Source organism: Anabrus simplex, chromosome 2 (genome assembly GCF_040414725.1).
Source record: "Anabrus simplex isolate iqAnaSimp1 chromosome 2, ASM4041472v1, whole genome shotgun sequence".
Lineage (NCBI taxonomy): Eukaryota > Metazoa > Arthropoda > Insecta > Orthoptera > Tettigoniidae > Anabrus > Anabrus simplex.
This window is the reverse complement of record NC_090266.1, coordinates 669801668-670684605: the sequence shown is the minus strand read 5'-3', so window position 1 is coordinate 670684605 and position 882938 is coordinate 669801668. Positions and strand designations below refer to the sequence as shown.

Below are 882938 nucleotides of genomic sequence, written 5' to 3'. Positions count from 1 at the left end.
TTTGAAAACAATTACCTAATGGGTATGCCTCTTGAAAACTGTATGGTCACCAGCACAATAGGTTGAGTAGCTCAAATGGCAGATCGCCAGCCTTTTGATAACTGCATGGTTATCAGCCCAGTAGGTTGAGTAGCTCAGGCGGTAGAGCACTAGCCGTTTGATAACTGCATGGTCATCAGCCCAGTAGGTTGAGTAGCTCAAGCGGCAGATCGCTAGCCTTTTGATAACTGCGTGGCCCTCAGTCCAGTAAGTTGAGGAGCTCAGGCGGTAGAGCGCTAGCCTTTTAAAATGCACAGTTATCAGCCCAATAGGCTGAGTATCACAGGCGGTAGAGCGCTAGCCTTTTGATAACTGCATGGTCATCAGCCCAGTAAGCTGAGTATCTCAGGCGGTAGAGCGCTAGCCTTTTGATAACTGCATAGTCATCAGCCCAATAGGCTGAGTATCTCAGGTGGTAGAGCGGTAGCCTTTTAAAATGCACAGTTATCAGCCCAGTAGGCTGAGTATCTCAGGCGGTAGAACGCTAGCCTTTTAAAATGCACAGTTATCAGCCCAGTAAGCTGAGTAGCTCAGGCGGTAGAGCGCTAGCCTTTTAAAATGCACAGTTATCAGCCCAGTAGGCTGAGTATCTCAGGCGGTAGAGCGCTAGCCTTTTAAAATGCACAGTTATCAGCCTAGTAGGCTGAGTATCTCAGATGGTAGAGCGCTAGCCTTTTGATAACTGCATGGTCATCAGCCCAGTAAGCTGAGTAGCTCAGGCGGTAGAGCGCTAGCCTTTTAAAATGCACAGTTATCAGCCTAGTAGGCTGAGTATCTCAGGTGGTAGAGCGGTAGCCTTTTGATAACTGCATGGCCATCAGTCCAGTAAGTTGAGTAGCTCAGGCGGTAGAGCGCTAGCCTTTTAAAATGCACAGTTATCAGCCCAGTAGGCTGAGTAGCTCAGGCGGTAGAGCGCTAGCCTTTTAAAATGCACAGTTATCAGCCCAGTAGGCTGAGTATCTCAGGCGGTAGAACGCTAGCCTTTTAAAATGCACAGTTATCAGCCCAATAGGCTGAGTATCTCGGGCGGTAGAGCGCTAGCCTTTTGATAACTGCATGGTCATCAGCCCAGTAAGCTGAGTAGCTCAGGCGGTAGAGCGGTAGCCTTTTGATAACTGCATGGCCATCAGTCCAGTAAGTTGAGTAGCTCAGGCGGTAGAGCGCTAGCCTTTTAAAATGCACAGTTATCAGCCCAGTAGGCTGAGTAGCTCAGGCGGTAGAGCGCTAGCCTTTTAAAATGCACGGTTATCAGCCCAGTAGGCGGAGTATCTCAGGCGGTAGAACGCTAGCCTTTTAAAATGCACAGTTATCAGCCCAATAGGCTGAGCGCTAGCCTTTTGATAACTGCATGGTCATCAGCCCAATAGGCTGAGTATCTCAGGTGGTAGAGCGGTAGCCTTTTGATAACTGCATGGCCATCAGTCCAGTAAGTTGAGTAGCTCAGGCGGTAGAGCGCTAGCCTTTTAAAATGCACAGTTATCAGCCCAGTAGGCTGAGTATCTCAGGCGGTAGAACGCTAGCCTTTTAAAATGCACAGTTATCAGCCCAGTAGGCTGAGTAGCTCAGGCGGTAGAGCGCTAGCCTTTTGATAACTGCATGGTCATCAGCCCAGTAAGCTGAGTATCTCAGGCGGTAGAGCGCTAGCCTTTTAAAATGCACAGTTATCAGCCCAGTAGGCTGAGTAGCTCAGGCGGTAGAGCGCTAGCCTTTTGATAACTGCATGGCCATCAGCCCAATAAGCTGAGTAGCTCATACGGTAGAGTGCTAGCCTTTTAAAATGCACAATCATCAGCCCAATAGTCTGAGTAGCTCAGGTGGTACAGTGCCAGCCAATTGAGTCTTGAAAACTGCATAGTCATCAGCCCAATAGGCTGAGTATCTCAGGCGGCAGAGCGGTAGCCTTTTGATAACTGCATGGCCATCAGTCCAGTAAGTTGAGTAGATCAGACGGTAGAGCACTAGCCTTTTAAAATGCACAGTTATCAGCCCAGTAGGCTGAGAAGCTCAGGCGGTAGAGCGCTAGCCTTTTAAAATGCACAGTTATCAGCCCAGTAGGCTGAGTAGCTCAGGCGGTAGAGCGCTAGCCTTTTAAAATGCACAGTTATCAGCCCAGTAGGCTGAGAAGTTCAGGCGGTAGAGCGCTAGCCTTTTAAAATGCACAGTTATCAGCCCAGTAGGCTGAGTAGCTCAGGCGGTAGAGCGCTAGCCTTTTGATAACTGCGTGGCCATCAGTCCAGTAAGCTGAGTAGCTCAGGCGGTAGAGCGCTAGCCTTTTAAAATGCACAGTTATCAGCCCAGTAGGCTGAGTAGCTCAGGCGGTAGAGCGCTAGCCTTTTGATAACTGCATGGCCATCAGCCCAGTAAGCTGAGTAGGTCATACGGTAGAGTGCTAGGCTTTGAAAATGCACAGTCATCAGCCCAATAGTCTGAGTAGCTCAGGTGGTACAGTGCCAGCCAATTGAGTCTTGAAAACTGCATAGTCATCAGCCCAATAGGCTGAGTATCTCAGGCGGCAGATCGCTAGCCTTTTGATAACTGCATGGTCATCAGCCCAGTAGGTTGAGTAGCTCAAGCGGCAGATCGCTAGCCTTTTGATAACTCCATGGTCATCATCCCAGTAGGCTGAGTAGCTCAGGCGGCAGATCGCTAGCCCTTTGACAACTGCATGGTCATCAGCCCAGTAGGCTGAGTAGCTCAGGCGGCAGATCGTTAGCCTTTTGATAACTGCATGGTCATCAGCCCAATAGGCTGAGTAGTAGAGATGGGAGTTACATATGGTAACATGATACTGTATCCTATTCCATCAGAGTAAGCTGTTCCAGAAACATTGTGTTCCATCGGAGACCCTAATACAAATGTAACTGTCTGAGCGAAACCAAGAGGAGGGTAGGAATTTCTGATTGAGCTAACGGATATTAGGAATCATAGCAGCTTGCTGTACGAGCGCGTTCCTGCGCAGGCGCGAGTGATAATTTTGTAACAGCTGAAAGCCTGTAACTTTTTGGCCGGTTAAAGATATTCTTTACTTATTCGAAGTTTTCTGGATTAGGCTTACAGGTGGTGCTACGTACAGAAGTGTAGTTCTCGAAGCTGTTACGCGTGGTCTTCCCACTTTGCATCTCGCGTTTTCCGCCATGTTGTGGACAAGGAGCAAAAGACCCGATACGATTTCTGTGGACAAAAACTCAGTTACAGGGAAACGGTTTCTTAGTAACGCATTTTAAGAAGGTACAAAATAATAATAATAATAATAATAATAATAATAATAATAATAATAATAATAATAATAATAATAATAATAATAATAATAATAATAATAATAATAATAATACTGTAATAGACCCACAGAATGTAGATGACTTCTGGGAATTACTAGAAAAAACTGCAGCCCAAATTCCAAAACATCATGTCAAAATTCTGCTGGGGGACTTCAATGCACAAATTGGCAAGGAGAAGAAATTTAGGGTACCACTGTAGGACTTTACCCTGCTCACAAAAGAACCAATAAAAATGGAGAACGTTTAATTGGCTTCTGCGAGAATTTCGATCTAAAATTGATGTCAACCCATTTCCTGGCGCTTCCACAAAAGAAAATGACATGGAGATCCCCGAACATGCATTTAGGAGAATTTCAACTAGACCATATGGCTATTTCCAAGAAAAACCAAAAAGAAATTATGAACGTTAAAGTCAAAAAGGGAATTATTAACTCCGACCACCACCTATCTCTTGTTAAAGTAAAGTTTCAACCCAACAGGAAGAAAACCAAAACAATCCGAAACCCAAGAATCGACCCTGAATTTCTGGGACAGAACTCAAACAATTTCCTTGCGAATATCTCCAACGATGCTCCTTCAAACTGGCTAAAACTCAAGGACACACTCTTGAAAGCTTCACAAAACATCAGCAACCCCCCAAGGAAACGCAAATACAGGTGGTGGAATGACACGTGTGACAAGGCCATAGAAGTCAGAATTAGGTCCTGGCTAAACTGGAGCTCCCATAAAACTGATCAAAATCGTGATGAATTCTTCAAAACACAGAAACAAACCTCAAGAATCATCAGATCTGAAAAACGAAAATATGATCAAAACAGACTGGCAGAAATCGAAGAATATTCCAAGAAAAACAATACACGGAACTTCTACAGAACATTCAGAGAAGAATTATCCAATTACCAGGCAGCTAGTTTCTGTTTCAAACGTACAGATGGGACTTTGGAAACAAGTAATAAGGGAAATTGTTAACTCCTAGCAAACCATTTCATGGACCTTTTAAACTGTTAATCTCCGAAAGAACAATTCACATATGAAAAACCAACACCTAATCCAGATTCAGAACCCCCCCCCCCCACATTACAAGAAGTCAAACAAATAATCAGAGATTTAAAAGACAACAAAGCACCAGGAGAAGATGGAATAATCGCTGAAATGTTGAAAATTGGTGGTGACAAACTGGCCCAGAGTATTCAAAAAATCTTACAGGACATCTGGTTTTCTGAAGAAATTCCGGAGGGTTGGAAATGTGCATTGATTCACCCACTTCACAAGAAAGGAGACAAATCAGATATTAATAACTACAGAGAAATTTCTCTCCTCTCACTCGTATATAAAATCTTCTCTAAAGCTCTTAATAGATTAGAGAAACAAACAGACCACCTGATCGGAGATTATCAGGCTGGATTCCGGAAAGGGAGATCCTGCGCAGAACAAATCCTAAACCTAAAAACCATACTACAGATTCGCAAAACCAAACAAACAGTAATCACCTTTGTTGACTTCAAAAAGGCGTATGATTCCATAGATCGGCAGACCCTGTTCAAACATACTAGAGGAATTTCAAGTCGACAGGAAAACGAGGGAATTGATTAAACAAAATCTGACCAACACAACATCAAAAATTAAGTTCTTGGGAGAAATTTCTGAACCGTTCGAAATCAGAATTGGTGTCCGACAGGGAGATGGACTATCCCCCACTACTATTCAATTTAGTTTTGGAAAAAGTTATTCGTGAATGGAGAAAAGAAACTAAAGGTATAAACATTGGCAGACTTCTTAAAGACAAAATTCACCTTGATAGCTTAGCTTTCACAGATGACCTTGCGATCCTTTCGAACAACAGACAAGAAGCAATCCACTCCATAGAAAAATTGCATAAAATAGCCGCAAAAACCGGACTTCAAATTTCATTTGAAAAGACGCAGTTTATGGAAGGAACTAAAACAAGATTCGACAATCAACCATTAATCACCAAATGTGGAATAATTTCCCAAGTAGACAAATTCAAGTATCTAGGTGAAATTATTCAGCCAGCAGGGTTAAATCAGGAAGCTAACAAAGAAAGAACTGCTAAACTGCAAAGGGCTTACAAAATCACATGGAACAGATACAACAAAAGATGTATAACAAAAAATGCAAAATTACGACAGTACAATACTGTCATCAAACCAGAGGCACTTTATGCATCTGAAACACTGATCATTGGCGGCAGGTCACAAATGAAAAGCATTGAGAAACAAGAGAGGAAAATTCTCAGAAAAATCCTAGGACCAAAGTTCGAAAATGGAATTTGAATGAAAAAAACCACACGAAATTTTTCAATTCACAGAAAAAATCACAGATACCATCAGAAAGAGACGACTAAAATTCTACGGACACCTACACAGAATGGATAACAACAGGCTGACAAAGAAAATTCTAAATCTAGCTCTAACCCTGGAAATCCGCAACAACTGGTTAGCAGAAATTCATGAAGATCTACAAGAAATGGGTATTGAGGACGAAACCATTCAAGATAGAATGAAATTTAGAAGCTTAGTAAACAAACATAAATTTGCAGAGAAACCAACAAGAAAAGAATACAGGCTGGACAGAAACACGCAGAAAGGAACACAGTGAAAAATGAAGAAATATTTGGAAGAAAAGAAGAAGAAACATTGTGCAAAATAAGTTCAAACGCGCTCCACGGTTGGGCACAACGAATCAAAATAATAATAATAATAATAATAATAATAATAATAATAATAATAATAATAATAATAATAATAATAATAATAATAAACGAGCCTCCGTGGCTCAGACGGCAGCACGTCGGCCACTCATCGCTGGATACCGTGGTTCAAATCCCGGTCATTCCATGTGCTGGACAAAGTGGAGACGGGACAGGTTTTTCTCCGGGTACTCCGGTTTTCCCTGTCATCTTTCATTCCAGCAGCACTCTCCATTATCATTTCATAGCATGTATCAGTTCTTAATAATCTCCTTGAGAGTGGCGACAACATTGTAATAATAGCCTATATATGTTTCATTCATTACATCCCTGACCCGGTCAAAGACTGGATGGAGGTTGTAGGTTTTCATTTTCAGTAATAATAACAACATAATATTTTACTATACTGGGCCCGAGTGTCTATTTAAATACAGACCCTTGGACATCTAGGAATACACGGCGATTTTTATAAGTAAAAGTTTCGAAGTATTAGTTCTCCGACTGTATATGGGTCACTGCAAACATTTTCTAGGAATAGTAAATAATGTGAGTGACGAGTTTGCGAAAGAGAGAGTGGGAGAGAAGAAAGCGAGATGAAGATATAATATTGCTATTTATTAGTATTTACCAAGGTGTGCTTAGGCGCTGCAAGAGGCAGCAGGTATAGTGGATGTTCCTCCCAAAGTTGACCTGCAACTTGTATTATGTTACTTTTATATCCTAATACTCCAACCTAATACTAGAGTGTAACGGTTACACAGGAACATGATACAGGAATGCAACCATTTGTCCCATCCCTACTGAGTAGCTCAAGCGGCAGATCACTAGCCTTTTGATAACTGCATGGTCATCAGCCCAGTCGGCTGAGAAGCTCAGGCTGCAGATCGCTAGCTCACGCTAGCTCACGCGTCGAAGTGTTATCGTTTTTAGTTTTGAAAACTGCATAGTCATCAGCCCAAAGGGTTGATCTAAGAATGGCAGACAGAGGCGATGTTGAAACATAGTTATCATGTCTATGTAGACTAACCTAGGCTGAGTAGCTCAGGCAGCAGCACACTTGCGTTTTGAGTCTTGAAAACTGTACGGCCATCAGCGCAAAATTTAGACTTTTACAGATTTGTGAGAAAATGATTGAACAGACTATAATAAAACGCGGAATAGAATATAAATGTTAGGAATAAAAAGCAATCACGCAGCCTGAAAATATTTTTTTTCATGTTAGTCAAAAGGTACTTTAGGAGTAAGCCTAAAATTGTATTCTCGTATAAATGCGTAATCAACGTTTCTATCGAAAAAGAATACATAACTAAAGTTGTACAATATAACTTTTATAATCATTTTTGTCTAGCATGATTTTCGTACATGCTATAATAACAGAGATAATCGTGAATTTAAACTTTAGCTCAGTTGCGAAAAAACGGTTCAACGGAGCGTAATAAAACTCGGAGTGTAAAGGATAGGAATTGTACTGAGAGGTACACCTCAACGCCGCGATTCAAAGCTAGCGCCTAAACGAACTCCTCTATTGGTGAAACAGTGAAACTGAAACTACACCAACTTGGAACTTTAATCAGAAGATGTCACCAACTAAATATTGAGTAATTTTGTTATTGTGCAGTTTCCTAACCTGAGGGAATTTCTACTTGTTTTGTTTGACATTCATCAAGAAGTTTGGACATTCTTCCACAGATGACACCACTAAAAACTATGATCATGCACCCTGGTGCGAAGTGAAAGAAACTATAATTTAAAGAAGTTTTGTATTTCAAGGTTTTTTAAACTAATTGATGTTCATTTATTTTTGGGTTGGCAATATTTACTTTTTCTTTCCGCCAGTTTTGTATCCAACCAATCACTAATTTCTGTAATTACTTTCCCAGCGATCACAGGCTTCTTCTCCGATTCTGAGTGTTACTTTTGAAACCTACCAATAAAATTCAGAGGGTGTGTCTTGATTAATCGTGAATGATCTCGAACCTTCCCTGAGGGTTTATAAACTGCGGCTTTTTTCGTTTCCTGGCCAATTGATCAACGTCCATCTGAGTGTGTGTGCGCTTAGCAGGTGGCGGGCGGCCTCTTTCGTCGGCAGCTAGTATATCTACAAGGTAATGGCCACATAACATCTTTCTTTCTTGCTAACCCCGCAGTTTAACCCGAAGGAAAGGTCCGAATCGTTAGCTATGTAACCTACTTTTCTAAAAATGTAACTTTCTGCAGGCTAATGTAAAAACATAAAATATTTAACTGTAAATCGGGGATAGAGAGTGAATTATTCTCTCGAGCTCCCCTTCATCTTGATTTGAGGTGACTACGTTTTGTAACTGTTTTGCTTCCTTTTCGTAATGAATTAATTTAACCTTATACGAGTCACCTCAGTAGTGTGGGAATAGTCCCCGTTTCATCGGCCTAGAGCCCTTTAGGTTCTTTTTTAGGTGTTCCTTATCTCGGAGCGCAGTTCGCCTCCATTCAGTTTGTGTTTCGGGCCGTTTACTTAACCTGTTCTTTTCCGCAAAGGCCCTACAGGTTGGGTACGAGATACCCCTGTTTCAAATTGTAAGTTGGGCCATGGAAGGCCAGAGAGCGTAAGATTTTTGGGAGTGCCTCGAGGAGGCTGAAAGAAACGGAGAGCCTGTTAGCTCTTTCGCAAGTTTTGTAACTGTAAAGTGTGCCTCTAGGAGGCTAGATATTGTGATTTAGGGAGCAAGTGCTCTTGAATTAGGGGACTTCTGCCCCTCATTAAATAATACCTCTTCCTCTTGTAAAATTGTAAAACTAGGCGCTCAAAGCCCGAAGTGTTAAGCTTCTGAATCGTGGAATTTTCCCAATCTCGTTTAATGATTGCTATTTGTACTTGTAATATTGTTATGAAAAATTGTTAAGTTTGAAGTTCCAAAAAAAAATATATATATAACCTTTGTTAAAGTTTTAAATCTATTCTTGACATCGTAGTTAGACCCATTCACCCCAGCACCTTTTATGTACTCTAGGGCAGGGGCGAAGCCAAAGGGAGTGGGATTTACTGGGTGTTAGACCGCCCCCCCCCCCTCCCATGGAAGTTTTACAAAATAAATGTTTTGTCTCTTTCGAACATTCACAGAGACATAATTGTAAAAACAACAGATTTCTTGAGTCTATTTTCTAAGAAGCCTCGGACGTTGGATTTTAGTTTGTAATATGAACACACTATTCACTGTAAGTCTGTTGACTTAGATCATATGTTCGTGTTCTGTATTTTAATGTAAGATTTTGTAGTGTACTGCAATCTGAATATCAACATAATTTACTTGTATCAGTGTCCTTATAAAGGCACTAATTCATCCGCACACCGCACACTTACAAGCACCTTAATTATGTCCTATCGGGCGAGTTGACCTTGCGGTTATTGGCGCGAAGCTGTGAGCTTGCATCCGGGAGATGGTGGGTTCGAACCCCACTGTCGGCAGCCCTGAAGATGGCCGCTTCCTTCCAACTTCTAGGCCTTTCCCATCCCATCGTCGCCCTATCTGTATTGGCGCGACTTAAGCAAATAGCAACCAGAAAAAGTTCCACAATCATTTTGTAACTATAACCTTCCCCATCGGTCGATCCTGGGTACGCTACTGCTCTACGGACTGGAATTCTTCTCACTTGAGACCAGTAGCCAAAATACTGGGTATCTCATATCCCCTCTCCAGTTAAAATAATAATAATAATAATAATAATAATAATAATAATAATAATAATAATAATAATAAATAAATAATGGTTTTAACATACCACAACTACCTTTACGGTTTTTCGAGACGCCGATATGCCGGAATTTTGTCCCACATGAATTCTTTTAAGTGCCAGTAAATCGCCCGATTTATTATTGTATTAGCACCTTCAAATACCGCCGGATTGAGCCAGAATCGAACCTACCAAGTTAGGCTCAGAAGGCCAGCGTTCTACCGTCCGAGCCAAAGACGTAAATATTACAGTATCACAAAGCGCGCTGATGCTATGCGAAATATTGAACACTTTCGCGCATCGCCATGTTGTGGGTGCTTCAACTTCGAATATTATCTGCGCACTTTTTAGCAATAGATTTACACTCTAGTGCTGAATCGGTCGACTTCTGTTATCTTCGAGGTTCGTATTGGCAACCTTTGAAACACAAACTAAGAATCGCTTATCATCGCTGTGCGCCATCTGGCGTACACTTTAAGTACTGGTACTGTTGTTTACACAGCAAAGCCAAACTATAGAATTCATGCTAGGAACAAGTTTCTCATCGAGAAATGTTTTATAGTACTACACATTGTGTGTGTGACACTGACAATCCTTGTGAAGTGCGTGAAATTCCTCTTCAAGGTGAAAAAATTAGTGTTTTGTGTGGCATTAGTGTATGCAGAATAATTGGCCCTATTTTCTTTTATGATACATTTAACTTGGAACATTATTTTCAGAACATGCTCCAACCATTTTGAGATGCTGACTGAGGAAGCAAAGCAGTATGCCTACATCCAGCAGGATAATGCCACTGCCCACGCACCTCATCGGTCAATGCATGCATTAGAACAGCGAATTACTAGCCGTGAACTTTGACCCCCCGTTGCCCTGATATAAGTGTGTGTGGGTTTGTAGGGGTCCGGTCCTATGGCCTTTAGTCCAAGCGGTCCCATGTTCGATTCCCAGTCGGTTTGGGGATTTTAACCTTCAATAGTTAGTTCTCCTGTGCCATCTTCAGCATTGTAATTCATCTTAGGTAGGGTCACATCAACACAGAGATGCACAGGACACCTGTAGGGCACCTGCATCAGGCTTCTCTGGAGGCAAAACATCATTATTAATCATTATTATTTGCGGGGAAATTTAAAAGAGAAAGTGTGCAAGACCAATCCATGTACTCTCGACATCGTAAAGAATGATGCGTAAAATTTCAGAGGCGGAAATTCACCGAGCATTTTGGAAATTTTTACGCCGTTGCAATGTTTGTATCATTTTCAATGGCTGCTTTAATAAAAGGAAAGGTCTACATTAGCTCTCACCTTCATTTATTACCAACCTGCCGCAATAAAACTGAATACCCGACCGCACTACTACAGCTTACTGGTAAGGATAACAATGGATTGCGGACAATCTGTTCCCCCGGCGTCCCCTCCGTAATGCGGCAAATTTTCGCTGCCTCTCCCTGTAGCTCAATAGCTCAAATGCAGTACCGTATGCATGATCAAGGTATGCTGTTACATAAGATGATGATGATGATGATTCTGCGGTACTATACACCCGCCATGCATTAACTGTTAGCGATCTATAGACTATAACACCTGTCATACAGCGAGGAACAATCATAGTTTGTCAGAGAGAGAGAGACACTAGTTTTTGCTTTAAAATATCAAAACCTAACTTAGCTCAGTTTATTTCCTTGTCATAGGCAGTGTTGCCAACTTAGCGGATTTCCGCTAAATTTGGCGGAATTAGAAGACTGTCGGCGGAGCAATACCGGTATATCATTTAGCAGACAGCGGATTTTTTTTGGCGGAATTCTAGATTTATTATAGCGGAATTTAATGTTTTGTCCATCTTACGTTTTTTAAAAAAAATTGTACCACTCCAGTCTGTCTCCGAGCTATTCCGTATTTCTTGTCAGGAGCTAGCAGTCACATGAGGAAAACATGTTACTGTATTTGAATTTGATGTTATGAGATCATGGTATCATAAATTTGTAATGCGTGGAGAAAGGTTACTTATCTCTTAGTTAACGAATGACGACAGCTAATGAAACTGTGAGAGAGTAGCATTTATATTTATGCTATGAAGGAAGACCGTTTAATGAACTGGCTTGTTCTGTGTGTGGCTCTTGAGGTAGGGAATTTACCTAGTTTGCACCAGGCCCCGATTTACAAATGGGTGGACTGGGCATTTGCCCAGGGCGCCAGTTTTTGAGGGGCGGCGGCTGGCGAATCGAGTAATTGTGGCCTGTGTGAATTACCTCTTAAATTCATTACACTCAAATTAATTTTACATACCACAAATTATTCCAATTATATTATTAGCCTATATAAAACACTTTGAACTATTCTAACTTTAAAACCGGGCCGATGACCTTCGATGTTAGGCCCCTTTAAACAACAAGCATCATCATCATAACTTTAAAACCTGAATTTAATCTATATATTTAAATTTTATAAAGGAAATGTGTCTTCTTTCTAAAATTATTTACTTACATACAAACCAACGGGTTTTTAAAGAAAACAAAACAGCCTGATTCTTATTTGGCTTGATAAGTTTAATTATGAGAATTAACTTCTTTGCATAATGTGCTGTTTTAAAACTCATAATCTTGAAAACTGTAATATTTAATTTGTAAACAATTATTTTTTTAGAGGAACAGGAAAATGAGCAAGGGGTGGGGGGCGGCTAAATATTCTTTGCCCAGGGCGCTAACTACTTGAAATCGAGGCCTGGTTTGCACCCGGCAGTAACATGCCTACAAGTTTTAGCTCGCCGGCTCGCAGATGAAACTCGCAGATCAGGTGAGTGCAGACATTTACTTTTATTATTATTTATTATTATAGCTCATTTTTATTGCTCATTATTTGAGATCGGATTTCTTGGCGGAATTTTAGTGGATTTTTAGTAGTATTTAGCGAATCTTGAAAATATAAGTTGGCAACACTGGTCATAGGAGTAGTCAGAATTTTTCATTAAGGTGTGCTCAAGTTTAATCGATCAGGATTGGAAGAATTAACATCTGATCTCATTGCCACAGTTATAATGGGAGGCTTCGCTCAAAATTAACCATGCACTTCAATTTGTCGATCACATCATTGAAATCAACTGAACCTGTAAAGTCTTTCTGAACACTAAGTAAAATTAACGACTCCAGTCTCTCATTATTAGACTCGCCAATTTTTGGAGTGAAGAATCTGTAATCAGGGCAACTGCAGAATAAACGAAACACCGACACAGTTACCTCAAATTTTCACTTTTAAAATATACCAAACCTGCAAGAAATATTCATGTTTAGTTAGTCTGGTGTACATATTGTGTTGTAGTATGCTTCACTTCTCGAAACTGATTATCAATGAATCTTTCTTGAAACATACAGCACCATCTGGTGCCATCGTAAGTTTCCCAATGAGCGATGACATTGTATTTGTACTGAATGAGGACACGAATTCAGTTTTATTGTTCTTACAATGATAAATATTCTTTCTGTTTGTGCATTACTATTTGGCACTGATAAAAGAGCATACGCCTACATAACCTTATTTGACCACTTTCATTCTTTAAATGTGCTACTTTACCCCAAGCAACAGCAGTCTAATTTCAATGTAATATATCATCAGTAGCGGCGACTAAAGGGGGCGAAGGGGGGGGCGGTCGCCCCCCCCCACTTTGTAGAGAAAACTTTTGTCTTTTTATTCCATTTTAGCCTGCTGAAACCAGGAATTATAGGAATTATAAGAAACAATTTGTGCAAATTTTTAATTATTAACACAATTATTATCGAAAATACGCACAAAATGTCGTTCGTCGTGGCTAACCGATTTGTATAGCGCCACAGCAACTACTGTTGAGAAAAGTGCTTATAATGTAACGTTAACACAATTTAACACAAATGCTCCAATTTATTTACATAAAACAAGTTCACAATTCACTGCACTGACCAAGAGATACATTGTACGCCATGATCTACACCACAACCAAAGATTACACAAACAAGATAAACAGTGTTGTGTCACTTGTAATGTTCATAGATATGCCAGTAAGATATGACACGGCAGTCCATGGAATAAATGTGGTTCCGTAACATCCTCCCACCTTGCAATTGTTATTTTCAATTGCAAAATACTCCGTACCACAACTGAAACACAAACACATAACACAATAAATAAATGAACACAAAAGCAAGGTCACATCAAGAGTATTCACAAATCAAGTCTTGATGGCACTTTAATTTTCCGCCCCCCTTTTGACAATTTGAATTCTTCATGTGGAGGCTTTGTCTCAGGCGAAGTGATAGTCACAGTTTCAGGCTGCTTCCACTCCTCTGGAGTTGTGTGCACCTCCAATGGATAGAGACGCTGGAGTGGTCTGATCAGCTCTCCCTCAGATGTCTTCAGTTTGGCTACTCTTGCTACTTCATCCTTCCCTGGATACACTTCCACGACGACCGCGAGAGGCCAGTTGATACGTTTTGTGGAATCTGCTCCTATCAATACCACATCTCCCACCTTGATGCTGTTGGTCTTCCTCTGGCCGTGGTGAACTAGGAGCGCCAAGTATTCATTCCTGAATCTTTGTCGTAGGTCCTCACGTAGTTTCTGGAGGTACCTACATCGTTTAATATAGTCAACCTTGTCAACTGCATCCAAATCTGGAGTCTCATTTGTAGCAATACCCTGCAGAAATGTTGCTGGTGTCAAAGGCTTTAGTTCAGACGAATGGTCCGCAATGTAAGTGGTCTAGAGTTGATCGTCGCCTCGCAATCACATAACACAGTATATAACTCTTCATAGTACACAGAGGCTCGTCCCAAGATTCGACGCAGTAGTTCTTTCACTGTTCTGATTAGTCTCTCCCACCATCCTCCCCACCCGGCTGCTGTAGGTGGGATAAATTTCCAAGTAATCTTTCTCACAGCCGAGTGGGTGACAATCTCATCCCAATCCAACGCTTTCAGGGCATTATTAAGTCCTATGAAATTGGTCCCGTTGTCTGAGTACAGCACAGAAATTCTTCCACGCCGGGCAATGAATCTTCTTAACGCCAGAATGAAAGCATCAGTTGTCAAAGACTGCACCAGCTCCAGATGTATCGCACGATACACCGCACAAGTAAATAATACAACCCACGCCTTTTCTCCAGACTTTAGGTACAGCGGTCCAGCATAATCCACTCCCGAGACCTCGAAAGCTGCTGTTGAGCCCACTCTATCCTTGGGCAAAGGAGCAAAAGCTGGTGCTGTAGGACTAGCCTTGTACCTTTTACATTTGACACATCTTGCAATAACTCTTTTTACAACTTTCCTAACTCCAAGAATCCAGAATCTTTCCCTGAGTCTAGCTAACAGCGTCAGTAGCCCTGCATGCTGTGACCGATGATGTTCGTCCCAAACCAATCTGGTCACGATGGCATGGTTTGACGGCAACAAGATGGGTTTCGTGAATGCTTCACTTTCTTCCCCAAAAGTAAGTTTTGTTTCAACCCTCAGAACTCCCATTTCGTCTTTGAATACCCTGACTTTCTTCTCAAGTTCCTGCTCGTGATCTCGAAAGCATTCCTGCTGCACAACTCTCAACAAGGTGTTCTCGGCTTGTTGCATTTCTTCACCAGTGAGTTCACCTCTTCTTGCTTGTTTTGCCTTAGTAAGGTTGCGGAAAAATCTGATGATCCAACCAATCATTCTGACTATCTTGACATAACTTGAGAAATACAAGAGACGCGAGCAAAAGTCAGGTGAGCTACACGCCACACTCGATATAACTGTCTTCCGTTTCTCAACATTGACTTCGTCTTCAGGTGCGGCAATTTCATAAAAAGGCCACTGCTCTGGATTATCCTTTAGCCACCGTGGTCCTTCCCACCATTTGCTCTCAAAGAGTGCCTTTGGACTGCATCCCCTTGATGGAAGATCTGCTGCGTTCAGAGTCCCCGGTAGGTGGCGCCAATCCTCAGTATTGGTGTACTGTCGTATTTCATGACAACGGTTACCCACGAATGTACTCCAGTTGTCCGCCCGCTTTATCCAAGTCAAGGCTACTGACGAGTCGCTCCAAAAGAATGTTCTGCACCGTTGTAGTCCCAATGCCTCTTTCACTTGGGTAGAAATTCTGGTACCAATGACTGCTGCCAACAGTTCCAAACGTGGTATAGTGACATGTTTGACAGGAGCAATCCTCGCCTTAGCCTGGACCAACTGGACCGATACCTCTGCGCCTCTCCTTGCCCTTAAGAATACACAAGCTGCATAAGCAAGGTTGCTCGCATCACAAAATACATGAAGATTGATATCTTCCGCTCCCCAGTCCACTTGTACCATTCTCCTTGGAAGGCGACATCTAGCTAACCATTGCATCTGCTCCACCCAGTTCTTGAATTTACTTGTAATGCTATCCGGAAGCTCTTCATCCCATCGAAATTTGTGTTTCCATGTTTCTTGCAGCATCAGCTTTGGTAGTAAGGTAGATGGACATGTGAAGCCAATTGGGTCGAAAACACGCTGAGCCACAGACAACAGATTCCTCTTGGTAACTCGACAAGTGGTCATCGCAATGGTTTTGACATCACAGAGAAGCTCATCTGTAGTAACATCCCATAAGAGACTCAGGACTGGAACAACTCCATCTTGCATCGTAGCTCTGTCTTCTTGATGAACGGGGCTGCTGATCCATCCGCGAAGATCAAATTGTGCTGTAGACATCAGTGCAGTAGCTTCCCTCACACATTACTGCAACTGTTCTTCATTGGCTACACTGGAAACACAGTTGTCCACGTAGAAAGAGTCTCTGAGTCGCTCTGCAGTAGGCTACTATTCAGTTCCTCAGGCGCATGTCTCAAGTGATGTGATATAGTCGCACCCAGTAGAAATGGACTAGACGACACTCCAAAGACAACTCTGCAGTGCCTGAGGATTGCCACCTCTTTGTTACGACAGTCCTTCCACCAAAGAAATCTTAAAAAATCCTTGTCACCTTGGGCTAGCTTGATTTGTAAAAATGCCTTTCTGATATCAGCTGTCACTCCAATAGCATGTTTTCTGAATTGTATCAACAGCTTGGGTATTAATTCCACCAAATTGGGCCCTTTTTCCAGACAGCTGTTAAGTGAGTTGCCTCTTTTATCTTGGGCTGAGGCATCGAACAAAGGCCTAATTTTGGTGGTCATACTAGATTCCTTTATTACTGGCTGGTGAGGGAGGTAGTGACCATCATTCTTGCTGGCAGAGGGTATCATTTCCACTATGCCCTCCCGCAGCCATTCACGAAAGATTTCATCATACTCTTCCAACTTGCCAATGGTTTCTAGTCTTTTGCTTACACTCAACAATCTCTTCTCCGCTAGATCGTAGTTTTCCCTCAGCTGCAGGTGCCCCTCTTTCCAGGGAAGGCAAACCTCGTATCTTCCTTCTTGGTCAACTTTCACTGTCTTCTAGAAGAATTCAAGTGTCTCTGCTTCTAGAACTTCTTTGGTTTTGACATCTGCCGGGTCGCTAATGCCTATGGCTTCCAGACGCCACAAATCAGCTACATTAAAACCTGCCATACAAAAGAGGTCAGTTACTGTATTGCAGTTGCTGAATATTCTACGCTGCCCCATCACCGTCCAGCCCAGCTTAGTTTCGAGAGCAACCATCGTGTCATCTAAAACGAATCTGCAGCCTGTTAGCAGTTGCCCCATTACGTCTGCCCCAAGTAATATCTTTACCTCAGGAACATTATAGCCTACATCTGATAAGATTATGTTGTGGTTTCGAAGCACTGGGTAATACCGCTGTGTCTCAAGCCGGGGTACAAAATCACAAATTTTCTGTTGGTCCAACATAGGAATGGTGCACTCAAATTTGTCATCTAAACTTCTAAGAGTAACTTCATAAATACCATGCACTTCTCGCCCTGTCTCTACTCCACCAAACAGATTATGTATTAACGTCTCTTCCCCTATCTTCTTCAGCCCAAGCTTGTGAACACTGTCCTTCGTGATGTATGATCTTTGAGATCCCGAGTCTAGTAACACTCTTGCCAACTTAACAACCTTGTCCACCGACACTTTAACTACCAAAGTTTGCAACAATGTCCGACCCTTTTGATGAGAAGGTAAGTTCTCTGTTCTACCTGGTTCGTTTCCTTTCTCAACTGAACTTTTCTTGCTGCTATCGACTGGAATTATATCCTTTAAACCCTTGCACATAATAGTGTGATGCCCCTTGCAACAAATCAAGCACTTGAGTACAACTTTGCACATTTTTGCACTATGGCCCACCTTGAGGCAATGAAAACATGCTTTCTTTTTCAAAACTTCTTGTTTTTTCTCTGTGGCGAGACCTCTAGCTTTAAAACAGTCCTGAGACATGTGGTTCCCTTTATCGCACCAAATACATGCCCTATCACCCCTTTTCTCTTCACTCGAGAAAATTACTGCTGCTGTCGGTAGCTTTTCTTTGTTGTTTTGCGATGCACTCCCACAGCCACCTAGGAAATTAGAACAAGCCAGAAGGAGACGTTCTTCACTTTCTACCTCTTGTCTCAAAAATCTCAAAAGTGTCTTGAGATAATTAGATTGGTCACCCTTCTTACATGCCTGCGACATACGAGACCGCTCCCATGCTTCCAAAATGTCATCTGTTAGTGCTGATTCTACAAGCGGGTAGAGCATTGCCGCATATTTATCGCTAGTAACCCCTAGTGACTCTAGTGCCCTTAACTGGGTCTCCAGTTTATCAAAAAGACTCCGTAGACTTATATCATTTAGCATGCTACTCTTTTGAAGTACTAATTGCAAGAGTTCACGAACGTAAATCTCAATCAGAAGTTCATCTCTTGCAAACCTCGATTTTAATTGCTCTATAGCTTTCTGATAATTTGAAGCTGAGGGTGGGAAACTTTCCACGAGTTCTCTAGCTGACGTCCCGGGTACAGTAGCCTGGCAAAGGTATTGGAATTTATCCTCTTCCTCGATTTCGTCATCCTCATGTATCTTTCTGAACTGCCCCCAGAAGGCTATCCAGTTACGCACATCTCCATCGAACTGTTTAAGTTCTAATTTAGGCAATCTTAAATTTCTTTTACTCCTGGATTTACTAGAACTAGTACTAGCAATACTATTTGCCCCATTGTCACTGAGCGTGTCATCATGCAAAAAAATTCTCATACCTGGTCTTTAAGGTTAACCATCTTTCGCGGTATCCCTCCATGATTTCGTATTCGGCAGCGATCTCTTCTTCTTCTTCGTGCTCTCCGGCGTACCAAACATCACGAATTTTTTCATCGAGCACGAATAATCGTTCAGCTTTGTCCTCGAAAATCTTGAATCCTGCGGAGACCTCTTCTCTTGTGGGTTGTTCTGCATTTAAATTCTGTTCAAAGTCATTGCCAGCACGTGTAAACAATCGGCGCAATTGTGTTCGTTCACTTTTCAATTTCGTAATTTCTGCCATATTTACGCGGAAACTAGTCCTGTCACGGTCGCCAGATGTTGAGAAAAGTGCTTATAATGTAACGTTAACACAATTTAACACAAATGCTCCAATTTATTTACATAAAACAAGTTTACAATTCACTGCACTGACCAAGAGATACATTGTACGCCATGATCTACACCACAACCAAAGATTACACAAACAAGATAAACAGTGTTGTGTCACTTGTAATGTTAATAGATATGCCAGTAAGACATGACACGGCAGTCCATGGAATAAATGTGGTTCCGTAACAACTACTGAAGACTTCGCAAATGCTATGATGAAGGGTAACTACAGGGGTATATTTTTTTGCCAAGGTTGTGGACACTGAGGTATGATTCACCTGCTTACCGCGTGCATTCGTCAGTCTGGCAGTCTCTTTAATATTGTCTGTTAGTTTCTTACAATGTAGTCAAATACTAATTTTTTAAAATTTTATAATCACGCCGTACTTTTAATTGTAGTACGTGTGTAATATAGTTCCTTTTGTGAAAGTTTTATTGCATAGTATTGAATCAAAATCTCGAAAAGCTATTGTTGGCGCACTTAAGTTAGTAAAGTGTTAACCTTTACCTCTCTGTCGAAATTCTCTCAAAGAGCATAAAGAACTTACCATTTTGTAGCTTCTTTGTTCAGTTTTGATTTATATACCCCCCGCCCGCTATATCCCCCAACACGGCTACTTTCTGTTGTCTGTATATTCCCCCCCCCCCCACTTCTAACTCCCAATCGCCGGTACTGTATATCATCATATAAAATTTCACACTGCTTAAGATGCACATTTTGATTCAAGTTTATCATGTATTGAATCTGCTATAATTTTGGGAAATATTCTTAACGAATAGTCTATAGCCTAGATGAAAATGGAACAGCCTCAGATTTAAATAAGCAACTTCGTCATGTTTCAAAATTCCATCACCAAGAGGAAATTTTGTCACAATGTAATCACAAGTTGCAATGTAACACTCTCTAATAGAGGAATAAAATTCTTGCTTAATTCTTCTTCTTTCAAATAAGCCCCTTCACTAGCACCACACACGAAGTCATCTTCTTTTCGGTGCTTTCTTTTATTTTTAAATTCCACCTCAGGAATTGAAGCAACTCCTACATATACACAAGATGGTTTAATAAACATTATCTGCAAGTCTATTAAAAGACCATTAAGTTTGCTTCTTAACAAGTGTACAGTTGGAGCATCTTGTTGTAAAAACAAATTTAAGTTATTAAAAATGGGCAATACACTGTGAAGATAGTAACAGTATAACTTTATCCTGGAATCAAGAAAGAAATCCATGACTGTTTCAGATTGGTTTGTGAACTTTTCTCTTTAAAAAAAAAAATCCTCTGCGAAACATTACTGTTAGGGCCTTCCACTGATCCAGAATCTTTGTAATACATTCAGGAAGAGAAAACCAACGTACACTTACATATTTACTAATGATATTATTGCTTTTACGTCCCAATAACTACTTTTTGATGGTTTTCGGAGACACAGAGTTGCCGGAATTTTGTCCCGCAGGAGTTCTTTTGCGTGCCAGTAAATCTACCAACATGAGGCTGACATATTCCACCAGACTGAGCCAGGGTCAAACCTGCCAAGTTGGTGTCAAAAGGTCAGTGCTTCAACCGTCTGAGCCATTCAGCCCGGCACTTACATATCTGAAAATCTTGTTAGATTTAGCACCACATATCTCTTAATAATAATAATAATAATAATAATAATAATAATAATAATAATAATAATAATAGGCCCTAATACTTTATTAATGGTAACACCATTTTACACACAATAGAGAAAACTAAACAAAACAAAACACAGTAAAAAAGAAAGGTCAGGGGCATATAAGAAGAAAAAGATGTACAAATATATACACAGGTTATAAGTTAGTGCAAGTAAGCACAGGAAAGTAATAGTCACTTCTGGAGATTGTGTAACCGATTTCTAAATTTTGACAATGAGCAGTTAAATATATCAATATCCACTTTGTTTAGAAATGTTGACATTCGTTCAATTGGCCCACTGAATGCATTGTTAGTTCTATGCCAATTTGTAGCCAATGTATGCTTTAACCTCATGCATCTGCCTGGTATGTGTAAGTTAATTTTTTCAAGGAGTTGTGGGCAATTCACCAAGGAGTGGAGCAATTTAAAAATGAAAAGTGTATCCAGGAATTCATGGTGTTGAGACAGACTATGCAGGTATAAAGACTGTTGTAGGATTGTATAATCAAAATTTTCATACGGGAATCCTGCTCTAAACGAATACAAACAAAGAAATTAATATACTGAATCTAATCTATGGATAGAGGTCTGATGAGAGGGGATCCATACAGGTGTACAGTTTTCAAGTAACTTATAGGACTTACCATATATATATATATATATATATATATATAAGAACTTGTCCTGACTGATTGACTCATCATCGCCGAGCCAAAACTACTGGATACAAAGAAATGAAATGTTGGGGATACATTCATATTAATATGTAGGTGCTCGCTAAGGGAGGATTTTTGGATATTCCGTCGCTAAGGGGGTGAAAAGGGGGGTGAATTTTAAAAATGAGGATATCTATATCTCAAAAACTGAAAAGTTTACAAATGTAAAAAAATTGGCATTTGGAATCTTCTTTGAAAATAAAGAAACGCGTATTCTTTTGTTTTCGGAAAATCCCATTAAGAGGGGCGAAAAATTGGGGAAAAGAGGTTGAACACCTTTTATGGGGAGACTTATGTCTCAAAAACTGAAGATGTTACACACGTAAAAATTGAAATTTAAATCTCCTTTGAAAATAAAGAAACACGTATTTTTGTGTTTTTGGATAATCCGATGAATAGGGGGTGAAGAGTAGTGACAATGGGGGTGAATTTTTCAAAATACCATATCTCCAAATTATCTAAGACAAGTAACATATTATAGATTTTAAAACTGGTATTTGGAATTTTCTGTAAAAGTAAAGCAACAATTTTTTTTTTGGAAAATCCACTTAAGGGGAACTGAAAAACGGGGCGAATTTTTAAAATTAGCGTATCTACAGTATATCTCAAAACTTAACATGTTGCAGACGTGAAAATTGGTATTTGGAATCTCCTTTAAAAATAAGGAAACACGTATTCTTTGGTTTTCGGAAAAGACTCTTAACGGGGGAGGGGGGTTAAAGGATTGAAAAATTAGTTGAATTATTTGTATGAGAATGTATACATACCAAAAAAATTAAAGATTTTGAAAACGTGAAAACTGGTATTTGGAATCTGCTTTAAAAGTAAGGAAACGCGCAAACACGCATTGGGGGGGGGGGATAAACTTGGTAGAGGGGGGATGAAAACGGAGATGAATTCCTTTTACGAGGATACATATATCTCAAAAACTGAAGATGTTACAGACATGAAAATTTGCGTTTGGAATTTTATTTCAAACTAAAGAAACACGTAATCTTTTGTCTTTGGAAAATTCACTTAAGGGGGGGGGGGAATTAATTGAAAAATTAGTTGAATACTTTATATGAGGATACTTATATCTCAAAAGCAAAAGATGTTACACACGTGAAAATTAGTATTTGGAATCTCCTTTAAAAATAAAGAAACACGCATATTGCGGGGGGTGGAATCAACTTGGGGGCGGGGGCGATGATAAAGGAGTTTAATTCTTTTTTATGAGGTTATATATACCTCAAAACTGAATATGTTACATTCGTGATAATTGGCATTGGGAAGCTCCTTTATAAACAAGGAAACAAGTTTTTTTGGTTTTCGGAAAATTTACTTAAGGGGCAGGGTGAAAGAAAGTGAAAAATTTAATTCCTTTTATGGGGAAACTTATGTCTCAAAAACTTAAGGTTGCACACGTGAACATTTTTTACTTGGAATCACCTTAAAAATAAAGTAACACGCAATTTGGAGGGGGGGGGGGCGAGGAATCAACTTAACGGGCTGGGGTGAAAAAGGAGTTGAATTATTTTTATGAAGATACTTATATCTCAAAACCTGAATATGTTAGAGGCATGAACATTTATATTTGGAATCTTCTTTCAAAGTAAAGAAACACGTGTTCTTTTGTCTATGGAAAATCTACTTAAAGGGGTGAATGAATTGAAAAATTAGTTGATTTTTTGTGTGAGGATACTTATATCTCAAAAAATTAAAAATGTTGTCTGGCTCTATGGCTAAATGGTTAGCGTGCTGGCCTTTGGTCACAGGGGCCACGGGTTCGATTCCCGGCAGGATCGGGAATTTTAACCATCATTGGTTAATTTCCCTGGCACGGGGGCTTGGTGAATGTGTTGTCTTCATCATCATTTCATCCTCATCACGACGCGCAGGTCGCCCACGGGAGTCAAATCAAAAGACCTGGACCTGGCGAGCCGAAACCGTCCTAGGATCTCCCGGCACTAAAAGCCATACGCCATTTCATTTCAACTAAAAGTGTTCGTATTTGGAATCTCATCTACATATATAAAATAACGTATCCTGACTGACTGACTGACTGACTGCCTGACTGACTGATTCATCATCGCCGAGCCAAAACTATTGAACATAAAGAAATGAAATTTTGTGGATACATTCATATTAAGATGTAGGTGCTCGCTAAGAGAGGATTTTTGGATATTCCGTCGCTAAGGGGGTGAAAAGGGGGTTGAAATTTTGAAAAGAGTGTATCTATATCTCAAAACATTAAAAGTTTACAGATGTAAAAATTGGTATTTAGGATCTTCTTTAAAAATAAGGAAACACGCATTTTTTTGTTTTCAGAAAATCCCAATAGGAGCGGTGAAAAACGTTGAGAAGGGGGTTGAATGCCTTTAATCAGGATACCGGTACTTATATCTCAGAAACTTAAGATATTACAGACCTGAAAATTGGTACACTTGATCTCTTTTAAAAATAAAGAAACACGTATTTTTTGTTTTTGGAAAATCCCAATAGGAGGGGTAAAAAGGGGTGAAAAATGGGTTGAATACCTTTAATGACGATACTTATATCTCAGAAACTGAAAATATTACAGACCTAAAAATTGGTGTTTGGGATCTCCATTAAAAATTAAGAAACACGTATTCTTTTGTTTTTGGAAAATCCAATTAATGGGGGGGGGGGTGAAAAGGGGGAGAATTTTGAAAATGAGTGTATCTATATCTCAAAACTTTTAAAGTTTATAGATGTAAAAATTAGTATTTAGAATCTCCTTTAAAAAGTAAGGAAACACGTAATTGTTTGTTTTCGGAAAATCCCAATAGGAAGGTTGGAAAAGGGTGAAAATGGGTTGAATGCCTTTAATGAGGCTACTTATATTTCAGAACCTGAAGATATTACAGACCTAAAAATTGGTATTTGGGATCCACTTTAAAAATAAAGATAGAGGTATTTTGTCGTTTTTGGAAAATCCAAATAATGGGGGGTGAAAAAGGGGGTGAATTTTTAAAATGAGTGTATCTATATCTCAAAACTTTCAAAGTTTACAGATGTAAAAATTGGAATTTAGAATCTACTTTCAAGATAAAGAAACACGTTTTTTTTGTTTTCTATCCCAATAGGAGAGTGAAAAGGGGTGAAAAATAGTTTACTGCTTTTAATAAGGATCCTTATTTCTCAGAAACTGAAGATGTTACAGACCTGCAAATCGGTATTTGGGATCTCCTTTATAAATAAACATGTATTTTTTTAGAAAATCCAAATAGCGGGGGGGGGGGGTGAAGGGGGGGTGTATTTTAAAAATGAGTGTATCCATACCTCAAAACTTCAAAAGTTTGCAGATGTAAAAATTGATATTTACATGTAGAATCTCCTTTAAAAATAAAAGAACGCGTATTTTTTGTTTTCGGAAAATCCCAATAGGAGGGGTGAGAAGTGTGAATAAGGGGTTGAATGTCTTTATTGAGGATACTTATATCTCAGAAACTGAAGATATTACAGACCAGACAGTTAGTAGATGGAATCCCCTATAAAAAATGCAGAAACTTTTTTTTTTTTTGGAAAATCTAATTAATGGGGGTTAAACAGGAGTGAAAAACTGGGGTGAATTTATAGAAAGACTATATCTACAGTATATCTCAGAAACGTAAAATGTTGCAGACGTAAACATTGGTATTTGGTATCTCCTGTTAAAGTAAAGAAACAGGTATTCTCGGAAAATCCAATGAAGGTTGGGGGGGGGGGGGGAATTGAAAAATGTATTGAATTAATTGTAAGAGGATAGCCTACTTATATCTAATAAAAACTAAAGTTTTTACAGACGTGAAAATTGGTATTTAGATCTTCTTTAAAAATAAAACGACGCGTTTGGGGGGGGGGCGGAGATTAATTTTTGGGGACGAGTGTGAAAAGGAGTTGAATTCGTTTCATGAGGACACATATCTCAAAAACTAGAGATAATCGGTATTTAGGAGATCCTTTACTATTAAAGAAACAAGTATTTTTTGCCGGAAAATTCACTTAAGGGAGGCGGGGAGTGTGAAAGTAAGTGAAAAAGTGAATTATTTTTATGGGAATACGTATATCTCAAAACTGAAGGTAACACACGTGAACATTGGTATTTGGAATCTCCTTTAAACATAAAGGAACACGTTTTCTTTTTTTTTGGGGGGGGGGGGGGAGGTAAATCAACCGCGGTGGGGTGAAAACGGAGGTGAGACCAATTGATTTTACTGTTCCTAATGTACTTATAAGGAGCCTCCGTGGCTCAGGCGGCAGCGCGCTAGCTTCTCACCGCTGGGTTTCGTAGTTCAAATCCCGGTCACTCCATGTGAGATTTGTGCTGGACAAAGCGGAGGCGGGACAGGTTTTTCTCTGGGTACTCTCGTTTTCCCCGTCATCATTCATTCCAACAATACTCTCCAATATCATTTCATTTCATTTGTCATTCATTTAATCATTGCCCCAGTGGAGTGCGACAGGCTTCGGCAGGGCTTATTCATTCCATTCCTGACCCGGTTGAATGACTGGAAACAGGCTGTGGATTTTCAATGTACTTATTCTGATCATAAACCGATCATTTTAATCTCTCCTGGGTTCGTTTTCAAGAGCCATCTTTTCCTTTGGAGAACCTTTTTAGATTACAGTAGATTCTTCTGGCATATAAACAAAAATTTAAACATATTTGAAATAAACGATAGATATACGATTGACCGTGCAATTGTTCACCTCTGTAATAAGGTCAATAATGCACGGAAGTATGTCATTCGTATCGCCAGAAGTCCTGCGCACTTGCCTACGGGCGACAATGGTGCTGGTCATACTGACATCAATGACAACGGCAGCAGATGTAATTTACCGCAAAGTAGAGGTTCAGTACCGCCAAGGCACCCAAGACGACACCACGCCGGATCTCCTCAAGGATTTGATCCACATTAAAAATGCTTATAGGAAAAGATGGCAAAGATTCAGGGACCCAACTGACCGGGTGGAATACCTGGACCTATCCCGGGAAGTACAAAATTGATTGCTGGAGAATAGATTGAAAAATGGAAGGAACGTTGCCGTAATCTCTCAGAAAACGAGTAGCGAATATCGGTGGGTTATATAAAAAACGATAAGCATTCAATTATAAATTTCAGTATAATACCGTAGCGAAGCACGGGTATCTTGCTAGTTTGAAAATAAAGAGAGAGGCACTTCTGGGGAGGGGGAATCAACTTAACGGGTAGGAAGGGGGGTGAAAAAGGAGTTGATTTACTTTCATGAGTATAATATTATATATAAAAACCTGAAGATGTTACAGACGTGAAAATTAGTACTTGGAATCTCCTTTAAAAATAAAGAAACACGCATTTGTTTTCTTAAATCGGAAAATCGACGTAAGGGGTGTGGGGTTGAAAATAAGTAAATAAAGAGTTGAAATACGTTTATGAGGTTACTTTATCTTAAAAACTGAAGCTGTTACAGACGTGAAAGTTGGTATTTTGAATTTCCTTTCAAATTAAAGAAACACGTATTTTTTGTTTTCGGAAAGTCCAGTTAAGGCGGGAGACGGGTGGAAAGAATTAAGGAAGAAGAAGCTGAATAATTCTCATGAGTATACATTTATCTAAAAAACTGACGGTGTACAGGCATGAAAACTGGAATTTGAATATCCTTTAAAAATAATGAAACACGCATTTTTTTCATTTTGCTTTCGTTAAATCCAATTCAGGGGCTGAAAAGAATTGGAAAAGCGGGTGAATTTTTAAAATGAGTACCGGTATATCTACATTATATATCGTCCGACTCCATGACTAAATGTTTAGCGTGGTGGCCTTTGGTCACAGGGGTCCCGGGTTCGATTCCCGTCAGGGTCGGGAATTTTATCCATTATTGGTTAAATTCCCTGGCACGGGGGCTGGGTGTATGTGTTGTCTTCATAATCATTTCAGCCTCATCACGATGCGCAGGTCGCCTACGGGAGCCAAATCAAAAGACCTGCACCTAGCGAGCCGAACCCGTCCTGGGATCTCCATGCACTAAAACCCATACGCCATTTCATTTTACATTATATGTCAAAAACTTAACTTGCTAGGGACAAGAAACTTGGTATTTGGAAAGTCCTTTAAAAATACAGGAAGCTGTACCTTTTTGTTTTCGGAGAGGGCACTTAACAGGGGGTGAGAAGTAGTGAAAAATAGTTGAATTATTTTTACGAGGTTACTCATATCTTAAAGACTGAAAATGTTACAGACTGGAAAAATGATATTTGGAAACTCCTTTAAAAATAAGAAAACATGTATTTTTGTTTTCGGAAAATACACTTAGATGGGGGGTAGGGGAAGGACTGATCAAGGGGTTGAATTCTTTTTATGGAAATACTTATGTAGGCCTATATCTCAAAAACTGAATTGTTACAGATGTGGGAATAGGTATTTGGAATCTCCTTCAAAAATATGGAAACATGTATTTATTTTTTGACTTCAGAGGAGACTGTTTCTCGCATGTACAGTTCTATGTCGCATGGTCGTCTTAGCCCGAAAAGGTAATACCAAAAACATGGTTTACAAATAATTTCTTGGATAAATGAGACTAAATTTTTGGGCGAGTTTTTACACTTTAGGAATTTTCAGATAGTCTCTTAGTACAATGCCGAAGAACGATTACTCTGATCAAATTACGAAATCCACGCGAGCGAAGCCGCGGGTAATTGCTAGTAGATACATAAAGCAATCGATAGGTAGCAGAGTTTGAAAATTCTCTGGAATATCTAGTAATGCAACCCAGTCTTTGTAATGCTTTCTTACAAATATTTTCAATATGTTCATTATAACTTGTTATACTTTCAAAGTGTTAAGTCTTTTGGAACTTTTATCAAGATACCGGTAATACAAAAGTTTAATGGGAAAATGCTCACTGTTGACTGGCAAATAAGCATAAACTTTTCGAGCAGCTAAATGGATTTAATGGCATGGACATCTGTGTACTAAAACAGAAGACTGTTCATTCTGACATATTTGACACAGCCTTTATTATCGAGTTGGCATTGTGAGAAGAAACAGCTATACAATTTTCCAAGGAATATTTAGAGTAGGAAACTCATTGTTAACAAGCAAAAGTAACCTGCACCTGTATTATTAGCATTCTCTAATGATAGAAGTGTCCGCCTCTGTAGCGCAACGGTTAGTATTATTAGCTGCCGTCCTCGGGGGCCCGGGTTCGATTCCCGGTACAGCCAGAAATTTAAGAATGGCAGGAGTGCTGCTATGTGGTTCAAATGGTACATGCAGCACACCGCCATTTTGGGGTGTGCCTGAAAAGAACTGCACCACCCCGGGATGAGGACACGAGTTTACTTAATGATAAAAGTAAGTGCACACCTCACCCTGTCCTAGATTATAAAACGAAACAACCAAGCATCAATAGCTCAGGAAAAAGGCATGCTTTGCACATATCGATCTATGTCTTGTTTTGTGTCATTAGCCATAAAATTTACTAGTGCAGAAGCTTTTGTTCTGCTACAACCATACTTTTGTACAGTTTGTGCTTTTGTAAACACTGCTTTGAGCAAGTTTCCTGCACGATCAGAAGCTGCAATTCGAACATTATGTTCTACAAGGAACGATGTAAAAAGCATCTGCATTTGTAACACTTTTTCCCCACAACTGACTAAATTTGTTATTGGTTTATTATTTGCATTATTTCTTGCTATTTGCTTTACGTCGCACCAACACAGGTGTTATGGCGACAATGGGACAGGAAAGGCCTAGGAATGGGAAGGAAGCAGCCGTGGCCTTAATTAAGGTACCGGTACAGCCCCAGCATTTGCCTGGTGTGAAAATGGGAAACCACAGAAAACCATCTTTAGGAGTGCCGACAGTGGAGTTCGAATCCACTATCTCCCGGATGCGAGCTCACAGCTGCGCGCTCCTAACCGCACGGCCAGCTCGCCCGGTGCATTATTTCTCCCATCTGATTTGTGTTTCATAGATTCAATGCACCTTCGTCAATCATCTCTACCACCATGGACCACAGAAATTTTTTTAAAAACATGAAACAGAACATGTGGTTAACACTAGTTTACAAAGATATTAAACATGGCAATTCTTCTGTGTATTTATCACGATACATTTGGAGAACAGTACTTTTACTTGCTACCCTATTGCTGGAAGCATATGCACGCTTCATTTCTGCAACACAAACACATTTTTTAACCACAAAATATGATGATGATGATGATGCTTGTTGTTTAAAGGTGCCTAACATCTAGGTCATCGGCCCCTAATGGTACGAAATGAAATGACAAATTAAAAGTTAAGAAACATCCACTGACCACTATTCAAAACATGAGTACGAAGAATGAAATGGATGGATGGATATGAATTTAAAATGATCAGTAGAACCGACCCGCAGTGCCTCACATGCACAGAAGCTGGCGTAGAACAATAGTATTACTGACCAAGGGACTGCTTCTATAGCACAATACTGAATCGATGGTACTTGTAGTCGAAAGGGGTCCAAAATCAAAGTCGGTGGCCCCTCACAATGGTACTTATCGCTAGGAAAGTAGAACCATGGTATCTGTCATGTTGCGGTACTAATCAAGAGTAGCGTAGACTTGCGGTGTTCCACACATTATGGTACTACTAACAGGTAATGAAATTCGCACATGTATTACAGACCTACGCTGTTTCGCACATTGCAGCGCCATTTACAGGCAACGCAAACCTATGGTGTTCCTCATATAGTGGGTACTAATCATAGGCAAGCCAGAGCCATGGGTTCCCTCATCCCATAGTGTCGCTCATATAGTGCTACTAATCACAGGTACTGTAAAAGCCATCGCGTTCTGTTTGCTACTAATCACAAACCTATTTGGTATCCAACATAATGGTACTACGCGCAAGTAAAAGCGACCTATGGTGTTCCCCGCTTGGTGGTACTAATCACAAGTAATTTCATGCTTCTAATTTGATCATCCCTTAGTTGCCTCTTACGACAGGCAGGGCATACTGTAGGTGAATTCTTCGTCTGCGTCCCCACCCACAGAGGTTGTGTGTTTAGTCCGCGAGAGGTATTTTATTTCCCTCAAATCCGTCGGCAAGCCGGTTAGGACCCCCCTATCCGCCACCTGGGATGCACCACGTGGGAGTATCACCTCTCCCCCTGCTACGTCAGCGCAGTAGGTTCGTGGAACCACAAAATAATCAGAATAAGAAAGACAGGACAAGAACCTATCATGATTAGACTGAGTGAATATGGCGCCATATTGCAAAGCCCCAAAAGGCAAAAGCAAAGACCAATCAGATGACCCGAGCGAGCCATGATGGGAATGCGAGTATGATTTTTGTGCAGTGTGATGTCACAAAATCACCTAGCACTTCATTTAAGATTAAACTTTTGTTACCGAGTGAGTTGACCATGCGGTTAGAGTCGTGCAGCTGTGAGCTTGCATCCGGGAGATAGTGGGTTCGAATCCCAATGTCGGCAGCCCTGAAGATGGTTTTCTGTGGTTTCCCATTTTCACATCAGGAAAATGCTGGGGCTGTACCTTAAATTAAGGCTACGGCCACTTCCTTCCCACTCCTAGCCCTTTCCTATCCCATCATCGCCATAAGACATATCTGTGTCGGTGCGACGTAAAGCAAATAGCAGAAACTTTTGTTTTCGTCAGGAAAGTAAAAACAAACCCATTGATTTTTGTAATAAATTTGCTTTTAACCATATTACCATAATATTAGCAAAAACTCCATAGAAATGATGAATAATCTGCAATTGTTGACAGGTCCGCATTATTGTCTCATTAAACCAATGTGGCTTTGTTAAAGGCCGCAGAACAACAGACGCTATCCATGCTGTCCAGTTTCTGGCAGAGAGGCACAGAGAGAAGAGAAGAACAGTCCATGTGGACTTTCTAGATGTAGAAAAGGCATTTGACCGGATCCCCCATGAACTCATCTGTTATTCGCTCCGTACCCATGGAAATATACCCAGTTAAATATGTCTGTTGGGTACAGCTCCTCTTCCATAACACTACAAGCTCTGACCGCTGTGCAAGTAGGCGTCACAGCACCATTCGACATTCGAGTGGGAGTTCATCGAGGATCCACCCTGTCACCACTCCTGTTCATCCTGTGCGTGGACACAGTAACTGCGGACCTACAAACACCCCGTCCATCGACCTTTCTCTATGCAAAGGACATTATGCCTGCTAGCGACTCATAAAACAGGATTAATGAATTGGTTACTCTGGGGGAAACAAGATTGGAAACATTTAGATTAAGGATAAATGTCGCAAAAACAGAATACCTGGAGTGTACACCCAGATAAATGGGACAATATTGGTCTACAACATTCCACTACCAAAGACATCTGCATTTCGTTACCTTTGCTCCCGCGTGACAGCTGACATGTGTAGACGTTTGAGCACAAGTTAATGCTGCCTGGTTAAGGTGGCACCAGGTCATAGGCACCGTCCTTTGTGACTGCAGGATCACCTTATGTCTCAAATTGAAGATCTATCGTATAGTCGTTTGCCCAGTGATACTATATGGGGTGGAGTGTTTGCCAGTGTTTTTATTACATATTTCACATTGGAAATACTGTTATTTTGCAGAACTGCATCTACCAATTCAGTTCTATTTTCATGTGAATGACATTAGCATTATAGTCTACACATTATAAACTTCTTTACTCAGAAAATAAAGCAATGTTCCACCAGTTCATTAAAGAATACCCTATCACATTCCATACAATCCCTTCCTTCACCATACGTGTAAGTTAGCACTGTACAGATATGCATTTTTAGGTAACCAAAATGCTCATCAACACACCCCAAGTTTAAATACTGTATAAAAACCTTATGGACTTTCTTTCTTCCCTTTTAGGAATCAAGCTGTTTCATTCAAAAATCAGCCAATGGTAGTGATCAGCTCAGGGTGGAGCGTGGCAGATTATGCTGGGGTGAGTCAGTCTGTAACTTCTCAAATTGCTCAGTCGCTAAAAGGAGAAATGAGCGCATGGTATTTTATAAATTCCTTACGTATGCACTTTTCTCAGGAACAACTGATAGAATGTTTCTTGTGGGCATCCATAAGGTTTGTATCTAGATGGGTGGTGAATTACATTTTGATAATCAATAAGATGAAGTCTGATAAAATATTAAATGTGAGGAACATACTGTAGGTACCATGCACACATTCATTTTTAAGCGACTATCATTAGGGAGTGTTCCTTTTTTTTAAATGTTTGTATTCTATTCTAGCTGAAGCAGAAAATACAGTCACAAATACAATCCTTCCCTCACCCATAGGCTAATATGTGGTGGAATTTATGCTGCTGACACAGTGGTGGTGGTGAACATAATCCAGCATAAAGTATAATATACCTGTTTAAATACGTAATTTACCATCAACAGTTACAGCAACCATGTGCGTGAGGCCCATGCTATTACATTCGAGACAGAAACCCAGGAATTTTTATGGGAATCTGAATTTTGTAAGTGGTAACAAACAATTTAGGATAAGGACAGTGCAACTTTTACAGAACTCCTGCAGGACAAGATTCCAGCACCTTGGCTTCTCCAAAAACTATTAAAAGTAGACAGTGGAGCAGATATCTATTTGATTGCGGGTATGCATATCTCCAAAACAGTATGAAGTATAAAAATTACATAAACCAGCACCTCAGGTAATAGAGTATGCTTGCCAGAGACCCACCAACCTGCTCATTGAAGAATTAAAACCAAGACTATGCATTTGCAGCCATTTTTTGTGTTTGCTATTGTCTTATTTTAGGGCTGTCGCATTCTATGAAAATAAAAGCATCTCGTCACTCGGCAAAACCTAACCTCGGTAGACCTGAGGATATTAGTAGCCTTTAGGCCGCTTCACAATACTAACCTTAAGCACCCAGACCCACTTTGCTTGTTGTGCAGCAAATGGTCTTGTCACTGTCTTATGGGTGCTTACTCCCACCTTTGCTTGCTGGTGTGAGAATATTCTATGGTCATCCCTAAGAATTACTTACAAGTACTAGAGGGTTATCATCATCATTCTCCAGTTCCAGTTTTCCAAGTGCTGAGTTAGAGCCTTTGCAGCCACCTCCTCCTGTACAATAACATATTCTTATTGATCTTCCAGTTCAACCTTCTCTTTATTTGTTCCATTCAACTCATTCAATGTCTTCCAACACATCTCCTTTCTGTTATTATGTTTTTTAAGTATTCAGCTGCTTTCCTTCCCTTCTTCATCCTTCTAACTTGTCCATACCATCTTAGGCATGACCTGTGGATAGGAAGATCCCACCATCGTGTTTACATAAGCTTCAGCTCGATTTACTTCATTCGTCATTTTATCTCTCTTTGTCCTTTGAAGCATGGGTGCATGTAAACTTCATTTCATAAGCTTCAATTCTACTGCTGTCTCCTCTGGAGAAAGTTCATGTATTGTGTGCATTTGTCAGTATGGGAACATAATAACTTTTAAACAGAGTACTCCGACAGTGCACGCATACTCTGTTTAATAATGTTATTGGCTTTATGTCCCACTAACTACTTTTGCCTTTTCAAAAAGATTTTGTTGTCCATGACAGATTCCCAATTCCATCCTCTTCTCTCCACGTCTTTCCTCAGTTGGTCCATCCATCTTCTTCTTGATCTTCCAGCTGGTCTTCTACCTGTTATTCTCTTTTCCAAATAAGCACATGGTAACATTGTGCTATTCATTTAACATGCCCAAACCATTTAAGTCTAGATGACCTAAGTCTTTCCTCCATCGATTCATTTAGACCTAGGTTAGATCGGATCTCATCATTTTTCACGTGATCAAGTCGTGTCTTTTGGAGGGCAGTTCTAAGAAATTTCATTTCACAGACTTGAATCCTACTACAATCCTTTGATGTTAGTGTGCAGGTTTCCAGAGAATATGTAAGGATGGGAATGAAATATGACTTGTACAGGGTCATTTTTGTTCTTTGTGGAACCTTCTCATCCCATAGTAGGTGTCTGATGAAACTGTAAGAGTTAGAGCCTTTGGTTACTCTGTTTGTTATTTCTATCTCAGCTCTATTATTACTAGCCATTACACTTCCTAAATATCTGAATTGGTGTACGGTGTACTACATCAACTTGGTGGTCCTGTATTTTTATGTTGCATTCTGTATTATGCCTGCTGATTTTCAATGCTACTGTTTTTGATGGGTTCAATTTCATTCCATAATCATCAAACTTCTTACACCATGCATTCAGATTATTTTGCACTCCCTCCTCTGCTTCATCCCATATTGCCACATTGTCTGCAAACACCAGAGCATGAAGATCTTTATTACCTTTTCCTTTTAGTTCCTTTAAAATGGTACCCATAACTGGTATGAATAGAAAAGGTGATAAGGCACTTCCCTGCTGTACTCCTTTGGTTGTATTGAAACATTCAGAGTGACCATCTCCAATACTGACATAGCCTGTCCTAATAAGGTACTCCGGTACACCAAGTTTTCTGAGACTTTTCCAAATAGTTGATCTAGGAACATTATCATATTCCTTTTCAAGGTCCATAAACATAATACTTACCGAGCTTGATAGCTGCAGTCGCTTAAGTGCGGCCAGTATCCAGTAATCAGGAGATAGTGGGTTTGAATCCTACTGTCGGCAGCCCTGAAGATGGTTTTCCGTGGTTTCCCATTTTCACACCAGGCAAATGCTGGGGCTGTACCTTAAGGCCATGGCTGCTTCCTTCCCATTCTTAGGTCTTGCCTATCCCATCGTCGCCATAAGACCTATCTGTGTCGGTGCGACGTAAAGCAAATAGCAAAAACACAAAACATAATAATTAGGTCTTTCCTCTTTCCCAGTGTTTCTCTGACAACATCCTCAAAGCAAATATCAGATCTGTTGTGCTTCTTCCAGCCCTAAAGCCCTGTTGTTCCTCTTCTAAGATAGGCTCTAGTATATCCCTTACTCTGGCTTCAATGATCATCTCCATAATTTTAAGGCCATGTGATAAGAGGGTAATGCCTCTGTAATTTTCACTTTTCCTTCTACTCCCTTTCTTATAGGAACTATCACCCCTTTTGTCCAATCTTCAGGTATTTCGTTATCTTTCCATGTTATTCTGAGAACTCTATACAGCCACTGTATTTCTGGCGGACCAGCAGCTTTAATCATGTCAGCTGTAACTTCATCAGCTCCTGCTGACTTACAGCTTCTCATCCTATGGAGAGCTCCTCAACAGAAATCTCATTAGGGCCATTTAGGAGCTTGTCAAAATACCGTCCCATTGTATCCGTGATATCTTTCATATTGCAAACTATATTCCCATCTGCTGTCTCCAGAGCTGTAATTGCTTCTTTATCTGATCTTTCACTTTTTACTATTCCATATATCATTTTCATATTCCCTTTACTGTCTTCTTCCAGTTTAGTTGTAAATTCTTTCCAACTTTTCTCTTTTCTTCCCGTACAATTCTCTTGACTTCCAACTTCCTGTATCTATATTTTTTTGCCATCTCTTCCAATTTATTGTTGTCTATTCGGTCGCTGTTGATTCTTCTATCAGACTTAGCCACATCAAGAACTTTTTTGGCTTTATTCCTTTTCATTATGGCTTCTTTCACTTTATCATTCCACCAAAATGTTCTTTTCTCTCTAACTCTTCTGCTTGTTCTTCCACATATTTTATTTTATTTGTACGAGGGCAGATCAGAATATAAGTTGCACTTCCCAGTTATGGCCATTTATTACACCACCTATACAACAGCAACACGACTATAACGACATACACTGTAACGTCACTTTTCCACATAGTTTCCAAGAGACTCCATACATTTCTGCAAATGCACAACCAACTTGTCGATGCCGGATGCATAGAAATTTCCTCCAGCGTTCTGCAACCACTCGGAGACAGCGGCCTTTACCTCCTCATCGGTCTGGAAATGTCGACCACTGAGCTCCGTTTTGAGCTTACCGAACAGATGAAAGTCACATGGCACTAGGTCGGGACTGTGGGGTGGATGTTGCCAGACCACCCACTTGAAACACTGCAGTAGTTCTCTTGTTTGACGGGCCTTGTGAGGTGTTGCGTTATCGTGCAACAAAATCACACTGGCACTCAATTTCCCCCGGCGCTTCTCTTTAATCGCTTTATGCAACTGGTGCAATGTTTGACAATACGCCGCCGCGTTGATCGTCGTTCCTTTCGGCATGAATTCCTCGTGCAGCAAACCCTCCATGTCAAAGAACACTGTTGCCATAACCTTACTGGCTGAAGGTTGAACATTGGCCTTCTTACGTTGTGGTGATGAGGGGTGCACCCATTCCATTGATGTTCGCTTCGTTTTGGGGGTGAAGTGGTGGACCCACATTTCGTCGCCTGTGATGATTCGCTGCAGAAACCCGTTGCCGTCTGCGGCATAGCGTTGCAAAAATGCCAGGCAGGATTGGAAACGTTGTCCCTTGTGCTCATCGGTGAGAAGACGTGGGACCCATCTTTGACACAGCTTACGATATCCAAGGTCCTCCTGAACAATGTCGAACACACTGCCATACGACATGTTCAGCTGCGTCGCGATTTCTCTCAGTTTAATGCACTGGTTCTGTCTAATGATCGCATTCACACTGTTGACCTGTGCACGGGTCCTGGACGTTGCGGGCCTGCCTTTGCGATGGTTGTCCGTGATATCCGTGCGTCTGGGTTCGAATTGCTGACACCACTTTACAATACCTTGCCAGGAAATGGCCCGCTCCCCATACACAGCACTAATTTCACGATGAATGCCTGTGCAATTCTTCCTTTTGGCCCCTAGGAATCAGATTGTCTCACACACCTCACATTTGGAGTGAACGTCCAGTTGACACGCCATTGCATTTGTCCGCTATTCACACAATACTAGACGAGACACCACAGCGACCTGCCTAACAGACATGTGGGCAGTGTCTGTCCCTTTCTCCGCTGTGCCCACGTTTGCGACACACAGCGCGCTGCTGCGGCGCATTAGTGCAACTAACCTTTTGATCCACCTATGTACATAACATCACAAATTCATAATCAATGACTAGTTTATGCATCGTAAACAATATTGTAGATATATGTGCCTGATTTAAAGTGATTTGATAGAATCTGGGGGAGTTGTTGTAGAACGAAAAATGCCATTCTTTATTTAATAGTGAGTATTCTTTTACAGATACAGTGTGTTACAGTATTTTACTGTATATGTTTTTACTTGTGTTTTCAACAGACTGAAAAGCTTTTGAGTTACAATAACTAAATCGATACTGAAAGTATGGCTTCCTTCTTAACAACTTGCATGAAAAGTTGCTCTCCATCTGTTTTCTTTTTTTGCTAGTTGCTTTACGTCGCACGGACACAGATAGGTCTTATAGCGACGATGGGACAGGGAAGGGCTAGGAGTGGGAAGGAAGCAGCCGTGACCTTAATTAAGGTACAGCCCCAGCATTTACCTGGTGTGAAAATGGGAAACCACGGAAAACCATTTCCATCTGTTTTCAATACATATGTATATAGTATATATATATCTTTCCTTCATTTTAGGGTCATTTTTAGAATATTTGTGGTCAACAAAATCCAGGTTATGCAATGAACTTCAAAATGCTTTATTAAAACCTGAAATTGTTGTTTCAAGTGAAGAAATAATGCTTTTCTTTCTTAAAACATATGCTCACTGTTGGTCTTGAAAGCAGAACATTAAGAAAGAGTTGGTTTATGCTATATGATATCATAGGATGTGTATGCTATATTACGTATTATTGAAATGTTATTACAATCAAGTTAGCATTAATAAGTTTGCCGAGTCCTGGCCAATGGGAACTCTATTTTGCGTCACACCACAACATTTAATGCGCAAGTGCACCAACTAACGTAAGTGATGGGATGAGTGCTATACTGTTGTCCTTATGGACAAACTTTACATCCATCATTAACAGAGAGAGAGAGTGTAACTTCCTCCAATGTCGATTGGGTGAATCTATTCACATCTGACATCTCACTGATAGCTAGCATAATATTCTGGAGAATATCAAGCACAAAAGGAAATCTGGCGTTGTATGAGTATCTTATAACCACTTCCATCAGATCAACGACACTTTCAAATTGGAAGCCTTTTTTAAAGATACCTTCTGCACCTTAATGAGCATTATAATGCCTGGAGTTGTATACCTCAAACAATTTTTAAAGAGAAAAATCAGTGCCTGGCTCAAGAGGCTCAGATGGTAGAGCGCTGGCTTTCTTAACCCAAGTTCGCGGGTTCAATCCCGGCTCAGTCCAGTGGTATTAGAAAATGCTCAAATATGTCAGTCTTGAGTTGGTAGATTTACCAGAACATAAAAGAACTCCTTCAGGACAAAATTCCAACACTTCGGCATTTCCCAAACCAATAAACGTAGCTAGTGGGATGTACAACCTATATTGTCAACATCTAAACCAATGTTCTTACATTGCCCTGAACGACCGTATCACTGGGTTTATCTACATAAAAAATGAATGGCATATAGTTATATGTGCAACAGTTAGACTTTAAACCAGCAAAAATGAATGATGGATACCTTGTTAGTTTCTTTTCCTCAGCTTAATAGTATTGTTAAATTTTGTGATTATTCTCACCTCTCTGTCTGTCAAGTCAGTCATGAGCCCAAAGGCTGGTTGGATCCTCAAATAGCACCACCAAAGGATATGCAGTTCTGGAGGAAACGCCAAGAACTGAAGATGTTGCCAAAATGAAGCATACCAGGCAAAATGAGGAGTGAGATAGTTTGCCGACACTTTTCACACTGGGCCAGAAAATGCTATTGCAGCATTTTCATAACACTCAGATGTACTGGTTATGCTCAGAATGTCATTACTCAGCACCAACCATACCACAGCAGCTTCCATACGGTCGCAGCCATGGACTGGGACTTGGGTGGAAGCTACACTTTGCTCTGGCCTGTGCTGAGAGACAGATGCGAAAGTACTGCACCCATCAAGGAATTGCAACGGGCAGATTCTCATCGGTTCACCATCATAAACTGAGGCACGTATCACAAGGAGCTCAACTGAAAACTTGTACGATGAACTGGTGAGCATGCACACACACCAGAGAACATGGATGCCCCTCCCCATATCTTACTCTCATCACAATTGAACCAGCTCCATTGGGATGCCATAATTTTGCCCTGGAAATAATTCTTTATTATGTCAGTAAATCTACAGACACCTTGTATTTAAACAATTCTGAATGTCATCCAACTGTGTTAGAATTCAATTTTGTTCCTTTGGGTACACAAGGATGTCATACCGAGTTGGCCGTAATCAAATGGCAATAACCTTCAAAATTAATAATTTCCTCTTAGAGTCTGGCAGCTTGTACATGATTACAGAGCCTCAGCTGAGTTCAGTATTGCTTCCATTTACTTACACCAGGCCCAATTCTGTCTAGCCTCTCTTGGTTGTTGCAGATTTGCGAGTCAAGACAGTCAGTTTTCCCACATTTATGGCCCTGCCCCCGTTTTTTTTTTTTAGCAGGCATTTCTTCCTCCCTCACTTAATGCTACAAAGGAGAAAGTTATGGAGTCCAGATGTGGCCATATCCATCACTTTCTTTTTTTTACTCTTTGCTTTACGGCACACCAACACATAGGTCTTACGGCGACGACAAGATAGGAAAGGCCTAGGAGTGGAAAGCTGCCTTTGTGGATCAGTGGTAGAGTGTCGGCCTCCAGATCCCAAGATAGCGGGTTCAAATCTGGCAGAGGTAGTCGGATTTTTGAAGGGCAGAAAAAAGTCCATTCGACACTCCATGTCGTACGATGTCGGCATGTAAAAAATCTCTGGTGACACATTTGGTGTTTACCCGACAAAATTCATTAAATCTCAGCCATAGACGCCCAAGAGAGTTTCGGTTTACTCGGTCTGCCATCTAGTGGGCCTAGAGTGAAACGGAACGTCGAAATTGACGAGCAGACAGCCAGATGGCATCAACTTGAAATGTCTGCACACGGTAGCCGAGGCCATACGATTATTATTATTATTATTATTATTATTATTATTATTATTATTATTATATTAGGAGTGGAAAGGAAGCGGCCATGGCCTTAACTACGGTACAGCCCCATTTGCCTTGTGTGAAAATGGAAAACCACAGAAACCACATTCAGGGCTACCAACAGTGGGGTTCGACCCACTATCTCCCGGATGCAAGCCCACAGCTGCGCGACCCTAACTGTACAGCCAACTCACCCGGTATATCCATCACTGAAAACTTACATGACCTACAACTTTAACAATGAAATAAGATATTTCTACAGTAATGAAAACATTCTACAAAAACTGAAACCACAATTTGGTTCTTTTCCTGATGTTCTGTATGAGTATATGAAGTTTTACTTCAGTATTTTCTGTCCTAGTCAGTTACTGAACCTAACTGATTCTTTTTAAAACAGAAAATAACTGCACAACAGCTGACAGAGAAGTACGACTGTATTAAGGTTCATATTACTAGATCTAAATTAAGAGAGATTACACACAGTTGCAAGTATCTGTCGGTTTCTTTCAAAACAAAATCAGTCTTCTCCAGCCTAAAACCCAACAAACTGCTCTCAGAAATTTTCCATTAATTAAAGAGAACAACAAGATAAGAGTAACAACAAATCAAGCTTTATTTTAAGTTTACACAAATTTTACACACATATGGATGTTTCCTTGGGTTCAATCACATTAAAGGAAAACAAGCAAAGAGCTACAGATTGATGTGTACAAGATAAATAAATTAACTCTTAAAGTTAACGGGAAAATCCTGCAATGATTTAAGAGATTATCCACCAGTCACAAATTATTTCAATATATCCTCAGTCTATGTTGGCGAGTACACAAAAGTATCTAGCTGTTGCAAATGTTATAGTGAGAACTGTTATTAAATATAAACATTGAAATCACACAAAGTAATCAAAGAATTATCTTATAATTATTACTGATTAAAGTTACTTTGATGAAAATGTCACCATTTATTAAACTGCTATGGTTGTAAGTGATTAAATAAGAAGTGAAATATTTCTAAACTTGCTTTTATTACCCCATTGAATTAAATGTGCTACTGAAGTAGTCAAAATCACATTCAAGCAAGCTTGCTTCTGAACTAGATGAATAATATATCTTAAAAATTACATTATGGTGTCATAAAGTGCACAGGTCAGCGCCCATATTAAGACCAAGAACAGAATGTGGAGAGGTCTGAAGAAAGTCAATTCATTTCTCTCAGGGGCCCTCAGATGTCATCAATCTTTGGGCCTGGTTTCACCAAGTTGTTTAAGTTTAACATAACATAACATATACTACCATGATATATCAAATGGAATTGTCTTCATATTGAGTTCATGGAGTATAAGATGTTTATAAATTACAGAAATGCAAATGGATTCCCAGGGAATTGCCCTAAGCCATTCACTAGAATGGACATTTCCCTGATTCCGATTTTCTGAATTACCTTTCCCCGAAAACCATTTCCTCCGAACGACAAATTCTATAAAACTAATAACCCTTGAAGTTTTCTAAAAAGTATGGAATGCAAAGAAAAATATGCAAGTAATGCTTTATTGTACAGTAATAAACAGCCATACAAATGTATTGATAATTTTCTCAACTTTCCACATTTCAATTAGATGGTGGTATCAATGTGGTGTTGAATATTCAAGTTCGAGTGTAAAGTAGTAGTCTATGTGGCGAATGTAGTCCAGTTTACTGTAGCTTTCTTTGTGGTGGTCATATTCCAATACTAGTCACCTCATCCTTTCTTGGAGTAACAATTTCTTTTGGGTGCTGCATATACTTTCCACCCTAACTTCAGTTCTTCAACGAAGACTTTTTTTTTTTTGCTATTTGCTTTACATCGCACTGACACAGATAGGTCTTATGGCAACGGTCAACCAAGCACCATGCATCTGCCTGCTCTTTCTGCAGTTCCATCAGTGCAGCATAAAAATTAGGATAATGTTTCCGTACAAGAATTTTAAAATGGTTGTGCCACCCCTTACTTACATTGTTGGTACAGTGATTACTTTCCATTGGACAAAACTCTACTTTTAACAATCATAGCCATGAAGTAGGAGTTTTACTCCTCTGCTCTCTGGACTAATAAACTGAGCATCCATGTTCCTAAAGTGTGAGAGTGGTTGTGTAGCAATGGAATCAATTGTTAGTTCGGGTTTTTGTATTACTCAGGATTTGAGGTTCTTCAGGGCTTTCTACCCTGCAGTTTTGGTGGGAGACTGTCCGTTAAAACATTTATACATTTTGAGGAATGGGCGGGAATATGCATATGAAGTAAAATTACTCTCTCATTCATGTTTCCTTCTATTTATCACCATTTATATAGAACATGAGTGTTTCCTAAGAACTTTATCCAACATTCAGTCACAACTTAGTCAGTCAATCAATCAATCAATCAATCAATCAATCAATCAATCAATCAATCAATCAATCAATCAATCAATCAATCAATCAATCAATCAATCAATCAATCAATCAATCCATCCTGATCTGCACTTAGGGCAGTCACCCAGGTGGCAGATTCCTTATCTGTTGTTTTCCTAGCCTTTTCTTAAATGATTGCAAAGAAATTGGAAATTTATTAAACATCTCTCTTGGTAAGTTATTCCAATCCCTAACTCCCCTACCTATAAACGAATATTTTACCCCAATTTGTCCTCTTCAATTCCTACTTTATCTACATATTGTGATCTTTCCTACTTTTAAAGACACCACTCAAACTTATTCGTCTATTTGTCTTACTTGGCTATGCAAATGTTATCTGAGTAAAGTAAGAAAATGGCATTGAAGATCTAAGTAAGACTGTGCATAAAGACAAGTTTATTTGAAGGATCTTACAAATTTCAAGTAAGCAAATATGTTGCATATAAGGGACTAGTTGTGTTCCTAACTAGTATTAAATGGCAATTATCAACAATCAAAAGCTATTCACAGTACATACATACATTATCATTACAGACTGTTATGCCTTTCAGCATTCAGTCTGCAAGCCTCTGTGAATTTAATAAATGTCGCCACAATACTCTATTTGTAACTAGTGCAGAACATTGCACCTTAAAATACCACGTGGCTAAAATATGATATTTTAAAAGGATTTGTGCAGATTATTTCACTTTAAAGCAGGGTCTCTCATGGTGCATGCACCAGTGCATTGCACTGTGCATGGTGCAAAAGACGACTTCGCTTGGTCGACCAGAGTCCAGACCCCCACTCCTCGATTTGGAGCAATAGCGCTGTCTCTCTCTCTTTCCCCACACCTGTCACGCTCGCTCTGCCTGTCTCTCTCTTCCTCACTTGCTCTGTAGCGCTCCAAATTTCAGCCGACTTCAGCCGCGTAGCCCAGAGACGACATGCTGGTCCGAGCCGAGCTGAGTGGGACAGATGCACTGTGCACAGGAACTCTGTGCCTCAGTTTGAACATGTGAGATTTTGGTCGTTTGAGAGGCCCTGTTTTAAAGCATTAAACTAGAAGACAGTGATGAAGACAGAGTAAAGTTATCACATAACCACCAGAGATGTGGTATTCTGCAGTGTATGCATTAGTCTTCTCAAGAATAATTGGCCCCTTCAATGGACAGTTGAGTACATTCTAGAGGTTTAACATCAATGTATTCAGTTCACAGTTTCAAAATTAATACTACCACCACCATCTGTCAGTCATCATCAATAGCCTACGAACTTCAAAGGCTGTTCACCGTTCTTAATGCTAAGAGAGAGAACCTCTAACAGATTTTAATAATACTTCACTGAGCAGTAAGAATAAATTTCATTCATAGTTACCATAAAAACAGTAAAACAACAACCACCACCACCACTTCTGCAATTCAGACAACAGCATAACCACCAAATCTTCACCATAATATATGTACTGTATATATCTCAAAGACATTCTATAGTGCTATTATGATCACCACCCACTAATACAACACATCAGATCACTTTCCTAAAAAATTAAAATAAAACAGAAAAAAACAACAAAATGTTCTGTTGTAATAATCATCTAGGGGCTGCCTGGCCGGGGCGGTAAAGGTGTGCTCGGTTCACTCGGAAGAACGTGGGTTCGAATCCCTGCCAGGAAGTCGTAAAATTTAAGAAATGAGATTTCCACTTCCGGAGGTGCATATGGCCCTGAGGTTCACTCAGCCTACACCAAAAATGAGTACCAGGTTAATTCCTGGGGGCAAAGGCAGCCGGGCGTAGAGTTAACCACTCTACCCCATCAAGTGGCGAGGTTACGGATAGTGGAAGCCTTTACCTTCCACCCCTCCAAGTGCCTTCATGGCCTGCATGGAGAAGACTTTACTTTGCTTTTGTAATAATCTTCTCTAAGCTGAATGTCCTAATATCTCTAGTCCTTCCACACCTTGATGCACTTAGAGAATTAATCCTGTCTAATATAGCCATTTTCCACAAGCTATACAGGGCGAACCCAAACTCCGTCGAAGAACTTTTGGAGGTTGTTCAGGGGTACCTTCAGAGTATATTGTTGTAAGGGACTTGTGCTCTCCGGTGGCTTATTACAGAGCAGTAATGTAATTATGATTTATTCAGTTTGTTATCCCAATCATCCTTGTTTCTCTAAAAATACCGTCATAAAAGTGAAAAAGCCTGTAATATGCAATAACCAAAACATACAGCACAAAACACAGAGTAATGCCACATCCCTCAGACAAAACATGTACACACTTTTATCACAGTGTGTTCAGTCTATTCTGCACAGTATGTAACAAATGCAGAACTGTTCCCTTACAGGTATTGTTCAGTGCAATTATACTGTAATGAGCCATTGGAGACCACGGGACTCGGAAGCTATCCCAGAACAGCCTCCAAAAGTTTGTTGATGGACAAACTACCTGAAAAAGAATGGAGAGAGAACTACCTGAAAAAGAATGGAGAGAGGTGAGGACTTCATTATGATAAGTTCCAAATTTCAAGTTTTTAAGGATTTAAACTGAAATAAATGTATATGTTTATACATTTTGAAATATTTTGAGTCTGGTTTGATAAACTGTGATGATGTTCTTTCAAGAAATAAACATGTCATTCTATTTTAAATAAGTTGTTTCTTTTTCAGGTACAATTCGGTTACCATATGTTTTCTTTTCCAGGTAGTTTATAAATTTATTGTCCGCCTCCACAGCGTAACTGTTAGTGTTATTAGCTGCCGTCCTTAGGGACCCGGGTTCGATTCCCGGTACTGCCAGAAATGTAAGAATGGCAGGAGGACTGGCATGTGGTTGAAATGGCACATGCAGCTCACCTCCATTGGGGGGGAGGGTCTGAAAATAACTGCACCATCTCGGGATGAGGACACAAGTTTACTACTTTTTACTATAAATTTATTAGTTTCAGCAGACTGAAGAACCTAGTAGTTATAAATTAACAAGAGTTCACTTCAGATACAAAAAAACCTAATTAGCTTGCTAACTTCAAAAAAACATTATATGCACATAGTTAGTAGTTTCCATACAAATGCTGTCCTCACAATCATTATGGATTCAGGTTTTATTTCCAATCAAGGATACAGTACAGCTTGGACTAGTGCAGCCACATTCATTTTATTCCAATTTGAGAATAATGTCATGTTTCAGTGTTAATAATGTCTTCAGGGGAACTTCTACTGGAACCTAACAACAGAACTGATATATTGTTAACAACAAAAGGACGCTTGTTCATGGCAAACATGCGAGTGCCTAAAGTCCAAGTTAACTCCATCCATTCCTGTTATGCCTATTCATCCCTCAAGTTCAGTGTTGCTATCACTCCCTCTTAACAAATATCATTAAGTTTACTTACATGTTGCCTTAATGTTGCGCATCATTTCACAGTAGAACTCGACTACAAACGGTTTCATGGATATCCACAAACAGCAGAGAACTTTCTACAGTTATTCTCCTGAAACTTTACCATCTGAGTGGTGAAACCAGGCCTTTACAAGATAGTTCAGAGAGGGGAAAAGGTGGCCAGAGGGAAACAATGAGTTCTTGTAACTCATTGGACACAGTTCTTATCAGGGGAATTTTCACTACGCTGCAAAGTTGTCCACAGATAAGTGTGAACATTTGAGAAGAGGGAAGAAAGGTGTAGAAGTCCTCACAGTGTATAGCAAGAATGTGAAACGAACAGGAATTATTCTATAACAGAAACTTGAATGTTTCAGGTATGGAATTTTAAGGATTTCAGAGAGTGAAAGTATTACGGCATGTCAGAACAATACTTTAGGATTGATTGACTCTTTATGACAGTCAAAAACTGCTCTGATGTTGGACTGACTGATACAGGTCCTACCAAAAGTTTAAGGACACCTGCATATTTCATGAACATGATTCCTATCCTTAAACTTTTAGTCTCAGGCATACAATTGTTTACAGGGAACTAGAACACATTTAGAGGAACATTTGCTGAAATTTTCATTAAAATATCATTCTTTGTTCTGAAGTCACTATGTTTTTAATGTATTAATGGTTGGAAAGAAGTTCTTGTTTATAATAATTGGGAAGAAAATAGCTATTTTTTAATACTTGAGGAGCTCTGGACAGTACAATATGGGGATTACATTAATTACATTAATTAATTACATTAGATTACATTAATAATCTTTGTTATGGAGAAACACAGATACCTGTTGCAAGTTATGAATCTAATTCCGTATTGACGGAAGTATTTATATTTGTAAAGTGAAAAACAGATACCTGAACAATATTTATAATTGTAATAGAACAATTGAATATGTTTCCATTTAAAAATATCCTCCATTTAATAGCTCACAAAAGAACCACAAAAAGTGGTAAAAGAACAAACATTCCTTGACTTTGGTTGGACAGGAGGCCCCTAAAGCCACAGAGATTGTTTCTGTGTTATGTTGTACTGTAGATATTCCGCTACAACATAACAGACAAATGATCTTGGTAGCTTGAGGGGTCTCCTGTCCATCCAAGGTCAAGGAATGTTTTTTTAAATCACTTTCTGTGGTTCTGTTGTGAGCTATAAAATGGAGGATATTCTTAAATGGAAATGTATTCTGTTTATTACAATTATAAATATTCTATAGATATCTGTGTTTCTCCACAACAAAAATTATTACTGTAATCGCCATATTGTACTGTCCAGATTCCTAGAGCTATTAAAAAATAGCTATTTTCTTTCCAATTATTATAAACAATGACTTCAATAACTTTGAAACAAAGAACAATATTTTAATGAAAATTTCAGCAAATGTTCCTCTAAATATGTTCTAGTTCCCTGTAAACAATTGTATGTCTGAGACTAAAAGGTTAAGGACAGGAATCATGTTCACGAAATATGCAGGTGTCAAACTTTTGGTAGGACCTGCAGTATAAAGTAAATCAAGAAAATTCTGAGGGCCACAATTTAGAAAAACATCATGCAATAAAATGCTCTGATGATATATAAAGGAGACTGAACTCTTCTACTGTGGGCTCCAGACAATTACTGTACACAGACTGGGTTACTACGGATTATATTTACATGAATCAAGGTTTCATACTTCAGCATTCAGAAAATATTCATACATCAACAGTCCCTGTACAAAATTTCAATTCCATTCACAGCAGTTTCTCTTGGAAAGAAAAACAAAAACAAAACACAACACAACATTGAATTACTGCTTAAGAAAATGAATGAAACATTAAAATTAACTTGAATGCAATGATCCCACATGAACGGGAACTTTGCAATAGATGAAAATAACTCTTAAAATAAATATACTGCAATAGTTTAAATTTCAATAAATAACTACTAACCTCTCTTAGAGCAGCAGAGGAACTGACACAGAGCCACATTTAACTTTGTAACTAGATTTCATACAAAATTACTATTAAAAGATTGTTACATTTACTTGTACTCACATCAAAGCCGAACACCATTTTGTTGCATTATACTTGAGACGGTATTGAAAGAAAGAGTCAATATGGTGGATGTTTCTCTTTACAACCTTATTAAAATGAAAATTTTCTAAACAAATAAGGAAAATGTGCTAGGATTTTATATTTCATGTACAATGTCATTTTTTCTATCACAAAATTCATACATCTATATGTTACATCAATCTTTCACATTTCATAATACAAAATATATTGTGGAAAATACAGTATACTCTTAAATAAGAATTCTTTTATGTACAAATGAAAACATAGCAAGCCATTCAATAAAACTACCTTTGTATTATGTCTTTCATTATGTCTGAATTAGCAACCCGAAGGTTTAGTAGAAATTGTTAAAAGAATAGAACTAAAATCATATAGATCACTCAATTTCATTAAGGTAGAGTAGCTCGATAAAAATCATTTCATGGATCCTTCTGGTCCAGAATTATTACTAATTACAAACCATAAATTAATAAATAATAACAAACTATTATACAATCAAACAATCACAGAAAAGCGGTGCTAGATGTAGATGTCATTATTTAGTATTATAATAAAGGAACACAAATCTTTTAACAGAAACAAAAAAATCTAGCAAATGCCATATTAAAAATTCCTAGATATAACCAGTAGGAATACATAAATATTGAACAACAAGCAAATACTGCATCTGAAGAAGACTACAAAAACAATACTTTGGAAAAAACTGAATAAAATTAACGATATCAAATTTTACTATTTAAGGGAGATACTGAGGAACCGATAAATCATATACCACACCATGATATAGTTTCAGATATTTTAAAAGAGAAAACAAAATTAAATTCACAAATGAAACAAATCCCTGTGACTGTTAACCTGAATTCTTTTTTAATACTTTCCCCAGACACCTCTTCTTCCACTATACAATAGGATGGACATGTTCCAATGCATCAGTATGCACAGAAAATTTGATCTCGTGATCAGTTAAAATTATTTTGCTACATTCTTTCCATGTCCATCAACTTGTCAATTCACAGTTCTCGCACATATACATTCATAAGTTTCGGACTCTGCTGTACGTTCTGCCTTAGGACTGGAAGGTCCAACAGAACTCTCAGGACTACAAGAAATAGTAAGAGGAGATCCTAAACTATACGAACATTGCGATTGCTGAGGGGTCTCTTTAGGTTGAGATCCATATACAAATCTCATTCCTGCTTGCAGCAGAGGAGTAGCAGCAGGTTGAAAATAATATCCAGTAGGTACTATGTTAGGATCAGTTTGTGGCCTAGGTCCATGGGCCAACTGCAAAAGACTTCCCGATGTTGAATGGACCCTCCGGAATCCTGGAAGCCCAGCAATGCCCAGAGTACTGCTACCAGTTAAATTTCCTCCAGTAAGCCAATGGCTCCCACTGGACTCCGGTAATTCAGATGATGTCCCAGCTGGAACTCCGGTACCCATCTTTGGCGCAGGAAAATATGAGGCATCTGTAAATGGAGTTGCATATACACCGTTTGGTGAATGAAACTGCGCTGGTGCACTTGTATTCATGGCACGAGACGAGCAATCTTCAGTGCCTTCTCTGAAAGCATTTTCTCGAGATGACACTAAAATTGGAGTGGCATTCACTACAGTCAAAGATTTTGTAGACTGAGATGGACTGAGTTCCTGGCTATGAGAGCAAGATGGGATTTTGAACTTCCCCTCTGGAGTAGACGTGCACATATGTCCTGTCCATGGATGAAAATGGACTTTGGACAGTTTTGCTGATTGGGATTGATGCTCGGCAACACTTTCTTGATTTAAAGTGTCTGAATTGGTAGGAGATTGTGGAGCAGTACTGTACAGCAGATGGTCTTCTATACTGGTTGACGATGTTCCTGTAAGAAACAGAGTATCACACCTTATAATAGAAATATTCAGTTCTGTTTTCATTTATGCAAATTTTGATTTATTATGAGAAATTTTTCATTATAAAAGGACTGGGATTATTGATGTGTAGCATTCATTAGAGGGTTAGAATTTCAGTATTTTATTACATAAGTGAAAATTAGGTTTCAGTCATGCAAAGTAGTTATTCAAATATTAAATTATGATGATGATGATGATGATGATGATGATGATGCCTGGATACTGTCAAGCTGGAGATTATACATCCAGAAACTTTAGCCAATATACAGCACATGAAGCATGATATACAGTAATTATAGACCCATCAGATATTTCCAACCACTAGTCATAATATAATAGAGTTCAAGGGATGTTCCACCATTCAACACATTGTAAAATATATCAAATTTATTAAGCGAAGACTGGTTTTGACTCCCTTGGAGTCATCATCAGTTCTTGTTGAATATCAAATCAAAGGGGAATCTGATAACAACCATCATTAGAGTTGCCTACATACATCTCAATTGATTGACATAAGACATCATAATAAAATTATACACATAATGGTGATTGCCTAAAAACACATCAATGGGTTGCATATAATAATAATAATAATAATAATAATAATAATAATAATAATAATAATAATAATAATAATAAAAAGGTTCAATAATACTGTCCTGTGGGGCCCTGCCTCTTAATCATTATGGGATCAGATAACGCTTTACCTACTCTAATTCTCTGACATATTTTCTAGAAATGTAGCCACCCACTCATCCACTCTTTTGTCTAGGCCAATAGCCCTCATTTTTATCACTAATCAGTGGCGGCTCGTGACAAAATTTTTAGGGTGTTCACAACAACATTTTTGTTCATGTCTCAAATCAGCAAAAAATTAACATAGGTACAAAAATTATTTCACTAACAGTTCCTTGTACGGTTCCTTCTTCACAAATAATTTGGTAGAACCCCTGTAACCGTGGATAAATTTTATACGAGACTTTGTTAGTGTAGAACTAAAGTAAAATGCACAATAACTTTATTACACTGTGAATATTGAAGGATGCAAGCACTATTCTTGGTTTTTAAATAGCACGAACTTCACCTGGGTGTTAGTGTAGAACCAAACAAAACCCCATGGTCTACCAGCTTTTTTGACCGCCATCTCGCCGTCAGATAGCTCCTCAATTGTAGCGGACCTCGAACCAGCCCTCAGATCCAGGTTAAAATCCCTGACCTGGCTGGGAATCGAACCCGGGGCCTCCGGGTAAGAGGCAGGCACGCTACCCCTACACCACGGGGCCGGCAGAGTTCTACTGTGTCATATGTTAATTATTCTCGTCTTGGAAATTATAGACAATACTACCGTAGGGAATTCAATACTGGCGTTTTTGTGTGCATGAGAATTTTCATGTTTATTTATTTTTGCACTCAAATGAGCAAGGTCTGTGCACCCAGCTGAATTCCATTCACTTCTTTCTTTGTTGAACAATAAACAGGGCAAACAAAAAAGCGCGTTCCTAGATCTACATCCACAGAGCCACTTGCGTGTTTCGTACACTTCTCTCTTAAACTTACGCCTATACTCGCGTTTGTCAGTTTTTGTAAATTTTTCGATAATCAAATCTGGTCTGTTCGGTCCAAGCCTTTTAAATTCTAATTTATCCTGATAGGTTAATATTTCACTGGTTAAAATTACCTGAACCGAATTCATTTCCTCTTACACAAAGAATACCATGGTCACAAACCATACAAACACAGAAGCAGAACAGAACACTTAAATTAATTTCACTTGAAAAGATTTTCCAGTCACAAGGTAAAGCAAACTCCTTCCCGCGATTACAAACACCTGTTCACAACGAGCTAGAAAATGCCTATTCAGAATTAGGGTACTAGCGAAATCTGCTGGTAATGTAATGCAATAGTAGTTCCTGGGAGGCTGTGGCTAACCGTAATAGGGGAGGTGGTGGACCCTTGTGGTCAACTGTCATACTGCCACTGGATTGAGGGTGGCTCTAGACGAGAAGGCACGTACCTTGCCGTGCTCTTCGCTAATGGGAATATCAGTGCAGAAAACCATGACGTCATCAGCTTTGCGCATGCGTATAGTCTTCAGCACAATAGTGCATTATCCAGTGTGCTCGCCGCACTATCAGTCAAAACGAACAACTGTCGGTGTAACGGAGCTTCGATATAAGTCAAGTGTTTTCGATCGATTGTCGAAATCAGGTCGAAAGAAAGGAAAGTTTTAAATTATCCATGAATGCGTAAATATGTATTAAAACTGGGTGTTCACGTGCTCCTGTGCTCCTGAGAGCCCACCGCCACTGTCACTAATATCCCATCATCTACCTTATCAAAAGCCTTGGATAGGACAATAGCTAGACAGTCTATTGGTGTCCTAAATCTAAATATCTGTTATATCTTGCTGGAATCCTACAAGTTTAGCCTCAGTGGAATAACCTTTCCTAAACCTGTACTGCCTTCTATGAAAACAGTAATTTTGCAAACGTGTCTAATAAAGTGGGAAAGAATACTTTTCCAGAGCTTACAAAGAACACATTAAGCCGACTGGACTTTAATTATCATAGTCTATCAGCTTCATTTCCGTATTGACTGGTACTCTGATATAAAGAAAATCTAAAATCTCCACCTTATCAATACATTAGTTTATTTACTCTAAATTAGTAAATTGGTCAATACCGGTTTCAATCCCTCGGGGATCATCTCGTTATATTACCACGGTTTAGGGAGAGTGGCCGACGTATTTCAGAATTGCAGTAACCGCGACGGGATGTATAAAAACTAAATCGCAAGGGGCTGGTGAAAAACGCTGTATATTCTCAGAAAAATTATCAATCCCAGCTGCTTTTGTACCTTTCAACTTTTGTATCTTTTTGTAAATGTCTTTATTATCATAGCTAAATCTCAGTAATTTTTTAGTATTAGTTGCCTCCTCTATCTGGACATTATCCTTCTATCCAACTGTCTTTACATACTGCTGAATAAATACTTCTGCCTCCTGTATGTCCCCACATGTACACTCCTCATGTTCATTAATGATCTCTGGAATGTCCTTCCTAGAACCTCTTTCTGCCTTAAAGTATCTATACAACTCCTTCCATTGCTCTCTAAAATTCATATGGCTGCCAACTGAAGACATGGGTGGACTAACGACTTAAGTCAGAAAGTATTTACTTTAACTCGAAACACTATTTATCTAGTGCATATGTTTAATCACAAAAGGCATGTCTTAATTCCATGAACATATTTCAAACTTAAGTTTCCGAGTTAATGAGTGTTTGCTCTAAATCTTTACAAAATTAATTTCTGCACTAGGCCATTCATGAAAAATCAATATTTACATATTTTTTTCAGTGCATAAAAAAACAAATCACTAAAATTGATTTTTAAGCATTATAGAGAAATATGTTGTTAAATAATATATCTATCATACAGATGCAGTGTTCATTACAAATTTGATTCATTTTCTCCACTGTCACATATTCTTCTAAGTCATTACAGTCATCGGAAGGCACATCATCTACAACATTCCTCAACCACTCTAAATTTTCTGGAGTAAAACTTGAGCAGGGAGCAAATGATGTTCTTTTTTACCAACTTCAGTCCAGGAGGCAAAATTTTAAGTTTAAATCCTCTTTACATTCAACAAGAGTTCTATTCTTTGAGAAAACATTAAACGGCTCTGATAATAAGCCACTGTAAGTTTCACTTGCGGGCAATGTTGTTGCGTTGTAGGACAGCCTTACATATTTCTGTATTCTGAAAATACAGTTTTTGCTACTTGGTTTAGCTAAGAAAAAGGACTCCAACCCCTCCGACCGATCTTCACTAAAGCTGTCTGCTTCAATAACCTCAAATGGACAAGGATGTTTTCTGATTTGTTTCATGAGCTGAAAGTACTGATCAACATTTTCAACAGTTTCCACTTGTTTTATTAGAGTTCCATCAAGTGCAAAGTTACAATCACATTAATTGTATGAGTGGCCACGCACAGGGAACAAATGTGTAATGTGTACACTGTAGGCTTTTGACAGCCAAGTACAAAACCGAACTACAATTATGTTTTAGTTTTGCCCACTGCAAGAATCAGACAATAACACTACCTTCAACTTTTTCATTGTGTCGAGTTTCTTTTGAATAAAGTGGAACAGAAAAAGAGCAAACAGAGTTTGCATTCTTCTTAGCACTGCTCTCCAGAAAACAATAAAAAGAACTTGAATCGTCATTATGACAGTGAATGTTTAACACATACAACCATACAAGTCTCCTATAGAATTGAGAAGTCACTGACAATTTAGGGATTGAAAGATTTTGGCCATAATCGAACTCCAACAGTAGCATGTCACCTTCAGAAGTATCTTTAACGTTCACGATGTATTCATCCTTGAGGCTCTTGTATCTCACTACTTTCTTGAGGTGAAGAGTTGTTTTTAGATTGTCTAGGGCGTTAACTTTTAGTATCGCCTCATTTTCTCTACAAAAGTCGCAAACATCTGTTCTAGGTTGGTAGAAAGCAAATGGGTTATTTTCTCGAAAGAACCGATGGCATGTACTGTATTTCATAGTCATCACTTTTCCAGTTCTCTCGAATGATACTGCCCAAAAACCCTGTACACTTCTAGTACATTGAGGCTTACGCCCTGACTTACGCAGGCCATAGTAAGACTGCTTAGAAGGAAATAGTGCCCAGTGCTCCTTAACTATATGCCACAATGTATATGGTAATTTTGAAGGTCTTTTGGCATGCTTGCCTTGATTTTTATTAAGAACAACATTTCCATTAGACACCGCTTCTAGTACAGTTTTCAATCTTCTTTCAGTTAACTGTAATGACTTCATGAAAAAACCTTTGCATACCTCAATCTTCTCTCCGTTAATTTTCACACTGTACGCATAAACATTTTGGCGATTTTTAGTTTTTACATGCTCCTTATGACAAGCAATAGGCATTTTGTCAATTAAGCCTACAAGTAACATGTCCTGTTTTTGTTTCTCCCCTACCCCCCGGAAACTTTCAAATACGTCCTTTTGATTTACTCCATGAACTCTTTCGTGGCATTTCAGACTGTGACACTTAGCTACACGAATAAAACATTTAGCTGGAATGTCCTCCTCACCTCTCGAAACATAACCTAAACCACTGTTTCATCTTCTTTTTGCTACTTCTTTCTTCCACGTACTACTGACCTTTTCACGTTTAGCTCCTTGAATGGAATATTCACTCTCTTCAGAAGAAGAACTGGCAATAAATTCACTGTCATTTCCCATTTTGGATTGCGATTACATTTACAATATAAGTTATAAATCTCATTATAAAACCGTATTGGATTTCAGAATAAGAAGTTATTATATTAATAAAACCACCTTTCCAATACACAATAGTCCTTTATATTTAGGATAAAAGCATTTAATTACAAGTAGGACATGTTCCGCTCAATCTTAGCGAGCATCATCAGCTATAGATAACATAATCCATGGTGGGTCAGGGCCCTGGTCCTGGTGTATATAACGTAAAAACATCTAATATACATTGATAAAATACAAATTTTAACAATTTAAAAATAATCAATAAGATTATATTATGTCTATTAAAACAAATATTGATCATTAAAATTGCTTAAAATGTAAGTGGAATGAATGACATGAAATGTTACTATAGTATGTAGTGATTAAATGTTTGTATAAATCAATGACCACCGAGCTCGATAGCTGCAGTCGTTTAAGTGCGGCCAGTATCCAGTATTCGGGAGATAGTAGGTTCGAACTCCACTGTCGGCAGCCCTGAAAATGGTTTTCCGTGGTTTCCCATTTTCACACCAGGCAAATGCTGGGGCTGTACCTTAATTAAGGCCACGGCCGCTTCCTTCCCACTTCTAGCCTTTCCCTGTCCCGTCGTCGCCATAAGACCTATCTGTGTCGGTGCGACGTAAAGCAACTAGCAAAAAAAAAATCAATGACCATAATAATCTTCGCTCAATTGCATTAGACTGTTTATGATTAAAAACAGTTATTCACATAAGGGTGAGCTCTTGTAATGAACTATGATGTTGTTTTTTAAAATAAACATGATGAGGATTGCTAAAATCACATATATTGGTTGAAAAATGAACTGCACTGATGATAAAATGTCGTCTGGATCGGCGTAAATAACCTTATGGGACTTCCTCGCGTTGTGTTTCAGACATTATTATATCTTGTGTAGTAGTGTGTTAATATTGGGCTTCAAATGGAGAACTACTGATCTCGTAGGTGAAATAATATAAATCGGGTGTATCCTGTAAAAAAGAAGATAAAAGAAGAATAGTATGTGTGTCAGTTGCTGGAATTTAAAGGCTGCACTACTGTAAGGAAATAATAACAGAAGGCACTTACCCGTGAGTTAATTGAGGGGAGATTAGTTCCTTGGTTGTTTACTGAGGTTTGATGGTCACTGACTTGCTGCTACGTGTGTTGTACGAATGCGATCGTAGAGACGGGGAAGATAGTGGGAAGGGAAAGGGAGGCGGGACGTTACACGAGTTGTCGGCCAATGGAGGGGATGCAGTGCTAGGAGGCATTGTAGGTGTGGCTACTGCTGCTGCTGTTACTACAGGAGGATTAAAAGCATGTTTATAATGGAAAATCTTCATGAAATTTTTAGCATTGATTCCAAAGTTAGCAATTAGATTGGGGATTTGCTCAATTATGGGGCTATTAATGTCCGAGATGTCATTTAAATTACTATTTTAAAGTACTGGTCCAAGGAAATGTAATTAAATGGTTTTATCCTAAATATAAAGGACTATTGTGTATTGGAAAGATGGTTTTATTAATATAATAACTTCTTAAACATTTGCAATGACAAATGTAATAGTTTCCCAACTTACAGATTCATAATTAACAGCTGAATGTCGCCTGCAACGAGACATCATGGTTGGCCATGACAAAGAGCTTTGATACCACACGCCATGTTCTCTGGACTAACAACTTAAACACCATATTGAAATACTTGCCTCTAGTTCCATCTAGGATCGTCAGAGACAAACTGTTTTCTTTTTTATGGATATTAAAACAGACATTGGGGATTCAGAATTCATAATTATGATTAACCATTCCTCAATTATGTCTGCCAATGTGTTATCTTTGGCCGACTTCTTTGCCAAATTCAATTTACTAGCAAGTTCCTTCAATCTCTCCCTTGCTCCCATAACCATTCCTAACTCGTATTTCTTTCTAATCTGCACCTCATTCTTAATCTCTTTATTTTCCTGTTATAATATAATGTACGTATGTGTAACCCTTAGTGCTGTTTCTTCATACAGGGTCGGGGATGAGGTGATATGAATTTATATGGCATGTTTTAATGGTCGGATGCCCTCCCTGATGCCAACTCAGTTGAGGTGCTAATGAAAATGAAATGAATTATGGTGAATAAAAATGGGAAAGGAGGTGGAAGGAATCAGCTATGGTCTATGAATAGAAACTGTTCCAGTATTTGCAGGACAGCCACCGGAGGCGTTCCAACCCACACATTTCCTGAATGTAGAACTCTGCTCCATAATCATAGCGTGTTAACATGTGCGAGCGTACTACTCAGTATAAATAAATTCAAAAAGCTCCACGCATTATTCTCTTTACTTTCATGAATAGCAGAGGAATGTGGCTCACCTACTATCCTCATTTCTTTTTTCGGTTCTGCTATATGGGAAAGGATTTCTCAGCAAGTACAAACAAGTTTACTGCCACAGAGAGGCAAAGCAGACTTTAAAAAGAAAAGCAATGATGAAATTTGTTGTTTGTTAAACTTTAGAGTGCTTCAAATGATGTAACTGAATTGTAATGTTTTCATGGAAGGTTCATTAAAAGATAAGTGAAAGTAAAATTAAAATAATGTGGGTACTTTCAAATGACAAAATCAATTTTTTTACTGCCTGGAATGCACGTACATATATTTTGTGAATAAGCATGTCCATATCAGTTTACATGTTTGTTAATGTCACTATTTCACTTGAATTTCAGATATTTCTTTAGTTATTTTCTTGAATTTGAACTGGGAAATCATAAAAATCCAGCAGCTTATACATTACCATTTTATTTGACATCAAATTCTTTATATGAAAGTATCACTTCCATTGTCAAACTCTACAAAATGCTAAACGCTAACATTAATAATGCTACAAAATAAAAAATTAAATTTTTTGAACACTAAATTCTTAATTTTAAAATGCCAAAAATCTACTTTTCTCTGATGTGTCATCTTAATATTATTAAGTACCTTTTCTATATCACAAACAATCTTCAAAATTCCCTGCAGACTGTATGCACTGTACTGATAGAAAACATTCATGTTTACTAGTCAGCAATGCCTTATTGTTTCAGGTCGATACAATTCTCACTCCCACCCCATTTGAATGTCTGGGAAGATAACGGGGAGGAGGCAGGATGCCATCAATTGTTCTGACATCTTGCCACTTAGGCTACATTCATATACCATGATTGGTGATATGCTTTATCCACCAGGAAACAGATAAACATGTATTTTTCAAGACGTGCAAACATAAAGAGAAATATTTAGAGAGTGAATAAATGTTATGAAAGAGATAGCTTGCTCTATAACTTGAGTTGTCCTTCTTTAGTCTGTGAGATCACACAGTTCGTCTGGTCTGCACTGAACACTGTCAACCCCTGTATAGCACTCGTACTACTCTCAACAACAACTGAAAATAATAGGCTTTGTACTGATATAGGTATGTCAAACAAGAGAGTTTAATTTTTTTTCCCCTCAAGATGAAATTCAACAACAACTCTTGAATAAACAACTGGTTTGGACATTGCCTAGATTCATGCCATTCTGCCACATACTCTCACCACAGTCCGGAGTGTACTTTCTACTTGTAACTGTAACAGTAACATGCTCACAGGCAACCCACAGTATTATTTCACTGCCCCTTTTTCTCCTTGCTTTTGTTTTTTGTTGTGAACTTCTAATATGTATTTGTTAACAAGTTGATGAATCTTGTGATTGCTCCAACAAAGCTGGATTACAATAGAGGCTAGATTATCTAATGGTTTTCCATTTTTTTAAGCAATCGATTATCCCATCTAAAATGAAATGTGCCCGCTAGAATAAAATAGAGATAAGCAAATTGTCCAGAAGAGACCCCATAGGAGGCTATAACTGACATTCACAACAAGTGTTATTCTCATCTGTAGAGTGAGTGGGAATCTTATTAGCAGCAAAGACCAACCTACCGAACGCCACCGATCATTCACAAAAGTTCTAAACAATCAATCACAAGGTTGCATCTCATCAACCACAGTTCAGTTTCATTTTAACATGTATGTAGTATTTGTATCTTAGACTTAAAGATTGTAAAGTATTGGAATGGTGGTTTTTAAATAAATTTGTTTGAAACATTTACATACAGTTTTGGTTTTACGTTGTACCGACACAGATAGGTTTTATGGCAACAATGGGACAGGAAAGGGCTAGGAGTGGGAAGAAATTGACAATGGCATTGATTAAGGTACAACCCCAGTATTTGCCTGGTGTTAAAATTGGAAACCATGGAAAACCATCTTCAGGGCTGGTGATAGTGGGGTTTAAACCCACTATCTCCTGAATATTTAAAGGTTTTTGGCAACACAATGTCTTTAAAACAAGTTAATAAGAGAAAATGCAAGGTGTTGGATATTGAAAGAAAAGTCAGAATAATTGAAAATATAAAAAATGGCAAATTAACAGCTGTGGACAGTGACAACAATGGTGAGGAAGAAGAAACTGTACCTCTATCCTCTACAAACTGCATCTAAATAAGCAGAAACTCTCATGCAGTTTATGGAGCAATATGATGAGATATCATTCTCTGTCATTATTTTAATCTAGAGAATTAGAATGAATATCAGGAGAAAAAATTGCTGCAAGTAAAGTTCAGAAGAAAGTTACAGACATCTTTAAAACAACATAAAAATAAAAACAAGCTGTACAGATTATATGTCTTTTCTGATAATGCTTTCTTACCCTCCCCATCTTTATGATGGACAATCAAGGTTCAACTGTACTGGCATTTGAACTGCAAACAGAAAACTGTGCTGAAGTCTTCAATGGTGACTATTATATGCACAGCAAAAATTATAATCAGAAGTATTACTCTACTGTTTTAGCTTGGTACTTGTGGTAATACAACTGGAAAGGAATAAAGTTCATGATTATGAATGGAGGCATGAATTTTGTTCAATACTAGTATAAGAAGCGTCCATGGCTCAGACGGCAGCACGTCGGCCTCTCACCGCTGGATACCGTGGTTCAAATCCCGGTCACTCAATGCGAGATTTGTGCTGGACAAAGCGGAGGCGGGACAGGTTTTTCTCCGGGTACTCCGGTTTTCCCTGTCATCTTTCATTCCAGCAACACTCTCCATTCTCATTTCATAGCATCTATCAGACATTAATAAATCACTTTGGGAGTGGCGACCCCATCGTACTAATAGCGCACATACGCTTCATTCATTACATCCCTGACCCGGTCAAAGACTGGAACACAGGTTGTAGGTTTTCAATAGTACAAGAAAAGTAAGAAGCCTCCATGGCTCAGGCGGCAGCACGCCAGCCTCTCACCGCTGGGTTCCGCGGTTCAAATCCCGGTCACTCCATGTTAGATTTGTACTGGACAAAGCGGAGGCGGGACAAGTTTTTTCTCCGGGCACTCCGGTTTTCCCTGTCATCTTTAATTCCAGCAACACTCTCCAATCTCATTTCATTTCATTAATCATTGCCCCAGAGGAGTGCGACAGGCCTCGGCAGCCGGCACAATTCCCATCCTCACCGCTAGAAGGGGGCTTCATTCATTCATTCCATTCCTGACCCGGTCAAATGACTGGAAACAGGTTGTGGATTTTCATAAGAAAAGTACAGATTAATACTGTAATTACTTATTTTGACTAAAATATAACACATATACAGTAGAGCCTCGATTATCCGACCTAAACGGGACCTGGAGTACGTCGGATCACCGAAAATGTCGGATAATACGGAATAACTTTGAAAATGAACGGAAACAAACAGGAAGGCTATACTCTAGTACTAAAACAATGACATGTTTTACGGTGCTCTGTTTATTGAATTATCAATTCAATTGTACAGTACATGCAGTATTGAACGAAAACATTCCAGATGTCTTACGAAAAGAAACTTTTCTCCACAGGTATTAAGCTGCCTAATGCCGTATCGTTTCTTCCACCAATCAAGCCACCCAGCACTGGCAGGAAAATTAGGGTCCCCTTCATTAAACTCCTTCTGGAAATACACAGCCTTTTCCTGCAGAATGGGGCCAGATATTGGCAGCTCCTTCTCCCGGTGTTGAGATAACCAAAGAAATAGTGCTTCACTTACTTTTTCGTACTCACATTTTTCATTTTTTCTCTGCTCTGGTAGAGCAGCACTTTTAAATTTCTTCCCTCTGTTTTTTTCCAGTCTCCCACTGTAACACATCCAACGTCCATAATCTGAAGCCACATTTTGAAGAATTTCCCCTTTGTCCAGTCTCTTTAATGCACTCAACTTGTCTTCCATAGAAACAATCACTTTCTTCCATTTACTCGCTATACTCACAGAGGATATGAAAACTATAACATCCGCACCCAACCAATACTACAATGAACAATGACTGAAGACTCACTGCACCTGTCCTTGAGAAAAAAAAAAACCTGCCCTACCGCCAGCGGTCAGGCCAGTGCTTGTCCCAAGGTCGCACCCTCCACAGCGGGTGTGCCTGAATTTAGTCTCCACCAAAAGTTCAAATTAAGTCTACCAGTGTCGGATAACACGGAATGTCGGATAAGCGAAGGTCGGATGAGCGAGACTCTACTGTATATATATATATAAAATAACTTGTCCTGACTGACTGACTGGACGGATTCATCAACGCCGAGCCAAAACTACTGGACATAAAGAAATGAAATTTTTGGCATAGATTCATATTAAGATGTAGGTGCTCGCTAAGAGAGGATTTTTGGATATTCCTTTGCTAAGGGGGTGAAAAGGGGGTTGAAATTTTAAAATGAGTGTATCTATATCTCAAAACTTTGAAAGTTTACAGTTGTAAAAATTGGTATTTAGAATCTCCTTTAAAAATAAGGAAACGCGTATTTTTTTGTTTTCAGAAAATCCCAATAGAAGGGGTGAAAAACGGTGAAAAATGGGTTGAATGCCTTTAATCAGAATACTGGTACTTATATCTCAGAAACTGAAGATATTACAGACCTGAAAATTTGTACTTTTGATCTCTTTTAAAAATAAAGAAACACGTTTTTTCTGTTTTTGGAAAATCCAATTAATGGGAGGGTGAAAGGGGGTGAAAAATGGATTGAATGCCTTTAATGAGGATACTTATATCTCAGAAACTGATGATATTACAGACCTGAAAACTGGTGTTTGGAATCTCCTTTAAAAATAAAGCAGCATGTATTTTTTGTTTTTGGAAAATCCAATTAATGGGGGGTGAAAAGAGGGTGAATTTTTAAAATGAGTATATCTATATCTCATAACTTTTAAAGTTTATAGATGTAAACATTGGTATTTAGAATCTCCTTAAAAAAATAAACAACACATATTTTCTTGTTTTCGGAAAATCCAATTAATGGGGGGGGGATTTGTGAAAAAGGGATGAATTTTTAAAATGAGTGTATATATATCTCAAAACTTTTAAGGTTTGTTGATGTAAAAATTGGTATTTAGAATCTCCTTTAAAAATAAAGAAACACGTATTTTTTTTGTTTTCGGAAAATCCCAACGGGAAGGGTGGAAAAGGGGGAAAAAGGGGTTGAATGCCTTTAATGAAGCTACTTATATTTCAGAACCTGTAGATATTACAAATCTGAAAATTGGTATTTGGGATCTACTTTAAAAATAAAGAAGCAGGTATTTTTTTGTTTTTGGAAAATCCAAATAATGGGGGTAGAAAAGGGGGGTGAATTTTTAAAATGAGTGTGTATACATATTAAAACTTTAAAAGTTTAAACATGTAAAAATTGGTATTTAGAATCTCCTTTAAAAATAAAGGAACACTTATTTTTTGTTTTCTGTAAATCCCAATAGGAGGGGTGTAAAAGGGTTGAATCCCTTTATGATGATACATATATCTCAGAAACTGAAGATATTACAGAACTGAAAATTTGTATATGGGATCTCCTTTAAAAATAAAGAAACGCATATTTTTTGTTTTTTGAAAATCCAATTAATGGCGGTTAAACTGGAGTGACAAATTTGGATGAAATTTTTGAAAGACTATATCTACAGAATATCTGAGAAAGGTAAAATGTTACAGACGTAAAAAGTGGGTATTTGTAATTTCCTGTAAATGTAAAGAAACATGGGTGATCTAATTTCGGAAACTCCCCTTAAGGGGAAATAAAAAGGGGTGAAATTTTAAGATGAGAATTTCTACAGTATATCTCAAAAAACTTTATTTCTATTAATAACAAAGAAACGTGTATTTTTAGTTTTCGGAAATACCACTTGGGTGGAAGGGCGGGGGTGTGTAAAAGTGATTGAAAATGGTGTCGATTTCTTTTAATTTGGCTACTGATATATCAAAAATGAAGATGTTACAGACGTGAAATTTGATATTTGGAATCTGCTTTAAAAGTAAAGAAACACGTATTCTCGGAAAATCCAATATTGGGGGGGGGGGGGGGGGGTGAAAGAATTGAAAAATTAATTGACTTAATTGTATGAGAATACATACATCTAATAAAAACTAAAGTTGTTACAGACGTGGAAATTGGTATTTGGATCTCCTTGAAAAACAAGGAAAAACCCGTTTTGGGGGGTGAGAATCATCTTGGGGGGCGGGAGTGAAAAGGAGTTGAATTCCTTTCATGAGGACACATACATCAAAAACTGAAGAAGTTAGTTTAGAGTCGTGATAATTGGTATTTAGAAGATCGTTTACTATTAAAGAAACAAGTATATTTTGCCAGAAAATTCACTTGGGGGGGGGGGGGGAGTGTGAAAGGATGTGAGAAAAAGTGAATTATTTTTATGGGGATACTTATATCTCAAAACTGAAGGTAATAGACGTGAACGTTGGTGTTTGGAATCTCCTTTAAACATAAAGAAACATGCCTTCTTTTAATTTTTTTTGGGGGGGAGAGGGTAAATAAACTTAACGGCAGTGGGGTGTAAAAGGTGGTGAGACCAATTGATTTTACTGTTCATAATGTACTTATAAGGAGCCTCTGTTGCTCAGGGGGCAGCACGAAGGCCTCTCACAGTTGGGTTCCGTGGTTCAAATCCCTGTCACTCCGTGTGACATTCGTGCTGGACGAAACGGAGACGGGACAGGTTTTTCTCCGGATACTCCGGTTTTCTCTGTCATCATTCTTTCTAGCAACACTGTCCAATATTTCATTTCATTGTCATTCATCAATCATTGCCCCAGAGGAGTGCTTCGGCAGCCGGCACAATTCCTATTGTTGCCGCTAGATGGGGCTTTATTCATTCCATTCCTGACCCTGTCGAATGTCTGGAAACAGGCTGTAGATTTTCAATGTACTTATTCTGATCACAAACCAATCATTTTTAATCTTTCCTGGGTTCGTTTTCAACAGCCATCTTTTCCTTTGGAGAACGTTCTTAGATTACAGTAGATTCTCCTGGCATATAAATAAAAATGTAAACACATTTGAAATAAACGATAGGGATCAGATTGCCCATCAAATTTTTCACCTCTATAATAAGGTCAATAATGCACGGAAGTATGTCATTCGCATCGCTAGAATTCCCGCACACTTGCCTATGCGTGACAATGGTGTTTGTCACATTGTCAATGACAATAGCAGCAGATGTAATTTACCGCCAAGTAGTGGTCTTGCATCTCGCTGTGGAGTCCAGAACATCTATACTAATAATAATAATAATAATAATAATAATAATAATAATAATAATAATAATGTTCTGTACCGTCGTCAAATGTGCGGACCGCGCTGGAAACAGGTCCTGGACGGGTAATGACTAAGAATTCAGTCCGGCCGAGGGGTCAGTACCACCAAGGCACACAAGACGACACCACGCCGTATCTCCTGAAGGATTTGATCCATATTAAAAAGGCTTATAGGAAAAGATGGCAAAGATTTAGGGACCCAACTGACTGGGTGGACTACCTGGACCTAGCCCGGGAAGTACAAAATTGATTGCTGGAAAGAAAGATTGAAAAATGGGAGGAAACTTGCCGTAATCTATTAGAAAACGAGTCAGATCGCGAATTTCGGCGTATTATATATCTAAAACAATAAGCATTCAATTATAAATTTCAGTATAATACCGTAGCGAAGCACGGGTATCTTGCTAGTATGAGAATATGTATATTACTTTTTAAAACTCTTTGGCTGAACGGTCAACGTACTGGCCTTCTGTTCAGAGGGTCCCAGGTTCGATTCTCGGCCGGGATGAGGATTTTAACCTTAATTGGTTAATTCCAATGGCTCGGGGGCTGGGTGTGTGTGGCGTATTCAGCATTAGAAATCATCCTACGTAGGGCCCTCATCTTCACAGACATGCAGGTCGCCTAATAGGCCGTCTACGAGAAAAAGCCCACACCAGGCCTCTCCGGAGGCCATACTCCATTATTATTATTATTATTATATTATTATCATTATTATTATTATTATTATTATTATTATTATTATTATTATTATTATTATTATTATTATTATTATTATTATTATTATTACTTTTTAAAAAGTAGAAGTTGCGGGCAAATATTGACTGTCCCTACATAAACTATAGAAACTGTAAGTTGTAACTGAAGTTGTTGATGAAGTTGCTGTAGTTGACCGTGAAGCGCATGCCTCAAATTCTGCAAGCAATGCTAGAGCTGTGTCACGTGAATTGCCTCTCCCCTGGTTAGCATTCTGCAAGATTTTATGGTGCATTTTATACTGGTATTCCCATAAGGTTCATACTGTGCACCAATTGAAACCCCTAGATATTACACAGTACTGTGAGTTTGCCCTTCAGTTTTTAGCAAGCATGGAAGTGGACAACATGTGTCTCAAGAATATTCTGTGGACTGATTAGATGCATTTTACTCTGGCTGGTACACTGAATACACAGAACTGTCACATATGGGGTTTGATTCATCGACATGTTGTATCAATCAATCAATCAATCAATCAATCAATCAATCAATCAATCAATCAATCAATCAATCAATCAATCAATCAATCAATCAATCAATCAATCAATCAATCACTACAGATCTGCATTTAGGGCAGTCGCCCAAGTGGCAGATTCCCTATCTGTTGTTTTCCTAGCCTTTTCTTAAATGATTGCAAAGAAATTGATTGTGCAGGAACAACCATTCCAATCAGCTTATGTGACTGTTTAGTGTGGTTTCACAAGCTGATTCATACTTGGTCTGTTTTTTTTTTTTTTGAGAAGATGACACTTTGTGGGCCTGTTATGTGTACAGCAACATCTGCACGTTATAGGAAACATTGCAACAACACAACTGTGACCACACCATTACTCTCATGCAAGATAGGACAACACCACATGTTGTTTGTCAGGTGAAAGATTTATTGCAAGAAACTTTCAGTAACGACCGCATCATCTCTAGGCAATTTCCACACGTGTAGCCTTCAAGGTTGCCCGACCTAAATCCATGAGACTTCTGGTTATGGGGAAATTTGAAAGATTATGTCTATCAGGGACATATCCAGTCTCTGCCTGATCTAAATGCTAACATACTATGCCATGTTGCTCTGATTTCATCAGATCTGCTACAGCAACTGTCAACCATACTTCGTTATGAATGCAACAAGTTGCTCAGCTGGGAGGCCATACTGAACAGTTGTTATAACAATAGTAGTTGTAATCACAGTTCCTAATAAATGTGCCATAACCTCTGTTATCATGTGTCTGATCTCTTCTGCCTTTTTTCCTGTGCCCATACCACATTCTGACTGCTTGCAGCCATTGGGAGGAATTGGAACTAATTATTTGTTTTGCACAATTTGGTAGTGCACTGCTTGATTAGCACATCTACGAAGTTTCAGATTCCTACGATCACCACAGTCTGTGCTGCACCACTCTACCCACCATCAGTTTAATTATAAACATGCAGTATTAATACTTAATTAGTTTCATGAATAACAATACCACAAATGGTAAAAACCTAATTATGCATTTCCCTTGACTGCTTTCAGGAATAGGTTCTGCTTTCTGTGTCTGAAATTCTAGTCACCCTACCCTATACTGTTAATTCTAAATGACATGTTTTTTGTTAACAGTACACACATTACAGTATTGAATTGAATCCAAAGAATTTCTGAAATGGATGGAAAAAGATGATTGTTTAATTTCATTAAGAAACACTAATAACTCACGAGGTACTTGGAAGCCAGAATTTTCTCCTCAAAATCTTCACCATGGCATCACGAGTAGGTCATATTTATGCATCCTTAAAGGATGACTGATGATTGTGACAAAAATGAATTCTAAAACTTTTAGCAGGCAACCACAAGAACAGTTGATTAATGCAGTCAGCTAAACATGGATCAATGATGAATTAAGTTTGTCTTCCAATAATCAATTTGATGTTTTTTGCTATTAAAAAACCACATCTTTAATTAAAGCTGATGTTATCTTTATTCTTAAGGGAGCTACAATTTGGGTATTCTGAAAACTAAGCATATTTAATCAATTAAAATCAATCAATCAATCAATCAATTGATCAAGGAAATGTGAGGAACTTCAGGAATAGGAAACCTGCGAAAAATGTGTATAATACATACCTGGAAGACGAGTTTCAGCAGTGGTTTGATGTTTCTGTTGTCTCTCTAGTTTACAAAGTTTCATCTGCAGTGTCAGAAGCTCAGCATGATGACGCGTCTGGAGTAACTCTAGTTCCCTTTTTTGCCTAAGGCAGAGAATAAAAAGAACTTTTATTTATTTTTTTACTATTTGCTTTACATTGTGCCGACACAGAGAAGTCTTATGGCGACGATGGGACAGGAAAGGCCTAGGAGTGGGAAGGAAGCGGCCGTGGCCTTAATTAAGGTGCAGCCTCAGCATTTGCCTGGTGTGAAAATGGGAAGCCACAGAAAACTATTTTCAGGGCTGTTGACAGTGGAGTTTGAACCCACTATCTCCTGGATGCAAGCTCACAGCTGTGTGACCTTAACCACATGGCCAACTCGCCCGGTAAGAAGTACCAGGAGATATGAACCATTTACAGAATAAACATTTTCAGGTTCAACAATAGCAGCTGCCTCAGGGCCTGATGTATGATATATGACCCCAGTATTTCCCTGGTGGATAAGACCCAGTGAATTAACTCAACATCTCCACAATCCTCTGCTTGTAACTAGCTCTGTGGCCTCGCCTACAGTAGTTCCATACCTCTTTATCTCAAAATCATCAGAAACCGAGTCTAACCAATGTCACCTTGGACTTCCCCTAATTCTCCAATCCTCCGTGACTGAGTCCATTATTCTCCTAGGTATCCTATCCTCCTCCATTTGCCTCAAATGGTCCCACCATCAATGCTAGTTTATGCATACAACTTCATCCATCGAGTTCATTCCTAACTTAGCCTTTATCTCCCCCATTGTGAGCACCCTCCTTCCATTGTTCCCACCTCTTCACCAGCAATCATTCTTGCTGCTTTCATGTCTGTTACTTCTAACTTATGCATAGGATATCCTGAATCCACCCAGCTTTCACTCCCATACAGCAAAATCAGTCTGAACACAAGACTAGTATACATAGTTTCATCTGGGAGCCAACTTTTATCCTACAGAATATTGCTCATCGCAACTGCGAGCTCACTGCATTAGCTTTGCTTCATCTTGATACAATGTCACTTACTATCCTACCAATCTGGGAGAACCCACATGCTAAATACAGTGATCTACCTGTTCCAGTTTTGTAGTACTGACCTGACATTAGATTACCTTGGGTCTTTTTCCTTCTGACTTCACTTCAGTCTTGGAAATGCTAATTTTCACATCGTACTCACTGCACCTATTTTCAAGTTCCAGGATATCAGCTTGCAAGCATTCAGAACAGTCCTGCTGTTAAGACCAAGTCATCAGCAAAAATTTGTTTTTGTTGATGTGCCTTCTACGAGGTGTAAAGGTGTAAATGCATATGGTAAAGAGACTAAGGTCCAGAAGACTGACATAGGAAGAAGCAAAACAACTGCTGGAAAGTGGGTTTGACTGAAAAGGTGGAATGGGCACAAGATTGGCTGGAAGGAAAACCATGAACTAATTAGCAATCCACCTACTGAAGTGCCTCATTTCCATCAACCAAGACAGATATGGGTTCAGGTAACATTTTACCATACTGCAAATGTCAAAAGCACAAGGGCCGGGCTGAGTAGCTCAGACGATTTAGGTGCTGGCCTTCTGACTCCAACTTGGCAGATTCGATCATGGCTCAGACTGGTGGTATTTGAAGGTGCTCAAATATGTCAGCCTCATGTAGGTAGATTTACTGGCATGTAAAAGAACTCCTGCAGGACTAAATTCTGGCATCTTGGAGTCTCCGAAAACCATAAAAGTAGTTAGTGGGAAGTAAGCCAATAATATTATTATTATCAATAGCACAAGGGGACACTGGTACAGTCCAGACATAGTAGAAGAATGCCCCTAACGGAGATACACTGGTGTTACATAGAACAGAAGAGGGGCTCATTGCATAGTTCAAGTCCTGCAACTTGATCGTCTGATTGTAGAACACTTTTCTGTTTGTACATTCGGTGTATATATATATCTGTAGTCTTATTTTGTAATTGTATGATGATAATGGTGACGATGATGATGATCATCATCATCATAATCGGCACCCAAACTGCTTACTACATTGCCAGCTGCCACTTTATACTTTTCAATAAATGATGTACATAAACTATAAACAACAAAGGTGAAAGGTTACGGCCTTGTCTAACCCCTGTAAGTACCATGAACTACCTCCTCCTCCTCCTCCTCCTCCTCCTCCTCCTCCTCCTCCTCCTCCTCCTCCTCCTCCTCCGCTGCCTTCTGCCTCAGGCCTTCCAACCATCTTCAGTACTTTAATTTGGGTTTTTTCCTCTGTACTTTGCAATTTCACGGACCACATAACCCCAATCCATTCACGGATGTCCCTTTCTTCTCCTTCTGTCACATCTGGCCACGAACACTTGCTTAGATTTCCTTTCACCATCCATATGGACCAGGTGATCTATATCATCCACTACAGATGACACCCTAAGCTCTTCTCTAACAGCTTTGTTCCTTATTCTTATTCTTGTTGACAACACAATATAAGTCTTTAATTTCTGAGCTTGTTGCTCTGCTGTTGTGCTTCTTCGTTCTAGTCTATGTCTCTGAGCCATACAGTAAAGTGGGCAGGAACAAAGTATTCTGAGACATTTCTTTCTTGCTGACTAAGCTCAGACTCAGCTGGTAATAGACAACATTGGCTTTTTGCACTCTGTTATTGATTTAATGTTGGATCTAGCATCTTCAGAAATTACTGTGCCCAGATAGTTGTAAGAACTTACTTGCTCTAGTTGTTCCCCTTTCCAGTTGATACTGATATCTTCTTCCTTGCCTCTGCTTGTCAACAGTTTGTTCTTTTACAGATATTACCTGCATACCTCAATCTTACAGTATACTTTCCCACTCTATAACTACCTCCAGTAGATCTTGGAGATTGTTGTTAATAAAGACAATGTCATCTGCACAGGCCAAGATCTGCAGGTATGCAGGGCATAACTGATAGTTGCCCACTTTTAACTGTTTTGTTGTTCTTTCACATTGCTTTATCACTTGGTCCATGAAAATTATGAACAACAGAGGATTCAGACTGGCTACTTGTTCCATGCCTTTTTCCATCATGAAGTTCTTACTTTTCTGTCCAATAATCCTGACCATTCCAAAAACATCCGTATAGATGCTATGAATTACTCTAAAAATCTTCTCTGGAGCTTAAAGTTTCTGAAGGGCCTTCCATACTGCTTCCTTAGGCTAAGAATCAAATGCTGCAGCTAAGAATGCTGAGTATACTTCCTTTCCTTGATTATTCATTTATCAATCAATCACTACTGATCTGCATTTAGGGCAGTCGCCCAGGTGACAGATTCCCTACCTGTTGTTTCCCTAGCCTTTTCTTAAATTAGTCAATATTCGAATGATATATCATATTGAGTTTCTCACCCAGTTCTACAAGCAGCTTGTTCTTCCACCAGCTCTTATTCAACATACTGTTGTAGATATTTTTCAATAATCCCCATACACAATTTAAATATTACATACTAGAGGCATATGGAGCGATAGTTTTGACATTTAGTTGTGCTTCCCTTCTTGTGCATGGGGACAATGATATTATGCTCCGATTCATTTGGCATTTCCTCCAGTTTCCAGGCTAACTGAACGGAATCCTCAGTTAATTCAAGGTCTTCATTCCACTATATATAATCATCTCTGGAGTTATATCAACAGGACCTGGTGCTTTCTCTATTCTCATACAATGTACAGTGCCTTCTTCTTCAGCTTCAATAATATTACCTTAATGGTAAAGACCAACTACATTATAACAGAGAAATTAAAGAGGTGCAGATTAGAGAGAAAGAGAGTTAGAAATGGATATGAAAGTAACAAGAGATTGAAGGAAATTACAAGGAAATTGAATTTTGAAAGAAAAATAAAGTCAGCTAAGGATAACATGATGGCAGTCAATATGAATTTCAGGGAAAAATGGAAGGGTATGCACAGATATGTACAAGAACATTCCAGGGACCATTAATGAACAAGGGGTCTGTATATTTGAGGACTTACAGAAGGCAGAGGTAGTCAATCAATAGTATGTAAAGACAGATGGATATAAGGATCATGTCCAGGCAGAGAAGGCAACTACTGTAATATTGGTGAAGTACTCAAATTTACATATGATAATAAAGACATTTACAAAAAGATATAAAAATTGAAAGCTACAGAAGCATCTGGGATTGATAGGATTTCAAGGGATATACTAAAGGCAATGGGCTGGGATATAGTGTCATATCTGAAATATTTGACTTCTGTTAGCATGAAGGAGCTATACTGAATGAATGGAGAGTTGCTATAGTAGTCATAGTGTAAAAAAGAAAAGGTAATAGACTAAAGAAAGTGGATAATAACAGGCCAGTAAGCTTGACATGTGTTGCTTGTAAGCTCTGCGAAAGCATTCTTCCTGATTAGACGCATTTGTAGAATTGCTGACTGGTTAGACAGAACACAGTTTGGATCTCGGAAAAGTTATTCCACTCAAGCTCAACATTGAGGATTGCAGCAATATACAGCACATATTGTAGATTCAGGAGGTCAAATGGACTGTATCGCTATTAACCTATCCAAAGCTTTTGATAGTGTAGATCAGTGGTGGCCAAACGCTGCATAGTTCACAGTGTACATTTACCACACACTGATTTTGCACGCGTGAAGAGCTTGGGAGGTGTGTCCGCTCTCGTGGAGAGAGAGATAGAGAGACATAATGGGGTGGGGAGAAATGACCTTAGAGTTAGCCAGGTGTACTGTATGAGTTTGACGACTAGGGAACATAGCCTACACGGTTCAGGATGGCGGTTCATTGGAAGTGCTGTTGCAAATGCATTGCATTATGGAAAGCACATCAAAAAAGAGAAGAATAGGCAAATATTTACAATCCTTTAAAACAGACTGGGAAATGCAGTTCTTTTTTTTTTTTTTTTTTTTTTTTTTTTCATGCCCAACAGAAACAATTCTAAATGCTTATTATGCCATTGGACTATTGGCGGACACCGGAAATTTACTGTCGAGCGTCACTATAATGCTGTCCACAAAGAAGATGACACGTTAATAGGCGAAGAACGCAAAGCAAATCTTAGGGATCTGAAAACACGTAATCGCAGTCAGCAGGCTGATTCCAACATAAGTTAAACATTTGAAAACATATTTTAAGATCCAATCTTCTGTGGCTCACAACCGCAGTATGTTCAATAGTGTTGTTCTCTCCTACTTTCAGGAAGATGATCTCGACACGTCGGCATTAAGAGCTCGTTACAACATAGCGCTGAAAATAGCAAGATTGGGAAAGCCATTTGCGGATGGCAAAATGGTGAATGAGTGCTTGGTTGACACAGGAAAACTTCTCTGCCCCACAGAAGCCAGCAAGTTTGAAAATGTCCATCTTTCCCGCCGAACAGTGACACGTCACATCAGTGCCATGGCTAGTGATGTACGTTGACAATTAATTAATGTGCTCAAGGATTTAGTCGCCTTTTCAATCGCCTTGGACGAGTCCACATATATAATGGATACTGCACAGTTATTTATTTCAGTAAATTCCACATTACAGAGGACCTTTCAGATATGGTGTCCATTAACACCACCACCACCACCACCACCACCACAAGTATAGACATCCTTAGCGTGTAGAAGACGTCATCGATGCAGTCGGTTTGGATTGGAATAAATTGGTACCAGTTATGACGGATGGTGCACTGGCAATGCGAGGCAACAAAAAAAAAAAAAAGGATTCATTGCCTTGTTATGAAATAAACTTGGGTGCAATGAGACCACGTTGACCAGCGGTCATTGCATTTTGCACCAACAAGCACTTTGTCAGCCAAGTTAGGAGATGTCATGGAAGTTGTTGCACGCACTGTAAACTACCTCAGGTCCCACGGTTTGATGCATCGGCAGTTTAGGAAATACCTCAGAGAAGAAAGTGAAGAGCATGATGACCACAGTGACGTCCATTGGCTTAGCCACGGTAAGGTTTTAAGCAGGTTTCTTGAGTCGAGACTCGCGATAGTTAACTTCTTAAATGAGAAAATTAAACACGAGTCAAAATTAGAAGATCCTTAATGGATAGCACACCTTGTGTTCCTAGCTGATATTACCAATCACATGAATGCTCTCAACATTGCTATGCAAGGTGAAAACAACATATTATCCGATATGGTCGAGAACGTGGAAGCGTTCAATAGAAAACTTGTACTTTGGGAAAGCCAGCTCAAGTGCGGGAACACAACGCATTTTCCAACGTTTAACTCCGTTTGTGAATGTGCTGCATTTGAAGAGTATGTTTCAGTAATCGCAGACATCAAGAAACAATTTGCAGAACATTTCCAAGATATTAATATTCTATCTCCTCTTCTACAAACATTTGCGAGACCATTCACTGTTTCAGTCGATGATGCTCTTGTTCACTTGCAGATGGAACTTATCGATCTCCAGTTAACTGCATGCCTTCGAGATAAATTACTCTTGGTCAAAAGTACGAAAACAATTTACGAACATTTCCTGCGAGTAGACTTTCCACACCCCCATTACGAGGCTGCTAAAGCTCTCTCAATATTTGGTTCAACATATGTTTGCGAGAGGTTTTTCTCCATAATGAAACTTTACAAGCCGCTGTTGTGTCCGAAATTATCTGATGAAAGCTTGCGAAACAGCTTGCTCTTGTCTGTGTGGCGTATGTTTGTGCTGGACATTAGTTTCTTTTCATCATTACTTTGACAAAGCATTGATAAGATACAATAGTATTTCATATGTGATATTTTGTTAAATAGAATGTATTGTCACAGGTTTACTCAAAGAAGGACATATCGTATGGATTTGTATTTGTTTATTGTATATATTAGTATAAACCACAATAAAATAATATTATATAATAATAAAATAATGTGCGGTGTGAAATTTTTGGATTCAGAAGAAACACACTAGTTCCATAACTATTTCTTTACTTTATCTTATCTAAATAGAACTTACAAGGCAAAAAAAAAAGAACAACATGAGTATTCATAAGAAACAAATGAAAATAATATTTCTTCATTAATCCATGATGTAGGTAATGTTATTGACTTACACCTTACCACTTTCATAAAATATAGACCTGAAACAATTACAAAATGATATTCAATAACATAAACACAAAGAAATATGTTAATCGACACATATCACAAATTTAACTTTTTTGGCTTGTGAATCAATCGTCCTAGATGAGTTATTTTCACTGCCTGCTTTGAAACTTGAGGACCATCTTCAGGAGGAGTAGAAGAGTCACATGCTCCGGCCTCGTGATTATCCTTTATATTTTCTTCACTTGGAACAAAGTCTTTCCTTAGGTGGTTTGGGATTTCCTGGGTATCCTCAGGTGGTTGAAACTCGAGTTCTAGTGGGTGTATTCTTTGAACTGGCCTTATAAGCTCGCCTGAAGCAGTGACGACACGAACTACTCTAACATTGCCATCCTTTCCCTTAACAAGCTCAACAACTCATCCCAATGGCCAATCCATTCTTCTAGTGTCATTGCCAACCAAAACAATTTATCCCAGTTTGAGATCATGTTGCTTATCCTTGCTGGCAAATAACTTCAACTGACCTAAATACTCAGTACGAAATCTTTCTCCAAGATTCTTTTTTCACCTGCTGGCGATACTGCAGCCTTTTCTGAAGATCAGTTGCTTCGAACAGGTCATACTCAGTTACTCCTACTTCTTCTATGTCGTGTAGAAACATGTTTGGAGTTAGAGCAGCCAGATCTGATGGGTTGTCAGACAAATAGGTTAATGGCCGAGAATTTATGACGGTTTTGCAGTCACAGAGGATTGTCTGCATCACTTCGTAATTGACAGATGATCGACCAAGTACCCGACGGAGAAGAGTTTTGACCATTCCGACTAGTCATTCCCACCAACCTCCCCACCATGGCGAAGCTGGAGAATTAAAACGCCAATCTATCTTCCGCGCTGAACTGTACTGTGAGATTGCATTCCAGTCCAGTTTGTGATAGGAGTTCTTAAACCTAACAAAATTTGTTCCCTGGTCACTGTAGACAATGACAGGTTTTACTTGTTTGCTGCAGAAACATCTGAAAGCTTGTAGAAAACTGTCTGTGGATAACGAAGACACCAGTTCCAGTCGAACTGCACGGTAAACTCCGCAAGTGAATAAGCAAACCCATGACTTCTTCGAGGTTCCATCATTGGCTTTGATGTAGAGAGGACCAGCAAAATCAATTCCAGTAACTTCAAAAATTCTTGCGTCACGCACTCTACTCTCAGGTAATGGTGAAGGATGATCTGCCAACCTCTCTGAACTGTGACATTTACAAATCATGCAGGAGTTAATAACAGCTCTAATTGTTTGTCTACCTCCTAGAATCCAATACTGTTGCCTCAGAACTGACAAAAGCATCTGCGTACCAGCATGACAGTTGCTAAGATGGGCGTCCATAATCAGTTGCTGAACGACTGGGTGATCAGCTTTTGGGAGCACAATGGGATGACAAAAGTCCCTGACATCATCCCGGTTAGATATCTTGGTCATCAAACGAATCAATCCCTGTGCGTCAATAAATGGAAGTAACCTCTTTAGTTTGCAATTGAAAACATCTATGAACACTTCCTCCTGCACCCACCATAAAATCTTCCTTTCTGCCATGACAAATTCCTCACTTGTCAGGTCACGATGTATGCATTGCGCTTTGCTGATGCGACAGTTGGTCAGAAGGCGCAACATCCAGCCTACCATCCTTACAATTTTCTTGTACTGAGAAAAGTGTCGGTAATACCAATCTTTACTGATGTCTTCTGAATTACTTGATATCAATGAAACGACATTCTTCCTTCTCTCCAAATTTATCTCTTCCTCATTATAAGAAAAGTCAGTATGTGGCCAGCAGTCTAGATTTTCTCTCAACCAACCAGGGCCCTTCCACCAACGGCATTGTATCAACTTCTTCACAGAACATCCACGTGATGGAAGATCTGATGGGTTTTCTTTTCAAGGAACATGTCGCCATTCACAACCAACTGACAGTTCTCGTATCTCTTTAATCCGGTTCATGACAAAAGCATCCCATGCTTCACTTCGCTGAATCCAAGCGAGAACAGTTGAAGCATCTGTCCAAAAAATTGCCTTAATATCAGGAATACAATAATCTTTTACAATTGATGCTTCTATCACCCCTTCCCTCAGCCAATCATTTAGTACTTCCTGATAAGCATCATAGTAAACTTCAGTCTTCAATCTCTTAACAGTAGACATCAGTCTCTTCAGTGATAATTGGTAATTATCAGGCAGTGGAGGATGGTCCTCAACCCATGGGAGCTGAACTTCAAAACGCTCTTCTTTATTGACTGATACTGTATCAAGGAAATGTTGCTGTGTAGCACACTCAATCTCAGATGGATCACTAATCCCTAAAGTATCTAGAGTCCACAAATCTGTGATGGGTGGCTTCTTTGGTTAACATGCTAGATACCACCATGGCTAGATTCTCATTACTCGGTGTGATGTCAGGAATTTTCCCTGTCAATGTCCAGCCAAAAATTGTCTCCATTGCTACTAGTCCTGAACTCAATTGTACCCGTCCACCAGTCCAAAGTTTGCCAGCAAAATCAGCTCCGACTAAAATCTCAATATCTGCTGAAGAGCCAACATCACTTAACTCTATATTTTGCAAAGCAAGTTCCTGTATCCAAGGGCCATCTGAAACAGGAGCAATTCATCCGCAGATCCTCCGTTGTCCAAGCACGTCAAAATGGCAATGGTATGATTTGTCCAATTTAGAAAGGTAAAGTGTGAAAACATTGTGTTGCACGACTTCCGTGGTAGCTCCTCCAAACAGTGAATGCTGAATTAATTCCTAAGAGCATGGAACATACCCCCATTTCAGCAGCAGTGCTGGCCAATATATATGAGCGATTAGATGCCGAGTCGATCAAAAGTCTCGCCTTACGCATTCGATCATTACCGGTACTTCTGACATAAACTACAAGTGTTTGCATTAGAACATTGCAATGATTTGCTACAGCTACGAGGGCCTCGTCTTTAATAATATTATTATTATTATTTATTATTATTATTTTGGATCACTGGCCGAGCAACTTCCTCCCCTTTGCCACATTGCTCTTTCTGAATCTGTCCATACATTAATGCAAAATGCCCCTTTCCACAAATGACATATTTGGGACGATTTTTACATCTCTTAGCTAGGTGCCCAACTCACAGACAGCAGAAACATGCCTTATTTTTATCCACTACTTGTCGTCTTTCTAATAAAGACAAGTCCTGAGCTTTAATACAATCTTGAGACCTGTGACCAGAAGAACAAAATAGGCATTTCCTCTCCTCTTTAGAAGCGGTGAGCAGCCCTGCAGCAGTGGGAATATCATTTGAAACAAATGTGGATTGCCTCACTGCACCTTTTGCTGCAGGCTTTGTGACTTTTGCTCTAGATTCATCCGCATCCCTGAGACCAAAACCAGCCATTGCCATAGAAATTCTCTGTTCACTTTCGACCTCAGATCTTAAAAAGACCACGAGTTGTTTCAGCCGAGCCTTTCCGGGGTCCTCACCCTGTGTATTAGCCTCTCGCTGATGTGAAGCTAGAGATTGTTGCCATGCTTGTAGAAGTTCTTCAGGCAAACAAGACTCCATGAGAGGAAAAAGCATTGCTTCATACCTATCCGTGGTAACCTTTAAAGTTTCCAGAGCCCTTAAGTAACTTTCAAGCCGGTTATATAACAAGCATAAGGTCATGCCAGAGGATGGGTTACTAGCTTGCAATACTAGCCTAAGCAACTCTCTAACATATACTTCAACTAGTACATCGTCTCCCCCAAAACGGAACTTTAATGCTTCCACAGCCTTAGGGTAGTTCTCAGAAGTAGCAGGATAACTACTGACCACTTCTCTGGCATGAGAGCCTTCAGTAGTGGCTTGAATAAGATACTGGAACTTATCCAAGAGATCTAAACTGGTAACTTCATCAATTTTTCCAAACTGGGCCCAAAACTGTAACCAGTCCTTCGGTTCACCACTGAATTTTTTAAGTTCTAGAAGTGGAAGCCTATATTTTCTTTGAGTAAATGAGTCAACACTTGGGGCACTTTCACTGATAGTATTCTGCTGTTCTCTCTCTTTTAACATAGCAGCTACCTTAATCTGCAGGTTATTAAATTTACAAATTATATCATCAGTGGCACTAACCTCTTTCTCTAGGTCATCCTCATCCATATCTTGCTCCAACATCAAATCGAATATCTGCTGGCCCAGTGTCCGTAGTTCTTGATGTTTCTCCTGCAGTAAATTAAAGTCCGCTTCAATGACAACAGGATCTGTTTCTTCACTCTCTAAGTTGTTGACTATCTTATTGTAAATTTGCGTATATGCACGTCGATGAACCGCACGAACTTTCGTTACCTTATCCATTGCAATTTTAAGCCTCGTCCTGTCACGCTCGCCAAAATGTGGGGAAAAACTACCTTTATTCTCGCTACTAAACACTCTTTAATACTTACAATAACAATATGTATTTATTTTGATTTGGCAGCGTACAACGATTCGTAGTCTTTCTTTGTAAAACAACAAAAGATCCCAATCTACTCTCTTGAAGTGTGTTTCTTTGCTTATTTCAAAGCCCTCGAAAACAAATCTAAGGAGTAACAAGAATCAAAGAGGTTACACTAACTGATCTCACACAACAGCCTTGGTGGGTGATGTTAAGGGTATCAGACAGAAATTTGCCTGGAATTTGGATGGTTGTGCCATAGAATAACTCTGCAGGTAAACATCCCAAGTCGTCTTTGTCTGTGGTACGGATACCTAAGAGGACTAGAGAAAGTGACTCCACCCAAGAATGTGATTTAAGCAGGTGGCATTTAAGTGCTGCTTTCAATGCCCAGTGCTGATGTTCTATTAGTCCATTAGCCTGAGGGTGGTAGGTGGTAGTGGTTTTGTTCTGAGAACCTAAATACTTAGCAGTGGTCTTGAGGAGCTTGCTCTCAAATTGCTGACCTTGATCTGTTGTGATGCGGACTGATACCAAATCTTGAAAACCAACATGAAATTAAGGTTCTGGTTACAGTTCCTGCTGTTTGGTCTTCCAAACATGCTGCTTCCAACCAGCAGGAAAACCTACCTACAACTCTTAATACATATCAGAATCCTCTGCAAGGTGGTTAGGGGTCAACGATGTCCACATTGATGTGTGTGAATTGTTCATTAGGTACAGGAAAATCTGCTAGAGTTGATTGTGTGTGCTTTTTGACCTTACATTCCAAACATACTCGAGCCCAAGTCATGCAATCTTTCCTTATGTTCAGCCAAATGAATCTTTCAGTGACCATTTTCTTTGTCGTTCGGATTCCAGGGTGTGATAAGCTGTGGATTGTTGAAAATACCATCTTGTGGAAGTATGGGGGTATGTAAGGATGAATGCAACCAGTTGATATGTCGCAGTAGATAAGTTATCTTAAGCAGTTCTAAATCAATCATCTTCCTGTTTATCTGCAATGACATCGTAGTCAAGGATTATAGGTGAATCGATGGTGCTTATGCGCAACAGTGCATCTGCAATCACGTTTTCAATTTCAGAGATGTGCCAGATGTCTGTGATGAACTCTGCAATATACTGCAATTGTTGGCCTCACCTGGGAGGTGCCTTGTTTAAGACTTGCTGGAATGCATAGACAAATGGTTTGTGATTTCTAAAGATTGTGAAATTCTGCCCTTCTAATAAATATCAGATGTGTTTGATTAAGCTGTATATGGCGTGAAATTCACGGTCATAGGCATTGTATTTCATTTGTGTCTTGGTTAAGCTTCTGGAGAAGAAATGTAAGGGTTGTTTTCACGCCATTTACTTCTTGCTGGAGTACTGGACTCCATGGACCAAAGGCCAGCACGCTAGCCATTTAGCCATGGAGCCAGACAACACTATAATGAAGTTTGGGAAAGTTCATGATGGCTTCTACCTTTGATGAAAGCGGTTTCAGACCAAGAACTGCATTTTTCTACACCAAAGTTGCATTTCGCAACAGTAACAAAGAGACCATACTCATCACGTCTCTCTAAAACAATATGAAGATAGTGCTTAAGTGTCTCTTTGTCAGGTAAAGCAATGAGTATGTCATGCAGATAACAGAAAACAAAGCCAAGTCCCATCGACATAATGTTCATAAACCTTTGAAAGGTTCGATCAGCATTTTTCAATCCAAATGTCATAATGGGAATTCAAATAGCCCAAATGGAGTGGTGATTGGTGTTTTAGGGATGTCAACCTCGTGAACGGGTATTTGTTGGTAAGAACGGGTTAAGTCAATAGATGAAAAGATCTTGGCTCCTGACAACAGATGGCTGCAATCAGTGGGGAAGGGTAGACGATATCTATCAGGAATTGTAATGTTGCTGAGGGCTCTGTAATCACCACAAGGTCTCCAGTCACTAAACTTCAGTTTTGTCAGATGTATGGTACTTGACCAGCTACTTCTGGAAGGTCTGCATAAGCCCTGTTTGAGCATATATTCAAATTCTTGTCGAGCTGCTTTCATCCTCTCTGTTGTAGGTCTCCTAGGCTTAGCAAATACAGGGGGACCTTCAGTCTTGATGTGATGCTCTATGTTGTGGTTTTTTATTTTCCTGTTTACTATACTGGGACGTGTCAGGTCTGGAAATTCATTTAAAATGGACTTGTATGGGTATCCAGGTTCTGTAGCTCTGACCTCTTCTACACTGTTTTGGTAAGTTATGCAATCAGTAATCAATGAAGTATTACCATCGACTAACTGTTGGCGTTGGCTGTCTACCAGCAGATTATAATGTGAAAAAAGGTCCATTCCAATGATGGGTCTGCTTACATCAGCTATGATGAAAGGCCACTGTAATTCCTAGCATAACCCAAGATCGAGCTTTAATACCTTCTGACCAAGTTTTAATTTTAATGTTATTAGATGTGAAGAGTTAGAGTTTACTTACAGTGTGCTTTTAATTGGTTGAAGGTGGAAAATCTGAAATATCTACTCCAGTATCTATCAGAAAGAGGCCTTATATACTGTATATGAGACTTAGCTGGGGCCCCTGAATCTCTCTCACCATGGAGAGACGGGCAGTTAGTTTTTACGACTACCTGGCTAGGCTTGAAGTACTGCACTCATACTGAATGGCTGCAAACACATATAAGCACATTCACCGAACTGTGAGTGGTGTTAAGAGAGATTTGGAGTTGCTCGGGAATTATGGCTGTTGGACCTCCTGCTCGAATTTGATCCGTACTGTTGACGGAAGCGAGACTGGAGTCATCTGCTTAATTCTGACACTTGAATGGAAAGTTCAGATACCTGCTTCTTTAACTCATCTCTGTCATCTCGGTGGGGCTTGACAACATTTATAGGCACTATTTGGAAGGATGGGTTGATTTCAGTTCCCAAATTTGATCTGCCATGGTGGCAAGCCTCGCCAGATTGTCACTGCTCACTGATAATATAGTATGCATGTCGCAAAGTAGGCATTGTAAGGGTGAAGTTTTAAGAAACTGTTCACTAACCTTGTCATTAGCTAAATTCCTCATTTCATACAGCAGTTGGGAGGGTTTGCGGTCACAAAGTTTCAGTTCCGTTAATAGTTTGGGTTCTTTGCGTCTCACTGTCCGCAAAAACTGCTATAAATTGTTCTTTAATAGCAACATATTTTTTTCGGAGTCAGGCGGTTTAATGAGGATATCAGTGACCTGGGTTAATATTTCCACGTCGATTGTATTCACCACTGTGTCGTATTTTGTCTGATCACAAGTTATGTTGTTCATACAGAACTGAGTTTCAAGTTGTATAAACCATATTCTATGATCTGGCTTCCAGAATGGTGGGACTCTTAACACTACTACGTTTTCTTGAGACATCACATCGGGGTCACCAATATGTGGGTAAAAATAATAAAATATCCACAAGAAAGATACTAGTCCCATAACTATTTGTTTATTTTATCTATACAGAACTTACAGGGCCAAAAAAAAACAGCACTAGTATTCATAAAATACTAATGAAAATTGTATTTTTTTCATTATTCCATGACACAGGTAATATTATTCTATGCATCTTAGAGATTCACTTCGACTACACTTTTAAAGATAGAAAAGATCAAAATATGTGACCCATTGCACGGGAAGGGACCCAAAGTCAGTAAAGGAAATTTCACAGCAGAGCTAAACAAATGTGTCTTGATATAATCATAGGATATAAATTTCAATACAATTGCAATATAATTATTAAATTAATGTAATTTAGAATTAATGTAATTAATGTAATTTAGAATATTGCATATTATAGTATTGATAGGTGAACCATTACAACATTCATTTAATGATTATATTGTAAACTAGCAAGATACCCGTGCTTCGCTACGGTATTATACTGAAATTTATAATTGAATGCTTATTGTTTTATATATAATCCGCCAAAATTTGCGATCTGACTGGTTTTCTGAAAGAATCCACCAAAATTCGCGATCTGACTCGTTTTCGAATAGATTATGGCAAGTTTCCTCCCATTTTTCAACCTTTCTATCCAGCAATCGATTTCGTACTTCCCGGGCTAGGTCCAGGTATTCCACCCGGTCAGTTGGGTCCCTAAATCTTTCCCATCTTTTCCGATAAGCATTTTTAATATGGATCAAATGCTTTAGGAGATCTGGCGTGGTGTCGTCTTGGGTGCCTTGGCGGTACTGAACCTGCGACCGGACTGCATTCTTAGTCATTACCCGTCCAGGAACCGTTTCCAATGCGGTCCGCACATATAACGACGGTCCAGAACATTATTATTATTATTATGATTATTATTATTAGGGTGGGTGATATTAGTTGGATTTAGGTTATTATCATTATTATTATTATTATTATTATTATTATTATTATTATTATGATAGATGTTCTGCACCCCATAGCAAGATGCAAGACCGCTACTTGGTGGTAAATTACATCTGCTGCCATTGTCATTGTTGACAATGTGACCAGCACCATTGTTGCGCTTAGGCAAGTGTGCGGGATTCTGGCGATACTTCCGTGCATTTTTTACCTTATCATAGAGGTGAACAATTGGACAGTCAATCTCATTCCTATCGTTTATTTCAAAAGTGTTTAAATTTTTATTTATATGCCAGGAGAATCTACTGTAATCTAAGAACGTTCTCTGACGAAAAAGATGGCTCTTAAAAACGAACCCAGGAAAGATTAAAAATGATCGGTTTATGATCAGAATAAGTACATCGAAAATCTACAGCCTGTTTCCAGTCATTCGACAGGGTCAGGAATGGAATGAATTAGGCCCCCATCTAGCGGCGACAATAGGAATTGTGCCGGCTGCCGAAGCCTGTCGCACTCCCCTGGGGCAATGGATAATGAATGACAAATGAAATGAAATGATATTGGACAGTGTTTCTGGAATGAATGATGACAGGGAAAACCGGAGTATCCGGAGAAAAACCTGCCGCTACTCCATTTTGTCCAGCATGAATGTCACATGGAGTGACCGGGATTTGAACCACGGAACCCAGCTGTGAGAGGCCGGCGCGCTGCCGCCTGAGCAACGGAGGCTCCTTGTAAGTACATTATGAACAGTAAAATCAATTGGTCTCATCTCCATTTACACCCCACCGCCGTGAAGTTTATTTACCCTCGCCCCCCACAAAAATAAAATTAAAAGAAGGCATGTTTCTTTATGTTTAAAGGAGATTCCAAACACCAACGTTCACGTTTATTACCTTCAGTTTTGAGATATAAGTATCCCCATAAAAATAATTCACTTTTTTCCACTTCCTTTCACCCCCCCCCCCCCAAGTGAATTTTCCGGCAAAAAACTTGTTGCTTTAATAGTAAAGGATCTTCTAAATCTTCTAAATACCAATTATCACTACTCTAACTTCTTCAGTTTTTGATGTATGTGTCCTCATGAAAGGAATTCAACTCGTTTTAACTCGTGCCCCCCCAAGATTATTTCCCACACCCCCACCCAAGAAACGTGTTTTTCTTTGTTTTTAAAGGAGATCCAAATACCAATTTTCACGTCTGTAACAACTTTAGTTTTTATTAAATGTAAGTATTCTCATACAATTAAGACAATTTTTCAATTCTTACACCCCCCCCCCCCCCCCCCGCTTTCATTGGATTTTCCGAGAATATGTGCTTCTTTACTTTTAAAGCAGATTCCAAATACCACTTTTTACGTCTGTAACATTTTACGTTTCTTAAGTATTCTGTAGATATAGTCCTTCAAAAAATTCACCCCAATTTGTCACTCCTGTTTAACAGCCATTAATTGGATTTTCCAAAAACAAAAAAATATGTGTTTCTTTATTTTTAAAGGAGATCCCATATACAAATTTTCAGTTCTGTAATATCTTCAGTTTCTGAGATATATGTATCCTCATTAAAGGCATTCAACCCATTATTCACCCTTTTACACACCTCCTATTGGGATTTACAGAAAACAAAAAAGTACGTGTTCCTTTATTTTTAAAGGAGACTCTAAATATCAATGTTTACATGTGCAAACTTTTAAAGTTTTGAGATATAGATACAGTCATTTTAAATATCCACCCCCTGTTCACACCCCACTATTTGGATTTACCAAAAGCCAAAAAAAATGTTTATTTTTAAAAAAGAAAGAGTGTTTCTTTATGTTTTAAGGAAATTCCAAATACCAATGTTCACGTCTGTTACCTTCAGTTCTGAGATATAAGTATCCTCATAAAAAGAAATCACTTTTCTTTCACTTCCTTTCACACTCCACCCCCCCTTAAGTGAATTTTCCAGCAGAAAATACTTGTTTCTTTAATAGTAAAGGATCTTCTAAATACCAATTATCACGACTCTAACATCTTTAGTTTTTGAGATATGTGTCCTCATAAAAGCAATTCAACTCCTTTTCACCCCCGCCCCCAAGATGATTTCCCCCTAAAAACGCTTCTCTCTTTGTTTTTAAAAGAGATCCAAATACAAATTTTCATGTCTGTAACAACTTTATGTTTTTAGATGTAAATATCCTCATATGATTAATTCAATTTTTTCAAATGTTTCACCTCCCCCCCTTTATTAGACTTTTCGAGAATACGCGTTCCTTTAATTTTAAAGCAGATTCCAAATACCAATTTTCACGTCTGCAAAATCTTTCTTTTTTGAGATAATAGTATCCTCATACAAAAAATTCAACTAATTTTTCAATTTCCCCCCACTCCCAACTTTAGGTGGATATCCGAAAACAATAAATACGTAATTCTTTATTTTCAAAGGCGATCCCAAATACCAATTTTCAGGTGTGTAATATCTTCTGTTTCTAAAATGTAAATATCCTCATTTAAGGCATTGAACACCTTTTTCACCACTCCTATTGGGATTTTCCAAAAACAAAAAAATACGTGTTTCTTTATTTTTAAAGGGGATTCTAAATGCCACTTTTTACATCTGTAAACTTTAAAAGTTTTGAGGCATAGATACACTCATTTTAAAAATTCACCCCCTTTTCATCCCCCCATTATTTGGATTTTCCCAAAACAAAAAGTACGTGTTTCTTTATTGTTAAAGGAGATCCCAATCTTCAGATCTGTAATATCTTCAGTTTCTGAGATATAAGTATCCTCATAAAAGGCATTCAACCCCTTTTTCACCCTTTCTCACCCTTCCTATTGGGATTTTCCGAAAACAAAAAAATACGTGTTTCCTTATTTTTAAAGGAGATTTCTAAATACCAATTTTTACATCTGTAAGTTTTGAGATATAGATACACTCATTTTAAAATTTCACCCCCCTTTTCACCCCTTCAGCAATGGAATATCCAAAAATCCTCCCTTTGCGAGCACCTACATTGTACTATGAATGTATCCTCAAAATTTCATTTCATTATGTCCAGTAGTTTTGGCTCGGTGATGATGCATCAGTCAGTCAGTCAGGACATGTTCTTTTATATATATAGATGTGGCTGGGGTGTAAAAAGTGCATGTCTATGTTCTGACTTCTTGTGCTACCTATGCGTCTTCTTAAGAAAATAACTTACACAGCAGTTCCAAATCTTTGCCACTCAATGTCATGAAAACTTTGTACAATTGGTAAGAAAATCAGTGGAAGCTGTAATTGAGTTTTTCTCACGATACAGTTTTCTTAATAGCAACAGTCAATAATTAATATCTTCTGAAGTATTGCAACTAAAAGCATGATCTTTCTAAAAATGTTCAGTATCTTTTGCCAATTTTAGCACCACAAAAATATCAGAAATGAAAACTCCAATTTAAGGTCCCTTTCTGCGCAATGGGTCACATGAGGATAAAGGTGGGGTAAACGGGCGAGCTGGCCATGCGGTAAGGAGCGAGGAGCTGCGAGCTCACATCTGGGAGATAGTGGGTTCGAATTCCACTGCCGGCAGCCCTGAAGATGGTTTTCCGTGGTTTCCCATTTTCACACCAGGCAAATGCTGGGGCTGTACCTTAATTAAGGCCACGGCCACTTCCTTCCAACTCCTAGGCCTTTCCTATCCCATCATCGCCACTAGACCTATCTGTGTCGGTGCGACGTAAAGCCAATAGCAAAGTCACCTCCGTACAGGCCATGAAGACCCTTGGAGGAGTGGAAGGTAAAGGCTTCCACCATTGTTAACCTCGGCACGTGATGGGGTAGAGTGGTTAGCTCTACACCTGGCCGCCTTTGCCCCCAGGAATTAACCTGGTACTAATTTTTGGTGTAGGCTGAGTGAACCTCAGGGCCATATGCACCTCCAGAAGTGGAAATCTCGTTTCTTAAATTTGACGACTTTCTGACGGGGATTCAAACCCACGTCCTTCCGGGCGAACCGAGCACGCCTTTACCGCCTCGCCAGGCAGCCCCTCGTAAAGCCAATAGCACAAAATAAATAAAAATCTGGCAGTATGAATTCTCGCCCTCCTGAATTTCCTATCCTGTTTCTATGATAAATACTCCAATTCTGTGAGAAAATGTTCACATCCTTAACATCATTTCCCAGCCATGATTCAACTAATATTACAATATTTGGTAAATATATATTTGTTCAGGGTGATTTAAGAGTAGTGTTATAAAAGTTGTGGTTCGCCATCTTCCATATCTGAACAACTTGATTCATCTTCAGGCTGAGGTGCAGTTTCATCCTTATCAGGCAAATTGGCTTCATCCAAGTTTGTAGGTGGGTCGGGCACAGGAACGTCTGGACCATGGGGAATGGGACGAATAGCAGAAGCAAGATTGGGATATATGATGGTGCACTTCCACTTTGAATTGTACCCCTTCACATTACAGGAACAGAAATAACAATCATCACTATGATTCTTTTGGTCGTGCCACATCACAGGATTTCTAAATCGAAACGCTTTTATCTTGCCTTTTGACCAATTATGAAAATCTTCCACACACCACTTACATACAGTACTTTATGAGGAGCCCAAACTTTATCTTGGTCAACAAGTCTTAATTAAAAATAAACAAAATAAACTATCTTAACAAAATCCGTAATATTCAACTGCTGCTTTTGCACCATGAATTCTCCACATATGAAACAGAAACTGTCAGGTGAATTTACACACTTCCTTGGAGGCATTGCACTTATTTGAACCACACAGACACTAGCTGGATGACGACTGAAATGAAGCAAGCGCTCAAGAATGGTTTTCTTTTGAGAAAGAGAGGGAAACTGAAACAGAATCATCTGTTCTAGTATGCTATTCAATTCACACTGTTGCTGCCAAAACTCAATAACTGGTCATTAGTGACTTTCCCAAACAAAGAAATTTATTCACTGAAGTGAAATTTGGCAATTTCCAGTTACCTGGTTGACCAAGTTACATTTTGACTGTGAAAAAACCTGATGTCCCAGGAAGAAACGGTGGTCATTTTCAAATTTGGTGCATCCAAAAACATAAGAATCATATAAAATTATGAAAACAGCTTTTTGGTTGCAGACCTGTGATATCAGAGAGGAGAATGAGATGAAAGGTAGAAGGAGAGTTGCAAGAGGAACAGTATGGCTTTAGAAGTAGAAGATCTCTGTGGACCCAATCTTCAGCATGAGGCAATTTGGAATATGGAAAGGATCTGGTCATAATATCCATAGATCTAATAAAAGCATGCAATAGTGTTCCCAGGGAGAAGGTTTGGGAAACCATGGTCAAAACGAGACTGAGTACACGAACTGTAGAAATGGTGGAAGCAATGTACAACAACTTTATCAGCAGCGTCCAGACTCCAGTTGGTAAGACAGAAATTTTTAGAAATTCAACTAGACTAATAAGGGAACTGTCCATACTGTCAAATAAAAATCGACAATGGAATTTCGCAGAGACCATGACGAGACCCATAAAATAGCGATGTACAAAAATTTAGCTGCCATTTCGAACTGGAAGGTTTCAAAATCTTGATACAAAATCCATGTGACAATGCAGCTTACTGGACAACCCTTGCTTTTTGCTGGCTCGTGCGGTCACAGCGGAGTGGAGTTGCCTAGGTCACTTTATTGTTATGAAACGAATGTTAAATATAAATGAGGTGTGTTATTCGCATGATAAAAACACAAATATTTTTGGCACCATGCACAACAAATATACATTTTAAGGCCACATTGTCCTTCAGAGTTTTCTTTACTTGTTTGAAGGCAATATTTTGCAGGCACTTCAGACTGGGGAGGTCTCTCCGTTGTATAATTGGTTGCGAACCATGAATATTACATCATGTAGTTGAACCGTGGGGAAGAAAATTGAAAATGAATGAAGGACTGCATTTTCAGTATGCTGTTTCTCTGATAAACATCAAACTGAAAGTTTTCACAAGTCGGCATAATGTCTGTTACGTGGCGATACAAAGCCTTCCACTGCCGGAAGAAAAACTTGTCCAAGGGCTGTATTTTCCCTGTAGTGCAGGGAGAAATCTGGAGAATTTCTATACTGTTGCCTAGAGGAATGTCTTCAAGACATCTGTTATCACTATAAGTAGGCCGGGAATCTAGCAGTAGCAAACACTTCTCTTCCGCAAATGAGAAGAAGGATTCTTTAAACCAATACTTTAATTCGTTTTTCCCCATTTTCCCTGATTTTGTGGCTGTTACAACTATATTTCTGGCATGAAACATTTCTTTGAAACTCTTGGAGCGAAAGTTCCAGTTGCCTTCTGTAGTACAATGAATAATTCCGGGAAAAGAGTACTGGCCATACTAATTGTAGGCATAATTGTGTACGAATGGGTGAGTGCACTAACTGACTGAGCAACCGTTTCTGTATGTTTCTCACCAACAAATGAGTCTTTTTTGCTTTCATTTTGTGCACAAAACCACTCTGATCAGTATTGTATATTGAAGAAGGGGTGTAGTCTAAAATTTGCTCCGTAGCTGCTTCCACAAATTTCTTTGCGACTATCTTTTTCGTCTTCTTCTTGCAGATACTTACAAGATACAAATTTCATAACTTTTCTACTTTTTATTCTGTACTTTTTCTTAAAATGACTCAACCAACTAGCACACGTGCTGAAATTAGTTCTTTACTTACTTTTACATATCCGGCACTACAGCCCTGTGTGAGCCTTGGCCTCTTTTACGATAGTCCGCCATCTACTTCGATCCTGAGCAGCTGGTCTGCATGTACGGATGTTCATTGCCCTCCGGTCGGCTTCAACTTCATCGCTCCATCTATGACGGGGCCTTCCTTGTCACCGTCTTTTTCTTATTCACGATTAAACTACTTTTCTTGGCATTTGATCTTCTTCCATTCTTTCCACATGGCCAAGCCATCGCAGTCTCCGTGCCTTAATAAATCTAACTATATTCTCTTGCTCTAATATGCTCTGTATTTCAGCATTCGTCCTTATCCTCCAACCATTCTGGTCTTGAATTGGGCCATATATTCATCTAATAATCTTTCTTTTAAATATTCTTAATTTATTTGCATCATCAACTAAAATGCTCCAGGCTTCTGAGCCATATGTCACTACAAGTCTAACAAGAGTCTTATATATTTTGAGTTTTGTAGGTTTAGACAATAGAAGAGATTTAAATAATAGGCCCTGTTTCCCACTATTATTCTATGATGTAGCTCTTACTTATTCTATTATTGTTTGTCAACATGGTTCCCAAATACTCAAAAAACTTTGTACATTCTCAAAACTATGCCCATTTATTGTCAAATTATTTTGACTTCTTCTTCCCTCTATAACAGTCTCATGCATATACTTGGATTTACTGTCATTCACCTCCAATCCCATCTGTTTTCCTGCTTCCTCCATTTCAAGAAACATTTCCTTCAAATATCTATCACTCCTGGCCATTAACACTACATCATATGCATATGTACAAATTTGTTTAGATTTATATACAATATTTCTGGTATCCATAATTTTTTCAAGGACTTGGTTAATTGCCAGATTAAACAAAGTAGCTGAGCGTGCATCACCTTGTCTGATTCCTGTATTAAGAGCAAACTCATTTCTAATTCTTCCATTCACCATCACCTTTGCCCTTACTTCTCCCAAAGTGATTCTGAACATCCTAATCAGTTTCTGTGGTATTCCTATTGTCTCCATATATTCATATAGCTTATTCTTATATATACTGTCAAATGCTTGTCTAAAATCTACAAACAACATACGTAGATCTATATTATGCTCATAGCATTTTTCCATCGTTTGATGTACAACGAATATTTGATCTACTATGCTCCTATTTTGCCTGAAGCCACATTGTGCTTCATCCAATCTCTCTTTAGCATATGGAGTCAGATATTGCAATAGGATATTTGAAAATACTTTATATATGATATTCAGTAGTGTAATTCCCCTATAATTAGTGCATTCATATTTATTTCCCTTCTTATATATTGGGAAAATTAGTTTTTCCCAATTTTCTCTCAAATCTTAATAATCAGTTCATGTATCTCTTGCAGCATTTCTTTGCTACAATTTTTAATCAGTTCACTTGTTATTCCATCTTCTCCTGCTGCTTTATGGTTATTTAATTTTGCAATAGCATTTTCTACATCTTTCAATGTGGGGACATTTATCCATTGTTCTGGCCCACTCTGCTCCATATGCCTTTCACTTTCTTCCACCTCTTCTCTTTCCTTGTTAAGGAACTCTCGGAAGTATTCGGTTTATCTTTCACTTATTTCCTCTTCATTCTGTAGTAGCTTACCTTCTTTATTCTTACAGCCATTCAATCTTGGCTTATACTCCTTCCTGAAATAAGTCATTCCATTATAGAATTCCTTTGTCCTCTTCTGTAACCTTTGTGTCTCTATACTCTCTAGTTTCTTCTTAAGCATCTCTCTTTTCTTCTTCTTACAGATGTTATTAGCTTCAAGTCTACATTTCTCATACTTTACCCTATTTGACCTTGTGTCTCTCTGTAACATTTTTGCCCTTGCTGCATTCTTCCTTCCAAATGCTTCATCACACTCCATATCAAACCAAATATTTCTTTTCTTTTTAGCTATACCCAGTGTTTCTCGGGCGCATTTTGTATGCACCTTTGAACTTTTGCCCACGTTTCCTCTATTCCAGATACTTGTCCAATCGTCTGTAAAGTATTGCTCATTTTTGACTGGAATTCTTGTTTTCCTTCTGGTTGTTGTAGTTTTTTCCAAATTCCATTTCCTTCTTTCCGTAGGGTGTCTCCTCTGTCCTATTGCCAATTTTTGTCTCACTATTGCTTTTACTAAATAATTATAAGAATCACAGTTTGACCCTCTGCATGTCCGTATGTCAATAACGGATGCTGCATGCCTCGTAGTCACTAGTACATGATCTATTTGATTTACCACTGTGCTTCCTGGCATCTTCCACGTTCCTTTATGTATTTTCTTATGATCAAAGTAGGTGTTTTTAATTATAAGACCACTCGTAGTTGCAAACTGTCCCAAATGAAAACCATTCTCATTTGATTTTTCATGTAGTGTATATTTCCCTGCTATTGGTCTCATACACTCTTCCTTTCCCACTTCGGCATTAAAATCACCTAAAATATTAATCATGTCATATCTTAGTCCCTCATCAACGGTTTGTACTAACTCATCATAAAATTGTTCCTTCCTTTCCTTATCCGCATCTTCAATTTGGTGCATGTGCTGATATAACAGTTATGTTCCTAAACTTCCCCTTAATCCGAAGCTTACATATTCTATCTAAGATAGGTTCAAATCCTATTACACTCTTCTTCAATTTCCCATGTACTATAAATCCCATACAGAACTGTCCTGTTCTTTCTTCCGGCCCACTGCAATAGAGGTTATAATCTTTCTGTTCAATACATCCTTGCTCTTTCCATCTTATTTTCTGAATCGCTACTAAGTTGTATCCAAATCTTTTTGTTTCATTTACTATTTCTTGCATTTTTCCCGGTTTCAACATTGTTCTTACATTCCACATCGCCATGTTTATATCCGCTTTCCTTACTCGTATCCTTTTCCTATGCTTTTGTCGTCTTTGATTTCAGTCCAGTTTTCTCGTAGAAGTCTTCTGAACAATGTTTTTTTTTTTACAAGGTGAGGCCGTTAACCCCATGCTCAACCCTATCCACTGGCTGGGGGCATTGATTTTGGAGCATCCTACTCCTAGACAGGTTGTCTTCACCACGACAAAGGAGTCCCGTCTACCCCATCTTATGACCTCAACTAATTAACCCCAGTGAGGATGGGTTGCCTCATCCGCCTTTTCCACCATTCCGAAGGTCTCGTTCTCTGCTGCATCTGCCGTTAAAGTCTTCACCCATAACCCTGGGCATGGGTTCCACATTATACCCCGTGGGACTGGGTCCCCACCTGAACTTAGCCATCCTTTTACACCGGCCTACTAGAGTAGAGGATGCCCACCACCACAACGTGGATGTGCCGGGCAGGAGTTACTCAAGTCGAGAATAGGGATGGTAGCCTTATCTCCCTTGAGTCGGATTAATGGTTGTGTATGGTACCACAACCAAAGGCCTGAAATTAGTTTGCTCCATTGAAATCTCTCTTGAAATTTCCAAGGCCCACAGTCGCAGGTCTTCATCGCATACATTTCACTTCAGTCTTCTTGCTTCTGTAAAGTGAGAAAATAATTTTGTATGCATCAATTTCCAGTGTTCAATGGGGCTCACTGATGTAGATTCTAATTGATTCTTCCACCTGTACAGTTGCTGCAGTGATGTCATCTTACGACAACTTTTGCAAACAGTGGTTAATGAAAGCTGCTTCTTACCCCCCTTATTTAACCATAACCTTACAGTCTTTCTCTTGTATGCAAGATCTACAGCTTGTTTCACTTTCTTCGGTACACTGGAAGGATAGCTTGAACTAGTAGATTTTCTAGGTGACTGCAGTGTCCTTTCACTGGATTAACAGGAATCAGACTCGGGGCTCAAAATTGGATCTGTAATACATCTTGTCCTTGACAATGGTGTGCTGCCTTCTCTTTCATATAATGCAGATGAGGAGTCACTGCTTCCACTATCACTTTCACTGTCACTGTTTCTCTCCAGACACGACTCCAAGACAATACTGGCACCCATGGGATGATTTTCAATTAGTTCGATCACACGTCGACACATCTCCCTTTCTTCCGAAATTATTTCACAGGAAGAGGAGAAACCGTTTTCACGGGAATAACGTAAAGCATACTGTAGAACATTAGCCGGATTTATGGATGGTCTTTCAAAGGAACATGTGTCAACTGGCTAGCACAGAAAGCTCAAGGTAATCCGGTCGCTTCAGCTGGTCACCAGGGCTGTCCACGTTGAGCTATATGCTAACGCGTGCAATTCTATTAGACATTTCCATATTGATTTCAGGACCTTACAGATTTAAATGGCAGCTGAATTTTTGTACATTGCTTTCTTAACCCTTTGGGGTCCAATGTCGGACTCAGTCCGACATCGTTAATTTTCAGTTCCGGTCCTATGTCGGACCTAGTCCGACACAACTTTAAGGTTATATATTTCGTATGCTGGAGCAGAAATGGCGCCGAGCTTTATGCAGTATACAGCCTTGGCATTTCTCTCTTGCCTTATGCTATCTGCTGTTCATTCCTTTAAGCTGAATTGTGATTTCTTTGGAGATAGTTCCTCACTGTCACAGCTGTGTTTACTTTCGTTATCAACATGGCGTCCACCAGCCGCGGCATGGAGCCTGATGATATTTACGAACAGTTATGTGACAGTGGTGATATTGATGATGATTTGTTGATGCATTCTGATGGTGACATTAGTATTCCTGAATCTGAGTATGATATTTCGAGTGAGGAGGAAAATGACATGGAAGATTGTGGCAAAAGCGCTGATGTAGTGGGTGACGAATGGAAAGTTTATGAAGAAGGTGACCGTGTTTTTTCCAAGTATTCTCACAACAGTGCTATGAGATACATACCTCCTACTACAGGAAAGAAACCGGTAACTCCTTTGGATTTCTTTTTGTTGCTGTTCCTGGTTTCACTGTTCTCTGAAATATGTAAGGAAACTAACAGGTATGTAAGAGAATGTATTACCAAACGTATGCCGTTGCAGCAACATTCCATATGATGGAACTGGGTCGATGTTACCATCGATGAAATGATGGTATTCTTCTGAATATGGCACGTACAAAAAGGAAAATTCTAAAAGAACATTTTTCAGACTTGTGGCTCTATTCATCCACCTTCTGTAAGGACATTTTTTCTCGGAAATGATTTCTTCAGATATTCTGGGGCTTTCATGTTTCACCCCCTCCACAATCAAGTGCATCAACAATGGTAATAAGAACGAGTAAAGTTAGAAGTGTCTTAGACTGTGTAGGGAAGTTCTTGGAATTTTATAGGCCAAGTCAGTATCTGTCAGCTGACAAACTGACTGTAGGCTTCAAGGGGTGTGTACTTTTCAAAATGTATAATCCACAAAAACCAACAAGGTGGGGGATTAGGAAATATGTTATTGCTGATGCATTGAATGGGTGTTTTGTCCATGATTCCTTACTTTGGCTCGTTTACTACGCTAAATTTACTTTCCCCTGGTTTGACATATTGCAGTAGAATAGTTTTACAGCTGGTGACAGACGTACTTCAAGTTACTCAAGGTGTAGGTTATCATTTGTTTACTGATCGATTTTACACTAGTATGGAACTGGCAAGAGAACTGTTGAAAAGGAAAATTCACCTAACTGGGACTGTGCTATTGAATCGGAAGGGACTACCACCTCAGCTGAAAGATAACGAGACTAAATCTGAAGAAGCATGAAATTCGTGCTCTGCGGAAGGAAGAAAAGTTCATGGTATTTTCGAGGAAAGACAAGCGCACTGTGTCAGTTCTTAGTACATGGCACAACCCATCAATGGTGGAGGTAGTCAGACACATCCATAATGGGCCATGAGATGAAACAATTTTAAAGCCTGTTGCCATTATAGATTACACAGGCAAAATGGGAGGGGTCGATTGTGCTGATCACTACTGCTCATCTTATGGTTTTGTAGTGAAAAGTCTGAAGTGGTGGAGGAAATTGTACTTCTGGGTGTTGGAGGTAGCTTTGGTGAACAGTTTTCACCTATATAACTTACAACAAATGGCAGAAAATAAGCACGAGGTGAATCACAAGACTTTCAGGGACCGAGTTATTATGGGGCTTGTTTGGGACGTTAGGAACCAAAATGCCCGTAAGCATGGCCGACAGAGCAGCTGTGCTGAAGAACTTCGACTGAACAGGAAGCTACACATCATAGATGCTCGTCAGGACAAAAAAACCAAGGACTGTGCCGTGTGTTCCGACAGGAAAGTGAAGGGGGGCAGAGAGGAGACATCATTTTTTTGTGAGACCTGTCCAGGGAACCCAGGACTACACCCGAACAAATACTTCCAGAAGTACCATACTTTGAAAAAATATCGCTGATAATGTGGTTAACTTGACTGATAATAAATAAATTTGCAGTTCGTATTATTAATGTAAAAATTCAGCTTTTTACTTATGTGAGTACTTCCTTCCCATATTTGCCTAATGTCAAATTGGACCTGCGCAGGATGCAGGTGGAAAATCAATTGGACCCCAAAGGGTTAAGGACCCCTCATCCTCTCTACCAGATTTCATTGTCAATTTCAAAATGACAGTATGGACAGTTCTCTTGTAAGTCAGGGGAGTGTGCTGTCACCTCTTTTGTTTCCAATGATTATGGATGAAATTGTAAAGGAGACAAAGGAAGCAAATGAGGAATAGGAAGATGAAGTTATTACTATCTGCAGATATATTGTTGTCTGGGGAATAAATAGCAAAGAAGTTCCACAACAACTTGATGCAATGAACAAGAAAATTGGAAAGTATGGAATGAAAATCAGTGGAGAGAAAAGTAAGACCATGGTGATACCAAGAGCAGAAATACAAGGGAAAGGCATTGTGAAAATTGGTGGTCAAAGCCTTGAAATTGCAGACAGTTTCATATACCTAAGGAGTGAATTAATGCAGAATACAAGACTGGACATGCAGATTAACAAGAGGGTGCAACAGGGCAATTCATTCTACCAGAGTGTAAGAAACCTTGTCTGGAATAAGGAAGTACCAAGGAAGTGTAAAGAGATAATGTACACACCCATAGTGACTTATGCGCCTGAGACCAGGATAACAACAAGTAGGAAGGTGACTAGAATTCAAGCCAGCAAAATGAAACACCTAAGAAGTATGACAGGAAAGACAAGGAAAGACAGATTGAGAAATGAAGATGTGAGAAAGGAAGTCTGAATGGAAAACCTAAATGAGAAAATTGATAGGAGTAAACCAAGATGGTTTGGACATGGAAAGAGGATGGAGGAGAAAAGAATATTGAGACAGATAATGGAGATTAAGTTTCAAGGAAACAGAGCAAGAGGAAGACCTAGAACAACGTGGAAGATTCAGTAAAGAGGGATGCAAGAACAAGAAACCTTGACTGGGACAAAAATATGGAAGATGAATGGTGGAAGGAGAGAGGAAGGTGGAGAAGTGCCATAAATGCCCCCACCCGGCAGGAGCTGGATAAGGGTAAGGTAGGAGGAGGAGGATGAGGAGGAGGATGATCTGTTAAATACAAATACTTAATCCATGTGGTAAATGCACTTAGCAGTGAGGTGTAGTGGAGGTTAGCCTAGCAGCACCTATGATCACAGCCCAGCTTCAAGCTAAGAGTTGGCGATGGTCCTAGCCAATATCTCTGGTCAGACACTAGGTCGTCTTTTTTTGTTTTAAAACATTTGATTTACCTACGTCGCACCAACACAGATAAGTCTTACTGTGACAATGGGATAGGAAATGGCTAGGAGGGGGAAGGAAATGACCACAGCTTTAATTAAGATACAGCCCCAGCATTTGCCTTGTGTGAAAATGGGAAACCATTGAAAATCATCTCCAGGGCTGTCGAGAATGAGGTTCGAACCTACTATCTCCCAAATGCATCATGATAACTTACGTGACCAAAACCGTGAGGCTACTTGCTTGATGACAATAACTCTGAGCTGCTCCCCAGCTGCTATGCTGTCCACTATGGTCACTCATGCAATTTATCAGTAATGGATTAACAGCCTAGGAGGTATAAGATAGATTCAGCTATCCCTCCTTTGAATGGGATAATCCAGATAAGGAGCTATGAACTAAGGTCAGCAATTCTCCTCAAGGACAACTTCTCATCTCTCAACAGTTTTTAAGAGACAAAATCATAGGTTAGATAAAGCCAAAACGTACAATTTAAATTGGAGCTTTTACATGCTCCTGATGGATTCGGTTATCTGAAACATAAAGAACTGAGAGCACTGAAAAATTTGAAATCCACAACAAATCTCAATCATTCAATCAGATTTAGAGCCGAAAAGGAAGAAAATAAATAGTGAAGAATGACCTGAAGAACAAAACAAAACAAATCAAACAAAAATCCTTCCTCTCTAATGATTTTCTTATCATGTCATTCTTCTTTTTGATATTTGTGCTCCATAAGACCTATCTGTGTCAGTGCGACATAAAGCCACTAGCAAAAAAAAAAAAAGTGTATTTAGTATCTCTGTCAAAGTAAACTGCTCTTCCCTTCTATTCTTCCTTTGCCAGCTTGAGCATGCTGTCAGCATTTGGTCTTTGCTTGATGGTGAATCAGATCCAAAAGTTAACTGTCTGAACCATAATTCATCAAATTCCTCCTTTTTTTTCTATACTGGATATTCATGATTTTTATTTCTCTTTTTCTTCTTCCTTTTTCTTTCTTTGCATAGGACACAAATAAAAATGTAGAAAATAAAAGAAATGGTCATACTCAAATAAATAGTAAGTTACAATGCAAGGCAGAAATTTTTATGATAATATGGCCATGGTACAAAGGTATAATTTAAATAAAGAATTCTGATCTGATGGTCAATGGGAGAAGTAACCAGCAAAATTACCATGAGAGATTTAGATACCACCATACCATAACCATCATTCATTCCATAGGAAAATACTATTTTTGGAGAGAAAGTGGTATTCGCCTGGGAGTTAGAAAGACAAAGAGAACATCTTTGATGCTACAGATAAATTTTGATATTTTTTCTTTTCTTTTTTACAATCTGCTTTATATGACACCGACACAGATAGGTCTTACAGTGACGATTGAATAGGAGGGGGCTAGGAATGGGAAGGAAGTGACTGTGACATTAATTAAGTTACAGCCCCACAGAAACCAGGAAAAACCATCTTCACGACTGCCAACAGAGGGGTTTGAACCCACTATCTCCCAAATTATTTCTTGCTGATATTCAAGTACATAATATTACAAGAATTTTCAACTAAACAGAAAGGAGGAATTCTAAAGTACATTACCTTTCAAGTACTGCTCTCACTTCCAGTGCTGCAGTTGGGCTTAAAGTAATGCCTCCTAGTGAAGAAACCTGTGTCACCTTGAAACAGGGAAAGAAGAAATATATTAGACAAATCAGTTATTTTAAAAATCTTTCTCCAAATATTTCTGCCAGTTTACTTGTTTCTGCAGATCTAATCCTAGAGAAACAGTGGTCAAGACATGCACCCTGCAAGTGCCAGCACACCCCAGGAACACAACCACCTCTGGCTAGCACTCTGGTTATCCCCACCACTGTTGTATTCAGTGAAAGTGTGCAAGAAATATGGCAGTCAAGGCAGAAGGTAAACGGAAGATATGTGTGTGGTGAAATCTAATAAATGAAGTAAAATCTGCGTTCACTGCCTCCATAAACAAACATAATATGGCGACGAAAGACAATGTCCTGTGTTTTATGACAACAGTTTGCATACAAGCACATGTTTATACTCTTTACAATAAAATAGAGAAAACTGTAACCAAAGATGGAATGTGTGTTAGTTCATTTACATTTGGACCATACGTGTTCTATGTCTGGAACAACAGTTCACAATACAGTCAAGAGCATGGAGTTGCACAGGTTAAGTAAAGTCCGTTAGACCTGCACATTGCTGGAACCGAAAATTGAAAGAGTTTTAGCAGCTTGCCTGTGCAGTCCAGGATGTTGCTGTTGAGGAAATATTTTATAAAAATTGTGCACATTTCGGGATTGCAGAAATATGTTCTTGAGCCAAGTACTGTGCTGCAGATTTATCAGCACAAGCTTCAAGGTAGAGTCCATTATTCTTATAGGTAGCCTATTCTTCTCTGTCTGTTTAACATAACCCCATCACTGAATACAGAAAACTATCTTCAGGGCCCCACTATCTCCTGAATGCAAGTTCACAGCTGCATAACCCAAACCACTCGAACTGTCCACGAGAAAGGCTTCCTAAACAATGTACCCGTTTCTTGAGGACAGTCCAGATATCTTCTAAGGACGCAGGGCACAGTTCCCTGCAAAACGTAAAGAATTTCACCTTATTTTCTTGACACGGCATAAGTCCAAAAGCCTATACAGCATCATGTCTGAATTAAATTCTCAAGAAATTTTCATTTAATTACCTGTATGGGAAAATTCATTTTTTAAAATACTGTTAATAGCAATGCAGAAGAATGCCACACCCTCCTTTCGTAACATGACCTTACTTTTTACATTATACTGTGCTGTATAGTCAGTTCAATAGTCTTGACATTATCCATGCCTTGAAACTACTTTGTCTTTGAATTAATTCTGCTAACTACCACCAGATTGCAGCAGCTAGACATTTGTTTGCACACATGCAATTATTAACTAATAGCTTTCACACATGGCTATGCCTGAATCAAACAGGTATAGCAAATCCAAGTGATTATGTCCAGCTTTAGACATCACATTTTTTCTTCATTAATTGCTAAGTGTAATATAAGAACTCTTATCACAAGCTACTTTTTAAAGATATGTATGTGGTCTCAAAAACGTTTACCCATAACTTTTTATACTTTATATTTCTTGCACACAGTTTGGGGATATCTTTAACACTTTAGACAGTGTTGTGGCGAGCCTCTGGAATGCCCTTCCCATGTCTAGAACAGGATTTCTACCGTTAACTAACGAGCTGCTGGCATGGGAAAGGTTATAAATAATAAAAATTACATTTTACAGGAAAGGTAAAAAATAGTTTGAAGAACACCAGAAGGAACTTGACAAAAACATATTGTTTAGAGTTATCTACATACATACATACATACATACATACATACATACATACATCATTATAGACCGTTATGCTTTTCAATGTTCAGTCTGCAAGCTGCTGTCAATTTACTAAATCGCTGCCCCAATCCTCTGTATGTAACTACTTACATGGCCTCGTTCAGTTCTATACCTCTTATCTTTAAATCGTTCGAAAATGAGTCTAACCATCATCGTCTTGGTCTTCCTCTACCCCTCTTACCCTCCATAACCGAGTCCATTATTCTCCTAGATAACCTATCCTCCTCCATTTGCCTCACATGACCCCAGCACCAAAGCCTGTTTATGTGTACAGCTTCATCCATCGAGTTTATTACTAACTTAGCTTTAATCTCCTCGTTCCCAGTACCCTCCTGCCACTGTTCCCACCTACTCGTACCAGCAATCATTCTCGCTACTTTTATGTCTGTTACTTCAAGATTATGAATAAGATATCCTGAGTCACAGAGCTTTCACTCCCGTAAAGCAAAGGTGGTCTGAAAACAGACTGATGTAAAGATAATTTCGTCTGAGAGCTGACCTCTTCCTTACAGAATACTGTTTATCGCAACTGCAAGCTCATTGCATTAGCTTTGCTGCACCTTGAATCAATCTCACTTACTATACTACCATACTGGGAGAACACACATCCTAAATACTTGAAATTATTTACCTGTTCCAGCTTTGTATCACCAACCTGACATTCAGTTCTCTTGGATTTCTTACCTACTGACATCATTTAGTCTTCGAAAGGCTAATTTTCATACCATACTCATTGCACCTATTTTCAAGTTCCAAGATATTCGACTGCAGGCTTTCAACACAATCTGCCCTTAAGATCAAATCATCAGCACAGGCCAGACTGCTTACTACATTTCCACCTAACTGAATACCTCCCTGCCACTTTATACCTTTCAGCAGATGATCCTTGTAAACTATGAACAACAAAGGTGAAAGATTACAGCCTTTTCTAACCCCTGTAAGTACCCTGAACCAAGAACTCATTCTACCATTAATTCTCACTGCAGCCCAATTGTCAATATAAATGCCTTTGATTGATTTTAATAACCTACCCTTAATCCCATAGTCCCCCAGTATGGCAAACATCTTTTCCCTCTGTATCCTGTCATATGCTTTCTCTAGATCTACAAAAATAAAACATAACTGTCTATTCCTCTCATAGCATTTTTCAATTACCTGGCACATACTGAAAATCTGATCCTGACAGCCCCTCTGTTGTCTCAAATCACACTGGTTTTCATCCAACTTCCTTTCAACCACTGATCGCACCCCCCCCCCCCCCCCATTTTGAAAAGTGGATAAATGTTGTAGTAAAGGTTAATTTTAATTTTAGTCTACCTAAAAGCAAAGCAAAGTCATCTCCGTACAGGCCATGAAGGCCCTTGGAGGTGTGGAAGGTAAAGGCTTCCACTATCCGTAACCTCTGCACTCGATGGGGTAGAGTGGTTAGCTCTACGCCCGGCCGCCTTGCCCCCAGGAATTAACGTCGTACTCATTTTTGGTGTAGGCTGAGTGAACCTCAGGGCCATATGCACCTCTGAAAGTGGAAATCTTGTTTCTTAAATTTTACGACTTCCTGACGGGGATTCGAACCCACGTCCTTCCGGGTGAACCAAGTACACCTTTACCGCCTCGGCCAGGCAGCCCCTTTTGGTCTACCTAGTGTTAATAAATGGTGTATGAAGAATTAGAATGGTATTTCATTATTTCTGTGATGCTGTGAACAAGGGGTGCTCTTACATCTTATGTGTGTTTCAGGTGTTTTGAAAGAAGATCAGAAGAATTCCTTTAGATCATTTTGGGAGACTGGGACATGTTACTTTGGGATGCAGCTTTGCTGGGTTACATGAAAAAGAAATAAAAGATTTTTTGAAAGTAAAAACCAAAACAAAGGTAATATTATATGGCGTTACAGCATAAAAGAAAAACATGATGAGAAGCCTGTTTGTGGACAATTTCTGCTCTCTGTATTCCATATATCAGAAATTCAACTAAGGACTGTGCAACAATCCTTGAGAACAGGTAGGTGTAATATGGTATGTACAAAAGGTGCATGTGTAGATGTGCATATCAGTTATTTTACTGAGGGCTGACTAATATTTGACTTTTATAGGTGCTGCCCCGGAAGATCATAGAAGCAAACAACCGTCAGAATGAAATTGCAAATAATGTCTGGCAGCTTGTGGAAGAACACTGGGGATGGATTCCTCATCAGGAAGCTCACAAAAGCAGGGCAAACTGGTACTTTGAGAGCCCTGAATTAAACACTGAGAAATTATATACAGCTTTCAAGTAATATTATTATGACAAGGTGAGTTTAACCTCTCAGAGTAGGATACATGATGATGATGATGATGATGATGCTTGTTGTTTTAAGTGGCCTAACATCTAGGTCATCGGCCCCTGATGGTATGAAATGAGGCGAGATGCAATGACAAAATAAAATCCAAAATCCTCCACTGACCAGAATTAAAAGCGTGAGGACGAAAAATGAACAGATGGATATGAATTTAAAACAATCAGTGGAGCCGACCCGCAATGCCTCAGTCTCAGAAACAGAGGAAAACCATAGTAATACTGACCAAGGGACTGCTTCTATAGCTCAATACTGAATCGATGATGCTTGCAAGTTAAAGGGGTCCAAAATATAGGTTATCGGCCTCTCATAATGGTACTTATCACTTAGAAAGTAGAACCATGGTATCTGTCATGGTGCGGTACTAATCAAAAGTATCTTAGACTCGCGGTATTCCACACATTATAGTACTACTCGCAGGTAATGGAATTTGCACATGTAATACAGACCTATGGTATTTCGCACATAGCGGTGCCATTTACAGGCGACGCAAACCTATGGTTTTCATCACATAAGTGTACTAACCACAGGGACTCGTACTATCCTGTGGTGTTCCTTATATAGTGAGTACTAATCATAGGCAAGCCAGAACCCTGGTGTCGCTCATATAGTGCTACTAATCACAGGTACTGTAAAAGCCTGACCGCTCGGTGCTCCTGCATGCTACTAATTACAAACCTATTTTGTACCTAACATAGTGGTACTACGCGCAAGTAATAGCGACCCATGGTGTTCCCCGCGTGGTGGCACTAATCACAAGTAGTTTCATGGTTCTAATCCAATTATTCCTTGGTCGCCCCTTTTAGTCGCCTCTTATGACAGGCAGGAGATACCGTGGGTGTATTCTTCGTCTGCATCCCCCACCCACAGGGGGTAGAGTAGGATACAGTGCATATCACAAATACTGCAGAGAAAATAGTGAATATTGCTTCCAACTATCAAAGACAGAAAAGTGTGATTACTGTGCAGAATGTAAGGCATCTCGCAAAGCAAACCCTGATCATGACTGAAAAAAAAAAAAACAGTACCTCTACCACAAAAAGCAAGATGAAGCATACAATGAATTAAAAAGAGAGTTACTGAACAGTGCAAAAAAATGGGGACAGTCACCTTCCACATCTCACACCCATTCGACTCAAAGATACTCAATTTTGTATTCACCCTCAGTTTTTAAGATTTCTACACTGGTTGAAGATGGACAAAGGCCCCTGTGGCCTTGTTGACTCTATTTTGGATATCTTCATTTACCCCTCCATTTCTAGAAATAATGCTTCCTAAATAACAGAAGTGGTCAGCTTGCTCCATCTCATTTACTAGTACTAGTGAGTTTTTTGGCATTTACCCTTGGCCTTAGCAACATTTATTCTGAGTACCATCTTATGTGCTTGCATTTATTTATAAATAAATAAATAAATAAATAAATAAATAAATAAATAAATAAATAAATAAATAAATAAATAAATAAATAAATAAATAAATAAATAAATCAATCAATCAATCAATCAAATCACATCTGATCTGAAATTAGGGCTGTTACATAGGTAGCAAATTCCCTATTAGATGTTTACCTAGTCTTACCTTAAATGATTTTGAAGACAGTGGATATTAATCAAATATTTCCCTTGGTAAATTATTACAATCCCTAATTCCTCTTCCTATAAATGAATGCTTGCCCCAATTTGTCTTCTTTAATTCCAAATTTATCTTCATATTATGATCTTTTCTACTTTTAATAACTCCATTCAAGCTTATTCATCTGCTAATGTCATTCCATGCCATTCCTCTGCTGATAGCTCGGAACACACTATTTAGTTGAGCTGTTTGCCTCCTTCCTCTCGAAGTCTTCCCAGCTGAAAGTGACACTACTTTTTTTTTTGCAGAAGTAACCCTTCTTTCTTTTGGATTTTTTCCAGTTCTTGAATAAAGCTATCCTGTTGTGAGTCCCATACACTAATCGGGGTCTTAACAGGCACTGGTGTGCCCTCTCTTTAACCCTCTTCTGCATGAATTATTTTTTGTTTGCATGTCGTATGAAAATTTTAAGCTTTAAAGTTAAATTTGTATTCAGTGTTCTTAACTGGAGCTAATACCTTAACACACTCATATGTGATGTGGTTTTCCATAATGGAATGTATATTATATATATGATTTTTTGTGATTATTATGCTAAGCTTTTACATTCAAAGACCGATCATTACTGCCTACTGGCCACGGGTAGATGTTGCGACCATCGGTTGGTAATGTCTTTGAGGTTGAGCGAGAAGTACTTGGCCTATGGCAACAGGATGGGGAGGGCCCATGTAAAATAAACAGTGGTTGATGCACGGGAATATTGACGGGGTGGAAGGAGTATCTTTGGTCGCAGTGCTGTTTTGTCGTCTGTTATATAAAAAATGTAACTACCTAAATGAAGATCTTTCTTTATATCACCACCTAGGTATCCCCAAAGGATACTTTCATCCCATCAACACAGTATTAAAAGCAAGGAGGACTTTGCTTCTTGGTAAAACATACAACTTGGCTTTTCACCCCGTTTTCCATCACACCATTGTCTGTTATCCATCTCACAATATTGTCAAGATCTTGTTGTGGTCGCTCACAATCCTGTAACGTGTTCATTACTACGGTAAAACATCTCCAAAAAGCCTAATCTGCGATTCCACTTCTTTACTCATATCATTGCAGATCATTACAGGATCAGTTCATCGACACTAATTTCAGAATTCTATTTTCTAGAAATTTAGCTACCCATTCAATCACACTTTTGTCTAGTCCAATTTTCGTCTTTAGTCTCCCACGGTCTACCCTATCAAAACCCTTGGATAGCTGGATAGCGATACAGTCCATTTGACCTGAATATAAACATCTGCTATATCTTGCTGGAATCCTGTAAGTCGAGCCTCACTGGAATAATATTTCCTACACTCGAAGGGCCTTCTATCAAATCGGTTAGTAATTTCACGAATGTGTTTAATATGATCAAAGAGAAGGCTTTCCCAGAGATTATATGCACACATACTGACTGAATGGTAATTATCTGCTTTATGTTTATCACCCTTTCATCTGCATACTGGGAATAATACAGCTACTCCCCACTCATTTGGTATAGCTCATTCATGCCAACAGTAATCAGGCAAGTACTTCAGATATTGTACTGTATCTCAACCCAATACCTTTAGTATATTCTCAAAAACTTATGAATTCCAGCTGCTTTTCTAGTTTTCAAATTTTGTATCTTTTAGTAAATATCTTTATTATCAGAGGTACTTTGTTAGTATTTGTCATCTCCAGTACTCTGAAATTATCCTTATATCCAACAATCATTAAATATTCCTGATAAATCCTCACATATGCACTTGGCTTGCTCGTTAATGGTTCCTAAAATTTCCTTCCCGGAACTTTTTTCTGCCGTAAAATAACTATATATATCATTCCATTTTTCACAAAAATTTGTAGGTATGATTGACAATTATGCTTACCATCATGTAATCCTTAGATGACTTCTTTGGTAAATTAAAATATCCTGGTAAGTTCCCTCAATTTCTCCGTACTTTTGAAATCCATTCCAAACTATTTCTTCTAACCTGCACCTCCTTTTTCAATTCCTTTGTTTCTCAGTTATAATCTAGTGGGTCTTCACTATTCCTTGCCACCTTTAAAGGTACATACATGGTGAAACAATAACCCTCTGTCACATTGAATACTGGATGCGCTGATGTATCCCTGGATTACTGCGTATGCACGTATCAATGCTAACGGAGGACATTTTGAACATTTCATGTAAGAAAGAGTTTCATGTGGTATTTTGGTACATTCTCTTCCTGTGTTTCCCATTATTAATGTACTATGTAGAGTTGCAGAAAATAAGTTCTAACATGGAAATAAAGAGTTTCAGGACCCATGTCCATATAACGTATTTTCTTGTTCTGTGTGTGAGAAATGTGTCCTGAAAGTTTGGCCTACCATATTGTTACTCCCTGTATTTGTTTTCACAATTCTTAACATTTGCTCTAAACTCATCCCATAAGCTGTTTTACACTTTCATTCACCATTTTCCACTGATGATAATTACTTTTTTTTTTTTAATTCCCTTATGTGTGTCATCATCATCATCATTTTCATTTCCCATTGTCCAGCTCCTGCCAGGTCTGCTGTTGATGGCACTTGTCCACCGTTGCCTCTCCTTTCACCACTCCTCTTTAGTAATTGTATTCCAGTCCAGTCTTCTGCGAGTCATATTGACCATTATGGTACTGACAAATAATACTACTTTTACAGCCTTCTGTTCTATCACATTTCCTTTTAACTATGACCAAAGAAGTTTCCTGATCATTTATACCACCTATCACTAGTTTCTCTATAGAGCTCAACTGGTTTCATCAACACGTCTAGAATATTCTTCCCTCTCGTTGGTTTCATCACTTTCCAATTCAGCTATCCTACCCAGATTAAGTTATTTACAATTTGTTGGTCATACTTTCTGTCACTTGCATTACTTTCCCAGTTACATGGGATAAATTGAGATCATCTGCTACAATAACATTCCTTTCTGTGTAGTTTCCCATGTAGCTGATTATCTTATCAAATAATTCTGCAACAGTGTCACCCCTTCCAGATCTGTACATCCCATAAACATCAAGTTGCCTATTATCTTTAGAAATGTGCCTCACACCAAGAATTTCATGTTTCTCATCCTTAAAGTTTTCATAGCTTACAAATTCTCAGTACTGCAGCAACAGCTGACTCACATTGGCATGTCTGACCATTCCTACCATTCTCGGACAAAACCAATATGATCACGAAATTTTAATCAACAACATATTATATGGATATTTTAGATACTTTAGAAATGTGTTTGAAAAAATAAATGTAAATATTAAATATTTTACTGATGATGGAATTTCAATTCCAAAAACCTTCAACAAATCGAATTGATTTGTGCTGATATAGACTGTGTTTTTATTGTCTGACTCATTGGCTGAATGGTCAGCATTGAGGGCTTTGGTTCAGAGGGTCCCGGGTTCGATTCCTGGCCGGGCAGGGATTTTAATCACATCTGATTAATTCTTCTGACCTGGAGACTGGGTGTTTGTCCCAGCACTTTCCTCTTCATATTCAGACAACGCACTATACTACCGAGCACCACAGAAACACGCAATAGTGATTACATCCCACCATGGTTGGCATCAGGAAGGGCATCTGGCTGTAAAATAGGCCGACATCCACTTGTGCGACACAGCTCACATCCGCGACCCCACGTCGGAAAAGTAGAAGAAGAAGAAGAAAACTATGTTTTTATTCTTTTACAGTAATTATAAATTCTTTGAGCAGAATGAATACTCCCCTGCCTATCTCATCTATCCTGTCTCTCCATAAACCTCCAGTTCAAGGAAAAAATTTCTGCATCCATAATACCATTCCTTAGCCTGTTACAATATCTGGTACGTATATATGCATTCAATTACTTAATTTTATTCCTTTCTCTACAATACTTCTACAGTTCAACACTAAGAACTGATTTGACTTCCAGCTTCCTATAGCCCTTCTAAACAAACCTCATACCTTATACGTACCACAGCGGTACATGTGAAGGCCATCTGAGTGCAGATCCCAAGCATCACTCTGCCGACTTCTTGACATTGTACTCTGTGTTGTTTGAGTCATCAGCCCATAGACTGGTTTGATGCAGCTCCCCATGCCACCCTATCCTGTGCTAACCTTTTCATTTCTACGTAACTATTGCATCCTACATCTGCTCTAATCTGCTTGTCATATTCATACCTTGGTCTACCCCTACCGTTCTTACCACCTACACTTCCTTCCAAAACCAACTGAACAAGTCCTGGGTGTCTTAAGATGTGTCCTATCATTCTATCTCTTCTTCTCGTCAAATTTAGCCAAATCGATCTCCTCTCACCAATTCGATTCAGATCTCTTCATTCGTGATTCGATATATCCATCTCACCTTCAGCATTCTTCTGTAACACCACATTTCAAAAGCTTCTATTCTCCTTCTTTCTGAGCTAGTTATCGCCCATGTTTCACTTCCATACAATGCCACGCTCCACACGAAAGTCTTCAAAAACATCTTTCTAATTCCGATATCAATGTTTGAAGTGAGGAAATTTCTTTTCTTAAGAAAGCTCTTCCTTGCTTGTGCTAGTCTGCATTTTATGTCCTCCTTACTTCTGCCATCGTTAGTTATTTTACTCCCCAAGTAACAATATTCATCTGCTTCCTTTAAGACTTCATTTCCTAATCTAATATTTCCTACATCACCTGCCTTCGTTCGAATGCACTCCATTACTTTTGTTTTGGACTTATTTATTTTCATCTTGTACTCCTTACCCAAGACTTCATTCATACCATTCAGAACTTCTCGAGATCTTCTGCAGTCTCAGATAAAATAAAAATATCATTGGCAAATCTCAAGGTTTTGATTTCCGCTCCTTGGACTGTGATTCCCTTTCCAAATTTCTCTTTGATTTCCTTTACTGCCTGTTCTATGTAAACATTGAAAAAGAGAGGGGACAAACTGCAGCCTTGCCTCACTCCTTTCTGGATTGCTGCTTCTTTTTCAAAGCCCTCGATTCTTATCACTGCAGATTGATTTTTATACAGATTGTAGATAATTCTTCATTCTCGGTATCTGATCCCTATCATCTTCAGAATCATAAATAGCTTGGTACAATCAACATTATCGAATGCCTTTTCTAGATCTACGAATGCCATGTACATGGGCTTGTCCCTCTTGATTCGATCCTCTAACATCAGACATAAAGTCAGGATTGCTTCTCGTGTTCCTACATTTCTTCTGAAGCCAAACTGATCTTCTCCCAACTCAGCTTCAACTTGTTTTTCCATTCTTCTGTAAATAATACGTGTTAAAATTTTGCAGGCATGAGATACTAAACTGATGGTGCGGTAGTTTTCACACCTGTCAGCATCGGCTTTCTTGGGAATAGGTATAACAACATTCTTCCGAAAATCGGATGGGACTTCTCCTGTCTCATACATCTTGCACACTAAATGAAATAACCTTGCCATGCTGGTTTCTCCTAAGGCAGTCAGTAATTCAGAGGGAATGTCATCAATTCCAGGTGCCTTGTTCCTACTGAGGTCACTCACAGCTCTGTCAAACTCTGACCTCAAAATTGGGTCTCCCATTTCATCAGCATTAACAGCCTCTTCATGTTCCAGAACCAAATTATCTACATCTTTACCTTGATACAACTGTTGGATATGCTCCTGCCATCTTTCTGCTTTGTCTTCTTTCCCTAGAAGTGGCTTTCCATCTGAGCTCTTAATATTCATACACCTGGATTTTCTTTCTCCAAAGGTTTCCTTGATTTTCCTGTATGCAGCATCTACCTTTCCCAGGATCATACAGCCTTCGACATCCTTGCACTTCTCCTTCAGCCATTCTTCCTTAGCTACCTTGCACTTTCTATCCACTTGATTCTTTAATCGCCTGTATTCTTTTCTGGCCTCTTCATTTCTAGCATTCTTGTATTTTTGTCGTTCATCAATCAGGTCTAGTATCTCCTGAGTTATCCACTGATTCTTAGTTGATCTTTTCTTCCTTCCTAACATTTCTTCAGCAGCCCTACTGACTTCATTTTTCATGACTCTCCACTCTCCCTCTATAGTGTTTCCTTCAGCCTTTTCATTTAGTCCTTGTGCAACATGTTCCTTGAAACAATCCCTAACACTCTTTTCTTTCAACTTGTCTAGATCCCATCTTTTTTGCATTCTTTCCTTTCTTCAATTTCTTCAACTTCAGATGACATTTCATGACCAACAAGTTGTGGTCAGAGTCCACGTCTGCTCCTGGGAAAGTTTTGCAATCCAACATCTGGTTTCTGAATCTCTGCCTAATCATAATGAAGTCAATTTGATACCTTCCAGTGTCTCCAGGTCTCGTCCACTTATACAGCCATCGTTTGTGGTGTTTGAACCAAGTATTGGCAAGGACTAAATTATGATCAGCGCAGAATTCAACCAGCCGACTTCCTCTTTCATTCCTTTGTCCCAATCCAAATTCTCCTACTGTACTACCGTCTCTTCCTTGGCCTACCACTGCATTCCAGTCTCCCATCACAATTAGATTCTCGTCACCTTTTACATATTGTATTAAATCTTCTATCTCCTCGTATATTCTTTTGATTTCTTCATCATCCGCTGAACTAGTAGGCATATAAACCTGCACTATTGTGGTGGGCATTGGTTTGGTGTCTATCTTGACGACAATAATTCTTTCACTATGCTGGTCGTAGTAGCTTACCCGCTGCCCTATTTTCTTATTCATTATTAAACCAACTCCTGCATTTCCCCTGTTTGATTTTGTGTTGATAAGTTGGTAGTCGCCTGACCAAAAATCTTGTTCTTCCTGCCAACGTACTTCACTTATACCAACTACATCTAACTTTAGCCTATCCTTCTCCCTTTTCAGATTCTCTAACCTACCACAACGATTCAAACTTCTAACATTCCACGCTCCGACTCGCAGAATGTCAGTATCCATCTTCTTGATGATTGCCCCCTCTCGTGTAGTCCCCACCCGGAGATCCGAATGGGGGACTAGTTTACCTCCAGAATATTTTACCCGGGAGGAAGCCATCATCAGTACATCATTCATACAGAGAGAGCTGCATGTCCTCGGGAGTTAGTTATGGCTGTAGTTTCCCGTTGCTTTCAGCCGTGTAGCAGTATCAACACAGCTAAGCCATGTTGAGTATTATTACAAGGCCGTATCAGTCAATCATCTACACTGCCGCCCTTGCAACTACCGAAAGGCTGCTACCCCCCTTTCGTTGAACCATTCGTTAGTCTGGTCTCTCAACAGATACCCATCCGATATGGTTGCACCTGCGGCTCATTGGGACACGCAAGCCTCCCCACCGCGGCAAGGTCACATGGTTCGCAGAGGAGGCTTTTTTGAAGTCAACAAATCCCAAGTACTGTTGAGATTGATATTCCATGGACTACTCTACTATGATTCGTGTGTGTGTGTGTGTGTGTGTGTGTGTGTGTGTGTGTGTGTGTGGTTTTTTTTTTTTTTTTTTCAAACAATGGTAACAGCATTTCAGCAGTAATCTTGTAGTCTGGAAGGCACTACAATCTAGGCTAGAACTTTTTTATTCAAACTAGGTGAAATGGTAGTTATGGGGAAGGTCTAAAAATGGATTCTCAAATATCTCCGTTGTTAGTGCCTTTGTGTAGTACACATTGACCTACGATGAAAAGTAATGGAAATATTTATGATTTTATATGTTGTTAATGTTAATCCTTTGTAACAAAGAGAGGAGGAACAGTTAATTTTGATTTTCCATGCCGCATACATTCTTGTCCCAGTAAAAAGGTTACAGGTACCGATACCTGAATGTTACCGATACATGAAGGTACCATCTGTCCCAGAGTGAGCCGTGAGCAATTGTCTGCATGATATGCAATCCAGGGAAATTACCTTGCCACGTGGAACAGCTTGTCTAAATGTTGATGGGGAGGAGCTGGGGAGTTTGTTAACTTTCTTTTTTTTATCTTGCCACTCCTCTGGATTATACATATTCTAATGACTATTCGTACTTGACACACTGGTTTCTATTAAGGGAGCCAAAACAGGAAATGTGAAATACCTCCATTAATATTAGTGGGTTTGAAAAGCTGTAAATAATTTTCCAATGTTTTATATTTCATGCGTTTGAACCATACAAGGAATGATAACTGAGATAGAGATTATTATGTTTTTCACAAATTTACAAATATCTCCAGAAATATAAGTTCTATCTAAATAGTGAAAATAACAAAAATTATTGAATATCCAATTGTCACTCTGTTATATCTGATAATTTTTACTGCAAGAGCTATAACAATGTAGATATTCACTAATTTAAGTTTTATTGTCAAGCCTATCAGTGGCGAGCAATAGTGGAAATATTTTTCAGTTTTTATAAGCTATAAAACTGCACTTTTCGATCAGGAAGAAATAATGATGACTAGTGAAAAGAGAAGACAAATGTGAAAGAACAATTGCTTGGAAAATAAGGGAAAAGGGAAATCAGAAAGGGTGGGGATCTGAAGTGTAGGCCTCAAATGCCATAATACAGCACAGATGTGTCAAGTCGACTCTCAGTAACTAGAAATTCCATAAAACTTGACATCTGCAGACGTTACCTTCTTTTTCATAACAGATAAAGAATGAAATTAGTAGCCTAATTTCATTTCCGTACTTGCAATGGACAAAGAAACTGGTTCACTGTAGAAGCAGGTCTTCGACAAGGAAGTGTATTATCCCCTCTGCTCTTCATCACAGTCATAGATGAAATCAAGAAGAGTATACAACAAAAAATGGGAAGCAAAGGGAAAAACGTCTTACTTTTCACAGACAACATAGTACTATGTTGAAATTGAAGAAATTGATGAAATTGAAGTACTGTACAATGACAAGTTACTGTATGGAATCGGGAGATAGAGGTATATGGTATGAAAATAAGTGTGGAGAAGTGTAAGACAGATGTGTTGATGAGAGATAACAGAGAAGGGAGAACATGGAAGACCATTAGAAGTTGTAAAAAGCTTCAAATATTTGGGGAGTATACTTACAGAAGTTGGGAAAATAAACAAATAAAATGGAAAGAGAATCCAACAAGTCAATAGGTTTTACCAATGTGCAAGAGGTATAGTGTGGAACTGGGATGTCCCAGAGAAATGTAAGAAAATTCTGTACTCAAATACACACCAATTTTGATATATATGGCGGGTACATGGATAGCAACAAAACGAAAGCAGAATCCAAGCAGCCGAGATGAAATTCCTTAGAGGAATAATTGGGAAGACACGAAGGGATAAAATTAGACACACAGGAATCAGAGAGAGAAATGGATTCACCAAAACACAAGACAAGATAGAGACCTGTAAGATGAAATGGTATGGACACATGATGAGAATGGAAGAGGATACAGTTCCAAAGCGAGTATTTACGGAGAAAATAGTAGGAGGAACACAACAGGGAAGGTCCAGAAAGATGTGGTTAGATATGGTGAAGGAGAGTATAGAGAAGATAGGAGTAAAAGTAGAAGAAAATGGACAGTATCTGGTTTTAAAAAACAAACTAACACATAAATGAGTAACAAATAAATAAAAAACTAACAGACTGCCATGCTGAGTGGTTCAGACAGTAGAGCACTGGTCTTCCGAGTGCAAACTGGCAGGATTGATTCCAGCTCAGTCTTGTGTATTTGAGGGGCACAGATACACCATCGTTGTTTTGGTAGATGTACTGGCATGCAAAAGAACTCCAGCAAATCAAAATTTCAGCACCTCGGTGTCTCCAAAAACTATAAACGTAGTTGGTGGGCCATAAAACCAATTACTCCCCCCATTTGCTCCTCTGAACAAGTTCTGTGTGTTTCTAGCATCAACCTAAACAAAAATTTACAATACAGTTGCACAGATTTGTGCACATAAAAGATAACAAAAACTATTGCATTCTAGATGTTCATATACAGAACTCTGTTGTCTACTCCCTGCAATGGTTGGCAATGTGGAATAATATCTTAGACCTAATGTAAGCAGTATCTGTAACAGTAGCACCAATGGAAAAACATATTATGAATAAATCAGTAATCACTCCTGAAGGCAAATATGATAAACTGATAATTTAAAGAAATAAGAAATATTTTATGAATCTAGCATCCTCAAAACTTAAAACCAAAAGCATGCTTACATTAACTACAGGAATGATGTAAGTAATCTTACCCTTGAAGATTGTTGAGAGTTTCCTTCAGTTGCCGATTGCTGGGTTCCAGTTGAATAACCAAAATGAAAATCTGCGGCCATAGAATTTACAGAGGGTTCTTGCAATTGTGAAGCTTCTGGGAATTCCAACAGTAGTTTCTGGACTTTACCACCTTCATTCTTATAATTATGCTTGTTAAAGTCATCCAAAGTACCGCACTGCGATGTGTGACCATTTAATATTGAAACAATAGATTCATGGTCAGTTGGTGGCGGTGTTGCTGTAATAACACGATTATAGGATATATCAGCATCGTCGTTACAACCATCATCACTACTCTCAAACTCCAAGTTTGTATCTTCATATTCTTCATCAGAGACATGTTCATTGTTAAATACAAATGGGCTTGCTGGAAGAGGCTCGCCTGCATGAATAGTGTGATATGGACCATGTAAAACTCTTGGCACACAAGGACATTTTCTGCCAGTGGTTTGCATTCTCAAACCACACTCAGCATTTCTTTCTGAGTCATCTATACTGAGTGGAATATTGCACAGACTTCTAGCATGCTTTATAGGAGGTGAGAATGTGTGTGGAGTGGTCTCCAGGGACAGAAGTGATTTGTATCTTCCAGCATAGGTATCCTTTCCACTATCTAGGTCATAAAGATCTCCAGGATTTTCATCTGGCAATGGTCTACTTTTCTGCTTAAACAAAGTCTTCCTGGAATCCCTTTCTCTAGTAAACAGAGCGTACTCTCCAGGTGGAACTGGCAATTTTCTCCTAACAGAAGGTTTGGCTATGTGCTGTGATTGACTGACAGTTGCAGATGCCACAGAAAGATTACTCTGGCTGTAGAAAACCTTTCGATTTATGTTGGACAAGTTATAATAATCACATACCGTATTAAATTTTTGGTTTTGAGCCTGCTGTGAAATAGGAGGGAAATTGGGAAAAGTTACTGATGTTTCATTATCTGCCATACACCCAATGTAATCTAAGCCAGGCATGGACCCAGTGCTACTTTGCCTCTGAAGCCCTCCCAGTCTTTGGTAATGCAGAGTATCTTTAAATGATGTAGCCGAAGAATGCATCTTCTTTCTAATAAAGTCTGAGTGATATAACGGATTTATGGAGCCAACGCCTATCTTGTCAGCTTCATATTTCTTCCTCATGAGATATGGCCTATTTTCTTCTTGAGATGGATTAATTCTTAGGTCCACAAGAGATGAATGATGATCACGAGCCATGTAGTCAGTACTTTTATTCTGGAGGCCAGAATAAATTCTACCCAATTTGTTCGGTTCATACCTGTCCTGAAAGTGGGGACCAAAATTAAGACTATGTGCACGTCTCAACAAGGCCTGTTCACTTGGCGAACACTTACGGCACTGCCAAGCATTATTCGAAGTCCTGTCTGCATGCAGGTGTGGAACAGTATGCGACCAAACCATATGTGTACCTTGCAATAATTCAGAGTCCACTGGATGCTCCCGATTATTACCGGATCCAAGAGTATTTTGCTTGCCACTGTTTCCTTGCACAAAGCTCAGAGTTTCAGCATCTTTCCTGAGCTCCGTCAGAAACTGGATTCCACCATCAAGAGGACGATCTAAATGAGGACAATTTGACAAAGTGGTACCGACACCAAAGGAGGTTGGAAATTTCTGATTTATACTTCTAGCTACATTATCTCCGGGATGGTAATTTTCAGACATCGGTGATGAACATCTTAAATGAAAATTAGCCTCCTTATTCAAACGTGAATCTTGCTGGGGTAAATGCATCTCACTTTTCTTCAATAACATTTCTTCACCTGATGCCAGTGGAAAAATCTTATGGCAAGCAAACTCTGTCCCAGATGCAAGAAGCAGATCACCTAGGTGCTCCTAAATATGATAAGAGGATTCAGGGTGGAAGGAGGGAAAAAATAAACAAAAAATAATTAAAATAAACCAAAATATATTTCACTACTTCAAAACAAATGAAACACACACAACTTAAAAACAAAAGAAAATATCGGCAACCACAACTCAACGTACAGCACTGCAGAGTACAGCAAATGACAAGGTAATGAGCAAAATACAGTAGAGCTGTACGGAAATAATGCCTTTGTTACTGTAAATTACTACATGCTTCACTGAATGGTCAGGTCACTGAAGTACTCAACAGACAAATTATTCTCTGATAGTATACAGGAAAATGCAGGCAGACGACAAGGTAGTACTTTGTATGAAACCTCATACATACAAATACTGCAAAAGAAGTATTTGGGAAAGATCCAAGGAGGGAAGGGGATTTTGTTCAGTAGTCCTCTTGATGCCAAAGTTAACAGGTTGTGTTATGCTATAGTGCACCAGGTGAACCGAACATGTCTTTGGACACTCCTGGCACTAAAAGTCATATGCTGAATATAAATACTTAGAAGTTTATTCTTTAAAATAAAATTAGAGTAACATGTTTCGTCCCCCTTGCACACACATTCAGCCTTATAATGTACGAAAGTTAAAAGGTAACGATACAAGCATATCAAAAATATTAGAATATATGTTCTCAATAAAAATTACAATCTAAGATAATATATTTAAATGCTTTTTCTGTTTGTTTTATTGAGTCACATTTGGCAACATGTAATCAAAATTCTTCACTTATAAGCTTGTCGTTGACTGAACTGTGATGAAATGTCATGTTTTCTAGAACTGATGAGTTATTAGTAAAATGGTGAAAGACTAATTGATGTACAGACTTAGTTTTGTTTCTACTGCTTATAGTAAGTACATTAATTAATTAATTAATTAATTAATTTATTAATTCATTCTTCTTCTTCTTTTATGACCACATACGATCACGTTAGTCAGTCCGTCGTTCAGGTCTCTTTGAAGGGATTGTTCAGGCTTTGCGGTCCTCCCAGTACTTCTTCAGACGCTCCGATCTTTGTGCCCTTTCCTCGGTTGAAAATATGCGTGTTGTTGGTTTATTTTGTGTAAGGGTAAAGCAGAGATTTGTACTCTTGAGTTTTGTATTCAATTTTATCTTATCTGTGGTGCCTTCTGTTGTAAGGCCTATTTCCTTCAGGTCGTCTCTTACTTCTCTGATCCATTTACATCCTGTAGCGGTATTTTTTGAGATGAGATTGTGTTGTACTAGTTGTTTCAGAAGTCTCGAATCCTGCATCCTCATGATATGTCCAAAGAATCCCAGTCTCCTCTTACGCATAGTATCTGTAATGGGTTCTAGCTCTTTGTACATGACTTTGTTAGGTATTAACCGCCACTGTCCATCTTTCTGGTATTTTTTGTTGATGCAGGTTCTTCCAATCCTCCTTTCAATTTTCTGAAGTCTGTCAGTCTTTGATTGTTTATTCAGGTAAAAAAGTGTTTCTGCTGCATATGTAGCTTCCGCTTTTATAATTGTGTTGTAGTGTTTAATTTTTGTATTTATTGATAGACATTTCTTTCTGTAGATATCCCATGTTAATTTTTGTGCTTTAGCTAATCTATTTGTTCTTGTTTGGATTGAGATTTTTTCATTTAGGTTATGTGTTATTACTTCTCCAAGATATTTAAATTGAGTTGCTATTTTGATTTTATTGCCATTTATGGTAACTTCTTTTAGTTGTGTTGGTTTTTGGGGCATAATTTCTGTTTTTTTTCAAATTATATTTTGAGGCCAATTTTATTTGCAATGTTTTGAAGTTCTGATATCTGGGTTTTTGCTTCTTTTATGTCCACTGATAGTAATGTTAAATTATTCTATTAAATTCTATTCTATTCTATTGATAAATAAACCAATTGTATAAACTTGAAGATCTTGTGTGTAGTATTAGACTTTTTTACACAGGGGGAACTTTTCTCATATGAGAACCACCTGGGCAAAATCTGAGGAGGGAAAAAATTTCAGCAGTCCTCTTGATCGTAATTTATGAGCTTCATATCCGTATTGATGATTCACACAAATGCAAACAGGAGAAGAACTCCACCTAATCAATACTTGTTTATTATTGTTATTAAAAATACAGGACCGGTTTTGACCCTAGCGGGTCATCCTCAGCTGGACATACATGTAACACATCGTACAACTGCAAACATTACCATATATTAATGTACGATGTGTTATATTCATTTGTCATTTGTAAAGAGAAACATTTTATTCCCATAATCATTCGTGAGGCGATAGAAATTGCTAAACGCCCGAATAATTTCAACAAAGGTGACGGCCATATACTGAGTAGATCATGGCTACCCTCCATAGTTAAACTCGTCAACATCTTTCTCGGTGACTCTGGAGGCCCTGGAATGAACTATATTTCTAACAGGGTCTATCTATCTTGAGTCTGGTTGCTATGGAGTGACAGTTGCTATTTTGCTTTGTTGTTGCTCTGAAGACAATTCTGGTCACAGGATCGAAACGCGTCAGCTGGTTATTTAATATTACACGACCTAATATCCCCAAACAATTATCATAATGTCATTTAGTGGTCATGAAAGTCTACGTATTAAATTGTTTTTAATATTGTGTTTTACCTATGTTACTTGTGTTTTTGTGTATATTTTAACTATCATTCAAGATCATGGCTGAAGATGTTTTCCATGTAAAACGAAACATGTAACAACAAAAATTTAAAAAAAAAAAAAATTAATGTTATTGTAATTGTAAATGTAAGATTTTAAAGTGGTGGAAAGGTGAAACTTCCCAAAAGTACAAGTTGGAATCTGTTATATATTCCAATACTTAAGATTATATCTAAAATTATATATACAAGAATTCATGAATGACTTCACCAGGAACTGGGAGGATATCAGGGAGGATTTCGACCAGGACAAAGCTGTCCTGTTCAAATCATCAGTCTTAAATGGATCATGAAACACCATAGAGTTCAGAATAAGATATTAATCATCACTTATGTTGATTTAAAAAAAGCTTATGACAGTATTCATCGAGAGTTACTACTGAAAGTCCTTAATGAATTTGGTTTACACCAAAAACTCATCAATCTTATTGGAATCACTCTTAATAATACTAACTCGAAAATCAACTTTAGAGGTGAATTGTCCGAGCCATTTGAAATCCACACTGGACTTCGACAGCGAGATGGACTCTCGCTATTATTGTTTAACTGTGCCCTGGAGAAAGTCATGCGAGAATGGGTAAAGAAATGTCATTCAAACATCAAGATAGGCAGACATATTACACTTAATTGCCTAGCATTCGCAGAAGATTTTGCATTAGTAGCAAGAAGTGTGGAAGAAGCCAAATTTCAAATTGAAGAACTTGACAAAATTGCTGCAAAAATCGGACTGCAAATCTCGCTTGCAAACACTGAAATGATGCCGACCTTCAGAAATGAAACACCAGCCATTCACCTCGAAAATGGCAAACAAATTAAGATCGTGAATAAGTTCAAATATCTTGGGGAAATTATAACCTGGAACACAAAAGAGAAAACATCGATCGACAGCAGAACATTTAAACTGAAAACTGCACAGCCAACTTATTAAAAAAAAATCTCTCTCCATGAATGCTAAATTTTGACTTTTCAATACAGTTGTAAAACCTAAAGCAACTAATGCTAGTGAAACACTCCTCAAGTTGAACACTAAATCAACAATCAATAAACTGCAGAAAGTAGCTATAAGAATCATCAGGACAGTCATCAATAAGAAACACCAAGTTGATGGCCAGTGGAGATTATTACCTAATGAAGTGGTATATCATGAAAGCGAATCAATAATAGATACAATGCGGAAAAGGAGAATTGCCTTTTCTTTGCCATATATTCAGACTGCCAGAAACTTGACTAGTTATTTAGTTACTTCTGGAAGAACAAAACAAAGAACACTTGGTTCACAGAGATCATAAATGATTTAGAAGAATTAAATTTATCAATGCTCCAAATTGAAGGAAAGAAGATAATTCCAAGGAATAAACACTTGCTATTCAAACTCATAACATTTGTTGAACAAAGGAAGTACACCATTACTGACAACCAAAGGGCAGCCAGGTCTGAAAGAATGACGAAGTTTTGGGAGCAGAAGAAGAAGCTGAAAAGCTGACTCTGTTTAATACTATCAGACTTTAATGTATATGACTGATTAAATTTATGTAAAAAAAAAAAAAAAAAGTTATACGAATAGTCAACAGATGACATAAGTTGCACTACTTCCAAAACTTTTAAAGCTGGATGGTGGTGTTACAATTATATTAGGCACATTTCTTTGCGAGTTATCAGCTGAGTTCATTGACCGTGCACGATTGCAGAATATTGTGGTTCACATTTTCTGTTTTTATCCTGCTTTTTTTTTGGCAAAACAGTTCAAAGAAAACTAATCATAAGTGCTGAGTTAGTCAATGAAAGTGGCAGCGAAGTATCAGAATGGTCATTTAGAGAGAGTGAAGGTCAATCTCCCAAGATTTCTTCCGACAGTGGTAGTGAATGCAAGAGCGGCAGAAGCGGCTGTGCAGGCGATAGTGTATAAATGTACCTGGACTTCCCTGGATAGACGTGCATAATTTTGATCCTGGCCCATCAACTACGAATTCAATATGTAATATTCAGCAGGGGCCTATATTAGCATCACATTTTGATAAAGATACTGATCCACTAGAGAATTTTTTTCTTTGGTGATGAGATTTTTTTAGATAATTAAGAATTAAACTTGTATTCAGAGAAACACAAATAAGAAGAAAGCAACACCCCAGACTAAAAGGGCAAGAGTGGCATGAATGTCTACACCAAGTGTTTCAGGCAAGATAGCACTTATTGGTGTGGTGGTGGTGGTGGTTCTTCTTCTTCTTCTTCTTCTTCTTCTTCATATTATTATTATTATTATTATTATTATTATGCTGCCTCTTTCATACGGTCTTCTTTCAGTGAACAATTATTATGGTGATAACAAAATTGAGAACTGTACATAGCTTATTTTCAGGATTATTATTATTATTATTATTATTATTATTATTATTATTATTATTATTATTATTATTATTATTTCTTCTCTCTTTTGTTGTATTTAGTCAGTGATCTGTGATTATAGCTAAAAAAAAACTTAAATAACAATTTCACAAACTACATTATACTTTTGCAAAATAATGAAACTTCATTCCTAGAGTAGATCAGTGCTGAAATTCAGCAAAATTCGAAATATATTTTGTGTTTATACATGAATGCAGAACTGATAATGATGTTTGTTGTTTAAAGGGGCCTAACAGCTATGTCATCGACCCCTAATGGTATAAGGTGAACAAAATTAAAATTATAATTTCAAAATTTATCCACCAAAAGAATCTGAAACAAATAATGATGAAAAAATGATCGTGAAACAAAAATATAAGATTCACAATGCCTTAATTACTGGGATGATACTTATTATCTAAAGGGGTCCAAAATCCAGGTCACTGGCCCCTCATAATGGTACTAATCACTGGTAAACAGAACCATTGTGTTCCTTCTAAAGTGGTACTAATCACAGGTAACGTAGACTCACGGTGTTTCTCGCATGGTAGTACTAATCACAGGTAATGTAATGAATTTTGTTATCACCGTAATAATTGTTCCACCGGACGAGTTGGCCATGTGGTTAGGGGCGCGGGGCTGTGAGCTTGCATCCGGGAGATAGAGGGTTCGAATCCCACTGTTGGCAGTCCTGAAGATGGTTTTCCGTGGTTTCCCATTTTCACACCTTAATTAAGGCTACGGCCACTTCCTTCCAACTCCTAGGCCTTCCCTGTCCCATCGTCGCCATAAGACCTATCTGTGTCAGTGCGACATAAAGCCACTAGCAAAAAAAAAAAAAATGTTCCTGAATAAATACCACTTGAGAGACAGCACAGTAATAATAATAATAATAATAATAATAATAATAATAATCATCATCATCATCATTTTACAGTTCCAGTTTCCCAGGTACTGTTGGCGAGCCTCTTCCATTCTGTCTTATTGAGGTACGTTCTGTTGTTTATGACGTCCTCCAGTGTCCTTCCCCATTCTGCAATGTCCATTTTTATGATGTCCATGCAGTGAGTTCTTGCTCTTCCCACCATCCATTTCCCTACCACATGTCTCTCCAAGTTAACATATGCTGTCCTTGTTGGCTCCATCCTCAATACATGCCAAAACCACCTCAGTCTGGACATGCTGACCCGATCTAACAATGATGTAACAATCCCAGCGTCCTTACTAAGCATTCCTTAACTTGTCCAGTCTGGTTTTTTGAATTGTGGACCTAAGGAACTTCATCTCAGATGCCTGCAACCTTGATGAGTTTTTCTTAGTGAGAGTGCAGGTTACAATGCCATAGGTTCAGATTGGTAAGAAGTACTGATTGAACATCACCAGCTTTGATTTTGTTGGTACTTTGGGATCCCAGAGGAGTGTTCGTACTTGCTGGTAAAAGTGAGAGCTCTTCTGCACTCTATTTGCCACCTCCTTTGTGGCTAGTGTATCTCGAGATATTACACTGCTGAGGTATGTAAGGCTTTCCACACTTTCTAGAGGATGGTTTCCAGCATGATGTTCGCTGCTCATTCCTCTCTGTTTATTGCCATTACTACTGTTTCGAGTTCGCTTATCTTCAGATTGAACTCCTGGAACTTAACCTTCCATTCATTGAGTCTCGACTGTACTCGTTCCTCAGTTTCTCCCCAGATCATGGCATAATCAGCGAAGGCCATTGCATTTAGTTCACCAGAGGTTTTCTTGTTGTTCTTCATTATGTCATCCATGATGGTGATAAGCAATAATGGAAATAGTGCACTGCCTTGCTGGACTCCACTTTCGGTCTTGAACCAGGATGAATGTCCGTCACCCAATCGCACACAGTTGGTACAGTTCTCATACAGCATCTGAATTTTCCTCACCAGTCCCTCTGGCACATTTATTTTTCTCAGGCATTCCCATATCTTCTCTCTTGCAGTGCTGTCATGTGCCTTCTCAATGTCAAGGAAAACCATAAACAGATCTTTGTCTTTTCCTCAATATTTTTCCATTAACATACGGACACTGAAGATTAGGTCTGTTGTGGACCTGTTAGGCCTGAAGCCATACTGTTCCTCTTCAAACTAGCGCTCTAGGATGACATGCAATCTGCTCTCTAAGATTTTTCTTCTGTCCTGCAGTCTTACAACTTGAGCCTGCTTGCGGATTTCCTCAGTACGGACTCTGTCCCTCTGTGTTCTACCAATCATGCTACGGACAAATTTCATTTCTGCTGCCTGGATTCTACTAACATCTCTATTTCTTATGGTCCATGTTTTGCAACCATAGGTCAGGATTGGTATGTAACCGGTTTCATATATGACTCTCTTACATTTTGTTGATATTTTCTTGTTCCATATTATGTCTATTTTATATAAGTTGCTACCTGCCTGAATTCTGTGAGAAATTTCCTTGTCTATAGAACCAGTATCAGAGATAATACTTCCAAGATATTTGAATTGATGGTTCATCTGTAGCTGTTTCCCCTCCATTTCAATGTGTCCCTCTGGTTGTCTGTATCTTTTCATGACCATAACTTCACTTTTCTCTTTGCTGAAGAGTCCATATTCTTTAGCAGCTTCTGTCCAGGAGTTCATTTGTTCTTGAAGGTCTTCAGAGTTTCCCCACAAACATATATCGTCAGCGAACAAGATAACTTTCATTTTCTTACTTCCAATGGTTTGGTGAACTTTTCTCTGAATCTCGTTCATCACAGTGATGAAAAGAAGAGACAAAACACCACCCTGTCTTAACCAGATTTTATATCAAGGGTTTCAGTCATTCCTACAGGTGTTTTGACTTTACATTGGGTATCTTCATACAAATTCTTGATCATGTGTATCATGCCATCCTGTATTCCAATTTTCTTGAGTGTTTCCCACACCTTCTCTCTGTTCACAGCATAAAATGCTTTCTTGATATCCAGAAAGGCTAACCACAAATCTTGGTTGTGTTCATAGTATATTTCTATTAACTGACCGACAGTAAAGATTAAATCAGTTGTCTCCCCTTCCTGAATCCATACTGTTCTTCAAAGAGGTTCTCTTCAATAAGGGGTCTGATTTTACACTCTATGATTCTTTCATAAAGTTTACCAACTTGAGAAGTTAAAGTGATGCCTCTATAGTTGAAACATTTCTTTCTATCTCCTTTCTTGAAAATTGGAATTATGATGCCTGTTTTCCAATCAACTCCTACAAGTTGATCTTTCATCCGTCTTTGCTAGTACTGTTTTGATGTTTTCTTGGAACTCTATTATTCTATCATTGTCCTTCAGCTTCCAAGTCTCGAGTTTCTTTACCTAGTGGTTCTTACTTCTTTTAACTTACCCCTTCTTTCCAGATCTTATGAAAGAGTCTGTAGATCCAATGTTTTCCAGAAATGCCCATAGTCTTGATCATTTCTCCATTAATTTCATCAGCACCAACTGATTTTCCGGTTTTGATGTATTTCCAGGCATATTCTACATCACTCCATGTTAAGTCTAACCCGTTGTCAGGGTCAGACTTGTATGAGATAGTACTGTTTTTTTGTGTATGCTGCATGCATTCACATTTGGCAATTCATCAAAGTAAGTCCTCCAAGTCTCTTTGATCTTATCTTTAGTGATCAGATTTTCATTATCACCTCTTAGGTATTTGGAGTGTTATCTCTTTTTCTACTTTTCATCGTCCCATATAACATTTTCTTATTACCATTAACATCCTCTTTCAATTCATCACTCCACTTGTTCAACCACTTCTCTCGTTCTTCTGTAACAACTTGTCTTGCTTGTGTTTTAGCAACCCTGTATAGTTCCTTATTATAGTCAGTCCAGTCCTTGAAATATTATCTAAACATGTTGTTCTTGTCCAGGACAGCAGTTCTTGTTCTGTCATTCCACCATGGAGTTTCCTTCCATCTTCTTGTGCCACTAGTTCGTCCACATACCTTCTCAGTTATCGTTACTAGATTTTCTTTCAGATCCTTCCATTCCTCCTCAACTGTTCTTTCAACTGTCTTTGGTAGTACTGTTTTGTCCGGCTCGCTGGCTGAATGGTCAGCATACTGGCCTTCGGTTCAGAGGATCCTGGGTTCGATTCCTGGCAGGGTCGGAGATTTTAACCTTAATTAGTTAATTCCAATGTCTCGGGGACTGGGTGTGTGTGGTGTTTTCAGCATTAGAAATCATCCTAGATAGGGCCCTCATCTTCACAGACATGCAGGTTGCCTAATAGGCCGTCTACGAGAAAAAGACCCGCACCAGGAGGTCTCTCCGGAGGCCATACGCCATTATTATTATTATTATTAGTACTATTTTGATGTTTTCTTGCAACTCTATTATTCTACCATTGTCCTTCAGCTTCCAAGTCTTGAGTTCCTTTACCTGTGTAATTCTTAATTCATTTAACTTGTTAAACTTGAAGTATCCAATGAGGAGTCTATGATCACTTTCCAGGAAGACACTAGGAATCACTTTTATGTCTAACAGTCTATTTTGTAATTGTTTCTTGATCAAAAAGTAGTCTATACGAGATTCACCTTTTCCATCCCATTCATATCTTGTGACCTAAAAGTGGTAGCGCCCTACCCTAGGCACTCCAGTATATAACACACAACTTCATGAAGAAATACATATTAATTGTACCTTAAAATCCTTTTAGAAGAAAGATGTGTTTATTACCAATGCCAGGGACCCACCAACCCGCCCAAAAATATATGTTTACTTCTATAACAGAACAAAAGTTTTCATGCGCCATCGACCAATAGCTGGCGAGCTACGAGCAAGGCCACTGGCCGACATGACGTCATTCCCATAATTCATAACTCGCTGGTTCCATTACCAACTCCCGCAGAATAAAAACGCAGCAAGAAACACACAAAGAAAAATATGTAATTTAGTAGCTGTAACATATCTTTCCAAATCCAAGCCAAGCTCTGTCATGAGAACAGTGGCTCCCTTTGGGGGCCACACTCCCTTAAAGAGGCTCTTAACTATCACCGTGGCGCATACTGCCCGCACAGCAGGAAAAAATAGTAATTTAGTAGCTGTAACCTATCATTGCAAATCCAGGCCAAGCTCTGTCATGAGAACACTCCCTTCAAGAGGCTCTTAACTATCACCGCGGCGCACACTGCCCGCACGGCAAGAAAAAAGTAATTTGGTGGTTGTAACCTAAAACAAATTTCGCAACAGTCCGCTGGATATTTCCTTAACAGTTGGCAACAATTCGGAGATCGCTGGCTTATCGTAAAGGACGCTTCTATCGGCAATCCCGTGAACTAAAAATAAAAGAGCATCACCGGCCGCAGAGCTTCCGTGTACAGCAAGCAGAGTGAGTGGAGTGCCTACACTAGGGATATGCCCCTAATGGCTTTTTTGTTTTTGATACCATGAATTCCCAATTTAAGGTTGTTCCTCAGACCGAGATAAAGGAGTCTAGTTCCTTCGGCATTTTGTTGACCCCATCCATGTGCTCCTAGAATACTTTCATATCCATTTCTCACAGTCCCTATTTGAGCATTCATATCCCCTAAGATAATCGTTCCATCTCCTCTTATTCTTTCCTCTATGTATTCTTCAAAATGTTCTTTTTTCTTCATCTTCACAACCAGTCTGTGGTGCATAGCAATGAATGATGTTGATGTTCGGGGAAGAATCCAATTTTAGCATTATGTGAAGAATCCAATCAGAAACATATTTTACTTCTACTACACGATCTTTCATTTGATGATCCATAACAACACCAACTCCATTTTTTGTTTGATCTCCATCTGACCAGAACAGATGATATCCCTCTCTGAGTTCCTTTGATCCTTTTCTCTTCCATGTGGTTTCACTGAGTCCCAGTATGTTTATGTTCCTCGTTTTCATTAAGTCTACACATTCCTCTATTTTGCCAGTTAGTGTCAGAATGTTAAGCGTGGCAATTTTTATTACAGTCTCATATCGAGTTTTGTGTGTTCTCCTCTTTGGTTGTGATGGAGCATAGGGTATTGAACCGTCATTAATATCATTACCAAGAAGGGAACTAGAGTCATTATTCTGGTGATTACAATATTTCCATTCAAGGCCTTGTTTAGTTTTGAAAGCAATTCCAAATTATTCAGAAGTTGACTAGCTGGGCCTATCACTTCTGAAGATTTTTCTGTCAGGGTCATCTCCCTTAGCCTTTAATAGTCCCCTATCAACCTGCAAGGCAGCAGGCCCTGACCCAGTTCTCAGGGATCAGATATTGTCTCTTCCACCAGATCCACCGTACCAGTGATTTTTCACTTCCGTCTTCACTTCATACTTGAAGCAGTCATCAAAATATGCTTAACTTGAACTGGAGCCAATCAAATTTTGCACATTTTTTCTACCATGGGGACTGTCTAAACTTGCTAGGTTGTTAAAGTATGTAACTTTGATACGAGTAGTATATTTTGTAGAACAAAATCACCTGATGCAATAAGTTCCAGACTAATGCATTACAGTGAAATGCAGGTTTTTATAATTCAATTGGTTTCACTTCAAGGGTGAAAGGAAAAATGTGGAAAAATGCTTTCTTCACCACTTTAAACAACAGGTTTAAGAAGAAATAGGATATGACAGCTCAATATACTGAAATATATCGCTCACAACAATTGGGAGATCTAGAGGAAGAATAGTACAAACAATATTACAAATAATGATAACACTGAACTTTCTGCGAAGAAATCTCATATACCGTCATCGTCATCATCATCATCATCATCATCATCATCATCATCATCATCATCATCATCATCATCATCATCCATTTCCCTCATCCAACTCCCTCTGGGCTGGGATGTTTATGGCACCTTTCCATCTTCCTATATTCATCCACCATTGTTCCTTCTTAACTGTATTCCAATCCAGGTTTCTTCTAATTATATTATTCTTGATAATTTTCAAATACCTTAGTCTGGGTCTCCCTCTTGCTTTCCTTCCATCTATCTGGATCTCCATCATCTGGTTCGGCATCCTTCCCTCCTCCATCTTCTCAATATGTCCAAAGCATCTAAGTTTATCCCTCTCCATTCTGTTGAAAAGCTTTTCCACTCTGTTTTCCTTCCCGACATCCTCGCTTCTTACTCTGTCCTTTCTTGTCTTTCCTATCATACTTCTTAAATATTTAATTTCACTGGCCTGGTTTTACTCTCCTGTCTTTTTGCCATTATCCAGGCCTCTGCATATGTCAGTACTGTTCTCCATGTCCAGCCCTGCATCCTGAATCAGTTTGCTTCCCAAGTACTTAAAGCTTTCCACAATTTCAAGGTTTAGTCCCATTATTTTTATAATTCCTTTCCCATCCCTTCCTCCTCTAGTCAATACTAATGTCTCACTGTTTTTCATACTGATTTTCATTCCATAATTATCAATAATCTCACTGAATATGTCAAGTTGTCCTTGTACTTCATCTATGTTTGCTCCATGCATGATGCAAACTAACTGATCAAAAGTATTTAGACACCAATTCAAAATTGTCCTCGTTTGAACCCCACTGTTGGAAGCCCTGAAGATGATTTTCTGTGGTTTTCCATTTTCACACCAGGCAAATACTGGGGCTGTACCTTAATTAAGGCCACGGCTGCTTCCTTACCACTCCAAGCCTTTTCCTGTCCCATCATTGCCATAAGACCCATCTGTGTCGGTGCGACGTAAAGCAACTTGCAAAAAATATCCTCGAAGTGTTCCTCGGCTATACTGCCCAGTACAGGACATTAATACAGCTTTAACTTTGTTGGGGAAGGGACATTCTACCTGGTGCTGGAACATCTCTGAGGGAATGGTAGGCTATTCTTCCTGCTGCACCGTAGAAACGATAGTTAGTCACGTGCACTGGGGTTTGGAGTGAATCTGCCATTCTAGTGCATTCCAGAGGGATCAATAGGATTGAGAACAGGGCTCATTTCTGGAACCTTACTGTCCACAAACCATTCACAAACAGACCCCACTTTAAAGCAGGGAGTATTATCATCCTGAAACACACAGTGATCTGGTAATTGTCAACAACAGGCAGCTGGTCAAAATTACCTCATAACCTTCTGCTTTTAATGTGCTCTATAATAACATGAGAGGACAAAGTCATTTCCATGAACAACACCCTCATACTGTTACCATACCTCTATCAAATTTGACAGTCGGCACTGTACAGGTTGGCATGAATCCATCGCCTGGCATTCACCGCACTAAATCCTCCAGTCTGACTCCTATGTGGTATAGCATTGTTCATCACTCCAAACCATGGTCTAAAGATCAGTGGCGACATTCTTGGTCTAAAGATCAGTGGCGACATTCTTTACACCACCAAATGTGGCACTAGGTGTTCGCTGGCAAAATGTGTGGTTTATGGGCAGGTACCAGAAACTTGAACTCCAGTCCTTGTATCTCCCAGTACAGTCATGGCGCTAGCCACACAATTAGTGGCACTGAGGGATTAACAGGTAATGGTATGACACGATGTCATGTGATTTTCTCCCACCACTTTCTTCAATATTCAATGGTCCCTGTATGTCAAAACATGTCACTTACTCAGCTGTGGTTTTGTCTGTTTGTATCTTCCCATTTCAACTTCACGGTCATGACAATGAGTCAACTTGGGCAACATGAGAAGGACAGAAATGTTTGACTGATTGCTTACTGAAGCATTAACCAATAACCATTCCACATGCAAAGTCACCAAGCTTCCTCACTCCACCCATTCTGTAGGTATCTCATAGCACTGAACAAAATCAAGCCCTCGGCTGCTTTTCACAGTAGCAGCAGCGATTGCAATGATATCTAGGCTCTTGTTAAATGTACAGAGGGATAACCGAGCATATGTACATGTAAAGAAACCCTTTCAATATTTCAGCATTTAACTGAATGGCAGTTTTCATTTCTATTAGAATATAGCAGGGTAAGTAGTAATAATAATAATAATAATAATAATAATAATAATAATAATAATAATAATAATAAGAAGAAGAAGAAGAAGAAGAAGTCTATGCATTTAGCTTTGGTTTGTAATCCTTCAGTAGTTCTTACAAATTTCAAATTTAACTGCAATTTTCATTTCTGTTTGTACGTTGTAATAATGTATTTTAATTAGGATACGTCTGAATACAGTTTAAAATTATTGCAGTGCAGTTATTTTATTAGAAGTTTGTTGTTGCTAGGGGCTTTACATCGCACCGACACAGATAGGTCTTATGGCGACGATGGGATAGGAAAGGCCTAGGAGTTGGAAGGAAGCGGCCGTGGCCTTAATTAAGGTACAGCCCCAGCATTTGCCTGGTGTGAAAATGGGAAACCACGGAAAACCATTTTCAGGGCTGCCGATAGTGGGATTCGAACCTACTATCTCCCGGATGCAAGCTCACAGCCGCGCGCCTCTACGCGCACGGCCAACTCACCCGGTTTATTAGAAGTTAGCGTGCATATTTTATTATTGCAAAATATTTGTATAATAGGAGAAATATCCCTCTAGAAACTTAGCTCTTACTAGAATTCTGTTGTTGTAATTAAGAGAGACTTAATTGCAGTTCAGATATGTGTAATTCTTGTATATTCCTTTTGATATTCAGTAATTAATGGCAGTTTTGATTCTGTTAGGGAGTTGTAGGAAAAAAATATGATAATATAATACGACTAAATAGTATTGTAGTGTATTAATTGCCTTATTGTCGTGTGATCTTTGTGTACTATCCTAGACAATATTTCTTTCCTTTGAATTGTTTGCACAGATTAAGTTATTTTATCTTTGCTTTCCTCATTATTCCATAAAGAAGATTAAAGGTGGCTAAGGAATGCAGGTGTAGGAACTGTGAATGTGGCCAGGCATTAAGGAGTATGAGGGAGGAGTCTTGAGAGTTTTTCTCTTGGAGGACAGGAAGGAAGATGGGCCTTCCTCAAACAATGTACGGGATGCAGTAGGTGTACAAGAGGAATACAAGGGAGAAAAGGGAGGAAGTAGTAGTTTCTGCAGCCATCAGGAAAGATTTGGGAGACCAGGAGGGGAGGGGACCAAATGAGGTTGATAGTGTTGAGGCTCTGGTCATGGATGATGACACTGTTAGACATGTGGGGAAAGTGTGTGGAGGAAAGGGAAGCAGGATGGAGTGTTATCCAGGAATTAAGTTAAGGCAGATGTTCAGAAAAGTAGAATAGAAAGAGGAAAGAAAGGAGAAGGTGGTGGTTTTTCACATTGGTGCCAACAACGTAAGGCAAGCAGGTGTAAGTACCAATATATTTGGAGATGAATGGGATCTGCTAAATGCAGCACAGAAGAAGTTTAAGGAAGCAGAGATTGTTATCAGTGGAATACTGTGTAGGAGGGATACTGACTGGAAGTTGATCAGGTATTTAAATGGACCTATGGAGTGGGTATGTGGGGGAACTGGGAGTGAGATTTCTAAATCCTTTTTTTTTTTTTTTTGTTGGTAAAATTTGCTTTACGTTGCACCAACACAGATAAGTCTTACAGTGACAAAGGGATAGGAAAGGGCTAGGAGTGGGAGGGAAGCAACCGTGGCCTTAACGTACAGCCCCAGCATTTGCCTGGTGTGAAAATGAGAAACCATGGAAAACCAACTTCATTGGGGTTCGAACCCACTATCTACTGAATTTTCTAGATCTTAATGGGTGGGCAGGTGATAGGGATCTGTGCTTAGATGGCCTTCACTTGAACTGTAGTGCTACGTATAAGATAGGAAGTTTGTTTAGAAGGGTTACAGGAAGGTACATTCAGGGATGCAGGATGGACAAGAGAGCAGTAATAAGGGTACAGAGAGCTGGAAGTCAAGTAGGGATGACATAAAAATGTTAGTCTTGAACTGTAGAAGTATTGTAACGAAAGAAATAGAATTAAGTAATTCAATAGATATAAATACTGTTATAAGGAGTCAAATCATGGATGAGAAATGGTATAATGGATACAGACATTTTTTCATGGAACCTGAGTGTTTATTGTAGAGACAGGATAGGATTGGTAGGAGGGGTAGTTTTCATACTGGTGAAAGAAGAATTGGTATGCTACGAAAAAGTTACGGAAGACAAACGTGAAATTCTAAGTGTAAGGTTCACCCCTAAAGATAATATGCAACTTGATGTTTTCGGAGTGTACATACCAGCAAAGGGTGGTGCAGACACTGATTTGGAGTTATTTGATAAGATAATCAGCTATGAGGCGAAATGATACAAAAAGGAACACGATTATAGCAGGTTAATTCAATTCACTAACTGTCAATTGGGAAAGTAATGCAAACGACAGGAATCATGACCAACAAATGGCAAATAAGTTAATGTAGGAAGGACAGCTGAATCAGAAAGTGATGGAACCAACTAGAGGTAAGAATATTCTGGACATGGTGCTGGTAAAATCAGATTAGTTCTATAGAGAAACTGAAGTAATAGATGGTATTAGTGATCACAAAAGTGTTTCTGTCATAGTTGAAAATAAATACGATAGAAAGGAAGGTTGTAAAAGTAGGACTGTTAGGCATTACCATATGGCTGATAAGACAGGTATGAGGGAGTTTAAAAAAAGTAATTATGATCAGATGAAAATATAAATAAAAATTTAAACAGACTGTGGGACGTGTTTCAAGCAACTGTTGAGGAATATGAATACAGGTATATACCTTTAAAGGTGATAAGGAATGGTAAAGACCTGCTATATTACAACAGAAAAGTTAAGAGACTAAGAAGAAGGTGCAGGTTGGAGAGAAATAGTTAGAAATGGTTGTGGAAGTAAGGAGAAATTGAAGGAACATACTAGGAAATTGAATCTAGCAAAGAAGTCAGCTAAGGATAACTTTATGGCAAGCATAATTGGCAGTCATACAAATTTTAGTGAAAACTGGAAGGGTATTTATAGGAACTTTAAGGCAAAAAAATGGTTCCAAGGATGACATTTCAGGAATCATTAATGAACAAGGGGAGTGTGTATGTGAGGATCTACAGAAGGCAGAAGTATTCACTCAGCAGTGTGTAAAGATTGTTGGTTGCAAGGATAATGTCCAGATATATTAACAAAGTCTTGAAATTTACCTATGATAACAAAGACATTTACAGTAAGATCCAAAAGTTGAAAACCAGAAAAGCAGCTGAAATTGATAATATTTCTGGGGACATAATAAAGACAATGTGTTGGGATATAGTACCATTATATGAAGTACTTATTCAGTTACTATTTGCATGAAGGAGCTATACCAAATGAATGGAGCTTTGCTATAGTAGTCCCTGTGTATAAAGAAAAGGGCAATGAACATAAAGCCAAAATTTACAGGCCAGTTAGTTTGACATGAATTGCATGTCAGCTTTTGGAAAGCATTATTTCTGATCATATTAGACATGTTTGCGAAATTAATAGCTGGTTCGATAGAAGGCAGTTTGGGTTAGGAAAGGTTATTCCATGGAAGCTCAACTGATAGAATTCCAGCAAGAAATAGCAAGATATATAACGTTCAGGAGGTCAAATGGACTATCACGAACGACTTATCTAAGGCATTTGGTACGGTAGATAGTTGGAGACTACTGGCAAAAATGAGTGCAACTGGTCGAGACTAAAGAGTGACTGAATGGGTGGCTATATTTCTAGAAAATATAACTCACAGAAATAAAGTAAGTGAAGCATTATCTGATCCTGTAATCATTACGAGGGGAATTCCTCAAAGCAGTATTATTGAGTCTTTATGTTTTCTTGTATGATGAAAAAACAGGGTTAAAATTCAGGTTGTAAGTTTTGCTATTAATAGGAAAAGACTCTCAGTTTCAATTACTGTGTCCTTATGGGAATCTTTTGTAAGTACCTAAGTATTAATATAAGGAAAGATCTTCATTTGGGTAAACACATAAACAGGATTTTAAATACAGGGTACAGATCTCTGCAGATGGTTATGAGTGTATTTAGTAAGGATGTAAAGTAGAGGGTGTATAAGTCTCAGGTAAGAATCCAACTAGAGTATGGTTCCTGTGTGTGGGATCCTCACCAGGGTTACTTGATTCAAGAACTGAAAAAAATTCAATGAAAAGCAGCTCAATTTGTTCTGGGTGATTTCTGACAAAAGAGTAGAGTAACAAAAATGTTGCAAAGTTTGGGCTGGGAAGACTTGGGAGAAAGGAGATGAGCTGCTTGATTATGTAGTATGTTCTGAGCTATCAGTGAAGAGATGGCATGGAATGATGTAAGTAGATGAATAAGTTTGGGTGGTGTTTTTAAAAGTAGGAAAGATCACAATATGAAGATAAAGTTGGAATTCAAGAGGACAAATCGGGTCAAATATTTGTTTACAGGAGGAGGAGTTATGGATTGGAATAATTTATCACGGGAGATGTCCAATAAATTTCCAAATTCTTTGCAATTATTTAAGAAAAGGCTAGGTAAACAACAGATAGGGAACCTGCCACCTGGATGACTGCTCTAAATGTGCTCTAAATGCAAATCAGTGGTGACTGATTGTTTGACTGAACAATAATAGATCAAATCCAGAAGAAAGAAAATCTCAAAATCTCAGAGATTTACTATTGGAAACTCAAAACTATATATGGTACTTCATTTCAGTACAGTGAAATACCTCGTTTATGTAGAGAAGTTAAAACAGGACAGACAGGCTGAGCATTAAAAGTTTGCCAAGGAGAATATCACAAATGTGGTAAGCTAGTGTTCATATATTTATGGCAACCTCATGGCTGTTGTGACCTTATAAGTTGGATATCCTCTGATTATTGTATTTTTTTTTATTTTTTATGTCCAGTGTATATACTGTATATTTTTTGGTAGATTACTACATTATGTAGAAGAGTTGTTACTCCCTGAATGTTCCATCAAAATTAAGGACGTTGATTTGATGCACATGTAACAAATAGAAAGCACTACGCTGAGTGTAGAAAAGTTTGTGCACAGATTCACCTTATATTCATCAATACTGATTCTGTATCTGCATATGAATCCTAAATAACTGTTGAACACAATACTTAGGCCTACAATAAGCCATAGATTTATTAGCACACTACTGTATAGTGTATGTGCAATTTCAGCAGCTGTTTAGCTCACACTAATAATGCACTGATAACCACAGAAAACCAATTTTAGGGCAGCCGATAGCAGGATTTAAACACACCATCTCCCGAATGCAAGGTCAAAGCTATGCGACACTAACTGTAAAGCCAACTCTCTCAGTCCGATAACAACTGAAGAGCTGTTAGGCATGTAGCATGTATAAAGACACATTTGTTTGACTGTATGATCCATGCTCCCCTCATATGGAACTGTGGCCGACTGTCGCAAGTGATTTTGAGTTCTGGAAGCTAAACATACAATGCAGTAAAACAATCATGCCTCCACGTATATGGCAGGTCAATCCAACTTGAAATGGCCTACAGCAGGGATGTACATAAAAGCAGCTGTCCCTGTGTTCTCAGAGCCACAGCAAGGTATTGAGTTGCCTTATCTGCAATACTAGATGCTGGCCAAGGCCACTGTAATACAGTGGGCCATGGCAGTACGTGGCATTTGGAAAGAACAGGTGTGGTGCTCATGTACGAAAACAATGCAAAAGTTATAATATTTGTATGCTCAAGTTTTTTTACATGATATCGCATGCTCAATTGTAGATACATTTTGATGTTAAAAAGAAGAAAGAAGTTTGACAAATACCACTGCTTGAAGGCATATGGTAATAGCCACCTCTTATCGGCCAACAAACACATTAATGCAAAATAATACTGTACTGTACAGAGTTACCACTAAAGAAATGAAATGAAGGAACAGCAGAGCGACAAGTGAAGGGATGATGAATGGACAGCTACAAGCAGAGTGAGCAATGTGGGTGCAAGCTCAGAGCAACAGGAAAGAACCTCAATATATGGTCTTGTGCATATCTGACCTATAGTATCAGATACTTCAAAATTGCTACCATGGTCTCCATAAGATGCCTACTCCACTACAACAGCACTGTATTTCAGTTCATCATACACAATAGGTGTCACAATACTTGCATCAAAATTCTTTAGCAATTATTTCTGAATAACATACTTTTGAACAACAACCATTGCAGAAATAAATAAAACTGAGAACATACAAAATAATAAAATTAAATACTGACAGTCACATGGTACTGAACACCACCTTTGAGACAAGAATAGGAACACTGACGAGAAATTTTTTGAAGATATATATATTTGCTATTTGCTTTACGTCACACCGACACAGATAGGTCTTATGGCGACGATGGGACAGGAAAGGCCTAGGAATGGGAAGGAAGCAGCCGTGGCCTTAATAAAGGTACAGCCCCAGCATTTGCCTGGTGTGAAAATGGGAAACCACGGAAAACCATCTTCAGGGCTGCCGACAGTGGGATTCGAACCCACTATCTCCTGGATGCGAGCTCACAGCTGCGCGCTTCAAACCGCACGGCCACTCGCCTGGTAAGATATTTATTTAGGTCATGGACTACAGTAAAACCTCGTTAATTCGAAGTTGTAAGGACGCAAAAATTGGACTTCAAATTACGTGATTTTGAATTAACTGCCTACTTGTAGTTCAGAAATACCAACCCTTGCTGCATCAGAAAATATTCTTAAGACCTGTCATTGCATGCAATTAACCTTGAGACACAGTTTAAACCTTTCAAATGCCATGGAAAAAACTATTTCCAAAATGTATCCAACAAGGTGCAATTACAGTATTCAAATAATGCAGTTGGATAACTCACTGACAAACATAACCTCATGCAACGAAAGAAAAAAAGTATGATTCAAAGACGAGGAGAAATCTATGCTGGCTTGCTGGCTCCCCTGTGCAAGTCCTTTATTCACTGGAATCCTGTACTGTATGCATTTTAGATGTCCTGTACTTGCACAGAAAGTACCCGATGCTCTTAAAACATCATGGCTTATTGAACTTTCCTGTGATGAGGGGAGAAAGTCTCTCGCTTCTGCCTGCATTACAAGTTTACAACACAGTACAATGACTCTATCCTTGTACGATTTCCCGCTATGGTACTTCTCTCGTCATTCTTCTCGTAATTACCACGCCACAAAGTATTCTAAGATCCATTAATGCATGCAATCACCTTGATTCACAGTTTAAATCTTTCAAAGCTATTTCTGAAAAGTACCCAACAAGGTGCATTTACATTATTCAAATAATGCACTTGGATATATCACTGGCAAACATAACCTTACGCAACAAAAGAAAAACGCATACAATTCAAAGACGAAGACAAATTATGCTGGCTCCATTGTGGAAATTCTTTATTTTTGGTTTACAGTACTGTTTGCATTTTTTAAATGCCTTGTACTTGGACGGAAAGTGCCCGACACCCTTAAAAAATCGTAGCTTATTGAACTTTCCTATGATGAGGAAAGGAAGTCTCTCGCTTCTGTATGCATTGCAACACAGTACAATGACCCCCACCCTTGTACGATTTCCCGACTGGCACTTCTCTCCTTTAAAATCGTAAGTTTGTTTGGGTTCGGCATTTAAAAAAATGCAGTTTCATTGGCACTGACATTATTGTTCAGTGTGTACGAAATGATTATATGCACACTCTTTTGCCAACTGTTGGCATCGCCAGAGTTCGCGGATTCTACCTCTCCGTACACTGCCTGCTACGTGATATTGTGGCATTCCTTAAAACAATGAATACGAAAGAATTACGATTTCACTCGAACGTGGCAAATATGAAGCACACTGTAGACGCACCGAAGTGAATGAAAGTACGGAAAACTACCCCAGCAGGTTTTGGAAGATGCATTCTATCATGACGTGGATAAATTTTGAATTTAAATTACTCTGAAAAATACTAACTTTTTTTAAATGTAAAGGCAATTTTGAATTTAAAGTCTGAATTTTGGTAATGGGGACCGATATTGTTCTTCAAATGATGAATTATCCATATTTTGAATTAAATAATTTAAATAGCATGCAAAACCATACCTCATGTTTCCGGGAACGAGAGTTTCTTCGAATTAGGCGAGATTTTGAAGTAACCAATTTCGAATTATTGAGGTTCTACTGTAGTTGAAATTAATCAAATCTTAACTGAGAGTATTGTTTACAGAACGAAACGCTACAGTAAAGAACAAAAAGAAAAATTCTAGGTCCTAAAGATAGTGATTACATACTAGAGGACCAGTTACTCTCACAATGCTAATTTTTTTATTTTATTTTATATTTTCCATAGCCTCAGCTGACTATTAGTTAGGTATTCCATGTATATAATGCATTACACATCAAACAGGAAAGTGAAGTACCATGTAGTTCATGCAAGTTTCTTCAATGTACTGAGTTTGAAACTTCATGCAAAATATGATCTAGGCTAAAGAACTAGGACAACACTGTAAAATTAAAATCAATCAACTGATCAATCATTACCTGAGGTTGTTGAGCTCCTTGTAAAGAGCATGTTGTTTTCTCTGACGTGCTTGATAACTCGGGAGCAGATTCGACACTTTTTATGACTGAAAGAATAAACCAAAAGCTATTGATTAATGGAACAATTGATTTTTCAGAAACTCATGAGAGAAGCACATCATTAAAATATTCTGGTGGTGTAACAGCACTGTCTGGAAGCCTAAGAAAAACAACCCACAGGCACTCAAAAAACATTAAATTTTAATTTGGAACAAAAAATGTAGTTTTAACCATGATACCTCTGTGTGGAAACCTCAGAAAGTGGTGAATAAAATGATTCATTATAGGTGGAAAAATTCTTAAAGTTTGGTAAAAAAAAAAAAAAAAAACTGAGCAGTAATTAAATAAACTTATTTTATTACATCAGAAAGTAATTATCATAAGCTCACGTAGGCCTAATAGCAATAACAATACTAATAACGGTAATGGATTTCTTAGCACTAACAGGTTAGAATGCAAGTAGCAAGTGTCTTCTAACCTGCACAAGAGTTCTGTAATGAGATATGTATAAATATTAGGGATGCAGCCCATTCGAACCCCCTAAAAATTTACACAACCCATCTACCTAACTGTAGAGTGGACTGGACGCCGTTTGCTACATGCTTAAATAAGTTTCCATTCTAATCTACTGTATTAGTTCTTAGACATCGGGGCTCTAGTAATGAGTGTGCTCAAGAATTCTAGAAAATTCACTTAGCTGCACTAATGATTAATTCTTCTCAGAAATTAACCCTCTTAGCATAAAGCATTTATATGTTGAGATCTCAGCCAGAGGCTGGTTGGAACCTCAACAGATCCACCATCAGCTGTCATAAGTAGCCTACATGTCGCTGAAGGAAATAAGTTACGTAGTTTCCTGTTGCTTTCCTCACTGGGCCAGAATGTGCTGTTATATATCAGTCTACCAAGCCCACTAAATGCATTCACCAACCAACCCTATGAAAAACATGTTCACACCCTTCATCATAGGGACTGGCTGCATAAGGAATGGCACTACTAACATACCTCAGTCACTTTCACATCATCAAAGCCAAGGAAGAGACTGAGACAGACAGAAAAATTAAAGTAATAACTTGATCTAGCCCATACCAGGAAACACGGTACACTCTACACACTATCATTTAGAAATAAACAAAATGTTGCTATTGATGCTTTCATGGCCCGTACCGTACTTATAGACATGATACTGTATTGGCTTTTGGGCTTATGCCATGTCAAGAAAATAAGGTGAAATTCTTTACGTTTCGCAGAGAACTGTGTTCGTCATAGAAAGAAAGAGATCCACCTTATCAATACAAAATTTAATATTGTTATTTAAAACAGGACCGGTTTCGACTTATTAAAAGTCATCTTCAGCTGTCATTTACATTCACATTAGAATACATGTTCAAACAGGTGTATCTTACAAATAAACATGTCGTGTTTGATAGACATTAGATAGTATGTCTAGAAGTGAAATTCTGCTTCTTATATCTAAGTTTAAAGGATCAAAAATATTAAAAAGATATCTATCTTTAACACATTAAAAAATTACAACACATGATAAAATTTGTTGTTTACACCTGACCTTGAATATAGCATTATCTTTCAAGTTTTACTAACAATAGTTCTTAAAAGGACTTTTTATATTGCATTGTTTTTAGTCGACTAAAAATGCTTAAATGTAGCCGCATGTGCTTATACAGATATTTCTTATTAGGCTTAGACTTCGTCAAAATGAGTAATGTGAATTTAAAGTTGAAATTACAATAACAAAGTGAAGTGCGTTTGAATTAATATTGAATGACCTCTTCAAATATATACTGTGTAAAATACATTAAAATCAACATAAAACATTGGTACATTTCAATATAAGTTAAAAAGTAAGAGGCAGTCCTGCAAATTTGTAAAACTTCATATGAAGTACTGTTCTTCATGTGTACATGCCAAGTTCAAATGGGGCACTATTGGCCACTATTTGCTTAAAGTCCAATCACTATAAATTTATATTGTCTGGTTGAATATACAGATTGAAGATGAATGTGCTGCTGGGGTTATAAAAGCTGTTGTTGTAGGTGGTTCTTTTTCGGTCTATGATACTTGCTAACTATTGTCGTGAGATGATTGGGAAGTGTATCGCTTGGCAGCCAAGCTGCCGAAAAAGAACCACCTACAACAACAGCTTTTATAACCCCAGCAGCACATTCATCTTCAATCTGTATATTCAACCAGACAATATAAATTTATAGTGATTGGACTTTAAGCAAATAGTGGCCAATAGTGCCCCATTTGAACTTGGCATGTACACATGAAGAACAGTACTTCATATGAAGTTTTACAAATTTGCAGGACTGCCTCTTACTTTTTAACTTATATTGAAATGTACCAATGTTTTATGTTGATTTTAATGTATTTTACACAGTATATATTTGAAGAGGTCATTCAATATTAATTCAAACGCACTTCACTTTGTTATTGTAATTTCAACTTTGAATTCACATTACTCATTTTGACGAAGTCTAAGCCTAATAAGAAATATCTGTATAAGCACATGCGGCTACATTTAAGCATTTTTAGTCGACTAAAAACAATGCAATATAAAAAGTCCTTTTAAGAACTATTGTTAGTAAAACTTGAAAGATAATGCTATATTCAAGGTCAGGTGTAAACAACAAATTTTATCATGTGTTGTAATTTTTTAATGTGTTAAAGATAGATATCTTTTTAATATTTTTGATCCTTTAAACTTAGATATAAGAAGCAGAATTTCACTTCTAGACATACTATCTAATGTCTATCAAACACGACATGTTTATTTGTAAGATACACCTGTTTGAACATGTATTCTAATGTGAATGTAAATGACAGCTGAAGATGACTTGTAATAAGTCGAAACCGGTCCTGTTTTAAATAACAATATTAAATTTTGTATTGATAAGGTGGATCTCTTTCTTTCTATGACATACTATAGATATCAATACGGAACATCATGAAATTTATTAATCAAGAGAACTGTGTTCTGCGTCCTCAGAAGAAATCTCGACTGACCACGAGAAAGGCTTCTAGCACAGTTCTCTGCGAAATGTAAAGAATTTCACCTTATTTTCTTGACACGGCATAAGCCCAAAAGCCAAAAATGTCAATATACAAAATGCCTAAATAGTTTGGATTATAAATACTACATGCAATAAGGAAAACTCTTTCATTAAAAATATTTATGCACGATACATATTGAAAAGATACAAAACATTTGAACGCAGTACCAGTATTCTGAAGATCAAATGATAATACCAAATATTTAAATACAGTAAAGCCTTGGATTATGAACATAATTTATTCTGTAATCCAAAGCACTCATATATCAAAGCGAATTTTCCCAATAAAAAAAATTGAAATGGAGAGGATTTGTTCCACTACTTATAAATATGTATTGGTAAAAACATCAATTTAAAATATAAAGTAAAAAGGCATAGAGTAAAACAAATCAAACTGCACTTTACATGATAAAGAGTCTTGACTGGCGCAGGAGAGAAAGAGACATGAGATAAGGAGAAACGTTACTTGTAGCATGACTGACTATAACAGAATCCCTGCTAAATGTTGACTCCCTAGAATTTTTCTTCTTCTTTTTTTTTTGCAACTTTAACGGTTGCAAAAGCAATGACGGTTGCTTTTGCCTCTTTTTGAGGATTTCTCTGAATGTGACATTGCACTGTTATTAAATACATTCACTGCCCAGACTACTATAGCGTTTTTGGCGTGATATTTTTCTATAGAATTTTGCACTGTTTCCTACATATTACACATCTTCCTACTCTCATGTCAAGTGAGAGATTCCTCTGTCTTTTTCTCTTCCTCATCCTCATCCTCATCCTCAGATTTCATTTCCTCCATAACCTCTGGTGTTCCTCGTGATGTACAGTAGACCCATCAGTTCGGCAGTGGTCAGCTCCCGGTCATGTTCTTCCAACAGCTCTTGAATATCTACTTCTCTTAACTCCTGGTCCAGGGTCTTCCCCAAGGACATAATTTCATCAACACCTGACAGCTCCTGTTCATCAGCAAACCCATTAAAATCATGCCCCAGAACATAATTAGACTACAGTACATATACACCCGTATGGATGCTGACTATGCTCATTCTAGATATGATGCTTAATCATAAAGTGATGGAACCAACTAGAGGGAAAAAATACTCTAGATGAGGTGCTGATAAAACCACATGAGTTCTAAAGAAAAACTGAACTGATGGATGGATGGTGTAAGTGATCACTCAACTATTTTTGTCATAGTGAAAAGTAAAGGCTACGGGAAAGAAGGTTATAAAAGTAGGACTATTGGGCAATACCATATCAATGATAAGAGATGCAGTGAGGAGTTTAAAAAAAGTAATTATGGTCAGTGGCAAAATATAAACAGCCTGGGGATGAATTTAAAGCAACTGCTGAGGAGTGTGAAAACAGATGGTATGAAATGGTAAAGACCCAGTATATTATAACAGAGAAATAAAGAGATTACAAAGGAGGTGCAGGTTGGAAAGAAATAGAGTTAGGAATGGTTGTGGAAATAAGGAGAGATCAGATGAATTTGCTAGGAAATTCAATCTAGCAAAGAGTCAGGTAAGGATAACACGTTGGCAAACATAACTGGTAGTCACATGAATTTTAGGGGAAAATGGAATGATGTGAAAAGGTACTTTAAGGCAGAAAATGTTTCCAGGAAGGACATTCCATGGATCATCAATGAATGAGGAAAGTGTACCATATGTGAGGACTTCTAGAAGGGAGAAGTATTCAGACACCAGTATGTGAATATAGTTGGATATGAGGACAATCTCTGGGTAGTGATGACTGATACCGGTGAAGTACTAAAATTTACCTATGATAATAAAGACATGTACAAAAAGGTACAAAAGCTTTCTTTTAAATTTGCTTTACGTGGCACTGACACAGGCAGATCTTGTGGCAATTATGGAATAGGAAAGGGCTAGGAGTGGGAAGGAAGCAACCATGGCCTTTATTACGGTATAGTCATGTAAAAATGGGAAACCATGGAAAACCATCTTCAGGGCTGCCAACAGTGGGGTTTGAACCCAGTATCTCCCGAATGCAGCTGATAACTATGTGACCCAAACTGTGTCGCCACTTGCTCAGTGATACAAAAACTGAAAGCTAGAAAAGCAGCTGGGATTGATAAGATTTCTGGAGATATACTAAAGGCATTGGGTTAGGATTTAAAGTATAGTAGTGCCATACTTGAATATTTATTTGATTACTGTTTGCATAACGGAGCTATACCAAATAAATGGGAACTTGTTACAGCAGCCCCGGTGTACAAAGGAAATGGTGATAAAAACAAACGGATAACAACAGGCAAGTCAGTTTGACGTGCTGCATATAAGTTCTGGGAAAACAGTCTTTCTGATTATATTAGGCACATTTGCAAAATTACCAACTGGTTTGATAGAAAACAATTAGGGTTTAGAAAAGGTTATTCCAACAAGGCTGAACTTGCAGGATTCCAGCAAAATATTTAGGTTCAAGAGGTCAAATGGACTATCCCTATTGACCAATCCAAGGCGTTTGATAGATAGATGGTGAGAGACTATTAATGAAAATGAGGGCTTTTGGACAAGACGAAAGAGTGGTGGAACAGGTGGCTAAATTTCTAGAAAATAAACCCAAAGAATTGGAGTAGGTGAAGCATTATCTGATTTTATAATGATTAAGAGCGGGATCCTGAAAGGCAATATTATTGGACCTTTAGGTTTTCTTATGCATGTAATTGATATGAGCAAAGAACTAGAATCATAGATAAGGATTTTTGTGGATGAATTTATACTGTGTGGAATAGTAAATACGTTGTGAGCAACTACAAAAAGACCTCAACAATTTTGTGAGATAAATATTAGTATACGAATGGTAAACAGGATGAAACGCCAGGTTGTTTCACCAAGAGAAAAATTCCTCTCAGTTTTAATTACTGTGTTGATGGGGGTGATAGTACTTCTTGGGGATCACTGTAAGTACTTACGTGTTAATATAAGGAAAGATCTCAATTGGGGTAATCACACTTACGAGGTTGTAAATAAAGCTTACAGATTTCTTCATGTGGTTATGAGATATTTAGGAGTTGTAGAAAAGATGTAAAGAAGAGGGTGCTTTAGTCTGTAGTAAGACTCCAATTAGGGTATGGTTCCCATGTATATCCACACCAGGATTACTTGATATAAAAACTGGAAAAGATCCAAAGGGAAGCAGCACAATTTGTTCTGAGGGATTTCCAATAAAAGAGTAGTGTTACAAAATGTTGCAAACTTTCGGCTGGAAAGACATAGGAGCAAGAAGACAAGCTGCTTGACTAAGAGGTATGTTCCGAGCTGTCAGTGGAGAAATGGTATGGAATGTCATTAATAGACGAATAAGACTGAGTGGAGCTTTTAAAGATAGGAAAGATTATAATATGAAGACAAAGTTGAAATTCAAGCAGACAAATTGGGGCAAATATTCATTTACAGTGAGAGGTATTAGAGATTGGAATAACGTTCGATAAATTTCCAAGTTCTTTGAAATCATTTAAGAAAAGCTAGGTTAACAACGGATAGGGAATCTGCCACCAGTCATTCTAATCACATGCTACTACTTAAACCAACACAGTGTGAATGACGTGATACATATGTGACTTGCTTTTTGCTTGGAGTGAGGACAGTGTTGTGAAAGAGTGGGCAGAAAAATACCAATGCCACGATTTCTGTATGCCAGGAACACTGCACCAACCTTGACACAAACAATAACCATACCCCAAATGTTTGCCATGATATTTTGAAGAAAATATTCAGGGAATTTTTAAGTATATACAGTATCTCCATGATGGTCTTGATTTCTTCAAATTTTCAATAGTGTGTGAACATTACAAACATCAATATCTGTTAACCCATTGTCTGGTGCAATGTACCCAAGAGATACATTTCCAGTGTTTTCCAATGTACTGATGTAACCGTTCATTCAAATTGGCTTCAACACATAGCATTTCTTGGTTGTTTATTTGACTGCTGCCTGTAACTTTTGTTTCATTATCAAGCAAAAGTGTCCAAGATACAATCCACTCACTCACATACATCACTGTTTTTGTAGCCTTCTTTGCTGTAGGTTGAGTTTTTGTGAACGTAATGTCAAAGAAACGAGAAGTGCTCTCTATCTATATAAACTTACTGGCTTCCAGAAAGCCCTGAGAACAAAGTGGGATGAAAATTAAGACAACAATGAAGGTGATCTTGATGATTGAAGTTGACACAGATTGTGAAGCTATGGCAGAAGCCCATCATCTCAAAATGACACAGATGAGGACCTAGACAACAATGACAATACACTGGTAAATATAGGGGGTCACTAAATGGAAGAAAATGATACCTCTAACAGAGAAGAGCTATATCATAAAATTTACTTACTCATTTGTAAGAATATTGGAGCTGTCTTATTACAGATGATTGGCAAGAGATAACCATGACATACACCAATCAGTACACTGAGTCTATTAAAAACAAATTCAGCCATGAATGGGATGCTAATATGACAACAAAGGACAAGATGAAAGAATTTGTATGTCATCTTTATTTGGCAGGAGTTCTACATGTCAGTAAAACTTAAGAAGAGCTAATGGGTACAGATGGACATGGCAAAGGGCTATCTTGGTTAGTAATCAACTCCAAGCATTTCAAGTTTCTTCTCGTCTTAGGTATGATAACAGGTCTTCCCATGACGAGAGAAAGAAATCGGATCGTCTTGAAGTACTGAGGGACATTTTCACAGCATTCATCTGCAACTGCCAGAAATGCTATTCACCGAGAGAAAATGTTTGTGATGAGGAAGGTAATAGGAAACAATCTCCTTATAATGGCAGCGATTTGTCTTCCAGTAATACAAATCACAGATATTGGGCATGGAATTCAGAGACCAGGATCTGGCAAGAGAAGTACCAGTGCTTCTCAGGTTACCATGAAATGAAATCCTCACCAAAAAGCACCAAAACCAAAGTAGTATTCAACCCTCCATCAGGCACAATACCTATTTTTTCACGATCAGGCACAACATATCTGAGGGATACCCCATGTACACTTATGGCTCTGTGCTGTCTGAGAACCTTCCAATGTGTGATTTTTTTATATTTTAGTAAAGTAGACTCTTGATTATCTGTGGCACTTGTGGGGGGAGGGTAGAGAAACTGTGGATGATTCGCATACGAGGTGAAATAGATATTCCTGAAACAATCTGCTGTAATAAAATACTATACAGTTAAATAGAGCTAAATTACTGTAATATAAAGTATCTAATGATTGTTTCAATCTTGTTAGAAACCAATCCCCAAGACTTAAAAAATTGGGCCTGTTTGGCACATATTATGCCAGTTACTTTATGCTTGTTTCTGTTCAAACCATTCCAACATGGCTTTCTTCAGTTCTGCAAAGGTAGACATTTTCACTGTTTTCTCTCATCACTGTTGCAGTTGCACCTTAGTTATCTGATCTTGAGACTTTCTCACAATACTTGTGTTTGGCTTCAAGTCAGTATTGACCTGCCTGCTTCCAAGGAAAGAGACTATTTTTGTTTTCTCAGACTAGATCCATATGTGCTGCATCAGCAGGTTGATCTTGAGAAGGATGTGGTTCATCACCAAACAAGGATGGTTTTCAATGTAGCACCCTTGGTGACAAAGATCTTCCAAGTCTCATTACATCCCTCCGGTTGATGCAGACCGATGTTGAGTCAACCCTGAGCAAAGTTTTTACTTATAATGAATAAGTAATGTATGTTAACTTCAATGACGTCCGTATTTAAGGTATGCATAGTTTATCAGTTTGTTTTATATACAATGTACATAACTGCATAACGATTAACTATACATATGAAACACAAAACAAGTGAATTGAAGACAACATTACTTCATACATCACTGTACCGAACTCCTTACTAACTGAGTTATGCGGGTAAACAAATATGCTGCAATAACATTTTCAGAGTTATATATTAAAAGCTTTCACAAGGAGTGCAAGATTAAGTGTATCTTAAAATGGGCTCCCAAAAATCATGTATTAAATACAAAATCAAACAAATAAAAACTTACTTAAGCACTGGGTAAAAAAAAAAAAAAAAAAAAAAAGTGGATCTCAATATCCAGGCATATTCTCCATGTCACTGGCTCACTAGCAACATCAATACAGGCAAACAAGGACAACTACTTACCTTCAGAATGAGAGCTGACAAGCAAGGATGGATCCTCTGGACGAGTTACAACACTGAAACGTCCTCGTCTAATCATTCTTATCTGCTCTGCTCCTGGATCATCTACAGGGCCAGATAAAGAGCAAGGATAAACTACCATGGGCACAGAAGTTCATATCTAATTAAACTATTTGGATTTCAAATGAGGCTAAAAGTATCAGATAACACAGGGCCTGAAGAACATTTTACATTCCTGCTTGAAATAAATGTTGCAGTTAACAATACCTACTACTATTGATCTGTTTTAGGAGTTTGAGGCATTTTTGCAATGAGCCCCTGTTTCTGTTTTAATGTGGGGTCAGTAGTGATGTACATGACAATAATTTACGTAGAGGATTGGATTAAGTAATTTGGAAATTGAAGTTGGTACTATCCCAGACTTTTGTTAAGCCATCTTTTTCCTAACCTAACCTTTTCTCCTATTTACTAGCATTGGCACTTCACATGGAATTGGCCCAGTTTTATGGTCAGATGCCCTTCCTGACAGAAACTAAATGTAGAAGGATATATTCAATATTGCATATTTTGGTACTGATTGGTAGTGTGATATGTTGTATGTAACTGAAGATGTGTATCAAGATGAACACAACTACCTAGTTCCCAAGCCAGAGGAATTAATCATACACAAATGTAGCATAAAAACTTTCCAGTCTGTCAAACACAAAAATTCCAGTATAAATTATAACACTATAAACATACCTGTAAAAATACACAATATTATACAAAGAATCACATGTTTCATTCTACAACATCTTCAATCAAATCACTTAAATCATGCGTAAATATGTACAGTATTGTTTACGTTGTGTAAACTTATCAATGATAGGGAGTTAGGTGAAAATATGAACAAGTATTAACAAATATAAGTATTCAACCATCACCGCATTACCATAATGAAAAACTTCTGTACTTATCTAGCCTGCCGAAGCTTAGTCCATTGTTACCAAAACTATTTCAGGACTGTGGTCACGGAGAGGTTACTGGAAAGCTTTGGGTATACCATACTGTTCCGCGGAGAGGGAGGGGAAGCAGGGGAGGAGCGAGTGGAACGTTGTGGATCCTTCCTATTAGATAACGGAGAGCAGGATAATTCCTTCTCCATGTTATAATCTAGCAGACTGCACTGTGGAGAGGGGATGGGGAAGTAGGGGCAGAGCGACGGGAGCATTTTGGAACCTTCCTTCATCTACTGGAGAGGGTGTTAATTACTATAAAATGGTTTAAGATACCAGTACATACTTTCAGTAAACTGATGAATTTATAGCATTATTACAAATGCATGAGCTGTAACGATTACATTATAAATTTGGTCATCATCAATTAGATATCCTGGTTGTCCAAGCTCTGCCTGGATTAACAAGCTAAGGGATTAAATGAATTAATAGTGCCATAAACTCATCATCAGATGACTGATAATATGTACTGGTCTCTTAAACCATTTTATAGTAATTAACACCTACTTCTGATGAAGAAATTTAGTTAATGTGGAAGAATGTATTTTATGTATTATAGATAAATGCAAGTTAATGATTTTGGGGTAAATAAAGTATGGAATTGAAATAGAGTATCTATTAGATAGATACAGGATCTACGGACTCTTTTGTAAGATGTGGAAAGAAGGGGACATACCAGTCGATTGGAAAACAGGCATCATAATTCCAATCTTCAAGAAAGGAGACAGAAAGAAATGTTCCAACTATAGAGGCATCACTTTAACATCTCAAGTTGGTAAACTTTATGAAAGAATTATAGAGCGTAAAATCAGACCCCTTATTGAAGAGAACCTCTTCGAAGAACAGTATGGATTCAGGAAGGGGAGATCAACAACTGATTTAATCTTTACAGTCCGTCAGTTAATGGAAAAATACTATGAACACAACCGAGATTTGTGGTTAGCCTTTCTGGATATCAAGAAAGCATTTGATGCAATGAATAGAGAGAAGGTGTGGGAAACACTGAAGAAAACTGGAATACAGGATGACATGATACACCGGATCAAGAATTTGTATGAAGATACCCGAAGTAAAGTCAAAACACCTGTAGGAATGACTGAAACCTTTGATATAAAATCTGGGTTAAGACAAGGTGGTGTTCTGTCTCCTCTTCTTTTCATCACTGTGATGAATGAGATTCAGAGAAAAGTTCACCAAACCATTGGAGGTAAGAAAATGAAAGTTATATTGTTCGCGGATGATATATGCTTGTGGGGAGACTCTAAAGAAGATCTTCAAGGACAAATAAACTCCTGGGCAGAATCTGCTAAAGAATATGGACTCATCTTCAGCCAAGAGAAAAGTGAGGTTATGGTCATGAAGAGATACGGGCAACCAATGGGACACATTGAAATGGAGGGGAAACAGCTACAGATGAACCATCAATTCAAATATGTTGGAAGTGTTATCTCTGATACTGCTTCTATAGATAAGGAAATTTCCCACAGAATTCTGGCAGGTAGTAACTTGTACAAAATAGTTAAAGACATAATATGGAACAAGAAAATACCAACAAAATGTAAGAGAGTCATATATGAAACTTATTACGTACCAATCCTGACCTATGGTTGCGAAACATGGACCATGAGAAACAAAGATGTTAGTAGAATCCAGGCAGCAGAAATGAAATTTGTCCGTAGCATGATCGGCAAAACACGGAGGGACAGAGTCCGTAATGAGGAAATCTGCAAGCAGGCTCAAGTTGTAAGACTGCAGGACAAAATAACAGTGCAGCGACTGAGATGGTATGGACATATGCGACGCATGGGTGATAACAGATTACCAAAAAAAATGTACGATCTAAAACTTGAAGACAAAAGACCAAGAGGGCGACCAAGACTCAGGTACAAGGACATGGTGAAGATTGACATTCAACAGAGAGGACATACTTTGGAAAGCATTGAAGAAGGAGAGAAGTTCAGGGACCGCAACTGGTGGAGAAGCCTCGTTTGCTGACCCATCGCTTAAGATGGAACGACGTGGTATATGTACGTATGTAGTATCTATTAGACATTATTTTATGATAAACCATACTCTAAAGGATGTTAAGTGCTAATTTGAACAGTAAGTGTTAACCAGATGTTATGTAAGTAGAGCGAAGAGGGGGGTTTTAAAATGTGTATGGTCATTTGGGTTGGTTTTGTTAGCTATTTTTTCTTTTCAATGTAAATTTTGATTGCTTCCTTAATATTCAATGATTTACTTTTATTTTTGATGTGTAAAATTTTAGATCTGTGTTGATGTCTGTGAAATGGTGTGAACTGTCATGTGTGTGCTCTCCAAAAGCTGAATGCCGATTATATCTGATCGCGTCTTTGTGTTCTTTGTATCTTGTGTCGAAATTATGCTTTTTTTGCAATTACTTGAGTTCATAGACTACTGACTTGCACAGTTGTAATCGAGCTAGCGAAGCGAGAGGTTGTATTGTGCAGTGAGTGCTGAGTGAGAAGTATGAATATTGCTTTAGAGCAATATCGCGCGGCCATAGGTCGATGGCACGGGCGAGTGAAGTGTGTGTGTACGCCAAGTGATAAAGTGCATTTAAGAAAATCTGGGCTTGAGGGAACTATGATGGTAGCAGCAGTGGTGGCAATTCTTCTGATAATAGGAGGCATAGAAATGAACCCTGGACCAACGGGTTCATTGAGCTGGGAGGACATAGATAAGATTAGGGAAATAGTCAGAGATGCTTGCCAGTTTGAGCAAACGAGGGAGTTAATTCGCGAGCTGAGAAATGACATGACAGAAATGAAAGACTGCATAAAAGAAGAGAGAAGAATTATGACAGAAAAGGTGGTGGAAAACTCTAGGGAAATAGAATTATTGAAGTCGAATATGAAGGAGATTGAAGGAGAAACTGATAAATTAAAGTGGCAACTGAAAATGACTATCCAGGACGCAAAGAGGAAAAATATTTTCATTTTCATATACGACTACTGACTTGGAGAAGAGGTCTTTTTTAAAAACATTTAAGCTCTTTAGGCTTTTTCAATCGTGAAATTACCAGCACTTCGCCCCACTGCAGTGGGTTCATCAGTTGGATTGCTACACCTTTCCAAGACGCTGGCGGCTAGTGCACCGTTGAGACACCAGTGCAAGCCTCTTATGTAGGACGGTGCACTAGGGGAAGACATTATTCCTGGTAGACATGGTAGCCAAAGATCTTAGAAGTCGACGCTAATTAGGAACGAATATTTAGAGGCCCCATGAAGGAGAAGAAGAAGGGGAAGAGGAATGCGAAAACAGGTTTGTACCATTAAGGGTGGTAAGGAATGGTAAAGACCCACCTTATTATAATAGAGAAATAAAGAGACTAAGAAGGAGGTGCAGACTGGAAAGAAATAGAGTTAGAAATGGCTGTGGAAGTAAGGAGAAATTGAAGGAACTTACTAGAAAATTGAATCTAGCAAAGAAGGCAGCTAAGGATAACATGATGGCAAGCATAATTGGCAGTCAGACGAATTTTAGTGAAAAATGGAAGGGTATGTATAGGTATTTTAAGGCAGAAACAGGTTCCAAGAAGGACATTCCAGGAATAATTAATGAACAAGGGGAGTGTGTATGTGATGATCTTCAAAAGGCAGAAGTATTCAGTCAGCAGTATGTAAAGATTGTTGGTTACAAGGATGATGTCGAGTTAGAGGAGGAGACTAAGGCCAAAGAAGTAATAAAATTTACGTATGATAACAATGACATTTACAGTAAGATACAAAAGTTGAAAACTAGAAAAGCGGCTGGAATTGATCAGATTTCTGGGGATATACTAAAGACAATGGGTTGGGATATAGTACCATATCTGAAGTACTTATTTGATTATTGTTTGGTCGGAGGAGCTATACCAGATGAATGGAGAGTTGCTATTGTAGCCCCGGTGTATAAAGGAAAGGGTGATAGACATAAAGCTGAAAATTACAGGTCAGTAAGTTTGACATGCGTTGTATGTAAGCTTTGGGAAGGCATTCTTTCTGATTATATTAGACATGTTTGTGAAATTAATAACTGGTTCGATAGAAGGCAATTCGGTTTTAGGAAGGGTTATTCCACTGAAGCTCAACTTGTAGGATTCCAGCAAGATATAGCAGATATCTTGGATTCTGGAGGTCAAATGGACTGTATCGCGATTGACCTGTCTAAAGCATTTGATAGGGTGGATCATGGGAGACTACTGGCAAAAATGAGTGCAATTGGACTAGACAAAAGAGTGACTGAATGGATTGCTATATTTCTAGAAAATAGATCTCAGAGAATTAGAGTAGGCAAAGCTTTATCTGACCCTGTAATAATTAAGAGGGGAATTCCTCAAGGCAGTATTACTGGACCTTTATGTTTTCTTATATATATAAATGATATGAGTAAAGGAGTGAAATCGGAGGTAAGGCTTTTTGCGGATGATGTTATCCTCTATAGAGTGATAAATAACTTACAAGATTGTGAGCAACTGCAACGTGACCTCGAAAATGTTGTGAGATGGACAGCAGGCAATGGTATGATGATAAACGGGGTTAAAAGTCAGGTTGTGAGTTTCACAAATAGGAAAAGTCCTCTGTTTTAATTACTGCGTTGATGGGGTGAAAGTTCCTTTTGGGGATCACTGTAAGTACTTACGTGTTAATATAAGGAAAGATCTCAATTGGGGTAATCACACTTACGAGGTTGTAAATAAAGCTTACAGATTTCTTCATGTGGTTATGAGATATTTAGGAGTTGTAGAAAAGATGTAAAGAAGAGGGTGCTTTAGTCTGTAGTAAGACTCCAATTAGGGTATGGTTCCCATGTATATCCACACCAGGATTACTTGATATAAAAACTGGAAAAGATCCAAAGGGAAGCAGCACAATTTGTTCTGAGGGATTTCCAATAAAAGAGTAGTGTTACAAAATGTTGCAAACTTTCGGCTGGAAAGACATAGGAGCAAGAAGACAAGCTGCTTGACTAAGAGGTATGTTCCGAGCTGTCAGTGGATATTATAAATTTTCCAGCTAACTCATTCTTGGTTGCCTGCATTTCGCCCTCGTGTGCTAAGCTAGGCTCGTCAGTTGGGTGGTGTGCTAAGTCCCAACTGACAAGCCTAGCTTAGCACACGAGGGCGAAACGCAGGCAACCAAGAATGAGTTAGCTGGAAAATTTATAATGTCCAATAACGGACCATTATATTGGTATTATAAATTTACTCATTCAGGACAAATATTTTAGGTTCCCTATGGGAATCAACATCTACATCATTAAGTGGTATGTTCCGAGCTGTCAGCGGAGAGATGGTGTGGAATGACATTAGTAGACGAATAAATTTGAATGGCGTTTATAAAAGTAGAAAAGATCACAATATGAAGATAAAGTTGGAATTCAAGAGGACAAACTGGGGCAAATATTCATTTATAGGAAGGGGAGTTAGGGATTGGAATAACTTACCAAGGGAGATGTTCAATAAATTTCCAATTTCTTTGAAATCATTTAGGAAAAGGCTAGGAAAGCAACAGATAGGGAATCTGCCACCTGGGCGACTGCCCTAAATGCAGATCAGTATTGATTGATTGATTGATTGATTGATTGATGTGTCTCCACTTGTGTAAATACCTACCTCTCACCTTTATATCTTTAGGTTAAAGAGCTTAAATGTTTTTAACATTTGCAATCGATGGAATTAAATTATGGTTTCTTCTGGGAATCTTATTTTTTATACAAAGGGTTTTTTTGTTTATGTTGCACTTGCCAACTCTATGATGCAAATCAGCAGATGTCCTAGCTAGCAGACTTCTTCTGTACCATAAGATGCACTTGGTCAACTAAAATGTCCAAATAATCCTTGGCCGTAATTTATTTTGAGAGTAAGAATAGGATCAGTCATACCATGAAATGGTGGCCCACACGTTACCAAACCACTTCTATGTTTAATGGTATAAAATAGGCAGTCTGATGCATCTGGGCATTCGCCATATATAAACCCTCTGTTGTTGGAAATGAGATGAAGGATGACTCATCAGATCATAATACTCTCACCCAATCATCTTTGTTCCATGCTGCTTGGTCTCAGCACCAGTTGCACTGTGCTAACACATTCCCGATGGTGATCAGAGGTTTGGAGACTGTCACCCATGTAATGCTATTCGTCTGTGGGGTGAGCCACAACAATTAAGTGGGAGTAATAGATTGTTGATGTTAATTTTTCTGTTTATGAATGTAGGACAGCATCGTACTTGCACACACACAGATAGCTAGCGGGTCCAACCAAAAAAATGCATTCAGACAAGTAAGAACGGACTAAGCGCAGTGAGGGGGGATGGAGGGAGAGGCAAACAGGCCAGATTCAGAGCCAGGTTAGAACAGCAAACAATTCAATAATTTACATTATATTGGATTTGGAAGAACGAAGAAGTTAACACACAAACAACAATTCAACATGTTTATAATAGTAATTACATACAACAAGAGAAATGACCAGTGTGATAAATAAACCTGTAGTTCAATGCCATAAAGAGACCACTATAAAACAAAAGTGGGGGACTTAACTTTCAAGAAAATGGCGCTAAGCACCAGACTAGAATAATTAAATCTAGTTACATCAACAATTTTACTGAATTTTAGGAAGGGAAGGAACTCATTAACATGAAGAAGCGAGGTAAACATGAAACCTAGAACTAATAATTACAAAATCTTTGATGACTGCATTTTAATCACATTCAGCGGCACTAGGGCCAGTTAATTCACAACCTCTATTCATCGACAATAAAATGTGCTGCAAGTTTAAGCATTTTCATGGCTCATTTCAGAATTCTTAGAAAATCACTACTAGTGACTAAGTTGAACAATTTGATCCGAAAATCAGAGTGCGTACAGCAGTGTCCAGATAAGCCAAAGAATACACGTTCAGCTTAACTTTCCTAACAAAAGAAGATCAACTCTCAAGTCTTTGAGAAGTCAGGAAGAACATCAGAACTCTCACACTAATCTCGAAGACATATGTCAACACTGCACTAGTGTCCCAAAGGATCAGAATTCATGGCTTGAGTTGTGAAAATCCCACAAAAGTTTGAAAAGTATGGACTAGCTGTATAGACATGACACATTACAAAGTTTCGTTGATCTTAACACATGTGTACATAAACAATATGAGGCCTTCCCTTTGTTGTAGCTTCAGTGTCCATTAATTAAGTCAAACTGAATGTACTTGAATGCTTTCCACGATGACTTGGCCTAAATTACCAGCTCATGGGTAAGCAGACAGATGGTGTAGGTTCCTATGCAGAGAGTACAAAGCAGTGTACAATTTTTCGATGAGAGAATCCCTCTTTTTATAGTGATATAGGATAATTATGTCCACCAATTACTACACACCGATGGTTCCAGATAACATGATGCCTGTGATGTCAAAGTCACCTGATGAGAGTTCTTCTGTACGAGGTGAGCAGATAGGCAGGAAGTTTGCATGGTCACAGTATAGTAAGAGCTTTTGTGTTGTGCAGGGCCGAGTGAGAACACATTGGTGGTGAGGCGAAGGTCCATTCCAGGCAAACCCAGTAACTGCTCATTACACATGGCTGCAACTGCTCAGTCTGTGCAGCTCATGTTGGGTGACTGTAGAAATGGGTTGTTCAAGAATATCATTCGTGTCACGTTAACTCTACAGTTCTTTGTGACAATCTGGGGATTGGTTTTCATCCACTACTACTCTTCACTGACGTCGTCTTGCCACAAGTTATGTATGCCGCCATCACCTTGAGCGATGTTGCTCTTGATACACCTAACAAACAGGCTGTCTTTGATGATGTACTTGTTCCAACGAAATGTGCTCCAACAATCCACCCTCGCTGAAAGTCTGAGAGGTCTCCCAGTCTGCCACACACACATCTGGCTGATTGCACACAGGAATACGTACTACAGACAAACATCCTTCACTGGAATACCAAACAGCAGTCACAGCGCACAAGTGTTCGGTGTTACCATCTCACAAAAATGTTGTGTTCCCAAACAAAGGTATTCCCATTACAGTGAAGCCATGGATTGTGAGGATAATTTGTTCTGTAAACATACTTATAATCCAAAACACTTGTAAATCACAGCAAAGTTTGCCATAAAGAATAACTGAAATGCACGATTCATTCCCCAATCCAAAAATATGTATTGATATAAAATGATCCACATGAGAAGCAACTCTTATACATCTTCTAGAACATGTGACCATTGCTTTGATATTCTCACGACTCCTTTTGCTGCTGCCAAGCCCTTTAGTTCTCTCTTCTTTAATATTGTGCAAATAGTTGATGTAGACTTTGTGTAAAATCTCATATCGAGCACACCCATGCCCTGTTCTTACTTATCAATGATTTCTTTCATAACTTTCACTGTAATCATCCTGTTATTCTTAATCCGTTCCTCTTGAACATTTTTTCTTCTTCATGGGGCCCACTGCTGTAGTAAAATTACTAAACAACAGTAACTACACTTTGGACACAAAGTAGAAAATGCTTTATGCACACATGTGATTGCAATGCTGTAATATAGAGTTCAGTATGTATGGATGTTGAATACATGAATGAGGCACACCGACTCACCGACTGAACTCGAGCATGGGAGAATAATACCCACGATCCAAAGGCATGAGGGAAAACAGAGGGGGAAAAGACTGACTCAGTTGAGGTTATGTGGCACTCAGCAGACAGATCAGTACTATTCAAAGTGCAAAATTTTGCTTGTTTTTTCAAGGTAGAATTCATTTAAAATTCTTACTCATCTTGTAAAACACTTTCACACCAAGCTGTTCACAACCCGAAGTTTTATTGGAAGAATGTATGTATGTATGTATGTATGTATGTATGTATGTATGTACGTACATACGCATGCAACAGACTGGAAAAATTATTATTTTTATTTAACATCCCTTCAATTATTACATGATTTTAAAGAGAGACTGGGGTGTTGCATTTCAACACACTCAAATGCCACAAACCTCAGCCAAGATTGAACCAACTAACTTGGGAACAGAATAGTAGTGACTAATCAACTGCACCAATGAGATCACCTGGGCCAGAACAGAATGCTACTGAGTCACGGCAGCCTTACTCATTCAATGAACTATACTACTTCATAATACAAAAAGTAACTAGTGTGCTGATTTGAAATGTCAGGTTCCAAAATAAGAAGGTGTCTAGCTGACATCTATTTACCGAAACACTCAGAACTGCATATTGAATATGATTCCAGTCAACAGGTAAACACAACTACACTTAAAACTACAATCTAGACATCTGAAAAACTTAACTAGTTTCAATGAATCATGTGAAACAGATGGTTAAATAAGCACACATTTTTTTTGTTACAGTAGAAGTCCGGTAGTCCGGCACGTTCGGGACCGGCCCGGTGCCGGATTATCGAAAATGCCGGACTATCGGGTGGTACTTCTTACTACGATATAGGTTAAGGCGTACACCAAAAACAGCTGTAACACGGCGGTTTGGAGTAAAATGTTGATCAGCAGAATTATTAGTTTAATAAATTTAGCTCAAAATTTAGGGCAGCACCAAATTTTCATTCAACACATTCAGTTTACATACATGTACTGTACAATATTTTAGTGGGACTTAAAAAAATCTTGAATATCTTTTTTAAAATATCGTTTTTGCTTGGCATAGAAGTTATTTCTGATGCTATGTAAATCAATAAGTTCGGTGGCATTATAATTAGTATTACACTCAGCAAAAGTGATGAATTTATTTAGGGACTCTGCGACTTCTGCCCAGCTGATTCTCTCCTTTTCTTCGGTTTGCTCATCTGAGTCACTCTCTTCAAGATTGTGTATAGGTTGAGGGTTTAATACACTTTGGATAATGTCCTCATCGGTTAGCTCCTGCTAACTAGCTTGAGCACTTGAGGTGGAGTGGTCGACATAGGACGGGCAAGGAGGTTCCTATTGTCAACACACAATCAGGTTCAACTTGCATCATCAGTATAACTCCACCTCCTAATCAAGAAAGCTATTTTAATGTCGCATCACCACAACACTGTTTTATGTACAATATGCACATAATTTTATTCGCACAGCCATTTACGGTGTTTTATAATTGACAATTTGTTGTTTTGAACAACAATTTTAACATATGATTTTAATTGGACTTCATACTTCATATCATGTTCACGCCGCACCATTTTAACATTGAAGATTGACAAGACGCCATCACGCCGCGTCACAGGATACAAAGACTTTTTATTTACTTATTTCAACGTGTCCTTGCCTTATTTTTAATGTTTTGTATTTGTATTTGTGACTGAAGATGTCCCATACGAGGACGAAACATGTTTCACGAGTGTAATGTAATGTAGTCTTTTTAATAAAGACAATTACAGTATTGTAAAGGTGGAATTATAAAATCCAAAGTTTCACAAGTTGATACTTTGACAATACAGGCTCTAATATGAAGTTTATAACGTGTAAAGTTCCTCTTCAGATACATTATCGAAAGGATTGTTGTTGGTTACACTTCTTACAACATCCAAAACTTCAGACACTGATTCGGCATGTTGTTCCTCCTCAACAGTCTGTGGTGTTGAATCAAATGTAGGATCCGCAGTTCTCCAAAGTTTTCCCCAGCACTATTGTAAAGTAACATTTTTTTTTTTTTTTACTTGAGCCCAGGGCAGTGCGACAGCATGGACGGCATCTTATACATTAAACTTTTTTTAAAATTCAAGTTACATCACACTCAGCTTTTATCAGGCTGCGAACGAAAGAACTCCTATAAAAACATTTAAAGTTCTGGATTACCCCTTGATCCATTGGCTGAATCAGTGACATAACATTAAGCGGCAAAAGTGTAGCAAATATATTTCCAAAAAACTAACTCGGCTACTGGTGGATGTGCTTTACAGTTGTCCAAAAGAAGGATGGCTTTGGTGTCTTCTGGTAGACCAAGGTTTTTGAAGCTTTCTTTGACTTGGCACAAAATGATGAAAGAACCAGTCTTTGAATAGGGTGGCGATCACCCACGCATTTGATTTAGCATTATAATGAACAGGCAGGTTCGTAACATTTTTAAATGCCCGAGGTTTTCTAGATTTACCAGTTACAAAAGGAGTTATTCAGCGGCTTCCAGATGCATTAGCACATTGCAAAACTGCCAATCTGTCTTTGTTTTTTTTAACCTTTTAGCCACCTTTTCACCTCTCACAGCTAGAGGAGATGTTGGTAAACACCGTCATAGTAGGCCTGTTTCATCAGCATTGTAAATCTGATCAGCTGTTAGATTATTAACTGCGATTATTTCTTCAAACTCGCCTTTGTATTTTTCTGCTGAATCTTGGTTTGCTGAAAGTGTAACTCCGGCTACATCAAGTCTTCGAATTCCATGCCGAAACTGAGCCAACCATCAGAAAAATTGCATTCACTTTTTGCAACACCTAAGTCTTGTCCAAATTTCTTTGCCTTTTCAATAACCACTGGTCTCGTTACCGGCTTTCCTTCGGAGCGTACTGCACTGAACCATTTGTACAATAAGGTATCTAATTGTTCCAGTTTTTTTTTAAATGTTTGTCTGGAAACCAATTTTTCAGTTGTTACCGATTGAGAAGCAAATTTCATTAGTTCATCTTTTTGTTTTTTATGTCGTAAATGCTTGACGAGCCAATATTAAATTCATTTAACAAAATATTTATGTTCTCACCTTTCTCCAGGCGTTCGATGATTTCCAGTTTCTGGTTGATGGTCAGAGTTACGTGGTTGCATTTCTCTCCTGATTTGGAACTTGAAGAAGGTTTTGGTTTTGAGAACGTTATCACTGCTTAAATACCAAGAAAACTTCCACAGGGCACTTTGATATGTACGTTCACTACACTACTGCACTACTGTAATATGGATCCTAGATCGCAAGAAAAATTACTGTAGCGAAAAGTGCTTGCAATGAAAACAGTGATCTGAACCTGTGTGTGGTGACAGCCAACAATGCCGATTGTGTCTAACAACAGCAGATGTGTAGTGGACACTTCCGAGTAGTTTCGAACTGCGCCGTGCGCTTTAACTGTCACAAACATTAAACAAAAAAAATATCCTGGAATGGTGCCGGACCATCGGCTGTTCCGGACTGTTGGATGCCGGACTAATGGAATTCTACTGTAATAAAAAAATTCAGATGAGTGAATTGTGTACAGGTATTAATTAAGCGAAAGTATATAGTGCTGTGCAGGCTGCGTGTATTCCTTTATGATCCTTAGGTCTCTCCAACTACAATCTTCCTCCAGCCCATTCTACAAGGTAATACCACACCTCACATAAGCAGGACAACTTTATCTTTTTTCATCTATTAAAATGCTGGATTTGTCAGTCTTAATAGAAACTGTATTTGGTGTGGTCAAATGGCCTACAACTGCAATTATATATCATAAAATGCTGATGAACTTTGGATATAATTAATGACACCTAGATGCCTATTCCACAAGATACACATTTTTGTTTCATTTTCTGTGAGCATAAGAGGTTTGTAAGTTAGAAGTCAGCAAAGTACAAACTCATACTTGAATGAAAGTAATTCTCCACTCACGGTAGCATGACTGTATAATAGACCAATATATTTAACTTACAAACCTATATACATACCTTTTGATGGTGAAGAAACTTGCAGATTGGTACAGCTGGAACCACCTTCCACTTGCAAGCTACCACCATGACTTTCCTTAGATACTTCAACTTTCTGTGCATTCTTTGAGTCAGGAGTAGATAAGTCATCTGGTGTAGTATTGACGCTGATATTCAGTGCGTTAGCCACAGGAATCAACGAAGGGTGAGTTAATGGTGATGGTGAGGTTGGAGAAGTTGCTACACGAGGTGGTGTTGATGTTTCACATACGGCAAACTCCTTCATTGTTGTAAGAAGTGACATTTGTGAAGTCACCTGTAACAGTTACAAATTCATATATGAAAGGAAAGTGGATATGTACCTAAAATGGAGTGGGGGGAAAAATTGCCAGTTATACTATAATGAGTGATGGATGAAAGACAGTTCTCCTTTCTACTCCACATTATACTGGGTTTAAAAATTATGCAATACTGCAACCAATTGAAATACAGACTTCAGGCTAATGAGAGAGTTCATACAATTTTGAAAGACAAATTGCTTGACTTCCGTGATTAATCAACTTTTAATTTTCTTCTCTACTAGCAATTTCTAAAATTCATGAACAAAACACTGCCTCCACAATCTTCATATGACTTTCTCTATTTCCTTATCTTTATTACACTTTATTACACTTTTCTTTCACAAACTGAATGAAAAAAATCAATATAAAGAATGTAGTAAAACTACTTTAAAAAAATATATTTTGCACGACTGATATAATAATTTTGTGTGGATATTTCTAGCCTGGTGCAGACCTTGTAAGGCCTGATGAGGGTGGGCAGCATCTGCCATGCATAGGAAACTGTGTGTTATTGTAATGAACGATAACGTTGTGTGTGGTGGGTGAGTTGCAGGGATGCTGGGGACAGTACAAACACCAAGTCCTTGACCCAGGGGATTAACCATTTAAGGTTAAAATCTCCAATCTGGCCAGGAATTGAACCTGGTGCCCTTTGAACCAAAGAGCACTATGCTGACCATTCAGCCTAGGAGCCGGACTGTGATTGATGTACAAGCATAATACAGTGCACTTAAAATGAGCTTTCTAGAAATAGTTCTGATCATCTCTCTTGAGAACGTTTGCATAAATGAGAATGTATGATGATGATGATGAAGAAGAAGAAGAAGAAGAAGAAGAAGAAGAAGAAGAAGAAGAAGAAGAAGAAGAAGAAGAAGAAATGATGATGATGATGACGATGATGATGATGATGATGATGATGATTGCTGTTCAAAGACAATTGGCCTAACTGATTAACAGAAGGCCCCTTTTTAGAGTTGGCAGTAAGCAAAGCCTGTGCTGTTCACTACTTTTTGTCACCTCTGCCTACACTAGCTTGTTAATGTGTATATCCTGCGGTATGTTCCTATCCCTTTACAAGTTTACTGACAGTCTATTTGTATACTTGATTGTAATTTCTTATTCTATAAATTTATTAATATATTTTAAGTGTAAGTTCATCAAAACAAGCAGAGGAGGAGGAATTCTCTAGCAGTTGAAGAGGAATAATCACTCTGATTCTACGAAGGGCGATCAAATATAAATGGGATTTGTGTTCTTGAACATCAACAGTTGGTAGGACTGGCCCCGTGCTTCTGCTATGCTTAGGCGGGACAGTTAGGAGTGGGGAGAGCATGCTGTTAGATATTTCACACCGTCTTGTCAGTTACACTCACGATGTCAGAGCAACAGGTGCACCCCTCCAATGTGCAGTGTATAATTAAAAAAATTTCTTGCTCATGAAGGAGTTAAAGCGGCAGAAATTTGCCAGAGATTGACTGCACAGTTTGGTGATCAAACATTCTCAAGGACGTGTGTATTTGCCTGGTATAAAAAGTTCAAGGAAGGACGAGAATGTGTGGAAAATCAGCAACACTATAGCCGTCCTCGGACCAGCATTACAGACAAAAACATTTGTGTGGTTAAAGACATTATTGACGACAATCGATGGGCAACAGTATAAGAAATTGCAGAACAAGTCTGAATCAGTTATGGGAGCTGTCAAGCAATCATCACGAGTGACCTACAGTTCCATGTTCCAGATGGGTCCCTCGCCTTTTGACTGAAAATCTGAAGTTGAGATGTTTGGAGGTCTGTCAGAGGCTTATAGCAAGGTTTGCAGAAGAAGGTGATGCATTTTTGAGTCAGAACATCACCTGCGACAAACATAGGTCCACCACTACACTCTCTAATCCAAACAAGCCAGTAAGGAAGGCGGAGGAAAGGTGAGGCAGCACCAGTGAAAGCCAAGACTCGACTGTCAGCTGGCAAGGTTCTTGCAACAGTTTTTTTTCAATCGGCGAGGCATTTTGTCCTGCAATTTACTTTTGTTTGGACCGTTTAAAAAAGCTCTGGGACGGCAACAATTTGAAGATGACGACAGTGTGGAAGACTTTGTGCGCAACTGGCTGGTGACACGACCCTGTTACTTTTACGATGAGGGCATAAAAAAGCTGCCCATACGCTGGGACAAATGCATTTCCAAAGTAGGAAACTATGTGGAAAAATTAATTGTAATTGCCTTGTGCTTTTCAATAAATGAATTTAAATAAAAAATAAAATCCCATTTATATTTGATCCGTCCTCATATCTAGGAGAATTCCAAAAAGCAAAATAAGGTCAACAAGTTTACATTTCTGTAATGGTCACCTAAGGCTGAATATTAACTTTGTATAGATATATTTACCTTGCTTTCATAACTTGTTCAGATGTCAGTTATATTCTGTATCACAATTACTGCAAGCTATTAATCTACCTTTCTAATATAGAATTTCCATCCTCTCTTTTGTTATTCCAGAGTATACAGTAACTACTGGGAGAGGCTCTGAAAAGTTATCACACTGGACATCGGGGGAAAAGATTGCCCGCAATCCATTGCTGGACTCACTAGTAAGCTGTAGCAGTATGGGAGGCATTGACTTTCATTATGGTAGGCCTAAATTATTAGTTAAGAGTTAATAATGAATGAAGTTGAAAGCTAATGTAGATTGAAAATGTAGCTATTGAAAATTATGTCCATTGTTCTCGATACTAATGTTGCATCGGTGTAAAAAATTCTGAAACAGTCGTATCCCTGCTTCTGAAATTTCATGTATCAGTCATCGCATTTCATTCTCTAGGGCTTCAAGAGTACATGGATTGTTCTTGCACACTTTCAGCTTTTAAAGTACCCCACAAATAAAAATCACAGATACTTAAATCAGGGGAACAAGAGGGCCAAAGTCCAAGAATAATGTTACTCGCTCACTGAACACCTGTTCTAGTGCATGCATTGACTGATGAGCTGTATGGGTAGTGGCATTATCCTGGTGGAAGTAGGCATACTACTTTTCTTCCTCAATCAACATTTCAAAAAATGTAGGAATGCAACACTACTAATGCTAATAATAATGTGTGCTCAACAAGAACTCCACTCATAAAATAAACATTCATCCCAATGTGCTTACCGCTAACCAGGCTCACTGTGCTGCCTGACCACTCATTCTATCTCTGTCACTAAGGAACAAAAGCAAGCATTTCCCCAGTCCACCTGTGTGGCAGCACTGAGAGGTGCCAGTAACTTTTCCCTGCCTCTCCTTGTATCATTTAAAATTTCCAAAAATATGGATTAAGCACTAGCCTCTCTCTAATCATGTTGAAAAGTAATACACATCTGGTCAGAGGCAAGTGTGATGTTCACTTCAATTATAAATTGAAAGATAAAAGCCAATACTGTATACTTTTCATTCAATTTAAGCCTATGCTATCCAGTCAACATCTGACTAGCACTTTTCTTGTTACTCAACTACTTTAACCTTATCATGACAGTGTTAAATTGTTGATCACATGGTGCAGGGCGACTGCTTACTGAAAATTGGTTGAAACATATCAAACAGTACTGGATTCGGTATAAACTTTTCCACACTACCCAACTCCACCCTACTCCCACATTACTTGCTGTTCTACCACTACCAAATGAAGTTATCAGACCTCCCGACAATAAATGTCACAAAATGTTCAGGGTGGACAAGCACACAAACAAAGCTACAGGTGTGAACTGCAATACCTTACGATCAAACCCAGCCCCTAGAACTCTTTCTGTAATGCGTGTACCCATTAACTGCCAAACATGATGTACCCGCGATATATGAATCTATATTGTGGCAGGTTATCAGGGTTCTTAAAAACTTAAATCACTACACAAAGAAGAAGCATGTTTTTATTGAACTACTATTTACAGATTACATGTTTACTCATGTTTGAATTTTCCACATGACACAGTTTTTACCCACGATCATGGCTGAACACACTGAACGCCCATGCACTGAACTCTTATGGCTTCCCACAGTGCAGTCTCTCTCCAGAAGAGTTCATAACTAGGAAGGTATTTAATGAAGGTGCATAAGTTTCATCTGGTAAAAAAAAATATGGGAAAACGGTTAGTCTTAGTACAAAATAAAGTCCAGCATGTATAAGTATTTGAATAATGTTTCCTACAACAAAAGAAAAGGCATACACATTCTTTGGAACTCAAATGGTTCTCCAGGAAATTACACTTTTACGTGCTAATGGAAGTGTTCCAGAGCGCCCACCCGCCGAGTACTGTTCAGCAGGGTGTTTGGCCGGTTCATGGTAGGTGCTGGTAAGTCAAAGACTGGACACAAGATTGTTCAGGTGTTGCAGTAGCTAGAAGCCAATTCATTATTATTATTATCAACACGTCCCAGGGGTAAACACTCTGGATAACAGGCTTCGATTTTACAACCGGCTGCTTTTCCCAATGCCAGCTCTACATGGCTATGTCAAGAAGTGACCTCTCTGTTCTTGTTCCGGATGGATTGACCACTGATGTAGAGTACAAGGAGACCTTTGGAAACTAATTCACAGGATTGTTAACTGAACCCATTTCATTACCAGCAACTTAAAAATGACAGCTTACATGTCCATGAGGGATACAAACAGAAATCAATGACAATGCTAACTATCAGCCCATCAGCGACAGGTACGTTCTTCTAGTTCACACCATGAAACAGTATATGCCTCACTGGTAGCCTGCACTGTGTATGGTGGTGGTGGTTCCAGTAAAGCAACAGAGAGAACTGGTGGTTAGACAGCAGCAGTAATCCAAAAGTAGCCTACACGGTACCACTTCAGAACATTTTCAACCCAATAGCTGAAGCACCATCATCATTATTTCCCCTTTTCCACCCTGCACTGAGTGGGGACAAGTAAGGTCCCTTTCCACAACTTCATATCCAACACTGCACTCCAGTCCAGGTTCATTGTCTTATACCATTCTTCATCAAGTTCATCCACCATAATCTCATAATTCTTCGTCCTCTCTTCCCTATTACCTGGCTTCCAATGCCTGTTTTAGCATCCATTATATATTCATCCTCTTGATACGTCCAAACCATTCAGTCTGTTTTGCTCCAATTTTGCATTTAAGTTGCACTTGTAGTTCTTTTCATGTCTTTGTTTCTTACTCTGCCTCCCATAAGGCGAACCCCTCGTCCACGTCGTGAAAGGTGGGTAACGGCATGAAGTAGGGGATTGCCTGTACGGGTGATGTACAGTGGGGACTGTGTGTGCCCCATAACCACTACGGTAGCTGTGAAGGCCCTACAGGAACCCTGAAAAGTGACAGCTAACAGGGCTCTGGTGAAGACCTCAACAGCATCAACGGCAGAGGAGTAGTCCTTTGGTACGGTGAAGCTGGCGGAGGAGGCAGCCCTTCTTGGGGATAAACAAAGAAGAAACCACTGGCTTGTGGTAAAGAGGGATCTTTAAAGGCTAAGGGAGATAACCCCTACAGAAAAATCCTGCGGTCTAGCGCAGACAGGAGGCAGCCCCTCCACTGGACTTAGGGTGCTGTAGGCTAATAACTCGCACACCTGAATTAAACTTATTACAGAAATCAGACGAAATTTATGCTGGCCGGATTCTATGGAGATGACTTATGCAATGAAATACAGGACACGAATCGGATTCTGGAATGTGAAAACCATTTATGAAACTGGCAGACTGAGAGAAGTAATGGCAGAAATGAAAAGGTATAAACTGGGGATACTTGGGTTGAGTTATCTCAAACAAGGACCTTTGGGAGGCCACAAGTCTAAGTACCATACAGGAACAGATAATGAGAAGAAAATGGAGATGGATTGGTCACAAGGGAGGTAAAAGCATTGGCGGCAGATAGAACAAGCTGGAGAAATTGCGTCGAGGCCCTATGTTCCACTTGGAATTAAAGGAAATAAGTCAAGTTTCTTACTCTATCCCTCCTTATCTTCTGTACCATACTCTTAAACAACTTCATTTCAGCTGCCTGTAATCTACTCTTATCTCTGCCCTTCACTATACAACTGAACACAGGATAATTTTCTAACTTCTACTGGAATGTGAATTATAAGAATAAAAGGGCTAACTAGTCTATTCAGCAACCTCACTGCTAACTGGCAAGCAAAACTGAACTTTACTGGGGCTAACAAGCTCGCTCTCTGAAGTTGCAATTTACCCCGTGAAGTTCGGAAATTTAAGGCCTTTTCCTGTTATTGCGCAACTTTCTCTGACCTGTCTCCTGTAACGAGAGCTCTTATTAATGCTGGAATCATATTCCACACACAAGGGATAAAAAAAAAAAAAAAAACATTTTTAGGACTAAGAAAAAATTTGATTGCACTAAGAGGCAATAGCGACAATTTGTGATGTGGTAAGAAATGTATTTTTATATAAATTTAACAGGGTGTGAATTGGGACTTTGAATTTAAAACGGGGTAATAAAGAAAATATCTTAATTAGGAACGTACAAATGGGGTTTCACTGTATATGAAACAAAACACAAGTCACTGAGCACTCACTGATTTTGAAGAGTCAACATTAATGTTCAACTTTCAATTCCTTAAGATGAAATTACAGTCAACAATTTTCTTGAATTCATTTAACATATATAAATACTTACTTGCTGGGGAGTGGGCACCTGGGAAGCGCCAGATGAAGGCGGAACTGCAGAAAAGTAGCTAAGAAGATCTCTTCGAGGACCAACATGGAGTTTTGCCAGTTCCTGAGAAAGGGTGCCAAAAATATCGAAGTAATTAACAATGAGAAAAAACCTTCATATACAGATTTTTCTTTTTTTTTTTTTCTTTTGCTAGTTGCTTTACGTCACACCGACACAGATAGGTCTTATGGCGACGATGGGATAGGAAAGGCCTAGGAGTTGGACGGAAGCAGCTGTGGCCTTAATTAAGGTACAGCCCCAGCATTTGCCTGGTGTGAAAATGGGAAACCATGGAAAACCATCTTCAGGGCTGCCGACAGTGGGATTCGAACCCACTATCTCCCGGATGCAAGCATATATGCAGATTTATAACAGATACTGGTGGTCTTAGAATTGTGGAAATGAAAATATAGTACATACATACATCATAATTATAGACCGTTATGCCTTTCAGCGTTCAGTCTGCAAGCGTCTGTGAATTTAATAAATGTTGCCACAATCCTCTATTTGCAACTAGTGCTGTGGCTTCATTTATATCTATACCTCTTATTTTTCTTTTTGCTAATGGCTTTACGTCGCACCAACACAGATAGGTCTTATGGCGACGATGCGATAGGAAAGGGCTAGGAGTGGAAGGAAGCAGCCATGGCCTTAAATAGGTACAGCTCCTGCATTTGCCTGGTGTGAAAATGGGAAACCATCTTCAGGGCTGCCGACAGTGGGATTCAAACCCACTATCTCCAGGATGCAAGCTCACAGCCGCGCGCCTCTAACCGCATGACCAACTCGCCTGGTCCTCTTATCTTTAAATCATTAGAAACTGAGTCTAACCATTGTCGTCTTGGTCTCCCTCTACTTCTTCTACCCTCCATAAGACAGTCCAATATTCTCCTACGTAACCTATCCTCCTCCATTCGCCTCACATGACCCCACCACCGAAGCCGGTTTATGCGTACAGCTTCAACCATCGAGTTCATTCCTAACTTAGCATTTATCTCCTCATTCTGAGAACCCTCCTGCCATTGTTCCCACTTGTTTGTACCAGCAATCACTCTCGCTACTTTAATAGCTGTTACATTTAACTTATGAATAAGATATTCTGAGTCCAACCAGCTTTCGTTCCCGTAAACCAAAGTTGGTCTGAAAACAGACCGATGTAAAGATAGTTTCGTTCGAGAGATGACCTCCTCCTTACAGAATACTGTTGATCGGAACTGCGAGCTCACTGGATTAGCTTTGCTGCACCTTGAATCAATCTCACTTATTATACTACCATCCTGGGAGAACACACATCCTAAATACTTGAAATTACCTACCTGTTCCAGCTTCGTATCACCAACCTGACATTCAGTTCTCTTGGATTTCTTACCTACTGATATCACTTTAGTCTTCGAAAGGCTAATTTTCATACCATACTCATTGCACGTATTTTCAAGTTCCCAGATATTAGACTGCAGGCTTTCGGCACAATCTGCCATTAAGACCAAATCGTCAGCGTAGGCCAGACTGCTTACTACATTTCCACCTGCCTGAATCCCTCCCTGCCACTTTATACCTTTCAGCAGATGAGCCATGTAAACTACGAACAACACAGGTAAAAGATTACAGCTTTGTCTAACCCCTGTAAGTACTCTGAACCAAGAACTCATTCTACCATCAATTCTCACTGCAGCCCAATTGTCAACATAAATGCCTTTGATTGATTTTAATAATTTACCCAGTATGGTGAACATCTTTTCCCTCAGTACCCTGTCATTTGCTTTCTCTAGATCTATGAAACATAAGCATACCTGTCTATTCCCCTTGTAGCATTTTTCAATTGCCTGGCCCATACTGAAAATCTGATCCTGACAGAACCTCTTGTGATCTGAAACCATACTGGTTTTCATCGAACTTCCTTTCAACTAATGATCGCATCTTCCCTTCCAAGAGGCCAGTGAATACTTTGCCTGGTATACTAATCAGTGAGATACCTCGATAGTTGTTGCAATCCTTCCTGTTCCCTTGCTTATAGATAGGTGCAATTACTGCTTTTGTCCAATCTGAAGGGACAATACAACATGCTTATTACTCTATGAAGCCATTCCATCCCTGCCTTCCCAATATATTAGTATATAATAAAATTTTACATAAAGGCATACCAATCAAAATTCAATGAGCAATTATCAATGATGAATTCCATTCATGAAATCTGCATAGCTGACTCCTAAGTCTTGTTAAAAGTAATGACAAAGTATTAAGCTGGGAAGCAAAAACAAGCTCACCAGAGACTGAGAAGAGAGGGATGTATAACAACTGGGATGGAAGATTGAGAGCAAATCTATTTGAAGACAGCAGAATGATGAATGTCCTTGTTCTTTCGTACTGTATTTTCATTTTTATCCCTGTCTCGCCTTTCTGATGCTCCCTCTTCTTACACCGATCTTTCACTGTGTTTAACCTAATTTGCGTTCCTTTTCATGTTGCTATCTTTCTGTATACCATTATACTTGATCTGTCAAGCGTTTGTTCCTTTCCATTTCTTATATTTGCCAATAAATGGGTGTACTCCTATTCTTGTACAACATGTTAAATAAATAAAAATTACTACGAATTGCTCTAAATTCTGCTTGTCACTTTTCAAACAAAACAGAGCTACACTAGTTCATAGGCAAAGTATGTGTTGGACAAATGTACACTAAATGAGCAAATGTCATGGGATAGCGGAGCACTGATGCGCAGGTGTGTTGTCTGCGCACCACACGCCCCCTGTGCCAGCGGCAGTTGTATAGGAGACCTTGTGAGCAGTGGCTGTGCATGTGACAGGTGTAACATGGAATGTCGTCGTGAACTGACACCATTCGAACGGGGTATGGTGGTCGGTGACCGACGGATGGGAAGTGCGATTTCGGAAGTGGTGCGGGAATTCGGCTTCACAGGATCAACCGTGTCCAGGGTGTATCGTGAATGGTTGAATGCGGATGACACCGTCCACAACAGATGAACGACCGGCCGTCCAGCCACCCTTGATGACTGTGACCGGCGACATCTGAGACGGATAGTCAATAGTGACAGACGGGCAACCGTGCAACAAATCACGGCTCAGTTCAACACAGGCCGTGCTAGACACGTCTCCCAGTGGACAATCCGTAGGAACATGGGTTCTATGGGGTATGGGAGCCGGCGCCGCACACGGTTGCCACTGTTAACCCAACGTCATCAGGCACAATGACTCGCATTTGTCGCCAGTCACCAGGGATGGACACTGGATCAATGGCGTAACGTGATATGGTCGGACGAATCACGATTTCAACTGCACCATGTCGATGGGCGATACTGTGTATGGTGCAGACAACATGAAGTGATGGATCCCACCTGCCTCGAAGGTGTGGTCCAGGGTGCTCGTGTCTCTGTTATGGTCTGGGGTGCATTTTCCTGGTATGGAATGGGCCCCCTAGTTGTTCTGGAAGAGACTTTGAACGGTACGCGGTATGTTGAGCTGCTCGGAGACCATCTCCGCCCATTTTTGACCTTCCAGCGCCTAGACGGTTCTGCGGTGTTTCAAGATGATAACGCGCCTCCACATCGCTCCCTTGCAAGCTGATAGACTATAACATCGCTCCCTTGTTGCCCGGGAATGGTTCCAGGAACATGCAGTGGTGGTCCAACAACTGCCATGGCCACCCAGGAGCCCCGATATGAATCCTATAGATCATATCTGGGATGTCCTGGAACGCAGGCTCCGTGCAATGGATCCTCCCCCCATGAACAGACCAGCATTGGCGGCAGCTCTGCAAACGATTTGGTGTCAGCTGCGTCCAGAGGACTACCAGGGACTTGTCGACTCACTTCCACGGCGTCTCACTGCAATTCGCAGGGCCAGAGGAGGCCCTACACGCTATTAGGTGACAATTCCATGACATTTGCTAAATCAGTGTACATTAAAGTGTAAGACAGTAAATGTTTTATTACAAAAGACAAGTATGCAAAGTTTGCAGAAGAGTTCACTGAAGTTTTTGGGCCAAGAGTGGTTTTTTTTTTTTTTTTTCCCCCAGCAACAACCAATATTGAACATTAAAAGGTAACATAGTACACCTCAACACACCCTGTAATCAATTTTTTTGCCTCAATTTGTATTCTATAACCTGCCATTAAATGTTAGGAGTACACAGTTTTTTAATTAGCAAAGCAAACAATATTGATACAGATCTTGGATGAAGTCCTTCTCCTAAATTTCCACATTTATACTATGAGTTTTTAATACTAGGGTTCTTATATTTTCTCTACTTATTTAGTGTACTGATATTAGTAAAATTAATAGAAGATTTAACTTTTGTCTTATGTTTTCAAAATATACTTTTTCATAAGCTTAATAACTAATTTACAAGATTGTCTCAAACGTAGAGTGTAACGGGGTTGAAGATGGAGTATAGGAAGTAAAGGACAGGACACAATACAATGACATTGTTGACATTTGTGTTCATAGTGTTTACTTTCTGGACGAAGTGAAAATAGCTTGAAATCCATTTTATTTTAAAGCATTTCAGATGAATAAAATTCATGAGTATTGGGGTTTATACTGTGATGATTCCAGATTGATCTTTTCACTCAAACTATGGTTTATTAGGAGGTCTTCAGGCTGTAGCACAGATGATTTCTTGTGAGATAAGATCAGTCCTGATTCTGTTGAAATTTATTTTTTTGGTTGATAGATATTGTCTTATGAGATTTATGAGTTCTCAAGGTTATATGTGATTTATGTTTTTGACCTTTCTGCTTATATTAGAGTGGTTTTCTTTTCATTTAGCTGAAACAAGTTAGACCCTCTTTGATTCTGCAGAGGGAGAGTCCAAATTGGTTTTTGGGGTTTAACATAGAAGACAGAACAGGTAGACTTGCTTTAATTTTTCTTGCTGAGTATACTAGAATTTTATTTATGAGAATATTGTTTTATATTTAAAAAATGGGAGGGGATGTACTGATGATTGTTTTTTAAAAGTTGACTTTACTGGCTTTCATGTTTATTTGGTTTCGTGGGACTTTAAAGTGATTTTGCTAAGGGCTTATTTGCCATTGTCATTACATTTCTTACTGTTTTTTCTTCTCTCTCTAGGATCCAGGGTTCTTATATTTTCTCTACTTATTTAGTGTAATGATATTAGTAAAATTAATAGAAGATTTAACTTTTGTCTTATGTTTTCAAAATATACTTTTTCATAAGCTTAATAACTAATTTACAAGATTGTCTCAAACGTAGAGTGTAACGGGGTTGAAGATGGAGTATAGGAAGTAAAGGACAGAGAGAATTTGACCGGTGATGATGTATGGGTCTTCCATTGGTTGTGCACTAATTCATGTTAGAAGTACAACAATGGACACTATCAACCAGAATAGAATTTGGTTGATAGGATGAAACTGGATCCCTCGGAATATATTATTAGCCGTTAATGAGAGAATAAGGAGAATGGCGACTGATACAACCAGGGAAATTACACCTTCTGGTTTATTAGTGATTGATTGTAAGATGGCATAGTCAAAAAGGAAATATTCTGTTTAAATGTCACAGGTGTAACAAGAGAATTTGCAGAGGTGCAATAGGGTTCTACTAAGGTTAATAATAATAAAATACATACTATGATGATAAATCTGAAGATGTCCCTAAAGGAGATGTAGGGGTGGAAAGGGATTTTATCTGAGTTGCTCTTTAAACCTAAGGGGTTATTTGATCCTGTTTGATGGAGAAATAAGAGGTGAATTATTACTATCACGGTTACAATAAATGGTAAGACGAAGTGAAAGGCAAAAAATAAGGTAAGTGTAGTGTTGTCAACAGCATATCCCCCCCACACCCATTGGACTAGGTTGACACCAAGGTAGGGAACAGCTGATAGAAGATGTTACTTGTCCCAAAGGCAGAACATATCTTATTAAGGCTGTTCCGATTACTAGGAACAGAATTACTACTCCAGTAGATCAAGTATGATCAAGTACAGGAACTGTAGTATATACCTCCTCCTACATGTAAATAAAGACAAATTAAGAAGAAGGAAGCCCCATTCCTGTGTATGGTTCGTAAGAGTCACCCATAATTTACGTCACGGCGGATGGGAGCTATACCAGAGAAGGCTAAAAATACATTTGCAGTATAGTGCATAGCTACAGAAAGACCAATTGTGATTTGAATTATTGAGCAAAATCCAAGACGTGACCCCAAGTTTCATCCGGTGGAAATGTTAGTAGGGGCAGATAGGTAAACTAGGGCTGCAATACTTAACAAGGGATGGGACACATGTATAGGTTTAGCCATAGATCTTTGGAAGTTATTTGTGATTTTTACGTTAACAATTAGGGTAAGGAGCAAGTAATTTACTAGTATTAAGATAATTAAGCCCTTGGGTTTACTGTAGAGTTTAATTAGGTGAGGGGTAGCTACTGTATTTAGGTGGTATAGATATTAGGTCTAGGTTTTTTGTAAGTAATTTTCAAAAATATGGATTTGTAATGGAAGTGTTGGTTAGAATGATGGTAACAGATAGGAGGAAAATTAAAAGGTCTTTGATAGAAGCATAAAATAGTTCATTAGAAGGTAAACTTTTGATGCAGATGAAAGGCACTAGTATTCCCCCTAGAAATACTAGAATTAAAATGTAGGAGAATCAGACTGATTGACTGACTGATTGATGCTTGTTGTTTAAAGGGGCCTAACATCTAGGTCATCAGCCCCTAATGGTACAAAATGAGACAAAATGAAATGACAAATTAAAAACCCCAAATCCTCCAATGACCACAATTCAAAACGTGAGGACGAAGAATGAATGGATGGATGGATATGAATTTAAAATGCTCAGTGGAACTGACCCACAGTGCCTTACATGCATAGAAGCTGGCATAAAACAATAGAATTACTGACCAAAGGACTGCTTCCATAGGACGATACTGAATCGATGATGCTTGTAGTTGAAAGGAGTCCAAAATTAAAGTCATCGGCCCGTCATAATGGTACTTAAAAACATATCAGGGTACTTAAAAACATATCAGATGTAAGGCTTTTCAGGCGTTTGCTCTATTAACCAGCGTTTCGTCTTAGGTCTGACACTAGACTCGTCAGAGTGGGATGTGTCAGACCCTACCCACTGACGCTGGGTGTATGCAGGTGAGCTTATCAGAAGCCTATATATGAGGCACAGTCTGATAACTGCATACGGGAGATAAATCTCCACAATGGAATTATTGCCCGTCTAGCAATTCCGAATGGAAAATTCTAAATTCCCATGGAGGGAATTAGATATTTTTCACCAATAGAGCATGTCAAAAACATATCAGATGTAAGGCTTTTGAGGCGTTTTCTAAGACGAAATGCTGGTTAATAGAGCAAACGCCTGAAAAGCCTTACATCTGATATGTTTTTGACATTCTCTATTGGTGAAAAATATTTAATTCCCTCCATGGGAATTTAGAATTTTCCATAATGGTACTTATCGCTAGAAAAGTAGAACCATCCTATTTGTCATGTTGTGATACTAATCAAGAGTAGCGTAGACTCATGGTATTCCACACATTTTGGTACTACTCACAGGTAATGAAATTCGCACATGTATTACAGACCTATTGTGTTTCGCACATTGCGGCACCATTGACAGGCAACGCAAACCTATGGTGTTTATCACCTAAGTGTACTAACCACAGGAACTCGTACTATCCCATGGTGTTCCTCATGATGATAAATTAATTCCATCCCCTGGTCTAAGGAGTTTGGACAGCCAAAGTAGGGGACTGCCTGTAGGGGTGAAGTACAGTGGGGACTTCGAGGGCCCTGTGACCGCTACGGTAGCTGTGAAGGCCCTTCAGGAACTCTGAAAAGTGGTGGCAAAAGGGGCTCTGGTTAAGACACAGCAGGTCGTTATGCTACAGAACGGGTAAAAAAAAAAGTAAATAAATAAATGCAATGTAAATATTAATCTTATACCAGTTATATAGTATCATTTGAAGTAATTCCACATACTGTATATCAGTTGACTATATTTGTAAGTAGTACAGGAGATATTATAAGTAGAATTTTGTAAACAATATAAATTTATTAAGGATGAGCTGTGTGTTTAACAGAAAACATTGTTGGCGTAAATTGTATAATATTGTATTATAGGAAAATTTTCTTCTCTTGTTAATTTAATATTTAGTGCTTGACAATAATGTATTTTAGTGTACTATTTGCCACCGAGGTAGACACCTCATTTGCAAATAAAGAGATTTTGATTTGATTTGATTTGATTTATATAGTGGGTACTAATCATAGGCAAGCCAGAACTATGGGTTCCGTCATCCCATGGTGTCGCTCATCTAGTGCTACTAATCACAAACCTATGTGGTACCTAACATAGTGGTACTACGCGCAAGGAAAAGCGACCCATGGTGTTCCCCGCATGGTGGTACTAATCACAAGGAGTTTCATGGTTCTAATATAATCATCCCTTGGTCACCCCTTTTAGTTGCCTCTTACAACAGGAAGGGGATACCGTGGGTGTATTCTTCATCTGCGTCCCCCACCCACAGGGGGTAGGTGAATCAGAAAGAGCATGATGATATTCCTACCGTCATTGAGACAACACAGGTTTGAACATTAATAATTAGTGTTATCACTAAGGGGTGAATAGCTTGGGCAAAGACAAGGCTACTGAGAAAGTTAAAAGTGAGAATTCTTAAGTTTATAATTCAGAGGGTAGTTTAGTGTAAAATATTAATTTTGGGGGTTAATGAGAACAGTATTCTTTCCTCTGAGTTTTAGAAGAGAGATCTTCATGTTGGTTTACATGACCAGTGTTTTGAATAAACTACTAAAACAATGATAATACATATAAGTTGGGTTATTTTGATCTTAGTATTTTTTGGAGGTGTGTGGGTATTTTGTTGTAAGAGCAAACACTTGTTGTCGATGTTGTTACGTTTGAAGTTTGTTGTGTTGAGTCTGTTTATTACTTTTTATATATTAATTTTTTTTAAATTATGAGTTGTATTTCAGCATGTTTTTTTGAAGTTTTCAGTTTGTGGAGGGTAGTTGGAGTTATATGTACTAGTTTCTATGCCCCCTCCCATGTAGTCTCCACTTGGAGATCCAAAAGGGGTACTATCTTACCTCTGGAATATTCTACCTGGGAAGAAGCCATCGTCAGTACATAATTCATTCATACAAAGAGATCTTCACGTCCTCGGGAGATAGTTACGACTGAAGTTTGAAGCTGCATTCAGCCGTGTAGCAATATCAACACAGCTAAGTCATAATAAATATTATTACAAGCCATATCAGTCAATCATCCAGACTGCTGCCCTTGCAACTTCTGAAAGGTTGCAACCCCCATTTCGATGAAAAATTCTTCAGTCTGGTCTCTCGACTCGTACGCGCCCAATAGGGTTGCTTCTACGGCTCGACTATCCGCTTCATTGGGATGCGCAAGCCTCCCCACCGTGGCAAGGTCACATGGTGCACAAAATATTCCATCAAAAAATGAAGGAAGAACTATAGGTCAGTTGAATGAACACTCGGTTCATGTTGTTGCGCAGTTCTGTTTACTGATGCACGCTCATGTGTTCACTGTAGCAAAGCTGTTAGACTGCCAAAACAAGTCAGCTGCCTCTATCAGAATGTGGAGGGAGGGAAAGAAGTGATGATGATTGTTACTGTTTAAAGGGGCCTAACAGCTAAGTCATTGGCCCTTGTATGAGAAGTGATTTAACTTGGGAGCACAGCTTTTTCCTTTTGTTTTTTAAGAATTTCAAATAACATCTCAAAAAGCAAATTGGTTCGCTCTGATATTTCAATGAGATTGAAATTAGGGTTATATCTAAATTGCCCTTCTCTGCTCTGTGCAAAATTATTAAACCTTTATCGATCTATCTGATCAGACATGTGTTTCACCATAGCCAAAAGCCTGTTATGCATTTTAGCATTTCTTTTTCAAGTCGTTTTATGTCACACTGACACAGAAAGATCTTATAGGTAGATCTTATGGCGACGAAGGGATAGGAAAGGGCTAGGAGTGAGAAGGAAGTAGCCATGGCCTTAATTAAGGTGCAGCCCCAGCATTTGAATGGTGTGAAAATGGGTTTAAATCCACTATCTCTTAAATGCAAGCTCACAGCTGTGCACCCAAACCGCATGGCCAAATCGCTCGGTGTGTTTAGCATTAACATGCTCTTGATATCTTATTTGAAAATTCCTCCCTGTTTGACCAATATAACTTGAATCAATTGTTGCAATAGCAATGTTATAAATATTGTTAATTTCTTGTTTGGAATCATTCTTTAGATGAGGGGGATAATGATAGCTCTGTGAATTAAGCTATAAAAATGACCTTTTTTTTCTGAATTCCAGGGTGTAACAAGTCTTGTCATATTATATTGGCTGTTTGTGTCAGCTTTCTATAAATTTCTTAGACGAACGACCTACCTTTTCTAGTAACTTTAAAACCTAAATAATTTTTAATGAGTTATTAACCTCTGATTCAAACGTGAATTTAATTTATGGATCTATTGAATTTAGATTTTGGAGTAATGCTTCCTTGTTAGTGTATCAATGATCAATTATGGTAAAAATATTGTCCACATACCTAGCCCAGAAAACAATTCCTTGATGTTTATTAATAATTTTAGTACTCTCTAGATTGACCAAGTATATGTTAGCCAGAATATCAGAAACAGGAGAACCTGTAGGTAGTCTACCTTGTTATAAATAGTGTTAGTGAAAGAAAAGTAATTATTATCTAGAACAAATTTGAGAATATTCACGAAATTGTTAATTTCTATTTTATTTAATTTGCTGTAAGTGTTTAGATTATTTTCAATGATGTGGATAGTCTCTGTTAGCGGTATATTTGAATACATACTCGTTACATCATACGAGTGCCGGCCCCATGGTGTAGGGGTAGCGTGCCTGACTCTTACCCGCAGGCCCCGGGTTCGATTCCCGGCCAGGTCAGGAATTTTTACCTGGATCTGAAGGCTGGTTCAAGGTCCACTCAAGCCTGTGTGATTAGAATTGTGGAGCTATCTGATGGTGAGATAGCGGCCCCGGTCTAGAAAGCCAAGAATAACGGCGAAGAGGATTTGTTGGGTTGATCACATGACACCTCGTAATCTGCAGGCCTTCGGGCTGAGCAGCGGTAGCTTGGTAGCCAAGGCCCTTCAAGGGCTGTAGTGCCATGGGGGGGGGGGGGGGGTTGGTACATCATACAAGTGGAGAAAATCTTTTCTAATTCAGTATTCTTTGTTCTGGTACAGAAATCAGTTGAATTTTTCACAGAAGTATTTGCTACATAAAAATGTTTACTTAACTTTTTAATAAACTGCGATACTTCATGAATTAGATTATTTGTAAAATTCATAATTGGTCTAATCAGTATGTCTGTTTTATGAACTTTAGGAAGGACCCTACCTGCAGGTATTTTAGGATTCATTCTGATCAGACTAGAAACTTCACGATCATCTAATAAAAACTGCAAACGTTTCACAATTTGTTTTTCTCTTGTACCGAAACAATGGGATCTCACTTTGCAATTGTAAATTTATCATATGTGGATATTTTCTGTATTTGTATATATATTCAGTTTTATCCACCATAACAACAGTAGCATTACCCTTTATCAGCTTTTGCAATAATTAAATTGCTATCTTTTGATTTTTGTTTTAAATTAAATCACACTTTATTAATTCTTATGTTCTCACTATTGTCTTTATGATTACAAACATTACAGAATTTGTTCTTAATGACACATCTAAATTCCTCCTGCTGGTCTAATCATTTCCTTTCAAGGTCATTGTATGATATTGGTGTCAATACGGAACAATGAATGCAAAATTTATAAACTGCAGTTCACTTGACTTGATATTTTTACATCGCAAAGAATTGACTAATGATTCTCAACTAGCATGATGATCTGACTTTATACTATTACCTCGTACAATGATGGTTTTTTAAATTTTCATCTTTTACGGTGACGGTGGTTCTTATTCAGTGTACATATGTGGTTGAAATGGGATGGTGATCTCATACTCGCTACACTGTCAATCATAGGCTTCACTGTCTGAAATCTGTATATATGTCCATGAAATTGGTTCAGTGATTCCTGGCTGGTGATGTCTTGGAGCTATGTAGGAACAACAAACCAACTTCTATAGATGGTTGTAGCAATAGGGGAGGCCCAGGACTCAAGACTGAAGAAGAAGTACATGTTAGATTAGGGATACACTTGGTAAATAAGTGGCTTCCAGTTGTAAAGCTGGTTGTGGTACCTTGTTCTTGCTAGTTAGAATGCAGAGTGAAAGTTGTGTGTTTCTGAATCTGTTGTAAGGGATTTTACCACATGAGGTATATACAGTGTACGTCTTTAAAGTGAAGGGTACAGATATATTGCGTTGTTTGTGAAATGAGGGAGAAGGAAATGTTTGTGTATTGTGAGTGCTCATAGAATATTTTAATGATGGTTAATTCAGTAAATTTAATGGTTAAACTTATGATAACTGTTATTTGATGGAGTGAAAACCTGGCATGCAACCCAGATTCATTTTCTGGATCTAAATAGGGTAAGGTAAGGTTATATGCAAATTTGGAGACTCGTCACCACATGATCGTCGCCCTGGGAGAAGAGCAGTACTCATGCTAGGCAAAATTCAACTATTCATTTAATTCTGTATTAACATATTACAATGGCACACAATATTATTTCAAGTTTTGGTGATATGTTTGTCGAACTTAATCGTAAAAGGAAGAATTATTTTTAGTTGCACCCTGCCAAATAGTTATAGGTTTAATTTTCTTATATTTAATGCCCTTCAGGTAGAGAGATTTTAATAGTTGTGTTAAGTGAGTTACAAAGAGCTAATAGACTTTAATATCTTATTTGTGGTGTAGTTACAAATGGCATGTCAATGTGTGGCTTGAATGATGTCCAAATTTGCTTATAATCTAGGTATGCACAAGGGAATTGTGTGAATTTGTGTTGAAAGTATTTAAAGGTTAATGGAAGGAGTTGTAGTGAACCTAATATTTTGGAATTAAGAAGTAAAAATATACAGCGAAGAGTAATGTCAAACAAGGACAAGGTATCAACCAGTGAAGGTAGTACACAGCGCCAGGAAATGTTCTCCGCAGCGCCTACGTGTTGTTGCAAGAGGTGGCATCAGCAGTTAAGTTGGCAGCATGGCTGCTGCCGCTTGTATCAAAACAAACAAAAAAAAAAAAAAACAAACAAACAAACAAACAAACAAACAACAAAGAGTAAACTTTGTACTCACCATATCAATTCATAACAGATGCTGGAGGTGTTGTCCTTGTGTTCGAAGACAGACTTCAACACGTCTACACATATTGTCAAAGACTTTCACTAAAGTGGCTTGCGTAATGAACTGCACATAATTTTTTCGTCTGTTGAAACCGTAGGCCTGTCTGGTCCAGGTACATCGTGAACCGAGACGGTCACATGAAATTTACTTATCAAATTCCGAACGGTATCCCGGTTTGGACACTTTGAATTAGGAAAGTGCGCCTGAAATTTAAGTTTAACATTTTCTGTAAACCGGTCACCTTCGCGAAAAGCATATTCCACCAAAAAAGCTCTCTCTTCAGTAGTAAACATTACTGCTTGTATCCTGTTGCACTATTCCAATAATCTATATAAATGCTCGCTTAATGCAATACACACTGACGATTTTGACAGCCCACAGTCACACATGTGGCCTTCCCTGTACTGCTATCCTGTTTACCTTGGCCTCTCAGCGAGCGAAGGTGACAGATATGACACCGTGCTGCCAACTAAACTGCTGATGCTCCCTCATGCAGCAGCAGGTAGACATTGTGGAGAACATTTCCTAGCACCCGTTATTAGTGATAGCTTAAACGCAAGTGTACAAAGTGAACAGGGAGAAGTACTTAAGGAAGCTGTTTCTGAATCTGCAGCGACGGAGGGTGGAAAGGGAAACAGTAGTCTGTCTGAAAATTTGACTCCCAAAACAGTATATGGGATTGTACTGGAGGAAGAAAAAGAAAAGAGTAGTGATGAAGATCAAAACAGTATGTGGGGTAGAGATTTGATGAAGTTGTTACTAGATGAGTTGGCTCAATTGGTGATAAAATTAGGAGTCAGGGGGAGGATTTAAATTAGTAGTATCGGTATTCAAAGTGAGGATTTAAGTGGGAAAATTAGTAGTATGAGTAGTCAAACTGAGGATTTAAAAAAAGGAAATTAGTAATCAAAGGAATAATCAGCAGCAAGAGTTGCATAATTTGGGAGAATTGCTAACTGGGAAAATATCGGAAAGATTTTCTTGTCTAAGTCAGGAGTTAAAGAACCACAAGGCTAACACTGAAGGGAGGTTAGGTGACATAGAGCAAATGCTAGAGAAAGTAGGTGAAATAAGAGTGAGAACAGAAGTCTTAGACAAGAAAGTAGAATTCCAGAAATTCAGATGAGTGATCATTGTATACTGTAAAGAAATGATAAAGTTGGGTTAATGAATGTAATTGAAGAGAAAGTAGAGTGTGTTCAATCCAGTACAGATAACAAAACACAAGAAGGGGTTAAAAACTTATGTTGACCAGGATATTAGGGAAATTATGGAAAGAGTTAAATAAGCTTGAGGGCGAGCTGCAAATATTTGGAAAAGGTTGGCAAAAGTTTCTACTAAGCAGTCATTGGTGGAGGCCAGGATATCTAACACTGTAACGGGTGAGGCCAAGCTACTGCATGATGTTTACAGGAAGAATATGAGTTGTTTAGGGGAATTTGAGGAAGGTTTGCAAGTTAATTTTGAGAGATACACAGCCCAAGGAGGTGTCAAGATGACAATATTTTCTGTAGTATGTGGTGTTGACACAGAATTTAAATTTGAACTTGTCAGAGAAAAAGGAAAGATGTTATATAAATATCCCAAATTACAATGGGAAAGAAGATAAGGTAATAGAGTTAAAGGAGATTGTAGAGATGACTGGTCTGGAGAGTGACCTAAAGGAGAAGTTACATGAAGATTTAATGAAATATATTCTCTGATAAACCTAGTATGACCAATTTGTATACACACAGTTTCAACGTTACAGATAGACAGTGTTTTACTAGTTATTGTTATCCGATAACAAAGGGACATGCAAAAGCTCTGGAGGATTTAGTCCTAGAAATGCTGGCTGACGGCATCATTGAGAAGGCAGAACCATGAGTTAAGCAACATAAGAGATATAGAATGCACATGTGGGACCAACGTGTAATATGGTGATGGCAATAAATTGAACTTCTTATACAAATTTATGATTTCATCATATAAGATATTTTAGGTTAGGAAATTTTTGTAAAATAATTTGCAATATTTGTATTTAGCTGTTTTTACCAGAAACAAATTTTATTGACCGTGAACAGAAGAAACTTTTACTACAATATTATTGTTATACATCGTATAAAACTGTTCATTGTCAGACTTATTCAGACTTCATCACACCACATCGAGCGACTCTCTCATCTATTTTATATCTCACAGTATCTCACATGAATGTAAATTTTACTCATGTTTTCTAATTTTCAATGCATTAATTTTAAGCCAATGTTCTTTGTAGACAGCTAAAGATGGTCTTATGAGGCCAAAACATGTACTGTTATTTTAATATGATGTGTTTACAATTTTAAAGTGTGAATAAATTTTGAATGTACTGACTAGGTGGGGCAATTATACTAGTTTTTTTCAACTTATATAACATAATCGTCAATATGGATCCAAAATGAAATTTATTTCATGTGCATTCTGTGTCATCTTGCACCAGTGATCGTAAACTAGCAGCAGCCAGACTAGTGAATTACCGTCCCATGCGTAGGCTGCCGTTAACATCACAACACAAACAGCTGTGTTTGGAGTGGTACCGTAACTGGGTAGCATGGACTGCTGATGAATGGCATCGCATTGTGTTCAGCGATGAATCACGGATACCCCCAGATGACAATTATCTGCGAGTGTAGTGGCAACCTGGGGAGAGGCCCTATTCTTCCAACGTTTTGGAGAGGCACAGTCGTGTTACTCCTGGTATCATGGTATGGGAAGCCATCGGGTATGAATTCAGGTCACGGCTGGTAGTGATTAAGGGAACTCTGACGGCAAAACGGTACGTTATGGACATTCTGCGTTGTAACCGTTAGGATAGGGAATTTACGTAAAATAATTTGTAATATAAAGTAGTGAATATCATGCGAGTTTGTTAAATTAAGATGTAAGAACATAATATTGTAACAAGAATTTGTAGGTAGGGAATATTGAACATTTATATCATTATATTAGCATAATTTTTATTTTGTTAAGAATCTGTACATATGGCATAGCAGTAAAGATTGTTCAAGACTGTGCAACATGAGAAATAATGACTATATCAGGAAAGCCTGTTGCAGTCAGTTGACAGTGTTGCAACAAGTGGCTTGGAAACCGGGAAGTCAGGAAGTATAGGCAGAAGATTGTAAATAATTAATCAATATGGAGGAAAACAAGAGAGCACTAATTTTCCATCAGCTGCTCTGTAACCAATCCGAAAACTCTGATTTTGAACGAAGTTGCATTGACTGAGAGTCACTTGAAAATGTGTCATGGAGAGCTTTGCTACCAGTGAACGTTTGGAGACTTTACAGCCACATGGAGCAAGACTATATATCCACGTGTGTGCGCGTTCGGCAAGATTCATTACAAAAGCATTACGAAAACATTATGAATTTATTACGAGATCATTATCAGTTCATTTTCTGTGCATTCTGTGGAAGACACTACAAAGTTTCATTTGCTCATCCATTCTCTGGGAGAATGTACAATGCGTGAAGGTTTATATGTGTAATCTGGAGCTAATGTGTTATTTTGCACAGAACTGATTATTGGTAAATGAAATAGTAGGCTAAGTGTTCATTGCCTGGTCATTCTTTGATTGATTCAACATGGCATTCGCCACTCATTGATTCTACATTGTGAAGTTGTTTGGATAGATTCACATAGTATAGTGAGGTGGTTAAGAAAGGGACAGCAATCTCGTTCATATGAAATCATCACTTTGAAGCCTGGCCTTCAAAACTATGTACATACATCTGTCGACCAAGGACGCAATTCATGTATATTAATGTCTAGGTGCAAAGTGAGGAGCCAGACCAACCTTTGGAAATAGTTGTTGGAAGCTGGGAGGACTCAAGGCATCAGTGAAGAGGAAGTATGTAATAAAGGGTAGAGATGACCTTCGTAAAGAAGGGCATCGAAGTGTAAGGCAGGTTGCTGCACCTAATCCTTATTAAGTGAAGTGAAATTTTAGTAGCATCAGGCAGTGCCTATTGGCCTATTATCTTGAGGAAGTCATCGACATAAGACCTATATGCGTCGGTGCGACGTAAAGCAACTAGCAAAATATATATATCTTGAGGTATGTAATAAGTGTAAAAATATGTACATGAGGACTGAGTGTACCTAAATTGCGGGTATGTTGCACAACTATGTTTTGTCAATTTTGATCATTTATAAATTTTTATAAGTGGTAAAGTGAGTTCGTCTCATCAAGTGATGATTTTTGTTGTTGTTTTGTTTCTGGAGTAAATTCAAACAGTGAAACTTATGGTAAATTTTTCTTATTGGTGGAGTAAAGAAGAACCTGGCATGTTGAACTGATTCAATTTCAGGGTTAAATAGTAACAGGTAAGGTAATGAAGCAAGTTTGGACTCTCGTCAGCATTATGACCATCGCCTTGGGAGTAGTAGTTCTTTCGTGCTTAACCAAGTTATTTATTTCTGCAAGTATTTTGCAGATTGCACCCATTTTTGTTATTAATTTCATTATTTATATTCCATTCATGTTAGAGTGTCCCCATTGTGTTACCTCTCATGCGACAGTATCGCGGTGCAATTTTTCAACAGAATAATGCTCGTCCACACAGGACATTGCCTATATGAACTATCTGCATGATACTGAGGTACTTCTGTTGCCAGAAAGATCTCTAGATCTGTACCCGATAGAACATGTGTGGGGACCAACTCGGACGTCAAGTCTGTCTCGGTGCATGCATCCAGGCCAGACGGGGTACGCCATACTGATAAGTGGGTTTGTACCGCCAAGTTCTTAGTAAATTTGACTATTTTGTAATCACTGAAATAACATCACATACCCTCTCAACACATGATGTTTCATTTCGTTTCCTCCTCCCCTTCTGGGTGCTTCAAATTTTTGTCAAGCAGTTGTATATAAAATAAGAGTTTGGTCTGTAAACTGCTCAGAATTTAAAAAAGAATTATTTCTATATCATTCCTGTCAACAGTAGGAAGGAAATGTAATTTTTAATTTTCTGTCATCTCTCTCTGTATGTACACTATGTGATCAAAAGTATCCGGACACCTGGCTGAACATGACGTACAAGTTCGTGGTGCCCTCCATCTGTAATGCTGGAACTCAATATGGTGTTGGCCCACCTTTAGCCTTGATGGCAGCTTCCACTCTCGCAGGCATACGTTCAATCAGGTGCTGGAAGGTTACTTGGGGAATGGCAGCCCATTCTTCATGCAGCGCTGCACTGAGGAGAGGTAGCAATGTCGGTCGGTGAGGCCTGGCACGAAGTCAGCGTTCCAAAACATCCCAAAGGTGTTCTATAGGATTCAGGTCAGGACTCTATGCAGGCCAGTCCATGACAGGGATGTTACTGTCGTGTAACCACTCCGCCACAGGCCGTGCATTATGAACAGGTGCTCGATCGTGTTGAAAGATGCAGTCGCCATCCCCGAAATGCTCTTCAACAGTGGGAAGCAAGAAGGTGCTTAAAACATCAATGTAGGCCTGTGCTGTGATAGTGCCACGCAAAACAACAAGAGGTGCAAGCCCCCTCCATGAAAAGCACGACCACACCATAACACCACCACCTCCGAATTTTACTGTTGGCACTACACACGCTGGCAGATGACGTTCACCGTGCATTCGCCATACCCACACCCTGCCATCGGATCGCCAAATTGTGTACCATGATTCTTCACGCCACACAACATTTTTCCACTGTTCAATCGTCCAATGTTTACGCTCCTTACACCAAGCGAAGCGTCGTTTGGCATTGGCCTTCGTGATGTGTGGCTTATGAGCAGCCGCTCGACCATGAAATCCAAATTTTCTCACTTCCCGCCGAACAGCCATAGTACTTGGAGTGGATCCTGATGCAGTTTGGAATTCCTGTGTGATGGTCTGGATAAATGCCTGCCTGTTACACTTTACGACCCTCTTCAACTGTCGGAGGTCTCTGTCAGTCAACAGATGAGGTCGGCCTGTACGCTTTCGTGCTGTACGTGTCCCTTCATGTTTCCACTTCACCATTACATCAGAAACAGTGGACCTAGGGATGTTTAGGAGTGTGGAAATCTCGCGTACAGACTTCTGACACAAGTGACACCCAATCACTTGACCACGTTCGAAGTCTGCGAGTTCTGCAGAGCGCCCCATTCTGCTCTCTCATGATGTCTAATGATTACTGAGGTCGCTGCTATGGAGTACCTGGCAGTAGGTGGCAGCACAATGCACCTAAGATGAAAAACGTATGTTTTTGTGGGTGTCTGGATACTTTTGAACATATACTGTATGTATGTATGTATGTATGTATGTATGTATGTAGGTAAATATGTTAAATATTAACAGGTAAGGTAATGAAGCAAGTTTGGACCCTCATCAGCATTATGACCATCGCCTTGGGAGGAGTAGTTCTTTCATGCTTAACCGAGTCATGTATGCATGCATGTTTGAACAGAATTTAATGAAAATTGGTATGCAAAGTTGGGGAATAAAGCAGTATAATCTTCACTATAAATAGTTTTATTCATGCTGGATGAAATGGTAGTTTAGGGGAAAGCCTAAAATTTAATTCTCAAATATCTGTTATTATCGGTCCTATTGATAAACACTACGTAACAAAAATTATAGTAGTACAATTTACAATCATGTAGGTCTTATACAGTTTTAACATACCACCTATGATAATAGATATTAATGAATTTAGATTTTTGTTGCATAGTCCATATCAATGCCGAGCCACAAGAACATAGCTGAACAGAATTTAATGAAAATTGGCATATAAAGTCAGGGAATAAGGCAGTACAGTCTAGGCTATAAGTAATTTTATTCACGCTGGATGAAAAGGTAGTTTAGGGGAAGGCCTAAAATTTAATTTTCAAATATCAATGTTATTAGTGGCCAAAACCAATCCAAATCCCATGGCGTAAAAACTCCAAAGTGCCATGGCCTACCAAGCGACTGCTGCTCAGCCTGAAGGCCTGTAGATTATGAGGTGTCATGTTGTCAGCACGACAAAATCTCTTTGGCCGTTATTCTTGGCTTTCAAGATTGAGACTGCCGTCTCACCGTCAAATAATTCCTCAATTGTAATCACTAGGCTGAGTGGACCTTGAAACAGCCCTCAGATCCAGGTAAACTGTAACAACCTGAGTTGTATAGTGTTCAGTTTAATATTTGTCTGTCTGTCTGTGTCTGTCAAGGCACCGTGGGAAAATGGATGAGTGGATTTAAATGAAACTTGGTATTTCAGTTTAGAATAAGGTTGAGGCTGATCTTAGATATAAGTTGTTCAAAAAATTTCAGGAGGGGTGGTTCAGAAGGGGTCTAAAACATAAAAATGTATAACTCTTACAGTTGGTTTTACAAGAAAATAGCTCATAGCAGTTTTTGTTTGTTTTATACATACCTTTTCCTAATACAGCCACAAATAAGGAAGTCGTGTGAAAGGTTAAGTTCAAGAGCCGGTAACTAACTCTATAGACTGTAAGGAGAGTTGCTATGGAGATCATTCCAGCAACATTTTAAAGGTTTTGTATATCTGTCAGTTTTTTTTTTTTTAAATTAACCTGATACATGGCTCTCTTTTATACTGGAAGGAAGAGATCAGATCAAGATCAGCAGTAATAAAAAACAGCAATAATACAAAACAATATGAACTGCAAAGGGCCACAGACAACTAAGGAAGCGACATGAGGGGTGGACAAAAAATATAATTATGCACATGATAAGTAATAGTCCTGTCAACGATGACTACATTTGTTAGTAAAATGAAATTAAAAACCCTACAGGCTTCTTTTGTTATTATTTTTATTTACAGCTGATCTGCATTTAGGGCTGTCTCCTCGGTGACAGATTCCCGATTAATTATTGTTTACATTGTCTTTTCTTAAATAATCTCAAAGAAGTTGGAAATTAATACAACATCTCCCTTGGTATATTATTCCATCCCTAATTCTTCTTCCAATAACAAATACTTGTTCCACTTTGTCCTCTTGAATTCCACCTTTCATATTATGACCTTTGCTACTAAGAAAAAAGCAATGCATATATTTGCATGAATTTAGCAACCTGTGAAACAAGGAATGTAATATAATATTTTTCAAGCAAAAATTCTATTGCCAGAAGGTAACTTACAACATTATCCTAAGCAGCCATTCAATTGTTGTACATTGCTTGCACATATTCAGTAATTTGTTTCCTAAATCCTTTCAGTTTCATGACTTCCATACTTACAGTATCTGTAATGAGGACTTAAATACTTCCTATATCATTAGGAGTAAGAAACACGTTCTCATCAAGCTGAAGAAATAATACACTCTACTCTTAGCAGCTTACCTGGTCTAGGTCATGAAGGTCAATCGCTGCTGGTCGAGGTCTCTGTTGGCGAAGGAGTTCGTCACGAGTGACGGCTTGACTCGGAGACATTACGCCACTGCTGTTTGTTCCACTACTATCTACTTGTGATACAGAGGCCTATAACACAAGAATTATTACACATTACTATTTACTAGGCCATGTACGAAATACAAGGGCAAATCAAATGGAAATGAGCCAGGAGGCTTTTTGATTTTGAATCATAATATTACTATAAAGTGTGGATCAAGTCATAATTGATGTTAACATTTGTGACCACAGGGGCTGATCAAGAATAATCAAGGCATCGTACTTCGAAATACTGTTTAGCATTATTTGTCCCCATTTTGGGTCGTCTCTAGAAGTATTTGCTCCGTAGCTTCATCATTTTGAATGAAATACAATGCATGAAAACGAAAACCGAGGACGTGCACATCCACACTGAGAGAGACTCTTAGCCAACAATCTACCCCCTGCCTATGCACTCTAATATAGGTTTGCATTTAAAGAAATACAAATAAGATTCTTCATTAACTCGTTTCAATACACTACCTTCATTATAGACCTGACTCATATCAAAGTCAGTGAGCTGAACCGGGACTGGATGGGTCACTTTCAGCTTCTTCCTACATCATGATTTTTAAGCAAACAAGATGAAGTCTGAGAATAGCATAAGTAGGTGGAAAGCATGGTCAAGGATATTTAAATCCCTAGTTCTGAAGGTCACCCTCTTCATTCCATTCCATCTAGTCTACCTAAATTGCCATGATACAGACTAAAACCACACAAGATTATTCAAGAAAGCTACACTGAGTCAAATGTTTACACAAATAGTTACTATAACAGATAGAGAAAAAATAATGCTAATTATGGTGAATAGGATCTCTTACAGAAATATCTACTTCCCCTAAGGCCGACAGGTTCAGGGAAATTTCAATAATTCTCTGCTGTTACCTTCCCAAGGAATATTTTGTACAACTCATTTTTATCCACATCAAGGAGGTCAGGTTAATGTTTAAATATAATGCAGCTGAACCTCAGTCAATCTATATCAAAGGTATAGGTTTGCAATTAACCAGCAGAAATCCCTACTCATTAATCAGATATCCCAGACCGACCTATCATTACGTTTATCCAATTATGCCCATTTGTCTTTCTATATTCCTTGTTTGATCCTTTCCAATACTACCATTATATTCTGATATATACTCTCATGGCTCAAAATACCAAATATGGTAGTCTTTTGAGGTTATGTCCTGCATGAAATGTGACGAACTGCTTAGAAAACATGATGGTTTGCAGAAACACATGATTTGTAAAAGAGGTTTCTTCTACTTCACACTGCAAAGACGGTGGTGGTGGTGGTGGTGGTAAAATCCTTCAATAAAACATCAACTACGAATTTACAGATTCTCATAATATTATCTAATTTTCCTCTCTATTAACCTTGACTGGTGATGTGACTTTTTGCCGATGTATCTGGTGAGGTGGGGTTTCTTAAACCCTGATGGAAACCAGAGTTAATGGGGAAAATGTTAGTAATAAAATGTTAGAAAGTTAGAAACCAACATTTATTGTAAATATGCTGGGCTGAGAGGCTTCTCAACTCAAGTTAGCAGGTTCAGTCCTGTCTCAGACCAGTGGTATTTGAAGGTGCTCAAATACAGAGTGGACAAAATAAAAATGACCCAGAAAATAGTTACAACAGGACAGATGCAGAATTGACCATTATTATGAACATCACAGAAGATGCTGGAAATGGCCACCGTTGAAGTCAATGCAGCACTGTGCTCGATATATCAAACATGAGATAAGAGCAATAGCATTTTCAATGTTCTATTGTAGCTCTTCCAGTGTGTGAAGATTGTTGGCGAACACCTGACACCTCAATTTGCCCAACAGGTAAAAATCACAAGCAGAGAGATCAGGTGATCAAGGTGGCCATTTGATTGCACTGCCTCTGCAATCAATCAATCAATCAATCAATCAATCAATCAATCAATCAATCAATCAATCAATCAATCAATCGTCCGACTCGTTGGCTGAATGGTCAGCGTACTGACCTTCGGTTCAGAGGGTCCAGGGTTCGATTCCCGGCCGAGTCGGGGATTTTAACCTTCATTGGTTAATTCCAATGGCCCGGGGGCTGGGTGTTTGTGCTGTCCCCAACATCCCTGCAACTCGCACACCACACATAACACTATCCTCCACCACAATTACACGCAGTTACCTCACATGGCAGATGCCGCCCACCCTCATCGGAGGGTCTGCCTTACAAGGGCTGCACTCGGCTAGAAATAGCCACACGAAATTAAATTAAATCAATCAATCAATACTGATCTACATTTAGGGCAGTTGCCCAGGTGGCAGATTCCCTATCTGTTGTTTCCTAGCCTTTTCTTAAATGATTTCAAAGAAACTGGAAATTTATTGAACATCTCCCTTGGTAAGTTATTTCAATCCCTAACTCCCCTTCCTGTAAAATAATATTTGCCCCAATTTGTCCTCTTGAATTCCAACTTTATCTCCATACTGTGACCTTTCCTACTTTTAAAGACACCACTAAAACTTATTCGTCTACTAATGTCATTCCACGCCATCTCCCCGCTGACAGCTCGGAACATACCACTTACAAACAGTTATTCTCATCACTGTTCCATATTGAAATCAACAGGTATTGTATTGAATAGGCGGTGTAATAAAATACTCCTTGTGTAAACTTAGTGATTCATACCAATTGTCAAGCAGCTCGTCTTCTTTCTCCCAAGTCTTCCCAGCCCAAACCTTGCAACATTCTTGTAACACTACTCTTTTGTCGGAAATTACCCGGAACTAATCAAGCTGCTTTTCTTTGGATTTTTTCCAGTTCATGAAACAAGTAATCCTGGTGAGGGTCCCATACACTGGAACCATACTCTAGTTGGGGTCATACCAGACTCTTATATGCCCTCTCTCTTACATCCTTACTACAACCCCTAAACACCCTCATAACAATGCGCAGAGATCTGTACCCTTTATTATTTACAATCCAATTTATGTGATTACCCCAATGAAGATCTTTCCTTATACTAACACCTAGATACTTATAATGATCCCCAAAAGGAACTTTCACCCCATCAATGCAGTAATTAAAACAGAGAGGATTTTTCCTATTTGTGAAACTCACAACCTGACTTTTAACCCCATTTATCATTATTGCCTGCTCTCCATCTCACAACATTATCGAGGTCATTTTGCAGTTGCTTACTATTTATATCTCTATACAGAATAAAATCATCTGTAAAAAGCCTTATCACTGATTCCACTTTTTACTCATATCATTTATATATATAAGAAAACATAAAGGTCCAATAATACTGCCTTGAGGAATTCCCCTCTTAATTATTACAGGGTCAGATAAAGTCTTGCGTACTCTAATTCTCTGAGATCTATTTTCTTGAAATAAAGCAACCCATTCAATCACTCTTTTGTCTAGTCCAATTGCACTCATTTTTGCCAGTAGTCTCCCATGATCCACCCTATCAAATGCTTTAGACAGGTCAATCGTGATACAATCCATTTGACCTCCTGAATCCAATATACCTGATATATCTTGCTGGAATCTTACAAGTTGAGCTTCAGTGGAATAACCTTTCCTAAAACCGAATTGCCTTCTATCGAACCAGTTATTAATTTAGCAAACATGTCTAATACAATCAGAAAGAATGTCTTCCCAAAGCTTACATGCAATGGATGTCAAACTTACTGACCTGTAATTTTCAGCTTTATGTCTATCATCCTTTCCTTTATACACAGGGGCTACTACAGCAACTCTCTATTCATTTGGTATAGCTCCTTCATGCAAATAATAATCCAATAAGTACTTCAGATATGGTACTATATCCCAACCCATTGTCTTTAGTATATCCCCAGAAATCTTATAAATTCCAGCCAATTTCCTAGTTTTCAACTTTTGTATCTTACTGTAAACTAGCAAGATACCCGTGCTTCGCTACGGTTTTATACTGAAATTTATAATTGAATGCTTATTATTTTAAATATATAATCCGCCGAAATTCACGATCTGACTCGTTTTCTGCGAGAATCCACCAAAATTCCCGATCTGACTGGTTTTCTATGATTTTACGGCACGTTTCCTCCCATTTTAAAATCTTCCTTTCCAGCAATCGATTTCGTACTTCCCGGGCTAGGCTCAGGTATTGCTCCCGGTCAGTTGGGTTCATAAATCTTTGCCATCTTTTCCTATAATATTTTTAATATGGATAAAATCCTTCAGGAGATCCGGAGTGGTGTCATACTGGGTGCCTTGGTGGCACTGAACCCGCGGCCAGACTGCATTCTTAGTCATTACCCGTCCAGGAGCCGTTTCCAGCGCGGTCCGCGCATTAGACGACGGTCCGGAATATTATTATTATTATTATTATTATTATTATTATTATTATTATTATTATTATTATTATTATGTGTTGCTGGAATGGCTGATGACAGGGAAAACCGGAGTATCCGGAGAAAAACCTGTCCCGCCTCCATTTTGTCCAGCACGAATGCCACATGGAGTGACCGGGATTTGAACCACGGAACCCAGCTGTGAGAGGCCGGCGCGCTGCCGCCTGAGCAACGGAGGATCCTTATAAGTACATTAATAACAGTAAAATCAATTGGTCTCACCTCCTTCTACACCCCACCGCCGTTAAGTTTATTTACCGCCACCCCCCCCCTCCACCAAAAAAATTAAAAGAATGCTTGTTTCTTTATGTTTAAGGGAGATTCCAAACACCAATGTTCACGTCTATTACCTTCGGTTTTGAGATGTAAATATCCCCATAAAAATAATTCACTTTCTTACACTTCCTTTCACACTCCTTCCCCCCCTCCCCTAAGTGAATTTTCCCGCAAAAAATACTTGTTTCTTTAATAGTAAAGGATCTTCTAAATACCAATTATCACGACTCTAACTTCTTCAGTTTTTGATTTATGTGTCCTCATGAAAGGAATTCAACTCCTTTACACTCCCGCCCTCCAAGATGGTTTCCCCACCAAAACGCGTTCTTCTTTGTTTTTTAAGGAGGTCCAAATACGAATTTTCACGTCTGTAACAACTTTAGTTTTTATTAGATGTATGTATTCTCATACAATTAAGTCAATTAATTTTTCAATTCTTTCAACCCCCCCCCCCCCCCCTTCATTGGATTTTCCGAGAATACGTGTTTCTTTATTTTTAAAGCAGATTGCAAATATCAAATTTCACGTCTGTAACATCTTCATTTTTGAGATATCAGTAGCCTAATTAAAAGAATTCATCACCATTTTCAGTCACGTTTACCCCCCCCCCCTCCCACCAACCAAGTGGTATTTTCGAAAACTAAAAGTACACGTTTCTTTATGTTTAATAGAGATAAAAAATACCATTTTTCACTTCTGTAACATGTTAAGTTTTTTTAGATATACTGTAAAAATTCTCATTTTAAAATTTCACCCCTTTTGAGTTCCCCTTAAGTGGAGTTTCCAAAAACAAATCACCTATATTTCTTTATATTTAGAGGAGATTTACACCCACTCTTTACATCTAACATTTTACGTTTCCAAGATATTCTGTAGATATAGCCTTTCAAAAAGTTCACCCCAATTTGTCATTCCTGTTTAACCGCCATTAATTGGCTTTTCCAAAAACTAAAACATACGTGTTTCTTTATTCTTAAAGGAGATCCCATATGCAAATTTTCAGTTCTGTAATATCTTTCGTTTATGAGATATGTGTATCCTCATTAAAGGCATTCAACCCATTTTTCACCCTTTTAGGATTCATCCTATTAGGATTTACAGGAAACAAAAAAAAATACGTGTTCCTTTATTTTTAGAGGAGATTCTAACTACCAATTTTTACATCTGTAAATTTTAAAGTTTTAAGATGTAGACACACTCATTTTAAAAAATTCACCCCCTCTTTTCACCCCCAATATTTGGATTTTCCAAAAACGAAAAAATGCGTGTTTCTTTACTTTTAAAGTAGATCCAAAATACCAATTTTCAGGTCTGTAATATCTTCAGGTTCTGAAATATAAGTAGCCTCATGAAAGGCATTCAACCCATTATTCACCCTTTTAAACCCTTCCTCTTGGGATTTTCCGAAAACAAAAGAATACGTGTTTTTTATTTTTAAAGGAGATTCTAAACACCAATTTTTACATCTATAAACTTAAAAAGTTTTGAGATATAGACACACTCATTTTAAAAAATCACCCCCTTTTCAAACCCCCCCCCCCCCATTAATTAGATTTTCCACAAACAAAAATACGTGTTTCTTTATTTTAAAAGGAGATCCCAAACACCAATTTTCAGGTCTGTAATATCTTCAGGTTGTGAAATATAAGTAGACTCATGAAATGCATTCGACCCCTTTTTCAACCTTTACCACCCTTCCTATTACGATTTTCCGAAAACAAAATATATGTGTTTCTTTATTTTTAAAGGAGATTCTAAATACCAATTTTTACATCTATAACTTTTAAAAGTTTTGAGATATAGATACAATCATTTTAAAATATTACCCCCTTTTCACCATCCCCCCCTTAATTGGGTTTTCCAGAAACAAAAAAATACGTGTTTCTTTATTTTTAAAGGAGATCCCAAACACCAATTTTCAGGTCTATAATATCTTCAGTTTCTGAAATATAAGTAGCCACATTAAAGGCATTCAACCCCTTTTTCACCCCTTTTCACTCCTCCTATTGCGATTTTCCGAAAACAAAAAAATACGTGTTTCTTTATTTTTAATGAAGATTCTAAATACCAATTTTTACGTCTGCAAACTTTAAAAGTTTGGAGATATAGATTCACTCATTTTAAAAATTCACCCCCTTTTCATCCTCCCATTAATTGGATTTTACAAAAACAAAAAAATACGTGCCTCTTTATTTTTAAAAGAGATCAAAAGTACCAATTTTCAGGTCTGTAATATCTTCAGTTTCTGAGATATAAGTACCGGTATCCTGATTAAAGGCATTCAACCCATTTTCCCTCATTTTCACCCTTTTTCATCCCTCCTATTGGGATATTCTGAAAACAGAAAAATACGTATTTCTTTATTTTTAAAGAAGATTCTAAATACCAATTTTTACATCTGTAAACTTTTAAAGTTTTGAGATATAGATACACTCATTTTAAAATTTCACCCCCCTTTTCACCCCCTTAGCGACGGAATATCCAAAAATCCTCTCTTAGCGAGCACCTACATCTTAATATGAATATATCCCCCAAATTTCATTTCTTTATGTCCAGTAGTTTTGGCTCGGCGATGATGAATCAGTCAGTCAGTCAGTCAGTCAGTCAGTCAGTCAGTCAGTCAGTCAGTCAGGACAAGTTATTTTATATATATAGATGTCATTGTTAACATATGTAAATTTTAATATTTCTTTAGCATTAGTCACCTCCTATATCTGGACATTATCCTTGTAACCAACAATCTTTGTCCTCTCCTCACCGAACATGTCATGCACTCATGACACGGTTGCCAAGGTGGTGTGTGATGTTGCTCCATCCACACAGTTGTTCATCTTCTGCGAGTTGATCCACATATGGATTAAACAGTGTCTGGACAAACCGATTAGCATTGACAGTTTGGTGAAAGAATTGTGATATCATGCACACACCAGACATTGCGTACCATGCACCAATCTTGAGATTATGCAACAGCTTTTCAAAATACTGATGGGGATTTTCTGATGTATAATGGCACATGTTCTCATACCCTGACAGGCTGAACCCAGCCTATCTGAAGAAATGAAAAACTGAGGATCCAAAAGTCCTGACTCCACTTCACTCAGTAACCACCGGCTGAACTCAACACGCAAAGATTTTTCTGGACGATTTAATGCAGGCACAACAGTAAATTTGAAAGCGTACAGATCCAGGTCCTTCTTGATAATGTTTCAACACAGCAATCTCTTAATTCCCCATTTGCTTGGATAAACGGCATTCAGATTTAGTCGGGCTTCGTTCCAGGCTTTGCTTCACTTGAGCAATGTATTCTCGTGTTTGAATTCTTTTTGGATAGTTACATATTTTATTTGCTACCGAGCCTCTTTCATGCTATTTTGCCACTAAGTTTTGCATTGCAGACTTTGCTGGAAACACTTCCTGTCTTAAACTCTTGCACAGACCGTTCCGCACTGGTTTTCCATGAATCGTGCTTCGCATAACACTCTACAATGATCACGCGCCATTTTATCGTGAGCACAATTTTGTGCGCATTCAACTGGTTACTAAACATGTCTGTTCCTCTCACTCGCTCAATGACACGTAATGAAATAGTGATGTACTCGGGACAGCATGCGGGAGATGCGCACGTGCAGACATGTGATAGCAACCAATTGGTGCATTGAAATCAAGGTTCCCCAGCATTTCCTGTTATGGGCAGTTCTCCTGTTCATTAACAAGGGTCAGTTCTGCATCAGTCTTCTAAATATTTATCAGGCCAGTTTTATTTAGCTCACCCGGTACATCAGTCTCATGTCGGTAGATTTACTGGCACACTGAAGAACTGCTGCAGGACAAAATTCCGGCACATTGCTATCTCCAAAAACTGTAAACGTAGTTAGTGGGACGTAAAACCAATAACATAATAATAGCGCATCTAAACTTTTGTCCTTTTTCCTCATATGAGGTTAGGAATGGAGTGGGATATTATATGGCATGTTTTTTTTTTTTTTTTTTTTTTTTTTTGCTAGGGGCTTTACGTCGCACCGACACAGATAGGTCTTATGGCGACGATGGGATAGGAAAGGCCTAGGAGTTGGAAGGAAGCGGCCGTGGCCTTAATTAAGGTACAGCCCCGGCATTTGCCTGGTGTGAAAATGGGAAACCACGGAAAACCATTTTCAGGGCTGCCGATAGTGGGATTCGAACCTACTATCTCCCGGATATGGCATGTTTTATGGCTGGATGCCCTTCATAATGTCAACCTCATTGAGGAGCTAATGAAGATGAAATTAATGATGGTGAATGAAATTGGGTAAGGCAATGGAAAGAATCATTGGTGGACCAAGAATGGGCCATTCTTTATTTTAAATAATCATGATGAAATCTGAAGAAAAGGTCTGTGGAAGAGTATCTGGAAAGAGTAAAGATCAAGAAACATCCTGGTAGAATGACAGTGTAAAAGTGATAGTCCAATCAAAGAAAGTATGGAAAACGTGGCTGACAAAGATAGTCCAGACACTCGCATGAGATCCGGCATGTGCAAATAGTATATATGGGAGCAGTCAGGTGGTGCTGTTGTCCATGTGTACTGTGCATTGGACGGGCACCCAGTTGGGAGTGTTGTTATTGTGTGGCACTGAAGTGAAGAGTGTCAATTTCACTGCTCTAAAGCATGTTTTCAAAAGGTGAACAGCGTCTGTGGATTAAAATCGAGGTTGCCTGTGGCAAAAATGCATCGGATGTTATCGAGGATTACGTGAAGCATGTGGTGAGAATGCATTACTGTATAGGATGGTTGCACGATGGGTCAAGGAGTTTCGTGCAGGTCGGAATGAGACTGCGGATTTGCACCGCACCAGGTTGGCTGTCCATTTCAAGATCAAGATCAATGGAATCTCTGGAAATTATACATAGAGGTTGGTCTCTGTCATCAAACGGTGTGGCACATACTGACGAACTATCTTAACTTGAGGAAAATTGTGTCCCGTTGTATTCCACATCAATTCACCGATATACAGAAATGGCACTGGTATGCACTGGCTGCATCCACCTGAACAGACACTGCAACGAAGGAGACGCATTTCTGCAGCGTATTGTCGCCATTGACAAGACGTGGAAACAAGCCTACAAGCCTGAATTAAAGCACCAATTGAATGAATTGTGTCACCGAGGTTCGCCACGTCCACAGAAATTTTGACAGGAACCAAGTCGGGTGAAGCTTATGCCGATTGTGGCATACGACTATGACAGTGTTAGTTTTACACATGCTGTGCCTGAGGGACAAACTGCCAACAGTGTTTACTATTCGGGGAGCAGCATCTGCATCCAGCTATGAGGCCCAAACGTCCACGTCCAATGCGGGATGATCACCTGATCGTGTTCCATGACATTGTCACAAACAATGTCAAGCTCTTATTGCAATGGCGGCATTGGGAGGTCTTGGAAAACCGTCCATACTCACCAGACACGAGTCCCTGTGACTTCAACCTGTTTCCGAAGTTGAAAGAACAGCACCGAGGCTGCTGATTTCCTGACATGGCATCTGTACTCCGCGCAGTAGGGCGTTCCATCGTTGTCATCAACAGAGAAAGCCTTGCCAATGGTCCCCAATGGCTTCCCAACATTTGGCAAAAGGTGACTACATTGAAGGAATGGAATGCAACTGTACTCGTTAGTCCATTAAATATTGTGTTCTATCAATATTGCCATTACTTTATTTAGAGTCCTCATATATTGCAGAGATGGGAAAGATACTTCAAGCAGTTTTACAATATATGAATCACCCCTGTACAAGAGGGAAAAGTCCAAGTATCAGTTTCACTGAAAACAGAAGGTAAATGAAATGAGATGTCCATGGCAGGGACTAAGTGGGCCACTAGAAGGGATGAGACAAGGCAGAGCAGCTGGAATTGATGAGATTGTTACAGAGATGAGCAGGAGCGATTGGTCTACAGTTGTTGTACAGATTCTTCTGAGTGATGTGGAGAGAAAAGACTGTTCCAAAGCAGTACACAAAAGGGGATCACTATACCAACCTTTAAGAAAGGAGACAGAAAATGGTGTGAAAACTACAGAGGAATGAGACTGATCTCTCATTCAGCTAAGATCCTCAAAATAATCTTGGACAAACAAATATGAGACAGATTAGAGAGAAAACTTGCAGAACACCAGTATGGATTCAGAAGAGACAGGTCTACATTTGACCAAATATTTACATAACGTCAAATGATGAAAAAGTATTGGGAATATGAAAAGGAGATTGTAATGGTTGTTCTGGATTTAGAAAAGGCCTATGGCAGTGTCCCAAGACATTTGGTATGGAAAACATTGACCAGGGTAGAGAATGGGGATGAAACAATGCAGATGGTAATAGCATTATATCAAAACTGTGAAAGCTGAGTCAAAACCTAAGCAGGTCAAACTGAATGGTTCAGAGATGAGACAAGCTTACTCTTCACTATCATTATGGATAGAATTCTACGTCATAACAGTGAGAAGATGATGGCAGAGCAGGTAAAATCTATGCTATTTGCTAACAACATTGTAATTTGGGGAGATAATAGTTTAATAGCTCGGTAAATAGCTTGCTCTAGCTGTCTCTCAGCAAATGCCATCCTTCTGGAACTGTAATTCAGAGCTAAATCATCTACATACAGTGATGGAATGACTGCAGGCCTTGCAGTGGCAACTATGCCCTTAATGGCGATTGCAAACAGCATGACACTGTGTACAGTTCCCTGTGGTACTCTATTTTTGTGAACGTAATATTGAGAAAAAGCATTCCCTATTCAGATTCAAAAGAGCCAGAGGGACATGAAGTTCTCAATAAACGTAGTAAAATTAGCCTGAAATTGCCACTGGTGTAGTGTGGAAATTATCCCATACCGCCAGGCAGTGTCGTAAACTTTTCCCAGATCAATAAGCACAGCAACTGTGTGTTCCTTCCGGAGAAAGGCGTCCTCAATGGTGCTCTCCAGTTTGACCAGATGATAGAAAACCACACTGGTAGTTAGTCAAGAGACCCTTCCCTTGCATGACCCACACAAGTTGCAGGTTCACCGTCCTCTCAAATAGCTCACAGAGGCCATTCGTGAAGCATTTTGACCTATAACCATCCACAAGCTTTGGATCTTTACCTAGCTTGGGAATTGGTCTTTGAGATGGCAAAACTCCCTCACTCCATATTCTCTATAATAGGGGCGAGGATATCCTTGAGACATCGGTCACTCAAATGTTTTGAGCATTTGATTGTGGATTTTGTCCAGTCCAGAAGTGTCCCTGCATAGTGCGAGTGCATTCTGCAACTCCCGCTCTGTAAAAGGCATGTTGTAAACAATAGAGGCAAATGACAGGTGATAAGCCTCTGCCTCATGCTCGATAGGCAGAAATGCAGGGTCTTATCTCCTACAGCTAGACGTATCAACGTATTGTCCTCCACTTTAACAAGCAGGGCCTAGCCTGTGTACATAATTTACACATTAGTCAGTAAAAGATAGAGATACCATGGGCTCCATATTACTGGGAGTCAGACATTATATTACAATAAGTTGAAAATGACCTCGCTATCAACATTAGTCACTACTGACTGGGATCCATAATCAAAATCACATTCACAACAATATTTTTACCTGCTTTACATGACCTACTAACTAGATCCCTAAACACTATGTATGGTTCAAGATATTCTGATATTGACTGTTCTCATATGATGGGAATTTGGTTTATTATATGAGACACTTCATTTTCTAAATCACCTTTCATTATGCTTCTTGGACTAAAGAGTTATTCCACATAATTTTGCAATTCTGCTTAAAGAAAAATAGTTTCACATTTTCAGCCAAATTTGTGAACTTTGGAAAAATTTCAAATCTGCAAAAAACAGATGCCTCTAGTAATAAAGATGATGATGCCATGAGCAGAATAGAACCTGTAATTAGGCCTTTCGTTCCAGGTACGTGCTTGTAATGATACATAGCAATGAACAAGTGTAACCAATGTAGTTCAGAACATTTCATTTATTGGTTTAAAAGAAAAAGTATCTTCATTCATACTAGTGAGCATGAGATTCAACTACAGTATAAATTTATATTTTTTGCATTAGATATTTTCATTTCCATAGTTTCATCAACATTTCCCTCTTTTGTTTCTGGCCTTGTTCTGTTTACATGCAGGGTAATGTAAACACACACAGTTTCTTAAAATACTCTATGAGTATTGTCATGTTCAAATTTTATTCTGTAAAAGCTATAAGTACTTAGCCCACCAAGCACAAGCTATTGTATTTCTGCTTGTAGATTGGCTACCCCTGCAAGTACCGGTACCTCTGATATTTCATGTTCTATGAATAGCTGAGGAAGCACAATTATCAAATAAGCAATGTAACTTTAAATCATTTCAGTCTGTCAAAAAAGCTTTAAAGTTACATTAACTAAGTCAACATTGAAAAGTATGGCCTCCTTCTTAACATATTTAATAAGCAGGATGGGTTATCTAGAGTTGAATACTCCAAATGAAAATATATTTCAGACTGTGAAAATTAGAAAATCTTATGTTAAAAATATAAATTTATATTGCCTGCGTGAAGTCTCATGAGTATAAAATAAATTCTAATTATTTACCTAAAAGAAAGTCATGTTACTACTAAGTGAAAAACATTTGGCTAATTTCTCAAAGTATTTCAGGAATACAATCGGCACATACTTTGTAAATCAAAAATAGTTAAAAATCAATGACTTCAGAGGTTTGGTTTCCACAAGGGTAATAATGGTTTACAGTCATGTATACAACACAAAGTACTGTACACTAATCACAACAATTTCAAATCAAGAATAGACAGATATGAGGTGTGGCTATTAATAAACTGGACTGCTCTTCTGCCTTCTACAGGTGTTGTGGGAAAGGGAATTGAGAGAGGAAGCTGTTGACCTTGAAGCTACAGGAATGCAGTGCAGTTGGTTTTTTTTTTTTTTTTTTTTTTTTTTTTTTTTTTTTTGCTAGGGGCTTTACGTCGCACCAACACAGATAGGTCTTATGGCAACGATGGGATAGGAAAGGCCTAGGAGTTGGAAGGAAGTGGCCATGGCCTTAATTAAGGTACAGCCCCAGCATTTGCCTGGTGTGAAAATGGGAAACCACGGAAAACCATCTTCAGGGCTGCCGATAGTGGGATTCGAACCTACTATCTCCCGGATGCAAGCTCACAGCCGCGCGCCTCTACGCGCACGGCCAACTCGCCCGGTACAGTTGGTTTCATCCAGCTGTCTTTGTACATCTGATTTTGAGCTCAGTTTGAAGTGAATGCTCTCTCGCCCACTTGCCATAAATCAGGCCTAATTTAAAGATCAAGCAGCGTGTGAATTTGAAATTCCTTGTGAAATTTTTAAAAAAGCTCTGGAAGAGATGGAAGATGATAAGCATCTGGGTCATCCAATCACATAAAAAACTGTCAGAAAATTAGTGAAACTGTGTATGTAGATTGACAACTGAGTATCAAGATAATAGCAGATATGGTGAACACTTGATAGAAACGGCAACATAAATTTGGTTGACAAATTGAACAAGAGAAAAGTGTGTTCGAAGCTGGTCCCCTGAAATCCCACCTGAAAAAAAAAAAAAAAAAACGGACAACAGGAAAGCAATTAACTGCTTTAACATAAGGCAACACATCTGATTGTAGCCAGACATTCAGGAAAAAATTATAACATGTGATGAAACATGGATCTTCTAATATGATCCTGAAATAAAGAGGCAATCCATGCACTGGAAGAGTCCTGGCTCGCCAAGAACGAAAAAAGCAAGTATTGTTATGATTGAAAGAGTGCCTTAGGTTCAAACCATTAACCAACACTATTAGACTGAAGCTTTTCTCTTCCCCAAGGTGAAGTGAGTTGAAGGGAACTCATTTTCAGTCTGTGAGGAAGTTAAAACCATAAACAGCAAACTGCATGGGTTGACAGTTAACAACTTTTGGCATTATGAATAGTGGAAAAATTATATGCAGTGGTGTATATACAGAGAAGAATACCATGAGTATGGTTATGTGAAGTTGTAAGATTCTTGCAATAAATCGTATTTATGATACCAGTTCCGTTTATCAATAACTGCACCTTATATATCCTTTCAGGAATACACTTACATTTTGATTTCCTGGTAGGGAGGTTGCAACAGGCTGAAGAGGTGGTAATATTTCTCCTGTACACTGCAATAATGGTTCAGATGCAGCCGAAATTGAAACAACAGTGGGCATTGTTCCATGAATAGTACTCTGAGGAGATAGCGGGCCCTATAAAATAAACAACAAATTTATTTTAAACATTTTTACACATTCATAATTTCATGTAACAATTGTTAACCAATTACAATTAATGCTATGCATTTAACATCACTATAACTGCCTATAGGGGCTGCTTGGCCAAGGCGGTAAAGGTGTGCTCAGTTTGCCCGGAAGGACGTGGGTTGGAATCCCCATCAGGAAGTCGTAAAAATTTTAAGAAACAAGATTTCCACTTCTGGAGGTGCGCATGGCCCTGAGGTTCACTCAACCTACACCAAAAATGAGTACCAGGTTAATTCCTGGGGACAAAGGCGGCCGGGCGTAGAGCTAACCACTCTACTGCATCAAGTTCCGAGGTTACAGATAGTGGAAGCCTTTACCTTCCACCCCTCCAAGGACCTTCATGGCCTGTACGGAGATTAATTTTCTTTGCTTTTGCTTTGCTATAACTGCCTATAGTCTTGGACTCACTGAATGGTAGAAATTTTACCCTGAAAATTGTCTTCAGTATGCCAGAAAAATTACTCTCAATATTTAAATATTAACAATGAATGATACAGACTTCACTACTGTATTTGATGGTAGACAAATTACCTTGTTGGACTGCTTTCAACCAAATTACCACAAGGAGTAGGCCAGTAAACTCTTCAAATAAATTTAATTGGCAATAACACAAATATTTTCAGTAGGCTTGCTCAGCTGGATGCGACAATATGCAATGAACTCGAAGAACTGAACAACTCTGGCAGGAAGTCGGGCAGAAAGGAAGCCATGTTTAGCAAAACTGCTTCTCCACCTCCTTCCCAGCATGTTCTTTTTTTTCTTATTTCCTTCTTTCTTTCTTTCTTTCTTTCTTTCTTTCTTTCTTTCTTTCTTTCTTTCAGAGTTTTTCACAACAATGGGAATAGAAAGGGCTATGATTGGGATGGAAGCAGCAGTGCCTTAATTAAAGCTGCAACTTTTAGTTCTGTAGATACTTGAAGGCTCTTCCTAGACTCAAGGACTCCGCACAGGATGTTCATGTCCATTTAGCAGACAAGTACATTTACGTTCAACTTTAGTCCTCTCCTTGTTTGCTGCCACTTCTCTTCTAGCACAGTCTGATGCTATTCCTGTGAGATGTTAAACACCTTTCGAGTGAGTCAACTTTAAGCAACTAAATATTTCCCCCCCCTCTCTCTTGTTAGTTGCTTTACGTCGCACCGACACAGATAGGTCTTATGGCGATGAAGCAACTAAAGAAAGATAATGGGAAATGATGTTTACTACAGACTTAATGATATGCATTATTTCTATTACACTAATATTAAGGGAGATATTATCAAGTTATTTGGTTTCTTTATTTTTTTTAATTCAGGCCTTCCTTTCAACCCTTTTAATAAGAACTGCTGAAGGAGTAGCCAAGATTCTAATTGCTCTTACCCTTAACTATACACTGAGCCATTTTTTCTGTAATGGTGCAACGGACACACACAAATTAAACAGAATCCAACACTGACAATTTTTTTGTCCTCTGAGATATAGAAACCAAGTACCTATCAAAGTAAATATAAAAAAAGTACAAACAGAGACTGTTTTGTATACTGAGATACTATTTGAAGAAAGCAGTGATATTTATGATTCTCTAAAAAGAAAATCCACCATCCAGTAAAATATGTGATACTGCTGCTTTCTTTTTTCTTTTTTTCTTCTTTTTTTTTTTTTGCAAGGCATACATTCACAAAATATCTTTTCCACTGGCTATCATTCAAGAGACATAAAAACTTTTACATCTTAAGCATAGTCCTACTTACCAAAACTTGGCCTCCAGGCATTGAAATTGAAGCTAACTTCTGTTGTAATGTCTGCATGTATGCATCATAGCTATGCTGCAACTGAGGAGTTGCAGGATGAGATGGAGGAGTTCCGATTGTCAGCTCAGATGGCTGAGAAGTTAACTGAGCCAATTTCTGTTGAAGATCAGCAATCGTCTGAGGACCACTGGAGAAAAGAGTAAATAAATTATGGGTATATCTGAAAACGTAACACTTCCATGGATTTCATCAAGTGCTTCATTAGGAACTAAACCAGTTATTCAACAACGAAATAAAATAAAATAATACCCAAAGTGCATAAACTCTTAAAACAGACATTTTACTGAATTAAATCATGTCATGTTTTAGAAACCATCAGGTAAATCAATTACTACTCTTAAACATTGATTGAACCACTGGAACTTGTGTCACAAAGAATGTTTTATCCAGGACCTGAATTTTCATAAGTTATGAAAATGCATTATGTACAATATATAATTAACCACTTTAACCCTTTGGAATATGTGATATGCTGATTTCAAAGATGCCAATGGTACAGACTTATGTAACTGGATGTACGATTATCGTTTTTTAAAGATACCTAACGTCTAGGTCATCGGCCCTTTACATAAGAATTGTCACGTTCTCTATTATAGCCAACTGTGGTAATAAAACAAATAAAACACAAATAACTTCAGGAAACACTACCTACTTTATGCATGAATTATTTGTGCAAAACTAACTACTTTTCTGCTTTCATACCCGTGTACTCTTTAGCATGTCAAAATTTAAAGTTTTGAATAAGACTGTGGTCTTATCAATGAGCATTTATGAAATAGGGTAGTAAATCTAGCAACAGTGATGAAGAAAAGAGCCCACTGATATACCGTATGTGTGTGTGTGTGTGTGTGTGTGTGTGTGTGTGTGTGTGTAACCAGAGCCTCACAGTCAAAATAATACACCCCCTAAGTTTATATGGTGAAAAGCCCACAAATAATGTGTAATTACCTGATATTCAAGACACTTTATATATGTTGTTATAACCTTTTACCTTAAATATACATACTTAATGCAGAAAGAGGACACCGTAAACATAAACATGATTGTACAGGTATTGATCTACTGTATGTTCATCACATTCACCTGTGCACCTATGATGTGGTTGTGGCCAACGAAACCAAGCCATAGTATTAGTGTGTCCACGAAGCTACTAGAAGAGAGTTGGATTTCCTGCAAGCTTGCAATGGGTAAACACACTACAGTAAACGAACTAGAACTGGTACTAGCCATTTCAAAGCAGGAAAATCATTGAGGGAAACTGCAAAAATAGTGAATAGAAGTCATTCTACTATTAAACATATTGTAGAAAGATATAAAAAAAGACAATACAGTCTTAAGGAAAATAAAAGAGCACAAAACGGCATATTTACACAAAGAGAAGAAATGTGGATAGTGAAGCAAATTTAAAAAAAAAAAAAAAAAAAAAAAAAAAAAAAAAAGAATCCAAAAGTAAGTGCAGCAGAACTGACAACAGAAGTTGAGAAGTGTTGTCACAAGTCAGTTAATATGAAAACAGTACGAAGGGTTCTCAGGAAAAATAAATATAATGGGAGAATGGCCAGACGAAAGCCCCTCATTGTAGAGAGGAACGAGAAGAAACATTGGGAGTTTTTGCATCAGCATATACTGATGCGGCCGTGGCCTTAATTAAGGTACAGCCCCAGCATTTGCCTGGTGTGAAAATGGGAAACCACAGAAAACCACCTTCAGGGCTGCTGACAGTGGGGTTCGAACCCACTATCTCCCTGATGCAAGCTCACAGCTGCGCGCCCCTAACCGCATGGCCATCTTGCCTGATAATTCAGGTTTCACTGTACTTCCACTGCTAACAATAATTCATTAACAGTCTTCGTATAGCTCCAAATCTGATGGTGATACTGATTACAATTATGAAGAAGGCAGAAAAATGGTTATTAATACCAGCTAATACTGAGGACTTCAATTCCAAAATTTTTTTTTTTTTCTTTTCTATAATCGATTGACTGTTATGTGTTCACAATTTCAAGAATTAAAGGAAGGTCCAACTATTCAGTACAAATTATTATCTGATGTAAGTTACATTAAATACATCACAGGACTGGTTTTGACCCTTTAAGGGTCATCCTCAGACATTGACAATTTGTATACAATAGTAGGAACACTTTAAAAACTATGGTATATATAATAAATTTACAGAACAACAATGTGATTTACTCAGTAATAACCACTAGAATTTGTTGATTCTAAAGTTCACTTGTTAATCTTGCGTGAAGTTTGACATAACTATTTTTGCTATAAACAAATAATCTAAGATTATTCAGTCCTATGGTAAACAACACATACAAATCTGATGGCGATACTGATTACAATTGTGAAGATGGTGGAAAAATTATTATTAATTCCAGCTAGTATTGTTTTTTAAACAAGACAGGCCTTCCTTTAATTCTTATAATTGCAAATATTTGTCAATACAGATCATAATGAAGTTCATATCTTACAAAGTTAAGTGTTCTACTATTGTTGTTATTTAAATATGTGCTGTAACTCATGGACTACTGAGTAGTCTACTAGGTTAATGATATTTAAAAGTGTAGGGTAGCTCAGCTTTAAAAAAAAAAACTGCCACTGGTTGCTTTTGGTCTCTATCACAAGACTGTGCCAATAGCTCTTTGTGCTCAGAGCTCAAAGGTCAGTCCTCTTGCTACACCAGTTGTAAGACAGCTCTGAGTCGATGTGGACACTGTGAATAATGGCTGCTTGGTTATTATTAATAATAAACATCAATTCCCCTTTTCCAGCTGACACTGGCTGGAGCAAATATGGTTCCTCTCCACTTCCTCCTGTCTCTCCACCATTCCTCATCCAATACTGTGTTCCAGTCCAGGTTCCATTGTCCTATGCTGTTCTTTACAGAGTCCATCCATTGTAATCTTGGTCTCCCTCGTCCTCTCTTCCCCGTTATCTGACTTCCCAGTGCTTGTCTTGGCAGTCTTTCTTCTTCCATCCACTTGACATGTCCAAACCACCTTGATCTGTTCTGTTTCAGTTTGTTATTTAGTTATTGAACATTTAACACTTTTTGTATTTCTTCATTTCTCATTCTATCCCTCCTTGTCTTCTGTACCATACTCCTCAAGAATTTCATTTCAGCTGCCTGTACTCTACTCTCAACTCTCTGAGTCGTCGTCAAGATTTCTGCTGTATATTTAATTATAGGTAAATACTGTAATATCCCTCGTTCATTATTTCTTTAGCTGCCATTACCGGTAGTACATCTTTCTTCCATATTAATTTCTGCATCTGGTAGTAAAAGGCACTCCCCAGTTGTATCCTTCTACTAATTTCCATATCTGTTGTTGTTTGAGTCATCAGTCCATAGACTAGTTTGATGCAGCTCTCCGTGCCAACCTATCCTGTGCTAAACTTTTCATTTCTACGTAACTATTGCATCCTACATCTGATCTAATCTGCTTGTCATATTCATACCTTGGTCTACCCCTACTGTTCTTACCACCTACACTTCCTTCCAAAACCAACTGAACAAGTCCTGGGTGTCTTAAGACGTGTCCTATCATTCTATCTCTTCATTCGTGATTCGATCTATCCATCTCACCTTCAGCATTCTTCTGTAACACCACATTTCAAAAGCTTCTAGTCATTTTCTTTCTGAGCTAGTTATCATCCACGTTTCACTTCCATACAATGCCACGCTCCACACGAAAGTCTTCAAAAACATCTTTCTAATTCCTATATCAATGTTTGAAGTGAGCATATTTCTTTTCTTAAGAAAGCTCTTCCTTGCTTGTGCTAGTCTGCATTTTATGTCCTTCTTACTTCTGCCATCGTTAGTTATTTTACTACCCAAGTAATCATATTCATCTACTTCCTTTAGGATTTCATTTCCTAATCTAATATTTCCTGCATCACCTGCCTTCGTTCGACTGCACTCCATTACTTTTGTTTTGGTCTTATTTATTTTCATCTTGTACTCCTTACCCAAGACTTCATCCATACCATTCAGCATCTTCTCAAGACCTTCTGCAGTCTCAGATAAAATTACAATATCATTGGCAAATCTCGAGGTTTTGATTTCCTCTCCTTGGATTGTGATTCCCTTTCCAGAATCCTCTTTGATTTCCTTTACTGCCTGTTCTATGTATACATTGAAAAGGAGGGGGGACAAACTGCAGCCTTGCCTCACTCCTTTCTGGATTGCTGCTGCTTTTTCAAAGCCCTCGATTCTTATCACTGCAGACTGATTTTTATACAGATTGTAGGTAATTCTTCGTTCTCGGTATCTGATCCCTATCATCTTCAGAATCATCTTCTTGGTCCAATCAACATTATCAAATGCCTTTTCTAGATCTACGAATGCCATGTAAGTGGGCTTGTCCTTCTTGATTCGATCCTCTAAGATCAGACATAAAGTTAGGATTGCTTCACATGTTTCTACATTTCTTCTGAAGCCAAATTGGTCTTCTCCCAACTCAGCTTCAACTTGTTTTTCCATTCTTCTGTAAATAATACATGTTAAAATTTTGCAGGCATGAGATACTAAACTAATGGTGCGGTAGTTTTCACACCTGTCAGCACCAGCTTTCTTGAGAATTCTGCCGGAAATTGGATGGGACTTCTCCTGTCTTATACATCTTACATACTAAATGGAATAACCTTGCCATGCTGGTTTCTCCTAAGGCAGGCAGTAATTCAGAGGGAATGTCATCCATACCAGGTGCCTTGTTCCTATTTAGGTCACTCACAGCTCTGTCAAACTCTGACCTCAAAATTGGGTCTCCCATTTCATCAGCATCAACAGCCTCTTCATGTTCCAGAACCAAATTATCTACATCTTTACCTTGATACAGCTGTTGGATATGTTCCTGCCATCTTTCTGCTTTGTCTTCTTTCCCCAGAAGTGGCTTTCCATCCGAGCTCTTAATATTCACACACCTAGATTTCCTTTCTTCAAAGGTTTCCTTGATTTTCCTGTATGTAACATCTACCTTTCCCAGGACCATACAACCTTCGACATCCTTGCACTTCTCCTTCAGCCATTCTTCCTTAGCTACCTTGCACTTTCTATCCACTTGATTCTTTAATCGCCTGTATTCTTTTCTGCCCTCTTCATTTCTAGCATTCTTGTATTTTCGTCGTTCATCAATCAGGTCTAGTATCTCCTCAGTTATCCACTGATTCTTAGTTGATCATTTCTTCCTTCCTAACATTTCTTCACCAGCCCTACTGACTTCATTTTTCATGACTATCCACTCTTCCTCTATTGTGTTTCCTTCAACCTTTTCATTTAGCCCTTTTGCAACATGTTCCTTGAAACAATCCCTCACACTCTTTTCTTTCAACTTGTCTAGATCCCATCTTTTTGCATTCTTTCCTTTCTTCAATTTCTTCAACTTCAGATGGCATTTCATGACCAACAACTTGTGGTCAGAGGCCACGTCTGCTCCTGGGAAAGTTTTGCAATCCAACACCTGGTTTCTGAATCTCCGCCTAATCATAATGAAGTCTATTTGATACCCTCCAGTGTCTCCAGGTCTCATCCACGTATACAGCCGTCGATTGTGGTGTTTGAACCAGGTATTGGCGGGGACTAAGTTATGATCAGTGCAGAATTCAACCAGCCGACTTCCTCTTTCTTTCCTTTGTCCCAATCCGAATTCTCCTACTGTATTACCTTCTCTTCCCTGGCGTACCACTGCATTCCAGTCTTCAGTCAATCATCTAGACTGACGCCCTTGCAACTTCCGAAAGGCTGCTACTGCCATTTCGATGAACCATTCCTTAGTCTGGTCTCTCAACAGATACCCATCCGATATGGTTGCACCTGCGGCTCGGCTATCTGCTTCATTGGGATACGCAAGCCTCCCCACCGCGGCAAGGTCAAATGATTCACATATCTAGTCTTCCATTTTCTGTCAGTTCACTTCCCAAGTATTTGAAGTGTTCTACTATTTCCAGTTTCTTGTCTCTAATTTCAATAGTTCCTTTTGCTTCTTTACTTCCTCTGCACACCACCATTGCCTTGCTCTTCTTCAAGTTGATCCTCAATCCCCATTGCTCAGTCCTTCTATTGAGTACATTCAGCTGCTGTACCTCCCCCTCATCTTCTCCCCAGATCACATAATCATCCACAAACATCATTACATTAATTATTTCCCCTCTATAATCCTCCTTTGCAGACTTTACAATGTCATCCATCACCATTATGAACAACAAATTTGACAATAACCTTCCTTGTTTTAGCCCATTGTCAATTTCAAACCATTCTGTTCTACCTAGTGTTTCATCAATCATCACACAGCTGTAACAGTTATCGTACATTGCTTTTATCATTGTTATAAGTTCCATGCCAATGCCCTGTGTGTCGGGCTTTCCCAGACTTTTGATCTGGGGATGCTGCTGTATGTCTTTTTTAAGTCTATAAAAGTCATTACTATATCCTTCCCATATTCCCAGCTCTTTTCCACGATCTGTCTCAGAATGAAAATGGCTTCCACTGTTGACCTTCCACTGCTGAATCCAAATTGTTCCTCATGGAACTAACTTTCCACCTTTTCTCTAATTCTTCTTTCCAATATCTTGACAAAATGAAAGAGGATGGTGATTCTTTGGTAGTTACTGCACATCATCTCATCTCCTTTTATGAATATTGGTATTCAAAATCCTTGGAGAGAGAGAGAGAGAGAGAGAGAGAGAGAGAGAGAGAGAGAGAGAGAGTTTCTCTCTCTCTCACCCATACACCTTTAGTATTCTATTAGTCCAGTGGAGTCCCACTGGTCCTGTAGCCTTGATCATTTGTATGGTTTCTTCATCTCCATACTTACTTCATAACAACAACCTACAAATGAGTGCAAATATTATCATCATCATCATTATTATTATTTTTAATTATTACTACATATAAATAATTATGCAGAAGTGACCAATAAGTATTTTTGCATTTTGGTTCCATGCACTAAGGAGAATGTACTTTGTATTATTATTATTATTATTATTATTATTATTATTATTATTATTATTATTATTATTATTATCATCATTATTAAGCATGACGTCATGGCCAAAGGCATGTCCAATATATTTCATGCTACTCACTTAAAATACATTTACCTACATAAGAGCTGCTCTTATTATAATTATAGTAATAGCTATTATTATTATTATTATTATTATTATTATTATTATTATTATTAAAATAACATTTGCTTCAATATATCAACCAGTAGCTTTTCTCCTTGACTTTATTATTCTAGGATTGCATTTCTTGAATAAAAGCATTAGGAAGAGAGTTAAGTTTTACATTTGGACATACTGCAGTTATATAATTGCCAATATCAGCTGTGCCAGCTACACTGCTATGCTTTGTCTCTATCCTCTGAACTACTACTTCTTGTTGTCGTTGTTGTGCAACATCTACTCTGAACGTTCGCACCTGTCCTGTGGTGGCCTTTGAGCTTGCCATAACTGGTGTAACTGATGGTCTATTGATGTCCTACTTAGTTAATGTTGTTGTTTAAATGTGTGGCTAAACCAGTGTACTGCATGGTTTAGTGTGTCAGTTCAGTATATATTTTAGATACTAATGCTTTTTTGAGAAAAGGCTCAACTCCTGGAGGATTTTAAAAGCTGAGATAACCCCTCTCCAGGGGTTAAAATATGGTGGGTTCGAGTTCAGGGTTATAAGTGAAGACCTTGATGGTTTACTCACTGAAGGAAGACTTTGGTACTTCGAGTGATGCAAGAGGCAAAACACATTTCTATGTAGTGTAGTATTCCGGTGGAGAGGGTAAAAGAGGAGTCTGTGTTCAACAAAAATGGTGCAGATGACATCACAGATCACAGAAGAATGGTCAACGGCATTTAATGGAAGGATAAAAAGGCAAAATCGTCAAGTTTTCCTTCTTTTTGGATAACACAGAATGTCATCCCAACATTGAACTTCCAACGTACAACTTTCTTGGTTCCCTCCAAACTCTGCAAGTGTTACTCAACCAATGGACCGGAGCATCATTCAGTCATCTCACATCCGAGACATCTTCAGCTCATAAATGCATGCAAAAAATGACAATGAAAATGCATTGAAGCAGTTTGAGATCCTTGAAAGATGTTAGACACTGATAAAATGTTTCTTTACATGTCAAAATAAGGTAGGCCTATGTACACCATTCTATTTTTCTCAGTATGTCCATTATATCCATGTTCGTGGTTTAATTATTTTAGCATAGGCCTACCTTCGTTAACTGGATAACTATCTTTAAAGGAAAAATCTGCGAGTCCCATTCAATTCTGCTGAAGACTGATTTTACTGTATTACATTTACAACCTCACAACAGTGCATATTACAAGGAAAGGAAGAGAGCGAGGAAGGAAGCCAAAATAGCGGCTGGAACTTGGACGGATCTCCCATTATCATGATCCCAACTCCAACAATATGAGTTTCCAGTTCATTGAGGAAATCTTCTTTTTCCTCCACGCTACATCCTGTCTGTGGAGCATACACCTATACTATCTTCAGTAGTTCCTTGTTTACATGTATGTGCATTATTATAATTCTTTCATTTACATACTCAACTTCAGCCATTGGTTCAACATCCAGAAGATCATTGATGAAAATTTTTCAAAATTTATATTTGAAACTGCTCTTTTATCGAATAGCTGCACCCTATATTGCCCATTACATTCACAAATTAATATAATGCTGGGATACCCATAAAAGATTTCTTAGATTTGAGTAATTGTTCAAAATTGATGTTATGCTTTACAAGAAAGTTCAGAGCTATTTTGACCCAATTTACAGAAGATCTAGCTTAAAATGTATGTACTGTTACCACTTTCTTGACCCGATATTTCATGAAACTTAGAAAATTACGTGTGTGTCTTTTGTTCTTCTTAAGAGGTTGCCCAAAAGGCCAAGGTCGGAGGATAGTACGCCATTAAGTTCAGCTACAAAACCGCCCACCAAAAAACAGAAAGAAGGTCATGTCCTTTTCGGAAAGACTAACTTCAATCAAGGTAGCAATAATGCCTAAAACCTTTCCAGATGGGAAAATGAATGAGGAAGACGTGAAGGAACTTTCATCTGCTCTGATAGCGCAAATGAAACCGCTGTCGGACAGATGCCTTCTAGGCTTCCCCAAGTCACCAAGGCTGGAAAGTGGAGCAATGGTACTGATCTGTGCAAATCCAGAAACTAAAAGCTGGCTGGAACAGACAGTGGCCAATTGCAGCCCTTGGAAAGGGGAGAATTTGGAGATGGCAGAAGCCAAGAAGATGCTGAATACTACAAAGGTCATCACCAAGTTTCCTCCTCCATTTGACAAGATGAAGGTTGATGATGTGCTTGTCAGGATACATCAGCACGACACCAAACTTCCGACGAAAGAGTCGAGAGTGTTGAATGTAACGACTACTGATGACACAGCAAGGGCAATTGTTTTGTCCCTTAATGAGAGAGATTTTTAAGAGTACAAGAAGAGAGGCTTAAGGCCAAGCTTGGACTTGAGCAGATCAAATTTCAAGTAATTAAGGGAAAAACAAAACCTAGCGTTGGCAAGGATGATACTGAAAGTTCTACACGCCAACCTACAATATAAAAAATTCAGCTGTTGCCAATTTCGTCAGGAAGTTTAAGTCCGAGGCTATCGATGTGGCTCTTATACAAGAGCCACAGGTAGTTAAGGGCAGAATAGCAAGACTGGCGGAATCTGGAGGTAAGCTAATGTATGATACTACATCGAATATGCCTACAACATTTACTTGTGAGCAGAAAACTAAAATGCCTTCTGTTGCAGGAACATTGTTCAAATGACTTAGTGGTGGCCAAGATAAAACTTGGAAATTGGGAAGGTCCCAGAGAAATAACCATAGGCTCTGCATACTTCCCATATGACTCAACTAATCTTCCCCCATCAGAAGAAGTTGAGAACCTAAATTGCAACCCAAAGAGGAAAGGCGAACACCTAGTCCTTGGAGCAGATGCAAATTCACACCACACGGCATGGGGCAGCACGAACTGCAATGCAAGAGGCAAGTCTTTACTAGAGTTTATTATTGGAACTGAGTTGACGATACTAAACCTAGGAAACAAGCCTACATTTATAAATAAAAATTGTAGGGAGGTAATAGACATTACACTAAGCACTACGCGTATTGCAAACTTTATTAAAGACTGGAAGGTGCTGGAGGAACCACCATTGGCAGACCACCAGCACATCCAATTTGCAATAGATGCGAGACTATGTGGGACTGAGATGTACAGAGACACAAAAAGAACTAACTGGGATAGATACAAAAAGTTCTAGGGAAGAATGTACAAAGAATTTCATATAACTTGAGAGGACAGAAAGAATTGGATGAGACAGTGGAACTATTAGAAGAGGCCATTATAGACTCATTCCATGACAACTGTCCTCTCAATGAAAAGCGGCAGCCCTGAAGATGGTTTTTCGTGGTTTCCCATTTTCACACCAGGCAAATACTGGGGCTGTACCTTAATTAAGGCCACAGCCACTTCCTTCCCACTCCTAGCCCTTTCCTGTCCCATCGTTGCCATAAGTCCTATCTGTGTCAGTGCAACGTAAAGCAACTAGCAAAAAAAAACAAAAAACAAAGGTGGAGGAACAACAAACTAGCCAAAAGGAAAAACGTGGTTATGATATTGTACAGAATATCATCTAGAAATGGCATGTGGGACGTATATCATAGGAAACTCACTGAGTATAACCTAGAGATACGGAAAGCAAAAAGAAAATCTTGGAGACTGTTCTGTGAGAAAGTGGAATCACACACTGAAACAGCAAGGCTCCAGAAGGTTCTGAAAGCAACCCACATAAATCAGGTGGGGACACTGAAGAAACCAGATGGGTCGTTTACTCAGGCGGGGAAGGACACACTGGAGATGCTAATGGCGTGTTACTTTCCTGAGGCTGAGGAGATGACAGAAGAAGAAACGGTTGAAACAGAGACCGGAGCTCGAAGAGCAGACTGGAACTTTGCCAACAGTATAACCATGTAAAATGGGCAATCGACACATTTCACCCTATAAAGGCTCCGGGGCCAGATGAGATACTTCCTATACTCCTACAGGAAGGACGGGAGATACTCGTCAATGCTCTGATGGACCTCTTCAGAACTATTCTAGCTTTAGGGTACATGCCGAAATCATGGTCTGAAGCTAAAGCAGTATTCATACCTAAGCCTGGAAGGGCAAATTATGCCCAAGCCAAAGCATACAGACCATTATGTTTAACCTCCTTCATGCTGAAAGCAATGGAAAAAATTCTGGATAAATATATCAGAAGAACAGTGCAACTGAACTCAACGTAACATGAAAATCAGTTTGCATATAGACCTGACAGATCCACTGAACCTGCACTCCACCAGTTGGCTTGTAAACTAGAGGAAAGTCTAAACTATAAAGAAATTGCACTGGCGGCATTTCTAGATATAGAAGAAGCCTTCAGCAGTACAACCTATGACTCTATGATCAAAGCATTGGAAAAGAGCAAGGTGAGTAAAACCGGCATCAAATGGATTAAATCCATGTCAGACGGAAGGAAGATAAAAGCAACCCTGTTTGAAGAAACGCTGACGGTTAGGGCCACCCAAGATTGTGCTCAGGGAGGAGTACTTTCGCCTCTGCTGTGGAACCTCGTGGTGAACAAAATCATAGCTATGCTCAATGAACAGGGTTTCTATACACAAGGATACACAGATGACCTAGTGATTGTGGTACGAGGTAAGGTGATGAGTGTTATCCAGGACCTCATGCAAAGATCACTCAACCTTGTGTAGAAGAACAACTATCAGTCAAACCAAGCAAGATAACTGTGATCCCTTTTACAAGAAGGAGAATATTAGAGGGAAAGAGATCACTGAAGTTCTTTGGGCAAGATATATATATATGGAAGAACAGGCACTGCACCTAAGTGTAGTGTTAGATTAAAATCTAACCTGGAATCCACTTATAGAAAGGAACATACCCGGGCCAAGAACTTGCTGTATGCATGTAAAAGAGCTGTTGGGAAGACATGGGGCCTAAGACCATCAATGGTAATGTGGATATACACAATGATCATTAGACCGTTGATGGCCTATGCTGCAATCACCTGGTGGCAGAAAGTAAGTCAAGGAAAAGTCGGCAGTAGATTGGATAGCCTACAGAGAATGGCATGCATAGCCATAACTGGGGCTATGAGATCTACGCCGACTGAAGCCTTGAATACTTTACTAGACCTCCCATCACTATGCAATTTCATAAAAGGACAGGCTAGAATGAGTTCATATAGACTGGCACCATCAGAGTGCTGGAATGCACAAAGACCCAATCTAGGACACTGTAAAATTAACAGAGTAATAACAGAGGAAGTTCTACACATGCCTTCTCCTGAAGCTCTCAAGTACAACATTGTCAAAATAATATGGGTACCAGGGCATGCAGGTATAGAAGAAAATGAAACGGCAGATAAACTGGCCAGGAAAGGGGCAGAAACACATTTTGTAGGCCCATAAAACCTGTATGCGGGATTTCCTATGGACAAGCCCGACACTACATAGGAAAATGGGTACAAAAGAAACAAATGGAAAAATACTCCAGGATGCAGGCTTGCAAAGGAACTGATAAAAGGACCAAACAAGAAGCATACTAAAGAACTGTTGAAACTCAGCAGAGAAAATATAAGATGGGTAGTAGGACTGTTGACAGGACACTGCCATCTGAAAAAACACCTACATAGAATTGGAGTAATAAGAGACAATACATGTAGGAAATGCAATGAAGCAGAGGAATCGGCTGAACACATACTTTTCGAATGTGAGGCGCTGGGTAGAATCAGACTGTCCACTCTAGGACTATCAGGTGAAGAGAGAGGAAAAATCCAAGAAGACCCAATAAGAGTAACCTGCAGCTTTGTAAAGGGAGCAGGTATATCTAGGTGGGAATGAAGCAAAAACATGGTAGCAAATGATCTTAGAACTCAACGCTAATTAGGAACTAATATTTAGAGGCCCCATGAAGAAAAGAAGAAAAACATACGGACTAGAAACACTGGTAACTAGTAAGAGACAAGATAGCAAGATCCAAGCAGTAGAAATGAAATTTTTAAGAACATCGGTTAAAAAGACAAGAAGAGATAGAATACAAAACATTAAAATCACAGAAGAGCTAAATATAGAACCATTAATACAGAACATACAGAAAGCAAGACAGATGGTTCGGACATGTAAAAAGAATTGGAAAGGAACGGGTAGCAAGAAGGGAATTATAAAGAGAAGTTAAGGAAAAGAGATCAGTTGGAAGACCGAGAAGAAGGTGGATGGATCAGATTTGGAAGGACATTAGAGAAGCTGGATTGGATGTAGCAGAAGTAATGGAGCAGCAAAAGTGGAAGGAGAGAAAGGAGTGGAGGAGGCTTGTTAACCACACCCGGGCGACTGGAGTGGGACGATGATGATGATGATGATGATCTTCAGACCATTCAAAATTACTTCTAAAATGACTTTGAATTTCTCTACGGGGTTCGTATCAACTCCAGTAATTCTGGAAAATGCCTCACAGCCAAAAAGAAATCTGTGAGAGGTAATCATGTCCTTTGAGTTTCATAAATCAGCTTTTGGAATGTTGATTCTCGATTCCCTCTCTGAAATATTTCTGTATTATTTTTCTTTCTTCTACCAACTTTTTCATCAAATAATGTTATTGTTTTTACGTCCCACTAACTACTTTAATGGTTTTCAGAGAGGCCGAAGTGCCGAAACTTAGCCCTGCAGGAGTTCTTTAACATGGGAGTAAATCTACAGACATAAGGCTAATGTATTGGAGCACCTTCAAATACCACCAGACTGAGACAGGATTGAACCTGCCAAGTTAGGGTCAGAAGGCCAGCGCCACAACCGTCTGAGCCACTCAGCCCGGCACATTTTTCATCAGCAATCAGTGTTTGTCATTTGTTCCCAAGAGTATCTTACATGACTAATATAGCTAGATAGACATGATAATCTTACGAGATTTTGTCGTGTCAAAGAAAACAAAACTAAATTCTTTAGGTTTTGAGAAGATTTTGCTTTGCTGACAAAAGTTTTTCCTCTTCTGAAGACTTGGAGCAAAGTCTCTGCAAAACACATTCTCTTTGTTTTCCCTGACACAGCAAAATCCCAAAAGATTATCATGTCCATCAATATGGGCTGTGAAAGCATCAAACTAAATATACTAGGTAGTACGAATTCGGGAAGTCTTATTTCTGCATAAAGGATATCAATCCAAAATATAATTTACTGGGATCCATTTCCTTCTTCATTGTTAAGCTCTTCAAGTCCTTGGAGGTACTACTACACAAGTAAAACCTCATGGTAGGCTATGTTTCAGCATTGCATACCTTTGCATCTAATATAGTAGGAAAAAAAAAAGGGCTGGACATACATAATTCCACTGGTTGTTGTAACTGACATTTCCTTCAGGTTCTTTATTTGATTTTCTGTGAAATGATTTTTCCTCTTTGACATCATTAAGTTTGTAGATAAATCACATTCTTATAGATCAGCAAAACCTAGTCAATAAACTATTTTAAGAGGCTAGTTTCCAAAAAAACAAATTATTTCTCTCATAATTTGTACAATTTCTTCCTTCAAATAGTTTTTATTAATAAAATGAAGGTTTTTATTTCTAAAATATTTTTTTAACACTCTGAAAGAAGTATATATACAGTAGAGCATCAATTATCCAAAACAACTGCAGACTGGGGGGTGTTCAGATAAAAGATTTTTCAGATAACCGATCATTTACAAAAAAAAATTGATGTTAAACACTAAACTGGGTATACTTTGTTTCATGTGACAAATAACTTAACATACAATAATACACTGAAGTATGCCTACAGTCTAGGAAAAGAAGTAAAAGAAATTCCTTTTGTTTCAGAGCTGAGACTAGATTCTTTTGCCACTAAGTCTCACAAATGTTTTAAAGACAGCAGCAATTGGACAGCATCACATTCTTCTTATTGTTCTAACCACTTCATTACTGTCTCAAGGCATTAAACAGCTTCCTCACTGGTCCGCCAGCATGGCCGTCATTGCTAGGCTCTTCCTCGTCATTGCAAGGGACTTTATCATCAATGACACTGGAAATGATATCATTCATCGTCCATCAATAGCCAGGGTCATTGACATCACACTCGTGTCAGTCTTGAACGTTTTCCTGGTTGCATTCTTCACATCCTGAAAACTCTTTAATCAGCCCAGCCAATTCTGATACAAATTGGTTCTTTGGTGGCTCATCAAGTATAGTGATAGACTCGTCTGATTGAAGGAGCTTATTCCAAGATTTTGCTAATGTAGTGTCCTTGACAGTAGCCCAAGCTTCTGCTGCCATGTACACAGCATTCATCAAATGAATTTCTGTGTACAGCTGCTGAATACTTTTATCACATTCTTCCCTGATTAAAACCATACACAGCAATGCTTTTCTGTAATAATGTTAGAAGCTTTCAATGACCCCTGGTCCATTGATTGGAGGACTTAACACCAGGAGGCAAGGGGAAGAACCTTACTTTCTGGTCTCTCTTTCCAGTAAAAGGTTTAAAAAATGAGTGTTATCAATCAACAACAAAACACTTCCAGAATTCCCTGTTGCAAGCTGATAAATACAATGTCATACCATTCTATAAAAATGCTAGTATCCAGCCACAAATTCTTTTGGTTCTTGTAGGTGACTGGCAATTTTTGTTATTATGTTAAATCACTGCAAAATTTTGAACTTCTCTATCATTACCAAAGGTAGCCTGTGCGGTCCAGTAACATTTCCGTGTACCATACAGTGGAGCTTGATTTGCTTGCCTTAAAACCAGATGCTGACATTTCATTCTTAGAAACTAGGGATTTTTTTAGCATTTACTTCCAGTATAAACTAGTTTTGTCTGCATTGTAAACATTGTTTTTCTTTAGGCCTCCTTATCAATTATGGTTTAAAAAGACACTTTCAAATGTTCAGCTGCTTCAGTATCAGCCAACAGCCTTGAAAGACCAATTACCTAATTCCATACCTAGATCAGAAATGCGAAAGCCAGCTGGTAATCGCTTTAAAATCAGCATTATCCCTTATTTCTTGTTCATTTCAAGAACATTTTCAAAAATCAAAGGGCCACTTATTGGTTGTCCTTGGTTATGAACCTGCAACCATGTGTGAACCGCAATGTCTAACTCCAGCTTTTCTACAATTTTCATTATTTTTCTGTGTAAGCTTCCATCCTCACTGTCAAGTACACATGCAAATTTTGTAATGGCATCACTGTTCTTTTTACTGCCCAATACTGTTGCACTTCCAACTCCATATTTCCAGTGGCGAAACTACTTGGAGTAATTTGAGGCAATGCCGACCCTAAGAAATACGATTAAACATAAATATCGTAACAAATTTATCTGCTGCTGTTATTGTGTTAAATCAACAATGATCTCTCTTTGATATGTACTACATGATGACAGCAGATGATGTGCTTCGCTAACCGCACCGCTAGATGGCGTCAACAGACTACTTGTTCTTACAGGGAGGCAGTCTGCAACTTGTCTCACGCAGGACATTTTATTTTGTTTCCCTTCAGTCAGCTTGTCGACTGGTGCGGGGTGGTGTAGGAAAGATAGGGTTTCCGCCCGCACTCCTCTCTCCGCAAGGTCTAGACCACAAAATAGGCTTGTTTTTTAGAAACTTGTTGGCATTATGTTTTTTCTTGGGAAACAGGAGCTTGGATTTCGAGGACATTTTGAAAGGGATGACTCGATCAATCAATCAATCAATCAATCAATCAATCAATCAATCAATCAATCAATCAACAAATCAATCAATCAATCAAGCAACCAACCAATCACTGCCGATCTGCATTTAGGGCAGTCGCCCAGGTGGCAGATTCCCTATCTGTTGTTTTCCTAGCCTTTTCTTAAATTATCGCAAAGAAATTGGAAAATTATTGAACATTTCCCTTGGTAACTTATTCCAATCACTAACCCCCCTTCCTATAAACGAATATTTGCCCCAATTTGTCCTCTTGAATTCCAACTTTATCTTCATATTGTGATCTTTCCTACTTTTAAAGACGCCACTCAAACTTATTTGTCTACTAATGCCATTCCACGCCATCTCTACGCTGACAGCTTGGAACATACCACTTAGTCGGGCAGCTCGTCTTCTTTCTCTTAGTTCTTCCCAGCCTAAACTTTGCAACATTTTTGTAACGCTACTCTTTTGTCGGAAATCACCCAGAACAAATCGAGCTGCTTTTCTTAGAATTTTTTGTAATCTTGGTGAGGGTCCCATATACTGGAACCATACCCTAGTTGGGGGTCTTACCAGAGACTTAAATGCCCTCTCCTTTACATCCTTACTAAAACACCTAAACACTCTCATAACCACGTGCAGAGATCTGTACCCTTTATTTACAATCCCATTTATGTGACTACCCCAACGAAGATCCCTCGTTATATTAACACCTAAGTACTTACAGTGATCCACAAAAGGAACTTTCACCCCATCAATGCAGTAATTAAAACTGAGAGGACTTTTCCTATTTGTGAAACTCACAACCTGACTTTTACCCCCATTTATCAACATACCATTGCCTGCTATCCATCTCACAACATTATCGAGGTAATTTTGCAGTTGCTCACAATCTTGTAACATATTTATTACTCTGTACAGAATAACAACCACCACAAAAAGCCTTACCTCTGATTCCACCTGTTTACTCATATCATTTATATATATATAAGAATATATAAAGGTCCAATAATACTGCCTTGAGGAATTCCCCTCTCAATTATTACAGAGTCAGATAAAGCTTTGCCTACTCTAATTCTCTGAGATCTATTTTCTAGAAATATAGCAACCCATTCAGTCACTATTTTTCTGGTACAACTGCACTCATTTTTGCCAGTAGTCTCCCATGATTCACCCTATCAAATGCTTTAGAAAGGTCAATTGTGATACAGTCCATTTGACCTCCAGAATCCAAGATATCTGCTATATCTTGCTGAAATCCTAGAAGTTGAGCTTCAGTGGAATAACCTTTCCTAAAACCAAACTGCCTTCTATCGTACCAGTTATTAATTTCGCAAACATGTCTAATATAATCAGAAATAATGCCTTCCCAAAGCTTACATGCAACACATGTCAAACTTACTGGCCTGTAAGTTTCGGCTTTATGTCTATCACCCTTTCCTTTATACACAGGGGCTAATATAGCAATTCTCCGTTCATTTGGTATAGCTCCATCAACCAAACAATAATCAAATAAGTACTTCAGATATGGTACTATATCCCAACCCATTGTCTTTAGTATATCCCCAGAAATCTTATCAATTCCAGGCGCTTTTCGAGTTTTCAACTTTTGTATCTTGTTGTAAATGTCATTGTTATCATATGTAAATTTTAATACTTCTTTAGCATTAGTCTCCTCCTTTTCTGGACATTATCCTTGTAACCAACAATTGTTATATACTGCTGACAATACTTCTGCCTTTTGAAGATCCTCACATACACACTCCCCTTGTTCATTAATTATTTCTGGAATGTCCTTCTTGGAACCTGTTTCTGCCTTAAAATACCTATGCATACCCTTCCATTTTTTACTAATATTTGTATGACTCCCAATTATGCTTGCCATCATGTTATCCTTAGCTGCCTTCTTTGCTAGATTCAATTTTCTAGTAAGTTCCTTCAATTTCTCCTTACTTCCACAGCCATTTCTAACTCTATTTCTTTCCAATCTGCACCTCCTTCTTAGTCTCTGTATTTGTCCATTATAATAAGGTGGGTCTTTACCATTCCTTACCACATTTAAAGATACAAACCTGTTTTCACATTCCACAACAATTGCTTTAAACCCATCCCAGAGTCTGTTTACATTTTTATTTACTGTTTTCCACCGATCATAGTTACTTTTTAGAAACTGCCTCATGCCTGCTTTATCAGCCATATGGTACTGCCTAATAGTCCTACTTTTAAGACCTTCCTTTCTAACCACATTTGTTTTTAACTACGACAAGAACAGCCTCATGATCACTAATGCCATCTATTACTTCGGTTTCTCTATAGAGCTCATCTGGTTTTACCAGCACCACATCCAGGATATTTTTCCCTCTAGTTGGTTCCATCACTTTCTGAATCAGCTGTCCTTCCCATATTAGCTTATTTGCCATTTGTTGGTCTTGCTTCCTGTCATTCGTATTTCCTTCCCAATTGACATTTGGTAAATTCAGATCTCCCACTACAGTCACATTTCTTTCCATGTCGTTTCCCACATAGCTGATTATCTTATCAAATAATTCTGAATCCAGTCTGTACACTCCAAAGACATGAAGTTGCCTATTATCTTTAGAAATGAGTCTTACACCTAGAATTTCATGTTTCTCATCTTTAAATTTTTCGTAGCTTACAAATTCTTCTTTCACCAGAATGAATACTCCCCCCACCACCACCATTCCTATCCTATTTCTATGATACACTCGCCAGTTCCATGAGAAAATTTCTGCATCCATTATATCATTTCTCAGCCATGATTAAACGCCTATTACAGTATCTGGTAATTACTTAATTCTATTCCTTTCTTTACAATACTTCTACAGTTCAACACTAACATTTTTATGTCATCCCTACTTGACTTCCAGATCTCTGCACCCTTATCACCGCTCCCTAGACAACCCCGTTTCCCTGAATGTACCTCCCTATTAGTTGTTAGATCTTCTTTCAAAACAGGAACAGTACATTCAAGATCATCTTCAGTCCACATCGGGCTTTAAAGGCACATAAAGCGAAATACAGAATAAACTGAGTCTGTAACTGCCGTAATTCAGGAGACAATCTAAGCAGAGTTATATTTTTGTGATTTCATTAGTATTCAGGCAGATGAAACTTTAGTTGTATCAAACAGATCTCAAGTTAGTGTAATATTCCGATTCTGCTCTCAAAACAGGGTCCCACAGAAAGATTCATAGACTTTTATGATGTTTCGATTGATAAGACTGCATCAGGCTTATCAGAATTAATTGTTGATATTCTGCAAAAGTGGAGAGAACTGCATCAGGCTTATCAGAATTAATTGTTGATATTCTGCAAAAGTGGGGAGTGATTGATAAAGTCAATGTCAAACATATGATGGGTGCTCCACAATGGCAGGAAGGCATGGGAGTGTCCAGCATTACGTTAAGAAAGTTTGCCGTATGGCAATATTTCTACACTGTTATGCCCACAAGTTAAACCTCATTCTTCCTCATTGCTGCAAAACTTTCAAATCAGTCAGGCTCTTCATTCATAATCTGACAGCATTTCATTCATTTTTTAGTAGATCCTCAAAAAGAGCTCTTCTGGAATCCAAAGGATTCAGACTTCCACAAGCATGCGCTACCTATCTGAGCTTTCATTCGAGAGCAGTCCACACAATATTTTCACACTATGATGATCTAAGGCAGGTTTTTGAAGACATTGCAGAGAATGATGAGGGTTGGGACCATCAGTCGTACAATTCAGCTGTTGGGTTGCTTGCCATACTCAAGAAGGCCCAATTCATTTATTTGCTCTGTCTCTATAGAGAAATTTTTATTTATACAGACTATATCTTTGCTCTACCGCAAAATAAAAGCACATCTGGTGTAATTCTGTGCAATACTGAAATTAGAAAAACTACTGGTATCCTCAAGGGCATGCGATCAGGAAATTCAGTGTCCTCTAGCATTGTAAAATGTCGCAAAATAAATAACGAGATAAATGTAGATGACAGGACATTGCAAATGCTCAAAATGTTAACATATGAAGTTCTTGACACCTTAATTATGAAATGGAAACAGGGTTTGGCGATTTTGAAAACATCCAGTTTGTTGAGTTGTTGGATCCAACTCAGTTCATAGTTTACAAAGAGAACTTTCCTGCTATTAAACTGAACAGACTTATGAACATTTACCCCTTTTTTAATAGGGAAAGATTGGAAAATGAATTGATTAACATTTATTCCGATATAGAAAAACATTTCTCCCCTCAAAAACTTTTGCATTATATTGTCCTCAATAACCTCGAACAAGTGTATGTGGAAGTGTCAAAATTGATTCATTTAATATTAACATTTCCTGTGACAACGGCTTCCTCTGAAACGAGTATGAACACTCTGAAGAGGATAAAAATATACTTGCGTAATTCAATGAACAATGAAAGTCTCAGCAGTCTTAGTACCATTTATATCGAGAAAATGCTTGTGAAGGAATTGATGAGTGATCAAGTACTGAAGAACCATGTGATTGACCATTTTGCAACCAAGAAAACTCTGCATTTGGAACTACTCTACAAAAAACTTTAAGGTGAGATTTCCTGCCTACCCATTAACTAATAGCTTCATCACTGCATATTTCCAAACTAAGCTTGATTCACTAGCACAGTTCTTCAACTGCTCTATTATTTTAACTTTATCAGAAACATTGAACAACACATTTATGTTTAGTTGCCATTGCGAACAGCACAACTACAGCACTATCTGTCACAAGCAAAGTTTCACATGCCACTGATGCCTTGAGGTTGGTCCGAAGGCCGGTTGGTAGGGAGGGGGGAAAGCGCTGCACACCAGGTAGCTGCTTAGCAGAACTTCTATATGGCATGCAAATTTGAATTTACCGACTGCAATGCTTTCAGTCCACTGATGTTTTGGTTGATCAGGATTAGGATAATCGACGCTCTATTTTATTTTAAAAAGTAAGTACACATATTTGCAGGAGATTTTCCTATTTGATACGAACTGTAAAAGAGATAAAGGATAATACATTACAGGAATTTTTGTACTGACAGCCGGACACTGCAACGAAAATTCTAAAATTTTAAAAAGCGCAAAAATATCTGTAGATGTTACACAAGACAGAGAAAACATACATTTTTCTTTTTTTACAATTTACTTTATGTTGCATCGATGCAGATATGTCTTATGGTGACAAAAGGATAGGAAAAGGGCTAGGAAATGAAAGAAACTATCGTAACCTTGAGTAATATATAGCCCCAGTATTTGCCTGGTGTGAAAAATGGAAAACCACAGAAAATAAAATTCAGAGCTGCCGATAGTGGGATTCAACCAACTATCTCCCGATGCAAGCCGACAGCTATGCAACCCAAACCATGCATATACATTTATTATAATTGTAAACTGTTAAAATATTTGTTTTAATGTACAGCATACCAGATAATTTAAGTCCATCACAAGTTATTTCCCTTTAAACCTGACCAATCACACGGTCGCTAATGATAGGACATTATAATGTGCAAATGCACATTTGACAGCAACAATGCCTACATTCTGACTGCTGTGCTTGAGTGTGCATGCCCATGAAAGTCAATGAACCTGTTATCATAGCCTTCCCTAACTATCCGACTTCAGTAAAACTGAGTTACAGTACGAGTATATGAAAAATACTGTTTATTTTTCAACTTTTTGCTTGATTTTTGCTTCAAATACTCCACTGTGGTATGGATCAACAAAGATCCATGGGTTTTGAGCAATGACATCAAAGGTGCAGTATGCAAGAAGAAATATTCTTGACAACATTCTTGACAAATATTCTTGACAATGCCTACAAATCAGCCCATAGGGAGGAAAAAGTTAGTGCAGCTACAAAAGCCATTTGGTAAGTAAAACTTTACGGGAAACATGATGTGTGAAGGAGAATATGATAACTACAGACTCTTCACATTAAGGCATCACAAAACTGAAGACCTCTACATTTCTACAGTATGAACAATGAATCAGGCAAATTACTGGTAAATTGGAAAGAAGCAATAGGAAGCTGGTGAAGTTACTTTGAAAAGATCCTGTCTGAGAAATTTCTCCACCCACTAATGCCAAATTTAGTGCCATGGAAGGATCCACTGAGCAAATCTAAGTTGTGAAAATCAAGACTGCCTTGAAGCAAATGAAACAAGGTAAAGCCACTGGCCCAGACAACCTTCTGCCAGAGCTGTGGTGCTCTCAAAAATGAGATGCAACAAGCTGGTTAACACTGCTGTTCAACTAAGAAGGATGAACACTGACTGAGTGACAACAGAACATCACTGTACCTATCTACAACAAAACAAGGGAAGTATCACTCAGTGTGCTATCTACCATCTGATCAGACTTCTAAGCCATACATTGAAGATGTTTGAACGTATTCAGGACAATAACACTTGTAAGATCATCAAAATAACCAACATCAATGTTGTAGTTGTGAAGAGCAATCGATGTAATATATGCTGAATTGCTCCTAGTCCAGAAACACAATGAGAAGAACAAATTGCTCTATCTTGCTTTCCTGGACCTCAAGAAAGGATTTGATTGCATGTCACATGTCCTGATTCAGCTATCATTGCAACAACAAGGTGTCCAAAAGCCATGGTGTCTGTCAGGTGCAGCTGGTTTATGCAATGTTACAAATTTTGACATTAATGTTGTCATCCATCAGGACTTGGCATTATGGCAAATACTGTTCATTCTTATAATGAACTCTGTTAAGGCGAAGTTACACAAACTGACACTCAAAACCATCCTCTATGCTGGCATCATACTAGCCACTGAAAACAAACTTGATCTCGAAAGTCAAATCCAAGAATGAGACAATCGATTGGCACAACATTGAAAACCAAATGGATGAAGTCAGATCCACAAGAAATCGGAACAACAACAGAAGTTGATTACGAGGTCCTGTTGTGAGTAATGTAATTTAAATATCTTAGATCCACAATTGCTAACAATAGCCAACAAATCGAAGAGGTGAATTCAGGATTATTGGAGCTTGGATGACGTGGCAAATGACAACATGCATCAACTGTGATTACTGGATGAAAGGCTACCTAAATTTAAAGATTTATTGCATTACTGCCAGTCCTGTTGCACTCCACAGTACCAAATGTACTCCAACTACAAAAGAGAGACTGTCTACTTAGTAACACGGAAACAAAGATTCCGAGATGGTCAACCGGCATCACTACGTGGATTATACTTTCCAACGCAGATATAAGTAAATTATTTGATGATGTATCTATCCAGAAGAAAATATGTGAAAGTCAACTAGGATGGTTTGGACATATAAGTTACTGCGAGCAGCAAGAGATTCAGTTGCAAAGATGGGCTAAATGCTTTAAGTCATCAGAAAATAAGGACAACCTAAAAAACTATGGGCTGATACACTACATGACAGTATAAAGAGAGTAAATTAACACCACAACATGGCCCACAAGTGAACAAAATGGAGACCACACAGCAACATTGCAGTCCTTGCTACTAGGTGAGAATCTCTGAAGAACACGATTTCTTTCTTTTTCCTTCACCTCATATAAGCATAATGCTGTTACTACAATAAAACATGTAATTACATGCGTTCCAAAATTATTCACTTCCTCCCTTATTACAGACGAATACACAGGAGCACTGGTTATAGTGTAACTTTGCTAGTGTTACATGGTGCCGATGACATCATTTCAGATGATTGATAACCTCAGAGTTTTGTCATTTAAAACATACACCACCACCACTGAATTGTATAACCTTCAAACATAAATATGAGCAGCAACAGCAATGATAGTAAGGATATATTGCAACACTAAACTTCATGCATCCCAAACAAAAATGATAATGTAAACCAGGTTATAGCATTAAATGATCTAGACAAGGTTGTCCAGCTTTGAGAAGCTAAGTGGCAACCTCATGTCAGATGGAATAGCAGGAATGAACAAGCGACACTATTATGTGAAAACTCTAGCCTTGATCATTGCCCTAAGCAGCCTACACCAAATTCCCAATACTAGTTATGATTAGGGAAGTGACTGACTACTTCTGTTATGCCTTTAAGCACTCGCTCAGCAAACAGAATGCCTCAGCGAACCTCTATTTGCCTACTACTGTAACCTTCCCTTTCATCAATTCCTTGTACCTTGAAATAGGTTGATACGGCATCTATTACATCTAGGCATCCTTCTTTATTACTTTTATAACAGGGGCCTCCACTATTCTAAAGCCACCTATCTTTTCCTTAAGTACAACAGTACTTCTTTCCATCAAAATATAGGCATTACTCGGAACTTATTGCATTAGATCTCATTTAATCCTTAATTAGCCAAGCACGGACTTTTTAGAGCATGTGTGTTATATTTTACTTCTCAGGACCTTTGCGGGCAACAGAGATAACTGCCATGTTTTGTACCTTTTCCCACATTCATTGTTGATAACTTGGGCAAGTTACTTTCAATTAGGGAATGTCTCAGGAAGCAAAGATGTGTGTATATTATACTATGGTACCAATATGGTAAGAAGTTCTGTGTGTAACTAGTTGCAGCTGCCAAATTTTCTGCTGTTATCTTTGCAATTACCAAGTGTGATTCAGGTTTTTTTTTTCTCTTCACGTTTTTATGTTTCTTCCCCAACATCTTGGCGTAAGTATTAGATCTTACAGTCTGTATGTTTCCTTCTTACTGTTTAACATTCAAATTCCAGAGCTTCAGATGAAAACCTCCCATGGCTATTGAAAGTGCAAGTCCAGCAGCTTGCTGGCATTCCTGTCAGGCAAAAATCAGAGCTACAGATGCACCTGGTAGATGCAGTTTTTGTACCTAATGACAGAATAGAAAGATGAGTGCTATGTGTACAATCTGTCAAAAGTGTATTTGTAAGGAACATAAAACAACGTACGGTAAAGAGTACACTTCTGACAATGTTAATGTAACAGGAGTATGACAGCAAGTGAAGAATTAACAGAACTCAATAAACAGTGCAGTGTATCCCTTTTATATTTCAAAACAAACAAGGAATATGATCGAAACTAAACCCCATGGTGCAACTGCCCTAATGGGCCTAGGCCTACTAAGCGACCACTGTTCTATCCAAAAGCCTGCAGATTACGAGGTGATGTGTGATCAGCGTGACAAATACTCTTGGCCGTTTTTCTTTGCTTTCTAGACCAGGGCCACCATCTCACCATCAGATAGCTCCTGAATTTTAAGCACATAGGCTGAGTGGACCTTGAACCAGTCTTCAGATCCTGGTAAAACTTTATGTCCTGGCCAGGAATCAAACTCGGGGCCTCCTGGTGTGAGGCAAGTACGTTATCTTAGACCAGGTATGGCAAACCGTTACCGACTAGTGTGTCAATTAAGGTCTTGTTTACTACTTTTTACTCTCTAGTGTGCCATCGGTTATTTTCCGTTGAAATGAAGAAACGCATCCTCTGACTTCATTTAGGTATTATATTGCATTACATGTAAGTCCATTCAACTGAATGTTTCATGATTTTATTTTGTAAACATCTGTAATAAATATCTGTAATAAATATGGCCATAGAATTAATTAAGACATTTTTATTAAAGCATAATATTAAAATATGCTATGTTGCTAGATTTTCAACCTATCAACCTATTTATTACATGTTGAAAACTTTCATATACGTTAGGATGTCGTCTGACATGCCACAAAGGTCATGTTCAGTGGTACGCGTGCCATAGGTCCCCGTTTGCCATACCTACCCTAGACGGTGGGACTAGCCAAAGGAATATGATACTTACGTGAAGATAGGATCCAACCATAGGAACCAGATATGGACAATGGAATATGTAAGCTAGGTCAAGAAAAAGTACGCACATGCGTACAAGCACGCACGAGTGCACACAAGCACAAAGTCAAAGTGTGTTTAGTAATTTCTATCGATTGTATTCATCATGTATGATGATTTTTAAATTTTTAATAAAGTATTTTTTGAGAAGAAGTTGTATATTTTGTATCTGGTCTTTAAGACAGAGTGAGACTAAATCCGTTAAAAAAAAGTGAGCGACTAATTAACCTTCCGATAAGCGCGCAAATGCAGCAGATATGATGAATATTTGTCATAATCTGCCCCCCCCCCCCCCGAAACCTAAGGCAGTGGAAGTTTCCACACTCGGCTATTCTACCCTTGACTCTGGAAGAGCTGACTTTCAAACTTTCGAGTCCGTAGTCAACACACTGTTGGCACTAGAAGGTCTACCGTATGTGGCAGATACGAGCGACCATTCTAGTAAGTTTTTCAAACTTTTCCTTTAAATTCTGATGTAGCATAATATATATTGCTTGTATAACAAATGTTTTGTGGTATATTTGGTTTATAATGATTTTTATAAAAACAACTTTGAAAACGGGTATTGTACATATGTATCATATATACGGGATACGCGTGACCATTGGTGTGACTTATTGTTCCTTTTTCAGGTAATATGTCAAATTATCAGGGAACTTTTAATCTCAGCAATTCTTTGGACATGGAAACCATAAGGGAAGCATTCCTTACTGAAGAAAGTGATTATGAAGATATTATAGATGACAGTGAAACGGATGAAGAGGAACATATATCAGAATGAGAAGGTAATTCCAAGTCAGAACGAAGTGTTGAATCTAGTGATGACAACAGGGATAAAAGACTGGAACTGAATGTAATACGGCTGTTCAAAAGAAAAATAATAAAGTTATAAACTCATGGAACTGGCTGAAACTCCACTGTACCAAGTAAGGCATGCAAGCCATAATATTTTGCTCCAAGGAGTATTAGGACCAGCCAAGAAATTTACAAATATTCCTGGAATATGGACTTGCCTTTACTCTATAGGTGTTATTGAATAAAGTGGTATGTGTATGATCCAACAGATCTAGACTACACGAATGAATATGCGTGCTCCATTTGCAGCAATTACGTTCAGTCGCAAGACGCACAGGAAACAGATGTCATCGAGATGAAGGCACTTTCGGGCCTGCTTTATTTAGCTGGAGTTATCTGCTTCTTGTACTAATAATGACTTTCCCCCTTGAAAATATTAATATGTAGCACTTTTAAAACATTAAATGCATTGTTGTGCATAAATACGTATTCCGACGTCCTAGACCTCCCATTTTTATGGCCGACAGCGAGATAAATCTAGGCGAGTATATCTCGCATATGCATGACCATTTGTGAACTTTTAGAGGGCATGCCTATCTCTCTAGTTATGTTTGTATCCTGAGAACACACAGAACAAGTATTCCAAATACTCCATTCACACAATTTTGGTACATCCCTCCTGATATTCACTCTCTTTACATCACTTTTGTCTTCAAGTATTGGTTTTCATAAAATATTCCTTGCATTCATATCAGTACAGCTTCTTGGCTGAATGTTCAGCATTGCAGCCTTCAGTTTATTCTATTAATGCATCTGGTTAATTTTTCTGGCTCAGAGACTGGGTGTTTGTGCAAGTTTTAATCCAAACCTCTTCATTCATACACAACATATCATTCTAGTATCAAACACAACAGAAATACGCATTAATGACTACATCCCACTATATATGGTAGGTGTCGGGAAAGGCACCTGCCATGCAAAACTGGGTTTAACCCAGAAAGGACAAAGTTTATATTTTTCTCTTACCTGGTTAATTTTATCAAATTTGAAGATATTTATTGAAGGGAAGCCAAGAAAAGCTGTTTCCATGTAAATTTGCTCTATGGATTGCCAAGAATAGCCTGGTACCATACAGTACCACAGTTCCTTTTCAGAGCAAATTTTGCTAAGATTTATCTAATGTAAGTGTATTACCATTATTGAATGCAACCCTATGTGGTCTATTATTTGGATAAAAAATGACCTGAAAATGTACAGGGTGTTTACAAATGAATATCAGAGTTTTAACGCCTTATAATATTGCATACGTTAAACTTACAGTTATACATTATATGTCAAATGAAAGAGCAACTCAAACAGTTTTGTTTGTTGGCACCAGTGCGCATGTACGTGCAATGGTTTCGCCGCAATCCGCTAGACAGCGGTAGTAGCAAAGATGGCGACTAGTGAACATAAAGCTTTTTGTGTTTTGCAGTTTGCAAGGACAGAATCTGTAGTTACTGTGCAACGTGCGTTCCGCATTAAGTTCGGTTGTGATCCTCCAAGTGATAATAACATTCGCAGATGGTATCATACGTTTGAAGACACCGGTTGCCTTTGTAAAGGGAAGAGCAAGGGACGACCAAGATTAAGTGAAGAGACTGTTGAGCGAGTGAGAGAGTCATTCACTCGTAGCCCAAAGAAATCAGTCCGGAAGGCTAGTCGTGAATTACAACTTCCTGCGTCGACCGTTTGGAAAGTTGTAAGAAAACGCTTATAGCTACGTCCTTACCGTTTACAGTTATTACAGGCTCTAAAGCCGGCAGACCACAGATTACGTGCCAACTTCGCAAACGACATGTTGTTACATGATTATGAGTTTATGAATCGTGTTGTATTCAGCGATGAATCGGTCTTTCATCTTAGTGGACATGTAAACACTCATAATGTGCGCATCTGGGGCTCAGAAAATCCTCACGAGTTGGTACAAATGCAACGAGATTCCCCTAAAGTGAATGTTTTTTGTGCCGTATCCCGGCGAAAGGTTTATGGGCCTTTCTTTTATGGTGAACGTACTGTAATTGGTACTTCTTACCTTGATACACTAGAGCAATGGCTCTTCCCTCAGTTGGAAGAAAATGAGCCAGAGAACTTCATTTTCCATCAAGATGGTGCGCCACCTCACTGGCATAACGACGTACGCGATTGGTTGAACGTCACTGTACCCGAGCGCTGGATAGGCCGCAAGGGCCCTAATGACAGGACTTGCTTGGCATGGCCTCCACGTTCTCCCGACCTAACGCCGTGCGATTTTTTCCTTTGGGGCTTCGTCAAGGATCGTGTGTACGTGCCTCCGCTACCAGCTGACCTTCCTGAATTAAGAAACCGGATTGAAGCAGCTGTTGCTGAGATTACTAAAGACACACTTAAAAACGTTTGGGAAGAACTCGACTATAGACTTGATGTATGCCGTGCAACAAATGGTAGTCACATTGAACATTTGTAAAGTTCGTAATAAAACAGTTTGAGTTGCTCTTTCATTTGACATTTAATTTATAACTGTAAGTTTAATGTATTCAATATTATAAGGCGTTAAAACTCCGATATTCATTGGTAAACACCCTGTATTTAAAGAAAAATATAGGCACAAAAAATTAAAAAGGAACTATATATTTTTTTATTATTTTTTTTATCTTTTGCTAGTTGCTTTACGTCGCACCGACACAGATAGGTCTTACGGCGATGATGGGACAGGAAAGGGCTAGGAGTTGGAAGGAAGCGGCCGTGGCCTTAATTAAGGTACAGCCCCAGCATTTGCCTGGTGTGAAAATGGTAAACCATGGAAAACCATTTTCAGGGCTGCCGACAGTGGGGTTCGAACCTACTATCTCCCGAATACCGGATACTGGTCGCACTTAAGCGACTGCAGCTATTGAGCTCGGTGAACTATATTTGTAGACTATTTTTTACAGTTGTTCATAAAACTGGGCTGCATTTAGTTTACTGTTACGAGGAAACAAGCGGGAGATTTTTAATATAGATTACACAGGTCTGTTCTGTGGAGTAAACTTCAATAACTGACCTATTGTTCTGTTCATGGGATTTTTTTTTTTTTTTTTTTTTTTTTTTTGCTAGGGGCTTTACGTCGCACCGACACAGATAGGTCTTATGGCGACGATGGGATAGGAAAGGCCTAGGAGTTGGAAGGAAGCGGCCGTGGCCTTAATTAAGGTACAGCCCCAGCATTTGCCTGGTGTGAAAATGGGAAACCACGGAAAACCATCTTCAGGGCTGCCGATAGTGGGGCTCGAACCTACTATCTCCCGGATGCAAGCTCACAGCCGCGCGCCTCTACGCGCACGGCCAACTCGCCCGGTCATGGGATTTTACTCCTCATCAAAGCAGCATTCATATATCTCAGTGACTGACTTATCCCAGAGTGAGGAATAGTTCAGATTGGGAAATGGCAAGAATTCAGTCTGGAGATCATCCTGGGTCCATGCTGAGAGGACTAAAGGCATTTTTTAGGCATTTTACTTAGCAGGAAATCCTCTTCAAGGGGCCAGAAACTATTGTGGTTAGTGCACGTGCAACTGCCATCCTGTAAGATTGTCTGCTAAACCCCTTTCATCCACCCCTCCAGAGTCCTCACCAAAATGTACAGCTTCATCCAGTGAAGCTGTATGAAATTGTCCCTTACATCTCTCTCATCATCTTCCGATATATGCAATACTTCCTCCAAGGTGAGGCCACTGGAGGGGGAACTAATTACAAAGTTACTATGGTTGAATTTCTGAAAACACTGTAGCTTTTAAAATTCATAATAAAAATCTATACAGGTCGTACTCATATTTTTATGGAACCTAACTTTTATAATAATTCACTTTGTAGTATAAGAATAAAGAAATATCAGAACATGAAATTATACTGTGAAGGATGTGCAGTACAGTATGGATTCAGCATATTTCTTCCCCTCAGACCAAACTAATGGGAAGGTATAGCATAAATGGGTATATATGATATTCCTTTCATCTATTATGAACACATTTCATGCATTCAAAAGTTCATGTAACTTCTTATTTAGTAAAAAATGCTACTTACCTCAGATGAGCAGTCAATGTTGTTTCAGATAAAGATCACGCCAATTCGGAGCACGGTTGATTAAATGTAGCACACAACAGAGACCTACTAACTATACTGAATGATACTTAAAATGTCTATTTTTTATTCACTGGGGAATACTGCCATCGTTATGGTACCCTTTTCAATGACTAGGATAAAATTGATAATAATATGCGCTGGTACCATACGGTACTGAAAATCCTTCCCAGGTTAATCCATACATAGTGCCAACCCCAAGCAACTGGTAAAAGGCCAGGAAGAAAAAAATATCTGTAAAGGTCCAACACATTAATTGGTTCACTTTTTTTTTTTTTGCTGAATATGTAGTTAGAACCAGATCATCAGTATAGTCTTACTACTAACAGAATTTCAGAGTAATGAGAATATTATCAGAAATAAATTAACAGTTCACACTATCAGAGAATCTACTTCTGAATATTTTATAAAGTAACCAAACATCGACTTACATATTAAAAGAAGGAAGAAAAAAGATCGTTCTCTCTCCCTCTACTTAGAGCATTAACATTCTCAATAAGCAGACTATTCACATCACTAGAGTCCTGCACGGATGTACAAAATAATATCCGCATCCGCACCCGCATCCGCAAATGGTTATCCGTATCCGGGAATTGTTATCTGCAGATATTGTAAATATTTAACTACAGTATATTACACCCCAGGTATTGAAACTGATAGATTTAAGATAATACAATAGGCCTGACACCTGGCACCAGAACCCCTACAGTCACAGGTTTCTAAGAGATTTTCTCTTGCGACAACTACCAACGTATTGACCTTTGTTCCTTCCTTCCATTAATTGCGGGCAGGAGTCATGTAGGCTCAGGTCAGATGTAAGTCTTTATGGTCTCAAGGCTCTTCATATATCACCATTCTTCCATACCACTGTCAAGTGTCACCTGATCACAAGCAAAAATAAAAGTGTACCTGGCTGAAAATCAATAAATGACATTACGTAGAAATTATCAGCAAAATTATCTGCACTACCATACAGTTTGTACCTGCCAAGACACTAACTTCTGTGCAGGGCTCTACATATAACAGCTATACAACCATGTCTTACAAAAATGCCTTTCTTATAATACGGGTAACAGAAAAACAACATCAAGTGTTCCTGTTCCAAGAGTTTACAAATATATCTACTGAAGGAAGGGAGATATATATTTTTTTTATATCATCATAATAAAGTGGAAAGTATATTTTATAAAGAAAATTTAATTTGAATAATGTTTTATTTTACCCACAAAAGGTGTACCTTCCCCTTGAAAGGAACAGTAACTCTTCAATGTCAGTGGTCTGAATAGTGTGATGTCCAGATGTCTATACTAACCAGAAATAAATGTCAATGTATTTTACTTACTACATCCCACTCTGTTATGAGTCTGTTGCTCGTTTTCTACAACTCTCATTTTTACATATGGTTTTCATCATAATTCAAAATTCATTGAAGACATTTTCATGAAATTTTGCATGGTACTACTGGTATGAACAATGCTTTAGGCTCGTTTCATAGACACGAGTAATTTCAATTTTAGAAAAAATTAACTGTGCACAAATTTGAAAAACTTATATGAAAGGTAATGATCATGAAAAATTACTTTTCCGAAGGAATATCCTAGAAATTCTGGAGTATGTTATTGCCATAAGTCCTTAAATTGCTTCAGCAAAATAATCACCTAAATAGCATTTGTAGTGGATGAGCTATAAAAAATTCAATTTTAGTTAATTTCACTCTAGTGAAAGGGTACACTCCTCACCATCTAAATCACAAGTTTTAATGCTGTATGTTTATTAATTTCTCTATTTATCAGGTCATAGATTTAATTTTTTAATTTTATGAGTAAGTTATCTCTGCCCCACTAATAAAACTATTCTGCCCCCTCCCCTTAAGTATGGGAACCACTGGAGTAGATCAATAGAGAACTTAAAATTACAAATTTGTATTAATTCAGTAATATTCACTAAATGGTGTGGGATCTATCACAACTAAGTGAAATATTAAGATCATGCATAATTCTACATTAACATGGCCAAGAGAATGATAATCTGAAAGTTACATTTTGAGTTTTCTTAAAATTAAAAAGACCTCTAGCTTGATGTCTGAATTGTAATGTCTACAGAGTGTTCACCACAGCTGCTGGTATGTTTTAAGATTTATTCAAAGGTGAGTTTCTTATCATTTTATGAGAGTGATTCGTGTTATGTGGATGGCACTGCTTTTGCAGAACTATGAATCTGATGAAGAAACAAGAGAACACTGCCAGGTATGTTTGATAGAAAGATAGATTTTGCAGCATTTGTTGACACCAGAAAAAACCTACAACCTGTTTTCCAGTCTTTGACCGGGTCAGGGATGTAATGAATGGAATCATATATAGGCTGTTATTATGATGGGGTCGCCACTCCCAAAGTGATTTGTATTAATGAGTGATAGATGCTATGAAATGAGAATGGAGAGTGTTGCTGAAATGAAAGATGACAGGGAAAACCGGAGTACCCGGAGAAAAACCTGTCCCGCCTCCGCTTTGTCCAGCACAAATCTCACATGGAGTGACCGGGATTTGAACCACGGAACCCAGCGGTGAGAGGCCGACGCACTGCCGTCTGAGCCACGGAGGCTCTTGTTGACACCAGAATGGAGTATAAAATATACACGAAAATGGAATTGTTGTTCTGAATAGTATTTCCATAGGAATGTGGTGTAATTTTTAATTTGTTCTAAATACCCAGCCACTGAAAATGAAATTATGCTAATCTCTGTAAATGCCAACTGGTACAGTTCCAAAAGAAACTATACGGTGACTTTACAAGGGGAAGGCAATATATGGGTACATGGCCTCAGCCTTGCAATTGCCAGAGAAAGGTTTTGATTGATACATCACTTCTGACACTTCTGTGACATGAAAAACAAAGTACTGCCAATGTTCAGTCAATCCTTTACCTTTCATATAAAAAGTAACAATAAACAACTATTATCTTCTGAAAAGGCAACTCATCTTTTAGGCAGTTCCTCTCACTTCAGTCTTCCCAATTTGGAACAGACTTCAAAACTGTATGTTCTTAAGGCTACTTATAGCACTCTATAATTTACATGGGTAAAGACTGAAACTCAGTTCAAACATTCATATTACCTGACATGATAAAAGTTGTACAAGAAGCAGTAACAATACTTAGTGCAACTATTTCTTGAAGAAAGAAAGAAAAAAAAGTTATTGCCTCAGCACATGAAAACATCTTTTGAAAAACCACAGAACAAGCTGTATGGGAATACATGGACACCCAGACTGGGAAGAAAAAAAGTTTCAAGTGACCTAACATCATGATCAGTGGCCTTGTATACAAATATAGAGATGTTTCTTCACTAGTCATGTGGGAACAAAGCAAAGCATTAAAGAACATTTAAAATGCATAAGAACAACAGAAAGGATGACACAGTATATTGTTGTGAGGAGTGAGATGTACGATAGTGTTTGAAGGACTGCTTTGGGGTCTGGCACAACTAAGTGAAATATTAAGATTATTTTAACTTACATTAACATGGCCAAGAGAATGATAATTTAGAAGTTATATTGTAAGTTTTCTTAAAGTTAAAAGAAACCTCTAACTTGAATTTTGAATTTTAATGTGGTGGCTATTTAAAATTCCTGAATCCTGGTAAGAATTCCCAATCAAATTTCTTTTATAAGAAAAAAGGCAAGCAAAGCAAAATCATCTCCATACAGGCCATGCCCTTGGAGGAGTGGAAAGTAAAGGTTTCTACTATTCGTAATCTTGGCAGTGAGTGGGATAGAGTGGTTAGCCCTATGCGAGACTGCCTTTATCCCCGGGAATTAACTAGTTTCTTTTTTGGTGTAGACTGAGTGAACCTCCAGAAGTGGAAATTTTGTTTCTTAAATTTTTCGACTTCCTGACAGGGAACTGAATCCACGTCCTTCCACATGAACTGAGCACGCCTTTACCACCTCAGCTAGGCAGCCCCTCTTTTTAGAAAAAGCTATCTATCTTAGTCATCTTTTAACTAGAGTTCCTCAAGCCTACTCAGATGAAAGTTATATTACAACTCAATTTCCCAAGTCTACTCAGAATATGATACATCTAAATGAACTCTCTAAACAGAACTCATATTGTTGCTCCTTGTACATTCATTCTAATCACTTCAGAAATATTTAACCCCATTAATACTTTCTGCTGGATGGAAAGAACATTCTTCACTGCCAGATAATCTCTGAAAATTATACATAATGTTCTTACCCAGACTCCTGTAAACTCCTTTCCAGAGAACTCTGCAGCAGAAAACTTGCACTACTGTTTGGATCAACAGAGGATAATGAACTTTGGTCAAGAAACTCTGGAGTATCCAGTTGGGAGAGCGAATTGCTAGACACATTCACTGACGTAGAGTGACTTAAGTGCTTTATGTCTGGCTGAAACTCAGAATCATCGAGTTTGTTAATTACTGCATCAAAACTCTCTTCACTAAGCTGGCTGCACACAATGTCATCAATAGGAACACTGAATACATCACGAGATATTAAGTCATCACTTTGGCCGTCTTTCGGCTCAGGAGGCAAGAAAGTCTCAAATGCAGAAGACTGCAACTTGATTATTTCTCCCATTCTATGTTCTATATCATGGTTAGGCTGCAAATGACAAGCATTAAGTGCTCCCAACAATAGAGATGAGATACTGCAAGTATGGTTTAGTATCTTATCATTAACTTTAGATGGACTAGACCGACATGGCTGCACAGATGGTGCATTTTCTTCCTTAAGATTGGGTGGCATGCCACCAATATGAGGCTCATCTTCCATATCCTTGTGTGATTCAAATGAAGCTCTTGAAATTGTTGCATCACTCTTCTCATCAATCAACTTTACAGGGGATGACGACTCCAATATGATAGGAGAACCTGGGACTGGTGAATTACGAGTTTCAGTGTCTATGCTCTCAGTAGATGAGTACATCTCAGTTTCACCACATATTCTGTTAGATAAGTTAAGAGCCCCGGTATGGATTTCTGAGGATGGAGATGAAGACATTGTATATGCCATCCCCAAATTCCCAGTCACAGTTGATGGAAAGACAATTGATTTGGTTTCAGCCACTGGAGTAACAGAAAACCGTGACACCTGTCGAACCTATAAATGAGAAAATTATATAAATAACCACATCCAGTAATTTCACATAAACATGCAAAAGAATTGCTTTCTATTTCAAATTATAATAACAAAATACCACTGGCAATGAAGGTTGTGTGAACACTGCCAGAGGATGCTGTTGGAGTAAGTGCAGCGGGCTACTCGGTCCAGATTGGGACACTCTGTCTTGCTCTACAGGGTCAAACAATTTTCCCGAAGTGGCAGTCTCATCTCGCTAAAAAGAAAAAGAAAATCCAGTTATAAAAATTAAAGCTCTAACTAAACACTAATATAGTATAAGCCATTCAATAAACAACTGAAATATGCAGCAGATAAAAGTATACACAACCACATAAATATCCATTCACACAAGATCAGAGAGAGAGAAAAGGAGTACTAACACTCCTTTTTAAAATATTAATAAAATTAATACAGTATATATCGCCCCTGGAAAGGCAAAGTATCGTAAACGACAAAATATGAATTTTACAGGAGATTATAAAAGTGATTAGCGAGTCGAATACTTATGGTTGAGATAGTTTCGCTTTTTATTCTACTCCAGAAATGAATTTTTCACCTTATTGTCATATATTAGGTTATGTATTTATTCAATTGTAGCGAACAGGAACTTATTTTAAATTCATGAATGTCGCTTACAATTGTTTGCCGGTTGTTGTCGAGTGCTCTGTTTAACAAAGTGGTCCTCTTAAGATAGCTTTTGTAGCCCTCACGATATTTTGGAGAGATTGGTTTGAAGGACTATAAGATATTTTCTTTAAATGATTGTACTGAAATGAAATGAAATGAAAAAAAATGAAATGAAATGAAATGGCGTATGGCTTTTAGTGCCAGAAGTGTCCGAGGACATGTTCGGCTCGCCAGGTGCAGGTCTTTTGATTTGACACCAGTACGCGACCTGCGGATTGTGATGAAGATGAAATGATGATGAAGACGACACATACACTCAGCCCCTGTGCCAGCAAAATTAACCAATGATGATTAAAATTCCCGACCCTACCGGGAATCGAACCCGGGACCCCTGTGGCCAAAGGCCAGCACGCTAACCATTTAGCCATGGAGTCGGACAATGATTGTACTAAGAAATGTAGATAAAAACATTAGGAAAATTGATGTACTACACTGCAAAAAGAGAATGAAAGTGAAAATTACACTGATTACAGTACAATATTTAGAAAAGAACGTTTTTATCAGTCCCACTCATCTGTTTGTGGTAACAGATCACTGTGTTTGGAGTTGTAAGTGAGGTTTAGATACTAGTCTTGTGTCGCCTGTTAATCTCCTTGTTGGACAACACCCATCATAGGTTATGATGGCTGTTATTAGATACTGATTAAGTTGTTTTCTGAAGAATGTAAAATTCATGGATTGGGCATCGAAATCTCAAAAATCCGTTACACGCTGTTTCCCTTTCATATTTTTCCGGGTGTACCAAATTAAGTTTCTTCAGTCTCGTGCTGTCTGTTCTACTATTTTTTTTTTTTTTTTATTTTTTTTTTTTTACTACTTGTTTAACGTCACACTAACACGTTGAAGGATTTTGGCAACGGAGAGATGGGAAAGGGCTAGGATTGGGAAGATAGCAGCTGTGGCCTTAAATAAAGTACAGCCCCAAATGCAAGCTCACTGCTGCGCGACTATAACCGCATGACCAACTTGCTCGGTTAAAATTTTCTTGACCGTCCCCTACAACACTTTAGTTGCATCTGCTTTTTTTTTTTGTTGTACTTTCAACAACTTCCTTCTATACTGTTCTTGTGTTTTATTCTTTCTGTACTCAGCTTCTTTATTCATAAAACTATGAACACTGAACAATCTCTCGCATTTCTCCTCGTTGCAAACTTCAGTTTAGTATTTTCAGAGGTATAATTTACTTCAGCCACAAACGGTAGGAATATGTACTGACAATGAACCAATTTGTTTAGCTACTGACCGTACTTGCTCAGTCAAGTCTGTCACAAGAAGCAGCCCCTTCTCCTCCCTTCCCACCCATATTCTTCATTCCCCTAGTATACTAGCTGTCAATCAACATGCGATTGGTCTGCCAATAGGCTTTGCCTTATGTTTCATGTGCCAAATTATATACTACAGAAATAATCTACAACAGTCACGAACAATGAAACTGAGGCATCTCACATTCCCTCCAGAATTAAAACTTGTCGCGTACGATAATCTGTACGCAGATTACAAGTTTCTAACTCAGGTGCTTAAGATGTAATGACTGGCGCTTACGATAACCTGGTGTTCTGTATATTACTGATGGCGGTAAAAATAATTTCATTTTTACATTGTTTTTACCCTCTAGATTCATTTGATGCTTACGATAATTTGTCAGCATGTGTACCGGGGTTCAAATGATGCATAATCATCATAATCTCAATTCTGACAAAAATGTTGTTTATGATATTTTGCCTTTCCAGGGACGATATTATCATTAACTACACCATCATGCGATAAGTTTAGTTCCACCAATTATATGAATCTTAAACTGTTGGTAATAACACAAAATACTGTAAAAATTTCATGAATACTACAGTAATGAAATATTTGGTACTGCCAACTGTATAATTATAATCTAAAACAGAAAATATATTGTGAGTAATATCATGGAAGATAAGATGGAACTTATATTTCAAAGTTTGAAACATTATGCTCTTTAGTTTCATGCAGTTTTCAAATAATCTGTTATGCTGAAGTGCATTTTCATTTCCAATTTTCTCATGGTATTTGAGGCCAGTTTCTAGACTAAAATTATTTTAAAATCTACAGAACACAAGCTAGAATCACCTTATTTTATATAAATGAAACTGGTTTATATGTAACCTACGTGTACGTATTTCTGAGTTAAGCACAGGTCTAGCAAAACAACGTTGTACAATATTTTTCTGGGTTAAACGTAACCAATTCAAACTTAATTCTTATTTATGCACGACATATTTTCAATTTCAAGCTTGAGTTGTAAACATCATTATTCCATTCTTGCTCAAGGAATACAACCAAGTGTGATATCTTATGCAAATGGAACTAGCTCAGAGAGAAGACAGAAGTATGCTATCAGAGCTGGTATACAAAGATGAGAGGTGACTAGTAGTCCTTATATACATGGAATAGTAGTTTATGCATTTTCACATCAATACAGATAATTGATCAGTATGTCTAGTTGTTGCTATTTGTTTTATGCCGCACCGATACAGACAGGTCTTACGGCAACGATGAGACAGGAAAGGCCTAGGAATGGGAAGGAAGCGGCCATGGCCTTAATTAAGGCACAGCCCCAGCATTTGCCTGGTGTGAAATGGGAAACCACAGAAAACCAGGGCTGCCGACAGTGGGATTCGAACCCACTATCTCCTGGATGCAAGCTGTGCGCTCCTAACCACACGGCCAACTCCCCCGGTGATCAGTATGTCTAGAGGAGCAGCGAGGCACAAAAAACAAAAATGTATCTCTTTGGAAGAAAAAGTAAAATTTATTCAAGAAGTAGAGGATAACCCACAAAAAACAAAAGCATATACTACAACTGGTCTTGCTTCATTGTGCACTTACTTTTGTGACCATTCACAAGTAGAATTTTCATACATTTGTTTTTAATTAAGTACCATTTATTTTTGTATTTTTTTATATTTATTTATTTATTTAATTGCCAGTAGAAAAGTATCAAGGCGGAAAAAGTGCATTCTACCGAGCTCGATAGCTGCAGTCGCTTAAGTGCGGACAGTATCCAGTAATCGGGAGATAGTGGGTTCGAGCCCCACTGTCGGCAACCCTGAAGATGATTTTCCGTGGTTTCCCATTTTCACACAAGGCAAATGCCGGGGCTGTACCTTAATTAAGGCCACGGCCGCTTCCTTCCACTTCCTAGGCCTGTCCTATCCCATCATCGCCGTAAGACATATCTGTGTCAGTGCGACGTAAAGCAAAATAGCAAAAAAGTGCATTCTAGTGCCAAGGCCATGAACGTATATTTAAATCTTCATTAAAGCACTTTTTTTTTTTGGTAAAATTTATTTTTCACTAAGAAGAGTTTTAAAAACAACTTAATTATTGATAGTTCTGAGTTATAATTAGTATAAACCATTCTCCTTGAATAACATATAAATCAGTTTCTACTTTAATGTGACAACTTATTTAAAGACAAATTAAAATCATAAGCATAAGATAGCAAATTTTTCAACTTGAGCATCTCATTTCATCAGTTTAAAATGAAAAATGTGGGATTAGGAGAACATGAAACTTTATGTAAACACTACGAAAAGCACATGGAGGAGAATAAATGACTGAGCCATTTCAATCAAATGCACTTAACCTGGTCATATTGCGTAGCTTCTCATTTCTACTTTCTTTCCTTTATTGTTAACTCGCAACACTGCAGGCTATGTATGGTGCTTAAAATGTCGCCCACTGATCATCCAGGGCAGTTCGAAAGCCTATAATATTTCCCTGTCCTTCAGATATTTCACAACCAGAAATCCCAAGGGTTTAGATCAGGTAGCTTGAGTGGCCAATCATTGAGGAATGATCTATTAATGCTGTAGTTATCACCAAATGTGTTATTGTGAAACTCAATAAATTGCAGATGCAGTGGAACTGTATCTTAAGATGAAAAAGTTGTATGCAATGCACCATTCTCTTGCAGAGCTAAAAAACCAGACTCCAGCGATCTTGGATAGCCACACTGTACGGTATGTTCTTCAACACTTATTTCTTTAAACAATAATGGACTGATGATGAAACTTCCCATGAAGAAGCATCGAACACTGGCTCATTCACTACAAATCTCACTGAGACATGGCAACGTGGGATAGGAAAGGGCTAGGAGTGGAAAAGAAGCGTCCATGGTCTTAAGGTACAGCTTCAGCATTTGCCTGGTGTGAAAATGGGAAACCATGGAAAACCATCTTCAGGGCTGCCGACACAGGGATTTGAACTCGCTATCTCCCAAATGCAAGCAGATAGCTACATGACCCAAACTGCGTGGCCACTTGCTCGATGGCCAAAAAAGTGCTTTAAGAGTCCAAATGATAGTCCAAGGCCAGTATTCATCAACCCCTATCCTTACAGGGAAATGAAGAGTTACGCTGACCCATTGCTGTGCATCATGTGGAGCAAGTTGTCGAGTGCTAAGCAACGTGTAGAGATATCCTTTCACACTGATTAAACCCCTTATGAACTGTGGGCTCACCAGTATTGAAAAAACAATCATATGTACATATCCCTTTTTACTACTTCGGATGTATCTGCCTTTTGTAGCATTGACCAACAATGGATTTTCAATCAATCAATCAATCAATCAATCAATCAATCAATCAATCAATCAATCAATCAATACTGATCTGCATTTAGGGCTGTCGCCCAGGTGGCATATTCCCTATCTGTTTTATCCTAGCCTTTTCTTAAATGATTTCAAAGAAATCGGAAAATTATTGAACATTTTCCTTGGTAAGTTATTCCAATCCCTAACTCCCTTTCCTATATATGAATATTTGCCCCAATTTGTCCTCTTGAATTCCAACTTTATCTTCATATTGTGATCTTTCCTACTTTTAAAGACGCCACTCAAAATTATTATTCTACTAATGTCATTCCACGCCATCTTTCTGCTGACAGCTCGGAACATACCACTTATTACAAGTTATCTCATTTTACAACCGTATTGGAGTTCAGAGTAATAAATTATTATATTTAAAAAACCACCTTTCCAATACACAAAATCCTTATAATTAGGATAAAACCATTTTAATTACAAATTGGACATGTTTCGCTCAATCTTAGTGAGCATCATCAGCAATAGGTAACATAAATCATTGGTGGGTCAGGGCCCTGATCCTGTTGTATATCACAAAAGAATGTCTAATATACATTGGTAAAAATATATGAATTTAACACTTTAAAAATAATCAATAAGATTATTTGTGTCTATTAAAACAAAAATTGATCATTAAAACTGCTTGAAATGTAAAAATGGAATGGATGGCTTGAAATGTTAAAAATAATATATAGTAATTAGATGTTCTTAAAAATCGTTGTCCAGTATATCTATGCTCGATTGTATTAGACTGTTTATGATAAAATCAGTTTTTCATATCAGGGTGAGCTCTTATTATAAACTATGTTGCTGTTTTTTAAGAATAAACATGATGATAAACGTTAAAAATCACATATGATGGTTGAAAAACAAAGTCCACTGGTGATAAAACATCGTCTAGATCGACACAAATGATAACTGAAACACAACGCAAGGAATCCCATAAAGGCTAATTTACGCCGATCTAGACAATGTTTTATCACCAGTGAACTTCGTTTTTCAACCATCATATGTGATTTTTAACGTTTATCATCATGTTTTGTTTATTCTTAAAAAGCAGCAACATAGTTTATAATAAGAGCTCACCCTGATATGAAAAACTGATTTTATCATAAACAGTCTAATACAATCAAGCATAGATATACTGGACAACGATTTTTAAGAACATCTAATTACTATATATTATTTTTAACATTTCAAGCCATCCATTCCATTTTTACATTTCAAGCAGTTTTAATGATCAATTTTTGTTTTAATAGACATAAATAATCTTACTGATTATTTTAAAGTGTTAAATTCATATATTTTTATCAATGTATATTACACATTCTTTTGTGATATACGACAGGATCAGGGCCCTGACCCACCAATGATTTATGTTACCTATTGCTGATGATGCTCACTAAGATTGAGCGAAACATGTCCAATTTGTAATTAAAATGGTTTCATCCTAATTATAAGGATTGTGTGTATTGGAAAGGTGGTTTTTTTAATATAATAATTTATTACATACCACTTAGTCGAGCACCTCGTCTTCTTTCTCCCAATCCTTTCCAGCCCAAACGTCGCAACATTTTTGTAACGCTATTCTTTTGTCGGAAATCACCCAGAACAAATCGAGCTGCTTTTCTTTGGATTTTTTCTAGTTGTTGAATCAGGTAATCCTGGTGAGGGTCCCATACACTGGAACCATACTCTAGTTAGGGTCTTACCAGAGATTTATATGCCCTCTCCTTTTAGGTATCTCCCAACTGATTAAAGCAATTAATTCCTTGGGCAAATTTAATGTAATATTATAATAGTGCTTACTGTTATGCAACATATTTTTAGAGTGTATTTTGTTCACCAATGATTCAGCATATTTCATATAATATGCAGTTACCTACGCATGGCAGATGCCGCCCACCCTCATCGAAGGGTGTGCCTTACAAGGGCTGCACTCGGCTAGAAATAGCCACACGATTAAAAGCATATTTAATTATAACCCTGTTCAAGTTGAAGGTAATCTACAAAGTTTTCTATGGAGCATTTTGCGGCATTCAACATTGGTTAGTCTTAGCCTTTCTAGAAACCAAATTCAGATTTTCTTTCAAATATCTGTATACCATAGTCGTGATGATCGAGTTTCTAAGAGTATTTGGAGAGCATCAGGAAACTTCCATTAATCTCTACAGTCCTGTATGCTAAATTTCACACTATATATGAACTTGGAATCCGAAGTCCAGTGGTTTCTAATCTAAGCCATGGTTACCATTTTCAGCCTTCCCGAGGGGTAGATTTTCCTGCTCACTCTCCGAATAAATAATAATTTCCAGACAGGGTCACCGTGTCCGCAGTCAGCTCCATGTCAGTTGCTTATAAATCAAAGTTCCAATCTCGGTCAATTCACCTAGGTATAGTGTGCTTGGTGGTGGTGGTGGTGGTGGTGGTGGTGGTGGTGTCACTACAGATTAGCCAGATTCAACTTTTACTCCCACTTTATTCACTGTTAACCCTGTCATCTGTATGTTATCATACAAATGCATATTTATTCTCTTTGTAATATTCATGTTTAGGACTCACCCTTCCCTGCAAAACTGTGTGAGCAAGTCCCAAAGTCCCAAAGTCAAGACTTGTCCTATCAACCAGTTTCTTTATCTAGACAAATTTTATTAATCAAACAGTTCCCCTCTCGCAGCCTGAACAGCATCTGTCAATTAGTGATTTAACTGACACAACTTGTCCTCATTCTTCTGTAGCTCTTCTGTTGCGTTCATGTTTCATTTTACAATGTTCCATTCCTCTTGCATGTCTTCAGAATTGTCTTCCTTGTATATGTATCTTAAGGATGGTTATAATTAAATATGTACTCTAATCTGTTTGTAATATCCTTGTCTAAACCTCACCCTTCCCACCAAAAGTGTGGATGACTCAACCAACTCTATGCCATAGACATACTGAACGTTTGGATTTGACTGTTTTGCACAGTGCCATGACTTACCACCATAGCAGATTTGATGGATACAGTAACAATATAAATGTGCAAATAATGATGCATTTTTCCAGTCCAACAGTATAATGGTTATAAGCATTACAAAATATTGAGCTATCATAATCTCAGCAATAAATGGGCATAAGGAATGTATGAGAAAAAAATGGGAAGGTACTCATTTTCAGAATTCAAAGGGGATTTTGAATTCAATATTACAGAAATATATATGAATTCTGCATGCAATAATGAGGGCAAGACAAAAAGCCAGTTCCCCTGTTATAGCACTCAGATACAAAGGAAAAGAGCTCGCTCCAATTTAGGTATTGGATAGTTTGTACTCTCACCAACAGATCGCACAAAGGTGCCCAAGACAGAAAACCAGAATCTCAGCAAAACAACACTTGCAAAATGTACAAAGTTACTGAATGAGTCATCACAGGAAGGGGTTTGCAAAGTGTTCCATGTATTTTGCAGGCAAAAACATAGAACCTGTTGACATTCACAGGAGGATTCTTTCCAATGAGTGTGGAAGTGGAGCCATGAATTTGCAGATGCTCTTAAGACAGTGAAAGACGAAGGGCAGAGTGGCTGTCCACCAACATTACATGCATTTGTTTATGCCATAGATGAAATAGCATGGAAGAACAGACATGTACTGGTGAATTGGAAGTGTTAAAGAACACTACAGCACTTTCTATCATTAAGGAAAGAAGATAATTTTATGCTATGTCAAATACTTGAATAAACTTTGCTAATTATAATATAACTGAGGTTCTTCAGTCTGTCAAAACTAAGCCAACTGAAAAGAAATGATTTCCACTATAACATATTATTCAGCCAACCAGACAAACAAAGAAGCCAAAAAGACTTAAAATCAATATCATCAAAACTAACAAATCATTTGTGTTTAATAAGAACCAGATTTATTGCAGATGGAAGATAAGGAAAATGAGGTGTCCATGGCAGAGATTGAGTGGGTCACTAAAAGGATGAAGCGAGGCAAGACAGCTGGAATTGACAAGGTCACTTTAGAAATGATAATAGCAGCAGAAGCAATTGGTCTACAATGGTTGTATAGACTCTTGAGTGATATGGAGAGAAAAGACTGTTCCAAAAGAGTAGACAAAAGAGGTCATTATACCAATTTTCAAGAAAGGAGACAGGAAGAAATGTGAAAATTAAGAAGTGACACTGATCCCTCATACAGCTAAGATCCTTGAAAGATTCTTGGATAAACGAATAAGAGACAGAGTAGAGGGAAAATTGGCAGAACACCAGTATGGATTCAGAAGAGGCAGGTCCACATTTGACCCAATATTTACATTGCGTCAATGATGGAAAGATATTGGGAATAAGGAAAGGACGTGGTAGTAACATTTCTGGATATTGAAATGGCATATGACAGTGTCCCAAGGAATTTGGTATGGAAAACATTGACAGAGGCAGAGATTGGGAATGAAACAATGTAGATGGTAATAGCATTGTATCAAAATTGCAAAGGCTGTGTTAGAACCAAAGTGGGTCAAACTGAATGGTTCAGAGTTGAGACAGGCTTAAGACAGGTAGTGTATCGTCTCCTTTACTCTTCATTATCATCATGGATAGAATTCTACATAATGTCAAGGGGAAGATGGGCGAGCAAGTAAAGTCTATGCTCTTTGCTGATGACATTGTACTTTGGGGGGATAATGAAGAGGAAGTACAGACACAAGTTGATTTATGGGATGAGGAGATAAGGAATTTAATTTTTTAATATTTGGGCAGCATGATGTCACAAGATGGAAATTTGGATGCAGAAACTGATTTAAGAATACAGCAGTCTGCAAGTTTCTACCAGTGTGTGAGAGACATTGTATGGAACAAAGATGTGCCAATGAAGTGCAAGAAGGTTTTATACTCATCTTATTTTAAAACCTATACTGACCTATGCTTCAACAGCCTGGACGTTGACTAAGCGGAACCAAAGTAAGATACAAGCAGCTGAAATGAGGTTCTTGAGGAGCATACAGGGAAGGACAAGGCAAGATAGAATACGAAATGAGGAAATAAGGAGAAGTGTGGGAGTGTATAACCTTCAAGAAAAGATTGATATAGCAAAGCTGAAATGGTCTGGACACTTGGAGAATGCCAGGAGATAGAATACACAAAGAGAACATTCATGGATACAGAGACTGCAAAGAGGCCTATGGGATGGCCTAGAATGAGATGGAGGAGCTCTATTGTGGACTGTATTGCAAATAGAGGAGTCAATAGCAATAAAGTACTAGCAGAGGAGTGGTGGAAAGATCGAGTAAGGTGGAGGGCTTTGGTACACTACCCTACCCAAAGAGAATCTGGAAAAGGGAATGGATGAAGACGAAGTAGAAGAAAAATAAAAGTTTAAAGCTAAATATCATCTCCCAAATGCATCCCAATAAAAACAAATCCCAACACATTATCCAGTAAAATCTGACCATTTCAATCACAAAATGAATAGATAGAAAAGCACAACATCATTTGTATTTATTTACAAAAAGAAGAAATTAAAATACAAATGTTACACCTATGCTTAAACTTAATTTTTGGCATCCTGCTCAATGGGCATCTACACATATTATTTGTATAACTATACAAAAAATGAAGCAATGAAAAACAAGTGGTAACTGATTACAAAATTAGTAATCTGATCAATAAACAATACTAAGATTGTTAATCTGGGAAATGAAAACCTACAACCTGTTTTCCAGTCATTGACCTCGTCAGGGATGTAATGAATGAAGCAGATATAGGCTGTTAGTACGATGGGGTCACCACTCCCAAAGTGATTATTAATGAGTGATAGATGCTATGAAATGATAATGGAGAGTGTTGCTGGAATGAAAGATGACAGGGAAAACCAGAGTACCCGGAGAAAAACCCGTCCCACCTCTGCTTTGTCCAGCACAAATCTCACATGGAGTGACCGGGATTTGAACCACGGTATCCTGCGGTGAGAGGCTGACGTGCTGCCGTCTGAGCCACGGAGGCTTGTTAATCTGGGAATGATAGCCAAATCAGATGCTGATAAAACCAGAAGAGTTCTATAGAGAAACTAAAGTGCTAGATCAGTGGTTTCCAACCTGGGAGCGATTTGGGTTATCAGGGGGCCAATAAATAAGTGGGGGGCGATGCGAGGGCGATGAGTATTCAAAGGTGGAAAATTAAAATAGTACTGTACAGTAGAATTTGCCGGGTGTCCGACTCGTTGGTTGAATGGTCAGCATACTGGCCTTCGGTTCAGTTATATGGACTTGGTGCGCAGCTTATTGCGCCTGCCATTCGACAGCGAAATACAAATATGAGGGAATGTGTGAGTTCTGAAGAAAGGTAAGAAAGGTAAGAAAAGTGATTTTTTTTTTTTTTTTTTTTTTTTGCTATTTGCTTTACGTCGCACCGACACAGATAGGTCTTATGGCGACTATGGAACAGGGAAGGGTTAGAAGTGGGAGGGAAGCGTCCGTGGCCTTAAGGTACAGCCCCAGCATTTGCCTGGTGTGAAAATGGGAAACCGGAAAACCATTTTCAGGGCTGCCGACAGTGGGGTTCGAACCTACTGTCTCCCGAATACTGGATACCGGCCGCACTTAAGCGATTGCAGCTATCGAGCTCGAAAAGTGATCTTTACTTTTACAAAACAATTAAAAAGCTTAGAAAATAATTCCATTCTTTCTCCGTAATGTCCTTTCTTGCGTGATCCTTCAGCGTACAATTGTACGGGGTGTTTTTTAATTTCTCCCACTAACTTTATGTTGAAAACTAGTTCGCTCGCCATCGTAAAAAGGCACTTGTTCACTGGGAACTTAGAAACTAAACTCGCTGGTGACTGGCTCCGCGAGACACCTGGAACTGATTACAGGAAGTGGCACTCAAGTAATCGGCCGGAAACTTCAGTTACCAATCAATTAATAATGAGTAGCTCTGTGTGTAGATGGCCTTACAGTACATTCGTCTTCAGTCTTAACTAGCCTTTGTGTGCTTCACCATAAGTTTTTGTGCGTGGCTTTTCTGTTTTAGTGCATTTGTTTTGAAGTGTAGAAGTTCATGTACAATGGATTCGAAGAAGAAGAAGAAGAAGAAGAAGAAGAAGAAGAAGAAGAAGAAGAAGAAGAAGAAGGTGTCGTCAGTACTCAGCTGAGTATTTAAAATTTGGCTTTATTGCGTCACCGCAAAATGTGCAGTTTCCACATTGTCTTTTGTGCGATAAAACATTTAATAGTAATGAAGCCATGAAGCCTTCACGAATGAAAGATCATTTATCAAGAGTGCACAGTGATAAAGTGAGTACAGAACTTAGTTATTTTCAACACCTCAAAGCTAAAACTGACAAACGGCCTAATGTGAGTGAATTGTTTAAAAAATGAGCAACCGATCTTGACAAAGGTCTTCTTGCTTCTTACGAGGTGTCTTTATTGATCGCTAAATGTGGTAAACCTCACACAATTGGCGAAACTCTTGTTTTACCGGCTACCAAAAAAATTGTTGAAATCATGCTAGGCGAGGGCCCTAGTAATAAGATAAGTCAATCGGTTCCTTTGAGCAACAATACTGTTTCCAGGCGAATTGACGAAATGGCCACAGACGTTGAATCCAAACTCACCAGTTTGTTGAAAAAAAGTAAATTTGCCTTGCGGATTGATGAATCAACTGTGATTGATAACAAAGCAATTTTATTAGCTTATGTGAGGTTTATCAATGAACAAAAGGAAATTACCGAGGAAATGTTGTTTGCTAGAACTTTGATCACTGATATGAAGGGATCGTCAATTTTTAAAGTGGTGCAAGATTATTTTGAGGAAAAAGAGATTCCCCTAACAAACGTGAGCGCGTGTGCAACAGACGATGCTTCTGCCATGTCAGGTTGTTATGCTGGGTTTCTAGCCCACCTTAAGAAAGAAGTGCCAGAGGTCATCACTATTCACTGTGTCATTCATCGTCAACATTTAGCTGCGAAAAAGTTGAGTGGTGTCCTGCATGAAACCCTACAACTGGTTATTACTGGTGACAACAATATCAAAGCTAATTCCCTCAATGACCGTCTGTTCCGACAACTTCGACATGAAAATGATGAGGAATTTGAACGCTTGCTTCTATATATGGCCGTGAGGTGGCTCTCCAAAGGAAACTGTTTGCGCCGTTTCTTCGAATTATTTGATATGGTTACTGAGTTTCTCGACACGTCTGATCCTGTCTTAAGTGAGAATTTGAAGCAACGCAAGTTGGAACTTGCGTACCTTACAGATGTTTTTGAAAAAATGAACGAAGTCAATATAAGGCTTCAAGGAAACAAGATGAACCTTATCAAGGCCAAAGGAATTATTTCATCATTCATCGCCAAGTTTGATATTCACAAGGTAAATATTGGCCGTAAAGAGCTTATTCAGTTTCCGACCCTTAAAAAGTGTTTGGTGTCAGATAACGAGACACCTGAACTTCCAGAAGACAAAATCCTAATTTTTACTGATCACCTTGACCAGTTAAAAACTGACATAGAATCAAGATTTGAAGATTTGACCAAGTTACAAATTCCGGATTGGATTCTAGATCCATTCTCGTTTGAAGCTGTGGATAAACTTGATAACTCTTTGCAGACGGAGTTTCTAGATCTGAAGTATGACTGTGAGGCAAAAATCATTTTCAAGCAGAGCGGTTACGAGTTAGCCTGGGTGAAGCTTATGGATACTTATCCACAACTGTGGGGAAAAACTGAACCACTTCTTATCTCGTTCCCGTCAACATATTTAGTTGAAAAAGGATTTAGTTCAGTTGTCCAGCTCCTCACCAAACAAAGAAATAAGTTGGACATTTGCCTCAAAGGAGACTTGCGCCTGAACTTGATGAACATAAAGCCGGATATTCAAGCTTTAACTGCAATCCACCAAGCACAAGGCAGCCACTCAAATGGTAAAATAAAACAATAACAAAGTTTTCAAATTTTCATTTATTTTTTCAAATTTTAACTGTCAACTTTTTCAACTTTTCCAGATTCCAATTTAAAAATGAAAACATGTACTCCTGTTTTTTTAATGTTCGTCAATGATCTTAGATACCGTAATAATTATTTCACTTCTTTGTTCTTAAAAGATCTGTAAAAAATGTACATTTTAATATTTTCTATTTCATTTAAGAGTGACCGGATGAAACAGCTGTGGTTGTTTTTATATACAGTAATAAAATTGTTTAAAATAATAAAACTGCTTTATTATTTACACTTTAGTTCAAATTAAAATTAGGCATACAATGAAAATGAAAAGGGGGCGATAGGTATTAGCCAACCTCCAAAAAGGGGCAATGGGCCACAAAAGGTTGGGAACCACTGTGCTAGATGGTATAAATGATCACAAAGCTGTTTTTCCCATATTTGAAAACAAATGAAATAGAAAGGAAGGTTGTAAAGGTACGACTATCAGGCAATAACATATGGTTGATAAGAAGGGCACCGGGGAGTTTTTAAAAAGTAATTATGATCAGTACAAAATGGTACATAAAAATGTACACAGCTCATGGAATGGATTAACAGCAACTGTTTAGGAGTGTGAAAACAGGTATGTACCTTCATAAGTGGTAAGGAATGGGAAAGACTAAATATATTATTACAGAGAAATGAGACATTAAGAAGGTGATGATGATGATGATGATGCTTGTCGTTTAAAGGGGCCTAACATCTAGGTCATCAGCCCCACATTAAGAAGGAAGTGCAGTTTAGAAATAAACAGAGTGAGCAAGTGGCTGTGTGGTTTGGGTCACGTAGTTTGCAACTTGGATTCGGGAGATAGTGGGTTCAAACTCCACTGTTGGTAGCCCAGAAGATTGTTTTCCAGCGGTTTCCCATTTATGCACCAGACAAATGCCGGGGCTGTACCTTAATTAAGACCACAGTCACTTCCTTCCCAATCCTAGCTATTTCCTATCCCACTGTCGCCATAAGACCCACCTGTGTTGGTGCAACGTGAAGCAACTTTAAAAAGAAGAAACAGAGTTAGGAATGGCAGTGGAAATAAGGAGAGATTGAAGGAATTTACTGGGAAAGTGAATTTGGCAACAAAAAAAAAAAAAAAAACACAATGGCAAACATAATTTGCAGCTGTATGAATTTTAAAGAAAAATTGAAGTGTATTTACACTGCCAGAAAAAATCGTGCAATATCCTCAAGGACAAGGTAATTTTATTCACAAGCAATGTGGCATGTAGTTCATCATTACAGGAGTACATGATTACAAATTCCGACCAAATGAAACACACGTAAAGGGTGCCCAAAAAGTCGCATCAGTTCACAGAGTACCCCACTCTGGCAGCAATGTAGGCATGTATTTGTGCATACAAACGATCACATAGGTGCCTAATGGCATCCTGAAATTGATTGTCCCAAGCATCTTTCACCTTTTGATGCAATTCGGCAATGGTTCTTGCAGGCTCTGGAGAACATGAACATTCCCGCTTCATCATGTCCCACAAGTGTTCAATTGGCGAGAGATCCAGTGATTTTGCTGGCCAGGGCAGTTGTTGTACACCATGTAGAGCATGTTACATCACAGCCAGGTCTACACCATATGTGTATGCATCCATCATTTGCATACAGATGGAACCTACTCTCATTACTGAAAACAACAGAGTGCCATTCCCTTCTCCAGTCGACTCTTTCATGACACCAGAGTAGCCATGCTTAGCAGTGTCATGGTGTCAGTGGTAGCCTGGCTAGAGGCACACGTGATCATAATCACGCTGCAAGTAGATTGTTCCCAATGGTCCTTGGTGACACAGTAGGTGCAACATGTGACCAGATTTTGTTCCTGGATGATGTTAAATTTGTCATCGCTGCTCTCACGATGTGTTGATCTTGACATGCGTCTGTACTACACGGACGTCCGGAGGCTGGTCTCCAGGTGTGAGAATGTTCCACAGACAACTGCTGAACGGAGTACCACACCACCAATACACTGTGCCCAACATGTGCAGCAATCCGTTGATATGTCCATCCATGAGCTAGCTGTTGACATACAGAATTGCCCACAATGCGATCCCATTCAAATGGCTGCAGTTGCTCAACAGGAGCACATACTTGTGAGCAGGGCATGGTTGTACCCTAGAATGAATGCTGCAAACACTGATTACCTCTAACCTTAGCACAGTTACTACCTGCAGAGTCAAAACAGAGTGCGCACAGGCAGTCCTCCTGAGCGCCATCTCATTGCCGATGTCCGTGACAAATGAATCAATATCAAAACAACCCCTCAGTATGCACATATTATATCCTGGTGCCACTGAACACAATCCTTGAGGATGTTGCAGGTTCCCCCCCACCTCCTCCCCGGCAGGGTATACGTACTTTAAAAAGGCGCAGAGAGGTTCCAGGAAAGACATTCCAGGGATCATAATTGAACAAGGGGGTATATGTGTGACGACTAACAGAAGACAGAAGTATTCAGTCAGCAGTATGTAGAAATAGCTGGATATAAGGATAATGTCCAAGTAGAGGAGGCTACAAATAGTGGTGAAGTACTGAAGTTTACCTATGATAATAAAAATGTTTAAGAGAAGATACAAAAGTTGAAAGTTGGAACAGCACCTAGGATTGATGGAAATTTCTGGGAATATATTAAAGGTGGGTTGGGATATCGTACCATATCTGTAATATTTATTTGATTATTGTTTATGTCAAGGAGCTAATGAATGGAGAGTAGCTCTAGTAGCCCCAATGCACAAGGGAAAGGGAGATAAATATAAAGCAGATAATCACAGGTTAATCAGCTTGACTTATCTTATAGGTAAGCTCTGAAGAAGCAATCTTTCTGATTATGCAGGGTGTAACAATATGGTATGGCTGAACTTTCAGGACATTTTCCTCACACGTAGAAGGAAAAATATGTTAAATGGACATGGGTCCAGAAATACTTTCTTTTCATGTTAGAACTCATATTCTACAACTCTACATAGTAAATCAATCAATCAATCAATCAATCAATCACTGCTGATATGCATTTAGGGCAGTCGCCCAGGTGGCAGATTCCCTATCTGTTGTTTTCCTAGACTTTTCTTAAATGATCGCAAAGAAATTGGAAAATTATTGAACATTTCCCTTGGTAAGTTACTCCAATCCCTAACCCCCTTTCTTATAAACTAATATTTACCCCAATTTGTCCCCTTGAATTCCAACTTTATCTTCATATTGTGATCTTTCCTACTTTTAAAGACACCACTCAAACTTATTCATCTACTGATGTCCTCCCACGCCATCTCTCCACTGACAGCTCGGAACATACCACTTAATCGAGCAGCTCGTCTCCTTTCTCCCAAGTCTTCCCAGCCCATACTTTGCAACATTTTTGTAACGCTACTCTTTTGTCGGAAATCACTCAGAACAAATCGAGCTGCTTTTCTTTGGATTTTTTCCAGTTCTTGAATCAAGTAATCCTGGTGAGGGTCCCATACACTGGAACCATACTCTACTTAGGGTCTTAACAGAGACTTATATGCCCTCTCCTTTACATCCTTACTACAACCCCTAAATACCCTCATAACCATGTACAGAGATCTGTACCCTTTATTAACAATCATATTTATGTGATTACCCTAATGAAGGTCTGTTCTTATATTAACACCTAGGTACTTACAATGATCCCCAAAAGGAACTTTCACCACATCGATGCAGTAATTAAAACTGAGAGGACTTTTCCTATTTGTGAAACTTACAACCTGACTTTTAACCCCGTTTATCATCATACCATTGCCCACCGTCCATCTCACAACACTATCGAGGTCACCCTGCAGCCACTCACAATCTTATAACTTATTTATTACGCTGTACAAAAGAACATCATCTGCAAACAGCCTTATCTCTCATTCCACTTCTTTACACATATCATTGATATATATATAAGAAAAAATAAAGGTCCATTAATACTGCCTTGAAGAATTCCCCTCATAATTATACAGGGTCAGATAAAGCTTCGCCTACTCTAATTCTCCGAGTTCTATTTTCTATAAATATAGCCACCCATTCAGTCACTCTTTTTCCTAGTCCAATAGCACTTATTTTTACCAGTAGTCTTCCATGATCTACCCTATCAAATGCCTTAGACAGGTCAATCATAATACAGTCCATTTGGCCTCCTGAATCCAGGATATCTGCTATATCTTGCTGAAATCCTACAAGCTGAGCTTCACTGGAATAAACTTTCCTAAACACAAACTGCCTTCTGTCAAATCAGTTATTAATTTCACAAACATGTCTAATATAATCAGAAAGAATGCTTTCCCAAAGCTTACATGCAATGCATGTCATGTCATTAATCATGGTAAACACACAGGAACAGAAAGTGACAGCCTACCACACGAAATGATTTCTTTCATGAAATGTTCAAAATGCCCCCCCCTTAGCATTGATAAGTGCATCAATCCGCCATTGCATTGAATCCCAGATGCACTGATTTAATATACAGGGTTATTCATCAGCTAAGTTGTCCACCTCAAATAACTCGTGAACGGTTCAAGATATCAACATTCTATTTTTTTCACTTTCAGTAATGGCATCAATGGGCTCATAATGCGACTTACAGTACTTTTTCATGGCATCATTATCTTCTGAGATAATGGTAGTTTTGTTTTATTTAAATGGAACTGCACTGCTTTCTACATATAGCTTTAAACCTAAGAATATCACATTTTCAGCACCACGACTATTTTGTTAAGAAGGAAGCCATACTTTCTAGTGTCAATTCAGTTAAATGTAACTTTTCACTCTGTCGAACACTTAAGTTCAATATAAATATTACACTATAACATACCTGTAAATAAAACACACACTATTAATCAAGGAATAAAAACACACACTATAGCATGTATACACACAAGTATGTTATAGTGAAATATTTATATTGAACTTGTGTGCTCGACAGACTGAAAAGCTTTTAAGTTACATTCCATGATTATTTTAAAAAATCAGACAATTTCAAGAAAATGTGATGTATTCAAATGTGCTTCATTTGCCAGCTGGAGACTGCCCTGTTGGACTCGCGCTAGGTACAAAACATGAGCTAGCTGTTAACACACATAACTGCTTCACCTTCTTCTGACAGATACGTATTCTCTCTACTGCACTCATAAATACACTGACGAAATATATGATTCAACACCTTCAATATCACCGTAGGTAAAAGGTAAATGAAAAACGGATATCCAACATGTTCCATAAGATTATTCTGGCAGACATTACACCATACAGGACCGAACGAACTAGCTGCGCGTTGTTGGCCACTCAGTTGTTAGCTTGAGTTTGGGAGATGGTAGGTTCAAACCCTGGCTATCGGCAGTCCTGAAGATGGTTCTCAGTGGTTAGTCATTTTCACTCCATTTTCACTTTAATAAAGCCCATGATCACTGGCTTCCTGGTACTAGTCTTTCCTAACCAATCGTCACCAAAAACCCACCTGAGTTACAGTGCTAACACTAGGAAAACAGAAAACCTTAAATGATTGAAATCAGGATGAACAACTCCCTGTAAAACTGGGCCAAATCAACATGCATGACAGCAACACATCTCCACCAAGTTGTGGCCTAGCCTGAATGTTTTAAAGTGATGGAGCTAGTGGGAGCGAGTTATTTAAAGAAGTACAACTAGTACAGCTTGGCATACACCCCCTCTTAATACTAATCAGAAGGGGAAAAAGAAGTGGTTTGATTCTTCGAAGAATGAACAAAAGGATGAAAGGGCCACAAAAGCCGTAAAAATGGAAGACTCCCTAGGCTTCGCAAACCTAATACAGTTGGGATTAGAAAAGAACAAGGGTTGATTAAGGGAAGTGAGATAGGAAAGGAAACCCACTGCATATCTGCGTTTCCTATATCTGTTGCCTACAGCAATATTACAGATGTTACATCATACATTTTGTCATAGTGTACTGTATTTATGTGTACAGTAGAGAGAATACCTATCTGTCAGGTGAAAGAGAAGGAACTCTGTATGACAACAACTAGCCCATGTTTCATACTTAGTGCAAATTGAATAGGGCAGTCCCCAGCTGGTAAATGAAGCACGTTTGAATACATTACATTACATTATCCTGAGAAGTACTAGTCCGATTTTCAAAATAATCACAGTGCTTAAATTGTACTGTCTATAGGTTTAAGGCTATGTAGAAAAGTGTGTAGTTCCATTTTAAAAAAAGTACCATTATCTCAGAAAATACTGATGCCACTATAAGGTAATTTTAGTGATTATGAGCCCTTTGGACTATTACTAAAAGTGAGAACAGAATGTTGATATCTTGAATGGTTCACAAGTTATTTGAGGTAGACAACTTAGCTGAATAACCTTGGATATAGCTTCAAATCCTGACTTTGTATTCAAACCTTTTTTCCTAAAAGAATTTATAACGCACTCTAATTGTGAATTTTTGTTGCACATTTCTGGTGCTACAGTAGAACTCTGTTTAAACGTTCCCGCTTTTAAGGAAATCCCGCACTTAACAAAGATTTTCATAAGGCCCAGCCAAATCGCTATACGCACAATGTTATTCAAACCCCTTTCTAACGAACCCCGATATAAGGAACGGTCCGCTTCTAAGGAATGTATTTCACATAAATTACGATCACACATCCAGTTGTAATGAAGATTTGCGATAAGATACCTTTCTCTAAATTTGTTTTAAATGTTAATTAACTACAGTTTTCACCTAATCTCAGTCTGAAGTTATCACGCTAAATGAAAGCGCTCCATGACTAACATACGCGTGAATGCCACCGAACACAAGTAACTTCACGAAATATAAACATTTAGGCAGAAGGTCTCTTGCAAATTTCATGTGATTTACGGCGAAAGATATATTTCAGAAGATTAAAAGCAACTAGAAACTGAAAATGGCTATGGATACTGAACAAAATGAAAATGTATTTAAGAAAAAACTACAGAATAAGTAGAAAGTTGTGCCTTCCAAGGCTTATGCTGCCTGAACCATCACTGATAGACCACAAGTGTAAGTGTACAAAATGTAGAGCTGTTCAAGCTCTACAAAAATGTCCATGAGGGCATATACCTACCTCCAACTGTTTGTCCTTTAGAGCAATTTTAGTTCATAGTCCTGTATCAGTGCGATGTAAAGCAACTAAACAAAATAAAGTTTCTAGTTGGCAGTAAAAAATAACACTTTTCAAATAAATAAATAAATAAATAAATAAATAAATAAATAAATAAATAAATAAAAAATAAATAGAGATTTTTCCCAAATTTTAAATCCATATGAAGTGTTTAGCCTTCTCTAGGACATTAAGGATTAAAAGAACTTGCATGAACGGTTCGGGAGTTAGGACCATTTTAGTCGGGGTGGGTAGCTAGTTAACCTTTAAATATCAATTAAAAATGATTAATTTCATATCATAGATCAAGCCTGCAAGATTTCTACTGTGATATTTTACAACATCCATCATGACGGATAATAATAATAATAATAATAATAATAATAATAATAATAATAATAATAATAATAATAATAAATTTAAAAGTGTATAAATAATCCCATAATGAAATGAAATATCCTACGTTCAGTCATTGTCTGAAAAAGTAGAATCTTCACTAACTATAGATGGTTATGTCTCCAGTGAGGTCAGCTGCCTTAACCTATAGTCGCAACGCTGTTACACAGCTAGGCATTTCCGCCTTGCGACTCCAATCGCTGATTAGGAATCACCCATTGGGCGCATACTGAAGAATATCTCCAGCCTCGTTCACTGCTTTTGTTCCTGTGTGCAAGTTGTGCTACGAGTTACATTTGTGTCTGTGATAAGAGATGTACTGCGAGTTACAGCAGACTACGTTCATTATGGCTGCTAAAATTAAGAAGCTGATTCTTCAACAAAAGATTGACATCATTAGTGATGTTGAAATGGACAGCCAATTGATGGGAGATACTTAAACAAAAAGCTCGAGGAATCACACTTTAAGCTGGGTTTGGTCGATTTCCATGCTTCTAATGGCTGGTTTGATCATTCTAAAAACACAGCACAATCTTTCGTTCCAAAATGTGTACAGCGAGAGTGCGGAAGTTAATGACGATACAGTTGTGTACTGGAAAATGAATATGTTGACTAGACTTCTTGAAGGATATGATGCTAAGTATATTTTTAATGCTGATGATACTGGAGTGTTTTTTTATAATTTGCTCTTGTCCAAGACATATGCCGTTTGCGGAGAAAAATGCCATGGAAGCAAAAATATTAAAGAAAGACTGACAGCGCTGTTATACGTTAACAGCGATGGGAGTGAAAACTTACCCCCACTGAAATGAAATGGCATATGGCTTTTAGTACCAGGAGTGACCAGGGACATGTTCAGCTAGCCAGGTGCAGGTCTTTTGATTTGACACCCGTAGGCAACCTGCGCGTCGTGATGAGGATGAAATGATGAAGACAACACATACACCCAACCCCTGTGCCAGGGAAATTAACCAGAGATGGTTAAAATTCCTGACTCTGCCTGGAATCGAACCCGGGATCCCTGTGACCAAAGGCCAGCAAGCTAAACATTTACCCATGGAGCTAGATGCCCCCACTAATAATTGGAAAATTTAAGAATCCAAGATGTTTCAAGAACACTCATACACTTCCGTGTAAATATGATTTTAACAAAAGTGCATGGATGACATCGGAGATATTTCTAAAATGTTTATGATATCTGGATGCTAAGATGGGATTGGCAGGAAGGAAGATACTGCTGGTGATAGACAGATGTCCAGCTCATCCTTCAGATACATCTTTCCTGCGGAATATCAGAGTGGTTTTCTTTCCTCCTAACTGCACCAGTCACCTGCAGCCTCTGGACCTTGGCATTATTCTGTGAAAGTGAAGTACAGGAAGGCCCTGGTTCAAAGAGGTATTTCTTTCCTTGAAAGAAATGAGGAAATGAAATTGAATATACTCCAAGCCATGCATATGTTTGTAGCAGCATGGCAACTAGTCACAATGGACACTATTCAAAACTGCCTTGCCCATGCAGGTTTTGGTGCCATTTCAGAAGTTTTAATGAAGAAGACACTACTGATGACAGTGGAGAAGATTGGGGGGTTGTATCAAAGGACTCGAGTGCTACAACATTCACAGAATTTGTTGCTTGTGATGATGATATCCTAACCTCAGCATCACAGATGAATGCTGGAGACCTTTGTGAAGATGCAAAAAGACGAAGTACTGAAGAGGAAGAAGGAGAGGATCCAGCAGCACTAACTTTTTGGGCAGCAGTGGAGGGATGAGATATTGTCCGCCAGTACTTCTCCTTCAATGTTGATGAAGACCTCATCAACAGTCTCAACCAAATTAAGAGAAAACTTCTTTCCGTGAGACATCTGGGCAAGAGGTAGCAAACTACTGTACTGGACTATTTCAGGAAGTGAAGATTAATATGGTTATTCTTATGCTTCTCGTGGTCTATTTTTCACAAGTCTCTTTAAAATCATGTTAGGCCTTTGTTCCTTCAAGTTGAAATTGCAAGCCAGTAGTACCTATTTCTCCTTTCCATGCTGCAGGTTGTGCTCCCAATGGTCCACTAAGGAATTTTTCACGTCTGCTGTTTGTAAATATTTTCTGTTATTCTTGTGTTAATTTGACATTTTAGTATTTCTTAATATGTTCATTTATTATTTCTTGACATTACATTAGTTAAAGACATAAATGTATTATTATTTCTTGTGATGTATAGGTTTTCTTTGAACCCTTTTTTAAGGAAGGCATATCAAATCCCCTTGAAATTCATTAAAAAGGGGTTCTACTGTATATGCAGAATAAAACAGGGTGTATCTGAAATATTTTTCACGAATATCTGGATGGTCTTCTTTGAAGGAATAGAAGACAGACTGTATAGGCAGCATGTCTGGGAATTACTTCCTTTCGAAGAAATACATGGTTGTAAAAGTGTTACGAATGTTCTAAAACAGGCAGCAAGAATGACTGTGCATGTGACCTTAATCAGCATGAATGCCAGTATGTCACCAGTAGTGGAAACAAAGTGGGCAGCGGTGCACAATGCGTCCACTAATTGAAATAAAACATTACACATGAAACAAATTGTGGATTTGTCCATCAGTCGAGGAGCCATTGGCAGAATCCTCCTTTTTGTGGATGGTCTTCCAGTTGGAGACCCTGTACCCCTACAAATGATATGGGTATTGTCCTTCCTCGTTCAACTTTCTCCCTACAGTCACGAGGGACACTTGAAGTTCTGCTGCTATTCCGATCGTACTGTTACCCGGATTGTCTTCAATCATCATCATCTTCATTTCCCGTTTCTAGCTTCCCAGGTCAGGTTGTGAATCGAAGACCTCCATCACTGCCTGTCTCTCCACCACTCTTCTCCTTTTTTAAGTACATCTTCTGCTTTTCCTCCCCTCTTCTCTATGTACTCCCACACTGAATCTGTCCACCTCCTTCGGGGTCTTCCTCGTGGTCTCTTTCCTGTTAACTTCTCTGAAAAAGCTTTTTTCTTGGTACTCACTCTTCTCCCATTCTCATCATATGCCCATACCACTTTAGCTTTGTTGTTTCTATCTTGTCTTGACGTTTTAAGATTCATGTTATTTTCCTTATGTCTTCATTTCTTATTCTATCCTTTTCGGTCTTGCCCTCGATACCTCTTAGGAATTCCATCTCCGCTGCCTGTATTCTACTCTCTTTTGTTGTAGTCCACGATCCAGCTGCATAGCTTAGTATGGGTTCATAATAGGTTGAATATAATACTTTCTTACATTTCTTCGGGACATCTTGGTTCCACAAAATACCCCTTATACTCTGGTAGAAGCTGTTTGCTTGTTGTATTCTTTTTCCAATTTCCTCGGTAATCTTTCCATCTTCTGTGATCACCCTTCCCAAATTTTTCTATCTAGATTCCATACATCTACTTGTTTTTGCACTTCCGTTTCATCATCACCCCATATCACGATACCATCTGCAAACAACATGGCTTTTGTTGCCTGTCTTCCCAATCTCTGTTTAATGTTCTTATGAATTTCATCCATGACTACGATGAATAGTATGGGGGATAGTACACTTCCCTGTCGGAGACCAGTTTCAACTTTAAACCATTTTGTTTTTCCTTACTAGTCTTCCCACTACTAACACAACTTTTGTACATAGCTTTTATCATTTGCACTTCCAGTCTGTTAACTTGTTTTTTCCTTAACGTATCCCATACCAACTGTCTGGCACACTGTCTTAAGCTTTCTCAATGTCAATAAATGCCATCATTCCAAACTCTCATCTTTCCTCCATCATATGTCTTAATGTAAAGATCAGGTCAAACGTTGATCTGTCTTCCCTAAAACCATACTGTTCTTCCATTTCTCCTTCTAGCTTCTTCCTCATTCTTCCTTCCAACACACTCTCAAATATCTTAGCTACACAGGCAATAAGGGTGATCCCTCTGTAGTTATTGCATTCCTTTTTATCACCTTTTTTTAAATATTGGGATAATTAAACCCTTTCCCCACTCTTCTGGGATCTCTTTCTTCCTCCAGATTATTCTAAATAATCTGTACAGCCACTGTAGCCCTACTGGTCCTGTTGCTTTTATCATTTCCGTAGTTACCTCATCCACTCCTGCTGCTTTACCACTCTTCATATTTTGTACGGCTTCCTATATTTCTAACATCGATATCTCCTTTTCTTGTTCTCCTTCTTTCCCCATTGTTTCTTCTTGCTCCTTCTCATCTACCCGTTCACTGCATTTTATATTTAGCAATTCTGAGAAGTATTCTTCCCATCTTTCCCTATTTCGTAAACTATTCTTCACCAAACGCTACAAAACCTTTTTACTTCCCTTTATATCTTCCTTGTAAAGTTTCTAAACTTCCCCAGCTCTTCTGTTTCTCTTCTTGTACTATTTTCTTACATACCTTTTTGGCTTCTTTATATTTCTGCCAATTCTCTGTATTATTGCTGCCTATCCACTTCCTCCAAGCCATTTGTTTCTCTTAACTGCTTCCTTTACCCTGCTGTTCTACCAAGGAGTCTCCTTTTCCTTTCTCCTCCCTGAGTCTTCCACACATGTTTACTACACACTTTACAAATCCATTTCTGAAACATGTCCATTCCTCTTCCACACTGTTCAAGTCATCTTTGGGAATTTCTTTCTTCAGATCCTCTTGAAACTTTTCCCTTATTTCTTTCTCTTTTAACTTCCATCCCTTTATTTTTCTTTTCCTTTCTTCTATTAACTTTGTTATTTTACCAAGTCTTAATTTGGCTACCACCACTTTATGGTCTCCTTCAAAATCTGTTCTTGGCACTGCTGTCACATCTTTCAGTTGTCTACGTTTCTCGTTCTCCACCAAAATAAGATCAATCATTGTCTTTGTCTTTCTATCTCCCCAACCATATCTAGTTATTTTTTGTGAGTTCTTTATTCTAAACCACGTATTACCAACAATGATTGTCTTCAAACCAGATCAAAATGCATTCCTCGTCATCAGGTGTTCAGGTAATTATTTCTTGATCCCTTTTGAATGTTCAAATGAACTGTCACCCCATTTCCCTCAGCCGTTGTCCAATATCTGCAAATGTTGGCAACTTGGAAGGTGACAATGTGGGAATGCATCATGATAGAAACCCCTAGCCACTACATTACTTCAATCTGTATGACCATATACACTGACTGACAGAGCAAATGCAACACCAAGAAGGAGTGGTTCGAAAGGGATGAAAGTTGGGGAAAAAACAGAGACGGCACAGACGAATAATTGATGTTTATTTCAAACCGATATGCAGGTTACACAATGCGCACGGCATCGACTCAGTAGGATGTAGGACCACCGCGAGCGGCGATGCAGGGATGGTTCTCCATTCTCTGTCAACCATTTGCCACAGTTGGTCGTCCGTACGAGGCTGGGGCAGAGTTTGCAAACGGCGTCCAATGAGATCCCACACGTGTTCGATTGGTGAGAGATCCAGAGAGTACGCTGGCCACGGAAGCATCTGTACACCTCGTAGAGCCTGTTGGGAGATGCGAGCAGTGTGTGGGCGGGCATTATCCTGCTGAAACAGAGCATTGGGCAGCCCCTGAAGGTACGGGAGTGCCACCGGCCGCAGCACATGCTGCACGTAGCGGTGGGCATTTAACGTGCCTTGAATACGCACTAGAGGTGACGTGGAATCATACGCAATAGCGCCCCAAACCATGATGCCGCGTTGTCTAGCGGTAGGGCGCTCCACAGTTACTGCCGGATTTGACCTTTCTCCACGCCGACGCCACACTCGTCTGCGGTGACTATCACTGACAGAACAGAAGCGTGACTCATCGGAGAACACGACGTTCCGCCATTCCCTCATCCAAGTCGCTCTAGCCCGGCACCATGCCAGGCGTGCACGTCTATGCTGTGGAGTCAATGGTAGTCTTCTGAGCGGACGCCGGGAGTGCAGGCCTCCTTCAACCAATCGACGGCAAATTGTTCTGGTCGATATTGGAACAGCCAGGGTGTCTTGCACATGCTGAAGAATGGCGGTTGACGTGGCGTGCGGGGCTGCCACCGCTTGGCGGCGGATGCGCCGATCCTCGCGTGCTGACGTCACTCGCACGTGCCACATGTCCCTGCGCCAACCATCTTCGCCACAGGCGCTGCACCGTGGACACATCCCTATGGGTATCGGCTGCGATTTGACGAAGCGACCAACCTGCCCTTCTCAGCCCGATCACCATACCCCTTGTAAAGTCGTCTGTCTGCTGGAAATGCCTCCGTTGATGGCGGCCTGGCATTCTTAGCTATACACGTGTCCTGTGGCACATGACAACACGTTCTACAATGACTGTCGGCTGAGAAATCACGGTACGAAGTGGGCCATTCGCCAACGCCGTGTCCCATTTATCATTCGCTACGTGCGCAGCACAGTGGCGCATTTCACATCATGAGCATACCTCAGTGACGTCAGTCTACCCTGCAATTGGCATAAAGTTCTGACCACTCCTTCTTGGTGTTGCATTTGCTCTGTCAGTCAGTGTATTTACAACATATCTACCACATCACTTATACTGTACGTTTCCATGGTCCTACTTTTAGGGTGGTGTTACACGTTACCAATCTGTTGTTATCACAACATATGCTGTTTGCTTCACAGGCAGAATACCTCAGAGCAAAACATATATGCCTTACCGCAGCCTACAGTTACACTGGTTTGCTTACAGCAGTTTATAACTTCTGGTTCATTCCTTCCACGCAGATGACATGCAGAGAACCAGTTACATCAGGTGCTGACACAGTATGATCCTCTCAATACTTTCATGATTTACAACCCCTTGATAGAATTTAAAAACTATGCTATCATCAAAGCAAGTGTGTTTACTGCATACGTGTAATACAGAATTTTGTGTTCATATTCATTCATAACAACACACCTCTTCAATTTTGAAGCATGCTCAAAGGAAATGGATCTGATGATCTGAGGCCTTGTTTTCTTAACAATGAGATGACTCTGTCAACTGGTACTTTTATTTTCCAAAACAACGCAAAAAATTCAATCAAATTTATGTCGCCTAGAAGGTCCTAAAGAAATGGAGAGAACATCTGTATAAGAATACCTTTCAGTCAAACTAGTAAAATACAACCCTGCACACAGGGCTACTGCACAGTCATGTGTGACAGAAGGAATGATTGATTCCATGAATTAACAATAAATACTGTAAATACCTTCATAAAAGGGATATTGAGAAAGAGAACAGTTTAGCTACTCTCACCTAATCATCAATAATAATGTAACAAATACAATCAATCTGCACATGCTAATTCAGCCAATCCTTCTTCAATACACTACATCAAATCTTAAGTCATTCATTTGTCCAGTCATTTCCAAGGAGCGCCTGACATGTCAACTGAAACAGTATTCTATCAAATCTGCAGTTTCAAAGGTTGCTCATAAGGATGATGGTATGCTACGGAAATAGTACCACCTAGCAGTCAGGTTTCTAGCCTTATTTACACAGGATTCTGTTCAGTCCTACTTCAATGTTTTAGGGTTAACACAAGTATAAAGAAAATATATTGGAATATCAACTTCTATTTACAGGGCGATGCAGTACACAACTGGGAAATGATAAAACCCACACCACATACCAAATATATAAACTGAAATATTCTTACTCATAAATAGTCTAAAGAGAGAGAGAGAGAGAGATATAATAATGGACGATTCACAACACAAATAAAAACACGAGAGAAAACATAACAAGATATTGAAAGGTAGGTATAAATAAAGCAGTACATAAATGGAGATACAGACAAGTAATATAAACATTTCAATGCAAGCATTTAAAGTTCCAAAGAATGAGAAGAAAAAGAGAAAAGCAACACTTACCGAACGGTGGCGGCGATGACCTTTATATGAAGCTCGGCGGGAATTCTGACGAGTTAGTGAAGAATGGCGCACCTAGAGGGTGCAAGGTATCAACATGGAGAAAAAAGGAATTGTGCTTATCGGAGAGGAAATATAATGCATGGATCATAAGGTACAGATTATTTCATAAAATAAAAGATGTATATAACAAAAGAATGGCAAAATGGAGAGTAAAGATGGTGACAAAAATATAGAAATATAAATAAAGAAAGAATCAAGATGTGTTAGTGGTGAGGAGGAAAAAAGGTGAGAAAAGAAGAGAAAAGAGAATCAGAAATACATTGAAAATACCAATAAGATTTCCTTTATGATAACATATAATAGGCTTCTCACCAAAATTTACTTTCTATTCCTTTCAATTAATTTACAAATGGTATCATAAACAAGATCAGAAATATACATATGCTACTGAACAAGAGTTGGAGAACCTAAGAAACAGACAGACAGACCGACCAACCAACCAACCAACCAACCAACCAACCAACCAACCAACCAACCAACCAACCAACCAACCAACCAAATAAATAAATATATCTAAATATATAAAATACGTTTTGTCTGCACATTGCTCAGAATTTAAGAAGAATGATATTTCTGTATCGATCGTGTCCACAGTAACAAGGATACACTTTTTATTTTTCATACACGTCTGTCTGTATGCACACAATGAAAAAATTGCTGAAGAGAATTTAATGAAAACTGGTATCTAAAGTTGGGGAATGAGGGACTACAATCTAGGCTATAAATAATTGTATTCATGCTGAGTGAAACTGTAATTAATGGGAAGGCCTAAACTTCTCAAGTATCTATGTTATTAGTGGTCCTACCAATAAATACTACATACTGTAACTAAAGTTAAATAGAATTAAATTTCCAATCATTTATGTTTTGAGCATTTTTACCATACCGGCTGTGATAACAGAGAAATTAATGAATTTCAATTTTTATTGCTAAGTCCATATCAACTCCGAATCACGAGAAAATGGGTGAACAGAATTTAATTAAAATTAGTATGTATAGTCAGAGAATAAGGCACTAAAGTCTAGGTTATAAATAATTTTATTCATGCTGGATAAAATGATAGTTTAGGGGAAGGCACCTAAAACTGAATTTTTACATACTTAGGTTATGATCCTGTCGAAAAGTACTACGTTTCAAAAGTTATAGCCTCTACAGACCCAAGGTATAAAGGAATGCCATTTCTGAAATAAAAATTAGATATATTGGTGATTGGGCATCACATATCACAAATACAATCAAAAACTATTAATTTTAGAAAAACATTTTTGAAAAACTGCATGTGTTGTATGCGACACACTGGTACTGTAACTTACTAAGTGGCACTTCATAGTCTTGAATGAGTTACTGGGTTCTTGGCACAAATTTACAAAATCTGCCACACAAAACACTATTGTATGTTCACTACTGCAAGCTAACCATCTTTGTCTATGTTCTGAGTACAGTTAAGGACATTGGACCTGAAATTGTGATGATGAAAGTGTCCCCGGTCATTGGCAGTATATCAGCAATTCCTACTGTTGCTCACTTCCTCTGGTGGTACCCTTTGAAACAGTTTCGTCCAGAAACTAGACACAGATGTACTCCACTTACTATGCAGAAAACTCAAGCTTGCACACTTTTTGCAGCCTGGCATTCTGGATCGGTGTGTTTTGCCATCGTCCACCATTTCTGGCATGTGTTTGGATGTGGTGATGAAGACTTTCTTTTTTTCACCTGGCAGGCTGTGTCTTCTGTTGCTTCATTTTCTTCTGCTTCTTCTTCGTCCCTGCTGTTTGGTTTTTCTAAACTCATGAGCCGTTCAGCTACTTCAGTTTTAAAGTCCAGGTAGTCCATGTTGTCCTTCTTTGCTTTCTTCAGTATCTTGCAATCTCCTCGGTACTCTAACAATCCTGCTGCTCATGCAAAATCAATGAAGTGTAGAATGAGCCATACAGTCCATTTTCTGTTTCTTATGTTGCCTATAGTATGATAGCACTCTGTCGAGAAAATCCACTCCTCCCATAAATTTGTTGTAATTCTCAACAGTGAGAGGCCGCTTCACTTTCTAGTAGATTTTGTCTTTTTTTGCACCAACGGCGCCATTCCCTAATGGATTTGTGCCTTCTACAGAAAAAGCAAGAGTAACTGGCTTATTATCAAACCATTTTGTTATGCACACTTGCCCATCGCCATGAACAACTCGGTCAACTGAGCCCCTGCCTTCCATCTTCATTTCTGCATCACTTCTCAGTCTTGCTTCAGAAGGAATAGGGAAAGTTGTATTGTTCCCATTCCTTGGCATGAAGCATCAGAATACAAGTAATCCAACAAGGTTTCAGGCGTAAAATACCTGTCCATGTATACTACCGTCCCTAGTGGTAAAGTTCGTGACAGCCTCATCACAACTTTCCCCCAATGTCCAGGACATCATACCCATTTACAATTGTGCCTTCTTTCACTTCATACATGAAGAAATCTAGTAGTAGACCACCAGAAGCACAACATACAAAACTTTTCAGTCCACAGGGTTCTGGTTTTCCCCTGATACACGGTCACATTGCAGTATGACCCCCAAATGGCACTATCTGTTCATCAATACACACCTGCATTGATCTCTCATTTTTCAAGTATCCATCACGTACTCTCTCTAATACAGGCCTCACCTTCCAGAACTTATCATTGCAGCATTCAGTTGGTACATCATCATCAACTACAAGTTTTAAATTCTGTCTAATGGCAAAGAAACGATTTTGGGACATCTTTGAAGTTATGTGTTATACTTTAGTGGAACTCACCCAGTACATCTTCAGCCTTGGGTATCCCAAGTATGACAGTCATTGAAATGCCAAAAAACCTTTTGATTTCTTTGGCAGTAGTATTGAGAGATTTTCCCAAATGTGATACATTTGTACATCGAGATACAATGCTGTAAATACCTTTCAACACATATTTCAAAAAATATTGAAAGGGTTGCAACTCCTCAAAATTCCGTGGGACCTCACGTAAAGCTGGAGCAGGTGGAGAAGGTTCAAATATATCAGTATGTTTCCATGGTGGAATAAGATGATTAATTGGAATCTCTAATTCTAATTCTCCAGTAGGATCCTCAGGACTGTCGGAAGGAACATCTTCATAAATGGCTTTATCAGGTGTTAAAAAGTCACCACTTTCAGAGTCCACACCTTCGAGATCGGAGCAGTTGCCATCAATTTAGAGTTCTGATATAATTTCCTTCATGGACACTGTAATGCAACAGACCATTCAAAATTAAATGCCAGAATGCATTTGAATTACGCCAAATTCGCACTGTTTTTTCAAGTTTAAAAACTTCATGTTAATTCAGTATTGAACCGAGAATCTAATGGGAACAAGAAAGGTCCACCTATTCAATACCATACAATGTTTAAAATAATTTATAATTTAAAATTTATAACATTTTATTATTCTTAGAAATAATTTATAACATTTTATTATTCTTAGTATAATAAAATAAAAAAATTAATAAAATATTATAAATTATTTTATAACATTGTATGGTATTGAATAGGTAGACCTTTCTTGTTCCCATTAAATTCACACTGCTTACAAGAATGTCTCAGTCTTGCAAGTAGACAAACTTTTTTTAACTACCTATACCTGTTAATTCAAACCTATTGTCACTATGTATTACTATTTTTGCTATTATTGTCGAGAAATTTGTGTATCGGAAAAACACTGGTACTCTAATTTCTTTGAAGGTCATGAGAAAATTCCATACCAAATAAGTATTAGAATTCAGGTTAAGTTCCAATGTGTTGTATGGGACATACGGTTTCAAAACACTTCACACAGTCAAGATAATCCAAAAAAATTTAAATTATGCTATATTAACAGATTCTTTAATGCACTGCAATTGCAAATGAATTGAAGCAAATCAGGTACATGCAAATAAAAACAGTGAAAATTATTTACAGACAGAACGCGCCATTTTCAGTTCACTTTCCGAGGACACAATCTCAAACAATGACATCCCAGTCACGCAGTTTGCGCTCTTTGGGCTCACAACTACTTGCAGTCGTTAACTGCACTCTACAGTTTGCCATGAGAACTAAAGCAGATGTGTCGCACGCAATATACTGGTTCCCTAGCCTTCAGAACATTGCTAATTTTATGTGTTGTATAGGACACACAGGGTCCATAGAGGAAGATTACAATTTCCAATAATGTATGTCATACAGTTTTACTGTACCGACTGTAATAATAGACTTCATGAATTTAGACTTTTGTTGCTTAGTCCATACAGTAGCTTAGCCAGGCTTGATAGAGGGGGTTATGGTTACAAAATGATGACAGGATATAATGAAGGTGCTTGTGTATGTGTGGTGCATGCATGAGTGTCATTATAAGGACACTGATACAAGTGAATTATGTTGATATTCAGATTGCAGTACCTACACACTACAAAATCTTACAGTAAAGTACAGAAAAGGATAATATGATCAAGGTCAACAGTTTTACAGTGAATGGTATGTTCAAATTACAATCTAAAATCCAACTTTCGAGGCTCCTTAGAATTTAGATGCAAGAGATCTGTTGGTTTTACAATGAATCTCTGTGAATGTTTAAAAGAGCCAACCCACTGAGTCTACTTTCACTTGTTTATTGCCAGTTTCTGTCATTTTCTTTTGTAAACATTCTGTGGGGTGGGCTTGTTATAACCCCCAGTAACACCCCCCCCCCTGGCCACGCCCCCGAGTCCTAATCCCCCACCAAAGTCCTAATCAACACAGATCATTGGTAACATTGAAATGTTGTGCAATTGTGTTAACCTAATCAGCGAGATTGACACGTATGTGGCCATTACATTTCTAGGGTAATAATTTTGCTCTGAATTGGTCTAAAATCACACAAGCTGCACGAGCATGTAAATTGGGTGTGTAATCCCTAAAAAAAAATTACAATTTGCTTTACATCGCAACAACATAGATAGGTCTTATGGTGATGATGGGATAGGAAAGGGCTAGGAGTGGGAAGGAAGCAGCTGTGACCTTAATGAAGGTACAGACCCAGCATTTGCCTGATGTGAAAATGGGAAACCACTGAAAACCATCTTCAGGGCTGCCGACAGTAGGGTTCAAACCTACCATCTCCCGGATGCAAGTTCACAGCTGCATGCCCCTAAATGCACAGCCAACTCGCCCGGTCCCCTAAATTTAAAATGTCTATGATAAACTGTTAATTTTTCTTATTTCTTACCACATGAAAATTCCTCAAGAAAATAAAGACAAAAATATCATTCGTCCCTGAAGAGATTAACTGGCGATGGTTTTTGTCATGATTGTCTTAAGGTGTGAAACTGTGTGATCATTGGTCCATATTGACAAGGAAAATTGTGAAGATGATAATGAAAAATTGTAAAGGAACGATCGCTTGAAGAATAGGACAAGAGGGAGTCATTGGGTGCTCTAATATCACAGAATCCGAAAAAAAACTAAACGTGAAGGCCTACAATATCGAAAGCTCATAGAACTGATCAACAATAATATTACAATGACCATTGCTTTGATGTGATTTGTCTCTTTTGCTGCCACTCATCTCCAATAGATGGGATTACCGCTGCATCCCGAGTAAACAGCATGCCTGAATACTGGTGGAAAGTGCTGGGGATTTGGATAACTTTACACATGCTACATGATTGTCTCATCAACAACGGAAAATAAACGAAATAAATAAATAAATAAATAAATAAATAAATAAATAAATAAATAAATAAATAAATAAACCTCTATACAATATATTTCATCTTCATCATCTGTATCTACCAATATTAACAATGTAATTATGAAGCTTGAAGTTAATAAACCAAACTCAGAAAATGGAAGCCATCCAGTCCAGAAAATCTCTGTAACACCAGGAAAAAGTTAAATACCTTATGGGATCAATACAGCAACAAGCCACACTTCTGACCCAAGAGAAAGGTAATAACAGAAGCTAGTACTTCCAGGCATGCAAAGTACACACTGAGTACAACACCCCGCCCGGTACCTAAGTCGTCTACAGACGATTCCGAGTCCCGACATCGAACAGAGGTATACCCATGATCGACCACTAGGAGCAGGCGGACGGAAGGGATAAATCCTGACACGACTGTCAAATTTGCTCCATTCGGCAAAGTCACAGGGCCTGTACAGCGCGCCCCACCGACGAGACGTGCCCAGTCAAGTCACATTGTTTGGAGCCTTTCGACTCACGGGACTCCCGAGAGATATCGTTGCCAACATTGGCTAGAAGGGATTCGGCCTTAGAGGCGTTCAGGCTTAATCCCACGGATGGTAGCTTCGCACCACCGGCCGCTCGACCGAGTGCGTGAACCAAATGTCCGAACCTGCGGTTCCTCTCGTACTGAGCAGGATTACTATCGCAACGACCAGTCATCAGTAGGGTAAAACTAACGTGTCTCACGATGGTCTAAACCCAGCTCACGTTCCCTATTAGTGGGTGAACAATCCAACGCTTGGAAGAGCCGACATCGAAGGATCAAAAAGCGTTGTCGCTATGAATGCTTGGCCGCCACAAGCCAGTTATCCCGGTGGTAACTTTTCTGACACCTTTTGCTGGAAACTCTCCAAGCCAAAAGGATCGATAGGCCGTGCTTTCGCAGTCCCTATGCGTACTGAACATCGGGATCAAGCCAGCTTTTGCCTTTTGCTCCACGCGAGGTTTCTGTCCTCGCTGAGCTGGCCTTAGGACACCTGCGTTATTCTTTGTCAGATGTACCACCCTTTTAAAGTAGTGAAGATCTTTCTTGATAAAAGGAATATATTTACTCAGATCTAAAACATAATGCCACAAAAACAAAGAGACTGTTTGTACATTCTCCTGGCAATTGAGTGAGTGATTGTGAAAGAAGCATTAGGCAGAAAGAGAGAACTTTTGAACAAACTAAACCCATGGCACATAATTAAGGATCTTCAGCTTGCCAAGATGACTGCAGCCCAGCCATATGCCTTCAGATACTTGTATGGCAGATGGTCAAAGCAGTAACTTCGTCAGCTGCACTGCTAATCTTTCTTGATCAGGTTCACTGGGTTTTTTTCTTTTTTTGCTTTATGTCGCACCGACACAGATAGGTCTTATGGTGACAATGTGTGTCTCATATTAGACAGTTACTCAGCTGACCTTACAAGCCTGTGAAAATCCTGTTCCAACCCTCAGGTCAGGACAAAAAATCCATGGATGAGCCAAGAATGAAATTAGAGGAAGAGACTAACACTAAACCATAAGGTGGGCACCTTGAAGACATTACACTTAACATTATGAGACTGAACATGTGAAGAAATGGGAGACACACAATTCATTAATACTGCTGCCAAAATGTAAGGAACATGAATGCTAATAAGGGAACCTCCAGAAAATGCAACTTGCTGTGTAAAATGTAACCTATTGGATTTTAAAAAAATTGCTTTATGTTGCACTGCACAGATAGGTCTTATGGTGAAAATGGGACAGGAAAGGGTTAGGAGTGGTGGGAAGGAATTGACCACTTCCTTCCAACTCCTAGGCCTTTCCTATCCCATCGTCGCCGTAAGACCTATCTGTGTCGGTGCGACGTAAGGCCGCTAGCGAAAAAAAGAAAAGACTTGGTGTTAAAACTAGATGAAAAGTGTCGCAAAGATAAATGGAAGATTACTCTCTTTATTGGCAACTGTACTGCTCACAACAGTATTCCACCTCTGGGAAACATGAAGGCGATTTATTTCCCCCCTAATATGACATCTTGTTCAGCCCATGGATCAGGGTATAATAAAAAATCTGAAACAATTCTACAGGTGATTGCTGGTGGAGAATAATCTCATAGAGGACTGTAACGCTCTTAAAATTAAGCTTGACATTCTCCAAACCTCAAGAATGTGTAAGCAAGCATGGTATCAGGTGACAGCCAAAATAATCATGAACTGTTTCAAGAAAGCTGGTTTCTTGATAGAAGATAATGACAGTGCCAACGAGACTGTGGATGAAGCCGTGCCTTCGGACGATGGTTGGGAGGACATCGTGTCTGTTCCTATCTCCTATGAAGAATTCATCAATGTTGATGAAAATGTCACTGTGTGTGGCGAGGTCACTGATGCGTGCATAATAGCTGAGGTAATCAACAACTCCCACCAAGCTGCAGACGGCACGTATGGATGACGATGTTGATTCTTTAGAAGACCAGGAAGACTGATGCCAAGTGTGGCTGGGGCATCCAATTACATTCATCAACTCAGATTGTTCTGGTTCTCAAAAAATAACCTAAGTGATTCCATTTTTTAGTCACTAAATCATATAGATTCATGCATCATGGGCAAGGGAATTAAATCAAGAAAGCAAACTATGATCTCTGGCTTTTTTTTTAACAAAGAGCAAATGTGATTTCTAATGGCATTCAGACTAACACGTATGATATTTACGGCACCTACCTAATGTCTAAAGACTAAATACTGTAATGTATTTATGAACAAATAAAGTAGATTGTAAGATATGTATGTATATGCCAATAATGTCTAAGATGAAGTTTCCTTAGTAAAATCTAATGCTGGAGTTATTTTTGTAACTTTTTTTGTTTAATTTGAGTTTGTGGATAATTCGAATTTTTTAATGATCCCTTGAGGTTAGAATTATCCAAGTTCCACTGTGTACATGAGCTGCCTGGCAGCTGTACTGGCAGTTTGTGTTTAAATAATGTGCAGCGACAACCATGTTACATAATCTCGTGAAATTATTACTCCATAGGTCAGTGGTCATGGCACAGGCCTTACGTTCAGCTGAGAAGACGTCCCGACGGATAATCTTCACTCTTCGGCAGCTAGCTATTTTTTTTTGTTGTTGTTGTTGTTGTTAAGAAAGAAGCCATTTTTTCTGGTGTCAAAAAAGTTGATAGAAATTATAAGCTTTTCAGTCTGTCAAGACACGAAACATCCACTTAGAACACTATAATATACCTGTAAAATATAGGACAACTGTAGTGGAATGACATGTTTCGTTCTACAATTTCAAAATTTTGCTTTATGTCATACAGACATGGGTAGGTCTTATGGAGACAGTGGCATACGAAAGGGCTAGGAATGGCAAGGAAATGATTGTGGCCTCAATTAAGGTACAGCCCCAACATTTTCCTGGTGTGAAAATGGGAAACCAAGGAAAACCATTTTCAGGGCTACCGACAGTGAGGTTCAAACCCATGATCTCCCGAATGCAAGCTGTCAATTACGTGACATTCATTTAACAATACGTTTGTTTCCTTTCTTTCTTTCCTTACTTCCTTCCTTCCTTCCTTCCTTCCTGCTTAGAGCATCCATAAGCAGAAGACAGCTGGCTACAGCAAGCTTACCCACCAGTTAGCATCTTGAAAATGCTCAGCATGGCTCTAATAACGATTCAAGAATATGAAATCTCTCATAATGTAATCTTATTACATTGTACATCAGCACCACAACTCTGAGGATCAGCAACTCTCAACCATGCTCAAAATTCAGACAGAGTTCACTACTACTATGTAAAAGAAACAGACTCATTTCACGTTTTACCTTTCTCAGTCAACACATTAGGTCTTACATATAATGATACGCCATTTATTTCTTTACCTATGTAAGGAGCTATTCTTTTCCATCTTTCTTTTTCTAACTTGACTATGTTTGCTGTATTATGGAACACAATTTTCTAAAACTGAACTTCTATATATTTACTTCATACCTCATGAAAATAAATGAATAATGTTAATAATGAATGAATGATAGTGAAAAACAAAATATCAGTGTTCTGATTCTGGGGACTTTTCTCCAATCTTAAATGTCAGTAAGGCAACTCAAAGCTCACTCAACACATGGTAACGTTCACATACAGGAATATCTCATATGAGAGCATTTCTAATGCATAATACTTTACTTCAAACAAGCAACTTATGCGCAGTATATAGGACATATAAGGATTGGCTAGTTGTCCAACATGTCAAAGTATGTAACTTCTAGAGCTAATCAGTCTGCCAAACACTAATTACAGCACCTATAGCATAACTGCATTAAAAAAATAAGAACACAACTATTAAGCAAAGAATGATGACATGTATTGTTCTTGAAAGAATATCATCAGATTGTATCGAATCACACGTCTTTCTTAAACTGATGAAAATTGTTTAAAAATGGAGAAACATTTATTTAATTTCTGTTTATACCGTTTAATACTTGGAAGTTAGAACTTACCTTAACCCTTAACTAAGGACGTGCGGTCAACATGACCACGGTGGAAAAGTAAACACGTGCCACGCCTCGCTTATCGCCCTGCCAGTATATTTGCTTGCAGTACCTTTCTATTTTAAGATGACCTCTCCACTGTATTTATCTTATCTGTCATAAATAACCGTGCAGCTGCGATAAGAAGCTGATAAGTTTTGTAGCGGCCTGGGTGACCGCACGTCCATGGTTTGAAGCAGTCTTCAGTTGATAGTGCTGTGTGTAGCAATTAGTCAGCGTGCAGGTACTTCGGCGAGTGTCCGAACATGTGATGCAAATTACGAAGGAACAATTACCGAGTGGTTTGAAGAAGACATGAGTGATGTGGACGATGGTGATAGTGAAATACAGAGTGATCACAATACCGGTACTGAGACTGAAGGAGAGGGAGAAGAAGATGAAAGTTCCACGCTACTGCCTGATGATTCACGTTCTAAGTGTTTTTATGGTAGAAATAGGTACAAATGGTCGTCTGCGGAACCTCCACAGAATGTGCGTACACCTCGTCACAATATCGTGATTCACCTTCCCGGTTTGTGCCCTTCAACTCGAGTTGGAAACAGTGTGGATCCTGTTACGGCATGGACACTAATATTTAGTGAAGAAATGGTGAACTTACTAGTGCGATGGACAAATGTGAAACTCAGTGCAATGAGAAGTAATTACCGAAAGTCTACCCGACCAGAATTACAAAATGTTGACGCAGTTGAAATGAAAGCTTTTCTAGGCCTTCTTATTTATTCAGCGGTTTTCAAATCTAACAAAAAGGACATCGCTTCAGTCTTCGCAGCTGACGGTACGGGCCGTGAAATATTTCGTGTTTTGATGTCAGGTACAAGGTTTTCCATTCTCCTGTGCAGCCTGCGTTTTGACAATCCTGAAGACAGAACGCAGCGGAGAGAGACAGATCCTATTGCACCCATATCTGAGCTTCTGAATATGTTGATTCAGAACTCTCAAAGGTGTTACTCCATTGGCACAAATGCAACAGTAGATGAGATGCTAATTGGTTTCAGAGGTCGGTGTAAGTTCAGAATGTATATTCCGAACAAGCCTGAGAAATATGGAGTGAAATTGATGTGCCTAACCGATTCGAAAAGTAGTTATTTGTATGATGCATATATTTATGCAGGGAAGGACACTGAGGGAATAGGTCTTTCAAGGGAAGACAGAAAATTTTCAAAGCCAACTCAGGCAGTTCTTCGTTTATCGGAACCAATACAGGGTGCAAAATAGAAATATAACAGCTGACAATTGGTTCACCTCAGTGGAGCTTGTTCAGGAGCTGAGGAAAAGGGGACTCCCTTATGTTGGGACAGTAAGAAAGAACAAGAAGGAAATTCCAACTAACTTCTTGCCTTCCAAGCAGAGAAAGGTCGGTTCCTCTGTGTATGGCTTCACGAAAGACATAACTCTTCTCTCACACATTCCGAAAAGAAACAAAGCTGTTTTGTTAGTATCCTCTATGCACCATGGGAAAGCAACTGATGCGGACACGGGGAAGGAAGAGATGATTCAGTTTTATAATTCTACGAAGTCTGGAGTAGATACTTTGGATCAGATGTCAGCCAACTACTGCACAAGTAGAAGAACAAGAAGGTGGCCGATGGCAGTCTTCTTCCGTATCGTCGATATTGCAGCTGTGAATGCGAATATCGTGCATCAGTCCTATCGCGAGAGCCCCCAAATGACCAGGCAACATTTTCTGAAAGAACTTGCTGCTCAACTCACTAGGCCACACATGATAAGAAGATTATCAAATCCCAGGATCCCAAGAGATATTCGAGGCGCTATCTCTTGAATTTTGAGCATCCCTGCGGAGCGTATCAACATTTCCGAGGAGAAGCTTGAAAAACGGATAACTTGTCGTCTGTGCCGACCAGCAAAGAAGAGAAAAACATATTATAAGTGCTACAGATGTGAAAAACCAGTATGCTTGGAGTGTACAAGGAAGATCTGCTTCGAATGTGTTAAATGAGAGTAACATTGAGGGCCAAGTTCAGTGCTTGCAATTTCCACCCCAACAAGAGATCAGTCTAATGTGTCGTTAATTTTCAGTGCAGTGGTTATCAAACATCTTTAATACCCAAGTTAGGGTCAATTTTTGTTGATAGTGTAAAGGATATGCGTGTGTTTAAATGGAACACTGTATTCTGAATAACGAAAATTGCTGCGACTGCAATCTGAAGGTATGAGGGTTATACAAATTAACAAATGGAAAATATTTTTGTGGTTTTGGGTTCAATAAAGTGTAATTACTCAAATAAAAGCAGCTAGCAATTTCTCATTAACCGTCCCTTCCGTAGTCAAATTAATTTTCATGCAGTCTCAGTGACCTCACGTCCATGTTGATGTCACTGAAAATGTACGTCAATAGTTAAGGGTTAATGATGTGCTCCAGTAGTACGTCTTCTCTACTTGCTAGGCCAACAAAGTGTGCAGTGTGGTGTAATGGTCTGTCACTGGCGTGTGGTCAGCTGGCTAGTTTATCAATAATTTTCCATTATGTAATGCTCCGGTGATGTCAACGGCTACTTTGAATTTTACATTTAGCTTTTTTTATTAATGTTGTTTATCATCATCATCCTCCTCCTTTGTAATAATACTTTGATGATGCTTGTTGTTTAAAGGGGCCTAACATCTAGGTCGTCAGCCCATAATACTTTAAATGTTTGGAAAATTATATAGGGGTTGCTTAACTCGTTTGATTCGGAATTAGACTTTTGGCGACTTTCTTCCCTATAGCATTTGCTGCGGTAATCAACTTTTTTCGACTTGGTACTTCCCCACTACAGTTTTGACGTGCTTCTTTAATAATAGGACATTAAATAATACAAACACCTTTAGTCATATATTGACTCTGTACTAAGCATTGTTTGATAACGTTACCTCCAGTACTGAGCGAATTGTTTGTTATCTTTCGCCCGCCAACATTCCTGTCAGCTGCTTCGCCAGTAGCAGGCTTTGGTCAGCAGGTATGAGCACATGGAACAATATAAGTAATGACAGTGAAGAAATCCTCAATCTTTTAGTGGCCAACTCTGATTCAGACTGTTTAATAAATTTGGACCATGAAAGAAGTGTACACAGTAATGATGTGCATAGTGATTGTAGTGATTGTTCAGAAGACGGTGGCTATGAGGAAGATCATTTTGTATTGGACTGGTGGGATATTAGTGATGACATAAGAATTATTTTTTTTAAACAAGTTGATTTATGTCGCACCGACACAGATAGGTCTTATGGCGACAATGGGGCAGGAAAGGCTAGGAGTGGGAAAAAAGCGGTCATGGCCTTAATTAAGGTACAGCCCCAGTATTTTGCCTGGTGTGAAAATGGGAAACTACGGAAATACACCTTCAAGGCTGCCGACAGTGGGATTCAAACTCACTATCTCCCAAATGCAAGCTCACAGCTGCGCGCCCCTAACTGCACGGCCAACTTGTGATGGGGCTAATTTTGAAATAACAGTGAAAAGTGAGGTTTCAAATTCTGATGATCCATACAAGGCATTTTTTCAGTTTATGCCACGTTCAGTGTTTGAGCATACAGTAATGGAAACAGACAGATATGCTGAACAATGTTTAGATAAAACATTTGATTTTCCTCTGCGTTCAAGGTATAATCAATGGACTGAATGCACAATGGGAGATATTCAGGCAATGGTAGCCTTTGATATTGGGATGGGATTGTGCCGTAAATCAACATTACATACTTTTCCAAACAATACTGGCTTACTGCTATGCCTAATTTTGGTAAAGTGATGTTGAGAGACAAGTACTGCCTTCTTCGAAGCCTCATAGATTTCAATAACAATGAAAACCATTCTCCTAAGGGGTTGCCACGTTATGATCCCTTATTCAAGACAAGACCTGATATTTTTATTATAGAAAATACATACCTGGAGCATGTTTCACCAGGAAATGCTTATCAGTTGATAAGTCTATGCTGAAGTTTACAGGAAGACTGTGGTGTAAGCAGTACCTTCCTTTAAAGCCATCAACAAAATGGGTCATAAAATTATGGTCACTGCGCAAAAGTAAAAGTGGTTTCTATTGCGGTTTCTATTGCAAGTTTCAGACATATGTAGGAAAAGACAGTAGTGTGTCAGTCCCTGGGGGAACTTTGGGAGAGACAGTAGTAAGAAGCCTGACAGAGGGTTTTGAGAATACTGGCAGAATTGTGTATGTGGACAGTTTTTTCAAGCCCAGTGCTTTCCACCCATCTTTCTGAGAAGAACATAGGTGCCTACAGGATAGTGAAATGTAACCGCAAAGGACTACCTCAAGAGAGAAAACCCTGAAAATGAAGAAAGAGCAAAAACCTAAATTCTGGTATGTTTCATCCAAAGAAATGCTAGCATGTGCATGGTAAGATACTGCCTGGGTAAACATGCTATCGACAGTTCACACATCAGAAGAGGTAAAAAAAATAGTGAAAGTGGCTATGTAACTGTTGAAAAACCCGAGTTAATTGTAAATTACAATCATGAAATGAATGGAGTTGATAAATTTGATCAACTGAAAACTAAATATGCATTTGTTCACAAGAAACTCACGCGGAATCAGGTCTTGTGTTATTGTCTCATTAAAACTGCACTAATAAATGGAAGAATATTGTACAATAAGCTTCAAAAATGGACAATTAGTGCTCCTAACTTCAGAAATTCTGTCATAATGGGACTTCTACGAGAGTATCAGTGCAGTCTTCTGGCAAAATGAGGAAGACCTTCTGATTACATACCTCAAGCGCGTCTGATGGAGAGGCACTTTCTTGGGGAGCAGCAGAACAAGAGTCACAAACCTCATTGTGTTGTTTGTACCATTTTACCAGATAAATGCTCAAAGAAAGAAAAGGGACTGTACAAGAGGAAATGGAGAGTGTATTTTTATGTTTTTTGTAAGAATTGCCCAGGACAGCTTGCAATGTGCCCAGTTCCATGTTTCGAAGTGTATCACAGTAATGTGTATTTCAAGGCCAAATGTCACTGCTAGACTGCGAAGAGTGAGTTAAAAATAGGTGCAATGGTGCTGAATGTCACTAACCTTTGCAAAAATAAAGTTTTAGTTCATTTGAAAAAAAAAAACAAAAAAAAACCCGACATTTTACTGTAAGTGTTATGTTTAAAAATTGTGCAGCAAAAGAGTTCATTCACATTTAATGGACTGGCTAGTTTATTGGTAATTTTCTGTTACGTCATTTTCCGATGTTGTCAACACCTGTTGAAGTGTATTTGTAGTTTCATTATTATTACTATTATTAAGTTACCATAGTTGTACCATTGAATGGCACTGATAACACCAGAAAATGCAACAAAAAATGACAAAGGAAAATTACCAGTAAATTAGCCAGCCCATTAAATGCTCATTAAACAACACCACCCATATAATAATAATAATAATAATAATAATAATAATAATAATAATAATAATAATAATAATAATAATAATAATAAACCTAAAAGTACAATTCAAAGTAGCTGTTAACTTCGCAGAGCATGATGTAATGGAAAGTTACTGAAAAAACTAGCCAGCTGGCCTCAAGCCAATGACAGAGCATTACACCACATTGCACTCTTTGTTGGACTAGCAAGGAGAGAGGACATACTACTACTGGAGCACATCATTAAGATAAATTCTAACTTTCAAGTATTAAAGGGAATAAACAGAATTTAAACTTTTTTCCCTATATTTCTAAGTAATTTTCATCAATTTAAAAAAGTGTGATTTGATAGAAGAATATGATTTTTTTAAAGAACAAAACATGTCATTCTATGTTTAATAGTGTGTTCTTTACCAGTATGTTTGTTATAGGTGTTGTATTTAGTGTTCAAGAGAGCAAAGAGCTTTAAAGTTACATTAATGGAGTCGACACCAAAAATTATGGCTTCCTTCTTTAAAAAATGTAAAATGTCAAAGATTTTGATTTTTTCTCTTTTTAATTTTAACATCTGTCTGAATGAGTCCTACAGTACATTGAGAGTTTCAGAGGAAGCACGAAAATATAAAACAAATACCGGGTGGACAAAATAAAACTGGCTCGGAAGATACTTACAATAGGACTAACGCGCGACTAACCCTCGTTAATGAACATCACAGAAGATGGTAGAAATGGCCACCATAGAATTCAATGCAGTGCTGTGCTTGATTTGTTAAACTGTGAGATGTGCGTAGCAGCTCTGCCTGAGGGATAGTAGCTATAGAGTTTTCAATGTTCTCTGTAGCTCTTCCAATGTGTGAGGATTATTGGAGTACGCCAGACCCTTCAATTTGACCTGCAGGTAAAAATCACAGGGATAGAGATCAGACTATCAAGATGGTCACTTGGTTGCACTGCCTCTGGTGATTGTCCTCTCCTCTCTGAACACCTCATGCACTCATGACAAAGTTGTCAAGGCAGTGTGTACGGATGCTCAGTCTTGCTGAAAATATCCATTCATCTTATGCGAGTTGATCCACATACGGATTAAACAGTGTCTGGACATACCAGTTAGCATTAAAAGTTTGGTGAAAGAATCATGTTATGATGCGGACACCGACCACTGTCCACCACAGACCAACCTTGAGATCATGCAACAGCTTTTTGACCTATAGATGGAGATTTTCTGATGCATAATGGCACGTGTTCTTCGCGTTCACATACCCGGACAGGCTGAATCCAGCCTAATGTGAAGAAATGAAAAACGGAGGATCCAAAAGTCCTGACTCAATTTCACTCAGAAACCACCGGCAAAAATCAACAAGTGAAGTTTTGTTTGGATGCTTTAATGCATGCACAACAGTAATTTTAAAGGATACAGACACAGGTCCTTTTTGATAAATTTCAACATGATGATCTCATAATTCCCACTTGCTTAGATAAATGGCATTGAGATTTTGTTGTACTTCGTTCCAGGCTTTCCTTCACTCGAGCAATGTTTTCTGGTGCTCGAACGCTTTTCAGATAGTTATAGTTTTTATCTGCTACAGAGCCCATTTTGCGCCACTTTGCCATTAAGTTCTGCATTGCAGACTTTGCTGGAGGTTTTGCCAAAACACTTCCAGTCTTAAACTCTTGTGCAAACAGATCTCCACAGTTTTTCCATGAATTGTGCTTCACGTAACACTTGGCAATGGACCCGTGCAGTTTTATCGTGAGCACCATTTTGTGTTGCATTCAACTGGTCACTAAATACGTCTGCTCCTCTCAGTCACGCGTAATGGCACAGTGACGTACTCGGGACAGAGCATGTAGGAGATGTGCATACACAGACATGTGAAAGCAACCAATTGGGGCATCAAAATCACGGTTTCCAGCATTTTCTGTGATAGGTAGTTCTCCTGTTCATTAACAAAGGTCAATTCAACTTCAGTATTTTCCAGGTAGTTTTATTTTGTCCACCTTGTACAACAACATTTACAGCATTAGACATCTGAAATTAAACACCCCCATTCCACAATAGATCAACTAAAACAGGTTCTAAGACCAATGCATCATAAAGGAAGTCAAAGTGATGTGCAATGGAACTACACAGTTGTGTTACAGTATTATGACCTCCTCCAACTTTTAACCTAGTCTATGAAATGCGTCGTGTGTGGTGAGCTGGCGTGTGCACATATACCACTCGTTGCTGTCAGGGATAAAAGTGGAGAGTTTACTCAAGTTGCACTCATCATCATCATCTTCTTCTTCTTCTTCTTCTTCTTCTTCTTCTTCTTCTTCTTCTTCTTCTTCTTCTTCCGCTTTTCCCCCACACCTGTGGACCATTTATATTGGTGTGAACTGTGTCGTGCATGTGGATCGGCCCTGTTTTATGGCCTGATGCCCTTCCTGACACCAACCCTAGGTGAAGGGATGTGATCACTACTGTGTGTTTCTGTGGTGGTTGGTAGTGTGGTGTGGTGTGCTGTCTGAATATAAAGAGGAGAGGGTTGGGGCGAACACAAACACCCAGTCCCCAAGCCAGATGAATTAATCACATGCGATAAAAATTCCCAACCCGGGTGGGAATTGAACCCAATACCCTTTGAACTGAAGATCTTAATGCTGACCATTCAGCCAAGGAGTCAGACTTACTCAAGCTGCAATAAGGGATGATTATCAGCTTTCAGGCCAAGGGTGCCAGTATCTCTAAAATGTGAAATGTTCACTTGCTGCTGCAGTTAAAATATGCCATTAGTAGACAAATGACACCAATGCACATTACCTGACATGCAAAATGTGGAGCACCACGTGCCAAAGACGTGACAGGTGAATACTGGCTATGAAGGTGTGAGAGGGCCAAATGACATGCTACATGGAGTAGCTCGCAGTCAGAATTAAATATGCAGATCTCAGACATGACTAAAACAATAGTTCGGCAAACTCTGCTGTGTATGTGGTTCAAAAACAAACAGAGGGTCACTACACTTGTGCCAATGTAGGTAAATCAGAAGGAAAGGTTTGAATTTGGACACCAGTTTTGGAATTTCACTTCTACTGACTGAAAAAAAAAGTTGTCTTCTCCAATGAGTCTAATTTTCTGCTTCATCAGCAAAGAACAGACATCCTGCAATAATTATTGGAAGAATGCAAGCTGGTGGCAGCAGCTGGGGGAATGTTTTCGTGGCATTCCTTGGGATCACCCATCCATATGGAAGGCACTCCCAAGTGATGTGGTTATGAATCCATCCTTGCAGATCACAAACACCTATACATATTGACTGTCGTCCCTGGGACAGACAGCATCTTCCGGCAAGACTATAAGACATATCACATAACTAGAAATACCCGACAATGTTTGAAGACTTCAAACTACTTCCCTGGTCTCCTAATTTCCCAGATCTTAACCAAACTAAGCATCTCTGGGACCATCTTGAATACCATTTTGCTCTACAAATCCCCCACTGCACTCTCCTGCAGCTGTTTCCGATACTTGTGATAATCTATCAGTAACTTACCAAGTCATTCCCAGCATTGCTTACTGCTGCCTGTGTTGCACATGACTCTGGATATTAATAGGTGATCATAATTATATGACTCAACTCTTATTTATTTAATAAACATAGCACCTACTAGAGAGAATGAATCAATGGCATATTATGAAATGGCATATATTTCTTCCAGGATAAGGTATACAAATTTTTGATCGCATCTACCATTTTTAAATGCATGCATCGGCTTATTTTGTGTACATACAAACAGCAAGAACACTGGACGTTGACCATTATTGCCTAATGAAGTTATATATATATCTTATGTAAATGTTATAAGTGTTATATTGTTCTTACCCTCATCTGCGACTCTGAAGCTTCCCGATCTTTTCGCGCTTTCCGACTGGAGGAGTCTGTTGAATTGTACTCCAACACAGGAAGACAGTCAGGATTTTCTTTGAGCTGTTTCACTGCTTGAGTTATAAGTTCAACCAAGTTTTCAGATAGATGTTCAGGAAGTAAGTTTTCACCAACCTGCACAATAAAAAAACAGACTTTTTAATTAAGTCATTCTAGACACGAATACAAATCTGAAGGAAGACAGTTTTAAGGATAAAGGTTTTTCTTATGCCTTTACTTATCTGTATTTAAGTATTTTAAAATATGTCCATTATACTTCCAGTAGATAGATGATTTACATTTGATGGATGAATAAACATTCTCCCTCTAACCTTAACCAATAGTTTCCAATCAACAATCATACTTTACCGATATGTAATAGCTCATAACGTGTGTTTAATTTTAGTCCTTTTCAATTGTGAAGTCATTATTTACTGTAGTCGTCAGTACTGTTGAAACTGTACTTTGTGTTTGGTAATGTAAAATGCATGTATTATTGAAATATACACGTCTACCATTTCTAAATATACATATCACCTTGTTTTATGTACATACAAAAAAATTATGTCTGAAAATATCTTTCTTAGGTAATGCAACTACAAAACACTTGTCTAGTATTAATATTTGGTCATTCTCTAGTACACAGGATGGTTTTCTATTTACTCCTGAATTCTCAGGAGTTTAAGAATACTTCATTTTTTTTAACACACCAAAAGTACTTTTTAAACTTCTGTAGGCCGACCACAACATACATAAAACAAAACTAAAATTTGTACTGCTCAAAAGATGCCAATTTCTTAGCAATGAGTCCGAGTTCATGTTCCTGCACATGTTTTCTGCAACCCCGGAGATATAAGACAACATGAACTATGGTTTAAATGTCCATCAGTAAGTTATAAAGCACATTTGAGCCAAACATTCATCTTCACTCTGACCATACACTATTCATTTTCCACCAAACATAAATAAAATAAAAAATCCCTTATGGTATCATTAATTGTAATAACTCCACAGAAGCTATATGAATTATGAAAATATGTGGTAGTTCTAAAGTCTTTTATGGAATCATAATAGCTTTGGGATCAGCAGATGACAGTATGATAATAACCAGAAATGAATGTGAGAAATACCTATTGCAGTATTTAACAAAATTACTTCAGATATGAAGTGTGGTGAGTGTGATAAGTAGAGTGGGTTAACTGCTGGTTTTTCATGCAGATTGATCGAGGTTCAAATTAGGAAGGGCATCTTACTTTAAAATCTGGCCAAAATTCAAACTAAGCCAGGGTGTTCCATTGATTCCAGAAATAACTGGGCTAAACTGAAGGCCTTACTTTTCATTATCAAGAAGTACAAGTGCTTGCCTGTTCATAATTTATCAAACTAGTGTTTGGCCAGTGTTGGTAACACCTGAAATACAATACTGTACCTAGATAATGTGGTGGATTATCAGGGTTCTAAAGACTAAAATCAACACTCAAGAGAGGTAGTTTTTTCACTATCTACTAAATGTATTAAATTACTGTTAAAAGTCATTCACAATTTCACTAGCATTCGAGTTTTCCAACTGACACAGTCTTTACTGACACTAGTGGTCAAACACACTGCACACTGGCATGTTAAAGTCCTGTTCTCCAACACAGCTTCAGACAGTGGAGCGTTGTTTCAGAACAGTTCCCCGCACAACATATTGCACACCGCATAATCAAGAGAGTCATGACCTTCCACAGTACTCGCTGACAAACTGGACTTGTGACCATCCTGTGACCAACTAACTTGTGATTCAGTAACAGTGCCTTACTCGATGCCGACTCTGCTCCCTCGTACCGAGCTCTTTATACAGGCGCACAGAACATTCACTCATTAATAATATTATAGTGAAACTGAATTCCTTACTTCAGAAGGAATTTACCCTACACAGCTCACAAACTGTAAAACATGGGTTGCATAGACTGCAACTCTGAAATACTGTAGGCCTACATCATACCGGTTTTTTTTTCTTCTCTGGCTCCCCTCGAGATAATGGTGAGGTATGTGTGTTTATCAAAAAGGCACGAGTCAAGCAGGAGAACTACGCGACATCAAGGCGAGTGGCGCATCTTTCTGTCTAATGGCTACACATTTGAAACCCTTTAATATCTCCAAAACTACTAGTCAGCTTTGCCTAATAAGTACACCGCTGAATTTGTTGTTCGATTCTTAATTGTTCTAATGCACGAAATTAATATACTTCCATTTAAAAATAGAAAGTTGCTACTGGTTTCTCGGTAATTACGTATGTGATTGAGAGGAATAGGATAGTATTTTATGAGCCCCTTACTACAAATTTTGAATCTGAAAACAGAATGTCTATATCTTTAACAGATCAGAAGTTATTTGAGGTAGACAACTTAGCTGAATCACTCTGTATAAGACAATGGGGTCAGTGTGACTGCTTCCTTGGCAGCCCTGTCAGTCAACTCATTTCCTGCTATGCCCATGTGCCTTGGAAGTGACACAAATGTAATCTGGTGCTTACTTTTCAAGAATCCAGCTGGCAGATTGTAGATGAAGTCTAAATTGATAAGACTGCAACAAGCCTAAAACAGTTAGTGAACACAAGGTGATGATGGCATTCATTAGACTGTGCATACCACAGAGCCTCTAAGGTACCACAGGGTGCTCTGCTGTGCACATGCTGCTAGTTTCAGGTAGAGGAAGGAGAAAGCTATTATCATTCACAATGAGCAAACATTTCACCTTCCTTTCTGCCCTTGAGCCATCCATGAACAGCATAAATGAACAGCCTCCGCTATCCGCCACCTGGGACACGCCATGTGGGAGTATCATCTCTCTCCCTGCTATGCCAGCGCAGTAGATTCGTGGAGAAACAATAGTATGGATGACAAAATTTTCCCCACGAACTGCACTGTTTATTGTAAACACTCACTCACTCAGTAGGCTTCTGAGGGATGTGAAGTTCATGTGCCGACCTCACAATCCTCTTCCGTCCTTTTTGATCTTGAGCCTGCTCTTCCCAGTCACCAATTTGGAGGGTCCGGTATACCTTGTTGATCTCCTTCTTCCAGGTGCTTTGGGGTCTTCCTGAAGGCCTTTTCCCATTAAGAGATCCCTTGTATAGATCTACTAGTGCTCTGTTATCCTGCACCCTCAGTACATGTCCAGCCCAGCGCAGTCTGTTGGATTCTATCATACCCATTATAGTGTGTTGTTGAGAGAGGGTATAAATCTCATCATTAGATCTTTTCTGCCAGCTTTGAGAGATAGGATCAAACTGTGGGCCAAATATTTTTCTATAAACTTTCTTCTCAAAGACTTGCAACTGCTGCTGCTCTTTCTTGGTTATACTCCATGTCTTAGAACCATACAGAAGTACTGGTCGAATGATTATATTGTAGATAATAATTTTTGCATTCCTTGTTAAAAACATGGAGCCTAATATAGGGCTCATAGAGTAAAATGCCTTTAATTCTAGCTTGGTGTTCCTGTTGCCTTCGGTTTTGCTCATCGATTAATACACCAAGGAATTTAAACCTCTCTAATCTCTTAAATATATATTTCCCAATCCTCAAAGGCAATCTGTCAACCTCCTCATGATTTTGTCTCTATACAACCATGTAATGTGTTTTTTATCATTTACACGTAAGCCAATTTTTGCTGCCATTTCCTCTAGTTCCATAATTAATTGCCTAATTTCTAATTCATTGCGGCCAATAAGAACAACGTCATCCGCATATGCAAGGACTTTTTGTTGTCTCCCAAATATGATGCCAGCAAGTACAAGAGCTAATTTCCTGATAATCTTCTCCAGTGCAATGTTGAATAGAAGAGATAGTGAATCCCCTTGTCTCAGACCAGTTTTATTCTGGAAGGAACTTGATGTTTTGCCCTTGAGCAAAACACAGCTAACATTATCATCCATACACAGTTTGGACATGTTAAGTAATTTTATGGGAAAGCCAAACTCCATCATGATGTACCACAGCCCTTCTCTATGGATTGAATCATATGCCTTGAAGAAATCTATAAAGAAATAATGAACCGACTCCTTGTGTTCCCATACCTTATCATTAATAGTCTTAATTGCAAATATGTTGTCTGTAGTGGATGGGTTTTTTTTTTACACAAGTTGCTTTACTTCGCAGCGACACAGATAGGTCTTATGGCGACGACGGGACAGGAAAAGGCTAGGAGTGGGAAGGAAGCAACCGTGGCATTAAGGTACAGCCCCAGCATTTGCTTGGTGTGAAATGGGAAACCACAGAAAACCATCTTCAGGGCTGCTGACAAGGGGTTCGAACCCACCATCTCCCGAATACTGGATACTGGCTGCACTTAAGTGACTGCGGCTATGTAGTGGATCTGTTACTATGAAAACCATTCTGATAGTGTTTATTGTAAAGACAGGATAAATTCAGTGGGAGGGGTATTCATTTTGGTGACAGAAATATTTGTAAACTATGAATGTTAAGGACGAGAAAACTGAAATTTTAGATGTAAGGCTCATCTCTATAGACAAAAGGCAACTTTATGTTTCACAGACCATGAAGAGGTGATGCCGATGTGGAATTACATCAAAATAATTTGCATTACCTTGGAAAAGAAATGAAAGAGAAATACAGTAATACCATATCAGCATTATTTATTGCCCAACAAAATAAAAATGAGAGCCTCTACAACAATAAAGCTTTGCTTTCTTAATTTGAGTTGTTGAACAGCACACACCAGTACCTTTATCATCAGTAAGATGTCCCCTTGCATTCATGTATGCCTGAATTAGTCTTGATATGCTGTCCACTAGTTCATCAAGGTAATGATGGTCTAAACTGTCCCACTCCTCAATGATGATTCAGCGTAGATCTCACAAAATGGTTGGCGGGTTGTGATGTTCATAAAAAGCCTTCTTAAATTCATTGTAGGCATGTTCGATAGCGTTCATGTCCGGTTAATATGGCAGCTTCTTTAGTCAAGGGATATTGTATTCATGCAGAAAGTCATTAAAAAGAACTGCACTATGAATGAGCACATTACCGTCAATTAAGATAAGTTCTCCTCCAAAATGCTTGCGATATGGAGTCACATGGGTTGAAGGACGTCATTCCTGTATCATACAGCAGTGATACCGCCCTGCATGACTAGGAGTGGCGTACGGTGGCCTGACATAACGCCACCCCAAAACATCAGTGAACCACCACCTTGCTGCACGTGCTGGACAGAGTGTTTGAGATGTGAAGTCTGAACAGTCTGCGTCCAAACACATTGTCGACCATCATCAGGAACAAGGCATATGTGACACTCATCGGCGAAAAGGACTTTATGCTAATTCTGAAGAGACCATTCAGCATAATAGTGGGCCCAACTGTACTGCACTCCATATCTAGGTTCGAGAGCTGGCCCACATCATGGGCATTGAGAGTGAAGTTGTGCCTCTTGCAACCTGTTTCCCACAGTTTGAGTTGAAACGCCATGACCTGTGGCTGCCTGAAGACCATAATTAAGCATGGTGGCATTGTACTCAGGGTTCCCCCGAGCTAAATTTTGAAGGCAACATTTATGGACTGCAATCATAGCCCCTACACAACCTGTCCCACTGTACCGCTTCCATGTTCGAACAACATCGCTTCAATACAGCCTGCATGTCAAGCAACTGCCCTCATTGACCATCTTTCTTGACACAATGTGATTGTGTGTACACATTCACATGTCGACATTGCACATCGTGCAATTCTTGATGCCCACTAAACTGCTTACAAAACACCACTAATGCTTCCAGCACAAGTAACACAACTGCAATACTGCCTCCTACCTTGAGAGTGGCATTCTACCACTGGGTTGGGGTTTGTGCAGTTAGGATGTTTATAAATATACTAACAAGGTTTATCTTTCCGGTCTGCATACGACAGGCCAAAATATCAACAAAGTTAAATAATACAGTGGTGATAAAAAACCATTTTGTTGTGCATATCTGATAATATACTGAGCTATCTGGGGAACAACAAAGAGAGGAATGCGATTGTAGTACGTTATATCAATTGACCAATTGTAAACTGGGAAGGTAATGTGAATGACAGAAAGCATGACCAACAAACGGTAAATAAGTTAAACTGGGAAGGGGCAGCTGAATCAGAAAGTAAAAAAACCAAGTAGAGGCAAGAAAATTGTAAATGTGGTGCTGATAAAACAGATAAGCTCAATAGAGAAACTGAAGTAATAGATGGTATAAGTGATTATGAAGTTGTTTCATTCATACTTAAAAATAAATATGATAGAAAGGAATGTTGTAACAGCAGTGTAACACCATCATATGAATGATAAAACAGGCATGAGAGAGTTAAGAAGAAAACAGTAATTATGATCAGCGGAAAATGGTAAATAAAGATGAAAACGGCCTATGTGATGGGTTTAAGGCAATTGTTAATGAGAGTGAAGAAAAGCTGATGGCTGCTTTAAATACATACATTACATTACATTACATTACATTACATTAATAAATAAATAAATAAATAAATAAATAAATAAATAAATAAATAAATAAATAAATAAATAAATAAATAAATAAATAAATGTGCACATGGTACAGTGCAAGTTCTTTGCAGGTACACTTTTCTCAGAAACAACTGAACCTGCAGATGTAAGGTTTGTTGTGGGTATTCATAGGTTTTGTATCTACATGGAAAATGAATCATATTTTGACAATAATTAAAATTAATTTTGATGAAAAATTAAATGTGAGGAACAGACAATACCATGCATTCTATTTTTTTTTTTTTCCTTTTTTTGGTTTTGAGTGACTATACCTTTCAAGGTGATAAGGATTGTTAAAGATCCACTATTCAAAGAAATTGATTAAGAATGATGTGCAGATAAGAAAGAAATAGAGTTAAGAATGGTTGTGGAAATAAGGAGATATTGAAGGAACCTACTAGGAAAATGAATTTCGCAAAAACGTCAGCTAAGGACCACATGATGACAAGCATAATTGGCAGTCATATGAGTTTTAGTGAAAAATGGTAGAGTATGTGCGAGTATTTTATGACAGAACATGGCTCCAGGAAGAACATTCCAGGAATCACTAATGAACAAGGGGAGTGTATATGTGATTTACAGAAGGTGAAACTATTTAGTCAGCAGTACAATATGTAAAGATAGTTGGATATAAGGATAATGTCCAGGTAGAGGAGATGATTAATGCTAGTGAAGTACTGAAATTTACCTAGGACAACAAAAATATTTGCAAAAGATACAAAACTAGAAAGCTAAAAACACAGCTCGAAATGATACGATTTCTGGGCATATACAGGGAGTTCTGCTTGTTGCCATTTCTTGATGGATGCAGTACTTTTGTATCTGTCTCTTGGCACAGGCCAGAGCAAAGTGTAGCTTCCACTGAAGTCCCAGTCTCATCCATGGCTGTGACAATATGGAAGTTGCTGGAGTATGGGTGGTGCTGAGTAATGGCATTCGGAGCACAAATAGTGTGTGTGTTATGAAACGTGTTGCTCATAGGATCAGTCGTGCTGCAGTGGCACATTCTGGCCCAGTGAGGAAAGCAATGACAATCTACCTCACTCCTCATCTTGCCTAGTACGCCTCATTTGGGCTCTGCCATTGGTTTTTGCAGGTTCCCTATAACTGCATAGCCTTTGGTGGTGCTGTTTGAGGATCCAACCAGTCTCTGGGCTGATGACCTAACAGACAGACATACAGGGAGTATAGTTGCTCACATGCTGCAGGAATCCCCAAGCGAGTGCCATATGGCTTGTGCCAAGCATGGCGCGATAAGAAGTGCTGATAGCTGAGGCAGCAGATTCTTAGCTCTGTCGCTCAGTTCACTAGTAGCGATTGGAATTTTAAGGTATGTTGTAAGGTTATTATCGTGATGGTTAAGTACACTACAACACAGAGAATATTTTTGATCGAGTGTTATTTGCACAAGAAGAAGAAACCAGTTATAGGGTGCCTTCGAAAATTCTGTAGATAGTTTCCTGGTTCTACAGTACCATCATAACGTTACGTGCATCAACTCGTTCACAAGTGGCGTAATACTGGTTCCGTAACTAATAAGGAAAAACAGAGAAGGAGAACACCACTCACACAGGAAAGGTTAGAAAATATACAGCCAAGATTGCAAGTCAGTCCACGTAAGTCACTTTGGAGAGTAGCTCAGGAAACTGGTATTTCACATTCATCAGCACGTAATGCAACAAAATTATTACCGCCTTGGTACTCCACTATGAAGTCTTTAAATATACTCCCTGTACTAAATTCAATGGCCTGGGATATTGTACCATATCTGAAGTACGTATCTGATTACTGTTTGCATGAAGGAGCTATACCGAATGAATGGAGAGTTGCTATAGTAGGAATGTGCAATAAATTTAAAGCGGATAATTACACATCAGTGTGTTGCATGTAAGCTCTGGGAAGCATTCTTCTTATTATATTAAAAATGTTTGCAAGATTAGTAACTGGTTTGATAAAAGGCAGTTCAGGTTTAGGAAAGGTTATTCCAGTGCAAAAAGACCTCAACAAAGTTGCGAGATGGACTTCAGACAATGATACGATTGTAAACAGGGTGAAAAGTCAGGTTGTAAGTTTCACCTAGAGGAAATGTTCTCTCAGTTTTGATTACTGTGTTGATGGTACAAATGAACCCCATGGGGATCACTGCAAGTACCTAGGTGTTAATATAAGGAAAGATCTTCTTTTGCAATAATAATAATAATAATAATAATAATAATAATAATAATAATAATAATAATGTTCTAAATAAAGGTTATGTATGGTAATGAGGGTATTTATGGGTTGTAGTATGGTTGCAAAATGTAGGGTACATAAGTCACCGGTAAGACTGCAATTAATGTATGGCTCCAGTGTATGGGACTCTCACCAGGATTACTTGATTCGAGAACTGGAAAATAGTTAAAGGAAAGCAGCATGATTTGTCGTGGGTGATTTCTGGCAAAATAATAGTGTTATAAAATGTTGCTAACTTTAGGCTGGGAAGATTTAGGAGTAAGGAGACAAGCTACTAGACTAAGTGCTATGTTTTGAGATGTCGGTGGTCAGATGGCATAGAATGACATTTCTAGAGTAATAAACTTGAATTAAGATAAATGAGGAATTCAAGAAGAAAAATTCGGTAAATTGTTTACAAAAAGAGAAATTAGGGATTGGAATAATATACCAAGGGAGTTGAGATATTCATTAAATTTCCGACTTCTTTGAAATCCCTTAAGAAAATGAATAGGGAACCGGCCATCTGGGCGACAACCCTAAATGTAGGGAAGATCACAATATGAAGATAAAGTTGGAATTCAAGAGGACAAATTGGGGCAAATATTCATTTATAGGACGGGGAGTTAGGGATTGGAATAACTTACCAAGGGAGATGTTCAATAAATTTCCAATTTCTTTGAAATCATTTAAGAAAAGGCTAGGAAAACAACAGATAGGGAATCTGCCACCTGGGTGACTGCCCTAAATGCAGATCAGTATTGATTGGTTGATTGAAATGCATAATAGTAGTGACTGATTGAACTCTTTTCAGTTGTGAGCATTACTCTTCTATAAACAGTCACTCGCGTAAGTATTCGTCCCTGCAAGTCATGTGAGACATGGATGTCACCAGTTCTTCTGTCACTTCCGGGCCTATTTTGTGCCATTTTTCCATGAAATATTGCTTCAGACCTTCTTTATTTGTAATGTGCTGCTTGTTCAGTTTACATTTTAATTCCACACATAAATGCTCTATGGGGTTTAAGTCTGGGGAGTGGGGTGGTGTCTGGAGCACGAGGTGTACTGTAGAGTAGCCATTCCCTAACAACCCGAGCAGTGTGCTTAGGGTCAGTACCCACTATTAAGACCTAATTTTGTTACGCTGGGTGTTAAGTGTTGCTTTAATATATTCAAATACAGCATCTTATCCATCCGTTCAGGTATTATATGGCAGTTACCTACCCCAGCTGCTGACATACACCCCCATATCATTATGGAATCTCCTCCATATTTTATGGTTGAATGCAGATTTTGACTTCAGAGCTCAGCGTTCTTCTTTCTCCATACACGTCGCTTACCAGAGCAATCAAATAAACAGAATTTATATGCTTCAGTAAATAACACGCACTTCCAAAATGCCGGTGGCTTCTTAACATACTCTTTGGCTAATGCCAATAAGATACAAAAGTTGAAAACTAGAAAAGCGGCTGGAATTGATCAGATTTCTGGGGATATACTAAAGACAATGAGTTGGAATATAGTACCATATCTGAAGTACTTATTTGATTATTGTTTGGTCGAAGGAGCTATACCAGATGAATGGAGAGTTGCTATAGTAGCCCCTGTGTATAAAGGAAAGGGTGATAGACATAAAGCTGAAAATTACAGGCCAGTAAGTTTAACATGCATTGTATGTAAGCTTTGGGAAGGCATTCTTTCTGATTATATTAGACATGTTTGTGAAATTAATAACTGGTTCGATAGAAGGCAATTCGGTTTTAGGAAAGGTTATTCCACTGAAGCTCAACTTGTAGGATTCCAGCAAGATATAGCAGATATCTTGGATTCTGGAGGTCAAATGGACTGTATCGCGATTGACATGTCTAAAGCATTTGATAGGGTGGATCATGGGAGACTACTGGCAAAAATGAGTGCAATTGGACTAGACAAAAGAGTGACTGAATGGGTTGCTATATTTCTAGAAAATAGATCTCAGAGAGTTAGAGTAGGTGAAGCTTTGTCTGACCCTGTAATAGTTGAGAGGGGAGTTCCTCAGGGCAGTGTTATCGGACCTTTATGTTTTCTTATATATATAAATGATATGAGTAAAGGAGTGGAATCAGAGGTAAGGCTTTTTGCGGATGATGTTATTCTCTATAGAGTGATAAATAAGTTACAAGATTGTGAGCAACTGCAACGTGACCTCGAAAATGTTGTGAGATGGACAGCAGACAATGGTATGTTGATAAACGGAGCTAAAAGTCAGGTTGTGAGTTTCACAAATAGGAAAAGTCCTCTCAGTTTTAATTACTGCATTGATGGGGTGAAAGTTCCTTTTGGGGATCATTGTAAGTATCTAGGTGTTAATATAAGGAAAGATCTTCACTGGGGTAATCACATAAATGGGATTGTAAACAAAGGGTACCGATCTCTGCACATGGTTATGAGGGTGTTCAGGGGTTGTAGTAAGGATGTAAAGGAGAGTGCATATAAGTCTCTGGTAAGACCCCAACTAGAGTATGGTTCCAGTGTATGGGACCCTCACCAGGATTACCTGATTCAAGAACTGGAAAAAATCCAAAGAAAAGCAGCTCGATTTGTTCTGGGTGATTTCCGACAAAAGAGTAGCGTTACAAAAATGTTGCAATGTTTGGGTTGGGAAGAATTGAGAGAAAGAAGAAGAGCTGCTCGACTAAGTGGTATGTTCCGAGCTGTCAGCGGAGAGATGGCGTGGAATGACATTAGTAGACGAATAGGTTTGAATGGCGTTTATAAAAGTAGGAAAGATCACAATATGAAGATAAAGTTGGAATTCAAGAGGACAAACTGGGGCAAATATTCATTTATATGAAGGGGAGTTAGGGATTGGAATAACTTACCAAGGGAGATGTTCAATAAATTTCCAATTTCTTTGAAATCATTTCGGAAAGGGCTAGGAAAGCAACAGATAGGGAATCTGCCACCTGGGCGACTGCCCTAAATGCAGATCAGTATTGATTGATTGATTGATTGATTCTTACAGTTTGCTCACTTATCTATGGCTTCTTCTGGCTTGTGAGTCTCTGTAAATCAGCTCTGTGTAACACACGTTGCACAGTGTATATGCTGATGTTCTTCCCAGTGGAGGTTTGTACATTTGTTCGAAGCACAGGTCCAGACATGGGAATTTTGCTGGATGGTGCACATAGTGCTTCGGTCTTCTCATGCTGTCAGCTTTTTTGGCCGCCCAGTTCTTGTTCTGTTGAGTACAGCTGCACTGGTCTTGTATCGCTAATTGATACTTGCAACTGTAGTTCACAGTATTCCTGTTTTCTCAGCAATTACTCTTTGAGAATAACCTACTTGGTAGAGTTGAATAACTCGTTCACGTTCAACAGCAGTTCATTCCCCTATCTTACCCACTGTACTCTGAGCATGCACTAGATGTTGACTCACCGGCACTGTCCGTATAATTGATTGACTGAGCTTGGTGATGTGTCCGACTTCCTCAATGCTGTGATCTTTATACAACAAGACAGTGCACAAGGCAGACAAATACTTCTGTGTTGCCATTTCCTAGCCCAACCACACTCATTTTTATTAAAGAGTACTGACATACAACAGGGTATATTCTGCCGTTATTATTCAAGTATATATTGCATATCCACTGAGTATTTGTTTCTGAACCTATCTTAAGCTTCATAATGCATGTTTGGTGTTCAATATATGAAAAGGACAGATGGACGAATACTTACGCGAGTGTCTGTATAACCAGATTCGGTTGAAATTCTTACAAAATACCCTAGATGTCTCAATATCCGATTAGGGATGTTATCTGGTCTGGAAGCTGTGTCCTTGCAAAGGGCCAAGGCACTCTGCACATTATAATTCTCCAAAAGCACAAGTAGTAAAATATACACGTTGGCATTCTGCATCACTGTTGAAAGCAATAATTCTGGATGGCAATTTCTGCAGACACATCTGTGAAGTGATTTCATAAATGATTAGCAACCAAGAGCAGATCAGTGACATTAGAGCCCATAATTGAAATTCCTAGTTCTAGTGCACCCAAAATGGGTCCAAGTTTAGTCCACACTTGAAATGACGGTATATGTGCTGTCATGAATGATGCATACTTTTCCTGTGATGCTTTCTGACTGTCAAATAAGACTGCAGGGGATACCATAGGTGTGTTCTATTCTTCCACTCACACAGTTCCTCTAGCCACCACTTTCATCCTTTTGTTCTCGGGAATTACTAGCTGGCAACCTTGTTCTTGCCATCGGCCGACTCCCATATATGTATCAACCGACTGTTGTTTACCTCTAGGGACTTCCACAGAGTCCAGTATGCCTTGTATGTTGGGTTACACTTGGCGATATTCTTCCATGGCAAGTCACGGCGCTGACTCGACCTCCTGCAGGATCTGTCCAACGTCGTCATCTGCAAGCTGCTCCCTCCTCAGCGCAGTGCAATCCCAACGTTTTGCAGCCACACCTCTTACGGCTTGGATGTCCACTATACCTGCCTGCCTCTCAATCTCCTGTTTCCTGGACAGGGCATCAGCATTGCAGTGTTTCCTTTGCTGTCAGTCTTCAGCAATAAAGTCACATTCTAGTAGCCATTGCACCCAATGAGCATTCTCCAGATTTTAAAAAATTTAGAAGCCATGTCAAGGAAGAATAGTCGATGTATAAGTGTAACTACTGACAGTAAAGGAATTTGTGGAGGGGCCCCAGGGTCCTCACAATGGCCAATAGTTCACAGCAGGTCAAAGAGTAGTTCCTCTCGGCCTTTGATAATGTCTAGCTGTAGGATGTTGACATGTTTTCCTGTCCACCCTTGATCTGTTAGAGCATTCTACTGATACCTACATAGCTACCATCAGTGTTGACGAATTTCTCCCCATGCTTGGGATAATCAAAGATAGGTGCTGAGCACAGGGACTCTGTGAATGACTAAACTGCGAACATTACCTACGGCGACTATCAGAACGTCGTTCTCGTCTGTGCGAACAGCTCTGAAATGTTGGCAAAGCTGGCATTGAACCTCCAGCAGCAGCTACAAGGGCCGAGAAAACTCTTGAAGTCCGGATTGTCTTTCATCACAGGCCAGTTTTTAATGGCTTCTAGCTTTTCTAGGTTGGTGGCTACTCTCTCGGGCAACACAACGTGGCCTGAGTTACATACCTCCTGCTAAAATAGTAGGCACTTCCCAGGGTGTGAGCACCTTGCAGCCACTGGAACACTTTTCAAATGTTTTCCAAGTGCTCCTGGAACGTGTATCCCACCACGATGATGTTATCAAGGTAGACCAGGCAGTCATCATGTGCGAGATCTTTCAACATAGACTCAGTCACTTGAAAGTCGCAGGTGCATTATGAAATCCCAAGGGCATAATAGTAAACTGCCACAATCCCTGGCCAATCCAGAACGCCATCTTCCCCTTGTCTTTCAAGTGCAGCACCACTTCCCAAAAAAAACCAACTTTAGGTTCAGGGTTGAGAACCACTGGGCTTCGGATAGTGTCCAAGCTGTCATCTATATGAGCTAACAAAAACGTAGAAGCAGATCATCATCATCATCATCATCATCATATTCTTCTTCTTCTTCTTCTTCTTCTTCTTCTTCTTCTTCTTCTTCTTCTTCTTCTTCTTCTTCTTCTTCTTCTTCTTCTTCTTCTTCTTCAGCACAATGGGATGGCCATGGATGGCATAATTCTTCAATCATCCCATGATGCTCCATGTACATCATCTGGTCAAACTTAGTCTTCTTAGCCAGAGGTGTGGTTGATGAATAGGGATCATATTGCCAGTGTCAAGGCAGTGCAACACCCTGTCTGTCCTACTGTAGTCTCCTCCAATTATTGTGAAGATGTTCTGGAACTCCATGATCAGCCTCTGTCTGCCTTTAGGTGCCTTACGACGTCAGACTTCACCCTTTGGAGCTTATCGTCCGCCTCCCTAGTATCAGACACTTATGCATCATCTGCCGGTATGACAAAATTGACTGGTTCACGTATCCTGAGTTTGGTCCTACTGGATATCTGGATACCACCTTCAGCAAGGGGTGGTGTCTCCTGAAGCCATCCACAGCATATCAGGGTGGTTCGGCTACCTCTCTATCTGTCCTTTGATGATACCCGGCCTAGCGATGGTCAGTGCTACCCCATGTTTATGATGATGTGGCAGAGCCTGTCTCCAAGCCTGCTGTCTGCAATAAAGCTGCTGTTGTGCCTCTTGGCAACTAAGTTCAGTGTCAAGTGAGGGGATGGTAGTGACTGTGCTGTCCAACTCGTTGGCTGAATGGTCAGAGTACTGGCCTTCGGTTCAGAGGGTCCCGGGTTCGATTCCCGGCCAGGCCGGGGATTTTAACCTTCATTGGTTAATTCCAATGGCCTGGGGGCTAGGTATTTGTACTGCCCCCAACATCCCTGCAACTCACACACCACATATAACACTATCCTCGACCACAATTACACACCCTCATTGGAGGATCTACCATCCATCAATCAATCAATCAATCAATCAATCAATCAATCAATCAATCAATCAATCAATCAATCAATCAATCAATCAATCAATCAATACTGATCTGCATTTAGGGCAGTCACCCAGGTGGCAGATTCCCTATCTGTTGTTTTCCTAGCCTTTTCCTAAATTATTTCAAAGAAATTGGAAATTTATTGAACGTCTCCCTTGGAAAGTTATTCCAATCCTTAACTCCCCTTCCTATAAATGAATATTTGCCCCAATTTGTCCTCTTGAATTCCAACTTTATCTTCATATCGTGATCTTTCCTACTTTTATAAACGCCACTCAAACTTATTCGTCTACTAATGTCATTCCACGCCATCTCTCCGCTGACAGCTCGGAACATACCACTTAGTCTTTCTTTTTTTTTGCTTTACGTCGCACCGACACAGATAGGTCTTATGGCGACGATGGGACAGGGAAGGGCTAGGAGTTGGAAGAAAGCGGCCGTGGCCTTAATTAAGGTACAGCCCCAGCATTTGCCTGGTGTGAAAATGGGAAACCACGGAAAACCATTTTCAGGGCTGCCGACAGTGGGGTTCGAACCTACTATCTCCCGAATACTGGATACTGGCCGCACTTAAGCTACTGCAGCTATTGAGCTCGGTACCACTTAGTCTAGCAGCTCTTCTTCTTTCTCTCAATTCCTCCCAACCCAAACATTGCAACATTTTTGTAACGCTACTCTTTTGTCGGGAATCACCCAGAACAAATCAAGCTGTTTCTCTTTGGATTTTTTCCAGTTGTTGAATCAGGTAATCCTGATGAGGGTCCCATATACTGGAACCATACTCTAGTTGGGGTCTTACCAGAGACTTATATGCCCTCTCCCTTACATCCTTACTACAACCCCAAACACCCTCATAACCATGTGCAGAGATCTGTACCCTTTATTTACAATCCCATTTATGTGATTACCCCAATGAAGATCTTTCCTTATATTAACACCTAGATACTTACAATGATCCCCAAAAGGAACTTTCACCCCATCAATGCAGTAATTAAAACTGAGAGGACTTTTCCTATTTGTGAAACTCACAACCTGACTTTTAACCCCATTTATAAATATACCATTGCCTGCTGTCCATCTCACAACATTTTCGAGGTCACGCTGCAGTTGTTCACAATCTTGTAACTTATTTATTACTCCATAGAGAATAACATCATCCGCAAAAAGCCTTACCTCCGATTCCACTCCTTTACTCATATAATTTATATATATAAGAAAAAGGTCCGATAACACTACCTTGAGGAACTCCTCTCTTAATTATTACAGCGTCACCTACTATAATTCTCTGAGATCTATTTTCTAGAAATACAGCAACTCATTCAGTCACTCTTTTGTCTAGTCCAATTGCACTCATTTTTGCCAGTAGTCACCCATGATCCACCCTATCAAATGCTTTAGACAGGTCAATCGCGATACAGTCCATTTGACCTCTAGAATCCAAGATATCTGCTATATCTTGCTGGAATCCTACAGCTTCAGTGGAACAAAACTTTCCTAAAACCGAACTGCCTTCTATCGAACCAGTTATTAATTTCACAAACTTGTCCAATGTTCCAAAGCTTACATACAATGCACGACAAACTTACTGGCCTGTAATTCTCAGCTTTATGTCTATCACCCTTTCCTTTATACACAGGACTTACTATGGCAACTCTCCATTCATCTGGTATAGCTCCTCTGACCAAACAATAATCAAATAAGTACTTCAGATATGGTACTATATCCCAACCCATTGTCTTTAGTACATCCCCAGAAATCTGATCAATTCCAGCCGCTTTTCTAGTTTTCAACTTTTGTATCTTATTGTAAATGTCATTGTTATCATATGTAAATGTTAATACTTCTTTGGCCTTAGTCTCCTGCTCTATCCGGACATTATCCTTTTAACCAATAATCTTTACATACTGCTGACTGAATACTTCTGCCTTTTGAAGATCCTCACATACACACTCTCCTTGTTCATTAATTATTCCTGGAATGTCCTCCTTGGAACATGTTTCTGCCTTAAAATACCTATACATACCCTTCCATTTTTCACTAAAATTTGTATGACTGCCAATTATGCTTGCCATCATGTTATCCTTAGCTGCCTTCTTTGCTAGATTCAATTTCCTAGTAAGTTCCTTCAATTTCTCCTTACTTCCACAGCCATTTCTAACTCTATTTCTTTCCAATCTGCACCTCCTTCTTAGTCTCTGTATTTCTCTATTATAATAAGGTGGGTCTTTACCATTCCTTACCACCCTTAAAGATACAAACCTGTTTTCACATTTCTCAACAATTACTTTATACCCATCCCAGAGTCTGTTTACATTTTTATTACCGTTTTCCACCGATCATTGTTACTTTTTAGAAACTGCCTCATGCCTGCTTTATCAGCCATATGGTACTGCCTAATAGTCCTACTTTTAAGACCTTCCTTCCTATCACTTTTTTTTTTTGCTAGGGGCTTCACGTCGCACCGACACAGATTGGTCTTATGGCGACGATGGGATAGGATAGGCCTAGGAGTTGGAAGGAATCGGCCATGGCCTAAATTAAGGTACAGCCCCAGCATTTGCCTGGTGTGAAAATGGGAAACCACGGAAAACCATCTTCAGGGCTGCCGACAGTGGGATTCGAAGCTACTATCTCCCGGATGCAAGCTCACAGCTGCGCGCCTCTACGCGCACGGCCAAGTTGCCCGGTCACATTTATTTTTAACTACAACAAAAACAGCTTCATGATCACTAATACCATCTATTACTTCAGTTTCCCTATAGAGCTCATCTGGTTTTATCAGCACCACATCCAGGATATTTTTCCCTCTAGTTGGTTTCATCTCTTTCTGAATCAGCTGTCCTTCCCATATTAACTTATTTGCCATTTGTTGGTCATGCTTCCTGTCGTTCCCATTTCCTTCCCAATTGACATCTGGCAAATTCAGATCTCCTGCTACAATCACATTTCTTTCCACGTCGTTTCCCACATAGCCGACTATCCTATCAAATAATTCCGAATCCGCGTCAGTGCTACCCTTTCCCGGTCTGTACACTCCAAATATATCAAGTTGCCTATTATCTTTAGAAATGAGCCTTACACCTAGAATTTCATGTGTCTCATCTTTAACTTTTTCGTAGCTTACAAATTCTTCTTTCACCAGAATGAATGCTCCCGCTCCCACCATTCCTATCCTATCTCTACGATACACACTTCATGTTATTATTTCAAACACACTCCAGTGCCGTGAGAAAATTTCTGCATCCATTATATAATTTCTCAGACATGATTCAACTCCTATTACAATATCTGGTAAATATATATCTATTAAATTACTTAATTCTATTCCTTTCTTTACAATACTTCTACAGTTCAACACTAACAATTTTATTTCTTCCCTACTTGATTTCCAGTTCCCTGTTCCCTTATCACCACTCCCTAGGCCACCCTGTTTCCCTGAATGTACCTCCCTATTACCCTTCCAAACAAATTTCCTGACTTATATGTACCACTGCGGTTTAAGTGAAGGCCATCTGAGCCCAGATCCCTATCTCCTACCCACCCATTAGGATCTAGAAATTTCACTCCCAGTTTCCCACATACCCACTCCATAGTCTCTTAATTCCCCAATCACCCTCCAGTCAGTATTCCTCCTACACAGTATTCCACTAATAACAATCTCCGCTTTCTTAAACTTCATCCATGCTGCATTTACCAGATCCCACACATCTCCAACTATGTTGGTACTTATATCAGCTTGCCTTACATTGTTGGTACCAACGTGAAACACTACCACCTTCTCCTTCCCCTCCTCCCTCTCTTCTACTTTCCTCAACATCTGCCTCAACCTAATTCCTGGATAACATTCTACCCTGGTTCCCTTTCCTACACACACTTTCCCCACGTGTCTAACGATGGAATCCCCCATGACCAGAGCCTCAACCCCACCCACCTCATTTGATCCCCTCCCCTCCTGGTCAGCCCTATCTTTCCTGATAGCTGCAGAAGTTACTTCCTTCTCTCTTTTCCCTTTCCCATGACCCTGTTCCACCTGTCTTTTCCTATCCTCTACTCTACATTTCCCTTTCCTACATTTTCCCTTCCTCCTACTTCCACACATCTCAGGAACAGTTCCCTGTCCCTCCTCTTCCCTCTGTTGTTCTACCTGGAGTGACTCGTACCGATTTCGTACAGACACCTGTCCTGAATTCTGATCCTGAACAGAGCCCTTAGCCTGCCATCTCCTTCCCCTTAGAACATTGGACCACCTGTCTTCTACAACTCCCCCCTTTCCTTCCCCTCCCTCTTGTATACCTACTGTAACCTGTACATTGTTTGAGGGAGTTCTATCTTCCTTCCTGTCTTCTGTGAGAATCCTAATTATATCCCTCAAACTCTCCAACTCCTCCCTCATACCCCTCAATGCCTCACCACACCCACAGTTCATACACTCGTGCTCCTTAGCCTTCTTTACGGAAAAAATGAAAATAAAAATAAAATAACATATTTGCAAAAAATAAATGAACGGAGGGATATATTGTCTGGGATAGTACTCAAAGATCACACTACAATAAGGTAATTAATATACGACTACACTACAATACTACTTAGTTGTACACTATTTTTTATCCTACAACCCCTAACAGAATAAAAACTGCTGTTAATTACCGAATATCGAAAGTAATACACAAGAACTACACAATTCCAAACTGCAATTAAGCCTATCCTAATTACAACAGATTTTTAGTAAGAGTTTCTACGGATACCTCTACTACACCAGTACTACACAAATATTTTACAATAATAAAATAAGCACACTCAATTCTAATAGGATATTACTCGTATACTACTGTACAGTACACTACAGTAATTTTTAAACTACTTTCAGACAAATCCCAATTACAATACCGGTACCTTATGTCGCTACTAAGCACAAACAGAAATGAAATTTGGAAGAACTACTGTACTCAAAGATTACCAACAAAGCTAAATGCTTAGAAAAATTATTATTGATACTACGTTCTAATAGATACACATGTAAGATAACACACGAATATAGCAGGCAAGATGCGGCACTATCTAAATGTACTGTATCTATACTACAATGTATGTACACTACAATTTTCAGCTGAAGTGTGGTTATATGAACTTTCACCACTGGTGGATTAGTATTATTTTCCCTACTACACGGGACGGAGAATAAAAGTGTACTTAAATGCTGAGAATAAGAGGTTGTCTACTATAATTTCTGTCAAAACCACGCTGGGGGTGTGAAGTGCAATATTATTGGGATATAGGAATTTGATTATTAACTTTTACTCGATGAATAAACGAAGGTAGAAAGTACAGAGTATGCAAGGAACTAAGACTACAAATTATCGGAATAATGAATCAGGTGACTTTGTATTTATTTACACTACTATCATGTGCACGTAGCAACAATCGTCAACAATCCAAAAAACTGTTAAGTACCGTAATTATCCAGTGAAATTACCGTGAATTCTCTTTAAATCAATGTTTGCAGGCTTATTGTGTTGTTTAATGTAATAAATTATTACCTTCGTGATAGTTTGAACGGATATCTGTACGAAATATCGGAAAAGTAGCGGCGGAAATTACACTCTGCTAGAAATAGCCATATGGAAAAAAAAAGTGACTGTACTGATGATCCCTTATTCTTGTTTCCCTGGGTGGGGTGCTACCCACTGGAAGCATTTGATCCTCAAATCTATGCACTCTCCACATTACCAGCGGACAATTCCTCCGGAAACTTTGCGTCCCAGTGTTCTCTTCCTCCCTCATGGCTTGTAACTGCTGCTAGCAGTCCTTCCTCAGAAGAACATGCTCACTGCATTTCCAACACATAATTCTTCTGAATCCTTGGTGTTCCAGCAGTGACAAGATTCACTTTGGTGGTGGTGAGCAGATCTTGAGACTGTCCTTGCCCCTGATGGCTTGAACCCTCAATGATTATGTTGAAATTGCCATTGTCTTCACTGCTTCCATCCTAAGGGAGATAGTGAAGGCCTCACTGAAGCAATGGTCCCCAGCAAGCATCAGGTGTTGGCAGATCTTTGCATCGCCAAGCCAGTCTACGATGGTGTAGGCAGCTTCTTGCTATACATGTTCTAGTGGGCCAGTTGTTCTACTGCCGCGGAAAATTCCTGCAGTGATTCACTCATTTGCTGTGTCCTCTTCACTCCAGTTGGATTCAGTAGGCGACTGCCAGCTGTTGGCCAGCATAGCATCCCTCGAATGCCCTCACAATCTTGTCATACACAGTGCCTGGCCAGAGGCTGAATAGCTCCCCCTGTTATGGTTGGTCATAGTCTCAAACTAGGTCCAGAAGGTCATCCAAGAATCCTGTCGAATCATGGGAGTTTCACCTTCGCTACGCTGGTACTGCTTACCCCACTGATAGGGCTCGTTCTGTTTTCTAGGACCAACATCCTTCCCTGTGGATCAATAATCTCCTGCTTCAAGTCTCAAATATCAGATTCAATCTCAGCTATTGCCTGGAAATATTTGTTGGCCACTTTTTCACCCATGACTCAAATCTTCAACATTGGACTCAACCAATTTGAGTTATTGCCTCAAACTGTTTTTCTCCCATTTCACTTACATAACAGTGCCTACAGCAAGAGCATGCACCTCCTCCTCTAACATACCTGCCAACTTTTAGAAAGGCATAATAGGAAGATTTGTTAATTCTTTGATTTCATCACATATATTCCACCACGGTCTAGGTGAAAAAAGGCATACATATCTACCTACAGTTACAATGCGAATTGACCATTAAATTTAAAATCTTAAACAAAACATAAAAATGGTGACTAGAAAATGTACCTAATCATTCTCATTTGTGACACTTAAGCGAATAATAATATTCATGTCACACCGACACATGCAACAAAATGCATAATACCATATTTTCTCGCGTAATTAACACTTTTTTTTTGACGAAAAATACAGGCGAAAACTTTGGATGCATAAAATATTCAAGGAATTCAGATATTTACAATTCATTTACATTTAAAAGATACATCAAATATAATATAAACACAATTGGTTCTACTCGTTTGAGGTTATCGTCATTTGGTATAAAATTCCGGCGCGAGATTTTTTCTGAAAAGTCAAATAGGGTACCGGTACATCAGGTAAGTTAGACACGTGGGATTGAAGTACCAACACTGGAAAATATTCCTCCCATTACGAGCTGACAATACAACCTGAAGCGAAATAATCATGAACTAATAAAAGTACAATTCATGTAATATCATAACAATGACATATCGGCAACAAAAAAAAAAAAAACTGTCCAACACAAGAAGGGCCGGGCATCGAAGGAGGGAACCTGCTACATTACCCCAAACCATTTGTATCCAATCTTGTACGAGTGACGTGTGCATCCAACCCTTCTTCTTGAATACGAACGTGGATCACTCGCGGAAATTTTGCTTTAGGCATTGTTTTCCGTTTTAGAACAATGTAAGGTGCAAGCTTTCTGCCATCAGCTGTTACAGCAAGCATTGCAGTACATCGTTGTTTTTTGCTTCTGGTAGCGCGTATGATAACACTGTATGTTCCTTTCTTATCGATTGTTCAACTTTGTGGCATATGGAAACTGATTGGCGTCTGACCTGCAGTTCCTATAAGGGAGATCAAATATTCCTTCACTTTACGCTTCTCAATCACAAAGCGATGAAAATAGTTTAAATCATTCATAATTTTTTGGCATGATGATGATCATAGAAGAGGAAGTCCATTTCTCTTCATAAAATTAATCAAGCCTCGGCTAACCTTCAAATCCGAGACACTGATTCCATGTGAAGTGGCTATTTCTCATTTTTTAAATACTGCATTTTGTGAGAAATGGCTTATCCAATGTTGCGTAACAAAATCATATATTTAAGCAGATCCTCCTCTACTTGCGGAAACTTGCCCCTTTTTGGTCCGCGAAATGCTGTGTGAAACTTGTTGGCCGCTTGAAGTGCACTTCTGTTACGGCAGTAGCGCAAGTTTCATTTGGGCTTTGAATACTTGCTGCCCGCTGCCCTATTCCCGTATGTTTCGGCATAACTGATTACCGCGAGTTTATATGATGAAGTATTACTCGAATATTGTGGACACAAATAATTTTGAGATCCCAGAATGTCCGTTACCCGAAACACTCGTAAAACTAGTGCAGTGGGATTTCCTGCCGGCTAATGACAGCACGTTGCCCTGTATTTGGAATGTCCACTTTCGCAATAGGAAGCCTGTTACTTAAGTAGTTGACATCTTTATTTCGAAATGCATCCGGAGCTGCGTGATGGATGTTCGAAGTTGTGGGTGCGTCAAATACATGAACATTTCTTTTTCTTCACTTTGGACCCAAAAATATTGGGATGCGTAAATTACGCGAGAAAATATGGTAGTTTCTTTATCAGACGGTAAAATGAATGGAAATTAGAGGTATCTCTGAACACTTGGCGATAACATTTGGCCATAACGAGAAAATAAAGTACCTGAAACTGTCACCGACACAACACCCTTAAAAACATTCAACTCATTAAAATTATGCACTTAAATATGCGAAACCACCACATACAAAACAATTCAATATGTCCCATACATTATTATCATATGACTTTGACAGAGGGGGAGAAAGCATAGAAATGCAAGAAAAAACACGTGGCCTACAACTCCGACGAAACTACACACAGAAACTATGTTAACAGCATGCGAACAACATAATAAAACACTCATTCTTTCGTCCCGCCAGCCTGTCTTGCTTGCAGGACGATTCCCCCCCCCCCCCGAATCCCCAGCTGTATATAGCACGCACGCTGCTGTGGTGAGCGGGAAACACGATACACAAAGGCACTGGACGAAACACTCACGAAATAAAGCATCAAATAAATACGCTTGAAAATGAGGTTTCGTAAATTACACAAGCACATAAGAATTTATCCTAGTGGAAGAGTATTGGCTGTACTAGAAGTTATATTGTTCTAAAATAGGAAGAAGTAAAAATACATCGGAAAATCTGAAGACGAGTTAAAAACCAGAAAGTTTCCGGGTCAATCGGACGGGTAGGCAGGTATGCTCTAACTTGTTCTGTTCCCCTTAAGTTCGTTCAAAAGTTGTGTTTTAAGTTTATTCTGACTGGATTGAAGTTGTGACTGAAGTTGATCCCAGTTATCTTCAATCTCTACTTTAAGTTTGCACTGGCTAGCTTTAAACTCTACCTTAAGTTCATTCTGTCTAGCTGTAAGTTCACATAGCTTATCTAAGATGGTGTGGAAGCCTGACTCCATCTTGTCAATTATTCTAGAATACCACTTGTACTAAACATGCTACCAATTAAATCTTGCTTCTGACATCAGTTGTGGAGGGTTATCAGGGTTCCTAAACTTAAATTCATACTTGGAGAGGTAGCGTGTTTTATTATCCACTAAATTTATCAAACTATTTTTTTTTTAAATTATTCGCAAGTTCACTCATGTCCGAGTTCTCCACTCAACACCATTTTTACTCACGATTGTGGTTAATCATCACACTCCACACCAGCATGTCAAACTTTTGTCCACCAACATGACTTCCAACAGTGCAGTGTTTTTTTCTTTTTCTTTTTTTCTCGGGGCTTTACGTCGCACCGACACAGATATGTCTTATGGCGACGATGGGATAGGAAAGGCCTAGGAGTTGGAAGGAAGCGGCCGTGGCCTTAATTAAGGTACAGCCCCAGCATTTGCCTGGTGTGAAAATGGGAAAACACGGAAAACCATCTTCAGGGCTGCCGATAGTGAGATTCGAACCTACTATCTCCCAGATGCAAGCTCACAGCCGCGCGCCTCTACGCGCACGGCCAACTCGCCCGGACAGTGCAGTGTTGTTCCAGAATAGTTAACCTCACAGCTAGTCGCATGCCATGTAATCAAGACTGTCATGATTCAAAACAGTAGTTGTTGACGCACAAGATTCGGTACCATCTTTTAACTCACTCACGATCGATGCAACACTGGCTCACTAAAGACAGACTTTCTCCTCCCTCGCATGGTGCTCTTTGTATACGTCTGTGGAATATTTCTTTAGTTTCCACTTCCAGATAATTCTGGGTGCATTCATCATTGTTAATTAGCTTCCAGCTTCTTCTAGAAGCTCCCATGTCCTGAGCCTCAACAATTTGCCAGTGCTATTGTTTTACTCCCCGCTAAGCCAGCATTGTAACGACTCTGCACACCCTGCTCTGCACTCTCTACCTTCATTGTTTTAATAATATAAATGTATTTGATGAAATAAAAACTATATAACATTTGATAAATTTATGATAATACCTCCCCTACAAGCTCAATAGCTCATACATCTCACCTACAAAGTTCAGAAAATTTATTTTGATAGAATATCTGCAAAATATCACTAGAACAACTTTGAAAGAGGTCCTAGAGGTTTTGTTTCATGTAGACAGGAAGTGTATACAGCAAAGATCCAGAGCCAGCTTGGAAGCATTCTCAGGCAGTATTAGTACCTACAAAATTTAGTTGTCAACTTCTTTCAGGACGATGTGAAGAAATACAACAGTATATGGATAAATTGTGCTTGACCAACAATGAAGATCAATATGTCAGCTTTCAGATGAACATCAAGAGAAAGAATTTCAAGATTGATGAGCCTTATTTAAAAAAGATAAAAGAGCTATTCTTTACAATTTGTTTGTTCCTAACAAGAGGATGCAGAGGACTTATGATTTAACCTGCAACAACTGGAGAATCATACCAAAATGACAGCAAATATATCCACTGTGTTCCATGTCAGGAAGTTCTTTAGATGGACAACACTGTAGCCATTGCCTTTGTAACACTAACTACTGTCCTTTTAGTGAGAACACCACAAGCTGCAGGTGCCATGTAGAGGCAGCTGGCAACATCAAGGTACAGGATCTTTGAAGCTGACAATACACACTTCACAAGGTTTTGGTGTTGTTCTGTTAGATGCCTCTAACAGTATTGTGAAACTCAGGTCCTCAGCATAAGTCAAACTGCCTATGTGAAATCCTGTTCTAGCAGACAATGACTCAATTATTCATCCAGGAACAAAATTAACAGTAACCACTGAAGAGTCCAGCCTAATCAAATTACAGCAACTACTTGGAACAGAAAAAAGGAAAAAATCTACCAATGACTCACTGTACAGCAAATCTGGCCTGATTCTAATTTTTTTTTTAAAATGTTCATCTAACCTCAAACTCATTTTTGTTATCCTCATCACTTGAAAAATGCCTGGTATACCGAATATATAGGAACTGTGAAGCAGAATTCAGTTGCAAGCTAGCTGAAATACAAGATATATTACACTGAAGGATTTCTATTTATATTCTGCTAATCATCACCAAAATTGATAAAGCATCTTTATGTGAATTATTGATGTAAGGCAGGGAACCACCATCATTATCATCATCATCATCACTGTCATCATTTTTGGATCCTGAATTTTAGTTTTAAGAGTTATGGATTAGCTGAGTCGAAAAAAATAAATAAAAGAAATGACTTACACTGGAAAAAAAAAAAAAAAAAAAAAAAAGCGCAGCCAGAATCAGTGGGAAAACAAAGAAAGTGGAGCACGTGGAGCACGTGCTCGTTACTGTTCAAAACGAGTTTTAGTATTCTATCCAGCAAGGGTCAGTGGTCCCTACCAGCAGCAGTGTAACAGTATTGCAGTCATTCACATTTAACATAAGAAATATGGAATATTTCTAGCATGTGACAATGTATTTGTTAAGAAAATTAGAATGAAGATGATTTAACATGATATAAGAAAACCAAGCCCAAGCTAGGATGCCATATGTGGCAGTAAATAAGGAAGCACAAGCAATACTCTGGCACAGTTTTGAATGAGTAAAAATTTTCCACTGGCCTGGATTTTACTCTCCTGTCTTCTAGTCTCCTCTCTCCTACTATTTGATTTAATAGTGCAAATATGATTGAATGGCTCAGGAGATAAAATAGAACAAGGTATACATGGAAGTAGCAAAAATATACCATAGAGCAATAGTATGTAAAGATGGAAGAATGTAGTCAAGATAGCGTCAAAAATGTAAAGAAAGGATTCCAAGTGTAGATCTTGATGAATAATCTTTCAATTATGTGTTTTAAATTACTGGATAAATGTACTAGAGAAATTAAGATTTTTTTAAAAATTTGCTTCATGCCGCACCGGCACAGATAGGTCTTATGGCAGCGATGGGATAGGAAAGGCCTATGAGTGGGAAGGAAATCGGCCGTTGCCTTAATTAAGGTTCAGCCCCAGCATTTTGCCTGGCATGAAAGTGGGAAACCACGGAAAAAGATCTTCAGGGCTGCCGACAGTGGGGTTTGAACCCACTATCTCCCGGATGCAAGCACAGAGCTGTGCGCCCCTAACCCCATGGCCAACTCGCCTGGTAAATTAAGAATAAATGGAGGAAATGATATTAAATAAATTATATAGATATTTCTTGAACACACAAAATCCGTTCCAAATACCTGCTTGTTAGACCAAATTTATTAAAAAAAGAAAAAACACACACACAGATTTTTACTGAGAATGAGACTTACCAAATTTTTAGCTATGTCTTGTGGTTTTATATCAGAGATATTGCACATAAAAGTAACAGTCTTGTATTTGCGTGTTTCCAACTGAAATTCCACCTCATTACCATGGCTCTTCACAGATAAAACAGACAATTTTAGACAACGTTCCAAAGATGACTTTGATCTTCTCTTTGTGCCTCCACGTTTTATGCGATCACCTTTACTACTGTTAGCATCTGAATCTGGAACACTAAAAGGAACAACAAACATGGTCCAAAGTTTTCACAGAGATTCTTATTCCAGGAAGATACTTTCACAGTCTCGAAAATAAGAACAACTCACCTTGACTGAGGGTCAGATACGCTGGCAAGATCTGATTCTCCAGATAACTGTCGCTCAAGTTTCAGGGAAGTCAACTGTGGAAACTATAGAGAATAAATATAATTAGTGAAAGACAGTGTAAAAATAAACAGTAGAAGGAAATGTGCAATGGAACCCTCACAAACACAGCAAATCAAATTCATAAAAAGACTGAGTAGGAGGTAGGAAAATTGGAGGGAGGTCTAAAGGCTATATTCATAGCTCTCTCCTACAGCACATGAAAGTTTATCTTTCAGTCATCTCTACCCCTTATATGAAAGAACTGAACTACACCATTTATAATGATGCACTTAATGCTCTCTACAATCCTTGCATGCCATTAAAACCCCTGTAAATAGGGATAGGCTGGACTTCTCAAAATAACCCTAAAGCTGACAGTAGAAGAAGTTCCACAACTAGTTTCACCATATTCTATTTTTTACATTAATCTTTACAGAAAATGTGAGCTTGTTATCACAAATTTTTAGAAATACATTCAAGAGAAAGAATGGTGGTGAACTGTTGAAAACTAAACACTGCAGCAACGTGAGGCAGAGGGAATAGGAGAGAGAGAATGGGAAAAAGAAGTGGTTATCTGATGTGCACCACCTGGTATCCAACTTCACAGGGTGGGCAGGACGAAGTTCACATGAGTAGTAGGGTGGGCCGATAAAACTCAAATTCTTTTTTCCAAGTCGTAATACAACAGAAAAGTTGCAAATTGGGGAGAAGAAAACGGGGTAAAAAAAGAAACAAAATAGGTTCATTTCTTCCGGATGCACATGTGCTCTGAAGTCTGCCGAAATTCGGAAAAACGTATATTTTTACGATAATTTTTACTTTGCTTAACTTGTCAATATTTAAATGTAATAGCTTTAATTGACTCTTACTCAAACCAATAATGAGTTAGAAAAAAGAATGGTTCAAATCCGTTAACGTCTTTCGCTTGCGCAACAGCCGTCAAATTTAACAAATTCTCACGCTTGTCATAACTTGCTCGGGTCAAAGACCCTGACGCTCCGCCCACCTATCACTCTCGCCACCACGCCGCGCCAATGTTGTGTCAGTCTGCACTTAACCCTCGTGTTTGATGTGTTTCATTCGCTCTTCTAGTTACTATTGTGGCATTTGCATCTACAGTATTTCGATGTTTGTTTTGTGTTATGACATTTTTGTGTAACTTTGTGACTTAACGGTGGTATATTATGGCTGTACCTAAGAAAATCATCACAGGACAGGTATTTGACTGCCCTCTATTTGGTGCACCTAAAGACTTTTCATCAAACAAGCTTCCTACCTGTAAGGACGTGATTCGGTGTTGTTCACAGGAGAGATACTACTTGGCGCTTAAAGTTAATAATAAGAGCGTCAGTTTTTCACACACTGCCAATACTGTAGCTAACAAAATAATTGGTTTGTATCAAAAAGCATCCATCCGAACGGTTACAGATAAGAGAATTGTGCAACTTATAACAGACGAGATTCAGATTCAACATCCAGAGTTAAATGGCTGTCACGTGATCTCCTTTCCAATGATTGAATACGTTTCTTTGTTTCAGACATGTCCAACCCTCCAATTTTTCCTATTCCATGTGCTCGTAACAAGTAAATAAATCTTAGCTCAATAGCAGGTATTTTGTTTGATTTTGCACAAACACAGTTGACAGTTATATCACATTTACATAAATCAGAGGTTCGGTTACAAATGCAATTAACAACAATGGGGCATTTGCAAGCTGCTAAGTCAAAAAGCAATGAGCATTTTTGCTTAAACTTGTCAATTTTCTGCTTAAACGAATTTTTATTCTTATCCGGAGTATATGATTTTCGAATGCTGTAATATTTATCATGCAACACTTTTATAAGTTGCACAATTCTCTTATCTGTAATCGTTCGGATGGATGCTTTCTGATACAAACCAATTATTTTGTTAGCTACTGTACTGCCAATGTGTGAAAAACTGACGCTCTTATTATTAACTATAAGTGCAAAGTGGTATCTCCCCAGTGAACAACACCGAATCAATCCTCACAAGTAGGAAGCTTGTTTGATGAAAAGTCTTTAGGTGCACCAAATAGAGGGCAATCAAATACCTGTCTTGTGATGAGTAGAGACGAGAATTATAGGCACTAAAAACAGTTAAAATAGGCAGGCATATAGACTCCTTTATTAGCCAAAATAGGTATGTAAATAGGCACTAACATGTAAAATAGGCAACAAAATAGGCATGAAAAATACTTATAACGCACTCAATTACTATAAAAGGAATTTACAACAAGCAACATTTCAATGCATTTTGGGTAACAATCTTGTTCTCCTGTTGGGCAGAATGTTTTGTACTGAGAGAAAGATCTCTCCACATCACAGGAAGTGAATGGACAAAACTTCAATGAAGCCACTTTATCTGGTTTTAGGTCATCTGCTTCAACTACCTCACCTCGTAGCACGCTGTCTACTTTTATCATCACTTTCCATCGTGGACTCTGCTGCAGGACTCTTATGGGACTTTTTGTTGACAGCGGCTACCTTCCCGGAGGTTCGGTTAAAACTTTCCCTGACTTCTTCCACAACACTAAACATTCCACCAGGGGAAAGCCACTCTCCTCCAACTTGGTGATTGCTCCCGGCATCTTGTTGAAGTTTGAAAATGCTCCAGTTTATGCAGGGGGATATTAGCTCCCACCATTACAGTGCACAGGTCTATACAAAATTGTTGTCGATCGTTGCTCACAGTGGACTGGTAGAAAAGCTGTGTTGACACAGCTTTCTGTACTCGTGTCAAATGCACTGCAGTATTTCTATGTTGATCTATATGGTATCTTTTCACATTTAATCTGAAAAATAATGAAATTGACTTAAATTACAATGTTCCAATATCTTAAATTTCTACGATTGGGCTAATTTGTAATAATGCTAAGTATAAACATGCATTTGTTTGATAAAGAAAAAGACTATTAGAGGTGATGTTTCAAGAAGTTCTAAACTTTAAACTTGAATTCGTAGTTTACATGGACATATGTCCTCAAAAATGTTCAGTTATAATCTGGCAGTTTCCTGTTGAGTTAACCGGGTGAAAAAATAATAAAAATGACGTGAAACGATACCTGAGTAGCGTAGAGGAAGGATCCTTCTTATATGCTTGCCAGGGACTCACCAAGCTGCCCTTAGCAGTAATCTAACTTATACAGTAGAATGAAAATGGAGGCACTATAAATATCAGAATTGTGAACATTTTATATGTTGCTATTCGTCGGCTTTGGTCAGCTGTCATGAAGACTAGTTTCTGTTACCTGCAATAGATCCTGCATCATGTGTGCCCACAAAGCTGCCACCCTCATTGAAATTTAGAAAACCGCATGACTTGAAATTGTCGTGGCATGTGCTCATAACCTTACTTTTTGTCACAATTTAGCAAGAATCTAGATGGGATGCTAGAACATACACCCCCCAGTCTGTCTTTGCTTGCCCCCCCTCCAGCACAATGGTTACCAATCAGACCCCACCATTCCGGACCAACGGTCTCTTCACTGTACTGGTCTTGTAAATATAGTCTTTGCAGCCTTGTAAAACACGCTGTGACATCGTCCAAGCCCTGCCACCTGGTATGCCTAGCCTCTGTGAAATCATCCTTGCTGCACCACATTGGATCTTCAACCTATGTTTCGTGAATGCGTAGCGGAAGCGTAATAAGAGTTCACTAGAGCCTAAACATAGCGCTGGTGAAAGTTACTCACGATATTTTACATTACATTTCAGTTGTAGTCCGCTTCTTTGGTGTAGTAGTTAGTGTGATTAGCCGCCATCCACGGAGGACAGGGTTCGATTCCCGGCTCTGCCACGAAATTTGAAAAGTGGCACGAGGGCTGGAACTGGGTCCACTGAGTCTTGGGAGGTCAGCTGAGTAGAGGTAAGTTCAATCCCCACCTCAGCCATCCTCAAAGTGGTTTTCCGTGGTTTCCCACTTCTCAAGGAAAATGCCGGGATGGTACCTAACTTAAGGACGCGGCCACATCCTTCCCTCTTCTTCTTCTGTCCCTTCCAATCTTCCCATGCTTTCACGAAGCCCCTGTTCAGCATAGAAGGTGAGGCTGTCTAGGCGAGGTACTAGTCCTCCTCTCCAGTTTTGTATACCGACCCAAAGTCTCATGCTCTAGAACACTGCCCTTGAGACGGTAGAGGTGGGATCCTTCGCCGAGCCTGAGGGAAAATCTACCCTGGAGGGTAAAGAGATTAAGGAAGAAAGAAATAAAGAAGTAAAGAAAGAAAGAAAGAAAATATTTCAGTTGTAAAACTCTATTTTCACAGGAAATGAATCAGAGTTCAAAATACCGATTTTTAATTTTCATCCATCTCTGACAAGAGACCACCGGCGTCCTAACTCCTCCTTCAGTAATTAAATGATTATTTACATTTTAGCAATATAAACTATTGCAAGTTCATGACTAATACAGCATTACAACAAATCAGCTTTCCACAATACCTAAATTAATAGGCCTATAAATGCTACAATGAAATGCGATTGTAGTTCAGTCACAAAAATGGATAAAAGGAACAAACGATCTTACCTCCTTACAGCAAGCTTGGCAGAAGACTACCCTTCCATCCAGAGTGAAACTGGGATCCCCTGTGATCCACCGCTTCAGCCAGTAAGACTTCAACGATTTTTCTTTGCAATTACAATTTTTTACATCATGCTGACACAGATAGGTCTTCTGGAGACGATGGGATGGGAAGGGCCAAGGAGTGGGAAGGAAGCAGCCGTGGCCTTAATTAAGTTACAGCCCCCAGCATTTGCCTGGTGTGAAAATTGGAAGCCACGGAAAACCATCTTCAGGGCTGCCGACAGTGGGGCTCGAACCCACTATCTCCCGGATGCAAGCTCACAGCTGCGTGCCCGTAAGCGCACAGCCAAATCGCCTGGTGGTTCTTCTTTGGGCATTGCCACAGACACACTACTTCTTTACAATAAATCACAACACGTTCTGAAGGTAAAGCGTACGCGTACAACAGTTCACATCGAGAAGGAGGTATAAGAGATATGGGTTGTGCAATGTAGTTCGATGTTGATTTGTCCTCGCATATGTGTTAGAATGTTGGAGGGGTTGAAGGCTTCGAGGTCAAACTGTTCCTTATTTCTCCTGACGGCAATTTCCCAAGAACTACTCATATTTGGTGACTTCTGAAAATTCCTATTTTTGTTCGTGGGGTAAACAGATCTTGAGAAATGAGAAGATAATCCTGCCGAGCATATCATTTGCAATATAATGCACTCTGAGAAAATCGTCTTCTTTAAAATTGATCAAAAAGACTTCAAATAGGCAATTATACTCCAAATAGGCACACAGCCCTGAAATAGGCATTTATAGGTACAATAAAACCAACAAAATCTAGTTTAAAGGACCCTAAAATGGCTTTATATCTCAAAAGCCTACATTTCTAAGCACAGGAATAATATAGGCAAATAGGCAAATTCCCGTCTCTAGTGATGAGTTTCTTAAGTGCAGCCATAGTATACCACCGTTAAGTCACAAAGTTACACAAAAATGTCATAACACAAAACAGACATCGAAATACAGTAGATGCAAATGCCACAATAGTAACTGGAAGAGCAAATGAAACACACATCAAACATGAGGGATAAGTGCAGATTGACACAACATTGGCGCGGCGTGGTGGCGAGAGTGGTAGGTGGGCGGAGCGTCAGGGTCTTTGACCCGAGCGAGTTACGACGAGTGCGAGAATTTGTTAGATTTGACGGCTGTTGCGCAAGCGAAAGTCCTTAACCGATTTGAACCATTCTTTTTTCCTAACTCATTACTGGTTTGAGTAAGAGTCGATTAAAGCTATTACATTTAAATATTGACAAGTTAAGCAAGGTAGAAAATTATCAAAAAAATATACATTTTTCCAAATTTCGGCAAACTTTAGAGCACGTGCGCAACTGGAAGAAATGAACCTGTTTTGTTTCTTTTTTACCCCATTTTCTTCTCCCCAATTCGCAACTTTTCTGCGGTATTACGATTGGAAAAAAGAATTCGATTTTTTTCGGCCCACTCAAATCTTGAATACTGTGAAATTCAAAATATACCAAGTGACAGCTGTGCAACAGCTAAAGGTGCCCAATAATGACAAATGTGTAAATTTCTGCAGCTGGTTGTTGTATATGGTTATAGATGATATTTTATCATGATTGATGAGACTTAGTTTCACCTACTGGGATATGTAAACGCCCAAAATAGCAGGTACTGGGTGATGGAAAATCCTAACCGAGGCCATGAGCAACCCCTAAACGAACAAAGGATCAATGTGTGGTGTAATATGACTATGAAACACATATTGGTTCAATATTTTTTGACTCCACAGTCAACAGGGAAGTCTATCCATGTCTAAGAGGTCACACACAGTGTTCATGCAATGTTTACTGCTGAGGATACTCTGAGCATAGCCTAGTGGCCACTGTGGTCACCAGATCTGTCAACATGTGATTTTTATTTATGGGAATATTTGAAGGGAAAAGTGTATACACATAATTCTCATACCACTAAGGCACTCAAGGAACATCAGGAATAGCATCCACAGTATCACCACTGAGGAACTGACATGTATATAAGGATTTGTTAAGATGTGCATAGAAGTGTTTGGATGCTGCTGAAGTTCATTTCCAGCATTTATTATGAAGGTTTGTACAGATACTTACATTTTTTGCAATTGGCTTTACGTCCCATTAACTACTTTTATGGTTTTTGGAGATTCAGAGGTGCTGGGATTTAATCCCGCAGGAGTTCTTTTACATACCCGTAAATCTACTCCATAAGGCTGATGTATTTAAGCACAGACACTTTCATTACTCACTTTCTCACATTACTTTTGGAGAAGGTTTGATTTCACATCAAGTGAGAAGAGATATTCATTCTCAACTCTGTACTTCTGTGGCCCTACTGGATACCATTCTGTCATTTGTTCCCACTTAATGAGAGCAAGGATTTTTTTTTTTTCTTTTTCCAAGTTGCTTTGTGTCGCAATGACACAGATAGGTCTCATGGAAATGAAAGGATTTATTTCTTATGCGTACAATTCCCTTTCTTCATCAGTTCTTTCACTACATGATCTGCCTCGTTGAAAATAATCTGGAATAACATAATATATCTAGTCTTGAATTCAAAGTCAGTTGTGATGTAGTTTATTATGGAACTGGTGCCCTTACCCTCCCATGTGCATAGCCTTGCCATGTAAGCTTATACACTAAGGGTACAACCTTACTCTTTCTCCCCTGTTAAAACTGAAGGTAGTGATTTATAGCTATATTCTAACTGTTGGGTTCGATTCAGTGTCGCTAACCATACAGTTTCAGGACTCTAATTGATGATATGATGTCTTACAGTTACTGTTAATCTTGCAGATAGGCACTACGTAGTCATGATTTCTTCATTACTTGCAAGCCATGATTTTCTTGGGAGGTATAAAACTTTCTTTGTGCTCCAGTAATCATTAAGTTTAGGTTTTGTATTCCATGACATCATTATGAGGGCAAAATAAGTCTTTATTACATGTTTGGACACATCCTTACATGCATTACAACAATCCCCATCAGCTACTTATTAGTAATAATAATAATAATAATAATAATAATAATAATATAACTGCGTACTCATTTGAACTTTTATTGATCAGGAGGAACATCGTTCAATATTATATTTATACAAACCATCAATATGGAGCATGAAACTCATAAGTTACTAAGCTACTTATTAGTTTCATTTACGATCTCTCTCCACAAATGATTGCCCAAGAATTGATAAAATACGTTTAACTCTGTTCCAGACTCAAGCAACTGTCAATCAATCAATGGATTGATTCTGCATTTACCATGAAAATGGAATTTTCTGGATTATTCGGCTTGTGAGTCCAGGTCCAATCACTCGTGCACACTCCACTTTTGTTTACAGACCGCTTTTGTTTACACACTCCTCATCATCCTCGCTACTTTCACTTGAATGGTCATCAAAATTACCTTCACTGAATTCATCGTTATTTATTTCACAGTCACTTTCATTTAGAATTTCATTCACCCACTCAGAAAATTCATCAGATTCGATAGAGATTTAATTATGTCAAGGCCTTGGCGTTGCCATAATCACAATGTAAACAAACCACACGCGTGCTTGGAAAAGATATCCACCAAAGATAAAATAAGTGAAATAATAATCGATAGAGATCAAGGAACTTCCAAACACTTCAATACACTGGCACTAATCTGTATTTATGAATAAGAAATTCAAGATTAAAATGGAGGATGGGCAGTGCCCATCTTTCATCATTACGGCAATTAGGACCCAAGAATGGGCAGTGCCCATCTTTCATCTCCAATCGGTAAGAGGGAAGTTAACAGCACAGACAAGATGGATAACATGAGTTGATCTAAAAGAACATGGTAGGTGTATTTAACAACAAATGGCATAGAATTCCACCCTCACAAACCACCCATAGCAATGGCACCCCCATTTAAGTGGCACAGACGTAATTACATGAAAGATATATTTTGAAGAAAATAAATACTGGAAGTAAAAATTGATAATGAATTGCACAAAATACTTAAAAGTGATTCACAGGAGGAACTGCTTACTTTGTAGAAATAAAATACGTTTAAATTATAAAATGAATATGAAATGCCTACTGAAAAGGAATGTACCAAAATCATTAATTAACAAGATAAAATTGTTGTATCATGAGAGTAAAAGCAGTGAACAAGTGGGGAGTGGTGACTCTGAAACATTTTATACAAGAAAAGGTCTCAAGCAAGGAAGTGCACTGTCGCCATTATTGTTTATTATATTGATGGACGAAATCATAAAATGTGTAAAACAGAGTATCACTAGTGATGAAGTGAATAGCAGATGATGTGATGATTTGGAGAAAGGGAGAAAGGAAGTACAAAGGAGACTGGACATTTGGAATGAAAATCTGAAGGATTCTGGAATGGTAATTAGTAAAAAGAAAACTGTAATCATGCACTGTGAAAAAGAGAAGCCAAGTGAACATAGACGGAGAACGGTCAGAGAATGTAGAACAATTTACGTATCTTGGTAGCATTAGTAATGGAAGTAATGATATCAACTCTGAAATTAATAACAGATTAAGTAAAGGTACAACATTTTATCATCAAATCACAGAGCTTTTATGGGATGACAAAGTACCCAAGAGAACAAAATTAACATTATACCATAAACAGTATTTCATACCCATTGTAACACACGACTAGAAACGCTGGTAACTAATAAGAGACAAGATAGTAAGATCCAAGCAGTAGAAATGAAATTTTTAAGAACATCAGTTTAAAAGACAAGAAGAGATAGAATTCAAAACATTGAAATCAGAGAAGAGCTAAATATAGAACCGTTAATACCGAACATACAGAAAGCAAGACTGAGATGGTTCGGACATGTGAAAAGAATGGGAAAGGAATGGGTAGCAAGAAGGGAATTGGAAAGAGTTTAAGGGAAAGAGACCAGTTGGAAGACTGAGAAGAAGGTGGATGGATGAGATATGGAAGGACATTAGAGAAGCTGGATTTGATGTGGCGGAAGTAATGGAGCAGGAAAAGTGGAAGGACAGAAAGGAGTGGGGGGAGGCTTGCTAACCACACTCGGGCGACTGGAGTGGGACATTGATGATGATGATGATGATTTAATATGAAATATGTCATTTTCTTAAGGACTTGGGCCTTTATTATCCTCAATTCAATGTAGCAATAGAGATAAGACATATAAGAAGACTAACAAACAACAGAAATTTTATAGACTTACCTGTTGTGTTCTCATGGAATCTGGAATACAAACATTTGCATCTGTTTGCAGGTGAGCAGAAGGTATAGGTGGTAGCTTCTCTATAGGCAAGTTTGTCTGCACTGCTGGTACTGATGTTAAATTTGGTACTGTTAAAGTTTCCAGTTGTAATTGCTTGATCTTCCCCTTTTCTTCTTCAATGATGTAACTTTTTGTTTCAACTTCATGCTCTTTTGGTACCACTTCCTCTCCAGAAATTAAATCTCCTTGTTGAGGAGGAGATGAATATTGCTGGCTATCACCAGATTCTTCTAATTTCTGCATATTATGGAACTGGAAAGCCTCGCTGACCTCCGAGTCAATTATTTTCTGTGTTGACAACTGCAGCAAATCACTTTTCTCAGCATGAAGAGGTATTACATCTTCAGTTTGCTGTTGCAGAAGTTGTTCCTCAGTGTACAGCGGCTGTGGGGGTGGTGTTTGCTTTTGCTGTTGTGTTGGTGGTGGTATAGGTGCAAGCAGTGTTTCACACTGCTCTAGTACATTTGTTTGTTGCCGACTTTGTTTTGCAGTTAGAGTGAATTGCTGATTTGGTTCTACCACAACTTGTTCTGGCTGCTCTGAAAAAAATGGATTTGTCTCTTTCTGCTGTAAAGAAGGCTGTAAATCATTTTGCAAGTTTCCTGAACCATTCTGGGTTTGCTTGGTATCTTCTGTAATATGCTGGTGATGTTGAATCAGAATCTCTAGTCCGATCGGAGTTTGTTGAGCTTGATGAGACTCGTCTGGTGACTGCTGTGGTTGAAATCGAGAACAATTTTCCAGTAATGGTTGAGAATTTTGCTGATACTCAGGACCTTCCAATATTCCATGAGATTGTCCAGACTTTTCCTGAAGTGAATAAACTTGCTGATCTGTTACGTACTGCTCCTGAAAATGCGTCTCAGGCAAGTTATCATCCTGCTGTGGAGGTTCTGTTTGCAATACTTGTTCACGACACGGTTCATTCTGCCCTTGCTCACAAACAGAGTTTGGAAGCTGAAGTTGCTGTACTGAGATCTGGTGTACTCTTTGTGTTTCATCCTCGGGCTGATACAGTTCATTAGACTGTTCTTGTTTCTGCAATGGAAATGTTTGATTGTTTGAGTATTGTTCAACAGGCTGCTGTAATGATTCATGCAAATCATTTTGTTTCTCTGTAAACTGCAATTCTTCACAAGGTGGTTGTAGTTTTTGTACACTTTGTTGAGTATAATGCTGGGTCTGTGTAGAACCTTCCTGCTGTTGCTTAAGATTTTGTACTGTCACCTGAGCCACATTCTGTGGCTGTAGCTGTTGTAACAACTGCTGCTGTGGAATATCTTGTAGAATTCCTGGCGGTGGTTGCTGCTGTTGCTGTTGCTGCTGCTGCTGCTGCTGCTTCAGAAATGGGCCAGAAATCTCTTGTTGAAAATGTTCATGCAAAACAGATCTCTGAGAATCAAACTGATCTTGAAACTCCTGTGACTGAAGACCATATTCTTCTTGCCTTTGGTTACTAAATTGCTGTAATGGGTTAATCTCTTGCTGCACATAGGGAAGACTTTGGGGAACTCTTACTTCACCTTGAGGAAGCTCAGCAGTCTGTGGTACACTATCCTCTCCAGGATGCTGTTCTCCATTCTGAAGAGGCTCCCAAGAAGGTTGCTGTCCATAAAGAGGAGCAGACAGCTGATGAGGTGGATGCATAACTTGATGTGAAAGCTCGTGGCTTAATTCTGAGGTTGCAAGAGCCTCTTGCAGAGGTTGTAGATTTATTTGGTCCTGTTGCATTTGCTTTTCATCACTACTCTCTCCTTCAAGATTATGCAGAGGTGGTTGAATGATGTCACTTTGAAGTCTTTCTGATGCCTGATTCTGGGAAATATTTGCTGTCATTTGCTGAGTTGTCTGAAGATGAGACTGGTGTAATTGTTGATCAGACTGGTAATGCAAAGCATGTTCTTGGGTATTAAGGGACTGCTCAGTCAGCTGAGTCACCAACGTAGCTTGTTCAGTTTTACGTACACCTTCTGCCAAATTAATGTGCTGGATGTTGTTCTGCATAGTTTCATCAATATTCTGTTCAGCAGATGGTTCAAATTGCTGATGACTTGGTTGCTGCTGTAACTGATGTTCAGTATGTTCAACACCACCCTGCAGCCAAACTGTATCAACCAGTGTATGCTGAGGTTGATCAGGCTGTTGACCATCAGTAAGTACTGGATTTTGAACATACTGCTGGACTGAATCAGCAATGATTTCATGTTGGGATTGTTCAGGAGCCTGATTCTGAAACTGATCATTAGCCTGTTGTTGTGATGGCTGAATAACTGTAGCTTGAGATGGCTGAACAGTATTAACATGTGGTAACTGAACACCATGATGTTGGAATTCTTGAGGGGTTTGTTGTGAGGACTGTTCAACAATTTGTTGCTGAGAGGACTGAGCAGGCTGTGCCTGGTTAGATGGTTGGATTAGCTGCTGTAAATGATGTTGCAATTGTGGTTGTGGCAAATGCTCACTGCCACTTATCAAAGAGGAGACCGCCCCACTTTGCTGAATTGGTGCTGTATGTGAAGGCTGTTGGTAAGTTCCGTGAAGATTTGCAGGAGTCTGAAAAGAAATGAAATTAAAAATTATTAACATATCATCACAGTTGTAAGCACACCACCACCTGTCATGGATGCCAATACCTTTCATGGAATAAAATTGAAAATGCCCTTCATACAACATTATTTTAGTATGATAAATTTATTTAAAGAGCTATGTAGGTGTTCCCAGAGTCCCCATGCAACCTACACCAGTCAGCATGGAAAGAAGGAGCAACAGAAATAAAAGACAAAGACAAACATGGAAACACAAAAGGACAAAGACAATCTCCACATCTTCATACACTGCCGTCTTTGAACCCAGTTCTTCTCAGCCACTGACGGCTCATTTTTTCTTCCTAGCTTCATCAGGAGGGCAGGTATCAACACTCATTTAGGGCCATCTTGACAGATCTTTAGTCTTTATATGAGAAGTGTAAGAAAAGAAGAAAACCAGATCAGTACAGGAAAAAGGAAGAAAGGTGGTAAAAAGATTAAGAACACAGGACAAATCCTATTTTGTGTTCCTTATCTCTATTTATGACTTGATTTGATACCTGTTTATTCCTTTTCCTCTTTTATGTTCCACTTCCACATAATGGTACAAAATGAGACGAAATGGTATGACAACTTAAAAATCGAAAATCCTCCACTGACTGAAATTCGAAAACTTGAGGACAAAGAATGGATGGATGGATATGAAGTTAAACAATCAGTGGATCCGACCCGCAATGCCCCACATTCCCAGAAACTTAGCGTTAAACTGTAGTATTGCTGACCAAGAGACAGCTTTGAAAGCATAATACTGACTCGATGATGCTTGTAGTCAAAACAGGTCCAAAATCCAGGTCATTGGCACCTCATTATGGTACTTATTGCTAGGAAAATAGAACCATGCTACGTGCCATGTTGCGGCACTAATCAAAAGTAGCGTAGACTCGAGGGTATTCCACACAGTATGGTACTATACATAGGTAATGAAATTCACACATGTAACACAGACCTATGTTGTTTCGCACATTGCGGTGCTACTTACAGGCAACACAAACCTATACAGGTAACGCAAACCTATGGCGTTCCTCACATGAGTGGACTAAACACAGGGACCCACACTATCCCGTGGTGTTCCTCACAGAGTGGGTACTAAGCACAGGCAAGGCAGAACCATGGTGTCGCTAATCCCAAGGTGTTACTCAAATAGGAGTATGAATCACAGGTACTGTAAAAGCCACCAACACACACTACTGCTACTGATCACAAACCTATTGTGTACCTACCATAGTGGTACCATGCGCAAGTATAAGTGACCCGTGGTGTTCCCCGCGTGGTGGTACTAATTACAAGTAGTATCATGGTTCTAATTTTATCATCCCTCGGTCGCCCCTTTTAGCCGCCTCTTACGACAGGCAGGGTATACTGTGGGTGTATTCTTTGTCTGCGTCCCCCACCCACAGGGGGTACATAACATCTGGACAACAATTATTAATTAAAACAGCTTTTATAATAATAACATTTAATAGTTAGTCTCTATTTCAATTCCTTACTTTATTCACCTAAAACCATTAACTTGCATTCATCTATATTACATAAAAGTACAATACATTACATTTTAACATGAAGTAGGTTAATACCCTTCTATCCCCTCTCCAGTGTTGATAGAAGGTTCCACAACGCTCTACTCACTCCGCCCTACTTCCCCTCCCCTCTCCACAGTACAGTATACTCGATTTTAACATCCAATAGGAGAGATCCACTAAACTCCATGCTTCCCCTCCCCTCTCCATGAGCAGTGTGCTTTACCCAAAACTTTCCATGACCACAGTCCTGAAATAGTATTTGGTGACAACGGACTTAGCAACAGCAGTCTAGATAAGTACGCAAGTTTTTATTATATTAATACTTGTAAATTAATGTTTTGTCATTACTGGTTCATGTTATAACTAAAATCTCTATCATTGACAAGTTTACGCAACATAAACAATACTGTACATATACAGTCTAAGCATGTTTGAAGTGATTTGATAGAACCTGAGGATGTTCATGTAGATCGAAACATGTTATTCTTTGCATAATAGTGTGTATTTTTACAGGTATGTTTATAGTGTTATAGTGTTATAATTTATATTGCAGTGTGTTTGACAAACTGAAAAGTTTTTGTTACATTTAAGGTAAAGGTAACAGACAAGTAAGTAGTGAGAATGATTGCTGGAACAAACAGGTGCTACAGTGAAAAACTGGCACTTGAAATGAAAAGAGAGGAATGAACTTCATGAATGAAGCTGTAGTTATAAACAACATTCAGTGGTGGGGTCAAAGGAGGTGAGTGAATGGAGGATATATGGGGAAATTACGGGCTCAACCATGAGGGGCAGAAGAAGTACAGAATAACCTACAAAACAATGGTTAGATTCAGTTTTAATAAGAAGTATAGAAGATTTTTTCTAGTCGTTTAACGTCACACTAACACACAAAATGTTTTTGGCGATGGAGGGGTGGGAAGGAGCTATGATTGGGAAGTTAGTGGCCATGGTCTTAATTAATGTACAGCCCCAGCATTTGCCTGATGTGAAAATGGCAAAGTACAGAAAAACATCTTCAGAGCTAACAATGGTGAGATTCAAATCCAACAGTCCCTGAATACAGGCTCACAGCTATGGAACTCAAAGAGTATGGCCAAATCTCTCAGTAAGAAGAGGTCACAGTAAAGGCTGCAGAGGTGCTGGTACATCTACAGAGGTTTGTAAACTCAATGCTTACAGCACAACAATCTATAACTATGTATGTATGTATGTATGTATGTATGTATGTATGTATGTATGTATGTATGTATGTATGTATGTATTGTACCTTACTGGTACCAAAGCACAGACATAAAAAACAAGCACATAAGGGAATCAGAACGGATCTGCCAGGCATCGAACACTCAAGTCTCTGGCTGAGGCGGGCTCATTTTTCCAACCACTGCAAGTGAGTCAACACGCCATGCCAGGGAGTCAGTCGGCCAACTTTGCGTCATAAAACCTGAGCAACCTGAGAGCCAGGAAAAGCCCACCAACCCATGTGAATGGCCTAAGTATTCTGATTTCTCACCAGGGGAAGGAATGTTACATGAATATAACTTCAAATATGTAAATATAGTATTTTTGATATAGATAGTACTTAATTTGGCCTTAAATATAAGACTTGCAAATATATGGAGACAGTTGAAGTCACTGATGAAGACTAAAATCCCCTGAGAACAAGGGGTAGAGATGGACGACTAAAATCCTCTATCCAGCTTCTGGGATTCCCAATGACTATCTATTATTAGGTGATCTCTCACGAGTCTATAATCGGATTGGATACACAGATAGGTCAAAATTTCTCTCAGCTTGAAGAATTATTTCAGCAAGGTTGCCGATTCTTTAGTAGCCTTGACAACAGAGCTCACCCTTTGAATGTGTCTCACACCTGAAACATTTCAGTTCTTCCCATATAGGCTAGCCACCGACAATGAAGGGGGAGATTGTTTGTTTGAAGCCTGCACTGATTTTATTATTATTATTATTATTATTATTATTATATATAATTCGCTGGGGCCATCAAGGACCACGTTAAGTCTTGTTGCATTTGGCACTGAACTTGGCCTTCTTTAGAGCCTAAATTTCCCTCATTCTTTGTGAGTGGGCCTGCTTACGCTCCTCTCTCCAAGGGGCACCATGTCTTCTCTTTGGTTGCTCATCTCGGTTTAGCCCGTTCGTCAATATTTTCTTGCGGAAGAGATCTCTGTTAAAGGCGTCTTCAGCTGAGATATGTAGCATTTGCAGGTCTTCTTTGGTATTTCTAAACCAGGGAATTGTGGTTTTGGGGTTTGAATCAAAAAAGTGAAAGATTTCTTTAGTTAACTTTCTTCTGTCCAATCTTTTCAGATGACCGTAAAATCGTGCCCGTCTTTTTCTGATTGTGTCGGTAATTTTCTCTATTTTGCTGTAGACTTCCTTGTTGGATCTCTTTTGATGGATTCCATTTCTGTACTTTGATCCCAAGATTCCTCTCACAATTTTGCGTTCTCTTTCCTCCAGTTCTTCAAGGAGTCCTTTGTTGGCATTTAGAGACAGGGTTTCGGCTGCATGTAGAACTACTGGCTTCAGAACTGTTTTCATAGTGACGTATGTTGGTGTTTTGGGAAAGGCATTTTTTGTTGTAGATTGTGCGGGATGTTTGGTAGGCTATTTCCAGTTTGCGTACTCGCTCCTGAAGTGCTTCTTTGTCCAGTCCATTTTTCATGATGATCTCACCCAGGTATTTGAATTTGTCTACTCGAGTGATGTCCCCGTATTTTGTATGGAGTTTTAGTGGAGCCTCTTTGATGTTAGTCATCACTTCTGTTTTCTCAAACGATATCTGCAAACCAGTTTGTTCGGCAATTTCCTTTAAAATTTCAACTTGAGCTCTAGCGGTTTCTATGTCGGTTGAGAGAACAGCAATATCATTGGCAAATGTTAAGCAGTCTGTTGCGATCCCCTTGGATTTGGTTCCTATTCTCAATGGACTGTAGTTGGTTTCCTGTAATCTCACCCGCCAGGTTCTGATGATCTTTTCAAGAACACAGTTGAAGAGTATCGGGGATAGCCCATCACCTTGTCGGACTCCTGTTTTGATGTCAAAGGAATGCGAGAGACATCCGTGGAACTTCACCTTGGATTTTGTATCGGTCAGGGTGGCTCTAATTAATGCCAGCAGTTTCAAATCAACTCCAAATTCATTTAAGATGTTTAGCAGGACTTCCCGGTAAATGGAGTCGTACGCTTTCTTAAAGTCCACAAAGACAGACACATACTGCTTGGACCTTAGTGTACAATATCTGATGATCGTTTTGAGATTTTGGATCTGTTCAGCTGTTGAGCGACCTTTTCTGAACCCTCCTTGGTATTCACCTATTTGATGTTCGACTTGTGCTTCCAAACGCTCCAGGATGGCAAGTGATAGAATTTTGTAAGTCACGGGTAGCAAAGATATTCCTCTGTAGTTGTTGATGTTCTTCATGCTGCCTTTTTTGTGTAATGGATGGATCAAAGCTATTTTCCAATCTTCGGGTAGGGTCTCCTTGTTCCAAATTTCTTCTATTTGCTTTTGCAAGATATCAAGTGATTCTTCTGGGGCATATTTCCATAGTTCTGCTACTACTGAGTCTTCCCCCGGCGCTTTGTTATTTTTGAGACGGGCAATGTGGAACTTGATTTCATCTCTGTCGGGTGGTCTGGAATCTGGGTACCTGAGTAAGGGTTCCTTGGTCTCAATGGCGCTTTACGGTTTAGAGCAATTAAGTAAATTCTTGAAGTAATCTGCCAGAATGCTGCAATTTTCTTCATTTGACGTCGCCAGTGTGCCGTCCGTTCGCTCAAAGCATAGAGATGGTGGTTTATAGCCAGTGAGTTTGCGTTTGAAGGCTCTGTAGTACTCTCTGCTTTCATTCTTCCTAAAGTTTTGTTCTATCTTTTCAATGAGAGATTTTTCGTATTTACGTTTCTCAGTTCTGAACACCTGCTTGGGCACGTTGGGTTTTGTAGGTTTCCCAATCATTTTCTGATTTCGTAGAGTTGTACTGTTTCCACGCATTGAGTCTTTCTTGGAGGACTGATTCGCAGGTACTATTCCACCCGGCATGCTTTTTGCTTCTCTTGATTTCTGCAACGTCTTTGGCGGCCTCAACAAGGAGACTTTTGGAGTTGTTAAAGTCACAGTCATTTGGTCTAGCCTTCTCCTGGAACTCCTCGACCCTTTGTCGAAGTTTATCATTGTCGAAGCGTGTGATCTGTTTGGTTGTCTTCCTTGTGTTTGCGGGAATTGGTTTGAATTTGATAAGAGACATATAATGATCTGAGGCCACATTGATGCCTTTCTTTACCTTGACATTCATAATCTCAGGGCTGTTTCTCCTGGAGATCGCAACATGATCAATTTGGAACTCTCCGAGAGCTTGGACGGGAGAACGCCAAGTCATTTGCTTTCTGGGTAGATGGCGAAAGTGGGTCGACATGACCTGCAGGTTGTGATTTTCGCAAATGGTCACCAGTCTTTTGCCGTTGGGATTGGTTCTTTTGTGAGCAGGGTAATTTCCTATAACTTTCTTGTACATCTGTTCACGACCTAGTTGGGCATTGAAGTCACCCAAAAGAAGCTTGACATGGTGTTTGGGGATTTTGTTCAATTTTTCATCCAGTAGGTCCCAGAAATTATCAACTTCGTCTGGATCAGACTTGTTCTTATCGTTCGTAGGAGCATGTGCGTTAACTAGGGCATAGGTTTTGTTCGCGCATTTAATTGTGAGTATAGACAATCTGTCATTCACAGGTTCGAAATTTGCAACCGATTTAAGGATCTTGGTTCTATTAGCAAACGCGGTTCCAAGCATCACAGCTCCATTGAGGATTCCTCTTTGCGCTTCGCTCTTGAAAAATCGGTAGCCTTCAGATTCAAAAATCTCTTCATCTGGGTACCTTGTTTCCTGTAGGGCCACTATGGATATCTGATTTTCGTGAAGAGCTTTGGTGAGGGTTTTCAGCTTGCCAGTTTGTGTAAGTGAATTGATGTTGAAAGTTGCTAGAAAGGTTTTAGATTTTGGCCTGAGTTTTTGACTCTTCGGGGTACACCGAGATGCTCCGACTAGTCTCTTGCATGATGTCGAGTCTCCCCCAGACTCCGAACGAGACTCGTGCGCCGTGGCGTTCACGACGAGGGATTTATCCGAAGATTTACCCCCTGGGGTATGTTTCTTGAAATGTTGTGCCATCATGCTTTTTGACTTGACTTCGCTTTGGACGGGTACCCATTCTTTTACAACTAGGATTGTTAGCCCTAGAGGTTGCCTCAAGATGTTTTCTGGCTTCTGGTCATTTACCAGTCTTCGCCGTAACCCTGGCAAGGGACCATTTTTTTTTTTCACGGTGGTATTTTATTTCCCTACTACCCTCTGACTCTGCTGGCGGCAGAGCCAGCGAGCTTCCCCAATTCCAATGGGACGTGCCTGATGGAGGTAACCGGTAAATCCCCACACGGGTATTATTATTATTATTATTATTATTATTATTATTATTGTTATACTTGCCCCAAACTTTCATAATCAAAACAGTATTGCAACTGCCGGTAGTTCTCTCAAAAACACTAGCTTTGGGCACTAGTTATGTACAAACTTTTGGTGCAGGGTTTTTGGAACTGTAATTGTGCATTGAGCCAGTAAATGAGTTATTGCCTTGTTTTCAGCCGACTGTATCAACATCACAGGTGGAGAAGACATTGATAGAGTGTGGAACTTCTGTCACTGGAGTGTGGTTTCTTCTGAGGACTCCAACAACGTGGAAATGATGTGCTAAATTTCCAGTGGAGCCTAAATGGATCCAGAGCTACCACAAAAAGGATGTTTCTAAATAACTTTTCCACCATGTAGAATAGATACTGCAATAATGTAAACAATAAATGAGCTAGAATATTGTAATGTGTGTGTATTCAGTTTGGACGGGGAAATTGGAAGAAACCAGTTACGTTAATAGCATGTGTGTTTATTTAATTGGATGAAAGGTGTCTTATAAGGGGTAAACCACCAAGTTAGTGTCATACAGGCATCACAAGGAGTTGAGCATAGGTTTTTCTTTCATACTGAAGTATATTTGTTTATGATCATCAGAGTGTGTGCAGCCATGCAGGCTCGTTTCATATCGGACCAGGGATTTATTGTGCATAGAGAGACAATCAGTAAATTAGATTAAATGATGCATGAGGATTTTAATGCATCATAGTATTTCAGGTGAGAAGAGAACAGATGTCAACCAAAAGAGAGCCCACCTTGCCCACTCAATTGGACCCATGAGTTTAACTAGGACCTTGATTAGTATGTGTTTGTGAGTTCTATGTATGAATTACAGATCTATGCTCATCGATGGACAGGGAATTGAACCCAGGTATATTGGGATAGGTGGCTGATATTTAGGGAATGGTTATGATATTTTTTTTTTGAGAGATAAGAATAATTATGAGATACTACAGGCGTGAGATATATTTGTTGACTGTCTAATGTATTATTTGATAATTCAAGACAAGGGTCACTTGTGAATGAATGAGATTTTAGAAATGCAAATGGCCCATGTTGGTTAAACAGAGAAAGTGGGCAAGCCATTGTGCATCACCTGATAGCTGCAATATGGCAAGAGATTCATGGTGGTCAAGTTTTAGTATGCCACAGAAAGAGTTGGCACCCATGTGGGCTGTCTGGACATTTTTAAAAGGCCCTAGGTAAACAAAGTAAAATGATGATAATCTTCAACATTAATTCTTAATTAATGCGGTCCAATTTAGTGGCAACATTTTTAGAAGGCACCTTATAAGATGAAACGAGATCTTTGAGTAAGTAAGTTAGGCTTAGCGAGGGTGTTCAGGTCCTTACTTCGAATGGAGCACTTATCAGACACAGGATCAATAGACCATCTCCAGTGGAGAGCCATGTGATTTGTTATATATTTCTGCGCTGTTCTTCATATTTGTTGCCATGCGTTGCACATATCTTTTCTTGTTACCATTGTAATAATTGTTTCTCATGTGTTTTTGATGGCGGGGTTTCATCCCCATTTGTTCAATGTGTCCGTTGAACGGCAAGGTCGCCGGTTCTGTTTGGTCAGGTTTTGTGTGACATGATCACACCTTAGTGTCTTGTGTCATTTTGGGGGAGTGAATTTGTGTTTAGTCTCACTTGATATTGTTTTGTGTTACTTCTTGTTTATACTCGTTCCCAGAATAACAGTGTGTTATTAGTTGTGTGTGGTATTATTTTACTACAGTGTTAATTATTAAATCATAAGGTCCCCAGATCAACATTTAGAACAGATATTCATTTGGATCTCCCACAGTAAAAGACTGCAAAAACCAAATAATAGCAGCTAAGGCTGTCAAAGTGGGTTTTAATCCTTTGAATTTTTATTGGACTTTGTTAATGTTATGCTTTCTATTCACCATGTTTTAGAGTAATAAATTTAGCTAACACTATTTACAGATTTAGGGGCTGCCTGGCTGAGGCGGTAAAAGCGGTCTCGGTTCACCCGGAAGGACGTGGGTTCGAATCCCCATGAGGAAGTCGTAAAATTTAAGAAATGAGATTTCCAATTCCAGAGGTGCATATGGCCCTGAGGTTCACTCAGCCTACACCAAAAGTGAGTACCAGGTTAATTCCTGGGGGCAAGGGCAGCCGGGCGTAGAGCTAACCACTCCACCCCATCACGTGCCGAGGTTAACAATGGTGGAAGCCTTTACCTTCCACTCCTTCAAGGCCTTCATGGTCTGTACGGAGGTGACTTTGCTTTGCTATTTACTGATTTATCTCTCATAGTAGTTATTAGGGAATGGATTTTTATGTGCTAAAAAGTCTTGAAAATATTACATTTTTATGTAGTAAATAAATTTAAAATATTTATAAACCTTTAAAATTATGTATAAAGTTTCAAAATTATTTTGTTTCAATACTGCAATCCTGTAAACACTTAAGTTAAAGTAAGCACTCACCAATCATGTTGAGGCAATGGTGGACTAAAAGAGCTCACTATTGCAATGAAGTATGAAAACTTTTTCCAAGTTTTCCATCACAAACCGATGTCAGCTGTCTTGGAACAATGCACGATACCAGGAAGAGGACCATTCAACATCACAAGGAGACAGTCTTGCGTATTTCATCAAAGGAATGTCACTGGCATTCAAACTTTCAAATTCACAGCCTTCTTGCCCTTCCAAAACTTCGGCAATCTTATACATAGTATGGAATCCATCATTTTTTTCAAACACACTTTCAAATTTCTGTTTAATAGCTTCCACTTTAGGACCTCTGAGTGAATTAATTTTTTCCTCAGTGTCATGCACCACATTAATTGTGAGAAATAACATTGATGCTTTCACGGCCCGTACCTTTAGACATGATATGGGCTTTTGTGCTTAAGCCGTCTAAAGAAAACCAGGTGAAATGCTTTACGCTTTGCAGAGAACTTTGCTCCGTGTCTTCAGAAGAAAATCTTGACTTTCCCGAGGAAGTCTTCTACAATAATGAGGGTTTGAATTTTAAAATATTTTACCATTGGAGAACTGTAGTGGTACGCTCGTTCGTCACCAGGTGGCTTGCTGTATGCTAGCACAACGCTCCAAGCAGGAGCTGACGACAACATTAAGTTCCGATATGACATTAGGAATTTCGTACATTCATCATCAGCAGTTGGTTCATTCCATTAACTGTGTTCATTCTTTTATGCAGGAAGACAAAAAAACTCAAATTTGCAGATATATACTGTAAGATAATTCATGTTTTAATGTACTGTCTATAAGTCCTGAAGAATTTTGATTGATGAAGCATCATCCTTATTTGGTTCTTCTATCATAATTTGAAGTTTTCAAAATTGCTTGCATAATACGCTACCGCTTCTAATCATGTCCCCCAACAAGAAATAATAGGCCTAGTTGGAAATGCAAGATTAGGATTTGTTTCTCTGGACAAATTTTTGTCAGTGCTTCCAAAAAACTTCTTTTTTCTCTCTCTCTTTAAAATCAATTTGTCGACTTTAGGGTACAATATACCTATCTGCTGACATACTCTGTGTAAGCTATGCACTACACAAGTTACGTGTCATGTTGCGGAAGCTCACAGAGAGGCCATCTGCTGCCTTCTTCATATACGGAGCTGCATCCGTAATTAAGAGTAAAACATTATCTAATTTCACCCCATTCGGCTGTAACAACTGCAGAGATTCAATGAATAAGCGAGCCAATGTTACACGATTAGATGCTGATATTTCTCTACATGTTAACAGAACACACCTCTTGGAAACTGTTTCATTATTTTCTAGCACACCTAACACAACATTTCCCACTTTTCAACTGCTAGAGTCTGGTGATTCATCCATGGTTACCCATATTTTTTAAATATCACATTCTGTTCTGATCTTTCCAGGCATTTCCGCGTAACACGCAGGGACATACAGTTTTCTTAATGTTGATTCATTCGGTGTTCAAAATTTGTATACTTTGTAAGAACATTTCTAAGCTGTGGCCTTGTTAATTTATATAAATGAATTTCACAAGAGAGAAAAGCATTGCATAAATCTGCATTATATTCAGAACTTTTTCAAACTGGGGTATGTGAAAAGGAAGCTGCTTCACCTGAAAAAAACTTGTCTCGAGGTAGTACAGGAAGTGGCCATTTTATGTTTATTTCCTGCTAAATGCTGTAAGAAGTGTGATCACTGTTCCACACTTACAGGTTTCTCATTTTTGGCAGAGCAGAATTTTGCAGTTACTTCAAAAATTCCCCTAAATTCAGCAACATCTGCCTGCATACAAGAACATATACTTGACTTTCCTTTCAGCATTATATCACCTATCACAATCACTTTAAACTTCAATTAATATACCAGTGCTAACTAAATGGTGTGGTTCAAACTTGCCAAGGGCACTGACTGACTGACTGACTGAACTGAAATGAAGAATACTGCATCACGTCGTGCGCATCACATTGCATCCAACCTCATGAGGAATTCCCCTTTGACAAAGGAAGCCAGCACGTGCAGTCAAGGTTAGTCACTCTCTATGCAACAAATTTGTGAAATTAATTCACATTGCGTTTTCATTCATATGAAAAATATATGAAATACGAGGTTTTTAAATTTTAAAATTAGAACAAAACACAATTTATGTTTTAGGACAACGAAAACATGATAATTTATGTGGTTTTATTCAAAATATTAGAATATTTATTTTCATAAAATTCAAAAATATTTTATTTTTACAATTTGCTTTATGTTACACTGACACAGATAGGTCTTATGGTGATGATGGGATAGGAAAGGGCTATGAATGGGAAGAAAGCAACTGTGGCCTTAGTTAAGGTACAGCCTCAGCATTTTCCTGGTGTGATAACGGGGAAACCACGTAAACCATCTTCAGGACTGCCAACAGTGGGGTTCAATCTCACTATCTCCCGAATGCATATTTATTTTTATGTGAAGTAAAATTTCATATACAGATTACAGTGTACGCGTTTCGAATTCCTGTCATAGGTACAGTCTTTTATCTATAAGCAAACAAAATATTTATTTGCATAAAAATCTGTTCCCTAGTAGTTATGTATCTTCCCACTACCTTATTTTGGTTAAGACGGATTTGATTTCCTCACAAACGGGTCTGCCCTGAAGAGCAGCCATGGCATAAGTGGGTAGCGAGAGGCTTCAGTAAGTATGTATGTATGTATGTATATATGTATGTATATATATATGTATGTATGTATGTATGTATGTATGTATGTATGTATGTATGTATGTGTGTATGAAAAGCAAGAACAGTATGTAATCTACACCATCTCAAAATTTACAACAATGTAGACAATAATATACAGAAACATCAAGAGTTTGCTCTATTAAGCAATGTATCCAATGGTCATAGATTCCAACGAGGAAGAACAATATTACAATTTTCAGTCTGTAGTCCAAATCAATGCTACTGGATAGTTTTGAGACCATTCAGTCTTTAATAAGTAATAAGAAGAGCAAATTCACTATAATTAAAAACACCTCTTAATATACAAAAAGCCTTTTATTTGTAATGTAAGGCATATTGCAATTACATCTTACCTGTGACGGCTGAGCAAAATTCTGGTTCTGACTGCCATCACCAGCTTGTGCACCAAAGAACCCAGAATCAGGGGAACCTTCTGGAAAAAATGTTTAAAAATAAAACTAGTAACTATAATGAATAACAACACCACTTCGTTAAAAAAAAAAAAAAAAAAGAAGCACAAGGCTCAGTCTATTGTCTATTATGGATTGACTGAGGACGTAAACAAAAAGTGTCCAAAGATTTTGCAACAGCAAGTACTGAAAAAATAATGTAACACAATAACCATATTTACTCCCAAAACATCAGAATAACAGTGAATGTACTGGATGACTCCACATGATATGCAGGTTTCTTTAAGCGCTTGTCAAAAATTCCGTTAGTTTCTCAACTTTTTCAGAGAAGGAAATGACCGAATCAAGCCTGGTCCATGCAAAGAAATTCATTCAGTTATTCTTATACAGAAAGTTGTATACTACAGGTATTCAAAGTATATTCAAGTTTAAAATTGTGAAATGAACCAATCTGGTAATACAAAAATAATATTAAAGTGATAACTAACTTACATGTTCCGTAGTACCGGTAGTTTACCTTCTGTTCTAATATTGGAATATTTGTAGGAGTTTCTTAATGCGCTGCAAGTCAACAACATACAGTGGCTCTATTTGAACACACTCAAATTACACTAAACTGAGTTCGGACCAGACATGTTCTCCTTACACGCAATTAAAATATTGCAACAGTGAAGGCTAAGAGTCTGGCCATAAAACAGGGCCAAATCCATATCAAACGATAAATTGCGAGAATGGCGAGGAAGAAGATGAAAGCAAAGAGTTCATGGGCTAGTGGGAAGCAGAACAATAGACCCAGCTAATTGTTGAGGAATGCAATGGGGATGTTGGCCCAAGTCCTTTGAGGAGTTTAGAAGCAATTAACAATGGAGAGGTGCCAGGATGATCTCAAAGTGGAGTCTAGGAAATGCTTTTTCCACAATCCTCCGTTGGCCTATTTAACTCTTTCCACTCTGATGATCTGAAAGTGGAGACCGGGAGATGCTTTTTCCACAACCCTCAGCTGGCCTATTTAACTCTTTCCACTCTAATACATACACACTGACAACAGGTGACGTGTTGCTGCAGTTCCAATGTTTACAATAAGATAACACCATATGTTTCTGTTTGCTACTGTATGATGACCATTTTGTGAATCTTTATTCATGAAAGAACGGCTGAGTTACGATGTCCAAACAGCTGTACGAGAGAATGTTCTCGTCTCTACTGCTCTGTGTGAGGAAGACAGCATGAGAGGGGCAAGGTCGAGTGACGTCAGCACCACATGCATCTCACCTCCCCGTAGAAACTTCTCAAAATAATTTTTATACTTCTCAACGACTTGAGCGATAAATATGAGACTAACACCAACTTGTAGCTCACATTTTAAATATATGACATTGGAAATTTGAGATTAATCCGCCTAGTGGTTTAAAAGATATGACGAATTGAAGTTTGGAATGTATAATCACCCCTCTGTCGCCTGACTTGGAGAGCTGGCTTCCAGTCGGACATAAATAGGTCGACGATCCGAGGGTATAGCCAGTGTACGTGTCTTCAACTCTACGACTCGATCATGACTAGATGTCATTATGCTCTGTCGTGCTTCGCGAGAGATATAAAAGTTATATTCTAGAACTTTGAATTTGTGCGAGGTCGTAGTAAGTGAAGTTTCAACCGCGTCGTGACGTGTGAAATGTTGTAAAGTTTTCTCAAACTGAGTTTTCATCGTATAAGGTTTACGAGTGTCTTAACTAAGTGATTTTACGATAGAGACTGTGCATTGAAGTATAATTGAGAATACCAATGTTTAATTTACCATTCAACGGTATTGTGGACTTCGTTAACCTCTTATACTTTTGAACTTTGTCGTGATCATTGACAGTGACAGCATACTAGGAAATTGTGCACGATAAACTGAACTTTCAATTTATAACAACTTCATTAATTTTAAGACACATTTCTCGTATACAATTACGATTGTGAACTGTTTGAAATACCATTCCACTCGAATATTCAATAATTAATAGGACTAAATGTGACTATTTTTCACGTATTTTCTCGAACTTTCGATTATTACCATAAGAAACAAACTGAATGTTAAGGACATTTTAAGGCAATATTAGGTCATATGAACTCGTGTCATGCAAACTCATTCATAAAAACCTCTTAAGCTGTGAACATTAGTATTCAAGAGACTGTTACAGGAGTGATATTAATTGCATTTTCTCGAGTGTTTCACGGACCGTGATAGTTATTCTACGATTGAATTTAAGACATAATCAGTGATTATTATGAACTGTGATAGTGTTCAATTCATGTTTTATAAACTGTGAGTGAAAGACTGTGCTTTCCATTTTGAAAACGACCTCGGGTGATGACTGCATTAACTTGACTTATGGTTCAAACTGTAGCATAGATTGTGATATTCTGAGTCGTATATTTAATATCGTAGAACAAAAGTACGAATACAAACTGTACATCAAGACTTATGTCAGTGTAAAATACAATTCATTAATGATAATTAAGAGTCCTACAGCTTGTTGTATTGTGCTAATTGAACTTTCCGTGTTTCAACATTTCTCTTTAAAAGAACATCGGAAATCTTGGAGAAGTGTCATCATATTACACTACGAAGAACGTCATCTCCAGTGTGGGATTAATCATGGTTTCTTCGTGGGATATTCGTGGTATCCAGTGAGGGATTGATCGTGGTTTCTACGAGGGATGATAACGTGGTGTCTTCATGTGATGGAACATGTTACGTTGCTGGTGCCAAGTTCAAGTTCGGGCTGCATGCTGCAGAAAGTTCCAGTCACCAAGCCGCAGGACAGTACTTCATCTATCCTTATGAGCAGATTACAGGTGATATACTGTAAGTGTATTTCATATATTATTGAGTGAGTAATTACACTAGACACTAAGTGACTTTTTAATAAAGCACTCAATCATTCACAGTGCTACATTCGTCAAAGGAAAAGTGCTTCGTGTGGATTCTAATCCTACTATTTATAATAATTGCAGGAGGTTATTCAAGAAGACTTCAGGTCTTATTTTGAGCTGTAGGTTTCTCTTCAAAGCTTGTGTAAATTGAAGTCATTTCACTTAGATGAACTATAGGGCTTGCCATAAAACAAGTGCACTATTTTACCGTCTCATATAATGGGTTTAGATGAACTGTAGGAGTTTTCAGCAAGTGATTGAAAATATTTATTTGAACTTTCAGATTGTTAAAGGAAGTGTGAGTTAATGTTATGTTTAATAACATTAGAAAAACTTTCGGTTCGCATCACAAATGATGGACTTAATTTCTATGCAATCTAGAAATTTGGTAAAATGAAGTTCTATGTATAAAGTATTATTTTGAATTTGAATCTATATAAGAGATCCTAGATGAACTGTAGGGTGTTTGAGATCTCAGAAAATTGGTATTCATTTTGGACATTATTAACATCAAATGGATGTCTCAGAATATAACAGCGCATATACTTCATTTTTGCATTCTGAAAAGATAGATTGAAAATTTAATTTCTATAAATCAACAGCAGGGCGATTTACTTGAGAATATCAATAAATATTGTCAAAAATTTTAGTTACCATCTATTATTCGCCCTGCGAAATTATCCTTCTCTGTACCTGCTCCAATAGTAACCGCACACAACCCGAGATCCTTCCCATGCTTTGGCCCCATAATCATTTCCCGGTACAATACCCTGGTACAACTTGACGATCATCGCTGTTATTTCCCACAGAACTGTCACAACATCACCACTTTTATCACAGTCCATATTTATGGGCAATTATGAACCCAAATCTACCACCAAAACATTACCAACATCATTCTGTATGCTCATTACTACAGCTGTACTGCAGAAAGGAATGTTGACAGGTGGATGGGCGATAACAGATAAATAAAGGCCTAATAGTCGTGGTTTTGATGAAAACAAAATTCTTAGTAAATGCCCAAGATATGCATATATAAGTATGCATTCATTATAAACTGTCGCTTTGTTAACAACAATGATGTGAGCAGTAGCAGGAAAACGTGAATTCAACCAAAGTCAAATGCCAAAGCGAAGGAATTAAGTACTCAGTCTTTCCTATCATATTAGACAACAACATGAGCACAAAAATACATCCTTGATTATTTATTGCAAATAGCCTCTTCAGTCCCGAACCTGTTTTTGCATTCGATGGGTTATATTTTGCTCAAATAACTTAAAAAATTTCACCAAAGAAAATTAGAATGTTTCACTAAGTTGTTTTATGACGTGTAGCATATACGCTACATCAGGACTCAGAGTTGACTTTCCTACCACTATTATTTTTTCTTTAAATTGTTTTGTATTATTGTAAGTAAACAAAAACACATGTAGAGCATATGCTACATACAGACTGAGGAGGGTAAATGCTACTACAGACTTAGACAAATTGAAACTGTGATATATTAGCACCAGTATGACATGTATGGTTTAAAAAATATTAATAATAATAATGTTATTTGCTTTACACCCCACTAACTACTTTTACGGTCTTTGAAGATGCCGAGGTGCCGGAATTTAGTCCCGCAGGAGTTGTTTTACGTGCCAGTAAATCTACCGACACGAGTCTGTCATATTTGAGCACCTTCAAATATCACCGGACTGAGCCAGGATCGAACCTGCCAAGTTGGGGTTAGAAGGCCAGTGGCTCAACCGTCTGAGCCACTCAGCCCGGCTTAAAAAATATTAAGTGGGTGATGGACGTGATTACTGTCTTAAGGGCAAGTACTGCTGGTTGATGGGATCTTTAGCCAAGTGGAAAAGTAAACAGCTGGTAACAAGCATGCCGCACCATGTTTGTACTATGATGAGAGCGTGGTATTGCTCAAACAGAAATAAGCAACACACCGTACACTTAATCATACTCTAACCTCTAACAAGATGACTTCGGTTTGAACATGGTCATGCTAAAACAAACTGGTGGACTGCCTCTCTCTCCCTGCAGGGGATGGCATAAGCCCCTGCCCCTCCCTGCCTCAAGCATAGCTACAAAATGCAGCAACTCTGATTGTAGAACTAGGGAACCATCCCCATAATATATAAATATGACTAGTATTGCTATATGGGTTCGAGACTAGGACCGCTGGAATTACTGAAAGGAACAAACTAGCCATATTCCACTAAGATGGTTGGGTGATGTGGAGAAGGATGTCAGAGGATCAGCAGGCACTGGATAGAGATACATGGAAGAACATTGAGGCAGTGAAGACTGGAATCAGGCTGAAGAAGTAAAGTTCAACAAAAATTCAACATACCTGCTATTTGTTCGAGTTCCTTATCATGCTGTTTGCGCTCTTCCCGTTCCCTGGTTAGAGATGAAATCTGAGCCTTTAAAGTCTTGGCCACATATTTTGCATCATCTTCCAGAATGAGGCCACTTTTTGCCTGAAGAATAAAAGAAATAAAAATGTTTATCCAACTTGGTAAATTTGTATACACTTACTTTAAAAAATATAGATATTACACACTTAGGAGCAGCTACTGGAATTGCATGAAACTTAATATGGGTGACTGTAATGCTGATGTAAATAAGTGATTACAATATCAGAGCGTAAAGATAATTTATTGCATAAAAGTGAACAGTTGAAGCGAGACACTAGTAGTCTGCGGATTTGCCTCTACATTGCATACAAGAAGTGACAGGACCAGGCAAGGGGACACATAGGTTTTGTATAGTATCCTGGAGCATATCTGTCCATATTTGCTGCAATTGATTCTCTAGATCGCTGCTGAAGTTGGCACTCCAGATGGTCCCAGACATGTGAGATGGAGGAATAAATCTGGCAAATGGGCAGGCCACGGAAGTGCAGCAGTAATTGCAGCGGTATTTCTGTGAAACTACTTGCTCTGTGCGGCAGAGCATTATCCTGCTGGAAAATGCCTCTTGGAAGCCCTGGCATGAAAAGCATCACACGTGGTTGCAATATTTCCTGCACATAACGTTGTGCTGTAAATGTCTCTCACAGCACTGCTAGGGGTGACCGACTGTCGTATGTGATGGTTGCTCAGATCAGATCATCAGTGGTGTGGGTGGTGTCTCAATAATAATAATAATAATAATAATAATAATAATAATAATAATAATAATGTTATTTGCTTTACGTCCCACTAACTACTCTTTTACGGTTTTTGGAGACGCCAAGGTGCCGGAATTTAGTCCCGCAGGAGTTCTTTTACGTGCCAGTAAATCTACCGACACGAGGCTGACGTATCTGAGCACCTTCAAATACCACCCGACTGAGCCAGGATCGAACCTGCCAAGTTGGGGTCAGAAGGCCAGCGCCTGAACCATCTGAACCACTCTGCCCGGCAGGTGGTGTCTCATGCTACAGCAAATGAATGACTGAGGTGTTTGTCATGAAGACTCAAGACACAGACACAACCACCATCAGTGCTATAAAGAGAACCTGGAATCGTCACTAAAGACGACCCAGTTCCAGTCCGTACCAGTCCAAGTTTGTAGCTCATGACACAAACTGTAAATAAAGATGGACGAGAGTTGGTGTTAATGGCAGAACACGTATTGGACACCACGAGACTAAATTTCCTTCAACTAAGTGCCTGGAAATATTTCAGGCAGACACAGGGGCCTGTAACAATGGTGCTACATGCACCTGGATGGCAAACCACATAAACAGTTGTTACGAGCTCCCTAATCATTCCACTACGTTGATGTTCGATCTTACCTTCTGCCTACTTCGCCGGCTTGCTGCTGTCTGTACTGCAACTCAACTAATCTTGCTCCGTCTGCTCACTCGGCCCACCTGCGACTGTTTGTTGACTCTACCTCCCGGCCTGCATTCTACTATGTTACCATGTTCTCGTATGTTCTCGGCTCCGCTTCTCTTGCGCTATATACGAGGTGCAGCAATTAAATAACGAGACTGCACCCCTCCTACTCCGTGGTCACATGGTGGGAGGTTGTCATTGGAATGTAGTTGACCTTGATCCTTCCTGAGCAAGCACACTTTGTTTCGTCGTTCTACCTGCTTTAGTTTGCTTTTGAGACCTGGTTGTGGCGGATGATGTTGTGTAGTCGTGCCGCGATCATGGTGAAATTCCTAGTGAAATTAAAGAAATCACCCACGGAATGTTTTCAAATGTTAAAGGAGGCATTTGGTGACAATGCTATGTCATGTGCACAAGTGTTTGAGTGGCACAAACGCGGGAAGAGGTTGAAGATGATGAATGTCCCAAATGACCCGCGACTGTCAGAAGTGAAGGAAACGTCCAGAAAGTCAATGAAATTGTGCGGAAAGACCGACACCAATACTATAAAGAAGTCCTAATCAAGCTAAGGGAAAGAGTAAGGAAGAAAAGACCAGATGCATGGAAGAATGGCTCATGGATTCTTCACCAAGACAACGCACCAGCCCACAACGCCCTGTCTGTGAAGCAGTTTTTAGCTGACAAGTGCATTCCTGTGCTAGAACATCCTCCGTATTCACTTGATCTTGCTCCTTGTGAATTATCTCTTCCCAAAAGTGAAAAGTGTATTGAAGGGAACACATTTTCAGTCTGTAGAACACGTAAAATTAAAAATGGCAGAGTTGTTGCGCAGGGTGACAAAGGATGACCTACAGCATTGCTTTGAACAGTGGAAGGCACGTATGCAACGGTGTACAGATAGGGGAGGGGAGTATGTTGAAGGGGATAAAAGTGTATTGTAACTTTGTTTGCAATAAATCACATTTTTCACATCAGTCTCGTTATTTAATTGCCGCGCCTCGTAAGTCGCCGCTGCCCTGTTTCAGGCACTCAGGCATTCTGTGTTTACTCGAGTGGTGGGAGCAGAAACTGTTACGTGTGGCTGGTCCGTTGCGATTTTAAAATTTTTCCATCTTCTACATGACTTGGTGTTATCATAACTATGCTGGGTGAGCAGAGTTTTATTGTGTTATTCTGACACTTTGGACTACTCTTCTCTAACTTTGCCCCTCAGGCCTTAATATATATTTCGAACTCTGGCCCATTCAGGGCACTTCTTGCTATTTATTTGATGAACTTCAAATCATCAAAACTTAGTTATAAATCTTGCACAAAGGACTCATAGCTTGGGTGAACGTTTCAAAATTAAATCAAGTGAAAGACTAACTGATATGGAACTTTTATAAACAACCTGTGTGCGTGTGTTAGAATATCTTTGAATTATAGCAGCCTGATTTTTACCATCTCTCACCCTTGCCATTCCTATGTTTCTTTCCTTTCTTGTCACTGTTAACATTGCTTTTCTTATTCCCTATCTTTTCCTTTCCTGTCCCTCTAATCTTTCTTTTTTTTCATAATTTTCGTGATTCTAAATTTGTAATAGTGGCCTTCGTGTTTTATTAACTATGAATGTTGGTGTGTAACTATTGTACTTATTCTTCTAAGGTGTAAAAATAACTATTTTGATCCCTCCTTAATGGTCAATAAATATATTCTATCTTCAAAGGAGTCTAGTCACGATCACATAAGCATTTTCTTATAGGGACATGTTATTTGTATTTGCGTAATTGTACATAGGTCTAGTCATGGTCTAATGATCATTTTCTTTTCTTAAATTATTCTTTGTATTGCCAAAGCAATATTGTGAAACTCTAAGTCACGATCTTAATCAAAGGTTTTCCTTCAATGAGCTCCATAAAACTTTTCAAATTCTATTTCGTGGTTGAAAGTAAGGCTGTCACAATAATTTAGTCCTGGTATTTGTGGAAATCTTTGACTGTAAAATGCTTTCTTCTGTTGGTGTTATCAATACATTTTGTAATTTGAACTTCGTTGTTTGAGCTACCTTAGCTATCCCTACTTCCCCTCTTTCCCTGCTTGTTATGTGCTTACCACGTCATACCTTCTGGAAAATAGCCCAGCAAACCCTGCGCTCCTTCTGCTGATATGTTGAGGTTTTGGTTTCTGATTTATGCTTCATTCTTTTTTCCCTGAATGGTCTGGCACTGGAGCTTGACAATACTTTATGTTTGCCAGGTAACGACTTGGCTGGTGGTATCTATTGCACGCGTCTTTTGGCCCAGTGTTTTATTTTTTTTGGTTCTACGCACAGACAGATTTATACTGCATGTAGCATTCGTACACCATTACTCATATTATTAGTCATCACTGACTTCACCAAGTTTGTTTAACACACTTAATGTGGATCTACTAAATGTATCCCCCCCGTACAAGAATACGTAAGACAGTTGATCTGCTCATGGTTTTATTAATTTGATTTTTATTGTCTCTTTTGGGATGTATTAACTTTTACAATTAATCTTATTAGACTGAAAATCAGGAGTTTAACCTCTCAGTTTGGAGAGGTGAGCAGTGCTTGTCATGCAGTGAGCAAAGCGCGTGATGGAGTGACGAACACTGCTCGCACGGTACATGTGTTCTTTATACTGCAATCTAGCAGCTATGATTGAAGCTGTTTGAATTTTAACTAATTTCTCCTTGAAGTGGAAGGTTTGAGCTTTGGAATGATATACCTGATCCCTATTTCAATAGTTTTTTGTGGATTGAAATTAGAGTGATATTCCAAGGAATATTTATCTTTGCTACCAGGGATAACTACTGCATTTGTTTGCTATCTGGCGACTACTAATCACACTTCTTGCATTATACCTTTCTTTCCTCTTGGGGAAGAACCAAACTGTCAATAAATCATAAATTTGGTCTATTCAGGGCTCTTTTGTAACAGTTTCTTGCAACCTTCTCTTCTTATCGCCCGCTGTCTTGCATTCCATTTGTCATGAGTGGAAATGGCTTCTACAAGGAAGTGCGGGTTACCGAGAATGGAAATAGAGGATGTTTTAGAACAATTGAGTGAAAGTGACAAAAGTTTGTTAGATTCAGATGGTGATCTGAGTTATGTGGATGACATCGCTGTACGCAAAGTACTTGGTTTGGAATCGGATAGTGATAGTGAGGAAAATGGCAATGTGCAAGCCACGGCTAATATGTTTCGATGGAAAAACATGTCTAATTTTCTACAAAAATAGTCTTTTAAACATGCATGTAAAACTATTATTGAAATCCGTGAAATAGTACCATGGTTATGTTGTTCTGAACAAAGTCTTGCACAAACCTGAGAAAATGTAAATACCACACTCAGAACTCCTCCCACAACACAGAGACAAAGAGACATTTAAATTCACTGCACTGAGGGGTTAATAAGAGTCTGCCTTATCAATACTATACACTCTTACACAAAACAATTTTTTTATAATTCCCTAAAAACATGGATGACTTCATTAAAATCACACATTACACTATAATATTATTATTATTATTATTATTATTATTATTATTATTATTATATTATTATTATAGAAACTGAACCGGCCCTATTACAGGATTACAGATAAAGCATGAGCTGCTACATATAAATAAGAATTGTTGTCCAATTTTACAATTAAATTGTTCTTAGAAAACCGTATATTCCTTATTACTAATGAAGTATCTTGTGTATTCTATACAACTCCTATCAGTCCGTCCCATCGATTTTCTAGTTCCCTCACATTAGCTCGATTCAACGTTTTACAAGCAATCATAAAGAGAGCCCCATAAGTGCCATGATTTCTTCCCTATTTGTCAATGTGAAGTCCCTATCATGCCCATCGACTTTCCTCTGTTCTTGCCACTGCTGGTGTCTGTTTTAGTGAATCTTTGTTATAGAAATATTTGTGTATTTCAAAGTTCATCTATCATTTGGATACTTATGATATGTAGAAATGCATCTAGAGGGTTTTTGGCATCTCGTGCAGCTCCTTTCGGCCCAGGCAAAATTCAAATAATATTTTTAGTTCTTGTTTTTCCTCAAGTACTGGTCGTATGTTTCGAATCATTTACCCATAATGTTTCCTGGTCCCTAACAAGATAAAAACATAATCCAGAAAGATCATCATCCTCAAGCGGCATTTCTTCATCCAATCTGTCATCTTCCTCCCCTTCTTGTAACGACTGTTCAGAATCTGAGCAAGTATCCTCTTGTTCTATATTCTCGGGTTCATAATCAACATCACTTCCTTCACTCTTGATATATCCTTCTTCCTCAGCTTCACCCTCAGATAGTTCTCGTAAACGAAACAATAGAAGTGAAAATATGATAAAACTGGGAATGGAGAATGTTATTTCAGGATAATTTTCAATCAACAGCCTTCCCCATTCCCTCCATACCACCATCCCAGGTACCCTACGATAGGAAATGTGAAATCACACTAGAACACACACACACACACACACACACACACACACACACACACAAAAAACCATAATTAGATAGTACTTACATGACCGCGTGCACACGTCAATTTCTACAAGTTTAATATCTGTGTAGTGGCAAGCTGGCCACAGGTCTGCCCACTGTTATCTCTCGCATTGAAATGATACCACATCGGTCAAAGCAGAAGGCCGACGGTGGTGCCTACATACGCCGAATAGAGTAACATTAGCATACCTGACAGCTTTTACCACCACGATTTGATCCAAATACTTTTCTTCAGAAAAAGAAACTGAATTTGCGGCAGTTTTTCCGCACCTGCAGGTTCCAGAGAGTTAACAAACAATCTAAACTAATTACGAAAGCATAGTTAGATAGTTACCTAACTAAATTAACTATTCTGAACGATTATAAAATGAATAATTAAATATAAAAACAGTCCAGGGTTGGTATTATACCTATTTGCAGTAACAGATTTGACCTAATTTAAAAATCTACTTCAAATTGAACTTAAAGAACATAATTTTATTCACTTTTTTCACTTGAGAAATATAGTTTCTGTTATAGTATGATCATCCTTTGAGAACAATAATGTCCTTTTTCTGTGTAAAATGAAGACATTACATTGCAGAGTACATTGTTCTTTTAGTAACTGACTGGCGGTTCGGAATATGAAGCACCTATTAACGAGTGTCAGCTCATCTTCAGGGCAATATCATGCGGAGTGTTTCTATTGAGGCGAGAGGATAATCAAAGCACCGTCACACTTTCAAAGCTTTGCTGTTTTGAAGCATCGATGTAGCTGACATGTACAAAACTACTGGGGCTTCTGTTCTTCATGCAACACGACACACGAAGCAATCTCGCTGCTTCAAAACAGTGAAGCGTTGTTTTGTCGAGACATCGATACAGCTGATTTTGCTGGCTCAGTGTTTCGATGCATACACACACCAGCCAACTCTACATGAGATCAGATTATCGTCACCTTTCACACACAGTATTGTTTAAATCTTGTATCTCTACATATATTCTTTCAATTTTTTCATCATCCACTGAACTAGTAGGCATATAGACCTGCACTATTGTGGTGAGCATTGGCTTAGTGTATCTTGAGAACAATAATCCTTTCATTATGCTGGTTGTAGTACCTTACCTGCTGCCCTGTTTTCTTATTCATTATTAAACCAACTCCTGCATTTCCCCCCTATTTGATTTTGTGTTGATAATTTGGTAGTCGTCTGACCAAAAATCCTGCTCTTTCTGCTAACATACTTCTCTTCACTTAACAGTTTTAATACCACATTACGAGGAATTGTACAGAGTACAAAAGATACTTCATTGATAATAAGGAAGAGAACATTTTTTTAAAAACAATTTAATTGTAAAATTGGACAACAGTTTTTATTTATATACATCCGCTCAAATTTTATTTGTAATTCCATAGAGGGACTGAGACAGTTTTATTAGAAGAAGAAGAATTAGTCATAACAGTCTTATTTGAACGTTTTTAATTATAGTATAATGTGCGACGTTAATCAAGTCAATGTTTTTAGGGAATTATTTTGCTGACGAAGAGAATGGTCTATTTTTTCCAAAATATATATGAGTATATGAAAGTAATAAACAAAATGTTCTATTTAAGAGTGTACAGTATTGACAAGGCAGACTCTTATCAAACTCCTGATATCAGTGTAATGAGAGTAACTGCTCACGCTTGTTGGAGATTCTGATTATCCTCACTCCTGGTGATCAGTCAAGGGTGTCCTGAACCTGGCAGCTGTGTGTACATGCTGTCATGCATTCACTGATCCCAATATACTTTAATGTTAGATCAGAATGGTCTAGGGAACAGGCGATTCATTGATACGATCATCCAGTCTCACGCATTCAGGTAATGTGCATCTTTCAAACTTTGATAACTGGGCCAAATCTCTTTGATTGTGTCACAGAGGCATGTTATGTGGTCAGTGAGCTTTCCACCACAGGAAGCAGTGTTCTACTACGTACAAGTAGCCTCTGCAAGCTTTTGTATAGGTCATGGGTGACAGCATGTTCATGGCCTCTGGTGGCTAGACTGTTCAACTAATCAAGTTGCTATGTCAATCATTTGGCTAACTGCTTCAGATTTAACTGCATGCTAAGTTTTACAACTATATGGCAAATCCTTCATGGTGTGCTTTTTTTTTTTTTCTTTCCAAATGTGTGTACTGTACGTAATATTTTTTGTAATTTTCATTAGTATACAAAACTATAAAAGGTCATCAAAGACAAAGGATTAGATTTTAAGTTTGAACCCTCATTTCATAAAAGGATACATGGGCTTGGATCACTATTTTTCTTTATAAACTCAATGGCACAAAAAATGCAACATTTCACTTCCTTAAAAACAAACATTTTAAATTACAGTAACTTTTTTTATGACACTAATATACTATTTTATGAGCAAAGATGTGGTGCAGACTCCTTTAGGTGTCTGACAATGAATAAGAAAGATTTCTTATAAACAATTTGATCAAATTAAGCCAGATACAGAAGAAATACTAAAGAATTAACACTTCAAGCAAATTTTGAGGAAGCCTATGAAGTTAATTCACCTTTGTTTTGGTTTCCTACACTCCATAGACTTTTTTTTCTCATCCTGAGAAGCATATGTGTTTGGGATCCTCACCAAGAATACCTAATAAAAGAACTAGATGGTGTGCAGAGGAAAGCAGCAAGGTTTGTAACAGAGGATTTCAGGAGAAAGAGTAATGTATCAGAAATGTTAAAGGAACTTGGGTGGGAAACTCTAAGTAAGAGAAGGGAGAAAACTAGACTTATAGGATTATATAGAGCCTATACAGGAGAAGAAGCATGGAGAGATATCCGTGAGAGGCTTCAGTTGGAAAATAATTATATTGGTAGAACTGACCACAAGTACAAAAATAGAAGGAATTTTAGCAGAAGCGATTGGGGTAAATTTTCTTTCATTGGGAAGGGCGTGAAGGAGTGGAACAGTTTACCAGGGGTAGTGTTTGATCCTTTTCCAAAATCTGTACAGATATTCAAGAAGATAATAAACAACAACAGAGATAATAAATTAAATGTTAGAGGGCATTCGACCAGTGCAGGATATTGTAAATAAAAAATGTGTGTGATTAAATTAATTCCATCCCCTGGTCTAAGGAGTTTGGACAGCCCAAGTAGGGGACTGCCTGTAGGGGTGAAGTACAGTGGGGACTTCGAGGGCCCTGGGACCGCTACGGTAGCTGAAAAGTGGTGGCAAAAGGGGCTCTGGTAAAGACGCAGCAGGTCATTATGCTACTTAGGTTCCAAAATGGGTTAAATATAAATATGTAAATAAATTCAATGTTAATTTTAATCTTATACCAGTTGTATAGTATTATTAGAAGTAATTTCACATACCGTACTGTATATGAGTTGACTATGTTTGTGAGATATTATAAGTAGAATTTTGTAAACAATATAAATTTATTAAGGATGATGTGTGTGTTTAATAGAAAAAATTATTAGCGTAAATTGTATAATATTGTATTCTAGGAAAATTTTCGTTGTCTCTGGTTAATTTAAAATTTACTGCTTGACAATAATGTATTTTAGTGTACCATTTGCCACCGAGGTAGACACCTCATTTGCAAATAAAGAGATTTTGATTTGATTTGATTTTATTTGATTTGATTTGATTTGATATATTACCATCTCTTGCATCAATCATGGCATCCAACAATTCAGGCATGCTCCTGATTAATGCGGCATTGTCCTCTTGAGGAATTATATCCCTTTCTTCCAGGAGGGCCTCCCATAGGTCCTGGAAGGGTGTCTAGATATTGCTGATGGACCCTTTTCCCCAGCTGGTCTCGTGCATGTTCAATAGGATTCAAATCAGGGCATCGAACAGGCCAAACCATAACATGAATCTGAACTTCGACCAAGAACTGTTGCTCACACCTCGCATCCACTGTCCTGTATTAGTGTGAAACCATCACCAATAAATAATGAAGTGAAAGGTACGACATGCTCCAGAAGGATTTCCTTCATATACTGATGTGCTATAAGGTTCGCATGCTCCACAAGTCATATTGATTCCTGAACAAACCACCAGAGAACCACCTTGAAAATGTATCCTGGGTGACAATGTGGAAGGCAAATACCTTTTCCCAGGCCTTCAGACCCTTTCTCTTCCATCAGGTGATTGCAGGCCAAATCATGACTAATCAGTCAACAGCACTTGCTTCCATTGTTGTACTGTCCAGCTGCAATGTTATCATGCGAAACACAGTTGAACTGCACGATGTTATTTGGCGAGCATTTAATAGGTTTTCTGGATTGAAGATCGATTTCTTCCAGTCTTCCTCCGACAGTTTTCTCACTAGTGCTGATGTCTGAAACTTGGTGGAGTCTATTTCATGCTTCAACAGTGGTGGTGTGACAGTTGCAGAGAATTTGAATATTCTTTTTTCAATTTGTTTTACATCACACCGACACAGATAAGTCTTAAGGCGACAATGGAATAGGAAATGCATAAGAGTGGGAAGGAAATGGCTGTGGTGGCCTTAATTAAGGTACAGCCCCCAGCATTTGCCTGGTGTGAAAACTGGAAACCACAGAAAACCATCTTCAAGGCTGCTGACAGCGAGGTTCGAACCACTATCTCCTGGATGTAAGCACCCCTAACTGCATGGCCAACTCGCTCTGGACTTGAAGATGGGGCTGTACCTTAATTAACGCCATGGCAACTTCCCTAATCCTAGCCTTTTCCCATCCTTACATTGTTGAAAACCTTCCATATATTAGTGCGACATTAAACCACTAGGAAAAAAAAAAAGAAAGAACTTTCTAATGGTTCTGGAAATGATGAAAGGTGTAGTTCTCAACACTTCTGCAATGTAATGCATGCTGCAACCATCTTCCACCAAAACAACAGTTTTTGCAGCATCTTCAAGACTTAACAGTATATTTACTCCAGAAAACTGACTACAATAAAGACAAACATCTTAGAAGCACATGTGACAAAGGGGTACATAAGATATGAGAACAATAAGATGTGTTTTCCAGGTTGCGCGAGAAAAAAGTTCAGACTAGTGCAATGAACAATCCACACTTCATTGTTTGCTCGCAAAACAGCCAAAAACCTCCCCCATCTAAAAATATAGAATAAAGTGCTGAAATTTGATGAAATAGATCATTATACCTCAGTTCTTCGGCAGGTAACTGCAATGGCTACTGAAGCAATTACAGAATAGTTCGCCATCAACCACAACATTTTTGATGTGTTATTTAGTTTAAAATGTAGATATGTTATTCAGACTTCATCAATGGTTTAAATTAAGACTATAAATTGTGTCGATGTGTTATTTAGTTTAAAATGTAGATATGTTATTCAGACTTCATCAATGGTTTAAATTAAGACTATAAATTGTGTCATATCAGTGTTTATATCATTATTGGTTATATGCATTCTTATGTCTTCTAATTGGAGCATGGCTGAAGATGACCCAATATATATGGGCTCGAAACTAGTCCCAGTTTTATAAGACGATATACAAACTAAGAGTACTGAATAGGTGGACCCTTCCTACCATTTGATAGTGGTGAGCGATTTGTTCAAATAGGGTGGCCTGCAGCTGGGATATGAATATTTTGGAAACCATTGCATTTCCTAAAAAACTACTCATAAGTAATGAAACTACTCATCGGATTTTGAAAATATTCACAACAATGTCCATGACTCTAATGATAGGTGTAAGAAAACTGTGTAGTTCCATACAAAATATCGAGTCAGTACTGTTATCTAGGCAGATATCGACACCGTGGAAATGTACAGCAAGTTTGATTATGAACCCCTTGGTGATATCGCCAAAAGGGTAATCAGATACCCTTAATGGTTTGTGCATAATTTGACATGAATATCTTAGCTCACACACACACTCTCTCTCTCTCTCTCTCTCTCTCTCTCTCTCTCTCTCGTTTTCAATAAGAGACATCTGACTGCACTTTCAGCCACAACAATACAAATATCAGTTTCTATAAAATAAAATATCCTACAATAATAATAGGCTACTAAAATGTAGGATTAAGCACTTTAAAATTTATAAACAGAAAAAATAACATGGGCAAATGATTACAGATAATCAAAATCATAATGGACAGAATGCTGTATGTCCATTAGAGAAAATCTCACCTCCTTGATGAATGAGGTGTTAAGAGAGGATTCTCTACCTCCAAACAGATGTTTGCCGAAATAGGTGAAGCATCATGGAGTGCGTTAAATAAGTTCAGCAAGAATGCATTTAAAATCGCATAAAATGTACAAGTCACTAAACATGGAATCATCACTGCTATCACCGTCATCACCTGCTCTGACACAGGAACTCGAAATTCCTGGATCCAGTACCTCTTAACTTGTAATGTGTTTTTGTTAACTTCTTTAATTTGCTGACACACTGAACTCCAATCGACTTCACCTATTTCCAAAAAGCCACCACACATCTGCTTCACAACACCATAAATAATTCTGACACTATTCAGGTCTAGATAATATGCTGATAGGCAAAGTACAGTGCAAAAATGCTCACTTAAAATTCAGTCTAACATGTGCTTCTTCCCCGTTTCTTTCATTAGTCCATAAAAAGTACAGTTTTATATATTTCATTCATAAACACATTCTTTTGGTCAATCAATCAATCAATCAATCAATCAATCAATCAATCAATCAATCAATCAATCAATCAATCAATACCACTTTTTATGAGTTAATGTCCTATTAATTTCTACATTGTGATTACCACCTACATTACATTGCCATTAATGACCAGACACCTGTAGGTACTGGCTTATATGGAGCTGCTATGGTGTCAGTATACTATAGGTCTGTCCTTCACTGCTATCACAGCCTCTACCCTTCTAAGAAGATTTTGCACAAAGTTTTGGTAGATCATACTCCTCCTTTTGCCTTATCCAGCCACTCCCAGGTCGGGATATTTATGGCACTTCTCCACCTTCTTTTCTCCTTCCACCATTGGTAAATATCTGCATATCATTTTTTCCATTCCTCCGGCAACATGGCAATCAGATTCTGTAGCCATTCCAGAGAAACCCGGTCTGGCTGTCAACCAGTGCTGAAACCCATCCCAGAGATGCTCAGCTGGGTTTAGATCAGGGCTTTGGTCTGGCCATTCTATTTCATTCACTTTCATTTCAACCCAGAAGAGACTTGCTTTGCACCACTGTAATTGGCTACAAGCTTTTAGTTTTGTGATCTTTGGTTTAAGTGCCACAGCTTGCTCATGAAATCCAAGTGCAAACACATTCCAACAAATAGTATGAGTATTGACATCACTTCCAGAAGTCAATCGAAAGTCTGGGGCCATGGTTTATAATGAAGCTAATCAGTTTGACTTCGTGCATAAAACAACTTCTAGTTTTTCAGCCTGTTAAAAAAAAAAACAAGAAATTTGGCCCGATGACCTAGCTGTTCGGCCCCTTTAAACAACAAACATCATCATCAAAACAGGAAATTTAACACTTTAAAATACCTGTAAAAAATGGACAATTATAAGTAAAATGGCATGTTTCATTTTAACAGAACATACTCAACATTCTATCAAATCACTTTTAACCATACAACCATGCATATATATTATGAACAATATTGTTTACACAACAACCCGACCCAGGAAGCTGGAAACGGGAAATGAAGATGATGATGATGAATATTGTTTACGTTATGCACACTTGTCAGTGATTGTGAATTGGTGATATTATGAACAAGCAAGATAAATTATGAATGCAGAAGTCCTTTGTTGGTACTTTAGCAAATATGAGAAAGATTTCTGTACTTGTCTTAAACCAGCTTCTGTAGCGACAACTGCTGAAGTGAGTCCAAGTCATTTGCCTCTGTTACACTGGGTTTGTTCTTTTTTCAATTTTGCTTTATGTCACACTGACACAGATAGGTCTTATGGCGATGATGGGATAAGAAAGGGCTAGGAGTGGGAAGGAAGTAGCCGTGGCCATAATTAAGGTACAGCTCCAGCATTTGCCTGATATGAAAATGAGAAACTACAGAAAACCATCTTCAGGGCTGCCAACAGTGGGGCTCAAACCCACTATTTCCCGAATGATGTGAGCTCACAGCTGTGCAACACTAACCGCACAGCTACCTCGGTCGGTTATTGTAGTTTGCCAACTTCTCTTTGGAGGGTGAGGGGAGGCAGGAGGGTAATCCCTTTGTTCAGCAGAGATAGTAGAGCGAGTGCTAATTGGCTGTGGTTCACTTGTCTTGAGATGTATTGGAATGAAAGTATGGTAATTACTTAGGAAGGAAATAAATGTATAATTAAGAATTAAAATGTATAATGAAGAATTAAATTGTACAATTAAGAATTAAACAGTACCTTGTATGATTATTTTTAGCAATAAAATAACTTACATGATGCTCTTGAATGAGGAGCTGCTGCCTAAATTCTAGAATTTAGCATAGATAATTATAACCTGATCCACATTCCAAGTTTATTTTGCATCAGATTTTTATTTTATTTTTAGAATTTGATTTATGTTGCACCGACACAGATAGGTCTTATGGTGACAATGGGAGAGGAAAGCCCTAGGAGTAAGAATGAAGTGGCTGTGGCCTTAATTAAGGTATAGCTCCAGCATTTGCCTGTTGTGAAAATGGGAAACCATGGAAAACCATTTCAGGGCTGCTAACCGTGGGATTCGAACCCACTGTCTTCCAGATGCAAACCCACAGCTGTGCGCCCCTAACCACATAGCCAACTCACCCGGTTTGCATCAGAGTAACCTTCTGTGAGATTCATTATGAGCTAAGGAAATAGTGTGAAATGTTGCTTTATTGAAATTTGAATTAATTTAGTAGCGCAAAGAAGATGTGTGTGATCGTCGAGTTCTTTTCTTCAGCAGCGATAGCGGAATTGTTATTTGGTAGTGGTTTATTTGTCTGATGTGTATTGGAATGAATGCATGATAATGACTTTGGAAGAAACAAATGTGTAGTTAGGAATTAAAGAGTACATTGTACAATTTTATTTTTAGTGATAAATTAATAACCAACGTAACAATCTCGAACGGCAAGCCATTGCTTAAATTCTAGAAATTGGCACAGATAATTAAAACCTGACCCACATTCCAGGTGTAATTTGCATCAGATTAACCTCCTGTGGGATTCACAAAGAGCTAATGAGAAATAGTGTGAAATTTTGTTTTATTAAAATTTGAATTAATTTAGTAGCGCGAAGAGGGGGAACTTTTTCACATGTGTGTGCGATCGTTGAGGTTGGTTTGGATGACACTTTTGGCAATGCATATTTCTATGGCTTGCTTTTATTTTCAATGTGTAAACGTTTTAGATCTGTGTTGATGTTTGTGAAGTGGAGTGAGCTGTCACATACGTGTTCTCCGAATGCTGAATGCCGATTGTATCCAACAGTGTTTTTTTGTGCTCTTTGTACTTGGTGTGGAAATTGCATTTTGTTTGGCCTATGTATATCTGGCATTGCAGGTTTTTGTTTTGCTTTACGTCTCACTGACACAGATAGGTATTATGGCGACGATGCAGTTTAGTTCTTGACATGAAGTCCTGATTTGGAGAAAAGGTCCTTTTTTTTTAGGTAGCATATGCTGACACCTTTGTATCATGTTGTTAACTCTGAAGATTATTTTTAGACTTTGTTCTATGAAAATGTTAGTTATTTTGTATGTGTTTTTGTTCACGTAATTGAGGACTATGTATTTGTTGTTTTCAGGTGTGGATTTTTTAAATTTCCTTATAATTGATCTGCTGTGTCAGATCAATGGTTGTTTTCCTTCATAAATATTTTATTGTATTTTATTTTTTAAATTGTTTGCACTTATTTTTATGGATCATTGTATTAAATCTGCTCATTTGTGCTTATTCGGGTGGTTGTATTCATTGCCTATTGTATGTGATCTAAGTGGGTTTCCTGTATATTTTGTATGACAGACTGTTAGTATTTCTACTGATTGTGATGTCTAAAATACTGATCCTATGGTTAGTTCCTTATTCCACTATTAATCTGATTGACCTGTGTAAGGAATTCAGTGTTTAAGTGCTGCGAGTTCACGACATCGTTGACATATACGGTATGCATATTAAGTCATCTATGTATCTGCTCTAGCGTAAAATCCCTTGAGATAGCTGTTTGGTTAAGAAATTGTTTTCAGGGTTATTTAAGAATATGTTGGCTATTATACCAGATAATGGTGAGCCCATGGTTAATCCCTCTCTTTGACAATAGATTTTGTCGCTGCATGCAAACTTTTTTGGTTTAAGGTCACTCTTAGAAGTTAAATTATTTTCGTTAATCTCTCGATGTCCCTCTTATCAACCATATGGTATTACCTAATAGTCCTACTTTCTATCACATTCATTTTTAACTTGTATAAAGATACTGGATGTATGGATAATATCCAGGTAGACGAGGTGACTAATACTGGCGAGTACTGAAATTTCTCCATAACAATAGTCATTTATAAAAAAATACAAATTTTAAAGAGAGAAAAGCAGCTGGGATTGATAAGATTTATGGGGCTAACTACAGGCAATGGGTTGGAAAATAGTGCCATATCTGACATAATTATTTGATGAATAATTTGATGCCATAGTAGCTCCAGGGTACAAAAGAAAGGGTGATAAACACAAAGTGGATAATTACAGGACAGTAAGCTTGACATGTGTTGCATGTTAGCTCTGGCAAAGCATTCTTTCTGACTATATTGGAGGCATTTGCGATATTACTGACTGATTTGATACAACGCAGTTCAGTTTAGGAAAGGATTCCAGCAAGATATAACAGATATTTTAGATTCAGGTCAAATGGACTGTATCACTATTGATCTATCCAAGGCTTTTGATGGAATAGGTCATCAGAGACCGCTGATGAAAATGAAAGCTATGGGACTAGATGAAAGAGTGGTTGAATGGCTGGCTACATTTTTGGAAAATACAACTCAGAGTATTAGAGTATGTAAAGCACTATCTGACCCTGTAAACATTGGTGGCTGGTCCTACAAGGCAATGAGATTGGACCTTTATGTTCTCTTATCAGTGATGGAAAAAGTAGAAGAAAAACATAACTGGGCCAAATTCCATAGTTTAAATTCATAATTGGCTTTATGTCGCACCGACACACATAGGTCTTATGGCGATGATGGGATAGGAAAGGGCTAGGAATGGAAAGGAAGTGGCCATGGCCTTAATTAAAGTACAGCCCCAGCATTTGCCTGGTGTGAAAATGGGAAACCACAGAAAACCATCTTCAGGGCTGCTGACAGTGAGGTTCAAACCAATTATTTCTTAAATGCAAGCCCACACCTGTGCGATCCTTAATGCTTGTCTTGACATGCTCGGTGGCTGAATTACAGTTAGCCAAGAATTACAATTACAAATTATCAAAAATTTCGTGGAAAAGTGTGGCGATCTGATGAGCTCACTGTCACACTGGGGCGAAATGCTGGTAATGTCATGATTGAAAAGGGCCTAGAGATCTTGAGTACTTTAATTACAAAATACTTCCTTAACAGTTAATCAGTACAATTAAAGTAACCTCACAGAATGCCAGTTTTAAGGAAATTATTTTCTATTTTCATGGGGCTGGAATGATATCAAAGTGTGCAAAGAAAAGTATATTACTTTATTTTGTGGTTTTTTTTAAATAGAGACATGTGGTGGCTACCATCACTGAGTGAGACTGTTCATGATACCATAGTAATTTCAAAATGACTTTTCCCATAATTTGTATTTTAGTTAGCAGCTTTTAGCATTTCAAGTAATTTGCAATTTACTACTAAATGCAGTAACTGGTTCTTAAAATTCTATCAATAAACCTCGATCTCTTGAAAGAAAGTCATCTCTACATCTGCTGAAAAGATGTTCTACAGGGATACTAGAAGGAATATTGGTGTTCAATTTTAAGAACACTCCCAGCAGTAACAGACATTGCAGGATAATTCTAATGTCACTGGAAGTACTGGAGAGGAAAGGAAGTATCTCATTAAGCATTGCTGAAGCTATTGGTTCTGTTGTAGAACAACTGAAAAATTAATCTTCATCATCATTTAATACTTTTTTTCTGCCTCTGCTTACATGTGATGTATATTGAATATTGAAATATAAAAATTACTAGACTGTAACAATTAAAATTTTATTTCAAGAAGTAAATAACAAGTAAAAATTACATTTTGTATGAAGTAACAATACCTACATGTAAAAGTTACAAAAAAATTATTCATTGGAAGTAATTTGATTACTATTGGACTGATTGAGGTGAAATTTGTTAAGGATATAGCATGAAATTCCGGATCACATAAGAGATACTTTTTATTTTGATTTATTTCACAGTTTCGAACTACAGTAGTGGGGGATTTTGCAGGGGTTTGTCCCAAATTTGGCCAATCTTTACCCTATAACTAAAATAATGGGTAAACGGTTGGCCCTACTGAAAAATGGAGTGTGCCATGTGGCCTTGAAATTAAATTTTCTACAAGAAATGTCACATGGATTTTCCTCATAACTAACGGTTTTTGAGAAATTAAGTTTGCATGTGTTTTTTTTTGTCGTCTATGGCAAAATTCTGCACTACAGATTCATTCACTCACTCACTCACTGTAAGTAAAATAACAGGTAAATAGTTTGCCATTTCAGAGAATGAAATGCACCTTCTGGCTTTGAAAAATTCAGTTCTCTTGTGTGTTTGGTCCATTGCAAAATACCATACTACAGACTCATTCACTCACTGTATCTCTGAAAACCCTTCAGGTAGGAAGATCAAAATTTCACATCATCATCATCATCATCATCATCATCATCATCATCATCATCATCAATCAATCAATCAATACTGATCTGTATTTAGGGCAGTCGCGCAGGTGGCAGATTCCCTATCTGTTGTTTTCCTAGCCTTTTCTTAAATGATCGCAAAGAAATTGGAAAATTATTGAACATTTCCCTTGGTAAGTTATTCCAATCCCTAACTCCCCTTCCTATAAACGAATATTTGCCACAATTTGTCCTCTTGAATTCCAACTTTATCTTCATATTGTGATCTTTCCTACTTTTAACAACACCACTCAAACTTATTCGTCTACTTATGTCCTCCCACGCCATCTCTCCACTGACAGCTTGGAACATACCACTTAATAGAGCAGCTCGTCTCCTTTCTCCCAAGTCTTCCCAGCCCAAACTTTGCAACATTTTTGTAACGCTACTCTTTTGTCGGAAATCACCCAGAACAAATCGAGCTGCTTTTCTTTGGATTTTTTCCAGTTCTTGAATCAGGTAATCCTGGTGAGGGTCCCATACACTGGAACCATACTCTCGTTGGGGTCTTACCAGAGACTTATATGAACTCTCCTTTACATACTTACTACAACCCCTAAATACCCTCATAACCATGTGCAGAGAACTGTACCCTTTATTAACAATCATATTTATGTGATTACCCCAACGAAGGTCTTTTTTTTTTATTTTTTATATTAACACCTAGGTACTTACAATGATCCCCAAAAGGAACTTTCACCCCATCAACACAGTAATTAAAACTGAGAGGACTTTTCCTATTTGTGAAACTCACAACCTGACTTTTAACCCCGTTTATCATCATACCATTGCCTACTGTCCATCTCACAACATTATCGAGTTCATTTTGCAGTTGCTCACAATCTTGTAACTTATTGATTACTCTGTACAGAATAACATCATCTGCAAGAAGCCTTATCTCTGATTCCACTTCTTTACACATATCAATGATTTATATAAGAAAGCATAAAGGTCCAATAATACTGTTTTGAGGAATTCCCCTCTTAATTATTACAGGGTCAGATAAAGCTTCGCCCACTCTAATTCTCTGAGTTCTATTTTCTAGAAATATAGCCACCCATTCAGTCACACTTTTTTCTAGTCCAATAGCACTCATTTTTGCCAGTAGTCTTCCATGATCTACCCTATCAAATGCCTTTGATAGGTCAATCGCAATACAGTCCATTTGGCCTCCTGAATCCAGGATATCTGCTATATCTTGCTGAAATCCTACAAGCTGAGCTTCAGTGGAATAACCTTTCCTAAACCCAAACTGCCTTCTGTCAAACCAGTTATTAGTTTCGCAAACATGTCTAATATAATCAGAATGAATGCTTTCCCAAAGCTTACATGCAATGCATGTCAAACTGACTGGCCTGTAATTTTCAGCTTTATGTCTATCACCCTTTCCTTTATACACAAGGGCTACTATAGCATCTCTCCATTCATTTGGTATAGCTCCTTCAACCAAACAATAATCAAATAAGTACTTCGGATATGATACTATATCCCAACCCATACTATATCCCCAGAAATCTTATCAATTCCAGCTGCTTTTCTAGTTTTCAACTTTTGTATCGTACTGTAAATGTCATTGTTATAATAGGTAAATTTTAATATTTCTTTAGTATTACTCACATCCCCTATCTGGACATTATCCTTGTAACCAACAATCTTTACATACTGCTGACTGAATACTTCTGCCTTTTGAAGATCCTCACATACACTCTGCCCTTGTTCATTAATGATTTCTGGAATGTCCTTCTTTGAACCTGTTTCTGCCTTAAAGTACCTATACATACCCTTCCATTTTCCACTAAAATTTGCATGACCACTAATTATGCTTGCCATCATGTTATCCTTAACTGACTTCTTTGCTAGATCATCATCATCATCATCATCATCATAGAGCCTCAGTGAGGCTTACAAAAAGAACCCAGCCTTCACTAAAGAATAGGCTACTCATTTCACACGTAAGTAGGGCACTCATGAAGCCATGTTAATCATCATTCGTGTTAAGTCGTCCATTTCTTAACGGGTGAGCTAAAAGAATGCGCCTGCCATTCTGCGGAAAATATTTGGAGGTTACAATTTTATTGCCGAAGGCACTAAGCATGCTTATCCATGTTTGAGAACAGCTGTGGGCTGTGGTTAATTTATACAGCCATTTTCATGATTATTCCTATCGTATTATATATATCCTGTGGTGATGCAAATGCCAATAACTCGGGCCAGGTTATTAACTTGCCACCGAAATTTACTGGTAGCCCATGGTATACACGAGCATGCTCAGGGTGCATTACCATACGGCAGACATTATGGGCAGCCAGACTTGTTTATAACAATGCCATGCAATCCCAAGTGGGAAGAAATTTTGTCAGAATTGCTTGCAGGCCAAAACCCAGCTGATCAACACATCATAGCCTGAGTGTTCTGCCAGAAAGTAAATTTACAGCTGTTTTGATAAAGGGAGAAATTTCTGGTAACATCCATTGCTGGATGTTCACAGTGGAATGGCAAAATTGCAGTCTCCTGTCTATACATGCCTTATTTTGGCTTTCAGTTAAAATTCACCCCAAACATACTGATGGCATTGTAAGTGCCAAAATACCAAAGCAAAACACTGACCGTGTCCTGAATGAGATCATCCTGAAAAACATGGTTCACTGCCCTTGCAGTATTTACAACTCCAAGTCACCTTGAATGAAGAAGGGTAATTGCAGTAAAGGATACCCCAAACCTCTCACCAAAGAGACTCAGACAAGTGAGAACGGCTACCCTTTGTCAGATAAAGATGCCTGGCACATGGTGGCTGCATGGTTCAGATCAATACGGTGACAACCGACAACAGACTTGTCGACAATGACAATTCCTAGACAATCCCGTACAGCCCAGTTCTGGGTAAAATGTTCAACACCCATACAAAAGTAGAATTTTTCAGCTCTGTCAAATGTGGTATGTACATATGCAAGTATACCAACAAGAGCAGTGAATAGGCTGCATTCTGTCTTCATGGACAAGGTGGTCAAGATAACCAGTGAGACGAAGTTTAAACGTACCAGTCTGGATGAGACATTAGTAGCAATAATGGTTTCTGTTGAAGGATCCTGGAATCCCCCGTGTATGAAACACAACCCACAGTCACACACTTGAGCGTGCTCCTGAAGAATGCCCAACACATCTATTTTAATGAGGGAATCTTACAGGAACAGATCCTAAACCCTCCTAACACAACACTCGGAGCAGTTTTTAACTTGTGTCAGAATAAACCTTTCGCCAGGATGCATCTGTTCTGTGAGATACCATACTACTACACCTGGAACAATTCTAAAACATAGTTCAAACTCTGTATTCTCGGAGCATCAATGGATGACAACTCAGACATCAAATTCAGCGATGGACTGGGCTGAGTGTACACCATCATCCCAATAGCACAGAGTGCTTTCATCTGCAAATTAGCAAATTCAAGTCCAGCTTTGTGGCTAAATGGATAGAATGCTTACCTTTGATCTGATGGGTCCAATTCAATTCTTGGAATCAACCTCCTCGTACTCTTAATACCCCTGGCTTGGGGACTGGGTATTTATGACATTTTTCCCATTCATTTCATTAAACGTATGAAGAGACTGGTTCTGAGGGAGATGCGGAGTAGGCTTATAATTTTTAACTACCAGCAATTTAACTTCATACTTTAGCTGAGCCACTCAGCCCGGAAGTTACTGGATAAATCATTCTCGCAACTTTAGTAATAATCCTCTTCTTAGTATAAAGATAAATAATAGAATAACATGAAATGCTACTGTAAAATACGTGCGGTGCTGTACAGTACTAGTATGTTTCTTCTACTCCCAGTTCAAGCTAATGGGAAGTTATTGTATTCAATAGTATTTCTGACATTCCTTTCATCTTTTATGAATGCATTTAATGCACTGAAATGCTCGTGTTCACTTTCTTGTATAATCAATTATGCTACTTACCTTAGACAAGCAGCTGTAGTCGCTTCATATAAAGAATGCACTACTGATTCAACGTGGCACATAACACACACATGCTAACTGTACTGAATGATTCTTAAAAGGTCTGTCTTTCACTCGATGTGCAATGCTGCCCTAACTATGGCAAACTTTTCAAAAATTAGGATAAAATTGTTAGCAGTACATGCTGGTACCGTATGGTATCGCATGTCTTTTCAGGGTTGAGCACACATATATTGCATGTAAATTAACATATGCTCATACAGACACAAAGAAAAATTTGTTTTTTGTGAATGTGAAAACATCTTTGATAACCTTTGTGTACACTTTAACTGTTCTCGAGCCATGATTTCAAACAACATTAAAAGAAACTCGCTTAATAAACCACTCTAAAATGAAAGTAGTAGAATGAAGTTTCAACCTGCAACTAAGCAAAGAAATTTAAATATAGTGGGGTAGGACATGGAAGTAAACACTTCTTCACAAAACATCACATAATCAACACTATCAAGATTTCCATGCAGGAACTGTGAGCACTTGGACTTGCAAAACCGACATGACTGTGCATCTCATCCACATCAGTTCTCGTGAAATAAAAATTTTTTTCCTAGTTGTTTTACGTCGCACGTGTGAAAATGGGAAACCACGGAAAACCATTTTCAGGGCTGCCGACAGTGGGGTTCGAACCTACTATCTCCCGAATACTGCATACTGGCCGCACGTAAGCGACTGCAACTATCGAGCTCGGTAATCAAAATTTTAATATTCCTTCTTATTCCAAAGAGTTTTATTCTTGAACTTACCATTTCACTAGCTACCTCTTCTGCATTATCTCCTTGAATATCAAAATCAAACTGAATAGCTTCATTCTCCTTATGTTTATTGCTGCGCTTTTTAGGATCCAACACTCTCAACCTAAATTCGACTTTAGTTACTTGTGTTGATATAGCCTCTTCTCTGGAAACCATTTCCAGTCTCAAACCTTGGTCTTCAGCAAAGAATTCATGTGTAACTAGATCCTTTACTTGGGGCCTGAAATCAAAGCACATTAAAAAGAAAACAATGAGACTTCCATTATTCATGAAATGTCAGTTACAGTACAAGAAATTTCAGGGAGCAGAATTCTCTCTTGATCACATCAGTAATATATTTCTCAAAAAGCAAAACATGTAAATAATAAGAAAACATGCTTAATCTCCTTGGGTCACTTTGGTAACACAATTCAAGTAGATGTTTTGTATCTGTAGTTTATTTTTCCTGCCAAGTAGAGTCGAACTTGGTTGATTCAAATTTTTAAAATTCAAAATCATGAATAATTCACACTTTCTGAGCATTCTGTTGACATTCGTAAAACAAACTTCCATAATTCAATATATATATATTTTTTGTTTTTTTTTGATAGTGTGAAGTAATACCCAACAAGACTGGATTATGAAATTATGAAGTTCAGTCCACTATATTGATATTCTGAGAGGCCGAGTGCAACAATTAGAAAGATTAAGGGAGGAGTGAAGGTTGGTTTGTTTATTAAATTCCAGGAAATAGTCCCACCAATACCTCTCCCTTCCCACTCCAGGCCTAAGTTTTTATTATGCACTCTACTTCATTCTATCTGTGGTCACAGATGAAATTATTGTAGCAGATTGTCTTTTCTTTTTTTGTACAGTTCTGTAGGAAATTACAGTGTGTACAGTACATCACAGCCATCAGTGTTTGTTTACTACTGAAATGTGTCAATATCTGTCCAAACTGAATCATGAATAGTGAAAGGGTTTTAAGGTCCAATACCTTTCCAAAAATATAGCTATATTCATACAAATAGGAATTTGGGGATATGAAATGAAGCAAAAAAAAAAAAAAAACACCACAATTTGTTGCACTTTTTTTTTTTTTTTGCTAGTTGCTTTACATCGCACCGACACATATAGGTCTTATTGCGACGATGGGACGGGAAGGGGCCCAGTTCAGCACATTTTCCTCCAACTATTATCCACATTTTTATTATTTTTTAATTTTTCCCTTCTTGAACAAATGGTTACAGTTTTGTTTGAACAGGAGTCAACAATAGTCAATAAAGCTGTAATTTAGGACTGTGTGAAAGAAGAAATCTCTCTCTCTTTTTAATATTATTATTATTACTAAAATATCAGTAACTTTGTTAATAAAATATTGGTGCAGGTGATTGACAGGGTATTTCAAGTAGCAGTTCAGCTGTTCCACCTATCACAAAGGTACTAACTTCTTTAAATAACGCAATACTGTTATAAATTTTGTTTAAAGAAAGGACCTCAACAGAGTATACAGTATTTCACTGGCAAAATGGTTAAGTCTTTGTATTGTTATTGATTATTGTCGCTCTTCGTATTCAAATATTGCACTGTTGGCTACAGTCGTGAACAAAGGGTGTAGTGTATCAAGAAAATATAAATAAAAATCAGCTGATTCTTGTATTCTGATCATTTATGGTTCTGAGTAGGCAGTTAAAGTATTTATTTATTTATTTATTTATTTATTTATTCACAAAGCACAAGATACAGCTACACTGAGCAAATTTCACTTGCACTGCCAACAGACTATTTAACCAACGTAAACTTTCATAATAAAATATAACAAACATAACAAAATATAACAAGATCAGGTACACAGCCTACTAATAACAACTGTCCAAATCGAAAACCATAAGAATGTCCATATTCATAGCCAAGTCGTCGTGGGTCAAGATGGCGGTATAATCCCTTCACATCAACTTATCTTTAAGAGGCTATTTACACACCTCTCGAATACACTTTTATTTGATGTTATATCGAGTTCTTGTCTCCTGTTAATATTGTTAAAGAGTGTCGGGAGGCGGATTAGGAAAGATCGTTGAAGTATTGAGTGCTGAGTGTGGGGAATGTGGAGAAGGTCTTTGGTTCGGGTGGAGCGGGAAGGAACGCGGAGAGAGAAGAGTGAGACAAGATGTTCCGAGCGGTAATGCCCATTTAAGATCCCGTGGAGGAAACTCAGGTCAGATACCTGTCGCCTGATGTGCAGCGGTGACATATTAATTGCCATTAATACCTGCTGCGTAGACAGATTTCTGAGCTTGGGGTTTCTGTTCCTTACAATTGCAGCAAAGAAGGACACTGCTCTGTCTAACTGCTTAGTATTGGAGGGGGAGGCTGTTGTCCAAATAGGAGAGCAGTAGTTTAAGAGAGGTTGAATGATCGTGAGGAAGAAGTGACGAAGAGCAATGGGGTCAGAAATTTCTGTGAAGCGATAGAGAATGCCTAGTAATTTCATGGCCTTGGTTGTATATGTTTCTATGTGGGTCTTAAATTGTAATTTTGTATCAAATATTACACCTAGGTCACGCTGTTGCGTAACTACGGTGATGGGCTTGTCGAGTAGGTAATATGATGTCGGTAGAGGAGATTTACGTAATGTTATGGTCATGTGGCTGCATTTTTGTGGATTAGGGATAAGTTTCCAAGTACGGCACCAGTTTTTCAGTATTTATGAGTGGTTAACTAATAATAAAGTTCCTGTATCCCAATAATTGCAATTCAAGTCCCTGGCGTAGTTTGACAGAAGTATTTTTTAGTAATTACTGTAAACAACCTCATACTTTTCAGCATTTAAGGACACTTTTATTCTCCATCTTGTGGAGTAGGGAAAATAATAGTAATACACCATCTGTAATAATCACATAACTGCATTCAGTTGAGAATTCTAGTATAGATATTGTATACCAGATAGTGTCTTGCCTGTTATATTTGTGTGTATCTTTGTGTATGGTAACCCTTTTGATACTCTAGCATTTAACCAAATGGCAGGTTTTATTTCTATTAGAGCATAGTCGGATAAAGTAGTACTAATATTAATCTGACTACGCATTTAACTTTGTTGGTAATCCTTGAATAGTTCTTGTGAATTTCTAAATTTAGGCCTAATTGGAATTTTCAATTCTATTTGTGCTTAGCAATAACCTGTTGTAATTAGGATACGTCTGAATGTAGTTTTAAATTATTGTAGTGTAATTTAGTAACTTGTTAGAAATTAGAGTGGTTATTCTATTCTATATTTAATTATATATTTAATTATATAAATAGTTCACTTGTAAAGTGATGTGTATTGATTAGGTGGACCAAAACCTAACACTGTTCCTTAGTTTAAATTGTACCAATACGGATCTACACGATGAAGTTCGTAAATTGTACTGGAGTGTGTATCGAAGAGATAGGATAGGAATGGTAGGAGGGGGAGTATTCATTTTGGTGAAAGAAGAATTTGTAAGCTACAAAAAAGTTAAAGATGACAAACATTAAATTTTAGGTGTAAGGCTCATCTCTAAAGATGATAATTTGATGTCTTTGGAGTGTACAGACCGGGAAAGGGTAGCACTGATGCTGATTACAAATTATTTGATAAGGTAATCAGCTGTGTGGGAAACGATAAGGAAAGAAATGTGATTGTAGCGGGTGATCTCAATTTACCAAATGTCAATTGGGAAGGTAATGTGAACGACAGAAAGCATGACCAACAAATGGCAAATAAATTAATATGGGAAGGGCATCTGATTCAGAAAGTGATGGAACCAACTAGAGCGAAGAATATTCAGGATGTGGTGCTGGTAAAACCAGATGAGCTCTACAGAGAAACTGAAGTAACAGATGGTATAAGTGATCACGAAGAAGTCTTTTGTGGTAGATAAAAATTAATGTGAACGAAGGGAAGGTATTAAAATTAGGACCACTTGGCAGTACCATATGGCTGATAAAACAGGCATGAGGAAGTTTTTAAAAAGTCACTATGATCAGTGGAAAACAGTAAATAAAAATGTAAACAGACTCTGGGATGGGTTTAAAGCAATTGTTGAGGAATGTGAAAATAGGTTTGTACCTTTAAAAGTGGTAAGGAACGGTAAAGATCCACAATATAACAGAGAAGTAAAGAGACTAAGGAGGTACAGGGTGGAAAGAAATAGAGTCGAGAAATTGAAGGAACATACTAGGAAATTGAATCTAGCAAAGAAGGCAGCGAAGGATAACATGATGGCAAGCATAAATGGCAGTCATACAAATCTGAGTGAAAAATGGAAGGGTATGTACAGGTACTTTAAGGCAGAAACAGGTTCAAAGTAGGATATTCCAGGAATCATTAATGAACAAGGGGAGTGTGTATGTGAGGATCTTCAAAAGGCAGAAGTATTCAGTCAACAGTATGTAAAGATTGTTGGTTACAAGGATAATGTCCAGATAGAGGAGGTGACTAATACTGAAGAAGTATTAAAATTTACACATGACAACAATGTCATTTACAGTAAGATACATAAGTTGAGAACTAGATAAGCAGCTGGAAATGGTAAGGTTTTGGGGGATATACTACAGACAATGGGTTGGGATGTAGTACCATATCTGAGTCCAGCTCCATGGCTAAATGGTTAGCATGCTGGCCTTTGGTCACAGGGGTCCCGGGTTTGTTTCCCGGCAGGGTCAGGAATTTTAACCATCATTGGTTAATTTCGCTGGCAAGGGGGCTGGGTGTATGTGTCGTCTTCATCATCATTTCATCCTCATCACGGCGTGCAGGTCACCTACGGATGTCAAATAAAAAGACCTGCACCTGGCGAGCCCAACATGTCCTCGGACACCATTTCATTTTTTACCATATCTGAAGTACTTATCTGGTTATTGCTTTCATGAAGGAGCTATACCAAATGAATGAAGAGTTGCTATAGTAACCCCTGTGTATAAAGGAAAGGGTGATAAACATAAAGCTGAAAATTACAGACCAGTCAGTTTGATATGCATCGATGACCTATATAAGGCATTTGATAGGGTAGATTATGAGAGACTACTGTCAAAAATTAGTGCAATTGGACTTGACAAAAGAGTGACTGAATGGGTGGCAATGTTTCTAGAAAACAGAACTCAGAGAATTAGAGTAGGTGAAGCTTTATCTGTCCCTGTAAAATTTAAGAGGGGAATTCCTCAAGGCAGTATTATTAGACTTTTATGCTTTCTTACATAAATCATTGATATGTGTAAAGAAGTGGAATCAGAGATAACGCTTCTTGCAGATGATGTTATTCTGTACAGAGTAATCAATAAGTTACAAGATCGTGAGCAACTGCAAAATGAACTCAATGTTGTGAGATGGACAGTAGGCAATGGTCTGATGATAAACGGGGTTAAAAGTCAGGTTGTGAGTTTCATAAATAGGAAAAGTTCTCTCAGTTTTAATTACTGCATTGATAGGGTGGAAGTTCCTTTTGGGGATCATTGTAAGTACCTAGGTGTTAATATACGGAAAGATCTTCATTGGGGTAATCACATAAACATGATTGTAAATAAAGGGTATGGATCTTTCCACATGGTTATGTGGGTATTTAGGGGTTGTAGTAAGGAGGTAAAGGAGAGGGCATATAAGTCTCTTGTAAGACCCCAACTAGAGTATGGTTCCAGTGTATGGGACCCTCACCAGGATTACTTGATTCGAGAACTGAAAAATATCCAAAGAAAAGCAGTTCGATTTGTTCTGGGCGATTTCCGACAAAAGATTAGAGTTACAAAAATGTTGCAAAGTTTGGGCTGCGAAGACTTGGGAGAAAGGAGACGAGCTGCTCGACTATGTGGTATGTAATACCAATATAAATGGTCCGTTATTGGACATTACAAATTTTCCAGCTAACTCATACCTGGTTGCCAGCGTTTCCCCCCGATGTGCTAAGTTGGACTCATCAGTTGGTAAAGTAGCTCCAATTAGCCTACGTAGTGGCCTCCACGGTATGCACTAGCCATGCATCTTGGTGGGTGTGTTATTTACCAACAGATGAGCCCAATTTAGCACACTGGGGTGAAACGCTGGCAATCAGAAATGAGTTAGCTGGAAAATTTATTATGTCCAATAACGGACCATTTATATTCTTATTATAAATTTATTCATTCGGGAGAAAATTTTCAGGTTCCCTATGGGAATCAACATCTGTATCATATGTGGTATGTTCCAAGCTGTCAGTGGAGAGATGGCGTGGAGTGACATCAGTAGACGAGTAAGTCCGAGTGGTGTCTTTAAAAGTAGGAAAGATCAAAATATGAAGATAAAGTTGGAATTCAAGACGACAAATTGGGGCAAATATTCATTTATAGGAAGGGGAATAACTTACCAAGGGAGATATTCAATAAATTTCCAATTTCTTTGCAATCATTTAAGAAAAGTCTAGAAAAACAACAGATAGGGAATCTGCCACCTGAGAGACTGCCCTAAATGCAGATCAGTATTGATTGATTGATTGATTGATTGATTGATTGATTGATTGATGAAATACATATTAATATATAATTTATGAAAACCACGAGGAGGAGGAGGAGGAGGAGGAGGAGGAGGAGGAGGAGGAGGAGGAGGTGGTGGTGGTCACTCACCAGGGTTGCTTGCCCACCAAAAATACCTAGCCAACTGATAAGTCTTTACCAGAAGTTAGACTATAAGTTATGAATATGGTATTGAATAGGTGGACCCTTCCTTTGATACTGATAGAACTTAGACTGGAAAATATGTCCAACCTTCAAATGATGATTATCACATAAGTATCGAGTACTTAATTATGATAACAATCTTAGAAATAAAACACTTTTGTAATTGAATATATGCCTAACACTACTCACCTATCTTCTCGTCTTGGACGAATACAGCATTCAATAATATCCCTGATCTCGGAGTTCTCCAATTTGTCAAAACTTTGAGGTTTGATGCCCTGGAACAAAAATCAATACAAAATAAATCATATGTACACTAGTGTGAAATTTTCGAAGAGCACAAGCAACCACTGTTAAATTTACAAATATAGTAAGTAACCTTGTAAGTTACTACAGCAAGCAACTATACACCAAACTGCAACAGAAATACCATGCTCTCCTTTCATTACCAATGAGTAGAAATAAAATAAATGTTTTTTCCCCCTAATATTTCACACTTGGATATTATCTAGATATTGTGATGTAGAAGGCTTCTGCATTTGTGATGTTGTAATAAGTCCTGGGTGAAGAATGTCAGTTTGGCTCCAATGGCGGGCAAATTGCAGAGTTGCATCCCCCACCCTCTCGCTACTACGGAAAATCAGTCGGAGATATGGGTGGGTGGGTGGGTGTGGGTGTGTGTGTGTGTGTGTGTGTGTGTGTGTGTGTGTGTGTGTGTGTGTGTGTGTGTGTGTGTGTGTGTGTGTGTGTGTGCAGGGAGGAAGGGAGTGTAGAAACAACTAGAATATGAACCTAGGGACTTCCATCACCAGAGATAGTTTTCCAAGGACTTCTCCTCGTCTGAAGGATCAGTTCCCTATAAAAAGGCAGATGGACAAGTGCAAGCAGTTCAGTGTGTGGACTCTATATGAGTAAGCGGCCGAAAGCAAGTGGTTTGGTTTGAGTCCAGTTCTGTCAGTGTCTACGGAACAGTGAATAACAAGAGAAAGAGAGAGAGAGAGAGAGAGAGAGAGAGAGAGAGCGCACACGTGCGTGCACTAACTAGGTTAATTGTGTGTTTTGTGTAAGTAATAGTTCATAAATCCTTAAGTAGAAGCCACCAGCACTGTATATATTTATATACTACCATGCCATCGTGTTACAACCGGTGTCAGAATCATGATCGGCTGGTGGTATATTTCATAGCTTGTACACATCACTAAGAATAGTAAAAGGATACTGAACAGCTCCAAACTTTTCTCAGTAAGATCACAAGTGAACTGAAGAATGAACTTAAATCCAGTCAAGACTAAATTAAGAGTGAACTGAAATCAATCTTACAGGAACTTGAAAGTAAACTTACAGCCAACCAGGGCTAACACTTTAAAGAACATAAAGCTGAATTTAAGAGCAAAATTAAATACAGCCTGGACCAACTTAGAAGTGACTTTATGTGCGAATCAAAATCAGAGTCAAGTGCAGTGAAAGATGGACAGTTAGAGCTAGATAGGAAGTACTCTCTCTCAAAGTAAAGCTAGAAAGTTACATTATGTACGACGTTAAATATTTGGTAGAGATGCAGTCTTCAGTTCAGTAGGGTTCGATACCCAGCCAGGTTGGAGATTTTAACCTTAAATGGTTAATTCCCTTAGCTCGGGGCCTGGATATTCATGCTGTCCCCAACATTACTGCAACTCCCACACCACATAGAACACCATCCTCCGCTACAATAACACGCACTATCCTATACACAGCAGATGCCACCCACCTTCATCGGAGGGTCCACCTTACAAGTGTTGCACCCAACTAGATAGAGCAACAAAAATAATTTATTATAGAGAAGCAGTTCAAGGAAGTTGTTGAGTCCGGAGTTCGAGACCTGAGAGAAGAAGTGAGTGCACTGCAGGGAAGAGTGACATTCATAGAGACTTGTACCAAGCCCACCAGCTGCCATAGCAGCTCCAAAGTTGCAATGATGAAATGCCGGGGCCACTTCTTGAAGGACCTTCCGGACCCACTTCGAGACCGTCTGTGGGCACAGCTGTTGCACATTTGAGAAGAGAGCCATACACCTGATTGCCGGGCCACATGGGCAAGTAGTCAAAGTGTTACGCAGCCTCCAACTGGGTGCCACCAATGAGGAGAATATGGAAGTGCTCGATGGATGCTACGGTGATCAGAAACTGGCAGCTGCCTACCGAGTCCAGCTGAGGACGAGGACCCAACTCACCAACAAGATCTTGCAGAAATTCGCCAAAGAGGTCAAGCAGCTAGCCCACAAGGCTCTACATGATCTGCCAAGGAAGACATCCAGCGGGAGGCAACTTATACTTTTACCGATGGGCTCCACAATACTGAAGTTTGTTAAATGCTGATGCTCAGAGGGGAATGTAATCTCAGGGGTCCCTGATGATAGCGCTGAGAATGTAAGCAGTGAAAGGAACAGCGGCATCGTCACCAAGGATGGGAGCCGTAAAGAGTGAGGACGCACCAGAGACCCGCCCTGTAACAGGATAACGATACACGCCACCACCAAGACACCGAAGCTCCCCACAAAATCACCTGATGGAGCTACGGCGAGTGTGGCCACATGCAAAGGAAATGCCACGTGCAGGCGATCCCTGATCAGGGAAACTATAATAAATAATAATAATAATAATGTTATTGGCTTTACGTCCCACTAACTACATTTACAGTTTTCAGAGATGCCGAGGTACCGGCATTTAGTCCCACAGGATTTCTTTTGTGTGTCAGTAAATCTACCAAAATGAGGCTGATGTATTTGAGCACCTTAAAATACTACCAAACTGAGCCAGGATTGAACGTGCCAAGTTGTGGTACAAAAGCCAGCACCTCAACCATCTGAGCCACTCAGCACTGCACTAGAGAAACGAATAAAGGCCAACAAGGAGACAAGCTTGTCGGCGCCCTCACTACCATCCTCTAGCTTCTCATAATTCATGAATTTCATTATGGTCCGTATTGACAACTGATCACTATCAAAGGGTAGAGAAAGGTCCACCTATTCAATATCAATTAGATTCATGTTTTTACCTTTTATTAATATTGGTACTAGTTTCTACCTTAATATAATAAGGTCATTTTAGCCATGATCAAAATTTGAAATAGCATGCATATTGTGTCCTAAAACGAATTAGGGATATAGGTGAGCATGAAATCTCGGGTTGATACAGGTCAGTATGAAACAATGAGTGCAAAGGAAGCCTAGACTCATAAAGAGAAGGTTGTAGTTAAATGAGGGGGGGGGGGGGGGGGGGAGAAATATCCAAGAATATATGTATATTACAAAAAACAAAATTTAGAAAATAACATTACATCACAAATCCAGCGTGATACCAAACATAACAGATTTGAGAAAATAATAGAGTATACTCATAAAAACAATAATAATGATTATGGTAATAATTGGGGAGATCTAAATTTGCCTGAAGTTGAATGGAATGGAGCTGCAAGTGAAGCCCATGAACAGAAACTGGCAAGTAAGTTAATGTGGGAGGGAGGATTTACACAAGTAGTACAAGAACCGACTCGTCTCAATAACTTACTAGATGTATTCTTGGTTAAACCATGGGAAATTGTTGATAAAACTGAGGTAATTGAAGGAACAGGAGACCATAAGGCTGTAATAATGGATGTAGGACTCGTACCAAAAAAGCTTAATAAGAGGGTTACACAAGACAAGAAATTGTACAGAAAAAGTAAAGTGGATGAATTTGGGACTTAGCTTAAATCACAATTCAGTTGTTGGATAAGTGAAGGGAGTAATGTGGATACACTTTCCGTTAAATTTAAAGGAATAATTTGGGAAGGAGAGAAGAGAAGAAGAAGAGAAGAAGGGTAAAATGACCTCAGACCCTGTTTATTATACAAGGGAAATAAGAAAATTAAAAAGAAAATGTAGAATAGTAAACAAGAAAATCAAAGAGGGTGGGGAGAGTAGAGAAACTAGAAAACAGCTAATGAGGAAACTGAATAGAGTGAAAAAGGAAGCAAAAGAGAATTATATGAATGGCATACTTCAAGAGGGTAATGACCACACAGGGAAATGGAAAAAGCTGTATTCATATATCAGGAATCAAAAAGGAAAAGGAATCCAAATTCCTACAATGGTGGGAGAAGGGGGTGAACACTATTTAACAGATACTGAAAAACCAAACCTATTTAGTAGGGAATTCAGAGATTCAGTAGATGATTGTCAGGAGTTGGAAACCAAAACAGAAGATAGAGAGGGAGAGACACAGAGGGAAACAAGAAGCTTCTCATTCACAAATGAAGATATTTTCAGAGAAATCCAACTGCTTCAGCAAGGAAAAGCAGCAGGAAGTGATCAAATTACTGGGGAGGTGATAAAGACAATGGGGTGGTATATAGTGCCTTATTTAAGATTTCTCTTTGACTATGTCATAAATAATAGTGTAATACCAAAGGAATGGAAGGAATCTATAATAATACCAATTTATAAAGGAAAGGGTGATAAAAGGAAACCAGAGAACTACAGACCAATCAGCCTGACCAGTATAGTTTGTAAAATACTGGAGAGTTTAATATCAAAGTACATCAGAGGGATATGCGATGTTAAAAATTGGTTCATGAGGAGCCAGTATGGATTTAGAAAGAAATTTTCTTGTGAGGCACAACTGGTGGGATTTCAGCAGGACATATCAGATCAATTGGATTCAGGAAGTCAGTTAGATTGCATAGCCATAGATCTTTCCAAAACCTTTGATAGAGTGGAACATGGAATATTATTAAAGAAATTGGAGGGAATAGGATTGGACGTAAGGGTTACACGTTGGATAAAAACATTTCTAAATTCAAAGGTTCAGAAAGTCAAAGTAGGAAATAATGTATCGCAGGAAGAGAAAGTTTGGAAGGGAATTGCACAGGATAGTATAATCGGTCCGTTACTTTTCTTAATATACGTAAATGATTTAGGGAACAATATAACATCAAAAATAAGATTGTATGCAGATGACATAATTGTTTATAGGGAAATAAATAACATTGAGGATTGTTCAGAATTACAAAGGGACCTTGAAAGTATCCAACAATGGCTACACTTTGCTCTGGCCTGTGCCAAGAGATGGATACTCATAAGAAAAAAGGGCATCCCTGTCATCATGTAAATCAAATGTTATGCTGGAATTGCAGCAATTTATGTGACGTGATTTCACTTAAGGGAAAACAATACTTAGGATTTCTTTTTTAAATTTGCATTAGATCTTCTGCTATGACCACATGGTGGTCTCCACAATTTGTATCTCATTGCTGTCCCTTTCGGAAGTTCTTTACGACATGTGTTACCCTTCAGCTCCCCTCCATAATTTAAGCTTCTATCTTGGGATTGAGAAGGGTTGCTGGTTGGTTGGTCGTCATCAAACTCCTATAAATGCCGAATCCAGTTGAACAGAGATGTGGACTTCGTCGTGAAATCTTGCAGGTCATAATAATGCCTTAACCCTGATGAACTCCTGCCATGATGAAATGAACTTATAGAATTGCATTCCACTTTTGAGAAGTGATCACCTCGAACGTGTTCGATATCTAACACCATGAGTAACATAAGGTGATTGTATCTTTGTACTTTAACACAAGATAATCTCTTCATTGAGATAATTATGTATATCTGCTTTCCACTCTGCATTAAAAACTATTCATGTTTAAACACACTCAAGTTCAACATGATATTCATCTATGCAGGTGTTACAGTGTGTTTTAAAGTTGTTTGAGTTTGCCTGATTTGACTCATTGGCTGATGATGGCACGAGTTAAGTGCTGAAACTAGTACCTCATATGAATGGCATATGATCAGTTCATCTTAATAAATGTCTTTGTATTAAATAGGGGGACCCCTAATAATTTCAATTATTGTACCAGTCTACAGTGTGTTCGTAACGGAGGCAGGGGGCCGCCTTATCCACTTTCGGGAGGTCCACCAGCTCAAGGTAATGGCAGATCAAGTTTAAAATGTGGTAGTTTTTCATAGCTAGCTCGAGGGGAAGGTTTCAAGTCTTTAGTAATGTAACTTTATTTTCTAAAATGTAAATTTCAAACTCTAAATGTAAATTTCAAACAAAGCCAAAAGAACTTAACCAAAATCAGGGAATAGAGAGTGAGGTACCCTCTCATATTCCCTCTCAACTTGATTTCGAGGTGACTATGATTTTTTAAACCTATTCTATCTTGTAATTTCTGTAATTTTTTTTCTCCATCTAGTCACCTCTATACTATAGACTTAGCCTCTGTAATGTCGGGCCATAAGCCCAAATAGGTTTTTATGAATTTATGTAAATTTTAAGGAGCGCAAGTGTTCGCCTCCTCACCATTTTGGTTTTTGGGCCATAACTATAACCTTTTGTTTTTACCAGAGGCCTTGTGGAATAGGTACTTGTTACCCCTGTTAAACTATATTTCATTGTTTTTATGTTAATGATATCAGACCGTTAAGCATTTAAGACAGTGAAATTTTGTTAAACGTAGGTTGTGCCTTTGATAAGCCTGGAAAATGTGAATTTTGGGAAATAGATTCCTAAGTGTAAATTTGTAGAACAAAGATGCTCTTACTAGTGGTGTAAAAGAAATTGGGAGATCTGTCTCCTTGACTATTGTTTGAAAGGAGTGGTAGTGGTCAGGTAAAAATTGTAATTGCGAGCTTCAAGCTCAGCCTGTAAAATTTTTTGCTAGCTGCTTTACGTCGCACCGACACAGATAGGTCTTATGGCGACGATGGGACAGGAAAGGCCTAGGAGTGGGAAGGAAGTGGCCGTGGCCTTAATTAATGTACAGCCCCACCATTTGCCTGGTGTGAAAATGGGAAACCATGGAAAACTGTCTTCAGGGCTGCCCACAATGGGGTTCGAACCCACTATCTCTCGGATGCAAGTACACACCGCACGGCCAACTCGCACAATAAGACATTTTAAATCCTGATTTAAATTTTGAAAGAAAAAATTGGGGATTGTTTTGCATTCATGGTGGTCTTAGATTCAAAGAAATATGGTACTATCTCTTATCTAAAGCTTTACCATAGTAAGAAAAGCAATGTATCATTCTCATTGAATGAATGAATGAATCTCTTTCAGAATGCACAGAAATATTGTGTGTGCATTTGTAGTAGTTCCTCTACAAGCCTTACCAGAACAGCAACATGACATTCTGTCACACTGAACGAGTGCTCATGCTTAAGACAAAAGACTTAAAACAGAATGTACAAGAATAATGTAAAATCAAAGTATGTACTCTGATGAGTGCTTCTAAAAGCCTACCAGAGCAGTGTCAACATGGTGGTGATTTTATAGAATGAATGTATGGGTGGAGGGGGAGTATTCATTCTGGTGAAAGAAGAATTTGTAAGCTACAAAAAAGTTAAAGATAAGAAACATGAAATTCTAGGTATAAGGCTTATTTCTAAAGATAATGGGCAACTTTATATATTTGGAGTGTACAGACCGGGAAAGGGTAGCGCTGACACAGACCCAGAATTATTTGATAAGATAATCTACTATGTGGGAAACGACATGGAAAGGAATGTGATTGTAGCTGGAAATCTGAATTTACCACATGTCAATTGGGAAGGAAATGCGAACGACAGGAAGCATGACCAACAAATGGCAAATAAGTTAATATGGGAAGGGCAGCTGATTCAGAAAGTGATGGAACCAATGAGAGGGAAAAATATCCTGGATGTGGTGCTGGTAAAACCAGATGAGCTCAATAGAGAAACTGAAGTAACAGATGGTATTAGTGATCATGAAGCTGTTTTTGTTGTAGTTAAAAATAAATGTGACAGAAAGGAAGGTCTTAAAAGTACGACTATTAGGCAGTACCATATTACTGATAAAGTAGGCATGAGGCAGTTTCTAAAAAGTAACTACGATCGGTGGAAAACGGTAAATAAAAATGTAAACAGACTCTGGGATGCGTTTAAAGCAACTGTCGAGGAATGTGAAAACAGGTTTGTACCTTTAAGGGTGGTAAGGAATGGCAAAGATCCACCTTATTATAATAGAGAAATAAAGAGACTAAGAAGGAGGTGCAGACTGGAAAGAAATAAGAGTTAGAAATGGCTGTGGAAGTACGGAGAAATTGTAGGAACTTACTAGGAAAATGAATCTAGCAAAGAAGGCAGCTAAGGATAACATGATGGCAAGCAATACTGGCAGCCATACAAATTTTAGTGAAAAATGGAGGGGTATGTATAGGTATTTTGAGACAGAAACAGGTTCCAAGAAGGACATCCCAGGAGTAATTAATGAACAAGGGGAGTGTGTATGTGAGGATCTTCAAAAGGCAGAAGTATTCAGTCGGCAGTATGAAAAGATTGTTGGTTACAAGGATGTCTATATAGAGGAGGAGACAAATTGTCAAGAAGTATTAAAGTTTACATATAATAACAATGACATTTGAAAATAAGATACAAAAGTTGCAAACTAGAAAAGCAGCTGGAATTGATAAGATTTTTGGGGATATACTAAAGATAATGGGTTGGGATATAGTACCATATTGGAAGTAATTATTTGATTATTGTTTAGTCGAAGGAGCTATACCAGATGAATGGAGAGTTGCTGTAGTAGCCCCTGTGTATAAAGGAAAGGGTGATAGACATAAAGCTGAAACTAACAAGCCAGTAAGTTTGACATGCATTGTGTGTAAGCTTTGGGAAGCCATTCTTTCTGCTTATATTAGACATGTTTGTGAAATGAATAACTGGTTCGATAGAAGGCAGTTCGGTTTTAGGAAAGGTTATTCCACTGAAGCTCAACTGTAGGATTGCAGCAAGATATAGTGGATATCTTGGATTCAGGGGGTCAAATGGACTGTATCGTGATTGACCTGTCTAAAGCATTTGACATGGTGGATCATGGGAAAACTACTGGCAAAAATGAGTGCAATTGGACTACACAAAAGAGTGACTGAATGGGTTGCTATATTTCTAGAAAACAGATCTCAGAAAATTAGAGTAGGCAAAGCTTTATCTGACCCTGTAATAATTAAGAGGGGACTTCCTCAAGGCAGTATTATTGGATCTTTATGTTTTCTTATATATATAAATGATATGAGTAAAGAAGTGGAATCAGAGGTAAGGCTTTTTGCGGATGATGTTATTCTGTATAGAGTAATAAATAAGTTACAAGATTGTGAGCAACTGCAACGTGACCTTGATAATGTTGCGAGATGGACAGCAGGCAATGGTATGTTGATAAACGGGGTTAAAAGTCAGGTTGTGAGTTTCACATATAGGAAAAGTCCTCTCAGTTTTAATTACTGCGTTGATGGGGTGAAAGTTCCTTTTGGGGATCATTGTAAGTATCCAGGTGTTAATATAAGGAAAGATCTTCATTGGGGTAATCACATAAATGGGATTGTAAATAAAGGGTACAGATCTCTGCACATGGTTATGAGGGTGTTTAGGGGTTGTGGTAAGGATGTAAAGGAGAGGGCATATAAATCTCCAGTAAGACCCCAACTAGAGTATGGTTCCAATGTATGGGACCCTCACCAGGATTACCTGATTCAACAACTGGAAAAAATCCAAAGAAATACAGCTCGATTTGTTCTGGATGATTTCCGACAAAAGAGTAGCGTTACAAAAATGTTGCAAAGTTTGGGCTGGGAAGAATTGGGAGAAAGAAGACGAGCTGCTCGACTAAGTGGTATGTAAAGGAGAAACAATAAAACTTTTGTATCCACTTATTCAATACATTAAGAGCAATTATAAAATGAGGATCTCATCCTTATTTTATTGCTTAAATATTAAAATATAGGTCATGTTTCGTTCATATTTTGAACATCTTCAACCATAAAAATTCTTACAAGGTTAAATGATAACATTTTTTAGAACTTACACTTTTGATTTGCCTTTAAAAAACTTATCCTTAATGAGCTTTGAAAAACCTCTTAAATATTAAAACGTTTGTATATTACGTCATCTTATTAAGGGTAAGTTTGTCAAAGGCAAACCATAAGTGCAAGTTCTAAAACAATGTTATCATTGAACCTTGTAAGCATATTTATGGCTGAAGACGTTCAAAATATGAACAAAACATGTCCTATGTTTTAATATTTAAGCAATAAAATAAGGATGAAATTCTCATTTTATAATTGCTTTTAATGTATTGAATAGATGGATACAAAAGTTTTATTGTTTCTCCTTTAAATAGTCTTTCAATACGGAAAAATGAGGATAGTCTCTTGCAATAAGTGGTATGTTCCGAGCTGTCAGCGGAAGGATGACTAATTAGCAAAATAGTGGACCCTATGCAAAGATATCACAGGAACAAAAGGGATGAATCCTTTTTATTGAACGAGTGATGTCGCTGGAAATAAGCGACATACTTCAGAAGCCACATGAACACCTTTAAACTTTATGTGTATACTCATGGTCATCATGTAAATGGCCTTACCACAGTAGTGAAAGCGATACATCACTTTCATTGAATGAACGAACGAGTGTATATGTATGATGTAATAAGTATTAGTCATTACCAGTGTTAGTTTAAAACCATATAAACAAGAAAACTGTAATCTAACATTCCTCATGATTTGCTCACGCAAGGAGTTGAACCAAGCATTGCCCCTGCATATAAGAGGTTATAGCCCTTAAGAGATTGAAAGATAAAGATTATTATTATTATTATTATTATTATTATTATTATTATTATTATTATTATTATTATTATTATTATTATTATTCCTTACCTTACAATACTTCTGGAGTTTAACAGCAACAACTTTATGTAATCCTTACTTGACTTCCAGCTCCCAATACTCTCATCACCACTCCCTAGTCCATCCCATTTCCCTGAATGTACCTCCCCATAAACCTAAACAAATCCACTAACTTTTATGTACCCTTGGGGTTCAAGTAAAAGCCATCTGAGTGCAGATCCCTACCTACCCACCTACCCACCCACCCACCCACCCACCCACCCATTAGGATCTACAAATCTCACTCCCAGTTTCATACATACCTGCTCCATAGTTCCATTTAAATTCCTGATCACCTTCCAGTCAGCATCGCTACTATACAGTACCCCACTAATAACCATCTCCGCTCCATTAAACTTCTCCCTCACTGTTGTAACCAGATCCCACCTTGCCAACTATGTTTTTATCGATTCCTGATTGCCATATGTTGTTTGTGCCAAAATGAAAAACAACTGCTTTCTCCTTACCCTCCTCGTTCCCTTCTACTTTCCTCAACATTTGCCTTAACCTAATTCTTGGTTACCAAACTTCCCTGAAGCACTTTTCTTCACACCCTTTCCCCATATGCCTAATAATGGATTCACCCATGACCACAGGCTCAACCCCACCCAACTCTTTAAGATCCCTCTCAAGCTCTGCCTGATGGCTCTAGAACTTATCTCCTCCTTCCCTTTCTCCCTCTCATGACACTGTCCCACCTCCCTCATCTTGTACTCTACTGTACTCTAGTCTGCATTTCTCTTTCCTATCTTTCATTTTCCTCGTATCTCTTCCCTCATCTGTAATTCTACAACACTTCTGTGCCTCATCTTCCTCCTCCTGCTCTCCCTGCAGTGATTCATCCTGATTCCTCACCAATACCTCTACTCTTTTTTGCTAGTTGCTTTACGTCGCACCGACACAGATAGATCTTATGGCGACGATGGGAGAGGAAAGGCCTAGGAATGGGAAGGAATCGGCCGTGGCCTTAATTAAGGTACAGCCCCAGCATTTGCCTGGTGTGAAAATGGGAAACCACCGAAAACCATTTTCAGGGCTGCCGACAGTGGGGTTCGAACCCACTATCTCCTGGATGCGAGCTCACAGCTGCGCGCTCCTAACTGCACGGCCAACTCGCCCAGTAATAACAATACCTCTACTGAACTCTCCCCCAAACCCCCTCCCGACTGGTCCCTTGGCTTTCAATTCCCTTCCCTTTAAAACATTAGCTCACCTTTCTCCCACAGCTTCTTCCTGTCCTTCTCTTCTTCTTTTTATACTTATCATGTCTTGTACATTGTTTGAGGAGGATCTACCTTCATTCCTATCCTCCGGTAGAATCATAATTATCTCCATCAAACTCATTACTTCTTCCCTCATATTCCGTAACACCTGCTCACATCCACAGTCCCTACGCCTGCTTTCCCTAAGCCATTCTTTAGTATCCTTCAAGGAAATATGTCATTTTATGAAAAATCAATAAAAAATTAAAGTATTCTGTGAATAAACTTAAAATCAAAAGGAAAGGAATACTTTATACTACACAATGATAAAGCAAGCAATATACCAATTAATAAAATAAATAGAAGTGTATCCTAATTACAAAATAATAGGATAACAAACTAAATAAATGTAGTTTAAACTATTTTTTTTGCTATTGGCTTTGCGTCGCACCGACACAGGTAGGTCTTATGGCGACAATGGGACAGGTAAGGGCTAGGACTGGAAGGGAAGCGGCCGTGGCCTTAATTAAGGTACAGCCTCAGCATTTGCCTGGTGTGAAAATGGGAAACCATGGAAAACTATCTTCAGGGCTGCCGACAGTGGGATTCGAACCCACTATCTCCCGAATACTGGATACTGCCCGCAGTTAAGCGACTGCAGCTATCGAGCTCAGTAGTTTGAACTATTTACATAAACATATTATTATTATTATTATTATTATTATTATTATTATATTCCACTATGCTCTAACAGAAATAAAAAAGTTGTTAAATGCTGAAATATCTAAAGGATTTCACAAGGATTCCACAAAAATCATACAATATTCTTAACAGCATTTAGGTGTAGCCTAATTATAACAAGTTAGCTGAAACAACAGAATTGTAGTTGAAACTAAATACTTAAGACAGATTAAGATTTTCTACTATGCACTAACAGAAGTTAAAACTGCCTTTAATTGCTGAAATAATGATTCATAGGCTGGAGTGGGATCTTCCCATACTATTACCATTATTGTCTAACATATGACATAGACTGTCAATACTACACATATATTTAAAACATACTCACACTAACAACTTTTTTATATATCTGCGCCGGTCCACTGCACTCAGAATATGGATATTCTGAAGTTGCCATTTCTAGCATGCACATTCCAAAGGCATATACATCCACGCTCTCATCATAATGTTCCTCATACATCTCGGGAGCCATGAACTCAGGAGTGCCTGCACAGAGAAATTACATCAAAGACAGTGTATCACACCAAACCAATTCACCATCTATAACAACATTACTAAGAGAGAAAGTTTGCAAGTTATTTTGTATGGGGAGGCTAATCTCAGGACTTCAGTAATTCCTTTACCATCAGAAAAGTTATTTCTTCCAATTGATGATAGGTTATACAATTATGCTAGCTTATCACGGGAGCAGGTACTTAAAACAAAAGAAGTAGAGTACATTGGAAAACTTGAGCATCTTGAGACCCTTAAAAGTGAACATGCTCCCTGAAGTTTACTTATATTTCAGTTTTCTACAACAACAAAAATGTTAAGCATTTTATTCCTAACTCTAACAGTTTTCCAGAAAGAAGTGTTTTTCCATCTCTTTTGATGCAAGCTTTAACCGATAAAACCCAAACAACGGGTAATCTGTAAATTGCATAAAAAATAGAGTATTCATGCAGAGTTTTAGAATTAAATTTTGTACAAAAATAGCCATATTCATTTTCTTTGTAATTCTTAACAATCTGCCAAATAATTACTTTTATATGTTAAAGAAATATTTCAAGCCCACGGCCCAGAGGGCTCACGCATCAAGCGTGGAACAGCAGGAGAAGATCGTTATTGGTATCCAATATCCGTTAGTGGACCAAGTCCAACGACTGTTATACTTTTCCACTCTGCGAGAGAAACTTTGGTAAGGTGGAAGGCAGTGTACGATGAAAAAAAATGTGAAACAAGCCAAAGGAAATGTAAGTCAGAGACCCTTAAAAGAAAATACACTGCCTAAACTGTTAGAAGTATATTTTTGCTATTTGCTTTATGTTGCACCGACACAGATAGGTCTTGTGGTGGTGATGGGACAGGAAAGGCCTAGGAATGGGAAGGAAGCGGCCGTGGCCTTAATTAAGGTACAGCCCCAGCATTTCCATGGTGTGAAAATCGGAAACCAGGAAAAACCATCTTCAGGGTTGCCGACAAACTATCTTCCAGATGCGAGCTCACAGCAGCGCGCTCCTAACCGCACGACCAACTCTCCCAGTTTTAGAAGTATAAGTAGTGTTCCCTGGCTACAGAAATTGACACACTAATTGATAAAGAGGCTGAGGAAACAGATGAAACATGAGAAAGAAGTTGATCAGAGGTTAAGTCATTGGACATTCACTACTGTGACAACTGAGCAAGTGGCTGTGCGGTTTGGGTCACGTAGCTATGAGATTGCATACGGGAGATAGTGGGTTTGAGCCCCACTGTCGGCAGCCCTGAAGATGGTCTTCCGTGGTTTCCCATTTTCACACCACGCAAATGGGGCTGTAAGTTAATTATGGCTATGGATGCTTCCTTCCCACTCCTAGCCCTTGCCTACACCAATGTCACCATAAGACTTATTTGTGTTGGCACAATGTAAAGCAGATCGCAAAATAAAAACCAGTGTGACAAGTAGTGCTCAAATCAAATTTTTGAAAGTTACTTCAATGCTGGTAGAGCTGGGGAATTGTTAGTATGATATAATACTACAGTTTAACCAAACAATACTGAAATGAGGCAGTAGTATAATCTAAAACTCCTTCTGTACCTCTCAACAGTATAATGAAACAAAAGCTACAACCCTTATTTTACACTCAATCAAGAAAGCGAACACTGTTCAATATCTTGTTGTATATTTACCTCAATTAGATGTGAAGGCTCTAACTACTGGGAAAAGGAACAAAAACTGTCACAGCAGTTGAATGGAAAGATTTACAAAGATGGTGACAATATAATAAAAAATAATTTTATCATAAATATATCTTCATTACAGACTGTTATGCCTTTGAATATACAGTCTACAAGTCTGTGAATGAACTAGACATCTCAAAAAACTTTTATTTCCAACTAGCACAATTCATTCCATCAGATCTATTAAAATCATTAAAAGCTGAGTCTATTCTTCAACTTCAAGGTCCTCTCTTAATATCCATGGCCGAGCCCATTAATCTCCTAGGTAGCCTTCTTCTTTCAACCACAATCTAACTTGAGTCTTCCAAATATGTGCCCTCCAGCCATTGTTCCATCACATTGTGCTACAACTATCACTACTACAGCGACCACCAAACAAGAGTTTATAGCAAACTCAAATTAAGTGTGTATAGCAAACTGAAGGGAAGGACAGGGTCTACTCCCCCCATAAAGGGGCGAGCAAGAGATAATAGCTTGTTTGCCGCACCCTCTGTTCTGTAAGGCTCAGTTGTTAGTAGAGCTGTGTACCTGTGCTAGTGAGACAAGATTTCTACTTGACATGCTCAGCAATTGTGACTGTGATTATAACATGCATAGTAACAATTATCCTCATGGCTAAATATGTACATCAATTAGCAACAAGTGCTTACCATTGAAACCAATGACCTATATTATACTACACAGACTGTCTGGATGAGCCCTTTTTACAATCTGTTTTATGCCGCACCGACATAGATAGGTCTTATGACGACGATGGAATAGGAAAGGACTAGGAGTGGAAAGGAAGCGGCCGTGGCCTTAATTAAGGTACCACCCCAGCATTTATCTGGTGCAAAAATGGGAAACCATGGAAAACCATCTTCAGGGCTGCCGACAGTGGGATTCGAACCCACTATTTCCTGAATACTGGATGCTGGTAGCACTTAAGCGACTGCAGCTATCAAGATTGGTGGGATGAGCCCTTAGAGCACTCCTGGCTCTGAGGAAAGTTTCAATAAGTCTGCCATGTTTTCTTTTTTTTTTTTTACTTTTTTTTTACGTTGCACCAACTATGGTATAGGACTATGGGATAGGAAAGGCCTAGGAGTGGGAAGGAAGGGGTCGTGGCCTTAATTAATGTACAGCCCCAGCGCCATGTTTTCTAAAGAAACTCGAGCTGTTAGTTGTAAATAAGCAAAGAGGACTACCTCGTGTTCTGCAAGAATAGCATAGAATGGACAAAACAAGAAATACATCATGTTATAAGTGAATAGAATTATAATTGACTGTATACTTTTCTGCCATCTTAATTTTTTGCTTTCTTGTTCTTTTGTCGTTCCTCAATCATGTCGAGTATCTCCTGAGTTATCCATTGATTCTTATTTGATCTTTCCTTTCTTCCTAATCTTTCTTTAGCAGCACTTCTTATCTCATTCTTAATGACTGACCATTCTTCCTCTATTGTGTTTCCTTCAGCCTTTTTCACTTAATCCTTGGGCAACAATGTTCTCTGAAACAATCTCTCACACTCTTTTCTTTCAACTTGCCTAGGTCTCATCTTCTTGCATTCCTTTCTTTCTTCAATTTCTTCAACTTCAGATGGCATTTCGTGACCAACAAGTTGTGGTCGGAGTTTATGTCTGCTGCTGGGAAAGTATTGGAATTCAACACCTGGTTTCTGAATCTCTGCCTAATTATAATGATGTCTATTTGATCCCTCCCAGCGTCTCCAGGTCTCGCCCACTTATACTGCCATCGTTTGTAGTGTTTGAACCAAGTATTAGCAAGGACTAAATTATGATCGGTGCAGAACTCAACTCTCCTACTGTATTACCTCCTCCTCCTTGGCCTGCCACTGCATTCCAGTCTCCCAACACATTAGATTCTAGTCACCTTTAACAGACAATACTGTATTAAATCTTCTATCTCTTCATATATTCTTTCGATTTCATCATCATCTGCTGAACTAGTAGGCATATAGACCTGCAATATTGTGGTGGGCATTGGTTTGATGTCTATCCTGACAACAATAATCCTTTCACTATGCTGGTCATAGTAGCTTAACTGCTGCAATATTTTCTTATTCATTATTAAACCAATTATTAATGTATTTCCCCCTTTTGATTTTGTGTTTATAATTTTGTAGTTACCTGACCAAAAATCCTGGTCTACCTGCCAACATACTTCACTTAAACGAACCATATCTAACTTTAGTCCATCCATCTGTCTTTTCAGATTCTCTAACCTACCACAACAATTCAAACTTTAACATTCCACGCTCTGACTCGCAGAATGTCAGTATCCATCTTCCAGATGATCACTCCCTCTTGTATAGTCCCCACATGGAGATCTGAATTGGGGACTATTTTACCACCTGAATATGTTACTCGACAGGAAGCCATCATCAGTACATCATTCATACAGAGAGAGAGCTGCATGTCCTCGGGAGGTAGTTACAGCTGTAGTTTCCTGTTGCTCGCAACTGTATAGCAGTAACAACACAGCTAAGCCATGTTAAGCATTATTACATGCCCATATCAGTCAATCATCTAGACTGCCATCCTCATAATTCCGAAAGGCTGCTACCTTCCTTTTGATGAACCTAGTTGGTCTGGCCTTTTGACAGATACCCATCCGATGTGGTTGCACCTGCGGCTTGAGTATATGCTTCACTGGGACGCACAAGCCTCCCCACCATGGCAAGATCACATGGTTTGCAGGGGAGGCTAAACATATTAATAAACAGCAGTTTTATGTATGTCTACCCTCAGTCCTGTTTTCTTGATATGGTGTCAAGGATGAGGTGAGATACATTTACATATATGGCATGTTTTTTCAGCTGCCATACCCTTCCTGATGCCAACCTCAGTTGAGGAGCCAATGAAGATGAAATGAATGATGGTGAATGAAATTGGGTAACGAGGTGGAAGGAATCTGCTGTGGCCTGAATGTCCCAGCATTTTTCTGGAAGTGGAAACGGGAAACCACAAAGAGCCATTCTCAGGACAGCGGACAGTGGGGTTCAAATCCACTTGCGCTGAGATTGGCTCCATAGCAGAAGTGCAATTAAATGCCTCAACACTCCCCTCGGTATTACAACCAGCAGTTATTTAGGAATAAAACTTTCTTGTGCAGAAGGCATAGTCTTCTGAACAAGAACATTTAGAAGCTGATTTTAAATACGATACGGTAGATGTAAATTACTGTATTATCTCTTGTTGCTATGCTGTCATTGAGAGTTATTACTGAGCATGATGGATAAGCTCAGTTCCTCTTCATCACGCGTCACAGCTTTGCAGCCCGAGGTGAGTCTCATTCAGTCAAAGCCCAAGCTCTCTCTTTTTCTTCACTATTTCAACTTTTAAAAATATCTCCTGTTTACACTGCAGGTCCCGCATTGAACTGCGAACATCGTAGAAACCTCGGCTCAAAAACTTGGTCTCCACCTTACACGTTACGTTCCAACATAAAAACAATAGACTGCAGACAACAGCACAGCCATGATGTAAAACTAACTTCAAAGCTCTCACAAGAACATCTTATGCAAACTGAATATTGTATTTCTGTCAAAAGCTCAAAGAAAATATTCCCTACACTCTTAGTTAATAAGTGACATCATTTAATGCAATAAGTGACTACAAATTCAAATCTTTGACTACCAAGTTCATCTCGGACTCAAGCAAAGTTTTACAGTGTTATATTTATTTTTTTAAAGATTACATTTGTTGAGTCCTAACTCATGTTTGTACAATTAGATTACTATTTTAATTCACCCTCCACGGGTTGTTTTGATAATCACTGCCAAGTTATGAACTTGTGATTGAATATCTATTCACTATTTTATTCCCCTTTTTACTCTTATTTAATCATGTTATAATATTTTGTGTAATGTATATGTTTGTATGTATGTACCTATGCTTATTTCTCACATTTTGGCTGAAGATGATGCTAAACAGCATTGAAACTAGTTCCAAGTAAACATGTTGTAACTTAACCATTATAACATTTATTTGTATCGAAAAGGTGGACCCCTTAATTTACCTCTCTTATGTTCTCAGTTCAACATGGATATAAGATGAAATACTTCAATTTAAATTGCATCCACATGTGGCGTAAGATCGTAGTCTGCACCTTTCTAGTCTGTAGACATCATTGCTTTGGTCAAGTAGAATTCCAGCCATATCTCTATTTCCATGTTCTGCAGTTCTTCTAAGAGTTCCTGATATGCCTTTGTGGATGGTAGGGGCATTTTCTGTCTTAATTTTTTAATGAAGAAAGGTTCTCTGATGAACTCGTATGTTAGTCTGGAGGGAGTGAATTTTGATACACATAGTAATCTCTTAAGATATGTTGCTTTGATCTGCTCAATGTATGGGCATTATCTTTGTGTTGAAAATCTTTATGGCAATGGGTACAGAGAGTCCGTGCAGGAGCTGGATGTCACTGATGGCCGTTATGGCTGTCATTGCTCTATTTCTGATGTGCTTAGTGTAGGTCGTTCCAGAGGTTTGTAGTGTCATTCCAAGATGGTTAAATTCCTTTACTATTTTGATTGGTTCCTGGTTTGAAGTGAAGAACAGTTGCTCTTTGACCGTTATTTTCCCTCCCTTCCTAAATATCTTGTGGACTGTCTTCTGCTCATTGATCTCTACCTTATTCTTCTCTGCCCATAAAGTTAGGCGATACACACATTCCTGTAGTACCTCGAGGTTTGATGAGCCTACTGCCATGTCATCTGTGTACGCGTAGAATGTGACCTGTTCCTTTAGATTTCCTAAGCACTCGATAACTTCTAATGTTGCATGATTGAACAGAAGGGGGCTCGCTGGATCACCATGCAGAATTCCATTAGTTTGTGGTATCGGGGTCGAAGTTTGAATGTTGTATTTGATGATGAGCTCATTTAGTTGCGATATGTTGTCCATGATGATCATCAGATAGTTGTCTTGTCCGATCATACGTTTCAGCTTGTCGATGATTATCTGGCAGTCAAGTACGTCGAAGACCTTCTTATAGTCGATGAATATGACGTGGAGTTTCCCTCTGTGATGCCTAAGTGCATCCTTTATGTCATCCATTAGGTTACTTATTGCATGAAGTGTCGATCTGCCTCTCCTAATCCCAAATTGTTGATCTGGTATTTGTCCAATTGTTTTCTTTTCTAATCTTGCAGATAGGATTCTGGTGAATACCTTGAACAGTGCGTTCTCCAATGCAATTCCTCTGTAGGAGTCCGGGAGGTCGGGGCTCCCTTTACCGGTGTACAAAAGTTTGAGTGTTGCAGTCCTCCAGTTGTTTGGTACTTTGGCTATCTCTAGGCACTTGTTGAATAAGGCTGTCCATAATTTCACAAGGTGTGGTAAGGCTTCCTTCAGATGCTCATTAAAGATTTTGTCTGGTCCAGCAACTTTACGGCCTTTCAGATCCATGACCACATTTGTTACTTCCTCTGTTGTGATGCGTGGGAAGTCTGAAATCGGAGTTGCGTGTATTGTTCTTGGGGTTGATTGCCTGTTATAGATCTGTTGAAAGTGTGAGTTCCATGTTTCCATTGTCATAGCTTGGGAGAACTTTGGTGTCCTAGATTTCAATGCCGCAAAGTGGTTTTCTGAAGCCTTCTCTAATAATCTTCCCTTCTTCCTCTACCCAGGTCGCTCTCTTTTCCTTGAGTAGGTTTTTGTAGGTGAGTCTCTGAGTGCTGTAGGTCTGTAAGTCAATTTCAGTTATGGTGGTTCTTGCAGTATGTAGGAAGTCCACTATCTGTTTTCTTTTATCATAACAGGTCACGTCGAACCATGGCTGTGGCTTCCGTTTGCTCCCTGAACCCCACATTTGAGCGTCCTTGATATGGTTGTCTAGTTTCAATGCTGCGGAGTATACCTCTCCCTGTTTTATTTCGTCTAGAATGTGTAATAATGATATTACTGGCTTTACGTCCCACTAACTAAGTTTTTATGGTTTTCGGAGACACCGAGGTGCCAGAATTTTGTCCCGCAGGGGTTCTTTCACATGCCAGTAAATCTACCAACACGAGGCTGACGTATTTGAGGACCTTCAAATACCACCGGACTGAGCCAAGATCGAACCTGCCAAGTTGGGGTCAGAAGGCCAGCGCCTCAACCGTCTGAGCCACTCAGCCCGGCGTCTAGAATGTGATCTGCCAATGATGACTGTATTCCGGCTAGGATGCTGGGATTCAGGGTTCTCTTTATTGTTACTCTCTCCTGATCTCTGATGTTTGGTAGAGGCTCATCTCTTGCGATCTGGGCATATACAAGTATATGTTTCCTTAGGGGAGCCACGTCTGAGTTTCCAAGTGTCTTGAAGTCGGTGCTTCTGAAGTAGGTGTTGACAAATATCAAGTCATTAAAGTACTAATGCCATTGCGGCATATGTAGGTCATTATGTGTGGGTTGTTCGCTAGGATAAAACCCTCCACTTCTAGGAATTCTAGGACTGTTTTGCTTTTCGTATCTTCTTTGTGCATGCGACAGTTAAAATCGCCTGCTTGTGTGTATTATTACAGCGTGCTTTTGCTTCGGTCTAACACGTAATAGCAAATTTCATGAATGAAACTAAATTATTTACACCATGCAAACACCAAAGAATATGGTAATAACAATGTGCATATTGAAATAAAGGCAGGAATATATAACATTAAATTGAGTGGGTGTGAGAGAGTGTATTTATTTCCTTCATTCCTCATTGAGCTTGAAAGCAGACTTAATTATGAATATCTTTAGTTTGATCATTTACTTGGGTACGGGAACCTCTATTATCAATACTTACATTGAGGTTAGTTTGTTGAAGGTTGTCTTGTGATTTCAATATGTAACTAGTCTAATTGACAGCAGTGATGAGCCATTAAAATAAGAGAATAGGGTAGAGATATTTGTTTTTTGTGAATAGCCTTATGCGGCGAGTAATATAGAAGAAGGGAAAGGGAGAGCAGTTGTTATCTGAGGGCAAGACCAGACGTTTTCCAGAATCCAAACACTAGTTAATGTCCGAATCTCAAGAACTCCTCATAGCAAGGGGTTAACACTAGCATTACCAAACATTGTTTCTACCTACTTTTACCGAAGCAGTCATTTTGACCGATAGTGACGTATTCATATCTTGAGTATAATGGAGCCAGAAAAAGGTTTGAATTGAGTACAGAAACATCACAGAAAAAAAAAAAAAATAAATAAATAAATAAATAAATAAATAAATAAATAATAAAGGCTGAATGATGTTCTTGCACACTTCAGTTTACATTATATACATATCTGCATGAATGGCACTTTCTGCTTTTGAACTTGTTTGCCGCACTATTCACACACACTTTGCTTTGTCACCTTTGAAATGAACTTAACCACAGACCAGTTTTCTACAGATTGCACACATTTCAATTGTCTTGTTCCCTTTACACACTGCAACTTGACGCTATCTGCGATGAGAACTTCTTCAGAGATTAGGGCCTCATTGTTGCAGCCTACTAATCCGAGAAAACGCGTAAGGATTCGCTAGAGGTTGCCAGTTGTCTCAGGAATGCCCTTCTTGGTATTTGCTTGCCGACTGTTGCCTTATGCATTGTTTAAGCATGTATACCAGCGAGATCTAGTACGGTGAAGAAAACGTGCACTGGTCATCGCCGACTCATCGATTTTACCGTATACTTACGGCCCATTTGATCTACTATGTCGACAACAAATTTGGTAGAATTATAGAAAGAGACTGTTTCAGGTTTTTTCCTTCGGATGTTGTTCGTTGATGCTTACATCAGTATGTACTCTACTGAGAATGTAGACATTCTTGTTTGTTTTACCGTGGTAGGACTGGAGAGCTGCATCCTCATTTTTGTACACTACTGTGCTATAGAGTCGGTCACTGCTGGTCTCCACAGGAGGAACTTCTCTCCTGCAACGGTTCAGTGTGCCTATGATACTTTTGTTCATTTTCTTTGATTTTGCTAGTTTCAGTGCAGTGAAGAAGTAATTTCTTCCCTGGTTGATGAAGGGCTCAGCAAGACGCAATATTACATGTTCACTTAGAGTCCGATCGGTGGGTCCCATTTCATCTTTTCCAATATAGGGAAAACCGTTTACAACATACTTAGCTTCCATATCGACAGGCAACCAAAATTGGCCATATACTGCATAAATGGGCATCTAGCTTTCGATGGAAAGAGCTGTTCATTCACGGTAATGTTCTCACTTGGTCTGTAGCAAATAGTAAAATCAGACGTAAATTTGTCCCACACAACAGATACAAGCACAAATCTATCAATTTTCAGGTGATCCCTGCTGGTAGATTTTTCATCGAATCAAAGAAACCTCACGATTTCTAGCTAACGGTTTTGTGACACAGTTTGGGAGAAAACTCCAGGACCCCACTTCTGTGACCACAGATCAAGAGCGTTTGTATCAGCTCCATAAGCTCCGCGTGCATATAAAATACCAATGAGCGCCCAATTCTTCAAAAGTAAGTGTCCGTTCAGGATTGTTCAGAACTTCGCGGGTTCTAACCTCAGTATATCGTTCGATGTGGCGCAGCCTGGATTTGTCAATAAAAAGACAACAACCTGTAGCGGCACAAGTTCCTTCAATGTGGCCCTTTGCATGTCCTGTGAGACCTGGGATTTCCTTCAGTATATTTTACTGTCTTCGACAGCCTGGCAGGCTTTGTAGATCAACAAGTGTCCACACTGTTCCATCCAAAGCAGCTTCTTCCTCGCCGATCGCCACGTGCTGACTATGCCCGCCCGTATGTTGAATTACTACAGCGTACGCTCGGCCTTCTGCAGTTTATATCGTGCTCCTTGCTAGTAATTTCATTATCTTCCTTGGTGTTTCCTACACCCGCAAAATATAAAACCAAACTTACTTACACTGTGCACAGAATTACGTAAATACAAAATGACTAACGTCAAACATGCTTACCTTTGTCATCAGCTGCGCCGCCATTTGGCGGGTAATACCCTAACCCTTGAGGTCGAAGGCTGTTGTGTGATTTCATGTTCACATGGAAATTCTACAGGTTCGGCACAACTAGAATCATTTGTCAAGCTAAACACGTCTTTGCAATTATCGAGGTCCAAATCAGTCCCAGCTTTATCGCTTGATTGCGATGGGGGAAATGTTAAGCTTATGGTTCAGAATTTCGGCATCCGTCAGCAGAGTAAGCGAGAACATGTTTCTTCGGGGTTATTACAAACAATCGGGAAATCTAGTTTGAACGTTTGTAACGAGTGAACACGGCAACTGACTGCTCGTTATGATTGCACACCTTTCATTACTGAACAAATACTATATTTTCCTGACAGTGTACTTGTATCATTGTTTGAAATGAGCCAACAGCTGCCCCATTGTAGCACAACAATACGTTCTATTCGATACTACAGTAATAAAGTATACTGTAACAGCTTGTTAGAATGATATCCTGCTCTAAATGAATGCCATAAAAGTCTGATGGGGTAGCTACTGCAGTACTGGTCAAAATGACTGTCCGGTAAAAGTAGGTATATGACCTCATAGGGCTAACTAGAAAGGTGTTACGGGTTTTCAAAGCTAAATGCTGAAAAGAACTCTTAAAATCAATAAAAGCCACCAAAGGGTTTGTATGTCCTAACCGTATAACAAGAGTGATAGAGAAAACAAATCTGAAAGTGGTCATTTTGACCGCTGCGGTAAACCTAGTGTTAAAGGGTAGATGGGCACACATTTAGCAACTAACATCAAAGAAAATTGGAAAAATCTCTATTAGGATTTCTTTCATAAATATTCTATCGTGCCCTTCCTATCCAACATTTGTACTATGTCACACACATTATTAAAAACTAAAATTCATGGTGGCTGCAATTAACAATGGACCATTTTTAGCTTCAACAGTCAAACAACAATGGGCAAGGACATTACTTTTTGTTTTGTTTTGATCAATCACTACCGATCTGCAGTTAGGAGAGTCGCCCAGGTGGCAGATTCCCTATCACTTGTTTTCCTAGCCTTTTCTTAAATGACTGCAAAGAAATGGGAAATTTATTGAACATCTCCCTTGGTAAGTTATTCCAGTCCCTAACTCCCCTTCCACTGAACAAATATTTGCCCCAATTTGTCCTCCTGAATTCCAATTTTATCTCAATATTGTGATCTTTCCTACTTTTAAAGACACCACTCAAACTTATTCGTCTCCTAACGTCATTCCACGCCATCTCTCTGCTGACAGCTCAGAACATACCACTTATTAAGTTAAAACAAATCAGGTTTATTATATGGTCAACCTTTTCAATACATTACATTCATAAGAATGCTTAAGATTTATACATTACAATTAACTGGGACATGTTTCGCCCTTATTGTGGGCATCCTCAGCCAAATCCTTTTCCCCAAAATCACAGATCGTCGGGATCCCGATATTCTCATAATAATTTATCTTAACACATACATTTTAGTCAAAACTATACTAACAGTCAAAGCAAATTATTAAAATTAAGTGATGCTCCTGAAACATTCTTAAAATTGTTCACTGAAAGTCTTTTGACACTATTTAAAATTTTCTTACAATTAGGTACTGTTCTGTCTTTTTAAGACAATGTTCTTAAATAAGAAAAACTATACACTTGGATACACAAAAAAACATGTAAGGGCACATATGTATAATCATAGGAAAATGCAGAATTTAGATAGAAATTAATCAGGTGTTATCTAAAATACTAGTTGTCTGACAACATCTAATCAATAGTATGAGAAGTGTGGGTTTGGATAAACCCCTTCAAAATATCTTAACTTATGGCAGAATTTGTTTTCTAGGAATATGTCCTATTTGTAGTAAAAACATTAATACCTTGCATATTTAAAAAAAAAAAATTGAGCTGTATACATTCATACACTGAATTCATATTCAAATAGGCCTCAATATTAACCCTCCCGTTACAAAAATATATCACGTACAGTATACTGTACATTTGGTCTCAAGTGTTGCTGAATCCTAAACTTTTACCCTGGGATGGCAACCTTCTTAGGACAGGATTTGGAGGTATACAATGTTTCTACTGTACTAAATAGTAAGCCATACATTCCTATAGAACTGAAATTATCTATTTTTGAGATATTTTCATTGTTTACAGATAATTACAAATATTCATATTTTGTTCACATGTTACCGACAAAGAAATGCTTCATAACAATTCACATTCATTTCATTGCTTATGAAATGCTGCAAAGCAGTTCCTGTTCCTATTTATACAAAGATGTACTCCACATTTTCTGCAGATAATGTGTGATCGCTGGGTGCAATTAATTTTCTTGCATCGAGTAGGTTCTTTATTGCCATCATGCTCTGGTAAGTGATCAACACTATCCTGCACTTCCCTCTATGGTCTCCTCTCAGTTGTTTGTTTTTTATAGTTGAAGGTGATGGTACAGGGCTTGTAGATAGCCTTCCTCTTTTGATACCTTTGAATTGGTTATCAAACCTTCACAAAAGCTTCAGCTACCCTAAGCCTGAAATCTAACAAATCCATTTTCTCCTTCTGTGCCAACCCAGCATTTCTAGCATTTTGACTGTACTCCATCACTCAGAGAAAACAAATATTTATGCACTTCAGAAAGGCGTGACATACAAGCCAATCAAACCCGAGGAAAGTAATTAAAGTGTTGTTTGGTTTGCACATTGTCATGGGAGCAGAATATCAGGCTTCTGTGTCAGGAAAATATCTTCAACAGAAAGTTCAGCATCTCCAGAAGTACAAATAGTATATCCATTGCCACTTGCCTCGGTTGGGCTGCTTACAGATATCATCTCAACATCAGCTCCTGAAATATATCGCAAAATAAAGCTGTATTTTAATAATTATTAGCTAAAAATTTGGCCAACTCAGTTTGGCATAAGAGTACTGGAGTTTCATAATGTGTAATAATACTGAATGTGATAACGTAACAATGCGCTGTATTTGTGGCTGGTTTGTGGTTCATCTTCATCATCACTGGCTAGTTCCTCCACATCAGACACATCTCCATTCTCCAACAACTTCAAAATCATATCAACCTCGCTTGGGTTCATTTTCACTCTTGATGTGCCTGAATTTCAACAAAAATTTATTTTTAGGGAACTCAGAACAAAAACAAAGTTTCTTTTTACATTTCTAAGAGACAATCTAGTGTATGCAACACTTAATCTTCTTCTGTATTACTAGAAACTACCAGGTATATAAATAAAACTTTGTGAAAGATAATGAACTCAGTCACACTATTTGCAACACTTGAGACCCCATGTACAGTATACTGTACATGCTAATATACAAGGATATTATGAGTCAAGGGATATGAAAGACTAACTATAATTAGTATGCATATTCTATTCAAACCTTTATCTTTAACCCCCAAACAGAACTTTACCCTAAACAGAATAAAATGTTAAAAATAAAGAATAAAATTTTCCCACTTACCTCCACTAACAGCATGCTTGTTTGCCATGTTTGTTGTTTATCTTCATAATTCACTAATGTGTTGGTAGATGTCACTTCAACCAATTGAGAAACAAAGACAAAGCATAGAAGTCTCTAGCAAGATAGAGAACTCCTCTATTCACTAATAATTCTTGGTGCTATAAGCTAATGAATTTGATGTACAGTATACTGTACACCTGGACTGAAAGGGTTAAGCAAAGAACACTAGAAGATAAACTCTCACGGTTAAGAACTTCTAACCAAAATAAAAATGATCAGAATAACAAAATTAAAACTATAACCATTTAACTAATAATACCCAGCTTACCATCAATTTGACTAATACACAGTTTTTGGAAGACGAAATCAATATTCTCAACAAAGGGCCTAAATTTAATTGGCCTAGTATACACAAGGAGAAGGATATTACTGATACAGTAGATGAAATTGAATCAAACATAGTCAAACTTCCTTCAGAACAGTATTATGACATAAGATATGAGATTGAAAAGAAATTACCCGTCTTAACCAGAGAAAATTAAAAAAACTCTGATTACACTAACCAAAAGTGAAATCAAGAAATAAAAACAAAGATAGAAACTAATAATATAACCTGAAGATTTATTTGCAGATAAGTCATACACATTTATCAACAAAGATCCGGTAATTAGAACACAACAGAGTTTGAAAACTTTATTAAAAAGTTCAACCTTCCTACTAAATGAAATAGAACAGAAACTAATCAACATGAACCCTAAGTTACCCACAGCTAGGGCCTTTCCAAAAATTCACAAGAAAGAAGTTCTCATACAACCAATAATAAACAGTAGAAATAGCCAGACTCACAAAATCTCAAGATATCTATATAGATTTCTTAGAAAACATTATAAATTTCATAATTCCAAACCCTTGAAAAATTCAATAGACTTTTGTAATACGTTAAATAAGTTTAACTACAACGCAGTCACATAATGTGTTCGTACGACATAACAAATATGTATCCCAACATCCCAGTAAATGAAACTGTCAAAATTATAAACAGTAATCTAGACAAATACAGCCACCTAAGTAAGTGTGAAATTGAATAGTTCAATAAGTTACTGAACTTTGTATTAACAAACAGTTATTTTACCTTTAATGACAAAGTATACCACCAGAAAGGCTTGGCAAAGGGGGACCCCATTTCAGGCATATTAGCGGACATATATATGGACTTCTTAGAAAAGAATAAAATACTGACAGAGGTAGAAGGAATTAAATTATGGTTATGTTATGTGGATGACACTTTTGTAGTAATAGACAATGAAATAAACAATAGTGATAAGATCTTGGAGTTCCTCAATACCACAGACAATAATATTAAGTTCACAAAAAGACGAGATTAACTGTTCATTTCATTTCTTAGACGTGACTACAACATGCTCAAAAAATTGTTTTAACTTTCAAATATACAGGAAGCCTACATATTCCCCTATAACAATTAAAAATGATTCACTACACCAGTCGTCTCAAAAACAGGCCGCATTCTACAGCTTAGTCTATACAGCGTTTAAGATTCCCTTGTCACATGAAAGTCGAAAGAATGAGTTAAAATATATTAGGAATCTGGCTGTATTTAAGGGGTACAATGCAGAAATGATTAATAAGATCATCAATAAAGTGCAATTAAAATTAATGACTAATCTCACTCCAGACAAGCCAGTTAAATCCAATTACACTACTTTTACATACAATAAACCCACTCATTCAACAAATTTGGAATCCCCTTAAAAAACATCATGTTAAAATAGCGTACAAAACCCAGAACAGTAACCAAAATAAAATTTTTAATCATAATGTTCTAAACCCTAAATACAATCCTTTTGCAAGCTCGGGAATTTATAGATTGACATGCACACAATGTTTTTATTCTTATATAGGTCAGACAGCCCATAACTTCCACACTAGATACCAAGTGCATTATAACATGATTAAACATAAGTTTTCCGCAATGAGCATCCACATGAAAGATACAGGCCATAAATACACCAAGATCTTACGATTCTCAAAAAATTGAACAAAAGGATGGCTAATGAACAAATGCGAGAATATATACATTTATTTGGATCAACATTTTAATAAAGACCGTAATTTAAACGACATTTCAGATATTAAGAAGCCCACATACGAAACTTTTCCCAAATGATTACATTCAATAAATTCAAAGGGTTGCACATTTAACAACATTTTTAGACTTCCCCCATTTAAGACCCCCACAGTTACTAGCAACACAAATTCCTTTCAGTTACCCCCTACCAATGCACCCCTACAGACTAACCAATTACGTAAAGCTCCACCCATTCCTTCTATCCCTGCTACCCCACTCACTTAAGACGTCGCACTGCTACAACACTCTGAGTACAAGAGCAGTAGCAGTCAATAAGGCGGGTGACATGGAAGATACTATCTTGCCAAGCAAGACAAGAGGAGGTAAGCTTAGAGTTCCATAATGGTGTTCTTCTTGCGTCTATTATTATAGGTCTTTTCTAAGTCACTTTTCAATTTGTTACAGACATACTCAATGCTTATTTCCTACGAAGAAACTTTAATTCTTCCATCTTTAAGGAACTTTTCTTTGAGTCTCCCATTCGACCACCATCAGCACTGTGGCAGGATTAATTTCAAGTGCATCTTGGAATTTGATCTCATTCTACATACTTATCAAGAGTACCAAAGCTCCCTAAACAACAAAAATCAACATTATCATTTAGAACGTAATACTTTGAACTAACATTATATTAACATACTAACACTTCCTAATACGAACTTAAAGATCAAGATTTCAGGACCATTGTACATATATTGTACATAGCTTGTATCTTTGTAATTCAGCGTTATGCTGTTGCTGATCCTGAATGAATAAATAAATAAATAAATTAGCTTACATGCATAAATTATGTCACAAGAAAACTAAATATACTATTATTATTGAAGCCTATTTGAATATGAATCCAGTGTAGGAATGTATAAAGCTCAATTTTTTTTCAGCCCAAACTTTGCAACATTTTTGTAATGCTACTCTTTTGTCAGAAATCACCCAGAACGAATCAAGCTGCTTTTCTTTGCATTTTTTCAAGTTCTTGAATCAAGTAATCCTGGTGAGGGTCGCATAAACAGGAACCATACTCTAGTTGGAGTCTTACCAGAGACTTTTATGCCCTCTCCTTTACATCCTTACTACAACCCCTAAACACCTTCATAACCATATGCAGAGATTTGGACCCTTTATTTACAATACCATTTATGTTTTTACTACAAATAGGACATATTCCCAGAAAACAAATTGTGCCACGAGTTAAGATATTTTAAAGGGGTTTATCCAAACCCACACTTCTCATACTATTGATTAGATGTTGTCAGACAACTAGTATTTTAGATAACACCTGATTAAATTCTATCTAAATTCTGCATTTTCCTATGATTATACATAAGTGCCCTTACGTGTTAGTTTGTGTATCCAAGTGTATTGTTTTTCTTATTTAAGAACATTGTCTTAAAAAGACAGAACAGTACCTAACTATAAGAAAATTTTAAATAGTGTCAAAAGACATTCAATGAACAATTTTAAGAATGTTTCAGGAGCATCACTTAATTTTAATAATTTGCTTGACTGTTAGTATAGTTCTGACTAAAATGTATTTGTTAACATATAATATTCTTACAATCAAGTGTTAAGACAATTTATTATGAGAATATTGGAATCCCAACGATCTGTGATTTTGGGGAAAAGGATTTGGCTGAGGATGCCCACAATAAGGGCGAAACATGTCCCAATTGATTGTAATGAATAAATCCTAAGCATTCTTATGAATGTAATGTAATGAAAAGGTTGACCATATAATAAACTTGATTTGTTTTAGCCTCTACGCGCGGCTGTGAGCTTTCATCCGGGAGATAGTGGGTTTGATTCCCATTGTCGCCAGCCCTGAAGATGGTTTTCCGTGGTTTCCCATTTTCACACCAGGCAAATGCTGAAGCTGTACCTTAATTAATATACCACAGTTCCGGTTTTGTAACTGTGTACTTACGACATAGGTGACCATAACCACCTTTGAATGAACACAACTGTACAAAGCTTCAACCTAATGTTTCATCCATACAGTTGGAGAAGTTCCAATTTACACTGTGGTCAATTTCTAGTCAATGTGAACACATTTGTATAAACTTTCACCCATACAGTAGGAGAAGTTCCAATTTACGTTTTGGACAATTTCTAGTAATTGCAAGATAATTTAATTGTTTCCTTGCCATATATTCTGGGTTTAAATTAATGTATACATTGTAAACTATGTAAATATCACCAAAAGCGCAACTTTTTGTAAATTTTTTTAGCATAAGACCATTGTATTTAGTTTTAAGTTCTATTGTTTAATGGGTTTAAAGACTTGACCTTAAGATTATTATTAGGCTGAAGATGTTGAACCGGGCGAGTTGGCCGTGTGTGTAGAGGCGTGCGGCTGTGAGCTTGCATGCGGGAGATAGTGGGTTCGAATCCCACTGTCGGCAGCCCTGAAAATGGTTTTCCTTTGTTCCCCATTTTCACACCAGCAAATGCTGGGGCTGTACCTTAATTAAGGCCATGGCTGCTTCCTTCCAACTCCTAGGCCTTTCCTATCCCATCGTCGCCGTAAGACCTATCTGTGTCGGTGTGACGTAAAGACCCTAGAAGAAAAAAAAAAAATAGGGCAAAACATGTTCCTAATTAGTGTTTGTACTTCACGTAGGATTTAATCACTACAGAATATGATTGTATTGAATAGGTGGACACAGTAAATTTTATTCTTGAAAGAATTTTACTTATTGTTATCCTCAATACGAAAAAAAACTATATTAGTTACTTGTAACATACCACTTAGTCACGTAGCTTGTCTCCTTTCTCCCGTCTTCCCAGCCCAAATTTTGCAACATTTTTGTAACGCTATTCTTTTGTCGGAAATCACCCAGAACAAATTGAGCTGCTTTTCTTTGGATTTTTTCCAGTTCATGAATCGAGTAATCCTAGTGAGGGTTCCATACACTTGAACCATACTCTAGTTGGGGTCTTATCAGAGACTTATATGCCCTCTCCTTTACATCCTTATTACAACCACTAAACATCCTCATAAACATATGCAGAGATCTGTACCCATTGTTTACAATCCCATTTATGCAATCACCCCAATGAAGATCTTGTACAATGAAGATGTACAATGATCCCCAAAAGGAACTTTCGCCCCATCAACACAGTAATTAAAACTGAGAGGACTTTTCCTATTTGTGAAACTCACAACCTGACTTTTGACCCCTTTTATCATCATACCATCACATGCTGTCTATCTCACAACATTATTGAGGTCATTTTGCAGTTGCTCACAATCTTGTAACTTATTACTCTATAGAAAATAACATCATCCGAAAAAAACCTTATCTCTGATTTCACTTCTTTAGTCATATCATTTACATATATATATAAGAAAATATAAAAGTCCAATAATACTGCCTTTAGGAATTCCCCTCTGAATTATTACAGTGTCAGATAAAGCTTGGCTTATTGTAATTCTCTGAGTTCTATTTTCTAGAAAAGTAGCCAATCATTCAGTCACTCTTTTATCTAGTCCAATAGCACTCATTTTTGTCAGTAGTCTCCCATGATCCACCGTATTAAATGCCTTATACAGGTCAAATGCAACACAGTCTATTTGACCTCCTGAATCCAAGATATCTGCTATATCTTGCTAGAATCCTACAAGTTGAGCTTCAGTGGAATAACTTTTCCTAAACCCAAACTGCCTTCTATTGAACCAGTTATTAATTTTGCAAACATGTCTAATATAATCAAAAAGAATGCTTTCCCAAAGCTACATGCAATTTTTCTTTATCCAATCCACTTCTAGTAGAAGGACTCCTGTCAGCACCCTTTCCCATGCTGAGAACTGCTTATCACATAGCGAAGTACTGTATACTATAGCCATGGAAAAACTAGGACAATATAACATTATCCTGTGACCAGTACACCCAGGATGCTCCCTTTCCAAAATTCTCCAATCTTTATACATGCCTCTATCAGTAACATACAGAAAATGTATAAAACAGTAAGTTCAACAGGTACTCGCAACAGCACTACAAATCATCCTCATCATCATTACCCATTATCCAGCTGTAACAGGGTAGGGGAAAATATGGTTCCTCTCCACTTTCTTTGGTCTTTCCACCACTCCTCCTCCAACACTTGTGTCCCAGTCCAGGTTTCTTTCTCTAATACTGCATTGGACTGTGTTTTTCCATCTCAGTTGTGGTCGTCTGAGGCCTCTCCTTCCTTGCATTTCCATCACCTTTTTTGGCATTCGTTCATCACTCATTATGTGCCCAAACCGTCTTAGTCGGCTCTTCTCTATTCTATCATTCATTTTCTCCACTCCAATTTCTTCCCGGATTTTCTCATTCCTTATTTTGTCTCTTCTACTCTTCTGTATCATACTCCTCAAGAACTTCATTTTGGCTGCCTGTATTCGACTCTCATCCTTCTTTGTCACTGTCCAAGTTTCTGCTCCGTAAGTTATTATGTGTACGTAATACATCTTGTACATGGTTTCCTTTGCTTCCATTGGCACATCCTTGTCCCATAACATGTTTCTTACACTATGATAGAAACCGCTTCAAGCTTGAATCTCTTACTAATTTCAGCATCCAGTCGAGCATTTTGCATAATTCACTCCCCAGGTATTTGAATGTCTCCACTACTTCCAGGGGCTTGTCTGCAAGTCTAATCTGACCTTTCCCTTCTTTCTCCCCTCTAGTCATAACAAGGGTTTTAATCTTTGCTACACTTATTTTCAATCCACATTCTTTGATCACCGGGCGAGCTGGCCGTGCGGTTACGGGCGCGCAGCTGTGAGCTTGCATCTGGGAGATAGTGGGATCGAATCCCACTGTCGGCAGCACTGAAGATGGTTTTCTGTGGTCTCCCATGTTCACACAAGGCACCTTAATTAAGGCCACGGCTGCTTCCTTCCCATTCCTACACCTTTCCTGTCCCATCGTCGACATAAGACCTATGTGTGTCGGTGCGACGTAAAGAAGGAAAAAAAAAAAAGCATTCTTTGATCTTCCCATTCATCACATCGAACTGTTCTTGAACCTTCATGTCCTCTTCTCCCCACATCACAATATCATCTGCAAATAACATGATGTTCATTTCTCTTTCTCCATATGTTGCTTTTGCCGTTCTCATGATATCATCCATCATTATTGTAAACAGGACTGGTGACAGAACACTTCCCTGCCTCAGACCACTACTGATTTTGAACCAACTTGTCCTGCCAACTTGTGTTTACATGCAACTACAACATTCCTTGTACACTGCCATGATCATTTTTATTAATCCCTGTCCAATTCGTTTTTGCACCAGGCTGTCTCAAACTTTAGTCCTGGGGGCACTGTCATATGCCTTTTTAATGTCAGTTAATGTCATCACCATATCATTCCCTTACTCCTATTGCTTTTCCATTAGTTGTCTCATAATGAAAATGAGAATCTATTGTTGACCTTCCACTTCTGAAACCAAACTGATTTTCCTGTACCTGATTTTCAACCCTCAACCATCCCAATTTTCAAGAAAGGCAATAAGGAAGTATTGAAGAACTACAGAGGAATTACTCTGATATACCATGTTGCTAAGATAATGGAGAGGATACTGCAAAGTAAGCACTACAAGTATTAAATTGAAATTCAAGATAATGGTTAGAATATATTTCTTTCTCTACCTAATTGGAAATAAGCATGTTTAATGATAGGCTATTGTACACATGTTCTTATGATTACAACCATTATGATTAACAACAGACATATCACAATCTCTCTTTACTCACCATGTAGAGAATTCCTACTGAAACAATTTAACAAGCAGACATTGTCAAAAATTAATTAATTAAAAACTAACTACCACATACACTCATTACTCTTGCAAACAAAAATCAAACACAGAAATTCAGAGCATACATCAATATGCAGAAGTCTGAGTGTCACTGCTTCTATTTACCTATAACAGACTTTGCAAACGATCTGTTTTTTAGGGTTGCCAATCCAAGGTCTCCTATTTTTACACTCCCTGTTGTTCCAGTAATAAAGATATTGTCACATTTTAAGTCTCTATGAATTATAGGTGGACTTCGGGAATGCAGGAAATTTAGTCCCTTCAGGATCTGGCGACACCACGACTTGAGCACTTTGGGGTTGATCTTCTTGAATCTCCGCAAGTAACTGCACATAACAAACAGAACACTGAGACTACCACTGCACATATTCTCACATACACAAGTATATATTAAGGATATTGGAACCTTACTCACACCACATTTATTGTTGTCCACACTAACCTTGCTTTCATAGCTCAAGCCACACAAAGTTAATGTTGTGTAGGGTGAGACAGAGAGCAGAATAAGTATGGCCCAATATTGTTAACTTTGAAAAGGGAAAGACATTAGAGATAAAGTAAAAAATACTATATAGTAGTGCAGAATGGACTGTAAAACTTTCCTTATAACACCATATTTATGACATGAAAGAGAACCCATGGGACATTCTGATGCTTTTAGTCAATTATTCCACCTTGTCTGTTGAAAAATGGACAGTTCTTTTTTGAATTTCACTCCATGATCATTTCAAATATGAGGCTTTTGGTTCCTCTTTGAGGTATTTCACTTATGAACAAAATCCCATTTTAATTTTGTAATTATTTCAGCTAATGAACAGCCCATATGCAAGAATCATGGCTTACAATTGCTCATTACATTCAGAAAAAGATTTCCTTTTAACCCTTTCAGTGACATGCGGCCATTGCATTGACTGTGATATTCTGTATTAAAAAAAAAAAAAAAAAAGCAAATTCAATCATTACCCTCTAAAAATTGGTATATGCATTAAGATGCTAGGTATTGTTTGGCTATTGTCAAAAGAGTGTATAGTCTATGTGTACTTGGTATCCATGAGCCAGGCACAATGAGCATCCTTTGAATAAGGACACTTTAAAGTTACTCCTCTGGTATACGGAGGGGCTCAAATACATTACAATATGTCCCACTGGATTTAACAAAGCATTACAATATCATGATCATGACAAAGTGTTCCTTTGGAAACCAGTAGACCCACCAGGTTTTTATAGAGAGCACGCATGTGCCAACATCACCGGAAGCAGACTGTCAGTTGGAAAGGTACTGGAGTATAAGGAGGTAAATGCCTTAATAATCTAAACATTAAGGCTCACATTAATAGAATTATATACATTCCCCCAAATATGGCAAGAGAAGACATAATTGACATCCCTTTTAGGATGACAGGTCATGCAGCAAGCCAAAAAAAAAAAAAAAAAACACGTAATATTAGTGGGTGATATCAACTGCAGAATGGACAAGGCAAGCACAGGGACCGACTGATTTGGCATTGGAACCTGAAGAAGAAGAAAAAATAAGGAGGAGGAGGGTACGTAAACACTTTCAAAACTTACTTCGCTCATAACAAAGTAAGTGCTATTGACCATGTGTTCCATAGAGGAAAAGCCATACGCATACTGAAACAGGAGGTCTACGGTCTTCACGTGCAGCACCAATCAGGAAACACATCCCCATATCTACAATAATAGAAATAGTTCCCCAGACATTAATAGTGAAAGTAGCCAGACCAAAGACCTTCAAGGAAACTAGGCTCATCAAAACAACAGGACATGAAAAGCATAGATAAAGCCAGAATACTTGTAACATCAGCTAGATGAAGCTATGCACATTGTTAGCAGTTTGATTGGCAAGGCTTTCATCCCTAAGAAGAATAAGACATGCCCAAAGGTGGTTTGATAACCAGTGCTACAGCACACAGAAAGACACCTGGAGAGTGCTACACAGAGCAAAGTACACGAGGCAAAAGACATGAAAAACTATGTCACGGAGAAGGAAAGAGTACAAACTACTACTGAAAACAAAAAGAAAAGAGTATGTAGAGGAAGCAGCCAGGAAAACTGCAGAAGCAGCCAGTTCAGATCCCTCCTTTGCAGTAAGAAGAAAACATTCTCCTAAGGCAAAAGAGATAATGATTAAGACCTGGGAGAAACATTTCACTAAAATCCTTGTGGCCGTTGGTGAGCAGAAATCAGTGAAGCAACAGAAGTCCTTATTATGTAAGATTATGTAAATTTTTGTCTTGTCATCATTTTAGGTAAACAAAAATATTTAAAAAACTGAAGAATTTTTGCAAAGCAAATTATTGTATGAAGCTTTCTTATTTAAAAATTATTACATATTTAGGCATATGAAGAAATGGACTATGAAGAAGATTTATATTCTGTTACATTTCCTGATTTAAATTATATTATTTTGTTAACTATGGAAAGGGATGTGGAAATTTTATACATGACTTGTGAGGCAGGGTGTGCCACATGTAAGTGGCCCTTCCTGTCGTTTTGTAATATCCGCGAAGATGCAAATTCTGCAAAAAGCATAATTCTAAAATATCATTGTCACTGGTCAAAAGTACAAGTGTTTTTATTGGCCAGTATATTATAATTTTTAATAGGTGAATGTGGCAAACTGGAGTGTTGCTATCGGTCATTTGTAATCGCTCTATTTCCTGTTTGTGGCTCCTCGCGTGTGCGAGTCACTTTGTCCGCGTCTTTGAATTTGGATCACTACAGCGGGCGGGCATGTTTAGCGCCCGTCCCGCAATGGGTCATCAGCCGCCAAAGGTAAGCGCTTTGCTTTGCCTTATGTTATTTAAAAGCATTATCGTGTTTCGGACTATTCCCACTTAACGTAAGTTCAGTAATTATGTAGAAGTTCATCTCGTGTGCCGGAGTTTCCTCTAGTTTTCCACATTTTCCAAAATAGAGCATTTATATGACTTAGCATTTATGCTAGTCTGCAATGTTGTTTTATGAGGCAGACCTTCTTTTCTAACTCTAGTTGTAATTGTAGTAACTGTAACACTTTCTTGAATTGTGTAATTAATTTTGTTTCGTTTGAGGTTGCCTCCTTTCATTCTGTAAATTCTGAAACTCTATGTCAAAGTTTGTTCGTGACTGAAGAGCTTAATAGTTTCCCTTATGCACCTTTCGTTTTGTATCTCAAGTATCAGTTAATCTGCAGTTCTTTTATTTGTTCATTTATAATTGCATGTTCATTTTCTCAATAATTATTTGTCTGTTGGGTGTATTATTGTAAGATTTTTCTCCCCCATAACGTCATACATTCCATGGACCTCATAAGGGCTTCCCGCACGTTCCACTCTCCTGTTTTAGTTGTCATTTTTAGGCCTGAAAGTTTGCATATTGTAAGATACTTGTCACGTTTCCATGTTTTAATGCGATTCACCCCCACTGAGTCAATTTTCTGTCTCCTTATTCATATTATTAAGTATTATATTATTTACTACTGGTATTACTTTCTTATTATTATTATTATTATTATTATTATTATTATTATTATTATTATTATTATTATTATTATTATTATTATTATGTGTAACCGTAATTGTCCCGATACCCGGTAACAATCCTCAATAAAAAATGGTGCTGGAATAGCCTATCAGGCAACAGTCAAAGACAGCACAGAAGCAGCATTCACCCATATAATTTCAGAAGTCCAGCACAGCATCATCATCATCAACGGCGGAAGAAGGGAAAAACCGCATGACTGGGTTAACATATTCACAGAACACATAAGAGAGACTGAAGAACTTCTACTCTCAGTATGGCATCATCATAGGCATTTATTCATCAACTAATGTATAGCAAATTAATACAATGTCACTTGGACGTATTAACTGTGTCATCTCAGATGGCTGAACAGTCCGATTCTGGATGCACAGATTTTATTGCAGTGACAGCACACACTAGTTGCTGCAGCAGATGGTTGTGCAAGAACACCATCCCTCACATTCGCTCATTCTTTCCTGCGGTTCCTCATCTCAGCTTCTAATCTATCTTGTTCTAGACGTTCAACTCCATTGTATATAATTCCATGCCATTTGGGCCTATCCTCAGCTGTAGTTTCCCCAGTTGACTGTTTCAATTTTCTTTGAGAGGTGTGTATCTGGCATGCAAATGATATGGCCAGCCCAGCATAGCTGATACCTAACTATCTTTGCCTCCATCCTCGTAGTGTTGGTTTCCTCGAGGATACTAGTGTTCGTTCAAAGATCTTGCCATTTAACTTTCAGTATTCTCTGCAAGCATCGCTGATGGTATTTTTCCAGCACTTTAGGTTTCTCCTGTAAGTTGTCCAGGTCTCACAACCATAGATAAGAGAAGGGATTACAACAGCATTGTAAACGTAGAGTTTGGTTCTCACACCGATGTAATTGTCAAACACTTTTTAGGAGACGACCGAAAGCCTCACTAGCACATCTTAAACGATATTGGATTTCTGCACCAATGTTTGCACATGTTATGTTCTCCAGAGATTGACCACTGATTGGAATAGCCAGGGGTCTCTCATTGGAATTTGGTGCCGGCTGGTAAAGGATCTTAGTCTTATTAATATTAATTTCCAGTCCGATACTTTCATATGCTTGATTAAAAGTATTTAGGCTTACTTGGAGATCTTCCTCTGTGTTGGCTAAAATAACATTGTCATCTGTGTACTGAAGCTCTATAACTGACACTGATGACACCTTGGTCTTACCTTGCAGTCTTGTTAATATTAAACAGATTTCCATCAGTTCTATACATAAGTTCTACAGCTGATTGCAGTTTATCATCCACAACGTGTAGTATAGTTACAAAAAATACTGAGAACAATGTTGGAGCAATTACACAACCTCTCTTGACTCCACTAGAAATACGGAAAGGGTCTCCTGTCTTGTATTGGAACGAATAGTAGCAAACATGCCGTCGTGCAGTAGTCTAAGTATCTGTACGTATTTATTTGGACATCCAATCAGAGTTAGAATTATCCATACAGCTTCTCGGTTAACAGAATCAAATGCCTTGACAAGATTTATAAAAGCCATATAAGGGTTGGTTTTTCTCTCTAGGTTTCTTCCTGCAATTGTCTTGCACTGAAAATCATATCAATTATACTTCTGTTTGGCCTGAAACCACACTGAGTTTCTAGAAGACACATTTCAGTCAATTGCAGTAGACGATTTTATGATACTCTAGCAAGAATTTTTCCCGCAACAGAGAGCAATGATATTCCTCGATAATTCTTACACAGAGTCTTGTCCCCTTTCTTGAAGATAGTAATGGTGGAAGCATCCAGTATCAGTAGGGATTGTTCTCGTGTTCCACATTTTCACAATCAGCATGTGTGTATGCTGAATTAGCAAAGGACCACCCTCCTTGAAGAGCTGGGCTGGAATTCCATCTTGTCCAAGTGCCTTTTTATTCTTCAGCTGTTGAATGGGCTTCTCGATTTCTTGAAGAGCAGAGTCTTCACTTAAGTGATCTTGAATTGGCCATCGTGGAATATCAGCAAACACATCTTCCTCGACATGCAAGTTTCTGTTCAGGAGGTCTTGAAAATATTTCCAACAGAAAACTATCGAGTCAGGGTCTTTAAGAACTTCAATACCATCTTTGGATTTTAGACAATTAAGACCTTTGGTGGAAGGACCATAAATAGCTTTGGTAGCACTGAAGAAGGCACTAGTGTTGTTGGAGGCAATTAAATTTTCTATGTCCATTGATTTGTCTATCCACCATTTATTCTTGATCATCCTGCATCTTTTCTGGAATTCCGTTTTGATTTGTTGATATCTCTGTTTCTTGGGAAGTGAATTTGGGTCATTATGCCAAGCATTATAGGTTTTCCGTTTTTCATCAATTAGGTCACATATTTCTTTGTCATTCTCATCAAACAAGCCCTGATGTTTCCTTTTATTAAAACCAACTGCTTCTTTGCCAGCTGCTATAACAGCTGATTTTAATAACTACCAGTGCTGCTCAATATCTTCTGGGTATTCAATTGGAAGTTTATCAGCCAATAGTACCTGATAGGCAGATTTGGTACTGTAGTTCCTAAGTTGTTCAGTATTTAGTTTATGTTTTATCGCCTTCCCCCTGAATCCGTCATTTTGGAAGAACCGGTATAGCATCACAGATCGAACTAAGTGGTGGTCAGTCCAGCAATCGTCAGCACCGGTCATAACTTTGGTTACATGAACATCACGCCGATTTCTGGCATGGACAATGATGTAGTCGATTAAGTGCCAATGCCTTGATTTGGGATGTTGCCATGTTGTTTTAAATCCATCCTTCTGGCAGAAGAGTGTATTTGTAATGACAAGATCATATTCAGAACATTCTGTGGGTAGGAGGTTTTCATTGGCATTGACTTTGCCTACACCCTCTTTACCAATAGTTCCAGGACGCAGCGACTATTCTCTGCCCACCTGAGCATTAAAGTCTCCTAGCAGTATGGACAGATCTGTTTAACCAATGTATGACAAGAAGCACAATTCTGGACATCTGGTGAATGGCCCAAATGAAAATACTGTACAAGGGGTATGGATTCACTGAAGACCCTAACCCACAGTTTATAAATTTCATTGTAAACTTCCATATTGGCATTAAATTCAAATTTGATTTTTAGAGATAACTTTCACCTTCCAATACTTTTTAATTGCTATTCTATAATTACATAAGCTTAATTTAATGTCTATTTTAGACTTAGCTTAATGTCCAATTAGTACATGTTTCATCTTAATCTGCGAGACATCTTCAGCTAAAAAAAGTGTGCATGCAAAAACTGACAAAGACAATAAACATTACGCAAATTAAAATTGTTTAAAGTGGGTTCAACACTGATAAAATGTTTGGTGACACTTAAAAGAGCATGGTAACATTTCAATCTTTGAAGTATAACATCCACTGGTGAAAGGTTTAGCTATGTGTTGTCTTCCTTTCTTCCTCTTCTGGGAACAACTTGTTATCCTTAACACTGTGTTGTAATTTGAAGATCTGCAGATGATTGTACATTTATATGTGATGATGATGATGATGCTTGTTGTTTAAATGGGCCTAACATCGAAGGTCATCGGCCCCACATTTATATGTAAAATTGGTGCAGTTTATTTAAGTTTCTAATTGGACAGCGGGAAACTCCTCCAAACCATAGCTGAAGTTGATAGGAACGTAGTGATTTCGATAATGAAGTGCTGTTAGGAGTCTGAAATGAGAAGAGAAAAAGTTTTAGAAATGAAGAAAACCTTGTTTGAGGTGTTGGGAATGTAAGAAAGTGTCAAATTACTCACCTCCCCACTGGTCCCATTAGGCTTGCTTTGCGTGAGCTGTTTGCTGACTGAGTGTTCATGCCAAGCAGCTGATCAGTGAGAGGGACAAGAGGGGAAAGTAAGTGTAGTATTGAGATGAACAGAACTCGTGATAAGTGGGGAGTTTGCATGTTTTGTTTGGTGTCCTTTTTAGTAACTTTCCTTCTTGAATCCAAATTTGAAATCTTGTCTAGGAGTACGTTCGTGCTTTCTGTAATCTTTCGATCTATTTCAATATAAATGAGCTTGAAGATGTTCATCAGACTACCTTTATTTAAAGTATATAGAACTGTAAATCTTTCCCTACTGTAGTAAATTTATGGTTTGAATCTATCATGCGTAAGTTCGTGGCTGAGTATTGTGTCTTTCTGCTTTGATATGTTCCTGATATCTTATTGCAAAGTTCCACCAGTGCGCATTATCCTTCAAAGATTGAAATGTTGCCATGCTCTTTAAACATCACCAAACATTTTGCCAGTGTTGAACACATTTTAAACAATTTTAATTTGCTTAATATTTATTGTCTGTGTCAGTTCTTTCATGCGCACTTTTTTTAGCTGAAGATGTCTCACAGATTGAGATGAAACGTGTACTAATTAGCTGATAAGCCAAGTCTAAAATAGACGTTACGCTAAGCTTACGTAATTATAGAATAGCCATTAAAAAGTACTGGAAGATGGAAATTATCTCTAAAAACCAAAGTTGAGCCTAACTCATACAGTGGTATAGCTTTAGAGGAATATGATATTCAAGATTTTCTCCAAAATCTTAACGAGAAGACTCACTAAGGAAGTAGATGCGCACATCCTGGACTGTTAATTTGGCTTCGGAGAAAGAAGGAGCATCCTACAAGCCATGAAACTACTACAAATGTTGAACAGGTGCTAAGGCATCAAAGAGGGAAATACCACGTGGTCTTTATAGACTACAGAAAGGCATCATCTTTAATTATTAGAAACATCCTGGTATAGAAGCTTATAGGTATGCTTTGAGACTATCATTACATAGCCAGAATAGTTGAGACAATCCTGGCATACAAGTAATTCATTATCAATGAAGATGTAGTCCTGTCAGAGAAGGTCAAACGAATAAACAGGGTACTACAGGGTGATCACGTAAGTTGCCAACTGTTTAACATCTCATTACAAGCATCCTCAAGGACCTGCAAGCAGTGAAACTAATCACGTACATGGATGACATGACATTAGGATTGTAATGTAAAAGAGATCTGCAAACAGCACTCCAGAAGCTAGAAACATTGGCCAGCATGAACAGCTTCAAAATAAATAAGGACAAAACAGTGCACATGGTGTTCAAAAAAGGAGGGAAATTGGCAAAAGATGGCATCGTAACCCTGCAAGGTGAACCACTGGAAACCGTGTATAGTTTGTAATACTTGGGAGTTTTCCTACAAATGATTATGTCCTCATACAGGATCCATATTCAAGAGAGAGCATCAGCAGCTACTAAAGCTATGCAGAACACCAAAATGCTCCTTGATCACAGCAATGATTATATTTGAGAATTTGTTTCACGTCGCACCGACACAGACAGGTCTTATGACGATGGGATAGGAAAGGCCTAGGGGTGGGAAGGAAGCAGCCATGGTATTAATTAAGGTACAACCCCAGCATTTGCCTGGTGAGAAAATGGGAAACCACGGAAAACCATTTTCAGGACTGCCGACAGTAGGGTTCGAACCCACTATCTCCCGGATGCAAGCTCACAGCCGCACGCCCGTAACAGTACCGCCAACTTGCCCGGTATGATTATATTCAATGCAGTCATCATGCCAATAGTGTCTTACAGATTCAATGAGGATACAACATCAAAGTCTGGATGTTGGATACAAAATGAGATGAGGAAACGATCTTATGACGCATGGTGTAAACTCCCTCATAAAGCAAAAGGAGTTGAAGTTTATGGGCAACATCTCATGGCTAATTTATGTGTGAACAGTAGGAAAAGGTTATCATGTACCCAATGAGCTAATTTTATCAAGATATCCTATAATATCCCAGTAGTAAGAGTGGTACTTGGAAGGAACCAACACACAACATTGTGCAGACACCAAGGATGTGGAGAACCGGAGACGCTGGGTGATGTACTGGGGAAGTGTTGTAAAGGTGAATTGTTGAGAAACTCTCGTCATCATTGAGCGTGCACTTCAAATGCAACATCACTACGAAAAATTGCAGTGGGAAGTTTATGAGGAGGTGCATAGTGCTTCAGAGGACGGCAGTAATAGTCGAGCTGACATAATTTGTATTAACAGGAAAGAGAAACGAGGACTGATTTTAGACCCAATGGTACAAATGGAACAGGACAACCAGCAAGCAGTTTGCAGTGAAAAGGAGAAAAATGCCTATCAACCAACCATGCATACCTCACTTCAATATAACTTGAATGCAAAGGCATGAGTGGTAAAGGGTCTTCTGTCCGGAGCTTATGGAACAGCATTCAAGCAAGTGGTAGCTCCTGAAAGAACTCGGCATCACTGAAAACAAGATCGATGATATCTATACCAATATTTTGAATATCTCACCAAATATTTTGTACTACCATTTGTATGGCACCTTTTAAAATATTTTATCATTAGATTAAATGGGGAATGTTATTATAGGTATTTGCATGTATTTGTATTTGTGCCACTTTCTTCTGGACCCTTGTGGTCATCCGGAATGCTGGACAGACGTGTGTGTATGGGAAAATTTGTCAGTGAGCTCACAAGATTAGAAAGAGTGAAAGAAGCTATCTGAAGAAAGTACTAGAAGTTGGGATATATGCACCCTCCAGGATTATATACAAACTATCAAAGGAATATTTCTTCATAGAGGACTTACGGCTGAAATTAATGCTACAATCCACTAGCCCACACCAAACACTGCTCAAAACAAGACAGGAAAAACGGGACAAAATTAACACTGAATTCTATGGCACTAGCGCTATAATTGACCAGAAATGCACTGAAGCATGACAGGACAAAGTGCATGTTGTGATTAGACTCACAATCCATGGTTTTTATCACAAGATTTGCAGAACTAAAAGGTTCCACCAACTAAATGTGTTTGCTGTGTGATAGGAAATGTGATTGATATCACCTGATAACATGTCCTGGGAGAACAAAATCCATAAGAGATTATAGTGAAAGCAAAATCACTTCATTTACTTAATGCTCTTTTGAGCACACCTTACTTGTTATACCCATGAGCAACCTTTAATTCAATATGGCAGCTTCCTTCTTTATTTGCGTCCGAGCCGAGCGTGTTGATTTATTTCTGTCAATTTTATGTAAAAGCTGGTACATACAAGTTACTAATTGCATTATGCTGAGTTTATTCTTATTCTTAGTGTAGTTATAGATCATTTTAGAACTAGTTACTGTAGATAGTCTGTGTAGTTGCCATGTTTTTCTTTATGTTTAGTTCACAAACCATTTGAAAATTGCTATATACTGTATGATACTAGAGAACTACTACAAGTAATTACCTTCTACAGAAAAATAGTCGCAGGGATATTATTTGAGGTAAAAAAATACTAATCAACAGAGCCCTGCATGGATGCAGATATCCGTGAAGTTAGTGTCTTGACATAGGCAAATTGTATGGGAGTAAGAATAATTTAGCTGATAATTTCTAAAAAATTAAGTATTATTTTCACTCAGGTATAATCTTATTTTTGCTTGTGGCGAGGTGACCCTTGACAATGGTATGGGAGAATGGTGATATACAAAGAACCTTTATATCATAAAGCTGTAAATCTGACCTCTAAGCCTACCTGGCTCCTGCCAGCAATTAATGGAAGGAACAAATGTTCCAAAAAAGAACCACTCAGTATGTTGGTAGTTGTCACAAGAGGAAATCAGTCAAAAACCTGTGACTGTAGGGGTCTGGTGCTAGGTATCAGGCCTATTGTACACTCATGTTCATAAAAACTGGAACACCTTGAAAGACTAGAGATAGCATGTTCATATTCACAGGACATGTGCATTAGTATATTCTGAAGAAATGATTAGCATTTGAACCATGTCGGCCCTCAGGTTCAAGATCCATATCGATATCTTGGCGCACCACCACCAACTAGTAAAATGTGCCTGAGGCTCTCGTTGTCACTATAAACCGAAGGTGATAGATCAGTGTGACTTGAGCAGATATGCAGGATGCCTCGCAGATGTATGTAAGAACCGTACCGTCAAATGAGTGAGCTTGAAAGAGGGCACATTATTGGCATGAGAGAATGTTATGCATCCATCCGGGAAATTGCTGCTCATGTAGAACAAAGTGTGTCAGCAGTGCAACGGGTTTGTACAGAATGGTTCACAGAAGACCATAGAACATGACGAGATGGATCTGGTTGCATCACCTAAACCACCCCCCGAGAAGATCAATACCACATCCGAATGGCATTGCAGGACAGATCTGCGTCCTCTCAGCTCTGGTGCAACAGTATAACACATTGCACACTATCAGGAGTTACAAGATATTAGGAGCGACAGTCCCTCGCTGTTTATTACAGTCAGGGTTACCGGCACGTCATCCACTTCTCCATCTACCTTTGACTAATGTGCATAAATATGCTAGACTGCAGTGGTGAATGGAACGACGTCACTGGGGACAGGAATGGCAGCAGCTTGTATTTTTGGATGAATCCAGGTTCTGTTTGTTTGAAAATGATGTCCGCATTTTGGTTCGCTGCAGACAGGGGGAGAGGCATCACACTGACTGCATTCGCACAAGACGTATAGTGCCAACTCAAGGCCTTATGGTGTGGGGTGCTATTATGTACAACCACAAATCACAGTTGGTGCATGTCCAGGGCACTGTGACCAGTTTGACCTACGTGAATGACACCTTGCGACCTGTAGCCATACCCTTTCTGCACGACACCCCAGACACTATATTTCAGCAGGACAACATGCGACCACACGTTGTTGCACAAACACGTGCCTTTTTCTTGTCGCAGGATGTCAGATGATTGCCCTGGCCAGCCCGATCACCGGACTTGTCGGCAATAGAAAATTTGTGGGATATGGTGAAACAATGGGTGTGGCGTTGTGACCCAATGCCAACCACCAAAGATGAACTATAGAACCAGGTGAATGTAGCATGGATGGCTATACCCCAGGACACCATTTGTGCCTTATACGCGTCGATACCATCATGCATGGAAAAAGTTATCAGTGCCCATGGATAAACCAGTCCCTACTAGGCAACAAGGCACATGCTGAACCTAGGTGACTGAAATGCTAATCGTTTATGCAGAATATACTAATGAACATGTCCTGTGAATATGAATTTCCTATCTCTAGTCTTTCAAGGTGTTCCGTTTTTTATGAATACGAGCGTATTATGTTAACAGATATTTCCGATTAAATACCCTGGGTGTAACAGTTAAATAGTTGCAATATCCACGGATAACCATTTGCGGATGCAGAGGAAGGAAGTGCGGATGGAGATAATACTTTATGAATATCCATGCAGGGCTCTACTAATCAACTCAAAGATATGCAAACAAATTCTTGTCCAGTGATTCACCCCACCTGAAACTGTACACGGTAATAATTGGCACACAATTTCAGAAAGAATATTTCAATTGAATAAATGAATAAATCTTACCAATTCATGGTAATAAAAAAAAAAAAATAAAGAAAATGCAATGTCTCAAAGCAAACGGGTCAGGTCAATATAAGAAATCACTTGAATGCTCCACATACAGTAATACTAATGGCACTATTATAGCAGCAGCAGCAACAATAAAACAGCAGTCACCATCGTGTGATGGCTGAAAAATTTGTATCTTCATGAACACAAATGGTCATAACAAGGGAAATTTTCTTAATTAAATTAGAGTACAAGGATGATACTTACGTTTTGAGAGTTCCAGAAGTCATAAGCTCTGTGACTAGTACAATGTATTTTCTTTTAGTGAGTGTTACTTCCCAGTAGTCATAAAATCGCACAATATTTGGATGCTGTAGACCTTTCAACATTTCTGCTTCTTCACGAAAACGGAGTCTTTCGCTTTTATTAAGTTTCCTTTCCTGAAAAAAAAAAAAAGGGGGGGAGGAATATCAACCAATAATAAATCGGTAATAAAAATATTCTGAAGTAAAAACTAAGATGAGGCAAGAAAAGAGGCAACTAAAATAATTCCACAGCAGATATTTCTATTCATAGTCTCTCAGCACTATAACTTTCATTCTAATGTTGGTTTACAAAAAAACTTTACAAGCATTTTTTTGCTAGTTGCTTTACGTCGCACCAACGCAGATAGGTCTTATGGCGACGATGGGACAGGGAAGGGCTAGGAGTGGAAAAGAAGCAGCCGTGGCCTTAATTAAGGTACAGCCCCAGTATTTGCCTGGTGTGAAAATGGGAAACTATGGAAAACCATCTTCAGGGTTGCCGACAGTGGGGTTCGAACCTACTATCTCCCGAATACTGGATACTGGCCGCACTTAAGCGACTAGAGCTATCGATACCAGCAATTTAGCATTAATGATCGTAACATGTACTGTGTTTAAATCACTTTTCTTTTTTTAATAGTACTTGCTCTTTAGAGCTATAATTGAAATTGATTCTACAAAATGTCAATGAGTATAATCAACGAGGTGTCGTATATTTAAGCACCACCCTTAAATGTCAATTGACTGTGTAGAGCATGAGCACTAAAGTGTGTTCATAAACATTAACTTCTAGAAACCACACTAAGCCTAACCACAATTTTTAAGTGAGTGAGGGTAGTGGTGATTATTAGTTTAAGAGGAAATATATGAAGTGGGTGAACAATACTCCCACAAAATGCCATTTCAAATGTTAGGAATATATGGCAAAAGTCAGGCCAATAAAAATCTACATAATTAAGCCAAATACTTCTTACAAACTAATAGGCAAGAAACCTCAATAGCAACCAACCATCAGCAGTCCATATGACATGAAAAGCATATCTTTCACATAGGGATCAATAAACATTTAGTCACAACAATCGTGATCAACGTAACAGAAGGAAGCACTTTCAAATAAGAATAATACACAATTTCTTTTTGCTAGTGGCTTTACGCTGCACGGACACAGATAAGTCTTATGGCGACGATGGGATAGGAAAGGCCTAGGAATGGGAAGGAAGCAGCCGTGGTCTTAATTAAGGTACAGCCCAAGCATTTGCCTGGTGTAAAATTGGGAAACCACGGAAAACCATCTTCAGAGCTGCTGACAGTAGGGTTCGAACCCACTATCTCCCGATGACTGGATACTGGCCGCACTTATGCGACAGCAGCTATCGAGCTCGGTCATTATACATTAAACACGCATATAACATAATTAACTGCCATCACAACAAAACACCATATTAATAAACCACCATTCTTAACAACTGCTTATCACTCAACAAAAGTTCACAAGTATACTCCTGTTAAACCATGACTCCAACTAAGCAATAACTCGTCTCTACCATCAAGACCACCTCCTTATTTATGTGCCTAGCCAGGCTTCTAGAAAGATATGTTACAAAATACCTTCTAGTAAGTTCTCAAGTGCCCAACAACATAGTTATAATGCAAAGAATATTCTACAATCATCTTACCTAGTGCCTTTCTGGATATTACAACGTATTACACAATACTGTAGTGGATTACAAATCATATATACAGGTAAAAATAAATTATATACTATTAATTACAGGTTCTTACATTAACTAAACTTATATATATGAACAGCACGTTTCATGACATAACCTCACAAATAATCCGATCGTATGTACATATGACGTAAATAATAATACTATTACTAAATGGATGTAGACACTTCATAGCCATACATTACAAGTAGTAGTAATAATAATAATAATAATAATAATAATAATAATAACAATAATAATTTTAATATAAAATAATTTGAGCTTGATACTTGCATTATTAACCCATGGGTGAGAACATTGTTTTCAAGTTATATCAGTTTATCATACTTGCATCAATTACAACTGGGGAGAGCTTTTAAAAACTACCAAGAAAACAAAACGTGATTGACTTTAGAATCTTCTGTACCGCTAGCTGCTAAAGCTGTTGTTGGTAGGTTAGTTTTTATACAAATGCAGCAGTTTTGTCATCTAGCGAAGATGAGTGGTAGTTGAAATGACAGAGCACACCTCAATTAACAACAGTCTGTGTAATGTTATTGTCCAGCTCGTGCTGGCTGAATGGTCAGCATAGTATCCTTTGGTTCAGAGGGCCCCAGGTTTAATTTCCAGCCAGGTCTAGGATTTCAACTATGTTTGGTTAATTCCTCCAGTTCAGGGACCGGGTGTTCATGATAGTCTTATTCATTAGGCATATTCATTATATTATCATGTATTGTAGTTTTGCATCGAATAAAAACAATCATGACAATAACCACCACAATCACCATTTAAATCATTACCATGACTAAACAATATTTCCATGTCAGTGATATTCAGCATCGATAGACTTGGCACTGAAAATCTAAATTTATGAATATCTCTGTGATCACAGCCCATGCAGTAAAAATGTACAAGAAAGAGGACTGGAAATTGCAGATCCTGTAACTTTTATTATGTACAGGTTTTAGATCCAGCAAACTCTTGATTTAATGGACTATTAGGGTAAGGGTTGTCTGTAAAATAAAAACTCTGCAAAAACATGAATCTCAGCAGTATTGAAAATACACTTTCAGGTGTATTAATATACTTTAATGGGAACAATTTTATTTACATGCCATTTTACAATATATTTGGCTTAAAAAAGCATAAGTTTCAGGTTCATATACAGTCAGTGTTGCCAGGTCTACAAATGAAAAAATTGGTAGACTGTACATAAAAACATAGGAAGTTTTAATGAAAATTTCGGTAGTTTCTCAAACACCGAAATGTTATAATGCAACTAAATTAAAGAATGCAATAGTCATTTGAAGCTGTTATGATAAGAATAAACAATTTCACTCTCCCGTACTCTCTGGCCACTTTTTTCTTCTTCTTCTTCTTCTTCTTCTTCTTCTTCTTCTTCTTCTTCTTCTTCTTCTTCTTCTTCTTCTTCTTCCTCCCAATCTTCCTGTAGATGTAGTTACTCATAAGGCATAGAAATTTTATGCCAATTTTGAAATTGTAGCAGGATGCAGATTTAGTATTCTGTATGCGGGTCTGTGATTTCGCTTTGAATGATGCCGTCAGGAGAGAGTTTTGATTTCAATAAGAGGGGAGAGATTATGTAATTCGAGTCTAAATTAATGCGAGGAAGTACCTAACTAGTGATGTTATCGATAAAACGTCAGGCAGCGAGACGAGGAAAGAGGTTTTCAGCATAAATATATTATGCACCATTAATCATTGTTATTCATTTTCCTTAAATTTAAATTAGAAGAAATAATTTAGTAGATTTTTTCCTGGTGTGTTGTAAAAAACTGGGAGATCTCCTGAAATTTCGGGAGAGCTGGCAACACTGTATACAGTTTCCTGACGATTCATTAAAATTGCTGAAACTGTTTGTAATGACCAATCAATCACATCTGGATCTGATGAGGTACCTAAAAATGAGATGTCATCCAAAGGTGTGTTCTGCATCATCATCATCATCATCATCATCATCATCTCACACCCAGATGCACAGGTCGCCCTTGGGAGTCAAATAGAAAGACCTGCTCCAGGTGGGCCGAATGTGTCCTTGGACTCCCAGCACTAAAATCCATATGTTAAATAAATAAAAATTAAAAAGTAGAGAAATAATCATAATTTTCTCTGCCATTGTCAGCTTTCTGACTGCCCCGTACAAGTTGTTCAGAAATCTTCTAGCTTTGAATTTGGTAGCCTAGGTCATCTTTGTTAATGTCCAGCCACTGTTCTCCCAGTAATTACCACCAGTCTGCTTAAAAGTTTCACATAAGTCTGAGGTTTCAGAACCTTTCAAATCATATTCTGGTTCATTTCAGCTCAATATTTTATACAAAATAAATTATATCTTTATTTATTTGTCAAATTATATCCGTTAAATTTGAAGTTCGTTGAATTGAGGGTTAACTATAGATAGAGATATTTGGTATGGTGTGAAAATGAAATGATCACATACATCTCCATTATTATTATTATTATTATTATTATTATTATTATTGTTGTTGTTGCCATTAATGCTTTCACAGCCCGTACTTATAGACATGATATTGTATAGGCTTTTGGGCTTGTGCCGTGTTAAGAAATTAAGGTGAAATTCTTAACGTTTCGCAGAAAACTGTGCTCTGCATCCTCAGAAGAATTCTCGACTGTCCACGAGAAAGGCTTCTTAAACAATGACACGTTTGAATTTGGAACGTTATAATAAAAGTAGAAATGGAAATGGTACGTTCATTCACCACCAGATGGTCCCCAGGACGTGGCACAACGCTAGCGTTCGAAGCGGAAGCTGACCGAACTATCACAATCAGACTAAGCGGTTCATGTAATGTGTTTGCGTAACATATGACAGGTGTAAGTCACAGACATAAGCCTGGACTGAAACATCTGGCGATGAGGAACGTACGAATTTGGAAAAAACACCAAGACGAAATAACAATCGTCAGAGCCTGTCTACAGACTGCGCTCATGTGACCCCACCACTCGTATGTCCAACACCACCGCAAAGCTCTTAAGGCAATCGTCAATTTCAAAAGAGGAGGCTAAACATCTGTCCCCGAGGGATGCAGTGCCACCTAGATTATATGGACTGCGTAAGATCCATAAGAAAGACGTTCCCCTCAGACCTATTGTTAGTGCGATAGGTTCTCCTACGTATGCTCTGGCTAAATACCTAAGCAAATTGCTTCAGCCACACATAGGACGTACTGAATCACACGTCAGGGACTCTTGGTATTTCGTCAACATGCTGTTAACCATAACCCTTGAACCTAATGCACTTTTGGTGAGTTTCGATGTGGAGTCCTTGTTCACTAAAGTGCCGATTAACTTGGTCATGTCTCTCATTGTACACCTGTTCCCCGAGGACATTACTAAGCTATTTCACCACTGCATGACATCCAGCTATTTCTTGTGGGGTGGGAATTTTTACGAACAGACGGACGGAGTGGCTATGGGAAATCCACTTTCGCCCGTAGTGGCTAATTCCTTTATGGAGCATTTTGAGGATAAGGCTATTGCTTCAGCGCCTGTCAAGCCTATGATATGGTAGAGGTATGTTGATGATTTATTTGTGATCTGGACAGAAGGTCCTGAGAAACTTCATCTATTTCTAGACCACCTAAATCAGCAACATCCGTCAATAAAATTCACTATGGAGATGGAGTAGGACGGATGCCTTCCTTTCTTGGATGTTCTAGTAAGAAATAAACCGGACGACTCCTTAGGACATACCGTCTATCGTAAGCCTACCCACACAAATCGCTATCTTCATGCAGATTCTCACCACCATCCAGCACAAAAACAAGGCATCCTCACGACACTCGCCAAGAGGGCGAGACGAATTTGTGAGCCATCACATATCCAGATGGAGATGGACACGCTCAAAGTCGCGTTTAAGGGTAATGGTTACAGCGATTTGCAAATTCATAGAGCCCTGCATCCCAGAGAAACGACCAAGCAAATCTCACAGGAGGAAGAAGTGAAGGGAACTACCTACTTGCCTTACATTCACAACACCACAAATCGAATTGCCAAGGTCCTCTGCAAACACAATATAAAAACTGTGTTTAGCACCGCCACTAAAATTGCTCACAGTCTGAGTAAAACCAAGGACAAATTGTGCCCATTTTTACATCCTGGGGTACACAAAATTCCCTGTACATGCGGCAAAGTATACACCAGCCAAACATGCCGGTCCAATGGTACCCGTATCAAAGAACATGAACGTAATATTCGTCTCAACCAACCTGACAAATCGGCAATAGCTGAGCACGCTCTATCGTCGGATCATGATGTCATGTTCCAAGATACTCGAGCTCTTACCCACACTAAACACTACAGGTCCAGGATTATACGGGAAGCTGTGGAAATACGTAGAAATGCTAACAATTTCAACAGGGACACCAGCTATCAATTACGTAATACCTGGTTGCCAGCCATTAAGAATTTACGTAGGTAGTTCCCTTCCCTGCCCCTTCACTATTGTTATTTCGTCTCTGTGTTTTTTTCAAAATTCGTACGTTCCTCGTCGCCAGATGTTTCATTCCAGGCTTACGTCTATGTCTTACACCTGTCATATGTTACGCAAACACGTTATGTGAACCACTTAGTCTGATTGTGATAGTTAGGTCAGCTTCCGCTTCGAACACTAGCATTGTGCCACATCCTGGGGACCATCTGGTGGTGAATGAACGTACCATTTCCATTTCTACTTCTATTATTATGTTCCAAATTCAAATGTGTCATTGTTTAAGAAGCCTTTCTCGTGGACAGTCAGGAATTCTTCTGAGGACGCAGAGCACAGTTTTCTGCAAAACGTTAAGAATTTCACCTTATTTTCTTGACACGGCACAAGCTCAAAAGCCTACGCACTATCATGTCTTATTATTATTATTATTATTATTATTATTATTATTATTATTATTATTAGTATTATTATTAGTATTATTATTATTATTATTATTATTATTAAACAGTTAAAAGTGCGTAACACAAAAAAAGCAAAAATTATACTTAACACAACTTTTATAAAGTACACTTTTGTAATAAAGAAAACATTAGGGTATATTAGACAGTTCCTGTTTTAGTCCCCTTCATATTACTAAGCCACTGTACACTAATCAAATGTGTTTGGCCCAGTACACTCTGGAAATCCCTGAATTTAAATACAGGGTTCCAAGAAATTCTGTTAAGTCATTTTCCCTTGATGTTAAGGTAAACATCCGAACAGACAAAAATTGAACAACCTATTTTAGAATTTTGTATACCTAAACCCAGGTAAAAACTAAGTAGGAAGAAAGAATCAGTAGTGTACAAACAGACTTTTAAATTTATTTATGTAGATAAGGAGAGATAATTGAGCCTCGGTGGTTCAGGTGGCAGTGTACCAGCCTCTCACCGCTGGGTTCTGTGGTTCAAATCCCAGTCACTACATGCGAGAACTGTGCTGGACAAAGTGGAGGCGGGACAGGTTTTTCCCTACGTACACGTGTTTTCACTGTCATCTTTCATACCAGCAATACTCTCCATCATCATTTCATCTGTCGGTCATTAATCATTGCCATAAACGAGTGCGACGGACTTCGGCAGTGGGAACTTTTTCTATCCTTGCCACTAAATGGGTTTCATTCATTCCACTCCTGACCAGGTCGAATGACTGGAAACTGGCTGAGGATTTCTCTTATAAGGAGAGGTAATTGTCACATTTCTGTCACTGTAACTTTAAAAAATTAACACCGAAATCTATAACATTCTTCAAAACTTATCTACGAAAACATCTTGCAGTTTAATTATACCTCTCAGATAATTATACTTATTTTGTCAATATCTGCACATGGCTCAACAATCAGAAGGCATTTCCCTCTCCAAAACCTACTTCATCTGCACTTTACTATATCCTGCAGTCTTGGAACACATCTTCATTGAATTTTCTTGCATCTTCTCGACACCTTTCACAATATTGTAGCAGATTATTTATGCCTTGACTTTTTATTTTACTTTTTCCTCAACTGGAGTAGCAAGCTTATCCATACCCCCCACTACTGTGGTTCTTCTAGCAGGATTGTTGTTGTTGTCGTTGTTGTTGTTGTTGTTGTTCAAAATTATCAAATAGAAAGACTCCACTTCTCTATAATGCAGTGAAGAAGTTTTGTGAAGATTCTAAAACTGTAGATAACAAATATGGATAACATTTGCCTACTTGTTCAGAAGTAGATAACAACTTTAGAAAAATCTGATCAAACCAACAGGTGCCAAAAACAATACAAACTATGTTTATCTTAAATTTGTTCTGATATATATATATCTGAATGGATAATGAGAAAACCTGAGGCACAGACAAAATATTAGTATGTTTGGTCAGAGGGAATGAATCTAGAATCATTATTTGGCAAGACCTTTATCTATCACAATCAGTGTGTGTTTAAGCTCATTTGTTACTTATACTTCCTTGTCATCTTTCTCCCATAAGCTAGTAGACTAAAATTACTGTGCCTTCCAACAAAACAGTAATAATGTCTTATTGCAAGTTACCTGAAGTTTATTTGTATGGGCCGTGGCCATTACCGCCCAACTTCTCCTTCTCTCTTTACCTCTCTTTAATTAATGAAACATTCTTACATTTGCAATAAAACTGGAAACGTGATTTGAAAACGGAAAGAACAACAAAGACATTAAAATTATGGTCCGTAAAATGTTATTAAAATTTAAAGAAAGGTTTAGTAAAATATTAACCAATTTAAAGGATTCAACAGAGTTTGCCGAAGTGTGAAGAAACCAGCGTTAATGAAGAATGGAAGGCCTTCAAAAACACCTTTGTGGGAGAAGCCAAAAACCTATGTGGAGTTACAAGTTCTATCAAAAGAAAAAAGGAGACACCTTGGTGGAATGATTGAGTGAAAACAGCGGTGAAAGAAAGAAACCAAATAAAGAAGGCACTGGACAAGGAAAAACAAAAACAGGAACAAGAACGAAATGAACAAGAAATACAAAGACTTCAAGGAGTATACAGGAACAAGAAACTTGCTGTAAAGAACATTGTAAGGGAAGAAAAAGAGAAGAAATGGAATGAGTTTGCAGACAAACTGGAAGACGACAGTAGAGGAAATATGAAATTGCTATACAGAGTAGTGAAAAACAAGCGAAGGGATCAAGAGACCATAAAAGCAATAGAACGTGATGATGGAACTCTGGCACAAGAAGAGGGAGAAATTAAACAAGAACTCAAGATCTATTTCAAAAAGCTGCTGAATGGAGATACAGAAAACATAACAACGGATAGAGGAGAGCCAAGTCGAGGAACCACAACTGAACCACCAATTACATGGCTTGAGGTTGAAAATGCGCTCAAGAGCATGAAGAAAGGAAAGGCAGTGGGCATAGATGAACTAAGTGCAGATATGCTGAAAGCAGCGGGAGTTCCAGGAATCCAATGGCTCTATAGACTACTCAACAAGATGAAAATGAAAACCTACAACCTGTTTTCCAGTCATTGACCGGGTCAGGGATGTAATGAATGAAGCAGATATAGGCTGTTAGTACGATGGGATCGCCACTCCCAAAGTGATTTATTAATGAATGATAGATGCTATGAAATGAGAATGGAGAGTGTTGCTGGAATGAAAGATGACAGGGAAAACTGGAGTACCCGGAGAAAAACCTGTCCCGCCTCCGCTTTGTCCAGCACAAATCTCACAGGGAGTGACCGGGATTTGAACCACGGTATCCAGCGGTGAGAGGCCGACGCGCTGCCGTCTGAGCCACGGAGGCTCAGTACTCAACAAGATATGGGAGGCAAATACTATTCCTGAGGACTGGAAGATGGGCATCATTGTACCTCTGTTCAAGAAAGGAAGCCGACGAAAATGTACTAATTACCGTGGTATCACACTACTGTCTCATGTCCTGAAAATATTGGAAAAAAATAATAGAGACCAGAATCAGAGATATTGTTGAACCAATTTTGGAAGAAGAGCAGTATGGTTTCAGACCAGGAAGGTCAACTACAGACCTTATATTTGCAATTAGGATGCTAATGGAAAAATACTGGGAGAAGAACAAGCCTTTATTTCTAATATTTTTGGACACTGAGAAAGCATACGACAGTGTACCAAGGGAAAGAATTTGGCAATGCATGAAAGAACTTCAAGTGCGAGACAGCCTCATAGACAAAGTGAAAATATTGTATAGTGGGAACAGAAGCTGTATTCAAGTAGGATGAGGTTTGTCGGACTGATTTGAAACAAAGAGAGAAGTGCAGCAGGGCAGCTCATTGTCACCACTTCTATTTATTATTGTAATGGATGTAGTAATGAAATCTATTAAAATGAAAGAACATGGAGATATCAAAGCCTTCACATTTGCAGATGATGTTGCGATCTGGAGTGACTCAGAAGAGGAATTGGGAGAGAGAATACAAAGCTGGAATGAGGAGTTTAAGAAATATGATTTAAACATCAGCAAGACCAAGACGGTAGTGATGAAAGTGTATGGGGAAGGAGTAGAACCAATAGTCATGTTAAATGAAGCTCAACTGGACAGCGTTCCAGTTTTCAAATACTTGGGTAGTGTTATATCAAATGACAACCTAGCAAAACATGAGGTGACAATCGAATCAATAAGGCAGGTAAGACACCTGCTGTGGGATGAGCAAATACCCATGAAAACAAAAATGACATTGTACAAGTCCTATTATACACCAATTCTTACATACAGTCTCGAAACCACAACACTGACCAATAGAGATAATTCCAAACTTCAGGCAGCTGAAATGAAATTCCTACGCACTATGATCCAGAAAACCAGGAAAGACAAGATTAGGAATGAGAAAATTAGAGAAGTAGGAATAGATGGTTCTCTCGTCAATAAGATTCAGATATCAAGACTGAAGTGGTTTTGCCACATGAAGAGGATGCCAGTAAACAGAACTGCGAGGAAGGAATTTGACAGAAAGGTAGAAGGAAGACGACCCGTGGGAAGGCCACGAAGGAAATGGATAGATTTAGTTAAGAGCGATGTACTGCTGAGAGGTCATGATTGGGACAAGTTGGTGGAGAAAGAATGGTACAAGGACAGGATGAGATGGAGGAGGCTCATATACCACACCCGGGAAACTGGAGATGGTTTAGGATGATGATGATGATGATGATTAACCAATTTAAAATATATTACTTCAATAGACCAATATTACCAGTAAGTACCATGAACATGCATTATGAATACAATCATTTTTATGTAGGGAGTCGTATGGCTTTTAGTGCCGGGATATCCCAGGACGGGTTCGGCTCGCCAGGTTTTCTATTTGACTCCCGTAGGCGACCTGCGCGTCGTGATGAGGATGAAATGATGATGAAGACAACACATACACCCAGCCCCCGTGCCATTGGAATTAACCAATTAAGGTTAAAATCCTCAACCCGGCCGGGAATCGAACCCAGGACCCTCTGAACCGAAGGACAGTACGCTGACCGTTCAGCCAACGAGTCGGACATGTAGGGGGTGAAGAACAAAATTACACCATTCAGGTCGAACAAACTATTATCACATTAGGTGCTTTGCCTAAATCTGGAATTGAGGATGTTTTTACAACTCCTATATACAATTTATTAATTCAGGAAAAACATAGTTCATGTTTCTGGCACCCATTGGTTTGATCAGATTTTTCTAAAGTCGTTACCTACTGCTGAACAAGTAAGCAAATTGTATCCATATTTGTTACCTACAGTTTTAGAATCTTCACAAAACTTCTCCACTGCAATATAGAGTATAGAGAAGTGGAGTTTTTCTATTTAATAATAATTAATAATAATAATAATAATAATAATAATAATAATAATAATAATAATAATAGACCCTACTAAAACGACCACGGTAGTGGGGGTACAGAAGGAGAGATAGTGGTACACAATTTCTAATCACTAGATTGTGTGCCAAAAGCCTGGACTCAATTCCAAACCTCTCAACACTGTTCATACGGAGTGAGAGCGTATGACGCTGTTGGTGGTGATTCATTCATCACATCGCAGACACCTTTGATTCAGTTAATCAATTGTAATTAGGATACCTCTAAATGAGGTTTAGAATTATACTAGTGTAGTTAATTTAAAATAAATTATTGTGTGTGCTTTATTATTGGATAATATTTGTGTAATAGGAGGAAAATCTCTAGAAATTTAGTTCTTACTAGAATTCTATTGTTCCAGGTAACTTTTCAAAATTAGAATAGGTTTATTTGCAGTTTACAACTGTAGCATAGCTATTATTATTAGACAGTATCTTACTTGATTTTTCTGTTTAGTAGTAGTATGCGTTCTCGTCCTTCCTTGAACTTTTTATCCCAGGTAAACACACGCGTCCTTAACAATGTTTGATCACCGAACTGTGCAGTCAATCTCTGGCAAATTTCTGCCACTGTAACTCCTTCACGAGCAAGAAATTTTATAATTATGCATTGCGCAGTGGAGATGTGCACTTGTTGCACCGATATTGTGAGCGTTACTGACAAAATGGCGGGAAATATCTAACAGTATGCTCTACCCACTCCTAACGGTCACGCCTTAGCATATCAGAAGCGCCGGGCCCGTCCTACCAACTGTTGATGTTCAGGAACAAAAATTCTGTTTATATTTTATCAACCTTTGTATGTGGGGAATGCAGAGAAAGGAACGTTATTGTGGCGGGTGATCTGAATTTACCAAATGTTAACTGGGAAGCGAATGCAAATGACAGAAAACATGACCAAAATTGGTGAATAAGTTAATCTGGGAAGGAAGCTGAATCAGAAAGTGATGTAACCAATTAGAAGGAAAAATATACTAGATGTGGTGTTGATAAAATGAGATACGATACTAAGGTATGTTGATATATACAGGGTGAGCAAAATAAAACTCGCCCGGAAAATATTTACAATAGAACGAATGCGGAATTGACTCTTGTTAATAGACATCACAGAACATGCTGGAAATTGGCAACCATTGACGTTGATGCAGGGCTGTGTTCGATTTATGAAAGTGTGAGACACGTGTAGCAGTTCTGCCAACAGATAGCGGTAAAGGCGTTTTCAGTGTTCTCTGTAGCTCTTCCAGTGTATGAGGATTTATGGAGTACACCTGCCCCTTTAAATTGCTCCACAGGAAAAAATCACAGGGAGAGAGATGAAGCGATCGATGTGGCCAGTTGATTACACTGCCTCTGCTGATTTTCCTCTCCTCACTGAACACCTAAAGCACTTGTGACAAGGTTGACAGTGTTGTGTGTGCTGTTGCTCCAGCTTGCTGAACATATCCACACAGTTGTTCATCATCTGTGAGTTGATCCACATATGGATTAAATAGTATCTCGACATACCGGTTAGCAAAAACAGTTTGGTGAAAGAATTGTGTTACGATTGGAACACCAGACATTGCGCACCACACAGCAATCTCGAGATTATGCAATGGCTTTTCGACGTACTGATAAGAGATTTTCTGATGCACAATGGTACGTGTTCTGCCAGTTCACATACCCTGACTGGCTGAACCAGGCCTCATCTGAAGAAATGAAAAACTAATAAAACAATGTTACTTGCCTTACATCCCACTAACTACTTTTAAGGTTTACGGAGATGCCAAGCTGCCAGAATTTAGTCCCGCAGGAGTTCTTTTAAGTGCCAGTAAATCTACCAACATGAAACGGATGTATTTGAGCACCTTCAAATACCACCGAACTGAGCCAGGATCGAACCTGCCAAGTTGGGGTCAGAAGGCCAGTGTATGAACCGTCTGAGCCACTCAGCCCAGCAAACAAAAAACTGAGGATCCAAAAGTATTGACTCCACTTCACTCAGAAACCACTGGCAGAAATCAACAAGTGAAGGTTCGTCTGGACAATTTAACGCATGCACAACAGTAAATTTGTAAGGATATAGATGCAGGTTCTTTTTATAATGTTCCGATATGACAATCTCTTAATTCCCACATGCACAGATAAACAGTGTTGAGATTTCACTGGACTTCATTCAAGACTTTCCTTCACTTGAGAAATGTAAGGGCAAGACAGTATTATTTAATCTAATTGGGGTGTATGTCTAGTTTTTAACAAGTTAAAGTTTTTGCTGGTACCAAATATCATAGTCTGATCTGCTATCCCATCTCTCGGCACCACTTGCTAGGCCACTCAGCCGTTGCCCATGATTCATGAACTAGAACGTGACTACAGTAACCCATACCATGAACCATATAATAAAAATAATCATCATCATCATCATCATCGTTTGGCTTCAGCTACAGTGTGCAAGTATTTTAATAACGCCATCTGGCTGCCTGCTTGTCAATTTTGTAGTTCTGTTTCACCCTAGGGTTATTAGAAGGCAATAACAGACCTGAGAGAAGAACAGCACTTGTCATCCATGAGCTTGGATGAATGAACATTGATATTGCCTTAAGTGAAACCACACTGTCCAGCGAAGGTAAACTTACGGAGTTCAGCTCAGGTTACACAATCTTCTGGAAGGGGAAAAATGAGAGAGAACACCGCATTCATGGTGTTGGATTCGCTGTGAAGACCATATTGGTGAATAATTATTAGCTAACTCCAACCGCTATCAGCGAAAGAATTGTCTCTCTCTCTGAATCCCACTCTCTGTAGCTAAATCTATGACACTTCTCTCTGCATATACTCCCACCTTGGATGCTGATGAAGCTAAAGCTACAACCAGCTGAGCACTACCATTTTCAAAGTGCCACCAAGAAATAAGCTCTTACTACTTGGCAATTTCAATGCCAGAGTTGGCAATGATCACCAACTGTGGGGCAATGTGATGGGAAAACACGCAATTGGCAACTGTAATGCTAGTGGTCTACTGCTCCTTGATCTATGTGCTGAACATGAACTCTATTTATTAATACTCAGTTCCACCTGCCTAATCGCTACAAGACCACTTGGATGCAACCTCACTCAAAGCAATGGCACATCCTTGACTATATCATCACCAGGCATTGTGATAAAAAAGATGTCCTTGTTACAAGGACCGCAAGAAACATCGATGACTGCCGGACAGATCATAAGCTCCTTTTTCTCAGGTTGAGAACTTCAATCTGTCGCAAACCAAAAAGATCTACCCACAACCTGCCCAAAGATAAATTTGATACTTCTAAACTTCAAACTGAATCAATTGCTACTGATTACAGAAACACAATCTCAAACAAACTGGCCTGTCATTCAGTCAGCAGTGATAGTACAAGTCAGGAGTGGGTCACGCTTCAGAAGGTCATCACTGAGTCAGCTGAGGAAACGATTGGTTTTGTGAGGGAAAAAGGACAAGACTGGTTTGATGAAAATAATGAAAAAATTTAGTGTCTGATCAATAACAAACAGCAAGCCAATCTATCTTTCCTTCAAGACCTGTCTTCCAATCTGAAGAAATCACATTTCTTGGAACCTAAAAGGAAAATGTCAAGCACAAATTAGGGAAATCAAGAATAACTGGTGGCAACAAAAATCTGAAGAACTGCAAAGACTATCTGACGCCCATGACCTGCAAAGCTTCTATGCTGGCATAAAGGAGAGAGATGGTCCAATTCGATCTTCATCGGAGACACTGAAGACTGTTGACAACTCCATCATTTTAACTGATAATAGAGAAATTTTAGAGCGTTGGAAGGAACATTTCTCTGCGCTTCTAAGTCATGCCTCCAATGTCGCTGAGGACTTTCTTCGTAATGTCCCTCAGCAGGCCCAACAACCATGGAAGGCAGTTCCACCCACATACAGAGACTTCACCAAAGCATTCAATCAACTGAAACCAAGAAAAGCTCCTGGTCCTGATAACATCCCTCTGGAACTTATACAACATAGAGGTATACCCTTGAAGACTAGACTTTTCACACTCATCCTCTTGATTTGGGAAACTTGAGAAGTACCTGATGACTTGAAGAATGCTAGCACCACCACTATCTTCAAGAAAGGTGATTGTAGTGTATGTGGGAACTATCATGGTATATCGCTTTTGTCAATTGCAGGTAAAATTCTCGCAAGAATTCTGTTAAATCGGCTCTAAGTTATCTCAGAGAGGATTCAAGCTCTTCATGATGGCATGTCTGGACAGGTTCTTCATGGTAATTCAGTATCAGATTCATTCCAAATCACTTGTGGATTGAAACAAGGCTGTGTGCTTGCTCCTACACTCTTTGCAATATACTGTACATGGCTACCATGCTGCAAAAATCATCTGCAAACAACATAGGCATGGAGATTAAGTTTCTTTTTGATGGAGGCCTATTCAATTTGGCAAGACTTTGCTCACAATGACGCACTCTGGTTACCAGGGCGACAGAAGTGCAGAATGCCGATGACACCGCTTCTCTTGTTGTAACACCCGCAGAACTACGTCAGTCAACTGCTTTAAAACTGCATGTTATCGCTTTGGTCTTGCCATTTATGCAAAAAATAAAAAATAATTTAAAAAATAAAAATAAAAATGAAGGTACCTGCACAATCTGCCCCAGGATTGACTCTTCCAGAGTTCAATACCTCCATCTTAGACAACACTGAAGCAGGTTGATCACTTTTAATATCTAGGTAGCATCTTGTCTAAACGGTGTACCTGCGAACAAGATGTTGATAAAAGAATTGGGGCTGCTTATGCAGCATTCGGACAGTTAATGCACAGAGTCTTCATGAATAACGACCTAAAACTGCATACCAAACTCATGGTGTACAAAGCTGTTGTCATTTCCATGCTACTGGATGGCTGTGAAACTTGGACACTCTACTGCCGTGATATCAGAAAACTTGAGTGCTTCCACCAACAAGAAATTAGACATGTTGAATATTACATGGGAGGACTATGTGACCAACATGACAGTTCTTGACAAAGTGCAGCTAAATAGCACTGAGGCAACAATCATCGCTCATCAACTGAGATGGTTAGGCCATGTTTACCACATGAGTGATACCAGGTTTCCGCGCTAAATTCTTTATGGTGAACTTTGCTCCGGCAATAGACCTCATGGAGCCCCTCTTAAGTGTTTTAAGGACTAGCTGGAACACATCATGAAGACAACTGATATAAATATACAGACATAGGAAGAATGTGCTGTGGACCGTTCAGTGTGGCGTAACACTACATCCACTGTTGTCAACTTGTTCAAAAGAGAGCAACGCAGACATCAAGAGGCCAAGCGACTAGCAAGAAAGTGATGTATCCATAAAGATGCACACAAAATGCTGTCAGTTGGTACACTTATTTATTTAGAACTATTTATCTACACATTAAACATGCAAATAACCTAATTAACTGCAATCACAACAAAACACCATATAAACAAACCACCATTTTTAACAGCTGCCTATCACTAAGCACATGGAGATTGCAACCTTGAAACAGTTGACAACTGAATGCCACAGCATGTCAGCACAAACAATACAACACATGGTCACAAGTACAACTCCTGTTAAACCATAACTCCAACTAAACAGTAACTCGTCACCACCATCAAGACCACCTCCTGATATATGTGACTGGCCAGGCTTCTAGAAAGATATGTTACAAAATACCTTCTAGTAAGTTCTCGAGTGCCTAACAACATAGTTATAATGTAAAGAATATTCTACAATCATCTGGTCTAACCTAGTGCCATTCTCGATATTACAACGTGGTACACAATACTGTAGCGGATTACACATCATATATACAGGTAATAATAAATTGTATACTATTAATTAAAGGTTCTTACATTAACCAAACTCATGTAATTGTCTATATACAGCACATGCTTCATGACATAACCTCACAAACAATGCAAGCATTCGACTATGTAAATAATAATAATAATAATAATAATAATAATAATAATAATAATAATAATAATAATAATAATAATAATAATAATAATTTACCCATGGGTGAGAGAATATTGTTTTCAAGTTATATAAGTTTGTCACAATTGCAACAAAAGCTCCATTTAAAACCCTGCCTTCCTGCATCCATTCCGTGTGATTTGTGCGGGCATATGCTTTATGCCAAGATTGGTCTGTTTAGTCATCACAAACACATCCATAAACTGAGTTGTTCTGCTCAACATATGCAGGAAGAAGTTGTATATACTCGGATCGAGTTACAGCCACTGCTGCCGACGATTAGATGACAGAGAAGACCGAACCACTCTAGGGCATCTATGGCTGAGTTTTAATTATGTTTGTCAAGTGAACACCAGATGTGTCACTAAAGTTCTGTTACATGTGAAATCGTATGACAAGGAGTGTTAAATGGATTTTTCTTAATTTTATAACAGAATTAAGGCTATGAAAAGAACATTTTAAAAACTGGTCTTTACTTTTTTATCTAATGCCAAGTGGCTACTCTATGCTATAAATGTTTCTGAAGTTACTGCATCTAAATATCATTTCTATCCAATTCACTTATTGAAAACTATGGACGTTGATGACGTGTCATCTTTTTATTGAGTGGTCTGGTGCAATGCTCCCAATATATATAAAATTTGTTCGATGCACAAAACAAAATTGTACAAAACTATTTTAATCCTCCTAATCAATACTATATATTTTACGTCCAATTAAGACAAAACTTCACACATAAATAAACATGTTTCGACCCAGCATTGGGTTATCCTCTGTAAGACATGTATATTGAATTTAAAACATAGGAAACACACAAAATGAAATGTTAGTTAAAAATTTTCTTAAAAAGCATGATAAAAGTTAAAAACTGTGAAATGTTGATTGTTAAAAACAGTCTTGAGCTGGAGGTCTTTCTGTTTCAATGTTTTGTTGTTCTTCGGTGTGGTTGAACTGGTATCTGTATACTGTTGGCTTAGTTGTATTTGGACATGGGCTGATATACATAAGCATTATTGAAGCTGAACTGTCTGATTTTATTCTGTAAAAGGATAATACAAATCAAATTAAGGTTGAAAAATGGTGACTAACAGGAACAATTTTAGATTAAGTTATGAAGGCTCTAAAATCCTTAGATGTGTTGCATCATGTTAAAATGTTTCATTAATGCTTCCTTATTTTAAATTCATCACATATTTTACGTGTTGTACACATAGTTCATCCCAGATGCTTCTATTACCTTTATGTCATTTGTGTATGTTCATACATTTATTTTAGTCATTAGATGTGTTTGTATAGATTTTGTATTATGGCTGATCATGACCAGCCAAGGCCGAAACTAGTTCCTAGATTAGGAATGTAATGTAAACATTGTATAATATAGTATTGAAAAGGTGGACCATTACAACATAAGATACGGTAGTTATTACTGTAGCTACTTCCCGTGTAAATCTTAACTCCTTTTGTGATTTTCACTTTTAACAATACAGGTATTTATCAAATAACACTAATCGTCAAGAGTTTTTCAATCACAGTTCTGTCAACTCTAGTCAAGATCAATACTCTATCTCAGGCATTTAAAGACTTGCATGTAATCATTGTGGAGCTACGTACATTGGACAAACGGGAAGTAGCGTCATGATTAGGTACCCAGAATATGTCGATGCAAAGAAGAACCGAAAATTCTCGGCAATGTGTAGTCACATGAGTGAGGCAAATCATGCTTTTACATCTATTAAGCAAGATCCAACCATCCTTAGGAAAGCTACAAAAGGTAATATTTTGAATACTACCAAAAATTTATATATCTTTCCAGACGAGTTTTAAAATAGTAACCATAATTTAAATGAGATCCTCGAAAGTAAGAATCCTTTATTTGTCCAAATACCTTCTTTATTGGAAATACTAGCTACTGTAAAAGCTCAATCATTTAAGAATAGAAATAACAAATAGAGTAACCAAAGGCTCTAACTTTTACAGTATCATTAGACACCTACTATGGAATGAGATGGTCTCACAAAGAACAAAAATGACCCTGTACAAGTCATATTTCATTCCCATCCTTACATATTCTCTGGAAACCTGCACACTAATATCAAAGGATTGTAGTAGGATTCAAGCCTGTGAAATGAAATTTCTTACAACTGGCCTCCAAAAGACACGACTTGATCACGTGAAAAATGGCGAGATCTGATCTAACCTAGGTCTAAATGAATCGATGGAGGAAAGACTTAGGTCACCTAGACTTAAATGGTTTGGGCATGTTAAATGAATGAATAGCACAAGGTTACCATATGCTTATTTGGAAAAGAGAATAACAGGTAGAAGACCAGCTGGAAGACTGAGAAGAAGATGGACGGACCAACTGAGAGAATGTCAAAAACATATCAGATGTAAGGCTTTTCAGGCATTTGCTCTATTAACCAGTGTTTCGTCTTAGGTCTGACACTAGACTCATCAGAGTGGGATGTGGCAGACCCTACCCACTGACGCTGACATTTTGACATGCTCTATTGGTGAAAAAATCTAATTGCCTCCATGGGAATTTAGAATTTTCCATTCGGAATTGCTAGGCGGGCAATAATTCCATTGTGGAGATTTATCTCCCATATGCAGTTATCACACTGAGCCTCTTATAAAGGTTTCTGGTAAGTTCACCTGCATACACCCCAGCGTCAGTGGGTAGGGTGTGACAGATCCCACTCTGATGAGTCTAGTGTCAGACCTAAGACAAAATGCTGGTTAATAGAGCAAACGCCTGAAAAGCCTTACATCTGATATGATTTTTACATGCTCTATTGGTGAAAAAATCTAACTGCCTCCATGGGAATTTAGAATTTTCCAACTGAGAGAAGGCGTGGAGAGAAGAGGATGGAATTGGGAATCTGTCATGGACAACAAAATATTTTGAATAGGCAACTTTGGAAGACGCTCGTTTTCAAACACACTACCCAGCTCGCTGGAAGGGCAAACTGATGATGATGATAACTACCCCTCCTCCTCCATCTTCCCCTTCTCTTCTGCCAGTTACTGCTAGCCACACAGCTACCCCTCCCCCTCCATCCTCCCCTTCTCTTCCCACACTTACAGCTTTCTTTTTCCTTTTTTTTTTCGCTAGTTGCTTTACCTCGCACAGATACAGATAGGTCTTATGGCGATGATGGGACAGGGAAGGGCTGGGAGTGGGAAGGAAGCGGCCGTGGCCTTAATCAAGGTACAGCCCCAGCATTTGCCTGGTGTGAAAATGGGAAACCACGGAAAACCATTTTCAGGGCTGACGACAGTGGGGTTCGAACCTACTATCTCCCGAATACTGGATACTGGCCGCACTTAAGCGACTGCAGCTATCGAGCTCGGTCCACTTACAGCTAGCCAAGCTCCTGTATGGAATGTATTACGGAGATAGAACACTGGTTTTTGTACTGAAAAGGAGAATTATATAAGACCTTTTTTATTTGTAAAGCGATAACTGTCAATACAGAATGAGATTTATACCATGCAATGGTATAACACTAGACACACAGCAGCAGCCGCCAAACTTGACCACGTTACTTAGAAAGGGAGTCGGCTCTAAAGGAACAAAACAAGAGGAAACGCGTTCCCTCTTCATTCTTCCTTCACTAATTTATACTTCATAAACTGGTCACTGTATTAGTTTGATTCTTTTCTTTTTACAATATATGTTTGTACTAGACTATCACAAATAAGAAAATTCAGCATAATTCAATATAACAAATATATTTATATTTATTACATGTACTAGACTTATGTAAATAGATATAAATAATTAATATTTAGTATTGACTAGGCGGACCATCCACCTACATATTTGTTGTGATCAAGTCAATACGGATCAAGATTATTAATAGTAATTCAATATAGTCATAGGATTCATCGTTGAGGAGCAAACAGAAGTTTTTTAATTAACACTGCAGGAGAGGCATATGTTTTAACTTTAAGAAGTATTTAAAAATGGGAGTGTTACAATTTGAAGAAACAGAATCTTTTGATTTTCGATTTTAATTTGAGCTATGAAATTATTAAAAGATTTAAGTTGAATGTACCTCATACATACTGTGTATACAGTGTTTTTAATGTGTTAAACAATGTTTTAATTGTTTGTCTTATTTATGGCTATTTTAATTTAGATTTTTTGTACTGACTGAAGATGGGTCTTAGGAGCCGAAACATGTACTGCGATTTTTTTGAATATAATTAATCATTATGTGTAATTGTAAGGCTGTATTGATTTGGTGGATCTCCCCAACCATTATAATTTTAAATTTCGGAGTTGATATGGAAGAAGGATGAAGTTTTTAACTTGTAATAATATGTGGTACATTTAGAGTCGTCAGTGGAGAGGTGGCGTGGAATACATAAATAGAAGAATAAGCTTGAGTGGAGCTTTTAAAAAGAGAAAAGATCTTAGTATGAAAATAAAGTTGGAGTTCAAGAGGGCAGATCAGGGGAAATATTCATTTATAGGAAGAGGAATAAGGGATTAGAATATATTATCAAGGGAAATGTTAAATTTCCAAGTTCGTTGAAAATATTTAAGAAAAAGCTATGCAAATAACTGACAGGGAATCTGCCACCTGGACGACAGCCCTAAATGCATATGACTGACTGACTGATTGATTGACTGACTGACGTTTCAAGAATATGTAACCTATTCACCGAAAAAAATACTCCATTACGAACTTTTTATAATTCATCCCAAATGATCTCGAGTGGTGCCATTGATACTGAAATCACACTTTGCATTGCTAAAATCTGACTCCAATAACATAACCTGATATTCTGTCCATGTAACATGCATAAAAACATGTAAAGAAGTTTTTTAGCAACATCATTACTAGTACAGGGAATTTGGAGCAGTTAAATTATGGAATCAGAGCGGAGGTTGTGACGTCATCAAACATGATTCTTGTTTACAAGGAGAAGTCTGAATCTATTGTTAGTGCTTCTCTTTCATAATATCTCAATATGTAGGTAATCGTAAGATGATGATAAATAATAGTTTCAATAATACAAGTGCATTAGCAGTGCAAAGTAAGCAAAATTGTAGTAGAGCAATTTCAGAAACAAAGTCATGTTATATACCCTCCCCCCCACCCACACATATACAGTATCTTCTGCAGCTTTAATGAATACTGTATCATAAAAGAGTTTATGTAGCCACAAAGACTCACACAAAATGCTGTAACTTGCATACACAGATTTTATTTGTAATTATTTATAGGTTACACATTAACCAAACAATTTTCTTTTTTTTTTTTGCTAGGGGCTTTACGTCGCGCCGACACAGATAGGTCTTATGGCGACGAAACCAAACAATCAACAAACCACCATTTCTATCAAATGCCTATCATGAAGCACATGGAGACTGAAACCTTGAAACAGCTGACTGCTGACATTAGCATGTTGGCATAAACACAACACTTGTTCACAAAAACAACTCCAGGTAACCAATAACTCCACTCAACCACCAAGATCGCTTCCTTATATATGTCACCTGGCCAGGCTTCTAGAAGGATATGTCACAGCATTTCTTCTAGTAAATTCTAGAGTACTTAATGCATAGTTACGATTGGAAGGAAGGTTCTACATAGTTCACATCTTACAAAGTGTTATTCTGGATATTGCAATGTATTGCATAATACTGTAGTGGATTACACACCCTATATACAGATAATAATAAATTATATACTATTAATTACAGGTTCTTACATTAACTGAACTCATATATATATACATACAGCACGTTTCATGACATAACCTCACAAACAATATGATCGTAAATAATAATGATACTAATACTAATAAGTGGATGTAATAATGTTATTTGCTTTACGTCCCACTAACTACACTTTTACGGTTTTTGGAGACACCGAGGTGCCGGAATTTAGTCCCGCAGGAGTTCTTTTACGTGCCAGTAAATCTACCGACACGAGGCTGACGTATTTGAGCACCTTCAAATACCACCGAACTGAGCCAGGATCAAACCTGCCAAGTTGGGGTCGGAAGGCCAGCGCCTCAACCGTCGGAGCCACTCAGCCCGGCATAAGTGGATGTAAACACTTCATAGCTATACCTCACAAGTAATAATAATAATAATAATAATAATAATAATAATAATAATAATAATAATAATAATAATAATAATAATAATTCGAGCATGATACTTGCATTATTTACCCATGGGTTAAAGAATATTGTTTTCAAGTTATATCAGTTTATCACACTTGCCTCAGAGTAACAAAACAAAGCATTTAGGAATATGTATACAATTAGTTTAAAATAAACTATATACAAATGTACAAGGCACTTAGAAGAACCCTTATATAGTCCTTCAAAACCACATTTACCCATTTACCAAAAATATATTAAATAGATTAATTCATTTAAGAAAAGGCTAGGTAAACAACTGATAGGGAATCTGCCACCTAGGCGACAGTCCTAAATGCAGATCAATGATTGATTGATTGACTGACTGATGTGCACTTTAAACTCTGAACAGATTAGTTCTGTTTGCAGTTATGTTTGTACTAAAGTTCACTGTAAAGTTTGTATTACGTTCATGTTCATACTGATGATTAACAGCTTTTATTTAATAAAATATGCTTATTATTTTCTTTACCAATCCACGTCTGTGCTACAAGTGGCACAATGTTCTTATTCCTCTTTGCACCATCTCAATGTACAGTACAGTATTTTACAACAGATCACCAATACGCCTCCATGAATTTTAAAACAACACTAAACTTTTAGGAAGTGAGACAGTAAAACTTTGAGATATTCATAAATTACGGTGGCTGTGTAGCAAATCTGACACTTCAAAAACGTTGTGTCATGATCCCGTACCTCTTGTCACCCATCTTCAGGGTCTGATGAATCAGAAAATTACAGTAGGAGCAGATATGGAAGCAGTGAGAGCAAAAGGCGAGTGAGAAATATCAACAGATTTTTGGGTTGCAGTCATCTGTGATGATCAAACAAACACTCACTAAAAACTATCCATATCAGGTGACACGACAATGAAAAGTCTTTAAACTCATCTCGTGTGACCACTGCACGGTATTTGGAGACACTTGAATACACGAATAACAACTCCTCATGCAAAAATGCTCAATGCTCCTGGGGAAAATAAAACAAGTCAATGTTCATCATTTCAAAAGTCAGACTGCATCCAAAGAAGGTGTGTATCTGGTTATAATAGAAAGGTGTAATATATAACGAGTTCCTGATATCCAACCAGATATTACATTCCAGCAAGTACTACTGTCCCTAACTAGACTTTAAAATAGGCCATATTCATACCAAGTGCCCGGAAGTGACCAATAGGAAGGGTGTTCTCTTGTATATGGGTAATGTTAGACCACATGCCTTGTAGAAATTGGTGCAGCTATGCTGAAAACTCCTAACTCACCCCACTGTGTTCATTGGACCTAACACCTTGAGATTACTGTATATTCAGGACCCTATATAATTTCCCTATTGAGAACATCAATTCCCTACAAGCATGTACAGACCATATATATCAGATCATCACCCTAGAAAGGATGGAATCACTCAGTTACTGTAAATATAATGAAAGGCTGAAGAACAATGAGTACACAGTGTGGTTGCATAAATCTACATACTGGTCTCCCAATATGAACTTTAAATTTCACCTACCCAATGATATGACATTTTACAACTCAATAAAACATCACACATTAGCAACAAGGAATTTGTGATTCTCTTACCTGTAACTCACACCATGCTACTGAAACTCCAGTCTGTGTATCCAATCCTCTGAAAACGGTCTTGAAACTTCCCCTTCCAATTTCTTCTTCGAATTTCAGAAATCGACCATCAGGAGAAGCACCTATGGCCTTTTCTTCATCTTCATCTTCACCTTCTGATACAGTAGACTTAACTGCAGTTAATGTTGAGAAAGATGGATCAACAGTTTTACCCATCTCTCTATCAACCACAACAATTCCATCTTCATCGGGTAAGCAACCTCTGTCAAGATCTGCTGAATTAAGATCAGGAAGAACATCTGTCCCTTCTAAAAATGGTTCCACAGAGCTTAACAAAGTGTACTTGTCGGGTACCTTTTGGTCACTCTCAATTTCTTTGGCCATTTCTAAATCCTCATTATCTGGAATGCTTAAAATTTCTGATGAACTATCCAACAATCTCTTTGATGATGTTGGATGAACAGAGGGTGTATTACCAGCGGCCCACTTCAGTGGTTCACTGAATGCTTCACATACAGGTGATTTGATATCACCTTTGGCAACTCTGTCCAGATTATTAATTACTTTAGTCACTTCTTGTGGATCCAACGTGCCACGTGAAGACACTTTCGATCTTACACCACGACGAGAACTCGAACCCATGGTACGAAATCCAGAACCTTGAGTAGTACCCTGAAAAAGAGAATTCAGTAAGATAAACCTGTATGCAAAATAAGGCTCCCATTTCATAAGCCAACTGTACTTTAGTGTATGCAAGATAACACAAAAATAATAAAAGTAACAGAGTAAGCATGGTAAATCAGAAATATTTTATTAAACTTTTTCCACATAGATGACAGAATGATAATGAATAAATTAATGAACGAGAATGAGAATATGCGAACATTTACGAATCATCCTAGTCATAAGTTCACATTCCATGTCTCCATTTACAAATTACCAAGAAGTATTATTATGGGTTACAACTTCCGAAGCGGTTAACCGAGAACTTTTAGCATATCCATTCTAAAGTACAGTAAAACCCCAACAATCTGAACCCTGCAAATCTGAAATTGTGAGCAATCTGCATAGAATCAATGACAAAGGAAAAAAATTAAAATCCCACTTACAATGTAAAGAAAGGACTGAACCATAGTCCGGTAATTTAAAAAAATATTTTTAAGGCAGCATTCAGTAGAATAGAATCCATATACAGTACAATATATTGTTACATAAATTATAGTGTAGTTCTAATATAACTAAAGCTATAAAGAAGAAATGACTGATACAGTAAGCAATTTTGTACTACATTTTGAAATTTGCTTCAAAACTAGTTTGTTGTATAAAAATACCATTACTGTACTTTCTAATGCAATGTTTAACTCTATTGCCCTGTTAATTTAGGTAATTTTCATATTTGTATGAAAACACAGTAACTTAAACAGAAAAATGGGCAATTCCCTTTTGGCATACGGAACTAAGTGGCTGCTAATGCTGTAGCCTTAACTGTATACCGTATTCTATATACAGTATTACACGATTTATTTTTGGATAATTCGAACATTTACAAATACGAACAGACCACAGCCCTAATTAGCTCAGATTACTAAGGTTCTACTGTATATAAAAAATGAAATCTTTTATGTTTGTTTATTTAAGCTCTATATCTGTAATCATTTACACTAAAATACATAGTGGTAATTATCAAAGTCACAAACTGGAAAAATGTTCAATGTGTAAGCAAGGAGAGATAAGAGGATTCCCCTGGAGAAAGTGTAAGGTGTTGGTAGATTTGTAATAGGGGTTTGGGAATTACATAATTCATTATCAATCTCAACTTCATACGAACGTGGAAACCTATCTGATTGATATCCTATGCTAGTATAACTGTAAATATTTGAACCAGGGGCTGGAATATATGCTTATGAACTGGAAATTGGTAGTATCCCACCATATTCCAGGAGCAAGTACAGAAAAAAATGGGAAAAACCACACTAATAAAAGCTGTTGCATTCAAACTTCACATCTCCAAACAGTGCAGCTTCCCAGTCCTACAGTAGGCCAGGCTTAACTGCTTGACTATGAAGTGAACAATGGTCAAACTAATGTGCTACATTAAGTTCTTTCTAGATTCTAGCACTTTGTAAATTTCTGCAAGGCATTACTAACACATATTTTAAGATTTTATTAAGTGAATTTATAAACGGATGATAAATAAGAAAAGCAGTTAGATTGAAATTAAATTGAAAACATACAGACTTAAGAAGCATCACTCATTCAGAATAAAGCAATAGGAATGGTTAGATAAAGAAATTTCAATATGTAATTCTTAACCAAGAATGCCATAATACACACAGTTCAAAAAGTTAGGGGAACATGTTTGTAACGTCCGGTATGTGAACTTTTAGTTGGTAGATGGGGTTCCAATGGTCGTACAGCATACCTTGAGACCTTAGCTACTCAGGGTATGTCAAATCGGAGTTATACTCCATCTGTAGGCGTAGCTATTCATTAAACTGTCAGGTGACCCCTCAAAACAAAGTGAATAGCGGTGCGTCCGTGTGTCGTTGTGAGGTATACGGACTACTGCGGTCATTTGAGCACACTGTACGTAAACCAGCACATCCCATGAGACATCTTAACGAGGTTCAAGTCGTAAGGGCGATCACTTTGATTCAGGAAGGATGGACTTTTCGTCGTGTTGCTGTGGATCTCAATATCTTTCCATCAGTTATTCAACGCTCGTAGAATCATTAAAATGAGACAGGCCAGTTCACAAGGAGGGTTGGACAAGGTCATGGACACATGAGAACTCCACAGGATGACAAATATCTGACCATCTGTGTGTTGCGCCGTCATTCAGCAACTGCCAGAGAACTGCAACAAGACTTCAGGAAGGTCACTGGAGTCACGGTGTCTGACCAGACAGTAAAGAACAGGTTAAGAGAAGTGTCCTTATGACCCAGACTCGAGTGCCCCGTTTAATGCAGCAGCATCACGCAGCTCGCCTTCTGTTTGCCGTACCCATGTCAACTGGCAACTTCGCCATCGGAGACCTGTGTTGTTCAAAGACGAGTCCAGATTTCCCCTGACACAGCGTGATGGATGTCAATGTGTATGGAGACGCTGTGGTGAACAGTACATGCCAGATGTTGTCCAGGAAGGCGACCGATTCGGACAAGGTTCTGTGATGGTGTGGGGCGACATCAGTATTGATGGCCATACGGATCTTGTCGTCGTCCATGGTAATCTTACCGCTGCGGGGTACATTGAGCAGATACTGCTACAGCATGTGTTGGTTGCTGCATACGGTATTGGCCCTGAATTCATACTCATGCATGACAATGCCAGGGCTCATGTAGCGCACATCACCAGAGCTGTCTTGCGAGAACTGGACATTAAAGAGATGGAATGGCGAGCAGTGAGTCCCGACTTTAATCCCATCGAGCATGTGTGGGATAGGCTTGATAGAAGTGTTCGTGGGCATCCTGTTCCACCACAGACTCTCCAAGACCTCGAACAGGCTCTCATGGAAGAATGGGACCCAATACTGCAACGTGACGTCCGTCGACTTATATGGAGCGTGCCATGTAGGTGTCAAGCTGTGATAAATGTTCGTGGAGGACATACACCATACTGAAGCTCTCCAACTGTGATAAAAATCCACCCTGGAGGACTTACTACTTTGTTTTCGACATTTCCGTTTGTGTTCTGAAAATGAATGCGAATCCATCGATGTTCTTTTGTATACTCCAACGGTAAAGAATAAAGGTTTATTTGGTAATACAAATGGGTGTGAGGTATTGTTTTCTGGAGCATAGCATACATTCAAAAACATGTTCCCCTAATTTTTTTGAACTGTATATTTATATATTTTCATGTTAATGCAGACACACCTTCATCGTAGATATTTCTCTATTTATATATTTTCATGTTAATGCAGACACACCTTCATCGTAGATATTTCTCTAAAGCAGGACTGGCCAAACTATGGCCCTCAAGCCACATCCAGCCCACTGAGGACTTTTAAGTGGCCCTCATTAAGTATTCCGTGTTTAAAACAAACAACAACAAAAATAGTATACATTTCTAGTTATTTTCTAGTTCAATATCTGGCAACATTGTTTACACAGATAGCACATAGGAGCTGCAATTATTTTCTTGGTTTCAGAACTTTTAACACTTGCTATACTAATTACTTTTTTAGGAACACTGCTCCGAGGAATGCGTTACATTGGGTGTAGGCGGTAAGTAAACTATTGTTAGAATACCCTCTCTCTGCCCAAGCACAGATTCTCCGAAATAGCATTCAGGTCATTCTCCTCTCAGTACCGTTATGTTACCCTTGGCTACATCCTTTGTTTTTTTCACTCTTCTTAGTTATTTGTCAATCAGTTGTGTTTGAAACCTGTTAATGTCCACTGTGTGTTTGTTCCTAAAAATGTAAAATGCTTTCGAAAAGCACAAAGTTAGGGTCAATAAAAACCATGTTAAATAACTGTTGCACATTTCTGGGAAGTTTTTTTTTTTTTTTTTTTTTTTTTTTTTTCCAGCCTAGAATCGTTGCTTTCTTTCCTTTGCAGCCTGCAGTCTTTCCATTGTCCAACCACTGTTCTGCTTTTCTTCTTCAAGGAAGCCCTTGGAGTTGTTGATTTGTAAATGGTACTTGCCCAATTTGAGATGACCTCTCCCCTTAGTCTATCCTTGTTGATCCTTCCTCACCTCCTAAAATCACTTGTCAGAAACTTTAGGTCTCCTATCAAGTACTTGAAAGATTTGTATAGTCAATCGCTCAAAGATAAACTGGAGCCCTGCCTTTCCTGCTTGTTCCTTTAGTAGATTTATCTGTTCTATAGCTGTGTCTACAATTCTGGACAAGACTTCTAGGTCATCAGCAAATGCTAGGCAATTGATCTCGACACCGCTCTTCGATCCTCCAATATGTAATTGGTTTAATAAACCTTCCTTGGAAAGTTGTTCTTTCTATTTGCGGATAACATTCTAGATTGAAGAGGATTAGTGATTACCTACTCAGTTTTAATTTCAAAAAACTTAGATAATTTTCCCATGAATTTACTATTCTTCTTTCTTTGTCATGCCCATGTAGGGAGTGCGATTGAACTTATTTAGCTGATGTTACCTTATCCTTCTCCCAGAATCTCCTTATCTTCTCGCTGTGGCTTTTCGTGTGATCTTCTAACCAGATTTTAAAATGATTATTATTATTATTATTATTAAATCTTTTCCTTCATGGCCTTTTCCCCAGTTTTTTTCATGGGGTCGGCATTTGTGTGGGAATAACCCAGTTTTATGGCCAGATGCCCTTTCTGAAGCCAGCACTAAGTGGAAAGATCACTATCGCACATTTCTGTGGTCATTTGTAGTGTGGTGCAGATGAAGGGATGTGCACTGTCAAGCACAAACACCAAGTCCCCAAGCTAAAGGAATTAACCATACACAGTTAAAATCCTCTACACCGAGCTCGATAGCTGCAGTCGCTTAAGTGCGGCCAGTATCCAATATTCGGGAGATAGTAGGTTTGAACCCCACTGTCGGCAGCCCTGAAAATGATTTTCCATGGTTTCCCATTTTCACACCAGGCAAATGCTGGGGCTGTACCTTAATTAAGGCCACGGCCGCTTCCTTCCCAGTCCTAGCCCTTCCCTGTCCCATCGTCGCCATAAAACCTATCTGTGTCGGTGCGACGTAAAGCAACTAGCAAAAAAAAAAAAAAAAAAAAAAAAAATCCTCTACCTAGTCGGGAACTGAATGTGGGGGCCCTCTGAACCGAAAATACTAGTATGCTGACCTTCAGGGAAGGAGCTAAACATAATACAGTAGAAGTCCTCTATTGCGAGTACGGCATATAGCGAGAACTCTGTTATAACGACAGCTTTTTCTGTCCCTTGAAAATCCCTACATTAAACTGTGTATTATCCTTCGGTACTAGCAAGAACCCTATCACTCATGCATCCATTATTACGAGCGATTAAGCGTGCGTAATTTTTTCCATTATCAATATTTATGCACTCCAACAACTATAGTGAATGGGATCGATCATCTTCGGTATAGATTTTTGGTTATGTGCACTAGCGAGCTCTCTCGTTGACATCTGAACTCGAAGGCGATATTGGAGTCGATTAGTAGTACTCGTCGACTGGTGTTCTATACACACAATTTGAAATGAAAAAGAACATGTTTTTGTTACAAATGCGTAAATAACGTGAGCGATAGAAGGAGTTAACTCGTTAGAAATAAAGGCTGAAGTAAACGATCGCTTAATTTTAAAACTATGTACTGAAATTAAGCAAGAATGTGATACACCTCAAGATACAATGCAAAGTGGATGACTGATTTCGGAAGTTAGTTTATTCAGTAAACCTCGTTACGCATTTCTGCAGGTAACAAGGAGAGGTAATGAGTTAAGTGAGGAAATGTACTATTGAATATGTGAATAAAAAATATCCAACCTGAATATATTGAAACCGTACAGTGTCCTGTACAGCTCACTGGAATTATAGGTGCCTTTCTACCTCATTAAAATCACTCCTAAAGGTCGCGTCATTGGTAGTAGTATGGGCGATGGGGATCGAGTGGCGTCCGGCCAGAATGGAACCCGCGTAAGAGCGCCTGGAAAACAAAGGGAAGACTGGGCAGGAGCCAAGCCCCGCGAAAAGACCCTCTCAACTTGCAGAGAGAGCTAGAAGATGACGCGATGCTGGAGTAGTCAGATACGCCCCGAGGTGTGGCCTAGCTTCCCAGAGTTCCAAACTAACATAAGGAACTTCCGGGTTTTTATGCACGTGTTACGGGTGCCAACGTTGGATTTTGGCGCATAAAAATGGGATAATCTTTTGATCCAGACATAGGAAAATTATGGGAGACACACCAATGAATAGAGCTGAATTTTCTGCGTTTCCCAGACTAAAAATATGTAATACTTTATTCAGGGGAAGAAAGGAGGTCACCAGATGTCCAGATTTAACAGATTGCAAACACATGTCAATACAAGAGCGTCACCCAAGCTAAGAGCCGCGCTCAAAAGATGACTCCACCCCCGAGGGACGCTAATGAAATAATTAAAGGCGGGAGTCGAATTACGGGATAATTGCCGATCGTTGGTTAAGCGCACCTGGATCAATTAAGAGAGGAAAAAGAGGGCTACAATATCCACTATTTAAATGGTCTGAATTCCTGGGGTGAAAGGAGCTCTTGTCCTTAATGAACCGTGAATCGTTGACACCCATTATCTTCCGGTGCGTATGCCATAAAAGCTGAGCTGACCCTCGCTGAAGACAGTTCTTAGCGGGTCGTTGAGAGGGGACATTGTGTCACGTTGTGCCCCAGTTTACAGTCAGAACCCTACTGACCACATATTAACTCAGTGCTATTGTGTTCGTCTCGGCCGTGAAATACGAAGCCTTTGTGAAGTGCGGACGGGAAGCCAAGCGAGCCTAGGCGAATGTCTCTGTGCCGCGTGTCAGTAAATAAGCTGCAAGTAGAGTTTATAAACGAGTAGCGATTTCGGCTATGTACAATGCCAGCCTAAATGAGTCCGTGATATTCGTAAATTGGTATCACCCAAGTTGCTACTCTAAGTCAGGGGCTCAGGTGTTGTGAGCTACCCGATTCATGCTGTGAACGCGCTCGCTGTAAGTGGCATGACCTGCTTGTTCGTGGTGTAGACTCTGTGTTCGTGTCGTGGTAACAGCAGGACCGTGTGACGAGTTGTGAAGTGTTACCCCTTGGATTACTTTAAGATTTCAGCAGTGAACGAGCCAGCCAGAATGCCGGACCTGTGTGTACCAGGGTCACAGGACAGCACGCTCGACGCCAGCGCCGAGGTCATGCAGGAGTAAACTCCACCATGGGTCTCCCGTGGAAGGAAAAACCACGGCCACCAAACAGATGATTTGATGTCAAATATAAATTTCTTAAGCACAATAATGTATAACCGGGGATAGGATGAGCTTTCCTTTGTAAATACTTAAATTGTTGTAAAATAATGCATGTCCTAATATGGGAATTTATTGTTCTTTAAAATGTTAACGTAAATTCAAGGGAGCTAACTCCCAGACGACCCATTTTTTTTCTTCTTAATGATTAGTTTATCGTGAGGGGTTATTCTTAGTAATATGTGGTGTATCCTAGCAAGTAAGGGAGACAAGGATAGGAGAATATTTGAGTTTCCCTTAGGGGTGGCTGGAACAATAAGAAATTAGCAGACAAAATCACGTCCATAGGTTGCTAGTTAATGTCCAATATGGCGATTGTATTTGCTGGGGAAACTCATGGGTCAATCAGATGATGCATGCGTAATTTACACATATGATAAGTGCATGTACAACAAGAGAGAAGAAATCCTGACCGAGAGAGAGGTGCATTATGTTATTTAGGTATAATAGTGAGGGACAGTTCGCGAGTTTCCCGTGATTCCTGATTATTTAACCAGAAAGGTATGGATTTTTTTTGTATGCAACTGGCTGAGATCCAGGGAAGCCAGAGTCTTATGTACGGTAGAAATATAAATATATGCAACTCTGGGCGGTAAGCGAAGAAGTTGTGGAACGTGGAATCAAGGAATCAGGAGAGCCCAAAGTAAGAAGATACGCGATATGAGACTAATGAGAGGGCCGAATGCCCAGATAGTTTCTGATGAGATAATTTGGAAGTGATGGTGCTCATGAAAAGAATGAGAAGGTATAGAATAAATGAGTATTTCATGGGAATTATACGGTAAGATGAATAAACAAATGGGCCAGAGATATGTGTCTCTCCGAGGAAAAGGAGGCCTGGCCATTATAATTGAGAGGAGTCAAGAAGCTGACGTAGCTAATGAATGAGTGCTGGCTGCAGTACGGCGAATGACCTACCCTTCCTTTTCCTTTTTTTTTTTGTGCGGGTCTGTTCGCCCCCTTCGTGACAGAAGGGGACCTGCTGTCCTATTGTCGCAAGACTTGGGCTCTGAGTTTTCACTGTGCTCTTTTGTTTGGTTTAAATGGCTTAGCGAAGAATACTTATATAATGATAATATCACGGTGATTTAAAAGGTAATTAATAAATTAATATGGATCTCTCCCCAATGTCCGGTGATATGAGACCGTAGCTAGTTCGAGATTTCTCTTTCAGGAATGCACCTCTCGGTCGGTGTCATATGTTCGAGCCCAGGTCGGATGGGCTGAGGCAGATGATACTGATGACCATGTTTTTCTTACAGGAATGGCCTCTTTTCGGCATGAAGTGTATATATCTGTGTGTGTTTAGTATGTAAGGTGCATCTATTTTGAGTTCAAACAGAACCGTCGCTCAGCGTTGTCTGGTCTTGGCGATAGATAAGGGGAGTCCGGGGTTTAGCTAAATAATATGTGTGTTTTTGTTGTGTATTATGTAAATATCTCTTTGATGTGTCAATTATGTAAGCGTAGGGACCAGTTGATTACGTGCTAAGAATATAATGTGTTATGTAAGTGGACATCATCTCATATTACACGATGTGATCGACAGAAGAATAAAATGTAATGAAACGGCATGAACTTATGAGGGAAAGATGGACGAAAGTGGTCGCAAAACCTCAATTATACCGTTGTGCCAACGACGCCCTTAGGCGAGTCATATTTAGAGTGTCAATTACTTTTCCTTTCCTCCCGTATGCGGAGAGTTCATTGTATAGGGTGGTGTATTTTCCTTCTTTTATTATGTCATATTTTGAATAAATTAGTATTCGTAACCCCCTTTATATGATTCTTGTCATTTGTAGTTATGCTAAGCAGTATCCAGTAATAGTTGAACCCGGAGAATCCTACTTTCATATTACATAAGACTCCATCTTAAATATTTGTTGGTTTTTTTTCTCCTTTCTTTCTTTCGAACGTAACCACTCCCCAAGTGGTCGAGTTGCCGCGGCTAGCACAGAAAGTAGGAAGGGAATCGGTTTGAAGCTCGTTAGGCTAGTCGAGCCCCCCTTACTCTAGTCTCATCCGTGGGTGTTTACCCAGTTATGTGGAGGCATTCTCATGCGCGGGTCTTCCATTCGAGACCCAGAAGGGTGTAATATAAACACTCGATATGTTTTTTTCCAGAATGTGTGCATTTTATGTCATGTATGTAGGGGTACAGAGAAAGATATAGGCTATCTACCATTTCCGAAGATGTGATGCAAGTATTAAAAGACGAGAGATAATATTAAAAACCTTTTCCACTGGGACTTATTAAATAAAAACAGTGTATTAAAAAGTGTGCAAAATACCCGATAACAAATATAAAAACATTTGCAGTTGGGACCCATAAAAGTATCAGTGCATTATTGCAGATCATGCTCTTCGACCATGAATTATTTGTTGGTTAAACTCTGCCATGTATGAGGCAAATGACTTTCACTGTCATCTTGAAAGCAGCAATACTTCAATCGACTTGAGACGAAACTCGATGGTGCGAGATTCAACATACGTGCCACCGTTGAAAGATGCAGATGCCTGTCCACTTCCTCGATTTGCCGTTTTTAATAAACAATTACACGACTTCTTCAGTATCTGTAACAGAGCTACCACAAGACAAATATGCACCACGCTAGCGAACATCACACGATTATGTTCCTAAACCTTACGTAGTCTATTATGCAACAAATATTTGCTAGCCTTCACCGCATCACTCAACATAGAATACATTTCTAACTTCTGGATGGACGCAGAGCACAGTTCTCTGCGAAACGTTAAGAATTTCACCTATTTTCTTAACACGGCATAAGCCCAAAAGCCTATACAGAATCATGTCTATAAGTACGGGCCGTGAAAGCATTAATGGCAACAATAAACAAGCAGTCAATCACTTCAAGCACTTCCTAATGTAACTAACCACTGTTAGTGCCGTTTTGTCGCACCCCCCCCACTACCTATCCCATCTTCATCCAACTCTAATGACATACTGTTTCTACTTAGAGCCACATACACTTTTATTCACTGAAAATGTGCATAAAGGAGGATATTTCACGTACATTAAGAGATGGTAAAAACTAAATAAATCATAAATAAAAGAGTATCCCTGACCCAGACTCGAACCTATCACATGGAAAATAGGTGCACTGTAGCATTCGGCTTGCTCTTACCATCAATGCTATACTGCAGCACAACACAATGCATGTAGATTACAGCTCAGGTGATGGTTTAACACACTCGAAATGTCAACTTCGTGTTTCACAGACATTTCATACAGTACATGTTTCAATACTTTCAAAATCAACTCAACTTTTTATTACTCTAATTCTTTTGGTAGATATATTTGGGAAATTCACGAATGAGAAAATAAGGAAAATTATTTTTTTGGTCTTTTCCTAGGATTGTGATGCCCGACTTTGTTACCTAGCAATAGTTCTTTAACCCTTTGAATCATATGTTATGAATTTCATTATGGTCCATTTTGTCAATTGATCACTATCAAAGGGTAGAGAAGAGTCTACCTATTTGATAGCATTAGCTTATATAGTGTCTTATATAATTGGGACTAGTTCTGACCCCATATACTTCAGCCACGATCCATTTGGAAAAACATATGCTCACATACAACACATAATAAATTAAACAATCTGGTATGTCTCAATTTACAAACCAAATTTTAAAACACTGATGAAGTCCGAACAACACATCCCAAATATTTTAAAATTTGGATTGTAAATTGGGACATACCAGATTGTTTAATTTATTATGTGTTGTATGTGAGCATATGTTTTTCCAATTGGATCGTGGCTCAAGATGACCCAGTGTATATGGGGTCGAAACTAGTCCCAATTGTATAAGACACTATACAAGCTAATGGTATTGAATAAGTGGACCCCTCTCTACCCTTTGATAGTTAACCCTTTGGAGTTTAATTATATTTCCACTCGAACCCTCTGCAAGTCCAATCTAAAATCAGGCAAATATGGGAAATAATACACAAAGATTTCTTTTATACGATTAATATTTTGAAAGTAAATCTGTAAAATATTTGATACTGTCAATCAGTCAACAACACTTAGTGATATTTTTTTTTATCATGTGGTAGTAAAAACTCTTCAAACTAGCACATAAGTGCGAGCATTCCCTTGTATAATATATATCTGAAGAAAACATTTATTAGCACCCTACTGAACAAAAATATTTATTCCAAAACCTTGAACAAAACCTGAAAATGAACTAATAAAAACATTACTGAAAGTAACATCTGCTTGCCTCACATAGGAATAAATCACCATAGCTATTGCCTATGCGCGTGTGCGCGGACACATTTGGTCCACAACTTCAGTTGGCATGAAAATGAAACCACAAATTGTGAGATTCCTATATTAGTTCTCTTTGGGGTCTCCAGTGCCTGTAACATTGTGTGTGAAACTGAATAGCCATTATTTATTGATCCAGTAATAACAGTTCTTTTATAATCTCTGGGCACTGGCCTAATTTTGGTCCCTGAAATCAAAAGAAACTAAGGGAAGATTACAAGCTATACTGGCATGGTAACAAGAAGGAAACAAAGAATGGAGTTGGATTTGTTCTACATAAAGATATTGAAGCCATAACAGATATCACATATATAAATGAAAGAATGATCAAAGCCAGAGTAAAACTTGGCAGTAACAGTCTCACAATAATCCAAGTATATGCTCCGCAGAAAGGATGTAATGATGACGAAAAGCAAGAGTTCCTTGAGAAATCGGAGGACCCTGTACAACAGGATAAAATTATGATAATAGGGGATCTAGATGCCCAAGTTGGAGTAGATAGAACAGGTTATGAAGAGGTAATGGGGACCTTTGGATATGGGGGAAGGAATGCTGAAGGCAAGAATGTCCTAGATTTCTGTGCCAGAAATAACATGATAATAAAAAACACCTTCAGGAAACAAGACAGCTATAACATAACGAGATACAGCTGGGATGGAAGAACTTGAACAGTCATTGATTATGTAATAACAGATAGAAAAAGTGGAGAAGGTGTGAAAGATGTAAAAGTTATTCCCAGTGAATGTTTAGACAGCGATCACAGGCTACTAATAGCGGACTTGAACTACAAGGTTGTGCAAACACCAAGTACACCGAAAATACCAAGAGTAAAAGATTGGAAATTGAAAGATGAGGCAAATAAAAAAAGTTTTTCAAGAGTCAGTAATGGAAAAGGTACCAAAGAATGAAACACTAAGTGCACAGGAGAAATGGAACCTGTTTGAAACAACATTAGTGAGTTGTACAGCAGAAGTATGTGGCAAAACAAGAGGAGGAATAAAGAAGAAAGAGATCAGTTGGTGGAGTGAAAAAGTAAGAAAAACTATTAAAGACCAAAATATGGCAAAGAAACAAAGATTTTGAGAAGCAAAAACAAATGCAAGGTGTCTTACCACAAGATAACAAAAAAATAGCCAACCTCGAACTAATATATAGGATAAGAAATTATTAGTGAAGAGAATTGTGAAGGAAGAGAAGGATAGGAGTTGGGAGATGTACACACAAAAACTAGGAGGAGGACTCAAAAGGGAATCAAAAGATGTTGTATGGAATATTGAAGAGTGGGAGACCAAAGAGGATATTAAAGCAATTGAAACAGAGGATGGAATCCTAATCCGGAATACAGAAAACATCAGAGAAGAAATGGGAAACTATTTCGAAAAGCTGTTAAATGGCAATGAAGAAGAGAAGCATGAAAACAATGAACCTATCAAACATGAAAAAAGACCAATTACGTGGTCAGAAACAGAAAATGCCCTGAAGCTTATGAAAGGAGGAAAATCACCAGCAGTAGATAGATTATTTGCAGATATAATCAAAGTGGCAGGCATACAAGGTCTTCAGTGGCTTCATCGAACACTAGAAGTAATACGGAGAGAAAGTAAGATCCCAGATGAATGGATAAAAGGATTGATCATAACAGTATTCAATGAAAGAAGCAGAAGAAAATGTACAAACTATAGAGGAATTACCCTGCTAACACACTGCCTCAAGATATTGGAAAAGATCATAGCGAAGGATAGAACATCAGTTTGAAGAAGAACAATGCGGCTTCAGAGGCAACAGAGGAACAACAGAACTAATTTTTGTCATTAGATAACTAATAGAAAAGTACTGGGAAAAAGAGAAACATCTGGCAATAGTATTCCTAGATATAGAAAAAGCCTATGACACAGTGTTCCAAGGAGCGAAATATGGGAATGTCTACATAAACTAAGGGCTCCAAGTTCTCTAATTCGTAAGATCCAATTGCTGTACGAAAACTGTGAAAGTAGTGTACAAATTGGGAATGGTAGATCTGAATGGTTCCAAACAAAAAGAGGTGTACAACAAGGCAGTGGACTATCTCCACTACTTTCCCTTGCTCTCATGGATGTAATCATTAAAAAAATTAAAGCTGCAGAACCTGGTGATTTTAATGCATTAGTGTTTGCAGATGATGTTGCCATTTGGGGAGAAACAGAGCAAGAAGTCCAAAGGAAATTAGATTGCTGGGTCAACAAATTTAAGGAATATAAGTTAACTGTGAGTAAGAAGAAAACAGTAGCAATGAAATTGAGTAGAACACCCAGCGAATGTGACCTCAAACTTCATGGAGAGAGAATTGAGTGTGGAGAATGCTTCAGCTATCTTGGAAGTATTGTATCGAACCAGGGGAACGCTAAATTGGAAATCCAGAATAGAGTTGACAAAAGGTTCCACTTTTTTTTATCAGGTACAAAATCTTAGTGTGGGACAAAGCAGTCCCCGTAAAAGCCAAGCAAACAATGTTCAAATCTTACCTCCTGCCAATCATGACATGTGGGTTGGAGACCTGTGTGTTATTGATAAGAGACATCAGCAAACTGCAAGCATATGAAATGAAATTTTTACGATCTGCTATGCAAAAAACAAGAAGAGACGGAATTAGAAATGAGTGCATTAGAAATGATATGCAAGTGACCTGTACGATAAGGGAAAGACTACACATTGCACGGTTGAAATGGTTTGGGCATGTGCAAAGGATGGAAGATATAGAACCCCCAAACAATACTTGGAAATGGCAGTATCTGGAAGGACACCTGTTGGACGTCCCTGAAGAAGGTGGCTGGACCAAATAAATGCAGTCCTTATCGAGAAAGGAACAACACTACAGGATGTGAAAGGAGAGAAACTCTATGACGACAGGAACCGATGGACGCATATTGTCCACAAAAGTCCTACCTGGCCCGCTGGAAGGATACCCAGATGATGATGATGATGGCGACGATGATGATGGTGAAATCATAAAGCTGTCAGCTTGGCATACTGTGACTGTTCTTTTTGTTTACACCAGTGGTGTACATGTGATGGCAAAAATTCACATGCTGTAGCAAAATTGTCATTAATTTCTTAATTTTCTTTTACAAATGTGTCAATTTAAATCGTGTGTTGCAACTCACATTTTTCTTACCCATTGCTAACTGCTATTCACTTGTGCATGTAAGAAAAACAACACAGAGACCTGTATATGTTATAGAGCAAGGGCACATCTCCTTGCTCAGCAGTGTCATTACTGCAGTGTTGCTGCTTGTGTTCCTCACTAATCTCATATAACATGATGACCGGCCATTGAAAGAAACTTCTAGAAAAGCATTGTTAAACATAATAGTTTTTACAGAAATGAACGTAAGATTTACATCCATTCACACTGCCGAGATCATATGTTAAATAACGCAGTTATCTGTGCACTAAATGAAGCAGATTTTGGAAAATGCCAGCTACACAATATATTTTTAATGTAGTTGTCTTTGTTGTAGGCGTTATTGGCTATCAGACAACGTCAGCAACAGAAAAGACAGAGAAAGTGGAAGATACATCGAATAGCCTAATTGATGACCAACCTGTATCTCATACACTAAGGATTTAATGTACGTGTAGACGCTAAAAGTTGCATCTCTGACCAGAAAATTATGGTTTGCAATTCATTCGCCTACATTTAAACCTTCAGAGTGGTTTTGCACTTCGATATTGCACGATAAATTCTATAGTGTCTGGGTATGTCATACTGCACACACCTTGCATTATTCAACGGATGAATATTACGTTTAAGAATGCCTGTCTAGCCGTAACCTTCAAGATTTTATGACCGCACATTTCACTAAAAAAATAATGGAAAACGCAATAATGATGAAAACTTTTACATAATCGAGGAAGGGGAGAAATTATGAGAATTTTTCCTCAAATTAAGGGTGGGGAAATTATGCAATGCAGAAAATTACAAAGGTAAATAAACCACATAGTGTAGGTGCAACCAATTAAAATACAAGTACAAAACTAGAAATTTATTACAAGTTCAGTTTACAATATCCATATATTCTGAAACCATAATTTAAAAATAACTCTTATACCAAATGATTCAAAAGGTTGCACGGAAACTGAAATAGCCCATAGAGGGGTCGAAGTACAACTGCAAACAGGAGTATATAGCAGAGTCCTGCAGCCAGACCCACCGCGCAGCACTTCAAACCCACGGGCTCCGGCAGCCCAGCCCGTGAAGTGCCGTTCTCTTCTGACGCAGCAGCGTACTGGCCCACAGCACTGGGCTCATAGAGCCCACCGCAGTCCACCGCACTGGGCGGGCCCAGTAGAATAACCTTGAGTACTTCTCCACAATAACATATGCGCCGTGCACAACAAAATGTTCACGTCACACTACTATTCGGATCATTCTCTCTACGAATTCCCGTACGCTAATAACATATTTTAAAGTAGGCTAATCACATTTGGAAATTAAACGGTAGAGATTTCTCCTGCACTGTAATAATAATAATAATAATAATAATAATAATAATAATAATAATAATAATTGAAAACAAACTAAAACTTATTATAAACTAATATTGATCTGCAATTGACACCAAGTTAACTGTATTTTATTTTATTTTATTTTATTTTATTTTCAAAATAATTCAAAGTGGGGGGCAATGGGGGAGATATCAAAATAATAGGCTAATATAGGCGAAATATCGAATTTGTCGTGCAATGACGAGACTAAGCTCATTTTAAGCCCCTTGACCCAAAGAACAAATCTTGGTAAACCATACGGGTCATTAATCTCATATTTGGTCCGTATTGACGACAGTGATTACATATAATTTTTAAAAAATATTTGTTTAATGTCAACCTAGTCAATACTTACAATTACCACTATTGTGGTTAAATGATCATAAATAGTTGAAAAATCGTGAACATGTTTCGCCCTTTTTTCAATTATTTATGATCATTTAACCACAATAGTGGTAATTGTAAGTATTGACTAGGTTGACATTAAACAAATATTTTTTTAAAATTATATGTAAGCCATACGGGCCCGAAAACCATATTTTAAGGCCCTAAAACCGACTGTTATGGAGATATTGGCGCCACACTACCCCTGCTCTCGGAATTGGATAAGGAAATAAACTGCCGTAACCATGGCAACGCCAGCTCCAGGATTCTACAGCAGCGAGATTATGCATGTACATTTGGGCATAGCTGCCAACCAAAATTTGTACACATAATCCCTGAGCATATCTACAATATATCTCGAAAACTTAACATGTTACAGATGTGAAAATTGATATTTTTAATATTTTAAAAATAAAAAAACAGGTATTATTTTGTTTTTTGAAAAACCACTTAATGTGGGGGGGGGGGAGGTCTAAAAGGGACTTAAAAGGGGGTTGAAATAATTTTATTAGGGTACCGATATCTCAAAAACTGAAGTTGTTACAGACGTAAAAAAATGGTATTTACAAATTTTGGTTGGCAGCTATGCCCAAACGTACACGCATAATCTCGCTGCTGTAGAATCCTGGAGCTGGGGTTGGCATGGTTACGGCAGTTTATTTCCTTATCCTTATTTCCTTTTAAGAAGAAAGAAATACGTATTCTTTTGGTTTTGGAAAATCCACTTAAGGGGGGATGAAAGGACTGAAATATTAGTTGAATTATTTGTATGAGGATACTTATATCTAAAAATCCTAAAGATGTTGCAGACATGAAAATGGGTATTTGAAATCACCTTTAAAAATTAAAAAACTCATTTTGGGGGGTAAAATTAACTTCGGATGGTGGGGGGGGATTGAAATCGGTGTTGAATTATTTTCATGAGGATACAAATATCTCAAGAACTGAAGATGTTACAGTCGTGATAATTGGTATTTGGCAGCTCCTTTAATAATAAACACGTATCTTTTTGTCTTCGGAAAAACCACTTAAGGGACTGAAAAGAATTGAAAAAGCAGGTGAATTTTTAAAATGAGTACCGGTATATCTACAGTGTATGTCAAAAACTTTACATGTTACAGACATGGAACTTGGTACTTGGAATGTCCTTCAAAAATAAACAAACATGTCACTCATTTTTGTTTTCGGAAAATCCACGTAGGTGGGGGTGGAGGAAGGGCTGATAAAGGGGTTGAATTATTTTTATCAGATACTTATATCTCAAAACCTGAAGATGTTACAGATGTGGAAATATGTATTTGTAATCTCCTTTAAAAATAAAGAAACTTTTTTTTTTTACTTGAGAGAAGACGTTCTCACATGTACAGTTCTATGTCGCATGGTCATCTCAGCCCCAAAAGGCAATACCATACACTTGGTTTACAAAGAGTTTCTAGGGTAAATGAAACTAAATTTTTCAGTGAGGTTTTATACTTCAGGGATTTTCAGATAATGTCTTAGTACAGTACCGAGGAACAATTACTTTTATCAAATTACGAAATCCACGCGAGAAGCCGCGGGTAACTGCTAGTGTGTACAAAAAGTTCACTGCAGATCGTACGGCACACAAAATGAACGTCTTTCCCATCACCGTCAACTGCAGGCTTGAATACCAACAAAATATGACTTAAGTTTAGGATCTGGTTTCAGAAGTATTGTATTGTGCGGTTTTTAGTTCGTTTGTTCCTTCTTTTTTTTATTCACGATTTTTTGTCATGGTTTCCTTTCTTTAGGAACTACAGTCCACATTCGTTTCCGATAACAGGATAGACGGACAAGTCAAACTTAAAACCACAGCAAATTTGATCGGCTCCACTCGACCGTAATGCAACACGCTCCCCTGACATGCAGTACACTGTACACATTGAAGCAGTCAGCCCATAGAACTACCACAGCGCTGTCCTTGGCTCACCGCGTACGAATGACAGAGCGCTGGCCCAGACCGGCCCGTGCGATGACGTCACGGGCTTCGTATGTTCGAGCCTTTCAAAGCCCATTGCAGCCTACTGCCGAAGCAGCTCATGGGCTGGGCCTCTCTACAGGACTCTCGTATATAATCTAGAAAGAAACCTTACTTCCGGATAAGCTTGTGAATTATTTATAATCTGGACCATATTGGCCAGTGATGTGTCTGTATTGACTTAATCACATTACCCAGTTATGTTGGTGAATCTGCCTGGTCGATACTGTACCAAATCAATTGTGCAAAAGATTTAATTCATTATACTCTCAAGAATAGATAGTACATGTTTCAAGAATATGTATGCTTATTGCTCATTCTCTTTTTTTCTCTTACTAGAATATTGTGTTGCCAATAACTGGTTCTCTTCTGCCATGTGTTCATTAAGGTTGTTCTCCCCCTCTAAATTTCTGTGTCATATAGATTTCCAATTTTTCAAATGCATTCATTTGTTTACCTTTATTTAATGGGTGCAGTATGACCCTGTCGCTTTCAATATTCGTAAAATGATTGTTTTGCTACAAGTATTCACACATGGCAGATGTATCTAGAGTGTATTCTTGCACTGACGTATTTCTTATAGTGTACTGCCACACTTCTCCCTGACTGTCCTATATACTGTTTGTTGCAATCTTGACAAGACAATTCATACACTCCCAACTAACTATAAACACTAATCGTATTTACACTATTAGAATTGAACAGGATTATTATTATTATTATTATTATTATTATTATTATTATTATTATTATTATTATTATTATTATTATTTGTCCTAAAAGATAAGTTAATATTATGTTTGTTAAACAGTTTGGCCAGACCATAGTTACAGCTGTCTATTAATGTGTCAAAGTTTTTCTTTTCTTTCTCATCTACTAGAAGCATTTTTTTTTTTAAATTCATAATCTTATTCTTTATCCTATTCACATAACTCTTAGGGTATCCATTTTTACTGGCAATATTGTAAATGATATTAATCTTTTTATTGAATTCCTTTTTCCCCTAATGACATCATAATACCTCTACTGAACATGCTGTACAATGCTACTTTCTTGTGTTGTCCTGGGTGATTAGAATTGTTACTAATTACAACATCTGTGTAAGTAGGTTTCCTATATACTTGATGAACCAGATTTTCATTGTATCGAGTTACTGTAACATATAAGTAGTTGAAATTTTTATTCTCCTCTGATTCAACTGTGAATATTACATGCTTGTCTGTATTATTTAACCAATCTAGCAGACCATTTGGCTTGAGTTCCTGTTTGTTAATATGATGTGTGTTATTGTAAATCTTTAAAATTTTAATTCTAAAGCCCCCCCTCCTCTTCCTTTAAGGTCTTTACATAAATATGTTATTTTAACCTGTGTAGCTGAAGAAGAGAATCCACATATTCTCGAAACATGTACTATTTTTTCTTGAGTGTATAATGAATTAACTCATTTACACAATTGATTTGGTACAGTATGACTAGGCGGATGCACCAACATAACTAGTTAATAAGCTTGGGAATGTCTGAAACAACAGAATGGACTTTAATTTTTTTTATTTTTTTTTCCAAAATGCTCTCCATTGCTAACAATACACATCTGACAATGAACAGGCCCATATCTAGAGTGCTTGGTGCCCTGAGGACAGCCCATTTTGGTGCCCCCTCACTTTGTAATACAAGTGAAGCCTACAGGATAGTAATAAAACATTATAGGATTGTTTATTATTGATCTACAAAATCAGCAATAGTACCATTAGTAGTAATGTGAATTGTTAAAAACATGTTTCTTTTATTTTTGCTAGTTGCTTTACTTGCACCGACACAGACAGGTCTTATGGCGATGATGGGATAGGAAAGGCCTAGGAATGGGAAGGAAGCAGCCATGGCCTTAATTAAGGTACAGCCCCAGCATTTACCTGGTGTGAAAATGGGAAACCACGGAAAACCATCTTCAGGGCTGCCGACAGTGGGGTTCGAACCCACACCTAGGATTTGGAAGGAAGCGGCCGTGGCCTTCATCAAGGTACAGCCCCAGCATTTGCCTGGTGTGAAAATGGGAAACGACGGAAAACCATCTTCAGGGCTGCCGACAGTGGGATTTGAACCCACTATCTTCCGGATGCAAGCTCACAGCCGCATGGCCCTGACCGCACGGCCAACTCGCCCGGTAAACATGTTTCTTATTCATTTTTGGTATAATAACAAATTATTAGTCTGGTTGTTTTAATAATACAATGGTGTCATTAACAACATGGGCAGAACAATGGTGTAGTCAATTCTGGTGGAAGTAAACATACAGTGCAACGGGGCACTGGGTTGGAAGAAGTCTTTTGTCATATGAAATGCTAGAACGTGTGATGCACAGGTTGGATACATCTGCTTGTCATTCGTGTGCCCACCAACCAGGTAGTTGTTTGCAACACAGTAATGCATCAGTATGTACACTATGATATTGTGTGGAAGATAAGTGTTTTCTATGTGATATCCATGAAAGAGACTCATGGAGGAACACCCGTATACGTTTCCAGAACTCCAGGACATGCATTTCAACCAGGGCAGAGCTACTAGAAATGCACACAAAGATCAACGCCTGTAGCATGAACAATACCTGGCAAGATGCCAGCCACAGGGCCATACTTTCCAAAATATTTATTACTGGTTCAGGGAAACAAGTTCATTGGGCAGAGCGCCAGACAGCTAAGTCATGCTCGAACACCTGCTATGGAAGAGAAGGTAGAAATATACAGTAATTTGGAAAAATAAATTGTCCATTATGTCACTCCTGACATTTCCAGGCTTGAGCTGATGCAGGGTTTTGTCCTAGACTATAAGGTCCTATTTGAAAATGGTTGTATTTCAACATCTATGCAAGGTAAAAAAAACACAAGAGTTCCACTTTCCCTACACAATTTTTGATAACTTAAAATATAAAGTAAGTAATGTCTGATGAAAATCTCTTCTATCAAGTTCATACAAAATCCTAGCTGCAGTTCTACCTGCAGGGAACTTACCTTTCTTTCTCCGCCACTTGTGGTAATTCCTGGTGTTGTGAGAGTACTCGTAGGCGAGAGATTGCTGGCCTTACGACGATTCCTGGACAGACTGGAAGTGGAACCCCTTTCATACAACCGATTGCTGCTGGTAGTAGTGGCAGTGTGTGCTGAAGAACCAGTTCCAGATGTATACTGACGATACGGATCGCTTCTGAAATGAATACAAGATCAATACAATCAAATCATAGATATATATCACCTAGCTATTAGTTACCAACTAGTTATACATTCTTCCACAAAACCATCTCCCATAAGGTTATTTTTGCACATTGGATGGAATGGAAGATTTAAATTTCTTCCTTCACACTTTATTCGTTAGCTCCTTCAGTACCAGGCATCGTCACATTCTCATTTAATTTACCTAAGTGTATAACAGCTAACAGTAATCAGAATTTAAAATGTGGGCAATGGTGGCACAGAAGAAATTAAATTTCAACTATTTCACAAAACTCTTGCCCATTAGTATGAAATGTGCACAAAAGTTATTTTTCTGGCAACTCAGATCCAGAGCCAGATCACAATAATTCTTGAGATTATCATGAATGGACCTTTATCTTAAATACCACCCATCCTATTATTTAACAAGAACAACACTGATGGCACCTCACAAGTAGTAGGCATTTTCTTGTTTTTCTCTACACCAATACTTATTTCCCATTATTCCAATTTACTGCATGCATTGAGCTGTTCTTGAACACGCATTCTTCCCTAAAACATAACATCAGTGTGTTCGTTTTTGTATCTCCACATGCTGCTTTTCTGCTGTCCACACAGCTGTAATAGGAACAGTGTCTCTTATGTGCCGTAAATCGGATCACTGTATCGATTCAGTAACATGAACGGAATCAAATTAAGTGATTCAGTAAAATTAATCAAGTATCCCATCACTAACAGTGGTGAACTTGGTTAAGGAAACATCTTCACATCACATTAGCCTGGTATTATTTAGAGAAACTACAGAAATAGTAAAGCAGAGTGGTCACAATAGCTGGAAGGGGACAAAGCCCATTCTGACAGCTCTACTTGATGATGGAATGAGTTCCATGAAATTTTAATTTTCATACTTGTAAAGAAATCTGTAGAGGGTGCATTGTAACTATACTGACAAAAAAAAAAAAAAAAAAAAAAAAAAAAAAAACAGGGATACTCTTAGTGTTATGTAAAAAAAAAAGGATGGTGCAATCGGATTGGCATTGGAAAATTTTCTTTTTGAGATGTTACTTCGTTACTTCCGGGCACATGATTCAAATTGACAAACTCAACATATTTCCTATGCCAGAGCGCATGCCGCCGTCATGCTTCAGGTAAGGGAAGTGGTGTGTATGATGGAGACAGAGATAATGCTCCACGCATAAGCACAAGTTTCCTCATTTAACTCGCATAGGATTGTCCTTGTCTTGTACAGGCAATATCCACAGTAATATCCACAGCCGTAACTGCACACACTGTACACGAACATACTGTAATTAAGACACACTTGTCAGTCAAAGAATGCACCAGATCATTTCTCTTCTCATCTGCTGGTCGCAATAACATTCTTTATTATTTAAAACATACTCGAAGATGCAACGCTGCCACCCCATGATTGTGTGTTCCTTCACTCACAACACTGCAAATGGAATGAAATACTGAGCGAAGAAAACAATATGCACAATGGTTTGATTACAGTAGAGATTCAATATGCCTCCTCCTACTTCGATGCACAGTTCACAACGGTGTAGTAGTGACCTTTGGACTCTGTTCAGGATGTGTCCCACTGTCTCCCACTTCCCTTCCCTTCCCTTCTGTCCCCTCCTCGGATGCATAGCAACAGGCAGCTGGCTTTCTGGCATAGCAAATATGGCAAGTTTGTCAATTTAAATAGTGCGCCCCGAAGTAACAAAGTAATATCTTTTTCTTGAAAAGAAAAATCTTCTCTGCTTATCTGACTTCACTATCATTCTTAACACAAAACGAAGACTATCCCTTATATATTTTGTCAGTGAAGTTATGTATGATGGGGGATCAAATATAAATGGGATTTAATTTTTTTATTTAAATCCATTTATTGAAAAACACAAGGCAATTCAATATATTTTTTCCACATAGTTTCCTGCTTTGGAAATGCATTTGTCCCAGCATATGGCAGCATATGCCCTCCAAGAGCTTCTTTAAGTGGTCCGAACAAATGGAAATCACAGGGCGATAAGTCCGGGCTGTAAGGAGGATGATCAAGTGTAGTCCAGTGCATTTCCTGTAGCTTGGAGACAGAGCTGCAGTATGGGGCTGCGCATTATCGTGGAGGAGGATGACCTGCCGAATCGGTCGGTCTCGTCTTTTGCGGCGATATGCAACCCTCGCCTTGTTCAACAGTTCGCAGTAGTAAGCAGCATTGATTGTGCGTCGCTCATGCAAAAAATCTGTCAGCAAAATGCCTCATCGATCGAAAAAAAATTGTTGCAAGAACCTTGCCAGCTGACAGTCAAGTCTTGGCTTTCACTTGGTGCTGCCTCCCCTTTCCTCCGCCACTCCTTATTGACTACTTTGGATTCGGGAGTGTAGTGGTGGACCCATGTTGCGTTGCAGGCGACTATCTGACTCAAAAATGCATCACCTTCTTCCGCAAACCTTGCAGTAAACCTCTAACAGAACTCCGAACGTCCCAACTTCAGATTTTCGCTCAAAAGGCGAGGGACCCATCTGGAACACATTTTACGGAACTGTAGGTCTTTAGTGATGATTGCCTGATAGCTCCCATAACTGATTCTGACTTGTTCTGGAATTTCTGATACTCTCGTCCATCGAACATCATCAATTATGTCTTTAACCGCACAATGTTTTCATCTATAATGCTGGTCCGAGGATGGTGATCGTGTTGCTGATTTTCCACATGTTCTCGTCCTTCCTTGAACATTTTTTTTCTATTTGTTTTGCATCGCGCCGACACAGATACGTCTTATGGCGACGATGGGATAGGAAAGGCCTAGGAAGTGGAAGGAAGCGGCCGTGGCCTTAATTAAGGTACAGCCCCGGCATTTGCCTGGTGTGAAAATGGGAAACCACGCAAAACCATCTTCAGGGCTGCCGACAGTGGGGCCCTTGAACATTTTACGCCAGGCAAACACACGGGTCTTTGACAATGTTTGATCACCGAACTGTGCAGTCAGTCTCTAGCAAATTTCCGCTGCTGTAACTCCTTCACGAGCAAGAAATTTTATAATTATGCGTTGCGCAGTGGAGAGGTGCACCTGTTGCTCCGACACTGTGAGCGTTAATGACGAAACGGCGGGAAATATCTAACAGCACGGTCTCCCCACTCCTAACGGTCCTGCGTAAGCATAGCAGAAGCGCGGAGCCAGTCCTACCAACTGCTGATGTTCAGGAACAAGAAACCTGTTTATATTTGATGGACCTTCGTACTTTCACAGGTATGTTAGTGGTATTTTTTTTACTGAAATTGTGTGTTTGACAGACTGGAAAATTTTATTTTACATTTAATTAAGTCAACACTAGAAAGAATGGCTTCCTTCTTAACAAAGAAAAAAAAGTATATTTATGATACACCCTAATTCTGGAGTTGTGTGTTTATTTATGACAGACGTTTTATGATTGTATTGCCAAGCAGGTTTCCAGCACTTCTCTTAGTTACTGGGCTTTCAGACAGGAACTGAACTTGCTCCTTCCCAACAAGAGTCTAGTATTTTAATATGGTCAGATACTTTGCACAAACATACTTGTGTACCAGGGTAACAATGAAGGCCTCAGGCGGTTTGAGCTTTGTTGTTACGAACCTTCTGCTGAACGTTTTGTTTAGTTGGCTCTGTTGTTAGCTGGTGAAAACTTGCAATTTATCCGATAGTATTTCGGTTTTCTTATGATAAAATGACGTCACCTGTAAAGCATGTGTAAACCCTACAAGAGATTATAGAGGAAAACAAAAGAAATTTGTAACTGCAAAAGTTATTTAATGTCAAAGGTTTTCAGCAACACAAGGTGGAAACGGACTAGGAATGGAAGTGTAGTGGCCGTGACCTAAATTAAGGCACAGCTCCAGCATTTTCCTGGTGTGAAAATGAAAAACATAAAACTATTTTCAGGGCTGCCCACAGTGGGATTCGAAACAATCTCCTAAATGCAAGCTCACAGCTACAAGATGCGAACCATGTAGCCAACTCACCAGGTGAAGGAAAGTGTAACACATACCAGCAAATAAAGGATTGCTTTACGAAATCACCCATCCTATTCCAATCTTTAGCCTCCAATTTATTTAAGATTATATTATTAAAAAAGGGGATTATTTATGCAGGAAAATCTTATCACCTTATGCCTCCTTAAACAAATAAGACTAATTCAATTAATAAAATTAGCTACAGGAAGAGCATATAATTTGTGTAGCCTGTTTAATTACAATGGCAGCAAATCTCTTCACTGCAGTTAGGAACCACCCACAGATTACACAGATCAACATTTTTGTCACAAAGAATGTGAATGGTGATCTTTGCTAAGTCATGGTACAGATTTTGAAAATGAAATTAGTTTTTCCTATCACGCTCAGTTTTCTTGTGACACGCCAACCACGATCTATCAAAATCTTTGAAAATGCTGCATATTAGTTAACCTGCTGTAGCTTTAATTATTCTGCAGATGTAATTGTTGAAAAACAATAGAAATATGTACAAAGAATTCCCTTACATGACCCTCAGTTCAGAAATTCGCTACCAGGAAATGGTCGGTTGGCAACATTGCCAATGATTCACGCTTGAACAGGTAGAATCGCATTGTGTTTGCTTTTCCTGTTGAGTCTCTGGATTGAGACATCTGATAGCATGGAAAGTGACTAATATGCTACTGCTTGTTGTTCTAGGTTCATGAAGGTAGTGTTCTGTGCTAATTAAGAAGAAATGCCTTGTACCTGTGTAAATAACGCAAGTTATTTTTGTTATAACTGTGAAGAATTAACTCTGAAGTTGCAAAAACAAAACCATACTCATCTGGCAAAAGAGTACTATGTACCTTATTTCAGGTGTAAGGTTGGTGACCCCCCCCCCCCCTCACATATGATGTTTGCATGCATTACACTCCTGACAGGTTGATTAAACAGAACACATCGTATATCCCCTTTGTGATTCGTATGATTTGGACGGAACCAATGGATCACTAAACAGACTGTTACTTCTGTCTGACAAAAACAGCTAGAATCACCTCGAAAACAAAGAAAAGTGTGCAATATCTTCATTTAAAATTTGCTATAAGGCCTGTATGTCACAGTAAAGAATTGCCAGTACCAGTGCCTCCTGCAAATGTGACAGAGAATGAAGATGAATACAGTGATGAACTCGAAGAAGACAGAAGAGATTTTTCATGCCGACCCAATATTTGGGCCCAGTGAGTCAAATGAGCCACACTTTTTGTCTCAAGGGGATCTCAACAATCTTGTTCATGATGCAAATTTGTTGAAGCAACAGGATGAGCTTTCAGCATCGCGATTAAAAGGATGGAATCTTCTTTCTCATAGTACAAAAGTGAGTATGATTTGTGACCGTCATGCTGTTTATTTTTTCTGAATATTTCTCCAAGGAGGGCAACATGGTTTTATTGTAGTGATATCAACTCTTGTTAAGGAAACTCTACGCCATGATTTCAGTGTAAATGAGTGGTGCTTGTTCACATATTCTAGCAAAGTTAGTCTCAAAGTAGTACTACTTCACAATGGGAACAAATTTCCTTCTATTCCAATTGCTCATACAGTTAACCTGAAGGAGACATATGGCAACTTTATACTGTTACACTTATCCAATAGAAGAAATACAAATGGCACATATGTGAAGATTTTAAGGTAATGAAATTCTGCTCAGCAAGCCGCTAGGGTATACAAAGTACTGCTGCTTTCTATGCGAGTGGGACAGCAGAGACAGACAAAACCACTAATGTGGGAAAATAAGGCCTGCTCAGAATGAACTACTGCCTGGACAGATACATGTGGTGAACACACTTGTTGACCCTAAAAATGTGTATCTATCTCCACTGCACAATAAATTGGGTCTCATAAAAAAACTTTGTCAAAGCTATGGACAAAATGTCACATACATTCAATTACTTGCGAGAGTAGTTTCCTAGGATCAGTGAAACAGAAATAAAGGAAGAAACATTCGTAGGACCGCAATTGATGAACATTTCCTTAACTTGTTGAGTGGTGTTGAAAAAACAGCGTGGCTGTCTTTCACAAGTATCAGTAAGAAATTTTTAGGCAACCACAAAGCAGAAAGCTATCGCAATATTGTACAGGAACTACTGAGATCATACCACTGTATGGGATGTAAAACTACATTTCATGAACAATCATTTGGAGTTCTTCCTGGAAAACCTTGTCACTTTTAGTGACAAACACTGCAAACGGTTCCACCAGGATATTTTTCAAATAGAAAAACATTATCAAAGCAATTGGAGTACTGAAATGTTATCTGACTACTGCTGGACATTCCTGAGCCAAAGTGTTGTTGTTTGAGTCATCAGTCCATATACTGGTTTGATGCAGCCCTCCATGGCACCCTATCCTGTGTTAACCTTTTCATTTCAATGTAACTATTGCATCCTACATCTGCTCTAATCTGCTTGTCATATTCATACCTTGGTCTACCCCTACCGTTCTTACCGCCTAGACTTCCTTCAAAAACCAACTGAACAAGTCCTGGGTGTCTGAAGATGTGTCTTATCATTCCATCTCTTCTTCTCATCAAATTTAGCCAAATTGATCTCCTCTCACCGATTCAGTATCACTTCATTCGTGATTCGATCTATCCATCTCACCTTCAGCATTCTTCTGTAACACCACATTTCAAAAGCTTCTATTCTCTTTCTTTCCAAGCTAGTTATTGTCCATGTTTCACTTCCATACAATGCCACGCTCCAGATGAAAGTCTTCAGAAACATCTTTCTAATTCCTATATCAATGTTTGAAGTAAGCAAATTTATTTTCTTAAGAAAGCTCTTCCTCGCCTGTGCTAGTCTGCATTTTATCTCCTCCTTACTTCTGCCATCATTAGTTATTTTACTACCCAAGTAACAATATTCATCTACTTCCTTCAAGACTTTATTTCCTAATCTAATATTTCCTGCATCACCTGCCTTCATTTGACTGCACTCCATTACTTTTGTTTTGGACTTATTTATTTTCATCTCGTACTCCTTACCCAAGACTTCATCCATACCATTCAGCAACTTCGAGGTCTTCTGCAGTCTCAGATAAAATAATATCATCGGCAAATCTCACGGTCTTGATTTCCTCTCCTTGAATTGTGATTCCCTTTCCAAATTCTTCTTTGATTTCATTTACTGCCTGTTCTATATAAACATTTAAAAGGAGGGGGGACAAACTGCAGCCTTGCCTCACTCTTTTCTGGATTGCTGCTTCTTTTTCGAAGCCCTCGATTCTTATGACTGCAGACTGATTTTTATACAGATTGTAGATAATTCTTAGTTCTCGGTATCTGATCCCAATCACCTTCAGAATCTGAAATAGCTTGGTCCAATCAACATTATCAAATGCCTTTTCTAGATCTACGAACGCCATGTACGTTGGCTTGTCCTCCTTAATTTGATCCTCTAGGATCAGACATAAAGTCAGGATTGCTTCATGTGTTCCTACATTTCTTCTGAAGCCCAACTGATCTTCTCCCAACTCAGCTTCAACTTGTCTTTCTATTCTTCTGTAAATAATATGTGTTAAAATTTTGCAGGCATGAGATACTAAACTAATGGTGGGGTAGATTTCACACTTGTCAGCACCAGCTTTCCTGGCAATAGGTATAACAACATTCTGCCGAAAATCAGATGGCAAGACAGACTTGGCAATTTAAAGACTGCATCAAGAACTAAGACTCAAAGATTCATTCTATGACATGGTCATAGAAAAATGTTTGTGCAAAGAGAGAAGACCTTACATACAAAATCTACAAAATGTGTGATAAAGCACAAAACACCCAATAAAACAAATGAAATGAAATAGCTTATGGCTTATGGCTTTTAGTGCCGGGAGTGTCAAAGGTACAAGTTCAGCTCGCCAGATGCAGGTCTTTTGATTTGACGCCCGTAGGCGACCAGCGCGTCATGATGAGGATGAAATGATGAAGAAGACGACACATACACCCAGCCCCCGTGCCAGCGAAATTAACCAATTATGGTTAAAATTCCCGACCCTGCCGGGAATCGAACCCGAGACCCCTGTGACCAAAGGCCAGCAAGCTAACCATTTTGCCATGGAGCCGGAAATAAAACAAATGAAAATTATGTATCCCAAACTGATTTACAAATTAATGTGTAACCTTCAAAAGGCATACACCTCATATTTTATTTACATTTAAACTCCCATAAATGTAGTACGTAAATATAAATAACTGATTTAATGAATTTAATTGTATTATCATTCACTCATTCATTCAAAGTCAAAGATACCCGTCTCCCCTAACCTCGAAAACCATAGATTACAGAGAGGGTATTGTTTATTGTAATAATTTCATAATTTGTGATCTCTTGTTGCTCTTTCATGAAAGGAGTTTAGAATGCTATGATCAATACCCTTTGTACACAGGGAGACATACGAGTATGGTTATGGTGGCTGTGAAAATCTAAATGTTTGCGATTCATTTCAGCTAGAATTGGAAAGAAAATGGCTATGGTTTAAATTTTAAATACTATCCCAGCACAAGCCTGGAAAAGAAGAGAAAAATAGAGGAAGAATACTTTATGATGGCCAAGATGGGACTTTAACCCAGTTCTCTTGTCAGTTGTATTCCCAAGGCCAAACACACCCCGTTCCATGCTCTCAAAACACTCAAATACATGACAGAGCCAGGAATTAAACCTGGGCCTACTAGCCTGGGAGTACTATGCTAACTCCTGGTTGATGACAACAACAATTTAAGTGTGTACTGAGAATGAGGAACTGTCAAATTATTCCAATAACAACCAACTACATTTCTATCAGAGGGGGGAAAAAAATTTCAAATCCAAGCATATAACATTTATTACCTGTCTTTGTTCTTAGACTGGAACAAACTGCGGACCGTGCTGGTAATATTCCGTTTCTTAGTAGGACTAGAAATGGTCTCATGAGGCTTCTTCTCCACATTCCCACTAGGTCTCCCTTTCTTCTGAATTGTGCCACCAACATCATTCCGGACTGCTGCTGATGTGGATGTGGGGTTACTGGCAATACTGCTCAACAAAACGCTTGACTCTGTTCTTTCAACACTGGCGCTTATATTGTTATTTCCCCCTCGAGTCTAAAAGAAAGGCATTATTAAATACATTTGTAGGAGTAGTAAAGAAACATAGAGAAGGATAATTATTATTTATCAATTACAAAATGAGTTAAGAATGTTACAAGAAAACATGTTATGTTATTTCCTAGGTCATGGGATACTTGATATCAGAAATTCAGTAAAGAATGAAACTCAAATGTAAAAAAATCAGCCACTGTAAAGTTGTTGCTAAATTCCAACTTAAACTAATGCATGAAGTTGTCACCATCCTTCTATACTCCTAACTTAGCCTATCAGTCTCATCTCATGAAATTAAAATTTTTGCATTTACCATTAATATAGATTATCTTGATATCTATCATACAGTTCCTAAGGATCATCAGAAGTCCGTCGTACCACTTTATGCTTACCTAATACACTAAATTTATGAACAATGTCAAAGGAAGGAATATAGCGGTGAGATGTTCATTTTGCTACTAAATAAAAACATTGTGATTTAATGGTTAGAGTACAAAACATATCAAGCTGGAAATGCTAGATTCAACATCCATTTCGAGTTGTGTGTAGAACATTAGTAAAGTGCATATGCTGATTTCTGTTAAATGATCATGATGAAGAACATGGTTTTATTGTGACTATTTTTTATTTTTATAGCTTATATCAAGTAGGAGAGAGTGTCTGCCTGTACCCCTCAGCCCCATTTCCTGGTACGGGGTCAGAAATGGGCAGAGCTAATGAAGATTAAATGAATAATGGTGAATGAAAATGGGCAAAGAATTGGAAGAAATCTGCTGTGGCCTATGACTAGAAATAGTCCTGTCATTTGCCTTGAAGTGAAACATTCTCGGGACAGCCGATGTCACATGAATTTCAGAACATAGGAATTGTACCTCAGGAACGTCCAACTCGGCTGAATGATCAGCGTACTGGCCTTCGGTTCAGAGGGTCCCGGGTTCGATTCCCAGCCGGGTCGGGGATTTTAACCTTCATTGATTAATTCCATTGGCCCGGGGACTGGGTGTTTGTTCTGTCCCCAACATCCCTGCAACTCACACACCATATAACACTATGCTCCACCACAATAACACGCAGTTACCTACACATGGCAGATGCCGCCCACCCTCATCGGAGGGTCTGACTTACAAGGGCTGCACTCAACTAGACATAGCCACACGAAATTATAATTATTCGCTCAGGAACAATTGTAAATATACAGGGAGAGAAATTCAGTGAAGATCATTATTTGGTAGTCATGACAACTGATATTTTGTTTCTGTATGTATGTTACAAAGGTCTGTGTGAAAAATTCAGTAGGGGGCTTAAAGATAATTACGTGATTTGTCGTGTATCTGTAGGACAACATGAATTATTACGAATACTTCCATGTTGCCATTTATTGCACACAAAGCGTTTTCGACATGCTAATGAACCACAAGTCAACGTCCTATTTGCCAGAATGAGATAGCAGAAAATGAGCCTGTTTTGCAAATATACTACAAGCAATGTTCTGAAGAAGACAGAAAAAGAATTGTACAGTGTTCCAGTGGGGGAGATAACTGCATGGCATTGGCAGGTACATTAGGTATAAAATACAAAACAGCATTTCACTGGATTCAGTCTGGTCGATCCACAATGCTACAAAAAGGACGGGTCAAGCCAAAAATTTTAAATGAAGAGGAAGTAGATACTGTGATTTCATGGATAGAGGATGAATGTCACATAACGCTCAAAATAACTGTGTGAGAAAATAAGACAGAACTTCAGTAAGGATATCACTGTATCTACAGTTGGAAATTATTTGGAAGAAAGATTATTTACACTAGAGCAAGTACATCATAAACCAACAACCACAAATTCAATCAAAAACAAACACAAGAAAGCTGAATATGTGCAAAATTTAAACAAATATACTCAAGAGGGAAAACAAATTGTTTGGGTTGATCACTTTCAATTTGTTTTGTCAGCAAAATAGGGGCCCCACCCTTGCTCTTTCAATCTTCCTATCTATTGTGCATGCATGTCACTCCTCCCTCTGGTCTGTTACATTCCTCTGAAGTTGTTACAGCATGTGTACTGTAATACTGTGGCAAGCCCATTTTCTCTGTAATCATCATTTCTTTTGCAATGGCTATGTTGATCCTTGCCCAGAGGTATTCCAGAGTTAATGTGAGTAGTTTTTGTAAACCTTCCACATTCCATAGCATTAATTCCACTTCCATCTGGTTCGTGTTCACATATTTATGTCCTTTGCAGTTCTGTAGGTGTTGCAATATTTTATATGAGTTTTGGATTCTTTCAAAACTGGACTGATGAAAGTTGTATTGTCTCACCATAATGCATTTGGCCTATTAGCTGGTATTGTTACAGTTTCCTTATGGTTGGAAAGGATACCAATTTTGAAAGCCTTAATACCTTATTGTCTCACAATCTATTCCCCCATCTACCCCTATTTCTTTGGGGCATCTGATGAGTTTATGTTTGTCAGTTTCTGGATGCGGTCTTTCAATAAACAGCCATGCTTTCCAATCGACTGCCTTTAGTTCACAAGTTTTAGCTGGTTTTGTACCCTGAATTCCCCTTTCCTTTCATCTATGCCACCTTACGACTTCAGTCCAAGGCGATAACACACACTCAGCGTCCCCTGCTTGTAGATTTTGAGAGCTGTCTTTGTCCGTTATTTCTGGCGCAGTCGGGGCACTTTTCTGAATGACTCTTGATCTTGGTATGTGTTTGTCTAGTTCTATATTTAGTGTTGATTGTATTTCTTCTCTAACAAAGTTTTCCACGTCAGTGAGTTATAGTCTATTACCTATGATCTCTTGTATTTTATGTGGAATTTTTAGCATCATGGATTCTTCTAGTTCCTTCCTCTATGTTTTTTTTTCTTTTTTCTTTTTTTTTTACAAGTTGCTTTACGTCACACTGACACAGATAGGTCTTCTGATGATGATAGGAGAGGAAAGTCCTAAGAGTGGGAAGGAAGCAGCCATGGCCTTAATTAACGTACAGTCCCAGCATTTGCCTGGTGTGAAAATGGGAAACCACGGAAAACCATCTTCAGGGCTGCCAATAGTGGGGTTCAAACCCACTATCTTCCGGATGCAACCTCACAGCTGCGCGCACCTAACCGCATGGCCAACTCCAGAATAATGATTCATAGTTTGCTGTCCATGCAGATCCATATCAGTTTCCTTTTCATGACGTTGAATTTTCCTCTAGTGAGGCTACTGCATTCAAAGTTATGCTATCTATTACATTCCACACACTCTACTGAATTATAATTCATGACTACTTTCTTTCAGCAGGTAGTGCTTTGGTCATCCTCCATGGCATAATGTTCATTGTTTTTCTTTGGTTCTTGTCATTTACTACACTGTGGGTCAAATATGGCCACATTTAATTCCCCTGCCATTTCAATTGTTTACTCCGTGTAGTTATGTTAGCCTCTCATGGACTGTCCAGTCTAACATCTTTGATTATGTTTACATTTGGCAATTTAATTCTTAACACTGTCACAAAAAACAAGATCACATCACACAACTCAAGGAAAGGAAAGGAAAGGAAAGGAAAGGAAAGGAAAGGAAAGGAAAGGAAAGGAAAGGAAAGGAACTAAAGGTGAACCTTTCAGGCGATCCACAGTCACTCCACTGAATTATATATGTCTTTACTTCCTCCTTTCCTTGAGTTTATCTGAAAGGCGATTTCAATTCAACTACTTTAGATATGGCTAACAACTGCTGACAACACTGTATTAGTAACGTGATGATTGTAAATGCGTGATGCACTGTCAGCTCAACACAGGGATGCGATTCAGCTCATAGTGGCCTTCATTACAAGGTGAAGAATGAATCACAGACAAGGCACATATAAACCAGCTGATGCAGGAACATAGTATGCACATCTCCTAGAAATTCATCAGTAAGGCTCCGAAGTTCATGCCCTAAAAAAACTGAGAAATATGCATGCAAATATGCTCTTAAAACTTGAAAATATGCCAATAAATATGCACTATTAAAATGAAAAATGGCAGTAGACAAGTCAAGTTAGTATTGATAATAATAAATTTACATTTATTCCTTGGAGGTTGAAGCAGAAATGGTCCCGCTGTCAATGCTGAGTGATGAATTGCAGTTCACAAACATCATTTTGCACAAATTTTCAACTGTAAAACATCGTCTGTTGTCTCGCAAAACACTTTAGTAACGTGAAAAACTTCTTTCCGCATCACAAGATGTTATTGGGGCATATTTAAATGATGATAACTGCTCCACAGAAAGAGGCAAGTCTCTTGATGTGACAGATGGTTTTCCTTTGAGAATGTCTCGAATATCGCACAACTGTTTATAACTAGGATTTTTTGAAGTTACATAATTTATTTTTTCTTTCACTTTTTGTCCTATACCACCAGGAACAGAATTTAGATTGGATATCGTTTTTTTTTTTCAAAAACTGTATTTCCTTTAAGGGAGACCTACAGCTTCCAGTGACGTTATGGCGGTTGGCAAAAAAACAAAAATGGGCATTTATAAAAACAAGATACTCTTCTAACTCAATGCCTGACAGAATATTTTGCTCTGTTTGTATTGATGCAGCTTCATTCGAATCCAATGAATTAACAACCTCTTTGAATACTTATGTGCTGAACATAATACAAAGCTGCATCCAGCCGTGTGCTCCATCGTGTTAACACTGGCACAGGAGGAAGAGGGATATTGGGTACTGTTGGTCTAAACAACTTGACTCTTGAAGGAGATTTAACAAAAAAAATCTTCAAACAGGCCACAAATCGATCTACCAATTGTCTCAGCAATGCGATTAATAGCATGTGCCACACAAGGTATATGGATTAAGTTAGGAAAAATGCCTTTCAGTGTCTGGTCCTGATTTTACCATATAAGTACCTGCATCGGTAACAAATAAAAGTAGCCGGTCGTATTTGATTCCAGATGGCCATAATAATTTTATTGAGTCCATCACACACTGCGTTACAGTTACATTGTTAGTAGCCAGCCATTCACACACATTAAGATATGGCATCATCTTTTGTTCCTTATTTAAGGTGCCCACAAAGACATTAGCAATAAATCGGCCCTCAGAATCAGTGGTTTCATCAATAGACAACCACACAAACTGATCCGCTAATTGAATTTGTAAATTTGACAATACGTTATTGTAACAACGTTCTACGTAAGTCTTACGCAGTGTACTTGCTTCAGGCACATGTTGTCGAGTGTATTTGGCAAGAAAATGTTTCATGTGGGGTTATTATTTCTATGCAAGGGAATATCAGCAACAAAAAATGCCTGGCACAAGTCGTAAAAAATTTCACTAATCCTACTTCATAAACACTCTAATAGTTGTTTTTGAAGAGGCTCTTTATTTGCGAGTTTGCTAGTAAAATTCTTCTTATGTTTTCCTATCTTTACTTGTTGACCTATTTGAAAACTTTTCTCACTCCCTACAGTTTTCACACACACTCCACAGAACAGTACCCTATTACCCGTAGATATTAAGTCACCTGAAAACCCCTTCTGTAAATTAGTTAATCTACAACTCGGAGTTGCTCTTATTTTCGGCATTTAAAGAACTTTTTAACTGACACTTTATACGTGAAACATAGTTTGGTCATGACCAGTTCAAAACACCGTTACACGGCTCAATGGACAGCCAGTCAACAGCTAAGCACAAAATGTGAGGGTAGATGATGAAACAGGGGATTCACTGCCTGACATCATAACTCCACACCACATGACAAGTTGCTTCATCATGCGCAACATTACTGCCAACATCAACCAGATGAAAAAGCTGATTAAAATACTGTAAAAACCATTAAACTGATTAAAATATGTCATATAGGCGCTAAAATATTAAAATATGATGCATTTATCAAAATAATGAAAATATGCAGTTATATGCACCATAAAAGCAAGTTCAAATGACTGAAAATTCCATAATTTGTGCACATAATGTATAAGCATACATTTTAAACCACCCCCCAAAACATGCATATACATGAACTTCCGAGCCCTATTCATCAGGCTGACTACAAATCTTACATCAGATTTGTGGTTTAGAAAAAGAAATCTATGGTTAAAGTTAATTGGACTCTGCTTTTGTCGTGATGATGTACAAGTAAATTGGTCAAAACGCATCGTCCTTTGAGCATATTCCCTGAGTAACGTTTCAAATTTAGACTATTATCTCGGCATGTAGTGCAGTTGTTATTGTTTTAAATGCACATAGCAACTTGTTTCAAGTAATTGGACTGAGCACTTATGGGTTGGATATTATAAAATCGAAAATTTCCACAGTATGCGATTTTAAAAGTGACAGCATCGTAGTTTGCTCCCAGTTCGACATCATACATAATGACACACTATTAAAGTCCACCATGACCTTCAGAGAAACCCCATGTTGCAACAGCCTCAAAGAGCCATGGCCTACCAAGCGACCACTGCTCAGCCTGATGGCCTGAAGATTATGAGGTGTCGTGTGGTCAGCACGACAAATCCTCTCGATGGCCTTCAGTGAAATAGTGCTGAAATTACTGCTTGTTTTAACTATGTTTTGCACAATATTTGCCATGCTTAATTTGACGGTTGATGTATTGGTCTAAGCCTGTTATAATGTTGTTCTAGTCAAAAGCCGTACTGGCAATAGCACTGTAACGGTTCAAATCCCATTACAAGATGATATCTGTATTATTATTATTATTATTATTATTATTATTATTATTATTATTATTATTATTATTATTATTATTATTATTATTATTTCTGTAGTATTATTATTTTATCTGTGAGGTTACTATTACTGTATTATAATTATTCAATTCAATTCTGCAATGCTTGTCGCGTGCGCGATTGTAATTAAATGTATGCATATATACGTGTGTGTAGATTAACACTAAATACATATACAGTAAAGAGTTGCTATATGTTGGATGTGACATTGCTACATTGTGCAATGCTGCTGGCGATACTGTCAAGTCATCACTACGTCATCGTGCTTAATTATCGATGAGCTCACTTTCTTTGAGATACCCAGGGAGCCACCGGCGATTTCGCCTTAGTGTGTAATATTTGTCGCAAGGTGGGAGTAGATCATAGTTATTTCTGGAGGTTACGTAGGTGCGTCAACATAACGTCTATATAAGGTGGCTGCATACTGTAGCATCAGTCATTATTCAAATGGAAGGAGAGGCGACAGTTGTTCGGAGTGGGAACGAGATGGAGAGGCCTCAGTCGGTCATTAAGTCAATGGGAGTCTATGGGAAGGAGAGGACTCGGTGATTCATTACTCATTGGTCATTGAGAGAAAGAGGCAACAGTTGGTCGGTCACTTAGTTGAAGGTACAGACACAAAGGCTTACCATGGAGTCATAGAAGGATACACGTGCAATGAAGTCATACCATACAGACTTACAAAGAAGTCATATATGGAGAAGAAGCAGTCATCACATGGATAAATCACCAAATTAGGTGTGACACATCTACAGTAAACACCAGATCTAAGGAATATGTCGTAATTACACTCAAAGTGTTGAAAGTACAGTCAAGTGAACCAGTGAGGGATATATTTCGTAAAAATTGTTAAATGTCCGGTCAAGAAGAATTCAAATTCATGCCTAGTTTCTTTCAGTTGCAATGTCATAATTTCATATTCTCATCTGTTTTATCGCAGCAGTTCTCACTATTTTATTGAAATTATTTCAAGAATATATTTTGTTCTATCGAATTAATTTAGCATTTCATTTCCAAAATAGAATAACATAACCTCAAATTTAATGGGGAAACCGAACGCCAATCTCCTTTTCCCAGAACTTATATGGCATGTTGGCGAAAGTAAGCTTATTACCCCACACCCTAGAGATAGTCAAGATTCTCATTCTATTATTGCTGCACTGAGTGGAAGCTGGCACCCATCAAATAACGTATGTGTAAGTAAGCAGGTAAGAAGTAAGTGCGAGTACAAGGTTCGACGATTGTGTTTTTATTTAATGAATATTAATTTTCATATTTTTCAATTTAAATGCAGTTTTATATGTTTCAAAAGATAATCAGAGGGTTAGGAACTTTACAGCACAACATCTCTTTGCTATTATAAAATACCTCTCTAATAATAGTTTAAATGGCTACAATATGTCCCCAGGTCTTTTAAAATTCTGTCTGAAAATGATTTGCTAAATAGACCCACCCCCTATTTTGGGATCTTAAAATTGGCATAAAATGTGCAACCAACATGCAAATAAATGTGGTATATGATTTCTCCTCCTCTGCGAACCATGTGACCTTGCCGCGGTGGGGAGGCTTGCGTGTCCCAATGATGCAGATAGCCGAGCCGCAGGTGCAACCATATCGGATGGGTATCTGTTGAGAGACCAGACTAACGAATGGTTCATCGAAAGGGGGGTAGCAGCCTTTCGATAGTTGCAAGGGCGGCAGTCTAGATGATTGACTGATATGGCCTTGTAATAATACTCAACATGGCTTAGCTGTGTTGATACTGCTACACGGCTGAAAGCAACGGGGAAACTACAGCCGTAACTACCTCCCGAGAACATGCAGCTCTCTCTGTATGAATGATGTACTGATGATGGCTTCCTCCCAGGTAAAATATTCCGGAGGTAAACTAGTCCCCCATTCGGATCTCCGGGTGGGGACTACACGAGAGGGGGCGATCATCAGGAAGATGGATACTGACATTCTGAGAGTCGGAGCGTGGAATGTTAGAAGTTTGAATCGTTGTGGTAGGTTAGAGAACCTGAAAAGGGAGATGGATAGGCTAAAGTTAGATGTAGTTGGTATAAGTGAAGTACGTTGGCAGGAAGAACAAGATTTTTGGTCAGGCAACTACCGAATTATCAACACAAAATCAAACAGGGGAAATGCAGGAGTTGGTTTAATAATGAATAAGAAAATAGGGCAGCGGGTAAGCTACTACGACCAGCATAGTGAAAGAATTATTGTCGTCAAGATAGACACCAAACCAATGCCCACCACAATAGTGCAGGTCTATATGCCTACTAGTTCAGCGGATGATGAAGAAATCGAAAGAATATATGAGGAGATTGAAGATTTAATACAATATGTAAAGGGTGACGAGAATCTAATTGTGATGGGAGACTGGAATGCAGTGGTAGGCCAAGGAAGAGAAGGTAATACAATATGAGAATTTGGATTGGGACAAAGGAATGAAAGAGGAAGTCGGCTGGTTGAATTCTGCACTGATCATAATTTAGTCCTTGCCAATACTTGGTTCAAACACCACAAACGACGGCTGTATACGTGGACGAGACCTGGTGACACCGGAAGGTATCAAATAGACTTCATTATGATTAGGCAGAGATTCAGAAACCAGGTGTTGGATTGCAAAACTTTCCCAGGAGCAGACGTGGACTCTGACCATAACTTGTTGGTCATGAAATGCCATCTGAAGTTGAAGAAATTGAAGAAAGGAAAGAATGCAAAAAGATGGGATCTAGACAAGTTGAAAGAAAAGAGTGTGAGGGATTGTTTCAAGGAACATGTTGCACAAGGACTAAATGAAAAGGCTGAAGGAAACACTATAGAGGAAGAGTGGAGAGTCATGAAGAATGAAGTCAGTAGGGCTGCTGAAGAGATGTTCGGAAGGAAGAAAAGATCAACGAAGAATCAGTGGATAACTCAGGAGATACTAGACCTGATGGATGAACGACGAAAACACAAGAATGCTAGAAATGAAGAGGGCAGAAAAGAATACAGGCGATTAAAGAATCAAGTGGATAGAAAGTGCAAGGTAGCTAAGGAAGAATGGCTGAAAGAGAAGTGCAAGGATGTCGAAGGCTGTATGGTCCTGGGTAAGGTAGATGCTGCATACAGGAAAATCAAGGAAACCTTTGGAGAAAGGAAATCTAGGTGTATGAATATTAAGAGCTCAGATGGAAAGCCACTTCTAGGGAAAGAAGACAAAGCAGAAAGATGGCAGGAGCATATCCAACAGTTGTATGAAAGTAAAGATGTAGATAATTTGGTTCTGGAACATTAAGAGGCTGTTGATGCTGATGAAATGGGAGACCCAATTTTGAGGTCAGAGTTTGACAGAGCTGTGAGTGACCTCAATAGGAACAAGGCACCTGGAATTGATGACATTCCCTCTGAATTACTGACTGCCTTAGGAGAAACCAGCATGGCAAAGTTATTTCATTTAGTGTGCAAGATGTATGAGACAGGAGAAGTCCCATCCGATTTTCGGAAGAATGTTGTTATACCTATTCCCAAGAAAGCCGGTGCTAACAGGTGTGAAAACTACCGCACCATTAGTTTAGTATCTCATGCCTGCAAAATTTTAACACGTATTATTTACAGAAGAATGGAAAAACAAGTAGAAGCTGAGTTGGGAGAAGATCAATTTGCCTTCAGAAGAAATGTAGGCACACGTGAAGCAATACTGACTTTACGTCTGATCTTAGAGGATCGAATCAAGAAGGACAAGCTCACATACATGGCATTTGTAGATCTAGAAAAGGCATTCGATAATGTTGATTGGACCAAGCTATTTATGATTCTGAAGATGATAGGGATCAGATACCGAGAACAAAGAATTATCTACAATCTGTATAAAAATCAGTCTGCAGTGATAAGAATCGAGGGCTTTGAAAAAGAAGCAGCAATCCAGAAAGGAGTGAGGCAAGGCTGCAGTTTGTCCCCTCTCCTTTTCAATGTTTACATAGAACAGGCAGTAAAGGAAATCAAAGAGAAATTTGGAAATGGAATCACAGTCCAAGGAGAGGAAATCAAAACCTTGAGATTTGCCGATGATATTGTTATTTTATCTGAGACTGCAGAAGATCTCGAGAAGTTGCTGAATGGTATGGATGAAGTCTTGGGTAAGGTGTACAAGATGAAAATAAATAAGTCCAAAACAAAAGTAATGGAGTGCAGTCGAACGAAGGCAGGTGATGTAGGAAATATTAGATTAGGAAATGAAGTCTTAAAGGAAGTAGATGAATATTGTTACTTGGGTAGTAAAATAACTAACGATGGCACAAGTAAGGAGGACATAAAATGCAGACTAGCACAAGCAAGGAAGAGCTTTCTTAAGAAAAGAAATTTGCTCACTTCCAACATTGATATCGGAATTAGAAAGATGTTTTTGAAGACTTTCGTGTGGAGCGTGGCATTGTATGGAAGTGAAACATGGACGATAACTAGCTCAGAAAGAAAGAGAATAGAAGCTTTTGAAATGTGGTGTTACAGAAGAATGCTGAAGGTAAGATGGATAGATCGAATCACGAATGAAGAGATAATGAATCGAATTGGAGAGAGATCGATTTGGCGAAATTTGACAAAAAGAAGAGATAGAATGATAGGACACATCTTAAGACACCCAGGACTTGTTCAGTTGGTTTTTGAAGGAAGTGTAGGTGGTAAGAACGGTAGGGGTAGACCAAGGTATGAATATGACAAGCAGATTAAAGCAGATGTAGGATGCAATAGTTACGTAGAAATGAAAAGGTTAGCGCAGGATAGAGTGGCATGGAGAGCTGCATCAAACCAGTCTATGGACTGATGACTCAGACAACAACATATGATTTCTTGCAAAGCATACACTAGCCCACCATTTGCTGACATAGACTTAGGGGAGTGTGATTCCAGAAAGATCTGCTCCAAATTTGGAATAACGAATCACGCCACAGAATAGCTGACGACCAATGAGAACTAGTGAAGTTGTTCTATAGTCAGAGAATCATTCTGGAAAGAAGAGGAACAGTGTAGTTTTAGTAAGGCTGAGGGACAGATAGAGTATGACGGTCACTGCTAACGCCGTTGAAGGAACTAGTTGAATACGAGATAGTATTGCATGACGATAAGGGTATTCGAGTGTGCTAATTTAATTTTCTGTTTAGACGGAGCAGCCTAGGGCGATATATCATTGCTGCACATTTGCCTGGGTGGAAGTTTCCAAACCACGGACAGTCAGTACACGACGTTACATCAAGTTTTTCCGCAGAAATTTATGGAATGTTCTATTAGGAATTATGAGGGAAGATTATCATTGAAATAGAACCTTCGAGAATAAACCTGGCCGAGGAACATTGTTTTCAACGGTAATATAGTAGACTATTTGAGATTCCGACAACTCAACGAAGTGCTGTAAACTGATAAATGAGGTCAAGATTTGAAGCTTTCTGTAGGGTTGAACCACAGTGTACATCAGTGCGCCAGTTAAGTACTGTAAGGCAAACTGTTAGTCTACAACGAGTGTGGATCAAATTTCAATAATACCAGTACATTTTAGTTTCAGCAACATCAACGAAGGCGAGTCGTCATCATGGACCGACCAAGAAGGAAATCTTGGGGAACTCTAAAACGCCGCTGGAGTGATTCTACGCTATTTGACTGCACAGGAATCCTGATGTGTTAAGCTGACGTGTGTGAGCCAGCACGATGAATTTGTTCATCTACAACCCGCCATAATCCAGAGGAATCTACATCTACACCTATATTCAAGACGCCAGAGATTTACATCGGAATAATAAGTACTTTTGTCACATTTTCTTCTCTTTCGGTAGATTGCTAGTTGGATTGTATTCTTATATAATGAAACGTAGATTAGTTAGAGATGTAGTATTTAAATTGTGGTGATGGTAGAGTAGTCATTGATTCATTGATTTCATTTTGTACATTTCTTGGAATATTGCTGTGTTGATTCAGTGATTGATAACCCCAGTTGTTAGTGAATTTTACGAGGTTAAGTGTAATTAAGGTCTTCGAAATGAATTACGGGGGAATGAAGGCTAATAATAATAATAATAATAATAATAATAATAATGATGTGTGACTTCATTAAAAATCATGACTATAATAATAAATTATCGGATGATGCGTTTAGGAGTAATAATCAGGGATATAATAATAATAATGAGTGGGTACAATTTAAACTTGTTGTTGAGAGTTAAATGTGAGCGACGATTGTGATGATAAATTTTTATGATGATATTAGACAACATGATGACAACTAGGGTACATTTTAGTCATAACGATATTGTGATTTATGGTGATATGGTTAATTATTCAGGGAATAATAATAAACTTTTGCTCAACAACTTATATTGTGTAAAATAATGACTCAATAATTTGTTTTTTTCCTTTCCCTGAGGTTAGGAGTGCATTCTTCGATGTATCCCTAACTGATGGTGGTGATGATTGTTTCTTCTATTTTTTTATTCATCCTATTTTGGTCATTCATCACAGGTCATAGTGATTCATTGCTATTATCTGCAAATAATGCGAGGGTCTTCAACCTAATTCTGAAGGGAGGTATAATAATAATAATAATAATAATAATAATAATAATAATAATAATAATAATAATAATAATATGATATAATCTGCTGATAAATAATTGGGGGAGATTGCGTAATTGTGTGACAGCTTATCCATGTGTTCCAACAAGTGTTCATTCTTTTGGTGATTTTTCACGTGGTTTATTGTCAAATGGAGTTTTGGTTTCCGTTAGTTGCGCGTTTCGCCACGTGATAGTCTGCTATCTATCCACAGTGTATTAGCAAGTGAATAATCGTTTAAAATTGTCAATAAAAGAATACAGTCGAACGTAATCTGTGAAGGAGGGGAAACTTGCCAAAGAATTTCCAAATTAAATGTTAATAAATTTCCTAATTAAATGTTAAATGAATTTTCCAATGAAATTGTAAAGAATTTTCCATGTAATGTTGAAAGGATTTTTCTTACGATAATGTTCAGAGATTTTCCAAGTATTTTGTAAGCGGATTTTCTGAGTATTGTGAAAGAATTTTAGAATTAAACATATTGCTGAATTCTCCAAAACAAGGTAAAGGAAATTTCTAGAAAGTTAAAAAAAAAAATTTTTCCAAAATTGACGTGGTAATTTAGTTAGAATTAACTGATTGAGATTTACCCAGAACTTATATGAAGGGGTAGTAAAACTGGTAAAAATTTATCCCTCAAGGGAATATCGTATAATTTAATGATCTAATGTAGCACTGAAAATGAAAACCTACAACCTGTTTTCCAGTCAGTGACCGGGTCAGGGATGTAAAGAATGAAGCAGATATAGGCTGTTAGTACGATGGGGTCGCCACTCCCAAAGTGATTTATTAATGAATGATAGATGCTATGAAATGAGAATGGAGAGTGTTGCTGGAATGAAAGATGACAGGGAAAACCGGAGTACCCGGAGAAAAACCTGTCCCGCCTCTGCTTTGTCCAGCACAAATCTCACATGGAGCGACCGGGATTTGAACCACGGTATCCAGCGGTGAGAGGCCGACGCGCTGCCATCTGAGCCACGGAGGCTCTCTAATGTAGCACTATTGGTCATAATGACATAGTCGCTAACATTATGATTGGTCCAATGTTACAGTTCCATAAATCGAGGATTTGACTTGAAGCATGATTTTGGATGGTGTGTACATGAAGAAGGGTTGAATCAAATGGAACCCATAAGCATGCTGTGTACATATATTCATGTTACAGATCGGAAGCAGTCGATTTGAGTTGTATTTGTGTAAATAGTTTTTTTTCTTCTTTTCTCATCTGCATTGTCCAGACTGTTGTTAAATTAATAAATGTTTAGTTTGTTCCGTTAATTTTTTTTTTCATGCTGTGTCACCCATCCAGTCACCTATAGCCCTGCAATTAAAAATAATTCAGAAGGTCGGTCCCGAAACAGTAAAGTTGGCCCTGCGAACATTCCACCCTTTGGGACTCTCACTCCACCGACTGAGCGACCCCAGAAAAGGGGACAGTATACCTACTAAGTATTTCAAATATTTAAATGGTTATTAATCTTATCAACAGTATACTGTTTTACCAAAGCATATAGTATCTGAAAATGCATGCATTCTATCAGTCTGGTATCCTTAGACTGAACTTTCATCCAAGTCATAATATTTCTCTTTTTATCATTTTAGATAAACAGCAACTGTTCTGCAGCCTACAAAAAGAAAGAAAAAACTTATTACCAACAACACAGGGAACAAATCATCTGCAGGTGCCAAAAGAAGGTATACAGTACCCAAGTCACTGATTGAAGATTTCAAGTAATTTAGTAGTAGTAGTAGTAGTAGTAGTAGTAGTAGTAGTAGTAGTGAGATGAACAATTTGTGTAAAGTTATCAGAGTCAACCTACAGACTGCAAGTTTGCAACACCTCTGCATGCCATGTTGATGAACCCAAGACAGTTCTGAATTGAGAAGAAGCATATTCTGATAGTGGGAGGAAGTGTAGTTCATTCTGAACCATTCTAACTCTACTCTGCAAATTTGCTCTGGGCAGTGTGAAGATGTTCAAACCCACAAAGACTAGGGAGGCTCTGGAATATTGATCCTCACTAACAGATAAGAGAACATTCCCATTTTTGACAGGCGGGGACAGATTGAAGGGTGTCTTAATTCCAGGATGACAGATGCAGAGTGGGTTTTGGCCCACAAGTGGCTATCGCTCTACGCCTCTGTATTCGGGAGACAGAGAGGAGGTGGTGGTCCCCAATGTCAACTGTCCTGAGAATGGTTCTCCATGGTTCTCCTGGCCTGGGACATGGCATCACCATCTTAGGAGGCCTGTCTCCTCATTCAGGGGAGGAATGAAAACATTTAGTAGTAGTTGTCTAAATTTAAACCACTTTTTTTCCTTGCTCCTTTTTAACCATTTTTTTTTAGGAGTCCACATACTTTACCTACTGAACTAATAGTAGCTAAACAAGCACTGAACTGTCCTTTATCCATTTTTTTGAACTGTGATAAAATATTTGATGTAATGTAGCAGTAAAATGACTGCATTTTATTATATTTTACCAAAGTTAATATTATAAAACATTTAAAAAAAAGATCTATGATAAATTTATTTTCTAGTGTATTACCATCTATGAAAGGAGGGACACTAGACAGTGCACAAATCCACACTTCTTCCTGAAGCATTTCACTTGCAAGAATGAAAATGCTACGATGAGGGATCAGGTAAGATTCCTAGCTTCCACTTTAAGGGTTCCCCAGAATATGGGTGGTTCAGCATAATACCCCTCTCCTTCATGGTAGAGGTGCCTTTCTACACACAGCATGGGGTTTTTCTTAACTAACAAAATCTACTTCTTTTCTCAACAGGCCAGATACTAAGCTAAGTGTAGCAGGTATGACTGTCACTGAATGTGAAGCATCATCTGGAGTATAACTGCAAGAAATATGAAGAGAGACTTCTGCGTAGGCAGAGAATGTATTTTAAAAAATTGTTAATTTGGCCTCTTTGTCAGTTGTGATAATCAATTATTTGCAAGAATATTTATTTTGTTTGTGACATGTGGTATTCACCTGCGACTGAATGGCTTCTTCTGAATATTCCAGCCTCACTTTTCTTTATTTAGTACACGTTCCTTAATTTCTACTTTTTTTTTTTTTTTTTTTTCCATCAGTACAGCCTCATTGAATCACGTTTATTTAGGTTTCAAACCACATTTACGTATCCTTGCCCACGTGTCCATTCTTTGAATGTGAGCGTTTCTTCTGTCCTCTGACCACGGAAGTCATTTTGCTGGTTTGACCTCATCTTCAGGTACCCTCCAATCCTGGATTCTTTTGTTGAAAGATACGTCTATCTAGGACACCTTGTTCTGCAATCTTGCTCAGCCTGTCCTGTTTACGTGAATACTGTTTGCACTATAATACTGTATCAATTTCATCAAATATTACGTTAAGACTAAGACAACATTTTAAAGTTTTGTAATATTGGTTATAAAACCCTGAATGAAGAGAGTTTCTGTTCTGCAGTTAAAAATTATGAGTATGTTAGGATAATTATGAGTATGTTAGGATATCAGGATTTTTTTAAAATGGATCCAGTAAGTCACAAACAAAACTTGAGTAGAACATGTGTGCGTGCACAAGAAAAGGGACCACTTCTAGGTCAACAGTTCACAAAATAATTGTAAAAAACACTGAAGGGAGTAAAATGTCGAATTTTCATTTTTTGATATCTATGTATTGCTTAGACTGTCATCTACTCACTGTGTGAATTTAAAAGCCATCTGACAATAATCATTGCTGAAACATGAGGTTTATTTAATACTAAGAAAAGGGACCACTTTTCGCATCGTAAGCAAGGGTCCACACACTCACTTGCTCGCGCTCATAGCTGCGCAAGCGTAAGATAACTCGGATATCTTATGATGAATAAACCCTAGCTGGGCAGTTTTAATAAAGGTAATAGGTTTCATAAACATCCTCTCTGCTTCAAACATTTCCGATACTGATGCAGTCTTTCAGTGTATTTCATACTGTGGAGAAGTGTGGTGTTATCCTTATTATTCATATAGTAGTGTATTTAAGTTTACTGAAACATTTTAAAATAGACTAGGTTCCAAAATAAGAAGTAATAATTTTCACTATGTCAGGGCCTAGTGATGCAGCAGATGTTATTGTGAAAGCTTTAAAACAATATACAGACAGCGACTTGCCACTGGAACTATCGAATATTATTTCGGATTACTTCAGTGCACCCCTTGAGTTTGAAAGTGAAAATTCTGGTGAGGATAGTGATTTTGAGGAAAGTGAACCTTTTGACATTTCCACAACAGACGAGTTGCAGGACGACGCTGTTGATGCGGACGTAAGTGTTCTACATGATGTTCCCAAAGTTAAAACAGCCTCTAATATATGGAAGAGGTTAAAGAATTTATAAATAAGGGTTGTGGCTGTACAAGAAATTGCACTGGTCTATTTCCCACAAGCTTCATTCATTCTTCGAGAATAGAATGTCAGGAACTGGATTACAATTGTGGAGAACATGTCAATCACCACCACGTATTAATAATGGGTGCAATGAATGCATTAGTATGAAACCAGCCAATGACGACAGCTACTAAGAGAAAAAATTATGACAGGAAATAAACTTACACAACTTATCACTTCAGAGGACAGGAGGTGTGTCATGTCACTTTTTCAATCTGTATTTGCTTGTGGCTCTAAGAGGCTAAAAAATTTTAAGGAACAATTCAAGAAAGAAGGGGTGAAGCCTAAAATTCACTGAAACGTATTAAAGACTTCTCAGATAAAATCTATTTGTTTTGATGATCGTAAACATGCAGTGAACTTATGAATAATTTCAGTGAACAAAATGCACTTCTCATGCCAGGCCAGAATCCCTACAAAATGAAGAAGTGATCTCATGCTTCTCCCAACCAGCATGTCTAAGAAGTATGTTCATACATTATACTCTGACAGTTGTAAATAAATAGAGAGAATTCCTGTATCCCTCTCGTCTTGGTATTCCATCTGGCGTACATTTTGCAGTAACATAGTAGTTCAGAAACCCAAGACTGATCTTTGTATGACTTGTAGAAGCAATCAAACTGTAATAGGGAAACTGTCAATTATGGATGAGGAGGAAAAAAGAAATCTGATGGAGAAGGCTATACGACATCTTAATCACGTCCAAGCAGAGCGGACTGCTTATAAAAACACCATACACAATTGTAGACAACGAATTAGATAACTGGAAACTCCTTTGTCTCTTTTGCCACATAGCTGTAACACATACAAAGGCACAATGCATTATAGTTTTGATTTTGCCCAACAGGTGCACTTACTATATGATCCACAACAAGTTGGACCCATTTTCTTTCTTACAGGCTACAAAGTGGGTCTCTGGTGTAGCGTGTGAACCACTTAACAAATTTGTTTTGTACATTATTCCAGAAGCTTCTATTGAGGGTAAAGCAGTAAATACTGTCTTATCTATTGTACATCACTTCTTGGAAAATATTTCAGTAGGTGAAGAGCATTTAGAATTCCATGCTGATAACTGTGTTTGGCAAAATAAAAACAATTTCTTAATGAGATACCTCACGTGGAGAGTTAGGATAGAAAAGAAGAGCAGTTGTAAAATTTCATTTTTGCAGTGAGGCACACAAAATTTCAATCTGATTTGTATTTTGGTTGTTTCAAGAGAGCATTCCGGAAAAATGAAAGTGAAGTTATTGAAGATGTATTTAATGTTGCCTGAAAAATTTGTCAGGTTTCTAGCTCTATTATTCCTGTCACTGTTGGCACAAAATCCAGAAATTTAACTATTCCTACTTATGACTGGCAAAACAAGTTCCGTGCTAGAATGAAAAACATTCCACAAATAGCCCAGATACATCACTTTGTGTATAAGAAAGAGCACCCTGGTGTAGTGTTGACAAAGAAATCCATAGTTTCTGACGAAGTACCCAACACCATCCTTCCAGAAGATCCACCGCCTGACTTCAGTGACCTTCCTCAAGTCATCAAACCTCAAGGACTTAGTATCGATAGACAGATGTATCTCCATGAAAAAATTAGACCCTTCATATCAGAAGATAAGAAAGATGTACTAAGTCCTGCTGTAACATCTTTCCCTGCTCCAACAATGCCGCCACAAACCACCTCAAGTGAAAATCTTACGGAGCCGGCTTCTGTTTCTCCTCCTCTGCCAATAATTACACCATCATCATTATCATCTTCACAAAGTGTAACACCTAAAAAAACTAGTAAGACTCAGAAGAGAAAACCACCAACTCCAAGAAAATTCTCTCCAAAGAAGAGGTCTCGACCCACTTGCAGCTGTGGAGAGGTAGGACATCGGGACCAAACAGTGAAAGGGTATATAATATGCCCAAAACGCAGGCTTCAGCATGAATAACTGATATCCCTGTCTTATGCTGGCTGTGATTAACGATCATTAAGGTATGTGATAATTTTTGTAAAGTGCAGTAGTGTTGCAATTAGTTGTCTTCAGTGACCTTCTGCAAGTAATAAAACCTCAGAGACTTAGGATCGATAGATAGATCTCCACGAAAAAATTAGACCGAAAATAATATCTGTTGGTAACTTTGTTAAAAAAAAATTCTATGTCAGAATACCAGTGAACATGAAAATTTAAACACCAGCGTAACTTCCAAATAATTTAGTAGTTATTTGTGTCACAAAGTAACCAAATTTTTAAACAGCTCTACTGAAAAGTTATGAAATCTTGTGTTGTAACATTACATGCTAATTTAAGGCTTTAATTTCTTTCAGAGGCATTCGAGACGGTATCTTTATCTCAATAGCCGACATGTGGTCCATTTTCATATGCACGCACACATATCAAAGGCATATAACTTTTTGGTGCACTAATAGTATTGGTTGATTTGCAAAAAAATTACACTGCCTTCATCTTTTGCAAGAGATGCAAGTATGGTGGTTATGAAGTATCGAAACACGTTATTACTAATGTGACCTGAGCTACACAAACAGTGAAGCATGATATTTCAAATAAGGGAAGGTCCAGATTATTTTTTCAAATAAGGGAAGGTCCAGATTATTTTATAAGATAGGTATTATAAGTGTTTTTCCATGGAAAGATGGAATTGCTTACTTGAACACAATTTAATCTACATTTTCCTGAACTGGGTAAACCATTCTAGAAATGTGTAATTTTAGTAACTTGAACCTGTTCTGAGATTTGTTCAAGTTATTTGTCATCAAAGCCAGTGTGACTCCAAGCATCATCTTACAAAAATAACAAGCAAGGCCAGCAGAGCAATTTTTGCAAATTTATGACATCCACATAACCATGCAACTATATCATACTTCCTTTCATTAAAATTATGCATAAATACTTTAATGTCTTTACTCTGAACACTTAAATCATCATTACAAATTTTTTTCATTTACCATTTTTAATTACATTTCATTTTTTGTCACAGTAGAATGAACTATGTTCTAGTACTCTTTCTACAGCACAGCCATAAGTAGGCCCTTCCATTCCTACTCTCATCATGCTACTGTTAGCAATAGGTCTAGCCATACTGACCAGCAAATGGTCCAAGATTCCATGGAGCTGGCACTCATCAACTCGCAACCTCAGATGAAGTTCGTATGAATTTCACACTCTTTTGGGTAATCATTGAGTCAATTCAGAAATACTTCTTTCTATCAACTTACTAGCTCAACTTAATACTGGTTCATCAAAAGGGGAGTAGCAGCCTTTGGAATTTGCAAGGGCATCAGTCTGTATGATTGACTGATGTTGCCTTGTAATAATATTTAATATTTATACTGGTACACAGCTCAAAGCAACAGGAAACTACAGCTATAACTAAGTCCCTAGGACATACAGCTCTCTCTGTATGAATGAATGATGTGATGATGATGGCTTCCTCCCAGGTAAAATATTCCGGAGGTAAAACAATCTCCCATTTGGATCTCTGGGTAGATGGTAGGTTAGAGAATATGAAGAGGGAAATGGATAGTCTAAAATTAGATGTAGTTGGTATAAGTGAAGGAAGTGCATGAGGCAATTAAGGCAATCAAAACTGATAAAGCAGCAGGCTGGAATAATATTCACCCAGAATTTGTGAAATTCGGAGGAAGAGAACTAGAGAAATGGATCTGGGATCTCTTCAAGTTAGTTTGGGACTCTGAGAAACCAGAAGATTGGGAGCAGAACAATTACAGAGCGATATGCTTAGCATCAGTTTTCCAGAAGTTATATTCACCTATAATAGAGAAAAGAGACAGAGAGCAAGTGGAGGAAGAACTGGAAGAAGAACAGGCTGGATTTAGACCCCATTGACAAACATAAGATTGGATCTTCTGTTTGAGAAATGCAGCAGAAAAGATCCTAAATCGGGAAGGAGAACTATCTGCAGCATTTATCAATTTGAAGTCAGCATTTGACAGAGTACCGAGAGAAGAGCTATGGATGGCTTTACAGAAGGCACATATTACCCCCAAACTGACTAGAGTGATTAAAAGTATATACAGGAGCGTTATATGTATAGTGATGATAAATGGTCAAACCTCCAAGGAATTTACTATAGAAAGAGCTGTCAAGCAAGGTGACAGGCTTAGTCCTCTACTCTTCATAGTATTCATGGATCAAGTTATTAAACAATGTAAGAGGCAAACAAGTAAATGCAGGAAATTTCAAGATGAGACCAGTGTGGATGTGGGTAGCAGGTAGGGACCCTTTTCAGAGGCAGTCCTACCCAGGGAGTGGTGCCCCTGCCTACGTGAGTCCCAGAGCACACTGACCCAGTGTGTAACATCTGATAAGGGTCCCAGAGCTCAGGGTTAAGAGTAAAGACCTCAACGACTTCTACAGCGGAGAAGGTGGACTTCGGTGCGGTGGAGATAGCGGAAGAGGCAGCCTTGTATTGAGGGATTAATATGAGTACAACCTGCTGCCTTGTAGGTTGAGGTGACTGGATACCAAAGGCTAAGCAAGAAAACCCTGAAAGAAAATCTCCGTCTGTGTTAGGCTCAGCAGGTCAACAGAGGGATTACTGAAGAATTCGCTTTCAAGAATAATACGAGCCTCGGATGTAAGAATTCACGACAACAATATCAGTTTGGTGTGAATGATGACTTACAGCCTGATGTTACACCAGCTACCCAAATCAAACGAAGACAAAGTTTCAGAGTGGGAACATTAAATAACCTGACACTGACAAACAAAACTGAAGAGCTGGTCGATCTCATGGAAAGGAGGAATCTTCTGATCATGGGCCTGAGTGAAACAAAGTGGAAGAAAACTGGGAAAATGAATATCCAACTGGACTATAGTCTCTACTGGTCTGGAAATAAAGTAGAGTCTAAGAATGGAATAGGATTTTTAATACATAACGACATAGATGCTTGTAGTGAAGTTGAGTTTGTTAGTGAAAGGATAAGGATAATTAAGTTATCTGTAAACTTAGGAGGGAAAAAGTACAATGTGATCCAAGTCTATGCTCTACAGGTAGGATGCTCAAAAGAGGAAAAGTCCAACTTCCTTAATAACTTGGAAGAACACACCGAGTATGACAATCTAACTGTAATGGGTGATTTTAATTCATAAATTGGCTCACAATGAACAGGATATGAATCCACATTGGGCCCTCATGGAATGGGAAACAGAAATGAAGAGGGAGAATATATGCTGGATCTATGTATGAGAAACAACCTGATAGTGAGTAACACTTGGTTCAAGAAAAGAGACTCCCATAAAATCACAAGATATAGCTGGGATGATAAAATAGGTACAGTAATAGATTATATTCTGACAGATCAAAATGTATGGAAAAATGTCAATGATGTCAAGGTCATTCCAAGTGAAGACCTTGGTAGAGACCATAGACTGTTGGTTGCAGTTATTGCAGAGAAAAGACCTCCCAAAGTCTGTAACAAAAGAGTCCCAAAAATAAAAACTTGGCGACTAACCAAGCCAAGTGCAAAGGAAGAATTCAGGGAAGGTGTCCGCAGGTTGTTGCTGAGAGAAGAACTGAAATTAGTAGATGAAGAATGAGATACTCTAAAGTAGGATATGGTTGGAACAGCAGAAAAAGTATGTGGATGACAGAGTCAAATAAGAAAACCTAAAGAAACTGCCTGGTGGAATGATGATATTAAAAACTGATATCAATGACAGAAACCGTGCAAGAAGATCCTTATATCAAGCAAGAACACTGGGAGATCAACATGAAACAGAGAAGAAGCTGTCACTTTACAGAAAGAAAAAATTACAGGTCAAACAGTTGGTTGGAACTGAAAGGCAGAAATGCAAGGAAGATCTGACTACCAAAATAACGCAGGATGGAAATTAAAAAAACTGTTATACAGTATTGTTAAGAATAGAAGAACTCAAAATGAATGTATCCAATCTGTAGAACTTCCTAATGGTGAGGTGACTAGGGATAAGACCAAAATATTACAGGAGTTCCAAAGGTACTTTGAAACTTTGCTGAACTGTTATGAAAATGTCACTCCATTAGATGACAAACCTTATGATTTTGCCAGCACAAATACCACTAGTCTGACATGGTTGGAAGTAGAGACAGCAATATCTAAGCTGAAAAACAACACATCAACTGGATCAGATGAATTAAGTGTTGAGATGATCAAAGCACTACGAGAGGTTGGACAACATTGGATGTACAGGGTACTAAATAGAATCTGGAGAGAATGTAATAACCAATGACTGGAAGCAAGGATTCATCATCCCATTGTTGAAAAAAGGTGATAGAAAGAAATGTACCAACTACAGAGGTATAACTCTGCTGTCACATGGCCTCAAAATCTACGAATCCATCCTTGAGAGCAGGATTAGAAAATATGTTGAGCCTACACTTGAGAAGGAACAACATGGATTTAGACCTCATAGATCAACTATAGACCTCATTTTTGCCACCAGGATGCTCTATGAGAAGTATTGGGAGAAAGGTAAAACATTTATAACTGTTTTTCTGGACATCGAGAAAGCATATGACCATGTAGCACGCAGGCATATATGGGAATGTTTGAGACATAAGAAAGTGCCCGATTACGTCAAAGAATGATTACAACGATTATATGATGAAACCAAGTGTTGTGTCCAGGTCCTGGATGGAAGGTCAGGTTGGTTCGAAACGAAGAGTGGAGTCCAGCAAGGAAGTTGCCTTTCACCAGTTCTCTTCATAATCATAATGCATGAAGTTTTAAAAACGGAAGAAAGGATCCAACAACTAATACCCCAGTTTTTGCTGATGATGTAATGGTACGGGGTAAGACAGAAGTGGAAGTACAAATTAGACTACATCTCTGGCATGAAGTTTTTACAACCTTAGGTCTCAAAATCAGCAAAACAAAGACAGTTGGCTTGGTGATGAGTAGAAACTCTCCAACTGTTCATCTAAGAATTGGAGATGAGGAGATGGATATTGTAAACAACTTCCAGTATTTAGGTAGTGTTCTGTCATCAGACAATACCATACATCAAGAGATTAGCAACAGAATACAGAAAGCTTCCAAATTCTATCACGCTGTACGTCAAATACTTTGGGATGAAACATTTCCATTAGTTTCCAAGATCAGCTTGTACAAAATATATCTAGTACCTATATTGACGTATGGCCTAGAAGCAGCAACACTTACTGGACCACCAACAGAGTCGTCTTCAGGCAACAGAAATGTAGTTCCCCTGTTCTTGTCTACAAAAGACAAACATGGATTAAATAAGGAATGTGGATATCCGGCAACAGCTTGGATTGGAAAGAAGCTTGCGGGAGACTTAGAAGTGAAGAGAATGCAATGGTATGGTCACATGAAAAGAATGGACCCTCACAGCACTCCTTGAACATACTTTGACCACAATGTTCCTGGGAAGAGACCAAGAGGAAGACCTTGTGATGTTTAGGAAAAACAGATAAAGGACCTTGAAATTAGAGATGTGAACTGGCATCGCATATATGAACAGCATCTCTGGATGGATAGGACAAACTGGAGGAGGCTCATACACAACCGCCGAAGAAATGATGATGATGATGGTATAAGTGAAGTACATTAGCAGGAAGAGCTAGATGTTTAGTCAGGCAAGTACAAAATTATCAACACAAAATCAAACATGGGAAATGCAGGCGTTGATTTAATAATGGATAAGAAAATAGGGCAGTGGTTAAGCTACTATGAACAGCATAGTGAACGAATGAATTATTGCTGCCAAGATAGACACCAAGCCAATGTCCACCACAATAGTGCAGCTCTATATGCATACTAGTTCACAAGATGATGAAATCAAAAGAATATATGAAGAGATAGAAGATTTAATACAATATGTAAAAGGAGACAAGAATCTGATTGTGATGAAAGACTGGAATGCAGTGGTGGTCCAAGCAAGAGAAGGTAATGCCATAGGAGAATTTGAACTGGGACGAAGGAATGAAGAAGTAGTCTGCTGGTTGAATTCTGCACTGATCACAATTGACGGCTGTACATGTGGAGAAGACCTGGAGACACAGGAAGGTATCAAATAGATTTCATTATGATTCGGCAGAGATTCAGGGATCAGAACTTGGATTGCAACAAATTCCCAGGAGCAGACGTGAACACTGCCCACAACGTGGTGGTCATGAAATGTCATCTGACGAAGTTGAAGAAAGGAAAGAATGCAAGAAGATGGGACCTAGATAAGTTGAAAGAAAAGAGTGTGAGGGATTGTTTCAAGGGACGTTACCCAAGGAATAAGTGAAAAGACTGTAGGAAACACAAAAGATGAAGAGTGGACAGTCGTGAAGAATGAGATCAGTAGGTCTGCTGAAGAAAAGTTAGGAAGAAAGGCAAGATCAAGTAAGAATCAATGGATAACTCTGGAGATATTAGACCTGACTGATTGACTGCAAAAATACAAGAATGCAATAAATGAGGCAGCCAGAAAAGGATACATGCGATTAAAGAATGAAGTAGATAGAAAGTGCAGGTCAGTTAATGAAGAATGGCTGAAAGAGAAGTGCAAGGATGTTGAAGGTTGTATGGTTGTAGGAAAGACACAGGAAAATCAAGGAAACCTTTGGAGAAAGGAAAACTAGATCTCAGATGGAACACCACTCCTAAGGAAAGAAGACAAGGCAGAAGCATGGCAGGAACATATTAAACAATTGTATCAAGGAAAATAAGTAAATGATAAGGTTCTGAAACAAGAAGAAACTACTGATGCCAATGAAATGGGAGACCCAATTTTGAGGTCAGAATTCGAGAGAGCCTTGAGAGACCTTAATGGGAACAAGGCACCTGGAACTGATGACATACCCTCAAGATTACTGACTGCCTGAAGAGAAATCTGAATGGGGAGGTTATTTCATTTAGTGTGTAAGATCTATGATACAGAGAAGTGCCACCCAATTTCAGACAGAATGTTGTTATGCCTATCTCCAAGAAATCAGCTGTTGTCAAGTGTGAAAACTACCACACCATTAGTTTAGTATCTCTTGCTTGTAAAATTTTAACACACATTATTTACAGAAGAATGAAATAGATACTGAAGACATTTTAGCTCAATAAGATAGAAGTTTTTAACTTGTTTTAAATTAACTTCCTTGTAACACCCAAACACTTCCCGCCGCAACCCCCCCCCCCTCCAACCCATACGTCCTTTACTAACAATAGTTTTAAAGTCAACAAGGATTTTATTATGTGTTTACTTTAATGCTTTTTAATCTAAGCTTTTGTGTATACAGCTGATGATGATCGCAAAGCAATAGAAACATGTACTGTTAGTTTTAATGATATTATAAATTGCCAAAGGTAAAATAAAAAGGTATTGATTAGGTGGAAAATATTTTCTTATGAAACCATTAGATTATATTATCGATACGACTATGAAGTGAATAGTTTGTGATGGTACTAATCACAAGTAGTTTCATGGTTCTAACTGAATCATCCCTTGGTTGCCCCTTTTAGTCACCTCTTACAATAGGCAGGGGATACTGTGGGTGTATTCTTCGTCTGCATCCCCCATCCATAGGGGTCACACACACACACACACACACACACACACACACACACGCACACACGCGCGCGTAAATAAATAAAATACAGACATGATAATCTTTCGGGATTTCCATACCCAACAAATAAATGGCTATTTTTTTTTTTTTTTTTACGTTTCATGGTAGAATTCGCTCCATTTTTCAGAAATAAACATGCCTGCCCTCAACATGAAACATCTCGTTTAGAGCTAAGATGGCATTGTCATTTCGTACTTGGAATAATGTAGCACATAGTGAGCCATGTAGTATTTTACAATATACCAATTACCAATGGTCAAGTGATTTTCAAGTCCATCTGCCATTGTCAGAGAAGTCACAGTCGAGAGCATCGTTATTTATGAGTTTCATGTCCGTATTGACTGATTACATGTATATGGGTAAGAAACAAATTCCACCTCATCAATACTGTTTATTGTAAATATAGACTTAAATCAGTACAGGTTTCGACCCTATTTGGTCATCATCAGTTGACAAAACAAGATATTACATTTATTAGGCATTGGTTTGTATGACTTATCTAAAAAGATGTTATTTATCCATAAGCACATCCAGATGTCTAATGGGTGTATGAGTTGGATGTATGTTGTCATTTCATTTGTAAATCTGTGAAAGTAAAATTATTTTTGAGGTATAAATATGAATGTGAAAACTTAATTAAGCTTAAAAACTAATTGTACTTACACATTAAACACATTAAAAACACAAAAAACATATGTATAAAACATCTGATGGATTTTAAAAGTTCATGTCTTGCGTATTCTTTCTTCAGGCTTTCTTGTTAGTCTTGTGAGCATATATTTACGTCGGTAGATTTGTGCTCATAAACAGTGGTATAGATTCTTGAGAATGTTCTATTTGACTGAAGGATGTCTTCATGTATGCTTATAATAAAAAACACATGTCATTGAATGATCCAACAGTGTGGACAAAGACAATATGTGGCTGAGCTGTAAACAAAATCCTGTTCTTAAAAGTTTGAAGCAGAAGTTGAAGTTTTGGTTTTATGGCTTTGACTGATTTCAGATTTTTGGTGGTAACTCCTTCCTTGTCTATATTTGTGTACCGGTGTTATGGTATTGCTGTTGTTGTGGTTGGGTGATGTTCTATTTCAGAGCTTATGACCCATGACTTCTCCGCATGATGGTACTGATGGTTTCGTAAGAAAATATTTCCACCTAATCAATAAATTTTTATTTTGCCTTTGGAATTTTATAATATCATTAAAAATAACAGTACATGTTTCAATCGCTTTACGATCATCATCAGCTGTACACACAAAAGTTTAGATAAAAAAGCATTAAAGTAAGCACATAATAAAATCCTTGTTGACTTTAAAACTATTGTTAGTAAAGGACGTATTGGCTGGAGAGGGGGGGGGGGGGGGGTTTGCAGTGGGAAGTGTACGGGTGTTACAAGGAAGTTAATTTAAAATAAGTTAAAAACTTCTATCTTATTGAGCTAAAATGTCTTTAGTATCTATTTCAGTCCCAAAAGCGGGGAGTAAAGAAAGTGAATCGGACAGGGATCGTGCAACAAGCTATCCAACCTGAAATGTCTGTGAACACAACTGCCAACTTAAACCAACAGTGAATCCACCTTTTGAACTTAGAATAGGACAAACAAGTGGATCAACCTTTTCTATACATTTTCCAGCACAGTACAATATAACTAGGAAGAAGACTAGAATTCAAACGGGGTGATTTCGGATGGTTTTGAGGTTATTTTCGTCTTAACTCACGAAAGGAATCTTAAAATGTATTGTTTATCATCCTAATAATGAGGAATATATCCAATTAATTCAATACCCTACAAACGAAAAATATACCCCGTACTTCGGGGTGATTTTGGACGCACATGCTTTTTAAACCGCTGTCCGAAATTTCACAGCTTATTAGGTGATTTCGGACATAAATATTCCTTCATTTCATTTCTTCATTCTTTTTGCTTTAGTTTTGTGATATTGAAAGTGTTCTGAGGGTGTCCAAAATATGGCTAGCTGGTTGAAATCATTGTAATGATAAATGTAATGTGTTACTGATCGATCTTTTTTCTGACAAAGTAAATGTAAGGTTTTCCAGTATAAATTGAAATATTAATAGTTATAAACTGCACAAAGATCCTACTGAAAAATCTTAAATTTTCTTACAAACTATACAAATCTCAGAGCAAAAAAAGGTCAATACAATGAACATGTACAAAGAGCACTATGAAAGTTCTGCAATATGCAAAAACAGTTGGCTGGACACCCCTGTTATGGCGAGGGATGAAAAGAGGGTGAAAACCAGTGTAGAAGACAGCAAGGCATGACTTTCACACCAGCTGTTACTAAGCAGTGGGATTGAAAGCAAGTTAAGATGTCAGTGTGGTCTAAAGGAGAATATCGCGCAATTATCCGCTGCAATTTTGCTCGTGGATTAACTGTTGACCAGTGCCTGGAGGAAATGACTCCTGTGCTGGGGAAAGACTGTCCACATCGGACAACAATTTTCTGCTGGTACAAAAAGAGTTCCAGAGGGGAAATTTTGGGGTTGAGGAAGATCCTCGTTCTGGGCAACCGTCTGAATCAGTGACTGAGGAAAATATTGAATTTGTGAGGAAAATGTTGCAGCAAGAGAGGCGGTTGACATATTGGCAAGTAGAAGATACCCTCCACATCCCTGTACCAGCTATTCATTCAATTCTACATGACCAGCTCCATGTTAGAACGGTTTGTTCCCTTTGGGTGCCCCATTCAATTTCAGGAGAACAATGGGCACATCGAGTGCAATGGTGTTGAAAGATGCTACAACAGTTTGAAAATGGGACTTTGCATAACGTCAATAGCACTGTTATAGGTAATGAAACTTGGCTTTATTATTACGATGTCCCAACAAAATTCCAGAACAAGGTGTGGCTGTTTGAAGATGAGGGTACTCCTGTGACTGTGCAAAAGTCAAGGTCAGTGAAGAAAAGGACGATTGCAGTATTCTTCACTAAACGGGGCATCCTGACTCAGGTTGTGCTAGAAACACAAAGGACAGTTACTGCGAAGTGGTACAGTGAGACTTGTCTGCCTCAGGTCATCAAGGCTCTCAAGCAGCTCCGTCCAAGGTCACGGCTCAACACTTGGCTCTTGCATCATGACATCGTGCTAATGTAACAATAGATTTTCTTTCCAGATCAGGGTTGACTGTGCTTGATCACCCTCCATACAGTCTTGATCTTGCCCCATGTGACTTTGCACTCTTCCCAGAAGTGAAGATGAAGCTGAAAGAGCGGCGTTTTGCATCTGATGAGGAGCTTCTGGCAGCATGAGATCAAGAGTGTGAAAATGTGACCAAAGAAAAGTGGCAGAGTTGATTCAGTGACTGGTTTCGACGTATGGAGGAGTGTATTCAGTGTGGTGGAAATTATTTTGAAAAAGTCTAAAGCGTTCACTCACACTGCAAAACTTTCCTAGTGCCCTTTTAGCTGCCACGGCCTATAAATCTAAAATACGTTTTCTTTGAAAATGAACATTCCTCTCTTCTCAACTTGTAATGGAAGTATTTTCAAAATTTGTTCTTTAGCTATTGAATCCTCAGAAGGGATGTTAGGGAACACAAACACTTTTGTGCTGTTTTATATGGGCGCAGGTATTTGACATCCACATCCCTTGAACGAATATTTCAGGCCAGGCCAAAATACTGCCTGTATGCTCTTTGTTCCTCAACTTGCATTTATATGTGCAACAAGGAAAGCCTCTTCTTGCAACACCAGAACGTCATTACATTCATTGTGTGCTTCATCGCATTCATTTTCACTGCTGCTGCTAGCGCCATCACTTGTTTCTGCACTGCTTTCATCTCAGCGGAAGTCACAGCCAAAAATCGACTTTCCAGGAAGAAACATCAATACAGTAGAGATAATACGTGACACTGAGCGAGATATCAAGGGACAGCTACTGGAGCACACTCTAGCGGATAGACCTGAACAGTACTGATTCTCTCATAAGAGCACGTGTATTTTTGTGTGAAGTTTTTGGTGTTATTTATGCGTTTTCAGTGAGTTGACATAAATAAATAGTAGTGTGTGTCATTCCTTGATATCTCCTCTCAACATGAGGGGAAAGGTACGTGCTGTGTTTGGCTGCAGTAATTACGAAGTAGAGAAAAATGCGCGGATCGTTCTTCAGGTTCCCTCGTGACAAGAACATGTAAGTAATATTGTGTTTTCATATATATTCTTCCAGTGACAGAGATTTTTATAGTACTTCATAATCTTCTGACCTGCTCGACCCAACTGGCATAAAACTGAATACGCATATTTTATTCTATAGTGCAGCAGTTAACCTTCAATACCGATGTGTTGTTGTAGGTGTGATCTGTGGGTTTTGAAATGTCACAGAAGCGATTTGGATAAGGTGTACAAGAAAGAAGGGACGTTACGCTTTATAAGAATTATAAGATCTGTTCAGATCATTTCCAGGCCAGCGACTTTAGAAATCCTCGATAATACAGCCAAGGGTATGTTACATTTTTGCTCTAATTGTACATAAATATTCCTTAAAGCATCACTATCGACAACATTTTCAGACTTTTCTTTCTTTATCCCTCTTCTCAGATTAAAGCCGGGATTTTATAGATTATCTTTCTGTTAGTAAGCTTCATGTTAGGAGGAAAATTGTCCAGCTATTAAAAGTTAATTGGGCTGAGTGGCTCAGACAGTTAAGGCGCTGGCCTTCTGACCCCAACTTGGCAGGTTCGATCCTGGCTCAGTCCGGTGGTATTTGAAGGTGCTCAAATACGTCAGCCTCGTGTCGGTAGATTTATTGGCACGTAAAAGAACTCCTGCGGGGCTAAATTCCGGCACCTCGGCGTCTCCGAAAACCGTAAAAGAGTAGTTAGTGGGACGTAAAACAAAAAACATTATTATTATTATTATTATTAAATGTTAATTCATTGCATCATATGTGTAAGGAATGTGCCGATATTTTTATTGACAAGTGTCTTAATGTGATGATACAATGTTTTTAAATGAGAAAAAAGACAAATCCAACCGTAAGAGTTCAGGCAGGAATGCTAAAGCTAAAAAAGTAATGCATAAATGAAAGATCAAGCCATTTCACACCAGTCCATTTCACTTCTTGTTTATATGTCTAATTTCAGTCTTTGAATAATAACCTTCTAAATAATTCTTCATTCATTTATCCGGAAATGCTTAAGCAACTTCGAAGTTAATATCTCAATAACACTTTCTTTCTAGACGTAATTTATTTATTCATTTCCGTATATACATTTCCATTAATATTTGAATTTAGCGCGATTTGTTCAGGTCAAGTCACTTGGAGCGCCACCGTCTAATTGTCTCCCATTTTAGCAACGCGAAATCCGTAAGTGTCGCGTATTATCTCTACTGCATTTGGTAACATTTTATTTGCGGCGGCGGCGGGAAGTAGCAGGTTGTGTTGATGCATGGCCGGAAGGTGACGAGCTTCCTTGAGCATTTCCTTCTTCCTCATTTAGCATTGGTTGTCTTCCCATTTTCTGGGTGTACTTTCCGCACTTTATTTTGTAGGGTGGATCAAGGCATACCATAGAAATCAAATGCTTTCCTATAAGACAACTTGCCACTTTTAATATCACGTACGGCTTGTTCTAATAATTTTGGTTCGTAATTACACCTCGAAGCAGCTTCTTTCTGACTCTCATAAATTCTAGGCATTGTCCGAAATCACCCAAACTGCTTTCAATTTTCAGCAAAATGTGCGTAAAACACTATTTTTCACTAAATCACACCAAAATTCCACAGCAATCGTTTATAAACCCTTCAGTCAGTTGATCTCACTAAGAACCACAGTTATAATGCATTCCTTCCGGCCGCGACAATCGAAAGTAACCACTTAATGAAAATGAATGAACTTTCAACAATGCGAGTGCACACGGGAAATTTTCCAAAGTATGAAGTCGATTCCTAATAAAAAGCACAGAACGTGGGAAACAACCTCAAGGCCAAATTAAACAGCGCGCGGCAATGCAAAGTTCCGGCGGCTCGTTGCTATGCGACAAAATACGGCAAATTTACCATATTGTCCGAAAACACCTCTGTGTCCGAAATCGCCCCGTTTGACTACAAGTACCGGTAACTTAAACCTCGTCATCGCTAGTAATATCAGTTCTAAGAAATTGTCACGTTGATTCGTAGTGTGGTATTTTTTAAGTGCGCATTCAAATTGCATATTGATTCACGGGATTCCCCTTGAATACAAACAAACATGTATAAATAATAGTTTCATTGGCATATTTAGTGGTGATTTGTGTATCTTATTTGCTCTGTTTTAGATTAATTCAGTTTCTTTTAACAAGAAACTTTTTACTTTCGGGTAATATGATGCTTCTATAGCCTACATACTTGCTGAAGTGATTACCTAATGATTTTGTATGTAGGAAAAGGTACAGTGTTAAGCCTAACCTTACCTTCAGGGGGCTGACAATACAGTTATCCATCGTATTTTTCACTTGTGGCGAACAACTCCGTTGAATTTCATTTTCTAGCACATGCGCCAAGTAATTGGTTACGGTGCAGAACACGACCGTTGCCAAATTTGGTCCTACTATTTTTGACATATTTGTTGGTTTTCAACACGTCCAAAAAACGATGCAAAACATATTTAGTTTATGCGCCTAAAACACGACAATAACAAGACCCTCTCGTGATCACAAACTACAAATAACGAGTAGCACGGGCGGTCCAGTGATTGTAATCACGTCACGTTTAAAAAACAACGCATATCAGAAAATGACGGTATCGCTCATCACTTTAGTGAACATTTCACCTCTATCCCATACTGAATGGTACGACCAACTCACGAAATCAGAGTTACCGGTAAATGATCAAGCAACACTGAATTTCAAATCACCAGAAAGGAAACTAGAAATACTGGGGGAAAAACTTCCACCCAACGCCGAGCTCATCTGGCTGCCCGTTGCTCGCTGTGAACTGAATGTGACCGAGGTAATGTCACAGCAAAGGTGACAAAAATATATACAGTTAACGTTGCAGAGAAAGGAACAAGTACAGTATGAAAGTAATGTAAGATCTGTGCTGTCAAGTAATGTAAGATCCATAACTCCCAAGCTGAGGAAGAAATGTATTCAGCGAGGTCAGAAAATTGAAAATCATTACTGGGACAAGGATGAACTTCAATGAAATTCCTCATGTAGAGTCGCTTATACGCATGGACAGATGTAACCTACACAACTGTGTAGGTATCAAGCTATTCCTTGGAATTTTTGTTCATTTCCCGCTCTCTCCACTGTGAGGCAGCACTGTATTAATTTGTTGTGTAGTCATCATGGCTGAATCTGGCAAGGCGGCATTCCGTAAGTACTGCTTATATTTTCACATTATGATTATTTAAGAGAGGGTGTTGTGATATTTCATGTATAAACAGATGTTTGTTTTGATGTATGGAATTTGTTTTGCAAAGTAATTAGTAATATCAACAGAATTCTGTTTTGAATGTTTACCTGTACAATTATGTAGGTTAGGTATTTGGCGGTAAAACCAAATACGTGCAGTATGTGTTGCAACTGTAGAGAATGGACCATTTCTCATTAATAAAGTGTATTAACATGGATGTGTTTGTAGCTGGAGGTCTATCTTGAATAATAATAATAATAAATATAATAATTTTTACAGGGCCAGGCTGAGTGGCTCAGGCGGTTGAGGCGCTGACCTTCTGACCCCAACTTGGCAGGTTCGATCCTGGCTCAGCCCAGTGGTATTTGAAGTTGCTCAAATACGTCAGTCTCGTATCGGTAGATTTCCTGGCATGTAAAAGAACTTCTGCGGGACTAAATTCCGGCACCTCGGCGTCTCCGAAAACCGTAAAAGTAGTTAGTGGGCCGTAAAGCAAATAACGTTATTATGATTTTACAGGTTCGTTGGATCCAACCAGAGATGCTGATGAAATTCTGAACTATCTGTTGAATGAGAGAAACCTATCATTTTTAGTCCATTGGGATATTTTAGCAAGTACTATCCAGATTCCTTTTTTGAAGATACTGCCAAATATACAGCTATGTATTGTCTGAAAACAAAAGGCAAGGAACTCAAAACTGATGCTACTGAAATCAAGAAACTGTACAGCATGAATTTAGTAATGGCTTGCATTCCATACCTACGTATCCAGATGTACTGGCAATCAGGAATTTCCCTGCGTCTTGTGATCGCTTTTTTTCTTTTGAGAAACTGTCTTCATGTTGTACAAGCAGTCCTCTTGATGGTCGAAGTAGATTGTGGAAAGTTCAGCCTGTGATTGATACAGTTCATAACGCACGTTATCGTATTGAACGTACTGCTGATAATTTTTCAGTAGATGAACAAATGGTGCCCTTCACAGGTAAATGTGCATTAAAATAGTATGCTCCGAACAAGCTTAGGCCAGTCGGATTAAAAATGTTTGTAACTGCGTCTGCAGGGCTCATGATAGACTTTGAAATTTACCAAGGGAAAGAAAGGAATCTCCCAGAGACAAATACATTACGACTTTGTCTATCTGTGGTTCTCATACTGAAGGATCCCATTCCTCCCTTCAGTATAATATATTTTGACAGGTATTTTACAACAATGTCAGTGATGGAAAAGCTCTACGAAGAAAAATTTTATGCTACATTAACTATAATGACAAATAGATCGAAGCGCTTCACTTTCTGCCCTGATGGGAATCTCAATAGAGGGGATTTCGAAGAATTTTGCTCTTCTGATGGGAAGCTTGTTGAAATAAAATGGAAGGACAATAAATGTACAACATTTCTATCTTCAGTGACTGGAAGTTCTCCAATTGGTGTGGTTACAAGGTGGAAGAAGAGTGACCATGCTTATGTTGATGTTAACTGCCCTGCCCTTGTAACAAAATATAATAAGTATATGGGAGGGGTAGATCTCTTCAATCAGTTGTTAGAATGTCATAGAACATGGATAAAAACTAAAAAGTGGGCACTCAAAGTCATACTGCACTTCCTGGATTTTGTTATTGTCAACCGCTGATTGGAGTACCGTGAAAATAGCAGGAAAAATTGCATTCCAAACTCCAGAATCATTGACTTGCTCAAATTCAGGATGGACCTAGCTGAAGCTCTCCTCTGCAGCCCTGATCTTCCCAGACAAATTTTGGACGATGAAGAAAACCCAAATTCGTCTCCACAAAACAGACGAGAACCTTTACCTGGTGAGGACGAATGAAGAGATGGCTATGAGCACTGGCCACCTGTTGATTCCCTGTCAACAGCTAGGGCTTGCCACATGAAAGGTTATACTTCAAGGTCAAGAGTGCGATGTGAAAAATGCAACATGTATTTGTGTTTAATTAAGGACAAAAACTCTCTCAGAGTGTTTCATACGTAACCATGAGAGTAGCCAGAGGATTTTTAACCTAAACATTGTGTAATTTTTACTTATTTTGAGAGATATGACCAAAAACTAGATTGAAAACAGACTTTATATTGTGTCTATCATTGACAAGTTTATGGAATGTAAACAATACTGTACATATTTATGCATGATTTAAGTGATTTGATAGAATCTGAGGATGTTCTTGTAGAATGAAATATGTCATTCTTTGTGTAATACTGTGTATTTTTTTCAGGTATGTTTATAGTGTTATAATTTTTATTGAAATTTTGTGTGTTTGATAGACTGGACAAAGAGATCCTATTTGATCTACACTGTCACATGCTTGACTAAAACTGATTGGAGATATTAGAGTTCTCTTCTTATCATAAGACTTCTGATGTCTTCCATGACATTAAAAAGGGATGTACAAGTACCATTATTGAGTCTAAAACCTGACTGCAGAGGGTGTAAGCGATTATGTGAGAGAAGAAATCTAACATTCGAGCACGGATTACATAACAATCTGCCAAATCTACTGAAATGAACACATCAATGCACCCTAAAAGCAAAACTTCCACTGTATCACTCTTCACATCTTCCATAGACAGATCTACGATAGCCTCAAAATTGTTCTAGTCTCTACTAGAAGATACAGTGCAGTATAAACTCTATATCACACCAGAAATGGGTCTGGATAATGAAGTGCACTAACAAAAGCAAATTAAAATGCATGAATAACAGCAGAAAAGTGAGCATAATTACTTTGGAATTCAAAATATTTTCTTTATTTCTTAAGGAAATCATTCAAATTCAAACAATATCTCCTGTTAGCTGATTGGAAATGAATAACAAATATGTACTGCATATAAAAATACTATTCATTTGTTTCATACCATTTCCAACTTAATACACAACTTGCTGAATGACAATCTGCAGTAACTGTAAAAATATTTAGTTCATGGGAATAAATAATCTAAATGAAAGAGTAAGTTTTGATTAGAAAGAAAGTCTAGACTTTCAATGACAAAGAATGTGTATCTACTCTTAAATCTCAAAAAATGTTGACATATATTTTTTTTAATGTTGGTATGATAACGGTAAGAATATAGCCCATAGATCACAAAGACAAGGAAAAAACTTGTATAATGAACTAAATGGATGATAATGTGGGATATGTAAGAAAGTAAGGGCAATTAAAATGAAGAACCTATAATTGAAAACTTCAAAACAGAAAACAAAAAAAATGGTAACTTACTTGATGACTCTTGCTCATGGCACAAAACAGTGATGTGGTCAATGTGGAGATAAGCCCAATGCTAGAAAGTCACATATAATAGAGCCATAGAGCCAAGGTCACTCCACTGATTGGAAAGCATCATCAGGTAGAAATTTTATGCCAACACCAATCTCACTAATGTATCTGTTAAATTGATGTCCTAGCAAAATACATTTAGGTCATTAAAGAAATGTTATTTTCACCAGGGAATCCATCAATAACACAGTAACGTAATCCCAGTTGTCGAATACTGAGCTCTGTTGGGTGGACATGTTTCTTTACAGAACTGTGTCCATATATCTTGATGAGATAACTTGCACCTTCAAGGTTTTCTGTTTATGTCGAACCTGTAACATATGAGTATCATTTGTATCAGCAGTATTATTTATTTTATTTATTCCTTGATTTATTTATTATGAAAACAGAACAAACAAACACATGAACAACACAGATTATTGACAGTACGGTACATTATCAGCTTAACACTGAAACTAAATAACTTTAAAATAATTCAGTGTTACCAAGATAAAAATAGGTTCCTCACTGTTAAAAGGAAATTTTATGGAAGATCTCTGGAGTGAAGAAAGAATAACAGCTGGGGAGTGACAAGTACTGTAATGAGCTAGATTAAATGTATACAGATCCAAACATTGTAAGTCACATGATAAGTGACTGGATGAACTAAGCCCCTCCAAAACCTTTTATTTACAACTAACTACACCACCTCATACCTTCAAATCATTAAAATCTTTCGTCTCCTAGGCCTCTCTGCTTCTCCGAGGTGACTCATTATATCCCCTTAGTGAAATAGAGTTATATGCACGACTTCATTCTTCGAGTTTATTCCTGAATTTGCTCTTCAAAATCAAATCAAAATCTCTTTATTTGCAAATGAGGTGTTTACCTCGGTGGCAAATGGTACACTAAAATACATTATTGTCAAGCACTAAATATTAAATTAACAAGAGAATAAAATTTTCCTATAATACAATATTATATAATTTACGCTAACAATTTTTTCTATTAAACACACAGCTCATCCCTAATAAATTTACATTGTTTACAAAACTCTACTTATAATATCTCCTGTACTACTTACAAATATAGTCATCTGATATACAGTATGTGGAATTACTTCAAATGATACTGTACAACTGGTATAAGATTAAAATTTACATTGCATTTATTTACTTTTTCTTTTCTTTACCCATTCTGGAACCTAAGTAGCATAACGACCTGCTGCGTCTTAACCAGAGCCCCTTTTACCACCACTTTTCCAAGTTCCTGAAGGGCCTTCACAGCTACCGAAGCGGTCCCAGGGCCCTTGAAGTCCCCACTGTACTTTACCCCTACAGGCAGTCCCCTACTTTGGCTGTCCAAATTCCTTAGACCAGGGGATGGAATTAATTTATTCACACACATTCTTAATTTACATTAACCTGCACTGGTCGAATGCCCTCTAACATTTCATTTATTTTCTCTGTTGCTGTTTATTCTCTTTTTGAATATCTGTACAGATTTTGGAAAAGGATCAAACACTACCCCTGGTAAACTGTTCCACTCCTTCACACCCTTCCCAATGAATGTAAATTTACCCCAATCGCTTCTGCTAAAATTCCTTCTAATTTTATATTTGTGGTCAGTCCTGCCGATATAATTATTTTCCAACTGAAGCCTCTCACGGATATCTCCCCATGCTGCTTCTCCTGTATAGGCTCTATATAAACCTATAAGTCTAGTTTCCTCCCTTCTCTTACTTAAAGTTTTCCACCCTAGTTTCTTTAACATTTCTGATACACTACTCTTTCTCCTGAAATCCCCTGTTACAAATCTTGCTGCTTTCCTCTGCACACTATTTCTTTTATTAGGTATTCTTGGCGAGGATCCCAAACACTGTTTGCATATTCCAATAATGGACGAACCATACTTAAGTAACTTTTCTCTTTTAATTCTTTGTTGCATCCTTTAAATAGCCTCATTATGACATGTAACGATCTGTATGCTTTCCCAACAATGTCATCCACATGACCCTTCCAGTGCAAATTACTTTCAAATCTTACACCTAAGTATTTGCACTTGCCATCTTTTGGGATAACTACCCCATCCAAAGTATATTCAAATTCAGTTTTAAAACTCCTGTTTGTAAATGTTGTAACAGTTGATTTGCCTCCATTAACCTTCATGTTATTCTCTTCAACCCATTGTTGGATACTCTCAAGGTCCCTTTGTAATTCTGAACAATCCTCAATGGTATTTATTTCCCTGTAAACAATTATGTCATCTGCATACAATCTTATTTTTGATGTTATATTGTTCCCTAAATCATTTACGTATATTAAGAAAAGTAACAGACCGATTATACTACCCTGTGCAATTCCCTTCCAAACTTTCTCTTCCTGCAATACGTTAATTCCTACTTTGACTTTCTGAACCCTTGAATTTAGAAATGTTTTTACCCAACGTGTAACCCTTACGTCCAATCCTATTCCCTTCAATTTCTTTAATAATATTCCATGTTCCACTCTATCAAAGGCTTTGGAAAGATCTATGGCTATGCAATCTAACTGGCCTCCTGAATCCAACTGATCTGATATGTCCTGCTGAAAAATCACCAGTTGTGCCTCACAAGAAAATTTCTTTCTAAATCCATACTGGCTCCTCATGAACCAATTTTTATCATCACATATCCCTCTGATGTACTTTGATATTAAACTCTCCAGTATTTTACAAACTATACTGGTCAGGCTGATTGGTCTGTAGTTCTCTGGTTTCCTTTTATCACCCTTTCCTTTATAAATTGGTATTATTAAGATTCCTTCCATTCCTTTGGTATTACACTATTATTTATGACATAGTCAAAGAGAAATCTTAAATAAGGCACTATGTACCACCCCATTGTCTTTATCACCTCCCCAGTAATTTGATCACTTCCTGCTGCTTTTCCTTGCTGAAGCAGTTGGATTTCTCTGAAAATATCTTCATTTGTGAACAAGAAGCTTCTTGTTTCCCTCTGTGTCTGTTCTTCTGTAACTTCTGTTTCAGTGTCCAACTCCTGACAATCATCTACTGAATCTCTTAATTCCCTACTAAAGAGGTTTGCTTTCTCAGTATCTGTTAAATGGTGTTCACCCCCTTCTCCCACCATTGTAGGAATTTGGATTCCATTTCCTTTTTGATTCCTGATATATGAATACAGCTTTTTCCATTTCCCTTTGTGGTCATTACGCTCTTGAAGAATGCCATTCATATAATTCTCTTTTGCTTCCTTTTTGCTCTATTCAATTCCCTCATTACCTGTTTTCTACTTTCTCTACTCTCCCTACCTTCCTTTATTTTCCTGTTTACTATTCTACATTTTCTTATTTCCCTTGTATAATAAACAGGGTCTGAGGTCATTTTACCCTTCTTAACAGGTACAAATCTCTTCTCTCCTTCCCAAACGATTCCTTTGAATTTAGCCCAAAGTGTATCCACATTACTCCCTTCATTTATCCAACAACTGAATTGTGATTTAAGGTAAGTCCCAAATTCATCAATTTCAGTTTTTCTGTACAATTTCTTGTCTTGTGTGACCCTCTTATTAAGCCTTTTTGGTACCAGTCCTACATCCATTATTACAGCTTTATGGTCACCTATTCCTTCAATTACCTTAGTTTTATCAACAATTTCCCATGGTTTAACCAAGAATACATCTAGTAAGTTATTGAGACGAGTCGGTTCTTTTACTACTTGTGTAAATCCTCCCTCCCAAATTAACTTATTTGCCAGTTTCTGTTCATGGGCTTCACTTGCAGCTCCATTCCATTCAACCTCAGGCAAGTTTAGATCTCCCCCAATTATTACCACATCATTATTATTGTTTTTATGAGTATAATCTATTATTTTCTCAAATATTTCCATGTCTCTTTCCTCTTCCTGGCCTGTATGTTCCTATAATTCCCACCTCCTTCATATTATCACAAATTAATTTTATCCCTAATATTTCATCCCTTTCATCAGTAAACCATTCGTGTGAACAATACGTTTCCTTCACCAGAATAAACACCCCCCCCCCTCCCTTTTTATCTCCTCGGTCTCTACGATAGACTGTGTACCCTTCTGGAAATACTTCTCTATTACCCACCCCTTCTCTCAACCACGATTCCACTCCTATCACCACATCAGTCTCATAAGATTCCATCAATGTACCGAATTTTAATTGTTTATTTACTACACTCTAACAGTTTACCAAGAGCAATCTCAGGTCCCCTTCCTCCCTAAAAATTGACTGTTGCAATTGGGTAACTTGAAATTCCTTACTTTCCTGAGTTTCATTTACTAGTTGGCCGAGCCAGCTTGAAGTACAGCTGGCTCTTTCTACTAGTTTTCCTGGTCAGTATTATAACTCAAGGGAGTTGCCTTTTTATAGCAAGTGCCCTACTGTGACTGTTCCCACCAGTTGGTATCCACAGTTGTCCACACTACTTTCAAATCTGTTACCCAGCTTATGATTAGGATAACCTGATTCGTGGAAGCTTTCACACCTGTACAAAAGTCAGTCTGAAAACAGAATGGTGTAACGATAGTTTTACCTGCAAGACTTTCCTTCTTATAAACCCATGTTCATTGCAGTTGCAAAGTTACTGCATTAAACTTGCCATACACTGACTGGATTTCACTTAGTATACCAATATCATGGAAGAATACACTACACATCTTAATCTTATGTACTTGAAACAATTCACCTGTTCCAGTTCACTATTCCCTAGTCTTGGAAATATTCAATTTCACACTATGCTCAGTGCATTTTCTTTCCAGCTCCAAGATGGCAAAGGATGGACGCAGCTTGCATTATGAGGCTGAGTTGTTACACTGTGCTCCACCAACAATTTCACATACTATGCAAAGGTATCGGGAACTGGATTCGTACTCTTGCTGGTCAGGACCTGGTAGGAGGTGGTCAACCTCCGCCTGATCGATACAATACTGCGCATCAAGCCAGAAATTGGCTTGACAGGTACGAGGTGTGAATGTCAGTGAGTGGACAGTGATGATGAGTTTACATGATTCTCGAACTCTACTCCAGAAGACCTGCTACTGACCCAGATCTGACACGTGAACATCGACAGAGTCACTTTCGTTTCGTAAGAAATCATCGGGACTGGGATGATAAACAGTGGGGAACAGTTCTCTTCAAGAATGAATCAGCCTCAGATCCCTGGATGGATAAGAAAAGGTGTGGAGGAGACTTGGAGAAAGGTATTGTCCATGCAGCTTTTATTCGTAGATAGCATTCAATAGCATTTCAGTAATGGTTTGGGCAGACATCTCCTTGGCTGCCTGAATAGAGAAGGGAAGGTGGGTCATTTATGGTCCATTGCTACGCTGGAGAAATCCTTGAAGAACATGTTCTTCCTTTTGCACGATTTACTGGTGAAGATTTCTTGTTACTGTATGACAAGGCATGCACTCATGTGGCAAGATGTGTCCTTCAGTACCTCGAGAAAATAGGGGTCCAAGTGATGCAGTGGTCTACACACAGTCTGGATCTCAACCCACTTGAGCATCTATGGGACATTTGGGAAAAAAATTGTGAAGTCATATTGCAGAGACTACGCAGGAGGTACGAGAAAACCTTCAAGAAGAAGGGAGCTCATTCCTCAAGAGGTTATTGCAGCACAGATCAGGAGTATGCCTCAAAGGCTTGAAGCTGTGATCTGTGCCAGAGGTGGTAACACATGTTTCTGAATATGTGTAATGGTACAGAACTGCAGTGCAATAATAACTAACATATTAGTGAAAGGAAATGAAAAGGAACTGTCCTTGCCCTTTAACAGGTGGGTGGTAAATAAGCCTGCTCTATACATATGAAACAAAAGCATAAATGCGTATCATTTTCAATGACATGATACATGCCAAGGATCTGATCTTTACAGCTCTCTGAGTCTATAACTGCACTGCTTTTCATCTAGATTTTCCTTGATTACTAATTATACTCTCTTTCCTAAAATGTCTCTTAACGACCTGACCTAGTTTACTGATCAAAGAAATACCTCAATAGCATTTGTATTCCTTAGTGTTCCCTTGCTTGAAGATTGATGTAATTACTGGATTGGTAATCAAATAATTTTGATGCAAAGGAGAATTTTAATTTTTTTTTTTTTTTATCCCTGTGAATAATTTGCTGTAAACTCTCATCTCTCTCAGTTCAAATTGCTCTGTATATCTCATATCTCATTAGTAGGATTTTTTTCTCTCTCATTTGTGCAGATAGGCTTGCTGATTAGGACATTCTCATTAAATTAGTTCAATAATAGAGTCATTACCTTAATCATAACAATATCTTTCATTAAATGATTCAAGTAAACTGTGAATTCAGCTACTCTAAACCAAGAGTTAATTTTACCATCTGGTCTCACTGCAGCCTAATGTTCAACATACAGTATACTGAATGCCTTTGATTGCTTGCAGTAGCCTACTAATGATCTCATAATCCCCAGACCGACCAACAATTTTTCCTGTGGTTATCTGCAATGGTGGTTCATGGTGTGGGTTACTGTAGTCATGTACTAGTTCACAATGGCGGTTTCTGGTATAGCGCAATGGAGCAATGAACATCCAGTTTATATCAAATTGTACTCAACTACTTAATATTCATAACTCCCTTGTCAATCTCGAAGCTCTTGCTTAGTCCATCTATCCATAATATACTTCTACTGGCTTTCAATTCATGTGAACTGCGCACGTTCCGTGGCTGGATACTCGTCTGGAATGAACCCCCTTGGAAGGCGATCTCTCCGTCCGTACCTGGGCGAAGGGAGTGGGGAGGTGGGAGGACATCGGCCGGCACGTAGGCAAGACCAGGATATCGCAGAAACAGATCTCTGTGCTTTACGCATGCGCAATATGCCACTCTCAAGTCGTGTTGGGGTAAGTATGTGCCTGCCATCTGTTGCCCTTACAGGAATTCAACTACGTAGCAGAAAATAGTGCACATAATTAGCGCTAGTGTTGAAGGGCATCATTACTACCAGCAGTCACATTAAACTGCCAAATTTCAATTGATGTCTTTTTCCAAATACATCAATACTTACTAAACATCTATTCATTTGGCTTCTTTGGAAATAATTACTTTTTGGAGATAAAATTAACTTAAAAATCACTGAGGCAAAGAGTAGCGGGAATGTAACACCAATGAAAACGCTAATTGCCTAACCATAGGAGTTCTTAAAATAAGGTTTACCAACATTGTGAACAGTGCGAACATACATCCCTAAAGTTTACTCGTGTTTTTCAAGTGTGATGCTAGTGTTTACAAAAGTTTGCGATAGTTATAATTCGTAACATTATTGTATGCTGTGCAAGCGTGAGTGTTTTTCTACACTGTTGTGCCGTTCAGAAGCTTAATTTTTAGGATATAAAGAAGTTACAATATTTTGTACGTGTGTGTATTTTTGTGCACTGTAGTTGCGTCCATAATCTTTGTTCCCGGGAAAGGTAAGGAGCTACATAATGAGTTTGAACAGTGATATGATACTTAAGAAGACAAACTTTTCTCTCTCTCTCTCTCTCTCTCTCTCTCTCTCTCTCTCTCGAGCGTAAACTTAAGATTAAGGATGCCGGATGCCCAATGCCTGATCTTGATATAACGAGGCATCCTAAAAGTAAAAGTAATGAAATCATGCGTAAACTCAGAATGGATATATATAAAAGAATCGAGTGGATCTGTGGGTGCGAAATTACTAACATGTCGATTTGTTTTCCTTTTTTATGATTCATGAGTGATGAAAGCGAAGGGACTTGGACCAAAGTCGGAGTGGTAAATTTGTCCCAAAAAAAAAAAAAAATCACCAAAGTTCTAAATCTCATATGCTTGCCCAGTTACAATTCGATCTCCTGGGAAGACACGATAACCGTCAGTAATTTGACTGTGCTTACAGGCAGTCTGTGGAAAGAGACAACGATCAAGTACGGAAAAATCGGTATGTGCTGTGTAAAGTGCTGTGTAAAGTTCTGTGGCTCGTTTGAGATGGCATTGCGCGGGCATATCAAAGCAAGTGAATCATCGAATCCTGGCATATTTTGAGGCCTCGTTGCATTAAGAGACCATCTGTCCAAAGCTACTGTTTTCAAAGGCACCTCGAAAGACATTCAGAATGATTTGCTTTTGTGCATGTATGAAATCTGTAGTGAGAAAAGAAAAAATAGAAATCACCATGGCGCACTTCATTTCGGTAATCACAGATGAGACCACCGATATACCAACTACAGCACAATTTGTTATCGTTCTTCCCAACGGTAAGCCAGTTGAAAAATTCAGAGGTTTCCTCCCACCCTCTAGCCATTATGCTAAGACAATAGCAGAGTGTTTAAAAATTTTCTTTGAGCGAAGTTGTGGATAATCCAGATAAGTTGATTTCAGAAGCTTACGATGGAGCAAATGTAATGAGTGGTCACCATTCGGGGTGCAAGTTCTCATCAGGGAAGATTTTAGGTATGCACATTATGTTCACCGTTATGCCCATTCTTTGAACTTAGTCATGGCACAGGTGATAAGGGGGAGAGGAGATACTGAGGGGGGGAGTGAGTTTTCCTTCTGTTGAAACCCCAGTGACGAAAGTCACTCGCCACCACTGCTAGTTCACGAACCATAGACAACGGGTGAATGGACTAGTAAGTGGCCCTGAGAGTCAGGACACCAGTTGCTATGGAATGGGAGTGGGCATTTCCAGAGGAAAGATACTCACTGGGACTATGGGATTACTGGGAATATGTGTAAGTAAGGGCAGCATCCTCATTCACAGAATTTTCACCAAGCACACTCAGTCCGGTGGAAGTAAGGGAGACCCACTCCCATTTGACATGCAACTCTTTCAACTTTTTCACGGATCCATATTGGAAACAAATGAACATCTCAACACTTTTCCATCAACATCATTCTGTTCACACTTGTTTCAGCTGAACTGAATTATAGAAGATTCTTCAAGTGCTAGTATTTTAAGTGTTTTACGTGGTCTTCTGTGAAGTGCATTCTTCAAACTGGAAGAAAACTGAGAACTTATACAAGACATGCGATTGTGATGAGTGTTTAACATCCAAAACTTTACTTCTCTTGCAATGAATTTCAGCAACACACACTTGCTTTATATCTATAATTCATGCCTTGCCTTAAACTTTTATTGATTTTGTCCGATGATGGTCTCTAGTAAGACCAAAACTAGTTTCATCAAATATGTAACTTTTTTAAGGTTACAATGAATAGTATTGAATACGTGGAAACTTTTAGCTTTTGTTTTACATTATATTGCTCTTCAATGGGGAATAATATGAAATTTATCACCTATGAGGGAGTCCTTGGCAAACAAAATGAAATTCGATGGGAAGCTATCAATATTAATGGGGCTTATGGAAGAAAGCAAGTAGAAACGGCTGAGTCAGCAAAGAGGATGCATCTGAATCTGTTAGGAGTTAATGATATTTGGGTAAGGGAAGATAACGAGGAGGAGATAGGAGAATATAAAGTCTTATCATTTGTAAGAAAAGGAAGTGCAGATTGTCTGGTAGGACGGCTCATCAGGAACACTATTGCGTGCAACATAGTTTCTGTTAGGCACGTAAATTAGGAAATGATGTGGGTAGATTTGACAGTTGGAAGAATTAGGATGAGAGTACAGACGAAAATGAAGTTGACAAATTTTATCATGTGTTGAGTGACATCGTAGTCAGAGTCAACAGCAGGGATAGGCTAGAGCTAATGGGCAATTTCAATGCGAGAGTAGGAAATAGAACTGAGGGATACGAAAGGGTAACTGGTAAATGTGGGGAAGATGTGGAAGCTCATAGGAATGGGAAGAGTATACTATACTGGACTTCTGTGCTAGTATGGGATTTGCAGTTACGAATACATTCTTCAAGCACAAGGCTAATCAATGCTACACATGGGAGGATAGCAGCACCACATCTATAACATACTGTATCTCAACAGACTTTGAATTCAGGAAATCTGTTAGGAATGTACGGGTTTTCTCAGGATTTTTCGATGATACAGACCACTATCTGATCTGCAGTGAACTAAATATCTCTAGGCCTAGGATAGAAAAAGCAAAATATATCTGCAGACGAATAAGGGTAGAAAATCTCCAGGATGAGGAAATTAGAAGTAGTTCAGAACAATTGACAGTAAGCAGTTTCAGGATATAGATGCTTGTTGCTGCTTGTTGTTTAAAGGGGCCTAACATCGAAGGCCATCATCCCTCAGGATATAGAAAGAGAATGGGTGAAATACAGGGATGCTGTAGTACAAACAGCAAGGAAATGTCTAGGAACAACCATGTGTAACAATGGGGAAAAAGGGAGTACTTTGGTGGAATGATAGAGCGAGAGCAGCTTGTAAACATCAAAAGAAGGTGCATCAGAAATGGCTCCATAGAAGGACTGATGCAGATAGGAAATTGTACGTAGATGAAAGAAACAGAGCGAAACAAACAGTTATTAAATCGAAGATCAAGACACGGGAATATTTTGTTAATAACCTAGAAAGGCTAGGTCAAGGAACAAGAAAACCTGTCTGGACAGTACTACAAATATCTTAGAACGGGAGGGGAAAAAGGAAATGAATAGTTTTTGGGTAAATAAAGTGAACTCATAATAGATAAGAAATAAAATACAATATATCAAGTAAATAACATTACATCAGTCTTGGGACTAGTTTCAGCCACCCAGTTGCCATCTTCAGCCAAATAAAAATTAAATAGGTTATGTGATAGCCAAAACATACGTATACTTTTTGCTATTTGCTTTACGTCGCACTGACACAGATAGGTCTTACAGCGACGATGAAACAGGGAAGGCCTAGCAATGGGAAAGAAACGGCCATGGTCTTAATTTAATTAAGGTACAGCCCCAGCATTTGCCTGGTGTGAAAATGGGAAACCACGGAAAACCATCTTCAGGGCTGCCGACGGTGGGGTTCAAACCCACTATCTCCTGGATGCGAGCTCACAGCTGCGTGCCCCTAACCGCACGGCCAACTCACCCGGTCATATGTATACCAGACAGAAACAATATTGCAGGAAAACTTATAACATTAAAAAATATATAACAATAATTATGGTTATGATCATCTTATCATAATATGATGTCAGGACCTCAGGCAAAGAAGTAAATCTGGAAATGATAGCCAGAAATACAAATGAATAAACATACAGGAAAATTATTTATGAGAATAACCTCTATAGTGAAATGTACAGTATATTTAATGTTTGATATAGAACAAGCACTAACTTGCTGGAGGAAGCATGCAGGCCATATAGAAAAAAAAAGTGAATAGAGGACAAGCATTGACTTATTGTAGGAAGCAGGCAATGCAAACAAAGGAGTAGATAGGGAGAGGAAGGGAGGGTTGCGAGAAGGAGAGAAGGGGTGTCTAAGGTGGAGCTGAAGGATGCAGAAAGAAATACTGCTGCTTAGAGGGGAATTTATAAAGATTATAAAAGAATTATTTTTATCTGAGACATGATTACTAAATGTAGGAATTAAAAGGTCAAATAAAATGTTTGATTTCTCTGAAATTTCATTTAGATTGAAGTGAGGATTGAAAAACTGTTCCAGATGGATGAAACGATTTTTCCATAATATTGAGCAGGGGGCCTTTTTGTATAACTTTGAGAATGTTCATGTCTTGCTTGATGTTAGTGTTACATTTCAGGGAGTTAATATGCTCTAAGTATCTTGTATGAAAGCTCCTACCTGTTTGACCGACATAAGATGCGTTACAATTATTACAATTGAGTCTATAAACACCTGATTTGGTGAACTTATTGCTATGATTAATAGAATTAGTATTGCGTAAAATATCTGTGCTTCTGTTACAAGTTTTGAAGGCTATTTTGACATCATGCTTTTTAAATATGTTTGTGATTTGGTAGATTTGTCTACTATTAAACGTAAAAAAACACAAAAAATTGTCGTGAGTTTTTTCTTTTGGTAATATAGTTGAAGATTTGTGTTTATGTTCATTAATGATTTTCTCTATAAAGGAGCTGTTGTAGCCATTAAATTTAGCTATACTGCGAATAGTGCTTAATTTGTTTTTAAGTTCCTTTTTAGACCGTGGGATGCTAAAAGCATGGAGTACCATAGTATAATAATAATAATAATCTGCAACATTTACTACTTCCTATCACTATCACCCATTTCCTAGCTAACTTCCTCAACCAACACCACTCAAATAAGCATCCACAACACCCTATCTTATGAATTCCCCATACTAGCTGGAGTACCACAAGGCAGCCCCCTATTATACGTGCTGTATTGTAGGCCTATAGGTATTCCACAACCTTCACCCCCACTAAAATGATATCAATCTGCAGATGCACGGCAATCCTAGCCCTCAGAACCAGCAACCTCTCTCTTCAATCACACATTCAACCCTGCCTCCATCAACTCGAACAATGGCTTAATCTTTGGCAAATTAAAATTAACGTAAACAAAACTCAATTTATCATTTTCAGAAATGGCAAATGTAGATACCAACCCACTAACAAAATCCATCTCACCCTTAATAATCAACTGCTTACAGAAACCTCAACACTTACCTACCTAGGTATCACATTTCAAAATAATTTAAAATGGAATGTACATTTCAATAACATTTATAAAAAGGCATACAACAGGTTTAACCTCCCATACTTGTTAAAAGGTCAAACCTGGGGACTAAAAGCCTCTCAAATTATTAATACATATAAAGTCTTTGTTCAACCTATCATTACTTATGCCTCGTTAACTTGGATTTCAAGCCTTCCCAAAGACATCCTAAAATTAGGCCGTCACGCCATTTGACTTGCCTACAGACTCAGACCTAAAATTAGAATACAGACAATTAATGACTTATACACTTTCCCTACAATCCGTTCCTTCCTTCATTCTATTAGATTACAGTACCTTAAAAATGCTAATTCCTGCAACCTCCCACAACCTAGCAAAGCCATCAACCTATCCCCACTAGCTCAATCCATCCTAAACCAGTAGCCAACAAGCACCACCATCCAACTATTCCCAACCCCAGCCACTGCCCGAAGATAACAATTAATCAGAAAATTATGTTAAACCACTGCAGATAGTGCATTAATAAGGCAAAGGCTCCATAAATAATGTAACCATTGGCAACACACAATACTGACAACAAGGCAATAACATCAACATCAATTAAAGAACAAATACACTAATAATTTTAAACATACGACACACAAAATTTTTATTATATCCCTTTCACACAAGGAAACACACTACACGAATATCAAATGTAACAACAGCACAAATCACAATAATAATAACTGTAAATTAATGAAAACATCAAGAAAAGAACTGGAACAGTGAAAAAATGAAGTGATAATATTACAGTGAATGTGGTTATATCTTTTACACATAAAACAACACATTGCATACCCATCAAAATGTAACAACTACACAATACACAAGATTAATAATTGTAAAACAACATCAAGAAAGAACTTAAAAGCAAAAAGTGAAGCAAAATTAAATCTTGTGAATATTGATATACCGTACTGAATTATGGGAAATTGAATAACGAGCAAAAACTCTGAAAGAAGAAGAAATTAGTATAATATTAGAATGTAAATATTGTAAATTGATAAAAAGTTTCAATAAATGAGGGACAGCAGGGTAAAAGCCAAGCGGGTGCGGGGCGGGACTCACACCGGGCGATGCCTTGTTGTGACAACCCACACGCCAGAATCAATAAAAATTAAAAATGTGTGTGCCATAACACACCAAGAGATAGATAACTAGGTTAAATTTAAACATAACCACCAAAACCCAGGCCAATGAGTCCCGTAATTGGACTGGTGGCCTGCACACAAAAACAGGGAGAATGAAATAATTACAAGCAACAGAAGGATTGCAACAACAACAACAACAATTGAGGTATTTCACTGATGAGTATACCAGGCGAAGTTCTCACTAGCATCTTGGAAAGGAGGGTGCAATCAGTGGTTGAGAGGAAGTTGGATGAAAACCAGTGAGGTTTCAGACCACAGAGGAACTGTCAGGATCAGATTTTCAGTATGTACTAGGTAAATGAAAAATGCTACGAGAGGAATAGACAGTTACATATATGTTTTGTAGATCTAGAGAATGCATATGACAGAGTACCAAGAGAAAAGATGTTTGCCATACTGGGGTACTATGAGATTAAGGATAGATTACTAAAATCAATCAAAGGCATTTATGTTGAAAATTGGGCTGCAATGAGAATTGATGGTAGAATGAGTTCTTTGGTTCAAGGTACTTACAGAGATTAGATAAGGCTTTGTTGTTCATAGTTTACATGGATCATCTGCTGAATGGTGTTAAGTGGCAGGGAGGGATTCAGTTAGGTGAAAATGTAGCTGTCTGGTCTGCAGATCGTGCTGGAAACCTTCAGTCTTATATCTGGGAACCTGAAAATAGGTGCAATGAATATGGTATGAAAATTAGTCTTACCAACACTAAACTGACATCAGTAGATAACAAATCCAAGAGAACTGAAAGTCAGATTAGGGATAAGAAGCTGGAACATGTAGATAATTTGAAGTATTTAGGATGTGTGCCCTCCCAGGATGGTAGTATAGTGTAATAAGTGAGATTGAATCAAGGGACAGTAAAGCTAATGCAGTGAGCTCACAGTTGCAATCAACAGTATTCTGTAAGAAGGAAGTCAGCTCCTGGGCAAAACTATCATTACATCAGTCTGTCTTCAGACTAATTTTGCCTTATGGGAGTAAAAGCTGGGCTGACTCAGGAAATCTTATCATAAGTTAGAAGTAACAGACATGAAAGTAGTGAGAATGTTTGCTGGTACAAACAGCGGGGAGCAATGGCAGGAGGGTATTCTGAATGAGGAGATAAAGGCTAAGTTAGGATTGAACTGTATGTATGAAGCTGTACACATAAATCAGCTTCAGTGGTGGGGTTATGTTAGGCAAATGGAGGAGAATAGGTTACCTAGAAGAATAATGGACTGTTATGGAGAGTAAGACAGGTAGAGGGTGACCAAGACAATGATGGTTAGACCCAGTTTATAACAATTTGAAGATAAGAGGTATAGTACTATCGAGGCCACAAAACTAATTACAAATAGAGGATTGTGGCAGCGGTTAGTAAATTCACAGATGTTTGCAGACTGAATGCTGCAAGGCATAACAGTTAATAATGAATACATGATGTATATATATATATATATATACTCTGTAATAAAACTTCTATCTATCTATCTATATATATATATATATATATATATATATATGTGAAACCTAAGCATTTTCAATGACATAGTGCATGTGAAGGACCTGATCTTTATAGTCCTCAATAGTAGTTTTATTCCTGTGTGTTCCCTTGCTTGAAGATTGGTGTAAATACTGCTTTAAGCTAATCAGAAGGTACTATACTCAAATTTCATACCAATCCTACCGAAGCCATTTCATCCCTGCCTTACCACTGAATTTTACCAGTTCAGATCAAATTTTGTCTATTCCTGCTGCTTTATGATCCTACTACAGTTTATGTACTATGCTCTCCACTTCCTAACACACGATCATTTCAGTTGCCATTCTCATCGCAATGAATTCTGTTGTTCAACATAATTCAACATGGCAGAGTAATAAAATTTTGAAATAATATTCCAAAGCCAAACATATAGTTCAAAGTGCACTACAGCAATTTCACAGTTAGGGAACATTTATTTCCCACATGAAATCAATATTATAATTGACATATTTTTGTTTGTTAAGTTAAGTTTTGTGTGCATTTATTAAATAACATGATCATTACAGCCAACATTTATTCTTAGGCCACATATTTAATACGGTATATTCAGTTTGGAGACATGATTTCTCATGGGGATCTTTATTTAATAACTGAAAAGAATCAAAATAATATGGTGATATTTGGTAGGTGTGAGGAGATTCTGAATTCTATGAAAGATGAATGAAAATGAAAAATGCAACCTATTACAATGCATTTATACATTAAAACTCATGTTTTTTTTTTAACAAGGTAATAAGAATTCTGAAAAATAGAGACTTTCGATAATGCAGTAACGAAGAAACAACTGCAACATCAATATTTAATTATTAACTGCCAGGGAACACTTTCAGTAGTATCACTGAGACTATCACTTGATTCTTCAAGACAGACAGACAGGCAAGCAGATTTAATCTGGCGTGGTTAGCGACATGTGTCCCTACGTGCACTTAACCAGCATTTACACATATCTAGTACTTTAGAATACTATATACTATACACAGTAGAAACATATTAAGTCAACTCTCACCGATATTAAGCTAGGTGGTGGTGGTGATGATAAAATGTAGTAGTAGTAATTGCAGAAATGGGAGTTGACGAAAAACTGCTAGCAGTAATACGAGCAACCCTTACTAATACCATCTCCAAAGTAAAATTTAATGGATGCTACTCTGCACCCTTTGAAATTAAAACAGGTGTTAGGCAGGGAGATGGACTATCACCACTCTTGTTCAACTGCATATTGGAGAAAGTAATACAGAAGTGGCATCAGATCCTACAAGGTAGAAACTTGATCAGACTTTTACGGATTGGAACGAAGAATGGAGTAGAAAGTGACTGCTTAGCTTTTGTGGATGATTTAGCAATAATGACAGAAAATTTTGAAGTTGCAACAGAAAAATTTGATGTGCTGAAAGAGGTAGCAGAACGAACAGGCTTGCAGGTATCCTTTGAAAAGACGGAAGTAACGTCAAACATCAAAGACAACACGACCCAACTGAACATCAAATATGGAACAAAAAACCTTGTGTATAAGTTTAAATACCTTGGTGAGTGGATCCAATCAAACGGACTAGATACAGAGGCCCTAGTGGCCAGAGCAAGGAAAACAGAGGTAGCTTTCCAAACCATCCGGGACATATATATGACGAGGTGCTTTCCTATAAATACCACAATTCATTATTATAACACTGTCGTCAAACCGGTATCTCTCTATGCGTCAGAATGCCTTATCCTCTCTCAGCAATGTGCACTTGCTAAGTTGGAGCAAGAAGAGAGAAAGATTTTCCACAACATTCTTGGCAAAAATTACAAAAACAATACGTGCATAAGAAAATCTAGACAAGAAATCTACTCTAAGATAGAGAAGTTCATGGGTTCATGGACACAATGTGCTAACACAGGGCTCGCTTCTACAGTCACTTATGGCAAACGGATGACTCTCAATGGACAAAACGCAGTTTTAATAATTTTGACTCAAAACCAAAAACAACAGTTCCCTGCTATGTTAACATCAAGAAAGATCTCAACGAAATGGTTCTTCAACCAGATGACATGCACAAACGAGACCTTTTCAGAAAAAAGCATTGTGACTTTTGGGACTTTCCACGATGTGAAGTGGACAACTGGTGCAAAGTCGTTGGATGAACGCCATGTCACAGCGAGCTAATAAAATCCTAATGGATCATTCAGAAACTGAGTAAATGCCAGAATGTATCATGAAACTTACCGTGGTCCCTAGTAGGCCGATCAAATAATCAATACAGATCAGCATTTAGGGCAGTCGCCCAGGTGGCAGATTCCCTATCTGTTGTTTTCCTAGCCTTTCCTTAAATGATTTCAAAGAAATTGGAAATTTATTGAACATCTCTGTTGGTAAGTTATTCCAATCCCTAACTCCACTCATATAAATGAATATTTGCCCCAATTTGTCATTTTGTATTCCAACTTTATCTTCATATTGTGATCTTTCCTACTTTTAAAGATGCCACTCAAACTTATTCTTCTACTAATGTCAATCCACGCCATCTCTCCACTGACAGCTCGGAACATACCACTTAGGCATAGATATCAAGGATAATTTAATAAAAAACCACCTATTCAATACTTTCCAATACTTGTAACATACCACTTAGTCGTACAGCTCGTCTTCTTTCTCCCAATTCTTCCCAACCCAAACTTTGCAACATTTTTTTAACGCTACTCTTTTGTCGGAAATCTCCCCGAACAAATCGAGCTGCTTTTCTTTGGATTTTTTCCAGTTCTTGAATCAGGTAATCCTGGTGAGGGTCCCATACACTGGAACCATACTCTATTTGGGGTCTTACCAGAGACTTATATGCCCTCTCCTTTACATCCTTACTACAACCCCTAAACACCCTCATAACCATGTGCAGAAATCTGTACCCTTTATTTACAATCCCATTTATGTGATTACCCCAATGAAGATCTTTCCTTATATTAACACCTAGATACTTACAATGATCCCCAAAAGGAACTTTCACCCCATCAACACAGTAATTAAAACTGAGAGGACTTTTCCTATTTGTGAAACTCACAACCTGACTTTTAACCCCGTTTATCAACTTACCATTGCCTGCTGTCCATCTCACAACATTATCGAGGTCACGTTGCAGTTGCTCACAATCTTGTAACTTATTCATTACTCTGTACAGAATAACATCTGCAAAAAGCCTTACCTCTGATTCCACTTCTTTACTCATATCATTTATATACATATATGAGAAAACATAAAGGTCCAATAATACTGCCTTGAGGAATTCCCCTCTTAATTATTACAGGGTCAGATAAAGCTTCGGCTACTCTAATTCTCTGAGATCTATTTTCTAGAAATATAGCAACCCATTCAGTCAGTCTTTTGTCTAGTCCAACTGCACTCATTTTTGCCAGTAGTCTCCCATGATCCACCCTATCAAATGCTTTAGACAGGTCAATTGCAATACAGTCCATTTGACCTCCTGAATCCAAGATATCTGCTATATCTTGCTGGAATCCTACAAGTTGAGCTTCAGTGGAAAAACCTTTCTTAAAACCGAACTGCCTTCTATCGAACCAGTTTTTAATTTCACAAACACGTCTAATATAATCACAAAGAATGCCTTCCCAAAGCGTACATGCAATGGATGTCAAACTTACTGGCCTGTAATTTTCAGCTTTATGTCTATCACCCTTTCCTTTATACAAAAGGGCTACTATAGCAACTTGCCATTCATTTGGTATCAGATATGGTACTATATCCCAATCCATTGCCTTGAGCATATCCCCAGAAATCTTATGAATTCCAGCCACTTTTCTAGTTTTCAACTTTTGTACCCTATTGTAAATGTCATTGTTATCATATGTAAATTTTAATACTTCTTTAGCATTAGTCTTCTCCTCTATCTGGACATTATCCTTGTAACCAACGATCTTTACATACTACTGACTGAATACTTCTGCCTTTTGAAGATCCTCACATACACACTCCCCGTGTTCATTAATTATTCCTGGAATGTCCTTCTTGGAACCTGTTTCTGCCTTAAAATACCTATACATACCCTTCCATTTATCACTAAAATTGGAATGACTGCCAATTATGCTTGCCATCATGTTATCCTTAGCTGCCTTCTTTGTTAGGGGCTGCCTGGCTGAGGCGGTAGAGGCGTGCTCGGTTCGCCCGGCAGGACGTGGGTTCAAATCCCCGTCGGGACGTCGTAAAATTTCAGAAACGAGATTTCTACTTCCGGAGGTGCATATGGCCCTGAGGTTCACTCAGCCTACACCAAAAATGAGTACCGGGTTAATTCCTCGGGGCAAAGGCGGCCGGGCGTAGAGCTAACCACTCTACCCCATCACGTGCCACGGTTAACAAGTGGAAACCTTTACCTTCCACTCCTCTGAGGGTCTTCATGGCCTGTACGGAGGTGTCTTTGTCTTTTGCCTTCTTTGCTAGATTCAATTTCCTAGTAAGTTCCTTCAATTTCTCCTTACTTCCACAGCCATTTCTAACTCTATTTCTTTCTAATGTGCACCTCCTTCTTAGTCTTTTTATTTCTCTATTATAATAAGGTGGGCTTTCCCATTTATTACCACCTTAAAAGGTACAAACCTGTTTTCACATTCCTCAACAATTGCTTTAAACCCATCCCAGAGTCTGTTTACATTTTTATTTACCATTTTCTACAGATCATAGTTACTTTTTGAAAACTGCCTCATGCCTGCTTTATCAGCCATATGGTACTGCCTAATAGTCCTACTTTTAAGCCATTCCTGTCTAATAACACATTCATTTTTAACTACGACAAAAACAGCTTCATGATCGCTAATGCCATCTATTACTTTGGTTTCTCTATAGAGCTCATCTGGTTTTACAAGCACCACATCCAGGATATTTTTCCCTCTAGTTGGTTCCATCACTTTCTGAATCAGCTGTCCTTCCCATATTAGCTTATTTGCCATTTTTTGGTCATGCTTCCTGTCGTTCACAATTCATTCCTAATTGACATTTGGTAAATTCAGGTCCATCGCTACAATCACATTCCTTTCCATGTCGTTTCCCACATAGCTGATTATCTTATCAAATAATTCTGAATCCGTGTCAGCACTACCCTTTCCCGGTCTGTACACTCCAAAGATATCAAGTTGCCTATTATCTTTAGAAATGAGCCTTACACCTAGAATTTCATGTTTTTCATCTTTAACTTTTTCGTAGCTTACAAATTCTTCTTTCACCAGAATGAATATTCCCCCTCCCACCATTCCTATCCTATCTCTACGATACTCTCTCCAGTTCCGTGAGAAAATTTCTGTATCCATTATATCATTTGTCAGCCATGATTCAACTCCTATTACAATATCTGGTAAATATATATCTATTAAATTACTTAATTCTATTCCTTTCTTTACAATACTTCTACAGTTCAACACTAACATTTTAATGTCATCCCTACTTGACTTCCAGCTCTCTGTACCCTTATCACTGCTCCGTAGACAACCCTGTTTCCCTGAATGTACCTCCCTATTACCCTTCCAAACAAATTTCCTATCTTATACGTACCACTGTGGTTTAAGTGAAGGCCATATGAGTGCAGACCCCTATCAGTGATTAGCAAATAATAATAATAATAATAATAATAATAATAATACAAAAATCAATTGATGATGATGCTACAATCCTAGCTGCCTTATTGATTTTTAAAAATTCTAGAAAAGAAAAAATTCCACAACACATTAATAAATTGGTATGAACGACATAAAGCATGGAGTGAAGTATTCGTTGTTGGAGTCAGGCAGCAGCAGCCTATTGCCTTTCTTAGAACTTTTCTCGTGGAGATATTTTGTACATGCCCATCTGAAATTGTTCACCTCTCATATCCCTATGATATCCCTATGTCAGTCTTCACATCTTGGCAAAGTGACTTTAATAATATTACTCTGGGTGAAAAACAGATTCCAGCATTATGAATGCTGTACTTTCCATCTGATTCAGTAAATGAAGATCCAAAAGACAGATATGTCAGTTCTTATGTAGTATCAGTTTACCCACTGTAATTTCTATAATGAAGATTCACTTATGTGCAAAACTTAGAGATAATATGGAATTGCTTGATGCTTGCTGTTTAAGTGGGCCTAACATCTAGGTCAATGGCCCACACAGAAATGCAAGACAATAGCAAATTACACCTTTTGTACTAACATCAATACAGTATCATGTGATGTCTGCAACCTGTCTGTACAAAGGGTGGCTCAGCAGGCAAAAACATTATATCAGGTGGACAGTGAGTAATACATTTTAGTCAGAACAGAACCATTTAAAGTTTTCATGACCTTAATTAGCAAGCAATTCACTACAATGGCTGGGAGAACTCATATTGAGACAGTCAAACACAAGTGATTGTGTCTCATGCGCCCTGCATGTCCTACAGAATGTCATTACTCGAGTCTGGCAGAGCTTTTGACAGTGTTAAAAATGTTGATCAATCCTCCATAGGAGGTCTAAGGACACCAATGGCCTCAATTGCCAGACAATGTAACCACATCGAACAGTACAGTAAACAGACTATCTAGGGACCCGAGAGTAGTCACAGAGACTAATAGGTATTTTCCAATTTACTGCATACCAATGCTCATGTCAAGTGGGATTGTATTCATGGAGGATACCACTGACCACACTCACAAAACTGCTCACCGAGTGTAATACAGAGAAGACTGAGGACACAGTAATTGTCATAAACAGTTGTCACATGAGTACAGTTTTATTTTCTGCAGAAATACCCAGTGTGCTTACAGTGGTGTCAATAGAGGAGTAGGTACAGTCCAGTTAACATCAATGAAGAGAATCATTACAAAGATGCTATCCTTCAACACTATGTCTGGCTCTTCAGTGTACTGAATGCCCATGCTAATCAGGCTGTACTGGTGGATAGCTACCTGGGAACACAGAATATCATCTATTTGGATCGGGTGACCTATTCCTCTTAATCTCAACTACATTAAGCACAGACAAAAAGCACTTGAGTGTTGTATTTCTCCACAAATGACCCCAGGAGCTTCAGCTGACTTTGAACCCAGAAAGTTCTCACTATGGGAGCCTGTTGTTGTCTGAGCAGGGGTGGATTAAAAAGCATCTTGGAAAGGAGGGTGCAATCAGTGGTTGAGAGGAAGTGTACCTACTCCCCCCCCCACTGAATGGTCCGATGAAAAAAGACAAATTTACAGAATTTTTTTTTTTTTTAAAGGGGCATCATTGTTTACGGTGATATGATAATATACAAGTAACCACTGTGAACTGTAAGGAATGTACAATTTACATAGCAGCAGGGCACACTTTGTGGCATTACAAAATGAAAGGACAATAGGTAGGCCTGTCACCAGTTCAGCATAACTGGCAAGAGTTACCTTCTCCTGTTAAGAGCACAGACAATATATAAACTGAAGTGTACATGTCTTTTTTCTGAGTTTTTATTATACCATTAGTTGTTATTACCATTGGCATATTGTAGCTCATAAAATGGTAAGTAAAAAGTGCTGCTATATTTTTAATGCATTGGCATTATTTTCTAAGCCAATGTGGTTTCCTACTCCTTACTGGCATTTCTCTGTTTGCTCTGTGTTTTGCATAAGCATAAACATATAAGAATTAAAAGGTTACTTGAATAAATCGTATTTTTCCAATCGCCTATTTATTAGAAGTGGTTACAGGCACAAGGGTCGACAATGGCTTGTTTTTATGCTGGGGTTGTTAAAATGGTTTGAACCAAACCAAGCACTGTTCAAATCAAATCAAAATCTCTTTATTTGCAAATGACGTGTCTACCTTGGTGGCAAATGGTACACTAAAATACATTATTGTCAAGCACTAGATATTAAATTAACAAGAGAAGAAATTTTCCCAAAATACAATATTATACAATTTATGCTAACAATTTTTTCTATTAAACACGCAGTTCATCCTTAATAAATTGATATTGTTTACAAAATTTTACTTATAATATCTCCTGTACTACTTACAAATATAGTCAACTGATATACAGTATGTGGAATTACTTCAAATGATACTATACAACTGGTATAAGATTAAACTGTACATTGCATTTATTTACTGTTTTTTTTTTACCCATTCTGGAACCTAAGTAGCATAACGACCTGCTGCGTCTTAACCAGAGCCCCTTTTACCACCACTTTTCCAAGTTCCTGTAGGGCCTTCACAGCTACCGTAGCGGTCCCAGGGCCCTCAAAGTCCCCACTGTACTTCACCCTTACAGGCAGTCCCCTACTTTGGCTGTCCAAACTCCTTAGACCAGGGGATGGAATTAATTTATTCACATACATTTTTTATTTACATTAACCTGCACTGGTCAAATGCCCTCTAACATTTCATTTATTTTCTCTGTTGCTATTTATTCTCTTCTTAAAAATCTGTACAGATTTTGGAAAAGGATCAAACACTACCCCTGGTAAACTGTTCCACTCCTTCACACCCTTCCTAATGAATTAAAATTTACCCCAATCGCTTCTGCTAAAATTCCTTCTAATTTTATATTTGTGGTCAGTCCTGCCGATATAATTATTTTCCAACTGAAGCCTCTCACGGATATCTCCCCATGCTTCTTCTCCTGTATAGGCTCTATATAATCCTGTAAGTCTAGTTTTCTCCCTTCTCTTACTTCAAGTTTCCCACCCAAGTTCCTTTAACATTTCTGATACACTACACTTTCTCCTGAAATCCCCTGTTACAAATCTTGCTGCTTTCCTCTGCACACTATTTCTTTTATTAGGTATTCTTGGTGAGGATCCCAAACACTGTTTGCATATTCCAATAATGGACGAACCATACTTAAGTAACTTTTCTCTTTTAATTCTTTGTTGCATCCTTTAAGTAGCCTCATTATGACATGTAAATATCTGTATGCTTTCCCAACAATGTCATCCATATGACCCTTCCAGTGCTAATTTATTTCAAATCTCACACCTAAGTATTTGCACTTGCCATCTTTTGGGATAACTACCTCATCCAAAGTATACTCAAATTCAGTTTTAAAACTCCTGTTTGTAAATGTTGTAACAGTTGATTTGCCTCCATTAACCTTCACATTATTCTCTTCAACCCATTGCTGGATACTCTCAAGGTCCCTTTGTAATTCTGAACAATCCTCAATATTATTTATTTCCCTATAAACAATTATGTCATCTGCATACAATCTTATTTTTGATGTTATATTGTTCCCTAAATCATTTACGTATATTAAGAAAAGTAACGGACCGATTATACTACCCTGTGCAATTCCCTTCCAAACTTTCTCTTCCTGCAATACGTTAATTCCTACTTTGACTTTCTGAACCCTTGAATTTAGAAATGTTTTTACCCAACGTGTAACCCTTACGTCCAATCCTATTCCCTCCAATTTCTTTAATAATATTCCATGTTCCACTCTGTCCAATGCCTCAGAAAGGTCTATGGCTATGCAATCTAACTGGCCTCCCGAATCCAACTTGATCTGATATGTCCTGCTGAAATCCCACCAGTTGTGCCTCACAAGAAAATTGCTTTCTAAATCCATACTGGCTCCTCATGAACCAATTTTTATCTTCACATACCTCTCAAATATATTTTTCTATTAAACTCTCCAGTATTTTAAAAACTATACTGGTCAGGCTGACTGATCTGTAGTTCTCTGGTTTCCTTTTATCACCCTTTCCTTTATAAATTGGTATTATTATAGATTCCTTCCATTCCTTTGGTATTACACTATTATTTATGACATAGTCAAAGAGAAATTTTAAATAAGGCACTATGTACCACCTCATTGCCTTTAACACCTCCCCAGTAATTTGATCACTTCCTGCTGCTTTTCCTTGCTGAAGCAGTTGGATTTCTCTGTAAATATCTTCATTTGTGAATGAGAAGCTTCTTGTTTCCCTCTGTGTCTCTCCCTCTCTATCTGTTTTGGTTTCCAACTCCTGACAATCATCTATGAATCTCTGAATTCCCTACTAAATAGGTTTGGTTTTTCAGTATCTGTTAAATAGTGTTCACCCCCTTCTCCCACCATTGTAGGAATTTGGATTCCTTTTCCTTTTTGATTCCTGATATATGAATACAGCTTTTTTCATTTTGCTTTGTGGTGATTACCCTCTTGAATTATGGCATTCATATAATTCTCTTTTGCTTCCTTTTTCACTCTATTCAGTTCCCTCATTAGCTGTTTTCTAGTTTCTCTACTCTCCCTACCCTCTTTGATTTTCCTGTTTACTATTCTACATTTTCTTTTTAATTTTCTTATTTCCCTTGTATAATAAACAGGGTCTGATGTCATTTTACCCTTCTTAACAGGTACAAATCTCTTCTCTCCTTCCCAAATGATTCCTTTAAATTTAGCCCAAAGTGTATCCACATTACTCCCTTCACTTATCCAACAACTGAATTGTGATTTAAGGTAAGTCCCAAATTCATCAACTTTAGTTTTTCTGTACAATTTCTTGTCTTGTGTGACCCTCTTATTAAGCCTTTTTGGTACCAGTCCTAACTCCATTATTACAGCCTTATGGTCACCTATTCCTTCAATTACCTCAGTTTTATCAACAATTTCCCATGGTTTAACCAAGAATACATCTAGTAAGTTATTGAGACGAGTCAGTTCTTTTACTACTTGTGTAAATCCTCCCTCCCAAATTAACTTATTTGCCAGTTTCTGTTCATGGGCTTCACTTGCAGCTCCATTCCATTCAACTTCAGGCAAGTTTATATCTCCCCCAATTATTACCATATCATTATTATTATTTTTATGAGTATAATCTATTATTTTCTCAAATATTTCCATTTTTTGCTAGTTGTTTTACGTTTTAGGTCTTACGGCGACGATGGGACAGGAAAGGGCTAGGAGTGGGAAGGAAGCGGCCGTGGCCTTAATTAAGGTACAGCCCCAGCATTTGCCTGGTGTGAAAATGGGAAAGCACGGAAAGCCATTTTCAGGGCTGCCGACAGTGGGGTTCGAACCTACTATCTCCCGAATACTGGATACCGGCCGCACTTAAGCGACTGCAGCTATCGAGCTCGGTCAAACTAATTTTATCCCTAACTAGCTAATGTACACGTGCTTCGCTACGGGATTCTCATAAAGGCTGACTTTGTGGTTTTCCTAACTGAAGTCAACATAGGTCATTACAAAAACGTCAGTAGGAATATAGCAATTAAAAGCAATGTTATCATATAAAATACTCGATCAAATGAAAATCCGTACATTTTCTCACTTTTAACGAACAGTACTACGATGCCGATCTAACAGCCCAATGTTCCAGAGCCGGAATGACCAGCCCATAGACAGCCGTGAACACTCCTCTGCCCTTATTCCGATAATATGCACACTGCTCATTCCAATCAGTACCTCAGAGTAGAAAATGAATAGCTCGAATACTATGATGAACGAATGTGTTACGTACCAGTAGTATCAGAAAATTTCTGAACCTAAGGAATGGCATGCTAAAGAAGAAAGTTATCTAACTCCCCAGCTACTTCCGCCAATATTCAGGCAGGCTGTTACACTCGGTACGGTACGACTAGGCGAGTTGGCCGTGTGGTTACGGGCACACAGCTGTGAGCTTGCATCCGGGAGATAGAGGATTCGAACGCCACTGTCGGCAGCCCTGAAGATGGTATTCCATGGTTTCCCATTTTCACACCAGGAAAATTCTGGGGCTGTACCTTCACACTCCTGAGCCTTTCCTATCCCATCGTAGCCATAAGACCTATTTGTGTCGGTGCGACGTAAAGCAAATTTTTAAAAAATACTCGGTACACAGCAGTAGTCCTATTTATCAGAGATGAGTGGCAATAGAAGACATAAAGCATATCACAACAAACAATGGTCAATGTAATGTTATTGTTGATCAATTTTATGAGTTTTCTATATTGTAGGCCTTCACATTTAGTTTTCTTTCGACTCTTCGATGCGTCTTATAAAATTATTTATAGCGTAGACTGTAGTTCCTTTACATACCGATTTTCATTCAAATCTGTTTACTCATTTTCTCGTGACTCGGCGCTGATATGGACTTAGTAACAAACATCCAAATTCATGAATATCTCTGTGATCATAGCCGGTAGGGTAAAAATGTATAAGACATAATGATCGGAAATTTAATACTGTATAACTTTCATCGATATGACCGCTAATACATATTTGAGAATTAAATTTTAGTCCTTCCCCTAAACTACCATTTCACTCAGCGTGAATAAAATTATTTATGGCCTAGATTATAGCGACTTATTTCGTGACTTCTCATGCCGATTTTCATTAAGAAAGGGCCACCAATAACAAATATTTGAGAATTAATTTTTAAGCCACCCCTAAAGTACCATTATATTGTGGCGACTTATTCCCTGACTTTGGCTATCGTTTTGTATTAACATACGACCACTAATAAATATTTGAGAATTCAATTTTAGGCCTTCCCCTAAACTACCATTTCACTCGGCGTGAATAAAAGTATTTGTATCCTAGATTGTAGCGACTTATTTCCCGACTGCACACCAATTTTTATTAAGATAGGACCACTAATCACATAAATATTTGAAAATTAAATTTTAGGCCTTCCCCTAAACTACCATTTCCATCAGCCTGAATAAAATTATTTATGGCCTAGATTGTTGCGACTTATTCCCCGACTTTGTATACCGATTTTCATTAAATTCTCTTTAGCCGTTTTCTAGTGATGCGTGTACAGACAGACAGACAGACAAAAATTACGGAAAAGTAAAAAGTGCATTTCCTTGTTACTGTGGACATGAACGATACAGAAATACCATTCTTTTCGAATTCTGAGCAATGTACAGACAAAACTCTCATTTTATATATATAGATATTTCATCCCTTTCATCGGTAAACCATTCATGTGAACAATAAGTTTCCTTCACCAGAATAAACATCCCCCCCACCCTGTTTATCTTCTCGGTCTCACCGATAGACTGTGTACCCTTCTGGAAATACTTCTCTATTACCCACCCCTTCTCTCAACCACGATTCCACTCCTATCACCACATCAGTCTTATAAGATTCCATCAATGTACTGAATTTTAATTGTTTATTTACTACACTCTGACCGTTTACCAAGAGCAATCTCAGACCCCCTTCCTCCCTAAAACTTGACTGTTGCAACTGGGTAACTTGAAATTCCTTACTTTCCTGAGTTTCATTTTCTAGTTGACTGAGCCAGCTTGAAGTATAGTACGCGAACCTTGAGCCTGAGCTCCATAGTGCTGAATGGGAACTATGGCTCAAGAAAAGGTTCGCGTACTATACAGCTGGCTCTTTCTACTAGTTTTCATGGTCAGTATTATAACTCAGAGGAGTTGCCTTTTTTACAGCGCATATCTTAAGATTAATCAAATCTAGAACAATATTTGCTATCTTTTGTTTACCTGAATTGTTTAGATGAAGGCCATGCTTTGTGTAACAGTGTCTTTCGAAACTGCTGCTATCAATTACCTGCGTATTACGAAAATGTTTAACATGTCTGTATTAACTTTGTCCACTTCAATGTTCACACACGAGTCTCTAATCAAATCATGCCTGTGGGGCACGTTCACTACAAAGATGTTAGTGTGAGTCAGCTTACCTAGTGTACATTTAAGTTTAGAAATGACATTCTTAGCGTAGTTTTGAGCTACGTCGTTCGTCCCACCGATGATCACTACTGCATCACGACTTCCGAGATTTCTTGCTGCCTGTTCCGTGTTTTCCAATACCTTCTTGATTGGGGTCCCAGGATAGATGACGGCCGATGCTGCAATATATTCATTGTTCATTTTCTCCGCAATTTCCCTCGTCTGGCTATCACCAAATATAAAAATGTTCGACACTTTCGCCGGTGCACTGTGTGGGATTTTAGACCTAACTTTGCCGCTTCTCGTAACGGATTTTGCGCTATACGTTTGACTGCTTCCCATACGGATAAGTCCTTGCGTATCGCTTACTTCCCTCAGGGCTGAAAATCTATTTTTGGTGTCAATTACAAAGTTGTCCTTATTTAACTGTACACTTTTCCTCCTAGAATCTGAAGCAACTTGATGGGGGATCAAGCCAATAACATTAACCACTACACCAGGTAAGGTAAGGGTGTATTCTGCCCGAAGGCAGGTTCGAACCTCCGCAGAGGTGTGCCTGAGCCGTAGTTTCCGTATGGTAGGGTGGCCAGTTCCTTTCCGCTCCTCCATTCCCTTACCCCCCACCAACAGCGCATGGCAACCCATCCAAATCTTGACCACGCCCAATGTTGCTTAACTTCGATCTCGCGGAATCCGGTGTTTCAACACGGCTACGGCCGTTGGCATTACATCAGAAGGCAGTCAATTAGGACCTAAACCAGTTTCAATTTAATTTTATGATCACGAATAGACTTGAGTTTTAGAAAATATCTGTTGTGAGGCCATCTTAATCCCTAAAGAGATTTTCAAAACGCCACCCCTCTCATAACATAATAGGCTATGTAACGGGGCTACTCACGGCCCTCATCTCCCAATTTTGTAGCATCTCCCTGTTCGTCCTCTTCCCTTGCGACGGCAGTATGGGTACTTCTTGTTTCTAGGAAGGGACAGCTTATTCCAAGCGTGCTGATTTCTTACTAATGTTATCGCGGATTGTAGTGCATGCGATATTGTTTTGGCTACATGTTTAACGTGGCACTAATAACTGCAGTCTTCGTCAATGATGGGAAAGGAGAAGGCCAGTACTGGGAAGGTAGAGACCATGGTCTTAATTAAGATACTGGCTTGAAAAAGAGAAACCACCAAAAACCAATTTTAACAGTACCGGCGGCAAGCCTCGAACCCACCATCTCTCAAAAGCAGGAGCATGTGAGATTTTCAAAACGGACAATCGCATCTCTCTAGTTCAGATTCTACATAAAATCATTGGCTCTGTGACTAATAATTGCAAGATTTAGAGATCACGTTAAACTGCAGGCTCGTCTGATTTAATTATTTGTTTCCATTATGATTTGTTTTTCTCCTTTTCTTACATTCAAGATACTAAATGGCTAATATGGGTCAAGATTTAGTACAGAATATAGATTAAAATTCTAATATGCCTGTTTTCTGAAAATGCAAAAGGTTTTAAGGGTGCTGTCAAAATTTGTTTAAACGTTTTGAAACAATCCAAAACATTTTTGTAGGTTTTTCGTATTGGAAGGAAATTCTTATTAACCTTCGAATTTATTAGCAATTCTACTTAAGCGTACTCAAGAAGGTCAAAATAAGCCTACTATCCATCACCTAAGAAAGGTGTTACTTAATTTTTTTAAAATTATATATATACCGAGCTCGACAGCTGCAGTCGCTTAAGTGCGGCCAGTATCCAGTAATCGGGAGATTGTGGGTTCGAATCCCACTGTCGGCAGCCCTGAAGATGGTTTTCCGTGGTTTTCCATTTTCACACCAGCCAAATGCTGGGGCTGTACCTTAATTAAGGCCACGGCCGCTTCCTTCCCATTCCTAAGCCTTTCCTATCCCATCGTCGCCATAAGACATATCTGTGTCGGTGCGACGTAAAACAAATGGCAAAAAAATAAAAATATTATAAGCTGTGATTTTTTCTAATTTTACTATTTATTTTCATTACACTCTTGTGGCCACTTCATATCTAAAATGGTTAGACATCGAGCTTTAACGCTGGTCCTGGCTTCAAACCTGGTGACTGCATGTAACATTCGTGCTGGATAAAAAGGAGGTCAGACAGGCTTTCAGCGGTATCTCCGGTTTCCCCCATGTACTTTTTATTCTAGTGATGCTCCATTTAGCTCCATTTATTAAATGATCATCCCCTTGGAGGTGCATGGCAAGCCTCCCCAGCCAGCACGTTCCTTCTTCCTCAATATTAGTTTAGACTTCCTCAGTCAACCCGGTACTTCACTAGATAAGAGGTAGAGTGTCCGCCACTATATGCTAAGACTGCGGATTCAAAACCGGCAGAGGCAGTCGATTTCCCTTCTTCTTCTTCATCTTATCATTCCTGGTATTCTTCCCATCTTATGTCGGGTCTGACCTCTCAATTTGTCCTCCATTTTACCTGGTCTTCAGCGTCAGTAGGATGAACACCTTCAGCTATCATGTCCTTCCTCAGACAGTCCATCCACCGCTTTTTAGGACCGCTGACCATCTGGGCCAACTGTATGTGCTCACTTCATGATGGATTCTGTGCCACCTCTGTCCACATAACCATACCATTTTGTCTCTATCATTTTGTTTGGAATCGGGCAATTCTAGGCAGTGTTCCTGATCTCTTAGTTCTTAGTGTGGTCTAGTCGCTTAACTTCCAGCGTCCTTCTAAACACGTACAGCCGACGGTTGGGGCCAGCCGTGAGGTCCAGCCCTGTTCCGTCTCCCGAATGCAGAGGCGTAGAGCCACGGTAGAGCCGTGGCCACCCCTCCTCTGTTCGGTTGGCCAGTCACAGTGCAGAGCTATTGGACCACGGACCAGCCGTGGCCACTTATGGGCCGAGACCCACTCTGTATCTACTGACCTTTGATTAAACTCAGGGGCGTATTTTCCTTGCATGCAAGGCATTCATTAAATGCATTATGATAGCGCAAAGAACTGTCTGAAGTACCATTTTAGGTTGTTTCAAGTCAAGTATTATTAATTTCATCTCTCAGAAGTCCAAACGTTCCGCGTAACTGCACTAGTCCCGTTGCTTGACTACGTGTGGCCCTGGTGTAGTCTCGCCATCTAATCCAACGTAGAAACAAAGAGAGAGCAAATGGAGAAGTTACGGACGTAACAAATTCCATCAGAAAAATGCATTCAGTGGCAGACATAGTTCTGAAACCCTCCACATGATGTAATTGCACTTGAATCTTTGTCATTGCTTTGTACCGTTGGCTTTACGTCGCACCGACACAGATAGGTCTTACGGCGACGATGGGATGGGAAAGGGCTAGGAGTGGGAAGGAAGCGACCATGGCCTTAAGGTACAACCCCATAATTTGCCTTGTGTGAAAATGGGAAACCACGGAAAACCATCTTCAGGGCCGGCGACAGCGAGGTTCGAACACACTACCTCCCGAATGCAAGCTCACAGCTGCGCGCCCCTAACTGCACGATCATTGCTTTGTCACCATCCACGTAAAGTGACTCTATATGTACAGTGTGGCCAACAAGTGCTTCATTCTGATTGGCTCCGCCATGTTTTAGCCAAATGTCCAGTCAGCTGATTCAAACGTATGTATTCCGCACAGGGTAAAATCACTCTTTATGCAATTTCAGGGATTTAGGCCAACAGTCCACCTGTTTTAACCTTAATACAACCGAAAATATGTTTTTATTAAACACTCAGTATTATTAGTTTCGAAATATGTGTGAATTTACGTATTTCTGAGGTCTGAGTTTTGAAGAAAATTACGCCAGGCTGTTATGCTTATGGATGCCGAAACAGATCCTGAAAGGGTTTTAAAATGAAATTGGACAATTGCTTGTTTTTAGCTCTGAAAGTAGCACATTATAAGACGTTTCCAGCAACGAGTAGAGTTGTCTCATGAATTATAATGGTAATAATAATAACAAATTGGGTTAGTAATTTTATTGAGGCCAAGACAGAAAATGTCAGATTTTGTGCGATTTTACCGTGTAAGGAAAAATAACAAGATATTTTTCACTATTATATTATTTTTCACAAATTTCCAAATAACCACGAAAATATCTGTTTTATCTAAAACCTGTGCAAAACAGAAGTTACAGAAAAGGTCACTCCCGATCATTTACTGTAAGACTCGTGACTATTCATCTCTTTTAAAGGACGTGGTTATACTTATAAGTGCCGCCTAGTATCAAGTTGAGTTTTCCCATACATTACTATGATAACAGCCGGCCCAGTGGTGTAGCGTAGGGGTAGCGTGCCTGCCCCTTACCCGGAGGCCCCGAGTTCGATTCCCGGCCAGGTCAGAGGTTTTTACCTGGACCTGAGGGCTGGTTCGAGATCCACTCAGCCTACGTGATTAGGACTTAGGAGCTATCTGACGGTGAGATAGCGGCCCCGGTCTAGAAAGCCAAGAATAATGGCCGAGAGGATTCGTCGTGCTGACCAAACGACACCTCGTAATGTGATGACTGCAAAGTTAGCCTACATTTAAATGAAAAAATTATCATTACCTACCCAGGAGGTCACTCTTCATCACGCTACACAGCAAGGCGCTCTCTATATTGGGCGCGTATTCCCTCAGCTGACACCATACCAACTTCAGCAGGCAGCAGGGTACTTCTCATGGCTTGGCGGGTCATGGGAATGCCCTGTTTCCTGTCTAAACACAGACTATCAGGCGAATTCTTTTGAGTCCGACGACTACTCATCCCCGGCTTCGTCTGCGCCGCACGCCGTATGTATCCGGGGCACCGTCGCCTGGACATCTACGCGGACGCAACCCCCTGGTCCTCCGCTGCCGCGGTTCCAGAGTTGCAGCAGGCGTGGGCACATGGCTTTGAGCAGCGGGTCCACATCAACGTCGCAGAAGCAGCCACCGCATTCACTGCCGCCTATTCAGGCCTAACAGACTTAACTTTTGTTGATTTTACCCATCTTTGTGTATATACTAACAGCTCCGTCTCTTGGTACTCTCTCAGTTGCGTGTGCGGAGGTGTCCTCCATGCAACACCACATTTTTTAGCCTTATATGTACGCTTGATAATAAAGCATGAGATGGGGGTCTCCGCCGACAAACAGACGGGCGCGCCCTCTCGGCAGCAAAGATGATGTCTCTTGGAGATGATGATTTGGAATCCTGGCTAATCCTAAAAGGAGTATACGGACAAATGAACAACAGTACAATATCGCCAGACGTCTGAAGCACGAATACTGCACGTGGATGATGGGCTGAAGATGTAATATCGGAAACACATTCACCCTTTTCATCTGCACCCGCACTGTGGGTTCCAGGAAATCGATTTCGAAGCTCGAGTTGAGTTCTGTAAAGGAATAAATGGAAATACGGTATGAACGATGAGATGGCGTTTGATTTTAAACTTCTGCTTCAAAACGAATCTATGTTTTACTAAAATGGTACTGTACCATGAATGATCACAATATGCAGTATAGAGAGTTGACAATCACAACTGGGTAAGATAGGGAACATTCTGGGTACTGCAGAAAGTAAATATCTGATAAAAACTGAGTGATCTCCGGATTGGAACCCATTTCCTTCAATGTCATCTGATTGGAAGTAAGCTCATTTTATTTTCTCCGGAAGGAACTAACACTGTCCATTCATGATGTACCACTGGGACAGCGAGTAGCAAAGTGGGTTCAATGCAATGGATAGCCGTACACTACATTTTAAAGCGCAAATATTGGCAATGGATAGGAACGGGATGATCTGATGATTGGCCATACGAATCACCCGATCTAACTTCACTGGACTCTTACCTATGGGGCTATTTAAAAACAAGCAGTCTATGCTCAGGAGTCTGAAGACCCACGGAGTTCGAAATCTCATTACGGCGGCTTGCAGATCCGTTTACACCTATTTTACACAATTCCAGTGTGTCCATTTAAAGGTGTGCTCAGAGTGCATGGCTGAAGCAGTTTATGCGTTTTTATACTTCACTAGTGAACAGGTGTCCACAGTGCAAAACACTGCATGAACCAGAGCCACCACGAAGGTTTGCGAAGCCCGTTTCTCGAAAGTGTCTGATTCATCGTCTTGCCGTAATCGGTGGAATACCATACAGTCAGTCTGCTCCTAAGGCAGGAAAGCCTCCTGCCTCGGTGAGGCCATCAATTCAACTCTCTCCCGAATCGAGTTGTGAGACTGTAACACTGATAGTAACTGAAGCCCATAAACAATTTGCCAATAGTTTATAAATGTCGCCTGAATTGAACATACTTACGACGCTCTTTTCTGTAAATTCTGAGCAGGCTCCAGACAAATTTAAAAAGACGAAAAGGCTTCAATGCAGCACAATTCTGAAAGCTAGGTATTGCATATTACAATATTCCTGACGTGTCCTTGCATTTTATAACAACTTGGAACTAAAAGCTTTCCCTAGTATCCACGCATTAGCATGCAAATTACAAAGCAGTTTTTTATTTTGGCTCTAGATAACGTTGCGAAGATGTATTCTCAGTTATGAACCTGAATAAGAGTTTTTTTTTTACTATTTGTTTTACGTCGCACCGACATAAATAGGTCTTATGACGACGATGGGATAGGAAAGGCCTAAGAGTGGGAAGGAAATGGCCGTGGTTTTAATTAATGTACAGCCCCAGCATATGCCTGGTGTGAAAATGGGAAACCATGGAATAAGAGTAGAAGTAGATTATTTTCGTCCGATGTTGCTTTGGAAGCAGGGTTGCATATTCATTCTGTTCAAAACAATTTTCCCTGACATTACTAGGACGGTGAAATAAAAAAAGTCAGGCGTTCTAAATGCAAAAAAAAGAAGAAAAAAGACAGTTTTATTTAGTTATTTTTAAAGGCTGATTTTTTATTCTTGTATTCTTTCCTTTTCTTATAAAATATGCCATCCACACAGCTCACTCCCCTCCATCTCTTTTCCACTCATTCGCTCTCTCCTTTGGGGCTCGCTCAGCCCTGAAAACGCGGGGCTGCCCCTTTGGAAAGGCCTTCGATAGCTTAAAGTAGGGGGTATATTATTCTATATTAGAATTTCATTAATTTTTATGTAGCCTATCCACAGTATTTAGTAGCCTACGCAGGTGTACCGGGTTCAATAATGGCAATAACGTAAGAATTAATCTATATCACCTTCATAAATCAATGACATTTGGACGTGTAACTGTGGTACTTATCAATACAATATCATTCTTTATTTCATTCTCACTGTTAAAACTTTTTCTGAAAAAAACTTAGGATAGGGATAATTCAATAGTTACTACAATATATTGATCGGGATTAGGCCTACCTACAGAGCGGAGCAATTGGGGTCACAGTATATCAGATAATTTATCACACACTTGAATAACTTAAGAGAAACGAGTTCATATTAACAAATTAGTTACTTTCAGTCCAAGTAAGCCCTTGAACTTAATTTCTGATACAGTATAGATGTTATTCAACATCATCACAATGTCTACGTGCTGTAGTACAAAAGACATACATTTCAATAATACAACGAAAAATGTCCGTCAACATGAAAATATAAATAATTAGAATTAATAAACAAATGATACCATGTGAACATCACATTTTAAAAGGAATACATACGGTAGAAAATAGAACGTGATAAAATGAACAGTTAATGAGTACCTTAAAACATAATTTTCTTAAACACGTCACAAGCACATCCTTCAGAATTTTTCCAACTAGAGCAGAGAGAATGAGCCCAAAATTCACGAACGGTGCATCTGCTCCACATTTCATTTTCTATTCTAAATTGACCGCATACTAAACACACTTCCTCATCGAATTCGATGTAATCGTTCTCATCGTCGTAATGTACGGCTCAATAGCTAAGTGATTAGCATGCTGGCCTAGGGTGTCCCGGGTTCGACTCCCAGCCGAGTCGGGGACATTAACACTCATTGGTTAATTCCAATGATTCGGGGGGAGTGGGTGAATGTGCCGTCTTCAGCATTAGAATTCATCGTAGATAGAACTCCATCCTCACAGGCGCGCGGTTCGCCTATACAACGTCTATTCGAAAGACCTGCACCAGGCCTCTTCGGAGACCGCACGCCATTATTATTATTATTATTATTATTATTATTATTGTCATCATCATCGTGATAAACAGTGTTCACATTCTTCCTTCTCTAGACGAAACCCTTCTTGCTAGTTCTCTCCTCTTGAAACATTTTGCATGCTTTCTCAAATTGGAACACATTTCGAAGCACCCTTCAAATCACTCAAAGTCCATTGTGTTTTCTCCATTTACTTTATATGTTCGAGCCATCTAGGAAAAAGAAACAATTACGGTCGTTGATCGCGATTTTCCACAAGTGATGGCCGTTACCTACGTTTACTATAGCTTAAGTGTTTCTTTTTCCTCACGTAAAACTGCCGTACGCCATTACATTACTATTCTGCCATGTGGAACAAAGTGGCAAACAATGACACCCCTGACGTTATACGCGACGATCACCATCAATTTGACTGGGGAAGGATTCTAAGGGACCTTCTGCCTCCTTGGTGATCCAGCATGTCGCCACTCCGCGGACTGACGTTTCAGTTCTGGTTCGTATGCCCTGGCCCAAAATTCATCGATGGCGATTATTCGTGACAAGAATTGATCACCGTCCTGTTGCCAGCGCGCAAGATGGTCGGAGCATATTGCATTGCGCACTCACCTTTGAACTTCCGTCAGTGCATGCGGTGCCCACCGCGATGCGATTTTGCGCATTTGCAGCTCACTACGCAATATCCTGTGGACTGTGCGTTTCTCGATGGCACTTGCCCTCTCTAACTCCAGTAGCGTCCATCGTCTGTCTTCATCCAGGAGCTGCTCGATGACGGCACGTGCCACGTCGGTCCGACATGTTGTCCTGAACGTTGCTCATCACTGGTTGACACACGTCCTTGCTGAAACTTTCCTACCCACCGTGCTACTGTACGGTATGGTAGGGCATTATTCCCAAGAGCTTCCACTAATTCACTGTGAAATTCGATAACATTTCTCCCTCGGAGAACGACAATTTTGATGTAAGTGCGCTACTCAACACGAGTTACTTCCATCTCGCACGACACTCACCAACTGACCGATTTCACAGTCCTCGCTGCGCTACTACCACCTATCACAGAGCCATCTGTTGTTCTGCATACACACTATGCCTGCAGAACTTCCACACGACACATATACGTTTGTGATCCGTTCACATATCTACAAGAAAAAAATAGTTGCCATGACATTTGCCCCAATCCTCGTATATCATCTTGGTCAAAAGGGGCTTCAAATCTGAGAGACTGGATGTTGATGTATCAAGCTTTATGAAAATCCTTATATGTTGGTGCCCTTTGACTGCTGCGATGATGCCTCCCGGTGTGGGCAGTATCAAATTTTAAAAGAAGACATATAAAAATGGCTCCAAATAGTAATTACTGATGATAGGGAACTCTTCGTAGATGGAGGAAGTAGAGCGAAACAAATTTCTGTGGAGTCCAAGAAGAATTCCGGGAAGATTTCGGCATTAACCTAAAATGGCTTTGTCAAGCGGTAGGGAAACCTTTCTGGACTGTAACGAAGAATCTTAAGAAAAGGGGGGAAATGGATAGTATAATGGGTAGATCAGGTGAACTAATTGAAGATCCTACAAAATCACTAGACAGATGGAACGAATATTTAAAAAATCGCAATGTAAAACGAAATATTTTTGTTAAAGTACCGAACATTGGAACAATGTAGACTATGGGGGGGGGGGGTAACAATGTCATTGAAATTACATTCGAAGAAATGGAAAGGGTGGTGACCTAAAATGGTGAAATACACTGGAATGGCAGAGATAAAAATGCTTCACAGATTAATAAAATTAGCATGGAATGTAAGGTACCTCCTGACTGAATGAAGGCAGTAATTGCGCCTATCTAGGTATAAGCAAGGGAACAGAAGGGATAGCTACAACTACAGAAGTATTTCACTGTTCAGTATACCAGACACGGTGTTCACAGGCATTTTAGAAAGGAAGATGTGACCAATGATTGAGAGTAAGCTGGATGAAAACCAGTGTGGTTTCAGACCACCGAGGGTCTATCTGGACCAGATTTTCAGTATGCGTCACGTAATTGAAAAAAATACTAGGATAGGAATACGTAGTTGTGTTTATGTTTGGTAGGTCTAGAGAAGACATATGAGAGAATACCAAAGGAAATGATGTTGGCCGTACCGGAGCGAGCGGGGGGGGGAGGGATTATAGGATTACGGTTAGCTTATTACACATATCTTCATATTGATTGATTTGATAGTGGACTGAAACAGTGGTTGTGCACTCCCACTATATTTATGATGGTGGCACACTGTTCTCTGAGCAGTCCAGACTTTTCGCTGTGCCAAGGGGTGCTTTATCAGGTTGCCTGCGGTGGCCAGCAGTCACTTGTTTGTTAACTGGTTGCTGGCAGTTGCTGCTTGGTTGACTGTGGTGGTTAGCGGTTGCTGGTTGGTTGTGCTTCTCCAAAGCTGTTCCCTACTCCTGCACCCGCTTAGCTACTTTATCTTAGCTGTTCTGAGCATGGGTGTCCAGATTCTGTGCAATACGCTACCACCCTCGACTACAACAGGAAGCCATAGAAATGTTCAAACATTCAAGAATCTGTATACTCATACTCAAAACAACTAACACATTTTTAAAAAGCATTTTAAACTTGTTTATTCACGGTCAACATTATATAGAGGTAGTAAAAGATACAGAGTGAATCCCACATAAGGTAAACTTGTGGGTGGGCTTCAAGAATACAACAGCTGGATTATGTACACTGACTGAGGAAATGTCATGGGATAGCGGAGCACTGATGCGCAGGTGTGTTGTCTGCGCACCACACGCCCCCTGTGCCAGTGGCAGTTGTATAGGAGACCTTGTGAGCAGTGGCTGTGCATGTGACAGGTGTAACATGGAACGTCGTCGTGAGCTGACACCGTTCGAACGGAGTATGGTGGTCGGTGCCCGACGTATAGGAAGTGTGATTTCGGAAGTGATGCGGGAAGTCGGCTTCACACGACCAACCGTGTCCAGGGTGTATCGTGAATGCGGATGTCACCGCCCCAACAGACGAACGACCGGCCGTCCAGCCACCCTTGATGACCGTGACCGGCGACATCTGAGACGGATTGTCAATAGTGACAGACGGGCAACCGTGGAACAAATCACGGCTCAATTCAACACAGGCCGTGATAGACACGTCTCCCAGTGGACAATCCGTAGGAACATGGGTTCTATGGGGTATGGGAGCCGGCGCCGCTCACGGGTGCCACTGTTAACCCAACGTCATCGGGCACAACGACGCGCATTTGTCGCCAGTCACCAGGTATGGGCACTAGAACAATGGCGCAACGTGATATGGTCGGACGAATCACGATTTTAACTGCACCATGTCGATGGGAGGCACCGTGTATGGCGCAGACCACATGAAGCGATGGATCCCACCTGCCTCGAAGGTGTGGTCCAGGGCGCTGGTGTGTCTGTTATGGTCTGGGGTGCATTTTCCTGGTATGGAATGGGTCCTCTAGTTGTTCTGGAAGAGACTTTGAATGGTACGCGGTATGTTGAGCTGCTCGGAGACCATCTCCACCCATTTTTGGCCTTCCACCGCCCAGAGGGTTCTGCGGTGTTTCAAGATGATAACGCGCCGCCACATCGCTCCCACGTCGCCCGGGAATGGTTCCAGGAACATGCAGCGGAGGTCCAACGACTGCCATGGCCACCCAGGAGCCCCGATATGAACCCTATCGAGCATATCTGGGATGTCCTGGAACGCAGGCTCCGTGCCATGGATCCTGCACCCACGAATAGACCAGCATTGGCGGCCGCTCTGCAAACTATTTGGTGTCAGCTGCGTCCAGAGGACTACCAGGGACTTGTCGACTCACTTCCATGGCGTCTCACTGCAGTTCGCAGGGCCAGAGGTGACTATCCCATGACATTTGCTAAGTCAGTGTACATTATGGCATCTAGTGAATGTATTACAATAAGAAGATAAAGCTGGAATTCAAGAGGACACATTAGACCAAATATTCGTTTATAGGGTGGGGAGTTAGGGATTGGAATAACCTACCAAGGGAGATGTTCAGTACATTTCCAATTTCTTCGTAATCTTGCCACTGATGCTTTCCCTGTCCCTTCACTATTGTTATTTCATCTCGGTGTTTTCCAAATTCGTACGTTCCTCATCGCCAGATGTATTCCAGGCTTGTGTCAATGGCATACACCTGTCTATGTCATATGTTACGTACACATGTTATGTGACCCTCTTAGACTGATTCTGATGGTTCCGTCTGCTTCCTCTTCGAACGCTAGCGCTGTACCGCTTCGGGGCAGTCATCTGGTTATGAATGAACGTAGCATTTCCACTTCTATTATAACGTCTAAATTCAAAAACTCATTGTTTAAGAAGCCTTTCTCGTGGACAGTCGAGATTTTCTTCTGATGACGCAGAGCACAGTTCTCTGCGAAACGTAAAGAATTTCATCTTATTGTCTTTACACGGCATAAGCCCAAAAGCCTATATCATGTCTATACACCATGTTCTTTGTAATCATTTAAGAAAAGGCTAGGAAAACTACAGATAGGGAATCTGCCACCTGGACGACTGCCCTAAATGCAGATCAGTGTTGAGTGACTGATGCGATCAAAAGCCTTTACAATTTTACTGACAATCAGGGCGTAGTGAGGATTAATGAGAGAACGCGTTCTCGTTTCAAAGTAGTTACAGGGGTTAGCCGAGGCTGTAATTTTTCGCCTATGTTGTTCAGAGATACATGGACCATTTATTTACTGATATATAAAATATCAGGGAGAGTTTTAGTCGGGTGTAAATGTAGTAAACGTAAGCAGTTTGGCCAATGCCCACTACTTAGTCTAAATGGCGAACTATTGTTGTTGTTGTTGTTGTTGTTGTTGTTGTTGTTGATGATGATGATGATGATGATGATGATGATGCTTGTTGTTTAAAGGGGCCTAACATCTAGGTCTTCGGCCCCAAATGGTACGAAATGAGACGAAACAGAATGACAATTTAAAAGTCTAAAATCATCCACTGACCAGAATTCAAGACGTTATGACGAAGAATGAATGGGTGAATATGAATTTAAAACAATCAGTGGATCCGACCCGCAATGGCACATTCTCAGAAACTATCGTAAAACAATAGTATTACTAATCAAGGGACTGCTTCTAAAGCACAATCCTCAGTCGATGATACATTGTTGTCTAAAGGGGTCCAAAATCCGAATCATCGACCCCTCATAATGATACTTATCGCTAGTAAAGCAGAACCATGGTATTTGTCACGTTGCGGTACTAATTAAAAGTAGCGTAGACTCGCGGTATTCCACACATTATGGTACTACCCATACGTAATGTAATACGCGCATGTAACGCAAACCTATGGTGTTCCTCACACAGGTGTACTAATCACTGGGACTCGTACTATCCAGTGGTTTTTCTCACAAACTTTGCACTAATCATAGGGAACGCAAACCCACGGTGTCGCTTATATAGTGGTACTAATCAGAGGCAACGCCCAGGCTCGTGGTGTTTTCACATAATGGTACTAATTACAGGCAACGTAAGCCCGTGGCGTTCTGCATGTAGTGGTACTAATCACGGGTACTGTAAATCCCATCCTGATTCACACCCTGTTGCTTCTAATCACAAACCTCTTCTGTACCTAACATAGCGGTACTACTCGCAAGTAAAGGCGACCCCTGCGTGATGGTACAAATGACAAGTAGTCACATGGTTCTAATTCGATCATCCCTTGGTCGCCCCTTTTAGTCGCCTCTGACGATAGGCAGGGGATACCGTGAGTGTATTCTTCGTCTGCGTTCCCCCACCCACAGGGGATGAACTGTTGTTAAAACCTGCACTCTGATATCTTGGAGCTCGAAAAAGGGTGCAGCAGGTATGATATGAAAATTAGCAATTCCAAGACTAAGGTGTTGTCAATAGGAAAGAAGCCTAAGAAGACAATGTCTTGTAATGAATATGAAATTGGAACAAGTAGATCATTTCAAGTTCTTGTGACGTGTATTCTCCCAGGATGGTACAAGGGTGGAAGTGGAAGTGAATCAAGGTGCAACAAAGCTAATGCAGTGAGCTCGCAATTGCGATCAACGGTATTCTATAAGAAAGAAGTAAGCTCCCAGTTGAACTATCTTTATCTCGCTTTACTAATTTGCTATTTGTATTACGTCGCATCGACACAGACAGGTCTTTGGGCGACGATAGGAGAGTATAGGGCTGGGACTGGGAAGGAAGCAAGCATGGCCTTTATTAAGATTTGCCCAGTGTGAAGATGGGAAAGCACGGGAAACCACCTTCACGGCTGCCGACATTAGGGTTCGAACCCGCTGTCTCTTCAATGCAAACTCACAGCTACATGAATGACCCAAACCACGCAGCCAACTTACTCGGTACATAGCTTTACATCGGTCTGCGTTCTGACCGACTTTACCGTATGGGAGTGAAAGGTGGGTGGGACTCAGGGTATCATGTAAGTTGGAATTAGCGGACACGAAAGCAGCGAGAGTTATTGCCAGTACAAACAGGTGGAACAATGGCAGAGGAGTACAGTTCTCGGAATGAGTAGGCTACATAAAGGCTGATTTAATAATAAACTCGATTGACGTATAAACTAGCTTCGGTGGTGGGGTCATGTGAGGCGAATGGAGGATACGTTAGCTAGGACAATGGACTCGGCCATGGAGGGTAAAAGAAGTAGAGAGAGACCAAGACGACGATGGGTACTCAGTTGTTAATTTAATGGCAAGAGGAGTGGAACTAAACGAGGCCTCAAGAACTAATTGCAAGCAAAAGCTTGTGTAGGCGCTTAGTTAATTCACACAGGCTTTCAGACTGAGCACTGAAAGGCGTAACAGTCCATAATGAACATGTATGTACGTGTGCTTGTCTCTGAAACACTTGAGAATTCGATACGAAATTTACGGAGATGTCTAGGGCAAAAAATAAGAGTTTCAATTTTTTTTAGAAAAATAAATACAAAAATCAGTGACAAGAATTTTCTAACTGCAGTAAAAAACAAACCAAATGATCAAATCAGAAAGAAGTTGTGTTCTGACCCAATCATTCAGATTAAATATGGTGAACGAATGTTAACCAATGTTCATGATGGTATGAAGGATAGCTCTCTTTGCCTTCACGGTCAAGTAATATTCCAGATAATGGAGTTCTGAAAAACCTCAAATCGTCCACGATATGTCCCTTCACGAAGCATAGGACAGCGTCAGGATTTCCATGAGAGGAAGCAGTATTATCAGAACGTCTGTTTTGACCACAGCTGAGCATTCCATGAAGGGCATATTAATCGCCTTTATAGAAGCAGTAAGTGAGGAAGTGTGCTGTCATAGTTCATGTAGCCAACATTTCTCTCAAGCGATCCAAAACGTACTCCAGTGTAAGCCTGAAAGATAACTTGACTTATTATACCAGTGTAAGAGTTTTATATCTGGGTGTCCGCAAAAAATTGTGTGTAGATAGAGAACAAATTCCTAACATCGAAATGCTAAAAGGCAATTTTAGAGACTACAGATTTCAATAAACTACATATGGTAGTCATTCTTTTTAATAAGTCAAATATGAACGAACCAAGGGTTTGATTTCTTCAGAAAGACATCTTACGATAATATTTTTCACCAAGATGACTGCGGTTCGCATTCTGGCCATGCACATGGAATTTTTCGAAGTGAAAAATCACGCTTGCGTGGTTCGGATTCCACGTAAAACTGGAGGTCGGGCATTATCAGATCAACAATCATGTAAAACTACAAGTTTGCTTTTTTCTTATAACTTAATGCGTGTTAATAGTAATATTAGAAAGTAATGATAATAATAATAATAATAATAATAATAATAATAATAATAATAATAATAATAATAATAATAATAATAATATGAAAATATTTTATATTCATTAGCAGATTCTGCTATTTTAAATATAATAATGGATACACGCAGTCCATCCGTCTCTAGTCTGGGGAAGGTATCTTTAGAAAACCACCACCGTGCAGCTAGTGGTCCTGTGTGGAATGATCCACCAATGAGCGTCCAAGGCAGTGGAGAACCTCGTTGTCCATTTATAAGAACGGGGATAATGGAACGGGTTATAAATGTGTCATTATTGATTAATGGAATTATTTAAAAACTAAGGTTATTAACATTACGCGAATACTGCAAAGAGAGCCAGGATATCTAATGCCATTTCTTCGACCTATTATCGCGATATGGTTATGAAACTATCAAGTAAAAATAATATGTTCATCACGTAATATTTGCAAAAGTTTTAAAAGCTCTTATATACAATCAATTCTTTAAGACGTCTGTGTTACTAATGTTGGGAGGAAGTAGGCCTACTTCAATTATACAACCTGTGACAAAGTTCGGTGAATAGTCCTGTACTATCAACATATATGAACAATGCATGACAGTGACCTTACTGTTCTTCGAAATAGTCCCTTCCCATAACTAAGCACTGCTAAGATCGGCGATATATGTCCTGGAAATTTTGCAAGAAGGCTTCCTTTGGGATGGTGTTCAAAAGCCTCGTCACGTTTCGATCTATGTCAGGAATATCGTCAAATCTCTTTCCTTTCAAAGCGAGTTTAATGCGTGACTTTTCGGCTCTGACCTTTTTCCGACGAGAGGATCCTGAGAACGTCAATCCATGCTTTGCCGTTTCGTTTCAGGGTCGTACCTGAGACACCAGGTTTCATCTTCAGTGTCAATACAGTTCAAGAAATTTGATGTCGCATCCACCGTTTCGACACAATCCTGTGAAGCCTCTAAACGTGCCTGCTTCTGATCGCCAGTCAAGTGATATGGCACAAGACGAGAACACGTTTTCCTCTTCCGTAACTTCTGGGCAACGATTTGTCGCACGGATTCACGGTTAATCTGCATTCATTCGCTATCATGAGCACAGTTGATTCCCGGCCGGGTCGGGGATTTTAACCTTAATTGGTTAATTCCAATGGCTCGGGGGCTGGGTGTATGTGTTGTCTTCATCATCATTTCATCCTCATCACGACGCGCAGGTCGCCTACGGGTGTCAAATAGAAAGACCTGCACCTGGCGAGCCGAACCCGTCCTGGGATATCCCGGCACTAATAGCCATACGACATTTCATTTCATTTTCATGCACACAGTTAATCGCCGATCGTTCGTGATTAATGTCCTCACCTTCTCAATGTTTTCGTCACTGACGGCGGTCGCCGGTATTCCGCTACGGGGGTTGTCAAACACTTTCCCGGCCTCCTCGAAAACGGGCGAACCACTCGTACACACACTTCAAGGACAGTGCTTGATCTTCACAAACACGTACCAGCGTTTCATTCGGTGTCTTGCCAAGCTTAAAACAAAACTGTACATTGATCTTTTGGTCGTTCATGTTCCTGTTCACAGTTCAAAACCAACGCACTAAATACGCACTGTATCAAACAGGTCTTACACGGCGCACACACGATGCTCAACTGAACAACGTTGGGAGCAGGCGGTCAAAACCTGCTGCTACGCAGGTGCAGCGTTGTGTGTCGCCAGTGTTGCCGGATCGACCGTTCTGACTTCATCGAACTTCATTGTAACAGGTTGTATGATTGGTTTGAGGAGGTAAATAGCCGAGTAGTTGTGTCACTGACTTCTCACCAAGGTGACCGCTGTTTGAATCTCATCCCACGCAACTGGGATCTTTGAAAAGAGAGATCAGTCTCTGTGGTTCGGGTTTCACGTAAAACTGAAGGTTTCGATGCTATGATCACCGTAATCAACAGCCACGTAAAACTACACCTTAAATTATAACCATAATAAAAAGTCGTTTTAAATCAAATTAATGGAAACTTGGATTTTCCTGTCAACAACAGTACGAGTGAATTAACTAGTTCCAACAACAACAACAACCAGTGGAGATCAGTACAATCCCAGTTTAAAATAAATGGTTTCATTTGTGACATGAATTAAAGTGCAGTAACTGGATCAGGCCAAAGCTCTCCGGACAGTGATTTCAGAACGATGCATATCAAATTCCTATACACTATTTCAAATTTCCTTTGCATGGTCTAAGTTTTTAGGTCTACAGTACAAGGTAATAAACAACAGAATCTAATTCAATCTGCTCTACTGGTTATATTAACCATTAGGAAAGAAAAGACAGACAACGACCGATAGGCTTGGTCCTTACGAGTCAGCTTACGTCCTTCCCTGTGAGGTACACTAGGTTCTAGGTTTAGCTATGGGGCATCTGTGTCGTGCAGAGCTAATGACGTGAACTTTAATACCAGAGAAGGACTTTAATACACCAAATTAACTCAACTTTGTCAGCAAAATAAATTACAGTACAGCTATGCTGTTGCAAGCATTCTGCACACTGAGAGGCTGATGTTTGAATGGCATCGTCGTGGAATTATAGAAATAAAAAGTCACATCCCTGCGCTTCAGATTCCAAGTAAAACTGAAAGGTCTTTAGGCCATGATCACGGTATCAACAATTGAAGAGCACAGCGCAAGAAGGTGTGTTTCTTGCAGCGACTATAATTTAATGTTCGAGTGGAGACATATTTTAAAGACGGCAGTTGTGATTGTATAACTTTTGTATACATTCTGGAAAGACAGGCAAATCATTCTGTTGTACGATGTAACTATTGGTAGAAAGGGTCAAAATGAGGTGATTAAGCATGCTAATCACAAAGCGAGATAAATTATGACATTACAGTCTTGTATATACGTTCTAGGCATAGAATAAGGAACTCGATATTTTTCATTTTCTATCTACACTTGTCAAAGGACTTGGGAGATTTGAGAAAATAATACACCGGTATTCAGAGCCCGGACACAGCTTCGTCCCCTGCGACCGGATCTTTGGTGTAATCGAGAAGGAAAAACTAAAGTGAGGGAGAATATATTTGCCACAAGATTACCGTGCCCTGGTACAGAATGCGAGTCGCAAGTTCATTGTACATGATGTAACATGAACAGTGTTTTTTAACTATACAACTCACTTCAAAACATTCTTCGAAACTTTCTGTGAACCTTATTTCCTTGGTGAATATAAATATTGTTGCTTTGTAACGATATTTACTCTCACACTAAGCCTGCTGTATAATAAAATATCTTGCATTGATAACTCAGGTAAATAGTACTGGTTATTGCATTCTCCATAGTAAACATAGTTTACCGGGGCATGAGACAAGACAGCTCGAGCGGTTGTGTGAATAAACCGAGAGGAGTCGAATAACACAACCCGTATCATTTCCTCTTCAATATGAATGTTATTACTTATTCTAGCTATTCTACGTATATAACGCTTTTTTCAACAAATAATTACTTTATGAAGTTTTTTGTATCTCCTGAAAATGTTTATATTTTGGAGCTGTCTGGTTCTTGCGCCGGGCTCTTCAATTGCGTATAACCTTGCTTGCTTTATTTAGAAAAAAAATACCAAAACTGAGACCAAAATTCATAATACGCGTCTTTCTGCACTTCTGTAATATTATTATTATTTAACTGGTTACAATAATGGAAACATTTGTTTCCACATTTTTAGAAGAACATCTTCGCACCACTTCAGATGACTACTAGTCACTTTAAATCAATTACTGCATTAATATTCGACAATAATCTAGTCCTTAACCGGACGGTCAATACTTAGTGCTATATTGTGCAAATCAAACTGAGGTGATACGAATCAAAGGATTTGAGAGAGAAGCATCTATCCAGGAAGGAGAGAGTCTGGGTTTCAGTTTGTCCACCCTCCTCCTCAACATTTATATAGAACAGGCGATAAATTTGGAATAGAAATTTGGAAAAGGAATCACAATTCAAGGAGAGGAAATCAAAACGCTGGTATGTGCGGAATGCACTGTAATTTTATCTGACTCTGCTAAAATTGCTAAATGGTACAGAGGATAAGCAGTCTCTTGAAGTGCACGAAAATAAATAAATGCATAAATAAATTAATTGAAAACTGCAGCTTGCGGTTGAAATGAGGTGATGCAGAAAATAAGGAAATTAAGCATTAGAGGAAGATGAAAATTGCTATTTCGGTAGAACAACCAATAACGGCAGGAGAAAGGATATAGGATGTATTGTGAACTAGCCCAAGCAAGGAAAATCTTCTTAAAGAAAAATTGTTGAAGTTAAACATAGACAGACCTACATTAGAAATATGTTTCTGAAGACGTTTGTTCTGAGCATTACGCAGTACGAAGGTGAAACATGAAATTGCTGGTGCAGAAAGGTAGAAAACATAGGCATTTGAAATGGGGATTTACCGAAGAATACCGTGGATGAGATGAGTAGATCATATCATATAATAAGAGATACCAAGTTGGCAAGAGGAGAACGGTTTGGCAAAATCTCACCAGAAGAGGGAGGCTGACAGACACCAAGGGCTTGTATATTTGGTTACATACATACAGATGAAGTTAGCACAGGATACAGCGGCATGGAGAGACGGATGACTAACTATATATTGTTTTAACGGGACAGTTTTTTAGGTTATTATCGAATGATTTTTAATTTTGATCGTACTTCTGAGCCTCAAACGAATAACGAACTCCGCTGTATGTGGATTAGTGTAGTAGGCAAGTGTCTAACGTCATGAATACCAGCCTATAGGCTGTGCTCGTAGGGACACCACACAATCTCAGCCAATTCACAGCAACCCTATCAATCACTAGTCGACACACACTCTCATAGTACAATATGCCAAAAATATTTTTTGAATGAAATGTTGAAGTGATGTTTTACCAAATGACTCACGTGGTAAAGAAATGATTCGTCCTGCAGACTGCTTTTTTTGTTTACTTTTTTAAAACTACAGTGGGCCTTCGAGTGAGTCGTGATATTTCCTGACATTTACCCCTGTAAGTAGGGTGGCATGTAATCTATTATTTTATTTTTCAGAATGAAGGGTGGGTGATAATAGACCAGCATTCAGTTTATATACTTCAGGAGAAACTTCAAGATGAGGTGATAATTAAATATTAATGTTACTGGTTTTACGCCCCACTAACTATTTGTATGGTTTTGGGGGACGTCCAGATGCCGGAAATTTTGTCTCGCAAGAGTTTCACTGTGTGCTGATAAATCTACCGACAAGAGACCGGCGTATGAGAATCTTATAGAAACCACCAAACTTAACCGGGATCGAACCAAACAACTCAGATTTAAAATAGCAGCTCTCCACTGTCTGATCCACTCAGCCCGGCGAGACAATTATGTCTCGTGCTCGGGTACGTCAACCTCGGCTATGAGTAGGGACAGGATTTATAGGCATTAAAAATACCAAAAAAGGCAGGCAAATATGCACTTAAATATCGCAAGAAAGGCACTAAAATGGCAAAAATAAGCACTAAAAGCAATCCGAATATACCATCTCCTTAGCATTTAAAATTACTCAGCATATGTGAATCATGTACTTCGTCCTCAGCTAAAGGTTTTACGCCAAGGAAACGTGGTCACTAAAATCAGGAAAAGGTAAAAGCATTATTATTATTATTATTATTATTATTATTATTATTATTATTATTATTATTATTATTATTATTATTATTTTATTATTATTATTATTGTACCGGTTGGTACACCGATACGCCGCACATTTGAATTTTCCGCCTTAAAGTACTCCTCTACTGCTGAAACTCTGAACTTTTAAACTGAATTAATACAACCGTTTATAAGAAGATGTCACTGTGTTAATTTCGAATTGTTTTTGTTTACTAATTATCAAGAAGTGTGGACATTCTCTCACAGATGTCTCTACCAAAAACTATGATCATGCACCCTGGTGCGAAGTGAAGGAACTTTTCCTGAAGATATTTTGTATTCATAAGTTTGTTCTTTACTAATTGTTGTTCTTTCATTTGTGGGTTGGCAAGATTTATCTTTCTTTCCGCCAGTTTTGAAATTAGCCAATCGTAAATTTCGGTCATTAATTTCCAGCCAATGGCGTCCTTCTTCTCCAATGTTTATGTGTAACTGTAAGCTACCCAATAAACGACTGTGGGTGTGTCTTAATCATGCATGAAAGGTCTCGAATCTTCCCCGAGAGTATAAAAACTGCTGATTTTCCTGGCTCTCGGCCACTCGTACAACATCTAGCTTAGTGTATGGAAGTATAGCAGGAGGTGGGAAGCGCCTCTTTCATCCGCCAGCAGCTCTTCTACAAGGTAATGGCCTTTTAACATATTTAATTCTTGCTAGCTCAGCAGTTTAGCCCTCGGGGAAGGTCCGAAACTTTTCAGGGTAACCTACCTTTCGATAAATGTAACTTAGTGCCGGCTTATGTAAAAGTTTCTTATTATTTAACTGTAAATCGGGGATAGAGAGTGCTTTACCCTCTCGAGCTCCCCTTCATTTTGAGTTCAGGTGACTACGTTTTCATAACCGATTTTCTTCTCTTAATGTATTACAATTTTCTTATACGAGTCACCTCCCTAGTTTGGGAATAGCCCCTGTGTCAGCGGCCTAGTGCCCCTTAGGTTTTATAAGGTTTCATGTAGGAGCGCAAGCTACGCCTCCATTCATATTGGTATTTTGGGCCATTTAATTAACCTATTATTTTTCCTTTACGGCCCTGTAGGCTGGGTACAAGATACCCCTGTTTAATTCTTGTAAGTTGCGCCTCGATGGCAAGTGATTGTAAAGCATTGTATTGCCTTTAATAGGCTTGAAAGATTGAGAGCGGGTCAGCTCTTTATGGTGTTTTGAAAGGTGCCTCTAGGAGGCTTGACATTACTAGGTGGGAGCAAGTGCTCCATGTAATGAGGGGTTTTCTGCCCTTTGGTAATTTGTGGTTGTGAGCTGAGGGCTTAGGAATTATAAACTTGGGGCTCGAAGCCCAGAATTTGTAAAGATCCCTTAACTTGTGCTTTCGTTTGTAAAGTTATAATTGCACCCGATATTTCATTGTTATTTCACCTAGTGAAAATTTGTTAAATCTTATTGTCTATTGAAAATATAACCTTTATCGAAATTTTAATTCATCTTTCGGACTTGTAGTTAGACCCATTCCAGCCCGCACCTTCTTTCACCTCTCCATTCCACGGATAACTCCGTAACAATTATTATTATTATTATTATTATTATTATTATTATTATTATTATTATTATTATTATTATTAGATGCGAAAAAGACCAGAAAACTGATCACGCAAAGCTCACTTAGAAGTTGTGCATTTCCTTCTTTGCCAGACAGCCTTCAATTTTTCTCTCATCGTGGTTCTTCGTTCTTCTGTCCACTTAGCTCCTGTCTTCTTCTTGTGGTTTCTCTCTGACTCTACTTTCCACTTGTTGATTTTCGTTCTGTAGCAGGTTCGGTTAGCGATGTCGGCCACTTTGATTCCTGATTTTTCCAGGTCTTGGCGGATTTCCGTTGTCCACCTATTTGTTTTGATGTTTTCTGTTGCCTCAAGTAAGATTCTTGTCAGTCTGTTTTCTGGAAGGGGTTTGATGTGTCCGTAAAATTTCAGGCGTCTTTTTCTGATGTTGGCCGCAGGGTTTGAGAGCTCCTCGGTTTTTGTACGAGATTGCAGTCTATATCCTTCGTCAGTCAGTTTTGGGCCGATAATTTTTCTGATGATTTTACGTTCCTCTTTCAGGATGTCTTCGAGTACTGTTTTCCTGTGGAGATCCAGTGTTTCACTCGCGTATAGTATTTCAGGTTTGATCACAGTGTTGTAGGCCTAATGTCGAATTTTGGTGAAGATTGAAAGGCATTTTTTGTTGTAAATGTTTTGCGTTCGGCCGAGGGCTCTCTTCATTTTCTGGATGCGGACCTCGAGGGCCTTCTGTTCTTTTCCTGTTGGTACTATAATTTCTCCGAGATATCGGAACTCAAGTTACTTTTTCGATTGTGCCAAATTTCGTGTTCAAATTCTGGAGGCTGCAGTGGTTGCACATGACCTTGGTTTTTGAGAAGGAGATGTGTAGACCGAATTTTTCTGAGCATTTCTTGAGAGTTTCGATTTGGCTGATTGCCTGTTGTTCGTTTGTTGCAAGGATCGCGAGATCATTATTATTATTATTATTATTATTATTATTATTATTAATATTATTATTACAGTTGAAGACACACCTCTTTCAAACAATAATTATGTCAACAGGACACTTCAAATCGATTTTAGTCAGTCCATGTTACAATGGACAACCACATATTGTTCCATATTTTGAACAGTAAAACTCTGCCTGTTGACGGCAAATATATTTTTAAATTGAAAAAAGTGGTCTTTCCACTTTACATGAGGTCTGGGGACAGTATGTAAGAGCAGCTAGCTCTGCTGGGGTGAAACCTGGCGGCGGTGCTACGTCTTTCACTTCGAGAACAGCAGCAATGGCCAAAGCATCCTTCCAGCCGGGATTCTTCAGCATTATACTGTGAAATTTGGCACTGATCTAATATCCTATCGCTCCAGTAAGATTAACAATGGTCGCCTCCATCTCACGAACAATCCCTACAGCCTTCACAAGAGGTAACGCTGCGTTATTCTGGAAGGTAGCTGTTCAAACTTGGAAGAAATGTACGTGAGACCGCTGAAAATCTTGGTGTTGGTCAGTGCAGGGTGCATATTCAAGACCAGCTCGCTCCAATCAGAATCTGAGGACAGAAAGAACGCTGTTGTCCTTTTAATCACATTTAAGTGCCTGTCTTTTGTAGCTACCTGCAAAGAATCCCTGCTTTCAGCAGCTATCTGGTAAAGAAAACTAACAAAATAGAGATGGGTGGAAAAATACGATTTATAATATTTGTCGTTTTACGCCTTTAAAATGCAAATATCTTCAAAATAGGCATTAATGCAACACATAGGTATTTATTGGCACTATAAAACCCATGTATTTCCTTCCTAGGCTTATGAGCCTACAATTTTGGGTTGAGTATAAAAACAGGCATTTAGGGCGAAATCCTCACCTTAGTTATGACTTAACCGCGGTAAAATGGATAGCTTACCATGGTTAAGTAGAATTTCTGTTACACCAACCCCGGCTTTGAAATTTTTGATATTTTACCATGGTTACAATTTTACCGGTCGTGAGTGAGCGATATATCCTCACACTGAGATGACGAGTAGTTCTTTCTCAAACCATCGCCCATAATGAGTCTCTTGCCCTTTAAGGCCTGTTTTCACATGTAGGACTGTGCTGCGACTGTGCTTCGACCGTGCTGTGTCGTCCGCAATCGCCAAACAGTATAAACCATTCCATTTGCATTGAACAGCAGTTGAGTATTTTCACATGTAGGACTGTGTCCCTATCGTGTTGGTACCGTGCTGTCATGGATCGCCAAGCAGAGCGATTACGGCCCACACAGTCGTCGCCTGGTCTCAGCACAGTACCACATGTGAAAATTAGAAACGGTCGCCCTAGTGTTGCCAAGCTGGACTTCCGTCTTATTTCGGTGGTAATCGGAAGCACTCGGTCGTACGTGATCCAGTGACCAACGAGCACAGAATAACAGAGTGCGCAATGCGCTGTCAGTACTGTGTTCGTTGGTTTAGATACATTGTGTGATAGTTTGCAGTAGTAGGTGTGGCACAGATGTCTTCCTTAAAGATGGACGAACAAGTGATGAGTTTAGTTCAACAACATGAATGCCTTTATACTTATTCTTCTTTCGTTGTAAAACAATGTACGCTGCGCAGGCAATAACTACGTCTTCTTCGTTCGGATCCATGTCTCCAACCTGTGAGCACAAATGCAATGAACAAGGACCACATGACCACAGCACAGTCGCAGCACAGTCTTACATGTGAAAAGACGGAGTAGGCGACACCGCCGTAGCACGGTCGAAGCACAGTCCTACATGTGAAAACAGGCCTTTATGAACGCTGTAAGACCACCTCTTCTTGCTCTCTCTAGGTGGAGTCGGAGAACTCTTATCTCCTCTCTTGCTTCAATCCCCAGGTCTCTCTGGATCCAAACTTCTGTCCCTTTTAAATTCTTGGCATTCCGGAGATTTGGTAGGCTTTCATCCCGGTTAACAACTGCACCTTAATCGGCCTATTTCCATGGGTCCTTCCTATTCTCTGCTAGTCATCCACATTGGATTCCGTGTAATTTACTTTCACTCCTGCCGCAAGCACTTTTGACATAGAAGATAAATAATGCCAATTTATCCTTGCCCCGTAACCTCACACTGCGCGCAATCAAAGTGCCGTGATCTGATCGTTAAAATGGATTTGGTACAACATCTCGTATGTTTACAGTATCTTGAGGATCAAGGTTACAGTCATGTCACCCGCTGTCCGGGCCTGACGTTTCTCAGACAGTGTTGCCGATTTCGAACCGTACAATATTTTTTGCAATATCTGAAGCCATCTCTTTTCAGTGTCGATTCAGATAATTTTTTACTGTTAGGTTCTTCAGTCTGCCAAAATTATTTTGAGTAATACATTTATAAACTACAAAAAAAACATACGGTAACAGTATTATACTTGGAAAAGAAACAACTTAATTAAATTAATATAAGTAGTAGAGCTGGGCGGGTTGTAAGCCACGTCGTCAGCATTTTTTGTGCTGAGTCAGCACCCGAGGTCATTGACACCGGCCAAGGTCAATAACCCCATGACCACGAGACCGTGACGTCACACTGTTTACAAACAAAGCTACGTGCTTTTGACAGCTGTCAACATGACAGCTGGCATCTTGACAGATCCTATCCTTACTTTTTGGGTCAGGTGGGCGCGGAATTCGAACAAGTGAACGTGGCTGACCTCACTGTTGCCATCTTGACAGGTCCTAACCTCGTGCACTTGCTTTGGCGCGGATTTTAAAAAAGTGTTCATGGCTAACCAAACTGCTGTTATCTTGACAGGTCGGCGCGGAATTTTGAACAAGTGAACGTGGCTAACCTCCCTTTTGCCATCTTGACAGGTCTTAACCTCGTGCACTTGTTTTGGCGTGGAATCTTGAACGATCCCTAACCACACAGCTGTCATCTTGACGGGACATAGCCACGTGCAGGCGCAGAATTTTGAAACTAACCCTAACCTTACTGCAGTTATCCTGACGGGACATGGCCATGTGCGACATCATCTTAGAGAGGCCTAACCTCAGAGGATCCTAGTTTTAAGGCTAGCTGTCCTTCACGACACAGAACCTAGTTTTAAGGCTACAAGCCCTTCTCGACATACCCCTTCCCAACACAATCTTAGAGGGGCCTAACCTCACAGGATTATAGTTTAAGGCTAGTTTCCCTTCTCGACATACCGCCATCTTAGAGGGGCCTAAGGACTCTAGTTTTAAGGCTAGCTGCCCTTCTCGTCATGAACCTTCCCGACGATATCTTGGAGGGGTCTAACCTTACAGCGTAGAGTTTTATAACGAGATGCCCTTTCCGACGCCATCTTGCGAAATGCCACTTCCGAACGTCATCTCATTTGACTGATGTGAAAATGGAACGCTCTGTATCTGACAGTGTGACGTTACGGAGGTCAGCTCCTCACAGTTTTACGGACAGATGTCCTCTTGCGCTAGTTCTCCCTTTCTCTACTATTTTTGGAGGAAGCCTAACTACACCGTCGCTAAGGCTTTACGTCTCCATCCGACAAGTGACCTCCCCCTCCTGAACAAGACAAAACATGTTAATCATCCTGTTACAGAGGGCCGGAAATGCTGTGCCCTCTACGAAGAGCAACATTTTGTGTGTGTTTAGAACATATATAGTCTGTTATCTTACAGTAAATATTTGAATAGTCAGCATACATTCCCTCGTGTTCTGAACAGAAAATCTTACCTTGATTATAAAAATATAACAAGAGGAGGGCCCCGGTAACTTCTTGATAAAAACAAGAGAAACTGACACTCAGGCGGATGATGATTGCATGGAATGAAACCACCTCTCTTGCTCTTTCTCATTTCGCTAATATAACACCAACTGTATGACTCAATCAGAATAAAAAATCATGGATTCGAACTCTGATCTCTCTGTTCAAATACAAAATCAAACACATGCAACAGAAAAAAATTCTGTATTACAGATATAGATTCGAACTCTCATTTCGTCACCGTGACAGAATGAAAAATCATGGATTCGAACTCTGTTCTCCATGTTCATCGTTAGAGCAGAAAATCTCTATTACATGCAACATATGGAACTGAACCCTGTTCTCACTGATTAATGCTAGAATAAAAACGCCTCACTCTTTATTTCTTGTGACAAACTCGTAACCTCTATAAAAATATCTCTCTATTATTGCGATGGATTCGAACACTGCTCTGTCTGTTGAATGTTAGATAAAAAAGAAAATCTCTAACACATGCAACAGAAAAATCTGTATCACAGATATAGATTCGAATTCTGATTTAGTCACCGTGACTATTTAAAAAAACATGGATTCGAATCCTGTTCTCTCTGTTCATCGTTAGAATAAAAATCTCTAATACGTGCAACACATGGAATCGAACACTTCTCACTGGATTAATGCTAGAATAAAAATAGCTCACTCCTTATATCGTATGCTCTCTACACGTGATTCATAACACAGATACCGTAAAAATTACATGCACGGAATCGAACACTGAAACTCTCTGATGTGTAATATAACGGCAGACTATGCATGATAACAAACGCACTACCTAATTTCGATTGTACACTTCTTTGATGTTATACGCACACAACACACTATCGTAAAAATCGAACGCACGCAAAATACGGAATTGATTGTAGGACATTCAAATTCTGTGAAGTAGCCCTTACACACGTATATTTTATCACTACGCTTAAATACACACGTTTTTTTATTCACTGCACACTTCGTTCACAGATATAGCAATTACAATTAATTTTGATTACCTGAGGTACTTACATGTGAAAAAGGGTGAAAGATTAAATCATATATTCAAATTTTTGTATCTGGGTGTATGTGGTCTCTACTTGAAGCCATAGAAAAATGAATGAGGCACACTGCGAGATCCTGCTAGCGCATCGCTCGCTGGCATGGCCGGATGTAACAGCTCAGCATATACGGTAGTATCTGACCTTGTCAGGACCCTAGTAACGCAGACCCTATATTCCATTATTATTATTATTATTATTATTATTATTATTATTATTATTATTATTATTATTTAGAAATTGCTCGTAACGGTTGCGATATCTTCAGCGGCTGGCGACAGTGGGAATCGAACCTAGCCGCGTGTTGCGATTTCTTCAACGGCTGGTGACAATGGGATCCGAACCCAGCCGCGTACCAAACCGCACGGCCAAAACAATTATTATAATTATTATTTTGGATGTAACGCTATCTATTCATGGTTGCGATATCTTCAGCGGCTGGTCTCTTAACCTGAGAGCCAGGGTTCGATTACCGGTGAGATCAGGGAATTTTACCTAAGGGCCTGTTCGAGGTCTACATAGTCTACGTGTTTACAATTGGGGAACTAACTAACCCGGTCTAGAAAAACCAAGAACGTCACTATAAGACCTATCTGTGTCGGTGCGCACTACGGCCGTGTCCTTAATTAAGGTACAGGCCCAGCATTTGCCTGGAGGAAATTACGGAAACCATCTTTTGCGCTATTAACAGTAGGATTCGAACCTACTATCTTCCGAATGCAAGCTTACAGCCGGAAGCCCCTAACCGCACGGCTAAATCGCCCGCTACTATGAAAATTAATAGCCATTCTAGACCTCGCAAATATAATACTATTATTATTATTAATGCATGCCTCTTATCCGGTGTACATGTCATTAATTAAGGTACAGCCCCTAGCATTTGCCTAGAGGAAACTACGAAAAACTATCTCCAGCGGCTGACGACAGTGGGATTCAAACCCACTATCTCCTGGATAAGGACAACTCAGCCTACGTAATTACAACTAAGGATACCGGCCTCGGTCTAGAGAATAACAGCCGTAAGGATTTATCATGCTGACCACACATTACCTCGTAATCTGCAGGCTTTCGGGCTGAGTAGCAGTCGCTTGGTAGGCTAAGACCCTTCGGGGCTGTAAGCCGCACATAATATTGCCTGCCTCTTACCCAGTGAGGTTAGCGATTTTTTGACAAAAGGGTCTGCACACATACAAAATATAACATCATTATTATTTATATCCTCTGTCTGCAATACAACCGACACAGATAGATCATATAGCGACGATAAGACAGGAGATAAAAGAAGCGATCGTGTCCTTAATTAAGGTACAGCCTAGAGGCACTACGGCCTCTAGATAATAATCTCAAACCCCTACAACACGACACGGCCGGTGCAATATTTTTATCTGATTAATTTAATAATTCCCCTTTACACTGTATGTTAGTGACTGTTACACGGCAAACAAGCAACGGATTGTGGGTAGGCGCTGTCGATTTGGTGGGGAGGCTTGTGTGTTCCAATGAAGCAGATAGCCGAGCCACAGGTGCAACCATATCGGATGGGTATCTGTCGAGAGACCAGACTAAAGAGTGGTTCATCGAAAGGGGGATAGCAGCCTTTCGGAAGTTGCAAGGGCGGCAGTCAGGTGATTGAGCGATACGGCCTTGTAATTATACTCAACATGGCTTGGCTGTGTTCATATTGCTACACGGTTGAAAGCAACGGGAAATTACAGTCGTAACGAACTCCGGAGCACATGCAGCTCTCTGTATGAATAATGTCCTGATGGCTTCCTCCCGGGTAAAATATTCCGGAGGTAAAATAGTCCCCCAATTCGGATATCCAGGTGGATACTACACGAGAAGGGGCGATCATCAGGAAGATGGGTACTGATATTCTGGGTGTGGGAGCGTTGAATGTTAGAAGTTTGAATCGTAGTGGTAGGTTAGAGAATCTGAAAATGGAGATGGATAGACTAATGTTAGATGTAGTTGGTGTAAGTGAAGTACGTTGGCAGGAAGAACAGGATTTTTGGTCAGGCGACTACAGAATTATCAACAAAAAATCAAACGGAGGAAATGCAGGAGTTGGTTTAATAAAGACTCAGAAAATAGAGCAGCGGGTACGCTACTACGACCAGCATAGTGAAAGGATTATTGTTGTCAAGATAGACACCAATCCAATGCCCACCACAATAGTGCAGGTATATGCCTACTAGTTCAGCTCATTATGAAGAAATCGAAAGAATATATGAAGAGATAGAAGATTTAATACAATATATAAAAGGTGCCGACACAATCTAATTGTTATGGGAGACTGGAATGCAGTGGTAGGCCAAGGAAGAGAAGGTAATGCAGTAGGAGATTTTGGATTGGGACAAAGAGGAAGTCGGCTGGTTATATTCTGCACCAATCATGATTTAGTCCTTGCTAATACTTGGTCCAAACACCACAAAAGACGGCTGTATAAGTGGACGAGACCTGGAGACACTGGAAGGTATCAAATAGACATCATTATTATTATTAAGCAGAGATTCTTGTTGCTTGCTTGTTGTTTAAAGGAGCCTAACATAGAGGTCATCGGCCCAAGCAGAGATTCAGAAACCCAGGAACAGACGTGGACTCTCACCACCAACTCGTTGGTCATGAAATGCCACCTGAAGTTGAAGAAATTGAAGAAAGGAAGGAATGCAAGGAGATGGGAACTAGACAAGTTGAAAGAAAATAGTGTGAGGGACTGTTTCAAGGAGCATGTTGCACAAGGACTAAATGAAAAGGCTGAAGGAAACAACAGAGGAAGAACGGACAGTCGTGAAGAATAATGTCCCTAGGGCTGTTGAAGAAATGATAGGAAGAAAGGAGATATCATCTAGGAATAAATGTCCCGCATAGTTTCCGCGCCTTCATGCTTTAAGTGAAAATTAAGTATTTTTGAACAAGTCATGACGATCACTAAAAATATATTTCATCATTTTGAATTTTCCTTAGATTAATTGCAATGTTAAAACCATTACCTAAGTAAGCGTATTAAAAAGGGCTCAGAAGCACGAAAAAAAAATGCTCGCAAAGAGAACCTCTAGCCGGACGAAAACCCGAAAGATGTACAGATTTAGAGCCACAGAATTTTGTGCAAAAGCCTAACAGATATTGGATATATTTTTGAAAGTATACTCATTTTAGCCCCTTGTGTTTTCCCCACCTGGAGGGGTCATATTTGCAGTAAACAAAATGTATAAATGTAGCAACGTTAGTGGGTGTAAAGCCGTATTTGGGCAACCCAAGTCTCGCTATCGCATCGCTCTGACTACATGTTTACTTGTTAATTGTGAATAGTGGTAGTTTGACCGTTTCCAGATACGGGAGTAAGTGAGATGAAATTATATGGCATGACTGTTATACGCGGCTTCACTCGCGTGGATTTCGTAATTTGATAAATGTAGTCGTTCCTCGGTACTGCACTAAGACATTATCTGAAAATCCCTAAAGTATAAAAACTCAACGAAAACTGAGTTTCATTTACCTCAGAAACTCCTTGTAAACCACGTTAGTGGTATTGCCTTTTGGGGCTAAGATGGCTAGGCTACTGCCAGAGCTAACCCAGGAACATGCAACATAGACATGCGAGAAACAATCCTCTCTCAAGTCGGAAAGAAAAAAATACGTGTTTCCAAATACCTATTTCCACGTCTGTAACATCTTCAGGCTTTGAGATACAAGTGTCCCCATAAAAATAATTCCACCCCCTTTATCAGTCCTTGCCCCACCCCCATCTATGTGGATTTTCCGGAAACAAAAAATACTCGTTTCTTTATTTTGAAAAGAAGATTCCAAATACCAATTTTCACGTTTGTAACATCTTCAGCTTTTGAGATGTATCTTAATAAAAAGAACTGAACTCCTCCTTCAATTATTTTCAATTCCCCGTGTCCCCAGCACCAAGTGGATTTTCCGAAAACAAACAATACGTGTTCCTTTATTTTTAAAGGAGATCTTCAGATAACAATTTTCACGTCTGTAACATCTTGAGTTTTAGTGATATATGAATCGGCATAACAAGATGAGCCCTTGCTGGCAAGATGTAGTGCTTACAGTGCGCTATGTTTTCTGGTATGTGCTAGATCAAGTTATTGCTTTTATTGGCCTGTCTCAGTCTCATCCTTGGCTTCGACAATATGAAAGTGAGCGAGGTATGAGCGACGCTAGTAATACCATTCCTTACGCAGCCAGTCCCTGTTACGATTGGTAAGAAAATATCGCTCACATGGTCGGTTGGTGCATGCATTTCAGTGGGCTTGGCAGAATGATATACAATTTCTGGTTCGGTGAGGAAACCAACGGGAATCTACCTCATTCTTCATTTCCCTCTTATGCCTCTTCAGTGACGCCTAGGCTGTCTATGATATCTTTTGATGGAGCTGTGGAGGGTCGAACAAGCCTTCGAGCTGAATACCCAACATAACAAGAATTAAACTCCTTACACCTTTGTTTTCACCGCCCGCCCCCCCCCCCCCAACAAATCGATTTTCGAAACAAAAAATTGTGTTTCTTTAAAGGAGATTCGAAATACCAAACGTCTGTAACACGTTAAGCTTTTGAGGTAAACTCATTTTAAAGCTTCCCCCTTTTTTGGCTCCCTCTACTGATCCTTAACCCTCAAATACACGCGTATGGAGCGGAATCCACCCCAGGTCATTTTATTTCCTAGTGAAATGTACAAATAACTTTTCTGTGCTCTCCCTCCTCTTGTACCTTTCTGGCTGGATCCCCGCAGAAAGAGTCATTCTTACATAATCTACCTTAAAATCTCCAATTAATACAGCAATTCATATTTTACAATACAATGATATGTGGGGTGGAAAGCACCCCCACGCGTGTATCTGCGTCCTAAGATCTGGCGCGTGTGCTTGAGGGTTAAGTGGATATTTCAGAAACAAAAATACGTGCTCCTTTATTTTTAAAGGAGATTCCAAATACCAATTTTCACGTCTTTAAACTGTTAAGTTTTTTAGACATGGATATACTCATTTTAAAAAATCACCCCGTTTTTCACCCCCCTTAGCGACGTATACACAAAAATCCCCCCTTAATGAGCACATACACTGTAATATAAATATATCCCCCAAATTTAATTTCTTTATGTGCAGTAGTTTCGGCTCGGCAAAGATGAATCAGTTAGTCAGTCAGTATATATGTTATATTATATACAGTGAGTCACAATGAAACTCGTACATCAGCAAAATATTTCTTTGAGCATTTACCAACAAATGTATGCTTTTTATTTCAAGCTCGTTTTAACTCTGTAACCAATACATCATTTTCTACTACAGTATTCAAAATTAATATAAATATATTTCATCTACAAAGGAAATTAAAAACGCTTTTTGTCAAACTTACATAAGAAGAGATCACAGTGAAACTCATATACCCTGTGGTAGATCCTTGAAGCTCAGAATAAGACAATCATCGACAAACTCAGTATTTTGTTGGATATCCCTTGGCTAGTTTAACATTTCTCAAACAGGCAGGCATGAATCGTACTAATTATTTGCAGTATGATGGAGTTATTTTCTCCCATTTTTCGCGTAAAGCAGCTCTCAGGTAATATTTGTTGGAAATCTTGTTTCCTTATTGCTACTTCTAAGTGTGTCATAAATTCTCTATAATATTCAAATAATCTGGTGACCGAGGTGGTGTTTCCAGCACCTTTTGACTGTTATACAGGGGCCACATTTTCACTATGTGAGCTTTGTACTTGGGTTCGTTATCCTGACAATACTTGTATTAGTCATGTATTCCAAGTTTTTGAGCACTAGCAGGCAAATTGTTTTTCAGTATGTTCAAACACACACTTTTATCCATCATCCCGTCAAAAAAAGTCAACTTCCCTACACCGATAGCTGCCACACACCCCCAGACATTAACACCACCTCCACCGTATTTAACACTTGGACACATATTGGTAGGTTTTAGCTCTTCATTCGGGTTTCTCCAGACAGTAACTTTTCCATATGATCCATAGACGTTGAATTTTCTTTCATCCGCAAATATTACCGGTTTCCAGAAGTCAAAATATTTTCCCATGTGATCTCTAACAAACGGTAACCTCTTCTTCCTGTTCAGTTTGTAGATCAATAAATTTTTCCTATTTACTCTTACATGCCTATTATTTTTCTTGATAATGCGCATAATTGTTTCTGGATGCAATTTCTTCCCTGTATTTTCCTCAACCATCACAGCAAGTTTCGGAGCATTAATCACTGGATTCTTCTTGTATCCAACGTTCACCTGTGGAATTAAATATCCTTTCCTGACTTTTACCTTGTCCTTATTTTCAATCCGGCTGTTACTTTTATACCTATCTATAAAACACTGGACAGTTGAACAACACCTGTTCACAATTTTGCCAGTTACAATGATTTTCCTGTTTTATAAAGAAAAAGCATCAACTCTCTCTCTCTCTCTCTCTCTCTCTCTCTCTCTCTCGTCGTTCGAAGACTGGCCTCTCTGACAGCTCATTATTCCACTACAGTGTGTCTTTACTTCGCAACGCTCGACGATAGACTGAACTTGTCTCCTGCGTTTTGTATTGAACTTGGTAGTCAAACGTACGGTGTTTCTACTTGTTCACCGAGGTTTGTATGAGTCGTCTCCTGACTTCGAGCAGCAGCATAATACCAAAGAATCAGACATACTTGCGTCAATTTATGGACAAGATAACTAAACAGGTAGTGGCATAATAATGTAAGATATCCACGTTACATTGCACATAAAATATGACAAATATAATCACCCAACTTTCTGTTCATAACGAAACAAACAGATTACGATCGTGTATGAGTTTCACTGTGACTCACTGTATATAGATTTTACGGCCGGATGTCATTTCCGCCTTTGAGGAACTAATGGAGATAATGGTGAATGAAATTGAGTGAGGAAGTGGAAGGAATCTGATATGAACTTGAATATGAACTGTCCCGCCATTTGCAAAGAAGTGAAGATGGGAAACAACAGAAAATTATTGTGAGGGACAGCCAAAGGTGGGGATCGAACCCACTCTTGTTCCGAATGCATAGCTTGGCTCGACAGCCGTAGCGCGTTTACACGTGCGGCCATTCCGCTCGGTATACTTAGATCGTGATCTCACGAGATATTTATTCTAATATCACAAACTCACCCGCAAGATGTATGAAAATGATATTATACACCGACTTAGCAAATGTCATGGGATAGTCACCTAATAGCGTGTGGGGCCTCCTCTGGCCTACGAACTGCAGTGAGACGCAGTGGAAGTGAGTCAACAAGTCCCTGGTAGTCCTCTGGACGCAGCTAACACCAAATCGTTTGCAGAGCGGCCGCCAATGCTGGTCTGTTCGTGGGTGCAGGATCCATGGCACGGAGCCTGCGTTCCAAGACATCCCAGATATGCTCGATAGGGTTCATATCGGGGCTCCTGGGTGGCCATGGCAGTCGTTGGACCTCCGCTGCATGTTCCGGGAACCATTCCCGGGCGACGTGGGAGCGATGTGGCGGCGCGTTATCATCTTGAAACACCGCAGAACCGTCTGGGCGGTGGAAGGCCAAAAATGGGTGGAGATGGTCTCCGAGAAAATCAACATACCGCGTACTATTCAAAGTCTCTTCCAGAACAACTAGGGTCCCATTCCATACCAGGAAAATGCACCCCAGACCATAACAGACACACCAGCGCCTACGACCACACCTTCGAGGCAGGCGGGATACATCGCTCCATGTGGTCTGCGCCATACACGGTGCCTCCCATCGGCATGGTGCAGTTGAAATCGTGATTCGTCTGACCATATCACGTTACGCCATTGTTCCAGTGTCCATCTCTGGTGACTGGCGACAAATGCGCGTCGTTGTGCCCGATGACGTTGGGTTAACAATGCCAGCCGTGTGCGGCGTCGGCTCCCATACCCCATAGAACCCATGTTCCAACGGACTGTCTAGTGGGAGACGTGTCTAGCACGGCCTGTGTTGAATTGAGCCGTGATTTGTTGCACGGTTGCCTGTCTGTCACTATTGACAATCCGTCTCAGATGTCGCCGGTCACGGTATCGAGGGTGGCTGGACAGCCGGTCGTTCGTCTGTTGTGGACGGTGACACCCGCATTCAACCATTCACGATACACCCCGGACGCGGTTAATCGTGTGAAGCCGAATTCCCGCACCACTTCCGAAATCGCACTTCCCATCCGTCGGGCACCGTCCACCATACCCCGTTTGAACGGTGTCAGATCACGACGACGTTCCATGTTACACCTGTCACATGCACAGCCATTGCTCACAAGGTCTCCTATACAACTGCTGCTGACACAGGGGGCGTGTGGTGCCCAGACAACATACCTGCGCATCAGTGCTCCGATATTCCATGATATTTGCATTTCAAGAACCCGGAAGGACAGCTTGCACGATGGCTGGAGAGACTGCAGCAGTACTATTATGTGATCGAACACCGCAAGGGTCACCTGCATTCCAACGCCGACGCTCTGTCTCGAAGGCCTTGTCCCGAAGACTGCAAGTTCTGCTCCAAAGTCGAAGGTGAACACGATGTTCCCAGCTAAAGGACCACCGTAAATTTCGAAGAAACTTGGAGTCACAAAGCCTGGATTAATGCTCAGAGGGATTACGAGGACATCGGACTGCGGGCCGTGTGGAAGATCGCCCGCATACCGAGGCCTGGATGGAAAATACGTCGGTGACCTCAGCCCAAAAGCTAAGCCTTACTGCTCGCAATGGGACTCGCTGGTGACCAGGGATGGGTTGCCTAAGCGCGTCTGGGAAAGCAGCGACAGGAAGACACTCCGGGAGCAGGTGGTGGTACCACGCATTACTGGAGCGTATAAGTCTTGAAAGAAGTTCACGGTGGAGCTTCGTGAGAGCACCTCGGAGTCAGGAAGACCTCGGAAAAGGTCCGTGAGAGGTTCTACTGGGTAGGGTGCCGATCGTATGTGGAAGACTTCTGCACTAGATGCAACGAGTGTGCTGCCAGCTAGGGACCAATTCGGAGACGTAAAGGTCGAATGAAGACCTACAACGTGGACGCGCCCCTCGAGAGAATGGCAATTGACGTGGCCGGACCATTTCCTATCAGTGACACAGGAAATCATTATATACACGTTGTCACTGATTATTTCACGAAGTGGCCGGAGGCGTACGCGCTTCCGAACCAGGAGGCAACTTCAGTAGCGGAAACCCTCTTGAACGAGTTCGTCAGTAGATATGGCGTATCATTGGAGCTGCATTCCGACCAGGGACGTAACTTCGAGTCAGTGGTCTTCCAAAATCTGTGCCGTTTGTTTGATATCTGAAAGACCAGGACCACACCTCCATATCCCCAATTTGACGGAATGGTGGAAATGTTCAATAGGACCATTGAGAATCGCCTGCGAATAGTCGTCAGCCAACATCAGAGAGACTGGGTTCGTCATCTTCCCCTGTTCCCCTTGGCATACCAGTCTGCAGTGCACGAGGCCACTGGATCCACACCAGCAAGGACGTTGATTGGAGAGGACTGCGCCTCCCGGTGGATTTAGCATATGGTCGACCTGATGATCATCCTTCTCTAACCGACCAGCACTGTCTCGATTTAGCCAGAAAACTCGAGGATGTACACGCCGCAGTCCGGGAGAGATTGAGAATAGAGAGCGACCAAATGAAGGACGATACGGCCAACGAGCGGACGCTACCGGATATCAGAAAGAAGACCTAGTATGGCTGTATAACCCGATGAGGAAGAGATGTTTGTCCCCCAAACTAAGACGGCGTGGGAAGGCCTTTACGGTGTTGTCAAGAGGATAAATTACGTCATCTATCTTATACAATGGAGCCCGAGAAGCAAGGTGTAGGTGCATATGGAACGATTGGCGCATTAGCGGGGAGCAGCGGAAGAAGGTAACTGATTGGGACGATCAGCTATTGAAGGGGGCGATGTTACGTGCTCAAGCGACCATCATCTTTGTCCCAGCCCCTTCGGTTATTAACTGAAAAATGATGACTAAGCCAGCTCGGGGAAATTCCCAGGCTACCAGAGGACATGCCACGGCCCTTCCTCTACTGTTACCTTCATCTAGTTTCTCCATGCGATTTCTGGAAATATGACAGGAAAATTCGAACGTCAGCCGAACCCTGAATGTTCCAGTGGCCCGGAATCGAGGTATAAATGCAAGGCACCTACGAGAGAGCGGCTGTTGTGGTTTCGGAGATACCAGTGAGTGCATGAACTGGAGACAACAGTGTGTTCGTGTAATTCTGTTGACTGAGGATCGCCGTGAGCTAGCGAGGAAACGCGCTAACGTGAGTGCGAGGATAAATGGACCTTAGTTAATGTTCGTTGTTGTGAGTATCGTCCTGCTGTTGAATCTGTTTAGCTGTTTAGTTGTTCACTACATTGGACTGTGTGATGTACATCACTATATGTGGAGTCGAACCGATGAACAGTCGTCGTGTGTTGTACAGCCACTGCCACTGTGTTAAAATCCAGCTGTCTACGCACAGCGGCTGTAGGAGGTGACTGGACTTTGGGAATGTGAAAGTAAGGATTATAGCTGCTCCCAGGTAACAACCAGCGGGACTCCCGGATGTGTGTACAGAAGAGAGATTTGTAAAAAGACTGGTGATTAGTGTGGCCATTCATATCCGCTGAGAATGGTTCGTGTTTAAATATGTGTGTGTGAATTTATTATGCCATCCTGAAGTAACGTAATGAAACAGATGGAGTTGTATTCGTTACAATACGCAACTAGGCAATATCTCATCCCTACTTCAGTGAAGCTCGTACACGCAGTAGTGTTACGGTCTTCCACTTCTAAGCTCATAGCGCTGCTAGGATGCTCCTTGTAGAGTGACTGTACAGCATGGCAGAACCCAGTCCAGCCGCCATACTTTTGCCAAGCGCTCAGTCAGCTGATAGATGGACAGCGATATGATTATCCTTTCAATAAATAATACTGCTATACTCTTTGTTTATACTGTCTATAAAGAGGGTCCTCACATAAACTAAGACCGAACGCACGGTGTTTGTATTCTGCGCTACGGCATTTGCCTCAGCCCTGCCTTGAGCGTGAATACAATATTATATGAAATTATATGAAATCTTACCTTATAAAAGATGCCGGAAGTATCGTCCTTCCTGGGTTATAAAGGCACTGTATCTGGTAACCACATTCTGGCTGACGCGAGTGAGTTCTGAAACTGAAATATTCCTGATTTTATTCATAATGTTTTCTTTCAGTTCATCCAATGTGTGAGGAATTGGAATCTTGTACACCATATCTATTGTGCGACACGTAAACACAAAGTGTTATATTTATATTTATTATTTGTCTGAAAGGATCATCTAATTCGCCGACAATACGGGCTGCAACAAGGACAAACTTGCACCCGAATAAAACTAAAACTTTAAGAACTTAAATAAAACTATAAAATAAACACAGTACAATAATTCTAAAAGTACAAAAATTTCGTGAAATATCAATGTCACAATAAAAAAATCCCCAAAACTTGGCACGTTAACGGGTAATACAAATCCGAAAAGAGAATTTTCAAAATGTATCAGGGCAACGCATGGAGCACTTTCATACCAAGACACGTTATTTGACTTATTTATAATGAATGCTGCGGAGCAGTACTGGTCCTCTAGTAGAAACCCCTACTTGTTGCGCTAATTTTGTGAGTGATTTATTCGGTGACCGTCCAAAATTCGCGCCAGTGTCATCTACCTTTCCCTCTGTAAAAACTGTTCGTGTGTGCGCCTGTTTTTTATTGAGCATTGAGCCAGTAGTTACAAATGTATTTATAGTTAAGTTACGTGAATCTGTGTTAATGATATGAGTAAAGATCTGGAATCACGGGTAAGGATATTTGCAGATTATGTTATACTGTATAGAGTAGTAAATGAGTTGTTAGATTGTGAGCGACTGCAGGGGGACTTCAAAAATGTGGTGGCATGGACAGCAGACAATGGAATGAATGTAAATGGGATGAAAAGTCAAGTTGTAAGCTTCAACAAGAGGAAAAATCTTCTGTTTTAATTATTGTGTTAATGGGGTGATAGTATCTCATGGGGAATAATGTGGGTACCTAGGTGTTAATATAAGGAATGATCTTCATTGAGGTAATCATATTAACGAGGTAGTTAAGAATGGTTACAGATCAATTTACATGGTTATGAGGGTGTTTAGGGGTTGCGGTAAGGATGTAAAAAGAGGGCGTATAAGTCTCTGGTAAGACTTCAGTGTATGGGACCCTTACCAGAACTACTTGATAGGAGAGCTAGTTCAGAGGACAGCAGCACGATTTGTTCTGGGTGATTGCCGACAAAGGAGTAGTTTTACTACAATGTTGCAAACTTTGGGCTGGGAAGACTTGGGGGTAAGGACACGAGAAGCTCGACTATGTGGTATGTTTCGAGCTGTCCGTGGTGAGTAGGCGAAGAATGAGACAAGTAGAAGAAAACGCTTGAGTGGAACTTTTAAAAGTGGGAAAAATAAAGTCGGAATTCAAGAGGAGAGATTGGGGCAAATATTCATTTATAGAACGAGGAGTAACGGATGGGAATAAATTATCAAAGGAAATGTTTGATGAATTTCCATCCTTGAAAATATTTAAGAAAAGGCTAGGTAAACAGTTATAAATACATGTAAATATGAGGTAAACAATTGACAGGGAATCTGCCACCTGGGCGACCGCCCTAAATGTAGATGATTGATAATTGATTGGGGTTGAAGGTGGCACTTCACCAGAAAATTGCTGAACAAATGCATCCCGTACCCGTCGAGCCGACTCGTACTTGAAATATCTTTTACATATGACAATACTGTGTTGCAATGATAACTGCCTCACCATGTTGAAAGCTGAGATGCAGACTGGCGACTAATGCTTGCGAGGTTTAACATCTGCACGCTGCTTGCAAGGTCGAGAACTATGCGCACGCTTCCAATACTGCAGCTTACGTATCGGAGAATAAAAACGCCGCTGGGACGGTTTAAGTTTATATGAGGGACCCTATATATCAGTATTTGTTATATTCGAAGTCTGACTACCTGAAAAGTAGAGTTCTCTGATACATTATAATGGTAACAATAATAAGAAAGTGGCGTAAAAATATTGTTACGTGCTCAAGCGACCGTCAGCCTTGTCGCAACTTCTTCGTTATTACCTGAAAGGTGATGACTTACCCAGCTCGGGGAACTTTCCAGCCCGCCCGAGGGCATGCCACGGCGCTTCCTCTATTGTTCCCTTCATCTAGTTTCTCCATGCGATTTCTGAAAGATATTACGGGAAAGTTCGATCTCCAGCCGAACCCTGAATGTTCTAGTGGCCCAGCATCGAGGTATAAATACAAGGCCCTGCGAGTGAGCTGCTGTTGTGGTGTCGGAGAAATCAGTGAATGTGTAACTGGAGGCGACAGAACGGTAGTCTGTACTGTGTGTTCGCGTAATTCTGTGGACTGAGAATCGCCGTGAGCCAGCGAGGAAACGCGCTATCGTGAGTGCGAAGATAAATGGACCTGTGTTATTTTCGCCAATGTGAGTAACGTCCTGCTGTTGAATACTGTTGAGCTGTTAGTCGTTTACTGCATGGGACTGTGTGAAGTACATCTGTGGAGTCGAACCAACGAACAGTCATCGTGTGTTTTATAGCCAGTGACACTGTGTTCAAATCCAGCTGTCTATGCACAGCGGCTGTAGGAGGTGACTGGACTTTGGGAAAGTGAAAGTAAGGATTAGGGCCCATGGTAAAGGAACGGGCTGGACACTTGCTGCGCCATAAGGTAGAAAGATTTGTAAATAGACTGGTAATTAGCGTGGCCATTCATAACTGGTTAGAATTGCGTGTGTTTAAATGTGTGTGTGTGTGTGTGAGAGAGAGAGAGAGAGAGAGAGAGAGAGAGAGCATTCACTAGGCCATCCTGAAATAAATTTGAGCAACAAATGGTGTTAGAAGTTAGAATAGACCCCATGTGTGATGCATCATTGTAATAAGCGAGAATCAGCGGACCACATACTGCAGGTTTCGACCGCCACCGGGAATATTCCAGAACGCCGGTGTATACTGAATGCACGCTCATATAAATCTCTTTTTCATCTTTTATTAATTACTGCACGTCAGTTGAGACCAGAGGCCAGACGAAAATGGAGGATCTGTTAAATCCGCTCTTCGATATGAAGAAGATGGAGAGGAAGATATAAGAAAATCCAAAGACGAAAGACTAGCAAATGGTGACGCCGGAGAAGATGGAAGGTCAGAAGAAGGTAGAAAACGTACAGACACAGATCGAGCAACGTCACCACGAGATAAAGGACATTCTGCAGGTAGAAAAATAACTAAAGTAAAGGACGAACTTGAAGACAAGATGAAAACTGTCCAGCGGGAAATTGACAAGAAAATTGATGAGAAGATAGGGACGGTTGACGATAAAATAGCTACGGTCGATCAGAAATGCAACGCCATTAGCCAGGACCTGAAGCGAAAAGTCGCCCAGCTACGCAATAACGTACGAGACGGGACGTATGTGCATGGGCCATCGACTACAGTACCAAGTAGGACCAAGGTGACGCCTCCAACGTTCGACGCGAAGGTACCATGGAGTGCGATCCCGCGGCATTTCAGGGCGGCCTGTTCCATTAACCACCTGAGTGAAGGGAACAAAGCTACAGCCCTCGTCGTGGCTCTGAGGGCGGAAGCCGACAATGTACTACAGGCATTACCAGAAAGCGCTCAGAACTACTACACCGCGCTAGTGGCCCACATGGACGCCCGTTACGGAGACCGATACCTACAACAGGCATACCAGACCCAACTTCGAACCAGAACTCAGAAGAGACGGAGACACTCCAAGAATTCGAGACAGATGTCGCCCGTATCGTTCGCCTGGCCTATCCTTCAGCACCAGAAGAGTTCCTCGAACAGCTGGTTAGGCAGACCTTCATAGGTGGATTACGCGACCCAAATAACCAACAGGCCCTTCGACTCGCCCGCCAGAAGAGCCTAGGAGACGCTCTAGGCCACGCGTTGGAGTACGAGGTCGCGAAGCAAGCATCGAGACTGGAAACTAGGGTGCACCGCCTGGAAGTGGACGAAACTCCGCTGCCCCTGACCGATTTCCTCGAAGCCGTGTGAAGGTTCTATGAAGCCAAGCGGAACCCTGTGAACGAGGAAACGGAATAACGCTCGAGCCATCGGATACCTCGAAGACCTGTCATCTGTTGGAACTGTGGTACCATGGGCCATATAAGCCGGGACTATGGAGAACACCGAAGACGGGAACCTCCTTCTGACGTCCTGACGGCCGAGAAATACACCAGTTAGGGAAACGACTATTAGCCAGTCTTGGGGAGCGAAGGTTGGCTCCGGAAATTTGGCAAGCCCCAGCAGCCCACGCCCGCGTAAAGAGATGGCGATCAGATAGTAGCAGCCTGATGATAGACGGAGACGTCGACGAGATAACGCGGAGCATGCCGATTGGCATTGGAGCAACAACGACCATCGTGAAGCCAATAGATGCGCAGCAGTGGAGAATTCGACCCCTGCCGGTGAAGCTCAGCCTGGCTACTGCCACAGGAGAGACGACGCCTGTCCACGGCAAGACAGTGATGGAATTATCCGTAGGGTGGCGGACAGTGAAGCACAGGTTTCTCGTTGCGGACATCGTGGATGAGATAATCATCGGACTCGACTTTCTGAACGAACATAACATCATCTTGGATATGAGCGCCAACACGCTTCGGTACGGAGATGAAGAATTTGACATGCGACCAGCGCGGGAAGGCACTGCTTTACGCCAGGTTAAGCCGCAAGTGGACCTGACCATCTCAGCAAGGACTGAGGTGGACGTGGACGGAGCTGCTGGCGAATTGACGGCCATTGTGGAGCCGGAATATCAGAATGGTCAAACAAAGGGATTACTGATCGCTAAATCCTTGATCAGCACCTCTCATCGGCCTTACGTTCGACTGACCAACTTGAATAACTACGATGTCACCATCCACCAAATCACAACGCTTGGAGTTGGTGAGCCCGTTGTATGGATTGCTCGCTGCGAAGCCATCGAGTCGGTTCGACCAGGCACAGGAGCGCGAGTAGGATGGAATTTGGCAGAGGCCCTGCGGAAAGTGTATGAAAATTCCACCAACAACCTATAACGCGGGCAACGAGAAAAGCTGGAAGGCCTACTGCTGGAGTATGAAGATATTTTCTCCCTGAACAGCAACGATTTCGGCGGGACAAAACTCGTACAACATCGGATTGATGTGGGTGGCAGCGTGCCGATCAAGGCTCTGTTTCGACGAGTTCCGCTCGCGAAGCAACATGAAGTAGACCAGATGATCGAAGAAATGAAAAAAAAGGTATAAAACCTCGGAGAGCCCTTGGAGCTCCCCAATAGTATTGGTGAAGAAAGACGGCTCTACTCGATTCCTTGTTGACTACAGAAGAGTAAGTGACGTCACGGAGAAAGACAGCTACCGGCTATCGCGGATTGATGACACGCTGGATACGGTATCAGGGTCGATGTGGTTCTCCACGCTAGATCTGAAGAGTGGCTACTGGCAAGTAGAAATTCATCCCGAAGACCGAGAGAAGACTGCATTTTCAGTTGGTAATTCAAGATAATGCCACTCGGATTGTGCAACGCACCGGTAACTTTTGAGGGACTGATGGATACTAACGAAAGGGTTACACTGGAAGACGTGCCTGGATGACGCCATCGTTGTCGGAAGCACCTTCGACGAAAACCTGAAAGATTTGAGGGAGATTCTGGGAAAATTAAGAGCTGCCCAGATGAAGTTGTGGCCGAAGAAATGCCAGCTCTTCAGGAAAGTAGTACAGTACCGGTACCTCGGCCATATCGGCTCGGAGGAAGGAGTCCGAACGAATTCTGAGAAAACGATGACGGTGAGGTAGTGGCCATCAGCTAAGGAGAAGTCTCAGCTTCGAAGCTCCCTCGGCCTCTGGACCTACTACCGTCGATTCGTCAGGAGATATGCCAACATTGCCAAGCCGTTGCATCGTCTTACGGAGAATGATCAACGGTTCACCTGGACAGAGAAATGCCAAAAAGCTTTTGACCACCTGAAGCACGCACTATCTACAGCACCGGTATTGGTATATCCCAGAGCTGGGGTGAAATTTGCGCTCAACACGGACGCCGGTGAATTTGGTATTGTGGGCGTCCGGTCTCAGGTCATGGACAACGAAGAGCGGATAGTTGCATATTTCAATGAAGCCCTCTGCAAACAGGAAAGAAATTACTGCGTCACGCGGCAAGAGCTGCTGCCCATTGTGAAGACCATCGAGCATTTCCATAAGTACATGTATGGCCGAGAGTTTCTCATCAGAACTGATCATGCAGCATTCAGGTAGCTTCTAAATTTCAAGAACTCGAATGGACAGCTCGCACGATGGACGGAGGCACTGCAGCAGTACAATTATGTGATCAAATACCCCAAGGGTCAAGGACTCGCTGGTGACCAGGGATGTATTGCTAAAGCGCGTCTGGGAAAGCACCGACGGGAAGACTCTACGGGAGCAGGTGGTTGTCCCACGCAGTATGGTAGCGGAAGTCTTGAAAGAAGTTCATTTTTACCGGGCGAGTTGGCCATGCGGTTAGAGGCGCACGGCTGTGAGCTTGCATCCGGGATATACTGGGTTCGAATCCCACTGTCGGTAGCCCTGAAGATGGTTTTCCGTGGTTTCCCATTTTCACACCAGGCAAATGCTGGGGCGACGTATAACCACTAGCGAGAAGTTCATGTTGAAGCTTCGGTGGGGGCACCTCGTAGTCAAGAACACGTTGCAAAAAGTCCGAGAGGGGTTCTACTGGGTAGGGTGCCGATCAGATGTGAAAGACTTCTGCACTAGATGCAACGAGTGTGCTGCTAGCAAGGGGCCAAGTCGGAGACGTAAACGTCGAATGAAGACTTACAACGTGGGCAGAGTGGCAGTTGACGTGGCCGGACCATTCTCTATCAGTGACACAGGAAATCGTTATATACTCGCCGTCACTGATTATTTTACGAACTGGCCAGAGGCGTACACGCTTCCGAACTCGGAGGCAACTACGGTGGTAGGAACCCTCGTGAACGAGTTCGTCAGTAGATATATGGCGTACCATTAGAGCAGCATTCCCATCAGGGACGGAACTTCGAGCCAGTGGTCTTCCAAAACCTGCGCCGTTTGTTTGATATCCGAAGGACCAGGACCACACCTCTACATCCCCAATCGGACGGAATGGTGGAACGATTCAATAGGACCATTGAGAATCACCTGCGAATAGTCGTCAGCGAACATCAGAGAGACTGGGTTCGTCATCTTCCCCTGTTCCTCTTAGCGTACCAGTCTGCAGTGCACGAGCCCACTGGATGCACTCCAGCAAGGGCATTGTTTGGGAGAGAACTGCGCTTCCGGGTGGATTTAGCGTTCCGTCGACCTGACGATCATCCTGCCACTATCGACCAGGGCTGTCTCGTTCTAGCCAGAAAACTAGAGGATGTACACGCCCCTGTCCAGAAGAGATCGAGAATAGAGAGCGACCGAATGAAGAGACGATACGGCCAACGAGCGGACGCTACCGGATATCAGGAAGAAAACCTGGTATGGCTGTATAACCTCATGATGAATAGAGGTTTGTCCCCCAAACTTCAGTCGGCGTGGAAAGGTCCTTACCGTGTTGTCAAGAGGATAAATAATGTCATCTATCGCATACAATGGAGCCCGAGAAGCAAGATGAATATGATGCATCTGGAGCGATTAACGCCTTGCCGGGGCGGGGGGGGGGGCAGCGGAAGAAAGTAACTTATCGGGCCGATCAGCTCTTGAAGGGGGTGATGTTACGTGCTCAAGCGACCGTCAGCCTTGTCGCAGCCCCTTCTGTATCACCTGAAAGGGGATGACTAAGCGACCTCGGGGAACTTCCCAGCCTACCAGAGGGCATGCCACGGCCCTTCCTTTATTGTTACCTTCATCTAGTTTCTCCATTCGATTTCTGGAAGATATGACGGGAAAGTTCGATCTCCAGCCGAACCCTGACTGTTCTAGTGACCCAGCATCGAGGTATAAATACAAGGCCCCAGCGAGCGGTTGTTGTGGTGTCGGAGATACCAGTGAGTGCATGAACTGGAGGCAACAGAACGGTAGTCTGTACTGTGTGTTCGTGTAATTCTGTGGACTGAGGACGCCGTGTGCCAGCGAGGAAACGCACTATCGTGAGTGCGAGGATAAATGGAACTGTGTTAATGTTCGCCGTTGTGAGTATCGTCCTGCTGTTGAATACTGTTCAGCCGTTCACTGCATGGGACTCTGAAGTACATCTGTGGAGCCGAACCAACGAACGGTCGTCGTGTGTTATGTAGCCAATGACACTGTGTTCAATTCAGCTGTCTACCTACAGCGGCTGTAGGTGACTGGACTTTGGGAAAGTGAAAGTAAGGATTGGCGTCCCAGGTTAGGAACGGGCTGGACCCTTGCTGCACCATAAGGTAGAGAGATTTGTAAATAGGCTGGTAATTAGTGTGGCCATTCATATCTGGTTAGAATTGCTTGTGGTTAAATATGTGTATGTGTGTGTGGGTGTGCATTTAATTTATTTCAGGATGGCCTAATAGAGTCATGAAACAGATTGAGTTTTCATTCGTAAAGGGAGCCAAAGCAGTAAAAGTAAAGTGTTTCCGTTTATATTAGTCGTATCGAAAACCTGTACTTAACGAAAGTTTTTTAAAACTATAATTTCGATCTTTTACGTTTCGTGCGATTTTATGGAGATATTCGCGATTATCACATTTTTCAGAAATTCCAAATATCCACTTAAATATCCCTCTTATCTAAAACGTGTACATAAAAGTTTTAGGAACCACCACTTCAGATCCTTAATACATTCATTTGCATCGTATGAGCTATCATGATGTATATATTGTCTAATTGCAAATTTGATTTGCTATTCTTAAAGGACCAAGTTATAAGTACCGCCTAGTATCAAGTACGGTTTTACCACACATATTTTATAACAATGTAGCGGAAGAGTCAGCACTGTTAGCTACCGTCCTCTGAGATCCGTATTCAATTCTTGGTACTACTGCCAGGGATTTAAGAATGGCAGGAAGTTTGATGTGTGTTTAAAATGGTACTTGCAGCTCATCTCCACTGGGGTATGCCTGAAAGGTGCTGCACCACCTCGAGACAAGAATACGTATTTACAATTATTATAACAATAATAATACAATAGCAAAATTGGTAGTAATAAAATACTGTTTAAAATACAGCGGGCCGGGCTGAGTAGCTCAGACGGTAGAGTGCTGACCTTCTGAGCCCAACTTGGCAAGTTCGATCCTGGCTCACTCCGGTGGTATTTAAAAGTGCTCAGATACGCTAGTTTCGTGTCGGTAAATTTACCGGCACGTTAAAGAACTCCTGGTGTAGTGGTTAGCGTGATTAGCTGCCGCCCCGGAGACCGGGGTTCGATTCCCGGCTCTGCCACGAAATTTGAAAAGTGGTATGAGGGCTGGAATGGGGTCCACTCAGCCTCGGAATGACAACTGAGTAGAGGTGGGTTCGATTTCCATTCTCCAAGTGGTTTTCCGTGGTTTCCCACTTCTCCAAGCAAATGCCGGGATGGTACCTAACGTAAGGCCACGGCCGCCTTCTTCCCTCATCCTTGCCTGTTCCAATCTTCCCATACCTAAACAATGCCTCTGTTCAGCATAGCAGGCGAGGCCGCCTGGGTGAGGTACTGGTCCTCTTTCCAAGTTGTATGCCCGGCCCAATGTCTCGCGCTGCAGGACCGTGCGATTAACAGCAGACGGGATGGTGAAATCCGGTAAAACACAGCGTGCAACGAGTACAGCTCTTTTTATACTTTCGACCCTTGATTTTATTTCCTCGTGCAAATTCCGCTTCCTACCAAATTTTCTCATAAGCACTTTGGGCGTTCAATTGCAGGTTTAAAACTAATTGGATTCCTAATTTAGAAATGACAAACTGTACTGTTTTTACAAGGGTTATTTACATTACTATTATATTATTTGCATATCTTCACAATATTTAATTCTGTAAATCTTCGTCTGAAAAGTCACTATATTCCCAGGAATCTGATCTGCTGTCGAGGGACATTTTCAGACAGTCCATCTTCTCCCAGTGGTACTCTTCCATTTTCTTATCGTGTTTTTTTTTTTAACGTTTCCAGGGTTCCAAAAGTTTAGAAATTGACAAATCAGTAAAACCTCTCATATATTAGTCTCTGGCGGAGGCTTTTAATTGCGGGGAATGCCTTATTCACGTAAAAATCGCGTATATTTCTTCGTATTGTGGCCAAAGTAAAATCCAGTTGGATTTTCGAACCCCCCAGCCTGAAACGCTACTTCTTACTTGACCTGGATATTATATTTCTATCATTCTCGTTTGAAGTGGCTTCTACTTTCTTTTTTCTGACGACAGCGGTAATCCCAAACAATCTGCCACTTTCTGGTACACAGGGAACCTGTGTCCCCTACATTTACCCACACTTTGAAGGAAACAAACAGCACTCAGAAACGTTGTAAGTTCGCACTCTGACAACGGTAGTCTCGGAGCCATCGTGAAATGATGTGGCTAACATGCAGAACACAGGCAGACTGAAATTAACTTGGGGACAAACCAAGGTCAGGACATTGCATTTTACAACTGGTCGGGGCTGGTGCACGCGGCAACCCTGTACGCGATTTCACCACCACGTCTGCTGTTAATCGCACGGTCCAGTGCGCACACAACTTCCCATCAATATTACTCTTCATGAATTCAGTATCACACTGTACGGTTACAATGGTGTAGTTCAAAACAAGCCCAAGTTTCCTGTTGTACGTTTATCCTGGTCTGAAAAAATATTGCTTTAGTAAAATTGCCCTTTTTGGGGTGGTTGAAAAAATCGTAACCTTATTATTACACTACGAATATCTGTAGCCGCAACACATAAAAATTTCGTTATCACCAGACAAGTAGTTTTCCATGTATATATTTTTAAGTGAGCGGTTCCTAGACAGGACGCCAAAAACCCGGACAATATCTACTACAACCACAAATAAAAAATAATGAACTTAAAAAACAATTTGTCTTATACGCTCTAATGCACAGTTAAACAAAGAAAATATTGATACAACTCGTTTTGATATAGGCCTGTTGGTTCGTTGCTAATAGGGAACATGCATAATTTTCAAAAATATTTTTTTCGAAAAGTACACCAATGAAATAGTACGTAAACGTATTACATTGTGGTAAGTTGCCTTGTTTTCTACCATTAAAAAAATATTTAATAGTGCCTTTCCGCAAGGCGAGTGAAACGGCCTCTGAAGTAAGCGGTGCGCTGTGACGTCACGATCCAGTACCGCATGTAGCTCCACCAGCCGTTGTGCATCAGCCGTTGCTAAAAGCCGATTGTTTATTATTTATGATCGCGAATAACTTCGAAATGACAGAAGAAAGGTTCAAAACAGCACAGTCAGACAATCTACCATGTGTAGATGTCATCATTCTTGAAAAATAGTGACTTTTGTGGCCGCAGAAATTCGCGGATAAAAAGCCAGTTTGTAAGTGGCGTATTTTATATACGTGCAATGTACTGTAACCCATAGTATTAGGATAACAACGAACCTGGATAGACATCACCTCACTTTCAACATTTCCTTCTAGAGTGATTCCCATATTAAAGAATAACATTACATTTTCGGGCTTTCAGCATTAGTAAAGTAAGAAATCGGATTTCAGCACTAACATAAACATATAGGTAGCATTATAGTACTAGTCCGCCTCTGTGGTGTAGTGGTTAATGTGATTAGCTGCCATTCCCGACGGCCCGGTTTCGATTCCCGGCTCTGCCATGAAAGTTGAAAACAAATAGTACGAGGGCTGGAACGGGGTCTACTCAGTCTCGGGAGGTCAACTGAGTAGAGGGGTTTCGAATCCCACCTCTGCCATCCTCGAAGTGGTTTTTCGTATTTTCCCACTTCTCCAGGCACCTAAGGCCACGGCCGTTTCCTTCCCTCTTCCTTGTATATCCCTTCCGATCCTCCCATCCTCAAACAAGGCCCCTGTTGAGCATAGCAGGTGAGGCCGCCTGGGCGAGGTAATGGCCCTCCTCACCATACCCAAAGTCTCACGTTCCAGGAACTGCCCTTGAAGCGGTAGAGGTGAAATCCCTCGCTTAGTCCGAGAGGAAACCAACCCTGAAGGATAAACTGATTAAGAAAGAAAGAAAGAAAGAAAGAAAGAAAGAAAGAAAGATCATAGTACTATAGGGCTATAATCTATCATTCCCCAAAAATATATATTTATGGTTGGGACAACTGGCCTATCCACTTCCGGGGCCCATGAAAGAGAAACATTCAATATCTTTGTGGAGGGAAAAAGTTAAACATGATAAAGATAAATATGACTTCATCTAGTTTTCACAAGTCGGGCTGAGTGGTTCAGACGGTTGAGGTGATGGCCTTCTGACCTCAACTTGGCAGGTTCGATCCTGATTCAGTCCGGTGGTAGTTGAAGGTGCTCAAATACGTCAGCCTCGTGTCGGTAGATTTACTGGCACGTAAAAAGAACTCCTGCAGGACTAAATTCCTGCACATCGGCGTCTCCGAAAACCGTAGAAGTAGTTAGCGGGGCGTAAAGCCAATAACATTAATTACATTTGGCTTTTAACAAGCTGAGCATATCAGGCAAGAAAAGTGTCCTGGTGACATTTTAGTCGTTCAATACAGGAATGTCTTTGGGTGCTGTGACTTTTATTCTTTTTTTTTTTTTTTGCTTTACGTCACACCGTCACATATAGCTCTTATGGTGACGATGGGACAGGAAAGGCCTAGGAATGGGAACGAAGCGGCCGTGGCCTTAGGTACAGCCTCAGCATTTTCCTGGTGTGAAAATGGGAAACCACGGAAAACCATCTTCAGGGCTGCCGGCAGTGGGGTTCGAAGCCCACTATCTCCCGGATGCGACCTCACAGCTGCGCGCTCCTAACCGCACGGCCAACTCGCCCGGTATTTTTACCCTTCGGTTTACTGACTTGGCTTGTATAACCTAAAACTTAGGCTAAGTTGGATAATATTTTAAACACCAACATCACTATTTTCACCTGTGTGCAATTATGTTATTTACTTCATTAATAATATGATAATTATTATAATTGAGCATTGTTAACTTATAAGACCCCCAACAGACAAGCATTGTTTTTGTGTAGAGTTATAAATTTGTTAAATTCACGTTGTTTCCTTTCATGATGTTCACGCCTATTTTTTTTTGTTATATTATAGAGTATTTAGATATAGCCTAAATTTCTTTACAAATTAACTCTTCAATTAAGAGATAAATAACTGTCGCATGCCAAGATAAATTGGTAGAATTAGAGCTGTCAAAATGGTTCATAACCCCTTTGATTTATTATCTTGACATGGATCACCCAAAACATAGGTTAGGTTTGGAGAATACTTTAATAATCAGCATTAATTAATGCACTGTTTATTACTTTCATATTCCAAGATGTAATTGAAGCATTTAAATAAAGCATCATACATTAAAATTTAAAGTTTTACCACTAGAACAGCTGACATGGAAATGTGATTGAAAATTCAAACAAATTCATCTTACGTTAAAATCTTTAAAAAAAAAAAAAAAACACTGTAGACTTTTCCGATATATCACCAGCATTTCTCCGGCTCGCCCAAATCCATTTCTCCCTAGTTTTAGCGTATTTGGAACATTTATAAACAATTTGTTTGGGATGGTATGCGATGTGCTATTGCACATCGGAACTCTACACCATTTATAAGATTTCTGCCTCACTGTCTGCGCAGGATTCATTTTAAGTCTAAAATATACCACTCAGATTATTATCCAATGTATAGACCTTGAATTTAACTATGCCAGATACTAACATAAAGTAGAAATACGCGAAGTGTATCCTACTTCTCACAGCACACTATGTGTTATTTCGTCTGTTAATTCAGTCAACCTGTACGATGACGTCAAACCAATGAGATCGCGTACTTGCGTCACGTGACAGTTTCGTACATTGCTTTAGATTTTTATCGTGTTTGGAGTTATTATTTGTACATTCTGATCACATTTTTTAATTTTGCATGAAATTTTGAATCAGATTAGCATATTTTTAATTAAAACCCCGGATCATGCATGTTCCCTATTGATGCCTGAACTCAAGGGTTCATAATAGAAAAGTCCGACAGTAGTAGCGCCACTATACCTTTCAAAGCAAGTTTGCTTTAAATAGGCGCTGTGCACTTCGTGAGCATGTCATCGTCCAGTCTTGACCTTTTGAATTAGGTGAGAGTCAGACATGCCAGTAAGGAGGCGAAAAAGACAGTATCATCAGCTTACTGAGTTTGAACGAATCCGTGTAGTAGGGCTAGGTGAAGGTTGATGTTCTTTCCGAAATATTGCAGTAAGACCTGGCAGATTTGTATCCACAGTGCATCGATGATGGCAACAATGGTCACGGGAAGACACTGTCTCAAGAAGACCGGGGTTCGGCCGCACACGGGCCACTACGGAGAGGGAAGACCGCCGTTTTCGCCGTGTGGTTGTGGTGGATCGCACTGCGTCTGCAGCAGCTGTTAGAGCTTTAGTTGGCACCAGAGTGACGCAGCGAACTGGAACAAATTTATTACTTGAGAGACAGCTTCGACCCAGACGTCCTGTAGCGTTTCTGCCAGCTGTGTTCTCAGATGAGATCCGTTTCTGTTTTGGTGCAAGTAATTGCTGTAGGTTGGTAAGGAGGAGGCCAGATGAGTACTTGGAACCAGTTTGTCTGCGGCGTCGATACACTGGACCTACACCAGGAGTTATGGTCTGGGGGTGTGATTTACTTTGACAGCAAGAGCACTCTCGTCGTTATCCCAAGGACGTCGACAGCGGATTTGTGTGTCAGACAGGTGATTGAACCGGTTTTGCTGCCTTTCATTTGCAGTGCTCAAGGTGGTGTTTTCCAACAGGATGACGCTCGTCCTCATACCGCTGCTGTCACCCAACGTGCTCTACAGTGTGTCGACCAGTTGCCTTGGCCTGCGCGATCACCTGACTTTTCGCCCACTGAAAACGTACACGGAGACCATGAAACAACAAATCCAGCGTCATCCTATCTATACCAACATTAACCGTTGATGATCTGACTGACCAAATGCAACAGGCGTGGAACTCCATCCTACGAAATGATATAGGCCTACGGCACCTGTATGACACAATGCATGCACTTTTGCATGCTTGCATTCAAAATCATGGAGACTTCACCGGTTATTAATGTTCTACCATGTAACATGTATTCTCGCGCGTACTTGAACATGTGACCTGGAAATTTTAATCGAATAAATGTTACTTAGAGAATTACTTAGTCTAAACTGCATCCCTCTAATGTCTTCTTGGTGCCTTGCATTTCATTTTCCGTCAGTGTATTTTCTGTAGACTCCGTGCATATAGCAATGGGCTGCTGCGGGCGGATATTAAGAGAACTACTTATAATCTGTTCACCAACATATAACAGTAAGAAGCTGGCGTACGTCCGATCTTAAAATGCATTTAATCTATAACTTTATAGTGCTGTATTTGGATTATTGATTTAATGTCATAAAGCTCAGGCAGAGCTAAGTGCTTGTTGGCTTTCTTTCGCGACCTCGCGAAATTGATTTGTAAAGACGGCGGATCTTAGCAGTTAATCGCTATAAGTAATTCGGGATTTAAATATCTTTATTAATACAAAATGCTCTTTACAAAACGCATTTTAACCATTTGACAAATAGGTTTGCAATTGCAAGCAAACTATTATGGCAATGTTATATTCGCAAAGTAATCTACAGTAGCCCATTTTTAAACACATATCATAATAGTATACAAATTGTTGTATTTTATCACCATAGTCTTAATGATAGGCAAAATAATAGTAAAAATATAATAACAATAATTAGTACATCGTACTTTAATACAGAACAATTTGCGGCATTTTCTAGTATTCTTTCACTACTTTACGAAAGGATTTTAAAAGGTAGTAGCTAAATATAATTACAGAAACAGGTCTATTGTACGTTACACAACTACCAATAGCTCAGAGAAATACCGTATTTTACAAATGCGTAATAGTAGATGAGCTATGTATGTTCCAAAACAAAGAGTGCTGAGTCAGCATTTTCCCACAAGGTCATTTTTTTTTGCTAGGGGCTTTACGTCGCACCGACACAGATAGGTCTTATGGCGACGAGGGGACAGGAAAGGCCTAGGAGTTGGAAGGAAGCAGCCGTGGCCTTAATTAAGGTACAGCCCCAGCATTTGCCTGGTGTGAAAATGGGAAACCACGGAAAACCATCTTCAGGGCTGCCGATAGTGGGATTCGAACCTACTATCTCCCGGATGCAAGCTCACAGCCGCGCGCCTCTACGCGCACGGCCAACTCGCCCGGTCACAAGGTCATTGACCCCTAGTTGAATAGTAAGGCAATGTAGGTTCTAAACCACTGAACGCGGAATAACGTCATAACATTGCGTACGAGAGCAAGCCTAACCTCACAGACTCCATTGGAGGGGCCTAATTGGTCAGATAATGATCTGGGACGCTTTTAACGCCCCTACGTGATGTTATGATGTCATACGCATACGTACGAGGCCAATGCTAACCTCACTGGTGAACCTGGAGTGTTTTTCACCGCTAGGTGAGGTTATGACGTATTTTATCACATTCAAATGCCGATAGACTGTGTATGAGAATCGAACACAGCAAGTAACAGTTTAATCTCCCTTACATAGCATAAATAATGTTATTAGCTTTTCAGTCCAAGCTGTAGAAGGTTTTCAACTCATGGCATTACTGAAGATCTACACTTTTGCTTCTATGAAGCGTGTCTGTATATTTGTACAAACCTGTTTCCTGTAACGTGACTTTTGATAGTAGCACGTAGCACGCCAACTAGCTTGTCACTCGTCCCACTGAATCAACATTGACATCTACAAAATATAATACATGAAAATAATATTCTTTTAAAAGAAACGTGTAATTTTGCTTCTAGTCGAGAAGTAAGGAGCCCAATACATGTATGTACAAGCAATACGAGGACACAGCACAGGGCTCATTAGTCGTCAGCCGCGCCTGTAGGGGTCTCTTTTCGGTCGCTACTTACAAGAGACAGAGGATACTTTTCCGTATAGGAGACCATTTAATCGCCTCTTACAGGAGGGAAGGTGATACCGTAGTCTTACTCTATCGGCCCCCTACTTACTGTACAGCGGTCGGATCATCATATAGTCGTCAACCACGCTCCTAAGTTTGAGAGAGCCCTAGCGAACCCCTGTAAGTCGCCTCTTTCAAGAGTCCAGGCCCTCATGTAGGCGGATAGAAAGATGAGCAGGGATAGTAAAGGAATAGGGAAGGAAGCGAAAGTAGCTAATAATAATGTTAATAATAATAGTAATAATAATCCATCTTTCTTTCTTTCTAATCTGTTTTCCCTCTAGGGTTGGTTTTTACCCTAACGCTGCTAATCACATCAACCACGACACTGTAGCGCAGATTAAGAAAGAAAGAATTTTGTATACCCTTTATTTTCTCATGTAAAGCGAGACAAATTATAGTAAACTCATAGGTCTATCAGTAAAACGTAACGTTAAAACTATGTGGGTAGGAAGATAAGGCACATCACATATTTGCACGCTCTAAGCTAGAAGCACTTAACTGGCTTCAGGGAGCTGGCAGAATTCATATCTTCGCTGTTAGATGGGGCTTCATTCTATTTCGAATCTGGTTAAGTGAATAGAAACAGGCTCTAGATGTTTATTTTCACTTCTAACATATCACAGATATTCCAAATTATTTAATAATAATGTTATCGGCTTTTGATACTACTAATTACATTTGACAGTTTTCGAAGACACCGAGGTGCCGGAATTTAGTCACGCAGGTGGCTTTCTACATGCTAGGAAATCTACCAAGACAAGGCTGACGTATTTGTGCACCTTCAAATACTACCGGACTGAGCCAGGATCGAACCTGCAAAGTTTGCGACGGAAGGTCGGCGTGTAACCGTCTTCAGAGGCAGGAGCGGAAGCAGTTGTATCTAATTACTGCAACGTCGGTAACCGTAACATACAGCATGCAATTCCACTGGGCCACACTTCAAATATGTAAAACTTGTTTGTATTCAAAAGATAGCGAGTTCGAATCCCTATTGTCAACACATATTTTAGACGAAGAAAATGCTGAGGGGTGACTTTCCTTTTCATTTTTAGACAATACACTATAGTACCAATCAATACAGAAGCACACAATAGTGATTACATCTCTCCATATAGGGTTGGTGTCAGAAAGGGAAACCGGCCGTAAAACAGGGTTAAAACTACATGTGCTACACAGTTAACACACGTCATCCCAGGTATGGAAAAAGTGATGGATTTTTTTTTGCTAGTGGCTTTACGTCGCACCGACACAGATAGGTCTTACGGCGACGATGGGATAGGAAAGTCCTAGGAGTTGGAAGTGGCCGTGGCCTTAATCAAGGTACAGCCCCAACATTTACCTGGTGTGAATATGGGAAACCACGGAAAACCGTTTTCAGGGCTGCCGACAGTGGGATTCGAACCCACTATCGCCCGGATGCAAGCTCACAGCCCATTTCCACTTCCCATTTTCACACCAGGAAAATGCTGGGGCTGTACCTTAATTAAGGCCACGGCCGCTTCCTTCCCATTCCTAGGCCTTTCCCGTCCCATCGTCGCCACAAGACCTATCTGTATCGGTGCGACGTAAAGCAAAATAGCAAAAAGAACATACGTAGCTCATATACTCGTAATCATTCGTAATTTCGTGTCATCGTCCCGAGGTGGTGCAACTCTTCAGGTACAGCCATAGGCTGCATATACCGCTCCAGCCTCGTATCAGCCCTCGTGCCAGTCTTACATTTCTGACAGTATCGGGAATCAAACCAGGTTCTCCGAAGACGGCAGCTAGTAGCACTATCCGTTATACAACGGAGGTGGACTTGATCATAGGAAATATAAATACAGACACATAATGTAAATAATCATTCATTGGCAACTAAGTGATTCTGAATTTTCTCCTCATGCAAACTTTTTGATAGTGTAGGCTACATGCGCTTTCGGAATCAAGAATTTCAATCGGTCCAACATCAAGCCTGTGCTTTTTTTTATCGGAAATAATTCTAATCATGTTCCCATGTTAAATCTCTCTTTTCCCTCGTTCTAGATGCGAGGTCAATGTCATTCACAGGGTTGATCAATTCTGAGTTAACTGCACAAACAACAGCTGAAATGTGCTTACATTTCTCTAACGGAGATCATTCATGGGAACAATTAATCGCTTCCATAGAAGCATTAACCTAAGCAAACATGATATCGTATTGGAAATAGGACATTTTTTAAGACAGCATTGTTGAATGTGTGTCACTGCAGTTCGCAGGGCCAGAGGAGGCCCCACACGCTATTAGGTGACTATCCCATGACATTTGCTAAGTCAGTGTAAATTGCACGGAATCCGATGTGGATGACGTGCAGATAATAGGAAGGACTCAAGGGAATAGGCCGATTAAACTACAATTGGTATCCGGGATGAAAGCCTATCAAATCCTTCGGAATGCCAGGAATTTAAAGCGACGGAAGTTTGGATCCAGAGAGACATGGGAGTTGAAGAAAGAAAGGAGATAAGAGTTCTTCGATTTCACATGAAGAGTGCAAGAAGAGAAGGCCTTACAGCGTTCGTAAGGGGCAAGAGACTATTAATCATACGCGATGGCTGGAGAAAGGACTACTCGTCATCCTAGCTGGAAGCCTTGGCGCGAGGGGGAAGCGCATTACCAGCACAAGACTAGCGCGTGTAGTACACCGGTAGCTGTAAAAAGCAGCACTAAAACAGTATATAATAAGAAAAAGAAGCAAGGACAGAACTTAAAAGACATATGGGCTAAGAAGGGGGTTCTCGTAGAGGGAAAAGGTAATAAACTGGAAGGAAAGATGCTAGGGGGAATTTATAGTTCTCCACGTGGAAGTATAGTCCAAATTGATAAAACAAACACGCGTAGTAAAACAGGTAGTGTTTCTGATAACAGGAAAGCAAAATAACTAGTATTGAGAATTGGTTTTGTTAATATAGAAGGCTGGAGTGTTTGAGCTTGTGGAACATTTTCAGATATTTGCCTTTTTAGAAACATGGATGCCCGAAAGAAGATTTTATCGTGGAAGGGGTATGTTACGAGAAGTGTAATGAAAAGAAAACGAAGGGCACGAGGGAGAACTCCTGGAGGAATATTACTTCTGATAAAGGAGGATTTAATTAGGAGGATTTAATTAATCAGCTAGAAGAATTACCTAATGATGTGGAAGATGTAGTTTGGATCAAGCTCAAATTGGAAGGGTGTAAACAGAGAGATATATACATAGGCTTTACATATAACTATCCTATACGGTCACCATATACGAATGTGAATTTTTTTGAGGATTTAATAGAGGAGATTAAATGAGAGGTAAATTTGAAGAAGCAGGAATTATTATGTTGGGAGATTGGAACGTACGAATTGGGGGGTCAATTCCAGCATAGAGTAAAGAAGAAATAGAGCCAATGGGAGGTAGCAGAAATAGCCGGGATAAAGGACGCAATGTATATGGGGATAAACTCTTAGAACTAGGTGCCGCAGAAAATCTATTTATTCCAAATGGATGGTGGTGGGGAGATGGAACAGGAAAGCTAACATATATCACAACACATGGAGGTAATGTAATTGATTTGGTTGTGTGTACAGGTGATATTTTAGCAATGGTAAAGGAAATAGAGATCAAAGAATGGGACGAATCACATCATTCCCCGGTATGTGTTACAACAGAGGTGTATGGGGAGGAGCAGGAGAAACGCAGCATTGTAAGAAAAAAAAAGAGAATAATAGAATAATCAATAGATATAAGTGGTGCGAGAATGCCCCAAAAAGAATAGAGGCATATTTAAAAGAAGAATTTCAGATAATTAAGAGTGGAATAGAGGTAGCGTTATTGAGTATTAATGTGGACCTAGCGATAGAACTAGTAGAGAAACCCTTTAAGACTATAGCTCACATGAAAAGAAAGCAGAATAATAATAAAGATAAGGGGAAATGATGGTATCTTGATGTGTGTAAAACTAAGAAATTGGAGGGGATTAGAGCCCTAAAGGCATACAGAAAAGCGGGTGAGCCTGAGGTTCGTGCACGGTATTGTAAACTAAGAAAGGAATACAAAGTGTTATTAGTAGAACAAAATAGGATATGGCAACAAGAGCAGACGAAATTAATAAACATATACTGCAAAAATAATCATAGTGATACGATATGGAGTAGAATTAACAAAATAAGTAGAGGGGATATAGGCTATGCTAATGTTAAAATTGCTAATGGAGTTTGGATTGATTATTTTAACAAATTGTTAGGTCAGGATACTTAGATAATCGATAGAACATGTATGGATATCTCGATAGGTCTGGAGTTATGTATCCCCTGTTTGGATGAAGAAATATTAGAACATGAGGTCTTAGAAATGATCAAAAAGGCCAAATGTAGGAAAGCGGGGGTTGTAAGTGGTATAACAAATGAGTTTTGGAAAGCAGCAGTCAAGTCAACAAATGCTCGAAATATTAGTAAAATTGTTCAATAAGATATTTGATTCTTCGGAATTTCCTAAGTCATGGCAGACAGGTATAATATATCCAATTTACAAGAAGCGTGGGGAGAGAAGTAATCCAAATAACTATAGGGGCACAACACTATTGGACTCCCTAAGTAAATTATATGCAGTAAATTTGGGAAATAAGACTGATTAAATGGGCGGAAGAATTTTCCATCCTCTCGAGATATCAAAGTGGTTTCAGGAAAGGTAGAAGAACAGTAGATGGCATCATGGTTGTAAAAACAATAATAGATAAGTATATAAAACCGAAAGCAGGAAGACTATATGTAACGGCGATAGATTTTGAAAAGGCCTTTGACACAGTCAGCAGGGGCGCATTGGTCGCGAAATTACGCCTATCAGGGGTGTCTAGTAAGATGATCCAAGAAATTGAAGTGATCTATGGAGGGGTGCAATGCAGTATTAGGGTGGGTGATGGGGAGCATGTGGTCAAATAGAATCTAAATTGTGTTTGAAACAAGGATGCAAGCTATCTTCTCCTTTATTTTTGTTATTTATCAACGATGTATTAAGTGGACATGGAGAAGATAAAGGGACGAGTCCAGTTTTAGTAAATCATGAAATAACAAAAGACAAAGACACCTCCGTAAGGCCATGAAGACCCTTGGAGGAGTGGAGGGTAAAGGCTTCCACCGTTGTTAACCGCGGCACGTGATGGGGTAGAGTGGTTAGCTCTACGCCCGGCCGCCTTTGCCCCCAGGAATTATCCTGGTACTCATTTTTGATATAGGCTGTGTGAACCTCAGGGCCATATGCACCTCCGGAAGTGGAAATCTCGTTTCTTAAATTTTACGGCTTTCTGACGGGGATTCGAACCCACGTCCTTCCGGGCGAACCGAGCACGCCTTTACCGCCTCGGCCAGGCAGCCCCTAAATCATGAAATACCAGGCCTAATTTTCGCGGACGATGTTCTGCTGATGACGTTAACGGCCGGAGGCATGCAAAAGAGTATCAATGCTGTGGCAGAGTTTTCTAAAAAGTGGTCATTAAAAATTAACATCTCCAAGACGAAAGTTCTGGTTTGTAAAAAGGGCTGTAAGCGAGCGAATAATGACCAATGGACAATAGATGGATGTCAAGTGGAGGTCACGAACAGATTAGAGTTCTTTGGAATATATATAGCAAATAAGGGGAAATGGGCCCACAGATAAAACAAGCAAAATGGAAGGATCTTGCAGCATTATCAGTAATTCGAATTCTTGAAAATAAATTCCAAATATAGATTATAAAATTCAGAGAAATGTCCTGCAAGCTGTAGTAAAAAATCGAATGTTATATGGATCTGAACTATGGGGTGTACAGAATGAGTGTGAGTTGCTGAACCAAGTAATAAGTAAGTTTTTTTAACATTGTAATGGGTTTACCAAATTGCACAGCAAACTGTGGTGTAAGATTAATATGTGAAGAAAATATTCAAGTGGATATATTCTTAAGAGAATTTTGAATATTTGTTAAGATTGAAAAGAAGAGAGGGTGGCGAGCTTCTACAGATTGCACATCAACATCAGAGAGAAAATTTTCATTTTCAGTACTGGCTAACTAAAGTTAAAAGTATACTAGACAGGTTAGGATTCGGAAATTATTGGGAGAAGGACCTCGAGAGGCTGGAGAGATTGACGAGTAAACTAATCATTATACAACTCGGGGATATCCAAAGGCAGTGGTTGGTATCCGAATGTAGGAGCAAGGCGACCCTCTCAATGTTCAACTGGATAGGGCAGGATATGAGCATAAATATTGTGAATGTAATTAGAAGAGAAATTCCAGGTTTGATATTGTGGATGATGGGAATTTATAAGAATAAGGGATGGATTAGGTGGAAGGATACAGTAAGGTACCTTCTTTGTAGTGAAACCAGAGAAGAATTTATCATGTTGAAATCCTGTAGGGAAACCCTAGCGGTTAGAAGGAAATTTTTGAATAGCAAAGAACAATATATGATAAGTGAGGATGAAAATGGCTATAGGATTATTAGGATGACAAGCAAAGAATGGGATAAGCTTAGTAATCTCAGTAAATTACTAATTGTAATTAGAAATTCATATAGAAGAAAGTTGCAAGATCCTATAATACGGGTAGAGGAGATTACGGATGGATGATTGAGTTATGAACCGGTTAGTTAAGAATCTGTCAATAGTGGTAATTAGTATAGTGAGTATTAGTATCACTGTAAGGTCGCTATTGTTAGTACGCCATAATGTAATTAGCTGTTAAATTGCATGTAATGGGTCAGGGTCCAATAGATGGAATGTTTCTTCTTCAGCTGCTGGCGTTCCGTAGCTGTAGGAGAACATTCATTCATTCATTCATTCATTCATTTAGTCATTCATGTATTCAGTAATGAGGGCTATCTCCGCAGTTACTGGTTATCCGTTACTGGGTGTGAGGAGTTTCTTTTGATTTTCATGCAAGCATGAATGCCATTCATCCACTCTGACCGAGCTCGATAGCTGCAGTCGCTTAAGTGCGGCCAGTATCCAGTATTCGGGAGATAGTAGGTTCGAACCCCACTGTCGGCAGTCCTGAAGATGGTTATCAGTGGTTTCCCATTTTCGCACCAGGCAAATGCTGGAGATGAACCTTAATTCAGGCCACGCCGCGACCTTCCCACTCCTAGCCCTTCCCTGTCCCATCGTCGCCATAAGACTTATCTGTGTCGGTGCGACGTAAAGCAACTAGCAAAAAAGCATCCACTCTGAAGGGAATAATCTCTCCGTAGCTGCTGGCGGTCTGTAACTACAGGCTGAGGCATTTAACCCATCTATTCATGCATTCATCCATAAATTCATCCATACCTTTATCCACAATTCAGTCATGGAATCATTCATTAATTAACTCATTCATGCACTCATGTAGCCATATAATATCGTAAGGACATAACCGAGGGAGGACAGGATAGGACGGGCCTATCCCAAACGAATGGGGTAGAGTGTCAGCAAATACACCACGGAATAGAAAAAAGGGTGGAGGGCACATGGGGAGCAGGATTTCCGCTTATATGTGCCCTGCTGAAAAACGACCGGGCAATAGTTATAGGCGTGGCCCCCATATGTGGAATGGTTTTCCGCCCGTGTAAGGAGTCACAAATCTATATATATATAAAATAGCTTGTCCTGACTGACTGACTGACTGACTGACTGATTCATTATCGCCGAGCCAAAACTACTGGACATAATGAAATGAAATTTTGGGGATACATTCATATTAAGATGTAGGTGCTCGCTAAGAGAGGGTTTTTGGATATTCCGTCGCTAAGGGGATGAAAAGGGGGGTGAAATTTTAAAATGAGTGAATCTATATCTCAAAACTTTTAAAGTTTACAGATGTAAAAATTGGCATTTAGAATCTTCATTAAAAATAAAGAAACACGTATTTTTTTGTTTTCGGGAAATCCCAATAGGAAAGGTGGAAAGGGTTGAAAAATTGGTTGAATGCATTTAATGAGGGTACTTATATCTCAGAAACTGAATATATTACAGACCTGAAAATTGGTGTTTTGGATCTCCTTTAAAAATAAAGAAACACGTATTTTGTTTTTGGAAAATCCAATTAATGGGGGTAGAGGGGGTGAATTTTTAAAATGAGTGTATCTATATCACAAAACTTTTAAAGTTTATAGATGTAAAAAATTAATATTTAGAATCTTCCTTAAAAATAAAGAAACATGTATATTTTTGTTTTCGGAAAATCCCAATAAGAAGGGTGGAAAAGGCTGAAAATATGTTGAATACCTTTAATGAGGCTAATTATATTTCAGAACCTGAAGATATTACAGACCTGAAAATTGGTATTTGGGATCTACTTTAAAATAATAACGAAACAGGTATTTTTCGTTTTTGGAAAATCCAAATAATGGGGGGTGAAAAGGGGAGTGAATTTTTAAAATGAGTGTCTACATCCTAAAATTTTAAACTTTACAGATGTGAAAATTGGTATTTTGAATCTCCTTTAAAAATAAAGAAACATGTATATTTTGTTTTCGGAAAATCCCAATAGGAGGGATGTAAAAGGGTGAATAATGGGTTGAATGCCTTTAATGAGGATACACATATCTCAGAAACTGAAGATATTACAGAAATGAAAATTTGTATATGGGATCACCTTTAAAAATAAAGAAACACGTATTTTTTTGTTTTTGGAAAACCCAATTAACGGCGGTTAAACAGGAGTGACATATTTGGGTGAATTTTTGAAAGACAGTATTTACAGAATATCTGAGAAACGTAGAATGTCACAGACGTAAAAAGTGATATTTGGAATCTCCTGTAAATGTAAAGAAACATAGGCGATTTGTTTTTGGAAACTCCTCTTAAGGGGAACTAAAAAGGGGGTTAAATTTTAAAATGAGAATTTATACAGTATATCTCAAGAAACTTAACATGTGACAGAAGTGAAAAATGGTATTTTTATCTCCAAAAAATAAGGAAACGTGTATTTTTAGTTTTCGGATATAGCACTTGGGTGGAGGGGGGGGGGGGGGTAAAAGTGACTGAAAATGGTGTTGAATTCTTTTAATTAGGCTACTGTTATCTCAAAAATGAATATGTTACAGGCGTGAATTTTGATACTTGGAATCTGCTTTAAAAGTAAAGAAGCACGAATTCTCAGAAAATCCAATGAATGGGGAGGGGGGAGGTGAAAGAACTGAAAAATTAATTGACTTAATTGTATGAGAATACTTACATCTAATAAAAACTAAAGTTGTTACGGGCTACAGACGTGAAAATTGGTGTTTGGATCTCCTTTAAAGACAAAGAAAAGCCCGTTTTGTTGGGGGGGGGGGTGATCATCTTGGGAGGCGTGAGTGAAAAGGAGTTGAATTCCTTTCACGAGGACACATAAATCAAAAACTGAAGAAGTTACAGTCGTGATAATTGGTATTTAGAAGACCCTTTACTATTAAAGAAACAAGTGTTTTTTTGCCGGAAAATTCACTTTGGGGGTGAGAGGAGTGTGAAAGTGAAAAAAAGTGAATTATTTTAATCTGAAAATTGAAGGTAATAGACGTAAACAATGGTGTTTGGAATCTCCTTTAAATATAAAGAAACACGCCTTCTTTTAGTTTTTTAGGTGGGGGGGGGGGTAAATAAACTTAACGGCGGTGGGGTGTAAAAGGAGTTGAGACCAATTGATTTTACTGTTCATAATGTATTTATAAGGAGCCTCTGTTGCTCAGGCGGTAGCGCGGCGGCCTCTCACAGCTGGGTTCCGTGGTTCAAATCCCGGTCTCTCCATGCTGGACAAAACGGAGGTGGGACAGGTTTTTCTCCGGATACTCCGGTTTTCCCTGTCATCATTCATTCCAGCAACACTGTCCAATATTTCATTTCATTTGTCATTCATCGATCATTGCCCCAGAAGAGTGCGACAGGTTTCGGCTGCCGGCACAATTCCTATTGTCGCCGCTAGATGGGGGCTTTATTCATTCCATTCCGGACCCTGTCGAATGACTGGAAACAGGCTGTAGATTTTCGATGTACTTATTCTGATCATAAACCGATCATTTTTAATCTTTCCTGGGTTCGTGTTCAACAGCCATCTTTCCCTTCGGAGAACGTTCTTAGATTACAGTACTTTCTCCTGGCATATAAATAACAATTTAAACACATTTGAAATAAACGATAGGAATGAGATTGACCGTCCAGTTTTTCACCTCTATAATAAGGTAAATAATGCACTGAAGTATGTCATTCGTATGGCCAGAAATCACCCACACTTGCCTACGCGCGTCAATGGTGCTGGTCACATTCTCAACAATGACAATGGCAGCAGATATAATTTACCGCCAAGTCGCGGTCTTCATCTTGCTGTTGGGTCTAGAACATCTATAATAATAATAATAATAATAATAATAATAATAATAATAATAATTGTACCGGGAGGTACACCTCCACTCCGCTAATTTAAAATGTGCGCCAGTTGAAACTCCTCTGCTGGAGGAAGTCTGAACTTTATCTACGCTATTAATTCTTTACCTTCTCAGAAGATGTCACCACGTGGAAAATTTTGAGTTTTTGAACTGTGTCATTTTTGATGTGTTTTTGTTTCGCTTGAAGTAAGAAGTGTGAACTTTCTCTTCTAGAGGACACTACTGAAGATCAACAATAGTGCACCCTAGTGCGGAGTCAAAGAACTATTTTGTTGGAGAAATTTTTATTTCAAATGTTTGTTTCTTGCTAAATTTCTTTCTGTTATTGTTTAAGTTGGCTGTATACCCCTCTTTTCCCCCTTGTTTTAGATGTATCCAATCCCGAATTTCTTTTAGTAATTTCCGACCAATCCGATGTATCTTCCCCCATCTTGGATATGTTTCTGTACCCTAGCCAATAAAGTAATTGTGGGCGGGTGTTTTCACTCCCCTAACGCCTAGAAACTTCCGCGAGAGGATTTAAACTGCTGATTTTAGGGTCTCCGGGCCACTTCTGTTCCATCTTTCAGTATATAAAGTACATTGCAGGAGGCGGGAAGCGCCTCTTTCCTCGGCAGCGGTCATCAATAAGGTAATGGCCGATTAATAAATTCTTTCTTTGCTAGCTCAGCAGTTTAACTCTCGGGGCGGGTGCGAAGCGTTCCACCATGTAACCTTTTCCTAAAATGTAACAATCTTTCTTCTATTCTCTTTTAAGCTACCTTCTGGGATAGAGAGTGCTAACCCTCTCGAGCTCCCACTCTTATTGTTTTGAGGTGAACTTATTTTCTCAACCTATTCTTCGTTAATGTAAAACAAATTGCTCTTTTCTAAAGTCACCTCGGTAGTATGGGATTAGCCCTTGCATTAGTGGCCTAGAGCCAGATTAGGTTTTTTTAAAAACAAGTGTATTAGGAGTGCAGATTGCCTCCTCTCAAATTGTTATTTTAGAGGTCATGTAATTGCCCCTTTTCATTTAATAGACCTCAGTAGGTTGGGTATTGTACCCCTGTGTCTATGTCCAGTGAGGACAACTTGAAGGTGGAGTTTGGTGTGGCCTGGGAGAGGCTTAAATTTTGAGAGCGAGTGGCTCTTTTGAAAATTAAGTGTTGTATGCCTCGTGGAGGCTTTTCTGTGTAATTTGGAGCAAGGGCTCCTAGGTATGAATGGGGTTTTCTGCCCCTCTGTTAAAACTCGTGTTTGGGGTAAAACTGAGCTGATTGCCCAAGCAGTGTAAAATCAGGGCGCGAAGCCCAATTCCTGTAAATATTGTAACTACCCTTTTTGATTTGCTACTTTGTACCTGCCATGCTTGTTATTTCTTTGTTTTTGAAAAGAAAATATAACCTTGTTAAATTTTAAATTAATTTGCTTTCGTAGCTGGAGACCTATTCACGCCCGCACCTTCTTTCACCTCTACCTACCACGGAAAACTCCGTAACAATAATAATAATAATAATGTTCTGGAACGTCGTCAAATGTGCGGACCGCGCTGGAAACGGGTCCTGGACGGGTAATGACTAAGAATGCAGTCCGGCTGCGGGTTCAGAACCGCCAAGGCACCCAAGACGACACCACGCCGCCGGATCTCCTGAAGGATTTCATCCATATTAAAAATGCTTATAGGAAAAGATGGCAAAGATTTAGGGACGCAACTGACCGGGTGGAATACCTGGACCTAGCCCGGGAAGTACGAAATCGATTGCTGGAAAGAAAGATTGAAAAATGGAGGGAGACTTGCCGTAATCTATTAGAAAACGAGTCAGATCGCGAATTTTGGCGGATTCTCATAGAAAACGAGTCAGATCGCGATTTTCGGCGGATTATATATCTAAAACAATAAGCATTCAATTATAAATTTCAGTATAGTACCGTAGCGAAGCACGGGTACCTTGCTAGTTCATTCATAAAATCGTAAGGACATAACCGAGGGAGGACGGGATAGGACGGGCCTATCCCAAACAAATGGGGCAGAGTGTCAGCAAATGCACCAGGGAAAATGTCGAGATAAAAGAAACGGAGGGGGTGGCACATGGGGAGCAGGATTTCCGCTTACATGTGCCCTGCTGAAATGTGGAATGATGAGAAATTAGTGTTTGACAGCTGCTAGAGTAGGTGGGTGTCTTCCATTTGAGCCTCACGAGAAAGGGCCGGGCGTGTTATCCCTGGGAAAGTGGCTCTTTCTCTCACCAAGGGTGGATAACACGACCGGGCAGTAGTTACAGGCGTGGTCCTTGCATCTGGAATGGTTTCCTGCCCGTGTAAGGAGTCACAAATTAAGGTAGATTATACAGTTATTCATGCATTCATTCATAAATCCACCCATGCATTTATCCATCGACTCATGGAATGCTCCTCAGTTGGTGGTTATCCGTGACTGGGAGAGAAGTGCTTATTCACTCGTGCATGCATGACAATTCAATCATGGAATAATTCATTAACTAACTCACTCATGCATTCAGGTAGCCATACGCATAGTGTGTTTAAAATCGAGGAGAACTCTGTACAGACTTATACATACATAAAAATTATAGACTTATCCCTTTCAGCGCTCAGTCTGCAAGCCTCTGTGAATTTACTAAACGTCGCCAAAATCCTCGATTTGCAACTAGTGTTGTGGCCTCATTTAGTTCTATACCTCTTATCTTTAAATCGTTAGAAACGGAGTCTAACCATCGTCGTCTGGGTCTCCCTCTACTTCTCTTACCCTCCACAGCAGAGTCCATTATTCTCCTACGTAACATATCCTCCATTCGCATCAGATGACCCCACTACCGAAGCCGGTTAATGCGTACAGCTTCATCCATCGAGTTCATTCCTAAATTAGCCTTTATCTCCTCATTCAGAGTACCCTCCTGCCATTGTTCCTACCTGTTTGTACCAGCAATCATTCTTGCTACTTTCATGTCTGTTACTTCTAACTTAGCAATAAGATATCCTGAGTCCACCCAGCTTTCGCTCCCGCAAAACAAAGTTGGTCTGAAAACAGACCGATGTAAAGATAGTTTCGTCTGGGAGCTGACTTCCTTCTTACAGAATACTGCTGACCGCAACTGAGAGCTCACTGCATTAGCTTTACTACACCTTGATTCAATCTCACTATATTACCATCCTGGGAGAACACAACACCTAAATACTTGAAATTATCGACCTGTTCTAGCTTTGTATCACCAATATGACATTCAATTCTGTTGAATTTCTTACCTACTGACATCAATTTAGTCTTCGAGAGGCTAATTTTCATACCATACTCATTGCACCTATTTTTAAGTTCCAAGATATTACACTGCAGGCATTCGGTACAGTCTGCCATTAAGACCAAGTCGTCAGCATAGGCCAAACTGCTAACTACATTTCCACCTAACTGAATCCCTCCCTGCCATTTTATACCTTTCAGCAGATGATCCATGTAAACTACGAACAGCAAAGGTGAAAGATAACAGCCTGAACCAAGAACTCATTCTACCATCAATTCTCACCGAAGCCCAATTGTCAACATAAGTGCCTTTGATTGATTTCAATAATCTACCTTTAATTCCATAGTCCCCCAGTATCGTGAAGATCTTTTCCCTCGGTACCCTGTCATATGGTTTCTCTAGATCTACGAAACATAAACACAACTGCATATTCCTCTCGTAGCATTTTTCAATTACCTGGCGCATACTGAAAATCTGATCCTGACAGCCTCTCTGTGGTCTGAAACCACACTGGTTTTCATCCAACTTCCTCTCAACGACTGATCGCACCCTCCCTTCCAAGATGCCAGTGAATACTTTGCCTGGTATACTAATCAATGAGATACCTCGATAGTTGTTGCAATCATTCCTGTTCCCTTGCTTACAGATAGGTGCAATTACTGCTTTTGTCCAATCTGAAGGTACCTTACCAACACTCCACGCTAACTTTACTACTCTATGAAGCCATTTCATCCCTGCCTTCCCACTATACTACACCATTTCAGGTCTAATTTCATCTATTCCTGCTGCCTTATGACAATGGAGTTTATTTACCATCCTTTCCACTTCCTCAAGCATAATTTCACCAACATCATTTTCCTCCTCCTCATGAGCTTGGCTGTTTGCAACACCACCAGGATGATTTCCTTTTACATTGAGAAGATGTTCAAAATATTCCCTCCACCTCTCCAGTGATTCCCTGGGATCTATTATAAGTTCACCTGAATTACTCAAAACACTGTTCATTTCCCTTTTCCCTCCCTTCTTAAGATTCTTTATTACTGCCCAGAAAGGTTTCCCTGCTGTTTGACCTAGCCTTTCCAGGTTATTACCAAAATCTTCCCATGAGTTCTTTTTGGATTCAACAACTATTTGTTTCGCTCTGTTTCTTTCATCTACGTACAAATCCCTGTCTGCCTCGGCCCTTGTTTGGAGCCATTTCCGATAAGCCTTCTTTTTACGTTTACAGGCTGCTCTCACTTCATCATTCCACCAAGAAGTTCGCTTTTTCCCATCTTTACACACAGTTGTTCCTAGGCCTTCCCTTGCTGTTTCTACTACAGCATCTCTGTACACCACCCATTCAATTTCTATATCCTGAACCTGCTTACTGTCTACTGTTCGAAGCTTCTCACTAATCATATCCATGTACTTCTAATTTCCTCGTCCTGGAGATTTTCTACCCTTATTCGTTTGCAGACAGATTGCACTTTCTCTACCCTAGGCCTAGAGATACTTAGCTCACTACAGATCAGATAGTGGTCTGTATCATCGAAAAATCCGCGAAAAACTCGTACATTCCTAACAGATTTCCTGAATTCAGTCTGTTAAGATATAGTCTATTATGGATCTGGTACCCCTAGCCTCCCATGTGTAGCGGTGAATAGCCTTATGCTTGAAGAATGTATTCGTAACAGCTAAACCCATACTAGCACAAAATTCCAGCAAAACGTTTCCCATTCCCATTAGCTTCCATATCTTCCCCACATTTACCTATCACCCTTTCGTATCCTTCAGTTCTATTCCCAACTCTCGCATTGAAATCGCCCATGAGCACTATTCTATCCTTGCTGTTCACCCTGACCACGATGTCACTCAATGCTTCATAAAACTTGTCAACTTCATCCTCATCTGCACCCTCACATGGTGAATACAGGGACACAATTCTTGTCCTAATTCCTTCAACTGACAAATCTACCCACATCATTCGCTCATTTACGTGCCTAACAGAAACTATGTTGCGTGCAATGGTATTCCTGATAAAGAGCCCCACCCCAGACTCTGCCCTTCCCTTTCTAACACCCGTCAAGTACACTTTATAATCTCCTATCTCTTCCTCGTTATCTCCCCTTACCGGAATATCACTTACTCCTAGCACATCCAGATGCATCCTCTTTGCTGACTCAGCCAGTTCTACCTTCTTTCTTCCATAAGCCCCATTAATATTGATAGCTCCCCATCGAATTCCATTTCGTTCGCCAAGTTGTTTCCAAGGAGTCTCTCGCCGGTCAAATGGGAGTGGGACTCCATTACTCCCATAGGTCGGAGGCTTGCTTAAAATGTTCTGAGCTCGGTAAATTCATGAAGCAGGATGCTACCCTACTTGCACATAGTCCAAGTGAAGATCTCTCCTCTAACGGGTATGGACCACCGGTGAATTGTATAGTCCTAGCCGCCTGAGCACAAGGAGGGCCATGACATCGAATATGTCCGAGGTGCCCACTCCCATTCCATAGCAACTGGTATCCCGACTCTCAGGACTACTTACTAGACCACTCGGCCCTTGCCCATGGTTCACGAACTAGGACGTGACTACAGTAACCCACAAACATGAACGATACAGACTTATGACAAATTTTAAAAAAATTCTTCAATCTTCTCCTCCATCTTCATCATGTCGAAGAGCGCATTTAACTGTGCCTCCATTTTTGTGTGGCCTCTGGTCTCAAATGGCATGCAGTAATTAACAAAAGATGAAGAAAAATTTATGTGAGTGTGCATTCACTATACACCGACTTTCTGGAATGTTCCCGATGGCGGTCGAAACCTGCAGTACCTTGTCCGCTGATTCACGCTGATTACAATGATGTATCACACATGGAGTCTATTCTAACTTCTGACACCATTTGTTACGAATAAAACTCCATCTGTTTCATTACGTTACTTCAGGATGGCATAATAAATTCACACACACATATTTAAACACAAACAATTCTGAACAGTTACGAATGGCCACACTAATTACCAGTCTATTTACAAATCTGTCTTCTGTACACACATCCGGGAGTCCCGGCCGGTTGCTAGCTGGGAGCAGCTATAATCCTTACTTTAACATCCCAAAGTCCAGTCACCTCCTACAGCCGCTGTGCGTAGACAGCTGGGACACAGTGCCACTGGCTATACAACACACGACGACTGTTCGTTGGTTCGACTCCATATATAGTGCAGTACTTCACACAGTCCCATGCAGTGAACAACTAAACAGCTCAACAGTATTCAACAGCAGGACGATACTCACAACAGCGAACATTAACACAGGTCCATTTATCCTCGCATTCACGGTAGCGCGTTTCCTCGCTGGCTCACGGCGATCCTCAGTCCACAGAAGTACACGAACACACAGTACAGACTACCGTTGTGTCGCCTCCAGTTCATGCACTTACCGGTCTCTCCGATAACACAACAGCTCGCTCGTAGGGGCCGTGTATTTATACCTCGATGCTGGGCCACTAGAATATTCAGGGTTCGGCTGGAGATCGAACTTTCCCGTCATATCTTCCAGAAATTGCATGGAGAAACTAGAAGAAGGGAACAATAAAGGAAGGGCCGTGGCATGCCCTCGGGCGGGCTGGGAATTTCCCCGAGCTGGCTGAGTCATCTCCTTTCAGTTAAAACCGAAGGGGCTGCGACAAGGCTGATGGTCTCTTGAGCATGTAACACAATAATACTCCTGTATGCGGAAACGCAGGCTTTTAAGATATCAATTATTTGTAGGCTATTCTTAGCAACAATTTGATGGTTTCATTGTGCCAATAAATGCCCGTGCCTATTTTGGTGTATAACTGCCTATTCAATGCACTTTGATAGTCTTTTAATGAATCCAATTTTCTTCCAATGCATTATATTCTAGCTGGTGAGGTCGATATCATTTTCCCATTTCCCAACATCTGTTTACCCCACTAACATTAAAGAGAATTCTGGGAAATACATTTTGAATAAATCCAAATCCAATGGCGCAAGAGCCCCGAAGAGCCATGGTCTACCAACCGACCACTGCTCATCCCGAAGGCCTACAGATTACGAGGTTGCGTGTGGTCAGCATGGCGAATCCTCTCGGCCGTTATTCTCGACTTTCTAGACCGGGGACTATCTCACAGTCAGACAGCTCCTCGATTCTAATCGCGTAGGCTGAGTGGAACTCAAACCAGCCCTCAGGTCCTGATAAAATTCCCTGACCTGGCCGGAAATGGAACCCGGGTCCTCCGGGCAGAGGCAGAGGCCTACACCGCGGGGCCGGGTACTTGAAGACAAACAAGGGACAATTTGACCACGGAGCCTTCCACCCCTCCCACCTCCGAAGGTGATATGCAAGAACCAATCAACGTCGAACTACGTTGTACACACCCATATCTCGTAACTCCCTCTCACTGCAAATTGTTGGACGCTTTGTCTTGAGATCATGTTGAGATTTACTATGAAGAAGTGATTGTGATTGTTGTTTAACATCTAGGTCAAGTATCTTTGGCAGTGCCTAAAGAAAAATCTTCCAAGTCCTACTGGCTGAAGTAGTGGATCATTGGAGATACCTACTGTACTTCACTACTGATGGAAAAGCAGTCTTCTGTCAAGCTTGAACTAAGGAGGTCCTCCTTGTCTTTTTTGATTGAGGACTACGATCGCATTTCTCTGTAGCATTTATAGGTCTATTAATTTATGCACTGTGGTAAGATTTTTGTTGCAACGCTATTTAATTTAGACCCTGGACGATGAGGATGCTGTGTATATAATAGAAGCCAAGAAAGTAATGTCCTACTCATCGGTTAGATCAGATTTGACGTTCTTGAAGGCAACTCCAGCAAGCTGCCGCGGAATCACAGATTTGGAGAGAAGCGGCTGCTCCTTGTTGAGACCATTTGGATTGTGAAGGAAGTTAACGGAAGTCATGAGCAAACATCTGGGAAGTTAGCCGCAATCAGCCAAAAGTTTGATCGAGTCCTCCAACGAAATCCTGGGTGGAAAAAGATAGTAAAAAAAACCCTCTTCATGTGATGTGATGTCGGGAGATCTTTCTCACAATACACGAACATTCATGACAATAGAACACGATTGTTACCAGAAAATATTGGAAAACTGTTAGTTGTAAATTCCTTCCATAGTCATTGAGTGTACTAAAGCATTAAATTATAACTAATTCTTTGATGCCTATTTGTTTGCCTATTTTAAACACTGGTGCCTATTTTGTCTACTTTGTGCCTATATGCCTGCCTATTTGAACTGGTTTAGTGCCTATAAATCCCTACCGTAGTTATAAGCATAGCACTAATTCTGTGATTACTACATTCAATTTCTCAGCAATTGCATCCTAAGCTTTAACTCCTGACGAAACGTAGTGGTATAGAGGACTATCAAATCAGTCCGAAGACTGATAACCCAAACAGAGTATATTTAACCGCCGAACAGTTTCCATGTTATAGACCAATTGGCCATTTTGTCCGTCTCCTTGACTGAATGGTCAGCGTAGTGGATTTCAGTTCAGAAGGTTCCGGGTTCGATTCCCGGCCGGGTCGGAGATTTTAACCTTAAGTGGTTAATTCCCTGGGCACGGGGACTAGATGTTTGTGCCATCCCCAACACTCAACAGCCACAGGAAATTATATATTATAGGTCTACCTCTGTATTTTATTGCAGCGACGAGTAGCATGATGTCAACATTGCGATGAATCTTGTAGGGCCAAATCACGGTACATTATTTATGGAAATGTTGTCCGGCTCGATGGCTGAATGAACAGCGCACTGGCCTTTGGTCACAGGGGTCGCGGGTTCGATTCGCGGCAGGGTCGGAAATGTTAACAATCATTGGTTAATTTCGCTGTCACGGGGGCTGAGTGTATGTGTCATCATTTCATCCTCATCACGATGCGCAGGTCGCCTACGGGAGTCAAATCAAAAACGTGCACCTGGCGAGCCGAACATGTCCTTGGACACTCCCGGCACTAAAAGCCATACGCCATTTCTTTTCTTTATGGAAATGTTAGTAAAGTGATAAAATGGCGCATTGCTGTATTCCCTAATACTTTAAATACTAAAAAAGGAAGAAAATGTGACGTTCCATTAATTTTCTACTGATCCAGGCTTACTAGAGAAGTGAAAAATTACCGTTTCAAGGCAGGGAAAAACTGGGGTTTTTTTAGACAACGTCGAAAATGTGTAGCAAGCATCTCCTGGAATCTGATTTTAGTGTTAGCACCAAAAAGAATAGGCTTTTCCTAAATGAAGTACTATCAGTGTTCAGTGGCTAGCCCTCTCAAACAAAAATGTGGCAAACGCAGAAGTGATCCTATCCCCAGACTTTTTTTTTGCTAGTTGTTTTACGTCGCACCGACACAGATAGGTCTTATGGCGACGATGGGACAGGAAAAGCCTAGGAGTGGGAAGGAAGCGGCCGTGGCCTTAATTAAGGTACAGCCCCAGCATTTGCCTGGTGTGAAAATGGGAAACCACGGAAAACCATTTTCAGGGCTGCCGACAGTGGGGTTCGAACCTACTATCTCCCGAATACTGGATACTGGCCGCACTTAAGCGACTGCAGCTATCGAGCTCGGTATCCCCAGACTAGTCTCATGTAAAACCAGAAAGGTTTTAAACAATAACAGCATACATAGAAACTTCTCAAGCTCCTACGAAGGAAGTATCTATCTCACCTCCGAAAGCATCACGAAGAGTTAAATACAACAGAATCAGAAAGAACTCAATCTTGATTCACAGATATAAGAAAATAATTTGTAAGTTAAGGGAAGAACTGAAAGAATCAAAATCTGAGAAGGTGAAAACGACAAATTTAAAGAAGAAATTAAATGGAATTGAAAAATAAAAACGGCGGTGATGGTGGTTTGAAGTCACTATTTCGAATGATTCATGGTGGAGGTTACTTTTGTCACGTCCTAGTTCGTGAACCATGGACAACGGCTGAGTGGCCTAGCAAGAGGTCCTGAGAGCCAGGATACCAGTTGTTCCGGAATAGGAGTGGGCATCTCAGACGCACAGTCGGAAAGAAGTCTACACACACCCCATTATTCCATAATTTCTTTGAAAACCCTTATTGAATGTTAATTGTTTTGATACCTGCGCCTGTGACGTCCTCCCATTCAGTGAATACTTCTGCCCTTGAACTAAGAGCATACGCTGTAAACACACAAAAACCCTGTGAGTCGTACTGAACAAGGTACAAAAGTCAGCATACACTTTGTCATTCGCAGGTACCATCCGACTTACTGTATGTATTAGGGTTTATTCTACAACTGTGTTATCGAGTTGGAATTTTTATTCATAAATGTGTTCCAAAAGAACAAATACCAACTCCACAGAAGGATGTAATAACTGAACATCATGAAAAAGGAGTTTTCATTGCGAAGAAGTGGTGAGATAGTGTAAAGGAGCCATTCAAGTGATCAGACAGTTATTCGAAATTATAAGGCACGAGGTAGTGTATAAAATCAACCCAGAAGTGGTAGACTTCCAAACCTCTGATTCAGATAAACGACACATCATTAGAATAATTAATTCTTCACCTAAAGCCACAGCTAATGAATTAGCAGTGGATATCGCTCAGATTAGTGGAAAGACTGTCCATCCCATTACAATAAGAACATTAAAAATGCGGGTTTTCGGAACAGATCAGCAAGAAAGGAGCATTACATTAGTACCGCTAATGAAAAGAAGCAACTAAAATTTGAAAATTGAACAAAGATAAGGAGTCCAATAATTATTATTGGAATAACGTTCTCTTGACAGATCTAAGTTCAATTTATTTCAGTATGAGGAATGCAGACAGGTAAGAGAAAACCTAATGAAAGCCTCCATAAGAAAAAATCTATCAATGAAATATGGAGGTGAGAACGTTCTTGTCTGGGGTTGCAAGTCCAATGCTGGGGTAGGCAATTTAGTGTTTACTGAAAATAAAATGGATACATGGAAGTATCTGAATATACAAAAGGAAAATCTGAAACAGTCTGCTGAAAAACTGGGACTAGGAAATGACAGTCTTTCAACAAGACAACGACCCAGAACATACTGCTATAATAGTGACAGAATGGCTGCTTTACAAGGTTTCCAAGCATTTGCATTCAACTCCCCATTCCCCGACACTAACCCCATTGAACAACTTTGGGAAGAACTCCAAGGGAGGATTAGGAAATATTCCAGTAAGAGTAAGGACTATTTGAAACTTGTCACACTAACAGAATGGAGTAAAATTTCATCAGAAGTCACCAGAACCTAGTGGAATCGATGCCCCAGCGTTTGGAAGCTGTGATGTCTGCAAAAGGTGGAAACAAGTACTGAACCTAATATGAGAGTGAAAAAATTGTGAGTATATGTTCACTTTAGTTATGAACATTTCTTCCGTTTCAGAAATGAACGATAACTTGCCGTTAGTTCTACAGGATGTATCCATGATGACGTTACAAAATTTCCGGGATGATGGAGGAAGACAAATGGATCAATTTGAGATAAGGAACTGTAGTCCGGAAACGTTCTAGTCAAAAGCTATTAATAATTGAAAACTGCGTTCTCTTGATACAGTTGATAAGTTGTTTAACGTACTTCTCACAGGTGAAACCTGTTTCACCATAGACGGAATGCTAAATGGTCAGAATAGTCATGTTTGGGCGGATGAGAATTCCCACGCTGGAGTTGTGAAGAGCCATCAGCACAAACTTTCAGTCAACGTGTGGGGAGGCATAGTCAATGATTGCGTAGTAAGCCCATTTATTTTTTTCTCCCCGCCTAAATGCAGCAGTGTACACAGTGGTGCTCAGTAGTGATGGGCAACGCTCCCGCTAGAGACTCTCGAGACTGACGTCACATATCTCGAGACCGATTCTCCTGTGCTGCGAGCTGTGTGACGTCCCAGTAACTACGAGCGTAAGCTTGATATTATATCATCAACAGATCTCGTATGGAAACGTGTGTGCCGATAAATTTTATCAAAATCCTAGGAAAGTACTGCATGTTGAACTGTGAGCCTCTTAATACCATTAAAGAAATAGAAAACAGAATGCATGTATCTTAAACTGTCCACGATTTATTTGAAGTGGACATATTAGCTGAACAATCCTGTATAATTTGTGAGTACCGGTAGATAAGATGTACACCTACCTGGATACTAGAGGCGTGCATTATTCGAACCTGGGACGGGGAAGATAGTTGCTTTGCTGCGTATGCAACCATTGCACATGAGTAGAATGTGTAATCTCAAATGCCCGAGTTTACTCCAATTCTTTCGACAGGGGTGATGGGCAACGCTCTTGAGACCGATGCGTATAAGTTTGATAGTACGAGTATATCATCAGCAGTTCTCATATGGAAACGTGGTTTTTTTTTTTGCTATTTTGCTTTACGTCGCACCGACACAGATAGGTCTTATGGCGACGATGGGACAGGAAAGGCCTAGGAGTGGGAAGGAGGCGGCCGTGGCCTTAATTAAGGTACAGTTCCAGCATTTGCCTGGTGTGAAAATGGGAAACCACGGAAAACCATCTTCAGGGCTGCCGACGGTGGGGTTCCAACCCACTATCTTCCGGATGAAAGCTCAGAGCTTGGCGACCCTAACCGCACGGTCAACTCGCCCGGTATGGAAACGTGTGTGCCGATACATTATATCTAGACCCTAGGAAAGCAATGCATGTTTAACTATTAACGAAAGTGATGCTGATGATGATGATGATGATGATGCTTGTGGTTTAAAGGGGCCTAACATCGAGGTCATCGGCCCCTAATGGTACGAAATGTTATGACCATTTAAAATCTAGAATCCTCCACTGACCATATTCGAAAACATGAGGGCGAAGAACGAATGGATGGATATGAAGTTAAAACAATCAGTGGATCCGACCCACAATGCCGCACATTCCCAAAAACTAGCGTTAAATAATAGTATTACTGACCAAGGGATTGCGTCTAAAGCATAATACTGTATCGATGATGCTTGTGGTCGAAACGGGTCCAAAATCCAGGTCATCGGTCCCTCAAAATGGTACTTATCGCTAGAAAAATAGAACCACGCTATTTGTCATGTTGCGGTACTAATCAAAAGTAGCATAGACTCATGGTATTCCACACATTATGGTACTACTCACAGGTAATGAAATTCGCACATGTAACACAGATCTATGGTGTTTCTCACACTGCGGCGCTATTTACAGGCAACGCAAACCTATACAGGCAATGCAAACCTATGGCGTTCCTCACATAAGTGGACTAACCACAGGGACCCGCACAGTCCCGTGGTGTTCCTCACATAGTGGGTACTAAGCATAGGCAAGGCAGAACCATGGTGTCGCTAATCCCATGGTGTTGCGCATATAGGGGTACGAATCACAGGTACTGTAGAAGACGGCAACGTACTCTATTGCTACTAATCACAAACCTATTTGGTACCTAACACAGTGGTACTACGCGCAAGTAAAAGTGACCCATGGTGTTCCCCACGTGGTGGTACTAATCGCAACTAGTTTCATGGTTCTAATAAAATCATCCCTTGGTCGCCCCTTTTAATCGCCTCTTACGACAGGCAGGGGATACCGTAGGTGTATTCGTCTGCGTCCCCCATTCACAGGGGGTTTGTGTGTTTGGTCCGCGAAAGGTATTTTATTTCCCTCAAGTCCGCCGGCAAGCCGGTTAGGACCCCCCTATCCGCCACCTGGGACGCGCCACGCGGGAGTATCGCGTCAAAATACAACTAGGTAGAAATGAAAGGAATAAGCGCCCTGGTCGCTTGGTTGACACGCAATTACAGAAAGAAGGCCCGTGGTTGGCTATTCGCATACTCGGCACGAACAGTATTCAGCTCCGGCTACCTGTAGGCCTACGACACGCTGCTCGCCACACAATGCGGGGACAACGCTTTCGAGATCTCTCGACATTTCTCGCGAGAAATAGTGCCTGAGCTAGTCTCGAGAAAACTCGAGACCTCTTCTCAGACTGCCCATCACTAGTGCTCAGAGATATACTATCCACGATCCTGGAACACATCCCACCTGCCCTTCGTCAACGGATATGTTTCCAACATGATGGGGCCCACCTCACGTTGGACTGAGGATTCATGAACACCTGGATCAGACATTCCCTGTAAGAAAATAGGGGGACGAGGTCCTGTTTCGTGGCCCGCTTGTTCACCTGACCTCACCTCACTTGATTTCTTCTTGTGGGGCCATGTGAAAAGCGTTGTATATGAGACACCTGTCGAGACTGAAGAGGATCTCTTGGCAAGAGTTCCCAATGTCTGTGACGCTGTTCAAACGTCACAGAGGATATTCGAACGGGAATGACAGAACTTTGTGCGAAGATGCCGTGCCTGCATTGACGCAGGGGGACGCCATTTCGAACATATGTTGTAAATGGAGGAGCTTGTGAAACTTGTGCAGGTGAACGGACTTAATTTAGTAGAATTTTGAGATAACTAAAAATAAAATTCAGAAAACTCAATCGTAAAAAATGAACGCCCTAGTCGCTTGGTTGACACGCATTTACAGAAAGGAGAAGGCCCGTGGTTGGCTATTCGCATACTCGGCATAAACAACATTCAGCTCCGCTCAATCGGAAGCCATATTTTTGGTTACGCTAGCCCGAGAAAGCAATATAGCAAGTGGAGATGATATTCTCCCCTAGTACGTCGGTACTGCATTGTGCTTATCACATGTATAGCTTACAGTGGTGTCGCTACCGGCGTGTTAGCCGGCCAGTGTCTTGGAAAAGGGGCGGTACAACTGATGAGCCCATGCCGCACTCTGGGCGAAACACTGGTAATTTTTGACGATTTACTTTCCTGAATTTTATTTTGAGTAGAATTTTGTTTAACTTTTGACTCGATCGTTTCCGGAATATGGTTCCTTATCTCAAATTCATCATCCCTGAAAGTTTGTAACATCACGGATACATCCTCTATAATTAGTTAATAATGCCAAAATGTGTCTCCAAGTCTATCATTTTGTTTTATAAGTGGAGATAAGTAAAATGTACTGTTTTGTTTATAATTACACGAAATGTTGAGGTGTATGTAGACTTTTGTTTCCGAAAGTATTCTGCTTCATAGCCCTAGGACTATACAATCCACCGGTGGTCTCTTAAGAGGAGAGATTCTCATTGGGATTAAGTAAGCAGGGTATCATCGTGATTCACAGAATTTACCGAGCTCAAAACATTTTAAAGAACTCTCGAACTTGTGGGACTCCGTTACTTCCATTTCCATTTGACAGACGAAGGATAGAACTAAACGAGACCACAGAGCTAGCTACAAATAGAGGATTGTGGCGGCATTTAGTAAATTCACAGGAGCTTGCAGACTGAAATGCATAACAGTCTATAATGAAGATGTATGGTTTCTTGTAGAGCAGCTAGAATCGCATGACAGACCATTAAATTTGGCAAGAGCTACTTTGAAAATATGCTTTTTATTTTTTGTAGTATACAAAGGCATCCAAGGGTTACAGTTTCATTAGATCACTGTGTTGCCTAAAACTTCAAAATGGGAAGATATTACTAAACTGCATTTACTACACTACTGAAGAGACGGATATAGAACGCGCAAATTTTGTTTAACAAACGCCGTTATACCCATCAGTGTCCGTGCGATGTAAAGCCAACTGTAAAAAAAAAAAAAAAAATCAAATCCCTGATAGTGCCTAAATTTATCGAACTAAGCGTCGAAGTTACGAGAAAAACTTAGTGAATTTATGTCGAAATTTTCGAAACATATATTATATAATCAGTCATCGAATGTTACTATTAAAAATGACATCCGTACGAACTTTATAAGAAAACCGTTGAATAAGAAAATATTGAAAATTTACACGTTATAGCTGGGTCGGTTCTTCAAAATATTATAGACCGACAGGTACGCGATTTCAATATTAATTTGTGTTATTTCCTCCTTTTGTATGGCATTTTCATGAGTGTCAGGCGAATATTAATAGACTTGCGTTATTTCCCATTTAAGATCATAAAGATGACATATAGCGACCTATTCACCGTGACCCTATCAGTTAGCCGGCATTTTCAGGCCTTGCGCATCACATAGGCAACAGCTGAACACATTGCTGTACAGGAACACACTTCCGAAAAAATATGAGTAAACTATTCGGCGTTTGTTAACTTCATACGCAAGAAGCAACGGTCGATTTTCCTGAAACCCCGTGGGGCGAGTCTTCCGGGAGGAAGTAGCTGAGAATAAAAGGATATATCTGCAGTAGCTCATATACAGAAGGACCAATAATCAAAGCTTATACATTTCCGACTCCTTCCCCATCCCACATTTCTCGATCCAACCTAATAACAAAATTATGTAATTATATTTTACACCTCGTTGTTTATCGGCTGATCGCATAACCGAAAAGGCTGTGCATGTAAAGCATGCCTATGCCCGAATCAAAGACTAGACACATTGCTGTACTGAATGATACTTCCAAATAAGGATCTGAAAATATAATTTGCAGGAGAAACAACGAAGAAGCAATATACGAACACACTACTAAGAGATGTCTGAGAACCACAACACTTGTTCAGTAAAATATATTTCATTTAATATATATGAACGTTCAAAAAGGGATCGATCTCATTCCTTCAAGTTTATGTTCTACGTTTTAAATAATCACTTACAGTAAATTTCAAGATTTATTTTTAGCGTCGACTGACTCCACACAGCAATTCAAGAGCATACATTTTTTTTACAATTAATTTTACGTCGCACCGACACAGATAGATTTTATGGCGAAAACGGGATAGGAAAAGCCTAGGAATGGGAAAGAAACGGACGTGACCTTAATTAAGGTACAGCCCCAGAATTTGACTGGTGTGAAAATGGGGAAAACACGAAAAACTTTCAAGGCTGCCGACAGTGGCGCTCGAGCCACTATCTCCCGGATGCAGGCTCACAGTTGCACGCCCCTAACCGCACGGCAAACAATCAATGACTACTGATCTGCATTTAGGCCAGTCGCCCAGATGACAGATTCGCTATCTGTTGTTTTCCTACAATTTTTCTTAAATGATATCAAAGAAATTGGAAATGCATTGAACATCTCCCTTGGTTATTCAAATCCCTACTCCCCTTTCCATAAACGAATATTTGCCCCAATTTGTCCCCTTGAATTTCAACTTTATCTTCATACTGTGATCTTTCCTACGTATAAAGACACCACTCAAACTTATTCGTCTACTAATTTCATTCCACGCCATATCTCCACTGACGGTTTGGAACATCCTGCTTAGTCGAGCAGCTCGTCTCCGTTCTCCAAAGTCTTCCCAGCCCAAACTTTGCAACATTTTTGTAACGCTACTCTTCTGTCGGAAATCACCCAGAACAAATCGAGCTTCTTTTCTTTGGATTTTTTCCAGTTCTTGAATCAAGTATCCTGGTGAGGGTCCCATACACTGAAAGCATACTCTGGGGTCTTTCCAGAGACTTACATGCTCTCTCCTTTACATCCTTACTACAACCCTTAAACACCATCACAACTATCTGCAGAGATCTGTACCCTTAATTTACAATCCCATTTAGGCGATTATTCCAATGAAGATCTTTCCTCAAATTAAAAACTAAGGTACTTACAATGATTCCCATAAGGAACTTTCACCCCATCAACGCAGAAATTAAAAATGAGAGGACTTTTCCTATTTGTGAAACTCACAACCTGACTTTTCAACACCGTTTATCATCATGCCATTGCCTACTGTCCATCTCACAACATTATCGAAGTCATTTTGCAGTTGCTCACAATATTGTAACTTATTTATTCCTCTATACAGAATAACATCATCCGCAAAAAGCCTTATCTCTAATTGCACTTCTTTACTCATTATCATTTATAGCCTATATATATAAGAAAACAAAGGTCCAATCATACCACCTTGAGGAATTCCCCTCTTAATTATTACAGGGTCCGATAATGCTTCGCGTACTCTAATTCTCTGTGATCTATTTTCTAGAAATATAGCCACCCGTTCAGTCACTCTTTTGTCAAGTCCAATTGCACTCATTTTTGCCAGTAGTCTCCCATAATCCACTCTATCAAATGCCTAAGACAGGTCAATCACGGTACAATCCATCTGACCTGAATCCAAGATATATTTCTTGCTGGAATCCTACAATCTGAGCTTCAGTGGAATAACATTTCCTAAACCCCAACTGCCTTCTATGGAACCAGTTGTTAATTTCGCAAACATGTGTAATATAATCAGAAAGAATGCTTTCCCAAAGCTTATATGCAACGCATGTCAAACTGACTGACCTGTAATTTTCAGCTTTATGTCTATCACCCTACTATAGCAAATCTCCATTCATTTGGTATAGGTCATTCATGCGAACAATAATCGAATAAATACTCCAAATATAGTACTATATCCCAACCCATTGTCTTTAGTATACCCCCAGAAATCTTATCAATTCCAGGCGCTTTTCTAGTTTTCTACTTTAGTATCTTATTGCAAATGTAGTTATCATAGGTAAATTTTAATACTTCTTTAGTATTAGTCACCTCCTCTGTCTAGACATTATCCTTGTAACCAACAATATTTACATACTACCCAACCCCACGGCACTTAACGCCCTTGAAAGGGCTCTGGCCTGCCCAGAGACCGCTGCTCAGCCCGAAGGCCTGCAGATTACAAGGGGCCGTGTGGTCAGCACGACGCATCCTCTTGGCCGTTATTCTGGGCTTTCGAGACCGGGGCCGCCATCTCAACGTCAGATAGCTCCTCAATGCTAATCACGTAGGATGAGTGGACTTCGAACCAGCCCTCCGGTCGAGAGAAAAATCCCTGACCTGGCCGGGAATCGCACCCGGGGCTTCCGGGCGAGAGGCAGGCACGCTACCCCTACACTACGGGGCGGGCTAATCTTTACATACTGCTGAGTGAATATTTCCGCCCTTTGAAGATCCTCATGTACACACTCCGCTTGTCCATTAATGATTCCTGGAATGTCCTCCTTGGAACCTGTTTCGGCCTTGAAGTACTGTACCTATACATATCCTTCCATTTTTTACAAAAATTAGTATGACTGCCAATTATGCCTGTCGTCGTAATATGCTTAGCTGACTTCGTTACTAGATTCAATTTCCTAGCAAGTTCCTTCAATTTCTCCTTACTTCCACACCCATTTCTAACTCTGTTTCTTTCCAATAAGCACCTCCTTCTTAGTCTCTTTACTGCTCTGTTATAATATAGTGGGTCTTTACCATACCATACCTTACCACCTTTGAAGGTACAAATCTGTTTCTACATTCCTCAACAACTGCTTTAAACCCATCCCAAAGTCCGTTTTACATTTTTATTTACAGTTTTCCATCGATCATACTTACGTTTAAAAACTCCCTCCCTCATGCCTGTTTGATCAGCCATATTGTACTGCCTAATAGTCCAACTTTAAGACCTTCCTTTCTATCACATTTATTTTTAACTACGACAAAAACAGCTCCGTGATCACTAATACAACCTATTACTTCAGTTTCTCTATAGAGCTCATCTGTTTTTACCAGCACCACGTCCAGAATATTTTTCCCTCTAGTTGGTTCCATCACTTTCTGAATCAGCTGTCCTTCCCATTTTAACTTACTCGTATTTGTCATTCGTTATTCATGCTTCCTGTCGTTCGCAGTATCTTCCCAATTGACATTTGGTAAACTGAGATCTCCCGCTACAACCACATTCAGTTTCATATTGTTTCTCACATAGCTGGTTATCTTATCAAATAATTCTGAATCAGCGTCAGAGCTACCCTTTCTCGGTCTGTACACCCCAAAGGTATCAAGTTGCCTATTATCTTTAGAAATGAGCCTTACACCTAGAATTTCATGTATCACATCTTTTAACTTTTTCGTCGCTCACAAATTCTTATTTCACCAGAATGAATACTCCCCCTTCCTACCATTCACATCCTATCTCTACGATACACACTCCAGTTCCGTGAGAAAATTTCTGCACCCATTATATGATTCTCAGCCATGATTCAACTCTTATTAAAATATCTGGTAAGTTTATATCTATTGAATGACTTAATTCTATTCCTTTCTTTACAACACTTCTACAGTACCACACTAATATTTCTATGTCATCCCTACTTGACTTCCAGATCCCTTTACCCTTATCACCGCTCCCTAGACCGCAGCGTTTACCTAAGTGTATCTCCCTATAACCCTTCTAAACAAATTTCCTAACATACGCACGGTACCACTGCGGTTTAAGTGAAGGCCATCTGAGCGAGATGCTTACCTTCTACCGACCCATTAGGATCTAGAAATCTCACTCCCAGTTTCCCACATACCCACTCTTTAGTCTCATTTAAATCCTCCATCACCTTCTAGTCAGTATCCCTCCTACACAGTATTCGACTGATACGAATCTCCGCTTCCTTAAACTCCACCCGTGCTGCATTCACCAGACCCCTCACATCCCCAACTCGCCCGGTCATACTATTTCAATGTAATCCTTAAAACATTTTGTGTGGTAAGACTGATATTGCCACGAAATCGCTATCATGTTAGCACTGACGTCAGGGTGTGGGCAGTGGATCATTTCTGTAGTGATAACTGAAATAAATACCTTCTAATTACCTTTACATTATTTTCATGTCCCATAGCAGCACATACAGTCAGAGATCGTCAGAGTAACCTCCGCCCACTAATACTTCATGTCTGCTCTTGAGAAAGCACGAAAGTATTTACGTTTGCGTTATCAACTCGTGTAACTCCACATTCCATTATGAAATCCATCATGCATGTACAGCTTCAAGGCAAGAAACTACACACTTAACGACGCGTCACGAACGACTGTGGTGCAACTATTAATACTCAAGTTCTCTATAGTTACCGTTGCTTCATTTAGAACTCAGGGACATTTTTTTCCATCAATTTCATGGGTACTTCGAAAAATACAAACCGCGCAGACTCTGGCAGGAAGAATCAGCGTCAAACATTTGTCCCTTGCGACAGTCTTTCGTAATAAAATATTTCTAGTGTTTCTGTTTAATACTTATTCATTAAGCATTTTGGCAATAAACTTGTGTTCTACTATACTGTATTAAGGAAGTGACAAGCAGCTTGCAGCGAATGTTATCATTTAACTCTGCAAAGCCTGCGCTGGGTCTCACGACGAGACACACAGAAACATGTATTCTTTACTATACCGTAAATTGCCTCTTGCTACAGACCTGTCCTCTCCAGCTGCCTAGAAAAGCCTGCCTCTTAACGTGGTAAGATGATGATGATGATGATGATGATGCTTGTTGAATAAAGGGGCCTAACATAGAGGTCATCGGCCCCTAATGGTTTGAAATGAAATAACAAAAAATTCAAATTCATCCACTGACCAAAATAAAATAAATGTCATGAAGAATGAATGGATGGACATGAACCCTACAAAAAAAAACAGTGGATCAGACTCAAAAAGCAGGTAGTTAATTAGAGTATTACTGACCAAGGGACCATTTATAAAGCACAATGATGCTTGATGTCTGAAGGGGTGCTAAATTCACGTCTAAGGCCCCACAGAATGGTACATGTCGCGAGTAAAGTAGAACCATGGTATTTGTCATTTTGGGGTACTGATCAAAAGTAGCGAAGACTCACGGTGGTCCACACAAGATGGTACTACTCACAAGTATTGCAATTCGTACAGGGAACGCAGACCTATGGTGTTTCTCACACAATGGCGCCACTCATAGCCAACGCATACTGGTAAGGTTCCCCACCTAGGTGTACTAGTCACGGGCGCCGGTATTCCCGTGGTGTTCCTCACATAGTGGGTACCAATCACAGGCAACGCTGACCCACGGTGCCGCTCATATAGCGATACAACTCACAGGCTACGCGCAGGCACGCGGTGTTGCCCACATGGGTACAACGCACGGGTACTGGAATCCACCAGGCCAGGCTTTTTACTGCAACTATTCACAAACCTATTTCGTACCAATTTAGTGATACTACTCGCAAGTACATGCAACCCATGGTGTTCCCCGCATGATGGTACGAATCAAGAGTAGTTTCATGGTTCTAATTCAATCATCCCTTGGTCGCCCCTTGTAGTCGCCTCTTACGACAGGCAGGGGATACCGCGGGTGTATTCTACATGTGCGTCCCCCACCCGCAGGGGGTAGTGTGTTTGGTCCGCGAGAGGTATTTTATTTCCCGCAGTCTAAAAGTTGACGACGGAGACTAAAGAAGCCATTTTGAGTGACAAGGTCTTTTAGACCCGCTGCGAGCTTTCGTGTTATAACTGTTGCAATAAGTAAGCCTGCTTCTTTGCATGTAATGCGTGTAAGTTCTTGCAAATAACCTCTGATTACTGAATAAAATATGTACTTTATTATGAATATAAAGAATTAAGTATTGAGTCATTTATTGAATTATTTTATTTAGGACTGACTTTCTTCATCGACGATGGCACCTTTCCCTGACTTTCTAACGCTCCGACACTCGAACGGGCTACATGTGTAGCCCAGCGATTTCCTTCTCTCTTCCACGTAATAGCCAGTAGCGATGGAGGGGCTTAGTTTCCAGTACCCTCCTAGCAGCTATTCGTCTGCCGCCTTAGAGTGCGTTTATCCTTATGAGTTTTAATCTGTGTGCAATTTGGTGTTGAACCTGACTGGGCTATACCTGTCGACCGCGCGAGTAGTTTTATTACTATATCGGCGGGAAAGAATGTTATCCTATAGCGGGTTAATCAAAATAGTTATGAAAATGGAGCTGTGCAAGGTGATGGGATGATTGAGAGGAAGGTTGTGTTACGGAAGACTTACACTATTCTGGTATTTAGGAAGTAAATGATAACAACCAAGATGGTGTTCAGACCTCCTCAGATGACCAGCAGGGCGATAATAATAATAATAATAATAATAATAATAATAATAATAATAATAATAATAATAATAATAATAATAATAATAATAATAATAACTAAGAAGACCGGAAGAGCCTGGACAGATTAACAACGGAAGCAGGCCAGCGACGCACGAAGGAGTATTGGACACAGAGAAAACTCCGCACGAAGAGAAAGAAATGAAGTTGTAGCGTGATCCTTAGTGGTCCATTCGCTTATAAAACAAAAAAGTAATGATAAGTGGTCTCCGGAGAGACCTGGTGCAGGTCTTTCGAGTTGATGCCCCATAGGCGACCTCTGTACGTCTCTGAGAATGGGGACCTACCTATGATAATTTATAATGCTGAATACGGTACACACAACCAGCCCCCGAACCATAGGAATTAACCAAGGTTAAAATCTCCGATCCGGTCGGAATCGAACGCGGAATCCCTTGGACCAAACGCCAGAACACTAACCATTCAGCCATAGAGCCGGACAGTAGGGTGATGGTGATGGTAGATATCACTATGGCAAGGAGAAATTTCAGTGGAGGAAGTACACTGACTTAGCAAATGTCATGGGATAGTCACCTAATAGCGTGTGGGGCCTCCTCTGGCCCTGCGAACTGCAGTGAGACGCCGTGAAAGTGAGTCGACAAGTCCCTGGTAGTCCTCTGGACGCAGCTGACACCAAATCGTTTGCAGAGCGGCCGCCAATGCTGGTCTGTTCGTGGGTGCAGGATCCATGGCACGGAGCCTGCGTTCCAGAACATCCCAGATATGCTCGATAGGGTTCATATCGGGGCTCCTGGGTGGCCATGGCAGTCGTTGGACCTCCGCTGCATGTTCCGGGAACCATTCCCGGGCGACGTGGGAGCGATGTGGCGGCGCGTTATCTTGAAACACCGCAGAACCGTCTGGGCGCTGGAAGGCCAAAAATGGGTGGAGATGGTCTCCGAGCAGCTCAACATACCGCGTACCATTCAAAGTCTCTTCCAGAACAACTAGGAGACCCATTCCATACCAGAAAAATGCACCCCAGACCATAACAGACACACCAGCGCCTTGGACCACACCTTCGAGGCAGGCGGGATACATCGCTTCATGTGGTCTGCGCCATACACGGTGCCTCCCATCGGCATGGTGCAGTTGAAATCGTGATTCGTCCGACCATATCACGTTACGCCATTGTTCCAGTGTCCATCCCTGGTGACTGGCGACAAATGCGCGTCGTTGTGCCCGATGACGTTGGGTTAACAGTGGCACCCGTGTGCGGCGCCGGCACCCATACCCCACAGAACCCATGTTCCTATGGATTGTCCACTGGGAGACGTGTCTAGCACGGCCTGTGTTGAATTGAGCCGTGATTTGTTGCACAGTTGCCCGTCTGTCACTACTGACATTCCGTCTCAGATGTCAACGGTCATGGTATCGAGGGTGGCTGGACGGCCGGTCGTTCATCTGTTGTGGACGGTGACACCCGCATTCAACCATTCACGATACACCCTGGACACGGTTGATCGTGTGAAGCCGAATTCCCGCACCACTTCCGAAATCGCACTTCCCATCCGTCGGGCACCGACCACCATACCCCGTTCGAACGGTGTCAGCTCAGGACGACGTTCCATGTTACACCTCTCACACGCACAGCCACTGCTCACAAGGTCTCCTACACAACTGCCGCTGGCACAGGGGGCGTGTGATGCGCAGACAACACACCTGCGCATCAATGCTCCGCTATCAAAATCCATCAATACTGATCTGCATTTAGGGCAGTCGCCCAGGTGGCAGATTCCCTATCTGTTGCTTTCCTAGCCTTTTCCGAAATGATTTCAAAGAAATTGGAAATTTATTGAACATCTCCCTTGGTAAGTTATTCCAATCCCTAACTCCCCTTCCTACAAATGAATATTTGCCCCAGTTTGTCCTCTTGAATTCCAACTTTATCTTCATATTGTGATCTTTCCTACTTTTATAGACGCCATTCAAACCTATTCGTCTACTAATGTCATTCCACGCCATCTCTCCGCTGACAGCTCGGAACATACCACTTAGTCGAGCAGCTCTTCTTCTTTCTCTCAATTCTTCCCAACCCAAACATTGCAACATTTTTGTAACGCTGCTCTTTTGTCGGAAATCACCCAGAACAAATCGAGCTGCTTTTCTTTGGATTTTTTCCAGTTCTTGAATCAGGTAATCCTGGTGAGGGTCCCATACACTGGAACCATACTCTAGTTGGGGTCTTACCAGAGACTTATATGCACTCTCCTTTACATCCTTACTACAACCCCTAAACACCCTCATAACCATGTGCAGAGATCGGTACCCTTTATTTACAATCCCATTTATGTGATTACCCCAGTGAAGATCTTTCCTTATATTAACACCTAGATACTTACAATGATCCCCAAAAGGAAGTTTCACCCCATCAACGCAGTAATTAAAACTGAGAGGACTTTTCCTATTTGTAAAACTCACATCCTGACTTTTAGCCCCGTTTATCAACATACCATTGCCTGCTGTCCATCTCACAATATTTTCGAGGTCACGTTGCAGTTGCTCACAATCTTGTAACTTATTTATCACTCTATAGAGAATAACATCGTCCGCAAAAAGCCTTACCTCCGATTCCACTCCTTTACTCATATCATTTATATATATATAAGAAAACAAAGGTCCGATAACTCTGCCCTGAGGAACTCCCCTCTCAACTATTACAGGGTCAGACAAAGCTTCACCTACTCTAACTCTCTGAGATCTATTTTCTAGAAATATAGCAACCCATTCAGTCACTCTTTTGTCTAGTCCAATTGCACTCATTTTTGCCAGTAGTCTCCCATGATCCACCCTATCAAATGCTTTAGACATGTCAATCGCGATACAGTCCATTTGACCTCCAGAATCCAAGATATCTGCTATATCTTGCTGGAATCCTACAAGTTGAGCTTCAGTGGAATAACCTTTCCTAAAACCGAATTGCCTTATATCGAACCAGTTATTAATTTCACAAACATGTCTAATATAATCAGAAAGAATGCCTTCCCAAAGCTTACATACAATGCATGTCAAACTTACTGGCCTGTAATTTTCAGCTTTATGTCTATCACCCTTTCCTTTATACACAGGGGCTACAATAGGAACTCTCCATTCATCTGGTGTAGCTCCTCCGACCAAACAATAATCAAATAAGTACTTCAGATATGGTACTATATTCCAACCCATTGTCTTTAGTATATCCCCAGAAATCTGATCAATTCCAGCCGCTTTTCTAGTTTTCAACTTTTGTATCTTATTGTAAATCTCATTGTTATCATACGTAAATTTTATTACTTCTTTGGCCTTAGTCTCTTCCTCTATCTCGACATTATCCTTGTAACCAACAATCTTTACATACTGCTGACTGAATACTTCTGCCTTTTGAAGATCCTCACATACACACTCCCCTTGTTCATTAATTATTCCTGGAATGTCTTTCTTGGAACCTGTTTCTGCCTTAAAATACCTATACATACCCTTCCATTTTTCACTAAAATTTGTATGACTGCCAATTATGCTTGCCATCATGTTATCCTTAGCTGCCTTCTTTGCTAGATTCAATTTTCTAGTAAGTTCCTTCAATTTCTCCTTACTTCCACAGCCATTTCTAACTATTTCTTTCCAGTCTGCACCTCCTTCTTAGTCTCTTTATTTCTCTATTATTTCTCTATTTCTTTATCCCATAACATTTGCTCAGTCAGTGTATAATGCACCGTAGAATATTCGTACTCTGTTTCATACCATCATTCTTCACTCGCCAGGACCTAAAGGCGAAGCTAGGATGGTGCGGACCGAGATGGAATGTTTAGAACTGTTTCTGAATGAGAATGTTGTGAAAAAAGTTACTATTTGCACTAATATACTGTATATTGAAGAGATAAAAATGAAATGAAATGGCGTATGGCTTTTAGTGCCGGGAGTGTCCAAGGACATGCTCGGCTCGCCAGGTGCAGGTCTTTTGATTTGACTCCCGTAGGCGACCTGCGCGTCGTGATGAAGATGAAATGATGACGACACATACACCCAGCCCTCGTGCCAGCGAAATTAACCAATGATGGTTAAAATTCCCGACCCTACCGGGAATCGAACCCGAGACCCCTGTGGCCAAAGGCCAGCACGCTAACCATTTAGCAATGGAGCCGGACATTGAAGAGGTAAGTTACAACATGCACGCGCAGGCTTCGCTCGCTAGGACAGCCCGCGAGCAGCCGCTTACCAGTGCGCCAGAGGTGACATGCGGGCTGACAATAACAACCCGAACTTTCACGAAAGGTTTCCCTTTCAAGCGTTATTGTTTAATCTACTATTCTACCACTATCATAAATAACTGTCTGAAATAATAATACTATCAGTTAAAACAATTTTTGCATTATCCAAACTTTTTCTGAATAAGTTGTTCAAGGTTTGATGTTATGTTTTGAGCTGAATGTATTCTCAGAAAATGTTTAAAATTCAGATTTGCCATCTACTTCTGTCTCCGGTCTTGCGTATTTTCTTCACTGAGAAGAGGTGTTCGCATAAGTACGTCAACCCTAACATACTCAACATATTTTCAGCATGACTATGAAGACGTGGAAACTTAGCGCGACGGAAGGGATAACATTTTCTTTGTAATGAATTTGTCTTTTAATTCCCAATCACACTGGAGTTCTATCAGTATTACTTGAAATTCTGGGGGCGCGTCATCAACATTTGACTAAAATGGTGTGACAGTTTAATTCGGTCTCGAGAGCTCCAAGATCCTGAAATCTTTATTCAAACCGTTCATGCAGAATGTCCGTAATATTGGCATATACCTCATAATACGATTCTTGCACCAAATGATTAGCACTGGTTTAGTTTTGGGCAGTATATGATGTTCCTTGCTCTTAACTGACGTTCACATACTTGCAATTTCAATTTGAAGGCTATTATTTGAAGAACGAGTTGAGACACTATTTGACTTTTTCCCTCTAAAGACTTGTTCAATTCGTTCAGAGAGCCAGTGATATCGGCCGTGAAAGCCAGAGCACACACCCACTTATTTTGAAGTTCTGTGCCGCTCTGTCTTTCATTTCCATGAACAGCGCTATTTCTTCGCGAATTTCAAAATAACGGTCGAGAACTTTCCCTCTGCCGAGACATCGTACTTCACTGTATTTTACGGTAACTCACCGTATTCACTATCAAGGTCATCAAGCAGTGTCTTAAACTTTCGGTGATTGAGCCCAACAGATCTAATACAATTCTCCGTTGTCACCACCAACACTCATAACGTTATTCGAAACTACACCTTTCGCACACAGATGCTCTTGATGTAGAATACAGTGAATAAAAACACAGCTGGCACTTAAAGTAAGCGCTTTCAGTTTGTTGTTAAGTAATCCAACAAACCATTTTTGCTACCAACCATTGCGGGTAGTAACGCTAACAAGCAATTACCACGGGAGGCCGACACATTCCACACACTCTTCAACAGAGGCGAGAATATCTGCGCCTGTTGTTGCACCTTTCATTGATACAAGATTCAACAGTTCGTCTGTAATGTGAAGGTTAGTACCTACGCCGCGAATGAATATGGCTAATGAGTAAAACGTAAAATTGTCACATAGTTGAAGTCGGTTATGTGAGTCATCGCTAAGAGCTTGAATTCGTCGATTCACAGTCTATCTTGATAGTTTACCGATTCATATTGATTTATCAGATTTGGACCAAATTTTTCCGCCCCGAAAAATCTCCATCTAATGAACTTTGAAAATAAATTTTGTAGGAGAGGCGGACGGCTGGCTCATTGTTTATATTTACAATGTCATTGTCCTGAAAGTAAACAGAGTGATGTAAACTTACCCTAACTTCAAACTGTTCTTATATATGGGAATTTCAGGTTTTAGTTTTTTTCCTTTTTTTGTAATCATATTTACGAACATTTAGCAATGTGTTAATATCAAGTAAAATAATATCATTGTAGTTAGTGTGTATTCAGTTTTGAACCATATTTAATAAGCTAATATGATTAGGCATAAATTTATCACAAACTCTGAAATATGTTAATATAATACCTACCTCTTGATTGATCATTTCCTCCTATAGTCGCTTCGTTAGTGTTAGACGATCTTCATCTTTATACTGATCGTAATCTTTACTATGATAAACGATATTTTTTCAATTGGTTCAAGGTTTTATGACAAATTAAGCATTTCACAAATCCTTGAGCGTCCATAAAAAAGTACAGTACTTCCCATTTATGTCGAAACGACAACGAAGTTGAGAGTCACTGCTTTGAAACTTCCGCTGTGAGGGAGGAGTTGGGAGATTGAGGGAGATAATTAGGATTCTCTCAGAAGGAAGGAAGGAAGGAAGGAAGGCTTCCCTCAAACAATGTACAGGATACAGTAGGTATAAAAGAAGGATGAGAGGGAAAGAGGGGAATTGTAGAAGACAGGTGGTCTAATGTTTTAACCGGAAGGAGATTGCTGGCTAAGGGCTCTATTCAGGATCAGAATTCAGGACAAGTGTCTGTAAGAAATCGGTACGCGTCGCTGCAGGAGGGGGAATATTCATTCTGGTGAAAGAAGAATTTGTAAGATACGAAAAAGTTAAAGATGACAAACGTGAAATTCTAGGGGTAAGGCTCATTTCTAAAGATAATAGGCAACTTGATGTCTTTGGAGTGTACCGAGCGGGAAAGGGTAGCCCTGACGCTGATTCAGAATTATTTCATAAGAATATCAGCTATGTGGGAAACGATATGGAAAGGAACGTAATCGTAGCGGGAGATCTGAATTTACTAAATGCCAATTGGGAAGGTAATGCGAACGACAGGAAACATGACCAACAAATGGCAAATAACTTAATATGGGAAGGACAGCTGATTCAGAAAGTGATGGAACCAACTAGAAGGAAGAATATTCTGGACGTGGTGCTGGTAAACCCAGATGAGCTCTAAAGAGAAACCGAAGTAATAGATGGCATTAGTGATCACGAAGCTGTTTTTGTCGTAGTTAAAAATAAAAGTGATAGAAAGGAAGGTCTTAAAGTAGGGCTATTAGGCAGTACCATGTGGCTGATAAAGCAGGCATGAGGGAGTTTTTAAAAAGTAACTATGATCTGTGGAAAACAGTAAATAAAAATGTAAACAATCTGGGATAGGTTTAAGGCAGGCTGGGACTGAGTTTTTGGTGAAAAAAGGAAAAATTATCGATTTTTCAATTTGTGCATATTATTGTACGCCGGACTCCTTCGGATCATTTAGCGGTGGTATTTTTCGAGTTCCGCCATTTTTAAAGTACTAGCGTGATATTTAAATGTCCGGTTGAGTCCCCATCCACTAGCTTTCACTTACAAAAATGTTTTTTTATATATACATTTTCAGGTATTTAAAAATGTTCCAGCTGAACCAATTTGGTTTCAAATTCCATGAGAATTTCATGGGTTGTTAACACCTGTATTGTCTTGATATTAACAGAAGGAATTTTTTATAATGTTGATACTTGAAAAAATAGTAGCCTTCAAAGGGGTATTTTTTAGCATAATTTGAGGAAAACGTAAACATATAAAACACATTTTTTCCTCACATTCATGGAATACATATGCAGACTTTCTCTCTGTTAAAATTCTTCCCATACCTTGAAGTGCCTGTACACCAGTTTTGAATGTGATATTTGAAGTAACTGTTCAGCTGGAGCATTTTTTATGCTTATCGATTTTTAAAAATGTTAAATTGTAAGTGTTAATTTCTCAGAAAGTTCTATTGCTATTTTGCTGAAAATTGGTATATGGCCTTACTTCACCATTACAAGACCACAAACCAAATTTCATTCAATTCTATCAATAATTACTATTTTTTATAAATTCAGTCCTAACTTCCCTTAAAGCAATTGTTGAGGAATGTGGAAACAGATCTGTACCTTTAAATGTGGTAAGGTACGGTAAAGACGCCCTATATTATGACAGAGAAGTAAAGAGACGAAGGAGGAGGTGCAGATTAGAAAGAAATAGGGTTAGAAATGGCTGTGGAAGTAAGGAGAAATTGAAGGAACTTACTAGGAAATTGAATTTAGCAAAGAAGTCAGCTCAGGATAATATGATGGCAATCACAATTGTCAGTCACATTTTAGTGAAAAACGCAAAGGTATGTATAGGTACTTTAAGGCAAACACAAGTTTCAATATGGACCTTCCAGAAAGGAGAGTGTGTATGAGAGGATCTTCAAAATGCAGAGGTATTCAGTCAGCAGTATGTAAATATTGTTGGTTACAAGGACAACGTCCAGATACAGGAGGTGACTAACACTAAAGATGTATTAAAATTTACCTATTGTAACAACGGCGTTTACAATAAGATACAAAAGTTCAAAAATAGGAAAGCGGCTGGAATGGATAAAATTGCTGCGGATATATTAAAGACAAAGTGTTGGGATATAATACCATATCTGAAGTACTTGTTTGATTTATTGTTTACATTAAGGAGCTATACCAAATGAATGGAGAGTTGCTATAGTAGCCCCTGTGTATAAAGGAAAGGGTGATAGACATAAAGCTGAAAATGACAGGCCAGTCAGTTTGACATGCATTGTGTGTAAGCTTTGGGAAAGCATTCTTTCTGATTATATTAGACATGTTTGCGAAATTCATAACTGGTTCGATAGAAGGCAGTTCGTGTTGAGGAAAGGTTATTCTGCTGAACCTCTACTTGAAGGATTCCAGCAAAGATATAGCAGATATCTTTGATTCAGGAGGTCAAATGAACTGTATCGCGTTTGACATGTCTAAGGCATTTGATAGAGTGGATCATGGGATACTACTGGCAAAAATGAGTGCAATTGATCTAGACAAAATAGTGACTGACCGAGCTCAATAGCTGCAGTCACTTAAGTGCGGCCAGTACCCAGTATTCGGGAGATAGTGGGTTAGAACCCCACTGTCGGCAGCCCTGAAGATGGTTTTCCGTGGTTTTCCATTTTCACACCAGACAAATGTTTGGGCTGTACCTTAACGAAGGCCACGGCCGCTTCCTTTTCACTCCTAGGCCTCTCCTGTCCATCATCGCCATAAGACCTATCTGTGTCGGTGCGACGTAAAGCAAATTGTAAAAAAGTGACTGAATGTGTTGCTATATTTCTAGGAAATAGATCTCAGAGAATTAGAGTAGGCGAAGCACTATCTGACCCTGTATTAATTAAGAGGGGAATTCCTCACGGCAGTATTATTGGACCTTTGTTTTCTGATATATATATATATATATATATGATATGTGTAAAGAAGTGGAATCAGAGATAAGGCTTTTTGCGGATGATGTTATTCTGTATAGAGTAATAAATAAGTCACAAGATTGTGAGGAACTGAAAAATAACCTCGATAATGTCGTGAGATGTACTGATAAACGGGGTTAAAATCAGGTTGAGAGTTTCACAAATAGGAAAAGTCCTCTCAGTTTTTTTTTTTTTTTTGCTATTTGTTTCACGTCGCACCGACACAGATAGGTCTTATGGCGACGATGGGATAGGAAAAGCCTAGGAATGGGAAAGAAGCGGACGTGGCCTTAATTAAGGTACAGCCCCAGCATTTGCCTGGTGTGAAAATGGGAAACCACGGAAAACCATCTTCAGAGCTGCCGACAGTGGGGTTCGAACCCACTATCTCCCGAATACTGGATACTGGCCGCACTTAAGCGACTGCAGCTATCGAGCTCGGTCCTCTCAGTTTGAATTACTGCGTTGATAGGGTGAAAGTTCCTTATGGGGATCACTGTAAATACCGACGTGTTGATATCAGGAAAGATCTTAATTGGGATAATCACATAAATGGGATTGTAAATGAAGAGAACAGAACTCTGCACATGGTTATGAGGGTGTTTAGGGGTTGTAGTAAGGATGTTCCGAGCTGTCAGTGGAGAGATGGCGTGGAATGACATTAGTAGACGAATAAGTGAGTGATGTCTTGAAAAGTAGGAAAGATCACAATATGAAGATAAAGTTGGAATTCAAGAGGACAAACTGGGGCAAATATTCGTTTTTAGGAAGGGAAGTTAGGAATTGGTCTAACTTACCAAGGTAGATGTTCAATAAATTTCCAATTTCTTTGAAATCATTTAAGAAAAGGCTAGGAAAACAACAGATAGGGTACCTGCCACCTGGGCGACTGCCCTGAATGCAGATCAGTAGTTACTGATTGCTCCATTATGTTAACTGAGGCTAAGTACGAATCATCCCGGCGAAACTCTAATGCGGCTATTGGTTCCAATCTGTACCTAGCTTCAGGTAGTTCCAGTCACTTTTTAGATCTCGCTGGAGGTCATTCACAGCGAGTAGATAGTTGCAGATAGCTGCAGGCAGGATCTGTAGATGGCAGAGAAGTAGACATGAAATGAGACATTTTAGTAATTATAGTTGGGCCCACGAGAGTTGGAGTCTGACATTTGAACGGCGAAAGCAGTAAGTACGAAGTACGCTGCGTTGTCATAGTTACCTCCATCTGCGGCATATCACACTTTCATACAGGGTGAGTGTTTATTAAAAAATGCAGTCCTAATGCAATTCAATAAACTCACCCATTCCTAAGATCGTGCTTTTAATTCCAGCATTTAAGACAGGACACATCATTGCCTATAAATATTAGATTTCATTATCTCGAACAAAATCATCACTTCCTGGCAATAACCTCAACAAATGCGAATGTTAAATACAAAATAGAACTGTACAACTAGCCAGTGATTAACTAAAAAAACTAACGAAAATAATATTCAGAAAACAAACACGTAAATACAGAAAGCAGCAACAACTAACAGAGTACCACTCCGAAGAATCGCAAAATCGACAGAGAGCAAGCCAACCCACGTGGCGATAGCTTCCGTAAGTGTGGCACGTTGTGGTCGTTTCAATAGCAACAGACCATTTTCGAGCAACATTAGTCAACATTTTCTCACCAGTGGCGCTAAACGTCAGACTCCAACTCTCGTGGGCCGTAGTATAGAGGCTGTTTGACATGAGGTGAAGTACTTCAAAGTCTAACCTCAGTCAGTGGGCCGTTCTGACAAAGATTTAGCCATAAGTATTGTGGAGATATTGTTGGATTGCACTGAATCCGACTTTACCCAATCCATTAACCTTGTTCGAACTCGCATCGATTTTAAGCGATAGTTCCCATGATATTTCTCTTGTTTGAATTTCATGTGCCCGTGTGCCTCTGCTTTTTGAAATTGTAAACGCTCTAAATCGTTCCTTGTGCTTGTTTATTAGAAATAAATGTATGGATTATAATGTATTGTGAATGGAAATATTAGAACTGCATTATAAAACGTCGTATTAGGCGAAATGGGGGGGGAGGCATGGGTAGGATGGTGGTGGTAGGACAGGCGAGGAAGGTGCTGCGGTGAGTATAACGGGGCGTGTGTGTCTACGCCAGAAGTTACTTCTCTGCGATATCTGTTGATAATAATAGTAAATAAATAAATAAATAAATAAATAAATAAATAAATAAATAAATGAATAAATGAATAAATAAATAAATAAATAAATAAATAAAATTAGCCGTGTGAATCTCCTACGGGCTATAGACTCCTGAAATGAAGGGCAGTGCTCAGTTTAACTCATCAGATGAGCAGGTCCTGAAGAGCATTATTACATTGGTTAAAATCTAGTCTGTTTCATGAAAACTTATTATTGCATATTGTACACTTGTGTAGTCTCACCCCCGAATGGATGCAATTGTGTATTTCGGGATTAACAATTCGGAAAACGCACTGTTATATTATTGACACGTGTACACTTTTTCCCCAGGAAGGGTTTAGGTTCCTTCTTGGTGAAAGCGTAAACTTGCACTCTTCGTTCTCCCAAAGCTTCTTCTCCGAATGTTGTAGACATTTCTTGTATGTTCTTGAGCTTATCCTCTGTTAAAATTCTCCTGACGTCCATTACATATGCATATCCTCCTTTCAGTATGTGTTTCGTAATGAGCTATCATATCACTACTTCATGCAAACGTCTTAATGCCTGTTTGACACCAGTCTTTCTATTCTCGCGAGTGATCAGAAGATGATCATCACGGTATCTTCATCATCGAGGCGTACAATTGTATGTTGTATACTTCGCTCCTGTCTTGAGAACGTACTTCAACATACTTTACACCTGCGCGGCTTCTTTCCGCAGTGTACGCGAGGATGATTATTTTATATTCACCACTTCATGAAAACCTCTTTTTGTATTCTTGGGGCTTTTACTGTTTTATCCCGGAGTGATTAGAGATGTGACTTTCAGGTTTCCCTTTTTGTGGGAGCGCACTGTTGCATACTTCACTGTTGCACAATTTCTATGTGTGTCTTAATCGACCTATCTTATCACAGGGCTTGAACCAAACGTGTAAGGTTAGTGATCTCTGCACACAATTTTTCCCAGTTCTTTCCACCCATGCTTTATCTTTGCTGTTCTTATACATTATTTTTCTCCCCACCTCGCAAACCAGTCTGCCCATCTAGTTCTTTGCCTTCCCACGTTCCGTCTTCCTTCTCTGGGATCCCACATTGTCATTTTGTAAGTCCATCGATTTTGCTCCAATCTCGCTACGTGTCCTCCCCATTTCCATTTTACCTGATTGGCTGTCATCAGAGCGTCTTTCATGCCGGTTCTCCTTCGTATACCTTCGTTCCGTATTCTATCTCTCAATGAGACCTGTAGTATTTTTCCTTCCATTTTGCGCTGGCATATCTGGATCATTTGCCTTTTAGTGTTAGTGCCCAGGTTTGGCATCCACATAGTACGACCGGTATAACACATTTTTCTAGGACTCAGCTTTAAGGGTGAGTTTCTGAGTCTTGTCTCTCAGTATGAACTTTAGAGACCAGAACCTCTTCCATGCTTGTCCTATTCGCCGTTTGACCTCTTTCTCTGAACAGTTTGAGAATGATACGTTCTGACCAAGGTATACACATTCCTCTACGTATTCCAGTATTTCTCCATTTACGCTAACTCGAGTTTCTAATGCATTGGTCATCAACTTCGTTTTTCTTGGGCTCATTGTCAGGCCCGCTTCTTTGCTGGTGTTGTCTAATTCTATTATCATTCACCAATACGTCGTCGTCTGCAACCCGTAAGTGCGTTAGTCTTGCTCCATCTATTTTGATGCCGTATTTGTTTTCCCAATCTAGTTTTCTGAACTGATTCTCCAGTAAGCACGTGATTAATATTGGTGAGAGGTCACCTTGCTTAACTCCTCTTTCTTTCCTGATGTTCTTTCCTTCTCTTTCCGTTTGTATTCTGGCCTCGCTGCCGTCGTAGAGTTTATCTAGGAGTCTGATGTATTTGTTCTGGATACCTTGTTTGCTCAGCGCTTCCAAAACGTATTCCCGTTCCACGGAGTCCAATGCTTTATTGTCGTCCACAAATGCTATATAAACATCCAGATTGAATTCTTGTGTTTTTTCGAGCAGTTAATTCACTGCTTGTAGGTGGTCTGATGTACTGTAATTTGTTCTAAATCCTGCTAGTGTCAATGATTGTTTTTCGTCTAGTGCCTTCGTCATTCTCTTAGTTTTCCGTGGTTTCCCATTTCACACCAGGCAAATACTGGGGCTGTACTTTAAGGCCACGGCTGCTTCCTTTCCACTCCTAGCCCTTTCCTGTCCCATCGTCGCCATAAGACCTATCTGTGTCGGTTCGACGTAAAGCAACTTGCAAAAAAGGGAGTTTGTAAAGATTTACAATTAGGTTGATAGGTCTGTAGATATTTATATCGTCTCTGGCTCCTTTTTTTGTGCAGAAGTATGAAGATGCTTTGTTTCCACTCCCTTGGCATGTCTTCTGATTCGAGTATCTTGTTAAATAGCGTAGTGATGAATGGGGTTATGTCTTCTTCACCCCATTTTAGGAAGTCGTCCTAAAACCCTGTATTTGCTGTATGAGCACACTTCGGGTGCTTTAAGCTGAATGATCTTGTTCATGTAATTTCGTCTCTTTACATTTAATTGTGTTACTTTTATTTTCATGTGGTACTTGGATACTGATGTGATACCCATTATCTTGCGTATGCTGTACTCTGTAGTCTTGCTTTTGAAAGGATTTACAGTATTTTTTGTCATAATATCAGCTTTGTGTTAATGTGTCATTCATTTCAAGGTGGTGTGAGGTTATGTTCTCAGTAACATAGTATGCCATACGAACTAGGGGTATCAGATAATTATTTACAACATAGTAAGTATTTGAAACTGAAAATATTTGAGTTATAATGTATTGTGAATGGAAATATTACTAATAAACGGTGTATAACTTTTATACAAGGTTTATACACCGTTTATGTGAAATTCGTTACTAATAAACCGTGTATAAGCCTCCTGTGTATACATCTGTTATAGTTATTCATTGGATTGCTTATACAGACCAGGACCCTTGTATAAGCGTTGTATAGCAGCGAGTAGCGGAAAAAGAAACGAGTGAGCAGTTTATTTTCGTGGTATTTATTGCCTACAGTAATATAATCGTGGTGAAATTTCGACTTATCCATTTAACAATGAAAGAATGGACGATAACGTTGATGATCTTCACGATATTTTAAACATAGAAGACATACATCGTTCAGAGGTTATGGACGCTAGACATCTTCGTAAAGTAAAACACTTTAAAGAGACGGAATGGCAATGAATAACTATAAAATAAATTATGGTTGGGCGTATTTTTGTGTAGGCTAATAATGTGTTACTGCTTAATAGACTTTTGATATTGCGAGTTTATTGTACATTATCTGCCCCTACAAAGATCTTTCTCAAATTTGAGTACCTATAAAATGGGACATATTCCTCGAGATAAAAAATGGCGTAACTTGAAAACCATACGTAATATGATTTCCATACTTTGTAGTTGAATACCCAGAAATATGATGTATAAATGCCTAATAGAAACTTTTTTGATCAAACCTTTCTTTTAAGCTACAAAACTGTTTTTCCTTTCTCCTGAAAAGTAAGGATTTTGGAATGTGTAACCTTTTCAACTCGCCGATTCAACTGCAATTGCTTACGTTTTCCGTACTACCCCAGTTAGGAGCTTTTGATCTTGGCTTTTCCATTTCTTTTTTGGCGTTCATTACACAAGCAAACTGAAGAAATGTTGATATCAATATAAGTCAATTTCCAGCTGTCTCATGGAATGACAATGAATAACTAAGTTATAAAAGAAATTATGGTTGGGCGTATGTTTGTGTAATAATGTATTACTGCTTAATAGACTTTCGAAATTGCAAGTTTATTATACATTATCTGCCCCTACAAAGATCTTTCTCAAATTTGAGTAGCCTACCTATAAAATGGGACATATTCCTCGAGATAAAAAATGGCATAACTTGAAAACCATACGTAATATGATTTCCATACTTTGTAGTTGAATACGCAGAAATATGATGTATAAATGCCTAATAGAAACTTTTTTGATCAAACCTTTCGTTTAGCTACAAAACAGGTTTTCCTTTCTCCTGAAAAGTAAGGATTTTGGAATGTGTACCTTTTTCAACTCGCCGATTCAATTACAATTGCTTACGTTTTCCGTACTACCCCAGTTAGGAGCTTTTGATCTTGGCTTTTCCATTTCTTTTTTGGCGTTCATTACACAAGCAAGCTGAAGAAATGTTGATATCAGTATAAGCCAATTTCCAACTGTCTCACTTAGTGTTGCCACTGCCTTTTCGATATGCCGTGCTACTGTGCGACTTTCCGGAAAGTTTTGCTCGTAGGTAACCAGCAGAAGCGATCATAAAGGCGGTGAACGTGCGAAATACGTCAGTGAACTGCAGGAAGAGATTCCTACGCCTTGGAACGAGTGTATACGTGCTGTATAGTAATACAATGCGTATACCTCGTTTATTAGTAAGAAAAATGTAAAACGCTTATACAGGGTTTATTCACTGTTTAACTAAACAAGAGTTAAACAACTGTATAAGGACTTTTTATTAGTAAGACGGGTAGTGTTAAGCGAGGGGGGGGGGGGGGGAGGGCGGCATGGGTAGGATGGTGGTTGTAGGACAGGGGAGGGAGGAGCTGTGGTGAGTATAACCGGATGTTTGTCTCTACGCCAGAAGTTACTTCTCTGCGCTATCAGTTGATAATAATAGTAAGGTATTGCACACAATGCGCATTGTTGGGCTATCTCTGTTTGCGAACTGAAACTACAAAGGACCATTTGGCATGGCACCGAAATTTATTATCGAGTTTCATCTTCATTCTACTACATGCTCTTTGCTCCGAATGCAACCTACAGTCCTGCAGTGCACGAAAGCACAGCGGACTGTGACATCACACCCCTGTTCCAATGCAATGTGCCCACTGCCCGGGTAGCTGCTCCTTGCCAGTTACCCGGCATCATCTGCACATCGATGAGTTAACAACATAGATTAAGGCGTGAAAGACATGCAAGACCTTACAGATAAAGTAGAAATGTTGTGCCACTTTTTTGTATTTTGTTTCTAACAGTGTGTTCATCTTACAGAGCATGACAACAAGGTAGGACTGTGCTATTTGTGTGGTCGAAGTAGGTACATATCAATGATGTTCGGTTCACCAATTAAAAATTACAAAACATCCTGCTGAAATCATACATTTTCACTATTTATTCAGAAGAAAAACAGGCACTTATACACGTCAACCATTTTTCATTTTCAACTCACGCCACTCTCTCTAACGCAGACATCTCTCTCTGTTGCCAACCATATCATATTAAATTAAATTTCATATATGTTACAAACTCAACATCCTCCCACCTTGAGTTATGGGAACAACTCAACACATCATTTATCCACATTACAATTACACTTTTTCCACATTACAATTACAATTTATCCACTCGATCAATACAAAATGACATTATTTAGAGAGAAAAAATTGAATTTACTATACACAATACAAAACAGTAAGATCACCTGTCCCCTTTCTTGTCTCTTTTGGAACTCAAAATAAAGGAACACTTGAGATAAATATTACATAGAATAAATGAACACTTGTGAAAAATATCACTCAATCCTCAAATCTTTTTGGTTTAATCACCAGTCTCCCACTACTAGTTTTCAATTTGGAACCACTGGTCGATGATTTAATTGTCCTTCGATCACTTTCTTTCTTTTCACACTTCTGAAATTTCCTGAAGGCGCGGTCTTCTGCAGATGTCACTTCGAGTGGGTATACCCTCTGCACCGGTCTCACGAGTTCCCCTCTTTCAGTCTTCGGACGAATTAGACCCACAACACCACCTTTGCCAGGGATAACTTCCATCACTCTTGCCAATGGCCAATTCAGTCTCTTGGGGTTGTCATTGTCTACTAGTACTACTTCACCCACGAAGGGTTTGTACTGATTTTTGTAGGATAGTTCTTCTGAATTAGTTGTCCAAGGTATTCATTCCTAAATCTCAACCTTAAAGTTTCTTTTATTTTCTGTCTATATTATGTATCTTTTGTCGAATCTTACATTTTCTATCATGTCGATATCGGGGCATTCCAACCTCCTTGACCTCTTGCAGAAACATTGCAGGGGTCATTGCCATCAGGCCACTTCCATCATTGGACAGGTAGGTAAGCGGCCAAGAATTCATCATAGCTTCGATGTCACACAAGACTACCATTTCTTGGTACGACAACCACGAATCTCCCAGAATTTTCCTGAGCATTTGCTAGAGAACACCAATCAACCTCTTCCACCAACCTCCCCACCATGGTGCAGCGGGAGGATTAAATTTCCATTCAATCTCATTTGTATAACTATATTCAACAATTTTATCCCACTGAATCGTCTCCACGGCATTACAGACGAGATGAAAATTCGTCCCGTTGTCACTGTAGACTACTGCTGGCCTTCCACGTCCGCATACAAAGCGTCGAAAAGCTTCGAGGAATGTTGAGGTAGCCAATGATGTCACAAGCTCCAGATGGACCGCACGAAAAACAGAACACGTAAACAAACAGGCCCAAGCTTTCTCTCTTCCACTCAAAATCAAGGGTCCTGTTAAAGTCTACCCCTGATATCTCAAAAACCGAAGCCTCTCTTACTCTGTCAACGGGTAGATGAGCCTGTTCCGCTTCAAGATGCTTTCCATGGTATCTTCGGCAGACAACACATGATGTGATTGCACTCTTCACTGTTCTTCCCCCGAGGATCCAGTATTTCTGTCGGAGCCCACTGAGTAGAATCTGTGTACCAGCATGACATAATTCTTTGTGTTTTTCCCTAATGAGAGCACGAACTAAAACATGTTTTGCAGGAAGGATAAGAGGACAGCAGAAAGCGTAACCATCCCGACGTGCTAATATCTTTGTTTTCAGTCTCATCACTCCCTCGTCATCAGTGAAAACACAGAGTGTGCTAAATCTCTCGTCCTTTACATCAACAAAATACTCCTTTTGTATGAACTACACCACAATTTTCTCCGCTCTGGTCGTCTCCTCAACTGATAGTTCTGAATATTTTCTAGTTAATTTTTGCTGTTGACAATTGTGCCGAAATCTCAACATCCACCCCATCATGCGAACTGTTTTCCGAAAACTCGAGAAACAGTCAAGGTGCCATTGCGTATTCGACTTGTTTTCTATTGCGGTCATAGTGTTGACTCCTCTTTTTTCTTCGAACACTTCTTCATCGTTTCTTGTAACTTCGGAGCAGGGCCATTGTGTAGAGAGTTGTTTCAGCCATTTCGGACCCTCCCACCATCTCTGTTCCAGTAAATGGTTTGGATCACATCCTCTTGCTGCCACGTCAGTTGGATTCATGGTTCCAGAAACATGTCGCCACTATTCAATTCTGGATAATCTTAGGATTTCTTGAACTCTATTCCATACGAATGTTCCCCAAGGTTCGTCTACTTTTATCCAAGATAACACTGTCGATGTGTCACTCCAATAATGAGCAGTAATTTCTTTTGACGTTAATGATGGTAACACTGATGTGGCAAGTCTAAGACCTACAGTAGCTGCTAAAAATTCCAGACGTGGTATGGTGATCTTCTTGGGTGCCACTCGTGTTTTTGCTTGTACAAGTCGTAGATTCACGTTATCAATCCTCTGTACTCGCAAGAATATAACTGGGGCATATGCGTTTTGACTAGCATCGCAGAATGTGTGTATAGAGATATCTTCAACCGATTGCAGCCTTCCAATCAGACATCTAGGAATCAATCTCAGCCAGGTGAGGTAGTTCTGCCAACCATTTCAGAAACCTTTTCTTTGACGATTCATTTATCTCAGTATCCCAGTCCAGCTCAGAAACTCAAAGTTCCTGTAGAATTAATTTAGGGCAGAGAGATAAAGGACATGAAAAACCAATAGGACAATACTCTATGAGCGGCCCTTAGTATTGTCCTCTTTGTTATTACATCAGGTATGATATCAATCACATGTGCCAGATTCAACTCAATAGTATCGTTTTCTTTATTCCAAATGAGTCCTAACACTTGTGACAGGCTTTCAGTTGTTTTGTCGTGAGAATACTCCCACTCTTGCAGATTGAAAGATGCATTCTTAATAATTATATCTGCCTCTTTCATAAATGAATAGAGTTCAGATTCATTGTTAACACTTGCAGTACAATTATCCACGTAGAAACATTCTCTCAGCCTTTCTATTGTCGGAACCAAGTGGGGACTGTTATCAACTGCCTCTCTCTTCATCTCGTTCAAATGGAATTCTATTGTTGCTTACAGCAAGAATGGAGAATATGCAAGGCCGAAAACAACTCTATTATGACGAAACAATTTCATCTTTCCTGTATTCTCCTTATCTCACCAAAAAAATCTTAGAAAGTCACGGTCTCTAGGATGGACGCTTATTTGGAGAAATGCCTTTTTTATGTCTGCAATGATTCCAATATAATTTTCACTGAACTTCACTAATGAACTAGGAATCAACTCTATAAAGTTAGGTCCTTTCTCAATACAAACATTTAGAGAAGGGGCGTTCCTCTGCTTCGCAGAGGCGTCAAGTACAGGTCTTATCTTGGTGGTGCTGTTCTCTTTCAAGATAGGTCGATGTGGTAAATAGTGCCCGCCATTCGCCAGCTCTTTTTCGGGTACCATTTCAATAATTCCTTGCCCCATCCAATCTCGTAAGATGCCATCGTATCCCTCATAATGTCGTTCAGCTTGTAGTTTCTCGGTGACTGTCTCCAATCTGCGCTGAGCTTTCGCTGTTGTCCGGAAGAGGCGGATGTTGTTCGCTCCACGGTACACACACTTCATATCTGTTGTCTTCATTCAGCCTCACAGTCTCAAGGAAATTATTCTTAACTCGTTCATTCTTGTCGACGGTAGATTCCTTCCTTGCAGGATCAGTAATTCCAAGAATTTCTAAGTTTCAGAGATCAGAAATTTGTGTTTGTTTTGAAAACAACGATGTCACCAACAGTGACGCTGCATCGCTTCTAGGTTTATTACTTATAATTTTTCCCCATTAGTGTCCACTCCAGAACAGTCTCAACTAGAACTAGACCACATTTTAGTTGATGTGTCCTCCCAGCAAGCAATTCATCTGCGACATCTGCCCCCAGTAGAATCTGTATGGGTCCTCGGTTGTGTACATCTGTTAAACAAATCTTCAGATCCTTTATTTCATTACTCCAAGTACCATTCCTAACATATGGGACATCTTCACAAATTATTTTTTGGCTCAAAACTTGCAATTCCTTGGAACAGTTTCCCTATAATCTCCTTAAACTTAAGTTGTAACAATCATGCTTTGCCTCTTGGGAACGTACTCCACCAAACAAACAGTGTATTAGAATTTCATTTCCGATTGACTGGTACCCCATTTGTTCAGCTAGGCCACGCACAATGTAAGATTTAGTAGAGCCGGTATCAATGATCGCTCGCACTGTTTTTTGTTTAAACTTACCCATAACAACAACCGCCAGGGTTTGCAAATATACCTCAGAAGAACAAGAGACGTTAGCCGTAGTCTTATCTACATGAGCCACTAATCAACTTTCTTTCTCCCTGAAAATTATTTTTGGAAACACTTTGTCTTTGTTACCAAGTTTATAACACATTAGTACCACATGCTTCCCACCACAAACAATACATCAGGTAATGGATTTACAAGCTTTACTTTGATGACCTCTCTTTAAACAATTAAAACAACAGTGCTTGTTACTCAAGATTTTCCTTCTTTCTTCTACAGTCATTTGTTGAGCTTTAATGCATTCTGAACTTGAATGAGGTTTAAGACAAAACACACACACCTGCCTTTTAGAAATATCAGTAGACAACAAGGCAGAAGCGGTGGGGACATTTGGTTCAGAGGCTTCTCTTTTTTTTTTTGCCTCCCTTGACCATGTGCCCTTGGGATGTACTAATGTTGAACCCTTTCATTGCTAATGAAATTCTTTCCTCACTAACAACTTCATTTTGGAGAAAAGACATGAGACAATCTTTGGAGACAGAATCACATCTGAAAGAAGTATTCCTCTGCCAGGCTCTTAGTAAGTCTTCTGGCAAGGACGATTCAATTCAGGGGTACAGCATTGCAGTGCACTTTTCTGTAGTATCTCGTAAACTTTCCACAGACCTAAGATGTGATTCTAATTTATCATATAAGCTACTAAGTGTCGGTTTTTTGTGGAATTCACTGCATTGGTTAAAACTAGCTTCAGTAGGTCACGAACATAAACTTCTACCTGTAAGACCGCCCTACCGAACCGAGTTTGAAGACTGTCTATCGCTTTACGATAATTGTCGGCAGTCGGGGGTAAACTTGTGACTAACTCGTACGCTCTAGAACCTTCTATCATAGCTTGAATGAGATACTGGAATTTATCTTCCTCCCCCATGTCCTCATCTTCGTGTGTTCTCCAAAAATATAACCAGTCAATTATCTCCCACGTGCGACTCGTTGGCTGAATGGTCAGCGTACTGGCCTTCGGTTCAGAGGGTCCCGGGTTCGATTCCCGGCCGGGTCGGGGATTTTAACTGTCATTGGTTAATTCCAATGGCCCGGGGGTGGGGTGTTTGTGCTGTCTCCAACATCCCTGCAACACACACACACACACTACACATAACACTATCCTCCACGATATTAACATGCAGTTACCTACACATGGCAGATGCCGCCCACCCTCATCGGAGGGTCTGCCTTACAAAGGCTGCACTCGGCTAGAAATAGCCACACGAAACTATTATTATCTCCCCAGAAAACTTCTTCAATTCTATTTATGGAAGCCTGTATTTCTTTCTTTCAGCTATATTTTCATTTACTACACTTTGGGGAGGGAAAACCGGCACAATGATATTCAAAAATGTTGTTGCTTTAGCCCTACAGCTCAGGAATTTACGTCTATATTCATCAGTTGATTCTTCCTCATCTGCTATTTGATCAACCTCACAATTATCATCTATCATCTCTTGAAATACGAATCCATCTAAATTAGCGATAGTATCATACCTTTCTTGAAGGATTTCTAGTTGTACTTTAATTTCTTCTGCGTCTGGTTCGCCGTTATGTAACGATGGCATGACCTCGTTGTATACACGTTTAAATAACCGCCGCTTTACGGTCCTAGCTTTCGTGAGGTTTTCCATCTCCTTCCTTCACGGGAGTCTTCTTTTATTAACGATGTCCTATCACGGTCGCCATTAAATGTTAGGTTCACCAATTAAAAATTACTAAACACCCCGCTGAAATCATACATTTTCACTATTTATTCTGAAGAAAAACAGGTACTTACACACGTCAGCCATTTTTCATTTTCAACTCACACACCACTCTCTTTAACCCAGACATCTCTCTCTGTTGTCAACCCCATCATATTAAATTTAATTACAAATATGTTACAAACTCAACAAATGAGGAAAAGTTGCAATCGATGTAGAAGCAAAATCTGCCGTCAACATTCAGCTCGTGTGTGCTGGGGATTGCTAGATGAGTCAGTAACCTATGTTTTTCTGTTTCCCCAAAGATATAAACATGTCATAATAGATTGAATAAAAGGTAAAATCAAGACACTGATTACTAGGTTTTTGAGGCTGAAACAGTCGTGTGTTTGTGTTTATTATATTTCAGCCTTCATTTAATTATTCTATTCTATACTTTTGTACTAAACTATTCACAATAAACTACTGTTCAAAATAAGAAAGATTTATTAAGTCTTAGCAAACCAAAAATCTCTTATAAGTCTTCAAAATATAGGCTATTCTAAAAAACGTAAAATTGGAAATTATATAGTTTTACTAATTATAGAATTTGAATCTTATACAACTGAAGAGTGGCATGAACTGGGCGTAAGATGTATCGGAGTTGATTGTTAATTCCTCAACGTAAAAACAACATGAAAAGAAATAACATACAAAAAATAAAGTTGTGGGCTACACATACAGCGCACCCGAGTGTTCCTTTTACAGTATTTCGTGCGAGTGCCGGAGTGTTTGAGTTTAATTAACTGAATAAGCCGTTACACCTACTTTAAAGGAGCAGCCTGAACATGGAAAACGTGCAAGAAGTCGAGGATGTCACGATAGAGACAGAAAAACCTAGCGTTTCAGCAGAATATACACTCATGCTCATAAAAATCAGAACACCTTGAAAGACTAGAGAAAGTAAGTTCAGATTCAAAGGACATATTAGCATGTTCTGAAGAAATGATTAGCATTTGAACGATGTCGGTCGGCCCTCAGGTTCAAAGTTCACATCGATATCTCGGCGCACCAACACCAACTCGGTAAAATGTGCCTGCGGGCTCTCGTTGTCGCTACAAACCGAAGGTAATGGATCAGTGTGACTTGAGCAGACGTGCAGGATGCCTCTCAGACGTATGCGAGAACCTATCGTCAAATGAGCGAGTTTGAAAGAGGGCGCATTATTGGCATGGGAGAACGTGATGCATCCATCCGGGAAACTGCTGCTCGTGTGGGACGAAGTGTGTCGGCAGTGCAAGGGGTGTGTACAGAATGGTTCACAGAAGACCGTAGAACACGACGAGATGGGTCTGGTCGCACCACGCAGACTACCCCCGCGTGAAGATAGACACCTCATCCGAATGGCATTGCAGGACATATCTGCGTCCTCTTGGGCTCTGGCGGAACAGCGGAACAGTATAACACATGGTACACAATCACGAGTGACAGTCCGTCACCGATTATTAAAGTCTGGGTTACCGGCGCGTCGTCCACTTCTCCACCTACCTCTGACTAATGTGCATAAACATGCTAGACTGCGATGGTCACTGGGGCCAGGAATAGCAGCAGATAGCGTTTTAGGACGAATCCAGGTTCTGACTGTAATGGTGGCCGCATTTCGGTTCGCCGCAGACAGAGTGAGAGGCACCACGCCGACTGCATTCGCACAAGACATACAGCGCCAAATCAAGGCGTTATGGTTTGGGGTGCTATTGGGTACAACCACAAATGCATGTTCGGAGCACATGCCAGTTCTGTGTCGAGAATGTCCCAGAAATGCCAATGGTAGTGACTAGGATGACTGCCAAATATACCACTGACAATAGGTTGCAATATACTATAGCAATTGTTGAAATATATTGTGCCCAAGATAATATTTTGATATAACAATGACTCATGCAAATTATGCACCGATTACATTATGTTAATAATTTTGATAATACAAAATGAAGTGTGTACAATACCCAGAATGTTTTTATTTCTAATAAATACACTGCTGACGTATTATTTCTGAAAGTTTATAGACGGGTCTGACAGACCTAGTGAGAGCTTTCGTGTCGTAAAAAATCAGTGCGTTCTCTGCAGAGTTAAACGCTGTCCAAAAGGGAAAAAAGTGAGTCCTATTGTTGGCGAAGTGTAGATAATTCTCTATCACATTAACTAGATAAGAAATACCTTTGATAACGTGCTCCTTCCTCTCGGTCGTGCCGATCACTTTTTGTGGCAGGAGAGGCATTTGAAAAGTAAAACATGTCTGGAAAACTGTACAACTGTTGTATGGTATCAGAGCAGGTCGCAGTCACGAGAGGCAAACCACGCTGACTACCCGACATTTCAATACCTCTAGGCTATCTGGCTTTGTACAGCCGCGTTAGCCAGGCTAAAACGGAAGGTCAACGAATATGACGACATTATATAACGGAATATAAAATTTTATTTAATATCGCATACTATATTATAACCATAAAGCCTAATTCTCTTCCGTGCAAAATTAAACATTAATGGAAGCTTCGCATCTGTCGAACGATGAGATTGTCTGCCGTTTCTCCGAGACAAATATGAGGAGTTCAAATCCAGTCGGAGCGCGCTTGCGCATTCGATGCATTCGGAAATATGACATAGGACTGACCATGCTGGCTAGCAGGCTCGAATGTTTGACCCAGTCGAGAAGCTAAAGCGCCCTATACCAGGTGTATGCATAAATGTTTGCCGGTTTTTGTGGTAAAAAAACCCACGTAATTTTCACGGGAAATTTATTTTTTGTTTGTTCAAAATATTGACCATCGGCTTCTACACACTTCGCCCATCTTTCAGGTAAGTTATGAATACCATGGCAGAAAAATTGGTTTTTTTTTTTGTTTTTTTTCCGCCGCAAACCATTCGTCGAGCCATTTTCCAACTTCCTCGAAATTGCTGAACTGCTGCTCTGCGATCGCCTGTCCCACTGATGCGAAGAGGTGATAGAGGCTGCCACGTCGGGGCAGTACAATGGGTGCGGAAGGATGTCCCATCCAAGCGATTTCCAGGTATCTTTTACTGATTTTGCTTTGTGAGACTGCGCATTGTCGTGTAACAAAATCACTTTGCCATGTCTTCTGGCCCATTACGGTCGTCTTTCGATCAATGCGTGATTTAAATTAATAATTGCGTTGTGCAGTAACGGTTTCGCCGGGATTCACGGGTTCATAACACACAATATCTCTCTGGTCGCACCAAACATAAAACACGGTCTACTTGCCGAAGCGATTTGGCCTTGGTGTTGAACGACCGGCTTCGGCAGGTGACAGCCACGATTTTCTCCGCTTCGGGTTTTCAAAATAAATTCACTTTTCGTCACCCATCACAAGTCGGTACAGAAATGATTTTCTTTCGTGGCGCTGAAGCAGTATTTCATAAGTGACTTTGCGATTTTCCATTTGCCGTTCATTCAAATCGTGTGGAACCAATTTACCGAGTTTACTGATTTTCCCCATTGCTCGTAAACGTCTTCTGATTGTTTCTTGTGGCAAATTTAATGCTTGTGCCAACTGCTGTTGAGTGTTTGAGTTGGAACATCATCCAGAGCTCGCACTGTCTTTCACATTGAAATCACTACATTTAAATTGTCGAAACCATGTCTCATATGTTCTAATCGATGGAGCGTGTTCACCATATGTTTCTACCAGCAAACGATGACTTTCCACAGCCTTTTCCCTTTGATGAAATAAGAAAAGCAATGCGTGCCGCAACGATACGATACGATGATGACGATGCTTGTTGTTTAAAGGTCTAAGGTAATCGGCCCGGTGGTACGAGATGGACATGAGATGATAATTAAAATATTAAAATGTATCCACTGACTAGAGGTTAAAACACATGGTGATGAAAAATGATTATGAGATTTAAAAAATCAGTGGAACTAATTCGCAATGCCTTATTTTCTAATAAAATTATAGAAAATAGAGGTGATATACGAATAAGGCATTGCCTGAAAGTACAGATATATACAATTCATGTTAGAAGTTAGAATAACACATTAAAATGCGCAAACACGAACTAAAATAGAGTCAAAGGGATAAAAGCGCAGTTAACACACAAATACACTAAAACAAAGGATATTATTACACGCGATAAAAAAGACCACTATCCCTTATAAAACGGATGACGAGGTCTGCTGACTGCTCGTCATCTCGCAGTTTGAGGGAGATGGTACTCGGGAGTGTTAGACTACGGTGCAGATCGACCAAGTCCACGCACTCCGTAAGGATGTGTACCACGGTAAGATGACCGCTGCAAGTATACACCGGAGGGGATTCGCCTTACATTAAATGGGAGTCCGCTAATATACCTTGACCGATCCGAAGACATAATACGACTGCTTCCCTCCAAGGAGCCCGAAGGGATGTCCTTTTATCGCTCTCAGCTTATTGGGAAGTGGAGTGCCCTACCACTCCATCTCCCAATGAAACAACCAAATGTCTCAGCTGGCAGCCTTATCTGCTAACTCGTTTCCCTCTACACCCATGTGGCTTGGGAGAAACATAAACGTGATTCTGGTGGCGGGATCCGAACACCCGGCCAGCAGGTCCTGGATCCGCTGCACCAGAGGGTGCCGAGGGAAACAGGTATCAATAGACTGTAGCGAGCTCAAGGAGTCGGTACAAAGAAGAATGTGTCGGCGATCATCGGGCAAGGCGTACCGCAGAGCTTCACAGGTAGCATAGAGTTCTGCTGTGTACACACTTCAGGTTTCCGGGAGAGCAAAAAGAAACCTATTAGTGCCAACAACGAACACACAGCTCACCTTCGTGTCTGTTCTCGAACCATCCGTGTAAACGACGACTGAAACTGGATATCGGCCAAAAACGGACAGGAAGAGCCTCCGATAAATAGAAGGGTCAGCGTTTTCCTTCGGGCCAGTGTGCAGATCCAGGATTATTTCAGGGCGTCGTATTATCCACGGAGGTATCCCACTCAGTTGTCTGACAAGGCAAGGAACCGAAGGTACATCAATGTGTGACTACTATCTAAGCGTATTCCAACCGGCCGCGTTGCTCGGGGGCAAGCAGCGTACAGCCAACGGTGTCCATTGTTGAATACGTAAGGATAGCTTGGGTGAAGTGGTATCTGTCGCAAATTTGCAGTATACGACAGAAGCATTTGCTGGCAACTCAGGTGTAAAGGCGGCACACCAGATTCAGCGAGCAGGCTACTAATGGGGCGTGTTCGAAAAGCTCCCGCCGCCAACCTAACCACGCTGTTGTGGATGCTGTTCAGTGTCGCAAGGACGCTTGGTCTTGCAGAGCCATATGCTGCACTGCCGTAATCTAACCTGGATAAAATATGTGCCCTATAGAATCGTAGGAGGACCGTGCGGTCAGCTCCCAAATTAGCGCTGCTAAGAAACTTCACAGGATATTCAGCTTCTTGGTGCATTGCACTTTTAACTGCCGCACGTGTGACTCCCACGATAATTTGCTATCGAAAAGGAGCCCAAGAAATCGGTAAGTGTCAGCTAAGGGGAGAGCGATATTTCCTAAATAAAGCAAGGGCGCGGGTGAAGAGTGCGTTGCCGCCAAAAATGGACAACAGAGGTCTTTGCGGTGGAAAACGGAATGCCATGTTCTAAGGTCCACTGTTCCACTCTCCTAATATCTTGCAGGAATTGTCGCTCTGCGACTGCTATGTTATGCGAGCTATAGTGCAGAGCAAAATCGTCCACATATAGCGACGGTATATCTGCTGAACCAGCAGCAGCGACAATACCGTTTATGGCATCGCAAACAGAGAGACATTAAGAACCGATCCCTGTGGGACTCCATTTTCTTGAACGTGATATTGCGAATATGACCTCTCAACTCGGACACGGAATAGACGGAGGGACAAAAAATTCGCAATGAATACCGGCAAGTTACCTCGGAATCTCCATTGATGCAGGACGGAAAGGATACCATATTGCCACGTGGTGTCATAGATCTTTTCTAAGTCAAAGAAAACAGCAACCAAATGCTGCTAGCGGAGAAATGCATCCTGGATAGAACTCTCCAGGCGTACCAGGTGGTCAGAGGTCGAGCGAGCGGCTCGAAAACCACACTGGTACTCGGACAAATATTCTTGTTTCTCCAGACACCCCGCAAGTCGGCGATTTACCATCCTCTCAAATAGCTTACACAAGCAATTAGTGAGCTTCCTGCATACCTAGGATTTTGGTCAGGCTCGAGGACAGGAATGACTATGCCTTCTCGCTAATGAGACGGAAACTCACCCTCTATCCAGATTCTGTTGAACACTTGGAGATATAATAGACTATCCTCACTAAGGTGCTTCAACATGTGGTTATGGACACTGTCTGGCCCAGGGGACGTGTCCTTGCAAAGCGCCAAGGCGCTGCGGAGTTCCTACTCTTTAAAAGGCACATTATAGTCCTCTTAAGCTTGAGTGGCAAAACTAAGGTGATTATGTTCTGTCTCCCGCATCAGAGTGAGGAAATGAAAATGAACACCTACAACGTGTTTTCCAGTCTTTGACCGGATCAGGGATGTAATGAATGAACATTATATATATTAGACTATTATTACAATGGGGTCGCCACACCCGAAGTGACTTATTAATAACTCATAAATGCTATGAAATGATAAGGGTTTTTCTGGAATGAAAGATGACAGGGAAAACCGGAGTAGCCGGAGAAAAACCTGTCCCGCCTCCGCTTTGTCCAGCACAAATCTCAAATGGAGTGACCGGGATTTGAACCACGGTATCCAGCGGTGAGAGGCCGACGCGCTGCCGTCTGAGGCACGGAGGCTATCCTGTGCGAGGAAATCACGATGGTAATTTCCGGAGCCAGACACATCCGCGAAGTGGCTAGCTAGACTGTTAGCAATCGAGAGTGGTTCAGTGACGATACTACCTGCAATTGAAATTCCCGGTACAGAAGATGATCCTTGGATATCCGAAATACGTCGAAGTTTAGTCCACACTTGAGATGAAGTATGTGACGTCACAGACGACACCTCTCCCACGAAGTTTTCTTACTTTGGCGAACAAGAACTCGCGCCTTACCGCAGAGTTTTTAAATGTTACCTGGCCACAGTAGGCTGCCTACGATAACGTTTATGAGCGCGACGGCGTTCTTTGATCGCTGCCGCAATTTATTCGTTCCACCAAGGAACGAGTATTCGGCGAGGAGTCCCTGAGAAAGAGTGAATGGATACCTCAGAAGTAGCAAGGATAACTTGTGTTATGTAAGGAGGAGCCTCGACGGATTTTTGTTTCAACGAAGTAAGGACAATAGGAAAATGGTCACTGTCCCAGAGATCATCGTGGGTAATCCCTCGAAACAGTGGAACCAACGTTCGGCTGCACAGACTTAAGTCAATGCAAGAGTATGTGCCGTAACGTACACTGAAATGAGTTTGTTCACCTGCGTTGAAAATACATAAATCCAGCTCTGTTATTAATGTTTCCAATTCCATTCCCCTGAGACAAGGTGTTTCAGAGCCCCACATGGGGTGATGGGCGTTAAAATTTCCCAATAAGAGGAAGGGAGGTAGAAGCTGATTTATAAGATCAGTGACATTTATGTTAAGAGGCTGGCCTGGTGAAAAACGTTACACACTGTTGCTATGACAGGCATCGGTATCCGCACAACTACTTCCAATGGGGTTCTTAGAGAAGCATCTTCGCTATAGGTATCAGAACGAACAAAACTGCCCACGCCACCAGACGCCCGGTGAGCATAATATCGTTGTGTCTGGTATAGTCTGAAATTTCTCAAGACCGTATGATGAACTGGTCTGAAGTTTTTCTCCTGAATACAGACTATACTCGTCGCGAACTCACTAATGAGCTGACGCAGCTCAGCAAGATGCCTGTCATAACCGTTACAATTCCACTGCAACCGTGCCGTAGTGTGGACTACAAAAAGAGTGTTGGGTTATGAGCGTCAAGATGCTCTTAAACACTACCAATATCAACATCTACATCCAAAGATGTAGATGACAGCTTGACGTCCATCCCGACGCCCAGGATTTCGACGCTTTCCGGGGACGGGAAGTCCACCTACGAGGGTAGCGTGCAGGTTTTGGAACAGGCGTACCTGCTGGCACACACTCATATCCTCCAGACGGAGAGCGTGATTTTCCTTTCGCAGGAGAAATGCGGGAGCGCACGGGCTCCTCCTCTTCGCCTTCTTTTCTAGTTTAGACAGGCTGGGAGATAATTTCCTAGCCCTGGTCGACGATGCCGCCTCCGCCGGCTTGGGCACGGCTTTCGCCGATCTCTTACAGGGGAGAGATTTATCATTCCCTCATTGCTGTGCCGGGTTAAGACTGCCAGCCGGCACAGACTTCTTGTTGGTCGAAGGTTTTGTGGTCCCCCCTTTCGAGCTTATACTATTTGCGACTTTGGTCTCAGGAGAATGAAGACCAGAGCAGTTAGTGCACCTGTACGGAGTTGTGCACTCCTCCGCGCCATAAGCTACTCTTCCACATGTACCACACACAGACTGATTCGAACAACGTGATACCATATGTCCGAATCTCTGGCATTGATAGCATCGCATAGGAGGCGGGATGTACGGCCTCACATCGCAACGATAAGTTGTTACCTTGACTTTGTCCGGTAACACTGAAAACTTAAAGGAGACAATGAAGGTACTAGTGGCAACATCTTCACCGTTGATGTTGCGCGTAATGCGCCAGACGTGTGTCACACCACGGTTCTTGGTGTCCTCCAACTCTTCGTCGGTGTTCAAAATAAGGTCGCGGTGGAAGATGACTCCGCAAACCAGAATCAAGGATTTGTGCTCCTCCAATTTGACGGTGATTTCGCCAAAGTGGTCGCACTTAAGCAACGAATCGGCTTGCAGTGCTGTACGAGTCATCAAAAGCAAACTACTGTTGCGCGTTTTCTTCAGATCCTGAAGTTCGCCGTAGACGCCTTGAATGTGTCTACTAAAAAGGATAGATTTTACCAGCTTAAAATCGTGCCCATCGGTTCTGGTAGTAACCAGAAATCTAGGGAAGCTGGATCCCATTCCTTCACTCTGCGCATGTTCCCAGGGAGTTGAACCTCTCAAGGAAGCAAAAGTTAAAGGCTTCGGTGGAGGACCACCCTAGGCTGGGAGATGACATTTCGAAGCCACGCCCGAAATCATCGTCCCCGAATGCCACCCACTCCTATCAGGGGTCTCTGTAGCCGAACCAAGCAGCCAAGGCAATACCCACCTTGTCATAGCCGGTACTGCCCGGGGTCCGATGTTGGACGATGCCTAATACGGGATGGCTGAGGCAATGAGCACTAGGATTCCCTTCCTCCAGTCACCCGCAATACCATGTACCCCATAGCGTGTACAGAGCACTGAATATAGAGAAAATATAATATAAAAAGCAATGAATTAATGTCTTTCTGGCATTCGGCTGTGCGGGGACCTATGTTGTCAGACGGATACTACTGCAAGGGTAGATGACGCTCCCACCCACCGCTCCCTGGGTGGTTACTGCACGGGCCTTTAGACGTAAACGCACACGCAAGAGGACCATCTCTGAGCAGCACGCACATCAATAAATTTGAATCCATCTACAAGTAACACTAAAAAAATTAAAATAAAGAGGGTAGCATGGCCATATGACCCTTTTAGTCGCCAAAAATCATGTGGATTTTAAATTCCGCGCCCCCTGATATGTTTAAGATGGCAGCAGTGAGGTTTGGGTCTGTTCAGATGGCAGCAGTGCGGTAAGCCATGTTCACTTGTTTAAACTCCGCCGCAAAAGAAGTGCACGTGGTTAGAACCTAACAGCTGTCAAAAAGCACATGGATTTTGAATTCCGCGCCCCTACGTGCATAAGGTGGCATCAATGAGGTTTTACCCTGTTAAGATGGTAGCGTTGAGGTTAGTCACGTTCACTTGTTAAAAATCCCACGCCCACGTGGTTTGGACCCGTCATCTTGACAGCTTTTAAAGCACGTGGATTTTAAATTCCGCGCCACTACGTGCATAAGGTGGCAGCAATGAGGTTTGACCCCGTCAAGATGGCAGCACTGATGTTAGCGATGTTCTGTTGTCCTCAAAAGTGAGGTTAGAGTCCTTTTGACAGCTGTCAAAAACACGTGGATTTTAAATTCCGCGCCATTACGTGCATAAGGTGGCAGCAATTAGTTTTTTTACAATTGGCTTTACGTCGTCCCGACACAGATAGGTCTTACGGCGACGATGGGATAGGAAATGGCTAGGAGTGGGAAGGAAGCGGCCGTGGCCTTAGTTAAGGTACAGTCCCAGCATTTGCCTGGTGTGAAAATGGGAAACCACGGAAAACCATTTCAGGACTGCCGACAGTGAGCAATGACGTTTAGCCCCGTCAACATGGCAGTAGTGAGATTACGATGTTCTGTTGTCCTTAAAAAAGAGTTTAGGATCCGTCAAGATGACAGCTGTCAAAAAGCACGTGGCTTTATTTACAAGCTATGTGACGTCACGGCTTCAATGACCGCGGGTGCTGACTCAGCAGAAAAAATGCTGACGCTATGGTTTAGTACCCCCCCCCCCCCACAGCTCTACTACTGCTAGACCTGCTTATTATTTACAACAGTCACAAATGTTTGGACAACAAAGAGAATTTGCGATGTTAACAGTTAATAATGTACACTGACTGACAGAGCAAATGCAACACCAAGAAGGAGTGGTTCGAAAGGGATGAAAGTTGGGGAAAAAACAGAGACGGCACGGACGAATAATTGATGTTTATTTCAAACCGATATGCAGGTTACACAATGCGCACGGCATCGACTCAGTAGGATGTAGGACCACCGCGAGCGGCGATGCACGCAGAAACACGCCGAGGTACAGAGTCAATAAGAGTGCGGATGGTGTCCTGAGGGATGGTTCTCCATTCTCTGTGAACCATTTGCCACAGTTGGTCGTCCGTACGAGGCTGGAGCAGAGTTTGCAAACGGCGTCCAATGAGATCCCACACGTGTTCGATTGGTGAGAGATCCGGAGAGTACGCTGGCCACGGAAGCATCTGTACACCTCGTAGAGCCTGTTGGGAGATGCGAGCAGTGTGTGGGCGGGCATTATCCTGCTGAAACAGAGCATTGGGCAGCCCCTGAAGGTACGGGAGTGCCACCGGCCGCAGCACATGCTGCACGTAGCGGTGGGCATTTAACGTGCCTTGAATACGCACTAGAGGTGACGTGGAATCATACGCAATAGCGCCCCAAACCATGATGCCGCGTTGTCTAGCGGTAGGGCGCTCCACAGTTACTGCCGGATTTGACCTTTCTCCACGCCGACGCCACACTCGTCTGCGGTGACTATCACTGACAGAACAGAAGCGTGACTCATCGGAGAACACGACGTTCCGCCATTCCCTCATCCAAGTCGCTCTAGCCCGGCACCATGCCAGGCGTGCACGTCTATGCTGTGGAGTCAATGGTAGTCTTCTGAGCGGACGCCGGGAGTGCAGGCCTCCTTCAACCAATCGACGGGAAATTGTTCTGGTCGATATTGGAACAGCCAGGGTGTCTTGCACATGCTGAAGAATGGCGGTTGACGTGGCGGCGGATGCGCCGATCCTCGCGTGCTGACGTCACTCGGGCTGCGCCTGGACCCCTCGCACGTGCCACATGTCCCTGCGCCAACCATCTTCGCCACAGGCGCTGCACCGTGGACACATCCCTATGGGTATCGGCTGCGATTTGACGAAGCGACCAACCTTCCCTTCTCAGCCCGATCACCATACCCCTCGTAAAGTCGTCTGTCTGCTGGAAATGCCTCCGTTGACGGCGGCCTGGCATTCTTAGCTATACACGTGTCCTGTGGCACACGACAACACGTTCTACAATGACTGTCGGCTGAGAAATCACGGTACGAAGTGGGCCATTCGTAAAGGCCGTGTCCCATTTATCGTTCGCTACGTGCGCAGCACAGCGGCGCATTTCACATCATGAGCATACCTCAGTGACGTCAGTCTACCCTGCAATTGGCATAAAGTTCTGACCACTCCTTCTTGGTGTTGCATTTGCTCTGTCAGTCAGTGTATTACAGAAACGACATGAACCGGTAGTTCCAAAATAGCTTTACCAAATTTCGTTGTCAGTAGAGTAGAGCAATGCCTTCAAATGTAACCGGGACAAACATAATGAAAAAGTTAAAGCAAACAGGTATACACTGTAGTTAGTTGTCTAATAGATGCAGTGATTCCTGGCACACCAAGAGCTGCCTTCTGGGAGCCATACTGAAAACTACGACTCAGTTAATAGGGGAAATTTTGTCGAATTGCTCTATTATAGAGCCACTTGTGATGAAAGAATACAGAACCATTTGGAAACCTCTGCTGCGTTTCTTGGTACTTCCTACAATATCCAAAATGATCAAATTGATTCATTCAGCTGTTTTGTTAAAATACGACATCAAAGAAGCACCATTTGTAGCCGTGATGGATGAGGCCACGGACATTAACACAAATATCACAGCTTTTTCTTCTGTGCTCCGTTATGTTACACATGATATTCAGGAGAGATTTATTAGGTTCACTGATATGAGTAATATGAGTACTGATCGCTCTGCTTTTTCTCTGGCTGGGCATGTTTTCAATTCAATCAATGAATTCCAGTTTGGTGTCAAATTATTCGCTCAAACGTATGATGGGTGTTCTGTTATGGCTGGAGCACATAACGGTCTACAACATATTATTCTTGCCAAATATCAAATATTTGTGCACTGATATGCACATAAGCTAAACCTAGTACTAAAAGAGTCTGTTACAGTCATTAAGGAATGTAACGTGTTCTTTGAAACTATCTGGGTTCACATCTTTCTTCTCTAAATCTTAAAAGAGAAAAGCTGAATTTGAGGCGTTTACTACTAAGCATTTGCCATCAGTTGCCCCAACCCGCTGGATATATACAGAGCGTTTGGTTGAAGTAATATCAGAAGTAAAAGAGGATCTGAAGAAATCCTTCCAGTCAGTCATAAGGAACGCCGAAGAATGGGACGGTGAAACTACAATCTGTTCAAGAGGTTTCTTTAGTACTCTACGTGATTTTGAATTTATTTTTCTTTTAAAGTTATGCCCATTTGTAATGCCTCAAGCAGAAATAATTTACAAACCATAATTAATCATATAAGATATTGTGCTGTTAAGGTCGATGAATTCAAGAGATTTTTGAATGACAAACGCCATAAATTTGATTTGTTTTGGAAGCAGTGCACAGACGAACATTCATCAATTTCATCAAATGAAAATTAAGTTAGAACTAAAAGGCAGCGAATTGGTGAAGTGGAAATGACAAAAAGGAATCATAGGTACTGCAGACTGCCTTGTGAAGTGCTTCATACAATGTTTGGACATATAACCAATCTTTTTTCTGAATTGAATTTCTTGCTCTTTACGATTTTGACTTATTTGAAACAAATAAAGACCTTTCCTGCTCGGCCATTCGAGTCCCTCATTAAATCATACGGTAGCTACTTCAACGTCCAGGTATTCAAAACAGAGTTGTCAGCCCTTTATGCATCAGCAGAATTTAAAAAGGCCTGCACAGTAGAACTTTATAAATATTTAACACGTTCGGCATTAAATGTGGAACTACCTGAAGTAACCAAGATCTGTTCTTTAATTTTGACTATTCCTGATAATGGTGCCTCTGTCGAACGATCTTTCTCGGCTATGAAGCGGATAAAAACAGATTTAAGAAGTACGCAAACACAAGAAATATTATCAATGAAGTTCCCCATGTTTATTACCAACTTGCCAATGATATTTTCTTAATTTTCAATTGAGAAGAACCTCCTGAAAAGCTGTGTATGAAGAATATGAGGTTCCGTATTTCTGTTATAGAAATTTTTGCTGCCAAAAATCGCCGGATATAGCTGTGGTACAAGATGTAATATCTGCAGATGTACGGGGAGGATTGATTTCTGTAAGTTTAAAAATGCGTGCCTATACTGTTTTATCCATGTTTCTACAAAATTGTGTGCTAAGACTTTGATAAGACCATGCGCCGCCATTGACTTTGTAACAGTCACATTGGCATGCCAAAGGCATATCTAGAATAATATGAACCGCAGTTTTTCTCACTGATTAGGACATATGTACCAGGGTGTAAAAAATCATGACTAATTTTTTAATCAAACATGATTCTCCATTTAAATCAGAATTTTCAATTCAATTCTACATTTTTACTAATAATTTTATATTATTTTGATATTCGTGTATGCATCATTGTTTATTAAGTACCTAGGATGAATAATGAAGGATTTATGTGTTTTAGCAATATTTTGAATTGGGGTGATATATATTAAAATACATATTTTAAACCGGTTTTTCTGTCCCGTGACATTCTTTTAAATAAAAAAAACAAACTAGAAAGTCTTTTCACCAAGCACGTTTTTAAAATAGTTCGTCTTATTTAAGTGCTAATACAAATACAGAAGCTTGAAAACTTTGTCTACATGAAGTCTGTTTCTTAACTTTGTGCGAAGACCACCAAACATAGAAAACACACGTTCTGCACCTGCTCTAGCTGTTAAGAGTTGCATAACTTTGTATATTACCAACTTGCCAATGATATTTTCTTGAGATTTCCACCACTGTGACGCAGACACACCTTGCACCATTTCGTCTGTGAACATCGTTGGAATGAAGGGTTGAGATTTTGCCTGATGTTTCGCAAGTACTGACAGAAATGAAGTCCCCCCATAGATTTCCTGGGCAAATTGAAATGCACATTGTAAAATATATTCTGAGTTGATTAATACTGAATAAACATTTTAAGCCATAAAATTTGATGCAGCTAATGCTTCATAGTAACTTTTTCAAACATCTTAGTTTTTGTCTCATCACAGTCGAACCTCGATCGATATCTCAAACCAACATTACTCGAATTTTCAGTACCTCGAAGTAATTTAAATTTCCCGGCCGTGTATTTATTTCTCGATTTCTCGAAGCAAACATATCCTCCCTTGTAGCAAAACTTACTCTAACTCGAAATTTGTGCAATATTAACTGTGCACTTTGTGGTTTGTGAGGAATAGTTAAAAAGTAAAGAAGGGTCACAGTGATGCTGGGAGCTAATATGTCGGGAACCGAAAAACTAAAACTTCTAGTGACCGGAAAAACGGCGAAGCCTCGCAGTTTCTCGGGTGTGAATTAATTACCGGTTACGAACGAAAAAAACCGAAGTCACAGATGACAAGTTTCGTTTATGAATCTCGGCTGCGTGGTACTGACGTAAAGGGAGGAAAGATTAACCGCATAAACAGAAGAGACTAACGGATTTTTTTCGAAAGTGTTAAGGGAGGTATGTTTCTTGTTTCACTACTGTATATTCTATATCCTGTCTTCTAAAAGCTGCTATAATAAGGGTTAAAGTGATACCGTAAAATAGATTGTTTGAATATTTTTAAGTACTGTTAAAAATAGTATATTCAATATAATGCCGTAGATACATATGATTCAATTATGTGCTACAAATGCTCAAAAAACTATATTCTCTATATCTCGAAATTTCGATAACTGGAAATAAAATTTAGCTCCCGAGGTAATTCGAGACATCGAGGATCCCCTCTCATTCCGTATTTCCTTAACACATGCAATTCCCCCAAGTCATACCTGAGTATTTTTCCACACTTTCACTACTTGTCGAATGGTATAGTCACTTCTCCGGTTCACATCGAGAGTCAGTGCTGTTGGTATTAACACATTTAAAACGTCTCCAGCATTTCACTTTATATGAAGGTTTCTCTTAATGGAATCTTTAATCTTGGGGTCCGGTACATATGCCCGCTATCTCCTATTCGGGTCTGAGAAATTGTTTAACCTAATGGGCGATTCTACCATGTCCAAAAAAGGAACTTAGATGCGAAAATTAAGATTATTTTTTCAATTTGTACGTAATTAATCAATGCCAGTATTTGCCAAGCGCTACGACTGTCTTGCCAGGGTAGCCATGTTTATGACGTCATAGTTCGTCCCTTCAACCAAATACAGTAAAGACAATACGCGACACTTCCGTATTTAGCCTTGTTAAAATGGGAGACAAGTCGCAAGTGGCGCTCCTAGTGGCTTGACCTGAAAATTCGCGCTAAATTCGAATATCAATGGAAATGTATATACGGAAATGGATAAATAAATTACGTCTAGAAAAAAAGTGTTACTACGATATTAACTTCAAAGTTGCTAAAGCAATTCTGGATAAATGAATGAAGAATGATTTAACAGGTTATTATTTAAAGACTGAAATTAGACATATAATCAATATGTGAAATGGACTGCTGTGAAAGGGCTTGATCTTTCATTTATGCATTACATTTTTCTTTTTTGCTAGGGGCTTTACGTCGCACCGACACAGATAGGTCTTATGGCGACGATGGGATAGGAAAGGCCTAGGAGTTGGAAGGAAGCGGCCGTGGCCTTAATTAAGGTACAGCCCCAGCATTTGCCTGGTGTGAAAATGGGAAACCACGGAAAACCATCTTCAGGGCTGCCGATAGTGGGATTCGAACCTACTATCTCCCGGATGCAAGCTCACAGCCGCGCGTCTCTACGCGCACGGCCAACTCGCCCGGTCATTACATTTTTAGCTTTAGAATTCCTGCCTGAAACTTTACGGCTAGATATTTCTTTTTTCTCATTTAAAAGCATTGTATCACCATATTAAAACACTTGTCAACAGAAATATCGGCACATTCCTTACACACATGATTCAATGAATTTACATTTAAGAGCTAGACATTTTTCCTTTTAACTTGAAGCCTACTAACAGAAAGAAAATCTATAAATTTAGCCTCAAAAACATTCAAACTTTCCGCAATACTTGCCATAATGCCATTACAACAGGGTTAAGCAAATTTGCATCATCATATTGTTTCAACAAAATATGTACATTTCTTAAATTTTCCTCAGTGCTTGACAACGTATTACGGCATTCCAAATGGGGTAACTTGAACACAACCAGCCACACTCATATGCATATGTATTTTCCTGAACTAAATCAAACCCACAGATCACACCTACAACAACACATCGGTATTGAAGGTTAAATGCTGCACTATACAATAAAATATGCGTATTATATTTTAAGCCAGTTAAAATATGGGTCGAGCAGGTCACTGGAAGAATATATATGCAAACACAATATTACTTACATGTTCTTGTCACGAGGGGAACGGAGGAAAGACCGCGCATTCTTCTCTACTTCACAGTTACTGCAGCCAAACACAGTACATACCTTTCCCCTCATGTTGAGATGAGATATCAAGGAATGACACACGCTACTATTTAATTATGTAAACCCACTGAAAACGCATAAATAACGCCGAAAACTTCACACACAAATACACGTGCTCTTATGACAGAATCAGTAGTTCTCAGGCCAATCCGCTAGAGAGAGCTCTAATAGCTGTCCCTCGATATCTCGCTGAGTGTCGCGTATTGTCTCTACCGTATTTGCTTCAACCTGTGAAGGTCGGTCATGATGAAACTATGACGTCACGAACCAACATCTGACATTTAAATGTACATACAAACACAAACTAAGCATCCCACGGGTTACAGCAGAAAATGATCACGTCCCATCACAATGGATATTGATGATATAAATTCACCTTAGCAATCACAAGGATCCATTAAAATACTGGAAATTAGAAACAAAGGAAGAAAACATCAGAGATCGCTTCGATACAGCCTGAGCGTCCTATCATTACGGAGCAATGTATAGTACGCGCACCTTTTAGTGATATATGTACACCCTAGTGCTGAATCGGTCGACTTCGGTTATCTTCGAGATTCGTATAAACAACCTTTGAAACACAAACTATGAATCGCTTATGTATCGCCGTGAGACATCTGGCGTACGCTTTACTCACTAGTACTGTTGTTGTTTACACAGCAAAGCCAAACTATAGAATTCATGCTAGGAACAAGATTCGCATCGAGAAATGTAATATAATGTTAAATAATGTGTGTGTTGACACAGTTGTTGGCGTAAGATAATAAAGGTTTAGAAAATTCATATCGATCGATCATATTATCGATTCAATTCAGATTTCATTTCCATTCAGTTGGCAGTATGACCGAAACCGGGAGAGCTCCCTCCTTACTCCTCACCACGTACAAAGTAACATCGCTAGGAGGTGCGTGGGCTATACTGTTCCCAATTTACGAAAGCGCGTGCATGTTTAGGTATCAGAAAGGCATGTACGAACGATATGAAACTATACGTGAAGCAGCAATGAGGAAAGATCCTACTTTTATGCTTGCCAGTGACCTACCGACCCACCTACAAAACGTGTTATTACACACAGAAAAAGTAAAACGGAAGCTACATTACATTGCATGAGCACACAGTAACAAGAATATGAAGTAGTGTGTTGAAATGGTACTCACAGATTAATACAGGAGGTTATTTTGGTATCCGTTACACGTACTGCTGGATTAAATGTGAACGCACTCACGAGGCTAGTTCCATCGCATGTTGATACGTAATTAAACACCTACAACAACGCACATAAATCCACACGGAATGTACGAAACATTTATTACGGAGGTAACGACGCAATACCGCACAATGTTTATATACCAACCATTAATTAAATATCCGGAACGTGAATTGACAGTAACGGCACAGGCATCACGACCACATGGTAATGGCGACTGGAGCTCCAGCTAATCACCGCCCCTCCATCTTCGATCTACACATGCGTACGTGAAGTACCAACCTAAGGAACGTAACCACTTGACGATAGAACACATGACGTCACGGAAGATGTTTTTTTTGCTATTGGCTTTACGTCGCACCGACACAGATAGGTCTTAATGCGACAATGGGACAGGAAAGGACTGGGAAGGAAGGGGTCGTGGCCTTAATTAAGGTACAGCCCCAGCATTTCCCTGGTGTGAAAATGGGAAACCACGGGAAACCATCTTCAGGGCTGCCGACAGTGGGTTTCGAACCCACTATCTCCCGAATACTGGATATTGGCCGCACTTAAGCGACTGCAGCTATCGAGCTCGGTCAGGGAAGATGGAAGCAGAATGCAATAAATTCACACACTATAATAAGCAGCTTACTAACCTTACGGAGGGTAGCGCTCTGCGATGTGGCGCAAAACCCCTAACAGCAATACTTACCTGTTTATTGGCAAAGAAATTACATCATATGATTATTGTTCCCGAATATTTTTACTTAAACTATTCACAAGTTACATACGCCATGGTTAGGCATTTGTTTCAATATTCCATTATGTGCCACTTATATGTACATACAGTATGTACCTATTGTGTTCGTACGGGCTGTTTGCTTTAGTACTTCAACGCACTGCCAGAAAATGATAAACTGAAAAGGATTTTATTCACTCAGCATACATTCAACAAGGCCTTCAGAAAACAAATATTTACTGTATCTGTCTGCAATCGTGTTATCCAAACATACAGCTTCTAATAAAGAAAAGCGCGCCTATAATCTTGTATCACTCCTATTCGTACAAGCAAACTGAACACTTGAAATAAACAAAAAAATAAAGGGTTCCTGGAACTTGTTAGTATCTAATAGAATGTCCCCAAGACTTTTAATTGCCTGACATCGTCGCCGCATAGAATACACTAATTTCTTGCACATCTCGGGGCTGTTTTTCTGCTGTTCCTAAAGAATCACACTTTTAAGTTACTCCTTCGTACGCACACGTTCCCTACTGATATTCCTCTTCAACGTAGCCCAAAGATGTTCGATGGGATTTCAATCCAGACTGGGAAGGTCTTCTAAGCTGCTTAGGAATGTTCCAGATCAACCATATCTTTTTAATATCAGCAGTGTGTTTTGGGTCAATATTATGCTGGAATATGAAAACAGGTGGCATCCCCATATTTTCGGCACTCTGCTTCACGTTTGCCCACGGGATTGCATTATAGTCCTCCTTGTTCATTATTCCATCGATGAAATATATGTTACGCACAGCTCTGGCTGACGCACAGCCCCAAAGCATTACAGACCCACCACCGTATTTTCCAGTTCGGAGTGTATTCGCCACATCATTGTCCATTCTAATTTTTCTCCATATTCTGTGGATGCTATTTGACACAAGAAACGTTTATTTTTGTCTCATCATACCAAATAACATCATTCCAGAATTATTTCTCCTCGTTTATATGCTCCTTAGCGTATGTCAGTATAAGCCGTCTGTTTTTTATACTTACATATGGCCTTTTCCGAGGGATTCCTCCATAGTACCCATGCCGATACAGGATCCGAAGGATGGTGGAGTTGCTGATCACCTTTCCAGTTCATTTCTCCGTGAGTTGCCTCAATCCTGATGCACCTAATTTGGAATCTGACTTTATAAGCCGAACAACAAGCCGTTCTTTCAGTTAAACACTTCCTCTTGGGTTTTCTTGGCGTGTCCTTATAGTGCCTTTGTATTTAAATGTATCAACCACACATTGCACCATAGAATGTGTTCTATTGACCAGCTGTTCAATATTTCGTAATGAAAGTTCTTTAAGTGCCAGTTTAAGTATAGTGTTATTGAGCTCCGTAAAATCTGCAGTCCTACCGACGTCCACCACAGATACACTAGGAAGGAGACTATCGCACTTGACCAGTAGTATGCCGTCACAGAGACTTTTCCGTGCATCGCAACCAAACGGAGGGCATCATCCTGTCCATGTGTACGAATAGAACTGATACACCCGTTTGTCGATGTCGGCACCTTAATATCAAATCTTCTTGCTCGTATGTAAATAAGTATGGTTTTCACTAACGAATTGTCATTGACAAACCATGTTTTTACCCCTAATGTACGTTTTATTTCACTTTTTCAATGGTTAATGTGAATATACGAGACTTGATAAGAAATTGAAGCCTGTACGAATAACAGGGACACATACTGTATTTAGATGAACTCACGATCATCGGGACTACGGGTGTTACGCCTCCTTCCCTCCGCGAGGAAGGGCTGGCGGCCCTGGCTGACGTCACATTCTCGCAGGTGTACCACATGAGTTATCTATAGACGAACAGGGGGTGGTGTGGCATACTTATGACGTCACGATTATTTTGTTGTCCACGGTGAAATGTTAAATTATTAAATTGGTCGCGCATGCACAGTAGCAAAAATTCGGACTTAGTTTTCGGATATTAATTCCCTGTTTTTCTCTCTCAGAACCTATGGCGTCAGGTATGACGTCATCACCCCACCGTCACAAAGTAAACATGGTCGCCATATGCTCCACCAGTCCTACATAGTGTCCTGTTCCGTGTTCTATATGTCAGGTAATAGCACAAAAACCTAGTGTTTTCGCACCTCTACTCCTTCCTTGTACCCTAATGAACATATCTAATAGCTGGGGTTCGGAAGTTCATGCATTTGCATGTTTTTTCATAGGGATTAAAAATGTATGCTTATACATTATGTGCACGAATAATGGAATTTTCAGTCATTTGAGCAAGCTTTCATGGTGCATATAACTGCATATTTTAGTGATTTTGATAAATGCATCATATTTTGGTATTTAGCGCCCATATGGCATATTTTAATCAGTTTAAAGGTTTTTACAGTATTTTTAAACAGCTTTTTTCATCTGGTTGATGTTGGCAGTAATGTTGCGCATGATGACGCAAGTTGTTATGTGGTGAAGAGTTATGTCACGCAGTGAATCCCCTGTTTCATTATCTACCCTCACGTTTTGTGCTTAGCAGTCGACTGGCTGTCCATTGAGTCCTGTAACGGTGTTGTCAACTGATTATGACCAAACTCTGTTTCGCGTATAAAGTGTCCGTTAGAAAGTTCTTTAAATACCAAAAATAAGAGCAACTTCGAGTTATAGATTAACTAATTTACAGAAGAAGTTTTCAGGCGACTTAAAATCTATAGATAATAGGGTACTGCTCTGTGGAGCGGGTGAGAAATCTATAGGGAGTGAGAAAAGATTTCAAATAGTTCAACACATAAACACAGCAAAAAAATAAGGAGAATTTAACTAGCAAATAAAGAGCCTGTTCAAAAACAACTATTAGAGTGTTTAGGACGTAGGATTAGTGAATTTTCTTACGACTTGTGCCAAGCATTTTTATCTGCTTATATTCCCTTTTATAAAATTAATAACCCACATTAAAACATTTTCTTGCCAAATACACTCGACAACATGTGCCTGAAGCAAGTACATTGCGTAAAACTTACGTAGGACGTTACAATAACGTATTGTCAAATTTACAAATTGAATTAGCGGATCAGTTTGTGTGGTCGTCTATTGATGAAACCACTGATTCTGAGGGCCGATTTATTGCTAATGTAATTGTGGGCGCCATAAGGAACAAAAGATGATACCATATCTTCTTCATGTGTGTGAATTGCCGGCCACTAACAATGTAACTATAACGCAGTGTGTGTTGGACTCATTGAAATTATTATGGCCATCCGGAATCAAATACGACCGGCTACTTTTATTTGTTACCGATGCAGGTACTTATATGGTAAAATCAGGACAAACACTGAAAGGCATTTTTCCTAACTTAATTCAGATAACTTGTTTGACACATGTTCTTAATCGCATTGCTGAGACAATACGCAATTCTTTCCCATTGGTAGATCGATTTTTGACCTGTTCAAAGAAAATTTTTGTTAAATCACCTTCAAGAGTCAAGTTGTTTAGATCAACAGTACCCAATATCCCACTTCCTCCTCCGCCAGTGTTAACACGATGGGGAAACATGGCTGTATTATGCTGAGCACATAGAAGTATTCAAAGAGGTTGTTAATTCATTGGACTCGAATGAAGCTGCATCAATACAAACAGTGCAAAATATTCCGTCAGGCAATGAGTTAGAAGAGAATCTTGTTTATATAAATGCCCATTTTTCTTTTTTGCCAACCGCCATAACGTCACTGGAAGCTGTAGGATCTCCCTTGAAGGAAATACTTACTGTTTTCGAATAAACGATATCCAATCTAAATTCTGTTCCTGTTAGTATAGGAAAAAACTTAAAGAAAAAATAAATTAGTTAACTTCAAAAAATCCTGGTTATAAACAGTTGTGCGATATTCGAGACATTCTCGAAGGAAAACCGTCTGTCACACCAAGAGACTTGCCTCTTTCTGTGGAGCAGTTATCATTTAAATATGCCCCAATAACATCTTGTGATGTGGAAAAAAGTTTTTCACGTTACAAAAGTGTTTTGCGAAACAACAGACGATGTTTTTCAGTTGAAAATTTGTGAAAAGTGATTGTTGTGAACTGCATTTCATCACTCAGCATTGACAGCGGGACCATTTCTGCTTTAACCTCCAAGGACAAATGTAAGTTTATTATCATCAACACTAACTTGACTTGTCTGCTGCCATTTTTTCATTTTAATAGTGCATATTTCTGGCATATTTTCAAGTCTTTAAGAGCATATTTGCATCCATATTTCTTAGATTTTTAGGGCACGAACTTCCGAGCCTTACTAATAGCATATAACGGCGCCTACAAGTGAACTGGAGATAGCGGGCTTGTGTACCGTAACCCAATGTGGGTATCTGTAGGAAACTGAGTAGTCAAAATTATCCGATGTTTGGTGATACTTTAACCAGATTAGTAAGAGTTACTTAAATACAGGCTTTGTTCAATGTTAAGCTTTCATAAGCAAACTTTGACCACTACAAATTAACGAAGTTAAGCTTAGAAAGTAAAAGTTAGGAATTAATTTTGCTTTGAGCATGATAACTTTCATTTAAAACAACCGACAACTGAATGGGCAAAGTAAAACGTAGTTCCAGCACTACAAAATTCCTGTAGCCACCGTAGCTGAGGCGGCAGCGAGCCGGCCTCTCACCACTGGATACCGTGGTTCAAATCCCGGTCACTCCATGTGAGATTTGTGCTGGACTAAGCGGAGGCGGGACAGGTTTTTTTCTCCAGGTACTCCGGTTTTCCCTGTCATATTTCATTCCAGCAACACTCTCCATTAACATTTCATTTCATCTATCAGTCATTTAGGCCATCATTGTCCCGGAGAAGTGCGACAGGCTTCGGCAGCCGGCACATTTCCTATCCTCGCCGCTAGATGGGGTCTTCATTCCATTCCTGAACCGGTTGAATGACTGGAAACATGCTGTGGATTTTCATTTTTACTACAAAATTCCTAAATTGTTTACAAACTGAAAGACCTATTCAAAATGTACTAAGTTCAAGGAGAGAGAGTTGTTATAACCCTGAAAACACAAATTAAACTCATCAACTTCATTCCTTTTAAACAAAAACCCTCGTTTCAGTTTGTCTGGATTTGAGAGAATAAGAACAATCTGGGTTTGGTATATATTATCCTTATTTTCCACATCAGGCCAAACAAACTTCCTGTTCACCCTCGTCAGATATCTGACACAACACTTTTTCTCACAGTAGTAAATATTTAGAATCTCAGCTACATAATGCCTGAAGATGTCCTCCTTAATTGTAGGAACTCTAAGAATCACAAAACCACCTACTTTTAACTTTGCCTCCGTCTATTCCAGTTCTGTCATTTCAGTGCCATTCTCATCTCCTGGTGGAGAAATTGTTGTCTTCATTATCTTCAATGCCGTTATCATAAATGTCCATGTATGACGCATTAAAACTGGCTTCACTGTTTTCATTGCTGGATGTAGAAATATTCCTCCTATTACTTTTGCTAGGTGTTTTACGATTTTCTGACATGTCGTTCAGCTGCTGAGGCTCATAATCTTCAACAGTAATTTCTATTCCAGCAGGAACATTGACTCTCTTCCTTGTGACCTTTGAGTTGCCTTTTTCCCCATGCCTCATTTCCTTAAGCATTTCTTTGACACAGTCTGGCACCATAGGTGATACTGCCTCCATGCGATATACTGTGGAATCTGGCAACCTACAAATGACTTCATTGGGTTCAAATGGTACAATTCCACATTTTCTAAAACGTGCCTTTAAGTTCAGTGATAGATTTGAGTTCTTCCTGTCACGGACTTTCTCAAAACGTTCATTCAGCAATCCAGGAAATGCCTCCTTCGTGACAGCCTGCGATCTTTTCCTCTATCCCGACTTCCATCTGTCCAATATTACTCTCCAGTACTTCTTCACAGGTCCACAGAAAGCTACATTTAGAGACTGGCAAATGTGTGTTGCATTCTTAGTTATGCAGATAAACAAATGTTATTTTCTGCTGCTATTTTCAAAACATCAGGGGAGAAGTGACTGGAAAGATTGTCACCAATAAGTGCAACTTTACCCTGCGTAAATAAGTGCCTAACGTGGCGAATGAAGATACTCTGAAACCAGTCCAAAAAGATTATGTGATCAAACCACGTACTACGACTTCTGTTGTACCGCGTGTTCTTGGGCCCAACTTGCTTCCAGTTTTCCCACAAATGTTCAGCCTTATAGACAACACAAGGTGGGAGAAGGAATCCAGCTGCAGAGCCGCAAAACATTAGACACACTTGTCTTGCTTGAGTCTTTGATCCGTTCAGGATAATTTTTGCCACGCTTGAACAAACATTTCTTTACACCTGGGTCATTACTTAAATTAGTTTCATCACAATTGAATATTCGCTCAGGTGAATCATTTTATCAGAATAACTTTCTTTAAGAGAACCTTTCCCGTGACCAAAATATCCCTGCATATGTTCTACAGTCACTTCGGGGCCTTCGAAAGTTTCAAATTTTGACATGTTCTACGAGCCAGAACATGTTTGTGTATTTCCATGAAGCTAGTGGCCCATTCTATACCAGACAAATTTGTTGAACCAAATTTAGGTACCTTACGCCAACTTTATCTAAATATAGTTTATCTAGGTAGCGCAAGTCTTGAAGATCAAATGGGAAACCCCACTCACTCACTCCTATAACTGAAATTCAACTCAAGAGCTTAGGAAAAGTATCCTTCCGCATGTGAGCATGTCCCCTGTTCCCCCTTCCCGTCGCCGTTCACCATCTCCGCCACAACCAGCTTATCATTAACGCTGTGCGTCTATGTGACAAGTACTTCATTCTGAAATAGTGAAGCATCAAACGAAATCACTTCCTTTCACATAGCTGTACTTTGATTACGTACCATACCTATTTATTCCTTTACTGACCATGTAAAACCTAGAGATTACTGACGAATACCGAGGCAAGAGAAGCACGGTTTATTTTTATTTCATAATGCAATTTGTGTGAGGCACATGGGGACTTACAACATAAGTATACGATTCCGCTCTCGTGCAACGACTGTCAGTAGCAGTTTCTCACAGTTCAAACAGCTGAAAAACCCACCCGTGAGTGGGATTGCAAAATACAATGTTTCCAGGAATGTTGTAAATATTGTAGTTTCGTCATTCGGAAGGTAGAAACGAACTCATGATCCCCTAATGACGACATTTCTGCACGTAGAGGGCGGTTACGAATATAAAGTACAAATTATTATTATATTATTATTATCGAATACGCCAAGGATCATATTCCCATACCGTGTTAAGGCCCTTCCTGTTTTATTTACGGCGAATGCTGATCTGACACATCGACCTTTCGCTGGAGACTTGGATATAATAATAATAATAATAATAATAATAATAATAATAATAATAATAATAATAATAATAATAATAATAATTTCGTGTGGCTATGTCTAGCCGAGTGCAGCCCTTGTAAGGCAGACCCTCCGATGAGGGTGGGCGGCATCTGCCGTGGGTAGGTAACTGCGTGTTATTGTGGTGGAGGATAGTGTTATGTGTGGTGTGTGAGTTGTAGGGATGTTGGGGACAGCACAAACACCCAGCCCCCGGGCCATTGGAATTAACCAATGAAGGTTAAAATCCCCGACCCGGCCGGGAATCGAACCCGGGACCCTCTGAACCGAAGGCCAGTACGCTGAACGTTCAGCCAACGAGTCGGAGACTTGGATTTTCCGTGGAGTTTAAATTCCAAGCGAGCGGCGTAAACACTGTACACAGAAACGCCGGTCAGCTACGCGGTCTTTTTCACGTCTTCCACAGTCCACAGCGGATTCTAATCACGTAGGCTATTGTAAACGTTTAAAACAATTTGGTTTAGATTTCCTACTAAATTTTTCTCCACTTTTGTTAGCTTTAAAGTATTTCACAGGGGACTCAAGCGTCACAGCATCACACACGTCTTGCTCACTGCTGGCAGCCATTATGAATACTGAACATGCTGTTGCATTCAGTACCGGTATTGCCAACAGTTTTCTTGGATCCATCTTCAACGTTGCACATATTATGCGAACTTATCAGGAATGGAATGAACTCGAACAAAGCTTACTAAGTACACAGTGCAATAAGATATCAATATCACATTAAATTATTATTATTTTGCTACATACAGCACTCAGAACAATAACTATTCATAGCCATCTACGTATGAAATATAAGTTGGTAACGAACCCGAATAACATACAACCTGTGATGTATTTTCCATATTTATACAGGGCAAAAAATTTTAATTCGTCAAGTCAGTTCACCAGAATATCTAACCAAACTGAAGAAAGCTCCTGACTTCAGGAACAAGTAACAAACCTAGGGAACTATTTCACGCTGCGGAAGCCTTTTCACCGACCAGAAGTCCGACTAACATCAAAGGAACCGCTAAGGTCTTGGGTTGACTCAGTACATACTGTACAAATACTTCCTCCTCTACAACTGTAAACACTGCTGGACGGCCTAATTTGTTGCAATGTGTTTTTGCTAGTGGCTTAACGTCGCACCGACACAGATAGGTCTTATGGCGACGATGGGATAGGAAAGGGCTAGGAATTGGAACGAAGCGGCCGTGGCCTTAATTAAGGTACGGCCCCAGCATTTGCCTGGTGTGAAAATGGGAAACCACGAAAAACTATCTTCAGGAGTGCCGACTGTGGGAATCGACCCCACTATCTCCCGGATTCAAGCTCACAGCCGCGAGCTCCTAACCGCACGGCCAACTCGCCCGGTTGTTGCAATGTTTGCCATGGATCCTATTGAATAGTGTTCCTTTACTAATGTTGTAGACTTTCGCAGCTTCGGCCATTCATAACTCGCCACTCTTAACATCGTTTATTGCTTTCTGCATATCCTCTTCAATGCTGGAATTACTGTATATCGCCTAGCACCTGGGTTCCTTTTGTGTTTCCTCATGATGTAAGGATATAGTATAACCTATGAAAGAAATGTTTTATTACTTTTTATTCATGACTGGGGTTACTTTGACCACGCTGGGTAACTTGGACTGCCCAGTCAAAGTATCCCCAATTTAAAGTTAAAAACTTCATTATTGTTCCGTATTGAATAGAGAAATAAGATGTACAATATTATAGGTTAGGATCCACCTTTCAATACTCCGTAATAAGATGGTAAAAAGTAGTTACAACCTGTTTAATGGGACCGGTTTCAACACATTTTAAGTGTCATCATCAGCCAATTTGCGAAGATCTTAAAACAACTAGCACATTGAATACAGGCAAAAAATTAACATTGTATCATAACGTAGCAATTCAGTTGTGTTTTGAACATTTACTGAATTGCTACGTTATGATACAATGTTAATTTTTTGCCTGTATTCAATGTGCTAGTTGTTTTAAGATCTTCGCAAATTGGCTGATGATGACACTTAAAATGTGTTGAAACCGGTCCCATTAAACAGGTTGTAACTACTTTTTACCATCTTATTACGGAGTATTGAAAGGTGGATCCTAACCTATAATATTGTACATCTTATCCCCAATTTCTTAAATTATGGAGCCTGTATAAATAAGTTATTTAGATTTGACGTAATCCATTACCAAGTCCTATGTTTAAGGATAGATTTTGAAAGATAAACCACAGACGTACATACCTATAGGTGCAAAATTGCAGAATATTCCTTCAAGATGGGCTAGAATTGATGATTTTTCCACGAATACTTTTTAGCGGAAACCGACATGAATATTCAAGAAACAGCCAGGCTGACCAACACCATAACAAAACAAAATTGAGTTACCAGAGCCATCTGTAGGGATCAACGAAACTATCTGCAACCTGAATTGTCAACAGAACCAAACGAGTTCAGAAAGAGTAAACACAGAATATTTTTCAGCGTTTCTGGTCAAAGTGACCACTGGAGGTCAAAGTATCCCTAGTTTACGGCATCGATATCTTCCCTTTCTTTCAGACCACTCATTTTCGTCATATTGCTTACTAGCATTCGTACCAGTTCTTCGCACGGGAATTTGCTATGGATTACATGTTACCTTCACAAATGTATGCGACATGTTAAAATCATGTTTTCGTACGAAAGCGCCTGGGAGTGACGTGAAATATGATGAAGCTGAACTAAGTTGAGAGAGAATGACGACGATTTCAGAATATATTGTACGGTACAGTTCCTGGTCTGAAATTGCGCGAAATTCTCCATGGTTCTCAGGTTGCATATTGTATCTCTGACCACTGTCGTGGAGCTCTGACATTGATGATACCTTCCTTGATATCTGTCCCATCGAAAACAGTAAAAATGGCTCTTTTGTTTTTCCCGTTGCCCAGCTTTAAGTGACATGCATGACATGTCCCATGGGATTTGGACTAAACATTATATTTTTCTTAATCATCTGTGTTATAATCCGTCGTACGATAAATAGGCCTACGTTCATGGCATAAAGGAAAAGAAGTAACATGTTCTTAAAAGTATGTTGCATACAGTCTTTGATAGAGCTAATGTTAACCAAAATATTTAAGAATAATTTTCCTATATATACCAACTCCACGTGATTACCATGACATCATATGCACCTGACAACACAATCCTGAGTGAGTAGAATCCAAATACGTAGTTTGGTCGAAGTAAGTCCAGCAGTTTTCCACTTTTAGGAATATATAAAGAGTTAGATAACCAGACAGAAACCAGAGGGACAAGTTTAACCTCATGTTACCTCTGTGTTCAGTTACATTAGGCGAGAGAAATATGATGCATCTTCTGATTTTCACCTGTTATGGATCCTTCAAATAACTGTACGACTGCGAGGGTGTCCGTATTGGCTGCAGAGCACGAAGCCCGTAGAAAATAGTAATTTTCTCAGTCACTTGAAGAGTAAGCGAAAATATGCACAACAATTTTTTAAAATGAAGGGGCGTTTCACATATAGCTTACATATAATCAACAGTGTAAGAGAACATTGAAAAAGGACTCTTCTAGTCTTCCTATAAACTCCCAGTCTATTCAGTGATTTTTAAATGATATGCATATCGAAGCCTGCTCCTGGATGAGTAGATTTTAGATATGAAGTTTGGTCGAGATATAACCAATAGTGTAAGAGAAAATTTAACAAAAAACTATTCTGGTCTTCCTGTAACCCCCTCAGTCTGTTTTGTGATTTTTAAATTATATGCACATTGAAATATGTTCCTGAACGAATGGACTCTAAATATGAAGTTTGGTCGAGATATAATCTATAGTGTAAGAGAAAATGAAGAAAAACCTCTTCTGCTCTTCGTATAAACCCCCAGTCAATTCACTGATTTTAAATGATATGCATATCGGAACCTGTGCTTGGATGAGTAGACTCTGAATATGAAGTTTTATCTACACATATTCAATAGTGTAAGAGAAAACTGAAAACAATCTTTTGATTTTCCTATAAACCCCGAGTATATTCAGTGATTTTTGAATGATGTGCATATCCAAACCTACTCCTGGATGAGTAGACTCTAAATATGAAGTTTGGTCGAGCTAACATACAACCCACCTGCAGGAAGAGCTCTATGTGTGTGACGGTATGGTTCTTACCCGTGATAGTGAAACAGACAGACATGAAAACTAAAAACTACTGATACAATCATGAATTGACCTGAAACGGATAAATATATCAAAATGTAGCGAAATAAATGACTTTACAGACAACGGAAAGCCCTAGAACGTTATTTATAAGAAATGAAATGAAATGGCTTTCTTAGTGCCGAGAGTGTCCGAGGACGAGTTCGGCTCGCCTGGTGCAGGTCTTTTGAGTTGACACCCGTAGACGACCTGCGAGTCGTGATGAGGATGATATCATGATGAAAACGACACATACACCCAGCCCCCGTGCCAGCAAAATTAACCAATCATGGTTAAAATTCCCGACTCTGTCAGAAATCGAACCCGGGACCCCTGTGACTAAAGGCCAGCACGCTAACCATTTAGCTATGATTCGGACTTATTTATAAAACATTGTCTGTAATGAATCTTCTCACATTATACTTTAATTCGCTCTCACAACATTTCACTGAATTAATTGGTAGTTCAATTAAGTAGTCGTGTGTGTGGAGATGCCTAGATAGATCAATTGTGTTGAACAGATGTACGTTCCAGTTTTAACTGTTTTCACTGGTCATTAACACATACAATGGACTCATTATGCACATTTGATTATCCGTCTAAGCTCATACAAACTGTATTCTCAAATCTTTGAAACACTCATCTCTCTCACTTTCATAAATTTCTTCAAGAAATGGTCCAGCTACTGCAGCAGATGATGGAGTATAGCTAGGTCGCAACATACATACGAGTCACCTTAATTCTGAATGATTAATGGAGCGGAAGCAACTGTTCGTAGCGTAACAAGCTTTTCAACTTGTTTATTTAAGGCCTATTTTTGTTTTTCACTAGTTCGGACAACAAAGTGGCTAATCTGACTTCGCTTAATTTTTAGAGATGATCCCTCAGCGAATAGCTGAGTCGTAACTAATTATCTCTTATGTTTTGATGCTGAAGGTGAAACTAATGGGTCTGTCTCTGAAGTTTGATCTTCACTGCCAATGCTGCAGTATCAATTATTTTTCTTAAATTATCTTTTGTGTTGTTACATTTCTGAATATCGTCGTTGCCGGGATAAAACTTCCTACGTGATAATATTTTTGGAGATATACTGACCCGCAGCACATACATTATGAAGAACGAGAATGCCTTGACAACGTTCACATAATATTGCACCTTAGATGACAGAACCTTACCGGCCAAAGTTCTAAGCTAAAATATTTCACATAGGAGGTTTTGCCCCGGCAGCGACGATATGTTACTTCATTCTAGCAACTAATCCTTGCATTTCTAAATCGCATTGTTTGCATTTAGCTTGAAGTAGGAAGTTTTTTAAATCCTCCCCATACTGGATCCAGTTTTCGCCCTGGATTACACATATTAAGTTAAAGGCAAATATCTCGCGACAATTTTACAAGTACGGTACAACACAGTTAATACAGCTTCTCTTCTATTAGAAAATTGCCATTTAATTCTGTCTCAAATGAACTGAGAAACTACGTAAACAAAGAAATTTGGGAAATTATTTGGAAAACCTACCTTTTCTTAAAGTATTACAAATTCTTCATATGTGTAAATTAATGTTATTTCTACATAAACGTTGCATATGCGTCGTTTAAATCCTTTTAACTTCACTTTTCACTTCAAAAAACTTAAGTTTCAATCATTAATCAATACTCATGCATTAAAGTCAACCGTAAGAACAACAATGGCAACATTCATTTAGCTAACATCCGGCCCACCTGAAGGAAGAGCTCCCTATGTGTGACGGTATTGCTCTTGCCGTGCTAGTGAATGTGCTTATTATTACGAGCTATTGTTAATATTTAGTAATTTAGCATTATTAAGTTGGCAGCCAGTCTTAGATTTGGTGTTCAGGATGTACTGTAGTTAATTTTTGTAAGCGAAATGTTTCATATGCTTTTTACTTTAAATTGCATGTTTATGTTGTGTAGTCAACCAGTGCAAAACTGATATTTACTACACTCGCCACTTGGTGAGTTTAACTAACAACCTCAACTCTGATTCAGTTCACTCAATATTATTATCATAAACATTTCCGCGCGAGTTAGACGATACCATGCACATATTTTTTTGCTAATGACTTTACGTCGCACCGACACAGATAGCTCTTATGGCGACGATGAAATAGGAAAGTCCTAAGAGTTGGAAGGAAGCGGCCGTGGCCTTAATTAAGGTACAGCCCCAGCATTTTCCTGGTGTGAAAATGGGAAACCACGGAAAACCATCTTCAGGGCTGCCGACAGTGGGATTCGAACCCACTATCTCCCGGATGCAAGCTCACAGCCATGTAAATAATTAGGCCTACAACTATTGCCATCGCTTTATATCCTGAGCTGTGATCACTGCTTATACTGCACGATCTCAATATTTTCATTCTCTACTCGTCCAATTTTATTAGCATGCGTAAGATTTTTACGAGAGCTGGATGAAGGCATGGTATAATCAGTGGCGAAACTACTTGGAATCATTTTGAGGCAATGCCTACCCCAAGAAATACGATTAAACGCAAATATCGCAACGAATTTATCTGCTGTTGTTATTGTGTTAAATCAACAATAATCTCTATTTTATATGTGCTACATGATGCCAGCAGATGATGTGCTTCGCTGATCGCCCCGCTAGATGGCGACAGCAGACTACTTGTTCTGACAGGGAGGCAGACTGTAACTTGTCTCACACAGGCATTTTTGTTTTGTTTCCCTTCCTTCAGCTTGGTGACTGCAGCGGGGTGGGGGATGAAAGATAGGTTACCGCCCACGCTCCTCTCTCCGCAAGGTCTAGACCCCAGAGAGGCATGCCTCGTCTGCTATTTGCGAGTGCATAAATTCCCCGCGCGAAGGTGACAATGAAATACCGCATTGTTAATTGCGTGTTATTCTTTTGAATTAGTAGGCAATCCGAGCATAATTGGCTTTATTTGTGACAATTCAGACATGGACTGTTGGTAAAACAAGACTGACATCATCCGGTTGAAACTCTCTAGAGTGAAGTAGGCCCCTTCGAGAACTTAACGAGTCTTTCAAACTCTCTAAAACGTAAACCTTTCTCATCTTGGACTTACGAAGAGAAATGTGAAGCCAAAAGCAAAAGATGTATGCCTAATTTGGATATTAAGTATTTCGACGGTAAAGTAGCGTGGAAATTTCAATTTTCTTGGTATACACGATATTCATGGTTAACAGCCTGTTCCGAAAGCAAGAAGCTTTTATGAAGTGTTTTATTTTGGGGTGAAAAGGAATGGACTTTAAATGGGGTAATCGTTACAAAAAACTTCCTTAAAAACGCAGAGAAGTATCAAAATATAATAAATATTCTTTATCTGAAGGTGCAAGAATTCAAGCCGTTAAGCATAACGAAGTCGTGAAACAAAATCTGCTTGTTGAGAGATTTGTTGACATTGTGTGTTTTCTTGGTAAACAGGAGCTTGGATGTAGAGGTCATTTTAAAGGGGAAGACTCGATCAACAAGGGCAATTACCTACGGTTGTTAGATCTTCTTTCGAAACAAGAACAGTACATTCGAAATCAGCTCTGTAACTGTCATAATTCAGGAGACAATCAAAGCAGATTTAGATTCTCGTGATTTCATTGGTATTCAGGCAGATGAGACCTTAGATGTATCAAACAGATCTCAAGTTAGTGTAATATTCCGGTTCTGCTCAAAACAGGGTCCCACAACAAGATTCATAGGTCTTTATGATGTTTCGATTAATAAGGCTGCATCAGGCTTATCAGAATTAATTGTCGACATTCTGCGAAAGTGGGGAGTGATTTATAAAATCGTATGTCAAACCTATGACGGGTGCTCCACAATAGCAGGAAAGCATGGGGGTGTTGAGCATTACGTTCAACAAGTTTTCCCAAGGGCAATATTTCTACACTCTTATGCCCACAAGTTAAACCTCCATTCCCCATTGCTCCAAAAAAATAAAATCAGTCAGGCTCTTCATTCATTATCTGACAGCGTTTCATTAATGTTTTTAGCAGATCCTCAAAAAGAGCTCATCTTCTGGAATCCAAAGGATTCAGACTTCCACAAGCATGCACTACCCATTGGAGCTTTCATTCCAGAGTACTCCACACAATATGTTCACACTATGATGATCTACGACAGGTTTTTGAAGACACTGCAGGTTTTTTGATGAGGGTTGGGACAGCGAGTCGTACAATTCAGCTGTTGGGTTGCTTACCATACTCAAGAAGGCCCAGTTCATTTATTTGATCTGTCTATATAGTTACATTTTTATTCATACAGACCATCTCCTTGCTCTACTGTAACATAAAAGCACATCTGATGTAATTCTGTGCAATACTGAAATTAGAAAAGCCACCGATATCCTCAAGGACATGCGATCAGAAAACACAGAATCCTCATGTGCTGAAAAATGCCGCAAAATGAATAGTGAGATAAATGTACATGACTTTGCATTCCATACGCTCAAAATATTAACATATGAAGTTCTTGACACCTTAATTATGCAAATGGAAATACGGTTTTCCGGCCCCGTGGTGTAGGGGTACAGTGCCTACCACTTACCCGGAGGCCCCGGGTTCGATTCCCGGCCAGGTCAGGGATTTTTACCTGGATCTGAGGCCTGGTTCGAGGTCCACTAAGCCTACGTGACTAGAATTGAGGAGCTATCTGACGTTGACATAGCGGCTCCTGTCTAGAAAGCCAAGAATAACGGCCGAGAGGATTCGTCATGCTGACCACACGACACCTCGTAATTTGCAGGTCTTCGGGCTGAGCAGCGGTCGCTTGGTAGGCAAAGGCCCATCAGGGCTGTAGTGCCATGGGGTTTGGCGATTTTGAAAGCATCCACTTCGGAGATAAGATGAAAGAAACGAACATAATTTCCTTCCTTTTTGTTAGGCAGGAACGCAAAGACAACTGCATAAACCTTGCTTTCATCATTCCGGCCTCCAATGTCTGCGTGAATGGTGTATATCTGGGCGAACTGTTTGCTGAAACTCTTGAATGCGCCATCCATAAAAAGTTGCGCACAATGCCGAAGACTTTCTCTACCTTTTTCGGCATTAAAAATTATAATTCTTTCTCCCATGCCGTCGTCAGCTAAAAGAAAAGAGCTGCCATTATTCATCCTTAACGTCTCTTCATTAAGAAATATCTGAGCACTTGTTTTTGGCTCTACTTGAAGTCCGCGTGCATGATTTCGTTGCCGACGCATTGTTTCTTGAGCTGGCATATCAGTGACAAAGTCGTAGCCCCTGTTATGCAGACCAACCAACTCCTGCACATGTATCTGTGATAGTGGAGTCGCTTCTTCTCTTACCTCTTGAACCTGCTTTGCCACTGTGAAGTAGTGGTGGGGACGGAGCGGTTCGGTTCGGAGCAAGTACTGTGACGTCATTACTCGGTTAAACCGAGTACAGAACCGAGTACAACTTTATAGCGGCAAATTTAAAATTTATATTGACCTTCTAAGCTACAGTTTACATTCATAAAGAAGATTATCAATTATTATCAGTGGTACAATGCTCCGTACTATCTGTTATTGGTTATTTGCACAATTTTTATAATGTAATATAAATTTAACAGATAACGTAACAAACAGTGTAATTACAACCCTGTGCTTAATATGAGGCATATCAAATAGACATAAACATACAAATGAATAAATAAATACAATAAATATAAATGCATATGGATAAACGTACCGTATTCCATAATGTGATAATTGACGAAACGAAATCTAGTGCTTTGAAATGTGCCTAAACTCATATAATGTCAAACATTTCATTTATAACTATGTGGTAAAGAGTTAAATGAAAAATCTGTTAAGATAACATCAATAATGGAAATAAGTAAAGTATACAAATGAACGCAATTCTTCATCTTGTGACAAGCATTAAAATCAAGACAATACGTTGTACACAGACAGTATGGGAAGTACCGTTAGTGTTCTGTATTGCATGGAACAGGTGTTATATAGGAGGAACTTCCATTCAGAAATATCAGAGTTTCAGCTCGTTTTGCAGAAAGCGACGACCTTCGGTCTGAAGGAATTTGTCCAGCACATGCAAAACACCTCCAATGCGGGCACAGATGTAGCAGGTACGCTAAGGTAAGCAAGAGCAAGTTCACTTAAGGGTCAATGAATACTGAAATTTCACGACCGCATTGTAATCGAAATCGACTTTCAACCTATTAGGTCGTGTTGCATGCATCTAGTGCGTGTCGAAGAGCTGTTAAGTACAGAAAAAATGGCCAACCGGACACCAGTGGGATCCGAACCCACAACCTCCCGAGTTCGCGTTGGTAGCTCTACCAATTGAGCTATGGTGGCCTCGGTTTTTTTTTTTTTTTTTTTTTTTTTTGGCTCTGTTGGAAAGGATCTAAGCTACAGGTCTGGCTCTATCCTCTACAACTCTCAATGATTGCTTGTCTTCGCATACAAAAGTAGCCAAACTCCTATGCAACTTATTTTTGTTTCCTGCACTGTCTCATCCATGCGTAGGAATGGAATTACTGTCACGATGTGCAACTGTATTTGTACCATGTCCTTACGATGCGCCCGTTTTATGTGATTCCATAAATTTGAAGTTTGTCCACCTGTACAATAGATTTGATTGCAAATTTTAGAAGTAGCGGATTTTCTACCTGGACTGCTAGTAAAATACTGCCATGCTTGGGAGGACTGTCATGGTATTATTGCTTCTTTCTTATTACAAATATCGGTAGAAAATATAGCGCAACAACTTTAAACAAAGACATATGTAGCATAAGGAAACACAAATAGAACAGACGTCTCAGTCTGGAGTCTGAACAACAGCAGAGTGGTGTTGCGAGTCTAGCCTGGCTGGAAGGTTTACTGAAGCACCCGTAGCGCTATACGGAGTATTCGAATTGAATCGGTGCTCCGCTGTGACGTCACGAAAACCTGAAGAACCGAGTTACTCTCCAGTTCTACTCGCTCCGTCCCCACCTCTACTGTGAAGGCCGCTTCTTCAGGTGGTCCACAGTGATGAACTACGCACTGAAGTATTTCTTCGCCTCTTGTCCTCAGCCGTCCTTTAAACTTCTTGTTCTCCTTCAGACACACCCACGTGACGATACCAGGTTTACTATCACTATACTTTCTGTACATATGAGCTTTGTAAAGCGCACAACGATTTCCCTGATTAGTAACTGTCAACTCCATTACAGCACACAATAGTAAATACGGTATACACACCATGAAGTTTCGGTATAGAATGGTGTTTGTGGCTGAAGGTATCAATCTCTAAATAATGCCCGCGAGAGAAAAATGTTTATCTGCAAGGAGCGAGCAGGTGCTCAGACAGGTTATCAGGGATACCCTGAAATTAAGCTAATGAGGCCCATCCCCTGCTGCAGTGACCGCAAATGTCCAGTGACAACTGGAGAATTTGTGAGTGGGCACAAGTTTATCTCAGTGACCGCAATTATCCTGCAACCGGGCCGACCAGCCCCCTGCCAACATACCACAATAGCCTTATGGATAACATACTGGATATGTCACAATGCACGCGGGCAACAAGAGCGCATAGCGTTGTCACTACCGGCCCTCGTTCCGGTTAATGACCGGGCCGAGCGGGGACCAGTGGTGACTCACCGTCGCGCGTTATACGGCGCTTTGTACTCACCAGTACCACCAACACAACCACAACCACCACTACCACAACCAGAACCACTCCTATAACCACCCCGTCAATAGCCACTAGTAAGCACATACCAGCCTGACGTTATGTGCGAGTGAACGGGAACCGGGTCTAACCCCGAAGCGCCGGAACTCGCACATGGGACGGAACAACCACATGACTCCACTGACCCAGTGACTGAGGAGAAAGACAAACAGGAGACTAGCTCTCCCCCTAATACTAACTACACCCTCAAACCCAACCTAGTGGCCAGCCAACCGGACACCGGAAAAGGGGGACCTAGCTCCGCCAACCCGAGCGCAGAGGCGGCGCACAAGGGAAGGAAAGAGGGCAAAAAGAGGCGGACTCGCGGATGGCGCCAAATAAAGTCCCCCCCGCTCCGAGCAAGTCTGCTAATCGGACTCTGATTCGGATGAGGCTAAACTGGTGCGTACCAGGACGCCGATGCTGAATGTTCAGAGGGAGAGAAGCTGAGCGAGCCCGGGGCGACCGAAACCTCGGACCCAGCCACGAAACCGGTTTCAGGAGGCTAAAAGGGGGGAGGGGAGGAGAAAAGGAAAGGGGAAAGGGAAAGACCCCAAGCCCCCGAGCCGCAAGCCCAGCAAGGCGGGGGTCGAAAGTACCCGAGACGAAAGCTCCACACACACACATATATATACACTAGGGTTGGGCAGATCGGAAAATTCAGTTGTTCCGCAACATCTGGAGCTTGAGGCGGAGTGTTTCGGTACAGAGTGCCGGCATACGGGACTGCAACTGCGTAGTAAAGAGAACTTCGAGAGGCAACATGACATGCTCCGCGTCAGCTGGAATGTGCCTGTACCGAACGTGATGTGTCAAGGCCGCACTAGATAGATTAGTTGGCCTTGGGTGTGTGCAATGGGCACTCGGGACACGAGACTGTAACTGCGCAGTAGAGAGAACTTCGAGAGGTAACATTACATGCTCCGCGCCAGCGGGAATGTGCCTGTACCGAACGTGCTGTGTGTAGTTATGCCAATGGCCAGCATAAAGCTGCACGGAACGTGAACGAAGAGTCGGAACACTGAAATTTGCGCCCAATATTCACGTTTAAAGGCTGCGTTTAGGTTAAAAATTTTCGGTCAATATGAAATACAGGTAACACGATTACAATGGCAGTACAGGTGTTCAAAAGTAACTAATCCAAGAATATTTTCACCAGTTGAATGTATCGGCCGGTATTGTAATTACGGCCAGGATAAAACTTCACGGCACGTGAATAACCAGTCTGAAATCTGAAATATGCACCTAGAAATATCATGTCTAAAATGTTTTAGGATAGGAGTGTACGATCGGACGTACCTGTTGTTGTAAGTAGTAGTAGTGTTGGTGGTAGATGATGATGGAACAGCTTCCATTAGCGACACAGGAATATAGGTTTGTCCAGTTATTACTTGAACAGATGTGGCAGGCACAAGACTTGAAGCTTCAGTTGTTGCAGTTTCATCCTCTGAGTCATGATGCACTAATACGAACCTACTTTGGTAAATGTCTGTCGTGGGATGTTTTAGTTTGAAATGTCTCGTCATTGTGCCGGTTGAAGATCCCTTTGCACACAAAATAGAAAAACAAATACTGTATTGCATTTCACCCTGTCGGGTTTTATTCCAGTAAGAAAAGTCCCAAACAGGGCTCCGGTCGACATTATGGAAAGTTTACCGTTTTTTGTACGGTATATATTCCTAGGCTTCAATGAAAACACTCTTATAGAACAGTTGAACACAAAACAGAACACATCAAGTTATTCGCATGTACCGAAGGCCAGTGGCCGGTGCAAAGGAACTCACAGAACAAAGAGGATATGACAGAACATGAAACACTCCAACACGAGCAGCACGTGGCGGGACTGTCGGTGGCACACTGCCGGTATCGACAGTCAGCTAGCCGGCGAAGGGGAAGGGCATTGCGTAGTGGCGCTTCTGACGGGATATCAAGTCACTATTTCTGTCTCGCTTGAGAATGTTTCGGAACAAATGACACTCCGTGTTGCCGAAACAGGGACATAGTACCCAACCCAAACAAACACAATTATGCCACCAACAACAACATCACAAAACACGAACACGGGGCAGACACATCAGAAACTACCTCAACCACCCGTAAGGGGTCGACCCCCCCCCTTATGGTTTACACCAACAACATAAAGCAAATAGAAATGGAGCTTCTCAAAAAGCTGACACATGAGCAGATAAATTATGATTTCCCCATGCCGAGAATAAACGCACATGAAGCAGTTCGTCTACGTATGTCCAGCTACGAAAGCTATGGAATCGCCATGAGTATGCTGAACTGGCTTAATATCAAATTCGTAAGGATATTGCCCAACGCCACAGTAAAGCGATTCGTAGTGAGAACGCCCAACAACACTTACAAGCCGAAGGTTATCGGGTTTGCGATGCAAGCCCAGGGTATCCAGGCTCTTACCGTGTCGCGGATGCGAACAGGAAATCGGCCAGCCAAAGGCTGCCTCTTCCTGGTTGCCGTGGCGGACACCCCAGGAGCGGACAACCTGCGGAGAATGCGGATGCTCGCGAATACGCTGGTGACAGTTGAGCCGTACAGCCCCCCAGCCACTGGCCCCCAATGTGGAGTGTGTCAGAGGCATGGGCATTCAGGGGCGGCCTGCCGACTGGATCCCAGATGCCGCAGATGCGCCGCCCCCCACTTATCTCGCGACTGCCCCCACAACAGCGACCCCGCTTATTCTAATTGCGCTAACTGCGGGGGGGGGGGGGAAGACACGCGGCTAACTATTAATTTCACCCAGAGAACCAGTCGTGGTGTAAACATGAGCACGTGCTCGGAGATAGGTCTGCACGTGGTTGGGTTAACGTTTATTAGCTAGTGCTGCCGCGAGACACCTACGCGGAGACATGAAAATAGTTCGTTAGCCACATCACGGCGAATGTGATCATACACGCAAATGTCCGAAATATAATTCCTCAAATAATTTAAATCGGAAAAATATACAAAAAAAACTATTTATATTCATTGTTATTTAATATAAACAAGCATTTCAAATTGGCGAGCGCCAGGGACGCATGCTCTCGTGCTTGACCCGCCATTTTGTTAAGCTGTGAGCATGGAAGCATGTAGATACAGTGAGTGACTGTGACATTACTTGTTCTTGTGCAATATGGATCACCGAGTTGAGTTCGTTAAGGATCGCAAAGGGAAGCCTTTGAAAACTGGCGAGAAGTCAATTGTATTGAATGTGTTTCGGAAATGTTGTGAGAAATATCCCACTTTAGCTTTAAAGAATATTGTGAAGTTGACATCCGAGTTCACTGGTGTTTCAGAGTGGAGCATTAATTCCGCGCGCAGCGAACGACTGCACCAAGGATTGGTAAAAACACCTGTGAAATCGAAGAAGCGCCAGTAACCTGTGTTAGAGATTCAGTGCAATGAATTTGTTAGAAGTGCTGTGCGGCGTAAAGTACATCAGTTCTTCGAGAGAAACGAGCAGCCAACAGTGGGAAAAATAATGGATTTTGTGAATGATGATCCCGAACTACCCAATTTTAAAACAACAACATTTTACAAGCTTCTTCGGGAAATAGGTTTCGAATTTGTTAAAAGAAATAGGAAAAACCTTGCTTTTGATCGCGAAGACATACTGCTTTGGCGGAGGGATTATTTGAGGAAAATTCGTGCATTTAGGCAAGCTGGGCGAAAATTGTATTACTTGGATGAAACGTGGGTAAACGAAGGACATACCACTTCCAGAGTGTGGGTAGATACAACCATAAAGAGTAAGAAACAGGAATTCAAAGCAGGATTAAGTACAGGTCTAAAAAATCCGACAGGAAAGGGAAGACGACTGATTTTATTGCATATAGGAAGTGAAGATGGGTTTTTAGGGGGTGGAGAATTTATTATGGAATCGAAGGAAACGAATGATTTTCATGAGGAGATGACGGGTGAAGTTTTTACTGCATGGTTTAAGAAAATTTTACCTCTGCTTGAACCGAACAGTGTGATTGTTATGGACAATGCGTCATATCACAGTGTTAAGTTAGATCGTATTCTTACCAGATCGTGGCGTAAGGATGGCATTATCGCGTGAATGGAGGCAAAAGGTCGTATCTACGGGAAAGAGATGGTGAAAGATGAACTACTCCGAGTGATAAAAACTCACAGTGTGACGAAAACGTATGACAGGTTTGTTATTAACACAATGGCAGAGGAATCAGGTCATACGGAGTTGAGAATTCCTCCTTATCACTGTGTTTTGAATCCGATTGAGTTGGTGTGGAGCCAGGTGAAGGGACATGTTGCACGCAATAATAAAACCTTCAAACTGGCAGAAGTCAGGACATTAATTAATGAAGCTCTGGTTAACGTAACCGCTGAAATGTGGCAAGCCTTTATTCACCACGTGGTGGGGGAAGAGAAGACATTTTGGAAATTGGACGGTCTGTGCGATATAACTGTGGACCGTCTGGTCATTAACCTGAATGACGCGAGCAGCAGTGATGAAGAGGCGAGAGAGGAATGCGACTTGGAAGGAGTTCGTCCTTTATCAGATTCTGATTAGGTAAAGTACTGCACTTTTGTTTTGTTTTAATATTGCCTTATGCCTTTGCTGACAGGACCTAGTGTTTACAGTGCACTGTCTTCTGGTATGCGCTAGAGCAATTTTGTTACTTTCATTGATCTGTCTCTGTCTTATACTTGGCTTTGACAATATGAAAGTGACTGAGGTATGAGCGATGCTAAATGCCATTCCTTGTGCAGCCAGTCCCTGCTATGAATGGTGTGAAAACGTTGCTCATAGGGTCGCTTGGTGCATGCATTTCAGTGGGCTGGGCAGACTGATATGTAATAGCAACTTCTGGCTCGGTGAGGAAAGCAACGGGAACCTACCTCGCTCCTCATTTCCCTAGTACGCCTCTTCAGTGATGCCTAGGCCATCTATGACAGCTGATGGCAGAACTGCTGAGGATCCAACCAGCCTTAGGGCTGAAGACTGAACATACACAATATTGCCTTGTCTATGCTGCATTTTCCTCTCTAGAATTTTATTTTATTGAAATATTAAATGTGTGAAGTTTTACTTATATGCGCTGTTGTGATTGATTGATTGATTACGTATTTACGTTTCGGCCATACATTCAAATCTACCTTTCTTTTCTGATATGTTAAATATTTTCTCCAAATATATACAAATCTTCTTTTCATCATACAATCAGATTGTACTCCGAACTCCTCTTATTGTCATCAATTTTTATGTAACCTAGCAGTTTCGTCTACCTCCTTCCTCTCCTTCCTCTGTAACCCTCTTTTGCCCCTTATTCTCGTAATTTCTTTATAAATCTCATTCTAATCATATTTAAATATTTCGAAATATTTGTTCCTCTTCCCCATTCTCTGCCCAGCCATACCGTCATCTTTTCAATTTTTTCTACTTTTTCTATCTCTTTTTTACTCAACGTTTTCTTTTTCAACCCTTCTAACTCCCTACATTCGATGAATATATGTAGGTCCGACCATCTTTCTCCACACAGAATACATCTACCTGCATTTTCTGTACCTACCCACCCTCTGTTTCTAGGAATTACAAAATTCCACCAGTATAGACCTCTTTTGCCCTTCCGGTCCTCAACTTCGATTTTCGGGTTCATGATTTGTAACAATTTGTTTAATACTGATAGTGAGGCTCTTTCTCTACATTCCATTATTAAACTCTCTCTCTATATCGGCAACTCTCCTTATAACCCTTCTCCATACCCATTCTTTCTTCTCTCTCCACCTCTCATATCCTATATCTCCTAACCCCAGTTTTCGTAATTTATTTTTGCACTTATTTACCCAATACCTCTCGTTCTCCATATTTTTCTGGAACCTATATGTGTCTTGTACTAAATCCCCTCCCCTCCCTTCCCTTCTTCCAATCTCATCCAATACTTCATCACCCTCTTGGCTATAGTAGTGTCTATCGATTCTTTACATACTAATCTAGCCCCCACATTTGCAGTACAATTTGGGACTCCCATAATAATCTTACTAAATTTCGCCACGACCTGGTTTAGTTCTTTTCTATTTTCCTCTAATCCCCATATTTCTACCCCATATAACATTTTTCCTTTGACCATTGATTGGAACACCAATCTCTGTATTTTGTACTTTATATCCGGAAATTTATTTTCTAATATCCCCACTACTGCCAGTGCTCCCCTCCCTTTATATCTGGCTCTTCTAATCTGATTTTCCCACGTGCCGTTACTACTAATTATAACTCCTAAATACTCCATTTTTTTCTGGTCTGATTTCTTGCTGCTCGACTGTCCAGAATTTCTTTTCTTTTTTGGCTTTCCTCTTCCTACATATCATTATCTGCGTCTTCCGTACATTTATCTTGAGTGCCCATCTTCTAGTATATTCCACTACCTCATTAAGCCCTTCTTGCAACCCCTTTGCTGTTAATGCCAAGATCAATAAATCGTCTGCAAATAGCAGCCCCGGTATCTCCCTCTTCCCAATCCAAGGGCATTGCCATCTCTCACCTCCATGTCTATCCAATATATTATTTATAAACAGTAGAAATAATATCGGTGATAGCTTACAACCCTGCCTCACACCCCTTTTCGATTCCATACACTTACTCAACCCACCCCCTTTTAGTTTAATCATCACCAATACTTTCTCATATATTCCTTCTATTGCCAGCCTCATTTTTTCCGATAACCCAACCTCTATTAATCTAGTAAATAACGCCTCTCTATTCACTGCATCGAAGGCTTTTTCTAAATCTACTGCTGCTACATATAATCTCTTCCCTGCTATTTTCACATACTTCGTAATTAAAGTATCCAAAATCCATATATTATCCACAGTATTTTTCTCTTTTCGAAATCCATTTTGATAGTCCGAAATCCTTCCATATTTCTCTGCCCAATTTATAATCCTATTAGCTAAAATTCCTGTATATACCTTCGACAGCGAGTCCAGGAGTGTTATTCCTCTATAGTTGTTTGGATCACTTCGACTTCCTTTGTTCTTATATATAGGACAAAGTACTCCTTTTCTCCACTCGCTAGGGAATTTATTCGTTTCCCATATCTTGTTAAAAAATTTCACCATCACTTTCAACATTACTTCATTTGCTCCTACTTCCTTCCATATCCTGTTAGTAATACCATTTGCCCCACCCGCTGTTTTGGTTTTTACTTTACTTAACACCGTAACTATTTCCTGGCTTGTCATCTCCTCATCTAGTAACTGTACTCCTGTTTGTACTTCCTTTACAATATACGTCTTTTCCATACCCCCCCTGACCTTCTCCCCTCCCACCCAAAAGCTCTGCAAAATATCCTATCCACTCATTTCCTGTTATCATTGTTCCTCCCCCTGTCGATCTAGTTCTCTTTATCTTATTTATAGTTTCCCAAACCCTATCAAACCTTTTCTCTTTGCAATACCTGTTCACTCTCAGCTTCCACCTCTTTCCGGCACTTTTTTTTCTCATTTAGTAACTTCTTGTAATCTCTTCTTAATTTACAATATTCGTCTCTTTTCCCTTGCTCCCCTCCTTTCTTGAAGTCCGCTAGAGCTGTCATTACAACCACTCGTTTCCTCTTACACTCTTCATCAAACCACCCCGTGCCTATGTTTCTGTCTATCTCTTCCCTTATTCTCACTTTCTTACCCACCTTCCATACTGGGCGTTCTATTAGTTTTAAAACTTCATCCACACCCCTCCTTCCAACATCCTTTCACTTTCAACCCTTATACTTTCTTCACACTCTTTTAACTCTGTTCTCAATCTCTCGATCGTAGTATCATTCCAAATGTACTTCCATCCCTCATTATACCTGTCTCTTTTTCCTACCTTTCTCTTCACTCCATCATACTCCCCTCTTAATTTTATCTTGATGGGCATATGTTCTGTTATCACACATTCTGTCACCTCGAAACTTATTATCTTCTTTAGAGCTATTTCCGTACTAACTCCTAATATCTACTACACTCCCGCCCTTCGATGTGATGAATGTCAGTTCACCATTACTATCTCCATTCATCCATCCATTTAAAATATATAATTTTTCTATAGCACATAACTCTAATAATCTTACCCCATAGCTATTTATATCTTTGTCTTTACTATTTCTTCTGTACTCACTCACTTCATTATCCTCTCTCCCATAATCGGGTACCCGATTACTCACTCTTGCATTCCAATCCCCTAACAATATCATTCCATCTTCCACATATAATCCTTTCTTTTTGTTTATTTCTTCAATCAGTTCTTCAAAAAATATTTTATTCGCATAAGTTGAGTCTTTAGGATGGTTGTATAATAAAGCCAGGCAAATTGCCTCCTTCGCATCATTTCCCATTTTAATTCTCAGCCATACCACCCCTTCTACCTCATTCTGTATTCTCTCTACTCTCTCTACTATCTCATTTTTTATTAAAACTGTTATCCCACCCGGATTTCTTCCCATTCTCCCCCTTTTTTCTTTTATCACGTTGACTACTCTATACCCATCCCATTCAATTTCTATCCCTTTCCCTAACCACGTCTCTACTAGGGCAATAATCTCACACTCCTTTACTGTTTTCTCCAATTCTTTATTCCCTATCTTCCCCATCAACCCCTCAATATTCCACAACCCTATCGTCATCTCTAGTTATTTATTCCCTCCCACTCTTTGCACCTGTGCTTCTCCATTTCCACCTCTACTCCATGTCACTCTTCCCTGTGAGTCCTCTCCAGATCTCTCCTCGTCCTCTTTTCTCCCGTCATCCTTCCCTTTCTCCATACCTACGCCTTTTTTCTTTCCCCACAGATCTTTCAAACTTAATGATCTTTCCTTATTTAGCGCCTGTCTTTTTTCCATTTTATTTTCTGTGTTCCTTTTACTCGGAGAGGATGCATTCTTACCCTGCCTACTGTTACCTTCATTCACAATTTTCACTGTACTCCTCACCAGTTGTGGCACATTACTTGCTTCCTCCATCTCTGTGTTGTGATGACTCTTCAAGGACTCTCCATTTCCGCCCACCTGGTTGCTGGCACTGCTGTTCAGCACATCCCTACTTCCCGCACCTGATGTGATGTGGACTTCGCTCACTTCCGTAATATCACTCCTTTCTACGTCACTACGTCACTGACCTTCCTTGCTAGTTCCACTGTTGCCAAGGACACGTTCTGCTGCTGTTGGTGTTCTTCATCAAGTTTTTTCAGCCTTCCCGCCCCCCACACTCGATTCCACCTTCCGTTTCCAACCACCAGCTGCTGCCCTCTAATATATGCCTTAAGACCTTGTTTTCTTGCCTCTCTTAAATGTCTATTCAGAATTCTGTTCTTCTCTATGGCTTCCCTGTCCATCTCACGTTTTATCCACACTTTCTCTCCTTTTAGATTACTCGAATTTCTTATTACAATGTCCGCCATCAGTGTCGATAGTAATTTCACTCTAATTGGTCTCTTTCCTTTCACTCTCCCCACACGCTGTACATCGTCAATATCAACTTCACTGAAGTTGATCTTCATCCTGTTCTGGATCACTTCTACCACTTTGTACACTAGTTCAACTTTAGACTCTCTTTCTTCTTCTTGGACACCGTATATGAAGATATTTTTTTCTTACGTTATCTTGTAAACTCTTCTCGACTGCTCTCTTCGTTTCTCTTAGGTCCCACTCCAGGCTTCTTACCTTCTGCTTCAATAGGTCTAATTCATCTTTATTACACCCTTCCTCTTCCAATATCTTCTTTACATCTTCTTTGACACTCAATTTTAGGTCCATAAATTCCCTGGATAACTCTCGGAACATTTCTTTTATTTGCTCCGTCTGACAAGCCTCTCTTATCATCTCTCTGATCGCCTCGTACTCTTCCCATCCAATGGAACCTACTGGACCTGGGCCGGGATTAATCTCTACTCCTCTACCCCTCCTATTATCGGCAACACCATCACCACCGCCGCCACCAGTAACGTAGCCACCATCTTTCTTTTTTCACCCTTTAACTCCATTCTTGTTTCCATTCTGCTTCCCTTTTTACAGTTCCATCTGCCGATCGCTATCCTATATTGAGTCAACGTGATACCCATTGCTCCGCGCTCCACTCAGCACATCCGCTCAGCTCACTGTCTCTTGCATGTGTGAGAGAACGGAGGTGGTAGTGAATGTTAGAAAAAAAAAGGGATAATAAAGTAACGAGGGCTGTGAGTAAGAGGAACTGTTGGACTGTTTAGAAACGGAAATAAGTGAAAGAAAGAGAAGGAATAACGGAAAGCCAGGTTTCATTGTTGGCAATTCGATGGTTTAAGATGTAAGTTCAAAAAAAATTAGAGAGTAGTTTTTAGTTTTAGTCTAAGAGTCGTAGGAGCTAGAGAATTGTCAACATATACATTTGTAAACAGTGTTTGAATATTAACGATAGGGTTAGTGGACAATAAAAGGTGTTTGGATAACATAATAGTAGATAATTTTAAACACTGGTTTAAAATTTTAATAAGTAATGAGTGGCCGTGAGGAAGAGGAACTGTTGGACTGTTTAGAGATGGAAAGGATTGATAAGTGATGTGAGGAAACAAGGAAAAGTCAGATTTGATTTGTGGCAATTCGGTGGTTTAATATTGTAGTTAAACTATTAAAAAAAGCAATTAGGAAGTAGCTTTAGCCTAAGAGACGCAAAAATAAGAAAGAAAAGCGATGAACAAGGAACTGGAAATTGTCAACAAGTACGTTTGTATATAGTGTATAAATATTAACTATACGGTATAGTGGATGATTATCTGTAGAAGTTAGCGAATAAGTATTATAAGAGAGATGGACAGAGGCAAGGAAGAGTAAGAGGGGAAGATTGGGGATGGAAGGGGGGAGGGGTATAAGAGACAGACGGGTGGGATGGTACAGTCCCATCCCTAGGTGAAAGAGGAAACATGTCCGCTCACAGAATAACAAGTGAATCAAGATGGTGGCAGGAATTGAAGTAAGACGACACGATTATAGGAGGAGCAGTAGATAAATGCGTGACGGATCGTATGATGGACCGGCATCCGCCTCTACGATTCGCCACGTAAAATGAGGAGAGAAGTACGAGATATAGGTGGGGGTAATATCTAACCCGGGAGGAGTGGCTGACAGCGGTCAGGGTGGGATGGCTCTCTCCTCACAGGGAATGCCGCATGCAGCCAAGGTTTCTTTTTCTTTATGTTTAGTTAGCTGTAGAGAGTAGATATGGGTTAGTACATTAGAATTACATGCGGAGGAGTTCCTCGCATACCAGAGGCATCTCAATAGTTTTAGACAAGTTGGTGCAGTGCTAGGCTGGATTCCGCCGGCATGGACACCACTAAATAAGTAGAGTAGTTAGTAAATTGTTTTGTTTGGTTTATATTATTTTGTGTGGTTTTTTGGGTTCATAGTTAATAGTTTTAGTGTAGATAGTTAGAGCTTTACATTATATATAATAGTATGTTAGTTTATATTGTTTTGCTTGGTTTATATTGTATTGTTTTGTTTGGTTTTTTGGGGTTCATGTGTATTTTATGTTCTTTATTGCCTGTAACCGATGGTGCAAACTAGGGTGGCAATAAAGAGTTATCTATCTATCATTCATATGTTAAATATCCAGATGTCATTTGCCATTCGATTTTTTTTTCTCGCGTACAGTGAGTGTAATTTGTCTCGTAATCCGCATCACAACTGCGTGTCAATCAGTGGTATCCGGCAACAGTCTACTGTATGTAGAACTAACTCTGATGAAATCGCCGCAACCAAGCGAAGTAACGACAGTTCAAAGACAGCCCGCGTGATTCTTGCCATGTGCTTGGAAGTAGCCCAGTGATCCTCCAATCAGCGTTCACACCGCGGATGGATACATACGGATACACAATGTTCTTTGTTTACATCAGGTTCGGTTCTTGGTGACGGCAACATATAAAGAATGCCCCAGACGCAGGGAATTCGAAGCCGCGTTTCAAGGCAAAGGGCCGGAGGGTGACAAGCGTGGCGACCCTAAAGCCCAAACAGGCCCGTCAGGCAAGATGAACCAAGGATTCTCGGGCAAAAAGAACCCATCAGGTCCTGCAGACCTCTCAGGCAAAAAGGGCCAAAACAAGGCCCTTCAGATATAGAAGGCCCCTCAGGCGGAGGCAAATTCAAATTGCAACCCCGAAGGACGGAGGGTAAACACAACCCAGGGCCCTCAGCCCAACCACCCCCACCACCGTCCAAGGTAAGACCTCCAACAACAACAATAGAAAGAAGGCCCTGCCCCCTACAACTAACAAAAGGCAGGTTAAGCCCACGCCAGCTGCCCCCAGGGTCCACCCCAAGCCAGCTCCACTCCCCGCAGGGAGCCTGCCGCTAGCAAACCGGCATCCGCGGCACTGCCCCCAACGCCCGCCCCCCACACCACACCTGACTCACCCATCTCATCACCTACACCTGAAACAGTAAGACAGGTACCGCAGCCAGAAGGGAACATTGCAGGAAGGACGTTTAAGGAAAGGATTCTGAAAAAAGTCTTCCCAAACTGGAACTTAACCGCAATCATGATTACTGGAGTTATGATGGTTAATATGCTGGCCGCGGCCCTATCACTGCCATGGCTAGGGGACTTGGCGAATGCGATCTCTGACCTAACCCAAGATGGCTGAACAACCCAGCGAGTATAATAAAAATAACAACAATAACACACAAGGGTTTCCAGTACTAATATGGAACTGACAGGGCGTCAGGAAAAGAAAATATGAACTCGGAGCCTTCCTAGACACGGACACCATACATGTAGCACTCCTAACAAACTTTCCTCTCGCCGGGGAAGTAATTCACCATGAGAGGCTACAAAATGCACAGAAGCGACAAGGCTAACGGAGTTGGAGGGATGGCAGTTCTGGTAAGGAAAGACATCAAACATATGGAGCTGGTCGAACTGGAGGCATGCGGAATTGCTATGCCAGTGCGAGGAACACTCATTAATGTCATATCGGCATACGAAAGACCGAAAAGCCTAAACACACAAGACATAGAAGCAGTACTAAGGGTAAAGCGAAACACGAAACTAGGAGGAGACCTAAATTCGAAACACGCCAGCTGAGGCTGCCTGAGACCTAACTCAGCAGGCAAAAGGCTGTACAACCACATGCTATCCCAGGACTATGTGGTAACAGCCCCCAGCGAACCCACGTTCCTAGCACCAAACGGACAGGTCTCCGACATATTAGACATAGCCCTACTGCGACATATTCCTCAAGGGCATAGCATAACAGTAATAAACGACCAAGGGTCGAGGCACCAACCAGTGCTATTTACGCTGAACGCGAGCGCAGAGGAATGTGATAATAACCCCAAGCGCCGGCTCAACTATAAAGCCGGCAAATGGGATAAATTCGAAATAAAACTGGACTCACTTCTGCAGAGGACTGAGGACATACTAACAGAAAGCCCAGCCCAAATTAACGAAGCAGTCAAAACACTGGTAGACGCGATCCAGACAGCCACAACAGAGAGTATCCCGGTACACAAGCGTAAACATCACACCAACATCGAGATACCGGCCCACATCAAAGACCTAATCCGCAAGCGCAACCATCACAGGCGCAACTGGGCCCAATATCACCGCGATTATGACCGGGAAATTAAAAACTACCTTAGAGTCGAAATCGAAACCCAACTAATGGAACATAGGTCGCGGGTCTGGAGCAACAAACTGAGTACGTTTAACACAAACACCAGACCGGTTTGGAACTTAGCAAGATATTTCACGCGAGAACCACGCGTGATCCCAACAATCAAGGGACCAAATGGACCAGTATACGAGAACCAAGATAAAGCTGAGATTGTAGCCGACTCACTGGAAGCGGCTTTTACACCCAACGAGGAACCGTCCGATCCCGCTGTCATTAGAAGAACAGAGGCTAAGGTAGCGGAATTCCTCGCAAACGCACCTAAGCCTAAGAAGACTAATATATACGAAATTAAGTGGATAATAGATCACCTTAACACGAAGAAAGCACCCAGCTCAGACAAGATCCAAAACAGAATACTCAAGAAACTAACTCAGAGAGCCTCACACTACTCAACAAGATATACAGGGTTATTCATCTAACATGTTACACGGAAATAACTTCTAAACCATTAAAGATATCGGCATTCTGTTTTCATATCCGTAAATGGCACCCAGGGTCTTCTAAACGAACGTGCTCTTTAGTCTCATGAGATGATTAATAACCGAGATATCGATACTAACATATTTTTAAATGGGACGGCACAAATTCATGCAGCTGGCATAAAGTTCAAATGCGTACACTTTCAAATATGTAATTATTTTCAAAATCGGACAATTATTTTTGAGATATAAATAAGAACAGCATGTGCGGTCCTGCATGCCGCATCACACGGCGTGAAGTCTGGCAAGGACATATTGACGCGCAAGCAGTTTCCTCGGAGTGAGTTCAACCACAGAATGGATACTAGGCATGTAAGCACCTCGTACACATGTGATTGGTTTGTAAAGTGTGTATGACAGGCGAACTCATGACCGGACAGGGAGGGTTGATGTGTTTAAAAGGAATAAAATAAGTACTTTGGCTTGAAATGAACATACGAAAGCTATAACTGTCACTTGTTTTAGTGTATGAGTTGAGAAATAAACATAACACAAAACACCGGAAGAGCTCCTTCTAGAAAAGCAAATTAATAATGTCCGAGGTACGTGATTAAGACACTCGAAGGGGTACAGAGAATAGTGGTTGTTATTTCATTTCCGGGGCTTAGACATCGTGGTCGTGTAGCCCCATGTGCTTGTGTGTGTGTGTGTGTGTGTTAGAATGTGTCTGAAAACCTCTGTTATTGTGGTGTCTGTGGTAGTGTACTGTATTTGTAATTCAGGTGGGGAATTGGGATGGAGGCGGCCGTTGTCGTAAGTAAAGAACCATCCCGACATTTGCCTGGAGTAGCGGCGGGAAACCACGGAAACACATTCAGGATAGCTGAGGCGGGTACCGAACCCATCTCTTCTCCGTTTTGCCTCACGAGGCTGAGTGTACCCCGTTCCAGCCCTCCAACCAGAATTAAATATTGCTTATCAGAGCCTGGAATTGAACCCGGGCCGCTGCGGCGATAGCTACGAATGCCAGCCGCTACACGTGATTAAGAAACTCGACAGGCTGCGGAGAAGAGTGGCCGTTTGTTGTTATTTCATTTCCGGGGATTTGACAGCGTGGTCATGTAGCCCCGTTTGCTTGGGTGTGTGTTGTGTAGTACAAAGTGCACCTCGTTTTGTGCTGGGTTATTTCAGGCGAAGGAGCAGAGTTACCAATACTGGATTATTTGGGTTGGGATAGGTTAGACATTAGGAGACGAACAGCTCGACTTATTATGTGGGATATTCAGAGCTGATCGTGGTGTGAGGCAGCAACACTATCATTTATTTATTTTACACGCATTCATCTCCGAGGAGCTCAAGCGCGACTGTAGTAGCGTGCATTCGGGAGAGCGCAGGTTCGATTCCTGCCTCGCCCAACCTGAAAGTGATTTTCATAGTGCCCCTTGTTCAACACCACGCAAATGCCGGATAAGTACCTTTGGCATAGACCACGGCCGCCGTCCTCTCCAAATCCTTCCCATTCCCATCCGTGGGAAACGACTCTAAACAGAGCGCAACCTATTACACATGGATGTCAAAACAAAACAACTTTAATCTTCCTTCCTCGTTGTGTGTTTGCCAGTCATACAATAACGTTGCACACCCAAATTATGTTACGGTACATCACATGTTTACAGTACATGCCTGGTATGTCTTCTGTGGCTGGAATCAATGCCAGGAAGCAGCTTGCGTATCAATACGTCCTTGGCCGACTGCACGCCGTCTGATGCGGCATGCAAAATCCCAAATGCGGTTTTTATTGATCTCAAAAATTAACTGTCCGATTTTGAATATACTTAAATATTTGAACTTGTACGCAGTTGAACTTTTAGGCCAGCTGTATGAATGTGTGCCATTCCATTTAAAAATATGGAGTTAGTATCAATATCTCTGTAATCATTTCATGAGACTAAGCAGCACGTTATTTTACATGACCCTGGGTACCATTTAGGAATATGAGAACAGAATGCCGATATCTTCAATGGTTTAGAAGTAATTTTCGTGTAACATGTTAGGTGAATAACCTTGTATAATGCAATGTTCCAATTGCAGTACTATCCAGAGCAGTGGAAAAAGGCGAGAATCCTTGTGTTCGGGAAACCAGTCAAGGACATACCTGATCCAATTAACTACAGACCCATCAGCCTCCTGGACGCCCTCAGCAATTTATTCGAGGAAATACTGATGAAAAGGCTAGTAGCACATATCAAGGAAAAAGGAATCATTCGAAACAAACAATTGGGTTTTAGAAATGGCCACTCCGCCCCGCAACTACTTACCCGGTTCGTCGAACAAGCGACCATCGGACTAAACAAGCGGAGGTCCACAGGCATTGTATTCCTTGATATCCAGAAGGCATTTGATATGGCACGAAGGCCTGTTAGCGAAATTAATAGACCATGAATTCCACCCAGGGTACATAAGGTTAATGAAATCATGCCTGAAAGGCCGAGAGTTCCAAGTAGATGTTCACAACACACTGCCAAGCACGCGAACGATTAGGGCGGGCATAGCCCAAGGGTCACTAATAGGCCCAATCCTGTTCGTCCTATTTACAAACGACGTGCAAACAGCGGAACTCACTACCACCAAATACAGTAGAGACAATACGCGACACTGAGCGAGATATCGAGGGACAGCTATTGGAACTCACTCTAGCGGACAGACCTGAACAGTACTGATTCTCTCATAAGAGCACGTGTATTTGTATGGAAGTTTTTGGTGTTATTTATACGTTTGGAGTGAGATGACATAATTAAATAGTAGCGTGTGTCATTCCTTGATATCTCCTCTCAACATAAGGGGAAGGTATGAGCTGTGTTTGGCTGCAGTAATTACGAAGTAGAGAAAAATGCGCGGTCGTTCTTCAGGTTCCCTCGTGACAAGAACATGTAAGTAATATTGTGTTTGCATATATATTCTTCCAGTGACAGATTTTTATAGTACTTCATAATCTTCTGACCTGCTCGACCCATATATATATTTTTTTTTGCTAGAGGCTTTACGTCGCACCGACACAGATAGGTCTTATGGCGACGATGGGATAGGAAAGGCCTAGGAGATGGAAGGAAGCGGCCGTGGCCTGAATTAAGGTACAGCCCCAGCATTTGCCTGGTGTGAAAATGGGAAACCACGGAAAACCATTTTCAGGGCTGCCGATAGTGGGATTCGAACCTACTATCTCCCGGATGCAAGCTCACAGCCGCGCGCCTCTACACACACGGCCAACTCGCCCGGTCGACCCATATTTTAACTGGCATAAAATGTAATACGCATATTTTATTGTACAGTGCAGCAGTTAACCTTCAATACCGATGTGTTGTTGTAGGTGTGATCTGTGGGTTTTGAAATGTCACAGAAGTGATTTGTATAAGATGTACAAGAAAGAAGGGACGTTACGCTTATACAGGGTGTTAGGTGTATACGTGCAGATATTAAGCTAGTCGGCTAAGAAAAATACATCTCATAATATATGCTATGTACTTTTTACCTTGTCCTATTAGTTTGCCCATAACTGAGCCAAATATTTCAGGACCTAATGTGTTTTGAACGGCCGTAGCAGGATACGCCGGTGATGTCATTCTGTCCACGCGTAGCGGAAGTACAGTAGCCGAGTATAGAGCTTGTTGAACCTGTTTCTTATCGCAGGCCAACACATGTTGTTGTGCACTTCCCCTAAAGGCTTGGCAAGTAGAAGAGGATGACTCACGTGCCAGGTCACTTGCTGTACTCGAAAACCGGTGTAGGGTACTCTGTGTGAAAAGTACACAGAATCCTTACAGTGACGTCGAAGATCCGTACAAGCACATACGTGCGAATCAAGTGTTGTGTATTTGTGTGCGATTTTTAAACGTCAATGGCATTACTCAGTGATCCAAGCTGACAAAATGAAAGGAAATGGTTAATAAGTAAATGAAATATGGGCGCAACATTTCTGTGCTGTTATTGCGACAGTCTACGATGAATTTCTGACAATAGACAATGCGGGTTGTCGATGCTTATTCATAAACTTTTTAGGTCATTGAAAGGACGGTGGACACTGAAAGAAAAGGCTATAAGTATTCAGTGAAATTGTTATTAATGAGACAAATTTCAAAAACCGTAGTTGCATCCATCGTGAACATTGCTCGAAGGAAAAAGACCTACTGTGGAATTGCCGCCGGGCATTTCTAATAGAAGGCTTATTCTTCTTTTTCCTAATCTGTTTACCCTCCAGGGTTGGTTTTTCATGGGACTCAGCAAGGGATCCCACCTCTACCGCCTCAAGGGTAGTGTCCTGGAGCGTGAGACATTGGATCGGGGATACAACTGGGGAGAATGACCAGTACCTCACCCAGGCGGCCTCACCTGCTATGCTGAACAGGGGCCTTGCGGGGGTATGGGAAGATTGGAAAGGATAGACAAGGAAGAGGGAAGGAAGCAGCCGTGGCCTTAAGTTAAGTACCATCCCGGCATTTGCCTGGAGAAGGGGGAACTACGGGAAACAACTTTCAGGATGGCTGAGGTGGGAATCGGACCACCTCTACTCATTTCACCTCCCGGGGCTAAGTGGACCCCGTTCCAGCCCTCGTACCACTTTTCAAATTTCTTGTCAGAGCTGGAAATCGAACCCGAGCTTCGGGGGTGGCAGCTAATCACACTAACCACTGCACCACAGAGGCGGACGGAAGGCTTATTACTGAACAGCAAGTACCGATAGGTAAAATGATGACTGTAATGGACCCGTTTAATTAGAACTTCCGTAAAAATAATATTACTACTACTACTACTACTACTACTACTACTACTACTAATAATAATAATAATAATAATAATAATAATAATAATAATAATAATAATATCTTTACGTTCCACTAACTAATTTTCACGGTTTTCGGAGACGCTGAAATGCCAGAATTTTTTTATCGCAGTATCTTTTAATGCAAATAAATCTACAGACACGAGACTGACGTATTTGAGCACCTTCAAATACCACCGGACTGAGCCAAGACCAAGCCTCCCAAGTTGGGTTCAGAAGGCCAGCACTATACGCAGTGCTGCACCAATCATCTTGCCGGGCTGAGTGGCTCAGACGGTTGAGGCACTGGCCTTCTGAGTCCAGACTTGACAAGGTGCTCAAATACGTCAGCCGTGTGTCAGTAGATTTACTGGTACGTGAAGAACTCCTATGGTACTAAATTCCTGCAAATCCGCGTCTCCGAAAACCGTGAAAAGTAGTTAGTGGGACGTAAAGCCAATGACATTATTATCATCATCTTACCTGCACAGTTCATAGGGGTATCTTACCTGGAGTTCCTCATAGGTACGTTATTAGAGCTTTCAGAGGACGCTCCGTTTCGACTACGCCGAAACATGTGGTTTTTACACGATGGTCCACCACCTGATATAAGCCGCTTACTGCGTGATCATTTGGATCAGTCCTTTGGTCTATGGCGAATAGAACTACATGGACCCATCAAATGGCCCGCCAGATCTCCAATGGATATTACGGAAGACTGGAATCGGAGAAGTGATTTTCTTTTGTTAGTTGCTTTACGTCCCACCAACACAGAGAGGTCTTATGGCGACAATCGGACAAGAAAGGCCTAGGAATGGTAAGAAAGTGGTCGTGGCCTTAATGAAGGTTCAACCCCCGCAATGCCTGGTGTGAACTTGGGAAACCACGGAAAACCATCTTCACGGCTGCCGACATTGGGGTTCGAAGCCCCAATCTCCCGGATGCGAGCTCACAGCTGTGCGCTCCTAACCGCATGGCCAACTCGCCGGGTACGGAGAAGTGAAGCCTGCAGAGTAGTCCAGGGAGGTCACTTGAACAATTGCTACGTGTTTCACATTGGTATGTCAGATGATACACCATTTCTGCAGCGTATTGAGTTGGGAATTCAGTTCTCAATCGATGTAGTCTTTTGAGTCTCGATAGTTCGATATTCTCATAAATCCGAGCAGAAAAATTGAAGTACCGGTAACAAAAATTATAAATCTAGAGTTTCAGTTCGCGATTGCCTTGTACGTGGCGCAAGCTGAACACAACACACGGAAGACGTGCTTGTTAAAACGCTAGATATTGACCTTGAACACAGCATGGCAGTTCTTCATTCTACACTGTACTGGTTTGGGTACATTGCGTGTGTGTGTCTGTTGCTGTGCATGTTTGATGTTTATACACAAAACCTGTTTGTCACACTTTGTCCTCTAGTGCTAACCACAAAACGAAGATACACCTGACTCATCGCAAAGAGACCTGGTTCTTGTCTTACGCATACTATCCTGTAGTAAACTACTGCGAGCGATGTAGGCACGGGTGAAGTACATTTCATTTCGTTTCCTCCTACACCACGCATATTTTACTATTTTCTTCCCTGCCTTTCAGCTCCTAATGACCTGATAATAATAATACCGGTAATGTTATTTGCTTTACGTCCCACTAACTACTCTTACTGTTTCTGGAGGCGCTGAGGTGCTGTAATTTAGAATCGCAGGAGTTCTTTTTACGCGCCAGTAAATCTACCGACACGAGGCTGACTTATTTGAGCATCTTCGAATACCATCGGACTGAGCCAAGATCGAGCCTGCCAAGTTGGGGTCAGAAGGCCAGCGCCTCAACCGTCTGAGCCACTCTGCCCGGCAGCAAAAAATATTATTATTATTATTATTATTATTATTATTATTATTATTACCGTGCGAGTTGGCCGTGCGGTTAGAGAAGCATGGCTGAGAGCTTGCATCCCGGAGACGATGGGTTCGAATCCCACTGTCGGCAGCCCAGAAGATGGTTTTCCGTGGTTTTTCATGTTCACACCAGGCAAATGCTAGGGCTGTACCTTAATTAAGGCCACGGCCGCCTCCTTCCAACTCCTAGGCCTTTGCTATCCCATCGTCCTATAAGACCTATCTGTATCGGTGCGTCGCACCGACACAGATAGGTTTTATGGCGACAGATATAACTAAGGACTAGGATCGGGAAGGAAGCAACCGTGGTCTTAATTAAGGTACAGACCAGCATTTGCCTGGTGTGAACATGAAAAACCACGGAAAATCATCTTTAAAGCTGCCGACAGAGGGATTCGAAGCCAGTACATCCCGAATATTGGATACTGTTCGAACTTTAGCGACTGCTACTATCAAGCTCGGTGATGATTTAAGATTGGATTTCTGCCGCTGGTTAATTGATCAAGCACTCAATCCAGAATTTCTGTCAAGTGTATTAGTGACACATGAGGCAATTTTTATAGAAGGAGTGTTTAATATTTAGTATACCAAGGCAACCTCTAGCACCGGCTCTCAATTAATATCTGGATGGATGCAGTGGGAAGTCTGTCTCTTTGACCAATCGTCTTTTTATTAGCGTTATTTTGCTTTACGTCCCACATACTATTTATACCGTTTTCTGAGACGCTGAGGTGACGAAATTTCATATCGCAGGAGTTCATTTACGTGCCAGTATTTCTACGACACGAGACTGACGTATGTGTGCCCCATCAAATATCATCAGACTGAGCCAAGATTGAACCTGCCAAGTTGGAGGTCGGAAGATCAGGACCTCAACGGTCTCAGACACTCAGACCGGTACCAATCACCTTACTTGCATAAATTTGATCGGTGTAGCTTTCCTTATGGTGACGATGGGACGGGAAAGGGCTAGTATCGGAAAGGAAGTGATCGTGGCATTCATGACGTTACAGCCCCAGCATTTGCCTGGTGTGAACATGGAAAACCACGGTAAACCACCTTTAGGGCTGCCGACAGAGGGGTTGGAACCCACTATATTCCACTCATGAGCTGTGGAATATCCCCATTCAATAGGACAAGGCAGTTTCCAGCACCGGTTCTAATTAATATCAGGATGGGTGTAGTTGGAGGTCGGTTACATCTTTTTATTAATGTTATCTTGCTCCTGTACAGTAGATACAGTACGTTACTGGAGCTTTCAGAGGACGTGTCGCTTCGACTACGCCGAACCACGTGGATTTTACACGATGGTGCAGACATTTCCTCAACGGTAGACAGGACGATGTGGAACTATCAATTGGCCAGCCCTTATTCCAGTGGATTGTTATGCCTGGGGGGACATGAGAAACAAAGTATACCGAACTGAGGTAACCACTTCGGATGACCTCCGTGAACGTATGTTTAAGCACCAGAGGATATTCTGAACCACAGTGGTGTCTTGGCTCGAATGACAAGTTGCTTTACGTCGCACCGAGACAGACGTTGCAGGTAAGAGTGGGAAGGAAGCAACCATAGCCTTAATTAAGGTACAGCCCCAGCATTTGCCTCGTGTGAAAATGGGAAACCACGGAAAACTATCTTCAGGGCTACCGACAGTGGGGTACGAACCCACTATCTCCCGAATACTGGATACTGGTAGCACTTAAGCGACTGCAGCTATCGAGCTCGGTGTACCAGTAAATATACCGACACGAGGCTGACGTATTTGAGCACCTTCAAATACCACTGCACGGGGCCAGGTTCGAACATGCGAAGTTGGAGTCAAAAGGCTGGCACCTCAACCGTTTTAGCCACTCAACCAGGCAGGAAGCACGAAATGTAGGTACGTTTAATTTACTTAGTTGTATAATATGTCCATTTTTCGTTTGAAACAAAACGTTCGATGTGCTTCGATAATTCAATTCTGATTCTACGCATATGGATATCCTATGCCATGCATTTGTTCGTTGGCGCAAGGAACTGTCTTCCTTCTTCTACCTTTACGCAATGCACAACGGGGATCGTACCGCATTTCACGTCCCGGCGTGCGTATCCCAACCAATAATTATATCACACGCTCGTACAGGTCGCGCACCGACACAGGTTTTCAGGTCATTTCCATACTCACTAGATCACAGGGCTGACGACCACAGATATCCCTATCCCCTAAAGGACGTTACAGCAAATGAACCAGTATTAACGCTGAGAATTCAATACATCTCCAGGGTCCGAAACCGATAATTAGTGTTGTCTGAAACCCCTAAGACGAAAACTAAATACTAACAACAACAAACCAGTCTGGCGATAATGTAACGTAACATGTTGTAGACTGGTAGCCTTCAGCTGTTACCATAGGTCAGTTGCTCGTAAACATAAAACCAGTTTGGCAAGTATATTACGTAACATCTCGTGGCATTGAATAGGGAGCGCTCAGCTGTCACAGTAGCACATTTGCTCTTAAATATAAACAGAACAGAAACCAGTTTGGCAGGGATGGCGCGTGACTTGCCTGTTATCAAAGGAAAGCTATTCATTCACAAGAACAAGGCATACTACCTATTCTAAAAACATCGTACCCCTTTGCTCTCGAAAATAACTACCGAGGATTACTAAAAGTTTGATATATAGTGGTTCGTCACATCGTTCTCTATTGCTACAATAAATATCTGCACGTATACACCTAACACCCTGTATAAGAATTATAAGATCTGTTCAGATCATTTCCAGGCCAGCGACTTTAAAAATCCTCGACTATACAGCCAAGGGTATATTACATTTTTACTCTAATTGTACATAAATATTCCTCAAAGCATCACTATCGACAACATTTTCATACTTTTCTTTCTTTAATCCCTCTTCTCAGACTAAAGGAATTTTATAGATTTTCTTTCTGTTAGTAGGCTTCATGTTAAGAGGAAAACTGTCCAGCTTTTAAATGTTAATTCATTGCATCATGTTGTGACGTACCCACTTGGCCCACAGATGAATGACAAAATTATAACGTGGCGGGTCACTTTAATATTTAAATAAATAAATGATATGTCATTGTTTCTCCATAAACAGTATCCCAAGGGCGCCAGTCTTCAAGCTTATGGCTTGAAAACAAAAGTAGATAATAATAATAATAATAATAATAATAATAATAATAATAATAATGCGTAATGAGACTCAAAAAACTCCCAGGGGTGAGGTGAACGGAACACAAATCATTAAGTACACTAACTTGGAATTTAAGGATCATTAATAATCATTTCGTAAAATACAAATTAGAACAGCTATTTATTAAGATGAAAAACGTGACGTAACGGCATTTTAACGACATCTGAACTTACGGAAGCAAAAGAAAAATTGAATGAAATTAATTTTAAAAATGAACTGTTGCGCGAAGACTTGCAGTAACTTATGCCATAAGCTCACCATATGTAGACTCTGTTGTCTTGAAGCTGATATGTGGATCTCGTACCGGCTGCCTTCTCTGTTGTTGGATTCCAGTCCTACTTCTACATTTCCTGTCCTTAACACTTCCTACTGTACTCCTTACATAAAGTCGTAATGAGTCCTAATTTTAAGTGCAAAACCACCATGGGTTATGTTCATGGAGAGAATACATTCGTATTCTTCCGTATTACGGAACAGTAGCGTAGCTAAATTCATAATAAAAGCTCTCCTCCCCTATACCAGTCAGAACCGGTCTCCCGTTGACTATCTCTCGTCATTGAGATAACAAGTCCCAATGAGAGTAACTTTTGAATAAAATATACTCAGATGCGAAGTGAACTAAGTTAAAATCTTCTCCGATGTGTAGACGTAGAATCGTAGTAAGAGTATGAATACGAATATAAATGAGAAAAAGTCCGAGTGTCCTCTCCAGCCCTTGTCGGTGGTATTTATCGGTTCAAAAGTCTCCTTCCATCAGCCATATCACATGGTCCAGTAAGATTCGAGGTCTCATTCCTTCTCCGATGTATAGCTGTGCATCCATCACGTTGCTTCATTACGTTCATTCACATAGGCTGAACTTTCCCGCTGAAATAAAGCGTCCCGAAGCTGAGTTTGAAAAGTGGGTGTAATAATGTATCAACTGTCTCTTCATGAGGTGGAGAGGGTAATATCTCTCGTAACTTCGATGGCGTACTTTTCCTGGAACTGGGCTGAAATTAGCCTGCTGACTCTGGTCACCTCACAACGGCTATTGGAAAATTTACTGCAAGTTATAAATATGCGTGATGTTGAAATACTTTACCCAATAATTTGTTCGTTCAGAATACGTTATAGCCGCGATACAAAGAAATGAAATGATGATTGAAATGGATGATAAAATCCCTATATATATACATATTAATTTAAAAATGACCTATCAGTGATTAAATATATACATCTTATCAATTAAATATATAGTTCAATAATTAAAAACATTCAGTGATGTACCAAACATCACAATGTGTGCAAGGAAATTGCCGATATTTTTATTGACAAGTGTCTTAATGTGACCATACAATGTTTTTTAAATGAGAAAAAAGATAAATCCAACCGTAGAAGTTCAGGCAGTAATGCTAAAGCTAAAAAAAGTAATGCATAAATGAAAGATCAAGCCATTTCACAGCAGCCCATTTCATATCTTGTTTATGTGTCTAATTTCAGTCTTTGAATAATAACCTTTTAAATAATTATTCATTCATTTATCCAGAATTGCTTTAGCAACTTCGAAGTTAATATCTCAATACCACTTTCTTTCTAGACGTAATTTATTTATCCATTTCCGTAAATACATTTCCATTTATATTTGAATTTAGCGCGATTTGTTCAGGTCAAGTCACTAGGAGCGCCACCGTCGAATTGTCTCCCATTTTAGCAAGGCGAAATCCGTAAGTGTCGCGTATTGTCTACTGTATTTGCTACCACGCACCTCTACACTAACGGCACTGCCATCACAGTACAACACCCACAGCTAGCGTGCACCCGAAAGAGGCTACAAGTAGCACTGCGAACTCTCGAGCCCTGGCTAACTGAATGGCGTATCAAGGTCAATGTTGACAAATGCCAAGCTGTGTTGTTCACTAGAAAGAACAGGCGCACACACAGGCCAGCCAATATCAAACTGCTCAAGTTATTTAATCAAGATATAGCATGGCACGATAAAGCCAAGTACCTAGGAGTAGTCCTAGATAGGAAGCTAACCATGCTACATCATATTAAAGACATCCAGGGAAAAACACACAGAAGACTAATACAGCTCTATCCTATGCTTAATTAAAAAAATCCAGTAATGACACGAGTAGCAACCAACATGTACAGGGCCTTAATGAGGCCAATAATCACATACGCAGCGCCCGCATGGGGCCCACACTGCTATGACGAACCTGGATAAGCTGAAAGTAATACAAAATGAATGCATTCGAGCAGCGGCTAGACTCCCATATGACAACAATACGCCACCTACGCGAAATTGCGAAAGTCAGCTCGATAATGCATCACATATGTAAACAAACACTCCGAATGTACACGAAGTCATGGGGTAATAAGATCACACTAAATACCCCACTCCGAAACTCTGTTCAGCCACAGGGTTAGGAGGCCGGAGGTCCCAACCCCCCCCCCCTCATAAGCTGACACCCACTCAACATTTCGCACACATCTTACAGTACAAAAAACTTGTCTATATATACATGTCAATTATGTTACAGCTCTAACCACCACAGGGAAACAAGCGAGGAAGGACTGAGATAAATTCAAACGACGAAGGCAACACAGCCATATCATAAGAGACGGCCCAATCCACCTCCACCCCCCGCCAGTGACAAGGGAGTGTACAGAAAGCCCACCTCTCTAGTTATAATTTCCCAGCTATTGTTTTCATTGTTTTCTTACAGGACACGAGCGGAAAGCAGCCCGCACTCTACAGAGAAGTGTATAAATGTATGTATATAGTTACAGATTGCAGTGACAAGTGTGTGCCACCAACATCGCAAAGGAGGGTGGTCATCAGGTGAAAAAAGAAGTGCCTTACTTTAAATGAGGTTTGGCTCTGTTTCACCTTCTCCTTAAATGAGACTTGGCACCAGGGACCGCTGGCTACTGGACAAAGAAACTAACCTGTGGCCCAAAGCCCAGACGCTAGCGGACCCGAGCCGCACCAGGCAGTGACAAGAAGGACTGATCCCCATTATAACTGACAAACGCAAGGAAAACTGTTATTCCTAACACAATATCTGGACTTTTCCAACCCACATCCTTGCATGTGCTATCAAAAGATGACAGGTTTTACATGTAGGCTCTTTTCTGCCTGTGTGGTTTTTCCCCGACCCTTAATACCACGCCTTAACACCACCTTACCAACACAAACCTTGCTTGGTAACGCGTCCAACGTGCAAACAGGCGGGTACTCCTGTAGTACCTTTCCCACTCTTCCCGACTATCTCTTTCTTACTAGAAATTAATAGCATGCAGGAGGCAATGTAGATTGAGCTGATTGCCACGCGGGGGGAGCGGGCTTCGCCCCCCCCCCCGAAAAACAACATGCGAGATCAATTAAGTTCCACAGTCGAGATCCGACCGTCGACGTGTAGAGGTACGTGCCGCGATGTTGTAGTCTACGATTTTCGCCCAAGTGTCAAAGTGATTGATTTACTTCTACGGCGTAGGAACTTTCTTGCTAGTGGCTTTACGTCGCACCGACAAAGATAGGTCTTATGTCGACGATGGGATAGGAAAGGGCTAGGAGTTGTAAGGAAGTGGCCGTGCCCTTAAGGTACAGCCCCAGCATTTGCCTGGTGTGAAAATGGGAAACCACGGAAAACCGTCTTCAGGGCTGCCGACAGTGGGGGCCGAACCCACTATCTTCCGGATGCAAGCTCACAGCTGCGGGCCCCTAACCGCACGGCCAACACGCCCGGTGTGTAGGAACTTAAACTCTGCAGTGACAGAATTGAACTTGTAATTTTCTTCAGTGTTTATCCATTTATGAGTGACTGGATTATTTCTGTGGTGAACTTAAATTCTGAACGGTGTGATGGAACTTGTTTTTTAACATATCAAGGTGATTAACTATTTCTTCCATCTGAAACAAGAGCGTTAGAACTTGCAGTTTTTTCAAGTATTCGCGTTTCAAGGTGATAGGAATATTTTGGATTGACAAAGTTTGACTAATGTGACAGAATTTGTATCCTCGTCAAGTGACTAAAATATCTCACCAGTTAACACATGTAGAACTGTCTCGTAAGACTTGTCTTTTGTTATGTGATGAACATTTCCAAGTGATTGAAATATTTCTCTGACAAATTAACTTATACTTCGTAACAGCGTTACTGAACTTATAATTTTTCTGGAGTGGAGAACATTTCTCAAGTATTTAAAACATTTCTGAAGATAATATACTAAGAACTGTGTGTTAGGATTTGTGTTTATTCAAGTAGAATTTGACTTTACGTGTGATTGAAACAAACTGTTAGCGAACAGAATTAATTTCTATTTATTTGTGTAACATTATTATTTACAACATTATGCGTGTGAACGAGACTAATTTCACGAAGCAAAGTATTTTCTTTTCTGACAAATCAAAGTGATAAATGAAATGTGTAAATATTCCTCTCCAAGTCGTAGGACTCTGTTTTATGCCAAGTGTCACGTAATTTGAACTTGTCGATCCACTGACATTCAACTCTACGAAAGGGTACAACAGTAATTTTCTAAGTGGAAAATTTATTTATTTTGTGAATTCGAATTCATTAACATTCGGCTATTTCTTTACTCACAAGTGACATGATTGGGTCACGTGTTCGATTCCAGTAAACATTCGGCCCCGTAAAAGTTTATTTTCAAAGATCAATCTTAAGCCACGGACTAGATTTCATTGACATTCTACCGTGTGAAGTTACTACTCTATTCTTTCGAGTGCACAGTTCATTGGTGTTATGAATGATTTTTGAACTTTTTTTTCATCTGTGCAGAAGACTCTTTCCAAATTAGCACGCCCACAAGTTTAAATACGTATCTTCACATCTATATTTCAAGTAACCAATCTCAGTACCCGAATTGCTAGATCTTCAAGACCGTCGAGACCCTCTAGACCTCCCGGAACGTCGAGAGCTTCCATCGCTGGAGAAGTCGTGGTTCCATGGTGCAGAGAGCTGATCCCTGGTGGAACGAGGGGAACAGCCGACCTACGAGGAGCATCGTCAGCCACAGGCCGGGAAAAGATTATATACCCCACTTATCTTCTGTACAGAGGTGATATATAAATTTTTGAACTTTCATCAATAAATTCAGACAGTTTAAAACAATTCTACGAACTTTATTTGAACAAACCTCTCTCTGTGTCACTCCATTAATGTACCGTACACGCCCTGCGTGAAGTCTTGTGCTCTTCAAGCCCAAAGTACGGGCATTTCCCGTCACAATATACTGTATGTATATTTTTATTGCATATTTAAACATTTTAGGGCATATTTGGATGCACATTTTAGCATTTTCAAGTCACAATTATCCGAATCCTGAAAATTACTCATATGGGCAATGTTGTACGCTGTCTCTCTCTCGATTCTTGTATATAAGTAAGAAACGTTCTTGGAATGGGCTACTCAATCCCTGACAAGCATAAAGTAAGGACCTCTTCTCTCTGTTACTTTAGGTATCGTAAAACATCATTTTACTACGATTTCAAACATGCGGGATGGGTACCGAAGCACCATCCAATAGATCACAAACAATGAGACAACGATAATTAAGCAAACTGATTTTAAGTGGTTCATTTTTATATTAATTTTCAACAATAGACAACAGATAATAAAACGCGAATAAGTAAGCCAACTGATTCAAATCATAGATATTTATTTAAAAATCAACTTATTTATATCATCGCGCCCTGATATGTACCCTAAATATGTTTGTGGATTGAATGTAGAAAAACCTGAGTAAAACAATTCGGGTTAGTAGTAGTTAGAAGCAGAATTTGAACACTACATCTCCGCATAGAATAGCTCTCCCAGTCTACTGATTCTTACACCCCAAATATGGCAATGAATGGTCCTCCTGCTATTGTGTCGACCTTTCGACGGGTATGAAGAGAGAGAAAAAAAGCTACTTGGGGTAATGGAAGTTTGTTAATGATAATACATGGTATAGTATATCCCTAACCAGTATAAAACGGAAAACCAAAAATATCTAAAAAATAGTTACACAGCTCCTACCTCACAGCCTCCATTCCAGTGCATGCGATACGGTTCTTGAAAATGATCTTCCTTCACATATTACGAGGTAACATTCCCAGTGTTTTCTCGCTTCTGCCAACTCGCCTTACTAACAATTTTAATTACGGTAATATACAGAAGGTCGTTCGGGAACTCTCGTGACGAGTTTAAGGCTGATTCTCCACGAGCAGGTAAAACGCCGCTGTTCGCCCGCTACAAACCCGCTTGCGGAACAGAACTATGGGGTATTTGTAGAGTTGTCCACACGGGCGGTTTGCCCGCCGCGGGTGGACGCGTCCATGAGCGGGCAGGCGGGTCTAACGCCAGCAGAGGCGTCATTCCCGCTAGCGGTAGAACAGCGAATCATACTCCACGTGGCGGCAGTGAGCAGTTCACCCGCCTTTGTCGCACGACAGGAACCGCCTGAAGTGTAATATATTCTTTACCAGCTGATGTACCCGTGCTTCGCTACGGAATTCTACATTGTATACAGAAGTATAGGTTAGGTAGTGTACACGTTGTGAGCAAGATTGTATCAAATTCCATAGCTCCTAACGTTACCCTAGAAACGCGACGGGAAAGTCACCAAACGTCTTTTCTCATATGAAGACTGGGTTAGGGAATATTCATTGTAACGATATGCCCGCTTGCCTACCATCAGTCACAATCAGGTTGGGGAGTTTAGATTATAATGGCAGACACTGCCTTTTTACATCCTCAGAAAGACTGCCTTAGTCATTTTCCCAACTGAAATGAACATAGGTCATTACAATGATGTCAGTAGGAATGCGCCATTAAAAGCAATGTTTTCATATGAAATACTCGATCAAATGAAAAACCACGCATTTTCTCACTTTTAACGAACAGTACTACGCTGCCGATCAAACAATCCAAATTTTCAGAGCCTGAATGACCAAGCCGCAGACAGCCGTGATCCGTGAACATTCTTCGTCTTTTTTTCGGCGGGGATGGGGGACGGGCCGAATAGTGGAGAGTTCCAGGGCAAAAACTATGTCCTTTTACGAATCTGTTTCCTAGGAATACACGATGAATCGGAAAATCTCAATTCACTACACTGGCGGGGGAAGAAACTATCTGACTTGGAGGCAAATTCTTCCTCAAAGCCAGAGGAGAAAGCCCCTCTTCACTGCCAATTTGGAATAAAATGAATATAGATTTATAAAAGTGAAGCAGAAGAAGCTTTTCTTACGAAACGGCTCTTTTCAGGGTTGAATTTTGAATTATTTAGTGAATTGTGGGTTCTATAATTTGGAGTAGGTCTAAACTGTAATTCTTTGCTTTTTTTTGTTTTGCAAGTCGCTTTACGTCGCACCGACACAGATAGGTCTTATGGCGACGATGGGAGAGGAAAGGGCTAGGAGTGGGAAGCGGTCGTGGCCTTAATTAAAGTACAGCCCCAGCAAATTGTAATCCTAGACCAGGTCATACTACTACTAAGTGAGCCTCTAACTTAAATTGTCCAGTGGTGAGCCGATTCGATAACGCAGGGCGAGTCCGCCAACGTCTTTTCTTACCAGGTTCATTTTTTAATACTGCTAATAACTGTAGTTGAACAGCTCCGACAACACAACCTATTCGTACGACATCCATCATTATAGTATGGCAGGTTTATCGCTGGTGGAGAATGGCTGCGTGTGTCGCCGGCGTTTTTGGCGCTGTTTACAGGCGTCAATTCAACCGCTCGTGTAGAATACGCAAAAAGTTTGAGCGGTCAGGCGGGCGAACAGCGGCGTTTTACCTGCTCGTGGAGAATCAGCCTAAGGTCGCTGGAGGCACTTGTATCAACTTTTGTTTTATGCAACTTTTCCGGAGGTGCATATGGCCCTGAGGTTCACTCAGCCTACACCAAAAATTAGTACCAGGTTAATTCCTGGGGGCAAAGGCGGCCGGGCGTAGAGCTAACCACTCTATCCCATCAAGTGCCGAGGTTACGAATAGTGGAAGCCTTCCACCACTCCTAGGGCCTTCATGGCCTGTACGGAGATGACTTTGCTTTTTTATGCAACTTTTCGTAGCCATCTGTATACATTACGGTTAAGTACAGTAGCAGAAGTGATGATGAAATTACTATAGCAAGCACTTGATGTTAAGTTCTGACAGAAGGTACAGCGCACTTCCAATTAATAAGAGAAGGCAGAAATTCGAAGAATTCCGCCATTAATACCAGGAAGTGAAGAAAGACCCACAGAAATTCCACGACTATTGAAGAATGTCAATGCCCGACTACTTGGTTGAATGGTCAGGGTTGCGACTTTCGGTTCAGAGAATCCCGGTTTCGATTCCCGGACGGGTTAGGGATTTTAATCGCGACATTAATTGTTCTGGCTCCGTGACATCTTGTTTGTCTTTGTCTTAACACTCTCCTCTTCATATTCGGACAGCACAACACACTAGCAACCACCACAGAAGCACGCAATAGTAATGACATCGCTCCAAATGGGATTGACGTCAGGAAGGGCATCCAGTCGTAAAACAGGGTCAATCCACATGTGTCACACGGTTTACACCCGCGACCCCACAAGGTGTGGGAAAAAGCGGTAGAAGAAGAATGCAGGCATTTCAATATTTACTAAAAGAAGTTGAAGACGATAGAAAACCAAGGAAGTACATCAGCTGTCATGTCAACCATATCTCCATTGAAGCAAAACTGGTCATTACAATAACGTACTCAGTAGTAATATAATATTATTCTCCATTTGAATAAAGTAATCCGTACTACATCGAAAGATTTGCAGAGTATAAATGAAAATGAAATGGCGTACGGCTTTTAGTGCCGGGAGTGTCCGAGGACAAGTTCGGCTCGTCACGTGCAGGTCTTTTGATTTGACTCCCGTAGGCAACCTGCGCGTCGTGATGAAGATGAAATGATGATGAAGACGACCCATACACCCAGACCCGAGTCAGCGAAATTAACCAATGACGGTTAAAATTCCTGACCCTGCCAGGAATCGAACTCGGGGCCCTGTGACCAAAAGCCAGCACGCTAACCATTAAGCCATGGAGCCGGACGCAGAGTATAAAGAAAATATCACACAAGTAGCCTACTTAATTAATACTGATATTTTACCTTCAATGAACGTAGGCCGATGAAATGAAATGTCGTATGGCTTTTAGTGCCGGGATATCCCAGGACGGGTTCGACTCGCCAGGTGCAGGTCTTTCTATTTGACGCCAGTAGCCGACCTGCGCGTCGTGGTGAGGATGAAATGATGATGAAGACAACACATACACCCAGCCCCCGTGCCACTGGAATTAACCAATCAAGGTTAAAATCCCCGACCCGGTCGGGAATCGAACCCGGGACCCTCTGAACCGAAGGCCAGTACGCTAACCGTTCAGCCAACGAGTAACGTAGGCCAATAATATTATGAGTAGGCGGCCGTGGCCTTGAGCCAACCAATCACAGAACAGCGCTCAAGAAGCACATCGCTCCAAAATCAAACCGATTTGATTCTTGAGGGAGGAGCGGAGAGAAGAGGGATGAGTGAAGTGCCAGCATGAACGCCACTACTGAAATATATGGGTTTGTTTTGCATCTTTCAGCTTCCTGTGTGAAGAGGAAGGTGTGATGAGCGCTGAGTGCGGAGTAATCCACTCGGCATGTTCGTACCCAAGATGCGAGTGTGTGTTCATAATCTCTCTCTTGTGTAGACTTTGGAAAATTGCACGTAAAATCATAGCAAGTATCAGGAAATACACTATGAAATGTGTTTTCGCAGACAGGATTAATAGGCGTTCGTCTTTAGTAATCCATCGTTGGATTGGTAACGAAATAATAATTAACAGGGACCAAGTGATTACAATACAGTTAAATAACTGGGAAAGTGCTCTGTACATAAAACTAGTATCTGATTTTTTCAAGACACAATTACTTCCGACCGTTATGTTCACAACATTCTCAAACCATTTTTTGCTGGACGGACTGAATAAGGAAAAAGTAAAGGCTCATGGCCCCCTCGTTTGCCCAATTTAAGCACCTGCGACTTTTATCTATTGGGAAATCTCAAAGGAAACTTTGACAGGAATAATCTTCGAATTACAGAAGAATAAAAAATCGAAATTAGGAACACTGCGCGTTCCATCAGTGTCCATAAACTGCACAGTATATTTCGAAATCTCATTACAAGATGTGAAGCTTGCATCGCAGCTCAGGGAGATAAATTTCAATATCTTCCGTAAATACTAGTGAGTTCGGTTTCACTTACTAGATGATTTATTTATTTATTTATTTATTTATTTATTTATTTATTTATTTATTTGTCCTGAGCATTTATATAGCTGGGAAGTTCAGTTCCGTTTACTTTATCTAGGCGAAATCCTGCCGATTCTTTGATACGGCTATGTCCGCTGCCACCGCTTTTCTGCGCTCCTATGCCTCGGTACTCCACGATGAAGTATTAAAACATACTCCCTGTATTTTATAATATCACTTGCGTAATCACCCAAGGAATAGGATAATCTGATAGCATAATTCAATAGGATAATTTCCTACACTTTTATTAATAGCTAGGATCATTTTCTGATTAATTGTGAATACTCTAAGGTAAATAATGACCAGAACATGAGGTCATATTGTTTGAATTTTTTTTAACCAAGTGGGTTAACTTTATTTTAATTTAATTATTTGAATTTGCTTTCTTTGCTATTTTTTTATAACGGCAAACATGCAGTCAGATATCACCATGCATGCGTATGAGTGTGATAGATCCGGACGAATCTCAAGTTCGATGCCAGAACATGGTCATCGAGGTATGTAAATAGTTGGTATGGGTCTGAATGTCTATTTTCGTGGAGATTAAAACTCCGCAGACTGCCAGTGTCTTCGCCCGATTTCCAGTGTGCAACTATGTGCTTTGTAGTGACGTCGCCGGGCTGAGTGGCTCAGACGGTTAAGGCGCTGGCCTTCTAGCCCCAACTTGGCAGGTTCGATCCTGGCTCAGTCCGGTGGTATTTGAAGGTGCTCAAATACGACAGCCCCGTGTCGGTAGATTTACTGGCACGTTAAAGAACTCCTGCGGGACTAAATTCCGGCTCCTCGGCGTCTCCGAAGACCTTAAAAAGTAGTTAGTGGGACGTAAAGCAAATAACATTATTATTATGTAGTGTTGTCATAATTTCCAGTGATGGAATATTTTATGATTAGCAGGATCTCTATTTCAAAGTAGCCTATTATTAAAATGTTAATTCTATTTAAAGTCATAATTTGAATTTTTATTATCTGGAAATATTCAGTAACGTAAGAGACGTACTTCAGCAATATTCTTGATTTCAGGTTAAGTTAACAACCGCTGAGTTTCAGTCATTAAGATTTAACTCAAATCAATGAAAATGTAATTGTCACGATGATATAAATTCCAGTACACGCGATTATGATCTTCGTTATACATTCAAAGATATTATTGGGAGTTATCAATTTGTTATCATATAATCGAAATTTAGGACGTGGGGAATATTTGATGATTATGATGATGATGCTTGTTTTAAGGGGCCTAACATCGAAGGCCATCAACCCCTAATGGAACGACAAGGCCGACATGATCTATGATACTTAAAATTTTAAAATGTCTAGAGTTAAAACTTTGGTGATGAAAAAATGAGTATGAGATCAAAACAATCAGTGGGTCTAATTCTCAATGCCTTATTTTCTAATAAAAGAAAAGAAAATACAGGCAAAAACGGAATAAGGCATTGCCTGGTAGTACAGATATATATACATAGTTTACGTTAGACGTTAAAATAACACATCAAAATACGCAACACAAACTAAAATGAAGTCAATCGGATAAAAGCGACTTGACACAAATACACTGGGACAACATTACACACGATAAAACAGACCACTATCCCTCATAGAGCGGATGACGAGGTCTGCTGACTGCTCGTCATCTCGCAAGATAAGGCAGATTATACTTGGAAGGTCCATACACTCCGTAAGGATGTGTACCACGGTAAGATGATCGCCGAAGTACACACTGGAGGGGGTTCTCCTTTCAATAGATGGGAGTGAGTCAGGATACCGTGGCCGATCCGAAGACGACATAATACCACTGCTTCCCTCCGCGAAGCCCGGAGGGAAGTCCTCCATATCTTCGTTGTTCCTTTGATCGCTCTCGGCTTATTTGGAAGTGGAATGGCCTGCCACTCCATCTCCCAATGGGACATAACCATATGTCTCAGCTGAGTGCGAATATCACTTGCTGGAACCTTGAAAGGCAACGAGGGCAGTGTAACTGCCTCCTTGGCAGCCTGATCTGCTAATTCATTTCCCTCTACACCCATGTGGCTTGGGAGCCACATAAACGTGATTCTGGTGCCGGGATCCGAACACCCGGCCAGCAGGTCCTAGACCCACTGCACCAGAGGGTGTCGAGGGAAACAAGTATCAATAGACTGTAGCGAGCTCATGGAGTCATTACACAGAAGAAAGTGTCGGCGCTCATCGGACAGTCCGTACCGCAGAGCTTCACAGATAGCATAGAGCTCTGCTGTGTACACACTACAGGTTTCCGGGAGAGCAAACGGAAACCTATCACTGTCGACAACGAACGCGCAGCCCACCTTCGTTTCTGTCCTTGAACAATCCGTGTAGACGACGACTGAATCTGGATATCGGCCAACAACGGACAGGAAGAGCCTCCGATAAATCGAAGGGTCCGTGTTTTCCTTCGGGCCAGTGTGCAGATCCAGGATTATTTAAGGTCGCCGTTCTACCCACGGAGGTACCCCATTTGGTTGTCTGACAAGGCAAGGAACCGAAGGTACGTGAAACAATCTGTAATTGCTATCCAAGCGTATTCCAACCGGCCGCGTTGCTCGAGGACAAGCATCGTACAGCAAACGGTTGCCATTGTTAAACACGCAAGGATAGCTTGGATGAAGTGGCTTCTGTCGCAAATTTGCACCATACGAAAGTAGGAGCTGCTGGCGCCTCAGGTGTAAAGGCGCCACACCCGACTCAGGGAGCAGGCTGGCAATGGGGCTTGTACGAAAAGCTCCCGTCGCCAACCTAACCCCGCTGTGGTGGATGCTGTTCAGCTTCGCAAGAACGCTTGGTCTTGCTGAGCCATATGCTGCACTGCCGTACTCTAGCTGGGATAAAATATGTGGCCTATAGAATTGTAGGAGCACCGTACGGTCAGCACCCCAATTAGTGCTGCTGAGAAAGAACAGGGTCAAGGGAAGGAAGAAAGGGAGGAGGAAGTAGCTTCTGCAGCTATCAGGAAAGATAGGGCTGACCATGAGGGGAGGGGATCAAATGAGGTGGGTAGGGTTGAGGCTCTGGTCATGGGGGATTCCATCGTTAGACACGTGGGGAAAGTGTGTGGAGGAAAGGGTACCAGGGTAAATGTTATCCAGGAATTAGGTTGAGGCAGATGTTGAGGAAAGCAGAAAAGAGGGAGGAGGGGAAGGAGAAGGTGGTAGTGTTTCATGTTGGTACTAACAACGTAAGGCAAGCTAATATAAGTACCAACATAGTTGGAGATGGGTGGGATCTGGTAAATGCAGCACGGGTGAAGTTTAAGTAAGCGGAGATTGCTATTAGTGGAATACTGTCTAGGCGGGATACTGACTGGAGGGTGATTGGGGATTTAAATGAGACTATGGAGTGGGTATGTGGGAAACTAGGAGTGAAATTTCTAGATCCTACTGGGTGGGTAGGAAATAGGGATCTGCGCTCACATGGCCTTCACTTAAACCGCAGTGGTACGTATAAGTTAGGAAATTTGTTTGGAAGGGTTATAGGGAAGTACATTCAGGGAAACGAGATGGCCTAGGGAGCGGTGATAAGGGAACAGGGAACTGGAAATCAAGTAGGGATGAGATAAAATTGTTAGTGTTGAACTGTAGAAGTATTGTAAAGAAAGGAATAGAATTAAGTAATTTAATAGATATATATTTACCAGATATTGTAATAGGAGTTGAATCATGGCTGAGAAATGATATAATGGATGCAGAAATTTTCTCACGGCACTGGAGTGTGTATCGTAGAGATAGGATATGAATGGTGGGAGGGGGAGTGTTCATTCTCGTGAAAGAAGAATTTGTAAGCTACGAAAAAGTTAAAGATGAGACACATGAAATTCTAGGTGTGAGGTTCATTTCTAAAGATAATAGGCAACTTGATATATTTGGAGTGTACAGATCGGGAAAGGGTAGCACTGACGCGGATTCGGAATTATTTGATAGGATAGTCAGCTATGTGGGAAGCGACATGGAAAGAAATGTGATTGTAGCGGGAAATCCGAATTTGCCAGATGTCAATTGGGAAGGAAATGCGAACGACAGGAAGCATGACCAACAAATGGCAAGTAAGTTAATATGGGAAGGACAGCTGATTCAGAAAGTGATGGAACCAACCAGAGGGAAAATATCCTGGATGTGGTGCTGATAAAACCAGATGAGCTCTATAGGGAAACTGAAGTAATAGATGGTATTAGTGATCACGGAGCTGTTTTTGTGGTAGTTAAAAATAAATGTGACAGAAAGGAAGGTCTTAAAAGTAGAACTATTAGGCAGTACCATATGGCTGATAAAGCAGGCATGAGGCAGTTTCTAAATAGTAACTATGATCGGTGGAAAATCGTAAATAAAAATGTAAACAGACTCTGGGATTGGTTTAAAGAAATTGTTGAGGAATGCGAAAACAGGTCTGTGCCTTTAAGGGTGGTAAGGAATGGTAAAGACCCACCTTATTATAATAGAGAAATAAAGAGACTAAGAAGGAGGTGCAGAATGGAAAGAAATAGAATTAGAAATGGCTGTGGAAGTAAGGAGAAATTTAAGGAACTTACTAGGAAATTGAATCTAGCAAAGAAGGCAGCTAAGGATAACATGATGGCAAGCATAATTATCAGTCATACAAATTTTAGTGAAAAATGGAAGGGTATGCATAGGTATTTTAAGGCAGAAACAGGTTCCAAGAAGGACATTCCAGGAATAATTAATGAACAAGGGGAGTGTGTTTATGAGGATCTTCAAAAGACAGAAGTATTCAGTCAGCAGTATGTAAAGATTGTTGGTTACAAGGATGATGTCGAGATAGAGGAGGAGACTAAGGCCAAATAAGTAATAAAATTTACATGTGATAACAATGACATTTACAATAAGATACAAAAGTTGAAAACTAGAAAAGCGGTTGGAATTGATCAGATTTCTGGAGATATACTAAAGACAATGGGTTGGAATATAGTACCATATCTGAAGTACTTATTTGATTATTGTTTGGTCGGAGGAGCTACACCAGATGAATGGAGAGTTCCTATTGTAGCCCCTGTGTATAAAGGAAAGGGTGATAGACATAAAGCTGAAAATTACAGGCCAGTCAGTTTGACATGTATTGTATGTAAGCTTTGGGAAGGCATTCTTTCCGATTATATTCGACATGTTTGTGAAATGAATAACTGGTTCGATATAAGGCAATTCGGTTTTAGGAAAGGTTATTCCACTGAAGCTCAACTTGTAGGATTTCAGCAAGATATAGCAGATATCTTGGATTCTGAAGGTCAAATGGACTGTATCGCGATTGACCTGTCTAAAGCATTTGATAGGGTGGATCATGGGAGACTACTGGCAAAAATGAGTGCAATTGGACTAGACAAAAGAGTGACTGAATAGGTTGCTATATTTCTAGAAAATAGATCTCAGAGAATTAGAGTAGGTGAAGCTTTATCTGACCCTGTAATAATTAAGAGGGGAATTCCTCAAGGCAGTATTATCGGACCTTTACGTTTTCTTATATATATAAATGATATGGGTAAAGGAGTGGAATCGGAGGTAAGGCTTTTTGCAGATGATGTTATTCTCTAAAGAGTGATAAATAAGTTACCAGATTGTGAGCAACTGCAACGTGACATCGAAAATGTTGTGAGATGGACAGCAGGCAATGGTATGTTGATAAACGGGGTTAAAAGTCAGGTTGTGAGTTTCACAAATAGGAAAAGTCCTCTCAGTTTTAATTACTGCGTTGATGGGGTGAAAGTTCCTTTTGGGGATCATTGTAAGTATCTAGGTGTTAATATAAGGAAAGATCTTCATTGGGGTAATCACATAAATGGGATTGTAAGTAAAGGGTACAGATCTCTGCACATGGTTATGAGGGTGTTTAGGTGTTGTAGTAAGGATGTAAAGGAGAGGGCATATAAGTCTCTGGTAAGACCCCAACTAGAGTATGGTTCCAGTGTATGGGACCCTCACCAGGATTACCTGATTCAACAACTGGAAAAAATCCAAAGAAAAGCAGCTCGATTTGTTCTGGGTGATTTCCGACAAAAGAGTAGCGTTACAAAAATGTTGCAAAGTTTGGGTTGGGAAGAACTGACAGAAAGAAGAAAAGCTGCTCGACTAAGTGGTATGTTTCGAGCTGTCAGCGGAGAGATGGAGTGGAATGACATTAGTAGACGAATAAGTTTGAGTGGCGTTTATAAAAGTAGGAAAGATCACAATATGAAGATAAAGCTGGAATTCAAGAGGACAAACTAGGGCAAATATTCATTTATAGGAAGGGGAGTTAGGGATTGGAATAACTTACCAAGGGAGACGTTCAATAAATTTCCAATTTCTTTGAAATCATTTAGGAAAAGGCTAGGAAAGCAACAGATAGGGAATCTGCCACCTGGGCGACTGCCCTAAATGCAGATCAATATTGATTGATTGATATTCAGCTTCTTAGTGCGTTGCACTTTCAACTGCCGCACGTGTGGCTCCCACGATAATTTGCTATCGTAAAGGAGCCCAAGAAACCGATATCAAGTATGGGAAGAGCGACATTTCCTAAATAAAGCCTAGGATGAGAGTGAAGAGTGCGCTTCCGACTTAAGTACACAACAGAGGTCTTTGTGGCTGAAAACCGAATGCTATGTTCTAAAGTCCATTGTTCCACTCTCTTGATAGCTTGCTGTAATTGTCGCTCTGCGACTGCCATATTATGCGAGCTATAATGCAAAGCAAAATCATCCACATGTAGCAACGGTATTACTGCTGAACCAGCAGCAGCGACAATACCGTTTATGGCAATCGCGAACAGAGTGACACTAAGAACCGATCCCTGTGGGACTCCATTTTCTTGAACGTGGTATTGCGAATGTGTCCTCCCTACTCGCACATGGAATAGACGGAGGGACAAAAAATCGCAATGAATACCGGCAAGTTACCTCGGAATCTCCATTGATGCAGGACTGAAAGGATACCATATCACCATGTAGTGTCGTATGCCTTCTCTCAGTCAAAGAAAACAGCTACCAGATGCTGTTTGCGAAGAAACGCATCCTGGATAGAGCGGCTCGAACACTACACTGGTACTCGGACAAGGGTCCTTGTTTCTCCAGACACCACACAAGTCGGCGATTTACCATCCTCTCAAATAACCTACACAGGCAGTTTGTATGACAAATCGGTCTGTGACTTCCTGCATACTTAGGATCTTTGTCAGGCTTGAGGACAGGTATGACTATGCCCTCTCGCCACTGAGACGGAAAACCACCCTCTATCCAGATTCGGTTGAACACACGAAGGAGATATAGAAGACTGTCCTCACTAAGGTGTTTCAATATATGATTTTGGACATTGGTCCAGCGCAAAGCGCCAAGGCGCTGCAGAGTTACCACTGCGTAAAGGGCACGTTTTAGTCCTCTGAAGCTTGAGTGACAAAACTGAGGTGATGACGTTCCGCCTCCCGCATCAGAGCGAGGAAATCACGATGGTAATTCCCGGAGCCAGACACAGCCGTGAAATGGCTAGCTAGATGGTTAGCAGTCGAGAGTCGTTCAATGACGATTTTGCCTGCAATGGAAATTCCCGGTACAGAAGATGATCCTTGGATACCTTAAATACGTCGAAGTTTAGTCCACACCTGAGATGGAGTTTGTGACGTCACAGAGGACACATCTCTCCCACGAAGCTTTCTTACTTTGGCGAATAAGAACTCGCGCCTTAGCGCGGAGTTGTTTAAATGTGACCAAGTTGGCCAGAGTAGGCTGCCTACGGTAACGTTTATGAGCTCGTCGGCGTTCTTTGATAGCTGCTGCTGTTTCTTCGTTCCACCAGGGAACGAGTTTTCAGCGAGGAGTCCCTGAATAGGAGGGAATAGACTCCTCAGCAGCAGCAATAACAACTTTGGTGATGTAAGTTATTTCCTCGCCGTCCGCCTGGTATTGTCGTTAAACACAGCTAGTGATGTGTACTTTGGCCAATCAGCATGTTTAAGAATCCATCGAGGGGGAGCCTCGACGGATTTTTGTTTCAACAAAGTAAGGATGATGGGAAAATGGTCACTGTCACAGAGATCATCGTGTGTATTCCACCGAAACAGCGGAACCAACGTTCGGCTGCTTAGACTTACGTCTATGCGAGAATATGTGCCGTAACGTACACTAAAGTCAGTTGGTTCCCCTGTGTTCAAAATACATAAATCCAGCCCTGTTACTAATCTTTCCAGCCCTCGTCCCCGGGGGCAAGGCGTCTCAGAGCCCCATATGGGTGATGGGCGTTAAAATCGCCCAATAAGAGGGAGTTGGAAGCTGACCTATAAGATCAGTGACATTTATGTTAAAGGGGCTGGCCTGGTGGCAAATAAACGTTACACACTGTTGCTATGACAGGCAAAGGTACCCGCACCGCAATTGCTTCCAGTGGGGTCCTTAGAGGAACCTCTTCGGTATTAGTATCAGAACGGACAAAAATACCCACGCCACCAGACGCCCGGTGTGCATAATATCGTTCTGTCGAGTATAGTCTGAAATTTCTCAAGACGCTGCGTACTCACTAATGAGCTGACGTAGCTCAGCAAGATGCCTGTCATAACCGTTACAATTCCACTGTAACAGTGCCATAGTGTGTACTATGAAAGGAGTGTTAGGTTATGAGCGACAAGATGCTCGTAAGCCTAAACACTATCAACATCTACATCCGTACACGTAGATAACAGCGCGACGTCCATCCCGCTATCGACAGGCAGCGGGGATGACTCCCAGAACTTCGACGCTTTTCGGGGGCGGGAAGTTCCCCTACGAGGGGAGCGCGCAGGCTTTGGAGCAGGAGTACCTGCTGGCGCAGACTCATATCCTCCAGATGGAGGACATGATGTTTCCTTCGCAGGGGAAGTGCGGAACGCCCGGTAGAGGCGTTCTTCTTGGCCGCCTTCATTTCTAGTTTAGACGGGCTGGGAGTTGGTTTCCCAGCCCTGGTTGACGATGCCGCCTCCGCCGGCTGGGGCACGCCTTTCGCCGACCACTTAGGGGGGGGGGGGAAGACAGCCTTCCACCCTTGCTGTGTCGGCTTGGAACTGCCAGCCGGCACAGACTTCTGGTTGGTCGAAGGTGGGGTGGTCCCTCCCTTCGAGCTTTAACTGTTTGCGACGTTGCTCTGACGAGCAACAGTCGCCTTGGGCGCAGCGATCGTTACAGGTAACGATGTCGTGAAGGACGGACCTGGGAGACTCTGAGCTATCACGCTATAATCGAGTGTACGGGCAGGTGTGTTCGTGGAATTAAACTTATGGCGCACTTCCTGGTAGGAAGGACGATCCAGTGTCTTGATCTCCTGGATCTTCTTCTCACTCGGGTACGTCGGACATTTCCGATCCCGAGGAGAAAGAAAACCAGAGCCGTTAGTGCACTTGTACGGAGTTGTGCAATCCTACGCGCCGTGAGCTACTCGTCCACATGTACCGCATACAGACGGATTCGAACAACGAGATACCATATGTCCGAATCGCTGGCATTGATAGCATCGCATAGGAGGCGGGATGTACGGCCTCACATCGCAACGGTAAGTTGTTACATTGACTTTCTCTGGTAAAACTGACAACTTCAAAGAGATAATGAAGGCACCAGTGGCAACGTCTTCACCGTTGACCTTGCGCGTAATGCGCCGGACGTGTGTCACGCCACGGTTCTTCATGTCGTCCATCAACTCGCCGTCAGCGTTCAAAATAAGGTCGCGGTGAAAGATGACTCCGCGAACCAGATTCAAGGATTTGTGCTCCTCCACTCTGACGGGATTTCGCTTAAGTTGTCTCACTTAAGCAACTGATCGGCTTGCAGTGCAGTGCGAGTCTTCAAAAGTAAACTACCGTTGCGCATTTTCTTAATATGCTCAAGTTCGCCGTAGACGCCTTCAATGTGTCTACTAAAAAGGATCTATTTCGCCTGCTTAAAATCATGCCCATCGGTTCTGGTAGCAACCAGAAACCTAAAGAAGCTGGATCCCATTCCTTCGCGCTGCGCATGTTCCCAGGGAGTTTGAACCTCTCAGGGAAGAGAAAGTTAAAGACTTCGGTGGGGGACCACCTTGGGATGGGCGACTTCGTTTCGAAGCCATGCCCGAAAACATCCTCTCCGAATGCCACCCACTCCGATCAGGGGTCTCTGTAGCCGAACCAAGCTGCCAAGACAATACCCACCTGGTCATAGCAGGTAATGTCCGGGGTCCGATGTTGGACGATGCCTAATACGGGATGACTGAAGCAATGAGCACTAGGACTCCCTTCCTCCAGTCACCCGCAATAGCATGTACCCCATAGCGGATACAGAGCACTAAATATAGAGAAAAAATTAAAAATAATTAATATTAATAATATGTCCTTCTGGCATTCGGCTGTGCGGGAAACTGTTGTCAGGCGGATACTACTGCCCGGGTACATGGCGCTCCCACCCGCAAGATTCCTGGGTGGTCAATTGCTGGCTTTTGGGCGTAACCGCACACGTAAGAGGCCCATCTCCGAGCAGCACGCACATCAAAAATTTGGAATGGTCTACAACTGACCCTCAAAAACGCAATAAAATAATAAAGAGGGGACCATGGCCACATGACCCTTTTAGTCGCCTTTAACGACAGGCAGGTATTTACCTGTGAATGTATTCAACCCCTCCCATCCACAGGAGGTCCAACACATTGTACCAAACCGCAATCCATGGCCGCGCCTAGGTCGCCCCTTTTAGTCGCCTCTTACGACAGGCAGGGGATACCTCGGGTGTACTCTACATTGCGTCCTCCACCCGCAGGGGGTGGGGGATTATTTGATTCACTGATTAAGGGGAAAATTGTTCTTCAGTTTAATACCAGCGCAATGTGCGCGTATATATTTGTGATAGACTTGCCTTGGGTAGTATTGTCATTTTCAGCATCGTCGATTGAGAGTGGACCATTTGGAAGCCACTGAGTCATTTAGTTATCTGGGACCTCGAATTCCAGAATTATTTAGCTGCATTAGGAGCGTTGACCCCAGAGTTGAGTGTCGTTTATTTCCGTCGAGGGATATTCCGGCGAGGGTAATATTTGGCTACCACGGATAATTTTATCAATGCGGCCTATTGTTATATTTCACCCACGTTCTTAGCAGTTGTTTTATTTGATCCATTAGTATGTTCTTTATGATTTTATTCGTCCCTAGTCAGTTAGGATTCAAATGCAGAATTGAGTTACCGAGTATCATATCATTTATTTCAGAAAACAATGTTGAAGTTAGGAGTGTATTTAAGTCAACAGCGTGTTTATTTTACTTCGAGTGTCATTTATTTCAGGGAACAACGTTGACGGTGATTGCATTTTAGTCTATTTCCTTTCGTGGAAGGTCGACATCTTTGTTGGTGTGAAAAATTGCATACTTTATTGTGTCATGAAAAGTTTGACAACGTGTGTGCAATTATTTCTCGTTATTTTTCATTGATGTGTATTTTATTGTATGCGGTTCCAATCCACAGGTGATTTATATTGGTTTGTTTATAGCGGGAGAGGTTTAAAGCTAACATTCCACTGCAATATTATGCACAGACATGGAACACGAGTATTTATTCAGATGTTTATATAACGTAAATAGTCGCCAGCCGTAACAATGATGTGATAAATTCAAGCCCAGGTTATTAATGTTTAAATGCATATCGGCGCATAGACCTTGCATCAAGATGAACTCTGTCAAAAAATACTCTTGAAGGTGGTTTTTCATATGTAAATTTGTTTGTTCTGATCATTTTTATTACATGTCTTAGATCAATAAATATTTTCACCTTTTTTTTTTTACAATTTGCTTTATGTCGCACCTACACAGATAGGTCTTACGGCGACGATGGAATAGGAAAGGCCTAGAAGTGGGAAGGAAGCGACCGTGGACTTAAGTTACAGCCCCAGCATTTGCCTCGTGTGGAAATGGGAAAACCATCTTCAGGTCTGTCAACAGTGGGGTTCGAACCTACTATCTCCCGAATGCATGCTTACAGCTGCACGACCCTAACCCTTTAATCTTACGTCGTGGTCTGCCTATCACTTATAGCACAAGTGTCCTTGCCTTGTCTATAAATTTAGAATGTGTGTTCACCATCACTTATAACCAAGGTGTAACATCTTCACCACTAAGGGTTACCACGACTAGGTGAAGAGTAACGGCACCTCCACGACGTTGAGCCCAGTACCTTTCAAAACCACCAATCAATCTAGTACATTGAAGGCAAGCCTTGAATGTTCTCTCCGCATCAGTTCACACCCAGTTCCGGCACGTATCTTACATTAAAGGACAGTTCCAGTAACTATGAATGAGATCAATCTTCCACTTTGCCTCTAATTCATGACGGCTAGACGTGTTTCTACATGCTCCCACCATACCTGCGTAAAACTGTCACGGAGTCTAAATCACACACAGCTAATAAGTATCACTCACTAACCGAAATCCTAACCACCCAACCTCCAACACAGACCAAATTTCCACCACTATCTGCACTCACATCGTTAAATCATGTTTTACAACCAATTCATAATTTAAATCCTATATTGCTTGCCTCACTTTGCTCTGACATATCCCGTGGTCAGATGTCGGTTAAGTCACAGGAAGCATACAGCCTCAAAATCAGACTATGTATATCTCCTCCTTCCTCACCACGTCATTTACCTTTCAAATTTCCACCTCCAGTTCCGGTAGCATCCACCTGTGTGACTAGCTGGAGTCATTTGTCTCATCTCCTTCACCGAACGAAGTTGTATCAAAATTGGACCGTGTGATGTTCCTTCTGTGTGCAAACTAGCTGTAGTGTTCAAGCCAGTTAAATGCCTGCTTTCTATGTGTGAAATGGCATTTTAATTGGTGCAAATTAAATCACAGTAGTCTTACCTGCTCGTATACCGGTGCATTGATGTGTTTCCTGGAGATGGAGAAAATCTTGGCCAAACTGCTTGTCAGTCCCATTATAACAAGGAGAAACATAACTCTGATCTATACTCTACAATAACCACCTTTGATACATATTTCCTTGCTCTCTTGTGACACGTTATTTTCACAATCTACAATTCACTTGACCATACACAATGGCATTTACAGACAGGATTTGTATAGTTATAACCATCCATATTATAGGGTTCGGATACAACGGACCAGGACTGAAAATAAACTATTAGTGAAAAGAAACCAAGTGCATGTACTAGTTAGTAGGACGAGACGACCTATTTCGTTGTTTGTCAGCCATTTTGGGAGTGTGTCATTACGATGGAATGTTCAAGGAAGGCTTCAGTGAGATCTATCTTAGAATACAGTATCAAAACGTATTCTTCCTATAAATTTGGGGACTCGTCCGGGGTGTAAGCGGGTATATACGTACTAACGACGGATAAAAGTAAACGAAGCTAAGACGACATTTACGACGCTAGTTATAATCTAGTTATGAAGTTGAATCGACGTAAACGACGACAGTTCACCGTCATAACGAAGATGACATGCGACGTACCTCACAGGAGTGAATGCAGAAGCAAAGAAGGACCGCATTTTTAATTGTTTGTTAGGTCATCAAACCATAGGCTGGTTGGATCCTCAACTAGCACCAGAGGTTATGTGATTATAGGAAAACAGCAAAAATCGCTGGAGCAGCCAAAATGAGGGGTGCAAGGCAAGGTGAGAAGTGACGTAGTTTGTTATTGCTTTCTTCAATGGGCCAGAAAGTGCTATTGGGCCAGAAAGTGCTATTGCTCCATGAGTGACCCTATGATCAACACCTTCAATAACATTCAGACGCACTAGAAAAACGTAGGCTTTTAAGATATAAATCTGTCTTAAGATATTGTTTTTACCAAGAATCTGTTGGTTTTACTGTACCTATACATGCCTATTTCAGGGGTTCGTGCCTATTTGTGACATATAATCACCTATTTAATGCCTGTAGATAGTCTTTCAAAGATGACAATTTTCTTCCAGTGCATTATATGTAGTCGACGTAGTGATGTAGTCGACAGAATTATAATCTCGTTTCTCAACGTATTTTTTCTTTTTTTTTACAACTTGCTTAACATCGCACCGACACAGATAGGTCTTATGGTGACGATGTAATAGTAGAGGGCTAGGAGTGGGAAGGAAGCAGCCGTCGCCCTAATTGAGGTATGGGAAACCACGGAAACCACGGAAAACTATCTTCAGGGCTGCCGACAGGGGGGGTTCGAACCCACTATCTCCCGCAAGCTCATAGCTGCGCGACCCTAACCGCACGGCCACTTGCTCGGCCAACATCTGCCCCCCCCCCCCCACTAACAATAATAAGCTTCTCTGAAGTTTCCAGAAATAGCGTTTGGAGAATTTCCTTCAGGACAAATAAGGAACAATTTTACCTCTAAGTTTTCCACCCCTACCACCGCTTAAGATGATATGCCAGAACCAATCACCGTCGAACTATGCGGTACACACTCATATCCCGTACCTCCTCCTCGCTGCGAATTGCGTTGAACGCTTTGTCTTGGGTAGTGATTGGCAGTCTGAGACGGGGTCTCGAGGTTTGTCGAGACTAGAGCAGGCACTGTTTCTCGCAAGAAATTTAGAGAGATCTCAAGAGTGTTGTCCCCGCATTGTGTGGCGAGCAGCGTGTCGTAGGCCTACAGGTAGACAGAGCTGAATGTTGTTTGTGCCGAGTATGCGAATAGCCAACCACGGGCCTTTTCTATTCTGCAAATACGTTTCAACAGGTGACTACGGCGTTCATTTCTTTCATTTCTATCGAGGTATATTTTGACGCAGTATAACATAATTATAAAGGAGACGCAGTATAACAAAGGATACGCAGTATGGCATTGTATGCAGCGGTAAGTACAGAAACTTACGGCTACTGTAGGTACACCTACCTGGATACTAGAGGCGTGCATTATTCGAAATCGAGACAGGGCACGATGCGCCTTGCTGCATATGCAACCACCATTACGCATGAGTGTAACGTGTAATCTAAATTGCCTCAGTTTACTCCAATTCCTTCGACAGGTAGGTGTACATCGTTATCAGACCACACATTCAATATCATATGACTATTGCCTGTGTTTACCGACATTTTGGTGACGAAGGAAATAATTCCTTACAATGTTATAGAGTATTGGCGTCATAATTAGATACTTCGCTATATGATGGTGAAATGTGTAGTTGTATCTGACAACTTTAAGACGATGTCCTAAACGTAAGTCGTGGATGCAGGTTATTCTGAAGCGATGCCATATAGCAAAGCAAAGCCCGCTGCGATTATTCAAAAGTAGTACAATACGTCAGTAGAAATACTTCAGGGATGATTCGGCACTTACAAACACATAATATCACTGAATGGGAATCGCACAGGGAACACCTCCAGGCCCGGCCTGCATCACAAGAAGCCATCCTGTCCACAACAGTTGCGAGGTATCCAGGCAGGTGTACATCTTATCTACAGTAGTTCACAAATTATGCAGGGTTATTCTGCTGTGATGTCGGCCACAAATAACTCTAATAATAATAATAATAATAATAATAATAATAATAATAATAATAATAATAATAATAATAATAATAATAATAATAATGTTATTTGCTTTACGTCCCACTAACTACTTTTTCGGTCTTCGGAGACGCCGAGGTGCCGGAATTTAGTCCCGCTGGAGTTCTTTTACGTGCCAGTAAATCTACCGACACGAGGCTGACGTATCTGAGCACCTTCAAATACCACCGGACTGAGCCAGGATCGAACCTGCCACGTTGGGGTCAAAAGGCCAGCGCCTTAACCGTCTGAGCCACTCAGCCCGGCGCAAATAACTCTTGAACCGTTTAAGATACTGACATGATGTTTTCACTTTCGTCAATGGTATTAAGGGGCTCATAGTTGAACATGCAGTACATTTATGTGTTTCTGATAAAATGTACTGGCACACACGTTTCTATATGAGAACGCTGATGGTACAGAATGGAACTTACGCTCGCACTGATCGCAGCACAGGAGAATTGGTCTCGAGATCTCTGACGTCAGTCTCAAGAGTACCAAGCAAGAGCGTTGCCCATCACTAGTTTTGGGATCGTGTTGAGATCTACTTTGAATAAGCGTGTTCCGCAATGCCTAAAGAAAAATCTTCCAAGCCTTGCTGGCTGAAGCAATGAATCGCTGGAGATCCCAACTTCACTGCCAATGGAAGCATAGGCTTCTGCCAAATTTGCAGTAAAGGGGTAAGTTATTTTGTACCTTTTATCTTTGTGTGATTGAGGAGCATTAATAGATTAACTTGCGCATTGTGGCAAATGATTTTGTTGGAACGCTATGCAGGCTGTCCTTGAAAATGTTCCAATATTTACAGAGGAGGCACCAGGCAACAAACATGAAAATTGGTCACAAACGTAATATCTTCGGAGTTACAGTCCGCTATCACTACTACCAAATATCACGATGTTCCAATAATTATTTATGGAGGGTCGTATGCTACAAAATACGGAAAAATGTTCCTACCTAAACACTGGTCATAAACCTACTAGCGTGTTGTATTATGGCCTTATGATGGGCCACCGGCCCATTTTCATCGTAGGGTTAGGCGACACCTAGCACGGATTTTCCATGAGCGATGGATTGGTCCGGGAGGGCCAATCCTTGGAGTGCCCGTTCGCCTGACCTTAAACCGTTATATTTTTGGCTTTGCGGACATGTATAGATCATGGTGTATGCGGTCCCCATAAATGAGGTAGATACACTACGATGATGATTGTTGTTTGAAGGGCCCAACATCTAGGTCATCTGCCCCTAATGGTACGGAATGAGACTAAAAGTAATAATAATTCGATATGCAGCAAGGTGCTGACCAGAATTCAAAACTTGGTGATGAGGAATAAATGGATTAATATGAATGTAAAATAATCAACGGATCCAACTCACAATATTAAAAGTTAAAAATAATTCCAAGATCAATCCACTGACTAGAATTTAAAAAAGACGGTGAACAATGCTTTTGAACTTAAAAAACAATCGGTGGATACGGCCCACAATGCCCCACCTTCCCGTACACTAACTTAAAACAATGGTATATACTGACCAAGGAACTGCTTCCAAAGCACAGGCCTGAATCGATGAAGCCTGTTTTCTAAAGGGGATCCAGGCCAATGGCCCCTCATAATGGTACTTACCGCTAGTAAAGTAGAACCATGGCATTTCTCATGTAGCGGTACTAATCACAAGTAACGTAGACCTACGGTGTTCCTCACATAATGGCGCCACTCATAGGCAACGCAAATCCATGGTGTTCCTCACATAGTGGTACTAATCACGGGGACCTGTACTACCCGTGGTGTTCCTTACATAGTGGATACTATCACAGGCAACGCAGATACATGGAGTCTCTCGTATAGTGGTACTCATCACAGACAACGCCCAGACCCGTGGTGTTCCTCGAAACGTAGACCCATAACGCCCACAACAAGATGCCGAAACGCCCCAGCGATGATAGCCTCCCTTTATCTGCTTGGGGTGTTCCAACCGAACCCGGACAGAGGGGAGCCTCCATCATAGTAGCGAATACTACACGAGAGTACTTTAAAACCACAGTGATTAACTCACAGACCCATGGTATTCATCAAAAAGTGGTACTAATCGCAAAAAACACAGACCACTCATGGTGTTCCTTGTGTGATGGTACTAATCCCAGAAAATCTCATAGTTCAACACGCAGCAGCCATTGGACGCCCCTTTTAGTCGCCTCATACGACAGGCAGGGGATACCGTGGGTGTATTCTTCGTCTGCGTCCCCCACCCACAGGGGACGAGAATGTGTGTTCAGTACCTGTGTGATGCAATCCGGCTATAGTCAGGGGCATTCCAACGAATGCGTGATTCCACGTGGCGTAAGGTGGAAGGCTGCACTGCAATGGATGGCGGTCACATGTTGTGAGGAGTAGATCAAAGACATTGTGATCAATGATGGTAGTAGCAGCAGATCGTAACTCCGAAGATATTGGGTTTGTTATCAATGTTTGTATGACCTTTATTCCTACGTTTGTTCCAATATTGGAACTATTTTCAAGGACATCCTGAATAAACAGTGAACTTTCAGAAATGTACATCGCTAAAATTTTAATAATCATTTAATTTCTGGACGAGATTAATAGCTCGAGATCACCGCGGTGGTTTGTTTCCACAGAGTGGATGAAAATTTGAAAAAAACTATTTTGAACTGTGATTAATTTTCTGTGCCTGAGCTTTACATAATGCAACTCTCTTTTAAATAACACCGGCCTGCAAAGATTTTCCGGCAAAAGTAACTGTCTGTGATATGTTACATTTAGTGTCCATAAGTAAAAAAATAATACTAGTTGTTTCATATCACGTATATATTTGTCACAAGTCCGTCTCATTTTTATGCTAATAGAGCTTCGTTATTGTAAATGAGGTTTGGACTGGTTGCCCGGTACACACCAACCCCGTGCATTTAAATGAAGCGCCTTGAAGAACTCTAACACACAAAGTTTGCAATAACTATTTCAAGAAGTATGGACTTTTTTCCATAGATGTCTCTATTTAAAGAAAACTGATGTCATGCACTCTGGTGTAAAGTGGAACGACTAAAAATGTAAAGAAATGTTGTATTTATAGGTTTTCTAAACTGAATTTATATTTCTTTGGTTTTGACACTTCAAAAGTTTGCAACACTTCTAACTCATCCCGCCAGCTTTGGATTCTGGCCAATCAGAGATTTTGTGCATTTCTTTTTCAGCCAATTATATTTAGCTTGTACCTATCTTATCTACCAATAAAGAGAGAGGGTGTGTCCGGTTTTAGCCCAGAACCCTCTCGAAACTTCCTCTCGGGTATTAAAGCTGACGCTTTTTCGAGCTAACTTGTCTTATTGATCGCCAAGCTTTCTGAGTGTGTGTGTGTGTGTTTAGTGAGGAGGCGGAGGCCTCACTCGTCGGCAAGCAGTACATCAGCTTAAGGTATGGCCACCATTTTTCTATAACCTAGTTAGAGTCCTTGCAAGCTAACTCGAGGGGAAAGTTCCCAATCTTTAATAATGCAACTGTAAAATTCCGAAAATGTAAATTTTTCTTTCTTCTCGTGTAAAAATTCAACTAGCCTATAGCACTCAACTAAAAACAGGGGATAGTGTGTGTGTTACCCTCTCGAATTCCCCTTCAATTTAATCTTGAGGTGACTACGTGTTGTAACTGTTTCCACTATTGTAATTTGTAACTTAACTTGTCCGTCTAGCCACCTCAGTAGGTTGGGATCAGCCTCTGTATCGTCGGGCCACAAGCCCAAGCAGGGTTTTAATCTTTGATTTCAAGGAGAGCATGTTTCCGCCTCCATACATTTTTGAGTTTTGGGCCAGTAATTGAACCCGTTTTCCACAAAGGCCCGGTAGAATGGGTACTCGATACCCCTGTATTATTTCTTCCAGGTAAACTTAAAAGACAACTAATACGGTCTTGTAAATTGTAGGTTGTGCCTAGAGAAGCCCGAGGGTGTAAATCTTATTGAGCAAAGATGCTCTGGTCATAAATGTAAAAGTTGAAGGTTATAAAGGTTTGGAACGCAGTTTTCTAGGTAAAAATCTAGAGCAAATACGCTCTTGCTATTAATATAGTAGATGTGTAAACATGGAATGGTGCCTCTGGAAGGCCGTACCTTGCAACATTTGGAGCAAAATGTGCTCTGAAAAGGGTGTATTTTGAATATCCGATAACAGAAATTTGGAGGTTTGTCTCCTTAAGTACTGGGTGAATGGAACCCTAGCGCTCGTGTAACACTGTTAAGTTGAGAGGTTTAAATTCTCCTTGTTTAGAGACTTTTTGCTCATTCTTGGTTTTTTCTACCTTGTATCTAAGCTAACAAGCTAGTTTTCTATCTGATATCTCGTTCTGTCGCCAAGCGAGTTGTTTTGTTAAAATTTGATATCTGAAAAGAAATCAAAAGAAATATAACCTTAATATTTAAAGTTTTATATTAATCTTTTGACTGTTGTAGATAGAACCATTCATGCCCGCACCTTCTTTCACCTCTCTGTTCCACGCAAACACGGTAACAGTATGGAATCCAGGTATGGACATATCTGAGAGAAAATATTGTATGTGCTCTGATTTGGAGGGGAGTAGGTTATCATACAGGAACACCGCAAGAACAATTAGAACAGTTGCTGTTCGCGCATGCGCAATGTCAGGCAATGTCAAAACGCCAAGATCGCGTTTCTCCGTAGCCTGAGAGGAGAATCTGAGAACGTGTGTCACGCCTTTGTGTACAAGTTACAACGTGCACTTGAAGTCGATTGAGTGAATAAGTGAGTTAGTGTTAAAATGGCAAGTGGCAGTGATGTTCGGAGGCGAAAATGTGTGAACAATCCCAACTCTTTCTGATATATATGTGGTGGCCAGTATACAATTAAAGGCCAGAATAGTGTAATGGTAATGGTTAGAATAGTAATGGTTAGTGTCTGAGTGGCCCAAGAGGAAACAGTTCGTGTCTGGAGAAAAAAGAGATTGTAAATCGTCCATTCATCGATCCTCAAAGTATGTTATTGCCCCCTTTACATATTAAATACGGAATTATGAAGCAGTACGTGAAGAGTACAGAAGCTGATGATGATGCTGCTGCTTGTTGTTTAGAGGGGCCTAACATCTAAGGTCATCGGCCCCCAATGTATGAGATGGACGACATGAGATGGTAATTAAAATGTTAAAATGTATCCACTGACTAGAGTTAAAAATAAATGGTGATGAAAAATGATTATGAGATTAAAACAACCAGTGGATCTAATTCGCAATGCCTCATTTTCTAATAAAACTATAGAAAATGGAGGTGATAATGGAATAAGGCATTGCCTGGAAGTACAGATATATATAACTCATGTCGGAAGTTAAAATTACACATTAAAATTCGCAAACACGAACTAAAAGAGTGTCAAAGGGATAAAAGCGCAGTTAACACAAATACACTAAGAAAAAGGACATTATTACACGCAAAGAAAAAGGCCACTATCCCTCATAAAACGGATGACGAGGTCTGCTGACTGCTCGTCATCTCGCAGGATGAGGGAGATGGTACTCGGGAGTGTTAGCCTACGGCGCAGATCGACCAGGTTCACGCACTCCCTAAGGATGTGTGCCACGGTAAGATGATCGCCGCAAGCGCACACCGCAGGGGGTTCTCCTTTCAATAGATGGGAATGCGTTAGGATATCGTGGCCGATCCTAAGACGACATAATACCACTGCTTCCCTCCGAGGAACCCGAAGGGAAGTCCGCCATACCTTCGTTGAAAAGAGATTAGAACTAACTAAAAGTATTGCTACTGTTAAACAAATACTTGCATCAAAAAATAGTAAAAGTAAGATACACGGTGACATTTAAACAAGCATTGTTGTCTTGAAGGTCACAACATCGACATCTGAATAAGGGCCGGTATTATAATAGAGGTTTAAACTGTTGGTTGTTTAAACTTCGGTTTATCTGTTAGTCGTGTATTATAAAACTTAATCTTATATTTAACTAGAGATTAATTTTACTGCCACTCATCTACCGTTTAAACTGAAGTTTAAGAATACATAACCTTACAACATGGCATAACGAATGGATCTCAAAGATATGTTTCAGGTGTTTGAAGAGATACTAAGCGATGACGAAGAAATGGTTCAAATTATTGAAGGACCACGGGCACAACGAGTTTTCCAAGCAAGGGGACGTCACTTTCATATATGGAATGAAAAATGGTTTTTAAATAGGTTAAGGCTTACAAAACAGACTGTCATAACCCTATTTTTAGCAAATTGGTGCTAGAATAAAACATGCAACGAAAAGGTAAGAATGTAAAAATAACTTTTTTTGAACTGTTTGAATGTCAAAAGTGTAAATTTTAGAAAAGAAAGTAACTTCCTTCTATTACAGAAATCATGCTGTAGAACCCTCAGTCAGCTACTAATAGTATTGCGGTTTTATGCCTCCCGAAGTATGTTTATTAAAATGGGAAATTCGAAGGAATTCATAAGGCCACTGTTTCACGGACTATATAAATATATCTTCACTAATTGCGCAAGCAATTCTGTTTCCTTACAAGTAAAACTAGGACAACCTTTATTGCTTTTATCCGCCATTTTACTTACAAGACGTAAACAAAACATTATCGATAGCCATCTTTTCTCGCAAGTCACTGCTACCAAGATCGTATATTTCCTTCTTCACCTCAGTTTTACTTAGGCCGACCATTATAAGACTCAACATCGGTTTAAACTCAAGTTACAGTTTAATTCAATCTTCAGTTTAAACCCTCGTTATAATACCGGCCCTAAGTGATTTAAGTCCGACCTTTAACCAGCAAGCTGATGACTGACACTTTGAAAATGACTTCCTGGAGTGTCTTTCAATTCTAAGACGCTGAGTTTTGTGGCTTCTAAGACTGGCTCAATTTCTTTCAAGTCAATATCTTGTATTTGCCAAGCTCTAGACAATGTGCAAAGAAGAGCTAAGACATCAGAAAGCATCATAATTGCAGCTAAGGAATTGTATGTCTTTATGAACTTGCTTAAGCCTTCAGCTGTAACGTCATTCCTCTCTGTACAGCAGTCATGAGACAACCATCTATCACTGGCCATTTTTAGTTTAATTTGAGGGCTGTCCATGATATTCTGCATTTCAGTTAAACCAGCCATCCAGACTCAGGAATTTTGAAAAAAGAAAAAGAATCGTCATAAAATATCGTTAAACTTCACTAAATAAGGCACTTCAGCTGCTGCCTGGTCACTAGCAAGTGCCAGTCTCTGGTTTATGCAGTGACAGTTTACCATGAGTCTATTTGTTTTCTCTCTTAGCAGTGTTGCTACTCCCTTCTGCTTACCAATCATGACAGCTGCCCCATCAGATCCTAGACGTACCAAATTACAAGTTTTAACCCTAAATTTTCGAGGGTTTCAATTAGTTTATTTGTTATGGTCTCAGCTTTACAATCAATGATGTTGCAGGTTGACAAAAAGCTAAGAATAACCTATTTTTTAAGTTGGTTGACATATTTTATGTACACAATAAGTTGCTTCAGTATGGAAATATCTGTATTTTCATCACACATAACGCTAAAATAATCTGCTGAATGTATGTTCCTTAATATTTCACATCTAATTTCTGAAGCTATAGCATCAAGTAACTCCTGCATTATTCTTTTTGAAGTATAATTAGCATTATCACCAATATTAAGATGTTTTATGTGTGTACAACCCATAGCCTCGCAGTGTCTGAGCAATTTTCCGTATAATGTAGTGTGGTAGTTAATTTTTTGCCAACCAATACATTGATCTTAGGGCTCCGAGAAAATCATCTCTCTGTAAATTATTGTTTAAAATATAAACTGATGTTTCTATTTGTCCAAATGAAGTTTCTTCAAATGAACGTCTTTCACTTAAGTTTGAGCAAGAATCGGTATGCAGCTTCCTTTGTTCATGGTCAACGAAACTCTCCTTTCGAAGTCTTGCACACGGTATAGTCACCCAAGTTACTTCCTTCTTTTGTCGGTTTCTTCAATGAATATTTTATACACGTGGAACATAAAATATCATTTTCTTTCACAACTAACCACGTAAATTGCTTAAACCAGTCACTGCTGAAGCCCGATATGCGGTGTTTAGAAGAATGTTTCACTTGTGGTTTTTCATTTTGAACACTTTCCACTTCATCAGATGAGCCGGCCTCAGCAATGCCTTTTTCGGAAATCTCATCTGGTGTTGAAATATTACTTTTGCTAGGTTCTTTCTTAAAGAAACTTAGAGGAGTACATGTTTGACTAGATTTCCTGCTCATTTTGAGAACACAAAATTTGGCGTCAAAAACACGAAGAAATGAAACAGGCAGTTCAAATTAGCTAATTCCCTCCAGAAATTGAAAGTACTAGCAATATTCCTGATGAATTAGAAAGTAAACACAAGTTGAAAACACTGATATTAACAATAGTTAAAATGTAATTAAATCGGAACTATAAATCAACTGAAGTCCAATGTTTGCAGTAGTAAATGTTAAACTGAAAGAACACCGAACAAACAGATTTGCTTCGAAAACATCTAAGTTGGTGACACTGAACACTAATACATACTCTATCGATTCCTGTGTTTCATATTCGATTTTAAATCGATATTTTCCATCAAAATGTCTGCCGTAGCAAATGCGCAATACCAAATACTGTATTAAAGTATTTGGTAATACCAAATGTTTGGTAAAACGTTGTGATGAGCTAGCGATGGAGTTGAGTCGAGAAAGTCTGTCTAGAGTTGAGTCCTATGCCTGGAAATGGTCATTGCTCCGGAATCGAGTCCATGGGAATATGCGTCGGTATCTCTGACCGTTCGTAATATTACTTGTAACAACGAAACTAGCGGGAATGAAATCGTGATATAACGAAGGACGTGTGTTTAAAATAGCACTTAATGACTCCAAGACAATGATATTATGGTTCAATATACGCGAAGTAGCTGATCTGAACTGCCTGTTTCATTTCTTCGTGTTTTTGACGCCAAATTTTGTGTTCTCAAAATGAACAGGAAATCTAGTCAAACATGTACTCTTCTAAGTCCCTTTAAGAAAGAAATCAAGAATAAAATAATGAACATAACACCAAACTCTGTTAAATCTTAATTTACGATAATCTCATTAAACATTAGTGTGGTATTCACCTTACCACTTCACGAAATTAAGTACTAAAGAACTGAATGTCAGTAATTTCTCTGTAGCTGCTAGTGATATTGTTGCCCAGCTGAGTGGCTCAGACGGTTGACGAGCTGGCCTTCTGACCCCTAATTGGCAGGTTCGATCCTGACTCAGCCCGGCAGTATTTCAAGGTGCTCAAATAAGTCAGCCTCGGTAGATTTACTGGCACGTAAGAGAACTCCTGCGGGACACAATTCCGGCACCTAGGGATCTCCGAAAACCGTCCAAAGTAGTTACTGAAACGTAAAGACAACATTATTATTATTATTATTAGTATAACATTGTTAATGACTTCAAGTTGACTGGGAGGATGACGGTACCAAGCATCACGTTAGGATGCATGACTTAATAATGCTGCTGCAACAGACAATCCTCTCCAATTGTTTCGTAAATGTATTTCTATATTGAGAGAATGTAGTTAGAGTTTTGTGTTTTAGAACGATACTGGCCAATATTATACGGTGTATTTCTTCCATTTGTATTGCATGGAATTTGTTATATAATCGTCCGGCTCCATGACTAAATGGTTAGCGTGCTGGCCTTTGGCCACAGGGGTCCCGTGTTCGATTCCCGGCAGGGTCGGGTATTTTAACCACAATTGGTTCATTCTGCTGACACGGGGGCTGGTTGTATGTGTCGTCTTCATCATAATTTCATCCTCATCATGACGCGCAGGTCGCCTACGGGAGTCAAATCAAAAGACCTGCAACTGGCGAGCCGAACTTGTCCTCGGACACTCCCGGCACTAAAAGCCATACGCCATTTCATTTTTTTGTTATATAATCGTTAATAATTCAAGTATTAACAGAGAATTTTGAACGTCTAGTGTCCTACTGCTCGTTCATAATCGCGTATCATCGGGCTTGGCCACACCATTGCTGTGGTGTGCCGTGCGGGGTTGTGACGTCATACGGAATCGAGCCGAGTGCTCGCATGAGATTCCACGATGTTCCAAGAGCCGCTCACGCACAACGCTACGTGATCATCAAGCAAAACACTTAAACTCCAATGTATTTATGCTGACAGCGATGAATTTTTATCATTTAAATAAACAGTTCAACAGTATTTATATTTTAATTCGAAACAACTAATGACTCAAATATGTGTTCATATTATGTAACCAGCACACATCTAGGTTATGTTAGTCGGGCGGTCTGTAGAAACAGCCGGGCGGTGCGCCCATTAAAAAGGTCCTAGGGAGAACACTGCAAACTCATGGTGTTCCTCAAATAGGTATACTAATCATAGGGACTCGTACTATCCCGTGGTGTTCCTCACATAGTGGGTACTAATCATAGGCAATGCAGATCCACAGTGTCGCTCATACAGTGCTAATCCCAGGCAACGTAAGCCAGTGGCGTTCCGCATATAGTGGTAGGCTACTAATCACGGGTACTGTAAACCCATAGTGAGCCACACACTATTGCTACTAATCACAAAACTATTGAGTACCTAACATAGTGGTACTACTCGCAAGTAAAGGCAACTCGTGGTGTTCCCCGCGTGATGATACTAATCACAAGCAGTTTCATGGTTCTGATTCAATCATCCCTTGGTCGCCCCTGTTAGTCGCCTCTTACGACAGGCGAGGGATACCGTGGGTGTATTCTACATCTGCGTCCCCCACCCACAGGGGGTAGGCAGAGAGAAAACAAGGGATCCGTCACATTGAAAAATTAGGTAACGAACGAAGAAAGACAAGGGCCACGACGGGTGTGAAAATAAAAGAATCCCTAGGCCTCGAATGTTCTAACACCATCGGGTCGGAAAAGAAAAAGAGTTGACCAAGGGAGGTCGAACAGGATAGATGAAAGTGAGGAGCCTGGCACAAGTAAGAAGTAGTAATGTCAGGACTCGGCTAAGGGCCCCGTGGTCGCCAACCTACGCTCCCAAGTTGAGAGTCCCTGCTAGTCGCATCTTACAACAGGCAGGGGATACCGTGGGTGTATTCTTCATTTGCATCCCGCACCCACAGTGGGTGATGCCGGAATTTAGTCCCGCAGTTCTTTTACGTGCCAGTAAATCTACCGATACGAGGCTGACGTATTTGAGCACGTTCAAATACCACCGGTTTGAGTCAGGATCGAGCCTAACAAGTTGGGCTCAGAAGGCCAGCGCCTCAACCGTCTGAGCCACTCAGCCAGGTACAACAAAGTTTGTTGATGCCTCAGGTGTAGAGGCGGTATACTTAGATTCAGCAGGCAGGCTAGCAATGAGGTTAGTACGGAATACCCCCGTTGCCAACGTAATAACTCAGCTGTGGTGGATGCTATTCAGTTCCACAAGGACGCCTTGCCTTGCTGATTCATATGCTGCACTGCCGTAGTCTAATATGGATAAACTATATGAATTATAAAATCGTAGGAGCACCGTGAAGTCTGTCCCCAACGCACTGCCAGAAAGAAACTTCAAAATATTCATATTCTTAGCGTATTTGAGTTAATTGACGCACACGTGACTTCCACGAGGAGTCTAAGAAGTCGGTATCAACTAAAATAATAAAGCTCGGGATGGAAGTGAAGAGGCCGCTTCCATCAGAAGTCTTTGCAGTTGAAAACCAAAAGCCATATTCTAGGTCCACTGGTCCTCTCTCCTAACAGCTTGGTGTACTTCTCGCTGTGCGACAGCCATACTTTGTGAACAATAACGCACAGCAAAATCGTCCACATATTATAGCGACGGTACTACTGCTAAACCAGCAGCAGCGACAATACCGTTTACGGCAATCGCGAACAGAATCACACTGAGAACCCATCCCTGTGGGACTCCATTGTCCTGAAGATGATTTTGCACATATTCCTTCCTTACTAGGACACGCAATACACAGAGGGACAAAAAATAGCAATAAAACTGACAATTTACCCCAGAATTTCCATTGATACAGGATTGAAAGAATGCCATATCGCCATTTGATGTCATAGGCCTTTTCTAAATCAAAGAAAACAGCCACCAAATGCTGGATAGAACTCTCCAGGCGTACCAAGTGGTCAGTAGCGGAGCAGATAGCTCGAAAACCACACTGGTACTCGGACAGGAGTCCTCTGTCTCCAAACATTACGCAAGTCGACGCTTCACCATACTCTCAAACAGTTTACACACACAGTTAGTAAAACACGTAGGTCTGTAGCTTCCTGCATACTTTGGACCTTTGTCAGTCTTGAGGAGAGAAATCATTCCCTCTTCCCACTGTGACGGAAACCCACCCTCTATTCATATTCGGTTGAAAACCCCAAGAAGATAAAAAGAGGCTACCCTCGCTGACATGTTTAAACATCTGGTTATTAACATTATCTGGTCCAGGAGCAGTGTCCTTGCAAAGCGCAAATGCGCTGCTGAGTTCCCATTCCGTAAACGGCACGTTATAAACCTCTGAAGCTTGAGTGGCAAAACTCTGATGGTGTTCTGCCTCCCGCTTCAGTGCCAGGAAATCAGGATGATAATTCCAGGAAACAGACATATCCCCGAAATGACTTACTAGGTGATTAGCAACGATACTGATAATGATGATGATGCTCGCTGTTTAAAAGGGCCTAACATCTAAGGTCATCGGCCTCTAATGGTACGAGATGACGACATGATATGATAATTCAAATGTTGAAATGTATCCACTGACTACAGTTTAAAATCAATGGTGATGAAAAATGGTTATGAGATTAAAACAATCAGTGGATTTAATTCACAATGCCTTGTTTTCGAATAAAATTATAGAAAATACAGGTGACAATGGAATAAGGCACTGCCTGGAAGTACAGATATATATAAATCAGGTTAGAAGTTAAAATAACGCATTAAAATACGCAAACACGAACTAAAATAGAGTCAATGGGATAAAAGCGCAGTTAACAGAAATACACTAAGAGAAAGGACATTATTACACACTAAAAAAAGACCACTCTGACTCATAAAACGGATGACGAGGACTGCTAACTGCTCGTCCTCTCGCAGGATCAGCGATATGGTACTCGGGAGTTTTAGACTACGGCGCAGATCGACCAGGTCCACGCACTCCGTAAGGATGTATACCACGGTAAGATGATCGCCGCAAGTACACACTGGAGGGGGTTCTCCTTTCAGTAAATAGGAGTGCGTTACTATACCGTGGCCGAAACGAAGACGACATAATACCACTGCTTCCCTCCGAGAAGCCCGAAGGGAAGTCCTCCATACCCTCGTATCTTTTTATCGCTCTCAGCTTATTTGGAAGTGGAGTGGCCTGCCACTCCATCTCCCAATGGGACATAACCAAATATCTAAGCTGAGAGCGAATATCACTTGCTGGAATCTTGTAAGGCAACGGGGGCGGTGTAAACGCCTCCTTGGCAGCCTTATCTGCTTACTCGTTTCAATCTACACCCATGTGACTTGGGAGCCACATAAACGTGATTCTGGTGCCAGCATCCGAACACCCGGCCAGCAGGTCCTGGATCCGCTGCACCAGAGGGTGCCGAGGAAAACAGGTATCAATAGACTGTAGCGAGCTCAAGGAGTCAGTACACGGAATAAAGTGTCGGCGCCCATCGGACAGTGCGTACCGGAGAGCTTCATAGATAGCATAGAGCTCTGCTGTGTACACACTACAAGTTTCCGGAAGAGCAAAAAGAAACCTATCAGTGTCGACAACGAACGAACGAACGAACGCACAGCCCACCTTCGTTTCTGCCCTCGAACCGGACGGATGAACCTGGATATCGGCCAACAACGGACAGGAAAATCCTCCGATAAATCGAAGGGTCCGTGTTCTCTTTCGAGCCAGTGTGCAAATCCAGGATTATTTCAAGTCATCGTATTATCCACGGAGGTACCACACTTGGTTGTCCGACAAGACAGGGAACCGAAGGTATATCAAACAATCTGTGACTGCTATCTAAGCGTATTCCAACCGGCCGCGTTGCTCGATAAGCAACGTACAGGCGACGGTTTCCATTGTGGAATACGCAAGGATCGCTTGAGTGAAGTGGCATTTGTCACAAATTTGTAACATAGGACAGAAGAATTTGCTGGCGCCTCAGGTGTAAATTCGACACACCAGATTCAGCGAGCAGGCTAGTAATGAGGCTTATACGAAAAGCTCCCGTTGCACAACCTAACTCAGTTGTGGTAAATGCTATTCTGTTTGGCTACGACACATTGTATTTCTGATCCGTATGATGCACTGCTTTAGTCCAACCTGGATACAATATGTGCCCTATAAAATCGCAGGAGCACTGTGCGGTCAGCCCCCAATTAGTGCTGCTAAGACATTTCAAGATATTAAATTTCTTAGTGCATTGCACTTAACTGCCGCGCATGTGGTTCCCGCGATAATTTGCTATCGAAAAGGAGCCCAAGAAATCGATGTCAACTATGGGAAGAGCGACATTTCCTAAATAAAGCTCAGGATGAGAGTGAAGAGTGCGCTTCCGACTAAAGTACACAACAGAGGTCTTTGCGGCTGAAAACCGAATGCTATGTTCTAAAGTCCACTGTTCCACTCTCTTGATAGCTTGCTGTAATTGTCGCTCTGCGACTGCCATATTATCCGAGCTATAATGCAAAGCAAAATCATCCACATGTAGCGACGGTATTACTGCTGAACCAGCAGCAGCGACAATACCGTTTATGGCAATCGCGAACAGAGTGACACTAAGAACCTATCCCTGTGGGACTCACATTTTCTTGAACGTGGTATTGCGAATATGCCCTCCCAACTCGGACACGGAATAGACAGAGAGACAAAAAATTCGCAATAAATACCGGCAAGTTACCTCAGAATATCCACTGAAGCAGGACTGAAAGGATGCCATATCGCCATGTGCTGTCATAAGCCTTTTCTAAGTCAAAGAAAACAGCCACCAAATGCGGTTTGCGGAGAAATGTATCCTGGATAGAACTCTCCAGGCGTACAGGGTGGTCAGTGGTCGAGTGGGCGGCTCGAAAACCACACTGGTACCCGGGTAAAAGTCTTTGTTTCTCCAGACACCACACAAGTCGGCAATTTACCATCCTGTCAAATAGTTTGCACGAACAGTAAGACAAATAGGTCTATAACTTCCTGCATACTTGGTATTTTTGTCAGCCTTGAGGACAGGAATGACTATGCCCACTCGCCACTGAGACGGAAAACCACCCTCTATCCAGATTCGGTTGAACACACGGAGATAAAAGAGATTGTCCTCACTGAGGTGTTTCAACATCTGATTTTGGACACTGGTCCAGCGCAAAGCGCCAGGGCGCTGCGGAGTTACCACTGCGTAAAGGGCACGTCATAGTCCTCTGAAGCTTGAGTGTTAAAAGTAAGATGAGGACGTTCTGCCTCCCGCTTCAGAGCGAGGAAATGACGATCGTAATTCTCGGAGCCAGACACATCCACGAAATGACTGGCTAGATAGTTAGCAATCGAGAGCGGATCAGTGACGGTACTGCCTGCAATGGAAATTCCCGGTACAGAATATGATCCTTGGCCGAAATACGTCTAAGTTTAGTCCACACTTGAGATGACGGAGTATGTGGCGTCATATACCACAAACATCTCTCCCACGAAGCTTTCTCACTCTGTCGGATAAGAACTCGCGCCTTGGCACGGAGTTTCTTAAATGTCACCAAACTGCCCACAATACGATAGCGTTTATGAGCGCGACGGCGTTCTTTCATAGTTGCTGCAAATTCTTCGTTCCACCAAGGAACGATTTTTCGGCGAGAAGTCCCTGAAAACGATTGAATGGACTCCTCAGCAGCAGCAAGAATAACTTGTGTTGTATGTTACATCGCCTGGTCACGTCGTTAAAAACAGTTAGTGGTATGAAATTCAGCATGTTTAAGAATCCATCGAGGAGGAGCCTCGACGGATTTTTGTTTCAACAAAGTAAGAACAACGGGAAAATGGTCACTGTCTCAAAGATCATCGAGTGTATTCCACCGAAACAGCGGAAGCAACGTTCGGCTGCATAGACTTACGTCTATGCGAGAGTATGTGCCGTAAGGTACACTGAAATGAGTTGGTTCTCTTGTATTTAAAATGCATAAATCCAGCTCTCTTACTAATGTTTCCAACTCCCTTTCCCTGGGGCAAGGTGCTTCAGAGTCCCATATAGGGATGTGAAGCTGACCCATAAGATAATTGGCATCATTCATATTAAGAGGCTGGCCTGGTGGAAAATAAACATTACACACTGTTGCTATGAACGCGAACTGCTACAGCCTCGAGCGTGGTTCTTAGTAGAACCTCTTCGCAGTAGGTATCTGAACGGAAAAAAATGCTTACGCCACCGGAAGCCCGGAATGACGTTCTGTCAAGTATAGTCGAAAATTTCTCAAGACCGTATGAAGACCTGGTCTGAGATTTATGTCCTGAATGCAGACTATACTCGTCGAACTCACTAATGAGCTGGCGCAGCTCAGCAAGATGCCTATCATAACCGTTATAATTCCATTGTAACAGTGCAATAGTGTTGGTGTGGACTTCTGAGGTTTAGGTTAGAAGCAGGGAGATGCTATGTAACCTAACTCACATCCCCATCCGAAGATGGAGATAAATGCTCCGTGTGCATCACCTCATCACCAGATGAGGCGACGCATGCCTTGAACTTCTTCGACGTATTCCGGGGGCGGGGTTTCTTCCTACGAGGGAAGCGCGCAGGTATTCCAGGAGGAAAACCGTCTGGCGCAGACTCAGAACCTCCGGGTGGAGGGCGTGAGATACCATTTGTAGGAGAGGCGAAAGAACGCTTTATACGAACGCTCTTCGTTCCCGCCGTAGATTCTTGTTTAGAAGGGCTGGGAAGTAATTTCCCAGACCTGGTCGACGATGCCGCCTCCGCCGACTTAGGCGCGGCTTTCGCCGAACTCGTGAGGAAAGACGACGTTGTCTTCCCCTGGTGTGCCAGCGTAGGTTTCTTAGCCAGCACAGGCTTGTTTGTGGTCGAAGGCTAGGATGAACCCGCCTTCGCGCTTTTTCTCTTTGCCGCGTTGCTCACAGGAGCAAGTGACACCATTGGTGCAGCAATCTTCTGGGAAGGTGTTTCAGTTGTAATTTACAAACCTGGGAGAAACTGTATTATCATACTGAAGTCTAGTGTCTTGGCCGGTGCATTCAGAGAATAAAACTTACGGCGCACTTCCTGGTAGGAAAGACCATCCAGCGTCTGGATCTCCTGGATCTTCTTCTCACATAGGTATACCGGACCGTTCTGATCTCGAGGAGAATGAAGACCAGGGCAGTTAGCACACCTATATGGAGTTATGCACTCTTCCGCGCCATGAGCTTCTCTTCTAAACGTACCACACACAGATAGATTCGAACGAGATACCATGTGTCCAAATCTCTGACATTGATAGCATCGCGTAGGAGGCGGGATGTACGGCCTCACATCGGAACGATAGGTTGTTACCTTGGCTTTATCTCGCAACACTGGCAATGTGAAGGAGACTATGAACGCATCCGTGTCAACGTTTTCACCGTTAACTTTGCGCATGATGCGCCGCACGTGTGTCACGCCACGGTGCTTCATGTCTTCCATCAATTCATCGTCAGTATTCAGAGCGAGATCATGGTGGCAGATAACTCCACGAACCAGATTCAAGGTTTTCTGCTCTTCCACTTTGACGGGGATTTCGCCAAATTGGCCGCACTTAAGCAACCGATCTGCTTGGAGCGCAGTGCTCGTCTTAAGAAGCAAACCACCATTGCGCATTTTTTAAGATCCTAAAGTTAGCCGTATACACCTTCGATCTGTCGACTGAAGAGGATCGATTTGACCAGCCTGAAATCTTGCCCATCGGTTCTGCTAGCAACCAGGAAACTAGGGAAGCTGGAACTCAGACTAATACGCTACGCTTGTTCCGAAGGGGTTGCCCTCCTTAGGAATCAAATGTTAAGACTTGGGTAGCAAACTACCCGAGAAGGCAGGCGGAAGTTCTTTCGACGCCATGCCCGAAATCATCCTCCCCGAATGCCACCGACTCCGATGAGGGGCCTCTGTAGCCGAACCAAGCAGCCAAGGCAATACCCACCTGGTCGTAGCAGGTATTGCCCGCGGTTCGATGTTGGACGATGCCTAATATGGAATGACTGAGGCAATGAGCACCAGGGCTCCCTTCCTCCAGTCACCCGCCAACAGCATGTACCCCATAGCGTGTACAGTAATAAATAGAGAAAAAATACAAAACAATAATAATATGTCCAGGCATTCGGCTGTGCGGGGACCTATGTTGTCAGGCGGATACTACTGCACGGGTATATGGCGCTTTCACCCGCAAGTTTCCTGGGTGGTCACAAGCGGGCTTTCGAGCGTAATCGCACACGAAAGAGGCCCATTTCCGAGCAGCACGCACATCAAGAATTTTGAACCGGTCTACAACTAACTCTAAAAAAGGGACCGATGGCCACATGACCCTTTCAGTCGCCTTCTACGACAGGCAGGTACTACCTGTGAATGTATTCAGCCTCTCCCATCCACAGGGCGTCCAACACATGATACCAAGCCGCAATCCATGTCCGCGCTACAGTTGCCCCTTTTACCCACCTCTTACGACAGGCAGGCGATACCGGTGGTGTATTCCACATCTGCGTCCCGCGCCCGCAGGGGGTCTTGCCCTTTTAGTTGCCTCTTACGACAGGCAGAGGATACCGTGGGTGTATTCTTCATCTGCGTCCCCACTCACAGTGGTAGCTACGATACTGCCTGCAATGGAAATTCCCGGTACTGAGGATGGTCCTTGTACACCCGAAATGCGTCTAAATTTAATCCACGCTTGCGATGACTGTGTATGTGACGTCATAGAAGACACACCTTTCACATTAAGTTTTCATACTCTGCCGAATAAGAACTCGCGCCTTACCGCGGTGTTTTATAATGTTGCCAAAGTTGACCACAGTAGGCTGCATACGATAGCGTTTATGAGCGCGACGTCGTCCTTTTATGGCTGCTGTAATTTCTTCGTTCAACCAAGGAATGAGTTTCCGTCGAGCAGTCCCAGAAAGAGATGAAATGGTCTCCTCAGCAGCAGCAATAATAACGCGTATGATAAAAATTAGATCATCGTCTACGCTCCCTCTATTCGCGGTGTTGAAGACATATAGTGAGGTGAAATTAGGTTAATCATGAATGAATGAATGAATGAATGAATGAATGAATGAATGAATGAAAGCATAGGAGTACGCCCATCCCCGGAATTAAAGGAGAGAGCACTCTTTCATTATAATTTGTTCAATTTGATACATGCCTTACATTTTACATTTTCCTCTTCTATTTGTTTAACTATACTAAATATACTTTGTTTTGTCCTAGACGTTAGCAATGCTATATTGTCTAGGAAAACATGTATCTTACCTTAGCTTATTTATACACTTAACTTAAAACAAAAATGATCATTATCAAACATACAATTTAAATGCTCACCTTGCGGCAAACAAAACACACACACTTATACTTCACAGCAGAATTAATTTAAATAATTGTAAATGTCCACTTTTGAGCAGATACTACATATTATGTCAAACCTTTTCAGGCAAGACACAAAAGCGCCTTCACAGGCATTTCAGGAACGTTTCCAGGTGTATCACACTATTCCAATGCTTGCTTAAATGTCACCATGTATCTTACCTTTACTATTTCTGATGCAAGTATTTGTTTAACAGTAGCAATACTTTTAGTTAATGCTAATCTCTCTTCATTTCCTTCTGCCACATACGTCTTAAAATACAAAAAGCTGCTATTCGTCCTGGAGTGATCCATGCTTTATTTAACAATTCAGCTGTTGTATAAAATTCCTTCTCTCTTTCTACTTTTGATTTATATTCATCACCAAAATATTTAGTTCTCAGTCCATCAGTTCCCCTACATACCCTCAATAGATGAGCCCCTTCCATTATTTCTCCACAGACTGAACAATGATTTTCATTATGTTTCTCTCTCAGGTCCTTATTTTTATATATCCCCATTAGCCACCACACCACACCCCACCCCACCCCACCCCACCCCACCCCACCCCTTAGCTCTCTATTTGGGAGTCTATATTTCCTTAATGACATATTTTGAATAATTCCACAAAATTCTAATAGTGTTCTCTTGGTTTCACATTCTGCCCTAATCATTTGTTTCTCCATGTTCCCCACGGTAATCGTTACCTTTTGGTGAACCTCTTCTTTTTACTGTGCATCTCTTCATCCCAGTATTCTCCCATTCCTATTCTAACACACTTTTAACTTTAGACACCCAATAACCATCATCTAGGTGTTTCATCTGATGTTGGTATGCTAGGTTTAATATTTCCCTCCCATCTCCCCCGTCTTAATCTTAACCAATATTTTACTACTTTCCTGCTTGTATCTGCTTGGATGCTGATATCTTCACATAGTCTTCTAGCTCCACTATTTGCTGTGCATTCTGGTAGACCCATTATTATTTTACAGAATTTGTTACTAATTACATCTCATTCTTTTTTGTCTACTTCGATACCCCATATTTCTGCACCGTATAGTGTTCTTGATATCACAAGAGCATTTAAACTATTTTGCGCAGCTTGTATTCCATATTTGGCATCTTCCTCTGTAGAGACATTGAACTTGATAGGGCGGCCAATCCTTTCAATTTGGCACGTTTTATTTGTTCCTTCCACATCCCATTCGATGTTGTTAGGATTCCTAGATATTCTAATTCATTTACAACTTCTAGTTCTACACCTAACCACCAGAGCCTTTCGTTTCTCTTTGATGTATATCCTCTTTTACAAACCATTATTTTTGTTTTCTTGATATCTATTTTCAAATTCCATGCACTGCAGTATTCAGCCGTTTTCTCACGACTGTTTTGCATGCCGGCTGTTGTTAGTGAGAGCAGGAGGAAGTCGTCTGCGAAAACTAGGCCAGGAATTTCTTTGTTATTTAAGCAGGGACTTTTCTTAACCTCCTTCCCCTGACAGTCCATTACATCATTAATAAAAAGTAAAAACAATATTGGTGATAATTTACATCCCTGCTGAAATTCGATATACCAGTGTATCCTGCCTACCACTAGATCTCCCTTAACCGAGCTCGATAGCTGCAGTCGCTTAAGTGCGGCCAGTATCCAGTATTCGGGAGATAGTTGGTTCGAACCCCACTGTCGGCAGCCCTGAAAATGGTTTTCCGTGGTTTCCCATTTTCACACCAGGCAAATGCTGGGGCTGTACCTTAATTAAGGCCACGGCCGCTTCCTTCCCACTCCTAGCCCTTCCCTTCCCTGTCCCATCGTCGCCATAAGACCTATCTGTGTCGGTGCGACGTAAAGCAGAAAAAATCTCCCTTAACTTTAATCGACCATATCACTTCTGCATATAATTCTTCTGTGGCTTTAATAATTTTATTTGAAATCCCTATTCCAGCCAGCTTCGCAACGACAGCCCGTCTGCTAACCGAATCAAAAGCTTTTTGCAGATCTATTGCTGCAATGTATAATCTATCTCCTTTCTTCCTTATGAATTTATCTATAATTGTTTTCATTATAAATATATTATCTGTAGTTCCCATTCCTTTCTAAATCCTGACTAGTACACAGAGTATAGAGTAATCTTCTGCCCATTTCATAATTCTTTTTGCTAAAATACCGGTGTAAATCTTACCGAGTGTATCCAACAAGGTGATACCCTTATAGTTATTCGTGTTCGAAATTTCCCCCGTTCTTTTATATATGGGGCAAATTACTCCTTCTTGCCAACATCTTTAAATATTTCTGCCATCAAAGATTTTGCTAAATATCTTAGTTATTATTTCTAGCATCTGGCTGTTATTCCCTAGCTCTTTCCAGGATGCATACGTAATTCCATTTAAAGCACCTGATTTTCCTCCCTCCCCTTTTTTCAATGTGTAATACCTCATCTGTAGTTGTTCTATCGTGTAGTACAGGCAGAGTGAACTCCACATGCCTTAGTATACCAGTCTCAAGTTTCTTCCTTTCCCATGTGTCTTTACTCCCTAACAACCCCTAAAAATACGTTAACTACTCCTTATCACATATGCTTACTTGATTACAGCTTTTATAATCTTTGTATATTGTACTAATTCTTTTACATTCTTTCTTTCATTTTCTTTACAGTACTTATATAATAATTTTGCCTCTTTGGACTGCAAGTTCCTTTTATTTTCGCTCATTAAATCTTTGTATTCCTTCCTCTTTTTACAAAAATCTGCTCGTAAATCCTGAGATCCCTCATTTCGGTATACTTTTAATGCCTTCATCACTTGATTTTTCTTTTCTTTACACTCATCAATATACCATACGGTTTGTTTATATTCCTTTCTCTTACCACCGCTTTTTTTTACCAGCTACTTCTATTGATCTTTAAACCATTCTCATTGCTTCATCTATGTTATCTTCTAGCATATTGTCAATAACGATCTTCAAAATTTCGAACTTTTCCCCCTGTAGTACCCCTAAATTCGTCCCTATGTTCCTCATTCCACCTGCATCTTATTAAATTTTCTCTGTATATAGTTAAAATGCTGTTTTCCTTCTTGTTTACCTTCGTCTCTGATTGTTGGATGCGCTAGCGAGTGGTTGACTGTTCCAAGAGCTCTGTGTTATCTCAGTGATAAAGTAGTTAATAATTGTAGAAATTTACCAAATTTTGTGTGTGTGATGCATTTAGCTCCACAAATAATTGTGTTTAGTGTTTATTTGTAGTAACCTGCGATTAGTGGTATTTATTTACAGTTTTCACACGGAGTAGTTTCGTAGGCGTTCGCTAGATTACAACCGGTAATTTAGGTCTGCGTCAAAGAAGAAATATATCTTTCTTTTTAATAGTATTATTAAAATATCAATATGTTTGTTTTTAAAATACGGTACTTACAAAGACGGGATATTAAAAAGAGTCGTAACTTCGGCAGCAGTTATATCTATTAGTGCAGGCATTGGTCAGGGTATTTGAAATAGCAGTTCAACGGTCCCACTTATCACGAAGGTATTAACTTCTTTTAATAACGCGATACTGTTGTAAATTTTGTTTAAAGAAAGGATTTCAACAGAATAGACAGTATTTCACTTGCGAAATAGTTAACAGTCGTAATTGTTATTGATTATTCTGTGAACAAAGGGTGTAGTGTATCAGGAAAATATAAATAAAAATCAGCTGATAATTGTATTCCGATCAATTGTAGGTCTGAGTAGGCAGTTAAAAGTATCCGTAATTTTTATTTCACACCCTCGACATTTCAGTATTTATGAGCGGTTAGCAAATAATCAAGTTCCTACATTCCAATAATTGCAATTCAAGTCCCTGGCGTAGTTTAGACAGAAATACTTTTGAGAAATTACTGTAAACAACCTCATATTTTTCAACATTTAGGAACATGTAGGAATAAAAATAGTACAATTAAGTAGTATGGTAGTGTAGTAGTAGCCTATATTAACTTACTGTCGTGTGATCTTTGTGAACTAACCTAGACAATAGTTCTTTCCTTTCATTTTTATTTTGCACAGAATAAGTTATCTTATTTTTCTTTTTCCTCTTATTATTTAGTAAAAAATGACTAAGCAGTACGAGTGTAGGGACTGTAGGTGTGGCCGGGCATTAAGGAGTATGAGGGAGGAGTTGGAGAGCTTGAGGGAGATAATTAGGATTCTCTCAGAGGACAGGAAGGAAAGTAGGCCTCCAAACAATGTACAGGATACAGTAGGTGTAATAGAAAGATTGGAAGGAAAGGGGGGAATTGTGGAAGACAGATGGTCTAATGTTTTAAGGGGAAGGAGATTGCAGGCTAAGGGCTCCATTCAGGATCAAAATTCAGGACAGGTGTCGGTGAGAAATCGGTACGAGTCACTGCAGGTAGAACAACCGAGGGAAGATGAGGAACAGGGAACTGTTGCCGAGAATTTTGGAAGCAGGAGAAAGGGAAAAGGTAGGAAAGGGAAATGCGGAGTAGTGGATAGGAAAAACAGGTGGAACAGGGTCATGGGATGGAGGAAAGGGAGGAGGAAGTAGCTTCTGCAGCTGTCAGGAAAGATAGGACTGACCAGGAGGGGAGGGCATCAAATGAGGTGGGTAGGGTTGAAGCTCTGGTCATTGGGGACTCTATCGTTAGACATGTCGGGAAAGTGTGTGGAGGAAAGGGTACCAGAGTAGAGTGTTATCCAGATATTAGGTTAAGGCAGACGTTGAGGAAAGTAGAAGAGAGGGTAGAGGGAAAGGAGAAGGTGGTAGTGTTTCATGTTGGTACTAACAACGTAAGGCAAGCAGGTATAAGTACCAACATAGTTGGAGATGTGTGGGATCTGGTAAATGCAGCACGGATGAAATTTAAGAAAGCAGAGATTGTTATCAGTGGAATTCTGTGTAGGAGGGATACTGACTGGAGGGTGATTGGGGATTTAAATGAAACTATGGAGTGAGTATGTGGGAAACTGCGAGTGAAATTTCTGGATCCTAATGGGTGGGTAGGAGATAGGGATCTGCGCTCAGATGGCCTTCACTTAAACCGCAGTGGTACATATAAGTTAGAAAATTTGTTTAGAAGGGTTATAGGGAGGTACATTCAGGGAAACGGGGTGGCCTAGGGAGCGGTGTTAAAGGAACAGGGAACTGGAAATCAAGTACGGATGACGTAAAACTGTTAGTGCTCAACTGCATAAGTATTGTAAAGAAAGGAATGGAATTAAGTAATTTAATAGATATATACTTACCAGATATTGTAATAGGAGTTGAATCATGGCTAAGAGATGATATAATGGATGCAGAAATTTTCTCACGACACTGGAGTGTGTATCGTAGAGATAGGATAGGAATGGTAGGAGGGGGAGTATTCATTCTCGTGAAAGAAGAATTTGTAAGCTACGAAAAAGTTAAAGATGACAAGCACGAAATTCAAGGGGTAAGGCTCATTTCTAAAGATAATAGGCAACTTGATGTCTTTGGAGTGTGCAGACCAGGACAGGGTAGCTCACATGCTGATTCAGAATGATTTGATAAGATAATCAGCTATGTGGGAAACGATAAGGAAAGGAACGTGATTGTAGCGGGTGATCTCAATTTACCAAATGTCAATTGGGAAGGTAATGCGAACGACAGGAAGCATGACCAACAAATGGCAAATAAGTGAATATGGGAAGGACACCTGATTCAGAAAGTGATGGAACCAACCAGAGGAAAAAATATCCTGGATGTGGTGCTGGTAAAACCAGATAAGTTCTATAGAGAAACCGAAGTAATAGATGGTATTAGTGATCACGAAGCGGTTTTTGTCGTAGTTAAAAATAACTGTGAAAGAAAGGAAGAGATTAAAATTAAGACTGTCAGGCAGTACCATATGGCTGATAAAACAGGCTTGAGGGAGATTTTAATAAGTCACTATGATCGGGGGAAAACGGTAAATAAAAATGTAAACAGACTCCGGGATGGGTTTAAAGCAATTGTTGAGGAATGTGAAAATAGGTTTGTACCTTTAAAGGTGTTAAGGAATGGTAAAGACCCACTATATTATAACAGGGAAGTAAAGAGATTAAGAAGGAGTGGCAGGTTGGAAAGAAATAGAGTTAATAATAATAATAATAATAATAATAATAATAATAATAATAATAATAATAATAATAATGTTATTTGTTTTACGTCCCACTAACTACTCTTTTGCGGTTTTCGGAGACGCCGAGGTGCCGGAATTTAGCCCCGCAGGAGTTCTTTTACGTGCCAGTAAATCTACCGACACGAGGCTGACGTATTTGAGCACCTTCAAATACCACCGGACTGAGCCAGGATCGAACCTGCCAAGTTGGGTCAGGAGGCCAGCGCCTTAACCGTCTGAGCCACTCAGCCCGGCAGAAATAGAGTTAGAAATGGCTGTGGAAATAAGGAGAAATTTAAGGAACTTACTAGGAAATTGAATTTAGCAAAGAAGTCAGCTAAGGATAACATGATGGCAAGCATAATTGGTGGCCATACTAATTTTAGTGAAAAATGGAAGAGTACGTATAGGTACTTTAAGGCAGAAACAGGTTCCAAGAAGGACATTCCGGGAATAATTAATGAACAAGGGGAGTGTGTATGCGAGGATCTTCAAAAGGCAGAAGTATTCAGTCAGCAGTATGTAAAGATTGTTGGGTACAAGGATAATATCCAGATAGATGAGGTTACTAATACTAAAGAAGTATTAAAATTTACCTATGACAGCAATGACATTTGCAGTAAGATACAAAAGTTGAAAACTAGAAAAGCAGCTGGAAGTGATAACGTTTCGGCGGATATACTAAAGACAATGGGTTGGGATATAGTACCATATCTAAAGTACTTGTTCGATTATTGTTTGCATGAAGGAACTTTACCATATGAATGGAGAGTTGCTATAGTAGCCCCTGTATATAAAGGAAAGGGTGATAGACATAAAGCTGAAAATTACAGGCCAGTCAGTTTGACATGCATTGTATGTAAGTTTTGGGAAAACATTCTTTCTGATGATATTAGACATGTTTGTGAAATTAATAACTCGTTTGATAGAAGGCAGTTTGGGTTTAGGAAAGGTTATTCCACTGAAGCCCAACTTGTAGGATTCCAGTAAGATATAGCAGATATCCTGGATTCAGGAGGTCAATTGGACTGTATCGCGATTGATCTGTCTAAGGCATTTGATAGGGTAGATCATGGGAGACTACTGGCAAAAATGAGTGCAATTGGACTTGACAAAAGAGTGACCGAATGGGTGGCTCTGTTTCTAGAAAACAGAACTCAGAGAATTATAGTAGGTGAAGCTTTATCTGTCCCTGTAAAAATTAAGAGGGGAATTCCTCAAGGTAGTATTATTGGACCTTTATGTTTTCTTATATATATAGCAATGATATGTGTAAAGAAGTGGAATCAGAGATAAGGCATTTCACAGATGATGTTATTCTGTAGAGAGTAATAAATAAGTTACAAGATAGTGAGCAACTGCAAAATGACCTCGATAATGTTGTGAGATGGACGTTAGGCAATGGTATGATGATAAACAGGGATAAATGTCAGGCTGTGAGTTTCACAAATAGGAAAAGTCCTCTCAGTTTTAATTACTGCGTTGATGGGGTGAAGGTTCCCTTTGGGGATCATTGTAAATACCTAGGTATTAATATAAAGAAAGATCTTCATTGGGGTAATCACATAAATATGATTGTAAATAAAGGGTACAGATCCCTGCACATGGTTATGAGAGTATTTAGGGGTTGTAGTAAGGATGTAAAGGAGAGAGCTTATTTTTCTCTGGTGAGACCCCAACTACAGTATGGTTCCAGTTTATGGGACCCTTAACAGGATTACTTGATTCAGGAACTGGAAAAAATACAAAGAAAAGCAGCTCGATTTGTTCTGGGCGATTTCCGACAAAAGAGTAGCGTTACAAAAATGTTGCAAAGTTTGGGCTGGGAAGACTTGGGAGAAAGGAGACGAGCTGCTCGACTAAGTGGTATGTTCCGAGCTGTCAGTGGAGAGATGGCGTGGGAGGATATCAGTAGACGAATAAGTTTGGATGGTGTCTTTAAACGTAGGAAAGATCACAATATGAAGATAAAGTTGGAACTGAAGAGGAAAAATTGGGGCAAATATTCGTTTATAGGAAGGGGAGTTAGGGATTGGAATAACTTACCAAGGGAGATGTTCAATAAATTTCCGATTTCTTTGAAATAATTTAAGAAAAGGCTAGGAAAACAACAGTAGGAAATCTGCCACCTGGGCGACTGCCCTAAATGCAGATCAGTAGTGATTGATTGATTGACTGATTGATTGATTGATTGATTGATTGATTGATTGATTGATTGATTGATTGATAATCGATAGCAACTGGGAAATGACGAGACTATGTCCAATGTTTTACCTGAATGTCCTTAACATATTTTAAAGCCTCCGTAGGTGCCAACACCAAGTCTATAACACTCCGTCCTAACTCGACTATGTAAAGTTACCTGACTCGTCCCCCAACCAGCCCCCATTCAAAATGTACAATTCTTCTATCGCACACATTTCCAGCATTTTCTCTCCATTTTTGTTGCACTCTTTGTCTTTACTTCTTCCTTCTATTAATATTCCATCAATTTCTCTATCGTATAATGGACTCTTTACGCCAAACCTTGCGTTGAAATCGCCCATTATAATTATTCCCGCTTCTTCAGTTTCTAATTTAATCTGGTTTACAACATCAATAACATCTTCAAAGAAATTTTTCTTCTCAAACGGGGACCCCGGTTGGTGGTTGTAACCCAAACCTATGAAAATCTCTCTCCCACTCTGATTTCCTTTCTTTATTTTTACCCAAATTATTTCCTCACAACCCGATTCCCATAGCTCTACCTGATTGCATATTTCATCTTTTACAATCACTGATATCCCTGCCGGGTAACGCCCTTTCAGGCTCCTTTTATGTTTCATTCTACTTCAGACCTTAAAACCCGGTATTTGAACACTGTAGCTCCCCGGCAACCAAGTCTCCACCATCCCAACAATCTCACTATCTCGCATTAGATCTCTAACTTCATCATTTCCGAGTTTGCTCAATATACCCTCATTATGTATTAATACCACGACCCAGTCTAGATATTTATTCGTGGGTATATCTGCTGTCGCCAAGGCCTTGCTTCTCGTCATTCGTGCTTTTTCTAACTGTATAATGGATCCACTTGGGGAGCTGTTGTTTCCTTTTCCAACCCCCTGGCTTCCTCGGACCTTGTCAACCCTTTTCTTGGCCCAAATGTCTCAAATTTAACGCTGGCCTACGTTTCTTTTCTTCTTTTCTCCCAGGGTTGTCTTGCCTCCTAGGTACCCCCTTTTCTTCTTGAGTTGATTTCCTGGGTTGGTGTTGCCTGGTTTCGAGCGCCGCGTCATGCAGTTCACTGTCCGTGCTTTGTTGATTGTCACACACAGCTGCTGACTGGGATCTACTGTCGTCACTCACTAGTCCGCTGGCCTTCCGTATAGCTGACATATCAGGACAATGCTCCAGCTCGCGTAGCTGATTAGCAGCCCATGTCCTGCTCCAAGAATCACCCGCTGTTATCAGTCTGTTTCCACGGATAAATGCTTTTAGGCCCGAATGCCGCGCCTTCCCTTCTTCTTTCTTCTTCCCTCCTCATTTCATCTATCTCGTTCTTGTTCTGCAGTACGCTCTCTTTGATATCCTCTTTGATATCCTTAAGTTCTGTTTGTATGAAGGTCGTCAAAACCTTAAATTCACTTTTTGTTCCATTAACATTCCCTTGGTCTTATTAGCAGATTTTCCATCTCTCCTTGATCCAATTCTTTTTCAATCCATAATTTGAGCCCTTTAAAGTTTTTTGTACTTTCCAAAAATTTTCGGGCCTTCAAACTAGATATCATACATACTTTCACTGGTCTTCTTCCTATATTCCTCCGTAATATAAAGGCACTATCGATATCACTCATTACACTCAATCTTCAACTTCTCCCTGATTAAGGAAAGCTTCCTGTCTAACATATCATTAAGGTTCTCTTTTTCTGTTTCTGCCAGCCCGTATATTATTTTCTCTTCCTGTCTTCCTTCACTCGTGTCCTTTCCTTTTCTTCGACGTTCCGTAGCCTTTCTTCTATATCCAGGACTTTCTTCCTCATTTCATCTATCTCGTTCTTGTTCTGCAGTACGCTCTCTTTCATATACTTAAGTTCTGTTTGTATGAAGGTCTTCAAAACCTTAAACACATTTTCCGGTTCCGTTAACATTCCCTTGGTTTTCTCTGCTTGGCATTCTTGCATGACCTTCTTGAGCTTCTCAATATCTTCCCATGACAGCCCAGGGCCTGGATTTAGCTCTACTCCACCGATCACTAGTAGCACCATCACCACAACTAATGAAACTACCATTTGCGTGATGCTGAAGCTATTTTTCACCATTTGAGTTGATCACTTTCCACCTGCCCTGCCATCTGCCTATATCACATCTGTATTGATCAATTGAAACTCCCATGTTAGAACACTCCTAAACTTTTCACTTGCTCAGCACACCACGTCCTTTCACCTCGCAAGCTGAACTGCAACTGACTTGGGTTAATCAGCACGTGTAAGAATCCATCGGGGAGGTACCTGGATGGATTTCTGTTTCAAGAAAGTAAGAATAATGGGGGAAATGGTCACTGTCACAGAGGTCAATCGTGTACAACCTATGGAAACAGGGAAAAGAACGCACGGCTGCAAAGACTAACGTCAATGCGGTAGAAGGTACCGCGCGCTACGCTGAAATGTATTGGTTCCTCTAGCTCTCCTATTAACTGTTCCAACTCCCTTCCTCTGGTGCAAGGCATTTCAGAACCGCAAAATGGGTGATGAGCGTTAAAATCACCCAATACGAGGAAAGGAGATGGGACTCTATATATTAATGTCAATTACATCATGGATATTACGAGGCTGCCCTGGTGGGAAATAAACATTACAATCTGTAATCGTCACTATAAAAACTATCTGCGCCGGTGCAACGTAAAGCAAAGCTGTGCGAAAAAACTGTAGTTATGACAGGCAACGAAACACCTACCGTTACTGCCTCGAGCTAGGTTCTTAGTTGAACCTCTTCGCTATAAATGTAAGATAATACCAACAATCCCAGTCCTTAGAATAAAATCCAGCCAAAAAGGGTATACCACATAACGCTAGGTTAGAAATATTAAAACACACAGCTGTTGGTGGCATCTGATTATAAATATTTCCTATATTATATTATGATTTTCTTTTTGCTAGTTGTTTTACGTCGCACCGACACATATGTCTTATGGCGACGATGGGATAGGAAAGGCCTAGGAAGTGGAAGGAAGCAGCCGTGGCTTTGATTAAGATACAGCCCCGGCATTTGCCTGGTGTGAAAATGGGAAACCACGGAAAACAATCTTCAGGGCTGCAGACAGTGGGGCTCGAACCCACTATCTCCCGGTTACTGGATACTGGCCGCACTTAAGCGACTGCAGCTATCAAGCTCGGTATATTATGAATTTATTAACTAGCATACATAAATAAAAGAACCTTAAATAGTGCATGTGTTAAAAGATGAAAAAAGGCGTTTTGGAAATCCTATTGCTAAGATTCTCATTATAAGTCCCAGTTGGCTTAAAGTTAAAAAAGGAAGGTAGGTATCAGAACGTGTAAGACCACCGGAAGCCCAGTTGGCATAATCTCATTTTGTCGAGTATAGTCTACATTTTTTCAAGATCGTGTAATGAACTGGTCTAAGATCAGTTTCTTCAATACAGACTATACTCGTCGTGAACGGAGTGATTAGCTGGCGGAGCTCAGTAAAATGCCTGTCATGGCCGTTACAATTCCACTGTAAAAGTGCTAGTGTGGACTTCTTAAAATGTGTTAGGTACTAAGCGGCGAGATTCTACTTAAACTACACTAACATCCCCATCTAAAGAGGGAGAGAGGTGTTCAATGTGCATCACCTCGTCACTGGAAAAGGTGGTATACGCCTAGAGCTTTTTGGACCCTTTCCGGGAGCGGGGTTTCCTCCTACGAGGGGAGCGCGCAGGTTACCCAGCAGGTGGACCTGCTGGGGCTGACAGAGACCCTACGGATGGAGGATATGTTTTGCCATTCGCAGGAGGGGTGGGGAAAAGCCTATTAAGGGCGTCCTTCTTCCTCATCTTTTCTGGTTCAGACGGGCTGGGAAATGGTTTCCCAGCCCCGGGCTACGATGCCGCTTCCACCGGCATGGAGACGGCTTTCGACAACCTCTTGGCAATCCACCCTGCTGTGCCGGCTTAGGTTTCTTCGGAGGACTACGTCCTATCTCAGTAAAGTGCAAGAAAGCTTGTATATTTAAATGTGAATACCTGTACAGTACATGTAGACCGATTGCATGAGGTCACAGCTTGCATTTCTTTTTCTTTTATCGTGATTCCATACCTGAGTGGTTAGTCATTTTTTGTAAGTCAGTTTGTTTTTCAGCCACGTTTCGTAATTTGTTTTTCTGTGAAGTTCGAGACGCAGTGAACGTCTCGTGGTTTAAATGTAAATGCAAAATGGATTTAAATTATTGTCAGGAAAGACTAGATTCAGCAAATAATGGGATTTCAAAGTGTGCGAGAACATGCCGTTACGTTTTCCCGATTCATTGCACGAAGTGCGGATGAAAATGTGTGTGTTGGTGGAGCTTAGAACCACGATCTTTGTTAACGTCATCTTCATGATTATTTGAATGTAAATATTAGTGTACTTTGTGGCGTCAAGAGCCCGTTGTCATTATTGGTGTGAATTTGTGATGGGTTCACAATTTTTTCGATCGCAGTTTCGTATTTCAAGTTCGGAATATTAGAATCAGATTTTTTCAAATATTGTCATTAATATTTATCATTATTATTGTCATTAATGCGATTTTCTCTAGTGGAACGTGTAAGATATTTCAGTAACTTTCAGATTTTCAGACATGAATCATGAGCGCGGGTGCTCTTATATGTGACTAGCGCGGTAATGTGGTTTGTTTGTGAGCGAAAGTAAGACGTCATTTATATCTGCATCAGATTCGCCAACTTTAGGACATGTGATATATGTTGAGTAAGGGGACGCGTTCCTCATTTTTTAAGACCTGCACTTTCATGTTTGAGTAACTTGCCTCGGGTAGACTTGTGAGGAGCGTGTGTTAAGGGTTGCTGCAATTTTGGGAGACAATCTCTGCTTTGAGTCATTCGGCCGTATGGTAGGCGAGGATGATTTGTGTTTCTACCGAGTAGGGTTTTGTATAGCGGCCTAATTTGTTGATTTATTTGGTATTTGTCCATGTCACTACGGTTGATGCTGTAGACGAGACTTTTATAGCACGACGCTTAGTTTTGACTTGTCCTTTATGATATGACCGCGCTGCGAATTATTTGTGTCATGTAATCTTTTTTAGAGACCAACGCTGAGTTATGTGATGAAGTTCAAAGCCCACACTGTTTATTTTCTTGAAATTGGTGCCATGCAATTTCAGGAACCTGCGTTGAATAGGGATTGATTGCTGAAAGTGTGAGATTTCATTTATATTTTCCATCGAGAATGTGTGAGTGAGAATTGCCTGAATGCGGCATACTTTTTTCTTGGCAATGCCATGGAATATATGACATGTTTTGTTCCATAATTTGTGTATATTTTTTCATTTATGTGATTTCGTTTTATGTGGCTCCGATCCATAGACGTTCATGTGTTCATGGGGAGAAGACTCGTTATCGAAGTGTATACAACCACTCAGCGTATATTTTATGTACACATTAGTTATTTTCACCCCGACGCGCGTTAATACACGGTTTTTTCTTTTAAGGTTAGGGACCCCCATTGCAATGTAAAATGTGCAGGAAAGGGGAAATACTCATCTAACGTGGAAAGAATTAACAAACCAGCCAGAAGCGTGATGCGTGCACGCAGGTCACAGTGTAAAAGTGTTAAAGTTCAGGAATTTTCTTGCTAAATGTGCATGTGTGTCGGCATACACTTCATTAATTGTAATGGTATATTTTGATCCTCTAGATGAACTATATAACCATCGAGAAAGATCAGAGTCATGTATTTCTCACATTTGATTTTTTTGCTACACATTTCGCATTTCTTGTTTACTTTTAATAAACATGTTTTCCTAAAAACTGACGTTATGCCTCGACGCGTATCATTTATAGCTAGTACACTGCCGGAAAAAATTAGTACACCTGGAAAGAAGACACCGATATCGATCTGATGATGGCAGATGCTATCTGGGGGATAGTAGATGTACTGATAATGGTTTCAATGTCGTCCGCCAACAGATGGGGTAGTGACATAGCTGCCAGAGCGCCATCTGCGTGTACCCTTTAATAAGGAATGTTTACAGCCGGGGCTCCGTGTGATGTGAACGTGTGAAGCCAACAGGCGGCATGCCACGGAGACGCACTCGTGCTTCCTACAGCCAACTAAGCGAGTTTGACAGGGGGTCAAATTGTGGCCTTCCGAGTGGCGGGATGGTCCGTTGGGAGAACTGCCACACCAATTGGACGTGCTGCGTCAGTTGTGCAACGATGCTGGTTGCAATGGTCACGTGAACACTCCCACACCCGTAGACGAGGTTCTGGACGCCCACAAAGCACAGACGTCCGCCAAGATCGTCGTACTGCAAGGGCAGCAGTGGGAGATCGTACAGCTACCACAGCACAGATAAGAGGGTTTGTGAGCCCAGAAGTGTCAACACGAACTGTTGCCAAACGATTACTAGCAGTGGGACTACGGGCACGCACACCTCTAGCCCGTCTTCCACTCACGCCACAGCATTGATATGCACGGCTCGACTGGTGCCGTCAGAGGATCACTTGGAAGATGAAAGGGCGGACCGTGGTCTTCAGCGATGAAAGCAAATTCTGCCTGCACGCAAGTGATGGTCGCTTGCGCATTCGATGTAGACCTGACGAGCGCTGTTTTGTAGAGTGCATTCGTCTAAGACACACTGGCCCTACCCCAGGCCTTATGGGCAGGGGTGCGATAAGCTACAACACTCGTTCACCTTTGGTGTTTGTGGAAGGAACGCTGACCAGCGCTCAGTACGTGCAGAATGTTGTAAGACCCGTTCTCTTTCCCTTCTGGAAACAGGAAGGTGATGGGTTGTTGCAACAGGATAATGCTCGCCCAAACACTGCGCGTGAAACTCAACGTGCTCTGCAAGACGTACAGCAACTTCCCTGGCCAGCATGATCTCCGGACCTGTCTCCCACCGAGCACGTGTGGGATATGATGGGACAACTGACACGTGCGACTCGTCAACACACAACTCTTGCAGAACTACGCGAACAAGTCGAGCAGACGTCGATGAATGTATCCCAAGACAGTATTCTCCATCTGTAAGATCGAATGGATGCCAGAATAAGCGCCTGTTTTGCCGCACATGGGGGATACACCACGTACTAATATGGGTGTTTCAGCACGGATCGACACCTGGTACCTCAGTACCGCTTGAGCTATTGATCTGTAAATGTAACCATTTCATGTACTCCATATGCAATGTTTCAACAATAAATCTTGAGTGAATTGGAAAACTCTGAAGAGGGTGTACTATTTTTTTCCCCGTCAGTGTAATTAACCTCGTCTTGTCCGTATTAGATGTATGTTCCCGTCAATTCCAGGGAGTAATTTTAAGTTATTTTCATAGTTCGAACTAAGCACGCCTGAGAGCGGTTGACTAGTCTGGGGCAGATTACCTTGATGGTAGGAAACTGGGACAACAATGACTACGATTTGACAAGAAAGATTTTATCCACGTTATTACATTGGACGAAAAGTTCAACGATTCTAATTTTGCCAGAAGTATATCTTTATACATGCAGTCGAAAGCTTCTGTCAGATCTAATAGTTTTACAATTGTTAGATGACCATTATACATAGCACATTCAGTATCAATTACTTTCACCAGAGCTGTTGTAGTACTGTGGTTGGGGCGAAATCCTGATTGATATTTATTAAGTAAACAGTTCTCAACTACGTACGTCATCATCTGCTCATGACTTCATTTTTCGAGAATTTTTGACAGGAAAAGTAATATGTTTCCAGTTCGTAAATTTTCAGGTAAAGTTGGATTATTATTTTTTGGAATCGGATGAATAACAGCTTGCTTCCACTGCAAAGAAAAAATTCCAGTCATAAGGGATGTATTTATTATTTGAGTTGTGGTAGGAAGGATAATATGTAGTATATTGTTCAACATCTTAAAACTAATACCATCACAACCAGTAGCACGCGAGCTGATAGACAGCAAGGCTTGTTTCACAAGAATGGGTGAGACATGAGAGAAGTATACAGTAGTTCGTCAGTATTTGGTTTCTGGTAACACTTAATGTCATTCAAATATTGTTTTTTACTTTGTTATTCTATCGGGCTCGATCTTGTCGTAAAGTGGCTGCTGAGCTCCTCGACATCTATGCTACTGTGGCGAGTTAGCGGGGTAGTAAGATAAATTAACACTAGACTGGTAGCTTCTTTACTGAGATTTATTAACTAAGCACTAAAACTACACAGGACTAACGAGCACGTATCTTTCGCTCATAACACACACTTACACACTTCTCTCTCTCTCTCTCTCTCTCTCTCTCTCTCTCTCTCTCTCTCTCTCTTAGTTTCTCAATTGTTCTAACACTACAGATTATTCTTACAAGCTAAATAGTTATTCCACAAAGTCACACGTCACACACACTTGCACCCCAGGGCATAGGGGAGCACTGATGCGCAGGTGTGCTGTCTGCGCATCACACGCCCCCTGTGCCAGCAGCAGTTGTATAGGAGACCTTGTGAGCAGTGGCTGTGCAGGTGACAGATGTAACATGGAACGTCGTCGTGAGCTGACACCGTTCGAACGGGGTATGGTGGTCGGTGCCCGACGGATGGGAAGTGCGATTTCGGAAATGGTGCGGGAATTCGGCTTCACACGATCAACCGTGTCCAGGGTGTATCATGAATGGTTGAATGCGGGTGTCATCGTCCACAACAGACGAACGACCGGCCGTCCAGCCACACTCGATGACCGCGACCGGCGACATATGAGACGGATTGTCAATAGTGACAGACGGGCAACCGTGCAACAAATCACGACTCAATTCAACACAGGCCGTGCTAGACATATCTCCCAGTGGACAATCCGTAAGAACATGGGTTCTATGGGGTATGGGAGCCGGCGCCGCACACGGATGCCACTGTTAACTCAACGTCATCGGGCACAACGACGCGCATTTTTCGCCAGTGGCCAGGGATGGACACTGGAACAATGGCGTAACGTGATATGGTAGGATGAATCACGATTTCAACTGCACCATGCCGATGGAAGGCACCGTGTATGGCGCAGACCACATGAAGCAATGGATGCCGCCTGCCTCGAAGGTGTGGTCCAGGGCGCTGGTGTGTCTGTTATGGTCTGGGGTGGATTTTCCTGGTATGGAATGGGTCCCCTAGTTGTTCTGGAAGAGACTTTGAATGGTACGCGGTATGTTGAGCTGCTCGGAGACCATCTCCACCCATTTTTGGTCTTCCACCGCCCAGGCGGTTCTGCGGTGTTTCAAGATGATAACGCACCGCCACATCGCTCCCATGTCGCCCGGGAATGGTTCCAGGAACATGCAGCGGAGGTCCAACGACTGCCATGGCCACCCAGGAGCCCCGATATAAACCCTATCGAGCATATCTGGGATGTCCTGGAACGCAGGCTTCGTGCCATGGATCCTGCACCCAAAATACAGACCAGCATTGGCGGCCGCTCTGCAATTTGGTGTCAGCTGCGTCCAGAGGACTACCAGGGACTTGTCGACTAAATTCCACGGCGTCTCACTGCAGTTCGCAGGGTCAGAGGAGGCCCCACACGCTATTAGGTGACTATCCCATGACATTTGTTAAGTCAGTGTATTTCAAAAGCGACCGCACACTACAGAGTTCGCGCGCGCCTACACAGTTTTACATTCACACCCAAGGTCCCACGTCGCACAGCTATATGGTCTGTCCTTCGCAATCAGTTCACATTGTAGCACGCAGTCAGACAGTCACGGCAGTTCTCGCACTTCATAGCATTGGCAGTGACTCACTGACTGAGCTCACGACTGAACTAAAACTCCAATTCAGGCAAGTCACTCCAGTCATATCTCTGCCAGTCATTCCAGAACAGTCCGGATGCTGGATGTATCCAGGAAACTCGCGAGCAGGAAGACTCCAGACTAATCGTCTCGTAATTTCCATACTCCTATGCTACGCCATCATGGATGGAAGCGAGAGGGGGCCGGTCTAACACCTAAGCCTTGTTCGTGATTGGTGCGGTCAAAGAGTAAGCGAGTGGGCCGATAAGGTGACGTCACCAGACCATAGCAAGATGGTATGGCGGACGCTACAACCATTATACTATTAATGAGTTCGCTACTTATAGGAGCCTTACCTAAACCTAGATCTTTAACTGATCACCACAGCTTAGCTATGTCGTTGGTACTTAGCTGAGAGTGGCCGAAGCGAACTTTAGCGTTACGAAACATTTGTGCTACTTTTTTCCTTGGTCTTTTGTAAGACTCAAAATTTAGTTGAACTATGTTTACGGTAGATTTACGAATGTATTGATATAGCCAAGGAGCTGCTGGGCGAGTGACCCGTGCTGTTTCAGTGGGATGTGTCTATCGTACAGTGAAAATAAAAAAGGTAACTAAAGTTATGAGCTTTATCATCAACAGCATTCAGATGCTGTACAGTGTGCCGTGGCGTGGAAAGAGCATCCTCAATGACGGCATCGGTCTTAATGTTTTTAAAATCTCTGAAAGTGACAGTTTTCGGTTTATATTTGCAGATTTGGAGTGCATATACTACATATACAGCGCCATGGCAGGAAATTCCAGGAACAGGAAGTTGCCCAGGTGCTATGGTCGGAATGGTTTGTTACTATCAAATCAAGAATGTGGGAAGTATTGGTGTGATACGTCGGTCCTAGGGACAATACAGTCATGTTGCATGATCTAAATATGTTGGTCAGTTTCGTGGTCTCATTGGTGCATTTTAGAATGTTGGTGCTAAAGTCTCCTGGTACGAAAATACACTGCCGTGCAAAACGTTAAGGATGCAAGTAACTTTCGCATGTTTTGTCACTACCAAGTAACATAGCTTGATGAAACTTGAACCATGCATAGGAAGAACTGTTACTGTATGGTACGGTAGGCAACTGGAAGGAATATGCGATGAGACGAAGAGAAATGCCATCTTTATACAGAGACAAATTACACGTAAGTCACTGCGACTCATGATGGTCCCCTGGACATCACTAAAGTGACATGGTTCTTAAGGAATGTGTGTGATTACCACGGACAGCGATGCATGCTCTGCAACGTGGAAAGACTGGAAAGGATGAAGTCTAACTCAACAAATAACCCTCCCTCAATTTACAGTGCTTATTAAACCCCATCTGGTGAGTCGCAGAAAGACTTTTGTGTTTCAAATATGAACCTGCAGAAGTTAGAGCAGACCGACCCGCTGCACAGGTAAAGCATATAGGTTGCCAACACATCGGGAAATGAAAATCTACTGCTCCGAAACATCTGTTACTTTCGGCCACCTAAATTGCTGAACTGTATTTATATAAAGCCTGTCGTGGATTGGACTTCGAAAAGGATTACCAACAATGACTGTGAAGTTATCGTACGTAGAACTGAGATTTGTGTGACAGAGATGAATTCTCAACCCTACAGAAATGCTTGAGATATGGAAGACATTTGTCCCTGAGAGCACGTGGATATTCCGATCTAAAACATTTTTTTATCACGGAGAAAGTGATAGCTGTGATACTTAACGACTACCTTTTGAACACAGTCCTATTAATAATTAGGAGATGGAGCGTAGTTGTAACTGACAACGGCCTTTTTAATTCGGTCACTTCAGACAAAATTGCTGAAACATCCATCAAGAAAGATTTCATTTTTGAAAGGTTGCAATGAAACATTATTGAAATTTCGGCAACTGAAACGCAAGGATGGGAAGGGGCAAGGATTGAGAGGGTAGTGGCTGTGGCATTAATTATGGTACAGCGCCTGTATTTGACTGGTGTGAAAATGGGAAACCACGGAAAACCATCTTCAGGACTGCCGACGATGGAATTCGAACCCACCATCTCCCGAACGCAAGTTCACAGGTACAAGACCCGAGGGGTGGCGCCAACTCGTTCGTTAATAATAATAATAATAATAATAATAATAATAATAATAATATCTTGTTTAATCCTGCCTTTAGCTCTCAATTTTTTAAAATAACATAAGTACCATTGTCTAAGTTTTGGTTATTGTGCATATTCCTGTATGGGTTGTGTTAAGGCCACACTAATATACTGACAGTGTTCTTGCTTCTGTGGCGTCACAACAGATGACGGTCCTGCTGCCATCTGCTATGTTACCTAGTCCGCCTCCGATTACTTTTTCTTTCCTAGCTGTAACTATAAATATTTAAGTTTTTAGAAGAATATTTTTTACTAACTGTAAAGCTCCGTGGCTCAGGCGGCGGCGCGCCGGCCTTTTACCGCAAGGTTCCATTGTTCAAATCCCGGCCATTCCATGTGAGGTTTGTGCTTATGGTTTCCCCCGTCATCTTTCATTCCAGTGACACTCTCCAATATAATTCCATTTCATCTGTCAGTCATTAATCATTGCCTCAGAGAAGTGCGACAGGCTTCGGCAGCCGGCAAAATTCATATTCTCGCCACTAGATGGGAGCTTGACTCATTCCATCCCTGACCCAGTCGAATGACTAGACACAGGCTACTAACTATAAGATGTAAATCACAGTAAATTCCAGTCTCGATTTATTCCTTATTAGCAAGCTTGTCCGTTTTTCTTGCCTTCATCAATTTTTAGCTTTGCGTTGTCATATGGATTGCCCGTTACGAAGCCATCGAATCGGATAGCCCACTGCAACCATACGAGTAAGAACAGGATGAACCATGCCAAAAGTCCTGTGGAAAGTGTGCGACGGATCCAGCGACCACTCAGACCGCAGGCAACGAGAGGAACAAAAAGACCAACTGCTGGACTACTAGGACATATTCTGCATACACATGAACGTCTTCGGCAGAACAAAAGATCGGACTGATATGTGTGACAGTACGCCAATCATGGCTCCATTTCGACGAGTTCAGCTCACGAAGCAACACGAAGTGTACCGGATCCTCGAAGAAATGAAGGTACAGCAAGTAACAGAAACCTCGGAAATCCCTTAGAGCTCCCCACTGGTAATGATAGAGAAGGACGACTTAACTCGGTTCTATGTCAACAGGATTCAAAGGTGTCGACTACAGAAAGCGAATGACGTCACTAAGACAGACAGCTACGCAGGATAGACGACACTCTGGATACGATATCAGAGTGGATGTGCTTCGCTACACTGGATCCGATGAGTGGTTACTGGCAAGTGGAAAATAATCCTCAAGACCGAGAGAAGACTGCATTCTCAGTTAGACATGATCTCCGGCAGTTCAAGGTCATGCCATTCGGATTGTGCAACGCCCCAACAACTTTCGAGATTCTGATGGAGTTATGCTGAAAGGACTGCAGTGAAAAACGTGCTTGATTCCCTTCGATGACGTCATACTGGGAAGCACCTTCGAGGACGCTAGAGATATTTGGAAGCCCGAGTAGTTGAACCCGAAGAAATGCCAGCTTCTTAAGAAGGAGTACAGTACTTCGGTCATATTGTCTCGGAGGAAGAAGTCTGGATCGATCTACAGAAAAACATAGCGGTAAGGAAGTGGCGGCAGTACATAAGGAAAAGTTCCAGCGTTGAAGTTTCCTGGGCTTCGACACCTACTATCGTCGATTTGCCAGAGGATTTGCCAATATCGCCAAACCGTTGCAGCGCATTTCCGAGAAAGACCAACGACTCATCTGGACGGAGGAATGCCAGGACATCTTCGACCACCTGGAGCATGCCGTATGTACACCACCAGTTTTGGCATACCCCATAGCTAGGGCGAAGTTTGCGTTCCACGCGGACGGCAGCGAATTAGGGGCGTCCAGTCTCAAGTCGTGAGCAACGAAGAGAGGGTTGTTGAATACTTCAGTTAGGCGCTCTCTAAAAAAGAAGAGGAATTACTTCGTCACCCATAAATAACTGCTGGCCATTCCGAAGATCATCGAGCATTTCCATAGGTTCCTATTGCACCCATAAGACGGATGGCCAGATGTATGCATTGATTAAATTATTAATTTCTACATGTGAAAACTGCATTGGCAAGTCAGTGCAGATATTTCACAAGTGGCAACAAAGAGACCCTACAGGGAGAAGATGCATCCCTTCAACTTGTTTAAAAGCACGTCTGAAGAAAGCCCTCGCTAATAGCACTCTCCAATAAAGTTTTATGGTCCCGACAATGTGAAACTCTCAGCCGAACTTTTCCCAGGAGAAAGAGGACATTGGAATTTGCCACACCTTAACGAGGGACGGAGACAGCCCATGAGACAGAGTTATACCCGATACCCCTCTGTGAAAATGGTTGAGTCCGTGTTTAAGTACGTCAGTACAGCTGCAGGCAGTTTTCGGCCAATCAGAAAATTATAAAATTAAACCGCCCTGTTTGAGCAGAAAGATTTAGTCTTTCGTGATTTGTGAAGAGAGTTAATGGAAATATACTGTGCTCCAGTCTTGCACGAAGATTTAACGAACTGTTTGTGTGGTTATGTGATAAATTGTTTTATAAGTAAGAAGTTATCTGCATTTACGTCGAAAGTCTCTGAAGAATGGTTTCACCCACAAGAAAGTCTCATGGCGGGAAACCGCCATTATTTATCAGTGAATAGTCCCAGTGACGCTTAGCAATCTGTGGAAAAATGAACGATCATTTCTGATAGTCCAGTGCAACGTTTAAACCACACCGATTTTTGAAGTCATCAGAGTTTATTCAGTGAATAATTAACCTACTGACACTTGGAAAATTAACGTTAGGGTGTGATATCACTGCGCCATAACCCCCCCCCCCCCCAAGGGCTACTCCGGTGGCGTGGTTACCAAAATTTACGAAACCAACGATAGAGTCTCACAAAACATACAGTCTTACTTCCAACTTCAGAGTCTCCTGTCAAGCTTCGGACGAGCGGAAAGTGAAGTTTTCAAGTGTATCTAAACCCGCCGTTGTATCTGCAGTCGCGTCGCGTATGTAGGTGAGTTAAGTTATGAGATGGGTCTTGGAGAACTATTAAGATATTACGAGCTAGTGTAGAATATGAACTGTTGGGACACTTAGAATGGTCGCAATATCGCAGAATTTCCACTATTATTTCTCACCAATAGACATTAAAGTGTTAATTTCACGGCGTACCCAGATGAACTATACTATTTTCCAGGGTGATAGCGGCCAGAACATTTATATTTGCAGCAAATTACAAGCTCACGTGTAAATTTAGTACTAGGAGTTGCTCAGGAAATTCACAAAACTAAGGACAATTTTAAGCAGGAGTTTTTGTGATCAGTAATCTACTCGGAGATGATCGACGTTACATTAAAGACAACGTTAGCTGGGACAATGGAGTCGGCGGACTAGGTGTACATATTCACTTGTCAGCCACGGCAAGTAAAGGGAAAGCGGCAGGCCTGGACGTATCCTTTCTGTTCCGGTAGCAGGTGAATGACATTTTAATCCCGAATACAAACAAGCAAGGGACGGGCTAATTGCAGGCAATGTGGAAGGTACACGTCAAGTAGAGCATTTCTGTTTCTGTAGTACATACGGAAGTCAAACCCTGTGTGTGTGTCAATTCTGTTTATATTATGTAAAATTGTGCCATAATTTAAGCTTGAATGCGTGTGATTTAACCTACTTGCGAGTGCTATATAAGTAAAAATGGATCCAATCAGCGTGTGCGAAGTGTTATGTAATATTATCTCCATGTCCAAGATGGATTAATTCAAATCCAAAGCGGGGACTAAGAGGATGCAGCCTGCATTCAACACAAGGTAAAAGAGCATGTTGTAATTATATCAAATGTAATTAAAATGACGTGAATAACACGTGATCCGGTTAGGTTATGATTCTATAGATTTTTTAAATATGTAAATACGCGTACCTGACAGGGAGTAGAATCGCGTTTAAATTAGTTTTGGTTGCGTAATCCGTGATCGAGGCTGGAGCAGTCAGATTCAACGATCGGAATGTGAATGTCCCAGGATCGATGATAATAATAATAATAATAATAATAATAATAATAATAATAATAATAATTGGAGTAACAAAGATAATCAAGTTTGAGTCGTTGGATGATGTAAGTCTTTACGTTTAATAAGATATTTACTTGACCTTAGGATTAATTTAAAGTCCAGGTTATTTGCAGGCACTCTGGAGGCCATAATAATAATAATATTATTTGTGATGTTGAAATATTGTCAAGTCATTTAAATTCAACTGAGGTGGTAGAATTCAGCAAGCTATTAATGTATTCGTTGATGTTGTAATGAATTATATGAATATTATGTCTAAATTGTAATATCAGTCACACGATGTGTTTATGGATTTCTTGTTGTGCTCATGAACGATCTGTATGCGCGATTTCTTTTGGTGCATAGTTAAAATTGGATAGTAAAATACTGGCAGGCAATCATGGTTCTAAGTTCAGATTTAAGTGGGGAATCGTTGCTGACCAGCTCAGGTTTGACATGTTGAAATGTATGGCGATTTATGGAATATGGATGAAATATGGAAATATGAAAACATGCATGAAATAACATCCCTGACAGTAACAATTATGAGGTGAAGGAAGAGAGTTTTGAGGACCATGTCGTGCACATCCAGTGAATATCGTACTGTGCTTACGAGAACGACAGGATGAATTTGAGAGATCATTAACTCATGTGTAATAGGGCGATGCTGCGTTGATAAAAATGAGATAATAATGGGAAATGATAAAAATTAGCTCAAGAAATGTGAGTGTAAGTCTACGGTAAAATAGATATGATAATCATGGACGGAAAATGTTAATTACGCAAATATTAGCAGGAATGACTAGATACTCGGAGATGTTCCAAATGTGCGGCCGAATTGAAACATAAATCCGAGCGGGCTAGCAATGAATTTTGAGACTTATGTTGTGATTATTGTGGAAGTGTATTTCCAGTTTAGAGTTTTGGAGCATCGGCCTTAGATAAATGTCTTGTGTAATGTGTAGGGCCCGGATTAATATGCACTAAAAACTCGGAAAATATGCATGCTCATATGCACTAAAAATGTTGTAAATATGCACGAAAATATGAACTAAACATAAAATACACTTACCAGACTCATTATTTAATTTTAATTCAGTGTTAAATTGACAAACATGTTTAATTCCTTGCGAAATGATACGTGTCAGTAGGTTTCAATAGTTTTTAATTTTTTCCAGGAGTCAATAACTTTCTGTTGTTGGCCAGAGTTAATTTATACGCTGAAAATTATCGTTCTACGTCGACGGATGTAAGTGAGTAATACTCGAACACTGGCACTGACAGCTCGGAACATTCCTCTGAAAAAATCTTCAGGCATTTTTTCAGTTTAGTCTGGTGTAACATTGCAGTAGACAAAGAGCAAGTTAACAGATGAACACACTTGTTTAAGAAAACCTCACGAGGCTACTGTTAGAAGAAGGAAGTAGCTATTGTGAAAAGCGTCATTATCCGTCTACCTGCTTGTATTGCGACACTGAAAGATTTTCCGTTGATCAGGGAAGGCTTCTTATGTTACCAAGGGATGTATAACATACAGAGTTCATTAGATTTTTCATTTCGTTCAGAAATCTCAGATAATCGATCACACATAAGAGAAACATATGTCTGTATATGCACTAACGCTCAAAATATGCATTAACGTTCAAAATATGCATTTGCATATGCGCATATGCATTTTTTTAAATCCGGGCCCTAGTAATGTGATTGCCACCAATAGCACCTCAGCGTCTCTAAAGCTGCTAATTATGTATATCAGGTAGGATTTGATTAATCGTGTACTTAATTATTGATGTAGGCGATGATTATGTTCATTAGATAATAATAATAATAATTATTATTATTATTATTTGATTTTCCTTTTATTTATTTTTTATGTTTGATTTGCCGTGATTTAAGCGTAGTTACATTGAAGGTACGCGGATGTCAGTTTATTTTTGTAAAATTCATTGTAGGTGTAGCTTAGATTTATGAGTGTTTTTCTTTTGTTTTGGAAACTATGTGGACAGTGCTGTGTACATCTTGTAAACATAAATTTCACTTGTTAGGTTAGTACGACCTCCTGGTATTCACAGTCAATAAATTACAGCAAGTTCTTTAAGCTTACATGAAGGCACCGCAAATAATAATGTACAACTACAAATTTAGGTAAATAAACGTTAAACTCTGCAAATGAACCGACCTTTGGTAGAATGTTATGAAATTAATGCCGCAAGTTGATCTAACAAGGTGGAATCTGCCGCCATCAACAATGAAATGTATCACAATTGGTTTGTTTAGGTTAAGTAACAAGCGGCAAATGGAACTATGTTAAAAGGCGAGTTCATTTGGCTTATGTAAATACTGAGGCATTTAGCCTATTATTTTTGTAATGTTTTGTCCAGAGCTATCACAGTAATTTAAATTATATTATGGCAGATTATGTAGTTTCTAACATTTAATTATATTTTAATGTAAACACAGCCTTTTTGATTTTCTTTCAGCCACTAGAGGTAATTATGTGGCAAAGTTATATAAATTAAAAGTGTAATAATATCCAACTGAAAGTGTGTTCATGGTTCTTTTTTATGATATTTTTAACAGTTTTGGTAACTTTTAAGGTTTGTAATTCAAGTGTAGATAGATACGCATACATGTGAGTTGTCTCAGACTATTGTAATTAGCTATTTAATTATTCAATTTCATTCTATTTACAATCTTCATTTTTTTTTTATCTGAGACTTAAGTTCACGAATGTTGGGTCTAGCTTGGAAGACCACAGGTTTTTGTATAAGCGTCTATCGACGTATATTTTGTTTATTCATGGTGTTTATTATTTAAAATGTTACCTAACTCTACTTATTTGGGCATTTTTGTTGGAAAACTAATGGGTTTTTATTTATTTTAGCTATTCACTTTTTTATCCAGTTTGTTTTACTTCATTTTAATCCTGCTTTTTTGCTATTTCTGTTAATAAATTACATGCATTTTAATTCGATTCAGTCTTGGGTAACTTTATTTGTAGGTAGTTAGACCCGTCGTTATTACATTTCCTCACCCCTTTATTTTGGCCCTACGACCACGAGGAAAACATAGGGACGTTCCACACCCGAGAAGAGAGTCTACGTGTGCGGTGAGTATTTTTATTTTTCAGCAGCAGCCGGAGCAACAGTCTATCATGAGGAGCACCGCCACTCATGCCTTGAAAAGGGCACACTATGCGGTCGGGAATTTCTCAAGAGGACTGACCGTGCAGCACTCAGAGAGCTTTTAAATGCCAAGAACCCCGAAGGACACCTCGCACGATGGTTGGAAAGACATCTATACTACCATAGAAAAACGCAAGAACCACTTACATTCCAACGCCAACGCTCTGTCCCGAAGACCTTGTCCAAACGACTGCAAGTTCTGATCCAAGAGGGCGGCCGAACACTAAATTCACGGCCGAATGCCCATATAAAGTATGGTTTCGTCTTCTGCGTGTGAGGAATGTGTCCTTAAAGTTTGGCCATACCTTATTGTTCCTAACTACACTGTACGAATGCATAAAGGGACAGAAGCTGGAAATATTGCAGCAATATCATGCCCTGCTTACACAGCAGAAGGCCCCAATGTCATCCGGACGATTTTTTCTTTTTTTGCTATTGGTTTAAGGACGCACTAACTCATCGACGCAATAATAGCAGAGGCCTGAGATTGGGAAGGTAGCAGCCGTGGTCTTAAGGTACAGCCCCAACATTTGCCAGGTGTGGAAACGGGAAACCACTTAAAAACACTTTTTGGCTACCTAAGGGGGGATTCGAACTCATCGTTTGTTTGAAAGGTACGAGTACCTCAATTTAACATGTGTGCGAAGGTCGGATTATGTGGAGTGAAGTGTTTACAGGCCGTGGCGAATCGTGCGGATCGCGGTGGGCAAGGAGGGAAATAGTTGTCGAATTAAGCCACTCGTTCACTTACTCTGCTTCAAGAAGATTAAACGCAGAGGTACGTTGCCAGAATGCTACGGGTTGTTCAGAATATAACCTGGTATCTGTGGAAATGTTTCCGGAAGACTGGAAATGTAGCCAGGCGCCCTGGCACGGACCGCCCAAGGAAAACCGCACGGCCGTTTCTTATTATGTCGTTCAGATGGTCGTCTGTGAGTCTGGAGAAGACGCTGGGAGCGATTTCATCCGACAGCTATGCAATCTACCATTGCTTGTGGTGTGGGCAGGCATATGAAAACAGATCTCTTGCTGATTCGCAAAGTATCTTTAACTCCTCGGCGGTAGAGTGATGAGATCTCAGCGCATCACGTAAGACAAGTTCAAAGAAAACGCAGTATTCATACATCATAATGCTAAAGCGCACGATACCAACATTGTTCGGAGGTCCCTGCAAGAGCATCACGTGCAACGAATCGAGTGGCTATCCAGAAGTCCCGATTTGAATATGATCGAACAAGTCTGAGATGAACTGAAGAAACACATTCGACCAAGAAATCCACCACCCCGAACACTACAAACGCTCGAAGACCCCCTTTTGGAAGAATGGAGACGTCTGCCTTAATTAAACGTGCGGCACCTTAATGTTAGATACCGTATATGATTAGGCGTTGTGAATACCATACACGCGAGATGAAATAATACTCATTATAAAGACGCTTAATTACCACGTAGCCATTTTAGTGTATGATCAGGGACTTTGTTTATGGCATGTTGCACAATGACATGTATCGAAGTGTTCAAAGAACGCTTTTTACTTGATTTCATAATTGTTGCCAAGAGAAATACATTTTCACTGCGTGTCTTTTTTCATTTCAATATGTATGCGTATCACGGAGGTATGTACGTACAAAGAAGTGTCTTTTTAACAATTGGCTTTACGTCTCACCGACGACGGGACATGAAGGAGTGAAAAGGAAGCGGCCGTGGCCTTAATGCACAGCCTCAGCATCTACCTGGTGTGAAAATGGGAAACCACGGAAAACCATCTTCAGGGCTGCCGGCAGTGGGGTTCGAACCCACTATCTCCCGAATGCAAGCTCATAGCTGCGCGCCCCTAACCGCACGGCCATCTCGCTCGGTAAATGTATTTTTTTTTTTTTTTAATATCCTACTACCTCGTTTTACGTTTTTCAGAGACGCTGAAGTGCTGCAATTTAGTCTTGCAGGAGTTCTATTTTCAGCATTAGTAAATATACTGATAAGAGGCTGGCGTTTTTGAACAAAAAATGCCACCGGACTGAGTTTGGACCAAACGGTAATGAATTTTCCCGCCTTTAAAAGGACACCAAACCCCTGGCCGGGATACCCGTGACCTTGGGTTCAAAAGAAGTTAAAGATCATGATCCCCACATCATCCGGAGATTCCTGCAAGAGCAACACGTGCAACGAATGGAGTGGTCACGCACAAGTCCTGACCTGAATCCGATCGAACAAATCTGAGACCAACTGAATCAACGCAATCGAGCAAGAAATGCACCATCCCAAAAACTACAAGCCCTCGAAGACGCCCTTTTGGAAGAATGGGGACATCTGCCTCAATTGAACGTGCGGCACCTTGTTAGATGATAAAGTGTTGTGAAGTTGTCAACCACGCGAGAGGATATAATACCTCTTATATAAAGACGCTTAATTACGCTAACTGGTGACCACCGGCTGAGGCCAATTAAGGTGAAACTACAAATACTTTGGAGTGGGTAGTTCTCGGCAGGGAAGCCAACAAACATATTCCAACCAAGCGAGGTGGCCCTGTGGTTAGGGGCGCGCAGTTTTGAGGTTGCATTTGGGAGATAGCAGGTTCGAACCCCGCTGCCGGTAGCCCTGAAGATGGTTTTCCGTGGTTTCCCATTTTCACACCAGGCAAATGCTGGAGCAGTACCTTAAGGCCACGGCCGCTTCCTTCCCACTTCTAGCACTTTCCCGTCACATCGTCGCCATTAAAACCTATCTGTGTCGATGAGACGCAAAGACATATTGAAATGAAAAAAGACACACAGTGAAAACATATTTGAAATCAAATAAAAAGCGTTCTTTGAACACTCGATACATGTCGTCATTGCGCAACATGCCATAAAGTCCCTGATCAAACACTAAAATGGCTACGTGGTAATTAAGCGTCTTTATAAGGAGTATTATTCCATCTCGCGTGGTTGGTATTCACAACGCCTAATCATATATCTAACATTAAGGTGCCGCACGTTTAATTAAGGCAGACGTTTAAGCTCTCGTCTTCTGCGCTCAAGGTTGCGGGATCAAATTCCGGCACAGTCTACTGGCATTTAAGAAGTAGGCGTTTACAAAAAGAACATCACGTGCGTATCATATCGAATCGTGCTACAATAAAATCGATAGTAAAATCCGAAGAGGTATGACATCCCCTCTCGTCCGGAGTTGAGAGAAGTGCCTTACAAATTCGATCTCTCCACTGCCTTCCTAGTCCTAGTAGAACGCCGCAGGACTTTCCGGTGTCTCGGTTGCTGCAAATCCGCATTGATAAGCCTGGTGCCGGAGCTCCGCGGCGCAGGCTGCAGGGCAGAGTCCGGATCGGCTGAAGTGGGCGTCACGATCTGGTTGTCGGTGTCGCCGGTTGAGTTATTGTTGCCATTATGGTTAGCCTTCTTTTCTGGATGACGTAAAGGTAAGAGCACCACGACTGGTGGGTGTCTCTTGAACTAAAGATCCGCGTAACTTCATCTGGTCCATACGTCTTCGCCACAATTGGCCACTGACAGATATCGTGTAGTTCAGCGCTCCATCCTTACGACTGTACCTATGGCCCATTTTTTTTTTTTTTTTTGTGGGAGACCTATTGTCACGAACGGCTACCCTTTCGCCTTCGAAGAAATATCTATCGTAGAAGGCTTTTGTCTTTCTCATTTTTTCAGTCACTTTCTTACCGGGATCCGATTTCAGGATGTCCGTCTGGACCGTATCTCACGTTGCAAAAAACGTTAGTAGACAGGAACATATTCTTTCTTGTCCTAATTGATCTGGTTGGGATGAACACGTTTCAAATGAGATATTCCTCCTGTTGTAAATGAACGCTAACATACTTTATATTTGGCCCACTTCTTGCCCGTCTCTATTTCGAAGAACGACCAAACTACAGATTGACGTTGCGACATTTGGTCGAAAAATGCGGACACCGGGCAGGGCTACTTGCATACTAATCGCTCCTTCCCTCCTACGGTCCTCCGGTTACTTCGGTGTCACTCGCTACCCCCGAGTACTTCGCTGCCACTCTGATATCTCCGGTTATCTCCAGAGAGGCGCTGTAATCGTTACTACCAATCAAGGTCTGTCCAGATAGGTATGGTAACGATACCACAATCCTTTGCGGTAACAGCCATATTGGGTCTTAAGTATCGTTATGTGGGCGTGCCCGATGTGATGATATTACTTGTATTTTGAAGAAAAATGGGATACTACGCCGCACCCAATAGTCAAAATAAGACAACTGACAGAATTAGTGTGTTTCGCTTCCCGATAGATAAGCAAAGGAGAGCTCAGTGAGTACAAAACTGTAGGCGTGACAAATGGCAACCTACACATAATTCCGTCTTGTGCGAGGATAGTGAAGTTATACATTCGTATTATTCCTGAATAATAATATGTTTATATGAACGATGTTTTATATTTATAAGTCTTATTATGTATTATCTTCTAGCATCAATTTGAAGAATCGCAATTTTAACTAAAGAGGGCATATGGACGGAAAATACTCAAGTGGAATTCCATCCCAACAATTGTCAACGTCCCTAATCCACCTTAGTCTTTGAAGTATAATAGGAAACCTTCCAAAGAAAGAACTCCCTTTCGAAAGAAGCAAGAAAGGTAAGAGGAAATGTGTAATAACATCTTTTTAACCCTACATTCAGTTGTGTTGTTGTTGATGATGATGCTTATTTAAAGGGGCCCTAACATCTAGGTCATCGGCCCCTAATGGTACGAAATGTTATGACAATTTAAAAATCCAGAATCCTCCACTAACCAGATTCGAAAACGTGAGGACGAAGAATGAATGGATGGATATGAAGTTAAAACAATCAATGCCCCACATTCCCAGAAACTACGGTTAAATAACAGTATTATTGACCAAGGGACTGCGTCCAAAGCACAATACTGAATCAATGATGCTTGTAGTCGAAACGGGTCCAAAATCCAAGCCATCGGCCGCTCAGAATGGTACTTATCGCTAGGAAAATAGAACCTTGCTATTTGTCATGTTGCGGTACTAATCAAAGGTAGCGTGGACTCGCGGTACTCCACACATTACGGTACTACCCACAGGTAACGAAATTCGCACATGTAACACAGACCTATGGTGTTTCTCACACTGCGGCGCTACTTACAGGCAACGCAAATCTATACAGGCAATGCAAACCTATGGCGTACCTCACATAAGTGGACTAACCACAGGGACCCGCACTATCCCGTGGTGTTCCTCACATAGTGGGTACTAAGCATAGGCAAGACAGAACCATGGTGTCGCTCATATAGGGGTACGAATCACAGGTACTGTAGAAGCCGGCAACGCACTCTATTGCTACTAATCACAAACCTATTTGGTACCTAACATAGTGGTACTACGCGCAAGTAAAAGCGGCCCATGGTGTTCCCCGCGTGGTGGTACTAATCACAAGTAGTCTCATGGTTCTAATTTCATCCCTTGGTCGCCCCTTTTGGTCGCCTCTTACGACAGGCAGGGGATACCGTAGGTGTATTCTTCGTCTGCGTCCCCCACCCACAGAGGGTTGTGTGTTTGGCCCGCGGGAGGTATTTTATTTCTCTCAAGTCCGCCGGCAAGTGGGTTAGGACCACCCTATCCGCCACCTGGGACGCGCCACGTGGGATTATCACCTCTCCCCCTACTACGTCAGCGTAGTAGGTTCGTGGATTCAGCTGTGCTCGTAGAAATGTTTCACAGATATTTGAAATGTTTGTTCCTGTTCATTTACCATTTACAATCACAACAAACAATAGGCCTATCACTTCAAACCAACAATTTGCGTCCAACAATTAATAGCAGTCTTATACGGTACTGTAGTTATTATTTACAGCTGTATTTCATTCATCTTAAATGCTCTCTTGAGTGCATTATATGGCTGGACAAATACTTAAAGAGCACAACACTCACTCCACTCGCACAAACCAACCACTGTAATTTAACGTACCGTAGCCTAACATAATGAAAATGAAAAATGAAAACCTACAGCCTGTTTTCCAATCATTGACCAGGTCAGGTATGTACTGAATGAAGCAGCTATAGGCTATTAGTACGATGGGGTCGCCACTCCCAAAGTGATTTATTAATGAATGATAGATGCTATGAAATGAGAATGGAGAGTGTTGCTGGAATGAAAGATGATAGGGAAAACCGGAGTACCCGGAGAAAAACCTGTCCCGCCTCCGCTTTGTCCAGCACAAATCTCACATGGACTGACCGGGATTTGAACCACGGCATCCAGCGGTGAGAGGCCGACGCGCTGCCGTCTGAGCCACGGAGGCTCTAGCCTAACATAATATCCTAATGAAAATGAAATGACGTATGGCTCTTAGTGCCGGGAGATCCCAGGACTGCTTCGGCTCGCCAGGTACAGGTCTTTTGATTTGACCCCCGTAGGCGACCTGCGCGTCGTGATGATGAAAATAATGATAATGAAGACAACACATACACCCAGCCCCCGTGCCAGGGAAATTAACCAATGATGGTTAAAATTCCCGACCCTGCCGGCAATCGAACCCGGGGTTCCTGTGACCAAAGGCCAGCACGCTAACCATTTAGCAATAGCCTAATGTATTCCCTATTATAGCCTAACCTAGGTCAACTAAACTTAATAGTGACTGAATTTCAATTTCTTATGGAATCGTGTCTACCAGTGGCTTTAATTTTCTTAACTATTATTATTATTATTATTATTATTATTATTATTATTATTATTATTATTATTATTATTATTATTATTATTATTATTATATGCATGGATAGTTATTAGGATATTGTATTTTCTTTCAGAGGAGACTTCACGAACACACTTAAACCTAACTGAAGAATCTATGCCTGACAGTACTGGGGAACCTCATAATGACTCTTCAGATAAAGTGGCAACGCTTGAAGCAGAGAACAGAAAACTTAAAGTGTCAAGAAGGTCTAAAGTAATACATGCAAATCCTGACCCCTTTTTATTATGCTGGTACATAAACCATAACTTTGTTTTAACTTTTATTATGCTTATGTGAATTTACATTAGTTAGCACATGAAAATGAGGTTTAAATGCATTTTTTCCTTTTAGATAAAACAACTCACAGAAAAACAAAATGCCATGGAGAGGAATGACAACTTCCTAAACCCAGACCAGATTCAGTATCTACAATGAGTCTCTGGAACAAACCCTTACAAATGGTCAAACCAGACAATAAGGCATGCTTTGCAAGTGAAGTGTGAAGTTGGTAATAAGGGTTATGAGTTTTAGAGGAGTGTTTCATATCCTTTACCTTCCCCGAAGACACTAAGCAGAAGGATTGAATCTTGCAAGTTTACGCAAGGGATTCAATATGACATAACTCAATGGCTGGGTATTAAATTGCGGTATGTTGGTGATGGTAAAATCTGTTTTTTCACTTGATGAAATGCAATTAAGGCCGCATTTTAAATACGATAAAGGTCTGAAAAGGTACGTTGGCTTTGTTAGCAGTGAGTATAGTTCTTCTGAAAAGACCGAAATTGCTAGTTATGCCCTTGTATTCATTGTAAGAGGTTTTACGTTACACCGGAAGCAAGTTGTAGCCTATGTTTTTACAGGAAACTCTACAAATCCTGTCAAGTTGTGGGAGTTCGATAAAAATCTCATAACGAATTTATATTCACATGGTCTACTTGAAAAGTGTGTGTCTAGTGATATGGGTTCGAATAACAGGGGGTGGTTGGGGTCCATTCTATTAGGAACAAAATTAACTGCAAAATTTCACATCCTTGTAAGCCAGAGGAAAGCATTTATTTTGTAGCTGATGTCCCCCACTTACTGAAAAACATCAAACTGTTTGTTAAAATAAGACACCAACTTGCCTGAAAATATCATAAGCAACGTAAAACTGAAGTCTGGCACAGTGTTGCTTAAATATATCACTAGTTTGGTTGAACACCAAGGTGGTCCTGTGTTGGTTCCAAACCTTACAATGTAGACTGTAGATCCAAGCGCCTTTGGAAAAATGAGGGTACCTTTAGCAAGGACATTATTTTCCCCATAATGTTTCTTCTGCTTTGTTATTTTGTATATCTGTAGGAATCATACCTGATGATGCAGTAGCAACAAGTTGGTTCATACAGCAAGTAGATAGGTGGTATGATATGATGTCAAGTCGGCATAAAAGTGATGATCTTGATGATGATGATGATGATGATGATGATGATGATGATGATGATGCTTGTTGTTTAGAGGGGCCTAACATCAAGGTCATCGGACCCTAATGGTACGAAATGAGATAACAAAAAATGAAAAGCATCCACTGACCAAAATAAAAATGTCATGAAGAATGAATGGATGGACATGAACACAAAAAACCAGTGGATCAGACTCAGAAAAGATTGTAAATAATAGCATTAGTGACCAAGGGACCACTTATAAAGCACAATGATGCTAATGGCACTTATCGGTAGTAAAGGAGAACCATGATATTTCTCAAGCTGCGGTACTAATCAAAGGTAGCGTAAAATCACGGTGTTCCAAACATTGAGGTACTACTCACAGGTATTGTACGTCGTAAAGGTAACGCAGACCTGTGGTGTTTCTCACACAATGGCGCCACTCATAGCCAACGCAAACCGATGAGGTTCCTCACCTAGGTGTACTAATCACGGGCGCCGGTATTCCCGTGGTGTTCGTACAGAGTGGGTACTAATCACTGGCAACGCAGACCTACGGTGTCGCTCGTATAGTGGTACAACTCACAGGCAACGCCCAGACCTGTGGTGTTGAACACATGGGCACGACTCACGGGTACTGGAAACACACACTGAACCCCACTCGAGTGCTACGAATCACAAAACTTTTTTTTTTGCTAGGGGCTTTACGTCGCGCCGACACACATGGGTCTTATGGCGACGATGGGATAGGATAGGTCTAGGAGTTGGAAGGAAGCGGCCGTGGCCTTAATTAAGGTACAGCCCCAGCATTTGCCTGGTGTGAAAATGGGAAACCACGGAAAACCATCTTCAGGGCTGCCGACAGTGGGATTCGAACCCACCTGTCTCCCGGATGCAAGCTCACAGTCGCGCGCCTCTACGCGCACGGCCAACTCGCCCGGTGAATCACAAAACTATAGAGTACCTAACAGAGTGGTACTACTCGCAAGTAAAAGCGACCGATGGTGTTCGGCGCATGATGGTACTAATCAAAAGTAGTTTCATGGTTCTAATACAATCATTCCTTGGTCGCCCCTTTTAGTCGCCTCTCACGACAGGCAGGGGACACCGTGGGTGTATTATTCGTCAGCCACCCCCACTCACAGGGGGGGTGTGTTTGGTCCGCGAGAGGTATTTTATTTCCCTCAAGTCCGCCGGCAAGCCGGTTTGGACCCCCCTATCCGCCATCTGGGACGCGCCACGTGGGAGTATCACCTCTCCCCCTGCTACGCCTGCATAGCAGGTTCGTGGAGTGATGATCTTAGTAGCAGCAATGCTGACAAACTAAAATTTCTGAAAGATATCTTAGGGTGGTTCCCATCTTTGCTTTTCCATAATAAAAGATTATCAACAGCGTGTGTTGAGAATTTTTTTTCACAAGTTCGTGCGACTGGTCTGACAATCATCCCAATCCTGTAAAAATGAGACATGCCATTCGAATGGTAAGTGTAGCCCAACGTTCACATACGCCTACGTCTTCTTCTGATGATGATGATGATGATTACTATCTTGAATTTTTCTTGCCAAAGACTAAACCTGCAAATTATTATCCCCAGTTTCCAAGTTGATGATGCTCGTTGTTTTAAAGGGCCGAACATCTAAGGTCATCCGCCCCAGTTTCCAAGTGATGTTAACATTAACATAATACAGATGTCTGGTTTGTACTACTCGTATTTAGCTGGATGGGTTATCCATAAATTAGAGTAGCAAAGACAATCACTTGCGATATATGTATTAAGAGTATTTGTGCCTCAGAACCATCAGAGAATTTACCACATGAATTGGTAACAACAGTTAACAAAGGGAATTTAATACACCCTGCTGAGGAGGCATTCTATGTTTGTCATCACGCCAAGGTAACCTTTGAGAAACACAGCAACTACTTTCTTAACAAAGGTAATTTGCTACATCTGTCTTTAAATACCTATACCAGAAAATTCAATATTTCATGTAATCACAATATAGCAGCGGCACTGATTTCTATGTTTCTGACATTGAGGTTACACATTTTGGCAGATGATATCAATAAAAAGCATAGTAAGACAAAGTTGTATGGAAGTAAAAGTGTATATATGCGCACTTCTGCTGATTCTTGCTTCCCAAAGAAATGAAATTCAATTTCTGTTAATTATATTGTTATTCAAATAGCTGTGAATATTTAAATGTAATTTAAGTGCTGTACATATATACAACGAGAAAAAATAGATCATCATGGAACTTCCTCCAGCGTGCTGGGTAGGGTGGTGTTGAATGAGTCTTTGCCATCGTTGCCTGTTCAGAAATGCCTGCTCTCTCACCACTGACTCCCAATTCCCTCCTCTTCTCTTCATATCCTCTCTCAGCTGATCTCATCCTAGGTCTTCCCATTGGCCTTCTCCCGTCAACCCTTTTCTAAGCATGCATGTGGTGTTTTTGTGCCAGACATTTGCTTTACATGTCCATACCATGTTAGTCTCGAAGTCCTTAGCTTCTCTTCTATCGAGCCCCCTTCCTGTTCCATTCTGATGTCATCATTCCTTACATGGTCCTTGCTTGTGTTTTGGAGGGTAGTTCGTAGAAACATCATTTCACATGTTTGTAATATACTAACTTCTCTCTCTCTCTCTCTCTCTCTCTCTCTCTCTCTCTCAGTGTACATATTTCTAGACTGTATGTGAGAATAGGCACAAAGTATGACTTATAAAGAGTCATCTTGGTTCTCATGGGCACTTTGTTATTCCAAGTAGATGTAGATCTGCTTGCCACTCTGTTTACTATTTCGTTATCTGCAGTACCCATGCTGGAAATCATACTCCTGAGGTATCTGAATACCTGTATACACAATGTTTTCACCTTCCAAGCTTTATGCGGCAGCCAGTATCTTTCCTACGTATTTTCAGTGCAACAGTTTTCGTTATGCTTACTGATGCTGTTTGAACTTTGCTACCCATTCATAGAGCCTAGTTTCTACCTCTACATCTGTCTATCCCCAGATGGCTCCCTTATTGGACAACCTGTGTGGTATTAAACCATTCTGAATGGCCATCCTCAACACACACACAGTTGCTACAGTCGTGGTACAGCATCTCGACCTTGCTAATGTGATATTCAGGCACTTCCATATGACTAGTTTAGGCACCCTATTGTATACCTTTCCTAGATCTAAGAATACTACAATTAGGTCTTTTCCCTTTCCCAATGCTGTCCCATTAACATCCTTAGGGTGAAGATCAGGTCTGTTGATCTTCTATTGATTCTAAATCTATGCTGTTGTTCTTCCGGGACAGGTTATATCACAGCCCCAGTCTGCTTCCAATAATTTTTCCATGATTTTCAGACCAGGAGAGAGAAATGTGATACATCTATAGTTGGCACACTTTCTTCTGCACCCTTTTTTAAATAAAGGGATAATACTTTTTGTCCAGTCCTCTGGAACGCAATTTTCACATCATATTGCTCTCAAATTTCTGTTTAGTCACTGCACTCCAGGTATACCTTCTGCTTTGATCATGTTAGCAGTAACTTCATCGATTACAGCTGACTCACTACCATTCTTCTTTTTTAGGGCAATTTCCACCTCAGACCAAGTAATTGGATCGTCATCAATCATCAATCACTACCGATCTGCATGTAGGGCAGTCACCCAGCTGGCAAATTCCCTATCTGTTGTTTTCCTAGCCTTTTCTTAAATGATTGCAAAGAAATTGGAAATTTATTGAACATCTCTCTTGGTAAGTTATTCCAATCCCTAACTCCCCTTCCTGTAAATGAATATTTGCCTCAATTTGTCCTCTTGAATCCCACCTTTATCTTCATATTGTGATCTTTCCTACTTTTAAAGATACCACTCAAACTTATTCGTCTACAATATCATTCCACACCGTCTCCCCACTGACATCTCGGAACATACCACTTATGATAAAGATCAGAAAACAAAGGTCCAATAATACTGCCTTGAGGAATTCCCCTCTTAAATATTACAGGGGCAGATAAAGCTTTGCCTACTCTCATTCTCTGAGTTACCCATTGGTATATACAGATACCCAGGGGGTAATGTGAACATTTTCCTTGAAAATTTGAATGAGTTAATGGGTAATGCAGTGGACGGAGATAAGGGAGTTGTACTACTAGCAGATCTAAATATAGATTGCTTAAATGAAACTGAAACTCAGAATACACAACACTAGAAATATTTTGCAGTGTCCAACAAGAATTACACCAACCTCAAAAACAGAAATCGATCACAAACACAGATTAAGATTCTTACCATAATACTGCCATACTGCTATATTTCTGATCACAGTGGTCAGTCAATAGATTATCAAATTTCAGACCAGCATAAGAACATAAATACACAATGTATCAGTATATAAGGGCCCTCAACATTAATTCTTCTTCTTCATCATCATCATCATCATCACCACCACCACCACCACCACCACCACTGGTGTGACAGCCCTTTGTCGGTCTTAGCCTTCTGAAGAAGTTTTCCCCATTCTTTCCTGTTAAGTGCAGAGCTCCTCCAATTCTTGATTCCAATTAACTGTACATCTTCTCTCACCCCTTCTTCCCACCTTAACTTTGGTCTGCCAACTTTCCTGATTCCTCCTGGCACTGCATTAAATATCTTCTTAGTATTATCTAGTCGATACTCATCCAGCTGATCGAGCAACTTTCTTCGGTTTCCAGCTTCGTAAAGAGTTAAAACATTGCACGAACCAATTCTCAAGTTCTCTACACGTTTGCAAGGTCGTCGTAAAAAGGTCAGGTCGGCTAATTCTTCTTCAGATTTCGTAACGAGAGTTTTTTTTTACAGATTGGGTTGTAAGCCCAACGCCAACCCCCAGCAATGCTGGAGGGCCGATGTTTCTTTCGGGGTTGCGTCGGGAACTCGCTTTTTCGCCCTTACATGACTTAGCCGTGTACACGCAGTGTGCCCGTTGCCCAGGGGCCACGGCGTGGACGTGCATGTTTCGGACTTGGTAGGAATAAATGGCATTTCCTGTGCTTTATTAGTACACTTCCACCAGCAAGAAGTGAACCCACAGGACCACATACTACCCCTTCGACACCTCCTCAACATTAATTACCGTACTAAGAAAGTCTTCAGATAGAAAAGTGGAATCAAATCTTCATTTTCAATAATCTTAATATGTTGGATGCATTTTATGAGATTTTCAGAATCCACTATAACAATTCCTATAAGGTAAAAAAGAAAGAACATTGATAGGCAGGTTAGAATCATTAGAAGTGAACTACATTCAAGAGAAGATGAAAGCAGTATATGAGATTTTTAAGTCAACCAATTCGGAATACCATTATAATGAGTACAAATTCCTCAGAGCTCACTGTATAGAGAGACTCTTACTAAATTAAAAGCTGATAAAAAGCTAATAAAATCCGTTATTGTGCATGGGAAATTTTAAATGAAATAAGAAATTGAGATGAACTTTGCAACATCATCCCTAAAATACATCTTTAAAAACAAACGATTCTACAATTACCCACCAACAAAAAGTATGCACTACTTTCAGCAAATTATTTGGTAATATCACTTTTTCTGTTGCTTCTTCTTCTTCTTCTTCTTCTTCTTCTTCTTCCACTGCTTTTCTCACACGTAGGGCCGCGGATGCGAACTGTGTCACACATGTGGATTTGGCCCTGTTTTGCGGTGGAATGCCCTACTTGACACCAATCGTATGTGGAGGGAAGTAAATTCTTCTGTGTGTTTCTGTGGTGGTTGCTAGTGTAGCGTATTTTTTTAATTTTGCTTTACGTCGCACTGACACAGAGAGGTCTTATGGCGACGATGGAAGAGGAAAGGGCTAGGAGTGGGAAGGAAGCGGCCGTGGCCTTAATTAAGGTACAGCCCCAGCACTTGCCTGGTATGAAAATGGGAAACCACGGAAAACCATCTTCAGGGCTGCCGACAGTGGGATTCGAACCCACTATCTTCCGGATGCAAGCTCACAGCTACGCGCTCCTAAACGCACGGCCAACTCTTTCGGTCTAGTGTAGTGTGATATCTGAATTTGAAGAGAAGATTGTTGGAAAAAACTCAGACATCCAGTCTCCGAGCCAGGAGAATTAATCAGACGAGATTAAGATCCCGACTCGGTCGGGAATCGAAACCTGGACCCTCTGAACCGAAGGCATCAATACTGACCATTCAGCCAAGGAGTCGGATTCTTCGGTAATATCACTAATAGAAGAAATACAGAAAATTGTCTTCATGAGATTAATACCCACCTAGATTAGGTAAATCAGTTACCCGATGATATAAACAACTACGGGCCATTAACTATAACTTCTGCTTTAGGTAAACTCTTTGAGGAAATTATTTTAAATCACCTTCTTGCAATTTTTGGGAAGCATTCTCTTCTTAGAAATTTTCAGCATGGATTCAGGAAATGTTTGCCAGCTGTTACTGCTCCAGCAACTTTAACTCATAATATTTTAAATAATCTCGATCACAATAATTTTCTTAGTTCAGTAGTTTTAGACTTATCTAAAGCCTTCGATATTGTAATCCCTGATTACAAAAGAAACTAGAACACGGTGGTATCCATGCTGTCACTCTACACCTGCTAACTTCCTACTTACAACAGCATAAGCAGTGTGATGAAGTAAATTATGAAAGAGATAACGAGGTAAAAAATTTTAGATCTCCCTTTGAAATAAGAAATAGCAGCATTCTGCAAGATACTGTTTTTTGGACCTTTTCTCCATCTCCCGTATGTTAATGAAATGCCAGAACTTGTTAACTCCACCATTGTATCTTATCCAGAGGATACATCTCTTTCTACTTGGAGAAAAGATAGGAAATCAGTGGTACAAAATCTTTTTTTTTGCTAGTGGCTTTACATTGCACCAACACACAGGTCTTATGGCGACGATGGGAAAGGAAACGCCTAGGATTTGGAAGTAAGCGGCCATGGCCTTAATTAAGGTACATCCCCAGCATTTGCCTGGTGTGAAAATGGGAAACTACGGAAAACCATCTCCAGGGCTGCCGACAGTGGGATTCGAACCCATTATCTCCCGAATGCAAGCTCACATACAAAATCTTAATGCATTGTTAAAACATGCTTCAGTGCCCTCTGTACCCGATATCTTGCACAAAGGATAATCTCCTACAAGCCTCTCCGAGTGCATTGGATATTGCAAAATACTGACCATGTGTAATATGATCTCACATGTTATATTTTGTGTACTTCAACTGTATATTAACTGTACTTGAGTATAAGAATACTAATAGATTTCACACTTCCAATTTCCTTATGGTGAATCCTGACAAATCTAATGTGGTGAACTTTTATTTTAAAAGGGATTGCAATGATATAAGTATGGCACATACCTTCAAACAAAAAACAATTACTAAATTCTTAAGTATTGTTCTAGATAGTCATGTCTTGGAAGAATCATGTTAACTACATCTGTAAAAAGTTAACATCTAAAATATTGTTATTATGTAGGCTATCAAAAATTGTAGATACAAATGTATTATTAAATGTTCACTATAGAGTAATATACCCTGACTTGAGCTACGTGATGAATATTTTGAACAACTTTTTATTCTACAAGACAAAGCTCTATGGATCATCTTTCACATCCTGAATCGAAGTACTTGCAAACGTTCTTTCATAACCCATAAGATTACGACAATTTCTTCCATATATATCTATAAATCTTTTATTAGGCGCAACAAACCATTGACCATAAGTAACAGTGACGTCCGCAATTATAGCACAAGAATTCGGAATGATTACCACACGAGTCTCCACCGCTCTAAAAAGATGGACCATAGCCCATATGTGATTGGTGTACACTGACTGAGCAAATGTCATGGGATAGCGGAGCACTGATGAGCAAGTGTGTTGTCTGCGCACCACAGGCCCCCTGTGCCAGCGGCAGTTGTATAGGAGACCTTGTGAGCAGTGGCTGTGCATGTGACAGTTGTAACATGGAACGTCGTCGTGAGCTGACACCGTTCGAACGGGGTATGGTGGTCGGTGCCCGACGGATGGGAAGTGCGATTTCGGAAGTGGTGCGGGAATTCGGCTTCACACGATCAACCGTGTCCAGGGTGTATCGTGAATGGTTGAATGCGGGTGTCACCGTCCACAACAGACGAACGACCGGCCGTCCAGCCACCCTCGATACCGTGACCGGCGACATCTGAGACGGATTGTCAATAGTGACAGACGGGCAACCGTGCAACAAATCACGACTCAATTCAACACAGGCCGTGCTAGAAACGTCTCCCAGTGGACAAGCCGTAGGAAGATGGGTTCCATGGGGGTATGGGAGCCGGCGCCGCACACGGGTGCCACTGTTAACCCAACGTCATCGGGCACAACGACGCGCATTTGTCGCCAGTCACCAGAGATGGACACTGGAACAATGGCGTAACGAGATATGGTCGGACGAATCACGATTTCAACTGCACCATGCCGATGGGAGGCACCGTGTATGGCGCAGACCACATGAAGCGATGGATCCCGCCTGTCTCGAAGATGTGGTCCAAGGCGCTGGTGTGTGTTATGGTCTGGGGTGCATTTTTCTGGTATGGAATGGGGCCCCTAGTTCTGGAAGAGACTTTGAATGGTACGCGGTATGTTGATTTGCTCGGAGACCATCTCCACCCATTTTTGGCCTTCCACCACCCAGACGGTTCTGCGGTGTTTCAAGATGATAACGCGCCGCCACATCGCTCTCACGTCGCCCGGGAATGGTTCCAGGAACATGCAGCGGAGGTCCAACGACAGCCATGGCCACCCAGGAGCCCCGATATGAACCCTATCGAGCATATCTGGGATGTCCTGGAACGCAGGCTCCGTGCCATGGATCCTGCACCCACGAACAGACCAGCATTGGCGGCCGCTCTGCAAACGATTTGGTGTCAGCTGCGTCCAGAGGACTACCAGGGACTTGTCGACTCACTTCCACAGCGTCTCACTACAGTTCGCAGGGCCAGAGGAGGCCCCACACGCTATTAGGTTGACTATCCCATGACATGAAATATACAGTATGAATGGTAAAACATTTCAAAAGTCAATAAAAGTTATCTTAATTAACAGGTGCCTGTCCATAATCGAACTGTAAATCAGAATGTGTGTTTTTCATTTGTATAATAAATTAGATCATATGATTTTATTGTATATAGGGTATGGCTTGTCTGACAACTGTAAAACTCTACAGAAAATAAAAAATGAATTGAATTTCCAATTTCTTGTTCACTCCTGATTACATTCCCATTCACTGTTCCTAGTGCTGTGATGTTCTTTTTGTCAGATCTCTTGCTTTTAATCAGGCTGTACAGCATCTTCATATTTCCATTATCTTCCTGTAGTTTTGGGATAAATTCACTCCAGCATTTTTCCTTGTCTTCTCTCACAATCCTGCTTACTTCTAATTTCCTATTTCGGTATTCTTGGTCTAGCTTACGTATTTTCTCATCTGTCAGTTGCCTTTTGTCACTATGTCCAGCTCTTTCAACATCCCTCACTTTCTTGGTCTTATTTCGTTTTCTCATCACCTCTTTCAATCTGTCCACCAGGTCATACTGGTTTTTTTTTTTACTTTCCTGCACATACTTTTGCACACTTCTTCTGTACTACCAATGAAACTAGTTTTAAAATAATGCCATTCCACATCACTACAGCTGGATTCTGACATGGGTAACTTGCTTTTGATCACTTGGAACTTCTGTTTACGGTCCTCTTCCTTTAGCTTCCAGTCTTTAATCATTGGTATCCTCTTCCTGGTCTTCGTCTTCTGCACTTGGATTCCTGTCAGGTCAGCCACCAGAAGCTTATGGTCGCTATCAAGACATTCACTAGGTATAGCTTTCACATCTCGCACTCATTCTTCACACCTCAGGTAATCTACTACCGATGTATGGCTACCATCCCAGCTGAAACGTTTTATTTTATGACAATTACTTCTGGAACCATGTATTTATCAGCAAGTTAATCCTCAAGTACAAATCAAGCAGAAGTTCCCCTTCCGCGTTCCTTGTCCCATATCTGAGAGGCCCCTAAATCCCTTCATATCCAGTTGTATTTGCTCCTACCTGGGCATTACAGTAACCCATTAGTATTTATTGGGTTCTCATTTATACTGACTTCTAGTTATTGGAGGAAGTCAACTTTTATTCCTCACTGCCTTGCTGAGGAGCATAGACCTGCACAATTGATTCGGGTGGTAGTGATTGTGATTATTGTTTTAGAAGTACAACAGGGCAACCAGCCTCTATTAACACTAATCAGCGAGAGAAAAGTGAAGGAATCCAACACATCGAAATGAAGGTAAACAAAAATAGATAAAGATTTTTACGATCCCATGGCTGATGATGGCCTAAATATCAGTAGGCCAAAATTAGTATCATGATTACAATAAACTGAAGTATTAATTTCGTATTATATTGATGAGGCGGATTACCTCTCATTTTTCTACAATAATTAAAAGAGCAGCATTGGAAAAAATTCCAAATTTTGGGCTGGGAAAACTTGGGAGAAAGGAGATGAGCTGCTCATCTAAGTGGTTCATTCTAAAGCTGTCAGTGAAGAGATGGCGTGGAATGACATTAGTAGACGAACAAGTTCGAGTGGTGTTTTTAAAAGTAGGAAAGATCACAATATGAAGATAAAGTTGAAATTCAAGAGGACAAATTGTGGTGAATATTTGTTTATAGGAAGAGCAGTTAGAATTTCCAAATTCTTTGCAATTATTTAAGGAAAGTGTGGGTAAAAAATGGATAGGGAATCTGTCACCTGGGCGATTGCCCTAAATGCAGATCAGTGGTGATTGATTGACTGATTGATTGAGAACAAGCGTTGACCAAAGGAGGTCGGTTAGGATAGATGAAAGTGAGGAGCTTGACAGAAGTAGGTGGGAGCAATGTTAGGACTCAGCTAAGGGCCCCGTGGTCGCCAATTCACTCTCCCAAGTTAGGAGCTCCTGAGGTCCCTTCCAGTCGCCTCTTATGACAGCCAGGGGATACTGTGGGTGTTATTCTACTGCCCCCACCCACAGGGGGAAATCTACTCTGGGTTGTGACCACGAGGCCCTTAGCTGAGTCTTGACATTGCTTTCACTTACTTGTGTCAGGCTCTCACTATTTCTATTCCATCCGACCTCCCCTGGTAAACACTTGTTTTTTCCGACCGCGACGGCATTAGCGCATTCGAGGCCTAGGAAAGTTTTCATTTCCACGCAGTTTGTGGCCTTCATCTTTCTTTGGCCGATAACTTCATTCTTCGAAGTGTTCGACCCCTTCCATTTGTTTTCTTCTGATTAGTGATTGGTTGCCCAGTTGTACTTCCTTTTAAAACAATAATCCTTAACGCCACCACTCTGTACTATATATAGCTGCATGGGTTATCAATAAACTAGTTAAGAGTAGCTAAGAACATCACTCTTATTGTATATGTGCAGAGTATTTTTGCCTTAGAACCCAAAGAAATTACCACATGAATGGATAACAGTTACCATACATAACTGAATACACTCCACTCAAGAGGCATTCAGTGTTTGTCAACATACTGGGGTAACCTTTTAGAAACGCAGTACCGGTAATTACTTTCTTAATAAAGAAAACGCTGAAGGTAATTTACTACAACTGTCTTTTAGTACTTTAAGTACAGTACTTCAAGTTCAGTATTTCATGTACCGGTAATCATGATATGACACAGCTACTGTACAGATTCCTATGTTTCTGTCAATAAGATTACGTATTTGACAGATGATATTAATAAAAAACACAGTAAGACCAAGTTGTAAGGAAGTAAAAGAGTAGGACATGAGCTTTCTGTTGATTCTTGTTTCTTTAAAGAAAATGAAATTCAGGCTCTGTTATCTTCCTATTCAAATAGCTGTGAATGTATTTATGTCATTTAAGTGTTATACAGTTCTACTCCACATTTCTTGACTGCTGAACCTGGAAAGTGGGCATCAAGCAATAAGCTCAGAGTCTCCTCCTCTGTGGATGTGTGTCCACCCGAGGGAGACTCCAGTGAGCCCAGCCTTGCCTTTACATCCAAAGTTAGAATTCTATGAAGCCTTGCCGCTTCATGTTGACTCCCAGTGGAGTCAAACTGCCTCCAAGATTATAGACACCCTGCATTAGTGCTATGAGCGAAAGCACCAGCTCCGAATGATAGAATTGGTAGCAAGGTCTGTTTAGGGAGGTCAAATCACGAATGCTACTTATGGAGCCGCCATATTGGGTCTTTAAGCGAGCGTAACCGAAGGCAAGTGTATTCGAATTTAGAGGATTTCGGTACCGTACATTGAAATAAAAACAAAATACCAACTATTTTTCATATAGACTTTAATTGGGCATCTACTGTTCAGGTATTTGCAATTGCCTTTTTGACTTCTGACTTATACCTTCTTTGAGATTCTTTATAGGAATCTAGACTTTCTTGGTTTTGAAGGTCTCTGTATTTATACCAGAGCCTTCATGTATTTCTCCTCAGAACCCCGAATGCAAGCTTACAGCTGCGCGCCCCTAATCGCACGGCCAACTCGCCCGGTGAGACCCCACGAAAGCGCTTCTGTTACGTATCGGTGCCAACGTCATCTCGGTACCGGGAACGGCAACCCCCACGTCCACTGGGCTTCCCCGAAGGCCGGCCGGGACTCTGCATCGTAGAAACACGCTACAGTGCTAGAAAACCAGTGGGGCATATAAGCCCAAGGTTCAGTTTAAGGGATCGTGTAGAACTCTTCAGTGTGCCACGATGGCTTCTGCAACAGGTATCACCACTGCTATTATTGCCGCCACCGTCACTTCTACAATCGCCTGCTGTCTGTGCTGTTCATGGCGGTCATTCTGTGTATTATTTGATCATAATTAGTGGAGGGCAAAACTGTTGCTATTAGACAGCGGTTATCGCCGAAACAGTTGCGCGGAGATAACCGTTTTGTAAAACGGTTGAAAAATAACGTATTCCTGCCGGTATGGTAGGCAGTGCATTAACCGCAGCTTCTACAATTGTAGGGGGATAACCTTGGTTACCCTCTTCAATTGAAGATCCCCTGCACGGTGAGAGGGACTAGTAGCTCCTTTCTTGAGATGCCGAATGGAGCCCTGTCAGGTAACCACTCGGTATACAAGGAGGAGGCTAAAGCACCAACCAACCCTAAGGTGTAACGCGACCCGTGCCAATGGGGTGCATGGCACATGGGAGCTGTGTCTTGAATGGAGGCTTCGAGATACCTGGCGCCCTCTCGAAGAAAACGGCCTTACCCAGGTATGCGGGGCTCTGCCTGGGCAGACCCCATATTTACTTAGCTACTCGTGGGACCTACACGAGTACTGTGGTGAACCCAAAACCGGAGAGCTCCTCTGGGGCCTCACTGAAACACCCGTTCAACCGATGGGGATTCTTCGGAGATTCCCTCGGATAGCACTACACTCGACCTTAAGAGAGCTCACTCTAGAGGAGGGCAATCTTCAAGTTCAGAAGAAGAAACAACGCTCCGGCGCTGAGAAGAGGAGGTATAAGAAGGCTTTAAAGGCCCGGGATCAGGCAAAAGAGGGCTTTGTTCCTAGAGCTGAGAGGCCTTCTACTTCCACGGCAACGACGACTGAGGAGGGATCCAATGGGCACAAGAGGCGGGACCCTAAAGGGGGTTCTGCTTCCACGGCACGGAGGACTCCTCGCACCAAGACGTCGGCGGAAAAACGACTCCTGTCGGGGGCAACCCCAGAAGAAGATCGGCAAGTCTTCAAGAAACCTAGGGTGGAGTATGCCAGAATAGCCAAATCTGGGATAAGGAGGACCATAGTGCCTGAAGGATATCCTGATCAGCAGCTAACGGAAGAACAGATAGAGTCAGTAGAGGAGGCTATCATCAATCTAACAGATGGGCTTCCGGAGCAGGGGCCCATTAAGCCTCATTTCCTGGATTGCTATCTGTCGAGAGGTGCTGCCTTTATAATCTCAGAAAATGAGGAGACCGTAGCATAGCTCTCCAGTCTTGTTACAAGTATGCAGCCGTGGGAAGGAGCCAGGCTCACAATTGTGAGCATGGATAAACTCCTTTCCTACAAGAGGGTCATGGTCTGGATACCAGGACAACCGAAGGACAACGATATCCTTCTGGGAAGAATAGCACGCCAGAACCATCAGTCTGACGTCTTTTCTTCTTAAGACTCTGTAAAGACTGGTGGATAGACATATCAGGGAGAAAGTATTAAGAGATCGTCCCCTGCACTCTCATCAACATGCATATCAACCAGGGAAGTCTGTTGAAACGGCACTACACCACCTCGTCTCCAGACTGAAGAGTGCCTTGGATCAGCAATAACTTGCTATGAAGGCATTCCTAGACATAGAAGGGGCCTTCAACTACACGCCTTTAAGCTCCATACAACTTAGTCTAGAGATAAGAGGCGTGAGCAGGATGCTCATAAGATGGATTATAACCTCACTGCAGGGCCGTCAAGTTCTGTTCACCCTCAACTCAGTAACGTTGAGGGCTAATTTAGACAGGGGATGTCCACAGGGAGGAGTATTGTCACCAACATTATGGTGCCTGGTACTGGATGAACTACTTACCAGGTTAAATGTTCGAGGAATCTATGCCCAAGGCTTTGCAGATGACATCAGCCTAATGGCGGTAGGAAATTTCCCCAGTACGGTCTCGGAGCTCGTGCAGAGCTCCCTACGTAGGGTAGAAAGATGGTGCCACGATACGGACTTGTGTGTCAATCCCGACAAGACGGAACTCATGGTGTTTACCAGGAGGAGGAGGAGGCTACACAGACTGTCTGAACCACTCCTATTTGGAAAAAAACTAGTTAAGACAGCTTCAGTTAAGTATCTAGGGGTAATCCTCGAGGTAAGACTGAGCTGGAAAAAACATAGATTATAAGGTGGATAAGGCTCGCAAGATTATGTGGGCCTGTCGCAAGGCCGTCGGTAAGACTTGAGGCCTAGGACCTAAGATGGTCCAGTTGCTTTATATTTCTATCATACGGCCCACGATCACCTATGCATCCTTAGTTTGGTGGCCAGGTTCTGAGAGTAAGGCTGTGACCACCAAGTTAAGCAGTGTCCAAAGGCTTGCGTGTCTAGGAATATCAGGGGCACTGGACACCACACCGTTATGTGCAATGGAGGTCATCCTATGTCTTAACCCCTTACATTTATATGTTAAGGAGATGGCGGGAGTAAGTGCCTACCACCTCTGGTCACTCGGAGGATGGTCCTTCAAGTATCGGTTTCGAATTCTAACTATGCTTTGTTGGGGGGTTTACGGGCTGTTGCTCAGACGATTTCCTATGAACTGAGTTTAGCATTAGATTATCCTCCTTTTAAATCAACCATTTTAAAACAAATACGTTCTGCACCATTACTTACTATTCGTACTTAAAAGTTTTTGAATAGAGGTCATGCATCTATTCTTACAAGGCTTTATAAGGTAAGACCCACGACAATGATGATCGGGGACCTGATGAAGCATAGTTTTAATCTGAACTACAAGTTGAATGGGGTGATACCCACGAGGGGGGGGGGGGGGGGGAGAGTGGGTCACGGATGTTCCGGCCCGTCTTAAGTCCGTGGGCTGTACATGGTACACAGATGGCTCGCGGACGGTGTCTGGCGCAGGCCCCGGGATCTGGACGCCTAAGACAAGGCTCTCCCCATGGGTAAATATGCTACTGTCTTCCAGGCTGAAGTATATGCAATACTGGCCTGTGCTGTACATGTATGGAACATGGCGGGGCGCAGAGGATACATCACCATTTGTAGCGACAGCCAGGCAGGGTTAAAAGCACTATGTGCAGTTAGAACGACATCCAAAATGGTATGGGAGTGCCAAAGGATGCTAGATAAGCTGTGTGAACGTAGCTCAGTCACCCTGTTATGGGTTGCTAGGCACACAGGAATCAGTGGAAATGAAGAAGCTGACAAACTAGCGAACAAGGCTCAAAAGGTTCCTTCATAGGCCCAGAGCCCTTCCTGGACGTATCACTCTAAAGTGCGAAACTAGTAATATCCCAGTGGACAAACCAGTCTCACATAGACACTTGGAAGAGGTTAACTACGGTACGGCAGGCACGCGAACTTATCGAAGGGCCCAGCCAAAGATACAAAAAGCTCCTAATAAACTTGAATAGGATCAGAATACGAATGGTAGTTGGACTGTTGACAGGCCACAACACCTTACAGAGATTCCTAAACATAATGAAAATCAGCCAAGATCCGATGTATAGAAGATGCGGCAGAGAGGAAGAGCCCTCCGCGCATGAAGAGTGTCAGTGCGAGGCTCTTGCATGCACTAGACATTTCGTGAACCTGGAAGACATCAGGAATGCCTACATCCGGACACTGGTATCCTTTATAGGAGCACTACGGCTGGACTAGGAAAACCTGTTTAAGGGACACAAAGGGTCTTCACAGACCTACGTGTGGAGCCCTGCGGAGCCCTGCGAAGGCAGGGCTCACCCATTCCTTATCTATCTCTTCCCTGTACCAGACATCATTCTATCCAATACAAACTAATATAAAGGAAGTGAATTCATTTACGTATTCCATTGTCATACAGCATAATCACTGGATATATAACAATTACAATGCGACCAAGAACGCAATTTTCCAACCTCCTTTTTTTTCCCGGCCCAGGCCCATCCTATCTCCCGCTGTCCAAACATCAGTGCCCCACCAGTCTGCCACACATGTGGCGAACCTCATCCAACATATTCCCGCCAGTGTCGAGCCCACTCAACCCCTCCTGAAAATAGTCCCGAGCTAGTGGCCCCTAGGTCAACCCAGTCAACTTCGCCTTTCCCCCTCCCAGAATCGAAGACATCGTTAAATTTATAACGATAGCTTTGATGAACATTCAACCCTTTCACCGTCCTTTAGTCCTCACCCAATTTCAAGCTGCGGCGAAACAGGCTCTGAATTTCCATTTCCAAACAACCCACGCCGGTTTAAACTCACATTTTCACTTCTCCCCCCTCGAGTCCTTGGTCTAATCATGGGTTATAGGTCATCACGGAAAGAGCCTCCCTTCCCCATCTCCATCGTGTTCTTCAATATTCAGTCCTTCCACCGAAAGCGTCTTCACCTTCACACCCTCACCCACCAACATCCTGCCCATACAATCCTCTTAAATAAAACCATGCCATGAAAACATTCTCCCGAGTATAATGCCGACGCCATCAGCTTGTGTGTCCTCATCCCGAGTTGGTGCAACTTTTTTTAAGGCCCACCTCCAATGGAGGTGAGCTGCATGAACAATTTCAACCACATACCAGCCATTCTTAAATCTCTGGCAGTACCGGGAGTCGAACCCGAGCCTCCCAGGACGGCAGCTAATAGTGCTAACCGTCCGTTACGCTGCGGAGGCAGACGATGGACCGATGTTTCCAGTGGTAACATTTGTCTACGCATGATACGCATTCATCATACCTGCATACTGCACAAACAGTTCACACAAACTGCGCTGTTTCGGAAATAGTGCCTCCCTTAGAATGAAAGCAGGTATTAATCCCTTTTCGCAGCTCGGATAAACCGCCCCATTACAGCAACGAGTGGCGCACGTTTATGGATATCCTTAAGGATATTGTCGGACCCTCCCCCTATGGACCTCAAATATTTCCGAAATTGAACAAAATGTGAAAAATCTAGTTGCACAGTAACATGCTCATATCAATGGCTCGCACAGCAGGAAGGTATGCACAATCCAGAAAATTAAACAAATATCACTTTCAACATAAAGTGACACTTTTTAAACATTGAACATTATTTAGCGAACTGAAAATTAGAGACACAATTAGTGATAACGAACTTTGTTTCACTTTACCAAACCCCATACCTTCTTAAATACGTAGATTTTTAAAGGTGACAACGGAGGCACTGTTTCTGATGATGATGCTTGTTTAAAGGGGCCTAACATCTAGGTCATCGGCCCCCTAATAGTACGAAATATAATGACAATTTATAAGTTCAAAATCATCCACTGACTAGAATACAAAATGTGATGAAGAATGAATGGATATGAATTTAAAACAATCGGTGGATCCGACCCAGAAACTATCAAACAATGGTATTACTGACCAAGGGACTGCTTCTATAGCACAATCCTGAATCGAGGATGCTTGTTGTCTAAAGGGGTCAAAAATCCAGATCAGCGGCCTCTAATAACGGTACTTATCGCCAGTAAAGTAGAACCATGGTATTTGTAATGTTGCGGTACTAATCAAAAGTAGCGTATACTCACAGTGTTCCACATATTATGGAACTGAAAAAAATGATAACCTACAACCTGTTTTCCAGTCATTGACCGGGTCAGGAATGTAATGAATGAAACATATATAGGCTGTTATTACAATGGGGTCGCCACTCCCAAGGTGATGTATTAATGAGTGATAAATTCTATGAAATGATATTGGAGAGTGTTGCTGGAATGAAAGATGACGGGGAAAACCGGAGTACCCGGAGAAAAACCTGTCCCGCCTCCGCTTTGTCCAACACAAATCTCACATGGAGTCACCGGGATTTGAACCACGGTATCCAGCGGTGAGAGGCCGACGCGCTGCCATCTGAGCCACGGAGGCTCCCATATTATGGTACTACTCACAAGTATTGTACATCGCACAGACACTGACATGCCAAGACCTATGGTGTTTCTCACATAGTGGTGTCACTGATAGGCAACGCAAACCTATGGTGTTCCTCACCTAGGTGTACCAATCACGGGCGCCGGTAATCCCGTGGTGATTCTCATATAGTGGTACTAATCACAGGCAACGCCCAGACCCGTGGTGTTTCTCACAATGGTACTAATCACGGGTACTGGAAACCCACAGTGAACCACTCTCTGCTGCTACTAATTACAAACCTATTGTGTACCTAACATAGTGGTTCTACTCGCAAGTAAAGGCAACCCATGGTGTTCTCCGCTTGATGGCACTAATCACACGTAGCTTCATGGTTCAAATACAATCATCTCTTGGTCGCCCCTTCTAGTCGTCTCTTATAACACGCAGGAGATACCATGGGTGTATTCTTCGTTTGCGTCCCCCACCCATAGGGGGTAGACAGAGAGAAAAAAGAAGGGATCCGTCACTTCGAAAAATGAAGTAACGGACGAAGAAAGGCAAGGGCCACGAAGGGCGTGAAAATGAAAGACTCCCTAGGCCTCGAATGCTCTAATGCCGTCGGGGTCGGAAAAGAACAAGAGTTGACCAAAGGAGGTCGGACAGGATAGATGAAAGGGAGGAGTATGGCACAAGTGGAAGCAATGCCAGTACTCAGCTACGGGCCCCGTGATCGTCAACCCACGCTCCCAAGTTCAGAGCCCCTGGGGCCCCTTTACGGCCTCTTACGACAGGCAGGGGATACCGTGGATGTATTCTTCATCTGAGTCCCCCAGTCACAGGGGGTCACAGCTTCTGACGTTATGCAACGCGTGTAGTACTCTGTGCTCAGAGCAAGAGTTGCTTGCAATGTCCCCGAAGCCTGCAGTAAACGAACCAATAATAATAATAATAATAATAATAATAATAATAATAATAATAATAATAATAATAATAATAATAATAATAATGCGTATGGCTTTTAGTGTCCGAGGACATGTTTGGCTCGCCAGGTGCAGGTCTATTGATTTGACGAACGTAGGCGACCTGCGCGTCGTGATGAAGATGAAATGATGAAGACGACGCATACACCCAGCCCCCGTGCCAGCGAAATTAAGCAACAATTGTTAAAATTCCCAGCCCTGCCGTGAATCGAACCCGGGACCCCTGTGACAAACGGCCAACACGCTAACCATTTAGCAGTGGAGCCGGACAACGAACGGTATCGGTACAGCATGTTCTGCTGCTTAGTGTATTCATTTCTTCTGATCTGGTCTGCTGTAAAACCTAAGGTTAGGTTAGATCTGGTCTGATGTACTGCTGTCTGCGTCAAACAGGGAAAAAGTACGTATTGTAACGCATTTCGCATACGTTTCGGATATTACTTTCCGTATTGATACAATGAACACTGTTTGGGTGAATTTTGTTACATCTGATTTCGTCTAGTAACTATGTCGGTCTTCAGTAATGAAGAAATATTAGACATTACTGTAATTTATGGCTAATGTCAGAGAACTGCAAGCATTTGTGACATTGTACGCTGAACGCTACCCTCGTATCTCGTATCATTAACACATCTGCACCAGTCTCTCAGAAACAGTAAGTATTTCAGAAAGTATGATGTTTAGAAAGGTGAAACCAAGTCTGTTATCACTAATTATTGTACCTATAGTTTTCAGTTCCCTGAACAAAACGTACATGTTTCATTTTAAAATGTAACTTTGTATTGAAAGTGATATTTGTTAAATTTTCTGGACTGTGCATACCATTTTACTGTGTAAGCCCCTGACATGCGTACATTCTTGCGCAACTAGATCTTTTACATTTTAATTTCTAGAGTATCTGAAGTCGCAGAGTTAGGTGGAACACTGTGTATATCCATAATGTCAGCTCATGACACATGGTCCATCTCTTGGGCTATGCTATGCAATGCCGACCTCAAATATAGCTAGGTGATCATACGATGCTGTGGCTGTGACTTCGGAAGTGCAAAATTAAATACCATGCTGCGACTATAATACGGGTGGTAAGAGACTATCAATGACCAACTACAAAAAGCCTTGCTACAATAAAAAAAATCAACTCCAGAAGATTCCGTTAAGAGGTAAGAGTTTGGAAGGGGGAAGAAACTTGAAGAAAATGAACATAATGATACCCAGGAAACAACCTTCGAAAGTAAACAGCAATCGCTGAATGGCAGAAGTACGTGGGTTTGCTAAAATATCAAGTAAAGGTGAACGAGAAAAATGATAGCATGGTGCAGAGGAAGAAAAACAGTTGCAATGAAAATGAGGAGATAAACGGACAGTGAGAGCAGTGAAACAGTAAATCCAGAAACGATCTTTAAAACAAACAGAAGAAACTTATATGGAGAATCAAAGAAAGTCCCGGCACATACAGAGAAGAAAAGGGGAGACAAATCACGAATATTAAGAATAAAAACGAGCAAGAATTAAGTAGATTCTTATGGACTGCTGTGCCTATCAGCAGTTAGTCCAAAAGCCTCTGAACGAACTCCAAAATCCTCAGTTTGCAACTAGCTGTGGGGCATCGTTTAGTTCCACACCTCTTTATCTTTGAATCACTAGAACCAAGTCTAACCATCGTCGTCATTGTTTTCCTCTGCTTCTCTTACCCTCCACGGTAGAATTAACCTATCCACCTATATCCGTTTCACATGACCCCACCACCGATGCCGTTTTATAGCCGCTGCTTCATCCATTGAGTTCAATCCTAACATAGCCTTTATATTCTCATTCCGTGTACCCTCCTGTCATAGTTCCCACCTGCCTGTACCAGCAATCACTATTGCCTTCCTTCATGCCTCCCATGCGAACCATGTGACCTTGCCGCGGTGGGGAGGCTTGCCTGTCCCAATGAAGCAGATAGCCGAGCCGCAGGTGCAACCATATCGGATGGGTATCTGCTTGAGAGACCAGACTAAGTAATGGTTCATCGAAAGGGGGGTAGCAGCCTTTCGGTAGTTGCAAGGGCGGCAGTCTAGATGATTGACTGATACGGCCTTGCAATAATACTCAACATGGCTTAGCTGTGTTGATACTGCTACTCGGCTGAAAGCAACGGGAAACTACCGCCGTACCTACCTCCCGAGGACATGCAGCTCTCTCTGTATGAATGATGTACTGATGATGGCTTCCTCCCGGGTAAAATATTCCGGAGGTAACTAGTCCCCCATTCGGATCTCCGGGTGGGGACTACACGAGAGGAGGCAATCGTCAGGAAGATGGATACTGACATTCTGCGAGTCGGAGCGTGGAATGTTAGAAGTTTGAATCGTTGTGGTAGGTTAGAGAATCTGAAAAGGGAGATGCATAGACTAAAGTTAGATGTAGTTGGTATAAGTGAAGTACGTTGGCGGGAAGAACAGGATTTTTGGTCAGGCGACTACCGAATTATCAACACAAAATCAAACAGAGGAAATGCAGGAGTTGGTTTAATAATGAATAAGAAAATAGGGTAGCGGGTAAGCTACTACGACCAGCATAGTGAAAGAATTATTGTAGTCAAGATAGACACCAAACCAATGCCCACCACAATAGTGCAGGTCTATATGCCTAATAGTTCAGCGGATGATGAGGAAATCGAAAGAATATATGAACAGATAGAAGATTTAATACAATATGTACAAGGTGACGAGAATCTAATTGTGATGGGAGACTGGAATGCAGTGGTAGGCCAAGGAAGAGAATGTAATACAGTAGGAGAATTCGGATTGGGACAAAGGAACGAAAGAGGAAGTCGACTGGTTGAATTCTGCACTGATCATAATTTAGTCCTTGCCAATACTTGGTTCAAACACCACAAACAATGGCTGTATACGTGGACGAGACCTGGAGACACTGGAAGGTATCCAATTGACTTCATTATGATTAGGCAGAGATTCAGAAACCAGGTGTTGGATTGCAATGCTTACCCAAGAGCAGACGTGGACTCTGACCACAACTTGGTCATGAAATGCCATCTGAAGTTGAAGAAATTGAAGAAAGGAAAGAATGCAAAAAGATGGGATCTAGACAAGTTGAAAGAAAAGAGTGTGAGGGATTGTTTCAAGGAACATGTTGCACAAGGACTAAATGAAAAGGCTGAAGGAAACACAATAGAGGAAGTGTGGATAGTCATGAAAAACGAAGTCAGTAGGGCTGCTGAAGAAATGTTAGGAAGGAAGAAAAGATCAAGTAAGAACAAGTGGATAACTCAGGAGATACTAGGCCAGATTGATGAACGATGAAAATACAAGAATGCTAGAAATGAAGAGGGCAGAAAAGAATACAGGCGATTAAAGAATCAAGTGGATAGAAAGTGCAAGGTAGCTAAGGAAGAATGGCTGAAGGAGAAGTGCAAGGATGTCGCAGGTTGTATGGTTCTGGGAAAGGTAGATGCTGCAAACAGGAAAATCAAGGAAACCTTTGGAGAAAGGAAATTTAGGTGTATGAATATTAACAGTTCAGATGGAAAGCCACTTCTAGGGAAAGAAGACAAAGCAGAAAGATGGCAGGAGCATATCCAACAGTTGTATCAAGGTAAGGATGTAGATAATTTGGTTCTGGAACATGAAGAGGCTGTTGATGCTGATGAAATGGGAGACCCAATTTTGAGGTCAGAGTTTGACAGAGCTGTGAGTGAGCTAAATAGAAACAAGGCACCTGGAATTGATGACATTCCCTCTGCATTACTGACTGCCTTAGGAGAAACCAGCATGGCAAGGTTATTCCATTTAGTGTGTAAGATGTACAAGACAGGAGAAGTCCCATCCGATTTTCGGCAGCATGTTGTTATACCTATTCCCAAGAAAGCCGGTGCTGACAGGTGTGAAAACTATTGCACCATTAGTTTAGTATCTCATACCTGCAAAATTTTAACACGTATTATTTACAGAAGAATGGAAAAACAAGTTGAAGCTGAGTTGGGAGAAGATCAATTTGGCTTCAGAAGAAATGTAGGAACACGTGAAGCAATCCTGACTTTACGTCTGATCTTAGAGGATCGAATCAAGAAGGACAAGCCCACGAACATGGCATTCGTAGATCTAGAAAAGGCATTCGATAACGTTGATTGGACCAAGCTATGAAAGATTCTGAAGATGATTGGGATCAGATACCGAGAACGAAGAATAATATACAATCTGTATAAAAATCAGTCTGCAGTGATAAGAATCGAAGGCTTTGAAAAAGAAGCAGCAATCCAGAAAGGAGTGAGGCAAGGCTGCAGTTTGTCCCCCCACCTTTTCAATGTTTACATAGGACAGGCAGTAAAGGAAATCAAAGAGGAATTTGGAAAGGGAATCACAACCCAAGGAGAGGAAATCAAAACCTTGAGATTTGCCGATGATATTGTTATTTTATCTGAGACTGCAGAAGATCTCGAAAAGCTGCTGAATGGTATGGACAAAGTCTTGGGTAAGGAGTACAAGATGAAAATAAATAAGTCCAAAACAAAAGTAATGGAGTGCAGTCGAATGAAGGCAGGTGATGCAGGAAATATTAAATTAGGAAATGAAGTCTTAATGGAAGTAGATGAAAATTGTTACTTGGGTAGTAAAATAACTAATGATGGCAGAAGTAAGGAGGACATAAAATGCTGATAAAGCACAAGCAAGGAAGAGCTTTCTTAAGAAAAGAAATTTGCTCACTTCAAACATTGATATAGGAATTAGAAAGATATTTTTGAAGACTTTCGTGTGGAGCGTGGCATTGTATGGAAGTGAAACATGGACGATAACTAGCTCAGAAAGAAAGAGAATAGAAGCTTTTGAAATGTGGTGTTATAGGAGAATGCTGAAGGTGAGATGTATAGATCGAATCACGAATGAAGAGATGTATGTATGTATGTATGTATGTATGTATGTATGTATGTATGTAGAGTATTCAGCCCGAAGGCTGGTTTGATCCTCTGCAGCTCCGCCAACAGCTGTCATAAATAGCCTAGGCGTCACTGAAGAGGCGTACTAGGGAAATGAGGAGTGAGGCAGTTTCCGTTGCTTTCCTCACCGAGCCAGTCGTTGCTATTACATATCAGTCTGCCGAGCCCACTGAAATGCATGCACCAACCGACCCTATGAGCGATATTTTCACACCATTCATAACAGGGACTGGCTGCATAAGGAATGGTATTACTAGCATCACTCATACCTCAGTCACTTTTATATTGTCAAAGCCAAGGGTGAGACTGAGACAGGTCAATGAAAGGAACAAATTTGATATAGCCCATACCAGAAGGCATAGTGCACTGTAAACACTACATCTCGCCAGCAAAGGCATAATGAAGAGATACTGAATCGAATTGGTGAGAGGAGATCGATTTGGCTAAATTTGGCGAGAAGAAGAGACAGAATGATAGGACACATTTTAAGACACCCAGGACTTGTTCAGTTGGTTTTTGAAGGAAGTGTAGGTGGTAAGAACGGTAGGGGTAGGCCAAGGTATGAATATGACAAGCAGATTAGAGCAGATGTAGCATGCAATAGTTACGTAGAAATGAACAGGTTAGCACAGGGTAGGGTGGCATGGAGGGCTGCATCAAACCAGTCTGTGGACTGATGACTCAAAAAACAACAACAACAACAACAACATGCCTGTTACTTCCAACTTACAAATGAATAAGATACTCTGAATCCACGTAGCTTTCATTCCCATACAGCGAAGTCAGTCGGAAAACAGACCGATGTAGGGATAATTTCGCCCGAGAACGGACTTCATTCTTACAGAATACCGTTGATCGCAACTGCTATTCAAATGCATTAGCCTTGTTACACTGATTCGATTTCGCGTACTATACTATAGTACTTGGAATGGTCCACTTGTTTCAGTTTTGTATTTCCCGCCGAACATGCAATCCTATTATATCTCTTTCCAACTGACACCAGTTTATTCTTGGAAATGATGATGATTATTATTATTATTATTATTATGATTATTCTTGTTGTTTTAAGGGGCCTAACATCGAAGGCCATCGACCCCTATTCTTGGAAATGCCAATTTCCATGGCATACTCGTTGCACATCTTTTCACATTTCAAGGTATTATGGTGAAATGTTAAAAGAAAGAGAACAGATGAGTACAAATATCCTTGAGGTATGGTAAATGAAAATGGAGAGTGGGCAGAGATATTAGGTTGGACGACGTGTTAAGAAGCAATCTCATCTTGAAAGTTTGGTTTTATTAGCATCTAGAGTTTGTGAAATGTGGTGGAAAGATTGCAATAAAGTGAATCTGAGATTATCATTAACCAGACAGACAGTCCCGAAAGAATGCAAGGAATCATAGCTCCAGTTCACATAAAAGTACAGAAACCTTGAGAGTTCGAATTACAGGACGATGTGCTTATAGTACTGGTTATTCAGAAACTCTATTCGCTTATTAAAAAAGGCAGCAAGTACGAGATGAAATGAAGGAATAACAAGCCAGTATTAGACAGCACTGTCTATTGTCAGACCAAATTTTCCCCTAACACAAAAGTAATATAACACTTGTTAAACAGGGGACTATTCCCAGTAGCATTTATCGACCAGAAATCTACTCTTGGCTAGAGTGCCTAGAAGAGCGTTGTGGAAAACCCTCTGTAACTTTATAGCAATAGTATGTAATTGAGCAGGATAATAAAAGGTCAATACCAGAACACCATACAGACTGTCAGCGTAGGACAAATTGTCTACGAATTTAAAATAGAGAAATGTGTCAAGTACGGTGCTGCTCCTCTCTTCATATCCTTTACTGACTGAAGCGAAAAAAAAACCCCACGAAAATTCAACGTTAGTAACCACAGAATGATGCCTTTGCTGGCGGGACCTAGTGTTTACAGTGCACTATGTCTTCTGGTATGTGCTAGAGCAATTTTGTTACTTTCATTGATCTGTCTCAGCTTTACCCTTGGCCTTGACAAAATGAAAATGCTATTTTTTTTTTCTATGGGCTTTACGTCGCACCGACACAGAAAGGTCTTATGGCGACGATGGGATAGGAAAGGCCTAGGAGTTGGAAGGAAGCGGCCGTGGCCTTAATTAAGGTACAGCCCCAGCATTTGCCTGGTGTGAAAATGGGAAACCACGGAAAACCATTTTCAGGGCTGCCGATAGTGGGATTCGAACCTACTATCTCCCGGATGCAAGCTCACAGCCGCGCGCCTCTACGCGCACGGCCAACTCGCCCGGTAAAAAAATGAAAATGACTGAAGTATGAGTGATGCTGCAGCCAGTCGCTGCTATGAATGGTGTGAAGATATTGCTCATAGGGTCGGTTGGTGCATGCATTTCAGTGGTCTTGGCAGACTGATATGTAATAGCAACTTCTGGCTCGGTGAGGAAAGCAACGGGAAACTACCTCACTCCTCGTTTCCCTAGTATGCCTCTTCAGTGATGCCTAGGCCATCTATGACAGCTGATGGCGGAGCTGTCGAGGATCCAACCAGCTTTCGGGCTGAGGACTAAACATACACAACCATAGAATGAGACCAGTATGGATACAGGTATTAGCACACGTAGACAGCATAGCTCAATCAGCAAAACATGTAGGTGATCCACAGAATACCGTAAAAAATTGGGCTACATGTCCATGCTCGGGAGATATTAACACAGGCAAGAGAATGATTATGCAAGTCACCACCAGGAATCAGTGAAATTCAATCTAACAGCAAAATAAAATTCTAGAACAGATGGACCAATTTGAGAACCTGAGGACTAAGATAATAGATGACCGGAACAGACATTCAAAGATCACAGAAATGCATCAGAAAAAGTTAGAAGTAAAAATGAGCAATACCGTTTCCTTCTCCATTCTGTCGTATAAATCAGGAAGTCAGACACAAAGGTGAAATAAAGAACAGACTTACAGTTACAGAAGTTTGAAAACAAAATAGTGGGAAAGTAATAATAATAATAATAATAATAATAATAATAATAATAATAATAATAATACTTTTAATGGTTTTATGTTCCAGTAACCACTACAGTGGAAAAGACGAAAAACGAGATTGTAAGAATAGGATAAAAGAGGAATGACTCGACCAGGAACCACTTACACGACCGAAAGAAATTAGGACGGATCTCTCTCCTCACCCGAATGGACGAACAGAAAGTTAGAACAGACTTCTGGACCTCGACCAGAGGGGTAGTGAGAAAAGGGACGACTATGTTAAACCGGATGGAGTACGTTTTTCGGCTGACCATGGGGAATACACCAAGGGAGGTAAAGTGATCTGCACTAGTCCGAATTTCGTACAAACAGTGGTTGAAAAGACCCTACATTACAGAGCAAAAGGGCAGTGAATGATATCGTCGACATTTAATAATTAATTATTATTAAAATACGTCTTTAGATTTGATCATGGTAAAATTAAAACATTCATTTGAAGTGTCGATGTTAAGCTACAACTGAAACATCAAAGCATAATCCCATGAAAATAACACGGAAGATGTGTACAAAAAACGTCTTACCAAGTGAGTTGTCTACGAGGTTTGGGTCACGTAGCTGTGATCTCGCTTTCGGGAGATAGTAGTTCGAATCCCAGTGACGGCAGCCATGAGGATGATTTTCCGTGGTTTCCAATTTTTAAATCGGGAAACTGCTGGGACTGTACCTTAATTAAGGTCAACGTTGCTTCCTTCCCAGTCCTATCCCGTCGTCGTCATAAGACCTATCTGAGCTGGTGTGACGCAAAACAAGTAGCATTAAAAATAATAAAAAAGAATTCTGGAGTTGAAGTCCTCAGGACTATTCAATCCAACAGTGTGGACTTCTGATACGTTAAGCTTCACCATCTAGGTAATAAATTTTCAATTTCCACTAATTGCGGGTTTATGAAACCCTGAAATTGGCTAGGGCAGGAACTTCAAATATATTTGGTCGGAAAACTATGTGGAATAATGTTATTGGTATTTACGTTCCACTATCAACTTTTACGGCTTTCGGAGAATCCGAGGTACTGGGAATTTTGTCCTGCGGGTGTTCCTTTAGGTGTTAGTAAATCTACCGACACGAAGCTGAAGTATTTGACCACCTTCAAGTACTAACAGACAGAGCCGAGATCAAACCCGCCAACTTCGACTCAGACGACCAGCGCTCTCCCGTCTGAGTCACTCGTTCCGGCCATTTGAAAATGTCGGAAACTACAGAGAAATCAATGTTCATGTTTGCCCCTAGTATAATGCATCCCCGGTTGACTGCTCACAAAATGTTCACAAACTCCGCCCCATAGCGCAAGTTACTTGTAAATATTCCCGCAGAAAAAGAAAAACTATGCATTTTGACGGCAATGTTTAAACCTGGGACCCACGTTATATAAGGCCTGTCATTAACCTTAAGTTGGAAGACCTCAAAACCCTAAAATGGAGGAGGAAAGCATTACTCATTGAACTGTATTTTCCAGCTTTGCATGCCTGTGTACCACGGACTTTATTTCTACAGCATCCTACAGCTTCCGAACCTAATACAGAATTCCTAATATGATCAACCAAATCTGTCCTTGGAGGTACGCTATCGTACAGGAGTTAATATAATCAGTGCCAGTTTATGGAGGAGAAATCCCAATAAGTTATATTAATACTAAAAATTAAACAGGGTTTTCAAACAAAGAAATTGGGGTTTTGGTTCATTCCGTAAACGCGAAGCACAAAAGCCTACAAAGCCATCTCTGTACAGGCTACGGCTGTATACCAAATTTCGATTAGTACAACCTGTCCACCTTCGTTGCCGAGCTCTTAATAGTGGTGGTGAAGGTGGTCGTTTTAAGAGGAAGTACAACCGAGCAGTTAAACAATGGTGCACGGTAAGACAGAAGCTTCACAGTCCGTAGATCCAAGTTTCGAATCTAGGCGCTGAAAGAGCATGTCCTGATAGTATTCGTCGACAGTGCCTGTAAGGAAAATACTAGTGTAGTACATTATGTCTCTTCTCGGTACACCTATCTCAATTCTCGTCCAAAATGCCCACTACCTTCCCTATACAGTAAGTCGCCCCATAAAAATACAACGTATCGCCAATTCTTACATACACAAAATGCACAGGATCTCGAAGACACCCCAAGCCCCAGGAACGAATCAAACCCCATGCAATTTATGACTTAATAGAAATGATATCTCGCTGGTTTGATGTCACTGGCATATTTTTCCCGCTCTCAACAAATTAAATTCAGAAATCAATTGCGGAAATCTTAGAAATATCTTAAATCGCACTGAAATCTGACACACACACACACACACACACACACACACACACACACATATATGGTACATCAGCGTTATTTATTGTCCAACAAAACATTAAATGAGGGCCTCTGCAAAACTACAGCTTTGTTTTCTCAATTTGAATTACTGAATACAGCAGCACATACCAGTATATTTAATACAGGGTAATACGCCACTTTAATTAATGCATGCTTGAATTCGTTTTGGCATACTGTTCATCAATGTAACGTTTGTCCAAATTGTACCACTCTTCCTCAACGGTGATCCGGCGTAATTTCGCAGACTGGCTGGCGGGTCGTAACGTCCATAGACAGTCTTCTTTAATTTAGCCCAGGCATGTTCGATAGTGATCGTGTCCGCTTACATGGCGACCACTAGTCGAGCGATATCGGGATCACGAACGAAGTCATTAATGAGAACCGCACGACGGATGGCGCATCGTCCATTAAGACAAATCCTCCTCCAAAATGCTGGCGATATAGTGTTACTACAGGACGGAGGATGTCGTCCCTGTATTGCACAGCCGTGACATCGCCCTGCACGACTAGGGAGCGGCGCATGGTTGTCTTCACATGCCGCCACCCCAAAACATCACGGAACCACCATCCTGCTCCACGTGCGGGAACACAGACATAGATTTACTATATGTCTGTGTGCTGGACAGCTTGTCTACGACGAAGCCCGACCACACTGCTTCCAAACACGTTGCCGACGATAATCAGGAACAAGACTTCTGCGACTCTCATTGGTCAAAAGGACTTTATGCCAATTCTGAAGAGAGAATGCATTGTAATGTTGAGCCCATCTGGACCGCGCCTCATACTCTCGTGTTTTGAGTGCCTGGTCTCGTCATGGGCGTCGAGACTTAATTGTGCCTCGTGTTACCAGTTTCTCACGGTTTGAGTGTTGATTGGAAATGCGGGGACCTGTGGCAGCCCGAAGATGGCGGCATTGCGATTTGGGATCCCCCAAGCTGAAATTCGAAGGTAACGGTCAACGACTGCAGTCGTAGCACTTGGACGAGCTGTGCGAGGCAAGTCAACAGTTCCTGTCTTCCACGTTCGAACCACATCACTGATTACGGCACACACGTCGAGCAACTGTCCTTGATGCCCATCCTCCTTGACAATGTGATTATGCGTACAAGTACACATGCCGACAACGCTCGCCATGATGTCCTGGACTCTTACTAAACTAAACGGCTCCATGACTATTTAAATGGTTAACGTGCTGGTCTTCGGTCGAGGGAATCGCGGGTTCGATTCCTAGCCGAGGATTTTAACCTTCATCGGCTCATTCCGACGGCTCGGGGGCTGGGTGAATGTGCTATCATTAGAATTCATTATAGATAGGGCCCCATCCTCACAGCCGTGAAGGTCACAATTCAAAGACTCTATAACAGGGCCATCCAGCCACTGCGCTCCTTCCCCTACCACCACTACAGTGTGGCAGCGAGGAGACCTGAAACAGACGGACGATGTTCGGACCGCGCTGACCAGATACTAACGTACAGTCGTGCGGCCGACGGCTTTTATGGGTTTGTTGACATCATATTGATAGGGCTGTCTTGCCATCACAAATATACCGCATATATAAATCGAAAGGTAGTCCGATTATGAAATATGCAGGAAACGAAATCAAGTGTTAAGTAAAGAATAATGTGATTTATTCAAATCTGAAATTAGAACATATCTAAGAGGAAAATTCAACAACACTTTGCAAATATGAACAGATAGTACAGACCTTGAGTGACTTTCGCTCAGTCGTTTTTACGAACTTTTAGTTTTGGAGCAAATAATCTTCTCCAAATTGGGTACAATATTACTGGACACAGCTATTCTTAAACAATTGCAAAAGTTTCTGTCGCTCATCGTTGCACGAATATTACTTTTCGTAAGCTTAAGAACCGAAAAGAAACGCTCACAAATGTACGTTTAGCCGAACATTGACAGAACTTTACATGCACGTTGATACAAAAGTGGGTATTACTTTTGCGGAAAGCCGCTGTTTAAAATTCTTCTAAACTTCGTGACATTAGAAAGTGGTCTTTAAGACGAACATTGCACTGCAGTTCACTCAACTCTTAATTGTACAGCACTGTCTGCTCTAAGAGAAAATGGTCGAACAAATACATCTAACACCGCTTGGAGTTCTGATAACTGAAAATCTCTTTCCAAACTCTTCTTGTAATTGGCGAATTATCTGCAAGTACTCCTCAAAGTGGACACCTTCTTTCACTGTTTTAAGCTATAGAAAATACCCTGTGTTCCTTGCACGCATCTGGTTCTCCCACAAAATCAATTTTCTTTTGAACGCTTGAATTTTTTCCACCAAATCGCGGATATTGTGCTTTTCGTCCTGAAGCGAAGTGTTCAAAGTATTCAGATGGGCAACAATGTTACTTAAAAATGCCAAGCCTGCCACCCACTTAGGATCACGCAAAAGAACTTCGGACCGCCCTTTCATGTCACAAAAGGTATCTATTGCGTTCCGCAAGCAAAAAACACGATGAAGCACATTCGCCTTGCTCAGCCATCTTACTTCTGCATGGTACGGGATATCCGGATACTCCACTTCGATGTCATCCAAGAACTCTTAATTGGCGGTGCGTAAGTCCATGGGAGCGAAGAAAATTTACCATTCGTACAACTGTTCCCATTACATCTTTAAGATTGGCGACCTTTGCACAGATTGTCTCCAGCTGTATCAAGGAATGGATCGCCGCCTTAGGGTACTACCGCTCTCAGCCATTTTAAATTTTACATAGCTGAGGAACCCCGAGCGTAGACCACGTAAAGCAGGAGCTCCATCCGTCGTTACACTCGTCAACCGCTCCCATTTTAATCCCATTGACTCAAAAACACCCTCCACAGCTTGGAAAATTTCGAAACCGGTAGTGGTGTCTTTGAGAGCTACCTAGTCTAGAAAATCCTCGGTGACCCGAAGATCGTCATCCACCCCTCGAATGAAATTAACGAGCTGAGCTGTGTCTGCAACGTCGGTTGATTCGTCGAGGGCGATGGAAAAGGATACAAAATTTGCTGCCTTCTCCATTAATTGCTGTTCCATGTCAACGGCCATATTGTCTATTCTGCGAGCCACAGTTTGATGAGAAAGAGATTTTGTCAAATTTCTCAATTAGCTCCACAGGACAAATGTATGCCGCCGCGTCCATTAGGCACTCCTTGATTAAATTACCTTTCGTGAAGGGTTCCCCAGCTTTGGAAATTCGCAGCGAACATTTGTAGCTTGTTCGTAAAATGGGTCCACCAACCTCACTCTCCTCAGTCTCCTGTCCAAAAAATATACGGCAAGTCACAATTTTAGTGTTCTTCAGATATTCAAACATTTCTTCATTCCCGTTTGTAAACAATAATTTTGAAATTAAAAATATATACTTAGAGAATAGTGCTGCTTGGAATTTTCTTTCAATTCTTCCAACTTTGATTGGCGACTGGTGTCTGTCAAATCACCATAATCATCCCTGTGGTTGGGACTGTAGTGCCGTTCCCAATTGAGTTTTTTTAAACACACTAAATCTCGGTGGCACACTAAACATTTGGCATGCCCTTTATAAGCTGTACAGAAAAATGAAATTTCTCATTCTGCTTTAAAGGCTGCTGCTTCACCACTCCTTTTTTTGTATGATGTTCAGTCATGACAGCTGCGTCCGGCTCCATGGCTAAATGGTTAGCGTGCTGGCCTTTGGTCACAGGTGTCCCGGGTTCGATTCCCGGCAGGGTCGGGAATTTTAACCATAATTGGTTAATTTCGCTGGAAGGGGGCTGGGTGTATGTGTCGTCTTCATCACTTCATCCTCATCACGACATGCAGGTCGCCTACGAACGTCAAACCAAAAGACCTGCATCTGGCGAGCTGAACTTGTCCTCGGCACTAAAAGCCATACGTCATTTCATTGCATTTTTATGACACCTGCGAAACTGATTTAGTTATCCTCTGTCAACAAAGCGCATTGGACTAGACTAGCGACTGATGGATCGGCTGCTGGCAAGGGATCTAATGTGAAAGTCTTTGGAAATACACTAGAAACACATTATTTGGAATTCGTCAGTACCTTGTAACTTCAATCTAGGGGTGGGAAGAACAGAAGCTTCTAGCTTATTTTTACTTGATCGCATTGCATTTAGAGTAGAAATCCAACTACTGTACGTATGGGTGCACGAACATTTATACCGTTCCAAACCAGTTATTACCACTATTGTACCTGATAAGAGCCTCATGGAATTTTGCCACCGGCGAGCCATAACTATGCATTCGCAGAATCCTCTACCGCGATAGTTACATTCCATAATATGATGGTCATTGAATTTCTGATCAGGTTTCATATACACAACTATTGCACATGAAGTTATGAAATCAGAGACAAATGAAACGAAACTTTCAGCGAGCCTTCATTCTGGCGATGAGAGAAGAGCCATACTTGGTCTGCAGTGGCGGATTCAGAACACATTTATGGGTTGGAAACAGGGGCTACAAAGAGTGTTTTTTGTTTTTGTTTTTAAATGACAATTTCAAATCTTTTATATAATAAAAGGGCTGCCAGACATCCTACTTTCCCCGGACATGTCCTCTTTTTAGGCCCAATTCTTTGTCCGGTTTCTTTCTTCGACCAAGCCCTCTATTGTTCTCTTTTTCAAGAAGGAGCCTAACGTCAAATTTACATTTTATCCATGAAATCGATAACGAATGTGTTAAGAACATTAGAATATCGATAGTTACGAAGTAGTCTATAATCCATCGAAAAAGTGATTTTAAACCAGTTCAAAGCCGACCGAATGTTTGTATTAACATTTCCGAGATTTTATGACAGGTGACAGCACTGAAAAAGAGTGCATATTATGCGCGCATTAGTATTCTCTATTCCGTGGAAAAACCTGTCCCTAACAAAAATTACTTTCAGAATGTGTCTTTGCATGTTTTTAAGCAATCTAAGCTGATTAAGTTGTGTTTGTGATTCCGTCGAGTGATTTTTGTTTACTTTTACTGTGTGACATATGCCAAATCGAAAGTGTAAATTCAATGAAGAACTAAAATCTAAATGTAAGTGCTTTAGGAATCGTAGGAAAGAAAATGAAGCAGAATGTACAGTACTCCTCTCGAGCACGTATGTTTTTGTTGGAAATAAGAGATATGATTAGAAACTCATATCAACTCGAAAAAAAAAATCTTCGAGCCAAGTGTTCAAGAAAAGTGACCTATTTTACTTCGAAAGGCAATGGTGAAAATAATGTGGCTGCAACCGAAGCGAACACTCGTGTTTCGCATTTCTGTACACTGCCATAGTTTCAATTTCACTTCGTGTACATCCATTCATCAAAACCCTTTTTAATGATTCTGACATTGCAAGGAAATTAAGTAGTGGGAAGAAAAAACTGGAACAATAACTAAAATTGTCATTTCTCCACATTCTATTAATACATTTCAGGATGTATCGTTCTGTGGTATTTCAACGGATTCGAGCAACCACCGCGCTACGACAGTTTTCCCAATTGTGATTCACTTTTTTTTCAATTTGTTTTACGTCACACCGACACAGATAGGTCTTATGGCGATGATGTGTTAGGAAAGGCCTAGGGAATGTGAAGGAAACGGCCGTGGCCTTATGGTACAACCCCAGCATTTGCATGGTGTGAAAATGGGGGAAACCACGGAAAACCATCTTCAGGACCGCTGACAGTGGGATTTGAACCCACTATTTCCCGGATGCAAGCTCACAGCTGCGCGGAGTCCGGTACACAAGCCGACTAAGTAGATCATACGATTACCTTTTCCCGACTAGTTTTACTTAAAAATTCCACTATGTTTATTCGCCATGGTTATGCATTTTTTTTCAATAATCCATTCAAGCCACGCATATTTTCATATTTAGACAAACCGAAAATCATAAGGACCGCGGGAATTACTTCCCCTTCCTTCCGCGAGGAAGGGTGGGCGGCCCTGGCTTACGTCACATACTCGCAGGTGTACCTCATGTGCTGTCTATAAAGGAACAGCGGAGTGTAACGTCACAGCTATGACGTCACAATCATTTTTCTTGTCCACGATGAAATGTTGAATAAATTAGTCGCGCATGTGCAGTAGCAAAAATTCGGACTTAGTTTTTGTATATTAATTCCCTGTCTCTCTCTAACACCCTGTGACGTCATCACTCCTCAGTCAATAAGTAGCCAGGTAATAGTAAAAAAACAGTGTTTTCGCAACTCTACTCCTTCCTTATACCCTAATGAATATATCGAATACAGGGTCTTTTCTTTAGCATGCTCGGCAGCACCACTCAGAGCACGGCACGACTGGTGCAATGACACTCGGTCACACGCCGGCATAATGCGCGCTTTTCCTCCCCACTACTCACGGCAATTCACACTTATAGAAATCCATTTCTAGTGAAGCTATTAGTCTAAAACCTACCTGGCATTACATTTGATGTTCAAAATGTTGTCCCTCAGCTGTCAAACACGCCTGACACCTCGTAAATAGGTTTGCAGACACTCGACGAATCTCAGCTCGTGTGATGTTCAAAATAACTTTTGTAATGTTCTCTTGTAGTAGTTCTCTTGTGTGAGGATTGTTCACATACATTTTCCCTTCAGCATCCCCCACAGGTAATAATCACAGGGATTTAAATCAGGAGGCCTATGGGGATAATTAACCACACGATCTTCGAAAACTTCCCGTATTACCTCCATAGACCGATTAGCAGTGCGGGCCGTCGCATTATCTTGCATAAAGCAACCATTACTCCTTTCTTCTTCCGTCAGCTCTTGAAAGAATGGTCTGAGAATGAGGTATATATATCGATCAGCATTTATTGTTTCGCGGAAAAATATAGGCCCTATAATTCTGCGAGCACTTATTGCGCACCAAACTCCTATTTTTATATCACGAAGTGGGCGGACATGCAGCTGGTGGGGATTTTCTGCACACCAGCAGCGATTGTTTTGACTATTTACATAGCCACTTAAGTGTAGCCATGCTTCATCACTATAAAATAAAAGTTCTGGGTCAACATACCCATCGTGAACTTACTGAAGCAACCAGTTTCAATACCGAACCCTAGCGAAACTGTCAGGTCCTCTTAAATATTGGGCAGGGGTGGGATTGTACGGTTTTGCTTTCAACAGTTTTGTTGCTTTGTGGGCAGAAGATAGTGACACATTAACTTGTACGGCGAGACGCGACAGGGATTTTGTTGGAGTTCTTTCCAAGAGAGCTCCTATTTCGTCAAGCTTTTCCTCTGTTAAAACGGTTCGTCTCCTGCGTGATTTCTTGTTAAGAATGGACCCGGTAGTGCGGAACTTCTTTACTAATCTACGTACCGTACTCCTATGGGGAGGGAGGATTCCACGAAATTTGCGAATGAATCGAAAGCGGCATTCTGTATAAGAAGAATGCTTCGCATAGCACAAAACAAATACACGCTGTTCTACTGTATACATCACTCGTTAAACACACGATTAGTATTCCTACAGAAACTACCCTATTTTAAAGCGATCACATTAAACACACTACCAATGCCGCAAATGAACTGAACTATTGCTGTGTGAAGCAATGGTTATCGCTACCGTACTGCATTAGATCATCTTAGCCGGTCATGAAGCAATATATCTCTCGGCAAATGAGTCATCCGGCCGCGCTATCGCCCTCCGTGCGTGTTCTCCTGACACACGGAGCAGGCCATAAAAAAGACCCTGTAGTATTTGACGGCGCCTACAAGTGAACTGGCGGTGGTCGGCTTGTGTACCGTACCCGCTGCGCGCCCCTAAAGGCACGGCCAACTCATCCCGTAATGTGTGATTCACTATTTTGACAGGAAGGAAAGGGCCTGGTAACACAACAAAGTTTGAAAAATAATCAAAATGAAACTTCAGAAACAATATCTGAATATGTGAAAGAAACAAATAGGTTTGCGTTGACGTACAAGACGGCACATAATTGCAGACTTTACAGTTGATCAGACAAAAAAAAAAAAGGCGTCTAACTAGGAATTCTAAATCATCTACGGCAACCGTAGTAGGAGTGAGGCAAGCAATCTGTTCACCTATTTACTTCAATAGTGATAAGATAGATTCCTTCGCAAGAAGAAGAGAAAAACCAGACAACGAATAATTAACAGGACTACATTATTGTTGATGACTGCGCAGGGTTTTGCCGGATTACTGATTTGCGGTCGTTAGTAAGATACATTTGTATAGGTACTAGAGAAATACTGAGCAAACTCGTCTGTAGAATTCTCATCCGAAAATATCTGCCGGTACCTACTTCGTTCCGCACCGTCTCAGCCCCACTTAACCACATTAGTTATCAACGGACAAGGTTGTTCGTAGGACACTTTATTGAGCTTTACAAAGCCGCGTTATAGTATATTAACAAGTGACTGCACTGGAATTTCAGATGACGTTTCTGTGACTTTCGTATTTGCAAGATAACGTAGTTGCTTCGCTTGTTTTGCCTGACCACGCACAGTTTTGTACTGATTCGTCAAAGGATTCGCATCAAACATTAGAGCCAGAGCTAGATTTGTTGATAAATTCGCTGGACGAGCAAGGGATGAGTTTCGGACTTAAGGAGTCCCTTGAGGGAGGCGGAAAAGGCGTGCTCGGTTCACCCCGTCAGGGAGTCGAAAAATTTAAGAAACGAGATTCCCACTTCCGGAGGTGCACACGGCCCTGAGGTGCACTCAGCCTACACCAAACTCTACCCCATCAAATGCCAAGATTACGGATAGTGGAAGCCTTTATCTTCCATCCCTCCAAGGGCCTTCACGGCCTGTACGGAGATAACTTTGCTTCTGAGGGAGAAGCATTACAAAGCTCTTGGACGATCATAGCACAATCGCGTTTTCCTGCCTATCTCAGTTTGACTGTGAAGGCCAACTATCGCTCCTTAAGACTAGTCGACCGTGCAAAAGATTTAAATTTTCGTGTTTGCACTTTTTGAGCACAATATCTAAATGCCTTCTCCGGCCTACCCTATCTGATTAGACCTGCTGCAGTGCATGAAGGACTACGTACGGATTGCACCACAGTATCAGGAAAAGTTAATCTGTGTTGTAGCTATGATGCATTATACTTGTAAAAAAAAAATTTGGCGACGTCTTTCTGCTTTTCTCCCTGGATTCTCTAATTTGCACAGAAATGTCCTCATAGCGCGCTTTAAACGGTTTAATGGATTTTTCGGCAACTCAACTCCACTTAATGCATCAATCACATACCGGTACGCTAATACCACCTCAAATGGTGTTCTTAACGTTTGCCCCATCCACACGTCGGACATTCTAGATGTGAAATGTCAGGAGCCATTATATAGAAAAAATATTCTGTTATTAACGCGCAATATTACACAACTAAGAGCCTCCGTGGCTCAGGCGGCAGCCTCTCACCGTTGGGTTGCGTGGTTCAAATCCCGGTCACTCCATGTGAGATTTGTGCTGGACAAAGCGGAGGCGGGACAGGTTTTTCTCCGGGTACTCCGGTTTTCCCTGTCATATTTCATGCCAGCAACACACTCCAACATCATTTCATTTGTCATTCATTGATCATTGCACCAGAGGAGTGCGACAGGCTTCGGCAGCCGGCACAATTCCTATCCTCGCCGCTAGATGGGGGCTTCATTAATCCATTCCTGACCCGGTCGAATGACTGGAAACAGGCTGTGAATTTTCATTTCCATTACACAACCAATTCGTAATGGTTTCAGTACAATAACAAGGTGCACTATCATGTCGTGCAAAAAATTACCGCGGAATAATTTACTTTAACCTCACTTATTTCATAAACAGTATGATGCAACTATGTGGGTGATGCAAATAAGTTACACTTCGGAAGCTTACCTTAAAGCCCTGTCGCAGACAACACGCAACACGACACACAAGACGATATGTTCACACACTGAGCGATACTACCCAAATGAACTCCGAGTAGTGATTAGTAGCTTGTGAATGAGTCGTTCAAAATGAACGCATCACTCCTATGGAGTGTGAACTAACCACTCAATTTCAATGAACTGGTAGTTTAAACACTCCACAGTTCTCACACTTCATAATATTCACAACTCATTCGATTCGCCTTTCGCTCGCTCACTGGCTCTCTTCACACTCCCACTAAGGGAGCTGCGTCATTCATTACCCCTTCACTCCTTGAAAATACGCTAGAGAGGGGAATAAGGGGAGGAACCATACATGCTCCTTTGAGGTAACAGGCGTATAAAATACGGAAACTGATGTGTAGTGTATGGGGAAATCACTGTGCTATTTTCGCAAATGTAATGCAAAAACCAATACCCTGCCAGAGCTGGTATTGCTTGCAACTATGAAAATAACAGCAGAGCAACATGCAAGGGAACCACACAGAAATTCTGAATGATACTAGCGAGAGCATAAACCTGTTTTCGTGTCAGGTTCGTCAGGGTAGGTGGCTCGGACGGTAGAGCGTTGGCTTCCAGGCCCGGCTCAGTCTCGTATTCTGAAGGTGTTGGAATACGACAGACAAAACTCCGATACCTCGGGGTCTCCGAAAACCATAAAAGAATCGCTGTCACCGTCGTCACCCAAGTTAATTATCAACTGGTCAGTAACGGAATCAATGGGCGGTTTCTGAGCCCTGTAGTTATCCTCTTGTCTATCGAACTTGTCGGCACCTTGAATAACAGTCTTCTCAACCACTAGTCGCATAGTCATGTGCAAAGTAAAATCCACATTTCTTTTCGCCACATATTCTTTTACTGGACTCCAAATTAACTCAAGAGGAAATAAATCCGGGTGATAAGGGGGAAGTCTTAGAACTGAGTGGCCACTTTCAGCACGAAGATAATTTTATATGTTTTAAAATCAGGTTTCCTGGTGCCAACCAGGAAATATAGCTCTGGTTTGTACACTTTGGGGTAAAAAAGAATTCCACTGGTCGTAAGCTAGTCAATCATATCTGCTCTTTTGGAAGAGGAAGTTGGTGCAGTGTTCATTTGAAAATTGTGGTAAGGGCCACTGACAATTACTAAGGCAGCCACTTCCCGTAATTCACAAAAGTTTACATAATGTTAATCTCCAGTCTTTGTGTATGTCTACCCCTTGGTCCCGTTCTTGATACGGGGTCGGTGATGAAGTTACATGAATTTACATGGCATGTTTTACGACCGGATGCCCATCATGACGCCAAATTTAATTGAGCAACTAATGAATATGAAATGAATGATAGTAAATGAAATTGGGCAAGGCAGTGGAAGGAATCGGCTGTGATCTATGAATAGGAACTGTCTAGGCATTTGCCTGGAAGTAAAAAAAAAAATGGGAAACCACAGAAAACCATTCTCAGGACAGCCGACGGTGGCGCTCGAATTCACTCGTCTCCCGAATGCAGAGCTTGGTTCCAAAGCCGTAGCGCGTTAACCACATGTGAACACTCTGCTCGGTAATCTCCAATCTTTTTGCCCGATTTAAATGTGAGGAGAGCGTTTGGGACAAAATCTTCCCCACCTGCATGAACAATGATAGCACGTGGATCCTTCGAAATCGGAGCTAGTAGACCGGTGTTATCATTCCATGCATGCACCTTAGTGTGCGATGCATGAACATACGTCTCGTCCGTACAGATAATCTGCCGACCTTCATTTCTGTATAATGCTAAGGAACGTACAGTGACAGTCAGAATTTTTCGGGCAGAATAGTCTATACATGTAATAGTCCTGTTATTAAAGAAAGAACAGGTAATCAATTCGAAATTACTAAATTCTGAATTTAATGCACTTCGTAGGTACTGTAATTATCCAATTGCAATTTGTAGATGAGTTTACAAAGTATTAATACCTTTTACTTATTTCAGAATCGAAAATTTGCTAGTCAATATTTTTCGGACAGGAGATGTTTAGCTACTCGAGGCATGCTTTGCACTTGTTATGCGCTGAGCAGGCAGGTCCCAGTCAGTGCCTTCCTCATGCACAAAGCAGATGCAACGATTCATGAGTGAAATGGGACGCAGAGGAAAGATCAGTACATTTGATCAAAGGCAATTAGTAACATTCCATCATGAAAAAGGGAAAACATGTCGACAAATCGCAGATTTGCTGAACATGAGGAAAAGTACTGTTAAGGATGTTATCTGCTGATACAAATTTCAATATAGAATTGAAAATTTGCCACAGACAGGTCGCCCAAGGGTCCTTACTACGAAAGAAGAGAGGGCAGTAGTAAGAAAAGTGAGAAGAAATCCATGTTTTACTACAACCACCATTGCTGCTGTATCTGACAGCGAGTTTGGAAAGATGATCAGTGCAAGTAAAATCTGGAGGGTGTTATATATAGGTGATTATCACGGGCGAAGTGCAAAAAGGAAGCCCTATATCGACAAAATAAATACGATCAAACGACTAAGATTTGCTAAGGAGCATCTTAGCAAAGCTATGAGGTGGTGGAAGACTGTAATTTTCTGCGATGAATCGAAATTCAAAGTTTCTGGCTCAGATGGGCGCATTATAGTTTGGAAACAGCCCAATCAAGAGTTTGAAGAAAGAAATATGAAGGCAATGGTAAAACATGGAGGGGGGCATATTATGGTGTGGGGCTGTATGTCGGCTCAAGGAGTTGGTGAGCTGATTTTTATAGACGGAAACATGGACCACCGCCAGTATCTTCAGATTTATAAAAAAAAAAAAAACCTGAAGAAAAGTGCAGAAAATATGGGAGTTTGGGACTGTTTTAAATTTTATCAGGACAACGACCCGAAATATACGGCTTATAATGTACGGCTGTGGTGGTTGTACAACTGTCCTAAAGTTGTGAATCCTCCCCCACAAAGTCCTGGCATTAACCCCATAGAGAATTTATGGGATATAGTGGAAAACAACATCCGGAAACATCCCATAAATTCCAAACCTGATTTGAAGAGATGACTGCAAGATGAGTGGGAAAAAATGTCCCATTCTACCACAAGAAAACTCGTGGAGAGGATGCCGAGACGCTAAACTGAAGTGCTTCGCAGGAAGGGAAGAATCACGAAGTATTAATATTCCTACATGGACTCCATTCTTCAAATTTTTGTTGTATTTCCGCATTTTTGTCCGAATATTTATGAACAGGCAATTTTGTATTATTGTAATTATATTAAAGTTTCAAACTTTTTGTGTATCATGAAATGAAGTGCATGTTTATTTTTGGTATCTGTATGTGTAACTAATCATTCTGAACTAAGCAAAATTAAACTATATATGTTTTCATTAATCTTTTTTTTTAATTTTAGAGGAACTCTGCCTGTCCGAAAAATTATGACGGTCACTAAGTACGTCATAGGCAAATAGCGAATTTCAGGTTTACCGATCAGTACTTTCTGCACTTTCACACTTTTTCGCCATTTGAAACCTAAATCTCTGAGCACCTTCCTTAATGCCCATTTACTGCCAGAAAAAATAATGTTGGACTTTAGAGCAGGTAATAATGATGATGCTTGTTGTTTAAAGGAGCCTAACAGCTAGGTCATCGGCCCGTAATGGAACGAAATTTAATGACAATTTAAAAGTTTACAATTCATCCAGTGACCAGAATTCAAAACGTGATGAGAATGGGTGAATATGAATTTAAAATAATCAGCGGATCCAACTCACAATACTGAAAGTTAAAAATAATTCCAAAATCGATCTACTGACTAGAATTCAAAAAGACGATTATGAACTCAATCAGTGGACCCGACCCGCAATGACCCACCTTCCTAGAAACTATATTAAAACAATAGTATCGCTGACCAAGGAGATGCTTCCAAAGCACAATCCTGAATCGATCAAGCTTGTTGTCTAAAGGGGTCCAAAATTAAGGTGGGACCCCTCATAATGATACTTATCGCTAGTGAAGTAGAGCCATGGTATTTCTCAAGTTGCGATACTAATCAAAAGTAGCGTAGACTCATGGTGTTCCACACATTATGGTACTACTCACAAGTATTGTACGTCGCGCAGGTAACGCAGACCTATAGTGTTTCTCACACAATGGCACCACTCATAGGCAACGCAAATCCATTGTGTTCCTCACATAGTGGGTAATAATCACAGGCAACGCAGACCCACGGTGTCGCTCATATAGTGGTACTAATCACAGGTACTAGGAGCCTCCGTGGCTCAGACGGCAGCTCGTCGGCCTCTCACCACTGGATACCGTGGTTCAAATCCCGGTCACTCCATGTGAGATTTGTGTTGGACAAAGCGGGGGCGGGACAGGTTTTTCTCCGGGTACTCCGGTTTTTCCTGTCATCTTTCGTTCCAGCAACACTCTCCATTCTCATTTCATAGCATCTATCAGTCATTAATAAATCACTTTGGGAGTGGCGACCCCATCGTACTAACAGCCTATATATATGCTTCATTCATCACATCCCTGATACGGTCAATTACTGGAAAATAGGTTGTAGGTTTTCATTTTCAATCACAGGTACCATAAACCCATAATTAACCACTCACTGCTGCTACTAATCACAAATCTATTATGTACCTAACATAGTTGTACTACTCGTAAGTAAAGGCAACCCATGGTGTTCCCCGCGTGATGGTACTAATCACAAGTAGTTTGATAGTTGTAATTCAATCATCCCTTTGTCGCCCCTTACGACAGGCAGGTGATACCATGGGTGTATTCTTCGTCTGCGTCCTCCACCCACAAGGAGTTTTCTCTGTCTGTTGTGATATTCATTCACTGTCCTGCAAATTACATCTGTCATCCAAGACTGTTTTAGTTCTCCTTAGTCTTTTTATTTATTTAATGAAAGTACTAAATGGCTTTCCCTCTTGGAGACACTTCTCTCTTTCCTTTTAAATTCTTTTTACACTGCTCATTGAAATACCTGTAGCCTAGGACACATGCTGTTAATTTAAATAAGCAGGTTCTTCGCTGTTTTTCTGTTTCAAATAATTGAACACGTTACACAATATTTCCCAACTTTGGCTATGAAGAAGTTTCCTACCACCCACCTTTATTTCCCAAAAATATGGATGTTATACAGTACACATAAGGAATCATTTGTTTTAGTTTATTGTAATTTCCTACATTTTGTTTTGTTACAGGTGACAGATATCAATCATTGATACCGACATGCACTATTTCACGTGTAATATCTGAAGTTCGTGATGCTATTTACAGCGTGATGAAAGCTCTCTGCCGTTTTTGTTTATTTCTGTAGTCCGTTTCCTCAACCTTCCGTAAACATTCTTGTATTTCAACTAAATATATCAGCTTTCTCGTCAACTCCCTCGTCCATTTCGTGTTCTGAGACACTGTAACCTGTAAATGAACTTACGTAAATTATGTAATCATTACTAAGATGGGTATCTATTTTGAGGCATGTTACAATAAATAATAACAATAAAGAATATACAGGTACGTATTTACGTTAATTTATTCCCGAGTGTGAACCTCTCAAACATCAGTATAATGTCACAGCAGACGGCCACGTGAGAAAGTTGCGCCACAAAAATGATCTAAACTTTTCACGCCACTTTCAGATGGCGCTACTTCCTCTCTTCCGCTGTGTATAGTAATTTCCACGTAAGGAAATACCCCAGAAAGTAAATATCGCCGCCCGATGCTCTTCTTTTCTCTTTTTTGTAATGGCTGATCACTGCTGCCAACCTGCCTGGTTACATATTAAAATCACCAGACATAACCATAACAAACTAACCTCAATGTAGGAAACACCGATAATCAGTGTTTCCCTACCCTAGTAAATGATAAAAGATACGATCAAATAAATCAAGATAATTATGAATATCTCTTCGATTTCCACGCTCAATGAGGAATTAAGGAAATAAACACACTTTCTCACTCAAATTATCCGTCTTTATTTTGATATACACTAGGCGTACTATAACCATATTCTTGACAAGAGGGGCGTGTTAAACGATGCAATTTATTTAATAAGTCTTTGCAGTGTGATTTTAGAAAGTTCCAGACATCCAATGACTTCCCTTTCTTTTGCGCGAACATTTCCTTCTCTCTTCAACACCGGTAACCAGTAAGGAGAGAAATTATTGGGCATATTTTCAGCCTGCAGGCTGGTTATATCTTCAAGCTTATCAGGAAACATATAGGAATACTAATGTGCCAAGCTCCGTGAACGGAAATTAGGTCAGGTTTCAAGTTCACTGCGGATATGAAAATAATAATGTTATAAGTTCTACTGCCAAAATTTCGTCCCGCAATAGTTATTTCGTGTACCGGTAGATCTAGACATGAGACTGACGTACTTGAGCACTTTAATCATTTCACGCAAACAATGTTAATAAATGCATTATCCGAACATGCCACAATTCTACTTACTTGGTATTAGCCAAATAGATTTACAATCCCACAGAAAAAGAAAATATGCTTTAAATATTCTCGCAAATGTATCACCAGTGACTTTAACGGCGATGCGGTGGCAATACGCAATTCATGCTAGAACAGTGATTGAACGTTGCCAACGTGCCAGATTAACGGTTAATGTAAGACGTCGTATCGGCAAGTAGGGTCCCTAAACTGTATGGTTACCGACACTGAAAAAGACCTGCAAAATACCCAACAGCAAGAAAAGTAACTATAAATCGATACCTTAATATTACAGGGGAGAAAGGGTAAGGTTGCACCCTTAGGGTACGTCCTTACACGGAGAGGACTATACACGATGCCACTTTTGACTTTGCTCGCAACTTGGAAGTTGCGCAGAATTCGAGTGGCGCGTGCAACTGTTCGAATTGCATGGCTGTTTACACGAAGCCACTCAAATTTTCTTGCTCAAATCGAAGTTGCATGCCACTTTATTTGCATCGTGGACGAGTAGCTTTAGGCTCCTTTCACACTACACGGTTTCAACCGTACGGCAAAAAAAAAAAAAAAAAAAAAAAACCGTACGGCTCCTTGCCGTGATGTTGTTTTCACACTGCAACGTTGTTTTGTTTTTTTTTTGCCGAGGGAAGCTCAGTGCATGTCTTGATGATAGTCATAGGCTATAAGAGTCATTTATAATAGGATTACCGAGCTCGATAGCTGCAGTCGCTTAAGTGCGGCCAGTATCCAGTATTCGGGAGATAGTAGGTTCGAACCCCACTGTCGGCAGCCCTGAAAATGGTTTTCCGTGGTTTCCCATTTGCACACCAGGCAAATGCTGGGGCTGTACCTTAAGGCTACGGCCGCTTCCTTCCCACTCCTATCCCTTTCCTGTCCCATCGTCGCCGTAAGACGTATCTGTGTCGGTGCGACGTAAAACAACTAGAAAAAAAAATAATAGGATGATTTCCTAATATTAGTATTTTTGGCTGAAAATGAAATTGTGAAATTTTATCATAAGTATATTTTTGTGAATCTTTATAGGCCTATATGTAATAATATTGTAATATAATAATATGTAATAATATTGTATAACTGAAAATACTCTTACCAAACGCACCGAGCTCGATAGTTGCAGTCGCTTCCTTTAGAGTCTGTGAACATGTTTCACTTTCAATGTGCTGTTTCCACTCTAGGAAGCTTGAGAAAGAAGGAAATTGTTTATCCTCTGTCATACTACTTGAAGTCTCAAGGCCTCCATTTAAGCTTATGTGGCACTGACGCTCGTGCCATTTTAAATTATAACTGTGCGTGAATTGTTCGTCATAACATTTACAATGGTGCGGAAGAGAGATCTCGTCCTTTAAACGAAGCGTAATTTCATCTAGTTTGAATGCCTGAATATTGTGCCACACAGGAGATTGTTTTCAAAGTGTTTAGAAACATGTTGCCTAAGATTTTTATTATGTTCATAGCTTTTACCACACTGATAACACGAATACTGCTTGATGTGATTCATTATAATTCAACGTAATTACCTACACTCAAGAAATATAAATAAACACCGGGCACGTAACTAGACACTACACTTGGGTAAACCGAACAAAATACACAAAATTCACAGAGTACACATGAAATGAGAGAAAATAACCACTGTCCGCAAGGAGAAAGTATCAACTTAACATACTATCCACAAATAGATATTATCAGAAAAACACATAAGCCTAATTTTCCTCGCAAGATGGCCACTCGCAAATACAAATGCACTTTCGCTCTCGGGTGTTAACATGAAATCGTCATTGCCCAGTTATTTTCATGCGTATTCGTAGTGTATTTCCACTAAAATATATAAACGATACGGGTTCAGTTCGTTCATTCCACAGATGTCCAATAGTTCGATAGTATTCTCAACTCAGAGCCAGAGTACGCCGTTCGGAAGTCTTCGACTTGCTCCGTACGTGTTTGGTCATGAAGCCGTAGTACGTCCTTCAGACTACGCCTAGTGACAGGATCGTACCACAGTCTAATCGTACTATGAACCAAACACGAAACGTCTATGCTCTACCACTAGCCGAACGAGACCGCGCTAATGTGTAACTGTTGGAGTTAACAAGTGCTATTATCGTAAGGTGACTATCGTTATTCGGTGGTTTTATTTCGTTTTGATCGTTTCTTTTTCTTTACCTTCGTTGTTGTTCTGTTCATTGTTTTCTTTTCTTGTTGTTGCTGCTGTTGTTCCGTTTTCTTCATTTCGTGTGGTTTTGTGAATAAGCAGATAGGCAACACACCTACTCTGTAAATTCAGTATGTTTACTTGCTCTGAGTGTGGCAGTGTGTACGAAGCAAAAACTACTTTGCGGAGGCATGTAAAACAGAAACATCCTCTGAAACTGGAAGAGACAGCGCCAAACTCACGGAAACCACAGGGTAGTGGGATTTATACGTGTAACGTATGTAATAAAACTTTTGCTTGGCCATCGTGTCTGAAGCGGCATGTGTGATTATACTTCACCAGAAAGAAATGCTATACTTGATCATTTCCAATCGTCCCATGATATTCAAATTTACCGTGAGAGGAAATAATTTAATACATATTCTGATTTTGTGGCTTGGAAAGAAGAAAATGAACGAGGGACCACTTCTTCGTCAGGAACATGGGGGTAAAAAGATGCCGAGATGGAACGAAAATAATTAACTTCTGTTGTAACCGCTCCGGTTATTATACCTACAAAGGGACTGGGCAGAGGCACTTGAAAACCCAAGGAACCTCGAAACTTAATGGCTTTTGTCCGGCCGGAATGAAAGAGTTGTTCACGGATGGGAAGTTTCACGTTCGTTTTGCATCTACGCACATTGGACAAAGTGTGAGCTGGATCATTTGCGTATTCTACAGAAAGACAGAGAAATGTTAGCTTCTAAACTTGCTGCCAAATACCATCACACACTGTACTTGATCAAATACGGTGTTCTATCAGCGAGGAAAAATTAGATCGAGTGCATCTTCTAACTCAGAAACATATGCAGAACATTAGTCGGTCTTACAATTTATCCTCCGATATAATGCATCAAGGGGATGGAAATAGCGTAAGCGCCTGGGTGAATGAAATGAAAGAAAGTGAAAATCCTTGTCTACTGTTATACAAAGAACAAGGAAGGAGCATCCAGAGCTCAGAACCGAAGACTTCGCGCTTGTGATCATGAATAACGCACAACGTGAAATTTTACAGAAGTACGATTCGGACTGTATATGTATGGACAGTAACCATGGGATGAACAGTTACGGGTTTGAACTGGTCACTTTATTCGTTTTAGATGACCTAAGGCAGGGCTTTCCGTGCGCGTTTTTCATATCAAACAGAACAGATGAAGCGGCGTTATCTCTCTCCCTGAAAACCATCCGAGAAGAAACTGGTGAAATCATTCCGAAAGTAATTATGTCAGACATGGCAGACGCATTTTATAACGCGTGGACGAATGTTATGGCTCTCCCTCAAAGAATGTTATTTTGTGCGTGGCACGTGGACAGAGTTGGGAGGAAAAAATTAACAAAAATAAAGGCAAAATCTTAGCAAGAAGAAATATATAAACTTGTAAGGACTACACTAGAGTAATAGGATTCCGAGTCTTTCTAACTTCCCTTAGAATCAGGAGTGAAAATGATGTGTGAAGACAGTGATACATCAGACTACGGAAAGTATTTTCTTCAGCATTATGTGCCGTGTAAAGAAATGTGGGCGTACTGTTATAGACTGCATTGCGGCTTAAACACCAATATGCATATTGAGAGAATGCATAGGACGATTAAATACATTTAATCTGAAAGGAAAGAAAGTAAAACGCTTAGACAGGTCAATTCACGCAATTATAAGTTTTGTGCGAGATAAACTCATTGACAGATTAACTGTCATACACAAGGGCAAAATAATTTCGAAAATTGCTGACTTGAGAAAGCGTCACAGGACAAGTTTACAGTTGGAGGCAGACACCATCACTCAGCAAGATGCGTATTGGCAAATCATTTCCTGCTCGCAAGTGAAGGAACTGTTTTCAGTGTGACTGCAAAATTATGTAAGAGTGCAACGCTTGCACTCACATATTTGCATGCAGTTGTCATGATTCTGCTATTAAATGGAACATATTCATTTGCTGTGTCGTACTTTTAAGCCTTGCACACGACTTTCAACTTCAGTGAGTGACCCGTCCCCTTCTCTAGTTACTGACTGCAATGGAAGCATAGCAGAAACGGAAGTAATTACAGCTGAGCTAAGCAAACGAAAAAACGTCATAAATGCAGACTTGGCAACAAAGAAATCGTCTTTGATATCGAAAGTGACAGAAATTATTGATTCCATTGAGGCGGAAGAACTGAATGCACTAGCAAAACACATTGCTCCTTTGCCTGCTGTTCTAAACGCACTTCGGCAAACCAAGGACCCAAGCATGAAATTAGTGCCGTCCGACAATATCTCTCCAGCAAACAAAAACATACCACGGCAGCGACTGTTTTCTACTAGAAAATAGAAGAAAATTTCCAAGACCACATTAACAAAACCAACCCCAGCTGAGACCCACAAAATTGCAGCGAGTATTATTATTCAGAATAGGCCTAAGTAGAGCCATGATGAATGCTGGAAGACGCATGCAAATTATGGTGGTGCCCAAGATGCATGTGTATGTCCTTAATTAACGCTGTATTTGTAAGAATTTATAGCATACACGTACGTAGGTAAATGTGCGCGTAAACTATAATATTCACTTTCTTTACGAAATTGTGTGTGTGTTCGACTTAAAAGTTCATAAATTCTCGTGATACTGTCTTGTAAATAAACTCCCGTACTTTATGAATGATTTTATGATTGTGCCTAAGGTGTGTGCGTGTCCTTAATTAACTTCGTATTATTTTTTTTTTAGTAGATAAATGTGCGCGTAAAATATGTTCACTTTCTCTAAGAAACTGTGTGTTCGTTTTCGAAGTTCGCAAGTGCTTGTGTTCCTGTCTTCTGAGTAAACTCCCAGTCGAATATAACTTCATGCAAAACTTGTGGCCATTCAACAGCTTAAAAACACAGTAAGTACCTGCACTGCTTTTTATTGCTGTTTCCTTTCTGTTGTCATAATGCGTGCCTGTAACATGCTGTTTCTCGCTACTCGCTTGCTGTCCCCTATTCTATGTGGAATTTTATGATAATGCCTAAGGTGTGCGTGTGTCCTTAATTAGCTTTGTATTTTTAAATAATTTAATAAAATACCATTTTGTAGACAAATGTGCGCGTAAAATATGTTCACTTTCTTTGAGAAATCGTGAGTGTTCGTTTTCAAAATTCACAATTGCTTGTGTTGCATGCTGTCTTCTGAATAAACTCCCCGTCGACTATAACTGTGTGCTAAACTTGCGCTCATTCACCAGCTTGAAAACACTGACTTGTAAATACCTGTACTGTATTGTATGGGATATTACCGACGTGAGTTATTCCGTAGACTGCATTGCTTTTCATTTTTTATCGTTTCCTTTCTGCTGTCTTAATGCGCGCCTGTAGCATGCCGGTTCTCGTTACTCGCCTGCTGTGTTACGCATGCGCACATTAGAAACGGTTCATATAGTCCTCTCCGTGTAAGGACGTACCCTAAGGGTGCAACCTTACCCTTTCTCCCCTGTAATATTAAGATATTGATTTATGGTTACTTTTCTTGCTGTTGGGTCTTTTTCAGTGTCGGTAACCATACAGTTTAGGGACCCTACTTGCCGATACGACGTCTTACATTTACCGTTAATCTGGCACGTTGGCAACGTTCAATCACTGCTCTAGCGTGAAGTGCGTGTTGCCACCGCATCGCCGTTAAAGTCACTAGTGATAAATTTGCGAGAATATTTAAAGCATATTTTCTTTTTCTGTGGGATTGTAAATCTATTTGGCTAATACCAGGTAAGTAGGAGTGTGGCATGTTCGGATAATGCATTTAATAACATAGTTTGTGTGAAATGATGAAAGTGCTCAAATACGTCAGTCTCATGTCTAGATCTACCGGTACATGAAATAACTCTTGCGGGACGAAATTTTGGCAGTAGAACTTATAACATTATTATTTTCAAATCCGCAGTGAACTTGAAAGCTGACCTAAATTCCGTTCACAGAGCTTGGCACATTAGTATTCCTATATGTTTCCTGACAAGCTTGAAGATATAACCAGCCTGCAGGCTGAAAATATGCCCAATAATCTCTCTCCTTACTGGTTACCGGTACTGAAGAGAGAAGGAAATATTCGCGCAAAAGAAAGGGAAGTCATTGGATGTCTGGAACTTGCGAAAATCACACTGTAAAGTGCAAAGACTTATTAAATAAATTGCATCGTTTAACACGCCCCTCTTTTCAAGAATATGGTTATAGTACGCCTACTGTATATCAAAATAAAGACAGATAATTTAAGTGAGAAAGTGTGTTTATTTCCTTAATTCCTCATTGAGGAGATATTCATAATTATCTTGATTTATTTCATCTTATCTTTTATCATTTACTAGGGTAGGGAAACATTCATTATCGGTGTTTACATTGAGGTTAGTTTGTTATGGTTATGTCTGATGATTTTAATATGTAACCAGGCAGGTTGGCAGCAGTGATCAGCCATTACAAAAAAGAGAAAAGAAGAGCATCGGGCGGCGATATTTACTTTCTGGGTTATTTCCTTACGTGGCAATTACTATAGTACGGGCCTGTCTTTAAGCGCTTGTGTCCTTCAGGGGCTAACGTCGAGTGAGAGCTTAGGTGCGAGACACACATGAGAGCAAATTTTTAGGCATATACATGTGCCACTGATCTCATTGGCCTTTGATCACGAGATAGTGGATACGATACTGGTCTGAGGTCGACAGCATTTAAATGTGTTCACAGCGACTACTCCCAATCTCTGGCTTCCGGTGATTTAAATTAAGTTAGACGTCTGTAAAGCCGATGGTAGTTTGAATGGGCGTCTTTTATTTTTCTTAATGGAAAACATTTTGTGACCATTAAAAATTACTGTATTATGACATCAATTATTCTGAGTCCGGCTCCATGGCTAAATGGTTAGCGTGCTGGCCGCCTTTGGTCAAAGGGGTCCCGAGTTCGATTCCCGGCAGGGTCAGGAATTTTAACCATCGTTGGTTAAATTCGCTGGTACGGGGGCTGGGTGTATGTGTCTTCATCATCATTTCATCCTCATCACGACGCGCAGGTCGCCTACGGGAGTCAAATCAAAAGACCTGCACCTGGCGAGCCGAACATGTCCTCGGAGACTCTCGGCACTAAAAGCCATACATTTCAATTATTCTGACAAGCCTGAATTTTAACTGAATTAATTTAAACCATACTTCTGTGAATCTACGGAATGTTTATACAGTGGCGGTTCGTGACATATTACTCTGGCAGGGCTGTGCCGCCATCTTTTTCCCCTCCCCAATCGGTCCAGTTTCACTGACCAGCACCACGATACTTTTAGATAAATAATAATACGATGACACTGACTGAATCTGCTTGCACTACAACATTAATTAAATACACTACAATGGGATTTATGCACACACATTAACAGGCTAACAGCGAATGCAATCCCGACTATGACACTGCACTGTTACAATGATCACAATCTATAACATCATTCACGAAAACAATAAATAGTGCACTCCCGAATTTTCTCTCTCCTTGCTCAAATTTCAAAGCATGACAACGTTTTTAACAACTTGACCACGCTAGAACTAGTGCCGGGCCGATGACCTTCGATGTTAGGCCTCTTTAAGCAACAAACATCATCATCAGAACTAGTGCCGTCACGTTATAGTTACATTTTGAATATTTATTTTAGCTTCTTTATAGAACCGAATCGTTTAAATAGTCGGTACAAAATGGAATGCATTATTTTGTGAAATGTTTTGGAATTATCACTAACAACAATTAATATAAGACGTGGGGGCGGGGGGAGGGGAGCCTAGGTACATTGCAAAGTGGCTGGCGATGTTGCTGGGGGCTCCGCCGTTCAGCTCTTACACTCGCCTGCACTCTTTCTTCCCCTGACAAGCCATCATCGTCCTCCCAGGCTCCTCCCACACCGCGCACACTTGCAAAGACTGGGGGACCTACTCAGGGCTCTATTGCCACAGTACGAGCGCCTCACGACTAAATAGAAAACATCGTGCATGACGGATAGCAGCCATGGTCTGAAAGTCTCTGCCATTTTCTTGAAAATAGAAGAGCAAAATGTTTACAGCCGACATAATAAAGATAACATTGTAGAACTGAATATGACACCACATATGTTCCACTTCGCTACATTTGCCCATCTCTTTATGTAATCAATTACAGAGTGAAATACTGTTAAATGTTTTTGAGAAGGCGGCGGGGCGGCGCCCAAAAGCCCTTCATGAACGAACCGCCACTGGCTCAATAGCAATTGTGTCAATGAGCTACCGAGCGATTTGGCTGCGCGAATCGGATCAATTATCCGAGCTTTCATCAGAGAGCTGGATGATTCTAATCCCACTGTCGGCAGCCCTGAAGATGGTTTTCCGTGGTTTCCCATTCTCACAAGAGACAAATGCTGGAGCTGCACTGTCTCTTCTGTACTGTCACGGTCTCTTCCTATCCCATCGTCGCCATGAGGCTGTCATGAACCGGTGCAACGTAAAACTAATTGCAAAATGTTATGTAACACACCAAAAATGAGAAATATGCACCACAAGTGCTTAATTTGTAATTAATAAAGATATTAGCCCAATCTGGAAAATCATGATTACCGAAATAGCAGATAAAACAAGTACTAATTAAACAAATTGAATATACTCTACTCCTATATGTACAACCTCTATTGTATAGTAGAAATAATATACTATTATTATTATTATTATTATTATTATTATTATTATTATTATTATTATTAACATACAACTTCATTATAGGCTTGTACAGTACGCGAACCTTTTCTTGATCCCAAGTTCCCATTCGGCACTATGGAGCTCAGGGATCAAGAAAAGTTTCGCGTACTATATGCCTTTCAAGCATTCAATCTGTAAGCTACTCTCAATTAAGTGCCTCAAAACAACTAGCTCAGTGACCTCGTTCAGTATCGCTTTTTTTTTCTTGGCTATTTGTTTTACGTCATACCTAGGCAGATAGGTCTTATGGCGACGATGGGATAGGAAAAGCCTAGGAATGGGAAGGAAGCGACCGTGGCTTTAATTAAGGTACAGCCCCGGCATTTGCCTGGAGTGAAAATGGGAAACCACGGAAAACCATCTTCAGGGCTGCCGACAGTGGGGTTCGAACCCATTATTTCCCGGATGCAAGCTCACAGCTGCGCGCTCCTAACCGCACGGCCAACTCGCCCGGAACGTTCAGTATCACACTTCTTATGATTAATTTAAATAAATAACTGAATCCACCCATCATCGTCTTGGGCTCCCTTACCGTCCATGGCAGAGCCCTTTATTCCACTAGGTAACATCTTCCTCCATTTACCCCACATGATCCCACCGGTTTACGCGTAAAGCTTCATCCATCAAGTTTAGGCCTATTTGTTATCCTTTATCCCATAATTCGGAGGTCTCCTGCCATTGTTCCCACCTACTTGTACAAGTAATTATTCTGCTTATATTTATGTCTGTTGCTCCTAACTTATAAGATTTGAGTTCACCCAGCTTTCACTGTTATACAGCAAAATCGGTCTGAAAGTAGACCGATGTAGTCCTAGAGGTAATTTCGTCCGAGAACAGATTACCGCTGATCACAAGTGCAAAGCTTATTACTTTATCCTTGTTGCATATACAGTAAATTACACGTAGTATATACTACCCTCTGGGAAGATCACACATCCCAAATACTTAAACGATCCACCGGTTCCAGTTTCACATTCCCGACCAGATATTCAATTCTCGTTTCTTCCTTACTGACATAACTTTAGTCTAAGAAACGCTCATTTTTGCATCATACATGCTGCACCTTTTTCAACCACTGAAGTATTATACTGCAGACTTTCAGCACAGTCTGTCATTAAGACCAAGTTGTTGGCATTGGCCAAACTGCTTACTACATTTCCAACAAAGTAAATCCCTGTCAGTAAGTGATCAATGTATACCATTAACAACAAAAGTGTACAACTTTGTCAATCCATCAATGAGTACTTTGAACCAAGATTCTAACATCAGTTCTCACTGCAGCCTAATTGCCAACATAACACTTCTGTCTGCCTCTAATAACTTAACCCCAACCCCGTAATCCCTCTGTATGGCTAACATTTTTTTCCTCGATAATTTGTCATGTGCCTTCTTTAGACCTCCAAACCAAGTTACCTGCCTACCCCTCTTGTAGCATTCTTCAATTATTTCACACACTGAAAATCTGGTCCTCGAAACCCTCTGTAATCTGAAACCGCACTGGTTTTCAATCAACTTGCTCTTCACCACTGGCTGCACTCTCCTTTCCTAAATGTATGTACACATTATCAATGAAATACCTCGATAGTAGTTGCAATCCTGTTTCCTTGCATAATCAGTGCAATTACTGCTTAACTTCAATGAGAAGGTTCCTTACTCCATAAAGAATTTTCAGTCCTGCCTTCTCATTATATTTCATATTTCACCATTTCAAGTCTAATTTCATGCAGTCCAGCTGCTTTATTACAATGTAGCCTAGTTTAAATACCACCCTTTCCACTTCCTGCACCATAACTTCACTGGCATTGTTCTCCTCCCCACAAATGCCACTGTTGGGACATCTACACACCTACCAATTTAATAAAAGGTTTAAAACTCCTTTTGCCAACAAAGAATAGTTAGCAACATAAAAATGTGCATAAGCACTATCATGATAAGATGTTAACATATCTTTTGTCACTCTCAGGTTAAAGACCACCCCAGCCATCTTGATAGGTAACTCCTCCTTTCTACCATACTAGCCTGTCCCAGTAATGACAAATTGAGAAATTCAATCAAAACAGGAAAAATGCATGTAGTTGCACAATAAGTTATCACACAATGTGTAACAAAATCATGCATCATCTATTCACCAACATTTCAAACAGTCGCCTGTTAGTATAATAGAATTTAATTACAGCTGAGGAGTATGGAGGGCCAATCAATCAATCTGCATTTAGGGCTGCTGCTCAGGTGGCAATTTCCTGCAAATTGTTTACCTAACCTTTCCTTAAATGAATTCAAAAAACTTGAAAATTCATTAAACATTTCCTCTGATTACTCCAATCTCTAATTCCTCCTCCTATAAATGAAGATTTGTCCCCTTGAATTGCAATGTTATCTTCATATTATGTTTCCTACCATAAACCTCTACTAATCTACTAATGTCATTAAACACCATCACTCCACTGACAGTTCAGAACCACTTAGGAGAGCAGATTGTCCCCTTACTCCCAAGTCTTCCCACCCCAAACTTTACAACATTTTCAAAACACAATTCTTTTTACTCAAATCACCCAGAAAAAATCATGCTCCTTTAGACTGTATCTTATCCAGTTCTCATATAAAGTAATCTTGGAGTGGGCCCCACACACTAAACCATACTCTAATTGGGGTCTTATCAGAGGTTTAAACACCCTCACCTTTACTTCCTTATTAAAATTCCTAAATACCCTCAAACATATGAAGAGTTCTGCAACATTTATTTACAACCTCTCAATGTGATTACTCCAATTAAGATCTTTCCTTATATCAACACCTAAGTACTTTGGGATTCCTGTACAGTACTTCCACCCCCATCAACACAGTAATTTAAAAGAAAGAACTCTTCATCTTGCTGAAACTTCCAACATGATTTTTTATCCTATTTACCCTAACACCGTTGTCTGCTGTCCATCTCACAACCCTGTCGACATCTTTTCGCAGCCGCTCACAATCCTGTAACATATTTATTACTCTATGTAGTATATTGTCACCAGTGAAAAGCCTTGCATCTTATTCCAGTTCCTTACTCATATTATTTATATGCATAAGAGAATATGCAGGTCCAATAATTCTGCCTTGTGGGACTCCTCAATTGATCGTTTAAGAATAAAACAATGCTTTACCTACTCTAATTTTCTGAGTTCTTTCTTCTAGATATTTAGCTGCCCATTCAAATTCCCTTATCGAGTCCAATAGCCCTCATTTTCATCCGCAGTCTATCATGATCTACCTTATTAAAAGGCAGATAGATCAGCAGTGATACAGTCCATTTGACTGCCAGAAGTTAAATTATCTGTTATAGCTTGCTGGTATCCTACAAATTGAGCCTCACTGGAATAACCTTCCCGAAACCCAAACTGCCTTCTATCAAACCAGTTAGAAATACCCCAAACGCATCTAATATAATCAGAAATAACTTTTTTTTTTTGCTTCTTTTTGCTAGTGGTTTAACAACACACTAACACACTGAAAGATTTTGGTGATGCAAGGATGGGACTGGGCTAGAAGTAGGAAGTTATCAGCCATGGCCTTAATTAGGATAGAGCCCTAGCATTTGCCTGGTGTGAAAATGGGAAACCATGGAACACCATCTTCAAGGTTACTGACAGTGGGATTCAAACCCACCTTCTCCTGAATGCAAGCTCACAGCTACGAGACCCTAACCGTATGACAACCTTACTCGGTAAGGGATGCCTCCCCAGAACTTACGAGCAACACACATCAAGCTGACTGACCTGTTATTATCCGCTTAATGTTTAGCTTATCACTCTCCTTTGTACACTAGGGCTACTACGGCAACTCTCCATTCATTTGGTATAGCTCCTCCACGCAAACCAGTAATCAAATAAATATTTTAGATGCAGCACTATATTCCAATCCATCGTCTTTAGTAGGGCCTATATCCTCAGAAATCTAATAAATCCAAGTGGCTTTTCTACCTTTCAAATTTGTATCTTAGTGTAAATGTCTTTATTATCATAGGTAAATTTCAATAATTCACCAGTATTAGTCAGCTCCTCTAACTGAACACTATCCTTATATATAACTACCTTTACATACTGCTGACTGAATACTTCTACCTTCTGTAAATCCTGACATTTACACTCTCCCTTGTTTATTGATGATGATGATGATGATGCTTGTTGTTTGAAGGGCTTAACATCTAGGTCATCAGTCCCTAATGATACGAAATGTAATGACAATTTAAAAGTACAAAATTCATCCACTGATCAGAATTCAAAACCTGATGATGAAGAATGAATGAATTTTAAAAATCGGTGGATCCGAGCTGCAATGCTTCAAGTTCCCAGCAACTGTATTGCTGACCAAGGGACTGCTTCAAAAGCACAATCCTGAATCGATGATGCTTGTCTGAAGGGGTTCCATATCCAAGTCAAGGGTCCCTCATAATGGCACTTATCGCTAGTAAAGTAGAACCATGGTATTTCTCAAGCTGCAGTACTAATGAACAGCAGTGTAAACTCATGGTGTTCCAAACATTATGGTACTACTCACAAGTACTGTACGTCATACAGGTACCTCAGACCTATGGTGTTTCTCACATAATGGCGCCACTCGTAGGCAATGCAAATCCATGGTGCACCTTGCATAGGTGTACTAATCACAGGGACTTGTACTGTTCCATGGTGTTCCTCACGTAGTGGGTACAAATCACAGGCAACACAGACCAACAGTGTTGCTCATATAGTGGTACAAAACACAGACAATGCCCAGACCCCTGGTGTTTCTCACATAATGGTACAAATCACAGGCAACATAAGCCCGTGATATACTAATCACAGGTACTGGACACCCACAGTGAACCGCTCTCTGCTGCTACTAATCACAAACCTATTGTGTACCTAACATTGTGGTACTACTTGCAAGTAAAGGCGCCCCATGGCATTCCCCGTGTGATGGTACTAATCACAAGTCGTTTCATGGTTCTAATTCAATCATCCCTTGATCGCCCCTCACCACAGGCAGGGGATACTGTGGGCGTATTCATCTGCGCACCCACCCACAGGGGTCCCTTGTTTATAAATGATCCCTGGAATATCTTTCCCGGAAACTGATTCTGCCTTAAACTACCTATACATAAACTTCCGTTTTTTTGATAAATTTCAAATAACTGTCTAATATATTTGCCATCATACTATCTTTAGCTGACTTTTTTGCTAAATTCTTTTTTCCTAGTAAGTTCATTCTCTCCTTACTTGCACAACCATTCCTAACTATTTCTTTCTAACCTGCACATCCTCAATCTCTCTATTTCTCTTTCATTATACAGTGGGTTACACATTCCTTACCACCTTTAAATGTATATACCTGTTTTCATACAGTAATCCTCAACAACGGCTTTAAAACCATCACATAAATTTAACATTTTATTTACCATTTTTCACTGATCATAATTACTTTCTAGAACACCCCCATGCCTCTCTTATCAACCATATGATATTGCCCAACAGCCCTACTTTCAGAACCCTCCCTTCTATCGCATTTATTTCTAACTATGATAAAAACAGCGTTCTGATCACTTACACAGTCTTCACTTCAGTTTCTGTATAAAGCTCATCTGGTTTCATCAGTACAATGTTTAGACTATTTTTCTCTCTAGTTGGTTCAATCACTTTCTGATTCAGGTGTCCTTCCCAGTTAACATTTAGCATATTGAGATCTACTAAAATAACACTGTTTCATTCCCCACATAGCTGATTAGCTTATAAAATAATTCTGCATCAGCATCAGCACTACCCTTTCCAGGTCTGCACACCCCAAAAACATCCAGTTGCCTATTATCTCTAGAGATGAGCCTCACAAGTCATAAATCTGTCGAGATCAAACAGGTGGATATTTCATAAAACTGAATTGGCAAGCTAAATATTGGATAGCCTCACATACGACATTTGCTCGTCCAAGTGTTCAGTATGAAGTGGCAACGCAGGAAGAGGAACCCAAAGTTTGTAACAATAATTCAACTACCCCAGCATGAAAATATCTTTCTATGTCCCAGGAAAGCTCAGTGTCATTTATAGGATAAGACATACAACATGCACAAAGACATTTTCAGAAAATCTTGTTCCAAGATAGGGTAGAATAATGATATTGTCTTTACGTCCCACTAACTACTTTTGCAGTTTTTGGAGATGCTGAGGTACCAAAATTTAGTGCCGCAGGAGTTCTTATGCGTGCCAGTAAACCTACCAACACGAGGCTGATGTATTTTAGTATACCTTCAAATACCACCACACTCAGCCAGGACTGAACCCGCCAAGTTGGGATCAGAAAGCCAGCACCTCAACCATCTGAGCCACTCAGCCCGGCTCCAAGACAGGGAGATTAATGACAGATGTTTCACTGAAGATCTTCTGTGGTGTATTACAGTGTGCGATGAGATGTAAAATATTGCTTTCAACAGCAGACTCCTACTTCCTCATAGGCTATGTCTTTTGGTACCAACGGAGCAAATAATAAATATGTCTAGTACAAAGTATATAAATATATAGGATGTTCCAAAAACGATTAACAATACAGTACTAAATTTTATAACCAGAAAGAGTCCTAGCGTGCACTAGAAACTAAGCCGATGAATATTTAATGTTAATATATACCACTAAATAAGGTTGAACTTGTAGCAATAGTTTGTAAATATATTATTAAAAGTATTTTTTTTAACATAGGGTTTGCCTAGTCAAGGTGGTAAGCTACTACAATAAAATTCACCATCAGAATGACTACAAAATTTAGAAAGACGACCTCCACTTCCAGAGAGGCAGATGGCCCAGGAGTACATTCCACCTACACCAAGTTAATTACTGGTATCAAAGGCAGAACAAGGCATAACCACACCATTCCACTTAGTGCTGCTGTTACGAATAGTGAAAACCTTTGTGGTCCAGTCTTCCAATGCCCTTTCAGACCAACATGGAGAAGGTATTATAGGCTTTCGATTTTGATAGGGAGATTAATGACAGATGTTTCACCGAAGATCTTCTGTGATGTATCACAGGTGTGCAATGAGATGTAAAATATTGCCTTCAGTAGCAGACTACTACTTCTTCATAAGTCTTTGATACCGACGGAGAAAACTTAAAATTACTTGACTGACTACACACGAGACAAGTTTAATTAGGGGTTTCAGAATCTAGCTGCAATTCCACAAGCAGTACCACCATCTTCTCTGCAATGAGTTGTAAATTTTTCAATGAGAAGGGTGTCCTATACAAAACTTTTGTAAAACCATCATCAGTTTTGAAATACCTAGGTATATAATGTTCTGCCACCAACACAACTAAACTATGGAGAGCAGAATAGTAGAAATTTATTACATTTAACCACTAGAACACTCCACACTTTTAGGCCTTATCTATCTGGTTTATGAAACACAATCGTATTAACATCCAGAATATTTGCATCAAAGTTTAAATGTAGAAAAAACTGAAAACGTTCGATCATAAAATTCATATCAGCAGAACACAAGCAATATGCAGCAACAATTCAAAAAATTATTTCAAATACAGAAACCCTTTTCCCAACAGGAACATGCATAAAATGACCGTTCCTTACAAAATATCATACACATTAATCTGGCATTTCTGATGTCCTTTTCTGCTTGCCTGCCATGTTTGATATTTGACTAGTTTACTTGTATTCTACTAGGCACTATACCAACTGACAGACCTACCATACCCCAGGTACCTTAATGGACATTTTTTTTAAACACCTGCTTTGTAATATTCCTGCTCCATGCTGCTCCTATGTTTCTGATATCACCCATCCAGTCAACCAGAAAGAAAGAAAAAATAATGCTGAAAATAACATGCAATTGTAATGACAATTATAACATAAACGAGTAATAGAGGAAATAGGAACTCACCATCACTTTCAATACCATGTTTCTTCATTAGTTTGATGAATTCTTCAAGTAAATGTTTCACAGTAACTTTTTAAGATTTTTTGCTGGTCAAATGATTACTTAGGACAAAGGGCATGAACAGAATCTACAGTAATTTCATCCAGAACAAGTCCAAAACAGATAAAGGAACAAATTAAAATTTTCAATAATGTACTTCAAATGTCAAATGCTTTTATTTAGACGAAATATAGTGAACAAGCATAAAGATCTAGGATGTAGCCTATGGGGGATACAAAATTGGGGAGATTTTTTAATATAAGATCTACTGAACAACTGACATCACTGTTGTACCAATCCGAAGCACACTCTACAAGTAAGAGGTGCAAGGGTGTTTGTTCTGGTTATGATATTGATGGCAGAAGCAGAGCGAAGAGAAGGGTACCAGAGAATTTTACTTAACCCTCCTCATATACCATCATATCTTACTAATACACTCATCTGTGGTTGAATATGGAACTGGTCACAAGAATCAAAACCAAGGCATGTATTTGCATTTCTATTTGCTTACATGATTCAAATAAGACGGGTACACAGAAATAAACAAGTTTCACAATATAATTCTACTTCAGAAGCATATTAATGCCGTACAACTAACAACACTGCAACAGTGTACCAGCACAGTTAGTTTCTACAAAGATTGTATGCATCAGCTTTTCATTGCATATGCAACTAAAAGCAACAGCTGGTACGATAATCCTATTCACTGATTCTCAAATGACTGTACTGATACTAGAAAAAGAATGTCAACTCCAAACTGGACTCCTGATATCAGTACATAACCAATAAAACCACGGGTCTGATTAAACTGACAATCAAATTCCGCACATCTCACAGCAGTAATTAGGTTCGCAACAGTTACTAACAATAATGAACATTTAAAACATTATGAGCGCATTGTTACGTTCGAATAATACAGAATAGTAACAGCTCATTTTGCAGAGAACAACTGTCAGAGAGCTTAATTAAATTCGTCAACATATCCACTGCCACCCACACTGCTCGCGTTAACACTATAAGACTGTATAATAAATGGACGTTCATAACATCCCGTAATGAAATTACAGTCTCTCAATTTCGATAAAAGTCAAATGCTTACAAGGGAAGGGGCAGGCACAAACTGAATTTAATATCCCAGAGAAACTTACTAATAAGTGAGCAGCAAATACTGCACGGGAGGGCACACAGTATTTTAATACTGATGATAATTGGTTATGGCGGAATGCACACTTGACATTTGCAAATTTGCTTAGAGCTGATTTTTAAATTGTGAAAGCTAATTTTCGACTGAACTTCGCCCTACTGCAACACTCCGCACTTCCAAATAAACTGACAATGTTTCCGCCAAGCGGAAGATACCAGAATCACCGCCATTATAACAAAAGAAGGTTCAAATACGCATGGACAGTAGAGCGGGTGAATCTTCTTATATACGAAATGCTGATGATGATGATGCTTGTTGTTTAAAGGGGCCTAAAATCTAGGTCATCAGCCCAAAATACGCAACACTAACTTGTTCTCTGTTCGCTATCCATTACCATGTGATTGTAAATATGCTCAAGTGAGCCATATCCATACAAACGTGAAATGTTGAGGTATTTTTGGCTTATTATGGCAGGAGGCGCCGTATTAGCTTTTATGCAATAATACCGTGTTTTCTCCCGTTGACAGTGGAAACCATAAACCCACCTATCTCGCTCACATACTGGAATTACTCTTATGTTTACGCTTATAATTCAGATATATCCACGTCAGTATTGAATTGTGCCATATTTCACATCTCTGCTCACAATTGTGAATTTTTCCTTCCGAATTTTAAGTTTCAGCTGCTGAGGTGAGAACTCATTGTTACCGACGTTGCGTCTGAGAGATTCCCTGAAATAAATTCCAAATTACGGACTGTTAGTATAAGTTCCCATGAGCAAAGTATTATCAATGGGTTTAGAATGCATTGTAGGAAACTGTTCAGTGTAATATTCGACATGGCATTTCTTACTTGTAACAAATACAGTAGAGACAATACGCAACAGTTACGGATTTAGCCTTGATAAAATGGGAGACAATTCGACGGTGGCGCTCCTAGTGACTTGACCTGAAAAGTTGCGCTAAATGCAAATATCAATGGAAATGCATATACGAAAATGGATAAATAAATTACGTCTAGAAAGAAAGTGTTATTGAGATATTAACTTCGAAGTTGCTAAAGAAATTCTGGAAAAACGAATGAAGAATTATTTAAAAGGTTATTATTTAAAGACTGAAATTAGACATATAAACAAGATGTGAAATGGACTGCTGTGAAATGGGTTGATCTTACATTTATGCATTACTCTTTTTGCTTTAGCATTCCTGCCTGAACTTTTACGCTTAGATTTGTCTTTTTTCTCATTTAAAAACATTGTATCATCACATTAAGACACTTGTCAATAAAAATATCGGCACATTCCTTACACACATGATGCAATGAATTAACATTTAAAAGCTGGACAATTTCCCTCTTAACATGAAGCCTACTAACAGAAAGAAAATCTATAAAATCCCGGCTTTAATCTGAGAAGAGGGATAAAAGAAAGAAAAGTATGAAAATGTTGTCGATAGTGATCCTTTGAGGAATATTTACGTACAATTAGAGTAAAAAATGTAACATACCCTTGGCTGTATAGTCGAGGATTTTTAAAGTCGCTGGCCTGGAAATGATCTGAACAGATCTTATAGTTCTTATATAAGTGTAACGTCCCTTCTTTCTCGTACACCTTATCAAAATCACTTCTGTGACATTTCAAAACCCACAGATCACACCTACAACATCACATCGGTATTGAAGGTTAACTGCTGCACTATACAATAAAATATGCGTATTATATTTTAAGCCAGTTAAAATATGGGTCGAGCAGGTCAGAAGATTATGAATTTCTTTGTCACTGGAAGAATATATATGCAAACACAATATTACTTACATTTTCTTGTCACGAGGGAAACAGAAGAAAGATCGCGCATTCTTCTCTACTTCACAGTTACTGCAGCCAAACACAACACATACCTTTCCCCTCATGTTGAGAGGAGATATCAAGGAATGACACACGTTACAATTTAATTATATCAACTCACTGAAAACGTATAAATAACACCAAAAACTTCACACACAAATACACGTGCTCTTATGACAGAATCAGTAGTTTTCAGGCCTACTCGCTAGAGAGAGCTCCAATAGCTGTCCCTCGATATCTCGCTCAGTGTCGCGTATTGTCTATGCTGTATTTGCTTGTAATAAACATGACGTACCTTTCAATGACCGTATAATTGTTAACATTTCAAATCAGTCATCAAGTAAAAACTAAACCGTGCATGATTAAATAAATACCAGGTTACTAAATCATAACGTATGATCAATAACATATTATATAATATATTTGTCTTTATCATATGCTAAATGATTAAAAAACTGGTAGGTTCTTCATCGTACTGACGTGGTCTGTGAGGCTTCTACACTACTTCAGACATTATTATTTCGGTTCCATATTTTTGCTCAATAATGACCAGCTGCATGATTGCCTAAGACGATGAAAGAGGAAGGTTCCAGGAAAAACAAAGGACGTAAAGTTAAAGGACTGAACGGAAGCGAATGACTCATCATCTACGGGAGGCTCTGAGTTTCCACGTCAGTAGCGGAGGGTTAAACTTACGCCAAAACCAGTGTTTTCTACAAGTAGGCCTACATTCAACACAGTGGGTCAGTTAGACACTCTGCGGCCGTGGTCAAGGTTGTGGTTAAAGTTGACGCTTAAGAGTATATAAATTCTAACGGTCATTGATGGTAATTAATTGTTATTCCATTAATGAGTACCGGTAATGGTAAGCTGACTGGCTTGACCCGATGAAGTCGTAAAATATCATGTTGAACTGCATTTCAGTGTATAAGACTTTTTGTAGACAGATATCCCTTAAACCAACGATCATTGTTAATGCAGCGTATTCGTGTTTTGAATGTAATTGTTTTGTATTATCAATCAATCAATCAATCAATCAATCAATCAATCAATCAATCAATCAATCAATCAATTAAATAAATAAGAAAACATAAAAGTCTAATATTACTGCCATGAGGAATTCCCCTCTTAATTATTACAGGGTCAGATAAAGCCCCGCCTACTCAAATTCTCGGAGATCTATTTCTAGAAATATAGCAACTCTTTCAGTACCTCTTTTCTCTAGTCCAATTGCACTCATTTTTGCCAGTTGTCTCCCATGATCCACCCTATCAAATGCTTTAGACAGGTAAAACACGATATAGTCCATTTGACCTCCAAAATCCAAGATATCTGCTATACCTTGCTGGAATCCTACACGTTGAGCTTCAGTGGAATAACCTTTCCTAAACCCAAACTGCCTTCTATCGAACCAGTTATTAATTTTGCAAACATGTCTAATATAATCAGAAAGAATGCCTTCCCAAAGCTTACATGCAATGCATGTCAAACTTATGGGCCTGTAATTTTAAGCTTTATGTCTATCACCATTTCCTTTATACACAGGGGCTACTATAGCAACTGCCCATTCATCTGGTATAGCTCTTTCGACCAAACAATAATCAAATAAGTACTTCAGGTATGGTACTATGTCCCAACCGATTTCCTTTAGTATATCCCCAGAAATCTTATCAATTCCAGCCGATTTTCTAGTTTTCAAATTTTGTACCCTATTGTAAATGTCATTGTTATCAAATGTAAACTTTAATAGGTACTTCTTTATCAGTAGACACCTTGTCTATCTGGACATAATCCTTGTAACCAACAATCTTTACATACTGCTGACTGAATATTTCTGCCCTTTAAAATTCCTCACATACACACTCCCATTGTTCATTAATGATTCCTGGAATGTCCTTCTTCGAACCTGTTTCTGCCTTAAAGTACCTATACATGCCCTTCCATTTTTCACTAAAATTTGTATGGCTGCCTATTATGCATGCCATCATGTTATCATTAGCTAACTTCTTTGCTAGATTTAATTTCCTAGTAAGTTCCTTCATTTTCTCCTTACTTTCACAGCCATTTTAACTCTATTTCTTTCCAGTCTGCACCCCCTTCTTAGTCTATATCCTTCTCTGTCATAATAAGGTGGATCTTTACCGCTCCTTACCACCTTTCAAAGCATAAACCTATTTTTAGATTCCTCAACAATGGCTTTAAACCCATCCCAGAGTCTCTTTACATTTTTATTTACAGTTTTCCGCCGATCATAGTTACTTTTAAAATATCCTCTCATGCCTGTTTTATCAGCCATGTGGTGCTGCCAAGTAGTCCTACTTTTAAGCCTTGTTTTCTATCACATTTATTTTTAACTACGACAAAAACAACTTCATGATCACTAATGCCATCTATTACTTCAGTTTCTCTATAGAGCTCATCTGGTTTTTCAGCACCACGTCCAGGATATTTTCCCTCTAGTTGGTTCCATCACTTTCTGAATCAGCTGTCCTTCCCATATCAGCTTATTTGGCATTTGTTCGTCATGCTTCCTGTCGTTCGCATTACCCTACCAATTGATATTTGGCAAATTCAGATCTCCCGCTACAATCACATTCCTTTCCATGTCGTTTCCCACATACCTGATTATCTTATCAAATAATTCTGAATCAGCGTACCGGTCTGTACAATCCAAAGATATCAAGTAGCTTATTATCTTTAGAAATGAGCCTCACACCTAGAATTTCATGTTTGTCATCATAAACATTTTCGTATCTTACAAACTCTTCTTTCACCAGAATGTATACTCCCCCTCCCACCACTCCTATTCTATCTCTACGATACGCACTGCAGTTCCGTGAGAAAATTTCTGCAGCCATTATATCATTTCTCAGCCATGATTCAGCTCGTGTAACAATATCTGGTAAGTATTGCCCCCTTTATTCCCGAACGGCTCAGCCGGAGAGCGAAATTCCCAGACGTGGACCGTTCGGTGTCAGGCTTTGCTTGCTGTAAAAGACAGGAAAGATTCAAGGACTGACGACAATCACAAAAAGAACATTTAAATCAAGAGGTTTGACATTTATTTAAACCTGGCACTCAAAACACAAATTTAACAAATATTAATAAACAAATCTTGATGGATTAGTACTCAAATTCCTTCTCTGCAAGTTGCCTGAGTTATAACACCATCGTTCTCCACTCATATCGAAATTTGAATTCAACTGAAATACATAATGAATATTTATTAGCCTACATCTGGCTTGAATAAAGAAATTAAATTATCTTGGGAGTATCTCCTCTTAATAATGGTGGGATTATTGGCAATTTATAAGAAAATTAAGTATCGCTGAGCTTTCCATGGCTCAAAATTACACCTATGCCATCCTAGACTATCCTAGACTGTTATATTTTCATGTGTTTTCGTAATAACATCTACATTCACACAAAGAAACTTCATGTATTCTGAAGAAATTAATTGTGGCGTCCTTAATTTTACATAAATCTATCAGAAATATTATAACAAAATCGTCCTTCTCGTGGATAAGTTTCATTAACATTATTTCATTTATCTTTCTTGAGTTCCCTGAACTATGCTTCAAATATTTATCATAAAATTTTACTAAAGCTTGTCTATTCAAGACTTATGTCCATTAAATTACATTCTCATAATTGTTATTTCCAAGAAACTCCTTCAAAATTCCACTGAATAATACGTGATATTAATCAATTCACATTATCTTACGCCTCAAAAATGAAATTATCAACTTTTACAAATTCGGGTGCCTTTGCCCTCACTTATGAAATATTACACACTTATTAATTCGTGACTGGTACCTTAATGTAACTTTTATGTAAGTTTTAAATAAAATTCGCTAAAGGTTTAAATCAACCCAAAATGAATCAACCTAAACAACGCTGACGATAACCTGGGCCCTACTTGGTGAATACGTGGTCAGGTCAGAACCACATTTCAGTAAATCATAGAAACAAATGTAATTAACTAAAACACTCACTCAACGCTCACACAAATGATACGCGAACATTATTTACATATATCACAAGCGGATTCTAGAATTTGACTATTAAATTCTGGTTAATATTCCCTACTCATGGAATTTTTAATGATGATGGTATCGGTCTAATATCAACTCACGACCCTCACAGAAATGTGATAAAATATGGACGATAACTTATTCAGAAATAACAAAGTTCTCACAATGTTGATCATTAGAAATATCATCGGTTCAATATTCAGAGGAATTGTCGACTACAAACACGCACGTAATACCGGTCAAACATTAACACCATCGAACCTGCGGTTCATGAGTCGCGATAGTATTATTATTACTTTAAATCTTACACACGTCATTTAACACGTGCTCCAACATTTTCAGAAGTCATGGTTCACCAAACACATACTTCCCAAATGTCCATTAATTAATCCCTCGGGATTTCGCCGTATTCCAGACGCATATTCCACTTAATTAAGCACATTATTATTATTGCTGGATATTACTTCCACAAAAATCTGGGTTCGGCAATGAATCGGATGATACTAACTCGCATAAAATCCAATGCAATATGTGAGGTGAAATTTACACTGAATTTCAACATATTAAATATGCCGTAAATCTGTCCCACACGAGTTCAACATATTAAAATACCCTCTCAAAAATAATCTTTTATCGATGAGGTCAATGAAATGTCGTATGGCTTTTAGTGCTGGGATATCCCAGGACGGGTTCGGCTCGCCAGGTGCAGGTCTTTATATTTGACTCCCGTAGGCGGCCTGCGCGTCGTGATGAGGATGAAATGATGATGAAGACAACACATACACCCAGCCCCCGTGCCGTAAGATTTAACCAATTAAGGTTAAAATCCCCGACCCGGCCTGTAATCGAACCCGGGACCCTCTGAAGCGAAGGCCAGTACGCTCACCGTTCAGCCAGCGAGTCGGACGGGGAGGTCAATGATTTTTAAATAGTGCACTAAGCTTTTGGTTGGGACATTCAGAATTATAATAGAAGACAGACACAGTCTAACTACTCTAATGGAATCCAATAACTCATACACTCTCAACGTAACAACACTACCATGACCCATGTGAAAGAAGAATGGAAATATCATCAAAATTTACAAAACTAATAGAAATACTACTACTAATGAATAAGTATTATTTCTACAAAGATGAACATGGAAAACATCATAAAACGGTACTTAAATTTCTGTTGGAATTGGATCTCCGTTGATGTTCTGGATCTGCTCGCTCACATTTTGATGGTAATCAGCTCCAGTCGCTATCTCCCCGTGTTAGATAATGCCTACATCTTAATTCTCCATATCGACAGCCAAGTTCAGAGAAGTAATCTTGTAGATTTCTCTTTCGGATGGTAGTTGAAACATCCTGGCGAAGATTATCGAACACGTTGCGGTCCTCTTCTCTCTTGATAAGGTGAAAGCTGAAACTAACACAAAATTTTAGTCTATGTTTCCACACACAACCACGTTGAATTTATTGATGCACTACCAGTATGTCAGAATGTCAAAGTATCGTAGAATCAGAATATAAGAGTGTTAGAATATCGTAAAATCGAAGCATAACAGTGTCGTGGAATCAGAGTGTCGTAGAATCAGACTAAAAGAGAGCGTTTCTTCGTAAAACACAGGCATTTAAGCATTTACCAGGTGGGTGTGTCACAATGTTGTCTCGTAATTGGACGTCGTACTTGCACCTGATAGGTTACC

At 39.8% G+C, this 882938-nt stretch overlaps 1 protein-coding gene across 1 annotated transcript; it reads right to left on the bottom strand.

Moving 5' to 3' along the window:
* Positions 1–41184: 41184 nt before the first annotated feature.
* On the bottom strand, positions 41185–875562 carry Wnk (Wnk kinase). The gene is made up of 32 exons (XM_068226022.1): positions 875373–875562; positions 874189–874312; positions 594909–595001; positions 526026–526393; positions 487884–488137; positions 478836–479028; positions 456695–457366; positions 431369–431541; positions 418285–418505; positions 395952–396109; positions 383163–383251; positions 376320–376548; positions 352769–352898; positions 347440–347519; positions 332220–334832; positions 322399–322481; positions 322081–322306; positions 294246–294422; positions 274712–274783; positions 245179–245316; positions 244195–245081; positions 208390–208576; positions 206459–206605; positions 191608–191745; positions 169947–170048; positions 162993–163287; positions 149382–149483; positions 140125–140210; positions 115827–117695; positions 99924–100000; positions 68154–68278; positions 41185–50345 (listed from the first exon to the last, which is right to left on the bottom strand). Exons 4-32 carry the CDS (start codon positions 526041–526043, stop codon positions 49489–49491), a joined length of 10398 nt encoding a protein of 3465 aa, XP_068082123.1. The 5' UTR covers positions 526044–526393; positions 594909–595001; positions 874189–874312; positions 875373–875562; the 3' UTR covers positions 41185–49488.
* Positions 875563–882938: the final 7376 nt, after the last annotated feature.

What these genes read in the sequence shown, in the direction of transcription:
- Wnk (XM_068226022.1), bottom strand. An exon ending in CAGTCTAAGAACAAAGACAG is followed by an intron (nt 479,029 to 487,883) that starts GTAATAAATGTT and finishes TATTCATTTCAG; the next exon opens with AAGCGATCCGTATCGTCAGT. An exon ending in TGCTGAAACTCGTCTTCCAG is followed by an intron (nt 50,346 to 68,153) that starts GTATGTATTATA and finishes TGTTTCTTACAG; the next exon opens with GAACATCGTCAACCAGTATA.